This window comes from Molossus molossus, unplaced genomic scaffold (assembly GCF_014108415.1).
Source record: "Molossus molossus isolate mMolMol1 unplaced genomic scaffold, mMolMol1.p scaffold_m16_p_2, whole genome shotgun sequence".
Classification (NCBI taxonomy): Eukaryota; Metazoa; Chordata; class Mammalia; order Chiroptera; family Molossidae; genus Molossus; species Molossus molossus.
Window position 1 is genome coordinate 13,533,993 of NW_023425355.1, and position 1,153,433 is coordinate 14,687,425.

Consider the following 1,153,433-nt stretch of genomic DNA (forward strand, 5'->3'; position numbering starts at 1 on the left):
GTAAGCGCTGAACTGAAAAAATATATTTAAACATTAAAAATTAAACTCTTATTTGATTTTGTCTTCTTTCCTTCTGAGGATTTAAAACTTATCCCACGTACTTTGGAGGAAACAGGAAATAGCTTAATTCAGCTTCGTATTATTGCATTATGGACATTCACGAGTTATATGCTTAATTATATCCAATAGGCATACAAAAAACAAAACAAAACAGGTAGTAAAATTGAAAATAGAATAGATACTCTATGTCTATTTTAAAAAAATGTTTTTTAATCCTCACCTGAGGATATTTTTTTTTAATTGATTTTTAGAGAGAGAAGAAGGGAGAGAGAGAAACATTGACCAGTAGTCTCCCATGCGAGCTCTGATGGTGGATCCAACCTGCAACCTAGGTATGTGTCCTGACTGGGAATCAAACCTAAAACCGTTTGGTGTATGGGACAACATTCCAACCCACTGAGCAAACCAGCCAAGGTACTTTTTTTCTATTTGACACAATCTTGCAACCACAAATTAGATATAGTACTAATTCAGGTCTATGTAATGTAGTGAAAAAAAAAGTTCTTAGTGAGCAATTTCAGTTATGTCTCTTCCCACTTAGTGGGAGAGACTCATTCTTACTGAAAGGTGACAAGATGGAAGAAAACAGACTGACAACAGAATGACTACATCCTAAGAACTTAACTGTCTCAAATCATGTAACAACAATTACAGGAACAAAACATTGTTTCTCAGAGATATTTGGGAAAGTGGCTGATTTCATGGCTAGGGTGGGGTAAACCCAAAATAAACATGGAACATCTTGTTATACCAAAATTATAATAATAATTTTTTTTATTTTATTTTATGATGAGTGTGTCACAAGGATGCTTGAAAATGTTCTCACTGGCCAAATCTAAGACAATATGAGTACCTAAGTAATTAAGTAAAGCATTAATAAAAATAAGAATTCATGAGTTCACATTGCAAATAATAAATATATAAATAAAAATGAGATGAGGACTCTTTCTTAAAGTAGAATGTTTAGGGTTAACTGGTGAATATAGAGGGAGTATTGTAGCTGAAAAAATCTTTTGACAACAATCATAGTAAAGTTTAGATTATGCAAGAATCATCTGGCCAGTGTGGCTCAGTGGATTGAACATCATCCCATGGACCAAGAGGTCCTGGTTCGATTCTGGGTCAGGGCACATACCTGAGTTGTGGGTTCAATCCCCACTAGGGGATATGCAGGAGGCAGACAATCCAATGTTTCTCTCTCACATCGATGTTTATATATATATATATAATCAATAAAATATATATTTAAAAAAAAAGAGTAGGGTATTTGCATGGTCTTAAAGTGACTCCCCACAGACTGCTTAATACTTACAAAGGAGAAAAAGCAGTAATTATACCAGGGAGAAATCAGGCAAACAACACCTTGACTACATAATAAAAAATCACAAAAGGCTGTGTAACTGTTTCAGATCAAAGGAGCATAACAAGATGTAATCATTCCAATGTTATAAAGGACACTTTTGGGTTAATGACAAAATTGGAATTTGAAAGATACATTCGATAAAAGTATAGTTATCATATTTTGATGATGATGATGCATATAACTTACCCTTGAATGGCTCAAAAATTATTAAATTATATGTATATTAATATTTACCTATTGAGAGAGCATGCAAACACAAAACAAAAGGGATAAATTATTAACAATAGATAACTCTGAGAAAAGGGTATCCAGATTTCCTTTGTATTATTTTTACTTTATTTTTTTGCTTATCTTTAAGTATGAATTTATTTCCAAATAGACATTTTACAAAATGGTTCATAATAGGAAAATCCAAATACAATTTTCTCTTCCATTTTGATGGTTGTTTTGACAATAATAAAGTATAAATGGGTAGAGGCCAATCAAGTCTGCAGTGGCTTAGGACTGTGGCCTGAGATTAAATCCAAAATGACTTCACACCCCAAATTGCAAATGCTTGGTAAACCCTAGAAGGCCTTGGAAGGAGACTGAACAAGACTAAAGAATGTTGATGGATTTTATGATACTGTATTGTTGACAACTCAAACCTAATGTCTTAGACATCATTACACTATATGATGTTTTTCATTAAATTACATAAATTGTATATATACATATATACGCATATATATAAATTGTATGTGTGTGTATATATACGTGACTAGAAAATCATAAGTGTGCTTGCAATATCAGGTACATGCATTTGATCATGCCTGGTAGCCTAAAAAAATGAAGCAAAAAAAATGACATTGCTGATCATGTCCCAAGTGAGAAGCAAAACTGAGAGGAAACTGTTGCAATTTCATGTTCAGATTCTGTTATTCTCTTGACAAAAGTCAGCACTGATTTGCACTGTATATTTGTGTAGCATCTATTTCAGTTGCATGTGAAACTCAACATTTCTTCTCCTTTATTTACAGAGGCATCCTCTTGCTGCTACTGTTGCTGGTACTACAATCAGTAGTAATAATAATAATCTAACATTTGATGATTTCAGCCATAAATTTAAGTGTGCAAAAATTTGTTTGATATGACTCATTTTTACGACTCTGTGCTCTTCTTATGCCTACTAGCAAAAAAAAAAAAATTATAATAATAATAATAATAATATCCTGGTCTTTTCCAAGCTCTTTTGATTTGGGATTTAAGCATGATAAGTTAAGTGTTCTGTGCCGTTTCTCCATTTTTCCTTGAAAGATATTATAAGGTTTAGGTGTTGTAGAACTTGCATTATGCTGGGGGAGAGTATCTGCTTATCTGTGGATGTCTGTGCAATGCTGGCTTCCACTGAGAAGTCTGAGGGGCTAGCCCTTTACACACACGCACACACACACCCCTTCTCACTACCATGATCTGGCTGCTGGTGGTGCCATTTTGTCTTGCTGACAGGCCCCATTATGATGCATTATTCTCTTCCCAACAATAAGGCCCCTTCAGGTTCATTGGCTTCCTCTTAGGCCTTAAGTATCCCTTGTGTATATGTGTTGGATGAGTTAGACATATGACCTCTCAGTGCCTTTCTCTTTTCTTCCAGGAGCAAAAAGCTTTGTCTTGATAATGTTAATTTGTATATTGGGACCCACAAGATGGAGGCCTCCCCAGTGGTCTGGACCAAATCACAAATCTAAACCTGAGTTTGCCTGAACTTCTGGGAAACACCTGCATAGGAACTTTAACATACATAAACCACAATCCTCCAACTTGGCCAGTTTACCTTACCCTAGCAAACAGGACCTGCTAGCTTTCCAAGGAAATCCCCAGACTCCTAGCAAATCATGCCCTGTTTTTGTGCTGCCTCTTCAAGTGCTATATAAACTTGTTCCTGCCCCAAATCCTACAAGAAATGTGTTCTGTTGCTTGTAAGGCACTGAATTCCCATAATCTTTAGTTTATTTTTCCTTAAATATAGGACATCAAACTCATTACTACATTGTTTTACTTTTGTCATTTGACAGTCCTTAGGTCAATCTGCTAAGACACTTCACAGTCATGACTGCTCTAATGATCCTGTGTCACACTGCACCTGAGGCCTCTATATAAGAGTTGCAGTCCTGCTGGGCTACGTCTTGGGAAGCAAGACACTGGTCTCCATAATCTCATTCCTCCACTCTCCCAAATGCACTTTTTGTCTGTTTTAGTCCACTACCTCCACCAATACCCCAAGCCAGGTTTTAACACAGAAGGGGGAGAGAAGGCAGACAACATCTTGCCCCCAACCAATGATTAACATGTCAAACTCCTGATATAGACTGAATGTTTGTGTTCCCCCCAAAATTCACGTTGAAGCCCCAACTCTGAATGTGATTTTATTTTATGATAAGGCCTTATGGAGATGATTAAAGGTAAATGAGGTCATAAGGCTGGGGCCCTGACCCAATAGAATTAGTGTCCTTATGCCTTGGCCGGTTTGGCTCAGTGGTTAGAGCGTAGGCCTTTGGTCCAGAGAATTAGTGTCCTTATAAGAAGAGATACCAGAGAGCTCACTTTCTTCCCTACCCTTGCAATTAGAGGCCATGGGAGAACAAAGCAGCTTTCTACAAACCAGTAAGAGACTCCTTATAAGAAATCAAATCCTGTTGGAACTTTGATCATAGACTTTCCAGCCTCTAGAACTGTGAGAAAAATAAATGTCTGTTGTTTAAGCCACACAGTCTGTGGTATTGCATTATGGCAGCCTAGTTCTCTCTTTATTCCTCGCCAATCAGCTTCGGGACATTTGGGGTGGTAAGTCTAGTTCTAATTTTATTATGTAGGCTTCCCAAATCTATAATAATACTCTATGCCAGTATATCTCAAACTTGAGCCTGCATCAGAGTTACTTGGAGGGCTTCTTAAAACACGGTGCTGAGCCACACCCAGAGTTTCTGATTTAGTAGGGCTGGGACAGGGTCCAAAGTTTTGTACTTCTAACAAGCATCCAGGTGATATTGATACTGCTCATCCAGCAGACATGGCTTTATACAAAGTATATTAGTGTATAAATATATATATACTTTAGAATACACTTTTACAGCAGTTCTTTAGGCTGTAACATCCTTAGGCTCTTGATTCAAAATCAAGCTTTTGAGACTAAAACAAGCAAAATAAAATGATTCTTTTTTTTTTCTGAGAAAGCTTAGCTTTTGCCATTCAAAAGTGCCTCAACATTACCATTTCTCCAAGTTTTTGACAACACTTTCTTCTTGACTTTTTGATAATAGCCATTCTGACATGTATGAGGTAATATCACTTTGTGGTTTTGTGTTGCATTTTCATAATGATTAGTGGTGTTGAGCATTTTTTATTTTTTATTAATGTTTAGGGGTTACATTGTTTAATAAAATTATATAGGTTTCAATTGTATAATTCTATAATACATCATCTGCATATTGCATTGTGTGTTCACCACCCAAAGTTGTGTCTCCTCCCATCATCCCCTGTACCCTCTTCTACCTCCCCCATCCTTCTTCCAGTAATCACCATGCTTTTATCTGTCTATGAGTTTTGTTTTTATTTTCTCTCAGTTCCTTCACCTATTTGACCCAGACCTCCAACCTCCCTCCCCTCTGACAGCTGTCAGATTATTCTCTTTATCTATAAATCTGTTTCTATTTTCTTTGTTTGTTTATTTTGTTGATTATATTCCACATGTAAGTGAAATCCTATGGTATCATTTTTTCATGTCTGTTGGACATCTGTCTATCTTTAGAGAAATGTGTATTCAGGTTTTCTGCTCATTTTTAAAACAGATGGCTTCTTTTTATGTTGAGTTGTATGTGTTCTTTATGTATTTCGGATATTAACTCCTTATCAGATATGTCATTTGTAAACAACAATGAGGTATCACCTCACACCTGGCAGAATGGCCACCATCAACAAATCATCAAACAACAAGTGTTGGCGAGGGTGTGGAGAAAAGGGGACTCTAATACACTGCTGGTGGGAATGCAGACTGGTGCAGCCACTATGGAAAACACTATGGTGTTACCTCAAAAAATTAAAAATTGAACTTCCATTTGACCCAGTGATCCCACTTCTAGGAATGTACCCTAAGAATCCTGAAATACCAATCAGAAACAATATATGTACCCCCATGTTCATAGTAGCACTATTTACAACAGCTAAGATCTGGAAACAGCCCGTGTCCATCAGTAGACAAATGGATAAAAAAGGAGTGGTACATATACACAATGGAGTACTAGGCAGCTGTAAGAAAGAAAGATCTCTTATCCTTTGAGATGACATGGAGGGACCTGGAAAGTAGTTTCACCTTAAGTGAAACAAGCCAAGCAGAAAAAGACAAATACCACATGATCACACTTATTTGTGGAATATAATGAACATAACAGTTTGAGGAATAGGGTAGACCCAGAAACATGGAAGTAGGGTACAAACTGACAACCCTAAGAAGAGGGAGTGGTGGGGGAAGGGAAGAGATGAACCACAGAACTTATATGCATAGATGCATAACCAATGGACATGGACAACAAAGCCAGGGATGGGGTGGGGGGGGGTGGGGAGGAGGGTGTCAATGGGGTAAAAAAGGAGAAACATGTGTAACAAAAATAAGTAAATAAATAAATAAAGTCTCCTATTCACTAGATTGTCTTTTTGTTTTGTTGATTGGTGCAGCCATTATTGAAAACAGTATGAAGGTTCTTTAAAAATATTTAAAAAGTAGAATGTCATGCAATCCAGTAATTTCACTTCTAGACTTTATTTTTTAAAAAAGAAAATACTAATTCAAAAAAATATATGCACCCTTATGTTCATTTTAGCATTACTTATAATAGCCAAGATATGAAAGCAACCTAGGAGCCCGGTGATAGATGAGTGGATAAAGAAGATGTGGTATTTATATAAATAAGAATAAATAAGAATGAATCTTCCCACCCCACTCCAGGCCTTCACCACACTATTGTTTGTGTCAATGGGCTATGTATATATGCATATAAGGCCTGGGGTGGGGTGGGAATCTAGTGGAGGCAGACAGTGGGGAAAAAAATGGGGAACATCTGTAATACTCAAAAATAAAGATAAAAAAAAGAATGAAATATTGCCATTGGCAACAACTTAGATGGATCTGGAGGATATTGTGCTAAGTGAAATAAGTCATGCAGAAAAAGACACCATATGAGTTATTTTATGTGTGGAATCTAAGACAAAACAAAACAAATAAATGAACCAAACAAAACAGAATGAGACTCATAGATACAGAGAACAGTAGAGGGAATGATGAAAAAGGTGAAGAGGAATACGAGGTGCAAACTCCAGGTGTAAAATAAATAAATCACAGGGATTTAATGTAAAGCACAGGGAATATAGTCAATAATATTGTAATAACTTTGTGCATTGAGAGATGGTTATTAGACTTAGTGTGGTGATCACATACAGTATGTAAATGTTGAATCACTAGCTTGTACAACTGAAACTAATACAATATTGCATGTCAACCATACTTTAATTTTTAAAAAGTGCCTTAACTTTCAAAGCTATTCTTTCTTCTAAGAGTTTTCAAAAATCTATTTAGAAACTCAAATAACTTTGTTCCCTTGGAGTACCTTTGTGTTCTCATTCCTTTGGGTGAAATATTTCTCCAGATATTCTGAAAACCAACAATTCAGTAGGTGAAAGTTCTCATGGAAGCAGAAAAGTAAAACCTTAACTATCTCAAAATTTGATCCTACCACAAAATTAACTACCATTTCTTTAGTGTTTATGCCAGGCACTCTACTAATAATTCTATTTTCTCATTTAATTCTCACAATAAACCTCTTCAAAACGAGTGACATTTTTGTTATTGTTGTGGTTATTGTCCCTACTTACAGTTGTGCCATGTGAAGCTGAGAAAAGTTAAAAGACTTGCCCAAGCTTTCATAAATGATAAGTGGCACAGCTGAAATTCTAATAGGCCTTCCTGACTACAGCTCTTAACCACTGCTAGACAGCCTTTCTTTCTTTTAAGTCTTCAAAACTTTTTATTAAAATATGTACACTCAGAAACCATAAGTGTGTGGTTCTCTAAATAGTCACCAAATGAACATGGCTTTGTAGCCAGTAGCCAGATTAAGAAATAGAATATTAACAGCACTTGGAAAGTTGCCCTTCGGAAGTAGTTTAAGGTATTTTTAAAGAAAGTTAGATGCAAAGGACTTAGGCAAATGGGCACCTTGCACAAAAAAGAAATATTGGTTAACTGTACTGTAGGCATAGCAGTGCCCACACAGGAGTATGTGGTAGTTTAGGGATAAGACTTGGATTGCAAGGCAGGCTAATTGTGTTGAACTGGATTACTTGGTCACATTTGCATTACAGAATGAGAGGGTGTTGCTGGAAGGACCTGGCTGACAGGGCAATGCCTGAGAAGCCTTCTGAAGTCCTCAGAGGGTGAAAAGCATTAAAAGCAGGTGGCCTTTACCACCTCAGAGCTTAATCCTCCCTTGATCCAAGCCAGGTCACCTGCTGAGAACAAAGTGAGAAGCTACGGGAGTGCTTTCTGGCTTCTGGCACTGTTGTTCCAAAGGACAAACCCTGCCATGGAGCACACCATCAGGAACAGGAGCCTAGATGGAAAGTGTCCAGCATTCTGGCCGCTGCAGGACTCTGATCTGCTTGAAATTCCTTTGTTTGTATGCCTGCCTCTCTAAGAACTATATTCTTGACATTTACCTTACAGGAACTGTAGCTCACTGCATAGATTTCTTTGGTCTTGACTCAAGTAACATCTACTTCCCTGCTCATTTCCCTGCACTAACATAAAACAAAACTCCTAAAACACCTGAACAAGTATCCTCAAAACACACCAGATCCAAAGAAGTTTTGAGATAATAGGAATCAAGGGAGGAAGGGACTGAGCAAGCACAATGCCACTTAGTCTTGATGAGTTTGGCCACTCTTTATTATAACTTTACTTACTCAATGTTGAAAAATGAGTATCAGCTTTTACATCATTGATACTATGACTTCTAGAAATGCATAAATCCATTTTAATAAAATTCTTTACCATAGAATAGTTCAGGTGATAAAACTTGTCATAAAATCATTGTATCTATGCTTCTCTAGATATTTCCTTCCCAAAGAAGCCTTTTATTCTCAGAATTCTGGTTTCTCTACTTATAAAATCAGCTGCTTCCTTCCTTGAGCTGATTCAGGTCTGTTGATTGGCTGTGAAGGCCCTTGTCATTTCTCCCCTGCAGGGTTCAACACTCTCCCTCTGTCTCCTCTCTGTACAGTTTGACCTGTCCTGAAGAGTATCCTTAGATAGGACGGCCTCTTGGGCTTCTACCATGAACTCTCAAGCACTTTACTTGAAGAAGTACCGGACTATTTCTTCTTAGGCGGCTGTGAACTGAGCCAGTTGTTTTATGCATCCGGGAGAACAAAAAATGTAGTAGGAAAATGTGTTCGCTTTGGGTTTGATGGTGTCAGCTTTCCGGTGGTGTGGTTGCTATGAATACCATGCACTCTCCGACCCCTTGTGGGAGGTCCACCTGGCACTGAGGTTTCTGAATGCTGGAAAACACCCTGGCCCTGGCGATTGCAGGCACCATCCTCTGGGTGGCGCTGGCGATTGCTGGTACCTTCCTTTGGGCTTGGTAATTTCCTCAGCAAGGCCTGAAGCAGTACATCCCAAACTTCTTTACTGGAATAACATTTGTTAATTTGTTTTGGCTCCATTTTAGGAATGAGAAAATACAGACATTTCTTTCCCTATGGGAAATCAACAATAAGTGGGGAAATCACCCATAAATCATCATGCAATAAGTTTAAAACCTGATAATAAATATTTACAAAACTAATTTATTTATTTATTTATTTATTTATTTATTTATTTATTTATTTATTTATTTATTTTTATCCTCACCTGAGGACATTTTTCCAGTTTTTGTTCAGGTAGAGTGGGAGGGAGAGAGAGGAACAGAGAGAGAGAGAGAAACATCGATGTGAAAGGAACACATCGAGTGGCTGCCACCCGCACAACCGACCAGGGCCGGGGACAAACTGCAACCGAGGTACATGCCCTTAGCGGGAACCAAACCCGGGTCTCTCAGGACGGCAGGCCGACGCTCTAACCGCTGAACCAAACCGGCCAGGGCAAAACTAATTTATTTTTTAATTACAGTTGACATGTAACATTGTTAGTTTCAGGTGTGCAACCCAGTGATTAGAAATTTATATAACTTAAGAAGTGACACCCTGATAAATCTAGTACCCATCTGACAGCATAGTTACTACAATATTATTGACTATATATTTCTTATGCTGTACTTTACATCCCCATGACTATTCAGTAACTACCGATTTGTACTTCTTAATGCCTTCACCTTTTTCACCCAGTCCCCCAACACCATTTTCCTTTGGCAACCGTCAAAATGTTGTATGTATCTATGAGTCTGCTTTTGTTCTGCTTATTCATTTGTTTTTTAGATTCCACATATAAGTGGTTATCTGGCAATAGACTTTCTCTGTCTGACTTATTTCAATCATCACAATAACTTCTCAGTTCATCCACGTTGTTGCAGGTGATAAGATTTTATTTCATTTTCTTTATTGATTTTTGTTTTTAGAGGGAGAAGAAGGGAGAGGGAGAGAGAGATAGAAACATCAATGAGAGAGAACATCAATTGGCTGTCTCCTGCATGCCCCCATTGGGATTTGACCCACAACCTGAGCATGTGCACTGACCGGGAATTGAACTGGTGAGCTCTTGCTGCGTGGGTCAATGCTCAATCACTGAGCCACACCAACCGGGCCAAGATTCATTATTTTTTATAGCTGAGTCATATTCTGTTGTATATATGCACCACTTTTTCTTTGTCCATCATCTTTTGATTGGCAAATCTTGCTTCCATCTCTTGGCTATTGTAAATAATGCTGCAATGCACATATGGAGTAATGTATTTTTCTGATTTAGTCTTTTGCATTCTTTCAGGTAAATACACAGAAGTGGAATTGCTGGGTCTTTTCTTATATCTTGATATAGCCTTTGTTTTAAGGTCTATTTTTTTCTGGTATAAGTATTGCTTATACCAGCTTTTTTTTTTCTTTGTTTCCATTTTCATGAAAAATCTTTTTCCATCTTCTTACTTTCAATATGTTTGTGCCTTTTGATCTGAAGTGAGTCTCTTGTAGACAGTAGATGTAATGGTCTTGTTTTGTTATCCATTTAGCCACCCCATGTCTTTTGATGGGAGTGTTTAATCAATTTACATATATTATGATACTGGTTTGGTGGTGATGAACTCCTTTAGCTTTTCCTTGTCTGGGAAGCCCTTCACATGTCTTTCAATTCTAAACACTAGTTTTGCTGGGTAGAGTAATCTTGGTTATAAGTCCTTGCTTTTCATCACTTTGAATATTTCTTGCCACCCCTTTCTGGCCCACAAAGTTTCTTTTGAGAAATCAGCTAACAGTCTTATGGGAGCCCCCTTGTAGGTAACTAGCTGCTTTTCTCTTGCTGCTTTTAAGATTCTCTCTTTGTCTTTAACCTTTTGCATTTTTATTATGATGTGTCTTGGTGTGGGCCTCTTTGGGTTCATATTGTTTGGAACTCTCTGCACTTCATGAATTTGTATATCTATTTCCTTCACCAAATTAGGAAATATTTTGCCATTATTTTTTCAAATAGTTTTTTTTTATTCCTTGCTCTCTTCTCTTTCCAGCACTCCTATCATGTTAATATGGGTACACTTGAAGTTGTGCCAGAGGCTCCTTATACTACTTTCTTTCTTTTCTTCCTTTTTCTTTTTGCTGTTCTGATTGGGTGTTTTTTACTTCCTTATCTTCCAAATTGCTGATTTGATCATCTGTTTCATGAACTGTACTGTTGATTCTTTGTAATGTATTCTTCATTTCTAATTGGTTCTTTTTTATGTTTTCTATCTCCATTTTTATGTTTCCTATCTCTTTGTTGAAGTTCTCACTGAGATCGTTACATCCTTATAAGCATTATTTTGAATTCTGCATCTGGTAGATTGCTTGTCTCCTTTTTTTAAATTCTTAATTCAAGGCTTTGCCATGTTCTTTCATTTAGAACATATTTCTTTGTCTACTCATTTTGGCTGCATTCCTATGTTTGTTTACATGTATTAGGTAGAGCTCCTGTATCTTCCAGTCTTGGTAGAGTGGCCTTATATAGTAGGTGTCACAAAGGGCCCACTGGTACAGCCTCTCTGGTGACCTTATTTGGGTACTTCAAATACTCTCCTTGTGTGGGTTGTGTAGACCCTCCTGTTGTAGTTGAGCTTTGATTGCTGTTGGTATGTCAATGGGAGAGATTTATGCCCAGGTCAATTGGCTGTGAGGACTGGCAGAGACCACCATGAAGGAGATGGTGTGTAGAAGCCTACCCCATGGAGCAGGACTCACTTCATCGGGACTCTGGTGCCTTCTGAGTTCACATTTTGAGTGTGTCGCTTGTGGACATGATTCGGTGGTGCTTTGGCATGGTCTTAAGCAGTCCAACAGGAACGCTAGCTCTGGGGCCCCCTGAGAGGTGTAGACAAAGATCAACCAGCACCTGTGCCCTGCCCATTGCCACCCGGCACGAGCTAGAAAGAGATCTTCAGATGGTTGGTTCTTGTGCTAGACTTAGAGGTGCCCAAGAGAAGTCAAGCTGCAAACCAAGGCCTGCTGCCAATAGTGCCAGGCCTAGGGACACTTATCAAGAGATGGGGGGCATGCTGAGGCCAGATGCTGCTTATTCAAGAGATTTTAGGGAAGTCCAAAGCATAAGCCAAAACAGGACATTTGTATGGAGACATACAAATGGAAATGGCTTGAGAAAGTGGGAAAGTTGGGTGGGGCAGGGTCACAGGGAATCACCAGGGTTGGGTGAACAATGTGAGCCAGGTTGATGGAGACTCATATGGCACTTGCTTGCCAGCTCTGTGTGGGGAGGGCTCATCAAAAGAACAATGGCCTGGACCAGCACTTCTCTCTGGGAGAAAGTTGCCCTTTTAGCCCTTGGTAGACAATTCAGTTCTTCCTGTATGTGTCTGGCACCTTACATGCTCCTGTGAGTCTGAATAAGTCTATACACTGGCCCTTTAAGAGGATCATCTGAGACTCCAGCAGCCCTGTCTCACTCAGCCATCATCCCAGCTGGTTTTCACAGCCAGAAATTATGGAGATTTCTCTTCCTGGACTGAAATCTGGGATTGGGGTTTCTGTTGTGGTTCCCTTGTTTCTCAGGTCCACAGCCAAGATATCCATCCCAATTTCTATCTGCCACACCATGGGTGTGGGACCAGCCTGTGCTGAGTCTTCGCTCCTCTTACCAGTCTCGACATGGATTTTTCTTTACATCTATAGTTATACGACTTCCATTCAGTTACATTTCATGTGGTTCTGAATAATGGTTGTTCTGTAGTTCAGTTGTAATTTTGCTGTGGTCATGGGAGGAGGAGAGTATAGCATCTACCTGCACCACCAAACTGACCAAAAGCCAGGCAACCTTTCTAATACAATTCCTTAAAGCTAATTTATTATGACTAAGAAGGAAATAGATACACTTTTGCAAACTTATTATGTTTTTTTTTTTTTTGAAAGACAGATTTAAATTAGATATTAGGAGAAATGCCCCAGTTAAGAGATGTATTAGACTCATGTTTGAAGTAGAAACAAGTCTATGCCCTTGGTCATTTAAAGTGGACTACATAGAGCACTGGACTATGTGTCACTTGCAAACTCCATATGAGTAGAGAATTGAACGAATCAGTTTTTTTTTAAGATTTAAATTTTTAACCATATAGATCAAGAATCTGGTCCTCAATTTTTTAAGTCAAGTTGCTCGCTTTTTGGTCAATGCCCAGTATTTCTTCAAAGGGGAACAAATGTTTGCGTCAGTCTAACCCATTATTCATGGGAGATTTGCACTAGAAAATGTGGTTATCTGAGCCACACCCAAATGCCAATATTATGTAGCTGTGTATCTTTCTCATTCTTCTTGGTAAACACTATGCACAAAACACAGCCATCTGGCAGTGGAGATAGAAACAGTGTAAAACTGAGACATGCCTGTGTAAATAAAATATTGATGAATGAAGCTCTGAGAGCTGAAATGAAAGTGAAGCAGAACAGACAGGTAAATCATTCTGATACTTGTGTTAGTGCTAAAATTATGTCCCTCACTTTCTTTCTTTCTTTTTTCTTCTGCTGACAGCAGTTCAGGTGACAAAAATACTTTCCATTTTGCTACTGACACAGTACTGAAACACAAAAAGCAGTTTCCGTTTTGCTGAAGTGAAAGGGAAGGATACAATGATATTGGCCTATTTATGGTATATAATATGTAGTTTATGCACACATTAGTGTAAGGTGATCAGAAAAAGCTGAATTGAAATACAATTGGTGAAATGTATATAATATGAATTTTATTTCATGTCTTTGTTGAATTTTCTCTCCCTTTAAACTGATTTTGTTCTCTTAGTTTAATGTAAGGATGGGAGAAGAAAATGTTTGAACCTCTGGTTACTAGCCTTCATTAATATACAGTGATACCTCGGTTCTCGAACATAATTCGTTCCAGGAGGACGGTCGAGAACCGAATTGTTCGAGAACCGAAGCAATGAAACCAATAGGAAAGCGTGACTCCACAAAGCGTGACTCTCTCTCTGCACTCACACTGATGACGCGAGCAAGGCGCGCTGGGCCGAATGAACGCCATTCGGTTCAACTCGGCTCATCTCGGAAGTTCGAGTTCCAAATATTTGTTCGGATTCCGAGACAAAAGTTTCTCGAATCTCCTGGTCGAATACCGATTTGGTCGAAAACCGAGGCGTTCGAGAACTGAGGTATCACTGTATATAATAGTTAACAGCTAACATCTATTAAGTTGTTTACCAAATAATCAAAACTGTGCTGTTTCCTATTCACTTTTCATAATCACCCTATGAAATAGATACTATTATTTTTTCGGTATTTTTACATATTAAGACACAGGCTTAGAAAGTTCAGTGACTTGACTAAGGTCACACAGTCAGTGCCTGATGAAACTAAGATTCAAGCCTGCAATCTGATTTTAGGCCTCATGTTTTTTGTTTTTTAGTATCATTTCCCCACCCAGCTCTATTGAGGTATAACTGAAATTTTTAAGTTGGATATATTTAATGTGTACAACATGATGATTTGACATATTTATGCATAACCATCACAATCAAGCTAATTAACACATCCATCACCTCCCATAGCTACCAATTACTATTGTATGTGTGTGATGAGAATACTTGAGATCAAGCCTCTTAGAAAATTTGAAGTACAGAAAATAGCACATCTATTTACAAACATGATTTGAGGAATATTTTAAGCCCACTGCTGAGACCTACTGGTCAGAAAAAAGGATTCCTTTCAAATGGTACAATTCACTGACAATGTACCTGGTCACCAAAGAGCTCTAGCTCTGATGGAGATACACAATGAAATTAATGTTGTTTTCATACTTTTCTTGAGGCTATAGCTTCCATAGTGATGCCTCTGGTGGAGCTGGGCAAAGTAAATTAAAACCTTCTGAATAGAATTCAACATATAGATACCATTAAGAATATTCATGATTCATAGAGTGATGTCAAAATATCAATATTAAGAGAAGTTTAGAAGTTTATTCCAGCCCCCATGGATGACTTAGGGGTTCTAGTCTTTAGTGGAGGAAATAACTGTAGATGAGGTGGAAATAGCAAGGGAACTAGAATTAGAAGTGGGGCCTGAAGATGTGACTGAACTGCTGCGATCTCGAGATAACACTGTAATGGATAAGGAGTTGCTTCTTATGAATAAGCAAAACAGTTTCTTGAGAAAGTTCTTTGAAGAAATAAAAAATATTGATGTACCATTAGCTAGACCAACTAGAAAATAGAGAATACTCAAAGGACTGAAGTCAAGAATGCAAGAGAAGACATCACTACTGACATTACAGAAGTAAAATGGTTTAAAGGGGAATATATAAGCAACAAGAGAAGAATGTGCACGTGTCACTTCGATTGCATATTGTAGTAAAAGGTCTAACCATTGTACAGAAAGTTCTAGGCAATTAGGTAAGAAAAAGTGTATAGACTGAGAAGGAAGAAATGAAATCATCTCTTTTAGCTAATTACATTATCTTGTACACTAATAATCCTAAGGAATTCACTAAAAATCTACAACATACTAATCTTATCATAACCTTAATAAGAACTAATATAACAGAAAGTTGACAGAATACAAGATCAATATTTAAAAATCAATTGTATTTTTTAAAATTAATTAATTTATTTATGTCACAGATATTTCTACTTTCCCCCCTACTGATTCCCATCTACCCCTCCATCGCCGCACTGTCCCCAGTTTTGCTATCCATGACCTTTGTTCATGTATACATGCATATAAGTTCTGTGGTTTATCTCTCCCTCCCACCCCCTCTTCTGGGGATTGCCAGTCTGTACCCCCCTTCCACGTCTCTAGGACTACCCCATTCCTCAGACTGTTATGTTCATTATATTCCACAAATAAGTGAGATCATATGATACTTCTCTTTCTCTGTTTGGCATATTTCACTTAGGAGAATACTTTCCAGGTCCCTTCATGTCGTCTCAAAGGATAAGAGATCTTGCTTTCTTACAGCTGCAGAGTACTCCATTGTGTATTTATGTACCATGGGTTTGTTATCCATTCATCTACTGATAGACATTTGGGCTGTTTCCAGATCTTAGCTATTATAAATAGTGCTAGTACGAACATGGGGGTACATATATTCTTTCTGATTGGTATTTCAGGCTTCTTAGGGTATATTCCTAGAAGTAGGATCACTGGGTCAAATGACAGTTCAATTTTTAATTTTTTGAGGTAACACCATATTGTTTTCCATAGTGGCTGCACCAGTCTGCATTCCCACCAGCAGTGTACTAGAGTCCCCTTTTCTCCACACCCTCGCCAGCACTTGTTGTTTGATGATTTGTTGATGGCGGCCATTCTGACAGGTGTGAGGTGATACCTCATTGTTGTTTTAATTTGCATCTCTCTGATGATTAGTGATGTTGAGAATTTCTTCATATGTCTCTTAGCCATTTGTATGTTCTGTTTGGAGAGGTGTCTATTTAGTTCCTCTGACCATTTTTTAATTGGGTTCTTTCTCTTCATTGTGTTAGGCTGTATGAGCACTCTATATATATTGGAGATTAACCCTTTATTTGATATATCATTGGCAATTATGCTCTCCCATATAGTGGGTTGCCTTTCCATTTTGATGACTGTATCTTTTGCTGTGCAGACGCTTTTGAATTTGATGTAGTCCCATGTGTTCATTTTCTCCTTTGTTTCTGTTGCCTTAGGTGATGTATCCATGAAAATTCTGCTGTGTATGATGTCTGAAATTTTGTTGCCTACATTTTCTAATAGGATTTTTATGGATTCATGAGTCACATTTAAGACTTTTATCCATTTTGAGCTTATTCTTGTGTAGGGTGTAAGTTGATGGTCTAGTTTCATTTTTTTTTTTTTTTTTTTTTTTTTGCATGTAGCTGTCCAATTGTCCCAACACCATTTATTAAAGAGGCTGTCTTGACTCCACTGTATGTTCTTGCCACCTTTGTCAAATATTAATTGAGCATATTGCCTTGGGTCCATTTCTGGGTTCTCTGTTCTGTTCCACTGGTCTATATGTCTATTCTTGTGCCAGTACCAGGCTGTTTTGATTGAAGTGGCTTTGTAGTATAAACTGGTATTGTGATCCCTCCAACTTTGTTCTTCTTTTTCAAGATTGTTGTGGGTATTCGAGGTCTTTTTTGGTTCCATATGAACTTTTGAAGTATTTGTTCTAGTTCTGTGAAGTATGTCGTTGGTATTTTGATGGGTATTGCATTGAATCTATAAATTGTTTTGGGTAGTATGGACAGTTTAATGATGTTAATTCTTCTAATCCATGAACAAGGTATGTGCTTCCACTTTTTTATATCTTTCTCTATTTCTTTTTTCAATGACCTGTAGTTTTCTGTGAATAGGTCCTTTATTTCTTTGGTTAAGTTTATTCCTAGGTATCTTAATTTTTTTGCCGCGATGGTAAATGGGATTGTTTTCTTAGTTTCTCTTTCTGTGAGTTCATCATTGGTGTATAAAAATGCCATTGATTTCCTGACATTAATTTTGTATCCTGCTACTTGGCCAAATTCATTTATTAAGTCTAGTAAATTTTTGATGGAGTCTTTGGTGTTTTTTACGTATAGTATCATGTCATCTGTGAGTAATGAGAATTTCACTTTCTCCTTTCCAATTTGTATTCCTTTTATTTTTTCTTCCTGTCTGATTGCTGTGGCTAAGACTTCCAGTACTATGTTAAATAAGAGTGGCGAAAGTGGGCATCCTTCTCTTGTTCCTGTTCTTAAGGGAAATGCTTTAATTTTTGCCCATTGAGTATGATGTTGGCTGTAGGTCTTTCATATATGGCCTTTATTATGTTGAGATATGATCCGTCTATTCCCAGATTGCTGAGCGTTTTTATCAGAAATGGGTGTTGGATTTTGTTGAATGCTTTTTCGGCATCTATTGATATGATCATATGATTTTTATCGTTCATTTTGTTTATGTGGGGTATCACATTTATTGATTTGCAAATATTGTACCAGCCTTGCATCCCTGGGATGAATCCCACTTGAACATGGTGAATAATTTTTTTGATGTATTGCTGGATTCGATTTGCTATTATTTTGTTCAGGATTTTGGTCTATGTTCATCAGGCATATTGGCCTGTAGTTTTCTTTCTTTGTGGTGTCTTTTTCTGGGTTTGGGATTAGAAATATGGTGGCCTCATAAAACGAGTTTGGAAGTGTTCCTTCTTCTTGAATTTTTTGAAATAGTTTGAGGAGAATAGGTATTAGTTCTTCTTTGAATGTTCGGTAAAAATCCCCCGTGAAGCCATCCAGGCCTGGGCTTTTGTTTGCTGGGAGAGTCTTCATTACATCTTCAATTTCTTTTGTTGTTATTGGTCTGTTCAAGTTTTCTATCTCTTCTGGGTTCAGTTTTGGGAGACTATGTGTTTCTAGAAATTTGTCCATTATCCTTAAATTGTCGAATTTATTGCCGTATAATTGTTCATAATATTTGTTAACAATCCTTTGTGTTTCTGTGTCAGTCATTATTTCTTCTTTCATTTCTGATTTTGGGTTCTCTCTCTTTGTTTTTTGGGGAGTCTAGCTAAGGGTCCAATTGTGTTTATCTTTTCAAAGAAGCAGCTCTTTGTTTCATTGATTCTTTGAATTATTTTTTTGGTCTCCATGTCATTTATTTCTGCTCTGATCTTTACTATTTTCTTCCTTCTACATACTCTGGCGTTTTCATTTTGTTTGCTTTCTAGTTCTTTAAGTTGTGATGTTAGATAGTTTATTAGAAATTTTTTTTAGCTTCTTGAGGTAGTGCTATGAACTTCCCTCTCAGAACTGCTTTTGTTGCATCCCATAGATTTTGTGTTGTTGTGTGTTCATTTTCATTGGTTTCCAGGAAGTTTTTAATTTCTTCCTTGATCTCCATGGTAACCCATTCATTGTTCAATAACATGCTACTTAGCCTCCATGTTTTCAAATGTCTTTGCATGTTCTTGTTGCAATTGCTTTCTAGTTTCATGCCATTGTGATCTGAGAAGATGCTTGAAATGATTTCAATCTTCTTGAACTTGTAGAGACTTAGTTTGTGCCCTAACATGTGGTCTATCTTTGAGAATGTCCCATGTGCACTTGAGAAGAATGTGAATTCTGCAGTTTTGGGGTGTAATTCTCCATGGATATCTATGAAATCCATTTGATCTAGTGCTTCATTTAGAGTCTGTGGTTCCTTGTTAATTTTTTGTTTAGAAGATCTATCCAGTTATGTCAGCAGGGTATTGAAGTCCCCTGGTATGAATGTATTGCTGTTGATTTCTCCTTTGAATTCCTCCAATAGAGTTTTACTATATATTTGTGCTCCTATATTGGGTGCATATATGTTCACCAAGGTTATATCTTCCTGTTGGATAGATCCTTTCAATATTATGTAGTGGCTTTCTTTGTCTCTAGTTGTGGCGTTCATTGTGAAATCTACTTTATCAGATATGAGTATTGCTACCCCAGCTTTTTTTCTATCTTTTTTTTGCTTTTCGTTTGCTTGAAAGATTTTCTCCATCCCTTCACTTTCAACCTATGTGAGACTTTTGTTGTGTGGTGGGTTTCTTGTAAACAAAATATATTTGAGTCATGCTTTCTTATCCAGTCAGCTACTCTATGTCTTTTTATCAGAGTATTCAAACCATTCACATTTAAGGTGATATTTGATATGTACTTATTTATTGCCATTTTTGTTTAGTGTGATTCTATTTTTCTTCCTATTTCTTCTACTAATTACAGCAGTTCTTTGAGCATATTTTCTAGTGCTGGTTTGGTGTTAATATATTCCCTTAGCCTTTTTTTGTGTGTGTGGAAAGCTCTTTATTTGACCTATTTTGAATGACAGCCTTGCTGGGTAGAGTAGTCTTGGATTCAGATCCTTGTTTTTCATGACCTTGATTTCTTCATGCCACTCCTTTTTGGCCTATAATGTTTTAGTTGAGAAGTCAGCTGAGAGCTACATGGGGTTTCCTTTGTAGGTAATCTGTTGCTTATCTCTTGCTGCCTTTAGGATTCTCTCTTTGTCTTTAAATTTTGGCATTTAATTTGTATGTGTTTTGGTGTGGGCCTGTTTGGCTTCTTCTTACTTGGGGCTCTCTGTGCTTCTTGAACTTGAATGCCTTCTTTCTTCACCAAGTTAAAAAAGTTTTCTGTCACTATTTCTTCTTCAAATATATTCTCTAACCCTTGCCCATTTTCTTCTTCGGGGACTCCTATGATGTGAATGTTATTACATTTCCAGTTGTCCCACAATTCTCTTAAGCTGTCTTTCTGTTTTTTAATTGATATTTTTCTTTTGGTTTTCTGATTGGTTGATTTTTACTACCCTGTCTTCTAATTCACTGATCTGGTCCTCAGCTTCCTCTACTCTGCTGATTAGTACTTTCAACGTGTTCTTTATTTCTGCTATGTCATTCTTCATTTCCACTTGGTTGGTTTTCAATATTTCTATACCTTTACTCATGGTGCTGATATCTTTACTCATGCTGTTGAACTTCCTCAAGATCATGGTTCTGAACTCTACCTCTGATAATTCGCTTAGGTGCATTTCATTTATCACATCTTTGATAGAGTTCTCTTGTTCTTTCATTTGGGATTTGTTTCTTTGTTTCACCATTTTGGCTATCTCAGTGGTTTTGAAACCTGCCAAATTTTCCCTGTGGGTGTTGGTGTTCTGCTGTTTGTGGCTCCCTCTACTGGGTTTGGATGAGCCTGGGTGGGCCCACGTTAAACACCACTGTCAAGTCTTACTTTCCTGGGTAGATTTGCAAGCCCAGGAAAGGTTCAGTTATACTCTAGCTTTTTCCTTGTGGGTAGTAGTCTCAGTTACTCAGTGCCTTGGAATGTAGCCCTGGTGTTCTGCATAAGAGGATTTTCAGAGGGTGGGATAGATGCTGGTTGTTAATGAGCCTCAATTTGCATTTCTTTCCCTCACCTGGGAAAGGCTGAATCTCTGAGGAGGGGGTGGCTGCTGCTTTTCCTGAGAGCTCCCGAAAGGAGCACACTGGCCACTGTCCTTTGTGGCCACAACTCAGCAACAGCTCTGAGTGCCCTCCAAACCTCGTGTCCCCACAGAGTTCCAGCCCAGTCTGCCCTCCTTCTGTAGTAGCCCCCTGGTGAGTGGCTGTGGCTATTTTAGAACTCTGTCCAGGCTCTCTGTGTTGTGGAGGGTGCTTGGTCTTTATTCCCCAAGGGCTCTGCTCCCAGCTAAGACTGCTGCTGTCCGTGGGCTCCCAGCCAGCCACTCTCTCACGCCTCTGCAGATCCTACCAGTATTGCTGGTTATATGGTCCTGTCCTGCTGCTTTTCTGTTGCTTTTTTCCAAGAATTTGTTTTTATTTTAGTTGTAATTCCTGTTTGGTCCTGGGAGATCATCTGTGTAGCTTCTATTCACTCCACCTCCATTTTCACATCCTGTATGCCTATCTTGTGTGCAGCTGGGTCACATAGGCCTTTCTGGTGCCCCCGCACCCTGAAGGTCCTACAGGTAACTGGATAACACAGTCCCTGTGGGGACGTGCAGGCCTCTCTGGTGCTTTAGCAACCCACAGGCCCTGTGGGTAACTAGATCGCACAGTCCATGCTGGGTTGCACAGTCCTCTGTGGTGCTTTAGCACCCCACAGGTCCCGTGGTAATTGGATGGCACAGTCCCTGCTGGATCGCAAAGGCCTCTCTGGTGCTTCAGCACCCTGCAGGTTTTGCGGGTAACTAGATCGCACAGTCCCTGCTGGGTCACACAGGCCTCTCTGGTGCCCCTGCACCCTGCAGCTCCCGAGGGCAGGCAGCTGGATTGCACCAGTCTCTCTAGGGCTCCAGCCTCCCACTCCTCTTGTGAGCTACTGAAGTGCACAGACCTCTGTGGAGCCCCAGGTTCTGCCGCTGGCAGCTTGGAAATATTGCTGCCCTGTGGGGCCCAACTCCTGCTCAACTTTTGCTGTAGTTTTTGGGGATGGGTCTCATCTGCTGGTCTGTGCTTTTGTTGCCCGGGGATGGATGTCTGCTCCCCAGCCTCTGTTGCTGGGGGTATATGTGGACTCTGATCGGGCTGCTACTATGGGGGATGATGCTGGGCTCCAGGCTGTCTGCGGCTTCTGCCATCGGTACCTTGGGAACTCCACTACTGTGCACCGGTCTGTGCTGACACAGAATGTCCACTCTTCCGATGGTGCCAGGTGCACTGTTGGGGTCAGGTTTCTGGGCCCTAGCCACTTCCACTGCCTCTTCCCAGGGAAGACCCTGGATCTTCCAAAATGGTGGGACTTCCCCGGGGCTCAGGGAGAAGAGCTCCGAAGGGCCACTTACTGAGGTTGCTGGTTGCTCCTGTCCATAGCACAGAAACTTTCTGCTCCATGGCTCTGCACTGCTCCAAGTCCACTCACACTCTCTCACACACTCACCCTCCCTCCGGTCCTGCCTGCCACCATCTTCCCAATTGTATTTTCATATACTTGCAAAGAACAGTCTGAAAATGAAGTTAAGAAAATTTACAATAGCATCATAAAGAATAAAATACTAGAAATACAATTAATAAAAGAAGTATAAGATTTATTCAATAAAAATAGAAAACATTGTCAAAATAAATTAAGAAAGATGTAAACAAATTTAAGACATCCCATGCTCATGTATAAGTAGACATAATATAGTGTTAAGATGGTCGTAATCTGCAATTGATCTATAGATTCAGTGCAATGCACATCAAAATCCCAGCTAGCTTCCTTGTAGAAATTGACAATATAAAATTTAAATTTAAATGGATACTCAATATGTCAGAATAGGCAAAATGATCTTTTTTAAAAAGAACAAAGTAGAAGAACTCATACTTTCTTATTTCAAACTTACTACAAAGAAACAATAATCAAATAACCATGGTATTAGAATAAATATTTCATTAATTTTTACCTAATGCCCATTTTTCCCCAGGGTCCCATCTTGGATATCACATTACATTGTGTCTCCTTAGACTCATCTTGCCTTTGATCGTTTTTCATTCTTTCTTTGTTTTTGACGACTTTAACAGTTTTAAGGAGTACAGGTCAGTGTTTGTCAGATGCTTTTCTCACGTTTACACTGTGATTATGGATTTGGGAGAAGACTACAGAGATGTCATTTTCATGACATCAGATCAAGAGTACATACAATCATTGTGACTTATCACTCTTGATTTTGCCCTTGATAACCTGGCTGAGATAAAGTTTGTCAGGTTTCTCTACGTAAAGTTACTCTTTTCCCCTCTTTTCCATAAGTACTGCTTGGTAGGAAGTTACCATGTGTAGTCCACATTCAAGGAGTGGAGCATTATGCTCACCCTCTTTGAGAGCAGAGTATCTACATAAATTATTTGAAATCCTTCTGTATAGGTTTTTTTTTTTTTTCTTTCCTCCTCAATTTATGCTGTCATTTATTCATATCAGGATCAACTTGTATTATTTTATACTTTGGGTTATAACCAAACACCATTTCACTTATTTTACTGCTCAAATTGTTTCACCATTGGCTCAATTTTTAACCAATCTATTACTTACTAATTTCTCATAAGAAAAAGGGTGGTAACATTCACACCTTTGTTTCTCAAAATCCTCTATTATTCTTTGTCCTCAAGAAACTTCCTCTTTGTTTTCTTTGAGAATAACACTATAATGAAATCTATTCACTATAACTAAATAAACTAATCAAACAGAAAACACAATTAGTGAAATTTTGCAGTTCATTCCAACTGATATTTTGCGGCTTATTTTAACAGTTCAATATTTTTTGCATAATATTTATGCATCAAACATTTTACAGTTCAATAATTTATGAGTTAATTAAAGCAGACCTTGTCTGAATGCATTGGAGGAAATGTGCACACTGTATAAATATACAGTGTCAGCTTATATAAATGTTAACCACTTTGTGAGAAAGGTAGTCACACATTTCTTGTTAATTTGAGAAATCAAAGTTGGATTTTCTAACAAAGCCAAAACTATAAGGCACAATAAGCTATAAATACATTGGTCATTGCCACTTTTTTCATTAAAAAATGTATCTTTATTGAAACAACCAACCATTTTAAGTAGTAAATATTAAAAACAGATATTTCAGTGCAAGTTTTAAAATATCAACAAAGTCTGTCTTTCATCTTTCATCAATCATAGTTGAATCTAATTATGGTATTATTTATAGTTACTCATCATAATGTTCCTTTATGACTCACACTAATGGTTAGCATGACTTCAAAATTGAAATTAGTCACGGTCACTTTTGATGAAGGTACAGTCAACAGCACAGTCCAATAGAAATGTAATGTTAGTCACATATGTAATTTTAATTTTCCCAGTAACCACATTAAAATCGCTTTTAAAAACTGAGTAAATTATTTTAATAATATATTCTATATAACCCAATATATCCAAAATATTGTCATTTTAACATACAATCATTATAAACAATACTAATGGGATATTTTATTTCTATTTTGCATTAAGTTTTCAAAAATCTGTTATGTATTTAACACTTAGATCATATCTTAATGTAGATTAGATTCATTTCAAAAGCATATTTAGCAAAAATACTGGACTCTGCAGGTATAAAACAGTATGCATATGTCCTTTTCATTTTCTTATTTGATCCTTACAAATTTATTATAGCAGATAAGGCAGATACTATCATTCAATTTTACCAATGATGAAGCTGAGGACTAGAAAGTTTTATTGGTTTTCAAAGTCATATAGTTAGTAAGTGCTAGGTAAAGCTAGGATGTGAAATGAAAATTCATTATTTAAAGCATCTGTCAACTAAGTTTTAATACTAAGTATTATTAAGTGTGGTAGCCATGTAAACATGCCACTTGGGTCTCCTGCAACAAGGAGCATAATTTACTGATGGCTCCATCCGTGACCTGTCTGGGTTCACCACTGCGTTCCCGATGAGGCAAAGCGATGAGGCACAGATCCCTGTCAGCTGCTTTCAGCCAATGACTAAGCATTATGGGCACACAAATGCAAAACGATTCTTGAGTGGGGCAGGACTCCTCCTTTGGAGACTTAGGCTTGAAGACTTCCCACTGGCCTGGCTGAACCATCCTTGGAACTCTGCTACAGTTGAAGACTTTTCATATCCAATCTCCCTTTCTTCCTTCTCTTCTTTCACAAGTGTCAGGCCTGGATTGTGGTTGGAAGTCTCTCATCTTCTCCTTCTCCTGTTCCCAATAAATCTCTTTTACATCCAATCCCATCTTGGTACCAGCTTTTAAGCTTATCTGAATTAACACATGAGTCAAACAATGATACCAGCATACTTGACCTTATCTTGAAGGAACTATCAGGTGAACTGTGTTTTGAAAAGAAGTGACTTTCTAGAAAAAGAATTAATAGAAGGACTAAAAATAAAGGTAAAACCATATAGCCAAATAACCAAACTATAAACACATAAACGAATATACACATTTATGATAACTTACAATTCTAGCTCAGACTTTCTCCTGAACTCCTGATTCAACTGTTTGTTGGACACCTCCAGGTAAATGACCCAGGGTGCCTCATATGCACTCAAAATTGATCTTGTCATTTTCCTCAAAGTTGCTTCTCCTCTATTGCCAGAAATTAGGTGTCACAGATTGGCACTGCCCTCCCTTTTATTCCCTATACCCTATCCATCATACTTTCTAAATGGTTCTTGAAGGCATCTCGCTTCCTCTACCCTCCTCTCACAGTCATAGTTGACAGCATTTCTCATTAGATAGAGTGATCCTCCCCGTACCATTGACAGCATTCTTCTGCTGAATTCTTTTTAGTGTATTTCTAAATTCTGGTAAATAGCCATTTAGATATAGTATAGACTTTATTGAAAAATATTCACTAGCCCAAGACTTAAGGGAAAGGAAGATCTTTTATTTCTTAGAGCTAAGCTTACCTGATTACTAAGGTGAGATACGTGTAGAGGTTAGAGCACAATATTTACAGAAGCAGAATGAGTAGACTCTGCGGTCTCATTTAGTCATTTTCACTTTAATTAACTATCAATACATTGATAATATAGAAATTGATATATTTTAGCTATTGTAAATAGTGCTGCTATGAACATGGGGGTACATATATTCTTTCTGATTGGTGTTTCAGGTTTCTTAGGGTATATTCCTAGAAGTGGGATCACTGGGTCAAATGGAAGTTCAATTTTTAATTTTTTGAGGTAACACCATATTGTTTTCCATAGTGGCTGCACCAGTCTGCATTCCCACCAGCAGTGTACTAGAGTCCCCTTTTCTCCACACCCTCACCAACACTTGATGTTTGATGATTTGTTGATGGCGGCCATTCTGACAGGTGTGAGGTGATAGCTCATTGTTGTTTTAATTTGCATCTCTCTGATGATTACTGATGTGGAGCATTTCTTCATATGTCTCTTGGCCATTTGTATGTCCTGTTTGGAGAGGTGTCTATTCAACTCCTCTGCCCATTTTTTAATTGGGTTCTTTGTCTTCCTTTTGTTGAGTTGTATGAGCACTCTATATATATTGGAAATTAACCCCTTATCTGATACATCATTGGCAATGATGTTCTCCCATACGGTGGGTTGCCTTTCCATTTTGATGATTGTTTCTTTTGCTGTGCATAAGCTTTTCAGTTTGATGTAGTCCCATGAGTTTATTTTTTCCTTTGTTTCTGTTGCCTTAGGTGATGTATTAGTGAAAATTCTGCTCCGTATGATGTCCGAAATTTTGTTGCCTACATTTTCTTCTAGAATTTTTATGGATTCACGGGTCACATTTAAGTCTTTTATCCATTTTGAGTTTATTTTTGTGTATGGTGTAAGTTGATGGTCTAGCTAGGATCTGGAAACAGCCCAAGTATCCATCAGTAGAAGAATGGATAAAAAAGCAGTGGTACATATACACAATGGAGTACTATGCAGCTGTAAGAAAGAAAGATCTCTTATCCTTTGAGACGACATGGAGGGACCTGGAAAGTATTATCCTAAGTGAAATAAGCCAAGCAGAAAAAGACAAATACCACATGATCTCACTTATATACAGAATATAATGAACATAACAGTCTGAGGAATACAGTAGACACAGAAACATGGAAGTAGGGCACAGACTGACATCTGTCAGAAGAGGGGTTGGGGGAGTGGGAAGAGATAAACCACAGAACTTACGTGCATGTATACATAACCAATAGACATGGACAACAAAGCCGGGGATGGGGCGGGGGTGGGGTGGGGAGGGGGGGTGCCAATGGGGTAAAAAAGGAGAAACATCTGTAACAAAAGAATAAATAAAAAAAATTTTAAAAAAAGAAATTGATATATTTTAAAGGTGGTATTATTAAATATAATTTTTAAAATTAAAAATAAAATATTTAAAGGTAGTCATATTGAGTATGTTTGTAAGTCAAACAGCTAGGATTGTGACTGGATTAGTCCTTTATGTTGGAATCTTGTCTAAAATTGTAGTTTTTCTATAAAGGAATTAGAAATAAGAAATAGTTAGAACTGGGTGGTACCTTAGAGAAGGAGGAGAGAAGGGACAAGGAATTGAAAACCTATTTGAAAAAATAATGACAGAAAATTTCCTTTACCTGGTGAAAGAAATAGACATACAAGTCCAGGAAGACCAATAGTGTGGTGAAGGCAGGGGAAGTTGGCAGGAGCAGGGAGGAAGGGGTCAAGGGAATAAAAAGGGTAGACATCTGTAATGCTCTCAACAACAAAGATAATTTAAAATAATAATAATAAAATGAACACACCTAAAAGGATTACAAGAAGATGTAATTACATGTTAGTGTGATTTGGTTAACTAGATTATTTTCCTTCTGGATCATAGCAACTACTATAACAAATCCGAGGAAATAAAAATTTATAGAGCACAATTTTACAGATGCTATGCTGCGAATGGCAATTTTAAAATCAGGAAAGGAGAGATGTTCCCATTGATGATGGGCCAATTTGGGGAAGAAAATACAGAACTTAGAGCATGTAGAGAATGGCAGGATGGCACCAAATACCTTTGTGATCAGGAAGAGGGAGGCAGAAAAAGATCTCAGTGATATAATATGACTGCTTTGAATGAAGCTTAGATACCCATCATCAGAGGAACTGGTTAAATGAATTGTGATATAATATAATAAAGTAGCATCAAAAAACTGAGACAGCTCTCTACTGATATTCAACAATCTCCATGGTAGTGTTAATTACAGAAGCAAGACATTATATCATCTTGCAATTTGTATGAAAAAACTTCAATATGTATAAAACATGTCAGGAAATATTTTCAATAAATTGCTAATAACAGTTACCTCTAAAGAGGCACAGTGGGTATCTGGGTAAAAGGGAGACTTAATTTTTACTGCATACCCATTTGTTTGTCTGTTTTGGATTTCATACCATGTATATGTGTTACTTATTTCAAAAATTAATGGGATTTCGTTTTTAAAAATGCACCCCACTGAATACTACTGTGCTTTCTTTATACCGTAAATTTATTAAGAGAGTATATCTAAAGCATTCTCACTAAAAAAGTAAGTATGTGAGGGGTTGGATGTGTTAATTAACTTCATTGTGGGAATCCTTTCACTATATATATGTACATATGTATGTGTATTTGTATATGTATATGTATATATATCACATTGTATACTTTAAATATATTACAAATTTGTCATTTATACCTCAGTAAAGCTGAAAAAATGTAGCCCTGTCATTTTGAGCAGGAAGAAGATATTATTGACTCTCTGTGAGTGGTCTGTGTCTCAGCTCTTTTTTTTTTTCCATTAGTGAAGTTGTACTTGAATAGAAGGATGAGCTTGTTGTTACATTTGTCATCCCATTGATCAGTAGGATCAATTTAACGAACACATCTCCCTCAGCCCCCTCTGCTTTCCAAGTTGCTTTCAGTCAAAGAGGATAATTTTTGCAGACGATCAAAGGTTTAAAATAGTTGTGTTCCTGTGCTAGAACTTTCAAACAGGTCTACATGGCCCATACGGAGAAGGTGGTATTTATCCATCTTTACCTGAATAGAAAGGCAATTAGAGAATATATAATCAATGATAGGTCAAAATAAAACATAAGGAAGGACAGAAAGTATGGTGCAAGGTGACTGAATTATCAGAATGTCATAGAAAAGTCACCAAAGTCATAATTTACTGTATGAAAAACAGAAATGCTTTCAGTGGTCAGGGAAAATATTGGACTTCAATGGAGAATATTTTCCTCTGTTCCTGGCTGTGCTACACCTAGCTTCTCAGATGTTATGCAATACCATTTTCCAGGATGCAAGTGCCTTTGTTTGGAAAGGCTCTGGAATTATAGGCTTAGTAAGAAAACATTATTACAATAGAGCCAGAGGGGAAGAAAGGCAATCACTGGCTTTTATGTTTTAATATAGACTTTTAATTCTCAGGGCAGATAAAAATAATTTGAAATTAAAAAGTTGCTGGATTTTGGAAGCCTAGAACTCAAGGCATAATAAATTAGACCTATTTTGTCTTATTTTACAGGAATTCAGGAGTCCCATGGCTGGGAGAAGACAAGGTTCAGAGAAGGAAAGACAGGAGTTAGAAACTGGTAGCTTTCTGAGAAGGAGCCCCATGTCCTGAACCCTGGTCCAAGTCGCAAGGAGAAGGGGTAATAAAATGTTCAAATAGGTTTGGTTAATTTAAGCTCTGTGCCAATTTTCCAGGGGAGAATTCTCTCATACTCTGGCATGACACAGGAGGCACAGAGCATAACTGATTATCTAGAACACCTTGGCAGAGATGAGATAATGGATTGGCAGTTATCCTACACCGAGCATTACAGGGGCAATATATTGGAAATGGGTTTTGGGAGAGAGATGCTTGGAGAGAGTCTCACAGCATGGCCTGCACCCTACCATGACACACAAGCAGAAAAAATCTGGCTGCATCCCAGATGACTGAACACCTTGCATGAGTAAAAACCAGACCTAACGGGACATTATTATAAGGAGTAAGGGGAAAAAAAACATATCGTGTCCCGTGAGGATTGACAACCATGGATGAGGGAAAACTATGCATCTCAATGGACAGAGCATAGATAGGTGATAATGACTCAAGCAAATTCCCCCCTATTCTGTGCCTTGGCCTACCAAGATTTTGGAATGGCTTTGGGAGAAGGAGTTGGAAAAGGATGCCTGTATTAATACATAACTTTATGAATTTACTCTGATCCAGAGTCTAGCTTTGCAAGGCCAAAAACTCAGTACTGATACTGCCCCAAAGATAACTACAATCTTGGGGGAAGAGCTCACATTCCTCAAATACACACACACACACACACACACACACACACACACACACACACCTGAGATATAAAATAGAATGCTGATTTACTAATTAATTCTTAAAATATAACTCTATTTCATGTGCTGGAATACTTCAGATTCAGTCAGTGCATTCTTTTCTATATAGAAAAGTTTTCATGGAATAATAATTAGATTATAATCAGAATGTGATTAAATAAGCCTGGGAATAGAACAATTGGTATTCATGGCTAATGTCATCTAGCTGGGTTAGTAATGCACCCACCTTTAGTGGAGGGGTAGAGCTTCTTGAGGAAACATTTATGTCAGTTCACCCCTGGACTGTACCTCTATAATACCATTTCTCAATATTGCTATTTCAAAATTGACCATGCCCCTTCTGTTATCAGAATCTTTAGCTTTGTCAATGCCATTAATTAGGCTGCAGTCTAGTGCTTCCTTCCATCTTTTGACCTGGAAGACGCTCTTTCTTTTATGATATTTGCATATGTCTGAGCTCATCCATTAAATGTTGTCTTTATTAATGTAACTCAAAATTGTGAAGGGGCCTCCCCAATACTTCTAAAATTATTTGCATTGTAGCATACTCTGTGGTTGATATATCAGAATACAAACATATATTTCAACAGGGTCTTGCTATATGCCTGGCACTGTGCTCAGCACTTTATATGTATTTTCTCACACTAACCTATGTGACAACCAGCTCTTTATTTCCTTTATTATGGATGAAGAAATCGAAGAATGACAAATTAAGACACTTCCTCAAGGTCACACAGCTAGTAAATTTAGGTGCTAGAATTCCCACATCTGCCTTTCTGACTCCAAGCACTGCAATGTCAATCCTCTTTTTATTCTTACATATATATATACACACACACACACACACACACACACACACTTAACACACTACATAGTTTATGATTCAGGAGTCTTTCTCTAACAATTTAGCTAAAGGAAATGATATAGGAGAGAAAAATGTACGTAGGAGGATATTCAGCACAGAGTAGTTTTTGACAGTGAAAAATTGGTTTATAGTGTTGTTCAAATTCTCTACTTTCTTATTGATTTTGTTGTTGAATTTCTCGCACTTTTATATTCACATCTTGCATCAAATTTTAGAAGTTTTCAGCTATTATTTCTTCAAGTAATCTCTCTGTCCCTTTCTCTCTTTTCTCCTTCTGGAACTCCTATAATGCCTATGTTTTTCCACTTAGTGGTACCTCATTAGTCCCTTAGGCTCAGTCACGTTTCTTCATTTTTTTCCTTTCTGTTCCTCAGACTTTATTTTTAAATGTCTTATCTTCAAATTCACTGATTCTTTCTTTTGCCTCCTAAGTGTGCTATTGAACCTCTGCAGTAAGTTATTTTTAATTTAGTTATATATTTTTAGTTCCAGAATTTGTTTTTTAAATAATTTTTATCTCTTTGATATTCTCCTTTTGTTTATATATCATTTTCTGATTTCCTTTAGTTGTTTGTCTATATTTAAAACAGTTTTAAAAATGTCTGTCTAATTGTTTCATCAAAGATAGTTTCTGATCATTTATTTTCTTCCATTGAATGGGTTATGTTTTCCTGACTCTTTTGTATGCTAGTATTTTGTTGTTGTTGTTGTTAAATTGGGCTTTTGAAAAAAACAGTCACATCTCTCAGTCTTTTCAAACTGGCTCTGTGCCATAGCCATCCTTCACTAATTAGCCTGGTGTGTTCTAAGCTTTGGATCAGCCTGGGGTTAAAACTTAAGTTATTCTCAGTTCTTTTCTGAGTGTGCATCTTGCCTGGGATTGTGTGTGCCTTTTTCACTTCCCACATACACATGGCTGCTTTTCGGTGTCTTAATTTCTCTAAGAGTCTCACTCCAGCTCCTTCTCAGGGTCTTAGATGTTTTATGTTTCCACCCAAAATCACTTTCCCCCATTGTCTGTGGGTCTATAGTCTCTCTGTATCTATCTCAACAGTGCCTGCTACTTCTCTTGCCTGAGATCAGAGTAAGGTGAAATAGAGATTAACCCTTCATGCAGCCACCAGACTGGTTGAAAGTTTGCATATAAAGTGTGATATTCTCTCTTCCATCAAGGGATGTAACTGGCAACTGCAATGCCTCCTTCTCTAGATCATGGTTGTGCCATGCTGGGGAGGGGGTAGGACAAGACAGTGTAAAATTGCCACAAATTTTCCCACTGTTTTAAGTTTGGATTTTTCTTCATTGGACATTCACTTGGTTGCTATAGTCATTTAACTATTTTATAAGACTCCTGTAAGTATATTTGAGCTAGTTTCTCATTTTAAGTCTCCATGAGAGGAAAGGGCGCTTGAGTTTCCTAGTCTGCCATTTTGCTGATGTTGCTCCTCCCAATGTTTGTAATTTCTTTTTTTAACATTCCCTTTGTTTCTATAACTGAAACCTAAATATCCAATGAAGATACTAATTTCTCTACAGTCTTTTCAAGTGTTGAATAGTTTCATTTTCATATCCCATATAACCTAGAGCCTGAAACTGAAATAGACACCTTTCTTGCTCCATCATGCTACTTCAGAACCTTTCCTCCTTCCTATTCCTTCAAATCCCAAGGTTCTATTGTTTATGCCAACAGCCTTGCTACCTTCTACACTTCCTTGTTATTGTTAACTACTAAAACACTGTTCATGTCTCCTCATTAATTTTAATCTTTAGCACCTAACTCATTGTTTTACCCTAACTCCATTATGAATACCATCAGCATTACTGGTGATTAAAACATTGATTAGATCATCCATACAAAACTTCCATTTTTTTAACTTTTTTAAAACTTTAAAAATGTCTTTTTCCCACTTAATTCATTCATTCTCATGGTTATATTCTACTCATCACCATCATTACATTGCCTCCAAAATCTTGAACTGAAGCATCCCACTCTAACCCACTATTTCTCTCTTTCAATTACTCAACTATCCCCACGTCAGTTCTTTAAATTCATCTGGTCCGACCTCTAGTCTGTGTACCATGTTTTCACTCCCCATCACTGCCCATGTCTATTCATCTTTATTCATGCAGCTTACATTCATTGACATCTTTATAATCTCTCCCTTGCAAATATTCTTAACCCCCATGTAGCACCTGGGTAAAATAAGATCTTATTCAAACCACACATACAGCAATTGCTAAAATTGCTCATGCTGTCAATATCAAAGCAAATCGTTTAATCTGAGACAAACAGCATTGAGCATTTTATTAATTAGGGCTTTTTATGCTTCCTTTTGTTGCCTTGAGGCTTAGTTTATATAGATCACATATAAATTTGTCTAAGATACAGGATAGAAAGAACAAAAAGTAAGGAGAAAGTCTTAAGTTGGCGGGGGAGGGGAGAGGAAAAGAGAGGGGCAGAGATGTCAAGGCAACACAGTAAATGTTTTAGAAGAATTTCTTCCCTAGCAAAAAATACTAGTGTAATGAGAGAGCAGAGGGACTTGATGTTTACCTTGCTCAGTTGTGTCAATGCATTTCCGTAATCTGCAAAAAGTGGGGAAGTTTGGCCTGTTTCCTTTCCCTTGATTCCTTCTGTTATTATTGCCTCATTATACAGTCATTTGTACAATGTTTTGGCAGACATTTACTGTTGCATAAATTAAAGTCATGGAATGTTGTTTTGCCTATAGGTCTTGATGAAAATACCAGTAACATTTTTATTTGAATGTCAAAGTTTGTCAACCATTAAACTGATTGATTTTTCATTATACAACTCAATAGAAGAGGCAATCTTCAATTTGTATGCAACATTACTCTAAGAAAAAGACTCATCTTTGAGAAATCCTTTCTGCTTATACTTAAAAAATGATATTCCTTTCATAAGAGAGCCTCGTGTTTTAAAGCTATTTTTATATGAATTGCTCCATTAATATGCCTTGTACAGGTATAGCATGGTAATTCACCTTACTGTAAAGGAAACGTTCTTTTTTTTTAAATAATAGCAACACTAGCTTTTTAACTTTATTTTATTTTAAACTCTTTCAGAAAGAACCTATTGTTCAAGCAGTGTAGATTGTGATCCTCAAGAAAATGATCAAATTAACTGGTTTGGAAAATGAAGAGCCTTGACACAGGACTAACAGGTCAGAGCAGCTGTATTGTGTTTCCTACACAAGTCCTTTAAAATGGATCATGAACTTCATTTGTAGACACACCTGTTGTGGAAATAGCCTAGGCTAAATTATAGGTTCTTTTACCCTTTGGCTATTCTTCTAAAAATGTCAGCATGCCAACTACTGCTGAAACAGCTGTTGATTAGAAATGAAAAAAAAAACCTTTAGCCCTGGCTGGTTTTGCTCAGTGGTTAGCACGTCGGCCCACAGACCAATGAGTTGCAGGTTCTAATCAGGTCAAGGGCATGAACCTCAGTTGCGGTTCGTCCCGACCCTGGTTGGGGTCATGCGGGAGGCAGCCAGTCAAGGTGTCTCTCTCACATCGATGTTTCTATCTCTCTCTCTTCCGCTCTTTCTCTCCCACTCTAGCTGAACAAAAATAGAAAAGTGTCCTCAAATGAGGATTAAAAAAAGAAGCCTTTATATTGACTTATTTATTTGAAGAAAACAAAGAAAGATGTAAATTTCCAGTCATACTCTTGCTTCATTAAGATAGTTACATATCTGTTGTTTGCATGTCACAGAGTCCCAAACAGTAGTAGGAATGAAAATTGTCCTTTGTTTGAGAACCTCATTGCAAATGTCAAAATGAGAGAATTGTCCAGCAGTAGGAAACTTCATGAAGTGTGGAGGGCGGGGGAGAACAACCTCCTTTTCCTAAATATTCAAGACAAAGAACTGGTTGATGAAGAAAAAAGTATCTGTATTGAAGAAGGAAACCTGAAAGAAAAGTTAGAGTTCAGCTTGTAGAGTCAATATCATAAGACACGAAATCACAAAAGGAAGAAAGTGAGAAATTGATGCTCGTAACTTGCTAGGTTTGCAACTTCAAACATCTAAAAATGGTGGTAAAGAGAGCTGAAAGAAACATTGAATTAGTTGTAGGTCCTGAAAAGTCTATTGAGATAATAGACATGGTGCAACTTTCAGATATTGTGGGTTGAAGTTCAGTGGCAAATTCTAGAGTTAAGATCATGACACATGCACTGAAAGGAACTTTCTGGAATGATCATCATAAAAAGTGAAAATCTAAGCTAAAGACATTCTTGCATACTTTCAAAGAACACTGGGCCTGCTTATAGAGACAACGTTTGAAATATTAAAATGAGATCAAGCCCTGGCCGGTTTGGCACAGCGGTTGGAGCGTCATCCTGCGGTACAGAGAGACCCGGGTTCAGTTCCCACTAAGGGCACGTACCTCGGTTGCAGTTTGTCCCCGGCCCTGGTTGGTCGTGCGGGTGGCAGCCACTCGATGTGTCCCTTCACATCTATGTTTCTCTCTCTCTCTCTTCCTCTCTCTCCCTCCCGCTCTATCTGAACAAAAAATGGAAAAATGTCCTCGGGCGAGGATAAAAAAATAAAAAAATAAAATGAGATCAAGAGTTACATAATTAATAATATGTAAAAAAGGATTGTGATAAAAATTGCTATCATTTCAGTTATCTTTCATGTAGAATAAGCAAAATCACAAAATTCCCAGTGCTACTGATATTGAGTTATGGCCATCTCCTTGCTTCTCCAAGTTTATTCTGTGGCAAGTTGCTCCGAAGATCTATAATTGCATGCTAATAAGCATCAATATCTATAAAAATAAAATTTTAATTTAAAATATATTAAATGTATTTTTATATAACAAAAATGGATCTTTACAATATAGTAATTTTCAACTCAATGGAAAAGCCAAGTAATGCACCTGTGAAGAACAGTGGGACAAACAGGTCTACCCCCATCAGGAAAAATAGTATAAGAGCAACAAAATAAATTTTACAAAAGATAGTATGACATCAGCTAGTGATGTATCAAACATGGACATAAATTGTTAAAAGTGTCGAATGAATTTCTAGTTTCCTTGTTTGGCTAATTTTCAGATTTCTGGCATTCTGAGTCATTACCTACTAAGAAAAGAAGCTTCTATTTTTCAGGAATGCAAATTATTAAATATGTATTCAAAAATATAAAAGGTGTTCAAAGCAATATTACTAAGAATTGCATATAAAATGTATACTATGATAATATTTACATTAGCTGCAAAGCTCAAATTGATTTTAAAAAATCATACAGAAGTAGACACTCAGATTTTTTCATAGAAAAACTGTTTAAGACAAAAATGAAATTCAGTTGTTTCTTCCCCATATCTACCTCCCACCCTTCCACCTTCACCAATAAGCGTCTTGCTACATTGAGCTTTCCATTGAATTTAGAATAAGATATTATTACATTATAAGATCATGACTAAATTTTCAGGAGTACCAACAAGTGTAACATGAAAGTTTCCCTTTAAAATATTTGATAAAATCCATCCAAACTACTTTGAGGGGGGGAAATTACATGCAGAAATGTTGTACTCAGGTAAAAAAGAGGCAGTTTTGACATGAGATGAAAAATAAAATGTATTACATTATAGTTGAAATGGCGTACTGATTTTGATGCCTATTCAAAACTTAATGTTCATGCTTTTATGCATTCTGTAAATTGAAGGTAATTATATTCTAATATATAAGGAGTTACTATATAAATTTGGCAATATGAAAGCCCATAAGCTACCTACAGCCTGTAGATGTATTTTGTTTGGCCCACACAGTGTTTTGTTTTTAAACTAAATTAGTGGCCAAGAGTTAATCAGGAGATTTTATATTGAAATTTGGATGTCTAGCTATTCTTGCAAAGTGAGAAAATCTAGCAACTGTGGGCCTGCATCCTGCATGGGAAAATCCACATTGTCCAAAGTGGCAGTTGTTGAGTATACAATGCTTAGTTTACACAGGGCCTGCACTCTCCAGTTGCCCAGGGTCCACACCAGATCTTCTCCATTCATTCAGATCACCTGAGTGGCCCTTAAAAATTCTGTGACCTTAGTTTAAGAAAACCAGTCCTGGTTTGTTGGGAACTATACTGTACCTCACTGCCGTAAAGATTACAGCTGGTTTTGAGTTAAATACATTTTGATGTGTGCGTAATACTTTTTATTTCCCCAATATAATAAGTTGGAGCATATTATAACTCTATTGGAGTAGCAATGGAAAGCTTGGCATAAATTATATACCTTAACAATTTCTACATGTTATTGTGCACTGATAATAGATAAATTAACTGTTTTTGCATGATATTACAACACTACGAAATAGGCACTGTCATTCCCATTTTTCTAATTGAAGAAATTGAGGCAATAGGTCACTTACATAACTTGCTAATAGGTGGTAGATCTAGGATTCTAAGGCACGTCTAAGTCTGACTCTATGGTCCCCTGTGCTTAATCAATATATACAATAGCCTACTGGGTTGCATGGCATTATATACATAGTAAGGTCAATTTTACTTACATTATGTCTATTCTGTGGCAACATAAGATTCTTAAAATGAGAGGAGACTGCTACTTGGAATAGAATAGAGATGTGAATATCATGTCCTACAAAATTCAAATATGTGGCTAGACTCAAAACTAAAAGGAAGCCGCCAACAAATAAACTTTCCTTGGAAGTGTTCAATGTATATTTTGATCATTGTTTGGCATAATAAAAATATTTCAATTATAATCCCAACATCCCTGAAAGAAATAAATATGTACACTTTTTGTCAAAAGAGAAAAGGATCATTTCCACTGCCCTCTTGTACACATGCAAGACTAAAGACTCGAACTCTTTAAAGTCTTGATTGAAACAAAGGGTCTTAGACTTTTTAATCTCATCTAAATATTACAATATTAATATAACTGTATTGGAAAGTTAGATGGAAATTAGATGTTGGGATAGTATAAGAGAGCACTGTAGCCTCATCTAGAGTAAGAGAAAGTCAACAAACAAAACACAATATGGGGGCATACACGTATAACAGAGATATACAGGTAAATGCTAAAGAAGTAAAAACAAGAATTGTTAAAAGTGTTGGCATCTGGAAAGCAAGAGTATAAGTCGGAAGGGCCCATCTGGAGGCTTTTGATTTCCATTATATCATTTCCTATACTATTTGGTTATTTGGCTGTGTGTTTGTATTACTTAATAAAAATATTAAAATGTTCTAAGAGGCAGAAGTGTAACTGAAACTTCATCTTTAGCTACTTTAAGAAAGATGAATAACCTTCAACAACTGGCATACAAAATTTCAGCTTTGATGTACTATTTACTCGTAATGTTTATCACATGTATTTTAATAATTGTACATATTTCTGATGGACTTTGGGTAGATGTACTAAACAAGGGTGGCTGCCAGCAGACCTGACTTATATTTTGAGCATTCTCAGGGGTGATGAGGAGGGGAGCAGAGCATGCCGTAGAAAAGCAATATTCTATTAAAATAATTCCCCAGGAACTAGTGAGGATAAGCACTTACAGGAAAGTTATAATAGTATTTGATAAGTGCTAAGAAATAGAAAGAGTAGTAATAGAGTCACTTCAAATTATTCATGGAAATGGACAAAATATTACATGAATAAAGAAAATTAGTTGTTGCAGTCTTGATCCCCAGTAGGGGGAGTGCAGGAGGCAGCTGATTGATGTTTCTCCCTCACATTGATGTTTCTATCTCTCCGTTCAAAAAAAAAATCAATTGAAAATAATAAAAATATAATTAATCTAATCCAAAGTAATCCAATCTAATCTAATTTCATCTAATCTAATCTAATGTAATCTTATCTAATCTGATTTAATTTTTTAATTTTAATTTTAGGGACAAAGTTGGGTATCTTTTGTCACTTATCACATGGTCTGTGCTGTCATTTTTCTAATACCTGGTGGAGTCAACTCATTTCACACCTACTTGGCTACCAAAGGATGTACATTTGTGATTCCTATTTTACCTATTAACCAGTTAATCAAATCCTGGCTACTTAGGCTATCCTTAACATTAAAATAAAATAAATTAGACTAGATGAGAATAGATTAAATTAAATTATGAATGAACAGTTTTCCCTCTGCTAGCAAATCAAGTACAGAAGTAAAACATTTCAATAAAATGTCATTTTGTATTACTCTTTAATTACTTCTGTTTTTATTAAACCCCAAACAAAGCAGTGTTTTTGTGGGTTCATGAAAGTGGTTGAAAAAAATAAGGAAAGCTTTAGTAATGGAAGTGGTACTCGTTCTGGGAAACATCTGCTGTTCCATCACATATCATTACAGCTATATTTGATTTTTCCACACAGAAAATTGTTTGCACCTGTCCTCAGCATTTTTTTCCAGCACATATTTACAGCATATCATTAACATTCACTGTTTCCTCTGCTAAACAACACTTCACACTGTTGAATCAGTGCTGCTATTCATGTCAGAAGAAGGTGATTTAGCCATTTATCACTGTTCTGGCAGCATTTAGGTACCTGGATTCAGGTATTCTCTTCAGAAGCCATTAGAATGGATTGTTTGAACTGAATGTTGTCAACCAGGCTGCATCATTATATCAGGCAGAATAAGTAGTTTGAGTTGTATACTGAGGTTATACACCTTCAAGGATACACGGACACCTTCGGTTGCATTCTATTGCCATATTATATCAGGTTAAAGTTTCAAGCCTTTGAAAAATATGATTTTCATACTCTTGTTTTGATATCATCAATTAAGCTGGAGTAGCACCACTTAGCTCAAATTTCATTCTTTTGCTCACTTCCCAGTATCTTTTAATAATTGAACAGGGGATTTCTCTTGCATGAGGTAAAGAAAGATGTGATCTGTCTCTTTTCTGGGTATAATCCAGCCTCCTTAGCAAAGAAACCTGGACCTGATTGATCCAGTTTTCCTGTTAGGGCCCAGTTTTCATGGGTACGATGGCACACTTCAAATGGTACTCATTTAATTTTGTTGAAATATTAGACTAGGCATTTATTTATTTGATGGTATTAGTATACTCTGCACTACTCTGTGCTAGTGAAAACTAATCCTATAAACCTCTTTCTCAGCATCCTACATCATTATACTAGAAGATTCTAGATATTAAATATGTTACTTTCACTTAATAAAGGTCAAATAAGAAAACTCTGCTACAATGAGGTTATCGGTAGCTTATCATTATAATAGTGTCTACTTCACTGATTTGAATTAATATATATGAAGCACCTAAAAAATGCCTGTTATATAATATATGCTAAGTGTTAGCTACTAGGTAATTATCAGTTGTAATAAATCATAAAATTTAATTAATAAAAGTAAAACCTGGCTTTTAGAATTTTTCATTCTAAAAAGATTGCTTTGCTTGTTGTGTTTTTCTTATTGACCTCATTTATTTCATTGTTAGGTATTTACTCTGAGCTCTCCCCTACTCTCTGGTTGAGATCGTCCAGAAATCGAAACTCCCATTTCAGCAGGCACAACATAACTAGCTACTTCTCAGCATGTTCAAATAGAATGAAAGCTGTCTTTGTAATATACTAATGCTCTTCAACTTTACGTCCTGATAAATCCATCATAAATTGAAAATATCTTTAAGTCTAAAATGAATTTAATACATGTAACCTACTTAACATTATAGCTTAGATTAGCCTACCTTAGACATCCTCAGAACACTTAAATTAACTTATAGTTGGGAAATTATCTGGAATTTAATCTCAAGAGTAATTGCCTTCTTTACCTTCTTCTCACCAGAAGCAAAAGACACACATGGGTGGTTTGAAGACATGATGGGATGCAAAAACACAAAGCACAATATCCACAAAATCCTGGCAACACAGTACAGTGTAGAGTACTCATTGGTTACCCTTGTGATCAGGTGACTGACTGAGAGCAGCAGCCCAGCATAATGAGAGAGTATCTACCACTTAGCACTAACCTGGGAAAAGATCAAAATCCAAAACTCAAAACACGGATTCTACTGAATGTGTACCACTTTTACACCATCATAATGTCAAAAAATCATTAACTTGAACGATTGTAAGTTGGGGAACATGGGTACTGCCCTCAGCTCATTGATCCAACTTGACAGGGGTCCATGCTGAAAGCTTCATTTGGAATTAGGAAGTTTTTTTGTTGAGGATCAATTTTAAGAGGCTATCTTCTCCTGCAAGCCTACAAGTCTGTATTACATGGCAGACAAAGAAAGCAGAATAAGTAGACATTTCCTTACTGGCAAAATGAAGAGGAGTTAGAATCCTGTATTTTTACAAATTACAAGTGTACACAGTAATTTTTTTTGACATCATGCCAATACTAAGATGTTTCCTTATTTGAAAAGGGGATCTTTTTAGCTTTAAAATTCTATGATTTTCTAATAAAATATTCTTATGTTAGAGTCAACTCCTGCATAGCATAAACAAACTATTTCTATTCCTATCATTTTAATTTAGAACAATCTTTATGTCATTATAATTACTCACTCAATTTTGAACTGAATTTAGAATGTAAAATTTATTTAAATTACTACTACCAAGTGTGTTTTGTACTTTAGAAAAAAACAATGGAAACATTTGAGCTGCTTTAGGCAAAAAACAAAACAAAACAAAACAAAAAACCCACACAAAACTAGAACCTCTCAAGGCTTTTTTCCAGTAGTAGAGCTTTATTGTTCTTAAAATAGCATCTTTAGTCTGTACTAGGATCATTTATTGAGATACTAATTTGGATTTGTTCTCACAGTTTGAAGGCATTTTCTCTTCCTCATTTCAAGAAAGGAGAAAAAGTTATGGTGGGGGATGAATGATGATGGAAGGAGACTTGACTTGGGGTAGTGAACACACAATACAATATACAGATGATGTGTTATAGATTGTACACCTGAAACCTGCATACTTTTGTTTACCAATGACACCCCAAAAAATTAACTTAAAACAGAACTTATATGCATGTATGCATGAACAGTGGACATGGACAACAATCTGGGGCAGGGGCAGAGAGGGAAGGGGGAGGGGGGAATCAGTGGGGGAAAAAAGGAGAATCATCTGTAAAAAAAAAATTAATCAATAAAAAAATAAATAAATAAATAAATAAAAGGAGACACACTCTGTATTCTGCGTTCTGTGCAACTTGTTTCAGCGGATGGCAATTTTTAAGCGACTTTGTGTTGCCATGGAAGAATTGTAGGATGCAAGATTCAGAGAAAACCTAGAACTGAAGCTTTACTGAGAAGAAAATATATATTGTTTTAAAGCACACACAAAACAGACACTTAACAAAATATAATTCAGAAACTCTGAGATGACTAAGACATAGTCTCTGCTCTCAAAGAGCTCACCAGTCTATTGGAAAGACAGACCTGTAAAAATAGGCCATGACAATGCTGGGCAATGTAATACTGGTATAAAGAATGTACTTTAACATGGCACTTAATCTGGACTGAGTGTGACAAAAAAGGCTTTTGGAAGAGGTGAAGCCTAAGAAGAGTCTTTTTTTTTTTTTTTTTTTTTTTATCCTCACCCGAGGACATTTTTCCATATTTTGTTCAGATCGAGTGGGAGGGAGAGAGAGGAAGAGAGAGAGAAACATCGATGTGAAAGGGATACATCGAGTGGCTGCCACCCACACGACCAACCAGGGCCGGGGAAAAAATGCAACCGAGGTACATGCCCTTAGCGGAAACTGAACCCGGGTCTCTCTGGACCGCAGGTGGACGCTCTAACCGCTGAGCCAAGCTGGCCAGGGCAGAAGAGTCTTAATGTAAGATACATCAAGTCAGAGGAGAGCATTCAAGAAAGTGGGGATAGCATGTGCAAATACACAGGCAAGAGAGAGCCTGGCATCTTCAATAAACTGCAAATAATTCCGAGTGGTTGGAGCATAGATTGCACTGGAGTAGGAGTAGGTGTTATATAGCCATTTAAAGATTTTAAGCAGAGGAATGATGTAATCATTTTGCATTTTATTTTATTTTTTATTTTTTTTATCCTCACCCGAGGACATTTTTCCATTTTTTGTTCAGATAGAGTGGGAGGGAGAGAGAGGAACAGAGAGAGAGAAAGAAACATCGATGTGAAAGGGACACATCGAGTGGCTGCCACCCGCACGACCGACCAGGGCCGGGGACAAACTGCAACCGAGGTACGTGCCCTTAGCGGGAACCGAACCCGGGTCTCTCAGGACTGCAGGCCGACGCTCTAACCGCTGAGCCAAACCGGCCAGGGCTCATTTTGCATTTTAAAAGAGTTGTCCTGGTAGCACTATACTGAAAACATTGCAGGGGACCAAAACTGGAGACCAGTCCACTTGGCAGGTGAATGCAGAGGTCCAGCTGAGAAATGATGATGTTTTGGACAAGAGCAGTGACGATTGGGAAGAAAAGAGGAGATATATTAAAGAGAAATTTTAAAAGTGGAATCAGAGTTTTGAGATTCAAAATGGCAGTAGGTAGGTGCAAGCTACCCTCACCTCCTCCCAAGACCAAACTGGAATTAATTACAGGTAAAATATAGAATAGTCAACCTGAATAACCAACTGAAGACTAGTTGAACAGAAATCTTATAACTAAGGATTTACAGAATAAACCACTTTGAGACTGATAGGACAGGCAAAGATGCAAAAGGGCTGGCCCTGCACCTACTAGTGGTGGCTGAGAATCCACAGGGATATCCCAGCTGCCATGGTTTCCCCTAGAAAGTGTGGGATCTCAAGTCCATGTCAGGATCCCTAGCCCAGGGCACAAGACCCAGGAAGAGGTGTCCATATAACATCTGGATTTGAAAATCAGTGAGGATTCTGCCCGCCAGAGAAATAGCAAACTGCTAGAGACACAGGCACTCTCTTAAAATGCCAATACACAAAATCTTGTTTGCCATCACTTACCTTGGGCTCTGGTGGAGGGAGGTCAGAGAAGACTAGAGTGTATGAGGAGAGACTGGAGTTTGTAGCTCTGGGGAAAGAGTTGAAGGTACAGGCACCAGGATCCCTGTCCCACCCCACAGACACCATCTTTCTTGAGTGGAGTACTCACCTCTTTACAGTCAGCCTAGGGTGATGCAATAGCGTCACCCTGTGGACTCCCTGTTGACCTACCCTGTGGAGCTTGAGCCCAGCTAAGGAGTCAACTGCCTGGGCCGGGGTGCAGAGGTCTGGGCAGACTCAGGGGGTGTCAGTGACTGAGTTGTGTGGCTATGGGGTGGGGGACACTCCTCCTTCCTTCCCCAAGCCTAACTGGCGTTCCCCCTTATGGGAGATACACTAACCCCACCCTCCTGACTCCCCACACTCCTGACCTGGTAAACTCATGCTTTTGGCATAATCTGGAAAAGACTGAGATGTGTGGCTCTAGGACAGGGGTCATTTTTTCCTCACACACCCAACCAGCACACAGACCCCCCCCTTCACATGACCAAATATTGGTCTGTTGGGCCTGGTAAACTCTACTGGCCTCACCCTGATGACTTCTTGAGAACCCACCCCAACATGTAAGGCTCTAAGTATCTGGTGAGTGTCAGCTAGACTTGGTATACCCTGGGACTTCTGCTGAGTGGTCTCAGACCCAGCACTGACACTGAGGTTGAACCTGTTATCAATATGGTGAACACTTGCTCTACCTGGTGACTCACTGAGAACCTTCCTCGTACAACTTGAGTACTGCCAGGGGCTCTTTCAGTGACTGAGCATAACAACAGACAGCCAGCTAGCAGGCAATATCTCAGGGAGTCATCAGGGGGAGGTAGGTGAAGGCAGATCTCAGCGTGCCTTGGGACTTTTTGCTGACTTGCCCTCAGGCTTGGTGCTGGTGGAAACCAGAATTGGTGTACAGCTTGGTCCCTCCCAGGCACATGCAGGCTGAGCAGAGGCCATCACGAACTGTGGATTGTTGTGTAGTTCCAAACAGGTTGCCCAGGATCAGTCACAGGCAGTGTCTGATATTGACTTGCACCCGAGTCCCTTCCAAGATGCTTCAGAACCAATACCCCAATTGTGAGCTTTAGACAACATCAGAGCAGGATCCAATTAGCTCCACAAGCAGCATATCTAAAGGGAGACCTGGGCAGGCACAAGACCCTACTGAGGTGAATTCTACTCTGTATGGTCAGCACCTGCATAGCAGCTCATACACTGTAGTCAGGGTCAATCCTCATAGCCAGCTTGACGGTGAACCCCACATAAGTAGAAGCCAATAGAAAGCAGACTCAACTACAACAGCAGGGATCACACAAACCACACAAAAGGCATCCCTGGAGCACTAAACTTAGGTGATCAAAGAGACTGTAACATTGAGTCCCATAGTAAATCTACTACTTTAGGCCACACTACCAATACTGAGAGACATAGCAGATCTACCTAATACACAGAAACAAGCACAGAGAGGCAGCCAAAATGAAGAGACAAAAAATATATATATATACCCTAAATAAAATAACAGGAGAAATATCCAGGGGGAAAAAAAAAAAAGTAAACGTAATGAAGGCAAGCAATGTACCAGATACAGGGTTCAAAACAATGGTTATAAGGATACACAAAAAACTTAGGGTAAGAAAAGAGGAACTCAGTAAAAATATAACAAAGAGATAGTAAGCATAAAAGAGGACTTAGAGACCATTAGAAAGAACCAGTCAGAAATGAAGAATACATGATCTGAAATGATTAATATATACTGATCATAGGGGTACCCGTAAAAGAACAGAGATTGTAAAAGATTGAGAACCTATTGAAAAAATAATGACTGGTGATAAAAAAAAAAAAAAAAAAGACACATAGGTCAAGGAAGTGTAATGAGTCCCAAACAAATGAACCTAAAGAATCCCACAGCAAGAAACACCATAATTAAAGTGGCAAATGTTAAAGACAAAGAGAAAATCTTAAAGGCACCGAGAGAAAGAATGAGTTACCTACATGTGAGCTCCCATAAGACCGTCAGCTGATTTCTCAACAGAAACATTTCAGGCCAGAAAAGAGTGGAAAGAAATATTCAAAGTGATGAAAAGCAAGGACCAGCCTTAGCAAGGCAGTTCAGTTGGTTAGAGCATTGTCCCAATATGCCAAAGTTGCAAGTTCACTTCCGGTTCAGGGCACATATAAGAAACAATCAGTGAATGCATAAATAAGTGAAACAACAAATCTCTCTCTCCTTCCCTCCTTCCCTTCCACTCTTTGTAAAATCAATCAATAAAATACTTAGAAAGAATGAAAAGCAAGGACATACAACCAAAACTACTTTACCCAGGAAGGCTATCATTTAAACTTGAAGGAAAATAAAGAATTTCCCAGACAAGCAAAAGCTAAAGCAGTTAATTACCGCCAAACCACTATTATAAGAAATGTCAAAGGGTCCTTTTTAAGAAGAAGAAAGAAAAAAAGAAGTCCTGGACAAGATGGCTTCAGGTGAACTTTACCAAACATTCAAAGAACTAACACCTATCCTCAAACTATTCCAAAAATTTAAGAGGAGGGAGGTCTCCCAAACTCATTTTACAAGGCCAGCATTATCCTAATTCAAAACCAGATAAAAACACTACAAAGAAAGAAAAGTATAGGCCAATATCCCTGATGATTATGGATGCTAAAATCCTCAACAAAATATTAGCAAAATGGAACCAGCAATACATTAAAAAGATTATACACCATGATCAAGTGAGATTTTTTATGAGATGCAAGTTTGGTATAACATTCACAAATCAATAAATGTGATACATTACATAAACAAAATGAAAGACAAAAGTCACATGATCATATCAATAGATGCAGAAAGAGCATTTGATGAAATCCAGCACCCATTTATGATAAAAACTCTCAGCAAGGTGGGAATATAGGGATCATACATCAACATAATAAATGCTGTAAGAGACAAACCCACAGACAACATCATACTCAATGGACAAAAACTAAAAGTATTTTCCCTAAGATCAGGAACAAGACAGGGATGTCTGTTTTCACCACTCTTATTCAACATAGTACTGGATGTCCTAGCCATAGCAATCAGATAAGAAGAAGAAATAAAAGGTATCCAAATTGGAAAGCAGGAAGTAAAACTGTCAATTTTTACAGATGACCAGATATTGTACATAAAAACCCTGAAAACTCCATCAAAAAACTGATAGAGATGATTAATGAATTCAGTAAAGTAGCAAGATACAAAACTAATATTCAAAACTCAGTGGCATTTTTATAAACTAATAATAAATATCAGAAAGAGAAATTAAGAAAACAATCTCATTTACTATTGCAGCAAAAAAAAAAAAGGCATATAAAAAATATTTAACCAAGAAGGTAAAAGACCTGTACTCAGAAAATTACAGGATACTGAAGAAAGAAATTGAGGAAGATACAAGTAAGTGGAAACATATACCGTGTTCATGGAAAGGAAGAATTAACATATTTAAAATGTCCATACTACCCAAAGCAATCCATATATTCAATGCAATTTCTATGAAAATACCAATGGCATAATTCATAGATCTTGAGCAAATATTTCAAAAATTTATATGGAACCACAAAAAAACTCAAATAGCCTCAAATCTTGAGAAAGAAGAACAACGTTGGAGGTATCACACTACCAGATATCAAACTATACTACAAGGCCATTGTAATTACAACAGCCTGGTACTGGCACAAGAACAGGCATATAGATCAATGGAACAGAACAGAGAACCCAGAAATCAACTGAAGCCATTACGCTCAATTAATATTTGACAAAGGAGGCAAGAGCATACCATGGAGTAAAGACAGTATCTTCAATAAATGGTATTTGAAAAATTGGACAGGTACACACACAAAAAAATAAAACTAGAACACCAACTTACACCATACAGAAGAATAAATTCAAAATGGATAAAAGACTTAAGTATAAGTCATGAAACCATAACCATCCTAGAAGAAAACATGAGCAGTGAAGTCTCAGACATCTCAAGTAGCAGAATTTTTTCTGATACATCTCCTAGGGCAAGAGAAACAAAGGAAAAAATAAACAAATGGGACTACATGAAACTAAAAAGCTTTTGCACAGCAAAAGAAACTATCCTCAAAATGCAAAAGGAACCCACTGTATGGGAGAACATATTTGCAAATGATACATCTGATAAGGGGTTAATCTCCAAAATATATAAAGAACTCAAACAACTCAACCAAAGGAAGACAAACAACCCAACTGAAAAATGGGCAAAGGACCTTAATAGACATTTCTCCAAAAAGGACATGCAGATGTCCAAGAGACATATGAAAAAATGCTTAGCATCACTAATCATCAGAGAGATGAAAATTAAAATCACAATGAGACATCACCTCAGATCTGCCCAAATGGCTACCATCAACAAATCAACAAACAACAAGTGCTGGTGAGGATGTGGAGAAAAGGGAATCCTGGTACACTGTTGGTGGGAATGTAGACTGGTGCAGTCACTGTGGAAAACAGTATGAAGTTTCCTGAAAAAAATTAAAATTGAACCACCTTTTGACCCAGTGGTCCCACTTCTGGGACTATATCTGAAGAAACCCAAAACATTAATTCAAAACAATACACGAACCCCTCTGTTCATTGTAGCACTATTTACCATAGCCAAGATCTGGAAGCAGCCCAAGTGTCCAACAGTAGATGAGTGGATAAAAATGTTGTGGTACATTTACACAATGGAATACTACACAGCCGTAAAAAAAGAAGAAATCTTACGTTATTAATGGCATGGATGGACATGGGAAATTATTGTGCTGAGAGAAAGAAGCCAGTCAGAGAAAGACAAATACCATAAAATCTAACTAAACTCAATTACAGACTCAGCAGGAGACAGAAAACTGAGAAGAGTAAACATTACACTTAAATTACTTCAATGAATCCTTGCTCTTCACCTTACTCTTCTTCTTCCATTTCTCCTCAACACTCCCTTCTTTAAATTTTATTTTTTGTATAGAGGCCTTGTTTCTAATGCCTTATTCTCATGGAAATAAATACTTGAGAAGGTCAAATTGATTTATTGGAACTTTATCATTCAAAACAAATGTGAGATCATGAAGTTTTTTCACAAAATATGATAATTCTGTTCATTCAAAAATAAACACTATAGGGGAAGAGAGAGAAAGAAAGAGAGGGAAGGAAAAATGCAGGGTAATGTAATTAAACACTGAACAATATTTATTTATAGTTTAGTTATATAAATGTTTGAAGATAGAGCTGAGACACCTGAGATTAACAATAGCTTTCAAAATGAGAAGACATAACTGTATATAACATAAATTTAACCAAGTGCTGCTTTGGGTGACATTAAATTATATTTCTGAATGTGAACAACTTATCATCCACTGATGGCAGTCATCAACAAAGAAACCAAGTTTCTTCGGAGCTGGAATCCCTTCATCCAGACATTTTCTATTTATAGTATTCTCGACATTTTAAATTTTTCTGAGGAAGAAATGCATATTCACTTATTCACATTTGTTTTTTGAACTAACACTTATTTAAGATCTACAAAGTCCAGACATTTATATTAATTACGCTTCGTGACTTAATGTCACACAGCAACATTATGAAGCAAGTATTATTTCTGTTTTATAAGAAAATTGAAAATCAGAAGCATGAATTAGCCCAGTCACACCACCTAAGAGGTCAGTGAGACAGCAGCTTATCCTAATTCTATCTGACTTCAAAGTCTTTACTCTGACCACTGTATATTGCCCACCTTGAGCTTATATTAATGGTATCAAAAATCCCACTTAAAATGATGTAAGGAGGCAAAGAACAACCACATGAGATATTGCTATTATTTTACTAATCAATAATTTCCTTAGCTCTTATGTGGAAAGCTATATGGTTTGGGGTTGGTTATGCATAGGCGCTTAATACATAAACATTGAACTTAATGTGTATTATTTTAATCATTTCTTCCTTATAACCAGGAAAAATCGTGCTCATCACCACTTCTTTTCAGCATTGCATTAAAGGTCTTAGGCAGTGCAGTGAGGCAACAAAAAATAACAGTTAAAAGGATTAAAAGGAAGAAATAAAACTGTCATCAGTCATAGATTATTTAATTATATACCTAGAAAACAAAAATAATTTATGGATACATTATTATTTTATTTATTTATTTTTCTTTATTGATTGTAGAGAGAGAGGAAGGGAGAGGGAGAGAGAGATAGAAACACTGATGAGCGAGGACATTGATTGGCTGCCTCCTGCATGCCCCCCACTGGGGATCGTGCCCACAACCTGGGCATGTGCCCTGACCGGGTAATTGAACCAGTGACCTCTTGGTACATGGGTTGGCACTCAACCACTGAGCCACACTGGCCGGGCTGGATATATTATTGATAAGAGAGTTTAGTAAGGATATCAGATATATGATGAATATATAAAATTAATTTTATCTTATATATTAGCCTTATAAAATAAAAATTAAAAAACACTGTAAGATCCTGGAATAAATTAAAGATTGCCAAGACCTTTGAATTAGTGAGAGTAATGCTAGGATATACCGTGGTGCCACATAATCCCTGAACTCTGCATGTTGTGACACAACACAGAGTTATTTCTTGCTCCAAATACAGTTCATGTGAATCAGGTGGCCCTCTGACACCATTTTCCTTCAATAGATGATGCCAAAGTTTTGGAAGATTCTGAATTGTAGAAATGCCATCTAGAACATGAGGCCTATTCGACATGGAACAGGGAGAAAGGAATGGTGGAGGAAAACTGGCCTTGAACTGTAGAGACGATATAGTTTATTTAGTGATCATTGTCAGGCTCTGCCCCAAAGTGTAAGATTATTGAAAAGCATGTTTAAAGTGTAAATAAATAAAGTGATATATCATGTTTGTGGATGGGAAAGTGGACTAGAATTGGATGCAACTACAATCAGAATCACAACAGATTTATATGTGTGTTTGTATATGGAACTTGAGGAGTTGATTGTAAAATGTATGTTGAAAAGCAAAGGGCCCAGCCCTGGCCGGTTTGGCTCAGCGGTTAGAGCATCGGCCTGCGGTCCGGAGAGACCCGGGTTCAGTTCCCGCTAAGGGCACGTACCTCGGTTGCAGATTGTCCCCGGCCCTGGTTGGTTGTGCAGGTGGCGACCACTCGATGTGTCCCTTTCACGTCGATGTTTCTCTCTCTGTTCCTCTCTCTCCCTCCCACTCTACCTGAACAAAAAATGGAAAAATGTCCTCGGGTGAGGATGATAAAAAAAAAGAAGGAAAGGAAGGAAGGAAGGAAGGAAGGAAGGAAGGAAGGAAGGAAGGAAGGAAGGAAGGAAGGAAGGAAGGAAGGAAGGAAGGAAGGAAGGAAGGAAGGAAGAAAAGCAAAGGGCCCAGAATAACCAAGATAAGTTTGAAGAAGAAAAAAACTGAGGTGATGGGACTGGCTCTAAGAGGTATCAAAATATGTTACATAAGTCATAGTGATTAAAATAATGTGGTGTTATAATAGGAATAAACAACAATATCACTGACACTGAAGAGTCCAGAATAGGAATTTAATATTTCACAATGATACTATTTCAAATTAGTATAAAAGGAATGAATAAATGGTAATTAATAAATGGTATCAGGGCAATCGGGTATTCATATGTAAAAAGTTCGAGTGGGTTTCTGTCTCACATAATCCCCTCAAATAGATTTTAGGTGCATTAAAGAGCTAAAGTTTAAAAATGCTGTAAAGGTATCTAAACAACACATAGGATTTATTTTCATAATATTGAACTGGGGATGACTTTCCTAAACAAAATGCAAAATCCAGAATCCATAAAGGAAAACGCTGAGTGATTTGACAACCTTAAAAGTTAAAATTTGAGGGTAAGAAATCACCCCATAAACAATGTTAAAATCTAGAGTGGGAAAGATACTTATACTATATAACAGAGAATCAATATGCAGAATATAAAAAGAACTCTTACAAATCATAATAGTGACAAAGGCATGGATTGGGAAACCACACAGGAGGTCATTCAAAATCACCAATAACCATATGCTCAGATGCAAAAGTAATCAAGGAAATGCAAAGCATAACAATATACCATTTGGGGGCCTATCATATTGGTAGACAGTAAAAAAAATAATAATAGCCAGTGTTAATGAGAATGCAAATTGATAAAGTCTTAGAAATACCACTTGGCAGTCTGTTAAAATTAAACACATGCATGTTCTTTAACCAGGAATTCAACTTCTAAGAAACCATTCATCAGAAATAGAAATGTGAACAAAGAAATATGTATGAGATGTTCATTGAATCATTGCAATAGCAATGAAACTGAAAACACCTAAATGTTCATTAACAATGATTGGTTAAATGGATTTCATATCACGGAACACTATGCAGTAATTTACAATAGGGAAGCACAATCCTTCCATCCCCAGACACCCTCCTCACCCCAGCTGCCAGCCTGCTCTCTATGAGTCTGTCTCCACTTTGCTTATTAATTTATTTTGTTCATTAGATTCCACATATAAGTGAGATCATGTGATACTTGTCCTTCTCTGACTGGCTTATGTCACTTAGCATAATGCTCTTCAGGTCCATCCATGCTGTTGCAAAGGGTAATATTTTTTTATTTTTTTTTACAGCTGCATAGTATTCCATTGTGTAAATGTACCACAGCTTTTTTATTCAGTCATCTACTCATAGACACTCAGGCTGCTTCCAAATATTGGCTAATATAAATAACACTGCAATGAACAAAGGGGTGCATATACTTAAAACCTGTATAATTTTGTTAACCAGTGTCACCCCAATAAATTCAATAAAAAGGATAAAAAGAGGAAAGCAAATTTTTATGTATTAGTATTTTATGATGTCTAAGATACATTGTTTGTGAGAAAATCCAGTTACAGAACTATGACCCAATTTATGTTTTTAAAAATAAAAAAGCTTCTATACCCCTATACCAAGCATTATCTATCTGTGTGTTTGCAGAGATAAATATCTGCAAGAACACAGCAAATAATAGTTTCACATGCGTAGAAGAGTGATATTAGAAGTGGTGGTGAATGAATATCTCAGAAATGTAGAAAAAAGTTTAAATGTATAAAGGAAAGCAAGGCTATTTGTAAAGACTGTGTGCAATCTTCTAGAGTTTGCACAAACCTACACATATGCACCCAAATGGGATCATGCTATACATGATATGTATGTCAGTTGCTTTGTTTGTTTAACCATATATTTTGGATTTTCCCAGTGACATTGCCTATTTTATTTATTTATGTAACAAACATTTACAGTGCTTTCTACATTCTAGGCACTTTCCCAAATACCTTGCTTATATATACATCTGAATTATTTCAATGTTTTTTCTAAGAAATTATTTTGATTGCTGTAGAAGCCTTATCTTTTGTATATTTAACATCAACATCACTCATTCAGACAGCTATTTTGTTATATTAAGGAGCAGTAGAGAAATGGCCCCCATCACTATGATTAAATTGAGATATTTTTTCAAAGAGTTTTCTATCCAGAGGTCAAGATTTTTATACAAAATATCTGCAAAATGTTCTTTCAGCCTGTACAGCAACATGAATAGAAAAACAAGTCAATGGCTGTTTTTACAAATTGTATTTAAATATATAGCACATTCTTGATACGCATCCAAGAAGACTTTCTTACCACAAATAGAATTGTTAGTATTTATTGTCTGCTCTAATTATGGCACAAGCAGTACTATCTATTCAAGTTCTCTTTGATCAGACCTCCTGTGCAAGAAGTCACTGCATCTGTTTGGATCTTCCTTGTCAAGTCCTAATACCCAATTACCTTAGAGATTTACAGTATTTCCATGAAGTTTCCATTTCAGCTTGCGATGCACCCAGCACTATTAGAATATGGGCCAAAAGCCTGTAAATGATGATAGTGGTGGAATCCATAACAAATGCTTTTTCAACAACAAAAGCTTCCATTTCACATGCCTCCTGAATTTCTTGTGCCTCATGACTAAATTTCACGTATTTAAAAACAGTTTACTTGATAAAGCGTAATTTGAAAAATGTGTTGTTTCTCTTGGGATTTAATCTGAATAGTTTTTTATTAAATTTATTGGGATGACAATGGTTAAAAAGAGAATATAGGTTTCTAGTGTACAATTCTATGTGTATTGCATTGTGTGCCCACCACCCAAAGCCAAATTTCCTTCTGTCACCATATAAATGACCCCCTTTATCCCTTACTAACCCCAAACCTCCTTCCCTCTGGTAACCAACATACTGTTGCCTGTGTCTATGAGTTTCTGTTTGTTTGTTTGGATCTTGAGACTATCATGCTAAGCAAAATGAGCCAGGCAGAAAAAAGTCATGCACCATATGATTTCACCCATATGTGGGATATAAAACTTAAACTGAATCTGCATAGATAGATTTAATTGCCTCTTTTTAATAGAATCACAATTGAATAATTACAATAAAATTACTTTTTAACGTGTAGATTACAATATCTAAAACCACTAACACCTGGAATGACAGAAAGGGACTGTGGTGTGATTCATGGGGTAAAACTAGAAAATACGTGTTCAAGTTGACTAAAGATTCTGAAGCCATCTGCTGTTGCAGTCATGGTGAAGAGAGAGCGGTGACATGGGCAATTAGGAAGCCTGGGTCCTAATCCTGGCTCTTCTTAATTAAGCAATAGTCCTGCGGTAATGCCATCTTTCATGGAACGTCAGGACTTTGTTGAGTGTTTCACATAGATTTTCTCAGTCATTCTTTTTTTAAAAAAATTTATTAATTTATTTTTGTTACAGATGTTTCTTTTTTCCCCATTGACACCCTCCTCCTGATCCCTCCCACCCCGCCCCATCCCTAGCTTTGTTGTCTGTGTTCATTGGTCATGCATACATACATATAAGTTCTGTGGTTTATCCCCCCCTAACCCCTCTTCTAAGGTTTGTCAGTCTGTACCCTACTTGTATATCTCTGGGTCTATTTTGTTCATCAGTTTGTTTTGTTCATTATATTTCACAAAGAAGTGAGATCATGTGATATTTGTCTTTCTCTGTTTGGCTTGTTTCACTTAAGATAATACTCTCCAGGTCCCTCCATGTCATCTCAAAGGATAAGAGATCTTTCTTTCTTACAGCTGCATAGTACTCCATTGTGTATATGTACCACTGCTTTTTTATCCATTCATCTATTGATGGACACTTGGGCTGTTTCCAGATTTTAGTGATTGTAAATTATTCCCTTTTCCATTTCTGAGGTAGGCTGACACAGTCAGTCTTCCCAGGTTCTACTGAAAAAGATCAACATTTGCTTACTTATAAGGTCCCAATCGCATTGTGAATACAATGGTTTTGCAACTTACTCTTAGACATCTAAGTAAAAGGAAGAAAAAAAAAAAAACTAACCATGATATACTCTTTGGACAAGATTGTGGGCAAACTAGACTTTGGGTGATGAGCATACTGCAGTGTATATAGATGTTGAATTATAATGCACACCTGAAAGTTATATAATGTTATAAATCAATGTTATCTCAATTTTAAAAAGTTTTTTTCAAAGGGTTGTGGACATGTAGTTTTAATGAAAAATATGAATCAAGTGTAAAGGGTCATTTTGAACGACAATTTGACATAGACTCATAGGAGGGAAACTGTCCGATAGATGGGTTCCACTCTTAGGAGGCCACCGTCCTTTCCAAATTACCTTCACTTTAAGTGGAACACACTTGAAGCTATAGATGTATTCCTGCAAAGTTGTGCTCAAAAAGGACTTTTTGCAATCTATATCTTCTCCTTTACTTGCACAATCATTTTAGAATTGCTTTATTTTCAATTTTATCTTCATTTGGCTGTGGTTCTTTTGTACTATACCATCTCTCTCTGCCTAGATATTAATACCGTGTGCAGTGATATGTACCACCTAGAGAGTCCTAGAAACTCCTACTTAATAGAAGCCTGAATTGTTTGGTAAAGCAAAAAACCACTCTGTAATGAGCACAGTCACCCTCCAAAATGTGCTTTATAAATCTAGATCTTGTAGAGTGTTCTCTTAAAACAGGATGTGCCTCAATGGATTAGCATCTCAAATATAGCAGTCAAAAATTATTTTCAAAGGATCTGAGAGATAAATGATGTTCAAATTGCAGCTTATCTGTGTCCAAAATTTTCAAGTCCAGATTTAGAAAACAAATGGAACTTCCCGTAGGCAACTTTTTCCAGTCATAATAAAAATTAATAGAGAACAGTTTTAAGTTTTTTAAGTTCTGCACAAATCTTTTTTGTTGCTATTGCGTTAGCTCAACAAAAAAGAAAAAGAAAAAAGAAAATCACTTTCTGGTACATTGCGCATTTTTCACTTCAAAATTCTAAGATTCTTAGGGTATAGAACTTAGGGTATGCCTTAAGCTTTGTACACTTACCTATCAGTAGAACTATTTTAAGTGTGTAAATGGTATGCTAATATTTTCCATACCAAAGGTGGATGTTTACAACACCTTACACAATCTTTGAACTTAGCATTTTAAGAGTCTTGTTCCAGAGCATTATTTTGCAGACACATTTCTAAGACAAATCTAAATAAAAAAGGACAATGTCATATCAGGTGTACCAAAGGCACTGGGTTTAAGTACCCTAACTCTAAGTAACTTCCATTGTAACAACAGTTGCTTTTTACAGCACATTTTTTTGTTACATGAGTACTGCCTTTCCTGTGGTTTTTCTCAGAATATTGACAATGGTAAGTTAGAAATCACTGAAATAATTCTCTGCCAAAGTTTTCCCCCAGTGTGGATAATATTTGTTTCCTGGTTTTCTCTCCCTTCTGTAAGGAGCTTTGGGGCTGAACATTTCATGGCATTTTCTAATCAGTAAAAAGCCAAATCTGCACAATACAGAAATGCACTTATAAACACACACACAAATATACAAAGATAGGGGCAGTTTAGGGGGTTCTATAAGTGAAATTTCCAAAACATGTTTATTGCTTAAAACTTTGTGTTTGCAAGTATCAGAAATCAACACATGGGTCCTGAACCTCAAAGTGAATCTGATTATAAGGATACTACAGGGTTTCAAAGACCCTACAGGCAGGAATAGCACGGCTTCAGGAACGACTGGATCTTGGAATTAGAAAGCTCTCAGAAACCAATTCTAAGTTAACCTAGCAGTTCTGTGTCTCATCACTGCTTCTTTCTTTGCAAACTGACTTCGTACCCCTGGCCACATGATAGAAAATATGGCTGCCCCTAGCTAACGAGAATTTATGGTATGGGTCATCCACTCAGAAACTCAAACTAAACGAACAAACAAAATAGAAACACACTCTTAGACACAAAGATCAATTTGCATTCAATATTATTTTGTATTAGTTTCAGGTGTACAGCATAGTGGTTAGAAAATTATATACAAACTGGTGCCCCCAATATTTCAAGAGCCCACCTGTCAACATACACAGTTATTACAATGTTATTGACTAGATTCCCTATGCTGTACTTTACAACCTGTGACTATTTTGTGATTACCAATTTGTACTTATAAATCCTTTCACTTTTCACCCCTAATCCTCCTCCTATTTTGTTAGTTTACTTTGTTCATTAGATTCTACAAATAAGTGAGATCATATGGCATTTGTCTTTCTCTGATTAGCTTATTTCACTTAGCATAACACTCTCCATGTCCATCCATGCTGTCTCAAAGAGTAAGAGATCCTTCTTTTTTACAGCTGCATAGTATTCCACTGTGTAAATGTACCACATCTTTTTTATCCACTCATCTACTGATGGACACTTGGAGTGTTTTCAGATCTTGACTATTGTAAATAGTGCTGCTATGAACATAGGGGTGCATATATTCTTTCTGGTTGGTGTTTCAAGTTTCTTTGGATATATTTCTAGAAGTGAAATTGCATCATAGGCTTTTCCACTGTTAATTTTTTGAGGAAACTCCATGCTGATTTCCATAGTGGCTACACCAGTCTTCCTTCCCACCAGCAGTGTACAAGGGTTCCTCTTGATTTGTAACAGTGCTCCATTTTTTTCTGTGCCAGTTAATGTTGATAAAATTGAGTCCTTTGTTCTGTAGAATTTTTTAGATTGCATCTCTGTGGTACCATTTAGTATGCTCTTCTATCCCTCTAGTGTCAATAAAGTAGCAATTAGATCTAGAGACTTGAATGTATCCAAGATGACTTTTAAAATGTTTATTTTGGCAATAATTCTTCCTAGTTCCTGGTGCTGTGTACTTTCTTCTATCACAACACATCAGGGGGCTCATAACATCTGATTTTCTATTTGCAGTGATTTTAAGATGGATCAGTAGGTTCAGGTGATGTCTGCATCAAGTTTTCAACTAAAGATTTTAGCAGCCATTGATAATCATTGCCTAGGTCCATTACTATATTGGGCTTACAAAACTGATTTTTCTAAATCTATCACTCCACGTGCATTTTTTGTGATTCTGGTATAAAACCTTTCCTTCAAATTTGGATACCACAAATGACATTTATTACAGGAAAGAGAAGATAACTGCATCTTTCTCTTTACTAGTTTCTAGAATAAAGGGTTGGTGTCACAACAATCTCCATAGTAGGTCAATGACACTTGTTTGCTATTTTGGAGTATCATTATAAACTCTTGACTCTTAAACAGTCTCATATGTGACCAATGGGAGCCCCTTTTGAGTTGGTTATAATGTCCATTTGACTTGACATTAGTAACCTTTGCCAGATTTCCAGCTAAAAAAAATGTACTTTTTAGAATGAAAAAAATGAATCTTGAGTTTATACTGATACATCTAATTAAAATTCAAGATCACAGGGTTTTGACTTATTTTTGCTTTTATCTTTTTCTTAACCTGAATATATTGGCCACTAATCTCATTTTCATAATTATTATCTATTGATACAATATATTACCGTTATCACCAAGCTCACTGAATAAAGTTAAAATTTCTGTGTTGTTTACCACCTTAACCTCTTAGAATGTATACTTTAATACTGTGCTTTAAGGTCACTTAAATAGTTCTTCTGTATACAGTTATACCAGCAACTCAACATATAATTATGTTCAATGGTTTTAGTTTGATTTAATATTTTAGGGATTGCATTTGGTTTCATGTTAAATTCATAAAACAAGGTGTATTCAAACCTGTACCTGTCTAGTATCCACCCCTGTACCCTGCCTCTCCCCTTTTCCAGAACATAACCATATAAATGTGTTTTTGAATACCCCTCCCCTTATGCAAAATGCATTATTATACAAATACTTTTGTGTATAGGACGCTTGGGTTATTTGGAGATCATACTAGAGCAGTATATATTTTCTAAATTCAATTTAACAACTGCATAGTATTCCATTGTAATGAACATATCATAGTTTATCCAACTTGTCACTTATTATCTGTCAAAACCTTGAATTATATTAAGGTAAACCAATGTCTGAAGTCATTATTTTTGGTTGTCCTGCATATCACATAGGAATTTGGTGTTGGATTACTAAACATATTTATTTATTTATTCTTTAAAAATAGGTTTTTATTGATTTTTTTAGAGAGAGAGTGTAAGGGAGAAATAGAAACATCGATGTGAGAGAGAACATTGATTGGCTGCCTCCTGCAACCCGGGCATGTGCCCTGACAGGGAAATCGAACCAGCAACCTCTTGGTGCATGGGTCAACATTCAGTCCACTGAGCCACACTGGCAAGGCTAAACAGATTTTTTATAATACATAAATACTTGCTACTTATGAAATTTGTAAAAATATGTACAATTTGAAATTATACTTTTACTTTCTCCCCTACTAATCTCAATCTCTCTTCCCAACATAACCACTGTTACCAGTTTAGTACATAAACTTCCCAAACTTTTCCTATGATATGTGTGTGTGTGTGTGTGTGTGTGTATATATATATATATATATATATATATATATATATATATACACAATCCAGTTTTGTTCTGATTTTTACATAAGTTAATATACTTACCATTCTGTGACTTGATTTTTAAATGTGTTGGACATATGTACCTCACTCATCATAAAATGCACCTCACTTACTATAAAATGCATGTATTAACAACTTAAGCCAGTCTCCTTTTAATAAACATTTAGGTTGTTTCCAGAATTAAATAAACAATGCTATAGTGAGCAATCATTTCATTTTTGTACATATACAAAACTTTGCATAACCTACATTTTTAGAGGTAGAACTAGTTGATCAAAGGGTATCTGTATTTAACATTTAAATGGGTACTGCCAAATCACCCTTCAAAAAGTCTATAACCAACTTATACTGCATCCGTAATGAGAGTGCTTTTCCTCTAGACCAGTGGTTGTCAACCTTCCTAATGCCGCGACCCTTTAATACAGTTCCTCGTGCTGTATGTGGGCGTATCTGCACATGGGCTGACCCACCTGGAGACAAATAGAGGAGCCGTGTCTCAGTTCCTAAGACCATCGGAAATATGGGTTTTCCGATGGTCTTAGGCAACCCCTGTGAAAGGGTCATTCGACACCCAAAGGGGTCGCGACCCACAGGTTGAGAACCACTGCCCTAGACCCTCACCACTCTGAGTATTAGTGATCCTTTGGAGTCTTCCAACTTGATGAGCAAAAATACGTCTCCTGGTTTGGTCTGAACTTCCTTGCTTGTTAGGAGAGTGGGCATTATTAGTTTTAAAATGTTCGATATTTCCAGAATGTTTAGGGTAGTACTACACATTAAAAGGGGATTTGTATTAAATTCTGAACAAAACTATTTTCTAGTTTTAAAAATAAAAGAAAATGCTACTCTAATAAGCTGAATAGGAGTAATAGTATATAATATAAATTAGAAATGGAAATAGAAAATTAAGAGCAAGTATTTCATCTTTTCAAGCTCCACAAACAAATCCTCTGCTGAATTGGTACAGTCTTCCTTTTTTTTTTTCCACACGTGAAAATTCTGAATAGAACGCTTCACTAATGCCTCTAGATCAGCAAGTGTCTCTCTCTAAAGAATATTTCTTTTAGGGGTCAACTGTCTCATTGATAGGAGGATTTATACATGCAAGTCCTATTAACATTAATATGAGTTACCAGCATAAATCCCTGTGCAGTGATAGGCTAAAAGACCCCACAGTCTACTAGGATTCAGGTTCTAATGATTACCTGTCAAATGGTCCTGAGAGTCATCATCACCAGAAAGAGCAGACTTGGCAACTTGCATGGGAATGGCATCTCCTTGCGGCCCTACAGCTAAACTGTATTAATGGAAAGAGAAGTAGCTGTCAAAATGGGACCTGGGATGCTACGTGTTAAACCACTTTACTGGCCTTTTTTAAAAAAGCCATCACTGCCTTGTTTTTTTTGTGTGTGTGTTTTTTTTTTAAAGTGTGAATACTATATGAGCTCCAAGGTACTTGAAGGATAATACAGCTACTTGTTTGAAAATTCAATTAACCTTATCTTTCTTCAATTTGATTTATTAATAATCTCACAGATAAATTACAAGTTTTGAAAGAGTCGTGTTATCTTTTGAATATGTCCTGTCTGAGAAGCTTCAGAAACTATGTGGAATTGACAGAAGATGTCACTCTGCTTTAATTATTTGATTCAAGAACAAATCAGTTCAGTGACTGATTTCTGCATCAAAAGGAAATCATCAGCCTCTTGTCTGGTGCAAGTAAACTGCTGGGGACTCTCCACAACTGAGAAAAAACATTTCAGATTCTCATTCACCAAGTAAGTATGGAAAACATTTCAGATTCTTATACACCAAGTGAAATGTAAAAACAGTTTGCAGGCAATAAATGTACTGTAAAACCACAGCCCACATCTCATAGCACTGGTTTTAAACAGAATGAGGTCTGGTACTGGCATCTAGGACAGTTCGTTAAATAAACCATACCCATGTATCATTTGAGTACCTTTCACACAAACCTGGCGTAGTTGACAAAGGCCTAAAAACAAACCCAAGTATACAGTTCAACAATTAAGTGTTCAAATAATAAACTGAAAGCAACAAATCATTTCAAAGACAATCTTTAATTTCTTGGCATATATACAAAACTTTCATATTAAAAAATACGATATCACGCCTGAAAGGCATTGAAAACACTTTTCTTTATTTCCTTTGAAAACTTACTGTTACAGTGTGCAAATTATGAATAATCATACATTCATGCTTTTTGATATGCACATAAGACAACTAACCAAGAGTAGAGAGATAAATTATTCAATACCGATAGCAGTAACTTGTTTGTAAGAAAATTATTTAATTCCTGCTTTAAAGGATCAATACTTTTAGCAATCCAATTTTAACAAAATATTTTGAGGTCTTCAGGTCTTTAGACAAAGGGCTGCCTTCTCAGGAACTATAGCTGTGATAGAAGTAATCATTAGCAAGGCCATTATTTTAGACAAAGCGCTGCCGACCTCAGGAACTACCATTCTAGGGTTAATCATTAATGTGGCGATTTTACTACGGGAACCAAATGTCACAGGAGTTGAAACTCAGCTTCCCTATAGAAAAATATATGTATATATATATTTGGTTTTCTGGACAGGCATAGCAACTAGACAAAAATACAGTAGCAACATAAGGTTAGTAATTAGTTTCATATTAATCACTAAACTGAATGGTATTAATCATTTTTGGTTAATGAGAAGCATGCATAACTAAACACTTTAAACACATGAATCAAAATACTTGATAATAGCAATTTAGAAATTTTTACATTAGGTACTGAAATTTCTGCATCATGTACAACCTATTAATTGTATTCATATGACTTCAGGCTTATGGTTTTACAACAAAACTAAAATAAATTTCTTTTTTTTTTTACTTAAAACTATGAACAACTATTTATTTGCAGTCATTACGATAGCTGAAAAGAAAAGTTCTTAAAATCATTTCTATTATATTTTGAGGCAACACGAAATATCTCAAGTTCTCTAACACAAGGTTTTTAATAGTTGTGTAATATATTAATCATCACTAATCATATTCAGGAGCTTTTAAACATTTCAACAGCATTTAATAACCTGGAAGAGAGATTCTGATGCTGGTTAATGGATGAAATCGGGTAAAATATGTGTTTAGCCAGGAAACCACAAACTATCTCCTTCATTGTTCTACACACAGATAGCTGCGGTAAAGCTATCAGAATTTTTCTATTTATTCTTGGCCTATGCTGACTGGTTGTTTACGTAAGTGTGCATGCTGTCTTCAGGAGGCCTCAACTCTACGACTATAACATAGTACAATATCTTAATTAGTGCAACTTACTGCAGTTGTAGTCAGACTCCCTACTCTCATCTAGTGGAACCTTTTATATTGCTGGTATTGAGGAGCAGGGTCAATATCTGGGCCTTATAGGTATGTATTGTGCATTTAGCATATGCTGTAGTTAGGATTTAGGAAACATGATTTGACTTCAGAAAGATCTGAATCCAGATAACAAAGTAGATGATGACGTGGTTAAACTGTCCCTGATCTGTATAGTATCACAAAAAGGGAAGAGAGAGAAAGAAGGAATCACAGAGAGGGGTTAGGAGTGGCCCGAGAGGCTGGAAACGGTTTCCCTTGCATCTGGATTCCCCTCTATCTGCAGGAGGTTGGAAAGGTGAGGCAACAGATACATCCCTTGGTTCCTTCCATTTCCTATGAGTCTGTGACCTGACAGAGCTAACTTCCTTTAAGATCTTTCCTGAAATTACTTGGCTGGTGTGGCTCAGTGGACTGAGTGTCCTCCCATGGACTGAGAGGTCCTGGTTCGATTCCCCGTCAGGGCACATGCCCGAGTTGTAGGCTCCATCCCCAGTATGGGGAGTGTAGGAGGCAGCCTATCCATGTTTCTCTCTCACATTGATGTTTCTAGATCTCCCTTCCTCTCTCTAAAAAAAAATCAATAAGAACATATTTAAAAAGAAAGGATCTTCCCTGGAATCTGGAGAGGTCAGAGATCCTGCAGCTGAAGTGTGGAAGAACTATGTGCTTTCTCCTATAGTCATGGCTCTCTGGTCGGCAGTCCAGGGCAAACTGCACAGCAATAAACATCTCATGTATTTATTTATATATTGAAATAAGTTGTTAAATCCAAACTATTGCTCCAAAAAGTAAACCATCAGAGCCTGGCATTTGGGGGAAAAAAAAATGTTAATAGTCACTGTCCCTGTAACTAGATTTGCTCCCAATGTACAGCCTTAACATTTATGTTCAGTGCATACTAGGGTTTACCAATTGTTGTATTCTATTCAGAGCCCTTGGTGGTGTCAGGTTTACGTACCACGACAGAAATATGAAGAATTTTCCTTGTTAAGTGTTTTCCTTATTAAGATGCAAAACCCAAAATTCCGTATGTTGCTATGTTTACTGGCCTATAAAGCTATAAAATACTAATACAGGAAATGGAGATTTCGTTTTAAAGCTTAATGCAATAAAAACACTGTGATCTATTGTCTTGGGGAAGTGGACAGCAAACATTTATTTGCTGGCAATAACTGTTGGCTGCATGAGATTTTGATAGTCACCTTCAAGTCACTGGGAACATTTTCGAAACGTTTCCTCTAGAAAAAAACATTCTAAAGATGGCACTGCATTGCTCTTCAAAATCATGCCCATAGAATAGGCAGGGTATTGCTATTTCTGCCTTACCTATGGAGACACTGGGGCCCAGAAGTCAAACAGTTTGTCTAACATCATCAGTAGTGTAGCAGGACTGAATTAGGTCTACAGACAATTAGGCTAGTGCTCCAGTTACTTACAGAATTTCCAAAGACCTATCCAGATCTTTCCTTCCACTTGTTCAGTATTGAGCTTTCCTAGTGTATAAATGATTCATGTATAAAAATCACTACTAACATTTAAAAAACACTGAGTAACGGACTCATGATTTCTTTGTTAAAAACATCTACTGCACCGGCTGGGTGGCTCCGGTGGTTAGAGTGTTGTCCTGTACACCAAAAGGGTTGTGGGTTCAATTTCCGGGTCAGGGCACATGTCCGAGTTGCGGGTTTGATCTGGGGCACATACAGGAAGCAACAAATTGATGTTTCCCTGTCTCTCTCTCCTTTCCTCTCTCTGTAAAATCAATAAAAACATATCCCCAGGTGAGGATTAAAAAAAAAATCTCTAAAAAATATCTACTTCAATATTAGCATTTTAATTCTTCTCAAGAAAACAATACAAACTTCTGTTCCAAACATGGGTTCCTGCCAGTTCATGATACTTTCGTTTTTCTCAATCACATTTACATACGCTTTTATTATCTGCATCATGATGCTCAGACCCTTCAAGAAAATATAATTCAAATAATCAAAGGAAATAAGTGAGCTGAGTCTGAAGATGTGGCTTTCAAACAAAGATCCAAAGTGGCAAAGCAAATGCTGTCCCAAAAGCACAGAATTATCGACAATGCCTAGGATCACTTTCATCTCCAAAACTGTCTTCCTGGGAATCAATTCATTTCTAATTTAAGCAGGTGAGTCAATGTGCTTTACAAGTATTTTGTGTTCTTGGAATGTCCTGTTTAAGGAAAATCCCCTTTTGGATTTCTGTGACTTGTTTCTCTCGGTAATTCTGCATGACAACGGACTGCTGCTTTATAAAAGTTTTCAAACAGTTGGTCGATCAAGAAGACAGGCCAGGAGAAATTTCCAAAGTGGGGCATACAATTTGGTGCGTATCTGTTATTCAGAGGGCTCCTCTGGCTTTTCCGGGTTTGCATGTTCCTTGGGAGTCTCTGAACTGGCCTCTGGTATATCACCAGATTCGGAAGCCCCTGGTTGTAAACTGTCTCCATCCAGAATGTCTTCAGGATTTGGAGGGGGTGGACAGAAGTCTTCATTGGGGCAGATTTGCTGGAAGAGGCTCTCAGCCTGGCCAGGGAAGCAAAGACACAATCATTTTTGGACATCAGCTTAAAATGTCTGTGCCTTTCTGGCATCATTTAAAAAAAAAAAAAAAAAGTATTACACTTAATCTTTTTAAGTTATAGACGTTTACCCAGAATACATGACCTTCTAAAATCTGCTTTCAGAATTCCATGACTTTTCTCCCTCTAATTCTATGTATGCTTTCAGGTCCATCCTTCAGGTGTACCGGTACTTGATCAGGTTCTTTATCAAATGTTTGGATAGTTGAGAATTTAAGGACATTCATTCCACATGTCAGTTGAAATATAATCTCTCTTAATATTTTGTATATAATTTCTGAATAGAGCCCATTAGGGATATCCGTATAGTTTAATTTAGCATATAATAACTTTAACAAGTCACTGTTCAAATCAAGAAAATTGTTCATTGTTGGCTCAATTATTTCCTTTTCTGGTATAATTTTCTTCCCTGTGGGCTTTACAGAGGATAGCACAGTGTTTAAGATCATGGATCTAGCTGGGCATGACTACTGATACATGCCTGGGTTGTGGGCTTGATCCCCAGTAGGGGGCGTGCAGGAGGCAGCCTGCGTTTCTATCTCGCCCTTTCCGTTCTCTCTCTCTAAAATTAATAAAAATATATTAAAATAAATAAAATAGCAGAGACTAAGTCTCTTATGTAATAGTTGTTATCATTGTTATTAATAATAATATAGTTTACAATGCTAAGATTTAGGCCAGGTTTAGTCTGGCGGATAGGAGAACAAGAAAGTAAATGTGACCATAATCAATGACAACAACAAATACACACACACAAGGAGGTAAACATGGCAAGTATATTCTTACTTCTATCTAGATGAATACAGCTTATTGTTAGATAAGAGTCCCCGCCAACCTAGGGAACTTGCACTCTCTCCTGTAGGGAAAAGAAAGCCATTCAAGGGTTTTAAGATATATGCTTGTTGTAAAGGCTATAATATCTTTCTGTCCCACCTCATCCCTCCTTCCCAAGGTCCACAGAAGGCCATCCATTAGGCCAGGAGTGGACAAGCATGGCCCCCAGGGCAAATCCAGCCTGCTGCCTGATTTTGCAAATAAAGTTTTATTGGAACACAGCCACTCTCATTCCTTTATCTATTGTCTATGGCTGCTTTCACACTGCATTGGCAGTTTAGCACTTGCAATAGAGACCACCTCAACTGCAAACTATCATCTATTTACCACCCTGCCATGTAGTTAGTAGACTCCTACATCAGGTGATTAAAACTGATATTCTTTGGGAGTGGGTGGAGGGGTAATGATGAGAAGCTTTTGACCTCTGAAGTGGAGTTGAAGGAATAGATAGGGAGAGAAAATAGCTTCTCTCTTTCTTGAGTCGAGTTTAAGGGTATATTTTAGTACATGCCATTTTACTATGGATATTTTTTTTATCTTCAACTGAAGACATTTTTGCATTTATCTTTAGATACAGTGGGAGGGAAAGAGGGAGGAAGAGGAAGAGAAACATTGATGTGAAAGAGACACATCGAGTGGTTGCCTCTCACACAACCCCAATTGGGGCCGGGGATGAACCGCAACTGAGGTATGTGCCCTTAGTGGGAACCGAACCCGGGACTCTCTGGTCCGTGGGCCGATGCTCTAACCGCTGAGCCAAACCGGCCAGGGCTACTATGGATATTTTCAAATGAAATATTCGAGACACCTGCTTTGTTCCCCATCCCTGGAACGCACCATACATCTTTGCAGGAGGACTGGGTCAGACAAGAGCCTCTACCTCACACTTGAGTTCCCCCATTGGCCTTTGTGTCTTCTATCTCTACCTTGTCTGTCTGTAAAAGTTCTCCCTCCCCTCCACCTTCTGTAGGCAATCAGTGCCCAAATGCTGTGGATTTTTTTCTCCTAGTTTTTGACTCCCTCTGTTCCTTTCCTACAGACATAGCCCAGGCATGCACCATCTTACCCCGAGAAAAGATCAACATCTCATAACCTGGCCTCCATGCTGCCTTCAGAGGGGTATATGGAAAATGAAATTCTGTGTATGCCACTTCGGAGCTTAAAACTCTTCAATGGCTCCCCATTTCCAACAGGATAAAAATCCACGATCCCTACCATGGCATACAAAACCCCTTCAGGCCTACGTTCTCTGGTCATATCATCTTCTACTTCAACCCATTTCCACGCTTCAGACTTCTTCACTAACACTTGTTTATCTGTACTTTCCTAAACAGGCCACTCTGTTAGCATCCGGGCTGGGGCAGAGGCTTTAATACTTGAAATGTTTCAATTCTACTGTCTTCCATTTAGATGGGGAATTGCAACTCATCTGTTATGTCCCTCTCTGTAACGTTCTCTAACTGCTAGGTGGATCTCATGGCCCCTTTGGATTACATCTGTACTTTGGATAGTTATCTATTATTGCATACACTGCACTACACTGCCATTTGCTGACATATTTTTCTCCTCTACTAAACAGTGCTTCGTCCAGGGATGAAAAGGAGTGGGTTTCAATCAAGTCTCAATCCTTATGCATGGCATGGAAGATAATCTCAATATATATTTTAATGAATGGAAGACCTTTAAAAACTGTATACTGTACAACTGTTGAATATAAATATAATAACTACTATTACCACTACTTTTACTTTTACTCCGGTTCTTCTGTGTCTCACACCTTGTCTGCATTTCGTCACCTCCCTAGAAGATAGATTTTCCCCTGAACCTTGGTCCTTGTGGCTGGATCCCACTAGATGTTTTCATATACCCCTGTCATAAACAAGATTTCCTGAGACTGCTCTTGCCTGTGATCCACCTGCCTGTGGAACTCCTGCCTTCAGCTCACTTGCCACTGGCCTTCACTGATGCCAATTTTCTACAACCAGACTCGAGCCTTTCCCAAGTGTCTGCTCTTTCTAACTGCTGGAAACTTTTCTGATCAACTACCATGTTCTGGAAAGTCTTTCTAATGTTACTTTATTTGCTGCACTGCATTTGCCAAGTAAGCCCCAGTTGTGAGAGTTATCAGTTCAGAGTACTTAATTGTCAACTTTTAATCATCATGCCCCTTTACAAGCCAGAAGTTACCTTAAAGGGTAAGCGTTTCATGTGGTTAAAAATAAATTTTAAAAAGGGGTAATTGTGATTTGATTTCCTCATATTGCAAAGTACAATGAAGACAAGCTGGGTTATTTAAGATATGCTTATGCTTATTTAGCATACATTTACACCAAACAAAAATATTTTGTCAATCCAGCAGTTTAATGCAGTTAGGATATGTCCACATTAACAAGATAAAGGCAGCATCACACACTAGATGAATGGACAAGCACCAGGGTCCAACAGATCTGAGGTTAAATCTTGGCTCAAAAACTTATCAGCTATGTGACCTTTGCGCAAGTTAGTGACTTACTAATCTATCCATAAAAACAATGTTCTAAATGGTGGTTAGGGTGCCAGCCCAGCCCACATTAGCCAATTTAACTCATTTCATAGCTGAAGTATAATATAAAGAGTTCAGTACTATTTAAATATCCTTGTTCCCATGGTAGTGACAGCTACTAGTGGATGGAGGCTCATGAGGAGGAGTGAACTATCACTGCCTTGGAAGTCTGTTCATCAGTCTGTGTAGGTAAAAGACAACAGCTGTATTATGAAAAGAGAGATCAGCCCTGGCCAGTTTGGCTCAGTAGTTGGTGAGTCAGCCTGCAGACTAAAGAGTCGTGGGTTCGATTCCGGTCAAGGGCAAGTACTGCGGTCGCGGTTCGGTTCCCGGCCCTGGTCAGGGTCGTGCAGGAGGCAACTGATTGCTGTGTCTCTCTCACATCTCTCTCTCTCTCTCTCTCTCTCTCTTTCTCTCTCTCTTTCTCTGTCTCCCCTCTCCTTCCTACTCTACCTGAAAATAAATGGAAAAATATCCTTGGGTGAGAATTTAAAACAAAAACAAAAAAAGAAAAGAGAGATCATGTCAAGTTCAGAAAAAAAACTTCAGTAATATAAACTATATAAACAAGCAAGTCATAGAAAAAATTCACAAGTATCACTTAGGCTAGCATCATTGTGGTGATAACAGAGAATGTCTTGGTGTGCTCATGCACCCGACTTTAATTTGTGAGTATTAATTAGAGATCATTTAATATTTTTGTCTTCAAATCATAAATAGTTCTATATGAACACAAGGAAGGTAGGTCTATGTTTTTCAACATCTATAGGTTTGCAAATAAGAAAACAGAAGCAAACACGCTAACTGATAAAATGAAGCATTTTATTTATAAAAAAGAAATCTGCAGGTGCTTACGTTTTCTACATAGGAAAAGCCTAGGTGATAATCTGAGAGCTTTTATAGACAATTTAGAAAAGAGAAGTCATCAATTAGTAAAAGGAATGAACAGAGTATGATATACTTAAATTAAAACACTGTTTATCTGAAGAAACCGGCTATTTGTAAATATTATCACTGATGCCCTTTAAAGTAGGTGTTACAGTATTTTATCCCCAAACTGATGAGAAGTTGAAAGCTATATAACAAATTTAAGACTACTTATATTTAATAGCATGTAATAATTACTACCCAAACTGGTATTATTACTACTTTCTACTAGGATAATATACTACTGAAAACTATCTTCTTGGGAAGCAAATCACTTTATAATAAAATTATCCTTTAATTATAATCTTCTAGCTTGCAGTTTAGATCACATTAGCACTTGTAAAATAAGCCCTTACTTAAAAAGGCCTTCCATTTTGGTTAAAAAACATTCAAGTTCACTCAGGAATAAAAATGACCTAAGCTACCTGGCTGAAAACTTGTTGGCAATTTCTGCTTGGAAAAAATTGAAACATCAAAGCAAAAATGACTTGGTCATTTTAAGCCATAAATGGAGATCTTGAACTATTTAGGATTCCTATTAAACTAATAGAATGAATGATGGATGAGAGTTGTGACTTCCTGCTTTTGTAATCACTGGCTGAATATGATTATCCAGGATCACCATTAGCCTCTGAAGATGAGAAACAAAGGCTCTGGCAGAAAACTGTAAATGTGTGGGTCATGGCCTTGCCGCTATGAATGAAAATGAAAGATTCAATGAGGCCATTTGCTCCTATAAGATCCTTGTCACTAGTGGGAAAGAAACTTGCTTCTGTGGTCTTAGAACAATGCTAAAGTATCCATTTATTGGTTCAATTGACAGATATGCCAACTATGTCTTTCAAAAGTTTAGACTTGTGCTTTAAAAAATGATATTTTCACCCAGCGGGTGTGGCTCAGTGGTTGAGCATTGACTGATGCACCAAGTCAGGGCACATGCCTAGGTTGTGGGCCAGATCCCCAGTGGGGGGCATGCAGGAGGCGGCTGATCGATGTTCTCTCTCATCAATATTTCTATCTCTCTCTCTCTTTCCCTTCCTTTCTCTCTAAAATTGATAAAGAAAAAAAAAAATAAATAAAAAATAAATAAATAAATGACATTTTCCTCCGCGCAGTGTGGTTCAGTGGTTGAGCATCGACCCATGCACCAAGAGGTTATTGGTTTGATTCCTGGTCAGGGCACAAGCCCAGGTTGTGGGCCAAATCCCGGTGGGGGGGGGGGCATGCAAGAGGTGGTTGATTGATGTTCTCTCTCATTGAGGTTTCTTTCTCTCTCTCCCTCTCCCTTTCTCTCTGTCTATAATCAATAAAGAAAAAAAAATTTTAAATAAAAAAATATTTTCTCCTCTTCACTTTCTGTCAAGTGCAGAGAAGTATAATTGTCGATGCATATGAATCTTCAGCATCATGGAATCAGAGTTTACCTTTGACAGTTAGTGTGAGCCTGCCCTGGACCCCTGCACAGACCCACCCAGGAGTACTGTCCCAAAGTTCCACCTTGATTTAACGTACCACTCAGCAACTAGAATAGCAGCTCTGGGGACACAGGTTTGTGTCAAAACATTAAAGGAATCACCAACTGGGAAAAACTCTAAGTTACATATTCTTTTCCAAGGTAAGAAAATTCCTTAAGACCATTTTAAAATTGAATGTTGTATGCCTTACTAGGTACGCTCCTTTTTAAATGACTCATGTTAACAGAGGAAAAAAAAAACTGTGCATTTCAAAATAATACACTGATAAACCAACAGTTTAAATGAAATAGAATGTTTCTTTCAAATACTGATATTATAAATTCATTTTTCTGGCCCTGGCCAGTATGGCTCAGCGGTTAGAGCGTCGGCCTGCAGTCCAGAGAGACCTGGGTTCGGTTCCCGCTAAGGGCACGTACCTCGGTTGCAGTTTGTTCCCGGTTGGGTTGTGCAGGTGGCAACCACTCGATGTGTCCCTTTCACGTCGATGTTTCTCTTTCTCTCTCTCCCTCCCACTCTATCTGAACAACAACAACAACAAAAATGTCCTCAGGTGAAGATAAAAAAAAAAAAATCATTTTTCTGAATGTGCCTGTAGCATTTTGTATTCTTATTCCCACAGTGGAACTCATAAATGATCTCTTATAGGTCATCATTATATTTAAGAATGTGGAAATAGCTGATATTATATTCAAAATATATTTGAAGTAGCTTAGTTGTTCATAGAAAAAAGTCTAAGGACAAATTGCAGAGATGGTATTAAACAAGATACTTTTCCAGTCTGTTTTCCCACCTCCCTGAGGAAAAAGCATTCACTTTCCCTACCACACCAACTTCTTACCACGAGATGTAAAAATCTCAACAGCCTTACCTGTTTGACGGCATTATCATTTCCTAAACCACAGTCTGGGCCAGAGCAGATGTAAACGTTGGATGGTAAATCATGATAAGAGTTCCTGCTGACGTCTGAAGAATCTCTCATATTGAAGTAAAGAGCCCATAGAAGTCTTGGCTTTTCAACTTCATTTTCTAAATGTAGACATAAATTTTACTTACATCTAAAGCATAATATGCCTGTCAATTACTACAATATGTACTCAATTACTAACAAAGCCATGACTATATATTTTAATAAATCAGGGCTTTGTATGTAAACAATAGTAAATCTGCATCCACATACTCTAATACATGTGCATGATATTTCAAGCAATTGGCTTTTCACCCTAAGACAACTTAGATTTTAAACATTCATTTGATTATTAGTAAGTTACTTAGATTTAACTTCAAACTGCGTTCCTTTGGATTTTTATTATTTCTCCTCATCAGCATCAAAGGGCTTATGATTACATTCATCCTTAGATTATGCCTCTGAAGAAGATAACATAAATTGCTTTTCTTATGTATCGCGTGGACAAATCACCCTGAAAAATTATATAGTAATTCAATAGTATAACAGAATTATGAGATGTCCAGAATAGACAAATCTATAGAGACAGAAAGTAGATTAGTGGTTACCTAGGGCTGTGGGGAATGGGTAAGTGGGGGATGACTGCTAATGGGTATGGGTTTCTTTGTGGGGTGATGGAAACACAGTAAAATCGACTGTGGTGATGTTTGAACAAATTGTGTGAATATGTTAAAATACACTAAATTTTACACTTTAAATGGGTGAATTATATGGTATGTGAATTGTACCTCAATAAAGCTGTCATTAAAAACAGCATATACAGGATTAAAACTTTGATATTCTAACTCACTAACACTTTGTCCTCCTGCATTACAAAATTAGTGGGAACCAACACACAAACAACAGAAATAAGGCTGGAGACTGCAAACTGTTTTAGCACACATTCTCGTTTAACAGCAAGCATCTATATTATGTGTGTTAGAGACTGGGCTAGGAGCTGGGAACACACAGATGAAACAGACTTAGTCCTTAATCTTCTGTTTTATGTTCCCTCATAGAGGGTCTAGCATACAACAGATGCTCAATGAATAATTTCTGAAGTGATTTTAATCCTGTTTTCAGGTACAATCAAAGTATGATGTACTTATTAAAAGGCTCAACCTTTGCCTGTGTAGCTCAGTGGATTGAGTGTCATCCCATGGACTGAGAGGTCGCCGGTTCGGTTCCTTGTCAGGGCACATTCCGGGGATGTGGGCTCGATCCCCAGTAGGGGGTGTGCAGGAGGCAGCCAATAGATGTTCTCTCTCACATCGATGTTTCCATCTCTCTTTCCCTTCCTCTCTAAAAAATCAATAAAAACATATTTTTATTTTTTTAAGATGTCACAGATGTTGATTTAATATTACTTTTACTATGATGAGCTTGATAACACTTATGAATGTTACCTAAATGAACTTAATATTTGGCTTTGAGGTATGCACGAGTCATAGCCGAGCTGAACACTGCTACTGCTTCTGGACTGGATGGTAGACAGCTATCTTTCTTTCTTTTTCTTTATCTTTTTTTTTCACATCTTTATTGTTGGATGTAAAATGTATTACAGATGTTCCACATTTTTCCCCCATTGACCCCCTCCTCCCCACTCCCGCCCCCCTCCCACCTTTTCCCACACTATTGTCTGTGTCCATTGGTTATGCATATAAGTTCTTTGGTTTATTTCTTCCCACCCCCCCAACCCCTTTCCCTTTGAGGTTTGTCAGTCTAGCAATGAATTTGTGCTTCTTAATCCCTTCACCTTTTTCACCCATTCCCCCAACCCCCTTCCCAACTGGCAACCAACAAAATGTTCTCTGTATCTATGAGAATAAAAACATATTTTTAAAAAAAGGCCCAACCTTATTTACCTCAATACCTAACATCTATTCCTTGCTATCTTACTAATTATTTGTCTCTCTTCCTTAGAAATGTTATAATTAAATTTTCCTTCTTTGAGAACAAAAACATTACTGTTAAAACATTTACTGACTACATCATTTTCTTTAGTCTGAATCTGAACAAAAATTCAAATTCTACATAATGATAATAATGAATGTGTATGAAGCTTACCCAAGACTACAAGGCACCTTATGAAACATAAAGGAAATGCTAAAGGTATAATTATCTAGCTGATTAACTCTTGTTGTTAAATTGGCGATCACTATTAAAAAATTCTCAGCTAGTTACAGTATTCAATTAACAAGACTTCCCGATTCTCCAATTCAGAATGAATTGTATTTTATGGTATTTAATTTAAAATATAAAAGAATACCACATATGCTATTTTTCTAGTTCATCCTGAAAATTATTAGTGTGCTAGGATGAAGAAACTCTGAATGGAAAAAGTGATCCCTTAAGACACTCCTTTCTTTTTTTTGAAAATATATTTTTATTGATTTTTTTAAGATAGAGAGAAAGGGAGAGGGGGAGAGATACAGAAACACGGATGAAAGAGAAACATTAACCCCGCAACCCCGGGCATATGCCCTGACCAGGAATTGAACCGGGACCTCTCGGTACATGGGACAATGCTCAATCCACTGAGACACACTGGCCTGGCAATATACCCCTTTCTAATACTAAGATCTATGAGTCTAAGGCATCACTAACTTCAGGTAAGCACACAATAGGTGGCAAAACCTATTTATCAACAAAATAAAGGGACATAAGAAACTCATATTCCACAACGGAAACCATATGGTTCAGTACATTTATTGGTGAGTTTAGTTTCATTAAATCTTACAGGAAGATAATTAAACATACCGCCTAGGAGTTCTACCATCAGACTCCAGGAGCACTGCAGAAAAGTGGGCTAAGGTCTAGAAGTCCTTTAATATTGCCCAGTCTGTTTCTGGGCATACACAAAGAGCTTGTATTTCATGAAAGGTCCAGGTCATAGGAGGGCTTTCACTAAATAAAAGCTGGGGAAAATGAATAATCCAATAAGTTATAGGAAAGAAATTTCATAGAGGTTGAAGCTTTGCAAAGAGACCATGAGGAAGATAGAAAGTTGACACAGGCTGAAGATAAATGCTCCAGATACAAGGGCTTTATCAGGCTTTGACCTTGAAACCCTCAAAGAGACATACAATTGCTTCATCTTTCTTTGAGGTCAGCTGGAAGGCAGCGAGACAGCTGGAAAAATAACACGCAGTGGTGAAGCACACAATTGTCAAAGAAATATATATATATATCCATGTTGTGGAGGTTTGACTAGGAATATATCAATTGGCCAAAAGCAGAATTGGTTATCTGTAACAGCTCATTTTATTCAATTAGATAGTGTGAAGGACTAAACAGTAATAGGTAATTTAGAATAAGCACTTGGGCCAATTAAACTGGGGTAAGTACAAAGTAAGGTAGGCAGATGAAATAACAATGGCACACCAAATAAAAGCATTAAATGGTGTATAGATGCATGCTGTGTTTAGGGAGAGAGTTGCTATTTTAGTAACAAAGCAGAGTAGCATAAGACCAAGAATAGGAGACTGTCACAGCCTCGATCTAGTCTGGACACCACAAATACAAAAAGGAATTAAGATAAGGCATTTGACTTGGCAGCCCAACAATTACTACCACCCTTACCAGCCATCAACTTCAAAATAGCATCCCTTCGATAGAGGATTGGCTAAAGAAGATGGGGTACAAATACACAATGGAATACTACTCAGCCATAAGCAAAGATGAACTAATGCCATTTGCGACAACATGCATGGACCTTGTAAATATCATGCTAAGCGAAACAAGTCACTCAGAAAAAGTTAAGAACCACATGATTTCACTGATATGTGGGATATAAAACTGAAAGCAACAAATGAACAGAGAAGAAAAACACACAAACAAAAACTCATAGACACAGACAACAGTATGGTGGTTACCAGAGGGAAGGGGAGTGGGGGGGTAGTAAAGGGTGAAAGGGGCCTAATATATGGTGACAAAAGGTGATCTAACTTTGGATGGTGGGCACACAATGCAATATGTCAATCATGCATCAAAGAAATATACACTGGAAACCTATATAATCTTACTAACCAATGTCACCCCAATATATTTAATAAAAAATATAACACCTATAAGGGGAATTTCTGTTTTTAGGAAGCGCTGCTTTTTTGAGATAGGAAACGAATGGGATGGAATGAGGTAACTCCGCATGTCATGCACAATGGAAGCAAAAAGAGAAAGATGGTGATGCAGTGATGATACCACATTGTAGACATTTCAAGATACAGAATTAATGAAATTCTTGCGTCAGTTCATATTTTTAAAAAATCTCAGTTTCCCGGGTAAAATAAGAAAACCACTTAGGACGGTTATACTCAGTGTTTTGAAGGAAGAACCAATGCCTATCTGAATCGTGAACAATCACCTACTATTCTCACCTGCAGAATCAGGTTCATTAAGCATAAAACATTTGAAATGTCTTTCGATCAGCAGTGGGGAAGGGTTGAGAGATCTCTGATGTTCTTAAAGAACACTGGGAGGTAGGGCTCCTGGAAGTATTATTGCTTCTTAAGACAGAGCATATATCAAGAGCCCCGGCTGACGCCTCAGATGCAAAAAAGTAAGAGGGAATAGATGGAAAATCTTCACAACCCAGCTGAATTTCTCAGATACAATGGGAAAGAAGTACTGTATTTGAGAAGAGAACATTATTTTTTACAATAAATAAACTTCCTTGTCCAGTGAATAGGCTGACTTTCACAAAGGCTTATGAAGCACAGCACCACACAGAACAGAGAACCCAAAGAAAAGGAAAAAAAGAAACTCAAATAAAGTTATTCCTTTGGCACACATTTTACAACAAAATATGTACAATGCTCTAAAACATAAAGTTTCATGTCATTGTCCAATAATCAAAACATAATAATAAAAGCCATCAATCTATACAAATCAGGGCTTTTGCTACAGAGAGGAACGTGCTTTAATGTATTAAAAGTTCATATTGCTCATAAAGTTCCTTCTTCCTCATTTAGGCAGGAAAATGAATTGAGTTCTCTTCTCCAGGTGACTTTGCCTCTTTGACCTGCCATGGCCCACTGCTCACTTTATCTGGTGATTCATTTTCAATAACTCCAACAGTATTTGTTCTGACATTTTAATTAAAATATGACCACTACCTCATCCTGATGATAAAAAGGCCTATATGTCAGTGAAAACTAGCTTTTCAGTGCCTGGGTGCACCTGAGGACCCCTCTGAGCACATAGTTCTTACTAAAGAATTTCACTCAGGTCCTACACAATACATCATTTCAAAATGGGATCGCTTTCAACATTAAGATTAATGTTTAAAAATCTAAAATGGCTAGAGGATGCTAAGTAATGAACATATAATTTCCCTCACTTGAGTTTTTCAAAAAAGGAAATTAAATGCATTTAAAATCTGAAGAACAATGCTACAAGATTCAAATTTAGTGTATTATGTGAGACTACCACACAATAAAAATAAACAAAAATTATTAAAAATTTCAGAATAAAGAAGGAACTCAGAGCTTTCATAAAGAAAGTAATTAAAACCAAGAATAAAACTATGATTCCAAATTAGGCCCTGGCCAGATTAGGTTTAGGGATATTATCATGCACCAGAACTTTGCAATCAAATGTTTAACAATAACCTAAACATTTATATGAGCCTTTCCAATGAAGAAAATGCAAATATAAACAAATTAAATTCCAAACTAAAGTAATTTTTTAGATTGTAGGATTTTATTTAGGCAGCTCAAAAAGAAGTTAATTTATGTTGTTATTAGCTCCAGAGAACAGAGCAGTTTGCTTTCTTATGTAAATAGAAATGACCATCTACACCAGTGGTTCTCAAGCTGTGGGTCGCGACCCCTTTGAGGGTCGAATGACCCTTTCACAGGGGTCGCCTAAGACATAACAGTAGCAAAATTACACTTATGAAGTAGCAACAAAAATAATTTTATGGTTGGTGGTCACCACAACATGAGGAACTGTATTAAAGGGTTAGGGAGGTTGAGAACCACTATCTCTGCATTAAGAAAACAAATAAGACACACAGGAGAGGAACTAAAAGAAAAGAATATGTAGGAATAAATACTGGTTTTCTGAACAAATGTAACATCCAAAGAAAATGAAGATATATGAATCAATGAGGAAACTGGCCATGATTCAAGTGGACATGCAAATCTTACAATGAAAAGTGCCCTTACTTCATATAAATGAAGATCCACCAGGCTGTTTTTTGATCACTTACACACAAAACACTCTACAATTTGTTCCATTCACAACTATAAGATCTATCCTATGATGTGGGAGATAAGGTTAAAAATCAGTGGTTGAAAAGCATTTTTTCCACCGTGAATAAGTAGCATGGTGCATATCTATTTTGAGAACCAAAACTTATCAGATCACTAACATGCTGTGCATTTATTTATTTATCTATTTTTTTAACCCTCACTCGAGGACATTTTTCTTTGTATTTATCTTCAGATAGAGCGGGAGGGAGAGAGGGAGGGAGAGAGAGAGAGAAACATCGATGTGAGAGAGACACATCGAGTGGTTGCCACCCACAGGACCCCAACTGGGGCCGGGGGCAAATTGCAACCGAGGTACGTGCCCTTAGCAGAAACCGAACTCGGGTCTCTCTGGTCCACAGACCGATGCTCTAACCACGAGCCAAACTGGCCAGGGCCATGCTATGCATTTAAAAGACAATAGTTAGGAAGTATTACTACACTTGTCAATTAATATTTTAATCTTCTCTCAGTTGAGCCAATGTTTTTGTTTTTGTTTTTTTTAGTAAATGATGACAACTTTTTCTGATTAAGGAATATATACTCTTTGTACACCTGTAAAAGAAAAAATTGTCCCTAATCCCACCAAAATTGAGATTTCCTGGCAGTCTTTCCTATGCATGTGAGTTTGTACACATATAAATGTACATTTTTTGCACTTAATCATATATTTTGTGTGTGAAATGTATGTTTCCTTTACCGTTATAGAGTGAATATTTTCCCATTTTTCGGAAAAGAAGGTGCTTGACCATCCTAATAAAACATGTAAGCAGTGTTGCTGAATACTTTACATTTCAGTTCAGATTGCAGAAACCTTTATGAGAAATTTAAGAGGAGTAAAGTGGTTACGTTACCTTTCCATCATGACTACTGCTTGTGATTATTTTTCTTACCTATTTCCATTTCGGTATGTGGAGTAAACAATTTCTCTACAACTGGTTCTAAATCTTCTCTTGCTGTTTTAGAAGACGCACAAGTCAAATGAACCAAATCTGTTGAAAAAAATAATACTATTTTGAATTCCTGCTTATCACGAATTTCACTGGGTACTCATCCTCCAGGCGGTAAGCTGGTTACATGGGAAATAAAGAGCTGAGCAAGCTATGGCCCGACTTCAAGGAGTTTATAATCTTGTGATAGGGGGACATGTAAGAACCACAACAATATGCTGTGTTTGTTAAATAAATAGCTAAAATGTATGTTAACTAATAACTATGACAGAGCATACCAAGGCCTAAGAAGAATCGGAAATTACTGGTTCATTTCGTAAAAGCAACAGAGTAGGAAAGCATTTATTAATAGAAAGAGCTTAAGTTATCTTCATAACAGTCCCAAAGAAGGCTGATAAAGGATTGCTAAGCAAAATAATTGTGTAAAAAAGAAGGAAAGTGCAGTATTTATTTACCTAGAGAACACTTCATATTTGTCAGACAGAGGAACCCATTTATACAAACTTTACTAAGTTAACAACAAATCATCTATTCATTGTAGGGTTCTCTAAGAAACTTTTGGAGGAAACACTGTTGCCTTAGTTTGAATCACCTGTACTTGAGAAGTTCATAAAACAGCACACGTTAAAAGAGTCTACACTATTTTCAAAAATTCCAAGTCACTTCCTTTTGCATTTATAAAATCATGGGGCTTGGACCTCAGAGAATGTTTGGGTTAGAGAATATCATGTACCAAAAATAGCCCTTCACAGAAGTGAAATACTGTAGCCTAATGCATTTAGAATTCCTAAAGGCCTACACACAGTTTTGTAAAAGAAGAATGAAAAGTTCTATGTACTGAAAGAAAGGGCTAGGGGATCCCTACATGGGAGAAATTCTTGTGGTCCTGGAAAGGGCTTGTGAGAGAAAAAATAAGGGCAGAAAGAATATATTAGAGAACAGTATATACTGAGAAACCCCTTCCCCAACACACCAGTAGAAAAATATACCCACTTCTTTTCTAAAAGTTCATTTCAGACTGGTAGACATTTTTCTTTAAACACCAGGAAGACAGTTCAAAGTTTATCATGAGCGCCAACATCAGAATCAGAATCTTGTTGTTAAAATCCATTCCACATTCTACTATCATATATATATATATATATATATATATATATATATATATATATATGTAAGCAAAACTGGGGGACTGTTAAGAACCATGTATGCTAAAATCAAATTTTGTAGTATTGATTTTTCCAGATCCACCAAAGTGAGTGATATTTTAAGAAGGTTCTTATTTTATATAGGACACAATAGAAGATCTACCTTATTTAAGCACTGTTTTTACACAAACTTAACAATGATTCCCCTTGGTTTTCAGATATGGTGATGCATGATACTAATTATTTCAAAAGGTATAATAATCTTCACAACAAAATTATTCCTAATTAACTTAAACTTTTTAAACGTTATATAACTTTGATGGGGGGTTTAAACTCTCCAGATAATTGCTGAATTAAACAGTATAGAACTGCAAAGGCAGAAATACCTGATATAACACACAAGAGAAACTGTCCTGTCTCCTCACTCCCCAGTCTCATAAAAATACCAATGTTCATGTCAAAGTGCTCAATTTTCCAGTTTTTTCCTACTCAATATATGAGTACTAGGGAAAAGGAGATACACATGAATATAAATAAGAAGATATATTTTGAAAAACACTTAATGGTAAACTACTGATTCTGTAAATCAGAATACATTAAAGAAATACACTGGGGCAATTATATCTTTTACGTTTCCTAACAATATAACAGTATTCAGTTCAGAGAGTGGTAGCAGAAATTCCTAGTAGTGAAGTCAGATGACTACCTTGTATTGAATTTTTATAGCAATTCTTAAAAAAAAAAATTCATAACCTCAATTCTAATGTCTATAGCTTGACTTCACCTTTATGCTACATTATTAACTGATCTACAAATTGGAGATAAATGCCTATTATTTCTCCTCCACAGCCCACTTTTCCTGTTGCCTATGTCACTTCCTTGTATAGGTTACTCAGGATTTTCTACTTCTTTTCAAATCAGAAAGATGATTGTTATTTTTTTTTTAATTCAGATTTTCAAAATTGGTTCATTAATCTTCATACCTCTTGTAAGCCTTTGTAAGGGCAAGTTTTAGAGTAGATTTTTCTCTTGTCAGATATAACTGTCACTTACAGTGGTGTTCAATAAGTATTTGAACCTAAATAGAATTTGCTTTCCTGTCGTAGGCAGATATTAAGTATTCGTAGGCTTAAACAGATATACCTATGCCCATAAATATGTTTACGCATATACATGGAGAAATTTTACTACTTTCTTATATGAAATGTAGGAAATTATCTAATCGACCAGGATAGAGGTAAGTAGTAATAGATAATGCTCAAATTATTTAACTCTGCCTGAGAAATGTTCAGACACTTTTAGGATTTACCTATAAAATTCTGAAAATTTAAAAGATTATCTAGAATCGACTGGACAGCTAACCAGCATTTGTCGGACGCTATCCTAAGCATGTTAGAAGTATTATTCATTTCATCCATGCAAAGGCCAACTGTTATCCTCATTTTACGGGAAAGAATATAGAGGAATAGTGGAGTTCAGCAGATTCCCCAAAGTCATGCAATTAGTAAAAAGAAGAGCTGGGACTCAGAGCTGGAATTTCAGCCCACCTGGGCTGCCTCTTGAGTGTCTGCTGTTAGTCACAAAATTGGGTAATTGTAATCATCTCCTGTCCAAGGTGCAGTCTTTCTTTTCTTTTTTTAATCCTCACCTGAGGACATTTTTGCATTTATCTTCAGATAGAGCAGGAGGGAGAGAGGGAGGGAGAGAAAAAAACATCAATATGAGAGACTGGAGTGGCTGCCACCCACACAACCCCAACCAGGGCCGGGAACAAACTGCAACGGAGGTACGTGCCCTTTTCGGGAACTGAACCTGGGCCTCTCTGGTCCACAGGCCGACGCTCTAACTGCTGAGCCAGACTGGTCAGGGCAAGGTGCAGCCTTTCATATAAGGCACCAGTGGTCATCAAATGAGGATGTATACAAAGATACAAGAGGACTTTTCACTAGGTACAACAGCTATAAGGAAGTCAGTGTCCAGCCTCCTTCCACTTTATTAAGCAATGCATTTCAATAAATTTTTGTTTAATAATCCTTTATCAAAATTACAATTTAATCATTATAGTTGGATTATGTTTATACAAAGAATTGTATTGTTGAATCCAGAAGCTTATTGTCCAAGAATATTTTAAAAATAATTCTATATCCATGTATTTTTTTTAGTGGATGGGTCGACGCTCAACCCTGAACCACACCTACTGGGCAATTTCTATGTATTTATTTTAAATGGGTGATAGTGGGTATCAAATACCTCTGGTACTTAATTCAATTGAATACATTTTTTAATGTGATGTTATAATTTTACTGTTATATAGCAATTTTTATAAAGTTAGAAACTACATTCTTGGTCATTATTTGAATATGATGAAAAACTGTATATGTTAACTTCTACATGTTCAAGGGATATATGAGAAAGTCTGAAGGCCTAAGGCATTAAGGTAATCACAAAAACAAATTTATAGAACATCACATTTCTACTAAAGTTTAACTCTGTACAAAAATGCTTCTTTATATCCTGTAACTTTAATTCTTCTCCACAGGATTAACCTGCTCGATAAATGTTAAAAATAGCCACAAGTTAGATGACATGGGGCAAGAGTTTTCCTAGAAGTATTACATTCATTAGTACCAATTAACATCTATCACTAAGATTTTGAAGATGTAATAAAAGTGGAAATGTTAGCTCTTAGCATCATGTGAAACTATAACGGACTCAAAGAAAATATTTTAAACCCCGACTCCACTGTTTATAAACGATGTTCCTTTTAATTCAGTTAGCAACTACTTAAAGGCTCAATGGGCTAAAAGATAACAAACTGTGTTTTTTCTATCACAATTCCTCTGTCGGCAGTATACTTAGGTTAGTGTCGGCATTAAAGAAACCTTGTGTTAAATAAATAAACTTTAATCCAGAAGGGTAGTACTAGAAAAAACTTTGGTGAATGGAGGGCCGGTCACAAACAGCTCCACTGAAACAAAGAGCAGCTGACGTCCAGAAGGCGACGTCCTCATCACCAAGCTTGAAATAAGAACACACTTTCAGTTCGCTAAAACTGGGTTTGGAACACTGACCTGTCATATCATCGGCTACTGCTCTCTTACAAGTTGTATTTTTTTAAACACAAGAGAAGTGGGATTTCTACTTAGATTCTGTACATCAATGAGCACATTCCAAAGTGACAAGTCTAATGTACAGTGGCATGGCAGAGTGATATAGTAGAGGATGGTCATGCAGATCCGGTATGACTTTTGCTCTCTGCATCTACTTGGCCAAGTCAGTTTATGTCTCCGGCCTCAGCATGCTCATGATTAAATGAAAGAGGTGGAAGTAAGTTTGTCTACAAGACCTCTTTCTGGTTCTCAAATTTTATGAATCTAATTCCTTACTCATCAGCCATGCGCCTTTCAATGATGATGGATTTTAAACCAAAAGCCGATGGCATTACAAATGGGAATGTAAACGCGAAGTAAATGCTCGCTGAAAAAGGTAGGAAATCTATTCCTCAAGCTTCTGAGATTATCACACAGAGCAGTCGTTCACACTATACAAGTAAGCATCAATTGTTCCAAACGCATTTCAAGAAACTTTATGTATGGGCTAAGCAGCAAATGAATTTCATCATGCAATCTAAATAGGAATACATAATTTACATATATAGGAATCAATGTGGCTTTTAATTTGTCTTTCATCTAGGCATAAAGGCGAACTGTAACTTATGTAATATAGTCCCTAGAATAGCGGTTCTCAATCTGTGGGTTGCAACTCCTTTGGGGGTCAAACGACCCTTTCACAGGGGTCGCTTAAGACCATCGGAAAACACATATTTCTGATGGCGATTCATAACAGTAGCAAAATTACAGTTATGAAGTAGCAACAAAAATAATTTTATGGTTGGGGGTCACCACAACATGAGGAACTGTATTAAATGGTCAGGGCATTAGGAAGGTTGAGAACCAATGCCCTAGAAGACTATATGACTGTGTCAATAAGATACAAAAGTTCAGAAACATTTTTTTTTATGGTACCAAGTAAGAAACTGAGTTTGATGACCTGTGGGCACACAATTTGATTTTGAATCCACCCATGAAAAATTTCAGAGTAACTCCAGAGTCAGCTTGTACTTTCTCAATAGAATTTAATGAAAAACACCTTTGAATGTCAACTTGAGATCACGAGGAAAAAATGACTTTACTTGTTAAATCAAATCCGTGTGTAGTGATGCTACTAATAAAAATAATTTATACAGTCAGGTTTTCAAAAAAACAAATAAAACAGGCACCAATGATTGTTTCAAATCATTATCTAAACTGATTTTTATGAAAGGCATATAACATTTTCTTTATAGGGTCATAAAACCAGAAAAGATTATATAAACCAATACGTACATAATATTCTTTTTGTTGTTGTTGTTAATCCTCACCCAAGATTATTTTTTCAATGGCTTTTTTATTCAGACAGTGGAAGGGAGGGAGGGAGGAAGGGAAAATGAGAGAGAGAGAAATATTGATGTGAGAGAATCAAACCTGTGACCCTTCAGTGCACAGGCCCATGCTCTAACCACTGAACACACCAGCCAGGGCCATAATCTTCTTGATTATTCATTATTTTATACATATATATATTTACATTATATAATCACAAATATATAATCATATCAGAAACAAATACCATCCTGTAAATTCAAATCCCAGAATAAGACAACTGTTACTAATGAATTATTATTTATTTTTAAATGTTTTAATTCACTTTTTAGAGAGACAGGGATAGGGAGAAATGCTGATGTGAGAGAGAAACATCGATCAGCTGCCTCCTGAACACCCCTACTGGGGATTGAGACCACAATCTGAGTATGTGCCCTGACTGGGAATCGAACCAGGACCTCTCAGTCCATGGGACGATGCTCAATCCACTGAGCCACGCTGGCTGGGCTGGCAGATTATTCTTTACAAAAAAAAAAAGATTTCAAACTGCCTAAAATGTGAATAAGTGTGTGACCCTAAATATGAAACAGAAGGGTTGCAAAGATAATGTTTTGCTAATTAAAAATTATATTAAAAGACTCATTTAGGATATAAGAAAAGATGAGTAGAAAATACAGATGTCAGGTTTGTTCTAAAAGATGACTAGGTATGTGAAAAATATGACTTGTTCAGCTTTGGAAAACACAATAAATAAATTTCAAATATTTAAAAACTTCAGTAAGTTGAGTCACATAAGCTGAGGGGAGGGGAACTTAAATTGATTTACAGATTTCTAAATATATATAACGTTACTATTTTTAAAAAGAAAAATAACTAAGCTAACTTAGGGTTGCTTAGGAAAGCCCTACATCAATTGATAGCAATGATTTGTTATCCGTGTATCAAAATATCAACTTAACCAATACTGACTTTTGTATATATTGCAATTAGAGTAACATCTTACTTATTCAGAGGTCTCCTACCTACAACCAAGAACCAGGAGGTATACCCCTAAACCCCTAAAAAGGGCTTTTCAGCACTTGAGGTAAATGTTATAATGCCCACAGACTAACAACCACAAGCTCAGAACTTTGTTATGTTAGTATTACATGCAATTTCCACAAGTTTGGCTGTCCGGTTTTCTGGCCCTGTGCAGATAATAAACAGCAAACAAGGGGGGAGGGAGTTCAATGGAAAGTGCTGCCAGAAAAAACATCCTGACAGCTGCATAAGAACAGCTGGAGGAAGACATATAAAATGTAGATGCAAGAAATGATAAAAGCATGATCATATAGGGTCATTTAGCATAAGAACAAATAGGCCTCCACACCTCAGTAGGCCTCAAGGGCATCACTGGATTACAATGCTATATAATAAATAATGTTCACAATATACCTAAGTTATAAGAAAAAGGTTAAAATATGTTCCATATAATCAATATAGAATGGCAAGGAAATGTGTGAGACATGCTAGAAAAATACTTATTTTTAAAAAAAAATAAAACTTTCAACCCTAAAAGAATACATTTCAGCTATCTGAAGAATATATTTGGGGAGACTACAGCACACTATAGGGTGCTAAATAGATTATATATCATTGGCAGGTGTTTACATGCAAAGGGGTGTTTCTAACTGGCTCTCAAACCTTTCCTAGTCAACCTAAATTACACTGTAATAAGAACTCATTTAAAAAAAATCACCTAAAATATTTTTATTTTGAACAAATGGCATTTCTGGTTTTTCTTAGAAAGCATTTCTGCTGGGCATTTCTGGTCCATATGCAGATGAGAAGTCTGTTTTTGGAGCAGGAAATTATTCTGAAAAAAATGAGGGATCATCACTGGCTCGGGGCATCTATCCATCCATGTTTTGGACAACACCTCTATGGCTCCTAGAGTTTTCTTCAACTGTGGTGATTATTTTAAAGTGAAAACTAGCCCTGGTCAAAGCAAAGTTGGTTAAATCATAATCCTGATAAGTCAAGGTTGTGGGTTTGATCCTCCGCCAAGGCACATACAAGAATCAACCAATAGCCCTGGCCGGTTTGGCTCAGCGGTTGGAGCGTCTGCCTGCGGTCCGGAGAGACCCGGGTTCGGTTCCCGCTAAGGGCACGTACCTCGGTTGCAGTTTGTCCCCGGCCCTGGTTGGTCGTGCGGGTGGCAGCCACTCGATGTGTCCCTTCACATCGATGTTTCTCTCTCTCTCTCCCTTCCTCTCTCTCCCTCCCACTCTATCTGTACAAAAAATGGGAAAAATGTCCTCGGGTGAGGATAAAAAAAAAAAAAAAAAAAAAAAAAAAAAGAATCAACCAATAAATGGCATAAATAAGTGGAACAACAAATCGATATTTCTCTCTCTTCCCCCAAACCCTTCCTTTCTCTCCCTAAAATCAATAAATAGCTAGGCCGGTGTGGTTCAGTGGTTGAGGGTCAACCTGTGCACCAAAAAGTCAGGTTTGATTCCCAGTCAGGGCACGTGCCTGGGTTGTAGGCTGGATTCCTAGTAGGGGCTGTACAGGAGGCAGCCAGGCAATGTTTCTCTCTCATCGATGTTTCTCTCTCTCTCTCCCTCTTCCTTCCTCTCTCTCTAAAACTCAATTTAAAAGTAAATAAATAAAATCAATAAATAAAAAAATTAAAAATAAGTTTATAAGGTAAAAACTAATATTTATTGAACACTTAAAAATGACATATACTGTTCACATGAATTTGATCCTAATAATAATCCTGAGGTAGGTACTATCATTATTCCTGTTTTTTAGATAGAGAAGGTGAGGCAGAGAGATTAGGAAAAGTGCCTAAAATCAATCAGGTAGTATGTAAACGAGCTGGGATTTGAACCTGGCCTAAGCTCAACTACTACACGACAGTGTGTCTTTATAATGAATCGTTTTAATTCAATGTGCAAGTACCTTTCGTGTATATCATCCCCATGCCACATGAAGGTAAACTTCAGTTATACGCTTATGGACTTACGAATTCTAAATCCAGCCAAATCTAAAGCAATGCCACATCCATGAAAACTCATTAAAGAGACTAAAAAGTGAAAGTGAACTGAAAGATTTTAATATCTTAATGATATTATTGTCCACATACGTAAGACTCCAGTGCAGCATTTGCATAGCATAGGATAAAAAAATAAAAGTCTAAAATGTGCAATTTGTAAAGATAAAAATTTAAATTGTTGAAAAACGGAAAATACTGAATGATACTGGGGTGGGCGAAAGTAGGTTTACAGTTGTGAGTACATGAAATAGTTTATTCTTGTATTATTATTTATTAATTATTGTTTTATTTATTTGCATAAAACTGTAGACCTACTTTCACCCACACCTGTATATTCTATCATATTACACGATGCCTTTTAACAAAGACTACCAAATGAAGTTTATGTATTATACTTCACTGAATGCAACACATTAACTGAATGAAATGTAATATGCAGTATCATTTCTACTCTATTCTCAATGGGAAGAAAGTAAAAGCTCGTGCTAATTCAAGAATGGATGGATTTAGTAGATACTGAACAGCGATAAAGATAAACTGAGTATCAGAATTAGTGAACAAGTAAAGTACTTAGTGTATAACATAGAATCATCATTAGAAAAGAGCAAAATACCTACGAAAATTTAATTCCTCATTTCATATTTAAGTGGTGTGAACTACCTTTGAAATTAGTATCTTTAAAAGAAAAATATTAATATTTACATATAGATTCCTATGGCTTATGAATAATAGACTTTACTAGATTTAGGCATGAACCGAACTCAGTATTTAAAAATAAAGACTTCAATTTTTACTAAGGAATTCCCATCTTTTCCCTAAAAGCCATAATTTTTTAATAAGTATGTCTAACAAGCAACCTAATTTGTTCATGAATAATATATCTTTAAAATGCATTTTGTTGTTAAACAACTGAACTATAAATCACCCAAATTCACATCATTTACTCTCTATAAATTTCATTTTATTACCTGTGAGGAATGGGTACAAGTCACAAAGTCTCATTGGTATATATTTTGATTATGTTTGATTTATTCAGGTATAACTGCATTAGTTACAGTGGTTGCCAACATTTATCTTCAAGTGACTGTTCCAACAGGAAGAACAATGAGTTCATGATTTCATCGTTACAACCTCAATTTTTAGGGTAAGTGAAGGAATGTGCTTCCACTCAGCTGGCAATGCTGATTCTATGCCTGTCATTTATACAATGGAACCCAAGTCTAGATGTATCTGTCTACGTAAGTAATTATTTTAAGGGAAAATAAGTGTCAATAAAAATTACTTAATGATTAAAAAAAGTCAAATTTAAACCATATTAAGAATTTATTTTTCCTGAATACATTTTTACTTTTTCATTTCTACAAAACAATGACCACATGAATGATTATAACAGCTCAACACTGTAACAAGTATAAATACCAGAGAGTAGAAGTATGATAAATCCACAGCACAGCTAACCTAGATATAGAAAACAAGATGATTCAGACAAAATAGTAAAAATCTTCTCTGAATAATCCTAATAGAGACAAATTCTTCTGAAGAATTTTTTTCAAATATGAGTAATGTCAAAATCTATATACTCCTCCCTCAAAAGGTGGGTTCTTACACCAAGAATATTCAGTATTTTCAGTTTCTGGTGCTTGAACTAAGAAATAATGAAATTTTTCTGTGAAGAAATAATTATGGAAATTTTGAAAACCTGTTCTACTGTGTTAAGGATATTCTTTATTCAAAATGTTAAAGAAAAAATTAAAAAAAAACTCAAAGAGATTTAGAAACAAAAGTAGTTAGGGAGAACAATTTTGTAACATTATAAGCTAAGAAATATGCCTATAATCAGGGAATTTCCAAAGAAGAAAATAAATGAGCATAGAACAGGTTTGGGTACATAAAATAAACACATGGCAAATTCTCTTTTTCTTATTTCTGACTTGAAACAGAAAAAAAAAAAAAAAACGAGAACAGGAAGGGTTGTTAAAAGCTTTCTGTGATATTATCAAACTAGTTCTGTTTCAGAAGACAGGCAAGCTAATCACCAAGAGTAGAACAAATATGACTAGTTGTGACATAAATGACTCAATTAGGGCAGCAGCAGGAAAATACACCATTACAGACTTTTAATGTCCAAATTACAAATTACTCCTTAAAGTTCATGAACAGCACAAAGCATAAGAAAAGGGGGAGGGGAAAAAAAGAAGCCAAACTTTGCCCTGGCTGGTGTTTCTCAATGGTTAGAGCACTGGCCCACAGACCAAAGGGTTGTGGGTTCGATCCCCAGTCAAGGGCATATACCTTGGCTGCAGGTTCCATCCCCGGCCCCAGTTGGGGCGTACACAGGAGGCAAACAATCGATGTCTCTGTCTCACATCGATGTCTGTCTCTCTGTCTCTCAGTTTCTCTGTCTCTCTCTCCCCTTCCTCCTCTTCTGCTCTCTCTAAAAAAGTCAATGGAAAAAATATCCTAGGGTGAGTATTAACAACAACAAAAAAGCCAAACTTTAATTAATAAAAGCAAGTGAATGAAAAAATGTCAGTTTCTATCTCAATGTATTTCTAAATCTTGTTATATACTATATCAAGGCTTAGCTGTATTATAACTATTATCTAGGACTTTTTAAATAGTGCATGTTATAGGAAGAAAGCATACAAATTTAAAAATAAACAGAAACTTCTTTGATCTAGAAAAAGGCAAAAATATAAATAGTAAATTCAAACTTGTCTCCTTCAGTCAACATTCTGGGTGTAAGCCATATGATTGAGACTAAAACACCAAAGCTAGTCAATTTGTATATATTGCAGGTTTTATATTTATAAATTGACTAAACTATAGTAAAGATCAGTGACATAATTTTATCATGAAAAAAAGTGAGAAAGCTGGAGCTGGACAGGTCTTTACATTTTACTTTTTTTTTTCTACCCTTACCCGAGGACATTTTTCCATTTTTTTGTTCAGATAGAGTGAGAGGGAGAGAGAGAGAGAAACATCGACGTGAAAGGGATACATCGAGTGGTTGCCACCCACACGACCCAACCAGGGCCGGGGACAAACTGCAACCGAGGTACGTGCCCTTATCGGAAACCGAACCTGGGTCTCTCTGGACCGCAGGCCACCGCTCTAACTGCTGAGCCAAACCAGCCAGGGCTGAAGACGTCTTTAGAAGAAAAATAATCTTAGCCATTTTGCTTAAAATAAGGTCACATACATTATCAAACATGTATACAGGACAGGTGACTTTTTTCCCCACACGCATGCAAAATCAGGACCATTGAGGATTTTCGATTTCCTTTAGACTAACTCCTCAATCTTTAACTGAAATGTAATTGACATACAATATTGTATTGGTTTCCGGTATACAACATCATGATTTGACATCTGTACACACTGTGTAACAATCACAATAAGTCAGTCCAGTTATCCTCTGTCATCAAAGTTATTACAATATTACTGACTATAGTGACCATGCTGTAAGTTATATCCCCATGGCGTATTTATTTTAAAACTGGAAGCTTGTACTTCTTGATACCATTCATCGGTTTCACCCATTCCCCTCTGCCAACCACCAATCTATTCTCAATATCTGTAAGTCCGATTTTGTTTGTTTCCTAGTTTTGTTTTTTAGATTCTACATGTAAGTGAAATCAGATGGTATCATCTTTCTCTGTCTAATTTCACTCAGTATAACACCCTCAGGTCCATCCATGTTGTTGCAAATAATGAAATTTTATTTTTCATGGCTGAGTAATATTCCATTGTATGTATGTACACACATTTTCTTTATTCATTTATTCACCCATTGGTGGACACTTAGTTTGTTGCCATATCTTAGCTATTGAAAATAATGCTGCAATGAACATAAGGGTGCATGTATCTTTTGGAATTGGTGTTTTTGTTTTGTTCAGATAAATATCCAGAAGTGAAATTGCTGGATCATATGGTTGCTCTATTTTTAATTTTCGAGGAACCTCCATACTGTTTTCCGTAGTGGTTGCACCAATCTGCATTTCCACCAAAAGTACACAGGGTTCCCTTTCCTCCATATCCTCACCAAACTTGTTGTTTATTGATTTATTGATGATAGCTATTCTGACAAATGTGAGGTGATATTTCATTAGGTTTTAATTTGCATTTTCCTGATGTTTAATGGTGTTAATCATCTTTTTATGTGCCCATTGGTTATCTGTACCTCTTCTTTAGAGAAATGTCTATTCAGATGTTCTGCCAATTTTTAATCATATTGATTTTTTTTTTTTTTTTTTGCTTTTGAGTTGCATGAGTTCTTTATATATTTTGGCTCTTAACCCCTTATCACGGTGCTATGCTTTGTGCCTGTTCAAAGACTTTCAGGAGTGATTTGTAATTTAGACATTAAAAGTCTTTAATAATGTATTTTCCTTCTACTCCCATTTGATAAATTTCCTTTTCATTTTGATAATGGTTTATTTTACTGTAATTTGATGTAGTCCAATTTGTTTATTTTTGCTTTTGTTGCCCTTGCCTTTGGGGTCATATACCAAAAAAAAGCAAAAAACTGTAGGACCTATCTCAAGGAGCTTACTGCCTATGTTTTCATGTAGCCATTTAATAATTTCAGGTCTTACATTCAAGTCTTTTATCCATTTTCAATTAATTTTTGTGTCTGGTGTAAGATAGGAGTCCAGTTTGCCAACACCATTCATTGAAAACAATGTCCTTTCCCCATTGTGTATTCTTACCTCCTGTCGTAAATTAATTGATCGTATATGCATGAGTGTATTACTTACATCTGAAGTGAATCTCTCATAAGCATCATATAGATGGGTCTTGTTTTTTATTCATTCAACCATTCTATGTCTTTTGATGGGTGAATACAGTCCATTTACATTTAAAGTAATTATTAATAGGTATGCACTTATTGCCATTTTGTTCACTGTTTTCTGGCTGTTTTTGTTCCTTTTTCTCTTACTTTATTTCCTTTTGGTTTAATGACTTTCTATAGCGGTATGCTCAGGTTCCTTTCTCCTTATCTTTCATGTATCTACCATAGGTTTTTGTTTTGTGGTTACCATGAGGCTCACACACACACACACATATATGTATAACAGTCTAGTTTAAATTGATAGCACATTTGATTTTGTTCTACAACTGCATTTTTCCTCCTCCCACAACGTGGTGTTTTTGATGCCACATTTTACATCTTTTTATTTTGTGTATCCCTTAATTAGTTATTGCAGTTATAGTTCTTTTTACTACTTTTGTCATACCTCACAAACAAGAAGGACCCCCCCCCAAAAAAAAAAGAAAAAGAAGCTCCAATGAAATCCTGCTGTCTCTAACCAGAGAACAGAGAAAGGGGTAACCTAACAAGATGAAACACTTAGACAAGAATTGCTCTCTCTACTTTAGTCAAACACCATAGGAAAAATTGAGGTCCCGATCCTTATCAATCATTAAAGGCTGAATGGGGAGTCCAGTTTTGCACAGCAGTTGTGAGTTGTGAACCATCCTAATCCTGTGGTCTGTTCCTATTCTCTGGTCCATCAGACACTTGTGATTTTCCATGGATTAAGATATAAACATAAAGCATTGGACATTTATCCAGTTTATATTAAGATTATCAAGGCATATTAACTCAAAGAAAATTAACAATTAAATCTTATGTGAAATTTATAATTGAAAAAAAGTTAAAAAATCAAGACTTCTTTACAAAATATAGAGATGAAGTTCTTGACCTAAAAAACTGCACTTGAGACTCAAGAACAGAAAATAGAGAAATTACTGATTTTTTTAAAAGTTCCTGCTTCTTCGCTTATGAAATTTAAACTGCTATGATATTTGTCACGCACGCACAAAATGCATATTCCTGGTTAGAATTAACTAACAGTCATGGTGCCACAACTTCCGTGTGCCACAACCTCCCTGGTGGGGTGGTGCCAAAGAAGTCGAGGCCCAGGAATTTCCTCCCCACCAGGAGTATCAGTCCTCATCCTACACAGTGCTAGTGGAGACTATGGAAGGATCCTGGGCTTCTCCCCCTGCCCGGCAGTAATGAGGCACCACTCCTCCGCCCCCAGGTGGCAGTGTCAGAGGAGGCCTACTGGAGAGTCAGGCCTTTTACCGTTGCTTGTGTAATGAGTCCACATTCCTCTCCCATGGCGTCAGTGAAGGCCAGGTGGGGAGCAGTAACAAGCCGGATGGAACCAGTGTAGACTTCACTACAATCACTCAGCAATAATGAGGAAGTTTTCCCACCTCCAGGTGCCAGCAGAGGCTAAGTCCGGGTTCAGCACCTGACAGTAACAAGATGGCACCTCCTTTCCCCACCCGAGCAGTGGCAGAAAAGGCCTGCGAAACAGAGTAGGATCTAAGCACCATTATAAATGAACACAAATGCCTGCGTATCAATCCAAGATTACTCATTATACTAAGAACCAGGAAAACCTCAACTTAAATTAGAAAAGACAATTAAAATATGCCAACATGACACAGCTAATGAAGTTATCTGAAGATTTAAAACAGCCATCATAAAAATGGATCAATGAGCAATTACAAACATGCTGGAAACAGAAAGACAAAGGCTCGGCAATTAAACTGAGGATTTAAAGACGAACCAAATGGAAAGTTTTAAACTGAAAAACACAATGTTAAAAATTTAAAAACTCAATGTGTGGGTTCAACAGCAGAATGGAATAGATGGAGAAAAGAATCAGTAAACTTGAAAGTGGAATCATAGAAATAACACAATATGAACAAAAGAGAGAAAACAGATTATATAAAAATGAACAAAAACATGTTGTTTGTTTTCTTGGTGTTCTTTGTACTATCTTATCATTGTTACCACTCTGGCAAAATTCCTTTGCATAATCCAGTATGACTAGCATGGTAGATTGCTCTTAATAGGTACAAGACATATTTTAAAAAAATTGTTATTGACCTTTTCCAGAGAGAGAGGAAGGGACGAGACAGAGAAACATACACGTGAGAGCAAAACATTAATCAGCTGCCTCCTGCATGTAACCTGACCTGGAACTGAACCGGCAACCCCTCGGTGCACTGGATATCGCCCAACCAATGAAACCACACCAGCCACAGCGATATTTTTCAATAAAAACAATAAACAACCTAAGAGACATGGGGAACTATAGTGAACGATCTAACAGTCATGTCATAGGAGTACCAGGAAAAGAGAAAGAGGGTGAGGCTGAAAAATATTCAAAGAAATAAAGGATAAAAAAATCCCCCAATTTGTCAAAAGACATAAACTTGAAGATTCAAAAATAAATAAATAAATAAATAAATACATGCCAGGACACACCATAATCAAACTTCCAAAAATTAAAGACTAAGAAAAAAATCTTAAAAGCAGCCTGAGAAAGAAAAAAATTACCTAGAGGGGAAAAACAATTCAGATAAGAGGATATTCCTCATTAGAAACCCTGGAGGCCAGAAGAACACCGCTTACCATAGAATACTACGCAGCAATAAACAGGAGCAGACTATAGATACATGTGACAAGTTAGATGAAGTGAAAAAGGTCAATCTTAGAAAATTTAAATTACATACCATATCATTCCTTTTATATGACATTCTCAAAATGACAAAATTATTGAGATAGTAAACATATTAGTGGTTGCCAGGGATTAGGTAGTGGGTGAGGGGAGGGAAGAAGATGGCTGTGGCTATAAAGGGACGACATTAGGGATCCTTGTGGTGATGGTCACAAAAATCTACACATGTGATAAAACTGCAAACACACACTGTACCAATGTCAAATTCCTGGGTTTACTATTTTAATATAACTTGGTAAAATGTAACTATTGGAGGAAACTAGATTAATGGTACATAGCATCTGTCTGTACTATATTTGCCAATTCCTATGAATCTACAATTATTTCAAAATTAAAAACACTACACACTTTGACCCAGTAATTCACTCAAATATTTTTGAAAATAATAATGGATGCTCACAAATATGTACTTATAAGGATGGCTGTTTTACGCAGTACTATTAAGTAAAACTTTTCATAACACCCAACCTCAACAATGCGGGGTTAAATAAAAATGTCATATCCACAATCACTGAAAATAGTATCTTAAGACATGCAAAAAGATTTTTGTTGTATTAACTCTTTTTAAAAAGCAGATTGTAAAACAGTATATAAAATGCATTGCATTTTTATGAAAATATATGTATACACATAAAACACAACAGTAAAGAAAAATACACCAAGTGTTTATCATCTCTAGGGATTATATTAATTTTACCTTTCTTTAGAATATCTTCCAAATTGTCAATAGTGAATACATATTTTTATACTGGGGCTACAAAAATATTTCCCATAGAAAAATAATTTATAAAAATATATTTACAAAAATAATCACAAACATCAAATAAATGTAATTTAGAAAACCAAAGATGAGTGAAGCTTTATTTTGTTTTATAACTAAGACCACTAACACACATAAAAGGACATGAAAAAAACTGGTTAAAGTAATAGGGAAAAATAATGATAACTGTCACAGGAAAGATTTATCTGTAGCACAAATCACTGTAGAAGAAGAAAAACCTTTTCTGAGCTACTTTGCAAGTGGAAATTTAGTATTGCAGCAACATTGGACAAGTTTTCTTTTCTCTCCCTGCTGGCATCAAACTCCCACTTCTGCTTTACCACATTTTTGCATTTTTTAGTAAATAGTAGGTCTACACTTAAAAATATAGTCAAGTTTTCCTTGACTATGCCAAACCAGATGAGTCTTCTGCTTCTCATAATTCCTTCCTGTAGCAGTTTGAGTAAAACTTTATAAGTTTACAGAATTAAAAATAATTCTAGCTAATGCCCTGGCCAGTTTGGCTCAGCGGTTAGAGCGTCAGCCTGCGGTCCACAGAGACCCGGGTTGAGTTCCCGCTAAGGGCATGTACCTTGGCTGCAGTTTGTCCCCAGCCCTGGTTGGGTTGTGTGGGTGGCGGCCACTCGATGTGTCCCTTTCACGTCGATGTTTCTCTCTCTTCCTCTCTCTCCTTCCCGCTCTATCTGAATAAAAAATGGAAAAATGTCCTCGGGTGAGGATAAAAAAAATAAAATAAAATAATTCTAGCTAATATTATGTTTCCCTCCAATGAATCTCCAGAGTCCACTGTTTGTTGGTATCCCTCCTGTGGTACTTTCATATTCTGCCTTTTAGAGCTACGTTCGTGTTTGTCTGATCTGTCCCCCTAGATTGTGAGTCCTCCAAGGTCAGAGCCTAGTCCACATTCATCTTTATCTATCCTGAATTGTACACTGCACTCTGTTAATAATGTCTTGTTCCATTAGATCTGCAATAAGATTATGAACACTTCAAATCAGGCATGTCAACTTCTGTTTCTTCATAATCCCTACAAGTACACAGTTTAGGTCTAGGTACGGTGATGTCTAATGTACACTTGCTGATTTCTACTTACTGAAACATCTTTAAGAACTATGTTGCTGAAGCCATAATATCTGACAATGCTGGAGACAGAAATGTTGATATAGAATAGGTAAAGTAGTCTCTAACTTTAGTCTCGGTAAACAGAAGTAGAGAATTCACACACATGGTAGAAGTTCAATAATGGGATTAAGAATTCGAAGGAAAAGGAAACAAGGAAACTAGCAGAAAGAAAATACATTTTTTAAAAGTATGCTTCCAATAAGCTTAAGAAAAATTACAAAAAAAAAATTGGCAAGTCACAGAAATTCTTTCACTGGAGAACTTAACAATAGTGCCTGTGACTATTTAGCCACAGAAATGTTCAGAAGCAAGGGGAAGGTATGAAATGACTTACTGTATGAACATACACTGTGTGAACAAATACTGTGAATGATATATACATATATATATATAACAAAACTCTATAAACACAACCCTGACAACTGTAATAATAATTGCCCTCTTTACTTCCTAAACAAACATAAAAGACAAATAACTAGACTCTACGATGCTTACATGTGCCTTTCATGCATGTCATTGTTGAAGAACATAACTCAATGACCCGGACAGCAGAAGTTCCTGGTTCCTCTGGGGGCACTGTCAGAATGGAAATCTAAAAAGCAGAAATAAAATATCAGACAGCTGTTAGATCTCATTTTCATTTCTTCTATCATTAGAGTCTAGCTCACATCAAAACTGAGAGTCTTTTTTCAAACACTCACTGATGTTTGAAAACATTTAGCTTGTAAGGATTTTAGAACAAATCTGATATATCACATGATTTCTGCATTATTCATGTATCACATATAGTGCATTCATATAATTAACAGATAATAAATATTTCAAATATCCTTAATATTTATCAAATCCTTCACTTATTTTCAAAGGATACAATTATGACTTACTACTTCTGTTTTATATGCAATTCAGTGTTTGAAATCAGATCATATTAAGTCAATTTTGATTATTCATAATGATTAAAAACAGCAGTTACAGAATACTAAAATATTTTTAAATGTTACAAATTCCAAAGATATTAAAACAAGCAAAGTATATGTCAACATACGCACCAAAGTACAGGCAAACACATACCAAAATGTTTCTAAATGAATGGCTTCAAATTGATTTAAGGAGTCCATTAATAAAACTGAAAAGTCAGAATTAAAAGTGAAATGGAAAATCATTACTAAATATTGTTTACTGATACCCAATATGCTGTCCTGGGCACCACTGATATGCTATATGGCTTTATATTTAAAAGACTTTAAATGACCATCAGGTCACTGTTTCTCTAGAGAACCAAAAGTCTCAATAGTATATCTCAGTCTAATCTTCACTCTAAGGAAACTATATCCTCTCATTTAGGAAATACTTGCCAAGAGGTAAAGCCCAATTTGGACTTTTATCTGTGACTATTATGCTAAGATTTTGACTGGTAATGTCAGGTGATATCCCCCAGAGGAAATTCCTCCAAGTTCTCAAAACAGAAATTAAAAAAAAAAATTTTTTTCTTTATTGATTTTAGAGAAAAAGGAAAGGAGAGGGAGAGAGAGATAGAAACATTGATGAGAGAGAACATCAAGTGGCCGCCCCCTGCATGCCCCCCACTGGGGATCGGGCCCACAACCTGGGCATGTGTCCTGACCAGGAATCGAACTGGTGACCTCTTAGTGCATGGGTTGATGCTCAACCACTGAGCCACACTGGCCGGGCAAAACAGAAATTATTTTGACAATCATGACTATCCTACTATCATATTACTCATATGTGCATTTATGGGCTTATGGTGTCTCAAAAGCTATGTTCTCCACATGCCTATTAATTCCCTTTGCTGCTGCCCATGATACAAAATGTACTTTAGCATTAAAGAGGGAAGAGCCACTAAAATATGTATTTCATGTTGTGTTATAATTATCAAGCAATTAGGACTAAAAACATGACCCTAACTGGAAAGGTCGCTGAGGACTGCAAAAACATTTAAGCACTTCTTTTGTTTCCTACAACTAGCATGTATAATTTTTTTAAATTGAGATATAATCTGTAACCTCATACTACAGCACCTGCCATCTCCTGAACTCTGAGAAGGTAACTGTCTTAAATTTCACACACAGTATAAATGCCATCAAAAGAGAATTTCCTCAAACCTCTAATACCACTTCCATTAAATGTATCTGGACCTATACATATTCTTTCCTTTCTTTAAGTCTCATTTTATTTATGCCTCAAAATTCAAAGAGAGAGAGAGAGAGAGAGAGAGAGAGAGAGAGAGAGAGAGAGAGAGAGAGAGAGAAACATATAGAAAGCAAAGAAAGGCTGCCCAGACGTACATTTTTGACTGATCGCTCTGATGGACGTGTGGAGGATGGATGTGAAGGAGGTGAGAGGCAGGGCAACCCTTTCTTTCTTTCTTTCTTTCTTTAATTTTTTAAATTGAATTTCTTGGGGTGACATTGCTTAATAAAACCACACAGGTTTCAAGCGTACAACTCCACCACACATCATCTGCACAATGCATCGTGTGCCCATCAGCCAAAGTGAAGTCTCTTTCTAGGTCCATTTATCTCCACTTTGCCCATTAACACCTCTCCCATACCCCTTCCCTCTAGGAAACATACTGTTGTCCATATCTGTATTTTTCTTCTTCTTAATCCCTTCACCTTTTTAGCCTCGCAGACCCCAACCCGCTCCCTCTGACAGACGTCAGTCTTTTGTGTATCTATAATTCTGTTCGTATTTTATTTGGTAGTTTATTTTATTACATTCCACATATAAGTGAACTTCAGAAGGCAGAGAGGATGAATTGCGAAACTGGAGCAGTGCAAACGGGGACAGAGAGGAAAAGTAGAAGAGAGCAAGTTTTAGGAAGCACACTGACAGGACACGGAGCTCAGAGACGGAGGAGCTGTTGGAAGGATGTCAGTGCTCCCTGTCGAGGCAGGAACGCCGGATACGCCGGATGAGTAGTTCCGAGAGGGAAGAGTGTGAGTTCAACTCTGTGTATATTCAGTTTGAGGGCCCTTGGGATAGATGTCCAGTAGGAAATTTAGCATGAGGGTCAACACTCCTGGGAGACACAGAAGTGGCTGCCACCAACATTTATGCAGAGTTGAAATCATGAGGGTACGTGGAGTCAAGCAGCAAATACTCAGACCCAGAGATACTGCGGGCTGAAGCGAGAACTCTCAGGAGCCTCGATATTTACACAGAGGACAGAGCCCACAAAAGAAGCAGACAGCACCCGGCCAGTGTGGCTCAGTGGTTGAGCATCAACCCATGCACCAGGAGGTCACCAGTTCGATTCCCGGTCAGGGCACATGCCCAGGTTATGGGCCCGATCCCCAGTGGGGGGCATGCAGGAGGCGGCCAATCCATGTTCTCTCTCATGGATGTTCCTATCTTTCTCTACCTCTCTCTAAAATCAATAAAGAAAAAAATTTAAAAAAAGGAAGACGCAGAGAGGGAGTAGCCAGAGCTATGAGGAGAGACAGGAGAGCGCAGTGTCATAGAAGCCAAAGGAGTATGGCCTTTCAAGAGAAAGGGAACCATCAACCTTTTGTCAAACGTACCAGAAAAGACCTAGTGACAAAAACCAAAAAATGTCCTGTGGCCCTGACTATTATAAAGTAATGAATAAACTTAGCAAGAGAAACTGTGGTAGACATGTGAGGGAAGAAGCCATGCTGGCGTAGAAATGAATGAGAGGTAAGGAGCTGGAGGCAGCAAGTATAGACATTATCTTGAAAATGTCGATAAGAGCAGGGAAGAGATTGGATACTAGCTAGTGATGGGAGCAGAGTCAAGGGAACATTTTTTTGTTTATTTAGGGGACAGAAAATGCTAGTATATGTATATAGGTTGAAGGGAAAATGCCAGTAGTAGGAAGAGGCTGAGGATGCAGGAGAGAAAGCAGGCATGCGGGGCGGGGGGTGGGGTGGGTGAGGGGTGTGTGTGTGTGTGTGTGTGTCAAGGACACGTGTGAAGGGCTTGGCCTTGGACAAGGAGGGGAGCCCTCAATCTCTGTCCTGGTGTATGGAAGTTGGAGTTAGTGGAACAGGATGTCAAGGGCCATTGTGTTCAGAAGGTGGCCTCACTTTTGTCAGTGAAGAGGGGATGGGGTGGTGAGAGATTTAGGGAGAGAAGAGTGGGTAAAACAGTGAAGACCTGAATTAGATCCTGAGGGGAAGGGGACAGGAGCTGTCTCAAGCCAGTGGAAGAGCTAACTGGATGGAGGTAGGTACTCAAGTCCAGCTGAATGAGGCTGTTGCTCCTGACACTGTGGCAGAGCCAGTCGGCCTGGTTGTGTGGTTTTCTCAAGAAGCCCTGAGTGATCCAGATGGAGATTATTGCCTCATCCAAGTGACGGGAGTTTCCTCCTCTGAGGATGCAGTGGAAGAACATGACTACAAGGGAACCGAAGGTGTTGGCAGAAGGGCAGTTGAGATCTACCATAGGATCTAGACCACAGAAAAGGAAGAGGGCAGAAGGGAGCTGGTGATCTGGGAGGAAACAGAAGGGATGAGGAATTGCAGGTCTCTTAACAGGTCATTGACCAGGCAAGGTAGGGGTCAGAGAATGAAAGCTGGAAGGGCAGGAGCAGATTAATGTCACTGTAAATACATGACCTCCAGACTCAACTGGGCCATTAGCACTGTCCAGCCACATGACCATGAAACAGGTCACTCTCCAACTCTCCACGGTGATTATCTGACATCTTTCCCTGAGCTCTGACCCATCCCCACTCTCACATCCCCATTCTCAGGAAACTACCTCACCTTGTAATTTAAAGAGTAAATGGAACCCATCAGATGGGAACTCCCAAACCTACAAAGGATCCTGTATTCATCCTCTTATTTCAAGGTGTCTCACATCCCACCTAACAGCAATGCTTTTACCTGTTCTCTGAACCCCATCCTCCTTGGTCTTAACCTGGACCTTGCTGCATCAATAATACTCCCTTTCTCGTGGTATTTTCAACCTCACTCTCCCCACTGGCTCAGTATCATTAGCTGAACTATACACTAAGCTTTTAAATATAAGAGAAACCCTCTTCACTTCCACATCCCTCTTTTACTTTTGACAGCTTAACTTCTTCAGTATTGTCTGTTTTCTCTTTAAAAAAAAAGTTTTTATTGATTTCAGAGAGGGAGGAAGGGAGAGGGAGAGAGATAGAAACATCAATGAGAGAGAACATCGACTGGCCACCTCCTGCATGCCCCCCACTGGGGATCAGGCCCATAACCTGGGCATGTGCCCTGACTGGGAATTGAACTGGTGACCTCTTGGTGCATGGGTGGACGCTCAACCACTGAGCCACACTGGCCGGGCTGTTCTCTTCACTTTCCTGCCTCACTGTTATTCTTCAGCCCTCTCACAAAGCTCATGGTTCACTGGGAGATACAGATGAGTCACCCGGCAAAGACGGGCCAATGTGATGAGTGCTGCCATAGCTCCTGCAACTCCTTACTCACACTGGTTACACTGAACTAGTTGCTCTTTACTTGTGTGTATCTGTATCCTCCAGACATCCAGCTATGTGGGCAGAGATGCTACTATGGTCAGCACGCTGGCTGGCATGTAAAAAACACCTATTGTTTTATACAATTGAAAGTTTCCAACTTAAGGAATTGTAGGGACCTATTTTTAGTAGTTAACATATAAAATAGGTCTGACAGCCACACTTACTGGGTAAGCTGATTTTATCAGTCGCTATGAAATATGGTCAGAAGGGGAAGGGGGCATAGCTCTGGAATTTAGGTGAACAGATGGAGGGAAAACCTCAGGTAGAGAGACACTCCTAGAGAATTGGAGATGAGGAGGAAGAGGGTATTGACATGAACAACGGCAATAGGGAAATATCAGAAATGAAAACGTGTGTTGAGACTCATTCACGCCAGGCCCGGTGTTGAAGGTTTAGTTACCATAAAGTCTCTTCCTCCAAGATTTTTAAATGTGTTCTCTGGAGATTATCTTCTCATAACTATATATTTTCAGTTTCAAAGAAATAGTTGTTGGAACACTAGGATTTAGTCCAATTTTCCTAGCATAAATCTGTTACATAAAACACAATTATTTGTTCTGTTGGAAGGAAATCTTTAAGAAACCAAGATTATTACATAATCGCCATTGTTATATTTAAAAATGTATTACGGCTTAACACATTTTATTTCACCAATATTAATTTACACACATCACCGTATAGATTAAATGAGTGGCACGTTATTAAGAAGTAGAGGACTAAAATTACCTGCTGATCTGAATCTGCTTGTAGTACAGATCTATCTGTAATCAGGACCGCCCTGGAAATTTGCCTGTAATGCACAAAACAGTTAATCAGTGATTCAGATTGCATGGATAAGTTTCATTTATAGTTATATAACCACCAGAAGGCATGTTTCAAAGATTTAAGTCACGATAAAAGAGTCACCTCCCCAAACCGAGTCAAGTTGTGCTTTAATCTTTTCTTGGCTCATGAAAGGAAGGATATGTGACCTGCAGACAAACCCCAGCTGATGCAAAGGAGTCAAAATTAGGCTAGGTTCCCCAAAACCAGACCCTACGCGAGAACAACGGTAACATCTTCAATACATCTTTTGTCTGGTACATATCTGCATCTTCCTGGGACAACAGTTATATAGAAGTGTCAATGTAATCACACAGCTAAATTTTCCCATATTTCCCCTCCCCTTGGACAGTGGGTGAAGTGGGGCCTTACCTGTATTGCACGTGGGAACATGTGTTCTCAGAAAAGTAACTGTCCTCCACAAGGAAATGCTTAGCGATTATTCTCTGACCAAACTGATCTATGATTGCTTTGCATCTACAAAGAAGACGAGCACAGCAAAAACGTTCTCATTGAGGATTAAATAATTGAGCAGATGAACATAATCAGCTACCAATTTTGAATGTAAAACCAATTTCTTGGAAGACAAGATTTTAAAATCGCCTGCCATTTCACATTTTCGACACAAAACTGACACTAAATGCAGCATATATATATTCATCTTGCTATTTGAAGTCTTTTAAACTGTAAGTGTGAGCGAGAACTTAAATATTTATTTGGAGTGGCATTGTTAAGCAAGAACAAAGTTAGGACAACTACGTAGTATAAGTTTTTCTAATGTTTAGGAACATAGAAGCTTTTTCCTTTGTTTAGAAAACAGGCTCTTTTTTTCCTTAACAGATCTAAGAAAAGGAGAAGGGAAAAGTTGATAAATATCTTGCTATATCATTCACAGCCTATAAAAGCCACTAAAGGCTTTTTATTTTTCTGTTATGTGTTGCTTTCTCTTTTGTTCAAGAATAGCTCTCTGGTCACACGTGTGATAATGTTTTAGACATTAAAAAAAAAAAAGCCTAGAGCTTCTTTTAATATCTGTTTCCACTTTACTTCAAAGGATGATCATAGAAAGATTTCTTTCAAGTGCTGTTTCCAAATAAGGAAAACACTTATGCATGGACATTATCAGGTCTCTGTCATCTGATATGTGTTGGGACAATGAATCACACAGAACCCTTCATTGACCTTCTTTCAATGTGTCTAGATAAAAGGATGAAAATTAGAATCCATCTCCTTGCAGTGCCACAAGTTATAAATGTACTTTATAGGGCTCATTATCCAAACTAATGGACTAAGGGCAACATCCTTGAAATGGACTTACCAGCACTGACAAAGCCAGTATGCAATATTTCAGAAACTATATGCAAATGCCTGCATGTTTGCTGTATCTTTTTATTATGGAAATAGCAGTTTACTTTTGTCACAGCTTCTCCTTTTGGGATCAGAATTTTATTAGAAACACTCTTATATGTATGTCCTGATAAAATGCAAGCAAATTATTTCAAACCTATACCATATTTTAAATATACTGCTATAAATTAAAATATGCCGTATCACTCTAAAATTAAGCCACATCAAGAGATATTTACCAGGCATCAAGGTATTAAAAGTCAAATGACAAACACCCAAGACCAACAATGAGATGAATTTAAGGTGTATTTCCTAAAGGCAAATGGTGATATGCTGGTATTCTTGAATAAATGGTGTCCCACTGTTATCGAGATAGACTGATATGATGTTAAATTTATACGTAATATATATTTTTATCAATTTACTAGATATTAGTATGTGTTGTCACTTTAATATCTGTGATTTCCATATCTCACCTCCACTTCCTTTCTCTTCCCAACTTCTACCTCCTCACATTTCCTTGAGCTAGAGCTCTTGCTTTATAAAATATGTAACTAAATAGATATGAAGTATTTATACCTCAATACTGCATTTTCAAAAATAATTACTTAAACAGTAAAAAGGTAAGTTACTCACTCAGACTCTTGTTTTAAAACATTCATACACAATTTAAAACACAAGGTACTTTAGGCAAAGGGGAAATCTGCTGATCCATCATTCAACATTGTTCCCTATTTGTCCTGGAAGCTCTCACAAGCCTTTGTCTTACCTTTAATTCAGAGACTATATAATATAAAGTCAAGAGGGACTTTATCTTGCCCGGCCAGTGTGGCTCAGTGGATTGAGTGTTGTCCCATGGACTGAGAGGTCCCGGTTTGATTCCCAGTCAGGGCACATGCCCAGGTTGCAGGGTGGATCCCCAGTAGGGGGCGTGCAGGAGGCAGCCGATCAATGTTTCTCTCTCACATCAACGTTTCTCTCTTTCTCTCTCCCTTCCTTTTTCACTTAAAAAAATCAATAAAGACGTAGTTTTTTTAAAAATCCTCTGTATCTTGATAGGTATTTGGGCTATATAGTTATATCATTTGTCAAAAGTCAGCTAATGAACACTGAGATTTTGGCACTGCACTCTATGTACATTTTCCATCAAAAGAAAAAAGTTGTACATAAATATTAAACTCTAGTTAATGATCTGCATGCCAAGGTGTTTAGGGGGAACTGTATTTACATCTGGACTTTACTGGGAAATGCTTAAAAAAGTGAAAAGGAGGATAGAGGGTAGATATATGATTAAGCAAGTACATTGAAATGTTAAGTGTAGAATCTAGGTGATGGATATACAGGTGTTCACCCTGAAATGCTTTCAGCTGCAGCATAGATTTGAAATTCACCCTAAAATATTGGACTAACATTGGCATGGAGTGGTGTCAGCAGAAATCCTGGACTCTAGTCTTAGTCTTTGCAGAAAGCTCCCCTTTATATAAACTGCACAGTTAAGCCTGGCCATAAGCTATGGAGAACTCCTTGCTTTGCAAGAATCCAAACTCTAATAGGGCTGCTTCAATGGTAGCCACATCTTTGGGGACAGGTAGACGTTGTTTTTAGAAGTTATGGTATTAGAAGGAACTAACAGGGACCACTCAGAATGGAAGTATGGGGACATGGGGATTAGGGAGCTCAACAATACAAGGGCAATATACCAACAAATGTGTCTGTTTATGCTGAAACTCCTGAGTGAGACAGTGATTCTCAGAGGAGGAGGAGGAGAAGGAAGCAAATCAGAATCACACCTGGGGGACTTTTTTCAATTACAAGTACCCCTGGAGATTCTGATAAGCTCCCAAATCCCAGTGAAGAAGCACAGTCAAGCCGGCCACTGCTACTATTGTATCTCTGTGCTGTGCTAGGTGGAGAAAAGTCAAGAGCTATTGCTACAGGAAGAAAAAAAAAAAAAAATATATATATATATATATATTGATTTCTGCAGTAATTGAAGTTATGGTCACATATGCTCCGTCAGTCTGGCAGATGATAATAACACAGCCCACCTGATAGTCTCCTTCTGCAGTACTAGGGCTCTAGGCCTGAACAATTCAGAGCAAGACACACATTTAAGTAAGTGATAAGATTTGTTTTCCCCTCAGACACTTGGTTTACTGTCATATATTCGGCCTAATTGGGAGAACAATGAAGAAAGGGATAGTGACTTGGGACCTAGACTTAAGAGTTTGTAGTATAATATTAATATAAAAAATTAGATGACATTCAGGTAATGGAAAACAGCCAAATGAAACAGTGCTGCCAGAGACATTAAAATACCCTCCTGCCACCCCCTTCCATGTGAACCTGAGGAAGCCATTAAAGATTAACAGCATTTTGGATTTAGTTGAGGGCCTTGCTGAGCCTCATAAATAGTAAATTGAGGAGGAACATGACAAAGCTGACCATAAGAATCACTGAAGCCAGACGGAACATTTCTAGAGCTGAGTTTTCTAAATCAACAAATCACAATACTTACTCAGATCTTAGTGCAATGACACGCGGGTATAAATAGCGAAATGACGATAAGGAAGAAAACACTCAACAAGACAAAAACTCTTTATCTGGAATTTGGCCCAGAAGAGAAAAATAACATTAAAACAGGTATCTGATCTCTATGATCTTCAGAATTAATATCCCAACTAATTGGATGGGAAGGAGTGCAGAAATCACAGACGAAATCATTTTTAAAAACACGAATTAAGGAAATGAGAAGATTCCCAAACATTGAAGGAAACAAACTAATTCTCCCTACTCACTATGCCCTTTCATGATTTCTCAAACACATTAGTCCACAAGCTACCCCTCAATGACACCATTCCAAAACACTTATCATTCATTTCTCTTGGGTAAAAATCCCCTCCAATAGCTTCAAATGCCATCAATCTGCTCTGACTAATCCAAAGCTCTGTATCCATATTTTAAATTGTTTATTACCTATTTCTTTCTGGAGAGACTCCAAAAGCTTTTTCAACCTAGCATGCCCCAAACTGAGTTCATCATGGTTCCTCATCTGCTTACCCCCTTGGAATCTTGATCTCAGGTAATGACATGACCAGCACTTAACTGAGTTTCCCTAGCTCAGAATCTCTGTTCCCACACCTAACCCACCACTCGGTTTTCATTCCACCTTATAAAGATTTCCTGAAACTCACCTCTTCTCTCCATCTCCACCGACACTGCCTTAGACTCTTGTTCAGTCTAATAAGACAATGGACTACTAGCAAGTTGGTAGTTGATTTGCTCAAGATAAATGTATGGCATTACAACCATGTGCCAATCACTGTTCTAAGAGGTAAAATAAAAATATCTTGTCCTAAAGGAACTCCCAATATAATAAAGATTCCGGCATGGGCAAGTATAAGACAATGCCCGAGTCCAGTGATAAGAGAACAGAACAGGGCATCCAGGGATTACTGGGGGAGGGGGTAGTAGAGGGGGAGGGTAGCTGCTTTTGAAGTATGAAAACCAGTCAAGCAAGGAAATAAGGAGAACACTGCAGATCGAAAGGCAGCAAGGCAGCATGTGCAGGGGTACAGAGGCAAAAAAGAGAAGTATAGGAAAACAAGCAGTTCACTGTTGATTGACAGTAAAATGGAAGCAGGGGTTGGGGGCAGAAAAGAGATGAGCTTAGAGAGGCGAGCAAAGACAGTTCCCTAAGCTTCACGTGTCACGTAAAATGGTCATAAACTTTATTCTGAAGTGCTATAAAGCCACTGAAACTTTTTACACAGGGAGGGACAGAGCCAGATCTGCATGTTGAACAGATCTTGTTGTGTAATTATCTCCTTAATTTATTTGTTCTTTAATGATCCCTGGTAGACTCTGAAGTCCATGAGAACAAAGACCATGACTGTCTTGCTCTCTGCTGTGTCTCCGGTGCCTGGCACACAGAAAATAACTAACAATTGCTGCACGGATGACTGAATAGGTGGATGGATGATGATGAAAGTATTCTATGCATGTGAACAGTGCAGAGGCAGAAATAAAGATACAGAATCTCGAATTTAGGAGGCAAAGAATCTCTTTCCATCAAGTGTTTCTGCCAAACCACTGCCAGAATTACTAACTTAAAAGTAGCAAATCTAGCCCAGCTGGTGTGGCTCAGTAGTTGAGCGTGGACCCATTATAGGTATCATGAATATTATGAATGCAGGTCAAGAATACATCAAGAGGTCGCTGGTTCGATTCCGGTCGGGGCACATGCCCAAGTTGTGGGCCCGATCCCCAGTGGGGGGCATGCAGGAGGCGGCCAATTGATGTTCTCTCTCATTGATGTTTTTATCTCTCTCCTCTCCCTTCCTCTCTCTCTAAAATCAATAAAGAAATTTTTTTTTAAAAAGTAGCAAATCTAATCTTGTCATTTATCCACTTAAAACTACCATTGATTACAGTCTAAAGTTCTTAGTATAGCACAGAAGGATCTTCAGTATCCAATTACATTAATAATTGCTACTGGCTAATACATAATTGAGTTCTTGCTATGTTTAACAAAGGGTTCTACATGCTTTTCCCATTCATTTCATATTCAAAATAGCTCAACAAAGTGGGTACTGTCACGTCTCACTTTACAGATTAAGAAACTAAAGCACAGAGTGCTTGAACAACTTGCTAAAGTTCACTCAGGCAGTAAGTGGGGAAGCCAGGATACTGATCAAGGTCTATCTGACTTCAGAGCATGCGGCACTCTTTACCCATGTTTCATTCATCTCTTTATCCCCACAGCAACTAGCATAGGGGTTGGTGAAGGCTAAATATTTAGAATATTATCACTATTATTTTCCAAATCAGACATGCTAAAATAAAAAGTTCACCGACTTTCCTACAATGACAAATGGTATTAAGAATCAATCACTTCATTCTTGGTCCAGCATACTATTCACTATGAACGTACATGTATATAGAAAAAGTATAGTTATTCCTGACATCAGAAAAATATATTTATAAGAAATAGTTATACGAGGAAATCTAGTAAGTGAGACAGCTGCAGTACACAAGGAAAACTAGCCGAAGTAATCAGATTCAGGCTATTGATTTCAAACATATCTGGCCTAAGGTTATCCACATCCTATCCTAATATCAAATATTGTATTGCTAAATGGACAAATCTAACTGACAGGAGTTTTACATGGCCAGAGTTTTACATGGTCAGCACAGCTGCAAAGAAAACAAAACTGTTCAACAGGAGTATTCAGTGTTTCCAAAAATAGCACAGAAGAGTTCAATATTCGAATTTATTGAGAGGGTATAGAAAAGAACTACTGATACCTATATCCTCTGAAAATTAAAAAAGCATAGCTAATGGATAATATAGAAAAGAGTGCACAATCAACATAGATACCAGGAAAACTAAATTATACAAAATGACAAATAAGATTTAGCTGAAAATAAGTATTCATTTTGTTACATATTCCATTTTTCTTCTCTCAGAGTTTACTTTGATGTGTAATCACCAAATTAAACTTAACACTATGATCATTTATGCTTCTATCTTCTCTCCTCAATGGAAAGTGAAAGAAAAGCACAAAAAAAGGTATCAGGCTTTACTCTTCATTCATTCAACACATAGTTATTGAGTGTAATAGGCGACAGAAACCTGCCTTTGTTCTGGAGATACAGTTGTGAGATCCTGCCTTTTCTTACCAGAAATTTAAAAACAATCATACAGGGAGACCTGGCTTGGGGGCTGACAGAGGGTTCTGATCTAGTCTGTTGGATCAGGAAATAAACTTAGACCTTAGATAGACCTAAGGCATGAGTAGCTCTTAACTACATCAAAAGGGAGAGATGTGAAATGTTCCACATAGAAAAATAGGGAAAGAAAGATCATCTGAGACCTAAGGAGACAAATTTTTAATCTTTGCAGATTCCTTGACTAATAATCTAATTAGACTTAGAATAAACAATTATTTGAGTCAACCTGATTCCTTAAAAAGAAATATACACTACATTTGCATAAATATGTGTTCAAGGTTTTCCCCCTCAAAAAAGTATCCTTCATTTTATAGTAAGACCTTACAAAATACCTCCTATTACCGGTAGGTCTCTCAAATATTTGACTTGGAACAACAAAGTGGTGTTTGAGAAAGATACATTAGCCCAAGTCAACTTCAATCAATGCTTGCTTTAGATATTTACGAAGATTATTTGACTTGATATAATGGATTTTTTAAAAAGAGGCAAAACATTATTATAAATTTGGTAATTATTAGTGATGGTATGAATTTATAATTTTCAACTATTGGCTGTCTCTCAAATAAAACTTATGAAGGTCACTTAAACAATTCAGTATAGTGAAACTATTATAGGTATTATGAATATTATGAATGCAGGTCAAATTTTAAAACCTGTCCTACTGTTAAGGAAATAAATGTTTTGGCTTGGAATAAATTTTCCAATTAGAAAATCATACCTAGAATCCAAAATGGCTGTATCTTAAACAATCAAGATGAACAAGAAAAATATATCCATTAGAAAACTGGAGTTCTAGTAAAATAATACTATAATAACAGAAGTAGACATTGTGTTATTTCATTTATATTCATAAAAGTAGACATACACAAGTTGTTAATTTTTTGTTGATTTTTTCCAATTTCTCACTGGGACTGGAGGTTATCCAATATGCAAGTAAGGCCTACATTTGGGAGATAAAATATTTTGAGATCATTTATTTCTAAATGTTGAGGAAAAGCTAGGTACTTTCTTGGTACTTTCAGTTAACTCAACGAAAGCATGTCGTATCTGGGAGGAGACCTGGAGATTACTGCAGAGTCCATCTAACTCATCTCACAGATAAAAAACTGGCCCAGGTAACAGTGACTTGCCCACTTTTATTCATGGCAGTCATAAAATTTCAGCTCTTCTCTCATTAAAGGGCTGCCTGACCACACATGCCTTAAGAGCTATTAGACAGTCTGGCTGGTGTGTCTCAGTGGCTGAGCGTCGACCCATGCACTAAGAGGTTGCCAATTTGATTCCCGGTTAGGGCACAGGCCTGGGTTGTGGGCCCGATCTCCAGTTGGGGGGCATGCAGGAGGCGGCCACTCGATGTTCTCTCTCATCGATGTTTCTATCTCTCTCTCCCTCTCCCTTCCCCTCTCTCTAAAATCAATAAAGAAAAAAAATTTAAAAAAGAGCTATTAGACAATTATTACGTTAGAGGACTTTCTGTGAAGATATAAAAGAAATGTTAAATCAGTAGCAGTCTGTCTACTCTTTTAAACTCATGTAATTCCAGCAGATCTGGAAGGTTTATCCTGATGAGGGCTTAGAAGGAGTGAAGAGCCAGAGTCCCCAATCCATCGCGAAAAACAGGACCAGAGGCTCCCTCTCAAACTCTACCTTATAGATCAGTGTTCCTCAGTGTCAGCTAAAGAGCACCTACATTACTTCCACTTGGCCTGTACCTTAAAACTGCAAATTCCCTGGCTGTACACTAAGCACATTATCCTGTTTCATGCCCCGAGGGTAAGGTTCAAAAATTTGCATGTTTTTTTTTTTTACCAGTTTATCTAGTGATCCTTAAGCATATTAAAATTTGAAAAAGACCCAACTTTGGTCCTTAGACCCTTTGCTGTCATCTATCAGTTGCAACTGAAATCTGTAGCAGATCATAAAGAAGAGTCCCAATGTTCACAGTTTGTAAAAACGAAGTCAAATTTAAGGTAAATGTAGCCTTTGTTCAACAAATGCCATTACTGTACTAACATATCCATTTTTTTTTTAGACAAACAAGAGCCATGCAAATTCGTGTCACTAAAAGTAACATGTGGGACTGGAATGGGGCCCAAAAAAGGTACAAGGATCTAAGTAAATAAACACCAAACAAGCAATTCATTATCTGGCTTTCCGTCATGGGAACATGCTCATGCTTCAAAATGAAAACATAAGGAAAAAACTTTAAAAGCGATAAAGACAACTATTCCTTCATGAATCTCCACAGAGCTCTTCGGGAGCCAATATATGAATATTCTGGGCCTTCGGGGACATATTTTTCATGTTCCATTGATGCAGTACCTTTCGGTAAAAGTATTCTAAGTAGTTTAAAAGCCTTTAGACCATGTGTCTATTTTATGTTACACTGGAGAATTATTTTTCTAAAGCAAATTCACTGTATAAATATTACATGTTCTAGAGTTGACTTTTTTCCTCCACTGCATTTTAAAATACTAGTCATTGCACTATAACTAGTCTATATGAAGATAACAAACATTTTATGCCACTTAAACTATAGACTATTATTGTAACATGAAAGAAACAGCTTAAAACTTACATGTTTAAACTTCCAGTTCAAGATATTAAGGTATTTTCTCGCCCTGGCCGGTTTGGCTCAGCGGTTAGAGCATCGGCCTGTGGTCCGGAGAGACCCGGGTTCGGTTCCCGCTAAGGGCACGTGCTTCGGTTGCAGTTTGTCCCCGGCCTTGGTTGGTCGTGCGGGTGGCAGCCACTCGATGTGTCCCTTCATGTCGATGTTTCTCTCTCTCTCTCTCTCTCTCTCCCTCCCGCTCTATCTGAACAAAAAATGGAAAAATGTCCTCGGGTGAGGATTAAAAAAAAAAAAAAAAAGATATTAAGGTATTTTCTCAATGAACAATTCCTATTTTTTCTTCCTTTTCATAAAATGTATTGGGGTGACATTGGTTAATAAGATCATATAAGTTTTAATTGTACATATCTATGATATATGATCTTCATTTTGCATTGTGTGCCCACTACACAAAGTCAAATCATCTTCCCTCACCATATATTTGGCTCCATTTCCCCTTTATTACCTCCCTGACCCCCTTCCCTCTGGTAACCACCACACTGTTGTCTGTCTTGATGAGTTTTCTGTGTGTTGTGGAGATTAAACAAAATGCTACTAAAAAATGACTGGGTCAAAATAGAAATAAAAGGTGAGCTCAAAAGACATACAGAGACCAATGAGAATGACAACATGATGTATCAAAACTTTTGGGATGCAGTAAAAGCAGTAATAAGAGGGAAGTCTATATTATTACAGTCCCATCTCCAGAAAGCAGAGGGTGCCATAGGTAAACCTGGAACTCTTCTCTTCCCACAACCTCATCAAAATCACAACTAACCTACAAAACAACCATCATTCAGAACCACCTGAAATCTGGCTGAATGGAGGTCCTACATCTAGGGAGTTAAGGAAGAAGCCACATCAAGACTGGTAAGAGGGGCAGAGATGGGTAACAGGCTGGTCCCACAACCCATCTGTGGCAGATAAAAATCAGGATAGCTATCTGGGCTGCAGAGGCTCCCCCTGAAGAGGAGGGGTCATAGCCACACACAAGTACCCTCACCCCAGCCCAGGGTTCCAGTACCAGGAAGAGAAGTCCTCATAACTTCTGGCTGCAAAAACCAGCAGAATTAAGGCTGAGTGAGATGGAGGCTTCTATAGTCCCAGGCAGTTTATCTTAAGTGACCTGCACAAACCTTACTCTGGACTCACTCCCTTTGAGTTCCAGTGATAGGACAGCAACTTGAAAGGCACCAGGGACATACAGGGAACAACTGAATTGCCTGGCATCAGGACGGTGCTTGAGGGGGGCGGCTTTCTCCCAAACAGAAGTGCTGGAAGAGGCCACTGTTCCTTTGATGAGCTCTCCCCAACAGAGCCCTCAGATGGGAGCCATATCTAAGAGTCCATCCACCTGACTAACACTGTTTGCCCTGCTCTGGTAATCCCCCGAGGCCCTGCCCCATCCAACTTTCAGGCCCACCTAAGCTGTTTCTGGTGGCTTTTCCATAAGAATGAACTGTCTTGGCTCATGTTTCCGATTATCCTGAAATCTCCCAAACAAGCAGCATCTGGCCTCAGTGATCCCTTTAACTCATAACTCACTAAATGGCCCCGGCCCTGGCAGTAGCAGCAGCCACCCTTGGTTGACAGCTTGGCCTCTCCTGGGTACCTCCAAGCCCAGAACAAGTATCAGCCACCTACAGATCACTTTGTAGCTCATGCTGGGTGGCCCCAGGCAGAACACAGGAAGCAGCTGACCTTGGCCTGCACCTCCTGGGAGGCCCCAGAGCTGGCGCACCCAGTAGACAGCTCTAGACCATGACAAAGCACCACCCAACCACCTCCACAAGTGACACACTGAAGGGGTAGACTCAGCGGGCACCAGAGCCCTGCTAAAGCAAGTCGTGCTCTGTGGGATGGGCCCCTGCACAGCTAATCCTCCACAGTGGCAGGTGGTTGGTGGCTGGTGGTTGCAGCCAGTCCTTGCAGCTGATCAGGTGGGGAGTAAATAAATACCACCTACTGATGTGCCAACAGCAATCAACGTTCAACTATAAGAGGAGAGTGTACACAGCCCACACAGGCAGTGCATATCGAGTGCCCAGCTTGGGTGGTAAGGGAGGCTGTGCCACTGTACCCTACAGAACACCTACTACATTAGACCACTCAATGAAGAGACAAAGAAACCTGTCCCAAATGAAAGAACAGAACTCCAGAAAAAGCACTAAACAAAATGGAGACAAGCAATCTACTAAATACAGAGTTCAAAACACTGGTTATAAGGATTCTCATGGAATTTAGTGAGAACCTCAACGGCATTATAAAAGGACTAGTCAGAAATGAAGAATACACTAACTAAAATGAAGAATAATTTACAGGGAATCAACACTAGAGTAGATAAAGCTGAGAATCAAATCAGTGATTTGAAATATAAGGAAGCAAATAACACCCAATTAGAACAGCAAAAAAGAAAAAAAGAATGAAGATAGTATAAGGAGCCTCTGGGACAACTTCAAGAGTACCAACATTAGAATCATGGTGATGCCAGAGAAGAGAGAAAGCAAGAAATTGAAAACTTATTTGAAAATATGACAGAAAAACTTCTCTAACCTGGTGAAGGAAAAAGACAGAGTGCAGAAAAGTGTAAAGTCCCAAACAAGGTAAACCCAAAGAGGCTCACACAAAGGCACATCATAATTAGAATGCAAAAGGTTAAAGAGAAAGAAAGAATCTTAAAAGCAGAAAGAGAAAAGCAGTCAGTTACCTACAAGGGACTTCCCATAAGACTGTCAGCTGATTTCTCAAAAGAAACTTTGCAGGCCAGAAGGGAGTGGCAAGAAATACTCAAAGTGATGAAAAGCAAATACCTAAAACCAAGATTACTCTGCCTACCAAGGCTATCATTTAGTAAAGGACAGATAAAGAGCTTCCCTGACAAGAAAGATCTAAAGGAGTTTATCACCACCAAACCAATATTATATGAAATATTAAAGGGTCTTCTTTAAGGAAAAAAAAAAAAGATAAAAAGTATAAACAATATAACAGCAATAAATACATATCTATCAACAATTAAATCTAAAAAAAACAAAAACAAAATAAACAAACAAGCAGAAAATAAATAGACTCATAGATACAGAGAACATTTGATGGTTGCCAGACTGGGGTGGGGGGGTGGGGGGAATGAAGGCTGTTACAGAAGAGTCATGGAGATGTAAAGTATAGCATAGGGAATATAGTCGATAATATTCTAATAACTATTATGGCATCAGAGGGTTACTAGATTTATCAGGTTAATCACTTAATAAGTTAGGTAATATTTAATCATTGGGTGTACACCTGAAAATAATAATATAATAATAATGTACGTCAACTGTAATTGAAATATTTTTAAATAATTTGAAAAAAATATATAAAAAATTTGATGATGAAAAAAGACCCGCAAAACTTATTCTCCAAGGCATTTGAGATACTGCTCCCTGGCACACATCCTCAGTTTGGCTCAATTAAACTCTTACAAAAAATTTTAAAATACAAATAAAACAAGTAAAATCTCAAGTAAACAACCTAACTTTACATCTTAGAAAAAGAAGAACAAAAGCAGCTCAAGTTGGTTGACAAACCCCTGTCTATCCTCCTAAGGAAAAATGAGAAGAGACATATATAAACAAAACCAGAAATTAAAGGGGAGAAGTTACTGCAGACACCACAGAAATACAAAGGATCATACGAGAATACTATGAAGGACTATAGGCAGCCAAATCAGTAACCTAGAAGAAATGGGTAAGTTCCTAAAAATACATAACCTTCCTAGGCTGAATCACAAAGAACTTTAAAATCTAAATAGACCGATTAACAGTGAGGAAATTGAAACAATCATCAAAAGCCACCCAACAAGTGAAAGTCCAAGACCAGATGGCTTCACTAGTGAATTCTACCAAACGTTCAAGGAAGATTTGATACCTATCCTTCTCAAACTCTTGCAAAAAAACTGAAGAGGCAATACTTCCTAATACATTTTATGACACCAATATAATCCTGATACTAAAACCTAGATAACACACAAAGAAGAAAACTACAGACCAATATCTCTGATGAATATATATGCAAAAATCCTAAACAAAATACTAGAAAATCAAATCCATTTTCAAATGTATTGAAAACAATACATTTTCAAAAAATAATACAACACAATCAATTGGGGTTCATTCAGGGGCATAAGGGGCACAATTTTGATCCAATTGACCCATTTAAGTTTTAAGGCAAAACATAGAAATAGAAGACTATTTACTGAGTGTAATTCAGATAAGAGCATAACTTAGTAACTAAACATTAAATCCCAGAAAAAATATTATTTAAATATAAAAATGCACAGATACACAGATGATGCTCAGCTTTATAAAAATGCAGGTACAGTCTTATTTTAATCCTAAACCAGCCTGCAGGCCTGATGTGGCTGTAAAAGAATTTATTCTCAGATAACAGGGCAGCACAGTTTATGACAACAATCTACCTAAAAACTCATTCAAGTTTTTTCTCTTGGAGTGACATGCATTATCAGCAGAGATTAATCTGATGAGTCTTTAGGTGAGCTCCATTTTTAAAAATGCAATAACAGAGGGCTTTGTTGTCATCTGATGAAAACCAATTAGAGGAGGTAAGGCCACAAGGAAAACTAAAATCACTCATCACCCGCCCCCGGCAGCTGAAATGATTTGTCTTCCAAGCTTGGATGATCAGGAGCTATAGTCATATTGCAGGGAAATTAATTTAGTTTCTATATTCTGAACTCACTTTCTTGTTCTCGAGGATCTAAACACAAATTACTTTTAATCAAGGTTGATATGTTATTAACACCAAGGAGGATCTTTGAAGAACCATTTTTTTTTAAATCGACTTTAGCATTTTTCACCTGTGTTTGGGTGTAAATATAGGAAGGTAACTTATAGCACCCTTACTTTCCGGATTCTTTGTCCACAACAAGGCACTGGACTGAATGGCGAAGACAATAGATTCCACCAAATACAGCACACATCCTAGGAAGAGAATAGGAAAATGAGAATTAGAATTCTTGAGTTGAAAAATAAGGTCACATTATTTTCTTTTAAATATCTCATATTTAATCATTGATCTTACAGGAAAAATGACTTTGCTCATTTATTATTTTCGCTATCATGGTATTAAGAATATTTTAGAGGTAAGATTAGTAATATGTTGACCCAACCTAAGTCCTATTGCTAATAATACAACGTGGAAGCCTAGATGTGTAACCAAACCAAAAGCATCCCTAAGCAAAGCTCAGCAGAAAGGTACCAAAGAAAGGCAGCAGGAGGCTCAAAGTCAGAGAAGACCTGAAGATGGAAGATTCTAGTGCTACCATTCCTGGAGGCGGGGAACAAGCCAAGGAATGCAGGGAGCCTTTAGAAGCTGGTAAAGCAAGAACCAGATTCTTCCCTAGAGCCTGAAGAAGGAATACAGCCCTGCTAGATTTTAGATTTAGATACAGCCATTTTAGATTTCTGACCTCTAGGACTGGAACAAATTTGTTTTGTTTTAAGGTAACTCTGTGGTAATTTGTTATGGCAGCAATAGCAAACTAATACAAAGACTCATAAGTATCCAGAGACATGATCATGACAGCGGTGGCATTACAGACTTGTGGGGAGAGAATGAACCACTGGAAAAAAATGGTTTTGAGATGATATAGAGAAAATAATTATATGCTTGCTTTACACTGTATTCAGAATCAATTCTAGGCAGATGAAAAGCATAAATATAAAAGGCAAAACTTCCAGATGAAAATATAGGAAGATATATTTGGGGCCTCGAGGGAAAGAAATATTTCTTAAATAAGATGCAAAAGGCAAACTCATTAAAAAAAACTGAGAAAATGGAGTAATTTAAGGTATAAACATCTGGACAACAAAAATGAAAAGCCACAGGCTAGGAAAGATATGTGCAAATCTCTTTAAACTAGTTTAAAAATATCAGTTTGGATAATAATTTGGCAGAATCAAGCAAAGTTGAAGATGTACACATCTACAGTACAGCAACTTTATCAGGGATGAATCTTACAAAACTTATTATACATATATACAAGAAGATGGTATAGAAATATATGTTGCTGCATTGCTTTTAGACAGCATGGCACAGTGGTTTATGTGCAAGATTCTGACTGCCCGGTTCATGTCCGAGCTATTCCGTCTACAGGCTGTGTGACTTTTGACAAGATATTTAACTTCTCTGTAGCCTATTTTCTCATCTGTAAGATGAGAATAACAGCATTTATTTCACAGAGGATTCTTCTGGGGATTAAATGAGTTAATATTTATAAAGAAGCTAAACAGTACTTGGCACACAATAAGAATTACATAAGCGTTTGTTAAATAAAATAGATAGTATTTTACATACATCACATGTGACCCAAATATCCATCAAGAAGAAAAGAGACAAAATAAAATGTGCTATATTTCTGTGTACTAAAGAATTTAACCTGGCCTACAAAGAGGTCTGGCCTTCGTCCTCGGCTTCGGGGAGGTGATCTCTAAGTCCATGAAATGCCAAGCCTGAAATGAAGAGTGCCGTGGGTCACCACCAGACGGTCTAACGAGATAACTACACACCAGATAGTCTTAGGCCAGGGACCGGCCCTGCCAGAAAAACGAACAGTGTGATTTAGGTTGGAGGCCTTGGGTCATGTGGTACCAGTCAACTTCCAGTGAAGCTGGAGACTGAGATCAGCCTCCAATAAACACCCTGAACACTGAAGCTCCGCTGAACCTCCCAGGCTGGCTGTGCTCTGTGCATGCTGTCACACATCAGTGTCGGACGGTAACACTGTCCTGACTCCGTGGGGAGAGAACAACTGAAAGCTGCACTTCCGGAACCCCGTTCTACTCCAGCTAATGCACTTCTTCCCCTGACTGATTTCAGTCAATACCCGATCCCTGTGATAAAGCAATAACTGTTAAGTGTAACAGCTTTTAGTGAGTCCTGGGAGTTCTTCTAATGAACTATCAAACCCGAGAGTGTTTGGGGGAATCCCCCAAACTTGCAGCGGGTGTTAGAATTGTGGGTGGTTTTTTGGTGACTGCACCCCCTAACAGTACAGTTGATTTAATCTCTCACATTGAAAAATGGAAGACTGTAAGCAATTTAAATGAATGAATTACAGTCCCATCTAGCAACATAGATAAATGGCAAAATCAGAAAAATTGAATGCTAATAACAAGTTGGGGGAGGATATGTCCAGAGCAGTGATTTTCGATCTTTTTCATTTCATGGCACACATAAACTAATTACTAAAATTCAGCAGCACACTAAAAAATATATGTTTTGCAAATCTGACCAAAAAAAATCTTATGTTATTTTTATTCATTCACACCAGATGGCTATTGTTGCACTGGCTGTTGTCATTTTTTGATTTGACAATCCAAGGGAAAAGAGGTCAGTACTTCTGACTAAATAGTGAGGTACTGCACATTTTAAAAATTCTTGCCAGCTGAAAATTACTGGTCCGGAGTAATATGATTTATAAAAAGTTTCAAAACTTTATATGCAAAATACTATATATCATTTATGTAAACATATATATGCAGTCAAAGTGCACAAACATCGAGGGAAATTATAAGCACTAAATTCAGGATAGTAGTTATCTCTGGGAAGGGAGAGAGTGAAAGTCACATGGAAGGTTTTAACTGGTGTTTCTTTTAAAAATATATTGAGAGCAAATATGGCAAAACGCTAAGATCTGACAAAACTGTGAATGGCTACATGGTAGTCTTTATGTTACTTTCTGAAACATCCTTAAAATATTGCATAATCAGGCTATAATAAAAATATACATTTATAGTAGCAAAAATGGACATTCTCTAAGTATGGCATAATATACCTACTGTCTTTCTAAATTCAACCATTTTACGGAACATGACTAAGTTAGGATGGATATGATTAGGTAATAATTCCTTCTAGTATAGAACAACAATGACATTAAGGGTTTTTTTCCATTTAGAAATTTATAGTAATGGCACATTAGAGCATGCAAGTAAAATTTCATGTGCATGAAAACTGCAAATTTTACCCTGGACACCAGCTACAAGATAACCTACCTTTCTGCTAATCTTGTTCATTAGTCACATATCAAAATATGGAACAATATGTATTAACTATGCTGGTACACCTGGTATTATCTGAGACACTGCACTCGACAGATTCTAAAGAGAGTTAGAAGAAGTCATCTTTCTGTTGGACTGTTCAGCTACATTGTCCAAGTTGTATTCTGTCTATTAGTGGTAGGGGAATACTGATAATCAGCCCAACCTTCACCATCAATTTCCTGTTGATATTGAAAGAGACAATATGCACTTGAAATATTACTGAACCACTAAAAATAAATAGGCTGAATAAGGTTAAGGCCCCGAAACAGACAAGCAATTTAAAAATGTGTACACAGCCCGGTCATTATGGCTCAGTGGACTGAGCATCATCCCATGCACCAAGAGGGTGCTCGTTTGATTCCTGGTCAGGGCACATGCCTAGGTTGCAGGCTCGATTCCCAGCAGGGGGTGTGCAGGAGGCAGCTGACTGATGTTTCTCTCTGCCCAAAAATCCTAAAAACATATTTTAAAAAACATGTACAAAATAAGCAATTTCACTTGCCTAGGAATATCTTTTCATCATGTGAGTAGCTGCATTAGTGTTTACAACTTCCTCATAAGCAGCTACAGATAAACTGTTACCAACTGACCTGTCCATATTTACACACACACACACACTCACTGGGGAAATAATTTTTAAATATCTTCCCAGATTCCAAGAAAAGCAAGGGAATAAAATTCACAATCAGTTATAAGTTGTATAAGGTTAAAAAAAATCAGAAAAAGCTATGTCACAGACAATTATACGGTATTATCAAAAGCATGAGAAATCCACTTAGCTAAAATTAAATATAATTTTCTACAAAGACATTCTTTCATTAAATATTACTGTTTATAAAACACACTGCTACTTTATCAAGTATCCTTTTGGTTATAATGATTTTTCTATGAAGTGTTTGGGGTAAATAAAACATCTACAAAATACATTTAAATATAAAATGCAATAGAGACATCTATAACTTATTTTAGTAAGCCATCAAAAATTACCTGTTTTTCAACATGTTTTATTCATTTTTTAATGTATTTTTTTGTTTTTGTTTTTGTTTTTTGTTTTTTTTTAGAGAGAGAGAGAGAGGAAGGGAGAGAAAGAAATATTGATGTGAGAGAAAAACATCGATTGGCTGCCTCCTGCACGCCCCCTATTGGGGATTGAGCCTGCAACCTGGGCATGCGCCCTGACCAGGAATCAAACCGGGACCTCTCAGTCCATGGGATGACGCTCAATCCACTGAGCCACACGGCCAGGAAACATGATTAACAGTGGATGTGTACCAAATAGAAGAAACACATGAATGTAAAGAATGCTCAGAAAGGATTGGTGCACATGATGGTGATTATCATACAAGAAGTCCATAAGACACTGTCATGATAATCCAATAAATGTCATCTTTATTTTCAATGAGAACATAGGAAGTATTTTGTGATCTTGGAAAGATGTGTTGCTATCTACTATAAATTTCTGCAACTGCAAAAGCACACAGTTGCAGTGCACATATGTTTTTCATACTGCTTCTCACTGGCTTTTTCCCCATGTCAGTCTTGCCTATTAAGGAAGATGGTGTTCACAATGGTGGCATTTGTTCTCTCTCACCTTTGTATTTTCCTCAAGTACCTTAAGTCCAAGTGTCAAACACCAGTGGTTTGTAAAAAGAGCCAGGCAAAATGATGGAATAAAAACTTTTCTGTGTGCTATTCTTATCAGTCATTGTCAACCAGAGAGCCCTGAGTTCGGTTCCCACTAAGGCCACGTACCTCAGTTACAGTTTGTCCCCGGCACTGGTCGGGGTCATGTGGGTGGCAACCACTTGATCTGTCTCTCTCACATGGATGTTTCTCTCTCTCTCTCTCTTCCTCCCTCTCTCCCTCCTGCTCTATCTGAAGATAAATGCAAAAAAAATATGCCCTCCGGTGAGGATAAAAAAAAAAAACCCTCAAAGAGCAGTCATTTACATGAGAAATGGGGATTTACATAAGAAATGAGGAAATAACTGTTGGCTATGCACTTGGTCTTTGGGGCACACAGCCAATAGTAGCAGTACAAATAATCATCGAGGGAAGCACTGAGTGCTTGCTATATACCAACTACAACTCTAGGAGGCAGTTTTACAGACTTAGAAAATGAGGCCAAGAAAGGTCAAGTGACTTACCCAAGGTCATTTAGTAAGTTGTATTGCTGAATAAAAACTCAGGCAACCTGGTCCCAGTGTCTTCTCTGTTAACCATCATACAAACTGCCTCACTGGCAGTACTGTCCTTTTGAGCATTAAAAGCAACATGGAGCCCAGCCGGTGTGGCTCAGTGGTTGAGCGTCAACCCAGGCACCAAGAGATGACCGGTTCGATTCCCAGTCAGGGCACATGCCCAGGTTGTGGGTCTGATCCCCAGCGGCGGGGGGGGGGGGGGGGGGGGGCATGCAGGAGACAGCCAATCGATGTTCTCTCTCATAGGTATTTCTATCTCTCCCTCACTCTTCCTCTCTCTCTAAAACTCAATTTTAAAAAACCCTTAAAAATAAATACATAAAAGCAATATGGAGTCAGGTGGTCAAAGTTACTCTCAGAATTGATCTCATTCCTGAGACGTTGCAAGTATTATTACAAAGAATAAAATAATTCCTCAATTCTTACCCATTCTTGTCTCCCCCAAAACACGTTTATTCTCTCTCTTAACATGTTGCATGGATTATATATAACTCATTTTATATGGAACATAAACTCATGGTAAAAATAACCATGGAAATACTCATCTTCAGAGTACCTATCAAATTATAAACACTTTGCAGTCCACATTTTAAAAAGTGATTTGCAAAGTATATTGGTAAGCTAGAGATTTTTAAATAGAGAAAGTGTTGTTAGTAGAAAGTAAACAAACTCTTTACCATGAATTTTTGCAGGTAAATAAGGCTCCACAAGACACATGTTTTCTTCCAGTACATTAAATGTCAGCCTAGCAACCCAAAACATGCCTTTAATAATGGGCAACTGAACTACCAAAGACGGTGAATACCGCTGAGATGTCAGTGAGATCCCAGCTTTGGTGTATCTCAAATCAGCCATCCTGGAGCCTAAAATACCTAGCAAAGCGGCTCTGTCCACCTACCTTCTAGACAGTATTAGGGGACCTAGAGGCAAACAAGTATATATTTTATGGGACTTAACTAAAAAAATCTACAAATGCACTAAATATAGTAGGTTGTGCTACCAAAAAAAAAAGTCACTACAAAAACACATTTGAAACACTCTATCAATGCCACTAAAAACAGACCAAAGAACAGAGAGGTGTTACGAGAGAATTCCAAGTGACCACTGCTCATCATCACTTACTGATAAAGCAGACATTCCATTCAACAGTAACTGGGCACATCTAAGTTTCCCAAGAGACAGTAAAGCTGCATGATTACATCTCTCTACACAGAGCTCAACTGTGTTCCTTACTTGTTAACTACATTACGATATATACTTTTTCAGAGCACTGTATTTAGAACAACACATTGGGTTTTCTATTATGTTTACCCAGTGCCAAGTGATCTGAAAAAATGTGTGAGGGGAGGTATGTGTGTTTATTTTTCTAGTACTTAAATAAACATACACTCACGGGGGGAGGGTACCAAAATTCTTACTGCTAGTGATGCACATATACACATATATACACACACACATACCAGTTTTCATATACATTATACAACACATAGCATTTAATGGGTTACATCCTTACACTGTATACATCATGTTTACTGGCTACATACTTATATTGCTTAGTAGTGTTTACTTAGAATAACATCTTTTTTTCCTTTTCTTTGTTAGTATCTGGTATCTTTTTTCTAGCTGGAAGTAGGGAGAACAGGAGTGAATGAATGGTGGGTGTCAGAAGTGAACAGAGCATTGTTGCTGTAGTTGGCCTGTCTCCTGGGAATGCAAAATTGGGAAGTATGTAAGTCACAGCAACATCTCCACTCCCTCTCAAGCCCAGATCCCCTCTATGACTCAAACTACTGTCTTCCAACTCAGTATAGACTTCTTACTGCCCCAAACTAAATGCTTTCTTAAGAGCAAGATCTAACCTGGCCGGTTTGGCTCAGCGGTTAGAGCGTCGGCCTGCGGTCCGGAGAGACCCGGGTTCGGTTCCTGCTAAGGGCGCGTGCCTCGGTTGCAGTTTGTCCCCGGCCCTGGTCGGTCGTGCGGGTGGCAGCCACTCGATGTGTCCCTTTCACATTGATGTTTCTCTCTCTCTCTCTGTTCCTCTCTCTCCCTCCCACTCTACCTGAACAAAAAATGGAAAAATGTCCTTGGGTGAGGATAAAAAAAAAAAAAAAAAAGAGCAAGATCTAAACAATAGGAAATGACACCCACACCCCTAGGACACTGTTATATTCATAAACAATCCTAAGCCAGGACTTGCTATAAATTCTTGGGATTCATTCTTTTCCAAGTTTTAGATTAATCAGCAAGACCACCACCACCACCAAATTCCCTCAAATGAGTGCTCCATTACAGCATGGCATCACTGACTACGATCCAGTAGGGCCAAACTGGAAGCCCTCCCTGATACTGGTCATGGTGATAGAACCCAAGGGAAACTGTATGGCAAGCAGTGATCACTAAAACCGAATGGCCACTAAAAGTCAGATGAATAATGTCAGTCACGAAGTACTGAGTATCACATAGAGATCAGCTCTTGCAGGGGGTCGTGAAAGCCCAGTGGACAGTCTATTTCTAGTTTCAGAGACTGCGCAGGTGCCTGAGTGCCCTACTCCCCATCTATTGACTGTGCTGCTACTGTGAGAATCGACCTCGAGGTGTTCAAGGTCTAGTTTCTTCTAACATAATTGAATCAACTTGGGCACCTGCTCAGTTCAACCACCTTCCCTGAAGGGAACTGTGACAGTTCTATTAGAACTGTTGATAGTAATAAGGATGAGCACTGATGTTGACTTCTTCTTCCCAAATGCTTATGAAACTAGTCCTACTATGCACCAGATGTAGGTCTGAGCACCAGGGACACAGAAGTAAACAATACAAATGGTGTCCTTGCTGACGTGTAACTTGCCTAGTGCATGAGAGAGAAAATAAACAAGAAACAGAATAGTAGATAGTGATATGTGTTCTGAAACAAACAAAAACAAAAAAAAACAAAAAAACAGGTTAATGTGAGGGCGATACCGGGGTCTGTATGTTATACAGGGTAATCAGGGAGAGCCTCTTTGAGGAACTGACATTTGAGCTGAGACCTGAGTAACCAGAAGAAATCAACCATGTGAAGATCTGGAGAAAAAAAATATGATAAGCAGAAGGAAAAGCAAACTGAAAACCTAGATATGCAAACTAGCTCAATGCATTTGAGAAAGAGTGAGATAGCCAGTAGGGCTGGAACACAGTGAAGAGTTAGAAATAGAGTGGGAAATGGGATCACAGTGATAGGTGTCTGATCATGCAGGTCTTTCAAGGCCACACTGAGGACTGTAAATGTTATTCTAAGTACAATGAGAAGCCACCAGAAGGTTTGAAGCAGGACAGTGACATGATCAGATTTGTGTATTTTAAAAGATGACCCTGGCTGCTCTGTGCAGAATTGTCCAGGGGACAAGAATGGAAAAGAGACCTGTCATGTCTGCAGCAGACCAAGTAAGAGACGATGGTCACGTGAAGCAGGGTAGTAGCAATGGAGATGAAGCGGGATGATTGGGGACATATTTGAGACATAAAGCTGACAAGAAATGCTGCTGAACTAGATGTGGCAGGAAGATGTCCTCTTGAAGACAAGTTTAATGTCATTCACATATTCAAGATAGCAGTCTCCCCCTGAAATGCATAACAATCAAATGTTCTGCTAAAAAGCCTGACACAGTCTTCCTGTATGGAGAGCGCCTGGAAGAGATTCTGCAGAAACCTTCTTCCTCCACCTGGGGTGTAATAATTAGAGGCAGCTAACTGTTAACAACCCCAGCAACCACTATCTCCTGGCCATTCATCAAAATTACTACTGAAAACTCTGGGTCCCTAAGCTCTAGATAGAAGGGCATAAGGAACGGATTCATTTCTGTACCTCCAAGGAGTTGCCGCGGACCCAGAAGGACACAGCATTACTGATAATTCAAGAAATTAGATGGTACAAGCACGTGAGTTCAATTGGGCCTTTTGACGCAACGGCTCGCCCTTTAGGCACTGCTGTCACTCTTAGAAGGCATAATCATCACGCTTAACTTAGAAAAAAAGCTGTCAAAAAACAATCCATGGCCTTCAGAAAACTCTAAGAACTGCCTCTAATTTACAGATCTTAGCCATATAACTAGCTTCCTCTGTTCTTTGTGACATTCTGTAGATGATGTATTCATTTTTTTCAGGTTTTCCAGCTGTCCTTTAATTTAACCTTCTATAGGAAAAAAAAATCACAATAAAACTATGTATTGGATGACAGAAATAGATCTGTATTAATAACTGCACTAGGGCCCCCTAGAATAAATTAGCATAAATTACAGAACACAAGCCATCATTCAATCTTTAAAATAAAGCCTTCTAAAAATATTGGAAGCCGCCCAGCCAGTGTGGCTCACTGATTGAGCGTCGACCCATGCACCAAGAGGTTGCCGGTTCAATTCCCGGTCAGGGCACATGCCCAGGTTGTGGGCCTGATCCCCAGTGGGGGGCATGCAGGAGACGGCCAATCGATGTTCTCTCTCATCAATGTTTCTTTCTCCCTCTCCCTTCCTCTCCTTCTAAAATCAATAAAGAAAAAATATTAAAATAATAAAAATATTGGGGGCCAATTTATATGCTTCAGTTGCAACCTAGGTTCCGTGTCTACAGTTTATGTATACAATGGCTCCCTGATTTGTATAAGGGCCAAACCACCAGGCCAGCTCAATGATTCTTATATATAACCTATCAAAACGACATCAATAGAACCTGTTACGGGAAAGATTTGGTGTTTCCTGACTACTCTTTAAATATATTTAAAAAAATTTTCAGTTATAGCTGACATAAATTTCAGGTGCACAACATAGTGATTAGACATTTATTTAACTTATGAAGTGATCACCCGGAGAAGTCTAGTACCCATTTGACACCATAGTTCTTAGAATATTATTGACTATGTGCCCTACACTGTCCTGACTGTTTTCATAACTGACAATTTGTACATTCCTAAGTCCTTCCCTTCTTCACCCATCCCCACCCCTCTCTCATCTGGCAACCATCAAAATGTTCTCTGTATCTACGATAAAAACCGAGCTCTTAATAAAACTGAATTTTTCAGTTTGAACACTCCAGCTGACAGCCTCACGTTTCTTATCTGCCACATTATGTACTTAAGCACATACATTTAAAAACAGGTCTTTCCATTTCAACAGGAAGCCCTTGGTTCAAACTTTTGAGATGTAGCAAACAAGTCAACAGTAAACCAACTTAGGCTCTCCATGAGATTTCTTTTGAACAATCTCCCCCTCAGCTTCTTTCTCTGCTCTGATGTTCTCTACCTGACAGATTCACTTCTTACTTGAATAATCCTTACTGAACTCCTTGATCCATTCTGCTGCCTGGTCTTCAAAACTCAACCCATACCAATAACACAGAAAATAGGCATCAGTTTTGAAACAGGGCAGTAATAATCTCTTTTCCATTTCTAATGCCCTTCGTGACTGCCCAGTATTATGTGGGTCTTTCTGATTGCAGACACAATGCCCAAAGCTACTATCGTCAGAGATTCCCTACATAAAGACTCCTAGATCGCTTTCATGGGTTGAAACATCTGGGCAGAGTCATCATCCTAGATATAGTCACTCACGCCATTTTCCTGCCTTCTCGTGATGCCTTGTGAAACAGTCCTTCAGCTAACGATTTTACTCCCTACAAGATCTCAGTGTCAACCAAAAATTCGGAAGCAGCCGAGAGAGTTACTCTGCTGAATCTCCAATCATTTATAAAAATGTTAAAGAAACAAAAACACCAAACACTGATTCTTGGGAGAGTCTACTGTAAAAATCTCCCATGCAACTAAAGAGTTAATTTAAAACACCAGTTCCATTCCTTCCTTCCTGTGTTTAAACCAGATCTCTGTGCAGAACTAAACATTATCCCCAACCCCGTGGAGAGAGGACGTTTTTTAAAGCAGTCTTTGGTATAAGATCTTATCAAAGGCTTTTTGAAAATCTAAATGTTCACTGGCTCCCCCTTGTTCACACCTGATTTATCCTTCTCAAAGAACCCTGTTAGATGGCTGAGGTATAATTACCTCACAAAAATTATGTTCCTTCCTCCTGTGGATTATATGTTCAATAATTTCACCCTTCAGCTATTTATTACAAAATTGAGTGTCAGGTCAAATAGCCTTATTTTTGAGTGGTTCCTGGACCCCTTTAAACTATGCACCCTCTACACCTTCTCGATACCCCCAAAATCAACTGATTTCCTTTAATTGTTCCTCCCAAAGTACACCCCAACTCAAGATTGATGGTCCCATTTTAAACTGAGATGGTTCTCACACAAAAGTAACCCAGGCTTCTGAGATCCCAGATATTTTCACTTTTATTATTTTTTTTTTACCTTTGTTGGCACATGTCTATTCACATGGTGAAATAAAACAAAGGATAGTCATTTCTGTTAGGCAAATCCTAGCAAAGGGCTAGGAGCCCTCTCAGGTCAAAGGTTAATGGTACTAGCCTGGGACCAAAGTTAGGGGCTGTCAGAGGTGATTCATTTTGGTCTGTGAATAGGACTGAATTTGCCCAAAGCAACCAACTAGCTACTGCACTGCACTAGTTTCACAGTAGATACTAAATATAAGTCACAGAATTAGCCCTCTGTTAGGCACAGGAGAGGAATGACATTACTAAGTGTAACAACTATAGAAAAATTAAACACTGTATTACCTGGCAGAGACTAGAAGTATTATTGCAAGGGAGTTCAAAGAAGAGACAGGTTAACACGTGTTGGAGGAAAAGGAGTTGCAGAATGTCAGAACCGGAGGAAACCTTTAAAACAGCTATACCAGCCCGGTTTGTGTGGCTCAGTGGTTGAGCATCGACCCATGCACCAAGAGGTCGCCGGTTCGATTCCTGGTCAGGGCACATGCCCAGGTTGTAGGCCTGATTCCTGGTGGGGTGCGTGCAGGAGGAGCCAATCGATGTTCTCTCTCATTGATGTTTCTCTCTCTCTCCTTCTCCCTTCCTCTCTCTCTAAAATCAATAAAGAAAATTAAAAAAAAAATAAAAATAAAACAGCTAGATCAATTCCCTGTTACAGAAAATCAGAGGTTAAGCTACTTGACTAAAACCACACAGCTTCTAACAACCAGAAGTAGTGAAAGAAGATCTGATGGCTGGGCCTGAGTCAAACCTTGAAGAGGAACAGTTAGAACATTGGGGATGGAGGCAGATTCTAAAAGGCGGGAAAATGAAAGAAAATGCAGAAAGGTAAAACGTGCACAGCTACCTGAATGGATATTCAAATTGGAGGATAACAGGAAGGTATTGAAGGATGAAATGATTACGGAATCGGGTTAAAAGCACCTGGATCTGATGTGGCAGGCAACAGAACAGCAGTGGAAGCGACATGTCAGTTCAATGAAGAAGGTAGGTACCGGGTGCAGGACAGCTACGGACGGGGCTTACAGCAGGAATCCGGGAAGTGGCGAGTCCTGGACCACGGCAGAGGGGTGGAAACTGAAGAAAGCATAACTCCAACAAACTGAGAACAACACATTAATCAGGACAGAGCCAAAGGTTAATCCCAGAACTTCTAGGCTGTTGACTTGTGAGAAGAAAAATACCACTGGAATGCTTATGGTTTCCTGAAGGGGTGCTCAATGTATTCAATAACTCAAAATCCAATCTAGTCTTCTGAATTTATGCACGGCATAAATTCACCACCTACGACAATTACTAACTGTGAGTGTGATGCAATGAAGGAGCATTATGAAATGACTACAAAGTGTTTTTAAAAATCTCAGTTTGGTGAAAGATATCATCCTCTTAAATGTACAAATAAAAATTATACAAATGGACCTTTACCTATCACGTGGGGTTGCCAACTGGAAGTCCATGGGATAAAGCCACCAGTAGATAAGTTTTGTATGACCTCACAGTTAAGTAAGAAATGAAAGAAATAAAAGAAAAAAGAAAGAGAGAAAGAGGGGGGAGGGAGGGAGGGAGGGAGAGAGAGGGGGAGAGAGAGAGAGAGAGAGAGAGAGAGAGAGAGAGAAGAAAGAAAAGCTACTGTCGCTTTAACAATTTGGATTTCTGGCTTCGTAGAAAAAGAGAAAATCTGGCAACACTGAGCCAGCAAATTGAGACAACGGGTGTACAGCAGCTGCTCCCTTTGGATGCATCCTGTGCTCGCCAGTTCACCACGGTCTCCACCACTCCTGTTCTCTCCTTCCACTCGCTTCTCTTACTTTCTACGACCTCACTGGCCCCTGTAGACACTGGTCATTACAATCTCTACTCTCAATTGGTCACTAAGTTTTCTTTTGATGTTTTTATTTACCTTGTTATGTATGTTCTATGATAAATAACTATTAATCAGGATGTTGTGTGTTTAAATTTAAATATGAATCTTCTAGACGAAAAAGAAATCAGTCAAAGAGAGCAAACTACAAATGTTAATAGAATTGGTAGAATTCTGCATGTGCCCATTCATTTTGTCTGCTATAAAAAATATGGAAAAAGGAAAAAGTATTTGATGCTTTGAGGAGGACATAATTAAGTTTTCTGAAAACAAGTGGGATGCTTCCATTTCAAATGGACTGTAAAAAGTAAGAGTTATCTTGGGAAAGCCTGTGAATTTAGATTGATCTCAACTTCTGTATTATTATTTTTTTCTTTATTGATCTTTAGAGAGAGAGGAAGGGAGAGGGACAGAGATAGAAACATCGATGAGAGAGAAACATTGATCAGCTGCCTCCTGCAAGCCCCCCACTGGGGATCAGGCCCAAAACCCGGGCATGTGCCCATGACCGGGAATCAAACCGGGACCTCTCAGTCAGTCCATGGGACAACGCTCAACCCACTGAGCCACACTGGCCAGGTTCAACTTCTGTCTTTAGATTTTAAAAAAAAATCTATCTATGAGATGAGAGCCAGCCATAAATCAAAGTTTAAATCTTATTTTAAGTTCCTCTTACTAAATGATAACACATTTTATACCTCAGTTACATACCACTTAATACAAAGATATTCTTTATACCTTTCTTACATTTGACAGAACTAAAAAAAATAAAAGTGCAAACTTGAAAAATAAGCAATGATCATGTGAAAATAATACCTGGGTGTACCTAATGACAGAATAAAGACAATTTTCCTCACTTGTGAATATGTCTGTCAAAATTAGAGGAAAAAAGAAAATGTCACTTTCAAAGATACAAAATAAAATCATTATACTACAAATTAATTTAAAAAATGACAACTTGTTTTCTAACTGCAAAAAAGTTCCAGACTTTTTTCAAAAATAAATTCACTATAATTTAATAGGATCTGACAAAGTGTAATGCTGGACTGCACAAAGCTGTGCTTAGAGCTTGTTTTTAAGTATCAGCAACCATCCGATAAGAGTGCTGGAGATCCTGTCCACCAGTGTGGCTCAGTGGTTGAACGTCGACCCATCCACCAAGAGGTCGCCAGTTCAATTCCCGGTCAGGGCACATGCCCAGGTTGTGGGCCTGATCCCCAGTGGGGGGCATGCAGGAGGCGGTCAATCCATGTTCTCTCTCATGGATGTTTCTACCTCTCTCTCCCTCTCACTTCCTCTCTCTCTCAAAAAAATCAATAAAAGGAAAAAAAAAAATTTTTAAATAAAGAGTGGTGGAGATCCACCATTCCCATACATCCAAATATAAAAATCTCAAAGCTCAGCAGCAAGGACTTTCCTATTTGCCTCATTGCAACTAAAGTTAAAAGGAACATGGAAATCCATGTGAACAGTTCCTGAGAAATATAAAGACTGATCTAATGAGATACATTTTTTCTTGAAAGTTTCAAATATGAAACTGCCACTTCAATTACTTATTTATAAAAGCTCAAGTAAAATGCACAAAAGCAACATATTATCCATGTAATATATTATTCAGATAATTGTGTATATCTGGAGTATAACCAGACTCTTTGATGCCACGAATCCCAAACAGCAGACATTTAGACCAACAGAACTCTAATTGAGTATCGCTTCCAACAATGAGTCAGATTTTACTAAGAGGGCATACCAACACTGTACTCGATTTCAACTTTGCCCTGGTGACATCAAATTGTATTACAGATAAATTAACAGTCATGAACATTTTTGGCTAGTACCCCTATCCTATATAGCCTTTTAAAAAGCAATTTCAGTGCCTATCAAGGTAGAAATCAGCAGTTGTAATTTTTTTAATACAGCTGCAAAACAATAGGACCCATTAATAGCTGAACTTTTGACAGCACTATTCATGATGATTTATGAGTTTGTATATAATTTGATTATTCTATTAATTCTGCTGATTACTGCTTCAGCTAATAAACTGAAGGTCACTTCCAAAATAAATCTTCATTACATTTCACAGAAAGTAACTGCCTCCAACTAGCTGTTTTCTTTAATTAAAAACTAATGTAACAAGAAAGAAAATAAACTTTAGGGTTACTGAATCTGTTGTTACAAGAGAAATATACTGTGCGGATGTAATGTTCCCCAGAGAAATCCAACAAAACAGAAGTGTCTCTTCATATTTTCAAAATAAAAGAACTATTTGATACATATTCATTTGTACAGATTTGAAATTATAAGAATACAAATTCGACAGTATTAATGCTTTAGCACTTGAAAACATAAAGCATCTTTGAAAATCTTCCCCAAATCCATAAATGTAAAATGCAAGGCAATGTTTTCATTTCTAACATTATATATGTGGGATTCTGTATATGAAAAATGAACAGCATGTCACTGCCTTAAACCAGAGCTTTTCCTAAAGGTGGCAAGAGACCTTCTCTGCCTCTTAAGAAAAATACTGGGCACAAGGCCCTGACAGCTTTGGAGGGAGATCAGAGGAAAAATGGCAAGGGCTCATATTAATATATTATTCTCATTTAATCTATTTTTACACACAGAACATTCTGTGTCCTGGATTTAATGCTTCGTTTTATTATTTTTTTGAAGTTCTCTAGACCTTCAGCTGAGGTCCTATCATCAAAGCTGTTGAATCATACAACTACATCAAACCAATAAAGCAAATTAAACATGATGTATATTTTCCCACAGAAGTAAAGTAATCCTCAAACAGGAAATCGTATTTCAAAAGCTGGAAAGTTGGAATATAAGAAACAATTGGGGCACAGCAATGCTGCAAAGAAACAGGTAGCAATTATTTGTACGCTTACCAATGGCCTCAATTGTGGTACTTAACAAATCCCACTCCTGAGTAATTTGCTCATTGTGTCTCGGTCATAGTAACCTTTCTATCTCTCAAAAGACCCCACCTTAAACCTCGACACAGTTCTAGCGCTTAGAAAGTTCTTCCCTCAAGTCTCCAAAAGCGCATGCTTTACCATCTCATTTTGGTGCCACTACGCACAAATGCCAGCCTCCTTCCTGAGTGGCCTTCCCTGATCATCAGAGCCTCTGAGGGGGCACCTCCTTATCCATGGCAATAGTCACTTCCTGCCATATCACCCTATCTTTTCCTCATAGGACTTATCACTCTCTGAAATGACTTGTCCACTGTCTCTCTGTCCCACACTCTTCCACATCTCCTCCCAACCAGAGGTTTTCTGTTTTCAAAAATGTATAAGATAGTCTGGCCAGTGTGGCTCAGTGGTTGAGTGTCGACCCATGCACCAAGAGGTCGTCGGTTCGATTCCCGGTCAGGGCACATGCCCAGGTTGTGGGCCCGATCCCCAGTGGGGGGCACACAGGAGGCGGCCAAACGATGTTCTCTTTCACCGATGTTTCTATATCTCTCTCCCTCTCACTTCCTCTTCTCTCAAATCAATAAAAGGAAAAAATAAATAAAAATGTATAAGATACAAAGAAGTTAGTATAAAGCATTCTATATATTATTTGATTAATTCTGATTTTTATTCTCGGTTTACATATGATAAAATAGAAAGACCAAGTTTATAGTCAGTGCTCCCCTAACTTTTCACATAAAAAATATTCATTTTAGGTCTTTAGTAAAAAACTCAGTAACCGTTACCCATCTCTAACATGCCTTAAGTGGGTTAGTGAGTGTGTAGGTGTGTATTCAGATAAAATGCATATGACTAAAAAACTGTAAAAAGGTTGCAAATGTATTGGTGGTAACAAACAGCATGAAGACTCTTACTAGATTCCTCTATCAACACTACATATTTGCAAGACATATTTAAGGGTTTAATCTTCAGCAAGAAAGATATCCTTTTCAAAAGAGGTATATTCACAATGGATAGGAAATGTGAGATCAAAAACACTAAAAGGGGGGACAACATCTGTAATACTCTCAACAATAAAGATTTAAAAAAAACAGTATACATCTCGAAGGTCTCAGAAACTTTCCGTATTTTTATGGGTATATTTTTCAAAACTTCTAATGCAAATATATAATGAGAATAAAAAATGTAAACCACATATGTAAGGGAAGGAGGTCTGTGGGGTCAGTTGGGAATATTGATTCCTATAGTGGTGGGTGGGGTGCATGGAAAGAGAAGAGCAGAACTGCTCTGTTTAAAAAAAATGGTTTTTTTAGAAAGAGATAGAAACATCAATGAGAGAGAACATCAATCAGCCGCCTCCTGCACGCCCCCTACTGGGGATCGAGTCCACAACCTGGGAATCAAACGGGGACCTCTCAGTCATGGGATGACGCTCAACCCACTGGGCCACACCGGCTGGGCAAAACTGCTTTTTTTCATGGTAAAAATATAAAAAGAGCCTGGGAATGCATGGTTACTGTTCTTTGGTTTACTGTCTAAAATCAAATTGGGGGAGTCGAGTTTACTAGGATTAAAATATTTATGGCTGGACAATATAGATCAGTGAAGAAATCTCTAAAACCCAGGAATGCATGTTATGCTTCTACTACCAAACTATGACAGGCAATGCTTTGTTTTAAAAAAATCAATTCCTTCCTCTTAGTGAAACAGAGAGAGAAATAAATGAAATGCTTGGCTACAAGAAAACAAAAACCTATAATGTAGAAAACACTGACTTCAGTAAAACTGCAAGTTTCTTATTTAATAATCATAATAGTGTCCTTTACTCTTGTAAAGAGTAGTGTATACACATATAAACAATGAACTATTTTCTATACTATTCTGACATTCTGGGGGGGGGGGGATGCTTCAACTTTAATGGTTTGATCTCTAAGACAAGCTCTCTTCTTCCCAGTTCTCACTGGGACCTTGTGCTAACACCTTAAAAAGGTGTGTGTGTGTCTGTAATCCTTTCCCATAGATTGATCTCTCTACTATATGGACTCAAGTTTATTATCGCCTTATTTTTATTTGTATTTATTTTTTACTGAATGTATTGGGATGACAGTTCCACTCATGGGAAATTCAAATGTTTTACCAAGTTATCTGTAGGAGGACCTGTTTCGTCCTTTGTCAATAGACGATACAAATAATGAAAAAGGGAAAACATGCTTAGGACACTAGAAGCCATAGTAAGGGGGGGAAAGCTAGCATTTTTAAACTGACACGACAAAAATTTTGTTTACAAAATGATATCATACTGAGCAATATAGAGAAAAGTTTAAATTTTCAAACCTTAAAGTAGTTTTGATACAATGCATAAAATAAGGCTGGGATACTTAGTAAATAATAGGATGGTCAAAGCAAAGATGATGAACCTTATGAAAGCCACATTAAAACCTAACCAAAATGAATCAAAGTGATTCGGATAAAATTTTTACATTCTTCATACCTTTTGTATCATGTAAATTTCTTATCATAGGCATGAATTATTTTGATAAGCAGAAAAAGAAAACAAATATTTCCTTTCAAGAAAAAATAAAGGTCAACTTGTTGCAAGGTATAGCCAGATGTGTAGTGGCAACCCAGGAGAGAAAATAGCAAAAGAGTAAAGAGAATCCTGTGTTTTCTTAATATATGATAGCTGAAAATACAGCTTTTCAATCAACTTTATGAAACTGAAAACCTATAAAAATATAAAACCTAGAAAGCTGTAGTTCATATATCTTACTTATTTTCTTCTGAACAAGACATCCAAAATTACATTTTCCTTAAAACACAAGAAAACACACTTAGTGGATGTTAATAAGTCAACTTTCATTTAACAAAATCGATAAAAGCCATCACTCCTAGGTAAATTCCATCCCTAATATGAATTTCATGCTGAGTTTCCTAACACAGCGGTCCTCTCAGTGTTCTGCTAGACAATGTGCCTTAAATCTGTGGGAGAAAAAATACGGTGGTGGGTGCTGTAGTGGGGGCTATGCAAAACCGACAGCCTCTCTTATCTAGGCCAAGCCTCTATAAACTCGATATGTCCACGGGAATGGGTCAAACATGCAAATGTATCCATCATGTATGTTGACATAAAAAAAGGTTGAGAAGTACTGATTGTGTAAATATTCTATTTTTTTTTTCTTTATAGAGAAAGAAGGGAGAGGGAGAGAGAGAGAGAAACATCAATGAGAGAGAACATTGACCGGCCATCTCCTGCATGCCCCACACTGGGGACCAGGCCCACAATCTGCACATGTACCCTGACTGGGAATCGAACCAGCGACCTCTTGGTTGACGCTAAACCACTGAGCCACACAGGCTGGGCAAATTCCCTCTATTTTTAAATGCCCTTGAAGAATATGGACCTATGCATGTGGGGCCATGATTAAAGACTGCAGAATCGAGAGATTAGTATTTTCAAATTTTTTAAATTTATTTATTTTTGTTACAGATGTTTCTCCTTTTCCCCCCACTGATTCACTCCTCCCCCTCCCTCCCCACCCTGTCCCCACCTTTGTTGTCCATGTCCATTGTTCATGCATACATGCATATAAGTTCTGTGGTTTATCTCCCCCCACCCCCCCTTCAGGGGATTGTCAGTCTGTACCCCACTTCCACATCTCTGGGACTACCCTGTTCCTCAGACTGTTATGTTCATTATATTCCACAAATAAGTGAGATCATATGATATTTGTCTTTCTCTGCTTGGCTTGTTTCGCTTAGGATAATACTTTCCAGGTCCCTCCATGTCATCTCAAAGGATAAGAGATCTTTCTTTCTTACAGCTGCATAATACTCCATTGTGTATATGTACCACTGCTTTTTTATCCATTTGTCTACTGCTGGACATTTGGGCTGTTTCCAGATCTTAGTTATTGTAAATAGTGCTGCTACGAACATCGGGGTACATATATTCTTTCTGATTGATGTTTCAGGCTTCTTAGGGTATATTCCTAGAAGTGGGATCACTGGGTCGAATGGCAGTTCAATTTTTATTTATTTTTTAAAATTTTTATAGAGTCAAAAAAGATTTCCTTAAGAAAAATAGCCACACTGTGAGCTCCATTTCTCTTTTACAAATTCCAGATGGGAAAGCAAAAAATTTGAAAGGTACGGCTGTTTATAAATACATTTGTGTGAAATAATTTAATGTAGGGATATCAGTGTAAGTGTAAATTATCAATTACAGATGTATGACTTTCAAATGTAATGAATTAAATTCCATAATTAAACTCTAAATACTAGATCATATGTGTATAAACCGAATAGTCTCTAATATATAATGTTTCAGTAATTATAAAAACATTCATTCTAAATACCAAGACTGAAGTCATGCAGCTTGTATGGCATAATACTCTTACTTTGGTGCGCTGCACAAGTTTTAATGCACTTTCCCTAATATTATTACCTGAGTCTCATGGTAGCCAAGGTAAGGAGATAAGATTAGACTTAATTACTAGTCACCTTTCACTTTAATACAAGTTATTAAAATTATTTTAAGATCTGGAATAGTATACATATGTAACCTAGGAGAAAATTACTAGGAAACTTTTTGTACCTGCCTGAGTATAATCTAGTATCTGAGTTAGCTAGCACTGAAGGGGGCTATTGCTAAAATAGAAACTCAAATTGCATAATTTGTGTAGCCAACATATACTTCTTAACCTCACACCCAATGCCCAGAATCAATCACCTGGGTTTCAGGAATTTGGGGGTAAATACCCTGAAATTGCATGCCAAATTGTGTTGTGTATGATACGCACAGCTGTACTTTTTTGTTTGTTTGTTTAGTAAGGGGATTCATAGCTGTGTGAAGCAGATTAACCAAAAGCTTATCTCCCAAAAGTTTGAGGACTGTTGTTTGAATAGAATTTTTATAAACTCTAGGATCGTGGAGGGTAAAATATGCACAGCAACATAGCTTCATTTCCTGAATCTTTTGTATATGATTTTACAGATATAGTTGTCCTTCTAGTTAATAGTTGATATTGGTACAGAGATGATACATAAAGTGTAGAGGGTTAAGCATGATGATGTTTGTATGCTCATTTGTTTGTTTTTCCCTTGAGGAGAGTATGTTGCGTGGGATAAACAGCAGGGTGGTGAGATAATTCATCATGTTGAAACCTGTTCTCTGGTGATGGATGGATAGATTGGTAAAGTAACTCAATAATCTCATTTTTTTCCAGGTTATTCACAGATCAGTGAGCATGGTGGTGACTAAAGCAATGGAATGCTTTTGTGTCCTTGCCTGCATCATTCCTCGGGTTTTGACAGGAAAAGACTTTTAATTTGAGACTAATCTCTTATTTAAAATTACATTAATACTTCTGTTCCTGTTTTCCAAATTTTCTGCAAATGAAATTATATTTCTTACATAATAAAGACAATTTTTAAAAATTTATGCATGGTGATACCAACAATCGGAAATGGTTAAATAAATTATGGTACATACATCCATATATCAAAGAACTATTCAGCCACTTAAATTTTTTAAGTATGCACATATGTATACAATTATACAAAAAGGTCTGTATAGGCATAGAAAAGACAGGAAGATATGCAACTAACTTAACAATGGTTAGTTCCAGGGGTGGAATTCGAGGGTGGGGAATAGGGCCTTTATTTCTTTATAAGAGTGAAGATATGTGTTTTCTTCTATCAGTATTTTCATTTTTTTCTAATGACTAAGATAATACATTACCCAAGAATTTTCTTTCTAATAGCTATTTGGCATCTCCATTTCCTATATGTTGGGCAATTTGCTAAATGAACTGCATGAGTTATTCCATTAATTCAAATGCCAAAATAGTTTAAACTGTTCTCCTCCTTAAAGAATTTTTACATAGCTCCAGATTACTGAACCGAAAATTGAGTACTAAGATTGTAAGAAAAGACTGCAAGGACATTTTAGTCTCCCTGCCTCTCCACACTTAGCTAGAGTAGACTACGCCAATTCAATAGATACTGATTTGCACTAAAACAATATTTCTCAAACAGAAATTATTTTGCCCCTAGGGGATATCTGGCAATGTCTGGAGACATTTTTGTCTGTCACAAGTAAATGAATGGGTGAAGGTAGTGGCATCTAGTGGATAGAATCTCGTGATGCTACTAAACATCCTATAATGCTCAGGCTAGCCCTTCCCCCAACACAGCAAAGAATTATCCTGCTGAAAATGTCAACAGTGCTGAGCTTGAGAAATTCTGACCTAAACCAAGAGCTTCTAGAACAACTGTGTATCTCACATAAATGCCCTATGTTTAATGATAGGTGGGGTCAGACCACTAATAGTTTGGCTGAGAGTAAACACAATCATCTTACAGTTTTCAGGATTTGGAGTGGTTAACAGAACAGTCTGAGATTCCTATAACTTCATCAAAGTGTGTTCTGCATGCCTTGATTAATTTCTTTTCATGTCATAGCTGTTTAGGCTCCTTCTGATAATTTTTGAGGACTGATGCCATTCAGACCTACATTGCACATTCTGGAACCCGATGAAATATATTTTCTTATTCTCTAATTGATCCATAAGTGTCCGTTGTTTTCCCCACCTAGAGCAAACACTCTTGACACTGACATCAAAATGTGCTGATGTCATACTGTTTTTCACATACACTCACTACACCTAGGAGAGTACTAGGCAGAGAACAGATGCTTAAAAAAAACAGCTATTGAATTAAAAGGGAAAAATTTTAAAGTAATTTATAACAAATGATATAGATGCTTCTACACAAGTTTTCTGTCATTTTGAGTCTTTTTTTTTTTTTTCTTGTTGATTAGAATTAGGCTGAGAGAGTAATTCCCCTGGCTGCTTCCACTTCAGTAGTATTCCCTAGACAACAGCATCAACAACACCTGGAAACTTACTTATTAGAAATGCAAAATTTCAGGTCCCACCCCAGATCTACAAGTCAGACTCTAGGGATGAGGCCCAGTAACCCATATGTTAAATTCTGACACAGGTGAACGCTTAAGCAACACTGCTCTAACACACAAATTTTGCAGCAATTCATGAATTCTGACTATTCAGAATGACTAATATATACCAGGCATTGCACTGAGGCAATATTTTTTTTTCTTTATTGATTTTAGAGAGCGAGGAAAGGAGAAAGAGATAGAAACATCAATGAAAGAGAACACTAGCCGCCTCCTGCATGCCCCCCACTGGGGATCAGGCCCACAACCAGGGCATGTGTCCTGACCGGGAATCAAACTGGTGACCTCTTGGTGCATGGGTCGAATTATTATTATTATTATTATTATTATTATTGTTATTATTATAAGAACTTACATGCACAACCAATGGGCACAGACTGTGGTGAAGGGGCAAGCAGGAGCAGGAAGGAGGGTGTCAATGGGGGAAAGAGGGAGGGACATCTGTAATACTTTCAACAATAAAGAAAAACAAAAGAATAAAAAACTTAAAATGAAAAACATTATTATTATATTTTGCAGAGAAAAGAGTATTCAACTGATTAAACTGAAGTAGAAAAGCAGCCACCTATTTTTTTTTTAATTAGAAGTTTTGGAAACACAGTCATGTCCATTCTTTTACATATTGCCTACGACTGCAAAGACTTGCAACAGAGACCATATGACTTGCAAAGCCTAAACTATTTACTATCTGGCCCTTTACAGAAAAAGGTTGTGGGCCTCCTGGATTCGAACACTAAATCCTCCTCAGCCCCTGCCTCAGCCTCATACTTGCCCTGGTGGCATTCTACAACCGCAGTGGCAATAATTATAATTATAGTAACCATAATATTAGTAACAGCTAACACACACAGTACTTACTAAAGCAAGCGCTGTTTTAGGCACTTTCCAGATATTAATTCATTTTAATCCTCACAACTTATGAGGTAGACACTATTATTATCCCCATGGAAAATGAAGAAACTAGTGTGCAGAGAGGTTAAATAACTTGTCCAAGGGTACACAGCTAGTAAATGGCAGAGCCAGGATTTTACCCTACTGGTCTGGCTGTAAAATATCCTCTTGCTCACTATTCTATATTTGTGACTTCTCTACTCCACCATACTCTAGATAGCTGCTTGCATTTTTTTTTTTTTTCAGAGAGATGCCTGTAAACTACAGCTCCAACAGCAACATTTTGCAAGTTTTCCCATATCTCCATGGTCTTTAGATCCCAAAAGCACTTTTTACTTTCATTGAAAATTCATAATAATAGTCCTCAATCCCTGTTTTTAGGTCACAGGTGTCTGTGGAAATCTGATGAAATTATGAATATTTTTCATAGACATTCAGCACATTTCACACATAAACTCCAAGGACCTATGGACTTTAGAGAAAGGTGGGAGGGGGCACTTGCAATAATGTCAACATAAAAAAATTTTAATAAAAAAAGAACCTTTGACATATCCCACTGTAGCTCTGCTCAGCTGCAACATTGTCAAACAACAGTATGTAGTGATCGACTATGAAAATATTTCATTACTTACTCATATGATTTATGAACTCAATGTTCAATTAATTTACATGGTTCTTCTGAATTCACCATAGCAATGCTTTAATATTTAATTTCAAATATTTAAAGCTTGATTCAATAATCAAGATTTACACACAGACACCCATTTAGACTGATCAGATCTACCGATTAGACACAGGCCAGTTTCTGCGCCCACATTTAGGCGTATCCTGCAGCTCTACCCATGACACAGTGGGAGGAAACCAATGGGGTTGGGAGCCTAAAACAGAGCAATGCTACCTAATCTCCAAAACATAAAACCTAACTGCCAAAGGGCTCATATTCACATTAGTGTTTATCAAATGCACACATACAGTTATAAGGGTGGAGGGGAGATCGATATGCTTACAGTCTGTTTTGCCTTTACCTTTATCAATTAAGTAAAATGGGGAAAGCTTAAAATTTTTCTTTATTCATCGAAACCAATATTTGCAATTAGACACAGAATCAGAACATGTTTATAGAACACCTAAGAACAGCCTCTATTCTCTCCAGCTTTCATTAGAAAAGTGACTATGTACTGACAGTAGTGAAAAAAAAATCACAGCAAATTACAAGTTCTTTAAAGCTGACAAATACCACAAATACTTAAAAATCCCCAAAAATCAATACTTTTATTAATGATCTCCTTTTAATGTTTACAGAAAACATTGCTTAAAAACTGCATAAGAGATGAGTCATAAAAAATGTCTATCACTAAGTCTGGTTTCTAGCCTCAGCTTCTTTCCTCCTGGTAAAATTACACAACCAGTCAAAACAATAGAAAACACTCTTTCTACTCTAATTTTTTGTTGTTGTTGTTCTACTACTACCAAAAGAGTAGAAATTATTTTTTCAGGAAAAGAGATTAAAGGAGAATGCTATTGAAGGGAAAAAAGACAATGTACTGTCACGGACTCCAGATCCATAATCTAACCGACACTTGTTGGATGGAATGGCAAGAACGTCCGGGGCAGACACTCAAAGCTCTCTCAATTTTTGCTCTGATTTCACATGCAATTGAATATTTAAACAAATAAAATGTTTCTTCTATACAACCTGTGGCCATTTTTTTGTTGTTGTTGTTTAATCCTCACCTGAGGACACTTTTGCATTCTTCTTCAGATAGAGCAAGAGGGTGGAAGAGAGACAAAAACATCAACCTGAGTGAGACATCGAGTGGTTGCCACCCACACGACCCCAACCAGGTCCGGGGACAAACTGCAACTGAAGTACGTGCCCTTAGCAGGAACCGAACCCGGGTCTCTGTGGACTGTGGGCCAACGCTCTAACCGGCCAGGGTTCTGTGGCCAATTTTAATGCTTCTTTTGGTTTTCTAATAGGCTGATCCAGGTTAACAAACGTCTTAGATTTATAAAAATTCTCAGAATTAAAAAAGTTGATAGAGCATAAAATAAAATGGTTACCTTGGTCTGACAGATGTTTGCTACTATGTGTTCTCCAAATGCAATGCTAAAACAGTCAGTAAAGCTTAAGTTTTGATCTTGGACTAAAGAAGGGTTATTTTTTTGTAAAGCAGAGGGGAAAAAAAGTAATATAAAAGATCTTACAATTTATTTTAGAAAACAAATCCATGGTCATGACATAATCACAGTACCATCCACGTGACCTCTTCTGGGAATTATTCTTTCGGCCATTAGTGAATAAGTATATCAAATGGGAGCTTCCCTTTCCTGTCCTTCCATGCTGACCTTATAATCAATCCTGACCAAGTTACTTACAGATTTTGAACTTACGGCGTTCTCTATTTCTCTTTTTAAAAGTTGTAAGTTAGAGATCAATCTGTTTCACAGTTTCCCAAGATAGATCTTGTATCTATTCAATTTTCCACACACTATACTCAGGAAAATGTCTTTTGAGTACGAACATCTGGTAGAAAGTATTTGGTGGTGATTTTGCATACACACACAATTCGTATTACATGTTCAAAGTAAAATATACTCATCCTTTATGTTTTACAATTGTACTACATTAAAGGAAATAAAATCTTGGTCACTGAAGAATGAAAGACTGAATTACTTAGTAAACAACCAGTTCAATATATTTTCTTTACAAAACACAAGTAACAATCTCTGGGCAGTCTAAGTCTACTTATGAAAAATGTCAAGTTTGTTTTCTCCCACTGGTACTGCTCCATTTCACAGGTTATGAAAACACGACACAGTATATGAAACCTACTCTGAATTAGAAAGTAATTCTAAAGGCTACTATGTTACCAACCACACAGATAACATAAATGAATTAGTCAGTTAGGGCTTAAAAAGAACTTCTGTTTGGAAGATATATTATGAGAGTTTAAAAACCTATATACTACATACATATCCTGTCCTGTGTGCCAGAAAAAATATTAACCAACTAACATATAGTAGGGAAAATTCTATGGCTTGCTAGACTAGAAAAATATATAGGTTTCAATGACTTTTTTCCCCCAATATGGTCCAATTTATGTATCATGACATATTAATGGGTAGTAGGTAGTAACAATAAATAAGCATCATTTTCTTCACTTAAAAAAAAAATCTACCTATTTAAATTGTTAAAAAAAAAAAACTCAAGGGGCATTTATTCATGAAAGTTATCTCTAGTTGTTAAAATGTTATACTGTTTATGCAGAATTCATTTAGAATGCAAGGATATGACTTACAAATGTCTTTGAATCCTTCACATAAATATGCATGCACGCCATTTATAACAGTAGCCTTGATGAGAACACACTGTAACTGGCTGTGAGAAATGCTTAAGAGGCTTATATTAAAACAGAATATAGAATGGTGGTTAGAAATCACAGAGCAGGTGACACTTCATTCTGATAACCTGGTGATAAAAAGTGTGGCTGTGATGTATAGATGGTGGGACTGTTACTACTTTAGGACATAAACAGAACAATATTTATATGAAATTATAAAGCAGTATGCAGAGAATCAAATGTCAAATTAAAAGTGAATATGCCTAGGCCAAGTAAATGCATTTTTATTATAATTCACACACTCATATATACAATATGTAGGAAGAACTCAGAGTTACTTTAATGACCAAAGCACCACCCAAAAGTTTAATACACTACTTCAAATGTGAGTGAAAAAGTTTTTGTTGTTTTTAATACCTACCTATTTCTTTATACGTACATTCCATTACAACATTCCTTGAAAGTATCACTTTAAATTGGAAAGGGTGAGGCATAACCTTTATAATAAACATTGAGTCTGAACCACACACAAAATTCTGAGATAAGGTCTTCAGAGGATAAAAGGTATGGAAGACTGGTAAAACCTCAGCCTTAGGAGGTTATGATATTGTTTGGGAGGGGGGAAATGTATTTTTTGTGTAGGATTTAACACATAAGGGTCTCATTCTGAAATTTTATATCAGTACAGGACAAATAAAACTTTGAAATGTCTTTTCACATAAAAACAACAAATAAGCAAACACCAAATACCTATTTCGAAAAATGTGTAAATTAGAAAAGAAAATATAGAAATTTAGTGTGTATGGAAGGCAACCCATCAATGTTTCTTTCTCTCTCCCTTCCACTCTCTCTAAAGTCAATAAAAATAAAAATAAAAATAAAAACATGGAAAAAAGAAATGACGTAAAATATTTCATTTTCATAAAGTGCTGGCAAAGAAGTAAGCCTGGAAACTTCTGTTCATTCCACTGTGATTTTTTCATTCTGTCCCTGTATTCTTTACCCTAAAGTTCTGTAGGAGTGAAGAGCAAGTGCCGACAGAGAAGAACGTGGCTCCTTTTGAATCAGGCGATACCACAAGAAGAAGAAAAGTGTGATTAAGAAAACTGCCCGGCCGGTGTGGCTCAGTGGTTGAGCATCGACCCATGCACTAAGAGGTCACCAATTCGAGTCCCGGTCAGGGCACATGCTCAGGTTGTGGACCTGATCCCCAGTGGGGGGCATGCAGGAGGCAGTCAATGAATGTTCTCTCTCATCAATGTTTCTATCTCTCTCTCCCTCTCCCTTCCTCTCTCTCTCCCTCCCCCTTCCTCTCTCTCTGAAATCAATAAAGAAAATAAAATTTTAAAAAGAAAACTGTAGAACTCCCCTGTCAGTTTCAATTGATACAGAAGAATCTCTGGTCCTGGGACATATGACATCCCCTACTCATCCCTACTTTGGCAACTAATTAGAGGAGAAAGGGCTTGTCTGGAAATATACAGACCTATCATATTCAGAATGAAGTGACTCTCAAATTTATAAAATTCTCACCTCCATTCAGAAAATCACCTAGTTAAGAAATGTAGGTTTGAGCATACCTTCTTCTCGCAGTATATTGGACTGGCAAGTGTGAAGCGACCTCCAATTACAATAAAGAAAACTATTTCATATGTTAAACATAATTATTGTTGCCCTGCTGAGATTATAAGGAAATAAGAGAAATGTCCACAGGAGAGCTCCCAATCCCAAACACACAAGCACACATACATGCATAGTATAAACAAACCCTGAGCTGAATTCAAAGCTTTGAGCATCAAATACTGCAATTTAAAAATCAAGTCTTGTTGCTCATATCAGTGTGGGAGCTGAATTCTGGGCTCCTTCTTTAAGTAAAGATCCCCTGAAGGGAGTGGAAATGATCTACAGAGTTAGTGTATTCTGGCTGAAACAAACACAAATAATCCTTTAAGGAAAGCATCCTTAATTTGGGTTCCCAGATTTTCACAGATTCAAGTCAATAAAATATCAACTCTCAATCAAAGATAAACATGGCACAAGGAAATAAACCATTAACATAAATCAACAGAAACAACACATGGCAGAATGTAAAATATCTGTATATAAAAAAGTAAACAGCAGAAGAGAATATCAAACAATGACATGGAAGATTTGGATGGAGATGAAAGATAAAAACAATGATGTAAAAAAACAAAAGAGTTAAACCACAGATTAGTCACAGGTGAAGAGAATTAATAAACTGGAAAATAGATCTTAATAAAGTACCCACAATGCAGCAACAATGACGAGACAAAATATGAAACAAAGATTAAGAAATATAAGTTTCTTTTTTTCTTTTCTTACAATAAAAAAAAACAAGGAAATAAAAAGAAATATGAAAGAGAGAATGCTAAGTTCTCAAACATATCTGGTTGAAGTTTTAAAAAGAAGAGAAGAGAGACAATGGTGGAAAAACAGTCATTGCAAAAATACTGCCTGATAATTTGCCAAAATTATAAATGACAATTCATAGACAGAGGAAATGCAGTGTAGTTGCTTGAACCATATGGGATTACAGGTCAAATGGTTTAATAGTGTTAATTTCATGCGGATCAAGCAATACAAAGCTAGGTGAATAAATATAAAGGAACCCTAAATTCACTGGAATGGAAATGCAGAATGCCAAAGCCAAACTGTTTTAAAAACAAGCTGAAAGAGAAGATATATCACTTATAAAGAAATAGTAATTAAGCTGACATAAATTTTTTCAACAGGAAAAATGGCACCCAACTATTAGTGGAATACATTTTTAAAGTACTGAGAGAAATTTTTAAAGTGGCGAGCACACAATGCAATATACAGATGATGTAGTATAGAACTTCACACCTGAAATCTATATAATGCTAATGACCAATGTCACTCCAATATATTTAATTTCAAAAAAAGAATTGCCAGCCTAGAAATGTTTACCTAGCAAATCTTCACTCAAAACAAAAAGGCAAAAGTTTCCATATATGCAAAAACTAGAAAGCATTCACTACCAACAGACGTAAAGTAGAGGAACTTTTTAAATTATATACTTCAGAAAAAAAGAACAGATTTCTGTTAATAGGACTTATCCTGCTTGGTAATAAACCAAGACTTCCATATATAGGATTAAAAATATGTAATATGCTATTTAGAGCCCTAAATATAGACTCAGAAAAGTTGAAAAATAAATGGCCGGAGAAAGATATAACAGGCAAATACTAAAAAAATGGAGTAGCTATTCGAATATCAGACAAAGTAGACTTTAAGGAAAAAAATGCATTATTAGGGATGAAGAAAGTCATCAGATGATGTAAAATATTAAATTCATCAGGAAGATTAAACAATTATAAATTTATATGACTTTAATAAATTGCCACAAAATAAATATTAGGTAAAAAACTGATAAAATTGTAGGGATAAACTGACAAATCAAACATTATGATGGGAGATTTCAAAACACATTACTATTGATAGATCAAAGCAAAATAACTTCAATAAAAAAAAAAGTTTGAAAATTACAACTCAAAGCTTGACTTATTAGATTCCAAGACCCTGTACCCAACAACTAGATAAATACATTCCTCTTGAGAACACATGGAAAAATTACAAAATTCAGGACATACCAAGTCATAAAACAAAGTTCAAAGCTTTAGTACCAAAAAAACCCCACAATTTCTAGTCACAGTACAATTAAATTAGATGATAGGAGCAGAAGAATAAAAAAAAAAAATTAGCTCTTTTAAAACACCTCATAACAACTTATGGGTTAATGAAAAAATAATAATGGAAATTAAGATACTTAGAACTGAAAGATAACAAAAATAATACATAATAACTAAGATTCAAAACAGTAGTGAGAACTTTATTATCATAAATGCTTATATTAGAAAAAAAGCGATGACTGTAACTCATTCAGTTTCACAGCCTCAGGACTGACAAGGGCAGGAGATAGGAGGGATGAGCTGAACAAAATCCAAAGAAAGCAAAATAAAGGATATAATAAAGAACAGAAATTAATGAACAAGGATACAAACTGTAATAGAGGAAATAAAAAAACCCAAAAGTTGATTCTCTGAAAACATAACAGCGACTGAAACTGGCCCAAGAGTACATGGCTAATCAATGAAGGAGCCAGGATTTAAATCTAGGCAGTCTAATGCCATAGTCCAGATTCTTAACTACTATGCTCTACTCCAAAATGCTATGCATAAAAGATTGTGATACCGCCCTGGCCGGTTTGGCTCAGCGGTTAGAGCGTCGGCCTGCGGTCCAGAGAGACCCGGGTTCGGTTCCCGCTAGGGGCGCGTACCTCGGTTGCAGTTTGTCCCCGGCCCTGGATGGGTCGTGCGGGGGGCAGCCACTCGATGTGTCCCTTTCATGTCGATGTTTCTCTCTCTCTCTCTCTCCCTCCCACTCTATCTGAACAAAAAATGTCCTTGGGTGAGAATTAAAAAAAAAGATTGTGATACCTAACTACATTAATCTTAATGATATCTATGCATCATAAATACTATAAGGCAAGATATACACAACACGTATAACTGAGAAAAGATTAGTGTTCAGAATGTATTAAAATTTCAACAAATCAATAAGAAAAAGACAATGACCCAATAGGCAAATGAGCAAAAGGCACCAAAAAGCATTTCCCAGAAGAGAAAATAAATAGCCAATGACCATATGAGAAGACACTCATAAGTAATACAGGAAATGCAAAATAAAAATACAATGGGGTAATTACCAACCTGTCACTTTGTAAAGTATATGGTTATCTAGTCACTATGCTGTATACCTGAAACTAATACAAAATGACATTGGATGTAAACTGTAATTGAAAAATAAAATATAAAAACATACACTGTGCCTGGCCAGTGTGGCTCAGTGGATTGAGTGTCGTCCCATGGACTGAGAGGTCCAGGTTCGATTCCTGGTCAGGGCACGTGCCTGGGTTGCAGGCTCGATCCCCAGAAGGGGGCGTGCAGGAGGCAGTCGATGAATGTTTTCCCCTCACATTGATGTTTCTATCTCTCTCTCCCTTCCTCTCTCTCTAAAAAGTCAATAAGAATATATTTAAAAAAAAAAAATACAATGTGCCCTGGCCGGTTTGGCCTCAGCAGTTAGAGCACTGGCCTGCAACCAAAGGGTCACAGGTTGGATTCCCAGTCAAGGGCATATACCTGGGTTGCAGGTTTGATCCTTGGCTCCAGGCAGGGTCATTCAGGAGGCAACCAATCAATGTGTCTTTCTCACATAGATGTTTCTCTCTCTCTCTCTCTCTCCTTCCCTCCCTTCCACGCTATCTAAAAATCAGTGGAAAAATATCCTCAGGTGAGAATTAACAACAACAACAACAAAAAACATACAATGTAATGGTCTTTTATGTGAGGTAGATTAACAAAAACTAGAAGGTCTGGTAATACAAATGTCGGGAAAGATGCTGCAATGTGGGAATTCTGACATACTCTAGTGGAATATAAATTGATACAACTCTCTGGCGAAATAACTCAGCACTATCTTGTATGAATATTCATATACTCCATGACTCAGGAATTCCACTCCTAGATATACATCCTAGAGAAACTCCTGAACATGTATATCCTAAAACACATATAACGATGTTAATAAAAGCAAAACAAAAAAAACAAACAACAACAAAAAAAAAACCTGGAAACATCTGGTGTCCATCAACAGTAAAAAGGAAAAACAATTTGTGGTATATTCACAATATAAAATTCACAATATATAGCAATGGAAATAAATTAATTAGAATTATACACAAGGATGATACTTTGAAAAATATTGAGTGGAAAAAGAAATTTACAGTATGATTCTATTTTTTTGTTTTTTTTATTCCTCACCTGAGGATATTTTTCTACTTATTATCAGATAGAGTGGGAGGGAGAGAGGGGAGAGGGGGAGAGAGAGAGAGAGAGAGAGAGAGAGAGAGAGAGAAGAGAAGAGAAGAGAAGAGAATAATGAATGTGATAGAGCCACATCTACGAGCTGCCTCCTGCACGACCCGACCAGGGCCGGGGATAAACTGCAACCGAGGTACGTGCCCTTAACCGGAATCGAATCCGTGACTCATTGGTCTGCGGGCCGATGTTCTAACTGCTGAGCCAAACCAGCCAGGGCTGATTTTATTTTTAAAGCTCAAAAGCAGGCCAAACTGAATGTATCATCCAGGTAGTAGGTAGAAGGGTACAATAAATGTTTATAAGAAGGTAGGTAGGCAGAATGTTTATAAGAGAGTAGAACAGCCCTGGCCGGTATGGCTTAGCGATACAAGCATTGCCTTGCGGAACAAAGTCCCGGGTTCGATTCTAGCCAAGGGTACGTACCTCGATTGCAGTCCTTCCTTGGCCCTGGTTAGGGTTGTGAGGGTGGCAACCAATTAATGTGTCTCTCTCACATCGATGTTTCTCTCTCTTCCTCCAGCTCTATCTGAAAATTAATGTAAAAATGTCCTCAGGTGAGGATTAAAAAAAGAGAGAGTAGAACAACAAAGTATACGATCGCAAATGCCAAATCTTGAGTAAATCTCATTTTTGTCTAATATTCATCTCTTATTCAAGTATCACCTTAACCAGAAACAAGAGAACCAACGGCAGTCTTACCTGCAGAAACACTGAGGGAGCTCCCCTTGGCCGTATAAAGGAAACAAAAACGGAGTGTTGCCATACCGCCCAAGACAGTGAAGAAAGTTTTTGGTAGCTCTGAGACCATCTAGGGTACTGCTGGCTGTCTCTGATGTCATCGCAATTGAATGCAGAACAAAATGCTGGAGGTTGGGAGTCAATTTTTGAGTTTTTAAATATTCAGAAAACGTCATCTCCTCATAGGCTATGAAAAGAAAGATGAAAATGTATCAGTGAAGATCAGAACCAAATTTCAATTTAAAACCACTACACGAAAATGAGATCAAGTCTGCTTAAAATACTTGGCAAGCCCTGGCCGGTTTGGCTCAGCAGTTAGAGCACTGGCTTACGGACCAGAGAGTCCTGGGTTCAGTTCCCTCTAGGGGCATGTACCTTGGTTTCAGTTTGTCCCCGGCCCTGCTTGGGTTCGTGTGGGTGGCAGCCACTCGATGTGTCCCTTTCACGTCGATGTTGCTCTCTCGCTCTCTCTTCTCTCTCTCCCTCCTGCTCTATCTAAAGATAAATGCAAAAATATCCTCAGGTGAGGATAAAAAAAAAAAAAAAAAAAACACTTGGCAAAGGACATGGTGACAATGATATTACATTTTGGACAGAGACCAGTGATTTGGAGGAAAAACCTATAAATCTTACTATCCTAATTGAATCGATGGTATAATTTTTAAGTTTTATACGATGAACCTTTGTTTAGTATTTCATAGACTTCAAAAGTAAAGTATTAAATAACTCATTTACCATCACAATTGTTTTCTGTGGTTGGCAATAATCTTACTTTATCATTAAAACTCCAGAGAAAAAAATATGTAGCACATAGACACAAACAACAGTGTAATTTTAGCCAGAGAGAAAGCGGGTGGGTAGAGGTGGAGGTGGGCAGAGGGAGGGGGGGAATGAGGAAGGAAAGAGACTTTGCTTGGGGTGACGGGTGCACAATGCGGTGTGTAGATGTTTTCTTGAGTTGTACACTTGAAATCTGTATGGTTTTGTGAACCAATGTCACCCCAATAAACTAAGTTAGAAGATAAAATAAAACTGCAGAATAATGTCAATAATTGCATTTTGAAATATTAAACATGATAAAGGGCAAAGTTTTGATGAAAATAATAATCGAGCAATACTTGGTTTTTTGAAATATATATTTTTATTAAAACTAGGAACAATGAACTGACTAAAAAGTTATGAAACTTAATTTCTTTGTGGCTAGTGGAATCAGTCTTACTGCCTTATGATCATACTACAAAAGATAACAGATCCCTAAAAACGATTTCTTTATACCAAGAACAGGAAAAATGTAATTGGACTGTTAGTGGTAGGAAGTACAATTACATGACAAGAGACAAAAAACTTCATAGACATTATTTCGATGAACAAATAAAAAGTATAAAAATTTACTAAGAGAATATGTTTACATCATTGTGGAGAACAATTTGGCAGTATCTAATGAACTTGAAGCTTTAAGAGTAAAAGCTACACTTTTTTTCATTGAATTTACTGGGGTGCCATTAGTTCAAAAAACCATACAGGTTTCAAGTGTACAGCTCAACAAAACATCCTCTGCACATTTTGTTAAAAAACAAAACAAAACTGCTGTAGTTCTATTGTAACTTTATAAATGAATTGTGAATAGTATGTTCTTATTTTGGATAACTTTTCCACTCCAATGCCCTTAAACTACAAAGCTCTGTTACTATAGTGTTATATTCCATTTTCAATAAGCTGTGAGATGGGTCAAAGACAAGACTAGAAATTATGTCCTGATCCAGCGGATGTCCTAATCCAGTGGTTTCCACTAGGCTTAAAAAAAAAAAAAAAATCAATCAAAATGAATAATTTAATATTCCAAGCAAAGTAATCCTATACAAATGAAAATCTGTAATTTTTTATTACTAATGAAAACAATTAATGGAACAATGCAAAAGAATACAGTAGTCACTCCCTTATCCATGCATCTGTTTTCCGTAGTTTCAGTTACCCATGGTCAACCACAGTCCAAAAATATTAAATGGAAAATTCCAGGAATAAACAACTCAAACATTTTAAATTGCACACAGTTCTGAGTAGCATGATGAAATCTTGTGCTGCGCTGATCCATCCCCCCACCCTCATCCTGCCCTGGAGAGGAATCAGCCAAGCATACTCACACTGCACACGCTGTGAGTTCTTCACTTCTCAGTTATCAGAATGTCTCAGTATCGCAGTACTTGTGTTCAAGTAACCCTTATCATACTTAATAATGGCCCCTAAGTGGGAGAGCAGATATGCTGGCAACTGGTAATGTCAAAGAGAAGCCATAAAGCGTACATATGTTTAGGAAAAAACCTAGTGTATATAGTGTTCAGTACTACCTACAGTTTCAGATATTCACTGGGGGTCTTGAAACATATCCCCTGTGAATAATGAGGGACTACTGTATCATCTATGAAGAACCAATTGACATTGCTCTGGCTGGTTTGGCTCAGCAGTTAGAACATCGGCCCATGGACCTGAGAGGCACAGGTTCGGTTCCCGCTAAGGGCACGTACCTCGATTGCAGTTTGTCCCCGCCCCAGTTGGGGTCGTATGGGTGGCAACCACTCGATGACTCTCTCACTTCAATGTTTTTCTCTCTCTCTCCCTCCCTCTCTCCCTCCCACTCTATCTGAAGATAAATGTAAAAATGTCCTCGGGTGAGAATAAAAAAAAAAAAAAAAGAACCAGTTGACAAAAATATTTAATTAACAAGAATAAAACACACAGAACCAGGTTTCTTCAATGATAAAAATGTTCTATAGCTGCACTGTTACCACAATAGCTACTAGCCAAATGTGGCTACTGAGCCCTTGAAATGTGGCTAGTCTGACAATGGAATTGAATTTAAAATTTTATTTACTTTTAAACAGCTACATGTTGCTAATAGCTAAAATAGTAGGTAATGCACAGAAAGAATGTGTTATAAAAGAGTAGTAGTGGCTCACTACATTAGAACAAGCATATTAAAATAATAACAGGGAACAGACCGACAAACCTCAGAGGGAGGGGAGTATGGGGTAAGGAAGAGATAAACCAAAGAACTGCTATGCACAGCCCTGGCCGGTTTGGCTCAGCGGTTAGAGCGTCCGCCTGCGGTCCGGAGAGGCCTGGGTTCGGTTCCCGCTAAGGGCATGTACCTCGGTTGCAGTTTGTCCCCGGCCCTGGTTGGTCGTGGGGGTGGCAGCCACTCGATGTGTCCCTTTCACATCGATGTTTCCCTCTCTCTCTCTTCCTCTCTCTCCCTCCCACTCTGTCTGTACAAAAAATGGAAAAATGTCCTCGGATGAGGATTAAAAAAAAAAAAAAGAACTGCTATGCACATATGCACAACCAATGGACACAGACAATAGTGTGGTGAAGGGGGGGGTGTCAATGGGAAGAAAAGGAGAGCCATCAATAATACTTAACAATAAAGCCAACTTAAAAAAAAAACAAACAAAAATGAAATAAAATAATAAGAAAGCTCAAATAATTAGAGAATACAATTACATGAGAAATAATACCTTTATATTCATCAGGATGTTCCTCATACTCCATACAAAAAGTAAGAAACTTCATTAGCATTCGCTTTTCTACCATAGTAAGTTGTTTGCTATTAAAGACATCTGCTCTTGAACAAGGAACCTGAAACACATAATTTTAAGTTAAGATTTTATCATTGCTTCCCAGTGATAAACAAGTATTCCAAAATATGTGTTTTTTCCCTTTAAGTATAACAACATTATTTTTTCCATTCTGGTCAGGCTGTATCACATTCCATTCCATCAGTTTTGATGGCATCTCAGTTGACTTCAGAGCTAGTGAACTTGTGAGCTCTCTTACTTAATTTGCCAAGTTGTTCTTTTTGCCATTAAAAGGCCAATGGCATGTCACCCCTAACTGGAAACAAATGACAGCTCAAATCTAGCTGTACTGCCCAAAATTAACACTTTCTCAACACCAACATCAAGCTGCAGAAGAACTCATGAGAAAATTAACACATTTTAATTGAGCAGTCTCTACTTACATTTGCAAAGCATCATTCAGGACTTGGATTTTCTACTTTATTGGAAAATAATTTATTTTGCTTATCCTTTCAAAGCAAACCATAATAACTTAAGCTCGTATCCAGCTACATACTTGATCAGCACAGTACCTGTTCCACTCTTCCTTCCCGAAATGCAAGAATCCTGGTAATATTTTTGAACTCTGCATAGCGACTGACATTAGATTTGATTAGAAGATCAATTAGCAATCCTCGAGAATACAGCAGCTGTACAAAGAAAAAAATTTTAGAGGATGAAATACAAGGTGAAATAGGGGAAAAATTGATTAACACTAAATAAAGGTATATAACTATTATATTTTAAATTATTTGTAAAAGACATTAAACCTGTTAATATTATAACACATAACATTGCAGGCTCACAATTGATTATCTGATATTCAAAATCCAAAAAACTCTGGAATCCAAAGTTTTTTCATAACTGGTTTGGCGACAAAACCTGACTCAATGTCTATAACGTACTTCTGCCTTTGTCCCACTTAATGTGAATATTCATACATCTGACTGCAGAAATAGTGATATGTTTAATTAAAGAGTGCCATCTCAGACCCTGCTAAGAATGTTAACATCATGTATAGCATATCAGCACATGTAGTGTATTACTTTCTAAAATATATATTTTTATTGAATTTATTAGGGTGACATTGGTTAATAAAATTATATAGGTTTCAGGTGTACAATTCTATAATACATCATCTGTATATATTGTGTGTTCACCACCCAGTCAAGTCTCCTTCCACCACCATTTATCCCTCTTTTACCCTCTTCTACCTCCCTCTGGCTCGCTTTCCCTCTGGTAATCACCATATTGCTGTCTGTGTCTATGAGGTTTTGTGGGGGTTTTTTTGCTCAATCTAAAATACATATTTTTATATCTGAATAACAGAACACACCAGGACCCAAAGGTTTTGGATAATGAATTGTAGCCTTATATAAGGCAGGTGGTTATTAAGAAGAAACTAGCTCGCTGGACCTCCTCATCAATGAAAAAGGAAAAAGACTGTTTGTTTATGCATTTCCACCAAAAGGGTCAAATTATAAGGTCCCTCTGTAACCCCAACAGTCTAGATTTATCTGAGCTATGTCTTTCTGAAGAAGTGAGGATGATGGTTATAGCATCCACGTGAGGGATTGATTTCATCTTTAAACATCTCCCCATAAGCAATATCAGAGAGACAAAAACAATTTCAATAGTATTAACCGGCATGTTTTAAATTTAACCATATGGTTAAATGCAACAGATTTAGCTATTGTCTATACTGAGATACCTTTAAGTGACTATAACTCAACGAATGTTAAAAATTTAATTACATCTGTAATAAGAAAGGGACAGAAAATTTTAGAAATCAGCTTTACTTCAAGGAAAAAGGGAATTTCAAAATCAACCTAAACCATTAGTCTAAGTATCCAAGAGGCCAGAAAAGCATTTCCGTTAATCAATTATCAGTTAGGTGAATTTTTATAAACTATTTATCATATTAGCCCAGCATTGTGCAGAACAAACAAAACTGACATTTGTTTTTTTGAAACTAATTCAATTCCACAGACTCAATTATGGCATGTTACTTCATTACTTTCAGCCTAATATACTACACAACTGATATAAGCCCATGTTTTTGAGAATACACTGACAAGTCTTAATTCTATAAATTATAATTATAAAAAAGGTGCTTCAAATGACTCATCTGTCTAAACATACTCGACATTGAATGATCCCTCAGTAGTCATAATAATTTCACAAATATTAATATATCAAACATAAAATGTATGTACACTTAATGAGATCTAGTAAAGCTTAAGATTTAATGCCAGCTTAAAAAATAATGCATTTAAGCCAAACGGTGTGGCTCAGTGGTTGAGCGTTGACCCATGCACCAAGAGGTCACTGGTTTGATTCCCAGTCAGGACACATGCCCAGGGTATGGGCCCAATCCCCAGTGGGCGGCATGCAGGAGGCGGCCAATCGATGTTCTCTCTCATAGATGTTTCTGTCTCTCTCTCCCTCTCCCTTCCTCTCTCTCTCTAAAATCAATAGAGAAAAAATATTAAAAAATAATAATGCATTTAAGATAGCACTGAAGTGTGAAAACACATTTCAATGAAAACTATTCTAAACTTTCGTCTGAAGCTTAGAGATAATGAATGTTACCATATTTAAATGTAAGCCTGTTTGTCACCATTCTAATGATCTACCACAGCACGTTCACAGTGGTGAAAGGCTAAATAATACTTCAAATTTGATTAAAATATGGGAACTAGATTTAATCATTAATAATTTTTGCTTCACATGGCCTGTTGCTTCCATAATTAGTAAGGGTATGGGCATTTTTAGAAATGAGTTTTAATTGTAAGAACTTAATTTGTGTGTCTATTAGTCTAAGCAGTATAACACTATCACGTATTTTATTTAACTAACCTACCGAGCTATAAGATTACTTTTTAATAGGCTGCATACATGGATGTGTTCTGTAAACTGTAAAGCACCACCTGAAATAGAATGTGTATATAAATGTCAAGTAGTTTGAAGATATTAAACGGAACTTTAGGAAAAAGTAGGTCTTGCAGAAGGTATTTGGCTTAGATGTAATATCTGCAATTATCAGAACAGATAAAACTTCCAAGAAGTGAATGATTGCTCCACTACCATGCAATACAATGCTTCCCATATAGTAGGTACTCAATAAATGTTTCCTAAATGACTAACATTGAAAAATGATACTAGCCTGGCCAGTGTGGCTCAGTGTTTGAGTACTGACTTATGCACCAAGAAGTTGCTAGTTTGATTCCTGATCAGGGCACACACCCAGGTTGTGGGCCCAATCCCCAGTAGGGGGCATGCAGGAGGTATTCTCTCTCATCAATGTTTCTATCTCTCTCTCCTCCCTTCCTCTCTCTCTCAAATCAATAAAGAAAAAATTTTAAATGATAATAAGCTTCCTATTGCTATGGTTATATATTCTTTAGCCACTCCTGCTTTTGTAGGATGAATACAGTAAATTATTACTGGTTATTTAAAAGTATGGACCCATGCCCTGGCCAGTTTGGCTCAGCAGTTAGAGCATTGGCCTGCGGACCAAGGAATCCTGGGTTCAATTCCAGCCAAGGGCACATACCCGGGCTTCAGTTTGTCCCCGGCCCCGGCTGGGGTCGTGCAGGTGGCAACCAATCGATGTGTCTCTCTCACATGGATGTTTCTTTCTCTTTCTCTCTCTCTCTCCCTCCCTCCCTTTCTCCTACTCTGTCTAAAGATAAATGTAAAAATATCCTCAGGTGAGGATTAAAAATAAATAAATAAATGAATAGAAGTATGAACCCATGAAAACGATACAGAACAAAGTACGATTGCCTTGATACCTCTCGATATGTTTGTTTTTAATTTACCCTAAGAGAACCACTGTTATGAGTCATTCAAACTCATAAAAATACCCAGAAATCTTCTTCAGAGCCTCCTGAAATGTATCAGCATCTAATCAACTTTCTCTCTGTCCACTATAACTATCCTTCATTTTCTTATACAAGTAAATAATGTCCTACACTAATTCCAAAAATGAAAAAGCAATGTCTTCTACCACTTTCCTTTGCAAGATTTATAATGTATAAAGTTGCCCTAACGGTTATAAAGACTTTTATGAACCAGCCTTGATTCTTAAACATTATTTATTTCATTGTTTATTTAAGTAAGGCATTCTAAATTCCAAGTAACTAATTCAAAATGAAATTTTCAGAACAAACCCTAATTGTTACTTGACATCCAGTTGCTTTTTTTTTTGTTGTTTGTTTGTTTAAAACTACTTCCTGCTCATGAGAACAGGGCTCTATTAGCGAGCTATGGTTAAACTTCCACCCACAAATCAATAGCAAAGGTAACACGGAAAGAATGTGGAGAAGGAGAACAGACAGTGCACAAATATGAAGTAGGAGCAAGACAGTAGCTAAGTCAGACCAGGACAGAATCAGACAGAGAGCTATGTGATAGAAAGAAACAATGCATAGTGAAAAGATACTCGTACTTTCATGCATCGAGTTGAAAAACAGCAGCAATGCAATTAGTCTCCTTACTCTGTAACTTGGAAATTGAAGAGAGCACATTAAATCGAAAAGCCTAGTTTTCTGGGTGGACTGATGTTATTCACTACCCTCTTCCTGCTTCTTTTCAATTTATTACTGTTTGCCCTTAACTTATGGGACTTGATCTCTGTTTCTTTATATCTTCACTGAACCCTATAGCTTAATTCTTTAAGGCCATTATCCTTTAGATTACTGGTTTTCTATTTTTTTGCACTAAATTAAGCTTGCTTTCTATAAATCTAATACAACCCTGTCCACTCCTAAGACTAAGACACTGACCTAACATTAGCGTTAAGGATGAAAACATAACCAAAGACAATAATATTCCTTCCAGCTTCCAGCCCCACTATTAAATTATCCTCCAGAACCCTCACACCTAAACAAATTATTTTTTAAAATGTATTCGTTTTTTCAAAATGTGCATTATCACACAGATGTTAAAACAGCTACTATATACAGGCTGAAAAAGTTCACTTAATAGACTGACTATAAATAACATGAATCTGTAATTAGGATCGTTAGAATTTTTCTTGATAGAATTCAAATCCATTCAGTAGAACAAAATTAGGGTGGACTCTTGTACAAAAGTATCCTTGCAATATAGTACTGAGAATTTATAATGTTTTTAACCTATGTTTAAAGATATTTAACTGAATTAATAACTTTTGGCTATTATAGCTTTATAAAACAAATGTTCTACTCCAGAGAAAAAAATTAAACAAATTATGTTCGTGGGCCAAGATGCTATTTTCAGTCAAGTGAAAATGAGTATTGTTCTAGGACAAGACAGGTAAACTTGGCTCTTACCTTTGATACCAAATCGATATTGAATCTCCTGCCCTCTTTAACAATTTGCGAGTAAGTAATCCTATTGTTCTTTGGCGGTTCTGTGATGTCTTCTGCTACAGGCACATTTTCACTTGTTCCTTCTTCTGAAGTTGACAGCACACAAGTTTTATCATCACAGAGGTTTTCTTTCTCCCCTGACACTTCAGCTTCAGCTCCTTCTGGGGCACTGCCTGGGTCACTGCGTGGAGTTTGTTCTGCGGGCACGTCGCTGCTCGTAGTGCTGGGTGACTCATCCTCTGTAGGCAGGCAGGCAGAGTCTGCAGCTTCTGTGGAGTTCGCAGATGTCGCCGAAGCATGATTTTTCTGCAGTGCACCAGCCTCTTCAACATCTTCTTGCAAATCCTGACTGATGAGAAATTATAAGAATAATCAACACCATGTTTTTGATAATTACACTTGGTCGCATTTTTATATTTTAACTTCTCATGACAATTTTTATGTCTTCACCCTGTTAAATCTTCTCAAGTTCACTGTATGTTTTGCCTTCTGTGACCCGCATATTCAACATTCATCTGCTCAGGTTTCAATACAATATGAATCATTAAGATTTGAAAAATATACAAATATTTCAGGGTTTAGCAGAACATTTTAGCAAACATGCCACATGTACATCTTTGAGAAATTTTTTAACTTTTATTTTGTATCTATTTATTTTCCTTTTTAATGGATTTATTGGGGTAACACTGGTTGACAAAATTACACAGGTTTCAGGTGCACAATTCTATAACACATCACCTGTACACTGTATTGTGTGTTCACTACCCCCAGTCAAGTCTCCTTTCATCATCATTTATCCCCCCATACCCTCCCTCCACCTCCCCTCAGCAATCATCAGAGCATTGTCCGTGTCTATGAGATTTTGTCTCTTTTAAAGTAGATAGAGCCCTGGCCGGTTTGGCTCAGCGGTTAGAGCGTCGGCCTGCGGTCCAGAGAGACCCGGGATCAGTTCCCGCTAAGGGCACGTACTTCGGTTGCAGTTTGTCCCCGGCCCTGGTTGGTCGTGCGGGTGGCAGCCACTCGATGTGTCCCTTTCACGTCGATGTTTCTCTCTCTATCTCTTCCTCTCTCTCCCCCCTCCCACTCTATCTGTACAAAAAATGGAAAAATGTCCTCAGGTGAGGATATAAATAAATAAATAAATAAATAAATAAATAAATAAATAAATAAATAAATAAAGTAGATAGAGGAACTGTATTTTCTAAACAAATCAAAATAGCACCCAAGAACTAACAGCAGCTCACACATGCCAGAATGGCTATTATCAACAGGACAAGTAGTAACAAGCGTTGGAGAGGTTGTGGAGAAAAAAGAACCCTCATTCACTGCTGGTGGGGATGTAAGCCGGTACAGCCAATATGGAAACAGTATGGGGGTTCCTCACAAAACTACAAATAAAGTTACCATATGATGCAGCAATCCCTCTTCTAGGTATCTACCAAAATGAAATTGGAAAACATTTATTTGTAAATATATGCACCTCAATGTTCACAGCAGCATTATTCACAGTGGCCAAGACATGGAGACAACTGAAGTACCCTTCAGTAGATGATAAGCTAAAGAAGGTGTGGTACATAACAGAATGGAATGCTACTCAGCCATAAGAAAAGATGAAATACTACCATTCGCTACAACATGGACAGACTTTGAGAATGTTATGACACGTGAAATAAGTCAGTCAGAAAAAGCTAAGAACCATATGATTTCACTCATGTGGGATTTAAAACTGAAATTCACAGACACCACCAACAGTATGGTGTTTACCAGAGGGAAGGGGGTGAGGGTAGTAAAGGGTAAAGGGAGCCAATTCTATGGTGACCAAGGATGATGTGACTTCGGGTGATGGGCACACAATACAATAAACAGATCACATATCAGAGAAATGTACATTTGAAACCTATATCATCTTATTATCTAATATCACCACAGTAAATTTACTAAGAAATAAAATACTAATGGAAAATTGTTTTAAACATCTAAACCCTACCACATAAAATCTGTTCCTGTCTCTAAACCCTATCACCTTCTTTATCTACTGTCTTCTAGTCTCACCTCTCCTACTTTGCAACATGGTATCTCTAATTCTTAATTTATCAACTCCAATCTCCATATTTTGGTTCATATCATTTCCTCTTTTTTTTCTTTATTGATTTTAGAGAGAGAGGAAGAGAGAAGTATAGAGAGACAGAAACATCAATGAGAGAGAACATCGATTGGCTGCCTCCTGCATGCCCCCCACTGAGGATCAGGCCGACAACCTGGGCATGAGCCCTGACCGGGAATCAAACCAGCAACCTCTTGGTTCATGGGTTGATGCTCAACCACTGAGCCACACCGGCTGGGCCCATATCATTTCTTTATTCTTGGTTATTCTCTGCACTCCCTATAATATCATAGTTTCCCTATTCCCAAATAATGACTTACTTCAAAAATCTATCCACTAAGACAAAGTCTAATTTCACTTTGAAGAAAGCATTCCCCAACCCAACCACACTCTTCATTCTATTACTCTGTGCCCCCATAATACACACATGAAGTTTACCATGCATTTATTTATTAGTTCCTTTTTAAGTCATTTGGTTGTCCAGGACATACTTTTGAATCATCCTTCAATTCTCAAGGGAAGGCCCTAACATCTCTTGATGTGTATTCTTCATACCTCTACTGGACTGCTCTATAACCATAGTATCTGGTAAATACTTGAATAAATGATTTGTACAAGCAAAGGATGTATGGGGGGTGTGTGTGTGTGTGTGTGTGTGTGTGTGTGTGAAAGAGAGAGAGAGAGAGAGAGAGAGAGAGAGAGAGAGAGAGAGAGAGAGAGAGAGAAACATTTATTTGTAGAAAACACAAAAAATTAGGCCAGGAAAAATCAATAAATTGTAAATTCAAAACTCTGAGTGCAATGAAAAAGAGGGCCTTATTAAAATTAACACAATAAATATCACAATAAAAAAAGGTAAGATGAAAGAATAAAATAACTTATTTTAAATGTCAAAAAATAAAACTCCATGGTATTTTTACTGTTATAAGCTAGTAGTTGTAATTAAATATAATGAAAAAAAGGAGTTGACAGTATTCATGTTTCGACAATACTTTTCCGATCTAGGAAAGTGTTATCAGAAAGTTCCAGTCCTAGATGCATTATTTTGCAGACATCAGGCAACTCACAATCTCTCAGAGTCCCCATCTATAAAATGGAGATCATTCCATCTGCCTTACCTTTCATGAGGCTATTATAAGATAAATGAGCTACCATAAATGAAAAGTATTTTATAAACTCTAAAAGGTTATTCAAACATAAGATATTAATCAAGTATAAGATATTGTTAAACTTCCCACAGTTAAAACAGGCAACTCAAAACATGTGCACCTAGGTCTTCTGAGAACATATGTTGAAAGCTCTTTGGCCACATAACCACACAACAGCACCACTGACATTTAGTGACATTCAAAATGAAGGGCAAGCATACGAGATGTGATTTGTATATTTTCTACAAAAGTGTTCACATTCTGTATTCCTCTGTATTCACTTTCATTATTCTGAAAACCAATAAACCAAAGTGTGTTCCATGAAGAATTTAAAGTCACAACTTTCAGCAAAAGTTCCATGCCTAAAGATTAAACTGAGAAATGACAGGATAATTAATTACACTTTATAGATAAGACAGAATATGGCAACTTCTCTTATTACAGACCACGATGATGACACAGTGAAAATTGAGCATAGCAACTGATCTAGTCAACGGCTCTCTGTTGCATTCTGAGAAAGGGGACGTAACAGAGTGAATAAAATGCTCTAACTGATGCTGGGCAATCTGGAATACATACGTGAAAATACTTAAATAAGGGTAAGGAAAGAAATTGTCCTTCGTGAATGTGTTTGACATCCATAAGCTATTATTAAGTTTTACTGGTTTCAACATAATTTGGTGAAATCTCTCGCACTATGTAAAACCGATGCATTAAAAACACAGTAGTGTCCTTACTGTCCATTAACAACCACAGGATTTTTGAAGTTCTGCCAAAACTGAATTTAATACCTAACTAGAAATTATAAAGACACCAGAAAATTCCAAAAACCTCAACTTCACTCCATTCCGAAGTAAGCAAAATTTGGTTAATTTATCTTTCTCAAATATAAAACTTTATATTGTGGTAAAAATTGTTGTTAAAAAAAGATAATTCTACCATTTGAAGCAAACTTTCTTGAATAAAATAGTAACTCAATTTTATTAATTTAAAAATATTTGAAAAGTACAAAAACACATTTGCCAGCTGAAAATGAATGTCACTGAATTATATGCTCTCAAAGGAATCTTTGCATTCTAATGGTACTATAATTTTAACATATAAAGGAAAAAAATCTGCATCATTAGTTCTTATGAAAATTTTCAGGAAAATGGATTTCACAAATGAAATTCAATGTTATTTATATTGCTAATTTGAATTTCAAAGGCCATTTATTCAGTATAACAATATTTTTTACATAATTGTACCTAACTGCAACTGCTGAATAGTGCTTTGTATAATGCAGTTTTTACTAACTGCCAAAAATTATACATAAACCTGAGAATTTGGTGAGCATAAATTCTGATATTATCTAGTATTGCTTATCAATTAATGTTAGTAACAAAAGAACACCTCAAAGTGAATGTGTCTTATTAATGCCTTGGAACAGGCACCCTTTTAGATGAGTCAAATGAAAAACTACCAGCCAGCTGGCTAATTTATTCAGCCCAGGTGTTCACTATTTATTTTTTCAGCCATTTGCACCTTTTCTCCCCAGTGCAGCTTGTTGAAGAAACTGTATTCTTTTACTCTGATGGATGCACTTTGTTGTAAGGCCATTCATTTCTGATTTACACGTTATATGTTATATTGCCACCCAGCTGTTTAATCCTGCAAATAACTGTTTATGGTTACTCATAAGGGTTACAAAAATCACACTATCCAAAAGTTGTTGTTTCAGAACATAGTCATAGAAAAAACAAAACACTGTAATCAATTTTGAATTGCTGCAATAGAATATATTGGTAGATATATTTTGCTATTTATTTCTAACTGAAAACGTGAACATATAATGTACAATAGAGCGGACATATCAACCTCTTGTCACCTTCTCCAAGAACAAAATTTCGTAAGGTGGAGCACAGCAGGTATTGTTAGTTGCCCACTCAGCAACCATTCATTACCCGCTTCCTCTCTGCCACAGAGCTGCAAGTTTCTTCCAGTATCAGGCAGGAGGGGCCCAGAAGTAGGGGCTAGATCATGGCTGATCAAAATCAGTTATGGTAACTTGACTAACCTTTGCTAGGCACTGCTTTTAGAGTGAGCAGGTTATCTAGTTTTAGCCAGAGAGAAAAGGGAGAGTGGGGTGAGGGCTCCTGGTAAAAACTCTCCAGTATAATAATAACGAAGAGAAAAAAAAAAGCACACGTACATTAGGAAAAACTCTCCCACTGCTTTTCATTTTTAGAGATGTTTGTTGTGTGAAAACCTTTTTGGTATCATGGCAACCATACTATAAATCTGGACAGAAAGCTAAGAGAAGTGCAGAGCAGGTAGCCCAGAATTCTGATGTGATAAAGATGCTCAATGAACACAAACTGCAGTGACAGTGACGGAACTACCGACATACTCGTACCTGCTCACGTGCGGCTCTCTTACCTGCCTCTCCATCTATTTGTTATTATTTACTTATTTATTTATTTATTTTAACATTTTTCTTTATTGATTTTAGAGAGAGAAGAAGGGAGAGTGAAAGAGATAGAAACATTGACTAGAGAACACTGACTGCCCACCTCCTTCACGCCCCCTACTGGGGATTGAGCCCACAATCCGGGCATGTGCCCTGATTGGTAATCTAACCGGGACCTCTCAGTCCACGGGATGATGCTCAATCCATTGAGCCATACCAGCCCCAACCAGGCTAATTTATTATTTCTTGATGAAATATCAAGTGCCACATGTGACAATGAAACCATAGACTTTAGCCTAATAAACATCAACTCTGTAAATAAGCTAACTCATCTAGTCTAAAATGGGAAGACAAGTCATATTTCATATCATTATAAAGCTATCTTTACATGATATTTTGGAAATGCATCAAAATATTCTAAATGATTAAAACAATATTTTATATATGTAGTGTACCAAGGATTGAAGTTTGACTTCTATTTGCTTGAAGCAATTAAATTCACTCAACAATTGGCATGAATGACCATTCAAGTTTAGAACTTATAGTAGTTTGCCATTTGGTCAGATTGTGGATTTGATTTGCACATAATGAGAGAGTAGTGTGCAAAAACAAGATAATTAGCAAGCGAGAGACCCTAGCATTAGTGTACAATTATAAAGTCCTCAGGAAGTGATAATAACTCCCTTTATAAAAAAATGCTCATTAAGTGAGCCTAAGGGTAAGTAGAAAACACAATTAACTTCTGGTGTATGGCTATGGAGAGAAACACATGACCCTCAACAGAAAATATTCTAAAAATAAAAAGCCAATGGAAAGAAGACATAAAACAGTTTTTCTTTGCAGAAGACATGACTGTCTACATGAAAATCTCAAGGAACCTACAAAAGAAATCCCAGAAATAATGTCAGTACAGCAAGATTTCAGGATTTAAGATCAATACTTAAAAAGCAATTGTGTTTCTAGGTACCAATTATGAACACGTGAAAACCAAAATAAAAATGGCAATACCCCGTCACAATTGCAATTGCTCCAAATGAAATTAAATACTTAGGTTTACAATTTTTTTCAATGAATAACACATGTACAGGATTGTTATACTAAAAACTATACAATTCTGTACAAAGAATCAAAAATGACTTCCATAAATGAAGAGACATATATTGTTGATGAAACTGAAGAAAATAATAAAAATGTCAATTCTCTCCAAGCTTATCTACAGCTTTAATGCAATTCCTATTAAAATTCCAGCAATATTTTAAAGACAGGCAAGCTGGTTAAAACACTTATATGGAAAGACAAAATTTCTTGAATAGTTAAAACCATTTTGAAAAAGAAGAATAAATTTGGAGGAATCATTCTATCTGACAGTAAGTCCTACTATATAGCTGCAGTAATCAAGACAATGTGGTACTGATGTGGGAAAAGTCATACAGATGATCCTGACTTAAGACAGTTCGACTTTGATTTTTTAACTTTATGAAGATGTGAAAGCAGTATGCATTCAACAGAAACTATATTTTGAATTTTGAATGTTGATCTTTTCCCAGGCTAGCACTATGCAGGACAATACTCTCTCACGATGCGGGGCAGTGGTGTCAAGCCACAGCTCCCAATCAGTCAAGAGATCACAAGGGTAAACAACCAATACTCTACAGTATACTGTGTCGCCAGAAATTTTTGGATATTATGTTCTGAGCATATTTAAGGTAGGCTAGTCTAGGCTATGATGTTCAATAGGAAAGGTGTATTAAATGCATTTTCAACTTACAATATTTCCAACTTACGATGGGTTTATCAGTACATAACTCCATCATAACCTGAGCATCACCTGTACAGATGAACAGAGGAGAATAGAATCCAGAAATAAACCCATCCAGGTACAGCCAGTGATTTTTAACTTTTTTCTTTATTGGTTTTTAGAGAGAGAGGAAAGGAGAGGGAGAGATAGAAACATTGATGAGAAATAACATCAATTGGCCACCTCCTGCATGCCCCGCACTGGGAATCGGGCCCACAACCTGGGCATGTGCCCTGACCAGGAATTGAACCAGCGACCTCTTGGTACATAGGTCGACACTCAACCACTGAGCCACACCGGCTGGGCCAGCCAACTGACTTTTGACAAAGATACAAAAGTAATTCAGTGGAGGAAAAATAGCCTTTTCAATGAGTGGCACTGAAGCAATTGGATGTCCTTAGGATAAAATAATAAACATTTCCTTGGCTGGGTAGCTCAGTTGGTTGGTACATTGTCCCATACACCAAAAGGTTGTGGGTTCAATTCCCAGTCAGGGTGCATACCTAGACTGTAGGTTCGATCCCTCGTCAGCACGGGAATGGGAAGCAACCGACAGATGCTTCTTTGATATCACTGCTTCTCTCTCTCTTTCTCTCTCTGTGTCCCTCCCCCCCTTCCTCTCTCTCTAAAACCAATAAAACTTATCCTTGGATGAGGAGTAAAATAAAGAGCAAACATTAACCTAAACGTCACATCATATACAAAAATTAATTTAAAGTGGAACGTGTACTTAAAATGGAAATATAAAACAATAAAATGATTTTGAAAAAAAATAGGAAAAAATTTTTGTATCTGCAGCTAGGCATAAAGTTCTCAGATTTGATACCAAAAGCATAATCCACAAAAGAAAAGCTGATACACTGAACCACATCAAAATTTTAAATAGTTGCTCTGCAAAATACTATGTTTATAAAAGATCAAAAACAAGCTACAGACTAGGGTAAAATATCTGCAACCAATATCTAACACAGGACACATATTTAGAATACAAAAAGAACTCTCAAAATACCACAGGGAAAGTATCAATCCAATTAAAAAATAAGCAAAAGATATCAACAGGCATTTCACCCATATGGACGGCAAATAAGCACATGAAAAGATGTTCAAAATCAATCGTTAGAAAAATGCAAATTAAAGTACAATGAGATATCACTACACACCTATGAAAATGGCTAAAATAAAAATGTGACAACACCAAGTACTGGTGAAGGTGTGAAGAAACTGAATCACTCATACATTTCTGGTGGAAATGTAAAATGGTATAGAACCTCTGCAAAATAGTTTTGTACTTTATCTTAATACTAAACATGCAATTACCATATGACCCAGCAACAGTACACTTGGACACTGATCCCAGAGAAACAAAAAGTTATATTTCCACACAATCCTGTGAGTAAATGTGCATGGCAGCTTTATTTATAACAGATAAAATTGGAGAGCACCTAGATGTTCTTCAATTGGTAAATGATTAAACAAACTGGTACATCCATACCATGGAATACTACTCAATGATAAAAAGGAACAAATTATTGATGCATTCAACAACATGTATGAATTTCCAGGTAAATATGCTCAGTGAAAAATGCCAATAGCAAAAGATTACTGGATAGTTCCATTTACATTCTCAAAAAGACAAAATTATAAAGCTGGAAAACAGATTAGTGGTTGCCAGGAGTTAAGGATTGGGGAGAGCATAGGATGAGGCATGGCTATAAAATGGCAACAGGAGGTATCTTTGTGGTGATGGAACTGTTCTGTTCTGTAAATTGACTGTGGTGATAGATACATGAAGCAATATATATAATAAAATCATATAGAACCACACACACATACCCTATGTCCACAAAACATAACATAAACATCAATAACACATGTAAAAAACAATTGTATCAACAACAAAAGCCAGGAACCTGTACCATATTTTTCATTATTTTCAAAAGGGGATTCACAAAGATTCTGTGATGCAGTCCACAAGAATGTCAAGGATCTACAACACAATTATAACTTTACTTAGTCAAGGAGAAAATGAGGACATTTTCTAGTAAAGCAAAGATAATCTCTTGAAATGTTAAAAATTGTATTCATTTTTTTTGGTGGCAATATATGTATTTTGAGAATGAACCATATGTACAAATAAGTTCGACTGTTCCAAATTGCCTGCAGAAAATTGGTTTAAAAACCTCCTTAAGTCAGTTGAATAATTAACTTGACTGTCTTTTTACCTATTTGGTATTTTTTCTTTATTTTAATTTTATTAATTATTTTTGTTACAGATGTTTCTCCTTCCCCCTCCCCCTAGACACCCTCCTCCCAATCCACCCCCACCCCCAGGATTGTTGTCTGTGTTCACTGGTTACACATACGTGCATGTAAATTCTTTGGTTTATCTCATCCCTCCCCCCGTCCCTCTCCTCTGAGGTCTGTCAGTCTGAACCATATTCCTTTCTATGTCTCTGGGTCTATGTTGTTTATCAGTTTATTTTGTTCATTATATTCCACAAATAAGAGAGATCATATAGTATTTGTCTTTCTCTGATTGGCTAATTTCGCTTAGCATAATATTCTCCAGGTCCTTCCATGTCGTCTCAATCTTTCAATTCATTTTTAATACTCATCTTTCTAAAATGTATTTAAAATTCCCCTACATTTGCAAGTGAAGGATAGAGAACATAATTTAACTTTTACCTAAAGAAAATGCAATATAATTATCACCATCCTCCTCTGACCTAAATAAAACTCAATATAATTATCACCACCCTTAATTCGCACCTAAAATAGCAGCATGTTAAAGCCTAGTGGGACCTTTGGGATCAACCAGTCCACACCCTTTACGTTCTGCTAATGGTAAAACAGGCCCAGAGAGGAGGCAGCTGTCGCTCAGTATCACAGAGCAAGTTGAATGGTAAAGACAGGACTATAACCTGGGTCTCGGTGTGAGTCTCAGTATGCTTGCCTCTAAGCAGATGTCCCTTTCCTATTTGCTGCTTTCAACTACTACGTTAGGAAAAAAAAAAAGCACACACAGAAAATAAGGTTGTCAGAACTATGTATTAAACAAGGCTTTTGATTTAAATCCATGGGTCCTGGGTAATGACCTCTCATATAAAGTAAATCTCTGTGAGAGCCATTCCGCCCTAGCCCCGTTCACATAATCGGAGAGGTTAAGGATGCCACAGTCTGGCTGGGGCTAAGTGAGGCATTTTTATTCGTGTGTACCCATGTCTGTAGCCCTAGTTATAGACAAGTGGATTCTCTGTACATTCCTCCACTGGATGCTCTCAGGGCTCTTCCTGTTTAGTATGACATTAATAAATAACCAGTTATCCTTCCTAAGTGAATGTAGACACACAGAACATTATCCCAGTTCACCTTTTGCTCCATGCTCTTACGGGCAATGCAAGGCACACAGAGCAGAGTTCTACTTCTCTGATTTAAAACATACCTTCTACCACCAATCTTTCACTTGATCACTTTCAGAAGTTCCAAAAATGAAACTGAACAAATCAGAAATTGACAAGGAGATCATTTCCTCTGCACTCACAATGTGTTCAGTTCAGCCCTGGCCTGTTTTGCTCAGTGGTTAGAGCGTTGGCCTGCGGTTCAGACACCTGGATTCGGTTCCCGCTAAGGGCACGTACCTCGGTTGCAGTTTCTCCCCGGCCCCGGCTGGGGTTGTGTGGGTGGCAGCCAGTCAATGTGTCTCTCTCACATCGATGTTTCTCTCTCTCTCTCTCTCCCTCCCTTTCTCCCTCTCGCTCTATCTGAAGATGAATGCAAAAAACATCCTTGCCCTGGCCAGTTTGGCTCAGCGGTTGGAGCATCGGCCTGCGGACCAGAGAAACCCAGGACACATACCTCGGTTGTGGTTCATTCCTGGCCCCATTTGGGGTCATGCAGGTGGCAACCAGTCGATGTGTCTCTCTCACATCAGTGTTTCTCTCTGTTTCTCTCCCCTCCCCACTGTCTGAAGGTAAATGTAAAAATATCCTCAGGTGAGGATTAAATAAATAAATAAAACATGTCAGTTCAGTCATTAGAAACTATCAACCCTAATTGTCATAAAGAGTAGGGAGAAATCAAAGGCCCTAAAATACCAAAAATACCCTCTCAAAGAGCCACAGTGTGACAGTTACTATATTCTAGACAAGTAGTATTCATGGACACACGAGAAAGCTACCAAATATTTATTCCTGGTTTCACTAAAGCATGTGTCTTTTCAGTTGAGATCACCTTCTGTTATAAATCTGTCCACACTGGCTCTAGACAATGCCAAAGAGGTATACCTTTCCATACAAAATGCCATTTAGCATTACATAAATTATAATCTATATCTGGCATTGGAGCCCTGGCCAGTTTGGCTCAGCGGTTAGAGCGTCGGCCTGCGGTCCGAAGAGACCCGGGTTCGGTTCCCGCTAAGGGCATGTACCTCGGTTGCAGTTTGTCCCCGGCCCTGGTTGGTCGTGCGGGTGGCAGCCACTCGATGTGTCCCTTTCACGTCGATGTTTCTCTCTCTCTCTCCCACTCTATCTGTACAAAAAATGGAAAAATATCCTCGGATGAGGATAAAAAATAAAAATAAAAATATATCTGGCATTGGAAAGGCTGTCTTTTTTTGCAGAAAATCGGAAAAAATTAACTGTGTATTTATGGGAGAAAATGCTAGTTACCTGAAAGATATGAACACAGATGAAGAAATAAACAGCAAGGTCCCAAAGTTTGCAGGATGACCACATATATTCTGAAGAGTCTGCAGTGTCTTGGATTTTAATTTTTAATAACTATTAAAGTATCTGACGGTCTGATATTCTAAACTCAACTCTGTTAACTACTTAAATGAACTACATGATTGCTACTTTTCAGCCTATCAATGCTGTCATTTGAAGACATCAACTTTTTCAAACGTTTAAAACAATGAATTCTCTCAGTCAGATTCACTTAAAATATTCATATTCCCCACTGTCCTCTCCTGATTTACAGTATGTCCCCAAATGTTATGACCACTCAATTTGATTTCTTAAATTCAAAATCAAAATTCCCCATTATGCTATACTAATTACTGTCTACGAAGAGCGGTGTGTAGTTTCCATTTTGCTCCATTGAATATTATCTAAAAAGAAGTAGAAGAACACTGGACTACAATTTAAAACCTGTGGGTTTTAATCTTAGGCTTCACTACTGTCTAACCTGGGTGTGGCCTTGACATTTCCCAAATAATGTGGCATTCAGCAAATTAATCGTTTTTAGTTCTAGTGAGGAGTCTGTAAAAAAAATAGTCACTAATATAATCTGCCTTATCCTAGCACCTAGTTTAAGAATGAAATAAGATAATGAATTTAGAAGAGCTTGGTAAGTTACAGGTCATTAATGTAAGATCTTATCCCAATTATCTAAATAGAGAAAACTGAAAGTTACGTTTTTAAAAAGGCAAACCAGCAGATCTATTAGACGTGTAGCAACCAATGCAACATAAATCCTTCCTGTGGGCTTCTTTGGAAGAAGTGTGAGTAAAAAGTGACCCTTCTTACTTCTTAGTTTATCCTAAATAAATAATTTCCATACCTGGCATAACAAAACACTTCCACATGTTGAATGGTTTTGTCCATCTTGCTAAGAGCGATGGCTTCTTCATCTTCAAGGATCTGTTCTTGCCAGGCTGGGCTTTCATCCACAATGCCACTACTTTCCTAAACAAAGTACAAACGAGAAATTTTAATTAATTGAGAAATCTGAACCTCTACTTTTTGGAGAAAATGTGTACCTTTACAATTTCATGCTTTGCCTTTCATCCCATCAAAACTCCAAGATGAATATCACTTCAGAGTCACTGAAGCGACTCCAGCAGCATAGTGTGCCAACTTCAAAGGAAGGAAAGGAAAACTGTATAAAATCTATCCTATCAGAAGCTAGGTCTGGTTTGCAGATTTCTATCAGGATATTTGATATTTTGATGCAGTCATTTGGGCAGGACTCTCTTACGTTGCTAAAAACTAGGACAACTAATGCTCCATCAGCTGAGAATCAAGCCTATCTGTTCTATTTGTTCTTGTGAATCAAGTTTTTACATTTTGTTGTCAAAACAGCAAGTTCAAAATTACTTCATTCTACTTACTCTTAGATTGCTGAAGGTTGATCACTAGCCATGTCAAATTCTGAATACATGTAAAAGTGTTTTGGAAAAGTCCTCAGCCTAACACAACTAACGACTTTGTAATCAACAATAACAATCAACCCTTGATGTTTTATATTCAGAAGGACAATAAAAATAAGAAAGTATAAAAAAGTATGTAAACTATCAGTAAGGATTAAAAGTTATCCTTTGAATTGTCCAATAATTCCTACTTATATTTTATGGAGAAAAGTGTGATACAGTAATATTTGAAAACAGAGAATTTTTGAAGATGTCAAGATTTTTTTGTTGATCCTCACCTGAGGTTATTTTTTCCACTGATTTTTTTAGAGAGTTGAAGAGGGGGAAAGGGGAGACAGGGGGAGGGAGGGAGAGAGAAAAACAAAAGAGAGAGAAACACTGATGTGAGAGACACATAGATTGGTTGCTTCCTGCACAGGCTGGGGATCGAACCCACAACCCAGGTATGTGCCCTTGACTGGGAATTGAACCTGTGACCCTTCAGTGCATGGGCCAATGCTCTAACCACTGAACAACACCAGTGGGCCAGGGCTCAAGGATAGTTTTAATCTATTCAAATTTTTAATCTATTTGACACCCATCTTTTAGAGAGAAAAGTTTAAAAATATATTATATATACCCAGAGAACCTATAGTGAAATATAACTACAATATCCTGGTTATATGTAAATTCACCTCAGAAAATTTCTAAACTTACAGATTGGATAAAGTAGGACAATAGTTATTTTTTAAAGTTTAATTGTCTTACATTATGTTGGTTACCACAGGGAAGGGGGTGAGGGGTAGCAAAGGGTAAAGGGGGCCAAATATATGGTGATGAAAGATGATTTGACCCTGGGTGGTGGGCACACAATCCAGTCAGTGTACAGATGATGGATCATAGAGATGTACACTTGAAACCTATATGATCTTATTAACCAGTGTCACCCCAATAAATTTAATTTAAAAAGTCTCATTGTCTTGGATTTAATATTCAAACTGAAGAAATGCAGAGGCAGACAGCTCTTCTAATAAAAAGAACTGTAGCCCAGTGACAGACAGAAGGGGTTAAAGGATACAGTGACTGAGTCAAGATGCTAAAGTAAGTGAAGTGTTCAAATAAAATAAATGTCCACAAAAACATTTTTATTTTAATAAATCTAACCCATTACCAAAATTTACTGTGTTTAAATCCCTTCACTCGCTAAAACTTTTTTGTTCAGACAACTGGGGAATTTTGTTGTTGTTCTGAGAATCTAGATTACATTTTCTCATGGAGATACCAAACATGCCTCAGTATCAGGGACCCTCACGTAATACTCCCCAAGGATTAGGTACAAAAGAGGGTTTCTGATACGCATAAATATATGAATATTTAAGGCATATAGATAAAACATTTTAAAGTCTACTTATAACATCGACCTGCTTGATTTATACGCAGTTTGAATCACATGAAATGCTACTTCACAAATATTACTTCTTTCTCCACACTCTCATTTCTATGCAACAATATTATTGGAACTGAGCCTTCACTGCATCTTCAAGATCAATGTCTTTATCATCGCTGGAAGCACTTTTTGAGTCATGTATACCGTAAAATTAATGAGTACAACTAGAATGCTTAGTATAGTAAGTGCTTAATATGTCTTAGCTATAGTATTTTAGCTAACTGAATACAATTTTCTAGAGTATATAGCATTCTCCTTTCTGAACTCCCTAAATTCTTTTGAGATATAGTAGTTCCTGATTCCATCATTACATGATACAATGCTCTCAGTAGGAATTTCATTCCAAGCCACATATATCATTTATCTATATTTAAAAAGTTTTTAAATATACCCATCTCATAGAAATTGGTAAACTCCCTATGTTTATAGCAGCACTATTTACAATAGCTAAGAACTGGAAACAGCCCAAGTGTCCATCAGTAGATGAGTGGATAAAAAAGCTGTGGTACATTTACACAATGGAGTACTATGCAGCTGTAAGAAAGATCTATTATCATTTGAGATGACATGGAGGGACCTGGAGAGTAATATGCTAAGTGAAATAAGCCAGTCAGACAAAGACAAGTATCACATGATCTCGCTTATATGTGGAATCTAATAAACAAAATAAATTGATGAATAAAATAGAACCAGAAACATGGAAGCAGGGAACAGACTGACAAGTCTCAGTGCAAAAGCGGGTAGCGGGGACAGTAAGAGAGTAACCAAAGAACTTATATGCATAAACAATGGACACAGACAATAATACAGTGAAGACCTGGGGTGGGGCAGGAACCAAGTGGAGGTGGGTCAATGGGGGAAAATAAAGTGGAGAGAAAATCTGTAATATTCCCAACAATAAAGATTTTAAAAAACTGGTAAACTCCATAACATAACCAACCCCCACCCCATTTACTATGCTTTAAATAGCTATAAAAATTTTCTTTACAATGATATAGAACAGTCAGAGTAGTGAGACCTTACCCTTGAGGGAAAAATTACTAATTTCTGTTAATTTTTTTTTCCTTGCTTTTTAGTTTTACTGATTTTGTCAGGTGACTTCTATAAGTATGCAAAACCACAGATGACTGAGATCATTCCAAATGAATGTACCTTCCCCATATAGTGCTTGTATTCAAAATATACTAAGTGAAAGAACAACTAGTATAGGTGAGATTTTATAAAAACAGAAATATTTTTTTCTGAAAGACTATTTTGGGGGGAAAATTTGCCTTATATTTGGACATAGAGAATAATTACAAAATGGTATCAAGTTTATATGATTTATTCTTCAGTCAGCATACCTATTTATATTTAAAAAGTGATATCTATAGCTCGGCTAGTGTGACTGACTCAGTGGTTGAGCATCAACCATGCATCAAGAGGTCAGGGCACATGCCCAGGTTGTGGGCCCAATCCCCAGGGGGGGCTTGCAGGAGGTGGCCAATTGATGTTCTCTCTCATCGATGTTTCTATCTTTCCTTCTCCCCTCCTCTCTGTCTAAAATCAAGAAAAAAAAAAAGTTTTTAAATAAGTGATATCTATATTTTGAAGGCATTGTAAAAATATATGCATGTATGCATGAACAGTGGACATGGACAACAATCTGGGGAAGGGGCAGGGAGGGAAGGGGGAGGGGGGAATCAGTGGGGGAAAAAAGGAGAAACATCTGTAACAAAAATTAATCAATAAAAAAAAATATTAGCTGAAATGGTGACTGCACAATTTTTGTTAAATAAATTAAAATGAAGTATTAATCCTATATTACAGATGAAGCCAAGGGTTTTCTTTAATTATGTGACGCATATAAAACTTAGTAGATTAAAAAATTAGATAAGAACTTTACCTGGTATTCCTTTATCCAGGACAACAGTCCTGAAAAGCTGAAACTGGCCCAGTTTCCTCCATAGTAGCTTCTTCTGTAATAATAAAAAATAACAGTAAAGAAAAAAGTATATAAATCTAGTCACCAAGCTTCATCAACAAACCATCCCCATCCCTTCAACTCATTCCATTTTCAATATTGCTACCTCAGAGCCCAAAAGCATGCATAGTTGGGGTGTTGAGATTAGAAGAAATACTAGGTTGAAATAAATAGAAGTGGGCCTCTTGGATCCCAAAGGCAACTTTTCATTGTCTAAAGAGTTAAAAATCTCTTTGGCCTCCTTAGAGATCTCTCCACTGATCATGTGATTAACAGCTTGATATGGGCACTGATATTGACAGGTCCATGTCAATAAACATGAAAAAATCTGATTCCTGGGTTAAAATGTCTGGGAAGGAAATCTGGTAGATCTCCAAGAAAGCCACTGAAAAAACTGATAAGTTTTCCATAACCAGTTCAACATCTACTGCTGCCACCGCTGCCACCACCACCACCACCAAACCCATCTCCCACACACACAAAAAGTGTGTGTATATGTGTGTATCCACACACAAAACACACACAGTCATAAGTAGCTACTGTAAATCTAGTGGTAGGCCCTGTGCTATTCTTAGACTTCAGGACCAAAAATAAAAGTAGATCTCAGGACACAGTTTTTCCACATCAAAATTTGTGGCAAATATAACAATAGTAATATTCACACTTATAACTGATTGAACTATTATTCTTCATTCCACAGTCCTGTGAAGATTACTCTGTTTTAGAGAATCCGGAGGTCTCCTAACTAGGATCAGAACCTTCTAGACACTGAACTTCTGATTAACTTCCTTAACTAGGAGATTTTTGGCAACCAGATGTCTCTAATTCTGCACTACATATTTGGCTTCCCAATCCTTGCAAAATGCTTCATGTTTATTGATTCTTTGTATAATGTTCCCCAAAGTACACTCAATCACAGCCATAACAGGATCCACTCTGGATCTGGGGTGGGTAAGATTCTTGGTTTTGTTTTATTTTGATTTTTGCTTCTCTCTTTCTCTAATAAAATAAAAAATCTATAAAATCTCTTTTAAACATTAAACAAAACTAAAACCTTTAATATGGTATCCAAAATTACTCAACCATAGTGCTACTGAATATCCTCTCAAATTTCAGATACACTTCTCCTCAATCAACTGTTGACATGGACCTGAAGAATCACCGTATGACCCAGCAGCTCCCCTTCTGGGTAGCTACCTGAAAAATTTGAAAACATTTATTTGCAAAGACATATACACCTGTGTTCATTGCAGCATTATTCATGGTGGCCAAGACATGTAAACAACCGATGCGTCCTTCAATAAATGATTGGATAAAGAAAATGTGGCACATATATGCAATGCAATACTACCGCCATTTGCGACCTTGAGACTATCACACTAAGCGAAATAAGTCAGACGGAAAAAGTTAAGAACCATACGATTTCACTCATTTCTGGGATATAAAACTGAAAGGAACAAATGAACAAACAAGAAAAATAAACAAAAACTCATAGATATAAACAACAGTATGGTGATTACCTGAGGGAAGGAGAGTAGGAGGGTAATAAAGGGTAAAGAGAGTTAAATATATAGTGAGGGAAGATTTGACTTTGGGTAGTGGGCAGATCATGTATCCTAGAAATGTACACTTAAAACCTATAACAATCTTTTTAAAATCACTAGAATATTAGACATAAACAAGAAAATAAAATAAAAGCTGACTATTCTTCAGGTCCATGTCAATAAAAGCATGTCCTCGGGTGAGGATTTAAAAAAAAAAAGCTGAAGGAATTTACCACCAGAAGACCTCCACTTCAGGAAATACTCAAAGGGGTTATTCTACCTGAAACAAAGAACAAAAGGTGACCAAACTACAACTGAGATCACCAACAAACTCAGTGTAAATAGGAATAATTTCTGACAACAAAAATATAAAAGGGGAGGGAGTAAAGGTCTGAATTTGCAAAGGAAGATGGAGATCAGATGCATTCAAAAGGAAAATGAGTACTGTTTATCTGAAACTTTTAACTACACGCAAAAAAAAAAAAACAAAAACAAAAACAAAAAAAAACCTCAAATCTGAGACACATTAACTTAAAAAAACTAAACAGCCCTGGCCAGTTTGGCTCAGTGGTAGAGCGTTGGCCCATGGACCAGAGAGTCCCGGGTTCGGTTCCCACTAAGGGCACGTACCTTAGTTACAGTTTGTCCCCAGCCCTGGTTGGGGTTGTGTGGGTGGCAGCTACTCCATGTTTCCCTCTCACATTGATGTTTCTCTCTCTCTCTCTCTTCCCCCCTTCCTCCTGCTCTATCTGAAGATAAATGCAAAAATATCCTCAAGTGAGGATAAAAAAAAAATGAAATAAATAATAATAAAAAAGACTAAACAGAAAAAAGTACGGCATACCACCAAACAAAAAGAACAGGCAAAAGCACAAAGGAAAAGAAACAATGAAGGCACAGAGCTACCAGAGAACAAAAACTAAAATGGCTACAGGAAATCCTCAGACATCGATAATTACCCTAAATGTAAAAGAACTGAACTCACCAATAAAAAGGCACAGAATAGTACACTGGATCAAAAAATAAAACCTTCAGGAGACACATCTAAGCTACATGGACAAATACAGACTCAAAATGAAAGGGTAAAAAATGCTTCTCCTAGCAAATAGAATAGTCAGCTTTTAGGCTCAAGTATGTTACCAACAACCACTGCTTTGCTCTAAATAGTATTAAAGAAATGCTTATATTAAACACCTGTGAAAGTAGGTCTATAAATATAGATCACTACTTTACTTATACTCTGATAGTTCTCTCCGGGATAATGCAAATTCATACACTGTCCAAAATCCCTAGTGGACTTTGAAATTTAGATATAAGCCCTGGCCAGTTTGGCTCAGCGGTTAGAGCGTCGGCCTGCGGTCCGAAGAGACCCGGGTTCGGTTCCCGCTAAGGGCACGTACTTCAGTTGCAGTTTGTCCCCGGCCCTGGTTGGTCGTGCGGGTGGCAGCCACTCGATGTGTCCCTTTCACATCGATGTTTCTCTCTCTCTCTCTCTCTTCCTCTCTCTCCCTCCCACTCTATCTGTACAAAAAATGGAAAAATATCCTCAGGTGAGGATAAAAAAAAAAAAAAGAAATTTAGATATAATGTCAGCGACTCTAACAATTCCAGATGGCCACCCTTTGCCAACACGATGGACTGAGGAAGCCTGGAAGCTGTGATCCTTTCGATCAGAACAGTGGAAGGAGAAGGTGGGCAATAGCCAGTCATATAGAGAAGAGAGGGGAAGAAAAAGAGAGGGATGTTAGAATTACTAGTCTTCCCATGTATACCCTCTTCTCCCGTGCCTGAGAATAATACACTCCTGCCATCATTCCCATCCTCTAAAATAAATGAGACTCAACAAAACTAAAAAATATTATTTGTGTTGGAAAATAAAAAATAAAAAAAAAAACCTGAAACTACTGACTTTATATATTCTGTTGAGATGCTTAGATTTCTGTTAGAGACCATAAGGTCATAAGTAAGAAGCGCTGACATTTGGGTAAAAGCTTAATGATCTAAGTAAAATTTTTTAATGGATACACCAATTGATAAGTAATAAATATACATCCAAAATGTGACACTGAGAGTAGACAAAGGTTTCTCAGGCAGGACACAAAAAGGAATAAAAACTGCTGATAAATGAGAATCAAAATGAAAAACTTCTCCGCAAAAATATATTAAAAAAGGTGAATAGGCTAGGCACAAACTAGGAGAAAATATTCATAAAACACAGGTGACAAAGGACTGGTTTCCAGGATACATAAAAAACTCTTTCAACTTAATAAAAGGACAACTAATAAGATCTTAAAATGGGCAAAAGATTTGAACATGTTTCACAAAGGAAGAGAGATGTGATTAATGAGCACATGAACAGGGGCTCAACATCTTTAGTTATCAGGTAAGTACACATTAAAATAAGCAATAAAAATGAGCACAATGAGATGCTGCTACACATCCAAAAGAACAGTTCCATTTAAAAAGACTGATAATACCAGGTGTTGGTGTGAATGGCCAGAACATTCAAACATTTTGGTGAGAATGTAAAATGATGCACATTGAAAAAATGTCTGGCAGCCCGGCCGGTGTGGCTCAGTGGTTGAGCGACAATCCATGCACCAAGAGGTCGCAGATTCGATTCTCAGTCAGGGCACATGCCCAGGTTGTGGGCCTAGGGGCATGCAGGAGGCGGCCAATCGATGTTCTCTCTTGTTGATATTTCTATCTCTCCCTCTCCTTTCCCCTCTCTCTCTAATATCAATAAAGAAAAAAAAATCTTTTAATGAAAAAATGTGGCAGTTTTTTTACAAAACTAAACATATACCTAACCTGTGGCCCAGTAATTCCATTCCTAAGTATTTACGCACAAGAAAAGCATAGCAGTTTTACTCACTAATCGCTCCAAACTGGCAACAATTCAAGTATTCATCAATAGGAGAAGGGATAAAAAAGCTGTGGTATATCCACAGGATGGACACTATTTACTAATGAAAGGAAATATTACTGATGCATGCAACAACATAGATGGGTCTCAAAAACATTATCCTAAGTGAAAAAATCTTTTACCCAAAGAATACATTCTGCAAGACTCTGTTCAGATAAAGTTCTAGAACAAGTTATATTAATTAATACATGATAAAAATATCCCAAGAGTAGCTGCCTTTGTAGATGGAAAATAAGGGCAGGACTTGACTTTAAAGAGGCATGAGGGAACTTTCAGCAACTGCAGTGTTCTTTCCCTTGATAAAGTTCTTAATTACACAAGTGTATGCATTAGTCAAAACATATTACACAGTACACTTAAGATCTGTACATTTTACTGCATGTAATTTTATTTTGAAAACAGAACCATAAATAAATTCTGACCTCTAGTTAATGATATGTTCCAGACTGAGAGTACTGGATGTGTACAACTTACTTTGAAATGCATAAAACAATGGATGGATAGAAAAAAGAATACATGATAGTTATGTAATAAGGCAAATACCGCAAAATGTTACTGGTAGAATCTAGGTGGTCACAGTACACTTTTTTTTTCCAACTTTTTTGAATGTCTGACAATTATCATAATAAAATGTTAGAAAAACAAAATTAATCTAACGAGTTTTCAAACACTGACCATGATGTACCAATTTCTAAGGTATTTTCTGCTAATATCAAAAGCCTAAGCAACTCTAAGAAGGACCATCTTGCTGTTTCTTTCCATTACTAAATGACCTGAGGTCAGTTCATGGTCAAAATCTACTTTCTCCCCTATACTTGGTCAGATGGTCTTTGACAGAGCTAATTGGTTCTAGTATTTTTCCATGCAGCTCCCATTTTCAACTTTTCCTGTTGATGTGCTCGTAACATCAGCATCTGGTGATCTCATCCAATTATGTACGTAAAAGGTGAAACATGGTTTTCATTACTGTGGTCTTTCTGACAAAAGACGGTAACATAATTATTAATAAACTCACTATAAAACCAACACAGACTTCATTTTGGTATTTATATGGTTCTGAATACATGGCTTATAATATCCCCTAAAGAGAAAGCCAAAGACTTTATGTATCAGAATCAATATGACAAAAAAGAAACCATTATAACATTCTAATATGCTCTCCGTAGCATTATTGCAATATAAATAGTAAAAAAATTAAAGACCGCCAAATATTTCCTTACATTTTTATCTTTAAAGATATAACTCCAGAACGCTGACATTCAAATTCAATTTATAAAATACTATTTCCACTATCTTTAAAACTGCTTCTGTAGGGAGTAACAACGCTAAGTTACTGATTTTGTTTCCAAAATCCCATAGATACAATTTATTTTAAGGATAAAGTGAGAACTTCCTGACAGAAAAAAAAAAAAAAAGGAGAAAAAAAGGGGATGCAACATTTTCTGCCAATTTTGTGTCAAAACTGCCTCGGTACATCAAATAAAGGAAGTAGTAGTTTAGGATGAAGAATGACATTTAACTCTATTGCCAGGAATACTATTTGATATGATGAAAAAAAGTCTTCTGTAAAACTAGAATCTCTTTGTGGAACTAGAAACTGAGTATTCACAGTATTTAAACAGCAAACCATACAAATAGTGTCTAAAGCCCTCTGAGTTTCATGATGGGAAAGTGACCTAAAATTTTCAGCTAAAACAGTAAAAATCAAAGTGGACATTTTTATTTTCCAAGATAGAAAAGCCCAATGAACACTGAGGTGTAACTCCATTGTGTGAAGTATTGTCCTTAAAACTATAGAAAACATGCTTTCAATCTTTCCAAAGTGTCACAAAGCTTACTTGGAGCCCTGGCTGGTGTGGTCCAGTGGTTAGAATGTCAGCCCCTGCACGGAAGGGTCTCAGGTTTGATTCCCGGTCAAGGGCACATACCTGGGTTGCAGGTTTGATCCCCTGTCAGGGTTCCTGTGGGAGACAACTGATCAATGCCTCTCTCTCATCCACATTTCTCTCTCTTTCTCCCTCTCCTTCCCTCCCTCCCTTCCATTCTCTCTCTAAAAATATCAAGTGGGGATCAACAAAATAAATAAATAAAAATGAAACTATTAAAGAAAAAAAAAAGCTTATTCAGAGTACCACCTAAATTTTTCCAGACACAGAAAGGAAGTGAGTTATATAACTGTCTCCATTAATACTAACCAATAAAACAACAGAAAAAAAAAAAAGTATTAAAACAGTAACGAGATTTCTCATCCTTTACATAGTGATTAGTGTTAAAGCAACACCACTTTGCTTAACATCTACTAACAGAAAAGAAATACATTACAGGTGGACACAAAGTTGAACTGTATGAGAAGGCTGAACATTAAACCCGTTAATTAAATCTGTTACTTAAATCCTGACAATCTTCTTTTGCATTGTGCATCTTAATTACAATTCAGTACTTAATATTCAGCAACAGCCATGGCTACATGATGCTAAGCTACATCCTGTACTGGGAAATGGCTTCTGTAAGCACGTACAAGAACACTGACAAAAGGCAGAGCTACTGACATTCAGGCACGTTCATCTGGGAATCATTTTTAATTATTATGAAACCCAGGAGTTGAAAATGTTTTCAAGCAGGTAGCTGATGGGGTCCAAGTGTGCTCAGTGGAAAAGGGAAGAAGCAACAAAGCTCAACCTCCAGAACCCCCCATTCTCTATTCACTGCTCCTACAATTTTCCTAGTGGAGTTGTTATACCACCTTCCACTGACAGCATTTTTCATTTTCAAAACTGTTTGTACTATTTTCACATGGGTTCTTTCACGACAAAGGGAGAATGGCAGAACTGTCATGGAAACTCAGTCCTCTTAAACCTTAATCTTACTGCAACATAAGCAACCCCAAACTTCTAGGCTGGCTAGCATCAGTTAGTCTACATGATACTGTAATGGTAGCTTTGGTTCAATGAGGCCAAACAGATACTGCATAGCACCTGGACCTGATTACCAAACTCATCTTTTTCCCAAAGACATCCCATCAGTAGCATGGACTGTTAATAAGGGTTCCAAGAAAAAAAGAAAGAAAGAAAGAAAAAGTACAATGACAAAACAAATTTTGAAAATGCTAGGTTTAAAAAGTTAAGCCACCATCCAAAAAATGGTTTATAGTAGAGCTTCTCAGCACTCTTAAATATATTAATGTCTGTTCTCTCCAAGAGGGAACAAATTCAGTTGAACAATAAGAATTTTTTTTTAAAAAAGCATTTGGAGGGATTAGACTTCAACAGAATATATTTTGAGAAATGCTGGCTTAATTCATGTTACAAAGAAAAGAGAAAAACAGGATATTATGTACGTTGAGCTTGTCATTTTCCATTCATTATCTCACTTAATCTTCACAAGAATCCTGAGATTGATGCTATAATTATCCTCCTTTTAAAACTAGAAAAACACTAAAACCATCCATGAAGTTGAGTATCATGTTTAACTCACTCAGCTAGGAAATGGCAAAGCCTGGATTTAAACTCAGGGCATATCAGGCCTCAAAAGCCTACGCTCTAACCACTACATAACACTGTCTCCTCCAATCTCGAAGATTAGAATATTTAAACTTATAAACATAAGAATATGATGCAAATCCTGGAATCTGACTTACATGAAAGGCAATGGAATAAAGTTTTAATTTTTGTTTTGCTTCAGCAATTCACCTAGATAATGAAAATGGAATAATAATTTCATGACAACATCTACCCTAATGATAGAGCTGAAGGGACTCATCCCTTCTGGGACCAAAAATACAACTAATTTTCTTGCATATCTCATATTTAATGTGCACAAATATCTGCCTGCATGTGACAGTAGAAAAGTAACAGTGCAGCATGTCTACTAATACTGATTTGCCAGCTACTATTGAGTACGATACAGTATGCATATTAAAAGAGTCGCTATTCTATTTAAATCTGGTTGGAATGCTACAAAGAATCATGACACATCTCTATCATCCAGGTGGACAAATAAAAGAACAGGCTGGGGGATACATTGGACTTACTCTCTCCACAAATTCTCATTTATTGAAAGCTCCACATACCTGACACACAAGAAAGCCCAGCTGCCTCCGCCATCCCCTCATTTAAGAGCAAGAAGGGAGGGCCTCCTTGGTTGACTGTGCAGATGCAAGTCTAAGGTTACAGAGGAAGACCAGGCCCTTACTTGGTTTTAAAAACGTCCCATGTGACTACAGGAAGTTGCTTCGGCAGTCAGATCAGCCTGCCAGAATGAAATACCAGGGTGTGTTCCCAGTTGTTGGGGCTGGAGAAAGACCGTCTTGTTAAGAGTTATTAGTCATTCAACACTAGTCCACGCATTCAAATCCATTTTTAAACAACCCAGCCTGGTAATGTACAAAGGCTGCCCTCAATTCTTGTTTTCCTCTGTGATCTCATTTATTCCTACTAACTCAATTATCACTTCCCCGCTGATGACTCACAAATTGGTTATCTCCAATCTGGGCCTCTCTGGTGAGGTCCTCATAGCTATTTCTGGGCTGAAAATACATATCGTGAGCCAACAACTTATTTGACATATACCTTTAATAAATATCTCACATTAATTTTAATCTCTACATGTCCAAGAGACTAATTTATTACATGAACCTCAGTGCCAACTTGGTTTTCCTCTTGGTTTCCCTATTTCAATAAATACCAACACCATTCTTAAAGATTCCTATGCTAAAATGCTTGAACTCACTCATCATTCCTTCCTCACGTGTCAATTCCAGATAATTTCTTAAATCCATTCTATCTTTGCCATCCCTGCCACTGCTGCCTCTTACCACTTTTATTCATTCGCCTCCTCAAAGATTTCCCTGCCTCTAGTCCCTTCCCTTTCCGACCTAACCTTCACATTACTGCCTCTGTGATCAGGTCCTGGCAGATGACATTGTACCACCCTCTGACTTAAAGATGTTTAATGGTTCACTAATGCCTCTAGAGTAGAGTCCAAAATCCTTAGCATCACAAGACCCTCCAAAACTCAGTTCCAACTCCACTCTCCAGCCTTATCTCTGGACATCACCCTTTTCTGCAATGCAGCAGCCAGAACCACACACTCAATATTGCCTCAGTGAGCCCAATGCCTGCACTTCTCTCTGCTTTCATTCATGTTACTCCCCTATGCCCAAAATGCTATTCCACCATAAAACTAATGATGGAACCCATCAAACCAGTCAGAACTATTCAAATCCAACATCCTCGTCACCGTGAGGCCTTCAGCTCTCCAATATATAATCAGAACTGATTTCTGCTTCCACAGCTCTACAGATACTTCTGTAAGAGCTCTGTCATGCTGCCTTGTAAGCGCACTGCAGGAATGTTTCCTCTGACTTAAGGGCAAGGACAGTAGTTGGGTCATTTCGGAACGCTTAATGCATGGTAATAATTAGTAACTAAGATAATTAATGCATTGCTCTTCATCAAGGCTTTGAGATTAAATGGACCTGGGTGCAAATCCCCCAGCTGTGCCTCTTACTAGTTGCATGATCTCAGCCAATAACCTTACGGAGGTTACTCTTTAAAGCTTCAGTAACTTTATCTGTGAAATAAGAATCAAAGCACTCACCCTGGCCGGTCTGGCTCAGCAGTTAGAGCTTCGGCCAGCGGACCAGAGAGTCCCAGGTTCGGTTCCCGCTAGGGGCATGTACCTTGGTTGCAGTTTGTTCCCAGCCCCGGTTGGGGTTGTGTGGGTGGCAGCCACTCGATGTGTCTCTCTCACATCGATGTTTCTCACTGTCTCTTCACCCCTCTCTCCCTCCTGTTCTATCTGAAGACAAATGCAAAAAAAAATGTCCTTGGGTGAGGATTTAAAACAACAACAACAAAAAAGTTCAGTTACTTTATCTGTGAAATAAGAATTGAAGCACTCAAAGCAGTGCCCAGCACATTTCAAGTTCTCCTTCTCCTCCTCTTAGCAAAGTATGGACACAGAAGAACATGCCCAAGGTGTCTCCAGTTCTTTCACTGGCAAGTACCAAAGTCCAGGGCGAGCCAGGCACAGCTAGGTTCACTGACACCCCTTCTCCCCTATCCTCTACTTCAGAGTAGTGACAGGTCCTAAAATTTAACCCTTCCCTTGTCATGGAAAGGCAAACCAAACTCCATTTTCACTAACAGAAAGAAAAAAAAGAAAAAGAAAATGTGAGTCACAGGGAAAAGCTTTAATGCAGTAGATCACTCTGCTTCCAGCTGCACAGCTGAGTGATATTCTTCAAACCCCCAAGGAGCTGGTAGGGACCGTTGCCAGTTCAAAGTAAAAACAAAAAAGACAAACAAAACAAGGGGTAAGAAAAATTTTAAAAAATCCAAGAGAAAAAAGATTTCTCTTCATTTCCTTTTCAAAAGAGAATGAATGATAAAGAAATTGCTCCAGGGGAGGAGGGTAGAGCAAGAGAGAGGTGGTGGAAAAAACGCATCCGTACATTCAATTATCTTTGCATGTAGTTCTCTATGTTGTGGGGAAGCTATTCTAATTCAAACACACTGAATAAAACAAGTCAAAATTGGTAATATCTAGAGAAAAGCTGATGTATCACGATTTCTGCAAAGAGCTGTCTCAATCAATCTGGCCTCAGCTCTATGGGAAAAAAAAAACCTCCTTATGCAAGAATTGTCATTTGTAAATGAAGCTCCTGTCATCCGGATTGCAGTGACCTAAAGATAAAATGACATTTCTGTTTCAAAACCATAAAAATGTGCAAATCGCTTCCAAGGATTTTTCCCACACTGTGCTCCAAAATAAAGGCTAAGCATACTCCAGATAATTTCAAAGTAAAAGCCTTTTAGTGAAGCTGTGACATTTTGTCAGGGTTGCTCACAGCACTTCAACTTTTTACACATGTTCCACTGGGCCAGCACAGTGATGCTTCAAGGGAGGTTGTACACTAGACCCACTTGACAGTTAAAGAAAACAATGTAAGTCACATGACTAATCAGTGACAGAGTAACAACTAGAAGCAGGTTTCTGACCACCAAGCCCAGTATCTGTGTGTTTGTTTTCTAATCTCTTATCGAAAGAGCACAGGCTTTGCAGTCCGATGGACCTGAGTTTAAAATCCTGACTCTGCCCCTTAACAGACATGTGACATTGGGCAAGTTAGTTCCATTCTCTGAGTTTGTTTCCTTACTTGCAAAAGGAGGGGAATTATCTTTTAGATAACTAATAAGAAGTAAATAACTTAACACAGTCAAACCTCGGTTCCTGAACGTCTCCCATCTCCAACAATTCGGTTCTGGACCAGATTGTTCTCGGAAAAGATGTCCATGTCCTTGAACAAGCTTCTGTTTTTGACCTGACAACCCTTTCTTGCTGCTACATCAGCATGACAAAAAGCGTGTCTCACGCCACAAACAAAGGAGAGAGCGTGCCAGTATGAGGCAGGTTACAGCTAAAATCTCAGGAAATTGTGCTGTGAGTATTTTCGTGTGTTTTTTTGCTTTTGTTGCTGGCAAAATGGACAATTAGCACAATTTTAAAACAGAAAGAGGCCATCAAGAGTGCTAATGTTCCAATAATAAAAAAAAACATTAAAAAAAAAAAAAAGAGTGCTAATGTTGCTAAGGGTATGAAAGAGACAATGATCACAGGCAATTAAAGAGGTAGAAAAACTGTTGTTGATTTGGAAAAGCGGTTAGCTGTGACAGCAAGTGAGGATGCCCCATACTGACCCCCTGAAAGACATCCCTGGAACAGTGCTGAAAGTGATTCCTTTAAGGACAGTAGGGGGTGGGTCGATAAATTTAAGAAAAGAAGTGTTTGTTAATTGATTAAGCAGTACATGAGTCATGTACTGGATATAAACAAAGGTTAAAACAGGAATCACTGGGGGTCTGAAACGAATTAATTCAATTTACATGATTTCTAATGGGAAAAAGTAGTTCGGTTTTTGAACAAATCGCTTCTCAAACAGCCTTCCAGAATGAATTAAGTTCAAAAACCCAGGTTCCACAGTATTTGTAAAGTACCTAATAGAGTACTGAGCAAATACTCAGTAAACAGTAGCTATTATTAATATATCACGTAGTATTTAATAGCATAGAACGTCTTGAATACTAGAATAGGTTAAACAAATAAAAATTACTTTCACTCATAAATTAGTGCCACAGACATCATGAAATCTGTCTTTAACATGGGGAATACAGAAAGGAGAAAATGAGGAAACACTTGATTCTTTGATACTTCATATATATTTTTCTCACCCTTATCTAAATAATAGAAGATAAAAAATTTAAAAAATTATTCTAAGTGAGGTTATACTTTATTTCGCTATCCCTTTATGATAGTTTAAATCTAAAACTTTTCAAACACATCTTTGAGCTACCTTAGTTGCGTATATGCTAGTCTTCTGGAATAAGAGAAAGAGCCATGTTATTTTATTTTCGCCTTAAAGAAAACATAAACAGACCGCAATTTCCACAAGCTAAAAGCTACTAAAAATAACTTCACAGTAGTAGTAGCTGTTGAATCAATACTCCTTTCTTTTTTCAGAAGCCAATAATCAAAGAACATCTACACAGAACGTTTTTGTCCTTTCATTAGAGAAACAAGGCATCCGACCTAAATTTTTCACTCAACTCTATATATGTAGAGTTAATTTCCAGGGCAGAAAAATATCATAAAATTGATTTGACAGACTACTATAGCTGCAATTACTGAGACGACTCAATGATAGAGCTTTATTAAACCACAACATGTTTGAGTGTAGTAAGAAATCAAGTAACCTTTTCTATGAAAGAAAAATGATGCTAGTTCTTAAAGATCTTCATAGCTTCACATCCATGTTATTGCTACCATTCCCATTCATGCTACCCTCCTGCCCCCAAATCTAAATTCTGCTCCCCCTCACCCTCTTGTAGCACTATTCTTTTTTTCTTGCACAAGCACAACTGATCATATAAAATGTAAGTATGTTTAATGCCTACAATCCCGTAGTAGGGTCCAAGGTCGTTATAAGGGCAAGAGTCATGGTGTTTTGTTGTTCACCTCTTGATACTCAGGGACTAGCAAAGCCCATAATCTCATCTGGGTTTTTACAAGTGGTTTCTAATGATAATGCAAGTATTTCTTGTGATATGACAATAATTCTTGACAAATTTTAGTGTCTCCCACCTCAGAGCCAAAACATAATGATGAATAACAAAGAGAAAAAGGGGAATATCAAAATAATGTCAAGTCAGTGGTGGAGAAACAGTGAGCCCAGAAACCACCCTTTGAAAATGATGGTCAGTCACAGCTCCAAAACTCTTAAGGAATCTAATCAGATAAAATTTCCTAGTACAATCCTATGATCGAATTTTGTTTTGATCAACTGTTTATTTGTTAAAAAAACAAAAAAATAGGTTTTTAATTGAATTTATTGGGGTGGCACGGGTTAATAAAATTATACAGGTTACAAGTGTACAATTCTATAAAACATCATCTGCATAATGCATTGTGTGCACACCACCCAAAGTCAAATCTCCTGCCAATGTTTGTTGACCATTAGTAGCACAACATAATAATATTCTTAAATGTCAAAAGGGCCCACTGGTATGTCTCAGTGGATTAAGTGTCATCCCATGGACTGAGAAGTCCTGGTTTGATTCCTCAGGGCACATGCCCAGGTTGTGGGCTCGATCCCCAGTAGGAGGCGAGCCGGAAGCAGCTGATGTTTCTCACTCACATCAATGTTTCTCTCTCTCTCTCTCTCTAAAAATTTAATAAATACATATTTAAATGTGAAAAGGGTGAGCAAGCACATAGAGGTGATGAGGAGACAGTATAATGGCATAGTTTCATCACATCAATTCATTTTATCCTTTCACTCATGCATTCATTCTTCTCTCTCATGAAACTAGTCTTAAGTTCTCCAGATAGAATATACCAAACTAATAGTGGTCTTTTGGGAGTGGTATGTAGGAGGAATAATATGTATATTTTTCATGTATATATGTCTATGTACTACATGTACTACATGTACATTGCCTGAGCTCTTATTACAAGCATATGTATGTTGATAGATAGATAGATAGATAGATAGATAGATAGATAGATAGATAGATGATAGATAGATAGATCAGATAATGGGGGAAAATATTTTTACAACCAAACAAAAAAAGAGAGAGACAAAGTAATTGTTTACTTCTCTTTATCATAATTCCTAAACAATTCCTAGACACAATTTCTAACTAGAAAAAAAATTTCATTTATCAGACCAAAAAGAAATCTAGCCCAGAAACTGACATGAAATAGTGACATCAGTTCATAACCCCACAAGATAATACTATTTATTCTTTGGTCAAGTTATTAAAGTATAGCAATGGTTTCAACTTTAGAAATAATGATATGATTATTGTACAAGATTAAAACATCTATAGCTATTTTTAGTCATATCATTTGTGCCCATATCAAAAATCCACTAAATACGTATTAGACTTAAAGACCCCAAACATTGAGTAGTCTTTTTTTTTTTTTTTTTTTTTTAAAAGAGACTCTAGCCCTGGCCGGTTTGGCTCAACGGTTAGAGCGTCGGCCTGCGGTCCTGAGAGACCCGGGTTCGGTTCCCGCTAAGGGCGCGTACCTCGGTTGCAGTTTGTCCCCGGCCCTGGTCGGTTGTGCGGGTGGCAGCCCCTCGATGTGTTCCTTTCTCATCGATGTTTCTCTCTCTCTCTCTGTTCCTCTCTCTCCCTCCCACTCTACCTGAACAAAATAAAACGGAAAAATGTCCTCAGGTGAGGATAAAAAAAAAAAAGAGAGAGACTCTAAAAAATAAATGTAAATGAATTCAGTGAGGTAACAGCATTGTTTCCAATTTATTTAGTTTATTTTCTTTCTGTGTGTGAAGCATTTATAGTAGAAAGTGAAGATTAATGGGAAAAACAAGAAAACCAATCATTTATATGATTAGGAGAAAAGATTGACTGAGGCTGTGTAGACAAACAATTATTGGTTGAAAGAGATTCTGTTCAACTATAAACTTTCAGTCATGTGCTTGTCCCTTTAGCAACTCAAGTTTAAAGCAAATGCCAATCTCTACATTTTGAATTGCAAATTGCTTTTTTAAATCACATCTATGCTTGAAATTTCACATGTCAACAGCTCATTAATATCTACAGTAAATGTAGTTCTCTGAAAAGAACCGCAGATTTTACATTTATAGAGACAGAATGCTGGCACACAAAAATATAGTTCCTTCAATTACAATTTGGCAGAAGTGAACTTTAGTTTAAAATCTGTCTACAGAAATCTATGACAACACAGCAATGAAGTGACTATTTTGAATAAGATTAGCTGCTGTTGATAGTGATGACACTTAGACAGTGTTTATAAATCAACAGAAATTGTACTTAGTATTTTATAATGGGCCACACTTCAGAACCCTTTACCATCAACACTTCTGTGGTATATAAATGTAAACAGTGGCAGAAGATTAAAGTGCTAAGTTATCTTCACAAAGTCATGAATGTAATACATACACATAAAAAACTTAAAGTGCATGTTTGCCCGCTGTTAGTCTTATAGTTTTTGTCTCATTTAATATTTAATGTTTTAATGTAAGAAATACTTGAATCAAAGTAAGAAAAATAACACTACTCAAAAGTTTGTAAGGATGACATTTTAAGTTCAGGTCACTATTCTACTAGGTAACTACATAAATTATCCTGCAAAAAAGTGAATTTTACCTAATTCCTTACCATTACATTTAGTTTTATTGAGGCACAAAAGTTATACAAGCTCAAGTCCAGTGGACTTTGTGACAATTTAAATTAGAGAAAAGAAAAGATCTTAAGACCATTTAACAAATATAAAAACATGTTAAAAATTGAGGACAGTACCTTTTTTTTTACCAAAATATTAGACATTTATAAACAAAATCCATATACTTATGGGTGTCCACATTTTGTTTATAACAGAAAATGGGAAACATTTTTAAATACAGCAGTAGATAACCAGGTAAATAAACTGTAGTGCATTTATTTGATAAATACAGCCAATTATAATTAAAAATCATATTTTTGACATGTTAAAATGTTAAGTTAAAAAAAAAAAGATCTTCTGTAAGAAAAGTTGTGTGCCTACAGCAGAAACTATTACCTGTCCACCAAAATCTGCCCTTCTTCTCTACTGATCATCCATGTAGGAAGTGGGTGTTATGTCTCCACACAACTATATAACTAGTAGTGGATATATAACTAAGCTTTTGTCCAGGGAATATGAGCAGAAGTGATATATGCCTTTCCAGGCCCAGGCCTTAAAAGGACAAAGGTCAATCCACACTGAATTTGTGCAAATTTGTGACCCAGTTTAGACCATGCAAACAACACATACCCAACAGAATAGTAAGGAAATGAGAGGGAAGGAGCCTAAGTCCCCATGGGGCAGAGCTGCCTCCCTATTAGCAGTGGACTCTTCATATTTGTTTTAATCACAAATTATTTTTAGCAACTGTTCTTCAAGCCACTGTATTTTAGGTCCCTTTAATACAAGCCCCTTATTCTTCACCTGAACTCACGTAGCATGGCATAGAAAAATGTCATAATTAATGTTCATAGCATATATAAATAGTAACAAGTAACAGCAGTATGCTTTCTTATTTTTCTCTTCATAACATAGTGTAGATCTATTACTGTTACAATAAAAAAAACTTAAGCAGGATTTTAACAAATTTTAAAATTTAAATCATTATTTCGTCTCTGATCCTATCTTTGCCATCCATTATACCTTAATAAATGCAGAAGACAGCGATTGTACAGAATAGTTAAAGAAGTATATTATTTATATGGGCTAAAAGTATACTCTAGAGCAGGGGTCAGCAAACCTTTTCTGTAAAGGGACTACTGAAAAATATTTTAGGTCTTGCAGGCCACATGGTCTCTGTCATAACTACTCAACTCTGCCACTATATAAGAAAAGCAGACAATACATACATGAATGGGCATGGCTGTGTTCCAATACTTTATTCACAAAAACAGGCACCTGGCCTGTGGGCCAGTTTGCCAATCCCTTGTCTAGAGTATCATCCTCACTGTACCATATTACATAATGTAGATTGTTTTAAAACATTAAAGAAAATAGTGAGCAGCTTCCATTCTCCATGACTGGAAACATCTTTTTAAAAATGGAAAATCTGAAAACTGAGAAACCAACCAAATACGTTCCATGGCAACTTTCTTATCCTATTCCTTTAAGAAATGAAAAGTAAGCTCTCCTGAACCCTACACTATCACCAAGTGGCATTCATGAAGTGTCTACCTACTGATGGTGCCTTGCTAGGTGACGAAGATAAAGCTCTTCATGTGTCAAGATGATGCTAGGAGATGTGCTGTCATTGTTCCGCTGTGGTAAATCGCAAGGGTTAATTTCCTTTATTTCCAGTCTGGCTAGTTACAGATTCTGACCATAATCATCAAACAACGTAAGTTTCTGGTCCCTTCACAGTCATAGATTCTCACATAAAGGGATTTATCCAAAAAGTATTTACTAAGCACGTAGGTACCAAGCATCTCAAAACAGATAAAGTGTATTACTAACGTGAGACTTCTCAGTATTTCCTTCAAAGCAGTTTTTATGGCTTAAGAGAAAGCTTATGCTGGGGGTTAGCTTACAGTAGTCTTACATAAGCACAATAGGTTGTTGAAATTTCATGTATCATCTTTTAAAAATGTGGTACATTTTGCATTTTATTCCATTATATATCCCTTTTTAAATAGGATTTTAATAGTTATCAATTTAATTGGAGGTATTATAAATATATTAACTTATCAATTTAATTGGAGGTATCATAAATATATTAACTAGTCCTGTGCACTGAGAGGGACTCGAAGCAGTAACATTCCAGTAGGATTGAGCACACATAGTATTGTGACCTTGGTTTCTAAATACCATTCTCAAATACATGGACAGAGGGCTCCAGGATAAGTGGTTGATTCTAGAGTTAGAGCAGAGAAAATATAACATGAGCCTGGAACATCTTATAGTGTCCTAAAGTAAGAAAGTGCTCAAACAAGGATAGGACATTTTACAAGGATATAGGAACATAATGGAAAAGCACTCACAATCACCAAAGTTGGAACAATTTAAATTAAAAAAATAAACAATGGTAGTATTAGATTACTACTCAGAGAATAAAATAAATATCCAAGAACCCATACTGATACACATAATTGTACAAATAAATGAGTAGGAGAGAAAAAAACAGTTCTTCTTTACAAAAAAAAAAAAAAATGCAATAAATAAGTAAAAATGGAAAGAAGATAATTTTTCTTAAAATCACCATTAGGCAAACATCAGTTAACCTTGTGGGAGATAATTTGAGACTATTAAGGACTAAATGCCATGTGGGATCCTATACTAGATCGTAGAACAAATAAAGAACATTACTGCCCGGCCAAAGTGGCTCATTCAGTTGAGCATAATCCTGTGCACCAAAAGGTTGCTGGTTTAATTCCCACTCAGGACACGTACCTGAGTTGTAGGTTCTAGTCCTGTATGTGCCTGGAACAGGCACATACAGAAAGCAACCAACCAATTGATGTTTTTGTCTCACATCAATGTTTCTCTTTCTCTTCCTCTCTCTCTTTCTCTCTCTCTCCCTCCCTCCCTCTCTCCCCCTCTTTCTAAGAATGTCTTCAAGTGAGGATTAAAAAGAAGAAGAACATTTAGTGAAATTCAAATTAGGCCTGTAGTTGAGTGGTCATTATTCCACCAATATTAATTTCTGAGTTTTGATAACTGTACTATAGCTCCAGAAGAGAAATAAGAACGAGAATCGTTTCAAGCCAAAGAAAGTAGAAGAAAGGAAGTAGTAACCAATCTCTAGCAAGAATGAGATCAAGGAAAAAAGAAATAGAAAAAAAAGGGCAAAAATAATATTCAGAATTAAATTTGTTTTTCTTTATTGATTTTTAGAGAGAAAGGGAGAGATAGAAACATTGATGAGAGAGAACATCAACTAGCCGCCTCCTGCATGCCCCCACTGGGGATTGGGCCCACAACCTGGGCACGTGCCCTGACCAAGAATCGAACCGTGCATGGGTCAATGCTCAACCACTGAGCCACACCAGCTGGACTATTCAGAATTTTTTTAAAGTGCATAATTCCAACACTAACAGAGCACGGGAACAAGGGAGGGAGGTACAGCGGATGCAGTTAGAAAGGAGGCAGAGTTCAAATGCTGGGTGAAGTAGTGAAAACAGACCAATTAGGAGGTATCTGGAGAAGTTCAAGAGTAAGTAACAGTGGAATGAACTGGAAAGAAGAGTAGAGACAGAAAACTCCTTAGATGTGGGTTATATTTTAGAAGTAGAGCTGACAGTATATGCTGAAGGACTGAATATGGGTTTGAGGGAAAAACATGAAGGTAGTAAAGATAATTATTAAGGATAAAACCACTAAATAAAATCCCTACCTCAGCATACAGACCTAAACAACATTCTACCTCCAGCTTCAGCTCTTATTAATCCGACTCACTTAGCTAACCTTTCAGTTATACTCAAGTTCTCACCCTTCACCTAGCATGTCATGCCCTTTCAATCTGTTGCCTCTTTCTGGAATGCTCTAATTCTTCATTAAAGTCTTACTCATCTTTCAAGACTCAGCTCAAATGTCATCTCTATGACACTTTTCACTAATCTTCCAGGCATGATTAGTCACTCCTTTCTCTGGCTTCACTGTTTATATCTAGCAGCAACAATACTGTTAGAGTAACAGATGTTAACATTTACTGAGGGTTTATTATGTTTCAGGCACTGTTATAAAACTATTACATGGATTATTTTATTTCATCCTATAAAGAATCTTATAAAGTACTATTATTATGCCCTTTATATCAAGAAACGGAGGTATAAAAAGATTAAATCAGTTGTCAAAGTTTACACACCTAGTAAGTGCCGAAACAAAGACCTGAACTGAGGCATTATGGCTCTAAAATCCATATGCAACCTCCCAAGGAGCCAAAGGATGGGAAGTTAGTGGGAATGTAAACGGGTACAGTTGCCGCATGGAAAATAGTATGACAGTTCTTCACAAAGGCTAAAAACAGAATTACCACCTCATCTAGCAATCCCAATTCTAGGTACATATCCCAAAGAACTGAAAGCAGGACCTCCAAGATGTATTTTGCACATCCAGGTTCATAGCAGCATTATTCCCTCTAGTCAAGAGTTGGAAGTAACCCACATTTTATGAATGGGTATGGTGTACACATACAATGTAATATTATTCAGTCTTAAAGTGGAAGATTCTGACACGTGATAAAAAAATGGATGAACCTTGAGGACATGAGTGAAACAAGGCAGTCACAAAAAGAAAAATACTGTACTGTTCCAATTATAACAGGTATCTAAAGTAGTCAAATTGATGGAGACAGAAAATAGAATGGTGGTCGCCAGGGGTTAAGGGGGGAAGGAATGGGCGGTTATTGTTTAATGGGTATAGATTCAGTTTGGCAAGATCAAAAGGGTTCTGGAGATTTGCTGCACAACAATGTGAATAGACTTAACACTACTGACCTGTACACTTAAAAATGGTTAAGATGGCAAATTTTACATTATGTTTCTTACTACAATTTAATTATTATTTAAAAAATAAAAATAAAAATGTGGGAAGAGCTCTGGCTGGTTTGGCTTAGCAGTTAGAGCACTGGCCCATGAACTGGAGGGTTGCAGGTTCGATTCCCCATCCTGATCAGGGTCAAGACAGAGGCAACCAATCAACGTGTCTCTCTCACATCGGTGTTTCTCTCCCCAACCACCTCCTTTTCACTCTATCTAAAAATCAATGGAAAAATATCCTTCCGTGAGGATTAACGAAAAATAAAAATAAAATAAATAAATATAAATTAAAAAACATGGGCCCTGGCCGGTTTGGCTCAGCGGTTAGAGCGTCGGCCTGCGGTCCGGAGAGACCCGGGTTCGGTTCCCGCTAAGGGCATGTACTTCGGTTGCAGTTTGTCCCCGGCCCTGGTTGGTCGTGCGGGTGGCAGCCACTCGATGTGTCCCTTTCACGTCGATGTTTCTCTCTCTCTCTCTCCCTCCTGCTCTATCTGAACAAAGAATGAAAAAGTGTCCTCGGGTGAGGATAAAAAAAAAACATGGGAAGCTATGTCTATGGAACAGAGATATATGGTACTATTATATATGTAAATCAGAAATTAAAGATGTTTGGGGAAGATTGAATCTGACTATGAAGAACCTTAAATGCTAAAATGAATAAAAATGAGAAAGTATTTAAACCTGGCTCACAGCAGAAAAGCATCCTATAAATCAATACCTAGATGTATCTACACTCTCAAAAGCAACCAAGCCTGGGGATCTAAAACAGAAGAAAAGTTTGCTCATTTTGAAATATTGTTTTTATTAAGCTATACATTCTTAAGGCAACCATATTATAAAGCCTTTCTAACTGATTCACTGTTTAACAAAATAAGGTTTAGCTTCTTATGTTCCTAATCAAAATTTGATTTTGGAGTATCAGTAAACCCTATGTGATTTCTAAAATACTCTTCATTCTGGGAAGCCCTCAGGTTTTGAGATTAAAAAACAACACAGAATAAATTTCAGGTTAAAGACAGACAAGAACTAGCTGGATAGAGTTAGAAAAATTACTTAATCTCTCCATGCTTCACATTCCCCATTTGTTAAATTGGGATAATGCTACCTACCTCACTTGGCTGTCATGGGAATTAAATGATATAATATGTGTAAAGAATCTGATATGGTGAGTAGTGTCGAGTACAGGTACAATAAATAACAATTTAGGGAAATTTAAGATTTTTATTTTCAATTTTAGGTTAATTAACATTAACAAGAAAAAAAACTGAATTTAGATTTTTATTAAGCCTTGTGACGCACACTGGCTCAGTACCTGGGCGTTAAAGGTGGCAGATTTTTTTGGCATGTGAATCCATGACATGTCAAAAAAGACTAAATGGAGACATTAACGCATGCAGTTACACATACAATAGTGAAGGGGAATTCCAAGGGCGGGACTTGTCTGCAAATTGAACGTAATTTAATTTAGAAATTTTGAGATTTAATAGGCTTTCAAAATAAATTTAGAAAGAGTTAAATGTAAATGAACTAATACCCCTTTTGTAATTCCTACACATTTACAGTGGGGTAATATATGAGAAAGCACTAGAAACTATAACAAATCTAGTTATTCTTTGTAATCTGGCATTATAAAAAAACATTGTAGTTATATGTAACAGAAAATATAAAGTATTTTTCTTCTTGATTCTTTTTTATTCCTATTTAATGAACAATTCAAATGTCGAGATACAATGTTCAAAAGCTCTAAATAGGTAGGTGGAAAGTTAGTGATTTGTTTCAGGAGGAAGCAGGAATGAAGGAGAGGTTTAAACTATGCTCTATTTTAAATTTGAATTTTTCATTAACTTCCTTTTTATAATCACATTTAAGGCAAAAGGGAAAAAAAACTCGAGATAGTTCTCATAGTGAAGATTTTCTAATAGTCTCAATTTTTACTAAAACCACATTCTAAATCTATTAGCTGCACTTTTCAACAATCAAATACAAAGCCTAAAATACAACTGCATGTACAGGTTGTATATGCTCACACACATGTATAAGAAAAAGGGCAGGTATGAGGTTTCCAAGCCTCTTGGAGAATTAGTTATCATTTAAAAAAACAAAATCACTCATGTGAAAAATAAAATCATGGTACATTTGATTTATTTTTAAAGGAACCATCATATTTTACAGAGTATATTAGTAAAACATGTTCATTATATAGTTTACATATTTTGTGTGAAAATTAATTGTAATCATTTTTCTATCTTAAAAAGTCTATATATTACATATATGCATATATGTACACACATGTGCATATTTATTTTTTCACTTTGTATAGAGATATTTAGGAAGCATTAAATACTATCATTGATAAACTTACGAATCAACATGCAGAACCTTCTGGCCACTTCTTGAACATGCAGCCGCAATGATGGATTCAGGCAAACCTATAAAAACACATACCTATATCATTTAGAATGTAGAATATATATAAAAATATATAAAATGCAAAATGTTCGATTCATGTCATAGCTGTATAGAAGAGTTTAACAAAGTAAGTTTATCTTTGTATTCTAAACCATGATGTGCATATTATTTATACCATTGGATGTTTCTTTTTTTTTTTATCCTCACCTGAGAACATTTTTCCATTTTTTATTCAGATAGAGCAGGAGGGAGAGAGAGAGAGAGAAACATCGACGTGCAAGGGACACATCAAGTGGCTGCCACCCGCACGACCCAGCCAGGGCTGGGGACAAACTGCAGCCGAGGTACATGCCCTTAGTGGGAACCGAACCCGGGTCTCTGTGGACTGCAGGCCAACGCTCTAACCACTGAGCCAAACCGGCCAGGGTGGATGTTTCTTAAACAGACTACTAATGCTGAAATTTTTATTATGTGGAAGAGATATTTTTTAAAAACAACTACCTAAATTATTTTTATCAGCAAAGGATCAGAAATGAGCAACTGTCAAAAACTGTTGATATAGCATTTCGTTATTTAGGAACTATGTTCACACACTAGATCATTTGACAATCTCAATTTCACTGAGAGAGAAGCATCTGCATACTGGGGTGCAAACGTGTTAACTTGTTGCCCAATGCTCCAAGAAAACAAAACAAGATCTCGAGCTGCCCAGCTGGTGTGGCTCAGTGGATTGAGCGTCATTCCATGGACTGGGAGGTCCTGGTTCCATTACCGGTCAGGGCACATGCCCAGGTTTCGGGTTCAGCGTGCAGGGGGCATGCAGGAGGCAGCTGATCGATGTTTCTCTCTTGCATCAGTGTTTGTCTCTCTCTCTCTTCCTCTCTAAAAAAATCAATGAAAACATACCAAGGAGAAAAAAAAAATAGTTGTAGAATTGAAATCTGAACCAAAATCTAACTCCAAAGCCACAGTGCCTGTGACGGGGAATGGCATTCATTCACTTAAGCAATGGGTTAGCCAGTTTAAAAGAGGCCATTTACAAGATCTAGTATTTTACTTTCTGGTTAACAGAATAGTTTGAAAAGAACATTACTGTTTTGGAATCAAATTAAGCCACACCATAAAATTGGTTATCATAAAAGGAAATACATATTACTATTCTCCATATCAACAAAAACAATAAAAAGTACCAAAGATAATGATTTTATAATTGAAACAATCAGGTATTCAGCTATATCTGCAAGTTAATACCCTATGTTGAAGTTCAAGACTCTCCCACAACTTTTTATTTTAAAGAGAGAGAGAAAAACATCAACGTGAGAGAGACACATCAACTGGTTGCCTGCAGGACCCCAACCGGACCCAGGGACTGAACCGCAACCGAGGTACATGTCCTGGGCCAGAATCGAACCTGTGACTCTTTGGTCTGTGGGCCGACACCCTACTGCTGAGCCAAACCGGCCAGGGCATCCCACAACTTTTCATATACTAAGATCTACCATTTCAAGAGAGGATATTAACTATTTTCTGTCCATCAGACAAACAAAGCATGTTTTGAAAGTTTAGTGCAATTCTATTGTGCTACTCTACTGACTTTTTCACTGCAATGAAAACACCTTGATCTTCACCCTTCTTTTGGCAAGCATTTAAACTACACACTATGCATCAAGGATTTCAAGAAAATGGAACAGTTATCTTCTTTACGTAAAAAGCAATAGGCATATGGAAGCAATTGACATCGTGGATCTCTACTTAAAAACCACATTAAAGACAAGCTCCAGCTGTATTCACCAAAGAACTAGAGTTTTCCAGTGGTGAACACTTTGTGGGTATATATGGCTTGGTTCAAAAAGAAGTTCTGACCAAAAGTGCTGTATACTGCCATTAAACATCGATTATTAGAAATAAGTCATCATGAATTTTCAACTTCGGATATAATTCAAAGAGAAAACAGAGTGAGAATTTGTGTTGTACAAGGAAATGGGAGACAGGAGAGTTTTAAATAGTTAAGCGGACGTCTTCAAACAGTTAAAATTGTATTGTTCCACTGTCTTTTATCTTGACTATTTCAACTTTTTACACCTAAAGAAATAACTTTTCTTATTAATGAAATGCAGTCACTATGGTACTTCAAAAGCTGCTATACAGCTTAGTTAAAAAGGATAGCAGCAAAGACATATTCAAGAGGCAGAATTAGTATGTTAAAGTAACAATGACAGCATTAATAATGCATTACCAAACATTAATTAACAGGGCTTCTACGGTTCACAATATATTTTCACATACATTGTCTCATTTATTCCTCATTAAAATCCTGGGAGGCAGGCAGTATAACCCATGTGAGAAATGGGATGAGAAAGGTTAAATAACTTGCCAAAGGTCAAGTAATTCAGTAATTCGGTATCTCGAACTCAAATTACCAGGGTAAATTCACTCTGTCCAACTTGGATAGGAGTCTAAGGATCAGGATGTAAGTGCAAAACAGCAATCCAATGAAAGGAGAATGGTCTCAGTCAGACAGACCTAGACTTGAATCTTAGTTTTGCTGCTTAACTAGCTGTGCGACCTCAGACAAGTCACTTGACTTCTCTGAGACTTTGTTTCTTCATCAACGGGAAATACAACCATTTATCTCACAGAATTATTCAGCTGTTAGCAGAGGGAACTTGCTCAATGAACATACCTACTTTTATTATTCTTTATACAGATAGTTTAAAAATACTATATTGTTGTCTAAAGACTACTGCAAACATACACCTATTTTTATCAGATGCCCACTCCAATGGTAAACAATAATAAAATTACTCTCCTCTATTTGGCCCAAATTAGCTGTTACTTTGTATAGACAAATACACATGTGGTTAGCATATGGTTACTTCCACGGCTGTGATCAACACTGTCAGAAGTCATGTCTCTGCTGACAAAGCAAAGCCAAGAATGGATTTCAACACTGAACATGATTTGAGTCCAAATTATATAAAACCAAAATGACTATCATTTGTGTTTTCCCTTAGTACTTCCATCCAGGCATCTCCACAAGTTTGTGAAATTGATAGGCTGTTCCTATGTTAAATGGGCCTATTAACTTCATGGTTAGAATGAATAAAATAGTCTAATAATACAGTTAGTAATATCTTCCTGGCCAGAATTTCATATTTCTTCCCACCTATTTAATAAACCCTGACTTCTTGAACAGAGGAGGCACATGGTGGTTTCTCTGTAAATATTTTTTAAGGAAAGGGGGAAAGGGAAAATGAGGAAAGGGAAGAGGGATGGGGCAGACTGTGATAGGTAGTGAGGAAAAATGAGCGAAGCTTAAGGCAATTCCTAGCCTAAATGAGCTCAGAGTGTAAAAAATGTTAATTTAAGTAGATTACAATAATAAATGTGTAGTTAAAAGTGTTATAGGAACACAATGGAAACAAGCATTCCTTCTGTAGAGGGGAGTCATGGAAAGCTCCTAAGAGCAAGGGACACTAGGTTGGTGTTTCGGGATCTGCAACAACCCAACTAAAGAACACAGAAGAAGGAAAATGTGGACGGAAAAAGGAAGGTAGAAGGGGGTATTCCTGGTAAATGATGAAGGAAGAGAGAACCAAAAGGTGATGCTCAAAAGGGTGGCTGGAGCCTAACTGTGGAGTCTGACTTGGACCTTGTAAGCAACAGGGAATCTTGAAAGCATTTTAGCCAGAACAGCATGGTCAAATCGGTGTTGCAGGAAAACAATTCTATTCACAGAATGAAGGATGAACTTACATTAAATCTGAACTTTAAGTGGCATGATTTTTTTGTAATTCTTGTTTAGGAATAAAGTTAACATAAACTTTGCAGTGTTATCGATAATTTAGGAAAATTAGTAAAATAATTGTTTTGTCTAAATTGGTATTTATAAGTGAACTTAATAGCATTTAAACTGATTTCAAATTAGTTTTAAATAATTTAATAGCATTTGACTGATTTCAATAAAATCATTTTTTAACACTTGGCACCATAAAAAGTGAACTATTTCCAAATCATTTCTCAAATTCACATACCATTCCTATGAGGGCATTTGTATTAAATATATATAGGCTTGCAATGAATTATACAATCTCTCCCACTAGGAAAAGCCATACATGAGTTAGAAGCAGATAACCCAGATCAGGGTCAGATCACACAGTATTACACTGGAAACACACTGTAAAATATGTGAGTAAAGATATACAAGTACAATGTGTTTCAGCTGAAATATAGGGCTAATAATACATCTCATAGGGGTGTAGGCAGGAATAGGTACAAAATGATATAAACACCTTACACAGTGCCTCCTAGCATGTCACTGACAATAAATACTGGTTTTCTTTCTACTCCAACAGATTAGTTATTTCAAGGGAAAAAAAAAAACTATAACTTGTTTACTATTTACTTAAGTTATCTTCAAAGATCTAAAAACTGAATCGTTTTTTTAAAGTCCAATAACCTTTTTATATGTATACTATAGGCCTTCTCTATATGTACACAATAGAAGTTCATCAAACAATATCATTTACACATTTCACATTATGAAATATGATTATTAAATTCATTAGTGAAGGTGTATCAAGTAAGCCTGCCAAAGGATTATAGGAAAAATGTAGAATTCTGATGCAAGACCAGCAACTTTTATAGGCAAGTCATTTTCATCAAACACAGGTAAACAGTAAGTATTAAATTAACATTTCATAACAATCCGTACTGGGGGAAATTGAGGTCTTACATGTCTTACATCCTGCCCTTCTCAGATGAGGTTCTGTTATAAACTTGGCAGCTAGAAAAATATATTAGAAGCTTACAGAATGTTACATGTTCATCTAACAAACAAAAATGCATAGTCCCAACTTTCTGCAATTTTCCAAACCTGTCTAAATAAAAGAGATGTAAAATCAAGAACAAGCAGGAATGAAATTAATATTTTCAAGAATGTTATCTAAAACATTTTATAAGAATGAAAATTGGTTCATTTTTCAAAAATCCCCTTTTAATCCAATTTCTTAATGTTAAACCTCAACACTTACAGATATAACATTTAGGTCAGTTCTCTATGATCTATTCTTAAAACTGTATCAGTATCTGGAATTGATTTTTCCTAACACTATACTTACATAAGATAAACATAAAATAAACTACTTACACCACTCCCAGCGTATCGAACAATAAATAATAGATTCCCCTGACAGGACTTTGATGACCTGGCAAAGCCCGAGTGCTTTCAGCCAAAATCATATGAAACCATAAATCACTCTTTATTTTATAGAACATTTCAAAATGGATTCCTGCTTTCTACCTTGAAAGTCATTTCATGTGTTATTTATAACTAGTGAAGACCAGAATGGAAAGAAAATTACAGAGAACTAGAAAATTTACTGTGACTTTTTTTTTATAAAGAATAACTTCTTTCTTTAGGAAAGAAATAGAATTACTGGCAAGGAAAAACTTGTGAGTACAACAAGCTCTTAGAGAACCACACCCTCTACTACTTAAACAACCCTATGTACAGACCTTCGGCACTACCCTAAACAAACTATAAACAATACTAGGTACAGAAACTGACTACAATGATCAATGCAAAGGTAAACTGCGTCACAGCCACTGGAAAAAAAAAATAACATCAGAAAATTAGGCAGAAATTGAATTTCAACTCAGAATAAAGTAGTTTTGTTTATTCCTATTAAACTCTAAATTAAAAGTTTAGATCTTATATTTACTTTTTATTGATTACCTTAAAAAAAAAAAAAAAAGACTACCAGTGGAGCAGCCTAGGGGACTACCAAGATGTACACATAAAAATCTTGTTTTTAAATTGACAATTAGTTTAATTCACTTGGACCAACAAACATACCAAACGTATTAGTAAATGTAGTAACTTAATATCTATCGGTTTCTTCCTCATAAAAATATTATTAATATCTATGTAATTTTTAGAACTCTGGAAAAATATACTGCCATTAAAATATTTACTTTGCAAAATGTATGTTAATTTTTAAAATGTATATAGTGTGAGCTTTTAGGAGTGTCTAATAACGAGAACACTTTCATTATTCAGGGTACTGAACTAAGTGTCAGGAAAACTGGATTCTTGTTTTCAGGTTTACACTAAATAGCTGGACAGTCTCTTAAACTCTCTGAAATTCAGCTTCCTTATAGATATCCTTACAGATAAAATGAAGGGCTTGAAATTAGTGACGCATAAGGTGTGTCACAAGTTCTCAAAGGTGAAAGTTAATGTCAGATAAAAAACTTGGCCTCTGTTCATGGACAAATAAGTTGAGCTTAAAATCAAAAACAGGGGGAGGGGTCCAAGGTGACTGTGTAGGAAGAGCCTGAACTGAACTCCTCCCCACAGACACACCAAATATACACCTACATGTAGAGCAATTCCCCCTAAAGAAAAATGGAGGGCTGATTAAACAGTGTCTGCACAATGATACAGAGACCACATAGATAAGGATAGGAAAAATGGAGACATGTGTAATGAAAGGAACCCATCCGAGGCTGTGATCTGCAAGAGATAGCCCTGTGGAGTCCATGTACAAACTCCCCCACTCTGGGACACAGCAATACAACAACAAACCAGCAATATAAAGGGCACCTAGACTATACATGCAAGAAATCCATTTACTGCCCTGGCTGGTTTGGCTCAGCGGTTAGAGCGTTGGCCTGTGGACCAGAGAGACCCGGGTTCAGTTCCCACAAAGGGCGCGTACCTCGGTTGCAGTTTGTCCCCGGCCCCCTGGTTGGGGTTGTGTGGGTGGCAACCACTCGCTGTGTCTCTCTCACATCAATGTTTCTTTCTCTCTCTCTTCCTCCGTCTCTCTCTCCCACTCTATCTGAAGATAAATGCAAAAATGTCCTCAGATGAGGATAAAAAAGAAAAATCCATTTACTAACCCTACCGAGTCTGCAAGATGGCAGGGGACTACTGGATTTTGCTCAGAATCAGAGGTACCTGCAAGTGCCCCTTTTTACATTCTCCTTCCACCTTAGGAGTGCATGTGGGAGCAGGGTCCAGGCACTTAAGCAGCTCGGTCCCAGGGCCCCTGGCCCACATCAACTCCAGCCATCACCCAAAAGTAGCTCCAAAGAGGCCTCTCCCCTACTACCCCTGCCAGCTGCAGTCATACTATCAAGCCAAATTCGGTACAGAGTGCTCTGGGAAACCTGCAGCATGAGCCCAATCCAGCCATCCCAATACTTTATCTCTGGCGCAACACACCCCAATACCTCCCTGGCTAACGCCACCTCCAACTCCAGCTATCCCGACAAAGACCCCTGACCCTCTCCCACTCCAGTTCCAGCCATACTGCCAGAAAGGCCCCAGAGCGACATACACCAGGATCTCTTCGGCTTTTGCCTAATCCAGCCATCCCACCAAAGCGGCCCAGGAGCAGCATGGCCCAGAACCACCACAGCTCCAGGAGCCCCAGCAGCCCTGACACCACGTGCTCCAGACCCCAGTCTGCACCAGATTCAGCCCTTGCACAAAGGCAGCCTGGTTCAGCATGCCCTAGAACACCCTGGCCCACGCCTGCTGCAGGTCCAGCCTCTGGCCAAGGCAACAAAAGCAAAATTAAACAAATTCAACTACATCAAACTGGAAAAACTTTTGCATAGTGAAGGAAACCATCAACAAAATGAAAAGACAACCTACTGAATGGGAAAAGGTATTTGCAAATCATACATCCAATAAGAGGTTAATATCCAAAATATATAAAGAACTTATACAACTTAATATAAAAAAAAAAAAACAATTAAAAAATAGGCAAAGGACTTGAGTAGATATTTTTTTCCCAAAGAAGACATACAGATGATGACAAGCACATGAAAAATGCTCAGTATCAGTAATCATCAGGGAAGTGCACACCAACATCACAATGAGATATCACCTCACATGTCAGAATGGCTATTCTCAAAGACAAAAAATAACAAGTGTTGGCAAAGATGGAGAAAAGGGAACCCTCATGTGTTGTTGGTGGGAATGTAAACTAGCGCAGCAACTATGAAAAACAGTATGGAGGTTCCTCGAAAAATTAAAATATAACTACCATATGATACATCCGTTCCATTTTGGAGTATTTATATGAAGAAAAGAAAAACATTAATTTGAAGAGATATATGCACCCCTATGTATACTGCATCATTATTTACAATAGCCAAGCTATGGAAGCAACCTGTCTACTGACAGATGAATGAATAATGAAGATGTGACATATATGTGCAATGGAAAATTAGCCATAAAAAAAAGAAGTCTTGCCATTTTCGACAACATGGATGGACCTACAGGGTATTATGCTAAGTGAAATAAGTCAGACAGAGAAATAGAAATACCATATGATTTCACTTACATGTGGAGTCTAAAATACAAAACAAACAAACTGAAAAACTGCCTCGTAAATCCAGGAAACAAATTGGTGGTTACCAGACAGGGGAGTGGTTGGGAGGCTTGTGAAATAACAGAAGGGAATTAACAAGTACAATCTCCCAGTATAAAAGATATAAGTCATGGGGATGTAATGTACAGCATAGGGAATATATTGTAAGAACCTTGTATGGTAACTAGACTTATCTTGGGGATCATTTCTTAATGTATATAAATGTTGAATCACTATGATATACAGCTGAAATACGCAGGATACTGTATGTCGATTATAGTTCAATAAGAATAAATTAAACTAGCACAGAAATGTGAAAAAAAATTAAAAGAGGATTCTGGGAAGATGGCATTAGAAGCAATGTTACTGAATCTCCCCTACAATCTCCATGAAAACAGTACAACCAGGAATACCCAAACACCAAATACCCAGAGACAACATCTACAACACAGCTAGGTGACAAAATATAATGACGAACTCCAAAACACATGCAGGTCATTTCAAGCCACCAAAATCCACATGGTATCAGAAAGTGTGCAAGAGGAAATCAAAGGAAGACAAAAAAATTTGTGAGAGCCAGAGACCCACAAAATCGCTATTAGGCCTTCACTATGAGATTCTCATGCAATTCTGAGAACAATAGAGAAACTGGGAGGGAACTTATAAGGCTCCAATCCTTGGATGAGGGCAAAATAATCCTTGGGAGTGCTAGAGTGGACGCCAAGTAAAGGGTGGAGGTGGGCCCTATGAATTTAAGAAACAGACAAACCAACCCTTTTAGATAAATCCCCACACTAAGGAGTAACTACTGGGAATCTAATCCAAATTCAGCATGAGGAAAATAGAGGCAAAGGACAGAGAAGGTCCATCCAAAACTAGGGGAGGGTTAATACAGCCAACAGATCTCAGATCTCAGGCTATATTTCGTATTACTTTGTGAAAACACAGAAGAGGAAGAGCAGTGGAGTTAAGAAAGCTATCCTGATCCATGTTCCCTATTAAAAACATATGGAAAACATGCTTCACTCAAAAATGAGCAACACAAAAGGAACTTCAGAATCCCATTCATTGTACAGTTTAAAAAAAAACAAAAAACAAACAAAAAACAAAACAGAATAAGGAGTGACCTAACATCCCAACAATGAAATCATACCAAGAAGACATGCTCACAAATCAGATGAAAACTACAATCTAACTATGGTAATTGAAGCTAAAAGAAATTAAGAAAATGTTAGAAGCTTTGAAAGAGCAACATACGCTCTGGCCAGTTTGGTTCAGCGGTTAGAGCGTCGGCCTGCGGTCCTGAGAGACCCGGGTTCGGTTCCCGCTAAGGGCGCGTACCTCGGTTGCAGTTTGTCCCCGGCCCTGGTCGGTCGTGCGGGTGGCAGCCACTCGATGTGTCCCTTTTACGTCGATGTTTCTCTCTCTCTCTCTTCCTCTCTATCCGTCCCACTCTATCTGAACAAAAAATGGAAAAATGTCCTTGGGTGAGGATAAAAAAACAAAAAAGAAAAGAAAGAGCAACATACATCAGAATTAGAAAAAGTCAAAAGTGTGATCAGATAATAGGAACATTTGAAAGAAGGTGAAATGACTCAAGAAGAAATTAATGAAAACATACCATTTCAGAAAGGTAAACGAAACTAGAAGGAACACTAGAGCAAAGAAACACAATGGGTAAATGCCTCGTGAAGAAATGAAGATCCAAACAAGGGCATGAAGGTAATGTAGTTATGCTTGGAAAAGAGAGTCCTTTTCTTTCAGATATGTATTCAAGTATTTACAGGAAGAATGATATGATATCTGGGATTTGCTTAAAAATAATCCAGGGTTGGAGATGGTGAAACGAGGAGAAAGCAGAAAGTACAAAGAAAACATGATAGGCCATAAATTGGTAACTGGAAGATGGGTACATGGGGTAGGGTATTATTAGTCTCTCTACTTTGAAATGTTTGAAATTTCCTATAACAAAAAGGTTAAAAAATAAAATTCCAAATTTTAGAGAGCTAATGAAAGATTGGGCCTACCAAACAAATAATCCCCTGGAAAGCAGAGATGTATTATTCTGATTTTTACCTAGATCAAGAAAACTGTATCAACTCAAATTGTCTTAATGAAAGTTTTATTAAGTAAATATTTGGCAAAGGCCTATCCCATGTTAGGAAATAAAATAAGCAGATTTCACCACAGTTAATTTTTACTTAATTTTCTTAACACTAACATTTCTGCTGTATCAATATAAGTGACCAAAATGAGCTTTTCACAGCAAAGGCTATCTGAGCTCAGCTTTCTCCAAACTTAATAACAATATTTAATTTGTGATGAGGACAATAAAATTTCTTTGTTCTGAATATATTTTACTCATGTGCCACAGAAGAAAAATAACCTTTACTGCATTCCTTACAAAGCTAAGAGACTAAAATATGCCCTGGCCGGTTTGGCTCAGCGGTTAGAGCGCCCGCCTGCGGTCCGGAGAGACCCGGGTTCGGTTCCCGCTAAGGGCATGTACCTTGGTTGCAGTTTGTCCCCGGCCCTGGTTGGTCATGCGGGTGGCAGCCACTCGATGTGTCCCTTTCACATCGATGTTTCTCTCTCTCTCTCTTCCTCTCTCTCCCTCCCACTCTGTCTGTACAAAAAATGGAAAAATGTCCTCGGGTGAGGATAAAAAAAAAAAAATTAAAAAAAAAAAAAAAAAAAAAAAAGCTAAGAGACTAAAATAGATGAGACTGTGCTCATTCCAAGAACGTTATAGTCACACAACAAATAACCTTCCACCCTTATATGAAATACTGTCATAAAATCCATTTTTTAAAAAGTAAAGAAATAAATTATGGAACTTATAAACTAAATTTGAAAGGACCAATGAATTTGTTCTTTTTAATTACACAATAAGCCTTAAGGTAAAAACACTTCAAATTAAGTTTTATAAAGTAGTTTCATTATGTATTTAAGAGACTCAGCTATATATCATTGAGAAAACAATGAGGATAATAAGTTTATCCTGTGCATTAAAAAGCTGAAGAGTGATTACATCGAGTTTATCAAAACACAACAGTTGAAGTATAAATTTTTATCTAATAAAATTACACTACTATTGCATTAAGAATTTCATAAACAAAACAATCCAATTAAAAATCAGCAAAGGACCTGAATAGACACTTATCCAAACAGGACATACAGATGGCCAATAGACATTTGAAAAGATGCTCAACATCACTAATCATCAGATTCAAATTAAAACCACAAAGAGATATTACCTCACACCTGTCAGAATGGTTATCATCAATAAATCCACAAACAAGTGCTGGAGAGGATGTGGAGAAAAGGGAACCTATATGCACTGCTGATGGGAATGCAGACTGGAATAGCCAGTGGAAAGTAGTATGGAGTTTCCTTAAAAAAATTAAAAATGGAGCCCTGCCAGTGTGGCTCAGTGTATTGAACGTCGTCCCACAGACTGAGAGGCCCCGGTTCGATTCCTGGTCAGGGCACATGCCCGGGTTGTGGACTCAATCCCCAGTAGGGGGCATGCAGGAGGCAGCTGATGGATGTTTCTCTCTCATTGATGTTTCTCTGTGTCCCTTCCTCTCTCTCTAAAAAATCAATAAAAACATATTTAACAAATCAAAACAGATAAAATTAATATATTTTGTATAGATACATACACATGTGTTAAAAAAAAATACTTTTTAAAAATAAGGGAACAGTTAATACAATTTACCATAATGGTTACATCTGTGGAAAAAGGGGAAGTAGTTGACAGCCATCACGTGAGGAGTTCCTAAGGTGTTGGTTGGTAACGTTCTTTTTCTTTAGCTGGATCATACTTACAGGCCATTCACTTTATTATTGTTCCCTGAACTAAATAAAAGCACATATATACACACACACAGTTCATTTGTACAATATTTTATAATAAAAAAAAATCTGTGGAGCAGATCATGGACCACATTGTAAGACTGCTGACTCCACCGGTCATCCAGCCTCTTTTGAGATGTTGGGGCTCTTTAATACACAACATTTATATTATTTTCAAGTTTTACTATGGCAAGCAGCTTTAAAATAGATGTTGTCACCCTTGTAGCTTTTTACCCATGTTAAATGATTTTCTTGGAATAAATTTTCAGATCTGTAGTGTGAGGGAATGAACAGATCTTCAATTCTTAGTACAAAGTGTCATATTACTGCTAAAGTGCTGTCCATACATATGGACTGAACACAACTTCATCGCCAATTAGCTATTGCTCTTTTAATTTAATGGTTTTTTTTATTATTAGGTTATTTTGCATTTGATTCTTAGTAAGAAAAATATTTCCAAGTTTGTTGACTATTTGTATCACCACTTCCCTGTTGACATTCTCTGCCCATTTATCTATAGAGATACTGAGATTTTTCATGTAAAATTTAATGGTTCTCTTTTTACATTAGTCCTTTGCTATGAGTTACAAATACTCCCATTCTATTTTCCTTTTACTTTTAGTTTGCTATTTTTCACAGTAGGTACTATAACATTTTTATATTTTACTTTTTTTTTCTTTATTGATTTTAGACAGAGAGAAAGGGAGAGGGAGAGGGAGATAGAAACATCGATGAAAGAGAACATCGATTGGCCGCCTCCTGCATGCCCCCCACTGGGGATCGGGCCCACAACCTGGGCATGTGCCCTGACCAGGAATCCAACTGGTGACCTCTTGGTGCATGAGTCGATGCTCAACCACTGAGCCACACTAGCCAGACTTACCTTTGTTTTTTGAGATTTCAACAGGGAAAGTTATCTAGTCAATCTCACTTATAATCTGAAAATGCAACTTCCAACAAGGAAATATTTTTTGGCTATCAAGTTAACAGTACTTAAGAATAAGGCATTCATAGCCAATGCTGAAGGAATATGGGGAGATAAGCATTCTCATACTCCGATGGTATAAGAATGGCGAACTTTGATTGGCAAACTTTCCTTAAGGCAACTCATCAGTACAAATGAGAAGCGTCACTGAACCACCCTCTAAAAATTCAGGGTCACACCCGGAAGGTGTGGCTCAGTAGTTGAGCATCAACCCATGCACCAAAGGCTGCCGGTTCAATTCCCAGTCAGGGCACATGCCCAGTTTGTGGGCCAGATCCCCAGTGAGGGGTGTGCAGGAGGCAGCCAATCGATGTTCTCTCTCATTGATGAGTCTATCTCTCTCTCCCTCTCCCTTCTTTTCCCTCTAAAAATCAAAAAAGAAAAAAAAAATTTTTTTCAGTCTGGCCAGTGTGGCTCAGTAGTTGAGCATCGACCCATGCACCAGGAGGTTGCTGGTTCGATTCCCAATCAGCACACATGCCCAGGTTGTGGGCCTAATCACCAGTGGGGAGCATGCAGGAGGCGGCCAGTTGATGTCCTCTCTCATCAATGTTTCTATCTCTCTCTCCCTCTCACTTCCTCTCTCTCTAAAATTAATAAAAGAAAAAAAATTTTAGCCCTGGCCGGTTTGGCTCAGCGGTTAGAGCATCCACCTGCGGTCCGGAGAGACCCGGGTTCGGTTCCCGCTAAGAGCGCGTACCTCGGTTGCAGTTTGTCCCCGGCCCTGGTTGGTCGTGCGGGTGGCAACCACTCGATGTGTCCCTTTCACATCGATGTTACCCTCTCTCTCTCTCTCTTCCTCTCTCTCCCTCCCACTCTATCTGTGCAAAAAATGGAAAATGTTCTCGGGTGAGGATTAAAAAAAAAAATTTTTTTTAAAAAGAAAAATTTCTTTTAATTCACAGTCACAATTACAATTCTAGATATTTAACCTAAGGAAATAATTAAATATGTACAAAAGATTTAGGTACAACCTGTTCATCAAAGCATTAGCTTATAAAAGTGAAAAACTAAAAACCTTAAATGGGGAAAAAAAGTTGTTTGTGTAAATAAATGACAGGGCATCTGTAGAAAATATTTTCTAAGTATCTATTTAAAAGGGCATTTAATATTTTTAAATGACATAATCATAGAAACGGAGAACAGATTAGAGGTTGCTGGACTTGGAGATGGGGGAAGGAAGAAGGTGTCTGTGACTATAAAAAGGTACCATGAGAGATTCTTATTATGAAACTTTTCTGTATCTAAATGTGGTGGTGTTCACACCAATCTACACACGTGATAAAGCTGCACAGAACTAAACACTGACACAGACACAAGTACATGTAAAACTGAAATATGAATAAGGTCATCGGGTAAGGTCAATTCCCTAGTTATGCTATAGCTGTGCAAGATGTTACTTAATATTGGGGAAAACTGGGTGGAACAGATACAAGATCTTTCTATATTATTTCTTACAACTGAATGTGAGTCTACAGTTATCTCCAAATAGAAAAGTTTTTTTTAAAAAGGACACCAAGGAAGAACATTTGGTTGACTTGGAATAATGTTTGTGACATAGTATGAAGTGAAAAATATCAGGTTTCAAAACACCATCTACAATAACCTACACTTTTATAAATATAGAAAAGTATGCATACATCTATACGCATGAAGTGAGAAAAGGTTTGGAGTATATACATAAAAGTGTTGTTATTTGTTAATGACAGGGCCCTTTAAGGAAAAAGATATTACCATGTCCACTCTGTCAGTTAAGATGTATCCACTGTAAGTGCTGACAATTGTTGAAAACTACAGGAACCAAAAAAACAGTAAACAAAGAAAAATAAATAAATAAAGAAAAGCTTCATAAACAGGACAAGTCCCATATTTGATCTTGAAAATTTAATGTGCAAGTGAAGAAAACTAAAGAAAAAAATATTTTATATATATGTACATACACACACACACGTGTGTGTGTGTGTGTGTATAATGGCAAACCCCAGCATGAACAAACAGCCTATAGGTCATTTTCAGCAATGACTTTATTTCAGTGGAAAATTATGTATCTTGGAATCAATTAATAATTCCTAGGGAAATAAATTATCACTTGAAATATGACTGTATTCTCTGATCCAATTTCTTGCCATTACTTTAGTGACTGTAGTTTTTTGTTTGTTTGTTTGTTTTTTGCCTAGTTTTAAAGGATACACAAAAAGGTCATTCTGTTCACCTTCATCAAAAGGCTTCTAAGATGACTCAGATGTCATGATGCTATCAATAAGGAGTTTAACACCTCAAGACATTGTTGACATCAGGTTTTGATGTCAACAGTGGTAACACCAAATGAAGCAACTGCTAACTGCTAAGCTAGAGCACACTAATCTAATCTTGATAGTATATGGTATTTTTTCACTTGGAAGAAACCAACAAGCTCAATCTAATACCTCAGCTTTAACCAAAGGAACTCCAGCCTTAACAGTCTGACCTAGGTCAAACTTAACTAAGCTTTAGGTTGCACATTTGTAAAATGGAGAAAGCGTTTATCTACCACAGACAGAGTTATCATGACAATCAGATGAGATAATACATTTAAAGAGCTTAGCACTGTATTTGGCATATAATAAATGCTAGAAAATATTTTTCATATATTTAACAGTGAACTACAGGTACTGAAATTAATAATTGTCATTTGGCTTAGACAGCTCATGCCAAAGTAACATAATTCCTAGGAAAATGAGAATTAGAACTCACAACTCAACATCTTCCTGATATGCCTGATACCTGTATGTAAAAAACCCTTTTCCTCTATGCTTTAGCTTGTGTCACCTTTTCCATAATTATTTTAATCCTGTATAGAAAAGTAGTTTAACAAATGTGCAAATTTCAAACAGATATATGATCAAAAAAAAAAAAGACTAAAAATGCTAATAACTAAGCCCATTGTAACTCAACCTGAACTCTGGGCTAGACAGATAAAGATATGTAAGAACACTACTCAGAAAAAAAAAAAAAAAGTAGATGTTGGCACTTTTTTAAATGTGATATAAACCAAATCAGTCAGAGTATGACATCACCCACTTAAGCTCTTGGTCAAACCCAGTATAAGATGAAAGATTTATCCTAAGCACCACTGGCCAAGTTGCCCCCAGTCCCTTCTAGTCCCTTCTGTCTATTTGCAAACTGTTTTTTAAATAGTCTCAATATGAAAACATGAGAGCTCTCATAGCCATGGATGCTTTGAGAAATCAATATCTGTGATAAATTATCATCTCTCACCTTTCACACTGCCATTTAATAAGATTATTAGAAAAAGACAATAAATGAATCTTTCGAAGTATCTATACGTTCTTGGCCACAATAAAATATCAAATATATATATATTTGTATATATATATGTGTGTATATATATGTGTGTGTGTATATATATATATATATATACACACACACACACACACACACATACACATAAACCAAATCAGTCAAAGAGTATGACATCACCCACTTAAGCTCTTGGTCAAACCCATTTATATATATATATATAGACATATATATATAGATATATATATATATCTATATATATATAGTTTTGTAATATATCTAAATATAAAGTGGGAACTGACGGTGATTTTTAGTCTACTGTACTTCTAAAACCATTTACATACAAAGCAAGCACAGCCTAACTTTTCAGTTAAAAGACTGCACTGAAACTGAATAGCAGATAATTTAGCGTGAGCAACAGGTCAATTACATGAAATTGTAATTGTTTCTGTGCATTGGGATTTTATGTTAAACATGAGAATGTGATGGTGAGCAGCCATGTTTGATTTTAATTGCGATAGCCCGAGTTATCCAAAACATCGTGAGAACACCGGAGAAAATGAGGAAATGACATGAGGCTTGGGAAATGAAAGTGATGCTTCAGAGGGAACTCTGGTAACAGATGCAGCTCCCATTGAGGAATTGGCTCAAACTTATGATTTACAGGGAAGGGTAAGCCTCTCCCAGAGAGTCTTGTCCAGAGGCAGAGAACTCCCTTTAATTTTGTAGGTATTTGAGCAGAAAAAAAAAAAAAAAAAAAAAACATACTCTTCCATCAATAAATACCTGAGAACTGCTAAGCATTTTTCATAACAGCAAAGTCAGGAGGCTTTCTTTAGCTCCTTCAGCATTCTAACAAGGAAGAATTTCATGCTATGCCCCAAATGAGATAAATTTGTTCAAAATCTTTAGGCAAAACAAATGACAAATAATGCAAGCTGGGGAACAAAACAGAATAAGAGAAAATATAGAAAACCTACAAACCACCAAACAAAAAATCTGATAGAAATAGTAGTAATAGACACACATACAGATGTTTCCCACCAAGAGGCCAAAGGGCTCTCCATGGAAAACATGAACTCTTCCTGGGAAGTACTCCTCTATGGTTTTATGGGCCATGAAAATCAACTACAATTTCTGAGCATCCACTAAGCATTTTACAGAAATTTATTCATTGAATCATTATTTAGAGATGTAAACACTGAAACCTGAACATTAAAGAACACCAGAGATATTGCTGATTCAATCCCAGGCTGTCTGATTTCCAAGCTACAGTTTCAATCACTATATTATGCTGCTGAAATGAGATACATACATGTCAAAATAAATAAAGTGTATGGATGGTACTACATTTGTAAAACTAAAGGACTTTTGAAATACCATTTTCATTGTTACACTTTAAAACATTCTGCCCCTAGCAACCCCCGGAAAATGTATACATAGATATGCATACATTATAGGAAAAGGAAAATTCCAGAGATTTCCTGTCCTATGATCTGCATGCAAATCCCAACCCTGCCTGTGTGATCTGGGGCAAGTGGCTTTCAACTTCTCTGGCCACAGATACTATCTCATTAAATCTTAAGCACAGCCATGTGACTCATCTGATTTCTTTTCGCTCTTCTTATCTCTGTTTTATATGTGAGGAAACTTGGTAAGGTGAAATAAGGTGCCCAAGGTTACAGAACAGTAAGTGGCAAAGTTAGAGCTCAAGTCTGTGTCTAGAACCCGGTTTGGTGTTCTAGCCACCATTTCTCACCGCCAAGCTCCTGAGACCTGGTGCATCACTCAGGCAAACTCACAGTTTTCAGGATGCTAGTTGAAAGCCTACAGGAGGCTTAGGCAGTGTGGCTCAGTAGACTGAGCATCATTCCATGAACTGAGAGGTCCCAGTTCCATTCCCCGTCAGGGCACATGCCCAGGTTGTGGGCTCAATCCCCAGGATGGGGCACGCAGGAGGCAGCCGATCTATGTTTCGGTCTCACATGGATGTTTCTCTCTCTCCATTCCTGTCTCAAAAAAAAAAAAAAAAAAGAATAAAAACATATATTTTTTTAAAAAAACAAAGCCTAGCCCTGGCCAGTTTGGCTCAGTGGTTGGAGCGTTGGGTTCAGTTCCCGCTAAGGGCACGTACCAAAAAAACAAAGCCTATAGGACCTGAAGCCTAGCTCTCTTCTGCTGTTTCTTTCTCTTCCCATACTCTCTCCTTCCTCTTAGAAACCTTACTAAGGCAATGTAAACATTTGCAATTCAAGGGGAAGTTTATGCAAAGCTTGAAAACTGCCCAGAGCACCCCACAAAGACCTGGGAATCTGCCTCCCACTCTTTGTATGAGATTGTGCTGCTACTCTGGCAGCATGATGTAGTGCAGTGGGTAGTTTTGAGAAAGTTCTTTCTGAACTTTTTTCTTTATCAGTATAATCTTGTAAGGTTGTTGGGAAGGATAGAAGTGATAAATATTCAAGGGCAGAAGGTAGAACCTTATTAATTGATGGCAGTTATTTACCCTGGCAGCAGGGTCTAATAGAAAACATACTGGGAGTCAGGAGTCCTAAATCTATTACTCTCTCATTCTGTGACCTTGGGCATGTGAGGCACTGTCTCTAGATAGACTGGGTGATCTCTACGGACTCCTTTCATTTTTAATATCTGCTTTTAAAAATGAAAGTAGCCCGGCTGGTGTGGCTCAGTGGTTGAGCGTCAACCCACACACACCAAGAGGTCGCCAGTTCAATTCCTGGTCAGGGCACATGCCCATGTTGTGAGTCCGATCCCCAGTAGGGGCATGCAGGAGGCAGCCAATTGATGTTCTCTCTCATGGATGTTTCTAAGTCTTTCTCCCTCTCCCTTCCTCTCTCTAAAATCAATAAAGAAAAAAAAATTAAATGAAAGTAATAAATGCTGTTTTAAAAACAAACTGGACAGAATTAAATGACGTAAAAAGTGAAAGACCCCTATCTTTCCCTAGTTAATACATTCCAGAGGTAACACTTGTTACCATTTTGTGTCTTTTCATTGTTTCCGTGTATTTTAAATATCTATAGGTATATGTAAATATATGTATATACAGGGTGGGGCAAATTAGGTCTACATTTGTTCCTATGAAAAATAATACAATAATTAATAAATAATACAAAAATGAACTGTTTCACGTACTGACAACTGTAAACCTACTTTTGCTCCACCCGTATATATAGATATGTGTACTTCACACAATCTATTACACACATATGAACTGTTTCATAAAACTATACTCATCCTTACTACATGGAACACATTCTGAGATAGTCTATTCTACATTTTTTTGTAATGCTGGAATTGATTGCATGACCCAAAAATAGGTGGCATCTTGCAATAAAGAAAAAAACTCTGCTCTAGACCATGGATCCATGGATGTTTGGAAATACAATTAGAGAAACTACATATAGGCTTCCTGTAAGAGGATTAAATGAGATACACATAAGGGAAATCACTTGGCAAGAGTCTGGCACAAATAGGTATTTGGTAAATATCAGTTCCTCTGACACCTCCTGCAATATTCCTATCCCCCAATGTTTAAAGACATGTAGCTACTCCAACCAACATAAGCATTATAGTCAATGGGTTGCCAGCCAAAGGCTAATTCTTTTAACATTTTTGATTCTCGACCAACATCAAGAAATGAAGCTGTGCTCCCTACATGATAAAAGCATCTTATCATTTTCCCAAATATGTTTTCTTATGAGCCATTTTGACAATTTTGTAAAGGATATTAAACTCTGACTTGACTTCTTATAAGGACGGTAGGGAATCTAGCCTTTACTCAAGGATCCAGAGTCATGACTACGCTCACACGCAGTGGTAAATTTTAGAGCTGGTAGATGCTTACCTTAGAGGTCACCTAATCAAATCTCTCACTTTGCAGATGAATAAAATGATATCCCAAGAGATTATGCAATTTGCCCAAAGTCACTCAGTAGGAAGGTCAGGTGATTCCCATTAAGCCACATCACCACCATCTACTAACGCACTATGCTGAGCCTATCTAGCAAGGTAGGGTTTAGGAACAATACCCCTTGTAATTTCCATGTGTGTTATTTTGATTCTCTTCTTTCTTTCCCCATAATCTTTAGCAATAAGACTCTTAAAAAGGATTTATGTGTTTATCCTCCACAAAATAATTTTAAGCTAGTCTATTCCACAACCCATCTTAGGGGAAGGAGTCCAAAATATTATGTGTGTGGTGTACTTTAGAAAAGAAAGGGATGCAGATTGAGGCTCTCTGTGGCCTCCAGAAAGCAAGAAGTATGCAATAAAAGGCCCACATTGGCTTATGAATAGCTCTGAGAATGTAACTGTAAGGCACCATAAGCAGTTCCTTAAAATAGGCTATACAGTAAATTGCACAAGGTCAGGGACTAGGTTTTCAGTAAAGGGGGGTGAAAACACTGACAAATGAATGTTTGTCACTACACTAAACAGTCCCAGGCCATCATACTGTTTGATGTAGGTGTGCATTTTAGATGTTAGACTCTTCCCTTTATCATAAAAATACTTATTTCTACTAACAACCCCCCCAAACACAATTTTTGCAAAAGCTGATAACATTCCCTATATCTTCTAATAGGATGCTTCTAATATACTGAGAATACTAGAATAATTTCTAAAGTAAGAATTAAAATGCCCTAAGTGAGCCCTGGCTGGTTTGGCTCAGTGGTTGGAGAATTGGCCCACGGACCAAAGAGTCATGGGTTCAGTTCTGGTCAGGAACATGTACCTTGGTTGCAGTTCGATTCCTGGCCCTGGCGGAGGTCATGCAGGAGGCAGCCAGTCGATGTGTCTCTCTCACATCTCTTTCTCTCTTTCTTTTTCTCTCTCTCTCACTCTATCTGAAGATAAATGGAAAAATATCCTCAGGTGAGGATTTTAAAATAATAATAAGCCCTGGCCGGTTGCTCAGTGGTTAGAGCATCAGCCTGTGGCCCAAGGGGTCGCAGGTTTGATTCCGGTCAAGGGCACGTACCTCAGTTGTGCTTCAATCCCCGGCTCTGGCTGGGGTCATGCAGGAGGCAACCGATTGGTATGTCTCTCTCACATATATGTTTCTCTCTCTCCCCTCCCGCCAACTCTATCTGAAAATCAGTGGGAAAGTGTCCTCAGCTGAGGATAAATAAATAAACAAATAAAATAATAATAATAATCATAAAATGCCCTAAGTGAGAGCCTAAGGGACTGCCCTATATAAGAAGCATGTCGATGTTATCACATTCTTGTAACTTCCACCTTGCCTGCCCTCCTGTTGAGTTGTTGGCTCTGCTGCACACTGGAGATTACACAGGTTGCCAGATAAGTCACCTCCAGTGAGGTGTTATGTTACTGGGACTATTTTTAACATGAAACCAATGATACTGCTCTACAATCCACAAAATTATCATTCAAATGTCCTTTTAAATTGCAAACTGTCATGAAAATGACAACTGTGTACCCAAACTTAAAGGCCACTTTCTATTTTTGTCCTCTCCCTTGAGACTCTAGTTGGTTCTCCTTCCTTATTCCATTTCCATCTATATTTTCCATGGTTTAAGCACTTTATCTTAATCTTCCGCCTTTAGGTATTCCAGAGATATTTCCTGTATTTTGTAACCAGAAGGAAATGGGTTTAACTAAGAAAATACATACATAACTTTATTTTCCCATAATCTCTCTAAAATGTGATCATAAGGAAAACCTTGTATTATGAAAAATGGGGCAAAAAAAACACAAATTAATCAAGGTCAGAGGGATTTAAAATATTTTCCACAGATGATTTTACTTGATGAGTCCATTGTCTGTTAATGACTTTTTAACTAGAACTAAATCTGCTAAAAGAAAAATTACTTCTCATAGCCTATTCATGTTTTTGATACATGCATGATCAAGTCTGCTTTTGTCAGTAAAACTGAAGCTATGAAACTGCTTTTGCTATGATTTACTCAAGCCAGTACATTTAGTAAAACAAACAAAGCTTAAAGGCTACTTTCAGCATACTATTTCGGAAATGAAATATTCCAAACACATTAAAAATAATTCCAATTAACTAATGATTGGAATTATTGGAACCATTTATTGAGGAAATAACTTTTATCCAATTTTTCCACTTTAACATATCTAAAAACAAAGCTTCATAACATAAATTCAAGCAATGTGCTTGATAAATTCAGAATATGGTCACAATTAAGTGATAATGAAAAACTTAATTTTTTAAGGTTAACTTCAAATAACTTCTTCCCATACTTTTAGTAACATTTACTCTCACTAAATAAGTCTAAAATGAATCTTTTTCCAGATACCAGATGCCTTCTGATACACTTTTATGGATCCTTCACAGCACCTCTCTCATGACATACTCCAGCATGACAGATATAGTCCATATTACAAACTTATTCATAAGGCAGAATATTTATTATAAGAATTAACAGCATTTAATAATAAGATTTAGCAGTCCGATCAATTAATTTTAAATCCAAATAAAAAAAATCACTTAACGATTCATAAAAAATTTTTAAACCCCTCAAGTTCCTAGGTAACAAAAAGAAAAGCAATAATATAGAACCCAAGTATGGTATAACTACTGTAAAGTGGATGTTGTTCTGAGTTTTAGGATAAACTGGAGAGAATAAATGAATCGTCTATTGGCTTCTTCCAATACCTGTTCATAGCAATTACAGACAAGTTATCTGCAGCCATACAGTTTTCAGGATGGGAATCAACACGCCCTTACTATGCTGAGAACAATTACCCAGGTCCACCTAGAATCAGAGAATTTTTGGTTAGGTATCACCTGAAAGACTAATTTATCCTCCCTGTATTCAAAAACAAGGAAACTGAGGCTCAGATAAATTCAGCGCCTAGCCCTAGCAAGTCACACAGCTAGTTAGTTAATAGCCAAGCAAGGTCTAGAATCAAGTTTCCCCAATTATTTCTACTAATATGAGTTAACTAGGAGGGTCAGAACCACTGATTTTCCTTCTGGGATGGGATGGGCCTTTGGAAATCTACCAGCTGTGTGATCTTGAGCAAACTGCAACCTTTCCAAAGCCCCTTTCCTCTTCTGTAAAGTGTAGAGAATACCTACTCTAACAAGGTTGTTTTGAGGATTTCATTCGGCAATTGGCAAATAACAAGCATTCGAAAACTGGTAACTATTTTTTGACTCCTGCCCTGGAAACATGGCTGCTCCTACTGTTTGAGAAGACAAGAAACTGAATTCAATAGCACAATGGACAAGATGTCATCCACCAGAGCTTCTCCGGCCTACCACATTCTGCAGACAGTAGGAAACCCCACCCAACAATCTATTTCACCCCATCTAAAACCCATTCTTTACATTGTTAAGAAAAACAAAATGCCAACTGCTGCCAAATGACTTCTGCCATGTGTTGTATGTTGAATTTGTCAACTAGAAATTGCAGAGGGGTTTCTGGCTCCACCCAAAACATGGAAAATAAACGGTGGGACAAGGGAAGATAAGATCACACACCTGCACTGGAACTCACTGAAGCTTGTTCTCAGCTCCTTTAGTTGTGAGTAGGTAGGTGTGTGGTAGGAAAGAAAAGCTTTTCCTTCTGCACCATAAAGCAGGAATAATGGCTCCCTCAAAAAATACAATTGCCTAGACTTCTCCACACAATAGAAAAGAATCTGTTTCCTCGCCCTAGTAAATTAAAACACACACGGGTAACAACTGAGCATCTTTTTCAAAAAACTGAGGATTCCGCTGTACTGCACCATATGACTATATAAATATATGAAAATTTCCTATGAAATGGCGAGACAAAATGATGGGAAATATCACCTTGAAATCAACAAGGAATCATGTCATGCCCAAGACGTCTCCATTGATAAATTCCCAACCCTCCATTCTCATGACACTGCAAACCCACCTCCCTCTAAGGAAATTACAGGAATCACCCGCAGTAACCAACCTCAGCATTCGGCATCGACCAGATCGACCCCTACTCAAATGGCGCTAAGCACCGCGGGTCCCAAGCCCCTCCCTGGAGCTGCTAAGTCCCGCGCTGTATCCAGACTACCTCACTTCCTTCCAGTCCTCCCTCCCACGCTCAACCCCTGACATTTGTCGCCAACCCTTGCCCCTGACAGAGAAGGTAGGAACAGACAGACTTCCTATACTTTGTCAGGCAAGGACCAGAGCCACACATACCCGTCCCTATTACGATCACATCAAACTCCGAAGGGAGATTATCCGCCATCTTGACAGGAAACGTGTCATGTGACTAGTGCTTGTGAAAATGAGATCAAGTTAGGCATTGCCCTTTGAGAAACCGGAAAGGGAAGCGGTGCATTCTGGGTATTGTAGTCATTGGGCGGCGGATCCAAGTAGGCGGTTACGACAGAATATTTGAAATGTTTGCGCGAATGTTAAAAGCTGAATTCATTTTCCCGTCTGAGTGCAGTAGCGCGTTTAGCCTGGAGGTTTGGGATAGAAAAGAGATGTTGATTTTACTACGATGGGTAGGATGAATGTGGGGAGACGTGTGTACCCCTTGACGATGATCAAGCAAGAATGGTTAGGAGACAAAGACGACGGAGAGAAATTGAAAAGGGATTGCTCATTGAACAAAGGAAATTTTCATCCTAGCCTGCAAACCGTTTCCGCAGTGTGTCTGTACTTTTGATTTGGCCCCCGAAGCGTAATTTTTCACACCAATACTTTCAAACTATATGCTGCATCTTTTTTCGTCTCTATGTCTCCCCCAGGAAAGCCCAGGAGAACCCTCTCGCTCTGGTTTCGCCAGAATGAAACCCTCGTCGCGTCTGTATTTCTTCTAGTCAGTCCAAACAACCATCCTGGCAATATAGATTTGAAAAATTAGCCTTGTTTGACAGAAGTAAAAAAATAAAATAAAAAAATAAAAAAAGATATGAAAGCATAGTAGTTGCATGATAAGGGTGTATTGATTCAGAATCTGATTCTATACATACAGAGTCCATACAAGGTTCTTCCGATAAGTTACTGCACAAATGATCGAGGTAAAATGGCCTTTATATTACAGTGATTAAAGTAATTGTATTTGTCTACTAGATAGTCTACTCCAAGCAGCCAATATAGCTCTCTTAAGTATTTTGAAGGTCAACCTCCGCCCACTGCGGACACCCACCCCGTTTTATACAATGCTTTGGTGTCTGACAATACCAAAGCAAAAAAGAGTGCAGAGAGTGAGAAAAGGTATTTTTTGATCCCAGAAATTCATTGTGTAGTTATTTTACAAGAGTTTCAAAATAATTCAGAGACAGAGTGCAGTAGGGACTTTCCCTTACACCATCTGTCCTCTGAGCTGTTTGTGATTCCCTAGTCACTCTGTTGTTCCTTCAGTGTGGAATGAACTTCCCATTCTCTATTAGCATTGATCCCCGAGATTCAGCTTGGCTTTCACCATCTCCTCCTTTCATCTTCTCCCTATATTGATTAAAATTCCCTCCATAGTGTTACCACTCTCTCATAACCTCCCCTATTGCACTGAAAGTATTTGCACTTATACTGGTTCCTATACAGTACACATATCCCCACACATACTCACAAAAATATACACCCACATATACAACACCCAAAATTATAAGCCCCGCATGACAAGGACTGTGCCTTATTTATCTTGTTACTTCCTATATCTAACATAAGCCTAGGGCATAATAATAATTTAATAAATGTTTGCTGGAAACAGGGACTGAGTCTTCACCTTTATAATCTGCTGACCACTGTGATGTGTCATATTTTAAAGGCACTCAATATATTTGTTACTTTACTAAAGTTCCATGAAAAGTCTTTAAATTTGTATTTTACTATTTTTGCTTCATTTGGTTTAATCACTAGCAACATTGTACATGAGTATTATCAGAACTGAAGCAAGTCTTATCTGTGTGATCTGTGAAACTCTTAATACCACCAGTGGAAATGAAAATTAATAGTTTTCCCAGTAAACACAAGAAACTTTCCAAAATCTCTTCTAACAGTGAGACGCCATAGATGGGTGGTTAAAAACATGATAAATAAAAGTATTCTATTTCACTTTGGATATGTATGTGTATGTGCACACACGTGTGTGTGTGTTCTAATTTTCAGTTTTCTTTAAATATTCACTGAGTACCTATTATGTGCAAGGCACTAATTTAGATACTGTGATTACAGCAATGAATGCAATGACAGAGACAAAAATAATCAAAACTTTGTCATCATAAAGTTTACATCCGGTAGGATAAAACAAAATAAACAAATATTCAGTAGTGCTAATTTTCCAATCTTTTGCCCAAAATTTCTAAACCCTTTTTTACTGAGGCACGAGCCTCAGAAATAAAAAATTGCCAGCATATATTTTTCTGTTCTTTCACTGAAGTTATCACATCCTCTCTAGGCATGGAAAATTTTTGTAAAAATTAAAGCCTCTGCATGGTATTGTCAAAATACCTCTTTTTTCAAACGTATTTCTGTAAAATTTTTTTGCAAAGTAAAGATAAATATAAGAGTTGATAATTTCAGTAAAATAGCTTAAAGTAAAGCCATTTAATTGTCCCGCATTTACTATTATAGGAAACTATACTATTATTCTAAGGATATCTATTTTTGAGAACTGAAATATTCTAGTTGGCTAAGTCACAATAAAATGAGATGATGGATATCTACAAATTGACTACCCTACTAAATAACTGTGACACTAATTTTGTACTTAGTGATTTCCTGAGTTGAAAAAACAAACAAACATAATTACCTGAATATTTACCTTTTTTCAGAAGTTTCTTCAACTATGGGATGTGATGGATCATCTTTTTACAAACCAGTAACTTAATGGTCTTTATTTTTGGTCTTTCCTTTGACTTCCAGATCCATATATCCAACCCCTTACTAAATATCTCTTCTGAGCATATTCAATACTGAACTCCTAAACATTTCAACCTAACTCCCAGACCTATTTTCCCAGTGTTCCTTACCTTAGAAATGGAACTACCTTCTAATCAGTTACTCAAGTCAAAAACTTAAGAATCATCCTTGATATAACATTCATTTTCACCCTTACACCAATTCATCAGCAACTCTTGGCAGGTTTATCTCAAAGATATATTATAAGTATATCCACCTCTCATTCTGGACTGCCCCCATAATCTCTTACCTAGACAATTACTATAGGTCCCAGGTGGACTCCTTATTTATGCTTGCTTCTCTCCAGTCCACTCTCCACACTGAAAGTAAACTTTTAAAAGTTCACATCTGATCATGTCTTCCTCTACCTAAATCCTTCATGATTTCCCATCGTTCTGAAAATACACTCACAAAGTTTAATCATTGTCTAAAAGGCCAAGCTGAATTCTCCATTCTCATCTTGTATCATTCACCCGTTTCTCTCTAAGTTCCAGCTATCTTGCCTCTTCTTCATTTCCTCTAATAGTCCATGCTCCTTCCTGCCTCAGGGCCTTCACACGTGTTGTTCATGTGCCTGAGGTGCATTTTTAACCTTTTTTCCCCTTTCTCCTAGCTCAATCCTACTCATTTTGCAGTTCATTAAAAACATCAAGTACTCTGGCAAGTCTTCACTGAGTCCACAGTTTAGCTTAGGTCTCTTATCACCCTATCCCGCTCCTTTTCATGATTAGAAATATCAAATACTTATTTCATACCTGCCATTTTCTAGAAGATAAGTTCCACAAATGCAAGGACTGTGCCTATATTATTCATCATTTTATTCCCAGTATATAATTTAGTGCCTGCCTGGCACATAATAGATACTCAAAAATATCTGCTCAAAGCCCATGTCTGGGTACATAGCCTAAGCGATAAAATCCCTATCTTGAAGATATAGCTGCACTCCCATGTTTATTGCAGGCTTATTCAGAGTTGCCACGATGTGGAAACAACTTAAGTGTTCATTGACAGATGAATTAATAAAGAAAATGTGGTGTATACATATAATGGAATATTATTCAGCCTTAAGAGGGAAACCCTGCCATTTGCAACAACATGGATGAATCTGGAGAACATTATGCTAAGTGAAATAAAACAGACACAGAAATATAAATATCACATGATCTAACTTACATGTGGAATATTTTTGAAAAATTAAGTTGAATTCAGATTATTGAATGGTGGTTACTAGAGGCTGGGGGGTAGGGAAAAGGGGAAATGTTGATCAAAGTGGACAAGATTAAATTATAAGATGAATAAGTTCTGAAGACTTAATATATGGCATGGTGACTAATAATGTATATACTTGAAATTTACTAAGATTGTAGATCTCAAATGTTCTACACACACACACAGTCACACATACACATAATGGTAACTATGGGAGGTGGTGAATATATTAATTAGATTGTGGTAATCATTTTACACTGTATAAATATATCAAAACGTTGTGCTGTACACATTAAATGTATAAAATTTTTATTTGTCAAAAATAAATAAAATTTCAAATCTACTGAGTTAATGGATGAATAAGAAAGTATAGGACATCTTTAAGAAACAACATAAGTACTGTTTTAAATGGGAATAAAATTTGTTGATTACCCAGTAAACTTCTTTCTTCAGCTGGTGTTGTGTTTATAATTGAACAAGTAATGCACATGTGGTTAATTTAAAAATCCAATCAGCACAAAAGGTCATACAAAGACATTAAGTCTAATAAGTCTCTATGTTCTCCCTGCCCCCCAAGTTGTCTTCCCCAGAGATAAGCACTGTAATCCATTTCTTGTGAATCCTGGTAGTGTGTGTGTGTGTGTGTGTGTGTGTGTGTGTGTGTGTAGCAGTAATCCCTTTCTTTTTAGACACAAAAGGTAGCATGCTATAAAACATTATTCTTCACTTTACACCTTTATTTTTCATTTAATATATTTGGGAGATCCTGTGTTCTCAGTATATATAAGGAAGGATGCCTCATTTTTAATGGTTTCCTATAATTCCTTTATATGGATATGCCATGATTCATTTAATTTTCCTCTATTGATGGATATTTGTTTGTGTGTTTTTTTTCCCCTAGTGTTTTGCTACTACAAATGATGCTGCAATCAACACTCTTTTCTTAGAGAGACAAGATAAGATAATGGTTATGAGTTCGAACTGTTGTCCAGACTTCCTAGGTTTGAGTCCCAGTTCCATTATTTGGTTTCATGGTTTCAGATAAGTGACTTAACCTCTCAGAACCTCAGTTTCCTCATCTGTAAAATGGCAACAATGATGTTACTTACTTTCCAAGATGGTTATGAAGGAAAAATAAAGTATTTAGAACTATATTTGACTGGTAGTAAGCAGTCAGTATATTCTGTTGTTAGTAGTAGTAGTGACAGTAGTAGTCATTGTGAGCATGTGGAAGACACCTACTTTCACGTATCAGACTGACAAAAATAAAAATATTTGTTGACCACAGTATTAGTAAAGGAGTGGGGAGCAGGCATACTCGTACACTGCTAATGGAAGTGGAAATTGATACAATTCCTTTGGAAGGTGATTTGGCAATATCTGTCAACGGTCTAAAGGCATATACTTGGTGATTTAGCATTTTCTATTTGGAATTTATCCTAAAAACTGGTGAACATTTAATTTTTTTTTTCTTTTTTTGGTATATGCCCCTAGCAGGAACCGAACCTGGGACTCTCTGGTCCGCAGGCCGACGCTCCAACCGCTGAGCCAAACCGGCCAGGGCAACATTTAAGTTCTTATTTGCAATGATATAACACCATATTGATAATTTTAATATTTTTCTGACCTTTGGGTTTAATTATTTTAATATTGATTGATTGATTGATTGATTGATTGATTGATTTTGAGAAAGAGAGAGAGAGAAAGATCAATTTGTTGTTCTACTTATTTACTAATTAATCGTTTGCTTCCCATATGTGCCCTGACCAGGGACTGAACCCACTATCTTGGTGTTTCAAGACGATGCTCTAACCAACAGAACTACCCGGCCAGGGCCTGACCTTTGGAGTTTAAATCCATGTGACCAAAAAGTAACTCTTTGTACTAAAATTATTTTGACTGTATGGTACTGCTATGCAGTAACATAGCATAGATAATCTGTTCTTAAATAAAATATAAATTATTTCCCTCCAGAATGGCTTGAGAATTGAACATATAAACATATTTAGGAAAAGCTTATATAAATACAAAGATCAAACAAGTTAATAGTAGGAGGATAGAAATCTTTGTTCACAAAAGTATCCCAAACATCTAGAGAAATACCTATAATTGAATAGGAACCCAATAAAATATGTCTTGAATGCTGAAAGACTAGTGATGTGTAATATTCACCTGGAAAATCCCTTTCAATGCCATGTTCAACCTTTTCCAGAGTGTGTTCTGGGGAAATATAATTCTGCAGAATATTAATAGGAGTTTCATGATAAAATATATTTAGAGGTCAATTAGTTAAATGGTTTCTTTACTGAAGGACTCTTCAAGTCTTTTATAATAAATATACATGTGAGCTATGAGAATTTCAGAATAACTTTTTAAACCACTGAATACTCTTTGGGAAATACTAGCCTGGATTACTGGTCTGACACAGAATGATATTTCTTATGTTTTCATAGGTGATATTACCTTATCATCAGTAGAACACAGCAAAAAATTTTCTAGGAGTGGTAATGGGCCATATGGATCAGAATTATTATACATTCTTCCCAGATGTCAGTGTTATTAGTATTGTTTATGATCCAGTAGTCACATAATTTTACACATGCACACACACTCACACACACACACACACACACATCACAAATTGAATTCACTACCATGAAATGTCATTTTTACCATATTGTAAACAATCAAACTCACCAGCACTGGTTTTCTAGTATAAACTAAAGTAAGAGTGGTGTGAGATAAACCATGGATACTCTGAGTTCTTTCAGGTTAAGGGAGTATCTTAGAAAATAGTTATGTTTGTATGAATGTATATCTTTTAACACCATAAAAAACAAGCAATAACAGTTCAGGAAGTAGATTAGCAACACCTTATGACAAGTTCCGGATTACAGAGGAAATTTTTTAAATGTAGAACTAGTGTTAGAGCTTGTTTTGCATTAAAAACATTTTTGTCTCTAAGCCTGTGGTCATAGTGGTAATAAAAATTTACAAGCACAAGTACTCTGGACAATAAATCATAGCTAAAAATGGAGAAAGTCCAGTCTGCTGAAGAATAACCTATAATTACATGAAATAGTACTTTTATGAACATACACATGCTTTGAGGAGTTTTACAGTATACCCAGATAAAGTCAATTTAGACGTTTTCATTTCAAATATGTACAAATATTCCATCATACCATTTTCTAGTGTATAAAATTCAAGTTCTTTGAATTCATGTTCATTACCATGTCTAAAAGATAATCAGTGTCATGACAGCAATAATTTCCACTACATCAGAAATAGGTTTTAGCCCTGGCCGGTTTGGCTCAGCGGTTAGAGCGTCGGCCTGCGGTCCGGAGAGACCCGGGTTCGGTTCCCGCTAAGGGCACGTACTTCGGTTGCAGTTTGTCCCCGGCCCTGGTTGGTCGTGCGGGTGGCAGCCACTCGATGTGTCCCTTCACATCGATGTTTCTGTCTCTCTCTCCCTTCCTCTCTCTCCCTCCTACTCTATCTGAACAAAAAATGGAAAAATATCCTCGAGTGAGGAGAAAAAAAAAAAAAAAAAAGAAATAGGTTTTAAGTGCTAGTTTTAGAAACAAAATGATTATTTGTGCTAGCTATTGTGTTTGCCAGTTTCTTCAATACAGAAATATTTAGAACACACCTGCATTTTTCATAGTCTTTGCAAAACAAAATAAAACAATACATGGTGAATAATTTTGTGGGAATTTTATGAACCTTTACAGAAAGTCTTGCTGTTCTTGTTTCAGCTGTTTAATTGTAATGTCATAGTAACAGAAAGCAGCATACCCAATTCTGCATGGATGAATAAGCACATTGAATAAGGAAGATTTAACAAAGTAAATCAAACACTGGATTAAACATTTTCTGCATAACAGACCACAAAATAAGCATTCATTTCACCAATGGATCCTTGGCATTAGAAGCAAATAGAAGTGCATACCAACATAATTAAACTGAATATTCAGTGGCCTGATTGCAAAACTTCCCTATATTTTATCAAACTAACATCTAGTTAATTAGACTTGTCTAAATATATTCAAACACACACATTGAAAAGATTAAGTGTAAACACTATTCATTTGCATTTCATCATTCAATAAATTAGTTTTCTTCTGTTTTATTATTCCCAAAGTTTGAATATAGTAAATTTTTTGTATGGTTGCACAAAATAAAAAGCTCACAAACACACGGAAATCTGCAGTATGGGATGGTTTCACATTTAATGGTATCTGATTTTTAATTTTTGATAAGAAAAAAATGTTAAAGAGATGTTTATGCTAAGTGAAATAAATCAGACAGAGAAAGACAAATACCATATGATTTTACTCATATGTGGAATCTAAAAAACAGAATAAACAAACAAACAAAACAGAGCCAAACTTATAGACACAGAGTACATTTTGATGGTTGCTGGATGGGAGGAGGACTTGGGGGAATGGGTGAAAAGGAGGAAGGGATTAAGAGGTGCAGACTGGAAGTTGCAGAGTAGTCATAGGGACGTAAAGTACAGCATAGGAAATATGGTCAATAATATTGTAATAACTATGTATGCTGCCAGCTCGTTACTAGATTTATTGAGGTTATCAATTTGTAAGTTATATAAATGTGTTGTACACTTGAAACTAATAGCATATTGCATGTTGACTATAATTTAAAATTATTTTAAAATGAAATAGATATTTAATTTGCTGACAAAACTTCACATCAGAATCTGTAACAGGGCTATTCTTGGTTTAAATTGTAAACGTTCTATAGTTTGTACTAGTAGTAGTCTCTCCTTTGATTTGTGTTTGATTTGTACAGTTTGATTTTACTATAGTACATTCATGTTTTACTTCAATACAAAGGCATATTTAATTAGTCTTTATCAGGAAATGATGGAATAACCTGAGATTCAGAGCTTTTTTTATCATCTCTAATCCTCAAACCTTAATAAACCTTAATAATGGTTTATTAAGACTTTATATGACTCACATCATTAAGAATAGAAACAATCATTTTATGTTTGGACTAACTTTGTGACAAGTTTGAATATAAGGACATCATTTGAACTATATTTCATTTTAGATATACGTATGCAATAAGCTTTTGGAATTAAATATATGAAATGCCTACTAAAAAGCAGGAATTGTCTCTGTATTTATGTAGTACCAATGTCACCATTGGTACTATATCTTCTTGTGGAAGCTAGATCTCCTACACCACTACCAAAAGGCAGTAGTCATGTTTTAAATGCCAGTTACTTCAAGTCTCTAACCACAGTTGATTGGAGGACAAAGGGAAAAGCTGACCCAAAACAATCCTGGCTACACACCTAAAACTAATATCATAACGTATGTCAACTACAATGAAAAATAAGCTTTTTAAAAACGAGCAATCACCCTGGTCGGTTTGTGCGTCAGCCTGTAGTCCAGAGAGATCCAGGTTCGGTTCCCGCTAAGGGCGCGTACCCCGGTTGCAGTTTGTCCCCAGCTCTGGATGCGTCGTGTGGGTGGCAACCACTCAATGTGTCCCTTTTATGTTGATGTTTCTCTCTCTCTCTCTCTCCCTCCTACTCTATCTGAACAAAAAATGGAAAGATGTCCTCTCATGAGGACAAAAAAATAAAAATGAGCAATCATGGCTTGCAAAGATTTATGCCTAGACTTGAGCCGTTTTTGTTTTTTTTTAAATGATTTTTTTTTTTTTTTAGAGCGAGGAAGGTAGAGACAGGTAGAAACATCAATGTGAGAGAGAAACATTGATCGTCTGCCTCCTACCGGGGATCGGGCCCTCAACTCAGGCATATGCCCTGACTGGGAATTGAACTGGGACCTCTCGGTCCATGGGACAACACTCAATCCACTGAGCCACACAAGCCTAAGAGCCCTGTTTTAAAAAGATAACGTGGGCCAATCAGATTTTGTTTTCAGGAAATTCTTTAAAAATGACATACATAGAAGATGCAATATAACAGAAGATGAAAGAAAGTATTGAAAATTGTCTTGATGTAAAGTGGACTGGAGCAGACATTATGTGAAGCATTCATCTTGTTTACGATCATGATCAAATACCTGAAGAAGTCAACTGGTAGGGAGAAAGGAGAGTAAATGAGATCATTGGAGAGAACAGAAGTCATGAGAGCAAAAGCAAGTTCCTGCTTTGTGAGAGAAGAAGTGGATTCTATCCCATGAAGATTGGCTGTATTTTGTTTTTATTCTCAATTCCTGCAACCTCTTATATCCTTACAATAATATCTCCTTTTCTTCAGGCAACCTCGGGTGAAATTGACATACAAGTTTAAGAAGCACAGAGTCTCAAACAAGATGAACCCAAAGAGGCCCACACCAAGATACATAATTAAAATGACAAAAGTTAAAGATACAAAGAAAGACAGTTGGTTATCAACAAGGGAGCTCCCATGAGGCTATCAGTTGATTTCTCAACAGAAATACTTCAGGCCAGAAGGGACTGGCATAAAATATTCAAAATTATGAAATGCAAGGACCTACAACCAAGACTCCTCTACCCAGCAAGACTCTCATTTAAAATTGAAAAAAAAAAAAAAACCAAAAACAAAAGGGGTTCATTACCACCAACCCATATTACAAGAAATGTTAAAGGGCCTTCTTTAAGAAGAAGAAAAATAAAACCAGAGAGAGGACCATAGGTATAAAGAATAAAATGGGCCCTAGCTTGTTTGGCTCAGTGGTTAGAGCTTCGGCCTGCAGACCAATGAGTCACAGGTTCAATTGCAGTCAAGGGCAAATACCTCGGTTGTGGTTCATCCCCAGTTCTGGTTGGGATCATGTGATGGGGCAACCAGTCTATGTGTCTCTCTCACATTGATGTCTCTATCTCTCTCTGTCTCACTCTCTCTCTCCCTGTCTCCCTCTCTCCCACTCTCCCACTCTATCTAAAGATAAATAGAAAAATATTATTAAGTGAGGATTAAATTTTTTTAAAGAATAAAATGGCAATAAATAAGTCACTATCAATAATTATTTTCAATCTAAATGAATGAAGTGCTTCAATCAAAAGACAAGGTAGCTGAATTGATAAGAAAACAAGACCCATATAAATACTGTCTACAAGATATCCACATCAGAAAAAAAAGATACATGCAGATTGAAAGTAAAGGGATAGAAAAAGATGTGCCATGCAAATGGAAACAAAAAATAAATAAATAAATAACTGGGGTAGCAATAGTTATACAGACACAATACACTTCAAAGCAAATGCCATAATAAGAGACAAAGGACATTATATGATGTTAAAGAGATCAATCCAACAAGAGGACATAAGCCTTGCAAACATATATGTATCCAATATAGGAGTACCTAAATATATTTTTTAAATCTTGATAAACACAAAGAGATTGACAATAGTGCAGTCATAGTAGGGGATTTTAACACACTATTGACATAAATATACAGACCTCCTAGACAGAAAATCAACAAGGAAACAACAATCTTAAATGACACACCAGCTCATTAAATCCATTAAATAAATGGATTTAATTGTTATCTTAAGAGTATTTCACCCCAAAGCAGCAGAAAATACATTCTCTAGGATAGACAATATGTTAGGACACAAAACAAGTCTTAATAAATTCAATAAGTTGGAAATTATATCAAGCACTTCCTCTGACCACAATGGTTTGACACTAGAAATCAATTACAAAAAAGAACTGAAAAACACACAAACACATGGTGGCTAAGTTACATGTTAGTAAACAATAAATAGGTCAACAAGAGATCAAGGAAGAAATCAAAAGTTAACTTGAGACAAATGAAAATGAACACACAACCCAAAATATATGGGACACAGCAAAAGACGTCCTAAGAGAGAAATGCATAGCAATATAGGCCTACCTCAAGAGGCAAGAATAATCTCAAATAAACAATTTAACCTTACACCTAAAAGAACTAGAAAACAAACAAAACTCATAGTAAGTAGAATGAGATAAATAACAAAGATTAGAGTGGAAACAAATGATAGCGAGACTAAAAGAACAATACCAAAGATCAATGAAACCAAGAGCTAGTCCTTTAAAAAGATAAACAAGATTGACAAGCCTTTTACCAGGCTCATTAATAAAAGGGGGGGGGGGAGAGGACCCAAATAAATAAAATCAGAAATAAAATATGAGAAATAACGACTGACACCACAGAAATACAAATGATTGTAATAAAATATTTTGAACAACTATATGCCAGAAAACTAGACGACCTAGGCAGAATGGATAAATTCCTAGTCATACAAACTCCCAAAAGTGAATCAGGAAGAATCAGAAAATTTGAATAGATCATTTACAACTAATGAAATTAAAAAACCCCGGAAAACAAAAGTCCTGGACAGGATGGCTTCACAAGTGAATTTTACAAAACATTCAAAGAAGAACTAATACCTTTCCTTCTCAAACTATTACAAACAATTCAAAAGAAAGTAAGACTTACAAGCTCTTTTTATGAGGCCAGTATTATCCTAATTCCAAAACCAGGTGAAGACACTACAAAGAAAGAAAATTATAGACCAATATCCCTGATGAACATACATGTTAAAATCCTCAACAAAATATTAGCAAAGCAAGTCCAGCAATACATTAAAAAGGTCATTCACCCTGACCAAGTGGGATTTATTCTGAGTATGCAAGGTTGGTACAATATTCACAAATCAATAAATGTGATACATCACATTAACAAAATTAGAAATAAAAATCACATGATCATATGATGCAGAAAAAGCATTCAGTAAAGTCCAGGACCCACTTATGATAAAAACTATCAGCAAAGTGGGAATAAAGAAAACATACCACAATATACTAAAGGTCATGTATGACAAGCCCATAAGCTACATCATACTCAGTGCCCAAAAACTAAAAGTGTTTTACTTAAGAGTAGGAACAAGACAGGAATATCTGCCTTCACACTCTTATTCAATATAGTACTGGAAATTCTAGCCACAACAATCAGACAAGAAGAAAAAATAAAAGTCATCCAAATTGAAAGGAATAAGTAAAACTGTCATATGCAGATGACATGATACCGTATATAGTAAACCCTAAAGACTTCACCAACAAAAACTACTAGAAATGATCAATGAATTCAGTAAAGTAGCAGGATACAAAATTAATATTAAAAAATCAGTAGCATATTTATACACTAATAATAAACTATCAGAAAGAGAAACCCAGAAAACAAGCCCATTTACAATTGTAACACAAAATAAGGTACCTGGAATAAATTTAATCAAGGACATAAAAGATCTGTACTCAGAAAATTATAAGATACTGAAGAAAGAATAAGTGGAAGCATATGCTATGTTCATAGATAGGAAGAATAAACACCATTAAAATGTCCATACTCCCCAAAGCAATCTATAGATTCAGCACAATTGCAATCAAAATACCAATGGCATATTTCACAGAACAAGAACAAATATTCAAAAATATATATGGAACCACAAAATTTCTAGAATAGCATCAGCAATCTTGAGAAAGAAGAACAAAGTTGGAGGTATCATGCTACCTGATATCAAACTGTACTATAGGTCATAGTAATCAAAACACTATAGTACTGGCATAAAAACAGATCAACAAAATGAAATAACCCGCTGACTGGGAGAACATATTTGTCAATGATATATCTGATAAGTGGTTAATATCCAAAATTTATAAAGAACTTACATAACTCAACAAGAAAATAACAAACAATCCAATTAAAACATAGGCAAAAAACCTGAATAGACACCTCTCCAAAGAGGACAGACATACAGATGGCCAACAGACATGTGAAAAGATGCTCAACATCACTAATTATCAGAGAGATTCGAATTAAAACCACAATGAGATATCACTGCACACCTATCTGAGTGTCTATCATTAATAAATCAACAAACAACAAGTGTTGGTGAGGATGTGGAATAAAGGGAACCCTCATGTACTAATGGTGGGAATGTGGACTGGTACAGCCACTGTGGAAAACAGTATGGAATTTCCTTAAAAAATTAAAAATGAAGCTGCTTCATAACCCAGCAATTCCACTTCTAGGAATTTATCTGAAGAAATCTGAAACATAAATCAGGAAGAATATATGCAATCCTATGTTCATAGCAGCATTACTTACAACAGCCCAAGTTCCCAACAGTAGATGAGTGGATAGAAAAGCTGTGGTGGACCTGGCCAGGTGGCTCAGTTGTTTGGAGCATCCTTCCATCCACCAGAAGTTTGCAGGTTTGATTCCTGGTCAGGGCACATACCTAGGTTGCCAATCTGCTTCCCAGTCATGGTGTGTACAGGAGGCAACTGATCAATGTTTCTCTCTCACATAGATGTTTCACTATCTCTCTCACTCCCCTCCTCTCTCTCTAAAAATTAATGAAAACATATCCTCGGGTGAGGATTTAAAAAAAAGCTGTGATACATTTAGATAATGGAATACTACTCAGCTATCAAAAGAAGGAAATCTTACTTTTTGCAACAGCATGGATGGACCTAGAGAGTATTATGCTAAACGAAATAAGTCTGTCAGAGAAAGATAAACACCATATGATTTCACTTATATGTGGAATCTAATGAACAAAATAAATAAACAAAATAGAAACAGACTCACAGATACAGAGAAACACTGATGAGAGTCTGCGTTGAGGGGCTGGGTGAAATAGGTGAAGGGATTAAGTTTAAAAACAACAACTCATGGATATAGACATCATCATTATGGTGATTACCAGAGGGAAAGGAGTGTGGAAGCAGGTAAAAGAGGGTAAAGGGGGGATAAATGGTAAGGAGACTAGACTTTGAATGGTGAACACACAATACAATATATAGATCATGTATTATAGAATTGTACACCTGAAACCTATATAGTTTTATTAACCAATGTAACTCCAATAAATGTAATAAAATATTTTTAAAAAGAAATGTGCCATGTGTTATTTTTACTAATAGAACTCTGAAATGTTTAAATTACATATGTTTATGTGCAAAAAAAATATTTGCTAGTCAACTAGAATAATAATTTTCTTAATTATCCCGGAGACACACACTTATTTTAAGAAAATAGTGATCTGTACAAATTTCATAGAAGTTTCATGGTTTGACTTTCCAAAATGTAACATGGACAGAATTTTTCATATAACCTAATCAATATTAGTTTAAGATCACCAAAAGAGGACCTCAATCTTTGCAACTAAAATTATGTTTGTCTTTGCTTTTCTTTTGTAAATTGTGTGGCTTCATTACACCCATTCTTAGTAAAAGAAATAGTGTCATGGAAGTTGAGATATGGATAATGTGGGAAATGTTTGTGAGCACAATCACATAAATTACAATTGTGATAAGATGTGCCAACACAGACATAACATGATCCTAACTTTGGATTTGCTATCCTTAAAAGAAAAAAGAAAAAAAAAAAAGAGAGAAATAACTGAGTTTAGAAATACTATCAAAGTTATTTTTTCTTATTTGTCCTCAATTTCAGATATTCATTTACTCCTCTATTGTATTTTGTGATGTAAGCTTTTTTATTTTAAGAAACCATCAAGTAGCATCTATAAAAATATTTTAATATGAATCATTAGTCGTCAATAGTATAGTATATTTCTTATGATACAAATTCATAGATTTTTTGAGTTCTTGTTTAAAGGTTCTAACCTATACTAGGCCTTTAGCTTCTTCCATATGTTTTTATTTTATAGTGTTTCTTTTCAATCCTCACGTGATGATATTTTTCCATTGATTCTTATTTTAGATACAGTGGAAGGGAGGGAGGGGGAGAGAGAGAGAGAAAAACCGATGTGAGAGAGACTAGACTTTGAGTGTTGAACACACAATACAATATATAGATAATGGATTATAGAATTGTACACCTGAAACCTATATAATTTTATTAACCAATGTATGTCCCACATGACCCTGAACAGGGCCAAAGATTGAACCCGCAGCCGAGGTACGTGCCCTTCACCAAGAATCAAACCCGCAACCTTTCCATTTGTGGGCTGACACTCTAACCACTGAGCAAAATTGGTCAGGGCTATTTTTAGTGTTTTCATACAGTTCTTTCTTTGCATCTGCATCTCTGTCTGTCCTAAATCTTATATGGAAAATTTCTTTTTCCTTCCATTTGCTGAAGATTTTTAAATAATTTTTAGAGAAAGAGGAAGGAAAAGAGGAGAGAAAGAAGCATTGATTAGTGTCTCCTATATATCCCCCACTGGGGATGGAGCCCAAGACCTGGGCATGTGCCCTGAGGAGGAATCGAACCAGCAACCTCTCGGTGCATGGGACTATGCCCAACCAACTGAGCCACACCAACCTCAGCCTAAAGGTCTTTAAAGTACCTATCATATTCAAAGATGAATAAGAGGGTCCTGGCTGGGTGGCTTGGTTGAAGTGTTGTCCCATACAAAACGTTGTGCGTTTGAATCCCAGTCAGGGCACATACCTAGGTTGTGAGTTTGAGCCCCGGTTGGGGCATGTACGGGGGGGGCAACTGATCACTATTTCTCTCACATTGATGTTTCTTCTCTCTCTCTCTCTCTCTCTCTCTCTCTCTAAAAATTAATAAACGTATCCTCAGGTGAGGATTAAAAAAAGATAAATAAGAGAGATGAGAGGTCACAATGGAAAGGATGGAGATACATATGAATGTTTTGTAATACTAGCCATAAGATGGGTATAATAAGCAGAGTATAAATAAAATAGTATGAACCTTAATAATAAAGATCGATTCATTCTGATAAAAAGAATGGGAGAAGGCAAGCAAAAGATGGTAGCACTTTGTTTTGCTTTTGTTTTTTATCCTCACCCGAGGACATTTTTCCATTTTTATTCAGATAGAGTGGGAGGGAGGGAGGGAGGGAGAGAGAGAGCGAGAAACATCAATGTGAAAGGGACACATCGACTGGTGCCTCCTGCAGGACCCCAACTGGGGCTGGGGACAAACTGCAACCGAGGTATGTGCCCTTGGCCAGAACAGAACCCACCAGTCATTGGTCTGCGGACCGACACTGTAACCACTGAGCCAAACCAGCCAGGGCAAAAGATAGTAGCACTTTGGAAAGGCCCTAAAGAATGAGTAGAATTTAAGCAGCTAGAAATGAATAAAAAGTGCATTATAAATAAGAGAGACAACATGATCTGAAGTCTGGAGGCAGCAAAGGGCATTATGGGTTTGAGGAATAGAGAATAGACCTAAGTGGTTATAGTGTAGAACACTGGTTAAAAATGAGATTTGTACAGTAGGTTACAGTGAGATTGTGAAGAACTCTGAATGGCATGCTAAGAATTATGGATATTATAGGAAACTAGAAGCACTGAGAGCTTTTTGAACAGGGAATGGTATAATTATATCTTTAGAAAATTCTGCTTGTGGTATGAAGGATGTAGTAGAAAGAAATCAGAAGGTAGAAAGATCTGCTAGGAGGCTATTACAGTATTTAGGAAAGGAAAAATGAGAGGTGAAGCTAGGGCAGGGGCAGCAAGAATGGAAAGAGAATGTATTTGGGAACTTATAAGTACAAATGATAGATCAGTCAACACATTGTGGAATGGGTATGAGAAGTGAGAACTCATACTTGACCCTAGGTAATTAGGGAACGGCAATGAAACCAAAGAAGACTTTATCAAGGCTGCACATTGTCCTGTTCTAGGAGGCACTATTCACATTGTGATCTATGTACATGGCATCCTCTGGAGGGGTGTGGCACACAGCCTGGACAACCTGCACAGCTATAATAGGGCTCCTGGCTTGTTTTCTTTATGTGCTAAGAAAGTGCCATTTCCTATTATTGACCAATAGAAACTTTAATGACACTGATTTCTGAAATGACAAGTAACACATATAGTAGAGAATAAAAAGTAAGAGCATGAAATTTAGGGACATCAAGGAAACAAAGTTGAATACTAAATCCTGCAAAGTGTCTTAGGGCTGTGTGTTTAAATGTTATTTATGTATTATTACTATGCTGTTTTATTTGCCTTGTTACAAGAGGCAGTTGTTTGGGACTAATAACAGGCTTTCAAACTAATGTTCTCAGGATTTGTTTTAACAGCTTTATTGAGAAATAGTTCTTATACCATAGACTTCAACCATTTTTTAAAGTATACAATTCAATGGGTTTTTAGTTTATTCACAGAGCTGTGCAAAAATCAACAAAGTCAATTCTAGAGCATTTTCATCCCCCCAAAAGAAACCCCGTATCCTTTAGCTATCATTCCCTTTCTCCTTTTGGTTTCAAACTCCCGCCCCCTCCTCCCCAGCCTCTGGCACCCACTAATCTACTTTTTGTCTCTGTAGATATCCCTGTTCTGGACAATTCATATGAACTGAATCATACAATATGTGCTCTTTTATGACTGGTTTCTTTCACTTAGTAATATGTTTTTGAGGTTCATCCATGTCATAGCATGCATAAGTACTTCATGTCTTTTTATGTCTGAATAATATTTCATTGTGTGTATATACCACAGTTTATCCATACATCAGCTGATGGACATTGGGTTGTTTCTACCTTTAGATATTATGAATAATGCTGCCATAAATATTCATGTACAAGTTTAAATAGACATATGTATTTTTTTTCTCTTGGGTATATACCTATAAATGGAATTGATGGGTCATGTAATAACTCTATGTTTAACAGCTTGAGTAACTGCCAGAATGTTTTCCACAGTGACCACATCATTCTATATTCCCACCAGCATTGTATCAGGGTTCTGATTTCTTCACATCTTCACCAACACTTATTTTCTGATTTTTATGCTAACTATCCTAGTAGATGTGAAATAGCATCTCATTACAGGTTTTATTGGCATTTTCCTAATTGTTCAGGGCTAATAGCAAGCCTTCAAACTAATATTCTCCCATTTAGGATAAAGCAGAGGTTATTTTAAAATCTTGAGATCAATTTATTTAACATATATTTATACAATTTATTTGAGTATGTAAAAAGAAATGAATTAAATTATTAAACTTAAAAAATATACTAAGTAGACCTACTAAGACACTAGCAGAGTGCATAAACATGAATGAGGAGTAGACATTTTCTTCTTCGGAAGAAGAGACAAAAATGGCTTATAAAACTAGGCATTAGATGGTAAATACCATTATAAAGGAATGAATAAAATGTCACCAATATGCCAAGTAAAGAGGTCTTCTTTCTGCTCAAAGGGTTGGTAGAAGTCTTCAGTGAGATTAAAGCATAAAAGTCAAGATATGTTTATAGATCAGAGAACAGGCCTATGCGGCTGTAGCTAATTAAACCTGTCTAAACTTATTTCTTTGGATAAAGGTGTTTTAAATAATAATAATAAAAAAATATCCTGTATATCTTCATAATTGTTAGGTGATAAAGCCATATTCCCCCTGATGTAGTTAGTATAGGAATTCTTACATGGTTCACTAAAATGTTATGCCGATTAAGATATTGACAAAGATAGACTGAAATAAGCTCCTTTATAACATATGGGCTAAAAGCAGAGTTCTTAAATGGCAGCATAATGTCTAATTTTGAACAATATATATATATTGATTTTAAAAACTAAATACAGTGAGGTGTATTAATAATGAAAATAATAATACAATTGCTATCAGTTCTTATGGAATTGCTGTGCCAGACACTATGCTAGGTATTTTGAGTACATTATCTGAAATTCTTTGAGAAATTTGACAAAGTAGCTATCTTCATCTTCATTTCATGGATTACATAGCTGAGGTTGACAGAGGTACAAAAATATATGAGACATAATTCCTATATTGAACTCTCTCAGACATAACTAACTTTTTAAAGTTCACTTATTTACTATACATCTCATTTTCATAGTGTGAATGTAATTTGACCTTCTACAAAACTTGACTCCTTCACTGGCTTTCATAAGAATTTCAATCATATTGAACATATCATTGTTATTTTGTTTTGTTTGCTTTTCTGTTTTGAGTTTTACTAAACATTTGTGGAAACACAGGAAGTACATTGCATGTTGCATAACATTTAATGACAAAAATCATAGTAGACATATGTCTCTTAAATTTCCCACATTGCACCATCAATGTGTGTGTGTGTGTGTGTGTGTGTGTGTGTGTGTGTGTGTGTTGGGCAGGGGGCAGTGATACTTTCATCCTATCCTTCCTTTTCACTTTCAGTCTTCCTCCTTACTGTCTTGGTCTTGCTGACTTGTATCTTCTTTGATCCAAGATCTTTCCCCCTGGACCTTTAAATCTTGCTCCTTTCTTAAGCAGCACTGTTGAAATCTGCCTCAGCTCTTCCAAATCATGCAGGATATATAAATTGCACTGTAAAAAAAAAAGTCAGATATGAAGCTTCAGACATTTTACTTTACTATAATTCAAATTAGCTCATGAGTCCCATTTTCACATCTAGCAGAAAACCTAAACCTGCCAAATCAATGTAACTCAGTCACCTTAAGTTTTAAATGTGGTCAGTACAGGGTTTGAATTTATTACTTCCTCCTTCTTTTATCTTCAAAACTGATTCCATCACCACTGTCTTTTTTAAAAAAAATTATGGTTAGAAGTATTAAAGATATCTCCCGTTTCCCCCCATTGACCCCTTTCTCCCTTCTTCCACCCCACCCCTGCCTTCCCCACACTGTTGTCAGTGTCCATTGGCTATGCATAAAAGTTCTTTGGTTTATCTCTTTTCACCTCTCCATCCCCCTTCCCTCTGAGGTTTGTCAGTCTGTTCCCTACTTCCATGTCTCTGGATCTATTTTGATCAACAGCATATTTTGTTTATTATATTCCATAAATCAGTGGTGCTTGCCTTTCTCTGACTGGCTTATTTCTATTAGCATAATGCTCTCTAGGTTCTTCCATTGTGTCTCAAAGGGTAAGAGATCTCTCCGTCTCATAGCTGCATAGTATTCCATTTGTAAATATACTACAGCTTCTTTATTCATTCATCTACTGATGGGAACTTGAACTGTTTCCAGATTTTAGTTATTGTAAATAGTGCTGCTATGAACATATATTCTTTCTGCTGGTGTTTCAGGCTTCTTAGGATATTTTCTGAGAAGTGGGATCAGTAGATCAGAGGGCAGTTTCATTTTTAATTTTTTGAGGAAACACCATATTGTTTTCCAGCACTGTCTTTTTAAATTTAAATTTTAGTTTGTTGAGGATTCCAAAATGGTGGCAGAATGAATGGAAGCAACACAGACCATCTCCCAGGACCAAACTGGAATTACAACTAAAACACAGACAAATCGATGGGAAAAAGCAACAGAAAAGCAGCATGCGAGGGTCATATAACCAGGAACACTGACTCGATCCTGGTAGGATTGTGTAGGCGCAAGAGGGGAGGCTAGGAGCCCACAGGCAGCAGCAGCCTTAGCTGTGAGCAGCGACCTCAGGTTAAACTCCCGAGAGGCTTTACAGTGCAGAGCCGGAACAGATGCTAAAATAGCCAGAGACACTCACCTTGGGCTCAGGCAGAGGGAGGGCGGTATGGACTGGAACTGTGTGAGAACACTTGGGATTTGGAAGGCTCTCAGAGCTTTTGCTGAGTTCCAGTCATGCAGGGCAGTGGCCATCTTGCTCCTTCCCAGGGCTCTGGGGAGAGATGGCACCTCCCTTGGATATTCAACCTCACCCTATGGGCCATTGAAATGCTAATTGAAGCTCATTAACAACCAGCATCTGCCCCACCCTTGGGAAATCCCCCTACACCAAGCAAATGAGGGAGTTTTACATTCAACTGAGAAGCCAAGGTTCTTCATGTAACAACTACTGATAGCCTCCAGGCAAAAAGCTAGAGGATAACTTTACCATTCCTGGACTAGTACCTCTAACCAGAAAAGTAAGACTTGACAGTGGTGTTTAACGTGGGTCCTCCCTCACTCATCAAACCCAGAAGAGGGAGCCACAAACAGCAGAACACCAACACCCACAGGGAAAACTTGGCAGGCTCCAAAGCCCACTGTGATAGCCAAAATGGTGAAGAACAGAAACAAAAGCCAAATGAAAGAACAAGAGACCTCTACCAAAGATCAGGTAAATATGGTGGAGTTAAGCAAGTAAACAAAGCTAGAATTCAGAGCCATAATCTTGAGGAAGCACAACAGCATGAGTAAGGACATAGAGATGCTGAAAACAACCAACTGGAAATTAAAAACCACCAAGAAGAAATTAAGAATGACATATCAGAAATAAAGAACACATTGGAAGGTCTAAACAGCACAGTAGAGGAAGCAGAGGACCGGATCAGTGAATTAGAAGATAGGATAGAAAATATCAACCAATCAGAAAACCAAAACGAAAAAAACAATTAAAAAACAGGAAGACAGCTTAAGAGAACTGTGGGACAACAGGAAATGTAATAAAATTCACATCATAGGAGTCCCCGAAGAAGAAGAAAATGAGCAACAGTTAGAGAATATATTTGAAGAAATAGTGACAGAAAACTTCTCTAATTTGGTGAAAGAAGAAGGCATTCAAGATCAAGAAGCACAGAGAGCCCCAAGTAAGAAGAACCCAAACAGGCACACACCAAGACACATAGTAATCAAAATGCCAAAAATTAAAGACAAAGATGGAATCCTAAAAGCAGCAAGAGATAAGCAACAGGTTACCTACAAAGGAAACCCAATAAGGCTCTCAGCTGACTTCTCACAAGAAACACTACAGGACAGAAGGGAATGGCATGAAGTAATCAAGGTCATGAAAACAAGGATCTGAATCAAAGAGTACTCTACCAAGCAAGGCTGTCATTCAAAATAGGTCAAATAAAGAGCTTCCCAGCAAAAAAAAAAAAAAAAAAAAAGGCTAAGGGAATACATTAGTACCAAACCAGCACTGCAAGAAATGTTAAAAGGACTGTTGTAATTAGTAGAAGAGATAGGAAGAAAAATATAACCACATTAAACAAAAATAAATAAGTACATATCAATAATCACCTTAAATGTAAATGGACTGAATGCTCTGATAAAAAGACACAGAGTAGCTGATTGGATAAGAAAGCACGACTATATGTTGTTTACAAGAGACCCACCTCACAACAAAAGACTCACATAACTTGAAAGTGAAGGGATAGAAAAAAGTCTTCCAAGCAAATGAAAAGCAAAAAAAAAAAAAAAAAAGCTGGGGTAGCAATACTCATATCTGATAAAATAGATTTCAAAATGAAGGCCATAACTAGAGACAAAGAAGGCCACTACATAATATTGAAAGAAACTATCAACAGGAAGATATAACCTTGATAAACATATATGCACCCAATATAGGAGCACCAAGATATATTAAAAATCTTCTGGAAGACTTCAAAGGAGAAATTGATGGCAATACAATCATAGCAGGGGACTTCAACACCCCATTGACACCACTGGATATATCTTCTAGACAAAAAATTAGCAAGGAAACAGAGACTCTAAATGAAGCACTAGACCAAATGGATTTAATGGATATCTACAGAGAATTACACCCAAAAACTACAGAATTCGCATTTTTCTCAAGTGCACATGGGACATTCTCAAAGATAGACCACATGATAGGACACAATTAAATCCCTACAAGTTCAAGAAGATTGAAATCATATCAAGCATCTTCTCAGATCACAATGGTATGAAACTAGAAATCAATTGCAAGAAAAACATGCAAAGACATTTGAACACATGGAAGCTAAATAGCATGTTATTAAACAATGAATGGGTTATCACGGAGATCAAGGAAGAAATTTAAAAATTCCTGGAAACCAATGAAAATGAACACAAACAACACAAAATTTATGGGATGCAGCAAAAGCAGTTCTGAGAGGGAAGTTCATAGCACTAAAGGACTACCTTAAGAAACAAGAAAAATTTCTAATTGACTGTCTAACCTCACAACTTAAAGAATTAGAACGCAAACAAAAAGAAAACCCCAGAGCAAGTAGAAGGAAGGAAATAGTAAAGATCAGAGTAGAAATAAATGACATAGAGACCATAAAAACAATTCAAAGGATCAATGAAACAAAGAGCTGGTTTTTAAAAAGATAAAAAGATTGATGGACCCTTAACTAGACTCACCAAGAAACAAAGAGAGAGAACCCAAATACACAAAATCAGAAATGAAAGAGGAGAAGTAACAACTGATACCAGAGAAATACAAAAGATCATTAACAGCTACTATGAACAATTATATGGCAACAAATTCGACCATCTAAGTAAAATGGACAAATTTCTAGAAACTCACAGTCTCCCAAAACTGGATCAAGAAGAGAGAGAAAACTTGAACAGACCAATAACAACTAAGGCAATTGAAGAGGTAATCAAGACTTTCTCTGCAAACAAAAGCACAGGCCCGGATGGCTTCACAGGGGAGTTTTATCGAACATTCAAAAAAGAATTAACACCCATTCTCCTCAAATTATTTAAAAAAACTCAAGAAGAAGGAACACTTCCAAAGTCGTTTTATGGGGCCAATATAATTCTAATTCCAAAACCAGAAAAAGACACTACAAAGAAAGAAAACTACAGGCCAATATCCCTGATGAACATAGATGCCAAATCCTGAATGAAATACTAGCAATTCGGATCCAACAATACATCAAAAAAATTATTCACCATGACCAAGTGGGATACTTCCCAGGGATGCAAGGCTGGTACAATATTCACAAATTAATAAATGTGATACCCCACATAAACAAAATGAAGAATGAAAACCATATGATCATATTGATAGATGCTGAAAAAGCATTCCACAAATACAGCATCCATTTCTGATAAAAACACTCAGCAATGTGGGAATAGAGGGATCATATCTCAACATAATAAAGGCCATATATGAAAGACCTACACCCAACATCATGCTCAATGGGCAGAAACTGAAAACATTTTCCTTAAGAACAGGAACAAGACAGAGATGCCCACTTTCACCACTCTCATTTAACATAGTACTGGAAGTCTTAGCTACAGCAATCAGACATGAGGACAAAATAAAAGGGATCCAAATTGGAAAGGAGGAAGTGAAACTGTCATTATTTGCAGATCACATGATATTATACATAGAAAACCCTGAGTACTCCATCAAAAATCTACTAGACTTAATTAATGAATTTGGCAAAGTAGCAGGATACACAATTAACATCAAGAAATCAACGGCATTCTTATATGCCAATGATGAACTCACAGAAATAGAAACTGAAAAAACAATCCCATTTACCATCGTGGCAAAAAAATTAAGATACCTAGGAATAAACTTAACCGAAGAAAACTATTCGCAGAAAACTACAGGACATTGAAAAAAAAAAATAGAGGAAAATATAAAAAAGTGGAAGCACATACCTTGTTCATGGATTGGAAGAATTAATATCATTAAAATGTCTATATTAGCCAAAGCAATATATAAATTCAATGCAATCCCCATCAAAATACCAACGACATATTTCACAGAACTAGAACAAATACTTCAAAAATTCATATGGAACCAAAAAAGACCCTGAATAGCAACAGCCATCTTGAAAAAGAAGGACAAAGCAGGTGGGATCACAATACCAGATATCAGGTTATACTACAAAGTGACTGTAACCAAAACAGCCTGGTACTGGCACAAGAACAGGCATATAGACCAGTGGAACAGAATAGAGAACCCAGAAATGGACCCAAGGCAATATGCTCAATTAATATTTGACAAAGGTGGCAAGAGCATACAGTGGAGTAAAGACAGCCTCTATAGTAAATGGTGTTGAGAAAATTGGACAGCAACATGCAAAAAAAAAAAAAAAAATGAAACTAGACCATCAACTTACACCATAGACAAAAATAAACTCAAAATAAATAAAAGACTTAAATGCAACCCATGAATCCATAAAAACTCTAGAAGAAAATGTAGGCAACAAAATTTTGAACATCATATGCATCAGAATTTTCACGGATACATCACCTAAGGCAACAGAAACAAAGGAAAAAATGAACACATGGGACTACATCACACTAAAAAGCTTCTGCACATCAAAAGAAAAAAAAACATCAAAATGGAAAGGCAACCCACTGTATGGGAAAACATCATTGCCAATGATACATCAGATAAGGGGTTAATTTCCAAAATATATGGAGTACTCATACAACTCAACAAAAGGAATACAAAGATCCCAATTAAAAAATGGGCAGAGGAACTGAATAGACACCTCTCCAAACAGGACATACAAATGGCCAAGAGACATATGAAGAAATGCTCACTATCACTAATCATCAGAGAGATTCAAATTAAAACAACAATGAGGTATCACCTCACACCTGTCAGAATGGCCGCCATCAACAAATCATCAAACAACAAGTGTTGGCGAGGGTGTGGAGAAAAGGGGAGTCTAGTACACTGCTGGTGGGAATGCAGACTGGTGCAGCCACTATGGAAAACAACATGGTGTTACCTCAAAAAATTAAAAATTGAACTTCCATTTGACCCAGTGATCCCACTTCTAGGAATATACCCTAAGAAGCCTGAAACACCAATCAGGAAGAATATATATACCCCCATGTTCATAGCTACACTATTTACAATAGCTAAGATCTGGAAACAAACAGTCCAAGTGTCCATCAGTAAGACAAATGGATAACAAAGTGGTGGTACATATACACAATGGAGTACTATGCAGCTGTAAGAAAGAAAGATCTCTTATCCTTTGAGACGACATGGAGGGACCTGGAAAGTATTATCCTAAGTGATACAAGCTAAGCAGAAAAAGACAAATACCACATGATCTCACTTATTTATGGAATGTCATAAACATAACAGTCTGAAGAATAGCGTAGACCCAGAAAAATGGAAGTAGGGTACATACTGACAATCCCCAGAAGAGGTGGTGGTGGGGGGAGGGAAGAGATAAACCACAGAACTTATATGCATGTATGCATAACCAGTGGACATGGACAACAAAGCTGGGGATGGGGAGGGGGGGTGGGGAGAAGGTAGTCAATGGGTAAAAGAGGAGAAACATCTGTAACAAAAATAAAAATAAATAAATAAATAATAAATTTAAATTTTTTTCAATTACACTTGCCATTCAATATTATATTAGTTTCAGGTGTGCAACATGGTGGTTAGACATTTATATACTAGAGAATGATCCTCTACTAAATCAAGTACCAACTGACACTATACATTGTTATCAAAACATTATTGACCTATATTCCCTATGATATACTTTACCTATTTTAAAGTGAAATAAGTCAGACAGAGAAATATCATATGAATTAACATATAGGTGGAATCTGAAAAAAACACACAAATAAATGAATAAACAAAACAGAAACAAGCTCAGTGAAACAAAGAACAGACTGATGGTTGTCAGGTGGGAGGCGGGCTGGGGGACTAGGTGAAAAAGGTGAGGGGATTGAGAAGTACAAATTGGCAGTTACAGAATAGTTATGGTGTCAGCTCTGTCTTGATCTTTTCTTGGGGGCTCTGAGGTACACAGTTGTTTTCTATGCATCATGTTGAAGTGTGCATGATTATGCAGGTTGCCCTGAGTTCTACCTTCAGAACAATTCCCACCACCACTGCTAGTCTACTGCAAGGTACATCCCTACGAGACTTTTAGATTTTAGAACACTACACCTCAGGACCCTAGACAATAATCTCAGGTTATCTGGGTTCCACACTCCAAAAAAACAAATAGAAAATAAGACCTTACTTCATGTCTGATAATATATACTCCTGATTCTTAGATTTGTCTTCATATATACATTTTAGAATTCCAGGAATATTTTTATAGACCTTACTTGGCTCTTTTAAATCAAATGTTCTGGCTTTTAAGTCACCATGTCTGCTATAAATTTCGAAATCCAATCAGCAACTCAACTGAGATTTTTGTTCTAAGACAGGTCCATCCTGTAAACTGATAAGTGAAAAAGGACAATGGATACAAGGAATAGAGGCAGTGGAGATGAAACATCTCAGAATATTAGCTCACGATATTTCATATACATACACGCAGGAGCTCAATCAATAAAGGTCCTTAAATTTACCAGTAACCACACTCCCTAGAAAGCAGTGGAAAATTAAAAACAATAATAATTATTCCTTTTACACAATAATATAACAATAAGATTGAGACATACTTGAGTCAATATTCATTGACTGGAGAAGAGGAAGAAAAAATTGCACACGTGGAACCACATGTACACTTCTATCTGTGTCCCAATGTTTTCATCAACTTTTATAAACAGGAACATGAGAAGCATTACCATAAATTTTGTTGCCTACTCTGTGCTCCTAGGACAGTAAGCTCCATGAGGGCAGATGTGTTGTGTGTTTTGTTCACCATTTTTATCCTTGGTGATTAGAATAAGGTCTAGAATATAATAGTAGTAACTCAATAAATATTTCTTGCAGGAATGAATTCTGGAATTTAAATTGATAGCTAATAACTTGAATTTTATTTTCTTTGGCATTCACAGTGTTGACAACAACAACAATAACAACAGAATAGTTGTTGATATCTAAGAATTGGAGTATTTCACGTAAAAAATATAGATTTTGAGGCTTTCTTGACAACTCAGGGTATACGATGATACTGGATTCATATTCCCACAGAGCAACGGAATTAAGTAACATATTTGCTTTTCAGTTCACCATAGGCCCACCAATCCTTTGTTTCAAATAACTCACTTCCTTCATTTATTTTATCTGCCTGATCTCTGTAGCTATTTGAGTGTGTGATCCTTTCTTAAAGTTATAAATTCATTTTTCACACACTCACACTAAAAAACTTCATGTTGAGATAGTTAGTATTTGACAAAATGAAACAAATGACCCATCAAGAAATGTGCATTTTATCCATTGTCTGATTTATTTTTAAAAATTTGAGGTATAAAAGTTATTCCAAAAAAGTAAAAATAAGCTTCCTATGTAAGGTTTTAAAAATTCACAAAATTATTCTTCATTATTTGCCAGTAGGACTTTTTAAGCATTTGATTCCTTTCCAAATTCCTTAGCTTTCTGAAGTCTTCAAGAAAGAGAACAGAATGTGCACTCATCTCCCTGCAATTTTCCTCTGAAGAGTTGTTTTTCACCTGCCCCCATTTTCTTCTAGCTCCTAAATCTGTCAGCTTATTTGTTCATCTTGTTCTGAGGAGGCATCTTACTTTGTTCTACATATTTTATTGAGTGCCCTTGAAGTTTTCTGGACTCTTCCTTCAGAACATTATGTGCGTGGGGTAGAGGTAAGCTCACATCTTACTACTCCTCACTGACTTCATGATGATATACTTTTATCAGATAGAGAATCAAATTCAAACTGCCTGAAATTTAGAGAATTTACTGACTCATGTAACTGAATATCAAGGAGTATAGCCCAAACAATGTCACTAAAACTTTACTCCATTTTTCAGCTCTACCTCCTGCTGTGTGTCACTTCTTTTTCAGACTGTGGTGGCCTCCCAGTAACTCTAGATTCACCCCTTCTAGTGGCGAGACGGCTACAATAACTGGATCCGTTTGGTCCTCTTAGGAAAACGTATCCAATAGGGAAGATCATTTGCTTTTTGTTCAGTCAACCCAGTGAAATTCTCACTAGCTCCAGCTAGGCCATGTGCCCATCTCTGAACCAATCATTGTGGAAATGGGAAGTTCTCAATGGCAAGGATTAAGTGACATAGGTGGCTTCCCCTAGAGCTTGGGATGGACTCAGGTCCAGCCTAAGCATATATACAAAGTAGAGGGGGGATGGCTCCTCCAAGGAAAATTATGGTCCATTTTGTCACAAACTGAGTACGTATGAATGATTTCTCTAAAGCAAAAGTAATAGATGTCCACTACAGCATCTTAATAGTGGGGAAATGTATTTGGTTACATTTTCTATGCATTTTTACTGACATTTTAAATATTTTTAGTATATTGTTTAGAGAAAGAAGAAGGGAGCAAGAGATAGAAACATTGATGTGAGGGAGAAATATCAATCAGCTGCCTCCTACATGCCCCCTACTGGGAATCAGGCCTGCAACCCCGGGCATGTGTCCTGACCGGGAATCGAACCTGGACCTCTCAGTCTATGGGATGATGCTCAATTCACTGAGCCACACTGGCCAGGCTTTATCGACATTTTAAACTTACATACAATTCAATTTCTTTTAAAACCCAATCATTTCTCTTACATCTCAAAATTCAACGCTTTTACTAATTTATGTTATTTTTTTGTAGTTTCTGGTGATTTAAAATATAACATTTATTTTCTTTGTTTCTTGGTGCTTTATATTCATACATCCTGTTAGCATATAGCATATATTTTTGTGATAGACATAGACAAAGGAAGAAGCCCCTGGGAAGTGCCTTTCCTAGGAAGAAGTCCCAGGATTTAGTGCTTAAATTATATGACAATTTAGAAAATCGTCATTGGAGGTAAGGCTTCATTATCTTTTAAACTTTCTACAGCTGCCTTGGGACATACTTTTTAAGACTATATTTTGTTTTAGAGACTCTCAAAACTAAATTTCTACTTCAATCACCTTTTTTAGAGAGTTTGTGAGAAAAGTTGGACAACAACAACAAAAAATACTATCATATTTGTCACGTAAATCTTCTAGATATTTGAGGCAAGAGCCAAAATCTGTGGAGTCTTGGATGAAAACTTACTCAAAGGCAACTGAAGAAAGTTTCAACTGGGCTAGGAAGACTCACATTGTTTTCTTGTGCATGGGTAACTGGTTCCATCTCTGCTCGAATCTGTATCCAGTTTTTAAGGGTTCTATCTGTGGTTTAGGCCAAGACGCTACTCCCTTCAGAAACATACTAAGATTCATTAAAGGGGCAGATAGTAAGCCACACTGATGGAACTTTCATGTGGAAATTACAAAAGGAAAGATTGCAACTGGATGAAAATGCAGGTGCCTATGCATTTTGCCTTGGGCCTACTGATATTGGATTAGGGCAGTGGTTCTCAAACTTGATTGTCAGAATCACCTGGAAGCCTTAAAACACAGATTCCTCCACTCATTCCCAGAGTTCCTGATGGAATAGGTAAATCTAGAGTAGGGACCAAGAATTTGCATAGGAATTTTATAGATAGTTTCCATTTAATACTGATGCTGCTGGCCTTGGGCCTATGTTTTGAGAACTACTGGATTATGGCAACAAGAGTAACTACAGATTATCATCCTCTGATGGAAGTAGAGCTCCTGGTAAAATGCCAGACATGGTGAGGATAGTTTTAGGAGAGGATGACATTAAATCTACACTTTGAAGATCTCAATATCTAAAGCTTGACAGGACAGAGTAAGCTGGGACTGACATCTCCTGGGCAGTGGTACGCTACTTCCAGCTCATACTGGCTCCTGAGAGCCATGGTCCATATTTCTTCCCAGCTCTAAGTTGGAGGATGTCAGGTTGGTAACCTGAAATCAGTCTTGATGGGAGATTTATACCACATGTATTTCAAAGCATACCACTGCCTACAAATGATATTGAGTAATGATATGTGCATAATGTAAATCTATGGACCTTAAAACCCACACACCCCACTTTTAAGAACTTATCTTTCAAATAAAATAAATTACAGTTGTCCTATTAAAATTGTGTAATATTATTCATTGAACAAGAACTTATTGAATGCTTATCATGTATAAAGAGCTGTGACAGGTGCTAGGAATACAGCAATAAACCAGAAAACACAGTTTACAGTCCTGGAGCTTACACAATTTTAAATCATTTTTTATTTTATAGTTACAGTTGACAGACAATATTATATTAGTTACAGGTGTACACCCCAGTGATTAGACATTATAAAACTTAAGTGATCATCCTGAAAAATCTCATACCCATCTGACACTATCCATAGTTATTAGAATATCACTGACTATATTCCCTATGCTTACTTTACACCTCCATGACTACACTATAGCTAATAATTTGTATATCTAAATCCCTTCACTTTTTTAATCCATCCCCCTAACACCCCTGCCATCTGGCTATAATCAAAATGTTCTCTATATCTATGAGTCTGTTTTTGTTCTGCTTGTTTATTTCAATTTTTAGATTCAATTATTAATATATATGTATTTATTACTTTCTTCTTCTTCTTCTTCTTCTTCTTCTTCTTCTTCTTCTTCTTCTTCTTCTTCTTCTTCTTCTTCAAGAAGGTCCTTTAACATTTCATGTAATACTGGTTTGGTGGTGATGAACTCTTTTAGCTTTTTCTTGTCTTGGAAACTCTTCATCTGACCTTCAATTCTAAATGATAGCTTTGCTGGGTACAGTAATCTTGATTGCAGGTCTTTGTTTTTCATTACTTTGAATATTTCTTGCCTCTCCCTTCTGGCCTGGAAAGTTTCCTTTGAGAAATCAGCTAACAGTCTTCTGGGAGCTCCCTTGTAGGTAACTAACTACTTTTCTCTTTTTGCTTTTAAGATTCTTTCTTTGTGTTTAACTTTTTGCATTTTAATTATGATGTGTCTTGGTGTGGGCCTCTTTGGATTAATCTTGCTTGGAACTCTCTGGGCTTTCTGGACTTGTATGTCTATTTCTTTCACCAGGTAAGGGAAGTTTTCTATAATTATTTTTTTCAAATAGGTTTTCAATTTCTTGCTCCCTCTCTTCTCCTTCCGGCACCCCCATGATGTGAATGTTGGTACATCTGAAGTTGTCCCAGAATCTTCTTACACTATCTTCATATTTTTGGATTCTTTTTTCTTTTTGCTGTTCTGATTGGGTATGTTTTGTTTCCTCATATTCCAAGATTTTGCTTTGGTTCTTGGTGCCCTCTACTCTACTGTTGATTTCCTGTGAATTATTCTTCATTTCAGTTAGTGTATCCTTTATTTTTGACTGGTTCTTTTTTATGCTGCTGATGTTCTTACTAAGTTCCTTGAAGTTCTCATTAAGTTTCTTGAGCATCCTTATAACCATTATTTGAACTCTATATCTGATAGTTTGCTTGCTTCCTTTTCATTTAGTTCTTTTTCTGGAGATTTCTCCTATTCTTTCATGTGCAACATGTTTCATTGTGTCTGCATTTTGGCTGCTTCACTGTGTTTGTTTCTATGTATTACATAGAGCTGCTATGTCTCCTAGACTTGGTAGAGTGGCATTGTATAGTAGGTGTCCTGTAGGGCTCAGTGGCTCAGCCTCCCCAGTCACCTGAGCTGGGCACTTTAAGTATACCCCTGTGTGGACTCTGTGCATTTTCCTGTTGTGATTGAGCCTTGATTGCTATGGGCATCATTGGGAGGGATTGACCTCCAGGCCAATCGGCTATGAGGACCAGCTGTGACTACAGCCAAAGAGCTGCTGTGTAGGAGCCAACCCTGTGGAGCAGGACTTGATTCAGTGGGGCTTTGGAGCTCACCAAGTCTTCCCCTTGAGTGTGTCGATTGTGGAGGTAGTAGGGTTATAATCTGGTATGGTCTGAAGCTGACCACTGGGTGCACTGGTGCTGGGTCTCCTGAAAGATGCAAAGTCAGCCACTGCTTGTGCCCTGCCTGGGGACACCTGGCATGAGCTATGGAGCAATCTGCAGATGGCTGTTACTTGTGTTGGGCTTGGAGGTGCCCAGGAGAGACCAAGCTGTGAACCAAGACAGGCAGCTGCTAGTGACAGGCCTAGTGATGCTTATTGAGAGGTATGGGGCATGTTGATGCCAGCTGCTGCTTGTTTGAGAGATTTTAGGAATGTCTGAATAATGAGCCAAGACAGGCCATTCATATGGAAAATCCTCTGGAAACAGCTTTCATGAGTTTATAGACTGAATGGGGTGAGGTCTCAGGGAATCACCAGGGCAGGGTGAAGAGTGTGAGCCAAGTTGATGGAGGCTCAGATGTGGTGCCTGCCTGCTGGCTCTGTGGTGGGGAGGCTCAGCAAAGGAACAATGGCCTCTGCCAGCACTATTTTCTGGGAGAAATCTTCCCCACCCTAACTCTTGCCCTGATGCCAGAGAAGTTAGTTCCTCCCCATATGTCCCTGGTTCCTTTCAAGCTGCTCTCCCAACTCTGGAACTCAGAGGGAGTGAGTCCAAGTAAACCCATGCACCGGTGCTTTAAGAGGAACTGCCTGGAACTCCAGAAGCCTCCCTGTCACTCAGCCACAATACACATTGGTTTTTACAGTCCAAAGTTACAGGGACTTCTCTTCCTGGCACCAGAACCATGGGCTGAAGGGTCTGGTATGGGGCTGGGACTCCTCACTCCTCAGGGGGGACCTTCACAGCCAAGATATCCCTTCCAATTAAAAACTGCCACATGTGGGAGTGAGACTAGGCTTTCCGCGTCTCCACTCCTCCTACCAGTCTCCATGTGGCTTCTTTAATTCCCCAGATTTCAGGCAGTTCTAAATGACTGCTGTTCTATAGTTTAGTTGTAATTTTGATGTGGTTTGGGGAGGAGGAGAGTACCACATTTACTTACAGCACCATCTTGACCCCCATCCACAATTTTAAAGAAAATGTATCATTGTAATGTGAGTGATTTAACTTAATTCTTTTTTCAATAACTGCTGATAGTACATTAGCAGGAAAGGGCATAAACTGTTGGTAAAACTCTAAATAATGAAAAAAATTCTTTACAAGACCTAGAGCATGGTGGAATATTGTAATTATGAAATTATTTATACCTGTTGACAGTCACTACATATTTAAAATGTTTACTGAAAGTATTTAGTTTAGATACAATAATTGTCAACTTGGCTCTCTCTAATACCAAATGTGTTCAAAATTAGAAACTGTGTGGGTACTTGCTGCTTCTTAGGTAAATGCTCTCTCATTTCTAGACAGAGTTCATTGGCTTCACTCTCTATGAATCATTTTTAAAAAGAAAAAAACTTGTTCCATCTGGGAGAAAAGAGAGTTGAAGAAAAAAGGTTTAAAGGTGCCTAAAATTTAATTATGTATATCGAATATAATAAAAAAGCCAGGGTTTGCATTTTATATCTTTTTCCTTTTCATTTATTCTAGTAATTATTATTATTGCATTTTACAAGTTATCAGTCTGCAATTAATTACAATTTTTTTTTTAAAGTTACTCCACAACAGTTGGTTTGAGAAGCATTGGTCTAAGCAATTTTAGGTCAATGTGCAGTTATTACATTTAAAGGTGCTGATAAGATGCTACTTTGGGAGACAGATGTCAATTATGGGCAACCACTTGCTGTGCTCCTTCTCCAGATATTTCTCCTTTGGGCCAATAGTAGGATGGTAAGAATACAGAAAAGATGAGGATGGTGATCATTACCAATACTTGTCTTTCTTATGCCATGATTCCCACCGTCTACTGACTGATGCTCATGGCAGACTGGATGCTCACAGCTAGAATGCTCTGGGATACCCACATACCTCTGCTCTACCTGTATACTTAGCAAGAGTCAAGCTCCAGACTAATGGTATCTGGTCAAGCTTGGGTGAAGGTTCATACTGGAATTGTAGACAATTAGATTAGCTAGCTAGGATAAAGTCTATGACCTTAAAACAGCCATTCTGGGTGAGTGCGCTCAGCTGTTCTTTGGGCTCAGTTGCTTTCAAACATTCCTTAGGCAGCAATACACAATAAGTTCCTATTGAAACTATATACAAGAATTAAGGAGCGTTATCAGGAAGAGAAGAGCCCAGTAGGAGAGGAGCAAGAATAGCATAATGACAAGAGCCTGGAAAAATTCTTTAATTCTGATATCATGAGAGAAAACCAGTCACAGTCAATCTGGGTTTTGATGCCTTATCTAATGTCTAAGAGTTTTTACAATCCTTCAGAGATTTTAAACGAAACATACTACATTTTTCTGAGTAGTCAAAAGAAACAACTCATGCACATTGTATTACTTAAGTATATAAGCATATTTGTATTTTTGTAGAAAGAGATTAAGGATGAGAAAAAGAAATAGATTTTACATAGCAACACAGTACATACATGATGTGATATGTGTACTATGATCTAAGCGCTCTAATATTTTCTATTCAACTTGATTTCATGAAAACATGCTGGTTGGTACCCACAAAATTGATTTCAATACCCAGTAAAGGATATACCTCTCAGTTTGGAAAGGACTCTTTAGGGAAGTGGTTCTCAAAGGCAGGTGATTTTGTGCCCCTCTCAGGGGACATTTGACAATGTCTTGAAACACTTGGTTCTCACAATTGGGGGACTGGTAGCTACAGGCATCTAGTAGATAGAGTCCACAGATGTTGTTAAACCTCCTATAGTGCACAGGGCCCTCTCTGCCCTTCCTCCCCCCCCCCAAATTATCTGTCCCTCATTGTTAATAGTTACAGGTTGAGAAACTCTGTTACAGAGAACCCATTCATGTATGTGAGTGTTTGCTCCAGAGATGGTATTTTCATTTTCCCTGAGCAATTGAGACTCTGGTGGTTCTTGTATTGCCATCCAGTACCTTCCAGTTCGTAGATCTGTATGAAAATTCATCACCTCTTTCGTTGCTAGGTGCCCTTCGCTCCCATTCATAGCACAATTATACAGCAACAAGAATCCAAACTACCTGGAGCAAGGACTCCAAGAACCACTCCTTTTGTTATACTTAGAAATGTATCCTAGGGCAGTTAAGCTGTCACCATCCAAATTCTAACTTCATGAATTGGCTATAGAATGGGTAATTAGGACAGGTTAAAGTTGTTGTTGTTTTTTTTTTCCACTTTGGTGTTCTATTTAGATGCCCTTGCAGATGCCTGTGTGCCATTCCTGAGGCCATGAGTAAAATGAATAGATTGCCTCTGCTATAAATTTGTTTGACACTATAGAAACATTAACACTGGAGGGTAGAACAGGGAATGGGTGTCATAAAGAAAAGGCATGGTTTCTTCTATTGAGGAATTTACAATATGGCACGACAGAGATTTGGAAAGTCAAAATACAGTCAAATGGAAGAATTTATTCACAGTACAGCATATGGAGAAGTGCTCAATGCCCCCTCCTCAACCCCCCTCTCTGCCTTTGCTCTTGAGGAAGCAAGCTAACATGTGAGTAGCCCACGGAAGGGCTCATGTGTCAAGGAACCAATGTCTCTGACCTACAGCCAGTGAGGACCAAACACCTGCCAACAGCCATACGAGGGAACTTTGAAATAGATCTTCTGAGGCCTGTTAGCAGTCATGAGAGTGAGCTTAGAGTGCATCCACCCCCCAGTGAAGCTTTGAGATACCTACAGCCTCAACCAACACCTTGAGTGCAGCCTTATGAGAGTCCCACAGAAGGTATTCTTTGTTGTTGTTGTTGTTAATCCTCACCCAAGAATATTTTTCCCATTGATTTTTTTAAAAAAGTGAAAGGGAGGGAGGGAGGAGGAGAAAGAAAGAGAAAAACATCAGTGTGAAAGACACACATTGATTGGTTGCCTGCCACACGGCCCGACCAGGGCCTGTGAATGAACCTGCACCCCAGGTATGCCCTTGACCAGGAAATTGACCCTTGGTGCATGAGCTGACACTCTAGCCACTTAGCCACACTGGCCAGGGCCCACAGAAACTGTGAAATAGATATTTGTTGCTTAAGCCAATAGGTTTCAAGGTCATTTGTTATGTAGCAACAGATAAACAATAGATAAGAATACTCAATTCTCCAACTAGCGTCATGGAATGATCTATTGTGCCATTTACTTTTGTCACTTATTGCTTCAAATATTTTGAAGCTCTCTTATGGAACACATGCATTTATAATTGTTACATCTTCCTGATGAACTGAACTTTTATCACTATGAAATGTCCTTCTTTTTCTCTCATAATATATTTCATCCTGAAATCTATTTCATGTAATCAATATGGCCATTCTGGTCTTCTGATGCTTACTATTTGTAAAATATATCTTTTTACATCTATTTGCTTTCAAGCTATGTCCATTTATTGAAAGTATATCTATTTTAGACAGTACATAGTTGAATGTTATCTTTTTTTGTCCATTTGGACAATTTCCACCTTTTACTTAGAGTATTTAGTTAATTAATTTTAATGTAATTATTCACATGTGTTTGATTCTACTGTTTTTTTTTTGTTTTCAACTTTTGTCTTTTATTTTTTATTTCTCCTTCCCTCTTTCCTAGCCTTTAATTGAATTATTTAAATTTTTAAAATTACATTATCATTTCCTGATAAATGTTTCACTATGATTCTTTGCATTTTATTTCTTCATGATTTCCTTAGGGTTTACATTATTAATCCTTACATTCTGAAGTCTATTTATAGTTAATAATGTCCTTTCTGCTGTAGTTGGTATATGTGTTATATTTATATACATTCAGATGCCCATGAGACAATGATACCATTTTTGCATTAAACAGTTACATGGTTTATAAAGCAACTGAGAAGAAAAAGGCCCAAAAAAGTAGAACTTCGCTTACCCAGATACTTGCCATTTCTGGTGCTCTTTATTCTTCTCTTATGGTCTGAATTTCTATTTGGTATTATTTCCCTTCAACCTGAAGATCTTACTTTTTTTTTTTTTTTAAACCTGAAAATGTCTTTATTTCTCCTTCATTTTAGCTGGATATAAAGTAAGGGGTTAACTTTTTTATTTTTAATTACAGCATTAAAATTATTTTCTCCACTGATTTCTTGCCTCCTTCCTTTATAATGAAGTCAGGTGTTAACTGAGCCATTATCTACTTCCCCCATATTGTCTTACTCTTGCTGCACTCAAGATGAGCTCTTTAGCCCTGCCGGTGTGGCTAAGTGGATTGAGCATTGTCCCATGGACTGAGAGGTCCTGGTTCGATTCTCAGTCAGGGCACATGCCCAGGTTGCAGGCTTGATTCCCAATAGGGGGTGTGCAGGAGGCAGCCTATTGATGTGTCTCTCTCACATTAGTGTTTCTATCTCTCTCTCCCTTCCTCTCTCTAAAAAAATCAATAAAAACATTAAAAAAAGATTGGCTCTTTATCTTTGGCTTTCAATAGTTTCACTGTGGTGTTCCTTGGCATGAGCTTCTTCTTTTTTATTCTGTGTGGTATTAATTGTGTAACTTGGATATTTAAATTTCTGCTTTTATTCTATTTGGGAAATGCTGAGCCATTGTTTCTTTAAATATTTTTTTCTGCCCCATTCTGTCTCTCCTCATCTTCTGGTATTGTATTTACACACATATCAAAACACTTGATATCATCTAAGGGTTCTCTGAGACTCAGTTAATTATTTTTCAAATTCTTTGCTCTCTCTACTTCACACTATGTCATTTTAATCAGTCTGTCTCCAAGTTCACTTACTCATTCTTCTATCATTTCAATTTGGTGATTAACTCTATTCTGAACTTTTTTTTTTTATAATCTTCACCCAAGGACTTTTTTTTTTTTTTGCATTTATCTTCAGTTAAAGCAGGAGAGAGAGAGGGAGAAAGAGAAAGAGAGAGACATCAATGTGAGAGAGACACATCGACTGGTTGCCACCCACATGACCCCAACCGGGGCCAGGGACAAACTGCAACTGAGGTATGTGCCCTTAGTGGGAACCAAAGGAGTCTCTGGTCCGCGGGCCAATGCTCTAACTGCTGAGCCAAACCAGCCAGGGCTATTCTGAACTTTTAATTTTAGAAAGTATATATTTTTAATTCTAAGATTTCCATTTGATTGTGTTTTATTGTTTCTCTGCTAAAATGCTTATTCGTTGAAACCACATTGTATTTACTACATTGAGATGGTTATTAAAACCACTTTGAAATTGGTGTATACTAATTCTAACAATTAATTGTTCTTAGGGTCAGACCCAATTTTTAAAAGCTTTTCTCATTTGGATGTGTTTCATTTTTCTTGATTCTTTATATGCCTCATAATTTTCTACTGTGTCCTGGATATTTTGAATGTTAAATTGTGGAGATTTTGGATTCTGTCTGTTATGTTTGTTTTTTCATTTGCTTTTAAAATTTTTCTTAAGTGCATAAGACAAATCCCAGACACTACATCATTTCACCTCTACATATTTCTGTATGCACCACTAAGAAGCAGGGATACTCTCTTAAATAACCACAATGCCATTATCATGCCTAAAATTTTAACTATATTTTTATCTAATATCAATGCATAAGCAAAGCAAATCTTCCTGATTGTTTAAAAATGTGTGTTTGAACACAATTGCATTTGATTGATGCATCTGTTTGGTCTCTTTGAATCTAGAGCAGTATCTTCTACCTTCATTTTCCCTGCCATTGACTTGTTGGCGAAATGACATCAGGTGTTTGTATGTAATATGCCCATTCTACATTTGTCTGTCTCCTTCCTTGGGGTGTTATTTAACTTTTTCCTCTATTCTTTATATTTCTGTAAATGAAAGTTAACTTTAAAAGTACAATTAAGTTCAGGGTCAACTTCTTGGCAAGAGTACTTCACAGAGGTTGCTGTGTGTCTGGTATCACAGTTTTGGGATAGCTTAATTTTTTTTATATTTCACTCTAAACTAGAAGGCACAAATAGACAACACATTGCCAAAGCTTGCATATTGACACACTTGAATCCAATTATTAGTTGTTATTTCTTGTTTTGCTTGCATTGTTGTTTTACCTAAAATAACTCAAAGGAAAATGAACAAAAAAGCTGTAGCTATATCTCAATCTATTCTTTTTAAAAAATTTTTTTTTTCTTTACTGATTTTATGAAAGAGGGTCAGGGAGAGAGATAGAAACATCGATGAGAGAGAACATCGATTGGCCACCTCCTGCATGCCCCTTACTGGGGATTGGGCCCACAACTTGGGCATGTGCTCTGACCAGGAATTGAACCGGCAACCTCCTGGTGCATGGGTTGATACTCAACCACTGAACCACCGTGGCTGAGCTATATCTCAATCTAAAGTAGGAAATTGGAAAACCAGGATTGCCTCCAGTTACAAGATAAAGATGCTCTTCAATTTATGATAGGGTTACATCCAAATAAACCCATCATATTGAAAATATCATAAGTTGAAAATGCATTTAATATACTTAACCTACCAAACATCATAGCTTAGCCTAGCCTACCTTAAATGTGCTCATAACACTTACATTAGGCAATTAACTTGAGTTTCATCTTAAGAATAATGGCCTTCCTCTTCACTCCCCCAAAACAGGAGACACAGATGGGCATTTTGTAGACATGATTGGATGCGAAAATACAAAACACAGTATCCACAATCTGCTGACAGCACAGTACACAGAGTATTGGTTGTTTATCCTGATCGAGTAGGGCTGACTAGGAGCTGTGGCTGGCTGCCACAGCCCAGCATCATGAGAGAGTATTGTACCACATGTCGCTAGCCCAGGAAAAGATCAAAATTCAAGGTTTAAACTACAGTGTCTACTGAATCTGTATAACTTTCATACTATTGTCAAATCAAAAAATTGGAAGTTGAACCACTGTAAGTCAGGATGCAATGGTATTTATTCTAACACCAGAGAGCTTCACTCATTTTTATTACCTGCCAGGCCCCTGTAAACATATGAGTTTGTAACAATTGCTGTGTATGTTCTCTAGCCCATCATAGCAGGACAGCAAAACTCTGATCACGTGTGTTGCACTCACATTCAGTAGTCAACTCATGTGGACCAAAACCACATACATTTCGTATACTGACAGCTCCATGTCACTGCGTAGCTGTGCCCCAATTTGAAGCTTATATTGTATGTGCTTTTTCAAAATCTTTATTGTTGAGAGTATTACAGATGTCCCTCCTTTTTTCCCCCATTGCCCCCTTCCACCCTACCTTAGTACACTGCTGCTGGGAATGCAAACTGGCGCAGACACTATGGAAAACAGTGTGGCGTTTTCTCAACAAATTAAATATTGAACTGCCATTTGACCCAGTGATTCCACTTCTAGAATATATCCTAAGAAGCCTGAAACAACAATCAGAAAAAATATATGCACCCCTTTGTTCATAGCAGCACTATTTATAATAGCTAAAATCTAGAAATATCCCAAGTGTCCATCAGTAGATGAGTGGATAAAAAAGATGTGGTACATTTAAACAATGGAATACTATGCAACTGTAAAAAAGAAGGATCTCTTACCCTTTGAGATGACATGGAGGGACCTAGAGATTATTATGCTAAGTAAAATAAGCCAGTAAAAGACAAGTACCATATGATCTCACTTATATGTGGAATCTAATGAACAAAAATAAACTGATGAATAAAATAGAACCAAAGGCTTTATATGTGCTTTTTAAGAAATGAGAAAATTGGGGTAATATTAAAACATATATAACTTTCCTACGACCCTGGAAAATATAATTTATATGACCCCCACTTTTTTTTTATAATCCTCAACATTTTGAAACTGGTTAAACTCTTTTAGAAATTTTATTATACATTTCATCACAAAATTAAAAGAGTTTAAGGTGATTCATAAAGCTAAAACATTGATGTCTCCCATGTGCAATATCTTATCTTGGACTTTTTAAAGAGAGACCATAAACCAAAAGTCATAAAGATGTCATCTAAAATGAATTACCAAAAACTCAGATTTGTTGAAGAAGATACTTATTTTAAACTCACAAGGCTAGAAACAAATATGAAACTTCAATACCTGGAACATGTAAACCATAATGTTGAGAAACGTAAGTTACAGGTTAAACATCATATTTCCAGTTCTTTGAAGTACAATATATTTATCTAATGTCTAAATTGTGACAAAGGAAGTCAGAAAGAGAGGGGAATTACCAAAAGAGTTTGTTATAAGTGTTCTCTTTGAGATTGTTTTTGAAAGCCTTTAAAAACTGGGTGTGTAAGTTAGTGCTGCTTTTAGCACTTCCTCGACAGCTCATCTTAGATTTTGCTAAACTTGGCAGTGTTATAGGGGTCATATTTTCACACGGATGCACTCTTCCTGAACAGAATGTGTTTGACAGAAACAAGTTTTTCTTTTATGCCAGGCATTTGTGTGTCTGCTTTCCATAACAAACAGCAAGACAAAGCTCACCATTCTGGACTCTCTCCCGATATTTCCAACTTAGCTATGAAAACAAGATTTTTACTTCATGGTTTGGAGGAATGCCCTTTCAAAGTTAACCCTTTAAGAGAACACCACAGTTTCCCTCAATAATCATTTTATGATTTGGAATTTGTTTGCATTTCTTTTGGATATCCTCATATCATCTAAGTTGGTAAGGAGACATTTTCATAAGTTGTACTCCCCCCTCACATAGTTTACCTTTTTTTTTTTTTTTACCATTTTATTATAGTTCTTATTTGCATTGTTTGCTGTTTCAGATACTAAGTTTAGTCTCCAAAATCAGATTGGGAATAACACTTGTTTTCTTTCTAGGTTTTGACATAATCTAGAAGAGTCTCAAGCTGTCAGAGTTTTGTCTGAAATAGACTGTTTTTCAAAGTTCAGCTATTTTCATACTCTATTCTTTAATAATGAATAGTGTCTGTCAAAAAAAAAAGGACAAATTAGCCCAGCCAGTGTGGCTCAGTGGTTGAGCATCAACCCATGCACCAAGAGGTCGCCAGTTCAATTCCCGGTCAGAGCACATGCCCAGGTTGTGGGCCTGATCCACAGTGGGGGGCATGCAGGAGGCAGCCAATAGATGTTCTCTCTCATCAATGTTTCTATCTCTCTCTTCCTCTCCCTTTACCTCTTTCTAAAATCAATAACAAAAAAAATTTTTAAAGACAAATTATTATGTTAGGTTAGGAACTTAGTAGAGTAAGGGGAAAATAATCTTGCCAGGCAATATCTAAAATATATATTCAAATACACCATAAGCTGAACTCCACTGGTTCCAAGAACAGCATGCCATGCAAGCAGTATTCTCAGTATTCCATAGAAGTCAAAGCATCCAGTGTAACAGTTGACAGTAGAAGAATAACTATTCTGTTCTTTATTCTGAAGCAGGTTATTAGAAAAGCTATCAAGAAGACCTATTTTTAAATAATCACATTTCTTTTAGGGAAAAAAATATGACTTTTGTATGTAAAAGAAAATGGATGAATTAAAATGAATATTTTAGATGAGTAGAATTATATCATCATAATCATCATCATTATCTTTGTGTGCCTAAATGACTGATTTGGAAGAGAATGTTAGTATATTTCACATATCATCTTAATTCTTTACTGTCACATTTTCCTTTTTAAAATTTCCTTTCTTTAACCCCTGAACTATTCAAATATGCTATTATTATCATTTTCAGTTCACAGGACTACATTATTCACTGTTTAAAAAAAACAAAACTGGAACAGTTATTTTGTGGTGAAATATATTTTGCCATTTTTGCTGGGAGAAAAAGTATCAACCTTTTTATAGACAGCGAACAGATATACAGAGGTATTAGTTTATTCCATAGTACATAGGAATGCTATTTGTACACGAGATGAAATGTTAGAAAATGTTAATGAATGTATTGTTCTCTGTGACCAGATCTCATCACTAAACTTGTGAAGGACTATTTTGAATAATGGCCAAATTTGATACAAATCAGATGCTGAAATCAAGAGAAGGATAAATGATTTTCTTCATCAGCACCATGAAAAACAATTTTATATCATTGAAATATGAGTTGAAATGTACTTTTAGTCTCTTTCTCAGGGTTAAAATAGTCACTATAAAGCAAGGTTTATACTTCATGAACTGGGCCTGTTTAGCATTCACAATTGTGTGTGTATCTCAGTGTGTAGCTTTCAATTTTTAGTTTGAATACTAAACTGAACTTTGCTGCTTGAATTTTGAACTTGAATTTTCTAGACCTTTTCAGCCTAAGGGGAAAAGGTCCTACCATTAGAAGGGCAACAAAACTATTTCTTTCTCACTTTCTCTATAACTCTTGCAGGGCATTCCCTTTTAATTCAAGAAGTTCAGGAAGAAGGGGAAGGGTGATATATCTTAAATGGGAATGCCCTTCCTCTCTATTTTTGTTTAGCTAACTCCTATTCACACATCAATGCCTAGCTCAAGAGACACGTCCTTTGGAAAGCTTTTCTTGACTCTCATTTTGACTTAGATGGCCCTCCTCTATATATCCATAAAACCGTATGAGTTTTGTTGTCTTGCTTTTCACATCATTGATTATGATACTGTCACCATCAATTAGTTATTTATGCCCTATGCTCTTTCTATCATCTTGTTCTTTTCCTTCCTCCTCTCCTCTTTTCCCACTCCCTAACGACAATACAGAGATACAAGACTGTGAGTTCCTCACCTGTAGGAAATATGCTTCGTTGGGCTTTGAATTTCTAGCACTTAGAATAACACCTGGCACAGAGTAATGACCAATACTTATTGAATGAATGCATATGAATGAATGAGTGCTTAGGAATTAGTCATATCAGCTATCACCACTTTGTTTTTTTCCTCCAGCTTGTTAGCGTGATGTATCCTGTTGCTGCTAATGCCCACTGGATTAGTAATGCCCATTACAAAACATCACAGATTGGGTGTCTTAAACAGCAAAAATCTATTTTCTTATAGTTCTACAGGCTAGAAGCTAGGGATTGAGGTGTCAGCAGGGTGGGCTCCTTCTGAGGACCCTAAAGGAAGACTAGCTCCAGTCTTCTCGCCTTGACCTGTAGATGGCCATTTTCTCCCTGTCTCTTTACATGTCTACCCTTTGTATATGTTTCTGTCCAACTTTCCTCTTCTTATAAAGATACCAGTAATAGTGGGTTAAGGCCCACCCTAATGGCTTCATTTAACTTAATTACTTCTTTAAAGACACTATCTCCAAATACACTCACATTCTGGGGTGAATTTGGGGAGCACACATTGCAACCTATAACACTCACCAATGGTGCTACTATGTAGTAATAACCATGCCTATTAAGCAACTACTGTCTGAGTATACATTTTGTGTCAGAGATAGTGGTAAGTGCTTTATATGAGTATCTGTGACATAGAAGATGACCCCAATCCCTATTCACACCCACTGAATCCCACTAAAATCACCAATATTTTGTCCATCCCCTGGTTTAGTAGTTAACCCCACTGGAGAAAGAAATATCTACTTCCACTGGTGTGGGATCCTACTGAGTAGGGTATAAAGAAGTGCTGCTTAGCATTTTTAAGGATTTACAGGAGCAACTCTTTTCCTCTTTATTCTTTTATTGTACTCTCCATATATGAAACCTCAGCCATAGGTCCACAGGATCCATGCTGAAGACAACCTCATGGCTACACTCAAAATTGTGTCTCCCCCATCCATTGCATTGTACTGTCTTTGTGTGCTTTAATCCCCCCCTTTTTTTGGTTTGAGTTCTGCCCCAAGACTAACATGTAATAGTTCCATGGCGAAACCACTTTCATCATACCTGCAGACATGCCTAATTTCTGCAAAACACATAGCCTAAGTCAATGGAAATCCCAGCTACATATAGCGGCAAACTGACTCTTCAATATGGTTTTATAAGAAATTTTACTTAGGCAATTGTTTTTCCATTTTAAACATATTGTGAGATGTAGTGAATGGAGTACCTTTCTTAAATTTGAAGGCATTCATTTTTGTTTGTATGTTATGAATGAGGATTGCAAGTTTGGACAGAGCTGGAAATTAAGAAGAAACTTGGGTTTTGGGGGAAAACAGAGTATAGTGTAAAGAGAACAATGAGTTCATGTAGTCCATCTTTTTTGAGCTAGCTTATGTAAATATATTATAGGCATTTAACAGCGTAATTAACTATTTTTTCTCTTTCTCATAGGAAAAGGGAGTTTATTCAGAGGTAGTGGAGAAAGAAAGGAGTTGATGCATCTGTCTTTTAGATGTGTTGAAAATAGCTACAACTGTAACTGCTCCAAGGCTAAGCAAGGCTGGTAAGGAAAACATTCTACCTCAGCCTACCCATGGAATGATGACAGCATCCTGTGTTCAGGGTCATGGAAAGGTTGACATAATCCTTCACCACATGAGTAGAGACAGAATTGCCCAGAGATTTTATTCATCTAGCTAAATCAATTTCTGTAAAGATGATTTTTGGAAATCCAATTACTCTATATTTTAAAAAAATCAGTTCCGAATATACTCTGCAGACTTTATTTTAAAAACTTGTAATCAATAGTGAAAAAAGGCATTCAAAGTTGTTTGCCATTCGATGAGTGCTCCTCCACCTAATTCAATTAGCACCTTTGTATTTATCACAGTTTTAATTGTGACAACGTTTCATTGTTGTTTAGTATTGGGATTACATTACAGTACATTAATAGTACCAAAGCTTTGCAAGCCAGGTTACCAAAATCCTGGTACCTTTTATTGCCAGGATTTGAGAGAGAGATTGTTTTCTCCAATCCTCAATATTTTCACCCTCTATTTTGTTTACCGAAGCCTCTAATAATTACTGTTCTTGTAGTGTCAGGAAGAATTTCATATCTCTTTGCAGAGTTAAACTTATTGAGTTGGTGTTTCATATGCCAGACCTATAAATTTTTTTTCATCCTTGAGGATTGCTCATTCACATTAGTGGGAGCTGAGTAAACATATCAAGCAAAGAAGAGCCCTCCTTTCACTCGAGAACCAGGTAACAAGGGTACAGTTAGCAGTGCTGGTAATATTACATCTCTAGTAGAACTTAAAGGATCACTTTTAATTACAGGTGGAGAACCAACCCTGATAGCTGAACTACTTATAAAATTACAAATCCCTTTACAAACATTTTCAAAAACTGATATGTTAACATTATCATAAAAATGTATTCTTAAAATATATGCAATTAAAATTTTTGCCAACGATGTTAAAAACTAGAAATAACTCAACTGTACTTTATATTTAAAAAAAACAACAACAACTTGAAATCACTGTGCAAAGCAAAAAGACCCTTAGTATGTATTCCTTAGGAGAAGGCAACACAGCACTTTTTCACCTGAAATTTTAATTTGCAGATTCAATAACTCTCTCCAAACAAATGCAATTCAGTATAACTTGCACCAGTTTGTAACGTGACAGCCACAAATAAAGTTGGGTCATCCTAGTGTGTCATAAATAAGGCTTAAGGAATGACAAGATTTCTTTACAGTTTTAGACTTAACACTTCTTACAGATTGAAAATGTTCTATTAGATCTTAGAATTCCCTAGCAATGTTATATGATATTTATAGGCAAATCTTCATGTTTCTCAAGCAACGAACAAAAAAGGGGGGCATTGTTAAAGATAAAATATTATTAAAATTTCTGTTTTGGATTGATTCCTTTTTTATGTTGAATATCTACTTCATAGTCTTAATTTTTCCCCTGAACAATAAGCCAAACCAAATATAAGGCAAGTATAGAGCATAATTTGGACAATTAACTGGTCAGGACTTTTCCACATCATTTTTGGGAGCATGCTGCTACTGGTTATAAAATAAATGGCTAAATCTCAAAAAGGGTTACATTATAAAAGTATACTTGCAAACTCTGATGGGAGGAAAATGAACTGTAAATAAAACAATACTATAATATTCTATGTAGGTTTCCTTTGAAACAAATAATCTATGTTTTAAAGCTTTGTGACCGGATCTTGTTTTCCAAGTGTTTTCTGCTTGCATGGCTTTCAGTGCTCCTACAGGGAAACAAGAGATGACCCTTTCTCATACAATTGCTTCTGCTGTACTGAGAGCCTGCATGGAGGAACAGTTATGACTGATAAGAGTTCAATCTAAAAAGGGCTGCCAACTAGTGAAGCTTTACTTTGACCATGTGATGAGTACATATGAAGCAATTCAAAGAGCCATCGGTCTTAAAATAAGGATGCTGTGCCTATTTTTCACCCCGATCTGATTTTTCTTAGATTTAAAACAGAGGCATAGTTGAATATTTGTATAATTGTTTTAATATACCAAGCAATAGAGATCCTTGTTTCTGTGGTGAACTGAATCTCTTTACATCATTGTCCTTGAGATACTTATTTTTAATATTTCATATATTATCTAATAAGGTATAATAGATTCATTAAGTAATCCTAAAACATGTTTTCATTTATAGCTTTTAATAACAAAAATAACTAAAAATTTAAAAATCCTCAGGTGCTTACAGGCAGATAGAAAAAGTAATCATTTAATATGCTTTCCTAATAAGTTTTAAAGAAAATTAACAATCTACATTAGACTTGGAATTCAAAAAATTCACTCTTCTTAGCAAGTATAGAGAAAATAGTAATGCTCAAATTTCTATTTTGAAATATGAAATTATAGCAATTCCTCTTACCTGCTCTGTTTCTACCCAAATACCTATTCAAGGAATGTAGCTAACTTTGACCAGAGCAAAGAACACTTACCAACAATCCAATGTATTTGTAATTATTATTTTTTTTATCTTCACCCGAAGACATTTTTCCATTTTTTGTACAGATAGAGTTGGAGGGAGAGAGAGGAAGAGAGAGAGAGAGAGAAACATCGACGTGAAAGGGACACATTGAGTGGCTGCCACCTGCACGACCAACCAGGGCTGGGGGCAAACTGCAACCGAGGTACATGCCCTTAGCAGGAACCGAACCTGGGTCTCTCTAGACCGCAGGCCGACGCTCTAAATGCTGAGCCAAACCGGCCAGGGCTGTATTTGTTATTTTTATGAGTTTCCTGATATAATGGAAATTGATGAGTTTGTAATCGATGTTCTCATCCAAGCCATTCTTATCCATGCTGAACAGAATAGAGTTCAAGGCTCTATAGCGAAATGAAAAAAATGGGAGATCCAAAATGGCGGCAGAGTAAACAGAAGCTACACAGACCATCTCCCAGAACCAAACTTGAATTACAACTATAACACAGAAAAAAAAAAAAAAATCATCAAAATGGAAAGACAACTCACTGTATGGGAGAACATCATTGCCAATGATATATCAGATAAGGGGTTAATTTCCAATATATATAGAGTGCTCATACAACTCAACAAAAGGAAGACAAAAAACCCAATTAAAAAATGGGCAGAGGAGCTGAATAGACACCTCTCCAAACAGGACATACAAATGGCTAAGAGACATATGAAGAAATGTTCAACATCACTAATCATCAGAGAGATGTAAATTAAAACAACAATGAGGTATCACCTCACACCTGTCAGAATGGTTGCCATCAACAAATCATGAAACAACAAGTGTTGGCGAGGGTGTGGAGAAAAGGGGACTCTAGTGCACTGCTGGTGGAAATGCAGACTGGTCCAGCCACTATGGAAAACAATATGGTGCTACCTCAAAAAATTAAAAATTGAACTTCCATTTGACCCAGTCATCCCACTTCTAGGAATATACCCTAAGAATCCTGAAATACCAATCAGAAAGAATATATGTATCCCTATGTTCATAGCAGCACTATTTATAATAGCTAAGATCTGGAAACAGTCCAAGTGTCCATCAGTAGACGAATGGATAAAAAAGCTGTGGTACATATACACAATGGAGTACTATGCAGTGGTAAGAAAGAAAGATCTCTTACCCTTTGAGATGACATGGAGGGACCTGGAAAGTATTATCCTAAGTGAAATAAGCCAAGCAGAGAAGGACAAATACCACATGATCTCACTTATATACGGAATATAATGAACATAACAGTCTGAGGAATAGGGTAGACCCAGAGACATGGAAGTAGGATACAGACTGACATCCCTCAGAAGAGGGGGTGGGGGGTGGGAAGACATAAACCACAGAACTTATATGCATGTATGCATAACCAATGGATATGGACAACAAAGCTGGGGGGGGGGGGATGGGGAGGAAGGTGCCAATGGAGTAAAAAAGGAGAAACATCTGTAACAAAAAAATAAAAAAAAATTACTTGTGGTTGACAGCGCTCTACTAATTAGTATTCACCCAATTATTTAGCTAATATTTCTTTATTTTATCTATAAAATGTAACTAGAAATGTGAACATTTTCTAATTAATTTGGCTACAAAAATCCAGATAATCTAGGCCTTCAGGATTTCTTTTTCACCTCTTGGTAGTTTCCTGTGTATCCATCCAGAGCTTTACTGTGCATATAAAGCATATGTATGAATTTGTATTCCTTTTCTTTACATAAATAATAACATACTATGTAAATGGTAGCATACTATAAAACTATTTTGCATGTTGCTTTTTCGCATAATATGTGTTGGTCATTTTCTCCTGCAAATCTAGATCTGCTACAATTTTAAATAGCTACACTGTTGTGGAATTGTGTGTAGGTACCATAATTTATTTAGTACCCACTGATGGATATTTATGTTGTTTCTAATCTTTTGCTATTGCAAGAATGTTCAGTATCTACACGTGTGCATATTTCTTGGTGCACATTTACAGTAAAACCTATAGACAAAAACTGGACACTAAAATTGGTGAGCGTAAGAGTATTTTAAATTCTAATAAATGTTATCAAAATCCTTTTCAATGAAAAATGTGTGAACATGCCTGATTCCCTACTTCAGCACCCCTGTTTTTATGTGGCTCTACTTGTTTTTTTTATTTTTTATTTATTTTCTTATTTTTTTATCCTCACCAGAGGACATTTTTCCATTTTTTGTTCAGGTAGAGTGGGAGGGAGAGAGAGGAACAGAGAGAGAGAGAGAAACATCGATGTGAAAGGAACACATTGAGTGGCTGCCACTCGCACAACCGACCAGGGCCGGGGACAAACTGCAACCGAGGTACATGCCCTTAGCGGGAACCGAACCCGGGTCTCTCAGGACCGCAGGCAGACGCTCTAACCGCTGAGCCAAACTGGCCAGGGCTGGCTCTACTTGTTAAAAGATTTTTTTTTCTTATATTGAGCTGTAATCTACTTTTCTATAATTTCTCCCTTTGGTTCTAGTACTGACCTCTTCATACATAACCTATTCAACTCCTTCCCATGTAACAACCCTTTAAAAAGTTAAAGTGTGTAATTATGTCTCGCAAAAAACTTTTTTCTCCATATTTCACTGTCTGGAGACAGTGGGCTGTCAAGTCCATGCCTTCCCTTTCTTATGTTCTACCCTATATCACAAGGGGGCTACATTGTGAGGTTCCCCCTTCCCCCCAGACTTATATGTTGTCTGACTTCTGACTGTTCACCAATGTAAATCAATGACAAAAGTTTGGAAGGGGGAAGGATCTAGTAATCTATGTATCCATCTCAAGAAATTAGGCAAAGAAAAGCAAATTAAAATCAATGAAAGTAGATGGAAAATAATAAAGACAAAAGCAAATTTTAATTAAATAGAAAGAACATAATATAATAGAATAAATCCAATAGGTCAAAGTTACTTCTTTGCAAAGACTAATAAAATTGAAAAACTCCTTGCAAAACTACTCAAGCCAAAAAATAATAATAAAAAGATGGCACAAATAACCAATATCAGGGAGAAAAGAGGAATAGGATCCTGCAGATATATATATTTTTTAATACGAGGCTTTTTAACCTTATAATAATAAAAGTCAATTTTACATAAAATAGAAAACTTCCTTGAAAAACACAACTTAGCAACTGACACAAGAAATAGGACATTTGAATAGTACTTTATTCTATAAAGAAATTAAATTTGGGGGGATAGAAAAATGGCACTGGAGTGAATGGAAGCTACACAGACCATCTCCCAGGACCAAACTGGAATTACAACGAAAATAAAGACAAATCGTCAGGAAGGGGCAACCGAAAGGCAGCTTGGAGGACCACATAACCAGGGACACTGATTCAATCCTGGTAGGCTTGTTAGGACGCAAAAGGGGCCAGGAGCCCAAGGTCCACAGTAGCCTGGGCTGGGACCAGCTGTGGCCTCGGCTGGAAGCTGCGCCCTGGGCTGGGTCTTGTGGCCTCGGCTGGGACCTGCGGCCGCCTCAGCTGGGTGTTACACCCTCGGCTGGGTCCTGCGACCTCGGCTGAGTGCTACAACCTCGGCTGGTGCCCCAGGCTCGGCCACCCTTAGCTGGGAGCAGCGCCCTCGGGTTAAAATCCCAGGCGGCTCCAAGGCACAGAGCCCAGACAGAGGCTAAATTGGCAGCAGCCACCCACCTTGGGCTCTGGCAGAGGGAAGGCATACTGCATTAGAACTGTGTGGGGACACTCAGGATTTGGAGGGTGCTCAGAGCTCTTGCTGAGTGTGGTCATTGCAGGACTGTGGTCATTTTACTCCATCCCAGGGCCCTGGAGAGAGTCAGCGGCCCCTCCCTCAGAGATTCAACCCCACCTGGTGGCCATTGAAATGCTAATTGAGGCCCATTAACAACCAGCAGCTGCCCCACCCTCAGGAAGTCTTCCTACACTGAGCACCTGAGGGAGTTTTTCAGTCAACTCAGAAACCAAGGTTCTTCAGGTGACTTCTACTAAGAGGCTCCAGAAAAAAAGCTAGAGGATAACTACCATTCCCTGGGTAGCAACTCTAACCAGGAAAGTTAAGACTTTACAGTGGTGTTTAAAGCGGGTCCTCCCTGCCTCATCCAAACCCAGGAGAGGGAGCCACAAACAGCAGAACACCAACACACACAGGGAAAATTTGGCAGACTCCAAAGCCCACTGTGATAGCCAAAATGGTAAAGAACAGAAACAAAAGCCAAATGAAAGAACAAGAGACCTCTACCGAAGATGAGATAAATGAGGTGCAATTAAGCAAGTTAACAGAACTAGAATTCATAGCCATGATCTTGAGGAAGCTCAACAGCATGTTTATTTATTTATTTTTATTTTTTTTATCCTCACCCGAGGACATTTTTCCATTTTTTGTTCAGGTAGAGTGAGAGGGAGAGAGAGGAATAGAGAGAGAGAGAGAGAGAAACATCCACATGAAGGGACACATCGAGTGGCTGCCACCCGCACAACCGACCAGGGCTGGGGACAAACTGCAACCGAGGTACATGCCCTTAGCGGGAACCGAACCCGTGTCTCTCAGGACCGCAGGCTGACGCTCTAACCGCTGAGCCAAACCGGCCAGGGCTCAACAGCATGTTTAAGGACATAAGCACCATGAGTAAAGACATAGAAATGTTGAAAATCAACCAGTTGGAAATTAAAAACTAACAAGAAGAAATGAAGAATGACATATCAGAAATGAAAAACACATTGGAAGGTCTAAAAAGCAGAGTAGAGGAAGCTGAGGACCAGATCAGTGAATTAGAAGACAGGATAGAAAAAATCAACCAATCAGAAAGCCAAAATGAAAAAAAAACGATTAAAAAACAGGAAGACAGCTTAAGAGAACTGTGGGACAACTGGAAACATAATAATATTCACATCATAGGAATCCCTGAAGAAGAAGAAAATGAGAAAGTGTTAGAGAACATATTCAAAGAAATAGTGACAGAAAACTTCCCTAATTTGGTGAAGGAAGAAGACATTCAAGTACAAGAAGCACAGAGAGCGCCAAGTAAGAAGAACCCAAACAGGCACACACCAAGACACATAGTAATCAAAATGCCAAAAATTAAAGACAAAGATAGAATCCTAAAAGCAGCAAGAGATAAGCAACAAGTTACCTACAAAGGAAACCCCATAAGGCTCTCAGCTGACTTCTCACAAGAAACACTACAGGACAGAAGGGAATGGCATGAAGTAATCAAGGTCATGAAAAACAAGGATCTGAATCCAAGACTACTCTACCCAGCAAAGCTATCATTCAAAATGGAAGGTCAAATAAAAAGCTTCCCAGCAAAAAAAAAAAAAAAAAAAAAAACAAAAACAGGCTAAAGGAATACATTAGCACAAAACCAGCACTGCAAGAAATGTTAAAAGGACTGCTGTAATTAGCAGTAGAAATGGGAAGAAAAATAGAACCACACTAAACAAAAATGGCAATAAATAAGTACATATCAATAATCACTTTAAATGTAAAGAGATTGAATACTCCCATAAAAAGACACAGAGTAGCTGATTGGATAAGAAAGCATGATTCATATATGTTGTTTACAAGAGACCACCTCACAACAAAAGATGCACATAGATAGAAAGTGAAGGGATCAAAAAAATCTTCCAAGCAAATGGAAAGGAAAAAAAAAAGCTGGGGTAGCAATACTCATATCTGATAAAATAGATTTCAAAATGAAGGCCATAACTAGAGACAAAGAAGGCCACTACATAATATTGAAAGGATCTATCCAACAGGAATATATAACCTTGATAAACATATATGCACCCAATATAGGAGCACCAAAATATATCAAAAATCTTCTGGAGGAATTCAAAGGAGAAATCGACAGCAATACAATCATAGCAGGGGACTTCAGCACCCCGCTGACATCACTGGATAGATCCTCTAGACAAAAAATTAGCAAGGAAACAGAGACTCTAAATGAAGCACTAGACCAAAGGGATTTAATATATATCTACAGAGAATTATACCCCAAAACTACAGAATTCACATTCTTCTCGAGTGCACATGGGACATGGTCAAAGATAGACCACATGTTAGGGCACAAACTAAGTCTCTATAAGTTGAAGAAGACTGAAATTATATCAAGCATCTTCTCAGATCACAATGGCATGAAACTAGAAATCAATTGCACGAAGAACATAAAAAGTCATTTGAACACATGGAACCTAAATAGCATGTTATTAAACAATGAATGGGTCACCGAGGAGATCAAGGACGAAATCAAAAACTTCCTGGAAACCAATAAAAATGAAGTCACAACAACACAAAATCTGTGGGATGCAGCAAAAGCAGTTCTGAGAGGGAAGTTCATAGCACTACAGGCCTTCCTCAAAAAACAAGAAAAATCTCTAATAGATTATCTAACCTCACAACTTAAAGAACTAGAAAGCAAACAAAAAGAAAACCCCAGAGCAAGTAGAAGGAAGGAAATAGTAAAGATCAGAGTAGAAATAAACAACATAGAGACCAAAAAAACAATTCAAAGGATCAATGAAACAAAGAACTGGTTTTTCGAAAAGGTAAACAAGATTGATGGACCCTTAGCTAGACTCACCAGGAAACAAAGAGAGAGAACCCAAATACACAAAATCAGAAATGAAAGAGGAGAAGTAACAACTGACACCACAGAAATACAAAAGATCGTTAACAATTGCTATGAACAATTATATGACAACAAATTCGACAATCTAAGCAAAATGGACAAATTTCTAGAAACACATAGTCTCCCAAAACTCAAATGAGAAGAGAGAGAAAACTTGAACAGACCAATAACAACAAAAGAAATTGAAGATATAATCAAGAATCTCCCAGCAAACTAAAGCCCAGGCCCGTATGGCTTCACCGGGGAGTTTTACCGAACATTCAAAGAACAACTAACACCCATTCTCCTCAAACTATTTCAAAAAATTCAAGAAGAAGGAAGACTTCCAAATTCGTTTCATGAAGCCAGCATAATTCTAATTCCAAAACCAGAAAAAGACACTACAAAGAAAGAAAACTAAAGGCCAATATCCCTGATGAACATAGACGCCAAAATCCTGTACAAAATACTAGCAAATCGTATCCAGCAATACACCAAAAAAATCATCCAACATGACCAAGTGGGATTCATGCCAGGGATGCAAGATTGGTATAATATTCGCAAATCAATAAACGTGATAAACCACCTAAATATAATGAAGAATAAAAACCACATGATCATATCAATAGATGTTGAAAAAGCATTCGACAAAATCCAGCATCCATTTCTGATAAAAATGCTCAGCAATGTGGGAATAGAGGTATCATATCTCGACATAATAAAGGCCATATATGAAAGACCTACAGCCAACATCATACTCAATGGGCAAAAAACTAAAAGCATTTTCCTTAAGAACAGGAACAAGGCAAGGATGCCCACTTTTGCCACTCTCATTTAACATAGTACTGGAAGTCTTAGCCACAGCAATCAGACAGGAAGAAAAAATAAAAGGGATTCAAATTGGAAAGAAGGAAGTGAAACTGTCATTATTTGCAGATGACCTGATACTATACGTAGAAAACCCCAAAGACTCCATCAAAAATCTACTAGACTTAATAAATGAATTTGGCAAAGTAGCAGGATACAAAATTAACGTCAAGAAATCGACGGCATTCGTAAACACCAATGATGAATTCACAGAAAGAGAAACTAAGAAAACAATTCCATTTTCCATTGCGGCAAAAAATTAAGATACCTAGGAATAAACTTAACCAAAGAAATAAAGGACCTATTCGCAGAAAACTACAGGTCATTGAAAAAAGAAATAGAGAAAAATATAAAAAAGTGGAAGCACATATCCTGTTCAGGGATTGGAAGAATTAACATCATTAAAATGTCCATATTACCCAAAGCAATCTATAGATTCAATGCAATCCCCATCAAAATACCAATGTTATACTTCACAGAAGAATAACAAATACTTCAAAAGTTCATATGGAACCAAAAAAGACCTCGAATAGCCACAGCAATCTTGAAAAAGAAGAACAAAGTTGGAGGGATCACATTACCAGATTTCAGGTTATACTACAAAGCCACTGTAATCAAAACAGCCTGGTACTGGCACAAGAACAGGCATATAGACCAGTGGAACAGAACAGAGAACCCAGAAATGGACCCAAGGCATTATACTCAATTAATAGTTGACAAAGGTGGCAAAAGCATACAGTGGAGTAAGGACAGCCTCTTTAATAAATGGTGCTGGGAAAATTGGACAGCTACATGCAGAAAAATGAAACTAGACCATCAACTTACACCGTACACAAGAATAAACTCAAAATGGATAAAAGACTTAAATGTGACTCATGAATCCATAAAAATCCTAGAAGAAACTGTAGGCAACAAAATTTCAGACATGATATGCAGCAGAATTTTCACTGATACATAACCTAAGGCAATAGAAACCAAGGAGAAAATGAACACATGGGACTACATCAAACTCAAAAGCTTCTGCACAGCGAAAGATACAATCATCAAAACGGAAAGGCTACCCACTGTATGGGAGAACATCATTGCCAATGATATATCAGAAAAGGGGTTAATTTCCAATGTATATAGAGTGCTCATACAACTCAACAAAAGGAAGACAAAGAACCCAATTAAAAAACGGGCAGAGGAACTAAATAGACACCTCTCCAAACAGGACATACAAATGGCTAAGAGACATCTGAAGAAATGCTCAACATCACTCATCATCATAGAGATGCAAATTAAAACAGCAATGAGGTATCACCTAACACCTGTCAGAATGGCTGCCATCAACAAATCATCAAACAACAAGTGTTGACGAGGGTGTGGAGAAAAGGGGAGTCTAGTACAGAGCTGGTGGGAATGCAGACTGGTGCAGCCACTATGGAAAACAATATGGTGTTACCTCAAAAAATTAAAAATTGAACTTGCATTGGACCCAGTGATCCCACTTCTAGGAATATACCCTAGGAAGCCTGAAACACCAATCAGAAAGAATATATGTATCTCCATGTTTGTAGCAGCACTATTTACAATAGCTAAGATCTGGAAACAGCCCAAGTGTCCATCAGTAGACGAATGGATAAAAAAGCAGTGGTACATATACACAATCGAGTACTACGCAGCTGTAAGAAAGAAAGATCTCTTATCCTTTGGGACTACATGGAGGGGCCTCGAAAGTATCATCCTAAGTGAAACAAGCCAAACAGAGAAAGACAAGTATCATATGATCTCACTTATTTGTGGAATATAATAAACATAACAGTCTGAATAATGGGGTAGTCCCAGAGACATGGAAGTGGGGTACAGACTGACAATCCCCAGAAGAGGAGGTGGTGGGGGGGAGATAAACCACAGAACTCATATGCATGTATGCATGAATAATGTACATGGACAACAAAGCTGGGGACAGGGCATGGGGGGAGGGGGAGGGGCGAATGGGGGGGGGAAGTAGAAACATCTGTAACAAATATTAATTAATAAAAAATAAATAAATAAAAAGAAATTAAATTTGCAATTAAACACTTTCCCTCAGAGAAAACTCCAGCCACAGATGACAGTAAACATTTTAAAACATTTAAGGAAGAAATAGCACTAGCCCAGCCAGTGTGGCTCAGTAAATTGAGCATCACTCCATGGACTGAGAGGTCCAGGTTTGATTCCCGGACAGGGCACATGCCCGAATTGCGGCCTGGATTGTCAGTAGGGGGCGTGTAGGAGGCAGCCAATTGATGTTTCTCACTCACATCAATGTTTCTATCTCTGGTCCCCTTCTTCTTGATCTAAAAATTAAATAAAAACATATTTAAAAAAAAAAGTAGCACCAATGTCACATGAGCTCTTCCAGAGAATAGAACATGAGGATATGTTTCCCAATCCACTCTATGTGATCAGATTAACACTTAATAACACTTATAATGAAATCTGACAGGAATACTCTAAAAAAGAGTGAAAGAGTATCTTAAATTCTACAGACCAATTTCTCATGCACATACATGAAAAAAATTCTTAAATTATTATAAAATTGAATCCAGTGATATGTAAAATGTATATTCATCATGGCCAAGTATCAGTCATGCCCAAGAATTCGAAGGTTAAATGATATTAAAAATGTTTTAAGTGATATTAAAAGTGTTTTCATTAATATATCAAAATTTTGATAGCTCTTATTTTAAGAGTACTATCTATTCCTATGGTGTAGTTAACAGCTTTCAAAATACTTTATTCTGAGCTTATTGACTATTGAATCCATGCTAATAATGAAAATTAAACTTTTTATATGCATGTATGCATGACCAATGGACATGGACAACTAAGCCGGGGATGGGGCGGGGGTGGGGTGGGGAGGGGGGTGCCAATGGGGTAAAAAAGGTAAAATATCTGTAACCAAAAATAAATTTAAAAATTTTAAAAAAAAGGATATGAAGGAAACTATGTGGTTTCTAACATGTTCATTGGTTTCTTTAAGAAAAATTAAGCTTTTGTAAAGAAAAATCATTCAGTTTATTATTAATTAAATAAATAAATAAATAAGAAAAGGAAGAGAAATTAGAAAAAGCCTATGATTATCTCAATAGATGGGTTAGAGTTAAAATTCTACACCTATTTATGATTTTAAAGACTCACAAACTTTTAGCATGTATAAAATATAATAGCATATAAAATAAGATAGTATATAAAATAGTATATAGAATAAAACCTTACAGCAAAGATCATGTTTAATGGTAAAATATTGAAAGCTTTTGTTCTGAGAGGGTCAATAAGGCAAGAATACCTGCTATTATCACTTACATTTAACATTGTACTGGAGGTCCTTACCAGTGCAATAAAGCACCCACACCCACCCACACACACACACACACACACACAAAGGTAAAATAATTGGAAATAAAAAAATAAGGGCATTATTATTTCTACATAACACTTATTTAATAAGAAAATGCATCCATATACATATGTTAGAAATAATAAGTACATTTAATAAGTGCTCTGGAATCAAGATCAATATACAAAAATCACTGAATGTTAGTATTAGAGAAAATTATATCTTTTATAATGGCATCATATACCTAAGAACAAGTCTCATAAAAGATGTGCATAAACACTACACAGAAATCTATAAGACATTTTGAGAAATACTAAGGAAATCCAAAATTAATGGAGGGATATGCCATGTTCATGAATGGAAAGACTCAAAATTGTAATGATGCCAATTCATTGCAAATTGATATATTTTGACCCCCCATGAAAATCTCAGCATATTTTATGTGGAAGTTGATTCTCAAAATTATATTCGAAATGCAAAAGCCAGAGACTAGTGAAGAAAAGCAACCTTAAAGAGGATTGTCAAAAATAATAAATGGAACCACTTTAAAATGGAGACAAAGCTGCCATCTCAGAGTAACTGCCTTGCATGTCTTATGCCTCAAACCTTTGGAATGTTAAAACAAGGCTAAATAACCTTTGGACTGGGCCTAAAGCAACACTGTGTTCCAAAGAACTGTTTGCAAAAGTAACAAGAAAGCAAATATTATGACTACTGGATTGATGACTACTGAACTGAAAATTGAAACCATTGTTTAGAATTAGAATCACTCTGTTATGTTATCTGCACCAGTAGAAATACCTTTCTTCTATTGATGTAATTGTTCCCCTTCCCATTCTCATAAATACCCCTTGCTTTTGTCTCCTAGTCAGAACACTATTTGGGCTTCTGCCTGAATCAGTGATTCCCAAATAGCTTTTTCTTTTAAAATCCCAAATAAACACTTATTGCCTCTCACTTTTAAAAGCCTTTTTTTTTAGGTTAACAAAATTCATAAAATGAAACTGCCATATATCAAGACCTATGATTAATATATATTGACTAGGATAGTATGGTATGGGTGCATTTATAGACAATTAGAATAATGGAATTCAGAAATAGGGAATTCAGAAACAGACTTACATGTATATGGTCACAGGATTTATGACAGTGTTGAAGTATAACAGGGAAATAATACTTTATTAAATTAATGGGTCCTTTTGATATCCATATGAAAAAAGACTCATTTCATAAAAAGAAATAAATTCTCAGAGGATTGAAAATGTAACTATGTGCCAAAGTTAAAACAATACAACTTGTAGAACATAACATGGGAAATATCTTCATGACCTCTTGAAGTAGGCAAAACTTTCTTTAGCAGAACACAAGAGCACTAATTATAAAGAAAAAGAGCAATAAATTACACTTTATTAAAATTAAGATGTCTGTTCTTCAAGATTTCTAAATAGTGACATTTGAGGATCTGCTTACCTTATTGCTCAATCAACCAACGAAGACTTGAGTATATAAGTTCTACCCAGCGACACAAATAACTGAGAAGAGATGTGAACCAGCTTTGGAAAGAAGCTGAGATGGCCTTGCAGTGATATACTGGTGGGAAATAAACCTGTATACACCATTCTCTGCCATAGGCTAAGTCAGTTACCCCACCTCTATCCACTTTCCATCTTCCCTTATCTCTCTGAAGATAATAATTATCATTTTTTGTAAAGTTTTCTTTAATCCTAGCCTTGTCTTTATTTTCTATTATTTTCTCTTTCTTCGTTTTGGTCTCTGTCACAATTAAGACTTTAAACTTTCACCTTAGTATTATTTTAATTGGATTTTTGGAAGGGAAGAGTGGATAAATGTCTTTGTATATCGCACCACATTCAACCTACAGTCTCCAGGTGATTTTCAGGTACATGAAACCTTGAGAATACTAGGCTATATCCAATAATGTAATATTAATCAACCAGAAAAAAAAATGGGACTGATTCTCTTTTTATGCCATGTTTTAAATTTTTAGGATATAAGTCTTAGGCACTGGTTACTTTTATAGTATCTTGCTTTTTTTCCCACCTAGCTCTGCAACATCTTCTCTCACATGTTCGAGCATATTATTTATTATTTATTTATTTTAAAGTTTTCTTCTGGTCTCAGTTCTGTCTCATTCTCTGTTTCTCTCTCTCCAAATTTTCTTTGTTTATTTTTGCCTCTTTTTTTTTTTTTTAATAATCAAGAGCCTTCCTTAAATATCTGGTGATATTTGACTTCCCATTCATGTTAAAAGAAGCAATGCAAAGCTGATTAGTAGTTATAAAGATGTTTTCAGACATGCCAGAACTCAAAAAGTAACTTCTATGCAGCACTCAGAAATGATTGGAGGATATGGTCTACCAAAAAAAAAAAAAAAAGAGCATATGAGGAACAAGCAAGACTAAAGGAACAGGAGATCCAACACAGGATGATGACAAATGGAATTCATAGAACAGCAGGCATGCAACTGACTTGGAGAGAAGCTACCCCAAAGCAGAGCAGAAAATGTAAAAGGCACCAGGAGGAAAGATTTCTGAGGAAATAGGAATTGAGGAATTATCTAACTTGTTCGCTTATGTAGAAAACAGTATTGAGACAATAATGGAGTGTGTGGATTGAAAGAGCAATAAGTACATAAAATCTAAGCATATGTGAGGCATATATCATTAAAATCTAGGAAAACAAGAAATTATTAGAGAAGGGAAGTGTAATCACAGTATACTAATTGGCTCAATTATGAATAACATGTACATGGCTATTCTGATGTAAACACTAAATACAGGTTTTCCCCAAATTGTGACATAACTATACTGAGTTTGGGGGAGGGGAAAGGATAAGGGTGGAAGGGTAAGGGACCTAAATTCTTATATCTACTATGAGAGAAAGTTAATATTTAAAAGTGATTAATCAAGAATACCAATATTAGCATATATTTAGAAATGTGGATCTAGGCTTTCAGTCAAAATAGGAGAGTAGGTAAACACTGTACTTGCCACCTCCCACAGCCACTTCAAAATTACAACTAAACTACACAAGAGCCATCATTAATAACCACCTGAAGTCCAACTGAACAAAAGTCCTACAACTAAGAATATACAGAAGAAGCCACATCAAGATTGGTAGGAGGGGAAGAATAACAGAATGGACAGGTCCCACAACCACATGTGGCAGATAAAAATCAGAAGGGATATCTCAGTTGTGGAGGTCCCCCTCCCCGGAGGAGTGAGGAGTTCCAGCCTCTTCCCTCCCCTCCCCTCAGTGTTCCAGTGCCAGGAAAAGAAGTCCTCATAACTTCTGGCTGTTAACCCAGTTGAGATTGCCACTGAGTGAGATGGAGGGTGCTGGCTTCAGGATGAGTGCTGGAAGGGCAGCTTTTACTCAGGTAGAAGTGCTGGCAGAAGACACTATTCCTTTGCTGAGTTCTCCCCACAAAGAGCCAGCAGGTAGGTACCATGTCTGAGTCTCCATCAACCTATCTAACACTGTTCCTCCCACTCTGATGATTCCTTGAGATACTGCCCCATTGAACTTGTGGGCCCAGTGGCTTTTTCATACAAACAGCCTATCTTGGATCATGCTGTGGAGTTTCCTAAAAATCACAAACCCCAAACAAGCAGCATCTGGCCTCAGGGTGCCACCTACCTCTTGCTAAGAAGCTCCAATTACAGCATTAGTAGCAGCCAGCCTCAGTTTGCACCTTAGCCACTCCCGAGCACCTCCAAGCTCAGCACAAGAGGCAGCCATCTGCAGATCACATTCCAGGTGCACTGGGCAGAGCACAGGCAACAGCAGGTTTTTGCCTGCAACTAGCAAAAGCACCCAGAACCAGCATACCTAGAGACCAGCTTCAAATAACACCAGATCACCACCCAACCACCTCTATAAAAAACACACTCAAAGGGAAGACTCAACAGGCACTAGAGCCCCATTAAAACAACTCTTGCTCCATGGAATCATCCCTGGACAACAGTTCCTCCACTGTGGCTATGGCCAGACTTTACAAGCAATCAACTTGAGGATCAATTCTTCCAAACAGCAATCAAGGCTCAACTACAACAAGAGGGCACACACAACCTACACAAGGGACACACCTGGAGCACCCCACTGAGGTGACCAGGAAAAATGCACAACTGTGCCACACAGGACACCTACTACATAAGGCCACTATACCAAGACCGGGAGATGTAGCAGCTCTATCTAATACATAGAAACAAACACATGGAGGCTGTCAAAATGAGGAGACAAAGAAACATGTCCCAAATGAAAGAACAGAAGAAATCTCCAGAAAAACAACTAAGTGAAATGGAGGCAAACAATCTACCCAATACAGAGACCAAAACAACGGTTATAAAGATGTTTGAGGAACTTAGGGAGAACTTCCACAGCATAAAAGACAACATAGAAACCATAAAAAGAACCAGTTAGAAAGGAAGAATATAACAACTAAAATGAAGAATATATTAGAAGGAATCAACATCAGATTAAATGAAGCAGAGAATTCAATCAACTATTTGGAAGATAAGGTAGCAGAAAACACATAATCAGTACCTCAAAAAGAAAAAGACAATAAAATACAAAATGAAAGTAGGGCACAGACTGACATCTGTAAGAAGAGGGGGTGGAGGGGTGGGAAGGGATAAACCACAGAACTTATATGTATATATACATAACCAATAGACATGGACAACAAAGCCGGGGATGAGCGGGGGTGGGGTGGGGAGGGGGGTGCCAATGGGGTAAAAAAGGAGAAACATCTGTAACAAATATAAATAAATTAATTAAAAAAAAAAATAGAAAAACAAAAAGAACAAATGAGGCCCAGCTGGTGTGGCTCACTGGTTGAGCATCGACCCATGCACCAAGAGGTCACCAGTTTGATTCCCAGTCAGGGCACATGTCCAGGTGGTGGGCCTGATCCCCAGTGGAGGGCATGCAAAAGGCAGCAATCGATGATCTCTCTCAATGATGTTTCTGTCTCTCCCTCTCCTTTTCTCTCTCTCTAAAAATCAATAAAGAAAAAAATACATAAAAAAAAATTAGGATAGTTTAGAGGGCCTCTGGAACATCATCAAGTGTGCCTACATTTATTTTGCAGGGTTAACAAACAGAAAGAGAAGAGAGAGAGCAAAGAATAGAAAACCTATTGCAGTACTAATGACAGAAAACTTCCCTAACCTAATGAAGGAAATAGACTTACAAGTCCAGGAAGCACAGAGAGCCTCAAACAAGATAAACCTAAAAAGGCCCACACCAAGACACATTATAATTAAAATGCCAAAGATTATAGACAAAGAGACAATCTTAAGAGCAACAACAGAAAAGCAGTTAGTTACCTACAAGTTTGCTCCCATAAGCCTGTCAGCTGATTTCTCAACAGAAACTTTGGAGGCCAGAAGGATTAGCACAAAATATTTCAGGTGATAAAAAGCAAGGAACAACAACCAAAATTACTCTCCCCAGCTAAGCTATCATTTAGAATCAAAGGTCAGATAAAGAACTTCCCAGGAAATAAAAAAAAAAACTTAATGAGTTAATCACCAACAAACCAGTATTACAAGAAATGTTAGGTCAAAGATCGAGTCAGGGCACATACCCAAGTTTTGGGTTCAGTCTCCAGTCAGTCAGGGTGAATTTGGAAGGCAACCAATCGATGATTCTCTCACATCAATGTTTCTCTCTCTCTCCCTCTTATTCTCTCTCTAAAAATCAGTAGAACGTAGCCTTGGGTGAGGATTAAAAAGAAAAAAAAATGTTAAAGGGACTTCTTTAAGAAGAAGAAAAAAAAAGATTAAAAATGTGAATAATAAAATGGCAATAAATACATATCTATCAACAATTAATTTATTTTTTGCTTCTTTCATTATATTTTTTTATTTATTGGGGTGACACTGGTTAACAAAATTACACAGATTTAGCCCTGGCCGGTTTGGCTCAGCGGTTGGAGCGTCGGCCTGTGGTACAGAGAGACCCGGGTTCGGTTCCCGCTAAGGGCACATACCTCGGTTGCAGTTTGTCCCCGGCCCTGGTTGGTCGTGCGGGTGGCAGCCACTCGATGTGTCCCTTCACATCGATGTTTCTCTCTCTCTCTCTTCCTCTCTCTCCCTCCCGCTCTACCTGAACAAAAAAATGGAAAAATGTCCTCGGGTGAGGATAAAACAAAAACAAAAACAAAAACAAAATTACACAGATTTTAGGTACACAGTTCCACAACACATCATCTGTTTATTGTATTCCGTGTTCACCACCCCAAGTTAAATCTCCATTTATCACCATTTATTTCCCTTAGATCCTCCTCCACCTCTCCCACCCCCCACAATGACCACACTGTTGTCCAAGTCCATGAGTTCTGTCTCTTTTGTTTTTTCTCTTTTCAATTCTTCCATTCCACCCAGCCCATCCTTTGACAGCTGTAAATGTGTTAAATAACCCAATCAAAAGACCAACAGTGGCTGAATGAATTTTTTAAAAAGACCCTTATATATGCTATCTACAAGAGACTCACTTCAGATCAAAGACACACAGACTGAATGTAAAGAGATGGAAACATATATTTCATTAAAATGCAATTTTTAAAATGATGGGGTAGCAATAATTATACCACACAAAATAGAATTTAAAACAATGGCCAATGCCAAAGACAAAGACGGATCCAGCAATTCCAATTCTGTGTATTTAGTTGAAGAAACCCAAAACACTAATTCAAAAAGACATATGTATCCATATATTCACTGCAGCATGTTTTTACAATAGCCACAATATGGGAGCATCCTAAATGGTCAACAATAAATTCCAAAACCAGATAAAGACACTACAAGAAAGAAAGAAAGAAAGAAAGAAAGAAAGAAAGAAAGAAAGAAAGAAAGAAAGAAAGAAAGAAAGAAAGAGAAAGAAATCTATAGGCCAATATGCCTGATGAACATAAATGCTAAAATCCTCAACAAAATTTAAGCAAACCAAATCCAGCAGTACATTAAAAAGGTCATATGCCATAATCCTCTGTGATTTATTCCTGAGATGCAAGATTGGTACAATATCCACAAATCAATAAATGTAATATACCACATAAACAACATGAAGGATAAAAATGATATGATTATATTTATAGATGCAGAAAAAGTCTATAATAAATCCCAGTACCCATTTATGATAAAGACTCTCAGCAAAGTGGGAAGAGAATGAACATACCTTAACATAGTACAGGCCATATATGACAAAACCACAATCAACATCATACTTAACAAGGAAAAACTAAAAGCATATCCCTTAAGATCAACAGCAAGACAGGGATGTCTGTTTTCACCACTCTTATTCAACATGGTCTTAGCCACAGCAATTGGACAAAAAGAAGAAATAAAAGGCATCCGAATTGGAAAAGGAAGATGTAAAACTGTCATTATTTGCAAATGACATGATAAAGAACCCTAAAGATTTCACCAAAAGACTACTAGAACTGATAAATGAATTCAGTAAAGTAGCAGGATACAAAATTAATGTTCACAAATCAGTTCCATTTTTAAAACTATATCCTTTCAAACTTTTTGAAATTTATTTTTTCAAGTACAGTTTACATTTAATATTATTTTGTGTTAGTTTCAGGTGTGCAGCTTAGTGGTTAGAGAATCATATGCTTTGAAAAATGTTCCCTCAGATGTTTTCAGTACCCACCTGGCACCATACATAGTTATTAAAATATTATTGTCTATATTTTCTATGCTGTACTTTATATCCCTGTGTTTATTTTGTAACTATTTTATACACCAATAATGAACAATTAGAAAGGGAAACTAAAAAAACTATCTCAGTTACAATTGCATCAAGTAAAATACCAAGGAGTAAATTTAATCAAAAAGGTAAAAGACCTGTAATCAGAAAATTATAATATATTGTGCTCATAGATAGAATCAACATCATTAAAATGTCCATACTACCAGAAGCAATCTATATATTCAATGCAATTCCTATCAAAATAACAATGGTGTATTTCACAGAACTAGAACAAATAATCCAAAAATTAGTATGAAACTACAAATAACCCTGAATAGTGAGAGAAATCTTGAAAAAGAAAAACAAAGTGGGAGGTATCACCCTACCTGATATCAAACTATACTGCAAGGTCATAGTAATCAAAACAAGTTGGTAATGGCACAAAAACTGAAACATAGATTAATGGAACAGAATAGAGAACCTAGAAATAAACCCATCCTTATATGGTCAATTGACATTTGATGAAGGAAGCAAGAACATACAATGGGGTAAAGACAGTTTATTCAATAAATGGTGTTGGGAATATTGGGCAGATATATATAAAAAAATAAAAATAAAAAAAGGAAACTAGACCACTTTCTTACACCATATACAAGAATAAACTCAAAATGGATTAATACTTAAATGTAAGATGAGAAGCCATAAAACTCCTAGAAGAAATCTAAGCAGTAAAATCTTGGACATTTCTCTTAGCCATATTTTTTCTGACTTATCTTTTCAGGGAAGGGAAACCAAAGGAAAAAAATAAAAAAAACAAATGGGACTGCATTGAACTAAAAAGTTTTTCAACAAGGGAAAATATCAATAAGACAAAAAGACAACCTACTGAATGGGAGAAGATATTCACCAGTGATACATCCAATAAGGGGATAATATCCGAAATGTATAAAGAACTCAGACAACTCAACACCAGAAAAACACACAACCCCATTAAAAGGTGGACAAAGAACCTGAATAGAAAATTCTCAAAAGAAGACATACAGATGTGCAATAGACATATGAAGAGTTACTCAACATCATTAACCATTGAGGTATGCAAATTAAAACCACAATGAGATACTACCTCACACCTGTCAGATGACTATTATCAATAGATCAATAAAAAACAAGTGTTAACAAAGTTGTGGAGAAAATGGATCCTTAATACACTGTTGTTGAGAATACAAACTGGTACAATCACTATGGAAAACAGTATGGAGATTCTTTAAAAAATTAAAAATGGAATTGCCTTATGATCCAGTGATTCCACTTCTGAGAATATGTCCAAATAAACTCAAAGCACTAATTCGAAAGAATATATTCACCCTCATGTTTATTGCAGCATTATTTACAAAGCCAAGATGTAAAAGCAACCTGAATGTCCATCAATAGATGAATGGATAAAAAAGCTGTGGTATGTATGTACAATGAAATACTACTTGACCATAAAACAGAATAAAATCTTATGTTTTGTGACACCATGGATGGACCTAGAGGGCATTATGCTAAGTAAAATAAATCAGACAAGAAAGACAAATACCATATGATTTCACTTATATGTGGAATCTAAAGAACAAAATAAACAAACAAACAAATTAGAAACAGACTCATAGACATACAGAACAGACTGATGGTTGAAAGAGGGGAGGGAGGTTGGGGGACTGGGTGAACATTTTAAGAAAATAAGACATACAAATTGGTAATTACAGAACAGTTACAGAGATGTAAATTACAGCATAGGGAATATAGTCATTAATATAGTAAAAAGTATGTATGGGGCCAGGTGGGTACTTGAAATGTCAATGGGACTACTTTGTAAAGTACAGTGATACCTCGGTTCTCGAACATAATTCGTTCCAGAAGGATGGTCGAGAACCGAATTGTTCGAGAACCGAAGCAATGAAACCAATAGGAAAGGGTGACTCCACAAAGCGTGACTCTCTCTCTGCACTCACACTGATGACGCAAGCAAGGCGCGCTGGGCCGAATGAACGCCATTCGGCTCAACTCGGCTCATCTCGGAAGTTCGAGTTCCAAATATTTGTTCGGATTCCGAGACAAAAGTTTCTCGAATCTCCTGGTCGAATACCGATTTGGTCGAAAACCGAGGCGTTCGAGAACTGAGGTATCACTGTATATGATTGTCTAACCAGTAAGCTATATATCTGACACCAATACAGAATAATATTGAATGTAAACTGTAATTGAAAAAAGAAAGTTTAAAAAAATCTTCACCAATATACAAATGAATAAAAAAGGGCTGCACAGAAGTCTAAGATGGGGACAGATTAGACAGAAGCTACACTCACCTCCTCCCAGGACCAAACTGGAAATACAACCAAAATATAGAGAATTCAAACTGAATAACCAAGTGAACTCTACATGAAGTCTTATAACCAAAGATTTATAGAAGAAGCCACATTGAGACTGGTAGAAAGTGCTGAGATGTGAATAAATCTTACATCTCAGCACTTCCCGAGGGCTGGCCCTGCTCCCAGAGAGGCAACTGAGATTTCAGAGGGATATGTCAGCTGTGGGGGGTTCTGCTGAGAAGCATGGAGTCTCAACCCCAAGTCAGGCTCCTCAGCTCAGCACACCAGAGCTGGGAAGAGGCACCCACATAATACCTGCCTGTGAAAATCAGCAGGGATTCTGTCTGCCAGGAAGAGACGGCTGTCTGCTAGAGACACAGGACACCTTTTAAGGGCCAATGCACAAAATTTCATTCACAGCTACTTACCTTGGGCTCTGGCGGAAGGAGGGTGGACCAGACAAGAGTTGTGTGAGGAGAGTCTGGGATTTATGGCTCTGCGAAGAGAATTGAGAAGAAAATTGCCAGGACGCCCTGCGCTGAATCATTCTACTTCACTGCAGATGGCATCTTTCTGGGGTGGAGCCCAAAGCTCCATAGGGCATCAGCCTAGGGGAAAGCAGTCCCACCCTCTGGTCTCCCTGTTGACACATCCTACAGAGCTTTCCCTGCTAAGGTTTCAGCTGCCTGGGTTGGGGTGTAGAGGTCTAAACAGTTCAGGGGTGTCAGTGACTGAGTTGTGAGGCTTAGGCATGGGAGACATAACCCCACTTTCTCATGAATGTGACTGGTGCATCCCCCTCAAGGGAGATCCTCTAGCTCCGCTCTCCTGGCTCCTGACAACCCTGCCTTCTCAACTCTTGGTGGCTGAGCCCTGCCAAAATCTGGGTACAATCTGGGACAGACTGAATTGTGTGCCTATGAATAGGGGTCCAAACTCTTAAACCCCTCAAACTTATCTGGCCCCTTCATCTGTCTTGACTCCCAGTGGCTCCACCCTCCCGAGAAAGGACTCCTGGCAGAATCTGGGACAGTCTAAGTGCTGTGGCTCTAGGACAGAGGAAATTTTTTCCTCCCCCTCCTGACCAGTACAGAGCCTTCCCTTCACACAGCCAGATCTCGGTCTGTGTGGTCAGCACCTGCACAGCAGCTCATGCACTGTGGTTGGGGCCAATCCTCACAGTCAGCCAGAATGAGGTTTGAACCCACACATGAAGGGGCCAATAGCAATCAAGACTCCATTCCAACCGGAGGGTCCATAAACCTACACAAGGGACATTCCCAGATCACCCAGCCCAGCTGATTGAGAAAACTATGCCACAGGGTCCCAGAAACCCAAAACACCAATCAGATAGAATATATGCACCCCCATGTTTATAGAAGCACTATTTACAATAGCTAAGATCTGGAAACAGCCCAAGTGCCCATCAGCAGGTGAGTGGATAAACAAGTTGTGGTACATATACACAATGGAGTACTACGCAGCTGTAAGAAAGAAAGATCTCTTACCCTTTGAGATGACATGGAGAAACCTGGAGGGTATTATGCTGAGTGAAATAAGCCAGTCAGAGAAAGACAAATACCACATGATCTCACTGATTTATGGAATATAGTGAATAAAATAAACTGATGATCAAAATAGATCCAGAGACGTGGAAGTAGGTAACAGACTGACAAACTTCAGAGGGAAGGGGGTGGGAGGGAGTGGGAAGAGATAAATCAAAGAACTTATATGCATAACCAATTGATATAGACAATAGTGTGGGGAAGGCTGGAGGGGGGTGGGAGCAGGGAGGAGGAGGTCAGTGGGGGGAAAAGGGAGAACATCTGTAATACTTCAAAAAATAAAGATAAAAAGTAATAACATTAAAAAAAACATAATGAGATATCATCTCACACCTGTCAGAATGGCTATCATCAATAAATCAACAAAGAACAAGTGTTGGTGAGGATGTAGAGAAAAGGGAAACTTCATGCACTGTTGGTGGGAATGCAGACTGGTGCAGCTGCTATGGAAAGCTGTATGGAATGTCCTCAAAAAATCAAAAGTGGAACTGCCTTATGACCCAGCAATTCCTCTTCTGGGAATATATCCTAAGTATCCAAAAACATTCATTTGTAAGAATGTATGCACCCCTATATACATTTTAGTGTTACTTACAATTGACAAGATCTGGAAGCAGCCCAAGTGCCCATTAGTAGATGAGTGGATAAAAAAGCTGTGGTACATTTACACAATGGAACACTACTCAGCCATAAAAAAGGAAGGAATCTTACCTTTTGTGACAGCATGGAGATCATTATGCTAAGTGAAATAAGCCAACTAGAGAAAGACAAACACCACATGATTTCACTGATATGTGGAGTCTAATGAACAACATAAACTAACAAAATAGAAACAAATTTTAGATACAGAGAACAGACTGACAGCTGTCTGACAGCGTCAGAGGGGAGGAGGTATGGGGTCTGGGTGAAAAACGTGAAAGGATTAGCAAAAAAAATAAATAAAAACAGAAAGAACCATCATAGACAGACAATAGTATGGTGATTACCAGAGGCAAAGGAGGGTGAGAGGTGGTAGGAAAGGTTAAAGTGAATATAAATGGTGATGGAAGGAGAATTGACTTTGCATGGTGAATATACAACATACAGATGATGTATTATAGAATTTTACTCCTGAAACCTATACAATTTCATTAACCAATGTCACCCCAATAAATTTATTAAAATAGATGTGGTGCACATATATATTGAAATGTGACACAGGCAAAAAAAAAAAAAAAAAAATGAATGGCTTCTTGCCATCTGCAGCAACATGGATGGACCTAGAAGGTACTGTGCTGAGTGAAATAAGCCAGACAGAAAGACAAATGCCACATGATTTCATTTATACGTGGAAAAAAAAAAAAAAAAAAAACATAATAAGCAAACAAACAAAACAGAAAAAAATCATAGATGTAGAGAACTTTTTGATGATTTCCAGATGGGAGGGGGATTTGCATGAATGGGTGAAACAGGAATGGATTAAGAAGTACAGATGGGTAGTTACAAAATAGTACCAAGCATGTGACATATAGCACAGGGAATGTAGTCAATAATATTTTAATAACTATGTATGATGTCAGATGGGTACTAGGTTTATAGGGTGATAAGTTAGTAAGTTATATAAATGTTTAATCACTATGTTTTATACATGAAACTAATATAATATTGTATGCCAACTACAATGGAATGTTAAAAATTATTTTAAAAGAAAAAAGATGTAGGGTCTATTCCTCTTCCCGTCTAACCTGGACAGGCCTTGTGACTAGCTTTGACTGTGTAATATAGCAGATATGACATTGTAGGACTTCTAAGCCAGGCCTGTTTCATCTCTCTCAGAAGCCAGCTAGCTGCCTTTTAAATCTAACTACTTTGAAACTAGCATGCTGGGAGGAAGCAAAAGCTTGTCCCAAGCAAAAGGAGAGATCACAAGGACCTCCAAGGCCTCGAATCTTCCATCTGATGAACAAAGCCTTTTGGATCCTTCTGGTCCAGCTCAGATGCAGGCTGATGCAGGGAGTAGCTACTAGATGATGCCATGTGAAGCAGAACTGCCTAGTCAAGGCCTGACTAAATGCTTGACCCCTAGAATCATAAGAAATAATAAAACATTGTTGTTTTCAGCCACTAAAAAAGACAGGAAGGAAGGAAGGAAGGAAAGAAGGAAGGAAGGAAGGAAGGAAGGAAGGAAGGAAGGAAGGAAGGAAGGAAGGAAGGAAGGGAAAGAAAAAGAGAGGGGTGGGGGGAGAGAGAGAAAGAGAGAGAGAGAGAAAGAAAAGAAAAGAAAAAAAATAGATGCCAGTACAAATTACCAAAATATTTGAAAAATATTCCTTTAAGGAGGATTTTTGAAGGTTTCGAAATGGACTGGTCAAAGGAACTATTTATTACTTATTGCATGTATTTTAGCATCATTTGACTTTTTTCCGTTATATTAACTTTCCACTCTAAAAAATTATAAAAAGAATTCACCTGGGGATTTAATTAAAGTGCATATTCCTAGGCCCATTCCTGGATATTTGGATTCATTTTGTAGCAGGGGAAGAATCAGCATTTTTTTTTGTTTTTTGGTACGTGCCCCTAGCAGGAATCGAACCCAGGACGATGCTCCAACTGTCCAGGGCAGAATATGCATTTTAAATAAACATTCCAACTCTGAGAAACATATCATTGTATCCCCTTTTTGTTCTTACTCCAAATATATCTTTTTAAAAGAGTATTTTTTTTTTTTTGGTGGTTTTAAAATTTTCTTCTAAGTTTACAGTTCTCATCCCTTCCTTGGCTTCACCCTTCCTGATAGTGTATAAATAGGCATATATGTGCCATTTAAAAATATTTGTTCTTTGCTTATTTTTCTATCTTTTGTGTGCCTCCTTTTATAATCTAAGCTTATCTGAAAGTTCCCTATTAGGTCACTTCATCTTTAGATTCACTCCCCCTTTTTTTCTTTTTTCTTTTACTTGAGATTATTTTTTGATTTTTGAATTATAATTGGCATACTTGTATTAGCTTCAGGTGCACAACATCCTTTTTATAATTATTATTAATATATTTTTGTTACAGATGTTTCTCCTTTTTTCCATGAAGACACCCTCCTCCCTATTTCATCCCCCATCAACATTCTTAGAGATTATTTTTAGTTGTACAGTAAGATTATTTTATTTTTGAGAGCTTCCCACTCTCTCTTCTTAAAAAAATTTTTTCTTTATTCATTTTAGAGAGAGAGGAAGGGAGAGTGGGAGAGAGATAGCAACATCAGTGAGAGAGAACATCAATTGGCTGCCTCCTTCATGCCCCCCAGTGGGGATTTAGCACACAACCTGGGCATGTGCCCTGACCGAGAATTGAACCAACAACCTCTTGGTGCAGGGGTCCACACTCAACCACTGAGCCACACCATTCTCACTCTTTTAATACAGTGTCTCTACCATCATCTCAGTCAGTGGGTTCAGACCATTGTCTCTGAACTTAATTGCCTCAGGCTACTTAGACAATCAGAGTTGCCTGATTTAAAACTTTTTGTCTTTGTCTTAAAGTTAAGAATTACCTTTTAGTCTAATTCTTGCCTTATGGTGCCACAGGATACAATAATATACGGTCTCACTGCTCTTCCAGAATGCTACCACAAAATTTCCCACTCCAGAGTTTACAAATGGGAAGTTTCCCTCTGATGAATTACTGTAGCCTAACCCCTAACCTACACACTGATTTTAAATAAGAAATGCTGAATGAATTCAAGACGTGCATTTTAAAGTGGAAGCAAAATAGCTCAGAATTGAAAAAAAAAAACTAACATGCATATTTGGATAAATAAATCTTTTATTTAAAGAACGTCCTTTAAATTTCTACTATAATATCCTCACTGATGGTTCCTGGACAACCTGAAAAAAGTGTTTTGTGTCTGTCTAACTAAAGCAAAATGCTGCTGCTAGTTATTCTTCTTGCTGTATTAAAATCTTAGGAAATGTTATTCTTTAAAATGTAAGATTCCCATAATGCAGATGAAGCAGTAGTCACTGCAGAAATCAAGCTGAGAAAATACAGTTCTGATATTTGAGGTATTTGTGCTTATTCTATTTAATTGTTTTAATGCCCCATTAATTTTCACATTAAATATATAAGAATTTGGATTTTCCTACTGCTAATATATTACTTAGTTTCTATCACATTCTTTATTTGCACACATTAAAGCAGTATTATATAATATCCAGGATATACCAAGGGTACTCATTAACTATTTTTCAACTTAGATGCCACTTCTGGGGTAAAATCATAAATATGAGAACAAAGAAAGGTGACTAAGAACAAAGACTAAATCACCTTTTAAATAAGAAATATGAATTTTTTATAATTCTCCAAAAACAACATATGAATCAACATTATATGCATTTATTTTAAAATCATTTAAAGCAAACTTTAATCAAATATTCTGATCAATTAATATATGTCTGTTTCTAAGGCACCAGCTGATTTTAGTCATTACATTCCTAGTATTATGACTCAGTAATACCACCATGACACTCCTCGAATTCAATTCTGATATTGAATTATGGAAGAACCAAGCCTCAGAAATCTACTGTTATTTTTGTTTTCTAGCGTAGATGGAGAAACCGTTATATCACACACATTTTAATGTGACATTTATAACTTTTTATAAGACATAGATTAATGAGATTTACTTTCAGTGACTCTGGGAAATGAAAAGTGGTTGCTAACTTAGAGAGCCAGAATCTCCCCATTCATATTTAAGGATTTTCCTTACTGGTAGAGACAATAGAACTGATCTAAGCACCTTAGCAGTTCTTCCACTGAATACAGTGATTAAATCGCCCATTGGAGTAGTCACTAACCCTAGTAGATATTTTTATTCTTTTCCTTAGGAAAAAGTGAATTAACTAAAAATATAATGTGTAACTCTTGTATTTTTAAAAGTCAAGACAGATTTTTAAAAAAATAAGCACTATTTGACACTAATTACTAGTTCTTCATAAAGTGTGGCTATTTGCATGGAAGTTATCATTTGTAGTCAAGTATCTCTGGGTTTTCTGGTTTAAACAAGAGGTCACTTTCCACCTCAAAGCTGCTATATGTGTGAACCCAAAAGATGATAGAAGGGCACTGTTTAATAAATAAATTTTCAAAAGCTTTCTAATTCCTACACAGCTAGATTTTTATAAATATATTTAGCATAAGTTATTTAATGCCCTATTTCTGAAATAATCCTAAAATATTTTGACCAAATGTTAACACTTTTTTCCTTTGAGGCAATATTTATGTAGTCATGAATACAAGGAAATCATTTGTGACAACATCTCAGGAACCTGAGCACACAGAAACTTCTCAAGATAAGAGCTAGAGATGTAAGCACATTCTATAAAAATAGCAAATTATTATTAAAAACAATTGGCAAGCCAATTAAAACCTATTTTTCACCATAAAATTTTAATACATTTCAGATGCAAAGGAATACATAATTGTCTAGTTCACATTTTTATCACATAAGTAAAACGTTAACATGCTAAAATCCTGGAAGAAGTTCACTTGATTTGAAAACAAAAATAATTACCTTTATTTACAATCCAACAATGCTGTGGAAGATATATTGTATACTCAAAGTTCGATTAGAGTCTTTATTTTCTTGTTTATTTCCACTTTATTTTACTTTTTAAATTTTCACAATTTAGTTTTGAAAAGTAAAAAGATTAAATACTCCTACTTGTCACTAGATGGCAGTAACTCCTGGACGGGTCTCTAGCAGTAGAGCAGTAAAATGGAAATTTTTGTTTGCTTGCACCAAACATAAAGATAGTAGTACCCCATGATTGAGATTTTAGTGGTAGTGGTAGAATGATTGTGTGCTTGTGGGGGAAGGGAGCATGGAGGTGTGTATGTATGAGTGAATGTTTTTATTTGTGTTGAAGACATTGTTCATGCCTTACAAGAGAACTGAAACTGTTCCAGATCCCTTTTTTCGCATATGTATGAAATTAAAACCAAAGAAGGAATTAGAAAAAGATCAAAATGTCATATGATGAAACACAGAACATTTTCATTTTCATTTTCATACATTGCCCTTATACTGAGGCTTGGTATTTGTATTCCAAACAGATTGATTTACAAGGAATTGTTAATGAAAATAGTAGCACTAATTTTTATATAAGAGCTTCTCTCATCTTCTACTAGCCCTTTTCCTTCTTTTTGGGCAAACTGGGTTCAAAATGCACCCATTTGGCTCTATGATTTAAGCAGAGACTTTAGAGAAATTATTTTACAACACATGGCATCTTCATTTTGAAATGAATTTTTGAGACTCCCCGTGATGAGTGATATCAATAGGAATTTATACTTTGTATGAAGAGCCCTTCAAAGGAACAAGTATGATTTGCCACAGTAAAGGCCTCATATTGAGAGACTCCAGTGAGTAACATGATAAATAACAGTTTATGCTTGGAAAAAAAGTTTTCAGAAATCAATATCCAAACAGCACGTAAACATCCGATTACATTAAAGGGCATTTGATTCTATCATCAACCATCAGTTATTGGTGGAAACTTTCCTTTTGGAGCACTCAAATTTCCTACTCCAGCCCGAAAATTACATTGAGACCTGACATCCAGACAGGTGGAAACAGTTGCATAGAATGTGGAATGTGACATTTTCAAAGAGAAGTGATCGGATTTCTTACTGGAGAAAATCAAAGGCTGATTACCTCTGAAAGAGCAAGGTGAAACCCGTTGAAGTTTTTGAAAGAAGACAAAGAATTTTGGACAGAGCAGAGCTTTGTTTTCTTTTAAGCAACTGTTTTTGCACAACTGCTGCTGTGTTTACACCTGTCAGACTTCACTGTGAACTTGGAGGAAAGGGTTGAAGATTCGAGTAAAAAATAATGTTCCTTTTATCTGTTAACAGTGTGAATTAGAAGTTAATTTTCTAGATAAACTGAAGAGCTCACTCTTATTTTTCATCACACACTCTCTCTCCTATCCTCCAGCCATATTTATCCTCCCACTATTTTCTTCCTGTCTCTGCCTCAAATGCCTTGCTCGATGCTTCTACACACTGTTACCTAGCTAACTTCAAGTGATCCTTCACCATCGTTCAAGGGCCACCTCATCCAAGAAGCCTTCTCTGATTCTCCCTATGTAAGAGTTGCCAGATTTAGCAAATAAAGATACAGGAAAGAGTTAAATTTTAATTTCAGATCAGTGGTGAACATTTTTTTTTTAATTTAAGTATGTCCCAAATATTGCATACCATATTTTTACTAACTAAATCTGGCAACCCTACCTTAGTTAAAAGCTTTCTAGTCACTTCCAAATGGCAATGTTTCATTGACCTTATTAAATAATTCCCAATGAGAATTTCTTCATCATTGTTTGCTTTATATACTAACAGAATGAATGAGTATGGCTTCTGTGAAATGTTACAAATTGGCCTTCAACACAACATTTTTTCATTGCCCATTTTTGGGCTTACACTATGTTTATCCTCACCCGAGGACATTTTTTTTTTTTCTATTTTTTACTCAGATAGAGCGGGAAGGAGAGAGAGGAAGAGAGAGAAACATCGATGTGAAAGGGACACATCGAGTGGCCGCCACCCAAACGACCCAACCAGGGCCGGGGACAAACTGCAGCCAAGGTACATGCCCTTAGTGGGAACCGAACCCAGGTCTCTGTGGACCGCAGGCTGATGCTCTAACCGCTGAGCCAAACCGGCCAGGGCGGGCTTACACTATGTTTATATTTCTACTGTAACTCCTAAGTGTGGCAGAGGAACAGACTACCATTGCTAATTGATAATCTTCCAATGAGATAGAACAAAAGGAGAGTTCTTCCATGTATTTCTACACAAAGAAAGGGATTATGCCTGAGAATTGTTATTCAACAGATAGTAGACTAAAATATAGTTATCATAAGAAGTATAAATGCCTTTTTTAGATCTCCTTGAAGATACTACCATAAATACCCATCACTGAGAACATCTCTAGTAACTCCTTCTTTTACTTCATAAGGGATAGCCCATCTTTAAAACATTAAAAACAGATGTCACTGCATTACTTCACTGCTGATGTATGTAGTAGAAATGACACACTAATTAATTTAATGCAGTATAAATGTACTATGTATCATGGCTGACAATAAAATTATGAAAACATTCAATTACAATCAGTGGTAATTCATTATTTATTGATTTTACATTATGCACACATTAATACAATGCACTTAATTACACAGAAGAGGGGATCGTTTTTCTGTTGATATGCAGACATTTGAATTCATTAGTTTTATTTTCAAAACCAAAAAAATTAAGTTTGAGTAATAGGAGTTGATCCAAACTGCAATAAGAATGCACTTGGGATTTTAATAGCAAACTGATTTTAAGTCTCCTTTAAAAGAATGCCTAAGAAATATGAGCTTTTGAGCAAGATTGAATTAATTTTAATATGCTGCTCAATTATATCTTGGAGGTGGCCAATGATTCTTCACTTCCTAGACCTGCACAGCTTTCAGCACTGAAATACATACTCTGCACATTGCCTACTAGAATGTCTTGTGCATAGTAGGAATGCAACAAATACTTGCTGTCCAAATGCTGATCATGAAGAAAATATAAAACAATTTAATGATGGAAATGTGTTCTATAGGTTTCTGGAGAAGGTCGTGTCGTTTTCACCTGAGGCAATAAAGGGAAACTTTAAGACCAACTAAATATTTGGAAAAGAGATTTTCATAAACTGAGATATAATATTTGAAGCAGAGGAACGGCGTACAAAATGGCTTGGAGGCAAAGAAGAGAAATGCAGCTTTAGAGGATATTGACTGTATCAGCTTGAGTTGTAGGAGAGTAGTAAGAACAAAATACAATGATTCACAGGGGCCAGGCTGGGAAGTAAGCTGGGTGTCTAGAAGATAGGAGTTCGGTGCAGAAACACGTCCATTACTTAGCATCACTACCCTAGAAAACTGTTTTTGCATTCTCATAGGCTCCAAAGCACTCCCTTGGCTTGCTATCTAGCTCAACCGAGTATTTTACATATAAATAAATATTTTTGGAGTAAATCATTCTATTTGGTTTAGGTCATTGCAAATGGCAAGAGCCTTATTTTTTTTCTTACAAAGTAAGACCATTTCTCCTACTTTTAAGGTTGCCATTAAACTGAGTTTGATTTCAATACTATTAGCAAAGTCAAAACCATAGTAACACTGCTCCCATTACCTGAATTCCACACCATGAGCCATACTTTTCTCCTTAGTTCTGAGAGGAAATTATTTTCATAATCATTTTTAGGAAAAAAAAAAAATGGATGGCTCTGAATGTAAGCAAAGAAGAAATCAGCATTCTAGTTGACAAAAAGGGGGAGGAAAAGTATAGTCTCTTTCCTATATATATTTTTTCCACTTGCTTTTGGGGGTATAACTCACTTAATTGTAAAAATGTATTGTTCAGGTTTTCATTATTTGAACAATCTTTCTGGAGGCTTATTTCCTGTTAGTTTCCCCATGTCTCTTATAATCTATACAAATTATTGTCCACAGAAATGTAGAAAATGTATGAATCTATCAAAAATTCGAATGGATAATGTAATGTTTATACCTTAGGCTCTCCTTGGCTTTCCAATCCACTGTTAATATGATCAGTTCTACTTCAGAGCCAGGGCAAGTTAAGATGTTTAAAAATGTCCCATGTGCTACATTTAAATTGAGTTCTTTTATGGTCTGGGCAAATGTGTGGCTTGTTTGTTTCTACAAATAGATTTCTACACTCAATGAAGATGACCGCAATATTAGCACTGGGCTGAGGAGAAGCAGGATTATAGGTTAACGCTCTCTCTCTGACAAATATGTCTCCCATTTCCTTCGCCAGCATCCTGGGAGTCGAGAGGTTGAGTTAAGTGTGTCTGCGGGAAGAAATGGTGGAAATCGGAACTAGTGAAAACTATTGTGTGAGTGGAACTTCAGAGACAAAACTGATTACTCTATTCTTTTTATGAAATCAGCACAATTTTGGTATCCAGACACTGGAAGAATACAGCACCAGCTAAGGTTGCCTGTTTATTTTCATGCATAGGGCCCATTAAAACTAAGTAGTTGAAGAATAAACAGACAAGATGAAGCCCAGTCAATAACCAGATATATTCTAGATATATATCTTTTTTTGACATAATTTATTCCTGGAGAATATGTTATTTAATTCTTTACCATAAATTAAAATCAAGCAACTTTGTAGTTTACCCTGAATCCATATGTAGTACTACTACTGTCTGTTCTGACATCAATGGAAATCACTGATAATCAGTTAAAGTAGGCAAGAAATATAACCGTTGGGTTCTTCTCCAATCATAAGGGCTATGTTCCTCAAAATTTCTTAAATAAGAGAAGTCGTATTTGAACAACTTGTGATTTTAGGCATCCAGATTTAGAAAGAATGAACCCCTATGAGTGCAACTAAAAGCCCTTATAAACAGATTTTAAATGAACTAAACTAAGATGATGACCTGGCACATTAAGAGACAGAGTTACAAGGGCTTTTTGACATTGTAAATGACCAACATTGAAGGCTGGAAAATTCGTGTTCATTTATCATACTTTGCTCATTAGAAACTGCTCAGGATTTCCTTCTTTCCCCTGTTCCCTCTTGCAGATTCAAGGAGAGACTTATCAACTTGTCTCGTGTTAATGCTGGTTGTGTGCACATTAGTAGATGGTAACAGTGTTCCTCTGTTGTCCAGTCCACCATCCAAATGTTCAAGGCCTTTCAGGCTGTGATGACTCAGGATTGTTTTCTCAAGCTGCAGATCCCAGAGAAGCACAGAATGTTGGAAGTTTGAGATGGAAAAAAAAATCTGTATGGGAATTTTTTAAATGACCCCATTTAGCTGAGTTAGTATGTTTCAATTGTTCTTCCCACAAAACATGCTGTCAGATACTCTTGTCTATATCTCCATTCCGTCCTTCGTTAGATAGCTGAGTACAATTCTAAGTCTTGGGTTACTTTCCCTCTACTTCTTGTATCTTCTCTAGCTTGCACTTCAGAAATGTATGCAGTTGTCTCTGTCCCTCGGTAACTACAGGGGATTAGTTCCAGAAGTCCCTGCGGGTACTAAAATCCTTGGATGCCCTTAGATAAAATAGTATAATATAACTTTATATAATTTGGATATAACCTACATACATCCTCCCATATAATTTAAATCATCTCTAGTTACTTATAATACAATGCAAATGTTATGTAAATAGTTGTTTTACTGTATTGTTCAGGGAAAAATGGGAAGAAAAAAAAGTCTGTACCTGTTCAGTACAGACACAACCATTGTAGGCCTAACTACATGGTACACATCAGCAACAATGTAACTTTTTTTTCTGAATACGTTTGCTCCACAGTTGCTTTAATCTGTGGATGTAGAATCCATGGATGCAGAACCCATGGATACAGAAGGCTTACTGTACTTTGATTTTGTCTCCTATGCTCTTTCTATTGCTTCCTACTTTCCCTTTTTTTTTTTTTTTTTTTTTTTTTTTATCCTCACCCGAGGACATTTTTCCAACTTTTGTACAGATAGAGTGGGAGGGAGAGAGAGGGAAAGAGAGAGAGAGAGAGAAACATCGACGTGAAAGGGACACATCGAGTGGCTGCCACCCGCACGACCAACAAGGGCCGGGGACAAACTGCAACCGAAGTATGTGCCCTTAGCGGGAACCGAACCCGGGTCTCTCCGGACCGCAGGCCAACGCTCTAACCGCTGAGCCAAACCGGCCAGGGCCTACTTTCCCTTTTCTATTACCACTAGTTAGCATCCTCTTTTCCCCACCTTTCCTAATTATTCACAGCTAGAAGAGTCAAATTTGTGTATATTGAAAGTGAAATTTTTTAAAAAAATGTTAAAAGATAAATGACCAAAGTTAACAGGAATAGCACTTACTCTGTGACAGATGCTATTCTAAGTACTTTACGTATGTTGTATATATTAACTCTTGCAATCTCACAAAATCTTATGAGGAAGAATGATTATGATTATGATTATGAATTTACAGATCAGGAAACTGAGGCATGGTGAGGTTATATAATTTGCCCAACATCACCCAGCTTACTAAATTGTGGGGCCAGAATTTGGAACCAGGCATTCTGGCTGCAGACTCCACTCCCTTAACCACTCTGCTAAACTGCTTTCTCAGAGAGTAATAACTGAGATCTGGCTTGAATGGACCTTATGGTTGCAGAGCAATTACTGTACTGTTGAGTTCTAATTAGGCAGCGATCAATGAATCAAGTGGTGAACTGTAAAGTAACAAGCACCAGCACTCTTCCTGTGGCAACGGGATGTCTTGGGTTTATGTTCAACTTCATAACGTATTCCTCTTCATTGGTTGAATGTAAGGCAAGAATTGGAAATGTCAAATGTTTCTCAATAGTTTGGAATATGAAGATATATTTTTATGCCGTTTTCTCTAACCTCAGAACTCAGGGATTTCAAGTGTAAATTAAAAAAAAATATTAACATTTCAAAGAAACTTAAAACTGCTATTTTATTTATGTCGGAATGGAGAATGCCTTAAAATTTGAGATTAAAGCCTTATCTAAGATACAGTTGGGATATTTTTCTAATACTACAACCCCCCCCCCTACTTCTCAAAATACTTCCTTGTCTTGTTTATTAAAGATTCAACTTATATTTAAAATATCTGAACTTTTTCCCAGCCAGTATGGCTCAGTGATTGAGCATCAGCCCATGCACCAAGAGGTCATGGGTTAGATTCCCAGTAAAGGCACATGCCCAGGTTGTGGGCCGGATCCCCAGTGGGGGGCATGCAGGAGGTCGTTAACTGATGTTCTCTCTTAGCAATGTTTCTATCTTTCTCTCCGTCTCCCTTTGTCTCTCTCTAAAATCAATAAAGGAAAAACAATAAAATAAAAATAAAACATCTGAACTTTACATTACTTTTTAAATTTAGTGTAGAGCAATATTTTAAAAGAAAAAGTCTAGTCCCAGAGACATGGAAGTGGGGTACAGACTGACAATCCCCAGAAGAGGGGGTGGTAGGGGAGAGATAAACCACAGAACTTATATGCATATATGCATGAACAATGGACATGGACAACAAAGCTGGGGACAGGGCAGGGAGGGGGGGAGGGGGAATCAGTGGGGGAAAATGGAGAAACATCTGTAACAAAAATAAATAAATTAAAAAAAGAAAAAATAAAGAAAAAGTCTAAGAATAGTGCAATGGTTAAGATTTGGGTTTCTGGAATCATATCTGAATTTTATTTTCAACTCAGCCACTTCACGTTAGTGTGACCTTAGACAATTTAATGATTGCAAGCCTTGGTTTCCTCATCTGAGAAATGGGCATAATAATAAAAGACTCGCCCTGGCCAGTTTGGCTCAGCGGTTAGAGCGTAGGCCCATGAATCAATGAGTTGCACTACGATTCTGGCCAAGGGAACATACCTCGGTTGCAGTTGGTCCCCCGCCCTGGACAGGTCGTGCGGGAGGCAACCAGTCGATGTGGTTCTATCACATTGATGTTTCTCTCTCTCCCTCCCACTGTATCTGATGATAAATAGAAAAATATCCTCAGGTGAGGAATAAATAAATAAATAAATAAATAAACAAATAAATAATAGAAAAATAATAAGAGACTCTACTTCAAAGAGCTGTCACAAAGATTAAATAAGATAATGCACAAACATTTTTTAGAATAGTGTTTTCACAAAGTAAGCATTCAATAAATGTTAATAACTGTATTATGAATATTTTATTTTACAAAACTCATCCAACCCTTGGATGGCATATATATATATATATGTGTATATATATATATATATATATATATATATATATACACATGTATACAATCTTCCCTTGCCACTTCGCATTTCAACTTTCGTGGCTTCACTCTATCATGGTTTTTTCAAATGTATTTATTAAAAAGTTGATTGAGACAGTGAAAATGATAGAGTGCGTGCTTGGTTGTGTGAGTCAATTATACACCCCTGTATTACAATTAAAATTAAAATTACTGTACGTATGGACTGTAGGCCTATGTATTTGAGCACCCCAGGAATCCTTCAGTGCCAGGTGCAACCGCTAGAGTCTGGAACAGATTAACCGCAATAAACGAGGGATGACTCTGTGTGTGTGTGTGTGTGTGTGTGTGTGTGTGTGTGTGTGTGTGTATTACTGGGAGTTAATGTCAACTTGTAGATTGGCTTGGTGACAAAGTGCCTAGAGCTGCTTATCTATATGGATGCAGCCAAACATGGTTCAGTCATTATTGTCTGGGTTGTTCCAGCAAAACCCAGGCAAGGTCTTAACTAGTTTTTCAGAAACACAGCACTTAGAGTTCTTACTTTCTTTACTTATCTTTTACAGAAGAAAAATAACAATGACCAAAGGCAGTAATTGCCTAGTGTTCTGATACTGCTGGAAGTATAAACACTCTCATATTCAGTCATTAATGTCTGGGTTGTTCCAGCAAAACCCAGGCAAGGTCTCATGTTTATATTTTCCCCACATCAGAGAAAGGTTACCTATTTCTTTCCTATTCAAGGTGAAGAGGGGTACATTCTCTCTTTTCTATCAAGTCATCATTGGTTATTTTGCGTATTTTGTAAATTTACTCATTAGCTCTGTATAGTTTTAATATCTCTCAGCAATTATTTGAAATAGTTATTGCAATGACATGCTTACTCAGTTAAGGTACCCTTACATAAAACAAAACATGTAGAATAAAAATATTTAATAAGATTGCAAACAGATTTAAATTTTATTACAATTTTGTAATATATTCAAAAGTATAACCAATAAATTCCTTAGTGTTCATAGACTCAAACATACAATATAAATTTATGACACTTATAAAAAGCTTTGGGGATAAAATTAATGCTTAGATAAATAAAAATTGAAATAATTCTTAAGTAATCAGAGAAGCCAGCCATCACTAATAAGATCCAAAAACTGATAATAAGCAAAATCATCATTCTTTTTTTTTTTTAAATCCTCAACTAAGGACATGCTCATTTGTTTCAGAGAGAGGAAGAGAGAGAGAGAGAGGGAGAGAGAGAGAGAGAGAGAGAGAGAGAGAGAGAGAAGCATCAATTGATTGCTTCTCCTACATGCTCCAATCGGGGATCAATCCCACAACCTAGGTATATGCCCTGACCGGAATCAAATCCACAACCTTTTGGTGCACGGGACCACAACATTTTGGTGCAATTGAGCTACACTGGCCACAGAAAAATCATCATTCTTTTAACAAAAAAAATTCAATGCATATTAATCCCTTAGGCTCTGCTTCAGATTTGGTAATAGTGAACATTTATATATCTTAATAGCTTATAGATGACTATCACATATCCATTCATTAAATAAACATGTGTGTGCATCTATGACAAGCCAGGCACCGTGGCTGGCACTTGAAATAGCATATTGAATAAGATCCAGGTGATCTCTAACCTCACCGAATTTATTCTAGGAGAGGACCCAAGACTGTAAGATACCTAAGACTATAACACAAGGCAATATATTTCAACTGAAGGGGGGTTGGGAGTGGGTAGTGATAAACTGAAGAACTTATATGCATATATGCATAATCAATAGACACAGATAACAGTGCAGGGAAGGCAAGAATGGGGGCGAGTGGGGAGGAGGTGGTCAATGGGGGGGAGGAGAAACATTTGTAATACTTTCAACAATAAAGATAAATTGAAAAAGAGAAGCACAGAGTGCTAAGAGTTCACAAAAGAAAGGACCTGTTCCTGGATGGGAAAATGAGAATGAGGGAGATCTTTGTGGAAGTAAATTGTAGTATAGTCTTAGGATGGTTAGGATTTGGATGAGTGGAGATGACTAAATGTGCAGTGACATATTCTGTGGGGAAAGAATGACAGAAGCATCAGCACCAGGGTGGGAAGATATAAGAGGTTTGAGAGCAGTGGAAAGTAATACTCATTTGCTAGCACACAGACAACATGTCAGACTATTGCAGGGAAGGATAATGGGTAAGTCAAAGAAGAGGTAAAATGTTACTTGAAAGAGTTTGGAATTTATCTCCTAGCCAGAGGAGTACTAATATACAGGTTTTTAAATAGTAGAGTGAAACTTTAGAAAAAATAAACTGATATACTAGCAAGATTGGAGAAGGCAGTACCTTAAAATAGATTAAGAGGTAATTGTTGTAATAGCACAAACAGTGAATAGGGACAAAACTAAGGTGGCGACATTGATAATGGAAAAGAATGAAAGGGAGAGATATTGCTGAGAGTTCACAAAATTTACTAATTGAGTGGGAGTATAATGGATACAGAGAAATCAAAGGTGTCGCCCCAGTTTCTATTTTAGGTGACCAGCTGCATGAAGAAAGAATGATCACATATCAGAAATGAAGTAACGGAGAACAGATCTGAAGGAAGTAAGATGATCGGTTCTGGGCATGCTGAGTTTGAGGTGACCACCGGACATGCACGTGGAAAGGCTTCATTCCCTAGGATAGTTTTAAGAAAGTTAGAAATAAGCTTTGGGGTAATCTGTAAAGTGGTGGTTGTTGAAGCTGTAGAAAGTTGGTGACATTGCCACAAGTAAGAGTATAGACATTAGGAATTTTAACATTTCAGATTCAAGAGTAAAGTAAAAGGCTTTGGATTTTGGCATTTAGGAGATCAATGACTACCTCTGTGAAAGTAGTTTCAGCCAAGTGCTCAGCTTAGAAACCCATTTGCAAAAGGTTAAGGCACCAAAGTTTGGTAAGGACAAAAGAAACAATTGTAGATTTTCAGAGTGTGTGAAAGGTTGATGACGGGGTCTGAAAATGTCAACCACATTAGAATCACCAGGGCTTGTTTAAATGGAGATTGCTTGGCCTGGCTCCTAGAATTTTCATTTCAGTAGGTCTTAGGGTAAGGCCACACAATTTGTATTTCTATCAAGCACTCAGGTAATAGTGATATTGGTGGTCCACTCTCTGATTGCCACTGGTTAGGGCTGAGGAAAGATTTTGTTTTTCTTAAGGATTCCTAGCCTTGAACATTTTCAATAATAAAAGGGGAAAGAGCAAGTAGAGATAGAATGGAAATGCCAAAGGGAGTGGTAGGAGTAAAACTGTTGGATTATGGCCTTGGAGGAGGTGAGAGGGGTCAAGAGCATCAATGAGGGGAAATAGAAGATGGGAGAGAATAAGGAAAACACTTTTTAGGAGGAGAGAAGGGAGGTTGCGGGAGCTTCTGCTGAATAACTTTGTGGTAAAATCAGAGAAGTGAGAGGCAGTAGCTGATGAGAGTGAGGGGCAGGGTGACTTGCAAAGAGTAGAAAAGGGTTAGAGTAGCTGCTGCAGGGAATTCAATGGTGAGTGAATGAAATGAATGAAAGGATACTAAGTAGCAGTGGGAGTCCAGCTGAAGTTAGAATGGCTTGAATTTGAACAGTTAAAAGCCTAAGATTTAAAAGAGAACAATACATTGAAAGACATAGATGTCATTTAAAGTTCGCTCATCCTCTTTTCCTTTAGAACAGTACAGATTGGGGTATGATATGTTAAGAGTTGGCACGTGCTTAACGAAGTGTTTTGAAAGTTGCATTTTTATATTTCACTTAGTAAAAGTTCATTGTTCATTTTCACTATTACTAATGTTTTTGACAGTTTTCTTCTGGTTCCAGTGGTCCCCCTTAACACCGAATTGAATGCAAGAGATAGTTTATGTTGTAGAAGGTCATTGTATAGCCACTTTCCTATAAACAAACAAACAAACAAACAAAATATATTCCATTGAGTGAGGTATACCTATAGGCTTTAGCAAGTTGAATTCTTGTTTATATGAATGCTTTCATTTCACATTTATTGCCTTGCCCAATCAATGTCCTTTTATTGTTCACCAGAAATGAATCTAAGAGGGCTCCTGAGAGGTACTGATTAGAGGCCATATTACAGGTTGCAACCTCAGTTGGCCGCCAGCTTCAAATACTTCCATTAATTACCTTGGGTTTTGCCTGAATGCCCATTCTGAAAACCAGTTCCTTCAAATGGTCCTGGATATTTTGTAATCCCACATAAGATTGCCAATGTATTTATTTATTTTTAATTAGAAGAATCTCTGCATTTAACTGACAATTCAAAGAGTGGACTATTTTCCCCGAAGTCACAAATGAGCATTGTGACTTCCACATTGTGTATGAATTAGGAGAAAATGTCAATTGCTAATTAAATCCCAGAAGACTGCAGTATTTCAGTGTATGAGAAGCTACACTTTAGGCCCCAAATTATTCTGCTGGAATAGTCACATCAGAACTTCTTGTTTTGATGAGATATGATATCTACTTGTACTACTTTTGTTCTTATTTGCTGGGGTGCTTTGCTCTTGTCTGAAAACAATTCACAAACCTTGAGTATCTTCTAAGTTTTAATGCAGTGCCCCTATCCATGAAGAGTCATCTCCCTGGGGTCCTCTATTTATTGCAGCCTTTATTTTTTTTTTTACATTACTTCATGAAATTCCAACTTACAGGGTGTTGATACACAAGGCTTCCTCTGGCCTTGTAGAAACCCAACCTTATTTAGAAATATGTTTGGTTTATGGAAGACATTAAAGTTATAAGGGATATAAATAAATTCTCCATGTATAATCTGATTATCTCAGTCGCAAAGCATAGATAATAATAAGAGTAGACGTAGCAGTAATAGAAATAGCATAATTAAAATATCAATAAAATCCAAGGAGACAACACCTGGCCTCTTAGATCTAAATGACTACATCTTTAAATTACAAATATACCTTAAGACAATCACCAAGTTTATTTTCTAGAGGATTGCAAATGGGAGGGAATTCAAATAATGAAACCAAGGGTCTTTTGTGTGTTGAATGCTTGGGCTTTAACTCTTCCATGACTAATGGCTAATTTTAGTCTCTGGTATTTCCACTAGAATTTGAACTTTAACCTCTGGTAATAATTAAAACATTACTACATATCTGATAGATCATATTAAAAATATAAGACATCTAGTCTGAGCTTTTTCTAAAGTCCTCAAAGTACATTTTTTAGTAGTACAAATTATGATTGAAGCTAGAAATATTTTACCTTTCCTTTTTATATTTCAGAATTTCTTAAATTTGAAGCATCAAAACATCTGTCTAATGTCCTATTGCTGAAAACTCCAAATCACTCTGCAAATAAAAAAAGATTTGATAATGTGAGCACAGCAAATATATTGTTTGTAATGCAATTAGAGTAAGTTCAAGAAAACAACAACCCTTTCCTTTAAAATCAAACTTATTTACCTGGAAATTACAATCATAATAATTGATCACAGTTAGGTTACTTCAACACACAGAACACCTGTTGAACACAACGTGGGATTTATCTTTTAAAAAACTGGAAAATACAATCATTTCTGTCAGAACTTTTCTATTCTCTTTTGAAAACCTTTACTTTTTGTTGAAGCTTTTCCTGTCTCTGCTATCTCTTCTCAATTCTCCGTTTTTCTTCTTCTTGTTATTATCTTTCCCAAATAGTAGTAACTAGCAAAAGATGATTTAATGCCTTTCAAAACTTTTTTTTTTTTGTAGCTGACTGTATGCATTGCAGTCTATTATGTTAGAGTCACTTACTATTCAATTCCAAAAGCAACTATCGTTACAACTTCTCAGCATTTGACTCCACACAACTAAAAAATGAAAAACTGTGAAGGGACTCAAAGGGTCGTTCTTACTATTTGGTTAATAAAATGACAAAAGGAGAAAATATGTTGAAGAGAGAGGCAGGAAAAACCAATTTACAACATGTATATCTTATCAAGAAAGAAAAAAGCCCACCCACTCCTCCTCTCTGATACTAAGTACAAGAAGAGCTGAATAAAATTCAGTAATTTTTCTAAAATTATTTACATTCTGGAAAGATATTGGAGAAATTGCTTTAGTTATATCACTGGTAACGTTTTGTAAGGAAATGAAGCATGGATTTCCCTTTCTGAATAACAGCCCCTAGAGGAGAGAAGCCTCTAGAGGAAAGGAAATACCTTGATTTCAGAGAATCAAAAGTTCGGCAAGGAGTCTTAGAACAACTTGGCTGCAGTGATCTAACCACCGCGTGCCATGTGCAAAAGACCGTGCCTTTTCCCTGGAATGTACCTTATCTATACATTTCGCTTATTATCATCTCTTGTAGGGCGTTTAGGCACTTGACAAGTGAGAGGAATCTTGAGCTCAGGACGCCTATCTCTCATCACGGTCAAAGGCCATAGACTAGGGAAGAAAATGAAATATTAAAGAGCGCAAAGTCTCCCCCTTTTCTCATATTGTGTAATGACTGCCTTGCGTCATAAAGGAACTTTTCCTATCAATATTAGCCATGGCAGAGCAATACTGAAATTAAGGGACGGTGACACAGAAAGCCAAGTCTGTTGCAGGACAGTGGCAGAAGTGCTGTGCGATTAGTTGCCTGTCACCCACAAACCAAGTCGGCCTGCTTTCTGGTGTGTTCACAGGCTCACTGCGTGGACTGAATGTCAGTCCCTAGGAGCGAGTTAGCCACCTGCAACCCTGATTTTCGTGCGATCACGCGCGCGGATTCCTCTGTGCGCTGGGCATGGGAGAACTCAACACCAAGCGCACGAGCTGGGCTAACGAAGGGCTGAACTGCTTACTTCTGAAGTCACTGGAGTGTTTCTCCTGGAAGCTGGGCGAAACCATCTCTTAACTCCTGCGTTTTGGAATGAAGTGTAAATGGAATTGGAGTTTCCCTTTCCTCGATTGAACCCGAGTGCAGGGTGGCGCGGGGTTGTGGGGAGGCACGCTCTAAAGTGCCGCTTTGTGTTCCCACATCGAGACACGAGTGGGGCGCGGAGGGGAGGCCTTCGTCGCCTAGGCCACTTGGAGAGTTCTACGTGAAAACTGCATTCTCAGGCCAGACTGCTAGGCGATAAGCGGAGGCACCACACTGCCCCCTTCTAAGGCTCCATCCCCATTCACCCGCCAACCCTCAAGGGCCTCAGGTAGCTAGAAGGCCGGCCAGGGAGTCTCCACCTCCTCACGGGCGGCAGCCATTCGGCGCGCTCGGAAGCCGAGGGGCTGAAGCACATTGGCTGGAGGACGCTGCCAGTCTTGGGAGGGGGTGTGGCGGGGGTGGGGTCTCGGGCCGCCGCGGGTAGGGGCTGCTCACTGCTTGCTGGGTGGTGGGTGAGTTTGAGCGTGAGCGTGAGCCCAGCTACTGTGGACTTGCGAACAGTTCTGAGCAGGCGATAGTGCGCCTGAGAGAACGAGAGGGAAGGGGCGAGTGCGAGGGGACCTAGAGGAGACAGGGCGAGAAAGCGAGGGCCCGAGGACCTACGATTTGAGACTGAATGACCATGGCTGTCTCCGCACCTCCGGTGATCTCTGCAACTTCCAGTGGCGCTGGCGTCCCGGGGGGCCTATTTCGGGCCGAATCCATGTATTCGACTCCCGGAGAGCCTCCTCGTCTCACCCCCAATATGATCAACAGTTTCATGGCCAGTAACCACAGCGGCAGTGCCGGGGGTGGCGGGGTCGGTGGTGGCAGCGGAGGCAGCGGCAACACCAACACCAACGAGTGCAGGATGGTCGACATGCACGGGGTGAAGGTGGCTTCGTTTCTGATGGACGGCCAGGAACTAATTTGCCTGCCGCAAGTCTTTGATCTCTTCCTCAAGCACCTGGTGGGCGGGCTGCACACAGTGTACACCAAGCTGAAGAGACTGGACATATCCCCCGTGGTGTGTACTGTCGAGCAGGTCCGGATCCTCCGCGGGCTGGGGGCCATCCAGCCCGGGGTGAACCGCTGTAAACTCATCACCAGGAAAGACTTCGAAACTTTGTTCACCGATTGCACCAATGCCAGGTGAGATACTCGTTTCTCGGCTAGCTCTTCCCCTGTTGCCTTTTTTGCATGTCTTATCACCCTCATCCAACTTTGTCTGTAGAGAATGAGTCTTAACTAGCTTGCCTCTACCCTTCATGCTGTAAGTCTTTAGGAAGAGAGGACTAGAAGGGCTCATTAATTAATTGCCCGTCCCTTCTAGTCTGTGCTCAGTGGCAGGGCTTGGGTCTAAGAAAGTCCCGCACAAACTTTAGTTAGCTAGCTGTCCTCTACTGAAACTTTCCAGCCTTTCGCCCATATCTTGCATGGCTTTTTGGCTGCTTGTGGTTATTTGTTAATTTCTCTATTTGGTTTTCTTTCCTGCTCTTTTGTGGCCATACGGGTCGGAGAGGTTTTATCCTGAACAGGAGCACCACCAAGGGCTTTCTGGGGTAGAGGGCTGGCTGAGCTGTACACTGGGCTTCTAAGCTGGCAATCCAGAACACAGTATTTGGGGGATGGAGAGGGTCGGAAGTCAAGAATCCATCCCAGAGGGTGATTAGTTTCCCATCCTGTGTGTTTGTTGTGAGAGTGCTGGGGGTGTGTAGTGGTGGTGATGGTGTGTGTGTGAGATGAGAGAAGAGAGAGAGAGAGAGAGAGCGAGAGAGAGAGAGAGAGAGAGAGAGAGAGAGAGAGAACGTGTGCTCATGCCAGCTACGCAAAGCTCCCCATACACGATACAGGAAAGTAGATGGATCCTATTTAAAACAAAACAAAACAAAACAAACAAACAAAAGACGTGTCACTTTCCTGGGATCGTCCCTTTTGAGTCATTTGTAAAGGGCAATGTGGGGCATGAAACGCTGGGGCTAGGACCGGGTTGTGGGGTTGGGTAGAAGTTGGTAGGTTTTCTAGAGAGGATGCTTTCAGCTCTTCCCCCAGGCAAATAGTTGGGAGGATCGCATTCCCCCAAAGAGAGGATTCCTTAAATGATGATGGCAGATTTTCTGGTTGTAAGTGTACCTCCTTCATACCACAGCTTTAGAAGTACATTGTAGAACAAATGTTTATTTGCGTATGTGCAGAATAAGCAAACTGTATTCAATGTTTGAGTTACAAAAAAGAAAGGAAAGTAAACTATATTCAAGATTATTTGACTTTTTTAAAGACCCATGATTCAGTCACTTTAGTGTTTATTCCATCTCCAGTCAGCTAATATTTGTTGGGAAAGCACATATTTGGCAGGTGTGATTAACATACAAACCAAGAAATCATCATCACCAGGTAAAGGGAGCAATGGGTTTTGTTGTAAAACAGCACCACTGTTGATCATTTTGCAGAAAACTTCTGCAGAGGTAGACTTTCTCACAACGCAACTTTAAATAATAAGATCTCTGGGTTTATGAACTAAAACTAGTTCAATTGTCACATCTGTTGTAAAATCCAGATCGCTCTGTATAATTGAAGCATACTGACACCTTGCAGACAAACTGTTGCTGACTTCTCCAGTAAGACAATGCTGCGGAACTTACAAGGGAACCTTTTGTTTTTCCTTTTCTTTTCCTTTGAGCAGTGAGTGTTCTCCTGTCTAGCAAATAAATGGAAACCTGTTCATATGAGAACTTCCTGATTCATATCTGGGGCTTCCAAACCTGGTTTATGAGATCGGATTTTCTTAAGGAAGATAGGAGTCCTTAAAACACAAAGGATAACTGCTCCCTCAATAAAATAAGTAATTACAGGTTGTAAGAGTGGAGAGGAAATTTTATTTTGACCACAAAGCATTTTACTAATACACAAATTCAGAGGGTTATGAGGAACTTCATACAAGGGCCTTATAATTCATTTTTTGCCCTTCAAAGAGACTAGCATTTAAACAATTGCAGATACGAAAACCCATCTTCTTGTCTCTCTCTCCCTATCTCTCTTTACCCCTCCCCCACTCTCCTCTCTCCTTTCCCTCTTCTCTCTCTCACAAACACCCATATCTAAAGTGGAACAATCATTACAGATAGAAAATTCTTCTTTTCTTAATAATTAATTTTCACATCCTTGAGCAAAATCTACACTTTTCATTTAAAAAAAAAGACAGATTAGTATTTCAATGTGACTTTGACGCTTTCTTCTGTAAATAGAAACTTTTCTTTAATTAATTTTTATTAAAGCTACTTACTGAAGGGAAAGGTGATAAATTACTCTGTATCCAGTGGCAGGTGTTCTTATACTATTTGGGGGCCTTGTGTTTTAAGGTTATTATTTTAATTCAGTTAAGTTTTAGTTACTCCTTACAATTCTAACTTTTTTGGCTTAAATTCCTTTTGTGTATATGCATAAAGGTGATAGAGAAATATTAAAAATGTAAGAAGAAATATATCTGAGGTATGATGCATGTGCCTCATTGCATTTTTTCTTTATTTATTACATGAATTTTATATAATTGTTATGTGTTGTAATGTGTAGTTGTAAAAATTTATGAAATATATTCTAAAAATATAATCATGAATGAAGATGAGGAACACTAGAAATGCAGCCGTATTGCAGTTTCTAGATAGTTATATAAAAACACAAATTCTTGAAAAATCTAATTAATGGTAAAGTAGCATTACCAAATTTTATTGATGCAAAAGTCTCTCATAATCATGTTGTTAAAAACTGCAAAATATGATAATGCTTATATTGGGTGCTTTATGACTTTAGTTAACATTATTTACAGAAATGCGCACCTTAAATCATTCCCAACATCTGAGTGAGTGAATGAAATTGTGAAATTAATATTTACATCAACATTATTTCTAAGACTTTCCTATTCAACGAAAAGAAAAGAAAGGTGAGGGATGTAAACAAATATGGCCCAAGAAAAACAAAATAAAGTAGATGAGACATGAAGCCAGTGAAGAGAGATGTAGCATATGAGCAGAATGATGCCAAGAGAGTGAGTGAAAGATGGATCAGAAAAGCTTAGAGAGATGCCCAAAGAAGATGAGCAATGTGATGTACTAATGGAGACTTGGCTAAAGAGGATTGCCATTCAGAGCTCATGACTTCTTAGCACTTCTAGGTAAAAGGTGGGGGAAAGTACAAGGAAAAAGTATAGGTCCAGTGAGTGGAAACTCTTCCATACTATTCTTATTTGAAAAAAGAAATTCATCTTCATCTCCTGATAGATGCATTTCCATGATGTATTTGAAAGCCTATTTGTAATGGTGTCATTTGAAGTTTGTTTTTTATACATAATAAACATTTCTTTCCTTTCTGTCAGATAACCGGGGAAGAGTACAAATCCTGACTTTTAGGATATTTTAATACAAAATACTTCCTACATTATTTCAAAACACTCAACAATGGACAACTTTCAATTTGGTAATTTTCAAGGACTTGAACTTATTGGCATTAAGTGACATTTTGATTTGGCTCAGGGCACATTTTATTACTGTCCACCGAAGAAAAATGAATGAGTGAAATACATACATGATTGTTTCTTTGGCAGTACTAAAAGTCACAAGAATTCTATCAGTGCCTTATAGTAACTATTTTGCTATTAGATAATTATCAACATATTCAAAGTTGTCCACCCGGAAAGAAGTTGGAAAATAATACCTGCCTCAGGCACTTGAAAATAATAAGACTAAAACTCTTGACTATTCATTGTTCTATTAAATAAGACAAGTTTTACATCATTACAATTCTAAAGGGCTATACAATGTTTTTCTTTGAAGCTCTTTAATTTTAGAAACTAATTGCACAGAGATTATTTTCAGGATTATTAGGAAAATGATGATGAAGAGACCCCAAACAAATGGGAAAAGGTGTTGTCTTGTCTTAGATCTTTGTTTTCCCAGATCAAGCATTGTGATTGTTTTTCATTGTGATTGTATAAGAGACCTTGGTGTTTTTAATATGAGAGAGAGAGCAGGCAGATTCAGAAAGCAAATGTCTAAAAATCTAACTCTTGTGCAATGGATTTTCCTTACCAAATTCTTCAAAGTTTACTGTAGTAGTAAAATATTAAATTAAACATTGATATTCAGTGAACAATCAGCCTACACATTTCAGTGTCATCTCTTTTTTATTATTTTATCTCCTTTTATAAAAGTACCATTGTCAGATTCCATGATCGGCATTTAATTTCATTTGAAGAACTGATTAAATGTTACTTGGTCATTTACATATAGTTAAATGGATGCTTAAAGTGACAAGAATGTTAGACTAAGAAAACATTTTAACTCATTTGGAGACGCGATTCAACTTATATTCAAATTAATAAAATTCAGTTATTTAAATTAAAGTTTTAACTGGTCTAATTGTGGTTTATTGTTATTTCGATTGTGTGAATGGAACATAAATGGGCTTCCATGGCAGAAAACTTTATGTGAATTATAAAGACTTTTACAACAATTTAAACTCCTTTCAAATACTAGAAATATGATTGTTGTAAGCACTTGATGACTTTGGTTTTGCACTTACTTGATAAATATAGTTCATAATCCACAAAGAATAACACCATTTACTTTGAAAAATTGTTGTTTTCATTCATAGTCAAGTTAAGCAAAATAAAAATTTAAAGAACTTATATTACTTACCTGGCCTAATATTTTGTATGACTTATAATTTCAGAAATAATAGAAAGGTTTTAGAAATTAATCTGAGCAATAAATACAGACATTTTATTTCATAGGGTAATGAGGGGAGGTCATATTGTCTACTAAAAAGCAGTCACATAGTCAACAATGCTGTGTTTTTTATTAGAAGTGATGTCAAGCTTATAATTAAAGCAATCTAGTCATGTGCCAGTGCACAGAACATCCACATGTACATCTATTTTAAATGTACACTTCTGAATAACCAACAATTTTTGTATTTATCTAAATACTTTAGCTGGATTTTATATTTGTCCCAAACACTCATTTATTAGGTAATGGATATTACATTAAAGAAATGATGCATGATATGATGGAGAATATCTTTGGATATTTATGTATGGTATTACACTCCATGTATAGTACATGAATGCCAATAAATAATTAGGAAGTGATAGTCTTCAGACATTAATGTTTTATAGGGTTTCACACAGAAAATTCCTGATACCTGTACATAAACATCAAGTCTGAATTATTTGATGCTTTCTTAAGTAACCTTTTTTGTCTTAATGAAATCCCTAGATGTTTTCAAAGTGCTTCTAGCAGGCAAATATAATTGTGAGAAACCCTAATCGTAATATATTATATTTCAGTTGGCAATCTAGATCTCCAGAGGCACTTTATCTGGTGCATTTAAAGATACAAATGATTTAGGTTTATCCACTCTATATATTTCAAATATGTATTAAAACTACCCTAATTGACCAAAACTGTAAAGACTCTGTTTTTGAAGAAAGGACATCCAACCTTTCCCCAAAAGAAAAACAATTCGGTATTAATGATATTCTTGTTGCATATTCAAAAGGTCTTTGGTAGCATTTTTTTCCCTTCCTTTTCTTCCCTTTCACCATCTCAACCTGCAAAACTCTTCACTGTCACTTCAGATCACACAATTCTAAAAAGATAAAACAACATTTAAACACATTTGCTTTGGAAGGGAAATTGAGCATTTGCACCCAATAAGCCTGATTGTGGAACTGCATGCAAATTGTGTTTTGATTTATCTCTTTTACACTTTTTTTCCATTTGAATTGATCTTGCATTAATTTCACCAAGCGGCTCTGTGAGGCTGCAGATGTTGCCCTGTGTTTAATAAATCAATGAGACAGATCTGAATGAATCACTTCAGATGGATTCTCTGCTCGGTTTGATGTCTAGATGTTATTCTTAGCTTGTTATCATGACAGATGCATTAATGTTCCCATACACTGCCAGCAATGTCAAAGAGATTGAAGCTTTTAAAGTGGCGGCATCCCTTTTTCCATTTTCTGCTAAAACAACTAAATTAATTTTTTTTATTTAGAAATCAGAGAAAAATATCAAACCCATTATAAGTTTATTCATGGGAAAGATTCTGAATTTTCATGCTATATTAACTATTCCAAAATGGTGGAAATCAATATAGTAAAACCTAAATATAGTGTAGTTGCTTCATAGTGCCTACACATTAATATTTAATCATAGTAAGAAAAACGAGAATAAGTAATATATGATTGGGACACATTGAAACTGTCATATAAATAGAATAATGCTGTATCCAAATTGATTACAGAAGGGTGTTAGTTTTTAAATCCTTACTAATAAGCTTCTTGTTGGCTTTAATGCAGCTGCAATATACTCTTACTAAGGGATTTAGAACTCCTTTAGGATTTAGTATTTCTTTTAAGTAAGAAAGGGACAACCTGTCCATTGTGTATTCATCATTTTCTCACTTCGTAATGCTGAAAATCTTGGAAAAGTTTATTTCACTTTAGTATATTTCAGTTATATATATTCTGGGTAATTCTTTGTAAATCATAAATAATTTAGTAACGATGAATGCTACTTTTACAATTTAATTTCTTAGACTATAGAAAAACATATACATCCCAAGTGGAACTTTGTGATAACTCTAGTGAAATGTATTGCCTGCATTAAATATCATACTTTATTACATTTCACTCAGGGTTTCAGTACCTTGGTTTTAGAACCGAAACAATTCTGTCAGTTGTTGTGAAATATTTTGAATGTAATGTTGTAGGTATTATAACTTTTTAGTTAAACTCTCATATTTGAAATCACAAATTTTAAAAAGGAGATTCAATTTTTATCTTGTTAAACTTTCTAAGGGATATATATATATTTATACCAGCTTTTAGAAGTTGTTCCTTTTTGCAGGCCTTTACAGTATTCTTTCATCATAATTTTATTGTTACCTTTATTAGAATAGGAAAACAGGAAACACTGTTAATGGATACTGTTGAGGTCTCAAATTCTTCAGGACTTTTTTTTTTATATCTAGTGTTAAACTAATCTGGGAAGCTTAGGGTACATGCCATGATCTACAGTATAGTTTAAAGGGAAGTTTATAATGAAGTTCAATCAAGTTATGAAAGAGTTAATTTTTTTTGCCACATTTTGTTTAACACATGGGATATTTTGCCACGACCGTCTTTACAGCTAAATTTATATATTAGAATTGGTGAAATTTATATTAAGAATGTGAATGTAAGATGTAATACACATTGTTTTATGCAAAATTGAATTTTACATAGCTAAAGAGCAAATCAATATATTTATCGCTACCTATAATGGTATCCTTAAAAGAAAACTGCATTTGTTATATAAATCAAAACATCAGATTTGTAATAATAATTTTTAAGGGGAAATTTTTAACTTCCAATGTTCTAATATTATGAATAAGCAAGGATGAATAAATAAAACAAGTCTACTACTATAAAACAATACTCAGTTATTTAGATTTATACTACTAGATATCAGCACTAACCTTGGTAACAGTTGACTTTTGATCATCTTTCAAACAGTAAATGCATGTTTATCCAAAATGAGTTGGTAAGAAAGAGGTTTTCCTCCCTCTATCTGTAGCCTGTGAACAGAAACACAAATACTTAAGTTTAATGATTAACTATTTTCCTGGATAATATCAAGACCCATCCAATTGCAATATGAATTTGAATGAATTATTCTCCCCACCCATTTAAAGGAATAACTTAGTTTTTCAAGTGTAATTAATTTTGAAAAGTAAAATTAACTTTCATCTAGGAATCGTGATGTTGAAACTACTCATATGTTTGTACTATTTTGACCCAAACAATTAGTTTACTAGAGCAAATTGTGGTGAAAACTTTGTAATTACACTACTGGAAACATATATAGTACAGGAAAAATTTTTTGAAAATGAACTATGATATTTTTTATTGCTATATAACCTTTTCATTTTTAAACAAGTTGACTCTTTAATAGTGTGTAATGTAATATGTATATTAAGGTATAAAACATTCAATTGCAGTTGTGTCCAATGATCATGTCAGGTTGCTGGCAACTGCTAGCTGGTAACAGCATTTAGGCTACATTTAGTCTATTTTCTATTTATGTGATGGGTTAAAAAGAAAAAAGTAATATTGATCTGTCTCCGGATTAAAGGTTGAAATGGGCAACAGCCTGAACACAAAAGGCTTTTTTTATGATTTCTCAGCTTGCCATTGATCTCCTAGTTTTATTGCATTCATTATTTATTAAAAGAATTTGCAAGCTAAACATAACGTTAAGCTAGTTTGCACACAGGGACCGCACTTAGGAAATTGAATGGAAATTGCATTAGAGATGAACATCTGTGCTATTTTTCCACTCATGTGTTTATGGGTTTGTATAAAAGGTGTATTGGATTAACAGTTATAACCATTATAGCTTACAGCAATATGCTAGATTCTGAGCTTTCAGTTATTTGGAAGAAGTCTGTCTTTCACTTGTTTGTCTACAAAGTATTATAATATCATTAAAAGAAATATTTATATAAAATTATTTTGACTATTATAGTTGTTAATTCATTATATACATTATGTGTTGATTTTGGGATACCCTGCTGAATTGAAGTAAAAAAAAAGTAAAAAAAAAAAACTATACTTAGTTATCATAGAAGATTATACGGTCTCCTAATGGCTTTGTTACCGGGGTACATAGGTGCAATTTACACAGTATCTATTTTAAGAATGTTGAATTTAATGCCATATTAAGGTATACCAAATCCACAGAAATGATATAAGAATTTTAATGTGACCATTCATAAAATGTTATTAGATATGTATGTTAGGCCTTGATCCTTCTGAAAGGCAAATGCACATACAGACACCGAAGACCTGCTCTGTATAATACTGTGGGCAGTAGGGTGGGATATTTTATGATATGGTTCCACTCTTGAATTCAATCCAAAAAGGTTTAATTACAAAAACTCAAAAGGACCTCACCTAAACAGTTCTCCAAAGGACATAAGTTAGACCCCAATGAGGGCCTTTTTTGCAGTATTGTCTTTAATCTGTAGACATTTGGAACACTCATTATATCCACTTAACTATTAAAATTTAAATAAAATAAAAAAATCTCTTTACAATCATTTTGATCTCTCATAAGTAGATTTATCAATTTGTGTGTGTGTGTGTGTGTGTGTGTGTTTGTAGAGTGCGAATAATGTGACACCAGGCAATGTTCTAGGTGCTATGAATAGAGTGAACAAAACAGTCTCTTCTCCCATGCAAATTACATTCTAGAACCATTGTCTTTACCTTATTGTATATAATCCATATCTTTCCTATAATATTTGTTAAATTGTGAAATCTTTGAGATGACAACTTTTGGTATATTTATTGTTGAATAATACTTAAATTTCCTTTCTCATATCTGCTTCATGTGTTATATCAGTAAACACTGGATTATTTTTGTCTTTAGAATTATACCAGCAAGGTTCAAATAAAAATAGTCAGTTATTTCCCTGGCTGGTGTGGCTCAGTTGGTTGGGCATCATCCCATGCACTGAAAGGTTGCCTGTTCAATTCCAAGTCAGGGCACATGCCCAGGTTGTGGGCTCCGTTCCTGGTAGGGAATGTGCAAGAGGCAAGGGATCAGTGTTTCTAAGTTTTTCTCTCACATCAATGTTTCTCTCTTTCTCTCCCTCTCCTTTCCTCTCTCTCTCAAAATCAATTATAAATCCTCTAAAATGAAAGTTATTGAGCTATAAAAGAAAATATTTCAGTTTTACAAATGTAGAGAATTACTCATGTTATAAATAAAATGCACATCGAGAGAATATTGAAATGAGACAGGTATTTCCACTTAAGAATAGCTGTAGTTAATTGATTTCAGTGTCTTTTCTGTGACATATTTGTGGCAAGGGATATGAGTCCTTAAAATTGGTAAAATTAGTCATTCTATGATACACAGTAAAGTGTGCAACTCTGGATTAAAAAAAAAACATGTTTTTTTTTGTTTCATAAAAAATTTGCTTTCATTTGTGTTAGAGTTTTTTTTAATTTATTAATTTATTTTTGTTACAGATGTTTCTCCTTTTTCCCCCATTGACACCTGTGTTAGAGTTTTAAATAGATCCTCAAGCTTAGAGTTTGATTTGCTTTGCATGTAGTCCTGTACAGTATTATATGGCAAAAATGAAAACAGAGATGAGAGCCATTTGTTTTTATTTGTTCAGAATACATTGACCCTTACATGTATTATATTTAAACATAAATGACTTTGGAAAACAAAATTATTTACAGACATGCATAATTAAACATTTAATGTTAATGTTAAGCTTGCTGCTTTGAAAATAGCCTGTGATCTGTTAAGCTTCTAAATTTATTTTCTAAAAAAGATTTATGAGTACCCTCTAGGTTTTTATTTGAGGAAGACAAAAGGGGAGTTCATTCAGAGAAAAAAATTTACTGCATAGTACATTGCATACATAGTACACAAGTTTCAAATCTCATTTTATAATCTAATTAGAATGATCAGTTTGAAATATATATATTTATGGACACACATGCATTTGTCACTTCATTTCAACAAATATTTAATAAGTACCTGTTATAAGCCTGTGCAAAGCTACTTATCAAGAGGAAAGTATTGATCTTAATAACTATCCAAATTCTTATTTTCTCATCTACAGATTAACTACGTATTTGTTAACATGATTAACTCTCAGCTAACCTACATTAATGCAAGAAACAGCAAGTGATGGATACAATTCAAAATCGTGGAAAATTAAAATACCATTAATTAGGCTTTGCAGTGCATTATAAAATGTTTATGGCATACTTACCTGTCTAAATATATTTTGCTTATTCTAGTATGAAATTGTGTTTGCATTTTATGACTATTCACTGGTGGGAAAGAGAGATAGCCCAGAAATATGCTAAGGTTCAATTAAGTCTGAAATTCTATGCTTCATATTGAAAATATTTGAAGTGAACATAGCATAAGCAGGCATAAAGCTTATACAACATAGCTAATAGCAGTGTACTGGATGATGTTAGTGATTGACCAAACTGGGATTTTGCTTGAATTTATTTTTATGTTGCCTATGGAAAGATTTATGTACTTAATGGATATAGTACTTATTACGGCTGTTAGAGAATCAAAACCTGGCAAATTGCATGAGGCCGGTTGTTGACTTCATCACACTTGCCTGTGCTTAGGACTCCTAAATAACCATCTTCCATAAATTAAACATTTGTTGATACCAGAGGAATTGTGGCTTTTGGGTTAAAACACATTAATGAGTATAGCACTAAATCAGATTTTTGTGATTTCTACTCTATAATGGTAATAATTCATGGATTTTCAACTTGCAATTTGAAAAATGCAATATAATATTCTTGATGCTGATCATGTCCTGAAAGAGTTGTCATTTTGATGATGGAAACATTGTAACCTCTGAAATGGGTAGTAACTGCTCCAGAGTTTAATTGATTCAAGTACATTTGGTATAGCCACTTTCTTATATTTGCATTTGTCTTGGATTGGTCCTTGTCATACCAGAAGACTGATAGGTTTTTGCTATTTTAAGGGCATGTTCTTTTGCATGTGGTTGTATGATGTTTACACAATCTCCATTCTGCCAGAGTCTAAAGCTTTTCTTATTCTTTGCAGTTTAATCTCATTGAATTGAATTCTGTTTTTCTGTGTATTGTTTCTTTTTCCAAAAGTATTCTCAGTTTCTAAATGTAAATAAAATGCAAGAAATACCCCTTTTAAGATCTTTTTCTGTATTAGTGGGGAAAATGTAAAAGTCTTTTTTCCAATACAGATTCATGTTCCATCAAAGAGAGGGCAGTGGAGTTCAATAATTTACTTTCCTGTCCAATTAGAAGGCTCTTTTTAAAAAAATTATTTTTTTAATTGTTGACAGTATTTGGATTTTAAAGACAAGAGGACTATGATTTGGGTCACATTAGCATTGATGTAATTCCAGTTGGTCGTGGATAAAAGACTAAAGCTAAATAAGGGTGGAGAAAACTTGAGATAATATTTCTTGTGGAAATATTGAATGACCAGAAACTAGCTGATAGGTGAGAGGTAGGCAGTATCCTGGGCGCTAATGAAGGGCTTTCCACCGAACTCCTAAATGAATTATTCTTTTAATTGCATTCATTTTATTTTAGTGGTTAGTTTAAGCAGATTCATTAACAGGATCAGAAAGCATAAAAATATTAGCTGTAAACAAAAATAAAAACACTAAAGGCAAAAGGTGTAAATGTTATTTCATTTGAGATGGGCTGGTAGCACTTGAAACCATAACAGCACATTTGAATATGTGTTGTCAGTAAAAGAAATTCCTTTATTACAGCAGTAAATGTTAACTTTAAATTTTAAAAATATTTTATATGGTGTCCATTTACATTTCTTCCGTAAGTTTCCTTACCATTACTGGTCTGTTAGTCTGGTTCTAGCACATTTTTGAAACACATGTTGAGTATGAATTTTTTTTTTAAATGGTTACATTTTGCCTTTGGGTATGTGTGTGAAGTTTTTATTGTATTCAGTAGTAACTAAGTTTGCATTTTATGGAGTAATTTGAACCACTGCCTTCCAGATTATTTAACGAACATTAAAATTGGAATTAAAGAACATCAAAGTGGCATTTTTGTCATTTTTGTATTTAATAAGTACAATAAAGTTTAAATGTTTCCTTCATGCCTTCTACCTGAAAATATATCTGGAAGTTTAAAATTACTACCTAGGTTTAATAGTAAAAATTTTACATGTATGTACTGGTTTATATTTATATAGTGCTTCCACATGTATCAGCTGGTTTAATCTGATATTTAGCATGTTTTTATTTTTAAAAATAGTATGTTTAGATTATGTTGTAAAATTTCTAAATTTTTATAAACAGATGGCTGATCACTTTACAACATGATTCTTCTGGGGATCACTTAATCTCATTTAGATTTTTTTTCACTCAGTGCTAAAGGAGTACCATCCATAATTATAATGAAACTTACAATGCTTCTAGAGAATAATAGTACCTTATGTTCATGCAGAAGTTCACAGGCTGCAAAGCTTGTTCATACACTATCTCATAGCAACCCTAGGAGGCAAGTCATGTGATCAGGAATTTTAAGTGAGAGAATTGAAAGGTAGGCAAGTAAAATGAATTACACCAGGCCATGCAATCTAAGCTTGAATCTAAGCCTTCTGTTGTACCTTCTTGGATACACTATGCTCTCTATACTGTCTCTGAAGTAGTCTTGATAGCCAGATGAGCAAACAAATTTAGTTAGGTGGTGGATTGTTCCAGGTATTCAGGAAAGTATTGAAAACCCAGTGGTGGGAAATCGAGATAAACAAACTAGTAGGAGAGATTAGTGCTACACAGCTTCCCTAGAATGTCTTCAGGGTACATGTCTGGATAGGAAGTATTGTTTTTTAATGATGAAGTTTTCAGAAATATACTAACTAAATTCCCCTGGTAGAGACTCAGTTCCATAATGCATGTACAGAAAGGTTTGAGGAACCAACAAAAACTGAGCATTTTGAATGAAAAAGTGAAATAAATAATAACTCAAGAAAGTATGTAGAGATGGCAGTAGTTCATCAAAGGATAATATTGAAAGAATTTATAAAACTGGGACCTAGTTATTAAAAACTATGAATTGTCTCATGTCCAAAATACTATGCTAGGAACTTTAGCACCTTCAGAGAGCTTTAGATCTAATTACCAGTCATTCATTTATTCATCAAATAGTTATTAGATGTCTACTCTGTGTCAGGCACTCTTCTAGATGCTTGGGACACATCTGTGAAAAATAAACAAAAATACCTGCTCTTGAAAGGGGGGTTATATTCTAGAGTATGGTAGTATGGATGGAAGAAGACAATACACAATATATATATAATAAAGATATCAATTATATTGTACGTTAGACGGTGGTAAGTGCTATGGGGAAAAAATTGAGTAAGTAGCTCAAGGTAAAAATAATGGGGAACTGGCGTCGGTTGCCACTTTAGCTAGAACTGGTATTACAGACCTTATTGGGGATGTGAGCTTTGTTCACAGATTTGAAAGGGAGGAGAGTTAGCCAGGCCAGATCTGGGGAAAGTGTCTCAGGCAGAGGAAATAATTTGACTGAAATCCCCAAAGCAGGAACATGCCTGGTAGGTTTGTGCAACAGTAAGAAAGTTAGTGTGCCTGGGATGGAGTGAGTGAGGGGAAGAGTGATAGTAATGAGATCATAATGTTAATATTGGGGGGGTTATAAAGGGTCATTCTGAGGATTTTGATTTTTACTCTGAATGAAATGGGAAGTCACTGCAGAGTTTTTAACAAAGCTGTAACAGGATTTCACTTAGGGGTTTCTTAAATTGATTTTAAAGAGAGAAGAATGGGGAGAGAGAGAGAGAGATTGGCTGTTCCTGTATGTGTCCTGACTAGGGAGCGAACCCAAGACCTTCCAGTGCAGGAGATGACACTCCAATCAACTGAGCCACACAGGCCAGGGCTTGACTTAGGTTTTTTTTTTTTTTTTTTTATCCTCACCTGAGGACATTTTTTGTTTTTTGTTCAGATAGAGTTGGAGGGAGAGAGAGAGAGAGACATCGACGTGAAAGGGACACATTGAGTAGCTGCCACCCACATGACCCAACCAGGGCCGGGGACAAACTGCAACCGAGGTGCATGCCCTTAGCGGGAACCAAACCCAGGTCTCTCTGGACCGCAGGCCAATGCTCTAACCGCTGAGCAAAACTGGCTAGGGCTTGACTTAGGTTTTTAAAGGATCACTCTGGCTGCTAGGATTAGGATAGCCTTCAAGTGGGGCAAGGATAGAAGCAGTTAGGATGCTATTTCAGTAAACTGGGAGAGAGATGGTAGTAGCTTAGACCACAGTGGAAGAGTAGAGGTGGTAAGAACTGGTCAGATTCTGGATAGGTTTTGAAGATAAAACCAATGAACTTCCTGGTGGATTAGACACTGAGTGTGAGAGAAGGAAAAGAGTAAGGGACAACGCCAAGATTTTTGTATGAGTAACTACAAGGAGGAATTTTCCATTATTTGAGAAGGGGAAGGATGTATGTGGAACAGGTTTGGGGAGAAAGTTTAGGAGTTCTGTTTTATATGTTTTAGTTTTTAGGTATCTTTTAGTCTTGTTAGCAGAAATGTAGAGGAGTCATTGGATATACAAGTCAGGTGTTCGAGAGGGACATCTGGAAACGAGATAGAAATTTAGGACAGGCATGATTGCCAATATTCAAAAAGGAGAGCTTTAAGGACTGAATCATTGTTCACACCAACATGAAGGGAATAAGGAGAAAAGGAGAAATTGGCAAAATCTTCAGAAGGAGTGTCCAATGATATAGGAGGAAAACCAAGAGAGAATGGTGTCCTGAAAGCTAAGCAAAGTATATGTATCAAAAAGGAGGGAGTGATCAATCATATCAAATATTGCTAGTAAGCCCAAGAAACATGACGAGTGAGAATTAGCCATTGGATGTGGCGATTGAAGTCACTGGTGACCTTGATGAGAGTAGTTTTGGTGGAAGAGTAGGAATGAAAATTTGAGTGGCCTGTGTTTAAGAAAGGAAAGTAAGTGGAGACAGTATATAGACAACACTTTCCAGGGACTTCTGCAAAGATAGCAAGTGACAAGGAGGGAGGGAGTCATTTGCGAGAAGGTGGAGATGGATTATGAGGTTATTATACTTTACTGAGATGAAAGAGATAACAGCATGTGCTGTTAGAAATAATCCAGTAAGCCCTGGCCGGTTTGGCTCAGCGGTTAGAGCATTGGCCTGCAGTCTGGAGAGATCTGGGCTCGGTTCCCGCTAAGGCCATGCACCTTGGTTGCAGTTTGTCCCCGGCCCTGGTTGGTCATGTGGGTGGCAGCCACTTGATGTGTCCCTTTCACATCAATGTTTCTCTCTCTCTCTCTCTCTCCCTCCCACTCTATCTGAACAAAAAATGGAAAAATGTCCTCAGGTGAGGATAAGAAAAAAAGAAATAATCCAGTAAATTTTCTTTTCAAAATTGATGTTGTAGGAAAGAGAGAGAAATGTTGCTGATGAGATGTTCTTGAATAGGAGAGCATGGATAGGATCCAGTGCAACAAGTAGAGGCATCAGGTAGGAGTGATGTTAATAGATGGGAAGCCTGAGTATGAGGGTGAAGATTCTGGTTGATCTGGTATCAGGACTCCATGGAAGTCCTCTTCAACTGTCAATTTTTCAGCAAAGTGGGAAACAAGTCACTAGATGGGAGTGAGGATTAGAAAAGAGGTGTTGGAGGTTTGAGGAGAAATAGAAAGTGTAAAATTACCACCTACATGAGTAGAAGAGTAAACTATTTTTAAAAGTATACTATGATTTCCAGATAATGTTAAATTCCCATTGAGGTTTATGATCATAAATTCAAAATGATCAGTGTGGTTGTGTATTTCAATTTCACCATATAGAACTGCATAGGTACTGGTGCAAAGTAGTCAATTAATTGGATTTCATGAGAATTGTGGTTTGGCTAAGTGATAGGAATATAACAAGGACATAGAAGCAAGAGAGTTGAGGGTTTATGCAAAAAGTGATTACAATGAATGACAATGTATTGTAAACTGGGAATGAAAATAAAGAAGATATCAAGGAAGTGAGAGACAGTGAAAAGATGATAATATCAATGACTTGAAGGTTCCAAGAAGGGGTCAAAGGATTGTTGGAGTTGGAGTACTAGAAAGAATGAACCAGAAGTAGCAGTGGTTAGAAGATGCACAAAATTAAGAGCATGGAAGAGTTGCAGTTATTGGTAATTACAAGGTAAGCCTAAAGGGTATGACCATGGGCATGAGTGGCTGAAGTCAAGAGGACAAGATCTTTGGAGGAGAGTAAATCAAGAAGCTAAAGACCAGGGTGTTGGTTATATTATCTACATGTACATTGTTTGTTGAAATTTCTAAGAATTAAGAGAGGAGTCTTAATGCATCGTATTTCAAATTTTATAGTACATATTGTGGTGTTGTCACAGTTTCCTTCTTTAAAAACTGTTTTTAACTTAATTTCTAGAAGTTTTAAATTAAACTTATTGGAATTAAGAACTCAGGGAACTCAACTTGACTAAAGGTATTGTTTAAAAAGTAATCCAGCCCTGGCCTGTTTGGTTCAGTGGTTAGAGAGTCGGGCTTGTGGACCAGAGAGACCCAGACTCAGTTCCTGCTAAGGTCACGTACTCTCAAAAAAAATAAATAAATAAATAAATAAACATATCCTTCAACTGAGTATTAAAAAACAAAACAAAAACTATTCAGAATAAACTTTAAAAAATCACAACCCCCCAAAACAAACAAACAAAAGTAATCCAGGGACTGCCCCTCTAGTTGCAAGATGGGATGCTGCCCAAATCATGACTTGCTTAATGAAGCCAATTAAATATTCAAATTTAAAAACAATTTATTATATTATGAAGGTTTGACTATTTACTATAACAATCCCTGTTTGGTCATGGGCATGCTGTGCTTCAATTAAGCTGTCTTGAAATATAAGGTGAAAAATAACATTTTCTAAATAACTGAAATAATGTTTGGTTTATTTACTCTATTATTAACATTATTTTATAATAGATGATGTACTTCAATTTATTATGAACTGATCTTATACCACGAACTTTATCAGTCTCAGGATGTGTATTTGTTGATCTTATTAGTACGTCATCTATCCATGAAGAATAAATTAAATTCCTATTTTTCTTTCAGCATATTGGTATTTTGAAGACAGAGTACTGCAAATGTGCTAGGTACAGGGCAAAACTAAGAACTAGTCTTGGTTTTTACCTGTAGATGGTTCATAATACATTCAAAGTGAGAGGAACCCAATCAATACATATTTTTAACACCTGCTTTACTGATTCTTATATTATTAACCTCACATGGCAGTTACTTAAAGCACTCCCGCTGTAGTCATCACTTCTAGCTACTCTTTGACAACTCTTGGGATTTCTGTGACCTTGGAGGTTTGGTGATGAAGAGATAGTTAAAGCTTTAGAGGTTCTCATGTAAAATCGTTGCAGAGCAAAGCTGAGAAGTTGGTGGCCTCAATCTCAAGTCCTTGCTGATTACCTAGGAAATGAAGGTGCCATCCTAGTAGAATAGTTGGGAAGAAGGATTTGGTCAGCATTTGCAAACTCCTGTTGTATTCAGTCACTTATTCTGACTGAGTTTTAATTTCTACAGCCGGAGAATAGTAAAGGAAGCCAGGTGTAGTAACATCTACTATTAAGACTGTTGTATAGCAGGGGAAGAAGTGAAGAAAGTTCCATTGTTAAAATTTGATGTTTGCTCCATTGGGTTGGTTTAAAAAATGTTGTTTTTCTTCTTTATATAGCACTGAAAAGAGATATGTGCATACACTAGACACTGGGTTATCTCAATCAGGTTAGGCTGTTCACTGTCCAAAGTGTTGTAGAAGGACTATTTTAGGCACTATGTCACCCTAGTATCTATTACACAGAAGCAAAATAAAGGAACAAGTGTTCATTCATCTTGCCTGATATTTCAAATTTGATGAGATTAGAACTTCAAGTGAAGTTTTTATTCAAGCATGAATCATTGGCAGGTTTGTTAAAACTGAATGAAAGTGCACTGATGTAATGTAAACTGCTAGGGAAACTGATATTAGAAAATGTTATAGTTAAGAATCCTTCCCAGGAAGAATTTACTCTACTCAAGGTCTTGTTGAAAATAGCCTTTTTTTTTTTTCTCAATATCTAGCTGAATAAAGTCTTACATCCACAATAAGGACTTCCCTCATCACTTGCAGTGATCCTTGATTCTTTGAACATTTATCTGCAGATAACTTTTCTTCTTCTTCTTCTCCTTCTTTTCCTTCTTCTCCTCCTCCTTCTTCTCTCTCCTCCTCCTTCTCCTCTTCCTCCTCTCCTTCTTCTTCCTCTCTTCCCTCTTCCTCTCCCATTTCCCTCCTCCACTTCCTCCATCTCCTTTTGCTCCTTTTCCCCTTCTTCTCCCTCCCCTCCTCCTCCTCGTCTCTTCCATTTTATTTTTCATAAAATGTTAAGTTTTAAACTGTATATGTTTTATCACACCCCAAACTTGCTTCTGAATTAATCAACTTCAGAAACAGTCTGATGTGTTATCACCAAAAGTGCTTAATATAGTATATGGATGTAAGTACTCAAAATGTTTTCAGTTTGTTGGTTTGACAGTATAACTATGATTTATTATAATTCAATGTATTTACTTTGGGACATGTTCATATTTTAAGGAAATGTAGTCCTATATGTAAGGGGTGTATTGTTCTGTTTTGATGGACAGCTCTTCTTGAACAACAGAAGCCTAGGGAATTACTATTCTGTTTCAGCTAGCCACATTTGCCCTGATTCCAAAACTATCTATATGTATGATCATCCAAGCCTCAGGTTTTTTCATCTAAAAATGGGACTAATATTAGTTACACAACTCATGGGATTATTAAAGAAGATTGAGATCATGTATATAATGCACTTAACATATAATAGGAGCTCAGTATGATTGCTCCTATCACTCCTGAAAGTGGTATCACACTAATATGTGTGAACATACATGTATGCATACATTCAAAACACCAGAGAACACATCTCAGAATAAAATGAGGCAGTTTTCAGAATTTTTTTATAACCAGTACTAAATTAACTAGTTGACTATGAGTGACACTGTATGCACCTCATTTTCTAGGAAATTCTTGTATGTTGATTTTCTAGGCTGATATGGCAGCTGGTAGGCCATTTATTACTAGTTCTATTTTGGTAGAAAATTCAGCCTTGTGTGTCATTTAGAGTTTGTGACACATGTGCCCTCCCAAGGCTTAATGAGTTGTCTGCAGATGGGCTGTTATTTATTACAGTCATGTAGAATAAAATTGATTGTCTTCTAAAATTAATTTTTCATTTGCCTCCAGCCTTGCTTTAATAGAGGACACACAGTTGCCTGTTTGCAGAAATACTGTTTAATCACATTAATATCTCAGCCCCCCAGGCTGAAGAAGATAATTGTACAAACGAACAGAAAAATCTGTATCTTTAACTTCTTTTTATGATTAAATTATGCAAATGACTTATCTCTTGCCCTTCCAAGCACTAATCATCTAATTAGGAATGATGTGTTAAAGGGATGGTTTTGCATCAGGAGAGAGACAAATGCAGGAAGCAGAAAATGGGAGCTGACAATGAAACCACTGAAGGTACAGTAATGTTTACAAGATGCATCTATGTATTTGCTGCAAAAAAAGATGGGGTGACTCATATAAACTATTCATAGACCTGACATGTGTCATGTTTTGGCAGGAAATATAATACCTTATCTCTGAGGATATATTCTTTATTTTCTTTATTTTGAGTTACATTAAAAATTTTTTTATTGAATTTATTGTGGTGACATTGGTTCACAAAAACCAAGCAGGTTTCAATTGTATAACTCAACAAAACATCATCTGCACACTGCATCCTGTGCCCATCACCCAAAGCAGTCTTTTTTTCTATCCCTAACCCCTCCCCCTCTTGGCCCACTTCCACCTCCTCCCACCCTCCTCTCCCTCTGGTTATCACCACACTGTTGTCTGTATCTATGTGTTATTTATATGTTTTTTGCATAATCCCTTCACCTTCTTTCATCCAGTCCCCCAGCCCCCTCCCCTCTGACAGCTGTCAGTCTGTTCCATGTATCCATGCCTCTGTTTCTATTTTTTCTTTAGTTATTTCATTCATTAGATTCCACGTATAAGTGAGATCATATGGTATTTGTCTTTCTCCGACTGACTTATTTCATTTCACATAATAATCTCCAGGTCCATCCATGCTGTTGCAAAAGGTAAGATTTTCTTTTTTTATGACTGTGTAGTATTCCATTATGTAAATGCACCACAGCTTTTTTATCTACTCATCCACTGAGGTACACTTGGGCTGTTTCCAGATCTTGGCTATTGTAAATAATGCTTCAATGAACAGAGAGGTGCGTATGTTCTTTCAAATTTGTGTTTCAGATTTCTTTGGATATATTCCCAGAAGTGAGATCACTGGGTCATAAGGCAGTTCCATTTTAAATGTTTTGAGCTCCATACAGCTTTCCACAGTAGCTGCACCAGTCTGCATTCCCACCAACAGTGGATGAGGGTCTCCTTTTCTCCACATCCTCGCCAGGACTTGTTTGTTGATTTATTAATGATGACCATTCTGACAGGAGTGAGGTGATAGCTAATTTTGGTTTTAATTTACATTTCTCTGATGATTAGTGATGTTGAACATTTTTTCATGTCTCTTAGCCATCTTTATGTCCTCTTTGAAGAAGTGTCTATTCAGGTCTTTGCCCCTTTTTTTATTTGGGTTGTTTGTATTATTGATGTTAAGTAGTATAAGTTCTTTATATATTTTGAAAATTAACTATTTATCAGATGTGTCATTGACAAATATGTTCTCCCATTCAGTGGGTTATCTTGTCATTTTGTTGATGGTTTCTTTTGCTGTGCAGAAGGTTTTCAGTTTGGTGTAGTCCCATTTATTTATTTTTTCCTTTGTTTCCCTTGCCTGAAGAGATATATTAGCAAAAATATTTATACAAGAAATGTCTAAAATTTTACTGCCAATGTTTCCTTCTAGGATTTTTATGGTTTCATGACTTACATTTAAATCTTTAATCCGCCCTGGCCGGTTTTGCTCAGTGGTTAGAACATTGGCCTGTGGTCCAGAGAGACCCAGGTTTGGTTCCTGCTAAGGGCATATACCTTGGTTGCAGTTTGTCCCTGGCCCTGGTTGGGTCATGCGAGTGGCATCCACTTGATGTGTCCCTTTCACGTCAATGTTTCTCTCTCTCTCTCCTCCTCTGTCCCCCTCCCGCTCTATCTGAAAAATGAAAAAATGTCCTCGGGTAAGGATAAAATATATATATATATATATATAAAAAATCAATTTTGAGTTTATTCTTTTGTATGGTGTAAGCTAGTGATCTAGTTTTATTTTTATTTTTTTGCATGTATCTGTCCAATTTTCCCAACACCATTTATTGAAGAGACTGTCTTCACTCCATTGTATGGTCTTGCCTCCTTCGTCAAATATTAATTGACCATAAAGTCATGGGTTTATTTCTGTGCTCTCTATTCTATTCCATTGATAGATATGCCTGTTGTTGTGCCAATAGCATACTGTTTTGATTACTATGGCCTTGGTAGTATAGGCCATACTAATCATAGCAGCGTGATACCTCCAACTTTGTTTTTCTTTCCCAAGATTGCTGAGGCTATTTGGGGTCCTCTGGTTTTATATAAATTTTGAGAATATGTGTTCTAGGTCTGTGAGGTGTGCCACTGGTATTTTAATAGAAATTACATTGAATCTGTAGATTGCTTTGGGTGGTATGGACATTTTAATGATGTTAATTTTTCCTATCCATGAACACGATATATGCTTCCACTCTTTTGTATCTTTCTCTCTCTCTTTCTCTCTCTTTCTTTCTTTCTTTCTTTCTTTCTTTCTTTCTTTCTTTCTTTCTTTCTTTCTTTCTTTCTTTCTTTCATCCTCACCTGAGGAAATTTTTTGTATTTATCTTCAGATAGAGTGGGAGGGAGAGAGGAAGGAAGAGAGAGAGAGAGAAACATCGATGTGAGAGAGACACATTGAGTGGCTGCCACCCACACAACCCCAACCCCAAGGACAAACTGCAACTGAGGTGCATGCCCCTAGCGGGAACCCAGGATGCTCTAACTGCTGAGCCAAACCAGTCAGGGCACTTTCTTTCTTCAGTATCTTATACTTTTATGAGCACAGGTTTTACCTTTTTGTTTAAATTTATTTCTAGGTACCTTATGTTTTTTGATTAACTTCAAATTCTTAGTAAGGCAAATGTTAAATTTCCTGTATTATTATTTTTTTCAACAACAGTGATTACATATTTATATACCTCATGAAGTGATCACCCCAATGAGGCTAATAAACATCTGACATCATACATACTTATTACTATATTATTGACTATATTACCTATGCTGTACTTTACATCCCTGTGACTATTTTCATAATTGAAAATTTGTACTTCTTTTTTATTGAATTTATTGAGGTTCCATTGGTTAATAAAATTATACAGGTTTCAGGTGTACAATTCTATAATACATCATCTGTATATGTTATCGTGTGTTTACCACCCAAAGTTAAGTCTCCTTCCATCACCATTTATTTCCCCCGACCTTCTTCTACTTCCCCCACCTCTCTGGCAATCATTCTTGAACACTAAGGGGATCTAGGGTTTTTATTATCTCATCCAATGAGGGAATTGGCTTACTCTTAATCCATGGAGGATAATCCACAGCAAAGGAGTAGGTCTGTACCTTAACTATAAACATACACTAGGCTTTTCAGACTACCCTTTTAACAAAAGCAGTTCCCCCTTGTCTAAAAAATTAAAGTCAGGACATACAAACCCAGAAAAAATGTAGTCCTCCTACTGAGGAATCAGGTTTAAATTTTAAGTGGCATTCCAGATATGCATATGCTAGACCTTTCCTTGGTTTCATATTTCTCTTTCCAGACGTTGATTGTGAAGAGTTTCTAGCATGATACTCCTACTTAGTTATCATCATAATTATTCTATACAATATAGATGTACAGTGTGGCCCCCCAAAATGTATACACACTTTGAGTAATTGTAAATTCCAATGGGTTAAATCTGAAAACAAAGAAACATCAATTGAGCTATCAACTGTTAAGTGTATATACATTTTTTTAGGACAGCCTATAGTTTCTTTATCAATAATACTTATTATGTTAACAATTAATAACTATAATAATAAGCTTTATTCATACTCCATAGCAATCATATCAAACTTTATATATTGATATAGTTGTTATAATAATTTAAAACAAAAATGTAATAAACCAGGCCATAGAAATAAAATAAAATAAAATAAGTTTTCTGTGGATATTTTAGAGTCTCCTAAAATTCTTTCTTATAGGTGTATTTGTGGGAGTCAGAAATCATAATGTTTATGCTCTTTGTTTTTTATTGATTTGAATTCTGTGCTTTAACTGGTTATTACAGTGATATTTTATTTATATAGTATAAACCACTTCCTAATGTACTTGAGAACAAAATCTTAAGAAATGTATCCTCAATAGAACATAAACAAAAATTTTTGGATTATACCAGATCAAGTTTCTTAGGTTCTTGGGACTAGTGTTTTCATTCTGGTACTATTTCTCATTGAGTTTATTCTTTGGCATGTGCTGGTTCAGTTCATTGAGAAGACTCACTGATCACCAGCAGCTGCTGTTTATTGGAGTGTGTTGGGTCCTTACTGTACTGATGCCAGGTGGATATAGGCATTTATTTAACATCTTTGCCTGTTAAAAGTAGGCACCAAACTACAGTTTATCTGTTTTTATTGGGAAAATGTTTAAGCTATTTAGTTGGACAATTGAAGCCAATGAGTCTAACTTACTAGACTTTCCAAGGTTAACTTTTTAAAATTTTGTTCTGGAGATTGGACATGCATTCTTGTGGAGGACAGCCATTTATAGATTTTTTTTTTACAGCAAAGAGATTACTGCCTCCAGGATTGCACCAAATTCTGAAGGGCCAAGTTAGCCTGTGGAAATGAAGGATGAATATTTATTTATTTATTTATTTATTTATTTATTTATTTATTTATTTATTTATTTATTTATTTTCTTTATTGATTTTAGAGAGAGAGAAAGGGAGAGGGAGAGAGAGATAGAAACATCGATGAGAGAGAATATCCATGGGCCGCCTCCTGCATGCCCCCTACTGGGGATTGGGCCCACAACCTGGGCATGTGCCCTGAGTGGGAATTGAACTGGCGACCTCTTGGTGCATGGATCGACACTCAATCACTGAGCCACACTGGTTGGGCGAAGGATGAATTCTTTAGAACTTATTCCATTGTCATACTGTGAAGCTTTATCTCTACTTTCCCTTTAGAAACCAACAGAATTAGTACATTCTCCCCACAAAATCCCATATCATATAACCAAAAAAAAAAATAAAAATAAAACCCAAAAAACAATAAACTGTATATGTCCCTGTTAATACATTCTTTTTTTGAGATTGGGTCAATCCTCAAAGTCATTACTGTCGTTTTCCAATAAGTCTAAGTTGAATGGACATTCCTTTGGTTTTAAGGGAGCTAAAGAAGAATGGTTTGAATATTTGGGAACAGTAGTAATGAGTTTTATAATCCTTAGATTCTAGTAAGTTTTTCACAACATTTCCTTTGTACATGACAATAGAACTGTCATTTTTAAACTAAATTGTATTATTTTGTTTCAATAAAATACATAGTTTATAATTAATCATTTTATTATTTACATAAATTAGGAAGAGATATGCTATAGTTGATTGAGAGAATTCCCACATTTCCACATACTCAGTTACAACATCAAGTGGTACCCACACCTCCTGGGCTTTTAAAGCACCTCTACAGAATTGTAGGATTATTAGAAACATTTATAAACATAGTATGGAGCAGTTAAGTGCTTTTAAAGTATTATCGAGAAAGTTGGAAAATAATTTGATTTATAACTCCACTATTTTTCTTCATTTAAGGGCTAGAATAGGGATACATAAAGCAAGCTGGTTATCACCAAATGGGAAATTAGGTACCCTTTACACAGGCAGCTTATCTTCTCTGAGAATTGAAAAAAAACCTCAGAGCCCTGGCCAGTTTGGTTCAGCGGTTAGAGCGTCGGCCTGCGGTCCGGAGAGACCCCCGGTTCGGTTCCCGCTAAGGGCACGTACTTCGGTTGCAGTTTGTCCCCGGCCCTGGTTGGTCGTGCGGGTGGCAGCCACTCGATGTGTCCCTTCACGTCGATGTTTCTCGCTCTCTCTTCCTTCCTCTCTCTCCCTCCCACTCTATCTGTACAAAAAATGGAAAAATGTCCTCGGTTGAGGATTAAAAATAAAAAATAAAAAAAAAGAAAAAGAAAAAAAACCTCAGAGAAGTTAATTATGTGCTGTTGCATTATAGCCAGAATTATGGCAACACATTCTTAAAATTCCAAACTACGCAGCTGGGCTTATAATATGCCTCAGAAGGACTCAGAAGCATAGGAAGTAGAGAAGGTTAATCTGCTGTTTTACTTTTTCCTCCTGTTCAGTAATTGGGAATGGTGAATGATCTTTTGAAAAACACAATTGCCATACATGTATGGCAACTTGTTATATGTAAAATATTAGTAAATGATCTGGTGGGAAAAAAATATATGATTCCATTGAACCCTACCTATATGAGGCAACCTTCTCAGCTTCTTAAGAATATAGGGAAGTACTGTATAATGAACAAAATAAACTAAAGAAAAATATAAACAGAAGCATAGATACATTGAACAGACTGACAGCTATCAGAGGGGACGGGTTGAGGGCCTGGATAAAAAAAGGTGAAGGCATTAAGCAAAAAACCCCAGATAGATAGATAGATAGATAGATAGATAGATAGATAGATAGATAGATAGATAGATAGACAGACCACAGACAACAGCATAGTGATAGCCAGAGGAAAAGGAGGTGGGGGAGGGAGGTGGAGGTGGGCAAAGTGTGGATAAATGAGGATGGAAAGAGACTTTACTTTGGGTGATGAGTGCACGATGCAATGTACAGATGATATTTTATTGAGTTGTGCTCTTGAAACCTAGATGGTTTTGTTAACCAATGTCAGCCCAATAAATTTAATAAAAATAGTTTTTCTCAGTGCTCCTTTCATTAATGTGACTTTTTTTCCCTCTAATCCTTTACTCTGTGTAATGGTAGGTCATCTTAATGAGACAGGACAGGGCCTAACCCCAAGCTGTAATTTCTAGGTAATTAGTTTAAGAGTGCGAGACAGAGGAAGAATATGTCTTTTGGTTTGCTAAGAGACCTGATTCCTTCCCCAATGCATGCTTAACCTTCTGGCATTCTCAGTTCTCTTGAATCTTGTCCTTAGTTGATACCAGTTTGGCAACAGTGATTAATTTATGTCTTTTTTTTATAGGGGTTTTGAAGTTTGCTTATTTTTGTAGTTCTAATAAACTATCCAGAGATACATTTATTAAATATATAGTATTATATAGCCTACTTTCCTACATATTATCTATATAATAGTTACTAAATACATTTTGAATAACTTCCTAACTTCTCATGACAATATGTAATCAAAGAGCCTGATTTATTAAATGGCATCCAATACCATATATCTATACATAAACATAGACATAGCTGTTATACTATAATTAAATGAATATTTGTAGATTAACATTTCTAGTAAAAAAAACAAAAACCTGTTATCTTGTAGAGAGTTTGAAGTTATAATAATATGTAATTATTGAGCATATCTATGAGCTAGACACTGTGCTTAGAATTTTCCATTCATTAACCAGCTTAATCTTCACAATCACCTTATGCGTTTGGTATTGCTAGTCTCTTTTTACAGTTGAGAAAAGTGAACCTAAGGGAAATTGGATAAAAGAGCTAGTTAATGCACATCCAGGAATTCTCTGACACCAAGCCTATGCTCTTTTGACTGTACAATACTGTACTAACTAAAGTAATACATTAATTAAATGTTTATAAATTAAAGCACCAACTGGATCAAGCTTAAGGGAAGGCCATTTGAGATAAAAACACAAAATTGAAATGATCTCTTTTTAGTTGCTTAGAATAAAGAACACATCTTGATCATTGGTATACAGTAGTGCATTTTAGAGGGCTGCTATTATTGGAAAATGCTAGTTTCCTTCACATATACTTCCATCAAGCTCTGATTATAAATGGATTAGAGATTGTCACATGTACAATGAATATATATTTATTTTGATAATTCACTTATTCATTGAACTTAGTAAACATTAATGAAGAATATATTTCAGGAGAGAATAGAATCATTGAACTATTTCTCTTGTCTACTACCTTTAAACGATAAAATGGTGTTTTGAAGACAGGTAGTAACAATCCTCTAAAAATAATTCAGGCTGTTGAATATTAAGTAGGATGTTTATAGGGAGCTATAAACTGGAAAAGTCTTACATCTCTACTGCACAGGATTTAATTATGCAATTTACTGTGACTTCAAGGACAATGAGAGACCACATTTCATACAATAAGGCAAAGGAAGCATATTGGTGAAAGGAGTAATGAGAATCCATAGACATAGAGGTCCAGATGCCAGGCAGGGGTATAGAATATGTAAGTTATTTAACATTTTCCTACTAATGGTGATGATATAAATTGTGGGGCATATATGGACTTTCTTTTTCATACATATATTTTTATGACACCTTTGTCAAGTTACTACTACCTCATTTTGCGAATGGAAGAAACAAGTCTTAGAAGTATTAGGTGTCTTATCAAAGCCATTCTGACAGTGATGGAAAAGAAATGGCAATATACATACTTTGAATCCTCTGGCCACTGGAAAATATTTCCTATATCATTTTCATTGCCATATAACTCAATTTACTTAGGGATCTTGGAATAGCTTGTTAAGAGTAGTTAATGAAGTATTATGGTTATATAGGGTGACAGTAAAATTTAATGAGAGGCATTCAAGAAATCAAGAGAAGGCTGAGATTCAGAAGGTCAGCAGTGGAGAATTAGGAAAGATACCCAGAGCAAAGATGTGTCACTAGAGACCAAAGCTAAAATAATCTACACCCGCCTGGCTGGTGTGGCTCAGTGGTCAAGTGTCGACCCGTGCACCAAGATGTCACTGGTTCAATTCCCAGTCAGTGCACATACCCAGGCTGTGGGCCTGATCCCCAGTGGGAGGCATGCAGGAGGCGGCCAATTGATGTTCTCTCTCATCGAAGTTTCTATCTCTCTCTCCCTCTCCCTTCCTCTCTTTCTAAAAATCAATAAAGGAAAAAAAAAATTGAAAAAAAAAAAAGATCCATACCCTTGTATTCCCAATTATTATGTATGGATATGAAAGTTGGACAGTAAAGAAGGCTGACAGGAAAACAATGATTTGTTTGAAATATGGTGTTGAAGGAGAGCTCTATGAATACCATAGACCACCAGAAAGACAATCAAGTGGATCCTCAAGCAAATTAAGCCTGAAATATCACTGGAGGCAAAATGAGTAAACTGAAGCTGTCCTACATCAGGCCCATCATGAGAAGACAGAGTTCCTTGGAAAAGACAATAATGCTGGAAAAAAACAAAAGGCAACAGGAAAAGAGGAGGACCAAATATGAGATGGATTGACCCCATAAAGGAAGCCATAGACCTGACCTGGTGGCTCTTTGGACTGGAGTGTCCTCCCATGCACCAGTAGGTTCCCGGTTCAATCAGTGCACATACCTAGGGTGCGATTCAGTCCCTGGTCAGGGTATGAACAGGAGACAACCAATGGATGTTTCTCTCTCACATTGATGTTTCCCTCCCTCTCCCCCTTCCTCTCACTCTAAAATCAATAAAAACATATCTTTAGGTGAGAATTAATAAAAGAAAGGAAAAAGCCATAGACATGAGTCTATAAGAGCTGAGAAGGACTGTTGAAGACAGGACACTGTGGACATCACTCATTCACAGGGTCACCAGAAATTGGAGCTAACTCAATGGCATATACACACATTTCATGAACAGAGAGAAGTTTGGATATTGTGAAAATATGGTCAGAGGTGTCAACTACCTGGAAATTATAATTGATGCCATCAGAGGAAAATTTCTCCTCAATTTTTGGCATGACATAAACAACTATAAGAGTGTTTATAAAAAGGTTAATTATGATCCCAACCGTCAAATCTTACCATATGAAGGAGAAACTGCAAGATATTTTAGTTGGCATGTAATTCTTATTCAATAGTAACTAATAAGGTAACATGCTATCTGACAGATGGTTTTTATGGAAAAAAAAAAAAAAAAAACTTTGACAAAACTCTTATTATTTGAGACTAGGAAGGTCCCAGAATGCATCCAAGTCTGAGATTACACTATGAGAAAGAAGGAAACTCTAGGATATAGAATGTCAAAAGAATGGTAGTAGGGTTAGAGGAAAGATATCAAGGAGATAGGATAAACTGAATAATAATGGGCTCCTAGGTTTGATTTATTGTCATACACTTGTACTATGGTTTACAGACAACTACTAACCTATCTTCCAGTGACTGCTAATAAGGAAATGCTGTGCCAGTAGTGAAAAAGGTTACTTTACTGGTTAGATAGCCCATTTAACCCAAGAGAAAGGGAGCTTATAAAATTTTATGTGGCCTGGTACATATTAGGTATTTTATCTGTAAAACTGAAAAAATAAAAGTTACCTTCAATAATAACTTCAGACCAGGCAAGTTTTGCTCAGAGTATAACTGGCAAGAGTTGCTAAGTCCATTGTCTTGTCTCTGGTCCACTGTATAATTGCTATAAGTCAGCAACTAAGGGAAGATAGTGATTGAAACTCAGGGTGAATAGTAGTTGGGAAGAGTTGTGTTGCCCTCTACTCCCAGCTTTTGGGTTTGTTACAGGTAAGGAGGTATTTTTTTATAGTGTTTATGATAGACTATGTGTGGCTGCATCTCTGGTCTTACAGATGAAGCATTTAACATCATTTTCTCTTTTTGATATGTGTGCCCTGTGGTAGATTGAATAATGACTACCCCAAAATGTCCACATTTAATCCCTAGAAGCTGTGAATGTTACTTTACATGGTAAAGGGATTTTGCTGATATGATTAAGGTTAAGAACCTTAAAATGATATTATCCTGAATTATCTGAGTGGACTTGATGTAATCATAAGGGGCCTTATAAAACCAAATTAAAAGGGTCAGAGCCAGTAGTAGGAGATGCAACTTCCACTCTAGTGAAAACAAGAGGTTGGAGTGATGTGAGGAAGGAGCCATGAGCCAAGGAATGCAGGTAGCCTCTAGAAACTGAAAAAAGACAAGGAAATGGATTCTTCCCTGAAGGAACCAGACTTGCTGATACTTTGAATTTAGACTTCTTCCCTGCAGAACCATCAGAGAATGTTTGTGCTGCTTTAAACCACTAAGTTTGTGGTAATTTACTATAGCAGCAATAGGAAACTAATGCATGCCTTAAGCTCTGTTTTCTCTCCCATAGTATTTATCACATAACAGAGTACATGGTAGACAGTGAACATGTTTTACTTGGCTATCCTACCAGAAAAGCTAGAAAAAGATGATCTAGAAGTGACTCTGAGAATCTATATAAGACCAGTGGACAGTTGTTGAGAGGGATTTGGAAAATCTTCACCATTTCTGTAAAATGTGGGAATTGGTCCTGAGAAGATTAAAAATTAATGTAGCTAAATTCTGTGTAAAATACTGTAGGTCTCCATAGTCATATACAGATATTTAGAAAATAGAAGTCATTTGAAATTCTGCCTTTATCATTTAGCTCTAGCAGAAATGTCTGAATGCAATAGACCCTTCACATTGCTGTTTTTATCATTGGAACTAAAATCTAATTATATTAAGTGGGAAGAGATAATTTGGGGTCCTTGGGGGGGGGGGGCTTTGGTTGTATTCACCTTCATAAACCATGACAACAACCAAATATAATTTATTTAATTGCTTGTTAAGACTCTATCATATTAATAGGTTCAAATAATGGACAGGAGCACCTCACAAACATGTTTAAAATAACAATATCCTGTATGGCTCTATAACAGTTTCAGAATGAGTTATATAAAGTACTATTTCTTAGTTCATTCTGAAGGCCCTTGAGTAGGGTATGTTACTCGTTAAGCAACTAAACCAAAATAATATAGATAAGACTTTCCTTTGACTGTGGTACCAAAATTCTTAGTAAAAATGTTATCTAGGTTATAGCTGGATAAAACATATACAAAATATTAAAATGAAAATATTTATTTTATATCCATATTTAAATGCCCTTATAGCATTGAAACATAATAAAATGTAATTTATCATTTTCTCATTACCAGATAATCACTCTTTCTAATTTTTTCATCTTGTTAATAGTGTCACCTAATCCTTTATACTGTCAATTTTATAATAACTTTTTTAAAAGACTTCACTTTCTTTGTCTTTCACGTTCAAAGTACCAGCTGCTCCTGATTCATTCTTCTCAATATCACTGAGACCATCTTCTCTCTGGACTCTTATGCAGATCTCTCATTTAATTCTTTTCATAATGTTATCAGTAGAAGTGGGGTTCTCCCAGTACCACTGAAATAAAAATTTCCAGAGGCCCTCATGAGAGGATGAAATATTGTAGAATACTCTATTTCTGTGGAATCAAACCCCTGAGTTTCCAAGTTCCCATTTCATTTTGTCCACGCAAGGAAATAGTGCAGCTGAAGCTTCAGCAGAGCTAGAATCAGAGCCAGTGTCCACAGTTTCCATTCCATGTTGGGACACAGTCTAACCTATCACCAAGCTAGCTTAGTTTGTGTTCCCAGGGGCAATTCATTAGTCCATTGTGTGTGGGATCTGCATGGCCATATGGCCATGGGGGGGAACATGCACAAATGTAAGGAAGCAGGAACAAGAGACCCCCATGAGCCAAGAGCCAAGAAAAATAACTCCTTTAGGGGATTATGTATTCCCAAATTTTTATGGGCTTGCAATGGCCCTGCCTACTCTAGCCAATCTACAGTTCCCCATGTTTGACTGACAGGCACTTTCCCTGTGTCAACCTGACTCATTGTGTATGTACCCATCTTCCCCCTTGTTGGACCCCTTTCTCCTGTGATCTGCAGGGAATGGACCAGTGGTTCCCTGAGGAGTGTGAAATTGCAGCTTCCTGGTGAAGCTGCCCTGATGACATGCCTATAATGTCTGGCCTCCCTTTTGCTCCTTTCCTATTATTAATAACTAACTAATTGCAATGGCATCAATAATACCATAAAAACCTATATTAACTTCTCTTTTTTCATCCTCTGCATATTTGTTTGATCAATTTCATTACTCATTATTCTCTGTGATGGAGATTCTTCTACAGACATTTTAATCTTCTTCAATATTTCTCACTCAAGAAACACTTATTTCTGGAAAGCCCTTTCAGTTCTTTTCCATTAATACATGTCTCTTCTCCTTTCAAAATTACTTAAAAACATGTTTTAAAACAATCTCTCTTAATTATTCTTACTCAATTTTGTTTTCATTTTATTTTTACTGTGGTTTCCAACACTTACTGATTTCCTGACCTGTGCTTTGTAGGTGAGGCAATGTCCCAGATGTGTGTAGTATCTGTTCAGTGTACTTCAATGCAGTTTCAGATTTACACATAAGCACATTTTCATAGAACAATGGTCAAAAAGGTTATTTCATATTCCCAATATTATGAATAGTGTTGAAATGAACAATTCATTTGGGGGATAAAAAACCCAACCATAGCTAAAGAAAAGAGCACTTTGTGCATTTGATTGCTGCTTTCTAGGTTATCTCCTTGAAATCAGTGACAAGACTTGTGTGCTTTAATTTTTCCACAAAAAAGTGCCTTACAAATAGTAAGTGCTCAATAATAATGAGTTTAATTGAAACATTATAACGAATATTTTATTAAAGTTTAAATGATCCAAATAGATAATTATGATTTTTACTATTCAATATGTTTGCAACCAGCTTGACTTTAACAGTGAGAAATGTCCAAATCATGTGATATAGTGAAAAATTAAGTAGTTTTTATAAAGTGTGTGTGTGTTGTGTGTTATATAGCTTAGCACAGGGCCTGTCACAGGGCCTGTGAATGCTCAGTTTATGCTAACTGATAAGACTAATATTTGAAAAAGATCCAGTCTTCCATTATGGGATATGAAATAAAGATGTGATGGATTGTTGTTCTAAGTTATTGTCTTGGTTAACTCCATGTAGTGTTCTAAAATAAATTTAAGTAGTGTTCATTAATATTTTCAGCACTAGGACAGAGGTAGTGTATTCCATGAAGTAAATGATCTATCTATCCCTGTTTCCTAACTTCAAGGAATCCTATTGGATAAACAATATGTGTAAACATGAAATAACAAAATAATATAATTTATTTGCAATACATGTAATATAGACTCTATAGTTTTTGTAGGAGTTTAGAAAAGGAAGGGGTCTCAATGTTTTTAGTACTTTAAAAATTTTTCTTTTTCATTTATTTTGGGATGGTATGGAGAATCATAGCCTCCTTACCTTTACACATTTAAACTATATACTATACAGAATTTGACTTATCTGTTTTTATGCAGTATAGTGCCCTCTGGTGAACGCTCACTCTAGCATAAGCATTCTATTCCACTGAGTTTGTTGTAAAATCATTTATTCTATGAAACATTACTGAAAGATAAATTCTATTTGCTTATTAGTTTCTAAAAAAATAATGATGTGTTGAATAAGAGAAAGACAATAGTCTTATTTATGATTAAAAATGTTAAATGATTGTAATTTAAGCCAATGTAGATTTCTTTTACTCAATACAACAAAAATTTCCCTGCCTTTAGTCTCCATTACCCTCCTATGTGAGAACTAGATTAAACTTCCTGCATTTATTAAGTATTGCCAGTTGCTATTTTTGCATTTCTTTTTCTTTTAATTTTTTATTTATTGATTTTAGAAGGGTTGAGGAGGGGAGAGAGAGAGAAACACTGATTTGTTGTTTCACTTATTTATGCATTCATTGGTTGATGCTTGTATTTGTCCTGACTGGGGATGAAACCTGCAACCTTGGTGTATCTGGATGACATTCTAACCAACTGAGCTACCCAGCCAGGTCCTGCTTTTGCATTTCTCAAAGATAAAGAGGTTGAACTAATACTGATACTTTCATAAAATAAAACAAGTCAAGGATGGTATTATTCTACACGGTAAAGTATTTGATCCAACAACTCAAATATCATGGGTCATAACTGAGTTTCATTAATATTTTTCCGTATTTAAACTATGCATTTTCTTAACCTTTTAAAAAACACGTTTGCTTAAGGAGATAGAATCTATTGTTTCTGGACATAGCTGGAAGCTTTCTTGTTTTTAATGTAGTTTGTAATAATATAGCAAATCAGGGCAAATAGCTATTTTAGACAGATGTATTTTAAGAATTTTCAGTATAGATTGTTTATGACCTCAGCCCAATTCTTGACTTTTCTCAAATAGTAAACTAAACTTCACCCCCTCCCCAATAAAACAAACACACACAAAAAAAGTGAATATCTTCAAAGAACAGTAATTGTCATGACCAATTATTTTTTCTAGGTAATAAGGACTCCCTTAGACAGTTTATATACTAAGAGGTAGGTGCTGTTAGTCACAAGACAACTAACTGCAGATTCCAGCGACCATTTGTGAATGACTGTTGTTTTTTAGAGACCTGTGTAGGACATTTGTATTATGAAGATATTCATATATTTTTGTATTTTTAAAAAATATTTTTCTTTATTGATTTTAGAGAGAGGGGAAGGGAGAGGGATAGAGAAACATCAATAAGAGAGAACATCGATTGGCCACCTCCTGCATGCCTCCCAGTGGGGATCAGGCCCATACCCCCGGGCATGTGCCCCAACCGGGAATTGAACTGGCAAGCTCTTGGTGCATGGGTTGATGTTCAACCACGGAGCCACACCAGCCGGACTTTTAATTTTTTTTTTTTTTACAGAGAGAAGAAGGGAGAGGGAGAGAGATAGAAACATCAATGAGAGAGAACATCAATTGGCTGCCTCCTGCATGCCCCCACTGGGAATCAAGCCCACAACCTGGGCATGTGCCCTGACCTCTTGGTACATGGATTGACGCTCAACTACTTAGCCAAACCAGCTGGGCTATTTTTGTATTTTTAAGTGTCCATAGGTCAAAGAGAATATACTGTGAATTCTGCTAATTATTCATAAGTCATCTTGGCTATTTATGTCATTTTGTGATGTGATCTTCCTGCCCCTACAGTAACCTCTATGTATATCACGTGAAACTGACAGATTGATGGACTTGTTTAAAATTCTTTCTGACATAGAAAGAGACCAGACTGCCTAATTCAGCTTATTTGACTGAGGTGGACTAATTCGCATTGAGTTCTTTTTTTTTTTTTTTTGTAGTTGTAAAAATAGCAAAGGTGTGGAGGAGTTGGTTAAAGTGAATACCCACCCATCTTATGTTGGGGAATTTAGTGCATCTTGGGAAAAACCCTGAATATTCTTCATGAAGAAACTTAGAAACTCACTAAAATGTTGTCTCCTTTCAAGATATAATAAAGTAGAAAAATTTGACAAATAACCATTTTATGCACTTAAAGTTATTTATTTCAGTTGGTTGCTCATCCTAAAATACCCTGTTATTGTGGTTTATTAAACTACTCTTCAATGGAGCAGCTATTAAATATTTAACATGAAATATTTTATAAAATTAAAATGACTGACTTATAAATAAAATATGTAGCTTATTCAGTAGTATTTATTTTTACTAGATTAAGGTATACTATATTTGGGCAGGCAGAGGAAGTAATTCTACCATGATACCTATTAAATTCAGTCTACATTCATACAATTTGGGCAAGTGATTGCTATGATTTTAAATTCTTCAGACTAGAATTTTTTTTTTTACTGTGAGTCAACTGACTGAGATTCTATTTTATTTTATTCCCAATCTATCACTTTTTTGGTTTTATTGAGGAATAATTGACAAATAAAATTGAAAACCTTTAAAGTGTAAAATGTGATGATTTGACATGTGTTTTCATTGTGAAATGATTGCCACCATCAAGTTAATTAGCATCCATCACCTCACAAAGTTAACTTATTTATCTATCTATCTATTTGTTTATTTATTTTTCCTTTTTATTGAATTTATTGTGGTGACTGGTTAACAGTGGATGAGTCGATAGAAACACTTGTTTATACAATAGAATACTACTTGCTTGTTAAAAAGAAGGAAATCTTACCCTTTGCAACAGTATGGATGGACCTAGAGAGCATCATGCTAAGTGAAATAAGCCAGTGAGAGAAAAACAAGTACTATATGACTTAACTTTTTTATTTATTTTACATATAAGTGATGACTTAAAACACTCGTCTTTCTCTGGTTTATTTCACTTACTGTAATGTCTTCCAGGCTTATCCCCATTTTGTTATAAATGGCAGGGTTTCTTTCTTTCTTAAGGCTGAATAATATTTCAGTGTGTGTGTGTGTGTGTGTGTGTGTGTGTGTAAAATCACCTTTTTTTTTTTAATCTATTCATCTGTCAGTAAACACTAAGGTTGATTCCATATCTTGGCAATTGTGAATAATGCTGCAATGAAAATGGGAGTGCAGGTATCTCTGAGGGATACTGATTTCATTTCCTTCAGATTCATATTGCGAACTGGGATTGCTGGATAGTACGCTAGTTCTATTTTTAGTTTTTTAAGGAACCTCTCTACTCTTTTCCAATTTACATTCTTTCCAACAGTGTACAAGGACTTGAATATACATTTTCCAAAGAGGACATACGGATGGCCAATAAACATATGAAAAGATGCTCAATGTCACTAATCATGAGAGAGATACAAATTAAAACCACAATGAGATATCACCTCACACCTGCCAGAATGGCTGTCATCAATAAACCAGTGATCAACAAGTATTGGTGAGGATGTGGAGAAAAGGGGATCCTTGTGCACTGTTGGTGGGAATGCAGACTGGTGCAGCCACTGGAATGGCTGTCATCAATAAACCAGTGATCAACAAGTATTGGTGAGGATGTGGAGAAAAGGGGATCCTTGTGCACTGTTGGTGGGAATGCAGACTGGTGCAGCCACTGTGGAAAGCAGTATGCTTTCCTCAAAAATTTAGAAATGGAACTGCCTTTTGACCTAGCAATGTCGCTTCTGGGAATGTACCCAAAGAAACCTGAAACACTAATTCGAAAAAATATATGCACCCCTGGGTTCTTTGCAGCATTATTTACAGTAGCCAAGATTTGGAAGCAGCTCAAGTGTCCATCAATATACAAGTGGACAGAAAAGTTATGGTACATATATACAATGGAATATTACTTGTCCATGAAAAGAATGAACGTATACCATTTGTGACAACATGGATAGACCTAGAGGGTATTTATGCTCAGCAAACTAAGTCAGCAGAGAAAGTCAAATACCATATGATTTCACTTATATGTGGAATCTAAAGAAAAAATTAAATAAGCAAACAAAATTGAAATAGACTAATAGACACAGAAAATGAATTGGTGGTTGCCAGAGGGGAAGAGGTTTGGAGGACTGAGTGAATGAGGTGAAGGGATTAAGAAGTGCATATTGGCAGCTACAAAATAGTCACAGAGATGTAAAGTACAGCATAGGAAATGCAGTTGATAATATCGCAATAATTATGTATGGTGCCAGGTGGGTACTGAAAATATCGAGAGGACACCATGTGAAGTATATAATTGTCTAACCACTAAGTTGTACATCTGAAACCAATGCAAAATAAAATTGAAAGAAAAATAAATAGACTTCCGGTCAAGATGGCGGGTAGGTAAACACGGTATTGCGTCTTCCCACAACCACATCAAAGTTACAAGTAAACTACAGAACAACCATCATTCAAAACTGCCTGAAATCAAGCTGGATGGAAGTCCTACAACTACAGAATTAAAGAAGCAGCCACATCAAGACTGGCAGGAAGGGTGAAGGTGGACAGGCTGGTCCCACACCCACGTGTGGTGGATAAAAATCAGGAGGACACCTCGGCTGGGAAGGTCCTCCCTGAGGTCTGAGGGGTCCCTGTCCCACACCAGGTGCCCTGCTTAGGGTTCCAGTGCCAGGAAGAGAAGTCCCCATAACTTCTGGCTGGAATGACCAGCGGGAACTGAGGCTCAGGGAGGCTGACGTGGCTGGAGCCCCAGGTAGCTCCTCTTAAAGGGCCCGCGCACAAGCTTATCGGACTCTCTCCCTCTAAGCTTGGAGGGGAGGCAGCTTGAGGGGCGCCAGAGACATACAGGGAAGAACTGAGCTGTTTGGCACTGGAGCGAGGACTGGAGAGGGGGCTTTCTCCGGGACAAACGTGCTGTCAGAGGCCTTTGTTCCTTTGGTGAGCCCTTTCCTGGGGCGGCAGACAGCCGCCATATCTGGGATTCCAGCAACCTGGCTCACACTGGTAGCCCCGCCCTGGTGATTCCCTGAGGCCCCGCCCCACACAACTTTCAGGCCCACCCAAGCTGTTGCCACTTGCTTAACCATAGGATTGGCCTGTTTTGGATCCTGCTTCAGGTTTTCCTAAATTCTTTCAAACAAGCAGCATCTGGTCTCAGCTAGCCCCATACCTCTCGTTAAGTAATACATGAAAATAAACAGAGGGAGGCAGCCAAAATGAAAAGACAAAGAAACAGGTCCCAAATGAAAGAACAGAACAAAACCCCAGGAAAAGAACTAAGCGAAATGGAGATAAGCAACCTAACAGATGCTGAGTTCAAAATACTGCTTATAAGGATGCTCAATGAACTTAGTGAGAACTTCAGCAAACTTAGTGAGGGCCTCAAGAGCATAAAAAAGGACCTGTCAGAAATGAAGAATGCACAGTCAGAAATGAAGGAGACACTAACTGAAATAAAGAATAATTTACACAGATTCAATAGTAGAGTAGGTAAAGCCAAGAAGCAAACCATCGATTTGGAATATAAGGAAGCAAAGAACACCCAATCAGAATAGCAAAAAGAAAAAAGAATAAAAAAAAATAAATGAGGATAGTGTAAGGAGCCTCTGGGACAACTTCAAGCATGCCAACATTCGCAACTTGGGGGTGTCAGAAGGAGAAGAGTGAGAACAAGAAATCGAAAACCTATTTGAAGCAAAAATGGCAGAAAACTTCCCTAACTTGGTGAAGGAAACAAGCATACAAGTCCAGGAAGCACAGAGAGTCCCAAACAAGATGAACCCCAAGAGGCCCACACCAAGACACATCATCATCAAAATGCAAAAGGTTCAAGACAGAGAATCTTAAAAGCAGCAAGAGAAAAGCAGTTAGTTACCTACAAGGGAGTTCCCATAAGACTTGGCAGTTCATATCTCAAAAGCAACTTTGCAGGCCAGAAGGGAGTGGCAAGAAATATTCACAGTGATGAAAAGCAAGAACCTACAACCAAGGTTACTCTATCCTGCAAAGCTGTCATTTAGAATCCATGGCCATATAAAGAGTTTCCCAGACAAGAAAAAGTTAAAGGAGTTCATCACCACCAAACCATTATTATATGAAATGATGAAGGGTCTTTGTGAAGAAAAAGATAAAATATATGAACAAACAAAATGGCAATGAATACATATATATCGACAATGGAATCTACAAACAAAATGAACAGGCACAACAGAAACATTCTCATAGATACTGAGAACATTTTGTTTGTTGCCAGATGGGAGGGAGGTTGGGGGAATGGGTGAAAAAGGTGAAGGGATTAAGAAGTACAAATTGGTTGCTAGACTGACAAACCTCAAAGGGAGGGGGTTGGGGGTGGAAAAAAATGGACCAAAGAACTTATATGCATAACCAATGAACATAGACAACAGTGTGGGAAAAGGCAGGAGGGGGGCGGGAGTAGGGTGGAGGGGGTCAATGGGGAAAAAATGAGGAACATCTTTAATATATTCAACAATAAAGATAAAAAAATAAGTCAATCTTGCAAAAAATAAATAAATAAAAGGCGGACAATAACCACCTTACCTCTTTGAGTAATTGGAAAAATGGAATAAAAATGAGATGTAAGTTTGCAAAAAGCATCACTACATATTTCTGTATTTGTTTTATTCCCTCTTTTCACTAAATTATAATCTACATGAAGACAGAAACTGCATCTTATTATCTTAATTTTCATTTACTAGATACTGACAACATGCTAGGCTCTGTTCTTGGTACTTGGAACAAAAAGATGAATAAAATATAGTCTCTATGCTGTAGGAGCATATACTTTATTTCATGGAGGGAGAGAGGAGGGGATAATATAGGGACGGTAGACAAGTAGTCAACCAAATATGATGCTGTACAGCAATATGACAGAGACATATGCAAAATAGCAAAAGAGCCATGGCAACAGACATGGGCAAGTTATTGATCCTGATTTGGGAGATTTAGATAGTTTCCCAAAGATGGATTCTGAACTGGTTCCTTAAGCATGAGTAGAATTTTTTTCAGGCAGAATTGGAAAGAGGGCCTTCTGAGGAGAAAGAGGCTGGAGGAAGTACAGATGTGTGGAAGCACTTTGTATGTTCTAGAAAGACTGGGAATTTGGTGTCGAGGTGTAGTGTAGATACATGGGGAACTGGCTAGAGATCCTGGACAAGTTGCCTAGAATTAACTTTTTAAAACCTTAAAAAATATTCTAAGAAGAAACAAGACTAGAGGCCAGAAAATTATCTGCGAGACTGCTGCAGTGCTCTAAGAAAGAGAGTTTGGCTCTGGTCGGGGAGCTCAGCTGGTTAGAGCATCGTCCCCATATGCCAAGGTTGTGGTTCTACCTCTAGTCAGTGGTTACAAAAAGTAACCAATGGATGCATAAATAAGTAGAACAACAAACTGATGTCTCTCTCTCTAAAACAAATTTTTCTTAAAAAAAAAAAAAAAGAGATTTTGAGGACTTGACAGAGGTAATGGGAACAGAGAAGGGCTTTGTTTGAGAGCCATCCCAGAAGTAACATGGACAGGGTTTGGTGACTGAATGGAAAACTAAAGAGAGCCTTTTTAGGTAAAGAAAATTAACCTTGTCTTGTGACTCAACACCCTGTACAGTGCCTTGTACATAGTCGTGGGTCATTAAATTTTGCCTAATGGTATTGCTTAAAAGTCTTCACTAGAAGATATTAATATTGTTTTCAGAAAGATAAGGCTTTACTTTCTTGTTTCCACAGTTGCCATTCCAAAAACTTTCAAGAATATTAGACTTGCTATTAAATGATTTTTAAAGTTTCCAAGTGGAAGAAAACAATTTTGTTTTTCAAATCAAAGCATAAAGATTGGCTTCCTTGTCATTGAGGACAGGGAAGAATAGGTAGAGATATTCAGAAAGTTGCTATTTTTTGTGAACAAAACTGGGTTGATGTTTATCTTTTCAATATACCCGATAAAAGGGTTTGCTAGACAGATTTATAGTATTCTTTTTTTTTTTTTTTTTAATCCTCACCCAAGGACATTTTGCATTTATCTTCAGATAGAGCCAGAGGGAGAGAGGGAGGAAGAGAGAGAGAAACATCGATGTGAGAGACACATCAAGTGGTTGCCACCCACAAAACCCCAACTGGGGCTGGGGATGAGCCATAACCGAGGTACGTGCCCTTAGTGGGAACCGAACCCAGGCCTCTTTGGTCCGCGGGCCGATGTTCTAACCGCTGAGCCAAACCGGCCAGGGCAATTTACAGTATTCTTAATTAAAATGTTACATCTGCAAAAGATTTAATTCATCTAGGTAATTCTCAAAAAAACCCTCTGAGGTTGATAAAATATGTTATGACCCTCACATTGTAGCTGAGGATACTGCTACTTGGAAAAATAAAGTAGCTTGTCTAACGATGACAGTAAATCCTAGTGTCAGGAATTACTTCCATTTCTGATTTTAATTTCTTAGTGAGACCCAGGAATATGCATTTTTATCAAACTCCTCAGGTTGTTTCTTCAGCAGAAAGCAGTTGAAAATTATACATTTGTAAACCAGAATGGAGCTGGGAAAGGACAATGGACTGGGAGATAGGGTTATCTAAAAGGGAAGGAGGTGTCTAAAGGGTTATAATTCGATTATGGAGGAAGGTGGGAAAGAGTCCAGAAAAGGGAGGGAAACTAACATTTCTACGCCCTTAACCCCATTCCTGGGTTAAGAAACAAGGAGCAGTGGTTCTTGTGGTGATGATTGTTGTTGCTGCTGTCGTTTGTATTATTATTAGATACTATTATTAGCTTATTGAAGCAGATATGGAGCAAATTCAAGTTACTGCTTGGAAGTATATGTCTTGCCGTGTCAGGACCTACCAGTGAAGATATGTTCACAGTTTCCCTGGTTGAAAGTCAGTAACATACAAACTCCAAGAAAGTAGGCCCTTTGTTCATTGTTCTGTTCTCCAGAATTTAGAACTGTTTCTGCCACAAACTATATACTCCAAAAATCTTTTTGTTAATCCTTACCCGAGGACATCTTTGTATTTATCTTCAGATAGAGCGGGAGGGAGAGAGGGAGGAAGAGAGAGAGAAATATCGATATGAGAGAGACACATCCAGTGGTTGCGACCCACACGACCCCAACTGGGGCCGGGGACAAACTGCAACCGAGGTACGTGCCCTTAGCGTGAACCGACCCTGGAACTCTCCGGTCCACAGGCCGACACTTTTACCGCTGAGCCAAACTGGCCAGGGCTATACTCCAAAACTCTTTGTTGAATCAATTTTTTTTTTTTTTTTTGTGGAAAAGCATATTCTAAATTTAAACCTTCTCTGTGCTGTTGAGCAATGAGACTCTTTCTGTAATTTACATCTCAGGAGGTTAAGACATGTAGCATACATGTAATAGTTGTTTGGTTGCATTGCCTTTTGTAGGACTGGGCTGAGCAGTGTCTAAAGGCCTGATCTCAGTAATAGATAGTTGTGTCCCTTGGAAATAGAACTGTTACTTCAGGTATATTATGCAATTAAATAAGCCTTAGTGGGCTGGCCTAAGGATATATTTTGAATGAGTTGTTTCCATTGATTTACAATTTTGGAAAGTGGTAAACTGAAGTCCAGGATATTGTTATGATATTATCTGAAAAAAAAAGTTTGTACCTTGGCAATGCTTAATTTATCCTGAAATGTCAAAGCTACAAAATAAATGAATAAATACTTTTCAGATTAAAGCAATGCATGATAAGAGTGCAGTTAAAGGGAATACCTTACTGCCTATCAGAAGTCCAACAATATCATGAAAGTTAATAAGAAATAAAGTGACTAGAAATGAAGAGTAATTTATAATTCCCAAAACACCTTCCTATGCCTTATTTCACTGGATTCTTGAAATAACACTTATTTTATAGGTAAGGAAACTGAGGCTCACAGGAAATAAGTGACTTATTCAGGATTCAGGGATACATAGTGGTATGACTTGTATTCCATTTCTGTAACGTATATTTCTCTTAGTGTGTCCTGCAGAAAACTAGTTTTGCGAGTTTTCAAGAACTCTGCCAATCCCCCCAAATAAGAGGAAATTCCATATTTCAAAAAGAGTTAAATAGGTTTCTTAATGGGAGCACTTATATTCTTTAGCCTGTAAAGTGCTAATATGGATCATGTTCCTACATATCTAAGTGAGAAATACAATAGTCAGAGTTTTCTGAATTTTTCTGATTATAGAACCTTGTCTTTTCACTGAACCTGTCCTGATATTGGTGTTTCTCAGAACTTACTTTGAGAAATGCTGTTTCATGGCCTTGCTCTCAGAGAGCTGACAAAGTCAGAAAGCACTGTCATGGTATTTCAAGGTGTACTTTCTCCTAGGGTTATTTGACTTGTATTTTTACAGGAATCTTGAAGATTAAAGTCTTCAGGGTCAAAAAGGGGAAAAAAATCCTTCATGCAAGAGTTTTTAAAAACAAAACCAAGAAGCTGGGTGAAGCATCTGGGGGCAAGAGGTACATCTGAAATATCCCTGAAACTGTATACATAAACAACTGCCTATTTCGTATACAGTACTTGAAAGGAAGCCCTGTACAGATGACCTTGATAAAGAAACAAGGCTTTTGCATAAGGATATGACACATCTCATAGCGTCATTTTTCTTTTCCACATTAATAAAGAAGACAATCCATAAATGATTTATGCTTTTATTTATGAAAGCAGAACTGTCATTTCTAGCCCTTGGATACTTTAAAAATCATTTGGAAATCATTTGAAAAGTACTAGAATGTTAACCATGAGGAACAGAGAATAAGTTTCCTTTTTGTATTTTATTTCATTCAATTTAACAACTCTATTCAATAAATAGGTTAGTTGAGTGAATGAAAAAAATTCATGAATGAGTAAATGCCAGCTGTGTATAATGTTCCCTCTGAATAAGACATTATGGAAATGTTAAAGATAACAATGATGTGGCTGTTTATCTTCAAAAGTTTGTAATGGAGTTATAAGCTCTTACCTACTGCTAACTCCAAATCAATAGCTTTCATGCTTTACAAAGTGCTTTTACATTTATTCTCTCACTGCATCTTCATAAAACTCTGTGAGTTAGGTAGAACACACTCTTCCGCCACTTTATGGGCAGAAAAAATGACTTGCCTGGGGTTCTACTGCTAATAAGTGATAAAAGAACTATTGCACTCTGGAAAGCCCTTGTTTGGAAGCTGTCCCTGATGAACCACACCCACTTTCCCATTCTGTTCAGTCAACATTATATATGAATTTGCACTCATTGGTATATGCATTCAACTTGTTCATAAGTTATTTTTACTAGGGTAGATTCCACGAGGAAAAAATGAACCTAGGCCTCATTGTTTTTCAAATCCTCTCCTACTTAGTGTTGTATTGGCACATGCTGAAGAACACACTTCACTGAGAAACTTTGGCACCAGACGATAGTTTGTCTGAGTCTCTTTATTTGTTAAAATGTGTTTTTATTGATTTTAGAGAGGGAGGAAGGGAGAGGGAGAGAGAGATAGAAGCTCACAACCCAGGCATGTGCCCTGACCAGGAACTGAACCAGTGTCCTCTTGGTGAATGGGACGATGCTCAACCACTGAGACACACCAACCGGACCTGCGTCTCTCTAGTATGTTCTCTCCTTGCTTTGCCTGCCTAAGTGAACGATGTTGGTAAAGTACATACTGGATTTGTAAAATGTAAAATAATTTGCACACTGGTGTTTTGAAACATTAAAATATAAATATATGCATTGTACTTACCAGGAAGGTGTCATACATAATATAATGGAAAGACATCAGAAACTAGATAAGAGTCAAAAGACCCAAGTTCAAGTCATGATTCCAGAACTTACAAACATGGAGCCATGGCAGAGTCATTTAGCCTTGCTGAATTTCTTTCCTAATTTGTAAAATGGAGATGATAATAACCATCTTGTTTGTCTCATTTGATGTAAACTGTCCTGTTTCCCTCACAGTTTACTCTCAGAGAGTCCATCCTTGGACCCACCTAAGTATGTTTTCTAACCTAGAGCACTGCCCTCGCACTGAACGGACTTCAGTAGCCTGAAAGGTTAATGATCTTTCACAACATGGGATGTTTGTTCCTATACTTTTGGAGAGAAAACTAGGTACAATATTGAGTAAAACCCTTTTACCTTTATCATAACAAACACTTACACTGATAATGTGACTCAATAACACTATAAACCAGTGACTCTCATACTTTGGAGAGCATCATAGCTTGCAGGGGAGCGTGTTAAACGTGCACTTTCAGGCCTCACCCAAAGAGTCAGTGGTTTGAGATGGGAGAATCACTGTTACAAACTCTGAATTAATGATTGACTAGAACCTGAAATTAGTTAGTCACAAATACATGGTCCCAGTTCTGGGTGTGCCAAGAAGGAGAGCGGTAGATTGGACGGCATTCTCATATGTCCTAGAACACAGATCCGTTGTATTCTGGTTCCACACACTGTACAATCCCATCAGTTTTTGTGTAATTCTGTACATCATATTGCTTTGCAACTAAGTTCCAGGACCATTTTAGTGAATGCATTTCATGCACAAGTTGTCAATGTTATTATTAATAAATCTGATGTAGCTACAGATTTGACAAGGTATAAGCTAAAATGTTACCATTAAGAAGAATATTTTTAGGATTATTTTTACCCTTTATGATTCTAGTAGAAGACGAAGACAGTAATGAATCTGGAAACCTTAGGCCAACAGCAAACTTCTGCTGTTTAAAATAAAACTATATTTTTATGGATCTCTAAAAAGATTGAGAAAGAATATGACTTGGTTTTTCTCAGTAAAGAGGCAAGTAATGCTTATTGGGGCTGAAACTTGACTTAAAATATTTGTAATGAATTGTGCTTATATAATATACTTATACAACCTAAAAAGAAAGAAAATTACCTATTCATATTATAAGTAGCTCTGAGGTACATATTTGGACCTAACCATTTCCTATACTATAATACTTTAGTATTATTTTATTTTTAATAATTTTCATTTTATTTACATGTTAGAAGCCCTGTAACTTGGTATATTTGATTTGAGTTAATAAAAAAACACAAACAGCTCTGGCCAGTTTGGCTCAGTGGTTTGTGTGTTGGCCCTCGGACCAGAGAGTCCCGGGTTCAGTTTCTGCTAAGAGCATGTACCTCGGTTGCAGTTTGTCCCTGGCCCCGGTTGGGGTCGTATGGGTGGCAACCACTTGATGTGTCTCTCTCACTTTGATGTTTCTCTCTCTCTCTCTCTCTTCCTCCCACTCTGTCTGAAGATAAATGCAAAGATGTCCTTGGGTGAGGATAAAAACACACAAAAAAACCACACAAACAGAAAAATAAAACATTCTAACAGGTTAAGCATTTCAGCTTGCCCACCACAGTACTTTTCAAGTATGGTAGTGACATTTTGTTATTCAAAATTAATGTAATTTTTAATTAGAAAAGACTACAGTTCCTAATACATGGTCCAAAAATATCACCCAAGTTTCCTGATCATGAATAATACTTTTTAAAAATTAGAACCCTTCAATGGGGTTTTAGGACTAGGGTTACTTTTCTTTGTCCATCTGCAGATTGTTATTTACAAAACTACTGGGCAGACAGTGTATTTGTGGAGGACTTTGAACTCCTACCAGGAAAAGCATTATAAAAATATAGGCTTTATTATTGTCAAACAGGCATTATAACTGGTACAATTGGTTATATTAAGCATTGAAGATCAGGGTTCACAGATTACATTGTCAGTTTTGTCATAAACTTCCTATTTGACTGTGAATATCCAACTTCACACATTTTGTTCCTGAATTTACCTTCTGGAAAATGTGGATAATAATATTTAACTACATCATACAGGGTGTTATGAAGCTTAACTTTCCTTTTTGTGATTGTCAAATATAAAGGACCATAACAATTATTAGCACTACTTCGTTCTGACTGGCATCTTTGTGGACAGTCTCAGTATAACATGTATAAATAAATTGGAGAGGTTAAATACCCTTCTCACTAGTACGCAGTTAAAGAATTTTGATGTATCTTTCTCCTGTATTCCTTCTTCCCATTCATGGACTTGAAGGAGGGATCTTGAATGCTTCTGACTTCAGAACTCTCACTGTGTGTTAGGAATTGGGCTTTGTGCTGAGAATTCAAAAATGGTACGTCCCTGCCCCTGCTTTTGGAAGGCTTAGAAGTACAGATGGCAGGTTTCTTCAGCTGAGACCTGCTGTTACTTCAGGTACAGCACAAAAAAGCAAGATACTAACTAATGGGGCTCAACAAAGCGTGCTAGTTGAAGCTATTAATGATCACGTCTACTATGTAACAGGAGTGAAGCTTGAGGTCTGGGCTCTTATATTCCACCATTTATCCATGATCTAACTGGGCACTTGGCTCAGCTCATTTTCATCTCAGTTTTCTCATCTGTAATCTCTAAGACCTCATTTAGTTCTGAGTTTCTATGGCTTCTGTCTTTCAGCCATAGGTAAGGTAGCAATTTATAAAGACAATTGAAGTTCGTTTCTTTTGCTTAGCCTCCGTAGCCAATCAAGACGGGAAAACAATGCCTGAGATGAAAGGTCCCCTATCCACCCTTGAATAAATAAGACCTTTCATGGTATGCTTAAAGGGAAATGACGAGCTTGTTGATCCTATTCTAGCCCATCCTAAACACAAACTCTCAAGCCAAGATTCTTGTCTTCTCTGATTACATTTCCTCATTAGAAGATCAACCAAAATTGGACTTTACTTTGAGGTTAATGCCATGTGCAATGTTAACTGAAGGCAGAAATGAAATATTTTATTTTTTAGATAGAGAGCTTTATGTGAGTTACTCTATCTTTATAATAGGCAGATTTATCTTGCTCAGAATATCCTTATTGTTTGTACTCCTTAGAGTCCTAAGAAAACACATGCATAATTTACATTTCAGTGGAGATTATACAGGCTTCATAAAAGTTTCAATGTAGAATCTGTTTTTTCTCCTGCTTGACCTGAGTTGCATTAGGCTTGTGGGGGGGGGGGGGCGCGGTATGTGGAACTTTTTAGGTGGTTATTTCAAAATCCAGTATATTCAAACTTTGGCCTCCTCGAGCAGTAGAATCAGAACACAAGAGTGATAAATATAGACTTTTGATATAGGAAAAGGGCATATCCTGCCGTTTTGAATCAAAGTTTCAGAGGGTAATTTCAGCATTCACAGCCTACTATGTACTTTGGTTTTGTGCTCGTCCAGAAAAGAAAGGAACAGACAAGAAGTTGACAGTGCTCCTTTCAAATATTACTGTGGTATAAAGAAATGTTTAATGCATGCCAAGAGTGAGCTTCACTAACACTGTGACGCTAATTTAATGTGAGTCTCTTTGAGCCCTGTATGATTGCTGCCCCAGAAGGTAGTGTAGCTTGGTGAAAATGGTTTGTGCTGAGCCACCCAAAATTTGTCCAGCTAGAATAACACAACTGTTACAATTTCTAGTTTTATTTTTCTTCACAGTATTGGTTCATTTGTGAAGATAAAATAAAAGTGCTCTTTCCAAATGCCCATTTTGTCCAAAAGCACGATTGCTATCTATCTTCTCCTTGAATTGCTTATTATATCATGTTCGCAAAAGCTTCTTTTTTTATTAAAATGCATGAACTTTTGCATTTAGGATGTATATTATTTTTCTCAGTGTGATTATATCCTTTTGCGAATAATAATTTAAAATCCTTCTTCTTTTAACCTTGTAATGGTTTCATTTTTTAAAAATCTAAAAAAATAAAAAATAAAAAAAGCCAAGGAGTGAATTAGTAGTAGTTTTAGTGTTGATAGTCTATGGATTTTGGATCTGCAGATGTCTATTCAAGATGACTTTGAGAGAGAATTAAATTCAAAGAAAAGGAAAGAAAGACAAGAAACACTGACATCAGCTCAGAAGTTTTTTTTTGCTGACTTTTAGTTAACAAAGCTCTAAATGGCTACTAGTCTTCCACCTGCAATCAAGTGTGATAAACCTTCACAGCAGAAGTCAAATCTAGAGGAGAAAAAGTTGGAAGCTCACACTTACACCATAAAACCTTGTTTATTGCAGCCATCAGTCTTTTAAGATATGCCCCACAATGGGATTTGGTAAAGCCATTACAAGGTGCCTATGAGTTCCATTTGCCTACAGTAAATAGAATGTCAGAAGTGTCAGGGGGAAATAAATATCGGGCTGGTTAAAAGGGAGCAGAGATGGCTCAAAGCATCATTGAGAGGATTGATTTATCTGGCGAGCTGTAATGACTGCAGATGTGAATCTGTTATTCTAGATGAGCAATGAATTTGATGAGCTGATAACACAGGGCCAGAGAGGCCTGGTTTTAATTACTGATGAGGAATTTATTTGTGAAGCACGGTGATTTACTGAGGGTTTGTTCCGTTATTGACAGGTGACCTTGGGGCTTTTCTCTTCTGATGAATCTTAAAAAAGGAGCTTTTGAAAGAAATAATCAAACAAAAAGTATTTTATCTGTACTTAGAACACAATGAAGTCATTTGAGATAGTTTGGGTGGAAGCTACATTCTTATTACGCATAAAAAGTTTGCTGTTCAGTTATTTGCTGCTTATAAATGACTGTTGATTTTTACTTAAGTATATCTTTATGTTTTCCTTTTAAGTAAGCCTTAATTTTGTAACTAGAAGTTGGCATTTATTAGTGTGCTTATGTCATTAGTATATACTATTGAGGCAGATTTGGATGGAATCCTGGGATGCCTAGATATGGCTTCATTAAATGATAGCTAATTTATGTAATATGGACTGGGAGTTGGAGGGACATTTATGGTTCTGACATAGTTCTGACGGTGATCTGCAATTTTTTGTTTTTATGCATGTTATAGAATATTAAAGTTAAAGGAAGGAAGATCAAAAGAACAATGGTCATTTTTATTCATTGTATCAACCTCTCTCCTTAAAGTTAAATAATTTGCCTCAAGGTTATTAAATGCCAAACTTTGAATATTTGTAGTGTGATTTGTATGGCTTTTATCTTGGAAAAGCAGGGATGACTATGTCAATTCTATGTATTTCTTAAAATTAAAATATAGAACTTTTAGACTTTCATTACATATTTAAAACTACAAGCTGCAAAGCATCACTTACCTATTTTATTTATTTCAACTGGCAGTTTAAGAAAGTGATTCTGTAGTGATTGTGTGGCAAACAGTAATTTCTGTTGTTAGAATTCTTTGCCAACCAACACTGACACTGTCCATTTTATAGATATAGTTCATTGTGTACAGGCTATTTGAAAGGTCACTAAAGCAGGAAAACAGCTGGACCTCAAAATTTCCTAGAGGAGACCTGACTTGCATTGAATGGTGCTTATGTTTATAAACCTGTTACTGGTTTGAGAGAAAGTCAAGAGTCAACTAATTTTCTTTTACAAACTTTATATCTTATTGTATTTCTTTATTATTTTGTTCTTATTTTTGAAGAGTTAACGGGTATTGCAATATTTGTGAGGATTGTAATGTTTTGTGCAAAAAATATACAACCCAGAGTGTTGAAAATCTCTGTATATATAAATAGGCTGTGGTTTATATGTCTTCATTTGTATACATTTATAGAGCAACAATCAATTAAACTATTTTATTTATAGTGGATTTTATGAACTAATCTGAATATGTGAGATAGGTACATTTATGGTTAAAGACAAATGTGACTATTTTGGAATGCATTTATGATTTAAATAATACCCCACATTTTGTTGTTTATAATACATACCTAATGTATGAATTTTGAAACTGATATTTTTTATTTATTCATCAAACCTGGTTGATTTGATTTTTTTCAAATTGGAAGTTAGTAGAGATCAAATAATAATTAAAGCAGGACTTACCTGGGTTTTTGCTTGTTTTGTACTTTGCTATTTATGGGCGGGGGGGAATCATTGTTTTTCCTTCTTGTGTTTCTCTGTTGTGAATTTACAATTATAACGTATATATAGATTTCTATATTTTCCCATTGACTAAAAGATTAACTTGTCATCTTGTTAATTTTAGGTAGGTTGAGTTCCACTAAATAAATGTCAAGTGTATATTTTCAGACAATGGATAAATGCTCTCGTGGTAGTAAAATCTGTATATTGGGAAGCTCAAGTACATCAGTTAAAGGGTCAAATGTTTAAAATTACAATTCTCTTACCACGAACTTCTACCCAGGAAGCACAAGAGTCAGTACCTACTTCAAAGAATGTGACATACTTCCGTAACTCGTTTACAAATATGCCTTTATACATGCTCTTTAAACCCTTCTGTGCAGTCTCCTGACAGCATTCTATTAGTCTCCATGGCCCATCTCCAAAGAAAATAGAAGTAAATGGCATAAACTCCATTTAGTATGGTGAGACTGAGGAACCAAAATCAAATACTTTTAGAAAGTTGGCCCAGTTATGAAATGAGCATAATTAGAGGCTGCTGTTAGCAAAGGAAAAAAAGTGGAGTAGGCACTTGCCTGTGAATTGCATCCACAATATGATAGTTCATAAACATCTGAATTTATGTACCCAAACTAGTTATTTAGATATAAATGTTTCCCAATAATACTGCTTTAGCTCATAACAGTTTTGAATCACCCATTTTGGAATTATATTCTGATTGTACGTATTAGTGAAAAACTGGAAAACTCAAGTAATCTTTTTCTAAGTCTCATTTGTCTTGACCTTTCTGCAGCCTTCAAAAAAACTGAAATTCTTCCTTCCTTGCCTTCTGTGACAACATAATTTTCTGTCCCCCCCCCACCCCTTTTGGTCGCTCTTCACTACCTGCTGATCCCAATGTACTCCCATACCTAATGAATAACAAAATTCTGTCTTCGCCTCTCTGTTCTACCTTTATATTCACTGCTTTGAAGAGTTCATGACTTAAACGAAGAGGTTACTTTTCAAACATGATTCTCAAACTCCAGAAACAGTAGCTTCTCTTCTTTTCTGTCTTAAAATTCTAGCAGCCATCAGTGATGTCCAACTAAATATATCCTAAACTGAACTTAGAATTTATATCTCTAAATCAGCTTTCATAATTGTCTATATTAATATTAATTATATATACTATTCATAATTGTGTATGGCATCTCTATAATTCTATTTAACAAGCTTATGAGTTTCATTCACACTTTCCTGACCTTGACCTTTCTTCTTCCCTGATTTCCATTTCCAACCAACCCCAACACACAATAACTATAATGTTGAAATATCCTCCTGGCTTTTTCAGCCCTTTCTGGTTTGTTTTTCATATTACTTTTAGGATAATCATTTCAAAATTGTGTGGCACGTTATTATTTTCCTTAAGAATCTAGGGAATCTCTTAGTGGCTTTTTAATTGCCTTCAGAATTAAATTTGAACTCCTGAGTTGAGCATTCAGTCTTTTCCATTAATTGATTACCTATAAAACCCTATCTAGCTTTCAGAGTTTTCACTGTGACAGCTTCAATGATCACTCATGGGCATGTGGCTCACAAATTAATATCTTCAGTTTGATGCTGGAGAAGATGGAACTTGTGAGTCATGTCACTTGGCTTACTGCTAGCCAAGTAAGTTTGGGTAAGTCAAATATCTCCACAGTACATGGGAAAGACCCTTAACTGTTGATATAATTAAAATACTGTCTTAAAGTGTTTTCTCTATATATGACCGACTAAGAGTAGTTATCTTTATTTCCATGGATGAACATCTGTATCACAAATGCAATGAAATCTAGAGAGTTTTCTATATTAACTTTAGGCTCCTTTTGTTTATTATAAAATTCTCTTCTTTATGTAAGCGGCATACACTGTACTACTTTTTTCATCCTTATACACAAAAATCTTTTTTAAAAAATCAAATAGGAAACAGTAAACTCTCAAAATACTCCTTATTTCCTCCTAGCAGAATTAGGCATTTGATGACTTCTGAGAATTCTCATTTTCTACCTTCTTTCTCTGTTTTTAGAGACCCTTTTAAAAAACTTGATGTGTAGCCCCGGCCAGTTTGGCTCAGCGGTTAGAGCATCACCCTGTGATCCAGAGAGACCTGGGTTAGGTTCCCGCTAAAGGCACATACCTGGTTGCAGTTTGTCCCTGGCCCTGGTTGGTCACGCGGGTGGCAACCACTCAATGTGTCCCTCTCATGTCGATGTTTCTCTCTCTCTCTTCCCCTCTCTCCCTCCCACTCTATCTGAACAAAAAATGGAAAAAAATGTCCTCGGGTGAGGATAAAAAAAAAAAAAAAAACTTGATGTGTACATGGCTTATATTTGAAAGCACATCTGTATTTATTCTTATCTTATTTCAGAGGTACCATTCCTCTTCCAGTGTCATAGTAAGATTTATTGAATTCAGAAATATATATATGAGATTTTATTACTTGCTTATGCAAGATTCACAATAACAAAAAATAGCAGCTTTCGTAGTTTCCATAGAATCATTTGGGTTCACAGTTAAGGACTTGGTGGTTGAACTGAATGTTCTTGCATCTGTTTAGCTGTTTAGAGTAGAAAGAAATGCATAGTCATTTAGCACTTCTATTATGTAACAGATAAAGGGCGAGAAACCTAAACCTATTGTGTTGAATGCAAAATTGTGTTTTAAGTTATTAACATTCTAAGAAACATAGCTGACTTTAAATTATGGGTAAAGCATTTGTGATATCAGGATATGGTACAAAGTTTAGAGGGTGAGATCGTTTTCTTTCTCTTTCCCCTCTCTATGTCTTATTCTTGGTTATATTCCTTCCCAGTGTGCCCATAATTCCATGAACTATTTTCTTCTTATTGGAGATATTTCTTTTCATGCCTTTTTTTCTCTCTATGCTGTTTTGAAAATAAGTTACTCTGAAAGACACAGTTCTCAAAATAGATGCACATTTCTAGAATACTTGGATCTAAGAAAAAAGTAGTTAAATCTCAAGAATTTTACCATTTAAAAATTCTTGATACTTTATTACCCAGAATGAACTGAAGTTACTTTGGTATCCTCTTTAGGAAGAGTTTACTAAGCAAAACAAAAATAATAAGATTGAATATATATTATTTTTAAAACTATGCAAGGCAATTTTCTTTTAAAAAAATTTTAATTGATTTTAGAGAGAGAGAGAGTAACATTACTATTTTTGTCCACTTATCTATGCATTCACTGTATGTGCCCTGACTGGGGATAGAACTCTCAACCTTGGCATATCAGAATGATGATCTAATCAAACCAGTCCAGGGCTGCAAGGCAATTTTCAAGGGTTCTTGTCATCTAGTCATATACTAGCAATGGATGTACTGACCTGGGCCCTGAGGCTAAGGCGACTAGATTCCATTCTTATGTAGGCCTCTTGGCTAAGGTGACTAAATAACTCCATTTTTATCATCAATGGATCTTCTTCGATATTTTTCCAAGAATAGGTTAATTACCCCTAGAAGATTATAGTTGCCCCACGTGTTGGGAGGCATTTGCAGTTTCTGAGTATCGGCAATTGCAGGCATTTTCAGGTATTCATGAGCCCGGTGAATAATGCTAATTTTGACTTCTGTAATCACTGTCACATCCACTATTGTACTGGTCCTCTGAGGGGGGAGGCAAAAGGAGGAGGAGGTTTCTGTCTTTAAAATCAGATGAGCAATAAGAATTGGGGCTGCTGATCTGAGGGGAGACTATGCCCCCCACAGCCCGCCCATGAGAATAAAACGCTCCTTTATAATTTGGCTGTGCGTCTCTGGTTATCTCGCTGACACATTATAACAGTACTACCTTATGTTGCAGAATATACATAGATCTTATGAAATTGAGGTTCTTTTTAAATAGATGATGGTGTATGCATTTAAAAAAATGTCAAAAGGGCATGGCATCAAAAGAGTCTTTCTTCCATCGAGCCATGTCTGCCAATCACCCAGTACCCACTGATTAGGTTTACATTTGTATGAGGTTGTGCCACTTCAGTTCTGAGTACCTACCACTTGCTACTTAACTGAGTAGCCTGAGAAGAGGTGGTGAGGATCCAGGCACACATGCTGGGCTCTTGTGTTCTTGATAAGACAAGAGTAAGGTTAGATCATGGCCCAAATTTCTCCAAAAACAAAGTCAGGTTGACATATGTGAGATAGACTCAAAATGTTTCATTATGATAATTGTAAGTCAGCTTCATTTGAGTATTAAATCAGTACTCTTGGCAATTTTGTTAGCAGATCTCAGATATGACCATATAGGTCTGCATTCTATAAATTTAAAAAGTTACTATATCCAATGAGTATTTCCTCCATTTTTCAATGAACAAATCTGTATATGCTTATCAAACTCGAGATTAAATATATTAAGTAGCCCAGCAATACAATGATTTTGTATGCATTATAACAACCGCCTTCAAATATAACATTGATTTCTAATTTTATGCAATATTTGATTGGGCATATATGAACAGATTATGACCAACAATATGTGTTGGAGATATCATTGCTTTAGGAAATATAAATGTAAACAAAAGATTTATACTTCTGGAGATAAATGTTTTTTTGGATACCTGTTGGGTAGTTTTTTATTTGTGATAAGGAAGATTGGATTGAATGCTAAATTCAACAAATACTGCTCCAGGGACTTTTGTAGAGGGATTTAGAAATATTAATGTAGTTGAAAAGAGAGGGAGATAGCACAAGTGAGCAGCAAAAGTTATAAATATTGAAAAGTAACAGGATTGTAATAACTATATAAGGACTTTTTATTCAGTATGACATTGAAATACAATATTTTACCTATGAGTAATGCAATAATAAATGAAATGTAAAAGAAATAAAAGGAATGGGGAAGGTAAGAATGAAATAAACTGGTAACATAGTAACTAAAATGCCACACTGTCTATCATATACACCCTATTTGAAAAAAAAAAAAAGATTGATTTGCAAACTACTTTGCTCCGTTCTGTTCTTCTTAACCTAATAACAAAACAATTATGCATTGAAACTTGTATTTGTGAAATTAAAAAATTCCCTTATAGGAAACTAATGTATACGCTTTAAATTCAGTACTGATGATAAAATTACAGAAAATGTCACTTATTACATAAATATTTACAATCATAATGACACTGTGATAAGTATTTAGAGAATGAAATATCAGTTTATTTGTATAGCATACTAGTATTTCAGTGAACATATCAACACATGTAAAATGCATAAAATATTAGTTAAGTCAATAATCAAATCTGAGAATGAAACATTGGACTGGATTTGAGAATGGTAGATAATATGAAAACTACAGAAATAGAAATATTGAGATTATTAGTACATATAAAACTGATAAAAATAGAAATACTAATGTTTAGAAAAAGAAACAAAGACTTTAATATTAATAACATAGATGAAATCCAGTAGATAAAGAAGGAAAGATCATAAAGAAAACAAAAGTAACAAAATGGTTAGAAATTTTAAACAGAGTGAAAACAGGTAACAAATATGTTATGAAAATTTTTAGGTTACATATCCATAGGTGGACATATCCAATGGTTCTTGGAATTCCAAGATCATGTAGAGTTGCCTCGGGGCTATTAAGCAGGGTAGGGATCTGATGGTTATAACGGAGTGTCTATTAGAGCAGTTGTATTACATGTTGTTCTTCCAGGTAGATGGTTTATATAAAGGGTATAGTGGTATATCTCCTCCAACTCTCTCTGCCTGCCTCTGTCTCCCACTCTGAGTGATCTGAGTGATTGCACAATATTTCACAGTTAGTATGAGAAGCCATGAACATCATGCTGTATATTACAGGTAGAATAGCGTGCATATCAAAAACTCAAGAAGAACATATAATTTATTGCACCTCAAAAACATTTAAATCTTAAAAGTTACTTGATTTTAATTGTTGCTAACTTTATAGAAAAAGGACTTATTAATAAATATTTATCTCATTATATTGCTTTGTATTACCTTTAGTAATTATTATGCAAATAGTTTCCTGAAAATAACTGTTAAATTACCTATTAATTTCCCCTCGACTGTTGAAAATATTTATCCATTTATTGATTTCTTGTCATTCATGAACATTAGTGAAATTCTGCTGTACTGGTTAACTTTTAAGTAAAGCTTATTAGCACTATCACATTTATTGCATGGTTAATACTTTCTGATTATTCTTTGTATTAAAGTTTGATGGTTGATGGCAAAACTGGAGTTAATTACGTGAATTCTAAAGAAGAATAAAACACAATTCTGTGGCTTATAAGCTATATTTTTGAAACTTTAAAGTTTGTAAAGGCCTCCATCATTTCTCCCCTTTAATTCCTTTTGGGATTTCCAGTTGAGATCTGTACATTATATAAATTCTGATATTTGAATAAGGATACTTATTTTTATATTATTTGTAGTCCATAAAATATAGTTTAAAATTCCATTTTATAGAAAAATGTCCTTGAAGGGAAACACTTCCCCAGTTCCACAACGCCTGAATCCTTATCCCTGGATTATAATTACTAAAAATATGATAGCATATTTAAAGAAATACATAGGTAGTTGATCTGCTCTCATTTCTTCTTTGATATTCTGACAGAACTGGGAAATAATTTGAATGTCAAATACATATAAGAAGAAATAAAAGAGCTGATCCATTTTTATATTTTCTCCCTTAGTATGTGATTTTAGTAATAACTGGCACTATAATGAACTACTTAATATCAATCTTCTAATAATATATCTGTATAAGCTTAGAATGTAAGATGATGCATTTAAAAATGTATGCTCTGGGTTTATGCATTATTTTTTAGGGAGGACACATCATATGAAATAAATTCCCCTGGTAAAAATTGCCAAGAAGAGAGTTTATGATCCCTAGGGAACTTTCTATGGCATTATTTTTATATTATGTTGTTTAGTGAAAGAAGATGATAACCAAACTACTTTTAAATAAAAATATTTGTGAAGTTGAAACATGAATAGTGGAAATGACTATTTTAACACAACATTAAGTCTTATATAATGGAATTTGTGGACCAAGTTAAGTTATAGAATATCATTACATTAAAATAACAAGTTAAATGACAGTATAACACTGTAGTGAGTTCTAGTTATTGTTTCACGAGGAAACTAAATTTATGATCACTGCCATCCAATAGTTTGTGTATTTATATCCACATTTTAACATAAATATTTATTAACATAAATAGAAAACTGGAGCAATACTTAGATGCATAAAGTCATGTGCATTTTTCTACCCAGGCTGCCATAACAAAGTACCACAGACTGGTTAACATCTGTAGAAATTACTTTTCTCACAATTCTGGAAGCTGGACATCCAAGATCAAGGTGCTGGGAAGTTTGTTTTTTTTCTTGAGGCCTTACTCCTTGGCTTGCAGATGTCCACTTTCTCTGATGGCCTTTTTTCTCTGTATGTTTACTGCTAAAGAGTGAGATCTCTGGTATCTCTTCCTTTTTTTATATTTACACAAGTCATATTGAATTAGAATCTCTCCTTTATGATCTCATTTAACCTCAGTTACCTTTTTAAAGGTTCAGTCTGCAAATACAGTCACATTGGAGGTCAGAGTTTCAACATATGAATTTTAGGGGGCACAATTTAGTTCATAACATCAGGTAAAACTTTTCTTCCTATACACGTTAGAATTTGTTGTATATGAAAAATGTGCATTAAATTGGATTAAAATGTGAGAGTAATCTCTAGAAATTATTGCTTCAGATCATAACATGCTGAAGCAATGGGACTGTTCTTTGTGTTATAAAGCATAAAAGTAAGGATCTGCACTTATATCGAGAATATCATGCTAGAAGTACAGGATGGGCAAGACCTAGCTTACCAACAGCAGGTTAATAAATGACCTAAGAGCCAATGGTCAAGGTAGATACCAGTTAGGGATGAGTAGATTCCTTTGGAAATTGGTTTCCAAACAACCATATTGGGACTTGATGTTGAGGACAGTTTTGTGGCATGGGATCTGTTATTGAGTGGGAGGTTTTGGGATGCCCGAGATAACAGAAACACACTGGAACTGGTACTGGGAGGGAGATGCTGACAGTGAACTGGCAGTTGAATAGTCCCTAGAGGCTGACTTAATTCCACGAGTTTACCCAAGGGTGCTGAAAGAAGTCTAAAGAAGAGAATGCAACATTATGAATGGGACACAAAGCAAGCTACTTAACCAAGAGAGCTGAATCAAGGAATATGCCACCAACCAGGAGAGCAGTGGAAGGGAGAGAAAAGTCTGAGAACGTGACATGAGACAGAAGGGAAATCACATCAGCCCTGGATGAAGGTAGTCCAATTTATAAGGGCCAAAATTATAAATGACAAACAGGCAAAGAAAATGCATCAAAATGCACACTCGAAATGTGATATGAGTGGGAACAGGGAGAAATGTCTAGGAAAAGGGATACACACTTTGTGTTATGATGCAATGTGAACTTGCAACAAAAACCACACCAACAAAATACATACAGATCCTGCTTATAAATTAGGGGTCATTCCTAAAGGAAGCATGCTATTAAATGGTCAGAGTGTAACTCTTGGATGAAATAGTAATTCATTGCTTTGTAAACATTAAGAACTCAATAATACGTAACTGACATTCATAGACCTTTGTACTGTAGACGTTTATTCTGTCCATAGCAAGAATCTGAACTATAATCACTTCATTGAACTTCATATTTTTCATATACAATGCAATGTCCTTATTAGAAATCTTTACTTCCCTTTACATCAAACCTCAAAGATAAGTTTTCTTTTTCACCTCTAAATTTTGGTTTCTTTTGGTGCCTTTTAAAATTTTAGCCTGATACCCTTTTTGTTAAACCTCCCACATTAGCATAATGTTCCAGCAATGAAGACTTCTCCCCCCTGAGCTCAGCTATACTCTGAATTTTGATGCCTATAATGAACCTTACATGATTATGGATATTATGTAAGTAAATGTATATAATTTTTATATGTACGGACAGTAAAGAACATCTTTTTTTCCCTCTTTCCATCATTTGTTTAGTGCCACATAAAACAAAAAATTTTTTCTTATACCAGAAAAGAGAATTGTGAGATGTCTTTATAATGACGACCTTACTATCAGCTCATGGATCATCCTGACAATTTCTGTTTCCCCGAGAAGGTCCAAGCAGAAAGGGACATCACAGTTTGTCTCCCCGCCAAAGGGAAAGATAGACCTGAGCTTTAAGGAGAAATAGCCTTTTGATTGTTAGGGTCATAGTTATTTATCTTCCACTCTGCACACATTGTAAAGCACTGAATGCTGGACTAATGTTCCCATTTCCAGATGTTAACTATCTCTAGAGAAGTAGGGCCTTGGTGTATCCTTGTGTGGCTTGTATGTGTTAATGAGATGGAATGGTGTTTCTTCATCAATCAAAGAGAGTTCTTTTTGGAATTCTAGTTTCATAGCTTTCTCTATCAGTCTCGTTTCCATGTTTGGAATGTTGTGTCTGTTTTGTCATGGGATCTGGTCCTTGCCTTTTCCTGGAGGAAGGAAAGCTGTCATTTAGAAATAATGTAAGTTTACTGTGGGTTTATTTTTCCACTTGGAAACTGAAAATGGGAAAGGTGTATACATTTATCTAGAGATGAGTGCACCTTTAAGACGTTATTTAAGAACATGTACATTTTTGTCATCTGCTTTATTTTTATTTATTTATTTTTTGTTAATCCTCACCCAAAGATATTTTTTCCATTGATTTTTTTTCAGAGAGAGAGAGAGAGAGAGAGAGACAGACATTGATGTGAGAGAAATACCTGTAACCCAGGTATGTGCCCTTGACTGCGACTCAAACCCACTACACTCTGGTGTGTGGGCTGACACTCTAACTACTGAGCACAACAGGCTGGGCTGTCATCTGTTTTTAAAAAAATCTTGAGAAGTATCATTAAATTTATTTGATTCTTGTGCCTGTATTTGCTAATGTGCTTACTATCTCTCATCTGAGAAACATACTCCGCACATATCTGGTGGTTAACACTGAAGCATGAATATTCTGTAACTCATTTAATCACAAACCAGCACCTTTCATGCTGAATTGTACAAAAACCTACAGATGACCCCAAGTGACCCAGAAATTTCAGAATAAGGCTCATCATCATACTTATTTTTCTATTTGAAATGGTTGTTAATAACTTAAAAGTGAGGTGGCATGAAACAAGTATTTTCTAAATTAGAGTTTTTCTCCCCATGTTAAGTAATAAACCATTTATAAGAGGAAATAATTTTCTCAAATGGGAAACAACTGGATTTCAACTAGTTCTGCATCCTGTTAATCATACCCCTGAAATGATGACTGAATATGCAACTATTGTTTACACTTTAAAAATAGAGAAATGCAGCCCTGGCCAGTTTGGCTCAGCGGTTAGAGCGTTGGCCTGCGGTCCGGAGAGACCCGGGTTCGGTTCCTGCTAAGGGCACGTACTTCGGTTGCAGCTTGTCCCCGGCCCTGGTTGGTCGTGTGGGTGGCAGCCACTCGATGTGTCCCTTCACGTCTCTCTCCCTTCCTCTCTCTTCCTCCCACTCTATCTGTACAAAAAAAAATGGAAAAATATCCTCAGGTGAGGATAAAAAAAAGAAAAATAGAGAAATGCAGTCTTCAATAAAACCTAAAGAGTTCCCTCCCTGGCCAGTTTGGCTCAGCAGTTATAGTGTCGGCCCGCGGACCAGAGAGACCGGGGTTCAGTTCCCCCTAAGGGCACATACCTCAGTTGCAGTTTGTCCCCGGCCCTGGTTGGGGTTGTGTCTCTCTCACATGGATTTTTTTTCTCTCTCTCTCTTTTCCACTCTATCTGAAGATAAATGCAAAAAAAAAAAAAGTCCTAGGGTGAGGATAGTAAAACAACAACAACAACAACAACAAAACCTAAAGAGTTCCCTTGTTGGCATCACAAATAATGTGCTTTACTCAGCAAAGCTGCTTTGTTGTTTCTTATGCAACCCCCAGCTCTGCCTCCTGCTGCACCTTATACTTGGAGACTCAGTTCCTGCATGTGGCAGTAGCCTGCAGTGAGATTCTAAGTGATGGGTTAGAGCTAACAGTACTGACAGGCAATGGAGATGCTCTTTGTTAAAAAAGTCAGAGATAACTTGCTCTTCATTTCATAGGGAGCTCCAGCCTTAATATTTCTCTAATAAAACTATGAATTTTGCATGCAGTCTAAAAACATCCATGGACACTTGAAAATGAAAGCTAATTTGTATTTCCAAATATGCTGATCGCCTACATTGAGAAGTGTAGTATATTTTGATATATCATTCTGGATTTAAGTGCCAATAAACAATTTTATTGTGATTTTTTTCATTCTGCCCTATTATTATATTAGGAGACTAGTGTTTAAAAATTCTTTTGAACTAGCTTATTTTCATGAACCTGGTAATTAGTGACCAGATGATTTTATTTCAGATCCAGACTGGGAGTTACCTACTTTTAGAATTTACTGAAGATGTTTTCCCTCTGTTATTTCTTTTTTTGCACAAAGGGGGTCTTAATTTACAAAATGTGACACAAAATTCTTCTCAATGGATATTATTTTGAAGTTTTGAATCTGTACTTGGTCTACCCTTTGCCTCACAAGGTTTATCCTTTGAAAAACCAAGTTTGGAGCTATAAAGTAGCTTATTTTTTTTTTCCCCAAAACTTATGAAAAGGAAGGAGAAGGGAGTGTTGGACCATCTTGATAACTACAATCAGCCTTTGTGAGGTTTCATTCCAGGCTAATGGCTGGTGAAATTGTTCTGGGTAGTTAAAATGAAATGAAATGAATTAAAGAACATGAAGGAGAGCAAGCAGAATGGTTTATTGCTTTTCTTTGAAGGCACAATAGCTATGCTCAGTCTCTTTTTGTTACTCATATCTATGTGGCGGATATTTAAAGCCAGGGTTTTGAATACCATGATGGCTAAATGAGAGCTATAAATCTAGAACCATGGCACAAAATTCTATGACTAGCAGGTACTAAAACAGGATGCCAAAGACTCCAGACCTCAAATTGTTTTAACTGATGAATATTCATAGTTGAAGAAAGGAGCAAGCATAATTCTTCCCCATCTCTGAGAAACATCATACTAGAAGTGAAAGAACTAATGCCTGGTTTTAAAAGTGCATGCATTGAATATGGACACAAGAAGGCCAAGCCCTGGCAAAGTCAGAACTGGGATTTCTTTCAGAACTGTTCAAAAATTTTCCTGAGAACTCTATATAGATGAAGGCAGTTTTGAATGTATGAAACAGTTAAGTGACATGTTATTTGTAGTTCAAAGAAGAATTAATCAGCTAGGTGACTTGGATCTTGCAATGAACAAAAATTAGGCTTTTAAATGTCTGGAAGTGCCCTGGCCGGTTTGGCTCAGCGGTTAGAGCGTCGGCCTGCGGTCCTGAGAGACCCGGGTTCGGTTCCCGCTAAGGGCACGTACCTCAGTTGCGGTTTGTCCTCGGCCCTGCTTGGGTTGTGCGGGTGGCAACTACTTGATGTGTCCCTTTCACATCAATGTTTCCCTCTCTCTCTCTCTCTCTCTCTCTCTCCTTCCCACTCTATCTGAACAAAATATCCAAAAATGTCCTCGGATGAGGATAAAAAAAAATAAAAAAATAAAAAAAAATAAATGTCTGGAAGCTTGCAGCTATCAATACAAAAGTTTCATGAATTGGTATAATGCAGCTTAAAAAGCACTTGGTTTTATGCTGTTGTTACACAGCTGAAAAAATAAAGTGTCATATCAGGTTAGGGTCATATTTGTCTAAGAAAAACTAACAGGAGGATTTCTTTTGTCAACACAGGAGATGAGCTGTATGATAAGGGAAAATTATACTCTCTAATCTACCCGTCTCTTAGGGAAGTGACTAGAGATTAAAGTCTCAGTCTGGGGTTGCATTACTTTTATACAACTTTCATGTAAGGCATTTTTTGCAAGAGAAAATGCTGGTAAAAAAGTCCAAATTTATTTACAATATCAAGCCCATTTGGGGTTCTCATTTTTCTTTCTTTCTTTGGTGTTATGACAAATGGACTTAGAAGAAAAGAAAATCCAAGTATTCCAAGTCAAGAAGTGGTTTATATGCATACCCTGTGCCTCTGTCTGTGTTCATCATAAGTTCTGTGTGAAAAATAACTTACTTTCACTTAAAATAATGGAACATATGCTCTAATGTCAATATAATTTGTCATTGGCAAATTATACTAGTTTTCATTAAAATGCAGTTTTTAAAATTGTATTGAATTTATTGGGGTAACATCGGTTGTTACAATTAAATAGGTTTCAGGTGTACAGTTCTATAATACATCACTTGTATATTGTATTGTGTGTTCACCATTCAAATTCAAGTCTCCTTCCATCACCATTTATTCCCCCCTTTACCCTCTTCTACCTGCCCTCACCCCGCTTTCCCTCTGGTAAGCATCATACGATTTTTTGTGTCTATGAGGGTTTTTTAATTTTTTTGTGTGTGTGCTAATTCCTTCATCATTTTCACTCAGCCCCACAATGCCTCTCCCCTCTGACAGCTACCAGTTGGTTCTCGGTATCTATCAGTCTGTTTCTATATTGTTTGTTTATTTTGCTCATTATATTCTATATATAAGTGAAATCAAATGTTGTTTGTCTTTCTCTGACTGGCTTATTTCACTTAGCATAATAATCTTCAGGTCCATCCATGCTTTCACAAAAGGTAAGAGTTCGCTCTTTTTTGCAGACAAGTAGTATTCCACTGCGTAAATGTACCACAACATTTTTATCCACTCACCAACTGATCAGCACTTGGGCTGATTCCAGATCTTAGCTATTATAAATAACACTGCAATGAACATAGGGGTACATATATTCTTTAGTATTTGTGTTTTGGATTTCTTCTAGTCCCAGAAGTGGAATCACTGGGTCATAGGCAGTTCCATTTTTAATTTTCTTGTGGAAACTTCATACTGTTTTCCACAGGGGCTGTACCAGTCTGCATTCCCACCAGTAGTGCCTGAGGGTTCCCTTTTTTTCACCTCTTCACCAACACTTGTTTGTTGATTTATTGGTGATAGCCATTCTGACAGGTATGAGGTAATATCTCCTTTTGGTTTTAATTTGCATTTCTCTGATGATTAGTGACATCAAGCATGTTGTTATATAAGAAACCACTGATTGGGAGCACATATCCACCTGTGATACATGTGATAAGGGGATAATATACAAAATTTATAAAGAACTTATACAACTCAATGCCAAAAAACAAAACAAAACAAAACAAAAAAAACCCACACCAAACAATCCAATTGAAAAATGGTCAAAGGAGGAGGTGTCAATAGGGGGGAAAAAAAGGGAGATATCTGTAATACTTTGAATGATAAAGATAATTTTTTAAAAAATGGTCAAAGGACCTAAATAGACACTTCTTCAAAGAGGACATACAGATGGCCAAAATATACTTTTAATGTTAACTAGATACAGATCTTGTTATAAAATGTAAAACAATCTTATTTTTTGAGCATTTTGGCCCTTGTCTTTTGGCTATAGAGATAATATTATTCATTTAGTTTTGGGAAAACTCTTCTACCCACTTTTCAAATGTGGAGATCAGTATTATTTCAAATATATGTTCCTATTAAAATAATTTAATACATAGAATTATTTGACATTTAAAACAAGTTTTCATTTATTGTGCATATACTATGTGCCCAATATAACAATATTGTAAGTACAGGCTCAATAATGTGAAATGGATTTCATGATGAATTAAGTGGGATTATCTTCAATATGTTTTTGACATTATGATAATTGTATTGGCCATTTTTTTATACGACATATTGGTTGGGTACATGAAACATACCATGTTGGTTTACAAGGACTTAGCTTCCTACTTCTGTCATGAGAGTTTTTTCTCTATAGCCTTTAGTGTGTTTACTCAACTATTTTACTTGGTTTTCTTTATCTCATTAGTTATTATATAGAATACAATTTTTATTATCTTTGTTTGAATTAAGAATTCTTTCAGCCCTCCCCTCTGTGGTAGGCTTCAAAGAACACCAAAAGGTCCTCATTCAGTAAAAAATATTCCCCCCCCCTATGATCTACTTTGGTTCCCAAAACTCTCAATATTACCCCCCTCCCCAAGATCTAAGCATTAATGCCTTTGTTAAAATGCTGATAGATTCTTCGGGGTAGGCCTGGATGTGGTATGCAACCTTGAGCATATTGACCATGGATGACCAGTACAGGGCAGACTGATTAAGAAAATCAAGTAGATAATCTTGAAAGATGCTAAAGACAAATCTGCCTCAATTCATTTGCTTACTCATTACTACCAGCCAGTTGGTGTAATGAGTTGGAATTTTGAACACTTTTTAATATTACCCAAATGCAACTTCTTTGAACCATCCAGTTAGACCAGTTTCAGACTTGAAAGCCAAGGTCCTGGCAAGAGTAAATTTCATCTGCTCTAGGGTGAGGGATAGTAGTGAGGATAGACCTTGGGACATAAAGGATGGAGAGTTGTGTCTCTGGGAAAACTTTTAAGGTCGGGTAAAGCAGGACTTTGTAAAGGAAATGCTTTATAGGAAAATGATAGTGATCAGTTCTTTAGTTCTTCAGTGCAGATGTTTGTGATTCAGGATACTAGATTAGCATCTCTCTGCATTTGACTCACTTAGACATGTATTTTTCAGGGAGGTGAACTTAGGGGACATAAACTTTGAGGAAAATTTTAAAAGATGGTAGAAATTGTGTCATTTGAAACCTTTGGACAGTGATATGTGCATATAAAATAAGTAGTGTGATCTGGTCAGAAAGACAGTGTAATTTAAGGTGTTTTGAGAAACTGCAAGTTGGTCCAACACAGTTGGTATTTCTTCTATATTTACACCTACCGTTATGTCACAACATTAATTCTGCCTACAGATTAATCTGAAATATTCAACATGTTCTGGATACATACAACCTTCTACCAAAATTTTACCTTGGTCACCTCTACCCTTTGTTTAAACTTTTCTATTTTAAAAAATGTATTTCTATTGTTGAAAGTATTACAGATGCCCCTCCTTTTCCCTCCACTGACACCCTCCTCCCTGATCCTGTCCCCCTACTTCAACGCACTGTTGTCTTAGTCCATTGGTTGTGCATATATGAATAACAGTTCTTTAGTTTATCCCCCCCTTTCATCTGAGGTTTGTCCATCTGTTTCCTACTTCCATGTCTTTTAAAAACAGTTTTATATTTACAGAAAAATTAAGAAGATAGTACAGAGAGTTCTCATATACACTATATATTGTTAACCTATTATACTAGTACGGTACATTTGATATAATTAATGAATCAATATGTATACATGATTTTTAACTGAAGCCCCATACTTTATTCAGAACCCCTTAGTTTTTAACCAAATGTCATTTTTTTGTTCTTTGATCCCATCCAGGATGCCACTTTACAGTTAGTTGTCATGTCTTTTTAAACTCCTCATGTTTGTGATAGTTTCTCAGACTTGCCTTGTTTTTAATGACCTTGATAACTTTGAGGAATATTGGCCATGTATTTAGTAGAATGTCCTTAGTGAGATTTGCCTGATATTTTTCTCATGATAAGCCTGGGTTATGAGTTTATGGGAAGAATATCACAGAGGCCAAGTGCCATTTCCATCACATTGTATCAAGGATATATACTATCAACATGATTTATAACTGTTAACATTGACCTTTTAGGGATAGTTTTAACTCGTTGGTTTAACTTCATGTCTTGTTTTGTTTTCCACTGTTTTCTGTCACCAACCATCACTGAGGCCATATTGAACTACATGTACTTCATGCTGTTTCACCTTCTCAGACAGCCTATTCACTATGTGTACTTTCCCACCTTCACCTAGGTCATGCATTCACATTTTTTTCAGAAATACCACCTTCCCTGGAATGTCTCTGCTCAGTCAGATTTAGATGAGCCTCTTCTCTGCTAATAATATAACACTGTCCATGTTCCTATATAGCACTCATTAAGTGGTTTAATAACTTTTTACTTGTTTGACTTTCCTACTGAATGTAAGCCCAGGAAAAGAAACATCTCTCATTTAAGTTTGTATTCTCAAGTAGCAAACAGTGTCTCATAATTTGTGGACACATATTAAATGAATAAATAATTGCAGGAGTGAGTGAAAGAACTCTGAAGTTGAAAACACAGTTGTAATGTAAGTCCATATATTATATGTGTCATATAATTATTTTCTCATATAACTCATGATTAAAAGGAAGACTACTTAAAAGAGGAAAAAGTATATATCAGATATTTAATGCAAAGCTAGAACAAATAACTTTGATATAGTATCTTTGGCAGTACATATGTTATTCTCCCCTTTTTCTACATTTGATGTAACTATTGATGTACAGAATTATGATATTGTTGTCTTGTGAGATCTTTAATCATTTTGGATTAATTTTGTTTAAGTTTTGAAACAAAAGCAATTTTTACCTTAATCCCAAGGTACTCAGATTTTCCTAAATCAAAATAATCCATTTTCTAATCATTTTGGTTAATTGAGTTTTTATTATATTTTTACTTGACATATTTAAGCAGGGTCATATTCACAATAATAAATATTTCTTAATTCCAATGATTTGTCCTCAATCACTCTTTTTACCTCATTAGCCTCAATTTTGTGAGAGTATCTTTAGATGCTATTTGGCAGGTTTTCCTTCCTAAATGTGACCAAGTTTTTCCTAATGATATGGAAAGTATTTATAGTATGTTTCTGGAAATCCAGATTGGGTAATAAATAAATAAATAAATAAAAATAATAACAAATAAAAATAAATAAATAAAACTGGGTGGGGGGGAGACATTAGACTTGATTCAATATTTTGCTCTGCTGCCCAACATCAAATATAGCTTTTTTTTCCCCTTCCTTAAAAGATTTTAAATATTTTCATGGCTACCTGGTAGCATTAGACACGTGATACATTCATGCAAGGAAGTAATCAAGTCCTTCATAGTGAAGAAGTGAATGCCAAACTAGCAGCTTTTCATGGTTATGAAACCTATTCTTAAACTTTGAAAATGATGTGTGTGTTGATAAATATATAATGCTCCAGCAAAAGCCATTGCCCATTTATTAAACTCTATAACAGTACTGTATTTACATAATGAAAACTCAACATTTGGATAGTGTTTACTTTAATAAAATTGCTCACTGCCTCTCTCTGATTATATCTGTACTTGGATAAAAGAGCAATTCACTTATAATAATAGTTTGCATGGAATATTGAATATGTGTCCCTTCCAGTACATAATGCAAGAACATGAAATTAATAAAAACATAAGGATTTTTAAAAGTTTCCAATATTGGGTGTTTGTTTTTGTCATGAGTTTAGTTTATTAGTGGGATAACTGAATTTTATATTACAACTCAATAAAGAGGGTTTTCATTCAAACGTATTAACATTGTTCTTTAAACAAAACAAGCAGGAGACAAAGAAACAGGTCCCAAATGAAAGAACAGAACAAAACCCCAAGAAAAGAACTAAGCGAAAAGGAGATAAGCAACCTAACAGATGCTGAGTTCAAAATACTGCTTATAAGGATGCTCAGTGAACTTAGTGAGGGCTTCAAGAGCATAAAAAAGGACCAGTCAGAAATGATGGATGCACAGTCAGAAATGAAGGAGGCATTAACTGAAATAAAGAATAATTTACACAGATTCAATAGTAGAGTACGTAAATCCAAGAAGCAAACCATTTATTTGGAATATAAGGAAGCAAAAAACACCCAATTAGAACAGCAAAAAGAAAAAAGAATCCAAAACAATGAGGATAGTGTAAGGAACCTCTGGGACAACTTCAAGTGTGCCAACATTCGCATCTTGGGAGTGCCAGAAGGAGAAGAAGGAGAACAAGAAATTGAAAACCTGTTTGAAACAATAATGGCAGAAAACTTTCCTAACTTGGTGAAGGAAACAGACATACTAGTTCAGGAAGCTCAGAGAGTACCAAACAAGATGAACCCCAAGAGGCCCACACCAAGACACATCATCATCAAAATGCAAAAGGTTCAAGACAAAGAGAGAATCTTAAAAGCAGCAAGAGAAAAGCAGTTAGTTACCTACCTACAAGGGAGTCTCCATAAGGCTGTCAGCTGATTTCTCAAAAGAAACTTTTCAGGCCAGAAGGGAGTGGCAAGAAATATTCAGTGATGAAAAGCAAGAACCTACAACCAAGATTACTCTATCCTGCAAAGCTGTCATTTAGAATTGATGGCCGTATAAAGAGTTTCCCAGACAAGAAAAAGTTAAAGGAGTTCATCACCACCAAACCGTTATTATATGAAATGATGAAGGGTCTTTTTGAAGAAAAAGATAAAATATATGAGCAAACAAACAAAAAATAAATAAACAAAACAAGCAAATGTAAATCATGATAAGGTCATTCAGCTATGACATGATGGCTTTAGTGTGTATGTGTATATATATATATATATATATATATATATATATATATATATATATATATGGATTAATGGAATGATCGCTAGAAAGTGAGAAGTATAGCCCTGGCCAGTTTGGCTCAGCGGTTAGAGCGTCAGCCTGCGGTCCGGAGAGACCCGGGTTCGGTTCCCGCTAAGGGCACGTACTTCGGTTGCAGTTTGTCCCCGGCCCTGGTTGGTCGTGCGGGTGGCAGCCACTCGATGTGTCCCTTCACGTCGATGTTTCTCTCTCTCTCCCTTCCTCTCTCTCCCTCCCCCTCTATCTGTACAAAAAAGAAAAAATATCCTCGGGTGAGGATAAAAAAAAAAAAAAAAAAAAGAAAGTGAGAAGTATAAAAACCAAAGGCAAGCAAAGAGGAACCTTTAGGATTTGTATTTTTGTTGCCAATGAGCCACTTCTCTGCTGATGGAGACAACAATAAGGTCACCAATTCTTATCCATCATAGTTTGTATCATAATTAATGCAATATTATTTTACATGAGAGTGGTGAGATGAAACAGTCATGTTTACTGGTGTGAAAATATAAAACTTGATTGATTTTCATAAGGGAAGCACACCTGTCCTTGCAAAGCTAGCACCCAGATCAAGAAGTAGAACATCAGCTCTGGCCTGGGTGGCTCAGTTGGTTGGAGCATCATCCAGTACACAAAAAGGTTGCAGGCTCCATCCATGTTTGGGGTACATACTGGAGGCAACACATCAAAGGTTTTCACTCCCTCCCTTTCTCTCTCTCTCTCTCTCTCTAAAACCAATAAAAACATATCCTTGGGTGAGGATAAAAAAAAAGGTAGAACATTATCTGCACCCCAGAAGTCCCTTTTTACCCCATTTTAGATACTGCGTAACCCTGCTAAGAGGTAAGCTGTATTCTGATATTTATCATCATATTTTTGTGTGTCTATTATTGAGTTTCATCTGAATAGAATCACGTTTTATTTAGTCTTTTGTATTTGGTTCCTCTTATACACTATTATGTCTGTGAGTTTCATCCATGTTTTTATGTGTAGTAGTACTTTATTACTGTATAACAATCTGTATTGTATGACTATATAAAAAACATTCATTCTACTGTTAATGGATTTTGGATTGTTCACATTTTGAGGCTACTATGAATAGTGATTCCTCAACCATTCATGTCTCTCTCTCTCTCTCTCTCGTATGTGTGTGTGTGTCTTTTGGACATATTCACTCATTCCTGATTTATCATTGTTGTTTCATGGGATACTCTTACTTTAAGCTTTATTGATGCTTCCAAATAGCTTTATACAACCACCAGCAGAGTATGAGAGTTCCAGTTTCTCCACTTTATTATTAACACTCCATATTATCGATCTTTTTTCATTTTAGACATTTTGAATGTGTAAGGAAGTCTTTTAAAAGTATTAGAAGGGAAAAACGTGTCTGCAAAGGGGGTTTTGAGTATAGAAAGTTTATTTAGTGAACGACTGTAGGTGATAGCCTGATATCAACTGTAGAGTTCCCTGGCTGGGAAAACCAGTGTCATCATTTCTCTATGGAGTAGCTCAATGTCATGCACTTCATTTCAATCTTTTCATCCCACTAAATACAACCAAATCAAGCAAGCTTTAAAACTGATTCTATTTAAACTGTTATTTCAAACCTGAGTCCTGGAAATGAAATTTTTAATAGTCCTGAGAAAAATTAACCTGACTAAACAAAATTCTGAATTTTAAATATACACTCAGTATACCAGAGAGTTTTGTTTCTTGATAATCAACAAGCAGGCTATGAATTTTGGATGTCTATGAAACTTTTAAGAAACAGTAAAGTTGGATTCTCAAACTTAAGTTCTTTGGGCTATAGGTATTCACGATTGAATATAATGAGGGAACACATTCATCATTATGGTTGCTGTATCAGAATATTATTATTTTATTTTTTGTTCTTTTTCCTTTCCCAGGTGGTTTTTAAATCTTTGACAGTGAAAAGATAGTTCCTCTGTCAACCATTTTCTGATCATTACCTCTTTCTCTGTACCGCAGGCCGACGCTCCAACTGCTGAGCCAAACCGGCCAGGGCTGATCATTACCTCTTTAAGAGAGATTATTTTGATCTGCTTTAAAAAGATTGTCTCCATGTGATAGGTTGCCTACTACTCAAAGAAAGTGGATTTCTACAGAGACAGAGAATCTTTACTTTGGTGTTGTCACCATTCAGGGTTCCACCCCAGAAAGGCGTGGTCTCCACAGTCTCTGGTTATCTTTTTCAGTTCATCAAAATAAATCTGTAATTATAACACAGAAAGAGGAGATGTTTGAAAGATGCCTGATCATTGTTTCTGAAGGCTAGTTTATAGTAGAATATGCATTCAGGTCATAAATTAACTCTGATGTGACATTATTTTCAGAGTCCTGGAATTCTTTTTTATTTACTTATTTATTTTTAACAATTTTTATTAATTGATTTTATTTATTTATTTTTAGTCTAGAGAGATACCTTTATTTTATTTTTTTAATTAATTAATTTGTTTTTGTTACAGATGTTTAGAGTCCTGGAAGTCATTTAGTTTTTCATGTTTGAAAGCACCAGATTATTTACATTTCTACCCTATCACCCTAACATCAAGCAATTGGCAGTATTATTGTAGCATTATATTTAATATTTTAATATTTATTAAAATTGTTGCATTGACACTTTAGAATAATTCATTTTTTATTTTACCATTTGCCAATATCTGACTAAGAATTTCAATGAGTGTTCTATATTCACAGAACGATATTTGTAGGTCAGGCCTACACTTTAATAAATTTTAAGAATTGATTATTTTGTATTATGAGGTAGGGGTTGCTCTTAAAAGGGTTTAACCTGTTATTAGGTCCTAAGTGAGGCCACATTGCAAAGCCAGTCAAAAGCATTGGTTAAATCAATCTGGGTTTATTGCATGTCCACAATAAATTTAAAAGAGGATAGAAGCCTTTCTCTTATATAATCAACCTCTGAGGTAATTGATTATGCTAATACTACTAATACAACTTTTCCCACACTCTCTCGTAAACAATTGATATTTATTTTCTTACTAGAGTAGTATAAGTCTGTTTCATAATCTATTTTTTAAAGTTATCAATAATGCTTGAATGACTTTCCAAGACATTAAATACTCTTACAGCACAAATTATATTTGTGTTATAGTTTCATAACAGTCCACCGTACACATTCACTTGATTTATTTAACTAAACTTTTCACATTTAAATTTTTAGCTTGACTTTAATATTTTACTGCACTAAAAATTCTATCATAAAATCTGTTTAGTCTAATAATTTTGCACATTGTCATTGTTTACTTTTTCAAATTTTTTTAAAAAAAATTATTTTTCAATTACAGTTGATACACAGTATTATATTACTTTCAGGTATACAGCATAGTGATTTGTTGTTCATATACCTTATGAAGTGATCACCCTGATAAGCTACTACAACTTCTAATACTGAATAAATATATTGGAAAAATACAGTTATAGCTAATTTGTGGATGGATCAAGAAAAGTTATTTAATTAAATTGAGGTTGAGACAGTGTGTTGTACAGAATAAAGAATGGAACAGGTGACAGAAAATTTCTAGTATTTAGTAGGTGAGGCCACTTACTGTCTGTGTAATATTATAGAAGCCACTTCTGTGTATCTCAGCTTCTTCATCTGTAAAATAAAAACTATTTTATATATTTATCATAAGCATTGAAATGACTTGCAAATTTAAAGCACTCTGTAAGCATAGTACATATTAGTAGGATTTTATAAATCTACCATAGATGGCCACTAAAATTTATTACAGGAAGAGAAGAAAACTTGCTTTCTGTTGAATATACATTATATATACTAACTGGTGAAGTCATTGAACATAAAACAGAAAAATACATTAACACATTATGTTATGCATATTACACAATCTTAATTATTTAATATGGTTTTGCACTATCAGTAAGATATAGTCTGATAAAGCATTTAAGTCAGGGCTATAAGAACAAAATTAATATTATTATAGAAAATAGTATAGATATAATGTAATAAAACCAATAAAGCAAAGATATTGGTATAACTGTTTTACTTTGAGGAAACACTAATAAACTAACTGTGAATTCTTTACCACATATTTTTCCCATCCATACCAAAAAAATTAAAGTAAATGTGAAAATTCAAGATTATCAAAGAAAAGCTAATTAAAATGTCATCAGTGGGATCATGTATATGTATGGGCTGAGTTTACTCGAAAACGGAGAGTCTTATTTTGGTACTAGTTTAAGAAGACTATCAAATACTTGCCTATCCCTTGGATATTTCTAGCTCAATCATAGTATTGGTTTTTTCTTGGGCAATAGGTCCATATTGTTTTCTGGATGTAAATAATGTTAAGAATTACAGAAAAAGTATTAATAATACTACATATGTAATGACAATTCATACTATTTTAAAGTACTTTTTATCTCTTTCCTCATTTTTCATTTTTTCATGTTGCCTTTATAAATTCTGAAAATATTATCTAATTCTATACATTCTTATTATACACTGCCTTTGTAGGTAACTACAAAATTCCAAGAGTAGGGAAATTAGGACATACCATTTTGAATTAGATTTACTTGGTTTTTAAGTTAATGTCACTGAAAAACCTCTGCAATATAATAATTCAATGAATCCACAGTAATTTAACACTAAATAAAGAGCTTATAATATTGATCTTTCTGGGTTATTACATTTGCTTTTAAAGGTAAATGAAGCATTAACAACTGTGACTACAGCATTGATCATAGTGTCGTTGTAAAAGCCTCACTGATGTTGGTTTACTTCTAAGATAAAATAAAGGGCAGCCTACCTTTAAATCAGGAGATTAATTTACTGAAGCTGCACTTGGAGGTTTCCAGTCAGTTTCCCAAAAAAGCATGTATCCCTGTAGAGGTTCTGACTTCTAACTTTTTTTTCTTTTTTGCTGAGAAGTCATATGATAATCTAATGGACTTTCCTTTATAGATTATTCTCTCCTTTTACCTACTTCTAACTTTTATAGATGCTCTGGGCATCAGATGCTTGCTTTCCTTGTCTTTCCAATAATACAATGTGTCCACATCTGCTCTGAGTGTTGAAGAATATGTTATTAGAATTTATGTAAAGCAAAGTTGTCTATTAGAAATAGACAGATAGTCTGGCCAGGGCGGCTCAGTGGTTGAGCATTGACCCATGCATCAAGAGGTCGCCCATTCTATTCCTGGTCAGGACACAGGCCCAAGTTGTGGGCCAAATCCCCAGTGGGGGGCATGCAGGAGGCAGCCAATCAATGTTCTCTCTCATTGATGTTTCTCTCTCTCTCTCTCCCTCTCCCTTCCTCTCTCTAAAATCAATAAAGAAAAACAAAAACAAAAAATAAAAGAGACTCAGTTAAAAAAATTAAATAAAAATGAAAATAAACATATACATCAAATGAGTCTTGGAGATGATCTGTCTTTACAGTCTCATGGAAATATCAAAATGTAAAAACAACAGATTTCATATAAGTTTCATTAAATGAAGACATACTTTAGCATATTGGAAATTTCTCAGTTCTTCATGACAATCTTATTTCCTCTTAAATGGCTATTTTCTAAATTCCCTTCTATTATTTGTTGCCAAAATGATGAACATACATTGCTTTTTCACATGCTGATGTGCAAATTCAAGAATTTCTAAAAAAAATACAAAAAAACCCTTCAAACAAGACCAGTGATGTTCACATTTAATATCTAAATACATCTAGAAAAGAGAGTTCTATAAAATATTTAACACACAAAATAAATAATAGACTTTTATGCCTTGAGTTTTAAGAATTCTACCTATGACTCTCCTAGGAAAGTGGTACTTCTCTACAATTTTTTTTTTTTTTTTTTTTGCTCTACACTCTACTTGCATTTGTCTTTAGTTAAAGAACCATGTAGGTTTTGAGAAACAGGAAGCTCTGAGATAGACAGAAAGAGGAAGAAAGACCAAATGTATAAATGCCATATAAGCCATCCAGACATCTGGTTAGACTCTTCGTGTTTACTGTATTAAGGAGATGATAGCCCAAAGGAGGCAATTCATATATTTGCTGATTATCTTATCTGTACTTTTGACACTCTAGTGAATATGCTTTTCATATTTATAGAGAAATCTATTGAATCCTAGTAAATATTTTATATGATTTATTAGATTTTAAAATGCACTCCACAAATACTATAAATTAGGGAATATCAAATTAAAAAAATTAACTGCAAGAACAACTGGGTATGGGGGACCTCAAATTATTAGGTGAAAATTGGCTAACATGTTTAAATGAATTTGAGCATGTACTATAAATGATCATCATATACACTTTAATATGCTTCCATCTACTTCAGAGTAAGGCAAATATAACCTTCAGAATTGTTGCTGGCTATCTAAACACAGAATACTATTTATTAATCTTCTGTTTCTCTTATTTGTTACCTTTCTGGAAACTTGAAAGTCTCATATGATGTTTTCTTCCTCTCTTTTGTGTTTGCACTAATTTTTTGTGAAGTAACAAAAACACTTATTTCAGTAACAAATTTATATCGTACTCCAAATTAAAAAGTGGCCCTGGCCGAGTGGCTCGTTGTTTGGAGTATCATCCCATACACCAAAAGACTATGGATTTGATCTCCAGTCAGGGTGCATACGGGAGGTAATTGATTATTGTTTTTCTCTCGCATCAATGTTTTTCTCTCTCTCAAAATCAATAAAACATATCCTCAAGTGAGAATTTTAAAAAATGCCCAGCCGGTGTGGCTCAGTGGTTAAACATTGTTCCATGCACAGAGAGGTCGCTGGTTTGATTCCCAGTCAGGGCACATGCCTGGGTTGTGGGCTTGATCTCCAGTAGGGGGCCTGCAGGAGGCAGCCCAACATGTTTCTCATTGATGTTTCTATCTCTCTCCCCTTTTCCCTTCCTCTCTATATAAAAAAATAAATAAAAATGTATTTAAAAAAGACAGCTAAGAATAAAATTCAGCCCCTGTAAGGAGGCTTTTAACAAAGGATTCATGCATCTATTCCAGCAAATTCCCAACAGTAATTAAATAATTTCTTTATTCACAATGTCTGCAATAGTCTGAAAACAAATCTTCCCTACCTACTTTTTGTTGTATTTCACTAGAACATGCATAAAAAAGGGAAGGAAGGAAAACAAGTACAACTTAAGATATACTGCCAAGTATGTGGTTTGTCATTCAAATATATATGCGAGGAAGGAGGTTTGTAAAACAAAAATTGTGGAAAGAATATTTTCACAGTTTATTTAAAGAACCCACAAAAGAAGCTTTTCAGAGATAAAAATGAAAAATGCACACAGGGGCAGGTGGTGCCATTAGCCCAGCTGTTAGTACTGACAGATCAGGACTGAGGTGGTATCAGGGCAGGGAGGCATCAGCTTCAGTAATGGAGAGATGTCTGGGGAAAAGATTGCTCTATCACAGTGATGAGTTCCTAGCATGTTATAAATCGAAGATTGTTCTTTCCTGCCACTGAGATGAGCAGCTCTTTCTCCTTTCCAGAATGAAATGTCTGACAGAGACAAGGAAGAGATGAAAACAAAAAAGTAGAAAGTTTTATCTCTTTAACATAAATCTCCAGGAGGGACAGAAAGACAGTGTGGTGCCAATCTCCAGCTTAAACATGAGGTGAAGAAAATGCCCCCTTTTAGCAATTTCTTCTCAACCTAGCGTGCATCACAGGTAGATTATGATAACAGAACGTTTAAAATGGATTCATGCTTTTGCTTTAGCCTGAAAACAAACATGTTGAACTGGGATGATATTCAATTAGAAGGTACAGTATGCAGTAAAATATGTAGACCCCAGGTCTCGATTCTGAACAACTACAATTCTTGGTGAGATTTTAAGCAAGATACTTACCCTCTTTGAGTATAGGTCTCCTCATCAGTAAATTGGCAATACTAATATTGATCTTATAAGTTACTGGGAAAATATATGGGATGCCATGTGAAAAGAAGTTAGCACAGTGCCTTGTGCATAGTAAATAATTGAGAAATGTTAGTCTCTTTTCTTTCCCATCAGTCTATTAACTTACGTAGCTAAAATGTGCCTTTTCTTAGAAATGATTAAATGGAAACAAAAACATTTTTCTTGATTATTTATAAATATTACTGTCATTAAGATGATAATATCAATGAGGATATATATATATATCACCTGAGTTATCAAAACTGATTACATTTTAATAAACAAAATGAAAATAAACACACCTAATTTACAGAGGAAAAATTTCCAACAAAGTATTTAGGATAAATTCTTAATAGGGGAAGTGTGACAATTTTATCACCATTATTATATCCACAGGACGGTTCAGTGATCTGCCTAAAACCCCACACATGATTATTAGCAGAGATAGAAATGAATATCACTTTCTTTTCTTTCTTTCTTTCTTTCTTTCTTTCTTTCTTTCTTTCTTTCTTTCTTTCTTTCTTTCTTTCTTTCTTTCTTTCTTTCTTTCCTTCTTTCCTACACTATAGCTTTTGGTTCATATAATTTATCATGAGTAAGCTAGATTCACATAGGGATTTTAAAAAAAAAAAAAACTAAGAGAAAACAAGACTAGGGGTAAAAAAGCATGTCATGCAGACTCAGATACCTCTTTTAGGGAAAAAGGCAGAGCATCAGTGAGGGCACTAATTGATCTACATAGTAAGTAATTAGTCAACTTGTCAGCAGTAAAATGCCAAATTCTAACTCTTTGAAAAGCAGCATGTTCTGTGACCTTCTCTATTTTGACCAAAATAATAGATTGCAACTTCTTCCTGATACCACTTCCAGATACCACTGATATCCAAGATGAGAATTAAAATAAAAGTATCAAAAAATTCTCACAAAATAGGACATTGAATCAAAGTAAGCAGTTCTTAAAGTATGGTCTAAGGGATTGCTGGGGTCCCCTAAGATGCTCCCAAAATGTCCACAAGATCTCCTCCTATTCCAATTCCACATGTGTGTAAGGCTGAATTTTCTCCCTGTACTTCAACCAAAACAACATAGTGCATTAGATTAACTGCAGAAGAGGATAAGAGAATCCAGCTCTTTCAGATTTATAGAAACATGAAATAATGCCAGTCTTCTCACTAAATGCTTTTTTTGGTTTTGATTTTGGAAATTAGTGATTTTTTTGTTTAATACAATGGCTTTATTACTATTTTAATGAATTAAATAAGTTGGAATAGGACCTTGAGACCAAAACCTTTGAAAACTACTGAATTAGGATATAGGGATTTTTATTTGTGTTTAAAGATTAGGTGTTCAACATATATATCTATAACTATATCTATATCAACCACTGAACCACAGCGGCCAGGCCGTAATTCCGTATATTTAATCTTTATATATTCTATTAAAGGGAATATAGATTATATTATTTTTTTAGTTATGTAAGTTATTTACATCTTTATCATTATCATCACTCATCATTATATCTAACATTTATTGGGTTCTAGTTATGTTCTAGGCACAGTACATGACTTAACACATTTAACCCACTTTTGGGGTGTCTAGCTATTTACTCTAAGACATAGTCTTTTTCTTTAGTTTCTTTAATTCTTTCTATCATGGGATCTAGTTAACTGATCATAACCTTAAACCAATGAGATATATTGGATCATCTCCTGCATTTAATATATAAGAACCAAAGGAACAAAGGAAAACAATGCCTAATTATTACAATCTAATTTCTTCTACTGAGCACTAGGTTTATAAAAATATTGTGATTGTGTTTTTTTTCTGCTTCTGTTTGATGTTATTAGCTAAGATCTCTCTCTTTTCTTGTGTGTTCAGGATTCTTGGGATGGGAATATTTGCTCTACTTAGCTTGGTTAGAATTGCCACAGTTGCACGTCCCTATCTGATATGGACCAGGTAGCTTTAAACTCAGAGAACTTACACCTCACAGATATGCAATGTACTCTAATTCCAGTCTACTATGTTAACAGTGCTTGCTACTGGTTATGAGGACATCAGGCAGGAGAACATGGATAGGTATCGACCAGGATGGTGGAGTATTAATGACATTTATTACATTTTAAACAAAAAAATATATATTTTCCAAGACTAAGTGCCAATATAAGAATTATGAGTATTGACTGCTTGATTTTTGTACAGTTCCACTTAAATTATTTTATCATAAAGTTGTTAATATTGTTTTAAGCTTGGTTTTGCATTTGTTTTCAGGCACATTCTAAATGGCTTGGATGTGAGGTAAATGAAAACATGTGTATATTGAAATGTAAAACTATGGGAAACAGTTATCTTTAGCAGAATTTAAAATTTGTTCTATTCTGTCCTTTGTAAATGAAACCAGTGGGTCTGATTTAATTAGATAAGAACATCAGAGGTTAAATCAGATTTTGCCTCTCATCTGTATGTGCAATAACAATTGAAATAAGTGATTATTTTTAATTACAATCAACATTATCTATGCCAGGCTAGAGTGACACATTTGGTTGAGCCTCATCCTGTGCACTGAAAGGTTGCCGGTTCAATTCTTGGTCAGGGCACATAGCTGGGTTTAGGGTTCAATCCCCAGTTGGGGAACATAACAAAGTCAACCAATCAATGTTTTTCTTTCACCCCAATGTTTCTCTCTCTCTTGTTCTCTTTTTCTCTCTTTCTCCTTTCCTTTCTCTAAGCTTATCCTTGGGTGAGGATTAAAAAAATGATTATCTATTATAAATACTTTACATACCATATCTTAAAGTTTATACATGTATGATTTTAAAATATAGCATATTAATAGAAACTAAGGTTAGAAGTATAGCAGCTAGCAGTGAGAATGTGTTCTTAAAATTCATGATAAAAAAACATGATGAGACAAGAATTCTTAGTCTAATGCATTTTCCTTTGTACATATTTATGTGCCATATTTTATTTCAAAGTTTTATTCTTTGAATACTTATTATTTTTAGAACAAAAAATTTTTCAGAAAGTACCCATGTTGATTGTGACAAGACCCACTAAATATTTAAATAGTGTTATTCAGTACATCATTAAAATACATGTAGAAATTGTTTATTTTAGGTTGTTCCTCTGTATATCAAATATAAAATGTTATTAATGTGCTGAGTTGAGATTGTTGCTAATCTTTGTATGGGTTTATTGTCATATAATCTTTAGAGAACCTTTCCTGTCTTTTTTTAAAAAGGAACTTTTATTTCTATGGATGATCGTGACATGCACATTTAAAAATGAAATGTTTAATGGAATCATGAATAAATGGAAACAGATTCGTCTGTCAAAAATTAAATAGCAGTGTTCTTTGACAAATATCAAAATTTAATCTAAAATAGGTTAGCCATTTCATACAGGTGACATCTGTGCTTAAATATAATTTTCTCTCCCTGTTCTGGCATGACTGTTAATTACTTACTCAGTGTAGTTCAACATTTAGTTAATAAATATGTCAAGCTTTTACCATGGTGTTCTTTTTGCAGAGTTGTGAATTTGCAATTAGTTTTAGATTTACAACATGGTGACAGACAGTGCTGTATAAATAGAGGTTAAACACACAATTTACATATTAATTTCATGATTCATTTATTCAATGATTTATGTGGATATAGATTGTACTTAATCTCTGTGCTGTAGTTGTTTCAGGCATGACGAATAGAATCACTGTTCTAGCAGAGAAATAATGTTGTCTGCATTGAACTCTACAGGAAGTTGAGAGGAAAATAAGAAACGTTTGGAAACAATGATTCATTATCTTTAATACTCTCTCAGAGGCAAACGCAGAGCAATAATGGATTTTTAAAAGGACCTCATCTGACAATACAAAGAGTGGGGGATGAGAGAATTTAACCAGCTAGAACAGCACCTTGCACATAGTAAGAACTGTAAGATTTGTTAAATTGAAATCACTTCAAGTTGAACATCGTAATATATTTTTTTAGTCTGGATAAATCTTAAGTTTAACTTTGGAAAGTTTAAGCAATTCCTTTTCATTGATTTCTATTAATTAAACTTGTTTCCTCATAAAAAGTGATACCATATTTTTAAAAATATTTTAATTTATTTATCATTATTTATTTTCAATTATAATTGACCTACATTATATTAGTTGCAGGTGCATACCCTAGTGATTAGACATTACATAACTTACTAAGTGACCACCCCGATAAATCTTGTATCCATCTGAAACCATACAGAGTTATCAGAATATTACTGACTATATTCCTTATGCTATACTTTACATCCTCATGACTATTTTATTACTACCAATTTGTACTTCTTAATCCCTTCATCTTTTTCACCCAACTCTCCAACACCTCGCCCATCTGGAAAACATCAAAACATTCTCTGTATCCATGAGTCTGTTTTTGTTCTGCTTGTTCATTTATTTTGTTTTTTAGATTCAATTTTTGATAGATATGTATTTATTTCCATTTTATTGTTCATATATGTATTTATTTTTCTTCTTCTTAAAAAAGACCCTTTAACAGTTCATATAATACTGGTTTGGTGGTGATGAACTCCTTTAGCTTTTTCTTGTCGGGGAAGCTCTTTATATGTCCTTCCATTCTAAATGACAGTGTCGCAGGATAGAGTAATCTTGGATGTAGGTCCTTGCTTTTCATCACTTTGAATATTTCTTGCCACTCCCTTCCGGTCTGCAAAGTTTCTGTTGAGAAACCAGCTGACATTCTTATGGGAGCTTCCTTGTAGGTAAATAACTGCTCTCCTCTTGCTGCTTTGAAGATTCTCTCTTTGTCTTTAAACTTTTGCATTTTAATTATGATGTGTCTTGGTGTGAGCCTCTTTGGATTCATCTTGCTTGGGACTCTCTGGGCTTCCTGGACTTGTATGTCTATTTTGTTCATCATATTAGGGAAGTTCTCTGTCATTATTCTTTAAAATAAGTTTTCAATTTTTCACTCTCTCTTCTTTCAGAACACCCATGATGTGATTGTTTGTATGCTTGAAGTTATCCCAGAGGCTCTTTTAGATTCTTTTTGCTGTTCTGATTGGGTGTTTTTTGCTTCCTTATATTCCAAATTACTGATTTGAATTTTGGCTTCATCTACTCTACTGTTGGTTCCCTGTAAATTATTCTTAATTTCTGTTAGTGTATCCTTCATTTCTAACTGGGTCTTTTTTGTTTTTGTTTTTATCCTCACCCGAGGACTTTTTTTCATTTTTTGTTCAGATAGAGTGGGAGGGAGAGAGAGAAACATTGGTGTGAAAGGGACACATCGAGTGGTTCCTACCTGCACAACCCAACCGGAGCCAGGGACAAACTGCAACCGAGGTACGTGCCCTTAGCGGGAACCAAACACAGGTCTCTCTGAACCGCAGACCGATGCTCTAAATGCAGAGCCAAACCAGCCAGGGCTCTAACTGGGCCTTTTATATATTGCTGAGGTTCTCAGTAAGTTCCTTGAGCATCTTTATAACCAGTGTTTTGAACTCTGCATCTGTTACATTGCTTATCTCCGTTTTGTTTAGTTCTTTTTCTAGAGTTTTGTTCTATTCTTTCATTTGGGACATGTTTCTCTGTCTCTTCATTTTGGCTGCCTCCCTGTGTTTGTTTCTATGTATCAGGTAGAGTTGCTATGTCTCCTAGGCTTGTTAGGGTGGGGTACTGTAGTAGGTGTCCTGTAGGGTCCAGTGGCACAACTTCCTTGATCACCCAAGCTGGGCACAGAAGGTGCACTCCCATTTGGGCTGTGTACATCCTCCTATTATAGTTGAGCCTCTATTGCTGTTGGCACAACAATTTATGCCCAGGCTAATCAGCTGAAAGGACTGGCTGCAACAACTGACCACTGACGTCTAATCACTGTGGAGGATCAGCTGTGCATGGGCCCACCTTACAGACCAACTTACTTCAGCAGGGCTCTGGTGCCTGCTGAGTCTGAACCTTGAGTGTGTAACTTGTGGAGGTGACTGGGTGGTGCTTCAATGTCTGAAGCTGTCCACTGGGTGCACTGGCTCTGGGCCTTTCTGGGAGGTGTAGCCCAAGGTCAGCCATCACCTATGTTCTGCCTGGAGCTAGCGGGCATGACTTGCACATGACTGTTACTTGGGCTGCGCTTGGAGGCACTGAGATGAGGCCAAGCTGTGAACTAAGGCCAGCTGCTGCTAATGCTGGGCTTGGGGCCACCTAACGAGAGGTGCAGAGCTCACTGAGGCCAGATCCTCCTTGTTTGAGAGATTTTAGGAAAATTTGAAGCATGAGCCAAGACAGATAATTCTATGGAAAAGCTACTGGTAATAGTTTGGGTAGGCCTGAAAGTGGGGTGAGACAGCGCCTCAGGGATATCTCCAGGGTGGGGCAAATTGTGTGAGCCAGGTCGATGGCTCACACCTGCCAGCTCTGTGGGGGAGGGCTCAGCAAAGGAACTACAGCCTCTGCCGGCCCTTCTGCCTGGGAGAAAACTTTCCCCCAGCTCTCGCCCTGATGCCAGACAATTCAGTTACCCCTCATATGTCTCTGGTGCCTTTCAAGCTGCTGCCCCTGCACTGGAATTCAGAGGTTATGAATCTGAGTAAGTGTGTGCATGGGCCCTTTAAAGGGGAACTGCCTGGGACTCTTCATCCCCGTCCATGTATTTGATATTCTTGGCCATATTGATGCAATATTAAATACAGATTACAGTAAACAAGATATATATTTTTTTTGCTTATTTTTATGTCAAATATCTGAAGGGTTGAAATAGATTATGTCACATGATGAAAAAGACCCTTAATTTTGTAGTGGACATAGGTCAGCTTTAAATTGATCTACTTAAATTTTGGAAAATATCTCAAAATAGATCTATTTAAGATAGATACATTCTATACATATCACTTTTTTCAATACTATCCTTTATGCATAAGCAGTTTAAACCAGACAGAACTTAATAGTTATGGCAATATCCCTGGAGTAACTTGTGGTCTTCAAACTGATCTTATTTTGCTCCTTTTAAATGAGAACCATATTTTTGTGGAGAATTCTTCACTTAGTGCTGTAAGATTGACCTTGTTGGGCTCTTGAAAAGGAGATCATGCTCTACAAACCTAATGCTCTCAAGACTGTCTCCAGTGTGAAGTTACAGATGTAAAGCCCATTATTGCTCAGCGAGGACAGTGGAATGCTTTAACAGGTTACTGAGCTATTCTCCCAATAAGTAAACTTCTTTGGACATCTTAGCATTAAGCATGTACTTTTTCAATCTACTAGGGTTAACATTTAGTGCAAGAATTGGAATTTTTAAAATGAAATTCTAGTAGCTTGAAAAAATAACAAAACCAGGCAACAATTAATAAAATAAATCTATTCAATATGAATTTATTAAATCTCTTTTATGCCAGGTCCTTTTGCATACTCTAAATATCTCATTTAATCTTTATATATATCTCAATAAGGTATTGTTAATTCAGATTGCAGATTTAAAAGCTGAGCCTCTGAGAGACTAAGTGGCTTGCCCCATGGCCATTTACGAGGATTCAAATCCAAATGTGAACTCCAAAGACTTACTTTTTATTTTCACAGCATGGTGTTTCCTGATAAGGGAAGGAGGTAATGTGCTTGAAAGGTACCACAAATATTCCAAGAAGTAAAAATGGAGGAGCTAACTCAGGGTGTTCAAGCTTTACTTATGGTGACATTGGTTCTACCCTTACTTAATGTTGCCCAGTCTAAAATGTCTAGGATGATTCCAACCATTTTAGCTGGTTTACTTAGTAGACAAAATTGGATACTTCTGTTGTCTTCATTGCCCTTTGTTGGTTCGATTCCAGCTATTCCTCTTGTTTGGACTTCCCATATACTTCAGGAAAGCTCCACGCGCCAAAGAGTTAAATGTCACTTTTTCACTCAGTAGTGTCTCAATGTTTTTCCTTTTTTCTTTTCTTTGTTAATCTGCACCCAAGGATATTTTTCCTTTGATTTTTTTTAGATAGAGTGGAAGGGAGGGAGGGCGAGAGAGAGAGAGAGGGAGAGATGGATTTAGTTGCCTGCTGCACAACACCAACCTGGGCTGGAGATGGAACCTGCAAAAGAGGTATGTGCCCTTTACCAAGAGTTGAATCCAAGACCCTTTGGTCTGCAGGCCAACGCTCTAACTGCTGAGCAAAACTGGTGAGGGCTCAGTGTTTTCCTTGATTGCAGAAATCTCTTGTGATTTCACTCAAAATATGAAAACTATGTCCTGGCCGTTTTGGCTCAGCAGTTGGTGTTGGCCTACAAAACAAAGGGTCATGGGTTCAATTCCTTGTCAAGGGCACATAACTTGGTTGCAGGTTCCATCACAACCCAGGTTGAGGTTGTGCTGGAGGGAACCAATCAATGTGTCTCTCTCACATCAATGTTTTTTTTTTTCTCTGTCTCTCTCTCTCTGACTCTCCCTTTTTTCTTTCCATTCTATCTAAAAAATCAATTGAAAAATATACTCCGGTGACGATTAACAAAAAAAAAAAAAAAAAAAAAAAAAAAAAGAAAAGAAAGAAATGAAAACCTGTTTTCAGTAGAGAGGTAATATACAAATTCATGGCATGTGTTCAGCCTCTAGGGTAATGTAATACAGGGGGATTTGGTGGAAAATAAGATTTAATACAGGGGGATTTGGTGGAAAACAAAGTCATAGCATCAAACAATTGGTGGTAAAGGAAACGGAAAATTTCACAAAACAATTCTTTGGTTCCTTTTCTGCAATGTTTCTTTTTTTTTTAAATTTATTTTTCATGTACAGTTTGTATTCAATATTATTTTGTATTAGTTTCAGGTGTGCAGCATAGTGGTTAGACAATCATATCCTTTACAAAGTGTTTCCCCCAACATTTTCAGTACCCACCTGGCACCATGCATAGTTATTGCAATATGATTGATGGTATTTATGCAGTACGTCACATCCTTGTGAGTATTGTCAACTACCAATCTGTACATCTCAAGCCCTTCACCTTTTTCACCCAGTCCCTCAACTCCCCTCCCCTCCCCTCTGGCAACCATTACTCTGTTTCAATTTTGTTTGTTCATTTTGTACATTAGATTTCACATATAAGTGAAATCATATAGTATTTCTCTTTCTCTGACTGACTTATTTCATTTAGTATAAGATCCTCTAGGTCCATCCATGCTGTCACAAAGGGTAAGATTTCTTTCTTTTTTAAAGTTCAAGTACATGTATACAATGGAATACTATTATTCCCCTGATGGTTCTTATCTCCTTTCTTCTTCACTCTATTTCCTACAGTCATGATGCTTTGCAAAGAATGAGGCAGGGACTAAAATTTTATTTTATCTGAAGATATCTTCTGAATACTTAAAATTCACAGCCAATATTGCTGGATTTAAAATTATCAAAAGTGATTGATAGGAAGGAATGGAGGATGGAGAGGAATTCCTGGAAGGAAAATACTTAATGGAATATATTGCATTCTGGGACCCACACTTGAAATGATAACTATTCCGATTTGCTGAGCACCTAAAAGGAGCTTCTCAACTTGAGCAAATGAAAATGAATAAAATAATCCCCTTCTCATTAAGATAAGTTTATTTATTATAGCCTCTGTACTATGAGTTTTCTTCTTAGCCAATGAGCAATGCTACCTAGAACATGCATATGGAGGAAAATGTAAGAATCAGAGTGAATGAAGTGGTCATTTTCAACAGTAGAATACCTAGGAAAAGGCAATTTAATGAATGAACATGCAGATATTCTTGACAAGATTTCAAATATGATCTCAAAAATGAACAGTTGAAAGCTAAGGGCAGGAAAGGGTGCTGAGGGTCAAATATTCTTCCATATGAACCAACAAAACTGAACTCATTGCATTTACATTTATTTAAATAATTTGCATACTCAGCAGTATACTCCCCTCTTGGTTTATAGATAAATTTCTTTTTCTTACTGGACATAGAGTTAAATATCACTTTTAAATCCCTTAAAATTGTAATGTGATGAGTAGCTGACTATAGGGTGCAAATGCCAAACTATATTTAAATGATATTCTCAACAAAATAAATATTGAACCACCCTGTCACTTTGGTGAGGGAATAATCTGCTCAAAAAATTTCATTCATTGTATACCGACTCTGGCATTTGTTCTCCAGGAATTATTTGTAGTTTATCTTCTGAGCTGGAGCCTTTTATCAGTACAGCAGTTGAACTGCAGTGTAAAAAAAATGGTAATTGAGTATTTTATCAAATGCTTCTAACAAAACGGACTTTGCAAGTCATAAATGAAGATTAAAACCATTGCTTGCAGGGATGAACAAATTGGAATGATTTATTATCTGAAACATCAATATGTCATTGTTCAGAAATGAAATCAAAAGAAACAAATAACCCCAGTTTCCCTCCACATTAACACTGCCCCTCACTCCCTCCCAGAGATATACATGCAAAGCATCCTTAGTTGCCACCAAGGCAGTGAAAGGTAAGTACATTTTAATTATTTGTGCTAGAGAGACCACTATAGAAAAACACAGGAGAAAAAGCATCATAATAATAGGCCAGCTGCGGTGGGACATTATGTAAAAAAGGGGACAGTAATAAAAGAACCATATCAAAGAAAAGCAACTACGAATGTGTACTTCACTGCTCCTGATTATAGAAGGAGGATTAAATATAACAAATGGGCCAATTTAGAAAAGTGAATTTACCACTTAGGTTTAACACCTAAGTAGCCAATCCTTTTAAAATGGGCTTTATCTCACTTATCTAAAATAGCTTTAAAGGATGAAGTTAAAAGAATGTGCATTGCTGAAGCATTCTGTCTTAATTATTTTAATCTTGGGGTAACTTGGATTCAATGCAGCATGCCTGTGTATTCAGATAGCAGCCAGCAAGTAGATTAACAACAGGAAAATCATTTATAGGAACTTGATATGTTTTACTCACATTTTATTAAGTTAAATATCAAGGTTTTTCTTTTTTCAAAAAAAAAAAAATCAGAATTAAGCCGAGTAAAAGAAAAATGCCCCCTTATTTTTGTGGTTGTTCAAGCTACTAAAAATGATGTCTGACTTTGGGGATGTCATTGAATAAGAATGTTTAACTTGAAACACCAATTGGAAAGAATATATGTACCCCCATGTTCATTGCAGCACCATTTACAATCGCTAAGATCTGGAAACAGCCCAAATGTTCATCAGTAGACGAATGAATAAAAAAGCTGTGGTACATACACACAATGGAGTACTATGCAGCTGTAAGAAAGAAATATCTTATCCTTTGAGACTACATGGAGGGACCTGGAAAGTATTATCCTAAGCGAAGCAAGCCAAGCAGAGAGAGACAAGTATCATATGATCTCACTAATTTGTGGAATATAATGAACATAACAGTCTGAGGAATGGGGTAGTCCCAGAGACGGGGAAGTAGGGTACAGACTAACAATTCCCAGAAGAAGGGGTGGGGGGAGAGATAAACCACCGAATTTATATGTATGTATGCATGAACAATGGACATGGACAACAAAGGTGGGGACAGGGCAGGGATGGAGGGGGAGGAGGGTGTCAATGGGGGAAAAAGAAGAAACATCTGTAACAAAAATAAAAAATAAATAAATAAATAAATAAATAAATAAATAAATAAATAAATAAAAGAATGTTTAGCTTCTTTCCAGGCTGCCCTCAGGATATCATTGTGTTTGCTGTTCATTCTCTGTGTGAATCTCAGAGCTTACTATGTGTGGCTACTCCCTAAGTACAAATCAAGTGTACCTCAGGTAGAAACCCGAACTAGGACCCTTTTAGGCTTGTGTAAAAGAATTAAGTACAGCTCTTTTGGTTTGCATAACAGAAGCTTTACTCTCTTCCCTCATTGCCTCAAAACTTCCATCTCTTTTACATCTTTTGGATATAAAATTTAGGAGGCAATTGCTTGTTACATCCAAGACACAGAATAATTTGATAAGTCCTCAATGGCTGCATATTTTAAAAAGCTAAAGAATTTTCTTCTTTCTTGCATTTTAGTCACATGGAAACAAAACTATTTTTTGAATATAATTTACATATGATATGTTTAAAATATTTCTCTGATTTAGGAGTTGCAAGCAACTTGAAAAACTGGGTTCATGAGAGATGTACGCACATTTGAGTAAAACTAGCAAGTTGGGAAGCCCTGGGTTCGATTTCCAGTCAGGGCACATACCTAGGTTGTGGGTTCTGTGCCTGATTGGGGAGTGTAGGGAAGCATCTGATTGATGTTTCTCTTTCACATCAATGTCTCTCTCTCTCTTTCAAATAAATAAAAGCAACTACAGCAACAAAAAACCATACCCTCGAGGGAGAGAAAAAAATGATGAGTTTGTAGAAAAAACAAGAGATAAAATCAGGTGTACTGATTTGCATCTGGGAGAGGACATTCTAAATTAATGAAATGTTTGATTCACAGGATATTTCTAAAAATTATGATTATTAAAAAACAACAACAACAAAAGGATACAAGGAAACTTTTGAAGGTGATGGATAGATGTGTTTATTCCCTTGATTGTAGTCATAGGAACACAAGTTTATACATATGTCCAAACTTATCACATTGTATATATTAATTATGTGCAGTTTTTTTGTATAGAAATTATACTTCAGTAAAGCTGGAAGAAAAAAAGAAATAATGTCCTTCAAATGGAGACAAGCATTTATATGTAAATCTATTGCAACCTGAGACTATAGCTATAAATAATACTACTCCATTCACCATACTCATTTGTGATGATAAAAATTTTGATCTTTTCAAAAAAATTTTTAATTTCCATAACCAAAGACAAAGGTCAAAATTATAAAAAATATATTTTTATATTTTATAACAAGATCTATATCTAGTTAACATTAAAAGTATATTTTGACTATCTGTATGTCCTTGTGGAGAAGTGTCTATTTAAGTCCTTTGACCATTTTTTAATCGTGGGTTTTTTTTTGGTGTTTAGTTGCAAAAGTTCTTTATAAATTGGGAATATTACCCCTCATCAGATGTATCATGGACGAATATGTTCTCCCATTCAGTGAGTTGTCTAATATGACAAGATGTTTGATGTCACTGGTCATCAGAGAAATACAAATTAAAATCATAATGATATTACCTCACACCTGTCAGAATGGTTACCATCAATAAATCAACAACTAAAAAAGAGGAACTCTTATTGAAAAAAGCCCTCTGGGCTATATGTTACCACCTCATCATTCCAACAGCTAAGTTAGGCACAAGAAAGGGCATTCTAGTGCATCAGAAACAGCTAAATTGTAATTATATCTTTATTTTGCAAAAGTCCTAAATAAAATACTAGCAAAAAATAATAAATAAATGAACAAAAAAGTGTTGGCAAGGATGTGGAGAAAAAGTAACCCTAGTACACTGCTTGTGGGAATGCAGATTGGTACAGCCACTGTGGAAAGCAGTATGGAGTTTCCTAAAAAAAATAAAACTGTCTTATGAAAAACTGAAAAAAATTGAACTGTCTTATAACTCAGCGATTCCACTTCTAGGAATTTATCCGAAGTCACCTGAAACACTAATTTGAAATAATATGTTCACCCCTATGTCCATTGCAGCATTATTCACAATAGACAAGATGTGGAAACAGCCCAGTGTCCCCCAAAAAGCCTTGGAACATTTACACAATGAAGTACTAGTCGACCATAGAAAGGAAGGAAATCAAAGAAATTTTGGACATGGTTTGCCTTACAGGCACAATAAGAAAAATTTACTAATTTTTCTGTTGAGGAAAAAAATAGCTATAATTTGAAAATTTTAATTCTAGTTGCTCAAAATTAGTAAGTCTGACTAAAAACTATACTCCAAAAATATCGGTAATAATGTCAGATGTGTTTTTAAAAGTTACATCTGAAGTGACAATAGTTTGCATGGTCACCCATTATAAGTTCATTTTATTGCTAATTTGCCAAAAATAAAACCCAAAGAATAGTGAAACACAAGAAGCAATTATTCCTGCACAGTGAGCAACTTGAATTTCTCATTTCTGGCAGTTATCACAAACTATTCTAATGAATAAGATATGTATATACAATTATTGTGGGAATGTTCTGAAGTATCTTGTTTTCCCAGGTGGGTTAAATAAGCTCATTTTCTACTTTATTTGCACCTTTAATGAGTTTGTAAGCCCCATTTTTTGTTTGATAGTACGAAGGTATTCAGCATTTTATCTGTGAAACTGCCAAATTAAATCCCCTACAGTTCAAACTCATGAACTTTTAAACACCCTAAATGTTACAGCTGAACCAATGACTTACTATGTGTGTCCCTGTGTGTAACAATGCAAAGTCTTTCCCAAGATTTCTATTTTTATAATAACTGGGAACATTTTAAGGATTATTACTGAGAGAAAGGCATTATGGTGTTCTAAAAGGGTTGGTGGGCTGGGCATCAGTAGATGTGAGTCCTGCTGCTAATTGGTCATGTGACTGGAATAGACTAACCTCTCTAGGCCTCACTTGTCTTCTTTGTAATGTGAAAGATCCTTGATAGATTATTTTCTTTAACTCTGATTGATCTATGACTTGCCCAAAACTGGTACTACATGTAACCTTGGCATCCTGTTTTACAGTTCATGGCATTGTAGTATAATAGACTTGTTCCTCATTGTGAAGGCCAGTTAACTGGTTTCTTTTGGACTGGAGAAAAAGAATTCTCAAATTCTTAGCTCTCTGTGGAAAATATCCTATACAGTATTGTCATTTTTGCTAAAGTACAAGCCTGGGGATAGGATAATGAGAGGGCTGTAACTAACATTTCTAGTCATACAAGTTCATGGGGAGTTATGAAGGGATGGGTAATCTCCAGGGTCATTAGGTTCAAAGCCAGCTCAAAAGTTTTAACTGATGAGGTCGGCATTGAAATGTACAGAAAATCAGTGCATATTGTGGAGAGTGCTGTAGCAAGTCGTTCCTAGTATTTCCATGTTTCAGCTGAAGCAATTCTTTTTATAAATGAATGCACATAGGCAACACTACTATTGGATGGATGAGTAGTGAAACAGATTCTCCCAGCCTTCCTGGGGTGTAGGGATGTCTGGCCTTGATGTTTACCCCCAATAGTGCATATTGTATTAACTTGCTAAAAGGCTAGTGTCATTTGCATTTTAAAAGACTCATTACCAATTTCCCCCCTTTTCCTTTGCTGACCAGTTTTTACAGAGCAGAGGAAGGAAGCGAAGATTATCAAAAGCAGAGAATATTATGTATTCAATTTCTGATTTGATAATTAAAGTTTTTAAAAAATTCACCCTTGAAACATAATTCAAGTAACATTACTATTTTATATTGTTAAGAAGTACTATCTGAATAAAGGCAATCTCATGGGCATGCCCTTTCTTTGAATCAACATATTGAATGTTGAGCCTGTACATTTGTACATGCTATCAAATTAGGGAATGAATAATTAAGCATTAATTATGTGTCTCTATTTCTTTAGTAAATTTCTTAGAGTCGCCGGTATTGCATGTTATAAAGGAAGTGGTGTGTGTTACAGAGTAGTCCTTAGATGTTGACCAGAGAGAAAGAGGAGGCATTTCATTATCGTAATGAGGAACTTTGGTAGAGGGGAGATTTTCTTTTTAAAAATAGGCAAGCGTGGAGATTGGAATGCAAACTTGTCTGGGGTATGACAGAACGATCTACATAATACATGTAAATAACATGATCATACCTATTTGTGTGTATTATGTAGATAGCATAAATTAATTATTATTATAATTATATTTATAAGTACCATGTTATCTATGCGTATAATGTAAATGGTAATGTGCATATGTATATAGATAAAAATAAAATTTGTGTTTGTAGGAGTAGCTGTGAAGGATACTTTCTCAACTGTGTACAACTGAAGGGATTTGAACTAACAAAATAAAGGTGTCCAAAGATATAACTTGAGTTTAGAGACAAAGCAAGTCCTAGACCAGTGGTTTTCATGCTTTATCTTGCATCAGACACCCATGGAGGTCCTATTAAAACACAGATTGCTGGGTGCCACTCCCTAAACTTCTGATTTGGTGGGTGTCTCTATGGGACGAGAATTGGCATTTTGACAGGGTCCCAGGTGGTGCTGATGCCCCTGGTCCGGACACCAACGGAGAAGTAATGCTTTAGAATTAACCTACTAGGTTTTACTTTCATATTAAGTCTGCATGTTTAACGGTGTAGGGAAAAAGGGTCTATGCTATGATTAGCTCAGCAGTAGTTGATGGAATGTTTTGATTATCAATAATTAAGTTACAAAACCTCACTGAACCTTGGTTTCCTTATCCATAGCATGAAGAAATTAGACTTGGATAAGTTTGAAGGCCACTACAATACTGAAAGTCTTAAAAAAAGATAATGATAATTGATGATATTAACGTATATAATTTTACTCAATTACATGGCTGCATGTGACGTTTCATGCAATGTATTACATACAAATTTGTACCATGACTTGGATGCAGCATAGCTTTGTAGTTAATAGTATGGATTTGAGTGCTGACTCTGCTGCTAACGTGGGATGTGAGCTTGGGCATGTTACTTATTTTCTCTGCTTCAGTCTTCTTAAGACATTATATGGCTCCTATGTCATGGGATTATGAAGAATAAATTACTTTATCCATTAAAAGTGTATAAAACATGTTCCTGACCCACAATAAATGCCATATAACTATCAGTTTCTAATATTATTTTCCAATTATATAAATGTATCTTTATAAAATGTTTTATAGAATAATGAACTGACTTTTGCTTTTGTTTTTTAATTTTTTTATTGATTTTTTAGAGAGAGAGGAGGGGAGAGAGAGAGAGAGGGAGAGATAGAAACATCAATGAGAGAGAACATTGATAGGCCACCTCCTGCATGCTCCCCACTGGGGATTGGGCCCACAACCAGGGCATGTGCCCTGACTGGGAATCGAACCAGTGACCTCTTGGTGCACGGGTTGATGCTCAACCACTGAGCCACAGCAGCCAGGCCTAACTTTTGTCTTTAATATTCAATATTTTTCTGGATGAAAGAATAATTTAGATGATAGTCTGAAATAATCATAATGATGCATCTCAGACTACTTTCTAAATTATACTTTCTAAATATTTGAAGCCAAATTTAAATTAATTCCATTTATTGATTTATTTTTATATTGATAAATTACCACGAGCTTATACTAATGTTTAGCCTCATTGTTGATTTTTAATTTTTGAAGAGAATATATCACTCATTATTCTGGATGCAACCTTTATACATATATTGACTATTCAATATCTAAATATTAGAGAAGATTTCACTAAGTGCTAGAAAATGGACTGAGATAAGTGAGCATAACCTTATTTATTAGACCTTTCTATACAGTTGAGATGTGTGTCTATATAAAGGTTTGTGAATATAGCAATCTATTTATTTAAATATTAATACACATTTGAAAACTGTCTTTGACTATTTGCCATCTGAAAATTTGAAATCTGAAAATTTCAAAAGCTGTTGTATTGTTTATTATTTTCTTGAAAAGTAGTACCTGAAATAGAGACTAATGATTTAATGCCTTCTGAAAGACAATTTTTTTTTTTTTCATGTCTCTACTACTGCGTGTGTTATTGGTCTCCTTATTTAACCATTTTAGGCCTGAGTTATCTCATTTGTAAAATGTGGTCAGAATCAATGGTTTTAAAATCCCTTTCAGACATAATGTTTGACAAATCTTATACTATTAGGCCCTGGCGGGTTTGGCTCAGTGGTTAGAGTGTCGGCGTGTGGTCCAGAGAGACCTGGGTTTGGTTCCCACTAAGGGCACGTACCTCGGTTGCAGTTTGTCCCCGGCCCTGATTGGGTCGTGCAGGTGGCAGCCATTCGGTGTGTCCCTTTTACGTTGATGTTTCTCTCTCTCTCTCTTCCTCCCACTCTTTCTGAACAAAAAAATGAAAAAATGCCCTCAGGTGAGGATAAAAAAAAAATCTTATACTATTAGTACAGTAAGAAAGTCATCACAATAATGTGCCAAATAGATGTTATTTATATTCATGTCTGAATGTTTTAAAACCATTTCTGGTTTAGTATGTTAAGCACCTCCCCGCATTTTCTAACACTGAATGTTGTAGTTCAATTCATTATAGACTTAAATTTCACCATACATTTGCTTCATGGTTAATACAGGTAAAACAAATGCTCATTACATAAATGTCATAGACCAGACAGAATCTGCCGGGTTAATTTCTGACACCCAAAAAATTTGAGGTCAGTCACTATGTGCTAATTTTTCATGTCTCTGTGTTTATATTTGGGGTAATAGTGGTGAATAAGAACAATTGACAGGGGAAAAAAAGATCAGTAGAAAACATATTTTTTCTTCCAAGGAAAGTAATGATTACAGCTCTGTGGATAAAAAGAGCTGGGTTAAGTTCATTTTGTCTTGTGCCAAAGGACCATAGTGTAATAGACTTTCTTTATTGTTTTCTTTATGCAATAGAAATATAATAATCTCAAAATTCTTAGGTTTCCTGAGAAAAGCTAGTGTGCAAATTAAAAGTAATCATAGTACCTGTCTGGTGTGGGTCAATAAGGTGAGCAGCGACCCATGCACCAAGAAGTCGCAGGTTCGATTCCCAGTCAGGGCACATGCCTAGGTTGTGGCTCAAATCCCCAGTGTGGGGCATGCAGGAGGTGGCCAATCAATGTTCTCTCTCATTGATGTTTTTGTCTCTCTCTCTCCTTTTCCCTTCCTTTCTCTATAAAATCAATAAAGGAAAAGTATTAAAAAATTAATCACAAAATAGCTAACATTTAGTGAATGCTTAGTTTGTGCCAGAAATTCTTCTAAATGCGTTTTATGTATTAACTCATTTAATCCACACAACAAGCTAGGTACTGTCGTTATCCCTATTTTTTAGCTGAGGCACAAATAAATTAAACAACTTGACCAATATCACATGTCAAGTAAAAGATAAAGATTAATTGAAGACCTAATACTATATTAGTGGTAAGAAATATTCCTAAGTAAGTGTGAAGTTACCTTGTTGCCATGTGAGCCAAATACAGAGTAATAGTAGTGACCCCACTTCTAGGAATATACCCTAAGAATCCTGAAACACCAATCAGAAAGAATATATGTACCCCTACATTCATAGCAGCACTATTTACAATTGCTAAAATCTGGAAACAGCCCAAGTGTCCATCAGTAGATGAGTGTATAAAAAGCTGTGGTACATTTACACAATGGAGTACTATGCAGCTCTAAGAAAGAAAGATCTTTTATCCTTTAAGATGACATCGAGGGACCTAGAGAGTATTATGCTAAGTGAAATAAGCTAGTCAGAGAAAGACAAGTACCACATGATCTTACTTATTTGTGGAATATAATGAACAAAATAAGGTGATTATCAAAATAGACCCAGAAACATAGAAGTAGGGTTCAGACTGACAAACTTAAGGGGTGGGGGAGGGAAGAAATAAACCAAAGAATTTATGCATATAAGCATAACCAATGGACATAGATAATGCAGTGGGAGGGAGGACAGGAGGAGGGTGTCAATGGGGGAAAATGAGAAAGGAGAAACATCTTTAACAAAAATAAATAAATTAAATAATAAAATTGTTTTAATTTTAAAAAGGAGAAAAATAAGTTACAGAATAAAACAGAACAGTGCTGATTTCTCAAAATTGCTACCTAAGTTTCACATAGGATACAAGTTGAGTGCAGTTAGACTGCCATATAGCTCTACCGCGGCTGTCTGTTTGGAGAAGTGTGTTGCTGAAAGCTCTTTGGCTTATCACCATATTTAGCTTGAACCTTCAGCAGCTAAAGTCTATATACTACATACATGGACATTCCACTGCCACATATTTTAGTGACTCAGACAGTAGCCTGCCAATTTAAAAAAGTGCAAGCTCTGATAATACAGATAATCTAGTTTCACAATTCAGAATATACTGGTCTGCAAGAGCTGGGAGAAATTCTTCTGCCCCATATAAAGAACTCAACAGTTGAATGGATGCATCATTTTATTTTAATTCCCATCCATAAAACCTAAAATATTCTTTTACCAACAGCTGAACTAAAACATAGAAGTATATTACAATGGGACAACATTTTTGTAGGAATGACATGGTAGGCTTGAACCTGCTTATCTGTATAGTAGAATGGGCTGAAACTACAGAACTCACTGTCACTCTCTAATGGGGTTCTGTAAGATTTGTAATTTTGTGTTTAAAATTACTCTGAGACTTTTAGGCTTTTGCTATTCAGTTTTACATAGTCACTATTATTGTCTATTAAGTTTAAATTTTAAGCTAATGGGCTGACTGGTTCTAAAGGTAAAGCTTTCAGGAAAGTAAATCGGAATTGATTCTCCACGCACTCCTCAAAGTGGGAAACAAACTATAATGAAATTAATCTTTTAATTACATTTCCTCCCATCTTTCTTCTTACTTATATTCAGAATATTCTTCAATTGGGGTAAAGTTGGGTTGGGGTTGGGGATACATGCAGATCATAGAAATCCATGCTTCTAAATGGGTATATTTTGTGCAGAACAAAGTGGAGTGATTTATTGAGCTTTAGAGGCTGATATTAGAACCTAATTCTCCTGATTCCTAATAAGATTTTGTTTTTTGACTTTGATACAAAAATGTCTTTGAATAGTAAAGTCCTTCTCTTGACTTTGATACTGCATATAAAAAAAACAACAACAATAACACAGATTTCTTTTTGATACTATAGCAGGGATCTCTGAGAATGAAGCAAGTTGGAAGTGAAAATGAGACAATGATCATCAAGTAATTTCTCAAATACAAATTAGTGAATAGTTCACTCTATATAAAAAAGTTACAAGTCAAATGCAATTTGCCAGCACCTCCAGAAGTCACTGAAAAAACATAGTTAGTTGGGGGTGGGATTAGCTTCTTGTCAGATTTTTCTATAAATTTATAAATGTTAATTCTTCAGTAGGCATTAATTTTGATGCTTCAAAATCATAAGCATGTAATCAAATCTTTTCACTCTTTACACTTGCACATATTTTAGCAGTTTGTCTTCTAACTCATTAATTGTCTCTCCTGCCAAATCTATTATTATATTTGGATAATAGGAAGACAAGGTGTATATTGAACAAGATTTAAAATCCAGTTTTCCATTTGATTTGCTAGTGTGCAGACTGGATCTGTGTTTTATTTTAACATGTAAATGATACAGATATCCTTTTTGGTTGCATGTAGGTCCCCCAAAGAGGGAGATAAGTCCTATTTTTTTAAAGCATCAAAATAAATTAAATTAATATGTAGACAAATGTCTATAAAATGATTGAATCAATCAATCAATGAACTATTTCTTGGTTGTGTATTATGTGTCCACACTATAGTAAATATTGTAAGGGAAATTTATAATAAATATACAATATTTTGGCCCTCATATAGCTTATATTCTCCTATTGGAGTCAAGACATACAAAAGAGTACATGAAAGCTATACAAGTATGTGCAAAACTATGTACTGTGAAGAACGAGCATTATAGGAGGTCAGGCAGAGACTGGCATAAAATAGTTCTATCAAGACCCTTAAAAAATTAGCTTGTGTAACTCTCTGGGCTAATGCTGTTCTTTCAGCTTTGTAATTCAGATTCACAATGTTCTCTTGCCCCATCACTTGCTCAAATGTTTACTTGTAATATTCCTACTTGTAAATTTTATCATGCTCTTGTTAAAATACTTTAATTTTTTTTTACATTTTTAAATTTTTTTAAAATTTAAATCTTTATTGTTGGATGTAAAATGTATTACAGATGTTCCACATTTTTCCCCCATTGACCCCCTCCTTCCCACTGCCGCCCCCCTCCCATCTTTTCCCACACTATTGTCTGCAACCATTGGTTATGCATATAAGTTCTTTGGTTTATTTCTTCCCACCCCCCCCAACCCCTTTCCCTTTGAGGTTGTCAGTCTAGCAATGAATTTATACTTCTTAATCTCTTCACCTTTTTCACCCATTCCCCCAACCCCCTCCCAACTGGCAACCAACAAAATATTCTCTGTATCTATGATAATGTTTCTGTTCTACCTGTTCATTTTGTTTGTAGATTCCATTGTCGATATATATGTATTCATTGCCATTTTGTTTCTTCATATATTTTATCTTTTTCTTCAAAAAGACCCTTCATCATTTCATATAATAACGGTTTGGTGGTGATGAACTCCTTTAACTTTTTCTTGTCTGGGAAAGTTTTTATATGTCCATCGATTCTAAATGACAGCTTTGCAGGATAGAGTAATCTTGGTTGTAGGTTCTTGCTTTTCATCACTCTGAATATTTTTTGCCACTCCCTTCTGGCCTGCAAAGTTTCTTTTGAGAAATCAGCTGACAGCCTTATGGGAACTCCCTTGTAGGTAACTAGCTGCCTTTCTCTCGCTGCTTTTAAGATTCTCTCTTTGTCTTGAATCTTTTGCATTTTGATGATGATGTGTCTTGGTGTGGGCCTCTTGGGGTTCATCTTGTTTGGGACTCTCTGTACTGCCTGGACTTGTATGTCTGTTTCCTTCACCAAGTTAGGAATGTTTTCTGCCATTATTGTTTCAAACAGGTTTTCGATTTCTTGTTCTCACTCTTCTCCTTCTGGCAACCCCAAGATGCGAATGTTGGCACGCTTGAAGTTGTCCCAGAGGCTCCTTACACTATCCTCATTTTGTTGGATTCTTTTTTCTTTTTGCTGTTCTGATTGGGGATTTTTTGCTTCCTTATATTCCAAATCGATGGTTTGCTCCTTGGATTTACGTACTCTATTATTGAAGCTGTGTAAATTATTCTTTATTTCAATTAATGCCTCCTTCAATTCTAACTGTGCATCGATGATTTCTGACTGGTCCTTTTTTTATGCTCTTGAGGCCCTCCCTAAGTTCACTGAGGTTCTCACTAAGTTCTTTGAGCATCCTTATAAGCAGTATTTTGAACTCAGTATCTGTTAGGTTGCTTATCTCCATTTCACTTGGTTCTTTTCCTGGAGTTTTGTTCTGTTCTCTCATTTGGGACCTATTTCTTTGTCTCCTCATTTTGGCTGCCTCCCTGTGTTTGTTTCAGTGTATTACTTAATCAGAGGTATGGGGCTCGCTGAGACCAGATGCTGCTTCTTTGAAAGAATTTAGAAAAAACCTGAAGCAGGATCCAAGACAGTCCAATCCTATGGTTAAGCAAGTGGCAACAGCTTGGGTGGGCTTGAAAGTTGGGTGGGGCGGGGCGGGGCCTCAGGGAGTCACGGGGCGGGGCTACCAGTGTGAGCCAGGTTGCTGGAGTCCCAGATTTGATGACTGTCTGCCACCCCAGGGAAGGGCTCACCAAAGGAACAAAGGCCTCTGACAGCACGTTTGTCCCGGAGAAAGCCCCCTCTCCAGTCCTCGCTCCAGTGCCAAACAGCTCAGTTCTTCCCTGTATGTCTCTGGCGCCCCTCGAGCTGCCTCCCTTCCAAGCTTAGAGGGAGTGAGTCTGACAAGTCCGTGCGCGGGCCCTTTAGGGAGCTGCCTGGGGCTCCAGATGCTTCAGCCTCCCTGAGCCTCAGTTCCTGCTGTTTTTCCAGCCAGAAGTTATGGGGACTTCTCTTCCTGGCACTGGAACCCTGAGTGGGGCACCTGGTGTGGGACGGGGACCCCCTCAGTCCTCAGGAAGGACCTTCCCATCCGAGATATCCTCCTGATTTTTATCCGCCACACGTGGGTGTGAGACCAGCCCCTCACACCTCCACCCCTGGCGCCTCCACCCCTTGCGCCTCCGCCCCTCCTACCAGTCTGGATGTGGCTGCTGCTTTAATTCCGTAGCTGTAGGACTTCCATTCAGCTTGATTTCAGGTGGTTTTGAATGATGGTTGTTCTGTAGTTTAGTTGTAACTTTGATGTGGTTGTGGGAAGACGTAATACCGTGTTTACCTACCCGCCTTCTTGACCAGAAGTCTTCTAAAATACTTTTATAAAAAGGCTTGATGTGTTTCCAATTTTCCTTCTTAAAATAACACCTACTATGTTAAATATCTTGGTTTAACAAAAGAGGGAAGTTTAAGGAAAAAGTACGCAATGACAACCTTTAACTCAGACTTGGAGAGAACAGAAGTGTAAATGATAAGGTTATGAAGTTTATTGTTAAGGTCACTCTCTGAAAGTAGCTAGAGTTTAGAGATAAAACAACAACAAAAAATGAGAAGAAAAGTTTTGTGTGGACATTACTAAGACCATTTGAATTGTGACATATTGGACAGAATTAAAAGGTTGGAGAGATCTTTAAGTATTTCTGATGCAGTGTGAAATGGCATAAACCAGCACCATTGAAGAGCAACTACGTTTAGTTTATTGTTGAGTTGAATTGTATGTATAGATTCATTCTGAAGTCAACTTTAGTGAGGTGGTATACATCAGATAAAAGTCCCTGTAAAGATTTACTTAATGATTCCCTATCATAAGATTAGTTAAAATCCTTTTATGAATAAATAGAATATTTCCCTAACATTGTAAACACTGATAGACTGTTACTGGATAATGTAGTTTTTATCAGTATACATCAATATATCAGCAATGTGGCTCTCTTGATTTCATGTACTTGTTGATTGTATTGCAGTCATTTTTTGGGGGGAGAGGACTAAATATTATTAGTGCTGACAAGACCACAAAAGCGCTCCCCCCTAAGTGGTTGTCTCCCTCTGTAACAAAGATGATATCCAAATGGGGCACATGCCGATGACCCCATGCCACTCAACAGACAAATCAATTATTTGATAATAGGTCTATTTTTTTTAAATGATGCATTCATGTCTCTGTTACCATTCATATACCTTTTCATAGTGCTCCAGTTATCTCTATGAATATTCCAGGAAAGGAAAATTGTAGAAGTAAAAGTCATGTATTGTTTTTACCAATAATATATAGATATGTCAGTCTTTTAGAAGATCTTTACTTTACTTTGACTTTCAGTTAGTCCTATACATTAATTTCCTAGTTGTTTATAAAAGAATGAGAAAAATGTTTTTTTGAAATATCCTACTTCATTTGAATAGAATGCCCAGGCAATAGTCCTAGGATTTCCATGATTTATTGGTTGTTAGTTACATTTGATTTACTTTTATCGACCTCTTCTTATTACACTTAAATTGTTATATATTAAGTGATGCCTTAGTCAGTGTTCTGAAAGAATACACATATTCTTATTAGTCCCCAATGAGAATGCAAACTATGACTAATATGAGGGGGGTCTCCTTCAAAACAAATATTTCATCAGATAAAATGGAGAATTACTAAAAAAAAATTTCAGCGTATCACTATTTGAGGTTTCTCCAGATTAAAAACAAAAACAGAATTTTATATAAATGTAATCAGTAAAGAATATGATGATTTTTAAAAGATCTATAGTATTATGGTACTCTGGGAAATAAAATAAGATTAGTTTACCTGAAAACAAGCCAGGTTCTTGATATCAGTAACCTTTGGGAAAATCAGAAATACTTAGCATTTCCAAATTATATGATTCAGGTCTAGTGGGATTATATCCAGATTCATATTTAAGAGAAACACAGTGGGTCATCGAAATAATGTTTATTGCTTTCAGAATTGATTTTAATGTTCAGAGTACTTTCTTTTGCTCTTGACAGAATGTGCATTTTAAATCTGGGTATCCTCTTTCAGTATTTTTCTATTTTTCCTTTAGGGAACATTATTTGTGTGCATCCTGAGCTAGAAGTTTCAAGGTCAGCATTACTTCCACAGTTGTAATAGTCCCAACAGAAAGATAAATATATATTGACTGAGGCTGGAGTTCCAGTTCTTTCAGTTGCTGAAGGTCAATGGCCCCTTAGAGGTACTCTACAACCTCCAAATGTCTATAGGTTAAATTACTGATGAATCACTGCACTTTTCTAAATGGAAGAAACCTATATTGTACAAAGAAGCAGCCCGAAGTATTGTGTCTTTTAACTGATGTAATTTTGAACAGGATGGGAAGCAATTTCAATCCAGGCCCAGTTCCAGAACTTTATGGAAATGATTGTAAAATTGACCACTCAGGCTGAAGGTACTGGCCAAAAAAAGATTTAGGGGCACCGTTTTTTGTTTTTTGTTTTTCCTAACTTTACTTATAACATTGTCTTAGTATTAATTAAGAATGAGCTGACATATTAAATGCTCAATCATGTTAACAGTTTAAACTATGGAGGTCCTGAAGACATATAGTATTGAAAAGGCTGGGGATTTTTTTTGGGGGGGGATTAATTAAAAAACAATAAAGGGCATCTCAAAAGAAGATAAATATAAAAATCATCTTCAGTGACTACAAAATGATTTGAGGTTTGAGGTAATCATGTAGCACAGAGTATTAAAAGCATCACAGCAGGATATTGTACAACCAATGAGTTGACTTTGCACATTTCTACTGAAATATTTTAGAGAATATAATCCCTGCAGTTCAGGGTTGAAAGAACTAAACGGACAGAATAAAGATGAATGCATGGTAGCTGCTAAATTTTTTTCTCCTGGTTTACATATAATGAAGTAATATACCACAAACTTTATTGTGTAACTTAAAACCTCTTTGTAGTTCAGTAAACTTTCATTACAGAAAATTAATATCATAACGATGTTTTGATATTGTCCTTACAGAAATGATTTTATGTTTAATGACTTAAATTTTAATTATAGTTTGATACTAATTTAGAATCTTTAAAAGTTTGTATGAAATAATAATTTAAGATAAAATTTTAAAACAAAATTAGTTGTAATGTTATATGTGAAAAGTCCTAATATATGATGAATTTGATATCATTTGTGACAAATATATCACCTCAATTATATGTCAATTTAAATATTTTTTTCTTTATTGGTTTTTTAGAAAGAGAGGAAGGGAGAGGGAGAGAGAGATATAAACATCCATGAGAGAGAACATTGATTGGTTGCCTCCTACATGCCCTCCACTGGGGAGTTGTCCCACAACCTAGGCATGTACCCTGACCGGGAATCGAATGAATGACCCCTTGGTGCGATGCTCAACCACTGAGTCACCCTAACTGGGCTGCATGTCTATTTTAATGTTTACTATTAGTACATCATATATATTCAAATTCACCTATGAAAAGGAAGAATTAATGGCAGTCTTCTATATATTCATATCAGAAGAGAAGAATAATCTCACTCTTTTATTATTATACTTTTTATTGTTAAACCCTCTTTGTTATTACACTTTCTTTTGGTTTATCAAGAGGCTGAATAGTAATGGAATCCTTTTGATTTCATATGGAAATTTTGAGATTTACAAATAACTCTCACATTTAAAAATAGTTCATAAAGGGATCTGGTGAAATTGATTACATATATACTGGAGTTATTACAACATCTTACTGAGTTTAGTAAATTTATACTGGATTATTCTTGAGAATTTAAGTTATGGGCGATCTGCAGAGGGTGCACACAAAAGATAAAGTAGTAGCTGTTACTGCCCGTATCTTGTTGGGAGATAATGAACCAGGAAACAGGGATATAATACATACATGCACACAACCCATTTACAAACATACTTTCTCTGGCTTCAGAGTTACATACCGAAACATAATCTGAGTTGTTAAGGCAATGAAAACCCTACAGTTCTACTCACTCAAGGTTTCAATCTGATAACTTGATAATAGGGTGATAGGTAGCTCAATTTTCAGAACATTGTAGGGTTAAGAAAAGAAGAGCTTCAACCAAGGGACAGAGAAGACCAAGTTAACAGTCCATGAGTCACATCTGGCTCCCAATATGATTTGTAGTTTTAATTTTTCTTTTTTTTCTTTTTTCTCTGTACCGCAGGCTGACGCTCTAACCGCTGAGCCAAACCGGCCAGGGCTCTTTTTTTTTTTTTAATCTTCACCGAGGATATTTTTCCATTAATCTTCTGATAGAGTGGGAGGAACAGAGAGAGAGAGAGAGAGAGAGAGAGAGAAACATTGATGTGAGAGACACATAGAGTGGTTGCCTCCTGCACAACCCTGACCAGGGCCAGGGACTGAACCACAACCGAGTTACATGCCCTTGACTGGAAATGAACCCATGACCCTTTGGTCTGTGGGCCGACGCTCCAACCACTGAGCAAAACCGGCCCGGGCTCCCAATATAATTTGATACAACCTATATAATTGCCCAGTGATAGCAAATGCTTTTCTACTTTATGGTGTAAAATATTAATTTGTCAGTTGTATTGGTCTTTGAGCAGCTGCCTGAATACTGACACATATAGCGACTCTATCATAGGAGGCTAGTTGTACTAGGAGTGGGCGGTCCTGTGATTGCATGCTTTCATTTTATGTAGAACATTTCAGAAGCCTCCCAAATGAAATCTCTTTCTGACAAGAGTCATGAAAAAAGGAGAATTTATTAGAAGTCAGTCAGATTGAAAGAGGCTGTTTAATTATTCCACTGCAAGTGAATCAGGGGCTAGTGTGGAAAATTGGTGGTAGCTGAATTGTGAGTACTAATACTCAGTGGTAACACCATATTTTGTTGGCTTGGAAAATGTTTCATGCTCTGCTCATACTGCAGTCAGAGATCAATCTCTGGTAAAAGGGAGAGTGAAGATATTTCCTCTAGTAGGAAATTCTAGGTATTTATACAGATCAATGGTATATTAATAGGAAGGCTATATAATTATCTTCCAAATTAGAACACTTTTGAGGGTGGAAAGGGGCACTATTAAAAAATAGTTACATTGGACTGAAGGGCATAAACCAGAAATGACTATGGGATGTACAGTTACACTGAGAATGAGATAAAAAACTGTACAAGATAGTTTCACAGGTGACCCAGCATTGACTGATAATGAAACTCATTGTTGTCTGCCTGGCACTGAACTGATATTTGTATCAATGAATTGATTTTCATATAATAGCTATTCATTTTATAACATGAGAATAAAATGTGGTTCATGAACATATTGTGTGTGTGCATTTTACTTCTGAGCTCTAAAAAAGTTTGTATATATAGGGTGTTGCAGCATCCTTAAATGGGAATGCCTGATACAATGACTTTCTAAAAAACTATAATTTCATAATTTCCACTAGTATTTTGACTTTTTGACCTACTTCCAGTTTATGTCTCCTTCAGAGAGTTTTGTTTGAGGCTCATTTACAATCTAACAAAAAAAGGCATAATTTATTTGTTTCCATTTTGAAGCCTTTTTTTTTTTCAGACCTGACATACACATATTGTAGCTAAAAGAAGGCTTGAGATCTTGATTATCTTGTTTGCTTATATGAATGACCAAGTGACTTTGTGGATGTTTTTATGAAGTTTTATAAAGAGATCGTTTCCTGCAGCTCACTTAGGTTTTTAGTTAAAAGACACTATAGCTACGTGGACTAGTATTATCTAAATAGAAAAACAAACTAAGTCCTTTGCAAGTGATACATTCACCCACAAGTCCTTAAACCCTGTTCAAAATGCTATTGTAAAGAACATTTTTCAATTTTGAAAAGGTCTTCTTTGATCAATTGCTCCAGTGTCTCTGGATTATTGTCATAGAAAAAGGTTTCAAATTTCAGGTGCAGCTTGTAAAATGATGGAAAAGTTATTTTACCCGTGAGCTGCTTGGTTAATGCATATTTGTTTCTGTCTTTCTGCACCTTTGACATATAACTAGATTTACTTAATTTTCATAATATTTGGAGGAAAAACACAGTTCAGTTTAAAATGGCTTTGTGACTGTGCAACTGCTGTTGAAAGATAAGTACACTCCACCCTCTTGATTTGGTAAGAGGAAATGCAATCAATGTATTCTCTTAGTTTAGTCCATTGTCAAGTTGCATTATTTTTTCATTTGTAACTTTAGATCTTAGATATGTTGAGTTTAGAAAGTTCCTCTTTACTCTGTCAACATTTTTCTTTCTTTCAAAATAATTTTCTACTTTTTAGCCACATATTTTAGTAGCCTCAAGCTTTACTTTCTGTAAGCTACACAATTGTTTTTTTGTGACTATTTAATATCTAATTTTTTAAAAGAGAATAGGTCATACTGTTTGCATTTTATAATTAAGTTGCTCAGGATCAACCTTTCCGAAATAAACAAGAAACAGTTTTATTATGATTCTTATGTTACATAGCAGTGGAGTTCACCTCATTCTACCTCATCCCACCATACAACATGGGGGTTTTTGTTCTATTTCTGCTTAAAAAAAATATCCAGTGACATATGCATATAATGATTATGTTCAGCTAGACAGTGACTTGTGAAAGTGCTCAGCACAAAGTAGATGCTTAGTGCTTCTTTGTTGAATATATTTGGGCATAAAACTTATTTTTGTAACTCACAAAGATTTCTGTTGAGATATGATTACCTAAGGAATATTTAGGTTGCTTTAGGCTAGGTTTTACCTATAGTGGGAGAAAAGGGTGAACACCTCTCAAAAATTTGTTTCACATTCTGAGAAATCAGATTGTTCCATACCTTGAAAAAATGTGATTCCTTGTTCAAATAAAGGAAATTTCCCCCAAATAATGTGCTTCCATCTGGAGCTCAACTTAAAACTAGGGCCATTTGCAGCATCTCTCCCCATTTGGCAACCTCCATCTGTCAGCATTTTGAGAAGAGGTGTGTTTGCACTCAAGCAGCCTTTCTGTACAATTAGCAGTTTTCTGACAGTAACAGCATAAAACCTATTTTCGAGCTTCTCATTCTACATATTTTAGTATGCACTCATCCCAGACAAAACACTTAATCAAGAAACTTAAAGGAACTAAATTTTACTTCTTAAAAAAACAAATTTTTCTTTGTAAAAAAATTGCATCATGGTGATTGAGAAAAGGGTATCTCTAAATTCTGTACTGACAATGTTGGGTTTTAATGGAATTTCACTTTACTGGTAGAATTTCTCATGTTACTTTCATTTTAATCATGAAAGTTCCATATTTTTAAAAAGGCTTTCCTTTATGAATGCAGTTTTTTTTTAATTAAAAATTTTATAGCCCAGCCGATGTGGCTCAGTGGTTGAGGATGGACCCTTGCACCAAGAGGTTACTGGTTTGATTCCCGGTCAGGGCACATGTCCAGGTTGTGGGCCCGATCCCCAGTGGGGGGCATGCAGGAGGCAGCCAATCAATGTTCTCTCTCATTGATGTTTCTGTCTCTCTCTCCCTCTTCCTTCCTTTCTCTCCAAAATTCAATAAAGAAAAAAAAACTTTAAACAATTTTTACTTATATAATAAAAGTACCCAAAATAAAATCCAAGTGGCTCATCTTAATTTAACTTCTCAGTGACCTTATACTTGAATATTTGACTATGCAATTTATAGTAATCTTAGTGTGTAGTACATGAAAATTCTTCTTTGCTAACTTTTCTGCTTATTTACGTCTTATGATTTAAAAGTTATTAAAATGAACAAATATTTAGCCTCATCCAAGGAAAGTCTTCTTTCAATCTGAAACAATGCACATGGTAATGTCAATATTGTGAGCAATGTAATATGAAACGGATTCTTTAGTGATCCATATATTAAGAAAGGTAACAGGAGAAAGGAAAAAGAACACAATGTATGTATCTGATATATCCTGTTCTTAAAATATTGATTTAACATTAGACATTAGACTCAAGAATGGCAAGAAGAATCATGATCGTAAAGCATATGCAAGCATTCATTACTGGTGGCTTTAAATGAATTCAATCATGGCAAATGAGGACATGGGATAGAAGAGCACTGAAATTATTCTATATGTCCCATAATGTTAGCAAAAAACATAGAAATTTCTTAAAGTTTGTACTGCAACATAATGGATTTGGCAACAGATAAACATGAAAGCATACTTTTCTCTGTTTTTACTAGTGCCATATATAGATTAATATATTATTGAAGGCATTTTAATTTTTAAAACCTTGTTTCTTGCTTCTGTGCCAAAAAATATTCTTGAAATAAAAAGATATTATTCTTGAAATATAAAGAAACTGCCCTGTGGTCAATGATAGTCTTAACTACCTGTCAATCAAAAGCAGAAGTTTGTTGGGACATTTAATTACAAGATAATGTAGTCATCAAAATGTCGTTGTGATAACTGACAGCTCATTTTGGACTGAAAGCTTGCAACTACCTCCCTTGAGGTCAGAGATGTTTGGAGGTTAACTTAGTAATGACAAGTCCTTTATTATCACATTATGACATTGAAAAAAATTGCAATTATCCTAATAAATTAATAACAGTAATAAAATGACAGTCATAATTGCATAATATACAAGTTGTCAACTTCATTTTTGTTACATGGTTGGAATTTTATTTTATCAGTATATCTGCGCTATGTTAATTGTTCCCAATATAAACAAAGAAGGATTTCTGAAATTTTTAAAAAGCCATTTCTATACTTATGAGAGGCCAGTGTTAGGATAAGTGGTCCCACTTATTCTTCTTCCCTCCTCTTTACAAAGTCTTAAAATAAATAAAGAGGATTAGTTATTACCATCTGACTAAGTGTTCTTATGTAGTTAACATCCTTATTACTTCACCAAGTGTTGTTGTTTGTTTTTTTACTTTAATGTCTTCTACTTAATTCATTCAGATAAACACAGGGAAAAGGACCTGGTTTTACTTTTTTCTCTTTTACTCTATAACCCTCCTCACATTCTGAGAGAACACATTATGTTTAGCCAAACTCTTGGCACAATTTTTTTTTTAAAGAATACACCCACTTTTTATATTAAAGTGAATTATAATGTCAGTAATTACTTCTAAATAGCCAAAGATGCAATTTTAGTATTTAGAATGAAGAACTGTAGACACAACATTTGATCTCCTAAGTTTGCATAAATCTAGAAAATAAATCTCTTTAGTATCTGACTTATTTCTGCTCTGAAATCTAGCTAATCTAAGGTAATGAAAGATAGACTTCTCCACGAGTAGATTAGTAATGGTTTTATGTGTGGAATGATCTGGCCATGAGTTTCCACTTGGTGGTTGACATTTATTTATATAAAAAGTTTGTGACAAAATGTTTAGATGACTACTGTTTCCATTTACCTGAATTACAGAGAATTAATAGTATGCCTTGAGAAACTTTCTCTTGGGATTGGAAAGGGCCTTTTGTAATGGTGATTTGGTCTTTCTTTTTAGACTTTCTTAGAACTCTTTATATCTTCTCTTGGGTGTGATGAAAAAGTCCTGGCTATGCTAGGGAGAAAAGATTTTCTCTTTGGTACCCAAAGTCAGAAAGTTTACCCAAGTCACTGACTAAGCCATAAGATGAATAAATTGTTAAAGATCTGATTTCCGAAGAGAAGTTTGAAAGTAGTACACAATAGCTATTAAACAGGAAGCTTATATATATATATATATATTTTTTTTTTTTTTCCTCATTGGAAAAAAGGAATGAACTAGAGCCAAATATGTTTTAGGGTAGACTGGAATGTTGTAGAAGCTCATTGGTAGTTTGGTTGTGCGCTGACAGTGTTTTACAAGTTTTAAAAGGGTACTCATGATAATAATAACCACCAATATTTACTGAGTAAAGTTTACTATGTTCCTGGCACTGATTTAAACATATCACATAATAAAACACATCTAGTATACCCAAAATCATATGAGGGAAGTACTATAATTATCTCCATTTTGCAGATGAAGAAACTGAGGAGCAGAGAGGGTAAGTAGCTTGCCTCATGTTACACAATTAGTATGTTGTAAAGGAATTTAAACTCAGTCTGCCCAGCCAGTGTGGCTCAGTGGTTGAGTGTGGACCCATGCACCAAGAGGTCACTGGTGCAATGCCTGGCCAGAGTATATGCCCAGGTTGTGGGCCCAATCCCCAGTGGGGGGCATGCAGGTGGCAGCCAATTGATGTTCTCTCATCAATGTTTCTATCTCTCTCCCCCCCTTCCTCTCTCTCTAAAATCAATAAAGAAAAAAAAAAACAACTCAGTCTGACTCCAGAGTCTATGTTCTTAAACCATTAAGGATATCATAGGACAATATACTGTGAAGAGCACTGGAATGGGAATCAGGAGACCTGGACTCTAGTCTTATCGTATTGCTACTGATAAGTCCTTTAATCTTGCACAAGGTTATTCACTGGTCCCAAGTTTCCTCATCTGCAAATTGGACAAGTTCAGGGTTCTCTCATCTGGGTTGTGAGAGCCTCAAAAGGAGTCTACTTCCTTTGGTATTCACTCCTTGCTCACCCACCTTTCTGTTTCAATGGGTAACATTGGTTAGGTTGGCTATAGAGGATGAACTTAGAGGAAAAGAGATTTTGATTCAACTGTGAAATGGGATTTGACAGTCCAAAGGTGGACTAGGCTGACTGAAGCTTATAGTGCAAGTAGTACCAGAGGAGATGTTCAAGCAGATGTTGAATGACCACTTGATAGGGTGCTTAGGAGCAGAATAAGATCAATTGTGCAGTAGGATAGACTAGATGACTTACTTCCTCAGCTTTTCTGAGGTATGACTGACAAATAAAAATTATATATATTTAGGTTGCACAACGTGATATTTTTTAAGGTGTATAAAATGATTTAATATATGTATATACTAACATTTTTATTTCTTTATTAAATGTATTGGGGTGACATTAGTTGATAACATTAAATAGGTTTCAAGTGTACATTTCTATGATACATGATCTGTATATTGCATTGTGTGCCCACCACCCAAAGTCAGATCTTCTTTCCTCATTATATATTTGGCCCCTTTAACCCTTTACTACCCCTCCAGCCCCATTGCCTCTGGTAACCACCATAATGTTGTCTGTGTCTATGAGTTTTTGTTTGTTTGCTTTTCTTGTTTGTTCATTTGTTGTTTTCAACCTTTAATGCTCCCCTTTACCCTGAAATTTTGTGATTCTAAAAATTCCATCAACATCTCATTCATTCATTTAACAAAAGCAACCCATCTACAAATATATTTAAGTGCATATATATATATGATTATGTTAATGTACTGTATATCTTTTTCTTTAAGAATCTGGCTTATACTATTAATCTTGCATATATTTCATCTATTTAAAATGTGTGTAGATGTTTTGGCTCTAAATAAGATAATATGTAAGAAGCAATTTTGCTTATTTTAAAAAGAGACATGTTACATGATTAAAAAATTCATTTTTAGCTTAACATGGCATCACACAGGAGACTTCAGATATCTACTAAGCAGATATTTTAGAATGGAGCATATTCTAAGTAGGTAAAACTGTGTAAAGAATGGTGCTGGGGTGCCCGGCTGGTGTGGCTCAGTGGTTGAACAACGACCCATGCACCAAGAGGTCGCCGGTTTGATTCCCGGCCAGGACACATGCCCAGCTTTTGGGCCTGATCCCCAGTGGGGGGCATGCAGGATGCGGCCAATCAATGTTCTCTCTCATCAATGTTTCTATTTCTCTCCCTCTCCCATCCTCTTTCTCTCTAATATCAATAAAGAAAAAAAAATTAAAGAAAGAATGGTGCTGAAGTTGTACTCCCCTGAAACTTAGTTTCTCATGCCTCAGCTATAAACAACTGAGTGGCTGTAAGTACTTCATGGCTGCCCTTGGACCAAGGGCCAGGGCTCAGCCCCTGAATTTGGCCCTGGGTGTTGGATTGTCCAGAGAGATGGCTCTGGAGAAAACATTGTCAACATTTGAATAAAGACTCTACCATTACTACTCATGATATTTAGGAGGTAATTTAACCTTTTCAAATCTGTTACCTTATTATAAATGGGGTAATAATAAGAGACCTCCCCCTAAGGTTATTGTTAGAATTAAATTATTTTATATGTGGGTATTTTAGCTGTTATTTTATATCTATGTTCTTTGTGATTTATGTTTAAGCTTTATTGAGGTATAATTGGAAAATAAGAATTGCATACATTTAAGGTATACAACTTGATGTCTTGTGTTTTATTTTTTTAAACCTATTTCAATGTTGATCTAAAAAATGTGGTGGGAGGTTGTTGGTGTATTTAAGGCTCTTATAATGTCAATATTACTACATGAATATCTGGTATCTAAATCAAACGGATTTCTTGTCAATATCCACTAGCTATCTGCACTCCAGGCACGTGCCAGGGAGCTCATGCTTAATTGAGCACTCCACAGCTTCTACCAACATTTCTTTAAAAAAAAAAATATTTTTCTTTATTGGTTTTAGAGACAGAGGAAGGGAGAGAGAGATAGAAATATCCCTGTGAGAGAGAAACATAGATTGGCTGCCTCCTGCATGCCCCCTACTGGAGATCAGCTTGCAACCTGGGCATGTGCCCTGACCAGGAATCAAACTGGGGATGTCTTGGTGCATGGGTTGAAGCTCAAGCACTGAGTCACACTGGCTGGTCCTTCCACCAAAATTTCAAGAGAATTGAGTGAAATGAAGAGAGAGAGAGAGAGAGAGAGAGAGAGAGAGAGAGAGAGGAGAGAGAGAGAGAGAGAGAGAAAGGAGAGAGAGAAAGAGGGAGAGAAAAAGGAGGATGTATTAACTAGATTTATTTCATTGCCATTTTAATATCAAGTTGGATGGCTCAAAAGAGTATCTGTAAAGTATTGTCCGATTATTCTTGAAAATACGCCTACTGAATTGTGATTTAATATTGGGGCTTAGCTTTTATTGAGGATTGGATTAAGTTTTAGTTACATAGACAACAATTTTGAATCTATTTTTAATGAAGTTGTCTTTTTATAACTGTTGATTTTAAAATTATTTTAACTTAATCTTCATTGTTGCCATTTGATACTATAAGGTTGTTATGCAATGAACTTGGTGCTATTATTATTTTGAACTGATTGGGTGAAATCCTGGGTTTCAAGAAATAAAATGTTGTTGTGTTTAGGTAAATTCTTAAATTAAAACAGGTGACCAGATTTTTTGCCTTACAGAGAGACAATTATAGGATAGTGGGAAAACGGAAGCTTTGGAGGAGATAGACTTAGATCTAATCCTTGCTTATACACTCACTCACTGTGATTTTGGATAAATTAATTTTACTGAGCCTCAGTTTTTCATCTTTAATTTGTGTTAAGAATAACTGCCTTACAGGGTGGGAGAACTTCACTAAATAATACATGTAAAACATATATCGAGTGTTTGCGTGCAAATGGCTATTTTTTAAGAATTTGAATTCCCCACCTTGTCAAGCTGCTCTCTTGAACTTCTCCAGGGGTCACTGTTTACCCAAAATGCAATGTGAAAGGCACTCCCTGGAATTGTGTGCTTTTTGGCATTAGTTTAGATTTTTAAATTTTATTCCTTAAAGAACTTTTACTTTCTAGATCATAAAGAGGTAAATTTCAGGTTGGGTGTGTTCAGAACAATTCCAATAGCACTACATTTGGGAGTCGTGAAGAAGCCAAGTGAAGGAAATAATGGTCCATCCATCCATCCATCCATCCATCCATCTATCCATCCATCCATCCATTCATTTAACAGATATTTGTCAAGAGTTGGCTATGTGCCAGGCACCATGATAACTGCTCAAATTGGTGTAAATGGATGAAAATAAAATATGTATTTGAACTTAAGTAAATACTCTGAGGGATAAAATTACATAATTGCCCTTGGAAAATTAGGGCTCTCTATTAGTTACAAATTAGGTAAGAGACCTAGAAATCTTCTTCATTCCTTCTCTTCACTCAGTACATCTGTCCAATATTTCCTTAGTTGTCACTAAGAAATATTGAGAATTTTAAAAATGGATGGTGAAACTTAAAAGGAAAGGAAATGTTAAATATAAATACCCTCTTTCTAATCACTTGCAGATTCTTGTGATTTCCCCATCTCTGGCTTTCCTTTTCACCAAAACACATATATCATTTCAACCAGTCTTTCGCCCTATGCTTACAGAGAAAAAGAAATGTTAAATTGAGATTCCTATTTAATTTTCAACTGATTCGTAATTCCCAGTGAACCAATGTTATTTACTAAATGGCAGTATCAAGTAGTAAAGTTTTCAATAATGGATTAATTTTTCCTCTGCTCCTGTTACAGTATAAAATTATTGTGAGTGTGAGAGACAAGATGGGAACAAATCAGTAATGCAAACATTAAAGCTTTTCAGTGGTTTAGATTATCTCAGAATTTTCGCCGTTTAAGAGACAGAAGGGACATCATAGATCATTTAGCTTGACCTTTAATTTTACCAATGAGAAAACAAATCTAGAAAAACAAAATGACTTGCCTTTGGTAGCTCAGATATTTAGTAGCAGAACCTAGTTTTTTGAAACTTAGCTCAGTATTCTTTCTGATGCATCAAGTTAATTCTCCTGTTTTCCTTTATTACTCATTTATCTTCATGGCTAAAAGGAATAACTGGAACAGGTATTTCTTTTTAAATCACATCAAATTATCATTTCAGTATTTTTTACTTTCCTTTCTGCATTTGTATATTCCCAATCTTCCTTATAATGTACTGCCTTTGCCCATTCTTACAATATTTTTTTCTTTCCTTCCTCTTTCATGACATTATTTCTCAGTTGGTTGTCTTCTTTTTTCCCTTCCTCACTAGAAATATTTACAATAATTACATATTAAAACAAAAATAATTTCATTCACACCCAGCTATATTAACTTTGTGGTTTTAATCTGTCTCTGCATCAAGTAATCTTTTCCTCTTGATACTGTATGTTTTACAAGGACTGAAGGTAGAAATCCTGGCCCTGTTATACATTGTTTATTGACCTTCTTGGGAGAGAAGCATATATTGTACTTATGGGATTATAATTAATAATCTAATATAATATTATGAACATCTCATTGGGAATCATTCACTTAATGAATTTCACTTTCATTTGTGACCATTAATCAGAAAGTGAAAATTGGAGGTAAACTAAGGAAAAGTGCTCATTAAAATAAAATTTTCAAGTAATTCTAAGAAATCTATTAAAGTGATTCACATGTAGCTTTGTTTTTTAAATGAGAAAAATCTTTGACCTTTTTTCTCTTTATCTCCCAAGATGAACAAAATTGTGTGGATGCATTTTCTTCAACTGAAGTTGGGAATAAAAAAGAAATTCAGGAAGAAAAATGGCCTTTGATTTTGAGGCCCAAGACTCTTGCTGTCCAGCTTTCTCTTCAGTCTCTAAACATAGAGTGTTTTGTAGTCTGTTTCCATTTGGTTTGGGGAGGAGTCTGCTTATACTTTGCTTTCAAGTCATTTGCCTTTAATTCTTAAACTGCAATTAGATATGAACTTTTCTCCCTTGTCCCTACTTCCTTTTTTGCTTTTTAGAACAGCAATTAGGAAGGGTTGGGTGAATAGGTTACCATTTTCTCCGTCTCTATTACTCTGACTGATAGAGCTATTAAATAAAGGCAAACTGTAATTCCTTATTATCTGCTTGCCTCATTTCTGCTCTTTGCCCAGGAGAATAGCTACATTAAAAAACAGAGTGTTATTGAAAACTCCTGAAAAATAATCACTTGTTTGGCCACTCAAACAATGACACAATTCCTTGGAAAAACAGGTCTATTATGTATGTATGAAGGGGAGGGGTATTCATTTTGAAGAATTGAAGTGGTGTGATGGGGGTGGAGAAATTATACAGAAATTATTGCTCTAACATAGTTGAGAAACAGTGGTATTCATAAAGAAACACCGAGAACATCTATATGATAAATACACTTATAATTAGTGAGATCATTAGCATGGACAAGGTATACTTTAATATCCACAAAGAAGTCTTTAAGCTAAGCAGTTAACTTCACTATGAGGGGGGGGGGGGCGCAAAATGAGCTATATACAGCTGAATAGGCTTTTCAGAGTCTCCAAGGAGGTGACTTGTCTGTTGATGGCCAGTGGGGGTGGACGAGTGAAATAATTACTTAACAGCGTGTAAACAATGTGAGATGTGAAGTATGCGCCCCCCCTTCTCCTCTGCCCCCTTTTTCATTGAGAGAGTTTCTTGTTGTGATGGCTCCACTGGGATAGGCAGCAGAGAAATTTGATTAAATGGATGCCTGGGGTCATGACCCTGCCTAAACATGGTGCAGCTCTCAGCATTAATCAAAGAAATTTTTTTCTTAGTTAAAAAAATTCTGACCTTGCTGTATGAGTATAAGTGAGCTTTGGACTAGGTTGTGGTTGAGTAGGGAGGGGGTTGTGTTAAGTCTGTGTGAATATTGTGTATAGAAAAACAATCGAAAAAGGGGCTGTCTTCAAGGAGAATAGGGAACTATAACGTTATCTTAGATCATGCTAAGGAACTTTCATTTGATGATAACCTATCAATAGCCAATGGGATGTAGAGCTCCATTAGAATTCACTAGGACTCATTTATTGCAAATCACTGCTGACATTGATCTGAGCGTTTAGAAGATATTTATAGCACTGTAGTTGACGTGGGATTCCTGTGTTCCGGAGCACTCTTGGGATGGTTTTATTTGGGGCTAGTGTTTGAAAGCTGATTGAAAGTGATTTTCTTGGAAAATAGAGAAAAGTACATGTTTGGTGAGATAACAACTAGAATAGTGGTCACTGGTGACTCAGATAAGAGCAAGAAAAATGAACTTTCATAAGCAGGCAGGTGCCTTTGTATTAAGGAGAACATTTGCTTCAATATTCTTGTTATTAATCTTTGTTTTAAGAAAGGGAACACACTGAATACAATTAGATAGCTATTTCCCTCATAGGAATTGACCTAGCAGAGTATACAACTGATTTGAGGTCACCAATATCTTATTTGTTCCAAATAAGATTTCTTTTATGAAATGTGGATTGCTTAAATGAAAAGCCTTTATTAGCTAGAAAGATCAGGTAAGGAGTTTCCAGTTAACTGAGTTATTCAAATATTTGTGTTTTCAGTCCGTATTGAATATGTTGATGATCATATTGGCCCATTTTATTGCCTGCCTTAGCCAACATGATACAGCGAACATAAATACAACTTTATTTGGGCGATTGAACTCTTAGGGCCTCAGAATTATTCTACTCATCAATTTTGATTATACAGCAATATGGATCAAGCTATAGAGTCGCTATCCACGTAGAAGCTTCATCTTACTGCATTTTGGAATATGCTTGGAAATTAGTGATGCTTTATAAAGCAATAATAATTTTACAATAACACTTCTTAATAATTTAAAATATTTTTCTCTCAATGTTAAGATATAACTAAATAAATGGTGTTAATTATTCTAGCTGATTGAATTTTAGATAATCAAGGTATTTAATATGGGTTTTTTTCTGAATGGCAGTTGAAGGATATGTTTATGTGTTTTTTGGGAAGTAAGCTAACTTGTTGCAATATTTTTAGACAATAAACATATGGGACCGTAAGAAATGTCCAGGTGGAAAGCACCCCTCCCTTGAGGTGAAAGTGTTCATTTAGTGACCAGAGGCGAATTATTTAAATTGGTTAAACCATGACCAGGTGAATTTAATTTCTAGTTGGTGATCAGAACATCTATGGAGAACATGATTTCAAATGTACAGAGATCATTCGAACTTAGTATACTATTTACACATGTTTTTTCACTTATAAAATCATTTCATCGTTACTCTCAGAATGGGAAAGGGAGAGTGTATTTTTCACTCTAGAATTATGATTCCAAGTGGTCTTACTGTGAAAAATAAAACACCAGGATTGTGTTTGAACTTGTAAAGCTACTTTTAAAGCCTGTCGTCCATTCACCATGGAGTTTGCACATATCAATGCAAATAGTTTCTGCTGTCATACATCATCAGATGAAAGGTTTAGCAAGTTACTACTGTGGGGACAGTTACAAGAGGCGAGGTTGTTGCTATTGGTAAATGTAGGGTTCATCAACAAACACTAACCAAATGCAGTCAATTATACTGCTTGACGACAGCTGGACTTTAAAATAACAGCAAGGTCACTTGCATAATATTGTAAACAAGAACCCTTTTGTAGAACCTTGATATTATCTCTAGCATGGAAATATTATAAACTTTAAATTACAGTGTAAATCCCTGAAGGAGAAAACAGAAGCCAAGTAAGTCTGCAGTCTAATTGTCACTGACTGTTGCCTGTCCTCCAGGTTGACGTTGCTATCACATAGGGGATTTTATCAGCATTGTACTTCTACGTAAGGGGTAAATGGCAGGAATATGTAAAATTAGGGAATTATTATGGAGTCTATCAACACTTCTATTGATTGTACATAATTTTTTACTATCAAATGACTACTTCCCCTCACAGTTAAAAAATCATAGATTAATATTCAAAACTTACTGTTATAGGTGTCAATTTTTCTCAAATTGCCATGTGGGTGATGGGTGTGATTTGGAGAAGGAGGAGTAGAGAGATGCAATTCCAGGATGTAACTCTGTCATTCACACAGGTGCTTATATTCATCATGATACATGTACAGAGTGAGTTCTCCAAAGCACTGGGAGGTCCTGAGCCATCAGGAAATAAAAAAAGAGTTTTGAAGCACGTTCCCATTTTGAGTTTATAAGACTCTGTTTGAAAAGATGTGTTAATTGATTTATTCAGGCAATATTGGTTCTAAAAACCATAGAGGTTTCAAGTGTACAACTCAATGAAACATCATCTGCAAACTGTATTGTGCACCCATCCCCCCCAAGCAAAGTCTCTTTCCTTCCTCATTCTCCGTCTGCCTTTGCCCATCTCCACCTCTACCCAAGCTGCTTTCTCTCTGGCTAAAATCACACTGTTGTCTGTGTCTGTGTGTTCTGTATTTATGTTTTCTGTTTAACACTTATTTAACCTGAAAATTAAGCTTAAGTGAAAGCTCACATTTGCCTGAAAAATAAGGTAACTAAGATTTCAATGTAAAATGTTAATAGTGTTTTAAATGTATGCCTGTATAGTTATGGGGTTTGATGCCTAGAAAAACATGTAAGCAGTAGGTAAAATATTTATGATTTATTGGTATATACACCTTAGTGTTCTGATCTGTTTATTTCTCACCATTGTTTTTGTACAAATAAAGTGATTTTATTTTGAAAATGCTTTGATTCTTCGAGATCAGTGGTGTCCAGTTAATAAATACTGCTTTCCAGGATATAAATTGTTATCTAAGGATAGAATTGTTGGTATGGCCTCAGACTACCAGCTATTCTATTTTTGTATGATTAGATCTAGTACTTAGCAGTGCATTTCAGTACTTTAATCCCTAAAAAGTAAAATGAAGCACATTTTTATTGCAATTCCACCTTTAACACTGAACTCAATTTCTTTATGAGAGTTAGTCAATCTGAAAATGATTATTGTATCTTGCATATGTGTATAAAGGTAGATTAAGATCAGTTTAAGTTCTTTAAGGAAATGTTAATATAGACACATAACTAACATCTCTAAATACAGGGACCTAAGGAAACTGTTATCATCAGAGATTTAGCTATGGTAGTAATAATTATACTGAACTGAATGATTTTTAAAAATATATAGATTTGAATTCTGAATAGTTCTTTGTATTTTGTGTTTGGTTTAGGAATAGAAGACTAAAATTCCATAGTGGCAGTTTAGAGAATACTATCAATGCAATATACTGTACATAACCTATTTGTTTTATCCCGTCAATTTTATAAGCTTATGCTACAGGAAAAAATATATTGAGAATAAGAAAAAAAAGCGTGTGTATGTTTCTGCATGTGTTATATCTTGCTTAATGCTGTCATTTTAAACAAGCTTAAAGTAATTTATACTTATTAGTTTTTCATTGATGTATTGTTATGACTAGTACCTAATAAATTAACATTATATTAAATTTTGCAACCAAAAGAAAACATTATACAGAAATTAACATGATTTAGAATAGTCAAAATCCAGAGATAAACTTCTCTATGATTTAATAACTCCAGTTGTAGACTTCTAATATTTTTAATTTTTATTCTTTTATTTTGTTGATCTCCAATGTTTGGAATATTTATATTTAGCCATGATCATTTACTCCCATTTCCTGAATCTTCAAATTAAATAAAACTTAAAAGATAAAGTAACTACATATTTTCAAATCATATACACCCAAGAAAATGATGAGCTTGCTGGATAATTTCAAAAGGCTGTGTCATTGAAAGACTGCATTTTATTGAAGACAAAATGCAATGGAGGCTTACTGCCCATCATTGTATGAATTCCCCAGTGAGTCTATGGGAAGGAATGACCTTCCTGACCTTCTCACACTCTTAACAGTAGCAAGTGTGGTCATTTAGTCCAAACTGGAAGCAGAGTGGTAGTGAAGAGAGCCTGACAGCTAACAATGAGAATTAGTAACTAGTCGACAGGTTTAAACATAGACAAAAAATGCCTTTTATGACTTAAATCAAAGAAGCTTGGCATTCCTTCATGTACCACTCTTTTCTTGTTACTCATCAAAGAGCAATAGGTATTTGGGGGGAAATTATGAGATATACAGTTCTGTAAGGTTAATATTGATCAAAATGTTTGCCATTTGATAATTTGTGAAATTAAAGTGAAACGAATACAAATAAAAATTTCCTTAACTGGCACAACAAACAGCAGATATCTAAGTTTGGTACTAAATCTCAAAGAACAATGACAATACCTTGTAGAACAAGAACTTATTCCTTATAACATTGTTTCCCAAGAAATCAGAGAAAGGGAAATCACTGGCCCAGATATTTAAACTTTGAAGTTTCATTTACTAAGTAAAGTAGATTTTATGGACTTTCTATTTCCATATAGCAAATGAAATATATTCCCTTTCATCTTATTGCAATAACATTTGGTTTATCAGAATAATAGTTATAGCAGACACTTATATCCCTTACTATTTGCCAGGCATTAACATGCACATATTCATTTATTTTGAACTCATTGAATGAAGTCAACATACTTATGAAATAAATGCTATCATTATTACTATTTTTACAGATGAGGAAACTGAGGTACACATTCATGGATATCAAGTAGTGGGATTTTCTGAATGAAGTTTCCAGTTCTGGCTTCAAATTCTGTGCTCTTTATTACTGCCTCTTAGGTTTGGGGCAAGTTTGCCAGGAAATCAGAAAAAGGAAAGGAAATAGTCTGAATATCTGCAATAGTTAAAAAAAATTCTTTCTGAGAGATTCTATAAAAATGCTAATGTGATGCAGATCCACTATGTGTACCTGCTTTTCTTTCCTTCATGAGGCTCAATGAAACTCTAGAAAATAGGAAATGAAATACCCTGATACTGCACCACTACAACTTTTTCCACAGGGATTTCTGCATGTTATAGCGAGAACTTGTTGGCTATGTAAAGCACTTTAATAAATTTTGTTTCTTTTCTTTATGTAATTGCCCACCTTTAAAAATTATTTTAAAAAGGATTTGATATGTTTTCATCACCTTATCACCTGCACAGTTTATAGAAATCGGTAAAAACACTTGTTGTATTTTTTGTTTTGTTTTGTTTACCGTTAACCTAGGAAACATTTTCTGCTGGGGTGATGATCCTACATGCCTTAGACTACTATTGGTTGGTTACTGGCTTATTCTTTATCCATGACGGTAAATACCAGTCTAGTATCCAATATTGAACAGAAAATAAGTCTGCTTCTGTTGGAAAGGCTATTTAATTTATAAGTAACTGAAAGTCATTATGGAGGAGTTGTTTGACATCTTTTCTTGTATCTCAGATGGTAAGTTTCTAACAAGAGTTGTTGACCAGGAAATTGGAGACTATCAGCTGCTGGTGTATGTTTATAGCCTCAATTCCAATTTGTATCATCTGTGGCCAGAACTGCAGGGTGACTTAGAGCCTAGTAAATTCCAACCATAGAGGCTTCTAATCATATCTAATGGCAGAAGTATCCATTTTTTAAAAGACAGTATTTTGCTGCACTCACCTATCACCTACAGGAAAAGAGAGAACGTAGTCCAAGTAAAGGTCAAGAAAAACAACTAAAGTGACAGTAATACCCTTGGTATTTTAGGCGTTTTAGTTTGGAGTTAAACACTTTAAGAATAAGGGTAACAAAAATAAATAGATAAAATTTGCAAAGAAAAAAGAATAAGGGTATGGTCTTTAAGGATTTAGCTGTAACTTGAGAGTACATCACAAGGATTAACAAGTGAAATTCTTTGTGCAATGTACTGATGTCCTAGAAAGATAAAATTTAAAAAAAAATCTGTAATCTCTTATGTAGAGGATAGGTAGTAGAAACTCAGATCACTATTATTTAAAATTCCAGAATTGGCTCGGCCAGTGTGGTTCAGTGGTTGAGTCTTGACCCATGCATCAAGGGGTCAACCGTTGGATTCCCAGTCAGGGCACACGCGCAGGTTGTGGGCCAAATTCCCACTGGAGGGCATGAAGGAGGCAGCCAGTTGTTCTCTCTCATAGATGTTTTTATCTCTCTCTCTCCCCGTCCCTTCCTCTCTCTCTAAAATAAATAAAGAAAAAAAATTAAATTCCAGAATTGGTAGAACACATTAAGAAGAAACAACAAAGAGCAAGGTCGTAATCAAAAGGTAATTGGAAATGTATATGTATATTGAAAGCTACATCACATTGAAAACTAAGATCATTAGTCCCCTTGCCTATTTCCCCTACATTATTAATTTTCTAATTTTCTAGACTTGAAATTGTATCTTTACTTTCTTGTCTTACTCTCAGCCAGTATATATCAATAAGATCTGCCACTTCATTTCTGCAATGTGTCTTAGAGAAATTTTTTAAATTTAATTTTTATTTAAATATAGTTAGTATACAATATTATATTGGTTGAATTAGTTTCAGGTGTATAATACAGTAATTACACATTTCCATACCTTATAATGTGATCATCCTACTAATTCTAGTAATCATCAGTCACCATGAAAACTTATCACAATATTATTGACTGTATTCTCCTTTACCTTTTCACTCAACCCCCACCCCTCCCTTCTGGTAACCATCTTTTTGATCTGAGTCTGATTTGTTTTGTTTTATTTTAGATTTCACATGTAAGTGAAATCATATGGTATTTTCCTTCTCTGTCTCACTTATTTCACTTAGCAAAAGGCTCTGTAGATCCATCTATGGGGTTGTAAATGGCAAAATGTTGATCTTTTATATTGCTGCATAATATTCTATTATGTGTGTATGTATGTATGTGTATGTGTGTATAGCACATCTTTATTTATTTATTTATTTATTTTATTTATTCTTGTTACAGATGTTTCCCCCCACCCACTGATTCTCCCCTACGCCACCCTCCCCGCCCTGTCCCCAGCTTTGTTGTCCATTGTTCATGCATACATGCATTTAAGTTCTATGGTTTGTCTCTCCCCCACCACCCCCTCTTCTGGGGATTGTCAGGCTGTACCCCACTTCCACATCTCTGGGACTACCCCATTCCTCAGACTGTTTTGTTCATTATATTCCACAAAAAAAGTGAGATCATATGATACTTGTATTTCTCTGTTTGGCTTGTTTCACTTAGGATGATACTTTCCAGGTCCCTCCATGTTGTCTCAAAGGATTAGAGGTCTTTCTTTCTTAAAGCTGCATAATATCCCATTGTGTGTATCTACAACAGCTTTTTTATCCATTCGTCTACTGATGAACATTTGGGCTGTTTCCAGATCTTAGCTATTGTAAATAGTGCTGCTACAAACATGAGGGTACATATATTCTTTCTGATTGGTGTTTCAGGCTTCTTAGGATGTACTCCTAAAAGTGGGATCACTGGGTCAAGTGGCAGTTCAATTTTTAATTTTTTTGAGGTAACACCATATTGTTTTCCATAGTGGCTGCACCAGTCTGCATTCCCACCAGCAGTGTACCAGAGTCCCCTTTTCTCCACACCCTTACCAACACTTGTTTGATGATTTGTTGATGGCAGCCATTCTAACAGGGGTGAGGTGGTAACTCATTGTTGTTTTAATTTGCATCTCTCTGATGATTAGTGATGTTGAGCATTTCTTCATATGTCTCTTAGCCATTTGCATGTCCTGTTTAGAGAGGTGTCTATTTCGTTCCTCTGTCCATTTTTTGATTGGGTTTTTGTCTTCCTTTTGTTGAGTTGTATGAGCACTCTATATATATTGGAAATTAACCCCTTATCTGATATGTCATTGGCAATTATGCTCTCCTATACAGTGGGTTGCCTTTCCGTTTTGATGATTGTATCTTTCGCTGTGCAGAAGCTTTTGAGTTTGATGTAGTCCCATGTGTTCATTTTCTCCTTTATTTCTGTTGCCTTAGGTGATGTGTCAGTAAAAATTCTGCTGCATATGATGTCTGAAATTTTGTTGTCTATATTTTCTTCTAGGATTTTTATGGATTCATGAGTCAGATTTAAGTCTTTTATACATTTTGAGTTTATTCTTGTATATGGTGTAACTTGATGGTCTAGTTTCATTTTCTTGCATGTAGCTGTCCAATTTTCCCAGCACCATTTATTAAAGAGGCTGTCCTTACTCCACTGTATGCTCTTTCCACCTTTGTCAAATATCAATTGAGCATATTGCCTTGAGTCCATTTCTGGGTTCTCTGTTCTGTTCCACTGGTCTATATGCCTGTTCTTGTGCCAGTACCAGGCTGTTTTGATTACCATGGTTTTGTAGTATAACCTGAAATCTGGTAATGTGATCCCTCCAACTTTGTTCTTTTTCAAGATTGCTGTGGCTATTCAAGGACTTTTTTGGTTCCATATAAACTTTTGAAGTATTTGTTCTAGTTCTGTGAAGTATGCCATTGGTATATTGATGGGGATTGCATTGAATCTATAGATTGCTTTGTGTAATATGGACATTTTAATGATGTTAATTCTCCCAATCCATGAACAGGGTATGTGCTTCCACTTTTTTATATCTTCTTCTATTTCTTTTTTCAATGTCCTATAGTTTTCTGTGAATAGGTCCTTTATTTCTTTGCTTAAGTTTATTCCTAGGTATCTTAATTTTTTTTTTTGCCATGATGGTAAATGGGATTTTATTTTTTAGTTTCTCTTTCTTTGAGTTCATCATTGGTGTATAAAAATGGCATCGATTTCTTGACATTAATTTATTATTATTATTTTTTTATTTTTTATTTATTTTTTATTAATTAATTTTTGTTACAGATGTTTCTCCTGTTTCCCCCACTGATTCCCCCCTCCCCCTCCCTTCCTGCCCCGTCCCCAGTTTGTTGTCCATGTCCACTGTTCATGCATACATGCATATAACTTCTGTGGTTTATCTCTCCCCCACCACCCCCTCTTCTGGGGATTGTCAGTCTGTACCCCACTTCCATGTCTCTGGGACTACCCCATTCCCCAGACTGTTATGTTCATCACATTCCACAAATAAGTGAGATCATATGATACTTGTCTTTCTCTGTTTGGCTTGTTTCACTTAGGGTGATACTTTCCAGGTTTCTCCATGTTGTCTCAAAGGATAAGAGATCTTTCTTTGTTACAGCTGCGTAGTACTCCATTGTGTATATGTACCATAGCTTTTTATCCATTCGTCTCCTGCTACTTGGCCAAATTCATGTATTAAGTCTAGCAAATTTTTGATGTGGTCTTTAGGGTTTTCTACATACAGTATTATGTCATCTGCGAATAATGACAGTTTCACTTCCTCCTTTCCCATTTGGATCCCTTTTATTTTTTCTTCCTGTCTGAATGCTGTGGTTAAGACTTTCAGTACTATGTTAAATTAGAGTGGCGAAAGTGGGCATCCTTGTCTTGTTCCTTTTCTTAAGGGAAATGTTTAATTTTTTTGCATTGAGTATGATATTAGCTCTGGGTCTTTCATATATGGCTATTATTATGTCGAGATATGATCCCTCTATTCCCAGATTACTGAGCATTTTTATCAGAAATGTGTGCTGGATTTTGTCGAATGCTTTTTCAGCATCTATTGATATAATCATATGATTTTTATCTTTCATTTTGTTTATATGGTGTATCACATTTATTGATTTGCCAATATTGTACCAGCCTGGCATCCCTGGGATGAATACCACTTGGTCATGGTGAATAATTTTTTTGATGTATTGCTGGATTCGATTTGCTAGTATTTTGTTCAGGATTTTGGCATCTATGTACATCAGGGATATTGGTCTGTAGTTTTCTTTCTTTGTGGTGTCTTTTTCTGGTTTTGGAATTAGAATGACGCTGATCTCATAAAATGAGTTTGGAAATGTTCCTTCTTCTTGAATTTTTTGAAATAGTTTGAGGATAATGAGTATTAGTTGTTCTTTGAATGTTCAGTAAAATTTCCCAGTGAAGGTTTCCGGGCCTGGGCTTTTGTTTGCTGGGAGAGTCTTGATTACATCTTCAATTTCTTTTGTTGTTATTGGTATGCTCAAGTTTTCTATCTCTTCCTGGTTCAGTTTTGGGAAATGGTGGGTTTTTAGAAATTTGTCCATTTCACTTAGATTGTGGAATTTGTTGCCACTTAATTGTTTATATTATCTATTAACAATTCTTTCAATTTCCGTAGTGTCCGTTATTATTTCTCCTCTTTCATTTCTGATGTTGTGAATTTGGGTTCTCTTTCTTTATTTCTTGGTAAGTCTTGCTAAGTGTCCATCCATCTTGTTTATCTTTTCAGAGAACCAGCTCTTTGTTTCATTGATCCTTTGAATTGTTTTTTTTTGGTCTCCATGTCATTTATTTCTGCTCTGATCTTTACTATGTCCTTTCTTCTACTAGCTCTGGTGTTTTCTTTTTGTTTGCTTTCTAGTCCTTTAAGTTGTGAGGTTAGATAGTCTATTAGAATTTTTTTTGCTTCTTGAGGTAGGTCTGTAATGCTATGAACTTCCCTCTCAGAACTGCTTTCACTGCATCCCATAGATTTTGTGTTGTTGTGTGTTCATTTTCCTTGGTTTCCAGGAAGTTTTTAATTTCTTCCTTGATCTCCATGCTAACCCATTCATTGTTCAATAACATGCTATTTAGCCTCCATGTTTTCATATGTCCTTGCATGTTTTTGTTGCAGTTGATTTCTAGTTTCATGCCATTGTGATATGAGAAGTGTTTGATATGATTTCAAGCTTCTTGAATTTGTAGAGACGTAGTATGTGCCCTAACATGTGGTCTATCTTTGAAAATGTCCCATGTGCACTTGAAAAGAATGTGAATTCTGAAGTTTTGGGGTGTAATTCTCTGTAGATATCTATGAAATACATTTGATCTAGTGCTTCATTTAGCGTCTTTGTTTCCTTGTAAATTTTTTGTCTAGAAGATCTATCCAGTGCTGTGAGTGGGATATTGAATTCCCCTGCTGATTGTATTGCTGTTGATTTCTGCTTTGAAGTCCTCCAAAAGATTTTTATACATGTTGGTGCTCCTATATTGGTGCATATATGATTACCAAGGTTATATCTTCCTGTTGGAGACATCCTTTCAATATTATGTAGTGTCCTTCTTTGTTTCTCGTTATGGTCTTCACTTTGAAATCTACTTTATCACATATGAGTATTACTACCCCAGGTTTTTTTTTATTTTATTTATTTATTTTATTTTTTTATTTTTTTTTTTTTGCTTTCCGTTTGCTTGAAATATTTTTTTCCATCCCTTCACTTTCAACCTATGTGAGTCTTTTGTTGTGAGGTTGGTCTCTTGTAAACAACATATATGTGAGTCATGCTTTCTTATCCAGTCTGCTACTCTGTGTCTTTTTATCAGAGCATTCAAACCATTCACATTTATGGTGATTATTGATATGTACTTATTTATTGCCATTTTTGTTTAGTGTGATTCTGTTTTTCTTTCTATTTCTTCTACTAATTAGAGCATTCCTTTTAGCATATCTTGCAGTGCTCATTTGTTGTTAATATATTCCCTTAGCCTTTTTTTGTCTGGGAATCTCTTTATTTGACCTTCTATTTTGAATGATAGCCTTGCTGGATTGAGTAGTCTTGGATTCAGATCCTTGTTTTTCATGCCACTCCCTCTGGCCTGTAGCGTTTCTGTTGAGATGTCAGCTGAGCCCTGGCTGGTTTGGCCCAGTGGTAGAGCGTTGGACTGCAGTCTGGAGAAGTTAGCTGAGAGTCTTATGGGGTTTCCTTTGTAGGTCACCTGTTGCTTATCTCTTGCTGCCTTTAGGATTCTCTCTTTGTCTTTAATTGTTTGCATTTTAATTACTGTGTGACTTGGCGTGGGCCTGTTTGGGTTCTTCTTACTTGGGGCTTTGTGTGCTTCTTGAACTTGAATGCCTTCTTCCTTTACCAAGTTTGGAATGTTTTCTGTCACTATTTCTTCAAATATATTCTCTAACCCTTGCCCATTTTCTTCCTCTTCGGGGACTCCTATGATGCAAATATTATTACCTTCCAGTTGTCTCACAGTTCTCTTAAGCTGTCTTCCTGTTTTTTAAGTGTTTTTTTTTTTTTTTTCCTTTTGGTTTTCTGATTGGTTGATTTTTTTCTACCCTGTCTTCTAATTCACTTATCCGGTTCTCAGCTTCCTCTATGCTCTGCTTGTTAGTCCTTCCAATGTGTTCTTAATTTCTGCTATGTCATTCTTCATTTCCACTTGGTTGGTTTTCAATGTTTCTTTATCTTTACTCATGGTGCTGATGTCCTTACTCCTGCTGTTGATCTTCCTCAAGATCATGGCTCTGAACTCTACCTCTGATAATTTGTTAAGTGGAATTTCATCGATCTCATCTTCGATAGAGTTCTGTTGTTCTTTCATTTGGGATTTGTTTCTTTGTTTCACCATTGTGGCTATCTCAGTGGGTTTTGGAGCCTGCCAAATTTTCCCTGTTGGTGTTGGTGTTGGTGTTCTGCTGTTTGTGCTCCTCCTACTGGGTTTGGATGGGCCTGAGTGGGCCCACGTTAAACACCACTGTCAAGTCTTACTTTCCTGGGTAGATTTGCATACCCAGGAAAGGTTCAGTTATCCTCTAGCTTTTTCCTGGTGGCTGTTACTCTCAGTTACTCAGTGTCTTGGAATATAGCCCTGGTGTTCTGCATAAGCGGATTTCCAGAGGGTGCGATAGATGCTGGTTGTTAATGAGCCTCAATTTGCATTTCTTTGCCTCACCTGGGAACGGCTGAATTTTCGAAGTGGGGGGGGCTGCTGCTTTCACCCACAGCTCTGGGAAGGAGCACCCTGGCCACCATAGTTTGTGGCCGCAACTTAGCAAAAATTCTGAGTGCCCTCCAAATCCTTGGTGTCTCCACAGAGTTCCAACCCAATCTGCCCTCCCTCTGCTGTAGCCCCCAGGTGAGTAGCTGAGGCTAGTTTAGAGCTCTGTCCAGGCTCTCTGCGCTGTGGAGGGGGCTTGGTCTTTATTCCCCAAGGGCACTGCTCACAGCTAAGTCTACTGCTGCCCCTGGGCTCCCAGCCTGCCACCCTCTCATACCTCCGTGGATCCTACCAATGTCTCTGGTTATATGGTCCTGTCCTGATGCTTTTCTGTTGCTTTTTTCTGAAGATTTGTCTTTATTTTAGTTGTAGTTTCCGGTTGGTCCTAGGAGATTGTCTGTGTAGCTTCTATTCACTCCGCCTTCATTTTCACATCCTCTAAGCCTATCTTGTGCACACCTGGTTTACACAGGCCTATCTGATGCCCCCACATCTTGCAGGTCCTCTGCGTAACTGTATTGCATGGTCCCTTTGGGGACCCGGCTCTATGCCTATATTATGTCCTGCTGGGTTGCACAGGCCTCTCTGGTGCTTCAGCATCCCTCACGTCCCGTGGGTAACTAGATGGTACAGTCCCTGCTGGGTCGCACTGGCCTCTCTGGTGCTTTAGCACCTCTCTGGCCCCATGGGTAACTGGATCGTACAGTCCCCTCTGGGTGGCACAGGCCTCTCTGGTGCTCCTGCACCCTGCAGGTCCAGTGTGCAGCTGGATTGCTGCACCAGTCTCTCGGGTTAGGGATTCCCACTGCTCTTGTGGGCTATTGGACTGCACAGGCCTCTGTGGAGCACCAGGTCCAGCTGCTGGAGGCTGGGGAGTGCTGCTGCCCATGGGGCTCAACTCCTGCTCAGCTTTTGCTGTAGATTTTTGGGGTGGGTCTGAGCTGCTGGTCTGTGCTTCTGTTGCCTAAGGATGGATATCTGCTCCCCAGCCTCTGTTGCTGGTGGTATATCTAGATTCTGATCAGGCTGCTACTATGGGGAATGGTGCTGGGCTCTGGGCTGTCTGAGGCTTCTATGATCAGCACCTTGGGAGCGCCACTCCTGTGCTCTGGTCTGTGTTTACAAAGAATGTCCACTGTTCCAATGGTGCCACGTGTGCTGGTGGGCTCAGGTTGCTGGGCCTTAGTAGCTCCCACTGTCTCCTCCCAGGGAAGACCCTGGATCTTCCAAAATGGTGGGACCTCCCCATGGCGCAGGGAGAAGTGACCTGAAGAGCCGCTTACTGTGGTTGCCAGCTGTTTCTGTCCACAGCACAGGAACCTTCTGCTCCACGGCTCTGCATTGCTCGGGTTTGGTTGTCCACCTTCAGGTCCACTCACACTCTCTCACACACTCGCTCACTCTCTCACACACACCCTCCCTCTGGTCCTGCCCATTGCCATCTTCTCTCTCCTGTATCACATCTTCTTTATCCATTCATATATTGATGAACACCTAGAGAAATCTTATCTTTTAGTTTTATTTTCTTTCTTTTCATACTGACCTTGCCTCTTTTCCCTTAATAGCTAGAACTTCTTTTACCAATTTCTAGTCATAATTGTTTCTGTCCAGTCATGTTTCCTTTCTAATTCTGTTGAAAGATATGTTTACGTGAACACCATTTTCACAATATTGTTTCTATGTTCAAGTTCTTGTGGTGACAAGTCCAAAGGCTCCTGCCTGACCTTCAGAGATTTTTGACAGCTGTCTTTCCACTTCATATCTCGTTGTTTCAAGGGAGTTCATGCAGACACATTCACTAACTTCCTCTCTGTTTAGCTCTCTTTTATAGGCTTTCATTTTGGGGTCCATAAATCCTAATTAAACTCAACCATCTTCAATGAATATTTCATTTTAAATACTTGTGTTTTCTTGTGTTCTGGATTTTATGTTTGTCCTTTGGAGACTCTAGAGTAATTATGATCAGAAATTCCAGAGACTTATATGACTGAGCAGTATTACATTACTTTTTCTTTCATCTTAAATCATTAAGCCTTTCAAGCTATTTCCTAGTTTCCTATAAAGTTTCTCTCCCTTCTCTTTGAAAACAAGTATTCTGGTATAACACCTTTTTTTCCCCATAGCCAACAAACCATATTTTACTAGCCCCGTGAGTTTATTATGTCCTACACAAAATCATGAAGGTAACAATGCACGCTTTTTCCATTTATAGATTGATTACCTGACAAGGATTAGATTGTGTTTTTTAACTCACTGCAGAAGAAAAAAAAATACAACGGAAGAAAGAATGGAAAGAAAAGATAGAGGAAGGGAAGGAAAAAGAAATAAAGGAAAGAAGGAGGGAAAAGAGAAAAACTATCATTTAAGTAACAGAAAGAAATAATAAAATTATTTTGATTCAAAGTGGTGACTTTCTACAGGTAAAAGCAATTCTTTATTATTATTCAAATTGTATTCAGTATTATTTAATAAATTAATCAAGTTTCTTAGAAAATGTAATGAACCATGTAGACTCAAGTTACACTGACTGCCTGACAAGGCAAAGTGGGATTTACACCAGTTTCCTGTTTACTCAGAAATGCACACATTTCTTTTATGAAATGAGACAGCCTTATCTTTATTAATTTAGTGTACTTTAGTTTATAGTTTTGCTGTAAACAGTGTTTTGGAAGCTTATTTCAAGAGTCCCATATAAATAAACAGGAAAAAATAAGGCTCAGTGCTGACAATCTACCTCTCATATATTGCATGATTTAAAGAAAATATTGCTGATAACAGAAAAATAATTTTTAAATGACATTTCTGTTTTGTTATGTAGAAGCTATGTGAATAACAGAAGATAAATTGGACTGCTGAAATAATTTATACATACATATATATATATATATATAATTCAGAGAGTGCATGTATGTAATGAGTACTTTTTATTTTTATTTATTGTTGACATTGTTGACACTATTACAGATGTCTCCATTCGCCCCCCTCCTTTGCCCACCTTCACCCAGTCCCTGCCCCCCTCCCTCTGGCCATCACCACACTATTATCCCTGTCTATGGACTATGTGTATATGTTGTTTAGCTAATCTCTTCACATTTTTTCATCCAGTCCAACAACACACCTCGCCTCTGACAGCTGTCAGTGTTTTCCATGTATCCATGCCTCTGCTTCTATTTGTTCATCAGTTTATTTTGTTCATTAAATTCCACATATTAGTGAGATCATATGGTACCTGTCTTTCTCTGACTGGCTTATTTCACTTAGCATAATAATCTCCAGGTCCATCCTTGCTGTTGCAAAAGGTAAGATTTCCTTCTTTTTTATAGCCAAGTAGTATTCCATTGTTAAATGTACCACAACTTTTTGTTCCACTCATCTATTGATGGCACTTGGACTGTTTCCAGATCTTGGGTATTGTAAATAGTGTTGGGATGAACATAGGGGTGCATCTATTCTTTGGGATTGGTGTTTCGGAAAAGCTTCTGCACAGCAAAGGAAACCATCAACAAAATGAAAAGACACCCCACTGAATGGGAGAACATATTTGCCAATGATACATCTGATAAGGGGTTAGTTTCCCAACTATATAAAAAACTCATACAGTTCAACAAAGGAAGACAAACAATCCAATTAAACAATGGGCACAGGACCTGAATAGATACTTCTCCAAAGAGGACATACAGATGACCAATAGACATATGAAAAAAATTGTTTGTATTTTTAAAAAGTGCAAACCAGAATGTGATGAGTTTGAAACTCAAATACCATAACATCAAAGAAGACATTCCTCTTTCTTTTAATCTAATATATATCAAAATTGCTGTAATAGTAAAACATATTTATTTGAGTATTAGTGTGCAATGCACAATAATCTGCCCAACCTCTAGTCGGGGCACACATTTATCCTCTTCCCATCTCTTTCTTTCTGCAGGCTGAAGGCCAGAGTTTTATTTATTATGGTAAATGTTCCTTGCTCAAAAACAGATAATCTAATTTTAATTGCATTGTCCTACCCCTGACACAGGAAGTGTCACTTGCATATCTGAAGACAAATTCAGAGTCCCTTTGTTCCTAGGAAACTATCCATTACATGCTATCTAAAAAAAATGATGTAAGTTACAGCTGAGAGTATTATTGATTTCTGAAAATAAAATCCTATAAAATAAAACAGTCAACAAGGGTTGGAGCGGTATGCACTTTTTTCTCCTAAGATAAAACCCAATAGCCTGGCTGGTGTGGCTCAGTGGATTGAGCATTGTCCCATGGACTAAGAGTTTCGGGATCGATTCCCTGTCAGGGCACATGCCCGGGTTGTGGGCTCTATCCCTAGTATGGGGCGTGCAGGAGGCAGCTGATTGATGTATCTCTCTCACACCGATGTTTTTATCTCTCCTTCTCTCTAAAATATCAATAAAAACATTTAAAAAAGACAAAACCCAATAAAATAAAATAGCTGACTTGAGCTGAAACAGGGAGTGCTATCTCTATACTGCAAATCTGTTTCTTATTTTTTTCTATATCTGAAACCTCAGTTTGTAAAGTTTTTACAGTATTTCTCTCTTTCTTCCATTCAATTAACATATTTCCTTGGTAAAAGTGAGTTAAAATTTAGAGTCCCTATTGATTATTTTCTGTGCTGGATTTAGCTCTGAAAAATTATGGGAGAAATTTGACTATACACAATCACTGGGGACATAGACTATTTCCTTTTAGAATTCGGGATTCTCTCTGTGCCTTTACAAATAATCATTAGAGTAGTTTTTCAGTATAATATAGGATTATATAAATGAATATACTTTTATTTTAATTCATATTTTTATGTCATGTCCTAAACACTTAGGGCTCTTCAGACATAATGTTTTCAGGGAGAACGTGTTCATAATTTCAAACCCATAGCTCTATTTGCAATGTCCTTTAAATAAAAAAGAATTATCATTGTGAAAATAATAGAAAATTTTGTATAGTGATTCTTCTGATAGAAATAGTTACTAGTCAGGCTCAGAAGGCTTCTATGATGCTTAATTTAAGAAAGTCTAACTATTGAAATTGCTTAAAAGAATAACAAGTGAGGGAAAACTATCAACATTCAAATAATCATTGTTCCATTTAGTATTGCTTAGTGTGTCTCTTGAAGTATACTCTAATTAAGTGCAGTTTGGATTTTCTGAGGCCATAAAATAAGCAATGAATCACCCACAGAAGTGTAGCTGAAGTAGTCAGAAAGGACAATTTCATCTCTGTATTCTTCTCCACTCAGCAGGTAGGTGCATTTGCACACATACACAAGCACACACATACACTATTTCTTTAGTTTTACAGGCTCATTGATTCCAGGAGGGTTGTCTCTTTCTAATTAGATACACAGAATCCATTCAGCCCATTTGTGAAGTTCACAAGTTGATTCCCTCTCTCTTTCTCTTGTCTTTGCTGTCTTCAACTAGACAATGAAAACAAAGATACAGTAGAATTCATTTTCTCATTATTGATTTCATGCACCAGCTGCCAGCTGTTTTAGCTTGTTCGTTTCTATAACCCTCTGGGCAACTTTTTAGAAGTACTTTTCTTTGACCATCTGCTAAATACGATTGGCTTAATAATTAAAGACTCACCATCATCTTTTAAAGAAACATAAATGTTGCTCTTGCAGCTGAGATGTCAACATTCTGATTCAAATACACAGCCAATTTTCATTCCATGCACCAGTATTAAACACTTTGAGAGATGAGCTCTGCATGCTTCTCCCCAACCCTTTGCACCCACCCCTCCACCACTTAGTTTATAATAAGTGGAAAAGCTCCTTAGTGCTTACAACTTAAGCTTTCTGTTTATGGTGACCTCATCACCCCCCCCCCCGCCCCGTCATCTTTCGATTCCAAGTATTAGGGATTGATACATAAGCCTGTTCAAATCTCATTTTTATGAATACACAGATAGTTTTTTTAAACATATATTTAGGAAGGCACTCCAGGCAGATGCATATATAAGACCACCTATTCTAACGAGTGCAAATGTATTTCCAGAGAGAATCAAGCTTGTGGCATCTATGTGGAAGCACTGTTTACAGGTCAGCATCCCAAGAGCTGTCTTTTTCTTAGTTGAAGACTATCTCATGCACAGGCAGAATCTGAGAACAAACCTACTTAGACCCTTATCATTTTGAAATGTTGTTAAAATTGACATGCTTTGCTAATGAGTGGTGTTATTTCTTATTTTTCTTTACTTAGTGTGGTAGATCTACACTTTGTGATACTCACTTAAGATGGGAAGGTTTTAAATCTTGAGTATTAGAAGTGCATTTATTGGGTGATAATAAAAAAAAATCAAACCATTATTTTGAATGGCATCACTAGAGTTTAATTCAGATGTGAAGGTGTATGCATCCTCAGTTTGAATTTTTCTTTAAGATTCAACATCACAAGATTTTTGCATTGCTTAAAATGTTCTTCTGAGACCTTTTGTTTATAAAACCATTTACCCTTTGTTTCCAATTTATATTAGAACTGCCTGTAAAACTAGAGCCTAAGAGGTGAAAAAGGGTAATTTATTTTTATGCCACTTCAGTACTATTATCAGTGCAGGTAATGTTCTAATTAGAATCATTTGTTCAGCCTTATACAATGTTGCTGCAAAATTCATGTTTGTCAAATATTCACATTTGTTAAATTTTTTACAGGGAAAATTGTAGTCCATTTTAGTATGGGGGGTGTTAACATTGTCGTTTTATAAAATCAAATAAAACCATTTTCTTCAAAATGGAATAAAATAAATGTTTCCTTAATATGATGAGCATAAGAAATATTAGTTTCTGTGAACCTGAGAATTTGGACTTTGTTTAAAAAAGCAATCCCATCTTTAATACTTTTGTCATTATAAATATAGCTCTGTTCTAGTTAGCTTTGAACTCTGGTCCCTGTTAATTCTTAAAATGGAAAAGAGCCAGTTGACTTTGCCAAGACTTCTAGTTAAATATTCTTACACATCAGATTGATTGTATTCAGATTAAGGTGTTAAGTTTGAATGGGATGCATTTTTACAGTAATCATTTTCAGAAACATAACCAAGATATAATGAGCTATGGAAGGGAAGCTGAACAGTGGTACTCTGAGTTAATTTCATCTGTGTCTTTTCTTAGTTATCTTAATGTGCTTTTTGTGTGTGTTTAATAAATAAATCTGTATTTATTAGACCCCCAAATTTATTATTTTATTGTGTACAAACAGGATTACAAATTGTTTGGCTCTTGGTGCTTTGTTTTACTTTTAGGGAATAGGCCAAAAAAATGCTCCCTGCCCTCTAGAGCTTTAAACTGGAAAAGAAAATGTTTTAAACGTGAAATAATCTGTGTTTCCTATAAGGGAACATATAGGTAAGTGTTCTCCATTATAGAAGCCAGTATAACTTATAATCAGGTTAAAAAGTAAGGCTCTTATCCTTTGAGTGAAATTGTATTATGTGACAGTCTTCATATATTTAAATAAATTAGAACAGATTAATACCATTATAATTAAGTTTTTTCATGGCTTTCCCAAACACACAGCCTTAATAAGGTAATGCTTTAGTATTGCATCCACGTTTTTTAACTCATTCTTGCTTTCGCCTGCAAACCAGAGGATGAAATTGAATTGCTACACATATGTATGCTTGATTGAACAAGTGAACTGATGAAAGGATAACAATGGAGATCCTGTGTATGTATTACCATATTTTTTTTCTGCATACCCTTCAGGCAAAAGCATTGATAGCAATCATCTTTTTCTCAGTCTAAAACAAAGGGCTTAGGTCAGTCCTATAGGGACAGAGGAGATGAGATAAGCTTTTAAGGATGATTAGGAGTTTGCTGGTCAGACGTGTGTGTGTGTGTGTGTGTGTGTTGGGGGGACTTACAGGCAGTGAGGACACTTGGCTTATGGATTAATTTTCTTCTCTTTACATACCATTTATTATATTTCCTTATCTTTCCTATCAACTTCCGTCCCACTCCAACCCCGTTTTTCCCCTAATGGTTTTTGTTATATTATAATTTGAGTAAACTCAAGTGTATCATTTGCTTAACACCAATATTTCTATGTATAAAACACATCACTGGAAATACTTCTATCTTTCAGACAAGTTGTAAGAGATATAATGGTGTCCAATGTGTTATACATCTATGTGCCTTCTGTTGCTTTAAGAGCAATAAGCATTTGTAGGATAATAATGTAGAATCAAGTATTTTAATATCATGATCACTGCAACCCTACAGAATGATCACTTTCCCAAGGATGTTCCTCCTCTGCTACACACTTCCATTCTGTTGGCATCTTTCTATAAAACACCGGAGGGTAAAAGATGGAGCATAAGGGTGAACTACACACACACACCCAAGCACATGGATTAAAATGAACATTTCTTACTAACACCTTTTTCTTCTGTTGTTGTTTTTCTTTTCCCCCAAAATATAAGATAAACAGATTTTCAGTGTTTTTGGAACCTATAAAGTTTTAAGGAAAAAGCACACCTTTACATTTTCTAGTATAAACAAAGTGAATACTTTCAGCTTATCAGTACTCTTGCTGATGTGATTGCATGCCATTCTTCCAAAGACCTGCAGTTAACCAATGGATATTTTTTTTTAGCAGCATCACTTGGGCTTTACATTTATTTATTTATTTTTAATGAAGTATAGTCGATGTTATAGTCTTACATTATTTCCAAATGAAAAAACATAGTGATTTGACATTTTATATACCTTGCAAAATGGTCTCCATGATAAGTGTACTAAATATCACCATAAAAAGTTATTCCAGTATTATTGACTATATTCCCTATGCTGTACCTTACACCCCTGTGACTTATTTTTATTTATTTATTTATTTATTTATTTATTTATTTATTTATTTATTTATTTTTATTGATTAATTTTTGTTACAAATGATTCTCCTTTTTTCCCCCACTGATTCCCCCCTTCCCCTTCCCTCCCTGCCCCTTCCCCAGATTGTTGTCCATGTCCACTGTTCATGCATACATGCATATAAGTTCTGTGGTTCATCCGTCTCCCACCTCCCCACTCCTTAGGGGATTGTCCTCAAACTGTTATGTTCATTATATTCCACAAATCAGTGAGATCATATGAAATTTGTCTTTCTCTGTTTGGCTTGTTTCACTTAGGATGATACTTTCCAGGTCCCTCCATGTAGTCTCAAAGGATAAGAGATCTTTCTTTCTTACCGCTGCGTAGTACTCCATTGTGTATATGTACCACAGCTTTTTGATCCATTCGTCTACTGATGGGCACTTGGGCTGTTTCCAGATCTTAGCGATTGTAAATAGTGCTGCTACAAAGATGGGGGTACATATATTCTTTCTGATTGGTGTTTTATGCTTCGTAGGGTATATTCCTAGAAGTGGGATCACTGGGTCAAATGGGAGATCAATTTTTAATTTTTTGAGGTGACACCATATTGTTTTCCATAGTGGCTGCACCAGTCTGCATTCCCACCAACAGTGTACTAGACTCCCCTTTTCTCCACACCCTCGCCAACACTTGTTTGAAGATTTGTTGATGGCGGCCATTCTGACAGGTGTGAGGTGATACCTCATTATTATTTTGATTTGCATCTCTCTGATGATTAGTGATGATGAACATTTCTTCATATGTCTCTTAGCCATTTATATGTCCTGTTTGGAGAGGTGTCTATTTAGTTCCTCTGCCCATTTTTTAATTGGATTCTTTGTCTTCCTTTTGTGGAGTTGTATGAGCACTCTATATGTATTGGAAATTAACCCCTTATCTGATATATCATTGGCAATTATGCTCTCCCATACAGTGGGTAGCCTTTCCGTTTTGATGATTGTATCTTTCGCTGTGCAGAAGCTTTTGAGTTTGATGTAGTCCCATGTGTTCATTTTCTCCTTTGTTTCTATTGCCTTAGGTGATGTGTCAGTAAAATTTCTGCTGCGTATGATGTCTGAGATTTTGTTGCCCACAGTCTCCTCTAGGATTTTTATGGATTCATGAGTTACATTTAAGTCTTTTATCTATTTTGAGTTTATTTTGGTGTAGGGTATAAGTTGATATTTCTTTATTTTAAATTCTCACCCAAGGGTATTTTTTCATTGATTTTCAGGTAGAGTGAGAGGAAGGGAGGGAGGGAGGGAGAGAGAGAGAGAGAGAGAGAGAGAGAGAGAGAGAGAGAGAGAGAGAGAGAAGAGGAACATTAATGTGAGAGAAACACACTGATTGGTTGCCTCCCGCCCAACCCCAACCAGAGCCGGGGATCAAACCACAACTGAGGCACATGCCCTTGACCAGAATCAATCCTGTGACTCTTTGGTCCATGGGCTGACACTCTAACCACTGAGTCAAACCAGCCAGGGCATCGTTTATTTTATAACTGGAGTTTGTATCCCTTAATCCACTTGTACTTTGCCCATTTCCCCTTCATTTTGTTCTCTGTATCTATGAGCCTGTTTGTTTTGTTTTTTAGATTTTACATATAAGTGAATTCATATGGTACTTGCCTTTCTCCGTCTGACTTATTTCACTTAGTATAATTCTCTTCTGGTCCATCCATGTTGTTGCAAATGGAAAAAATTTGCTTTTATGGCGGAGTAATATTCCATTGTATATGTATACCACAACTTCATTATCCACTCATCTATCAATGGACACTTAGATTGCTTTCACATCTTGACTATTCTAAATAATGCTGCAGTGAACATAGGGATTCATATATCTTTTCGAATTATTGTTTTTGTTTTCTCTGGATATCTTCCCAGAAGGGAAATGCATGGATCATATGGTAGTTCTTCTCAAAATTTTTCTGGAACCTTCTAGATTGTTTTCCACTGTGGCTATTGTCAATTTACATGCCTACCAACGGTGCATGAGGGTCCTTGTTTCTCCACATCCTCGCCAGTGCTTGTTACTTCTTCTTTTTTTTTTTTTTTTTTTGATTCAGGCATGTGTGAGGTGATGTCTCATTGTGTCTTTTTTATTTTTATTTTTTATTGAATATTGGGGTGAGACTGATTAGCAAAATTATACAGGTTTCAGGTATACAATTCTACATCCCACCATCTGTACACTATACTGTGTGTTCCAACCTAAGTCAAGTTTCCCTCCATCACCATTTATCCATTTATCCCCCCTATATACTCTATTACCTCCCCTCAACCCCACTCCCCTTGGCAATAATCACTACACTGTTGTCTGTGTCTATGAGTTTTATCTGTTTTTTTTTTTTTTCCTTTTGTGCTCAACCTCTCCTGCACCCCACAACAAGAGTCTCTCTATTTTGCTTGGTAGTTCATTTTCTTCATTATATTCCACATATGAGTGGAATCATATGATATTTGTCTTTCTCTAACTGGTTTATTTCATTTAGCTCTCCAGGTTCCATCCATACTGTTGCAAAGGGTAAGATTTCCTTCTTTTTAATGGCCAAGTAGTATTCCATTGTGTAAATGTACCTTTTATCCACTCATCTGCTGATGGACCCTTGGGCTGCTTTCAAATCTTGGCTATTGTAAAGAACAGTGCAATGAACATAAGGGTGCATATATTCTTTCAAATTAGTGTTTCGGGTTTCTTCAGATAAATTCCCAGAAGTGAAATCACTGGGTCAAAAGGCAGTTCCATTTTTACTTTTTTCAGGTAATGCTATACTGTTTTCCATAGTGGCTGCACCAGTCTGCATTCCCACCAGCAGTGTACTAGAGTCCCCTTTTCTTCACATCCTTGCCAGCACTTGTTTGTTTATTTGTTGATGCTAGCCATTCTGACAGGTGTGAGGTGATATTTCACTGTACTTTTGATAGGCATTTACCTGATGATTAGTGATGCTGAGCATCTTTCCATGTGTCTGTTGTCCACCTGTATGTCCTCTTTTGGAAAATGTCTATTCAGGTCCTCTACCCATTTTAAAGTCATATTTTTATATTTGAATAATTTATTTATGTATATTAGATAATAACTCATTATATATATTTTGCAAATATCTGTTTTTATTTTTTGTTTTTTGTTTGTTTGTTTTTTTTTTTTTGGTACATGCCCCTAGCGGGAACTGAACCCAGGACTCCCTGGTTCACAGGCCAACGTTTCAAAAGCTGAGCCAAATCGGCCAGGGTGCGAATATCTGTTTTAATTCAGGTGCTTTTTTGTTTTCTTCATGGTTTTCTTTGCTGTGCCAAAGCTTTTTATTTTGATGTAGTCCCATTTATTTGTTTATTTTGTTGTTGCCCTTTCCTTAGGAGACAGACCTAAAAAATATTGCCAAGATGAATGTCAAAGAGTTTATTGCCTAGGTTTTCTTCTAGAAGTTTTATGGTTTCAGGTCTTACATTTAAGTCTTTAATCCATTTTGAGTTAGTTTTTATATATGGTGTAAAGAAAGTGGTCCAGTTTCATTCTTTTGCATTTATCTGTCCAGCTTGCCCAACACCATTGATTGAAGAGGCACTCTTTTCTCTACTCTGTATTCTTGCTTCCTTTGTCATAGACTATACGACCATATAAGTGTGGGTTTATTTCTGGGCTATGTATTTTGTTTCATTCAACTATGTGTCTCATTTTTTGCCTGCATCATACTGTTTTGATTACTATATCTTTGCAGCGTGCTTAGAAATCAGAAAGTATGATACCTCTAGCTTTTATTTTTTACAGGTAAAGAAAGATGGAGAGAAAGTGATAGAGAGAGAAACATCCATGTGAGAGGGACAGATCAACTGGTTGCCTCCTGCATGGTCCCAAGCAGGTCCGGGGACGAACTGCAACCTAGGTACGTGCCCCTGGCTAGAATCGAACCTGGGACTCATTGGTCTGTGGGCTGACACTCTACCATTGAGCCATACTGGCCAGGGCTTTTTTTTTTCTTAATAATGTTTTAGCTATTCAGGGTCTTTTGTGATTCCATACAAAGTTTAGATTTATTCTTTTTTTTTTTTTTAATTTACTTTTTCTTTATTGATGTTAGAGAGGAAGGGAGAGGGAGAGAGATAGAAACACCAATGAGAGAGAACATTGATTGGCTGCCTCCTGTGTACCCCCCACTGGGAATCGGGTCCACAACCTGGGTGTGTGCCCTGACTGGGAATCGAACTGGTGACCTCTTGGTGCATGGGTTGATGCTCAACACTGAGCCACACTGGCTGGGCAAAATTTTGGAATTCTTTATTCCAGTTCTGTGGAAAATGCTGTTGGTATTTTGTTACAGATTGCATTTAATCTATAAATTGCTTTAGGTAGTAGGGATTTTTTTAACCAATATTCATTCTTTAAATCCATTTATTTGTGTCATCTTAAGTTTAATTTATGAATGTCTCATAGTTTTCAAAGGACAGGTATTTCAGCTCCTTGGTTAAATTTATTCCTAGGCATTTTAATCATTTTGATGCAATTTTAAATGAGATTGCTTTCTTAATTTCATTGTGTTACTTCATTATTAGTGTATGGCTATGCAACAGATATGTGTGTGTTAATTTTATGTCCTGCAACTTCACTGACTTCATTTATTCTAATAGTTTTTGGTTGGGTCTTTAGTGTTTTCTATATAAAGTGTCATGTCATCTTCAAACAGTGACAGTTTTATTTCTTTTCCAATTTGGGTGGCTTTTAATTTTTCTTTCCTGGTTGCTGTGGCTAGGATTTCAAACACTATTTTGAATAAAAGTGAAGAGAGTGAGCATTCTTGTTTTTGTTCCTGGTCTTGGAGGAAAGGCTTTCTTTTCTTTTCTTTTCTTTTCTTTTCTTTTCTTTTCTTTTCTTTTCTTTTCTTTCTTTCTCTCTCTCTCTCTCTCTCTCTCTTTCTTTCTTTCTTTCTTTCTTTCTTTCTTTCTTTCTTTCTTTCTTTCTTTCTTTCTTTCTTTCTTTCATGTGTTTATTGATTTTCTTTTAGAGAGAGAGAGGTAGGGAGAGATAGAAACATAGATGTGAGAGAGACACATCAATCGACTGCCTCCTGCATACTTCCTACTGGGGGTTGAGCAGCAACCCTGGCATGTGCCCTAACTGGGAATTGAACTGGAACCTCTCAGTCCATGGGACAATGCTCAATACACTGAGCCACACCAGCTGGCCTTTCTCACATTTCTTTATGTCTTTGTTGAAGTTCTCAGTGTACATCCATTCTTCTCCTTAGTTCCGTGGGCATCCTTATGACCAATGAACCCTTCATTGATTAGCTCTTATGAACTATTGATTAGTTCTTTTTCTTAGGTTTGGTACTGTTCTTTCATTTTTAATATATTTCTCTCTGTCTTTTCTTCTACTTCTCTGTTGTTGTTGTTTTTTTCCTGTATGAAGTAGATCAGCTATGTCTCCTTGAACTTATGTATGCTATGTCCTGTGGGGCCCAGAAGTACAATCACCTTAGGCCACAAGAGCCAGGCACTTTAGGAGTGTTCCCTGTTTGGGCTGCACGTGCCCTTCTGTTGTGGTGGAGTTGTAAATGGTGCAAATGTTTCTGTGGGTGGGGCTGGTCCCCACATATGCTGGCTCTGAGGCCTAACCGTGACTACTATAGGTATGCTGGTAGACATGTCTGGCCTCTGGCCCAGGTGGTCATGAGGCCCAGGTACCACACCTGTGGGCACACTGGTAGGCATGGTTATTGTCCATCTGGCTGCAAGGTTTGTCCTAGACATAGAGGTAGGTAGAACTCTCAACAGGGTGTGCTTACTGATGCTAGGAGGCAATAAGAAAGATTCCAAAAAGTGCCCACCAGTGCCAGCATCAGCTCTACAGAACAAAATCATAAAAATGGCTGTGGCAGTGTCTCAGTCCCCAGGGAGTGCCAGCTGCCCCCTTCCTCTCAAGCAGGCACTTCAAGTTAGTAAGTGGGTTTCTTTCACGTATGGTCCATGTGCTTTTCTCTCTGGTGTTTTTGAACTGGTTCCTAGGTTGAGTAAATTTGTGCATGTGTCCTTTAAGATAGGATTTTCTTTTCCCTGAATTTCTATCATTTTCCTGGATATGTTCCCCTTTGGTTTCCAGAGCCAGCTGTTTTGCGGGACTCTTCTTTCCTGTGCAGGTTTCTAAGGGTCAGAGTCCCTGATGTGGAGCTTAAAATTCTCTCCTTGGGCGGGGGTGTGGGGGGAGTTTTGTACCTTTGAGTGTACTAAGGGTAGATACCCTCTTTACCATGAAATACTGTGACTGGAGTGTGGTGTTTTTCCTTAACGGGATTTTATCTCTGTCTCTCCTACCCTGGTTGGTGTTGTTTCTTGCTGTGGAGGCTCTGTTCGTTCAGTTTCCAGGTCCTCTCCAGAAGGAATTATTCCAGATGTAGTTGTATCCATGGGAGGGAGGTGAGCTCAAGGTCTTCTTATCCCATAGCCACCATCCTGAGTTCCAAAGCTACTACTTGTCTAAACATTGCTTTTTTATTCAAACGTATCTCCCAACCTTTCCTGATAAGAGATTGAACCTCTTTATCTTTTTGGTAATGAAAGTTTTTCACAAACCAATTATAAATTAATTCCTAAACAAAATAATTGAACTCAGATATATGACCAATATATAACTTAGTCAAAAAAGACTTTTATCCCAGTAGCATGAGAAGAAACATAACTTACAAGTTAATATTTTAGTAGTATTTTAATACGTTTTTTTTGAATGCTGATCCTGAATGTGCATTTTTTGTTAATGAGCATAATTTGAATTATGCTATACACTTTTTTACTCTGAGGGACCCTTGAAAACCCCATCATTAACGTTGATGTTATAAAGTTGAAATGCATATAAAATCCGAAGTAATATTTCAGAAATGAAAGAATAGTTTGTCTTTTTTTTCTGCCCCATCTGGCAATTTGCTAAAAATTTTAAAATGATTCATAGTGTGCCTGCATTTTAGGCATTTTCAGCAAAAATATAAAATTTGTAAAATTATACATAGTTTTATTACTTTGTGTGTTTGTATGTTTGTTGTTGTTTTAATTGGAGTTTTTAGATTACTAGAGGCAAATTGTGAACTTTACTTAGCCTTGTAATTTTTAAAAATGTGATTGACATCTAAGGATAGTGGTTATGAAAATAATATATTTTTCAGTTTAGATATGATTTTTTTTGTGTTGGATAATTATTATTTTATTATTCAGTTCCAATGCTTCAAAAAGAGAACTGCAATGGTTTTCTTGATAATTTTGACAGGATCTCACCTTCAAGAGATTTAAAGATGTTTGAGTGTGTGTAATCATAGCAGGATTATTATTTATTTTGTTAACAATTCCCTTCTATGTAAAATAAGATAGTTTTTTTTTAAAATTAAGTACAGTATTTTAGGCTTTTATTTGTAAAGTAGTGAGCTTAATTTGTGTACTAAGAATTTATAATTTTATTTATAAGATACAACTATACTTGCACTATTTCAAAATATATAAGCTTAGTAAACTCCTTTTTAGTAAAATATTTGAAACACAGTATTGAAGTTATATCTTTTCATAGAAAAAATAAATATTTTGAAGTGAAAATTAATTAGAACAGAAAAATACAGAATAAATTATATCCATTTTTCTCCTTTAGGTATTGAGTTAAATATGACAGATTCAAAAAGATTTATTTTGCCCTGGCCGGTTTGGCTCAGCGGTTAGAGCGTCGGCCTGTGGTCTGGAGAGACCCGGGTTCGGTTCCCGCTAAGGGCACGTACCTCGGTTGCAGTTTGTCCCCGGCCCTGGTTGGGTCGTGTGGGTGGCAGCCACTCGATGTGTCCCTTTCACGTCGATGTTTCTCTCTGTCTCTTCCTCTCTTACTCTCCCACTCTATCTGAACAAAAAAAAAAAGAAAAAAAAAAAAAAAACAAAAAGATTTATTTTGCAGCATTGAAAAATGATAGAGAACCCTCCTTATTTTAAATTCAGAAATAAGAAAATTAATTTACCAGATGTTATCTTGATGGTTACAACTATAATAATTATGGAAGAATAAATATTTGATCCATATACACAAATCCTTTTAATACCTACAAATGATTATACCTGTAGAAATATTTTGAGATTATATCAGAAAAAGCCTTAGATAACTATTGATTTTTATTCCAAAAATATTTGTCTATTTAACAAGTGCTAGTCTTTATAACAATGCTAGAACAGTGTCTAAACTTAAATGCTCATATAGGCTCTTTTGACGAAGTCTTAATGGACCAAAGCAAAGACAAATGTAGAATTTTGAGTCCAGGATTTCAGTTATACTGTGAGGTATACAATCAGAGAGAGAAAATGAATATCTTTGTGGCATTAATTTTAATAATGGAAATTGTTAAATTATATAAATGTGTGTATATATACTGACACATATATATATATATATATATACACACACACATATATGTATGTATATATATATATTTTTTTTTTTTTTTGACAGGAAAATGCAGATAGCCCATCCCCCCAAAAAATACACTTAAAAACTGGTCAAATTATAAAATGTAAAGGTGATAAATTTAAACCAAAACCTTTAAAATTATTTAAAATAAATTTAAGATGATATACTAAATAAGAATTTTAAAAAGTAAAATTGTTTTGAAAAAATATTCATAAAAGATGCACAATTAAAACAGATGGGTAACTCAGGGGAATTTACTAGCAAAAGACAGAAAAATCCCCGATTCCTTGATATTCCCATTATGCTAATGACTGTCTTAAGTGAAAGGAAAACACACTTACATGTTTTCTAAGACACTTAATCTTTTCCTTTTCTAGAACTAATGCAACCAGAACTTCGTATCAACCCAACAGATCACCAAGTTACTGAACTCTGAAAAAAGTTACCCTAAAATATTGAAGATTTGCCAGTTGCTACATAAAATATTTTCAATACTATATTCTAGTTTTAACAGTTGGGCTTACTTTTAGTTGTGATAATAATTGTATCCCAGAAACCATAATAAGAGCTTAAGAGCAGTCCATCAGTGTTTAGCAAGAATCTTTTGTTGAGGTGGCATAGGCTGCCTACTGGCAGCTTCAAGTCTATGTTTTCTGGCAACTTGGCTACTTCAAATAGAGGAAAATAAAACCAGAATCTAGTATATAACATTGATCAATGTTCAAACCCAAAGAAATCTGGTTCTAGAGAAAAATTGTCAAGAAATTCAGATTTTTTTTTAGACTGTATTCCTATAAAATTATTTCCTTAATTAAAATTTTACATTTAGACATATATGTTTATGTTAGATTTTATGTATGGTAAGTACCACTTAACATTAATGATAGGTTCTGTGACTTGACACAAAAAGGCTTATAATGAAATCAATTTTACCATAGGCTAATTGATAAAAATTTCTAAGGCATCTCAACATTATAACAAAATGAAAAAGCAGTGTTATTCGAGGACTTGCTGTATATGAAAAAATCTAGGGTTTCAAGGTTGAATTTAGGTGATTTATTCAGAATTAGATTTTCTTAAGGTTTTGTTTTAATTTTTATTTATTTATTTTAATATTTTTTTCTTTATTGATTTTAGAGAGAAAAGGGAGAGGGAAAGAAATAGAAACACTGATGAGAGAGAACATCGATTAATCGCCTCCTGCATGCCCCCAATTGGGGATCGGGCCCACAACCTGGGCATGTGCCCTGACCCTATGGGCCAATGCTCAACCACTGAACCACACCAGCCAGACTTAAGGTTTTGTTTTTTTTTTTTTTTTTTTAAAGGTACTAGTTAGTAAAGGATTCTCCTTTTTAATGGTGTTTTTGATGTTTCACATAGATTCCAAAAATATTTTCTTTCATAATGATCATCCTTCTTACAACTCCATATCCTTTAACACATTTTATTAAAATATAATATGGTTAGCATTAAAATGTTTTGATCATGTAAAGATCCTGTTGATATTGTCATGTTACGAGGTGGTGAGGTAAATTTCTACATGCTGTGACAATGTGCCTTTCCTGACCACAGCTTAATTGTCACATTTAAGCAGTTGTCAAAAGGATATTATAACTGATTTTTTAAAGTTTTCTATAAAGACAGTTTGCTTCTATTTAATTGTAAATATACATTGTTGCTTTCACTAGTCTATTTTTCCTTTAGCCAGAGACCAGAATTGAAATTTTAACAATGATAAGTAATTATAAAATTATCTTTTTCCCTGAAAAATAGTTCAGAAAAAGTATGTGATCTGGCATTTAATTTTCTGTTTATCTGGATGGCACACATATACATTTATATGTATGTTTGCATTCTACACACATATACATTTATATGTATGTTTGTATTCTACACACATATTATGTTCATCAGATGAAACGTTTGAACTACAGTAGTATTTGAAGGATTTAAAGAAGCTCATTGATTAGCAGGCTTTTGAAATTCACAAGTAAATTTTATACAATTAAAAAATTATCTTTTTGTTACAAATGCTTTTATAATTTTATTTTAGCACTCAAAGATTGTTGAAATAGGGCACTAGTTTCTTTCCTATTAAAGTCATTTAAAGAAAATGGTGCTTTTAAAATAAAGTCAAGGCTTTGAACACCTTTGAGCTACCCTCCATGACTAAAATGCTCTAAAATTTAAGACCTGTCTGCCTATTTTATATTACATTGCTATTGATGTTTTTCAGTTTTGTTTTCTGAAGAGTGTAATAGGTAAATGGTTAGTGAGAGGTAGTAAGAACATAGTATTTGTGAGCATGGCAAAAATGTATTGTTTCCTAATATGAATGCACCTGCAGAAATATCTGGGTGGTCTTTCATTGCCACTTGATGTGATTTTTTTAAGGGGAAGCATTCACAGATACAAAGACATTCTTCAAGATGTGATTACTATAAGACCAAGAGCTTTACAAGTAAGCAGAGTAAGTCTAAAGATCTCATATAGGAGGAACGCTACAATGGAATGAAGGGGAAAAAAGGAAGCCTAGTTGCCTTGGAGAAATGAAGAGGCAGTCTGAAATCTCTTAATTTTGAGTGTGAAGATAGTAACATTTTCTACAGTTTGGAAGAGAAAGAATGTAATGATAAGGAGTCCTAAACCAGGACTGACTATAGAGACAATGGGAGAGGCACGATGTGATTGGTAGCAAGGATCTACACATGCTGGGGAGTACTGAATCCTTTCCACTAGCGATGATTCATATTCACATAAGAGGAGAGTGGAGTTCTTTTCTTTCTTTAATTTGTCATCTCTTTCAAATTTTGTTTTACTTAAGAGACAAAGTGATAGGAATAGTTTTATCCAAATCCCTGTGGCAGGATTGCTGAAGAGCCTCTAGAAAAAAAAAAAAAATGCATGCCTGGTAAAGTTTTAGGCTTACAGGGGCATCTTTTCTAATAAATGGATAGTGCATATATCTATGTTTGAATAACGAAAATGCTTATGCATCATTTGAGAAGACAGTATGGGAGTAACCTTTAGTAATTGATAAAGTGAGAAGGGTAAATATACAAAAGGAATAATACAGACAGATTCTGAAAAGAAGAAAAAAATCACTGCTCACTTAAAGAAACAGAATGGCCAAAAAATAAAAAATATTAGGTCATGAAATAGCTAACTGCCTTCATAGACACTCATTTAGTGCTAATCATAACCCTTGATGTGAACTTAACTAGGAGATTTATATTTGAATAAGCCACCTGGATACCCATATATTGTTAATTTTATTTAAAGACTTGTTGGTGGGCCTGTTTGATTTTGCTAAAATATTAAAATTCACACCTAAAATGGAAGACAGTGTCAATATGTTGATTTTTACCAAGGGAAAATTATTCTTTCATTTGATTGAGATCAAGAGACAAAGGCAAAAACTTGAAGGAAAGAAACCAGGTGAGATGATATTGAACACTTTTAGGAAACAGAAAACTAACTACAGAAAATATGGAAGAAATACCACAATAGTCCATAGGGTCATTTGGAAGAAATGTTCTGAATTCAAAATGTATGGTATTGCAATAAGATAACAAGCATTAAAATTAGAGAATGTCAAAAACTCAAACTCTGTACATAAAGATTTTGATAGTATTTGTCAAAATCTGGAGAATAATAAATATAACAATGAAATACAAATTAATTTTAAACTTCTGTTAAAAAGCAGTATTTCATTGCATCAAAGATTTGATATAAATCCTAGAATAAGTTAGGTATATCTTGATATTTGCACTTGAAATTGATACCATCGACTCAAATACTTTATAACAAGCATGTGTCTTCTCAGGCCTTTAATGATGCTTTGTCATGTTAGAGCTGATTTTGTTATCAAGGGGGTATATAGAAATTAGATTTTGTTGCTTTCAAAGACCTATATGCTTAGTGAGGAACCAAGTGTTGTGTGAGCAAAGAGGAAGGAGTCATAATTAAGTTTACGTATTTAAAAACCACAATGAAGCCTGGCTGGTGTGGCTCAGTGGTTGAGTGTCAACCCATGTACCAAGAGGTCACCGATTTGGTTCCTGGTCTGGGAACATGCCCAGGTAGTGGGCCCAATCCTGAGCGGGGGGCGTGCAGGAGGCGGCCAATCGATGTTTCTATCTCTCTCTACCTCTCCCTTCCTCTCTCTCTCAAATTAATAAAGAAAAAAAAATTAATACAAAGAAAATAAGGCAACCAGGGTTAATGTGAAGATTAGCATATTATTCGAACTGATTTTACTATTAGAAAGGAATACAGTAACTCTCACAGTAGAGGTAAGGACCATAAATTTTCACAGCCCCTTTAAGTGCTCATTATAGCCACTTTGTAATTAGGTGCTTTTGTGTACCTGGTCTTTTGCTAGACACTACAAATAGATACCCATGAGTTATGGTTCTTACTTTTCATTAATTCCTGGAAACATACCATCTTCCAAGACTGAATCATGACAAAATAGAAACTAAGAATAGACTGATTACTAGTAAGGAGATTGAATCAGTAATAACACACACACACACACACACACACACACACACACACACACACACACACCTCCCAACAAGTAAAAGTTCAGGACCAAATGGCTTCACTGGTGAATTTTAATACCAATCCTTCTCAAATTCTTACAAGAAAATCGAAGAGGAAGAAACAGTTCTAAACACATTTTATGAGGACAGCATTCCCATGTTTGCATTTTATTTTATTTTTTTAAAATATGTTTTTATTGATTTTTAGAGAGAGGAAGAGGGAGAGAGTTAGAAACATAGATGAGAGAGGATATCGATCTGATCGGCTGCCTCCTGCACATCCCCTACTGGGGATCGAGCCCACAACCCGGGCATGTGCCCTGACCTGGAACCAAACCAGGACCTCTCAGTCCATGGGCCAGAACTCAATCCACTGAGCTACACCGGCTGGCCACCATGTTTGCATTTTAAATGATAAAATCTATGCACACATGTGTCCTTTCAATGGAAGATGAAGTGGAATGTTACACAGCGGTCAGTAGGCATGGCATGTTTTTCTCTGTGCAACTGTTAGGCAAACTGTGTAATTCATTTTCTCTGTTTATAGGAATTTTCCAATCAGCAAGTCCAAAATAAAACTATCTGCATGGAGAAAAAATGAAAATAACAATGGCTTTCTTGATGAATGACAGCTTATTTTTACCTGCATACATGTTTTTAAGAAAGATCTAAAAAGCTACAGGATGTATGATGAGATTCCAACATTCCTATAACCCTCCCTTAGAATATTATGTTTAGTTCCAGTTACCATATTTTTAAAAAAAAGATGTAGCATTTGAAAAGGGGAATTAGATTGACCTTAGGAGTATAAGGTATGAGCTGTGAAGACAGGATAGAATCCTGAATTTCTGTAACCTTTAAAGAGAAAGGTTGAAGAAGATTTAATTGAAAATAAACTCACTTTGATATACATATAGATAGAGAATGTCAACTTTGTTTTTATTACAATACCGATTATTGTATGAGAGTCGCATAAATTTCAATGGGAATGAAACTTGCTGAAACATTTGCACTCCTGAGCTTCCCAAGTCCGTGTTTCTGTAGCAAACAGAGTAATGCCCTACTCTTTTCTCTGTGAAATAAAATGTCTGAAGAATTCTCATTAGTTCTTTTCTGAAACATAAGAAGGATATGCCCCTTAGCTGAATGCCACTGATAGACATCGCAATAACTATTTGTAAACCAACAGAAAAAGAGTATGCCTCAGGAGTGGTGACTAAGCTGCAATAACCACTATTTTCTCAAAGGAATTTCAATTTAATCTACTTGTATTTTTTTTTTGGCAGGTAGTTGGCAATTTAGGAACCAGAGAACCATGGGATATTTAGTTATGATGGGTTTGAGAGGTCAGTTTATCCAATCCTGGTTTTACAAATGAGTATACTGGGACCTAGAGACGGGAAGTCATTTGCTCCTGGTCACACAGTTAGTTGTGTAGTTTGGGACTGATATCCAAGTCCCCTTATGCCTTGTTTAGGTTTGTTTGTTTGTTTGTTTTTTCTCTGACTAGGTTATTGTTTAAATTCATTTATAGCTTGGTTTCATGGACCTTGGAAAATAATTTTTCATAGACAAAGTCGTAAGTTGAGTTCTCCTTTGCTTCATTCTATACTTTGTTTCCATATTAATTTAGGCTTTAATTTATATTAATGCTGGCTATATACTTTCTGTTTTACATGTTTCTTCCTTTTGATTGTCATCTCTATCAACCTGATCATGTCATGCTGAGGATATTGCATTAATTTTCTACCTGGCCTCACCTGCAAACTGTCTTGGAGCAATTCATCCTGCCCATCCTTTGAGTTTCTGCTTCCTCAATTATTGTCCTTTCCTGTGTTTGTTCTTCAAAACATATCTGTCCTTCAAGACTCAAAACAAATTTCATCTTTTTCATAATGACTTCACCAAGTAAAAGTGATGCTTTCATCTAAATTGTTATAGCAGTTAGTTTATATCACCCATGCATTCAACATTCATCTATCAGATATTTTTGAGTGCTGACTCTATGCCAGGAAATCATGTGGAGTTTATCACTCATGGCCTTTCAATGTAACAATGTGTGACCATAATTTATTTCTCTTTTTAGATTGTAATATTCTGTTATCAGGGGCCATGCTTGAAGATCACTGTATTCTCCATAGCTCATAGCAAAGAGCCTTTTGTACATAGTTGAAGATCAGTAAGTATTTGTAGAATAAATATTGAATTAATAAGCTGTTATGATAGAGTGAGGAGAAAAATATGGCCTCTACGGGATCAGTATAAAAACTGTTAAATATCAATTATAACATGTTTGAAGAGCTTCCTTTAAGTCTTAAAGAAGTTGGTTTTTTTACATGTCATAAAAGTGACAAAATGATCAAGAAAAAAAGATATTTCAGTCATATTTAGAAAGATAAATATTGTGAAGAACAAGAAGCAGAAGAACCCTGAAGCAGATTAAAAATCATTTCATCTCAGTTTCTACATATATAAACCCACTTTGTTGCACAAATTGTTGTACATTAGTTAACAAAAGAAAAAAAATTCTCTGGTTACTGTAAAACCAACAGTATGGGGTTATTTAACATTAAATTTTGGACATGTAAATGAACTATATGTAGTGTTTCCAAAGGTAATCATTTGTAATTTTAAGTATCTTCCTCTGGTATCTTAATTGGTGAAGAACATGCTTTTTTATTTTATTTTATTTTAAGATAATAGAGTGGTACTTGTCTGGAATTAAGTCAAGGGATAAACATAGGGATTTAACAGACTTTCAAATAAATAATCCCCTTCATTCCCACTCCTGCCCCTTAGTAATACATTGAGAGTGTGTCCAGCCCAGGATTCCTTTGCTCTGACCCTGCTTAATTGTCTTCATCTGCAGCTGGACTAAACCAGATAGGATTACCACAACGATCAATTGGCAAATGAACTCATTTTCTTACAAACAGCTTAGCTGAGCTCTGCTTACAGATCTGTCTGTTACTCATCCAATTTAAGCTTCACTTAAACAAATAAGCCAACTGTTAGAAAAAGTTAAGGTATAATTAAAATAAATTTCAGAATATTCTTTTTCTCTGTGAATAACTTAATAATGAATTTCCATTATTTTATCCATCAGAAAAATCAGTATATTTAATGCCATCAACTAAGTGTGCGTTTTTGATGTTTCTAATCAACTTTAGCTGCTCAGTGAAAGTTGACTCAGATTCTAAAACACCATGGCTGTCCTTATAGAAATTAAGCACCATCATCAGTGATGCAAATTAGTGCTGCAAAGCAGAAACAGCTTCTTAAAATATGTTATATGAAAATGAACTTGAAGACTCTATAGTGCTGAATATGAACGAGCTAAGCGTACCTTCACACAGCCAATGTTCAATTCATTTGACAAATACTCACTGAACACCTACTGTGTGCCACCTCTGTTAGGTTTTGGAGTGAAACAGTGAACAAGAAACCTCAACCTATTCTTTCATGGAGATTGCAATTTTGGAGGGGAGATAGATCTAAAACAAGTAAATAGATAAATATTCACATATCGATATAAATGTTATGAAGGAAATGCAGTTTTACTCAGTCGTTCAGAATTGGAGGCTGCCATTAAGTTCTCTACATAGGCAGCATACTGTTTAGGAAGTAGGCCAATTTACAGTCGTTTGAGTGTGATATCAAACCATCAAACCCAAAGATAACTAAAAGCTGATAAAGCAGTGATTGTGCCCATTGTCTCAAGGGCTTTAATGTATGTCTACCATAAATGTTTCATTTGATCTGGTGCATTTTCTGAGTGGTATCTGTGAGTCATTCTGAACATATATCAGCGAGACATCATCATCAATGGAAGATTTGAAATATAACAAGTGCGATAAGTGTTTTAAAAAAAATCCCTTTAAAAAGGCTAGCTAGACCCCGCCCCCACATCCCATACAGATCAAAGAATAAGATTCCAAGGATAACTCAGGGTGTCTTTGGCGAAACCTAAAAACATGGATAGAAAGACTGTTCAGGAGAAACATTCCCAACAGAAGCATTGTGGCCAAAGATACCCATGGCATTAAGTGATTTAAATTTTATGAAGGTTTTATGATATTTTAATACTTAAGCTTTAAAGAATATAAATGATTTCAGGTAGGTTATCTAATGATCATAGTTTATGTATGTGTCTGATATTTACTGAGTTTGAATATGTGGAAGAATATTATTGAAAAAAAATGCTTGAGATACAGTGATTGTATGACTAAAGGTATTTAATTGACCTCATCCTTGATAAGACCTATATTCATATTGGACATACTGAAAAAAAAAACTATTGTATTGTGATAAGAACAAGTTATTTTAATTTTGTATGATCATTTCCTTGAAAAATGCATTTGATGCTGTGAACTATACTCCTATCTCTGAGATTCTTTGTTATTGGAGGACATATGAGAAATAGCATTGAACCCACTGAGTCTCCTCAGACTGGACTGACAAAATACTGTTTGTATAAAGGATCATCTGTCAGAGATAATTGGTATAGTCTTGCATTCTTTAAGTTTATATTGGCAACCTCTGTTAAATATATATGTATAAACTTAAACCCCTCTTTTACAAACAAGTTTAAAAATTGCCATAGCCTCATTTATCTCTTCAATCACCCCATGCCATATTTAATTTTCATTTTCGTTTTTCTCTGGACTCTGACTTTAAATCTCCCTGACTTTTAAAAGAATCAAGCTTATGCACCCAAGTCTTTCAGATGAAGCAGATATTTAATATAAGCAAAGTTTTTGTATCCCCCCCCCCAAAAAAAATGCATTTCCAAAAGGAAGAAAATGATAGTTTGAATTGTTTGGGCCTTGAATTAGAAGATCAGGCTTTTGAAGACTTAAGTGATCAATAGTTTGTTTGGATTCCTCTGAAAACTTAAATAGACCTAAAGTATCCTGGCCTTTGTTTTTATGGTTTTGTAATGAAAGATATTTTCAGTTCCTTTTTACATACAGGGCTTGTCAAAGAACTTGCAGGATTCCTAACAGCTGCTTTTGAGCAAAAGTTGACATATTAAATGAATTAAGTTATTAGCTAAGAGTAGGAAAAGCTCCCGAAAAGCTCCAACAATGCAAATGCAACAGTTAGCATGATTTAATACAGCCTCTAAAAAGAACCTAAAACAGTTTTACTAACACCTGTTTACTGGTAAAGTTGGAGGAGGACAGGACATTGTTTGACTTATGTCTTATATATTTATTAAATGTGTTCCCAAATCAACTCTTTGTTTATTGTATTGGAGCAGAGAAACAAATTTCATGATTAATAGATCTTGTCTGTATAGGGAACAACTAAAGTCTAGTTTAGTAGTCCCTGAAATATGACAGTATATGCCAGGTTAACAGTTTACTCTAATTTCAAAGCATAAGAAACAGTATTGAAGTACAATAGAAAAATGAAAATTGTATATGTTTAAGGTGTACAATCATTTCACAATTTTTACATATCTCAAGGCATAGGAAACATTTTATTGACCTTTTGGTGTCTTAAATTCATTGCTCTATGTGGATTGAATGACAATGTTTCTCTGAGTATAACCAGAGTTTATTTTTTATTAAATCTATTTTCATCTAACACAATATGCTTTATATGCTTTTCTGTAGGTGAAAAAAATAGTAACATGGCATCTACCACAAGGGTCAAAGGCTTGTCTTTCCTCATTAAAGAAAGTGCATGTGACTTTTCAGGTAGATAAACAATCTAGCACTTTTAGACTTTGTTTGGGGTACATTGACTAATGTTTGAGTAAATTATAGCCACCAATTTAAAATAATGGCCATGAAACTCAAATTTCTACTGGATCCAAGGAGATAACATAAATTCATTTACAGGGTCATGTGTAAGATCATAGTAAATTATGGGACCTGTAGGAAACTGAAGAGTACATCCCTTGTCTATGGGTAGAAGACGTGCTTCTCTGCTTCAAGTTGTGCTGAGTCAGTAAATATGTGGGACCAGAGTTTTCAGATATTCCTTTTTTTAGAGAATCTACTAGAAATCTTGATTTTATGTAAAATATCCAGATTTTCAAAGTTTTGGGCAGACTAAACTATATTTGGTAGGCCTAATTTGCGAGTTGTAGCCTCTGCTTTAAGAGATCACGACGCAAGGCATTTAAATGTTGAATCACTATGTTGCACACCTGAAACTAATATACTATTTTATGCTGACTATATTTTAATAATTTTTTAAAAAAATCAAGCAGTGTTATGTACACAGAGCACTGGCCTAGAGATCAAGGGAGCCATGGATCTTGCCTTGTGTGTTCCACTTTCTAAATGTGTAGCATGTCTATTGACATTATTGTGTTTCCATGAGGATAAAACAAATATGACATTCTTTGGGGGATGGTTCTAACAGTGGTCCCTAATATGCAGTAGAGAAAGCATGGTGACAAATTCAGGGGCAATGGTATGAATTAGGAGTCAGGAGACTTCTGAACACTAACCTTGGCCAAAAAATTGAACATCTCAGGGGCTACTTTTCTCATTTGATAAATGGTGGTGGTGGTTGCTTGTAAACTAGAACAGTCTCAACACTCAATACATCACATGGGAAAAAGAACAGCTTCACTGATTAAAGGGATGAAAAAGAATGGCTCCCTCCTGTCTTTTCTTTTACCACCTACCAGCCCTTTACTAAAGTTCTTTAGAGTCAGTTTGAAATCCACTGGAATAGGTCATCTCAAAGGTGGACTGTATCTTTAAAACGCTCTGTTTTAAATAATTTCTCCTGCATGAAGAATTAATGAAAGTAGCACTCTATTTAGTTACCTTCAGATCAGAGGCAGGACTTACTACATGATATTTGATACTGAGTTTTTTATTGTTTAAAGTATTACAGATGTCCCCTCCTTTTCCCCCACTGACCCCCTCCTTCCTTCTCCCACCCCCCTCCTGCTTTCCCCACCTAATGTCTGTGTCCATTGGTTGTGCCTATATGCATATGAGTTCTTTGGTTTATCTTTTCCCACTCTCCCACCCCCTTCCATCTAAGGTTTGCCAGTCTGTTCCCTACTTCCATGACTCTGGATCTGTTTTGATTGACAGCTTATGTTGTTCATTAGATTCCATAAATAAGTGAGATCATAAATAAGTGACATTGAATTTTTTATTTACCTTCAAAGGGATTAAAATACTTAAACCCAATGAATCTGTGACTTAACTGGACTCCTTAGTCTGATATTTTGTTTTTTCTTGTCATGTGGTCTGAATGCTGTTTTTCTATTGTTAAATGTGATTTTATGGACTCAATTGAGGTTTCAAATATAAAAATCCCATATATCTCTGATTCTTCCACTAAACTTACTTCATTCAGAGAAGGGCATGCTGGGTAGCAACCATGGCCATTAACGTCGTGGCCTTGCATTTACACACTACAAGTTAAAAGAATCTAAGTATGAAAATTTATTATCAGTGTGGTACAGGGTAAAAATGATCTTGATTAATTCAAAATATAGCCTGCTCTGGCTAAGTTCTTGGGTCTCAGCCAGAGCAGAATCACCTTCCAGGCATATCTTGTATGTTGGCGGAGCGTATCCCTACAGTAAGGATAACTAGCGTCCTAATACAGTATAGCAATGATGATTATTGAAGTTGGTGAGCTGAGTAGAGACCCTGACTACTTACCACCATTTCTTGTAGGACCTCTGTTGGTGATTGGTCTATTGGTTGTCATGGTATTTTGTGTATAGTATCTAACCGACTATTCTTGAATATGTGTAGCCCCTTTTTGTCACTGGTTTTGTAAGAATGTCTTGTCAAATGGTTATATGTTTATTTCAGCCACAAAAATAATTTTTAGTAAATTTTGGGTCCTTTGTTCATCACTTTAATTTTATATCTAGACTTAAAATTGGGGAGAGGCATCAAAATGTAATTTCAGGAGACAAAGTGGAATTAGAGGGGATATGAAACATTTTAGGCCAACTCCAGGAAACTTGTAGCATCTGCTTGTTCAATAAAATTTTCCAAAGTGTTGATTATTTGGCAAAGTGTAAGGAAATCTAAAATAAATTAGTTGATATCACAAAAGGAACAAATTCAGAAGAGTAGAAATCACATTTTATTTTGAATGTCAAAATAAAGTATGTGGACTTAAGGTGTAGTCCCCAAAGCCCGAGAGTTGTAAACAGTATTACAAACTACATTCTTACATTTGACAAGACAAATGAAAGTTTTCAAAGTCAAGGCAAACTCCTAAGAAAGTTTTAAATCCTTAATAAAAGAACAGTTAACTCATGGACACATATATGTATTGGATAATACTAGGAAGAACGTTTCAGTACTTGGTAATTTTGAAGTCCTAAACTTAAATAATCTCTGAAGTTTAGACAATAGAAGACTTAAATGGTTTTTTTTTTTTTTTTGAACTTAGTATAATTATATACATATGGGGACAGCCAAAATAGTTCTCTTGAGTTTCGAAAGTTTTATAGGTAAAAAAAAAAGAGGGGGATCTTTGGTAAAAAGGGAAAAAAAAGTCTGGTGATATTGCCCATTGCATAACAAAGTATGGACAAACGTTGACTTGGTATGTATGAGTATATTCTTTAAGAAAGTGTCATTTCAAACCAGGTTGGGTGAGTGAACTATAAAGGAAAACCAAAGAGTTCTGTCAGTCAAGTGACAGAATGCAAAAGGAGGTGAAATAAAAACTCATCTGCTTTCCCCGGCAGCCCTAAATATATGTTTGCATTTGCAGTTTAGTTAGAAATCTTTCTACAGACCTTTAAGCATGAACAAACAACAACAAAAACCTGAAAGGAGACTTTTAACAAAATGGCTATTAAAAGAAATGATTATAAAGTTTTAAAGGGGTGATGAACCACCCACCTATATTTGTACTGGGCATTATAGTGAGGTTTCTGTTTCTGTACTAATAAGTACACTAAGGCTCAAAAAAGCCAAGTTACAGTCCTCAGAATTTTTTTTAGCATGGCATTTGACATTTCACTGTTCTTCATTAAAGGGCTTGGGAATGCTGGGAAACATTCTACTGGAAAGAATGGCTGTTTTGTTAACTAAGCTAATTATATGAGGTTTTTACCGATTTCTTTTGTATGTGCTTAACTTATTTTGTATGGATGTGTGTATGACCGTATGCTTGTGCGTGTGTGTGTGCACATGTGTGCATGTGTAACCCTTTGGGGAAAGATGTAAGATAGTTCAGTATTTCTACAGAAATAAGTATAGAGTCAGCTGAGTGGTTAATGGCTCCATGTTTAGGAAATTAAGGCATAGCTTACTCTCATCATCCTGTTGGCCAAATAAAACATTTTAAAAAATAACTGGAAGGGGACTTTTCCCTAAAAAGTATTGGAATACCCAATGGGATGGGAAGAAGGCTCTTGAGATAAAGGGAAAAGACGATATTGCTGAATCTCTTTTGGAATTGTTACGACCCGAGGCCATTTTCTTCAACAGAAATCTATAACTTTATTTCCTTGCCTTCATATATAGAAAAGCCCTAAACCACCTCCCATTTCACATTATTCTTTATTCAATGGGGATTAGACCAGAAATGTAATAACATTATCCATATATTTAAAATACTGTCTAATAGCGGTCCAGGCTTTCCTGCCTTCTTTGTGCTCTTCCCCGCTGCTGTTCCATTGTGTGTCACCAATCTAAAACCTCTGCAGAATTTCAGAAGATTTTTTTTTGTGAAATATAATAAAGCCTTGATTAATTGGAAGCTAACTAACCAGAATTCTCAATTAACCAGTTTTATTTATTTATTTTTTGCTATACTCTCCTTTTAGAAGGAAGAGGCAAATGACAAGAAAACAAGCTGTTAACAGGTATTTATGTATTTATTTTTTAAAAATCCACTTCCTGGGAATGTCCTGGAGCCTGTACAGAATAAGCCCAACTTCAATAATTTTGTTACCTGTACTATACTAAGGTAGGAAAGTAGAGCCATTTAAAAATTTCAGCAGCAAATGTTGACTTTTACTTAATTGTTTGTTAATAATAAAATGAGAAATCCAAATAGCTAATTAGATCCTGTCTACCCATTTGAGGGTTCTAGTTAATTGGGGTCCTGGTGATTTCAGTATTGGCAGTTAGTGACCATTTGTGTCTATTAACTGGGCGTAGGTCCCAGAACCATGCAGTGGGGAAGTGATTTCCAGCCGCAAGGAGCAACTCCTTCCCTGGGAATTAAAGCAGAAGTCAGAGAAAGGCTGCAGATTTGATGGGGGGGGGGGTGAGTGAGAGTCACTGACATAAAAATATGGACACTTGTGTAAAATAATGGGAAGTAATTCACCTGCCCCTTCCCATGGCTCTGAAATGCTTAGGAAGGTACATTCACTTTTGCAGGGCAGCACAGGCTATTAAGTGTGCTACAGCAATAATTTGGGGAAGAAAAAAACACAGTTCTTCTCATCTTTTGGACTTGTCCTAAGCATTAGGCATAGATCTATTTTGGAGGCATGCTCATAGTTCTAAAGTATTTGAAATTATTATTCTTGGGGAAATACATTCTTTAAATATTTGGAAATCTAAGAAGATGTACGCTTGAAACTTCCTAAAATATCTATGATAATTTCAGTTAAATTGCAATCAGAGATACCCTATTGCTTCAGGCCTTATACCTTTTAGGTTGTAATGGGGAAAAACTGGGCAGTTGCTCAGAGAGGCAAAGGAGAAGGAAAGCAATCCATGATACCAAAGTAGGTTTGGATATTGATAGTGCTGCCTCTTCTCTTCCACACACCCTTCTCAGGTTAAATCACCATTTGTTGACTTTTCCCCTTCATTCTGGGCTCTGGGGGAGATTGGGACCATTCTATATGATTTATCCTGGGTGTTCAACATAGAAAATGAAAATCACTATGGCGGTGTTTCTAATATCTGTGATATATTCTATATTAAATATTCCTCTTAAATATCATGCACACTGAATAATACCCAAGTGACCTGAAGCAGTGGATGTGCCTCCTTAAGTGCCATACTTTTCTGTTAGACTGTGACTTCAATGCTGAGGAGACCGAAACCCACTAGATTTCATTCATGAAGGATTTTTAACTGAGAAACTTTAAATGGATTGAGTTTTGAGTTTTAGATTTGGGATATAAAAAGTAATTGTTGTTTTTTTGTTTTGTTTTGTTTTGTTTTTCCTTTCTATGAATGAAATTGAATTCAGGCATTGAAATTGACTTTCATTTTATTTTTATTTACTGAGTGAAATGTCTCACCGATTAATGTTAACCTTCACTTTAATTAAGCAGAACAATAGTTTATAAATGTATCTATTTATTTATGGATTAATCGTAACACATTCCATTTGTACATGTATATGTAATGAGCTTTTACATTTACTGTAACCTCAGGAAAAGCACGAAATGTTTTTGAAAGTATATGTACCTATTCATTCCCAGGAAGCACAGAGAAACAGGAGTGTCACAAACTCGAATGCCCACTGAGGCCAGGCTCATAAGGTAAAAGAAAGAGCATAAGCGTGAGAGAGGCGGGGACTCTGCTAATTTGACAGCATCCATTCTTTCCAAAGGTGGCACCTATTATTCAGCTTCGCTGATTGCTACCATGTGGGAATGCAGGCCCAGTGTTAAGATCTGACTTTAAGAGAAGCCAGGAAAACAGATTTTTATGTGAAATTCACCTAATTCTTAACTGTTGGTAACTAACTCAATAAAAAGCAAAATAAATAAATAAAATAGAAGCAACATTATACAGGCAAAACACAACCCATCTGTGGTCTGGATCTAGCCCATGGGCTGTCAGTTTGCTAATTCGGCTTTAAATTGTAAATCCTCTAGATACTGTAATGGAAAAAAAAAAATCCCAGTATGTTATAAATGCACCTGAAGACCTTGATGATGGAAAATTCATATAAAGTAAATAAACTATGAATGGGGTGCTTGTAAATAATTGTCCTGGTACTCAAAATAGTGATTATGCAGTGTGTGATTTTTTTTTTTTTATTACTACATGGAAATAGCGAAGTTTTCCCTTAATGTGGTTTGAAAAGTAACTTTCATAGTCATCAACAGAGCATAGTATGAAAAATCATTACTGCCATGTCCAAAAGAATATTTAAGTGGAGGTTCTGTGGCATAGCATAAATAAGGCTTCTATTTTTTTTTTTTTTTATCCTCACCCAAGGACATTTTTTCCATTTTTTGTTCAGATAGAGTGGGAGGGAGAGAGGAAGAGAGAGAAAGAGAGAAACATCCACGTGAAAGGGACACATCGAGTGGTTGCCACCCACACGACCAACCAGGGCCAGGACAAACTGCAACCGAGGTACGAGGTACGTGCCCTTAGCGGGAACCAAACCCGGGTCTCTCTGGACCGCTGAGCAAAACTGCCAGGGCAGGCTTCTATTTAAAGCCCAATTAATGGTGATCTACTAGGAAGAAAGCCATGCATATAGCATGGATTGTTTTATTTTAAGTTGGCTTGCCTTTAAACACATTTCCAGTTTTATCTAGTGAAATTCCTTTATTTTTACAAATGGTTAAGATGAGAAATACGAGAAATGTAAGAAGTTAACACAACAAAAGTTCATTTGAACTTTTGATGGGCATTGGCAAAGATAAAACAAAATTTGGTCATCTGAGAGTTTATTAAGAGGTAACTGACTGATCTGAGACTGCTTGTTTGTCTGTCCTGCCCTGGACCTTAGCACATAATCCCACTGTGGGACAATGCTTTTGACATATGTATGCTCCTTTCATCACTGGCAATCCAAAAGCATATTTGTCTAGAAAGGAAACAATTAAATTCCAATCTCTCTAGGAAAAAAGAAAAAAGAAAAGAAAAACACCCCACTGCTAAATGTGCTTTAATGACCTGTATGATCTGCACCATAAATCCTTAGTCAGAATGGTAAGTTAACATTGTCATTTCTGATGAGAAACTTATCAAAGACTAAAAAAAAAGAGAGAGAAAGAGAAAGGAAAAAATGCACAATCTCAGATCTCAAATTAACAAAAAAAAATGCCCACCCACATTTGTTGACACATTATTCTACGTCTAGATTGAACAGAAACACATATGAAAGATGGCAAATTGTCAGACAACTGGTCAACACATATGACAATGTGAAAAACAGCTGGTATTTACTTGAATAAAATTGGAGTAGACAGTGTTTCCCTTTCTAGTTTATCAGATAGTTCTGACCACAAGTAATCTGTTGTGTAACATGGGTAAACTGTATTTAAATATGCTAATAAATTAAACTATTCCCTGAAAATTCTAATAACTGGAGGTTCTTAGTTAATCAGTTAATCCTCCGAGGAGAGAATTTTAAAAATGAGTGATTATTTGATGCATTTGACCAGTATAGACATATAAATAACACAATTCAGGATACATTTTGATGAACAGCTAGTACTATTTTTGTCAGAACATTATAATTGCTAACATTTTTCAAATATGATATTCCACGTGATTTTTCATGTATTAGTTCATCTAATCATCATAACAGCTCTACAATGTAGGTATTGTTATTGTGATCCTTGTTTTACAGATGATGATACTGAGACACAGAGAACGTTAAGTGACTTATCTAAGGCCATGCAGCCTACAGATACCAGAGCCAGCATTTGAATCAAGGCAGTCTGATTTCAAAGCTCATATACTTTGGACCAATATATTTTTATAACCTGACAACTGGAATCATACTTATTACCTAAACATCCTATTAAAAATACATAGATAATATATATAAATATATATGTGTAATATATATGAATATATATGAAAAAAAATATATATATAAATTTTGACTTTTTGAAAAATGGAATTTCTATTTTAAAATCAATTTGGTAACATTATTTCTATTGTGTAATAAATTAGCAAGATTAATTTTAATGTAGTTCAAGTAGAAAAAGCTGAAAATAATGAGAGACAGCTGTGGACCTATAACCAGGTCTACATTTTGCTACATTTGTTCCATGGCACAAACACAAAAGATGTATCTGTAAAGCATTAATGATATGACTAACAATAATTTCCTTTCTACTCACCCTCCACTAGAGGTAACTACTATCGGAAAATTGGTGTGTATCATTGCTGTGTTTATTATTATATGTATAAATATGCAGTATTAATTTTTATGTTTGTAAAAGTGTACCTAAATGTTTGAAGCTCTATTATCTTTTAAAATTTATTTTCACATTACATTTTGGAGGTTTATCTAGGTTGATACATGTATATCTAGTTCATTTATTTGAAAAATAATTTTTTATTGATTTTAGAGAGAGAGGAAAGGAGAGGGAGAGAGAGATAGAAACATTGATGAGAGAGAACATTGATTGGCCGCCTCCTGCATGCCCCCCACTGGGGATTGGAACCACAACCTGGGCATATGCCCTAACCGGGAATCAAACCGGTGACCTCTTAGTGTATGGGTCGACACTCAACCACTGAGCCACATCGGCTGGGCTATTTTTTAATTGTCCACTCTATTATTTCAGTGTATGAATACACAGTTTGATAATTCTTTATTATATTGATAGACATTTAGGTTGTTTTCATTTTTGTTGTTGTTACAAACAGTGCTGTAATAGACATCATGTTTTCTTCTACCCATGTGAGAGAGTTTTTCTGGAGTATAAACCTAGAAGTGAAATTGTCAAGTTGTGGGCTACGCACATCTTCAACTTTAATGGTTATTCCAAATTGCTCGCTAGAGCTCTTCTGATTTACACTCCCACTAGCATTATACAAGTGCTCCAGTTTTCCCACATTCTTGCCAGTGTACAAGTTATTTTTAACAAATAATTTATTTGAATAAAAATATTAGTATTTTTATTGATGCTCTTTCATGATTATACATAGAATTGAAAGATTGGTTCTCATCACTTAGCACACATAACAATGTTTACTGGTACTATGGATGTCATTGTTGTTCATTTTGAAATATATGTAGTTTAGATAATCATAAGGATACTATTTAAAATTAGTATTTTCTAGGTTATAAGGCACTTTCCCATAAAGCCTCATTGGAAATGAAATAGTAGTGCAGGAAGAGCTCTGGAAAAATTTCAGAAGCCCATGAACTTAAACAACACTGAAAATAACTCTGTGGGTTGGGACCTCAGTTGCTGCAACTGTAAAATTAGGATTTTGGACTAAGCCACCTCTCAGAACATACTATAACCTTTGATCTATGGCACATATCTTCCCCTTTCCATGAATCTATAATTTACTTATTGTGTACAAAATGGAGACAAAATTGAGTTTTTTCTCAACTTGTGAAAACTGTTGCAACACCTTCTGGCTTAGTTAAGATCATACAATTTCCTATTTATCTTTGTGTTTCCCATACTTCAAGGACAATTAGTGGTGGGAAGTGGAATATAAGATGGGAGCAGGATCTCAGTATTAGAAACACTAGACAGTGGCAACACACCATCTTGAATTCATCTTCAATGTTCCCCACTCCGAAGCCTCACATTACAAAATGTTGAAATGTTGAAATGCTATGAAAACCCAACCACTGTTATGGATTTGTGTTTCTTTTCAAGATCTTTTTTATGCACATTTCAGATTCAGAGAAGAGAATATTGAGCATTTTCAGCTCACTTAAGATTTGATTACAGCATTATGTTTATGGTACTACTTTAAAAATAGGGAGGATTCATCTTGACTATTCTGTATATTCTGTATTTCTTTTTGAATGATAAGAGTAATTGGATATTGTATTTGCAGAGACTTTTGATTAGAAAAATCAGGATCTTTACCCTGAGCTTTAACACAGAGCTTACAGGTTTTCTTAGCTTCAATGTGCACTAGAAAGAACATTCAGTTAGAAACTTATCTAATATTGTAAGAGATTAGAGTATAATAGGAAGTCAGTTGAAAATTATTTTATTTAAACTCCCATAATTATAATATATCGCACAAATACACTCAAATACATTCATACATTCACACACACACAAGTATATCCTATCTCTTGTACAGAATACCTATTACTTTTAATGACTTTGAAAGAAAACTATTTATCCATGAAGACATTGAACACTGTTATGTTTTCAATGAAGCTTCTTCTATGGAAGGTGGAAATTCTAACAAATGAAATAGAAATCAGTTAATCTCTTGTGATGAAGACATTTTTAGGGGCTTCTCTTTCTATGAGTAGCCCTGGGAAAACTTTTTGACTATAGCATTTCTGGAAAGTGAATTGACCTCCTACAGAGTTTCAACATCAGAAAATGCAAGAAAATTGTGGTTCACACACTTTGTTCAGATGATCTCCAGATTAATACAGTTCACATATGTATACTTCATTGTTCAATTGTGACAATAGGCCTAGAGAATTCCACATAAGTTGCTTTTGACGGTTTTACCCACTTTGATATACTTGTGAACTGACAGCGAGGCACACACATATTTAAGAATTTCCATGGCTCTTTTTGCTAATTGGCACTCTGTTTTAAAAATCACTATTTTGCTTATTGTATCACTTCACTACTTCAGTGAAGAGAAACTTGTGCCAAGTGAATCTAGATTTTTTTTTTTTTTTTACCAGATCCTACTTATGTGGAGATTTAATCAGGCATTCTAACATTTTAAATAAGCACTAAATAAATCATTTAAAATATAAGATATCCCAAAGCCTTTAAGGTAGTTTCTATAGGTTAGAACATTTTCAAGACAGCACTTCTTGGACATAATGTACTAAGTGGCTAAGAAATGACTGAGAAATGACTACTGTACATTTAAAAAAATGTGGTTGCTGGGTATTTATAAAAAAAAAAAGAAAACAGAAAAGAAGGAGATGTAAGCATTGTTGTATTGCTTTTATCATCTATGTTTCTAAAAATCACCATTTGTATCTAAGATGTTAATGGATCTTAATTTACAAAACCATTTACAGTTGTTTTATATAGTACTCCTTATTTTGAGTACCTACACTTTTGTTAGCCTGAACGAAGCTTTAGCAAACAACATTTATCCTTCATCTAAAACCATCAAAATCATGGACATTTTTGCTGTTTTCACTGTCTCCAAGAAGACCCAGGTACTTTGCCACAGATGGCATCTAGATAATACTATAATATGAGTATAGAAAGTATTCCTTTTTGCTGATTGAGAATCCAATTTGAACCTTGAGCAAGTTATTTACATGATGTTTCCTAGGGATTACTTAGATTTTGTCCACTTTGACCTAGTAATTTTGCTCACAGTTGGAAATGTAATGCAGAGTGACTAAGATAATGTTGTTTACACAGACTTTAAGTGGAGTGACATTATAGTCAAGCAAGTGTCACATCACCCAAAGTGAAGGAAGACTTAATTACCATAATCCCGTGAATACTAAAATTTCTTGGCCATGTGCAGCATAATAATATAATGTTCTGCATGTTACATTTAATAATGTGAAGGTGCAATACTTTAGGTCTCAGGCTGTGTATTTCTTTAGTATAAATGAATGGAAGCTGGAATAATAGAAGGAAAACTGACTTTTGTAGTAGGATACTTGTCTGAATGTTCGGGTGAAATTTGTCCTTTCTTTTAAACTTATAAGAGTTGCTTAGTGATGTGAAAATTAAGGGACTGCTAAAATATCCATGCATCTTGATACTAGTGAGTAGGGTGACAGGCCATGAATTTCTCTGGAGAACTCAGGGTAGATTTAGCTAAATGACTGAGACAGGATGAAGAGGAAAGGCTGATAACCACCTATTATTGTGCAATGGGGAACATATCATTAATTTACAAAGAGAGTGGTGACATTTTCTAAAATTGTATAGCCCTATTCTTAAAAGTTTGTCAGTGTAACTAATTAGTTGCAAAAATGGAGTTGATTCTAAGATCCAGTATGAATGCATTTGAAAAGGCAGTGCATTGTCCCCAAATTGGTAGGGTTTGTAATACATCTTGATGAATACAACAAAATAATCTTAAGAAATAGGACTATTATGCCAAAATGGCCGTTCTTTGGTTTGTAGTCCTTAAAGGAATTATGTTCCATGGCAACGTGCTCTAAAGACCTGTCCTGCTTCTGTTTTTGATAACACTGAGTTTTCAATTCAAAGAATACACTTGCTCAAAGGTTCTCCTCCTCCCAGCATATTAGGACTCCAAAGATCTGCTTACTTTAGATTGTCATTTGGAATTTTTATTTTCTAAGTAATTCTAATGCTCAAAAGGGAGCAAGTATAAAAATGGTTTAGCTATAAAACTTAAAAATTGTTTTAAAATAAATCCATTAGAAAACTGGGATATAAAAGGTATGTAGCTGAATCAATAGATTCATGTAATATATTATTCATAATTTATTATACAAAGTACCAGATCATCTGATATATACAGTGTTCCAGATGTTTTAAAATGTGTAGTGAAAAGCTGTTAAGACTTATAAAATATTGAAGCTTGGTCATAACAGCAGCCATGCTTTGATTTGTTGCAATAAGGAGAGTTTAAAGCATTTTGAACTGATTTATTATTACAGAATACTCTTTTTGATAGACGATATTCCTATTTAAATATATAAACAAAATTATTCTTTGATTTTTAATTGATAAAATAAAATGATTTGGACTTTTTTTTAAAATGGTTAGTTCTAGCCAAACAGTGTATAACTGTAATACAGTTGGCCAACAGATCTGTATGGTTATGCTGCATTAAATAAAATTATAGTGATTGCATATTCTTTGTGCTGCAAGAGTTTTACAAATACCCATTAAATCACAAATTGATATATCTAAAATATTAAATATAAGAAAGAGAGTAACTTTATATTTATTTTTTTCACTTAGTATAATGACCTCCAGATTCATCCATGTGGTCACAAATGGCAGGATTTTCTTCTTTTTATTGTTTTTTATTTTTAAATAATTATTTTTATTTTTTAATTACAGTGTACGTACATTATATAAGGTTCAGGTGTACGACCCAGTTTTCAGACATTATATAACTTACTAAGTGATCACCTGATAAATCTAGTACCCTTCTGACACCATATATAGTTATTACGATATTATTGACTATATTCCCTAGCTGTATTTTATATCCCCCTGGCTATTCCATAACTTCAATCTGTACTTCTCAATTGCTTCACCTTTTTCACCCAGTTTTACAACTCCCCTCCCATCTGGTAACCATCAGTCTATTCTCTGTATCAATGAGTCTGTTTCTATTTTGTTTGTTCATTTATATTGTTCTTTAAGTTCCACATGTAAGTGAAATCATACAGCATTTGTCTTCCATTGTGTCACTTATTTCACTCAGCATAATACCCTCTAGGTCTATCCATTATGTTGCAGATGGCAGGATTTCCTTCTTTTTATGGCTGAGTCATATTCCATTGTCTATATGCACCACTTGTTCTTTATCCATTCATCTATTGATAGACACTTAGGTTGCTTCCATATCTTGGCTGTAAATAATGCTGCAGTGAACATATGGATGCATATGTCTTTTTTATTTAGTGGGTTGCTTTGGATAAATACCCAGAAGTATAATTTTTAGGTCCTTCTTTGTCTCATTATGTAGCCTTTGTTTTAAATTTTATTTTATTTCATCTACTATAAGTATTGGAACCCTAGCTTTTTGTTTCAATTTTCATGAAATATCTTTTTCTGTCCCTTTACTTTCAGTCTCTGTGTCTTTCAATCTGAAGTGCTTCTCTTGTAGACAGTATATGATATATGTGTCCTGTTTTGTTTTCCATTCAGCCTCAGTATGTCTTTTGATTAGAGCATTTAATTCATTTGGGTTTTTTTGTTAATCCTCACTTAAAGATATTTTTCCATTGATTTTTAGATAGAGTGGAAGGGAGGGACAGAGGGAAAGAGAGAGAAAGAGAGAGAAACATCAATGTGAACAAGAGACACACATCAGTCGGTTGTTTCATTCATGATCCCGATGTGGGCTGGGGATCAAACCTGCAACCCAGGTATGTGTCCTTGCCCAGGAATCAAACCCACAACCCTTTGGTCCATGGGCTGACATTCTAACTTCTGAGTCAAACTATCCAGGGCCATTTAATCCATTTGCTTTTGAAGTAATTGTTGAAAATATGTAGTTATTGCCATTTTATTATTCTTATTTTCATTTCTTCTTCTTCTTCTTCTTCTTCTTCTTCTTCTTCTTCTTCTTCTTCTTCTTCTTCTTCTTCTTCCTCTTCCTCTTCCTCTTCCTCTTCCTCTTCCTCTTCCTCTTCCTCTTCCTCTTCCTCTTCCTCTTCCTCTTCTTCTTCTTCTTCTTCTTCCTCTTCCTCTTCCTCCTCCTCCTCCTCCTCCTCCTCCGCCTCCTCCTCCTCCTTTAAAAAGAAGAATCTTTAATATTTCTCTTTCCACCCCCCCTGCTTCCCTTCCCTTTAAGGTTTGTCAGTCTAACAACCAATTTGTACTTCTTAATCGCTTCAGCTTTTTCACCCATTCCCCCTAACTCCTCCCATCTGGCAACCAATAAAATGATCTCTGTATCTAAGAGTCTGTTTCTGTTCTGCTTGTTCATTTTGTTTGTAGATTCATATGTTGACAGATATGTATTTATTGCCATGTTATTGTTTATATTTTTTATCTTCTTTTTCTTCAAGAAGACCCTTCAACATTTCAAATAATACTGGTTTGGTGGTGATGAACTCCTTTATCTTTTTCTTGTCTGGGAAACTCTTTATATGTCCATCAATTCTAAATGACAGCTTTGCAGGATAGAGTAGTCTTGGTTGTAGGTCACTGTTTTAAGATTTTTGAGGAAAGTTTAAACTGTTTTTCATAGTGAATGCACCAGTTTGCAATCCCACCAATAGTGCTTCCTGGACTTCTATGTCTGTTTCCTTCACCGAGTTAGGGAAGTTCTCTGTCATTCTTTTTTCAAGTAAGTTGTTAATTTCATGCTCTCTCTTTTCTCCTTCTGGCACCCCCATGATATGAATGTTGGTATGCTTGAAGTTATCCCAGAGGCCCCTTACACTATCCTCATTTTTTGGATTCTTTTTTTTTTCTTTTTGCTGCTCTGATTGGGTGTTTTTTGCTTCCTTATATTCCAAATTAATGGTTTGCTTCTTGGCTTTACCTACTCTACTATTGATTCTCTATAAATTATTCCTCATTTCAGTTAGTGCCTCCTTCATTTCTGACTGGTCCTTTTTTTATGCTCGAGGCCCTCACTAAGTTCCTTGAGCATTCTTATAAGCAGTGTTTTGAACTCTGCATCTGTTAGATTGCTTATCTCCATTTCATTTAGTTATTTTCCTGGAGTTTTGTTCAATTTGGGACATGTTTCTTTATTTCCTCATTTTGTCTGCCTCCCTGTTTGTTTCTATATATTAAGTAGAGTTGCTGTGTCTTCTAGGCTTCCTAGGGTGGCCTGTTGTAGTAGGTGTCCTGTAGGGGCCAGTGATCACATCCCTGATCACCCCAGCTGTGCCCTCGAGGTGCACCTCTTGTGTGGACTGTACACCATTCTGTTGCAATTAAGTCTTGATTGCTGTTGGCACCTCAATGAAAGGGATTTACTCAGGCTGATCAGCTTCAAAGACTGACTGTGCCTACTGACCACTGACCTCTAACTACCTTGGAGGATCAGCCGTGTAGGGCCCACCAAATAGAGCAAGACTTATTTCAGTAGGGCTCTGGTACCCATTAAGTCCACTCCTTGAGTGTGTGATTTGTGGAGGTGGTTGGGTGGCGGTGCTTCACTGTGTTCTGAAGCTGTCTACTGGGTGGGCTGGCTCTGGTGCAAGGTCAGCCACTGCCTCTGTTCTACCCGGGGCCACCAGGCATAAGCTACAAAGTGATCTGCTGATGGGTAATTCTTTTGCTGGGCTTGGAGGTGCCCAGGCAAAGCCAAGTTGTGAACCAAGGCTAGCTGCTCATAGTGCTTGGCATAGGGTCACTTAATGAGAGGTATGGGGCTCTCTGAGGCCAGAGGCTGCTTTTTTGAGATATTTTAGGGAAATCTGAAACAGGAGCCAAGATAAGCCGATTCTATAGTAAAGTCACTGGAAACAGCTTGGGTGAGCCTGAAAGTTGGGTGGAGCAGGGCCTCAGGAAATCATAGGGTGGGAAAACAGTGTGAGCCAGGTTGCTGGAGTCCCAGATATGGTGCCCATCTGCCTGCCCCATGGAGAAGGGCTCACCAAAAGAACAATGGCCTCCACCAGCATGTCTGTGTGTCTTGGAAAAAGCTGCCCCTCCAGCTCTCGCCCCAGTGCCAAACAACTTAGTTCTTCACTCTATGTCTCTGGTGCCTTTCAAGCTGCCTCCCCAGTGCTGGAGTCTGGAGGGAGCGGGTCCAAGGAAGTCATGCACGGGCCCTTTAAGAGGAACTGCCTGGGGCTCCAGAAGCCTCAGCCTCCCTCAGCCTCAGTTCTCACTGGTTTTACAGCCAGAAGTGATGGGGATTCTCTTCCTGGCACTGGAACCCTGAGCTGGGCGCCTGGTGTGGGATGGGGACCCCTCACTCCTCAGGGAGGGCCTTCCCAGCTGAGGTGACCCTCCTGATTTTTATCTGTCACAGGTGGGTGTGGGACCAGCCTGTCTGCGCATCCACCCCTCCTACCAGTCTCCATGTGGCTGCTTCTTTAATTCCGTAGTCGTAGGACTTCCATTCAGCTGGATTTCAGGTGGTTCTGAATGATGGTTGCTCTGTAGTTTAGTTGTCATTTTGATGTGGTTGTGGGAGGAGGCGATACCACGTTTACCACCCGCCATCTTGACTGGAAGTCTCTCAGACTTTTTTGATTAAAGAAACCTTTTTGTTCAGACAACTAGTAGTCCATGCAACGCACTTTTGGAAATGCTACTCTGATGGTAAGAGTCCTGAATCTGAAGTCAGAAATCTTGCGTTTAATCCCTCAGCGTAGCAACAACTAGCTCTAGGACCACAAGCAAATCATTTCACATCTATAAGTCTGTTTTTCATCCATAAAATGCCATTATGAATGTCTCTCACATGCTGTTGTGAAGAACAAAAATGAGCAAAAGATGTTTTGGAAATGCTAAAGTGCTGTGGTAATTTAATAAGCATCACATGGGAGGGGCATTATGCCTTTATTTTGCTGACCATGTTGTCCCTAGTACCTAGCATATGTTCCTGACATTTAGTCCTCAATATTCAATAAATATTTATTGAGCAATTGAATTATATTACTACTACTTACATTATTTTCTACTTGTTTCCAAGTGCTGTGTAGGAGTTTATGACATTTTAGAAATTGTTTTTGAAATTAGGAGCATGTGCTTCCAGCCAATGACTGGCTGCATTCAGATTAGTTTTTATTGCTTCAAGCTGACCAGATTTCCTTTTGAAATAAGGGCACTGGAGCTTTCACCCCGACACTGTGGTGATGTAAAGTTCCTGCTGCAGAGTCACTGAGCTGGTGCTTGAAGAAGAGGAACACCTGTGAACACAGGCTGTCAGAAGGCCCTCAGAGCCTTTACAGTGTTAAAGCTACAGCTGCTGGATTGAGAAGCAGTTGGAAGTGCTTTGTTATTCCTTCTTGTGCAAGCACTGGAGACCAACTAAAGGATTTTTACTTTCTTTGGATTTGTAGTTTGTGTTGATGAACTGGAGTTATGGGGTGGACCTGTGATGAGGGTAGTAGGGCAGGCCCTGTTAAGCAATTTATTTTGGTGGGAATAGTAGTGTCCAGATAGTAACAGGAGCAGGGACCTCACATCATACATTTTGCTTAATCCCTACAAAACAATGCGTTCTGTAGGCATTCCCAGAGGTAAACTTTTCTAGGTTCCAGCTTCTCTCTTTATAGAATCATGTGGAGCATGTTTGTTACATTTGATTTTGAGAAATGGTCAGCCTCCCTACAAATGCTAAGTGATTATTTGAAGTCTTGGAAAAACCCATTCAGCTTTGGAAATTGTAAAAATATTTAAGTCAAATTCTAGGCTTGTGGGTAAGTTGGTGGGAAAATAGGCAAGATTAGTTTAGGAGTCTTTTATTTCTTAATATTTAAATCATAATGATACATACTAGTAAAGTTTTTTTTTTCCATCATGTAATTCATATAAAAGACTTTAGTTTAAAACACACTCTGCATGTGATAATGGTAGCCTAACATTTTCACAGGTGTTGGTCAGATCTACAGATTCTTCAAAGATAGTTGAACAATTTGTACCTCCTGCTCACACTCTGGGATAGTTAGAAATTCTCCCCCATCCTATGTTCTCTTTCCCCCTCAAAAGATGAAGTATAGGCTTTAAGACTTGCATAAAATGTTTGTGTGGGTGGAGAAGGGAGAGCTTAATGTTAGATTATACAATAGTACTCTGACTGTATTTCCTGATGAATTGATTCTTTTTTCCCCCTGAATCTTCTACTTTCTTTCAAAAGCTATATTCCCCATTCAGAGAATCAACTGGTACCTTCATTAAATAATTTATGTCTTTATTTAATTGAAATGAATAGACTGTAGGACAAGACATTCCACATGTGTTCTTGAAAATTTTGCAACTTTCCTAGGTAACTTATAATCATCTTTAAAATAAGCATTTATAGGGAAAAAGTTTAAGCAAACATTTAAAACTTAATCCAGAAATTACATTTAGGAATCTTTCCTTGCAATTTGCACATCCACTGAGTTTACTGAACTTGTAGCATTGCAGCTAAATTCCAGCAACTGTAAAATAATTAGTGAAATTAAGTTGGAAAATTTTGTAAACAAGTAAAGTTATTATTCATTCTGTGCCACACTACAAATGTGGGAGGACATGTTAAATGATAAATTAGGCATGAACTGCTTTAATCTGTAAACTGAACATGTTAGCAAACGGCTTGCGTTTGTAATTAGTATTTACGGCCACAGGAGAGTGCCTCTTTTAAAACAGTGACAGGAAATTGATCAGTTTAGGTTGTCATAGCAACCAAAAGAGTTCCATTGCTTCTGTTGGGTTTAGCCTATTATGCTATATACTCATGTTTAGAAATATGTTTATGAACTATAAAGACAAAACTATTCAAAGGAGGTTGGGATGCCGAAATGCCAAAGTGACAAAGTCCGAATGAATGCTTGAACACTCCATAACAAGCTTAAAATGTTCCACGGTTGTCATGACATTTCTTTTACAAAGCAAATGATGTCTGGAAAAAAAATCTTAAAACTAGAAGAAAATGCAAATCCCTTTATGACAGTATGTGGCTGTCACATTCATAATAACAGACAATAATTGATGATTTATGAGATGACACCATGGCAACAAAGTCTTTCATCATTGGCATCCCTTGGTTACTTTTATATCACGGGCTCGCCAGTGCTTGTGAAAAGTTCCCAACACGACATACAAGAAAGATTACTTGTATCTTAATCCATTAGATCTCATTTAACACAGGTTGGAAGTGTAGAGATTTTCAAATAATCTGACAAAGTGGAAGCTGGCAGTCTTTGGTAAAAAAAAAAAAAAAAAAAAGAATCTGTTAAAGTAGTAAGCACATTCAGCAGCTGAAAATGGACAGATTTCTTTCTGTCACTTAACCTTTCAAAGAAAACCCATAATGCCTCTCTCAAGTTTGAGTGCAAGCTGTTAGGTTGTTTAAAGTTATGCTGTCTGATAATATTCTTACATGTGAAGGTGGGACAAGAAGAAAGGAAGTACAGTGTGCAGTGACTTGCTTTGAATTTGAACTCAGAAGAAAGATGATTTATTCCATTTGATTTTAACGTTGAGGTCTTTATAAAAGTGGAATAAATGTGTAATTGGATATTCTAGAATGACTTTTATGTGTTTAGTAGGCTGCAGAGTAATGTTACTATTACCTTAGAGGGGGCCATCAATCAATTTTTTTAATCATAAATGATTTAAAATATTGGAAATATAAACCTCCTGCCTTAGTTTTATTGTCAATTTCTCAAAAAATAAAATTCGTCGGTATTTGGACCTCTAAAAAGTTTCTTGAAATATTCAGCCACTTATTTGATTAAAACAAAGCTAGATCAGATGATCATTTTGAGTTTTTTTTTTCCCCCAGTGAAATTAGTCTATGATTTATAAGGAGTTGTAGAAACATTATCAATTGGAATTTTGAATGTAAAATACTGAACCTATCTAACTTAAATGAAATGAATATAATATATGAACACATATCAAATTTAACCTAGCTTTTTATACATGAGATTTTAAATAATGTAGATGTAATGAATTTTCCTAATACTTATTTTTTTTAATCTAATTTAAGCCTTTGTAAGGATAAAAATTCATAGTACTCATTTTCTTCAGGGTGTTGGTTAAGTCAGTTATATAAAGTACTACACTGGTATTTATTCATTAATAATTTTTACATTTTCTACAAGACCATGGAAGGGATATAAAATTCTTAATTAAATGACTGTTCAGAGTTAGTAATTTTGGTCCCAATCAATAGTTAAGAAAATGGAATTTACCATTCAATGTCTTTATGATTTACCTCAGTTAATATAAGAAAATATGTTAACTTTGTGAATATTTTTTATTATATCTTATATGTATATATATATATAATTTCATAGTTGAGATTATATAGTACATATGACTATTATCTTTTTTCTTTTTCAGTTACAGTTGACATACCATGTTATATTATTTTCAGGTGTACACCCCAGTGATTAGACATTATATAACTTACTAAGTGATCATACTGATAAATCTCGTACCCATCTGACACCATACACAGTTATTAGAATATAATTGACTATGTTCACTATGCTGTATTTAACATCCCCATGACTATTTTGTAACTACCAATTTGTACTTCTTAATCCCTTCTCCTTTTTCACCCATTCCCCCAACCCCCCTCCCATCTGGCAACCATCAAAATGTTCTCTGTGAGTCTGTTTCTGTTCTGTTTCTTTTGGTTTTTTAGATTCAAATGTTGATAGATATGGATTTATTGCTATTTTATTGTTCATATTTTTTTAAATCTTTTTTCTTCTTCTTCTTAAAGAAGACCCTTTAACATTTCATATAATAATGTTTTGGTGGTGATGAATTCCTTTATCTTTTTCTTATCTTTCATAAAGCTCTTCATCTGTCCTTCCATTAGAGAAATCTTGGTTGTAGGTCCTTGGTTTTTATTACTTTGATTATTTTTTGCCACTCCCTTTTTTCTGGCCTGCAAAGTTTCTGTTGAGAAATCAGTTGACAGTCTTATAGGAGCTCTATTGTAGGTAACTAACTGCTTTTAAAAAAATTATTGTTGACAGTATTACAGATGTCCTTCACCCCTCACCCCCCTCCATTTCTCTCCTCCTCCAAGCCTCTGCCCCACCCCAGGCCTTCACCACACTATTGTCTGTGTCCATTGGTTATACATATATGTATATAAATTCATTGGTTAATCTCTTCCTGTAATCACCACCCCCAACCCCAACCCCTCTGAGATCTGTCAGTCTGTTCCATATCTCCATACCTCTGGACTCATTTTATTCGTCAGTTTATTATGTTCATTAGATTCCACTTGTAAGTGAGAGCATGTGGTATTTTTCTTTCTCTGACTGGCTAATTTCACTCAGCATAATACTCTCCAGGTCCATCCATGCTGTATCATAGGGTAAAACATCTTTCTTTCTTATAGCTGCATAGTATTCCATTGTGTAAATGTACCACAGCTTTTTTATCCACTCATCTACTGATGGGCACTTGGGCTGTTTCCAGATCTTAGCTGTTATAAATAACACTGCTATGGACATAGGGGTGCATATATTCTTTCTGATTGGTGTTTCAGGATTCTTATGATATATTCCTAGAAGTGGGATCACTGGGTGAGATGGCAGTTCCATTTTTAATTTTTTGAGGAAACTCCATATTGTTTTCCATAGTGGCTGCACCAGTCTGCCTTCCCACCAGCAGTGTACTAGAGTCCCCTTTTCTCCACACCCTCACTAACACTTGTTTGTTAATTTTTTGATGATGGCCATTCTGACAGGTGTGAGGTGATACCTGATTGTTGTTTTAATTTGCATCTCTCTAACGAATAGTGACATTGAGCATTTTTTTCATGTGTCTATTGGCCATTTGTATGTCCTCTTTGGAGAAGTGCCTATTCAGGTCCTGTGCCCATTTTTTAATTGGATTGTCTTCCTTTCGTTGAGCTGTATGAGTTCTTTATGTATTTTGGAAATTAACCCTTTATCAGATGTGTCATTGACAAATATGTTCTCCTGTAGAGTGGGTTCCCTTTTCATTTTGCTGATGGTTTCTTTTGCTGTGCAGAAGTTTTTTAGTTTGATGTAGTCCTATTTGTTTATTTTTCCCTTTGTTTGTCTTGCCCTAGGAGATATATCAGTGAATATTCTGCTACGTGAGATGTCTGAGATTATGCTACTATGCATGCTACCTACATTTTCTTCTAGGATTTTATGGTTTTGCAACTTACATTTAAGTTTTTATCCATTTCTATTTATTCTTCTGTATGGTGTAAGTTGGTGATCTAGTTTCTTTTTTTTTTTTTTGGCATCTATCTGTTCCATTTTCTCAACACTGTTCATTGAATAGGCTGTCTTTACTCCATTTGATGCTTTTTCCTCCTTTGTCAAATAGCAATTGACCATGATGTTGTGAGTCGATTTCTTGGGTTTCTATTCTGTACCATTGATCTATATTGTTCCAGCACCAGGTTGTTTTGATTGCAGTGGTTTTGTATTATAGTTTGATATCCAGTATTGTGATCCCTCCAACTTTGTTCTTCTTTCTCAAGATTGCTGTGGCTATTCAGGGTCTTTATTGGTTCCATATAAATTTTTGGAACATTTGTTCTAGATCTGTGAAGTATGCTGCTAGTATTTTAATAAGAATTGTGTTGAATCTATGGATTTCTTTGGGTAGTAAGGACATTTTAAAGATATTAATTCTTCCAGTCCGTGAACACAGTATATGCTTCACTTATTTTTTTTCAATCTCCTGTAGTTTTCCAAGTATAGGTCTTTTACCTGCTTGGTTAAGTTTATTCCAAGTTATCTTATATTTTTTGTTGCAATGGTAAATGGATGGTTTTTTAAGTTTTTCTTTCTGAGGGATCATTATTGGTGTATAAAAACGCCATCTATTTTTAGATGTTGATTTTGTTTCCTACTGCTTTTTCAAATTCATTTATTAAATCTAGTAGTTTTTTGATGGCGTCTTTAGATTTTTCTATGTGCAGTATTATGTCATCTGCGAATAATGACGATTTTACTTCCTCCTTTTCAATTTGGATGTCTTTTGCTTTATCTTCTTGTCTGATCTTTGTGGCCAGGACTTCCAGTACTATGTTGAATAAGAGTGGTGAAAGCAGACATTCCTTTCTTGTTCTTAAGGGAAACACTTTCAGTTTTTTCTTATTGAGTACAATATTGGCTGTGGGCTTGTCATATATGGCCTTTATTATGTTGAGTTATTATCTCTGTATTCCCACTTTTCTGAGCCTTTTTATAAAAACTGTGTGCTGGATTTTGTCAAATGCTTTTCTGCATCTATTAATATGATCATGTGATTTTATCCTTCATTTTGTTTAAGTGATGTATCACATTTATTGATTAGTGATTATCATACCAGCCTTTCATCCCTAGGATAAACCCCACTTGGTCATGGTGTATGATTTTGTAATATATTCCTGTATCCAACTTGGCAATATTTTATTGAGGATTTTAGCATCTATGTTCATCAGGAAAATTGGCCTGTAATTTTCTTTATTTTTAGTGTGTATATTTGGTTTTGGAAATTAGGATAAAGTGTTCCTTCCTCTTGAATTTTTTGGAATAGATTGAGGAGGATAATTGTTAGTTCTTTGAATGTTCAGTAAAACTCACCTGTGAAGCCATCTGGTCCAGGACTTTTGTTTCCTGGGTGTTTTTTTTTTTTTTTTGTTACTGCTTCAATTTCATCAGTTGTTATGGGCATATTCAGGTTTTCTGATTCTTCCTGGTTAAGTTTTGGAAAATTGTAATTTTTTAAGAATTTGTCCATTTCATCCAGGTTGCTCAATTTGTTGGCATATAGTTGTTCATAGAATTTTCTTACAATCCTTTGAATTTTTATGGTGTCTGTTGTTACTCCACTTCTTTCATTTTTTATTTTATTTATTTGGGTCCTCTCCCTTTGTTTTCTGATGAGTCTGGCTAAAGATTTGTCAATCTCATTTACCTTTACAAAGAACCAGCTCTTGGTTGCACAGATCTTTTATATTGATTTTTTAGACTCTATGTCATTTATTTCTGCTCTAATCTTTATTATTTCCTTCCTTCTACTTATTCTGGGCTTTTCTTTTTCTTTTTTAAATTCTTTTCTCTCAGGACTACTTTTACTGTGTCCCATAGATTTAGGGGTTGTTGTGTGTTCATTTTCATTTGTTTCCAGGAAGCTTTTTTATTTCTTACTTGATCTCATTGGGAATCCATTCATTGTTTAATAATATGCCATGCAGTCTCCATGTGTGTGAATATTTTTGAGGTTTTTTTAAATTGTAGTTGATTTCTAATTTAATGCCATTGTGATCTGAGAAGATGCTTGATATGATTTCAATCTTCTTGAACTTGTTTCTTTATTAATAAAATATCTTTATTTATCTTTGGATAGAGTAGGAGGGAGAGAGAGAAACATCAATGTGAGAGGAACACATTGCCTGGTTGCCTCCCACAAAACCCCAACCAGGACCAGGGTCAAACCGCACTGAAGTATGTGCCCTTGACCAGAATCAAACCTGTGACTCATTTTTCCACAGGCCAACCCTCTAACCACTGAGCCAAACCGGCCAGGGCCAATCTTCTTGAATTTGTTAAGGCTTATTTTGTGTCCTAACATATGGTCTATCTTGGAGAATGATCCCTGTGCACTTGAAGGAATGTATATTCTGCCTCTTTTGGATAAAATGTTCTGTAAATATTAGTTAGATCCAACTATATAGTGTATCATTTAAGGGCACTGTTTCCTTGTTGATTTTTTTGTCTGGAAAATCTATCCAGTGATGTTAATATTCCCTACTATGAATGAATTGCTGTCTATTTCTCCCTTAAAGTCAATCAAGATTTTAAAAAATATATTTAGGTATTCCTGTATTGGGTACATATATGTTAACAAGGGTTATAGTTTTTTGGGGGGATTGATCCTTTTAGTATTATGTAGTGATCTTCTTTGTATCTTGTTATGGCATTTGTTTTCAAGTCTATTTTGTCAGATATGAGTATTGCTACCCAAGCTTTTTTCTTTATTTCCATTTGCATGGAATACTTTTCTCCATCCCTTCAGTTACAGTCTCTGTGAATCTTTTGTTCTAATGTGGGCCTCTTGCAGACAGCATATGTATGAATCAGGTTTTCTTATCCATTCAGTTACCCTGTGTCTTTTGATTAGAGCATTTAGTCCATTTACATTTAAGTTTATTATTGATACGTACTTATTTGTTGACATTTTTGTCTTTATACTTTTGATCCTCTCTCATTTTCTTATTCTTAAAGCACTCCCTTTAGTATTTTTTGCAATACTGGTTTGGTAGTAATGTACTCCTTTAGCCATTTTTTTTTTGTCTGGGAAGCTCTTTATTTCTCCTTCAATTTTAAATGATAGCCTTGCTATATAGAATAGTCTTGGATTCTGTACCTTATTATTATTATTTTTTCTATTACTTTGTATAGTTCATGCTATTCACTTCTGGCCTGAATCAGCTCACAGTCTAATGGGATCTCCCTTGTAGGTAACTTTCTGTCTCTCTCTTGCTGCCTTTTAGATTATTATTTTTTTGTCTTTAATATTTGTCATTTTAATTATGATGTGTCTAGGTGAGGGTCTTTTGGGGTTTATCTTGATGGAGAATTTGTGTTTCCTGAACTTGTGTGACTTTTTCCTTCACCAGGCTAGGAAATTCTCTGTCATTATTTCTTTAGACTGGTTCTCTATTCCTTCCTCAGAGTCTTCTCATTCTGGTACCTCTATGATGTGGATTTTGTTACATTTCATGTGGTCCCAATGCTCCCTTAAACTATTCTCCTGCTTTAAAAAAAATTCTTTATTGATTTTTAGAGAGAGAGGAAGGGAGAGGGAGAGAGATAGAAACATCGATGAGAGAGAACATCAATTGGCTGCCTCCTGCATGCCCCCACTAGGGATTTGGCTCACAACATGGGCATGTGCCCTGACTGGGAATTAAACCACTGACCTCTCAGTACATGAGTCCATGCTCAACCACTGAGCCACACCAGCTGGGCTATCCTAATGCTTTTTAATTCTTTTTCTAATTGCTTCTCTGAGTGGGTGTTTTTTACTACCTTGTCTTCTAATTCACTAATTTCACTGATTCAGTCTTCAGCTTCTTTTAATCTACTGTTGATTTCTTCCAGGGTATTCTTTATTTCAGCTATGTCAGGCTTCATTTCTGATAGGTTTTTCTTCATGGTTTCTATATCGTTTTTCATGCTGATGTAGTTCCTACTAAGTTTCCTGTAGTTCACATTAAGTTGCTTGTAGTTCTCACTGAATTGTTTGAACATCCTTATAACCATTACTTTGAACCCTCTCTCTTATAGATTGCTTGCCTCCATTTCATTTAGATTATTTTCTAGTGATTCCTCCTATTCTTTCACTTGGAAGTTATTTCTTTGTCTCTCCATTTTAGCTGTTTCTTTCTGTTTGATTCTATGTATTAGATAGACCTTCTATGCCTCCCAGTTTTTGTGGGGTAACCTTATGTAGAAACTGTCTTGTGGGACCTAGTGGTAAAGCCTCTTTGATCTCCTGAGCTGGATGCTCTAGTGAGTGTCCCTTGTGTGGGTTATTTGGACTCTTCCATTATACTTGGGTCTTGATTGCTGGTGCCCTATTTGAGGGTGTCCATTCAGGCTTGCTGATTGTAAGCCTCAACCACAACCACATGTGACAGCTGTTATACAGGTGCCTGACTTCTGGCAGTGGGACCAAAAAGCCTGTCCCAGCACAGAGATTGATGTCAGCATTGGGCAGTGGTGGCGGAGCAGGTTGTCTGGGTCACACAACCAAGCCAGGAGCACTGAGTTGTGTTGGCGTGTGCTGGGCTCACTGGATTGTGGTGGTGGCTGTGGCAGGGTTGGTCAGCCAGGGGTGCTGGGTCACAGCAGTGGGTCTAGTTGGCTGGGAACCCTGGCAGGGCTGGGTGCACTGAGTCACAGAAGCAGGTCCAAGCTTCTAGGGATGCTAGGTGGTCTCTAACCTGTGGCATTTTTATTATGAGATGTCTTGGTGTGGGCCTCTTTGAGTTCATCTTGTTTGGGACTCTCTGTGCTTCCTGGACTTGTATGTGTGTTTCCTTCACCAAGTTAGGGAAGTTTTTGTCATTATTTTTTCAAATAAGTTTTCAATGTCTTGCTCTTTCTCTTCTTCCAGAACCCCCATCATGTGAATGTTAGTGCACTTGAAGTTGTCCCAGAGAGTCCTTAAACTGTCCTCATTTTTTTTGTATACGCCCCTAGTGGGAACCAAACCCAGAACTCTGGTCCACAGACTGACACTCCAACCACTGAGCAAAACTGTCCTCATTTTTTAAATTCATTTTTCTTTTTACTCTTCTAATAGGGTGTTTTTTTTGCTTCCTTATATTCCAAGTTACTATTTTGATTCTTGGCTTCATCTATTCAATTGTTGATTCCCTATAAATTATTCTTCATTTCAGTTAGTGTATCCTTCATGTCTGACTTATTCTTTTTTATGGTTTCTATGTCCCTTTTTATGGTAATGAAGTTCTCTTTAAGTTTATCTACTCTACCCCTAAGTTCATTGAACACTTTATAACCAGTGTTTTGAACTCTGCATCTAGTAGATTGCCTGTATCCATTTTGTTTAGTTCTTTTTTTGGAGTTTTGTTCTGTTCTTTCATTTGGGACAAGTTTCTTTGTTTCCTTATTTTGGCGGCATCTTTGTGTTTGTTTCTATGCATTAGGTTGAAATGCTACATGTCCCTATCTTTGTAGAGTTGCCTAATGTAATATGTACAGTAGAATCCAGTGGCACAGCTTCCCCGTTTACCTGAACTGGGCACTCCACATGCACCCCTTGTGTGGGCTGTGTATACCCTCCAGTTTTTGTTAACCCTTGATTGCTGTTGGCATGTCAATGGGAGGGATTTACCCCCAGGTTGATTAGCTTCAAGAATTTGCTTCAACCACTGTGGAGTATCAACTATGCAGGGTTCCACCCTATAGAGTTGGACTTACTTCAGCAGGGCTCTGGTGTCCTCTGCATCCACCCCTTGAGTGTGTCATTTGTGGAAGTGGTTGGGTGATGCTTTGATGTGATCTGAAGCTGTCCACTGGGTGTGCTGGTTCTGGGGCCACCTGGCATGAGCTACAGAGTGATCTGCAGATAGCTGCTATGTGTTCTGGACTTGGATGTGCCCAAGAGGGGCCAAGCTGTGAACCAAGTTTGGCTGCCACTAGTGCTGGGACTGGGGCTACTTAGTGAGTGGTGTAGGGCATGCCAAGGTCAGATGCAGCTTCTTTGAGAGACTTTAGGGAAGTCTGAAGCATGAGCCAAGACAGGCTATTCCTATGGTAAAGCCACTGGAAATGGCCTGGTTGAGCCTGCAAGTTGGCTGGGGCAGGTCTGAGGGAATCACATGGGTAGGTCAAACAGTGATAGCCAGGTTGTTGGAGACTCAGATATGAGGCCTGCCTGCTGGCTCTGTGGGGAAGGGCTCAGAAAAGGAACAATTGTCTCTGCCAGCTCTTCTGTCTGGCAGAAAGCTGACAATGCAGCTCTCTCCCTGTTGCCAGTCAATCTGTTTCCTCTCCATATGTCCTTAGTTCCTTTCAAGCTGCTGCCCTAGTGCTAGGACTCAGAGGGAGTGAGTCTGAGTAAGTCTGTGCATAAGCCCTTTAAGAGGAAATTCCTGGGACTCGAGAAGCCCTCCATCCCACTCAGCCACAATCTCCACTGGTTTTTACAGCCAGAAATTATGGGGACTTATCTCCTGACACTGGAACCCTGGGCTGGGAGGCCTAATGGGGGGCTGTGACCTCTCGATCCTCAGGGGGACCTCTGCATACAAGATGTCTTTCCTGATTTTTAACCATCAGACATGGGTGTGGGATCAGCCTGTTCTGCTTCTCCACCAGTCTCAATGTGGCTTCTTCTTTATATTAGTTGTAGGGCTTCCACTCAGTTAGATTTCAGGCAGTTCTGAATGATGGTTGTTCTGTAGTTTAGTTGTAAATTTTACATGGTCGTGGGAGGAAGCGAGTACATTTATCTACTCTGCCATCTTGACCTGTGTATTAAATTCTGAATCTTCTTCTAGATGGTGGTCATATCACACAAGAGAGCATGTTTCTTAATTTAATGAAAATGGCACCCGCTCTTGTGTCAAGATTTTACTCTGTGATCTCAAATATAAATATATATTTAAAATGTAGAACATACTTTCTCTGTTTTCTAGGCATTCATGATTTAGTCGACTAAGATACTAATTATAAGCATGAATCAACCAAAAATAAACCCAAAGTACTAAATTAAGAAAGTCTAGACCACAGGCATAAGAAGTAAAGCTCTTTATAAGGGAAAATGTCTGAAATGATTTCATAGAGGATAATCAGTCAGGAGATAAGAATATGCCAGCCCTGGCTGGTTTGGCTTGGTGGTTAGAGTGTTGGCCCACGGACCAAAGAGTCATGGGTTTGATTCCGGTCAAGGGCATGTACCTCGCTTGCAGTTCGGTCCCAGGCCCTGGTCAGGTCATGCGGGAGGCAAACAGTCTATGTGTCTCTCACATCAATGTTTCTTTCTCTCTCTTTGTCTCTCCCACTCTATCTGAAAATAAATGGAAAAATATCCTCGGGTGAGGATTTTTTTGAAAAAGAGAATATTCCAACTCAGATCTTAAAAGAATTTGGAATATTTGAATTGTCAGAAAAGTGTTACTCTAAGTTTTGATAGCCAACATGAACAAAGGTACAGAGCTATAAATAATTATGGCAAATTATGGAAACATTGCAGAACTCTGTCTCACTTACACTGAAGCAATAGCATTGGGGATATGTAAGAAGAACACTTGGATATTGAATAGTCACCTCGTTTGCTTCTTTACCTCCATTTTTTACTGCTCTTGAGAATTAGTTCCTCCTCTACACTGTTGCACACCATTATGCCCTTTGATCTTAGAGTAAAATTCAAATATCTAGTTTGACTTTCCAGGCCTTATGTCAATGGTTTCTAACCGAAGATAATTTTGTTCCCCCAGGACATTTTGCAGTATTTGAAAACATTTTCAGTTGTCACACTAAGTGGTGCTGGAACTGCTGGCATCTAGTGGGTAGAAGCCAGGAATGCTACTACAATGCTATAATGTACAGGGAAGCTCCTCAAATACAGAAGATTATCCAGACTGGGATATCAATAGTGCTGAGATAGAGAAATGAGAAATGCTACCTTATATGATCTAACCCTGGCCACCTTTTTAATCTCATTTCAAGCTACTTTAACCCTTACTATCAGTTCAATGTTTTTGGTTTCTGTGAATATTCCATTTTCTCTCTCATTTTCATAAATGCTGTTTTCTATACCTGGACCACACTTCTGTTTCCATTCTCCCCATACTTTGACTCTTAATCCTGCTAAACCTACTTAGTCTTCTATATACAGGGATGGACAAAAGTATGTTAAATTAGCAGCCATTATTACCTAAAAGATAATTTATAAGTAAGAATGTGAAATAATAATAGTAATAATAAGACAAAAATACAAATAAATAATATAATAAAAAATAAATAATAATATGACAATAAACTCTGTGTTTTCTGTACTCACAAGTATAAACCCACTTTTGCCCACCCTGTATGCTGATCAACATGACTCTTTGAGTGCAGGAAGCATGTTTAATTCATCTTGTATCTCCAATTGCTCAGCATGTTTTCGGAGACACAATAAATGCCTGTTAAAGAAATACATAGCCCAGCCAGTGTGGCTCAGTGGTTGAGCATTGACTCATACACCAAGAGGTCACTGGTTTGATTCCCAGTCAGGACACATACCCAGGTTGTGGGACCGATTCCCAGTGAGGGGCATGCAGGAGGTGGCCAATGGATGTTCTCTCTCATTGATGTTTCTCTCTCTCTCTCCCGCTCCCTTCCTCTCTGTCTAAAACCAATAAGGAAAAAAAATTTTAAGAAAAAAAAATACATAGATGGTGGAAGGTTTTCAGACTAAGTGAGAAAATAAATAAGATGGTAAGTATTTGGGTTATTATCTATAATGGTTATGGGAATGAAGAGGAAGAAGTAAATTTAAGAAAGACTGAAAAAGGAAAATTCCCACTGATTGGTAAATGATTTGATGTGGATTGTGACAGAAGAGTCAAAGATGACTTCTGCAAATCAGGTAGACTGGAGGAATGGGGACAGGAATGGGGGAGTTAGGAAGGAAACTTACTCTTGAGGAGTCAAATAATGAGACTCTGATTTTATTGACTTAGTGATGCCTATAAGCAGCTGGAATAGACTTCAGTCTGGGTGAACTGTCTAGCTCTATGATCATTTAACCTCAGTTTCTTTATCTGTAAAATGGGAAAAATATTCTATCTACCTGGTAAGGGGTTGTAAGGATTAAATGAGTTAATACATGTGAAGCACTTATCCCAGTGTTAGACATATAATTAACACTTAATAAATATGAACTATTATTATTATTATTTCCATTGATATATGTGTCCTTTCCTTTTATTGTTGTTGTTGTTGTTTTTGTTAAATTAAGCCTCCAGTAGGTACATCTACTAACTTTTCCATGAAGCCTTTCATGATGACTCAAAGGAAAGGTGATCATTTTCCTTTTGTAAACTCTTTTAGCATCATTTTTTTTTCTTTTTTGATTTTAAAGAGAGGAAAGGAGAGAGAGAGAGAGACACATCGAGGAGAGAGAGAACATTGATTGGCCGCCTCCTGCATGCCCCCCACTGGGGATTTTGCCCACAACCTGGGCATGTACCCTGACTGGGAATTGAACCGGTGACCTCTTTTTTTTTTTTTTTTTTTTTTTTTTTTTTTATCCTCACCCTAGGATATTTTTTCTTTTTTTGTACAGATAGAGTGGGAGGGAGAGAGAGGAAGGGAGAGAGAGAGAAACATCGACGTGAAGGGACACATCGAGTGGCTGCCACCCGCACGACCAACCAGGGCCGGGGACAAACTGCAACCGAAGTACGTGCCCTTAGCGGGAACCGAACCCGGGTCTCTCCGGACCGCAGGCCGACGCTCTAACCGCTGAGCCAAACTGGCCAGGGCTGAACCGGTGACCTCTTGATGCATGGGTTAATGCTCAACCACTGAGCCACACAGGCTGGTCATCTTTTAGCTTTTTAGTTTAGCCACTTTTTTATGCACTTCTAACATACTGCCCACTCCTTCAATTGCATATTTATTTACACTATAAGTTTCTTGAGGGTAGGATTGCGACTTGCTCATATTTTCTTGAATAATATAAATTACTAAATAAATATTAGTTTCTGATCATTAGGTATTATTATTTAATATTATTTTGCAATTGTTTACAAAGTTGTGATAGTTGACTCTTAAAATTAATGTGTTCTCCCATTTATATTGAGTGTTAATGTTGCTAATATTTTTAAAGAGCATCAATTATGTTTTTTTTTTAAATGGAATATTTAAAATTGAATAATTGTTAATTTAAGTACTTAAAATGTATTTAATTGGTGCTAGTCAAGTTTTATTACAGGAAATAATACTTCATTAAGGAGTAATTTTGAAAAGTTAGATATTTTCAATTAAGTAATTGTGAAAAGTCTTTAGTTTATAAATTATGAAATAATATTTTTGCTTTCAACACCAAACTGTTGAAGAAATAAATGTACTATAAGATCTCATAAAAGATGATAGCATTGTTAAACACTGAAATAACCAACATCTATCATTTTCCAAACATGCACATTCTTGTGACTTCCCTTCATATGTAAGATATAAAATATCATATAAGTAAGTGTTCAGAACTTAGTTCAGAAAATACAGTTCTGAGATGTCTGGAAAGTTTTGTAGTTACAGTATGTAACTTAAGAACGTCAGTATGTGATGTTCTTTCATCTTTTCTTGCAAAGAGTTTACTTTGGTTCAGTGATTCAATAAACTGCTCCATGCTTAGGGAAGTGTTTAATCTTTATAATTTATTTATTATACATGGGCATGGTCCCTACTTGGGCCAGCCTTTTTTTAACAGTAGATGTGAATGAAACAGCCAATTAATTCAGCTGGGACTTCAAGTGCACATCTTAAGGACACCTTTGGTCTACATGTGTAATAAATGAATCTATACTGAAAGTTAACTTGAGCATACTGTCTGATATATAATGACCAGCTCTAACATATAGCATCAGAGGAGTAGGTGAAACCCCATTTGGAAGACATAATTTTTAATATATTACAGTATTTCCTTCTAAGCAATTTCACTCTAATCTTATAAAAGAAGAACCTTTCCAGGTAAGAAAAAAGGGCTAAAAATTGATGTGATTTTATAAATACATAAAAATGTTACAGACTGACAAACATCCTACTATTGAACATTTTATTTAAACAACTTGAGTGCTATTTAAACATAGGGAAATTCAACTTCTTGAATTATAAAGGGAAAGTGTCTTTTATCGTATTATCTTTTATCCTGCCTCCCCCATCTTTTAAGGCCTAGATTATAAGTCACTTCCTCCATGTATCCTTCCCTGAAGGGAAGAGAATACCAGAAAATATTTCCTCTTTTCTGGACTCTTCTTATACTGCTTGTTGTGCAGCCTTTATATTTATTCTTTCTTTCATTAAAAAAATATTTATTGAATACCTACCGGTGCCATGTACTGTTCTAGGTCCTCAACATATTATTATGACCAAAACAGACAGGAAAAACAAAACAAAACAAAACAAAACAACCCTTCTCACAGGGAACTTATGTTCTAGTGGGTGGAGATGGACAACAGATAAGATAAACTGGTAAAATACATAGTCTATTAAGTAAGTCCTAAAGAGAAAAGCACATGTGGAAGGTGGGTTTGAAATTTGACAAAGGAGATGAATTTTAATTTTGGATAGGTGACCAGGGAAGCTTTTACTGAGGTGATTTTTAAGGAAAGACCTGAAGCATATTAGGAATCAGCCAGATGGACATCCAGGGGAAGAATCCCCCAGGTACAGGGAACAGTAAGCAAGAAGGTATTTAGGTAAGAGCTTTGTCTATCTTCAAAGACCAGCAAGAAGGCAAGTGTGGAGCAGAGTAAATGAAGAAGATAACAAGGGGGCAGAACATGTGGAGTCTTGTTTTTACTTTTAAGGAAATGAGAAGCCATCGGAGGGTTTTGAGCCATGAATTATATTTAAAGCTCAAATTGTAACAGAATTAGGTGTAGAGTTGGAGAATAGTCTAAGTGGCTAAACTTTTAAAAGAGTTGGGAAAAAAAATGACTTGTAAATCAGTGCATAACTTTTAAAAGGAGGACCATCTAATGATATATTTTGGTAACATGGTATCCAATGCTGAGTGTTTTATGGAGAGGGTAAAAAATGATCTGGAAGCAATAATGAGGAGCATGGAAGACGCCTGCTTCAATTCTAGCCCAGTAGTATGATGGGTATGGGAGAGTAAAGAGCCAATACTTGGGTGGACTTACATATTTTAACCAAGTAATAATGCCTTCAGCTGTGGTCTATGTAGGTATTTTTCACTCAACTGCAAGACCTGTAAATAAGACTTAATGAGAGTGTGGGAATACAGAGCTCTCCAGCTTATGTATGTATTTGCCTTGCTGTATTTGTAAAACCATCTTTCATTTTTATTTTTTTCAATTACAGTTTATATTCAATATTATTTTTGTATTAGTTTCAGGTATATAGCACAGGGTTTAGACAACCATATATACTCTACAAAGTATTCCCCTTGATATCTCCTGAACTCAAATGGCACTATACATAGTTATTATAATATCTTTCTAGGATACTCCAGGGCAATAATTTTTGAGGAAAATGAAGGGAAAGAAATATTTGGCTAATTATTTATCTCTTCCTTGCTGATGATTTATCAAGTAACCCATACAAAGCCAAATAACTTTAGTTATTTTTATAGACCATTGCATATCCTATTATCCTTCTCAGGTAACATAATGTGTCTCAGTTGGTTGGAGCATTGTCCCCAGCACAGAAGGATTGCGTGTGATTCCCGGTCAGGGCATATACCCAGGTTTCAGGTTTGATTCTAGGTTGATTCCCCAGTCAGGGTGCATACTGGAGGCAACTGATCAATTTCTGTCTCTCACATCGATGTTCCTCTCTCATTCTTCCTTCTTCTCTCTCTAAAAAATCTATAAAAACTTATGCTCACATGACGATTTAAAAACAAAAAATAAAAAAATAAATTTAAAAATTAAAACACTATTCATAATAAAGCAAGCAATGATGGCTGAAGCACTTGGAGTAGTAACTGGGCAGAGGTATTGATACACAAAGAGCAATATTAGCAAATATGATAAAGGGAGTAAAACTGATCTTTTTTCATATAATTGACCTAATGCTTGTTTCAAATAGATAAATGTCATTCATCTAAGCAAAAGACTAAACCAAAACTTGCTCTGAAGTAAGCAGGTAAACAGTATGTAAGACAAAGCAGTTCCCCAAAGGCATTCTTAGTACACAACCATTATTTAAACCCTGACTGGAAAAAAACAATGCTGACAGAGTGTGTTGGGGAGGTATGATATATGAATAGTGTCAATGCTGTAGGCTGATAACCTATAGCTCGACATCCTTATCTATAAACTTTGACAGATACATCACTTTGTTATTGTCACTTTATTAACTTGCTTCTTTGATAGCAAAAGATAATCTTTCCACTGTCTAAAAGAGCAGTACTTTACTAAGTGAAATATTTGGAAAACTGTCAGTGAAATTCGGCTTTTACTAAGGAGCAATCCTTTACACTTAGATTCATATTAAGTAGCTATTTCTCAATGTGGGATAAAGTTGTTTGCATATCAATAGCAGGCAATGAACTGTTTTGTCACATTAAATTATTTATACCAAATAATCGTGACAACTTCCTTATAAAAATAATGCTTTGCTAGAAAATGTTGCTCTGGTTGCTTAAATTAAACATTGTTGCCTAATAAATTAATATTTTGGTCTTGTGAATTTTAATTAGAAAATAACAGCTGTTCCTACTTGGAACTGAGTACTTGCTTTTTTAATAGTCTGGTACTCTGTGGATACAAAGGCCTCCACAAAAACACAGGAAACTAAATCAGTTTCATCGTATTGTGTCCAAGATTAGAATAATAGTCTTCTAGTGATACTTTTACAGCAGTTTGTGTTTTTTGCTTGATGGGTTTCCTACCATTGACCTGATATCAGTCACCTGAAACTAGATTAATTCCTGATGTTGATTTGAAATCAGTTGCCTCATATCCCAAACCGAATATGCTTGATGCAGCTCCTGATTATCCTTTTTTCTCACCTTTTCCATTTCCAAGAATGTTATTTACCCTATTTTCCCTGAAGAACATGTTCACCAACATCCACAGTTTCCTTGTTGTGTTCCATTTCTGAGAATCTTTAATTGATGGTCCAGCCTGTCTTTCTGCCACACTTGCTGGGTCTGTCCATCCACATTAACCATGTAATGTATTGTCAAAGTTGTGCTTAGGAAATGAGAATGGTTTCATGAGCTACAAGGCTTTGGCAAGTATATCAAGAGGCAGTCTAGCCGGGCCGATGTGGCTCAGTGGATGGAGCATCATCCCCTGGACTGAGAGGTCCCAGTTTGATTCCCCATCAGGACACATGCCTGGGTTTCAAGCTTAGTTCCAAGTACGGGGCATGCAGGAGGCAGTCGATGGATGCTTCTCTCTCACATCAATGTTTTTATCTCTCTCCCCCTAAAAAATCAATAAAAACATATTTTTAAAAAAGAGTCAGTCTACAGGAAGATGATGTTCTCCTTGTTCAGATTTATTTCTAATATGTCTTGTGCCTGTGTCTTGTTAAATAGAATGGCATTGAGCCCGGCTGGTGTGGCTCAGTGATTGAGTGTCTACTCATGCACCAAGAGATTGCTGGTTTGATTCCAAGTCAGGGCACATGCCCAGGTTGTTGGCCTAATCCCCAGTGGGGGGCATGCAGGAGGTGGCCAATCGATGTTCTCTCTCGTCAATGTTTCTATCTTTCTCTCCAACTTCCTTCCTCTCTCTCTCAAATCAATAAAGAAGAAAAAAAGAATAGCACTGAAAGAAAAAGTGAGACTTAAAGCAGATTGAGGTTATTACAGCTGGGATCTTTTTTTTCAATTTAGGCTCTATTTATGGAGAAAATGGTTAAAAGCACCTAGTCAAGGGCATATAGTTTCCTCATTTCACTCTGTTCTGTGCATCGGGCCCTATAGGAAACCAACCAATCGCATTTGTTTTCATTTTGCTTAATTCTAAATTTTTCCTTTCATTTTCCCCATAATAAGAAAAAGGGAATGATTATTACCCTGAATATTTTTATTCCATTTCTATAACATTAATGGTAGACCATAGGCCATCATGAATTTTTTAAATTGTAGTTTAGGAGATCATTTTGCTTTTGAGTTTGGCTCGGTACAGCTTTTCTTAAAGCTCTTCTTTTTTTGCTCTTTCATTTGTTGCCTCCCCTCTCCTCCATTCTTGGTATGATCATTCAATTTTCTACAGCATATAAAAAACATTTTAGAAGATTTCCCTCAGATTTATAAAATAAATAAATAAAATGTCACCAGAGTGATTTGTATTCATCACAAAACTTCATCTAGAGAAAATGAGTGGCTTCCACTGTACATTGGCTCTAGTTCAGAATTTCCAGGGAGAGGGAAATTACGATATTTTCTCTAACCAGGAGAAAATTGTTAGAGGATGTCTGGGAGAGTTATCCACCTGATGCACTGAGAAACTCTACTAAAATATTTTGTATATATAGGAAGATTCCACCAGGTTTCTTGAGGGAAGAAAGAAAATGGGCTCATTAGTTTTACTCCAGTTTTAGAGTAAAGATTATCAATTCCTTTCTGCTTATATTTCTGGTTTGCAGTCAAACAAGTTTGCTGGACCTTACTGGGAAGTAGGTGGACCAAAATGAGGGTCATAACTGGGAAGTAGAGAAAAAGCAACAAAATGTGGGAGATTGCAAGACATAGGTTTTGGGATTTAACAAGACTACATATACAGAAAACTCCCTTTTAAGACCTGAAATGAAATTCCACAGAGGGATGAAAATAAATGTGACTTTGTATGTATTTGAAGAAATGAATGGTCAGTTTAAGTTCGGACGAGATTGACTAGTAGGGTGAGGAGTTCAGATAATTGAATTTAATAGTGAATGGATTCCAGTCACTTACTTCTGGTTATAGTAACTTCAATGCCTTAATCAGATATAATATATATATTTCTATGTGTTTCTTATATATGATATTTTAAAAAATAAAATACTGTCCACGGGATGTACATGTATGTATGCATTTACTATAAATGAGTTTTCTGTTACTTAACAGAGTCTTGAGTCTCTTCAACTTGCAAATTGCATTTCTACTTATAGTAGCAAAAAGATACAGAAATATCACTTCATAAGGAATGTTGGAATGAAGATCTCTAGATTCACTTAATTATTTAAGACAACTTTCTCATGTTTCGCTTATGCAATGTGGAATTTCATGAAAGTGTAGCTGTTGGGAGTCTTAGAAAATTATGTGGAATGCTAACATCACTAAGTAATTGCTTTTGTAGGTGATCTGATTCTTGGATTGAGACAAAGCAGCCATAAGATCATACAGGTGATACCCAGTTTCAGGAGGTTGCATGGTGTGGTGGGATGTGCATAGGGCTTTGGCATCAGAGAAATCTTGGTTCACATCCATGCATTTCTTCTACCTATTGTGTCCTGGGGCAAGTTTCTCAAACTTGAGTTCAGTGTCCTCAGCTGCAGAAAATGATGTCTATTTTTCCTGGCCAGTGTGGCTCATGGATTGAGCATTGTCCCACGGACTAAGAGGTCCCAGTTCCATTCCTGTCAGGGCACATGCCCAGGTTGCGGGCTTGATCCCCAGTAGGGGGTGTGCAGGAGGCAGCTGATCGATGTTTCTCTCTCATATTTATGTTTCTCTCTCTCTCTCTCTAAAAACATCAATAAAATATATTAAAAAAGAAAATAATATGTGTCTTGAAGAGTTGTAGAAATTAAGTGTGCCCTAATACATATCAGTGGCAGTCTCACCTGCAATGAGCATTCCTAGTCATTCAGTTTTCCTATTAGCTTCCGTTCCTAATAGAGAACAAACACAGTTAATGAATAAAGCAAAGCAGCTAGTCAGTCATATTTACCTCAATGATAAGAAGGTGTGGCAGTAAATGCACGGTGCTGGTGCCATATGCCAGTTAAATACGCAACTGCACTTTCTATGTGTCTATATTTTATTATGATCTAGGTCTCTGAGTAAAATATTTTTCTTTTGACCAGAAATAAATATCACTGATGACTTTATTGTCTTGTGATGCATAAATGAGGAGGCAGACTGTTAATAAATTTTTGTGACAGACGCAGACATGCACACTTTCTTTTCTTTATAGAATTATAAATTAGCATCTTTAGAGAGGGCTTCCTTAAAATATTCCATGGAGTTTATGCCTTGTCTAATAAAATCACAAGTACTGTACATGAATTTGTGCCCAAGCATTTTTCTTTTTGTAATAGAACACATTTACATGAACAAAAAACAGAACCTGTCACATTTCCCAGCAGCTTATTTTTTATGCTATAATTGCATCACAGAAAATTTACCCTCTGTCTAATCCTTAATCATATTCACATGCAACTAAAGTGTATTGCTAATGTCAGAAGTTAATAATAAGATTACTCATTTACATTTATGTAAATTTGGAAGAATATAAGAAATTGTAAACATTTACGTTTATTTGCTTCATTAGACATAAATTAATAAAGGATTTGGATCTATGAATTCTGTCTCTTAGAATTCAATAATTTTTATCATATTTTTATTTTTCAACCAAGAATGTTTTGAACAGCTTTAATGAAGTTTAGTATGTTATCTGTTGCCCTTAAAAATGTGTAATGAGCCCTGGCCGGTTTGGCTCAGCGGTTAGAGCATCGGCCTGCGGTCTGGAGAGACCCGGGTTTGGTTCCCGCTAAGGGCATTTACCTCGGTTGCAGTTTGTCCCCGGCCCTGGTTGGTCGTGCGGGTGGCAGCCACTCGATGTGTCCCTTCACGTCGATGTTTCTCTCTCTCTCTTCCTCTCTCTCCCTCCCACTCTATCTGTACAAAAAATGGAAAAATATCCTCGGGTGAGGATTAAAAAAAAAAAATGTGTAATGACTTTTTAGGTAATCAAACCCAAATAAATGTGTAAATAATTAGGTATGTAAGAATTTTTAGAAAATGATAGTATAAACTAATTTTATCCACTTATACAAGCATGAAATGTGTGTCTCTCTCCTAAACATTTCCTTCATTCATCATGCACCAAAGCACGGAATACTTCATAATATAGCCTTGCACACAGAATTTTAGTATAAGTAAATTATGAATGTAAACTTTATGGCACCTCCTTATAGAGTTTGAGGATTAAAGAAATATTTCATAGTTATGAGCAGATGTTTTTTTTTTTTTTTTTTTTTTTTTATCCTCATCCGAGGACATTTTTCCATTTTTTTACTCAGATAGAGTGGGAGGAAGAGAGAGAGAGAGAGAAACATCGATGTGAAAGGGACACATCGAGTGGCCGCCACCCACACGACCCAACCAGGGCCGGGGAGAAACTGCAGCCAAGGTACGTGCCCTTAGCGGGAACCGAACCCGGGTCTCTGTGGACCGCAGGCTGACGATGAGCAGATGTTTTTATTCATTTATCCAGCCAGTATATTTAGGGTGCTTAGAACAATAGTTCACAATTATCTAGTGCTTCGTAATTTAGTAAGTGGTTTGACACATGTTATCTCATAGATCCTTAGAGAGGCTCTATGAGATAGGTGGTGTTAAACAGAGTTAATTTTTTATTTAAAAATAATGTTTTTTCTCCTGAGTGACTTTTTAAAATAAATAAATTTATGGGGTGACATTGGTTAATAAGATTATATAGGTCATAAGTGTACATTTCTCTATGATATATGATCTGTATATTGCATTGTGTGCTCACCACCCAAAGGCAAATCATCTTCTGTTGCCATATGATTGGCCCCCTTTATCCTTTCCTACCTTCCCCATCCCCTTCCCTCTAGTAGCCACCATACTGTTGTCTATGTCTATGAGTTTCAATTTCTCAAGGTCATCCATGTTGCCACAAATGGCAGTATTTCATCTTTACTTATGGCTTAGTAGTATACCAGTGTATACATATATGTGCCACAACTTCTTTATCCAATAATCTATCGAAGGATACTTTGGTTGTTTCAACATCTTGGCCACCATGAATAATGCTGCAATGAACAGAGAGGGGTATATATCTTCGGAAATAAATGTTTTCAAAAATTTCAGGTAGATACCCAGAAGAAGGGTTGCTAGGTCATATGGTAACTCCATTTCCTTAGAGTAATAGATCAAGGATGCCAGGATTATTAATCGCTGAAAGAAGATTTAAACTGTGGTGTTTGAGCAGTACCTTGAAGAGCGATTGATTTAAATGGGTATAGATTAGGATTAAGGGTATTCCAAGTGAAGAGTTGCATGAGTGAAGAGATGAAAAAGCATAGGTTGTGTGTGAGAAATACAGAACAATTCTATTTGGCTAGAAAGAGAAATAGTTTAAAGACTCTTTTTTTGAGTGAAGGTCTGCTAAAAGAATTTTCTTTGCCTTGCTAAACTCTTTAAAAATGAATCCAGATTCCTATCACAGAAATTTACTCTTTTGAAATGACACCTAGCTAGTGGCAATTTTTCATTGAGTATTGATTAATACAACTAATTTCTGAATGAATGCATAAAACCTTCTTTCATATAAATGTATTAGTATCACCTTCCTTTGTCAAATCAACATCTATTATTAAAAAACCTATTTTTGGAATGCTACTTAGATTTTAGTTGCAAAGGGAAACATTCTTAAACATATGGAATAGTTACTTATACTTTGTTTATTGTTAGTATTAAAGAGTATGGCAGCCTTACAATTAAGAGACTTTTTCTTAGCTTAGTGCAGAACAGAAAGGAACTAACACATATAAAATGTGCGCTGAAATGAGTCAAGCAAATATTCTATGAGGGGCACGGGTGGAGGAAGTTACAGATCTCTGTTTCCATTTGATCTTTTTCTTTGTCTTTTCCCTGTATCAACTGACAGGATGGTTTTAAAAGACTATTTTGTCCTTGGTTTGTTTTATATTCTGATTCCATTATTTACCTTCTTTGGCTATAGTTTTCCTTCCTTTTCTAGAGGAAGTTGACAGTGAGAATAGTATTGCTGTATTTAGAAACTTTAATGATATTTATGGAGAAAGGCCACCCTGTAATTGATTGTCCTGCATACATGAAAATCACCCTTTTGACTTATGCTTTTGATGTTTTTTTGAACTTATTATTTTGTCTTGTTGTAGCTCAGTTTATGTTCTCATCTATGCTTCCACTTTTTTCAGCAGTGTGCCTTTGCAGGAAGCTGTCTAATATTAGGAGACAGTCTATGATTGTTGGCCCACACAGGGATCAAAACCTCTGCTTTGGCTTAGCTCCATGTTCTAACTAACTGGTCTGCATTCATGATGACTCAAATGATAAATTGCGAATAACATTTTTAAATTGTCAGCCAACCATTATTATTCTTGAGCAGTTACTTCTTATACTGCCCTACCAGCCTCGGAGAGTTTATACAAACTTCAGAAATAATTTCATACTCTAAGAATAGCATGTAATAGGAAACAATGATAACAATCAGGTTCGTCATCTTTATCATATCAAATACCATCCAATAAAGCACGTATTTGCCATCATTCTATGCTAAGTAGGAGTTGTGCAAATAATGTGAATATAATGATGTCTTTCTGCAGGATTTTAAAATTGAAGATAAGTCTGATGTATAGCAACACCTAAAAGATATATGGCAGGATGGAAACGTTGAAGAAGTATGCAAATAGGCCAAATATATTTACATGTGGTTGGCAGGAGGGTTAAATGTATCTTAGGTGTGAGGACAGCAGATAAATTAGTTTGGGGAATTGAAAGAGGTACAGTTGTCCTCTCTCACATGTAGGGAATATGTTTCAAGACCCCCCAGTAGATGCCTAAAAGCACAGATAGTACCAAACTTTCACCTTTTCACTTAAAGGAAGGAGTACAGGGCTTCTCTTTGGCATATCCAAATTACTAGCATCACTACTCTTGCACTTTGGGAACATATTAAGTAAAATAAAGGTAACTTGAACACAATCACTGTGACATTGCAACAGCGTATCTAATAACCAAGACAGCTACTAAAGGACAAGCAGGTAAGGTAGCATATACATCATGGGTACCCTGGACAAAAGGATGACTCACAACCTGGATGGGACTGAGCAGGGAAAGCAGGAGATTTTATCATGCTACTCAGAATGACTTGAAATTTAAAACTTAGGAATTATTTAGTTCTCGAATGTTCTATGTAATAATTTCAGGTCATGGTTGACCATAGGTAACTGAAACCATGGAAAGAGAAATTGCAAATGAGGGGGGGCTACTGTACAATTTGTTTAGACAGTTGCATATGTTGATTGCATCTGGATACAAGAAAGTGATCTCTCCTTCTTTGATCTTTCTAGAAAGTTTCAAGAAAGAAAAAAAATATTTGAGTTATTAGTAAGAATCACAATGAAATGGTTTGACAATCTTTAGAATTCTAGGAGGAGTTTTTTCTTCTGCAGTTTGGGTGAAGCCCTTGAAAGAGAGGCAATAAATTTGCTCTCCTCCACCCCATTCCCTCTGGTAGCCACCATACTGTTAGCAGCAAGTGACTATGCTTAGTGGTGTGAAAGGTGTAAGAGCAAGGTGGAAATTATAAGAGCTGGGATCAGCAGTTGGTGGACTGGTTTAAGATCAAAGAGTAAATTGATATAATGAAATGCTTGTAAAACTTAAACTGCATGCTTATCAGACTGATATATTGGAACAATTATGTAATAATACTGTGCTGTTAAAATAGCAAATATTTCTGTCATAGAACTGAATGATGAATATGGAGCTATTCTTTCCTCATCCCTGTATAGACATGGTTTGTGCATAAAATTAACTAAGCAAAAGCATATAGTGCTGCAGTTTCCATCTGTTGATAAGGATGCCATTATTTAAGTGTGTGTATGGGAGGTGTGTGTACATTTGTTTGTGTGTTTGTCTGTGTGTGCATATAACATGCACCTAGCAGTTTTCCCCCTACTCATGTATGTCCTATTTCTCCTTTGTTTGTTAGCTAGTTATTTCCTTGAACTCTGACTTACTTTCTCTTTCCACGTAAGTACAAATTACACCAGAAAAGAGGTGAAGGGGAATAAGAAGTAAAAACTTCAAGTTATAAAATAAATAAGCCACAGGGATATTGTTTATAGCACAGTGAATGTAGCCAATAGTATTGTAATAACTTTGAATGGTGACAGAGGGTTACTAGACTTATTACAGTGATCACATAGGAAGGTATATAAATGTGAATCACTATGTTGTACACCTGAAACCCATATAATATTGTATGCAAACCATACGTTAATAAAAAAAAGAACAAGTTATACCAGTTCTGAGGATTGATTTGGTTATGTCATCTAGGGGTTTCTCCACAAACTATTTTTGTTAATCATCAGAAGGAATTTATTTAAAATATTTTTTTCTTTATTGATTTTAGAGAGAGAGAGAGAGAGGATTGTTGAGGAGAGAGAACATCTATTGGCCGCCTCCTGCATGCCCCCCACTGGGGATTTGTCCCACAACCTGAGCATGTGCCCTGACTGGGAATTGAACTTGCAACCTCTTGATGCATGAGTTGATGCTCTACCACTGAGCCACACTGCCCAGGCAGAAGGAATATTTTTAAAGCTATAATTGCTAAAGGATAACTTTTTGTAGAAGATTCATGAGACAACTTTGAAATGTATTCGTAACCTTGAACAACTTTAAATTTATACGTTATATACCCTTTCATTTCTAGATGTTTATTTGCAGAATTAAATTGTGCCTTTACTTCTCTGTCTGCCTCCAGCTTTTTCTTTTAAACAGCAAGAGGATCATTTCTTGTCATCATTGGTTAAAACATTTCAATTCTCTGTGCTTGCTGGCTTATAGAACTAACATTATCAGTTTAGCCCTCATTCCTCAATCTAACCTGAAAGAGACAAGCTACAACATCTTCTCAAGGTATTTATGTACTTTAGATATTTTCCTTTGCCTTTATTTTATTAATTTTTTTATTGATTTTAGAGAGAGAGGAAAGGAGAAAAAGAGAGATAGAAACATCAATGTGAGAGAGATACATCGATCCCACTGGGGATCAGGCCCACAACCTGGGCACGTGCCCTGACTGGGAATCGAACCAGTGACCTCTTGGGTCGACACTCAACCAGTGAGCCACACTGGCCTTTACTTTAAAAATAGGATATAAACAAATGAAAAATAAGCAGAAATATGCAAATAACAAACTAGAAAAACGTTTAACATAGATAAATGAAATCCAATTTTGACTCTCTAGAAAAGCTGATGTATTTGCTTTTTTTTTTTTTTTTTTCATAGATTTCATTTAGAGAAGACCCATCAACCAAACTGCAGAAGCAACATTAAAATATTTAGAATTCATTCCTTTTGGTCAGTTTTTTTTTTTTGTTATTTCTTTTTCCTCACGATTCTACCTAAGTTATTCAAAAGAATTCAATCCAGATGTCAGGAGCTTTTTGTTACATTTAATAACTTACAAGAACAGTTTGCTCTTACCTCAATGAGTCTGCCATTTATCTTTAAAGACAGACTGTACTGCCAATTGAAATCTATAGTTGATTATATACAGGACATGGACTATACCTTTTAATTTGTTCTCAAAGCATTGTCTTTTTTGTTTGTTTGTTTTTTGTTTTTTATCCTCACCCGAGGACATTTTTCCATTTTTTGTTCAGGTTGAGTGGGAGGGAGAGAGAGGAACAGAAAGAGAGAGAGAAACATTCGACGTGAAAGGAACACATCGAGTGGCTGCCACCCACATGACCGACCAGGGCCAGGGACAAACTGCAACCAAGGTACGCGCCCTCAGCGGAACTGAACCCGGGTCCCTCAGGACTGCAGGCCGACGCTCTAACCGCTAAGCCAAACCGGCCAGGGCTCAAAGCATTGTCTTATGTTTGAGGGCAAGATGTAGGTTTTAGATTTTTTTCTAGAAAAAATACTGAAATTGGACAAATTTTTTTTGTAAATTTAGGACTTGAGGTTTCAATCAACAGAAAAATTGTTGAGGATTAGTTTTCCCACTCTAGGGAAAAATTTTTGCTGCTTTTTCTTAACAGTGATTTATTTCTGTGAAATGCATTTGGTTTCTATACATGATGGACTGGGGAAAACAGAAGCCCATTCTGAGACTGGAAATGTTAGGACCAGCAGTTATTCTACAGTCTTTTGGAAGTTACTTTTACAGGTTCAGAGACTGGCAAGCTTGTAACTTGGAAATGCTCTCAACTATAGGGTTTTCTTTGCAGAAACTAAAGCTGATTCTAAATGCCTAAGAACAATGTGTTTATAAAAAAAAAGTGTTCTTCTAACCATGGTAGTCATGAAATAATGGTAAATCTTTCAAACCAATGAAAAGTCTTAGATATATAATCTGTAAGAAGTAAGTACCACTGAATATTTAATAACTTGGTTCAGGAAATGAAAATAAAAACATTCAAGCCTGTAGAAATCTGAATCAAGTGACCTAGTTGACAGTATAAAGTAAAGTTTTATATATGTGTTTGCACTTAAGTTTTCTTGTACCACTGCTAGAAGATAATGGTTGGAGGTTTATTTTAGAAAGCAGAAGTTTGAAGTGATATAAGCATATCTTTAATTTCAGAAACTGACCTTGAAAGCTTTGTAGATTGATTGATGAAAGATCTGAAAGGTTCTTCAGTCCCAAGTCACCTAAATAGAAGTTTGTACATTATATAAAAGTTGGAAGATGACTTGTTTATTTTAAAACTGTGATGAAATTTATACCTATTTCAGTGAGAGGTTTTTTAGTTCAGAAGATGCAAAAGATTTATCAAGAGAAATAAAATAGAACTGTTAGATCCTATATTACACAATTTACAAATTAATACGACAGTTGCTTAAATATAATGTAGACATGCTGTATAAAATCCTAAATAAATGTGTAGAAAATTTAACATTAAGTCGTTGCCACTGAAGTTGGTATCATGCGTATTCTCTTCAAGAAATGTTAGTACAAAATTTGAATACAAGAATAAACTTAAATATATATTATTAAATTTATGATAACTTATAGTTGCATATTTTCGTAATGTTACCAAATTCAGGTGTTTTGATTGGTTATTTTTTACAAAGCCACCACTGCTACTGCCTGTTCAATAGTTGGCCTGCTAGAGATGAATGACTGATTATTATTGACAATGTTATGACTTTGTGAGTTATTCTAATATTGCAAATATAATTCCTGTAGCCACATGAAAATATCTATTATTAGATTGGAAACAGTCAAATGTGAGGCGTATAGTGAAAGGCTATCTTAGCATTGTTCTCTTTAGTTGTTTAAAAATCTTTTTTAAAAAGTTTTTTCTTCTTTATTGATTTTAGAGAGAGAGGAAGGGAAAGGGAGAGAGACAGAAACGTTGATGAGAGAGAACATTGATTGGCCGCCTCCTGCATACTCCCCATTGGGGATTGGGGATCGAACTGGCGACCTCTTGGTACATGGGTCGATGCTCAACCACTAAGCCACACTGGTCGGACTTTGAAAAGCTTTTTAAAAACATCTGACTTGGTTAATTGTCATATCAGACAAAAATATACAGCATATTCTTTGAATTTCTATCTTTAACTTCCCCATTTACTTTTTTTTTTTTGATAAAATATATCAAAATCTTTAATCACCTGAGATAGTCATGTTATCAATATTATGGGAGCTGGTCCCTAAACATGTTATTTTATTGATGTATTTTATAATTTTAAGATAATATTGAGTGTTAATTCTCCCCTTTTATAAAAATGAAGGCTTGGTTGGAAACTTAAAAGTCAAGTTTGTAGCTACAGCTCCATTAATTCAAAAGCAGACTTATCTTACTTTTTATATCCTTAGCACCTGGCAATAGGACATTATGCATACCAGTTGTTGGCTATATAAATAAAGGTCAGCTTAGATAGTCTCTAAATTTGTTCACTATAAAATTGTAGCTTTTGTGGACATGGAAAATGCAGAGAAGAGACATTTCCACTTTTTTCTGATGAACACAAAAATTGGGGTATTAACAGAGCTATATAAATAGAGTGAAGAATCCTTCTCTGTATTTACTTTCACTTGCTTCCCTGATTCTTTTCATGTAACTCTTGCATTCTCCCCATCCTTTCTATAAATTATGTCCACTGAGATTCAAGTAAGCATAATCTTATTTTGATTTGGGAAAAGAAAAACACTTGGGATACTGTAATAACAACTGATTTCAAATGTAATCTACAGTTGTATTGGAGGACCGATGTTCTCTTTTAAATACTATAATTAAAAGAAAAAAGACATGGCTCCTAAGGGCCTTCACACTGTTGTAAATAACGTGAACGTTGTGAACTAGATTTTTTAACTGATACTGTTTCCTCTCTGCATAGATATTTAGAGTGTTATACAAATAAATCAGACAAAAAACAATCTTTTGATATTAAAATGAGGATTTTCATTGTGTCAGTGCTGCAACAGAATTCAGAGCATCTTCAAGCAGACTTCTATGGAATCCACCTCATTTCAATACATTCTAGCGACAGAGTTTCTTCCATTTATGCATTATTGTGGCAAGGTTCGAGTAAGTGTAGGTTAACTTATTTGGTGTTCCTAAACTGTTTTTAAAAATATGCTTTTATTGATTTTTAGAGAGAGGAAGGGAGAGAGAGAAACATCAATGAGAGAGAAACATCCATCGGCTGTCTCCTGCACAACCACTACTGGGGATCAAACCCGCAACTTGAGCATATTCCCTGAGCAGGAATTGAACCGGGACCTCTCAGTCCATGGGACTATGCCCAGTCCATTGAGCCACACTGGCTGGACTCCTAAACTTCTTTTTATAATTTCTGTTATATTTTTGGGAGTTCTAATACATTTTATACTTTTTATGATAGTTTTGTATTGTGAGGCTCTAAACCTGCCCTGTCACATATGGTATGTAGGAACTAGCCCCATGTGACTCCTGAGCACTTGAAGTGGCAAATTGAGATGTACTGTGTGAAGTACACACTGGGTTTGGAAGACTTAATAAGAAACAAGAATGCAAAATATCTCATCAATATTTTTAATATTAATTCTATGTTAAAATCAAAGTATTTTTGATATTCTGGGTTAATTAAATATTACTAAAATTAATTTTGCTGATTTTCTTGTTCTCTTTAAAATGTGGCTACTAGAAAATTTAAGATTACATATGTAATTCATATAGTATTTCCTTTTATTTGCCAGTGCATTTATAAACTCTTAATTCAATTATATCTAAATATGGCAATTACCCCGTGTGTGGTAGTTAGGGACTGGCTTTGTAGAAGACAACTGAGCATGAAAGTTCCATTTCCTAGAGGCAACTGAAAATGCCTATTATCGTACTGGTAATATTTGCTTGAGAGGTGGTTAACTTTTCCTGATTCATCTTTCCTAACAATGAAGTATGGAAAGCCAAGTACCAAAAAAAGAAAAGCATTCTTTTCTTAGTGCTGCTGATTTTTCAGCCCCTATCTCACACAAAACATACAACATAAACATGTACTAAAAATCTATCTTTTTCGCCCTGGCCGGTTTGGCTCAGCGGTTAGAGCGTCGGCCTGCGGTCCGGAGAGACCAGGGTTCAGTTCCCGCTAAGAGCACGTACCTGGGCTGCAGTTTGTCCCCAGCCCTGGTCGGTCGTGCAGGTGGCAGCCACTCGATGTGTTCCTTTCGCGTTGATGTTTCTCTCTCTCTCTCTGTTCCTCTCTCTCCCTCCCACTCTACCTGAACAAAAATTGGAAAAATGTCCTCAGGTGAGGATTAAAAAAAAAAAAAATCTATCTGTTTCAAGGAATACAGTGGTAATAGACATACTAAGAATCACTTTATGTGATTCTGAAATCACATAAAATTGGTGCAAATGTGCAGTGCTTTCTGTTACCTAGAAGCCTTAGCTGTGCTCCTTCTTAAAACACCAGCCAGTGTGCCTGTCCCATTATGTGTATTAACTCTGTTGTAAGTGACTAAACTCCACTGTTTTTTGTCTTGAATTTGTTTAAATTTTATCTATTGATTTTGTTGAGAAAATTTCCTCTGCTCTTTAGGCTTGAGAGTGAATAATCTAAGCATAGGAATCATATGGACAGTGATTTTTATGTGTTCATAGTTTCTCCAAAGAAAGACCAGAAGCTGCAGAAAGCAAAATTACCTTCCTTTCATGATGGTTTTTATGAGTTAAAAGTATTTGCCAGCCTTACATAAATTTCGTTTGCCTGGGAAAATTAGGGTCATTATTATTTAGCCAAATTGGTTTTATTGAATTATTTAAGGATGAAGTAATGGGTTATGTAATGCTCAGAATAATTTTTAAAGAAAAATTGAAGAAAAAGAAAAATGAAACAAATGGTACCTCATTTATAAGATTGTATTCAAATTGATTTAATTACCACAAATTTTTTTATAATACATAGTTAGCAATTTTGTGGAAGAATAATGTGAGCTTTTAAAAACTTGAATCTAATAGAGAACTTGTAAGATCAGACATTGAATGTGAAAGTGATTACTAGCATAAATAGTATAGTGATAGAAATGATAAAATTATTTAAATGCATAAGTCTGAATGCCATACACAGTGACTCAGTTCCTCTGTTAAAATACAATTACATCACTATAGATTCATAACAATAATAACAAAATCAACATAATTATAGTGTAATGAGAATGACACCAGTGGTCATTTGTACAGTCTCTTAACATTTAAGATTCTGGATGATTATATTATTTGCTCAAGACTACTTATATAATTAGTACCACCAGGAAACAATGGCTGTTTTGAATTTTGCATTAGTGCATTTAACTTCACACTCTGGTTTAAACAATTAATAAAGTTGAACTTATAAAGGTACCATGAATTATTCTACTTGTGATAAATCTTCTAAAATCATATTGGGACTTGGAAAATTATAGGATACTAAAGAAAGATATTGAGAAAGATACAAAAAAGTGGAAACATATACCGTGTTCATGGATAAGAAGATTTAACATCATTAAAATGTCCATGCTGCACAAAGCAATCTGCTGAGTCAATGCAATTCCTTTTAAAACACCAATAGCATATTTCACAGATCTAGAACAAATATTCCAAAAATTTATATGGAACCACAAAAGACCCCAAATAGCCACAGCAATCTTGAGAAAGGAAAACAAAGTTGGCGGTATCACACTACCTGGTATCAAACATTACTGCAAGGCCATTATAATTAAAACAGCCTGGTACTGGGATAACAACAGACATGTAGATCAATGGAACAGAATAGAGAGACCAAAAATAAACCCATGCCATTATAGTCTATTAATAGTTGAAAAAGGAAGCAAGAACAATGGAGGAAAGGCAATCTTCCCAATAAATGGTGTTGGGAAACTTGGACAGGTACATGCAAAAAAATGAAACTAGACCACCAACTTACACCATACACAAGAATAAACTCAAAGTGGATAAAATACTTAACTGTAAATCACAAAACCATAAAAATCCTAGAAGAAAACATAGCAGTAAAATCTCACACGTCTCTCTTGCAGCAATATTTTTGCTGATATATCTCCTCAGGCAAGGGAAAGGAAAAAGTAAACAAATGGTACTACATCAAACTTAAAAGCTTTGGCACAGCAAAACACAAACAAACAAACAAAAAAACCATCAACAAAATGAAAAGGCAATGCACTGAATGGAAGAACATACTTGCCAATGATGCATCTGATAAGGGGTAAATATTCAGAATCTATAAAGAACTTATAAAATTCAATACCAAAAAAAACACAATCCAATTAAAATATGGGCAGAGGACCCGAATTGACACTTCTCCACAGAGGACATACAGATGGCCAATAGACATATGAAAAGATGCTCATCAGGGAAATGCAAATTAAAACCACAATGAGATATCACTTCACACCTGTCAAAATGGCTATCATTAATAAATCAACAAACAAATGCTGGCGAGGATGTGGAGAAAAGGGAACCCTTGTGCACTGTTGGTGGGAATGCTGACTGGGGCAGTCACTGTGGAAAGCAATATGGAGTTACCTCAAAAAATTAAAAATGGAACTGCCTTATGACCCAGTGATTCCACTCCTGGGAATATATCCTAAGAAACCAGAAACACTAATTCAAAAAACCATATGTACCCCTATTTTTATTGCAACGTTATTTACAAAAGCCAAGATCTGAAAACAGCACAAGTTCCCATCAGATGAGTGTATAATAAAGCTGTGGTACATTTACACAATGGAATACTACTCAGCCTTAAAGAAAACAAACACCACCACCACCACCACCACCACCACCACCACCACCACCACCACCACCAACAACAACAACAACAAACACAAAGAAATCTTACATTTTGTAATAGCATGGATGGACCTGGAGAACACTATACTAAGTGAAATAAGCCAGTCAGAGAAAGCCAAGTACCATATGATTTCACTTATATGTGGAATCTAATAACAAACAAAGTATAAACAGACTCATAGATACTGAGAATAGACTGACAGCTATCAGAGGGGAGGAGGGATAAGGAGCTGGGTGGAAAAGGTGAAGGAATGAATTAAGCAACAACAACAATAACAACAAAAAGACACAGCAGTATGATGATTGCTAGATTTTAAGGTGTAAGGGGAGGTGGGTGTGGAAAAGGGCAAAGCAGGAATAAATGGAGGCCAAAAGAGACTTGACTTAGGATGGTGAGTGCACAATGCAGTATGCAGATGATGTGTGATAGAGTTGTACACTTGAAACCTGTATGGTTTTATTAATCAATGTCACCCCAATAAATTCAATAAAAAATAGAAAAAGAAAGAACAAGGAATGAAGAAAAATTATCAGGGGTTTAATGTATTTACAAAGATAGTCTGAGCAATGGAAAAAATGTCACATATATTTTTGGGTCAGATCTTTGTGACAATAGGTGTGTGAAGTGTAGTGTTCATGGAAGGTAATCTGCATCATCAAACATTTATTATTGTCACTGTGCTATGCAGAGCATAATTCTCTATTGCATTTAGTGTTGTAGTCAATATATTAGCTGTGTCAGAGGGAAAGATTCTATCTTTTAACTTGCAGAATTTGAGTCATTAACTTTTATTGCTTTCATGTACATGGAAGCTACTTTATAACTTTTTTGCTTTTTTATGTACATCTATACAATGTAATGTCTACTTTCAAAACTGTGCCTTTCAGAATTTAACCTAATTTTTTCACTATGATACCCTGATTAGTTACTGTATAATATTTTCTCAATTTCTCCCCCTAAATATTTTATTTATCTTGATGGTTTATTTATCCATTGTTGTATGCTTATTTAACTGTCATTTAAGTAAAAATAAACATATTTTGTTAATGTCAACTCTTTTTGCAATCTGACAAGATTGAAGTACAGTTGCACACATTCCTAAATTATCTATGTTATGTATTACCAAGTTTCATTTTGTCATTGTCATTTGTCATGTGTATTCATAGAATTCCCTTTCTTTTTCCACTATTTTTCATTTTCTTGAATTCTCTTTAAATGGTATTTGGTGAAAAAAAAATCAGTTGTTATTGAGGGCTAAATTAAAGGAGCGCTATGTAAGTAACAGAGTTGTGATTCATAATCTGATGAATGGTTTACGTCTCTGAAAAACATCCAATTTCTTGATTCTAGCCTGTGTTTTGGCAATTACTTCCTATGTCTGTCGAGGGCTTTCAGTGCAAAGGTTTTCAAATTTTGATCAAATTTAAGGTTCTTTCAGAAATGGTCTGCAGCTTATAATGAAAACCCGAATATTTTCAAGATCATATTAATTTGAAAATTTTACTTCTGTTTGTGCATCAGAAGAAATTTTGATAATAAATTATTAAAACTTCAATTTTTTTTTTAAATCAGAGCAAATGCGACAAACAAATATTATGATTCATTCAATAATAAGTTCTCAAAAACACATGAAATGTGACTTAAAAAAAAATGCCTAATGGTTTGTTTTTGTTTTGGCATCCCCAAATAGGGATTATTTTGGATTACTTCTAAAAATAAATTTGTATTCTTTCTAAAGACCTAGGCTCTCCTAGCAGTGTACTTAAATGAGTTTGCATTTAGTAGAAGGTTACTTTGCATACTCTACTTTCAAAAAACTGATTAGAAAAGGTAGGACAGAATTGTACATTTATTCTTTTTAAAATATGTTTTTATTGATTTTAGAGAGCGAGAAGGGGAGAGAAGGAGAGAGAGAGAGAGACAGAAAGAGAGAGAGAAACATCCATGTAAGAGAGAAACATTGACTGGCTGCCTCCTTCACACTCCCTACTGGGGATTGAGCTGCAACCTGGGCATGTGCCCAGATGGGGAATTGAACCAGTGACCTCTTGGTGCATGGGATGATGCTCAGCCACTGAGCCACAACAGGTAGCACTGTGCATTTATTCTTAAAGCAGTTCAGCTTCCCTTTAACAAATTAATGATGCTCTGAATGTACAAAATAACATTAAAGGGGTTATACCTGTGTTTTAATAAGAGATAGTGATCTGAAGAAGTGAAATCTGTGTTTCCAATGAAGTTGTGGCATTTTGCATTTATGAAAATCTTTGTTCCATAATAATTCATAAGAGAATGATGATTTAACTGAATTTTATATAATAGTACATACATTTCAGAATAGCTTTTTTTTTAAAAAAAGTTTTTATTGATTTCTTTTTTTTTTGAGAGAGAGAGAGAGAGAGAGAGAGAGAGAGAGAGAGAGAGACATCGATGTGAGACAGAAACATCCATTGGTTGGCTCCTGCATGCCCCCTACTAGGGATCGAGCCCGATACCCTGGGCATGTGCCCTGGACCCCTCAGTCCATGGGATGATGCTCCATCCACTGAGCCACACCGGAGGGGCCAGAATATCTTAGTATGTATATATCATTTATAATTGGTCTGAGGGAGATCTATAGTTAATTACTCAATACTTTATTAGTTTACATTGCATTATGAAATACTGGTTGTCCTTTGAAATATAGCCATTCCACTGGGTTATACCCTAACCTTGAAATCTCTGTTGATGTACCAGTAAATATTTAGAAGTTATACTCAGGAAATCTTATGTCAACTAGTGTTTTAATTCATGGACATAACTGGAACCTTTCAGTCGTGTTGTACATTTTGCCAAATCCAGCATACTCTTTTCTTTTTGTTTTGTTCAAAACTAAATCCCTGTGGCAAAGTTGAACTGAGACCAGGTGCATTTTCCCCAGGTGCCTGGGTGGATTTTTAAATAGAGAAAATATATGTATGAATAGAACACACATAGTTTTCTTTTTCTTTCTTCTTCTTCTTCTTCTTTTTTTTTTTTTTTCACTGTGTTATTTGGGACATAGGTATTTGTAGCCATTCTATCTTCCTTGTAAATTCTGGCTTCTAGCATTACAAAATATTTTTATTTACTTTAAGTATTATTTTTTTACCCAAATTCTACTTTTTATTAAGATTACAAACCCTGGTTCTTTGTTGTTTCCATTTGTTTTGTGCATATATGCCCATATCTTAATGTTTAGCCTTTTGCTATCATTGCTTTAGATGTATCTCTTCTATACATCATGGCTAGGTTTTGTTTTATGTACCAATTTGAAAATATTTTTCTTTTTATAGGCAAGTAAGCAAATTCACATTTATTAATATGACATAAGTTTGGTGCTCTGTGTCATATTATTTTATATTGCAATGACATAATTGTGTGTATTATATTTACTACATTTCTTTCTCTAACTTGTATGTATGTTTGCTACTTTTTATTATTATTATTAATTTATTTATTTTTGTTATAGATGGTTCTCCTTTTTCCCCCACTGACACCCTCCTCCTGATCCCTCCCCGCCTCATGTTCGCTACTTTTTAAGAAGTTTCTTTTGGTATTTAAGAAAATTTGTATTTTAAAAATGTATTACTTTTATGTTTGTACTTTTTTTATCTTTATTGTTGAGAATATTACAGAAGTCCCTCCTTTTATCCCCCCATTGCCCTCCTCTACCTGATTCCCACCCCCCCTCTCAGACCTTTACTACCCTATTGTCTGTGTCCATGGGCCATGCATATATACATATAAATTCTTTGGTTAATCTCTTCCCACCCTACCCCCACCCTCCTTCCCTCTGAAATTCCTCAGTCTGTTCCTGTTTCCATGCCTCTGGTTCTATTTTATTCATGAGTTTATTTTGTTTATTAGATTCCACATATAAGGGAGGTCATGTGATATTGTCTTTCTCTGACGGTGTTTGTACTTTTTATAGTTCATTTAATTCCCTTCTTTCTTAATAATTTACAATCTCGTTTGCCAATTTGAAATGGTACCCTTTCACTCCCACTTAATGCCTGTATAGTGACTTTATTTAATCTTTATTTTTTATTCTTTGTCCTCCCATTATTTAATTGCATTCATTTTACTTTGTTAGAATAACAATGTTCACAAGTTTTTGTTTTTTTTTTCAACCTATGTCCCTACTCTTTGTTTTAGTTTTAGTTCCACAATTAAGTATAGTAAATGTTTACCACAGTGCTTTTGCTAAAGTTTCTCTAATTCCCTATTGGTTGAATAAAGAGCATTCTCTCATTGTATTCCTTAAGAAGGGCACATGTGTACAAATATTATCTGAGTTTCTTAGTTTTCTTCTTTAGCCTGTTGATGTGATGTATTACATTAACTGCTTTTTGAAAGCTGAAACACCCTTGCATACCTGGAATAAATCTCACTTGCTCTTGGTGTAAAATTCTTTGTATACATTGTTGAGTTTAATATGCTAATATTCTGTTGAGGATATTTACATCTGTGATTATGAGAGATTTAGTCTGTAGTATATGTTTTGTCTGGTTGTAATGTTAGGGTAATGTTGGCCTCTTAGAATGAGTTAGATAGCGTTTCCTCTGTTTCTATCCTCTGAAAGAGCTATTAGAGAACTGGTGTAATTTCTTCCTTCAGTGTTTGTTAGAATTCACCAGTGAGCCCATCTAGGCCTAGTGATTTCTGTTTTAAAAGTTTATTAATTATTTATAATTTTAAAAAGATTAATTCAAATTATCTTTTTTTGTAAGGGTTTTGGAACATTATGTATTTTAAGTAATTGGTCCATTTCATACAAAATATCAAATTTGTGGGCATAGAGTTGTTCATAATATGCTTTATTATCATTTTAATGTCCTTGAGATCTGTAGTGATATCTCTCCCCTCTAACATTTGCAATATTAGTGATTTATATCTTCTCTCTTTTTTCTTCATTTGCCTAGTTAGACGTTCATCAATTCTATTGAACTTTCCAAAGAACCAACTTTTGGATTTTGTTGATTTTTTTCTATTGATTTCCTGTTTTCAATCTACTTCCCTTATTATTATGTCTTTTGTTCTGCTTATTTTGAATTTAAGTTGCTCACTTTGTCTAGTTTAAAAAAAATGGCACTTTAGATCATTGATTTTTAGATCTTTACTTTTTAAAATATATGCATTCTATGTTCTAAATTTTCTTTTGAACACTGAATTCAGTATTTAACATTTTGGTAAGGTTTTTTTTGTTTATTAATCCTCACCCGAGGATATTTTTCCATTGATCTTTGGATAGAGTGGAAGGAAGAGAGTGGGGGAGAGAGAGAGGAACATTGATGTGAGAGAAACAGACCAATTGGTTGCCTCCCACAGGACCCTGACCAGTGCCGGGGATCAAACCTGCAACCCAGGTATGTGCCCTTGACAGGGAATCAAACCAGTGACGCTTCTGTCCATGGGTCAGCACTCCAAACACTGAGACAAATTGACCAGGGCATTTTGTTAAGTTTTATTTTCATTTTCATTTGTTTAAAAACATATGTAATTTCTCTGAAGAGTTCTTCTTTAACACACGTGTCATTTGGTAGTATGCTGTTTATCACCAAGTATTTTGGAATTTTCCAGCTATCTTTCTCTTATTGATTTTTACTTAAATTTATTATGGCCTGACAGATGACATTGGGTGATTTTTCTTCTTTTAAATTTGTTAAGGTGTATTTTATGGCTCTGAATGTGATCTATTTTGGTGAACGTTCCATATAAGCTTGAGAAGAATGTGTGTTCTACTGTTGTTAGATGAAATAGTCTATATATGTCAATTACACTCAGTTGATTGAAGGTGTTATTGAGTTCAGCTACGTCCATACTGATTTTCTGCCCATTGGAGCTGTCCATTTCTCATAGAGGGATGATTTGTCCATGACTATAATAGTGGATTTATGTATTTCCCAATGCAGGTCTATCAGTTTTTGCCTCAGATATTTCTGATGCTCTGTTGTTACGTGCATGTACCTTAAGGGTTGTTATGCCTTCTTGGATAATTTACTCTTTTATCATTATGTGATAGCCCTCTTTTACCTAATCATTTTTATTGTTCTCATATCTGTTCTTTCTGAAATAAATGTAGATACTGCAGATTTCTTTTGATTAGTGTTAGCAGGATATATTGTCTCTGTTCATTTACTTTTAATCTACATGTGGCTTTATATTTAAAATGTATTTCTTGCCCTGGCTGGTTTGGCTCAGCAGTTAGAGCGTCGACCTGTGGTCCTGAGAGACCCGGGTTCAGTTCCCGCTAAGGGCACTTACCTCGGTTGCAGTTTGTCCCCGGCCTTGGTCAGTCGTGCGGGTGGCAGACACTCGATGTGTTCCTTTCACATCGATGTTTCTCTCTCTCTCTCTGTTCCTCTCTCTCCCTCCCACTCTACCTGAACAAAAAAATGGGAAAATGTCCTCGGGTGAGGATAAAAAAAAAAATAATGTATTTCTTATAGACAATATATAGTTGGGTCTTGTTATTTGATCCACTCTGACAATTTCTGTTTTTTAAATGGTATATTTTAGACCATTAACATTTAAAGTGATTATTGATATAGTTCCATATATATCTATAATATTTATTACTGTTTTCTGTATATAGTTCTTATTGTTTGCTTCTGTTTTGTTTTCTACCCTCCCGTCTTCTCTGGTTTTAATTGAATATTTTATATCATTCAATTTTCTCTTTATTTACATATCAATTATGCTTTTTAAAACTTTTTTTAGTGCTTACCCTAGTGTATGCTGTATACATTTAAAACTAGCCCAAGTCTACTTTCAAATAATATTCTACTACTTCTCAAGTAGGACAACTACCTTATAATAAGCAAAGTATTTCTAAAATTTTCCTCCTCTCCCTTGTATCATTGCTGCCATTCATTCCATTTATATATGAGGTATAGTCATGAATGCATTATTATTTTGAAAATACTAGTATCTGTTGGATAAATTAAGAATAAGAAATATTAAGGTTTTTATTTACCTCCACTTATTCCTTCTTTAATGCTCATCTTTCTTTATGTAGATTGAGTTTCTGACTTATATAATTTTCCTTCTTTCTAAATAACATATTAACTTTTTTGCAAGGCAGGTCTACTGGCAACAAATTTCTTCAATATATATATATATATATATATTTTGTTTGAGAAAGTCTATTTCTCTTCCACTTCGGAGGATAATTTCACAGAATACAGAATTCTAGGATGGTGTGGGTTTTTTCTCACAACACTTCAAATATTTCATGCAACTCTCTTTTTGCTTACATAGTTTCTGATTAAAAGTTAGATATAACTCATCTTTGTTCCTCTATAAGTTGTTTTTTTATTAAATTTATTGGGGTGACATTGGTTAATAAAATCATAAAGGTTTCAAGTGTAGATTTCCATGGTACTCTATCTGTATATTTGCACAGTGTGCCCACCACCCAAAGTCAAATTTTCTTCTGTCACCATATATTAAGCTATGTTTTTAAAATCTGACTTCTATCAAGATATTAAAAAAAATTTTTTTCTGCAGTTTGAATATGATTTGCCTAAGTGTAGTCAAATGTAATTATAATACATACCACTGTCTTTTGCTTCCCAAAACTTACAGAATAGAAGATGAGGGTAAGGGCTTAAGAGTTGTTTCAATAATTTGGTCCAAATACAGCCTTTATGGCAGATGAGGAGGGAATAGGATGAGTGGGTTATCTCAGCAGCCTGTGGTACTCAGGGAATTCTGAATCAGGAGGACACATCCCAGTTATGTGAGTAACAACAATGTCAGGGACCAGAGTACTACATGGCCAGCCTGGGAGAAAGGATCATGAGGCAAAGCTTTTGACAATACTAAGTGTGCTTAGTTACAACTGATTGATAGCAGCTAGGCATTCAGGGGCAAGGTCACCCACATGCAAGAATCCTACCAATCAATTTAACTACTATTGTCATGTAAATTTAAATGCAGTGGATACCTAAATACAACCTACTAAATTCAAGTTTAGTTATTAGTTAAAATATTAATTGATCACACGTGAATAATACAAATCACAAACGAACAAAACAAAATAACAATTACATTAGAGTGGAGGGAGATAGATGATAATCAAATAAACAAATTGTAATTTATATAAGATTGGGAAAAATAAGGCAGAGAAAACAAATGAAAATGAGTTTGGGATGTTCTTTCAGTTATAGTGTGGTCAGGGAAGTCTTTTTTGGTAAAGCGGCATTGGAACCTATATAACATGATAGGCATATGACTTAAATATTGGTAGGAATGTTTGGTGCAAAGATCCTGAAGCTAATACTTTAAGGACTAGTCTGGAGAGAGAAGGGTGAAAGTTTTGTGCCCATTGTTATTTGTTTGGGGGTTTGTAGATCCCCAAATTGGATTGCCTCTGGTGATACAAACCAAAATGTCTATGAAATATTTAATAAACGCATTGGTCAAATTTAAATAAAACACTTCTCTTGATGTAGTAACTATTTTAGTCAAGTCTAGATTGTTCTTGGAAATTTGATTGGCAAATTGCGTGAAAGACAAAGTTTGCTTTTGAAACTCTTTCTTCATCATTGCTTTTAAAATATTTATTTTATTTTTCTTTATTGATTTTGGAGAGACAGCAAAGGAGAGGGAGAGAGAGATAGAAACATCAATGGCAGAGAACATCAATTGGCCGCCTCCTGCATGTCCCCCACTGGGGGTTGGGCCCACAACCTGGGCATGTGCCCTGACCAGGAATCAAACCAGTGACCTCTTGGTGCATGGGTCAATGCTCACCCGCTGAGCCACACCAGCCTGGGGCCATCACTGCTTTTTTCATATCTATGTGTCTAAACTTATAATTCAACCATCCGATCTTTTCCTACTTTTAGGCATATTTTACATAATAAAGTTTTCATTAAAAAGCTACTTATTGCCTGGCTGGTGTGGCTCAGTGGTTGAGCACCAACCCATGCACCAAAAGGTTGCCGGTTCGGTTCCCAGTCAGGGCACATGCCCAGGTTCTGCGCCCAATCCCTAGTGGGGGGCATGCAGGAGGTGGCCATCGATGTTCTCTCTCATTGATGTTTCTATCTCTCTCTCCCTCTCCCTTCCTCTCTCTAAAATCAATAAAGAAAAAAAAGCTACTTATTGGACAAAGTTCCAAGTCAAAAAAGATTTTTCAATTTGACATTCATGATAGGAAATTTAGGTCTTTCAATAAGACTAGATTAAGACCCTGTTAGTAATGTGAAAAGGTAACACACAATCTGGAAATAAAGCTGCTCGCCCAGTGTCAGAGCCTAATAGAATGTGATTAATGAAGGAGATAATGGACTGGAGAAATGTGGCAACAGAGGACGCTTGTCTTGCTTGTGGCTTTTTTTTTTTTTTTTTAATGCAAACAAAATAATACAGTTTTATTCCTAAGAGGGCTTCTGACAGTGAAAATTGTGGTCATGAAATAATACAACGTTTTTCTATTCAATGAATATTCATTTTGTGTAAATAGGAGCTATTTATAATTAGTTTGGTGTTCAAGTGTGTACCAAAGAATTTATAACAGAAAGAAGCAGATATAGTATAATTGGAAAAAAATATACAGATTTTTTTTTTTTAATAAAAAGGTTAAGCATGTGAGGGAAAATTTGCTGTTTAGAAGCATTACTTACAGTGTAAGGACTTAGTCTCTTTTAAAATAGAAGAAACAGGAGGGATGTTTTAAATCATAAACAATTGGTTTCAAATCATGTGAATATTCCAAAGCAAAACATTTTCATCTTAAACATGAAAATACCATGCTATTTTATTTTTCAGTTGTTTTCTAACACATGTTTTACACATGTAAAACTGGTTTCTATATGAAGGTAGACTGGTAGATTGGAAGAGGTATTTATAGAAGCTGTACAAACTTTTAAACACCATTAGAATACATTTGGATGGTTTTTAATACAATTTAGAAAAGAGTTCATTATACTTTTGCAAGAATCTTAATTGTTCCTTTAAAATACTTTCTGAGAGAATCCTTTCAGTTATTTAAAGACAACCATTACATATAATAACTAGCCAGGTACATGTACCTGGCACCATGCTGTAGGTTTTATATGTTTGCTCACTCAGATTTATGAGGCTTCCAACATATTTTATTAACCTCTAAGTTTGTGTGACAAACTAGTAGAGTATGCAAATATATTTTACTGACCTTTAACTTAGCAAACTTGTAAATATTAAAGAGAATTAAAATGCCCTGGTTCATTCTTTGTTGTCTCTGTTTTCTTAGCTAATGTTTAGTTTTACTTAAGGAATGTAGTTTAGTTTTACTTAGGGAATTCAGTTTATGGAATCGAATGATTAGAATGACAATAGTTTTGTAATGAAAACAGTTTTAGCATGATAGTAAGTGTGTGAACCTGATGCTATTAAGTAGAGTACTTGGTGTTTCTAGTCCCAAACTGAAGTTCCTTTACTCAAGTGTATGATAGAACACAAATGTCATTAGCAGAATCTTGGTTTTCCTTTTATAAGACTGTAGTAAGAAACTGTCATCATATTATATTATTAAATTCTTCGTTATTTATTGTTTAACTCCTATGAGGTTGTCCAGTCATTTTCCAAGTGTGATTTTACAACCGAATTGCTAGTCAAGCCTTAACCTGAAAGTCAGGTTTGCTCTCATTTCAACCTTAACAACTCAGAAACTTGTCTATTGATTTCATAAGAAATGAAGAGTATTACTTAAAAATAAAAGACTCAAAGGTTTAAAATCTCAGCTTGCAATCACTTGAAAAAAATGTGATAGGGTTCACTGTGGTTTCTTAAAGAAAGAAACTTAAGAAAAATATTTTTTGTTATTAAAAGGTGTAAGAATAATTTAATATATATTATCAAAGGAGAAATATGGCTTTTGAAATGGAAAAAATATTTCCACAAGTTATTTCTATATAGAATACTATTTTATCACTATAAGACTACTAAATTTCAAACTGCTACATGTAAATGAATTATGAATGCTAGGTTTTATATGTAAGTTTTCTATGGGCTCTTTCTTACAAAGAATGCTTTGTGTACTCTATCCATTTGTAGAATTAAATTCTGTTATAGTACAGCTCATTTGTAAAACATGTATTTGATTACACTACAGGTCAAATCTCATCTTTAGAAACATATAACCAATGGTTTCCTTTATAGTGAATAAGCAGTATGCATTTAACTTATGCCAGATACTGCACTAAGCACTTACATTCTTAGGTTCTAGCATATAGAGTTTGCTCTTTTTTCCACTTTTTTATTAAGATAGAGTGGGAGGGAGAAAGAAGAAGAGAAAGAGAGAGAGAAACATCGACGTGAAAGGGACACATCGAGTGGCTGCCACCCGCACGACCAGCCAGGGCCAGGGACAAACCCCAACTGAGGTACGTGCCCCCAGCGGGAACAGAACCCGGGTCTCTCTGGACCGCAGGCCAATGCTCTAACCGCTGAGCCAAATCGGCCAGGGCTAGAGTTTGCTCTTTTAAATATAAGGGTCTCAAATTTTTAGAAAATCAACTGTTAACTACCAGAATGTATCCTGGTTTTACAGGCAACAAAACTCAGTGATCTGAAAGATATTAAAATTTTCTTGCAAACTGATAGCAAGAGAAATAGCCTAGATCTATCAGAATATAGAGCACAAAGTAAGGAAATGTTACAAGGAGGACTAGAACGGTGCCACAATTTGGAAAATTATATTCCAATTTAGAACTTTTCAACAAAGGCACATGTAAAATGAAAAAAAAAATGACATCCATGATATTATCAACATCCTTACTGCCTACTCTGCCACAACGAGATATATAATTGTGAACATGATTATAATATGACCTTGTTATTTCTCGCCTTGCACAAATTGCTAGAGACTGAGTAATTCTTTACAGATCTAGTTCAAAGTAACACTTATTTTTAATTCCATGGAAAAAAAAAACAAACAACAAAAATAACTAGCCAGGTGCCTATGGCAGCTGCTGGCTTAAAATGGAATTAAATGGCCTCATATTGTAATTGCTCATGTTTAAAAAAAATCTATGAATCCCACTGGAGCCTTTTCGTAGCCTTCTTCCACTTGAATGCCTCAACAATGTGTGAGGAATAATTGTGTCATCTTTGTCATCATATACTACCCTATTCATAATACAAAGACTCAAGTGTTTGTGGGAAGCACTTGTTTGCATGAATGGATTAAGGACTCATTTATTTAATTATTCTTTAGTGAATAAACTCTGTATGCTGTCAACTTACATGTAATGATTCTTAAAATGGGATCAATGCACAACCATTAAATCCAAGTAGCATTGAATAGGTGGTGTTTGTGTGTGTGGGGGTCTCTTTCCCTCTCTTCCCTCCAATATTTGCAGGAAGAAGGATGTTATGCAAATACAATTGTGAAAGAAAGGGATTTTTTTTCTCCTTTACTTATTACTGGTAAAGCTTAATGGTGTTTTAGAAGTGATATTACACCTCAGAAAAGGGGTAATGCATCTTTAAAAGCTAAACTACATCTTCTTTACTTTTATCAAATTCTCTATAAATCTTTCATGACAGTTTATTTAACAAAGTGTCATTGAAACTGTATAGATGATTGATGTGACCCATGTAAGATCAACATGAAATGTTTGTAAATGTCAGCAAAATGTGACCATCTGAAAGTATATAAGGATGGAGTTTCTATGAAAGTGAAAAACAAACAGAAAAATGTTTATCTTATTCTTTGCTTTCTGGTATGCAATTATGAATTCATAGAAGAAGTATTGTATTTGATTTTCCTTGGAGTTCATGTCATCTGAGGTCTAATATGCTTTTGACACCCCTTTCAAAGATTTGGTCTCTTATTTATTGGATACATTTTTCTTTCACCTATGGATAAATAATATAGACTCAGATCTTCTTAGAAAAAAAGATAATTGTTTTGGAAAGTATTAGCCGAACCTTGAACACAGCATTGTGTACAAATTATAGGAATCAGTCAACAAAGAAATGTCATTTAAGAGTTCACATCTATGCATATACACAAAAAACATTGTTGATTTTGTATTTAATTGCAAACTTTAATCATATAAAAACCAATGTAATAAGATATAGAATAAAGAGAAGGAAAAATATCAGATTAAACTATAAACATACAAGAAGAATACTTCAGTAACTCACTGTTACTTGAATAGTTTCTTCATATTTCTCCTCAATGTATTCATGTATAAAACAAATATTATCCTTATAATAGAGTAATCCCTTCCTTGGGAGTGATGTTTTGGTTGGTATATTTTTGTATTACATTGACACAAAAGCAGAATGAATAGAGTGAAATCAGTGCACATGATGGCTGGGAAATAAAGAGTAGAGAATACAAAGCTGAAATTTGAAATTCAATTGCAATTGTGAGATTTCCCAATGAAATAAGAGCATTTTTGCAGGAAAAAAGAATTACACATGTATCATTCACATAATTAATACATTCTTTACTCCCTTTAGCAAATAAATGTTCAAGTCCACAATGACCATGAATTGCATAGCGCCTATTCATCATTATAATGTATAAATGTATATTTTTGCATATTATATATGATGAAATGGTATTTGTATGCCTTGCTCATTCTGTGGAGTTGGTAGGAAATGCTTGGTTATGGTATAGCAAAACCAAGATTAACTGAAAAGAACTACTTCATTTATTTATTTTTTTAATTTTTAAAATAATTTCTTTTTAGAGAGAGAGAAAGGGAAAGGGAGAGAGAGAGAGAGAGAAAAAAAAAATAACAATGATGTGAGAGTGAAACATTGATTGGCTGCCTCCTGCATGCCCCCTACTGGGGATGTGCCCTGACTGGGAATAGAACCTGCAACCTTTTGGTTATTGGGCTAATGCTCAACCAACTGAGCCACACTGACCAGGGTACAACTACTTTAAATCCTCAAGTAAGCTATTTTCTCTGGGGAAATATACTTAGCTTTGAGGAATATATGGCAAAATAAGACAATTCAAGCAGTATCTTGAGATTTCTAAACTTTTCATTTTAAACTTATTTGCTCTCTGTGTCCCTAGGATAGTGCAATGGTTAGCTGTGTTCACAGTGATGATCCTTAGCTATATACAAATTGAAATATCATGTTGCTTTAAATTCAGAGAGAGAGAGAGAGAGAGAGAGAGAGACATAGCAAAATATTTGATAATGTTATAGTATTCTACAAAATCAGAATTCACAAATGGGGATTTTGGGGTATACTTGGAACTATTCTATCCTTTCAAGAAAAGAAGTAGGGACAGAGATTTGCATGGATGCTCATGTCCAAAAAAAATGAAATGCATTTGCTGACTATGCAAACCGTCTGTCTTGATATACTTGCATGTTCCCAGATGCTCAGTTTTGAAAGGAGCCTGAGGTGTCCATCAGGTCATATGGAGATGCTTAGAGCAATCAGATTATAGTTTGACCTTGTGACATTCCTAAATATCGAAGTTCACATTCAGATATCATAGTTTATGACAGATATCTATAGGCTCTTTGAAGTAAGGGGCACTTGTTCCAATGAAATTGACCATAATTTTGGCAACATGGAAGAGATGTGTACACAATATTGTGGGATGTCAAGTTGATGCCTTCAGCTTTTCATGCCCTTAGTTGATTCCTACTAGCTTTGAAAAGATAGTTTGTGTATTAATTATCTCAAAAAGAGTTTCCTATTTTTAATCTCAGTAGAAGATATGAGTTTTAAAATATATTTTTTATTTAAGTATACAGTACTTGGCATATAATTTTATGTTGGTTATATTAGTTTTAGGTGCACAATACAGTGTTTCAAATTTTTCATTCCTTACAATGTGATCACTCTGCTAATTGTAGAATTATAAGTGGAAGGTGTGCTTTAAGATATCCTATTTCAATGCTTTCTCACAGTGGATGACCTGAAGAGCTTTGTAGTTGGGACTCTCTGTATATTAGAATACAAATATGGAATAATGTATATGTCTTGCCTATCTATCTTTGATTTCCTATACTATGACCCTTGAAGATAACCACAAAAACCCGAGAGACATATTTCATTTTGCCAGTTTGGGGCAAGAAGTTTAGAGGAGTGCAGTACTATGCTCTGTGGTTCCCCAAAGCTGCACAAACTAAATGCAAATCTAACACTGCAGATGAAAAAAATAGACTACATGGATGAATTGTTGAATTGTAGAATATGGTTGGTGAGCCTTCTTCAAGCTCATGGAGCTGCTATTTTAGCTTACTTTTTGCATGCTGGGGGAACTATCTTCAAATACTTAATTTGTAATTTATAAAATGTTCTAAGGCCAAAATCTTGTTCTAACGGTAAAGACAAAAAATGATGCATTATCATCTTTTATTTTTTCCAAGTGTCTTACTGTTTTCTGTTATCAGCAATCAGAAATGATTAGAAAATTCCAATTCTGCTTAAGAGTGAAAAAATGTGAAAGAATTACCAGAGCAACTCTTGGTTACTGCATTCATATTTGAACAGTATCTTCAATCTAGAAATGCATAGTAACTGACAAATGGTTGTAGGTCAAGTTCATTAGTGCTTGGAAAATGAAATAGAAGAAAGTATAAGCAAAATACCATGAAATATATAAAGACACTGATGTAAATTTTGGTCTTAGACTGTTGCTGACTACAGTAATGTTCTAAATATGTGGATATCATTTAGAGAGCTCTCTACTTTATTTGGCTGTATTTGTGACTTTGCAAGCTGTTATTTAAATCACTTTATTCTGTTCTTGTTATTGTTTCTTGGTGTGCCATCTACCATTTGTCCTTATTACATTTTTAACTGAATGTGTCTCCACTTATTTAAATTCAACTCCTTTTTTTAAAAAAAAATCCTCACCAGAGAATATGTGTCATTGATTTGAGAGAGAGAGAGGAGAGAGAGAGAGAGAGAGAGAGAGAGAGAGAGAGAGAAATACAACTGGGGGGGTCAAAGGAACCTGAAACCCAGGTATGTGCCCTGCCCGGGAATCGAACCCATGACTCTTCAGTGTACAGGATGATGCTCCAACCAACTGAGCCACACCAGCCAAGGCTAACTTCAACTTCTTTTAAGGTGCTAGATACTCTGTTCATTATTATGTCAGTTAAAACTAGTGGACATGGTCTCAATTCTGTTTTGGGATTTTTGCTAAAGATAAAAATTTCTATCATTTCCAGTGAAGACATCTGTGGAATACCATGTATATACCAGTCCCAAGCTTGTTACTTTCAGAAAGTCAATGCACCCACCAAACAAGGTCAGGGAGTGTATCTTCTCAGCATGTGAAAAACTTATACTCCAAATCTACCAAAACCCCAAATGCAGTTATAATTTGATGTTGTCTAATATGTTAGAAATTAAAGATGACTATTTAGAATATGTGATTTAGGAGGAGAAGGGTGGGGAGAAAGTGATAAGGACCAGCAGTTGGAAGAAGACATATTTTAGTGTACTCTATTTTAACCCCCAGACCCTGAGAAGCCTCAGAAAGATAACATTATTGGTAGAGGAGATGTGACAATACATTTTAGAGCACTACCTCTGGAAAATTAAAATGGAAGAAATCACTAAGTCATTCAATATACATTTATTAAGAGTTTACCATGTGGCATGCATTCTTACTAGGTTCTGCTGATATGTAGATGTGTGTATATACATATTATTTGCATGTATGAGTATGTGTGTGAAGTTTCCAAATTTCCTAGATCTATAATGAATACTAATCAACAGCAAATATGAATAATTCAATAAATATTTGGCATATCAAACTGAATGAATTAAGATTGTTATTGCCTTAACATCCAATATTGAGAATGAGAACTTAATATCTGTTTCCGTCCTAAACTCTGTCTCTTTCTTTCCTGACAGACACTCTCAGTAAGTTAGAGATTTCATTGATATTCTGCTGTGGCACTGTTAATCTTATTTTGATTGAAACAGGGTTCTGGACAGAAAAATTGATGTGTGTTTGTGGTGAGACTGTTGCAAAAAAAAGTGGTAAAAAGACTTTATACTTGGTGTGCCTGGGGCAAGAATTATGACCTTCCTTAAAGTTATAATTTAGAAAATACTCTGCTTACTGTGCTACTTTTAGAGCACTATGGATTAATCTATGTACTTAAGCACATTTAATATCTATATTTTGATTGACATTCCTGTTGTCATTTTCAATGATTTTCTTGCCTAAACAGCACATAATAGAATTTCACAATGGACAGGGCATTTATCTTTCTTGTTAGGTGTTGCCAGTTTTATTCAATTTACCAGGGTGATATTGGTTAATAAAATTATGTAGGTATCAGGTATACAATTCTATTATGCATCATCTGTATATTGCATGGTGTGCTCACCACCCCAAGTCAAGTCTCCTTCTGTCACCATTTATCCCCCCTTTACCCTCTTCTAACTTTCTCTACCCCCCTTAGCCTCTGGTAATCACCATACTGTTTTCTGTGTCTATGAGTTTTCTTTTCTTTTACAACACAGAAGTTGTACAGCCAGTTGTATGTCATATGATAATGTCATCAGATTCTCAAAGACAAACATTATGTAGCATAATTATCACATATGTTTATTTTAGGGCAGTTTTGTTAGATATAAAATATAAAGAGGAAATAAAATGAAAATTAATACAGTGCGGAAGGATGTTATGTTTAACTTAGAATACACATTGTATGTCAAAAGATATTTGTGCACAGTGCTATGATTTAGTCACTCTAACCCTTTGTATTATCTAAAATGAGGATTTGAACTAAACCAAATTATTTTCTTTTTTATTGAATTGATTTGGGTTACATTGGTCAATAAAATTATATAGGCTCCAGGTGTATAATATATCATCTGCACATTGCATTGTGCTCTCCCCAACCAAAGTCAAGTCTGCTTCCATCACCATTTATCCTGTTTGCCCTCTTCCACCTGCCCCCGCCCACCCTCCCCTCTGGTAATCACTGTACACTTGTCTGTGTCTGTGACAGTTATTTTTTTTTTCTTAATCCCTTCCAAAAACTCAGTAAATCTAATTGTAAGATCCAACCCGCAAAATTACTATCATTATTATTTTTACTAAACCACAACCTTAAGTTTAAAGATTTTCAACCCAATGATGCAGTTAGAAATGGAATTGAAGTTATAGATTTTCCATAACTATTGAACTAGAACAAAGTAGATGAAAGTATTCTCTAAACTGAGAAGATATCTTATTCCAGTCACACATTTCTAGCAGAAAATATTTTTACACTATATCTTTCCTTAAGATATGTTTAGAAATAAACTTAGAACACAAACAATGTGCTAAATTTTATCACCTTAATACAGGGGTGGGCAAAAGTAGATTTACAGTTGTTCATATGGAAAATAATTAATAAATCATAATACAAGAGTGAACTCTGTTTCACCCACTCACCACTGTGGACCTACTTTAGCCTACTCTGCATTTTATTTATAGTGAATGTTTAAGATACTTTTTTTTCCCTTTTCACGTCTGGCTTACAGTAGCTTTTAATTCACTAGTTAATTTTAATTAAAGTTTAGGACAGTGAGTTACTTAGAATAAATTTATCTATATCTGGTAAAATGTCAGTCTTGCTGTTTGTATTTACAGTGGTCTTATTTATTAAAACTTGAATTACTTTTGGTTTGAATTCTACTATGCTTTTTCACCTAGGAAGCATTTTCCTGCCATTATGAAATTAGGAATTTACCACAATAAGCACAGGAAATGAACTGTCTTCTAATCGTTCATTGTTCAATATTAAGGCTGTGTGCCTCTGGGGGAAAAAGTCATGGGAGGGGTATAGTGTTTAACTTTTTTTTTTTTTCCTGAAAGAGAGGGAAATATGTCTTTCTTGAAGAAAGACAGTTGGCAGGTATGATAAGTTACTCTTCATTTAGGGACAGATATTTTAATAAGACAATGTTTAGTTATAAATAGCAATTATGATTTAAGTAAAGACCTGTTTCCTGTAAGACAAAAACATTGTAGTGATAAATGATCACCAACTGTTGAGATGTAGGAACCTTACATTGTACATATTCCCAGCATACTATATTATTGGAAATTAGCTACTTCAGACATTATTTGATTACTTGAATTTTTACAATGAATAATTATTCTTAAAAAATCTGTTCATATAGATATTTTTCTTACTGTAATACAACTACAGTTAGCTTCTTGATTGTAATTAAAACCCATGTTAGTTAAGCAGGCTTTAGAGGGGGAGGATTTGAAAGAAGCTTCAAAAACTAAAACTGAATGTTTTATTAACTCTGTTAACTGAACCTGATGTCCAGAGAGAGATTCTTTTGTTCAGAACCAAACTCAAACATTTTTTCTCAGGGTTAAATTATAGCCATGGGGAATCATAATACACACATGCACTTATATTTTGTTCTATTGTTTACCCCAAATACATATAATAAAAATACTACTTCTTATAAGAACATTCTACATTACATTCACATGACAAAAGTAATTCATGTGTATAACTATTGTATTTTGGGAAGAAATCTGAATTTTGGAAAATCGAAGAGCATGGTAGAAATAAAAGCAGATCCTATTTTTTGATAGAATAAATCTACTATTACTGCTATTTTGCATTCCAGCTAATGTTCAGAAACAAGCTATGACCCAATGGCAATAGACTTTAAGATCAGCTAATGGTCAATAGTTGATATATATCAAAGCACAGTTTACAGTGGGGGAGGGGAACCTCAATGACACACAAAAACTCTGAAAAGCATTTCAATGAGCTCAAAAATAAAATCAACTGGCAAAAAGAGTACTTTATATATATATATAAAAAAAACCAAAACAACAAAACAACATTTTATACTAAACCATATGCATTTACCGTGGAAAGCAGTAGGTATCTAGAAAATATAATGTTTATCTCTCATATTCTTATAGGTTGGTTTCTGCTTTGAACATTATTCTGCTTTGAACAGGTTCTCAAGTGGTTTTTATGTGTTTTTTTTTTTATAGCAACACATGTACTAAAATTGGAATGATACCGAGAAGGATTGGCATGGCCCCTCTCAAGTCGAGTGCATTTGTGAAACAGTTTTTATATTTATCCTACTCATCTTTAAAGACTAGATCAAATGCCACCTCCTTGCATCTCCTCAGGCTGAACATTTCTCTCTTTTGTGCACCACATGCAGTTTATGTCAGTATTTCAGTCATTAGTGTACATTTACATCTTTCTCATTAGAATGTGAGCTCTGGCCATGTATAATGCATTTTTCTATTCCCCAAAACACCGAACACAGTATCTTGTACATAGTGGGTACTGAAAACGTCCATATGGAGTTGAATTTCTATGAGTCATTGCTGAATATTAGCTGCAGTATACACACAAAAACACACAGGCTTATTTATAACTTATACAAAACAAATGAGAGGGGTTCATTGAAAATTTCCAGTTGTTCTAAGTTTTTGGAGTTTTCTAGATGCCCAATGATAATTGGTGACAAATTTTAAAAAGATAGGGGAAGGGATTGTGTATGAAAGAAGAAATGTTTCCGCTTCAAGCATCACTTTTTATAGCCAGTGATTGTTTTCCATTCTAAGACAAATATATTGAACATTAAGATAGAGACTCATGAAAAAGATTGTGGTAGTTGTTGATCCCTATTGGAAATAGCTTACCCCATTACATCATGTGGATTGCTTCTTTCTTTTTGTTATGTGTAGTGCCTTATAAGCATACCATTTTCCCTTTGGGGTGACTGCAGTGACCTCTTATTTCAGTATGCATAAAAGGTTAAAGGTATCTTGTAGGAGCTTATCGTTCATGGGGAAAATGTGTCTTTGCATCTATTTCCTTTAGACATGCTGCTATTAAAAACTCACCTCTTGCCCCGACTGGTTTGCTGAGTGGTTAGAGCATCAGGTGTGGACCAAAGGGTCTCAGATTTGATTCCAAGTCAGGGCACATGCCTGGTTTGCAAGTTCAATCACCAGCCCCAGTAGGGATCATGCAGGAGGCAACCAATTGATGTGTCTCTCTCACATCAATGTTTCTCTCTGTGTCTTCCTCCCTCCCTCCCTCCCTCCCTCCCTCACTTCCATTCTATCTAAAAGTCAATCAATGAAAAAATATCTTCCAGTGAGGATTAACAAAAAACAAACTAACAAACCAAAAAGTTGTATCTTTTCCCAAAAAATAGTCTTTAGAAAATTCATGATCATCTTGTTTTGCCACATCTGAAGCTTTCCAAGAGTTCTACCTGAGTCGCTGAACACTTTGATATATTTGCCTTTTTCTCCTTATCTCTGTATGTATTTATTATGTATATATATGTATATGTATGTATGTGCACTATGTATGTATACGTACAGTTTTTTTTTCCTTTTTTTAAACCTTACTAAAATATTCCGAAGTAAAGAAATAATTGGCTTCTATCAACTGGAAGAGAATATTTTTGCCTAACTGCTTTATCTGGATATGCTGAAGCTCAACAAGGTTTCTATATTTTTACAGTAATTTCAAAACTTGCTGTGAGTGGAAGAAGGGCTGTTGCATGGCCACTACTATATAGTTGCATCAAGAAAAAGTAAAATGCCCAGTGGTGTGGTTCACTGGTTGAGCATTGACTCATGCACCAAGAGGTCGCCGGTTCGATTCCCAGTCGGGGCACATGCCCAGGTTGTGGGCCCGTTCCCCAGTGAGGGCATGCAGGAGGTGGCCAATCGATGTTCTCTCTCATCAATGTTTCTATTTCTTTCTCCCTCTCCCTTCCTCTCTCTCTAAAAATCAATAAAGAAAAAAAAAAGAAAAAGTAAAATATTCATCTCTGTCAAACTAATTTATTTGAGTACAATCCACCAAACTATTGTCATAGTTTTCTAAGCATGCTTAGCACTCACTCTGTGGTAGTGCAAACGAAGGACCATATGGAAGTGGCTCTCTCCCAGGTACCAGTGGGTATGGTTTTGTGGGTTGCATGTGCCTGTTGGCACTGCCAGCAGCTCAGCACCCTGGGAAAGGCATTGCTTTCAAACATGAGTAATTGATGAATTGTATGTAATATGCAAATGTGAATGCATAAATCTCCTGAATGACAGCTTAATTTATGTGAGCTTTTAAGAATGTGCGATTAGATTTTAATTAAACATCTTCAAAGGCACCCTGACTTATACAGTGTTTTTGGCTGCTATCTTGACATAGAAGTGGGGGAAGGATTAAATCATAATTTTACACATATTATCTACATTTTTCTACTAAGTGGTCATTATTTCATTTAAAAAATCAAGGTTTTTAAAGAAGAAATACATTTATCTTTAATTATAAAAACACTGTCATATTACAAAGGTTGCAGTTTGTCATGTATAACAGATATAAGAAAATATATCTGGTTTGAAAATTAATGTCTTAAATTTCAGACATAATTTTGAAACATGTTTCAGATTCTACCATACGTTTTGGTATGCCAAACTGTACAATGGTAAATGTGGATGACATTTCTTGGTACAGATTGCTGGACTAGTAGTACTACATATGACTTTCTCCATATTATTACCTTAAAATTGCTCTTAAATATATTGTGTACATATTTATGTATGTATATTTTTTTAAAATTAAATTTACTGGGGTGACATTGGTTGATAAAATTTTATAGGTTCCAGGTATATAATTCTATAATACATCATCTGTATATTGTGTTGTGTGTTAACCACCCAAAATCAAATCTCTTTCCATCACCATATATTTGACCCCCTTTACCCTTTGCTGTACACCCCTTTCCCTCTGTATAGTTACCGATATACAGTTACCACTATTATCAAACCTCTGTTTGATAATATATTTTGAACCTCATGTAAAGTGCAGATTAGGATTAAAAAGCGGCTAATTAAAATCTTTGAAATTCATGAGCACTTTTCCCATTTATCTATCTATGGAATTTCATTAGAAATTAAAAGGATATAAATGTAATAGATCCACTTAAAGTGTGCTGTAAATGTTGTTAATTATTTTAAAATATATTCAATTTATTTATAGTTTATAGTAAATCACATTGCCCATAAATTATAAATATTTTTAAAGTCTTGACCAGTTATGGCTTATTCTTCGTTTTTATCTGTTTTTCCTACATATTTTCTTTCTCTTAATTTTCATTAAAAGGCTTAAATTTTGATTAATGAAAAATGGCTACCTATACCTCTTCATTTGAATCTATGTTTCCTCTAGTGTACCATTGTAGTGGGTAATTGCACAAAGTCTGGAATGGGTACTTCATAGGTTCTAAACCCCAGCTCTGCTCCTACTTATTGTATAACCTTGAACAGATCACTTAACTATGCCTAAGTTTCAGAATTTTTGCCAGAATGAGGTGACTTAATATAAAAACACTTAGAGGTGTTCCTAGAACGTGAGAAGCCCTATGCAATATATTGTTCTTTATTTCCACTGTTGCCATCATACCCTCTGGATCTACTGGCTGGCCTAGAGCAAGTTAACCCCTCTGAGCTTCAGTTTCTCATTTTTAAATAGGGAAAATAGTATCCATCTCATAAAGTTATTTAGAGAATTTGTCCTAGCCAGTTTGGCTCAGCGGTTAGAGCATTGGCCTGTGGACCAAAGAGTCATGGGTTCGATTCAGCCTAAGGGCATGTACCTTGGTTGCAGTTTGCCCCTGGCCCTGGTCAGGGTCATGTGGGAGGCAACCAGTCCATGTGTCTCTCTCCTATTGATGTTTTTCTCTCTCTCCCTCACTTTCTCCCTCACTTTCTCCCTCCCTCTCACTCTATCTGAAGATAAATGAAAAACTATCCTCAGGTGAGGATTGAAAAAAAAGTATTTAGAGAATTATATGAAGCTGATGTGAACCTTAGTGTAATACTCAACATAGAGTAGGTATTAATATGTCAATACTTTTTCTTGCTTTTAACCATCCAAGAACAGTAACAAACACATATTAATGGATTATGTACAATGGAATCAAAGCCCTTCCTTAACTGAGCTCTGAAACGGAAGAGTTTGTCCAGGAGCAAGCAGCATGGGATTACATTTTCTAATTTCTTCTCTGCAGGGCTCAGAATGTATAGATACCTAATTTTAACATACTATTATTTTTTAAAGGAAATGAAAAGGACCGAGATCAGGATGCATCTGTTTTGGGCTCTTTCAATCAGAACATGGAAAGTAGCTAAACTTTAACACTTAAGGTTTTGGCCATCTTTCACAGAAGACAAACTCTATTCCACTGTGGGCTCATTGGAATTTGACTCACATTAAATGTAATTTTTCTGGCTATAGCCATTTCAAATCTAGCAATAGCATATTATATACACTTCCCCATTTGATTTGGTAAACTGGGTATACATTTTCTACAATCTAATTCAACCTTCATTTGTGATGAAGTGCTAACTCAGGAATTGGAGTGGACCCAACGATGAAGAGTGCGAGAGAGAGAGAAACATCGATGAGAGAGAACATCGACTGGCCACCTCCTGCATGCCCCCCATTGGGGATTGGGTCCACAATCCAGGCATGTGCCCTGATCAGGATTCAAACCAGTGACCTCTTGGTGCATGTGTAGATGCTCAACCACTGAGCCACACCAGCCGGGCTAAGAATAGAGCTCTTTTCATAGAGCATACATGTAACACTGTTTGTTTGCATTCATTTTTCAAGCTAACCTTTTTATAAATTAGCAGACCTATATTGTAAAACACTCAAAGAGAGTTTAGGTTTAACAACTTCTCTCCTGCATCATAACTACATTTGAGTGAAAAATACTTTAGAAAAATAAAAAATGTTAAATAATAAATTAATTCTTAATTATAATAATTCTTACCAACCACACAAAATTTTAAAAATAAATTATTATCTTTGTTAATTAAAAAAGCACAAAAATCTTTCTCCTTAGGGTAATAGTGGTAAAATATTCTCAAATTGTAACCTCTGCTTAGGTAGTACAAATAACATAGGAGTTTGGATACAAGCAGACATGATTTTGAATTTTGTTACCAGCTGTGTGACTTTAGGCTAGTTATCTAATCTCCATGAACCTCAGATTACTATTTGTATATTGAGAATAATAAAATTATTTGCAGTGTTTTGACAGGTATTATATATGTTATATATACATATAGCTTATCTCTATCCATCTCTTTGTTATCTATCACATTTTATATATCACTATCTATACCTTGGTGTTTTCATTTACTTTTGTTTGTATACAATCAAATTCAACTCAGATAATTATAAACATGCATCATTTTCAATAGTGCAGATTGGAAAAATGAAGCAGAGAAGAAATGTTTCAAAGGATCATGACTGTTATGGAAAGATCTATGGCTCAAAATCAGTAAACATGGGTTGCAATCATGGTTTCTCTTCCACTAGCTATGTGATCACGAATAGGCAAGCCATTTCACCTCTTTGGGCTTTGGTTTCCCTCTTTGTACAGTGACACTAACTATAATCTAAGGTTCTTTACAACACTAACTTCCTAGGATTCTTGAGGTTCTTTGACTCTGAAAATAGCCTAGCATAGTGATTCAGTGTATTGGATCTAGATTTGCATTGCCTGGGCTCTAATCTCAGTTCTCCAACATAATAGTTATATGACTTTGGAAAGTAATTTATGTCTCTTGAGCTACAGTTTTATGCTCTTTAAAATAAGCATGCAATTAATAGTACATCATAATGTTGTTAAAACTATTAAATAAGTAAACATATATAAAGAATATACTAGAATTCCTTACATATTATCATTACCCAGAGCTGCAGAGGACAAAATTCATGTTTTATACTTTCTATTGTCCCTCATTCAGATCACCTGACATTGGACTTTACCTCTGGTAGATGCTCATGAATAGTTGATTGATGATACAGATTTTAATTCTTCCCAGAGTAGCTGCATTTAAAAAAAAAAACCTCCAAAGTTCTCATTTTTAAGTTTAATAAGAGTCTAGATACATATTTATGGAAGAATGCAGCCTGAATCATGATGAGCAAATAACGATATTGGACAATATGGATGATAAAGATTATAGATGACCTCACTTTAGAAGTTGCATTTTAGGCTAACCTGCTTTCACTGTCATGTTTTTGACTGATTTCCCCCCAAAGTAATGAATCCTTGTATATTATCTTCCTAGATGTCAGATGCTCATTGTTGCACAATAAAGCTGGGAAAATATTTTCTTGTAAGAAAAAGAAAATTCTTCTGTCGATGGAACTTGAAAATCTTTTAAAATATATTCTTTAGAATTATTTAGAATGTTTACTTAGTATGGTTTGCATAAGGCCTTAAAACAAGTAAATTAGAAAATAATCTCCTTGGACAAGAAGGATATTTATGCTGTAATTAATGTTTATTTAAGAGAAACCTATGTACTCAAACCCAGAAAGTCACAGTATACTTTAGAAGGGATCTGACACTCTTTTTACCTGCCACCAGGACCTCTCAGTCCATGGGGCAATGCTCAGTCCATTGAGCCACACCAGCCAGGCTCTTTCATTCATTTTGAAGTTTATTTTCCCTTCATTTATTTTGATTTCACAACACCCATAATATGTACATTGTAAAATGGAGACAAGTAGTTTTGTATCCTTTTTTCCTAAATTGAAAAAAATAACAAGTACAGACATCTTCTTTCTGTCTTGTTGGGTCAACATCCAATTAATTGTAAGCTAAATATTGTACAGGGTGGGGCAAAAGTAGGTTTACAGTTGTGAGTACACAGAACACAGAATTTATTCTTGTATTATTAGTTATTAATTATTGTATTATTTTCTATACGAACAACTGTAAACTTAATTTTACCCCACCCTGTATGTCTCATTCTAAAAAGAAACTAAACTCAGGATAATTTTGCCAAATGTCATAAAGAAGGAAAAATGGTAAATTTTCATTACTGATCCCTGTGCTGGGGGCAGTTATGGATTTTAGTGCTATGTGCAATCACTGGTATTGTGATCTTGAAGCAATACAGGAGATGGCTCTCAGAAATAAAAATATTCCAGCCTGGCTGGTGTGGCTCAGTGGACTGAATATCGTCCATCCCACAGACTGAGAGGTCCGGGTTTGATTCCCTGTCAGGGCACATGCCTGGATTATAGGCTTGATCCCCAGAAGGGGGCGTGCAGGAGGCAGTGGATGTATGTTTCTCACAGCGATGTTTCTGTCTCTCTCTTACTCTCTCTTTAAAAAATCAACAAAAACATATTTAAAAAAGAAATAGAAATACTCTGATAGTCTGACTATATCTGAGTAATAATGCTGAGAAATGTGATGTTGATAACTAGAAATTGACTTTGGTCAAGTTTGCTAATTTTTAGTAGAATCTGACCAAACCCAGAGACTTTAGTTCCTTTGAGTTGTCTGTGTCTGAGGTGGCTAAGTGCTAGTTAGATCCCACAATAATTTTCTGTGGAATAAAACTCACTTTCCTTTATTTAGGAGGTCTGGAGTAAGGCTTGGCAATTATAATCATGAAAGCTTCACAGGTAATTCTGATGTGTTCCTGGGATTGAGAATCACCAGGTTACTCTCATCTATGATAAATTCTGTCTCCCTTTTCTATTTTCTTCAGGATGAACTGTGTTTCCAGTGAGACTATAAATTTAGTGAGCAATGGTATGCTGTAAACATTAAAGTCTTAACATTGGAGGACTTTTATAGATAGAGAGTTGTGGTCCATCTCTTGTAGACATAAGAAGGTCTTTTCAATCAATGCATGTGTGGATTCATGAGTATAATTATATGTGACTGGATTTGGATGATTGGAGTTGAGGACCATTAACCAAGATAGCAACATAAAATATATTTAAACCAGCCTAGATATTAGAAATAAACTCTAAGTAGAAGCAAATTGAGTTTCTTAGTATGTATAATGCACCCAGTAGATAGAACTCATTAGAATAATTCCACAAGAAAATAAAACTACAGCCTAAAATGTGAAACGTTCAGTCTGCCAATCTGTCTTCTGGTCTTTCGGTATACACAATGCCTTTTAATCTAGGTGATTCAATTGCATGGGTATACTATTGTATAGGACAACCTTCTCTTAACAGGATGATGGAATTTCTAATTACCCATTTAGTTAATTTGTTGAAATACAGTTGCCACCTCAGAAGATAAAATAGGATGGAGAGTTTTGAAATACAAGGATCCTTAATTTTCTCTTTAAACAAAACAATATGTATGTACAGTGCCGTCACTAAAAGTGACTGTAATCAATATTCAAATAATAATTCATACAAAAATATGAAGTAATTTGTCCAACACAATGTTTGCTTCTCTACAGAAAAAGAAACAAACCTTTATTTTGGCAGCAAACATTTCCAAAGGAAACAAATGTTTTAGTCACTGTGGCCAAAATAAATGTTTTCTTTCAGGCTGTTAAGGCAGCCAAATGTTTTCATACCATTTTCAAAATGTTTCCATCCTTTATTTTCACACAGTCTCTCTCCTTCCCACCCATCATCCTATGGAAATATTTTGAAAATGTATTTTGACCATGAAAACAGTGAAAACATTTGGAAAATGTTGTCTTTATAAATGTTAAAAGGATGCTTTCAAAGTTTAAGAAAGATTAAGCAAAAATAACTGTGAGCGTAGTACAGTTGAAAGACACTAGAAGCGCTAGAGCAAGGTTCTAGCTTTGACTCTGTAGCGTACTTGTTGGGTGACCTTTAACTGATCACCTCATTTCTCTTGCTTTTCAGTTTATTGTTCATCGAGATGAGGGAGTTTTGCTAAATGCCATATGATCTACATTTTGCATTTCAATAAAATATATTGACTACATGTGCCTTTAAACATCAAAGTATCCTATATATTTTTGAATAAAAATGACCCATACAATATTTTTCTTTTTCTAAAGGCAAATTATCTTACCCTTGTGTTTTATTTGAAGAAATAAAAACAAAGACACAAATAAAACAAACACAGTATGCTAAACCTCAATTAATTATCACCAGTTATGTGTACTGTATTGCTAGCAGCTATGATAAATTCACATTTTTTTCTGCTGCAACACAATTGTCTCTAAAAACAGTTTCAATGATTTCCCTCTTTGCCTTAGTTTCTCAGACTGGACAGGTAAAAATACCTGTATTTTTCTTGAGTTAAGTTTGATAAAGAAGAAAAAATGTAACGTAAGCACTAAGTGAACCAAGAATCATATTTGTGGATTAAAACTTAAGCTGCTTATACAGTTTTAAGGAGTTTTACTCAAGCAATACAGAGAAGAAGGTTAAGAAAAGCAAAGTATGATATTCATTATACACTATACTAAAGAGCAAGCAAAATGTTAGACCGATTAAATAAACTATATCAACTTAACAGTTCTAAGTCTTAATTACATCAGTACTAGCCATAATAGCTGTCAAGTTATTAAGCACTATTATTTTTTAATATGTTTTTATTGATTTTTTTTAGAGACAGAGGAAGGGAGAGAGAGAGAGAAACATCCATGTGAGAAACATTGATCAGCTGCCTCCAGCACGCCCCCTAGTGGAGATCAAGCCCACAACCCAGGCATGTGCCCTGACCAGGAATCAAACCCTCTCAGTCCATGGGACCGTGCTCAGTCCACTGAGCCACACTAGCCGGGCTTAAGCACTATTATTAAAAACTATGTATCAGGCACCATTCTGCAGGCATATTTTGTCTCTCTCATGTGTGTGCATGTGTGTAGTTGTGCATGTGTGCATATCTTTACTGCAACTCTGAGAAGTAGGTGCTAATACTTCCAATTTGCAGATTCAAATTCTAAGATGTATAGAAGTTAGATGACTTGCCTAATATCAAATGCCTGGTCTAGGTATAGGCTCAAAATGGTCTATCTGATAGTGAAATAATTTAAAATTTCCATGTTTCTGTGTCACACAACTGCAGCAAGTAACAGCCTTTGTAAGAGTAATGTAATAGATGGGTGAAAGGTATGAGCTGGACAGTTTCATCAGTTCCTAGAGAACTTTTCACTTGGATTTTAGAATGAGACTAAGATAGAAGCAATCTTGATTCTCCTGACAAATGATCTGTCCAAAGCAAGGCCCCAAAGTCAAACTCTGGTCATAATTCTTGGAAGTCTATTTCATGCCTTTTGACTTAGAAGGCCACAAGGTGCTTTCAGCCCATTAGTATGGCCTAAATGGAGAGAGTGCTGGCCCTGCTCTAGCTTGACCATGGCTGTTGATCTCTGCCTAGTTCTGAATGGCAGAGAAACCCATATGGCTGAATGGGAGAAAATCGTATAACAAAGCTACAGGAGGACAGAGCTGTGACATTTTGCAAACATAGAACAAGGCTTTAGCAAATGAAGAAAGGCATCAGGGAGTGAAAATGTTTATTTATTGGTTTTTATGGACTGCTCTTGATTTGTAATTGCTTCTACATTAGAAGTTTTTCTTTCAGTGTTAACTTTGAAAACTCATCAATAGTTAATGAGTGCCTACCATAAACTCAACACTTATTTATTTTTAGTATCAATGATGTATGTAAGTAAATATAAAGATACAAATATCCCCAAGGAACTGGGAATCCAGTTAAGAATATAAAACATTCATTACATTTTAAATCAGAGATTTACTGAGAATATCAGGCTACCATATAAGAAATGGCACATTTGGATGAATAGATAAACTTGTATTTCAGTTATAACTATTATTATAATAAAAGTAAAGTTTGAATGAAAGAAGTGGGATTCTTATCAAAGATAGAACTATAATAAACTGTTTCATTAATACTTAAATGTATTCTTATGAAACAGAAAAATAAAAGTGAGTAGTGATAGTATTAGCACATGGCTGAACAATGACATTGCAAACATGTTTACATCACAGGTAAATGATTTACCATATCAGTAGCTAAGTTCTTGGCAGAGGCATGGTATTAGCATGTTCATGCTTTGGAAATGCTTTATATTTTTGCACATCAGAAATAGTACATTGTCACCCTGGCCGGTTTGGCTGAGCAGTTAGAGCATCAGCCCATGGACCAGAGTCTTGGGTTCGATTCCAGTCAAGGGTACCTCAGTTGCAGTTCAATCCCTGGCTCTGGTTGGGGCCGTGCCAGAGGCAAGCAATCGATGTGTTTCTCTCACATAAATGTTTCTCTCTCTGTCTCCCTCCCACTCTATCTGAAAATCAATGGAAAAATATCCTCAGGTGAGGATTTAAAAAAAAGGAAATAGTACATTATCTGTATTTTCCAAAGTGGAAATATGTATATTATGATTCATTCCTCAGAATGGTCCTTGCTTAGGAAACCGGCATACTTAGCAGTCATCCTTGACTTCATGTTTTACTTTAGATTTTTAATTTGTGTTTTAAGTTATGAATTACCATAAATTTTAATTAATTATAACACATCATAGAGATGGCCTAAACAATTTTATTCACATGCCAGTATTTCCTCTTTAACACTTAATGTTTAAATTTTGCATGCCTGTTGAACAGCATTTCTCTTAGAAGTATATGATCTCAGATTCCGAAATGTTTAAATCAATTAATTCTTGTTTTTGTCACTCCCGGTCTAGTCAGTTTGAATATATATATTACTTATAAATATTTGTTTCTGGATATAGAGGCTGGGCTGATAACTTAGTTGCTTTATATTTCTTAGAGAGATTTTAAAAATCAGCATTTTATTTATTTTTTTCTTTGTTGATTTTAGAGAGACAGGAAGGGAGAGAGAGAGTGAGAAACATTCATGTGAGATAGAAACATTGAACAGCTGCCTCCTGCACAACCCCTACTTGGGATCGAGCCCACAATCCAGGCATGTGCCCTGACCAGGAATCAAACCGTGACCTCTCAGTCCATAGGATGATGCTCAATCCACCGAGCTACACCGGCTGGGCAAGAAAAGGAGAATTCTTAATAATGTAGTAAGATGGAATAAGAAAACTGAGACTTCAAAGAGGTGGAAGTTGCAATTGAATTCTCCATAAGCATCCTGACTGCTATTTACTCCCATACAAAGGAAAAATTAGCCCGGCCAGTGTGGCTCAGTGGTTGAACATTGACCCATGCACCCAGAGGTTGCTGGTTTGATTCCCAGTCAGGGCACATGCCCAGGTTGTGGGCCAAATCCCCAGTGGGGGCATGCAGGAGGTGGCCAATTGATGTTCTCTCTCATCAATGTTTCTCTCTCTCTGTCCTTTCCTCTCTCTCTGAAATCAATAAAGAAAAAATATTTTAAAAGGAAAAATTGAAGGTGCCATTCTATTATCACAAAGATCCTATAAAATTAAATATAAGGAACAGAAGAAGTCATTTAAGCTAACATCTTCAGTTTACAAATACAGAGGAATGGAGTCCCAGGGATTTAGGTGACTCGCCCAAGACCCTAGAGATAACAGTGGCAGTACCAAATCTGCTGCAATGCTTTCATGCCTCTAACTATGCTCTTTTGCATGACTACTAAATGTCTAGGAAAGCAGCTTGCCATATGTTTTGGAACAAAGAGATGTTTCCCATACTTAAGTTTTGCTAATATCAGAGACTTTACTATGTCTTTCTTCATAATTTAAAAAAAAAAAAAAAAAAAAACATTATTGATTGATTTGAGAGAGAGAGAGAGAGAGAGATCAATTTGTTGTTGCACTTTTTTTATGCATCATTGGTTGACTCTTATATGTGCCCTGACCAGGGATCAAACCCAGGACCTTGGTATATTGGGACGACGCTCTAACCAGCTGAGCTACCTAGCCAGGGCCTTCATGATTTTTCATTGCAGATATAATGGTTTTATCTTAAGCTATGTAGCAAATAAAAATGGCAAGGTCAAATGAAGAATTATTTGCTTTAGAAATTGTGTCCACAGTGCTTTCCTTTCAGACAGTTGTGTGCTGGTAAATGTTTAACTGGCTGGGGCTGAGGGTGGGAGTGCAGCCCTGATCGGTAGTACTTACTGGTTTTCATGGTGCAAACGCTCCCACCATGGCTGACTTCAAGCCACCAAGTTGAGAGCCTCAGTGTGAAGTTAGGACTTTGACACACACAGTTGGTGTTTGTAAGTTGGTACAAGTTGCTTCAAGCGCATCAATGCTTTCAGAGCCCAAAGAAAGACTGAGGGTCCAATTCAGGTTCTTTTGATGTTACTTGGGTCCTGCTTTTCAATTTAGGTACATATACACACATTCATACATACATTTGACTCCTGAATTTTATGCTTTTATTCTGTATTCTCTTTAAACCCGTTGTGCATTGGTTTGGTAACAGATTACTATTTGTCCATCTATTAAAAGTATTACTTTGAATGATAGATGTTGCTCATAGGAGGAGGTAAAAACTTAACATTAGTGCATTTCAAGAGAAAAAGAAAAGGGATTTTCTGACAACACTTGTAAGATTTGGGTAAAATCCCCTGCCTTTGACTTTGACTTGAGATCCTAAATAATATGACATACTTCCTTTAGGAACATCCTTTATCTATATCCTACACTCCTACTCACTCCTTCAAGGAATGAAATTGTAGCAAAACAATGCCGTTTAAAGTAGAAATCTTGAAAAATAAACTATAAACTTCCTGGGTACCGTTTCAGAGGACGGAAACATCTTGTATTTATTGAAATTTATCTGGAACACAACTTAGAACTTTCTGCAGTACTCTTAGTCAGAGGTGATTAACAACCAAGTTTAGAGCAGCAACAATTGCACAGCATTACTGTTTAATTAGCAAAAGGGAAGCACCTGTAGTGTGGAGGAAGAGTCGCCAAGATTAGACTGTACACATTCAGGTTGTAACAAAAGACAAATTAAATGAGCATACCATTTATCTTCAGGGAAAATATATAGTTGCTAGGTTGTTAGATAGCCCCAACTCATGGGAAATACAAGCAGTAAGTAACCTTTTGCATGTATATTTCATTGCTGGCTTTTAACCAATTAATTCCACTGAGCAATGTTTGTGGGTTTTCCTGTCCTTTCAGCACAAAGACTGGCTGGTGGTGCTTGTGACGATCAGACAAATCTAGCACATCTTCAGTTTCATATGTCATGCCTTGCACTTGCCACGTTAGCTCTCACCCACAAATTGATTTGCACCCCCTCCCCACCTAATTCCTTCATCAGCCTTCCTGCATTCAAATGAAGGAGATTTTTCTAAATTCTTTCTTAACACCTTTTCTTTGCTGCTGCTTACACATTTATAATTATCCCTTTACTAAAGGATAAAAAGACTTAAAATGATTATTCTTGGCAAGAGGCCTAAGGTGAAACCCTGTTGTATTTAATGTGTAAATTATAATGTGTGCAGTTGTGAAGACAGGTTTGTGAAATGCTCATGTAACCACAAAAATTTAAAGGAAACTGTCAGAGAGTTTGCACTCTTTGGAGGCTAAAATTCATTGAAAAGCATCTCATAATATGTCGCAACTGAAGGATAAATGAATAGTGTAAGTTAAACCAACCACTAACTTTCTGGAAGACAGGAAGATAAAGGATACAATAGCCTCTCAGCAAGGGTTTAGGAAAATGCAAAAGCCCTTCCTTCCTTAGTTACTTTGAAGCTTATTTGGAATGATTAATTTTCCTGTGGCTTAATGTAAATTGAGAATTAAATAGAAACTGTGTTACCTTGTTGACCTCGCTTCCCCAGGTTTCAAGCTAAACTTGTGGATGGCTTTTCTAACCAAATGCATTTCAAGCAGAATCGATCCTTTCATTTAAGCAGGAAACTGAAGAAAAACATTTTTCAGTTTTTCTATCTTGCTAATTTTCAAAAAAGTTTTATTTCTAAATTTGGATTGCAAAAATATTTGGTGTGCTTCCCTCCTGTTGCACTAATTGGTAACCCTGCCACCTGTTAGTTTTGTTATTTTAAACCAGTTCTGTGAGAGTCAGGAGAAAATCAATATATTTGGCTCTTATTTCTACTCCAAAGCTCTAAGGAATCTCACAAAAGTGCTTACATAGCACCTTATGAAGTATCCTGGCAAAAGCTTCAAAATAATTATCTTAACCATCCCTCCCTATTTCTCTCCTCTCCTCTCCTCTCCTCTCCTTCCTTCCCTCCCTCCCTCCCTCCCTCCCTCCCTCCCTTCCTTCCTTCCTTCCTTCCTTCCTTCCTTCCTTCCTTCCTTCCTTCCTTCCTTCCTTCCTTCTTGGTTGATGTTTACTTTGTAGCAAGAACTATCTTAGGCATCATCAAGAAGATACAGCCCTGTCAACAAGAAATTGAGTCTAGACACGTAGCTATATTCTATTTATGTTTAATTTTTGCAATAGGCAGAGTGGGAAAAACTGCTTGCTTTACCATGGTGCTGAGATGAATTTAATTTACATTTCTACACTGCCTAAAAAGATGAAAGTGCTCTGCACATGCAGAAATGCCTGAAACCGGAAGGAGGGTTAGAGTAGGGTCATCCCCAGCTCTGTCAGGAGGTGGGTGTTTCATTGCTCTCAGTACACTCCATTGATGCAGTTAAACTGCCAGAAGTATTTAAGAACTTTCAATCCTCTGGCATTTTGACATTGATAAATATTATTTTGTCTCAGAATGGAGAAATGATCCACAGGTTTTTACTACTTAGAGCAGGCTTCCAATTGTATTTAGCAATTGTGAAATAAGAACATGTTAGGTGAATTTATGTTAGAACAAATGATCAGTGATGAAACACTTTTGATTTGGGGATATAAAGGTTTAGTTCTGTCTCTAGGCTCCTTATTATTTAACAGCGTATTTGATATTGTCCGGCTTGCTGTCCCAGAAAAGAGTATTCTCTCAAAGCTGAAAATAAATACCTCCAGAAAGACAAAGTCCAAAGACAATGGACATATACATCATGAGATTCTGTCACAGAAAGTATATTTAGTACCATAATTACAATACTATTAATATAAGACTAATGGGCTTTCTAAAGGCATGAAACAAACAAACAAACAAAAACACACACACACACACAGAATAAAGACGTATTCTCATTTTCAATTCCAAATGCAATTCCCTTATGTAAATTTTTTAAAAAGTTTTTAATGTTTTTTACTCCTTCTCTCTCCCTATATTTAGGGATATATTTTGTGTTTTGAGGTATTAAACAGTGAACATAAGAGTGTGCACATATTCATTTTCTCACAGTAAAACTATGGTTTTCCATGTTGAGCTGTGTCTGGGGGTTTTTCTAACCTTGAATTGCACCATGGGTTTAGCCATCAAGAGTGTGCCCACATCAGCATACCCTATTCTGATAGGCCTGTGCAGGATTTGAGTCTAAAGCTTATTTATGGATAAACTAGTGGAGTTTGGGTTCAACTGTATCTTGAGTTAGAAGTCAGTTTTAAGCACTTGGATCATATTTCCCGGTTGGCAAACTTACTGCTCTTAGGAACTATAGGATCAGATTTTCATCACCAGCATCAAAGAGATTCTCACCTGGAATGGAGGCCCACATTAGCCATGGGTGCTACTAATTTCACTTCAGACAGCGGTTAACACATGCTAGTGAAAGTCAAATGTACTTATGAGAGAAAGTTAAAAAGCAGATTTTTAAATATGCAAATTATATCCATTTTCTTTTCTTTTGGCCATTAAAGAAAAGACCCTCCTTGTAGGTATGGGGGATCGTACCATTATTTTCAGAAAAGGTTCCTTTTTATAGGGAGAGTTTATTCACATTGGCTGAGGGGAAGCCAGAAGGAAATAGAAAAATAATCTTTGCCAGATGTTGGATTTGTTAAGTTTGTTTACTTAAAGACAGTAAAGTAAAAATATATTTTTGAAGAATTGAATGCTGAAAGTGATAGTGCTTTTGACTTAGAACAGCTAAAAATAAGGAAATAAAAGAGCTTCAGGGACACCCCTGTAAAAAAACATTATCAAAGAAATTGTATGGTGCAACACACCATTACTGTATAAAGTGAAAATCTATTTAAATTGGAAAATTCTGCTCAAAGATTCTCACACATTGGTTGTTTCTTTTCCTTTCTTGCACATTATTTTATTATGGAGGATTTTAGAGGAGTTTGCAATTCTTCATAATTCCTTGAATCAAATCAGTTTGGTACCCACTGAGCAGATGATGAAACTGAAGCACAGAGAGGTTGTTTCATGTCACAAACTGAATCAATGACACAGATAAATTCAGAATTTCTGAGTTCACAGTCCCTGGCTGGCCTTTTGAATTGTGTTGCCTTGTGGAAACCATAATTTAGGAAGAAAAACAACTTTTTGAATAAGCGTGTTAATCTGTATCTAGGCTGCAACGTCTCAAGTTTTACTTGTGATATTTGAACCTACCCAAATGTACCTGACATCAACGTGCAAGTGAGGGAAGCCATGGAACCATGTGAAACATGTCTACAGTCATGGCAATCTTAAAGAGCTTCATGCGCATTTACTGAAGCCTAGCAATTTATTCATGGTTATGCCACAATCAGTGACAAGAAACTTTAGAATTTCGTTCTCTATTTCCTAGTCAACTGCTACGATCTATTCTGACTGATGCAAATTGCCTTTATTATTTCAAAGCAGGAAGGAGATATGGGGCAAAGTTTTATTGGGGGAAGGGGGTCATGCCTAAAAACTGTAAGGAATGGGTAAGGGAAAATGAAAAAGAATTCTGTGTGTAAACATGTGTTACTTGTATTACAGTTACCTTAATAAAAATGAGAAATTTAAAACTAAAATGTAAACTTTTACCTCTTAAATTGTGCCTTAGAAATAAGGACTTCTCAGAATGTAAATTAATTGTAGTAGGATGTTTGGGATAGTTAGTAATTCTTTTTTTTTTTTTTACATTTTTTATTAATTTATTTTTGTTACAGATGTTTCTCCTTTTTTACCCCATTGACACCCTCCTCCCCATCCCCCCCACCCTGTCACCGGCTTTGTTGTCCGTTTCCATCAGTTATGCGTACATGCATATAAATTCTGTGGTTTATCTCTTACCTCCCCCCACCACCCCCTTTTCGGAGGGTTGTCAGGCTGTACCCTACTTCCACATCTCTGGGTCTACACAATTCCTCAGACTGTTATGTTCATTATATTCGACAAAAAAGTGAGATCATGTGATATTTGTCTTTCTCTACTTGGCTTGTTTCGCTTAGGCATTCAGAGTAGAAAATCACTTTTCTAATATGTAAGTTACAGGATATTTTTTTTCATGCTATATTTTTGTGCCATTCAAAATGATTTTAAACAAAAAAGAAACAGACTCAGAGATACAGAGAAGAGACTGAGAGCTATCAGAGGGTTGGGAGTTGCAGGACTGAGTAAAAAAGGTGAAGGTAGCCTGGCCGGTGTGGCTCAGTGGACTGAGTGTCGTTCCATGGACTGAGAGGTCCTGGTTCGATTCCTGGTCAGGGCACATGCCTGGGTTGTGCGCTCGATCCCCCATAGGGGGCACGCAGGAGGCAGCTGATCATTGTTTTTCTCTCATCGATCTTTCTATCTCTCTCTCCCTTCCTCTCTCTCTCTCTAAAAAAAAAAAAAAATCAATAAAAACATACTTAAAAAAAGGTGAAGGGATTAAGCAAAAAAAAACAAAAAAAACCCAGCAACTCATAAACACAGACAACAGTATTGTGATTACCAGAGAGAAAGGGGCGTGGGAATAAGTAGAAAAGAGTAAAGGGGAGATGAATGGTAATGAAAGGAGACTTGACCTTGACTTTGGGTAGTGAATACAATACAATATACAAAGATGTATTGTAGAATTATACACTTGAAACCTATACAAGTTTATTAACCAATGTCACTCCAATAAATTCAATAAAAATTTTAAAAATTATTTCAGTGGAAATGGTTATTCTATTAATAACTGCAACCGTTGTAGCAATACTCTCTTATATTTTTGCATCACTTTTATAAAATTGTAGTAAAATACATATAACATAAAATATACCATCTTAACCATTTTAGTAATTTATTTTTTTTTAATTGTGGTAAAATACATGTAACATAAAATTTAATTTATACCACTTGAAACCTATATAATTTTATTCATCAATAGCACCCCAATAAGTTTAATTTAAAAAATTAACAACTACACCATTTTAGGTGTACAGTTTATGAGTGTTAACTGAATTCAAATTGTGGTGTAACAGATTTCTAGACCTTTATTATCTTGCAAAACTGAAAGTATACTCACTGAACAACTCCCCATTTCTCCTCCTCCCAGCCCCTGGCAAACACATTTCTACTTTCTATGAGTTTCTATGAGTTTAACTGCTCTAAATACCTCATATAAGTGGCAGCATATAGTATTTCTCTTTCTGCCACTGCCTTATGTCACTTGGCACAATGTCTTCAAGGTTAATCCATGTTGTAGCAGGTGTCAGAATTTCCTGCCTTTTAAATTGTATAGCACTTTTAACTTTTCAAACCAGTGTTCATATATATCGACAAATAATCTATACACAACTACAGGCTAGAATAATGCTATGATATTATGCACACATTTTGCCTTTTGGGGTGATTTTTCCATAGAACCAATCCAGCAATTTAAAAGTTAAGCTAAAATACACAGATGAGAAAGTGGAAAATTATGTCTACGTTGAAATTAACGAATGATCTACATTTGTCCACAAATATAACTTAATTCTAATGATCAGATTTATATATTATTTTGTTTACATCTAATATTAAAGAAAACACATCTAGAATAGTGATATTATTTGCCTGAGGTCACCCAGCTCAACAATGGCAAAGGTACTATACGAATTTTCTGTTTTTGTGTAACCAATTGCCTCCAATTTAGCAACTGAAAACAATACCATTTATTATCTCGCAGTTCTATATGTGTGAAGTCTGGAGGAGCTTGACTGGGTTCTCAAAGTCTTACAAGGCTGATGTCAAGGTGTAAGTCAGGCTGGGCTTCTATCTAGAAGGTCTGGGGAAGAATGATCATAAGCTCATTGAAGGTGTTGGCAGAATGTGGTTTATTTCAGTTGGAGCTCTTGCATCAGCCCAGGGTTGCTCTTGGCTTCTAGAAGCTGCCTGCATCCTTGACACATGATCTCTTCCATCTTTCAACTAGCAATGACACACCACTGCACCACGCTGAATATCTAATGTTGCATAAAGCGGTTTTATTTTACTATGAGTTGTTAATATTTATCCATGTACAGCAATTTTTTTTTTTTTGTAAATAGCATCATGTCACACTCCTGCTTAAAACACTCCAATCACTGCCCATTGGCCTTAGAAAAAAAGGTCAAAATTTGAAATGATTTTTTGGACCCTCTGCAACCTGGTCCCTGCTCATCTTTCCTAGCCTGATCCATGATCACTCTCCTCAGTGCCCTCATTCCTCCTTGCACCCTGTCATGTCTAGACTTCTTTGTGTTTGAGGGTCTTCCCACATGCTCTTCCTTCTGCCTGTTGCCATTTAACCCCATCTCCAGCCCTTTCACTTGACTAACTCTTACTCATCTTTCAATGTCAACTCATGCATCACTTCCTTGTAGAGCAAATTTTTACAAAAAGATTTTAAGCCAGCATGGCAACTGACTTCTGTATTTATTTATTTTTTAGCCATGGCTGGTTTGGTTCAATGGTTAGAGCATGGGCCCACAGACCAATGAGTCATGGGTTCAATTCTGGTCAAGGGCACGAATCTCGGTTGCGGTTTGCCCCTGGCCCTTGTTGGGGTTGTGTGGGAGGCAGCCAGTCGATGTGTTTCTCTCATGTTGATGTTTCTCTCTCTCTCTCCCTCCCTCCCTCCCATTCTATCTGAAGAAAAATGGAAAAATATCCTTGAGTGAGGATTAAAAAAATAAATAATTAAGTAAGTAAATAAATAAATTCAAATTTATTTTTTTATTGTTGGCACTATTACAGATGTCCCCCATTTTTCCCTCCTTTGCCCCCCTCCACCCAGCCCCTGCCCCACCCCAGGCCTTTCCCACACTAATTGAATTTATGCTCTCAGGCTGTATTCCTAAACATAGAGGTTAATAGTGATCGACTTCCTAAAGGTCTTGCTTAACTTCCTAAGCTCTCCTGAGTTGTGATATTAACACCATGCTCCTGTATTTTCTGATTGACATTCAAATTGGAAATGTTAACTATTGAGATCATCATGGGACTATATAGCAAAACTGACAATGACCAATACGACTTCATTTGCCAGACACAAAAAACAATATTTTGGCTAGTTGTAACAGGCTTGCTAATGCTGGTACTAAAATGCCCTGTGTGCTGAAGAAAGCCTGTGTGACGGTACCAAGCAAAAGGCAGTGGCCTTACAGAAAAACCGCGGCAGTTCCCACAGGTTATACTGAAGCCTTCCCAAGGCAGTGAGCTTAGCAAAACATGGCCCCAGGAACCCTAAAACCTTAAAGATGTTTCAAAGTGAAGATGGTCTAAGGCAGCGGTTCTCAACCTGTGAGTTGTGACCCCCTTGGGGGTCAAACCACCCTTTCACAGGGGTCGCCTAAGACCATCGGAAAACACATATTTCCGATGGTCTTAGGAACCGAGACACCGCTCCTCTATCCCTCTCCAGGTGGGTCAGCTCACATGCAGATAGGCTCACATACAGCATGAGGAACTGTACTAAAGGGTCACGGCATTAGGAAGGTTGAGAACCACTGGTCTAAGGTCAAATATGCATGGCAGATAGTGAATCAACTTGTCTAGCTGGAGTACAAGACTTATTTAAGAAGTAAATGGAGAAAATGGAAGAAAGATGTATTAAGGCAGATCACTAGATTAAGGCATTTAGACTTTATTTTGTATGCAGTGAGGAAATATTGATGGTTCTAGAGCAAAAGATGATATAATGAAAGAGGTACTTCTCCAAAATTTAAAGCACAGTTTATGTAGAATGGATTGGAACAATGAAGCCACCTGTTTAAAGTAACCTGGGCATGAACTGGTATGGCTCAGTGGACTGAGCATTATCCCATGGACTGAGAGGTCCTGGTTCAATTCCCCGTCAGGGCCCATGCCCGGGTTGTGGGTTTAAACCCCGGGGGGTGGTTTGCAGGAGGCAGCCGATGGATATTTTTTTCTCACATCATTGTTTCCATCTCTCTCTCCCTTTCTCTCTCTCTAAAAAATCAATGAAAACATATTTAAAAAAAAAAAAAAAAAAAAAACAAGCTCAGCCCATGTGGCTCAGTGGATTGAGCATTGTCCCATGGACTGAGAAGTCCCAGTTCGATTCCTAGTCAGGCCACATGCCCAGGTTTGGTGTTTGATCCCCAGTAGGGGGTGTGCAAGAGGCAGCCAATTGATGTTTCTCTCTTACATCCATGTTTCTACCTCTCCCTTCCCCTCTCTGTAAAAAATCAATGAAAACATAATAAAAATAATAATAAAATAAAATAACCTTGGTGTGATGTGATGAGGGCCTGAATTAAGGTGTTAGAAATAGGAATGGATAAAGATAGAAATTTACAATATATGACCATGGAACACAAACATTAAAGATTGGAAATTAAAGGAGAGGATAAGGAAGAATCAAAATGATCTCAAGTTTACAGTTTTTGTAGCTGAAAGCATGCCTGTACTGCTAGAAAGACAAGAGAAGGGAGGTATGGAGAGAGGGATTTGGGTAGGCCCCTGTTGAATTTGACATATCAGTAGAATGTTTCCAAAGGTGAATGTTAACTTCTTATCATTCCCTTAATATCAGAAGTTTTACACAGTGATATACCATTTGAATTCAAGAATGCCTTTATTTTAGAACATCTGTCTGACAGTGATATGATACACCTTGGAAGGGCAAATGTTTATTTAATTTGATTCACTCTAAGATTTACTAAGGTGCATTAATTCCACTGATGCCGATAAGAATTACACAAGCGGAAGAAAAAGAGGCTGCTAAGAATTCCAGTCATATGTCAGCATTTCTGTTATACAACCTTTGTTAATTATACTAAGGACTATATTAGAATTCAATTTATGACAAAAAGGAACTTGTTTAAAGGTGCTAACACTAGCCTAGAGCACATTTAATTTAAATAGGGAGCAGAGTCAAGTAAATGAAGTATAAAATAGCTTCACAGTTATACTTTCCATCAAGTGAGTAGTCAACCCTTAAATTGTTTATTACATCAGATTTCTTTTTTATTGAAGGAAAAACAGAAATTCAGTGTTAGCAAGGAAATTAAACATGACAATTTTAAATAATAGCTCTACAATTTTAATATGTGATAAAATACACATTAAGAAAATATTTCAGTTGTCAGTGAAAATGTTGCCAAAAGATGTAACTCTGTTAAATATGTCTGTACTCGATGAAAATAAATAAAATAACTATAAATAATTTAATGTACTGCAATTATAATATTAATGCACAAACCGGAATTGTTCTACATGATCCTTGGCATTGGAATGCATGACCTATTAACAAATAGAGGTTTTCCTTCATCCTCTGAACACCCTATGTTAAATATAATTTCCTTAACTTCCCTAGCTCAAAGGGAATGCTGGAATGCTGGTGTTGATGCTTTCAATAATCCAAATTTAAGTTTTGGGTGTGCATATAAGGACTGAAGTAGGAAGTAAATAGTAATGGAAGATAAATGACCTTGCCTCTGATGCGCGTTTTGTTCCTTGTATTGATAGCTCCTAGAGACATGATGAACCACATTTTAAGTTCCCATGAACCAAGGGCTGATTGACGCCCAGTTTAACATAAGCACCATTTTATGAGAGTTACCATAGTGACCAGGTTCCAGTTATCAGCTTGAACAATTTCATATATGATTAATGTTAATTGCTCATTTTGCATGGATGACTTTTTCCGGGTTGCTGCTGCCTTTGATCTGGTTGGGAATACAATCCAGTGCAATAGTTAGAAAAGTGATCAGTTTGCCAACACTGAGAGAAGATGGATTCAGGTTGCTGTGAGGTCAGAGTTTGTTTCTCTTCATAAACACTAAAAGGTCAAGTAGAGTTTAACTACCATTGGCATCCTTGAAATGTTGTAATAAATGTCAGACCTAAGAGATTATTATTAATCCATGATGCAATTAAAAGACTTACCATTCTCTCAAAAAGATTCTTATTTAATTTAACAAGAAATTTAACAGCACATTTAAAGAGTAGCACTTTCATAGTCAGTTAAACAATACCTTCAAAGCGAATGTCATTTGTTGTTTTCATGGCTTCTAATGTAATAGAAAAAAAATGACACATTCGGGGACTATCCCAAGGGATTTTAAATATCAGTGATAGCTCTGAAAAGTAAACCCCAGGTCATTGTTAACAGCCCATTTTAGGAATCCAACTGCAGTGGTCTTTACAAGTTGCTGCTAATGCCCACCTTAAGTGCCACTGTATCTTCAGCAATTTGTTCAGTTTGTCCCTGAATGTTACAAGTGTTTCTTTAAAGAATGTGGAGCCAAGCTTTCATTGAAGAGGATGACATGACTTGTGATTGCTCACTGAATCATGTGTGACCGTATGATTTATATTAAATATCTTGGAGGCTTATGACATCACTAATGAATTTACTAACAAGACATTTTTTTTTCTTTGAAACAACAAAATCACTCACTAAGTTACTTACTCCTTGATTCATATACAAATGACTGATGACATGAAATAAAAATAATTCCAACCATGAAATTGCATAATCTTAATGAGCAAAATATCAGCTAGTACAACTTTAAATAAATATATCATGGAATGTGTCATATCCTGTTGACAATAGAAGACCTACTGAATTTCCCTCTTAGGGAACTGCCAACTTTACAAATTGTGTAAATGGCAAGGTAACACTCTGATGCAATTCACTTCAACTGCGGGAATATGAAATGCTGTGGATATATTATATCTCAAGTCAGGTTTTCTTTAATCTCAGGAAGCCAAATTATTATTTAATTTCTTCTAAATAGCTTTGCAGAAAGAAGGGTAAAATACATATCAAGATAAATTATGTTAGGAGATAACCTGGACCTAGAGAAAAATCATGATTCTCTGGAATAATATTCCCCCAAACTACCTATCAATGTTACACCCAATGTTGATTCTATAAAGCTGAATCTCTCAAAGATTTAGCTGAATTATTTAACAAAAATTTGCCATTTTATGAGGTTGTTTTTATTGTACTTTAACAACTTTCATTTGTGGTATTCATGGGTGATATTTTCACAGAGCCATATGGGTGGGAACTTAAAAAAAAAAAGGACTGTTTTCTTTTACAAAGTACAAATAACCTTGTAATTAAACTAAAAACAAATAATTGCCAACAAGCAATTACCATTTAATTAAAGAGTAATTACATGGTTATTTGTACTCTATAAAATAAAGCATTACTGAAATCAGTAATGCAATCAATATTTTAGCAGAAACAGGATGCTGCAATGATGGAGGTTTAAACCTATGCTGATTAAATTGTCATCCAAAAAAACAGTTTCCTGGTTAAATCACCACATGTTTATCTGTCTTGATTAATATGTAAATATCTGCATGATGTTAATAGAGCTCTTGAAGATAAGAAGTATGGCAGGATCATCTATCAAGAATGATCTTTACCAACTTTCTATGGAGTTCTTTATAGTCTTTCATCATGTTGTCAGACTTGTGTTCTTTGAAAGGAAATGCAGGAACTTTAGTGCTGGGAATATCTTACTGCAGAGGATCATTAGGTCTAAAAGTAAAAATAAAGCTTTCCTACATTAGTGTGGTGCTCTACTGATTATAAAGCACTTTCACAAACTTGATTCTAATTAATTTGTTCTAGGGGCCCAAGTCTTCTTCCCCAAAGTAAAAATGAAATCATATGAATGTGAATTTTACCCACTGATAAATTTATACAACTTGGAAGTATATATCACACAATCATACTCACTAAAGAATTAATCATAAATTGTAAATAACAGGTCAAACACATGTTACTAGCACTAGGCCATAAGCTCCTCAAAGGCAGAAGTTGTTCTACATTCTTACAGTAAATCCAACAACAAAAAAGACCAAAGCCCCTGACCTTATCAAGTCTACATTTAAACATTTGTGACCTCCATACCTAGTTCGAACATCAGACACATACTGAATGAGTATCTAGTGCATCTTTGTTTACTGGGTGATTGAATAAATGATATTGTCACTGTACATGTATAACCCCAGGGACTTTTAGTCCTTGAGCAGATGTTGAATCTTGTGGGACCTCTCAGACATAAGACAGAGGCATCTACCCTTCTTTTTTTTATTAATTAATTTTTGTTACAGATGTTTCTCCTTCCCCCCCCCACTGATTCCCCCCTCCTCCTCCCCCCCTGCACTGTCCTCAGCTTTGTTGTCCATGTCCATTGTTCATGCATACATGCATATAAGTTCTGTGGTTTATCTCTCCCCCACCACCCCCTCATCTGGGGATTGTCAGTCTGTACCCCACTTCCACGTCTCTGGGACTACCCCATTCCTCAGACTGTTATGTTCATTATATTCCACAAATAAGTGAGATCATATGATACTTGTCTTTCTCTTTTTGGCTTGTTTCACTTAGAATGATACTTTCCAGGTCCATCCATGTAGTCTCAAAAGATGAGAGATCTTTCTCTCTTACAGCTGCGTAGTACTCCATTGTGTATATGTACCACCACTTTTTTATCCATTCATCTACTGATAGACACTTGGGCTGTTTCCAGATCTTAGCTATTGTAAATAGTGCTGCTACAAACATGGGGGTACATATATTCTTTCTGATAGGTGTTTCAGGCTTCTTAGAGTATATTCCTAGAAGTGGGATCACTGGGTCAAGTGGAAGTTCAATTTTTAATTTTTTGAGGTAACACCATATTGTTTTCCATAGTGGCTGCACCAGTCTGCATTCCCACCAGCAGTGCACTAGAGTCCCCTTTTCTCCACACACTCGCCAACATTTGTTTGATGATTTGTTGATGGCGGCCATTCTGACAGGTGTGAGGTGATAACTCATTGTTGTTTAAAATTGCATCTCTCTGATGATTAGTGATGATGAGCATTTCTTCATATATCTCTTAGCCATTTGTATGTCCGGTTTGGAGAGGTGTCTATTTAGTTCCTCTGCCCATTTTTAAATTGGGTTCTTTGTCTTCCTTTTGTGGAGTTGTATGAGCACTCGATATATATTGGAAATTAACCCCTTATCTGATATATCATTGGTAATTATGCTCTCCCATGCAGTGGGTAGCCTTTTTGTTTTGAGGATTGTATCTTTCACTGTGCAGAAGTTTTTGAGTTTGATGTAGTCCCATGTGTTCATTTTCTCCTTTGTTTCTATTGCCTTAGGTGATGTATCAGTGAAAATTCTGCTGCATATGATGTCTGAAATGTTGTTGCTTACAGTTTCTTCTAGGACTTTTATGGATTCATGAGTCACATTTAAGTCTTTTATCCATTTTGAGTTTATTCTTGTGTAGGGTGTAAGTTGATGGTCTAGTTTGATTTTTCTGCATGTAGCTATCCAATTTTCCCAGTACCATTATTAAAGAGGCTGTCCTTACTCCACTGTATGCTCTTGACACCTTTGTAAAATATTAATTGAAAATATTGCCTTGGGTCCATTTCTGGGTTCTCTGTTCTGTTCCACTGGTCTATATGCCTGTTCTTGTGCCAGTACCAGGCTGTTTTGATTACAATCGCTTTGTAGTATAATCTGAAATCTGGTAATGTGATCCCTCCAACTTTGTTCTTCCTTTTCAAGATTGCTGTGGCTATTCGAGGTCTTTTTTGGTTACATATGAACTTTTGAAGTACTTGTTCTAATTCTGTGAAGTATGCCGTTGGTATTTTGATGGGGATTGCATTGAATCTATAGATTGCTTTGGGTAATATGGACATTTTAAAGATGTTAATTTTTCCAATTCATGAACAGGGTATGTGCTTCCACTTTTTTATGTCTTCCTCTATTTCTTTTTTCAATGTCCTGTAGTTTTCTGCAAATAGGTACTTTATTTCTACGGTTAAGTTTATTCCTAGGTATCATAATTTTTTTGCCGTGATGGTAAATGGGATAGTTTTCTTAGTTTCTCTTTCTGTGAGTTCATCATTGGTGTATAAGAATGCCATCGATTTCTTGACATTAATTTTGTATCCTGCTACTTTGCCAAATTCATTTATTAAGTTTAGTAAATTTTTGATGGAGTCTTTGGGGTTTTCTATGTATAGTATCATGTCATCTGCAAATAATGACAGTTTCACTTCCTCCTTTCCAATTTGGATCCCTTTTATTTTTTCTTCCTGTCTGATTGCTTTGGCTAAGACTTCAAGTACTATGTTAAATAAGAGTGGCGAAAGTGGGCATCCTTGCCTTGTTCTGTTCTTCAGGGAAATGCATTTAGTTTTTGCCTATTGAGTATGATGTTGGCTGTAGGTCTTTCATATATGGCCTTTATTATGTTGAGATATGATCCCTCTATTCCCACATTGCTGAGCATTTTTATCAGAAATGGATGCTGGATTTTGTTGAAGGCTTTTTCGGCATCTATTGATATGATCATGTGGTTTTTATTCTTCATTTTATTTATGTGGTGTATCACGTTTATTGATTTGCGAATATTGTACCAGCCTTGCATCACTGGGATGAATCCCACTTGGTCATGGTGGATAATTTTTTTGGTGTATTGCTGGATCCGATTTGCTAGTATTTTGTTCAGGATTTTGGCATCTATGTTCATCAGGGATATTGGCCTGTAGTTTTCTTTCTTTGTTGTGTCTTTTTCTGGTTTTGCAATTAGAATTATGCTGGCTTCATAAAACGAGTTTGGAAGTCTTCCTTCTTCTTGAATTTTTTGAAATACTTTGAGGAGAATGGGTGTTAGTTCTATTTTAAATGTTTGGTAAAACTCCCCTGTGAAGCCATCTGGGCCTGTGCTTTGGTTGCTGGGAGAGTCTTGATTACATCTTCAATTTCTTCTATTGTTATTGGTCTATTCAAGTTTTCTATCTCTTCCTGGTCCAGTTTTTGGAGACTATGTGTTTCTAGAAATTTGTCCATTTTGCTTAGATTGTCGAATTTGTTGCCATATAATTGTTCATAGTAGTTGTAAACTATCTTTTGTATTTCTGTGGTGTCAGTTGTTACTTCTCCTCTTTCATTTCTGATATTGTATATTTGGGTTTTGTCTCTTTGTTTCTTGGTGAGTCTAGCTAAGGTTCTTAGCTTTATCTCTTTGAAAAACCAGCTCTTTGTTTCGTTGATCCTTTGAATTTTTTTTTTTTTTTTTGGTCTCTATGTCATTTATTTCTGCTCTGATCTTTACTATTTCCTTCCTTCTACTTGCTCTGGGGTTTTCTTTTTGTTTGCTCTCTAGTTTTTTAAGTTGTGAGGTTAGATAATCTATTAGAGATTTTTCTCGTTTTTTGAGGTAGGCCTGTAGTGCTGTGAACTTCCCTCTCAGAACTGCTTTCGTTGCGTCCTATAGATTTTTTGTTGTTGTGTCTTCATTTTCATTGGTTTCCATGAAGTTTTTGATTTCTTCCTTGATTTCCTTGATAACCCATTCATTGTTTAATAACATGCTATTTAGCTTCCATGTGCTCAAATGACTTTGTATGTTCTTCATGCAATTGATTTGTAGTTTCATGCCATTGTGATCTGAGAAGATGCTTGATATGATTTCAGTCTTCTTGAACTTGTAGGGACTTAGTTTGTGCCCTAACATGTGGTCTATCTTTGAGAATGTCCCATGTGCACTTGAGAAGAATGTGAATTCTGTAGTTTTGGTGTCTATTTCTCTGTAGATATCTATTAAATCCCTTTGGTCTAGTGCTTCATTTAGAGTCTCTGTTTCCTTGCTAATTTTTTGTCTAGAGGATCTATCCAGTGGTGTCAATGGGGTGTTGAAATCCCCTACTATGATTGTATTGCTGTCGATTTCTCCTTTGAAGTCCTCCAGAAGATTTTTAATATATTTTGGTGCTCCTATATTGGGTGCATATATGTTTACCAAGGTTATATCTTCCTGTTGGATAGATCCTTTCAATATTATGTATTGGCCTTCTTTGTCTCTAGTTATGGCCTTCATTTTGAAATCTATTTTATCAGATATGAATATTGCTACTCCAGCTTTTTTTTCCTTTCTGTTTGCTTGGAAGATTTTTTTTTCCATCCCTTCACTTTCAATCTATGTGAGTCTTTTGTTGTCGTCTACCCTTCTTTAACATTGTATGTACAATGTTTGAATGGATCATAATTTGGAGGTTGTATAATGGCCATAGAGTCCAAGACTTAAAAGTGATTATTTAATGACTAAGTTACGCAAATAGCTTGAGATCCATGTGGTCAATGACAGTAGAGCAGTCTAAGGACTATTTGGAAAGTATTGCAACAGTGAAATAATATTTCCTGTCATAATCAATGAACTGATTTAATTAACCATTTACTGAACCCTACTGTGTACTAGACACTATGAGAATTGCTCAGGATACAGTGACAAATAAAATCAGAACTATGTGTTGCATCCATGAAACTTATATTCTAGTTGGGAAGGCTCCCAATCATACCAACATCTAAAAATTATACACTGAGAAGAATGTTAGGATGGAGAATATAGACCTTCGTTTTATGGCTTGTGTAGTAAATACTACGATGCCCTTGTGACCTAAGCCATGAATTTTCTAATATAGATCTGATTGGTCAAATAAAATTTGACCTATTTTTTTCAAATCTTGATATTTAAAATAGAACCACCAGACTAAGAGGTATCTAATGTCTCCCAAGCGAGTAAGCTTATTGAAAAAGAGCTATTTCAAATAGTGAGATGGACCACGAAATTTGGAACTGAACTAGTTAAACCATGTAACTTCAAAGTATACTGTCAATGGCTGGCTCATTATATGGAAGTAGACGGGCACCAACCAGACTGTTACTTCTGGAGACAGCCTTTCTGCAAGTGATCACAAGCATGAAGACAGCACTCAAATATTCACACTGGAAAAGTACAGACTGATCTGGTGGATTTGAATAAAGTTGGTAGGATTGAGTTCTGACAAATAGAAAGACACAAAGAAGCACTTATAAAGTACAGATTTGATGAAGGTTATTTATTTATTTATTTATTTATTTATTTATTTATTTATTTATTTTAATCTTCACCCGAGGATATTTTTCCATTGATTTTTAGATAGAGTGGGAGGGAGGGGGGGAGAGAGAGAGAGAGAAAGAGAACCATCAATGTGACAAAGACACATCAATTGCTTGTCTCCTGAAGGACTCTGACCCCTAACCGGGGCTGGGGATTGAACCAACAGGCCAGGTACATGCCCTTGAGTGGGAATTGATCCTGAGATCCTTCATTCCATGGGCTGACACTCTAACCATTCAGCAAACTAGCCAGGGGTTGGTGAAGATTATTCAACAAGCTAACATGCCTTCTTCTAATGACTGGATATACCCTGATGTATATTGTTCAGTGATCTTGGGATCTTTTAGGGCATTTGAAGTAAATAGCCTGTTTCTTTTATCACTAGTCCTTAAAAGGGTTAGAGAGCCATAAAACAGGACAAGGGCTCCTGGCCGGTGTGGCTCAGTGGTTGAGCATCGACCCATGCACCAAGAGGTCACTGGTTCGATTCCCAGTCAGGGCACATGCCTAGGTTGTGGGCCAAATCCCCAGTCGGGGGCATGTAGGAGGCGGCCAATCTGTGTTCTCTCTCATTGATGGTTCTATTCCTCCCTCTCCCTCCCATCCTCTCTCTCAAAAGTCAATAAAGAAAAAGATTTTTGAAAAAAAAAAAAAAAAAAACAATGGCAAGGGCAAACAAGGTAACAACACTGAATTAAATACAATAGATTATGGCCCAGAATCAAGTAGAAAGAGGGAGCGGAGAGTCAGTTTATAAAATTGAAACATTAAATAAGAAAAACAGACTCTTTTGTGCTAGATTGATATACTATATTGATGTACAATGAAAGAAAATAACACCAGCAGTATATGAAAAATGAACTGGGTAATGGTACCTCTGTGTAAGGTTGCTAGAAGTTGTCTTCATTTAAAAGCAGAGTTGGGCTTACATTGATGGAGCACTGTGCCTACTGCAAAGTAGATGGAGTGAGGTTCAACTTAAATTTCTTTGTGAACCAAAAGTCATTTTGGAAATGTTCTCTATCTGAACCTCATACATTTTTGTGGCTTGAGTTATTTAATATAGTATTTTGCAGTATTTTTCAAAAGCCCTATTATTCAGCGTTATGAACTGCATTTCTACTAAAAAGCAACAGCAGTATCTTCGGCAACATTAGAAAGTAATATTTGAAATCTACTGGGTGACTTGAGAGTGACTTGATCCTAATGTTCGATGACTTATGTGTCTCTCTATTGTAGGGACAGCTTCCAAATGATGTAGTCAGTACATTGACTATATTAGGGTACAAAATGAAAGCCAAATAATGACTTTCTATTTCATTATTTTATGGATTAATATTTGCAACTGCCATTCCTGAACTGTTCACACTAGGGTGAAGAATGTGCAGATGGAATAGGTTAGGTTAATGCTATAAGTTTAGCCTCAACTCATCAGTAAAAAACACCAATCAGTCAGTGAAAAAAGACAGCATAGATTGCAAAGGTGGTCATTTTTGTTAGTACAGCCATTCCAAGAGAGTGCTCTGCCAGTCATACAGCCTTGTTTTAAAAAGTGGGAAAAAGTCACCTGGCTGGTGTGGCTCAGTGGTTGAACATCGACCCATGCACCAAGAGGTCACCGGTCAGGGCACATGCCCAGGTTGTAGGCCCAACACCCAGTGGGGGGCAGCCAATGATGTTCTCTGTCATCAATGTTTCTATCTCTCCATCTCCCTTCCTTTCTCTCTCTAAAATCAGTAAAAAAAAAAAAAAAAAAAAAAGTTTTTTAAGTAGTAAAAAACTACTAAGGATGGGGGTCCTTTGTTCCTTGTGAGCCCTGGCAGCTGTGGAAATACTAATAAACACCAGGTCTTACTCTACATCTCTCAGCTCTTTACCCCTCACCTCTGGCATGCCGGCCAGAGACTTAATCACTTCACATTCTGTGCAATTTTAATCCTGTGAGCCACTATCTCAGATCTCAGTACCAGGTATTAATACCAGGGATCAAGTGTAGCTTTAACAGCAGGGGATGACTGGGTTTCTCACAACAGGTAAACTGTAATACAAAGTGCTAGCTTGTAAATTGAATCTAAAGTAGAAATAGACCTTTTATGGTTTTAATGTTTGCCATATGTTGGGAAGTTTAGTGAGAAGGAAAATATTGGTCTTTTCATAGTCAATGAACATAGTCTTTAATATAAAATTCTATCAGTCTAGGTAATTAAACAAGATTTAGGAGGCAAATGTAGCCAGTGATTGTATTTCCAAAAAGTGTACATTTTTAACCTAATCTTTTTTTGTCTGTTTTTCCACAGTTCAAGGCCTGGCAGGCCTCCTAAACGTTCTTTGGGAGTGTTGCAGGACAATGCTCGCCTTCTGCCACATTCAGTACCCGGCCTCTTATCACCAGGACTTATCACTCCCACAGGTAATAAAATCCATCCCATGATCAGTCTTGTCTCTTTGTCCTGCTCAGCATTTGAAATAAACTAATATTGATCTAACTGCCATGTCCTTCAGGGCTTTGGAAGCTCTACTAGAGGTTATGTTATTGAATTTTTTTTAGCATTCCTGTAAACAGTTGTGTTACGCTAGTGATTCAAATAGGTAGGACTTTAAAAAAAAAAAAACTGTCACTTTTCTCGCAGAAAATCCCTTTCAAAGCTTTATTTTTTGTATGCATGTATGTTTTTATGTGTTGGGGGAAGGGAGTGGGGAGGTATTCTGGCCAACCTAGCATTGTCTCAAATCCTCCTAGGGTTGATACAGCACACCTGCTCACATACATGTCTCAGTAATATTTTGTTTGTTTTCAAAGGTTCTGGGCATCTGTATAACTTGTACAAGTTATTACTCTAGGTTAAAAAGTAGAAAGAAGATGCTTCTCTGGTATAGAGAAACCTATGATTAGAAAAGAAGAAAGTACAAGTTGTCACTGTCTTAAATAATAATCCAGCGTTTTCCATTGACGACTGCAATAAAGTATTCCTTTAAAAATATCAATCTCATAAATTAGCATTGAACTTTTTGGATTTTCTAAGCAATAATCTAAAAGTGTACAAAACACTGAAGCTTAACATTCCTCTAATTGAAACTTTAAAAATCATTAAAGCTCTTATGTGGTAGAAAGTAAATTTAATGACAAGGAGAGATTTATAAATTCAATGATACAAACATTTATAAAGCACTTACCCTATTTGGGGTATTAGTCCTAGAACATGCAAAATTATGAGTAGCAATCCTGGTCACAATAGAAGGACATGTAAACTAATAATTGCTTTAAAGTGTGGTAGGGACTATAATACAAGGTACTATAAGATCACAGAGATAGGAGCAACTAAATGAATTTGGTAAATTGGTTAATACTCAGAGGGATGGGAACTTTGGAGCTATGATGAGTGTGGACAAATCAAGGGGAAAACATTCCAGGCAGAGAGAGGAATATAAACAGATATAAACTTATGAGAAATAGCTTGGTGTGCTAGGGGAAAATGGCAGTTAAGTTGAAGATACTGGAGCAGAGATTTGATGTCAGAGACTCATGGGTGATAGAATAGAAAAGGTGGAAAAAGACAGCTTATGAAGCTAGCTGTTTATTTATTGTATTTAATAGTTTAAGCATTTTCCTACAGACTGCTGGTTTAATAATTAGCAATAATCACACTTGATAATTGATCAAAATATAGGATGAGAGGATGAAGTCTAGGATGATTCATGTCTAGTCTGGTTGACAAGCTGGATGATGGTGTCATTAGCTAAGATAGAGAATTTAGGAAGAGACAGGCTTTGGGGGTTAGATGGTGATTTTTGTGTATTTTAAATACGTATAAATGAATTCTAATACAAGAATAAAATAGCCCTGTGCATATAAATTAATATAGAGGGGATAACAGCACCAGGAATATATCTTGGTGTTCAATAAATGATCATCTATTTCTTGACTTCTAAAATGCATTAACGGAGCCTAGAAATAGTACCCTGTGTCCAGATTCTGAGGGAGTATATACATGAAAGAAAAAAGGATTTAAAAACCACCTTGAAAATAATGTGTTGTTGAGTAAATGTTAGTACCTTGTCTATTGAGGAAACTCTATTAAGGTATATTGAGTTCCTATGATGTACCAGGCATGGGTGCTAAGTATTTTGTGTATATTTCATTTCATCTCATAGTAGCCTTATGAATATTGTCTTTATTTTTCAAGTAAAAATATATGGCTCAGTGAGTTTAATTGCTGTGGTCACAAATCAATTGAGGGGCAGAAGTGGGTTTCAAACCCAGGTCTTCTAACTCCAGAGACAATGCTCTTTCCTCCTCATCATATCTTGTAGCGCGTGCGAACACCCACTATGAGGCTTTCCTCACCTCTTACTTCACTTGGCTTATGTGCTTAGCCCCTAGCAGATAGTGGAGCCTCCTTCCTTGGATTACAGCCTTGGCTTTCCCTCCTGCCATTGGATTTACCACAATACGAGCCATGGAAACAAAACTCTTCAATATTTAACACTTTGCATGTGCCTAGAACAAAATGATAACCATAGACATAAGATTGAGTGGTTGAAATGCATGGGCACTTCTGTTTAAATGGCAGACAGTGGAAAATACATTAGTCAGGGATAAGAGGAGGAGTCTGCCCAGCTCTACAGTCATTCCTCTCTTTAGTTTACATGAATTTATTTTATGTGCCAAAGCATATTCTACTCAAATGTAGCAAGAAAAATGCTCTGTGTTAAGCCAAGAAGAAATAATTCTGGGATTACACATTATTTTGGATTAGACACACCACTTAACTCTTCCATTAGCAACGATAGAGATCAAATGAATTCTCAGTTTAGCTATCAGCAAGTTTCATATTTGACATCAGGTTTACTATGCATTACAAACTTAAATTGCTTTAATTTTATTTTTAAATATTTTTGAAGAATTCAGTTGATACTTTTAATATGGTTTGTTACAGGTTGGGAATATTCCTTTTCCTTCCTAATGATTATTTACATGTTTTACATTGATTTCGGATTTTAGGTCCTTATGTTCCAAAATATTTAAAAAAATAAAAGAGGTAATGTTATACAGCTCTGTATAATTTTACATAAAACTGGCAAATCATTTATCAAAAAGGGTCTACTCTCCTCTGTTTCAATATTGTATGTGTGGAGAAGCCCCTTTGAATCCTGCTAAGATTACCTAAGTAATGGAACTTGTCCTGCATATGTGTATAGTATTTCTTTCCATTTATAACTTGAAAATGGGGTCTAAAAGTAACAAAATAACATGGTCATGATGTCTTTTTTTTTTAATTAATTAATTTATTTTTGTTACAGATGTTCTCCTTTTTCCCCCACTGATTCCCCCCTCCCCCTCCCTCCCCGCCCTGTCCCCAGCTTTGTTGTCCATGTCCACTGTTCATGCACACATGCATATAAGTTCTGTGGTTTATCTCTCCCCCACCACCCCCTCTTCTTGGGATTGTCAGTCTGTACCCCACTTTTGTGGTGTCTTTTTTCAAATATTGTGATGTTTTTGTATATTACTTTTGCCTTTACATTATTTTCTCCCCAGCAATTGCAAAAAAAATGCAAATGAAGAGATTTAGATATTGTTACACTATCATTCTTATATTTATTTAAGAAGAGTTATGTATTTATTCATATAGCTGACCTGTAAATCTTTTAAATTCAGAATATTTTAAGATATGCTATATTGTTTTATCTGCTTAGCATGAAGGTAATTTCTTTACATTTCTATTTCATATGATTTTTTATTTCTATTTTTATTTTAAAGATGTTAATTTTCTTCTTGGTTATATTTACCCTATATAATGAAACCTAATTCATTCAAAATTCACTTATTCATAATTTAAGATGATTCAGGCAATGGCTATGCTAAGACTTCTAATATTAATAAAAAATATTTTTAGCAAATGACAAACAAGAAATGCCTCTGTGTGTGTGTGTGTGTGTGTGTGTGTGTGTGCGCGCGCACGTGCATGGGTGTAGAATCATTAAAATACTTTGGAGGTTTAAATGTACTTAGGTGTCTAAAATTTACTTTAGCAAGATCTATTTCTATATAACTAATCAGCATACTGATTACTGATGATATGTCTTTAGTCACTAAGATAGGACTCATAGGACCTATTCTTGACAATATTGTTTGATACTCATTTAGATATTTTATCTATGCAACTATATCTATCATCTATATCTACAGATAAAGATACATATGTATTCACTCTTTTTATTTAACATACATTTATTGAACATTCATTCTGCACTCAAACAACATGAGAAAGAATTGCAACAAATTAAAATAAAATTTATTTTGTGAGTCAGAGTTTTCCCAAATTCTATTCAGCCTTTTCCCTAGTTATTATAAAATGATGAAGTTGGACTGTTTTGCCTTCATATACTGAACTACTGATTTTTTCATCTCATGTTTGTGTCTCTTTTCCTGTTGTATAATTTATATCTTATAATTTATATACTAATGTACTATCAGGGATAATAATCCCATTATATAGTGGTTTCTGTAAGAATCTTTTGGGCTATAGAGGAAGAAAGACAAGGGAATATCCTCCCCATCTTTCTCTGCAGCTCCACAGAAGTGCTAATATTCCTGGATCACACAGAAAGGATGTATGTGCCTTTGAATTTCCCGAAAAATGACTTCTCCCCTTTTCTCACCTTAAAAAGCATTTCAAATAGACAGATGTGCAATTTGGCTTGAGATAGATTTAAACTGACAGTTTACAAGGAAGTAATAAAGTGCTTCAGATGAAATTCCTGTACTGTTCATTCCTTAAAAGGTTGCAGATTTTTCAGCTGTTTTTCCTTTGAGCTCTATTGTGGAAAAATATTTTTAGGAATTTCAGCTGCTATACAAGTCCCTGGGTAACTGAACTCATGAAGATCCAATCCAGCAATGGTAGCTACAGTACTCAACTCAGGATTGGCAGAGCCATAAATACAATCCTGCCAAGCCTTGGCAGTGTGATGCTAACTTCGTGATATGATATAATGCCAGTTAGCCCGATCACATCATTGGAATCAGTGTCCCTTTCTTTTCACGATGCATTTCCTTTTCTCAGTTAGTTTGGATGCTAAGAAGTGGTCAGATGGGGGAAAGAGAGGTCACAGGCCATTCTTTTGCAATTGTAAAAAAGGAGATATCAATCTAGAAAAAGAAAACCAAACCTTTTGGATGGTTGACTTAAAACATTCCATGTCTATAACTATCTTTGGGTTTTTCAATGAGCAATATTGTAAAACATGCTTCAGGTCACACAAATGGTAAATGTTTTTATGTCATTACATTTTCTTTAATTTATTTCTTGTGTGGTCAAGAAAAACCATTGGCCTAATAGGACGCAGAAGATGAATTACTAATATTTTCTAACATAGAGTGGAGTTTAGACTAACATGTGGTTACAGTTTGTCTGATAAATAAAAAGCTTAACTATATCAGTTTATTAACAAGAACTCCATTCATTATAGTCATTGAATCTGGGTTTCACAAACGCCAATTTCTATGTTAATGTTTGTCAGTGCTTTTTAAATATGTATTATAATTATTTCAACCTAAAAATATCTCTACCCTATTTTTTTAGACTCCCATCAGTCATTTTTGTCTTACATGTGTGGCTCTTAGAGCAGAAACCATTGCTTATTTCCAATGTAGGTGGAGGAGAAAGCTTGGAATTTAAGCAAACATCACAGGATGATGGTGATGATGGTAATTTCTATAATTTTTTAAAATTTTTATTTATTTTATATAGAGAGAGATAGAAACATTGATGAGAGAGAACATCGATTGGCTGCCTCCTGCATGTCCCCCACTGGGGACTGAGCCCACAACCTGGGCATGTGCCCTGACCGGGAATCAAATCAGCGACCTCTTGGTGTATGGGTTGACGCTCAACAACTGAGCCACACCAGCCGGGCTCTATAATATTTTTTGAAGCATTTCCACATATATAATGTGTGTCTAATGATATACATTAGCTTTTTTAAAAAGAATGATTTTCAAATGTTTTGTCACTTGATGTTCTCAGTAATACTGTCAATTTAGCATTAATATTTTTGATTAACAGATGAAAAAACGAGTTTTCAAGAAGTTCAATAAGTTGTGCAAAATTTCAGAGGTAGTAAGAGGTGTAGCCAGAATTTCAAAACCCAGGGCTCTTTATCATTAATACCATATTTTCACAAACACCCTGAACTACATCTTTCATGAAAATACTTAGCATTGAAAATTTGGGCTATACATCTTCAGGATCATATAAGAACTGTTTAAGGTAAGTATGAGAGATAAATGTCTGGTGTTTCAGAAATAGGAAATTGTTGAAATAATCCATGTAAGAAGTAGGGAACAGACTGACAAACCTCAAAGGGATGGGAGATGGGGGGTGGGAAGAGATAATCCAAAGAACTTATATGCATATGTGCACAATCAGTGGACACAGACGTTAGTTTGGGGAAAGCAGGAGGGAGCAGGGAGGAAGGGGTTCAAAGGGAGAAAAAGGGGGGATATCTGTAGTACTTTCAACAATAAAAATATATAAAGATAAAAGATTTTTAAAAAAGAAAGAATCAATGTAGTTGACTGTTAGTAATTAAATAACTTCAAAAAATAAAACTTTGAACTTTTTCTTTTCTTTTTTGATCATTCTTGTAGATTTTTATAGTGTGGGGCAGCTAGCATAATTAGATGCGGCTATTTTTTTCCTAAGAAGGTTAAAAATAATCTTCTGAATGATTGCATGCTACTTTTCCTGTAGAGAAAGGTAACAGTTATAAATTGTTCCTTGTGACAAGTCTTGAGTGAATTGTTTTGATATATGTGACTAATGAATTAATATGATTAAGTTAATGAGAAATAGAAATGTTGCCAAACTGCACTAGTCCGGCTGTAATGCTGCTCCACATTTACAGTTCTAGCTTCCTCCTGTGTTGAGAGGATCACTGATGACTACACACTGTCATTGTGATAAATGATGTATCCCACAGTGCCCTGCTTTCCATCTGGTCAATCCTCAAACCGTCCCCAAATGAGAGATCTCATAAAAATCACATACTCACAAGCCAAGTCTAGTGGATTATAGAAAGACACATTTGCATCTCCAGGGCCCATCCCCCAACCCGGTTTTCCCCATCATACACAACTTACATGCTATGAAATACACAACCCTTCACCATTACATGTGTCACTCATTCAGTGTCTGCTCTTTATACTGGCTTGCTTTTTCCCAGGGGAGAAAGAGTATATTTAAAGAGCACAATAAAGCATTCCATTGTACAGTATGTCAGAGAGATGATAAGCTGCCTAGTCACTATTTTTTTTTTTTTTTTTTTGGAGGCAGTGGATGGCTTTATTGAAATAATCCATTATACTAAAGCATATAGTTAGGTTAATCGAAACATATTCTGTATAGTTATTTAAAAATACACTGACTGTCAATCATTCAAGAAACCTCACACAGCAAAATAAGTTTCCTATCATTTTCTAACAAAAAGTTAAAAGGTAAGAAGATTTAACATCTATAGGTATTACCTTCATGTTACAACCAGAAGTGAGTAACAAAAAGTAGCCTTAATACATAGTTCTCACCTTCTAAAAATTCTGTAGACCATAAAATATTCTATCTTTTTAATCAACAAAAGTTAGGGGTGAGGATTGGTTACTGTATTATTGGTGGTGGTGAAAATGTATCGAGTGATGTCTTTGCTTCGTTTTTTGCAGTGTATAAATTCTGGATCATGTTTTGAACTCATTTTGTTTATATTTAATGTAGAAAAAATCCTGAGAGTGCTCAAAATGGCACTCAGAATTTTTATTGTACATTTATACACATGCCTGAGTCAATATAGATAGTGCCCAAATATAGAGCTTAAAAATGTTATTAATATATGCTTTTCCTCTCTGAGTGCTGTCATTTAATCTTTTTAATGTACACCTGACAGTGGCAGGTGAGAGTTTTTTTTTTTGTTTTTTTTTTTTATCCTCACCCGAGGACATTTTTCCATTTTTTGTTCAGATAGAGTGGGAGGAAGAGAGAGAGAGAGAAACGTCGATGTGAAAGGGACACATGGAGTGGCTGCCACCCACACGACCCAACCAGGGCTGGGGACAAACCGCAACTGAGGTACGCGCCCTTAGTGGGAACTAAACCCGGGTCTCTCTGGACCACAGGCCAATGCTCTAACCACTGAGCCAAACCGGCCAGGGCAAGTTTTTTTTTTTTCTTTAAATATTTCTAAAAAATAAATTTGGGGCCCTGGCTAGTGTGGCTCAGTTAGTTGATCATCATCTGGTGCACAAAAAGGTTGCCAGTTCTATTCCTGGTCAGGGCACATGTCTGGGATTGCAGTTTCAATCCCTAGTAGAGGGTGTGTAGGACATAGTCAATTGATGTTTCGCTCTCACATTGTTCTCTCTCTCCCTCTAGAAATCAATACAAATATTTTAAAAAATAAATACATCTAGATTAGTAAATCATGATATACTTCTTGTGTGATCATTAGAAATAAAAATTAGAATTCTGACTTTAAATAACAACATATAACTAGCCAGTTAAACTTTCACTCAATTTTATTTTCTGTGAATGCTCAAAAGTACAGTGATACCTCGGTTCTCGAACATAATTCGTTCCAGGAGGACGGTCGAGAACCGAATTGTTCGAGAACCGAAGCAATGAAACCCAATAGGAAAGCGTGACTCCACAAAGCGTGACTCTCTCTCTGCACTCACACTGATGGCGCAAGCAAGGCGCGCTGGGCCGAATGAACACCATTCGGCTCAACTCGGCTCATCTCGGAAGTTCGAGTTCCAAATATTTGTTCAGATTCCGAGACAAAAGTTTCTCGAATCTCCTGGTCGAATACCGATTTGGTCGAAAACCGAGGCGTTCGAGAACCGAGGTATCACTGTAATGTTTTTTTTTTCAGTAGTGTTACTTGTATAACCCAGAGATCAAAAGATAAGAACTCTCTTTTTAATCATGTAAATGGACTTTTCCCCCTTGCATTCTAGTGAAGGTACATGAAGTCACTTAAATCATAGTAATAAAAATAAATAAAATGGGTCATACATCAGAAAATTTCAAACATTTCTCTTAGCAAAAATTTTGTTGGTATATCTTCTTGGACAAGGGAAACAAAGGAAAAAATAAACAGATGGGACTACACCAAACTAAAAAGCTTCTGTACAGCAAAGGAAACCATCAACAAAATGAAAAAGGAACCCATTGAATGGGAGAACATATTTGTCAATGACACATCTGATAAGGGGTTAATTTCCAAAATATACAAAGAACTTGTATAACTCAATACCAAGAAGACAAAAATCCAATTAAGAAATGGGCAGCCCTGGCCAGTGTGGCTTAGTTGGTTGGGCATCATCCTGTGCACGGAAAGGTTGCCAGTTGAATACCCAGTCATGGCACATACACGGGATATAGTCTCCATCCCCAGTAGGGAGTGTGTAGAAGGCACTGAAAGGTGTTTTGCTCTCACATCAATGTTTCTCTCTCTCTCTCTCTCTCTCTCTCTCTCTCTCTCTCTCTCTCTCTTCCTTTCCCTTCCTCTCTGTCTAAAAATCAATTAAAAAAGAAAAAAAGAAGAAGAAGAAATGAGCAAAGGACCTGAATAGACAGACCTGAATAGACATTTCTCCAAAGAGGACATACAAATGGCCAATAGACATATGACAAAATCCTCAGTGTCACTAATCATCAGAGAGATGCAAATTAAAACCACAATGAGATATCATGTCTTGCCTGACAGACTGGTTATCATTAATATATTACAAGGAACAAGTGCTGGTAAGGATATGGAGAAAAGGGAACATTCGTGCACTGTTGATGGGAATGTAGACTGGTGCAGCCACTATGGAAAACAGTGTGGAGTTTCCTCAAAAAATTAAAAACGAAACTACCTTTTTTGTCCCAGTGATTTCACTTCTGGGAATATATCTGAAGAAACCCAAAACACCTATCAGAAAGAATGTTGCACCCCTATGTTCATTGCAACATTATTTACAATAGCCAAGATCTAAAAACAGCCCAAGTGTCCATCAGTAGATGAGTAGATAAAAAAACTGTGTCACATTTACACAAGGGAATACTATGCAGCCATACAAAGCAAAGGAATTTTACCTTTTGGTACAGCATTGATGGACCTGTAAAATATTATGTGAAGTAAAATTAGCCAGTCAGAAAAAGACAAATACCATATGATCTCACTTATATGTGGAATTTAACCAAATAAACTGATGAACATAACAGAAACAGAGGCATGGATACATGGAACAGATTAGGGGGCTGGATGAAAGAAGGTGAAGGGATTAAACAAAACACATAGATCTATATCTGTATCTATCTCTATATCTATATATCACATAGACCCAGACAACTGTGGTGATAGCCAGAGGGAGAGGGGTGTGGGGGTAGGTGGAGGTGGGCAGAGTGGGGATAAATAGAGACAGAAAGAGACTTTGCTTTCTCTTTGGGTGTTGGGTGCAGATAATGTTTTGTTGAATTTTACAACTGAAACCTGTGTGGTTTTATGAACTAATGTCACCCAAAAAAAACTCAATAAAATAAAATGGACCAAATAAAATGTTGAATCAAAGCCAGGGTAAGAAATGAGGGGGAGTTTTGACCAGTAATTAACAATCCCTTAATAACTTACATTATTCACATTTGTTTTGTATTTAATTTTATATTAGTAATTTGCAACAGATATTAACTGAAAACTTCAGATAACTTCTGATATTTTGTATTTTTCCAAAAATTAAACAAATATTAACTGGAAATAAAACACATACTTCCATAATTGTATCCTGGTTAAAATCCAAATGGAATATCACTTTAACATTAGTACTACACGTAGTCAATAGATCAGCCCTTCTCTAACACTTTGATCTTTCAAAACTACAGATCTCCTGTTATTCTTTGCTTGAAATTCTTCCATGCCTTTTCATTGACAAAATAAAGTTCAAATTTTTTAACATGGAGAAAGAATCTGATCCTGCCTTAGCATAATTTTCAATTATCAACTCTGACAACTCCTTCCTCAAATGCCATGTACTATATAACCTTATTAAACTTCTCTCTGTTCTTCAGATACCCCATCCTCTTTTATATATTCATAACTTTGTATACACTCTTCCCTCTGATTTGCTCTATTTATGAAGGTGAGCAAAAGCTTATTATCAATACAGAATCTCTTGACATGAGAACTTCTGAATTAATATAACAAATTGGTTATATACAATTATTGTATTCTCTTTAAAATGAAAATAAAATACTCGAAAGAGTAACCATTTCTGTCGGTTTATGATTAGTATCAACTACTTTTGACAAAATTATGTAATGAGGTGGAAGTATTAAATTCACCCATGTAATATCTTGCTCAGTCAATTCATTCATTTAGCATTTTCTCAGTGCTTGTTATGTACTTAGAAATGAAGATTCAAAGTTTAATATGACATAAACCCTGCCTTTAAAGAACTCACTCTCCAGGTTGGGAGAGTGTCCCAATATTTAAGTTGTTATGAGATAATTTCATATGAGTGTCTTTGTAGATGAAATAAAGGACCCCATGAAAGAGAGACTGAGAATGTTTCAGATGATAAACTTAATTATGTGGTAGAAATCTTTGAATGTGTAGGGAGATAAAGGAGTTTGCCAAAGCAATAAAGGTGGGATATATTTCTGAGTATGACTATAATGTCCACAAAATGGAGAGAGTGATGACATATTTGCCAAAACAAAGATTTCAGATTTCATCATAGGTGTGGGGCCTTCTGCGGATAGCCATAGAAAGAACATCTTGGGGGCATCACCTTCTCACTTGTATTTTATAATAACTTCAAACTGTTCTCTTTTAAAACATATTTTATTGATTTTTAGAGAGAGAGGAAGAGGGAGAGGGGGGCAAGAGAGAGAGAGAGAGAGAGAAAGAGAGAGAGAGAGACATCGATGTGAGAGTGAAACATTGATCAGCTGCCTCCCACCCTGACCAGGAACCAAACTGGCAAGCCTTTGTGCATGAGATGACACCCAACCAACTGAACCACACCAGCCAGGATGAAATTGTTTGTTTTCTTGATGATTACTCTCTTAACTGTGCATAGTACTTGACAGATTTTAAAGAACTTTGTTTACTATTGCCAAACTACATCCTTTAAGGTAGACAAAGTGGAGTGTTGACCTTAACATTTTTGCTGATAAAGAAACTAAGGATGGGAGGAGGGTGTCTAGGGGGTAAAAAGGAGAAACATCTGTAACAAAAATAAATTAATAAAAATTGAAAAAAAGAAACTAAGGCCTAGAGAAGTTAAATGATTTGTGCAAGAATAGAAAGTTAATAGCAGTCAAATCAAAATAGAAGTGTAACTTTTCTGACTCCATGTTTAGAAGTCTTAAAATAGCAAAAAGATGAAAACTGCTATATTGAGAACTGAGTAAATGCTTTTATATGGGAAGCACACAAGAGTGTTATATAACTAGCTGTATGACTCTGAGCACATTACTCTTTCTTTTCTGTGTGTGATTTTTTTTTTTTTTTTTTGAATACGGGTTTTAATCAGTTCGCCCTTTTGAATCCCCTCTAAAATGTTCCCATCTTAATTCTTATTTTCTTACAAAAGACACTGTATTTTAAAATTATCCTTAATATACTGCCAAACATGCCTATTCATGTAAACATTTTTTAATTTTATTTTTTTAATTACAGTGGTAGTCAATATTTTTTCCATTATCATTTTTTATTTTTCAAAATTTTTAGGTTGAAATTTTTTTCTGTGATCAGTTCTTATCTTTTAATTAAAAATCTTGTAATACTTACAACAATAAATATAAATTTGTTTTAAAAATCATTTTTTATTTATTTCTATTTTTATTACTATTACTTTATTGTTAATCCTCACCCAAGAATATTTTTTCTATTGCATTTTAGATAGAGTGGAAGGAAGGGAGGGAGAAAGAGAAAGAGAAAGATCAATGTGAGAGAGACACATCGATTGGTTGCCTCCTGCACAACCTTAACCGGGGTCAGGGATGGAACCTGAAACCCAGGTATGTGCCCTTGACTGGGAATTGAATTCACAACCCTTCGGTCTGCCAGGAGACTCTCTAACCACTGAGCAAAACTGGCCAGCATTCATTTTTTATTTTCAAGTACAGTTGACATACAATATTAGACATTATAAAACTTATTAAATGATCATCCTGAAAAAAATCTCATACCCATCTGAATCCATACCCAGTTATTAAAATATTATTGACTATATCTCTATGCCGTACTTTACATCCCCATGACTGCACTATAACTGCTAATTTGACTTCTTTTTTTTTTGTTTTTAACCTCACTCGAGGACATTTTTCCTTTTTTTGTTCAGATAGAGTGGGAGGGAAAGGAGAAGAAGAGAGAGAGAAACATTGACGTGAAAGGGACACATCAAGTGGCTGCCAACCGCACGACCAACCAGGGCCGGGAACAAACTGCAACCGAGGTACGCGCCCTTAGCGGGAACCAAATCCAGGTCTCTCTGTACCGCAGCCTGATGCTTAACCTCTGAGCCAAACGAGCCAGGGCTAATTTGTACTTCTTAATCCCTTCACCTTTTTTTTTCTACTAATCCCTCATCCCCCTACCATTTGACAACCATAAAAATGTTCTCTGTATCTATGAGTCTGTTTCTATTTTGCTTGTTGATTTATTTTGTTCCTTAGATTCCACATATAAGTGACATCATATCATACATATTTGTCTTTGACTGCCTTATTTCATATAGCATAATACCATCTAGCTCTATCCATGCTGTAGCAAATGATAAGATTTTATTTTTTTTTTGTGGCCAAGTAATATTCCCTTGCATACATGTACCACATTTTTTTGTGTGTGTGTATGTGTGTGATGACATTCAGTTTTACTCTGTCGTTTTGTAAATGGTCAGGTGACTTATTTTTTTCTCTTTTATTAATTAATTTTTGTTACAGATGTTTCTCCTTTTTCCCCCACTAATTCCCCTCTTCCCCGCCCTCCCCACCCTGTCCTTAGTTTGAAGTCCATGTCCACTGTTCATGCATACATGCAATATAAGTTCTGTGGTTTATCTCTCCCCCACAATCCCCTCTTTTGGGGATTGTCAGTCTGTACCCCAACTCCATGTCTCTGGGACTACCCCCATTCCTCAGACTGTTGTGCTCATGATATTCCACAAATAAGTGAGATCATATGATACTTGTCCTTCTCTGTTTGGCTTCCCTCACTCAGGATGATACTCTCCAGTTCCCTCCATGTAGTCTCAAAGGACAAGAGATCTTTCTTTCTTACAGCTGTGTAGTACTCCATTGTGTATATGTATCACAGCTTTTTGATCCATTCGTCTACTGGTGGACACTTGGGCTGCTTCCAGATCTTAGCTATTGTAAATAGTGCTGCTATGAACATGCGGGTACATATATTCTTCCTGATTGGTGTTTCAGGCTTCTTAGGGTATATTCCTATAACTGGGATCATTGGGTCAAATGGAAGTTCAATTTTTAATTTTTTGAAGTAACACCATATTGTTTTCCATAGTGGCTGCACCAGACTGCATTCCCACCAGCAGTGTACTAGAGTCCCCTTTTCTCCACACCCTGGCCAACACTTGTTGTTTGATGATTTGTTGATGGTGGCCATTCTGACAGGTGTGAGGTGATTCCTCCTTGTTGTTTTAATTTGCATCTCTCTGATGATTAGTGATGATGAGCATTTCTTCATATGTCTCTTAGCCATTTGTATGTACTGTTTGGAGAGGTGTCTATTTAGTTCCTCTGCCCATTTTTTAATTGGGTTCTCTGTCTTCCTTTTGTGGACTTGTATGAACACTCTATATATATATATTGGAAATTAACCCCTTATCTGATATATCATTGGCAATTATGGTCTCCCATACAGTGGGTAGCCTTTCCATTTTGATGATTGTATCTTTTGCTGTGCAGAAGCTTTTGAGTTTGATGTAGTCCCATGTGTTCATTTTCTCCTTTGTTTCTATTGCCTTAGGTGATGTATCAGTGAAAATTCTGCTGCGTATGATGTCTGAAATGTTGTTGCCTACAGTTTCTTCTAGGACTTTTATGGATTCATGAGTCACATTTAAGTCTTTTATCCATTTTGAGTTTATTCTTGTGTAGGGTGTAAGTTGATGGTCTAGTTTGATTTTTCTGCATGTAGCTGTCCAATTTTCCCAGCACCATTATTAAAGAGGCTGTCTTTACTCCACTGTAAGCTCTTGCCACCTTTGTCAAATATTAATTGAGCATATTGCCTTGGGTCCATTTCTGAGTTCTCTGTTCTGTTCCACTGGTCTATATGTCTGTTCTTGTGCCAGTACCAAGCTGTTTTGATTACAGTGGCTTTGTAGTATAACCTGAAATCTGGTATTGTGATCCCTCCAACTTTGTTCTTCCTTTGCAAGATTGCTGTGGCTATTCGAGGTCTTTTTTGGTTCCATATGAACTTTTGAAGTATTTGTTTTAGTTCTGTGAAGTATGTTGTTGGTATTTTGATGGGGATTGCATTGAATCTATAGATTGCTTTGGGTAATATGAACATTTTAATGATGTTAATTTTCCCAATCCATGAACAGGGTATGTGCTTCCATTTTTTTTATATCTTCCTCTGTTTCTTTTTTCAATGTTGTGTAGTTTTCTGCGAATAGGTCCTTTATTTCTTTGGTTAAGTTTATTCCAAGGTATCTTAATTCTTTTGCCGCAATGGTAAATGGGATTGTTTTCTTAGTTTCTCTTTCTGTGAGTTCATCCTTGGTGTATAAGAATGCCATCGATTTCTTGACATTAATTTTGTATCCTTCTACTTTGCCAAATTCATTTATTAAGTCTAGTAAATTTTTGATGGAGTCTTTGGGGTTTTCTACGTATAGTGTCATGTCATCTGCAAATAATGACAGTTTCACTTCCTTCTTTCCAATTTGGATCCCTTTTAATTTTTTTCTTCCTGTTTGATTGCTTTGGCTAAGACTTCCAGTACTATGTTAAATAAGAGTGGTGAAAGTCGGCATCCTTGCCTTGTTCCTGTTCTTAGGGGAAATGCTTTTAGTTTTTTCCCATTGAGTATGATGTTGGCTGTAGGTCTTTCATATATGGCCTTTATTATGTCGAGATATGACCCCTCTATTCCCACATTGCTGAGCGTTTTTATCAGAAATGGATGCTGGATTTTGTCGAAGGCTTTTTCGCCATCTATTGATATGATCATGTGGTTTTAATTCTTCATTTTATTTATGTGGTGTATCACGTTTATTGATTGCGAATATTGTACCAGCCCTGCATCCCTGGAATTAATCCCACTTGGTCATGGTGGATAATTTTTTTGGTGTATTGCTGAAGCCGATTTGCTAGTATTTTGGTCAGGATTTTGGCGTCTATGTTTATCAGGGATATTGGCCTATAGTTTTCTTTCTTTGTAGTGTCTTTTTCTGGTTTTGGAATTAGAATTATGCTGGTGTCATAAAATGAGTTTGGAAGTCTTCCTTCTTCTTGAATTTTTTGAAATAGTTTGAGGAGAATGGGTGTTAGTTCTTTGAATGTTCGGTAAAACTCCCCTGTGAAGCCATCTGGGCCTGGTCTTTTGTTGGCTGGGAGAGTCTTGATTACGTCTTCAATTTCTTCTGTTGATATCGGTCTTTTCAAGTTTTCTATCTCTTCCTGGTCCAGTTTTGGGAGACGATGTGTTTCTAGAAATTTGTCCATTTCACTTAGATTGTTGAATTTGTTGTCATATGATTGTGCATAGTACTTGTTAACGATCTTTTGTATTTCTGTGGTGTCAGTTGTTACTTCTCCTCTTTCATTTCTGATTTTGTGTATTTGGGTTCTCTCTCTTTGTTTCTTGGTGAGTCTAGCTAAGGTTCCATCAATCTTGTTTATCTTTTTGAAAAACCAGCTCTTTGTTTCATTGATTCTTTGAATTGTTTTTTTTTTGGTCTCTATGTCATTTATTTCTGCTCTGATCTTTACTACTTCCTTCCTTCTACATGCTCTGGGGTTTTCTTTTTGTTTGCTCTCTAGTTCTTTAAGTTGTGAGGTTAGATAATCTATTAGAGATTTTTCTTTTTTCTTGAGGTAGGCCTGTAGTGCTATGAACTTCCCTCTCAGAACTGCTTTCGCTGCATCTCATAGATTTTGTGTTGTTGTGTCTTCATTTTCCTTAGTTTCCAAGAAGTTTTTAATTTCTTCCTTGATATCCTTGATAACCCATTCATTGTTTATTAACATGCTATTTAGCTTCCATGTGCTCAAATGACTTTGTATGTTCTTCTTGCAATTGATTTGTAGTTTCATGCCATTGTGAACTGAGAAGATGCTTGATAGGATTTCAGTCTTCTTGAACTTGCAGAGACTTAGTGTGTGCCCTAACATGTGGTCTCTCTTTGAGAATGTCCCATGTGCACTTGAGAAGAATGTGAATTCTGTAGTTTTGGTGTCTATTTCTCTGTAGATATCTATTAAATCCATTTGGTCTAGTGCTTAATTTAGAGTCTCTGTTTCCTTGCTAATTTTTTGGCTTGAGGATCCATCCAGTGATGTCAGCGGGCTGTTGAAGTCCCCTGCTATGATTCTATTGTTATCAATTTCTCCTTTGAAGTCCTCCAAAAGATTTTTAATATATTTTGGTGCTCCTATATTGGGTGCATATATGTCTACCAAGGTTATATCTTCCTGTTGGATAGATGCTTTCAATATTATGTATTGGCCTTCTTTGTCTCTAGTTATGGCCTTCATTTTGAATTCTATTTTATCAGATATGAGTATTGCTACCCCACCTTTTTTTTTTTTTTTTTTTTTACGTTTGCTTGGAAGATTTTTTTCCATCCTTTCACTTTCAATCTATGTGAGTCTTTTGTTGTGGGGTTGTTCTCTTGTAAACAACATATATGTGAGTTATTCTTTCTTATCTAATTAGCTACTCTGTGTCTTTTTATGGGAGCATTCAATCCATTTACATTTAAGGTGATTATTGATATGTACTTATTTATTGCCATTTTTGTTTAGTGTGGTTCTATTTTTCTTCCCATTTCTCCTGCTAATTACAGCAGTCCTTTTAACATTTCTTGCAGTGCTGGTTTGGTGCTCATGTATTCCCTTAGACTTTTTTTTGTCTGAGAATGTCTTTATTTGACCTTCCATTATGAATGATAGCCTTGCTGCGTAGAGTAGTCTTGGATTCAGATCCTTGTTTTTCCTGACCTTGATTACTTCATGCCATTCCCTTCTGGCCTGTAGTGTTTCTTGTGAGAAGTCAGCTGAGAGCCTTATGGGGTTTCCTTTGTAGGTAAGCTGTTGCTTATCTCTTGCTGCTTTTAGGATTCTCTCTTTGTCTTTATTTTTGGCAGTTTGATTCCTATGTGTCTTGGTGTGGGCCTGTTTGGGTTCTTCTTACTTGGGGCTCTTTGTGCTTCTTGAACTTGAATGCCTTCTTCCCTCACCAAATTAGGAAAGTTTTCTGTCACTATTTCTTTGAATATATTCTCTAACCCTTGCTCATTTTCTTCTTCTTCGGGGACTCCTATAATGTGAATATTTTTCCGTTTCCAGTTGTCCCACAGTTCTCTTAAGCTGTCTTCCTGTTTTTTAATCATTTTTTCCTTTTGATTTTCTCATTGGTTGATTTTTTTCTTGCCTATCTTCTAATTCACTGATCCGGTCCTCAGCTTCCTCTACTCAGCTTTTTAGTCCTTCCAATGTTTTTCATTTCTGATATGTCGTTTTTAATTTCCAACTGGTTGATGTTCAACATTTCTATGTCTTTACTCATGGTGCTCATGTCATTACACATGCTGTTGAGGTTCCTCAAGATCATGGCTCTAAATTCTAGTTCTGTTAACTTGCTTAACTGCACCTCATTTATCTCATCTTCTGTAGAGGTCTCTTGTTCTTTCATTTGGCTTTTGTTTCTGTGTTTCACCATTTTGGCTATCACAGTGGGCTTTGGAGTCTGCCAAATTTTCCTTGTGGGTGTTGGTGTTCTGCTGTTTGTGGTTCCCTCTCCTGGGTTTGGATGAGGCAGGGAGGACCCACTTTAAACACCACTCTCAAGTCTTAACTTTCCTGGTTAGAGTTGCTAGCCCAGGTAATGGTAATTATCCTCTAGCTTTTTTGCCTGGAGGCTATAATTAGGGGTCACCTAAAGAACCTTCTTTTCTGAGTTGACTGAAAAACTCCCTCAGGTGCTCAGTGTAAGAGGATTCCCCGAGGGTGGGGCAGTTTCTTGTTGTTAATGGCCTAAATTAGCATTTCAATGGCCACCAGGTGGGGTTGAATCTCTGAGGGAGGTTTCGCCACCTCTCCCCAGGGTCCTGAGGAGGAGTAAAATGATCACAGTCCTGGGTGGCTGCACTCAGCAAAAGCTCTGAGCACCCTCCAAATCCAGAGTGTCCCCACACAGTTCCAGTCCAGTCTGCCCTCCCTCTGCCGGAGACCAAGGTGAGTGGCTGCTGCCAATTTAGCCTCTGTCCAGACTCTGCGTTGTGGAGCCGCCTGGGACTTTTAACCCGAGGGCGCTGCTCCCAGCTAATTGCGGCCAAGTCTGCGGCACCAGCTGAGGGCATAACCCTTGGCTGAGTTCGCAGGACTTAGCCGCGGTCGCAGCTGAGGGGGCAGCAGCTTCCCGCCAAGTCCCCTGGTCCCAGCCGAGGAGTTCGCAGGTCCCAGCCCAGGCCGCTGCGGACCGTGGGCTCCCGGCCCCCTCTCGCGTCCTCGCAAGCCTACCAGGATTGAGTCGGTGTCCCTGGTTATGTGGTCCTCCAGGCTGCCTTTCAGTTGCTCCTTCCTGACGATTTGTGTTTATTTTCATTGTAAATCCAATTTGGTCCTGGGAGGTGGTCTGTGTAGCTCCATTTACTCCACCGCCATTTTTTTCCCTCCACATCTTCTTTATCTAGCTTTCTACTGGAGAGCAATTAGATTGCTTCCAGATCTGGGCTATTGTAAATAACCCTTCTATGAATAAATGGGTGCAGGTATTCTTTCTGATTGGTGTTTCATGATTCTTAGGATATATTCCCAGAAGTTGGATCACTGGGTCAAAAGACAGTTCTATTTTTAATATTTTGGGGAAACTGAATACTATTCTCCAGAGTGGCTGCAGCAGTCTGCATTCCCACCAGCAGTGTACTAGAGTCCCCTTTTCTCCACACCCTCACCAACACTGGTTGGTTGTTGATTTATTGATAGTAGCCATTCTGGCAGGTGTGAGGTGATAGCTCATTGTGGGTTTGTGTGTGTGTGTGAAGAAGGAAACTTTATTCAGTGCAAAACAGCTCAATTGTGATGCATCACAGCTGTGGCACAACTAGATATTATTATGCTCAATTATTAAGCAGCACAATTCTAAAAGATCACAGCTGTAAAGAGGCCCTGGAACAAGGAAGCCCCAGAGGTAGAAGGCCATCAGGGCTCCTTTTCAGCTAGGCAGCTATGGACTGCCCCATCTGCTCCACTTCTCCTCACTTGGCTCCTTTGCTCCCAGAAGAGGTCTTTGGTGTTTTATCTCCAGCTGGGAAAATGCAGTCTTCAGTCTTGGGTAGAAAGAAAAAGTATGTGAGGTGAACATGATAACCACTACACTGTGGAAATGGAAACAAAAGGGAAAGTGTGATCCAGGGAGCTGGCTCATATAGATAGGAGTCCCACCTCTGGTCCCTAATTGGTCAATGTTGTTTTAATTTGAATTTCTCTAATGCTTAGTGACGTTGAGCATCTTTTCCTATGTCTCTTGGTCATCTGTATGTCCTTTTTGGAGAAGTGTTTATTCAGGTCCTTTGCTGAATTTTTAATTGGATTGTTGTTTTTTGTTTTTTGGTGTTGAATTGTATGAGTTCTTTAAAAATTTGGATATTAACTCCTTATTGGATGTATGGCAAATATCTTCTTCTATTTAGTAGGTTATATTTTTTATGGTTTCCTTTGTTGTGCAAAAACCTTTTAATTTGATGTAGTTTCATTTGTTTATTTTTTATTTTGCTTTCCTTGTCTGAGGAGACATGTTTTAAAACATATTGCTAAGTGTAATGTCAGAGAGTTTACTGCCTCTGTTTTCTTCTTGAAGTTTTGCAGTTTCAAGTCTTATATTTTAGTCTGTAAACCATTTTGGATTTACTCTTGTATATGGTCTAGTTTCATTTTTTGCATATATCTGTCCAATTTTCCCAACACTATTGAATGGGCTATCTTTACCTCATTGTATTTTTTTTTTTGTTTTGCTTCCTTTGTCATATATTACTTAACTATATAAGCATGAGTTTATTTCTGAGCTCTGTATTCTGTTCCATTGATCTATGTGTCTGTTTTTATGCCAGTATCACACTGTTTTGATTACTGTAGCCTAGTAGTATAGTTTAATAGCAGATCCCATGACACCTCCAACTTTGTTCTTCTGTCTCAAAAATGCTGTGGCTATTCGAGGTCCTTTGTGGTTCCATACAAATTTTGGAATTATTTGTTTTAGTTCTGTGAAATATGCCTTTGGAATTTTGATAGGGATTGCAATGAATCTATAGATTGCTTTGGGTAGTATGGACATTTCAATGATGTTAATGATTCCTATCCACTAACAGGGTATATGCTTTCACTTATTTGTATCTTCTTCAGTTTATTTCTTCATTGTCTTACAAATTTTAGAGTACAGTTGTTTTACATCCTTGGTTAAATTTATTACAATATTTTATTTTTGTTATGATATTGTAAATGAAATTGTTTTCTTAGTTTCCCTTTCTGAGTTTTAATTATTGATGTATAAAAATGCAACCAATTTTTGAATATTTTGTATTCTGCTACTTTCCTGAATTCATTTATTAGTTCTAGTAGTTTTTAGATGGAATCTTTAGGGTTCTCTCTATGTAATATATATCATCTACAAATAATGACAGTTTTACTTCTTCCTTTCCAATTTGGATGTGTGTGTGTGTGTGTGTGTGTGTGTGTGTGTGTGTGTGTATAAATTGGTCTGACTGCTCTGGATGAATAAAAGTGGTAAAAGTGGATATTTTGTCTTGATCCTTGATCTTAAGGAAAACATTTTTAGGTTTTCTTCATTCAGTACGATGTTAGCTGTGGGTTTGTTATATATGTGTACCCGACTTTCTTCTGAAAAATAAAGATAATAATATTGTTGGCCTTCTAAGTATGTTATAAGAGTTAAATGACTTTATGCATGTAAATAACTTAGCATGGTGTCTGGCATAATAAGCATTCAATAACGGTCCACTATTACTATCTAATCTAATATATAAGATAAATTATTATTATTTGGGGGGAGATCTGACTTAAAATCTTGTAACCATAACATTAAGATACTAGATTACATTTGACCCATCTGAAAGGGGCTTTTTTCATCTACCATTTGATTTAGGAGGTTTAAAAATCACTGAAATAATTTATTTTAAAAAGTGTTCAATTGTACCCAGTTAGTGTGGCTCAGTGGTTGAGCATGGACCCATGCACCAAGAGGTCGCCGGTTCGATTCCTGGTCAGGACACATGCCCAGGTTGTGGGCCCAATCCCCAGTGGGGGGCATGCAGGAGGCGGCCAATCGATGTTCTCTCTCATCGATGTTTCTATCTCTCTCTGCCTCCCCTTTTCCTCTCTCTAAAATCAATACAGAATTTTTTTTTTAGAAAATCTATGTTTGAATATAACAATGCGTTTTTTTTTTGTTTTTTGTTTTTTTTTAATTTGGATGTTTTAGAAAAAGTTTGCTTCATAATTTTTCTGCTACTGGGTAGTTGCTGCCTGCCAATTTTCAAGCAATCCTAAATTCTTCTCAATTGTGTCTTTCTGCATTTGTCAAAAATAAAGAGCAGGAAACACATGTCAATATTCAGCAGTCTGCACAGGGCATATTATCTGAAATAAAATGCCAGAAAGAACACAGACTGAGACACTGGATGTTCAATATGAAAGACCCTAAGGATCAAGGCTATAGCCATGATGCAATGAAAATATGCATCACCTAACACCTCTGAGATACATTACTAGCTTCAAATGCACTTTTGTAACTACATTTGTACGCATAAGAAGTAGCCTAATCAGCAGAGTCATTGTCAGAAATGAAGAATGATAGCATGTGAACAAAGAGTGACAACATGTGTCATGATCTCTTCTGTTGGTACATTCAGTAGTGTCACATCTTTAGGCGAATATCCAAATTGTGGCTGCTGACCTGCAAATTAAGTAAATTAAATTGCTGGACTGATAGTTCTTCTTCAGTTGAAGCATAAGAAGATTTATTAATTTGTTTGTTTATTTAGCATAGAACTGATTTACTCAGTCTCAAAATTACAAACTTAAAATTAGATAAATATTTGCTTTGTGTTGTAATTTTTAGTGTTAAGATTGCTGTATTTTTTTTTCTTTTTGCTATTCTGACAGGCTGTGAAAAAGATGTGTGTCTTCACTACATAAAAATACAATAAATTAATGGAAACTACTGTGCTAGAGAAGTAATAGTCCATATGTTTATGAATGCTGATGGGATGCCTGCTTGGCATCCAGGAATGTTAGGACTAAACAAAGTTTCTATTCAATATAATGAATCATCTCTCACTCTTTAGTCCTTATGAGCCAAGAGACTGAAATATTCATGACCAAGTGCTTACCTGTGAAAAAGCTGTGCATTGCAAGAATGTGGGTGCTAATATAATGATAACAGTGTTGGTTGAACCTATAAATCAGAAACACTTTGGTGTGCAAAACAGATCTCCTTTCTTGCTTTAAAATTAACTTTTAACTGAAGACATATCAGGTTCTTATTTATATTGAATTGAATTTACAAAATCCAAGAGCTCCATACCACAAAGTTGTGTTCTCGGTGAGAGTGCTTTAAAAAAAAAAATGTATGCTGAATAATGTTTGCTTTTCTCTTATAGGCTCATTGTACTAATAGTCTGTTTTATTTCCTCCCAATACCCTATTCCCTCCAGTGTCTAGCACTTTATATTACCTTTATTAGGTTCTGAATATATGTTTGTTAAATTGAAATATGCACATAAAGATATGTTATTCAATAGGCTAGATTTAAAAAAAAATAAAAAGAGGCCCGGCTGGTGTGCCTCAGTGGTTGAGCATTGACCCATGCACCAAGGGGTTAACGGTTCGATTCCTAGTCAGGGCACCTGCCCAGGTTGTGGGCCAAAAACCCAGTCCAGGGGCATACAGGAGGTGGCCAATCAATGTTCTCTCTCATCAATGAGTACATCTCTCTGTTTCTCCCTTCCTCTCTCTCTCTAAAATCAATGAAGAAAATATAAAAAATAAAAAGAAGCAAAACTTTGTTAGTCTCTGTCCTTGATAGAAAGAGAACCTAGCCCTTTTTGGTTGATATTTGTACACCTTAGTTTGAAAAAATGGAAAAAAAAAAGAAATGTCTGATTTTAATTTGAGTTATTAAAAAAGTAGGACTAAGAGATCAATAATACTAAATTTATTTCATTATATTTAAGAGAAAGAAGTAATAGATAATATTTATTGAATACTATGTATGTTCAGAACTGTGCTACACACACATTGTCTCATTTAATCTTAACAACAACTATATGTGATAGGAACCCTTATTAGTCTGATGTTATAAAGAAATTGTGCCATGGGACTGGGAGAAGGGCAATGTGACTTTTCCAAAAATCAACCTGCCATAAATGTTGACCACAGGATTTTGGCCCAAGAGTCCTGAGCTTGTATTTCTTAACCCCTGAATGGTTAAAAACAAAAGAAGTTGTTTTTTTTTGTTTTTTTAAACAACAAAAAAAAAATAAAGGGGGGAGGTATTAGGTAATCATTAATATCTGAAATTTTTGAAAATATTTACAATGTAGAATAAGATCCCCATTTCCAGCTGATACTTGACCCATTATTTCACTTTGAGCAATGTGTTTATTTGTTTGCAGAGATAGTGATGTAAAAATGAAGAATATTCTGTACCAGTGACTTCCCTCTTATTTATCTGTCCTTTGTCTATTTCTCTGCTTTGGTTATCCACCAGACAGCTAAGGATAGTAAAAATAACTAAGTACCCTGGAGCACAAATAAGGTATCAGATTTATCTTGGGGTTTCAATCACCCTTCCTCTCAATAGCACAGATAATCTAGAATTTAATATAATCCCTCCAGTCTTTAAAAAAAAAACCCACATAATTAAGAGCAAAGATTTTAAAGTGATCTAGAGCCCATGGTTGTTTTGTAAACATCAAAATTTTCTTCCAAATGTTAGTCTATTCTGGAAGATAGGTACACAATATTACTATTATTTGAATACCTATAATTTAAATTAGAAATGAGACATTTATTTGGAAAAACAAACTTTATAAGAGCTGAGCACATTATATTTTTTGGAACTGAGAAATACGCTCAGATTTAAAAGTGAACTTTAAAGAAAAAACCTCAAAAAATTAAAGATAACATCTTTTATAAGTCTTAGCATATTGAAAGAATATTTCTACACTTTCTTATTAAATTATGCAATGTCACCTTTTATTTTACCAATATAGATAGTTTGTAAGGTGTGTACTTTATTCCTATGAATAAAGTGGATAAATCATATCACAGAATATGAAATAAAACTTGGCTAAAATAGTAGTGATTTAGATGGAATTTAATAACATTAATTATTTTTCAATTATTTTTTGTAGCAGGATGTTTCCTTGAATGGCTTAGTTAATGAGGGAATAATGTGTGTTTAGATTGATTGGCTATGCCTTTTTAAAATGTATTGAATTTATGGGGGTGACATTGTTTCATAAAATTATATAAGTTTCAGGTGTACAGGGATTAAGGAAAAGACAAACAAACAAACAAACAAAAAAACCCAAACTGATAGACATAGACAATAGTATGGCTATTGCTTTCAAATGTGCTATTTCCAAAATTCCACCGACAGATTCAAACTAAGACGTCAAAGTTCAGTGTTTGATTTGGTCAGTTTATCCTCTTGCATCTGAGACCTCCCTAACACCTCCTTTTCAAACTGTGGATTGTGGAATATGATGCTTTGCGTTATTTATTGTTTACCAACACCTACTTAGCTACTTGTTCTGCAGGTTATGAACCAGTTGAACTATGTTTACTTTTGCTTTCGTTAAGCTTAGCATTGTGGGAGTTGATCCTGTCCTCCCTTGCCCAGGTTGTGTCAAGCTCTCTCGAAACCCCTTTACTTGGGCATTGACTTATGAAATATAGAAAAATTTGGACTACATACCTGTGGATTAAATGCATCTGTTTTATTGAAGGATGTGAAAGAAATGTAAAATTCTCCAATACCTCCATTTAGTTGCTTTGCCTGATGCCCCACTGGTCCACCAGAGAGAATCTCCTTTATGTAAAAGATAGATGTTAAATTATGGAAGCATATGTGTATGTGCTCAATAAAACTTTACTGGACATCTAGTAAGTGCATGCAATTAAAATAAACTATGGGAATCCTTAGATGCCATTTATAATTTCATTGGTCAGTAGGATTGTCTATTATCCATAGGTAATAAATGGAAATAAATTTTGCAAAGGTTACCAGATATGAGTCAAAGTTTGTATTTATAAGTAATTGTTATTGTCATAGTTATTTCTAAGATAATTTCAACCCTCTCATTTGGTGGATTATCTTGCTCTGTGTTGGGATGATGCTGCCTCAGTCACCTTTTAGAAGAAGTGAAATCAAAAGTGCTGCACACCACACACACACACAGACACATGCACACGCACACACACCCACATCACAGCTGCCTATAGTAAAACACATTATTTACATGATTTAATTTCAAGGAGTAGATGGTGTCACTTACCATGTTTTCCTTCATACCTTTTCTTTCTGATTGATTTTATTTTATTTTTTTTTATTTTTGTAAAACATTCTTTTATTAAAAGAACAAGTGCTGTTTACGCACTGCCCTTCGTACAAATAACATCCGTTATACAAAGATACAGGATCCGGGTTATGCACAATTCCAGGCTTGGAGGTGGCAAAGGGGGCATTGCCTTTTGGGCTGAGGATATAAAGGTTTTTAGAAAGAATGAAAAAGGAGCCCTGGGTTTGCAAACCATGGCTTCCCCTCCTTGCTCCCCTAGGAAGGGTCTGCTACATTGAGACAGGCAGGGATAAATATGTATTTTAAAATCTATCAGTAACGGAAGTGAACATACCATTAGCACTGATTAGAATGGGTTGTTACTTGAGGAAGTAAGGTCGCTAACTCCTTTTCACATTACATGTTCCATGGAAAGGAAAGCATAGTAATGCATTAGGAAGAGTTAATTCCTACTATCAAGGAGGCTCAGTAGTTTTGACATATATGCAGAAAGCTGTGCAATTGACCTGGCCCCAGCAATCACTGAGCAGGTGACTTGATTACACTGAAATCAGGCAGAAAATGTCCTCTTCTGGCCACTCAAGTGAATCAGTCAAATTATTATGTGCCAAAACTAATTCTATGCCTTGGGCCATCAGAGCTGCCACTTTCTATAAGCCAAGCCTTCATTTAGTGTGAAATTGTTTTTTATTTTATTCTCTTTCATTTATTATGCTTATTTCAGCTAACTCATTTAGTGAATATGAATCAGCCAGTGTGCTTGGATGGGTTGAGATATGCAGCCTCCTGATCTAGTGGTGCTGAAATACTCGAGGGTTGTAAAACATTTAGGAAACATTCAAAATTTATTGTGATCCATATAGTTAGGAGGTACAAAGTAATGCTTATGATTTAAAAATGAGACACGATGGGGAAGAAAAGATTAAATAAAATGAGCTTTAGTGAAACTTGACTCCTACTAAAATTGTTTAATACAAGTACAAGTAAGCTTTAGAAAAGGGCACATACTTTTATTTAAATGCAGATTCTTTTTTTTTTTTTAATCCTCACCCGAGGACATTTTTCCATTTTTTGTACAGATAGAGTGGGAGGGAGAGAGAGGAAGGGAGAGAGAGAGAGAAACATCGACTTGAAGAGACACATGGAGTAGCTGCCACCCGCACGACCAACCAGGGCCGGGGACAAACTGCAACCGAAGTATGTGCCCTCAGCGGGAACTGAACCCGGGTCTCTCCGGACCGCAGGCCAACGCTCTAACCGCTGAGCCAAACTGGCCAGGGCTAAATGCAGATTCTTAAGTGAGAGAGATAATTTACTCTTGGTTAAACAAATAGTCCTTTCTTTCCATCTCTGAAGCAAACCTTCATGTGGTTGCTTACATACTTTTGAATTTCTGGATCAGATTTAACTATATTTAACACAATCACTTATCATTGTGCATATGTGTGGAAAATTAATGTGCAGGATAGAATCTTTATATGCACACCGCCTTCTTCAATTTGTCATTAGAACAGGACAAAGTACTTGTACCATCTTAAAATATTTAGCAAAGAATTTGTGTAACATGCAGTTTTCTGTCCATTATTGCTTATTCCTTAACATAATAGGAAAATGCACTATTTTTTTTTCTAGCAATCAAAAACCTGAACTTCAGACCAACGTTTTAAAGAATAGACATAATATATTTACATATATTTCTGTGATTTGGAGTATATTTTTAGTGACTTGGTAAATTCTGAAGATATATTCTCCTACTACAAAATGTCACTTATAAGTTTGTTGTCAAATGGCAGTTGAGCTGTTGAGAATTTTCTGCCTACACGTATTCATCTGATGAGATTAGATTGTATTTGCAGAAGTGAATGAGCTATAGTTTAGAATATTAGATGTCACATGTCAGATGTCACAGAGCTGGATTTCTTTAGGTTGACAGCTGGGAACCCAAATTCCATGTTCTACATGTTGACATCTCAAGAGGCATTTATATATTTTGGGATATATAGGTATGAGTCTTTTCTCTGGGAGCAATGTATCCAAATTATACATGATATTTTGTAATAATAATGATGCCAATTTCCCCTTGATGTCTGCATTGTTCCTGGTAATTTATTTATTTATTTTTTAAATTTCTGTAACACTGTTATGAAGACATAGTATTTGGCATGTTTAATAGTGTTTTCTACAATTTAGAAGTATAGTTTTACGGAATTCTAGTAACACATAAGAGGAATATATGAAATGTCATTTAAAATATATGAATACTGCTTACATTATATCCTGATGTAATAATCACTTAAAGTTTTCATTGACTTCTTTTAAATATACAGTGAATGAATTAAACATTTATTTACATGTAAAAAGATCAGAAGTCAAGATAGAGATTTTTCTGTGCTGGATATTCTTTCAATATTAAGTTGAAAAGACTATTTTTCTTCATAACAATTTTAGTATTATAAAGGCTTTTAAAACTTAGAAAATCTTAAAAGTATATTCAAAACTACCATTTATATTTTATTAAATTTAAATCTGACATTACTTGTATATTCTTAGAACAGTTAATTGGAGTAAAATAGATTTTATATTCCAGTTGACCGTTGAACAATACAGGTTTGAGCTTTGTGGGTCCATTTATATGGGGATGTTTTTCAATTAATACTGTAAATGCATTTTTTTCTTTATTATGATTTTCTTAACATTATAAGAATGCAGTAAGTAATACAAATAACATGCAAAATATGTTTAAGTCAATTGTTAATATTTTCAGTAAGGCTTATGGTTAACAGTAGGTTATTAGAAGTTAAGTTTTGGTGGTTAAGTTTAAGTTATTCTGCATAGAAGTTTTGACTGCAAGGTGGATTAGTGCCCCTGTTCTCTGTGTTATCCAAGCTTCAACTGTAATATGTTTAATTTAAATTTTCATTTTTCAACTAAATTTCCATGAATAATTTTTTGAGTTAAGGAATACATTAATTAATCAATCAACACTTGTGTTTAGTAAGTGACTAAATTTATACTGACAATTATAAATAGTCCTGAGTCATCAGTTTCTTTAAAAATTGTAACTTATCAATAAAAGATAAGATAGATTTTTTTTGGTTCATAAATGTGTGTATCTACAAAAAATTACAATAACCATTGTATTGAAAATTGAAGTCCTTGGAGTCAAATGGAGGTCACCTTTGAATGCAAAATTGTATACCCTAGTGAGACTGGAACTTGAGTGTTACAGATTTCTAAATGATACTGCGAAAATCATATTGAAATAATTTATTTGTATCTTTTTAAACTTAAATGAACCATATGAAGACTACTGAAAATAATTCAAAGCAGTATAGAAAAGATAATCTTAAATTTTTGATGTGTGTGTGAGTGTGTGTGTGTGTGTGTGTCTGGAAAGGAGAGGGGGCTAAGAAGGATTATTTATTTATTTATTTATTTTTACTTTTAAAATTATAGTTGACATAAAACTTTATATTAGTTTCAGGTGTACAACATAATTACTAGACATTTATATATCTTATGAAGTGATCACCATGATAAGTCTAGAACCCATCTGCCACTGTACTTATTATATTGACTATAATCTCTATACTGTATATTACATCCCTGTGACCAATTTTACAGCTGGCAGTTTGTACTTCTTAATCCCCTTTACCTTTTCACCCATCTCCTATCCCCCTCCTTCTGGCAACCACCAGTCTGTTCCCTGAATCAGTGAATTTTATTTTATTTTGTTCATTTTTTATCATTATCATTTTAAATTATACATATTAGTGAAATTATATGATATTGGTCTTATTCTGTCTGACTTATTTTACTTAGCATAATATCCTCCAGGTCCATACATGTTGTTGCAAATGGCAATATTTCCTTCTCTTTTATGACTTAGTAGTATTCCATTGTACACATAAACCATATTTTCTTTATCCATTCCTTTATCAATGAACATTTAGATTGTTTCTATATTTTAACTATTGTAAATAATACTGCAATGAACATATGGGTACACACATCTTTTTGAATTAGTGTTTTCATTTTCTTTGGATAAATATCCAGAAGTGGAATTGCTGGATCATTTAATAGTACTATTTTTAATATTTTGAGGAACCTCCAATAACTGTTTTCCATAGTGGCGGCACCAATTTACATTCTCACCAAAAGTGCCCAAGGGTTCCTTTATTACCACAACCTTGCCAACTCTATTCTTTGTTTTCTTTTTGATAATAACCATTTTGACAGATCATAGTTGGAGGTATCAAGTTCCCTGCTTTAAAACTATACAACAAGGCTATGGTAATCAAAACAGTGTGGTACTGGCACCCCCCACACACAGACACACACATATATTAGAAACAAACAAACAAACAAAAAAACAGCCCTGGCCAGTTTGGCTCAGCAGTTAGAATGTCAGCCTGCGGTCCAGAGAGACCCGTGTTCAGTTCCCGCTAAGGGCACGTATCTCGGTTGCAGTTTGTCCCTGGCCCTGGTTGGTTGTGCGGGTAGCAACCACTCGATGTGTACTTTTCACGTCGATGTTTCTCTCTCTCTCTCTCTCTCTCCCTCCCACTCTAGCTGAACAAAAAATGAAAAAAATGTCCTCGGGTGACGATTAAGAAAAAAAAAAAGAATAGAGAGCCCAGAAATAAACCATGTTCATATGGTCAATTAAACTATGACAAAAGGATCAAAATATACAATGGGGTAAATACATTCTCTGCAAAAATTGGTGTTTGGAAAACTGGACAGGTACATGCAAAAAATAATGAAACCACCACTTTTTTACACCATATACAAAAATAAACTCAAAATATATTAAAGACTCAGTTAGCCTGAAAGAATAAAACTGCTAGAAGAAAATGTAGGCAATAAGTGCTTTGACATTGGTCTGAGCAGTATTGTTTTGGATATGCCTTTTAGGGCAAAAAAATAAATAAAAAATAAAAGCAGAAACAAACAAATGGGACTACATCAAACTAAAAAGTTTTGGCACTTGGAAGAAAACCATCAACAAAATGAAAAGGCAAGCTACTGAATGGTAAAAGAGATTCACAAATAATATATCTGATAAGGGCTTAATACCCAAAATATATAAAAACTCACACAACTCAACATCAAATAAAACAAACAATCTGATTAAAAAATAGGCACAGGACATGAACAGACTTTTTTTTCAAAGAAGACATACAGATGGCTAACAGACACATTAAAAGATGCTCAAAATCACCAATCATCAGAGAAATGCAAATGAGAACCACAATGAGATGTTACCTTACACCTGTTTGAATGATTTGATATTAAATTTTTCTAATTTTGTATAATTTTATCAAAGGAAATTGAATTTAACCTGTGGAATAGTTTTATTTCAAATAAGTCTGTTTAATTTTTATTCTCCTTGACAAGGTGGGGAAAATATTTGTGTAACCTAAATGTAGAATAAAAACTTCTAATAGTAACCTATTAGATAGATAAATGAAATTATTCTGTAGCACATTGGTAATTATTTCACAGTGTAACTTATCAATGGAAACCTTGATTGAGTACAAAGGAAAATAATTAAAAGTCCATCATTCTTCTTCTTCAAACTGGAGTCATATTGTGATGTCCTTGTACCATTCTCAGGTTCCAATAGCCTGATGATGTTGGCCTTTCAGGAGGAAAAAGAAATCCTGTATGCAGAGATTTTTATGGGCAAAAAGCAGGCTGTGGGTAATGCTGTTTGCTTTCACTTTATCAAAATTACAAGAAGAAAATACACCATGAGGAGGTCAGTGGTGAATGCACTCATCGAGTGTTTGGGTTTTACCACTCAAAGGTGGATCTAAATTTAGACCACTTTGTGAGAAATGTTGAGTAGAGTTGGAAAAAAAATGGTGCATTTATTGTGTATCTGCTAAAATTAAATCCTGGAGGTTTGTTTTGAATGGAAAATAGGATTGTTGCAACAAGCTTTCAAAAAGTGGAGGGGTAAATTGGGAAGTGGAAGTATAGTTTCAACATCCTCTTCGTGGCAACAAATGAAAGATGTGTCCCTCATTAAACCATTTCTTGATGTTTCCCAATAGATTTTGAACTGAACACTTGTTAATCCCAAAGCTTTGACAAGCGAGGCCTGCAGAATTAGGCCAACCACTGCTACAAATAGCCAGTGTACATGAAACGGTAATCATTGCTTTCCAGTCTATTATTAGATTAACTTCATAGGGATTGCTTTTTTCTCCTGTGAGTTGATGCATAAATGACATGCTTTACCCTCCAATAAATCTAATAGCTGAGTGGCTATGACATGATGTTCATAGCCCTTGGTCCCATGACAGATTATTTTTGATTGCTACAGGAGTTTGGAGCAGCTTGAAACCATTAGAATTTAAAGGCATCATTGAAATGTTACAGCATACCTGACTCACCCAGAATATTGCTGATTCAGAGTTATACTCACAGCTTTTTGTACACTGATCTCAAATACCCCTCTCTATCTTAGGAAGCTGATTAGAAATCAACTGAGTTGATCAACAACTTTAAGACCAGGTATAAAAGGGATCATTCTGTCCCTTGAGGATTTCTAGCATTACTAAATGTCGCCAGGGAGAGTTTATCAATAATTTTTATCTAACTACCTTAAAATTTCCTTTCCCTCTTATGAGCTACATTGGAAAGACATGATATTAGATGACACGCCTCCTTACAGGCAATTCTAAACACATTTGTTTTTTCCTGTAGCAGAACAATTTTATTATTTCAGCAAATCAGTAACTTGTGCTTTGTGTTGGTATTTCCTCCACACCTCAATATAAAAGTTGTATGTTTTTTCCTGATGACTCAAATTCAATCTGTTTATTATTACTATGTTTTGATAAGCGCTTAGTAGAAAAGGTGATCTGTGTATACTTTTCCCAGGTTTCAGAACCTTGAGCTTTCAACTACTGCAGGCCTGGTTTCAGGTACTTCCTGATTCCCTTTCAATTTAATTTTCAGAGGACATCCATGGGTGAAAACTAAGTCATTTTCCTGGGGTATTCTTGGTCCATGCCTATTCTGATGCCCTGCCCAGGCTAGCATTTTATCCTTCTCAAAAGTGTCCTTGTTTGAAAGATTATACAGTTATCTTAGTTATTATTCTATCTATTCTTGATGTCAATAAGTTTATCTTGATGTTTTGTTGGAGCTTAACATATATAGAAATGAATTCTAACATTCTTTATGGTCCCTTTCCCTTCTATAGCCCAAATCTCTCAATTAACACTCTTCTGACTGGAAGAAAATAAAGAGGCATATCATGCATAGCAGGCCATCTCATTTCAGATACTCTTATATGGAGATACTTGGAATGCTAAATTGGGTTTACAAAGTTTAAAATTTTTGTACCCACCATTGATCTTCACCCCAATTTTTCTCTGTATCATCATAACGTGAAGCACTAAGACGTATTTAATGATATGTTTCTATTCACTGTATTAGGTACTGGTGTTATTGCAAAACACCCCAGGCAGCGCAGCTAATGAGGGAGCTAAGGATGGGTCTCTTCTCAGGAAAGATTAAAATGCAAAGCAACTTTGAATTGCTTTAATCAGAAATTTTGAACATTTTAATAATTACAAGTAACAATGTAATTCATGCTATGAAAATGCATGGTATGCTTGACTATAGCTACATATGAAGTAAAATGTACCATAATTTTATTGCGCAATGCCTTCATTACATTTATAGCACGATTTGTTACACAGAATCTAAAGCTAATGTGAATCTAATCTAATCCAATGGTTGTTAATTCTTTTCATACATAATAGACTTTCTTGGCTTCTATAATCAGTATATAGTAGCAGTTTTACAGCATTGAAAGTCTGGTAGAAAAACATGTTCTTAACATAATAATGTATATTGTGATTTATATAGCACATTTTAATAACTAAATATACATCAAACGATACACTGTATAGTATATAACCAGGGACCAAGCAACAGACACATTTAACGAAAAGAGTTTATTTCAAGAGAGAAAAAAATAGTACATAGTAATCATAAATAAGTGTGTGAATATAGAGATTTAGTAGATAGATAGGAAACTATAATAGGTAGGTAGGTAAGTTTTAAAGTCAAATGAATATGAGCTGATTTCTTTCACACAGTCAATTGTAAAGGCCAAACACGATGAACCACTGACTCCTATTTTCAAGTTGCTTAAATCACGCTGGTGACAAATATCCTTTTACGACCATCAGATAAAAAACAGTTTTTAACCATATTTACCAAATATAAATGATTCATGGATAACAATAGACGAAAAAACAACACATGCCTAAGTAATGAGACTAGAGTACTTCATTCAGTGATAACTCAGGAGTTGTTTTTGTTTGTCTGCCAAGGTGCGTTGAAACAGGTTTTGTGTGTTTGTGTGTGTGTGTTGGGGGGGGGGGTATAATATTTGATTTCTCTAATACAATGAATTTAGAAACATTTGATGATTGATATATTTTGTGTTATGTAAAGTTTTTATAAGAAGTTTCAATTAGAAGTCAATGCATTTTTTGATTATTTAGTTAGGTTTCTTATTGTTTAAATAAGTATCAAGTGGAATGGTGTAACAGTATCATGCAGAGGTACTCTGTGTGTAATAGTGATAATAATAATAAGTGTAATAATAATATACAAAGTGTAGCCACTTTATTTTATTTTATTTTATTTTATTTTTCTTTATTGATTTTAGAAAGAGATGGAGAGGGGGAGAGAGAGAGAGAGAGAGAGAGAGAGAGAGAGAGAGAGAGAGAGAGAGACATCGATGAGACAGAACATCAATTGGCTGCCTCTTGCGTGTCCCCCACTGGAGATTGGGCCCACAACCTGGGCATGTGTCCTGACTAGGAATTGAACTGATGACCTCTTGGTGCATGGGTCGATACTCAACCACTAAGCTACACCGGCCGGGCACCACTTTATTTTTTATTTATTGTTTTGAGAGAGAGAAGCATCGGTTTGTTGTTCCAGTTATTTACATATTCATTGCTTGATTCTTGTATTTGCCCTGACAGGGGATCGAACCCACAACTTTGGTGTATTGGGATGACACTCTAACCAACTGAGCTACCTGGTCAGGGCCTGTAGCCACTTTCTTATTGGAAATATAATTTCTGCTTTACTCTCTGGATTTTATATTGTCAATTTATTTTATTATAAAAATTTTGCCATGTATATACTCAAGACAGTAATACTGTATCACATACACAGATCTACTTTGGAACACAATTCTTAGTGGGGTATTAGCCTACAGTAATATTAACTTATACAAATATGCTTTTTATGGTTGAAATGATGGCATATATTATTTTATTTATAAATATAGATTGTGATGGAGCTGAATAAGGGGAAGTAGTTATGGTAGCTTCTATTATAACTTAGAGAGTCTCATATTTGTTTTCTTCTGAATCTGTTATGGCAGTCTGATGTTTTAGAATGAGACTTAATTGGGACCTAGCCAATGACCAATTAAGTAACATTTTCATAAGTCATATTTATTTTCTACAAGAAATCGTTTTCTCATCTGTAAGATGTAGATGGTTATGCTTGCCCTGTTCATTTCTTAGGTTATTATGAGGTACAAATGAATGTATGAATGGTATGTAAAACTACTTTGAATGATGCAAAATACTGCATTTGGGACTCTTCTTGTATTACTTTCTTTTTCACTTTTTGTCAATGTTTTAATACTAATGTATACTATATAATGGAATTAGGATATAGAATTCTTGTAACCTTAAGGAAAATAGTTTGATTTTGTAGATATTATAGACTAACTCATGAGCTGAATGATTTTCACCTGATCTATGAAAAATATTTCATTACTACCAAAAAAAAAAAACGTATTATTCAATTACTGTTTATAGCCCAGATGGCTAATAACATATGGAATAAATCTTCTACACACCTGCCGTGTAACAGGTCCCTCATGCGATAGCATAATACCTTAAGTAATACCAAAGCATACTTCTAATGACTTCAAAGCCATCCAAAATCACGTTCATGTTGAAAACATTTTGTTATTTGTAATTTTTGGGTTTGACTTTATTAAATGTAAAAGAAATGAGTTTTGTACAAAGATATGCATTTCCATATGTGAGAAATATATTTTGAAGTTCACATATGCTCTCAGGAGTTAATGTTTTTAATATTTACAAGAGAAAGTAATTTCTGGAAACCATAAGTGGTATGTATGCTATCAGTTGGGCAGTCAGTCACCATTTGGAAAAAGTCTTCTTATTTCTATCATCCTATAATTTTACTCCAATAAAAATTAGGGTACAAATTGTGTCTTTGAGAGGAAAAAATGCTAATTGAAACCATTCCATAAAAGTATAATTTAATAAAACTATTAGTTTTTTTTTCTTTTTTACTATTTTAAGCCTCTTATTATCACTATTATTTTGTTGATTCAGGATTCTTTATTTAAAATTTATATTTATTGTTGAAAGTAGTACAGATGTCCCTCCTTTTTTCCTCCATCAACTCCCTCCTTCCCAGTCCTGCCCCCTGCCTTCACCACAGTATTTTCTGGATTCTTTGGTTATGCATATATGCATTTAATTTTTTGGATTATCTCTTCCCGTTTCATCTTCTCTCCTTTCCTCTGAAGTTAGCCTGTTCCTTTCATCCATGTCTCTGGACCTAGGAATGCAGTCTGGTGAAGCCACTATGGAAAATAGTATGGTGTTTCCTCAAAATTAAAAATGGAACTGCCATTTGACCCAGTGATCCCACTTCTAGGAATATATTTTAAGAATTCCAAAACCCCAACAAGAAAGAATTCATAGCAGCGCTACTTATAGTAGCTAAGGTCTGGAAACATCCCAAGTGCCCATCAGTAGATGAGTGGATAAAAAAGATGTGGTACAGCCCTGGCCAGTTTGGCTCAGCGGTTGGAGCGTCGGCCTGCGGTCCGGAGAGACCCGGGTTCGGTTCCCGCTAAGGGCATGTACTTCGGTTGCAGTTTGTCCCTGGTCCTGGTTGGTCGTGTGGGTGGCAGCCACTCGATGTGTCCCTTCACGTCGATGTTTCTCTCTCTCTCTCCCTTCCTCTCTCTCCCTCCCATTCTATCTGTAAAAAATAAAAATAAAAAAAAAATAAAAGATGTGGTACATTTACACAATGGAATACTATGCAGCTGTAAGAAAGATCTCTTATCCTTTGAGACAATGTGGAGGGACCTGGAGAGTATTATGCAGAGCAAAATATGCCAGTCAGAGAAAGACAAGTACCACATGATCTCATTTATATGTGGAATCTAATTAACAAAATAATCCTATTATTTTAAAGTTACTTCAGTATTAAAAAGACTGTAAAACTGCTGGGTGTCAGCATATCATGTCCTCAAACACATTTTAATTCCCATTTTTCTTTGCTTAAATAGTAAAAACTTCATAAATTGGAAACTATAATTAATTGAATTAATTCCAATTAAATGTTTTTATATTTTTATATAAATTTTAAAAAGTACATTGCAAACTTTTCAGAGCTGATGATAGTGGCTAACGTGTCCATCCATCGCAAATTTAGCACAATTCAAACGGAAATAATGGTGATGACATGTGAAGCACCATTTGTTTATTTTTTATTTTTTTATTGATTTTAGAGAGAGAAGAAGGGAGAGGGAGAGAGAGATAAAAAACATCAATGAGAGAGAGAAGCATCAACATTAATTGGCTGCCCCTTTCATGCCCCCCAGTTGGGATTTGGCCCACACCCCAGGCATGTGCCCTGACTGGGAATTGAACCAGCGACCTCTTGGTGCACAGGTCGACACTCAACCACTAAGCCACACCAGCTGGCCCATTTATTTTGTTTTCAAAACCAACATGTTTACTAAATTAACATACATTTTAACTCCAGCAACTACGACATCTAAATTAGATTTGACTAGCATGATTTCCCAACCAACACAGAAACTACGATTTGTGCAGTAGCTATTTCATCCCACAGACTCCTCAAATAATTTAAGTAAAAATGAGGCACTTACCAATTTAAGGCATCATTTCTATATGCTAAGAATTCCTCTATTCATTTAGATAATAGAACTCTTACAGAATCCTCAAAGTCAAGAGTTTACAATCATTTGTGTGGTACATGATGTCAAAATCCAGCTTTGGAGGATTGGGAAGCCCACAATAAGGGAAGTACTCCTGTTTCTCACACAACTAAGCCATTCCATAGGGGCAGGTAAGGGTAGGGAAAAAGCACACATTAATGCCCTAAAAGAAAATGTTTGCCTGCTCAGTAGTGGGAATAGGCAATTCTTTTTCATTAAAGATATATTGACATATAGTAATTATTAATGGGATATATTAAAAATATAAGCCTATTCAGAATATCTATTTCTCCTTTTGTGAGTTTTTTTTTTTTATCCTTACTCGAATACATATTTATGTTTTTTGTTCAGATAGAGTAGGAGGGAGAGAGAGGAAGAAAGAGAAAGAGAAACATCAACGTGAAAGGGACACATTGAGTGGTAGCCACCTGCACAACCCAACCAGGGCCAGGGACAAACTGCAACCAAGGTTCGTGCCCTTAGTGGAAACTGAACCCGGGTTTCTCTGGACCGCAGGCAGACGCTCTAATCGCTGAGCCAAACCAGCCAGGGCTCCTTTTGTGAGTTTTAATAGTTTATGTCTTGCAAGGAATTGATCTACTTCATATAAGATTCCAAATTTGTAAGCAGAGTTGTTCATGGTATTCTTCTATTATCTTTTTAATGTCAGTGAGATAAGTAGTGATGACCTTTATTTTCTTTCTGATATTATTGCTTAGGTTTTGTTTGTTAATCTGTATTATGAGTTGAATTGTACCCCCCACACATGCTAATTTATATGTTGAAGTTCTAACCACTGATGATACCTAGTACCTACCTAGAAAAGTGACCTTATATGGAAATACAGTCATTGTAGATATATTTGGTTGAGATAAGGTCATACCAGAGCAGGGTGAGCCTCTAATCCAATATGACTGCTGTCCTTTATAAAAGAACACCATGTGAAAAGACAGAGAGACACACAAGGAAGACCCTATGCCCTGAAGAAAATGGCAACAATGAATCCCCTTTTTCCCACAGATCATGATTTGGGATAATGCAAGGAATAAAAATACAACAGATAAAATGTGTGTGTGTGTGTGTGTGTGTATGTATATATATATACATATATATATATATATATATATATATATATATATATATAATATATATATATATATTAACATAGTCATTGTCTTATTTTTTGTCATAGTAGTCCAAACTATCATAGACTGGGTGGCTTAAACAATAACATCTATTATTTGTTGTTCTAGAGGCTAGAAGTCCAAGATCAGAGTTTCAGCAGCAGATCCAGTCTTTGGTGAGGGTTCTTCATGCCTTTCAGAAAGTTGCCTTCTCCTTGTATTCTTGAAAGGCTACGGGAGATGGAGAGATGGAGATGGAGAGAGTAAGAATAAGAAAGAAAGAGATGGATCTTTTTCTCTTCTTATATTCTTATAATTGCATTAATCCCATCATGAGACCCCTTCCTAATGATCTAATTAACTCCCAAAGTCCCCATCTTCAAATACCATCACATTAGGGCTTCAGCACATAAGATTTGGAAGGTGGGCACAAATACTCAGTCCATAGCAGTCATCCAGCAATAATAGAAACAGCTTCACAAATGTTCAGTATATGTCAGGAATTGTGCTGTGTACTTTATATCAATTATCTTATTTAACCTGCACAAGAACTTTATGAGGTGGGCACTTCTTTGTTTTATAGACGAGGAAACAGAGATTCAGAGAAGTTGACTTACTAGTGAATCAATGCAAAGTATTTGGCTTTTCCAAGACCATGGGTTGGGTTACCTTTCTCAAGTTCTAATTTGTAAGTGTGGTCTCTGCTAGTCAGTGTGGAATATTGAAATAGCAGAAAAAGCATGGACTGTCTCTAGTCCATGCTGTAACTACAGCCAGATTTTGAATTGGGATAAAATTGCTTAATTTAACTGTGCCTCATTTTTTCATCTATCACATAGGGATGATAGTCTCTTTCTATAGGTCATTGGGTAAATAAAATTAGGTAAGAGATTTGAGTAGGCTCTGAAAAACAAATATTTTGAAGACACTGCTCAGTAATGGAATAGGCAAGTCATTTAAATAAACAAATTTATATTCAGAAGGCAAATCTTCCCAATAGTACGTACTTCCCTTATTTTTCTCATTTTTTAATGCTTAAAAGTGAGGTAGCATTTTATTATTTTTCTGTTGCTGGGGAGGGCCAGATGGTTATAATAACTATTATATTGCTTGCTCTCTTGAAGTTTAAGTTTTCAAGACAAAGACACATTTCTTTGACTGTGAGATTTCTTTTGGTTATTTCCTTTTTTTCTCTTAATTTATTGATGACAATGAGATTGTCTGTTTCAATTTGTTTGCAACAGTTTACGGTGCTTTTCTCAGTTATTTGCTTCTTATGAATGGTTATTGGCTTTAAAGAAGGGTTAGGAAGATTGGAGCAGTGGAGTGCTTTACCTTTTCTCATTATAACCAGTGTATCTAATCATATCAATGTTTCTGAAACCTCTTAATATAAATGGCTTCCATTTTATAGTTGATTAGTCAAAATTATAAGTACATATAATAATATACATCTACACCAAATTTTGTATACACACACACACACATACATACATACACACACAGAAACTTATTGTATTGATTTGGTGATATATATAATCTATCTTTTTTTTTTCTGATTTTTAATCCATAAGTCTGAGTTTGAATGGTAACTTAAGAGGCTTTTCTTTGATCAAAGGTCATTAATATGCAGTTAAAAAAAGGTCACATGGGCCCAGCCAGTGTAGCTTGGTGGTTGAGCATCAATACATTCACCAAGAGGTCACTGGTTCAATTCCGGGTCAGGGCACATGCCCAAGTTGGGGGCCAGATCCCCAGAAGGCGGCCAATCGGTGTTCTCTCTCATCAATGTTTCTATCTCTCCCTCTCTCTTCTTCTTTCTAAAAACCAATAAAAAAAAATAATTTTTTTAAAAGGTCATATTGTTTTCCAGAACATTTATTTTATAAATTGTTATTTCTAATTACTACAGGATTTTTTGTGATATCATAACTGTATTGATCATTAATGAATTTTTTTCTGCTCCTATAGTGATTATTGATAGGTATATATTTAACAAAAAGGAAATATAATATACAATAATAAATTAAAATTTAGTAATAATAAGTGAAAAAAGCAAAATAAGATTTCACAGCACAATTTCCTGAGGTGTTAACAGCGGTAAACTGACTCATATTTATGCATTCTCTCCTTTGTTTGTTGTCCAAGAGATGCATGACTGATTATGCAGGTATCAACATGAAAGCATTGTCAGGTTGAGAAGCAAATTGTTCAAAATGGGAGATGTTTGAAAACTAAGGTTTGACTGTACAACTAAGTTTTAGAACAATCATCCTGAATAACGAACTGAAGACTAGCTTAACAGAAATTTTATAACCAAGGAATTACAGAAGAATCCACATCATTACTGGTAGGAAGGGACAAGACTTGAAAAGGACTGACCTCACTCTCATAGGCAGTGACTGAGATATCTGGAGGGATATCTCAGCTGTGTGTGGAGGACAGGTTTTCCACTGAGAAGGGTGGAGTCTCAACCCCATGCTAGGCTCCCCAGCCCCAGAGCACCAGAGCTGGGAAGAGGCATAAATATAACACCTGACTATGAAAATCAGCAGGGATTCTGTCAGTTAGAGACAGGAGTCTACTAGAGACACATGTGCCCTCTTAGAGGGCCAATGCACAAAATTTTGGTTGCAGTTACTCTCCTTGGGCTCCAGAGGTGGGATGACGAAACAGACTAGAGTCGCATGAGGAGAGACTGGGGTTTGTTGCTCTGGGAGAGAACTGAAGGGACAGCCACCAGTATCCTTGTGCTGAGTCATTCCACTTACCAGAGATGCCATCTTTTTTCAGTGGAGCACTCCTCTTCATAAGGCATCAACCTGGGGGAAAGCAATAGCCCCACCTTCTAGATTCTCTCTTGCCCCACTCTTGCACAGCTTTTATCCTCCAGAGGAGTCAGCTGTCTTGGCTGAAGTGTAGAGGTCAAGGCAGAAACAAGGGGTGTCAGTGTCTGAGTTGTGTGGCTTTGGGGTGAAGGCCAGTCCCCACAATTCCTTGTGAACCTGATTGGTGCTTCCCCCTAACATGAAACCACTAGCCCTACCTTCTAGGCTCCCATTGGACCCACCCTTTAGAATCCTGCTGGCTCTACATTGCTGAGGGCTGGGAAAAATCCAGTTCTGTGGCACTGGGGTGGGGGCCACATGCCCCCACTTACCTGAAAGCCTGACTGGCATTTCCCTATCACAGGGGATTCACTAGACCCATCCTCCCAACTACCAGAGGCCCCAACATGCTGAGCTCAGATTCCTCCCAGTGAAATCTGGGACAGACAGAGTTGTGTGGCTCTAGGACAGGGTCCATTTTCCCCTTTCATGCCCTCCCTTCACATGGCCAAATCTTGGTCTCTTTTGGCCTGATAACTCTGCTTGTCTCACCCTGCTGACTCCCTGAGACCCTGCCCCATTGCAAAGGTATGTGAGCCCCCAGCACATGGCAGCTAATCTTGGTATACATGGGGACTTTTGATGAGTGTCCTCAGACCCAGCACTGGTACCAAGTTTGGACCTGTATTCAACCTGGTGAATACCATTGGCTGCTAGTTGATGACTCACTGAGAGCCTACTTTATGCAACTCGAGTACAACCAGAGGCTCTTTCAGTGACTGAGGCTAACAGGAAGCCAGCAGGCAGAGAGAGGCAAAGGTGAAACTAGGGGTGCTTTGGGACTTTTGCTGACCTGCCCCTGGCCCCAGTGCTGGAAATATCCAGCCATGGTATGAAGCTTGGTATCTCTTGTACACACCCAGGCCGAGCAGAGGCAGTCACATACTGCAGATTGCTTTGTAGCTCCAAACAGTTTTCCCATGCTCAGTCACAGGCAGCATCTGACATTGGCCTGTACCACAGTATCTCCCAAAGGGACTAACACACCCAGTGGCTAGCTTCAGACAACATCAGAGCAGGATCCAATTAGCTCCACAAACATCATATCCAAAGAGAGATCTTGGCAGGAGTCAGACCCTGCTGAGGCAAATTCTACATTAGGTAGTCAGCACCTACACAGGAACTTGCACACCATGGTTGGGATTGCACCTCACAGTCAGCTAGCTTGAGTGATGACCCCACATGTGATCAGGCCAATAGCAAGCAAGAATCAATTACAACAGGAGGACTCACATGAACCACACAAGGGACATTCCTAGAGTACCCAGTTTAAGTGATGAGGAGATGGAACCACTGGAACCCATGGGACATCTACTACATGAAGCCATCCCACAAAGACTGGAAGTCATTGCAGATATATCTCATACACAGAAACAAACACAAAGAGGCACTCGAAATGGGGAGAAAAAGAAATATGTCCCAAATTAAAGAAGAGGAGAAATCTTCAGAAAAAGCTAAATGAAATGGAGGCAAGCAATTTTAAAAATACAGAGTTTAAAGTAATGGTTATAAGGATGCTAAGCAGCGTGAGAAACTACATAGAAAGCATAACAGAGGACCAATCAGAAATGAAGAATACAATATCTATAATGAGGAATACACAGTAGGAAGGATGAAACAGAGGATCAAATGAGCTATTTGTAAGACAAAGTAGAAAAAAAACACACACCTAATCAGAGCAGCAAAAAGAAAAAAAAAAGAATTAAAAAGAATGAAGATACTTTAGGGGACCCTTTAGAATAGCATGAAGGAGGGAAACAACATCTACATCATAGGGATACCAGAAGAGGAAGAGAGAGCAAGGGATCGAGAACTTATTTGAAGACATAATGACCAAAATATTTCCTAACCTGGTGAAGGAAAAAGACACAAATCCAGGATGTGCAGAGAGTCCCAAATAAAATGAATCCAAAGAGGCCTGATAAACTCTGCTGGCCTCATCTTGTCATAATTAAAATGACAAAGGTTAAAGACAAAGAAATAATCTTAAAACCTGCAAGAGAGAGACAGTTAATTACCTACAAGTGAGCTCCCATAAGATTTTTGGCTGATTTCTCAACAGAAACATTTCAAACCAGAAGGGTTTGGCATGAAACTTTCAAAGTGACAAAAGGCAAGGACCTACAAATGAGACTATATTACCCAGCAAGGATATTATTTAAAATTGAAGGAGAAATAAAAAGCTTTCCAGACAAGACTAAGCTAATGGAGTTTGTTATCACCAAACCAGTATTACAAGAAATATTAAAGGGCCTGCTTTAAGAAGAAAAGAAAAATAAAAAAATAAAAACCTAGAACATAGTTAAAAGAATAAAATGGCAGTAAATATATACCTATCAATAATCACTATAGGAGCAGACACCCATCCTCAGGCAACAGAAGCACAGACCAGCAGCTGAGACCCATCCCCAAAAACTATAGCAAAAGCTGAGCAGGAGTTGAGCCCCACTGGGCAGCAGCACTCCCCAGCCACTAGCAGCGGGACTTGGGGCTACACACAGGCCTGTGCAGTCCAGCACTTCACAAGAGCAGTGGGAAACCAGAGCCACAGAGACAGGTGTGATTCAGCTGCCCACCCTCGGGAACTGCAGTGTGCAGGGGCATCAGAGAGGCAGGTGCGACCCAGTAGGGATTGTGTGATCCAGTTACCCTCGGGACCTACAGGGTGCTGAAGCACCAGAGTGTCCTATGTCGCCCAGCAGACATTGTGCGATCTAGTAACACGTGGGACCTGCGGGGTGCTGAAGCACCAGAGAGGCCTGTGTGACCCAGCAGGGACTGTGCCATCCAGTTACCTGTGGGACCTACAGGGTGCTGAAGCACCAGAGAGGCCTGTGTGACCCAGCAGCCCATAACATAGACATAGAGCCGGGTCCCCAAAGGGACTGTGTGATCCAGTTACCCGTGGGACTTGTAGGGTGCAGGGGCACCAGAAAGGCCTGTGTGACCCAGCTGTGCACAAGATAGACATAGAAGATGTGAAAATGGAGGTGGAGTGAATAGAAGCTACACAAATGATCCCCTAGGACCAAATGGGAATTACAATTAAAATAAATACAAATCCTCAGAAAAAAGCAACAGAAAAGCAGCAGGACAGGACCATATAACCAAGGACACTGGTAGGATCTGCGGAGGTGCGAGAGGGTGGTGGGCTACGAGCCCACAGACAGCAGCAGTCTTACCTGTGAGCAGTGCCCTTGGGGAATAAAGACCAAGGCCGCTCCACAGCCCAGAGAGGCAGGACAGAGCGCTAAAATAGCCACAGCCACTCACCTGGAGGCTACTGGAGAGGGAGGGCAGACTGGGCTGAAATTCTGTGGGGACACCCGAGATTGGAGGGCACTCAGAGTTTTGGCTGAGTTGCGCCCACAAAGGACGGTGGCCAGTGTGCTCCTCCCCGGAGCTGTGGGGAAAAGCAGCAGCCCACCCCCCTCAGAGATTCACCCTTTCCCAGGTGAGGCAAAGAAATGCAAATTAAGACTCATTAACAACCAGCTTCTATCCCACCCTCTGGAAATCCTCTTTTTTTTTAATTCTCCACCAAGGACATTTTTTTTCCATTTTTTGTTCAGATAGAGTGGGAGGGAGAGAGAGGAAGAAAGCGAAAGAGAGAAACATCGACATGAAAGGGACTTATCAAGTGCCTGCCACCCACATAAGGAACCAGGGCCAGGGACAAACTGCAACCGAGGTACGCGCCCTTAGCGGGAACCAAACCCAGGTCTCTCTGAACCACAGGCCAACACTCGAACCAATGTGTCAAACTGGCTAGGGCTGGAAATCCTCTTATGCAGAACAACAGGGCTACAATCCAAGGCACTGAGTAACTGAGACTACTAGCCAACAGGAAAAAGATAGAGGATAACTGAACCTTTCCTGGGCTTGTAAATTTACCCAAGAAAGTAAGACTTGACAGTGGTGTTTAACATGGGCCCAGTCAGGCTCATCCAAACCCAGTAGAGGGAGCCACAAACAGAACACCAACACTCACAGGGAAAATTTGGCACGCTCCAAAACCAACAAAGATAGCCAAAATGGTGAAACAAAGAAACAAATCCCAAATGAAAGAACAACAAAACTCTATCGAAGATGAGATCAATTAAATACAGCTGAACAAATTATCAGAGGTAGAGTTCAGAGTCATGATCTTGAGGAAGCTCAACAGCATGAGTAAGGACATCAGCACCATGAGTAAAGATATACAAACATTGAAAACCAACCAGTGGAAATGAAGAATAACATAGCAGAAATTAAGAACACATTGGAAGGACTAACCAGCAGAGTAGAGGAAGCTAAGGACCGGATCAGTGAATTAAAAGACAGGGTAGAAAAAAATCAACCAATCAGAAAACCAAAAGGAAAAAAAACAAATAAAAAACAGGAAGATAGCTGTAGAGAACTGTGGGACAACTGGAAATGTAATAACATTCGCAACATAGAAGTCCCTGAAGAGAAAAATAATGAGCAAGGGTTAGAGAATATATTCAAAGAAATAGTGACAGAAAAATTTCCTAAGTTGGTAAAGGAAGAAGACATTCAAGGTCAAGAAGCACAGAGAGCCCTAAGTGAGAAGAACCCAAACAGGCCCACGCAAAGACACATAGTAATTAAATGCCAAAAATTAAAGACACAGAATCCTAAAGGCAGCAAGAGATAAGCAACAGGTTAACTACAAAGGAAACCCCATAAGGCTCTCAGCTGACTTCTCAACAAAAACACTACAGGCCAGAAGGGAGTGGCATAAAGTAATCAAGGTCATGAAAAACAAGGATCTGAATTCAATACTACTCTATCCAACAAGCCTATCATTTAAACTAGAAGGTCAAATAAAGAGCTTGCAAGACAAAAACAAAAAAAAAAGTTTAAGGGATTATATTAACACCAAACTGGCACGGCAAGATATGCTAAAAGGACTGTTATAATTACTAGAAGAAATAGGAAGAAAAATATAACCACACTAAACCAAAATGGCAATAAATAAGTACATACCAATTATCACCTTAAATGTGAATCGTTTGAATGCTCCGATAAAAAGACACAGAGTAGCTGACTGGATAAGAAAGCATAACTCACATATATGTTGTGTACAAGAGACCAACCTCAAAACAAAAAACTTACATAGGTTGAAACTGACGGGATGGAAAAAAATCTTTCAAGCACATGGAAAAAAAAAAAAAAGGCTGGGGTAGCAATACTCATATTTGATAAAGTAGATTTCAAAATGAAGGCCAAAACTACAGACAAAGAAGGCCACTACATAATAATGAAAGGATCTCTCTAACAGGAAGATATAACCTTGGTAAACATATATGCACCCAATAGTGGAGCACCAACATATATTAAAAAATCATTTGGAGGACTTTAAAGGAGAAATCAACAGCAATGCAATCATAGCAGGGGATTTCAATACCCCGATGACATCACTGGATAGATCTTCTAGACAAAAAATTAACAAGGAAACACAGACTCTAAATGAAGCGCTAGATCAAATGGATTTCATAGATATCTACAGAGAATTACACCCCAAAACTGCAGGATTCACATTCTTTTAAAGTGCACATGGGACATTATCAAAGATAGACCACATGTTAGGGCACAAATTAACTCTCTACAATTCAAGAAGATTGAAATAATATCAAGCATCTTCTCAGATCACAATGGCATAAACTAGAAATCAATTGCAACAAGATCATGCAAAGACATTAGAAAACATGGGTGCTAAATATCATGTTATTGAAGAATAAATGGGTTACTGAGGAGATCAAGGAAGAAATCAAAAACTTCCTGGAAACCAATGAAAATGAAGACACAACAACACAAAATCTATGGGATGCAGTGAAAGCAGTTCTGAGAGAAAAGTTTATAGTACTACAGGCTTTATTCAAGAAGCAAGAAAAATCTCTAATAGACTACCTAACCTCACAACTTAAAGAACTAGAGAGCCAACAAAAAGAAAACCCCAGAGCAAGTAGAAGGAAGGAAATAGTAAAGATCAGAGCAGAAATAAATGACATGGACACCAAAAAAGGAATTCAAAGGATAAATGAAATGAAGAGCTGGTTCTTTGAAAAGATAAACAAGATTGATGGACACTTAGCTAGACTCACCAAGAAACAGAAAGAACCCAATTACACAAAATTAGAAATGAAAGAAGAGAAATAATAACTGACACCACCGAAATACAAAGGATTGTAAACAAATATTATGAACAATTACATGGCAACAAATTCGACAATCTAAGCAAAATGGACAAATTTCTAGAAACACACAGTCTCCCAAAACTGAACTGGGAAGAGATAGAAAACTTGAACAGACCAATAACAACAAAAGAAATTGAAGATGTAATCAAGACTCTCCCAAAAAACAAAAGCCCAGGCCCAGGCTGCTTCACAGGAGAATTTTACCGAACGTTCAAAGAAGAACTAATATCCATTCTCCTCAAACTATTTCAAAAAATTCAAGAAGAAGTATGACTTCCATAGTTGTTTTATGAGGCCAGCATAATTCTAATTCCAAAACCAGAAAAAGACACTACAAAGAAAGAAACTACCGGCCAGTATCCCTGATGAACATAGATGTCAAAATCCTGAACAAAACACGAGCAAATCAAATCCAGCAATACATGAAAAAAATTATTCACCATGACCAAGTGGGATTCATCCCAGTGGTGCAAGTCTGATACAATATTCGCAAATCAATAAATGTGATACACCACATAAACAACATGAAAATAAAAATCATATGATCATATCAATAGATGCTAATAAAGCATTTGACAAAATTCAGCACCCATTTCTGATAAAAAACACTCAGCAATCTGGGAATAGATGCATCGTATCTCGACATAATAAAGGCCGTATATGAAAGACCTACAGCCAACATCATACTCAATGGGAAAAAAATTAAAACCATTTCCCTTAATAATAAGAACAAGACAAGGATGCTCACTTTTGCCATTCTTATTTAACATAGTACTGGAAGTCTTAGCCACAGCAATCAGACAGGAAGAAAAAATGTAAGGGATCCAAATGATAAAGAAGGAAGTGAACTGTCATTATTCGCAGGTGACATGATACTATACGTAGAAAACCCCCAAGACTCCATGAAAATTTTACTAGACTTAATAAATGAATTTGGACAAGTAGCAAGATACAAAATTAGCATCAAGAAATGGACGGCATTCTTATACACCAATGATGAACTCACAGAAAGAGAAACTTAAAAAACAATCGCATTATTCATCATGGCAAAAAAATTAAGATACCTAGAAATAAACTTAACCAACGAAATAAAGGACCTATTCACAGAAAACTACAGGTCATTGAAAAAAGAAATAGAGGAAGATATAAAAAATTGGAAGCACATCCCTTGTTCATGGATTGGAAGAATCAACATCATTAAAATGTCCATACTACCCAAAGCAATCTATAGATTCAATTCAATCCCCATCAAAATACCAATGACATACTTCACAGAACTAGAACAAATACTTCAAAAGTTCATATGGAACCAAACAAGACCTCGAATAGCCACAGCAATCTTGAAAAAGAAGAACAAAGTTGGAGGGATCACATTACCATATATCAGGCTATACTACAAAGCCACTGTAATCAAACGGCCTGGTACTGGCACAAGAACAGGTAGATAGACCAGTGGAACAGAACAGAGAGCCCAGAAATGGACCTAAGGCAATATGCTCAATTAATATTTGACAAAGGTGGCAAGAACACACAGTGGAGTAAAGACAGCCTCTTTAATAAATGGTGTTGGGAAAATTGGACAGCTACATGCAAAAAAATGAAACTAGACCATCAACTTACATCATACTCAAGAATAAACTCAAAATGGATGAAAGACTGAAATATGACTCATGAATCCATAAAAATCCTAGAAGAAAATGTAGGCAACAAAATTTCAGACATCATATGCAGCAAAATTTTCACTGATACATCACCTAAGGCAACAGAAACAAAGAAGAAAATGAACACATGGGACTACATCAAATTAAAAAGCTTCTGAACAGCCCTGTCTGGTTTGGCTCAGCAGTTGGAGCCTCGGTCTGCAGTCCGGAGAGACCCGGGTTTGGTTCCCGCTAAGGGCATGTACCTAGGTTGCAGTTTTTCCCCAGCCCTTGTTGGGTCGTGTGGGTGGCAGCCACTCGATGTGTCCCTTTCACGTCGATGTTTCTCTTTTCCTCTCTCTCCCTCCCACTCTATCTGAACAAAAAATGGAAAAAAAAAAAGTCCTCAGGTGAGGATAAAAAAAAAAAAAGCTTCTGAACAGCAAAAGATACAATCATTAAAATGGAAAGGCAACACACTGTATGGGAAAGCATAATTGCCAATGATATATCAGATAAGGCGTTAATTTCCAATATATATATAGAGTGCTCATACAACTAAACAAAAGAAAGTCAAAGAACCCAATTAAAAAATGGGCAGAGGAACTAAATAGACACCTCCCCAAACAGGACATACAAATGGCTAAGAAACATGAAGAAATGCTCAACATCACTAATCATCAGGGAGATGCAAATGCAAACAACAATGAGGTATCACCTCACACCTGTCAGAATGGCCGCCATCAACAAATCATCAAACAACAAGTGTTGGCGAGGGTGTGGAGAAAAGGGGACTCTAGTGCACTGCTGGTGGAAATGCAGACTGGGGCATTCACTATGGAAAACAATATGGTGTTACCTCAAAAAATTATAAATTGAACTGCCATTTGACGCAGTGATCCCACTTCTAGGAATATACCCTAAGAAGCCTGAAACACAAATCCGAAAGAATATATGTACCCCTATGTTCATAGCAGCACTATTTACAATAGCTAAGATCTGGAAACAGCTCAAGTGTCCATCAGTAGATGAATGGATAAAAAAGCCATGGTACATATACACAATGGAGTGCTATGCAGCTATAAGAAAGAAAGATCTCTTATCCTTTGAGAGGACATGGAGGACCTGGAAAGTATTATCCTGAATGAAACAAGCTAAACAGAGAAAGACAAGTATCATATTATCTCACTTACTTGTGGAATATAATAATCATAACAGTGTGAGGAATAGGGTAGTCCCAGAGATGTGGAAGTGGGTTACAGAGTGACAATCCCCAAAAGAGGGGTGCTGGGGGAGAGATAAACCACAGAACTTATATGCATGTGTGCATGAACAATGAACATGGACAACAAAGTTGGGTACAAGGCGGGGATAGATGGGGGGAAGAACTGGGGGGGATAAAGGAGAAACATCTGTAACATAAATAAATAAATAAATAAATAAATTTAAATAAATAATAATAATCACTATAATGTAAATGGCTTAAATACTCTAATCCAAAACTATAGGGTAGCTAAATGGGTAAGAAAACAAGACCCACATATATGCCATCTACAAGAGACCCACCTCAGAATGAAAGGTACACGCAGACTAAAATTAAGGGAATGAAAATGATGTTTTACTAAAATGAAAAGGGAAAAATAAAAGGCTGGGGTACAAAACAAGTCTCAATACATTTAAGAAGATTGAATTTATATCAAGCATTTTCTCTGACCATAATGGTATAAAATTAGAAATCAATTATAAGAAAAAAATGAAAAACACAAAGACAAGGAGGCTAAATAACACGTTACTAAACAATGAATGAGTCAACAATGAGATCAAGGAAGAAATCAAAAGATACCTTGAAACAAATGAAAGTGAGAAACAACCACCCAAAATCTATGGGACACAGTGAAAGGAGTCCTACCACAAGGAGCTTGCAAAAGAACAACAAACAAAGTCCAAATTGGGTATATGAAAGGAAATAAAATAAAATCAGAACTGAAATAAACACAATAGAGTCTAAAAATACAATACAAAATATCAATGAAACCAAGACCTGATTCTTTGGAAAGATAAACAAAATTTACAATCCTTATCCAGACTCATCAAAAAAAAAAAAAAAAAATAGACAAGACCCAATGAAATAAAATCAGAAATAAAAAAGGAGAAGTAATAACTGATGTCAAAGAAATACAATGAATTGTAAGAAAATATCATGAACAACTATATGCCAACAAATTGAACAATCTGAGAGAAATGGATAAATTCCTATAAACATATAATCTTCTAAAACTGAATCAGGAAGAATCAGAAAATCTAAATAAACAGTTTATAACTAGTGAATTTGAAGCAGTAATAAAACCAAACAAACAAAAACTCCCAACAGGCAAACGCATGGACCAGAAGGCTGTTCAGGTAAATTTTACCAAACATTCAAATATGAATTAACATATCTCTTTCTCAAGCAATGTCAAATATACAGGAGGAGGGAAGACTCCCAAGTTTTTTATGAAGGCTCGTATTATCCTAATTCCAAAACCAGATAAATACTCTGAAGAAAAAGAAAATTATAGGTCCAAATCCCTGATAAACATAAATGGTAAAATCCTCAGCAAAATATTAGTAAACTGGATCCAACCATACATTAAAAACATCATACACCAATAAACAAGTGGGATTTATTCCAGAGATGCAATGTTTGTACAATAACCCCTAATCAATAAACATGATATACCACATAATCAAAATGAAGGATAAAAACCACATGATCCTATAAAAAAGATGCAGAAAAAGCATTTGATAAAACCCAGCAACCATTTATGTTAAAAACTTTCAGCAAAGTAGGAAAAGAGGGTAAAATACTTCAACATAATAAAGGCCATATAAGAGAAACCCACAACTAATATCATACTCAATGGGCAAAAACTACAAGTACTTCCCTTATGATCTGGCACAAGACAGGAATATCTACTGTCACCACATTTATTTAGCGTAGTACTGGAAGTACTAGCCACAGAAAACAGACAACAAGAAGAAGTAAAAGGCATCCAAATTGAAAAGGAGCAAATAAAACTGTCATTATTTGCAGATAACATGATGCTATACAAAGAGAAATCTAAAGACTCCACCAAAAAACCACTAGCACTGATTAATGAATTCAGTTAAGTAGCAGCATACAAAATAAATATCCATAAATCAGTTGACTTTTTATACATCAATAACAAACTATCAGAAAGGGAAACTAAGAAAACGATCCCATGCACAAGTGCTTCAAAAATAATAAAATACCTAGGAATAAATTTAACCAAGGACATGAGAGACCTTTACTCCGAAAAGTGTGAGTCACTGAAGAAAGTAACTGAAGATACAAATACAGTAATTGGAAGCATATACCGTGTTCATGGATAGAAAGAATTAACATCATTGAAAAGTCCATACTACCAAAAGCTATGTATAGATTTAAGACAATTCCTATCAAAATACCAATGGCATATTTCACAGAATTAGAAAAAAACATTCCAAAAATTTAATTGGAATCACAAAAGACCCTGAATATTTACAGCAATCTTGAGAAGGAGGAACAAAGTTGGAGCAATCATGCTACCTGATCAAGCTATATCATGAGTCTATAGTAAACACAATAGCATGATACTGGTATAAAAACAGATACATAGCCCTGGCCAGTTTGGCTCAGCAGTTAGAGCATTGGCCCATGGACCAGAAAGACCTGGGTTTAGTTCCTGCTAGGGGCAGGTGCCTCGGTTGCAGTTTGTCCCTGGCCCCAACCACTTGATGGGTGGCAACCACTTGATGTGTCTCTCTCACGTCCATGTTTCTCTCTCTCTTTTCCTCCCTCTCTCCCTCCCGTTCTATCTGAAGATAAATGCAAAAATGTCCTTGGGTGAGGATGGAAAGCAAACAAACAAACAAAACGGATACATAGATCAATTGAAAAGAACAGAGAGCCTAGAAAAAAAACACTCCTATATGGTCAATTAATAGATAATAGAGAATGCAAGAATATAGAATGGAGTAAAAATAGTGTCTTCAATAAATGGTGTTGGGAAAGTGGGACAGAAATGTGTAAAAAAATAAAACTAGACCAACTTCTTACACCATGCACAAGAATATACTTAAAATGGATTAAATAATTAAAGGTTAGACTCCAACCTATAAAAATGGTAGAAGAAAACATAGGCAATAAAGTATCGAACACTTCTCCTAGCGATATTTTTTTTCAGGTGTATCTCTTCAGGCAAGGGAAACAAAGGGAAAAAAATTAAAAATGGGTCTATATTAAACTGAAAAGATTTTGCACAGCAAAAGAAACCATCAACAAAATGAAAAGGGAACTCACTGAATGGGAGAACATATTTGCCAATACATCTCATAAGGGGTTAATATCCAAAATTTAAAAAGAACTTATAAATCTCAACACCAAAAACAAACAAACAATCCAATTAAAAATTGGGCAAAGTACCCGAATAGACATTTTTCCAAAAAGGACATATAGATGGCCAATAGACATATGCAAAGATGCTTAATGTCACTAATTAGCAGAGAGATGCAAATTAAACCCACAATTCAATATCACCTCACACCTGCCAAAAGTCTATTGTGAATAAATCAACAAACAACAAGTGCTGGTAAGGATGTGGAGAAAAGGGAACCCTCATGCACTGTTGGTGAGAATGCAGACTGGTGCAGCCACTGTGGAAAGCAATATGGAGTTTCCTCAGAAAATTCAAAATGGAACTGCTTTATCACCCAGCAACTTGATTTCTGGGAATTTTTCCAAAGAAACCCAAAACACTAATTTGAACAATTATATGTACCTCTATGTTCAGTGCCATGTTATTTACAATAGCCAAGATTTGGAAGTAGCCCAAGTTCCCATCAGTAGGTGAGTGTATAAAAAGCTGTGGTTCATTTACACAATGGAATAGTACTTGGCCATAAAGTAATAAGGAAGTCTTACCCTTTGAAACAGTATGGATGGACCTAAAGAGTGTTAAGCTAAGTGAAATAAACCAGTCAGAGAAAGACAAGTACTATGTGATTTCATTCATATGAGGAATCTCATGAACAAAATGAACTAACAAGCAAAATAGAGACACACTCATTGATAGAGAGAAGGCTGACAGCTGTGGGTGGGGGAGTTTGGGAGCTGGGTGGGAGAGGGTGGAGGGATTCAGCAAAAATGAGAAAAAAGAGAAAAAAACTTGGACACTGATAACAGTGTGGTGTTTGTAGGGGGTTGGGGGTGTGGGGAGTCTGAGGCTGGTATAGGGAGGATAAATGGTGATGAATGGAGATTTGACTTGGGGTGGTGAACACACAATACAGTGTACAGATAATGTGTTGTAGGATTGTGCACATAAAACCTGTAAATTTTGTTAACCAGTGTCACCCCAATAAATTCAATAAAAAGGAAAGAAAATAATTCAATAACAAAATTATGATTGTATTCTCATTTGTAAATATTCAAAGATAGAAAATATGAATGGCCAAATGATAATTTGAAAGGCATATGCAAACTTTGGACTTTAAGACTATATTTTGTTGTACAAGGTCTTAGGTTGATCTGGGTATTGTAAAGGAAGTAGTAAGAAAAGTCCAGAATGGTTCCGTGTTGGCCTTATTTAGGAGAGACTAACTGCACATTAGATTCCTGCAAAATACTAGGTGGTTATTATGGAGTCAAAGTCAGTGGCCTAATTTTAGGGAAATTTCATTTGTTCATGTAGGCTTACTAACCAATTTAGAAATATCATCACAATTATTTCTGGATTAAAAATAAATTTAGAGCCCCGGCTGCTTTAGCTTAGCGGTTAGAGCATCGGCCCACAGACCAAAGAGTTGAAGGTTCGATTCCGGTCAAGGGCACGTACCTTGGTTGCATTTCATCCCTGGCCCTTGCCTGGGTCGTGCAGGAGGCAGTCAGTCAGTGTGTCTCTCTCACATCGATTTTTCTCTCTCTCCCTTTCTCTCCCTCCCTCCCACTCTATCTAATGAATGATAGAAAAATATCATCAGGTGAGGATTTAAAAAATACAATTTAGAAAAATACTATATTAATTTTACAATCTTGACCATTTCAGTATATATCATCATCTTGAACATTCTACTAATTATAATAAAGTGGCTACAAAATAAAACAGTTGCGTATGACTCAGGAAATTGTATTATTGAAATCAGGTGTAATATTAATTTGAAAGTACAATATTAAAAGTATCACAGTGAAATATTTCACACTTCTTTGGGGTATAAAATTCCACATATGATAACATGTTATTTACAAAGAGAGCCAACACTAATTTGGAAAGAAGTGAAATATAAGTGTTGGACCAAGAGATGATATGTGGTCATGTAAACAGACCCATGTTTTGTATTATTTTACTCACTAGCTCTGTGTCCTTAGGCAAGTCTTTTATTCTCTTTAAAACTCAGTTTGCAGTATGCACTATGTCTCAAGTCTCTCCTAGGTTTATTTTTCATTGGTCCACTTCTGTAAAACACCATGTAAACAAATTGCTTGATTATTGTTGGTGTTATAAGACAAATGGTATTACCTGCATTAGAACCAATAGCAAATCATGAAAACTATATTGATTATCTAAATACATTTATTTGTTCCCACATGTTTGTTTTACCTTAAAGGAATCTGGACCTCTTAGTTTTAAATTTTTCTCAGTTAGCCCTTCACATGTATTGCATTATATATACCGGTTACAATGGACAGTGATATTCAGGAACAGTCAATAAACCTTAAGATAACTGAAGGAAGAACACAAATCATTTTCCATTTTTCTTCCTGAACTGTGGTACAAAATCCAAGTCAATGCCATATTGACATAGCTTTTCTATTTGCCATCAGTTATAAATGCTGGGATTACCTGAGTGATTATTTTCTCAGAAAGCCGTAATGTAATCTCAAACCTAATACTCCAACAACCCTGCACTAATTAAAACTGCAATTATATTTTTGCTCAAACAAAACGACTTAATAAACATTATCACAAACTGTTTACCCTTCCCCTAAACAATTTATGCTCACTAATACAATTTCCCATTAAAACTGCTGCCAGGTAAATTAAAAACTCTTGAAATAGTAAGTAAGTGGGAAATTAATTCAACAGTTTAATCTAGACCTAATAACAGTTGCAAGCTCAGAAAAAGATTGCTACAGCGGGGAGTTAATTAACAACTTATTCCCCATTTGATAAAAGTAATCCACTCTAATTCCAGTGTAATTTACCTCAATGTAATATAAAACCACAAGCTGCTTCTGGTGCTGGTAATTATTAGCTTTGTCCTGTGGCCACATTGACAATAAAAGTCAGCAGTATCTTAATAATAAGAGGCTGTCTGCTAAATGCCCACAATTAAAGATGTAATATGAAATCTTACAGCAGGAGCAACCATGTATATTGCCACACAAGCAGGGGCTGCAGTTTAGGTTTAAACTGCATTTAATTGCTCCACCTAGTTCTAGAAAACAGGTGTGCTGTGTAAAAAGCAAGTATTTTATTGGCATCATATAGGGAAGCATAGGGAAGATAAGTGATGAATCCATCCTATTCTTTCCATCCCTACTACCACTGACTTACTACAACTATCTCACTTTTAACTTGAACTATTGTGTAAATTGACGTAGTTTCTCTACTCTCCCCCACTCTAACCCATCCTCTGTGTGGCCACCTGCACAAATCTCATCTTGTAATTTCCTTGGATAGAAACCTTCCTTTACTACCTATTGTCCACAGGATGAGGTTGAAACTCCCTAGCATGATGTAAAACTCCTTCACATTTTGGCCCTAATCTGCTGTTCAAACTTTATTTATCAAAGTGGAATATAAATGAAGAAGACAAATTCTGCAGCCTGTAGTACACTTTCCCGATCTATCAACCCTTTCCTTACTTATCTACGACCATCTCTATGCAGTTTTCTCTTCTTTTCCTATTCTACTACTACAACATTTTAGATTCCTCAATCATTCCACTTATTGTGATGCCTTTTATTTTTGTTAACGTGTTTGTCTCTATTTACTAGACTAGTAGTTTTCAAAGTGTGGGCCAGCAGTATCAGCATCAATTGGGGACTTGTTAGAAATGAAAATTCTCAAGCTTCTCACTATATCAACTGAATCAGAAAGTCCAGGGGTGAGGCCCAGAAATGTGTATTTTAACAAGCCCTGTTACTATTCAGATGGACAGTAAACTTTGAGAACCATTCAGATAGTGAGCATCTTGGAGGCATAGGCAAAAGCTTATTGATTTAAAAAAAAATGTTCACATGGCATTATAGCACATAATACTAAAATGTATTTATGAATGAATGAGTTATAGAAAAATTAAATTAATATTATGCAAAAATGGCAAATCTTACAAAAGGTATAAAAATGCATGTAACTTTCAAGTTGTCCTTTATCCAACTAAAATGCAAAATGTGTTTACCTAAGTGAGTAGTTTCTTTATTGTAAATAGTGCAACAAAGATCATAAATTATTAATATGTCAGTTCCTTCTGTGCAACAAGTTAAATCCCACAGAAGTATACTTGTATGATTATTGTTATTCTCTAAAGGTTAAAATAGTTTATTTTCTCTTTGAAGGTAGTGTTATGGATTAAAAAAAAACCCTTTGACTATCTTATTCAATCAAGATAGTCTAATTTTTTTAAATATTAAACTTAACATCATTTTAACTCATAACTTTCACTTGACACCTGGGCATTACATGCAATCACATGTATGTTCATTGTATTTTGGCTGTGTGTACTAAGGGTTTATAAAATTGATAAGTTATTGTTAATACATTAACATAGATAAGTAATGTATAGATAAATAGGACCAGGAAAAATAATAGACTTTATCAAACTACAATGAAGTTATTGAAAAGTACATTTTTCTCTTATAGTACATGAATCTCCACTATAGAAATAAGTAATATATGTTATTATCCCACTACATTAGATATCAAAAAAGTTTTTATTTATTCCCCACTATTTTCTATAACATTTATTTATAACATGAATCAACCTGAATAGGATCTTTCTGGACTTTGAACACATATCTTAGAAATGTCATGTATTTGGGGAGTAGCTTTATCAGATAGAAAGGGCAAACACAAATGATATTACAATGCAAACTTTTATTTATTTCATCCAGAGAATGTACAGATGTGGGAAAAAGTAGGTTTATAGTTATTCATATGGAGAAACACATGCACATTATAATTTTTACAGCAGCTTTATTATTATTAAATAATAATACAAGAATAAACTCTTGTGTTTCACATACTCACAACTGTAAACCTACTTTTGCCCACCCCTATATGTGCTTTTCAGGAGCATCAAACAAGCCTTGGGAGATTAAAAAGTGTTAGCAATTCTATAGATGCATCATACATCATATTAATCATGTAGATGTATGTGAAAACAAATATTTTTGGGATATGAATTTATGTGTATGCCCATATCATATGGTTACATTTACTGTGACTTTTAATGGGGGATATTTTTAAAATATGTTTTCATTAATTTTTTTTAGGGAAAGAGCAAGGGAGAGAGAGATAGAAACATCGATGTGAGAGAGAAACATCGATTGGCTGACTCCTGCACGCCCCCTACTGGGGATCAAGCCTGCAACCTGGGCATGTGCCCTACCAGGAATCAAACTGGGACCTCTCAGTCCCTGGAATGAGCTCAATCAATCCAATGAGCCACACCAGCCAGGCAGTGTGATGATATTTAATTGGTGAGGCCTACCCTGGCCAGTTTGGCTCAGCGGTTAGAGCATCAGCCCGTGGAATGGAGAGTCCCGGGTTTGGTTCCCGGAACAGCATGTACCTCGGTTGCAGTTTGTCCCCGGCCCTGGTTGGGATTGTGTGGGTGGCAACCAGTCGATGTGTCTCTCCCACATCGATGTTCCTCTCTCTCTCTTCCCTCCCTCTCCCTCCCGCTCTATCTGAAGATAAATGCAAAAATGTCCTCAGGTGAGGATTAAAAAAATAATAATAATTTGTGAGGCCTGCCTTAGCCACTACCATTATTACCATCCCACTGATCTTTATATTTACACATTGAAATATAAACCTACAAAATTCCTCATATTAATAAAAGCATACAGATACACATATTGTTATTTTAAGATTTTTCAGAATGTGCCTTCTGTTTTTTTCCACGCCAATCTATATATGCATGAGCAGGCATTAAAAGATATACATAGATATACTTCACATTTTAAGCTAGAAATAGGAATTTTAAATATTAAAATAAGAAAACATAGTGTTACATATGAAGGTTATGCATTATTTATTAAATATTTATATTTCATCAAGTTGGGACATCTATTTTAGTATGCACTTATGCCATAGCAATGTTTCAAAACAAAAAGATGTTAGATCTAATCCCCCCAAACCTAAAGTCTTTCTTATCAGGGATGTATTATGTGTTTATGAGAAGATGTGTACATTGAAGCTCACAGGACAGAGAACATAATAAAATCCATGGTTGCATATTTTAGTGCAAACTGTTGCTCATCTGCAAAAGTGGGGGGAAAGCATAGCTTAATTTCCTGTGCAATAATTACTTTATGAAAGTAAACGAGAGCTTCTGGTCAAGACGGTGGCATGGGTAAATGTACTCACCTCCTCCCACAACTACATCAAAATTACAACTCAACTACATAAGAAAGAACCACCTGAAATCAAACTGAATACAAGTCCTACAAATAGGAAATAAAAGAAGAAGCCAAACCGGGACTGGTGGGAGGGGGTAGGAGACATGGAATAGGCTGGCCCATACCCACATGAGGAGAATATAAATTGGGAGGGATATCTTGGCTCTGAAGGTCCCACCTAAGGAGTGAGGGGTCCAAGCCACAAACCTGGCCCCCAACCCAGGGTTTCAGTGCCACGAAGATAAGTCCCTATAACTTCTGGCTGTAAAAACCAGCAGTGTTTGTGGCTAAGGGAGACAGAGGGTTTCTGGAGTCCCAGTATTCCACCTAAAGGGCCTGCACATGGACTTAAACTCACTTGCTCTGATCTCCAGTGCTGGGGAAATAGCTCAAAAGGCACCAGGGACATAGCGAGAGGAACTTAAGAGTCTTGTATCAGGACGAGAACTAAAGGGGTAGCTTTCTGCCAGACAGAAGTGCTAGAAGAGACCATTGTTTCTTTGCTGAGCACTACCTCTACAGAACTGGCAGGTGGGTGCCATATGTGGGTCGCCAGGAACCTGGCTAACACTGTTCACTCCACCCTGATGATTCCCTGAGACCCCATCCCACCCAAATTTGAGGCCCATCTAAGCTGTTTTCAGTGGCTTTTCCATAGGAATGAACTATCATGGGTAATGTTTCACACTTTCCCAACATCTCTCAAACAAACAGCATCTCAGCTCAGCATGGCCCATACTTCTCATTAAGTGACCCCAGGTCCAGCACTAGAGGAAGCTGGGCTTGTTTGGCAACTTGGCCTCCCCTGGGCACCTCCAAGCTCAGCAAAATTAGCATCCATCTGCAGATAGTTTTGCAGTTTGTGGCAGGTGGCCCTGGGTAGAAAACAAATGGTGACTGACCTTGACCAGCACCACTGGGGAGGCCCCAGAGCCCGTGCACCCAGCGGACAGCTTCATACTATGTGGAAGCACCACCCAATTGCCTTCCTCAAGTGACATACTCAAGGGGCAGATCTGGCAGACTCAGCAGAGCCCTCCTGAAATAAGTCCTCTGTGGGATGAGCCCCTGTGCAGCTGGTCCTCCACAATGGTTGTAGCCAGTCATTGCAGCTGATTGACCTTGGAATAAATCCCTTCCATTAATGTGCCAAGAGTAATCAAGACTCAACTACAACAGGTTGGTGTCCATAACCCACACAGGGGATGCACTTGGAGTGCCAGCTTTGGTGATAACAGAGGCTATGCCACCAGACCCTACATAACACCTATTACATAAGGCCACTCTACCATCCCAGGAGGCATAGTGGCTCTACCTAATACCTAGAAACAAACTCAGGGAGCTGCCAAGATGCGCAGACAAAGAAACATGTCCCAAATGAAAGAACAGAACAAAACTCCAGAAAAAGAACTAAGCAAAATGGAGACAAGCAATCTACCAGATGCAGAGTTCAAAACACTGATTATAAGGATGCTCAATGAAATTAGAAGAAAAGAAGATGAACTTAATGAGAACTTCAACAAAGAGGTAGGAAACATAAAAAAATAGAACTAGGCAACATAAAAAGAACCAATCAGAAATGAAGAATACATTACAAGGAATCAATAGTGGAGTAGATGAAGTAGAGCATCAAATCAGAAATTTGGAAGATAAGGGAGCAGAAGACACCTGATCAGAATATCAAAAAAGAATAATAAAAGATAAATAAAGTGAGGATAGTATAAGGAGTCTCAGGGACAATTTCAAGCATACCAACATTTGCATCATGTGGGTGCTGGAAGGGAAGGAACGGGAACAAGAAATTGAAAACCTATTTGAAAATATAATGACAGAAAACTTCACTAACCTGGTGACAGAAATAAACATACAAGTCTAGGAAGCATAGAGAGACCCAAATAAGATGAACCCAAAGAGGCCCACACCAAGATGTATCATAATTTAAATGCCAAAGGTTAGAGACACAGAGAGAATGTTAGAAATGGCAAGAGAAAAGCAGTAAGTTACTTATAAAGGAGCTTCCATAAGATTTTCAGCTGATTTCTCAACAGAAACTTTGCAGAAGAGAAGGGATTGGCAAGAAATATTCAAAGGGATGAAAAGCAAGTTCCTACAGCCAAGATTACTCTACCCCACAAAACTACCATTTAGCATCGATGGACATATAAAGTTTCCCAGACAAGAAAAGCTAAAGGTGTTCAACACCACCAAACCAGTATTACATAAAACTCTAAAGTCTTTAAGAAGTAGAAGAAAAAAATATTAAAAATATGATTAATAAAATGGCAATAAATACATGTCTATTAAAATTGAATCAAAGAAACAAAATAAACAAATAAGCAGAACAGAAACAGACTCATAGATACAGAGAACAGTTGACGGTTGCCAGATAGAAGGGGGATTGGAGGGATGGGTGAAAAAGGTAAAGGGATTAAGAAGTACAAATTGGTACTTAGAGAATAGTCATGAAAATGTGAAATACAGCATAGGGAATATAGTCATTAATATTGTAATAAATATATATAGTGTCAAAGGGTACAAGATTTATCGGGATGATCACTGAGTAAGCTATATAATATCTAATCACTGGCTATACACCTGAAACTAATATAATATTGAATGTCAACTGTAATTGAAAAATTTTTTAAATTATGAAAAAGAAACAAAGGAGAAAATGAATACATGGGACTACATCAAACTCAAAAGCTTCTGCACAGCAAAAGAAACAACCAAAAAAAAAATGGAAAGGCAACCCACTCTATGGGAGAGCATAATTGCCAATGGTATATCAGATAAGGGGTTAATTTCCAAAATATATAGAGTGCTCATACAGCTCAACAAAAGGAAGACAAAGAACCCAATTAAAAAATGGGCAGAGGAACAAAATAGACACCTCTCTAAGCAGGGCATACAAATGGCCAAGAGACATATGAAGAAATGCTCAACATCACTAATCATCAGAGATGCAAATTAAAACAACAATGAGGTATCACCTCACACCTGTCAGAATGGCCGCCATCAACAAATCATCAAATAACAAGTGTTGGAGAGGGTGTGGAGAAAAGGGGACTCTAGTACACTGCTGGTGGGAATGCAAACTGGTGCAGCCACTATGGAAAACACTATGGTGTTACCTCAAAAAATTAAAAATTGAACTTCCATTTGACCCAGTGATCCCACTTGTAGGAATATACCCAAAGAAGCCTGAAACACCAATCAGAAAGAACATATGTACCCCCATGTTCATAGCAGCACAATTTACAATAGCTAAGATCTGAAAACAGCCCAAATGTCCTTCAGTAGACGAATAGATAAAAAAGCAGTGGTACATATACACAATGGAGTACTATGCAGCTGTAAGAAAGAGAGATCTCTTATCCTTTGAGACAACATAGAGGGACCTGGAGAGCATTATCCTAAGCGAAACAAGCCAAACAGAGAAAGACAAGTATCATATGATCTCACTTATTTGTGGAATATAATGAACATAACAGTCTGAGGAACGGGGTAGTCCCAGATATGTGGAAGTGGGGTACAGACTGACAATCCCTAGAAGAGGTGGTGGGGGAAGAGATAAACGACAGAACTTATATGCATGTATGCATGAACAATGGACAGGGCAGCAAAGCTGGGGACAAGGCGGGGAAGATGGGGGAGGGGGGAGTCAGTGGGGGAAAAAGGAGAAATGTGTAACAAAAATAAATTAATTAAATAAAATATAAATAAATAAATAAATTATGAAAAAGAAAGTAAAACAATTTTTGGAGGATACAGGCAGGTAAAATGTTCTTTAATTTTTTTTAATTGCACATTTTATGATGTAAGGCCCTGAAGGCATAAAAGTTTGAAGGGTAAGATTGTGATAAGATATTTACACACACTGCTTTTCCCTGCCACTTTACTTACTCTCCTTCTGGACCTGATAAGTATTTCATCTTTTCTTAATGAAACTATCAAACATAAATTTTGACATGTTTCATTTCTAAATTCAATGTCACCATTGCCAAAGATGTCCTGTACTTTCAAATATCAAAGAATGAAAGGTGCTGATAAAGACTGATAACCAAGGAGGCAGGAAAGGCTGAGCAGAAAGAAGCCTTCTTATGAACTTAGTTAATTACTTTTTCTTTATTTAAAATATCTTTCTTAGTAGAACAATCAATCTTAAGTTAAAAGAAAACTCTCATGGTAAAACGCATTAACATGTAATACCGAATAATTGTTCTGATTAAAATTTAATAGTTATACTTGGGTCAATATGAGAAATAGATGAGAAATATATCTCTTTAATGGAGGGAAGGAATTTTTTTATCTGAATGGGGATCATTGGTTTATTGATGTGCCATGTTTGGCGCATGCTGGTAAGGAACTGTGTTTCCATTATAAACATTACTTTAGTGAGCTTTAAAAATAATCTATGAAGACTGATGCCAATTTGAAGCTCTTTCTGTAATAGATTTGGCACTTGAGAGTAATTTTTTCTTTACAGATTTTTAATGACCAAAAAATTGATCTGGCTTGCTTTAGAGTTACAGCAAATTAGAACAAATTGTTAATTATGTTCAGCTGCATTTTGGGGTGGGGGGTGCTTAAAAACCACAAACAATGACTATGATTCCAATAAAAGTTGGCAAGTGATTTATCCAGAGTTTTAGTTAGATTGTATGTGCCATTTAGCAGAGTCGCCTAAGAAGGAGATTTAATCTTGGGGAGGATTCTACCTAATTTGCAAATGAATTTTATGGGATGCTCTTCGTCTTTTCTTAAACTCCACTATAACATAATGTTCATCAGAACAGAATTGACTAAATCCTGAATCTTTCTTACGCCTAGAAGGGGGTGGGTAATTACTGAAGTCATAAAATAAACCACATTAGAACACATTAGAAATACAAGGCCACTCACATAAGCAATGCACCATAAGTAATTGTTGATTGCATTGCAATATTAAAGAGCCACTCCAGTGTACTTTGACATTAGGGTGTGGCTATTCGGTTCAGCTAGGTTTCACTCCAGACAAATATGGCCTAGGTTGTAAGACTTTTTTGTAAGACTTTTAGGGCAGTTAGTTACATGCTCATAGATGTAACCACCTTCAACTAGTTATTTTGCAAATGTGTGCTAATGGTCACAGAAAAATGGGTTGTATAAAGTATAAATGGAACATTTAATATCTCTCTCCATTACCATGGAAAACCACATACTAGTTGCGCATATGTGCAGTGAACCTGTACAGTGTTACTTTTTGAAGTCTAATGATCAAAAGGAACATGATACTATTAATTTATAATTATTCGTTCATTTATTCATCCACTCATTTATTTATTCAACAAATATTTCACACCTTTATGGACCAAGTACTGTGTTAAACATGTATCACTAATACATAAATAACATAGTGTTTGTCCTTAAAGAGGTTAAAATTTTTAGGGGTCTAAGGACATTCACAATTAGTTAATATTGAATATCAATACTATAAGAGAGAGGCAAAGGAAAAAAGATATCATATTTTTGTGAGGGGAACAAGACATGAATTATAAAGGATATTTAATAAAGTTAAATGTAAGAAAATGGTTTCTGATTTTGCCTAATATGAATTAGCATATTTTACCCTAACTTACAATGGGATCCTTTTTTAAAACATACATAATTATTGGTATTTGTTAAAATAAATGGTTTTCCTAAATTTGTGCACAATATAGAATGTAAGATGCTTCCATGTCTTGACTATTGTAAATAATGCTGCAGTGAACAGAGGGGTACATATATTTTTTTTGAATTAGTGTTTTTGTTTTCTTCAAATAAATTCCCATAAGCAAATTAGCTGGATCATTTGGTCGTTCTAATTTTAAAGTTTTGAGGAACCTCCATAGTATTTTCTACAGTGGTTGCACCAATTTACATTCCTACCAACTGTGCAATATAGTTCCCTTTTTTCCACATTCTCCCCAACACCTATTATTTCTTGTCCTTTTGATAGTAGCTGCTTTAACAGGTGTGAGGTGATATCCCATTGTGGTTTTGATTGTCATTTCCCTGATAATTATTTCTGTTGAACATCTTTTTATGTACATGTATGTCTTTTAAAAAAAGTCTATTTAGAGCCTCTGCCCATTTTTAATTGCATATTTTTTACTATGGAGTTGTTTAAATTTTTAAATATATTTTGGGTATTAACCCCTTATAGATATATGATTTGCAAATATTTCCTCCCATTCAATTAGTTGACTTATTTTGTTGATGACTTCCTTTGCTGTGCAGAATTTTTTAGGTTGATGTAGTCCCAGTTAAAAAAAAAAATTTTTTTTTCTTTTGCAGTCAGATCCAGATATTCATTGCCAAGACTGAGGTCAAGGAACTTACTGTTTGTGTTTTATTCTAGGAGTTTTATGATGTCAAGTCTTACATCCATTTTGAGTTAATTTTTGTATATGGTATAAGATAGTGGTCAAGTTTCATTTTTGCATGTGGCTGTCCAGTTTTCCCAGCACCATTTATTGAAGAGGCTGTCCTTTTTCTATTGTATATTCTTGGCTCCTTTGTTGTAAATTAATTGACCATGTATGTATGGGTTTATTTCTGGATTCTCTATTCTGTTCCATTGATCTATGTGTCTATTTTTTATATCAATACCATACTGTTTTGACTACTATAACTTCATCATATAGTTTGAGATGCAGGAGCATGGTATGTCCAGCTTTGTTCTTTTTCTCAAGATTGTTTAGGCTATTTATGGTGTTTTAGGATTATGTAAACATTTTAGAATTACTTGTTTTAGTGTTGTAAAAAAGGCCATTGGAATTTTGATAAGGATTGCATTTAAGCTGTAGATTGTTTTGGGTAGCATGGACAATTTTAAAATGTTGATTTTTCCAATTCGTAAGCACAACTATCTTTCCATTTATTTGTGTTTTCTTCCATTTCTTTCATCTGAGTGTTACAGTTTTCAGTGTGTAGGTCTTTCACCTCCTTGGTTAAATTCATTCCTAAGTATTTTTTGATGCAGTTGTGAATGAGATTGTTTTCTTAATTTCTCTTTCTGATAGTTTGTTATTAGTATGTATAAACACAACAGGTTTTTGTTTATTGATTTTGTAAACTGCAACTTCACTGAATTCATTTAGTAGTTATAACAGTTTTTTTTTTGGTGGAGTCCTTATGGTTTTCTATATATAGTATCAAGTCATCTGTAAATAGTGACAGTTTTACTTCTTCCTTTCCAATTTGGATGCCTTTTATTCCTTTTTTTCTTGCCTAAATACTATGGCTCGTATTTCCAGTACTATATTGAATAAAAGTGACAAGGGTAGGCATTCTTGTCTTGTTTCGATCTAAGAGGAAGAGTTTTCAGCTTTTCATCATTGAGTGTGGTGTGTGCTATGAGTTTGTCATATGTAGCCCTTATTATATTGAGGTGCATTTCCTTTATAAACAATTTTTTGGTGTTTTTTTTTTTTTAATCATAAACAGTTATTGAATTTTGTCAAATGCTTTTTCTAAATCTACTGAGAGGAGCATATGATTTTTATTCTGCATTTTTTAATGTGGTATATCACACTGATTGATTTTCAGATGTAAAACCATTGTTGCATCCCTGGAATAAATTCCACTTGATCACAGTGTATACTTTTTATAATGTACTGGTGAATTTGTGGTGCCCTTTTGTGGTCTTTATCTTTTTTACTTGTGTAAATGACTAAAATCTTCAGTACTGTGTTAAACAGGAGTGGGGATATTCTGTAACTTTGCTTTGTTCCTTATTAGGGGATAGTGTCCATTCTTTCATTGTCAGATGTGATATTAACAGTAGAATTTTTGTACTGACCTTATCAGAGAGAGGAAGTTACTTTATATTCCTATTTTTCTGAGACTTTTACATTTTTTACCACGTTTAAATATTAGTTTTGACAATTTTTTTTTGTTGCATCAATCAATAATATCATGTGGTTTTATTCTTTAGAATGTTGATGTGATGGAGTACATTGATCCATTTGGAAATATTGAACCTGCCTTATGTCCCTAAAATAAACTCTACTTGGACATTTTTATTATATTATTAAGTGTGTATTATTTTTATATAGTTGAATCCTATTTGTCAATATTTTGTTAAGGATTTATGTGTCTACATTGATGGATATTTATCTGAAGTGGTTTTATTTTTCTTTTTGTATAATCTTTTCTGGTTTTGATATCAGGGTCATGTTTGCTTTAAAAAATGAAATAGGAAGTGTTTCCTTCTTTTCTAGAAGCACTGTGTAGAATTGGTACTATTTCTTCTTTGAATGTTTGATCAAATTACCTGTAAATCCATATGGGCTAAAAAATATGTTTTTAGAAAATTTCAACTATGAATTTAATTGATTTCATTTTTAGAGGAATATAGTGTCTAGAATTAACTTATATCAGTTTGGGTGAATTTTGGTGGTTTGTGGTTTTCAGAATATTGGTCAATTTCTTATGAATTGTTGAATTAATGAGCATAGTTGTTTTACATTTTTCCATTAATATTTTGAGGTCTTCAAAATATTGTATAAGACATTCTCCTTTTTATTCCTAATATGTGTGTTTTCTTTCACTCTTTATTTCTACTTCACGTTTTTCCCTTTAATTCATCCTTTAAAATAAAACAGCTTTCACAGATTTTCTCTATTTTTTTCATTTTTGTGTTTCTACTCTTATTTTATAGATCTCTTTTTAAATAAATTTACATTTTTGTTGAAAGTATTATAGATACCCCCTATTTCCCCCCCATTAACCCCCTCCTCCCCACTCCTGCCCTCCACTGCACCTTCAATGCACTATTGCCTGTGTCCATTGGTTATGCATATATGCATATACATTCTTTGGTTTATCCCTTCCCCCCATCCTCATTCCCTCTGAGGTCCGTCAGTCTGTTCCCTCCTTGCATGTCTCTGGATCAATTTTGTTCATCAGTTTATTTTATTCATTAGATTCCATGTATAAGTGAGATCATGTGATACTTGTCTTTCTCTGACTGACTTATTTCTTTTAGCATAATACTCTCCAGGTCCCCCATGTTGTCTCAAAGGGTAAGTGATCCTTTTTTTACAACTGCATAGTATTCCATTGTGTAAATGTATCACAACTTTTTTATCCACTCATCTACTGATGGGTACTTGGGCTGTTTCCAGATCTTAGCTATTGTAAATAGCACTGCTATGAACATAAAGGTGCATATATTCCTTCTGATTGATATTTCAAGATTCTTATTTTGCCTTCAGTGAAGGATATTTTCAGTGGATATATAACGATGTGTTGAGAAATTATTTTTTTTCAGTGCTTATAAATATTGTACCTCTTCATTATACTCTCCACAATTTCTGATAAGAAATACTTGGTCATTCACATTGTTGTTCTCATGTAGGTAAAGCATAGTTTTTGTTTAGCTGTTTGTAAGACTTTTTTAATGGTCTTTCTTTCCTTTAAAATAGTTTGATTTTAATATGTCACATATATTTTTGGGATAATCCTGTTTGAGGTCCAGTAAGATTTTTTAATCAGTAGTTTTGTGTATTTTGACAAAACTTGGAAGCATTCACTCATTTTTTCACATACTTTTCAGCACTGCTCACATTTTCTTCTCTGGGACTAAGATGACATAATACCTTTTGTTATTATTCCACAGTTTTCTTGGGTTCTGTTCAATTTTTTCAACTTCCTTCTCAGTTATTCAGCTTGGATCATTTCTATTGATAGAGCTTAAAATTCACTGACTTTTTCCTTTGTAATCTCCATTCTTCTACTGAGGCTATCCAGTACGTTTAAAATTTTGGTTATTATATTTTTAAGTTCCAAAATTTCCATTTGTTTTTTCTTTATATCTTTTTTCCCCATATACAGGGGTTGGCAAAGGTAGGTTTATAGTTGTTCACAGGGAAAAAGACATGCAGCTTATGAGTATTATTATAATAGCTTTATTAAATCAATAATTTTTCACAAACTGTAAACCTAATTTGCCAACCCCCTTTATATTATATATATTTAATTTATATATTATTTTTGCATTTATTTCAAGACTATTTATGATAATTTTGTTGGAATGTTTGTGTGATCTCGACATTGGCATTTGATTATTGTATTTTTAAGAGCATTATTGAGATATTACAGTTTAGCCTTTCAAGACTTATTCTTGTTATAGCACATATAACTATATTATTTTATTGCTAAATAATATTCCATTTTAATGGATAAACCAAATTTTGTTTACCCATTCATTAGTTGATAGACATTAGAGTATTTTCTCACTTTTTGGCCATTATGAAAGAATAAGGATGCTATGAACATTCATGTACAAATTAATTAACTGTTGCTTTGATTATATCCATCGTAATGGTATTGTCTCACTGTTTTTTTTTAAATCTGTAAACTATTTTTAGGCCAGTTTTAGGTTTATAGAGAAATTGAATGAAAATTATAGAGAGCTCTCAAATTTCACTCTTCCCTTATGTACAATTCCCCTATTATTATCATTTTTCATTAGTGTAGTACACTTGTTATAATTGATTAGCCAGATTCAATAATCACACATTATTAAGTGAAATCCATAGTTTACATTCAGGTTCACTCTTTATGTATTATAGTTCTATGATTTTTCACAAGTGTATATTATCATGTATACATTATCATAGTATCACACAGAATTCCTTTGCTGACCTAAAATTCTTCTGTGTTCCACCTAGTCATCCCTTTACTTCCTCCAAACCTCTGGCAACCACTGATCTTTGTCCCGTCTCTATAGTTTTTTTCCTTTTTCAGTGTTATATAGCTGGAATCATATAGCATGCAGTGTTTTAAGGCTGGATTTTTAAAAATCTAACAATGTGCATTTAAGATGTCTTTATGTATTTTCATAGCTTGATAGTTCATTTATTTTTATTGAATAACATTTCATTGTATGGCTGTACCAGAGTTTGTTTATCCATAATTATCAAAGGACATCCTGGTAGCCTCCAAGTTTTAGCAATTAGAAATGAAACTGCTATAAATATTCCTATGCAAGGAGAAAAATTATTGGATCATATAGTAAAAGTATGTTTAGTTTTGTAAGAATACCAATCTGTCTTCCAAAGTGGCTGTGCCATTTTGAATTCCCACCAGCAGTGAATATGAATTCCTGTTTCTTCACATCCTTGCCAATGTGTGGTGTTCTGTTTTGGATGTTGGCCATTCAACCAGATATTGAGGGTATATCATTTTTGTTTTGATTTGCAGTTCCTTAATAATATATGATGTTGAACATGTTTTCATATGCATATTTGCCATCTGTACACCTTCGGTTAGTTGTCTGCTCAGGTCTTTTGATAAATTTTTAATTGGTTTGTTTGTTTTCTTATTGTTGAATTTTAGGAATACTTTGTGTATTTTGGAACAAATCCTTTGCAAGATTTTCTCCCCAAATCTGGAAGAAATCCCAAAATTTGCCTTTTTGTTCTCTTAGCAGCCTTTAGTCATAAAGTAAGTTTTTAATTTGAAGTATAAATTATCATGTTTTTCTTTTATAGATTGTGCTTTAATATTGTGTCTAAAATGTCATCACCAAACCCAAGGTAATCTAGATTTTCTCCCATATTACCTTCCAGGAATTTTATGTTTTACACTTCAATGTATTATCCATTTCTAGTGAAATTTTTGTGAGTAGTGTAAGGTCTGTGCCTAGAGTAATTTATTTTGCATGTGGATATCCAATTATTCCAGTACTACTTGTTGAAAACACTACAATTTTTTCATTTAATCACCTTTGTTCCTTCATCAAAGATTAGTTAACTTTATATGTGTAAGTATATTTGTGGGCTCTCTACACTATTCCATTGATCTGTTTATCTAATCTTTCACCAATACCATACTCTCCTGATTACTGTAGCTTTATAGTAAGTCCTTAAGTATTGTCAGCCCTTTGATTTTGTTCGACCTTTTTAGTATCATGTTGTCTATTCTGGGGTTTTTGCATTTTCATATAATTTTTAGAATGAGTTTGTCAATTCCTGAGTATTTGATGGAGTTGTGTTGATTGCATAGATAAAGTTGGGAGAACTACCATTTTAATATTATTGATTTCTATCTTCAAAGTTTTGTAGTTTTCTATTATATTTTTTATACATACTTTGTTAGATTTATACTAAGTATTTCATTTTTTGGTGCTAATGTAAATGACATTGTTTCTTAAATTTCACATTGCAACTATTCATTGCTGGTCTATAGGGAAGCAATTTACTTTTGAATATTAACTTTGTGTTCTGCAACCTTGCTATCATCACTTATAGTACAAGGAGTTATTTTATTGATAATTTGGCTTTTTCACAGAGTTATGTTATATAAACAAAAACAATTTTATTTCTTCCTTCCAAATCTGTATACTTTGCATCTCCTTTCCTTGCCTTCTTGCATTAGCTAGGACTTCCAGTACGATGTTGACCAGGAGTGGTAATAAGAAACATCATTGCCCTGGCCGGTTTGGCTCAGCGGTTAGAGCGTCGGCCTGCGGTCCTGAGAGTCCCGGGTTTGGTTCCCGCTAAGGGCACGTACCTCGGTTGCGGTTTGTCCCCGGCCCTGGTTGGTCGTGCGGGTGGCAGCCACTCGATGTGTCCCTTTCACATCGATGTTTCTCTCTCTCTCTCTTCCTCTCTCTCCCTCCCACTCTGTCTGTAGAAAGGATGGAAAAATGTCCTCGGATGAGGATTAAAAAAAAAGAAACATCATTATCTCATTCTTGATTTCAGCAGAGAAACATTGACTTTGTCACCATTAAGTATAATGTTAATGGTAGGATTTTTATGGATGTTCTTTATCAAGTTGAAGTTTCTATCTCAAGTCATTTAGTACTTCTATCATGAATATGATTTGGATTTTGTCACTTTTTTATTTCTTTTAATGTTTAGTCTGGTTTTAATATTAATGTAATTCTGGTTTCATAGAATGATTCAGAAAGTATTCCCTCTGCCTCTATTTTCTTTAAGAAATTATAGAAAATGTTTGGTATTATTTACCAGTGGACCCATCTGGGTCTGGAGTTTTAGTAGATATGGGCCTATTGAGATTATTTATTTCTTCTGCATGGGTTTTAGTAATTTGTTTCTTTTTAGGAATTGTTCCATTTCACCCATCAGATTTGTGAGCATAGTTATTTCTAATATTCTTTTATCAATTTTTAATGTTTGTAGAATCTGTGGTGATGACTTATGTTTCATTTCTAATATTACTAATTTATATCTTCTCTCTTTTTTCTTATTTAGTCTGGTTTGAAGTTTATACACTTTATTGATCTTTTCAAATACTCAGGCTTTGTTTTCTTTGATTTTCTGTTTTTAATTTATTGATTTCTGCTCTAATATTATACATTTTCTTCTGCTTTCTTTGCTTTAATTTGATTTTTTTTCTGTTCTAAGTTGGAAGCTTTGATATGTCATTTGATATATTTCTTCTTTTTAATATATCTATGAAACTCAATAGATTTTCCTCTAAGCCCTTCATTAATCACTTTCCACCAATTTTGATAAATGTTATATTCATTTTCATATAGTTAAAATATTTTAAATTTCACTAGAACTTCTTTTTGACCTATGTGTTCTGTAGAAGTATGCTATTTAATCTCTATGTATTATGGATTTTCAGGTATCTTTCTGTTATTGATTTCTAGTTTAGTTTCATTTGGATCTGAGAGTATACTTTGTATGATTTCTATTCTTTTAAATTTGTAAAGCCATGTTTTATTACCCAGAATGTTTTTAGTCTTGGAGAACGTTTACAGTACTTTGAGAAGAATGTGTATTCTGCTGTTGTTGGATAAAGAATTTATAAATGTCAATTAGATCCAGTTGATTGATGGTGCTATTCATTTTAACTCTGTACTTACTCATTTTCTGCTTGCTGGATCTGTCAATTACTGATAGATGGGTGTTGAAGTCTCCAACTACTAAAGTGAATTAGTTTTTTTCTGCCTACAGTTCTATCAGTTTTTGCCTCTCTTATGTTGATGCTTTGTTGTTAAGCACATTCACCTTAGGGAATGTTATGTCTTTTTGGAGAATTGACCCCTTTATCATTACGTAATGACCTTCTTTATCCCTGACCATTTTTATTGCTCTGAAGTTTGGTTTGTTTCAAATCAATACAACTCCAACTTTCCTTTGGCTGTGTTAGCATAGTATGTCTTTTTCAGTCTCTTTACTTTTAATCCATTTCACTTTATATATAAAGTTGTTTTTTTATAAATTAGATACAAATGAGTATTTTTTATCCATTCTAGTAGTTCTTGTCTTTTAATTGGTGAATTTAGACCATTGGCATTTAAAGTGATTATTGAAATAGTTGGATTCATATCTATCATATTTGTAACAGTTTCTATTCATTGCCCTGTACTTGGTATGTGCTTTCAATTCCCTGTCTATTCCTACCTCTCTGGGTTTAACTGAGCATTGTATATAATTATATTTTATCTTATTTTTTAGCATTACAATTACACTTGTTTTGCTGTTTTTGTGGCTGACCTAGAGTTTGCAATATACATTTATGACTAATCCAATTCTGTTTTCAAATAATACTATTTCCAATACCTTATGTTTAGTGTAGTTACCTTGAAACAAAGTGTTACTAATTCCTCTCTCCTGGCCCTTATAATATTGCTGTCATTTATTTTGCTTATCTTTATGTTAAAAATTGCCAAATGTATTATTGCTATTACTATTCTCTATATACTGTTAACTGTTAAATCAGTTAAGAATAAGGAAAATAAAATATTTCATTTTACCTTCATTTATTCCTTGTCTAATCCTTTTTTCTTTATACAAATCCAAATTTCAGACCTATATAATTTTCCTTTCTGAAGAATTCCTTCTAACATTCTTTTGCTTGGCTAGTCTGCTGGTAAACATTTTTTCTCAGTTTTTGTTTATATGACAAAATCTTTTTTGACATATGACATAAATAATTTCTTTTTTACCTTGAATAAAAGTGTCACTGAGTAAAGAATTGTGGATTGGTGTTTATTTTTTCTTTCATCACTTTAAATATTGCACTCCACTCTTCTCACTTTCATGGTGTTTTTAGAGAAGACTTGTAAATCTTGTCCTTGATTCTCTATAGGTATGGTTTTCTCTCTGCTTGCTTCTTTCATAATTTTCTCTTTGTTTTTGATTTTCTGCAGTTTGAATATATTGTGCCAAGCTGTGGTAGAAAAAGGGAAAAATATGAATATATTCTCCTTGCTTACTTGTTTTATGAGTTCCTGGGTCTGTAGTTTGGTATCTGCAATACCATTTCACTATTCAAATATATTTTTTCTTTCTGTCTTTCTTTTTTCTTTTGATATTCCCATTATACATATGCTGTACCTTTTGTAATTTCCCCACAGTGCTTGGATATTCTGTTGCATTTTTTTTCATTATTTTTTTATCTTTGAGGTTAAGAATGCAAAGTTCATATTGTCCTCTCTTCATGCTCACTGATTTTTAGATCATGTCTATTAACAGATGATCATATCAAAAGCATTCATCATTTTTGTTATAGTTTTTAATTAGTTTCTAGCATTTCATTTTGTATATTTCTTAGAGCTACCATCTTTCTGCATATATTAGTCACCTTTTCTTTTATGTTTTCTACTTTTGCTGTTACTTTCCTTAGCATATTATTTAGTTATTTTTCATTCTCAGTTTGATAATTCCAAATTCTGTTCTATATCTGAATCTGGTTCTGATGGTTGCTGTCTTTTTAAACTGTGAGGTTTTTTTGTTGTTGTTGTTCTTTTTTGTCTTTTTCTATGCCTTGCAACTTTTTGTTTGAATCTGGACTAGATGTACTGAATAAAAAAAACTTAGGTAAATAGATCTTTTAGTGTGAAGTTTTATATTTATTTGACTAGATGTTAGATTGTGTTTAATGTTTATGATTGCTATAGGTGTCAGAAGCTAAAATTGTCTCTATTTTCTTTGTCTCCCCTGTGGGCCTTGGATTTCCCTAGAGACTACTTCTTAAATGTTTTCTAGACATGGAACTTTTTATGGGTGACTAGAGTTTAATATAGTTAGTTTCTGGTAAAATCAGTTAGGCTCTGGTAATATTTTTTCCCTGAGTACATTTCTAGAAAAACAGAATGCTCTGGGCATATTTCAAAATGGCTACTTTTCCCCTTCCCCTGCCAAAACACTAAGAAAATTTTCTCTGACCTTCACTATGAAAACCTGGTAGGTCTCTTGGAGGTAAAACTCCTGAGTGAATGGCCCTCACTAGAGTTTTTAACTCTCAAGCTTGTCTACACTGCCCCTTTGACAATTTGTCATTTACAGTTTAAGATTTGTATTTTAGTATTGGCTCCAATAGTAAACTTCTTTTCTTAGACCTCTGTTCTCATAAGTTGTGATTCTATATATTCAACTGTCTTTACAATTTTGAGGTTAAAGTTTCACCCTGTGGCATCAATACTATGATGGATCCAAAAGGAAATCTTGATTTTCAGTTTCAGTTGTGATCTTGTCTTTCACTTTGATAATTTAGGAACATGTTTTTTGTTTCCTCATATTTCTAAATCACCCAAATTTCTTCATTTTATTAATTTAGAATTTATATGGTGGTCAGAGAATATACTTTGTATATTTTCAATTATTTTAAATTTGTTGATGTTTGTTTTATTGCCAAGTAGATGACCTGTCTTGGAGAATGTTACGTGTAATTGCAAAGAATGTTTTCTGCTAACTTTGGGTATTGTATTCAATAGCTGTCTCTTAGGTCTTCCTGCTTTATAGCGCTGTTCAAATCTTATATTTCCTTGTTAACTTTCTGCCCAGTTGTTTTGTCATTGGAAGTGGACTATTAAATATGATTACAGATGACCTTTGAACAACATGTGTTTGAACTGTATGGGTCTATTTATACATGGATTGTTTATAATAAATATTCAGTTGGTTCTCTGTATACCTGGGGTTCACATCCATGGATTCAACAAACTGTAAATCTAAATTTCCGATCCATGGTTGGAAATCCATGGATTCAGAAGGCTGACAGTATGTGTTTTCTGCCATTATATGTGAGACTTGAGCATCTGTGGATTTTGGTATCTGCAGAGGACCTAAAACCAATTCTCCCCGTGAAAACTAAGGAACAAGTGTGGTTAAGTTTTTGAAGAATCCAAAGTTATGCAAGGATTTTTTGACTGTGTAGGGATTAGTGCCCCAACTCCCATTGTTTAAAGGTCAACTGTATTCAAATATCATTTGAGTTGCCTATTTTTTTTTTTTTTTTTGTCATTACTTAAGGCTTTGAATCATGCATTTTAGGGCTCTATTTGTAAGTGTATATATATTTGTAGTCATATCTTCCTCCTATATTCACCATTATTATTTAAAAATGTCATTCACTATTGCCAGTAACATTTTTTGTTGTTACTCCTTATGCAAGGATATTAATTTTTTTTTTAATTAATAAATTTATTTTTGTTTCAGATGTTTCTCCTTTTCACCCCACTGATTCCCCCCTCCCTCTCCCTCCCCGCTGTGTCTCCAGCTTTGTTGTCCATGTCCATTGTTCATGCATACCTGCATATAAGTTCTGTGGTTTATCTCTTCCCCACAACCCCCTCTTCTGGGGATTGTCAGTCTGTACCCCACATCTACATCTCTGGGACTACCCCGTTCCTCAGACTGTTATGTTCATTACATTCCAAAAATAAGTGAGATCATATGATACTTGTCTTTCTCTGTTTGGCTTGTTTTGTTTAGGATAATACATTCCAGGTCCCTCCATGTCGTCTCAAAGGATAAGAGATCTCTCTTTCTTACAGCTGCATAGTACTCCATTGTGTATAGGTACCACTGCTTTTTTATCCATTTGTCTACTGAAGGACATTTGGGCTGTTTTCAGATCTTAGCTATTGTAAATAGTGCTGCAACAAACATGGGGGTACATATATTCTTTCTGATTGGTCTTTCAGGCTTCTTAGGGTATATTCCTAGAAGTGAAATCACTGGGTCAAATAGAAGTTCAATTTTTAATTTTTTGAGGTAACACCATATTGTTTTCCATAGTGGTTGCACCAGTCTGCATTCCCACCAGCAGTGTAGTAGAGTCTGTTTTCTCCACACCCTCACCAACACTTGTTGTTTGATGATTCATTGATGGCGGCCATTCTGACAGGTGTGAGGTGATACCTCATTGTTTTAATTTGCATCTCTGATGATTAGTGATGTTGAGCATTTCTTCATATGTCTCTTAGCCATTTGTATGTCCTGCTTAGAGAGGTGTCTATTTAGTCCCTCTGGCCATTTTTAATTGGGTTCTTTGTCTTTCTTTTGTTGAGTCATATGAGCACTTTGTATATATTGGAAATTAACCCCTCATCTGAAATATCATTGGCAATTATGCTCTCCCATACAGTGCGTTACCTTTCCAATTTGATGATTGTATCTTTTGCTGTGCAGAAGGTTTTTAATTTGATGTAGTCCCATGTGTTTATTTTCTCCTTTGTTTCTATTGCTTTAGTTGATGTATCAGTGAAAATTCTGCTGTGTATGATGTCTGAAATTTTGTTGCCTACATTTTCTTCTAGGATTTTTATGGATTCATGAGTCACATTTAAGTCATTTACCCATTTTGAGTTTATTCATGTGTATGGTGTAAGTTGATGGTCTAGCTTCATTTTTTGGCATGTAGCTGTCTAATTTTCCCAACACCATTAATTAAGGAGGCTGTCTTTACTCCTCTGTGTGCTCTTGCCCCTTTGTCAAATATTAATTGTGCATATTGTCTTGGGTCCATTTCTGGGTTCTCTATTCTGTTCCACTGGTCTATCTGCCTGTTCTTGTGCCAGTACCAAGCTTTTTTGATTACAGTGGCTTTGTAGTATAACCTGAAATCTGATAATGTGATCCTTCCAAATTTGTTCTTCTTTTTCAAGATTGCTGTGGCTATTCGAGGTCTTTTTTGGTTCCATATGAAGTTTTGAAGTATTTGTTCTAGTTCTGTGAAATATGTCGTTGGTATTTTGATGAGGATTCCATTGAATCTATAGATTGCTTTGGGTCATAAGGACATTTTAATGATGCTAATTCTTTCAATCCATGAACAAGGTATGTGCTTCCACATTTTTATATCTTCCTCCATTTCTTTTTTCAATGTCTTGTAGTTTTCTGAAATAGGTCCTTTATTTCTTTGGTTAAATTTATTCCTAGGTATCTTAATTTTTTTTTTTTTTTTTTTTTTTTTTTTTGCCACAATGGCAAATGGGATTGTTTTTTTAGTTTCTTTTTCTATGACTTCATCATTGGTGCATAAGAATGCCGTCAATTTCTTGACATTAATTTTGTATCATGCTACTTGGCCAAATTCATTCAAGTCTAGTAGATTTTTGATTGTTTGGGGTTTTCTACGTATAGCATCATTTCATCTGTGAATAATGACAGTTTCACTTCCTCCTTTCCAATTTGGATCCCTTTTATTTTTTCTTCCTGTCTGATTGCTGTGGCTAAGACTTCCAGTACTATGTTAAATAAGAGTGGTGAAAGTGGGTATCCTTGTCTTGTTCCTGTTCTTAAGGGAAAAGCTTCTACTTTTTGCCCATTTAGTATGATGTTGGCTGTAGGTCTTTCATATATGGCCATTATTGTGTCCAGTTATGATCCCTCTATTCCCAGATTGCTGAGCATTTTTATCATAAATGGGTGCTGGATTTCGTCGAAGGCTTTTTCAGCATCTATTGATACGATCATATGAAAAAATATGGAATGCTTCACGAACTTGCGTGTCATCCTTGTGCAGGGGCCATGCTAATCTTCCCTGTATCATTCCAATTTTAGTATATGTGCTGCCGAAGTAAGCACAAGGATATTTTTTTTCATTGATTTTTAGATAGAGTAGAAAGGAGAGAGGGAAAGAGAGAGAGAAAGGGAGAAACATCGATGTAAAAGAGACACATCAATTGGTTATCTCCTGCAGGGCCCCGACCGGCGCCAGTAATCAAACCTACAACCCAGGTACATGCTCTTAGACTGGGGATCAAACCTGTGACCCTTTGGTCTGGGAGTCAATACTCTAACCACTGAGCATAAACAGCCATGAACCTAGTAGCATTTTTAAAATGTCTCTTTTGTCCCTCATCAGAGGACATACACTTAAGCATAAATTTAATCACCATGGGATGACAAAGTTTTAGCATAATTCTCTTTGACTGTCACTTTCTGTGATATCTTTGTCAAACTGCTTGCTTCTGGATATCACATACTTCCCTTAGCCCCGGAGTCACATTCACCTGATAGTTTTCTTATTTTTTATAATACATTGGGTCATAAATGCTATGTTGTCTGATTCAATTATAGTCTGGCCTCTTTGTAGGGGTTGTTTTTATTGGCTAGTCTTTGAGATTTGTTCTGACCCCAGGAGGGATCTTCTTAATTGTCTTTTTTTCATTATTTTCCTTGGTTAATTTGTTGGCCTGTGGTTTAGTTGGTTGCTGTCATGGAATTACTAACCTTCTGATTATTGCCTACATCTAAAATGTCCATTATATTCAACAGCACCCTTAAATTTAAACTTTTCAAAACTCTTCCAAATAAAGTCAATTCCCTTGGGGAGCATTTCTTAGTTTTCTGTTATTATGAACAAACTTTCTCTCTTAGAAAAACAAACAAACGGACAAAAATAACTCTACACCATAGCACTAGAGTTAAGAGCAGGGAAGTGGCTCACTTCTCTCAGAACGACATCCCAGGTTCACAGGGCAGTAGCTTCTGCCCTTGTTGGCCCTTCCCAGGATGGAACTTCTATCTTTTGAATGAGCTTGGATCACAGTGATTTGGGCCCCACTATTCTTACGTCATTGTATCTATGTTAAAACTTCTGCCTTATGAGTTAAGGCTAGGTAGAAGAAAAGAGCCCCAGAACACTGTATCACTCTTGCCTAGAATAGAGCTTTTGCGACATGAAACTGGGTTGGATGAGAACTGTCTTATCTCTCCTCGGAGATATTGTAGCTCTAAATTGAGATCTGCAGGATGAGAGAACACTGTGTTTTTGGTCACATCTGCTCACAATGGAGCTTGCCTCTTAATAAATTGAAGTAGGAAAGAGGGAGATAGTGTTTCCTGGCTCAATTTTCACAGATTCTTACTATTATTATTGGGGTTTAGCATATTTTTTTGTTATTTTTTTTATTGTTGTTTGCTGTATTTCATTGACTAGTTCTAGAGACTTTAAATTTTTAATTTTAAATGATTCTCATCAATTACATTTGCCCCCTCCAGGGACTAGTGCTGCAGAGCTCCTAATGTCACCATGTGGTAGTCACCTCTCTTGTTGATTTTTCCCCCCTGAGAGTTCAGTCAGTCTTTGCTGGTTCTTTGTGTATCTAATAATTTTTTATTGTATTCTGTATATTTCAAATATTATGTTAGGAGACTACAGGTCTTCTTTGAAGGCTATGAAGAATGTTACTTGTTTAGAACATTGATGTTTTTGCTTCTTCAAGGAATGAGTCTATTTATGTTCTGACCATAATTTCTTATCCACATTTTACATGTTGTGCTTTGAATGTAATCACGATTATCAAAGACTTTGCAGTGATTTTTAGACCAATCCTTTCAGTGCACTACCTAGGACATTCTGGTGCTTGGTAGTGGTTTAGTGTAGTTTAATTTAGTTCTCAAAATCTTTAGTATGCAGATTGCGATCATAACCATGTGTGCACCATTTAGGATTGGTACCAGGATTGCATAAACAACTTTATAAGGTCACTGTCTCAAGTGCTTCTGTCTTTCTGAGCCCTCCTATGATTTCTAATTCTCTGGGCCTCTTCTTTTCAGACCTTTGGATAGGTACGTGGGGCTTACTTATCCCAGTATATTGTGCTCTCCCAGTCCTTTGCCTGTGTTGAGTTTAAGTGGTGGAAAGTCAGAGAGAAAAAAAATAGCTTTTGGGTGGCATGATCTGCTTGGTTTCAGACCTCCTCTGATCAGAAGGGTAAATTCCTATTCTCTTGATTGTACACTACAAATTTTTAGAGAGCTAGAGCATGAGGGATCAGAGAAAGGAAAAAAAAGAAAAACAAAAAATGATTTTTTTTTTTTTGAGGATTTTCACAATTGGAATGATAGGTGTTCCCTTTCCTGCTCCTTGAGCCAGAACTTGAGGACTTCTCCTCTTTCCCTCTGTGTCTGTACCAGAGCCCATTTCTATGTTTCAGACTATAGTGACTTTAAGCTAGGACATGCTAGAGGGAACATTTTTCAAACTCTCTTCCTGGGTCAGTGGTACTTTGAATTCTAATGTTCTTCTTCTATAGCCCTATTGTGTACATTTTAGAATTCTCAAATGGCTACATCATGCATTCTGTCCAGATGTCATTTTTGTTTGTTTGTTTGAAAGAGAAAGGGTGGTATGTGTTTACCTCATTTTACCTGGAACCACTATGAGTTTGGTTACAGCAAATATTTGACCTTTCCCTGTATACCGAGGTACGTGATTCCTATACTACTGATCACACAAGTAGATCAGGACATAGGATTTCACTAGTCCTTGCTGTAGTTGTAACAAGGCCTCTGAGTTTTTGATGAACTTTGTTTAGGGTTATCCATTAATTACTAATTTCTACTAGTAGTCCTAAGGAGAGACCAAAGGTATACATCTATGAAGTCCAATTAAACTCACAGCCTTATGCTTTACAATATAAGCTCTCTTGAAATTTATTTCATTTGCTTCTAATAATATTTGAAACTCTTAAAAGTTTATAGCTAAAATGTTTATTTTAATGCATATTTTATTTAACTAGACACCATTATTACTATATTAAAGTAAAGAATGCATTACTACTACATTATTTTCATTGCAGGTTTTTACTACATGGAGCACCTATAATATGACTTTAATATTATTATTAGATTTTAATATCATAGACTACTACCCTGAAGATGATATTGTTATTTATTTACTTTTCAATTTAATAAATAGTAGTATGTCAAAAGATAACAAGCATCTTTCTCTTCTCTTCAAATTAACCAAATAGAAAATACAGGAATGGAAGTCAATAGGCAATCATCTATGAATGAATTAAACTGGAAGTTATGATTGAGGCCAGTTGAAACTGAGACATACAGAAATTGCTTCTCAATTATAAAAATCCCGAGTAAATAAAATAAGAGCAGCCGGTAAATTGTATACTTTCTATTATGTCTGGTTAGAGAGCTTGATAATATATTTATGTTTAGTTCAATATACAATGCAGTTTTCTTTCATTATTGAGGATCATTATATTGAGATCTTTCGAATGGGAAAGATAACTTATTTCCTTGAGAGAATGTGATGTTGTTTTTCAATATCAAGGACAGAATTCAGAATTCTCTCTCTCTCTCTCTCTCTCTTTTTTTTTTTGTCTTTTGAACAAAGCATTTATATAAAGAACAACTTTAAACAAGGGAAATATTAATCTAGAGATCCAGTGCTTATCTCAAAATGAATGGGTAGAATAAAATGTACTTTGGTTCTTTTGTGTTTATAGAATTATAGAACTCTATTGTTGTGAACATCTCTGGTCCACATTTGTTTGCTTTAATGTTTTTCCATCCTCTTCCTCCTCTTCATTTGTTCAATAGCCACCTATTGCATGTAAGTACTTAAAATATATATAGAAATTGTAATGGAAAAATTTTAAATATTATTTTTTGCAGTCCTAAGGTTGTCATTGTCCTGGTTTGGAATTGTAGCTCTATGCATCTGGAAGAACATAAATGGAATTTTCTGCCTTAAATTACATTTGTAGAGAGAATTACAGAGAGATAAAAATGTACACTTTAATGAGAAAATGCAAAGATGGTATTCACATATAGTTTTTAAACTACATTGAGATATAAACAAACCTTTTATTCCTGAGATTTGAGGAAATTATTAAATATTACAGAAATGTTTCCTTGTTTTCTATTGAGAAAAATACTGGTTTAAGAAATATAATCAATAATATTGTAATAACTATGTATGGTGCCAAATGGGTACTGGAAATACCAGGAAAAAAACTTCATAAATTATATGATTGTCTAACGACTGTGTTGTACACTTGAGATGAATACAAAATAATAGTGAATGTAAACTGTAATTTAAAAAAATAACATGCCCAGCTGGTGTGGCTAAGTGGATTGAGCATCATCCCATGGAGTGAGAGGTCCCTATTGGATTCCTGGTCAGGCCACATGCCCGGGTAGTGGGCTCGATCCCCAGTGGGGGGCGTGCAGGAGGCAGCCGATCAATGTTTCTCTCTCACATAGATGTTTCTCTCTCTCTCTCTCTCCCTTCCTCTTTCTCTCTAAAAAAAAAAAAAAAAAAATCAATAAAATATATTAAAAAAACAAAACAAAAAAAATTAATTAAAAAAAATAAATTTGAGAAAACCTAATAAAATATAAACTAAAACTAATTCAGAATTCTGGAGCAGGATTTTTAAAAAGTATCACTGGTTACAAGAAAGAAAATTATTGTGCTGATTTTAACTTTAATTTTGTTCAGAAAGCATACCTAGTACTGTAAAAATATTCTTCTAGTTCAATATTGTACACTGGTATTTTTTTATTGATGATGGACATGTCTTATTTATGTGCAGGCCAATACAATAGGCAATAGTCACATGTGGCTATTGAGTGAAAGGTGAAAGTTGGTGGTTCGAGGTGCCAGGCATGCTAAATAGCAACCTCAAACAGTGGATAAAGAAAAAATTGGTTTTATTTAAAGAAAAGAGGGTGGCGGATGGGGATATCCAAAGGGAAGGACTACACATCACAGAGTCATGGGCTATTGGGTCTATGATGGCAGCCCCTGGGAGCATTCTTATATGCATCAACTGGCAAGAAGCTTGTCAGTCGGTGAGTTTTGGGGTCTTGGTTGGTGGGTTTGGGCAGGGGGTTGGGTCTACAGGAATGCGGATGTGTGATCAGGTGCTTCTTTGTTTCCTGTTGTCCTGCAGCATTTCTTGTCTGGCCAGTTACCCTGTGGCAGGAAGTTTGTTGTTTGTTCTCTTAAGGTGGGGAGGCTTGTAAAATGGCCATTAGGAAGTTATATTGCCCAGGTAAGTCCTAACATTGAGCACTTGCAATGTGGCATGTGTGACTGAGGAACTAGCTAGAGATTATAATATGATACAGTACAGTTCTGGGCATTGTTGCAAATACAAATATCATTACTAATAAGTTAGTATTTATTGTATTAACATTTCACATTTATTTATCTAGTTATTTATATTCATTACAACTTCATTCTTATTACACTGTTTACAGTGAAAGATGAGAAAGATTGCAGAGTAAAATAATTTGCAAAGACATAGTTAGTGAAAAACAAAATTTGGCTTCATACCCAGGTATTGGCAATTCTGAATATCTTTTCTCTCAGTATCTGTGTATAGGTTTTTTTTGTGTGTGTGTATATGTGAATACCTTTGTATGTTTTAGATAAATACCCATCAGTAGAATTCTGGGTTATATGGTAAATGCATGTTTCATTTTATTAGACAATGTCAAACTGTTTTCCTGAGTAGCTGTATAATTTCACATTTCCACTGGCAATGAGTGGCAGTTCACTTGATTTACATCCTTGTCAGAAATCAGTGTTGTCAGTTTTGGGGATTTTTTTCTAATGGGTATATTCTGCTACCTAATTGTAGTAGTAATTTGCATTTACTGAATGACTGAGGATGCTGAGCATTTTTTTTTTTTTTATCCTCAACTGAGGACTTTTTTTCCATTTTTGTTCAGATAGAGTGGGATGGAGAGAGAGGATGAAAGAGAGAAGAAGAGAAACATCGACGTGAAAGGGACATATCAAGTGGCTGCCTCCCACATGACCCTAACCAGGGCTGGGGATGAATCGCAACCCAGATACGTGCCCTTGTCTGGAATCGAACCCGCAACTCATTGGTCCTTAGGACGACGCTCTAACTGCTGAGCCAAACCAGCCAGGGCCTGAGCATCTTTTTATGTGTTTGCCATCCTTATATATTTCATAAACTATCCAGATCCTTAGTACTATTATATTGTGTATTTTTTTTCTTGTTGTTAAGTTTATATATTCTTAATCCAATTCTTTTATCAAATATGTCTCTTTTTAATATTTTCTCTTATGTGTTGAGTTGTCTTTTCATTTTAAAACAGTGTCTTTCTAAGAACCCAAGTTTTTAATTTTGATGAAACCCAGTTTATAAATTTTTTAAGGATTATGGTTTTTCATTTTATCTAAAAAATCTTTGCCTAATCCAGGGTCACTAGATTTTCCATGTGTTGTTCTAAACTATTTTATAATGATGGGTTTTACAATAAGTCTATTATATTAGTTTGCTATCCTTATCATAGCAAAGTACCACAAACGGGCTGTTTTAAACTCAGAAATGAATGTTTTGACAGTTCTGGAGGTTGGAAGTATAAAGTCCAGGTGTGGGCACAATTTGCTCCATTTGAAGGCTGTGAGGGAAGGATCTATACCATGCCTGTCTTCTTGTCATGGAGATGCCCCTCTCTGTCTCTGTACATTGTCTTACCTCTGTACATGTCTCCGAGTCCACATTTTCCCTTTTTATAGGATATGAGTCATATTGAATTAGAGCCCACCCAAATTAACTTCTTTCAACTACATTACTTCTATAAAGACCCCTCAAAACAAAATCATTATTTTAAGGTACTGTAGTTTTGAACTGCAATGCATGAATTGGTGAGACACAATTAAACACATAACACTCTGCCTTCTCTTCTCCCTAAATTTATGCCCTTCTCACATGGAAGGTGCATTCACCTCCAACCAGCATCCCATACTCTAACTCCAATATCTCTTCTAAATCACATAGAAATTGGCTATGGGTAAGATTCTGGGAATGATTCATCCTTTGCGGCACAATTCTTCTCCAGCCGTGACCCTATGAAACCAGACAATTTATCTGCTTCCAAATACAGTGGTGAGACAGGCATAAACTAGACATTCTTCCCATTCCAAAAGGGAGAAATCAAAAGGAAGAATGGGATCAGTGCCTCCTAAACAAGTCAGAAACCTCACAGGGGCAACTGGATTCGATTATAAGGTTTGAGATTAATCCTTTCAGGCTGTATGCTCTGTCCTCTGGTACCAGAGAGTGGCGACCCCACCCCTTGTTCCTAGATAATGTTCCCATCCCCTCAACCTGCACCCTTTTCGTATGAGGTGGCAGTGTTTGAATTTATATTCTAATTTTTAAATTGTTGCATCTAAAGATTTCCCCCCAAGATTCTTGTCTGTTAGTTATTCAAATACAAGTTTAAATTCTGCCTTGAAGGGATTTGAGGATGCAATTAAGGTTACTAATCAGCTGAGTTTAAAATAGGAAGATTATCCTGGATTATCTTGGTGAGCTTAATGCAATCACATTAGCCCTTAAAAGCATATTAGGAAAGCAGAACTGTCCATCAGAAAAATTTAGAGAGCTAGAGGAAGACAAAAGAGATGAGCAGAAGGGGAAGCCAGAGATATCCCAAGCATGAGAAGTATCTGAAGCACTGTTACTGATTTTGAGATATAGGGAGCCATGTGTGAGGACTCAAGAGAAACCTTTGCTAGCCAAGGGTCACCACTGGCTGACATCAAGGCAAAAAAGTGGGGAACTCTGTCCTATCACTGCAAAAACTTAAATAATAACCTAAATGATCTTAGAAGTTAATCCTTCCTCAGAGCCTTAAGAAAGGAATGTAACCCTTCTGACCCATCTTTATTTTAGCCCAGTAGGTCTTGGATCAGACTTCTGACCTACAGAAACTGTGAGGTGATACATTTGTGTCATTTTAAAATGCTAAAGCTGCTCCAGTTGTTATAGCAGCAAAATAAAATTAATGCATTTATGTTTTCATCGCTTCCATTTTCTTAAATTAGTTATTGTGAATTTAATGGTATGTTGAAGGTCATAAAATAATTAGAAGAGTATTGTTACATTTTTAGAATAGGTTATGAGCAAATTGAAACAATGTTGTACTTTGTTTAGTGAAATCAAATTTATATATGGTTAAACATGAGAACTGGTCTAAACCCCTCTTCTGACAGATGAATTAACTGAGGCATAAAAAGTTCAGACTCATTGAGAGACAAATAACCAGATAGTGGAAAAGCAAACTTTATAATGCAAGGTCTTTCTCCTTGCATCTTAGTTAAGAACCAAAAAATAGTGCTATTTGGGGCAAAATGTCTTTTAGATGTTCCTAAAAGAATGTAGGATGGAGTTGTTAGGAATAACTTCATGAACAAAACTGAAGCAGTTTCTAAATGATGAGTAAGATTTATGTAGTCCGACATAAAATGTAAAAGTTTAGATCTAAGAATGAGCCTGGAACATTAGAAGTATAAGAACCAGATTTGGACAGTGGTTTAAGAATTGTAGAGGTAAGACATGGAGATGTAATAAATAGCGTTGAAATCCAGAGAGGTTTCTAGTTTATACTGAAAGCTATGAGTATCTGACAATAAATCATTTCTGATAATAAATTCATTGGTTATAAGTATTTTATTACCTTTATGATTAGGTAGTAATATGAGAAGTGAAAAAATAACATTTATGGATTCATTATTTTTTGCAAATTGTGCTTAAAATTGATTTAAATATAAACCCTTTAAAGAGCATATTCATGGACACCTGAATTACAATGTGTATTACTCATGGTCTCAATGATTCTATTGGAAAGATTCCAAGTTGAGAGAATTTGCTTGTCAGCTCTTTGTGATAACAGAGCTTAGTTTCCATGATAAAAGTAAAATGTTATTACCTGCAACGTCTTGGAGCTGGAAGGCCAATTTGGAAACCATTTAATTCAACCCTTTCATATATCTGATCAGGCCACCAAGGCACACATGTGGAATTGTGACTTGCCTAAGTTCACACAGAGAATCAGTGCAAAGCCAGGACTTGTATTCATGCATTCTGACTGGCAAGCAAATGTATGTTCTTTTTTAAAATATGTTTTTATTGATTTGTTAGAGAGGAAGGGGGAGAGAGAGAGAAACATTGATATGAGAGAGAAACATTGATCAGCTGCCTCATGCACACCCTGTACTGGGGATCGGACCCACAACCTGGGCATGTGCCCTGACCAGGAATCGAACTGGTGACCTCTTGATGCATGGGACGACGCTCAACCACTGAGCCACACCGTCCAGGCAAGCTCTTTAATTAATACAGACATTGCTTCATTTATCAGCTAAATTACAAGCTTTGTCTTTTAGTAGTTTTCTATTTCAAGTAATTTATACTTTATTTGTGATTTAAAAACAAAATTCTGTCTCTTAGATGGAAAGCCTCAGGAAGGTCTTTTCTACTTTTCACCCTTTGTCCGGGCTGGTGTTCCTCTTACTCTCAGCTTTCTCTTTTCTCTCCAACTGGGCGTCTCTTATGTCTATTCTGTGCCGATTACTGTTTCTGCCACCTTTGTATTTCAATGCTTATATATGCATAAATACCCTCACCTTTATACTATTGCTCTTTAGATCATCACCCTATTGCTATCTGCTATAAAACCTATTATTAATATTTTCATGTAAGAATAAAATGGCATCTTATTTGGTAAACTCTTTAGGCAATGACTTCCCAGGTGGGTATGAAAATCACTCAGTGGGTAACTTCTTAGATTTGGGAAGATGATATAAATTAGTTCAGTTTTTAGTTTTATCTGCCTTGGCAGAACCTCATAATTTTAAAAATGGTTACTTATGGTGTTATCTAGATTCTAGTGTTTACTGAGAATAAGATATTATCACTGATGCCTTTTTGCCAGATGGTGTGGTCTCTTGATACCTCTTATAAAATATAATATATAAGCATATGTATCAATAATTCAGGAGCCATTGCATACATGTGTCACATGGTCTGTTCCAGCAGATGGGGCAGGCCCTTCTATTTTCATACTTAAAACCTAATTCATAAAACTTTATTTAGCTCATTTCTCCATAATTCTTATATAATTCATAGAGGAAAGTTTCAGAGTATACTTTTTTGGTATAAATTAATGTTATCTTCTGACAAACATATTCCTGTGCACATGTACATTAAAAATATTAAAAATGAGCTAACTGTATTACACAGTTCAACATTATACTCAAAGACAAACTACAGTATAGTAATACAATTTTCTTAAAGAAACCTGTTTACTTTTTCAAGTGAGAAACTAATCTGTTGAAGGAAAAAATCAATTATTGTTCTTTTTTAGAATCCATAACCAAATAACTATAGGGTTTGGATGAGTAGGTGAATATTTATCATTATTATACAATTATTCTGTTAAGGTTTATTAACTGGAACTCTGTAGTGTTGGTGGAGTCTTGAACTGTATCTCTAACAAGCAAGTTTTTCAGGGTTGACTGGAGCTCTAGTCTTTTTTTTTTTTTCTTTATTGATTTTAGAGAGAGGAAGAAAAAAGGAGAGAAAGATAGAAACATCTATGAAAGAGAACATCGATTGGCCGCTTCCTGCATGCCCCACACTGGGGATCGGGCCCACAACCTGGGCATGTGCCCTGACCGGGAATTAAACTGGCGACCTCTTAGGACATGGGTTGATACTCAACCACTGAGCCTCACTGGCCAGGTTGGCTCTCTATTCTGATGCTTTGGCCTATCTGCAGTATCATAGCAGGGCTTTCACAGCTACAATGTCTGCAGCCTTTTTCCTCCCAACACGGGAGCAAACAGGAGCAACAAGAAGGTACCACACCAGCCTAGCATACCTACCAAGAATTGCTCAGGGCTGATGCAGGCTAGAGCCTCAGGCACCATAAGCACCTGCTATGCTCCAAGTGGCATTCCAACACAACCTGGCAGTAAAGGCTACACAGAGGTGCATTCTACACAGGATACTTTTGGTACAACAAACAAGAGAGGGACTGTATAGAGGAAACTGGAGAGCCACAGGCTCTCTTCAGGGACTTCTGGGATTCTTTCGGGTCTGGGGGGCTGGCGATTGCCCTAGGATGGGCAGGGGCTCTATCAAGGCGCTCTGGCCTGCCAGCAAGGTTATTGCAGTGTGTTCCCAGACACATCTCTTGAATCTATTTCAGCCTAAAAAGAGGAAACGAGCGGGATAAACAGGACATTACTATATGCACCTGACCTCCCCATTCAGTGCCCCAAACACCTCAAGCTCCTGCATAGATCCAACCAGCTGCCAAAATGATGCTGTACCTGGTCTAGAGAGCCTGTTTCTACATAAGGCCACTTTTCCAAGAAGGGAAGAAACAACTATTTTGTCTAATTTATAGAAACATATAAATAAACATATTTTTTAAAAAAAGAATAGACAGAATGATATCTTTCAAATAAAGGAACAAGTAAAATACCAAGAAAATGAAACTAAGGAAACAGAAATAAGTAATGCTTACCATAAGGATGCTCATCAAACTTGAGAATAGGATAGAGGTACTTAAGGAAAACTTCAACAAAGAGCTAGAAAGTATGAGAAAGATTCAAACACACCAGATTATAATAACTGAAATGAAAACCACATTACAAAGAGTCAACAGCAGATTATCTAAATCAGAAGAATGGATCAGAGACATGGAACACAGACTAGTAGACATCAACCAGTCAGAACAGCAAGAAGAAAAAATAATTTTAAAAATTAGGGTAATTAAAGGACCTCTAGGATAACATCAAGCGCTCAAATATTTGTACTATGGATCCCAGAAGGAGAAGAAGACAGAAAGGAACTGAAACACTATTTAAAGAAGTAATGGCTGAAAACTTACGTAACCTAGGAAAGGAAACAGACGTCCAGATTCAGGAAGCACAGGGTTTGCAATGAAGAAGAACCCAAAGAGAACCAAACCAAGACATATTGTTGTTAAAATGGCAAAAGTTAAAGATAAAGAGAGAATCCTGAAGGAAACAAGAGACAAAGAAGTTACATACCAATAAGGCTACTATCTTATTTCTTATGAGCAACGATACAGACAAGAAGGAAGTGGCAGGACATCTCTATAGTGATGAAATACAGCAACCTATAGTCTAATTTTCCTAGCAAAGTTACTATTCAGAAATGAAAGATAGTTTTCTGAACAAGCAAACTCTACAGAACTTCATCACCATTAAATACCTTTACAATACATGTTAAAGGGACTTCTTGAATTAGAAAAGGAAGTGCCATAATCAGAAATAATGAGATATGAAAATTAATAAGGAAATAATGGCCTTCAATGTGACATTAGATGGCATTGACTTAATAGATATTGATAGAACATTTCATCCAAAATTTGCAGAATATATATTTTCTCTTTCTTTTTTTAAATTTTTTTATTAATTAATTTTTGTTACAGATGTTTTTTTTTCCTTTTTCCCCCACTGATTCCCCCCTTCTTCTCCCTCCCTGCCCCTTCCCCAGTCTGTTGTCCATGTCCACTGTTCATGCACATATGCATACAAGTTCTGTGGTTTATCTCTCCCCAATCACCCCCCTCTTTAGGGGATTGTCAGTCTGTATGCCACTTCTGCGTCTCTGGGACTACCCCATTCCTCAGACTGTTATGTTCATTATATTCCACAAATAAGTGAGATCATATGAAACTTGTCCTTCTCTGCTTGGCTTGTTTCACTCAGGATGATACTTTCCAGGTCCCTCCATGTAGTCTCAAAGGATAAGAGATCTTTCTTTCTTACAGTTGCATAGTACTCCATTGTGTATAAGTACCACAGCTTTTTTATCCATTCGTCTACTGATGGACACTTGGGCTGTTTCCAGATCTTAGTGATTGTAAATAGTGCTGCTATGAACATGGGGGTACATATATTCTTTCTGATTGGTGTTTTAGGCTTCTTAGGGTATATTCCTAGAAGTGGCATCACTGGGTCAAATGGAAGTTCAATTTTTGATTTTTTTAGGTAACACCATATTGTTTTCCATAGAGGCTGCACCAGTCTGCATTCCCACCAGCAGTGTGCTAGAGTCCCCTTTTCTCCACACCCTTGCCAACACTTGTTGTTTGATGATTTATTGATGGTGGCCATTCTGACAGGTGTTAGGTTATACCTCATTGTTGTTTTAATTTGCATCTCTCTGATGATTAGTGATGATGAGCATTTCTTCATACGTTTCTTAGCCATTTGTATGTCCTGTTTGGAGAGGTATCTATTTAGTTCCTCTGCCCATTTTTTAATTGGATTCTTTGTCTTCCTTTTGTTGAGTTGTATGAGCACTCTATATGTATTGGAAATTAACCCCTTATCTGATATATCATTGGCAGTTATGCTCTCCCATGCAGTGGGTAGCCTTTCCTTTTTGATGATTGTATCTTTCGCTGTGCAGAAGCTTTTGAGTTTGATGTAGTCCCATATCTTCATTTTCTCCTTTGTTTCTATTGCCTTAGGTGATGTGTCAGTAAAAATTCTGCTGCGTATGATGTCTGAAATTTTGTTGCCTACAGTCTCTTCTAGGATTTTTATGAATTCATGAGTCACATTTAAGTCTTTTATCCATTTTGAGTTTATTCTCGTGTAGGGTGTAAATTGATGGTCTAGTTTCATTTTTCTGCAAGTAGCTGTTCCATTTTCCCAGCACCATTTATTAAAGAGGCTTTCTTTACTCCACTGTATGCTCTTGCCACCTTTGTCAAATATTAATTGAGCATATTTCCTTGGGTCAATTTCTGGGTTCTCTGTTCTGTTCCACTGGTCCATATGCCTGTTCTTGTGCCAGTACCAGGCTGTTTTGATTACAGTGGCTTTGTAGTATAACCTGAAATCTGGTATTGTGATCCCTCCAACTTTGTTCTTCCTTTTCAAGATTGCTGTGGCTATTCAAGGCCTTTTTTGGTTCCATATGAACTTTTGAAGTACTTGTTCAAATTCTGTGAAGTATGCCGTTGGTATTTTGATGGGGATTGCACTGAATCTATAGATTGCTTTGGGTAATATGGACATTTTAATGATGTTCAGAATATATATTTTTTCAAGTGCACATGGAATATTCTCCATAATCGATCACATCTTAAGCCACAAAACATGACTCAATAAATTCAGAAAGATTGAAATCATATCAAGCATCTTTTCCAATTTCAGTGGCATAAAACTAGAAATCTACCACAGGAACAAAACTGGGAAAAATACAAATATGTGGAGACTAAACTGTATGCTACTAAATAATCAATGGATCAAAGAAGAAATCAAACAAGGATTCAAAACAGTCATGAAACAAATGAAAAGGAAATATAGCAAAGAATTTCTAAGAGGGAAGGTTATATCTATGCAAATCTACCTCAAGTAACAAGAAAAATTTCCAATAAAGAATCTAACTAAACTACTAAAAACACTAGAAAAAAAAACACAAAAAACTCAATCCAAAGTAAAGTGAAAAAAGGAAATATTTAAGATGAGAACAGAAATAAATAAAATACAAATTAAAAAATAGTAAAAATCAACAAAACTAAGTGCTAGTTCTTTGAAAAGATTAATAAAATAGAGAAACCGTTAGCCAAATTCATCAAAACAGAAAGACAAGCCAGATAAAATTATAAATGAAAGACATCTCAATTGACAACAGAGAAATAAAAGAATAATTCAATAGTACTATGAAAAATTATGTACCAACAAATTCAACAATCTAAATGAAATGGATAAATATCTAGAACAATATAACCTTTCCAAGGATGAATCAGGAAAAATTACAAAATCCAATCAGATCATTTACTAGCAAAAAAAGTTGAAGAAGTAATTTAAAAATCCCAACAAATAGCCTTCTCTGATGTGGCTCATTTAGTTAAAGCATAGTCCCATGCACGGGAAGGTCATGGGTTCGATTCATAGTTAGGGCACACACCTAGGTTTTGGGTTTGATCCCCAGTTAAGGCATATATGGGGGCAATTGATTGATGTATCTTTCTCACATACTGTTTCTCTCTGTCTCTGTCTCTGTCTGTCTCTCTTCCTCCCTCTGTAAAATCATTTAAAAAAACAAAAACAAAAACAAAACAAAAAACTCCTAACAAATAAAAGACCAGAACCAGATGGCTTTATGGGTGAATTCTACCAAACATTCAAAGAAGAAGTAATACTTATTCTTCTATTTCCAAAATGGAGGAGGTAGGAATGCTTCCAAACTCACTTTATGAAGCCGACATTACCCAGACACCAAAACCAAATAAAAGACATCACAAATAAAGACAATTACTGGCCAATATCTTTGAAGAACATAGATGCAAAAACTCTCAAGAAAATATTAGCAAACCCAATTCAACAATACATTAAAAGGATTATACAACATGAGCAAGTGGGATTCATCTCAGGGGTGCAAGGATAGTTCAACATCTGTAAATCAATGTGATGCAACACGTTAATGAAGAAGCATAAAAACCACATGATCATCTCAATAAATGCAGAAACAGCATTTGACAAGATTCAACATCATTTTATGATAAAAACTCTCAACAATGTGGGTATAGAAGGGACATATCTCAACATAATAAAGGCAATATTTTATAAGCCTATAGCCAAGATTATACTCAGTAGTGAAAAGAAGAAAGCCTTTCATCTAAGATCAGGAACAAGACAAGGATCCCCATAATCATTACTTCTATTCAACTTAGTGGTGGAAGTCCCAGCCACAGACAAGATAAAGGAATAAAAGACATACAAATTAGAGAGGAAAAAATAAAACTATTATTATTTGCAAACAATATGATACAATATATAGAAAACACTAAAGATTCCACCAAAAAACTATTAGAACTAATAATAAATGATTTCAGTAAAGTCGCAGAATACAGAATCAATATACAGAAATCTGTTGTGTTTCTATGGACCAAAAACAAATGATCAGAAGAAATTAAGAAAACAATCCCATTTACAATTGCATCAAAATATAAAATATCTAGGAATAAATGTAAACAAAGAGGAGAAAGACCTGTACTCAGAAAACTAGAAGATAATGAAGAAAGAAATTGAACAAGATACAAATAAATGCAAGGATATACCTTGCTCATGGATTGGAAAGATTAATATTGTTAAAATGTGCTTACTAACTAAAATAATATACAGATTCAATGCAATCCCTATTAAAATACCAATGGCATTCTTCTCAGAATTAGTAAAACTAATCCAAAAATATGTATGAAAACACAGAAGACCCTGAAATCTTCAGAAAGAAGAAAGTTCTAGTTATCATGTGTCCTATTATCAAACTATACTACAAAGCTATATTAATTAAAACAATATGGTCCTCCCACAAAAACCCATATAAGATCAAAAGAGAAGAATAGAGAGTCCAGAAATAAATCCTTGCTTATATGGTCAATTAATCAATGACAAAAGAGACATGGATATGCAATGGGGTAAAAAGAGTCTTATTGAAATAGTGTTGACAATATTGAACAGATATATGCCAGAAGTAAAATTGGATCACTTTTTTATGCCTTATTTAAAAATGAACTCAAAATGGATTAAAGACTTAAATGTTAGATCTGAAACCATAAAACTTCTAGAAGAAAACATAGGCAGTAAATTCATTGACATTGTTCTTAGCAATAACTAATTGAAAATATATTGCTTAAGTAAGGGATTTGAAAGGGAAAAAAATAAGTAAAAGGGACTACATCAAACTAAAACTTTTTTATACAGCAAAGAAAACCATCATTAAACTTAAAAGACAAGCCACTGAATGGATAAGCTATTAACCAATGATATATCTGATAAAGGGTTAGTATCCAAAATATATAAAGAACTCATACAACTTAACACCACCATCCACAAATTCAATTAAAAATGGGCAAAGCATATGAATAGACATTTCTCCCATGAGGACATACAGATGCCAAGATATATATAGAAAGATAATCAATATCACTAATAACCAAGGACTAGCAAATTAAATCCACAATGATATATATCACCTCACCTCACACCTGTCAGAATGGCTATCATCAATTCATCAACAAATAACCAATGCTGGCAAGGATGTAGAGAAAAGGGAACCCTTGTACACTGTTGATGGGACTGTAAATTAGTATAGCCACTATGGAAAACATTATGGAGATCCCTGAAAAAATTAAAAACAGCACTGCCATATGATCCAGCACTTCTGCTTCTGGGTATTTGAAGAAAAAAAAACAAAACATGAATTGAAAAGATATATGCACCCCTATATTTATTACATCATTACTAATAATTGCCAAGATATGGAAAGCAACCTAAGGGCCCATTCATAGACAAATAGATAAAGAACACACACACACATCTATATCTATATCTATATCTAATCTATATATCTATATCTATATCTATATCTATATCTATCTATCTATCATCTATCTATCTGAATATCATGCAGCAATAAAAAGGAGTAAAATCTTGCCATTTGTGACAACATGGATGGATCTTGAGAGTATTATGCTAAGTGAAATAAGTCAGACAGAGAAAGACAAATACCATCTCACTTATATGTGAGTGTATATTGTTGCCCCTATTTACATTGTTTCCATTTGAGGAAACTAGAGTTCTGATAGGTGAAGTGCCTTGGCCAAGGTAAAGTGTTAGAGCTGAAATTTGAAATCAGGTTTATGTTTCCAGCTCACTATAGTGTTGTGATAGAAATTGGACTTCATATTTTATAGACTAATAATTATTATACTTCGTTATATTTATTGAGTTCCTAGTATATGTTTTATTTTCATAGTCCATCTTAATCCTCACAGAAAATTCACAAATTGTAAAGAAAGTATTATTTTCTTTATCTTATAAGTGAGAATACTTAGAATTTCTAAAAGGTCATATATCCATGCAGGCACTAAAGCAGCTTGAATGCAAATCTTTCTTCGATCAGAGCCTATAATTTTTCCTCTATAGCACATTGACTTTATAGGACAGCCACCGTTTAACTGTCTAAAGTTTTACCATAAGTTTGTTTTCTACAAACATTGTTAATAGTTTATTTTCTGCAAATATTAATAAGCATTTGTATAAAACCTCATATGGTACATGTTAAGCTCACATAAAATGTTCAGATATGATTAGAAGTTTTTTTCTATCAAAAATATCTCAAATAAAAGCATCATAAAAATCATAATTTCTCAACAGGATAAAAACATTTTAGATTGAAAAATCCATTTGTAAACAATGCCTGCTGTATTAAAACCTTAGCTTATAATGAAAACCTTATATTGAATTCAGATTCCACAATCATTTAGCTATGTAAATGGGCCGAGATGTTAACTTCCTTTGGTTTCACTTTCCTTATCTGCAAAATGGGATAACTATTTTCATTTCTTTTTTTTTTTTTTATCCTCACCCGAGGATATTTTTCCATTTTTTGTACAGATAGAGTGGGAGGGAGAGAGAGGAAGGGAGAGAGAGAGAGAAACATCGACATGAAGGGACACTTCGAGTGGCTGCCACCCGCATGACCAACCAGGGCCGGGGACAAACTGCAACTGAAGTACATGCCCCTAGCGGGAACCGAACCCGGGTCTCTCCGGACCGCAGGCCGACGCTCTAACCGCTGAGCCAAACCGGCCAGGGCATTTCTTTTTTAAATAAAAAAATGAGTTACAGTTGACATTCAATATTATATCAGTTCTGATGTATAACATATTGGTTAGACATTTATGCAACTTATGATGTGATCTCCCAATAAGTCTAGTAACCACCTGGCACCATACATAGTTATTACAATATTATTAACTATATTCCCTATGCTATACTTTGCATCACTATGACTATTTTGTAACTGCACACTTGTACTTCATAATCCCTATTCCTTTTTCACCCATCCCCTACCCTCTCCCATCTGGCAACCATCAGTTTGCTCTTTGTATCTATGAGTTTGTTTCTGTTTGGTTTGTTTGTTTATTTTGTTTTTAGATTCCACATATAAATGAAACCATGTGGTTTTTGTCCTTCTCTGTCTGACTTACTGCACTTAGCTTAATACCCTCTAGATCCATCTATGTTGTTGCAAATGGTAAGATTTTTATTCTTTTTTATGGCTAATATCTCAGTGTATATATATACCAATTCTTCTTTATCCATTCATCTTTTGAATGGAGCTTTTAATCCATTTACATTTAGAGTGGTTATTGATAGGTATGTAGATACTGCCATTTTGTTCATTTTTTTCTCATTACCTTTATAGTTTTTCTCTGTTCCTTTCTTATTCTTTTGCTTTCTCCTCTTATATATTGGTGAGTTTCTGTAGTGTTGTGTTTGGATTTCTTTTTCTTTATTTCCTGTACATCTTTTATAGATTTTTGGTTTTTGGGAACCAGGTGCTTCATATATATTCAGCTATGTTTACAGCAGGCTATTTAAGTTGATGGTCGCTTTAGTTTGAACATATTCTAAAATCACTACTACATTTATTCACCCCCTCCACGTGTATGATTATGTCATTTTTTTTTCTTTTTTTTTTTTGTGTGTGTGTTTGTGTATCTCTCAATTTACTGTCATAATTACACATGGTTTCCCTTTTTTTGCATTTTAACCTTTGTACTAGCTTTAGTCTTGGTAGATCTACTGCTTTTATTATGTGTTTGGCTTTGTCAGTGAGAATTTTTTTTCTCTATGATATTTTCTTGTTCTTATTTTTGATTTTTTGTTCTTTTTCTTAAAGAAGTCCCTTATAAATTTCTTATAATACTGGTTTGGTGGTAATGAACTCCTTCAGCTTTTTCTTCTCTGGGAAACTATCTGACCTTTAATTCTAAATTATAGCTTTGCTGGTAGAGTAGTCTTAGTTGTAGGTCCTTGCTTTTATCACTTTGAATATTTTCATGCCAATCCCTTCTGGCCTGAAAAGTTTCTGTTGACAGTCTTATCAAAGCTCCCTTGTAGGTAACTAACTGGTTTTAGCTTGTTACATTGAAGATTCTCTCTTTGTCTGTAACCTTTGGCATTTTAATTATGATGTGTCTTGGTGTGAGCCTCTGAGTTCATCTTGTTTGGGGCTCTCTGTTCTTCCTGGATTTGCATGTCTATTTCCCTCACCAGATTAGGGAACATTTCACTCATTATTTCTTCAAATGGGGTTTCAATCCCTTGCACTCTCTCTTCTCCTTCTGGTACCCTTATCATGTGAATGTTGTTATGCTTGATGTTGCACCAGAGGTCCCTTAAACTATACTCATTTAATTTTTTTTTTTTTTTTTTTTGCTTTTTGCTGTTCCGTTGTGTGTTTTCCACTGCCTTTTCTTAGAAATTGCTGATTTGATCCTCTGCTTCAGCTAATCTGCTCTTGTTTCCATCTGTGTTTGTTTACTGCAGATCTTCTATGTCTCAAAATCTTGGCAAAGTGGTCTTATGTAGTAAATGTCTAATGGCACAGTCTCCCTGTTCACCTGAGCTTTGTGCTTTATGTGTGTCTCTCTTTTTTTTATCCTCACCCGAGGACATTTTTGCATTTATTTTCAGATAGAGTGGGATGGAGAGAGGGAGGGGGAGGAGAGAGAAACAAGAAACATCCATGTGAGAGAGTTGCCATCTGCACGACCCCAACTGGGGCAGAGACAAACTGCAACTGAGGTACATGCCCTCTGGTTGTACCAGGGACTCTCTGGTCCACCAACCAATGCTCCAACTAACTGCTGAGCCTAAACGGCTGGGGCTTTATGTGTGTCTCTTATGTGAGTTCTGTGTGCTCCCCTGTTACAGTTGAACCTTAATTGCTGTTGACCATGTCAGTGGGTGGGACTGAACCACAGGCTGATGGCTATGAGGACTGGCTGTGACTACAGTGAAGAAACAGTTATGAAGGGGCTGATCCCATGGAGCTGATTCATTTTAATGGAGTTGTGGTGCTTACTGTGCCCACTCTTTGTGTGTGGCAGTAAGTGGGTGGTGCTCTGGTTTCTGAAGCAGGCCTGGGTATGGTTATATTGTGAACCTAGGCTGGGTGTCATTATTTCCGAGCTTTGGGTCACTTAGGACTCACTGACACAAGGCAGTGTTTGTTTGTGTTTTGTAGACTTGAGATATTTTAGCAAAGTGTGCAGTGCAGGCCCAGACCAGCAGCTTGTGTGGATTGACCTCTAAAAGAAGTTCAGGCTGGGTGTGAACTGGGTAGACCTGGAATTTGGAGAATCACCAGGGTGGGGTAAGAGAGGAGTTAGCCAGATTAATAGAGACATACATTTGGGGCCCACCTGTGCCTGCAGGCTTGGTGTGGAGAAGGCTCAACAAAGGAACAATAGTGCCTGCCAAAGTTTTAGTTAGGGAGAGAGCTACCCCTCCAGCCTTAGATCTGAAGCCAGACAATTCAATCACTCCTGGTACAACCCTGGTGCTTTTCAAACTGCTTTCCTTTCCCTGAAGTTTAGAACAAATGTTTGTGAGTGAGTGATTCTGTGCTTGGGCTCTTTAAGAAGATGCCTAGGTCTAAATTTGGTCTCCATCTCATTGGATCAACCTTGCTGATATTCACAGCCAGATGTTATGTGAATCCTTCTTCCCAGCACTGGTACTCCAGGCTGGGGAGCCCTGTGTGGGGCTGGTACCCCTCACTCCTCAAGGAGGACCTCCACAGCCAAGATATCCCTCCCAATTATTAACCAACACATGTGAGTATGGGATCAACCCATTCATATCTCCTCTTGGCCTACCAGTCTCAATGAGGCTTTTTTTTTTTTTTTTATATCCTCAGTCAAAGGAGTTCTGTACAGCTAGACTTTAGGTAGTTCTCTAGGGTGATTGTTCTATAATTTAGTTGTAATTTTTATGGGATTGTGGGAGGAGGCAAGCACAACTTTTACCTACTCTGCCATCCTGACCTATAGTCCACAACCTTAAATACTTTTAGGATTATTGGGAGAATGAATTGAGGTAATGTGTATTAAAGAAATTATCATGCCTGGCTGGTGTGGCTCAGTGGTTGAGCATTGACCCATGCACCAAGAGGTTGCCAGTTCGATTCCCTGTCAGGGCACATGCCCAGGTTGTGGGCCCAATCCCCAGTGGGGGCATGCAGGAGGCGGCCAATCAATGTTCTCTCTCTTTGATCTTACCATCTCTCTCTCCCTCTCCCTTCCTCTGTCTCTAAAATCAATAAAGAAAGAAAATTTTTTTTAAACTATCATATTGTCAGACACAGTTTGTGAGCTTAATGAATATTATTTTTGTAATTTATTGCAAAATATTCTATTATAATTTGTTAATCATAGATAAAATAAAAATGCAAGAAAGTCACATTTTATAAAATTCTTCTGTTTTTTAAATTGTTTTCTCTATAGAGATATAAAATGGAAAAATGTGTCTTATACATAGTACAATAAATTTTATTGAAAATATCTAAGCCTAGATCAGACTATTTTGTAGAACATTGCTGATGATAGAATGATACAGTATGTGTGAATATGTTTAATGGAAACTGTGAGTCTATATCTAGATGTAAGGTATTATTAATATTGACCTCTTTAAAAATTTTTAATTGCTTTTTTTTTTAGACAGAGGAAGGGAAAGAAAGAGAGAAACATTGATTTGTTGTTCCATTTATTTATGCATTTATTGGCTGATTTTTGTATGTGCCCTGACCCAGAATCAAACCCACAGCTTTGGAGTGTGGAGATGAAGTTCTAACCAACTGAGCTACCTGGCCAGGACCAATATTGACCTTTTATGTAGGCAAATATATATGTAGATAATAGTATGCAAAATTTAAAAGCAATATTTTGAGTTTCAGATTTTATGTAAGTAGTTTTATCTTTTTTTTACTTTACATGAGATTTCTTATAATTAACTATCTTATGTTTCATCTAAATCTCAATTATATTTTAGTTGTTTGGAAATATATGTATTTTAAAATTCAAAGTTTTGGCTATTTGGAAATGAAGAAGAATTTATACTTGCTCATTTATATAAACTACATGCAATCTCAGTATAGATTTGGCTTACCTGCCATGTTATTCAGTTTACCTACAACATGTATTTGCTCATTTTTTAATGTATACAGAATTATCTCTCATGATGACTTAAGTTCAATCTAGCTTTTAAAATCTCATCCTTTGTCATGTATTTTCTCCCATAAAGGCCACATATTCATATCATTTCAATTGTTTTATGAAAATATACTTGATAGTCATAAGTTAATTTCTTTCAACTGGAAATGTTTTCGTCAATACTGGGAAAAAAACTTGATAATCAGATATAACTTGGATCTTAAATTTTTTTGAAAGAAGAGAAGATGAAATATTAAAATACCTCTCTGAATAGGTCTTTTACGAGTCCTACCACATAAAGATATAAAATAATTCTATGTGGAAATTTTCTTTAAATAGTCCATGTCCTTTGTAATTCAGTACCTATGGTTTAGACTTGAGTAACTGACCTATGTAATATTTTGTCTTCTCTACATTTAACCAAGAGATTTTAAAGAGATTAACCAAGTATTCCTGAAAAACAGAAAAGCATCCCCAGGCAAATATTATTCTATGTAGGTTTTTTTTTAAAAAACAAAAATCAGTAAGAATAATGGAAGATATGGGGAGAAATGCTTTTAACATAGTGTGCTAAATACCTGTAACACATCAACCTATTTAGCTCAAGATTATCTGTCTATAAGGAAGAAACTGTTTTGAAAATCATCTCATGCTCTCTATGATGTTAACCATAAACTCTTGAGATTTATTCAAGCCATAGTTCCTGGCTGATATTGCTATTAAGTAAACCATGGTCCTTAGGATTTGAGATGCTACATAATACTCACCTATCATTTTTTTTCTCCATAGTAGCTGTGCAAGTCAACTGTTGAGTGAACAGGAAGATACAGTATCAGTTGTCCTTGGGCTGATTATGCAATATTTTGACTTAGTTATTCTACCATGAATTGTTGCATTACAATCATTCTGACAGCTTAATAATATTTAAACATAAAAATGCTTAGAGTCTGTTAATGTAGGCATGCATTAAATACTTACAATACCAATTCATTATAAACAAAGAAATTACAATGCAGTTGGAAGGTAGATGTGAGGAGAAATCGTGTTGTATTTGTAAAGGCTCTAGCAGCTGAAGTATAAAATATTCCAATTAAATATTGTTCAAAAAGATTTAAAAATGCGTTTATTAGTCACATTTTCATTGTAATTTTAATATTAAGAAATATTTAAACTAAAATGTACTTATTTCAATCTTTGATATATGTAGCTACTGAGCTTTCTAATGACTAGATTTTACTGCAAAAATTGCCTCAAAACTAAAATGTGTTTCTTTTTATTCACTGACTACATTACATAAGTTGTGAATTTTAAATCAACTCTGATTAATAGGGGAAACATAGCCACACTTGTTTGAAGGATGATTTTTCTAACGTATTCTTTTGCAAGCATCCATAGAATTAAAGTGGTTGAATTCTATTTAGGCTTTCAGTGATTGAAATGTACCATTTTCCTTCCTCCACGTCCACCCTTTGGCAATGAAAGTAAAATGATTTCAATCAACTGTTAACTAGTCCTTTATGGTCAGAAGTTTTTTTTTTTTTGTTTGTTTTTTGTTTTTAATCCTCATCTGAGGACATTTTTCCATTTTTTTGTACAGACAGAGTGGGAGGGAGAGAGAGGAAGAGAGAGAGAGGGAAACATCGAAGTGAAAGGGACACATCGAGTGGTTGCCACCCGCACGACCAACCAGGGCCGGGGACAAACTGCAACCGAGGTACGTACCCTTAGCGGGAACCGAACCCGGGCCTCTCCGGACCGCAGGCGGACGCTCTAACCGCTGAGCCAAACCGGCCAGGGCATATGGTCAGAAGTTTTAAAATGGAAAATGTAGTTTCCTTTAAGATTATACATAGACAAAGACCATGAAGCAGGAGGACATTTCTTTAAGCAGGTAACTGCTAAGGTTGTCAGTTGCGCTGAGTTCCCTGTCCCTTTCAGGAATGGAGTTGGCTAATGGTTTTGAAACATGTTTATGTACAACATAAACAGCAGCCTCCTCTAGCTTCTCCTCCAACATTGTCATGAAAAAGACATCAGAGAGGGTAACCACTAAACATTAATTGCATGTTTTCTGTATTTTACGTGCTTCTGCTAACTAGACCTTTTTACCTTGAAAGATGGGGGGAAATCCTCAATGTTCCCTAACATATTAGTCTGTTTTCCCTTTGAGACTGGAATGCCAGACATATTGTAAATCCTGAGTCTCAAATGTATTTTAATCTGAGCCTTCTCTCCTCAGACGTTTACATTGTGATTTCTTCCAGAGAACAGTTACAAAGTTCTTTTACTATTTTGTCCCCTGTGCCTTCTGTTTGTGATTTAGATGAACTGTGAAAGAGCTAGAGTGGAGGACAGAGAAGTAGGAGCAAGTAGGAGTAAGAGGGGAAGAAATAGCACTAAACAATATTTTAACAAGCAATAAATAAATAACTAAATACATACACATATACATGCATACATAACATAACATAACATAACATAACATAACATAACATAGCATAACACTAATAAAAGAAAGGAGAGAAAGAGGACATCCTAATCTACCCTATGCTTTTCAAAGACAAGTAGATTTGAGGGAGATCTCCAATTCTGGGTAATTGTCAGTTTTCAGTACAGAGAGCTCTTAGTCTTTTTGATTGACATCCACCTTTTTAGAGGTGAGTGTGACATAAGAACAATGGGTCTGTCTTTTAATAAAATTGAAATGTCTAAGACCTGTTAAGAAGAGGCTGTTGCATATGATGTTTTATTGACCGTTTTCCCCCAAAATACTTCTAATCTATCAATTTGGAAACTCAAGCTTCTCTTTAAAATCACTGATCTTTGTAGTGATCCTTTTCTTTAAAAAAATCTACAGGGTAAAGTCTTTTGATAGAGATGAGAAGCTGTCACTTAGAAAGCTCTTGTTCTATTTTTTTTTTTCAAAACATTTCAAGATGTACATACTTATAGAGAGCTAACTCCTACTAAAAGAAATGGCATGTTGACACAATTATTAGAATAATTCAAGAAATAAAAATATAATACCTTAAACTTTCACTGTGATAATCTGTAAGTGTCTGACAAAAGTTAATTTGAGGGAGGACATACATTATCTAGACAAGTGCTTAAGAAATTTAGTAGTACAACTTATCCCCCCACATCTCGAACAATGACCCGTATCGTATGTATACGCCTATCTAAATTTTCGATGTTGTTTTGAGAATAACTTAATTAATGGAACTTAAAATAAAGGAACTTTTTTGTGCTAGCATTTTAATAATTTAAAAGCAGCATGGAAAGAATAGAACTTTGAAGTTAGATAAAGCTTGGTTCAAAGCTCTGTCTTATTATTTATTCACTCTGTGATCTTGCCTGGGCTAATCAATCTTTTCCACTCTCACTTTCCTCATCTGTATAATTGGCATAATAGTCCTTGCATTTTCATAGAGTGATTTTGATGATTAAATGAGATCGTATATATAACATTATCTTAACCTAATGATGCTTGAAATATGCTGGTAGGTATTCAAAAGTAGTTTTGTTTACTCTTACATTGGCTCTGTCCAATGCTGAGCTACATAGTAAACAGTTCTAGTTCATGGGAAATGTACATTCATAACTAATGCAGCTTCAAATTAAGAAGGCATTTTGCAGTTTACAAATTTGTAGTGACTTTAATGATGATTTTCTTTCAAGAGCATGTTATAGGAAAATTTTGGTTTTGGGGACTCCTTTTCACATTTTTGGGGGGGGGGAAATATATCATGGACATTATATGATAATGATACTTGTAGATGAAGAAAAACTGTTTACAACAACTATTGCTATTCCAGGTAACAAAGTAAGAATATGTTTCACTAAACTTTGTTAAATGCCCAAGTAATACACAGCTATTAAAGCCTCAAGAAGAAAGCCGATTCATTTCAAGTCATGATATCACCTAAAACTAAAGTATTATATATAAAAGCTAAACAATGCCAAATGGGTTTGGCTGAGATCAAAAGCCAAACCTATTTCTTTTCTTTCATCTTCAGTGTTCCATTTCCTAGGAGTATGACCTTAGTCAAACATCTATTAAAGTTAGCTTTTGATCTCAACCCCCTTTTGGGGTAAAAAAAAAAAGTCAATCTTTAAATTTTTCTTCTAGAGACAATCACTCTATTGTGTTTTAATGTTCCAGTAGTGTGTGAGTAAATAGGATTCTCTGATATATGTGATAGAAGACTGGTTAAATGGGACAATCATTTTTGTGTCAGAGACAAGAATCAAAAGGAAGCATTCTTCAGAAGCTATTAACTAGAAAAAAATCCCCCCAGGTCAGTGGAAACATGTTAACTGGTCAGTCTGCTGCCTTTTAGGTCCTTTGATGAAAATGCCTTGTAATTTCATAACAGGTAGCTACTCATTTGTAATGTAATTTTCTCCTCACCAGTCATAACTTCCATGATTACTTGGGGCAAACCTGTTTCTCACCATTGATATCTTTTAAAAATTACAATTTTGTTTTAAAAATATCTCAAAACCAGTAGGAAGGATTATACATTTTCATTCTTCCTTTATATAGTAAATAAATTATAGGGAAATTTTCATGACATATTAAACACACAAGAGACATAACAAAACATGATTATTAGTGAAATTAAAAAGAAAATGGTATTTGATATGAGTATATGTATGTGTATTGTTTACCCTTATGTATGTATTTTAAGGATTGAGAATCTTTATATCACATTTTGTAAATCTCTATTCTATAAAATGGTCAGTTCATTAGACACATTTGCCAAGTACTGCCTACCTCCCCATCCCCCTAACCCCATCCCCAGCTTTGTTGTCTGTGTCCATCAGTTATGCGTACATGATATAAGAAATACAAAGACAATATTCTAGATCCTGCTATGAGAACAAAACTGAATAAGACACATGCTCCATAGAAACCTTGATAGCCTTTATTTTAGGTGGGAAAGCAAGGCCCTCTTATAATCACTGAAAAATGCAGAAAGTCTTAAATATCTTCATAGAAATATATCTGTGTAATGAACTATGAAAAATTTTAAAGATGAGAATTATTCCCAGTTGTGGGAATTAAAGAAGGCTTTTTGGAGTTGATAGCATTTAAACTGTGCTTTAAAGATTGGTTAGGATGCAGTTGGCAAGACATAGATGAAAGCATTCCAGGTCAAAGGGACAGTCTACAAGGTGTGAAGATGCTCTGGTATTGAGTGCATGTCTAATACATGTTCAGTCTGGTTAGAGTCCTGAGTCTTTGATGGAAAAGAGTAAGAGCTCCGCCTGTAAAGATGAGTGAGTTTAGATCGTGGCAGTGAAACCATGTAGTGGGGATGGGGTCCAGAAATCAAAGAACGAGTTCAGGGAACAAGAGTAAGCAGTAGGACAATTTATTTGAAGGATAAACAGAGTCCCCGCAGGGGGAGGGGATCCAAGTGGGTGGCCCATGTAGCTCTGTGGTCTAGGGGTAGATATATACTTAGCTGACCTCTGATTGGTCCTTTCAAGGATTCTGCCTTAGCAACATCCATACATTTTAAAGCTTGTGTTTCCTGCCTGACTGGATTTGACCCTAGGTCGTCATCTACAGGGTCTTAGTGGCTTCCCTTTATTGATAATTTCATCTTCTCTTATTAGTGAGGAGGAGGGGAATAGCTCTTGGAGTAACCCTATGCTGGCTTTTGGTTTCTCCCCCAAATCCAATTCATTCAGCAATCCTATTGCCTTGTTCCCAACAGAACCGCCAGCACTGTGTTCTTTAAAAATAAAATTTGTTGGAATTATACAATCAATCCAGTCGCTGTCCACCCCCAGTTTGTCTGAAACTGGCCTTTCTGTTGTTTTGTTATGTAATTGACCTGTGCTCCTTCTGGAAGCTTCTAATTTGCATTTCTATAAATGGGGACTGGGAGTTTCTGGCCTTGAAGGCAAAAATTTGCCAATTTGATTTTAGTTTTTATTTTGAGATCTGTAGAGTTTAAATAAACCTCCAGATATGCTGGGAACTGCCTGCCTGTGTGCTGAACTTTAAGTCATCTCGAATTTCCCTGTGTCTCAGCCTTCCCTTCCCAGTGTCCCATCCCTCACTGCCTAACCTGCCTCTGTCCCCTCAGAAGGTTGTGAATATCAGATTAAGAGTTCTGGAATTTATTGTCCTTCACGTGTGGCTCAGTGGATTGAGCAGCATCCCAAGGACTGAGAGGCCCTGGTTCAATTTGCCTATTGGAGGAACATGCCTAAGTTGCAGGCTTGATCCCAAGTATTGGGCATACAGAAGGCAACCAATGGATGTTTCTATCTCTCTCTCTTTTCCTCTCTCTCTAAAAATTCAATAAAGACATCTTTTTTAAAAGAAGAGTTCTGGGCTTTATTCTAAAGACAGTGGTGAACCACTAAACATTTTGCTGTGGGTGAGGAATGTGAAAATACTGCTTTTTCCAAAATATCCATGATAAAGACAGAATGGATAGACTGGAGAGGGACAGAATTGGGGGCAGGAAGATTACTTAGGAAGTTCTTCAAGTAGTCTAGCTGAAAAGGAATGAAGACCTCTTAAAAATTGATTGTGAAATTCTTAGTTCATTTTACAGAGTCAAAATATCCCTTTTAGATTCCTAATGTATGAGTTTGAAGTAATACTATTTAAAATCTGCCTTGGAAAATTACTACTGTATTTGAAATTACTGGTAATAGGAATTCAAACTAAAAAATAAAATGCACTTTATCTATATATAATCTTATTATTTCATATGGAATTTTCTAAAGTTTCTATGCTCCCAATTAAATTGCCAGCAGCTAGAGCAAACATTTGTTTTAAAATGCATCAATCTTGTCTGGCTGGTGTGGCTTAGTGGTTGAGCGTCGACCCATGCACCAAGAGGTTGCTGGTTTGATTCCAGGTCAGGGGACATGCCCAGGTTGTGGGTCTGATCCCCAGTAGGGAGCATGCAGGCGGCGGCCAATCAATGTTCTCTCTCATTGATGTTTCTCTCTTCTTTCCCCCTCAATTCCTCTCTCTCTAAAATCAATAAAGGAAAAAAATATTTTAAAAAAATGCACCAATCTTACCTGAGATACATGGCAATTGTTAAAAAAATAACAGCTATAACTAAACTGATATACTATGTTCTTTTCTTAAAAAAAAAAAAAAAAATAGAGTAATAACAGGTTAAGAGGAAGTTGAATTTGACAGAGTTGAGGAGGTCTTATTACCAGGATCACCGACTTGAGGAATGGTGGTATGTATCACCTTGAAATCATACCTTTGAATTGGAAAAGCCTATGATTTATGCCAATCTGTTTGTACAAATCACTACAGTTTTTACGGAAACACAGCCTTCCAACAATATCAAAGACCTAGGAGAATATCAAAGGGAAAGGCACAAAACAATGGAAATGGAAAGGAATAACCATAACATAGTTTGGTGAACTAGAATCTAAGAACTGTTTCTGTTCTCATTGTACTGGTTCTGTACATACTATCTTATTCACAGAAACAATAGCCATGGAAATTCACAAAGCCACAAAAGATGGATTTCCTTGTGTCATCATTAAAATGGTGTCGTGTTCCTAGCATTGTGCTGGGCCATTCCATCCTCATCTATCTCCCAGATGTTTATGTTTCTTTATCTCTAGCTATAGACAGCTTGAGGTCACGCATATTATGACCGAAATGTTTGGAATTCTCATTGAAAAAAAGGTTAGGAAAGAGATAATTTTCTTTGTGGCTTCTGTTTCATTTGATCCATTTGAGTTAGTGTGCCCCTTCAGCAACCTTAAGCTACCGGTTGCAAGTAGAAAGAAACTGTATCTCTTTCTGAATTTATTGTTAATAAGACTGTGACAGAATTCAGGAAGCCAGAAAGGATGTGCCATTTTATAATCATCCGGTAGCCCCCAGTTCCATGCAGAACACTTTTTTTTTTATCCTCACCTGAGGACATTTTTCCTTTTTTTTTTTTTTTTGTACAGATAGAGTGGGGGAGAGAGAGAGGAAAAGAGAGAGAGAAAGAGAAACATCGACGTGAAAGGGACACATCAAGTGGCTGCCACTTGCACACACAACCAGGTCTGGGGCAAACTGCAACCGTGCAGAACACTTTTTATTGTGTGTGCATATTTGTGTCTGTGTGCGCATTTGTGTGTATCTCCTCTATTAATCTGCCCTAATTACTTAATTAAGAATTATTTTTATGTTACTCAAGCACTAACTCGTGTCTATCAGATAATGACATGCACAGGATGGATAAGAGTCAGAATTCTCCTTTGCACCTATCTATTCTACTGGGCCACAATAAAATATTTGATGTCTGTAATTTAAACATATCATCTTAGTGTCTTAATAGAGGATAGATTTTTTTTGCAGAATTTTTAGGAGAAAAGCATGCCCATTAGATTGTTTTTAGAGTTGAGTGGCAATACCTCATGATTTCCTAAACCCTGCCCATCCTGGGAGTGATACTTCTCTCAGAAGAAAGACTATTTAACTAAAATTGCATATGATGTAGAATAATTCTTGGCCATGCCTCTCTGGCAGCAAGTTTTTTCTGGTCCTAGAAATTTAGTGTAGTTTTTTGTTTGTTTGTTTGTTTGTTTTTTATCCTCACCCGAGGATATTTTTCCATTTTTTGTACAGATAGAATGGGAGGGAGAGAGAGGAAGGGAGAGAGAGTGAGAAACATCGACGTGAAGGGACACATCGAGTGGCTGCCACCCACATGACCAACCAGGGCCGGGGACAAACTGCAACCGAAGTACGTGCCCTTAGCGGGAACCGAACCCGGGTCTCTCCGGACCGCAGGCCAACGCTCTAACCGCTGAGCCAAACTGGCCAGGGCAGTGTAGTTTTAATATGGAAATAATACCCACATTTTATTATATTTGATTATTCAAAATGCAATAGACTGGTGAGTTACAAAAGTGATGAGAGTGTTGAATTATCACACTGTATTTTATGAAGCAAAGTAATGTAAGCTTTGGAAAATCATCTTGCCAGACACCTTGTGTCCATTGAAGATTCAAGAATAAGAGCCATGTTCTCATAGTATCTATTTCCTCTCCCTGTAATTCATATAGCAAATGTTCATGTTGCTGGTTGTTTCAGGTAGCTTTAAGTAATAATACATTCTGATAGCTAATAGAGACATAATTATCAATATTTATACCTCAAAGCATATAGCAACATCTACATATAAATTTAATATTATTAGTATACTGGGCATGATTAAGACTTCCTACTTAATCTCTTGTTTTCCAAAGGTTTAGACTTAATCTCTTAAAAGTTTTAGATTTAAAAGAGCGAGCATTCTTATTTCTTTAAATAACATACAAAGGAAAGCCTCTGAGATGTGACCGTAGGTTTATTCATACATTTATATCAATACACGTACTGTTAAGTTCATGCGCTTCTTAAATTGAAAGGACAAGTTCTGTTGCAAAATTTTTCACATAATTATGTCCAATGTAACATATTGGTTTGCTTTCTAAAACAGATGCTTGATGTATACTGTAAGCATAAACTGATGATAAAGAATGGCACCATCAGACAGCAAGAGAGCATAACAAAGACAGAACTATTGGTTCTGTCTTTGAGTGTTTGAGTGAACCATCTCTGGTTTTGCCCAATTCTCACATTTGTTGTCATATATTGGCAGGAAGTTGAGGCAGAATGTGATTGTGAAGAGAATGCATAATGGACCCACTGCTAGAGTTATGAACAATTACCAGCATTGGGGAGGTAGCCCTTTTTCTTCCCCCTGGTGGCATCCCTTCAAAGCATCCATTTGGTTATTCTACCGTCATTCACTAGGCACCACCATGTTCCTTCTACGAGGTAGGCACCAAGGAATGCAAAACTGAAGAGTAAATACATAATCTAGGTAAAGGAGACATGATTAACATATAAAATTAAATGACAAGTTAATAAGTGGTTATCTTGAAAGCAATGTATTCTATGTAGACTCATGGAAAGTTAACATTGGGTTGAATCTCATTTTTTTTTAAAGACAATATTTCTAGAGGATGTTAGGTTCACAATAAAATGAAGATGACGTCACATAAACTTCCAATATACCCCCTACCTCCACACATGTGCAGCCTCCTACATTATCAATATCACTCAGCAGAATGGTAAATTTGTCACCAAGAGTGGACCAACATTGACACATCATTATCATTCAAAGTCCACTTGGTGTTGTACATTCTATAGGTTTCTGCAAATGTATAATGGCATAGATAGATATAGATATATAGCTACAGATATGATATCACATGGTGTTTTCACTGCCATAAAAATTCGGTGCTCTTCCTATTTGTCTCCCAGCCAACCCATCCCTGGCAACCACTGATGTTTTTATAGTTGTCACAGTTTTGCTTTTTTCAGAATGTCATAGTAGGAATCACAGTATGTAGCTTTTTTTTTTTTTATTCTCACCCGAGGGTCCATTTTTTGTTCAGATAGAGTGGGATGGAGGGAGAGGGAGAGGGAGAGGGAGAGGGAGAGGGAGAGGGGAGAGAGAGAGAGAGAGAGAGAGAGAGAGAGAGAGAGAGAGAGAGAGAGAGAGAGATGTGAAAGGGACACATCAAGTGGTTGCCACATGCACGACCCAACCGGCACCGGGGACAAACTGCAACCGAGGTACGAACCCGGGAGCCAAACCCGGGTCTCTCTGGACCACAGGTTGACGCTCTAACTGCTGAGCCAAACCAGACAGGGCCAGTATGTAGCATTTTTAATGCTTGGCATGTTTAACTTAGTAATCTGCATTCAGGGTTCCTCTACATCATTTCCTTTTAGTGCTGAATAATATTCCATTGTCTGGATGTACCACAGTTTATTTGTTTATTTACCTACTAAAGGATACTTTGATTGCTTCCTTGAACTTCATTTCAAAGAAAAGAAAATTGATTCTGAGAGGTGATAAAGTGACTCAGATACATACATGAGTAGCTATAAATAAAATCAGTTTTAATATCTAGCCCTTCTGACACCTCATACAGTATTTTTACATTATAATTTTGGCCAGACAAGTTCTATCCTTGCAATTTTCTCAGGTTCCTTCCTGATATTATATATTGCATCCTTTATTATCTTCAATATGCAGATTATCTTAAAATGCAAAATGTTGACCAATGAACATTTCTAGATGTTTTGTTGGATTATTATTATTATTATTATTATTATTATTATTTTGCTTTTAAGTAGCATATAAATATTTAGAATGCAAAATGTCATGATGTTGAATGAAAATAACAAAGAATCATAGGAGCTCTCTGGGGACAACAAAACATGGCAGTATTTGAGAGCTACTATCCAGAAGAGTGAAGAATTGATTGTACAGTTGAATTTCTGGCACTTATATGGCATATCCAAGGGAAGACTGGCTACTTAAAATCTATGAATATGCCCTGCCCAGTTTGCCTCAGCAGTTGGAGCATCGGCCTGCGGACCAGAGAGTCCCAGGTTCGGTTCCTGCTAGGGGCACGCCCCCCCCCCCCCAAAAAAAAATCTATGAATGACAGCCCGGCTGGTGTGACTCAGTGGTTGAGCATCAGCCCATGTACCAAGAGGTTGCTAGTTCAATTTCTGGTCAGGGTACATGACCAGGTTGTTGGCCAAACCCCTAGTGAGGGGCATGCAGGAGATAGCCAATTAATGTTCTCTCTCATTGATGTTGCTTTCTCTCTCTCCCCCTCCCTTCCTCTCTCTCTAAAGTCAATAGAGAAATTTTTTTTTTTTTTTTTAAATCTATGAGTGGCAGTGACCTTCAGGAAGCCGATTACATTTCTGGAAGGTGGTTCATTATTGATGTTTAATGTTTCCTTAGGGGCAGTTTGATACCTTTGAACAAACACAAAATTCATTTAAATTTTCATTAAGTGCTACACAGAAGTTAACACTGTAGTTAAATTTTAGATCAAAATTGATTTTTAATTTGAGACTGATTTTCCATTTCCAACAGAAAATGGATAGGAAGTTTTCTTCCTTAAATTTGCCCTCTAAATAAAATTTATTTTATTTTATTTTATTTCAAGTTGTATTGCTAGTTTTTTACAAAGGCAGAACCAGCATTCCAAAACACAGAAGGAATACAAGTCTTATAGCTATAGTGAGCAGAAGAAACAGTAGAGACAATGAAATTCCATGGAAATCATCGATCACTTTTTTATATTAACATCCTCAGCGAGAGTCTTAAAGTATTTCTTCCTAAACATTTGATTTTATAAAAGGCATATATAAAAAATGCATTTAGTAAATTCAATTTCCTTTCAAATCTGGAGCCTATCTGATGGTAAACTTGATTTTTTCTTATGTATGTGAACTTGGCTAAGTTTTTCTGCCTTTATCTCTCATTCTCATTTATTGGTTATACCTGCTGCAGAGCAACACCAGAAATACCAAGTCATCCAATGTAGGCTTAAGTTTGATCAATTACTCTTATTATTAATTTGAAAATCAAAAGTGAATTCAGGAGACAAAAAAAAAAAATGGTGCAGCAGTGAATGGAGCTACACAGACCATCTCCCAGGACCAAACTGGATTCACAACAAAAATAAAGACAAATCATCAGGAAGGAGCAACTGAAAGGCAGCCTGGAGGACCACATAACCAGGGTCACCGACTCAATCCTGGTAGGCTTGCGAGGACACAAGAGGGGGCCGGGAGCCCACGGTCCGCAGTGGCCTGGGCGGGGACCAGGGGACTCGGCTGGAAGTTGCTGCTGCTGCCTCGGCTACGACCCCGCCTGAGTCCTGCGAACTCTGCTGCCTGCTAAGCCCTCGGCTGGTGCCACACGGACTGGCATGGACTGGCTGCGACCAGGGGACTCGGCGGGTCGCTGCTACAGAGGCTGAGTCCAGTGAACTCCGCGTGCTAAGTCCTCGGCTGGTGCTGCACAGACTCGTGGGAACCAAGGGACTCTGCTGGAAGTTGCTGCCACCTCGGCAGTGTCCCACTACCTCGGCTTAGCCCTGGGGCTTCTGCTGAGTGCAATGCCCTCCGCTGGTGGCACAGCCTCGGCCGCCCTTGGCTGGAAGCAGCGCCCTCGGGTTAAAAGTCCCAGGCGGCTCCACGACGCAGAGTCCAGACAGAGGACAAATTGGCAGCAGCCACTCAACTTGGGCTCCGGCAGAGGGAAGGCAGACTGGACTGGAACTGTGTGGGAACACTCGGGTTTTGGAGGGTGCTAAGAGCTTTTGCTGAGTGCAGCCACTCAGGACTGTGATAATTTTACTTCTTCCCAGGGCCCTGGGGAGAGGCAGAGGCCCCTCCCTCAGAGATTCAACCCCTGGTGGCCATTGAAATGCTAATTGAGGATCATTATCAACCAGCAGCGGCCCCACCCTCGGGAAATCCTCTTATACTGAGAACCTGAGGGAGTTTTTCAGGCAACTCAGAAACCAAGGGTTTTCAGGTGACCTCCACTAATAGCCTCCAGGCAAAAAATGCTAGAGGATAACTACCATTCCCTGGGCTAGCAACACTAAACAGAAAAGCTAAGACTTGACTGTGGTGGTTAAAGTGGGTCCTCCCTGGCTCATCCAAACCCAGGAGCTGGAGCCACAAACAGCAGAACACCAACACCCACAGGGAAAATTTGGCAGACTCCAAAGCCCACTGTGATAGCCAAAATGGTGAAAAACAGAAACAAAAGCCAAATGAAAGAACAAGAAACCTCTACGGAAGATGAGATAAATGAGGTGCAGTAAAGCAAGTTAACAGAACTAGAATTTAGAGCCATGATGTTGAGGAATCTCAACAGCATGTGTAAGGATATGAGCACCATGAGTAAAGACATCGAAATGTTGGAAATCAACCAGTTGGAAATTAAAAAACAATAGGAAGAAATGAAGAATGACATATCAGAAATAAAAAACACATTGGAAGGTCTAAAAAGCAGAGTAGAGGAAGCTGAGGACCAGATCAGTGAATTAGAAGACAGGCTAGAAAAAAATCAACCAATCAGAAAACAAAAAGGAAAAAAAAGATTAAAAAACAGGAAGACAGCTTAAGAGAACTGTGGGACAACTGGAAACAGAATAATATTCGCATCATATGAGTCCCTGAAGAAGAAGAAAATAAGCAAGGGTTAGAGAATATATTCAAAGAAATAGTGACAGAAAACTTCCCTAATTTGGTGAAGGAAGACGGCATTCAAGTTCAAGAAGCACAAAGAGCCCCAAGTAAGAAGAACCCAAACAGGCCCACACCAAGACACATAGGAATCAAACTGCCAAAAATAAAGACAAAGAGAGAATCCTAAAAGCAGCAAGAGATAAGCAACAGCTTACCTACAAAGGAAACCCCATAAGGCTCTCAGCTGACTTCTCACAAGAAACACTACAGGCCAGAAAGGAATGGCATGAAGTAATCAAGGTCAGGAAAAACAAGGATCTTAATCCAAGACAAGAATAAACTCAAAATGGATAAAAGACTTTAACTCATGAATCTATAAAAATTCTAGAAGTGACTGTAGTCAACTACATTTCAGACATCACACACAGCAGATTTTTTACTGACACATCACCTAAGGCAATAGAAACAGAGGAGAAAATGAACACATGGGACTACATCAAACTCAAAAGCTTCTGCACAGCGAAAGATACAATCATCAAAACGGAAAGGCTACCCACTGTATGGGAGAGCATAATTGCCAATGTTATATCAGATAAGGGGTTAATTTCCAATACATATAGAGTGCTCACACAACTCAACAAAAGGAAGACATAGAATCCAATTAAAAAATGGGCAGAGGAACTAAATAGACACCTCTCCAAACAGGACATACAAATGGCTAAGAAATGTATAAAGAAATGCTCATCATCACTAATCATCAGAGAGATGCAAATTAAAACAACAATGAGGTATAACCTCACACCTGTCAGAATGGCCGCCATCAATAAATCATCAAACAACAAGTGTTGGCGAGGGTGTGGAGAAAAGGGGACTTTAGTGCACTGGTGGTAGGAATGCAGACTGGTGCAGCCACCATGGAAAAGAATATGGTGTTACCTCAAAAAATTCAAAATTGAACTTCCATTTGACCCAGTGATCCCACTTCTAGGAATATACCCTAAGAAGCCTAAAACACCAATCAGAAAGAATATATGTGTCCCCATGTTTGTAGCAGCACTATTTACAATCGCTAAGATCTGGAAACAGCCCAAGTGTCCATCAGTAGACGAATGGATAAAAAACCTGTGGTACATATACACAAGGGAGTAGTACGCAGGTGTAAGAAAGAAAGATCTCTTTTCCTTTGAGACAACATGGAGGGACCTGGAAAGTGTCATCCTAAGTGAAACAAGCCAAACAGAGAAAGACAAGTTTCATATGATCTCGCTTATTTGTGGAATATAATGAACATAACAGTCTGAGGAATGGGGTAATCCCAGAGACGCAGAAGTAGGGTACAGACTGACAATCCCCTAAAGAGGGTGGTGTTGGCGGAGAGATAAACCACAGAACTTATATGCATGTATGCATGAACAGTGGACGTGGACAACAAACTGGGGAAAGGGCAGGGAGGGAGAGGGAGGGGGACAATCGGGGTAAAAGGAGAAACATCTGTAACAAAAATTAATTAATAAAAAATAAATAAAAATAAAATAAAATAAAATTTAAAAAAGTGAATTCATTTAATGGATTAGTATTTTTTCAGCTTCTAAGAATGTGACTCTTGTCTGTTTCTATATAGTTCAGATCCTATATATGTTATTGTACATATTTTTGTTGGCACTATTGTTTCAATCAAGTACATCTAAAAATATCAATATAGAACTTTTTAATTTATATAAATTCTGGTTAACATTTTTTAAATTAAATATATTAGGGTGACATTCTTTAATAAGACCATATAGGTTTCAAGTGTCCATTTCTATTACACATGATCTGTATATTGCGTTGTGTGCCCACCACTCAAAGTCACGTCTCCTTCCAACACTATATACTTGACCCCCTTTATCCTTTATGACCCCACCACCGTTCCCTCCGGTAACAACCAGTCTGAGAGAAAATATTAAGAAATAGATGAATTTACTCATATTTGAGATATAAAACTGAAAGCAACAAGTGAACAAACAAGAACAACAAACAAAAACTCATAGATATAGACAAAACTTTAGTTATCATGTTGGAACTGAAACAAATACTTTCTTTGAGCAACTGTGGAAGAAAAGTCACTAATTTGGCAGTATAACAGAAGCTAATCCTCTTTCCCTCTTTTGTATACTTGTTATCCGTTTTTTATTATATGAGATTATTGACTTGACAGAATTTGTTTTCTTTTGTTGTGATAAAATAAGCATAACATAAAATTTACCATTGTAACCATTTTTAGTATGCAGTTCAGTGGTACTAAGTACATTCCCATTGTTGTATGACCATCATCAATGGTATGGAATGCTTCAAAAATTTGCATTTTATTCTTACATGGGGACGTTCTAATTTTAGCATATGCATTACCGAAGCGAACGTCTGAATATGTTTCTTAAAGTGTTCAGAATCTCACTCTGGCTGGTGTGGTCAGTTGCCTGAGTATCATCCTGAGCACCAAAAGGTCACTGGTTTGTCTCCTAGTCAGGGCTTATTGTGGGTTCAGTCCCCAGTCTGGAGGCAACTGATCGATGTTTCTCTCTCACATCACTTTTTCTTTTTCTCTCATCCTCTCCTTTCCCCTCTCTCTAAAACTCAATGAAAACATAAAGAAATAAGTAAATAAAGTATTCAGAAGCTCTTTGCAAATAAGAATAGAAAAATAGAAAAGTTTTCAAACTCATTTTGGTAGGTGAACTGTAGCTCTTAAATTTTTCTCTGGCTTATTGAATTTCATATGTGTCTACAAGGCCACATTTTATAGACTGCCAGGTAGGTATCTTATCTGGTGGGCTGATTTCTTTGAAGTGATCCTGCACTTGAAGATGGAAGGGCTATGGAAAGAGACTGTTATTCCAGTTCTCACATTTCTATGTTATTGTGCTAACTGAGCAATGGAGCAGTTACCCTGCCCTAATGTCAGAAAGTTGAAGTGTTTTGTCACCCACAATCTATATCTAATGTGGACTCTGTCCTAGACTTACAATGCTATTTGCTGGACACGCCGCTTCTGGTTTAAAACTCATATACCAACAGCAGGCAGGGCTGCAAGGCCTTAGAAAGGAACTTGACACATGTAGTAACCCTCTATAAAAAATGCTCCAAATGGAACCTAGTGATGTGTATAAATTATTAGAAGGTTTATATACTATTAGAATAATTCGTATAGCTCAAATTTTCATAAATAAAAAATGGTTTATTGAGAGGTACCAGCAAGACAAATAGTGCTTTTGTCAGTGACTATGTTTTAAAAGTTGGGACATTTTTTTGCCTGGATGGTGTGGCTCAGTGGATTGAGCACTGTCCCATGGACTGAGAGGTCTTGGTTTGATTCCTGGTCAGGGCACATGCCTGGGTTTTGGGCTCAATCCCCAGCAGAGGGCACGTAGGAGGCAGCTGATTGGTGTTTCCCTCTCACATCGATGTTTCTCTCTCTCTCCCTTCCTCTCTCTCTAAAAAATCAATAAAAATATACTTTTTTAAAAAAAGTTGGGACATTTCAATTTTAAAAGATATCAATAAAGACAAGTATAAGTGATGATTACTCAATGAGAGAATAGGTAAATAGATGTTAACGGCGAGATTTCCTGATATCTATCTACCTATTTATCTATAGCTTAAATTCTAAAAAAAAATAATCTCCAAGTAGTTGAAATTAAGCTTTCATTCAAGTTAAAAAAATATTTCTCAAAATGTGTTCCATGGAGTATTAGTGTCTTTAGAGCCATTAATAAATCGTTCATGACAACAGTTCCATTGTCCAATAAGTTTAGAAAATGTAGTGTAGTCTATGCCTCTTTTAAAATATCATAATAATTGTTAGTATATTATACGTTTTGAAAAAGTATGCAGTGCTGAGACCTGGAGCCAAAGTACCCGGGTTTAAACCTCAACTTCAAAGTTTATTAACTATGTGCATTAGATACTTTAATCAGTTTCTGTGACTCAGTTTCCTTACCTAATAAATGGAAGTAATAATGGTCCTTCCCTCTTAAGGTTTTTGTGAATACTAAATAAGTAAATATGCCCAGCCAGTGTAGCTCAGTGGTTGAGCCTTGATCCATGCACCAAGAGGTCACCATTCGATTCCCAGTCAGGGCACATGCCCAGGTTGTGGCCAAATCCCTAGTAGGGGGCATGCAGGAGGAGGCCAATCAATGTTCTCTCTCATCGATGTTTCTCTCTCTAAAATCAATAAAGAAAAATATTTTAAAAAAAATAAGTAAATATATAAAGAACTCACTACTGTGTGTGAAATACGATAAGTGCTATCATCTCAGGTGTGTTATTTACAACCCAGTGTTGCCTAAATTGGTCATAGAACTCCCTTCCACTCCTCCCCCACTTTTTCCAACCAAACTCTCTTGCAACATTTTGTTGAACAAGTAGGCAAATGTAACATAATTTGAAAAATGTTAATATAAGGCAAGTTCAACATGGAGCGTCTCTCTTTGTTTTAATCTTTCAACATTGGTGAAATAGGGACATTGGGAAAGATTGTTATAGACTTTAAAGTTTAAAAATATTTTTTTTCTTTATTGATTTTAGAAAGAAGAAGGAAGAGGGAGAGAGATTAAAAACATTGATGAGAGAGAACATGGATTAGCCACCTCCTGCATGCCCCCCACTGGGGATTTGGCCTACAACCTGGGCATGTGCCCTGACCGGGAATCGTACCGGTGACCTCTTGGTGTATGGGTTGACGGTCAACCACGGAGCCACACACCAGCTGGGCTAGACTTTAAAACTTTTAAATGCCTATTATGCATTTTCAAAGAGTCTATAGGAAAACAAATGGTTGCTGGGCAGCCTTGTACTTTGTTAGGTGGTTCAGGCTATAGGACAGCAGTTTGCTCAAAGCAGCATCCAGCCTTTCTCTTAGGTTACTAGTTTGGTTGTGCTCTCTTCTGTGTTGTGCTTTTTGGCCTGTCAACCCTTACTAATTATCATTTTTCCTGTCTCTGGCTCCAAATTCACCCACTTACTGAACATCCTCCAATCTGTTGTTTTTGTAGGACAAATTGAACTTTATAGCAAAGATCGAGTGTATCCTCTCTTCATGTTTAGCTGTAATTCAACAAAGCATGCAAAATATATCTGCCAATACAGATTTCTAATGCCTATACCTTTTAGTGGCTTTGCTGATGTCTGGCCAAAGGCAGCAGCCATCTATTGTTTTGAGAACTTCCCATAGCTGCGTTTTGTCAACCTTTACCTCTCAGCCATTGAGCTGAGCTGAGTAATTTGAAATGTATTTATGCCTGAATGGTGATTCCTTAGAATCACTATAATATTTGCTCTTCATGTGGGTGGTCTGTAACTACTACTAGCATGTGGCTTGTCTGTTCTTTCATACTTGGTTCTTTTATCCTTATGACTTTCCCCTTAGTAGCATTCTGAATCTTTTTGTGTCTGAAGGTTTTTTTTTCTAAACAATAGAATTTAGAGCATAAACATCTCCGAAAAATGAACTTAATAACAACCTCTCTTTGGATTTACATCTTCCCAGTTGATTTATAGGGAATTTCAAAATTGTTTCCACTAAATTCAATGTGGTATATTGCATTAACATTGCATACTACCAGATGTTTCATTATGTGTCTTTTAGTGTATCATACTTGACCCAAAGTAGCTTTGAATGCAAATAACAAACAAGCCAACACACAGTACTTGACTGGCAGAGTGAAAAAATATGGCAGATCTGAACTGCTTTTCATGTTTTGGAGGGATATTATTAATGTGATACTTTGTAAATTGAATTAAAGATTATTTTTATTTATTTATTTTTTCAAATCTTTATTGTTGGATGTAAAATGTATTACAGATGTTCCACATTTTTCCCCCATTGACCCCCTCCTCTCCACTCCCGCCCCCCTCCCACCTTTTCCCACACTATTGTCTGTGACCATTGGTTATGCATATAAGTTCTTTGGTTTATTTCTTCCCACCCCCCAACCCCTTTCCCTTTGAGGTTGTCAGTCTAGCAATGAATTTGTGCTTCTTAATCCCTTCACCTTTTTCACCCATTCCCCCAACCCCCTCCCAACTGGCAACCAACAAAATGTTCTCTGTATCTATGAGAATGTTTCTGTTCTACCTGTTCATTTTGTTTGTAGATTCCATTGTTGATAGATATGTATTCATTGCCATTTTGTTTGTTCATACATTTTATCTTTTTCTTCAAAAAGACCCTTCATCATTTCATATAATAACCGTTTGGTAGTGATGAACTCCTTTAACTTTTTCTTGTCTGGGAAAGTTTTTATATGTCCATCGATTCTAAATGACAGCTTTGCAGGGTAGAGTAATCTTGATTGTAGGTTCTTGATTTTCATCACTCTGAATATTTCTTGCCATTCCCTTCTGGCCTGCAAAGTTTCTTTTGAGAAATCAGCTGACAGCCTAATGGGAACTCCCTTGTAGGTAACTAGCTGCCTTTCTCTTGCTGCTTTTAAGATTCTCTCTTTGTCTTGAACCTTTTGCATTTTGATGATGATGTGTCTTGGTGTGGGCCTCTTGGGGTTCATCTTATTTGGGACTCTCTGTGCTTCCTGGACTTGTATGTCTGTTTCCTTCACCAAGTTAGGAAAGTTTTCTGCCATTATTGTTTCAAACAGGTTTTCGATTTCTTGTTCTCTCTCTTCTCCTTCGGGCACCCCCAAGATGCGAATGTTGGCACACTTGAAGTTGTCCCAGAGGCTCCTTACACTATCCTCATTTTGTTGGATTCTTTTTTCTTTTTGCTGTTCTGATTGGGGATTTTTTGCTTCCTTATATTCCAAATCGATGGTTTGCTCCTTGGATTTACATACTCTATTATTGAAGCTGTGTAAATTATTCTTTATTTCAGTTAATGCTTCCTTCAATTATAACTGTGTATCCATGATTTCTAACTGGTCCTTTTTTATGCTCTTGAGGCCCTCCCTAAGTTCACTGAGGTTCTCACTAAGTTCATTGAGCATCCTTATAAGCAGTATTTTGAACTCAGAATCTGTTAGGTTGCTTATCTCCCTTTCGCTTAGTTCTTTTATTGGGGTTTTGTTCTGTTCTTTCATTTGGGACCTATTTCTTTGTCTCCTCATTTTGGCTGTCTTCCTGTGTTTGTTTCAGTGTATTACTTAATGAGAGGTATGGGGCTCGCTGAGACCAGATGCTGCTCGTTTGAAAGAATTTAGGAAAAACCTGAAGCAGGTTCCAAGACTGGCCAATCCTATGGTTAAGCAAGTGGCAACAGCTTGGGTGGGCTTGAAAGTTGTGTGGGGCGCGGTGGGGCCTCAGGGAGTCAGCAGGGTGGGGCTACCAGTGTCAGCCAGGTTGCTGGAGTCCCAGATATGGTGACTGTCTGCCACCCCCGGGAAGGGCTCACCAAAGGAATAAAGGCCTCTTACAGCACGTTTGTCCCCGAGAAAGCCCCCTCTCCAGCCCTCGCTCCAGTGCCAAACAGCTTAGTTCTTCCCTGTATGTCTCTGGTGCCCCTCGAGCTGCCTCCCCTCCAAGCTTAGAGGGAGAGAGTCCGATAAGTCCGTGCGCGGGCCCTTTAAGGAGCTGCCTGGGGTTCCAGCCGCTTCAACCTCCCTGAGCCTCAGTTCCCGCTGGTTTTTCCAGCCAGAAGTTCTGGGGATTCTCTTCCTGGCACTGGAACCCTGAGCGGGGCACCTGGTGTGGGACGGGGACCCCTCAGTCCTCAGGAAGGACTTTCCCAGCCGTGGGAGCCTCCTGATTTTTATCCGCCACACGTGGGTGTGGGTCCAGCCCGTCGCCTCAGCCACCGTGGCCCCTCCTACCAGTCTGGATGTGGCTGGTGCTTTAATCCTGTAGTTGTAGGACTGCCATTCAGCTTGATTTTAGGCGGTTTTGAATGATGGTTGTTCTGTAGTTTAGTTGTAACTTTGATGTGGTTGTGGGAGGACGCGATACCGTGTTTACCTACCCGCCGTCTTGACCGGAAGTCTAAAAATTATTTTTAAAAGTACGGACCTGACCGGTTTGGCTCCTCAATTAGAGAGTTGGCCTGTGGTCCGGAGAGACCAGGTTCAGTTCCCGCTAATCGCGCGTACCTCGGTTGCAGTCTGTCCCCGGCCCTGGTTGGGTTGTGTTGGTGGCAGCCACTCAGTGTGTCCCTTTCACATCGATGTCTCTCTCTCTTTCTGTCTCTCTCTCTCTCTCTCTCTCTCTCTTCCTCTCTCTCCCTCCCATTCTATCTGAACAAAAAATGGAAAAATGTCCTCAGGTGAGGATAAAAATAAATAAATAAAAGTACAAAGTCATATTGTAGTGAACTGAATTATCATTTAATTTAATTAATTGTAACCCTCAAGATTTGATTACTTATAGGTCCCCTTTAGTTAAGTTACTTGTTCACAGTTTTGCCAGAAAAACGTGCAACCTAATACAAAGGGATGGACACAGTTTAAACAATTAAGAGACTATAAAATTGTCTTAGTCTTTGCTCAGATAACTGTTGTGAATCCAAATTCATTTATTTGTTTTCTTTTATTCCTGTAAACTTTACAACAAACCTTGGACTTTCGCCCTGTACTTCGAATTTAAAGACTATAGATCATATAAAGTTTGTAAGTCTGCGACTTGTTTACTAGTGAGAAAAGGCATCAAGAAAAATGTTGCTTTTGTGCATGCATGGATAATGCAAAACCATAGTGGTTTCAGAAAACCATACAGTACAAAGTAAATCTAGTGAAAAGTATTGCTTCATAAAGACTGTAAAGATCATTTAGTCCAACACCTTCATTTTACATATGAATAAACTGAAGACCAGGGAATTGATTTGACACAATTTCTTCCTTGTTCTGATCAGTGACCTATAAATGCATCTCTGCAGACCCAGATTAAAATCAAGAAGGTAGGAATTAGTGGGCAGAGTACTCAGGGTAAGTCGGGAGACAAGAGTTTTTATCCTAACCCTACCATTCTTTGGCTGTGTTATAGTAAAGCTTGCACCTCTTCTCTGAGACTCACTTTTTCATTTATAAAATGGAGGGGGATGGTTATCTATTCATTACATTTCTTGTACCTCTGAAGAACTTTTCTCACCACTCCAAGTCTGAAGTTGAAGCTTGTATACTTAACAATAATAATAGTAAATCACATACACATACATGTGCACATGCACACATATCAAATTATGATATGTTGGGCATTTCCATATCGTTATGTTGAATTTTAAGTTAGGAAGTGAGTTTAGATTACATTAGGCGTGTACATTTGGACTTGCTCATGCATTGAGCTAATCATGAAGTTAGATGATAGCATTGGAAGGTGCTGGGGTTACAGAAGTAAGTGCTCAAATAACAACAGAAAATACAAAAAGTGAATACTTTCCCAGTAACACGAAGCTTCTACTTTTCCAAATTGATTTCAATCAGTCAAATATCTATAATTTGAACATCATGTAAAAGTTACCATTTTCAGATTCAGTGACTGAAAATGACAACTTTTATGTTTGCAGGTGTTTATGTAGATATTTACCTATAATTATAACACTCACTTTTGAAGGCATCTTTTCTTTCTCATTAAACTTACCATTTTCTACTTGTCCGATGCAAGCTGAAATTCTCATTTCCAAGTAAAAATTAACTCCGGAGTTTCTAAATCAGTATGCTCTTTTCGTGTGCTCTCCTGGGGCATTTTGAGAATGCGGTGCTAGGAAATGATTTGCTCTTTTAAATCCATCATTGTTACACTGAGCAACATCATGACATTAAGAGTTTAACTGGCCCATCGGTGTGACTCAGTGGATTGAGCAACATCCCATAGACTGAGAGATCCTGGTTCAATACCAGTCAGGGCACATGACCAGGTTGTAGGCTCCATTCCTGATAGAGGGTGTGCAGGAGGCAGCCAATCAGTGGTTCTCTTTCACACCAATGTTTCTCTCTCTCTCTCTCAAACATGCCTAATTAAGTGTTGTAGGCTGGACTCACTTCCCCTTACACTGTTAATAAGGATTCAACGTACCTCTTAACATCAAATTCTTCTAATAGCAGTTACGCTTTCTTTTTGCAACAACCTTTTTGCAATGTGCACCTTCTAAAATACTATTTTAAATCTGCCAGATTTTATTTTATTTTTTTGCTCACTAGACTTTTGGAGAGCAATGCTGAAATATGTATTCTATTTTTAGAACCTGTTGCCTTAGATTTTTTTTTTTTTGTGGTCATGCCTGATACAAACTTCCTAAGAGAGAGGATTTCAAACTTAAGTACTCACATTTTCTTTTTGGGTTTTTGATTCCTACCTCTTTATACCATTTTATAGAGTTAAAATAATTGACTTATATTAATAATGTAATTACTTTGTACTACAGGGGCTGGCAAACTTTCAGAGGTGGTATTCTATGTCTTCATTTATTTGATCCCTCAATATATAAGAATGAGGATGGTAAATGGGGAGAAAGACTACTTGAAGTATTATTTTTCCACCCTTCTCCCCCTTCATTCACGAGCACCAACAAGTATATTCATTACAAAGTGGTTCCTTCTAACATTTCAGAGTGCTTCTTCTGACAATATTATTTCAGTTGGGATTTAATGTAAGGTGATTTCTGTCTAAAACAATTTCCAAAGCTCTTAACAGACACCAGAACACATTAGCAAGAAGTTTGGAAATTCTCAAACTATTTTCATATTACTCTTTGTTTTCTTTGTGTTTTGAACTGGGGATCCAATGCATTTTCAGATTTTCAAATAGTCCATAGTAAAATGAAATAATTTACAGGAGTTGGAAATTACTTTGATAAAGAATACTATTTAGCCCTGGCTGATGTGGCTCAGTGGTTGAGCATTGTCCATATACCAAGCGGTTGCCAGCTCGATTCCTGGTCAGGGCGCATGCCCGAGTTGTGGGCTCGATCCCCAGTGGGGGATGTGCAGGAAGCAGCTGATCAATGTTTCTCTCTCACATTGATGTTTCTCTCTATTTCTCCCTCTCCCTTTCCCTCTCTTTAAAAATCAACAAAAAATTTTTAAAAGAAGAATATTATTTATAAACTACAATTGGGCTTACTTTTGGCTTGTGCTGTGTAGTATAGGCCTGGTAAAGAAACGTATCCAGCTTTCAATTACATTAAATTGTCCACGTTTTAAAAGGGATAATTCTGGTTTTAGGTATAACAGCTGCAGCGATGGCTGAGGCAATGAAGCTACAGAAGATGAAGCTTATGGCTATGAACACTCTTCAGGGAAATGGAAGCCAAAATGGGACAGAATCAGAGCCTGATGATCTTAATTGTAATACAGGTGGGTGTCTTCAGAAATCCAAGGCAGGTAATTCATTTATTGATTCTGCAATGGGACAGAAGAATAATATGTGTACTTTGATTATAAGTGGTTACTGAGGAAGTGTAATTAACCCTACTTCTAACTTGTACATTGAAACTAGAAGACCATTACAAATCAGAATTCCATTTGAGGAAACATTGAATTATCTCCATTGGTTTCTTGTAGAGGAATTAAATACTCATTTTTATAATGCTAGCTGTTTTATCTTTTACCTGCTAAATGTTGCCCTCTTAATTTCACACCAGTCTTCTTTAAATTTCTCTAAATAATTGACCACTGAATGGCAGTTGTGAGAATCCACCTTGGCTGGGCTGCAGTCTCTTTAGCTGGAGTACCACCTCCTTAGCTAAGTGAAGGTGCTGCCAGACTGTTGCTATTGTAGGAAGGGGCTAAAGAAAAGAGATAGAACAAAGAAAGGGAGATAAGAGAAAGATGCTTATGGATCGGAATGTCCCCTTCCATCTTACTACTTGTTCATCTTTATACTCTGATAATTATTTTTTGTCTTTGATCATAAGACAATCCTGCACATCTCTTTTGGAATTAGGTGGGATTATAACTTTCAACATGTATGAATGTCTAAATAAGTAAATACGTATGGTTTCATTTTAGTGGGGAACCATAGGTTTTCAATCTAACACTTCAGGTAAATTCAATATAATATGCTAAGCATCTTGGTAGCAGATACATCTCTCTTCTTTTAGGCTCCTGGAAGTTCAAGCATTGTGGGGCCTTGTTTTGGAGGGAAAAACAAAGGGGAATTAATAGTATGGTAAACTACTCTAAATTTAATATAGTGTAGCTCTCTTCATCTTCTTCATCTAAAATTGAAAAGTTCATGGTGAATTATAATGAGAATTAGTCTTCGACCATTGATCACAGTGGGGAATAATGGAAAGTGCATACTTTTCTGGATTCAACCTCTTAGTGCAGAAATAAATCAAATGGAGTTAAAAAATAATAAAATAATTTTTATGGCTAAGTAATATTCCATTGCATATATGTGCCACAACATTTTTATTCAGTAATCTAATCGGCCAAGGAGAGGGGGTTGGGGGGGCTGAATGAAAAAGGTGAAGGGACGAAGAACCACAAATGGGTAGTTAAAAATTAGTCATGAGGATATAAAGTTCAGCATAGGAAATTATACTGAAATAATGATGTATGGTGCCAGGCGGGTACTTGAAATAGTACTAGGGGGAACACTTTGCAAAGTATATGATTGTCTAATCACTATGCTATACACCTGAAACTATTACAAAATAATATAGATCATAAATTGTAATTGAAACATAAAATTTAAAAAAAATCAATGCCCATTTATAATTAAGTCTCTGAACAAAACAGGTAGAGAAGAAACAACTCACAACATAAAGACCGTATATGAAAAGCCCAAAGCCAATGTCATAATTCATAGAGGAAAAACAAAGCTTTCCTTCTACATTCTGGTACAAGGCAAGGTTGCCCACTCTGAATGCATCTGTTCAATGTAATACTGAAGGTGCTAGCCAGAGCAATTATGTAAGAGAAAGAAATAAAAGGTATCCAAGTCAGAAAGGAAGAAGTAAGATCATTTCTGTTTGTAGATGACATTCTCATATATGTAGAAAACTCTAAGTACAAAAATTGTTAGTATTAACAAATAAATTCAGGAAAGCTGCAGTGTACAAAATCAATATACAAAATCAGTGGTGTTTCTATATATACACAATGAACTTACCAAAAAAGTCATTAAAGATACAATTGTATTTACAACAGCAAATAATAATGAAACACTTGGGCATAAACTTAAAGAGGAGAAAGAATTATATACTGAAAATTATAAAATATTAGTGAGTGAAACTAAAGAGGTTACAGATAACTAAAAACATATAGCATGTTTATGGATTGAAAGAATTAATATTTTTAAAATGTCCATACTACCCAATGTGATCTACATATGCAATTGCAATTTCTATAAAATTTTCTATAGCCTTTTTTATGGAAATAGAACAAACACTCCAAAAATTGTTATGGAATCACAAAATGTCTTGAATAGCCAAAAATATTATCATAAGAGAAGAAAGCTGGAGGCTCCAAACTGCCTGATTTCAAAATATACTGCAGAGATACAATAATCAAAACAGCATTGTATTGGCATAAAAACAGACACATAGATCAATAGAATAGAATTGAGAGCTCAGAAATAAATCTATTAATTTACACTCAAAGCATGAAATTGTATCCTTTTCTCATACTGTATACAAAAATCAACTCAAAATGGATAAAGACTTAAATATAAGATGTGGAAAAGTAAAACTACTAAAAGAAAATAAAGGAAAAAAAGCTTCTTGACAATGATCTGGGCAATGCTTTTTTGGGGGTATCAAACCAAAAGCACAGGCAACAAAAGCAAAATTAAGTGTAAAAGCTTCTTCACACAAAGGAAATAATTAACAGAGGGGAAACACAACCTATGGAGTGGAAAAAAAAATTGCCAACCATATATCTGATGAGGGCTTAAAATCCAAAATATATAACAGTTGAACTTAAGTAATTCAAGGACCAATGCCCCCCCACCCCAATAATCCAGTTTAAAACAGGCAATAGACCTGAATAGCCACTTTTCAAATTAAGACATACAAATGACCAACAGTTATTTGAAATGGTGCTCTGCTACACTAATTATTATGGAAATGTAAATTAAAACTCTGAGTTACCACCTGAAACTTGTTAAAATTGTTGTTGTAAGCAGGATAAAAAGATAAGTATTGGCATGAATGTGGAAAGGAGGGAACCCTTGTACACTGTTGGCAGTAATGGAAGTTGGTCAAACATTATAGAAAACAGTATCGAGGTTCTTCCAAATATTAAAAATAAAACCACCTTATGATCTAGCAATCCCTCTTTTGGGTAAATAGTCAAAGGAAATGAAGTCAGGATCTCAAAATGATATCTGCACTCCTGTGTATATTACAGAATTATTCACAACAGCTAAGATATAGCAATAACTTAAATGTCTTTCCAGAGATGGATAGATAAAGAAAATGTGTATACATATGTACAATGGAATATTTTTCAGCCTAAAAAATGCAAATCCTTCTATTTGCTATAACATGGATGAACCTGAATCACATTATGCTATATAGAAAGACAAATACTACATGATCCCACACTTATATGGAATCTAACTCATAAAAGCAGAGAGTAGAATGGTACTTACCAGGGGTTGGAGGGTAGGGGGAATGGAGATATATTTGTGAAGGTGTACAAAGTTTCAATTATGCAAGATGAATAAGTTTGGATCTAATGTGCAAGAATGTGACTACAGTTAAAAATACTTTATTGTATGTTTAAAACTTGTGTTCTTGCCACACACAAAAAGAAAAAAAACAAAATGCTAACTATGTGAGATGATGAATATGTTAATTCGCTTGATTATTGAGATTATACCACAATATATACTTATATCAAATCATCAAATTTATGCCTTTAATATATACAATTTTTATTTGTCAGTTATACTTCAATAAATGTGGGGAAAGTCTGGATAAGTGAAATATCTGCTTACTGGAAAATAAATCACAGTTTCACAAATAATCACTTGCAAATAGAGATTCATATCAATAATTTTAGATCTGAATTTTTATCTTATAATCCAGGGACTAGTATGCCTTAGATTCTCTTTGAGTATCCTACTTCAGGATTTGAATTGTTTATGATCTTTAATTTGTTTGAAATCAAAGACTAGGATTGAATTCTTTTTTTTTTTATTTCCATGGTTATAACAATGTTTGATTTACTTTAGTGCCTTCCAAGAAGAGAAAAGGCATGTGGATATTGACAAGGGAGATGTCAGTTAACAGCGTTTATGGCCTGATTACTGTTTATGGGCATGGTCTTCCTGAATGTTTGTGGTTCAAGTAGAAATGGTAACTCAGACATTCAACCACAGGAAAGCTATGTATCGGAGAATCACTAAGGTTCTATTTACTAGATACATGTTACATGCAATCAGGCAAAGGAAAATCAGTCCATGCAGTAATAATATTCTATCAAGTGGGTTGCGAGGTATCATGAGGAAAACACTGAATGTTTTATATAATTTGTGTGGTGACCTAGAGACTGAGCATTAGATTATGATCTAATGTGGTTATTTTCAGCTTTGGTTACAAAGAATTCCAATGCTATAGTTGAAGTAATTAGGATATATAATAGAGATTCCATAAACTTCCAGTATGTGAATGAAATAAGCAGTGTGGCTAGTGACTATTAATAAGCCACTTCATAAAGGATTAGAGTAATTCTTCAATATGATTCTTAACTAAATTAACTTTTCATCCACAATGCGCAATATCCCAACAATAAAAAAGACAATATGTTGACACTATTGGGAGAAAAGACAAAAATGACTGGCTTTCAAATGCTTATGATCTAAGAGAAGAAATTTAAAAAATCAATCAATATATAAATTAACATATTCTGAGATAGAATGTGATAAAAGCAATGAGAGGACAAAAGTACTGCGAGAATATAGAGAAAGAGGGTATTTCTTCTGAATGAGGAAATCAGAAAGAAATTTCAAGTGTAGAATGTGACATTGGAGCTGGGTTTTAAAGAATGGGAAAGTGAAAATGAGAAAATGGATGGACGGTCTTGACTGATATGTTAAGGAGACTGTGCAATTGATTTTTCAGGGCAGTTGTTTTAAAATAGTGGTTCTCAGAGCCCTCAACCTGTCTCTCAGAAGTAGGTAAGAGTTGAGAATTTAGCTTGAAGAAATATTGTTTGATAACTAGAAAGGCTTGATTAATTGCATTTTTTAGTTAACTAACTATAAAGCTTCTGTTATTTACAATCTTATTGACAAGTATCTCTAAAATTAAAAATTTAAAAATCGAAGTGACTTGAAATAATGAAGTATAGCCCCTCATACTACAACCCCAAGCATACTGACCCTGGAAGGATGAGAAAATTTCTTATTTGTGGTCACACAACTAGATGACAAAGGAGCTGGCACTGATCTTTCTGCTATAACATTATGCCTCTGATGTTTGCATTGATTTTCCAGTATAGTCTAAGGTACATAATGACATTTCTTTTCTTGATATTGAGTCTCAATCAATAAGCCTAGAGATGAAGATGCAGCTGATAGGTGAGACTGTCCATAGTTTGGCTTGCTAAAGTTTCTGTTTACAAGGTAGCTATCAGACGTCATGTTAGACCTGACCTTAGAAACTATTGTGGGCATTACGATTTTGACTAATACCTCTGATAGGTTTTCTTTCTTGATATTCTTTTCTTTCTCCTAAATTAAGTGTGGTGTGGAAAATAAATGCTTGGAGTTCTGAATCTGGATCCAATTAATCAAGCCTTAAAAATATGCAGGGCCACCCTTGGCTCAGTGGTTGGAGCGTTGGATCACAGACCAAAGAGTCGCAGGTTTGACTGTGGTCAAGGGCACATGCCTCGGTTGTGGTCGGGTCCCGGCTCTGGTCGGGGTTGTACAGGAAGCAACCAGTCAATGTGTATCTCTCACATTGATGTTTTTCTTTTTTCTCTCTCTCTCTCCCTCCTTCCCACTCTAGCTGAAAAAAAAAATATATGCAGGACCCACAAATATTCCAAATGATGAAAAAGGATTAAGGTCTCATAATCTTTAAGTATAAACTCAATGACTTTGATCCCAGTCCCAAAATTAATCTGAGTGAATGTGTCTTATTTTTCCCCCAAGGGCAACATTTGTTTCTATAAGGAAAATTGTAAATAGAAATATATAATCTCTCTTTATCCCATTTACCCATGGCCATGTGAACATTTTATCTTAGAGAATGTTTTTTGGCTGTTTGAAGCCATATTCACAATGATCTATGTAACCAGAAAACAAAAAAGAAGTTTTTTTTTGTTTGTTTGTTTTTTAATTCTAGAAGAATAATGCTCTATTTTAAATGTCATATTGTGGCAGAGTTGCCATTCAATTTCATCACTGTTATTAGTTGCTAAATCCTGAGAAATCAAAGTATGGAAGCTTAAAAAATATATCAAATGTTGAATTAAAAATATGTGTGGGCCTTAATATATTTCTCTAGCTTGTCATTTTTAAAAGAATCATATTTTATTTTCTCTGAACATTTCTAATAACTTCTTATTCCAAACCCCATTACAGTCTTGACTCTCTTCATTTAATTGTGGAAGTCATGGCTTTTGTTTATGATAGGTTTTATCCATATATGGAGTGAAACATCATCTTGTCCATACTTAAACTCAACAGGAAAATGTGCAGAAATGTAACATTTTCCTAGAGGGTATGAGATCAGCAATTGCATGTCTGGTCTTTAAAAAACCAAGTAGGGTAGTCACAGAGTATATATTCTATGACTCAAGATAATTTCTAAATCTACTGACATATCCTGGAATAAGCAAGGCAGGAAACTTGTATTTAGTTGAGATGTCTGAATGCCCATAAATAGGAATTTTTCTTCTACAAATTCTTATATATCCTCCTGTTCAGATAAAACTGGTATTTTTGGATGACTCTGTAAGACTAGAGTCAGGAAAGAATGAAAAGAGAATTAATAACATTAGACTTAGAAAGAAACGCAAACATAGGGGTTAGAAGATTCTTAGGCAAGAACAGCATTTTCTCTTTTGAAGACAGACCTACAGTTTCTTTGATTTGAGGTTTTGTTTAATAGCTTCTATAATAGCTGCACCATGACTCTGCATCAAGATTTCAGCATGAATAACAACCTGTTCATGTTTCATTTAGCTCCAAATGAGAAATTCTGTCTTTTATTGTTTTAGGAAATTAGTCTGTGTACTATTGCTCCTGGAGCTTTATAATTAATCACTAAAGGTTATAGCTGTGGAGAGTTTGTGGGAAATAGATGCCTGAACAATTATAATTGTAGCTGTCAAATCAGAAATATAGTTATACAGCAGCAGGTCCTTTTATTTTGATTTTTTTACTATAACAAAGACTTTGAGGGTAGTCTATTGTAGAAATAAATTTAGTATTTTTGAAAACTGCATTTCTGTGCATAGTGACTTCCTCTGGAGAATCCAGGATGATAACCATGTAAATCTTTATCCTCAGAGTCCTTACTTTTCTGACTTTAGTGTTGGTATAGCTTCTGAGCAGATGTTGAGTGTTTTACCTTTTAGAAAATGTAGTTCATAGTGAAAAAAAAATCAAAGTATACATAGTTGATTACCTTGCAAAGTTGAATTAGAAAATCCAATGTTACCTTCTTTCTTTATGCTATTCAAATACCTTATTAGATATGGCGCAAGATGTTTCTAGAAAATCAAATGAAGCATGCTTGTTTTTATTAGAATTTGATACTAAGAACTATTTTTAAATGGCTCTTCTCATGGAATTATAAACATTTTAGCACTCCTTTTATCTTTCTTCTGTGACTAGGGACCCTTAAAAAGGAATGTGAGTCAGGAGAACCCATTGTTTTTTTTAAAGATCCTTCAAAAAACTTATACAGGAATAAGCAAATCTCACTAATGCGGAATTATATGTTAGGTGTACTCTTAATAACTCATGTAGCGGATTAAGAACTTCTTGTTCTCTTAGTGTTGTTAAGGCACTTTGTATAAAATACCTCCAAATGAATACTAAGCAGTATCTCTTCTTTCTCTTCTTCACAATAAATACTTTGAAATGATGTGATAGTCCCTTATAGATCTTATTGCCAACATATAATAATTCTGTGTCCTTTTTCTTAATCCTTCACCTTCTTCCTGCCTCCAACCTGACTATCATGAGGTCAAAGGACAGAACTCCATTTCTGAGGAAGTATCTAACTAGTACTGGATGTATGGTCTTGGTCCCTACATTTTATACTCCATTAGCATTTCTGTGTTTTTGTATATTAATGCTAAACAGCTAGCTCTGCTGAAGTTTTGTTCTCTGATTTTGAATAAGTCCCCTCCTCTCTTTGTGCCTTAGTTACAATGAAGGAGTTTGTGATAATCAGTATTGCCTTTGAATTCTTATCTTCATTCTATGATTCTTGAACATAGACATTGATCCATGGGTGACCACTCTTTGAGTGCTCTTTTCCGGCCTCTTGGGAACTCTCTCTGGAGACCTGCCTGGATTTTCACAGTTTATTGATGAGCCATTGTTTAGACTGGTCTCAAAAACCTTGATAAAGTCAAAATAAATTACATCTATTGCTTCCCTTCTATCTCTCAGGCTGTCATTCTGTCACAGAAGGAGATTAGATTGGTCCGACAAGACTTGATCTTTAGGAAGCCATGCTGAGTGTTACCAAGCACACAGTTCTCTTCAAGGTATTTGCAAATTGATTTGCAGTATCTTCTAGGAAACACATGTTTTCCTTAGAGATTAACTGCAAACAGGTGAAAAATAATAGAAAAGGAAAATGTGACCAATGGTTCTTAAACTGGACCTAGGAAAATAGAATTTTAATTTATTTTTTCTAAAACGGTGGGAGAAATTATTGTAAATGAGTTGTCATATATATGTTACTTGGGAGATTGTATTCATAAATAGAGTTTATAATAGCTGACTATTGGTATATTTTATCATTTTAGAAAAGGTCATTTGTGAATTAATTGGAACATGACAAAAAATTCAATAGTAATTTAAGCAAATTACAGTACCAGATTCCATAAGTTGATTTACATCATATATCTGCCTCTTAAGGGTATTTGTATATCTGAAAAATTTAAAAGAATATTCATTATACACTGTCATGATTGATCCTATTGCCTTTATAAAGGGCAGTGTAATATTCATAAAGTTCTATATAGAGTTGGGCACATTAAATATTGTCCCACATTTAATGAATATTTTCACATGTAGTGAACATATTAGTGTAAGAGAATCAGATTGGAAATAAACACTATTTTTTTCTAAATCTAATTTGCTATTCATCTATGACACTTAGATATTAGCATTAGTGCAATATTAATGTGATCAGTGCATACAGTGAACCTATTTCATGTGTTGAACCAAAATTCAATAAATATTTTTGTCTTTATTAGAAAATTTTAAAGTTTCTGGCATCCAAAATGATTTTTTTTTAGTGTTTCAAGACCAGTTTTTAGTATACAAACACAATTTTGAAAGCATTTGTTTAGAAGGTGTCTATCATTTTGTGGCTCATTTTAGTGTTAGTCTGTCACCTACAAATACTCTTTTGTGCACTTTGGAGCTAGAAAACAAAATAATGAACCTTTTTAATTAAGGTATAATTGACATGTAGCATCATATTAAGTGCACAACATAATAATTCAAGATTTGTGTGTATTGCAGAATGATCACCACAATAAATCTAGTTCATATTCTCACCATACATATTTACAGCTTTGTTTTCTTCTGATGAGAACTTTTAAGATTTATTCTCTTAGCAACTTTCAATTATGAAATACAGTATTATTAACTATAATCACCATGGCATCTTCATGACTGATTTATTATATAAGGGATGTTTGTACCTTTTGACTCCTTTCACTCATTTTGCTGCTCTCCCCTGCCTCTGCCAACCACCAGTCTGTTCTCTGTATTTATGAGCTTAGGTTTTTGTTTTCTGTTTTTAGAGCCCAGATAAAGTGAGATTATATTGTATTTGCCTTATCTATGTCTTATTTCACTTAGCATAATGCCATCGAGTTTCATCCATGTTGGCACAAAGTGAATTTCTTTTCTTTTTTTTTATCCTCACCCGAGGACATTCTTCCATTTTTTGTTCAGGTAGGGGGGGGGGGAGAGGAACAGAGAGAGAGAAACATCGATGTGAAAGGGACACATCGAGTGGTTGCCACCCGCACAACCAACCAGGGCCGGGGACAAACTGCAACCGAGGTACGTGCCCTTAGCGGAAACCGAACCCGGGTCTCTCCGGACCACAGGCCGTCTCTCTAACCGCTGAGCCAAACCGGCCAGGGCAAAAGTGAATTTCTTATGAGTTTCACTAAAGTGTAATTCACATATAAAATTTACTCTTTTAAAGTGTACACTTCAGTGATTTTAGTATATTGACAGATTTGTGCAACTATCACCATTATCTAATTCCATAAATTTTTCATTACACCTAAAAGAAACTCTGTATTCATTAGAAGTCACTCCCCATCTCTCCCCAGCTCCCCAGCCCCTGGCAACCACTAATCTGCTAATGCTTTATGTTATCTCTATGGATGTCTTATTTTACAGGTTTCATATAAATGGAATTATACAGTATGTGATCCCTTATGTCTGGCTTCTGTAATTTGACATAATGCTTTCAAGGTTCATTCGTATAGCAGCATTCATCAGTATTTCATTCATTTTAATGCCTGAATAATGTTCTACCATATGAATATACTACATGAACACACTACATTTTGTTTCCCCATTCATCTATTGATGATCATTTGGGTTGTTGACACTTTTTGCCTGTTATAAATAATGCTGCTATCAGTGTTCATGTGCAAGTTATTAGGTGGACGTATGTTTTTGTTTCTCTTGGGTATATACCTGGAAGTAGAATTTTGTGTTCTCCAAAAGTAGCTACAACATTTTATATTCCCAATATAAACTGTGAGAATTCCATGGCCACAAATTGAATTCAAAATTATATTTTAATTTGTCATGCATTTCCTGGATACTCTGCACTCTATTGTTTTGGTATACATATTTCATGACATTCCAATATTATAATTCCCCTTTTCAGGGGCAAGTTGATCCTGCTTAGTAACAGAAACTCCAGTGCCTCAAGAATGTGAAGAGCAAAGGTTATGCCTTTAAAGAAATTTAAGAAGTGAAATATGATAACTTGGTTGATGTAGCTAGAGAGGAATTGACCTGTGACTGCTCTAAAGTTTATAGTATAGCAATATACAACAGGAAAATAAGTCATACCACAAAGGGCTCATCATAGAAGTATTGTCATCAAAACTGATGCTTTTGTAGATGCAAGCTTTCTAAAGTTAGCCTGGCATTTTAAACCTTGGCTACTGGTCACAGATGGAGGCAAGATTGTTCAGAGGTAACAAGGTTAGTTAAAGAAGGCTGTTACTGGCAGGGATATAGCCTGGCTATTTAACTCCAGGGTTGGGGGAAGACAGTGAAAGAACTTCCTACTGCAATAACATGAACATGAGCACAAGGTGAAAAGAAATCATATATTGGAAGGTTTATCACTGACTGAGGTATCTTAATATTCATTGTTCATGTATTTGGGTATGTTCTCAAGACAGCTATTATATCCTCTTAGCACTTTTCCCTACTGGAATACCATGGAGAGGTAAGCTTGAATATTAAAACATAAAACAGTTAAATAAGATCTCTGTCAAGGGAATTATCACACCAAAAATTAAACATACCTATTTATATTCATATGTCACACACATATAGTCTTTATCTGTATATAATCATATGTATCATGCTAATGATAAATGGATAATGCTTACATATAAGACAAGTAATTATCTAAATATTTGTAATATATTTCTACTTAACTGTTATTATTAAATAAGCAGTAAAATATAGAGCAAGGAACAAACAAACAAAACCCGAGTACACACAGTGAAAATCAGTAGCTCTCTAGGAATAAAAGAAGAATATATTTGGAGAAACTTTCTAGAAATCTCAATTAAGGCTACTGGCTCGCAGGATAGAAACTCTATATAGAAACTTAGTGTAGACATCACTATGTAGGAGATATTTATTTCACTTGGTGCTAATGAGAGGAGGGTGTTCTCTGCACAAAGTTTAGTGAATCAAGATTGTGTACAACCAAGAGAAAAGAGAATTGAAGATTAGGGACCCAAACATTTACTCTGCCCATTTCACATTTTACCTTATTTTTTTTTCTGAATGCACAACATTTCACAAGGAAAGGTTATTTGTAAATTTTATTGAAGACACCTAACTTCTCTTGTCAAAAAAAAAAAAAAAAAGTCACTTCACAAGGATTATACTCTACAAGCAAATTGAGTTTATGTGTACTTTACCTAATGCATTACTAGACCAGGTTTCTTTTTCTATATGAATCTAATTGTCATACCTCTCTAGCTGGGTCATGAATGGCTACAAGTGCCTCCTCCAGGTGATCATTACAAGATCCTAATATTTCTTTTAAATAGCTTGAAGAAATTGGCAATGAAACCTCCAGTACTTATTTGCATCTAAATCATTTTTAACCGGGAAGCAAAAGTCCTTTTCTCCAGATGCTCAACTTTTGCATTTTATAGAGCAACAGCTTCTATGAAAAATATATACCTTATTATAAACATAGAGCACAAATGTTCTTTTCTTCAGACTTCCTGGCTTTTAGCCAGCTTTGTCCTGCTGGGACATAATCAATAGAACATCAATGCATTGTGCTGGAGACTGTACCAGCTCCCATAAAGGAACAAAGCATTGGTTTTCCTTGTGTATGGTCTGAAGTTAACATGCATGATTTCATAAATGTATTTTTGCTTTCCCAAGACAGATATCAAGCAGTACTAAATATTTCAGTGATATTTCCTTAGGAAGTTCAAATGTTTTGTATGGAGACTTTTTTTTCTGGGGGAGGAGAGGATAGAGGGTGATGTTTGAGGAATCGAGGGAATGGGGAAAAGTGTCCTGTTGTTGTTGTACCTTTCTTTTCTGACTGTACCTGCCATGGAGTTTTCTCATAAATGCAAACATCCTTCGCAGTCTGTTAAAAAAAACCACAAATACATCACTCAGAGGAATATTTAAAGAACCATCAGGAGGGGAAAAACTCATTGGTTTAATGGAATGCTGTCAAGTCAAATCAGCATCATGAACAACACTGGCTGAATTGATACTTTTGCACTGACATGTTAAAAGAAAAGCCCATGCATTATTTAGAAAACCCAGAAATCTGTCAGCTGTATGATTGCCGAGTTAGCAGAAGCAGGAGGATGCTTCTCAAGTTGAAAAGAAACGCATAGGCACAGATCCATATTGTAACCTTTCATGTTCTTCACCCACCATGAATAGTCAGCTATTACGCGGTCAGCATTTTTGAGTTTTTCTCCTTTAAATTTCCAAGTGCTTCAAAAGGCAAACGAGATAGGTCTTTCATTCTAAAACAACAACAACAACAACAAAACAAGAACAAAAACAAGTAACAACAACAACAAAAATGTTTGGGCTGTTATTTTAGTGTTAGAGTAAAAATGACAAACCCTAAGAAAGTCTTTTTCATCTCTATGAGTGCTGGACAGGTTTTCCAGGAGTGTTTTGAAATTCTTAAGGTAGGTATTATTTTTTACACATTTATCCCATGACCAAACTATTTCTGAACCATTTTCTTTTCAACAAACAGGAGGAAACACTTTGTTTTAGTGCTTTGTCCACGCTTTATATCAACATGAAAAGTTTTATTTTTATTTTTTAAAGATGAGTATACAGAAATTATACATATCAACATTTAAAGTAATTCTAGTAAATACATAATGGTGTCATCTCTCTGGTGTCATAGTGCCAAAATATTGTACTTGACCTCCTCATGCCCTTGCATTACTCCTGTGAGACAAGTAAGAAGCCGATCCTGTTATCATAGAAGAGAAAAGAAAACTACAAGCATATCCAGTGCCTTCCTTAAAATCCCCCAATTTTGCAATGGGAGAAAGTTAATGGTAATAGAGACTGGACCTTACGTTTACAATCTGGTGTTCCTAATGTGCTTTCTTTGCTATTGTTACACACTGACTTTTCTATGTAAGTCACTGTGCATTCCTAAGTGTTTAATGTCTCAAGGACAGAAACCAATAAATAATCTTCTATTCCATATTAGCTGCTAATCATTTACAGTTCATGAAAGAAAAGTCTCATAACTAGTTAACCAGGAATAATGGCCTACAATGGGAAATTATAATTTTTGGTGTCGTCTCTCTTTTGGAAAAGTGTCCAGATAGTTTGTAGAAGTTGAATTGCTAATGAAGTGGTCCAACTTAAAGTTGCACATGCCTTTGATAGAAAATTTGAAACCTCTGATATTAGAAACCTTCGGGCAATAATGAATAGGAGTAATGTATAGAACATATGTTATTTACTATTTTCTGGGTCCCTAACCTTTCTCTGGAGAGAGATGTGCTGAGTTTGGCAATGGATGGTTAAAAGATCTTTTAAGCCAGTCAGAGAAAGACAAATATCACATTATCTCACTTATTTGTGAAATATTAATGAAAAAAAAAAAAAAAGCTGATGAACAAAATAGACCCAGAGACATGGAAGTAGCAATTAGACTGATGAACCTCAGAGGGAAGGGAAGGGAGGGGAAAATGAGATAAACCAATGATCTTACATGCATATATGCACAACCAATGGACACAGACAACAGTGCGTTGAAGTGAGGGACAGGGGTGGGGAGGAGGGTGTCAATGGGGAAAAAAAGGAGGGGCATCTGTAACAAAAATAAATAAATTAATTTTAAAAAAGCTCTTTTTGTAAATTCTTGTAGGTTTTGCATAACAGTACAGGATATCCTTTGGAAGAACATCAGTTTATACTTTTATACTTTCAGAAAAAGCATCATTATCACCATTATCTCCAATTTCTACTAACAAAATCACAATAAGTGAAACACTTAGGAAACTAAAGTAATATTTTCAGTTTACTTATGGAATGGTCAGTCTAAGGTCTAAATTACCACTTTTTAACTAACTCTTTTTCTCTTTTATTATTATTTTTTAAACTTTCTTTTTATTGTTGACATTATGACAGATGTCCCCATGTTCCTCCCTTTTGCCCAACTCCCTTTCTGTCTCTCTCTCTCTTTTTTTATCCTCACTCGAGGATATTTTTTTCCATTGATTTTTAGAGTGGAAGGGAAGGAGGGAGAGAGAGAGAGAAACATCGATGTGAGAGAAACATATTGATCGGCTATCTCCCGCACGGCCCCAACTGGGGCCGGGGATCGAACCTGCAACCCACGTACAAGCCCTTGACCAGAATTGAACCTGTAACCCTTCGTTCTGCATGCAGGCCAACACTCTTAATTGTTGAGCCAAACCGGCCAGAACTCCATTTCTCTCTTGATGATGTTTCCCAATTCTATCCCTTCTTTTTCCTCTTCAATAACCTTTTCTCATTCCCCTTCTGAGTTGTGTCTACCTTTGGAATTAACAGCGGACGTATTAACAAGGTCATTTCACACACTGTAGTGATGCTTCTGAAGGTCTGTGTGAGAGAGCAAAAGAGAGAAAAAAGAGAAGAAGGTGAGGAAGATATCCCTCCTACACAGTCTTCCTGATTATTTTTCCACTTTGGATTCGATCACTGTCTATCCTAATTCTTTATGAAAATACATTCGGTACCTGCAGCACTTTATGAAGTAGTTGTGTTGATTGCAGATAACTGGATACATCTCATCAGGGTGAAACCCTGCCCTCAAGCAAGAAACAAGAAGTGCCAGCATTGTTTGGGAATGAAGTAAAATAAGAAGGTGCATTTGAGATTAAATTGGAAAGTTGCACAGAAAGGTAGCCGATTATGTGATGTTAGCAGTTCCAGTTTTCAGAACCACCTCTGCTGAGAATTATCTGTCAGACCTTAAGCAGTTATCTTCCCACACCTCTCATTTTTGATGTATAATAATAAGAAGTGGAATTAGATGACATTTAAGGACATTCCCAGCTGTAGTAATTCAACCTTTGCTCATAGGGTAAGTGGTTAGTGCTGTAACTTCAGATGGGGGCTAGATAAGTGTTCTATACATAAGTAAGAGTGGCCATTTAGTTCAGAGACTGCCTGCAAGTGAATTTTATGAAACTAATAATCCAGATATGGTTTTATTGCCAACACCTCCCCCCCCCAGAATTGTAGTGTAACTAGAATACATCTTCTTTATACATATTACATAACACTGAATTGCTATGTAATGCATCTCAACAGTACACAATGAAAGTGGCCCTGGTCCAAACCCCCCTCTGACCACAATTAAAGGGGAAAAGCATTAATACAACATATGCTGGAAGAAGAATTAAGCTCATCATTGTTCTTAAAAGAGCTAAAATCCAAATGAGAAGCCTTCTCTCTACTTTGTCTGCAGGACCAGATCAATTATATTTATCTACCTTCAATTTAGAATAGCTCCGATTTCCATTAGTTATATGACATAATATACTATGAACAAAAACACTTTAAAGCTCTTTTCAGACTACCTGAACAGACTTTCCATAAAAAAGTTGTAACTAAATAAAGCGCAATATATTGTATACCTCACTCATTCAGCAGTGCTTCAGGGTATAGTCTTCCCTGGATGCATTAACATTAATGGGAAATGTAGGCACTCATTGAAGGAAAACATACACCTCACAGTTTGTATTTCAGCCATTTAGGCATATTACATGATCTACTTTACTTGATTTATCTAGTCTGTAACCTTCCTTGCATTCTAAGAGCTAGCACTGTGTTTTCATAACAGAAAAAAATAATTTTGTCTCATTGAATCAGAATTGCCTACTTGCAAGCAATCTATTTTCATATATAAGCTTTTGTTTTGGACCAAGTTTACTTTGAAGTATAAGGAACTTGTCTTCGTAGAGCACAAGGAAATACCTCCAGGCATCTGCCAAGTAATAAGGAAGGAAGCTTTCAGTTTCTTGCTATATTTACTACAAGAACGAAATGTAATGCGACAAAACTAATAACAAAACCAAGTGGCGCAGAGAAACTGTTTTGAATGAGGCATTTTCACATGTCTATCACCTTGCTGATCTTTCACAAATTTATAGTCTCTAAGTACAGAGGTCTAAATCTTCAAAGCTTGAAAAAGAGAGGTGCAACATGAACTAATCTTCATTTTCCCCCTATCTTCTTACAGCAGCACTAATGGAAATGTATTTTGTTTAATGACTCTGAAATCCTGTTTGTAATTAGATGTGGGAATTGGTCTTACTTTGTAACAGATGATACTGGAATAATAATATGAGAGATGCTACACTGAGACCACTATCCTTCTAAATCTATATCATTTTTCATTTTATTGACAGAAGATGTGTACAAGGAACAAAGAAATTGATTTTAAAAAGAAGAAAAATAATACCTAATAAAAACTTTCAATCCAAATATTTTAGTGTTACTTTTAATATATTGCAATGGGGGAAAGAAAGGGCATGCACTGTGGTTTTAATTTTAGGAAACAAGGGTTTTAGATTTGTTGGTTTGTTCTTGATAATGATTTTTTAATGTTATTGCAAAGACTAGGTAAAGAAGTTTAATTAAGTGACAGAGATCATATCACTGAAGCCTGTGTTATATGTTAGTTTGATTATACGAAATAATTAATATCATGTTTAAAGAACAATTTTATATTTACACAAATAATTTAAAGAGTGAATAGACCGAATGCAAGAGGTGTTCTATACATCATGTTCTCCATTGTTATTTAATGCTAATGTCACAAATAATTTTGGTCAGTAAAGTTTAGTAATGTTTACAGGTATTAGTTGTTTTTAAATTTAATGCTGATGGATTCCAGTAGCCACACAGTGACTTGCAAAGATACTAATTGTATTAGGGTGAGGTTTTATATTTCCTTCAAAACACATGTGTTATTACCATTTATGATGGTAAGCATGCTTGGATACTTCCTTGGAGATTTTGATTAGTATATACTTAATAGTACATGAAGATCAGTTTAGGTATTATTACATTTCTTGGCTTTTTCATTTATGTATTGCACTCTTTTTAGTAGATCCAAGACTTGACAAAAGAGAAAAAATAATTGTGAGTCATTTCCTAGTAAGCTCCAATTTGTTTAGCAATTTAGTTTGCAAAGTAGTTTCACATCTATTTATTTCCTTTGATTATCACAAAAGTCCTGTAAAATAAGTAGCACAGGTATTTTCATGATCCCTTTTTAGTAGTTGAAGATACCAAAGCCCGAGCAGGCTCAGAGATTTGGTCAAGTTCAAACAGATAGTGTATGGTCAAAGATATTACTTTTAACTCTAAAGTCAACATTCTTCCATGGCAAAATAGTTCATTTTGAAAGAAAAACTAAATAGAGAACGCATATGGTTCATTCAATATACAGGTTAATAGATTTTGGTGACTTCATAATGGGTAAGAACACAATGTAATTAGAATGGAGATTTCCCCAAACCCTGGGTTCATGACTTTGCTCACATTGCAAAGCAATGGAATAGATTTCAATTCAGAGATGGTGAACACAATCATTTATTTACTACTATGCTTACTAATATTTTTTTTTCATGAAACATAAGACTGTCACTCGATTTCTTGCAAAAGAAATCAAAGATCATATCAGTGACAAAGCAACAATTATAAAATCCTGTTTCTTAAGATTAAAAACAAGGCATGTGCACTTTACCTTCCCTGTCGCAATATATTGCAAACACCAACATATTTGTATTGCAGGTTTTCATTAGATTTTCTTTTCCTACTTTTAAAAATCAATTTCTTTGTTATTTGTACACATAATCTGTTAGCTACACAGGTGAATAAAATGACTTGCATAAGTTCTAGTGTACCAGTTAACTGTAGAGATTCTAGCTGCTTCATTATGAAATACTAGAAAGTTCCTTATACTTATGCAACAATATGATGATTGTCTCATTTCCTTGTTTATGTTCATTAGCCTAGAATACTGTCTTGCATGAAGCTGGCATGACAAATATATAAAAGACAGATCAATTGTATAAACTTCAATTGGTGTTCCTGGCACATTGTAGCTTCTCAGTATTTACTAAATGCTGTTTATATGCAGTGCCATTTTATTCTATACTTTATACTGAGAGTCCTATGGATTATTCTACTGTAGGACACACTGTAATTCTAATTCTGTCTTCATTATTTTTTAGAAATTGAAATATTTACTTTAGGGATTAAAGTATTTTTTATTTACCCATGTGTTGGGAGATGTGAGAAGTACAAAATGTCCTGAACAAAGAGAATTCACAGAGTAGTTGGAAAATTTAGCTATCTCTTAACATGACACATGTAATAATTGCCAGAAATAAAGATAATATGCCTAAGATATTCACTAGTAACCTATTAACATTGGTAATATGATTTAGTTATTTAAAATTTTTCACAGTATAATGGAAAATTGTTATTCATTTTTATATGCGTGATCAGTCCATTGCCAATTTTTTCCTAATTATTTAACTAAACATATAACATATTAATTTATTTATCTTAATTATAGTTGACATATAATAGTATATTAGTTTTAGGTGTACAACACAGTGATTCAACATTTATATACTTTTCGAAGTGATTACCACAGTATCTGCAATAAGATATTGAGCATTTTTTTATATGCCTGTTGGCTATCTATATGTTCTGTTTGGAGAAATATCTCTTCAGGGCCTCTGCCCATTTTTTAACTGTATCATTGGTTTCTTGATGTTCAGTTGTATAAACTTTTTATATTTTTCTAATATTAACCCTTACTGAATGTACCACTAGAAGGTATTTTCTCCTATTGAGTAGGTTGCTTTTTCATTTTTAAATTAAATTTATTGGGATAACATTGGTTAATAAGATTATGTAGGTTTGAAGTGTACAGTTCTACAATATATCATCTATATATTGCATTCTGTGACCACCAACTGAAGTCAAATATTCTTCCGTCACCATATATTTGACCCCCCTTTACCCTTTCCTATCCTCCTACCCCTTCCCTTTGGTAAACCACCATACGTTACCTATAACAATGAGTGTTGTTTGTTTATTTTTCTTGTTTGTTTATTTGGCGCATTCAGTTTTATATCCCACATATAAATGAAATCATATGGTTCTTGACTTTCTCTCTGACTTATTTCACTTAGGGTGACATTTTCAAGATTGACCCATGTTGTCGCAAATGGCAGTATTTTGTCTTTTCTTTTCTTTTTCATTGATTTTTAGAGAGGAAAGTAGAGGGAGAAAGAAATAGAAACATTGATGAGAGATAACATCGATTGGCCACCTCCTGCATGCCCCCCACTGGAGATTGGGCCTACAACCTGGGCATGTGTCCTGACCAGGAATTAAACTTGCGACCTCTTGGTGCATGGGTCAACGCTCAACAACTAGGCCACACCAGCCAGGCTTGTATGTCATCTTTTCTTATGGCTGAGTAGTATTCCACTGTATATGTACCACATCTTTTTTTATTCAATCTTCTGTCAAAGAACATTTTGGTTGGTTCCATGTTATGGATTTCATGAATAATGCTGCTATGAAATAGGAGGTTCATCTATCTTTGTGAATAAATGTGTTCTAAATTTTCAGATAGATACACAAAAAAGGAATAGCTGGGTCATATGGTAACTCTGTTCTTAATTTTTTGAGGAGCCTCCATACTGTCTATTTGTTTGTTTATTTATTTTAATTTATTGAGAAGACATTGGTTAATAACACCATACAGATTTCAAATGTATAACTTTGTAACACACTATCTGCACACTGCATCATGCACTCACCAACCAAAGTCAAGTCTCATTCTACTACCATTTATCCTTCCTTTGCCCTTTTTCACCTCCCTCATCACCTTTCCATCTGGTTATCACCATACTGTTGTCTGTATCTTTTTTTTTGTTCTTAATAACTTCAACTTTTTCACCCAGCCCTCCTAACCTCCCTCCACTCTGACATCTGTCAGTCTATTCTATGTATCTATGAATCTGTTTCTATTTGGCTTATTATGTTATTTTGTTCATTGGATTCCACATGTAAGTGAGATCATAGGTACTTGTCTTTCTCTAACTGGCTTATTTCACATAGCATAATACTCTCAAGGTCTCTCCATGCTGTTGCAAGGACAAAATTTCCTTCTTTTTATGACCTAGTAGTATTCCATTGTGTAAATGTACCACAACTTTTTTATTCACTCATCTACTGATGGAAACTTTAACTGCTTGCAAATTTTGTCTGTCTGATTGTTTGTTTGTTTATTTATTTATTTATGTTACTGATGTTTCTCCTTTTTCCCCCATTGACACCCTCCTCCCCCTCCCTCCCTGCCCTGTCCCCAGCTTTGCTGTCCATGTCCATTGTTCATGCATACATGCATATAAGTTCTGTGGTTTATCTCTCCCCCACCACCCCCTCTTCTGGGGATTGTAAGTCTGTATCCTACTTCCACATGTCTGGGACTACACTGTTCTTCAGACTGTTATGTTCATTAAATTCCACAAATAAGTGAGATCATCTGATACTTGTCTTTTTCTGTTTGGCTTGTTTGCTTATGTACCCCCATGTTCATAGCAGCACTACTTACAATAGCTAAGATCTGGAAACTATCCAAGTGTCCATCAGTAGACGAATGGATAAAAAAGCGGTGGTACATATACACAATGGAGTACTATGCAGCTGAAAGAAAAAAAGATCTCTTATCCTTTGAGACAACATGGAGGGACCTGGAGAGTATTATCCTAAGCGAAATAAGCCAAGCAGAGAAAGACAAATATCACATGATCTCACTTATTTCTGGAATATAATGCACTAAATAAACTGATGAACAAAATAGACCCAGAGACATAGAAATATAGAAGTAGGGTACACACTGAGATTCCTCAGAAGGGGAGGTGGAGGGAAGGGATAAACCACAGAACTTATATGCATGTATAAGTTTGGTAATATTGCTATTGGATATAATTTACACCATTAAAAATTCATAAGGAATAGCTCTTAAAAGTTCTCTAACAACTATGATCACCTCACACCTGTCAGAATGGCCACCATCAACAACTCATCAAACAATGAGTGCTGGCGAGGGTGTGGAGAAAAGGGGACTCTAGTACACTGCTGGTGGGAATGCAGACTGGTGCAGCCACTATGGAAAACAATATGATGTTACCTCAAAAAATTAAAAATTGAACTGCCATTTGATCCAGTGATCCCACTTTTAGGAATATACCCTAAGAAACCTGAAACACCAACCAGACAGAATATATGTACCCCCATGTTCATAGCAGAACTATTTACAATTGCTAAGATCTGGAAACAGCCCAAGTGTCCATCAGTAGATGAATGGATAAAAAAGCTGTGGTACCTATACACAATGGAGTATTATGCAGCTGAAAGAAAGAAAGAGCTCTTATGCTTTGAGGCGACATGGAGGAACCTGGAAAATTTTGTCTATTTTAAGTAACACTGCAGTGAACATAGGGGTGCATATATTCTTTTGAATTAATGTTTTGGGTGTCTTCAGATATATTCCTAGAAGTGAATTGGTGGCAGTTCCATTTTTAAATTTTTGAGAAAACTCCAAATTGTTTTCCACAATGACTGGACTGGTCTACATTCCCACCAATGGTACACGAGGGTTTCCTTTTCTCCTCATCCTCGCAAACACTTGATATTTGTACAGAACTAGCTGCTTTTCTCATCATGCTTTTATGATTCTTTATCTTTAACTTTTAAATTTTTAATTATGTTGTATCTTGTTGTAAACTTCTTTGGTTTCATCTTCTTTGGGATTCTGTGTGCTTCCTAGATTGGGATGCATATTTCTTTCAAAGATTAGGGAAGTTTTCAGCCATTATTTATTTCTCTCTCTCTCCTTCTGGGAGCTGTATGATGCAAATACATGTATGCTTGATGTTGTCCCTGACATCTCTTAAACTATCCTCATTTCAAAAATTTTTTTCTTTTGTTTATTTATTTGCTATTCCAATTGATTGATATCCACTACCTTGTCCTCCAGGCCATTGATTCACTCTTCTGTATCATTTCATCTTCTGTTGATTCCTTCTAGTTGAATTTTTTTTAGTTACTATATTCTTAATTTTGATTTGTTCTTTTCTATATTTTCTGTCCCTTTGTTGAAGTTTTCACTGAGTTCTTCTACTTTTCTCCCAAGTACACTGGGCATCTTTATAACCATTATTTTGAGTTCTTTATCTTGATTGCTTGTCTGTTTCATTCAGCTCTTTTTCTGAAGTTTTGTCCTGTTGTTTTGTTAAGAACATATTCATTTCTCTCCTTGTTTTTGTTGTCTTTCTGTGTTTGTTTATATGAATTAGGCAAAAAACCTAAACAATCTCTCCTGGTCTTGAAGAAATGACCCTGTGTAGGATACTTCTTTTTGTCCACTGCATGTGCCAGGTGTCTTTGTCAGGCCGGCTGGAGCTGGAACTGGAGCAGGAATAGGCTGCGAGGAGTCCCATGGGCAAGTCATACTCGGTCAACCTTGGTGTACCAGCTAGAACTAGAGCTGGTGTGGGCACAGGTTGTGTGGAGTCCCAGGACTCAACCACATTGGGGCCACCTTGGCAGGCTGGCTGGGACTGTGGTTGGGGCCAGTTTAGGCCATGAGTGAGTGTTAGGTGTAGACTTTGCTGGGGCAGAACTTGGCAGGCCATTTGAAGCTGTAACTGTAGTAGTCACAGGCCATGGGAATTACAAGGGAGCAAGCTGCGCAGAAGCCTGAAGCTGTAGCTGCATGCGGTCATGGAGGCAATCAATGTTGGGGCTGGGAGTTTTGGCTGGAGCAGGTGTGAGTCACCAGGAGTCTTAGGAGTAAGTTGCTGAACTGGTGTAGGCCTGGAGCCCAGGATGGCCTGAACTGGCAGCTAGAGCACCTTGATCAAGCTCCTGCCAGTGTATGCAAATGGAGGGGTAACCCAACAAATAGCACCCTCCTATGCTGGTGTCCCCAGAGAGTATTCAAAGATTCCCTCCTATTTGGTAGATACCCTAGGGTTAGTAAATAGATTTCCTTTCCGGATAGTCTAGGTGGCCTTTTTAAGCCACTGTTTTTTGTTTTGTTTTGTTTGCCTGTGCCCCAGGGCAGGTGGGTCTGCACAAGGCCCTTCAATGTTTCCCTACCTCCTGCAGGTCACTGTATTGTTGGTGAGGTTCCTGAAATCTCATGTCCCCATATCGCCTACCTGTTTCTGTGTGGTCTCTCTCTTGTTTGTTGTGCAAGGACTGATTAGTCAACCCTCAATTCTTCTTCAGGTATAATTGCTCTGTCTATAAGTATAGATTCAATGTGTTCATGGGAAGATGTGAATTGATGTTCTTCCTATGCCGACATCTTGGAGTCTTCTCAATGTGTTCATGGGAAGATGTGAATTGATGTTCTTCCTATGCCAACATCTTGGAGTCTTCATGCTCTGTCCTCATAAAGATTCTTCTGTCCATAAAAACAAATAAGTGTGTTTTGTGCAATGTCCAAAATAAATACATAAATTAAAATTTTATAACTAGTGTTGTTTTTTCTTCTAAACTTGCTATAGGAAAGTATACTTAAAGGTAAAGTAATTATAACGAAAAATTTGTTAACAAGTTTCAACTTAGACACTTTAAAGGAAAGTATTAAGTTTTTGCTGTAATTTACTACTGGAAACAAAGTTAGAGCAATTCTTATCAATGGATTATTTTGGGTCACTTCCAGATAAACTTTTTCTAAGCAGATGGTAGCATTATTACAAGAAAATTTAGGTTTTAGGCATGGCAGACAATATAAAGATATCATAAAGATTCTGGAAAAAACTCAAATAAGTGAGAGTGTTGCCAATTGAAATGGGGTTCTTCCACGGAGTCACAAGGATTTTGGGGACTCACATATGGTAGGATGAGATTTAGTGGTAAGATTTATTGGAATAAAAATGAAAGACTGTCATCAGGTTTCTGATGTATCATCTCCATTGATCTCACTGTGGAAGAAGTCCAGCTTTGTCTTCATCAAACCCAGAAGAAGTTCAGGGTCCAGAAATTCTGTGCCATTGATTCAGTCCATGCCAAAGCTCAGCCCAGTTCTCTGTTTCTGAATGCACTGTGGTAGGCATTTCATTGCCAAACCCAGTACCCAAGCTTGCTCTTGGAGCCACACTTGGAGCACCCATGGCTGCTAGGCCCATATGGCTGCTATGGAGAGAGAATTCACAAATGAATAGGTGAATGAATTCATGTTACTGAGAGAGAGAGAGAGAGAGAGAGAGAGAGAGAGAGAGAGAGAGAGAACGAACTTCGTTAAGCTTTGATTCTATTACCTTGAGCTTGGGAAGGACCAGGTGCTCTTTCAAACCAATCAATTTCACAATTCTTAGTGAGCTTGTGCTGGGCTCTCACCCTAACCAGTACATTTCCTGGACCTACCAGGGCTCTGTGTCCCTTATCAGACCTGATCCGTTCCCCAGGCTAGACACTTCCCCCTTAGGGTAGCCATCTTGGCTTCTATTGCAAATGCCTCATTGTAGAAGGACATTCCCCTGCACCATCTTGGCTTCTACAGGGAAAACCTAGCAGATGAATTTCTCTTGCTGGTTTTCTTTCTCCCTTAGTAATCCTGGATAATGAATGGTAAAGATCCCTCCTGCCTGATTCTGGATTAGGTCCAGAGGGTGGAGGATACAGTGGTCCACTGGAGAGTCTATGAATGCTGCACAGTCCTAGTGAAGCAGATTTATTACCTGAACCTGCTTCCTAGTTTATTTTGTTTGATGTCTGATTTTCTTTGCTCACTTCTTTTATTAATACTAACTGGCTACCTACACTAACAGGGACACTAGTGTATAAGATATTTTGATGTGCTCCTGATAGTTTTGATAGTATGTGTCAGAGTAAACTGAAGAGGATGTTGGTGGGTATGGGTCAGTAGATATAAAATTAGAAGGAATTTAAATGACATAAACCAAACCGAGGGAGCCTAGATATCTCAAATGCAAAAGTCAGTGGTTGAAATTGAGTCATTGAAATCTGTAAAAAGTCATCATATTCAGTATAAAAGAGGCTCAAATAAAATAAATTACAGGAATGCTAGATTAGAAAGGTAAGTAAAATAGACAAAGAAAAAGATATATAAGAATAAGTATAAGCATATTTACATTTTTCACCTATTTGTGAAAGTACTCAGAGAATCTCATCATGTCTAAGTTGAATTCTGCTATACAATAAGAATATTCCTAAAGATAGGAATGCAATTTAAGTCAGAAAAGAAACAGCCCTAAAACTACCATGCTATAGAAAAAAATAAGGGCCAGGGGAAGGGGGTTGGGGGAGATAGAGGAGGGTAAAGGGGGAATAAATGGTCATGAACAGACACTTGACTTGGGGTGATAAACACAATACAGTGTAGAAATGATGTATTATATAGTATTGTACCCCTGAAACCTATATAATTTTGTTAACCAGTGTCATCTCGATAATTTAATAAAAAGAAAGAAATAAAGGCAAGATTACACACTTAGCCATCTAAAATATCATTACAAATACAAAGTTGAAGAGATAGATTATAGATATATTGCCAAAAAATACCCTACAATAAAATAACAGACTACTTGTTTTTTCATTCATTTGTATATCTACCCAATCAATCTATTCATTTTTTTTCTTAATTCATGTTTTCATTCAATAAACATGTATTGATTGCCAATACTATGGCATTGATGTTAAGGACAATAAGACATAGTCCTTTCCCCGGAGACACCCATAGAACTGTTGTAAAGATAAAATTAAATAATTGATTTGAAAATGCTCTCAAGAGCAAAAATACTTTACAAATATCAATGATTTTTATAGCAAACTGCCAGTGTGTGTGATATGTTTTTGTTGATTTCTAGAGAGAGAGAAACATTGATGTGGGAAACATTGATTGGTTGCGTCACTTATGCACCATGATCAAGGATCATACCCCCAACCTAGATATATGCCCTTACTGAGAACTGAATTTGCAACTTTTTTGGTGTATGAGACGATGCTTCTACCAACTGAGGTATCTAGCTGGGGACACAATAATATATTATGCTTATATAAGTTATATAGAATTTTTTGTTCCAAAGCAGTTTTATATCTATTATGTCATGGTTTTAAGTTGTAAAAATCCAATGAGATTATGGATGTGAAATATACTTTGTAAATTCTAGTGGTCAGACATATGTGAGAGGTAGGATTATTTATTTATTCTAAGAATGGGGGATTTTTTCCTCCCAGATTATAGGGGCCTTTTTCATACCCCCTATGAAATCTACCCCAGTTCCAAACCTAAGTTTGATCCCTATCCTAGCCCTACATCTTAGTGCTGACACACTACTGTACCTATCTTTTTGACTGATGAAGACTAAAAAGTTTTAGTAATAAATTAATGGTTCAATTATTAAGTGATAGTGTGATCTTAACCTTCATCTCAGTTCCCCCATCTGAAAAAAAAAGAGATCATTTTAAAAGTTTTTTTCCAGGTGAAATATATTGTTACTCTAAGTACAAATAAGATTTTTGTTGATTCTCTTCTTATCTGTAACATGAACGAATAGGGTATTGACAATGTAATAGTGACCAAACTACCCAACATAATTTAACTTACCCCTTATAGTGGCTTGTTTTTATGTTGTTGTTTTTTGGGTTTTTTTTTTTTTTTTTTTTTGGAGCAGATAGAATTGCTGGTGACAGAAATAAATGGGAATAGGGTGTTTTCGAAAAGATATATTATAGATGTCAATAGGAATGTCCTCATAGTCCAAATTCTTAATATATATTCACTTGCATTGAGTTGTTTCCTTGGTTTTAGTGACATAACAATTGAATTTCATTTGATAAAGTGACAAAAACTCTGTATATAACATATACTCTATCAGAATAAAACAGACTGGATGAAGCTAGAAATAAATATAATAATTTTTTAGCACTAAAGTTCTCAGTGATCCTGATCATATATATATATGGATGATAAGATCAGCTATATTCCACATTAACTTGTCTATTAAAATTCATGCATTGTACTATCAAAGAGCATTTTTTATTAATATCAGTTTAACTAGTTTTAGCTCATTGACTTTGACACCAAAAATATTATAGAGGAAGAATATTTGGATAATCTTGTTCCCTATATCATTCCCTTGAACTCTAAAGACTTATTGAAACCTTTTGCTCTTATCTTTGTTCTGTCATCCAGAGCCAAAGTCATCATTGTTTCATTTTTACATGTGGAATTAGAGGGCATTGTTTATTACTCTTGTTTAGAAATCACCTTTCCAAACTCTCAAAAGACAAACCATTTTCTCTTACCTGGTTTAAATCTCTCATTTGACAACTTTGGAAGTCAAAATTCATTGTACTTTCCCAGCCACTGTGCTTGGGAAATATGTGGTGATTGAAAATTTAGAAACTGTAAATGTCCAAGGGTTGTTCCAGAAAACAAGGCTGTAAAAGCTCCACTGTTGAACTTTTTCTATCCTGAAATGATTTTTATTGGTGTATACTTACAGTTGGTTTTGAACTTTTGCAGCCGAATGGTCAAAAGAGCAGATTAGACTCATGTTCAATATAAATCAAGCCCTGCTCATTAAGATGTTGAACTTAAAAGGATAAGTAACATTATTGTGAATAGAAATTTTGGGGGTACTCAGTATTTATTGATTCTGGCTTAGGAATGACTTGTTTCACAAATTACAAATCAGTTATTCCTCTGTATTTTTGTTTGTCTTATTTGAAAACTGATGAAAATACAAGATTTCTACTTCATAAGGAAATGACAGGTATTCCAAGCTAGTTTTGTTTACTTTGGGCAATCTGGACACATCATCTACTATTTTCCCATTGGTATTTTCTTAAAAGAAGTCTTGCCCTACATGTTTATGTAGCACATTCCTAATATTAAATAATTTGATTCTTAGAACCAAGGCTTTTGTGGGTATCTTTCCCTTTATTAACTTTTAACAAATATTTGAAATATAAAAAACCCACATGTAACATATATGTAAAAATTCAAGTATAATAACAGAAATGTCATTGAACCCACCATGCAACTCAAGAACTTAAACATTATAAAAAATTTGCATTCATTTTCCAGTTGTTGTACCTCTCCATAAAAACACAGTGTTTGTGTTTTGCTTCTGATTGCTTTTTTGCACTACTTATTTTAGGGAAAGTATTTGTTTAAAGAAACAACTAACAGAAGCATCGAATGCCAGAGCTGTAATGCACCTTTGAGATCATCCAGCTCAAATCAATCATTTACACAAGGGAAACTGAAACTAGTCAAAGATAGAATGAGGATGTCTAGTCTTTTAGTACAAATGTAACTGTTATTTGGAAGATTGGAAAAATGCTAATATTTTATGAGTTTACTATTCATTTAGGGATAACGGCAATCATAATAATTGGTATTAAAATACTTAACAATAAAACTCAGAGCTATATTTCAAATTAGGGGTCTTTGTAACTTAAAAGTATAAAAATTATATAAGAACATATTTGCAGAAAAATTGCTTATAGATAAAAATTGTACGCATTGTATATTAATCTCTGAATTATATTATAAACCCAGAGAATCAGCCACATTGAAAAGTAGCAGACTTTAAAATTTGGAATAAATTCTTTTAAAAGAAACAACTCAATGAAAAAAATTTCTGATGAAAGTATTAATCTTCTGTGATTTTTAATAATTATATTTTTTCACACATTGAACTAGTATGTAGAACTGTTACAGGAGAAATGAGTGGGCCAAATTTTTCCATTACTAGTGGGAGTGGGGCTCTTATAATATCTTCAGAAAAATAATTTTCTAAGATTGTCATGAAAGATTGAATTATTTTTATTTTTGTGAAATTATATTCCTTGGATTGCAAAGTACCATGTCCCTTAATCCAGACCTGGAAAAGGCACAGCTGTGGGTTCAGCAAAGCTAGAAGTAGGGTCAGTGTCTAGAGCTTTGATTCCATGGTAGAGCATCAGGCTAGACTCAGTCCATCAATGCATTATGTGAAATCCACATGGCCATGGACAACGTGGGTGAATGCAGAGCATGAGAGCCCCGCAAGCCAAGAGTCAGATGCAAGCAGCCAGAGAACTAACCAAGAGGTAATAGAACTCTCTTTGTTTCAGGAGAATATGTATCTCAAATTTCACGCCCTTGTATTGGCCACACCTATTCTGGCCAAGGACTTATTCCCAGTTGCGACTGATACATAGGCACCTTCCATATCACCCAGGCTTTATTGGGCATTGTGTCCAAACTGCCTTTGTCCAGTCCCTTCCCCAATGATCAGTGGGGAACAGACATGGAGAGTGTTAACTGCAGCTTCCTGGCAAAGCTGTATAAATGGCATGCCTATGTTATCTAGTCTCCCCTTTATTCCTTTCCTGTTAAAAAATAACCGGGTTATTATAACAGTATCAGAACTAGAGCACTAATGTGATAATTTCAAGTCTCTGTTTTTATTTTCAGATCAGCTAAGCACAGTATTAGTTTCCAAAACAGTCCCTAGAAATTGTACCACATCAGTGCTTTGCTATCATAGTCATATCCTTATATAATTAATAACCTAAGACTTTTTTTTTCTGATAGCTTCTCATTATTACACTCCATATTTTGACTACTGAATTTGTTTTAGAGGAAATGTGGGTAAAATGGTACTAATTTACTCAATGAATAACCTTTGCTAAAGTTTTTCAAACTCTTAAAAAGACACTGGTGCTTTGTAAACACATCATAATATGTTTCTAATTTTTTATCATCTAAGGCTATTGAAACTGGAGCAACTTGCCCTCCTACTGAGGAAATTAAAGGAATTCAGAATCAACCCTTCTGCAAATTGAAGACTCAGTATTTGATTTATTTGTTCTTAAATTCATAGTTTTCCCCACAGTTCAATCTTACTAATTTGTATGAATGGGGAGGTAGTAAGTCTGAAATATAGACTGGCAATGACTGATAGAACTTTCTATGATGATGGAAATATTTTCCCATGCTGTCCAATATGATAGTCTCTAGCCACATGTGACTATATATCACTTGACACTATAGTATGCTTGAGGAATTTAATTTTTAATTTTATTTGTTGAAATAATTTACATAGCAACATGTTTCAAGTGGCTACCGTATTGTAATACTGTTACAATAATCTGGTTATTATTTAACATGAAAGGAGTAAAGGGGAGACTAGATAATATAGGCATGCCATTTATACAGCCTTGCCACAAAGCTGCAAGTTAACATACTCTAGTCTACTTCCTGCAAATTGATGGGGGAAGGGAGTGGACAAAGGAAGTTGAGATGCATGCCCGGTAAGGTCTGAGAGAAGTGGGAAAGTGTTTACCTGTCAGTCACACCTGGGAACAAATCAGTGGCCAGAAAGGTATGGTCACTGCAAGCTGCGAAATCTTAGATACATACTCCCCTAGACAAAGGGAGTTCTCTTTCTTGGCACTGGGCCCTCCTGCCCTCTTGGGTCTCCTGTTGCAGGGTGAGCATTCCCCTGCATTTGCCATGTGGCCTACAGCCATGTGGATTCATACAATGTACTAATGAACTGATACTGAACTGGACCCAGCTGCACCATGGAACAGAAGCTCTGGACATTGGCCATACTTCTAACTCTGCAGAATCCACAGCTGCTCTTTTTCTAGGACTGGGTTAAGGGACATTGGACTTTACTACCCAAGTAATATAAGTCCATGCCAATAAAAATCATTCATTTTCCCATGCAAGTCTTAGAAAATTCCTTTTCTGAAGATATCACAAGAGCCACCCCACTCCCACGAGTGTCAGGGAATTCTGGGCTACTGATTTCTCTAGTAACAGTTGGACAGCTTACATAAAAAATTAGCAAAAGTTTATTTTGGTGATTTTCAAGAAATAAGGATGCAACCATAAAGAGCCATCCTACTGGACATGTTTGCCTGAGTTGATAAGCATTTGTAATTAGTATGGTTTTGGTTTTGAAATAAGTAATTTTAGACTAGTTTCTTTTGTGAGTGAAAAAAAAAACAAAAAAAAACTGGAAGTGTATATCTTCTTGATACATCTCTAAAGAATGGGGTAAGACATTTATCATTCCACACTTTATTAGTACAGTTATATATACCAAATTTATTAGTGTAGATTTACTATTTTCTAATAAGGAGTAACAACAGAGAGACACACAATAATATGATTTTCATTAAGCACAAGATATAATAATAGTAATTTTAATGACAAATAGAGGAAAAGTTACCAATAGAAATACTGGACCTCAAAATATTCATTTTCTATGATAGAATCCTTAACTAACCACCCTGCCTAACCAGTTCTGTGGTAGGAAGGGGATCTGAGAATTAAGTTAATCAGTGCATAAACATTTTAGTGGTTTTACCGAGTTGCCATTTTCATTTAAAAAGCATAACAATAATGACAATAAGGACCTTCTATAAATATGTAAATTGTATCCTTGAAAAATACTGGTTTTGCCAATCTCTAAAGATTCCTTACAGCTTGCTTTTAAAGCCAGCCCTGGCTTTTTATGGAAAATTATCAGAAAGATGCTGTTTACAGACTGTTTTCCTAAAATTAAAAGAGAAGCTTCTTTTCATTGACTCTGAAGAGTTCTCTTGGCTTCTAATCATGTAAAAATGAAAGCATTGCCAAAGTGTCCTAAACACTGGGCCATAATTAAGGTAAAATAGTCTTTGGATCCTCAGTGTACTCAGGTTGTAAATAGTAGCCTGATATCAACTGAGAATGTAGAAATGGTGTGTATGTGTGTGTGTGTGTGGGGGGGGGGGAGTTATGTCCTATGTGATAAGGACATTAGGAGACCATGCTAAAACAACTTCACCAAACAACTAACTCACTTACCAGGAGAAAAAGTGCATTCTCAAGTTTTGCAAAGTACAAGAGCTCTGGGAAGTGTGTGTTTGTCATTATGGTTAATTTGCACATACCTCACTGAAGAAAAGGCCAGGGGAACTAGGCCGAGAACACAGCTGTACAGGCGGCTCAACTAATTGCCTCTCCATCCTCAACCTCATTTATCTTCATTTCTTCCCAATTATACCAAATTATCAATAGTCTCTGTTGCATCAGAGTCTTAATCCCCTTTATTCAGGCAGCATTAGATAGTGGCAGATGAATTCTTGGAGGGAGTCAGGGTAAACAGCCGTGAAATGCCACCTCTGGCAGATGGCGTTGCTCACAAGAAATGTGACAAAACATTTGGAATTTGTAACTGGGCATTGATATGAGGATGCAAGCTGTTAATATTTTTTTTAAAGATAATCAAGGTGGTACATGGTAAAAATGAAACCCATATTTTAAAGAAAAAATACAAAGGTGCAGGTGTTCACATATCAAAAGATTAATACATTTTTAGATGATATATTCCCACTGAGCACTGTAGCTATGAAATCATTTTAGGCCATGATATTTTATGATAATAAATGGCCTATTTTCATTTGAAGCAAGGTACACACATTGTGTATTCAAAAACAAAATATCATTTATTTTTCTTTTCAATCAAATAACAGACTGTGCAATATTTATTGGGTTTGCCGCCAAATTGAGAATATGCTTCAAAACTGGAAAACAAACTGAACATCAAAAAGAACACACATTAGTGAGAAAGCAATATTTGGAAATATTTTAATTTTTACTTGGCCCAAGAAGGAATAAGAATTTTTGTATTATTTACAAACTATCAGTAATAGAAATCTAATTTAATTTTCATTTGATTAACAAACTTGTGATTTTCAGAAATAATTACGCGACAAGTGGGTTTTCATGAATTTCACTTTCAGAAGCATAAGATCTATAGGCGTTATTATATAGATGTAACAGGTGAAATAAATAAGAGTGGCCTTTGAAATAAAATGGAAAATAAGAAAATAGGCTATCTTAGTGTGTTTTATTATCAGGTTAAAGATATTTTTACAAGAGTTAGTGCATTTATCGTTGACCTTTTTTCTAATAGAACCCTGCTCAAGGAGTGGGTGTCTCTTTCATCATTGTTATCTACATACTAAATGTTGAATTCAATTGAATGACTGCAAATTGGATACCTTTGATCAGTGACAGAGAAGCCGAAAAGTGCTAGCTAAGATATGTCACAGACATGTTCCTTCTTACCTCAGTTTCTACAATCATTTAAATGTTTGATACTTAGAAAATATGTCTGAACTATCTAGCCTGCACGAAATAAACATATATGAATTGAGTTGTTGACTGAACATGGAAAATAATCTCTGGTCTCCTTTCCAAACTTGCTCTTGAGGGTCCTTAACTTGAAACCCAACTTCCAAGGCCACTTTGTATTGTACAGAGCTAGGTTGGAAGAGTTCAGGAAATTTGTGGATATGCATAAGGATGAGTTATTCCCCATACAGATCACCATACTTTTTATTTAGCACTCTGATCTCTGCTGTTTTCTGTTCTACAACATGGAAAAAACATATATTGCTTCTGTTGACAACTTAATGCCAAAGGAATTGCTTAAAACTTCTATAGTTTTATAATATCAATAGTTTTAAAGCAAACATTATTTTATAAAACTTCAAAAGAACATTTTAACATTTGAAAGACCTAGTCTGCTTTTAGTGCCAGGCATAGGTGATGTCGTGTGTGTGTGTGTGTGTGTGTGTGTGTGTGTGTTTCTCCCAAATGTATTCGTCACGCCAGATTTTCAGCCTTGGAAATGAAAGTCTGTAAATTGGCCAAAAGCACCAGACATTCTTTGGCTATAAGTCCACTACCTTTGCTACTCTGCCAGCGCTAATAAGCTGAGCCTGTGTGGTTTGCTGGTGCATACTTAACTTTTCATCCTTATGTGAATGAGTCTGAGCTTAATGGTGGTTTATATATTGGAATTTAGTAGACTTTAGACAATAAATAGAGAGTCTAATGCAAATTATATTGTAAAACTGAATCAGGGCTTCTGTATCAAGGAATATCTAGTCTATTAGTGAGTTATAACACTAATTAAAAAATACATATTTAGGCAAAATAGACTCATTGGTCTAAATTTGACTCCCTCTTTTTGAACACACCATAGAGACTATAAAGAGTCAACTCAAAGAATGTAATTATGGTAAATATTTAACTTTTAAGTTTAAAAATCCCAAACATAATAAATTATATTATTTTCATTTGAAGGTCAATTTTGCTCCTCCAAATCTTGCTGAACTTTGAAAATGAATATTGAACCATAAGTCAAAAATTCTAAAACTTTTCTAACTATTGCACTGCTTCTGAGAAACTAAAACTTGTTAAAGATAACTAAGGATTATTTAGTGATTAGTGCAGAATATATAATCATATTTTTGAAACATCTGCCTGTTACATATGCAATGTGTGTTTATTTAAAATTGCAGCTAAACTATCAATGTATTCAGTAATTTTTTAGAAGTATATGTTTTTTAAATGTTTTTTATTGATTTTTTTAGAGAAAGAGGAAGGGAGAGAGAGAGAGAAACATCAATGCGAGAGGGAACCATTGATCCCTGCCTACTGCATACCCCCTACTGGGGTTCAAGCCCACAACCCAGGCATGTGCCCTGACCTGGAATCAAACCTAGACCTCTTAGCCCGTGGGATGATGCTCAATCCACGGAGCCACACCAGCTGGGCTATATTCAGTATTTTTATGCAATATTTTATTTCCCTCTTTGAAAAATGTACTCAAAGGAATGATCTGGAATTAGAAAAAACTAGCTGATATGTATTTTTTGTTACTATCTTTCCATGGTGCATTAAATGACCATGTGGAAAGCAAATTAATACTGCTTCTCCTTGATCACTTAAAAAATTAATGTATATCTTAACTAAACTTCATATTTTGTTTAAAAATTATAGGCATTTTCAGCTAGTAAATTTATTTTAATTATTGATCTGTAATGACTTTTTTCCCTTGGTTTTAAAAAGGGACATTTCTTTATCTAGGATTCAGTTATAGAGTTGAGACCATGTGTTTTGCACTCAGAAATTTCTATGTATGTCTGACTGCATTCTGTCATACCTGATACTTTTCTTGAAATTTTTTATGGTATGATAAACATATACTATCAAAAAATGCAGCTACTGAAAGGATGTCTTATTGCTAATGTCTGTCTAAGGCACTACTTGAAAAAATATTTCAGGTGGTTATATAGAGGTTAGAAATTGAAGTGTTAAAAAAAACAATCTAGGATGTTCTCTTTATTTATGGCATTTTTCTTGTATTTTGAAATAGGTATATTTTTATTACCATAAACCCATCGCTTTTAGCATCTTTTTTTCTGAAGATTAAACAAGTGTCTATAATCATATTGGATGCAGTAATTCTGCCTTTTCTGCTTGAATTATTATTTTTATTTTCAGCATTATATCAAAACAAAGGCAATAACAAAAGACAGTCGAACCCCAAAATTCCACTTCTGGGTATTTATCCAAAGAAATCCAAAACACCAATTCAAAAAGACTTATGCACCTCTGTGTTTAATGCAGCATTAGTTATAATAGTAAAGACATGGAAACAACCCCAGTGTCCATTGTGAATGAATAAAAAGATGAGATATTACAATGGAATATTACCCATCCATAAAAAGAATGAAATCTTGCAATTGTGACAACATGGATGGACCTAGAGGGTATTATGTTAAGGGATACAAGTCAGATGGGGAAAGACAAATACTATATGATTTCACTTATATGTAGAATCTAAGAAAACCAAATAAATGAAGAAACCAAAGAAAAACAAACTTATAGATACAAAGAACATTTCGATGCTTGCCATATGGGAAGGGTTTGGGAGAATGAATGAAAAGGGGGAAGGGATTCAGCTGTGCAAATTGCTAGTTGTAAAAGTAGTCATGGGATACAAAGTACCGCCTATGGAATTTAGTCATTAATGTAATAACTATGTATAGTGTCAGATGGGTACTAGTTTTGTTGAAGTGAGTACTTTCTAAGTTATATAATTATCTAAACATTGGAGTACCTCAAAAAAATTAAACATGGAACTGCCTTGCCTGGCTAGTGTGGCTCAGTGGACAGAGACAGAGCACTGGCCCTCACACCGAAGGATCGCAAGTTTGATTTCCTGTCAAAGATGGTTACAGGTTCGATCTCAGCCCTGGTCGGGGCTCGTGAAGGAGATAACCAATCAATGTTTCTCTCTCACATCAATGTCTCTCTCTCTCTCTTTTTCTCCCCCCTTCCCTTCTACTCTCTCTAAAAATATCAATGGAAAAATATTCTTGGGTAAGAATATTTTTGGGTAAGAAAAAAAAAAAAAGAAAAGAAAAGAAGGAACAGCCTTATGACCCAGTAATTCCATTTCTGGGGATTTATCTGAAGAAACGTAAAACACTAATTTGAAAGAATAGATGAACTCCTATGTTCACTGTAGCATTATTTGCAATAGCCAAGATCTGGAAGCAGCCCAAGTGTCCCTCAGTAGATGAGTAGATAAAAAAGCTGTGGTACATATACACAGTGAAATACTACTTGGCCATAAAAAAGAAGAAAAGTTTACCCTTTGCAACAGCATGGATGGGTCTGGAGAACTAGAGAAAGACAAGTACCACATGATTACACTCATATGTGGAACCAAATAAACAAACTGAACTAACAAGCAAACCAGAGACAGACCCATAGACAGAGAGCAGGTTGACAGCTCTGTGGAGGAGGGGGGAGGGGAAGGGAGGGGTTGTGGAGGGATTGAGCAAAAAGGAAAAAAAGATAGAGAACTCATGGACATGGACAACAGTGTGGTGATGATGGGAGAGGGTGGTGGGTGGAGGGTGGAATGTAGCAATGAAAAACATTAAGTAAAATAATTTTTAAAAATAATTCATAAAAAATAAAATAAAATAAATGTCTAATCACTATTTTGTATATCCAAAACTAATATAATTTTGCACATAAACTTTCATTAAAAAACAAAAAATATTTTTAAAGTATTTATATCAAATGCATTGTGTAAGGTAGAGTTGATGATAGTGGTTTAGCGTGTGAATTCTGGAGCCTATTTTGGTTTCATTCTTTACTAGCTGTGTGAACTTGGGTAAATCACTTGATCATTTTGAGCCCATGTTTTCTCTATGAAATATGACTTACTATAATACTTACCATAGAGGGTTGTTGGGAGGACTAGATAAATAGTTTCTGGAACATATCAAGTGTTCAATGTGATCTGAACATTTTTTCTGGTACATAGTAAGTGTTCAATAAATGTGATTCCCATGGATATTAAACTTGTGTATTGTATTTTTTCTAAGTAATGGCCTATAACTGCCAATTGTAGTTTTAATTACTCAACATAGTGATAAAATCAATTTATGAACCTCTTTGATACTATAAATAGTAACTCACAAGTCTTCTCATAATAGAAGTGAAAGAGGAATTCCATTCATCCATAGGTACTAAGAATCCAGACCTACTAAATATTTCTTATTAAATTTATAATTGTTATGCATTGCTATTGTTCATTTGATTTAATAATTATTCATTTCCCTTCTCCTAGTTCATTTCCTTCTTTCTATTCCATTCCGTTTCATTTTGTTTGTTTGTTTGTTTGTTTTTTGGTACGTGCCCCTAGCGGGAACCGAACCAGGAACTCTCTGGTCCGCAGGCCGACGCTCTGAGCCAGGCCAGAGCTATTCCGTTTCATTTTTAAAAGCTGTGTTCCTCTGCTCTTTTTTTTCCATCTAAAATAGATTTCAGTGTATTCACTCCAATGTCTCAACTTAACAAAATATATTTTTATCCTGGGCTCTGTCTTGTATTTCAATTTATTATACTTTGCGCAATTTTATAGTTTTTTTTTTGTGAATTTTGATCTTTAGCTAGAAGCCTTAAAAATATAATCTTGTGTAAAATATCTGTAACAAAAAAATAAATAAAAATTCATAATAATAAAAAAAATAAAAAATAAATAAAAATAAAAAAAAAATTACAGTTAAAAAAAATATATATATATATAATCTTGTTTCTCTTGGGTAGATTTTGTCTTGTTTCTTTCCTGCTGAAATTCTTCTTTTCTCTGTATCTTCCACGTTCACTTTGCCTCTGCATCTTTCCTCTCCTATCTTGTATTATATTTTGCATTTATTTTAGAGTGACATGAACACTTTTGAAAAAATTTACAATCCATTCTTTCTACCACTCTTCTTTTTAATGTTAGTACTTATTTCATGTTTTAAAATATGTTACTCTTATGGTTCCTCTTTCAAGAAATCCCGGAGTTATTACTCACTGCCTGCCAGACAAACTCTATCTCCTCTGTATAGAGAAAGAGAATAAAAGTAACACCTGCCTCTGCTTTCCCAAGAGGAGACCAGACTATGCATAGTTTTTTGTATCTCACTCACCCTCCTGAGTACACTCACTTGTTTTGTGACTAATAGATATAGATGATAGATATAGATATATAGATATAAAGTAAAATTTGTGAAGTGCCCAATATTTTCAGTATCTTCTTGTTTCTGATTCTGAGGCAAAGTTTATTTAGCTAATATGTTTTTAGAGAAAAAAGTTTGAAGTATACATTTAGATATTCAAAGCGATAAAAGGATTTTATTATGTAATTATCAATAGATTTCTTCATCTATATGGTGACAGGCATATTTTTTAAGTATGACTGACTGATGGACAGATTGGGAATTGCTGAATTAATGGTCACATTTCAAATTCTTGGCAAGGCTTGACAGTAATTACATCTGCTGAACCACTTGATATGTTGTTGGAAGTAGCCCAGTAAAGTCACATTTGGTGTTCTTGCCTTTCAGTACATACCTGACTGTCCATGTTAATGATACTACATTAAAATGTATATAGCCATGCAAATAAATGTACTACCTGCAAAATAATGGATTTCTACCTTTGTGGGTTATTTATTTAATTATTGCAGTCACTGGTGGTAGTAATATTTTAAAAAAGGTATTCTATAGACAAGTTAATGATGTTAATAGCTAAAACACTAACTTTGTCATTTATATTCCAAAATAACTAAAATGATATTTAGTGCTTAATATAGCCAGATAGTGTGCTAAGTGTTTTACATTCTTTCTCATTTAATCCTTATAGCAACCACAAAGTCAGTAGATATTATTATATTCATATTAAATATCAAGAAACATAGACTCAAAGAGCTTTAATGTCCTTTTCAAAACCTAGGTCTATTCATTGGAGGAGCCAAGATTCAACCCCAGGCCTCTCTGATGCTATTTCTACTATGCTGTTCTAATATTGAGAGGATACATTCTTTCCTTCTCTGTTTTGCATCTGTCTCTATCTGTCTCTATTTTTTATAGACCTTTGCCACTTGACAACTGCCAGTCAAGTAAGATCACTCTAACCTCACCACTCCATGGAGTACAAATAGACAGCTGAAATTCCAACAAGAAAAGTTGTTGTCTGAGTAATAATTAACTCTCCTCATTTGCTATAAAAGATCATAATTGTTTCTATTTAATTTTCTGGGAAAATAAATTCTATTGTCTAGAGACCACTTTATGGTTCCCCCAGTGGTTTTTGATATTTGTAAAGACTACTGTGAAAGGTAATATTAATACTTATAGGGACTATATTAATATATGTGTATTATACATATTAACCATTTATATACATATAATAATGTATCTCACCATTGTGCAGGACTCAAAAACAAGATAAATTATTCTCTCCATTTCATGTAGTCAGTCTTGTCTTTTACTTTTATGTCTAACTCATTAGCTTCAAAAGTATGGCTATATTGGTTAAATTAACAGTATAATAGAAGCAATACTTAAATTATATAAATGGTAGGTTTGGGCCTGGCCAGTTTGCCTCAGCAGTTAGAGCGTCGGCCTGTGGACCAGAGAGGCCCAGGTTCGGTTCCCACTAAGGACACATACCTCTGTTACAGTTTGTCCCTGGCCCCTGTTGGGGTACTGTGGGTGGCAACCAGTCAATGTATCTCTCCCATATCAATGTATCTCTCTCATATCAAGGTATCTCTGTTTCTTCCACCCTCTCTTCCTCCTGCTCTATCTGAAGATAAATGCAAAAATGTCCTCGGGTGAGGAAATAAATAAATAAATAAATAAATAAATAAATAAATAAATAAATGGCAGGTTTGTAGACCCCAGAGCTAGTATATAAGAAATGAAGAAGGAAAAATGAGGATTGTAAAAATTTAACATTATAAATGCATATTTTGAGAAGATTTCTGATTGATTGTCAAAAGAAAGTTAAGTTTGTGCTCCCTTAAAAAAATTTTTTTAATCTAAGGCAGCTGTCTAAAATAATTTATTTATGCACTCCATCAGGTAAATAATGAGCATGCTCTTAGTATGTATAAGTTGAGTCATGAGCTATATACATGTACTAAAGTATGTACACAAAATAGAAATTGAATAGTGAGACTAAAATGAAAAAAAAAAACCCACATACAAAAGCTTTTAGAAGTATATTATTAATGTCAATGAGAGCCATATGATTACTTTGTCCAATATGATAACCTTCACAATATTTTTACCTCTTAATGAAGGTGACAAAGAGTTCCTGTTGCTCTGCTGTGAAATCCCACTTTTCCTTTGAGATACATCTAATGTTTAACTGGTGAAGGCATCACTGATGATCCATATCTTACATATTAATCAAGCATAATGTTGTACTCACTTTTTAATTAAAATAAAAATCGGAACTTTAATGTCTTGCTCTACATTCATAGATCATCTTTTGTATTTCCAGGGGTATGCATACTTTACTTTAGAGACCTCCGATTTAAGGTATATTTCACAAGAACACATGTCACAGCTTATGAATTATAGGATCCATCTCTTTAAAATAAATCCTTAGCATTTATTCTCAGCAGTTGATGTTCAATATTTCAGAGATATGACAGAAAAAGGGAAAAGATAGATGTTGGTATTATGTGATTATTTATTGCAAAGAGACCTGATAATATGGTTGTCATTTAGACAGACCGCATGCTATTCAGGGTGACAGAAGGAACTCGTATTCAGATAAGAAAGGACCGTGAATGACTTGAACTTGTACTAGTTTGGCAGGGTAAGGGGGGAACTTTTCAACTGGTACAACGTACACCAGCAAGAAATGAATCCAAACTTCAAAAAACATCTTGTCACACAAACTTTTACATTAGCCACAGTACACAGGTTATATTAAACTAAAGGATTTTTTTTTTTTAATTTGGCTCCAAGAAACACAGAATTATACCAGGGTAAATACAAGGACGATTAAAAAGTATGTGGGTTTTATAAGACAGTGATTAATATAAGTTTATCCTTTTTAATTGTAAAATAATAGCAGGGAAAATCTCACTGTCTTCCAGTGTCTACAGCAAGATTCCCTTTAATCAGAATCTTTTTCAAGTTATGCAAAGTGAACAGTTTGTAAGCATTTCCTCAACCCTGTCATCACACTCAGCAGGTCATATAGGGGAGCCATGTGCCTTCATTACATGTGATTTCATTCCCTGTAGAGCTGAACTGATCTTTGAATCTCAATAATGCAACGTTCACGTTTTATCCACTGTACTTTCAAGTGTCACACAGGGAATATGTACATCTTGTAGCAGTTTAATCTAGAACCAAATCTGGTTCTCTGGGACTTTATCTGGGTTTTACATTTTCTTAGTGAAACATGTCAGCCTAATTCTTAGAACGATATATAAGGTAGATGTAATTTATTTGAGTAAGCCTGTGATGAATACTTAATTTTTCATTATTAAGTATACTATTAAGCAATAGTTTCCCATTAAATCCAGTTATATACTTTTACAGTGACTATTAATTTTTAAGACTTTTGGACTTGACTCCATATCCTTGAGGGTGATGATGATGATGATGATGATGATAATGATGATGGTAATAATAAAAGTGTAGAGCTGGTTATTTTCTCCTGATTAGAATGATGTTGATACATTAATAAAACAGTGGTAGATCATGCTGGTCTGTATTCAGTCTCCACTACTAGTGTTTATTGTATGTAAACTTTATGATTATGGAAACAAGGTATTCCTGTTTTCTGGATATTGCCCTGCTCAGCTTCCCCCCCGCCTACTTTTCCAATTTACTGGTTTAATTATGACATTTTTTTTACTACAAAAAGCTACATGCTATTTAGATTCATCAAACAATGTGCATTTAGCTAGGACTTTTGCTAAACAAAATCTATGAATGAGAAAACAAGCTTGAGTTAGGCCATATGTTACATAGCTGTTGACTGCTTCCCATTTGGCTGCTTGCTCTGTACTTTATGTATATAAGATTACTGAAAATATGATTCATTTAGGTCCATATTTTCAAATAATCTGAGTAATGTGTTTTGTTGCAGCTACAAAAGGCTGAAAGTAAGGACAGCATGTCATAAACATTTACATTTTCCACATTCAAGCCCATAGTGTTGTATTTAATAATTAACTTATATTTTCCCATAATAGATAACTTTTACATTTGTGCTTTTCAATTTATAATAGCAACTCCTACTATATTGTTCCTCTTAAACTTCAAAAGACATACCAAACTCGAGTCAGAAGACAGAGATCTAAATACAGAATGCTTTCTATGGGCAGGTTTGTGAAAATATAAAACCCTTTTATATGACTCATTTAAACTCAGTATTCTTAGAAACTCAAACCTACAGAACAAGTAGTTCATGCATTTTATAGAGGATTACTAACCCTAAAGAAGGGTGATGATCCTGATACCCTTCACTGTGATACCAATGTTTTATCAGCTCCCTTTACTCATTCTTTGTTTAATTTCTTTTATTTTGATGTATTTTTTGCTGCCCCTGTTCCACTTACTCCTGGATGCTTTCTTTTTTTTTAAAAATTAATTAATTTATTTATTTTTGTTACAGATGTTACTCATTTTTCCCCCTTTGACACCCTCCTCCCTGCTCCCCTCTTCACTTCATTGCTGTCTGTGTCAATTGGTTGTGCATATATGCATACATGTTCTTTGATTTATCTCTTCCATCATACCCCTCCCTCTTCCTCTGAGGATTGTCCATCTGATCCCTACTTCCATGTCTCTGGGTCTATCTTTTTTTTTTTATCCTCACCCGAGGACATTTTTGCATTTATCTTCAGATAGAGCAGGAGGAAGAGAGGGAGGAAGAGAGGGAGGAAGAGAGAGAGAAACATCGATGTGAGAGAGACACATTGACTGGCTGCCATCCACATGACCCCAACTGGGGCCGGGGACAAACTGCAACCGAGGTACGTGCCCTTATTGGGAACCGAACCCAGGACTCTCTGGTCCATGGGCTGACACTCCTATTACTGAGCCAAACTGGCCAGGCTCTGGGTCTATCTTAACAGCAAAGCACATTAAGAAAGTGAGGACATGATAACATGAAAATATTAAGATTAAGAATGTGTTGGCTGTTTGTAGTTAGAGTATTACTGCTGCATATATTTTATATCCATTTGAAATACTTTGAGGTTTTGGCCTGTTAGGCATCTGATCATTTTTAAAAACACATAATGTTCTCCATATTTTTCACAAACGTGACCCTAGTAAGCATTCTGTCACTAGAATGGGGATTAGAAGAGTACTAGTAAAGCAGCATTTTGGTGAATTAAAATACTGCCTTGGATCGTACTCATCTTAAGCTCCTGCTCCTTTTAAAAAATATTATTTTAAGTAAATGGAAATAAAGGACCTTTCCATCTCTGAAATTCTATGCATCTATTGTAAAGACCCCATGATTTCGAGGTCTCTGCATTCTGGCCACTTCTCCCACAAAGAAAAAGCAGCAAACATAAACAATTCTCTGAGAATACTAATGTTTTACAGTGAGTTTTAAAGAAAAAAATATTAAAATTGCAAAGTTGAGAGTTTTTAATTAAGACAATGGACATTTATCAAATGCATTGTCAAATAAGATTTCCCAATAGTTCATCACTTCATTATTCTCACACTGATTCTAATTAGGAATATAGATTTCTACTAGATGGGGGTTTATAAAAATGTAGTACTCTCTAGTTTTCTTATTGGAAGTTGAGATTGAAGTAATTATCTATTATATTAACGTAGTAACAGTTTCTATACTGTTTATTTCATAGCTTTAGTTTTGCTAAACATTGAATTAAAATAGTGATAAATAGTTGATATAAAAAAGCTGAAATCATTCAATTCTTTTTTTTTAAATCTTTACCCAAGGATATGTTTTTATTGATTTTAGAGAGAGGAAGGGAGAGAGAGAGAGAGAGAGAGAGAGAGAGAGAGAGAGAGAGAGATTGATGTGAGAGAGAAGCATCAATAGGTTGCCTCCTGTATGTGCCCCAACCAAGGATCAAACCCACAACCTAAGTATGTGTCTTAACCCAGAATCAAACCCACAAACAGGACGACATTCCAAGCAGCTGAGCCACCCAGCCTGAGCAAATGAAATCATTCAATTATTTAGAATTTGCTGCACTTTTTACATTCTCTCTCTCTCTACTTAGAACTATATTGGGTTAGGTTTATACCTAATACAAAGTTTCTTGAAATAAAGATAAAGACTTTGATGTGTCCTCTCTATTTTCCCTAACCCACTGTTACTTGGTTTCCTAGATAAGCCTTGTTGAAATGCTATACGTTTTGTCCCCTCTTTATTAGAGGGATTCCCTTACAAAGCTAGTATGATCTGGTTCGGTAAACAATGCATACTCTATAGTGTTGGCTAAATTGTTTCCTCCGAAATTTCATATGTTGAAGCTCTAACTCTTAGTACCTCAGAATGTGATATTTGAATATACTATCTTTACAGAGTTGTTTAAGTTAAAATGAGGCCATAATAGTGAGCCCTAATAGTCTGACTGGTATCCTTATAAGAAGTCAAAATTTGGGCCTGCAAATGGACACCATGCATACATGGATGAAATAGTATGTAAGGACACAGGGAGAAGGTGGCTATCTGCAAGTCAAGAAGAATGGCCTCAGGAAAACCAAACCTGTTGCCACCTTGATCTTGGACTTCTAATCTCCAGAAATGTAGGAAAATAAAGTTTTGTCATTGAAGCTACCCACTCTGTGGTTTCCTGATTCATTTGGGCTGCTATACCAAACATACCATAGACTAGGTGGCTTATAAAAAACATATATTTATTTCTTACAATTCTGGAAGCTAGAAACCCAAGATCAAGGTGCTGGCATATTTAGTGTCCAGTGTGGGCCCCGTTCCTTGTTCATAGACAGTCATATTTTTCCTGTGACCTCATATGACAGAAGAGGCTCAAGAGGTGGTTGTGTGTCTTTTATAAAGACACTTATCCTATTCATAACCTACTCAACTCTCAAAAGCCTCACCTCCAAATACTATCACATCAAGAATGAAGATGTTCCATATGAATTTTGAGGGACAACATTTTGTCCATAGTATATGGTATTTTTTATGGCAGTCTTAGCAAACTAATACACCTAGAGATAGATACATAGATGATAGATAGATACATACATAGATGCCTATCTAGGAAAAGGACAGTGGATACCCAAGCCCTTTACACAGTGGTAAATAAAAAGGTTTGACACATGATTGGTAAAATATTTTAAAATATTTTGTTAGCTTTAAGAGCAGGGGATGTTATTACAAATTGGCAAAGGAGCATAGGGTAATGAAAAATTTGGGGCTACAGAAACTTCCAAACTAAGTTGTTAAGTCGGTTTGCATAAATTTAAAACTGGTAACAATTTTAGGTCAAAAGACAAAGATTTGCCCTGGCTAGATTGGCTCTGTGTTTGAGCATTGGCCTGTTGACCAGAGAGTCCTGGGTTTGGTTCCCGCTACGGGCACGTACTACAAAACAAAACAAAACAAAAACAAAAACAAAAACAAAAACAAAAAAAAACAAAGATGTGTCCAGAAATATAATGCTATTGGAATCCAAATATCAAGAATGTCCCACATTCTCCAGTCATTCACGTCATATGCAGTTGCCTTCAGAGTGCAGGATGATTTCTTATATACATACTCTGTGGAAATGAGAACAACCAGTAAATATTTCCCCCTCTAGCATTTATTATTATTATTTTTATTATTTACTATTGAAAGTATTACAGATGTCTCCTCCTGTATCCCCAATTGACCACCTTCTTCTCACCCCCAACCCCCTCCTGTTTTCCCTAGACTGTCTGTGTCCATTGGTTGTGCATATATGCATATAAGTTCTTTGGTTTATCTCTTTCCACCCACCCCCTCCCCATTCCTCTTAGGTTTGTCCTTGTATCATATTAAAAAAGATATTTTCTTTATTGATTTTCTTTCTTCATTAAAAAAATTTTAGAAAGAGAGGAAGGGAGAAGGAGAGAGAGATAGAAACATCGGTGCGAAGGAACATTGATGGGCCACCTCCTGCATGCCCCCCCACTGAGGATTTGCCCACAACCTGGGCATGTGCCCTGACTGGGAATCAAAAAGGTGACCTCTTGGTGCATGGGTTGACATTCAGTCACTGAGCCACATCAGCTGGGCTGTCCTATCATTTTTAACATGGTAGTTAAAGAGATGAGAGTTGTTCAGAAAAGTTCATCTAAAGCTCTCATTGAAGCACACACAAATATACCTTGGAATCATGTAATGCTTAAAAAAATTTTTTCTATTCCAGTTTATTTGGAATATATTATTATAAAACATTAGACTTATACATAAACTGCCATTCAAGATTGAATGTGGACTAAAAGATTCTCAATTTATGAAATAAATATTGACATAGTCTCAGCCCTGGTATTGCTGTAGGCTGTTGCGGCTGTGATGGTGCAATGCCATTTTAATATCTGTGGTATAATTTAGTATCTTTTAAGTGTATCTTTGTTCATGTTTTACTTATAATTTTACAAATTACAGTTCTGTAGTGGTGAAGTGATTCATATCTTAGACATAGTGCTGAAATGATGGAGTGGTTACATTCTGTTCAAATATTGCTCTTTTAAATTTTAGCATTTTCTGATAATAATCGTGTTTATTGGCCCAATATTACTATAAAGAATTCTCAGTGTTGCAATGTAGTTACTTTCATCATTTATTAAAATATTCCCCTTCCCCCACCCTGTTCATTAAAGCATAACAATGTCTTATTGATTTTAATTGGAATTTCAAATTTGTGAATGCTAATTGATTTCAATGCACCAACCATAAATTACCTCCCTGCACTTAGGCAATGAATATACAACAGCAAACATCTGAATAAAAAGAGAGAACAATTGGTGTAATCATAGGGTGTTGCATGTTTTCAATGAACACACCAAACCTCAGCATGACTAAGGTAAAGATTTCTGATCCATTAAAGCCAATATATCAAATTCAACTAAATTTCCTACCTTCTAGCTTCCATGCATGGAAAATGAATGGCTTAGCATGAACTGAGCAGTTTCATACTTATTTCTTCCCTATTTGATCAGAAATCTTTGTCTCCATAGGCAGGGCAGGTACCCCTCAGGCTTTACATATGCTGCTGGAGGACTGGTCTTTCCTTCTCTGGAACTCCTCTAAGTTGGAGACCGTCCAAGACTCTCATTCTTTGGTTTAAATATTGACTTTGATCCAAGGAGGTTTGAAAGAGTCCTGTAGATTCCCAGATCTGAGGTAGGAGTAGATGAATGGGTAGAAAGGTTAAAAAATGCCTGGTAGAGATTCTAGCAGGCAGTTTTGCTAAAGTAAATTTTAAATCTTCAGGAAGAATAACAATTGGCCCTGAAACGATTTCCTTAAAAAGCCTTCAACTCTGAAAACTGTTTGTGTAAATGTGGTTCTTGAAAGCAAAAGTATAAAGATGTTCAACCTTTTTGATTCAGAAATCCTACTTGGGGGAATTAATTGATTGTAAGGAAATAATTCAAATGAATGTTCTTATGGCCAGTGAAAAATTTGAAACAAACTCAAAGTCTGATGTTAAATAAATTTTAGTGCATTAAACTTAATAGACTACTATGTAGCCATTACACTTTGTAAATATGATACCTGAAACAACATGGCAGTGTGTTTACAATGTAAAAATGAGTATCCCCACAAACAAAGTCTGGGAGGGAACTCAAAGAAGAGAAAATAATTACAATGTTAAGTGCTAGAAATATTAGCAATTGATTAATTTTTACCTATTTTTTTTCAGTAAATGTACATATTTTTAAATTATGTTTTTATTGATTTTTTAGAGAGAGAGGAAAGGAGAGAGAGATAGAAATATTGATGTGAAAGAGAAACATCAGTCTGGTGCTTCCTGCATGCCCTCTACTGGGGATCAAGCTTGCAACCCAGGCATGTGCCCTGACAAGGAATTCAACCGGGACCTCTCAGCCCATGGATGATACTCAATCCACTAAGCCACACCGGCTGGGTTAAATGCACATATTTTACAGAGTGCCCACGGTTTCTAGGCTTAAACCCTTCCATAAAACAGGGTCAATGCTTTAGGCAGCATATGGGATAGACTCAACCAGGTGGAAATGTTAATGTCACAGTACCAGCATGGAAATGAGAGCTGAACCACCTACCCTTGGATGGATGAGCCAGATCAAGCATAGAGATGGAGCTGTCCACACAACCATTTTGTTTTGTGAAGTCAGACTGTCTACAACTGAAGTGACTAGAATTCAACCTTGTACCTCTCTGTTTAAAGTATTTTCCTTAAAAGTATGTGAGGGAAAATAATTCTGTGGTTGTTTCCTATATTGTTTTAAGCAATGGTCCTGTTCCCACAGTATGCTAAGTGCCAGATGAAATAGCTATAACATTGTAGATCATTGTGATAATATAACATTCTGCATTGATGCACATGTTACTTCATTCTCTAGCATTGATGAGAAAAGTTAAGTCCAATTTCAAATTGGAGGCTATGGTTTTATATCTTATCCAGTACATTCTGTACAAAAATCTGATGTTTTAGACTGGATCTGAGAACAAAATAAGTGATTTTTGTGTCTTAACACATATTTGTGCATGTTATCATGCTCTTATAAATGAGTGTGTTCTTTTTGAGTGAACAGCAACTGCTCTTCATTAAGATAGAGCACATGAATTTCAGAGAGTTGAAAGCAGTAGTGTTCAGTGAATGGCTTTCAACAGATAAGTATTTTCAAAAGCTATCATGATTCCAGTTTTGTTTAGACTACCTTTAAGGCAAGTGGGCCTATATTATTAGTGAGAGTTGTTTACTCTTTTCAGAAGCAGCTTAAATCCAAGACTATTGAAAGTTTTAAAACCATCATAAAATATTTAATAATAAATGTTTAATAAATATTTAATAATATGCCTAAGAAGTAATAGTGATAATTATAACCCTAAAAAGAAATTTTTAACAAGACTTCCCATGGAATATTTTCAAATTGCAATCTGTTCATATGGATGTTTTCAGGTGGAAGTGAATCCTCATGGGATAAGGATAAGATGCAGTCTCCTCTTCCTGCTCCTGGACCCCAACATGGAATTACTCATGCAGCTCTGGCTGGCCAGCCAGGCCTTGGGGGTGCTCCTACCCTCAATCCACTGCAGCAGAACCACCTGCTGACCAACAGTATGTATATTGCACTCCTCAAACTTGGTGTGTTGAGAAAATATCCTATAAGAACCAATGGAAACCTTGGGTCAGCAGGGCTAGTCTATTTCTTTTCAATAGGGTTGTTAAATTTTAAGTCAGAAGGGCAAATAAAGAGAGATTTATTTGAAAGAATAGGGTTTAGCAGTGATTTTGTGGTATCATGTTGAACACTTTGTATTCTGAACCCAGTGAAAGTGTAGGGTTTATAGAGTTGAGATAGATTGAAGGGTCATGAAGTAGAGTAAAGGTACATGGGAGATCATGTAGCAGAGCAGTTAAGAATGTTGGCTGTAGTCATGTAAACGTGGGTTTAAATTCTACAATTTTTGAATTTCGTATCACTTTTTGACTTTGGGGAAGTCACTTAAGTTTTCCAAGCCTCATTATCCACAACTACAAAGTAGGAATAAAACCATACCCACTCATTAAGGTTATTGTGAGGGCTAACAATAATAAAGAGAGTGCTGTTAACAGTGACTTGCATATAGTAATGTACTGCATAATAATAACTTATTATTACCCAGTAATCAAACTACTGCTTATGCATACAAATTCTGGTATAGATCATGTTTTTAGGAACTTCAAAGACAGAATTATTTCTGTAGAAAAGCAGGTCTTATTTACATTGCTTGACTAAAATCCTATTTTCTTAGGAACAGGAAATCTGAGAGAAGAGGTCCATTATTTAATTCCCTAAGACTTTTGTTCTCTCACTAAACCCTAGGATTAAGACAACAAAGGAATTATGAGATATTTTAATATGATTTCCCAAACCTTAATGGAATTAATCAGTTATTAAGTATATAAAATAAGTTATGATGTCTTACTATAAAGGGGTTATAATCTCAAGAGTGAAATCTCCCATGAAAATGGAATGTTAGGTAAGCAAAGGCAAGCAACATTAATGCCAAGAAAGTTATAAATATTATGTTATTAGAAGTCAAAAAAGGACTGACTAAGGTAGGCATGTCATAAAGGAGGAAAACTTAGAGGGATTCTGGTTTCTGGTTTGACATGTAGAGCTTAGAAATTGTCACTCCCATTATCATAACAAGAAAAAAAGGGGGGGGTCAACAACTCTTTTAAATATATCTCAAATTAAGATCATAGGGCATAGCTACACCCAAAACCAGAGAGATAGGCAGATACAGAGAATCACAGCATATAGGGAGCAAGAACCACAGCTGAGAATGGTAGAAGCATTGAAAGGGTAGTTGAATAATTGCTGAGACTCAGTATGGAACTAGCTAGAGGGGATACTTAGAGCATCCCTACACTTTCATGAGTCTTACTTCCAAAAGCCCCATCTAGTTTTCAGAGTGAAGACCTGAGAAAATTTCCCTTATATTTCTGGCAGGGGGGAAAGGGAAAGTAACCAGATCAAAATATGTCCAATGTGTTATCTTCTTCTTAATAAAGGCCTGCCTTCAAAGGAAACTATTTTATCAGAACTTAAGCTACTTGGTTTTTTACCAGAGCCTAGCTGACTTGGGGGAAGGGATATACTAAACTCCAGAATCCTATAGCAATTTCTGTGAGCAAAAGGGAGATCCACAGCTCTAAGCCCTTTAACCTTTCGCATGTGAAAAGGGAATTACTCAACTCTAGCCTCCTCTAGCCTTCCTGTCTCACTAACAGGGAAAAACAGTTGTATAGAGCTTGTGAAATGTACAGCCCAAGGACACAGGCTTTCTAAGAGACTAACATTAATCATAAAATTACTGAATGCCTATCTCCCTACACATTTTACCACCACAGTAGGACTCTGTATAATAACAGAGAATTAAAAGTGAAAGCCTCAGGCTCTATTTAATATGGATTCTCTATGGAAAATGAAAGACAACAATGGTGGAGGGAGGACATTACAGCTGCTAATACAACAGCTACAGCAAACAGGAAACACAGCCTAACTCTCAACCAGATAAACATAAAACCTCACACTAAAGACCTGTATACCTCAGTTACCTTTCCTCACTACATTATTACTTGATTTAACCCCCCCAAAATTAAAAGTTATGAAAAAGGCAAAAAATCACACAGTTTGAACAGATAAAGCAAGCATCAGAACCAAAATTAGAGCAGATATTTTAGAATTATCAGATCTAGAATTTAACATAAATATAATTAATATACTGATAGAATGAAAAAAGTAGAAAATATATGAGAACAGATCGGGAATTTAAGCAGAAGGTAGAAATTCCATGAATCAAGAGAAAATTTTAGACATCAGATTTGTCCAACAAAATGAAGAATGCTTTTGATGCTCTCATCAGTACACTGGACATGCTTGAGAAAATAATTAGTAAAATAAAGATGTCCCAAATTGAAAAATAAAGCAAAAACATATTAATGGAAATGAAAAACAGGACAGAATATCCAGGAACTATGTAGCAATATACCAAAAACGGTATCGCGTACTACATGTAATGGGGATACCAGAAGAGAAAGAATGAGGGAATGTAACAGAAAATTATTTAAAGTTATAATGACTCAAAATTTTTTCAAAATTAATGAGAGATACCAAACCACAGATCAGGGAATCTCAGAGAACACACACACACACACACACACACACACACACACACACATTTCCACTCCTATGCAGATTGTAGTCAAACTGGAAAACCAAAAACAAGGAGAATATCTTGAAAGAAGACACAGAGGGGGTAAAAAGCCCTTCTTACCCATAGAGGAACAAATATAAAAATTACATTGTACTTATCTTCAGAAACCAGGTAAGCAAGAATGGCATGAAATGAAATATTTAGTGTTGAAAGAAAAAAGTACCCACCTACCTACATTTCTGTATTCAGTGAAATTTATTTTTAAAAGTGAAGAAGAAATAAAGATATTTTCAGTCAAACAAAAGTCAAGGGAATTTGTAACTGTACCAGCTGATCTATCCTGTAAGAAATGTTAAAAAAAAAGGGGGGGGGGCTCAGAAAATTATATAGGTCAGAAACTTGGATCTACATAGAGGAAGAGTATTAAAGAAGGGATAAATTAAAGTAAATCTGAATCAGAAAGAAATAGAAAATCTGACTAGACTAACTACTGGTAAGGACATTTAATCAGTAATCAAAAATCTCCCAATTAAGAAAAGCCAAGGAAAAGATGACTTCACTGATGAATATATTTAAAAAAGAATGAACACAAATCATTTTCAAACTCTTCCAGAAATTGAAAGGAAAGAACATTCCCAAACTAATTTTATGAGGTAAAAATTATACTGATATCATTATCAGAAAAGGACATTACTAGGAGAAAAATAAACCATTATCCCTGATAAATATAGATATAAAATACCAGCAAACTGAATTCAGCTTTATACAAGGGATGCAAGGATGGTTCAACATATGTAAATCAGTAGACATAACAATCATTCAACACTGTTCAACATTTATTCATGATTATAACTCTTTACAAACTAGGCAAAGAAGAAACAAATTTCAACATAATGAAGGCCATATGTGACAAGTCCACATATATTCAACAATGAATAGTTGAAAGATTTTACTCGAAGATTATAAACAAGACACGGGTGTCCACTCTCACCAATCCTATTCAGTATAGTACTAAAAGTCCTAGCTAGAGCAATTAGACAAGAAAAAGAAAATAGTATAAGAATTGAAAAAGTAGAAGTAATTTTTTTTTTCCTATTTGCCGATGACATGACTTTCTATATAGAAAAATCCTAAATACTGAACCAAAAAACTGTTAGAAATTATTAATGAATTCTGCAAAGTTGTAGGACACAAAATTAACATGCAATAATCTGCAGTTTCTATATACTAAAATCAAATTTTCTGAAAATGTATTATATAAATAGAACCCATTTACAATAGCATTAAAAACAATAAAATACTTAGGATAAATTTAACTGAAGAGGTGAAATATCTCTATTCTGAAAAATATAAATTATTGATAAAAGAAAATGAAAAAGTCAAATAAATGGAGGTATCTCATATTCATTGATTGAAAAAATTAGTATGATAAAAATGTCAATACTACCTGAAACCATCTATAGATTCAATGAACTCCCTATCAAGATTTTAATGGCATTTATTACAGAATTAGAAAAAAGAAATACCCCTGAAATGTAGATGAAACCACAAAGACTTTGAAGAGTCAAATACATTCTGAAAAAGAAGAACAAAGAAGGAGGCATCACACTTCCAGATTTCAAGATATATTATAAAGCTATAGTAATCAAATAGTATGGTACTAGCATATAAACAGACAAATAGACAAATGGAACAAAATTGAAAGCCCAGAAATAAATTTAAGCAAACATGATCAAATAATATTTGACAAAGGAGCTGATAATACTTACTGGAGAAAAAAGTCTCTTTAATAAATAGTGTTAGAAAAATTAGATATTCACATATGAAAGAATAAAAATTGATCCCAATCTCACACCACTTATATAAATGATCTCAAAATGTATTAAAATTTTAAATATAGGAATACCTAAGCCTGGCCAGTGTGGCTCAGTGGTTGAGCATCGACCCATGCACCAAGAGGTTGCTGGTTCAATTCCCAGGCAGGCCACATGCCCAGGTTGTGGGCCCGATCCCCAGTGGGGGGCATGCAGGAGGCAGCATATCGATGTTCTCTCTTATCGATATTTCCATCTCTCTCTCTCCCTTCCTCTCTCTCTAACATCAATAAAGAAAAAAAATTAAAAGAAAGAATACCTAAAATCATGAAACACCTAAAAAAAAAAAGCATAGGAAAAAAAATATCCTTGACATGGATCTTGGCAATAATATTTTGTAAATCACACCTAAAACAAAAGTAACAACATAAACAAGTGGAGCTACATTAAATGAAAAATCTCCCACACAGCAAAATAAACCATCAACAAAATGAAAAGACAATCTATGGAATGTGAAAAAAAAAATTTACAAGCCATATCTGTGATAAGGGCTTAATATCCAGAATTCATACAACTCTCTCTCTCTCTCTCCTCTCTCTCTCTCTCTCTCTCTCTCTCTCTCTCTCTCTATATATATATATATATATATATATATATATATATATATATATATATAAATCAGCAAAGGACCTCAATAGACATTTCTCCCTAAAGGTATATGCAAGTACAAGTACATGAAAAGATACTTATTAAGAAGATGCAAATGAAAACCACAATGAGATATCACCTTAATTTGTTAGAATGGCCATCATCAGAAATACAACAGATAACAAATGTCAGCATGGATGTGGAGAAAGGAACCCTTGTGCACTGTTGGTGGGACTGGAAATTGGTACAGCCACTATAAAAAATAAGGTGGAGGATCCTTAAAAATTTAAAATATAACAAACATATTATCCAGCAATTCTACTTCTGGAACTATATCCAAAAAAACCAAAAACACTAACTTGAAAATCTGTCTGCACCTTTATGTTTATATCAGTATCATTTACAATAGCCCAGACATGGAATCAATGGATGAATGAATAAAGATATAGTGGCGCGCGCGCGCACACACACACACAGAGGAATATTATTCAACATAAAAAATGAGGAAATTCAATCATTTGTAATACCATGAGTAGACCTTGACGGCATTATGCTAAGTGAAATAAGTCAGACAAAGACAAATACTGTTTGATCTGTATGCTGTCATTTATTTGTGGAATCTGAAAAAAGTCTTATGTAAAAAGACATCAGAATTGTGGTTACTAGAGGTGGAGGTGGAGGAATTTGAGGAAGGTGGTCAAATGGTACAAACTTCCAGTTGTAAGACGAGTAATTAGGGATGTAATGTACAACATGATGGCTATAGTTTACAGCGCTATATGATACATGGGAAAGTTTTTAAGAGAGTAAATCCTAAGAGTTCTCACCAAAGGGAAAAAGACTTTTTCTTTCCTCTTTCTTTTCTTTTTATTGTATTTATATGACTAGGTGGATGTTAGCTGAACCTATTGTGATAATCATTTCACAATATATAAATCAAACCATCATATTGTATGCTTTAAACTTAAAGATTAATGTGTGTCAATTATTTCTCAATAAAATGGAGGAAAGTTTGAAAAATTAAAAATAATTAAGGTAAAGACTATATTTTTATTATTAAGAAATCTAACAAATAAAATTCTGTTCAAAATAATAATAAAAAGATTGTTTTGGGGGATTACATGTTATTGATGAGTGATGCAAATGACAGCAATGTTATAAGGAGCAGGAGGGAGGAATTGGAAATACACTGCTATGAGTCACTTGCACTACACATGAAGGGTAATAGTGTTATTTGAAAGTGGGCTTAGATAAGTTTGAAATGGTGGTGGTGGTGGTGGGATGCAAAGGCCAGGGCTTAATTTTAAAAAATGTAATTAAATAATGAGTATAATAAATATGATGAAAGAAGAGGATAAAAAATCATAAAGTGCTCACTTACAAGAGAAAGTAACAAAAGTGTAGAAAACAAGATTTAAAAAAAGAAAGAGAATGAATAGAAAACACTAACAAATATGATAGCTTCTTATCCACTTATTGGTAACCATTTTAAATATGATTGACCTAAATACACCAATTAAAGACATAAACTATCCCATGTGCTCAAGTGACCTGGGACTTTTTTTTTAAATTAATTTTTGTTACAGATGTTTCTCCTTTTTCCCGCACTGATTCCCCCCTCCCTCTCCCTCCCTGCCCTTTCCCCAGTTTGTTGTCCATGTCCATTGTTCATGCACACATGCATATAAGTTCTGTGGTTTATCTCTTTCCCACCACCCCCCTATTTAGGGGACTGTCAGTCTGGATCCCACTTCCGCGTCTCTGGGACTACCCCCTTCCTCATACTGTTATGTTCATTATATTCCACAAATAAGTGAGATCATATGAAACTTGTCCTTCTCTGTTTGGCTTGTTTCACTCAGGATGATACTTTCCAGGTCCCTCCATGTAGTCTCAAAGGATAAGAGGTCTTTCTTACAGCTGCGTAGTACTCCATTGTGTATATGTACCACTGCTTTTTTAGCCATTCGTCTACTGATGGACACTTGGGCTGTTTCCAGATCTTAGCTATTGTAAATAGTGCTGCTACAAACATGGGGGTACATATATTCTTTGTGATTGGTGTTTTAGGCTTCTTAGGGTATATTCCTAGAAGTGGCATCACTGGGTCAAATGGAAGTTCAATTTTTGATTTTTTGAGGAAACACCATATTGTTTTCCATAGTGGCTGCACCAGTCTGCATTCCCACCAGCAGTGTACTAGAGTTTCCTTTTCTCCACACCCTCGCCAACACTTGTTTGATGATTTGTTGATGGCGGCCATTCTGACAGGTGTGAGGTGATACCTCATTGTTGTTTTAATTTGCATCTCTCTGATGATTAGTGATGATGAGCATTTCTTCATATGTTTCTTAGCCATTTGTATGTCCTGTTTGGAGAGGTGTCTATTTAGTTCCTCTGCCCATTTTTTAATTGGATTCTTTGTCTTCCTTTTGTGGAGTTGTATGAGCACTCTATATGTACTGGAAATTAACCCCTTATCTGATACATCATTGGCAATTATGCTCTCCCATATAGTGGGTAGCCTTTCCATTTTGATGATTGTATCTTTCGCTGTGCAGAAGCATTTGAGTTTGATGTAGTCCCATGTGTTCATTTTCTCCTTTGTTTCTATTGCCTTAGGTGATGTGTCAGTAAAAATTCTGCTGCGTATGATGTCTGACATTTTGTTGCCTACAGTCTCTTCTAGGATTTTTATGGATTCATTAGTTACATTTAAGTCTTTTATCCATTTTGAGTTTATTCTCATGTAGGGTGTAAGTTGATGGTCTAGGTTCATTTTTCTCCAAGTAGCTGTCCAATTTTCCCAGCACCATTTATTAAAGAGGCTGTGCTTACTCCACTGTATGCTCTTGCCACCTTTGTCAAATATTACTTGAGCATATTGCCTTGGGTTCATTTCTGGGTTCTCTGTTCTGTTCCACTGGTCTGTATGCCTGTTCTTGTGCCAGTACCAGGCTGTTTTGATTACAGTGGCTTTGTAGTATAACCTGAAATCTGGTATTGTGATCCGTCCAACTTTGTTCTTCCTTTTCAAGATTGCCGTGGGTATTCGAGGCCTTTTTTGGTTCCATATGAACTTTTGAAATAATTGTTCTAATTCTGTGAAGTATGCCATTGGTATTTTGATGGGGATTGCGTTGAATCTATAGATTGCTTTGGGTAATATGGACATTTTAGTGATGTTAATTCTCCCAATCCATGAACAGGGTATGTGCTTCCACTTTTCTATATCTTCCTCTATTTCTTTTTTTCAATGACCTGTAGTTTTCTGCGAATAGGTCCTTTATTTCTTTGGTTAAGTTTATTCCTAGGTATCTTAATTTTTTTGCCGCAATGGTAAAAGGGATTTTTTGCTTAGTTTCTCTTTCTGTGAGTTCATCATTGGTGTATAAGAATGCCATCGATTTCTTGACATTAATTTTGTATCCTGCTACTTTGCCAAATTCATTTATTAAGTCTAGTAAACTTTTGATGGAGTCTTTGGGGTTTTCTATGTATAGTGTCATGTCATCTGCAAATAATGACAATTTCACTTTCTCCTTTCCAATTTGGATCCCTTTTATTTTTTCTTCCTGTCTGATTGCTGTGGCTAAGACTTCCAGTACTAAGTTAAATAGGAGTGGCGAAAGTGGGCATCCTTGCCTTGTTCCTGTTCTTAAGGGAAATGCTTTTATTTTTTGCCCATTGAGGATGATGTTGTCTGTAGGTCTTTATTATGTCTAGATATGATTCCTCTATTCCCATACTGCTGAGCGTTTTTATCAGAAATGGATGCTGGATTTTGTCGGAGGCTTTTTCAGCATCTATTAACATTATCATGTGGTTTTTATTCTTCATTTTATTTATGTGGTGTATCACGTTTATTGATGTGCGAATATTGTACCAGCCTTACATCCCTGGGATGAATCCCACTTGGTCATGGTGGATAAATTTTTTTTGGTGTATTACCGGATCCGATTTGCTAGTATTTTTTTCAGGATTTTGGCATCTATGTTCATCAGGGATATTGGCTTGTAGTTTTCTTTCTTTGTTGTGTCTTTTTCTGGTTTTGGAATTAGAATTATGCTGTCTTCATAAAACGAGTTTGGAAGTCTTCCTTCTTGAATTTTTTGAAATAGTTTGTGGAGAATGGGTATTAGTTCTTCTTTGAATGTTCGGTAAAACTCCCCCGTGAAGCCATCCGGGCCTGGGCTTTTGTTTGCTGGGAGAGTCTTGAATACATCTTCAATTTCTTCTGTTGTTATTGGTCTGTTCAAGTTTTCTATCTCTTCCAGATCTAGTTTTGGGAGACTATGTGTTTCTAGAAATTTGTCCATTTTCTTAGATTGTCGAATGTGTTGCCATATAATTGTTCATAGTAGTTGTTAACGATCTTTTGTATTCTGTTGTGTCAGTTGTTATCTCTCCTCTTTCATTTCTGATTCTGTGTATTTGGGTTCTCTCTCTTTGCTTCTTGTTGAGTCTAGCTAAGGTGACCTGGGATCTTGATGCCTTTGCCATTACTTAAGTGCAACATATGTCTTATATAATCATGTATCAAGCAAGAAAGAAAACAATACAAACCAAGTATAATCATGTCAACTGTCAGAGTAGTTAGCAAAATAAGACTGAACTCCATGTTATCTATATGTAACTCACTTTATTTTATTTTATTTCATATTTTTCATCACCATTTATCCCCTCTATGGCCTCTTCCACCTCCACAAACACCCTCCCCTGACACAATCTCCACACTGTTGTCCATGTCCATGCGTCCTCTCTCTTTTTCTTTTTTTCTTTTTTGCTCAATCCCTCTACCTTCTCAACACCCTTACCCTCCCTCACCCCATAACCACCACCAGAGCCGTCTGCCTGCTTTCTATGTATGGGTCACTTTATTTTCTTAAAAAAATTTTTCTTTATTGATTTTAGAGAGAGAGAGAGTTAAACATCAATGAGAAAGAACATCGATTGGCCACCTCCTGCATGCCCTTCACTGGAGATTGGGCCCACAACCTAGGCATGTGTCCTGACCAGGAATCAAACCAGCAACCTATTTGTGCACGGTTTGACGCTCAACCACTGAGACACACAGGCTGGGCATGTATGGGTCACTTTGAATATAAAAGCACATATTGATTAAAAGTAAAGAATTAGATAAATATATGCTGTCCTAATACTAATCAAAAAAAGCAAGATTAGCTATAGTAATTTCAGACAAAAATGAGTTTCAAAGCAAGGAAGATTCTTAGCTTAATAGGGGCATTACATAATGATAAAGAGTTCAGTTCTTCAAGAAGACTATAACAAGCCTTAATGTGGTTGCTCCTGTTAACAGAGTGTCAAACTATATAAGGCAAAAACTGATAGAACTTTCAGGAAAAGTGGATGAATCCACAGTTCATTTTGGAGATTTCAATACTCATCTATTGGTAATGGACATATCCAGTAAGCAAAAAGTCAGGAAGGGTGTAATTGGACTAATTAGCACATCAACAGAAAAATGTGCATTCTTCTTAAATTCATGTGGATATTTCACCAAGATAGACCGTATTCTGGGCCATAAAATATACCTTAACAAATTTAAAAAATTAAAATTATACAAAGTATGGTCTCAGCCACAATGGAATAAAACTAAAAAGTAATAACAGAAAGAGAGCTGGAATATCCAAAAATACTTGGGGATTAAACAGCATATGTCTAAGTAAAATGTGTCACAGAAGAAATCTTAAGACTATCTCTAAGTAAATAAAAATAAAAATGTCTTATCAAAATTTGTGGGATGCAGGAAAAACAGCACTTAGAAATTTATAGCATTGGATGAATATGTTAAAAACAAAAAGAGATAAAATCAACAATCTAAGCTTCTATTTTAGGAAACTAAAGAAGAAAACAAGGAAATTAAATCCAAAGCAGAAGAAAATAATAAAAATTAGTGTAGAGATCAATGAAGTTGAAAATAGGAAATCAGTAGAGAAAATCAATGAAAGCAAAAGCTGGTTCTTTGAAATGATTAATAAGGTTGATAAAGCTCTATCCTGGCTAACTAAGAAAAAGAGAAAATATAATTACAAATACCAGAAATGAAATAGGGGCCATCACTGCTGATGCCATGGGCATTAAAAGGATAATAAAGGATAATCAAGTCTGTGCCCACAAATTTGATAACCTGATGAAATGGACCACTTTCTTGAAAGATATAATCTATACATATTCATACAATAAGAATTTGATAGTCTGCACAGGCCTATGCCTATTTAAAAAATCAAATCAATAAAATAGGAAGCACCAGATCCAGATGGCTTCATTGGTAAACTCTACCAAACATTTAAGGAAGAAATATACCAATTTTTTATATTCTTTTCCAGAAAATAGAAGCAGGGGAAATACTTTCTGTATCATTCTATAATGCCAGCATTACCCATTTACCAAAACCAAACAAAGACATTACAAGTAAAAGAAATTATAGTCCAATATTTTTTATGAGCATACCTGCAAAAATCCTCAACAAAATATTAAGTCAAATCCAGCATTGTAGAAAAAGAATTATATACCATAAAGAAGTGGGATTTATTCTAGGTGTACAAGGCTGGCTCAACATTTGGAAATTATTTAATGTAATGTGTCACATCAGCAGGCTAAAGAAGAAAAATATGCCTCTAACCATAGATGCAGAAAAAAAGATGTTTCAAATAAAATTACCTCTTACTAAAAACTCTCACAAAAATAAAAATGAAGGGGAACTTCCTCAACTTGATAAAGGACATCAAACAAAAAAATTCTATTGCTAACATCACACTTAATTGTGAAAAACTGCGTTTTTCCTCTAAGATCAGGAACATCAAGGATGCCTCCTCTCATCACATGTATCATCATTGTACTGGAAATCCTAGCTAATACAATATGACAAGCAAAGGACATAGAAGGTATATATACAAACACAGAAAGAATTGTCTTTATTCAAAGATGACATGATTGTGTAAAAATATCCAAAAGATTTGACAAAAATTTCCTGGAACTAAAAACCATATGGCATGGTTGTTAATAAATATATATTGCTTTCCTACATACCAGAAATGAAAAAGTGTTATTTGTGATTAAAAATGCACACCCATTGAAAATTAGCAACAAAAAATGAAATGCTTAGGTATAAACATGACAAAATACTATTTATAAGATCTTTAGAAAAAAATACTACAAACTCTGATAAATCAAATAGTATTTACGTAAATGGAGAAATAGTCTATATTTATGTATATGAAAATACAATATCACTAAGAAGTTAGTTCTTTTTTTTTTTTTTTTTTTTTTTAGTTCTTCCTAGTTTGATCTATGCATTTGATGCGATCATAATCAAAATCCAGGTAGGTTGTTTTGTACATATCAACAAACTGATTCTAAAGTTTATATGGAAAACAAAAAACTCACAATAACCAACACAACAAAGTTGGTCAATTGGTCCTACCCTACTTCAAGATTTACTATAAACTGCAGTAGTCAAGATAATAGGTTAGTGTGGTATTGGAGAAAGTAGACAAATAGATCATTATAACAGAATGGCAAGCCCAGAAATAAATCCATACAAATGTAGTAAACTAATATTTAATTAAGGAACAGAGGCAATTAAATGGAAAATTATCATCTTTTCAATAACTCACATGAGATCATCTACTTACCTGCATTGCATGCAAAAAATAAAATGAATCTAGACACAGGCCTTACCCTCTTAACTCAATTTGTATCATGAACCTCAATGTAAATTTGAAAATTCTAGAACTATTAGAAGATAACATCAGAGAAAATCTAAGTGATCTTGGGTTTCGTAATGAGTTTTTAGATACAACCCCAAATGTGTGATCCTTAAAAAGTGATAAATAGGACTTACACATTCAAAATTTAAAAATTTAAACTCTTCTGGGGAATATGTTGTTAAGAAAATTAAAAACACCAGTGACAGTGTGGGCAAAAATCTTTGTGAAACATAGACTTGATAAAGGACTGATAGAAAATTTACAAAAAACTCTTAAAAATTACCACTAACAAAGTTTATTTAAACCCAATTAAAGATTAACCAAAGACCTGAACAGACAGACACCTCAGCAAATAAGACATTCAGATGGAAAATAAGCATATGAAAACATGTTCAACATCATATGTTGTTAGTTCATTTCAGATTAAAATAATTTACCTCTACACACCTTTTGGAATGGCTAAAATTCAAAACTCCTTCAACACCAATTGCTCATAAAGATATGGAGCTACAAGAATTCTCATTTATTGCTGATGGGAATGCAAAATGGTATAGCCACATTGTAAAACGTGTTGGCCATTTCCCACAAAGCAAAATATAGTCTCCCTGAATTATCCAAATGAATTGAAAACTTATGTCTACACAAAAATTTATGACCAGATTTTATAGCAACTTTATTCATAATTGCTAAAAGTTAGAAACAATGATATTTTTCAATAGGTGAATGAGTTAACAAATGGTGGTACATCCATTCCTTGGAACAGTAGCTTAAAAAAAAATCAAATAAGCTATGAAGACTTGAAAAGACTTGGATTAATCTTAAGGGCATTTTGTTAAGTGAAACAAAGCTAGGCTGAAAAGACTAGTGTATGACTCTACCTATAGCATTCAGGAGAAGGCAAATGCCCAGGGACAGTAAAAGCCAAGGGTAAGAGAGGAGGGATTAATAGGTGGAGCACATAGAATTTTAAAGCATTGAAATTATTTCTATGTGATATGGTAATGGTACATACATGATATTATGCATTTGTGAAGAGCTGTAGCATGTGCGACACAATGAACCATAATGCAAACTATAAACTGTATTTAGTAATACTGTATCAACACTGACTCACCAACAGTAGCAAAAGTACCCCACTATTACAGACATTAATAACAGGGGAAACTGCTGATGGAGAGGAAGTATACAGAAAGCCTGTAATTTCTGCTCATTTTTTTGTAAATCTAAAACTTCTTTAAAAATAAACCCTACTGATTTTTTTAAATGGTGGTGAACATTTACCATATCCCCCAAAACAGGGTTATAGAAGTAGATTCCAGAGAGAGACGTGGACAGACAAGAATGAACATTGAGGTGAATTAAAACTGTAGAGAGCTGCAAATAGCCCAGCAGGACCAGAGTACAGCATACATAGAGGAATAAATTGAGAGATCCAAGCTAGAAAAGTAATCTCATATGAAACCAAAGACCTTATATATTTTATTCTGGAGTCAGGAAATAGCCACGAAAGATCTTAAAATTGACTTGGAAAGGCCAATGAAACAGCATAGGAACACCAACCCAGCACAATGGAATTGGCATCTGACATTCGGAATGGCAAGATATTACAGAGGTCAATATGACTTGGAAATTGAATGAATATGTTATTTTAGAGGGAGGATTAAAGCATTACTGAAGTTTTTAGCCTTTATGGCTAGGAGGAAGTGGTGTGATGAACTTACATAAAAGTTATAGGACTCGTTGACAGGAAAGAGATGACCCATTTTAGTTATTTTAAAAAGAATTTGTTTTCATTACCATACATAAAAAGTCTCTGTACATTTCTGGCATTTGACTAAATGAGCCAAATTGCTGGCGTGTTGTGTACTATTGATGACCCTCAATTTAATGTTTTCATCTTTGGGAAAAGGTTGACTTATATAATTCAATATTTGCATATACTTTGCATGTGTAACTCAAGTGGTCACTGTTAAAGTGTCCTGTAATGTAAATATTAGCTTGAGTATAGGATATTATAGTCAAATGACGGTTAGTGATTGCAAGTCATGATCTGAGAGTGTGACTTTTAAGTCCTTCATGGTCATTTGAAATGTTTGATGAATTCGATTTTAAAACTGTCAATGAGCTGTTAAATTCTGTTTGTAGTTTGCATTTAGTTTGCATGCCAATTGAACTTTAAGTAGGCATATGCCTTGATACAGCCAGATGGTGTCTGGATGTTGCTGAAAATCTTTGGAGAATAAGGAAAAATTATTACACTGTTAAGGAAAGTGTAAATTGAACAAAGGCTTATTTAAGTATTTGAGCAGTAAAGGGATGCACTGATGGCTACTTTTCATCTACAATTTGATCAATTTGCTACTAAAACATTGAGTACACCAAGAATTGAAGTCTATAAATACCTTAGGTTTGTGGTGATTGAGAGCCTTAGATAGAACCGTGAATAGGTCATTGATGTTTGCTAGTGTTGAGCATGAAGTGAAGGTTTTAGGGGAAAGATAAACAGTAATTGATTTAATGTATGTAATGGGATACGCCATCATTATACTAAAGCTGTATGATGAGAAAAGTATAAAATGCATATGCATCTAAGTAATTTTAGAAGGCTAACTGAAAATAAACTTCTAGTTTAATAGGTGCAGAAGGACTTTTCAAATTCATTGTTTGCACAGTGTTGAGGCTTCTCTGACAAATTAATAATCACAGGCGAAATGATTTGTAATTGAAAAATTTGCTTTGGTAGATTGCGCCTAAAAATGATTTATAGATAGTTTTGTAGATGGAGCCATAAGTGAAGTGATAGGGGGGAAGTTTAAAATACTTTATTAATACTTTCTTGGAATTTGGACCCATAGGGAGTACAGAGTATGCCCCACTTTTGGATTCCGCACAGAATTTAAGTTTCTAGCTATTATTTTAATCTTTGTGTAATTCTGATAGCAGTGCATTTTGTGACTGTCTCTATCAGAAATATTGCTGATTGTATTTATTTAGGAGTTCTTTAATTGGGATGCTCACTTTAGTGTTGTATGATGCCTGTCATATCTGAAAGTGTCTTTTTTTTTTTACACATTGTGTTTCCCTTGAATTTTATTTTTGTTAATGGCTTTAATTCAGCCATCATTGTTGAACCCAGGAGATGTAATTCAAATCAGTTAACATTATTTTTCCCTTCTATCCTCCTTTTGGTCCCAAATATATGAGTTTTGAGTCTTTGTCTATATTACTGTTATGTTGATTAAGGAATGAGGTTTAGTGGGGCTCTGAATATGCTTCCTATAGATTCATTGTTGTTCACTTGCTGTTGTAATATGGGAAGCAAAAAAAAAATTAGGGGATAGCAAAGAGGAAAAGGGGATATTATTAATAGTTGATAATTATGTGTAGAACCAACATAAACATGGCCCATTGTAGAATCTATGTAATCTGTAATAATTTAGGAAAATTAAAGGCAAGGATGTTTTAGAACATCTGTTAAAGATTACCAGCTTCTGGGCTTCTGTCCAAAAGAATGCAAGTTGAAGTAATAGTTTAAAATACATTGTAAAGTCCTGTGGTTGACTTACTATAGCCATGTTAACATCCATGGTGTTAAGCTAACTTTTCCTAGCCTCTGGTCAAAGCTGTTTCCTCACAAATCCCAAACAGCACAAGTTGTAACTAGGCAACTCTTTTAATTTGTTACATTTTTCATTATGACATATCTGTGGCTACCACAAGTGTAAATGTGGATAATTCTTGAGAGATATTCTTTAAGACATTTAAAATGTGTGAAAATTATTTCATCTTGCATAAGAAAGGAAACAGAATTCTAGACCCTACTCAAAAATATTTGAAATTGGTGTTAAACTAGAAAACAGGTTGATATTTGAGAGGGGAGTTATTCCTTATTGACAAAGGCTTCAAATTGGAGCTATAAGCATTCATTTTAAATATATATTACTACAGGGTGGGACATAGTCCAAGTCTTAATTTCTTCAATAATTTGGAGTCTAGAGAATCTACATCCTGTCTTACTAGCACCACTATTATGTCTCTTAAAGAAACTGTTAGGCTAGAAATGATAAACACACCAACATATTATAATGATGTTTGGTTTAAAGATTTTTGTTTGTTTTTATGGATAAAAAGATTGCATCTTGCCCTGGCCATTGTGGCTCAGTTGGTTGGGCATTGTCCTGTGCACCGAGGGGTTGCTGGTTCGATTCCCGGTTGGGGCACATTCCCAGGTTGTGGGCTCAATCCCGAGTGGAGGGGTGTGTAGGAGGCAGGTAATTGATGTTTCTTTCTCTCTCTCATCCCTGCTCCCTTCCTCTCTCTCTAAAAATTAATAAAAATATTTAAAAAAATGATTGCACCTATACTTTGAGAGTGAGAGCAAGAAAAAGGAATATTGATAAATAATAGTATGTGGAATAGATAATTTTAAAAATTATAAACAATATTAAATTCCATAGGTAATATTAATTGCCCAAAGAGATATTATAATATAATAAAAGTTGATTTTTTTAGAAATCCAAGAAGATAAATTTACTTTTTTATTTGCATCAATTTTTCATGTGATTTCCCCTTGTCAAAATAATTTTACAAATGTAATAATTTAACATGCACTGTCTCTTTTAGGACTGGATCTGCCATTTATGATGATGCCTCATCCTCTACTTCCAGTCAGCTTACCTCCTGCATCAGTTGCCATGGCAATGAATCAGATGAACCATCTAAATACTATTGCCAACATGGCTGCTGCAGCCCAGATTCACAGCCCACTCTCTAGAGCTGGGGCCTCTGTTATAAAGGTAAGAATCATAATTTAGAAGAAGACAGAGGTGTTAATTACATATACATTTTGATAAAGTATTAGCAATACTACTGAGTCTTCAGTAAAAACAAAAACTCATTGGCTCAGTTATTTAGCATACAGTATTGATGAGTTTGATTTATGATTAGGCTTGCTGAGGTGTTTTTTGTTTGTTGCTTTATTGTTGCTCTTTGTTTTCATTCCATGATCACAGAGCTCACTTTTAATTCTAGCTTCCTGTCTTTCAATGAGAACAGTGTTTGGGAGGCGTGGCCAGACTAATGACAGAGAAATGTATGCAAAAACCATTCACATTGCTGGAGTGAAACAAAGTACACACTGTATATCTTGTTGGTGTTTGAAAGGCAGTTGTGGGGTACATACCATACAGGCCTTGTAATCAGAAAGACCTGAGTTTCAATTCTGATTCTGCCACTTAAGAACTGAATGACCTTAGATATGATATTTAACCTGCCTGAACTTATTTCCTCAACTGCAAAATAAAGGTCATAGAAATAATCTATCCTTCTTATGTAATTGGCTATCTGAAGATAATATGAGTAAAATAGAGTTTAAAAACTGTGAAACATTAAGCAAATATTTATGATAATTTAGAGCATTATCATTATCACGATGAAGATACTATTTTTCAAAATTTTATGACCACTGGGTAATAAAACAAATAATATTTTATAATCCCTCCTGTTCCCTATTAGTTTGGCACATGGCCTCTCTGCCATCTTACCAAGTACACATAAACTAACCCTTTAAATATATTTTTTCTTCTGGTGAGGAGATAATGTAAGGACATATAAGAGCAAAAGTTATAGTTAAACACAGCAACCCATTTATTTGATTCTTTATTACTTTATTTATTCAACATATACTTTATCCTTAATATGTGCATGTAATATTGGGCAACATAGGAAATATATAAATAAGACATAGTCCTGGACTTCTGGGAATCACAAACTAAATGTGAGACAAAGAACAAATACCCATGTAAGTTGCACTACTAAGACATACTGTGATGAATAGAATAGAGAATCACCAAGTAGATAGGAATTTAGAGGAGGGAGACAGCATACCTAGCTTGGAGAAGAGAAAGGGCAGAAGACCACAAAAGGCATTACAGTTGATGGATTTGAGATGGGCCTTGCATTATTGATATCATTGTAATAGATGCACATGGAAGTGAGAGACGGTAAGGCACAAGAAATTTGAGATTCTGGATATTTTGCTTCAATTTTAAATGAGCTTCCAGTGCTGGGGACTTCTAAAACAATGAAGCAATTGTATAACAACTTTGCAGGAAAGGAAAATAAAAATTTATAAATTTATGTTAAACTCTATTCCTATAGCTAAGTAGTAGTAGGATTCCAACCCTCAGTCTATCCTAGCTAATTGGAGCTTTGTTGTTTGAATATTTGATCAGAGTATAAACCAAGAATCAGAATTGTCCGTGAGGAAAAAAACAAAACAAAACATCCACAAACATTATTTAAAAGATGGAATAAGTTTCCAGTGATTTTCAAACTCGCTGGCTACTGAGTATGTGACCCCACACAAAACTGGGAAACTCTATTCAAAATCAAAGTGTGGTTTAATGGAATTGCTATACCTGCTTGGAAATGATGACAAAACACTCTCAATAGAGGCATGTTTATGGCTCTTCAAAAGTACATTCATTTAGTTTTCTTAATGAATATTGACTCAGACTGAATCAGCTACATTTTGGTTGAATATTTGGGACTTTTGATTGCTTTGAGAAGAATTTACAGCAAAGAGGCCTTGGGATTGCGGCTCATGACTAGGATAACCATTGCTGCTGATGATGGAAAGGGAAAAGATCATTCTCTTCTCCTTAAATAATCCAAATATTTTCAGTATATTAAAACAATATAACTATATTTTTTGTTTATTATTGATTAGTCTATTTTACATGCAAGCTTTTATTTATTTTTCTTTTTTTAAATTTTTTAATTTAATTTATTTTTTTCTTTTCTTATTTTTTTTAATTAATCCATTTATTTATTTTTGTTACAGACATTTCTCCTTTTCCCCCCACTGACTACCCCCTCCCCCTCATTCCCCGCTTTGTCCCCAGCTTTGTTGTCCATGTCCACTGTTCATGCATACATACATATAAGTTCTGTGGTTTATCTCTCCCCCCCAACCCCGTCTTCTGGGGAATGTCAGTCTGTACCCCACTTTCACGTCTCTGGGACTACCCCAATTCCTTAGACTGTTATATTCATTATATTCCACAAATAAGTGAGATCGTGTGGTATTTCCCTTTTTCTGCTTGGCTTGTTTCACTTAGGATAATACTTTCCAGGTATAAGAGATGTTTTTTTCTTACAGCTGCATAGTACTCCATTGTGTATATGCACCACAGATTTTAATCCATTCATCTACTGATGGACACTTGGGCTGTTTCCAGATCTTAGCTATGGTAAATAGTGCTGCTATGAACATGGGGGTACATATATTCTTTCTGATTGGTGTTTCAGGTTTCTTAGGGTATATTCCTAGAAGTGGGGCCCCCATCAACAAATCATCAAACAACAAGTGTTGGCAAGGGTGTGGAGAAAAGGGGACTCTAGTACTCTTCTGGAGGGAATGCAGACTGGTGCAGCTACTATGGAAAACAATATGGTGTTACCTCAAAAAATTAAAAATTGAACTACATGCAAGCTTTTAAAAGGAAAGACAGAACCTTCATGAACATAAAATTGGATGCTGTTTTTTAAAGTTGGCATTTGATCACTTGTTAAGTCCTTCCAATTACACATATATGCTGAAGAAAATGGAATCTTCTTTCATTTGTTTTTTAAAATTTATTTTTATTGTTAAAAGGATTGTAGATGTTCCTTCTATGTTCCCCCATTGACACCCTCCTCTCCACTCCCCCCACATCTTCCCCTCATTATTGTCTGTGTTCATTGGTTATGCATATATGTATATAAGTTCTTTGGTTTATCTCTTCCCTCGAGGTTTGTCAGTCTGCTCCCTACTGCCATGTCTCTGGATCTATTTTGTTCATCAGTTTATTTTGTTCATGAGATTCCACATATAAGTGAGATCATGTCATACTTGTCTTTGACTGGCTTACTTCACTTAGCATAATACTTTCCAGGTCCCTCCATGCTGTCTCAAAGGGTCAGAAACCCTTCTTTCTTATAGCCGCATAGTATTCATTGTGTATATGTACCGCCATTTTTTTATCCATTCATCTACTGATGGACACTTGGGCTGTTTCCAGATCTTAGCTATTGTAAATAGTGCTGCTATGAACATAGGGGCACATCTATTCTTTCTGATTGGTGTTTCAGGCTTCTTAGGTTGTATTCCTGGAAGTGGGATCACTGGCTCAAATGGCAGTTCCATTTCTAATTTTCTGAGGAAACCCCATACCACTTTCCATAGTGGCTGCACGAGTCTGCATTCCCACCAGCAGTGTACTAGAGTCCCCTTTTCACCACACCCTCATCAACACTTGTTGTTTGATGATTCGTTGATGGCGGCCATTCTGGCAGGTGTGAGGTGATACCTCACAGTTGTTTTAATTTGCATCTCTCTGATGATTAGTAATGTTGAACATTTTTTCATATGTCTCTTTACCATTTGTATGTCCTCTTTGGAGAAGTGTCTATTCAGGCACTCTTCCCATTTTTTAATTGGATTGTTTATCTTCCTGGTGTTGAGTTGTAAGAGTACTTTATGTATTTTGGAAATTAATCCCTTATCCCATGTATCATTGTCAAATATGTTCTCCCATACAGTGGGTTCCCTTTTAATTTTGATGCTGGTTTCTTTTGCTGTGCAGATGCTTTTTAGAAACGTTTAATTTTGATGTAGTCCCATTTGTTTATTTTTTCCTTCGTTTATCTTGCCCTAAACGATGTACCAGTGAAAATTCTGCTCCCTGAGATGTCTGAGATTTTGCAGCCTACAGTTTCCTCTAAGATTTTTGTGGTTTCATGACTTACATTTAAGTCTTTCATCAATTTTGAGTTTATTCTTGTGTATGGTGCAAATTGGTGGTTTAGCTTCATGTGTTTGCACATGCCTATCCAATTATTCCAATACCCCTTATTAAAGACAATGTCTTTACTCCATTGTATACTCTTGCTCTTAAATCACCTTTCTCAAATATTAATTGAATGCGATGGCTTGGGTAGATTTCTAGGTTCTCAGTTCTATTTAATTGATCAATATGTTTGTTCCTGTGCCAGTACCAGGCTGTTTTGATCACAGTGGTTTTGTAGTATAATTTGATATCTGATATTGTGATTTCTCCTACTTTGTTCTTCTTTCTCAAGATGCTGTGGCTATTTGGAGTGCTTTTTTTGTTTGTTTTTTGTTTTGTTTTTTTTGGTTCTATATAAACTTTTGAAGTATTAGCTCTAGATCTGTAAAATAAGTCCATGCTATTTTACTAGGGATTGTATTGAATCTATAGATTGCTTTGGGGAGTACGGACATTTTAATGATGTTGATTCTTCCAATCCATGAACAAACATGGTATATGCTTCCACTTTTTTTTTTTTATAACTTTCTCTATTTCTTTTTCTAATGTCGTGTAGTTTTTTGAGAATGAATCTTTTACCTCTTTGGTTCATATTTTTCACAAGTATCTTATTTTTTGTTGTTGCAATGGAAAATAGTATATATATATATTTTTTTAGTTTCTTTTTCTGGGAATTCATTGTTGGTGTATAAAAATGCCATCGATTTCTGGATATTAATACTTACCCTGCTGTTTTGCCAAATTAATTTATTAAATCTAGTAGATTTTTAATGGAGTCTTTAGGGTTTTCTCTATACAGTATCATGTCATTTGTGAATAATGACAGTTTCACTTCCTCCTTTCCAATTTGGATGGCTTTTATTTTTTCTTCCTGTCTGATCACTGTGGCTAAGACTTCCAGTACTATGTTGAATAACAGTGGTGAAAGCAGACATCCCTGTCTTGTTCCTGTTTTTACAGAAAACACTTTTAGTTTTGGCCCATTGAGTATCATGTTGTCTGTAGTTCTGTCACATGTGGCCTTTATATGATAAATAGAGGATATCAAATTAATGAATGACTGGCTATATAAGCCATAATTAATTTTCAGCAGTTAGCATTTCTGATCAAAGGGACTGGGAACAACTATTTTAATGTTTCTCTGCTTAAATTTTTCTTTCTGCAAAACAGATATCACTTTCTTTATACATTGTCTCTATGTTTGCATTTCTTTCTATTGAGTGTACATTAGAAAACTGGTTAGGTTAATCTATAAACCATGCTAACTCTTCATTTTAATTCAGGTAAGCCGATTTTACATTTGATAACAAGCAATTTCAAACAAATTTTTATTTTTTTTATTTTTTATTTTTTAGAGAGAGAGAGAGAGAGAGAGGATGGGAGATAGAAACATTGATGTGAGAGAGAAACATTGATTAGTTGCTTCCTGCACACTCCCTATTGGGGATCGAGCCTGCAACCTGGACATGTGCCCTGACTGGGAGTTGAACGGGGTCCTCTCAGTTCATGGGACGATGCTCAATCCACTGAGCCGCACTGGCCAGGCAACAAGAAAAATTTTTTAACAACTAATTGAAGCCACCTATATCTGGCTAAAGATGTATGTGTCCATCTGTATTTTCTATTTTTTCATCCATTGAGTTCCTATATTAGTGAGATATTTTTAAAAGAAATAATATATCTGCTTATTCTTGAATAAATTTCTCCACCTCCATGGATGTAAATAATTAATAGTGAATCTTAGGTACATAAAACATACCTACTACAACAACATTGTTCAATATGGTCACCACTAACCACATGTGGCTATTTCAATTTAAATTGATTAAATAAAATAAACACTTCATTTCCTCAGTTGCAACTAACCACATTTCTTTTGTTTTTTTTACTTTATTTTTATTGTTGACACTATTAGAGATGTACCCACCCCACCCCTCCTTTGGCCACCTCCACCCAGCCCCTTCCCCCCTTCCATCTGGCCATTCCCTCTGTTGTCTGTGTCTATGGATTGTGCTTATATGTTCTTTGGGTAATCCCTTTACCTATTTCATCCACATTTCAAGTGCTCAATAGCCACATGTTTCTGATGACTACTGTACAGCACAGTATAGAACATTTGCATTATTGCAGAAAATATTATTGGGCAGACATATTCTAGAGCATTAATTAGGGTGGGTGAAAAGTCCAGAAACACTAGTAATCTTTGGGGGAAAATGATAATACAGATTTAAAAATCAGAAAGTGTATTACAATTGGTCTTGCAGTTGGCCAGAAAGGATAGTTATTGCTGAATATTGTCTGACTTTATCATTATTACCATAATTTTCTGTTAGAGAACAATGAGCAAGAACATGGAATCCACAGATTCAGCAAAGGCTTAATATGAGGAAAGGACTGCGTTCCATTACTTTATCAGAAACATAAAAATTAAACAGATACCATTCCAACCTCACCCCCACACCCCAATAGAATTTATAGAATTGTGTACTGTTTCTGGCTAGAACCATCATTGTTTGTTAGCTAAGTAAGGTACATTAAGAAGCAGATTTCATTAGAGGCAATTTGGTATATGGGTAATAACAAGGGCTCTGAAGTCAGGGTGTCTGCCTGTATTTGAATCCTGGTTTCACCCTGCTTTTTTTATGTGACTTTAAACAAGTTAATTAACCTACCTATATCTCAATTTGCCTCATTTCCCAATTAAATGGGAATAATAACTGTACTTTCATTATAGTGTTCATGTGAGACTAAATGAGAACACTGTTCATTATCTAGTAAATACTCAGTGCATATTAACTAATATTATATTATGTTTTATACTCAAGAATCCATAAAGAAATAATAATAAGTAGAATCCAATACCATAGTTAAGAGTTATCCTGAGAAAGAAATAACTTCCCCTACATACATTCCTCTGTGTAACTTCTTAGTACCAGGACCAAGAGTTCCCCCACTAGGTGCATATTCAGGTAATGGGCCCATCTTTTAGAGAGTGTTCATTTACCTATAATGAATGTGTTGATCTCATTGCCCCTAAAGAAGGGTTAGAGATCTGCTGAGGAATGAAAATGGGTGTCCATTGTATAATCAAAATTGATCTGACTTGAATTTTATTTTAAATTATCATTGAATATTTACATATCAATTATTTTGTCTTCAGTTTGAACTATGAGGATCTATATGCCCTATGAAAACAACCATAGGTGCCCTGGCCAGTTTGGCTCAGCGGTTAGAGCGTCGACCTGCGGTCCTGAGAGACCCGGGTTCGGTTCCCGCTAAGGGTGCGTACCTCGGTTGCAGTTCGTCCCCGGCCCTGGTCGGTCGTGCGGGTGGCAGCCACTCGATGTGTTCCTTTCACATCGATGTTTCTCTCTCTCTCTCTGTTCTTCTCTCTCCCTCCCACTCTACCTGAACAAAAAAATGAGAAAATGTCCTCGGGTGAGGATAAAAAATAAAAAAATAAAAAAAAAAAAGAAAATAACCATAGGCATTTCTTCCGTCTCCAATAGGAACATTAAGCATTCGATAAGTGTTTGTTGCATAAATGAATGAAAACTAATGATTCATTGGATATTAAACTTTGGGGAGTATTTCCAACATAAATGATCATTAGTAATGCAGACTTTAATTATAAAACTTGAAAAGACATTGCAAGTTGCAAACAAATATTTTTGTTTTGTTTTTTTCTTGTTTGTGTTCTTTTTTTTTTCTTTTTGCCAGAAGCTAGTTTGGGAATATTGATACGCGAGGCACATCGTCTTTAGTTCTGGCTCAGATCCCTTTACTGTTGGCTAAGCTATTAGCATTTGTAGCTAATAACTAATATAGCTAAAATATGAATTAGAAATTGCATTATGATCATTAGGTTGGCAAGGCTATACATCCTTCAGTTATACCACTGAATGTGTCACAATACTGAGAGCACAATATTAACACACATGACAGGTATGAAAACCTATTTCCAATTTGACATTTCGGTATCTTATAATACATTTTTTTCTATATTTGTAGAAACTTTGTAATATCATTGTGCCATAGTTTTCTCCGGTAACAAATTTAAGAAATTTAAGTAGAAAGCATGTGGCTGTTTCCCAATACCATCTGATTAGCTGTGTTTTTTGTTTGCCCGAGCAGCTGGCAATTAATGAATTGATAGGAAATGGTCACAAGGCAGTGGCATTAGCATGTGAACATCTGGTATTAAAATTAGTCAATGCAGAGACTTTTTCTGTGATAATTCAAATTCACTGAAAAATTACTAGTTGAGTCTTATTATAAATGCTCTGTGGAAAGACTACACTATTATCTTTCAGAACATGAGGTGAAGATTCATTGAATGAGAACCTAGGGCCGTGTGTGTGTGTGTGTGTGTGTGTGTGTGTGTGTGTTTGGGTGGGTGGCAGAGGTCCAAGTCCACAACATAATTTGGTAGTCATGCATTTTCCCAGCGAACTATTCATTCTTCCACTTGAGGGTATTTACATGCTATGAGCAGATACTATGCCTCATTCCCTTAACTCTCTTCCAGAACAAGTCTATGACATTGAAAGGGTGAGAGTGTCCTTTCTCCAAATGTCCATAGGTCACAGATAGGGTGTGCCTATGATTTTGGACTGTTTCATGGTTACATGTTCCAGCCCCATCCCCAATGTGTCTATTTCTTCTAAATTCATGAAAACATTGCCATATCCATCTATGTTAACTTAAATACGATTGTAAATTGGTGATTGTGGAACACACACTAATTCTTAAACTGATTCATAAAGATCTATAATGTGTCATGCTTACCATAATATTCAGAGATACTGAACTTGGACATCAAATTCTTCCTCAAATTTAGTAGTAAACCAAGTTATCAAGAACAATTAATAAACGTTTTGTTTTCCTGTCCCTGATTTTATTATTAAAGTCTGTCAAGTTCCAATGTGTTGTGTTTCTGCAGAACTCTGGTGACAGTACAGAAGGAACACATCAATTAAATATGAAATATCAAGACAAATGCATGAATAAAATATCTAGCATTCAGATAAACTTCCAAAAGCCACTCCTCAGCACCGAAATGCCATTAAATCCTTTAGGACCTCATTAATAGATTAACATTTGGAAGAGTAATTACAGTGAGAGTTGAATCCCAATTAAATAAAAATAAGAAGACAAATTATGTAATACATAATTTGTCTTCTTATTTTTATTTAATTCCTACTGAATGCTTAAAAAATCAATATAATAAAATATCAGAGGCAACAATTTATTATTGAGATGGTAGCTAGTAAGACAACTACACATGTATATATACATATAAACACATTTAATATGCATAAATTAGTACTTCATAAGTTCTGTGTTTACTGCCATAGTTCCAAGGATTTAAGGAATGCACTGAGTTGAAATGAAGTATCTCCATGAGTTGATACTTTAGTGCCAGTAAACAAAGTCTTAAATGAAATGGACTCTGTTAAACCTTGTATAAAACTGAATTTTCTAAGTACTTACCTTACTCTTTACTAAGATTCAAATGTACTTTCAAATTATTTGAACCTCTCCTTGGACCATTTGTGATATCCCCCAAAAAGGAAATAGTATGACAGAAGAAGGGATATCATGTAGTAATTAATAATAATTTCTATAAGATCTTTCTCTTTAGGCATGAACCTTGAGCTATGTAAGTATATGCTAGAATCTGATATTTCATTGAGTAAGTACGTATCAATTTTGGAAATCTTCCTCCTCCACTACTTGGAATCTGGAGAAGACATCTGCTATGTTTCAGATGAATGACAGCTGTTTTCAATGGGGTGTGGATAAAATACATGAAGAGTAACAGGATTGTAAAAGTCATAAATGCCAAATAAAATGAAGTCATCAATGAGTAAAAATGATTGGGGTTTTATACACGGGCAGGCAAAAGTAAGGTTACAGTAATGAGTACGCAAAATGCAGAGTTTGTTCTTGTATTAGTATCTATTATCTACTGCATTGTTTTCCATATATACAGCTGTAAACCTGCTTTTACCCATCCCTGTATTTGCAATTTTCCTTTTTAAATGCTCTTATTGATTTGTTGCAGATACTGTTAACTCTGTATTTGGCAAATGGTGAGGACATTATCACTTGTGTTCTCATTTGTAATAAAACAGATTAACTTGCTGTGAAATTTTAACTAGGCTGAGACACAACAGTAGCCACCTAATGAACCGAAACACATTGCAGTTAAGTGGCTAAATAGATGCATACTGATTACAGGGCTGAAAAATGGATCTGTTTACTTGCAAAGAAGAAAATGTTCATAGAACTATTCATTATTTTCGGAGAAATTACACATTACCAGTTCCACATAGAATTTAAAAACCCACCTGATTCTTAATCAGTATAAGGCACTCTATCTAATGTGGTGAAAAAAAGCCTCACCTTTGCAATGCGTTAGGAAAACAATAACAATGAACTGAATGTTGATTGAAATTGGAAAAACGCAGACTACAAAATCTTAAAGCAGAAATATTACTTCATAGAAAACGTTATGACCACTCTAAATCATGTTTTCAAAGTTAGTTTATTGTTTCACCTAATATGCTGTTCAAAATGTCAGAGAAGGAGTTTATTTGCATTGACATTATTTTAGCATATGATAATTTTAAATATTTTTGGATCCCTCTTTATAGCATTGATTTTTTTCATTATTCATAGAATTTTTCTTTTCATGTAGATGTTCTTCCAATTTTTTAAACATTCAAGATGAGCTTTCACATAGTGTAATAAAAAAGAGGACATATCACTGTCAGCTGGGTTCTCTTGCTTTTCCAAACCATCAACTTTATGAATCACTCAAAATGTTTCCATTTTTATTATGCCAGTGTATACTGTGGTGTGTGTGATTCCTGTTTGCCACTACACATTGATTTTGTTTGTTCAGTTCTATTTTTGCTCAGTGACTGCTGTACTCTGTCCCTATCCATCCATTCAAAGGTCCATTAGAGATCAATGTAGTTCACTCAATTACTTATTTTTCCAGCAAATTTCCAATGTTATAATTCAAAGACAAATACTGAATGTGCTACACTGTATGCACATATTTTGGCATAGGATAATTGAAACTATACAACAGTGAAGGGCAAAAAATTAATTTTGATTTCATATGTAAAATTACTTGCATTGGTGTGTGTGTGTGTGTACATGTGTGTACCCATACTATTTAGAGAATATATTTTTAATCATGTCAATTGAGGCTGAAATTCATAACTGACAAACTAGTCTTTTCAAAAAGTAAATGATGCTATATAATGGCTGTCTATATCTTGCTATTCACACCCATACCATTCCTCCAAAATACACATTTGTTTTTAAAAAGAACTTGATTCTTTTCTTCTTTAAAGTATAACATATATTTACAATTACAGTAGCTTCCCCTTACCCATGGGGCTTCTGTTCCAAGACCCTCAATAGATGCCTGAAATTGCAGATAGTACTAGACTCTACCTGTACCATAGTTTTTCCTATAAGTATATATGATGCAGTTTAATTTCTAAATTAGGTACTGTGAGAGATTAATAACAATAACTAATGGTAATATAGATCAATTGTATAATAATATAGATCAATTGTAACAATATACTATAATGAAAGTTATGGGAATATGGCCATATTAAGTAAAAGAAGAGTTTCTTGAACACGAGCACTGCGATGCCATGACAGTGGATGTGACAACTGAGATGGCTGCTGAGTGACTAACAGGCGAGTTGCTAATGGGATGGATACCCTGGACAAAGGCATGAGTCAAGTCCTGGGCACAAAAGAGTGGGACAGGGAGATGTCATCATGCTACTCAGAATGGCACACAATGGAAAACTTATGAATCATTTATTTCTGGGATGTTCCATCTAATATTTTTGGACTGTGGTTTCCTGTGGGTAACTGAAACCTCAGAGAGTGAAAGTGAGAAAAAATGATGAACTAGTGTATCAGTATTTAATTAGTATATAATACTGCAGCTAATATACTCAAAGTCTACTACTCATTTCATCAAAAGTAGCAACTGTTACCTGCTAAACAATAATATTTGAAAAAATTTAAAAATGAACATACTACATTGACGACCGTTTTAGTTTTTTATTGCTGCTGTAAAACTTATGACAAATTTAGTGGCTTAAAACAATACACATTTATTATCTTACAGTTCTGTAGGTAAGATGTCTGACACTGGTATCACTGAACTAAAATCAAGGTGCTGGAAGATCTACATTTCTTTCTGTAGCTTCTGGGGAACAATCTGTTTCCTTGCCTTTTCCACCTTCTAGAAACCACCCACATTTCTGGGCTCATGGTTCCCTTCCTCCATCTTCAAAGCCAGCAAGGTTGCATCTCTCTGATCATTTTTCTATAATCATATTACCTTCTGACCTCCCCTTTCTGCCTCCAAGATAACACAGGGTAACTTCTCTATCTCAAAGTTCTAAATTACATCTGAAAAGTTCATTTTGCCATGTAAGTTATAGGGTTAGGGTTAGTGTTGTTAATATATTCACAGGTTTCAGCTATTAGCATGTAGACTAGACATTTGGGGGTCCCTATTCCGCCTGCTACAATGACAGACATTGCAAAATATTAACTTCTACTAATGAAATAACCTTGAACTCTCATGCTATTCCTTTTGCATCAAAATTTTTAATTTATGTTTTTTACTAAATTTGTTGGGGTGGCATTGGTTAATAGAATCATATAGGCTTCTAGTGTACATTTCTATGATATAAGATCTGTATATTGCACTGTGTGCTCACCACCCAAAGTCAAATCATCATCCATCACCATATATTAGGCCCCCTCCATCCCCCATCACCCCTCTCACACCCTCCCCTCTGATAACCACCACACTGTTTTGTGTCCATCATTTTGTTTCATATCCCAGAAATGAGTGAAATCATATAGTTCTTAGCTTTTTCTGACTGACTTATTTCACTTAGCACAATATTCTCAAGATCCATCCATGTTGTCATAAATGGAAGTATTTTGTCTTTTCTTAATGCTGAGTAGTAATCCATTGTATATATGTACCACATCTTTATTCAGTCCTCTTTAAAAAACACTTTGGTTGTCTCCATGTCTTGGTCACCAGGAATGATGCTATAATAAACATAGGGGTTCATATATCTTTGTGAATGCATGTTTTCAAAAATTTTGGGAGTATACTCAGGAGAGGGATATCTGAGTCATATGGTAATTCCATTCTTAATTTTTTGAAGAACCACCAGACTGTTTTCCGTAGCGGTTGTACCAGTCTACATTCCCGCCAGCAGTGAATGAGGGTTCTTTTTTCTCCACAGCCTCTCCAACACTTGTTATTACTTGTCTTGTAGATAATAGCCATTCTAACAAATGTGAAGTAGTATCTCATTGTAGTTTTAACTTGCATTTCCCTAATAGTTAGTGAATTTGAACATCTTTTCATATATCTGTAGGTCATGTGTATGTCTTGGAACAGGTGTCTGTTCAGGTCTTCTGCCTATTTTAATTGAATTATTTATTTGTTTGCTGTTGAATTGTATGCATTTTTATATTTTTTGGTTATTAACCCCTAGTCAGAGCTGTTGTTAGCAAATATCATGTCCCATTCAGGCTACCTTTTTGTTTTGTTGGCAGTTTCTTTTGCTGTGCAGAAGCTTTTTAGTTCGATATATTCCTATTCATTTATTTTTGCCTTTGCTTCCCTTCCCTTTGGGGTCAAATTTATAAAATATTCTCTACAACCAAGCACCGTAAGTTTAGTACCTATGTTTTCTTCTATGTAATTTATTGTTTCAGGTGTTATATTTAGGACTTTGAATCATTTTGAATTAATTTTTTTTACATGGCAACATATTGTAATCTATTTTTATTCTTTTGCATGTGGTTATCCAATTTTCCCAGCACCATTTATTGAAGAGGCTTTCTTTTATCCATTGTGTGTTTCTGGCTCCTTTGCTGAAAATTATCTGCCCATATACATGTGATTTTATAGCTGGGCTATCAATTCTGTTCCATTTATTTGTGTGTCTGTTTTTCTGTCAACACCATGTTTTTTTGATCATTGTAGCTTTGTGGTATATGTTTTGTTGATTTTAGAGAGGGATGAAGGGAGACAGAGAAAAGCATTGATGTGAGAGAGATACATCAGTCAGTTGCCCCTCATATGCTCCCCACCTGGGGATCAAACCTGCAAGCAACCTAGGTATGTGCCCTGACCGGGATTCGAATCATATAGGCTTCTAGTGTACATTTCTATGATATAAGATCTGTATATTGCACTGTGTGCTCACCACCCAAAGTCAAATCATCATCCATCACCATATATTAGGCCCCCTTTATCCCCCATCACCCCTCCCACTCCAGTGCACGGAATAATGCTCCAACCAACTGAACCACCCTGGACAAGGCTACATAGTATAATTTGAACTCAGGTAGTGTGATACCTCTGACTTAATTATTTTTTCTCAGGATTGCTTTGCCTATTTGGGGTCTTTTGTGGTTTCATACAAATCTGATTTTTGTGTTCTATATCTTTTAAAAAATTACATTGGGATTTTGATGGGGATTGCATTAAAGCTCTATATTGCTATGGGTAATATGGCCATTTTAACCATGCTGATTGTTCCAATCCATGAACTTGGAATATCTTTCCATTTTGTTGTGTCTTTTTCCATCTTTTAAAATAATGCTTTGTAGTTTTTTGTGTATAGCTCTTCCACATCCTTTGTTAAGTTTATTTCTTTATATTTTATTCTTTGAGTTATAATTCCAAAAGAACTTCTTTTAAAATTTATTTTTCTGGAGTTTTGTTGTTAGTATATAGGAAAGCAGTGGATTTTTTTAACATTGATTTTGTTTCCTGCAATGTTACTGTATTCTTTATTGTTTCTAGTAGTTTTTGATGGAGTCTTTAGGGTTTTCTATATACAAAATCAAGTCATCTGCAAAAAGTTTCACTTTTATTTCTTCTTTTCTGATTTGGATGCCTTTTATTTCTTTCTCTTCCCTGATTGCTCTGGCTAGGACTTCCAGAAGTATGTTGAATAAGAGTGGGAAGAGTGGGCATCCTTGTCTTATTCCTGATTTCAGAGGAAAAGCTTTCAATTTTTCACCATTGAGTAGGATATTGGCTGAGGGTTTATGTTGAGGTACTTTCCTTCTATCCCAATTTTATAGAGTGTTTTAATCCTAAATGGATGTTGTATTTTATTAAATGTTTTTACTGCATCTATTGATAAGATCATGTGACATTTATCCTTTCTTTTGTTAATGTGGTATATTATACTAATTGATTTGCATACATTGAACTATCCTTGTACCTCTGAAATGAAACCCATTTGGTCATGGTTTATTAATTTTTCAGTATATTATTTTATTACATGTGTTAGTATTTTGTTTAGCAGTTTTTTGCATCCATGTTCATCAGAGATAATGGTCTGTAGTTTCCTTTTTTTGTATTATTCTTGATAGGTTTTGGTATCAAGGTTATGTTGACCTCATAAAATGTGTTAGAAAGTATTGCCTCTTCTTTAATTTTTTGGAAGAGCTTAAGAAGTGTAGATTTCAAATCTTTGAATGTTTGGTAGGATTCATTAGTGAACTTATCTTGTCCTGGACTTTTAGTTTTTGGGAGTTTTTTTTGTTTTTTTATGAATTTTTATTTATTTTTTTGTTACAGATATTTTACCTTTTTACCCCATTGGCACCCCCCACCCCACCCCCCCTCCACCCTGTCCCCGGCTTAGTTGTCCATGTCCATTGGTCATGCATACATGCATATGAGTTCTGTGGTTTATCTCTTCCCACCCCCCCACCCCCCATCCCCTCTTCTGAGGGATGTCAGTCTGTGACCTACTTCCATGTGTCTGGGTCTACTGTATTCCTCAGACTGTTATGTTCATTATATTCCGTATATAAGTGAGATCATGTGGTATTTGTCTTTTTCTGCTTGGCTTCTTTCACTTAGGATAATACTTTCCAGGTCCCTCCATATCGTCTCAAAGGATAAGAGATCTTTCTTTCTTACCGCTGCATAGTACTCCATTGTGTATATGTACCACAGCTTTTTTATCCATTCGTCTACTGATGGACACTTGGGCTGTTTCCAGATCTTAGCTATGGTAAATAGTGCTGCTATGAACATGGGGGAGGTTTTTGATGATTGTTTCAATTTCCTCACTGCTGATTGTTCTAAATAGACTTTCCAGTTCTTCATAATTCAATCTAGGAAGGTTATACATTTCTAGTAACTTATCCATTTCTTGTAGATTATTGAATTTGGTGACATATACTCTTTCATACTATTCTAGTATGATCTTTTATATATCTGTGATGTCTGTTGTAACTTCCCTTTCATTTCTGATTTTGTTTATACGAGTCTTTTCTATTTTTTCCTTAGTGAGTCTAGCCAGGGGTTTGTCAATTTTATTATTTTTTTTCAAAAAATCATTTATTTTTATAGTCTTTTTGTTTCCATTTTATTCAATTCTACTCCAATTTTTATTCTTTCATTTCTTCTGCTGCCTTTGGGTTGCTTTTGTTCTTTAAGATGTAATGTTAGGTTGTTTACTTGGGATTTCTCTTGTTTCTTGAGATAGGCCTATAATGATAGAAATGTCCCTCTTATTACTGGCTTTTGCTGCATCCCAGAAGTTTTGATATGATGTATTGTTCTTCTCATTTGTCTCTATAGATCTTTTGATTTCACCTTTTATTTCTTCTTTGACACAGTCATTTAAAAACTTATTTTTCATTGATTTTTTTAGAGAGAGAAGAAGGGAGAGGAAGAGAGAGGAAGGGGAAGGGAGAGAGATAGAAATATCGATGAAAGAGAACATTGGTTGGCCACCTCCTGCATGCCCCCCTACCCTGAGGATTTGGCCCACAACCTAGGCATGTGCCCTGACCGGGACTCAAACAGGTGACCTCTTGGTGCATGGTCAATGCTCAACCACTGAGCCATACTGGCCTGGTGACCCAGTCATTTTTAGTACTATATTTTTAATCTCTACATATTTGTGGGTTTATTTACTTCCTTTTTGCAATTGATTACTAAATCCAAGGCATTGTGGTCAGAGAATATGCTTGCTATAATTTCAATCTTCTTCAATTTGTTGAGGCTACTTTTGTGACAATATGTGGTCTATCCTTAAGAATGTTTCATGTGTACTGGAGAAGAATGTACAATCAAATATTCTGGGATAAAAGGCTCTGTAAATGTCAATTATGTTCATTTGGTCTAGTGTGCCATTTAAGGCTGATATTTCTTTTTTCTTTTTTTTTTTTTATCCTCACCTGAGGACACTTTTTCATTCTTTGTTCAGATAGAGCAGGAGGGAGAGAGAGAGAGAAACATCGATGTGAAAGGGACACATCGAGTGGCTGCCACCCGCACGACCAACCAGGGTCGGGGACAAACTGCAACCGAGGTACATGCCCTTAGCGGGAACCGAACCCGGGTCTCTCCAGACCGCAGGCCGACACTCTAACCGCTGAGCCACACCGGCCAGGGCAAGGCTGATATTTCTTTATAGATTTTCTGTTTGGATGATCTGTCTAGAGCTGTCAATGAAGTATTAAGGTCCCCAACTATGATTGTGTTTTGGTCTGTTTCTCCCTTTAGCTCTATGAGCAATTGCTTTATATATTTCAGTGCCCAATGATAGGGTGCATATATATTAAGTAGCATTATATCTTCTTGATGTAGTGTTGTTTTTATCATTATGAAATGTTCATCTTTGACTCTCGTTATCTTTGTTATATTGAAATTTATTTTGTCAGTTATAAGTATGGTTATGCCTGCTTTTTTTTTTTTTTTGTGGATGTTACTTCCTTGGAGAATCATTTTCCACCCTTTCACTTTGAAGCTAACCTTGTCTTTGCAGCTTAGATGTGTCTCCTGAATACAGCATATGGCTGGGTTTTGTTTTCTGGTCCAATCTGCTACTCTATGCTTTTCTATTGGTGAATTCAGTCCATTTACATTTAGGATAACTATTGATGTATGAGGATTTCCTATAGCCATTTTATCTTTTCTGATAGCTCTGTGCCTCCATTAGTTCTTTTCCTTTGTGTTTTTGTCTATTATATTTTATTGGTGGCATTCCATACTTCTTTCCCGTTTCCTCTTTTTATCAGGCTATGTGTCCTAGTTTGTGTGTGTGCGTGTGTGTGTGTGTGTGTGTGTGTGTATGGTTACCTCAGAAAATTTCATATGTATAGTAGTTATTATTTTTCCTTTTGAGTGCATCTGATCTTCATGTTCCTTTGCAAGTTCAGACCTAACTCTCTGCCCTTTTATGTTTTCATTGTCACAAATTATCCTTTATTTTGCTGTAAGTTTGTTGGTGATCTTACTCGTAGTGCTGTGACATTTTGTTCTTTATTTCATGTAGAATAACCTCTTGAGTATTTCCTGCAATGGAGGTCTTCTGGTGATTCGTTCCCTCAGCTTTTGTATGTCTGAAAAAGTTGTTATTTCTCCTTCATATTTAAAGGATAACCTTGCAAGATATATTATTCTTGGCTGGTGATTTCTCTCTTTCAGTTTGAATATTTGGTTTCACTCTCTTCTGGCTTATAGAGTTTCTGCTGAGAAGTCCAATGATAACTTGATGGACTTTCCTTTATAGGTCGCTTCCTTCTTTTCCCTAGATGCCTTGAGATTCATTTCTTTGTTATTAATTTTTCACAGTTTTAACACAGTGTGCCTTATAGAAGGCCTCTTTGGATTGGGGTAACTAGGTCTTCTGTTTGCTTCTTTGATTCGAGGATCTAGCTCTTTCCATATGTTTGGGAAATTCTCATCAACTATTTGTTTGAATAGGCTCTCCGTTCTTTTCTCCCTCTCTTCTTCTTCTGGTGTGCCTATTTTTCTTATATTGCTCTTTCTGATGGAGTTAGATCATTCTCATGGAGTTCTTTCTTTTTTTTATTTTGTACTCACCTCTCTCTTCTTCCCACGGCATCATTTCTAGACTTCTATCTTCAATAGCACTAATTCTTTCCTGCATTCGGTCAGCTCTATTTCCTATGCTTGCTAGTTCATTCCTGGTATCTTTTACTGATTTCTTCATATCCAGGGTTTCTATTAGGTTCTTTTTTTCCCCATCTTTGTACTTGTTTTGTTCATTAATTTGTTTTCTGAGTGCATTAAATTGCCTATCTGTGTTTTCTCACATCTAATTGAATATTTTCAGAACTGCAATCTTGAATTCTCTGTCATTTACACCACATATTTCCGTGTGTTCAATTTTGCTTTCTGGAGATTTTTAACTTTTCTAAGCTTCCTCACTACCTTGGTTATTCATGGTATTTGATGGATTCATTCTCTGTCTAGGTGTGTATATACGAGTGATATTTAGATTGCTACAGAGAGGTCTTTCAATTATTTTTTGGTAGGTGGTGCTGAATCACAAACTTTTTAGCTCTGTGAAATCTCACAGTTGATGCTTACGGCTGCCTTCAATGTAGCTGTGATGCTTGGGGTGGGATTGTCTCGGGTAGTTTGGCCACCTTCTTTGTTTTGCCCTCTTGGTAATGGCAACCTCAGACCTCCACTGGGTATTCCCCCGCGTGTGCCCCAACCAGGGATCAGTCACAGAGTGCACCTTTTTTTCAGGGAAATTAGTGAGTCTATAGAAACAATCCTTGGGTTTGCAAATAAGGTGCTCTGCAACCCAATACCAACAGCAGTGGGAGGTGAGTTTTGGGAGTCTATCAGGTGGCAGAGCTCAGTGGCTTTCTTTCTTTGTCTGGACTGCCAACTGCCTGACAGCCACAGCAGAACCCCTGTGCTGTGTCTTTGCCCAGGTTTCTCGGCTAAGTTTCAGTTTGTACTGCTCACTCCTACAGGAGTGCCCACTGAGTCTCTCTGCTCCTGCCTGCTGAAGGAAATGCCAAGCACAACTGGCTTCCTCCCCTTTCCAGGCTGAGTTCCACAGTGAGCTCCAGGCTTCAGAGCTGCATCCTTGGCTAGTCTAAGCCCTCCTCCCTTCTCACCTCCCCTGTTTGTCCCACTTGCCCACATTTATATGCTTCAATGCACAGGTTTCTCATGCATTCCTGTGTGTTGAGCAGGGAATAATTTGTTGAGTTACAGCTGTTCAAATTATTGAAATTTCAGGGGGAGATACAAGGGGGATCTCCCATGCTGCCATTGCAATGACGTCAATCAACAAACAGGTTTTCTTCATGGGATTTATAAATTTTGTGCCACTTATGCAAAACAATGTGAAAATATACAAGCATATATTTGACAAACTAGTTCTTAATATTGTGATGATTAGAATACTGATGTTGTAATTATACATAACTATTAAGAACATTTAATTTAAGAAATTTATTATGGATTAATTAAATATTTTATAGAAAAAACATTCTCTGTCCCGGCATATCTATCTCCCAGTCACGTTTATTGCATATATGCATAATCACTGCAATTTCGTTCATTTATTGATCAAATTAACTGAATGGTTGTTAGATTTATCCATCAATTTGTGGTGCATAAACATAGTGAACAACTTCAGAGTTTTATAGCAATGTTCATAATTACAAAAGTTTTGAAAGCCATAACAGTTACTGTATATGTATGCAAAATAAATATTTTATATTTATATAAATTCATTATTTCAAACTAAAAAATATAAACAATAGTAAGAAATTGATATTTGATAGGTCTTAGTGGTAATTTGGAAAACTCATTATTTTGCCCTGTGACTACCAAACCTTTTTGTTGGCAGAATTTAACATAAATTCTTAAGGTCTGATAGATTGTAGGTATAGTAAATCCATATCATTTGTCTGTACGGAAAGACTAAACATGTACCAGTTGTCACTATTTGTGAGTTCCTTTCCAGAGTTCTCAAGTGTTTACTTTTGGGAGAACTTCTTATTTAAAGAGTAGTATCACCCTCTAGGTTTTGGCATGAACTTTATATCAATCTAAATGCTTACAATAGGAATAAACTCCACCACCCACCTGTGTTTATAATCCTTTATGAACTTTCTAGGAAAGGAAATGGAAACTAATTTTTCTTGAGCCTCTGCCATGTATCTGACGTGGTGCTGAGCCCTTTTGCTTTCTTTTTAATTCTCATGATATTCCACTAATTTCACAAGAACAAAAATATGCTTTTGTCTAAAGTTATGTGTTGAGATCAGGTATTGTGGGTGTGTGTACTTTCAGGATAAGCGAGAGATAAACATTTCAAATGTTATGGATTCAACCAATATGAAAATCTTGGTGCACAGATGGCATTTCCTTTTGTGTTTTCTTTTGTGTCAGGAACGCATCCCAGAGAGTCCTTCTCCTGCTCCCTCTCTGGAAGAGAGTCATCGCCCTGGGAGCCAGACCTCCTCCCACCCCAGCAGCAGTGTATCCAGTTCTCCTTCTCAGATGGATCACCATTCAGACAGAATGGGTGAGTATCTCACCTGAAGCATGGAATTTAACGATACTCTTTCAGGAAAATCCTTCATTAGGTAATGGAGAAGGGAGGAAAAAAAAATGGAGGAGATGATGCTTCCATAGTATAAAAGGTTTTTGAAGTGGTCTTTTATTTTTATTGCTGAAGCAATATGAGTGACATACTGAAACTTAAAATGTTAGAAGTTTGTTCTCTCAAAGGTCTTTCATTTATTGTATCACTGGATCTCATGGGAATAATATGATGGGGTTTTTGTAGAGTATGTTAATTCAATATGTTGGTATTTAACAGTTAGTGTGATACAATGCACTTTTTACATTCACAGCATTCTTAAAAAATGGAAGATAAAATGTCCTTTAAGCAGTTGACCATTTGAGTGATTAGTGAGTCAGTGTAAGATTTTGTACAATCTCATAATTTGGATCACAAATATTTGATATACTTTCCCCTACATTTATTGTTTTATTGTCTCAGAAGTCTTACATCATTGACACAATTTCAGAAATACAATGTTATTGTTAGTGATATGGCATTTTGAGGACTTGTATCTAGCTATACTGCTGGCACTAACTGGTTAGGAAACCTCAGGTATGTCACTTAACCACCATCAGTGTCTTTACCTAATATGAAAATAATGCCCTGCCTAATACACTGGATTTTTGTGAGGTCAAATAAAATAATATGTGGAAAAACACTTCAGAACTTTAAAGTGCTAAGGAAATGTGAGGGATTAACACCATTTTTCTCTGTGTGGCATTGCCTTGATTGCTTATCATCTCCTGCCGTCTGCTCTCACTCAGGTATACAGACATTACTAAGTGCACTCATTCAGTTGTAACAACGTCCCATTTGGTACATAATTATGAACCACATGAGCTAAGTAAAATCTTTGTTAATCTTCTGTACTTACACAATCCAATTTCCTAAGTTTCTATTTCCTTTAGGGAAAATAAAATCTGCTCTTCTTTTAGTCGTACTATAGGGAGTTCCATTATTTGAACTCTAAGTTTTTATACTTAACAGTAATGATCGCTTCAATCCTCTCCAAAATAATATTTTGGGGGGTTGGGGAGGGGAGGAACTGAGGGATTAGGGAAGGAGTTCGGTTCTGAATTTGTGCTGGAGAAGAATGAAAATCATTTCTGTCTTGTAGAAATTCACCCAAGTCTCAGCCTTCAACATGACATTTTGTTTATGATTTTTTAGCTTCATAGTGAGCTCAGTGGATCTCAAATCTGGCTCCCCATTCTAATCACCTGTGGAGCATTTACGACTCTGAATGTCCAGGCCACATGCTAAGAGTTTGATTCACCTGGTTTGTTATAGAGCCTGGCAGCAGTGCTTTGTTTTGCTTTTCAGTATCACCTTAGATTTTATTTTATTTTTTAAATTGTTTTTATTAATTTGTTTTTGTTACAGATGTTTCTCCTTTTTCCCCCACTGACACCCTCCTCCCCATTCCCCCGCCCCATCCCCAGCTTTGTTGTCCATGTCCATTGGTTGTGCATACATGCATGTAAATTCTGTGGTTTATTTCCCCCCCCAACAACCCCTCTTCTGAGGTCTGTCAGTCTGTACTCCACCTCTATGTCTCTGGGTCAATTTTGTTCATCAGTTTGTGTTCTCACCTCAGATTTTAATGTGCAGCTGAAGTTAAGAACCACTAAACTAGAACTTGAGGCTAACGGCCTTAAGGGAGTAAATTTAATTCCTGGAAGAGTTGACAGTGGTCTTCTAACTTTACTGTTGTGTGGACACAGACTACCTGTTTGTTACAACATTGTGGGCAACTGATAGGAGGGAGTCTGAGCAAGACAAGTGGATACAGCTGGATAACCACTGATGAATCAAGTAACCGAAACACCCATTCTTCTGTGGGGTTGCTCTCTGTTTTGATGAGGAACTGAGAAGAGAGGAAGGGGAGAGGATTATCTATTGAGTTCTGGCTAAAAGCAGAATACAAAGGAAAATGTACTTTGTGATAGATATATTATGAAATAATTGTACCTTACACTTAGAAGTAAAATCAAATCTTTCCAAAGGAATGTAATATGCTAAATAAATCTTGAAAACATAATACACTTCTAATTCCCCTGGCAGTAATTAGGCTCTCAATCACATTCGATTGTCCAAGCAGATAGTGAGATTGTCTATAAATGAGTAAAAACGTTTGATGATTTTTATTTTAAAGTGACCATATTTTATTCATAGAGCTATATAATGTTTTAATAAAATATAACTAAAGAAAATTAAGTGCTAAACTATAAAAATGTGCATGATTTCCCTCTTTCAATATAAAATTTTTTATGCAGATATACTTATAATAATTACCAGAAAGTTATATTTTATCTATTAATTTTACTGTATATATGTACTAAAACTATAAAGTGACATATGCATAATTATTTTAAAATTATGAACTTAAGTGGTAAATTATTTTCAGAAGCATTTTGGCGAATATATGATTAATTACAGCAGTAAATGGCTAATTTGCATATAAATTTTAAAAATAAATATTTAAAATGATTTAAAGGAATTATATTGGCAATTATATATATTATATATTTATTTTATTTTATTTATTTACTTTTTGTACGTGCCCCTTGTGGGAACCGAACCTGGGACTCTCTGGTCTGCAGGCCGACGCTCCAACCGCTGAGCCAAACTGGCCGGGGCTTAATTTTATTTATATAAATCACATAATTAAACTGCTAATTGATTTTTACATTATATGATTATCAGACCAACAACATTTTTGAACTGTTTCAGAAGTGTATAAAATTCATGTTAGTTGTTATTGAAATAAAAGAACTATTTATATAATGCTTTTTGCCTTTCTTTTGAGTGACTTGCAAGAAAATCACTCAGTTATATCTGTTATTTACAGTTATGATGTCCAACAATAGAGAGGAACTTATTGTTGATCAGGATAATGGACCAACCATCAAAAAATTCCAAAGGGATAATAAAGGTAAAATGATTTTTGCTTATTTAATGCACATATATAGATCAGATACTAACTCAATGAACATCCCAGTGCTGTATATCGCATCGACATTTCCCTAAGTCAGGATCGATCCATACTGGCTTTAGATAAATTATTTTTGTAGTAAAAAATAGTGTTTACCTGAAGCTTGTTTATTTGATGTTGTAAATCACATAATCAGCCTGAAGTTTGTCTGTGCATGTGGTTGGAAATGTAACCCTAAATCCCTTTTATTATGCCTGATTAGAGATATCTGACTAATTTTTTAAAAATTTTACATGCGCTCTGTTAACTATTTTTAAATGACTCACCATTTTATGGTTATATTTGAGAAACTGATTTGCTCTCATGAGGTAGTCCCCTCAACCCTCAAAAGTGATTTTTAAAAAGTATGCTAATTTGGACATTTCAAATGAAAGCTTAGCAAGGTACCCAGTCAAGTATTTCCCTAGAATGTTGGTAGATATGACAGTTTATCACCTCTAAACAATACCTAGTTTTTTCTTAGGATATCTATTTAAAGAAGGTAGAGAGAGTAAGAATTTCACAGTCATGCCATCTTGGTATCAAAGCTGAATACAACTTTGCTTGAAAGGCTGAAAGGTAAGAAAACGGGAAACTATATCAGCATATTTCAAAATATTTTTGAAAATATATCAAACGGCCATCAAATGGTTGTAAGCACATGTCATAAGTTATGAATTATGACTGTCAACATGAGATAAGCAGTAACTCTAAGCTGAAGAATGTAAACTAACATGTAATATCCGATCATCAGATGGTCTGCTTGTACTTCACTATAGGGTGCATTTTTTTCTATCTCTACTAAAGATGCTCATAATATAGAGAAAAAAACAAAACACCTTCATGAACGAAAGAGTTAATGATACATATTTCTTTCTTCTCTAGACTGAAATTCCTAATAACCTGGATGAGAATTTTAGTTAGAATTTGGAATAATGTATGATTTTAATTTCATTGATCCATGGTTGGTTTCCTTGCCACATGTTTAGTATTTTCTCATCCAAGCACTGAAAGGCTCTGAGATGTAGATGATTGATTTCAGAATAGTCCGAATGGAAGAAATCAAGTTCACTATATTAGACTACCCAAATTCTTACACAGGTAATGAAATTCTAGCTAAAGATGAGACTTCATTTCTAATGCAATAACAGTTTGTTCCTGAGACCTTTCCCACCAAGTCATGACTATTTAAAGAACAGCTTGGTAGTAAAGCAGCTTTTCTAGGAAAAATATCAAGCTGTACCTGATACATATGATTTCACTGGAACTGCAGACCCTGTAAGTCAAAATGGCATTTAGGACTGGCCTGGGTGCCTCAGTGTTCAAGCACATACTGCTGTGTCTTATTAGAAATCAGTTGGAGGGCTTGTACTGATATACAGTAACTGATTTTCATAAAATACACAGTGGTATCTACTGGCTCTCCTGAATCTCTTGCTGTGGAATGGCACATTTTTACTCACTTCAAAGAGGTTGGTCACACATCCTGATGAAGACAATAGACAGGAGTGGTATATTAAACTGCATCCCAGTTATAACGGGAAGTTGTTCTGTTTTTCAAAAAACGAGGTGGTCTATGTCAAGTTCTACCAGTTAGATTTGTGATATTAAGACAAAATATATTTTCCTCAAAGAAATTTTTGTTATTAAGTGGGAATGCAGTTAAAGTAGACGTCTCAACATTTATTAAGTATGACAAGTAAGCAGTTTATACAACTGTGGCAAACATATGTTTTCACATCTGTTTTGAGTAATATCATCATGATTTTAAAAATGATTTATAGCTCTGGAAATCATAAAATGCCAGCTTTGCTGTTATGTGGACATTTTTAGAAAATGAAGAAATATCATTAGAGTATGCTTCATGTAGCCTGTCCCATACTGTGTGTGCCTTGTAAGACTGGGTGACTGCGATACATGTCTCAAATGATAATTTGCATTTTGCCTTACATTTTTATATGCAGGCTACTCAATTCTTTATTATCTGGGCCTTCCTGGCAGTAATGTCCATCTGTACTATGTCCAAAATAAGTTACCAAAATGGCTATTTTAGTTTTGACTCAAAAAGTCGAGTTTGAATCAAGTACTATATTTTGACTACACAGTCAAGTGAAGCCTTTGATTTTGCTTTCCACAGACTTTGTCAAACAAATTGACCATGTTATGACATCGTATTACATGGTTTTTAACAACTCTGGTATTCTTTAGAGTTAGAGCAGTTTACTGTGTGAAAGCAAAGATACAAAACAAGACCCTTTCCCCTTGACAACCTCTGGTCTCTCAAACCACTAGCAAAAATGGGGGCTTTTGGTATTTTACATTTTGTATTGAATGTATTTATTGAAAACTTTATATGTACTAGAAGCACTGATGATCAAATCTTAAATGCTATAGAAACAGTGGAACAATAAATTTATCAGCTTGTCCAAAACCTGAGTCCTCTGATCCACAGGTTACAGATGAAAAGCTTAATAGTTTTAATGTCTTTTGATCATAAGAATCTAAAGTATATCTCATCTTGAATAAAAGTATTGTCATATTTATTTATATGCAGATAGGCTGATTTTAGTTTACAGGAGGGTTTGGACCACATATTGGTACTATAATAGTGTAAATATTCTGTATTTTATAAGATGCCTCTCTGTATCTATTCCTGAGAAAACTTAGATGCTACACTAGATCCTGAAGACCTAGTGACACTATTCAAGTGCTTGGAAATAATTATTGACCCTGGTTAAAATGAGAAGTATATCTTTTGAATCTTATTTTTTTAAATAACAGAGACTGATGTTTTGGGCCAACTAAAATACGTACATCATTGCAAATGTCCTTTATGATGAAGTTAAAATACATAATGGTGATTTCACTTGTGTGTGGAATCAAAAGAACAAAATAAACAAACAACGAAATAGAAACAGACTCATAAATACAGAGAACAGATTGACAGTGTCAGAGGGGAGGAGCGTTGGGGGACTGGGTAAAAAAGATGAAGGGATTAAACAGTAGAATTTGGTAATTACAGAATAGTTGCAGAGATATAAATTACAGCATAGGGGATATAATCAATAGTATTGTGATAACTATGTATAGGACCAGGTGGGTACTTGAAGTATTGGGGGAACCACTCTGTAAAGTACATGATTTTCTAATTACTTTGCTGTGCATCTGAAACTAGTACCAAAAATATTGAATGTAAACTGTACTTGATACATAAAAAATACATAATGAAAAGTAAAATACACTTTTTTTTTTTTTTTTGCATTGTGTGCCATTCAGTGATTCTAAATGGAAATGAGATAAAGGAATATCTTACTGGGAATTTTCTTTAAATTACCTTCATTTTTAAAACTTTCTATTTATAACAAAATATAGATTCACAATATGTTGCAAAATGAATATGGAGAGATCTCATGTACTGTTCAACCAGTGTCTCCCAAAGGCAATATCTTACATAATTATATAATAACAAATTAAGAAAATTTACATTGGTATATCTACAGACTTTATTCAAATTTCACCAGTTTTACACACATTCATTGGTATGTATGTCTGTGTATGTATCCCTTTAATGGAATTTGATCACACATGTAGATATGTGTAACCACCACCACAATGAAGATCTAGGACTGTGATAAGGGGTTAATATACAAAATATATACTGAAGTCATATATCTCAAAGCAAAAAATAATTTGATGAAAAAATGGGCGGAAGATCTATAAAGACATTTTTCAAAGAAGAAATATAGATGGGCAACAGGCATATTAAAAGATGCTCAGCATCATTAATCATCAGAGAAATGCAAATAAAAACCACAATGAGATATCACCGCACACCTGTCAGAATAGCTATTATCCAAAGGACAAGAAATAAGAAGTGTTGGTGAGGATGTGGAGAAAAAGAAACCCTTGTACATTTTTCGTGGGAACATAAATTGGTGCAGCCACTGTAGAAAATAGTATGAAGATTTCTGCTAGAGGGGGGTTGGGGACTGGGTAAAAATGGTGAAGGGAATGAGAAGTACAGATTGGTAGTTACAAAATAGCCATGGGGATGTAAATTACAGCATAGGAAATATAGTCAATATTATTGGAATAACTGTGCATGGTGCCAGGTGGGTGCTGCAAATATAAGAGGAACAATTTGCAAAGTATATGGTAGTCTAACCACTATACTATACACCTGAACCAAATGCAAACTCATATTGAATGAAACTTTAATTGAAAAATTAAAAATAAAACTTCATATGATCCAGAAATTCCACTTCTGAGTATTTACCCAAAGAGAAACGAAAACACTAATTTGAAAAGATATATAAACCCCTATGTTCATTGCAGCATTATTTGCAATAGCCAAGATATGGAAGCAACCTAGGCGTTAATTGTAGATGAGTATATAAAGAAGATGTAATATATATAAATATTAGTTTTTTCTTTGCATTTCTTGTCCTAGGTGATGTATCAGAGAAAATTCTGCTATGTAAAATGTCTGAGATTTTGTTGCCTACATTTTCTTCTAGGATTTTTATGGTTTCACTATTTATACTTAAGTCTTTTATCCATTTTGAGTTTATTCTTATGTATGGTGTAAGTCGGTGGTCTAGTTTCATTTTTGTGCATGTAGCTGTCCAATTTTCCCAGCACCATTTATTAAAGAGACTCTCTTTACTCCCTTGTGTGCTCTTGCTTCCTTTGTCAAATATTAATTGAACATAATGGCTTGGGTCAATGTCTGGAGCCTCTGTTCTGTTCCATTGATCTACATGCCTGTTCTTGTGCCAGTACCAGGGGGTTTTGATTACAGTGGACTTGTAGTATAGTTTGATATTTGGTATTGTGATCCCTCAATCTTTGTTATTCTTTCTCAAGATTGCTGCAGCTATTGGGGGGAGTTTTTAAATTTTTAAGTTCTTATTTCATGGTCCCACTGAACTTTGTTGCTCTCTTTCTATTTTGTTAACTGTGTTATCTTCCTCTTGTTCAAATTAGGTAACTTTTATTTTTCTATCTTTAAATTCACTGGTTCTTTTATCTACCCTCTCTACTCTCTCCATTGAGTGTATTTATTGACTTTAAAAATGTTGGTTATTGTAGTTTTTAGTTCTAAAATGTCCATTTGCTTCTTGAACTTTTTATTCTCAATTTTCTTTTGCTATAAGTTTCCATTTCTTTGCTATTATTTTCTATTCTTTCATTTGTTTTGCATATCTTTGTAATTGTTCATTGAAACACTTTTATAATGAACACTTTAAAATCCTTTTCAGATAATTATAATAGCTATGAAATCTTGGTGTTGGTGACTCTTCACTTTCTTTTATGATTCAAGTCTGATATTCCAGGTTCTTGATTTAACAAGTGATTTTTTTTTTAATTGAAACCTGGATATTTCGGGAATTATGAGACTCTGGATCATTTTTTTTTTAAACTTGCTTTTCTCGGTCCTGTACTGACACAGCTCTGGTGGGTTAAGGGAAGCAGCACTACCTCATTTCTACCAAGTGTGGATGGGTATCTAGATTCTTAACTCTTCTTCCATTAATATCCTGGGTGCTACATTACTGCTGGGTGGGGATAAGAGTTAAGATTACCGTTTCTGTTAATAATACTCAGTCTGGAATGATTTTCTGTTCTCCCATGTGTCCTTCCCTTACATTGCAGGGGTGTGTTGTCTCATTCCCACTGATCAGTGGTGGAAGTCGACTCTCCAGTACCTCTTCTGTAATGTGACCTCAGGTATAAGTGTGAAGGGTCCTGGACAGAAGGTGGTAATCCAGGCTTTCCAGGTAGTCTATGCTGACACTGTGTGTGATGGGGTTGACCTCATTGCTGCTAAACACTGATTAAAGTCTTGAATCTCCAATAAGCCTTCATCTTTGACACCACCCCCCAGGGGAGGGGGCGAGTTGTAGGGCATGGAACACCTTGTTATAGCCTGGCAAGAATGAAGGTTTAATTTCCCAGTTAATTTTTGCTGGTGAAGCTACAGATTTTTCTGGATATGTGATTGAAGTAGAGCATTCATTGTCTAAAAGTTTTCAGTATTGTTAAGTTTCACATTCCTGGTCCTTTAGAGAGACTACATTTTTCTGGGGGATGTTTTGTCTGGGTCCATTGGTTTGTCTCGATTGCTGCTTTTTGTGTATTCATTCAATTTTACATAATACAAAAATAAATCCCAGGGAATTCACTGCCGTGTTATTCCTCAGTTCCCATTGCCCCTAACTGGTTTGTCTTTCTACACTTTCAAAGTTTCATTATCTTTGTTTTATATAGATTGTCCAGGATTTAGCTGTACTTAGAGGTAGGGATGTGGGAAATCATATGTACTCCACCGTTTGGAGATAGAGAAGTCTCCCCACCTCTACTTTTCTTTTGTTTCTAATTGAGATGTACCACATATATAATAAAACTTGCCCAAAGTGTACAGTTCGGTGTTTTTTTATTATATTCTCAAGGTTGTACACACATCACTACTATATACTTTCATAACATTTTCATAAATCAAAAAGAAAACATGTACTTATCTCCCAGTCAGTGAAAACCACTAATCTGACTTCTATCTATGGATTTGACTAGTTTGAATGTTTTCTATGAATGGAATCATACAATATGTGGCCTTTGTGTTTGGCCTTTTTCACTTAGTATAATGATTTCAAGGTTCATCCATGATATAGAACAAATTGACACTTCATTTCCTTTTTATGTCTGTCAACTGATGGTCATTGGCACCAATTCAGCACCAACAGGACTCCCCAAAGTGGGAGTCTTATGAATAAGGAGACCCTATTCAGTGCAAAACAGCTCAGTGGTGATATAGCCAGGCCCTTCTCTGGCTGCACAGCTCTGATCTGCGCTGACCTGCCTTGTGCTGTGCTGGTCTGCTCCGCTGTGCTTTGGTCTGCTCCATTCTGTGCCAGTCTGCTCTGCCTGCGCTGGACTACTTTGTTCTACTCACGTGAGACATCTTTGGTGTTTCAGGTCAGACAGGAAAATACAGTCTTCAGTGTAAAGGGAAAGTACCCTCTCAGAACCAAAGAGGAGCTGACTTATATGGAAAGAAGTCTCCGCTCCTGATCCCTGATTGGTCTGTCCTCATGCAAATGAAGACTCTAACTACTTGCCATTTAATTGGTCCAAAAGGCTCTGTCCTTATTGGTCAGAATAGAGACACTCTGGTTGGTCAGAGCTACCTAGCTCTGATTGGATGGGGAAGTCACCAGTTCTATTGGTTGAAATAGGATTCCAGGCACTCATTTATAAGGGCCGGCTCACATGGCAGAAACACTTTGCAGGCAGGCTTCTCTACAAAGTGAAGTTTACATGGAGGCCCCTGTATAGGCTCTTAGGCTCTTTTTCTTAAAAAAAAAAAATTATTTTATTGATTTTTAGAGAGAGAGGGAAGGAGAAGGAAAGACAGATAGAAACATCAATGAGAGAGAACATTGATTGGCCGCCTCCTGCATGACCCCACTGGGGATCGGGCCCACAACCTGGGCATGTGTCCTGACCGGGAATCAAACCAGCGACATCTTGGTGCATGGGTCAATGCTCGGCTACTGAGCCAAACCAGTTGGGCTTTTTTATTTATATTTATATTTATATTTTAGCCCAGTTAGCTACCAGGAGCCTTTTCTTAGTAGATGTCTTCTTTCTAAGGGTTCACACTTCCAAATATTATTCTATTGTATGGGGTATATGACATTTTGTTTATTCATTCATCAGTCAATGGACATTTGGGATGTTTCCACCTTTTGGATATTATATATAATGCTGCTATGAACTTTTATGCACAGTTTTTGTGTTCACTTATGTTTTCATTTCTCCTGTTTGTATACCTTGGATGGGTTTTATGGTAACTCTACATTTAACTTCTTGAAGAACTCTCACCCTGTTTCCGAAGTGGTTACAGAATTTTACATTCTCACCAGCAATGAGGCTCACAATTTCTCCCCATCCTTTTCAATGCATTATTATCTGCCTTTTAAAATTTTTTTTATCCTCACCTGAGGATATTTTTGCATTTATCTTCAGATAAAGCAGGAAGGGGTGGAGGGAGAGAGAGAAAAACACCAATGTGAGAGAGACACATTGAGTGGCTGCCACCCACACGACCCCAACGGGGCCCAGGGACAAACTGCAACCGAGGTATGTACCCTTAGCAGGAACCAAACCCAGGACTCTCTGGTCCATGGGTCGACACTCTAACCACTGAGCCAAACCGGCCAAGGCTATTATCTACCTTTTTTATTATAGCCATTTTGCTGTGTATGAAGTGTAATCTAGTGGTTTTATTTGCATTCCCTGATGAGTAACGATGTTAGGCATCCTTTCATGTGCTTAGTGTCCATTTGCTTATCTTCTTTGGACAGATACCTATTTAAGTCCTTGGTCTAATTCTTAATTGGAATGTTTGTCTTTTTGTTTTCAAGTTTTAAGAGCTTATTATATATTCTGGATATAACACCTTATCAGATATATGATTTGCAAATATTTTATCTCATTCTGTGAATTTTATTTTTACTTTCTTCACAGTATTCACTGATGAACAAATGTTTTTAATTTTGGTAAAGTTCAATTTATCTGTTTATTACTTTTGCCACATATACATTTGTTGTCATACCTAAGTCATTTGTCAAAACCTGAGGATGCTCCTTGATGCTAGAGTCCCTTTTTTTGATCTAAGAGTGTTATAAGTTTAACTCTTATACTTAAATCTATGATTATTTTTGAGTAAACATTTGTGTTTGGTGTTAGGTAGGGAAAACATTTCATTGTTTTGCATGTGGGTATCCAATTTTCCTAGCACTGTTATTAAAAACACTATTATTTACCCATTGAATTGAGTCAGCACTCTTGTCAAAATTCACCTGAGCATACAAGTAAGGGTTTATTTCTGGATTCTCAATTATATTACATGATGTATGTCTATATTTATGCTAGTATCAAATGTTCTCATTACTGTAAACTTGCAGTGAGTTTTTTTTTTAATTGGGAAATGAATTTGGGAGTGCAGATATCTCTGCACATACTTGGTTTCAGTTATTTGTATATGAACCCAGAAGTGGAATTGATAGATTATGTAATAGTTAGATTTTGATTTTTTAAGGAATCCCCATTTGGTATTTTATAGTGGCTATACCAGTTTACACTCCCACCAACAGTGTACAAGGATTTCAGTTGTTTCATATCCTCATAAACTTGTTATCTTTTTTTAAATAACTCTCCTAACAGGTATAAGGTTATATCTCATTGTGGTTTTGATTTGAATTTTCCTGATATTAGTGATGTTGACCATAATTTTATAAACCTATTGGCCATTTGTGTGTCTTCTTTGAAGATCTGTCTATTTAAGTATCTTTGTACTTTAAAAATCAGGTTATTTTTTTGCTTTGTTTTTTTCCTATTGAGTTGTAGAAATTCCTTATATACTTAGGATATTAACTCTTTATCAGATTTATAGTTTGCAAAATCTTTCTCTAATTTCATAGGTTGCCTTTTCACTATATTGACTTTTATCATTCACTGGATGAGTCCCACATGTCTTTTATGTTTTTGTTACTTGTGTTTTGGGGGGGCATATCTAAGAAATCATTGCCTAGACCAATGTCATGAAGGATTTCTTCTATGATTACATCTTGGAGTTTTACAATCTCAGATCTTATGTTTAAGTCTTTAATCCTTTTTCTTAAATTGATTTTTTTGTGTATTGTGCAAGTTAGAGTCTAATTTCATTACTCCTCATATGCATACCTAGTTTTCCCAACACCATTTATTGAATAGATTATCTTTTGCCCACTGTGTATTTTTGGTAGCTTTGTCAAAGATTGGATGACTCTACATGCATGGCTTTATTTCTGGGCTCTCTATTGTGTTCCATTCATCTACATGTCTGTTTTTATGCCAGTACCATGCTGTTTTGATTACTGTAGCTTTGTGATATAATTTTGAATTTGTGGTCTTTTTTCCATTCCCTATGAATTTTAGAATTATTTTTTCTAGCTCTGTAAAAAATTGCATTGGGATTTTGATAAGAATTGCATTGAATTTGTAGATTGCTTTGGAAAGTATAGATAGTTTGACTAGGTCACGTCTTCCACTTTGTGAACATGAGCTTCCTTTCCATTTATTTCTGTCTTTTAAATTTAGTTTCATCCATACTTTGTAGTTTTAGTACACAAGTCTTTCTCTTCCTTGGTTAAATTTATTCCTAGATATTTCATTCTTTTTAATTCTATTATAATTGGTATTGTTTTCTTAATTTTTCTCTATGATAATTATTTATTAGTGTATAGAAACACCACTTATTTTTGTACACTAATTTTGTAACCTACAACTTTAGTGAACTTGTTTCTTAGTTCTAATAGGATTTATGTGGAGGTTTGAGGATTTCTTACATATTAGATTATGTCATATGAAAAAAGAAAATTTTATTTTGTTTTTTTTTTGTATGTTGAATTAATCATTTGTTTTGTTTTTGATAAAACCCTCTGGGTCATGTGTATAATCATTTTTATGTGTTGCTGAATTTTGATTGCTTATATTTTATGAAACTTTTTTGCATATATATTCATAATTAATACTGTTCCATAGTTTTTTCTTTTCTTTTCTTTTATGTCTTTGTCTGGTTTTGGCAGCAGGGAATTATAGCCTCGTAGGATGAATTGAAAAGCTGGCCTTACAGAATTATTTGGGAAATGTTCTCTACCTTCATTTTAAGCTAACAGATTTCATTAGTGGTAAAGTGTATTGTACAATTTCAGGTATTCCTTTGACAAAAGAGAATGAATTTTTTATAGTGATGAAAGAAGGATAGATGAAACAGGTGCACAGCACCTGAAACAGCAATAGACAAATGTGTTATGGGGATTAATTCTCCAGAAGTTTTCTACCAATTAAACTGAAAGCATCCAGATGGGGTGAACAAGCCACAAGCAATGAGCTAAGAAACCAAGATACACATTAAACTAAAAGATTTTAAAACTCAATGATATTTTACAACACCTGCAAATGTTTGGCCTGTTATTTATTTTGGATGATTCTGAGCTGTGAGCTAGATTTTTTTTTTTCATGCCAGCTTTCAGATATCCAGTTCAAGTCATGCTTTTATATTGTCCTCAATGATGTTTTTGGCTGGTAAATATATATAAAGATATATATTTATATTATATTATATTTATATTTATTTAAATATATAAATTTATATATTTTTTAAACCTATTTATATTATATCTCCAGATTAAAGCTTCCTTTCCCCATTTTGTAAGATCATGACAAAATAAAGCCTTTAATATAAATAGTTTAACATTGCAAATTAAAATAACAAGGAGTTTTGAAATAACTTTAACTTCATCTCAATTTCTATTACTATACCTGAAATTCATGCTAGAACATAGTATGACATGGTTTATAAAATATGATTATCATGAAGACCACTTCTGGGAATAATTTTACAATCTCACATGAGACAGATCAAGCAAATAGTTAATAACTTTTAGAAACCCCTTTATGGGTCTTTTTTCCTTTTGTATCAAAATCTATCAGGATCATCTGCAATACTTTTAACACTATCTGACCTGTTTTGATCAATATGACAGGGTCTCGCTTTTTAAAAAGGATTTATACCTAATGTAGAGATTTGTTATAATTTCAATCATCTGTATTTAGACCAACAGTTAAAAACCAGTAACAACACATAAAACAAATTGAACATAACCAGAGTATATTTCTGTTCATTTTACCAAGAGCCTTTGTTAAATAATGAATGAACTGTGCATGTGTGTGTCAGCTCGCCTTTTGAAGGGAATTAAATTCTAAAAGCAACATTTGAGATTGTACTGAATTAAAATGTGACAACTCAAATAAGATAAACTTACTTGTCATTACTAATTCTACATTAATGTTCTCATAGCCATATTCATAAATCTCCGGTCTAATAAATTTTCTATGATATTTTGAGAGTAGTATTTTTAGATTACGTAAGCTATATTCAGGCTTAAGCTAATTACAGCCATGTGTATGCAAATGTAAAAAAAATAAACTCGTTTACTTGATTATTCTTGATTATAAAACATAGCACTTTAAATATAGAGTTTACCCCATTTTTCTTTTTCCAAGACTTCCATAGTTACCCATAGATCTAAAAATATTTGTTATGCAAAGATAAAATCTACAGTTAGTGTTCAGAAAACTGCCATATTCTGATCCAAAACAATTTACTTATAAGTGCAGTGACAAATCAAATAGTCAACTGATATATTTCTAATATTTTATTTTAGATTTCCTGTTCACTTAAAATTTCTTTGTTGAGATAAAAACATCACAAATTAGTTACCATAAACATAGAATTATTATATTTTTAAAAACTCAAACCTTCAATTTGTAGGTTTAATTCTCTAATAATAAATATGTTCAAGGTTTGTACTTACTTATTCTGGGTGTATTTGTTTGGATAATTGTATTAACCAAGACCCCAGCTAAAATTAAAAAAAAAAATTAATCCTCACCTGAGAATATGTTTCCATTGATTCCCCAGTCAGGACACATGCCCAGGTTGTGGGCCCAATCCCCAGTGGGGGATATGCAGGATGTGGTTAATTGGTGTTCTTTCTGATTGATGTTTCTATCTCTCTCTCTCCCTTCCTCTCTCTTTAAAATCAATAAAGAAAAAAAAATTTTCCTTCTTTTTTATGGCTGAGTAGTGTTCCACTGTGTAAATATACCATGGCTTTTTTTATCCACTCATCCTTTGGGCACTTGGGCTGCTTCCAAATCGTGGCTCTTGTAAATAACACTGCAGGGAACATAAGGGTGCATATATTCTTTTGAATTAGTGTTTCAGCTTTTTTTGAATATATTCTGAGCCTTGGAATCACTGGGTCATAAGGCAGTTCCATTTTTAATTTTTTGAGGTGACTCCATACTGTTTTCCACAATGGCTGCACCAGTCTACATTCCCACCAACAGTGCACCAGGGGTCCCTTTTCTCCACATCCTTGCCAACACTTGTTATTTGTTGATTTATTGATGATAGCCATTTTGAGAGGCATGAGGTGATATGTCACTGTGGTTTTAATTTGCATTTTTCTGATGACTAGTGATGTTGGACATCTTTTATTTTTATTTTATATTAAATTTCTTGGGGTGACCTTGTTAGTAAGATTACATAGATTTCAAGTGTATATTTCTATGATACATCATCTATATATTGCATTGTATGCCCACCACCCAAAGTCAAATCATCTTCCATCACCGAATGTTTGACCCCCTTTACCCTGCCTCCTTCTCAAAGACTGCTATGGTGGATTAAGACCTTACTATGTTGCATTTCTCTGCCACACTCTTCTGTCTTCCTATTTAATGACTTGTGATTACACTGGGCCTATCCGATAATCCAGAATACAGTAGTCTCCTGATCTCATATTTTTAAACTTAATTGCATTTATAATGTCTCATTTGCCACATAAGGTAACATATTCACAGGTTTTAAGAATCTGGTCATTTTTAGAGTAAGGTCATTAATTCTGCCTGTCACAGAGAGAAAGATTTTAAGTTCCAAAAATATGGTGAACATGAACAACGACTTTTTGACATTAGTTTGGACATCTTATAAACAAATAATACCACAATGTGAGGGTAACTGCAAGATAAGAGAATAGAAAATGAAAGAAAAAAAAAACAAAAAAAACAAAGAAGTGGCTATGTGTTTTTTCCCTAGTCTCTTGAGTCCATTTTTATGTTATATGCACAGGTAAGAAGTAACAGCATCTGGTAGCAATTAATGTTTTATTTTCTCTTATAAAATCAGCTCTAGGGAAAATTTTATAAATAGTGTATAATTATTTCTGAAAAAAATATGATTAATACTGCTTGGGAATTGAGATAAGAACTTGACAAATTTGTAAAATTGATGCAAAACTGTTTTTGAAAGTGGGAGAGATGAACATTCTCTATATCATGTACAAGATTTGTGCATTTCTACTCTTAGCCATTGGTCTGTATTCAAAAATGATAAATATTAAATATTAATGTTTGCTATGAAAACATTTTGCCAAAAATTTTAAGAGACTCTTTTTTGTTTCATATAATATATTTTAAATATATTAAATGCATATAAAAACAGGTCGCCTTCTATCTCTTAAACAGATTTTAAATCATTCTAAAGTATTGATGTCCGCAAAAATCTCCTAATTTTATTTGAAATTCTATTCCTTGTTTTTGTAGTTTCAAATTGTAATTTTGACTATCATGACATCTGTTATAGCTGTTTCATAAACTTGTGAACACTACTTTTTAAATTATAGACTTTTACAAAGATGAGCTATTTACATTTAGCTAAATGCAAAACATGATATGATGGGCACAGATCATTGATTTATCCATGAAACTTACCATTACACCTTACATGAATCAGTTTTAGTAAATTCTAGCATTATCTATCAGAGAGCCATCAATCCAGAAAGAACTAAGCCCTACACTGCAAACATTCTTAATAGCTGTTAGCAAGTGGCCTTTGCTTTCAACAACGCAGTTATCAAAGTAAATAGAATTAATTAAGAACTTACTATGGGCCATGCATTGTTCTAAGTACTTTGCACGGACTATCTCATTAAATCCTCACATTACATTTCTCATTTATATATGAGAAAACTGAGGCCCAGAGAGGTAGACTTTATTTATTTTTTTCCTTTAGATTCAGAGAGGTAAAATGTCTAACCCAAAGTCACACACAAGAAGAGTTATGTTTCATTGCAGCATTACTCTCAGTAGCCAAGACATGGAAACAACTGATGTCCCTTGATGGGTGACTGGATAAAGAAGATGTGGTCCATATGTACAATGGAATACTACTCAGCCATAAGAAAAGATGAAATATTACCATTTGTGATAACACAGATGGATCTTAAGAATATCATGTTAAGTGAAATAAGTCAGAAAAATTCAAGAACCATATGTGGGATATAAAACTGAAGGTAACCACTTAAAAAAAAAAAGACAAACCAACCAACGAAGAAGCATAGAGACAGACAACAGTATGGTGGTTTTGAGAGGGAAAAGTGGGTGGGAGGTAGTAAAGGGTAAAGAAAATCAAGTATATGGTGATGGAAAGAGATTTGACTTTAGGTGGTAAACACACAATGCAGTTTACAAATGATGTATCAGAATTGTATACTTGAAAACATGTAATTTTATTAACCAATGTCATCCCAATACATTTAATAAAAAAAGAAGTAGGTTTTATATGCAAGTCATTGGACACATTCTTATCTACTATGAATCAATCACTCCTAATATATCACAAAACTGTACCAAAGCATTAAGTTTAGGTGTTAGATTAAGGAGCATGGACCATCAGTTTAATAAGTACTATGACAAGGGGAAGATGTGAAACAGCATCTTGTAGGAAAAAGAATTCTGGACTTGGAATCAGAAGGCTTGGGTTCAAGTCCTACACTCTACTTGTCAGATAATGAAGTTGAATAAATCACTTAATATTTCTCAGCTTTGATTACCTCATTGGTAAAATGGGAGTAATACTTCATTGTATTACTTTTTAGGAAGTTTAAATGAAATGATGTATATGAAAGTGCTTTTCATTGTACACATGTTAAATATAAATTATAAGAGGGCTCATTCTCAGTAGCATAGCATGTTATAGTAAGAATTATTACAAGATAAAACCACAGCCACACCATAATTAATGCATGGTATTTCATATGATGGTACTGAATTGTTACGTTTTTACTCTCTTCTTCACTTTTCCTTTCTTTTACATGTGAATTATTATTTAAAATGAGATTATTCTAGACCTTAATCACAGTCTAGGAAAACGCATTCTAAACTTGATCCATAGTGATCTTTGTTTCTCAATATGTTGCCCAGCTGGTGTGGCTCAGTGATTGAGAATTGACCCATGCACCAAGAGGTTGCTGGTTCGATTCTTATCAGGGCACAGGCCCAGGTTGGGGGCTCAATCCCCAGTAGGGAGAGTGCAAGAGGCAACTGATCGATGTTTCCCTCTCACATCAATGTTTCTATCACTCTAAAAATCATATAAAGCCCTGGCCAGTTTGGCTCAGCAGTTGCAGCATTGGCTTGCAGACCAGAGAGTCCTGAGTTCGGTTCCTGCTAGGGGCATGTACCAAAATAAATAAATAAATAAATACATAAATACATAAATACATAAATAAATAAATAAATAAATAAATAAATAAATAAATAAACAAACAAACAAACAAAAATCATATAAAAACATTTTAAAAAATATGTAAAGTACTTACAGAATGTAAAATACTTATGTAGTAAATATACAGAAACCTAATAGTCTTAGGATCCCTAGCATGTTACTTTGCTTATTATTTTTTCCCCAAGGCCTTTTCTAAACTAAATCTTGATGCTCGAAAGCTAATGTCTTTCACAGCTAGCAGTTCATTCTTGAATCATTTCTTTCTCCTATGACTTGGTTCAATTCTGTTCTTCCTCTCTTCTTTCTGGCTACCCTTTTTCAGTATTTCACTAGTAAGCTTCTTTTCCTCCTCCAAGTCTAGATTTTCCCAAACATTCTTTCCTCAGAACTTTCTTTCTCTAAACACTTTTTCTCTTGAAAATCCTATCCATATATGTCGCTTTAACTTCCAGTTCTAGGGAAATGAATCCTAAATCCTATCATTTCTCTGCTGAAATCTTCAATGCCTCAAATTGTGCCCAAAGATAAATTATTTACCTGACCCTGGCATTCAAATTCTTAATCACAGAAGTATCATGAAAAGTGTTCATCAACTGGCTCCCAATAAAACTAATGAAGGAATAACCCTGATTTATTGCATTTGCCAAATTCTGTGGTAGAAATTCTCCTACTGCGACCAGCTTCAAGCTAACAACATGAATGCAGACAGGAGAAGAGATGTTAATAGCCATCTCTGTTATATTGGTGTAGGCTGGTTCCAATACATCTCTGCCTTTGCCACGTCTTCAAATTTTATCTCCAGTCTTATCTTCTCTTTCTGAACCACATTAGACTAAAAATTGTTTGCTGAATATGCACCACACATTTCTACCTATTTGCTTTGTACATTGCTATTTTGTTTATGCTAGTAACTACATTTAGAAAAGCCTCACACTTCACATTTTCCTACTGAAATTCGAATCAGCTTTTCAAGACCCAATTCCTTGAAGATTTTCCTGGTATCCACCCTAACTTACTCCATGTTATATTGTTCTATGAGTTGATTTTACTAATTCCAAACCTCCCTATCTTCTTCTAGCATAAAGATTCTAAATATCATGAGTACAGGGATTTGTTGTTCTTGCTTGCAGTACTCAGCCCAGAATCATATAGCCTTAATGTCTGCACTTGAAACAAACTAGTAGCTGATGGGCAGCCCAATCTCTCACTTGCAGCTGGTCAATATGGTTTGATGTGTTTTAGTGGTGCATTTAAATTTTCTTGCTCCCTATTTTTTTTTTAATATGTTGTTATTGATTTTATAGAGGGAGAGAGGAATAGAAACATCAATGTGAGAGATAAACATTGATTGGCCGCTTCCTGCATGCCCCCTACTGGGGATCAAGCCTGCAACCTGGGCATGTGCCCTGACCAGGAACTGAACCGATACCTCTCAGTCCATGGGATGATGCTCCATCCACTGAGCCTTACTGGCCAGGCTTACTCCCCATTTTTTAAAGTAACAGAAATAAGTTTTCCTCAAACAGATCACCCATACCCTCCAAAAAAAAAAAAAAAAGAAAGAAAAACACATTTGTTTAATCTTGTGTAGACTTGAACTATATTCAATGAATTTTTGCAGTGACCAATTGTCTTTAGTAATTAATTTAACATTATGGATTTAATTGACCATAGAATTGTGCTCTTTTGGGAAAATCCATACCACCAAACCCTTGTTCTTTATCTACTTTTTGCCCGAATAAGATATGAATGGACATTAATCCATTGGCTACAACCTCTGAAGCAAAATGTATTCCCTATAATGCTGCTAATTTGTATTTTACTTGTGGTATTGTTAAAATATATCTGTCTCTTTCATTTCCTAGATTAAGGAAATATCTTAAAGAAAGAAATGTCCCTTAAGTATTCAAATGATATTTGCATTTTCCCTAGAAAGCATCAAGGAAGGAGGGCACGTGCCAAAAATGTGGGTGAATGGGTACTCTGATAATCTATCTGTGTATATAATTAGACTGCAGACTTTGAGAGATTTCTCCTCCAGATACTATTAACTGAATTACAGAGTAAAATGCACTAGTGCCAGCTCTTAATTTGACCTTTTCTGTTATTTGCCACTCTGAGAATTTTCTTTGGCAAATTTAAATCATATGCTAACTCAGGTGGTCTAGGCTATATTTATCTGCAATGAATAAATTAAGCAATCAACAAATACAAAACACAGTACATGTGTTCTGTCCAAAAAACTGGGTAAAAAAAATTTTGAAACAGAAAGATTAGTCAATTTGGCCACTTCGATGCAGCTATTAAGTGTTATACCAGAATTTGAACCCAGGGGTGCAATGTTCTTTGCCCAATAACACATTGCCTGACCATCTTCATAAAATCTGTTCTGGACAGTCAGCTTGCTATTTTTTTTCTATAGAAAAAAAAAAGGGTTCATCTATTAGAGACTTGTAGATGAAATGGCAGAAAAAGTCAGTAGGATCCAGCTGTAGAATGTCAGGATTTTCAGGATAAGGTGTTAATATTCTATTTCACAGGTCTTCGAGTGTGATCAAAACACTCTTTTTGAAAGGTAAATCTGTTGGTCATTTGAAAGATAGATTAGAAGAGAGGGAAAAAAAAAAAAAGCTAGGACTGAATTTTCTCAGAAAATTGAGGTTTGGGAGCATTCTGTAGTTTAAGCAAGGAAATTTGGAAAATTCTCTAAAAATCATAAATTTCACAGTCAGAATGCACTGCTTTGGATTATTCCCTGTATTATATTTTCCTTTCTTTGGCATCATTTAATGGATAATTAAATATTGGATCTGTTATTGCTATCATGTATCATAATCAATATTTTCCCTATAAGGTAGTATATGAAATAGTATTTCTACAGATCATTCACTGCTTCAAGCCAAACATAAACATAAATTCCCTAATCACATTTGCTATTTCTAAAGTAATTACTGGATTTTTTTGTAAGACCAATAACTTACCAATATAAGCAGCAAAGAAAAATATTGTATGTTTGGCAGAATTTCATGATTAGCAATGTCAGTTTTCAAAAGTAATTATATCAATATTTTCTATTTAAGGCTGCAAGTTTTCAAAATTATTCTAGATAAAACTCTGAAAACTATCATTTGTGTTTAAATTATAATCCATGTTTTTCTAATTGGCTCTTCCACTGTGGGAAAACAACTTCAGCAGAAGCTAGGAAGAGTTTGTTTGCATTTATTTGAAAATAATTGATCTCACAGAGGATTTAGTAGTCTTATGATTAAATGCACTTAGATGATAAATCTATATAGCATATAATAAAGTTATTTTTAAATTAATTTTTAGAAAAATGCCAGAATATATACCCACATTTTGCCAATTTTATAGGTAGGTAGGTAGGTAGATAGATAGATAGATAGATAGATAGATAGATAGATAGATAGAAAGAAAGAATTGGAGACAAAGTAAATTGTTATAATACTATTTTTTAATTTATTTTAAAACATTGTAGAAGCATACATTTATTATCAGATAGGCATATAATCATATAGGAGTCAAAGACATAGACGTTCCCATTCTTGGCAAAATTCAATCTCTTAATTCTAAATTCAGAGTCAGTTGGGGTAAAGTCATTTCACCTTAAGGATCACATTTATTATTTTAATGACAAGATGCTGTTATTGATTTTGACACCCAAAATGATACCAGAAGCTCTGTGAGATTCTTCTGGTATTTCTGTAGTAGAACACAGTAATTACAATGACCCTTTAGTGTGCCCTCATTTTATGTGGGGAATGCTCAGTGAAGTCACCCGAAATTTTGAAGCACACATACACACACCAACCAACACACAGTCATCAGTGACTGTATATGAATGACTACTTATTTTTTCTTTGAATATTTTTTTCTTTATTGATTTTAGAGAGAGAGGAAGGGAGAAGGAGAGAGAGATAGAAACATAGATGAGAGAGAACATCGATTGGCTGCTGCCTCCTGCATGCCCCCCACTGAGCCCAGAACCTGGGCATGTGCCCTGAACAGGAACTGGCAACCTCTTGGTGCATGGGTTGATGCTCAACCACTGAGCCACACTGGCTAGGCAGTACTACTTATTTTTTTTTATTCAAGCACTAATATACTCGTATATTCATGTGAATGGCTACATTTTCACACTGAAATTTTTATGATGAATCATCCTTCGTTCTAAGAAAACCATGGAGCCCAAAGAAAAATCCTAAGTTGAAGGCATCAAAGAATTCTCAATTACTGTGCCTCCTTAGCTTCAGAACATCTGTTGAAGAACCGTGAAGAACACTTAGCTGCTTTTGACTTGAGATAGTTGTAAGAAATTCACTTCAGTTACCTCTGGTTTCCTCACATGAGATTAGCTGATTTCACCTAGTCAATTCAAACATAAAGTAAAGTTCTGCCTTGTTCCTTGCTCAACTCTTACCCGTAAATTGTACATAAAGATAAAATATATATTTGCCTGGCTGGTGTGGCTCACTGGATTGAGCGCTGACCCATGCACCAAGAGGTCGCTGGTTCGATTCCTGGTCAGGGCACATGCCCAGGTTGTGGGCCTGATCCCCAGTGGGGGGCATGCAGGAGACAGCCAATCGATGTTCTATTTTATCAACATTTCTATCTCTCTCTCTCCCTCTCCCTTCCTCTCTCAAATCAATAACGGAAAAAAAAGTTTTAAAGATAAATGATACATTTATAAATCCATCAATGCTCTTACTCAGAGGCGGCCAGATTGTATCTTACCTGATAATTTCTATCACCTGTTGGTCAGGTAACAGGGTCAAACTCTCAAATGTGGCCAAGTGCCATATTTTTCAGATGAAAATAACACATTTTGCAGCATAATTTAACTATAACTAAAGAATAAATTCAAAATTGTTTTAGTTCTGGAATGGTCTAGGGTCCTAATTATAAGAATAACTAAAATGCAAAGCATTCATTGAGGGTCATGTCCTCATGTTCAGTTGATGTGTTAATACCCAATACAGCATCACATATCCCCATATCCTTGATGGTACCTATCAAATGCTCATTAAGTATAGAAAAATAGTAAAGTGCTCAGGGCATAATTCCCTGGAAAAGGCAAATATCCTCAAGCACTGATCTCTTAATATATAGCATCAGTTCATGCTTACATTCCATATATTAGTTATTTTATTGTTGGAGTATATTTTTGGGTTTATGGCCACATTTACCAGGTAACACTTTTGAGAAATGGAGCAAAAGTAGCCTCGGTCTCTTTGTATGAGCCTCATAGAAACGGTACATGGCCAGCTTCAAACTGAGGCTTATAGTTCCATAGAATCCAGGCTCAGCTTCGCTTACAAGTCAACTTGATGATGAAGCTGCCAATACTGTAGGTCTACTGCTTTTGTTTGCTAAATTTATTTGCTTATTCAATTGTTTTTTGATGCCTTTCATATGTGATTGATCTCAAGTGGAAATAGAAATAATGATATTCCATGTTTAACTATATTATCTGTTATTGCCAAACATAATATACAAAACATTTCAAGATAAACACTTAAAAAGGTTTTCTGCATCACAATTCATTAAATGTATAAATTCATGCCACTGTTTCACAAATATCATAAGTAGGCCTAGAAATTATGGTTTCTTTGGGCAAGAGAGATACTAAAATTTGCACTATTTTGTTTGCTTTGAAAGAATAGTTTGAAGTTAATATTGATGCTAAAGTATAAAATTGTTTAAGTGGGAAGATAATGTTAACTCAGCACTATCATTGCTTTGATCTTTGTTTAAAGTCTCCCAAAGCTAGATTGCTATTTGATTGACAACCTTGTCAAAGAGTGAATGAAAACGAACACTGTGATATTGAAAATGCAGCATTTACAAAACTTGAAATCCAAGTTTTCTCATGACACTGCTTCTTTTGTGGAAAACTGCATTTTACATTGTTTTAAATACATTTGTACACTGCTAGATACAGCAGTGTATCTTGGTGCATGGGTCGATGCTCATCCACTGAGCCACACTGGCCGGGTCCTTATTCACCTGATATTATCTTGGCTTTCTGAATTTCATTCACCTATTTTCTGGGCACAGAAAATAGACAGGTGAAGCAGCCCTGGGCAGGGATGAGAGATGAGTGGAGAGGAGATAATTAGGAAAAAAGGTGGACATCTATAATACTCTCAATAAAATAAATTTTAAAAAAGAAATAACAACTCTGACGATTTCTTTTTCCTGCATGTCTTTCACCCTTTCCATATACGGTTGACCCTAGAACAACACAAATGACCCCCATGAGCAGTCAAAAATCCTCGTACACCTTTTTAAAAAATATATATATATATATATCTTTATATATATATAAATATATATATAATATATATATATTATTGATTTTAGAAAGAGAGGAAGGGAGAGGGAGAGAGAGATAGAAACATCGATGAGAGAGAATATCAATGGGCTGCCTCCTGCATGCCCCCCACTGCGGATCAGGCCCGCAACCTGGGCATGTGCCCTGACCAGGAATGGAACTGGCGACCTCTTGGTGCATGGGTCGATGCTCAACCACTGAGCCACACTGGCCGGGTCCTTATTCACCTTTTTTAATCCTGAAAAACTTAACTATGAATACTCTACTGTTAACTGGAAGCCTTACTGATAACATAATCAGTCAGTTAACACACATTTTATGCCATATGTATGTTATTTTTTTAAAATATCTTTTTATTAATTTCTTAGAATGGAAGGGGGAGAGAGATAGAAACATCGATGTGAGAGACATCAATAAGCTGCCTTCTGCATGCCCTCTACTGAGGATCGAGCCTGCAACCTGGGCATGTGTCCTGACCAGAAATCAAACCAGGACCTCTCAGTCCATGGGACAATACTCAGTCCACTGAACCACACCAGTCCGCCTCATTAGACTTTTATATGTTACTGTCAGCACCTTTACCTTCATACCATGGCCACATATCAGAGTGTTTTAGCATAAGCTTTTGTAATTTTTTTCCCTTTCTGATCCTGCCCATTTATCTCTTTGTGATTTATTTCTATTTCTCATCACTGTGGAAAGTATCTAAATTAGGTATTTAAAATCTAATTAAGTTCTACTTTGAAACAAATATTCCTATGGTGTTTCACTTAATAACTCAAGTTTAGAGAAGCTGTTAATTTTTCCCCCTGGTGAATTGTATTTGCAAATGAAAATTATTCCTATATAAATAAGAGCTTAAATATCACTATGGTGCTTTGAGTTGAGGACAGTTCTTTAAAAAGAGATAAGTTACTGCCACCCTTTTTAAAACATGAGCCTTCATTTACTGTTTCCTTTCATGTGTTGAAATAATTACTTTTCTTTTCTGCCTTCAATAGTTTGTTCTGGTCATTAACATTTCTGTAAAATTAAGTTTGAAAGGTGCTTTTAATGTTCAGATAGACTGCAGTGCACATTTGGCTGTTAAAGCCAACCTACTTAAGGCTGAACTAATGTTTAACACTCACAGCTATTTGAAGTAGTTCACTACCCAGTTTAATGGTGCTGCCAAGGGCAATGATCATATTACTTGGTAATATATTTTGGGGGGTTTGTTATTCTAGTAATAAAGACAATCAGTGGCATTTCTGAACACAGTGGCTCAAATCCTTTACATAGTGCTTCCACACTAACAAGCTGAAAACTATAATTTCAGTGGAAATGGTAAGTGGGAAGCATTAGCTGAGTTCTATTTCATGGAAGTTCAATGAGAAAAGAAGTATACTCATGAAACTATTATTTATAAGTGTGTGTCTGTATGTGCATACATATATGCATATATGATGATGCATTTTTGTGTATGTGATGAGTATAAGCTCATGAGGCAGGGATGTTTTGTATATGAAATTTAGAGAAATCATTCTTATTGTGTTATTACCTTGTACAAAATAGAATGAAGTAAAACACAGTAAAAAAAATAATCATTGTGAATCTGCGATGTCTGCAAAGCAGTATTCTAGGTGTTATAAGAATGTAAAGCGGTTTAATACAGAGCTCTTTTTTTAGAGACCTTATAGTCTATTTTAAAACAAGAAGGACATCAAAAAGTGGAATTCAGAAGTCAGAGAAGGATTACTTTGCAAGTGACCAATGCAGGCAATTGATGCTGCGCATGCAGATGGGGTGGATAATGTAGTCACAAAGGCTATATGGAGGAGGTGGGACTTGATTTAACTATGGAATGAAGAGTATGTTTTGATTAATTAGAGTGGAGATATAAAGTTTTCCAGGTGACATGAATATATTTATAGATAATAATAATGTGCTCAGCCCATATTAAGCCGAGCAAGTGGCAGTAGAAAACTTCCAAAGGACAGTGTTGCTTGCTAAATGCTGAATACACATTTAGACTTTGTTCTTCTTGCATAGTTTCTCACTGCAAATATTTTAAAATAATATTAATAACAATCAAAATATAATAAGGTCTTTCCTCAGGCCAGACATGCTCTAAGGAATTTAGAATATTTGCTAACTCATCTAAACTTAAAAAAAAAATCTTACAAGGTAGGTACTTACAGTCGAGTCTTGAAAAACATGGGAGCCCAGCTGGTGTGGCTCAGTGGCTGAGCATCGACTCATGCACCAAGAGGTCGCCAGTTCAATTCTTAGTCATGGCACATGCCCAGGTTGTGGGCCAAATCCCCAGTGGGGGGCATGTAAGAGGCAGCCAATCCATGTTCTCGCTCATCAATGTTTCTATCACTCTCTCCCTCTCTCTTCCTCTCTCACTAAAATCAATAAAGAAAAAAATTTTAAAAAAAGAAAAACATTGGGGTTTGGGGCACTGATCCCCAATGTACAGTTGAAAATCTGCCAGTAACTTCTGAGTCCCCAAACCCTTAAATCCTAATAGCCTACTGTTGACTGAAAACCTTATCAATAACATAAAAAGCCCTGGCCAGTTTGTCTCAGTGGTTAAGGTGTTGGCCCTCGGACCAAAGAGTCTTGGGTTCAATTACAGTCAAGGGCACGTACCTTGGTTCGGTCCCTGGCCCTGGTTGGGGTCATGTGGGAGGCAACCAATGTTGCTCTCACATTGATGTTTTTCTCACTCTCCCTCCCACTCTATCTGAACATAAATGAAAAAATATCCTCAGGTAAGGATTAAAAAAATAAATAAATAAATAAATAAAATATCATAATCAGTCAATGAACACATTTTGTATACCATATGTATTATATACTGTATTCTTACAATGAAGAAAGCTATACAACATAAAATGTTACTTAAAAAAAATCATAAGAAAGAAAAAATACATTTACACTAGTTATTGAAAATTATCTGCATATCAGTGGACCTGCACAGTTCAAACCTGTGTTGTTAAAAGATCAACTGTATTTTCATCCCCTTTCTGCAGATGATAAAACTGAGGCTTAAAGGGAAGAAACTTTTTTTCAGGTTACTCAGTATGTAGAAATTTAATTTGAATTAGACTCTTATACAGAGCCTACATGGTCAGTGGATAAAACATGCATCATTTCAGACTGTATGGTTCAGGCATGAAACAGGAGGGTACAGCAGTTCACATATCATTTTTGAAAAACAACAAACAAGAAAGACATGCTTAAGACAACTGAGGATGCTAGATAAAAGGGATAGCTCTGGTTTACCTTGAAAAAGTATATTTCCTTATACTTTACCCTTTAGTGAAAGAGACTACCTACACATACCTGTGCATACCTACACACCTGTCTCTGCACATTAAAATATGAAGAGAATATTCCCATTGGTGCCAAGATATAGCATTACTGAATTTTGAAAATTTATTGAAAGACAATTTTTGTGACTTTAAGGTATTCTCTCGTTTCTCTTTTCTATTTCACATTATGTCTTATTTCCTTAAATATTAATGTCTTGATGAAAATACAAGAAAATATGTTATATATATAAATATGTATATATATATGCAAACATTCATAATATTTATATTTTCAATAGTTGAAATAAATCCCCAGTGAGTTTTTTATCTGTTTCTCTTTAAATTAAAAAATAATATACTGAAAGGGGTTACTTACAGAAAACTCAATTTTAATTCCTGAAATACATAGCTTGTCAAATCCACTTTTCTGCTGTCAGCCTTGCCCATTCCTTTGAATTGCCAAACTCTGTTCTGCAGACCTAATGACAATAATGCCTATTTTTGTGTGAACATAAATAGACAATATCTGTAAGAATGCCTCCAATAACATACAGGAATTTCATTTAAAATTAACCATTTTAAAAGAAAAGTAAAAATCAGACAAACATGTCAGTTTGAGTCACCTTTAAGTTATATGCATTATCAAATAGTCACACCAAAGTTTTATGCTGAATAGTGAAAGCAAAAACATTTGCCTCCAAGAAGTTTATAGCTTAGTTAAGAAGCAAGTCAAATGTTGCCAATGTTCTATAATAATGACAGAACCAACTACTGGTTTAGGACTATACAAAAGAAAAATCACAATCTAACATATGAAGTATTAAATGAATAATAGTCTGTGTACATGCTACATTATGCCCAGATTGACTAGAGCCATAATAATGTCTTCATTTTTCTTTTATTATTTAACAGACATTTATTGAATTCTTACTATGTTCCAAGCAGTGTTCTAGGTGCTAGATATCCAACAGTAAATAAAGAGGCAGAAATATCTGTTCCTAAGGAGGAGGATATATTTAGTCGAAGGAGTAAGATATTAAAGTAAATTATATATGTGTACATATTTCTCTATCATCTATCTGTTGAATGTTACATGGTAGTAAGTACTATGGAAAAAACGAACTAGAGAAGAGGGATGGGCCGTGTTGGCAGAGTTGAAAGGCATTTCATTTTAAATAAGGTGGCCATCAAAAGCCTCATAAAGCCTGGCCATGTATTTCAGTGGATTGGGCATTGACCCATGGACTGAGAGGCCCTGATTCCAATCCTGGTCAGGGCACATGCCCGAAATGTGGATTTGATCTCCAATAGGGGAAGTGCAGGAGGCAGCTGATCAGTGTTTCTCTCTCACATTGATGTTTCTTTTTTCTTTTTACTCTTTTACTTTTTTAATGTTTGTTACAGATGTTTCTCTTTTCCCCCCCATTGACACCCTCCTCCGATCCAACCTGCCCCCCCAGCATTGTTGTCTATGTCCCTGGTTATGCATACATGCATATAAGTTCTGTGGTTTATCTCTTCCCTCCCCCCACCCCACTCTTCTGAGGCTTCTCAGTTTGTACCTACTTCTATGTCTCTGGGTCTATTTTGTTCATCAGCTTGTTTTGTTCATTATATTTAACCAATAAGTGAGATCATGTGGTACTTGTCTTTCTCTGACTGGCTTATTTCGCTTAGCGTAATGCTTTCTACGTCCCTCCATGTAGTCTTAAAGGATAAGAGATCTCTCTTTCCAGCTGCATAGTATTCCATTGTGTATATGTACCACCGCTTTTTTTTTTTTTTTTATATACTTACCAGAGGACATTTTTCCATTTTTTTGTTCAGATAGAGTGGGAGGGGGAGAGAGAGAGAGAGACAGAGAGAGAGAGAAACATCGATGTGAAAGGGACACATCGAGTGGTTGCCACCTGCACAACTGACCAGGGCCAGGGACAAACTGCAACCGAGGTACGTGCCCTTAGCAGGAACCGAACCCGGATCTCTCTGGACCACAGGCAGATGCTCTAACCACTGAGCCAAACCGGCCAAGGCTGTACCACAACTTTTTTATCCACTCATCTACTGATGGACACTTGGGCTGTTTCTATCTCTTCCTTCCTCTCTCTCTAAAAACATCAATACTTTTTTTTTTAAAGCCTAACAGAACATAGTAACACTGGAATAAAGAGCTGAAGTGGTGAGGGAGCTAGCCATAATGATACCTGAGGGAAGATCATTACAATCAGAGAGAATTAGAAATGTCAGGGTCCTGATGATGGAGCGTGGCTGAAGCAGAGTGAAGTGGGAGGAGAGGAGATATAGCAGAGAAACATAGAAGATTGTATAGGCTTTTAAAGGATTTTGTCCTTTCCTCTGAATTGGCAAGCCATTGCAGTGTTCTGAGCAGAGTAGAGATATAGTTTATGTTTTCAAGGATCAATTGGATACTGGTTAAGAAGAGAAACAGGGGTTGGAGCATAAAGAGTATTTAGAATGGAACGGATATGATGAGAGACTATAGTGGCTTGGCAGGGTGGTAGCAATAGAGGTGGTGAGAAGGGGTCTGATTCTGAATATAGTTTTGAATTTAGAGACCAAAGAGTTTGCTGATAGATTTGTTATATGGTGTGCGAGAAAGACAAGAGTCAAGGTTGACTCAAAAGTTTTTTTTTTTTTTTTTCAATTACGGTTGACTCCAAAGATTTTTATTCTGAGCATTTGAAAGGATGGTATCGCTTGCTGCCAGAGAAATACTAGTAGCAAGAAATATCAATAGAAGGAACATTTAAGTGGAAGTGAAGAGGAGCTTGGTTTTGGTCATGTAAATTTTGAGTTACTTATTAGACACCCAGTGAAAATGTGGAGCAAGCATTGGGATATACAGTCTAGAATTTAGGGAAAAATACTGGTTGGACATATATATTTGGGAATAATCAGCTTATAGATGGTGTTTAAAGCTCATGACATGCCCTGTCCAGTTTGGCTTAGTGGTTAGAGCATCAGCCCTCAGACCAAAGAGTCGCGAGTTCGATTCCAGTCAAGGGCACGTACCTCGTTTGCAGTTCTGTCCCCGGCTCTGCTTGGGGTCGTTCTGCAAGCAACCAATTGGTGTGTCTCTCTCACATCAATGTTTCTCTCTCTTTCTTTCTCACTCTGTCTGAATATGAATGTAAAAATATACTTGGGTGAGGATTTAAAAAATAAACAAATAAAGCGCATGACTTTGGATGAGATCAATACACAAAGCTATTAAAGACAAGAGGTCCAAGGGCTGAGCCCTCAAACATCCAAAATACATCTTGGAGATGAAGAGTAGCTTGTGAAGGAAATTCAGAAGGAACAATAAATGAAGTAGGAAGAAAACTTACAGAAGGTGTTCCAGAATTCAAAAGAAGGACTTGCTTCATGACAGGTGGCATGATCAACTATGTCAAAAGCTGCTGATAAGTAAGAATAGAGCTGATAATTAAACTTTTGATGTAGCAATGTAAACAATTAGCCACCTTAATAAGCACAGTGTAGGTGGACAGGTGGGAGCAAAAGTTTAATTGAAGTATGTTCACCAAAGAATCAGAGACAGCAAACATTAACAACTCTTCCCATGATTTTTGCTACAAAAGTTAAGAAGAAAGGTAATGTGGTAGTTGGAGGATATGGTTTAAGGAAAGATCCTTTGAAGAAGAGAAAACTTGAGAAGCACACTTCATAATTTAAAGACAAGGAGAAAAGAGTTGAAATTGTGGAGAGTGAGAGGTTGAAGAGTTGAGAATCCCAAGGGCATTTCTTTATATATGCCACATACACACCATGTATGCTTCATGTATGTTTCTCCAAATTACAAATCAGAGAATCATCTTCTCGTAATTTTCAAGAAAAAGACAAACTAAGATAACTAAGCCTCAAAGATGGCTATGCACAAGATTAATCTATTTATAACTCAGAATTTAAGAGGTACATCATAAGAAATCTTTATAGGCATATATAGGGTACTTTATACTCATGTACAGGAAGAAACCATGAAGAGAAGAAATTGGAACTCTTCTCTTTCCTTCTATAATCTAAAATACAGACCATTAACTACTCCCTAACACTACACCACCATACAAACCTTGGTCATGGGCTTTGGGGAAGGGTAGGAGAGAAGAAGACAGAAGGGAAGAGGGGCAGATAAATAACCACTTGTAAGTGAGATTACAGAATTGAAATAAACAAAATATGTATCTTGTCCCTCCTCTCCCTTGAAACTGAAGCACAGAGAGCAATACCAGGAGTTCCTTGAATAATAAGTAGGAGTGTGTAGATGCACATGCACGAATAGACTTAAAGAGCAAGCTGCTGCCCATTAGGCTGTGAGTGCTCGGTAATGATTATATCACAGCTGATACATCTGCAACCTGCGGAGAGCAAGCCACGAGCAGTCAGTGCTGGTGTCATGGTTATCATCATGATAAGAAGGCAGCCAAACTAATTACTCTAAGTGATGGATGAGGATGTGGATGGAAACAGCATGTCCAAATTAGTCTGATGAAAATTCTTACTGATTTTATGATAAAAGCAAAAGCAAAAGCATCTCAATTGTTCACAGTGGTCTTGGTTAAGTGTTTACAAACCACTTATAAATACTCGTAGGTAACATTTTTCTGTAAGTATTTCATGTGCAAATTGTGACATTACACTGTGGCTATTGGGTTGGGAAAACTTTTTTTATTTAGTGAACAGGAGCTGAACACAAATTTAAGGCTAATGCAGTAAATATTTTCCTCCAGAAATAATGTTCCTTCATCATCTTTGCCTTTAATGAGGGGTTGAAAATAAATCTTCAGACAATGGCACCAAAATCTAGTGCCAAAATAGAAACATTTCTCTAGAGGTGTAAATGAAAAAAAAAAAAAATGCTGTGCTTTGACACTTTTGAATTAAAATTAAAAGATTCAAATAAACTAACAAAATAGAGACAGACTCATGGATATAAAAAACAGATGTCAGAGGTTTGGGAGCTGGGTGAGAAAAGTGAAAGGATTAAGCAAAGAAAAAAAGACTCATGGACACAGACAACAGTATGATGACTGCCAGAGGGAAAGGGGGTGGGGGAAGTAGAGGAGGGTAGATGGGGGATAAATGGTGATGGAAGGAGACTTGACTTGGGGTGGTGAACACACCATACAATATACAGATGATGTGTTATAGATTGTATACCTGAAACCTGTATAATTTTATTAACCAATGCCTCCCCAATAAATTTAATTTAAAAAATTGAAAGATTCATTTTGTTCTGCTGGGTCTAGAAGAGATGTTAGATTTTATTTTACTAAGAAAAATACATAGAGATATACTGGCTAGAATTTGACACATAACTAATAGTATATTTTGCTCCTAAGCATAGAGCTCTCATGGAACATATTACTTGAGAACACCCTCACTGGAGTTGAATTTGCTTTTACATGCCTTGTCACAATTGTTGAACTACAATGATTTGCAAATTTGTAATTATATCACTATTTTATTTTCATAGTCTCCGTGTTGAGTTCTCTGTTTCTAATTTTTTTTTTCTTTATTGATTTGAGAAAGAAAGGAAGGGAGAGATAGAAACATCAATGAGAGAGATCATTGATTGGCTGCCTCCTGCATGCCCCCCACTGGGGATTTGGCCCACAACCTGGGCATATGCCCTGCCCGGGAATCGAACTGGCAACCTCTTGGTGCATGGTTGATGCTCAACCAATGAGCCACACTGGCCAGGCTCCATGTTGATTTTTTTATTTTAGTTGATAATGCCCACACTTCCATCTAATGAGAATTTTCCTTTTCCCTTACTTTTACTTAAGATTTTCTTCTTACCAGTGCCTGAATTACAAAGGTGAGGTGATATGATAGCTCAGAAATAAGCACAGTAAAAGAAAAATTATTCATTATTTATATTTATATTATAGAGAAGGCACCTTTAAGTCACTGAAGACTCTAAATTTCTCTTTCTAATTCTCTTGATAAAACATCTGCTTAATTATAGTTGAATGGGGTTCTAACGATATGTAGGAGTTACTCACTTTTTATTGAATTTATTGGGATGACATTGGTTAACAAAACCATGTAGGTTTCAAGTGTACAACTCAACAAAACCTCATCTGCACACTGCATCATGTGCCCATTGCCCCAAGCAAAGTCTCTTTCCGTCAGCATTTAACCCCCCTTTTCCCACCTCCACCACCCCCAACCCCTTTCCCTCTGGCCATCATCACACTGCTGTCTGTGTCTATGTGTTCATTTTTTAACACAGCGTGGATCTGCTCCTAAGGTATGTCTAATTAAACTTTCACCTTCCTGAGTTGTGCTCATGTGTGGGGCTGGCTTTCCCACTTGTTGGGATGTCAAGATGTCTTTTTGAAAAATAATTTCATATATCCACATTTGAGGATTTATATTTAAAATTTTAAAGCCAAATCTTTATTCTCAATTTCTATAACTCTGTATCATTTTTACTGTGCAAATAAAAATATGTGTAACCGTGATTAATAATTCATGAAACAAGTTGTTATTGTTATTGCAAATGGTTAAATTTTAGAGGCGTCTCTGTGGTTTTAGCAGTGAAAAAGGACAGTAGCTCCCATGAGGTGATTTTATCTTCCCTGTGATAGGGAGAGAGAATCAGTCTTGTCTTTGATGGATATTTCTTCATGGCTTTTCAGCTTCGGGTATTTAATTCTAGGTTAGGTCTTAAAGGAGTGATTGACTATTTGAATTGTGCTTCGCTTGCATAGCTAACACAGGGACGTTTCCCTTAACTTTGAGGTTGTAACAAACTCTTGAAAACCGTTGAAGCCCAAACAGTTACATCTGGTATCAATAATGCTTTTCATTACAAAAATAATAGATTGAGCCAATTTCAAATGCTATGTACAATTTGGAAAACATACCCCTGCCTTTTAATTATCTTCAACTACAATGTTAAAAATATTGTGTTCATTCAAAAGGTATAAAAAACAACCTGATAACAATTCAACCCTAAATAATAGCATACAACTCTATCTATCTTGGTTCTTCTAAATGAATTTGAACAAGCTTTAATATATTGCTACATGCAGAGCACTGAAGATAGATGAAAGACAAAAGGCAGTTACATACATTTGTGTGTAAATGTCTTGTTTGTATACAGAGACACTGATGCATAGAATTAACATTTTCTCTGCATATAAAATACAAAAGTGTCTACCCCCCCCCTCTGGCCAGTTTGTCTCAGCAGTTAGAGCGTAGGCCTGTGGACCAAAGAGTTGTGGGTTTGATTCCAGTCAAGGGCATGTACCTCAGTTGTGATTTGATCCCTGGCCCTCGTTAGGTCATTTGGGAGGCAGCCAGGCGATGTGTCCCTCTCATATCAATGTTTCTCTCTCTTTCTCTCCCTCTCCCTCCCTCCCTCCTTCCCTCCCTCCCTCCCTCTCTCCCATTCTATCTTAAAATCAATAGAGAAATGTCCTCCAGTGAGGATTTTAAAAAAAAAATGTCTAAAGGATTCATAAAGCTACCCTTTTCTTAGGATAACAGGAATATATGTCACCTGTTTTCCAAATGATGTACAATTTGACAAAGGTGGAAGAGTGAAATCAACAAAAGGAGAACGATAACTGAATCTCCCAGTTGTAATTCAACTGAGAATAATACTTTAGAGCTGCAAAATTATTTCATCTTGCGTAGGAAAAATACAGCACATTTGTACTATACTTCTTGGTAGAAATAATGATGATGGCTTCAGGTTTTATATGCACTTGGCTCTCTCACACATGCACACACACAGAGTTTGGTTATTAAAATTGAATTGGACAATCAATTTAATCTGAAAATATGTCAGCTCTGTGACATAACTGATTCGGTTTCTTTTTCTCTGAAATTACTAAATGTTTTATACTAAATTGGTTCAGCAAAAAGACTCAAAACAGTTTTATGTATAGACACAGTTCAAGTTGTATACAACTATGGTTATACTCTTTTGAGGGTGTGGTATTGAAGATTAAATTATACTTAGTTGCGTATAATAAAGAACGAGTACATCAGAGCAGAAATTCCACAAATCTAAAATTCACTTTTTCAACATGTTAAAAGTGGAGTTGAAGAATAACTCCAGCTGAAATTGTCAATAGTATGTTGCTGTAAAGGATGAAAAGCACTTATAGAATCAACTGCCAGAGAACAAGAACCTAGATGCCACCAAGCAGAGAATACTGCGTTAAAGACATGTTCTTAAGTAATACCAGGAAAATCATATGTTTTCTTTTTCATCTATAAAAATCTGTTTGTTTTGGATTTAGAAAATTAGGATTTGTTCCAGGATGAATCAATACCTCCAAATTCCATTCCCATTAATGATTTTCTAACCACTAGACATGTCCACAATTTTTAACAATCCCACTCCAACCACAAAATAGATGTCATCCTATTGAGTGCACTTTCTTTAAATTGGGGATCTTGGAGGAGTTTCCAAGGATTCAGAGTCTATGGTTCTATTTATCTTTATGCAAAGTCTTGTGCTCTTTGGATAGTCCTAACCTCTCTAAATATTCTTATTGTTTCTCATCCTATACAACCTAGAACTCAAACTACAAAGAGGTATTGAACGTAAACAGTATATATAGTAAAATGGTAGCAGAGAGAAGAAAGAACAATAAGTAAGCAATAGTGCCCCCTTAAATAATTTAATGTTTAATTAGGGATCTAAGACATCAACATATGAATATTTAATTACTGATAAAGTATTTAGTAAATAACATTATGAGAGACATATTTTAGTACATGGTACAAGTTTCTGTATGTGTGGTTCAGAAAATTATGTAAGAATTCAGAGTAGAATGTTATTATGGGCTGAGATAGTCAGGAAAAGCTTTCATGGAGAACATTAATTGAAGATCATAAAGGACCAATAAAATTCAGAAATGTGTAGGGATGGGAAAATATTCTAGACATGTGTGTTGAAGAAAATTATAAAAATGAGAAAGATTTCTGAGTAATATGTAACAGGCAGTTAAACAGGTTGATTACAGCTGAGTTTCTGTAGGAGAGTACTTGTGAATGAAGCATAAAAGGTGGGATAGAACTATAGAGTTCCTTGAGGGCCTATTGGTGTGTTCACATAGAATGAAATTGATTTGGGCAATTTAATTTTTTTTTTCATTTTATTGATGTTAGAGAGAGAGGAAGGGAGAGAGAGAGAGAGAGACAGAAACATCAATGAGAGAGAACATCGATTGGCCGCCTCCTGCATGCCCCCACTGGGGATTGGGCCCACAACCTGGGCATGTGCCCTGCCTGGGAATCCAACTGGTGACCTCTTGGTGCATGGGTCGATGATCAACCACTGAGCCACATCAGCCATGATTTGGTGCAATTTAATACAGTGTTATTGTCCAAAATGAAATAGAGTAGGGAAACACCAAACTTATGGACTCCAGCTAAGGTAGCTACTTTGACTATCCAAGGGTAAGGGGGATGTAACAGGATATATATTAAAGGTAGTATTAAGAGGACCTGTTTACAGATTAGATATGAGGGAGGAAAAAGGGAGAGAAAAGTCAAAGAGATGAGGAGGATTCAAGCCTTGGTAAGTGATGGTGAAAAAAAAAAATCACAATATGAAGCCATATTTCGTTGAGGCCCATGGTTGGATTATAAGTGACCTTAATAAAATTACAAGCTTGCTTAATGGTTTCATGTCATGATAGAATATCCCAGTAAAAGTATCCAGTAGGATGTGCAAAGTGCAAGACTGGAGTTAAGAGTAAAAGTAATTGCTAAAATCACAGATTAAAGTAGATTCTTCTTATTTTTTCTCTTTCAAAGAAAACCAATATGGTTCTCTAATTTTTTTTTCTTCAATATTGTGTACAATAGTCAATGAGGAATGATTAATGTTTATGAGATATTTAAGAGCTTCCAATATTCTGGCAGACATTTAACACAATTAAAAAAATAAGGGCGACTGGATAAGAAGTAGTTATTAGTGGTTTTACATTTCTTGATCATACACATATCACTTAAAAAATAACAATTGTAAATCACCAGTAAATTTTAAGGAAATGTGCCAGTTAATCAAATTGATTATTGAATTGCATATAAGAGAATAAACTCTTTGGATGGGGAAGGCGCCCTTTAACTTTATCTTGAATGGTAAGAGACAATACACACGCATGCACACACATAATATTCTTCCTGTAGACAAACATGGAAATAAAATATATCAGGACTGAGTAGAAAGCAACATATAACAGTGAGGAATTTAATTTGTATTTATTCTTAAGGTTTTCAAAAAATTGAAGAAGCATAAAAACAAAAACATGTATTCCCAAATTTTAACTCCCCCAATCCTGAATTTAGGATTCCACAGTCTTTGCTTCTAATTTAAACTCTATTTTACTCTACCATGAGGAATGCATAGGGCATTTTCCCCTACTCTGGCTCATTAGAACCTTGCAAAATCATATACAGCACACTGAGTTTGTAAAATATAATTTTTCTTTCCTAAGTTATTGTCATCAAACAATACCCTGTACAGAAAGAGTAAAACTTAATGTTGAAGGGAAAATACATTTTCTGGCTTCATTCTGGTGAACATTATAATATTGCCAATTGGCAGCCAGATTATTCATGATCACACTAGCATGCAGATTAAATTGCACTTAAAATATTTTTATTTCTTAAATAAATGAAATGACTTTATTTTATTATTATTATTTTATCCTCACCTGAGGACATTTTTACATTTATCTTCAGATACAGCGGGAGGGAGAGAGGTTGGAAGAGAGAGAAAACCATCAATGTGAGAGAGACACATCGACTGGCTGCCACCCACATGCCCCCAACCAGGGCCAGGGCCAACCTGCAACCAAGGTACGTGCCCTTAGCAAGGACCGAACCCAGGACTCTCTGGTCCGTGGGCCAATACTCTAACTGCTGAGCCAAACTGGCCAGGGCTTTTTTTTTTTTTTTAATTTTTTTGTTTATTGACCCTAAAGAGAGAGAAAGGGAGAGGGAGAGAGAGAGAGAAACATCGATGAGAGAGAACATCGATTGGCCACCTGCTGCATGCCCCCCACTGGGAATTTGGTCCACAACTTGGGCATGTGCCCTGACCAGGAATCAAACCAGCAGTCTCCTCGTGCATGGGTTGGCGCTCAACCACTGAGCCACACCAGCCAGGCTAAAATGACTTTATTTTTATTTTTTAATATTTTTATTGAATTTATTGAGGTGGCATTGGTTAATAAAGTTATATATTTAGATTTCAAAAACAATTCATGTGGCCCTGGCCAGTTTGGCTCAGCAGTTAGAGCGTTGGCCTGCGGTCCGGAGAGACCCGGGTTCGGTTCCCGCTAAGGGCATGTACCTCAGTTGCAGTTTGTCCCCGGCCCTGGTTGGTCGTGCGGGTGGCAGCCACTCGATGTGTCCCTTTCACGTCGATGTTTCTCTCTCTCTCTCTTCCTCTCTTTCCCTCCTACTCTATCTGTACAAAAAATAGAAAAATGTCCTCGGGTGAGGATAAAAAAAAAAAAAACAACAACAAAAACAATTCATGTGAAAAACCAAGGACATTTTAAAAAACTGAGCTTTGACATATAACAACTATTCTATTCTAGCTCTTAAAATTACTTAAATAAGGGGTGTGGAAAGCCATTGCCTTTATAAAGCTTTTAAGGTATTTACAGAAAAACATTTTTCCTTGTGATTTAATTTTTTAATGTACTAAAGTATCATGGAGAAATATGTTTTTCAGCAGTTTTATGGCTCCCTAGATGTATTCTCTGCAAACTTTGTATCTGCTTGTGCACAGACAGTATTGCAAAAAGTCACCATGCCATTTGAACAGCATATACAGATTTGAAAGGGTATTCAGAATATGCCAGTGAAAATGTCATTATCATAACTGTAATAGTTTCAAGGTCACTGTTTTGTTAAAGTAGACTTCAGTAATTTGTTCTTGATTTATATTTATATTAAGGGCATTTTACATCTATGGAAAAAGTACCTCTGTTGTATCTATACTTTTTGGCTTCCATGGGTGACATTGGGACATAATATTTATGAAGTCTAAGCAGGAAAAGACGTAGTAGCAGAAATGTCCTTTAGAACATGCTTTATTCCATTGAAAAGTAAATAAGAAATAATTATCTGGACCTGGAAATACAACCTCTATTTACGTTAGATTTTGGAGTGTCATCAATTACACTTTGCTAAGCATAGAGTCCATATTTAGGTAAATGGGAGAAGACATAGCACATATTGTACATATACAGGTAAGAAAATTTCTTCTGGGAAGTTTTAGTTGAGGCAATAAAACAATATACATCAGTGTTCACTATCTTTTAACTGAAGCTAAGATAGAATCCATTGTGAGTAACCAGGAACAGGAGGTAATTTTATGTTGTTTAAAAAAAAAATTAGGGTACTATCACGTGACAACTGAATGATGGCTGGGAGGTGACAATGGACACAGAGGCAGTGAGCAAAGTGATTTTCTTTAATGATCAAGGGATGGAAGTATTTTAATTCAAGTCATCTAAAGGAAACATGAGCCCAGCCAGTGTGGCTCAGTGGATTGAGCATCAGTCTCATGGACTGAGAGGTCCTGGTTTGGTTCCTGGACATGCCCAGGTTTTGGACTTGATCCCCAGTAGGGGGCATGCAGGAGGCAGCCATCTATGTTTCTCTCTCACATCAATGTTTCTATCTTTCTCTCCCTTCCTCTCTCTCTAAAAAAGATCAATAAAAACATATTAAAATAAATAAAATGTGAAGGACACATGAAGCATGCAAAAATGGCTAACATATGCTACTAAACGGAATATAACTTCATTGAAATCCAGTGTTATAATGTTGATTCTTAAAGCACTTTATCCAAATAAATGAACAATTTTATTGAATTGGAATCTAGTACAGCAAGTTTGGGTGATTTGGTGAAGTCCAATTACAAGATTTTAGTATTGCGAGATATGAGATAATAGTTGTTAATTTCCTCATTATTTCTGTTGTTCACATTGTAATGTTTCTCTGGCTTGGCACATAGTATTTAAACATTCATAGAAATAGACAGTATTTGACAACTGCATTTCATATTAGTTGTCGATTTTTGTTGGCCTTTGTGCAAAGTAAATCTTAAAAACAGTTTTTGCCGTAAAAAAATATCATTGACTATGAGTATGTATAAAGATAGGATCACATAGGGAAAGAAAAGAGGAGAGAATCAGGAATACCTAAAAACTGCCCCTGGAAATTGAGAGCTAAGAAATTACCTGTGTAGTTCTGATTGGTTTGGGCAGTTAGAGTAATTTAGATCACCTGAACAAGTCTTTTCTTTCATGTTTCAAGCTTTGAAATTTTATATAAATAGATAGATTGCTATATAGATGATATAGATATAGATATATATATAGATATAGATAGATAGATAGGGATAATTATACATATATAATTTCACTATAAATATATATATATATATATTTATCTTCCAGCTGATAAAAACATCAAACTCTGTTTTGTCTTTTGTCTGCATAGACCCAGCCAGAGCACAGAGACATAATCTTATAATAATTCTAAATTTTATGTTCAGTGAACATATTAGATTCTTTATTCAAACTAAAGCTCTTGCGATAGAAGATGAAGAAAAATCCTCAAGTACTAGGGTTATTAGTGAAAGTGAAAAATGCCTGCAGAGCCTTTGCTTCCACATCTGCCGTTCCATATGGATCCATAAATATTTGTAACAAATAGTAGGTGAAGGGATTTCAATATTAAGGAAATAAAGCTGAATTTGCCAATAAATTTAAGATAGACTTTTCCTATGTTTTTTTTTTTTTCCCAGTAGAAAGCACACTTATCTTAAATGTGCACTTCTCAACAGGAATAAAAATGATGCCTAAATTAAATTTAAGGGGAAAAATGTGATTGAAATAACTACCTTGAAACTAATCTGAGAGATTTCAGTTACAAAATTGTAGGGCGTTTTGTTTTTTGTTTTTTTTTGTCTGAATATCAAGAAAGCAAAATACAATACTATAAAAGCCTAATTAATGTTTGCTGCATTAACAAAATTTTTTCATCAATTTATCATAATATATATATTTTTAATATGTCTTGGGAAAATCTTGGAATCAGATTACATTCAATGCAATCTTTTCTCTGAAACATTGTATTCCTAGAAGGCCAGCGGAGCTTCAGATTCAGCCAGTTTTTACTGAGGGTCTACTAAGGACAGTGATATGTGCTTCAACTTGATTTTTCTCATTTCAACTTCCCACAAACACTCTGAGGTAGTTTTTCCTATTGTACAAATAGGGACATTGCAGTATGAAGAAGTAACATCCCAAGACATGGGGAGATTCAGTCCTGTTCAGACTCATCCATTTTAGGCAGAATATAATTAAAATAAGAAAGTGGGTATATCTGGTGATTAACTCTTGAGTAAATATTGAAGTTAAACTGAATGATACATTTGTGAAAACTTTATAATTGACTGAGACTTTTTGAAATTAGTTCTCTTTGTCATATAGACAAACTATATTTGTCTAATCTAATTATTTAGAGGAAATCACTGCTATATTCTGCAACGTACAAGTCTGTGAACTCATTTTAATTTGTACCACAATACCATGAACGACTGAGTACTCAGTGTTTCTGATAAATACCATTAAGCTAGATGTGGATATCAAAATAGAGGAGAGTAAAATTGAAACAAGCCCTGCTCACGAACTAGAAATGAAGATGAGGAAAACACACACAAAAAATGACACATTAATGTATTCTAGAGATGATGTTTACCCCTCCCTGCTTCCTTGGCTATATCTAATGTATTATTTTATTATTGTTAATATTTTACCAAAAAAGAGCTTGTTCATCAGATGGGATAAGCTTTGTAGCAAAAGACACTGTTTAAATACAACATTGTGCAATTGTAAGGTTCTTGACGTTTACTGTCAGATTTATTCGCTTAGCTTGATATTCTCAAGATCCATCTATATTGGCAGTATTTCTTCTTTTCTTATGGCTGAGTAGTATTCCATTGTGTATGTGGACCACATCTTCTTTATCCAGTCCTCTATCAAAGGGCAATTTGGTTGCTTCCATGTCTTGGCCACTATGAATAATGCTGCAATGAACATAGGATACATATGCCATTGCTAATAAGTGTTTTAAATTTTTTGGGTAGATACCCAGAAGAAGGATTGCTGGGTCATACTAACTCTACTCTTAATTTTTTGAGGAACCTCCATATTGTTTTCTGTAGTACCTGTACCAGTTTACATATGATTTCACTCGTATGTGAGATATAAAACTGAAAGCAACAGGTAAACAAACAAGCAAAAACTTATGGACACAGACAACTGTATGGTGCTTACCAGAGGGCAGGGGGTAGGGGGTAATAAAGGGTAAAGGGGTTCAAATGTATGGTGAAGGAAGTTGATTTCACTGTGGGTGCTGGGCAAACAATGCAATATACGGATGATGTATCACAGAATTGTACACTTGAAACCTGTATAATTTTATTAACCGATGTCACCTCAATAAGTTTAACAAAAATAAATAAATAATATTGTGCATTTGGCGAATGTTGTTGAATTCAGCATTAATAATAGATGCCTGTTTCTTTGCTATAACTTAGAGATTTTCAGATGAAAAGCAATAGCTCCTGTGATGTTAATTCTAATTTATATAGGAAAGGAAAATTGCAGTGCTGGTCCAGCCCGGGTGGTTCAGTGGAATGAGCATTGTCCCATCCACCAAGAGGTCACCAGTTCAATTCCCGGAGGCAGCTGAGGCAGCTGATCTCTCAATGTTTTTCTTCCTTGCTCCCTTTCCCTTCCCCTCTCTCTAAAGAATCAATCAAAAAAACTTATTTACAAAAAAATTGCAGTGCTTTGCCCTAATACTTGAAATTTATGTTAAAGAAAATTCAGCTTAGTAAAATAATTAAATGAAATGATTAGCATCATTTTGAACTGGCTAGGTTTACAGTAGTGTTTTTATTAAAATTCATCTTTATTATTGAAAGTATTACAGATGTCCTTCCTTTCCCCCCCATTAATCCCCTCCTCCTCCATGCTCCCACCCACACCCCCACATTCACCACACTATTGTCTGTGTCCATTGTTTATTATTTCAACACTCTTCTATTAGGAAACCCCGCAAATGTTTTCTGTCATAACAATATGGTGCCTCAGTACCTCAATTTCTAATTTATTTGCTAAAACAGAAAAAAATCAGTATATCTTCTCGCCAATGTGTGTGTGTGTTTGTGTGTATGGGAGAGAAAGAGCATGAGAAAGAACATTGGTACAGTGGTAACATGAAAGTATGAATATGGGCAGGTTAGAAATAGGTATAATTGCACAGTTATTAATGAGCATATCAATATAAATGCCCAACATGTATAATTATCTACACGTTCCTTGTTAAAGAGTATATAGGGGTGACAAACAATCAAACTATTGGTTATATAGACCAATTTTGCAACATTATCCGTGACAGCATCATTCTGATTTTGAATTATCTTTAATTTTTAATCTTTTTAAAAAATATGTTTTTATTGATTTTTTTTAGAGAGGAAGGGAGAGAGAGACAGAAACATCCATGAGAGAGAGAAACAAGGGAGAGAGAGACAGAAACATCCATGAGAGAGAGAAACAAGGGAGAGAGAGACAGAAACATCCATGAGAGAGAGAAACATCCATCAGCTGCCTCCTGCACAGCCCCTACTGGGGATCAAGCTCACAACCTGGAAATGTGCCCTGACCGGGAATCGAACCGGGACCTCTCAGTTCTTGAGCCACACCGGCTGGGCTAGTTTTTAATTTTATTCCTGCCAAAATACTCACTCTCCACCTTTCATGGATATAAGGAAATGTTACCTAAGGACCAATCCATGGAACTGCTCTTTCTCTTATTAAATAATTACATATGTTACATTCATTCTTGAAAAAGCATTGTGCTTTTACCTGTATAAACTCATGTTTTTTAATATTTTGTTTTCTGATTCTGTAACAAATAGTTTCCATTACACCTATTCTTTTTCTGATGCAATGTAAATTGATTTTCAGAATCTCTAGTTATATAAAATAGGCTAGTTGATGTGTCTAATTTTATGCAATTTGTTGAAGTGGTAAAAATACACAAAATTTTATATAATTTTGAATTTGTTTTGAATTTGCAAAGACAACTAGCTAAAACTATTGTTAGCAATGAATATTAATCATCTTTAAATGGAGTAAAATTGGACTTTTATAAAATAGCTTAGTGGTTTCTGAAACAGTGGTCCTCATACCAGCAACATCAACCATCAGTTGGGCACTTAGAAATACCAGTTGCCAAGCTCCTCCATAGTCCTACTGAATCACACAGGAAATTCTGATTTGTGATACAATTAAGAAACATTGCTGTTAAGATGCTGGATTAATACCTTGCTCCTTTGTACCTTTCACTGGTCCCCTCTATTAAGATATGTTAACTAAGACAAAGAAAGGAAAGGAAGGGAAGGGAAGGGAAGGGAAGGGAAGGGAAGGGAAGGGAAGGGAAGGGAAGGGAAGGGAAGGGAAGGGAAGGGAAGGGAAGGGAAGGGAAGGGAAGGGAAGGGAAGGGAAGGGAAGGGAAGGGAAGGGAAGGGAAGGGAAGGGAAGGGAAGGGAAGGGAAGGGAAGGGAAGGGAAGGGAAGGGAAGAGGGACGGAGGGAGGGAGGGAGGAAGGAAGGAAGGAAGGAAGGAAGGAAGGAAGGAAGGAAGAAAGAAAGAAAGAAAGAAAGAAAGAAAGAAAGAAAGAAAGAAAGAAAGAAAGAAAGAAAGAAAGAAAGAAAAGAGAAAGCGGTTATTTTAAAGTTAGCACCTGAATTGCCAGGTCAGAGCAATAAATTTTTCTTCCTGATTTGAGCCAGATTAAGAACAGAGGTTTCTTCCCTGGTTGATGGAACAGATTGCACAGTTCTTGGCAGACAAGCAAAATGAAAAATCTGCTTTACAGCCTCTGCAGTCAACCAGATGACTAAACCCCTAAGAAGTTTACAAACTGGGTTCTATTGGCACCCTGAGGCCGTGTTATGGATAAATCAGGGAAACAAAACATTATCACCTGGAATGGTCAGGTAATTGATGGAAATCTGTGCCATCCCCTCCCATCTTTCCTAAACACATCTCTTTAATGATCACCTGCTTTCCCACTTTTATCTCTGGGCCCCTTGTTTGCCAAGTTATGATGAAGACAGTTATATGATTATTCTTCACTAATTTCATGTTCTCCTTTTCACTACCTTTTTCAGAGGTAGCCAGGCTGGCTTTCTTTCTGGTGAAGAGCCTTGTATATGCCTCTGGTATTATTTAGTTATTTGTATTTGAAATTCTTGTCTGTCTTGCAGTTTTTAGATCAAATTCTGCCATCTGTATGAAACATTTCTATTCTGAATCCTCAGCCTTTGTCTATTTTAATTCTCTGGAAAATAGAGATATTTAAAAAAATCAGTCAAGTTTGCTTTATCTTTGATACACACAATCTCAAAGATGATGGGAAAGTATGTGTGGAGGCCAGAAAGATGTATAATTTACTAATTCTTTTGCTCAAAGTACTATGAGATGTAGACAAGTTCAATAAATATACAATAGGCATGCTATGTCAACTATATCAACTATTTTTCAAATTTTAAAATTTCAGTTTGTCACAATAGCTGTAAACTATTGTAATCACTGATTTTATTGAAAAGGCTAAAATTAATCAGAACTCTTTACCTCCATTTCCTCTTTCTTCCTTCATCCCACCACATACTTGTAAAAACTTTGAAAATTATATATTCATGTACAATCTTTTCCTTTTTTAAAAAAAATATTTTTTATTGATTTTTAGAGAGAGAGGGAAGGAGAAAGGGATGGAAACATTGATGAGAGAGAATGTCTATTGGCCACCTCCTGCATGCCCCCCACTGGGGATCGAGCCCACAACCTGGGCATGTGCCTTGATCAGGAATTGAACCCGCAACCTCTTGGTCCATGGGTCAATGCTCAACCACTGAGCCACACCAGCCAGGCCATTCTTTTCCTTTTTAATACAAAGAAATAATGGAATCAGTCTGATGATCAAAAATCTTATCTGGAGCCTTAAGATGAACAATCTATGTACTTAAAGTAATTATTAAGTGTTATGGTCCCAGGATAGTGAGTATTCTCATGTAGAGAGATGAAATATGTAATAAATAGTAAATAAGTAAATTATGTTGCACATTAAAGGGTGATACATTTGATAGGAAAAATAATGTTATAGTGTTGGGGGAGGTGGGAATAGCACCAGGTGTTAGACTGGTGGGGTCAGACTGGACCTGGGTTCAGTGACTTCTGTACTTGAGTTCTGGATAGAAGAGAATTCAGAGCCAAGACTCCAACTATAATACAACATATATGTAGAAAATCACAGAGGTAGAAGAAATAATTCTTAAAAGAAATAGGCTGAGGAAACAAGCTATAGAGGCAAACAAAGGGTCCTTGGAGCTTAGAAGTAAAGAAGGTAAAGTTGCCCAGCCTGGGGGAAAGGAGGGTTGTGCTGTGTCCTTCTCCTAAGGGTGGCGATTTTAGGGAGGATTTCAATAGAATACTCATCAGCTTTCCAGGTGTGCCTTTCAGAGTCATGGGGCCATAGTCAATGAAGCTGGTCCTGAGGTCAGCCATGAAGTCTTTACTTATCTGGTTTTGCTGTTTTTCTGGATCTGGATCTGAAATATACCTGAGACCTAGGTGTTATCTCTAGGGAGGAAAGGTCAGGGGGTCCAAACTGCATGGCCATTGATATGCTAGGGGCAGAAAGGTCACCCTGGGGGCTAAGTCCCACCATACAATTGTCCTTTGCTAGGCACCCTGGGCTTTCTGCCCTGGTGACCTTCTGTACCTGGCCCATCTTCCTTGCTCTGCCTATGTCTGCCTAACTGCCCACCACAATAGGTGAAGGGGTGGGAATAGAGATGCAGGTTGAAATATTAAATAGGAGGTTCAGTATAAATTTCACTAGTAAGGTTGACATTTCAGCAAAAAACTGAAATCGGAAACCTGGAATTAAATACATCAGAACTCTAAAACATACCTTGCCAAGTACCATGTTACATTTAAATGATTGATTTGACATTATTATCTAATTAAGTTAAGCATATTAGTCTGGACTAGAAGTTCAATGGAGAAAGGGAGAGCCAGTTGACTGTCCATTTGTTGAGATTCTCCTATGTCATTCTGGAACAGTGGTTCTCAACCAGTATTGACAATTGGGTTAGATAATTCTTTGTTGGGGATGGAAGAGGTGGGGGTGGGGGAAATCTCTGTCCTCTACTACTAGATGCCAGTGGCACACACTCTCACCTCTTAATTTTAACAGTGTTACCAGACACTGTCAAATTGAAACCGGACAACAAATGGGTCCGTGCCACCTGTCAGTACTTGAACCAATGAAGCAGAGACAAGGTTGAATCTTATATGAACGTTTATTCCAATATTGCCAGCAGTATGGGGAGCAATGAGTCATCCCATAAAATCCGCTCTGCCCCCTCACTTGCCAGCTGCTTTTAAAGGGAAGAGAAACAATGACTATGTAAGGAAGGGCAGTTGGGCAAAAGGAAAAGAAAAATGGTTAAATTGGTTACAGGCAAGGAGGGAGGGATGTGGGCCAGGGACTGCAGGGGCTGGTCACCAGTGAGTCACTGTCATGGGTCCAGTGTTCAGCGTTCTGATAGACAATCAGGTTGTTAGTCTTTCCACAGGTCAGGTAGTCCTCCTTGTCCTCAGATTAGGAGGATGGACAGCATTCCCAAGGTAAGTTCCCGAGGTGCATACCTCTCAGCCAGGTCAGAGCAGGCTTTTCTTTAATCAGAACAAAACAACCACGATTAACATTGCAAAGGATGATTAATATTTCTAATAACTATGGCTAGTATGCCACTATGAGTAGTTCTCTATTCTATTATTCTCTCCTGCTCCGTTCAAAATGCCCTCTAGGCTGTAAAATGACCCCCAGCTGAGAATCACTGACATTGACTTAAGGTGTCTCAGACCTTGGATAACTGAGAAAGCCCACTTTAGGGTGAAGCCAGGCTCATCCAGTTATCAACTAGAAAAGGATCTTTCCAAACACGTGGTTTCAGGAGGTGTTAGTGGATACTTAGGTGGTCAAATATATTCTCCTCTCCCACTCCTGGGAGTTTTCAATTACCATTTCATTTATTTAGCAAACACTTAAATTGCATGGTCTTTGGGTTAAGCATTTTTCTATGAAATTTGCAAATAGTAGTTCATTAATCTTTATAACAACCCAATAAGATTAGGCATTCTTATTATTATGATCCTTGTTTTACAGGTGCGGAAATCCAGGCACAGAAAGGTTACGCAGTTTACCTAGGGGCTTGCAAATCATAGAGCAGGATTTCAAATTAACATGGAGCATATGTAAATATTTAACATTTGCATTTTAAAGGCTCTGATATGTTCTGCTTGAATAAATTTGGCAAATTAAAAAAGTATAATTTTATTTTCAGATAAACAGAGAATCAATTTTTAGTATAACAATGTCCCATGAAATGTTTTGGACATACTTATGTTAAAAATCATTTGCTTTTTATCTGAAATTCCAACTTCACTATAATTTAGCCACCAGCCTTTGCTTTAAGGAAAACTATTTAATGCTGTTTAACCCAGTTTTTTAATCACTAATTGGAACAAGGAACATTTTCTTCTTGGCAAACCTAATATCCTTGGGAAGTTTCATGGGACTGTATTCTAAGGTCAGTGGGGATACTTTTCACCACAGTGATCTCTCTTTCTAACTCTTAGAGGCACTTACAATGTGTGCCACGTGATTTTACACTGAATTTTCCACTTCTGGAACTTGTTGTTGACTTTTTCAAAATAATGTACCATGTCCTTAATGACAGGGACTGGGTAGCATGCGTCTTCCAAACTCTCATGGATGTAATATGTTATCAGCATGATATTTTATCTGAAAGATTGATTTCTAATTCATAATTTATAAAGGAGCTTGTTGTGCCAAATTGCTGATATAAGGATCCTGAGAAAAACAGGGCCATAATTGGTTTTTGAAGTATTCTATCTCACATTCTCAGGCTGGTGACCCTTCATTCCTTTGCTATTAGCTTTCCATTTTCATTTATCAGCATCATTTATTATTTCGTATTCCTAAAGATATATGAGGATTTTTTAATCAAGTTTTTCTTTTCCACATTTGATGATGACAACATGCAAGTCATTATTCCACTCAGACCATGAACACTTCCTTATATTCATGCAGGTCAGATCATTACACAACATTTGCTTATTTTTTTTAAATTAATTTATTTTTGTTACTGATGTTTCTCCCATCCCCCATTCACAGCATTGTTGTCTGTGTCCGTTGATTATACATATATGCATATAAGTTCTTTGGTTTATTTTTTGCTGTCCTCATTGTTCTGTAGTTTGGAACAGAGAAGTAGGTAGGTGTCCTGCTTGTGCTGAAGATAATCCTAATGCCACCAACAAAGGAGAGTCCCTTGGGCCAGCTGTGTTTAGGAGAAAACTCTCAAATCAAATAATAAAATATAATTTATTTGTTAAGTAATGACCAAGTAGGTGGCTGCATTTTTCCACTGCTGAGTCACTCATCTGGGTTCAGTTTCTATTTCTATATCATAATCCTCAAAGAGGAAAGAGGAAAAACTTAACTCCAGAAAAGGGGGAAAAATAAGCACTGGAGTCTTATAGAAAGTCTCTAGCAACCTTGACTTTAATTTTTAGGGAGACTTTTCCATTCGGATCATTTACTATTGTTTATCTAATTTTTTTTTTACAAATAAAGTTCTTGTCAGCTTTTGTATGTAGTCATCTGGGGTCTGAGCAAGATGTTAAAACTAAGAGCTTGTTTTCTAAATAGATTCCCAAGGGTCATTGCAAAGTATTGCAGGTCTAATAAGTTCAATAAAAGCACTTTCTTGCCTGGCTGGTGTGGCTCAGTGGTTGAGTGTCCACCCATGCACCAAGAGGTCATCAGTTTGATTCCCAGTCAGGACACATGCCCAGGCTGTGGGCCCGATCCCCAGTGGGGGGCATGCAGGAGGCGGCCAATCGATGTTCTCTCTTTGGTATCTCTCTCTCTCTCCCTCTCCCTTCCTCTCTCTCTAAAATCAATAAAGAAAAAAATTATTAAAAAATAAAACCACTCTCCACTTTGTTTCAATAAATTAAGATGTTGTTCATGTCCTCAGCTAGATGGCAGTTACCCTATCTTTATCATTTAGTTTATATCACTGCATCATATGTGTTGCTAAAAGTTTTAATATGTGTATTTTGAAGGCCAGCCTTTTAAATCAAAAAGCTCAATCAAAACCCTGTCTTCATGGATTACAAATTTAACTGACAAACTGTGTTTCTAGTACTTGCCCGTCTTCAATTCCATTGCCAATTAAAATTTCTCAAGCCTACCTAATAAATTCCCACATAAAAGTGCTTCTATTCAAATTCCAGGCAAATGTGGATGTCATTCAGATGTGAAGACCTATTACAAGACTGAATCCAGATTTTTAATTCATTTATCATTCACTTTGCAGCATGTGATTTAAATCCAAAAAAAAAAGACAAATGGTTTGACAGTTCCCACTCACATACACCAACACATAATACACTTGTACTAGTTTTGGGCTATTATGGACCTTAACATGCAATGTGACCTTGGTCTGAAAAAACATGTTTGCTTAACACAGAAACTTAATCATAAGAAGTCGTTAGTAGAATCCTTCTTCTTTACTGCCCTTTTCTAGGACTAGGAAATTTATTGCTTGGGACAGATAGGATATGAACAATGGGCCAAATAGAGTCCAGGGTTATCTCATCTGTGTGAAAACTGCTGCTGAAAATCGATGTGACCTCTGCTACACTGTCATCCCAATTCCCACCCTCTGTGTCCTATTTGTCTTTTGGTAGAAGCTTAGATCTGTGTGCTGTCTCTATGTGTCTCTCTTGGGCCAGATTATCAAAATGAATCATTGCCTGCATACCTCTTATATTTCTATTTATTTTCCTGGTGTTGACTAGGTCTGATGAAATATGATTCTTTTTGCATTTGATCCTCACTGCAGCAAGCAGCACCTAATTCAGCTGTGTCTATCTCTTTAAAGAAGAGTAATACTATTTTGAAACTTCAATCTACTGTACAGCAACACAAACCATAGACCATGCAACCTGTCTTCATAGACAATAGTTGTTTTCCTTTTGGCGAATTTAATGGCATTTCTTTCATCTCCAAATAGACTTCTGGTCATTTTTATGCAGTTATAATTTTGTTTTATGCATACTGAATGTATTGTGTTCTTTTTCAGGTATCTTGTTTGTAGAATACTCAGACTGTTACCACTACGTTAAATGTGTGTAACAAGGAATCCATTAATTTTAAGAAATCTGCCACTGATACAATATTTATTCAAGGGAAATATTATATTATCTCTAAATCAGCAGGAAGTCAATGTTCTAATTTTGTAACAGTTCATTTTTAAAAAATAGATCTTCTAGTCTATAAAACATTTTACTTGAAGATTTATAAACATCAATAAATGGTATAGAACCCCTTCAGTTATTATTCATATTGGTAGAGCATTATGAAGTCATTCTATCTATTCAACACACTCATGTGCAAATGACAAACTACTAGATAAATACAGACTTCAAACAATACTAGTAAAGTACAATATTACTTGGTTAGTTGTTGAGAAATGCACTTTAGAAACATTAGAGCTGTTGGCTAAGACATATTTTAAAATTTAGTTTTTTATGAGATATTTCAAATGTTCAAATCTTGTACTTGAAATAGATCACAGAATTTGTGATAATGCACTCATTTCCTCTGGATTTCTTCACCTTTTCCCAAACTGCCATGGACAGAAAGGACAGAAGGAGGAAGGAAGGGAGGGAAAAAGGGAGAAAAGAAGGAAAGGAAGAAGGAAGGAAAGAAGAGAGGAAGAAAGGGAGGCAGGAAGGGAGGCAGGAAGGAAGGAAGGAAGGAAGGAAGGAAGGAAGGAAGGAAGGAAGGGAGGGAGGGAGGGAGGGAGGGAGGGAGGGAGGGAGGGAGGGAGGGAGGGAAAAAAGAAAGAAAGAAGGGAATGGAGGGAGAAATATTCTATAAAATATTAGGGTTGTCCTGGTGGGTTTGGCTCAGCGGTTAGAGTGTTGGCCAGGGGAGCAAAGAGTAGCGGGTTCAAGTCCTCTCAAGGGCACGTACCTCGGTTTTGGTTCAGTCTCCAGCTCTGTTCAGGGTTGTGCAAGAGGCAACCAATCCATGTGTTTCTGTCTCTTTCTCTCTCCTCTCCTCCCACTCTATCTGAAGATAAATGGAATAATATCCTCGGGTGAGGATTCAAAGAAAAAAAGTTAGGGTTAATTTTACAACAATAGAGTTGTAAAAAATATGCAGCATACATTTGTGAACAAAATATTATTATTATATTTAAAAATCAGCTTTTTAAAAATAGAATTCATTGGGGTGACATTGGTTAATAAAATTACATAGGTTTCAGGTATACAATTCTATAATACATCAAATATTATTTTTAATATTTACTAGAAAAACATTTCTGAGACTCTGTTCACTATAGCTCCCCATGTTAAAAGAAAATTAACAGGCTAATTTATGCAATTTTATTGAATTCTTTAAGACAGATAAATAATCTTTATTATATTTTGGATTTAAATAATGTGAAGCTTTAATGAATATAATTTTGATCCTCTAAAAATAGTTCCTTAGCATTTTTATCCCTATAGGTTTTGGAAAATCGAAAGTCATATAGGTGATCTGTATTAAGAGCATTTTATTCAGAGATAATAATATTCCATCTCACAGAAGATTCCCCAATTCTATGCCACAGCTTCCCACACAAGAATTCCCACAACAAACCATGTTGACTGTGAACTCAGTGGGGTTCAAGACTCTGCACACTACTTATATAGAAAATTGCTTAGGTCCAGATGCAAGTCCGTGTTTTTTTTTCTTATAGTTTCCTAACTTATGGAGTCACTGAGCATTTTTCTGACCAGAAACAAGCATATTTTTCAAACTTTGCTTATGCTCGTTTACTGAAATAAAGAGACAGTGGTGAGCAGAGTAATTTTGTTTGAGCTGCTATGATTCACCCCATTGTGCAGTGTTGTTGAAGCTATTTAAAAGTACCAGGGTTGGTTTGGTCACATGACAAGAGTACCCCTGTATCATTTTTTTTTTTTTTTTTTACATATGGCATAAAAAGCCCAATTCCTAATTGCAGAGGAAACTGCCATCTGGTTCACGCATCTCATATAAAATATTTTCAAGCAGAATTCAAGTAGATAGCCAAGTAGTTGGCTTCTCAAAGTAAGAGGAGGTTCCTTTCATAATTAGATATATAGCCAAAACCAATTTGAAACATCTTATTATACAAAAATTCTTTTTGTGTCTCTTTATCTGAGGCTAAGAGAAAATTGCATTAAAATAAAGAGAATGTGGGAGAAGATAAAAAAAAATAAAAGGGGGAAAATGATACAACGTGATTTTACAAAACAGGTGATATTTTCATAAGGAATATTATTGAAAATAAAAGGTAGCACTAGAATTAAGCCTAGCGCCAATCAACTAGTGAATGATTAAACAAGAAGCAATATATCTATGCACTGGAATACTTTTTAGCAATAAAGACGAAACCAAATGATTCATGCCAGAACTTGGATGAACTTCAAAACATTATGCTAGAATTTACATCCCTTTGTCTATAGTTTTTAAGTTTGTATTGATTTTTTCAGAGAGAGAGGAAGGGAAAGAAAGGTGGAAACATCAATCAGCTGCCTCCCACATGCCCCATACTGGGGATCAAGCCCACAACCTGGGCATGTGCCCTGACCTAGAATTGAACCGGGACCTCTCAGTCCATGAGATGATGCTCAATCCACTGAGCCACACCAGTCAGGCCATTTGTCTATTTTGTAACTACCAATCTGTACTTCCCAATCCCCTCACCTTTTCCACCCAATTAAAAAACAAAAAACAAAAAACAAAACAAACAAATGCGCTAAGTGTAAGACGCCATTCACAAAAGACCACCTATTGTAGATTGCATTTACGTAAAATATCCAGATAAGGCAATCCCATAGAAACAGAAAGTAGATGAATGGTTGCTAGAGGCCAGGAGTGGGGAAAAAAAATTAACTGTAAATGAGCATGAGGTGTATTTGGGGGGTGATTGAGATCTTTTAAAATAGATTTATAGTGATGGTTGCACAACTCTGTACATTTCCTAAAAGTCATTGAAGCATACATTTAAAATGGGTGAATTTTATTGCAGGTCAATTATCCCTCAATAAAGTTGCTAAAATAAATATAGATAGACAGATGAAAGATAGATAAATTTGAAGAGAAAAAAATGAAACAGTAATTTATAGTCTATCAGGAATTTTTCTGAGTATTTCATTTGTAGGTATTCATAAACATATCTTAAATTTGTTTCTCCAAGTTTCATAACCCTTCAACAGTGAACATTATTTTATTTTCAATGATTCTTTTCTGAAATATTTGTTTTGAGAAGTTGGAGCTGGGGAATATATGACTTCTAATTAGAAGGTATTATTATTTAATTTTAGAAACAAAATCTTTATAGATGCCATTGGGGCGAGTGAAATATAGTGCAGATTTTGAGCTGTTAATTTGTAAATCTGATGTCAATTTTGTTTTTTGCAGAAGAGATACCAGTTCAAATCCCAATGATGAAGTCACCATTGGACAAGATCCAACTGACTCCTGGGCAGGCATTGCCTCCTGGATTCCCTGGACCATTCATTTTTGCTGATAGTCTGTCCTCTGTGGAAACTCTGTTGACCAACATTCAGGTCAACAATATTTCTATAAACAAAATAAATGTAATACAAGACATTAGCACCTACATAAATTATGTCATATTTGAGAACTAAAACAGATGAGATGAACCGCATGCCATTTGCTGTACTTTGACAGGGGTTACTGAAAGTGGCTTTGGATAATGCTCGCATCCAGGAGAAGCAGATTCAACAAGAAAAAAAGGAACTGCGAATGGAGCTCTATAGAGAAAGAGAAATTAGAGAAAACCTTGAAAGACAACTCACAGTTGAGCTTCAAAGCAGAAGTAAGTATCTTTTACCAAGATTTCTATTTTGTTATTACCTTAGACCTGTGAATTTTTGTCTCAAGTGAACATAAATTTACCTGGGTTACTGCCTCTTCAAGTCAGTTATATGAAAAGACAATGAGATGTGACATGAATGCAATTGCAATCCAAAATATCATCATATTCAGTTCAATCATAACATGTTAATTTTATGTGAATACTTTAACATTTAAAATGTCATAGGATTGCCTGATCGGTGTGGCTCAGTGGTTGGGCGTCTACCCATGGCCGAGAGTTCTCTGGTTCAATTCCCAGTCAGGGCACATGCCCAAGTTGTGGACCAAATCCCCAGCAGGGGGCATACAGGAGGCGGCCAATTGTGTTCTCTCTCATCAATGTTTCTATCTCCCTCTTCCTTCCACTCTCTTTAAAATCAATAAAGAAAAAAATGTAAAATGTCATAGAACTTATAATTTTGCTTAATGTTCCCTCAATGTTTTTCTCTTGCCATCATGTCTATATCTTAATTTTTCAAAGCTGATTTATGAAGAAATTGAGGGTCAGTCTGTTTAGAACCTTGCTATGAAACAATATATTGCTGGAACCCAATAATTCTATTTGAGAAATGATTAGATTTCAAAGTTTCAGAGTTTAGAAACAGCCATATGGTAGGGCAGTTGAAGATGTTAAATGAACATATTGTAAACCAATACTAATGAAGAATGTAAAAATAATATAATTGAGAAAAGGAGCTTCAGTCCAGGAGACACAGATTCAAGCAGCAAGTTAAGTTTTGTTCCACTGTGACAAAGGGGGGATTGCTGAAATGTATAGTGAAAGTTCCTGCCCAGGTTCTCAATGAGGTCCATTTTCTGTAAATTTAGGTATCTAAATTGTGCAGTTCTCATCTAAGGTGGCAGGTTTCTGTCTGTTAGTAGAAAGACTAAACCAGGATTTTCCTGAAGTGGTTGACTCTGAGGGTATGAACAACCCAGCACAGTGAGGGAAGCCAAGAGTCCATTCAGTCTGAGGTTCTTCCTGGTATCGCGTATGTGAGGAGCCCTGTCAGCAAATGACTGCTAGGATCTTGTTATCCATAAAATTTGGGTCATTGGTTGATCACGTGTAGTGCATCTCAGCACATTAATTGCGTCCTGGGATTCACATCAAATGATTCTTTCTTCTTGAGGTCCACAATGTATGTAAAGGCTTTAGAGTTAAGATGTTCTTTAGCTCTTCATTACCTTTTCTGCTTACTAAACGATGCTGTTGTGCTTTAACAGGTTGCCAAAAGTTATTGTCTTTAAAATGGAAGGAAGGAAGGAAGGAAGGAAGGAAGGAAGGAAGGAAGGAAGGAAGGAAGGAAGGAAGGAAGGAAGGAAGGAAGGAAGGAAGGAAGGGAGAAAGAATGGAAGGAAGGAAGGGAGGGAGGTAGGGAGGGAGGAAGGGAGGGAGGAAGGATAGACAGATAGATGCCTTTATAATTGGTAACATCTCAGAGAAATACACTGGGAACTGTAACTTTTAAAAGACACACCAGCCCTGGCTGGTTTGGCTCAGCGGTTAGAGCGTCAGACCGCAGACCAAAGAGTTGCGGGTTCGATTCCAGTAAAGGGCACGTATCTCAGTTGCAGTTTGTCCCCAGCCCTGGTCTGGTCAGGGTCATGCAAGAGGCAGACAAATGATATGTCTCTCTCACATCGATGTTTCTCTCTCTCTCTCTTTCCCCCTCCCACTCTATCTGAAGACATTTGAAAAAATGTCCTCATGTGAGGATTAAAAAAAAAGACATACCATGTTTTGCAATTCAGTAGGTATTTTTTAATCTTTTTTTACATTTTAAAATAGAATAACAATATCATGATGAATAAGAATATCTCTTAAGAGGTTTATAAAATATTTAATGCTATCATTAAATGCATGCTGTTAGTCAAAATAGAAAACAGTTTTTTTCCACCGCTACTGCCACCACCACTCAACTGTGTGTGTATTCAAGAGCATACACACTGGAAAGACAAAAGCAAAAAGAAGTCAGTTTTATAATCGAACACTGTTTGCTTGAGCTAATGAGAATTAGAATCAGAAGAAGCTAATCATATTTTGACTGATGCATTGATATCTCTCTGTATTGATAGCTATAGTTTATAATCCATCAAAACTGGCAACTGTCTTTCATTGACCAAGCTTTTGTAAACTATTTGCCGGTTCGCATTTTAGCTACCATGCAAAAGCGCCTGAAGAAAGAGAAAAAAGCCAAGAGAAAACTCCAGGAAGCTTTGGAATTTGAATCAAAGCGTCGGGAGCAAGTGGAACAAGCTCTTAAGCAAGCCACTACTAGCGACAGTGGCCTGAGGATGTTGAAAGGTAATGTCTGATTTGGACTTACTCAAGGTACACAAAACAAAACCCCATCTAAAATACAGGGAAGGAAAGATGAAAGGAAGAAAGGAAGGAGGAAGGAAGAGGGAGGGAGGAAGGAAGAAGGAAAAGGCTTTGTTCAGAAATTATTAAAAATCAATTTCAGGCTAAGAGATTTAGGTCATTAATTAAATCTGTCAAAGTAATCTCTATTCTGGGAGATAAATAGTTGATGAATAACAAGAAATCCTGCTGGTGTTTACAGTAGGAATAAAAAATAAAATAAAAAATAAAAAAATAAAAAAGGAGTACTAATAATCTCCCCGTACCTAAAATGTGATGTTATAGGTCCATGCATGTTAAAATATGCTGATGTCTGGTGTACTCTATTTCATTGAGCTAAACATCGCTGGTATCTTTAAAGCAGATTGCACCGGGGTTGTACATAAACACCTGGTTGAAAAATAATGTTCTAAGTAAATCCCAGGAGAGCCTTTGAGAAGAGGTGCTTTTGTCATGAAATCTCTTAATTCCAAATGTTTGCGTTTCCATTTTAAATTATGAAACTTTGCAATGTTGTTTTATTTCAGAATATTCAGGTTATTCTCTCATAGCCCATTGACAGCGCATATATTTAACTGATATGTGTGTATACCAAGGATGAGCCGAAGGATTTTATACACACGTACACATACCCCATACACACATATTACACATACGTGAACTAAAAGGGGGGCTTCAGAGTCCTATACTAAGAATGAATACAGGATTTTTTTTTACAACCTTTCAGTCATATTCTTTCTGTTCCAAAAATTCAATGTCCCCTCCTTTTTTTTTTTTTTTTTTTTTACTGTGACTATTTTGGATCACTTGGCTCACAATCCATAGATCTGCGGTGCTAGATTATTAGCTCGTGACAACCATGCCTCATTGAGACAAAGAAAAGAGAAAGGAAATAATACTACATTAATATTTCACACAATGGGACATCTTAGACAGTGGGAACCAGCATCCTTGCTTATTCATGGTTTTAAAAATAACATTTCTGACCAGCAACAAAAAAATGTTCTATGTAGTCTTATTATTTAAGGCCCTAAATTTGTAATTCTGAGGCAGTTTGACTTTTCTTTTTACATATTAAAATCCACACATAAATGAGCTCCCCTCTCCAGTGTTCTGTACTATAAAGGAGAAGCAGCTGTTCTACAGAATGAGAATGATGGGTACCTTGTATTTAGATAGTCTCCCTCTCACGTTCTTCCTTAATGGCATTGGGTGATACACTGGCATCTCTTATCACTTTACCCAAGGGTATCTGAGAAAACTTGTATATACAGACAGAAATGCCCACATTAAGCTATTTCATGTATGTGTATAATTTTAGATAATCACGTTTCATTTTTAAAATTGAAAATAAAAACTTAACTCCTTGTTTCTTTTTCTCAAGTTTTGTTTTTTGAAGCAATGCATGTATCCCTTTGCCCTTAGAACTTATACTACAAGACCACAGGGTGTAACCTGTGTTGTGGTGTTCAAAGTGCTTACCATAGAGATAATCTCCTCATTTATCACATTTTACAAAAGAAAAATGTACCATGAGGATGAAGCAATTCACTTATGCAATTGTATCTATCTTTTTTCTTATTCCATAGTCAAGGCATATTACCTGATAGTCTGGGGAGGATTTTTATTGACAGATTATTTTATTGGAATTTATCTCTAGAGAATGAAATGAATAAAGAAGTATTTACTCTAGACCTGAAAAATCTATGCCCAATTATAGAATCCAGCTACAGTTTATAACCCTCCTTCCTGGCATAAAAAATAAATAGACGTACAAAATACAGAAACAATAATGCCACCCAAGATTTTGTGTTATGTGTAGGACCAAAGTACTGGCTTACTGATAATTTTCACTTTAAATGGGATCAGAAGGCCCAGCCAGTGTGGCTCAGAGATTGAGAGTCATCCCATGGACTGAGAGGTCCCTGTTTGATTCCCCATCAGGGCACATGCCAGGGTTGTGGGCTCAATCCCCAGTAGGGGGCGTGCAGGAGGCAGCTGATCGATGTATCTATCTCACATTGAGGTTTCTATCTCTCTTTCCCTTCCTCTCTCTCTAAAAAAATCAATGAAAACATACCAAAAAAATGGAATTGGAACAAAATAGAATTGTACCTTAATCTTGAATGTCACTTTTTTTTGCAGATACTGGGATTCCAGATATTGAAATAGAAAACAATGGGACTCCTCATGATAGTACCGCTATGCAAGGTACAGTGAATGGCATATTACTCTCTACACCTGTTCAATATGTGACCCCTAGGGCTGGGGCAGAGATGAGCTCCTATGTTCACACTCTTCACATAACTAAAATAAATAAGCTTAACTCTTCTTAGTTTATGACAGAGGAAGAAGTCAGCACTGTTTTTTAAAGATTTTTTACATATATACATACGTGTGTGTAAACTCATACTTTCACATATATAATGTGATCAAATTTATTGTATGTTTAGCTGCTGAAAGAATGTCCATGTATGTTAGACACATTCTAAAATTGCATAAATGTGAATATAATTTACCTTTTAGTAGTGTACAATAATATGCTTTTAAAAATCTCACTAACATTTGTTAAAGCCACAGCTACAATAATCATAACCTATTGATATTTTAAAAGTGTTCTAGACAACATTTTTATCAACCTTTAGATGTCATTGCTAAATTTAGATAATTTTGGAAACCGCCTAAATATGGAAAAAGTAACACAACTTGTTATTTATGATCTGCAGGATTCCCGTAAAAGCTTAGATCCTTTAAATAAAAATATTTAGTAGTAAGAAAATACATGAAACAAATCAATGTAGGATCTCACTGGAGTGTAAAAGCACCTAAAATATTTTGGCCACTGGAGTTTTTCCATTGTGATTCTAATGCAGTTTTCTAGGCCTTTGTATGCTGATTATATTTATTTTCACATTTATTGTGGAAAAAAAAATGTCTCGTGCTAGTAAAAAAGGCTTCTCCATGAGAAAATGACTTCCTAACTTTCAAAAAGGAAGATGGCCATAGATACGTTGCTTGCTGGAGGTTTAGGTAATCCGTGTCTTTCCACTGTCTGATGAAGGCAGCAGACCTGGATGTGACCAAAAGATCTGTTTGAGACAATCTGAGATTCACCATTTTATGTGGCAGCTTCCCAAAATTTAGAAACTCTTATCCACATAGTTTTTTGTGTCATCTGTACAAAACCAGGATGGTCAGAGTTCATGGATCTTCTGATCATGTCTGATTCTGCTGTAGCCGGCTGGACATCACTAATGCATTAAGTAGATGCATTGCTAGGGGTGGAAGCGTGCAGTTTTAGTTTATTCAATAAAGCCTTTGCTGTCTCTTTTCCCACTTTGGCTTGCCTGCTTTCTTCCCTCAACTTAAAAACTGTGTCTGTGAGCAAAGCCACTTTGGATGGGATTCCGTGTTTGTCCAATCAATTCACCACAGAATACTTTATGAAGAAAACCCCACTATCTGTGGGTTACCATTCATTGACATTACCACCACATATAGGGACCAAGGTGGGACTGAATAAACCTGAATCATTTTAATCCCTTCTGAATCTGTGACACACAATGTAGACCCGGTCCTTAAGGAGCACTGAGCTTGATTGTGCCGGTCCTTTGAGCGGAATGTATGGTCAGCTTTGGAACTGGAGGGGTAAACCAAACGTATCAATGGGTTGTATCTTTAATATGTTTTATTCTGTATTCCCCATTTATCACTGTGTTTAATTTATATGATGTCTTTAGCCAACAGTAGTAACATCTTTCCCCACTCTGAGATAAATACAAGCTTTTGAACTGTGCTAAAGATTCTTCATTTCCATGCACCAAACACCAGATATCTCATTCATGGGAATTCAATTAGGTGATATAAGCAAAAGATACATTCCCTATTCATTTGGCACAATTTCATTTTATTTTAGTGAAGCCTGCAAAAAAAAAGTTTTTGCATGTTAACTTGTGATTAAGGGAGGACACATTTAATAATTGTTTTCACTAAGCATAATTTGAATACATTCTACTAGTTTTTGCTGGTTAAGCATAAGAGAATTAGATACCTTTAAACGACTTGAGTTGAACTTATTTTAAATCTAATGAATAAACTTTTATTATTGTTATTTCAAATTACTAATGAAATTGTCAACTATTTATGCTTAATATTGTAAATATATGATAGGTTAAAATTTCCATCCTGAACATTCATCTTTTATGTTATATTACATAATATTCTTGATAAACGTGACAAAATGGGAAAAGCACACATTCTCACCTTTGTTAGGATGAAATTTAAGCAGCATAAATAATAAAGTTTCTATCATCAATTTATGGAATGAATGCCATGTGTCAATATGACAATAGAATAACAACTTAATATATAAAATAATTGTTTAACCAAAAATGATTTATTCTATAAGCTAGGGATATTGGTTACTGAAATAGTATTAGAACTCATCATAAATATTAATCCACCAAATCAATCAATTAAAAAATTACCTGAAAAATTCCAATAATATCACTTATTATTTAAGATGCTCAGAATTTAAAGACTACATTTATTTGTATCTATGAACTTCAGAAAATGTATAATGCTTGGGAAACATAAAATGCAAAGTTAACCATTATTTTTCCATTCTTCCTAATATTTTTGCTCTTTTGTGTTATAGTTCTCTCCTTTTGTGACTTATTTAAACACTGTTTTCATCTTTTTTCACTTACCCATTTTTAAAATAGGAAGATTATTTCCTAGTATTGTTTATGAGGGTCACTTTATATCTGCCAATCCGATGCTGTTTCCAAAATGCATCTCCATCCCAGCAAACAATTCCAGCATCAATGTAGTCTTTTCCTATTGTCAATAGCTCTGCTGGATAAAAAGCTGTCATTTACCTAGTGCTTTCCCCTTGAAATTCAATTAGTTTCACTGTGACATCTCCTTAAGAGAGTTTAAAGAGGACTTGGGAGAATGTTGCTTGGCCATCCTGAAAAGAAATAAAGTTATATACAGTTTTCTGATCATTTCCACTTGGAGTTCAGTACAGGGGAACTGCCCATGTACTAGGATTCTTACATGTATTTGGAACCTAATTAGCTTAGTTACCTCGTGTCTTTCATGCTTTGGGTGTTGTTTGACAGACAAGATATCATACATAGACCGTCTGATAAAAGGAATTCTGAATCTTTTGTATTTTAGCAGTCTATGATAGCAGCTCTTCCTGAGTATTTTAAGGTTGACCGAACAATGAATATGTATTCTGAGGGCTGTGTCCACTATTACTGGAGGTGAAGGATTTGGTGGGACGTATACACTAATATCCTCCCATCTAGATTCCCATAACTCAGCTGGGGGCCTGCGAGACAGCACATCAACCATCTTATCAACCAACCCCCATTTCACATAAAATAAACATACCCGTGTCATTAAGAGCACCTTCAGATCAATGATTTTTGCAAATGACATTCAAGTACCATTTGCGTAGTGCATTTTTGCTGATAAAAGCAAATTAAATTAGCACAACTACAAATGCGCTGATAAAAACTCAAACCGAACAGCAGTACCATTAGCTAACAAAGTAATATTTTCTCTTTACTGTGTTCTGCCATTTAGTTATTATCCTATTGGAAATCTAATTATAATCCTTTTACTCCCTAGTCAAACTTCACAGTTTTTGCAAGCTTAGCACTGACAAGTGATTTCATTACATGTGATTGCCCGTGCCCAGATTGACTTAACTTCACTTGGAGACCTAAAAGCCCTCTCAGTTTCTCAGATTCCCTGTTTGCACATTACAGCAACAGCTCCTTTAATTAATTAGCATGAACAGCAGTAACATGAACTGCTGAACAGAAAATAACATCATTTTATGATCGCAGGGAGACTTCCCTTTTGCATGTTTATACCTTAGTTAACTTTTGTATGACTATATTTCATTATTAGGGGCTACTGTTACAGTTGACAGTACATGTTTCTTACATTTTTGAAAATTGACATCGTGTTAATAATAATAGATAAAACAAACCCAGTATATGATGCTTGTGAATTTTAGAAAACAGACAACAGCCTTCATGAACTTTGTAGTAATAAAATAAAATAAAATAAAATAAAAGTTCAGGGAAGACAACATCATAAAGCACAAGGACACAGTGATACATTGCTCTTGTTCCTGCTACTGCATTTGTTTGGGAAAAACAAAACAAAAAGCTAGGAACTGCTTTTTCAAGAGTAATGTCAAACTCTACAATTAATTTTTACATTTGCTTTTTGTGCCTACACATTTGACTATGACACAAAATGATTTAACACAGGAATATTACATTTCCTCTGACTTTTTCCCATAAATATGGTGAAATCTTAAGTATGTTTTCTTTTCTTTTTTTTTTTTTTTGCCACTAACACACTGAAGTAGATATGAAATCCAATCTGTATGTCAAAAGTAAAGCAAAATGTGATGTAAAAGATAAACGTACTTAACTTTTTTTTCCCTCTGAACCATTTTTGTTTAAAAAATGTGGGAACTTATTTAGCAATTATAGACTGAGCATTCTAAATGCGTAATCTTATCTATGCCAAACTTGGTTAAGATGTCACTGAAGATTCAAAACTAAGTGACTAAAGTATCATTTGACCTTAAAAGCAGCAGACAGTTTTTTAAAATATATTTTTATTTTGTTGTTGTTGTTGTTTTTTAGGAAGGGAGAGAGAAAGAGAGATAGAAACATGGATAAATGCATTAGCTGCCTCTTGCGTGCCCCCTAGTGGGGGATTGAGCCCACAACTTGGGCATGTGTCCTGGCCAGGAATCAAACTGGTGACCTCTTGGTACATGGGATAATGCTCTAGCCACTGAGCCACACTGGCCAGGCAGCAGACACAATTTTGACATCAGTATGTTAAACATATTATATTTTACAGTGTAATTTAATATACATATATTTATAATATATAACTTTATATATATATTTATACTATCAAAGATATATAAATATATATATTCTTAACCATGATCTCAAAATCATTCTAATAGCATATAGTCTTCTTTGATCTGCAACATCTTTTTTATCTTCTCTCATTACTGCTTGCTTGGAAACCTAGAACAACACTCCTCTGAAAAAACTTAAGATGACATGCCAAATTTATTGCAAACTATTACTGTTGGGCTAACAATGTCATTGCAGAATTTGATAGAATAACAGTGAAGTTGATGGCAGGAGCAAGTAGGGGGACTGGAAATTATAAATCACATGATTTCTTGCCATGTATGTAATATGACAAGAAAAACTAAAAAGAGAGCAGATAGAATTTCTCTATAGGAATTTCTACTAACTCCCAAAGACTACTTCCTGCCCTACCCTCATTAATCATTAATTTTCCTCCCTTTTGGTATTTCATACAGTGTTGGAAGATATGCATAGGCACTCTAATATTTAATTTTAAAGTGGAAATGTTCTCTTGTAAACTACATAGTAGGTCAGAGATTAGAGAAATTGTGAGAAGGGGTCCCCTTTTCTTCTAAAATGCTTCTTTTAAGAGTAGGAACCTTTTACTACCCAGAAAAACTTTTACTGCAACCACCATCATAGAGTGGGAAAGCTTCTAATATTTCCCCTACACAGAAGACCTTTCTCTAAAGCTGCAGCATTTTTCCCCTTGTAAGTTCATTAGATGGCCTCTTTTTACTTTCTTCCCCACAGTCTCTCGTTATCTTCATCCTCCACAGTTATGTGTATGCTTTTTTAAAAATCTTGATTGATGGTATCTCCTCCATCATACCTTTTGCTGTGAAATAGCTGTCAGATTATAGCACACAATATTCTTATAGTTCTTTCTTAGAAGAATGTGAAAAGCTTACTTGATCATTTAGGGCCTGCTTGTCATGGTGTTGCTTGCAGCACTTATCACTGCATTTTTAACAGAATATTTGCAATGACTGAAAGTCTGTCACGCTAATTGTAATGATAGCATACAATCTCATCTACAGATCTAAGACTTACTATTCTACTTATATTTCACATAATAGATAAAATTGTAGTTGTAGTGATAGCAAGATAGGAAGATTTGCAAGCCAAAATAGGTTGTTCTGCTACTCAGCATTTTGGAGTCTACAGGATTAATTTATTAATTAAAAGGTATTTCTGACTGTAACACAGAAAGGGTTGTTTAACTGAGCTCTGCTAACTGCTTAACCAGTTACTTTATGCCTCATCCTCTGTACATATGCAATACAATTTTTTTAAGTATAGGATTCACCCTATTCCAGATACATCCCAGGAACATGGAAAAGGAAAGGCAGGTTTTCTCTGATTAAAAGTTTAAATCTTATTCACTTTCACATTTGTGTTTTAATTAACAAAACAGCATTTTCACAGAAGGCTGTAATTAAATGCCATTGTTGTCATGCCACTTAAAACAATAGAATTATTATGTTGCTCACTGTACTTGGAATGAGGACTAGATAGCCTAAAATTGAAATAGTAGGGGGGGGGGGATACCTAGTATTTGGATAACCTGGTGAAATTTGTGCCTTTCTTTTCTTTTTTGGGGGGGTGGTGGTGGAATGTAGTTAATTTAAAAAGCTAACTTTTGGGGGGACTTAACTGAAGCTTTCATAGATAGATTCAAAAATGACTGAATATAAGACTTAAATAATAAATCCATTCAAGATGTCTCCCTTTCCAATTTCCTCCAGTCTCCCTTCCTTTTGCACAATTTGATTTTTTTTTTTTTTTTTTAGATTTGGCTAAGTTTTCCTGTTCCACTACACAAAACATGACAAGTACAGGCTTATTGTTAGCTCTCTCGCTGGTAACAAATCCATCAGAAAGAGGAGCTTGTCTTGGTGCCATTCCTAACATGCACATCCTCTAGCAGGATTATCTCTATGTGACAGTTAAGAAAGATATCATAATCCCCATTTTGTAAGTAGGGAAATAACCTAAGAGAAGTTCATTGGCTTGCTATCGACAGTGGGTTCTAAAACACAAGAATCTTAATTCCCTCTCTCATTGTTCTGTCATTCCATATTGACAGTATAACTAACAATCCATATGTGTAAAAATCTCTCACAGTGAGTTAGCTAGCAGGATATATTTAACTGGACTATAATAGTATCCCATGCAAAACAACATATAAGGGCTGGGGTAGGGGAAGACTTATCCAGTTTGTGATTAATTAACCAAAATAGTCTAAAACCAAGTATAATTTAATAACCACTACTGCCTTAAAACTTTGCAGAGTTTGAGGTTATACTTAGAAAAATGACAAAAATACCATACATCTTTCTTGTCTATTTCAAACTACATAAAGAAGCTTAAATAGTAGTAGAAAGATTTCTGTTTGTGCATAAACTTATATCACCCTGTCAGAACTAGACCGCGATAGAGCCTCAGTTATACAATTTTAGGTCAGGATTCCGTACGGTAAGTCATTAACATAACATTTTATTTGTTTGTTCTAGGAACTTCTTTTTCATTTATAATGGCTATATAATATTCAGTTTTCAAATTTAAAGTGAATTTAAAGAAAAACATTTTTAAGCCCTGGCCGGTTTGGCTCAGCGATTAGAGCGTCAGCCTGCGGTCCAGAGAGACCCGGGTTCGGTTCGTGCTAAGGGCACGTACGTCGGTTGCAGTTTGTCCCCGACCCTGGTTGGTCGTGGAGGTGGCAGCCACTCGATGTGTCCCTTTCATGTCGATGTTTCTCTCTCTCTCTCTCTCTCTCTCTCTCTCTCTCTCTCTCTCTCTCTCTCTCCTTCTCTCTCTTCCCCTCTCTCTCTCCCACTCTATCTGAACAAAAAAATAGAAAAATGTCCTCGGGTGAAGATAAAAAAAATTTTTTTAAAGAAAAACATTCTTTAGAATATTATACAAACCTTGAGGTACCTTAATCTGTTGACCTTCAGAGTTTATAATTCACTTGTTTAATGTTTGAACATGAACATTGGTAATAACCACATACTTTAGATGGCATCAACTCTACTTTAATAATGTAAAGGGTTATTTGGACAACATTTTTACCAAATCATCTATTAGCTTTCATGATAGCATCATATTTTATGTTTTTTTTTTCTATTTCCATATTTTTCCATAAATGTTCAAGTGCTCTTATTTTCTTGAAAACAATGCAAAAGAATGTCATGTTGATCTCAGCATTGGTGAGTAACCATTTAAGATGAATGAGGTCAAATCTACACCTCAAAGCTTACAGTATCCTGCTGACTGCATTTCAAACTTCATTGACCATGTTGGATATGGTCATTTTTAACGTTGTTTAAGTAAACATGTAGTATTTTCCATTACTTCCATTTTTATCTTTCTCTATATTTTGATTCTTTGAAATGAGGATTTTTAGTGTTTTTCTATCAGTTTAGCATTCAAAAGGAGGAAAAAGTTACAAAAAGAATTGAATCATGCTTTTATGTTTTATTTATTTGTTTTTATTTATAAGTTACCTTTTTTTAAAAGGCTATATTTTATTTACAAACCTTTCTTTTACATATTACTAGCAGGATGGTACAGCATTTCTTTTTTTATTAATTAATTTATTTTTGTTACAGATGATTCTCCTTTTTCTCCCACTGATTCCCCCCTCTCCCTCCCCCCCACCCGTCCCCAGCTTTGTTGTCCATGTCCATTGTTCATGCATGCATGCATATAAGTTCTGTGGTTTTTCTCTCCCCCACCACACCCTCTTCTGGGGATTGTCAGTCGGTACCCCACTTCCACGTCTCTGGGACTACCCTGTTTCTCAGACTGTTATATTCATTATATTCCACAAATAAGTGAGATCATATGGTACTGGTCTTTCTTGTTTGGCTTGTTTCACTTAGGATAATACTTTCCAAGTCCCTCCATGTCATCTCAAAGGATAAGAGCTCTTTCTTTCTTACAGCTGCATAGTACTCCATTGTGTATATGTACCACAGCTTTTTTTGTACCCCAATGTTCATAGCAGCACTATTTACAATAGCTAAAATCTGAATTGTGCTTTTAAATCTTACATAAAAATATTTTCAGTATACATCCTATACAAAATCCAAACAAATTTGACCTTTATAAAACATTTGTTACCTACTTATGGACAGTGGACAATATGGTCTTAGATTTTTTTAGAGGATATTAGAAATATAAGTAGCTTTCTACTTTTCACCATGGAATTATCTTCAAGAAGCAGTAAAATAATTTATTTCGCATGTGACACACATGCTTAGAATGGCTTTAGTACAACTCCTAACATAGTCAGTGTTCCATAAATATTTGTTTTTACTTCTTCTCCTTTCATACCTTTCTCTTCCCTGCTAGAAAGTACAATTCAAGTACTTCTAGGCTCAAAAGTTACTAAACTTAAGAAGTCATTCAACCTCTCTGTGACTTAATTTTAGTAAAATAGTGATAATATTTGCGTAAGCTTCCTCATCAATAAGTTAGATTGATACTCTGATAAGTATGACAGATAAAAGATATTATTATTACCATGCCCTATAAAATATTTATGAAGTTAGCATTTGTATTTTTGTATGTAGATTTTAGTAGGGGTGATATATTTGGCATATGATTGATGTATAAAAATTCTCTAAAACATATTTTCTATAGTATATACTTATGGTAAATATATATTTATATTTTATCCCCATATGAGAATAGAAGGGTACCAATGCTCCATTTTTGGGTTGGGTCTTACAAGAACTAGAGATTAAATAATGAGGAAGTGTATATTAAAGAATTAATTCACAAAAACAAAGTGAGTCAAAGAGAGGTTAGTAGTTCATTATGATAGCATTTACAAAGAACAGACAACCTGTACTTGTCTTTGTTTTGATTAAAATATAAATGAGGATTTTTTTTTTTTTTTTTTTTTTTTTTGCCGCCGGTGTGGCTCAGTGGATTGAGCTTCATCCCATGGACTGAGAGGTCCCAGTTCAATTCCCAGTCAGGGCAAATGCCCAGGTTGTGGGCTCGATCCCCAGTAGGGGGCGTGCAGCAGGCAGCTGATGGATGTATCTCTCTAGCATCAAAGTTTCTATCTCTCTCTCCCTTCCTCTCTCTCTAAAAAAATCAATAAAAACATATTATAAAAAAAAATCAGAAAAATTTTAAAGCTAATATGGCCAAGTGGTTATTATTTTCAAGAAATCTCCATTTTTCAAAAAGTACTACATTATAAAAAGAAGCACTAGATCGACCCTTCTGAAAAATGATTTTAAATCCATACTGTACTCTAGACAATGAGAAATAAAATGCTATACTATTTGATTATCTGCCTCTATCTTGCAATGGTCTACTTTTCCTACTCTCAAATTAGTAGCTTCATATTTATACTACCCCAAACTAATTTTACTACTGATGCTCACTTGTTCTGAGACTATCACATTCTAAAATGTTCCCACAATGGAAGTAGAGTTCACACAATTAATTGCATATTTAATTTGGATTGAATTGAAGATTGAAGTGGAGCATGAACCAGCACATTGTTTTCTCTCTCTTTTATTCAGGTTGGGAAAACATTACTTTTCTAGTGTGCTCTTGTTTAGTGCCAAATAATATAGTACCCATTTGCAAGTTAAAAGCACACCACTAATTAAGCAACTTAAAGAAAACATGAAACACAATACTTAGCTGTGTTTGAGGGAAGATGGGTGAAAAAAGCGAATGCATCTGCCAAAGGTACACATTTTACAACTGTTAAGTAATTTAAATCCTGGGAGAATCTGATTTGTATTTCTCACAGTTTCCTGCACTGGCATTACACCTGATAGAGAAACCATATTATTTAAATTTTTATAGGGACAACACTGACTTCTGTTCACTCATATGTTGAATCTAATGAACCAAATAAACAAACAAAATAGAAGCAAAGGCAAAAATTCAAAAGAGAGGTTGGGGAACTGGGTGAAAAAGGTGAAGAGATTAAGCAAAAAATAAATAAAACTCTCATAGCCCGGCCATTGTGGCTCAGTGTTTGAGCATCGACCCATGCACCAAGAGGTCGCTGGTTCGATTCCCAGTCAGAGCACATGCCCAGGTTGTGGGCCCGATCCCAAGTGGGGGGCATGCAGGAGGCAGCCAGTCGATGTTCTCTCTCATCGATGTTTCTATCTCTCTCCCTCTCCCTTTCTCTCTCTCTTTCTAAAATCAATAAAGGAAAAAAATAAAATAAATAAACAAATAAATAAATAAATAAAATCCTCATAGACACAAAAGTTTGTTAATTACCAGAGGGAAAGGGGGGGGGGAGGGAGACGGAGAAGAGAGTAAAGGAGGAATAATTGGTGATGAAAGGAGATTTGATTTGGGGTGGTGAACACACAATAGAATATACAGATGATATATTATAGATCGTATGCCAGACACCTGTGTAATTTTATTAACAAATGTCACCTCAATAACTTCAATTAAAAATAAATAAATAAATAGACTTCTCTGTAATACAGATAATATTTGGTCTCCACTGGCCTTATTCCTTTGTGTTATTCTAAATTGATTCAGGATTCAGGTAGACAAGAATGGTATTTTAAAAAATGGTGAAGATGCTTGAACTGAGCCAGGTCAATAGGATTCTCTTTCCTGGGATTTTGAGTCTTTACACCCAGAGGGACCAAATTGGATGGAGCAGGGTTTCTTCAGACTGTGCCCTAGAGAGAAAGATGCAGAAATTACCAGGGGAAAAAAAGATAAATCATTTATTAAATATTGCCATTAGTTCACAAATGAGTTAGCTACCTCAAAAGAAAGGTTTGAGAGCCCAAAGTATGCTTTTGATGAGAAGGCTATTAGTTCTAAGAAACTCCCATTGTTTATAAAAGTGAATAAGAGGTGAGACATACTTGGGGGGTGGGGAACACTCAAAAAACAAATGAAAAATGTCCTAGATAGGAAAAATAATTTTTTTCTAAATATAAATTTAAACCTTCATCAAACATTATAGACACATGTCTTGGTAGTTGAAAAAAAAAAAAATAGTGAGAAGTTCCTTTTAAATAACCATGCTGTCAGGGAAGGAAATCACATCCTGAGGGGAAATTGCAATCATTAACAAAGATTTCGACTCAGAGAAAAAACGGTGTGGATCTTAACTTGTGTTTTAGTCTGTGAAGGGGAAAAAAACCTTTCTAAATGCCTTGCTTATTAAGCTAGTCATGTGTTTCCCTGCAGGTTGTAAAGCAGCAGAACATGCCCAAGGGGCTCATAAGCATATTTTAGAGTTAGGGAATATCATTCACACCGTTTTTATCTTGTCAATATCACCTCCAGAGATTAAGGTTAAGCTTTAAACTACTGTAAATCTCCAGTTTTGCTCACCTTTGTATAATCACATTTTTAAGAGAATGAGACTCACATCCGTGAGTATATGCTTAAGGAATAAGCCTAATACAATCACACTTTTATTGCACGCATATTTATTAAAATCTTGGACATATGGAGCACTGCAACATACTATAAAGCCAGTCTGTGGTTTTCAGTGAAGTTCATTGAGTAGATTTTGGATTTGTTTTTTGTTGGAATAAAATTTTGATCCAGTCTTGTTTATTTTTTTCTTTGCAGCCTGAACACTGAAGCCAGAACTCCTACTGATCATAGGCACGAATAGGGTGCTGTAGCAGTTACCTGCTTATCTAGTGTTGTAATTCTTGAGAACTCATACTCAAATACTAAAATATGGAACCTCCAATTACTGTTTATTCATTACCAATAAATAGAACCTTGCACGTACAGGAAAAATGTACTAGAGAATGGGCTTTACACATTTTTTAGGGGATAATCATAATGATGATTGATTACGATCCGTTCCACTTCTATAACCCCTTTCTTCTACAGAGTTCATAGTGCTTCATAAACATTATCATGTTAATCCACATAGCACCTTAGTGGGTAAGTAGGTGGAAGAATTTCCAAGACAGAGAAAATGCTATTTCTAAATGGTGTGATAGAAATTAAAATGCAGACATACCCACTTCAAGCCATGATTACTATAAAATAGCTTTATATTTGGCTGACCTGGGATTTAACAGAAATTATGTGAGGAGGTCATTCATTTGTGCAAATGATCAATATATGTTAGGACTGCTTTAGCGCTCACCTTTCTAAAAGATACATGTTGCTTGTAGCGCTCTCTAAGGAACTGTAGAGAGCTCTAGTTTGTAGATATCACCATGCCTACTTCTTTGATCTATTGATGGTGGAGCAACTACTTTAATCCCTTTCTACTAGCACATTCTTAATCTGTAAAGAGGGCAATGATATAAACACATATCCAAGCTACTAAAAAAAAAACAAAAAAAACAAAAAAAAAACCTTTAATTCTTTTCTGCTCTCCTCCCATCTTGAATCCTGCTTCCTCTTTATTCAGCTGTCATCAAGCAAACAACTAAAACATTTGTAGGCATAAGAGAGGAGAAAGGCAGATATGATGAGTCAGTCACATCACAGATTTTCCATTGCTCACTGTCTGCTCTACACATGGTAAGATGCCTAAAATGTCCCAGTGATTAGAACCAACTGGGTCTTTTGACTTGAATCGTCCAGAAAGTGGACTCACACATTTTTAACTGTTTATTTCATGGAGACTTGGCCAATGACTAGTGGCAAATACCTGTCATCATTATTTTCACGCTTCCTAAGACTCTAACAGAGCAGTATTGCAATATGTTCAGTGGTACTCCAGTGATCAAAAATATTGAATACCCCTCCTAAAATGACCTCCTTCCACAAGCAAAATCCATTTGTGTTATTTATCTGCCTGAGAATGAACTTGTAACAGAGGCACCACTCATCTTATGTAAAAGGCCAACTGAGTTTTTATCAGTCCCCTGTGGAACCACATGCCGTTTCTCCTGGAATGGCCACCTACCCTACACACTTCTAAATATGATATTCATTCATATCAATGGGACATTCCAGTCATCCCATGCTCTGAAGGAATTTCTTCTATGGCACAGGCACTTGGCTTCTGGTGCTTTCTACAGACTGTAGAAGTTCTACTTGTGGACGCTAGGTGTGCTGCTTTAACCAAAGTCAATGTAATAGTGCAAATTAGAAATAAGCCACGGAAAACTGAGGAAATAACATTTCAAAAAATGTCATTGACACCAAGTATCTGAACTGGATAACGCAGATGCATGACGAAAAATATAACACCCAGAAATGTCTCATTGTTGGATAATCAAGCAGCATAGTGTGAACTATAGGGAAAATTGAACAACATTTTTGAATGAACTAAGTCATTTACAAACAAATTAGTGTCTTTTTACAAAGAGATGAGTTTCATTGACTTTGGTTAAACTGTAACAATTCTTCATGTGTTTTCTTCTGGCCTTTTCTCGCATATCTGCCTTTATTATGACACCCGATTTTAGCTTTTTCCTTTTCATCAGCTTCAGATATATAGCAGAGTCTCACACTTATTTCCATTTGGAACAGTCAGGTGTGGCCCTTTAGAGATAACTCAACTGATCAGCAGAAGCTCATCTCTTGTAGAAAGAGGGTAGAGAGAGGGCTCCTGTGTCCTGGGGTTTGCCCATGACAGGCAGTGCTGTTCTAAGGAAGGACTATAGAGGCTTTCATTTTGATTTTTACAATGGTCACATTTATGTGTACCAAATCTCCCCTTTTCCTTATTTAATAAATTTTAAAGCAATAAACTCTGTCAGTTCTCCCCAAATGTCAGTGTGTGTCACCTCTTGTAAGTTGCCAAGCTCCCTAACGTTCCTCCGGAGAGCTTTTGTTCCTTGCTTTTCCTGATCTTTAATCTTGTTTACAACCAAAATGCATATTAGATGATCTCTGTTTCCAGCTCAAGTACAAACCCTCTTAAAAACATGAAACATTCAACTACTAATTAGCTGTTTTCTATTCCTAATGAAGTGAGCATGCCGGGTTTGGATTAAAATTCAGCTACTGCTCTCCTCTGTTTATGGTTCCAGATGTTTTTGTTTTATCTAGGAGTTTACTTTGACAGCTACTACTAAATGATAAATCACTCATATTATAGCTGAAATGCATTTTGAAATTGAAATGTGGCAAACTTTGAGATTGCTCCAAGGATCAGCGTCAGTTAGCAGGTCAATATTGGCTGCTTCCTTATGATCACTCAGTACTGGTACATGTAAAACAGTAACAGAATCTGTGTTATACAGCATGCTACACAAAAGTCTATTTTGCTACTATACAATAAGTTAGGAGAAAAAGTTTTGCTACTATGAAATCTCATTTTAACTGTATTCTGGGTAGAAAAATTCATTCATATTAATACCGTCTTCTTTTTGCTGGCCTAGTTTTTCTTTGGATTTTTAAGCTGCTGTGGAAAGAGTTCCTGATAGGCCTTATAAACGGGCTCATTAAAAGAAGGATGTGGGCAGAAATGTTTGCCTTTTTTTAAGAAATATAATTAAACATAATAAAGGAGGGAGGTTTTCAGAAATTTCATTTTTTCTAAGGGACAAATGATGATTGCTTTTTGACATTTGTTACTATGTTTATGTACATTTTTACAGGATATTATTTTGTTTTGTCATTGCTTTCAAGTTTGTAATGTTCACAATTTGTATTGCATGATTCAAGCTTTAGCTATATTGTATAAAGTTCAATCCTGGTCAAATGACTGTTTGCCATTTGATGTTGAAGAACTTTCCTTTGACCTGTAGGCTTTGTATACCGAGGATGAGGTAGACTGGAAAACTGAGCAACTACCTGGTGAATTTTATCAGAATAAATATTCTCAGACGTCACAAAAAAGTCTGAACCATTCTCTGGGGGTGGCAAATGACTAGCCAGTTTCCAAAAAGTCAAGCTTTGTTTTCTTCTGGTCGCTGGAAATGTTCAGGTAAATTCCGTGGGCTCCTTGTCTGGTTGCCCTTTAATGAAGTGTGACCCTCCAGGCCATCTGACTAACATAAACACAAATTCTTTTAGTCTTCTATTCCTTTCCATGTCTTTATTTTTGATTCAGAGGTAGTATCCAGAAAATTTCCCTGACACCCCACAGTACCTTCTATACAAAAAGAATAACTGTTTTAAAGATATCATACACAAGGCTTAAAAAAGGATATATTTTCCTCTTGACAATGCTAAGCTTTGACGAGACTGAATGAACATTTTAGACTGGACATATCAGTCGAACTATGATAATGCAAGTCTCCTTTATATGTGAAGATGATTCATTTGACTCACATAGACTTTTAGTATTTCTTAAGCATGGGTGATGGATTTGTTCTGATCATCCACATTTTCTTTTCTGGTCCTTCTTTTGTGACCAATTTTTATGAGTTGATTGGCTAAACACTCGGGCCATAACCCATTGCTATGGAAGAGAGCAAAGCTAGACAAAAAGAGGTAGAATCATTTTTGGAAAATTGTTCCCAATTATAGTTTTTACCCATAAAATCGAACATTTTCCTACTCGAGAATGGTATGGATTCTTTTGATTACCAATGTTTAAATAGATACTGGTTTGACCAAACATTGGTTAAAATCATAATCAGAACTACTCTCCCTTCATGCAGTATACACAGTCTCAGGGTTAACCTGCGGAGAGGAAATTCTAAATGTACAAAGCTGTCATTACCTTACATCATGAATGGCTACTCTTTTCTCTCTGTTTTGGTAAAGCATAGGGATCTCAAATATACCATTATATACAAGAGCAAAGGTAATGTAGATGACTATAAACATCATAGTTTATGAAAAGAAGACATCAGTCTTCTGGGGAAGGAACAGAAGCTGTAGCATGAAACCGGAGGGATCTTTGAAAACTGACACGTTAACATATAGAATCGTTAAGGAATTGAACATTTTACCAATATTACATCGGATCATTTAGGTTCCTAAAGATGGAAACTTGGTATTTTTAAGCACGTATCGGAATCATTCCTCAGAAAAAACTAACCTGTTTTCTTTTTTTTTTTTTAAGGAGGTAACTATTACTGTTTAGCAATGGCATAACAGTTTCATTTAGACTGAAAAGTCCTCACTGGCTTTACATAAATGAAGATGCTTGTGATTCCAGTTTATCTCTGAAACTCTTCAACATGGAGTCATTTCAGTTGTGTTTATCAGCAAAACTTTGTTTACTGAAGCAGCTATTCAGTCTATAGTGAGTTATAAAAAAGGAATGTGTGTACATTTGAAAAGCAATGATGTGAACTTCGTCCTCGCATTAGATTGACCAGTTTAAGAATATGAACTAAATCCTCATGGCTTAAGTAACCTGACCATATTTGATGCTTTTCTATGCTCACTTCAGCTTGGCTTTTTGTCTTTTAAGGAAAAAAAATGTGGTAGTGTGTTAGAGACTAGAAATTTATATGTATGGTTTCTCTGTTCTACCATATATTAAGTTAAAGTACACCTTCTTTGTTAAAAATGTACTTGCTAAACTTCAGTATAAATAAAAGCATTTTGACTTTGTCAGTTGTCATTGAGTTTTTATTTTCAAGTTGCTATCTACAATCATTGAAGGAGAGTCATAGAGGAAATAAAAATATAGGAACTAAGACAGCACTTGGAAAGCTTCCTCTGGTCTGCTTATTTTCGAACAAATATAAAAGTATATCTTATTTTCAATTCACCTGTTTAAATAGGCCAATAGTATTGTCCTTACTTGTTCTATTGAATCACATCAGATTTCCTCTCTCTGGCTTTGTGTGCTTAGTGAAACTGCCTCCAGGAGGAAGGGTTGTACTGGGAAGCAGGACAAATGAAGTGAATCAAGAATGAAAAATCTTTTCTGAATATCTATTTTTTTCTAAAAGGTTTCTTCTCAAGCCACCTTCAGTGGAGAACAAAAGAAAATAAAAGGAAGGATTATAGATCTACTCTGACACAAAGAAATTCCAGGTCTCCCTGTTCATATAAGTATCCATTATACCTAATGAAAAATCAAGGATAGATATATATTTTTTAAAGCCTAATGCCATAGCCCTGTCCTGCAATTTATCTAATCTGTCTTCACCTTCTCTTTGTTTGATTTCCATTGAAATTCTGAAGTCCTCCCAAATTCTGGTTCACCAATGAACCTCTCAGTGTTTCCTATACAGTGCCATTTCCACTCCTCACCTTATGTTGTAAAAGATATGTTTTATGCCACAGTGCTTCTAGCTAATCAGGCAAAAACTGTGTCTTCTAGTTTAAAACCACGTTGCTTAATTCCACAAATGTTTCCCCTCACCATCACCTCTTTATCCACCATACTCATTAATGGAAGTTTTAAGAGTCCTAAGAAGACTACAAGCTCTTGTTGTTGGTTAAGCAAGCCTACTCTAGCAGTATGCCCTCCCCAACCATAGCAAAACAAGAAAGGTATCAAATAGTGAATCATATGATATGCAAGATTACTTTATTTAATGCTTAATGTAACGACCAGAGGAAGCTTCTGTCATTCACAGTCCAATTCTCAGAGGTTCAGGTGCCCAATACTGTCTGTGGTTTAGCCTCATCTGGTATCTGGTATCCACATTATATTAAAATAGATGGGGTGATTCGATTTTGGGTTGAGTGATGGCTGGGACTTCTTGGGAAGGGGAAGCAACTATAAGAATCTCCTAGTTACTTGGAGTCCACATCATTGGCCTGTCTAGAGAAACAGCAAGGAAAATATGGCACCTCCATGTTTCCTGGGATAAAATTGCCTACCATTTCAATGCAAACCCTTGACCACATGTCTACATCCTCCTCCTCACCACTACCTCCCTGTTCCGATTTAGAAGTCTTAGCCTTAAAAAACGGGTCTGGATATAGGATAAGAGTTTACCCATCACAGGGCAGTGGTTTCACTGTATATCAATTCTTTCTCAGGTAAAAACCATCTTATAGGGTTGGGAGAACCAGTGTTACACCATTTCCCTTGCACTGTCTTTGGAGAACATAGTTTATATTGATCTCGAGACTGTAGCTAAAGGAGCTGGATCAGCCTCATACATACTTCAGGGAATCTGATCTCAAGTTCATTGCTTATGGAGTAGTAGTGGAGGAACACAGTTGCTCCACCTTCAGACATACTCATTTACCTTCCTCTGTAATTACAACTGTAGTGTAAGAGAGTCTTCCCATATCAATAAGACACCTAGCCATTTTGGGGATTCAATTGTCATTCTTTTCGACTAACTGATACATGTATAAATGAGCCCCAAGGCATTTGGCAATCAAGTCCCAACCAACTCCAATATTCTGCCTTCTTACTTGGGGAAAAGTGTCTCTATGGATGATGTTTCAAAAATAACTTGTAATGGAATTTCAGATTAGGGAGAGAGGGGGAGGATCTGCAAAGAACATCAGTAGTCAGATATCTCAAAGGTAGGCACGTAATTGCTATTTGAACAAGTATAATGCCAAGGAGCTACTTCTTTGGTTAGCTCTCAATATTATAAAGGTCAAAACCGATATTGAACGAAAATTTTACCACTTCAACTTAAACTTGATGGAGGAAAATGACCCCAAATCACACACACAGCTAAGAGACTTCTTATTTAAAATGATAGAAGTCCTTCAGATGTCACAGGTAATGTAAAATGAATCACCATAGTTTCATCCCTGTTTGCACATCTAATACATACACACAAAACACATATGCTTTTATTTGTCGGTGAATTGCTGAAATCAAATATGGATAATTAAAAAAAATTTCACTTGATTCAATTCTCTCTTGAAATATATGAACAGCTAAATTATGAAATCTAAAAAGAAAGTCAGGTATGGAGGTAGCTGGCTATCATTGGGAAGGGTGGTAGTCACTTAAAATATAAATGCCTAGGTGGTGATATTTCTGAAGGTCAGTTCTTTAAAGGTTTAAACAATAAAGTCCCTTTTATCAACCTCATCCAGGCCATATTAAGAGTTTGCCTTTTTTTTTTGCCCTGGCCGGTTTGGCTCAGCTGTTAGAGCATCGGCCTGCGGTCCGGAGAGACCCGGGTTCGGTTCCCGCTAAGGGCACGTACCTCGGTTGCAGTTTGTCCCCGGCCCTGGTCGGTCGTGCGGGTGGCAGCCACTCGATGTGTCCCTTCACGTCGATGTTTCTCTCTCTCTCTCCCTCCCACTCTATCTGTACAAAAAATGGAAAAATACCCTCGGGTGAGGATAAAAAACAAAAACAAAAACAAAACAAACAAACAAAAAAAAGAGTTTGCCTTTTTTTTTATCTTATCTCAATTATATTGCAATCCTTCTCTAAAGTTTCTAGTTTTAAATTAACTGATAGCAGAACTGAGAACACAGAACTGAGACCCTGTTTTAAGTCCTGATACATTAGAAATATGGGAGGCAGGAATTCCAGTAGGGCAAATATACTGACTTAGCAAATGGTAAGGCTGCCTAAGATATCAAGCATATTCATTAAAACATTTGTAACTTCTCTGTATTCAATCAACAACTTCCCTCACTTATTTAAATGAGAGAACTGTGGTGACCATTACACACTACAACAGGCACAAATGCAGTTTAAATCAACTAATAAACTTTTCAGGCCATCTCATGATATTTCATTATGTTATGATTCAGGGAACATTTTTCACCTTTGGATGACTTTTTTTTTTTTTTTATCCTCACCCGAGGACACTTTTCCATTTTTTGTTTAGATAGAGTGGGAGGGAGAGAGAGAAAAAAACATCAACGTGAAAGGGACACATCGAGTGGCTGCCGCCCACATGACCCAACCAGGGCCGGGGACAAACTGCAACCGAGGTACGTGCGCCCTTAGCGGGAACTGAACCCGGGTCTCCGTGGACCGCAGACCGACATTCTAACTGCTGAGCCAAACCGGCCAGGGCTGGATGACTTTAAAAAAAAAACAAGTTAAACCCATAATACCTTGGGTAAAATTTATTCTAAAAAAATATGGTAGATCTTGGTTCTTGGATTGTCATACCATTTGAAGTTAGCAGGTGTGAATATTCTTTAAATTCTAGAGCAAAAAGAACACACCAAAAAAAAAAAAAAAAACTATCTTAATTAGTCAAAGGGGATAATAAAAATGAAAAGCAAGTATTCAGGTACAATTCAGTGTCTAACATTGAAAATAATTCTTCGTGTAACAAGAAAGTTCCAATACAGTTGAAGCAACAGAGTTTAAAATATAAACAATTAGATATCACTATAAATGCTAAATAATTAAATCACAATATGTTTGGTGCAAAGGGTAAAGGATAAAGAACATGTTCTATGTATGAATAGTGGTTCAGCATTATTCAACTTGACCAGAGCTCTAGAGAACAAGTAGGACTGAGGGGTGAAGGGTGAAGATAAGAGATCGGCACCAGCTAACCCACTAAGAGTAAGAAATTGGACTGGTATGTACTGTCCTTGGAGTAGTAAGGAACACACCATAAGAAAGAACAAATTCTTGTCCAACTTTGTGGGAGATAAGATTTTATAACTTAAGATGAGAATCGAAAGCGATGAGAGAATAACAGGAACCCATCATCCAAGAAATTAATCTGAGAGCAGTGTGGGATGGATTGAGTGGAAGATAGTATAGGAAGAGACAGTTACATGTCATAAAGTAACACTTTCTTATTTTGTCGTATATATTTTGAATTTAAAAGCAGTATTTTTTGTAATTAAGGAAACATAATTGCTATCAATTTCCACAGATGTTTAAAATGCTAGTTAACTATGAAAATGAGAGTTGTCTGTAGGTCAGTAAAAATGAAGAACATGTTCTTAGCAAAGTTAAATATTTGGATTTAAGCTTCAAGAAACATCAACACAATCATAAACCATAAACTGAGTTTTTTTGTTTGTTTTTTTATCCTCACCTGAGGACATTTTTCCATTTTTTGTTCAGGTAGAGTGGGAGGGAGAGAGAGGAACAGAGAGAGAGAGAGAAACATCAATGTGAAAGGAACACATCGAGTGGCTGCCACCCGCACGACCGACCAGGGCTGGGGACAAACTGCAACCGAGGTACATGCCCTTAGCGGGAACCGAACCCGGGTCTCTCAGGACCACAGGCCGATGCTCTAACCGCTGAGCCAAACCGGCCAGGGCCATAAACTGAGTTTTATTTGAAACAAAATATTTTGACTGATGACTCAGTTCACCCAATCCTTTCACATTTACACATCAAGGCAACGTTTGAGTTCTCAATAGCATGACGAAGGAAGATCTTGTATGCGTGAATCATGGTTCCATATTTGTTTCACCTCTCTTCCTAACAAAAAGTTTCACTCCTTTTGCTACTTTTATTTTATGTTTATATTTATTCTATTCTTTTCAAATCATAATTTATTTTTAATGAATTTATTGGGGTGACATTGGTTAATAAAACCATTCAGGTTTCAAGTGTACAACTACATAAAATATCATCTGCACACTTTGTCGTGCACCTATTGCCCAAAAGCAAAGTCTCTTTTCATCCCAATTTCTCTCCCCTTTGCCCATCTCCATCTACCCCCAACCTCTTTCCTGCTGTCTATCACCACACATATGTATCTATGAATCTATTTCTATTTTATTTGTTAATTTACTTTATTACTATCTCTTCATTTAAGTTCTCACTGAAATCATCCATTCTTCCCCTAAAATCTTTGAGCATCCTATAACCATTGTTTGAAACTGCATCTGGTATCTTGGTTGCTTCTGTTTCATTTAATTTTCTTTCTGGGAATTACTGTTTGCTTGTTTGTTTGTTTTTTGTTTTTTTTTTTTTTTCATTTGGGACATATTTCTTTGTCTTTAATTTTGTCTGCCTTCTTGTTTGTCTTTATGTAGTAGGTAGATTTGCTATGACTCCCAAGCTTGTCATGAGTGCTTTCTGATGTAGGTACATTGTAGGTCTCTTTGGCACAATCTTCTAGATCACCTGAGCTAGGTGCTCCAGAAATGTTCCTTGTGTGGATTATGTCCCCTCCTGTTGAAGCTGAGCCTTGAATGCTATCAGCCCATTCATGGGCAGAGTTAATCCTCAGGCTTGCTGACTATAAGTATAGACTTCATTCTGTGTGTATGAGTCACTGTTCAGTGCCTGCCCCATGAGGCAGAGATGTTCCCAGAAGGTTCGGGTGCCTGCCTTTGTCCCCTTTGTCTGAATGGCTAGTTGGGTCATGTTCTGGTGTGGTTTGAATTCCTGCACTGGTTGTGTTGGTTCTGGGCCCAACTGGCCAGGGTTCTGCTTCAGGTAAATGCCAGATGTATGTAATCAGCCTTGGTCTACTTGTCTGGGGCTACCACACAATTTACTGGTTGGGGCTCTGTCTTCTGGGCCTGGGTGTGTAGAGAACAGGCCATGCCGTGTACAAGGATCAGTTTCCTACAGTTCTGAGCTGGGGGTCAGATCAATGAAAGGTCCAAGGCTCCCTGAGGTCAGAGTCCACCTTTCAGCTACTCCACCACCCCCTGAGGTTGTCTGGATTTTCTCCAGAGTCTTAGGGGGGAAAAAAGACTGTAGAGTGGGTCTCAGCTGCCCATTTCCCACTGACCCTTCCTCTTGGCTCAAGCTCAGTAATGCGGGGCAACCATGTCAGGAGGATGAGTCTGGTGGGTCCTCTACTTGGAAGCAGCATGGTCATGCACTCAATGGGGAGAATGTGGCCCCTACTCTAGAGCCACACAACCCAGTCTTTACTAGAGCCTTCAAATTTACCTCCCCAAGGAGGAGTGCACCACAGGATCAGGTTGGGTACAGCCAGCTGTCACCACTGTAAGAAAAAGCTCAGCAGGATGGGGTCACCATGATTTGGGAAAACAGATCAAGAAGGCCTTCTGTTATGGGTGATGTTAGGTTCATGCCTCTCCCCAGCTCTGTAGTTATTCCTGCTTGGGCCCCAGACCAGAGTCTCTGAGGGAGCTGTGCTCTGAAGGTCCCAGCTCTGAGTGGTGTTCCCTTTCCCTCACAGAAATGAGCATAGCAGGATGGGGCCAGCTGGACTTGGGAAAACAGATCAAGGCAATCTTCCACTGGGCGTGGCACTGGTTCACAGGAGGGGAGTGAGCTGCACACTTTCCCTTAGCTATGCAGCCATGTCATTGAGACCCTGACAGAAGACTCTGAGCAAGATGTTCTCTGAAGGTCCCAGTCCTAAGCAGCATTCTCTTACCCTTGTGGAACTGAGCTCAGCAGGATGGGGCCAGTGGGACTTGGAAAAACAGACCAAGGGAGTCTTTTGTTAGGGTTGGTACCTGCTGAACTGGCATGAGGGGGAAATATTGGCCCCTGTTCCAAAGCCACACAGTTCAGTGACTATCTGAGTGTCCGCTTATCACAGGTCTCTGTTGGGTATATCTGAGAGTCCTTTGTGCCAAACTGAAGCTTGGCAGAGTGGTGTTATTAGTATTTGGAGGGCTGGGATGGACTTTTGCAACCGAAAAATTTTTCTGGCTTATAAGCTGCCACTCTTGGGTACAGGGGCCCACCCTCTCTGCATCTCTGCCATTCTTACTAGTCTCTATGTAGCTTCTTCTATAAATCCTTGGATATAATCCTCCTGTTGAACTGACCTTTCAGGTTGAGTGCTCCATAATTTACCTATAAATCTGATTTGACTCTGGGAATATGTGTGCATAGCTTCAACCTACTCTGTAGCCATCTTGGAGATCCCCTTTTGCTATTTTTAGATGTAGGCTGTTCTGCCATTTGAGAGGATAAGCTCCCAGTGAAGCCTCTCCCACCCCCTGCCACCTGTGTTTTCCTGTTCAAGCCAACCCCAAAGTCAGTGCCTCTATGACTTTTACAAGCTCATGTAATTTTCTGCGCCATCACTCAGTAGGCTGAAATAGGGGAGAAAGAATTTAATATCTTGCTAATAAGAATACACTGGTTGCTATATTTTTGAGTCTAATATGGAAATCATAATAACGTCAATTTTTTTTTCCATAAGCAAGATTGTTAGATAGGTAGCTGAAGGTTTTTAAATGCTGATGGTTATATCTATAGATTAGCTATCCTATTAGTTTAATTGTGTTTTTGTAGGTTTATCTTAAACCATTACAAATGACAAGATAGATAAGAAAAAATGTATTTTTTATTTCTAATAATCAAATTACTAATGAAACTCTTGAACATATTACAGTTGGAAATCAGGGGTTGCCTATCAGTAATACCACAGAATTAGACTTTGACAAGGAACAAGATGGAGTACACAAATAATGTTTTCCAACAACTAAAATTATTTGTTTTATAGTCACCATGCTGTAAACTATATCCCTACAAATTATTTATCTGATAACTAGAAGTTTTTACCTTTAGACCACCTTTACCCATTTTTTCCACCCTCAACCTCCTGCCTCTGATAACCAAAAATCTGATGTCTGTATGTACCATATTTTTTTTTCATATTTTATATCTAAGTGAGACCATATAGTACAGTGATACCTCGGTTCTCGAACGCCTTGACTTTCGACCAAATCGGTATTTGACCAGGAGATTCGAGAAACTTTTGTCTTGGAATCCGAACAAATATTTGGAACTCGAACCTCCGAGATGAGCCGAGTTGAGCCGAATGGCGTTCATTCGGCCCAGCGCGCCTTGCTTGCGCCATCAGTGTGAGTGCAGAGAGAGAGTCACGCTTTGTGGAGAGAGTCACGCTTTGTGGAGAGAGTCACGCTTTACACTGAATTTAACCCTTAGACATACTGTACACTTTTATTTCTTGTTGAGACTTATGTTTTTCTACATATTATATACAAATTAGGCCAGTAAATAGGCATTTTCTGGGGCTTGGAACGAATTAATCCAGTTTCCATTATTTCCTATTGGGTTTCATTGCTTCGGTTCTCGAACAATTTGGTTCTCGACCGTCCTCCTGGAACGAATTATGTTCGAGAACCAAAGTATCACTGTATTTGTCTTTCTCTGTCTGTCTTATATCATTTAACACAATGTCCATCTAAATGGCAAGATTTCCTTTTTATGGAAAAATTATATATATACCTATATATAGATATATCTATAGATCTATATATATTCACGTTTTCTTCTTTTGTTCATCTGTTGATGGACACGTAAATTGTTTCCCTGTCTTAGCTATTGTAAATAATGGTGCAATGAACATGGAGATGCAGATATCTTCCAAGATAGTTTTTTTGTTTTGTTTTGTTTTGTTTTCTTTGGATAAATACCCAAATGTAGAATTGCTGGATGATATGATAATTCTATTTTAAATATTATGAAGAACCTCTATAATGGCTACACCAATTTATATTCCCACCAACAGTGCACAAGGGTTTCCTTTTCTTTTTCTTATTCTTTTCTGTTTTTTGTTTGTTTGTTTGTTTTTTATCTTTCAACAAACATTTGTTGAGCAGCCACATCTGCCAGGTCCTAGGATCGACACAGTCCCTGTCCTCGTGAGCTTAGATCCTGGCAGAAGCCCAGTGGGAAGGCATAAGGTAGGGGGATGGGGTAGTGGGATGTACAAAAATCAAGAAGCTTCCTTTTCTTGAGCAGAGGCCCAGGCATGTGAGGAGTGGTGGCCTAAGTCTGTCATTCCCTCTCAGCTAAAGAGGACTAGAGTCTCCCTGCCTAGAGTTCATGCAGACATTCCTTTCTTGGTTCACTCCTTGACAAAGATGTATGAATGCCTACCGTGTGTAGGGAGTTTAGGTGTGTGAGCTAGGCTGGCCAGCAGGATGGAGAAGGAAGCAGAAGTAGAGCGTGGATGTTGGCCACAAGGTTACAAGAGGATGGTGACCTGCGGCTGTCCTAACAGGTATGAAGTAACATCTCATTGTGGTTTTAATTGCATTTTCTTGGTTAGTAATATTAAGCACCTTTACATGTACCTACTACCTATTAGATATCTTTTTGGAAAAATGTCTATTCACTTCCTCTGCCCATTTTTTAATCAGATTTTGTTGTTGTTGTTGTTGTTGTTGTTACTGAGACATATAAGTTCCTTTTATATTTTGGATATTAATCTCTTATTGGATATATAATTTGAAAATATTTTCTTCTATTCCATACGTTGCCCTTTCATTTTTTTTTTTTTTCATTTTGATGATGGCTTCATTTGCTGTACAGAAGCTTTTTACCTTGATGCATTCCCACTTATTTTTGCTTGTTTATTTGTTTTGTTTTGCTTCTGGTATCAAATCCAAATTAATCATCGTCAAGAACATTGTCAAAGAGTTTACCCCCTATGTTTTCTTCGAGTAATCATATGGTATCAGGTCTTGTGTTCAAATCTTTAATCCATTTGAGTTGATTTTTGTGAATAGTGAAATATATTGTTTCAGTTTCTTTCTTTTTTTTCTTTTGCATGTGACTATCCAGTTTCCCTGACACCACTTATTAAAGAAATTATTCTTTTTGCATTGTGTATTATTGTCCTTTATTGTAAATTAATTGACCATATATATGTGGCTTTATTTCTGTGATCTCTATTCTGTTTTATTGATCCATGTGTCTGTTTTGATTCCACTACCAAACAATTTTGATTATGAAATTATTGTTTTAAACACTAAAATATTAGGGGGCAGACTGTTTAAGGTAAAAATCAATCACATATTTATCATATATGTTTTACTTCCCCAACTTCTAAAGCCTAATTTATACTTTCTTTATAATTTAAGATCATAATTATGGATTTTTTTCTTATGTGCTACCATGCTAGGAGATCTGCTAGTCAGCCTATCTCCTCTTTGTATATCCAGCAGACAATGGTAACTTTTGCTCTCTCTGTGACTGCTTCTAATAATGTCCATTGTTTTCCACTTACTTGCTTCCTATTTGCAATCTCCTATTTATCCAGAATATCCTGATGAGGCTCCATAACCCTCTAACATGTCCATTCAGGCAAAGACTCAGATTCATCCCAAATAGACCATTTATTAACTCATTTCTTCCACTCATCTATATTTTTCATACAATGGATATGTATTTATAACTATGCAGCATGTTGGGATGTAGTAACAGATAACACAGAAATGGATCCCGTCTTCAGGGGCCTCACAGGCCTTACAGATAACTACATTATTTTGTGTAATATCACGGGGGAAATAAAGCTTTCTGTGTGAGCACAGAGGGGAAACACTTAACTAAGACCTGTGGATCAGGAACCACTTTCTGAAGAAAATGGCATAGCTTAAGGATGCACATAGATAGCTAAGAGAACATCGCTTAGGCAATCTTCAAACAAAGAGACAATTTATTTCCAGAAATAAACACTTCTATTACCAAAAAGCCTTCCTTCTTTAGTATTTTAGTACTCCAGGAAGAAATAAAACTCAGTTTTGTTTGATCTCCTCTGTGATCCACTGATTTTCAAAAATTAGAGGTGGCCCTCAAAGACAAGGCACTCACTCCATGATCTATAGAGCTTGAGGGTTCTGAAGCTGCTGAAGGCCTCAAAAGCTCAAACAGCTTTCCCTGGTGAAGCCACTCATAGTTCATATGATATCTGCAACTATGAAAAGGGAAAAAATGCTTTTAGTACTCTTGGTCATTGATGATGAACACTCTTATCTCGAGTGACTAAAACCATAGCCAATATTTGTGTAGACATTTGACAAATTGTCCTCATACGAATCATTTCAGTTCATTGTAATTATTCAAAATGTTTCTAAGGCAATATATATTCCTTTATTCTTATACATTCCTTCCATGTACCTTTTTAATGCTTTTCAGAACTCTTCTCTAAGAAGTGTGCCAAGTGACACGGATCTCAAGCTGGTTAAATGTTAGAGTAATGCTTTAGTCATAACCTGAAAAAATACATTATATGATTTTAGTCCAGGGACATGTGAACAGTCTTTTAGGTTTTCAGGCTGATTTACTTATTTCTGGAGTTAGAAGTTATTTCTGAGCAATATTAATAGCCAGAAATCAAAAAGTCATATAATTCAAAATTGTTGACAAAGTAACCAAATATTGTCTTACTGGAATACAGACATTTCTAAACTTATATTTTCAAGGGTCTACTAGACATATTCATTTAGAAATAATATTTACAGGGCAGAAAATATATTCAAAACAAAATTTTGACATTTTCTTTTAAACATGCTACTTTTGGTATAATCCTTTTCTTAGTTAAGGCATAACCATCACTGGGTCTCGCAAACAGAAACCTTAGAGACATCCACAATCTTTCCTTTTCTTTATTACCAATATTGACTCAGCCATCAAATCCAGTTAGTTCTATCTCAGAAGTATCTTTCAGAATCATTTTCCTTCTAAATTGCCACAATATTAGTTTAAAACCTTATTGTCTCCTATCTAGAGAATTTCAAAGCCGAACTGGTCTTTCTCACTCTATTCCATCATAAACTCAGCTACTAGAGAGGTCTTTCCAGGGTTTTATTTCGGTCATGTTGTTATTAGTCTTAATCTTTCAATGACTCCTCCCTAATTGGGGATGGCATACAAGGCAGTTTTATATCTTCCATCCCAACCCTTATTACATTCCCTCACATACCAAACATGCACCCACAACCTAAGCAACACATAATATTTAATGCCTCCATTTCCGTATACCTTGTGCTCTTGCTGGCTAAAATGATCAGCTCCAAGTGCCAGCTACATCATTCGTGGGACCCAGTGAAAAATAAAAATATGTGACTTCTTGTTCAAAAAGCAAGCAAGAAGTGCCATTAAAGGTACATATAAACATTTTTTGCTTCTTCCATGGTCTCTCTTATCCTCTCATGGTATTTTGAACTTTCTATGTAATATCATTGTATGAAAAATTCACATTATTTGTCTGAATTTTAACATTCAATTTTTTAATGTGTGTTACCAGTTTCAAATGCAAAGTCCAGTAACGCTGACACCTCTTTCCCCATCTGGCTAACTCCTACCTCATGCTTTGAAACTCAGCACAATTATTATCCTCTCTGTGAATTCTTCTCAAAGACTGTTTTCCTATGCTTCATAACCCTTTGCACTTTTTCCTAAGAGGATACCCAGGCTTTGGAACCAGACAAATAGGTTTGAATCCAAACTATCTCTGTGACATCAGACACAATATTTAATTATGCTGAGCCTTAATTTCCTTACTTGAAATGTAGATAATAGTATCCATTTCAAATGATTGGTATGAAGCTTAAAATCATTGAAATATTTTGAACAATGCCCATCACATAGAAAGCACCCAATAAATGACAGCTTTTATTGTCATTATCAGCAGGTGTCAGTATGTTAGTATTATTATTATTATTTTTAATCCTCACCAGAGGATATGTTTTTTCATTGATTCTAGAGAGAGAGAGAAAGGGAGAGGAAGAAAGAAGGAAAGAGAGAAACATCAATGTGAGAGAGAAACATTAATCGATTGCCTCCTGTATACGTCCTGACCAGGGATCAAATCTGCAATCTAGGTATGTGCCCTTACAGGGAAACTAACCCATGTCCCTTCAGTGCATACGATGACACTCTAATCACTGCGCAACACTGGCCAGGGCTAGAATTATTTTCCTGTTGTATTCATCTCCCCACTAGACTAGAGATCAGTTATACACTGTAGCTCACCCAATATCTAACATAGCTCTTAGAAAACTCAGTAAAATTATGCTGAATGAATGAACTGATGCTTTTATTGAGTGCTTAGCACAGCACCTGACACACAGCATTCTTTTATTGTTTGTTGTATTTTGTGTGAAAGAATGTTTGAATGTTTTAACCACCTTGACATGCAGTCCAGCTGAATCTGATATTGACTACTGCAAATATACAGTAAATAATTGTCTCCTGCTAAAAACAAATATTTTTTCTAGAACTCATACAAATATTTATTCATGTACTTCCGAGATTCAGTTAAAATCAGAGTTCTTAGTTGTAACCAAAATCAGGAAGCAAGGGATTTAAGTGAAGGTATTGAGAGAAAGGAATTTCCCAATTTCTTTCTTTTTTTTTTTTTTTGGTTAATCGTCACCCGAGAATATTTTTTTCATTGATTTTTAGACAGAGTGGGAGGGAGGGAGGGAGGGAGAGAGAGAGAGAGAGAGAGAGAGAGAGAGAGAGAGAGAGAGAAACATCAGTGTGAGAGAGACACATTGACTGGTTGCCTCCCACATGACCCCAACTGGGGCTGGGGATCGAACCTGCAACCCAGGTATGTGTCCAGGAATTGAACCTGCAACCCCTCAGTCCACAGGCCGATACTCCAACTGCTGAGTCAAACCAGCCATGGCACACTCGAATTTTTAAAAGAAAAATAATGGAGAGAGAAGACACTTAAATATTTTAGTCATTCCTGGTTTAGACCTTGAGAATGCTGGAGTTTGTAAAGGATTCCTGAGTTAGGCCAAGATGGGTTTTTGTTTTAAATATCCAATGATAAAATGGAAGGCTTTATTTTTGCTTTTCTTGTTGAAGCTAGCTCTTAGAGTCCCACAGTAAAATAAACAGAGAGTACAAACCATCCATCTGAATTTCAAGTTGTCAGTGTTCTTGTTATGCTCAAGTAGCAATTGAAAATGTTGATGGATCCCTGGCCGGTTTGGCTCAGCAGTTAGAACGTAGGGCTGCAGACCAGAGAGACCCAGGTTTGATTCCCGCTAAGGGCATGTACCGCGGTTGCAGTTTGTCCCTGGCCCCGGTTGGAGTCATGCGGGTGGCAACAAATTGATGTGTCTCTCTCGCATCGATGTTTCTCTTTCTGTCTCTTCCTCCCTCTCTCTCTCCCGCTTTTGGGTGAGGATAAAAAAAATGTCCTTGGGTAAGGATTTAAAAAAAAGAAAATGTTGATGGAATGACACCTGAGGTACTGTCACAGTGCAGCCAACTTTTCAACACACCTAGAATGTCATTCCAGGCCCATCTGTGTCACTAATCTGTGACCTATCAGCATGAAGCCTCTGGGCGTAAGTCTAGCAATTCTCAGTGCTGATTGTGAGAAAGGACAATACTATTTCCTCCTATGATTAAACTTGCAGTTATTTTACACTGGAATAATCTAAGAAGTAAAAGTAAAATTTAATGGTAGGCATTTCATGGAGAATTTGGAGAGAGTCAACCGCCTGCATTTTCATTAACATTCTACAACTATAATCTTTCCCTCAAAACCTGACTAATACTAGCTTGGTGAGTATGTCATTGATTTCTAATTTACTCTTCCAAGAAGAATTGTAAAGGTCAAACTACTGACAAATGACACGGAGGGAATTAATACACTTTACAGAAAAAAATCTGTTGTTAATTTCTTATTAGCTTGCTACTGATAAATATTGACAGGCCAGGATATGAAACACAAATATCTCATCCTTACCTAATCAAATCACTTATAGCTAATACTTTTTTTTGCTGAGTTTTTTAAATACTTTTAGTATGAGCAAATTAGGATCATCAGTGAGCAATCACTGGTTCTTAAATATAAAGTTCAAATTAGTTAATTAATAAGAACACCAACATTGTCTTTGTGTAACTCCCATGTGAATCAGGCTCTCAGAAAACATAATGAACAATGTTTCTCGCTAGGCCGGTGTGGCTCAGTGGTTGAGCATGGACCCATGCACCAAGAGGTCATTGGTTCAATTCCCAGTCAGGGCACATGCCCAGGTTGAGGGCTCAATCCCCAGTAGAGGGCATGCAGGGGGCAGCCAATCGATTTCCTCTCTGTCATCAATGTTTCTCTCTCTCCTTCCCCTTACTCTAAAATCAATAAAGAAAAATATTTTTTAAAAAGTTATGTTTCTCAGTGGTACTTCTTTCTGGGTGAATATTTCCCTATATGCGATAAAGCCTCCATTAATGGATATATAGAAAAGTAAAGTGAATATCTGTTACTGCAGTCCAGAAAGATCATTTGCAGAGACTCTAAGGCACGATAGCAACTTTCATGTCATAAAAGCATAACTTCATAAGGGCCTTCAGCACAGACTCACGTATTCTGCAATTTAATTTTTACAACATTCCTGTGTAACATGGTCTGTCTCACGATGCCTAATGACAAATTGCAGCTCTGAATCGCTACTGAGTGCATTTAGATGTATTTTTCTATAAAGAAGTAATTTCTTCACAAGACAACAATATTCAGTGAAAAACAGGACAAAGCACATTGCTTTTATCCAGTGCTCAATGATTCTAAATTGGAAATTAAAATGGCTCCAGTTGTGTACCAATTAAAAACCATTGTATTACCCTGGCTGGTTTGGCTCAGCGGTTAGAGCGTCGGCCTGCGGTCCAGAGAGACCCGGGTTCGGTTCCCGCTGAGGGCGCGTACCTTGGTTGCAGTTTGTCCCCGGCCCTGGTCGGCTGTGCGGGTGGCAGCCACTCGATGTGTCCCTTTCACGTCGATGTTTCTCTCTCTCTCTCTGTTCCTCTCTCTCCCTCCCACTCTACCTGAACAAAAAATGGAAAAATGTCCTTGGGTGAGGATGAAAAAAAAAAAAGAAGAAATGGGAATAAAATAAAATATTAAAAAAAAACCCATTGTATTTAGTTAATACTAGTTTTCTCTAACTAAAAGGTTAAAAGTTACCATTATTATCATCATCAGGACAGACTTATTGGAACTACATGTTATCTAATGTAGTTACTAAAACAAACTTTGGTTGGTAATTGGTGTAGAAGATGTATGGAAGCTCACATGATTAGACTCTCCAAATACATGCTCTATTTTGACTGTGTGGAGTAGAACAACGTATATATGATTTTACATCAACAGCTCTCAAATGTATGTAAGTGGATTAATGCCATACGTATTGTGTGAATCCAGCAATGTTTTGAAAAACAGTCACTGTAACACATTTTAGAATGTAGCCATAACAACCTAATGAAAAATTATGGCTAAATACCAATTATATCCTTATACAGAAAATACAGATGTTTCTAAAACAGAAAGAAATAACAGATTTGCTTAAATATGTACAAATGTACATGAATACCTGTATATATGCAGAATATTGTGCTTGTAGTTATACTGCATATAAGTGAGTGTTACTCTATTCCATGCATTCAAAATAGAACATGTATTTGGAGGGTATACTCAAGTGAGCTTTCATACATCTTCTACACCAATTACCAATCAAAATTTCCTTTAGTAACTATTTTATTTTTAATTTTTTTTCTTTATTGATTTCAGAGAGAGAGGAAGGGAGAGAGAGATAGAAACATCGATGAGAGAGAACATCGATTGGCCGCCTCCTGCATGCCCCCCACTGGGGATCAGGCCCACAACCTGGGCATGTGCCCTGACTAGGAATCAATCTGGTGACCTCTTTGTGCATAGTTCGACGTTCAACCACTGAGTCACACCAGCTGGGCTAGAGATGCCTTTTTAAAAAGTGTCTGGCCCTGACCGGTTTGGCTCAGCGGTAAGAGTGTCGGCCTGTGGTCCCGAGAGACCCGGGTTCGGTTCCCGCTAAGGGCACGTACCTCAGTTGCAGTTTGTCCCCGGCCCTGGTTGGGTTGTGCGGGTGGCAACTACTCGATGTGTCCCTTTCACATCGATGTTTCTACCTCTCTCTCTCTCTCTCCCTCCCACTCTATCTGAACAAAATATCAAAAAAATGTCCTTGGGTGAGGATAAAAAAAAAAAATAAATAAATAAATAAATAAATAAATAAATAAATAAATAAATAAATAGTATCTGAACATTTTAATGCTTTAAGTTGTTAACCACTATTATATACAGAGCCAGATTTATTCTATACACTTTTGACTAGCTCTCAGTCATTTAGGAACATGTGTCCCTGTGATGTAACTTTCACAAGTGACTCTTAGATTTTTTTCCCCTTAGGTGAGCAAGGACAACTCCAAGGGACTGAAGTTGGGTATTTCCCTTCTCTCAGGTCAGTTAAACTCTGGCAAAAATAAGTGGGCTAATCAATAGTGAGTAGTTTCTTTTAAAGATGTGTCATGATTAAGGAAAACAGAATGCTGTGAATGTTTTTCAAAATTGTTATTTTTCCCCTCTCTGTGCCAGAAACATGAGATGATTTTTCTCCAAATTTTGCCCTGAGGACTTTGCAGATCTCTTGGAGATCAAACATAAAACACTTTGGGAGCCTCACTAAGACTGGCCACATTAAGATTTTAATTCACAAGCTAGTGTACGCTGAGCCTCAAGTAATTCATCAAGTGTTTCAACCTGTACTGGCTCCTGTGGTTGAGTTCTGCTACTGGTAAGTTGTGATTTTCAGGATCCATCTCTCCAATTTTCCTGGCAGTTGTTTGCTTTCTGACCTCAGTTTTGTGATGGATATAAGAAAAGTGAATAATTTTAAGGTCACTTCTTTTCTTGTTGTAAGGACAACCATAATAACATGGAAACTCTTTACATGTCAGAACAGAAACCAGAAGGTTCCTTATATGTACTGTTTTGGAACCTTCTTCATTCACACAATAATACATATCATCATTTTTTTTTACAATACAATATGTTTTTAATGAGTACATTGCATTCCACTGTTCAGACATAATAATTCAACTAAGGACATATTGTTAGACATTTAGCTTTAATAAAATAATATTGTTTTGAGCAAGATGGCAGAATAAGAAGTCCACTCCTCATATTCCCTCACAGCAACAATAATTTAGCAGCCATCCAAAGACAAAAGTGCTTTTGTGGAAGAGTCTGAATCCACATATGTAGTTGTGAAACACTGATTCAACCCACCACCAAGAAGGAAAATTTTAGAAGGCAGACCATGCCAAGGTGGCAGGCTGTCTGAATGGTCCTGGCTAAAGAACCAGAAACTCTGTGAACTTAGCTACAGCCCCTTTTTGCTGTGGCCCTGCCACCAGCAAATTTTGCCAAGAAGCCAGGGAGAAGCCACACCCACCCATGCCTTGGTTAACAGGCCAGTTGAATTCAAGCCTGGCCCCTGGAGACTGCAGTGGCTTGTGACTTGGCTCCAGCCCATTCAGCATTGTCCACAGTATTCTTGCCCACCTAGGGACCCAGAAGAAGACATGACCATCCATGCCTCCGGTGGCAGGTCTGGAAATCTTTTTCAGACTGGGTACACTGATATGGCCCTGTGACTTGGCTCTAGCCCCACTAAGCTGTGGTCTTGGAGCAGTCTTGCTCACTAAGGACTCAGCAGGATATATACTCATTCATTTCCCAGGAGGCAATCATACTGACCTTGGTCTGCTTACAGATCTTAAAGCATACATGTGACCTGGCTCCATGCCCTCTTAGTCATATAATACAGGGAGAGTCTTACCTGCCCCAGGACCTGACAGAAGACATGTCTGTCTGTAACCCTGGAGAAAAGACTGAAAACCTCAGTTCTGATTGTTGTCCCTGAAGTAGCATGGTGACTTGGTTCCAGTCCTTCTTAGCTGTCATCTGTGTATAGTCCTTCTCACTCAGAGATCTGCTCAGTGACCCAGTAGGAGTGCTCCCACATATTCTATGGTAGACACACCTATCTAAACACTTGGTAATAAGTCTGCCATCTGTGGATACAACTGTGACCCTGAAGTAAATTTTGATTAGCACCAGCCCTACTGACCAAAGTCCCAGAGGTATTTTTGTTCACCCTGGGACCAGACAGGATCCAAGAGCTCCTGATACTCAGGAAACAGCCCAAACAATCACAGACCTATTATAGATGTAGGGAGACCCATGAGAACCAACTGAAACCTTGTTCTACTATGATACTGCAGGCAATCCTGTCAGTTCAGGAGGTCTTTACCCGCTGAAACTAGTCTGTAAATATGGGAAAGTATGTTTTATCCTTCAAATGCACACACCAACACAAGACTGCTTGGATAAAAAGGATAAGGCAAACATAATACCACCAAAAAACATTAATAAATTCTCAGTAACAAACTCTAAAAAATGGTGATCTACAAATTGCTTAACAAGGAATTCAAAATAATCATCTTAAAAGATCTCAATGAAATGTAAGACAACTTCAATAGACAACCAAATGAAATCTGGAAACCAATGCATGAACAAAATGAGAAGTTAAATAATGAAATGAAAATCATAAAAACAAACAAACAGAAATTCTAAAATTGAAGGATATAATGACTGAAATTTAAGAAAAATTTTAATACAAAGTTTCAAAACCAGACGCTACCATGCAGATAAAATAAGCGGTGAACTCTAAAACATTATTTGAAATTAGCCAGTTAGAGGAACAAAAACAACAAAAAATTTAAAAAGTGTGAAGAAAGCATACAGGACTTAAGGGACATCACCAAATGAATGAATGTATGCCACATGGGAGTCCCAGAAGTAGAATTTGTAAAGTGACAGAAAACTTATTTAAAGAAATAATGACTAAATATTTTCCAAAGCAGCAAGAGAAAGATAGTTACCTACAATGGAGCTTCCATTAGAATGTCAACTGATTTCTCAAAAGAAACATTTTAAGCAAGAAGGGATTATCATAAAATATTCAAAGTGATGAAATGCAAGGACCTACAACCAAGAATAATTTATCTAACAAGGCTATCATTTAAAATTGGAGGAGAAATAAAGAGCTTCCCAGACAATAAAAAGCTAAAGGAGTTTGTTACCACCAAACCAGTATTGCAAAAAATGTCAAAGGACCTGCTTGAAGGAGGAGGAGGAGTAGGAGGAGGAGGAGGAGGAGGAGGAGGAGGAGGAGAGGGAGAAAACAGAATAATGTAGTTAAAAGAACAAAATGACAATAAATACACACCTATCAAAAATTACTTTAAAAGTAAGTGGCTTAAATATTCCAATTAAAAGACATAAGGTAGTTGAATGTATAAGGAAAAAAAGAACCATATATATGCTGTCTACAAGAGACCCATCTCAGAACAAAAGATGCACACAGACTCAAAGTAAAGGGATGAAAAAAAAAATCATGTAAATTAAAAATAAATTGGGGTAGCAGTACTTATGTCTGACAAAATAGACTTGCAATCAAAGGCTATAGTAAGAGACAAAGAAGGATAATTATAAAGGGAGCAATACAAAAGGATATAACCCTTATAAAGATATACACTCAACATAGAATCACCTAAATATGTAAAGCAAATATTGATGAACATAAAGGGAGAGATTGACAGAAATACAGTCATATTAAGAGGTTTTAACTACCCATTGACATCAATGGATAGCACTTCAAGACATAAAATCAACAAGAAAACAGCAGTCTTAAATGGCACACTAGATCAAATGGATTTAATTAAAATCTTCAGAACATTTCACCCCAAAGCAGTAGACTATACATTCTTTACAAATGGGCATGCAACATTTTCTAGCTTAGACTATATGTTAGTACACAAAACAACTCTCCATAAATTTAAGAAGATTGTAATTGTATCAAGCATCTTCTCTGAACATAATAGTATAAAAAATGGAAATAAGTCACAAGAAAAAAACTGAAAAACAAAGACATGGAGGCTCAAAAACATGTTGCTGAACAATGACTGGGTTAACAATGGGTGCAAGGAGGAAATGAGAATGTACCTTGAAACAAATAAAAATGAGAGCACAACCCAAAATTCATAGCATTTCATGCCTATCTCAAGAAAGAAAGAAAAAAACCTCAAATAAACAATTTAACTTTATACTTAAAGGAAGTTGATAAAGAACAACAAACAAAGTGCAAAGTGAGTAGAAAGAAGGAAATAATAAAGATCAGAGTAGAAATAAACAAAATAGACTCTTAAAAAATACAATAAAAAAGATCAATGAAACCAAGAGCTGGTTTTTGGAAAAGATAAATAAGATTGATTAATCTTTAACTAGACTCATCAAGAAAAAAATGAGGAACCAAATAAATAAAATCAGAAATTAAAGAGAAGTAATAACTGACACACACAAAAATACAAAGGATTGTAAGAAAATACTATGAACAATTATATGCCAACAAGTTTGACAACTTGGGTGAGATAGATGGAAACATATAGTCTTCCAAAACTTAATCAGAAAGAATCAGAGAATCTGAGTAGACCAATTACAATGAATGAAACTGAAGCAGTAATCAAAAACAAAGCTCCCAGCAAACAGAAGTCCTAGACTAATTGGCTTCACAGGTGAATTTTACCAAACATTCAAAGAAGAGCTAACACCTGTTCTTCTCAAACAAGTCCAAAAAATCTAAGAGGAGAGAAAACTCCCAAGCTCATTATATGAGGTCAGCACTGTCCTAATTTCAAACCTAGATGAAGACACTACAAAGAAAGAAAAGTATAGGCTAATAATCTTGATTAACGTAGATGCTAAAATTATCAACAGAATCTTAGCAAAGCAGATCCAGCGATACATTGAAAAAATCATACAACACGATCAAGTAAAATTTACTCTGGGATGCAAATTTGGTACAATATCCACAATTTAGTAAATGTGATACACCACATAAACAAAACAAAGAATAAAAACTACATGATCATAACAATATATACAGAAAAAGTATTTGATAAAATCCAGCATCCCATGATAAACACTCTCAACAAAGTGGGAATAGAGGGAACATATCTCAACATAATAAAGGCCAACCCGGCCTGGTGTGGTTCAGTGGTTGATCATCAACCTATGCACCAAGAGGTCACTGGTTTGATTCCTGGTGAGGGCACATGCCCAAGTTGTGGGCCAAATCCCCAGTGGGGGGCATGCAGGAGGCAGCCAATTGATGTTCTCCTTCATCAATGTTTTTATCTCTTTTCCTCTCCCTTCCACTCTCTCTAAAATTCAATAAAGAAATAAAAATAATAGTCACATGTGATGAACCCAGAACCAACATCATACACAATGTGCAAAAACTAAGAGTTTCCTTTAAGATTAGAAACAAGACAGGGATGTCTACTTTCACCACTCTTATTCAATACAATACTGGAAGTACAGAGCAATCAGACAAGAAATAGTAATAAAAGGCATCCAAATTGGAAAAGAAGAAGTGAAACTGTCATTATTTGTAAATGACATGATACTGCATATATAGAACTCTAAAGATTCCACAAAAAAACAAAACTATTAAAATTGATAAATGAATTCAATAAAGTAACAGGAACAAAATAAGTATTCAGAAATCAGCTGCGCTTTTATATACCAATAATGAACTATCAGAAAAGGAAACTAAGAAAACAAACCCATTCACAAATGCTACAAAAATAACATAGTACCTAAAAATAAAATTAACTAAGAATGTAAAATACCTATAATCATAAAATTATAAGACACTGAAGAAAGAATTTGAAGAAGATAAAAATAAATGGAAGCATATATTGTGTTCATGGATAGGAAGAATTAACACCATTAATATATCCATACTATCCCAAGCAATCTATAGATCCAACGTAATTTCTATTAAGATACCAATGGCATACTTCAGAGTACTAGAACAAATATTCCAAAAATTTATATGGAACCACAAAAGACCCTGAATATCAACTGTGATTTTGAGAAAGAAGAACAAAGTTAGTGGAATCATGCCACATGATATAAAACTATACTACAAGGACATAGTAATCAAAACAGCATGGTACTGGCATAAAAAGAGACATACAGATCAATGAAACAGAATAGAGAGCCTAACAATAAACCCACATTTTTATAGTCAATTCATATCTGATAAATGATTCAAAAACATACAATGAGGTAAGATAGTCTATTCCAAAATAGTGTTTGGAATATTGAACAGATATATGCAAAATAATGAAACTAGACCACATCCTTACATCACAAACAAGAATAAATTCAAATGCCCTGGCCAGTTTGGCTCAGCAGTTAGAGTCAGCCCTTGGACCAAGGGGTCACAGGTTTGATTTCCAGCTCTGGTCAGGGTCATGTGGGAAGCAACCAATCAATGTGTTTCTCTCACATCAATGTTTTTTTCTCTCTCTCTTCCCCACCTTCCCTCCCTTCCACTCTATCTAAAAATAAATGGAAAAATATCCTAGGGTGAGGATAAACAACAACAAAAGAATAAACTCAAATGGATTAAATATTTAATGCTAGACTTGAAACCATGAAAATCCTAGTAAAAACATAGGCAATCATATAATGGACATTTCATGTAGCAATAATTTTTTTCTGATATATCTCTTCAGGCAAGGGAGGCAAAAGAGTAAATAAACAAATAGGACTGCATTGAACTAAAATATTTCTGCACAGCAAAGGAAACAATCAACAAAATGAAAAGACAACTCACTGAATGGGAGAACATATTCATCAATAATACATCTGATAAGGAGTCAATATCCAAAATTTATAACAAACTTATAAAATCAACACTAAAAATACATACAATCTTATTTAAAAATGGGCAAAGGAGTCAATGTGACTCTCTCTCTCTCCCTCCCTCCCTCCCTCCCTCCCTCCCACTCTATCTGAAGATACATAGAAAAAATATCCTCAGGTGAGGATTAAAAAAAATGGGCAAAGGACCAAAACAGACACTTCTTCAAAGAGGACATACAGATGGCCAATAGACATGAAAAATGCTCAATGTCACTAAACATCAGAGAGATGCAAATTAAAACCACCATGAGATATCACCTCACACTTATCAGAATGGATACCATCAACTAATCAACAAACAACAAGTGCTAACTAGGATGTGGAGAAAAGGAAACCCTTTTGCACTGTTGGTGAAAATGCAGACTAGTGCAGTCACTATGGAAAGCAGTATGGAGTTACCTCAAAAAATTGAAGATGGAACTGCCTTTTGACCCAGCAGTTTCACTTCTGCAAATACATCTGAAGAAACCTGAAACACTAATCTGGAAAAATATATGCACCCTTATGTTTATTGAAGTGTTATTTACAATAGCCAAGATTTGGAAGCATCAGTAGGTGAGTGGATATAAAACAGTGGTACATCTACACAATGGAATACTACTTGGATGCAAGAGAATGGATGGACCTGGAGAGCCTTATGCTAAGTGATATAAATAAGCCAGTCTGTGAAAGATGAATAACACATGATTTCACATATAAGTGAAATCTAATTAACAAAATAAACTAATAAGCAAAATAGAAACAGACTCATAGCTAGAGAGCAGGCTGACATCTCTTGGGGAGTGGGGATGGGTGGGATGTGGGGGCAACGAGCAAAAAGGAAAACAAAAGAGAAAAACTCATGGACATGAACAACAGTGTGGTAATTGCCTGGGGAAGGTGAGATGGGGAGGAGAAAGAGGGTACGGGGGGATAAATGGTGATGGAAGGAGACCTGACTTGGGGTGGTGAACACACAACACACTGTACAGATGACATGTTGTGGAATTGTGCACCTGAAAACTGTATAATTTTATTAACCAGTGTCACCCCAATAAATTCAGTTTTAAAAAGTTGATGAATACTCAAAAACAGTGACATTCTGATAAAAGTTAGAGCACAGTCTAAAAACATTGGAAGAGATATGAACCAGACGCAAGAGTACAAATACTGTATGAGTCTACTCAAACACAATATCTAAAGCAGGTAAATTCATAATGAAAGATTAGATGTTAATAATCACCAAGGGAAGGGAGAAATGGAGAGCTTACGCTTAATAGAGAATTTCCGTTTGGGGTCATAAAATGTTTTTCCAGTAGTGGTAATGGTTGCACAACGTATTGAATGTAATTAATAACACCTAAAATGGTAAGTGGTAAATTTTATGTATATTTTACCTCAAAAAGTTAATTAATAAAATAAAATATTTTTTAATCTTCATTTTTCAATTACAGTTTATATTCAATATTTTCAGATGTACAACCTAGTGGTTAGACAATCAAGTACTTTACAGAGTGGTTCTACTGATATTTCAAATGTCCCCATACATAGTTAATATGATATTATTGACTATATTCCCTATGCTGTAATTTACATCTCTGTGACTATTTTGTAACTACCAATTTGTACTTCTTAATCATTTCACTTTTTTCACCCAGTCGCACAATCTCCTCTCCTTTGTCAACACCCAGTCTGTTCTCTGTATCTCTGAGTCTGTTTCTATTTTGTTTATTTCCTTCTTTAGATTCCACATATAAATGAAATCAGATGGTGTTTGTCTTTCTCTGCCTGACTTATTTCACTTAGCATAATATCCTCTGTGTACATTTAGGCTGTTGTAAAAGGTATAATTCAATAATTTTTATATGGCTGAATAGTATCCCATTGTGTATATGTACTACAGCTTTTTTTCCACTGGTCTATTGTTAGGCACTTGGGTTGCTTCTATATGTTGGAAATAATGCTGCAATGTACATGGAGATGCATATATTCTTTCAAATTAGTGTTTTGGATTTTTTTGGATATATTTTTAGAAGTTGACTCACTGGATCATAAATAAAGTAGATTAAAATAGATTATTCTTAGGACTGCTTATAGTTTTGTTGGTTCTCAGATCTGTATGCTTGGGTTACCAATCATAAAGGTGGCTTTTATTTTTAAGACAGAGTATTAACTGGTAAAATATTTTTTTATATTTGTGTCTTGTAGAATTGATTTTCCCATTTCATATTTCTTATCCCTCACAGCATATCTACTGATATTGTACAGGACATCCTGCTGCTGATGGTTTGGCCATACCTACTTATAATCTGGAGTTTGTAAGGATTTCCTGTCAACTTTTTTTTTGAAGATGTGATCCCTTTATTTCCCTTATCCTGTTGTTTTTTTTTTTAGGAAGGTTGCTATGGAGATAAAAATATTGCATAACTGCCTCAATGACAACACCGGTGGTTTTTCTCCTATTACGTTTTTATTATTCTATAATTGCTTATTTTTTAATTTTTATTTTTAATTGTGGTAAGAACACTTAATATGAGATATACCCACTTACAATTTTTTAACTTTATTATTGACACTCCTACAGATATCCCCATTTCCCCCCTTTGCCCACCTCCACCCAGCCCCCTACCCCTTCTCTCTGGCCATCCCCACACTGTTGTCTGCTTCCCTGGGCTAGGCATGTATGTTCTTAGGCTAATCCCTTCACCTTCTTTCATCCAGTCCCCTCTATCCCCTCCCTTCTGACATGTGTCAGTCTGTTCCACGTATTTATGACTGTTTCTATTCTGTTTATCAGTTTCTTTTGTTCATTATATTCCACATATAATTGAGATCATATGGCATTTGTCTTTCTACCATAAATAAATCAACAAACAATAACTGCTGACGAGGATGTGGAGGAAAGGGAAACTTAGTGCATTGTTGGTGGGAATGTAGCCACTGTGGAAATCAGTATGGACTTTCCTCAAAATAAAAATGAAACTGCCTTTCAACCAAGAGATCTCACTTCTGGGAATATATCTTAAGAATCCCAAAACACCTATCAGAAAGAATATATGAATATATGCACCCCTGTATTCATAGTAGCATTATTTACATTTCTCCCACCTCCTGCCCCTAGTGACCACTATTCTATTTTCTGCTTCTATGAACTTGATGTTTTGAGTTCCCTCATAAAGTGAAATCATTTGATATTGTTCTTCTGTGACTGCCTTATCTCACTTAGGAAAATGTCACCCATGCTCATCCTTCTTGTATATGGCTGAATTCCCTTTATTTTAATGGCTGAATAATATTCTGCTGTGTATAAATACACCACATTTTCTAAATACATTAATCTGTTGATGGACAATTAGGTTGTTTTCATATGCTGCCTCTTTTGAATAATGCTGCAATGAACAAGGGAGTCCAGATATTTTTTTTGTTTTTGAGATCCCAATTTTAACTCCTTTAGATACATACCCAGAAATAAGATTGCTGTATCATACAGTAGTTCTATTTTTAATTTTTGATGAACTTCTGTAGTGTTTTCCATAATAGCTGTACCATTTTACATTCTTACTAACAGCGTGCAAGGGTTCCAATAGTGTGCAAGGGTTCCAATTTTGCACATTCTTACCACTTGCCTCTTTTTTTTTTTTTGATTGTTGTTATCTTAACAGTTGTGAGGTGATATTTTACTGTGGTTTTGATTTGCATTTCCCAGGTGTAAGTAATGTTGAGTATCTTTCATACAACTGTTAGCCATTTCTATATCTTTTTCAGAGAAATTTAAATTCAATTATTTTGCTAATTTGTTAATCAAATTATATTTGATTTTTTGCTGTTGAGTTGTAGGAATTCCTTATTATTTGGAACATTAACCTTTTTTTAATTAATTAATATTTTTTTATTACAGATATCCCTCCTTTTTTCCCCCATCGACACCCTCCTCCCTGCTCCTGCACCCCACCCCACCCACCTTCATCACCACACTATTGTCTGTATCTATTGATTATGGACATGTGCATATAAGTTCCTTAGTTTATCTCTTTCCCACGCCCACCCCCTTCCAGGAGGTTTTTTGTTTGCTTGTTTTTTATAGATTTTCTACATAGATGATCATATATCTGCAAACAAAGACAGCTTTTCTTCTTTCCCAATTGGTATATGTTTATTTCTTTTTCTTACTTTACTGTGTTTACTAGGACTTCCAGAACAATGTTGAAAAGCAGTTGTGTGAAGCAACATCCTTGCCTTGTTCCTGATCTTAGGAAAATTTGGTGTTTCTCATCATTAAGTATGATGTTAGCTGTAGTTTTTTTTTTCCCTTTGGTTCTTTTTTTTTTTTGTAGATGTCTTTATCAAATTGATGAAGTTTTTCTATTCCTAAAATGCTGAGAGTTTTTTGTTGTTTTTCATCATGGAATGGTGTTGAATTTTTTCACATACTTTTTCTGCACCTACTGACATGATCATGTAATTTTCTTCTTTAGCCTGTTGATATGTAGGATCACATTAATTAATTTTTGAATGTTGTATTTATTTTGCTTGTTAGTTCATTTTGTTAATTATATTCTACATATGAGTGAAAGCGGGAGGCTGATGGAGGGGTGGAGGGATTGAGCAGAAAAGAAAAAAAAGAGAATACAGCTTATGGTTATGGACAACAGTGTGTGATGACTGCAGGGGGAGGGGAGATGGGGGAAGTGGAGGAGGGTATAGGGGAGAAAAATGGTGATGGACAGAGACTTAACTTGGGATGGTTTACACACAATACAATGTACAGATGATGTGTTGTCGAATTGTGCACCTGAAACCTACATAATTTTGTTAACCAGTATCACCAAATAAATTCAATAAAAAGGAAAAGAGTTTTTGAATGTTGAACCATTCTTTAATACCTGTGGTAAATCCCACTTAATAGTAGTGTATAATATTTTGTATACATTGTTGGATTTGATATGCTAATATTTAGTTGAAGATTATTTACATCTATGTTCCTGAGAGATAGTTGTCTATAGTTTACATTTCCCATAATATCTTTGTCCAATTTTGGTGTGGGTGGAGGTGGAAAAGGGCCTAGAGGGGATAAATGGTGATGAAAAAATAGAATAAAATGAAATAAAATAACATTTAAAAAAGATGTTTTACCTCTTCTTTCATTTTCCAAAAAAGTTTGTAGAGAATTGGTATACTTTCTTCTTTAATTGTTTTGTTTAATTCATCAATGAATCAACTTGGCCTGTTTATTTATGTTTTAGGAAGTTATTGATAATTAATTGTGCCTTTAATAGATATGGACCTATTCCGATTTTCTCCTTAATCCTATGTATGTTTTGGCAGATTGTTTCTTTCAAAAAAGCTTTATCTGTGATATCAAATTTGTGTTCATAGACTTGTTCATAATATTCTTTTATTCTCTTTTTAATGTTCTTTGGCTCTTCAGTGATTTCCTTTGTTTTAATTCTAATATTAGTAAATTGCATATTGTCTTCATAGCTAGGCTTTGCTAGAGGCTTTTCAATTTTATTGACCTTTTTAAAGCAGCACATTTTGGTTTTGTTGATTTTTTTTCACATATTTCTTGTTTTAAATTTTACTGATTTCTAATTTTTATTATTTCTTTCCTTCTTATTACTTTGGATTTAATTTGCTTTTTAAAATTTTTTTAAGATAAAACCTTAAATAATTGATTTTATTTCTTTCTATCCTAACATATGCATTTATTTCTACAATCAATCTTTGTCTTAATATTTAAAGTGTGTTTCTAGTAGACAATATAGTTTTTTTATTCACTCTAATCTTTAGTCCATTGCCATTTAAACTCATCGTTCATATAGTTGAATTAATATCTATCATATTTGTCACTGTTTTCTATTTGTTGACACTGTACTTTGTTCCTATTTAGCCATCCACATTTTCTGCATTTTGCCGCTCTAATTTAGTATTTTATTCATTTCAGTTTTTATTTTTAGCATATCAGTTATACTTCTTTTAAATTGTCTTAAATATTGTTCTTCTTTAATGTCCTTTGATGGAAGAATATATAAAAATATGGTGCACACTCACACACACACATACACTGAGGATTACATTCAGCCTATGAAAAGAAGAAATACTACCATTTGCAACAACATAGATAAACCTTGAAGGCATTACGTTAAGTGAAATAAGTCAGACAGAGAGACAAATACCATATGCATATAATCTCACTTACATGTGAAATCTGGCAAAAAAAAAAAAAAAAAAAAAGGATCTCATAGATACAGAGAAGAAATTGATGGTTGCAGAGGTGCAAGATGGGTAAAGTAATTCGTGAAGATGGTGAAAGTAAATTTCCAGTTCTTTTTATTTCATATATAATTTATATCATGAGGTACCTATCTTTCTCTGTTTGATTTATCTCAGCATAATGCCTTAAGACCCATCCACACGGTTGCAAATGTCAGAATATCCTTCTTTCTCATGACTAAAAGATCTGTGCAATGTAAACTATAAGACATTGGTAAAGCCCTGGCCTGTTTGGCTCAATGGTTAGAGTGTCGGCCTGTGGTTCAGAGAAAGACTGGTAAAAAAAAAAATGGAAGGAGTTACATGCAAATGGAAAGATAGCCAAAGTTCACGAATCAGAAAATTAATTTTGTTAAAATCTCCATCATATCCTAAGCCATCTATAGATTCAATGCAATTCCTTTAAAAATTCCAAAGGGTTTTTGCACATGAATAGAACAATTAATGTTTGTATAACACCACAAAAAACCCTGAAAAGTCAAAACAATTCTGAGAAATAAGAATAAAGCTGAAGACATCACAGTTTCTGATTTCAAACTATGCTACAAAACGGTAGTAATCAAAACAGTATGGTACTGGCATTAAAATGGACACATAGACCAGTGGGACATTATAGAAAGCCCAGAAATAAACTTCTGCATCTAAAGTCAATTAATATTTGTCAAGGAAGTGAAGAATAATCAATGGGGTAAAAAAGGAGAAACATCTGTAACAAAAAATGAAATTAAAAATAAAAATAAATAAACTGCTTCCATGTGGAAAATGGAAAAAAAAAATGCAAGCGCAAGAAACAAATTTTTTTAAAAAATCATTAAGTGGACCACATCAAGGTAAAAACTTCTGCACAGCAAAAGAAACAGTCAACAAAATAAAAAGGCAACCTATGAATTGGGAGATGATATATTAGTCTCTTTATCACCCACAGAACTGAACTGAATATCCTCTCAGGGAAACACCACCTGTTGTGATTTTTTTCCTGCTTCCTGCTCTGATTTGCATTCAGTATGGCAGAGAAGAGATATTCTGAAAATTCTAGAAAAACATTAGATATTATTTCATTCAATATTTAGTTGCTTTGCAGTGTTGGGACCATTAAAATGATCTGTTCATCCATATTTCCAGAAACATAATTTTTCTTGATTCAGTGTTTGTTATGTTTTTTTTAGAAATATTTTTCATTATTTTTAACTTATTAGTTATTAAAAATGTTCATTGCAGTTTCTTCTTTTAATACTCTCACCTATATCTGTTTCTTTTGCATTCTTAGTATTGCTTGTGTCCTTTCCCTTTTTGTCTTCACAATTCTTGACATAGGTGTCTATTTTAGAATTCATCAGAAGAACCATCTTTTAGTGTTTGATTACTTCCATTGTTTCTTGGTTTTCTAATTTATTAAATTCTACTCTTATTTATTTCCTCCTATTTTATTTGTATTCTACCATTCTTTCACTTCAATATTCTTGTGATGTTTCTTATTGTCACATATGTGTCACACGTAATGCATAGGTCTTACTGAGAAGGCAAGCCAGGTCCAGACAACCTCTTAGGCAGTGCAGAGACCCCGACCCTGGGTTTTGTAATTCCCTTACATCAGTCAACTGCCTAAACTATAGCAGAACTAGAAAGCCCCCAAATACCTAGAGGCTTATCATGTATAAAAGGTGGCTGCAACTCGGGCTCGGGGCTCAGCCTTTGGAGGTGACTCCCCTGGGCCAGCACTGGTACACATTAAACAGACCTTTTCTAATCCTCCAAGTTTGTGTAATCTGTCTCTTCCCAAGGACCAAATTTCTGCCACAACATTACATTGCCTGTATCTTATAATCATAGAGAAGCCCACTTTCTATATTTGTTCTAGAAAATGCTGTACCTGTTATTTTCACAATATGTTAAGTGAAAAACATATTTCAATAATTTTTAACATTTTTCTATTATATATGTGCACTTAAAACTAAATTTTCTCTTGAGATCCACCTTAGCTGTATCCAATATTTTTTACACAGTAATTTTATTATACTTCAGTTGAAGTAATCAATAAAATTGTCTATTGAGATTTCTTGGTCAGCCAAGAATTATTTAGCAGTCTTTTTTTAAATTTATAAATGTATGTATTTTATTTTTGGTTATATGTTCTAAGAATTTTTTTCTATAAAAATACCTTTCAATACAAATTCCAAATGTTTAAAATAAATAAATAAATGAATAAATACATACATAAATAAAATGTCCAATGCAAGTTTTAACTTTAAAAATATTTTCTTATTATGTTTATTTTATTGGATTGCAAATTATTAATAAAACCATACAGGTTGCAAGTGTAGAACTCAATAAAACATCATCTACATACTGCATCCTGTGCTCGCAGTCAAATCTTTCCATCTTCATTTAACCCCCCCTTTGCTCATTACACCTCCCATCACCACCTTTTGCCTCTGGCTTTAAATTAAAAATTTTAGAATATATAAACATTTTTGTTGCCTAGCATATGGTCAATTTTTCAAATATTATATGTTAAAGAAAATTTACTATTTAATTGTTGTTATCAGGGGTTAATAATTGCCCATTAGATCAAATTTCTAAATTGTGTTGTTCAAATATTTGTGCCCTCAACAATATTTTATTGACTTTTAATTGCAAATAAATTTCCATTTAATGTTTCCAACTTTATTTGTGGAGTTTTATACAGTAGGTAATTTTGTCTAAGTTTTCTGGATATATTTTGAGGTAATTTTGTGATTGATTTATATTTCTCTTAAATGGATTACTTTATCATTAATTAATAATCTTTTTTCATTTATTATGTTTTATTTTCTTTAATTTCTTTTTTTTTTTTTCTTTTTGTTATTTGGTTTTCCTAGAACTGGAGCCTGAGGTGGAGATTCATGTGCAAGTGATTTTTTTAAAAAATTTTTATCATTATTATTATTTTAAATTTATCTTTATTGTTGAATGTATTACAGATATCCCCTCCTTTCTTCCCCTTGACCCCCTCCTCCCTACTCCTGCCCCACTACTGTCTTCCCCACACAATTGTCTGCATCCACTGGTTATGCATATATGCATATAAGTTCTTGGTTTATCTCTTCCTGCCCCCCTCACCCCCTTCCTTTTGAGGTTCATCAGTCTAACAACCAATTTGTACTTCTTAATCCCTTCACCTTTTCACCCATTCCCCCAATCCCCCTCCCATCTGGCAACCATCAAAAAGTTCTCTATGAGTCTGTTTCTGTTCTGCTTGCTCATTTTGTTTCTAGATTCAATTGTTGATTGATATGTACTTATTGACATTTTATTGTTCATATTTTTGTTCATCTTCAAGAAGACCCATCAACATTTCATATAATACTGGTTTGGTGGTGATGAACTTTAGCTTTTACTTGTCTGGGAAACTCTATATGGTTATCAATTCTAAATGACAGCTTTGCAGGTTACACTAATCTTGGTTGTAGGTCCTTGCTTTTCATCACTTTAAATATTTCTTGCCACTCCCTTCTGGCCTGCAAAGTTTACTTTGAGAAATCGGTTGACAGTCTTATGGGAGCTCCCTTGTAGGTAACTAACTGCTTTTCTCTTTCTGTTTTTAAGATATTCTTTTTGTCTTTAACCTTTGGCATTTTGATGATTATGTGTCTTGGTTTGGGTCTCTTTGGGTTCATCTTGTTTGGGACTCTGTGCTTCCTAGCCTTGTGTATCTGTTTCCTTCCCCAAGTTAGGGAAGTTTTTTGTCATTATTTTTTTAAATAGGTTTTCAAATTTTGCTCTCTCTCTTCTCCTTCTGTCACCCCCATGATGCAAATGTTGGTACCCTTGAAGTTGTCCCACGGGCTCCTTACACTATCCTTATTTTATTTTTTTATTCTTTTTTATTTGTCCTGTTCTGATTGGGTGTGTTTTCCTTCCTTATATTCCAAATTGATGGTTTGCTTCTTGGCTTCACCAACTCTACTATTGATTCCCTGTAATTATTTTTTATTTCAGCTAGTGCATCCTTAATTTATGACTGATCTTTTTTTATGTTCTTGAGGTGCTCACTAAGCTCCTTGATGTTTTCATGAAGTTCCTTGAAATTCTCACTAAGTTCATTGAGCATCCTTATAAGCAGTATTTTGAACTCTGCATCTGTTAGATTGCTTATCTCCATTTTGTTTAGTTCTTTTCCTGGAGTTTTGATCTACTCTTTCATTTGGGACATGTTTCTTTGTCTCCTCATTTTGGCTGCCTCCCTGTGTTTGTTTCTTTGTATTAGGTAGAGTTGCTATGCCTCCTAGGCTTCTTAGGGTGGCCAATTGTAGTAGGTATTCTGTAGGGTCCAGTGGCACAGCCTCCCTGGTCACCCAGCTGGGCCCTCGAGGTACACCCCTCATGTGGACTGTTCACTCTTCTGTTGTAATTGAGCCTTGATTGCTATTGGCACTTCAATCAGAGTGATTCAATCAGGCTGATCAGTGACTAGCTGTGCCCACCTCTGACTACCTTGGAGGATCAGCTCTGCAGGGGCCACCACACAGAGCAGACTTACTTCAGCAGGTCTCTGGTCCCCACTGAGTCCACTCCTTGAGTGTGTCGCTTGTGGAGGTGGTTGGGTGGTGGTGTTTGGATGTGGTCTAAAGCTGGCCACTGGGTGTGCTGGCTCTAGGGCAAGGTCAGCCTCTGCCTGTGTTCTACCCAGGGCCACCAGGCATATGCTACAAAGCGATATGTAGATGGCTGGTTCTCTGCTGGGCTTGAAGGTGCCCAGGCAAAGCCAAGCTGTACACCAAGGCTGGCTGCTTTTAGTGTCAAGCCTGGGACCACTTAGAGAGAGCTATGGGGCTCGCTGAGGCCAGATGCTACTTGTTTGAGAAAATTTAGGAAAATCTGAAGCAGGAGCCAAAACAGGCCAGTCCTATGGTAAAACCTCTGGAAATAGCTTGGGTGGGCCCAGATGTTGGATGGGGCAGGGCCTCAGGGAATCACAAGGGCTGGGAAAACAGTGTGAGCCAGGTTTCTGGAGTCCAAGATATGGCACCCACCTGCTGGCTTTGTTGGGGAAGGTCTCACCAAAGGAACAACGGCCTCCATCTGCACATCTGTCTGGGAGAAAGCTGCCTATTCAGCTCTTGCCCTGATGCCAATCAACTCAGTTCTTCCCAGTATGTCTCTGATGCCTTTCAAGCTGCCTCCCCCATGCTGGAGCCTGGAGGGAGCAAATCTGAGTAAATCCATGAGCGGGCCCTTTAAGAGGAGCTGCCTGGGGCTCAAGAAGCCTCAGCTTCCCTCAGTCTCAGTTCCTGCTGGTTTTACAGCCAGAAGTGATGGGGACTTCTTTTCCTGTCACTGGAACCCTGAGCTGGGTGCCTGGTGTGGGATGGGGAACCCTCACTCCTCAGGGAGGACCTTCCCAGCGGAGGTAACCCTCCTTATTTTTATCACCACACGTGGGTGTGGGACCAGCCTGTCAGCCTCCGCCCTTCCTACCAGTCTCTATGTGGCTGCTTCTTTAATTTTGTAGTTGTAGGACTTCCATTCAGCTCGAGTTCAGGCAGTTCTTAAGGATGGTTGCTCTGTAGTTTAGTTGTCATTTTGATGTGGTTGTAGGAGGAGGTGAGTACCATGTTTACCTACACCGCCATCTTTGCAAGTGATTTATTGAAGGAATTCTTTTACATGGAATCTGAAAGTGAGTAATGGAAACAAGATTGGAACGTGGAAGAAGTAAGACAACTACAATTTCAGATGTATAGATTCAGTATATTCCCATGAGGATTTCTGAAGTGTGAATTGCACTACTGAGTTTGTATTTTCTTGAGGCAAGGGGTCTGGGCTTTTATAGTACAAATTAATCAGTCATTGTCCAGGGATCATCCATGAGGCCTGCATAATCTCCCATAAGGTAAGGGCAACCCTTGGAAAACAGTGCGGATAAGGGAAATTAGCAGTCAACACTATAACAACTGGAATGCTCCAACTTGGTAAAGTGGATCAGGCAAGTAGACTAACAACTTTTGATGTGGTTTGAAAACCATGTTGCCATACCAGAGGTCTTCTAGTGAGTGATTGTCTTCTTGGTACGTTTTCTCTTACCTATATAATTCACACTTCCTTTGCCATTTTATTATGGGTATATCTCTCGTTTACAGTTATAATTAAATTTTTGTTATTTACCAAGTTAAGAATTTCTGTCTTTAATTGATGAGCTGAATCTTATCAGATTTACTGTGATTAGTTATATATTTTGACTAATTTCTACACATTTACCTTTCCTTGACTTAAAAGTACAGCATTGTGAAAAGCACTATGAAATAGTGACTAAGAACATAATTTCTGAAGTCAGGCTACCTGTTTGATTACAGTTAGACTACTTAGACAAAGAATCAATATTTGTTAGACAAAGGATTCATCTCTTAATCTCAATATCCTTCCTATAAAATGTGAATGATAGAAGTACCTACTTTGTAGGGTTGTTTGGGAATGAAATGACTAAGTGTGAAGCATTTAGGAAACTAAGGTTCACTATGTGATAGCTATTATTTCTATCCTTCCAGTTTTAAAACTTAAAATTTGGCATACTAGACTTAACAAAGTGCATAAAGTCAGTAAACATCTCACAATCCATAAACCTTTCTAACTCTGATCATCCTTTATCAATTTCCATGTTTTTACTGTATAGGATTTAGTTTCATCATGTATTTTCATTCCTAATATTATTCTTTATCATATTGAATTATTTTTATAGTCAATGTTTGTGTGAATTATTTTCATTTGTACAACTTTTTCTTACCCTACCACTGTTTCATGCATCCTAACATATCCTCTAGGCACAATTTCTACCTTACTGATGTGTATCTTTTTATTTTCTTACTCTCATGAGCCTCTCTCTTTCACTCACATACACATATATACATATGTGTGTGTGTGCGTGTGTGCATGTATATGAAAAGAAATTATACATATATGTGTATATGTATATATGAAATATATACATACAGGTCTTTTATCACTTCGGTTAAATTTATTCCAAGGTACCTAATTTGTTATTCTTGCAATAGTAAAGGGGATTGATTTCTTAATTTCTCTCTCTTTCATTATTATATTAGTGTATAAAAATGTCACGAATTTCTGTTACTTTGCTGAAGTCATTTATTAGATCTAGGAGTTTATTGTTGAATCCTTTAAGGTTTTCTCTGTACAATAGCATGTCATCAGCAAATAATGAGATGAGTGGAAACATATACTGCAGATTGGAAGAATTAACATCATTAAAATATCCATACTAGGATGTGAAAATGGAGGCAGAGTAAATGGAAGCTACACAGACGATCTCCAAGGACCAAATGGGAATTACAACTAAAATAAATACAAATCCTCAAAAAAAAGCAACAGAAAAGCAGGAGGACAGGACCATATAACCAAGGACAATGGTAAAATCTGCAGATGCGTGAGAGGGTGGTGGGCTGGGAGCCCACGGACAGCAGCAGTCTTAGCTGTAAACAGCGCCCTTGGGGAATAATGACCAGGTCCGCTCCACAGCTCAGAGAAAATGGACAGAGTGCTAAAATAGCCACAGCCACTCACCTGGGGGCCACGGCAGAGGGAGGGCAGACTGGGTTGGAACACTGTGGGGACACCCAGCATTTGGAGGGCACTCAGAATTTTTGCAGAATTGTGGCCAAAAAGAACAGTGGCCAGTGTGCTACTTCCCAGAGGTGTAGGGAAAAGCAGCAGTCCTCTTCTCAGAGATTCAGCCTTTCCCAGGTCAGGCAAAGAAATGCAAATAGAACTCCGTAACAACCAGCATCTATCCCTCCCTCTAAAAATACTCTTATGCAGAACACCAGGGATACATTCCAAGGCACTGAGTAACTGAGCATACTAGCCACCAGAAAAAGCTAGAAGATAACGGAACACTTCCTGGGCTTGCAAATCTACCCAGGAAAGAAAGACTTGACATTGGTGTTTAATGTGGGCCCACCCAGGCTTATCCAAACCCAGTAGAGGGAGCCAAAAACAGCACCCACAGGAAAAATTTGGCAGGCTCCAAAATCCACTGAGATAGCCAAAATGGTGAAACAAAGAAACAAATCCCAAATGAAAGAACAAGAGAATAATTTATCTATCGAAGATGAGATAAATTAAATGCAGTTAAGCAAATTATCAGAGGTAGAGATCAGAGCCATGATCTTGAGGAAGCTCAACAGCATGAGTAAGGACATCAGCATCATGAATAAAGATATAGAAACCTTGAAAACCAACTAAGTGAAAATGAAGAATGACATAGTAGAAATAAAGAACATAATGGAAGGACTAAGCAACAGAGTAGAGGAAGCTGAGTACCGGACCAGTGAATTAGAAGACAGGGTAGAAAAAATTAACCAATCAGAAAACCAAAAGGAAAAAATATATATATTAAAAAACAGGAAGATAGCTGAAGAGAACTGTGGGACAACTGAAAATGTAATAACATTCGTATCATAGGAGTACTCGAAGAAGAAGAAAATAAGCAAGGGTTAGAGAATATGTTTGAAGAAATAGTGACAGAAAACTTCCCTAATTTGGTGAAGGAAGAAGGCATTCAAGTTCAAGAAACAAAGAGAGCCCCAAGTAAGAAGAACACAAACAGGCCCACACCAATACACATAGTAATCAAAATGCCAAAAATTAAAGACAAAGAGAGAATCCAAAAGCAGAAACAGATAAGGAACAGGTTACCTACAAAGGAAACCCCATAAGGCTCTCAGCTGACTTCTCACAAGAAACACTACAGGCAAGAAGAGAATGGCATGAAGTAATCAAGGTCATGAAAAACAAGGATCTGAATCCAAGACTACTGTACCCAGCAAGGCTATCATTCAAAATAGAAGGTCAAATAAAGAACTTCCCAGACAAAAAAAGGCTAAGGGAATACACCAGCACCAAACCAGCACTGCAAGAAATGTTAAAAGGACTGCTGTAATTATCAGGAGAAATAGGAAGAAAAATAGAACCACACTAAAAAAAATGGCAATAAATAAGTACATATCAATAATCACCTTAAATGTAAATGGACTGAATGCTCCCATAAAAAGACACAAAGTAGCTGATTGGATAAGAAAGCATGACTCATTTATATGTTGTTTCCAAGAGACCCACCTCACAACAAAAGACTCACATAGATTGAAAGTGAAGGGATGGAAAAAAATCTTCCAAGCAAACGGAAAAGAAAAAAAAAGCTAGGGTAGCAATACTCATACTGATAAAATAGATTTCAGAATGATGGCCATTATTAGAGACAAAGAAGGCCACTATATAATATTGAAAGGCTCTATCTAACAGTAAGATACAACCTTGATTAACATATATGCACCCAATATAGTAGCACCAAAATATATTAAAAAACTTCTGGAGGACTTCAAAGGAGAAATCGATAGCAATACAATCATACCAAGGGACTTCAACACCCCGCTGACATCGCAGGATAGATCCTCTAGAAAAAAATTAGCAAGGAAACAAAGACTCTAAATGAAGCACTAGACCAAATGGATTTAATAGATATCTACAGAGAACTACACCCAAAAACTACAGAATTCACATTCTTCTCAAGTGCTCATGGGACATTCTCAAAGACAGACCACATGTTAGGGCACAAACTAAGTCTCTACCAGTTCAAGAAGATTGAAATCATATTAAGCATCTTCTCAGATCACAATGGCATGAAACTAGAAATCAATTGCAAGAAGAACATACAAAGACATTTGAACACATGGAAGCTAAATAGCATGTTATTAAACAATGAATGGGTCACTGAAGAGATCAAGGAAGAAATCAAAAACTTCCTGGAAACCAATGAAAATGAAGACACAACAACACAAAATCTATGGGATGCAGCGAAAGCAGTTCTGAGAGGGAAGTTCATAGCACTACAGGCCTCAAAAAAGAAGAAAAATCTCTTATAGACTATCTACCTTCACAACTTAAAGAACTAGAGAGCAAACAAAAAGAAAACCCCAGAGCAAGTAGAAGGAAGGAAATAGTAAAGATCAGAGCAGAAATAAATGACATAGAGACGAAAAAAACAATTCAAAGAATCAATAAAACAAGGAGCTGGTTTTTCGAAAAGATAAACAAGATTGATGGACCCTTAGCTAGACTCACCAAGAAACAAAGAGAGAGAACCAAAATACACAGAATCAGAAATGAAAGAGGAGAGATAACAACTGACACCACAGAAATACAAAAGATCATTAACAACTACTATGAACAATTATATGGCAACAAATTCGACAATCTAAACGAAATGGACAAATTTCTAGAAACACATAGTCTACTAAAACTGGATCAGGAAGAGATAGAAAACTTAAACAGACCAATAACAACAGAAGAAATTGAAGATGTAATCAAGACTCTCCCAGCAAACAAAAGCCCAGGCCCGGATGGCTTCACGGTGTTTTACCGAACATTCAAAGAAGAACTAATACCCATTCTCCTCAAACTATTTCAAAAAATTCAAGAAGAAGGAAGACTTCCAAACTCGTTTTATGAAGCCAGCATAATTCTAATTCCAAAACCAGAAAAAGACACAACAAAGAAAGAAAACTACAGGCCAATATCCCTGATGAACATAGATGCCAAAATCCTAAACAAAATACTAGCAAATCGGATCCAGCAATACACCAAAAAAATTATCCACCATGACCAAGTGGGATTCATCCCAGGGATGCAAGGCTGGTACAATATTTGCAAATCCATAAACATGATACACCACATAAATAAAATGAAGAATAAAAACCACATGATAATATCAATAGATGCTGAAAAAGCCTTCGACAAACTCCAGCGTCCATTTCTGATAAAAACGCTCAGCAGTGTGGGAATAGAAGGATCATATCTAGACATAATAAAGGCCATATATGAAAGACCTACAGCCAACATCATACTCAATGGGCAAAAAATAAAAGCATTTCCCTTAAGAACAGGAACAAGACAGGGATGTCCACTTTCGCCACTCCTATTTAACATAGTACTGGAAGTCTTAGCCACAGGAATCAGACAGGAAGAAAAAATAAAAAGGATCCAAATTGGAAAGGAGGAAGTGAAATTGTCATTATTTGCAGATGACATGATACTATACATAGAAAACCCCAAAGACTCCATCAAAAGTTTACTAGACTTAATACATGAATTTGGCCAAGTAGCAGGATACAAAATTAATGTCAAGAAATCGATGGCATTCTTATACACCAATGATGAACTCACAGAAAGAGAAACTAAGCAAAAAATCCCTTTTACCATTGTGGCAAAAAAATTAAGATACCTAGGAATAAACTTAACCAAAGAAATAAAGGACCTATTCGCAGAAAACTACAGGTCATTGAAAAAAGAAATAGAGGAAGATATAAAAAAGTGGAAGCACATACCCTGTTCATGGGTTGGGAGAATTAACATCATTAAAATGTCCATATTACCCAAAGCAATCTATAGATTCAACGTAATCCCCATCAAAATATCAATGGCATACTTCACAGAATTAGAACAATTATTTCAAAAGTTCATATGGAACCAAAAAAGGCCTCGAATAGCCACAGCAATCTTGAAAAGGAAGAACAAAGTTGGAGGGATCACAATACCAGATTTCAGGTTATACTACAAAGCCACTTTAATCAAAACAGCCTGGTACTGGCACAAGAACAGGCACATAGACCAGTGGAACAGAACAGAGAATCCAGAAATGGACCCAAGGCAATATGCTCAATTAATATTTGACAAAGGTGGCAAGAGCATACAGTGGAGTAAGGACAGCCTCTTTAATAAATGGTGCTGGGAAAATTGGACAGCTACTTGGAGAAAAATGAAACTGGACCATCAACTTACACCGTACACAAGAATAAATTCAAAATGGATGGAAGACTTTAATGTAACTAATGAATGCATAAAAATCTTAGAAGAGCCTGTAGGCAACAAAATTTCAGACATCATACGCATGTAGAATTTTCACTGATACATCACCTAAGGCAACAGAAACAAAGGAGAATATGAACACATGGGACTACATCTAACTCAAAAGCTTCTGCACAGCAAAAGAAATAGCCACCAAAATGGAAAGCAACGCACTCTATTGGAGAACATAATTGCCAACAATACATCAGATAAGGGGTTAATTTCCAAAATATATAGAGTGCTCATACAATTCAACAAAAGGAAGACATAGAACCCAATTAAAAATTGGGCATAGGAACTAAGCAGACATCTCTCCAAACAGGACATACAAATGGCTAAGAGACATATGAAGAAATGCACAACATCACCAATCATCAGAGAGATTCAAATTAAAACAACAATGAGGTATCAACTCACACCTGTCAGAATGGCTGCCATCAACAAATCATCAAACAATAAGAGTTGGCGAAGGTGTGGAGAAAAGTGGACTCTAGTACACTGCTGGTGGGAATGCAGACCAGTGCAGCCACTATGGAAAACAACATTGGTGTTACCTCAAAAAATTAAAAAATTAGCTTCCATTTGATCTATTTATCCCACTTCTAGGAATATACCCTAAGAAGCATGAAACACCAATCAGAAAGAATATATGTACCCCCATGTTCGTAGCAGCACTATTTACAATAGCTAAGATCTGGAAACAACCCACATTTTCATCAGTAGATGGATGGATAAAAAAGTGGTGGTACATATACACAATGGAGTACTATACAGCTGTAAGGAAGAAAGATCTCTTATCCTTTGAGACGACATGGAGAGACCTGGAAAGTATTATCCTAAGTTAAACAAGCCAAACAGAGAAAGAGAAGTATCATATGATCTCACTCATGTGTGGAATATAATGAACATAACAGTCTGAGGAATGGGGTAGTCCCAGTGATGTGGAAGTGGGGTACAGACGGACAATCCCCAGAAGAGGCAGTGGTGGGGGGAGATAAACCACAGAACTTATATGCATGTATGCATGAACAATAGACATGGAAAACAAAGCTGGGGACAGGGCAGGGAGGGATGGGAAGGGATGAATCAGTGGAGGAAAAAGGAGAAACATCTGTAACAAAAATAAATAAATAAATTTTAAAAAATATCAATACTATCCAAAGCAATCTATAAATTCAAGTCAATTCTTTTTCAAATATAAATGGAATATTTCATGGATCTAAAACAAATATTCCAAAAATTTATATGGAATTGAAAAAGATACCAAATAACCACAGCTATCTTGAATAAAAAGAGTAAAGTTGGAGGTATCACACTTGATATCAAACTATTCTATGAAGACATTGTAATCAGAATAGCCAGGTACCGGCATAATAACAGGCACATAGATGATTAGAACAAAACAGAGAGCCCAGATATCAACCCATAATTTTATGTTCAACTAATAGTTGACAAAATAGGCAAGAACATACAGTGGAATAAAGACAGTCTTTTTAATATAAGGAATTGGGAAATGGAGCAGGTACATGCAAAAAAAAAAAAAAAGAAACTAGACCACGAACTTACAGCATACCCAAGAATAAACTAAAAAAATTGGTAAAAGACTCAAATGCAAGTGATAAAACTATAAAAATCTTAGAAGAAAACATAGGCAGTAAAATTTCAGACATCTCCTATAGCAATATTTTTGCCAATATATCTCTTTGAGCAAGGGAAACAAAGGGGAAAAGAAAGAACAAATTGGACCCCATCAAACTAAAACACTTTTGTATAGCAAAAGAAACTATCAACAAAATGATAAGGGTGCCCATTGTATGGGTGAACATGTTCACTAATGGCGCATCTAATACGGGATTATTTTCCAAAATATATAGAGAACTTACTCAACTCAACACCAGGAAGACAAACAACCCAATTTACAAATGGGCAAAGAGCCTAAATAGACACTTCTCCAAATAGGACATACAGATTGTCGACAGACATATGAAAAAATGCTCAATGTTACTAATTATCAAAGAAATGCAAATAAAAGCCACAATGAGATATCACCTCACACTTGTCAGAATGGCTAGCATCAACAAATCAACAAACAATGAGTGCTGGTGAGGATGTAGAGAAAAGGGAACACTAGTACTCTGTTGATGGGCATGCAGACTGGTGTAGCCACTATGGAAAACTGTATGGAGTTTGCCCATAAATTTACAAATGAAACTGCATTTTGACTCAGTGATCTCACTTCTGTAAATATATCCAACAAAACCTGAAACACTAATTCAAAAGAATATATGCACTACTATGTTAATTTAAGCTTTATTCACAATAGCCAAGATCTGGAAACAGCCCAAGTACCCATCAGTAAATGAGTGGATAAAAAGCTATGGTACATTTACATAATGTAATACTATGCAGCTATAAAAATAAAAGAAATCTTACCATTTGCAACAGCATGGATGGACCTAGAGAGCATTATGATAAGTGAAATAAGCCAGTCAGAGAAAGACAAGTACCATATGATCTCACTTATATGAGGAATTTAATGAAGAAAGTAAACTGATGAACAAAATAGAAACAGAGGTATTGATACCTTGAATAGACTGACAGCTCTCAGTTGCAAATAGGTTAGGAGACTGGATGAAAGAAGGTGAAGGTATTAACGAAGAAACATATCTATATAACATGTAGACACAGACAACAGTGTGGTGACAGCTAGAAGGAAGAGGGGGTGGTTTGGCAGAGGTGGGCAAAAGAGGCGAAAATAGCAATGGAAAGAGACTTTGCTTGGGGTGATGAGGGCAGGATTTGGTATACAGATGATGTTTTATTGAGGTGTACACTTGAAACCTCTATGGTTTTTCAAAAGAATATCACCTTAATAAATTCAGTACAAAAGGATACACGCACGCACACACACACACACATAATTTCAATGTTCGTAATTCTCTTTCTTGACATAATTATAAGTACATGTCAGGCATTGGTGGGAGAACCACACTTTTAGTCTCTTTTCCCTGAGGGTTATTTCTCCAACTGAAATGATTCACTCAGGACAACCATAATCCCTTCAGAGGATTTTTAACAATGTGAGTGAATGTCATGCATTTGATTATTTTAATTAGGTTAGAAACTCTTAGTTTTTACCCTTTGTGTCTCAGAAGTAGTTGTCTCTTCCAGTCTTATATCTACTTTGGGTATTTCTTTCTGAGCTTTTTCATTTCAGTATTTATTTATTTAAAATACTTTTTTTTAATATATTTTAGAGAGAAAGAGGAAGGGAGAGATAGAAACATCCATGTGAGATAGAAATATTGATCAGCTGCCTCCTGCACACCCCTTACTGGGGATCAAGCCTGCAACCCAGGCATGTGTCCGACCAGGAATCAAACTGGACCTCTCAGTCCATGGGACAATGCTCAATCCACTGTGCCACACCAGCTGGACTCATTTCAGTTTTTAATTGGACCACTTCTTTTCTCAGCATATCTCTTTCTTGTAACACCCTTTCAAATACCACCAACAAGCAACACATACACCTAACATTCAATTTTCCAACCTCTTTTTCTAGAATCATAATCTGACAAGGTCCATGATTCATCTTTCATGCATACTTGTTTTTCGGTATAAAAGGTCGAAGAGCTATTCACCTTTTTTGCCTCTGACAGTAACTTATTTGTTGCCCACTGACCAACCACTAAGCCAAGGGCACATATTTGGGGCTTTTCTTAAGAAGCTTCCCATAATTTCTATTTTAGTTTATTATGTTCTAGTAATGAACACCACTACTGCCTCACTGGGTTAAACCAGCAAAGGTTGGTTTCTTGTTACGTATCCATTGTGATTGAAGAGGGTCTCTTCTCTGGCTCCCCAAGGAAACAGAGCATCATTTACCTGGGGATTTAGGCATAACCATAAAAGCAGAAAGAAAGACAAAGCATGGCAAGTTGAACCCCAGTTTTTAAGTCTTCCACCTAAATGTAGTACTTTTGATAACATTTAGTTGGTTAAATCAACTTATATGAGTACACTTCAATCCAAAGGGACAAGGAACCATAGGGGCAAGGAATCATAACCCTGACATTACCAGGAATAAGAAACAAAAATATATTTTGAGTAGATGTAATGATGGCCACAGTAATATTTTATTCTAAGTTCTTCTGAAGTAGAGATTCCCCTCAACATGGGCAATCTTCCATGCTCAGCTGTAGAAGTATCTCTATAATGGGGCTCCCCATTTGCCTTTGCCAAGGTTTCTACAGGTGCTTGTCCTCTGGGACCAGATGTTATAAAAATGTATGCCTTAAGATGCCCAAATTATATAGTAATTTAATGTCTAACCCTATAGCTGTATGTAGAACAGGTATGGATTTTCACATTTTATAAGCTATTATGTTTCTCTGTTTAGACTCAGGGAAGACAATTTCTTGCTGCTTCCTACATGTGGGTAGAGTTCTTCTAATCCCCCACCCTTTTCTTTGCACCAAATGTCCAGAACTTCTAGATTCCAATATTTAGAGAAAGTGCTCAGTTTCAACTCTTCCTTTTGTGACCAAAGCCATGTGTCCTGATCCCTGATGGGTGTTAAAACACACTCTTTCTGTCATTATTGCTTTTGCTTCTGTTGCTAGTTTTTGAGCAGCTATAACATCTGTTTCTGTACTTAATTTCTTGGCTTTGAAACTCCTCTTTGTTTTCAACCACTGAGGATTTCCCTTTCTTTTTTCCAAACTCAGCTCTGTATTAAAATTTTGTGTTTGCTGTTTTGTATCATCTATTGTTTCTATGGATTTTGAATATAGAGATGCCTGTGTCAGAGCAGTTCACTATGTTATAAATGTTCACTTATATTACATTTTTTTATCCTTTTTGTTGTTGTTGTTGTTGTTCAGATAGACCGAGAGGAAGAGAGAGGAAGAGAGAGAGAGAAACATCAACGCAAAAGGGACACATCAAGTGGCTGCCACCTATGCGACCCAACCAGGGACAGGGACAAACTGCAACCGAGGTACATGCACTTAGTGGGAACCTAACCTGGGTCTTTCTGGACCACAGGCCGACACTCTAACCGCTGAGCCAAACCGGCTAGGGCTTATATTACATTTTTAATAAGCATATTTCTACTTAAAACTGAACTAAACAGATATATTGTAATGCAAAGCCTCCAGTGTAATTTATGCTATATCAAATGCTGTCTTCATAATATTTTATGTAGTAATATTTATCTCAGATACAAAATTTCCTCAAAACTAGGGTGAGCCATTGATTCTTCTTTAAAAACAAATGGACATTTTTTCTTGTGAATCATATCATACTGGCAACTAGTTCTAAATCGATTCCCGTTTGGCATATTTATAAGCAATGCACTTTTCAAATACACAGGGCTTTGTCTTGAGATTTTTGTGTCATGACTATTTGCCACTCATTTATATCTTTAATGTATGCATAATTAAATCACATCATGTTCTACTGTCAAGACATGAAGTTTAGGTCACTTGAAAAGTCTCATTGGAATTACAGACACTATACATTTTATGGATTAATTCATTTGGCACTATGAGAACTAGGAGGTTCTAAGCAAACTGGTACTTTGGGGCCATATTAGGTGGATAGAGTAAATTCTTCTATGCTGAAGGAGCTTAAGATTAAAAGTTACATTGAAAGATATTGGAAGTGAACACACTAGAATGAAAAAGGTGTTGTCAAAATATATTTGTCTGCAAAATATTCAAATAATTGAAAACAGATATTCCGGGTTACACATGTGTTAGAAAAAAATAACAGAAACCAAATTATCTACTTTTAAAGCTTCAACTGATATTTCCAATTCACATGGTTTGCCCAACTCCCTCACACATAAAAAGGGGTTTAAGAACATTTTTATTAATTTGAATTCTGTGATTCTGCATTTTCCTTTGTAACCCTTGATTTGAAACAACAAATTATATCTTTATCTCTAGATAATATACTTCTTGATATCCTTATATACTTCTGTGTTCTTTATTTATCTTTCTTTCTCCCTATATTTTCTCACTTCTCTTCCAATACTCCCACATACAGCAGCAGTGTGAATTCTATCAGCAGAGCTCATTGTTGTCAACTTTGCTGTTAGGTGAGAGAAAGACCTACTTGAGGTGAGAAAATACCTGCTCAACCATCTAATATGGTTCCAGAGCACTAAAATAATAAGACAAAACCAAGGAAGTAGGATTTTGCAATAGGAACATTTTATGTTTGCTTAATATCTTAGTTTTCTTATGCCCACTAAATAAGACTTGTTTAAAGAAAAGAAAAAAAATGATCTCCAGAAAAGTAAAGGTCAAACAATTGTATAGTCTTTTTGGAAGAGAGGTCCTTAAAAATTCTATCGCATCTGCTTTTATCAAATAGTTTAACTAGGTCTTGTTCACTAGTTAATTCTTATGTCATTATCAAGATAAAAATTTCTTGAGAGAGCAAGTTACTTACCTCCTTTATGTACTTCACAGTATATGTCATAATCACAGTATATGTCATAATCACAGTAAGTTCACAAAATATAGTGTGGATTAATTTACCACCTTGTATGAAGTAGACACTCAATAGCTTTTTCTCAATGACCAAATTTTTACCTATTAGATAATGTCACTTCTAATTATATTATTTCTAAATTGCTAGTTATATCTAAATTTTTTATTAAAGTTATAACTTCACTTTTGTATGCCACTATTATTACACCATAAAGCTTCTAAGTTAAGCCACTTTACTCTATGGATGATTCATTTGTGATGAAAAGACGGGTACTCTTGTTCACTTGTGAGTAAAAATATCAGCAATTCAAATTAAGTGATCTTCAATTTGATGTTGTGTTGCGTTATAATGGACTTGAAGTTTGTATATTTTCATTTTAGCAATTTCATTTATTTATTTATTTATTTAATCCTCACCTGAGGACTTTTTTTTTTCATTTTTTGTTCAGGTAGAGTGGGAGGGATGGAGGGAGAGAGAAACATCGACGTGAAGGGATACATCGAGTGACTGCCACCCGCACGACCAACCAGGGCCGGGGACAAACTGCAACCGAGGTACCTGCCCTTAGCGGGAACCGAACCTGGGTCTCTCGGGACCGCAGGCCGATGCTCTAACTGCTGAGCCAAACCGGCCAGGGCTTAGCACATTTTATTTTAATATGAAGTTCCATCATTTTTTCTTTCACTATTGTAACCAACTATATTACATGTGTGTTTTCTAAAATTGAGATATAATTGACATATTTACATATTGTGATGATCACCTCCATAGTGTTGCCTAATGCCTCTGTCATGTTATATAGTTATCATTTGTTTTTTTGTAATAAGAACATTTAAGACCTAGTTTCTTTTCAACGTTGAACTATATCATACATTATTATTGACTATAATCACCATGCTGTGCATTAGATCTCCAGAACTTAATCATTTTCTAGTTGCAAGTTTATACTCTTTGAATATCATCTCTCCAATTTTCCCACCCCCACAGCCCCTGGTAATTACGATTCTACTCTCTGTTTCTATGAGTTTCCCTTTTGAGATTCCTCATGTGAGTAATATTATACTGTATTTGTATTTCACTCTCTTAGACAGCTCTATCATTGACTTTGGTTTTCTCCAAGGGTCACAGGTATGATGAAGCAGGATTTTGTATGTCTGAAAAGTTGCTTTTATTCTTTAAAAATATATTTTTAAATCCTCACCTGAGGATATGTTTTTTATTGATTTTTAGAGAGAAAGAGATAGAGAAACATCAATGTGACAGATAAACGTCCATTGATTGTCCCCTGTACATGCCCTGACTAGGGAGCGAACCTGCAACCTAGGTATATGCATTGACTGAAAATTGAACCTGCAACTTGTTTGGTGTAGGGGGTAATGCTCCAACCGAGCCACCCACCCAGGGCACTTTCATTCTTTTTAAAATTGTTATTTACTACTTGGGGTCTGAGGTGTCTTTCAGTACAGAACCCTCTCTGTGTTCCAGTTTAATCTCTTAAGAAAAATCACCTCATACTTGTTTAGTGGATCTGGAATTTTTCCCTGCAAGCACTTGATTAAGAAGAATAAAACTAAAGCCCAAATTATGTGGCCTGATGTGATGATATGCTTTTCATATATAATTTTCATGATTTACACTCATGATTTTTATACTCTTTGATCATCACATTTCCAATTTCCCAAATGAAAGAATAGGAGAAATGCCCTGAAAAAGAACTAAATGAAATGGAGGGTAGGAAGCTACAAAATACAGAGGCCAGAACAATGGTTACAAAGATGCTCAAGGAACTTAGTGAGATCTTCAATAGCATGACACAATACATAGACACCACAAAAAGTACTGTTCATAAATGAAAAATATAATATCAGAAATAAAAATACACTAGGAAGAATCAACAACAAGCTAGATAAGGCAGAGGATTGAATCATCAATGTGGAAGACAAAGTAGAGAAAACACCCAATCAAAGCAGCAAAAAAAAATAAAAAATAAAAATAAAAATAAAAATAAATGAGTACAGTCTAAGGGACATCTGCAATAATATGAAGTGTAACAACATTTGCATCATAGGGGTACCAGAAGGAGAAGCGTGAGAGCAAAGATTTCAAAACCTATTTCAAGAAATGGCTGACAAGTTCCAAAACCTGATGAAACAAACAAAAATCTCTACACAAGTCAAGGAAGCAGAGAGGGCCAAACAAGATGTACCAAAAGAGACCCACACTAGACACAACACAATTAAAATGGCAAAGGTTAAAGACAAAAAGAATCTTAAAAGCAGAAAGAAAAAGACTGTTATATACAAGGGAGCTCCCATAGACTGTCATATTATTTCTTAACAAAACATTTCATCGGAGTGATGAAAAACAAGAGATTACAACAAGACTAATCTACACTGCAATTTTATTAATCAAAATTGAAGGTGAAACTAGACCTTCCCAGAAAAGAAGAAGCTAAAGAAGTTCATTACTACCAAACCAATATTACCAGAAATTGTAAGGGTCTTCTTTATGATGAGAGAGAGAAAAAAAAGAGGAACATAGTTATAAAGTCTAAAATGGCAATAAATGCATACTTATCAAAAATCACCTTAAATGTAAATGTATTAAATGCTCCAATCAAAAGATGAAGGATAGCTGAATGGATAAGAAAACAAGACCCATATATGTGCTGTGTACAAGAGACCCAACTCAAAACAAAAGATACACACAGACCAAAAGTAAAAGGATAGAAAAAGATATATTATGCAAATGGAAACAACAACAACAACAAAAAGCTGGGGTAACGGTACTTATACCAGAGAAAACTGACGTTAAAACAAAGACTATAATAAGAGATTAAGAAGAACATCACATAATGATAAAGAGATCAATCCAACAAGAAGATATAACCCTTATAATCATTTATGCACCCAACATAGGAACACCTAAATATATAAAGCAAATCTTGATGGACATAAAGAAAGAGATTGACAGTAATGCAGTTATAGTAGGAGATTTTAACATCCCATTAATGTCAATGGATAGATCTTCTCAACAAAAAATCAATAAGGAAACAGTGATCTTAAATGACACACTGTACTGCATGGACTTATTTGATAGTTACAGAACATTTTATACCAAAGCAGCAGAATATACATTTCTTTTCTTTTTTTTACTAAAATTTTTAAATGTTGACACTATTGTAAATGTCCCCCATCTCCCCCCCCCACCTTTGCCCACCTCCACACATGCCCCCTCCACCCTTTCTTGGTTATTCATTAGCATGTTTTTTAGTCTTCACATATGTGTTTTTTTCCTGTTTTCTTTCTGTAGTTGATTTCTAGTTTCATAATATTGTGTTTGGTAATGCTGCTTGATATGATTTCAATCTTCTTGAATTTATTGAAGCTTATTTTGTGACTTTATATGTGATCTTTCCTGGAGTATGTATTCTTTGGGTTTTGGATGACATTTTCTATAAATGTGTATTAAGTTGAACTTGTGTAATGGGACCTTTAAGGCCATTATTTCAATATTGATGTTCTGCTTGGATTATCTGTCTATTGATGTTAATTGTGTATCAAAGTCCCCTAATATTATTATATTATTATGGATTTCTCCTTTTTTTTCCCATTAATAATTGCTTTGTATGTTTATGTCCTCCTGTATTGGTGCATAGATATTTACAATTGTTATATCCTCTTTTTGAATTGGCTCTTTTATAATTATGTATTACCTTTGTTTGTCTTTTTTTTTTTTTTACACTTTTATGTCTTTTTGTCTGATATAAATATTGCTATTACAGCTTCCTCTTCATTTCAATTTTCATGGAATATCTTTTTCTATCCCTACACTTTCAGGTTTTTTTTATCTTTTTCAATTTGAAGTGAGTTTCTTATAGGTAGCATATAGATGGGTCATGTTTTTGAATCCATTTAGTCACCCTATATCTTTTTATTAGAGCATTTGATGCATTTATATTTAAAGCACTTATTGATAAGCATGTACTTATTGCATTGTTGATAATTGTTTTTAGGCTGTTTATAATTGTCTGCTGTTCATTTGTTCTTCACCTGATCTCTTCTCTTGTGGTTTGCTGTTTATGTTCAATATTTTGTGTAGTTTCCTTTATCTTTGTTCTTTATATATCCATTTCAGGGTTTTGGTTTGTGGTTACCATATGTTTTTTGTTTATCATGCCTTATGTATTGCTGTCTGTTTTAAGCTGATAGGCATTAAGTTTGAATATATTCTATACGGCCTACATTTGTACTTTCCCCTCTATGTCATATTTTAGATATTTTTGTTTTATATATTCCTTAACTAGTTATTGTGCTTTTAGTTGAGTTGATCTTTCTTTTTTCTTTTACACTTTGTAGAAGCTTTTTAAGTGTCTCATTTACTGTAATTATTAAATACTTGTCTTATCTGTGAGTATTTTCCCTTTCTCACATTTTGTTATTTCTGATTATGGCTTTTCCTTTTCTACTTAAAGAAGACACTTTATCATTTCTTGTAAAGCTGGTTTAATGGTGATAAAGTCCTTTATTTTATTTTTTTCTTGTCTGGGATACTCTCTTTCAATTCTGAATTATAACCATGCTTAGTTAATTATCCTAAATTATATGTTCCTTTCTTTCAGTACTTTAAAAATGTCCTACCACTCCCTTCTGGCTTATAAAGATTCTGATGAGAAATCTGCTGATAGACTCATAGAGTTTTCTTTGTATGCAACTCATTTTAATCTTGCTTCCTTCAATATTTTATCTTTAACTTTTGCCATTTTAACTACAATATGTTTTGGTGTGGGTCTCTTTGGGTTTACCTGGTTTGGAACTCTCTGTATTTCCTGGACCTGGATGTCTGTTTCCTTTCCCAGGTTAAGATAGTTTTCAGTCATATTACTTTGTTTTTTAAAACTTTTTTTATTATTAAATATATTGGGGGTGACATTGGTTAATAAGATTATATAAGTTTTAAGTGCATAAATCTATGATATCTCTTTGGTTCTTTAAATAAAGTTTCTGTTCCTTTCTCTCTTTCTTCTCTTACTTGGATCTCTATAATGTGAATGTTCAAGAGCTTGAGGTTGTCCTAAATGTCCCTTAAACTATCCTTATATACATGTTTTTTCCCTTTCTGCTGTTCTGATTTGTTGATTTTCATTAGTCTGCATTACAGGTCACTGATCTGTTCTTCTCTGTTAGCTCATAAATTCTTGATTCCTTCAAATGTGTGTGTATATATATATATATATATATATAATCAATTATTGTATTCATCAGGTCTACTTGTTACTTTCTTATACTTTCTAACTCTTTGTTGAAGTTGTCCCTAAGTCTTCTATTCCACTTTTAAGTTTGGTGAGCATCTTTATGACTCTTTCTTTGAATTCTCTATCAGACAGATTACTTATTTCTATCTCCTTCATGTGTTATTTGTCTGAGGATTTTTCTTTTTTCTTATTTTGAGAAATATTTTTCTATCTTTTTATTTTCTCTGACTTTCTAGGTTTATTCGTATGAATTTGACAGCAAAACTATCTCTTCCAGGCTTGGAAAAGCGGCCTTAGGTAGAGTTTAGCTCTGTGTCTACTGTGTGTACAGGGTAGTTTTGGCAGGCTGGTAGGAGTAGAGAAGGTGCTCAAGATATCTGGGGTAGTGGCCTACTCCATTTGAGCAGCTCTGCACGCGAGGGCAGATGCCTGTAGTAATGCCTTATCCTTTTTGTTCCCTTTATTTGGGCTGAAATGGGTTATAGTGATGAAATGGCTTTCTGAACCCAGGGAATTCTCACAGTCCCTGGAGAACTCCCATGATTCTTCAGTCTTCTCTATGTAGTTTCTCTTCTGTTGGTTGTATTGAAAGTAAAACCATGTAGAAGAGACTTCTGTATAGGCTCTATGTGCCAGGGAGTTTTGAGAAGCTGCTTGGAACCTAGCAGGAACTTAGGGCACCCTGGTCAATTGTCTGCCAACAGAAAGAGCTCTATGCTTGGAGGTCACATGGGTGTGGTGATGTCCTGTTGTTCCTGCTTGCTACCTTTGTTAAAAGTCAAAAGGCTTCATGCAATGCCCTGTGAATACCATATGGTGATCTTGCAGGTAGAGCAAAAGCACCAGAATAGAGCTTCAGCCCCACCCTATTGAGGTTGAGAGGAGCTTAAACAATGGTGCTCACCTGCTCATCTGGCCCCAGAGAGTTGTTCCCACAACTCGTGGAGGGCTCCCTTGGCTTCCCAGCCTTCTCTGTTTAGACTGACTCTCTCTCTCTCTGTCTCTCTCTCCCCCTATTTTTGTTGTTTTTGTCAGGAGCCGTTCATTCAATTCTCAGTTGCTTAGGAGTAATCACTACCTATATACATGTATATTTTATTTTCATCATCGATGAAGGTGATTTCAGTGTTAGCCTATGCCACCACCATTTTGAATTTTGTATTTTAAATAAAGCTTATATTGTTAGAATTGTTTTTAGCTTATGTCCTCTATTAAGTAAGTACAAGGCTAAAACATATGTGATTCTACTTTATTAAGGAATATAGACTCATGGAACAGGAATGAGTTAAGGATGAATAAGGAAGGAAGGAAGGCTTAGTACATCAGTCTCTGTTAAACTAAAATCACCATGAAAAAGCGTAATAATTTAAGCTGCTATTTTTAGTAAAAGTAAAAATTATGGGAGACAATGTACAGTGAAGCAAGCATGCAGATCATGAGAGTGGGGGTCACTACTGAGTCCAACTGAAAATTATGGAATGAAAAAATTGCGTGAAATAATGACAAAGATAATTTATTTCACTTTTTTTTTTCTAAAGCTACCCTGTTTAAAGTGATGTTCTTATATTTTTTCTAGTCAAGAATAAATGAATACTATTATTTCAAATGTTCACTCTTCTGTTAACTGAATTTCAGATTATACCAAGAAAAAAAAAATAAACTCATTTTCTGAATATTCAAGAGAATTGTTGAATACTGACATTTATAAAGAAAAGCAGTTTCCCACTTCACTCCCTTCATCTTAAGAAATCCCTTGCATTTATCATGGCCTCCAGTAACCTGTAAGGGTTTGGATGTTTCACTTGAATTTCCTGGATGGGGTGTTAATGACCACTACTATTATATTGGAAGCAATCCAATTCATCTTTTGATTCATTAACATAATTCTCTGACCTGTTGGGGGGGGGGCACCAAAGTGGGAATCACTATATCATTAGCCCAGTGACAAGCTAATTTACTTTTTTAAAAAATTTATCTTCACTGTTGAAAATATTACAAATGTCCCTTTTTTTTCTCCCATTGATCCCCTCCTCCCTGCCTAGTTAATAGAAATTTGGGAACCAGTTCATTCACAGTGATAGTCATTAAAAACAAACTTTAAAAGAAAATCCATTTTAAATTAGATTAAAATCAAAATTAGTTTTTATTATTTGAATAGCTTCCTTAATTATTTATAGTGATAATTAAGTCTCTCTCTGTCTCTCTTTCTCTCTGTTGGTCTCTCTGCCTATCTTGTTTTCCATGATGTTTCTATCATTGCTGAGTTTAAAACAAGGGAAGAACAATCCTTTTGGCATCAACAGACTATTTATTGCTTATCAGTGATTTGGGGGATGATGATTTGAAGATAAATAACATAAATGTGTGACATCAATAATTCCATTACAATAAGACAAGTAAAGCAATATAAAATGAGTTGAGAAATGTAAAAAAATGTCTTACTATATTTGAACTGTAATTTTTATAGACATCCCTCATTATCACATAATATGATTCATTTATACTTATATCAGATACATTCAAAAACTTTTATTTGGTTTTCACTGTTAACATTCTTTTCATGAATTAAGAAACTATAAAAAAAAAGTCCTTAAAGACATAAAGAATCAATAAACATACCCCCCAAAACATGTTTTACTAGGATCATTTTACTTATTTCATATTTTTGGGTAAATGTATTTTCTTTTCAGGTCTAGACTCCCCCAATTGTCCATGTCCTTTTAAGTGAGAGAGACCCAAAGAGGGAAGGTAAAAATGAAGTATAGGATAGGGTTTAATCTAGTAAAAAGATTACCTCAGACCTTATTTTGGTCACTGACGATTCTCTCTTACATAGAAAAAAAAAAAAAAGCTTTGATAAATAGACAAGATCTAATTTCTGTGCGAATAAAAGAATTGTAGATAACTTGCAATCATTATTCCAAAAAAATTAATTGTAAATAACTAGAAGTCAATTAAAGCAGGGTTCTGCTGGGTAATGCAAATCTTTTATAGTTTTGTTTCAGTTAACTGCCTCATTAATGATTTATAGATGTGTATACAGCTGTGGGAACCATAGTATTATCTAATGCACTCAGAATAATTACATATGAAAAGAACTATGTAGCTCAAGGGAAAATTTCTGAAATTACTGCCTTAACTTCAACCATATTAAAATGCAAAGCATTTAGAAATAGGTTGTGATGGCTTTTTACATTTTTTTTTTCTTAATATTTTAGCAAGAGAGGAAGGGAAAGGGAGAGAGAAATAGAAACATCAATGAGAGAGAAACATCAATTGGCTGCCTCCTGCAGGCCTCCCTACCAGGGATCAAGCCTGCAACCCAGGCATGTGCCCTGACTAGGAATCAAACCAAACCGGTGCCCTCTTGGTCCTCTTGGTCCATGGGTTGATGCTCAATCCACTGAGCCACACCCACATCAGCTGGGCACTGTTGCCAACTTTTAAAAGAAAGATTTTTATTTTTCATCATATTAAAATGTTTGCATACTTCTTTAGTGCACAGCACACAGAGACTTCAAGGCTTAGGAGACAACTTCATAAAACATTTTTGTCTTTTTGCATCTATTATGTATGAAGAAGGAAGATTTACATAGTAAAACAATTTATAAGCCAAAAGCATAATATTTGTTGTTATTATTATTATTATTATTATTATTATAGGACACAGGCAATTTTAAGATAAAAGTCATAGAAAACCAGTTTCCTATCATAGTATGTCTTGTTATTACATCCACTGTTTCATTAACTCCAGATTTTCCCAGATCTACCTTAATGTCATTTGTTCCAATCCCTAATGAAGATGAGACTCTCTTATATTTAAACTAAAACCCCCTCCTCCCTTCTACCACCCAACTCAGTTAGATGAAAACTCCACTTTACACTGCCAGAGTCAAGAACACAAAACTCCCTCTCCTCCAGCTTCTAGACATAGGGTTTTCCTCTTGTAAGGAGCAGGATTTTAGCATTTCTTACCCTACTTCCAGCTACCTATTGCTGAGACTAAATTCTGGTAGAGGGTTGTTTCTTACACCAGTTTTCACTTATGGAATAGTGACTCTACCTTGGATGTGGCATACTAAAATGACTAGGACCTTGATTTCCCTTATCCTGTCACTTGAAGCACCAACAGTGGCAAGCCAAGAGGACCTCTGGCTGCATCTCTCTCCATTAAGTACTCTGTTCCTAGACTGAGGATATCACTTATCACTCTGGATTGTTTGCCATTGTCCTGCCCCCAGCTCTAGTGGTCTGGTTCAAGGATCTTGCCTGGAGGGAAAAGCAGGCCATAAAACAGATAGCTTCTTATCTCTTCCAGAAGAATGGACTTCATTTTCAACAGAGGGTAAATTTCAAATCTAAAGGAGCTCTCAACAACAGTGGAGGTTCCTGTGAAAGGTAGTTGGGAGGAAAAGCATGGATTTAATAAAGGCCACCTCATTTGTAAGAGAATTGGGGAATAAACCAGCTGGAAATATCCCTGTTGTGGTCAAAATATGAAATTCAGGCCTCAGAAGGTATTCCTTCAAAAGAAGCACAATGTGATTGGGCTACCTTGTTGAGGAATTTTTGTCCCAAGGCATTGTTTAAAACAATAGAGCATTTAGCTCTCAATTAATGAAATTTAACATCTGGGAAATGTTAATCAGGGAAAGAAAGAAAGATAATTCTACCCATACCAATAACATTGTAGAGTGACTGTAAGCATATCAGTAGCTGAGCCTCACTGAGAAGCAACATTAGACTCTTAACACTATAGTATAGATTATGGACAGAATTCACTACAATTATCCAGCAAATCATTAAAAGCTAAAGCAAGTGAAAACAACAAGTCCCAGAGGGAGTGAACCAGTACTGAGTATTACTACAATATTATTATTATTATTGTTATTATTATTATTTTAATCCTCACCTGAAGATATTTTTACATTTCTTTTCAGACAGAATGGGAGGGAGAGAGAGAGAAACATTGATGTGAGATAGACACATCGATTGATTGCCACCTGCGCGACCCCAACCCGAGCTGGGGAAGAACCACAACCAAGGTACATGTATGCCCTTGGCCAGAATCAAACCCGGGACTCCCTTGTCCACAGGTCGATGCTCTAACCACTGAACAAAACTGGCCAGAGCTACAATATATTATTTAAAACATCTTATTTCCAAAAAAATATTGAGTCATGCAAAGGAACCAGAAAAAGTATAAATAATACACTAGAAAATTCAGGCAACATAAACTGCCTGTGAGAGGGAGCAGATATCAAATTTAACATAAAAGACTGCAAAATAGCTATTGCAATATATTTACAGAACTAAAGAAAATAATGATTATAGAAATATAGGAAGGTATGATAATCATGTTGCATCAAATCATTAAAGAACACAATTTTTAGAAATTCAGTTGGAAATTCTGGAATTTAAAAGTACAATAACTGAAATGTAAAAATCACTAGTGGAGTGCAACAGTAGTTTTAAACTGGCAAAAGAAAGAATTGATGTGCCAGAGAAAATAACAGGTGAGATTTTAAAAGCTGAAGAATAGGGTAAAAAGAATGAAGAAAAATGAACAGAGCCTCAGAGAATGTGGAGCACTATCAAGTGCACTAATCTATGTGTAATGAAATTATCAGAGGAGAGTAGAGAAAGAAAAATGAGCAGAAAAAATATTCAAAGAAATAATGGCAGAAAACTATCCAAATTTTTTAAACAAAAGTAATCTATACATACAGGAAGGACATAATCCCAGTTGGATAAATGCAGAGATATACAAAAAGACACACCACAGAAAATATGCTGAAACTCAAAGATAAGGAGAACATTGTGAAAGCAGCAAGAGAAAAAAAAAAAAACCTGATAAAATTAACAACTGAGTTTTCATCATACACAATGGAGTCCAGAAAGCAAAAGGATAGCATACTCAAAGTTCTCAAAGAAAAATTGTCACCCAAGAATCATATATACAGAAAAGGTATAATTAAAAAATAAAGGTGAACCCAGCTGGTGTGGCTCAGCAGATTGAGCATTGTCCCAAGGACTGAGAGGTCCCTGTTTGATTCTCTGTCAGGGCACATGCCTAGGTTGCAGGCTCAATCCCCAGTAGGGGGCGTGCAGGAGGCAGCTGATATACGTTTCTCTCTCACATCAATGTTTCTATCTCTCTCTCCATTTCTCTCTCTAAAAAATAAAGTAAAGACTCTCACATTAAAAAAAATATAAAACTGAATTGTTTGCTGTATTACCCACCTTACAAAAAATACTAAAGCAAGTTCTTTACAGTGAAAACAAGTGGCTACCAATTGCTATTTGAATCAACATAAAAAATAAAGAGTGACAGATAAATTAACTACATAATTAAAAAAAAAACAGTATTAATGTATATCTTCTCCTTTCTCCTCAGAATTTACTTTAAAAACAATTGGATAAAATAATATATAGGTAATGTAATGATGAGTAAATAACAAACACACCGATTCAGGAACAATCCATGGACAAAAATCCCCATAAGCCGGAAATCCAGAAACAAATCGAAAAGCTCCTGCACCCCAGGTGAATACAAATCAGACTCATTGCAGCCAGCAGCATGATTTAGGGTTCCTGTTGTTGGAGTCCCTGATCCCCATCCAGCACATGTTATGATCAGGAAGAGAACTGGCTCCCAGCTTCTCCCTGGGGAAGGAAGTGGTTGGTTTGTGCGTCCAGATCACAATCCTTCAGAGGGGGGCTTCCCAGAGGACTGGCTTCTGTCTAGTTCGTGCATGGAGGGGGAAGAATGGGCAGAGAGTCAGGGACACCGTACATGTAACTGAAAGAATGACAGGCTGTGTGGGTGTGAGCAAAAAAGGGACGATCAGATTATTTCTCAAAAGAAGATCCTGTCACTGCTAAAGTTTACATACTATAAGCATGTAAAATTAAATAAAAAGTGGACATTAAATTTGGATGATATCTACATGGAAGGAAAGGATGCATAGGGCAGTAAAGGCTTCCTAAGAGTTTTTTGGGGTTTTTTTTTGGTATGGTTTGGGAGAGGAGAAATTTCAACTGAAAAATAATATATATTTTTCGAAGGTAAATATTTTGGAAAATATTAAAGATAATCATTCAAATAAGATAAAAAGTATTTATCATTTTAATTCAGTAAGGAAACAACAACAACAAAATATTTACACCAACGTAAGTCAATAAAATGGAAAATGAAACAAGAAAAAAACAGTAGCTAGCCTGTCTGGAAGTATTCAAATATATTATAAACATAACAAGAGCAAATCAATAAAATTTAGCTGTTATAGACAGAGACTCTCAGATTGGTTTTTAATTATTTTACTTCCTTTTTATTGAGATACAGCTGACATATAGCATTGAATTAGTTTTAGGTGTAAAACATAATCATTTGATTATATGTATATATTGTAAAATGATTGCATGATAAGTTTAATTAATATCCATCACCCCACATAGTTACAATTTTTTTATTGTGGTGAATATTTTTAAGATCTACTCTCTTAGCAACTTTCAATTACACAACTCGTTGTTAACCACAGTCACCATGTTGCACCTTACATCTCTACGAATTATTTCTCTCATAACTAGAAGTTTTTACACTTTGGACACCTTTACTCATTTTCCCCACTCCTCACCCCCTGTAACTGGCAAACACCAATCTGTTCTCTGTTTTTGTGAATTCTGCTTTTTTGTTAGATTCCACATATGTGTGATACATGGTATTTGTTTTTCTGTTTTTCTCTGACTAATTTACCTTAGCTTAATGCTCTCAGATAGATCCACATTGTCACAAATAGAAGATTTCCTTATTTTTTCATGGCTGACTAATATTCCACTATATATATATATATATATATATATATATATATATATATATATATATATAATTCTTTATCTATTCATTTGTCAGTGTTTCAATATCTTGGCTATTAAAAATAATGATGCAATAACATGGAGATGAAGATATCTCTTGGAGATAGTGATTTAATTTCAGATAAATACTCAGAAGTGGAATTGCTGGATAATATGTTAGTTCTGTATTTAATTTTATGAGAAACGTATATACTATTTTTCACAGCGGCTGCACTAATTTACTTTCCCACCAATGCACAAGATTGCACTTTTTTTCACATCCTTGTCAACCTTGTTATTTCTTATCTTTTTAAATTAATTTTTTCCCTTTATTGATTTGAGAGAGAGAGGACCCCTCAAAGCACAGGCACCACTCTGCAGAGACCACAAATCCTCTTATTGTTATTGAGTTAATTACTTTACACTCAGTCCTAGAGATTCCCCCTCTCCTTTGCTTTCTCCCACCTCCGTAATAGATTTCATGTAGCCCACTTGCATCTCCTCTTTTGATTGCAATGTGTACAATAAGGTGCAAAACTGCCATTCTCAGAGCATTATCTCAATCTGTTCAACAATGGTCGACAATTTTGGCTCAATTAAACACAAACATTCTTCACTGGTTTGAATGTTTCTTACATATATATATGGAGAGTAACCCCTTACCAGACATATAAATTTAAAATATTTTTTCCCAAAACAAGCCAAGCAGAGAAAGACAAATATCACATGATCTCACTTATTTGTAGAATATAATGAACTAAACAAACTGATGAACAAAATTGACCCAGAGACATAGAGGTGGGATACAGACTGACAAATTTCAGAGGAGGGGGAGAGGAGGGAGGGAGATAAACCACAGAACTTACATGCATGTGTGCATGACCAATGGACATAGACAACAAAGCTGGGGATGGGGCGGGGGTGATGGAGAGGAGGGTGTCAATGGGGGAAAAAAAGGAGAAATATCTGTAACAAAAACAAATTAATAAAAATAAAATAAATTAATTAAATTTTTTTTCTCTCATTCCATAGGCTATCTTTTCATTTTGTCAATGTTGTTTCCCCTGCTTTACAAAAGCTTGTTAGTTTGTGGTAGTACCCCTTGTTTATTTTTGCTTTTGATGCCTTTGCTTTTGGAGTCAAATCTAAAAATCATTGCCAACAACAATGTTTAGGAGTTTACCCTTTATGTTTTCTCCTACAATTTTTGTTGGTTTCTATTCCTACAGTCTAGATTTTAATCTATTTTGAATTAATTTTTGTGTATGGTTTAAGACAGTCATCCATTTTTATTCTTTTGCAAGTGGACATCCAGTTCTCCTAACACTATTTATGAAAGAGACTATGTTTTCCCCATTGTATACTCTTAAATCTTTTGTCATAAATCAATTGACCATATGCGGATGGGTTTATGTTTGGGTTGTCTATTTAGATTGGGTTTTTAACAATGAAGTTCCATGCTATGTATAACAGACACACCTGAAACAAAATAGCATCAAGGAATTATAGTTTCCTGGCTAAATCATGGCCACAATCTTTTTTTTTCTTTTCTTATCTCACTCGAGGACAATTTGCATTCATTTTCAGATTGAGGGGGAAGGAGAAAGAGACAGAGAGAAACATCAAGGTGAGAGAGACAAATCGACTGGTTGCCACCCACACATCCCCAGGGACAAACTGCACTGAGGTACATGCCCTTAGCAGGAACCCAGGCCTCTTGGGTCCGCGGGCTGATGCTCTAACTGCTGAGCCAAACCAGCCAGGGCTATGGCCATAATCTTTATCAACACCTTGTTTCTAAATGGTGATGCAGTGATGGTATGCAAGTTTGCATTCTGCTTCCAACCTTAAGAATGCTTTTGCTTCTCTCTCAGTGTACAAGGCATGTAGTTGGCTTTGTGTATTTCTCAAACCTCGATTGCTCAAAACAACAGAAGTTAATAAAATAAAAGGAAATCAATCAAGTATACATATGCATGTATATTAGTATGTATGTAAAATAGTGTTTAATTTATAAGCTGAGAACAAAATTATGACAATAGCTGTCTTTGCTTTGTATAATAATATCACTAACATTAATCAAATATGTAATATATGCAATTAATTGTTCTAAGTTCTTTAGATTTGTTATTTAATCCTCACGCCAAGAAAATGCTGAGAGATAGTTACTAACTGTCATCCTCTGCTTATAGAAAAGGGAAATGAACTGGAGTGGTGAAGAAACTTGCCCAAGGCTAACACACAAACAAGATTTTACCCGGGCTGTGAGACTCTAAAGCTTGCAATCTATTTTTTTTTTCACTATATTTCCTCTCAGAGTACTTTATAGTTTTTGAATAACAAAACAAGAAAAATTTTGACTTTTTTTTTCTTCCTCACCCAAGGACATTTTTGCATTTTTATTTTCAGATAGAGTGGGAGGGAGAGAGGGAGGAAGAGAGAGAGAGAATGACTGGTTGCCACCCACATGACCCCACAACTGAGGTACGTGCCCTTGGCAGGAACTGAACTCGGGACTCTTTGGTCTGCGGGCCCACGCTCTACCTGCTGAGCCAAATCAGCCAGGGCTAATTTTGACTTTTTGTGGGAAGCCTGAGGTTAAGGATTGAAAAGGCTCAGGAGTTAGCACAGGAAGATAAGGTTAAACATGAAGAAAAGCTCTGGAAGCTCAAATCTGTGAAACAGATGTATCTAGTAAAAAGTTTCAGTTTCTGAGTATAGCTAAGTGACTTTAAAAACTGGTTCCTGCCAGGCTGGTGTGGCTCAGTGGATTGAGTGTCATTCCATGGACTGAAAGGTTCAATTCCGTCAGGGCACATGCCCGGGTTGCGGGCTCGCTCCCCAGTAGGGGGCATGCAGGAGGCAGCCGATTTATGTATGTCTCTCACATCATTGTTTCTATCTCTCTCTCCCTTCCTCTCTCTCTAAAAAAATCAATAAAAATATACAGTTTTTAAATATCAATAAAAACCTAAAAAAAAAAAAAAAGAAAGAATACACCCCTGGAGAAGTCCTGGAGCAAGCCCAGGTGAAGTACACAATTGTTTTAAATTCCACACAATCCCCAGCTTATTTCTTTCACTTGTTTACTGTAATATCTGGCATGTTTTTATTGATTTAATTTTGTATTCAGTTATAACCATGGCAGGGGTAGCAGAGCTAGGTGTAGACAGGTGTAGTTCCTGGTGCTGCAGTGGTCATTACTTCTTCTTTTTTTTTTTTATCCTCACCTGAGGACATTTTTCTATTTTTTGTTCAGATAGAGTGGGAGGGAGAGAGAGGAAGAGAGAGAGAGAGAAACATCGACGTGAAGGGAACACATCGAGTGGCTGCCACCCACACGACCAACCAGGGCCGGGGACAAACTGCAACCGAGGTACATGTCCTTAGCGGGAACCGAACCCAGGTCTCTCTGGACCACAGGCCGACGCTCTAACCGCTGAGCCAAACCGGCCAGGGCGGTCATTACTTCTTTTCTTTTGGACCAGATAACACTGTGAGCCTCCCTCTTTCCTTCCTTCCCTCCAGTCTGTCTTCTCCTTTTCTCCCAGCCTCTTGTAGCCCTTTCCTTCTACCTCTCCTAGTGTGTGTCTGTTACAAAATTTCACTTTTTCAAAATGGAAGTCAGGTGTATGCTCAAAGGAGGGGGAGTTTTTTTTTTGTTTTTTTTTTTATGCTGAGACCTCAGCAGAATACTTTTCTTTTTATTGTTTCCCCCACAAACCCATCGGTCTGGGAGAGATTTGGCAGTGGAAATCATATTGCCTGGGATGCTGGGTTCTTTGTATATTCTATGAAACGTATGTCAATGTCTCTTCATCTAGGCTGGAATTTACATTCTCCCCTTCCTTGGCTGTTAATGAAGGAGAGGGGCCAGCAGGCAAGTGGCTTTCACCCTGCCTGACATGTGCAGTGACCTCAGCCTCTCTGTGTGGCCAGGTGGTAGGATGGGTGGGGGGAGCCTTCGGAAGCAAAGAAGTATCACTTCTTTCTCAAGTGGAGTGTTTACACCTTGATTTAACATTTGAACTTTCACAAGAGAGGTAATCATTTTGATAATAAAATTTTTAACCACAATAGTCGTAAAAAAATGAATCGTTTGATATTAGATTTAAACTTTTGCCATGTTACCCTACAATGCAATCTTTCAGCTATTATCCTCTCAGTCATCAATAAAATTCTGCTGCAAACATAGAAATTAAAGGTAAAATAACAATATATCAGGCATATCATTATAAAGTAAAAACTTATAAAATATTAATATCAGACAAGAATAATATCAAGATTAAAAAATAAAGGTACATCATATTGATAAATAAACCATGATATACATATTTAAAGAAGATCACATGCCAATCCATCAATATATACAACATAGTTTTGAAATGTATGAAAAAAAATTAATAAAGTTATTAGTCCTCTTAGTATGTCAGTTTTAACATTTCCTTTTTAAAATAATAACAAGATATCAGGTAGTGCAACACGTATTAATCTATTTTGCTTTACAAAATGTTTGTAAATGGTAATAACAAGAGCGTGTATACTGTATTTTTTTAATTCAAGAAATAAAATAAGGTTTTTAAATGAATTAACGAATTATATGAGAACTCACATTAGGAGACAATGTTATTAAATAGTTGTTAAGACTTGCACATATTGGCCCTGGCCAGTTTGGCTCAGCGGTTAGAGCAACAGCCCACGGACCGGAGAGTCCCAGGTTCAGTTCCCACTAAGGGCACGTACCTTGGTTGCAGTTTGTCTCTGGCCCTGGTTGGGGTCGTGTGGGTGGCAACCAGTAGATGTGTCTCTCTAATGTCGATGTTTCTCTTTCTTTCTTCCTCCCTCTCTCCCTCTCACTATATCTGAAGATAAATGCAAAAAAAAAAAAAAATTTCCTTGGGTAAGGATAAAAAAAAAAAAAAAAAAAAGACTTGCACATATTGGATTCTGGGTCTTTCCCAGTTCAAGGTGCTTATAAGTTTTTCAAGTAGCTGTTTCATTTGCCAGAAGGAGAAAAAGGCCTCATGTTTTCAGTGACCTATATACAGATCAGTGTTTAGATTCTTTAGTAAGACTTCATAATGGCCCCATCAACAAATCATCAAACAACAAGTGTTGGCGAGGGTGTGGAGAAAAGGGGACTCTAGTGCACTGCTGGTGGGAATGCAGACTGGTGCAGCCACTATGGAAAACAATATGGTGTTATCTCAAAAAATTAAAAATTGAACTGCCATTTGACCCAGTGATTCCACTTCTAGGAATATACCCTAAGAAGCCTGAAACACCAATCAGAAAGAATATATGTACCCCCATGTTTATAGCAGCACTATTTACAATAGCTAAGATCTGGAAACTGGAAACAGCCCAAGTGTCCATCAGTAGACGCATGGATAAAAAAGTGGTGGTACATATACACAATGGAGTACTACGCAGCTGTAAGAAAGAAAGATCTCTTATCCTTTGAGACGACATGGAGGGACCTTGAAAGTATCATCCTAAGTGAAACAAGCCAAACAGAGAAAGACAAGTTTCATATAATCTCACTTATTTGTGGAATATAATGAACATAACAGTCTGAGGAATGGGGTAGTTCCAGAGACGTGGAAGTGGGGTACAGACTGACAATCCCCAGAAGAGGGGGTGGTGGGGGAGAGATAAATCACAGAACTTATATGCATGTATGCATGAACAGTGGACATGGACAACAAACTGGGGAAAGGGCAGGGGGGGAGGGGGGAATCAGTGGGGGGGAAAAGGAGAAACATCTGTAACAAAAATTAATTAATAAAAAAAAATAACTGAAACCAAAATGGGCTATGGGGAAAAAAAAATTGTTTGCCTTTCATTCCAGTGTTACTGGTTGATGCTAAACAATATGACATGGACCTATTCTATTTCTTAAAGCAATATCAGAAATATAATATGTGAGAGAGATTATTTGTTCCTAAATCAAGAATAAACAATTTTTCCAAAGTTCTTTTTCTCAGAGTTATCTGAGGAAAAAAATCACGCACTTTCTACAATAGCTACTTACGCATACCTATATATAGTAAAGAAGAATCGTTATGTTCAAATTCAGGAGCCAATTAAGAAAAAGATTCTCATTCAAAATCCATCTTCATTTTCCCCCATTTATTATGTCTCCATGGTTGCTATCCTGAATCAGTTTCTACACAATTTTTCATTACTAGTGGTGTGGTCAACCATGTGATTCTCCTTGTGTTAGTGGTCTCTAGACCATTTGTGTTTTTCTTTTAACTTTATTTTATTTTATATTTTTTTTCATCATTTATCCCCTCTATGCTTTCTTCCACTTTCACCTATCCCCTCACTCCCACAATCATCACACTATTGTCCATGTCCATGAGTTCTCTCTTTTTTTGTCTTTTTTGCTGAATCGCTCCATCCCACTCCCAACTCAAGCTGTCTACCTGCTGTCTATCTATGAGTCTGTCTCCATTATGCTTGGTAGTTCAGTTTGTTCATTGAATTCCACATATGAGTGAAATAATATGATACATTTTTTTTCTCTGACTGGCTTATTTCACTTAGAGTAATGTTTCTCAGGTCCATCCATGCTGTCACAAAGGGTAACATTTTCTTCTTTTTATGGCAGAATAGTATTCCATTGTGTAAATGTACCACAGCTTTTTTATCCACTCATCTACTGGTGGACACTTGGGCTGCTTTCAAATCTTGGCTATTGTAAATAACGCTGCAATGAACATTGGGGTACATATATTCTTTCAAATTGGTGTTTTGAGTTTCTTTACACAAAAGACCCTGAATAGCAATAGTGATTATGAGAAAGAAGAACAAAGTTGAAGGAATCATGCAACCTGACATCAAACTACACTAATAGTAATCAAAACAGCATGGTACGGGCATAAAAACAGACATATAGATCAATGAAACAGAATAGAGAGCCCAGAAATAAATTCATGCTTTCATAGTCAATTAATATTTGACAAAGGAGGCAAAAACATACAATGGACTAAAGATAGTCTATTCAATAAATGGTGTTGGTAAAATTGGACAGATACATGTAAAAAATAGAACTATACCACCTTCTTACACCACACGCAAGAATAAACTCAAAGTGGATTAAATACTTAAATGTTAGACTCGAAACCATAAAAATGCTAGAAAAAAAATATAGGCAGTAAAATCTCAGACATTTCTCATAGCAATATTTTCTCTGATATATGTCCTTTGGCAGGGGAAACAAAAGAAAAAATAAACAAATAGGACTACACCAAACTAAAGGATTTTTTCACAGGAAATGAAATCATCAACAAAGTGAAAAGATAGCCCACTGAATGGGAGAACATATTCACCATGATACATCTGATAAGGGGTTAATATCCAAAATTCATAAAGAACTTGTAAAAACCCACACCAAACAAACAAACAATCAAATTTAAAAGTGGGCAAAGTATCTGAATAAACACTTCTCCAAAAAGAACATACAGATGGCCAATAGACATATGAAGAGATTCTCAAAATCACTAATCATCAGAGAGATGCAAATTAAAACTACAATGAGATATCACCTCACACCTATCAGAACAGCTATTATCAATAAATCAACAAACAAGCATTGGTGAGGATATGGAGAAAAGGGAATCGTAGTGCACTTGATGGGAATGCATATTGGTGCAGCCAATGTGGAAAGCAGTATGGAGTTACCTCAAAAAATTAAAAATGGAAGTGCCTGATGACCCAGGGATTCCACTTCTAGAGGACCATTTGAATCAAAGAACAGCTTCCTTCACTTCAACGAAAGAAAGTCAACATCCTAATAAATTGTGATTGTGAGTTTTAACTAACAACTATTCTAGCTAAAAACTCATGCACAGTGTATAATTTTACATGTCATCAGAATTCAATAGACCTTCAAGAACTAACACCAGACTCTCTAAAGGTATCATCCATGTTGTTTCTGTATTTTTTTTTCTTTATTGATCTTAGAGAGAGAGGAAGGGAGAGGAGAGGTAGATAGAAACATTGATGAGAGAGAACATCAATTGGCCGCCTCCTGCATGACCCCCACTGGGGATCAGGTCCACAACCTGGGCATGTACCCTGACCAGGAATCAAACCTGTGACCTCCTGGTGCATGGGTTGACGCTTAACCAGTGAGCCACACCGGCTGGGCGTTTCTGTATTTTTCTAAACATTTTAAAATAAATTATGTGTGTATGTTTTAATATTTCGGCAAAACTTGAGCAGTTAGTAAGTCTGAAAATTGATTTATTAATCACTCAAGAACCTTTTAGAAATGTAGAACTAAAAATAAAAACAACTGTGTGAGTTGCCTATTCAAGCAGCAATATCTGTGAGACAGATAGAATTTCTAGGAATTTTTAGGGTTCTCATACTGTGGCTTAGAGCTGCAAGTATGTAGTGTTGTTTTTCACAAGATGGTTATGTCTGTAGAATATTATTTGTCCATGGGAAAAGAAATTTAGAAAGCTTATATATTTGTATCTAATGAGGAAGAAAATTCCAGTAACATTTTATTTTTTTATATTATTAATTAAAATTCTTTACCATCATTTACTTAGATGGTTCTCTGTGGTCACTACCTTCTTCAGCAACAGTTTTAAACTTGTGTGTAGAGATGTTACTCTACATTTCTTCCTTGAAATCTTCAACTGGCATACTCCTCATCATTCTTCAAAATAATTTCGTCATCAAAAATTTTCCCCCTCTGGAATACTGAACTTCACCTGTAACATGTTTTCATAACACCATGTGTTGTTTACTCATAACATGTATCAGAATAGTAATAAATTGTTCTTTTGCTATAAGAAAGGAACAGTTTCTCTATGTAAATTGTAAGCTCAAGGAGAGCAGGAATTACATATATTCTTTACTGGGGTATTGATATAATCTACCACAGCACTGAGAACAGAGTGGTGTTCCATAAGTCTGTTCTGTGAGTTCATAAAAACATGCATAAATGAAAGAATGAAATTGCTGAAAGCTAATAAATAGGATACTCATCATAGAAGCCAACCATATCATTCATATACTTAAGTAGTGATAATTCTCTCATTTTATTTCCTTCACACATGAACGTTCAGGTCCTGCTTTAAGGTAATCCATAAAAGAATGCACTGTACCTTGAATGAGTTTAAAATTAAAACAAAAAATATATTTTTATTTGACTAAATATCTCTGAATGGGCTAATGTTGTCAGGTTAAAATAACATTCTGTAAGTTACAATAGATTTTCCATTTGGATGAAGTCTGTTTCTATTGATACACTTATTAAAACATTTGTTTAAGTTTACAGATTCAAGTACATTTGGTATGTGTTTTCTATAAAGCGTACTATCGCTTTGTTAACACAAACACAAATACAAATGCACACTCATACATGCAAAGATCCAGAGTACTAACTCTAAATCCCATCACTGCTTATTGAAGATGAGACTAAAAACATTGCCCAGCTGGTGTGGCTCAGTGGTTGAGCATCAACCCATGCACCAAGAGGTCACCAGTTTGATTCCCAGTCAGGACACATGCCCAGGTTTTGGGCCAAATCCTCAGTGTGGGGCATGTAGGAGGCGGCCAATTGATGTTTCTCTCTCATCAATGTTTCTCTCTCTCTCTCCCTCTCCCTTCCTCTCTCTTTAAAATCAATAAAGAAAAAATAAATAAATAACTAAAAATGTTTTGTTATTGTTAACACATAATTTAAATTATATTGAGAAACATATTAAATTAACGTTATATACATAGCAGGCACTTAAGAAATGCAATTTTAAGAAGTTTAATTTTAGACTATCAGGGGTAAGCTTTGCCTGAACTGTTCTCCTCACTTTCAACTGCATTGGCAGAGTGTTAGGCAGCCTTATATGTTGTTGAAAGTAATGAAAGACATATCAGTGTGATTAAATAGCTTTGGGTAACTTGCTTTCAGCAAAACGTTGAAGTTGTGATGCAGTGGTCAGTGATTGTGTGAATAATAGCAGCATTAAACCAAAGGGAAACAGAAAATAAAATTGTTAATTTCATATATTCCAAAATCATGATATTAATACTTTTAAGTAGAAAAAAAATCTAGGCAAATTATATCTTTATTAGAAATAAATGAAAGAAAACATTTAAATATAACTTGATAGGGTAAGAAAGGTGAAGGGATTCAGAAGCACAAATTGGTAGTTACAGAATAGTCATGGGATATAAATTGCAGCATGGTGAATATAGTCAATAGTGTTGTAATAACTATGCATGGGGCCAGGTGAGTGCTGGACTTATTGGGAGCATCACTTGGTAGCTTATCTGATGTTCACTCACTAGGTTGTAGTTGTACACTTGAAATTAATATAATATTGTATGTTAACTGTAATTGAAAAATAAAAATGTATTAATAAAAAAGTAAATGTAATGAAAAAGTAATTGTTATTATATAAGCTCAGGCCCAATTATGGGCATTTTTTATTTTAAATTATCCATTTATTTTTACATTTTGAATTTTATAAGCATAGATGAGCATAGCCCATCGATAGGTTGATTACATTAATTTTTCATTGATCCAAATAATTTTTAGGTTATTGTGTTTTGACTGACTAATACTGCATATATTAACACAATTATTTTTTCACTAAAGGAACAAAATATTCATTGGCGCTTGCTTTTATTATACTTTTGGCAAATGTTAAGGAATGCTTACTCTTTTTTTCCCAGTCTTCTAGGACCTATGTGCTCGGCAGGAATAAAATTATCATGAAGATATTTTAAAAGGTTTGAATCCCCTGGAGTTACCCCCTCCCTTCAGTATTTAATAAGGAAAATCACCTTCTGTGAATTCAATAAAAGTTAAGGCCTCATGAAGATTTATACCATATTAAACACTGAGATCTAGTGTACAATGGCTCCCATGTGTACTCAGTTATCAGAATAATATTCTTTGACTGTCTGATCAGCTTGCATTTTATGCCAACAACAGAAAATTTAATATTACATGGTGCTGAGACAAGACAAATATCTATTTATGTTTCCACTTGCACAATGCCTTAAATAGGGGAAGTAGAAAAATAATTTTGGATGTTTATATTTATTTCTAGTGCACAATGCACATTTTTAACCCAGTGAAAAGACTTTATCATCTGTCCAATTTTAATGTAGATTTTCAAGTGAAACAGTCTCTGTTTTGTTACAAACATATATTTGAGCCAAATAATTGTTGTTAGCTAAGACCGTCAACTTATTTTAATATAAACAGCCTTCATTAAGACATTGCTCTCTGTTATCTATAAAAATAAACTTGCTCTCATGGACACTTTCATACATATTCTTAAACACTCTCTTTACTTAAGTTAGGAAAACACACCTAAATAATGTGAAGAAATGGAATTTGCTTGCAAGGAAAAACATGTCATTTAATTGCATGAATAAATAAGTCTTACATGCATGCACAAAGTGCTTGATCTGAGATACTATAATGCCGACATCTGTAGAATTTTGCTTGCACAACACATATTTGTGGTTTATTAGCCAACCTGCTCTCTGTTTACAGTAGCTGCATTTGTTGCATAAGCAGCTTTAAATTATGCTATGGAACAACTGTGCTCTAATGGATTCCAGAGATCATTCTCTGACAGTGTGTGTGCATGTGCGTGTGTATGCACATGCGCATGTGTGCACACACACATGTACATGCAGGAGCAAAACTTGTAGCTACATGAGTTTAGAGAATTTAATTCTGGTGAGTTAAGTGATTCTGTAATATTAAAATGGTTTTCTGCAATAACACATTAGGTATGATCCAGAGAAAAATAAATGAAAATAAACCATATTAATATTAGTGTTAGTATAGTTTTGGCATGGTTCAAATGCAAATTTTAAGCATCATTGGAGTGATATTTTTAGTTACTTTGCATTGCGAATGTTGACAATTTGGGAGGAATAACATAACAATCCCAAAATCATAAGCAGAAGTTTCAGAAAGGACATGCACATTTGCTATCACAAAATGATTTTCTCTTCTTTAATGACATGTTATGAGTTCAATTAATACATTTATTTAATAAAATATAATAAATTTTCATGTTAATATCATTAATTGATTTAAGAAACCCAAATAACAGGCCAATATAATAGAAATCAATCCAATTAAAGGTTTTTTTTTGATATGCCAGAGGAGCAAATTCAAGTTCATGCTTCCAGAGCAGCACTCCCAATATTGTAAGAGGAAATGCAGAGAAGGACAAAATCATTTTTAACTCAAAATGAAATGAGAAATTTCATATACTCAGCGTGAGCCCCATTGGGGATTTAAATTGCTAATGCATATTTGAAAGCTTTTCAATAAACTGGTGACCATTTTCATCCATTAGACCATTAAGCAACCAGCATAGTTGAAAACACTTTTACAGGAGAATCACATTTTAAAAGTCAACATTATAACATCTTGTTTTTTTTTTTATAATGAGGCTATTTCCATGTTGTAGCATGTGGGCCATAATCATAGCGCTTTGTTAATTTGTGATAGTGACATCTATTAAACCTCAAATCCTGTATAATAAATGGTTTTATCCAAACATTGCTATTTTTGCATTTATCTTTTATGTTAAAATCATGTTTCCCAGAACTGTGAAGTATTTCTAAGTTTTATAGAATTTGTAAAAAAATGTGCTGGTAATTGAGACCTGAAACACAAGAGGTACTAGCCGGATAGAACCAAGAGGCCAGAAGGAGAGGAGGTGTGATAAAGCATTATGTATTGGACAATGGTTTCATTAACCTTTACATGTTTTTTTTTCAAAATTATAAACAGTATTTCCCTCTGAATACTAATGATAGTTCACCATCTAAAAAAAAAATTCTAATATAACAATAATTTTGATCACCTATTGAGTTTGTTTAAATGGAATTCTTCTAATTTAATTACTAAGCTGTCAATATTGCTTCTGTATCTATGTATGTAACTGTATTGCATCTAAAAAGAAAGACAGTTAAATGTTAGATCTCATTATTCGACATGATCAGATAATGGTTAAGAGAACAGGTATAACTATTTTTTTTATTTTATTATTAAGTGATTCCCCAGAACTCTCCAATATTCAATGAGTACTGTTTAATAGTAAAAAACTAAACTAAATTTCAATTTTGCTTCAATTATTGGGACATTAATGGATAAAATATGGGGATTTTGTAAAAGTTAATCAGGCAAGTACATCAGAGCTCTTCTTTGTCACCAGTGTGTGGAAGTCAACACATTACAGAGAACTGGTAAAAAGAGTCTTTAAATTAGCCAACAGGCAAGTGGTATATTTTATATCTATGGTTTTTGTCTTCTAGTACCACCAATCTTTCTATCTAGAACTTGAGTTCTATAAGGATAGGGCTTCTTGTTGTTGTCGTTTGTTTGTTTTATACACACACACACGTTTTATTGATTTTTTAGGAGAGAGATAGAAATATCAATAAGAGAGAAACGTGAATCTGCCGCCTCCCCCATGTCCCCTACTGGGGATCAAGCCTGCAACCCGGGCATGTGCCATGACCAGGAATTGAGCTGGCCACCTCTTGGTACATGGGTCAACACTCAACTATTGAGCCATACTGGCCAGTCACATTGTTGCAAATTTAAGCACTTTAGGCATCACTGTGAGCCTTCCAGTCAGCCTTCTTAAGGTCCTCCTAATTCCCAGTGATGGGACTCAAACAAATCCAGGGGCTTTTCTCAATTCTGTTTCTTTCCTGGCTTGGATACATTTTTCTTGAAATTGGAAACAAATCTGTCTCTGTTCTTCTTGACACTAGAGCTATAATCTCAGCACTCAAACCCAGGGCTATAAAGCAGCCTCTGCCTTGAAGTAATAAAATGGTTCAAAGACTGGAAATTTCAAATAAACCTCAACAGGTTTCTGTCTCTGAGCCTAGCCCTTCCAGCTTACTTAGGCCCTTTAAAAAATTCACACCATTTTCTCCTTAGTGTTTCCACCTCTATTCATTTATTAGGCTGAGACGTCCTTGAGAAATATCTTGCCGCATTTCTTTCTCCCAAAAGGGGGAAATAATCCTAGCATTTGACAATAACTGTATAAATAAACCATCAGGTACACTAAGTGATCCTTCAGCATATTTTATCTGTTTCATTTCTGATGGTATTATAGCTGAATCTGGGAGCATAATTAATTGTCCCTATTAGATCAATTGTCATCCTTTTTATGGGCAAAATCTTCACTTGATATTGGCAGAATCCAGAGTGCATCTCTTAAGGTTGCGATACGTCCATCAAAACCCCTTCCCAGAAGTAATCAATAACATCCCATATGTAAAGAGGCCCTTTAAGGTATAAAGCCCATAATAGAAGATTAAGTAACTCAAAGTTTTATTCCTTACACTAGTCAATGTAACACTAGCATTTTACCTGTGACAAAACCAAAGGACTAGATTGGAGGTTTTTTCCAGGACCTCTGAGCAATGAACAAATATTGTTATCCCTTGACGACTTGTTGTTTATAACCCTCATATGTTACTAACATTTATTTCAACAGGAACTAAATTCTTTATATAATTGACTTATGCAGTGTACTTTTTAAAGTTATTTTTTATTGAATTTATTGGGTGACATGGGTTAATAAAATTATATAGGTTACAGGTGTACAATTCTACAATACATATCTGTATATTGTATTGTATGTGCACCACCCCAAGTCAAGTCTTTTTCTGTCACCATTTGTATTTTTTAACATTTGAGTTGGTGAAGCTAGCCAATACCTATTTTGCCCTCATTTGGGTGGAAAACAATTAGCCTGGACAGTAATACTTTAGGTTTTACTGAAAGCTCTTATTTCTCCCAAATCTAAAAGGCTGATTTGGATGATATTACTTTCTTTAAAGTTTGTTGAAATACGTGCAGGGGTTTGTTGACATACATGGATGATTTACTTCTTTGCTCTTCTTCTCGGGTCTTTTCACAGGAAGAAAACATCCACCTGTTAGAACTTTTGGCCTTAAAGAGACATAGAATCTCCTGTCAATTGTAATTGAAATCTATCTATCTATCTATCTATCTATCTATCTATCTATCTATCTATCTATCTATCATCTATCTATCTATCTATCTATCTATCTATCTATCTATCTATCAATCATCTATCTATCTATCTATCTATCATCTATCTATCTATCATTTTAAAAAGAGAGACACATAAAGTCTCTAAAGAAAAATTTCTATTTGTCCAAACTCAGGTTTGATATTTGGGGAAGTTGATACGGGAATAAGGACTACATTTGTACCCAGATAAGCTTCATGGTGTCTTAAGTTTTCGAAGGCTCAGAACTAAGCATCAACTTAGAGTCTCTCTTGGGCTAGCTGATATTGCAAAAATTGAATCCCAAATCTCTCTTTTATGGCAAAACCTATTTGTGTTTAGTAAAGAATTACAGTCCTGACCATCTTTACTAGGAAGAATGGAACAATATGGCCTTTAAAGCCTTAAAGGAGAGTTTACTATAACCACCTGTTTTGTGCATCTATGAGTCTATTTCTATTTTGTTTGTTAATTTTGTTCAATAGATTCCACATATAAGTGAAATCATATAGTACTCAATCTTCACTGACTGACTTATTTGTCAGAGGAGAGGAGTTTGGGGGCTGGGTGAAAAAAATGGAGGGATTAAGCAAAAACAAAAACAAAAATCCCAAAACCTCATAGACACAGACAACAGTATGGTGTTTACCAGAGGGAAGGTGGGGTGGGGAGAGGTAGAAGAGGTAAATGGGGGATAATTATTAATGGAAGGAAACTTGACTTGGAGTGGTGAACACACAGTACAATATACAGATGATGCATTGTAGAATTGCACACCTGAAACCTATACGATTTTATTCACTAATGCCACCCCAATACATTCAATATTTTTAAAAAGTGAAAAGAAAAAACACTTATTCTTGGACATCCCAATTTTTAGATTTCCACTTCCTTTTCATATACAAAAGGAAAGAAAAAGCCCTTGGGGTATTCACCCCAAAACATGGGGGACAACCTTAGGACCCTAGGGTATTATACTAAGCAACTGGACCCTGTGCTTTAGATCCATTACAATTACTCCACTTCTGGTAAAGGCTACAGAGGAATGTATTGTGGGATCCCCTTTAACAATCTTCTACCTCTTGCAACAGAAGTGCTTCTGAATTTTCATCGCACCCAGAATCTTTCAGTTAGTTGCCTTACTTTTTCTGAAATCCTTTTGTTGACAGATTATCACATAACACTTGCACATTGTGATAATCTTGATTCAGCTGCTCTTCTTCCCTGTGATACTGACAAAGCACCTCATGACTGTTCAACAATAATAGATCACTTAACCCCTCAAGATGGTTTGCAGGAGACTTCCCTGGTAATGCTGATTTCTCGTGGTTTACAGATGGTTCATTTTTAAAGAACGAAAATGCTAAGTACTGCATTGGATATGCCATTGTAACATCTTTTGAAGTCATTGGGGCAATATTTTTACCTTGGCCTTTTTCAGCACAACCGGCGAAAATATGCTTTCACTTGGATTTGTATCTTATCTAAGGGAAAAACTAGCAACATTTACACAGACAGTAGGTATGCCTTCTAAGTAGCTCATAATTTTGGAATGTTATGAAAGCAATTCTGCTTTTTTACTTCCAGTGGAAATAAAATTAAAAATAACCTGCATGCTCAGACATTATTGGATTCTTTTCTTTTCCCTGCTGCTTTTGCTATTATTAAGGTTCCAGAACATTCTAAACTTGAATTTCTGAAAGCTAAAAGAAATTACCTTGCTTTTTTATCCACTCGTCTACTGGTGGAGACTTGGATTATTAATACTATGCAACTGTAAGAAAGAAAGAGCTCTTACCCTTTGAGACAGCATGGAAAGACCTGAACAGTATTATGCTGAGCAAATAAGCCAGTCAGAGAAAGACAAGTACTACATGCTCTTGCTTATTTATGGAATATCATGAACAAAAAAATAAGCAGATGATAAAAATAGATCCAGAGATACAGAAGTAGCGAACAGACTGACAAACCTCAAAGGGAAGGGGGATGGAGGAGTGGGAAGAGATAAACCAAAGAACTTATATGCATATATGCATAGCCAATGGACACAGACAACAGTTTGGAGAAAGTAGGAGGTGGGTAGGAGCAAGGGGGAGAGGGGTCAATGAGGAAAAAAGGTGGGACATTTGTAATACTTTCAACAATAAAGATAAAAAGGAATTACCTTGCTGACATTTCTGCAAAGAATGCTACCCTTAAAGAAACCAGCAACAGCTAAACCTCTGTCATGGTCCAAAGTGATATTTCCCAACTGATAACTTAGATAAACTGGCCAGAGAAGCCAACAACTGGCTTAGAAAAGAAAAAAATAAGATGGGAAATCTAACAATTGTTGGTTTCTTTTTTATTTTTAAACTTATCTTTATTGTTGAATGTATTACAGATGCCCCCCCTTTTTTCCCATTGACCCCCGTCCTCCCTACTCCCACCCCCCTACTGCCTTCCCCACATTGTTGTCTGCATCCACTGGTTATGCATATATGTATATAAAGTCTTGGTTTATCTCTTCCTGCCCCCCTCACCTCTCCCTTTTGAGGTTCCTCTGTCTAACAACTAATTTGTACTTTTTAATCCCTTCACCTTTTTCATCCATCCCCCAACCCTCCTCCCATCTGGCAACCAACAAAAAGTTCTCTGTATCTATGAGTATGTTTCTGTTCTGCTTGCTCATTTTGTTTGTAAATTCAATTGTTGATAGATATGCATTTATTGCTATTTTATTGTTCATAGTTTTGTTCTTCTTCTTCAAGAAGACCCTTCAACATTTCATATAATACTGGTTTGGTGGTGATGAACTCCTTTAGCTTTTTCTTGTCTGGGAAACTCTTTATATGGTCATTGATTCTAAATGATAGCTTTGCAGGTTAGACTAATCTTGGTTGTAGATCCTTGCTTTTCATCATTTTGAATATTTCTTGCCATTCCTTTATGGCCTGCAAAGTTTCTTTTGAGAAATCAGCTGACAGTCTTAAGGGAGCTCCCTTTTTGGTAACTAACAGCTTTTCTCTTGCTGTTTTTAAGATACTCTCTTTGTCTTGAACCTTTTGCATTTTGATGATGATGTGTCTTGGTGTGGGCCTCCTGGGGTTCACTTTGTTTGGGACTCTCTGTGCTTCCTGGACTTGTATGTCCGTTTCCTTCACTGAGTTAGGAAAGTTTTCTGTCATTATTTTTTCAAATAGGTTTTCAATGTCTTGTTTTCTCTCTTCTCCTTCTGGTACCCCATGATGATAATATTGGTACCCTTGAAGTTGTCCCAGAGGCTCCTTACACTGTCCCCATTTTTTGGGATTCTTTTTCTTTTTGCTGTTCCGATTGGGTATGTTTTGCTTCCTTATATTCCAAATCGATGATTTGCTTCTGGGCTTCACCTACTCCACTATTGATTCCCTGTAAATTATTTTTTTATTTCAGTTAATGCATCCTTCATTTCTGACCAGTCCTTTTTTATGCTCTTGTAGTCCCCACTAAATTCCTTGAAATTCTCACTAAGTTCCTTGAGTATCTTTTTAAGCAGTGTTTTGAACTCTACATCTGTTAGATTGCTAATCTCCATTTTGTTTAGTTCTTTTCTAGGAGTTTTGTTCTTTTCTTTCATTTGGGACATGTTTCTTTGTTTCTTCATTTTGGCTGCGTCCCTCTATTTGTTGCTATGTATTATAGAGTTGCTATGTCTCCTGGGCTTCCTAGGGTGGCCTGTTGTAGTAGGTGTTCTGTAGGGTCCAGTGGCGCAGCCTCTCTGGTCACCCCAGCTGCACCCATGAGGTGCACCCCTAGTGAGCACTGTACACCCTTTTGTTGTAATGGAGTCTTCATTGCTGTTGGCACATCAGTGGGAGGGATTTACTCAGGCTGATCAGCTGCAAGGACTGGCTGTGACCACTGACCTCTGACCACCTTGGAGGATAAGCAGTGTAGGGGCCCACCACACAGAGCAAGACTTACTTCAGCAGGGCTCTGGTACCCACTGAATCCACCCCTTGAGTGTGTCGCTTGTGAAGGAGTTTGGGTAGTGGTGTTTTGACGTGGTCTGAAGCTGTCCACTGGGTGTGCTGTCTCTGAGGCAAGGTCAGCCACTGCCTGTGTTCTACCTGGGGCCACCAGGCATAAGGTACAAAGTGATCTACAGATGGCTGCTTTTGTGCTGGGCTTGAAGGTGTCCAGGTAAAGCCAAGCTATAAACCAAGGCTGACTGCTTCTAGTGCCAGGCCTGGGGCCACTTAGCAAGAGGTATGGGGCTCGCTGAGGCCAGATGCTCCTTGTTTGAGAGAATTTAGGAAAACCTGAAGCAGGAACCAAGACAGGCCAATCCTATTGTAAAGCCACTGGTGGGCCTGAAAGTTGGGTGGGGCAGAGCCTCAGGGAATTACCAGGACAGGGCAAACAGTGTGAGCCAGGTTGCTGGAGTCCCAGATATGGCGGCCCTCTGCCAAGCCCTTGAAGGAAGGGCTCACCAAAAGAGTAACGGCCTCTGCCAGCACATCTGTCCAGGAAAAAGCCACCTCTTTAGCTCTCGCCCTCATGCCAAACAACTCAGTTCTTTCCAGTATGTCTCTGGTGCTTTTCAAGCTGTCTTCCCCACACTGGCGCCTAAAGGAAGCAAGTCTGAGTAAGTCCATGCGTGAGCCCTTTAAGAGGAGCTGCCTGGGGCTCCAGGTGCCTCAGCCTCCCTCAGCCTAAGTTCCCGCTGGTTTTACAGCCAGAAGTTATGGGGAGTTCTCTTTCTGGCACTGGAACCCTGACCTGGGTGCTTAGTGTGGGACGGGGATCCCTCACTCCTCAGTGAGGACCTTTCCAGCCAAAGTGTGCTCCTGATTTTTATCTGACACACATGGGTGTGGAACCAGCCGGTCAGCCCCCGCCCCTCCTACCAGTCTCCTTGTGGCTGTTTCTTTAATTCCGTAGTTGTAGGGCTTCCATTCAGCTCGATTTCAGGCGGTTCTGAAGGATGGTTGTTCTGTGGTTTAATTGTAATTTTGATGTCCAATTGTTGGTTTAATAAAAAAATAAAAAATAAAGCTCAATCCAAGTAACAACACTGTGTTACATGACATTCTAAAGTTTCAATTTCTAACTATTGTACATGAATTAAAACATTGGTCCACTGACAAAACAATAGCATTTATGAATGAATTTGGTGGAGAAATATTAATACGTTTTGAACAAGTACCTACTGTACTTGTCTTGTGCAAAGTATAGCCCAGGGAAGCCTGTTTGCATTGCCCTTTGACATTTAAATGGCCAGGTGGACAACTTGATTGACAAATTGATTTTTTTTATTGTTGAAAATATTACAGATGTCCCCCATTGACTCCCTCCTCCCTGTTCCCACCCCCCTCCTGCTTTCACCACACTATTGTCTGTGTCCATTGGTTATGCTTATATGCATAGAAGTTCTTTGGTTTATCTCTTCCCAACCCCCTGCCCCCCATTCCTCTGAAGTTTGTCAGTCTGTTACCTACTTCCATATCTCTGGATGTATTTTGATCGACAGCTTATTTTAGATTTTATACAGCTCTCCCTATCTCATAGATGTAAATATATTTTCGTTATAATGTCTATGTTTTCTCATTTGACTGAACTTTTATAAACAACTACTGATTCTTCAGTGGCTATTATCCTGTTATAAACATTAAACCTTCCTGGGGAACTCCTTTTGAACTCCATACAGATTGAGGAACCCATTTTACTGGTTAGATCTTTCAACAGGTTGTTCTATTTGGCCAGGTTTACAACATTTTTGCTGTGCTTCTCACTCTCAATCCTCAAGTTTAGTCAGACATACAAACAGCATGATTAAGATTCAATTGGCAAAACTGGTAGAGACTCTCCAAATACCTTGACCAAAGCATTGCATTTGGTACTTTTAAATCTCAGATCCACCCCCTTAAAAAGCAATCAAGTGTGGGTGCTGGATTTCAAGCCAAAGCCTGTCTATCTCCAGTTTATGGGGTCCTATGTTATAAATTATAATGTCCTGAGCAAATTCAAATGGTGATATTGATTATTATTGTCAAAGTCTAGCAAAATAAAAATTCAAGCAACTCTTTGTTATTTTCACTAGTCAAAGACAATGATCTTCTGGGTTTGTAGTTTTGAAAGACATGATTGAAAAATGTAAATCATATTCCTTCCATTGACCATGACTATCTAACTCCAGAAATAAATTAGATTTAAAAATAGTTATGGTTTCTATGATTAAAAAATTACTACATCTTACATGTACAACTTGATTTTAAACTGGAATCAAGTAGGTAACCACCTAGGATCAACTAAAATGATTGATTTTAGTCAATACTATGCTGAGCCTTGAAGTCTGTCAGGTTGAAAGTGGATAATACATAATTTGGTCCCCAGAGAGAACAAATTAATGTTTCTTTTCAGGATTGTTTTGATTTGTCAAGTTGATCTAAAATAATTACACTTTCCAAAACTCTCCAGCTTGTTTGAAGGAAGGTGTTTTGTACTGTGCCTTGGATTTTCCTTGGGTGTGGTGGTTTAAATGATAAACATGTGTGGATGCACTTATATTTGTTTATTGTTTATCTTCTCCCATTGAACATGAGAAGGGATTTTTGGGTCTGATTTATTCATTCTGTATAACAATATTATTCAGCCACGAGACAGAAGGAAATCTTGTTTTTTGTTACAGCATGGATGGACCTTGAAGGAATTAATGCTAAGTAAAATGAGTCAGGCAGAGAAAGACAAATACTGTGTAATATCATTATGTGTGCAATTTATTAAAAAGACAAACAAATCCTAAAAGGTAAACTCATAGAAAGAGAGTTGGTGGTTGCTAGGAGCTGACTGGTAGGGAAAATAAGGAGAAGTTAGTCATAGAATACAAACTTTCCACTACAAAATTAGAATCGTTCTGCGGATCTAATGTATAGCATGATGACTATAGTGACTAATACTAAGTTATGTACTTAAAAATTAATTACTAAGCGTATAGGTATTAAATGGTCTCACAATAACAACCAAAACCAGTAATTATGTGAGGTGATGGGTATGTTAACTCACTTTACTTTGGTAATTATTTCACAACATATACATGTTTCAATTATCCTATTGTACACCCAAAGAGAAAGTTAAAAGACTCCCAGTACCCACTTGATACCACAAATATTTCAAATTCAGTATCTACTAGTTTTTTTTCCTATACATACATATCTATTTTCCATGTAGATATGGCTTTATCTGGAAAAATCAGAAAAACAGATCTTTGCCTGCTGTTCTATATTATCATGTAGGACCATAGAACCATTGATTAAATTGTATTCTGCTTTATAAATTTGTTTCAATGATATTGGAAAGGCAAGGTTGATTAGCAACTATGTAACAGAAAAAATGTTCAAGTGTTTCTCTTTAGCTAGTCTGTATACTCTTAATAGACAGAAAAATCCAAAATACTTTTATATGTTCCAAAGTTTGATATTTATTAATATATCATTCATTCACGCATTCATTCAACATATTTGCTTTAGCACTAAATACTAGGTATTGGAAGTTTTTAACAAATGGGAGTAGAAGGGGAAGGAAATTAACTGTACCATATATGCATTCTTATTTGCCCACATATCATCTGTATATCATATTACGGGTTTTATATGATTATACCATTTATAAATTATTTAGAACTCTATGGATCAATATAAATATAGTCCAGTTAAAGTTTGTAAAATATACAAAATCTGAATCTAAAATCATTTAGCATTTAGGGATAAGGGCATAATGAATATCTGAAATACAAGTCTAAGGCACCCACTAAGCCTACCATAACCAAAGCCAGTTTTGAATAAAATCTCCTCCCTCAAGCATGCAATGCACTCAGAAAGGCTACATCAGTCATATTCTGTGTTCCTTTATTCCAAAATTCTTTGAGGGTAACTTCAACCTCTCCAATGATTTGACAAATCAGAGATTCAAATAAATGGAAAATCCAATGATCAACTTTTCATTGTAACAGATTTTTTAAATGAATTACTTCTAATGTTATTTCTGAACTTCACACACAGTTACAGCCAAGTAGATTTCTGAGGATTAATCTCTAACATTTGACAAAAGCAAACTGTTTTAATCACTTTATATCATAAAATAATGCTGATGCACCTACCAAAATATTTGGTAATGATAATATATTATGTTTAACTAAAAAATTAATCAACTAAAAACAAAACCCCAAATTAATCCTCATTGATTGTATTTTGGTATAAATAAAAATACAAGGTTAAAAGAAAAAGATAGGAAGAAATGAAAGAACACAAGTAGGAAGGAAGGAAAGAAGGGAGGAAGGAAGGAAGGAAGGAAGGAAGGAAGGAAGGAAGGAAGGAAGGAAGGAAAGAAAGAAGGAAGGAAGGAAGGAAGGAAGGAAGGAAGGAAGGAAGGAAGGAAGGAAGGAAGGAAGGAAATTCCATTTAGAAATGGTATGACGGATGTTTCAGTAAAAATATTATAATGTGACATTTGATGTCCTACTGGGATTTTAACAAGTTTTGCATGGTCAAATTCCATTAATAAGCTGGCCTTTTTCCAAAGATGTGTGCCTCTCTCATCTGCCACGGTGTTCTCACTGTAAGAAAACTTCACCTCAGCTGCTCAATCATAGCACAACATTTCTAATTGCTTTCCTTTTGCTCATTAGCAAGAAAATGGTTTAGATAAAATCAGAACTTTAAATACGGTGTTACCAATCAGGAATAGAAAGAAGTTAAAGGAGAAAAGGCATAGCTCTACCTTCTTTCAAAAACATAATGAATTAATGTTTAAAGTTGGTAATATTTGTCACTTTGTTCCCTAGAATGTGAATTCTAAATAAAGGATTTGTGTATTCTATTGATTTGTATAATCCACTGAAACCTTATCCAAATTAGTATTTGTGATTTAAATAAATGAATTTTAATAATGCTGTAAATTCTAAACTCATTTTGAACTAGTTACAGGCTATTGGCCAATGGTTCTCAAACTATTTTTGTTCCTATGTAATCAAGGTATAAAATGTACTACCATAAATAACAGCTGTTCACTAGGCAACCATTTGCATGCATAAAGGGTGAAGATGGAAGGCAGGGTAGCACAAGGTGTGTGCTTAAGAATATGAGGAAATAGGAATTATGTAGTCAAAAAAATATTACTTCCAAATGCTTCATCATATTTCATCTCTTTGTACCAATTTTGGAATCATCCCTATGCCCATTTATTCATTTTACTGAAGGTTGAACTAAAGTAATGTTGGCTGGCAGCTAATACATACAATTCTTAATCTGGTATATGAAATATAGCTTAAATGTATCATTTATTGCACATGAACATGCATGATATTTGAAAGTTAGATTGATGGAGGTTGAAGTATGTTTATAAAAAAAATATAAAATACGTTTAGTATGTGCTTAGACCAACATTTTCAAAATGGTATTCCTCAGAACACTAGTATTTTGTTTTATTTTGTACTGTTTAGTTCTTAATTGTTAATAAAATATTAATATTAGGTGCAAGAGAAAATATATTTTCATAGTTAAGTGAGTTTGTCCTGTTACACAGGGTACCTCTGTCTTGGAGAGTCATGATACATATTACCAAAATAAGAATTTTAGAAATATTGCAGTAAAGAAATGTGTTTACCTTTGAACCTTTACTTTCACAAATCCATTGATTGTAGAATACTTTATTTTTTATCCTGACCCAAGGACATTTTTGCATTCATCTTCAAATAGAGTGAGAGGGAGAGAATGAGGAAGAGGAAAAGAGAAACATTGATGTGAGAGAGACACATCAACTGGCTGCCACCCACACAACCCCAGCTGGGGCCAGAGACAAACTTCAACTGAGGTACGTGCCCTTAGTGGGAACCAAACCCGGATCTCTCTGGACCACGGGCCAATGCTCTAACTGCTGAGCCAAACTGGCCAGGGCCATAGAATACGTTTTAAACCAAAACCATTTGTGACTGATATTGATGGAGACCTACACAATAATTATACTCCCATATCCTTTCTTCTATGCTAATAGAAGCTACTTTTATTAGCAAGATAGAAAATACCAATTACTACTTTTTCCAGGTTTCCTTCCAACTAAGGCATGAGCCCATGGGTGTGGCCTATTTTGTCTGATGGAATTTGAAGAGAAATATACTTGTGGCTTCAGGGAAATATTTTTATCTTGAACAAATACAGACACATAATAGAAAATCTATCTCCTCTCTCTCTCTCTTTCTCTCATTGGTCATGTTTTTGTCTGTACGTCTGTATGTGACATCTGAATTTTTTACAGTCATTTTGTAAGTATGAAAAAAAATATAATTAATGTGTGGAAGATGGCAAAACAGAGTTGGAAAGAATTTGGGTGCTTCATGTCATTGAGCTCCTTAATTCAATATTTCAGGAATTGCTGGCCTCAGGAATTCATGTTATATGTGATGTAATTTTTTTAAGTCAGTCATTTGAGTTAAATAATACTTAGAACCTAAAGAACTCTAATCTATATACACCTATTAGAGTCTTGAGGGACACTCATGTTTCCAAAACAAACCTTGGGATACTTTAAGGCAGCCATGACCCTCCTTCTTATATTCCTTTTGATTATCCATTATCTACTAGGGGAAATTTTATTGAAAAAATTTAGTATTTTATTAAAAACAAAACAGCAAAAAATGACTCATCATTAAAATAGCTTTAGAAAAATGTCTTGAAGGCATATAAAACTTATCTCTGTAGGTAAGATGAAGAAAATGAAGTGAATAGAATAGATTTGCTTTTTTAAAATTTCCATGGGAGAATGTTAGTATAAATCTATTTATTTTAAGAATATGGTTAGATATGAAGGATGAAGGATCATATGAAGCACTCAGGATCAAAGAATATCTAATTTATTGAATAAAAATAATAAATAAATGGATTCATATTCCAGAAATTATATAAAGATGTATCGAGATATATACATTTTGCCCTGGCTGGTTTGGCTCAGTGGTTGGAGCATCAGCCTGCGGTCCAGAGAGACCTGGGTTTGGTTCCCACTAAGGGCACGTACCTCGGTTGCAGTTTGTCCCTGGCCCTGGTTGGGTCGTGTGGGTGGCAACCACTCAATGTGTCCCTTTCATGTCGATGCTTCCCTCTCTTTTTCTCTTTCCCACTCTATCTGAACAAAAAAATGGAAAAATGTCCTTGGGTGAGGTTAAAAAATAGAAAAAAGATATATACATTTTATTTTTTACACCAGACATAAAAAAAAAAAAAAAATCTCTAATTGTATCAGAAATACAAAAGTAAAAGTGTAAACACAAATATGTACTAGAAAAAAATGGGTGAATTATTTTTAAAATTGGGTATAGGCAAATGATTTCTATTTCTATGACTGAAAATAGATTATTTGTGAGAGGAGGTCAAAAAATTAGGAGTGATTTATAGAAAACTATTATGCTATGGTGCTATAGATGTTATATTTGCTGGTGAAAATGGTGTTATAGGAAAATTGTTTTTAAGTCCTATATTGTTGGACATAGAAAGCAAAAAAAAAATGGAAAATATGATAGGAAAAATAAAAAATAATAATAGAACAAAAGAGGAAGATGAAGAAGGAGAGATAAAAAATTAAATCTGTTGTATGAGCATATACTCTTTTCAAAACCCTGTGTTAGGTGTACAGATAATTAACAAATGCAATAGTCACAGATCCCACATTCCACTGGCATTCATTCTACTGGAGGTAACCAAAACAACATATTTTTAAAGACAAATTTGATAAGTATTATGATTCAGGTGCAAATAATTTAATGAGAATAGGGAGGAAAGAGTTTAGGCTATGAGAGAATTCTTAGAAGGTTTGGGGTTTTGATCAAATGTAAGGGTCTCACATACAGTTATGGATTCAGAGAGAAAGATATGTTTCTTTCCATTTCATTTTTCAGTTACAGTTTATATTCAAATGATTGTCTTAGGCAAAAATAAAGAAACAGGAATGTAGAGAACATTTTTGGAAAATGGCAAGATGATAAATATGGCAGAAAAACTGTTTGCTAAAAGGAGAAGCAGGGTTGGGTTTTGGGAAAATATAAATCTGGAAATGCACATGGCCTATATATGGACACACGAATAGCATTAGAATAAATGAAAGAACTTCATTAAAATCTTGGAGTGGAGAAAATACTTCAAATTATCACTCAAAATTTATGAACCACAAAAGGAAAGATAGTTATATTGAAATTATATTTTAAAAAGATGTAGTCGTGGCTGAAAACACCATATCAAAATTCAAATACAGGGGCCCAGTTGGAAAAAAAAATTTGCAACTCATAGAATAAAAAATAAGTTTCTTTAATACATAAATAGTCCAGAAATAAAAGTGAAAAATAACAATCCCTTAATAGGAAAAAGGCAAAGAACATGAGCAAAGTGTTCTGAGAAGGAAAATACAAATAATTTTACAACTTAAACATAGTTGTTCAAGTGACATCAACAAGATGGCAGGACAGGAGGTTCCACCTTTCATCCCTCCATAAAAAACTGATTTTATCAATCATTCATGAACAAATAATAGCTTTGTAGGAGTTCTGGTGTCTAGATGAGGTTCTAACACTCTAGTTGAGCAAAAATTATAAAGTGACACTATGAAGAACTTATGAAGAGTAGTTTCACTTTAGTTTTCTCACCCATCCCAAAATGCAGTGATTTTTCCCACAGGACAAAGTGAGACCATAGTGAGTACCCAGTTTCCCCAGTCTTTGGGATACTGCCCAGGAGCTCACTTCTGTTTCTCCTCACCCAGCTCACTAAGAAGATCAGCATGACTGAAACATCTGGAGGGAGCTAGAAGCAGGGAGGTGGTACAGGGGTTCACAACAACTAGAGCACAGTTGTCAACAGGTAGTTGAGAAGAACATGCTGACTCACTTGTGGGACTCCATCAAGAGGGCCACCATGAACCCTCCAGGATGACTTGTTTGAGGCCTCCTACAATCTGCTGATGTATTCCTCCAGCACTTCACATGCCCCCTTACCAAATAGCTGGTGTCCCCACACATATTAGTGCATGGTCTGCATGAGTTCCCACAGACAGCGCATGGATATCAACAGTTGTGTATCTTAGCAGCCAACTTGACTCTGTTGGTTTGGTAGAAGGCACACAATGCTGAAAACTTCAAAAAACTTCCCTAGGGAAAATAATCAGAAGGCTCTCAACACCATGCCTGGCTTTGTTGGATTGAGAGAAGGCACACAATTCTAAGACCTTGTTGTCTGTGAGGGAACAAAATATGTGGATCAGATAAATACAGAGAAAACAGCAGAAGGAACCAGAAAATCTCTTGCTGGACTCATTGGTGAAGAAAGGACTTTCTCTTCCAAAATCAGGCAGTGAAAACTGAAGAAAGGAACTGCTTCCTAAATCACATAGAAAGCAATACAAGTCTTCAAGAAACATGAAAAAGTCAAATGAAAAAAAGATACCATCAAAGGAATAAAATAAATTTTAGTGGCCGATCTCAAAGAAATTAAGATTTACATAAAAAAACAAACAAACAAACAAACAAACAAAAACCACCAATTTGGATTCTAAGATGGCTGCAGAGTAAGTGGAAGCTACACACATATACTCCGATTACCAAACTGAATTTACAGCTAAATTATAGAGCAATCAACCTGAATAATCAACTGAAGGCTTTCTAAACTGAAATATTGTAACCAAGGATTTACAGAAGAAGTCTCATATAAAATGGTAAGAAGGGCAGAGACATGGAAAGTGCTGGCCCTGCAGCCACTTGCAGTGGCTGAGAAGCCAGAGGAATATCTCGGCTGCAAAACTTCCTCCCCATCACCAGGAGCATGTGGGCTCAACCCCATGTAGGGATTCCCCAATCCAGAGTAACAGAGACGGGAAGAGGAGCATAGCATCTGGTGGTGAAAATTAGTGGAGATTTAGTTCGCCTATGAGAGAAGGGAGTCTGCTAGAAACTCAGATGCCACCTTCACAGAGTTGAGCTCTCCCATTGTTACAGCACCAATTGAACTTATCAGCTAATCAAATTTTTCAAAGCAATAAAACTTCTCTATAAAATTATGACAATTAAATTTTAAACTTGTATAATTAGAGAGATGATAATGCTGTTGACCAAGAGATATAATAAAATTGGACAGCAAACATTGGCATATTTTCACAAAAGCAAGCTGACTTCTAATTGGAATATGCTGATTCCAGCAGCCTAGGTTTATATGTGCATGGAGATACACGACAGTTAGAAATAGGTATATTGGGAGATTTTTTCTAAGGGTAAGGACTATGAGTATAAAAGCAGAAAGAACATAATAACTTGTGCTAGTCTCTGTCAGTATTGTCTGAGAAAGTCGCTGATGAATTCATTTGAAAATAAGTTATTTTAATAAAGCCTTTTCAGAAGCATTAATAGGTGAATCTCATGAGACTTTACTATAATGTCAAGGGTTATCTCAGGGTCAATTCTATAGTTTATCACATTTGAGATTGACAAGATAGTCTGAATGAGAATTCCAGGTCAAATTTAAAATAGTGTTTTGGAAAAAAAAAAAAAAAAGCAATAGGGTATATTAGTGATTTCTTTGAATGGTATCCTCTCACAGAAACAAACAGAAGAAAACAAACAAACAAAAAAATGATAGCTTATTGGTCCTGCCTTTCTTAGATTCAAAGTCAATTACATTGATCAGGAGATGCATTCTAGAGATATATAAGAATAAGCAACATTTACAATGTACCAATTCCCTTCATGGGTATTTAATGAAAAAGACACCCATCAAACACAGATACCCAGTAGTATATTGGGTATTAAGCATGTAAACCTCATCATAAAAGTGTATATGTGTGTGTATTAGTTTTTTATTGCTGAATAATAAATAATCACAGTCTTAGCTGTCTACTAGTAATACAATTAACATTAATTAATTCTTATTAATATATTAATGGAACAAATTTATTATTTTCTGTGGGTAGATTGAATGAGAAATGGTTATCTGGGCCCTTTGTCAGGATGTCATTAGGCCTCATTCACCATGTTGGCTGAGGCTGTGAAATAATCTGAGGTTTGGAGTCATCTTCCAAGTTCACTGGTTGTGGAGAGGATCCTCTTGGTGGTTGTAGGACTGAGGCCATTAGCTCCTGGAGGCTGAATGTTTCTTCTTGCTAGATGGCCCTCTCAACAAGTGGTGGGCTTCTGCAACACCAATTGGAGTGCATCTTCTGGTTCTTCTTTCTTTTTTGAGTTCACCTGATTAGGTCAAATTCACCCTGGGTGATTTTTCTTTTGATTAATTCCAAGTCAACTGATTAGAATCATTAATTGCATGTTCAAAATCTCTTTTCAATGCAACATAACACAATGAATACAATGATACCCCATCACATTCAGCTCCCACCCACACTCAAAGAGAGAGGATTGTGTAGGACAGGAGAACAGGAATCTTAGGGGTCATCTTAAAATTCTGACTACCACAGTGTGTGTGTGTGTGTGTGTGTGTGTGTAAGCATAAACAAAATAGATCATTTGGGATTTGGCAATGGTCAAATTATGCAGTATATTTTCATTACTTTTGCTGGTGTTACAAGTTTTTGTCTGACATTCTGAACATTTTGAAGACCAATGTATTTCTTACTCCACTTGAAATTTTTCCTCATAGAACACCTTTAAATCAGTGCACATACAACTAAATGTATCATATAGCAAAACTGCTATAGCATGACTAGTATTACTCTAGTGGCCAGAAAGCATTAATAAATAGGGTCTAAATTATACTTAGAATATTATTTATGTAAGTCTTTATACTTACACTTCTCACCTCTGGACATCGTTGATAACAACAGCAATAAAAAGGAGGAAGAACATTCAATTAATCCTGGCCGCAGTCTGGTTTAATAGGGCATTGAGGGCGTAAGAGGAAATGAAGAGAGTTGTGAGGAAGCTGTGTAGCAGTTATTAAATCACTGAGTAGTCCAGCCGGCATGGCTCAGTGGATTGAGTGTCGTCCCATGGACTGAGAGGTCCCAGTTTGATTCCCGGTCAGGGCACATGCCAAGGTTCCGAGTTTGATCCCCAGAAGGGGGCATGCAGAAGGTAGCTGGTCAATGTTTCTCTCTCACATAGATGTTTCCATCTCTCTCTCTCTCTTCCTCTTTCTCTAAAAAAATCAAGAAAAACATATTTAAAAACAAAAAAAGAAGTCACTAACTATATGTCATAGAGACAATGTCTGTGGAACATCAATGGAAGAATCAGATACCTGTCCTAATTCCTGGTGGCCCCGATTAGCCAGGATGATTAACAATGAATTGAAAATTTCTCTTCTCATGGTTTGAATTTGGACTGCAGTCTATAGATTGTAGAATTTTATATGAATTACATGCTAAGTATCACTTGTCAATATATAAATATGTTATTATAACTTTAGTTTTGGTACACTTAAATTTGGTTTCCATTTTCTGAATTTATAAATGTGTTGTATTTGAGATACATGCAAAACTAAATTCAAAACGAAAATATTGAAATTTTATTTGCTATGCTGTATGTATAATTTAATGTGATGTTGTGCTTTATTAAAACATATATATTGCCTTTTGATTTTTATATGGATTATAAGAGTCATATTTCTGGGCCATGACAAAATAACAGAAGGTTGAAAGGCTAGAATATTCTCATATTATTCATTATGCAGAGAGAGAAAACTGGTTAGAACATATTCTAATCAATTCTTGTGCAACATTTTACAACAGCTGACCTTTAATTAGTGTGAAAATATTCTATCCATATTATATTTGTTCATTTGTCTTACTGGGCAGTAGATGTTTGCTGTGAAGCATAAAGTTGTTTTTTTTTCCCTAATCCCTGTGATATGACATGATTAATGAGATAAAATTCCCATTTGGAGTTTCTTACCAATCAATAACCAGATGGGCAATAGTAGATGTTGAACAACAAGACAGCAGGAGATACTTAAACTCTTGCTACTTTCATACAGGAAAAAAAAAAATTAGAGAAATCTATTTAAAGCTACAGTCAACATTTTCTATACCTTCCTTTTACATCAGATGTCTTTCCTCTTGTTGAGTGTTGTGCACCTTAAACATAAATATCTTTGTTCCAAGTGAAGATTACCGTACATATGTACTCACAGTTGCTAAAACAAATAAGAGGGCAGACAAGTGAATTTCTAGTGCTTCACTCTTTCACTAAAGATCACATAGATGTTAATGTGTAGGTGAACAGCATAATATGCACAATTCTTTACTAGATTCTTACATATTGAAATGAATACTTGTAGACAATAGCAGTTGATATTTCACCTACAATATACTTGTATATTAGGTAAATGAGCTGATATATAGACTGTAAAATGTAGGAACATGTGAGATTTTAATATTTTTCATACTTTTATCAAAGCACAAAAATAAATCCAAAATTTTTTCAGCTTCTTCAGTATTAAATTATTGCATATTGTGCACATCTTGCAGAATGTAGACTTATTTGCAAAGCTCTTTATCACTTTTTATTTTACCCCCGAGGCCATGTACCACACAATCTTTTTTCTCCTCGACATTATTTAATAAGTGAGACATAAAAAGAAAGAAAGAACTATTCTCTGAATTCTGTCAGTAAAGATCACCTGTAGTAAAAGCATAAAATATGATCTTAGGGCTTGGACAAATCATAGGTAATTTCAAAATATCTTTTTAATAGCTCTAGAGAGAGTAGCAAATTTTATTACATTCCTTTATTTTAAATAATTATCCATGTACATTGTGAACTCTTCCAAAAGTTTAAATTTAAAAAAAAATTAGTGTTCCATAGATAAGAAATAAAGGAGTCAAAGAAATTAAAGTCACTAAAATTTTCTAGCAATGATTATAATTTACATATAGTTTCTGCTTAGCACTATAGATAGCATGGTAATTGCTCTAAAAGCAGACTGACAGGTGGAGGAAGCCACAGAGTTCATTTGGCAAAAAGCTTTGAAGTTCAATGTGTCATCCTGGATCCTCTCTGTCATTAGTATTTCCCATGTGCCTACAAGAGGACCATTCTAGTTCTTTCAGTATAAAGACACCCAAGAAATACTGGTTTTCATGTCACACAGAGACTGCTATTGGTCTTATTATATATATAATCTCTGGTGAGGAATGATAAAATTATGTTTTTTATCTTTATACATTTGTCCCCATGTCTGCTTTTATAATAAAAGAGAAATGAGTTGGCTCTATAGCATCTATAATTTTTTTAAAATACAGAGATGATAATACATTACAGAAGGAAAAGATCTATTAGCTTATCTGTTCCTGCTTTTGCATTATTTTTTAAAATGTTTTTTATTGATTTTTTTTTTTTTTAGAGAGATAGGAAGAGAGAGGGGGAGAGAAACATTGATGTGAGAGAGAAACTTCCATTGGCTGCCTCCTGTACGCCCCCTACTGGGGATTGAGCCCACAACCTGGGCATGTGCCCTGACTGGGAATTGAACTGGGACCTCTCAGTCTATGGGATGATGCTCAATCTACTGAGTCACACCAACTGGGCAAGCTTTGGCATTATTGATCACTGCCATGTTTTTCCTGGCTCCTTTCTAGGTTTCTCTGCAACATCTCACAGAGAATGTACTTTTAGAATAGTGCTCTTCAGCTGTTGGTCCTTCTGTACTACAATAGAAATCTTTGTACAACAAAGTTGTCAGTCCTGAGAGTTACCTTCCACCTTTTCCACATGACCACTCCACACACCTATAAACAGTGTTCTTCACAAATCCTTAACAATAAAAAGGAACACAAGTTTTATTTTGTCTTCTTTGCTCTCAGAATTTTCACCTCTTGTGGAATTAGAAAGAAGAGACAAGCAACTATCATACAATTTTTAATCTTTATTATCTAAGATATTTTTTAAAAGGATATATTTGTATTTTTGCTTGATAATTTATCTTCAGGTAAGACATCAAATAGATAAATCAGACTTTTAATTTACCATCAAGGTTTATAGAGTAGAATCTACTTATTTGGACTGAATTGATAAAACCTACTTGAATTTTAATACACATACTTATAGTTTTCTTCTGTAAAATTAAGCCATATATTATTTTACACACATGATTTGTTTTAGTCAACACTGAAAATATATGTAACACTTATAAAAGTAATGGTATATCTATTATAAAATTTCTTACAATAACATTTCAAAGAGACAGTGCTAGAAACTAACACTGCATTTGTAACCAACAGTACATTTGTTTTACTCAGAATCAAACTAGAGCAGTATCTTTCCAAGTTAGAATTATACTTACATGCTATTAATCCATCCATTTTTGGCTTATTTATTTATTTATTTATTTATTTTTCTGTTGCATAGAATAATCATGGGTTAGTTTATTTCTTTTTGTTCATTGAATTTGTTGGGGTGACATTAGTTAATCATTGTTCCACAAACTAACACCTGTGGGTCAAATCCATCCTGTTACCTGTGCTATAAAGTTTTATTGAAACAAAACCACATGTTTTGATGCTTTTGCAAAAGCCTATGATGCTTTTGCAGAGTTGTGTTGTTGTGACAGAGACTTCATGGCTCACAAAGGCAAAAATATTTATTATCTAGCTAATTACATCAAATGTTTGCTGACCTTTGTCCTAACACTTCTGCTTTAAAGAGAAAATTAATAAATAATGTGTTATAATGAAACAACTTACCAAAACAACTCATTTAAAAATAAACTTCATTAAAAATATGGACTTTTCCAATCCTGTTTTGTTACTCTCATTTACAGTTGGTGTAAAATTTAGTTCATCATGTTTCACTTGATAAGAAAATATACATACTAATGCTTACATTACTTGCATTTGACAGATGGTTAATGTGTTCTCCAAAAAAATATATCAACTCATTTTTTCTTCGTAATAAGTACCCTTTTAGTTGCTATGTACAAGATATTTTTTTGTTTCAATCTTTGTCCAAAAAATCGTTTTGTTTGAATGAAGGGAGGGGAAATGGTTGTTAAAAGGTTTGTTCCTTGGCCACTCTTTGGATACAAAACCATTTGGTAATTTTTTCAAATAGGGTGCTGAGTATTGTGTGGTCTTTGCAGATAAATATATGTGCATGTACACAAGCAATTCACATGCACACTTACTTGAACAGTAGGGCGTTTCACAGCAGAATAATTATAGTAGTTTCTGAGGCATAACCAACTTTATGCATCCATATCAAGCAGAGGTTTTCTAGGACTCCTGGGGCTCCCCGTACCTTCCCAGATACTTGCCTGAAATGGAGTTGTCTCCTAGATCAACCTGAGCAAAAGAAAGACATCAATAGTATGCAGCCACTCCAAGATTGTCAGAGGCAGTGCATCAGATTCAGAGAGGTTTCTCTTATATTAAAAAAGAAAAGGATAAAAATAAAAGAGAAAAAAAAACAAAACCAGAAATACACATTCAGCAGAAATACTTTCGAAACCATACAGTTAACAGAGGGAAATAAAAAGTGTATGCATGATGCAGACATCTACACCGTTGTGCCCTTATGCAAATGGAATCAGTATTTTTTCTAACAACTATGACCTAGTTAGAGTAATATATAAGAGCACATGCTTAAGCAACCTGAAAAAATATGCTTAGGCATTCCATAAAAGAGAAGATCTTATTTTAAAAAAATAAAGGTTAAGTAGCAGTTAAAATAAAGATATTCTTGATTAGTACATAATTCATTTAAAATATTTTATGCCTGAGGTGTGATAGCAATGCACAATAATCATCTCAAAGTGAGTCGTATTACTAGAATAACATTAAAAATTCAAAGTCCCTACTTAAATAAACTTGCACTTGAAACTAATACAAAATAATATTGACTGTAAACTGTAATTGAATAAAAGAAAAAAATGTAAACAAAAGTAAATAACCTTGCTTAAATCTTTAACAGATTTATTAGAAGTTCATACTGATGTATGCCTGGACTAATATTTGTATTTTTGTGCTGGGCTTTAAATTAGTGGAAGTCATAAAATAAACAAAATATGCAAGCAACAAATATGTATATATAAATATTTAGGTGTACTAAAGCAGATATTAACATTTTATAAGAATTTGCTTTATGTCTCAAACCCAATTAAAAAATGAGCAGAGGGCCCTGGCCAGTTTGGCTCAGTGGTTGAGCATCAGCCTGCGGACCAGAGAGTCCCGGATTCGGTTCCTGCTAGGGGCATGTACCACAAAAAAAAAAAAAAAAAAATGGGCAGAGGAACTAAATAGACACCTCTCCAAACAGGACATACAAATGGCTAAGAGACATATGAAGAAATGCTCAACATCACTAATCATCAGAGAGATGCAAATTAAAACAACAATGAGGTATCACCTCACACCTGTCAGAATGGCCGCCATCAACAAATCATCCAACAACAAGTGTTGGTGAGGGTTAGGAGAGAAGGGGATTCTAGTACACTGCTAGTGGGAATGCAGACTGGTGCAGCCACTATGGAAAACAACTTTGGTGTTACCTCAAAAAATTAAAAATTGAACTTCCATTTGACTCAGTGATCCCACTTCTAGGAATATACCCTAAGAAGCCTGAAGCACCAATCAGAAAGAATATATGTACCCCCATGGTTTGTAGCAGCACTATTTATAATAGCTAAGATCTGGAAATAGCCCAAGTGTCCATCAGTAGACACATGGATAAAAAAGCAGTGGTACATATACACAATGGAGTACTATTCAGCTGTAAGAAAGATCTCTTATCCTTTGAGACGACATGGAGAGACCTGGAGAGTATTATCCTAAGCGATCCAAGCCAAACAGAGAAAGACAAGTATCAAATGATCTCACTTATTTGTGGAATATAATGAACATAACAGTCTGAGAAATGGGGTAGTCCCAGAGACGTGGAAGTGGGGTACAGACAATCCCCAGAAGAGGGGGTGGTGGGGGAGAGATAAACCACAGAACTTATATGCATATATGCATGAACAATGGACATGGACAACAAAGCTGGAGACAGGGCGGGGAGGGAGGAGGAGGGGGACTCAGTGGGGGAAAAAGAAGAAACATTTGTAACAAAAATAAATTAATTAATTAATAAAAAAAGAATTTGCTTTATGTCTCAAAAAAACCTTTTTGATTAACGCAAGAATATGAGGCAGTTCAATTCATGAAAGGACAATGTAATATTCTTACCTATGTTAAATTCAAAATTGTAATTTTATGCAGAAGTAACAAGAACAACTTAAAATAAGTTACTTGTTCCATGAGAATTTTATTGTGAAAGTCCACATGAATTATATTTGACACAAAGTAATGAGAAAATAGAAAATAAAATAATTTAATATCTAATCAAAGGATAAACATGTTGATTGGCTACCTATTTTTTAAAAATTACAACAACTTGAGTCTGAACTCTCATAGTGGTCTAACTGGACAGGTAAGAACAGTTCTAGACATAAACCTGATTAAATTATTAAATATGATTAAGCACATGTTAGAATTGTTAGGAGTTGGACATATACCCAGATTGTTCATGAAGAGAGCATTATCTTAGTACCTGGGATGTAATTAAGGGGGAAAAAAAGAGAAAACTATTGAGAATCTCCAAAACATAACTGTTCCTAATGGTTCTTGGAGATTTACTTTTGATCTATATTTTTTGGCAACTCTCACAGTGGAAAAACACAAAATTATTCAGTGCATTAGACTTTCAGTGATGAAATAGATATTTCTAGTTTTTAATAATGATGATATGGATAAATTAATTATCTTCCTGTTCACTGAACTCATCATGATAATTCTTCATTTTAATTGAGTAAATAATCATGATAATGCTTAATGCAATATTATACAGACACTGGGTGCTTAAACAATTGTCTTATGACTTGTCTATGTTATGAAAAAGATAGCTAATTCAAACTAAATTAAAACTTTTAATTAAAAACAATTGAAAAATTATTTTTTAGAGGACATAAATTAATTTTAAAACTCAGGATAATCTATTTATTGAATAACAAATAAAATGCTATGTCAATTTAAAATTGTTTAAAATGATAGTAATGAAGGCAGTTTCATCTTCTGCAAAATAGCTCATGCCTCTGTGTTTAGAAAACATAGAGTTAAATTGAGTATTTTGATTGTTCTAAAGAGTAATCAATAGTTCTGCATAAGCAATATTATTAATTTTGAAAAACTCATTAATAGTACAAGAAAATTTATTAATTTGTGTTAATATTGGTTCTGTCCTATAGACAGGACCTTAATGTAGTCTTGCATACACAAAGGGTTAGTGTATGGGAGCACATTAAATGGTGCCTACCAAGGAAAATTAGTCAATCTGTAGATGCTGTTTATGAACAAGGTGGATGTGAATATTCAATTAGAGAATTATTTATTTATGGAAAAGCACAAAATTTATAACCTAAGCCCCACAAATTTCTTAAGTATATTTAATTCTCAGTGAAGTAATTTTGTGATTAATCAGCATATACATAGCACTTGAGTTCAAAGATTGTACAGAAAGAAAGAGTTTAAACTAAGAAGAGAAAAGGGGCCTAGTATCAGATTTAAAGAATTTTAAACTTAATGAAAATATGAGAGATGGGACAAGATAAAGTGTTGTTATGGAAACCAAAGGAAAATAATTTATCTGTTTTGTTTTCTGCTAAATGCCTAATACCTAGAATGGTTGCTGATCCAGAATATGGTGCTCAAAATTTTGTTGAATGAGTGAATGATTATTTGACTGATGAGGATGATTATCCAAGATGGTAGATAATAGTGACCATGAAAGAGAGGAGGTTGTCTGACAAAATGCCTAGGGTCTTGACCAAAGTTTGTTTTAATAAGATGGGGAAAGAACTTTAATGAGAATGAAGGAGGAGAAAAAATAAACACTCATCACTTAAGTGTGGAAAGCAATAATTTTTGAGAAAAATCGAGACTGAAAGGTGGAGCAAAGATTTTTTGAAGCTCTGTAAATGAGGGCTAGAGGAAGCATAGTAACAGAGCTACAAAAGTACATGTAGGGATTAGAGATGGCCATAGGGTGGGGAATAGAAGATATGTGTAGTCACTGATAAAAATAAAAATGAGACACATGGTGGATTTAGTTTCAAAATGTTCTTTGCACTAGGGAGGGTCTTGACCTTTGACCCTAATGCCCAGAAGATTTTTAGAGAAAGGAAAGGAGAGAGAGAGAGATAGAAACATCTATGTGAGAGAGAAACATCGATTGCCTGCGTCCTGCATGCCCCCTACTGGGGATCAAACCCACAACCCAGCCATGTGCCCTGACTAGGAATCAAACCTGGACCTCTCAGTCCATGGGACAACACTCAATCCACTGAGCCACACTGGCCAGGCATGACTTTGAATATTTAGGATGTCAGTACTTTCTGGCCTAAAATGTTGCTGTTGAGAAATAAGCTAATAATCTTATGGGAGCTTTCTTATAGGTAACTGTCTTTCTCTTGTTGTTTTTAAGGTTCTCCCTTTGTCTTTACTCTTCACCAATATAATTATGATGTGTCTTAGCAAGCACCTCTTTGGGTTCATCTTCTTTGGGACTCTTTGTGCTTCCTTGAGATATGTGACTTTTTGCTTCACTGGGTTAGGGAAGTTTTCAGTCATCATTTCTTCAAATAGGTTCTCAATCCCTTGTTTTCTCTCTTCTCCTTATGGTACCCCATATGAGGCAGATGTTATTACACTTCATATTGTTCCATATTTTATTTAAACTATTTTCATTCAAAAAATTATGCTGCTCTGATACTGCGTTTTCTGCTATTTTCTTTTCCAAACAACTGATTTATTTGATCCTTTGCTTCATCTAACCTACTGTTTATTTCTTCTAGTGTACACTGCTCTGTGTGCCCACCACCCAAAATCAAATCACCTTTTGTCACCATGTGTTTGGCCCCCTTTACCTTTCACTACCCCTCAAACCCTTCCCTCTTGTAACCACCATACAGTTGTCTGTGTCTATGAGTTTCAGTTTTATATTCTACATTTGAGTGAAATCATATGGTTCTTAGCTTTTTCTTCCTGATTTATTTCACTTAGTGTAATATTCTCCAGGTCCATGCATGTTGTCTCAAATGGCAGTCCTTCATCATTTCTTATGGCTGAGTAGTACTACATAGTGTATTTGTACCACATCTTCTTTATCCAGTCGTCTATCAAAGGACACCTTGGTTGTCTCCATGTCTTGACTACCATGAATAATGCTGAAATGAACATAAGGGTGCATATATCTTTGTAAATAAACATTTTCCAGTATTTCAGCTAGATACCCTAAAGAGAGTTAACTTGGTCATATGGTAACTCTATCCTGAATTTTTAAAGAAACTGCTAGATTGTTTTCCATAGTGGCTGTACTAGTTTACATTTCTACCAGAAGTGAATGAGGGTTGTGTTTTTTTTCTCCACAACCTCTCCAACACTCATTATTACCTGTCTTGTTGATAATAGCCTTTCTAACAGGTGTGAGGTGGTATCTCATTGTAGTTTTGATTTGCATTTTCCTAATAGCTCGTGAAGTTGAACATATTTTCATATGTCTCTTGGCTGTTTGTATCTCTTCTTGGGAGAGGTGAGGTGTTTGTCAAGTCCTTTTCTCATTTTTTAATTGAAATGTTTGTTTGTTTGGTGTTGAGTTGTATGAATTCCTTATATATTTTCTATATTAATCCCTTGTCATAGCTGTTGTTTGCAATATCATCTCTCATTTGGTTGCTGCCTTTTTGTTTGGTTGTTGCTTTCTTTTGTTGTGCAGAAGTTTTTTGTTTTTTTTTTTTAATTTTATATAATACCATCTAATTATTTTTGCCTTCTTTCTCTTGCCTTTGGGGTCAAATTTCTAAAATCTTTCATAAGTTTAGTACCTATATTTTCTTCTATGTAATTTACTGTTTCAGAACTCCCTGTGGTCTAGTTGTTAGGATTTTGTGCTTTCACTCCAATAAATTTAATCTAAGAAAAACTATGAGAATAATGAAGAGGCAGTGATTCATTATAACCCAAGAAATGTAGAGAAAGTAATTGATGGATTGAAAGAACAAGCATATTAGTGCTGTATTGCTCTACTTGTTTGCACAAATATTATTATTATGAATGCTTGAAAATATGCATAAACTGTAGGGTGCATATTTCTATTCGGGAGATAAACAATGTATTGGTTCTTTTGTTGGAATTTCTCTAGGTTTCTTTTTTTCCATCTCTGTCTAGCATTTGCTCAAGAATACTTGGCTTTTCTTGAGATATGGTGTGGTCCCTTGGCATTTCTGCTGGGCCATCACAGCTTCAATTTATGTCTGTAATTTGAACCTTTTGAAAGCTTTTAGAGCGCCCAGATTTTAAAATAAGATGATGAGACAGATACAAGTAAACTGAATTCTCCACTGCCTACATTTCCTTCATATTAGTTTTAAATGGGGTAATGGTGTTTAGAAGAGAGGAGCCACCCAACAAGAAACACAAGGTAATTCTTTTTTAAAAGCTGTGGGAAATAATGGGTTTGTGTCAAATGCTGTGTTATCGTCATGGAATTAAACCACTTTCTAATATATTTTTTTTTTCTTTTGCCCAGGGTTTAAGAAATCACTTTCTCTAATGTAAGTCAGTGACTGCTTAGAAACAAGAAGATTGCACTTTAAAAGCTATAGAAGCCAGTCTTATTTTTGGCATTAGAAGATTCTGCTCTGCAATTACAAGCCAGGGAGTCCTGAACCACAAAATTTCATACAGAGAAGATGGAAAACATTTTAGGGCAAACCATGCATATTCATCAAGTAAAACTATTCTGTCTTGTGCCATTTGGAACAAGAGGGACTGTTGGCTTCTGACCTTTGGAACTTCTTTTTTTTTTTTCAAATCCTCACCTGATAAGATTTTACTTATTTATTTATTTATTTTTATTTTTTTTTGAGAGAGAGAGAGAGACAGACAGACAGACAGACAGGCATTAATGTGAAAGATAAACATCCGTTGGTTGCCTCCCGTATGCACTCCGACTGGGAATTGACCCTGCAACCTAGGAATGTACCCTGTCCCGGAATTAAACCTGCGACGTTTTGGTGTACGGATAATGCTCCAGCTAACTCAGCCACCCAGCCAGGTCAGAAACTTCTCTTATTATATTCCACTTATTTTATAATTAATGTGTTGGTTATATCATTAAGCATTTATAAATTAGTATGTGCTGGTTACTATGTATAAAGCTTTGCAAACAATGTACTGAGGATAAAGATCCAGGAAAACAAATATGCTTTTGATTTTAAGGCATATCAGGCAGACTAAGGGATGACATATATTTCAGTAAATTTTTCCACTAAGGGCTAGATAGAAAATATTTTAGGCTGTGTAGGCCATGCAGTCTCTGTCATTACCACTCAACTGTGCTCTTATCATGTGAAATCAGCCACAGACAACACATAAGTAATGACCATGACTGTTTTCTAAGAAAAGATTAGTTTATTAATAGACTTCAACATTTAAATGTCATGTGATTTTCACATGTCAAACAATATTTTTCTTTTGATATTTTCAACTATTAACAAATATAAAACACACTCTTAGTTCATAGGGCTTAACAGAAACAAGCAATGGAACATATTTGGCCCATGGTCTGTAGTTTGCTCCCCCCTGACGTGGACCCTCTTGCGACTGTTTGGGAAGTCCCTGACAGAATGGAGGAGAATGCATTCCTTTGTCTCTGGGTTGACCATATATAGTACTCTTACAGAGCTGATAGCATTGGTATAATGTCAAAAATATTTATATATTTAGAGTGGGACAAACTCTACCCTCCACTCCTCATTATAGTAAAAGTTTCAATGTGTAAAATTCATAACATTAGGAAATTCTTCCCAATATGTAAACTCAATCCGTGTTAGAGATGAGACTTTATCACCAAAATGAGATCAAATTCTAAACACTAATGCATCTGATTTTTTTTTATCCATAGAATGCTATGGCATAGGAAGATGTTAGTTGTAGACATGAACCATAAATAGAAGGACAGATTTTATAGTGTGAGTTTAGATGAGTGAAATCCACCTAAATGGACGTCAACATATTATACTTATTGTTACTTATGCTAAAGGCTGATGATGGAATAAACTACTTCCAGAGACAATGAGTTCTTCACACTGGAAACATAGTATGCGTATTGAGAACTAATTAGTTGATTTGAGATCATATACCTTAAAACGACTTACGTGTCATGGTAAAAATAAATGTCTTTGGTCTGGAGTAAAAGCTCATTTAAAATATTTATTCTTATGGAGATTAAGCTAAGTTTTTCCTGTAAATACCTTTAGTATAAATTCCAAGAGTGGCTGGAGAAACTAAGTGTAAATGTTTTCTTCATAGAACTTATCTATTAAAAATTTGTTAACAATAATAAACAGGTGAAATCTAGTAACTGATTCTGAATTTTATTTATTTATTTATTTATTTATTATTTTTTTTAATCCTCATCCGAGGACATTTTTCCATTTTTTGTACAGACAGAGTGGGAGGGAGAGAGAGGAAGAGAGAGAGAGGGAAACATCGATGTGAAAGGGACACATCGAGTGGCTGCCACCCGCACGACCAACCAGGGCCGGGGACAAACTGCAACTGAGGTACATGCCCTTAGCGGGAACCGAACCCGGGTCTCTCCGGACCACAGGCGGACGCTCTAACCGCTGAGCCAAACCGGCCAGGGCTGATTCTGAATTTTAAAATAGCTTGAGAAAATATGTAAATACTAGGCTTTCGTTTAAGGAGATAATGTCATCAATGTAATTTTATCTATATTCCTACTAGTTAGCTATTATAAAAAGTAAATGTTTAAGAATTGTTTATTTTTTAACTGATCATTCATCTACAATGTAGCCAAAAATTTTGCCACCACTCAGCATAGATTATAAAAGAAGAAGGGCATTCTTTTTATGGAATTTAAGGTAAATGTTCTAAATTGTCTTAGATGGATAGTTCCAAGGTTACATATAAGTTCAAACCCTAATAGACTTATCTCCTAATGGTATGCCTTAAGGTTAACAAGAAATTGTTATAGCTGCATAAGTAATATTGGACATAACATATCTAAGCTGCCTGCTGAATATTAACTGCATAATTAATACTATGTTGTCACTAGTAATAGCAATATCTAGTAAGCATTTATCATATATATGAATGCTGGAAATAATAATGTTAAATGATCCTTGAAATCTTGGAATAAAATTCACTTTGTAATATTTTATTATTTTAAAATACAGTGTGATTAGGTTTCCTAAATGTTGTCAAGAAATTTCACATAAATGTTTTATGAGGAATATTATAGTTTTCTCTTCATATACTGTAGTTTTTATACTTGTAATATGTTTGTCTAGTTTTAGTATAACTGGCCTCTAAGAATGCTTGCCTGTTAGAGTGAATTAGAATATATTTCCTCTTTAATGATACACAAGAGTTTGAGTATACATTTACAATATATTTTTCTTAAATGTTTGGTGGATTTATAAGTGAAGCTCTCTGTATCTGAGATTTTCTTTGGAGAAGGTTTGTAAGTGAAAGTTCCATTTTAATAGAAATAAATTTATTCAGTTAATTTATTTCTTCTTGAGACACCTTTTATTTTGTGTCTTTAAAGGAATTTTTCTTTTTATTGATATTGTTGAATTAATTGGCATAAAATTATTTATATTATTTTCTTATTATCCTTAAATATATTTACTACATATAGAATATGTAATAATTTTATCTTTCTCCTTAGTATGGGAATATACATTTTATCTCTTTACTGTGATAAGTTTGGATAGACATTTATGTCAAATAACCAGATTTTTATATCATTGATTTTGTTATTGATATTTTTGCTATTTTATTTTTCCTGCTCTCATATTTTTTTGTTCATTTTTCAATCTAGCTTTAGTTCATATTAATTGTTTAGTTCAGTGGAGGCTGAGATAATCGATTTAAGCCATTTTTTTCTTTTCTAACATAAGAATCCAGCACTATTTTACTATAAATACCCTTTTAGCAGCATCCCATAAGTTTTAATGGGCTGTGTTATCAGTTTAATTCAGTTACACTATCTTTAATTTTCTGTCTGATATCTTTGTTGTCCTTTGAGATTTTAAAGGAGTGTTATTTAGTTTATAAATATTTGAAGATATTCCATGTTTTCTCCTTTTGTTGATTTCTAATTTGATTCCATAATGGTTGGAAAATATTTTTTGAATTGTTTAAAACTTAATGAGAGAGTTTCATGAGCCATAATGTGATTGATCTTAGTAAATATTTCTTGTGCAATTGAAGAGAAAGTGTATATTGCTGTTGTTGGGCATAATATTCTATAAACTATCAATTAGGACAAGTTATTTAATACCAGTGTTTGAGTGGTCTATATCTTTGCTGATCTTCTATGTACTTGTTTTATCCATTATGGAGAGAGGGAGAATAATAAATCTGACTATATTTGTGCACTTGTCTATATCTGCTTGTTCCATGTCCTTTAAAGTCTTGATATTATATGTATAAATATTTACATTTGGTTTATCATCCAGTTGAATTGACTATTATATCATTATTAAATGACTTTTTTATGTGCAGTAGTATTTTCTATGAACTCTATTTTATTTAATTTTAATATAGATATTTCTGTCTTCATTTCAATAGTGTTAATATGGTATATATATTTCTATCCTTTAACCTAATTTTGCTTATATTTGAAGAGCATTTCTTGTAGGCAGTATTCAGTTATTTTTAAAAATCTAATCTCGCCCTGGCCTGTTTGGCTTAGAAGTTGGAGCGTAGGCCAGAGAGTCCCGGGTTTGAGTCCCACTAAGGGCACAAACCTCCATTGCAATTTGTCCCCGGCCCCAGTTGGGGTCATGTGGGTGGCAACCACTTGATGTGTCTCTCTCACATCGATGTTTTTCACTCTCTCTCTCTTCCTCCCTCTTTCCTTCCCACTCTATCTGAAGATAACTGCAAAGAATGTCCTCGGGTGAGGATAAAATAAATAAATAAATAAAAGTCTAATCTCATTTTGCAATCCTATCTGACAATCATTGTATTTTAATTTGGGTGCTTAGAACATTTACATTTAATGTAAATATTATCATTGCTTTTAAATCTATCATCTTGTTAGTTGTCTTCTATTTTTTTCTGTTTGCTTTTCAATTGACTAATTTTATACTTTTATCTCCCCTGTAGGGTTATTAAAAAATATTATTTATTCTGTCCTTTTAGTGTTTGCCTTAGTGTTAATAGTACATATCTTAAACTCATCACAATTTACTTTGAAATCCTTTCATACTACTTCATGTATAGTAAAACAACTTTACAAAAGTGGATTACCACTTCCCAGATTTTTGTCTATTTTAATTATACATGCAATAAATCCAAGGACACTTCTTTTTTTATAGCTGTATAGTATTCCACTGTGTAAATGTACCACAGCTTTTTTATTCACTCATCTACTGATGGACACTTGGGTATTTTCACCAATACATCACCTAGGGGAAGAGAAACAAAGAAAAAAAATTAATAAATTGGACTACATCAAACTAAAATGCTTTTGCACAGCAGAAGAAACCAGCATCAAAATCAAAAGGGAACCCACTGTATGAGAGAGCATATTTGCCAATGATACATTAGATAAGAGGTTTATTTCCAAAATATATAGAGTACTCATACAACTCAACAAAAGGAAGACAAACAATCCAATTAAAAATGGGCAGAACACCTGAATAGACACTTCTCCAAACAGGGTATACAAATGACCAAGAGACATACAAAAAAATATTCAATATCACTAATCATCAGAAAGATACAAATTAAAACAGCTATGAGGTATCACTTCACACCTGCCAGAATGGCTGCCATCAACAAATCATCAAACAACAAGTGTTGGCGAGGGTGTGGAGAAAAGGGGACTCTAGTACACTGTTGGTGGGAATGCAGACAGGTGCAGCCACTATGGAAAACTATATGGTATTTCCTCAAAAAATTAAAAATGGAACTGCCATTTGACCCAGTGATCCCACTTCTAGGAATATATCCTAAGAAGCCTGAAACACCAATCAGAAAGAATATATGCACCCCTATGTTATTTACAAATGCTGAGATCTGGAAACAGCCCAAGTGAGCTATATTTTCTCACTTTTTTGTAGGCCTGACATTTTTTTATTCAATGTCAGAAATTTTAAATTTTACCTTGTTGTGTGCTACATATATTTATATAAATATATACATATATACGTATATATGTATATATTTGAGCCTTTTTTGTGAGAGATTGTTAAATAATCTGAAAACAGTTTTATTCTTTCAGGTCTTGCTTTGTCAAGAAGGATCAGAATTGCATTTAATTTAGAGTTGATTTTCTCCTTAACTGTTAAAAAACCCTTCTTAGCATTTCACCTGGTGTTCCCTGAAATATGAGTATTTCCACTTTGACTATTGGGAACAGGCACTATCTTAAGACCTGTGTGATATGGTTTCATTGATTTGAGAGAGATAGAGATAGAGAGAGAGAGAGAGACAGACAGACAGACAGACATCGGTTGCCTCTCGAATTTACCCTCACCAGGGATGAGCCCATAACTTAGGTACATACCATGACCAGCAATTGAACCCACAACCTTTTTGGTGTACAGGGCAATGCTCCAACCAACTGAGCTACCTGGCTGGGACTCAAGTGGTTCTTTCTTTGGGCTTGGATGGTTTTCTCACACACATACACTGGTCAGTATTCAACAGAATACTTAACGGGGAACCTCGGCAGATCTTTAGATTTCTCTCTCTGTGCATGTCTCTCCTTTTAATACTCTATTCTGGAAACTCTAGCTACTTGGATTACACAGACTCCCAGTTCCTTACCCTCATCTCAGGGAGACTGTAAGTCTTGGTCTGGATTTTCCTCCCTGTTTAGTGCACAGGAAAACTTCTCCTGACAGTAGTCGGGTGCATACTCTCAGGTTTTGTAGTGCTTACAGATAGAAGATTTACTCTGCGACTCCATCTTTGCAGGAAGCAAAAATCCTATGCACTTAAATAAATTGTCTTCTGTTTTCTTAGGATAATGAATAACTAAAATAAGAATTGGTACCCATGCCCTGGATGGTTTGGCTCAGCGGTTGGAGCATTGGCCTGCGGACCAGAGAGTCCTGGGTTTGGTTCCCGCTAGGGGCATGTACCAAAAAAAAAAAAAAGAAAAGAAAAAGAAAAGAAAAGAAAGAAAAAAAGAATTGGTACCCAAAATAAGGAGCATGGGAACTTGAAATATTCCACATGAAGATGGTAAAACATTGAGAGAAGTAAAGATCTAGATTATTGAAGCAAAATTGATTAAAACTTGAAAGAATATATGCACCCCTATATTCATTGCAGTGTTATTTATAATAACCAAGATTTGGAAGCAGCCCAAGTGTCCATTAGTAGATAAGTGGCTAAAAAAGCTGTGCTACATTTACACAATGGAATATTATTCAGCCATAAAAAAGAAGGAATGCTTACCTTTTGTGACAACATGGATGGATCTGAAGTGTATTATGCTATGAGAAGTAAGCCAGTCAGAGAAAGACAAGTACCATATGATTTCACTTACATGCAGAAAGTAATGAACAAAATAGAAACAGACTCGTGGATACAGAAAACAGACTGACAGCTGTTTGAGGGAGAGTGGATGTGAGGCTGGGTGAAAAAGGTAAAGGGATTAAGCAAAATAATTTTTTCATAGACACAGCAACAGTATGGTGATATCAAGAGGTAAAAAGAGTGGGGAGAGGTAGAAGAGGATAAAGGGGGATAAATGGTGATAAAAAGAGACTCGACTTATTATGGTGAACACACAATTTAATACACAGATGATGTATCATAGAATTGTACACTTGAAACCTATATAATTTTATTAATCTCACCCCAATAAATTCCATTATAAAAAAAAACTAGTTTTAAACTTGCCAAAACTTCCACTATATTTTATTGATGTGAAATATCTCACTGAGTTAATACTATCTCACTTGTCAAGCACTAACCATTATCAAAAATTAATAGGAAAAGAGAGCTTTTCAAAGGTTGATGTTACTCATCACAATGTTGATGACCTGAGCATATGGGTTGTAGAATGGCCTCAGTCAATATTCTCAAGTAGTTACTGCTGGGCAAGTATTAAAGACAGTTTGCTCACCATTTCTTTATTTAGGTGAGGTTTAGATCATTTTGTTTAGCACTCTGAAAATAATTCCATTATATAGCAGGCTGCTATAGTCAAGGGTCAATCACATAAAATTATGTTTAAAAGCTGCTAAAATCAATGATCATTTCTGAGGCACCCTGTGCTATTCACGTAGGTCTTCTTGAATAGAGAACAAATACAGGCTCCTTTTAACCAGAAATGATATTCCAATCTTCTCTTATTTAGACACAAAGATAATATGGAAGAACTGCCTTCTTTATAACTATTTTTTGGTCAGACTAAATTAGAAACTTATCCCAACAAATCTGACATTTAATACTGCTGTGAAAAAATAATGTAAAATGCCACCATGTTTTAAAACATCAGGGTAGCTTCCAGTGCAACAATTAGCTGATAACATATGCCACAGCTGCCAAGAGGATTTTTCAATCCCTTAAACATTAATGTAACATTTCTGCTTCTGTCACAATAAGGCAGACATCTGTGTTTGAACCTGCTGGGAAAGCGTGGATATGTTTATAGAGGAGAAGAGGAAAAGAAAGGCAAATAGGCAGGAAATTCAGGTTTATAGAGGTGGCATCTAAAGTCAATCTTTCATTAATTAATTAATTGCATTTATTAGGGTGACATTAGTTAATAAAATTATACAGATTTCAGGTATACAACTCTACAATACATCATCTGTATATTGTATTGTGTGTTCACCATTACCATATGATCTTACTTACATGTGGAATCTAGTGAACAAAATAAACTAACAAACAAAATAGAAACAGACTCATAGAGACAGAGAACAGACTGACAGCTGTTAGGAGGATGGGGACTGGGTATAAAAGGTGAAGGGGTCAAGCAAAGAGAAAAAGAACCTCAGGGACACAAACAACAGTATAGCGATTACCAGAGGGAAAGGGCAGAGGTAGAAGAGGGTAAAGGGGGATACATGGTGATGGAAGGAGCCTTGACTTGAACACACACTACAGTTAAAATATTTTAAAAACATGATTTAAGGAGTTTGATGGGTACATGAACAGTTTTGACCTGCAACTGCTCAACTGCAGCAACCACTTTTTAATTTTTACATAAATGAGTACTCTGCACTAAAGAGCTCTTCTTCATCCATCTACTTCTAAAGAGTAAGAAGAAAGTGATTGAGTCTGGAAACATTTGTAAATATTTTCTAAAACAAGGTTTGGAATGTTTGATTACCACTGCCTTTTACATATTCTGAAGGAGATATCAGGGGTGCTTCAAAAACTGCTAAACTTCAAAGACAATTTAACCCCATTTTAGAGACTTCTTAGAAAAACCAATGATCCAAAATACAGATAGAGTCTGGCTGGTGTGGCTCAGTGGTTGAGTGTCAACCCATGCACCAAGAAGCCGCTGGTTCAATTCCGGGTCAGGACACATGCCCAGGTTGTGGGCCCGATCCCCAGTGGGGGACATGCAGGAGGTAGTCAATCGATGTTCTCTCTCATCAATGTTTCTATCTTTCTCTCCCTCTCCCTTTTTCTCTCTCTAAAATCAATAAAGGGAAACAAAATTTTAAAATACAGAAAGGAGTGGTAAATCACCCTTAACAATGTGTTCTAGTTACAAATGGTTACTTGAGCCCTAGGATGCTGAAATAGTCATTTTTGGATTATTAGGGCCATGTACACTATGTAGGGAGGAGCAACCATAGGTTATAGTTGCTAGTGTGGAATATAATAAATAACTGATAAATAGTAAAATAAGAATAAACTATGTTTTGGGTACTCACAGCTATAAACCTACATTTTCCCCTGCCCTGTATAATTTATTAAGAAGCTCCCCCTATTTCACCTGAATTTATTTTACTTCAATGACCTTTCATGTGCTGTATGGAAAGAAATTTGATATGAGTTAGAAAATCACAGGACCTAAGTTCTAGGCCTCAGTTTCTCTACCCTATGAAAATATAAACTAATTTAATTACCTTGAGTGTGTTTCTGCATTTCAAAAGGAAGTTAATAGAGCAAATTGTTTGGTGCAAATTACTTTTTTTTTTTTTTTTTTTAACATTTGTAGCCAAAGTTAGTTAATACTCAGATTTTGGCTAATTACTTTTTGTAAAGTTCATAAATCATATGTATATCCTAAGTTTTTTAGGACTGCACCATATACTTTCATAGCTTCTGTAGTTACACAGCTGAATATTTTCTTAGACACGTGGTGAAAATTCAGGATAAGGGAAGAAGAGAAACCATAGTAATAAGAACTTTTTCAGTTCTAAGAGATTGACCACGTTCTGGCTTATTTGTTCAAGCATTGGCAAAGTCCAGGAATATCTCACTTTAAGAAATGTTTGATCCAGGTTGTCAAACAACATCATGTGAATGCATCTTTCTATTTTGAGGCTGCTCTGTATTTTGTTTTTAATTTTTTTTTCTTTATTGATTTTAGAGAGAGAAGAAGGGAGAGGGAGAGAGATACAAACATCCATGAGAGAGAACATTGATTGGCCTCCTCCTGCATTCCCCCCCACTGGGGATTGGGGCCATAATCTAGGCATGTGCCGGACTGGGAATAGAACCGGTGACCTCTTAGTGCATGGGTCGACACACAACCACTGAGCCACACTGGCTGGGCAGCTGCTCTGTATTTTGTGCTAGCTTAACTCTCAGGTTGATTCTTTCCACATAATGACAACATGGCTCCCAGTATCTCTAGACTAATTTTGTACTAACTTAGGAGATGCACTGGAAAGAGAACTTTCTGTTTCTATTAATGTCTGATACATTAGAGAATTAGTTCTGATGAGATCAACTTGAATCATGTGCTCATCCCTGGGCCAACTATTGTGACAAAATGATAGAATATGGATATTGACTGAGCCTGGTTCATGTGTTACACTTGCATCTAGAGAGGTAAAATTAGACTCGCAAAATCACAAGGACTGATATCAATGATAATAGCCAAAACTGCATTGGCACTACCCATGTGCTAAGCATTGTTTTATGATCTTTATAAATATTACCTAATTTGATCACTATAGCAACCCTGTCATTTTAATTTGCATCTCCCTGATGATTAGTGACACTGAGCATGTTTTCGTATGTCTCTTGGCCATTTGTATGTCCTCTTTGGAGAGATGTCTATTCAGGTCCTTTGACCATTTTTTAATTGAATTGTTTGTCTTCCTTTTGTTGAGTTGTATGAGTACTTTATATATTTTGGAAATTAACCCCTTATCAGATGTATCATTTGAAATATATTCTTTCATATAGTGTGTTCCCTTTTCATTTTGTTGATGGTTTATTTTTGCTATGCAGAAGCTTTTTAATTTGATATAGTCCCATTTATTAATGTTTTTCTTTGTTTTTCTTGCCCTAGGCGATGTATTGGTGAAAATTCTGCTATGTGAGATGTTTGAGATTTTCTGCCTACATTTTCTTCTAGGAATTTTATGGTCTTATGACTTATATTTAAGTCTTTTATCCATTTTGAGTTTATTCTTGTGTATGGTATAAGTTTTTGACCTGAACCACCTCTTCTCCTTGCCATTAACCTAGTATTTACTTCTTATTTTTCTGTTCTTCTATTTTTCCTGAATTTTTTCTCACTGTTTTAGTTTGTTTAATGATGATTTTCTTTTATTTTCTTAATTTGATTTCCTCTTGACACTCAATACTTGGAGTAAAATAGTACTGCTATTTCCTAAAGATTGCCTCTTTCAGTAAAATAAATCTTTTATAAATAATTCACTTTGCAAATTACTGATAGATCTCAAATTCTAGTACTGTACAGTAATAAATTACAACATGGCTAAATAAAAATCTTACAGCAGGGTTGTAGGCACTACACAGAGGTGCAGTAAATGACATAATGTTGACCTTTGGATGTTAAACTAATTCACTCAACTTACAATGGGAACCAAAGGAACAGCTGATTCTGAAGGACCTAATCAGTGATATTAACACATTTACAAAGAATAGGAAGCATAGGAAATATGTGGTTCAGAGAAGTCCTATTTAGATAATGTGATATATAGATATTAATATACATCAGATACATTTTATCCAGAGTCTTGTATGATTTAGTAATCCATTTTGATTATTCATAATAATCTGCTCATGTGCCATGGCTTTTCACCCATAGTGTAAAGAAATGTAATGAATGAACCATTGTTCTCCTCTCATTATATCTCAGATAACATATTGCTACAGTAGTAAACGAATAAAATCAATATTTTATGCTTCTGGGTATTAAAATTGGCTTTTACTTCAATAAATTTTCTAATTTTAGTTTTTTTTTATCACTTTAATATTTAGAAATGGGTAGATCATGAGTACTTTAAGGCCATATTGTATTATAGACGTGTACACCTGAAACATATATAATTTTATTAACCAATGTCACCCCAATAAATTTAATAAAAATTAAAACAAGGCCATATCAACTCCAACTCAATATATGTCTCACAACTTTGTAAAAAAATGAAGATACAATTCTTCCTAATGTAAAAAATACTTCTAAAAAATAATAGTCCATTCTAGGGCTTTACTCATTGTTGATAAACTAATAATAAAGAAGAAATATGCAGATGTGATTTTGCAAAATTTTTGGTCAGATTTTATATATTTCATTGACATGACATTGCCATTTGTAAATAAATTAACAGACATGTATTAAATATTTTCTTTGTGCTTGCTAGTGTATTAGGCTAAGGAGGTAGAAATACAACAATTACCTCCATATACCTCTACCAATATATTTTTTTAGCTAACTCTAATCTGGATCACTTTTGTGTTTTTCTTTAATATATTAGAGAAAAGGGTCCACTTTTTATTTTATATTAATTATAAATAGAAGTAAGTTTAACTACCTGTTTCATTAAGCAATTTTGCCATTAAATGACCAATAATCAAGTAACTTGCTAGCATTCAGGTATACTTTTCTTATCACTCAGTTCATGCAATAGAATTTAGCCATTACATCCTTAGCACAGTCCCATGTCAGTAAAATATTAGTAAGTACATTCTTCAGTAAAGACTCTAACTTTCTGAAACAATGAATTTTTATTGTTTTTTATTTTTATTTTTTCTGGGCTTATATGTCTCTATATATAACATTATTTTGGGTGTATCTTTAAACACAAATTAATTGAATTTTTAGATCTGATAGTTAATTCAGGAACTATTTGTGATATGCAAAAATGTATTCATAGAAAGCAGTTTTCTTTTGTTAAAACATTGTTAACATTTCCTCTCATGGGGGACATTAAATAATTTTGTGCACAACTACTCAAAATATTTTTAAACTTCTGCAAACATAAGATTGCCAAAATCTAACATATGTTATGTGGTATCTAATCCTCCAGAGGAAGTAAAGAAACAAAACATGTCTGCTAAAGTAATTAATATGCTGCAATAGAGACAACTTGAACCTTTTCTTATCAGGATGAGTCATATCCCTCTGCAGGTCACGCCCAACATATATCATTTAGAATTTTTTAGTACACATGAATTATAACTAAACTAGACTTTTCTAGTTAATTGCACCCTTTTTGAAGTTGTACATATTTTGGAATCCATTACAAGTGAAATTTATGAACTATTTCATTGCATTAATTTTTTTATATATAAATTTGCAGTTGCAGCCAAATAATAATATATATTTTAATCCTTTTCCAAAAAAAGGAATTTGTGTTGAATATGTGAAATAGGCCACATTTGCTATGCATTGAATAAAAATAACTTGATGGTAAAAAATACAAAAATATAAGTATATTTTTACAGATTAGTAAAAAAGAGGCAAACAAGTTCATGAAAAGGCCCTGTGGCAGAACCTGGTATGGCATTACAGTAACAACTAAGGCCAGTGTTGCTGATTAAAGTAAGAAAGATGACTTGTAGTGACAGAAAAAACTAGGGAAAGCATCTGTAAGTCACTGTAAGACTGGTTTTTATTCTGCATAGGATGGGAAGATAGAGAATCTTCAGCAGAGAATTGACATGACATGACTTGCCTTTTGTACTTTGAAAGATCACATTGCTTATCCTGCAGAGTGTCAACAGCAGGGAGCAAGGGTGGAAGCAGGTAGACTATTTCAGATAGTAGTAGTTTGGCCCATGGAAATAGTAGAGGAAAGGGGGAAAAGTAAGTGAATATCTTTTGAAAGTATAGCCAGCATTTGCTAATGGAGTACAGTATGTGAGAGAAAACAAAGATGATTGCAGAATTTTTGGCCTAAGCATCTACTGGGGGTGGGGGTGGGGGGTGGAAACTACAAGTGTATCAGTTTAAGGAGAAAATAAGAAATTGGGTTTAGTTAAAATATTTTAAAGATATTTATTAGATACTCAAATAAAGGCATTGAGTAGGCAGTTGAATAGTTGAGGTCAGGGCTAGGCATATACATTTGAGATTTATAAGTATGTAATTAAATGATCAAGCCATGATACTAAATAAATTCTCAAGGAAGTGAATATAAAGAAAGGAAGGAGTCCAAAGACCAAGCATTAAGGACCCTGATAATTAGAGTTTGGAAAGATGAGTAGGAATCATGTTTATTTAGATTCACTTTTCTTATGACATACCATAATTAATAAAAGATATTCCTGAGGGTATCAGGAAAGGAGCTCTTTTATATACTGTTAGTAAAAATGTATACATTAGTCATTTATTGCTGTGAAAAAAAAATGTCCTCAAAATTTAGCAGATTAAAACAACACACGTTTTATTATCTCAGTTTCTCTGGGTCAGGAATTCAAGAATGGCTTAGATGGGTGGTTCTAACTGGAGGTTTCTCATGATGTTGCAGTGAAGACATTGCCTAGGGCTTCTGATAGATCCACTTCCAAGATGGGTCACTCACATGGCTGTTTAGCAGAAGGTCTCAGTTCCTTGTTGGATATTGGCAGGAGACCTCATTGTCTCACAACACGGAACCGTCCATAGATTTTCTTAAACATTCTCATAACATGGCAGCTGACTTCCTCCAGAAGTTGGGATATGAGAGGAGGAGAAAACCCCAATGCCTTTTATTGTATGGTCTCAGAATTCAAATATCATCATTTTGCCACATTCTATTTATTTGAATGAGCTACTCAATACAACCCACACTAAAAATACCAAAGTAGGCTTTTTACTGTTGAAGAGAAGATTAGCAAATAATTTTAGGTGTATTTTAAAATCTTGACAAGGTAGATTTGTAAAATACTTTTCACAAAAGAATAGAGCAATATCTGTAAAAATATTAAAATATGCATAGCTCTTTATCTAATTGCACTTCTAGAAATTTATCCTACTGCACAGATGCATAAAAACATTCATAAACTTTTGTATATGTGTGTATAGATATGTAGAAACACACACACTTGTACTGATGTGTGTGTGTGAGAGAGAGAGAAAGAATCTATGTTTATGGCAGCATTTGTACTTGTAAAGAATCAGCTACAACTTTAATGTCCACCATTAAATGAGCAGTGAAATTAATTACAGTGCAGCTACACAATGGGGTAATAGCAGCTACAAGAATGAGGTCGAGTTGTATGTACTGAGAAGAGAAATGAGATGTTCATTATCGATTTTTAAGATCAATAAAGCAAGTTGCGAAACATTTTCTATAGTACAACTTTTTGGTCAAAATAAACAACAGTATACATAAATATAAGAGATATATTGAACAAACATGACGGATGGAATATAATCATAAAGTAATTTTATTTTTATAACCCTTGTCCTTTTGTATTTTATTCAGTTGGTCAGAAAACTCAAACCAACAACATGACATTTTTTTTTTTATCATTCTTCAGTTATAGAAGAGCTTTTAGCCAGTAATTAAAATATCCAATTCTATGTATTAGTAAAACAGAGGGCCTGCTGACAGCATAACCCTTGCAATGGGGCTGAGGATGTGCAAGACTCTTCTTCTACTCTGTCTAGTAGTCATACTCCTCACATGGTGGCCATTCTTGTTTTCTTACCCCTCCCATTGAGGAGACAGAGGCAGGTTAGGCAGTGAGAGATGGGACCATGGGAAGGGAAGGCTGAGACACAGGGGAAGTTTGAGATGACGTGGAGCTCAGCACACAGGCAGAACCCAGTACACAGCATATCTGGAGGTTCTTTGGGACTCTGTATCTCAAAAATAAAACTAAAATCAACCTGGCAAATTGTGCCTTCAAGGCCAGAAACTCCCAGCCCCCATTTGTAGAAATGCAAATTAGAAGCTCCTGGAAGGAGCACAGGTCAATTACATAACAAAAACCCTGATAGGCTGGTTGCAGGCAAGAGAGGAATAGCTATCATGTCCATTCCTTTCGCTGGGACCCTGATGGGTTTGCAAAATAATTTTATTTACTATTAAAGAATATAGTGCCGGTGATTCTGACCTATTCAATTAATATACCTACTGGTTTCTGGTAACAAGGCAACAGGATTGCTGAATGAGTTTCACTGGGAAATTGTAGAGGCCTGTGTGCCTATTGCAGAAAGCCAGGTCACCTTAGAAAGGATTATAGGAAACCAAGGTTGGATTTGGGGGAGAAACCAAAAGCAAGCATAGGGTTGCTCCAAGGGTATTTCCCCTCCTCCTTACTAAGACTCTGGGAGAAGTTGAAATTATCAATAAAGGAAAGACACTAAGACCCTATAGATGACCTAAGACTGAACCCAGTCAGGTGGAAACACAAGCTTTAAAATGTATGGATGTTGCTAAGGCAGAATTCCTTGAAAGGACCAATCAGAGGCCAGCAAAGCATATATCTACCCCTAGACCACAGAGCCCCATGGGCCACCCACTTGGGTCCCCTCCCCGCTGTTTATTTATTAAAAAATAAACTTTTATTTCATTTACCCTCGGTAGCTGAATTCATTCTTTGATTTTGGGAGACAACAAACCCAAACACAACTGCTTGGTTTCACCACCCCCCCCCCCAAGTTGGAGCATGATAAAATCAAAGAAGTAACATGAACAGCAAAGTTCTTACCTGACTATGTTATAATCTGTTTTCATGTGTATTCTGTGCCTGTCAGACAGTTAATGCATACTGACTTTCTGCTGACTTTCCTGTGGACTTTTAGGAGTTCTTCAGAACAATGCAGTCCACCTTCATTTCTGGGGATGTCTTATGTGCTATTCCTTTGACATGAGTAAATGTCATCCTATTCTGATTAGTTGCTTATAACTCCTTCCAGAAGCATCTGGCTGTGCAATTCCCAGTATCCTTCATGAGGATCCCCTTGCCCTTGTCGTTATTCTCTTGGAAATTATATCTAAATCACTCTTGTGTCAAATCTTCATGCTTCACCCACATGCAATTATGGGAAACACTCATGTATATTTTCCCTGAGAGATCCTGGCAGTGTGGTTGTTTTTCAGTTACCCTTGTTAGTGTCCATCCTCCAGCACTTCCAAGCTTAAGAGTAGACTGAGCATTAAAGATCATTGAAAAGTTAGTAAGCAAACTAGGAGGTGGACTAAGGGAACAGAGGACAGAAAATCAATAGGCTCTTCCATATGTCCCAAACAGAACTCATTATCTTTCCCCAAAACCTATCTTGTTCTTCTTTCTGCCCACTCTAATGAATGGAAAGGGAACCAATGTCCATGGGTTTAAGTCTCAAATCTGAGAGTCATACATGATTTCTCCTTTACCCTATAAACCTATAAACCCATATGTGAACAATAATCAAATACTACTAGTTATACTCTAAAAATATGCTGAATCCAGTAATGTCTTTCCAACTACACTAGAGTACCCTAGTCTAGGCCATCATATTTCACTGAGATTATTGCGATGAAATGAAGTACATATCTCTCATTTTGCCCCCTTATGCTTTGTGCTCCACGTCAGAGTTTAAGTCATCTTCCTGAAATGTCAATTTGATTATATAAGTCCTCTGCTGAAAACCTTTCTCTGATTTTCATTACCTGAGCACATATGATTTGACCTGTATTTCTTTCCTCAGCTTCATGGTTAAAAGTGTGGACTCACCTGAATACATAGAAGCAGAGAGTAGAACAGTGGATGCCAGGGGCAGGGGTCTGGGGAGGATGGGGGGATGTGGGGGAAATGGGGCGATGTGGGTCAGAGTATAAAGGTGCAGTTATATGGGATAAGTCTAAAGATCTAATGTACACCATGATGACTACAGTTAATGATACTGTGTTGAACACTGGAAATTTGTTAAGAGAGTGTATTTCAGGTGCTCTCATCTCTCTCTCTCTCTCTCACACACAAAAAAAGAAAGAAACTTTTGAGAGTATGTGTTAATTAATTTCACTAATAATAATTTCACCATGTATATGTATATCAAATTAGCATACCATACATCTTAATTATATGTAATTTTTATTTAAAAAGTGTGGACCTGACATTGTTTTCCAGTAGAAGTGAGAAAAAAAGAGTACACATTTTGCAATTTTATTTACATGAGCCTGAAGAACAGGTAAAGGCATTTGGTACATGACTATCAGTGGTCAGTGCAGTGGTTATCTCTGAAGGAAATATTGTGTGTGAAGGAGCACAGGGAAAGCTATTGAAGTTCTGGAAATATTCTGTATCTTGACCTGTGTTGTGGTTTCATAGCTCTATGAATTTTTAAAATTTAATTATGCTATTCACTTAAGATTACAATATTTTGCTCTGTGTAAATTATATCTCAAAAAAGTAAAACACAATTACTTACATTCATATATACAAATAGATAATGTGTGACTATTTGCTTTAGAATCAGGTATCTTCTATTTACTAGTGTAAATGTGTGATACTGGACAAGTTACTTAACATCACTGAGCCTCAGTTTCATAATAATATCTATCTCATATGTTTATTTAGGATAATAATCAATGTATCATATAAAGCACTTATAATACTGTCTGATCCTAGGGATCAAGATGTTCACAGAGCTGCTTACCTTCTAAAGGTATAGGAAAGAATCCCTTCCCTTGTTTTTTCCATCTTCTAGAGGTCATGTGCATTCCTTGGCTCATGCATGGCCCCCTTTCTCCTTCAAAGCCATCAGTGTTAAGTACTGGATCTTCAAATCTCTCTCTTTCTCTCTCTCTCTCTCTCTCTCTCTCTCTCTCTCTTTCTCTCTCTCTCCTCTTCAGCTTTCATGACCAAGTCACTTTATCTCCCTCCACTTCCATCATCACATCTCTTTCTCTGACTGTGATTCCTCTGCCTTCCTTTGAGGAGAACTGCTGGACCAAATTATATAATCCAATGTTTTGTCCCCTTTAATTTTAAATCTTTGATTTCATCACAAATGCAAAGTCCCATTATCCATGTAAGGTAAGATTTTCATTCATTCTTTTTTTAATTGATTTGAGAGAGAGAGAGAGAGAATCAATGAGAAAGAACATCGACTGCCCGCCTCCTGCATGCCCCACACTGAGGATCGGACCCACATGTGCCCTGGGCATGTGCCCTGACCGGGAATTGAACCAGCGACCTCTTGGTGCATGAGCCAATGCTCAACCACTGAGCCATACCAGCCAGGTGCATGTAAGGTAAGATTTTCACAGGTTTCAAGGATTAGGATGTGGACCAATTTTGAGTGGTAGAATTCAGTCCACCACACACACCAAGCTGTAGCCAGTGAATGTCTTGCTATAACCTGAAGCTGTAGTCCCAGACATTAAACAGTGACAAGAAGTATCGCATCCACATTTTGAATTTACAAAGAAGAATTATTTTTCAGAAGAGTCAGAGAGAGAATAAAAAGTGTCAAATTGAAATGTTCTTTGATGTCTTCTTATAAACTTGGAAGCCTCCAGCTGCAAAGTTAGGATTATGCTAGAGTGTGGTGTGTGTTCATAGTAGGTCTGTACCCAAGTTGTTTTTTTCAAGCTGTGTGTCAAAATAATTTGGTTCAGTATTAAGACTTTTTTTTTTACTGTGTTGTGACATTCTGCTATCATAATCAGAGATACTGTCTACCTGATATAAAGATGCCCTTTATTCTGTCATTACTAAAATGTGTACCCTAACCCAGCCGCTGTGGCTCAGTGGTTGAGCATTGACCCATACACCAAGAGGTCGCCGGTTCAATTTCCGGTCAGGACACAGGCCCAGGTTGTGGGCCCAATCCTCAGGGGATGGCATGCAGAAGGCAGCCAATCAATGTTCTCTCTCATCGATGTTTCTATCTTTCTCTCCCTCTTCTTTCCTCTCTCTCTAAAAAATCAATCAAGAAAAATAAAATAAAATAAAATGTATACCCTAATTTTAAGGGCTAATAAAAAAAAAACAACTTTGAAGTTCTAACATACATTAGTGCCTGTAACTGAAATTGCTCTCAAATACAAAAAAAAAAAAAAAAAAAACCATAGAAAATGAAGTTTTGGAAACAAACCTATTTGCTATTTATAGCAAAGGTACCCATTTACAGAAGACAAAGTGACTTTTTTTTCGACTTCCAGAGAGGCCCATAAAATTGTAGCAGGGCTGTGATTACCTATTTACAAGATTAGCTTAAAGTTCCAGGACAAAAATAATCTTACCAGAAATTGTGTAAGAAGAATCAATGTTGTATAGTGGAAAAAAGCACAGCATGAAATGCAGAAAGCTGATTTTTTGTTGTTGTTGTTTTTATCTCCATTGTGACCTTAGTTATTTGACTATGGGAAAATGACTTAATTTCTGTGACCTCAGTTTCTATACAATAAGGGAACTGTACTAGTTATGTGTCTCAAATGTTCCTATCATAGTACATAGAAGAGTTAACACTGGCCCTGCTGGTATGACTCAGTAGTTGAGTATCGACCCATGCACCAAGAGGGTTCAATTTCTGGTCAGGACACATGCCCAGGTTGTGAGCCTGATCCCCAGTGGGGGGCATGCAGGAGGCGGCTAATTGATGTTCTCTCTCATTGATGTTTCTCCCTCTCCCTTCCTCTCTCTCTAAAATCAATAAAGAAACAAAAATTAGAAGAGTAACACTGGAGTGTGATTTGAAATAAATTTAAGCCTAATTAATCTGTCCCTCTGTGTTTGCAGTGCATCTTACACTGTTTTTGCATTTAAGAATGACACTCAACTATCTGGTCTTCTAATAGTTGTGTAAGGCAGTCCCTTCATACTTCTATACTGCAATCCACTGATCTGCTGAGCACCACAGCATCAGCTTCATTCCCAACCCCTGTTATTCCATAAATATTCAGAAAGCTTAGAAAATTACTTAAATTTACCAACAAGAATGTCTATTGCCGTCTCTCAGCCTGCTGGGATCGGTGCAATGCAATGAACCTACAACCACACGCTGGTTGGAGTGAGAGGGAGATTTGCAAGAGAGCAAATGCTCCAGTTCTCTGGATGCAATCCCATTTATTTGCAGATTGGTACCCCAAGGTTACAAGTGGATTTAAGTAAATTATTTCTTTGAGATTGCATTACTGCATACACCCTAGCTTTAGTCTCTTGCTTTTTATAGGAAGAGACCTTGAATCCAAAAGATAACAAACCCTTATTCACATGCAAATGAAGTACCCAGTACACCTAGGTGGGCCAGGTTTCCCTCCAGAGCTAGGATTCTGAGAATGCATTAACACAAGGTTGAGAGTGCTTAACACAAAGTCAAAAAACGTCCATCTTCCAACCCCCCAACCCCACAGTCTTTAAAGCTGGAATGCCTGCATTTTATGCACAAAACACAGCATAAGGGTATAAATATCCAACACAGATATAAACATAAAGTTTTAAGTTATTAAACATCTCTTGACATTTACAACAAATACTGTTTACAATACTTATCACTTTACACATCCGTCAGCTTTACTTGATTAATCCCATCATAGACACAATGAACCTCATTTTAAAAAGCACTGGGTTAAGGTAATTTTTAAATGTTTTTAATTCCAAAACTTTGTGAGTCTATGAATTCCATAAATATTAAATAATGGTAATGCCACAGTTGTTAAAGTGCAAAGTATTATTATTATAATAATTGAATGCTCTATGGATTCACTATTTAAAATCTACTATCTCATGTTATATCCATAGATAATCACAGATTGATACATAGCTCAAGATCCAAGGTCTCTTGAAACTAGACTGAATTTAAATTACATCAGTTATATAAGGAGTCAAGGATCCTTGGTAGGCAGAGCTTGTGATTATTAAAATTGACAGAATTCCAGAGTTCTGCCAGATTTTTCCTATTGCATATAAACTTATTTTACATTAACCCAAACATGTAAAAATAAAGAGGAAAGCATGAAGAGTAAAAATAAATAAATGGAAATATGATATGAATTTAGTAAAAGTGTTGTTTCTACCACACACTCTACAAGTTTGAATATCATCAAATAACAATTTAAAGTCCCCCTATGTCAAAGGGCTGAGAGAAAATAAAGGTAGATGCTAAGGGAAGTTCCAGAATGAGGAAAATAATCAATAAACTCTCCTGACTTTTTCCCTTTGTCTGTGCTGATATTATGGAAGTGTTCTCAAAAATATATAGGAGGAAGTCTATAAATACATTATCCTTAACTAACAGTATAACACAAATTCCAACGTAACCAAGAAAAGAAGCATAAAATTTTGAGAGAAAAAAAATAATAGACATAATTTTTCTGCTCTTTATAATAAAAAGTCAAATGCCTAGTACTTGAATCCAGACCATTTCTCCGAATTATTGGCTTTAGAAATCAATATAGCTAAATGGAAAGAAGTGCCCAGAATATTTGTCCTGAAATTTAATATAATTTAGAGAATGTGATCTTTATTTTACTCCACTTATTTACTCTTCAGTGAATCACAAAAGGAATTTAACTAACAAATGATCTTTGTGGAATAAACATAAAAAACAGCCTGTGTATTTAAGATTTTGAAAACTTTTTGCAACAGCATGGATGAACCTGGAGAGTATTACGCTGAGTGAAATGAGCCAGTCACAGAAAGACTAATACCACATGATCTCACTTATACGTGGAATCTACTGAACAAAATAAACTTACAAACGAAATACAAACAGACTCATAGATACAGAGAACAGACTGATAGCTGCCAGAAGGAGGGATGCAGGGCTGGGTGAAAAAGGTGAAGGGATTAAGCAAAAAAAAAAAAACAAATGCAAAAATCCCTCCAGACACTGGCAACAGTATGGTGATTACAAGAGGGAAAAAAAGGGGAGGGGTAGGAAGAGGTTGAAGAGGGTAAAGGGGGGATAAATGGTGATGGAAGGAGACTTGACTTGGGGTAGTGAACATACAATACAATAGACAATTTAATGATTATTAAAATTGACAGATTTCCAGAGTTCCGCCAGATTTTTCCTATTGCACATAAAATGTGTTATAGAATTGTACAGCTGAAACCTAAATAATTTTATTAAATAATGTCACCCCAATAAATTCAATAAAATAAAATAAGACTTCTGAAAACCCAAAATATAGTAAGACTGCTTTGAGATTGTCATCAACAGTGAGTCTTCTATATTATTCTTATGCACAAGAGACACATTACTATGTCTGAATGTCTAGAGTTTATAATTGGCAGTATAATATTAATATTTTGTGAAAGTCCTTTTACTTCATGTTTATTTGACCTATCTGTAAATTACATTAAAATGGTTTACTGAGGTATGATTGGCATGCCAAAAGCTGTATATATTTAATGCATACAACTTGATGAGTTTGAAAATAAATATACATCAATGTAACCATCACTATGATCAATGCCACAGAAATATCCATCCCTCCCAAAGTTTCCTCTTGCTCTTTTTTTGTGTATATGTGTGCTAAGAACACAACATAAGATTTACTAAGATACCCTCTTAGTAAATGTGTAAATATATACTACACATTGTTAACCAAAGGCACAATGCTATACAGTAGGTCTCTAGCACCTACTCATGTTGCATAACAACATGCTTTGAGCAACACCACCTGGTGTTTCTCTCCTCCCAGTCCTTGGTAACCACCATTCTACTTTCTACCTCTATGAGTTTCACAATTTAGATTCCTCATATAAGTGAGATCATGTACTATGTTTTTTTTCCTGTGTTGGGATTATTTTACATAACATGGTGTCCTTTACGTTCATTCATGTGGTCACAAATGGCCAGACTTCCTTCTTTTTCTAAGGCTGAATAACATTCCAGTGTATGTAAATCTCACTTTTTTATTTATTTCTTTATTTTTATTTAAAAAAAAATATATATATATTTTAAATATTTTAAATTAGAATTTATATGCATGTATATGGACAACAAAGCTGGGGACAGGGCAGGGAGGTAGGGGGAGTGGGGAATCAGTGGGGGAAAAAGGAGAAACATCTGTAACAAAAATAAATTAGTTAAATAAAAAAAAAAAAAGAAATATTCTGAGAAGGTCATTGAAATTCTATTTCATTTCAAAGCCAATGCCTTATTTCAGTATATATCTGTTTACAACATAAATAAGTTATATTACTTGATTCTTTATGTATTTTTTATTCTTTGCATGGAATGCAGATAGGTATTTGCAAATAAAATAAAAATGATTGCTAAAGAGCAAAATAAATAAATAAATAAAATATTTTTAATTTACTTTTATTTATTTATTATTTATTTTATATATTTATTTATTTTTGTAACAGCTGTTCTCCTTTTTCCCCCATTAACACCCTCCTTCCACATCCTCCTTGCCCTGTCCCCAGCTTTGTTGTCCATGTCCATTGGTTATGTGCACATGCATATAAGTTCTGTGGTTTATCTCTCCCCCCAACCCACCCCCTCTTATGGAGATTTTCAGTCTGTACCTTACTTCCACGTCTTTGGGACTACCCTGTTCTTCAGACTGTTATGTTCACTACATTCCACAGATAAATGAGGTCATATGATACTTGTCTTTCTCTGCTTGGCTTGTTTTGCTTAGGATAATACTTTCCAGGTCCCTCCATGTTGTCTCAAAGGATAAGAGCTCTTCCTTTCTTACAGCTGCATAGTACTCCATTGTGTATATGCACCACAGCTCTTTTATCCATTCATCTCTTGATGGACATTTGGGCTGTTTCCAGATCTTAGCTATTGTAAATAGTGCTGCTATGAACATGGGGGTACATCTATGCTTTCTGATTGGTGTTTCAAGCTTCTTAGGACTGGGATCACTGAGGCAAATGTCAATTTGATTTTTAATTTTTTGAGGTAACACCATAGTGTTTTACATAGTGGCTGCACCAGTCTGCATTCCCCTGAGCAGTGTACTAGAGTCCCCTTTTCTCTACACCCTCTCCAACACTTGTTGTTTGATGATTTGTTGATGGTGGCCATTCTGACAGGTGTGAGGTGATACCTCATTGTTGTTTTAGTTTGCATCTCTCTGATGATTAGTGATGTTGAGCATTTCTTAATATGTCTCTTACCCATTTGTATGAGCTGTTTGGAAAGCTATCTGCTTAGTTCCTCTGCCCATGTATTACTTGGGTTCTTTGTCTTCCTTTCGTTGAGCTCTATGAGCACTCTATATATTTGGAAAATTAACCCCTTATTTGATGTATCATGGGCAATTATGGTCTCCCATAGAGTGGGTTGCCTTTCCATTTTGATGGTTGTTTCTTTTGCTGTGCAGAAGCTTTTGAAAACATGTAATACCATGTTTTCATTTTCTCCTTTGTTTCTGTTGCCTTAGGTGATGTATCAGTGAAAATCCTGCTGCGTATTATGTCTGATATTTTGTTGCCTACATATTATTCCAGGATTTTATTAGATTCACGAATCATATTTACGTCTTTTATCCATTTTGAGTTTATTCTTGTGTATGATGTAAGTTGATGGTCTAGTTTCAGTTTTATACATGTAGCTGTACAATTTTCCCAACACCATTTATTAAAGAGGCTGTCTTTACTCCATTGTATGTTCTTGCCACCTTTGTCAAATATTAACTGAGCATAATGTTTTGGGTCCATTTCTGGGTTCTCTGATCTATTCCATTGATCTATGTGCCTGTTCTTGTGCCAGTACCAGGCTGTTTTGATTATAGTAGCTTTGTAGTATAACCTGATATCCAGTATTGTGTTCCTGCCTACTTTATTCCTCTTTTTCAAGATTACTGTGGCTATTCGGGGTCTTTTTTGGTTCCATATGAACTTTTGAAGTATTTGCTCTACTTCTGTGAAGTATGTCATTGGTATTTGAATGGGGATTGCATTGAATCTATAGATTGCTTTGGGTAGTATGGACATTTTAATGTTGTTAAATCTTCCAATCCATGAACAGGGTATGTGCTTCCACTTTTCTACATCTTCCTCTATTTCTTTTTCCAATGTCCTGTAGTTTTCTGCGAATAGGTCCTTTATTTCTTTGGTTAAGTCTGTTCCTAGGTATCTTAATTTCTTTTATCGCGATGGTAAATGGGATTGTTTCTTTTGTTTCTCTTTCTGTGAGTTCATCATTGGTGTATAAGAATGCCGTTGATTTTTTGGCATTAATTTTGTATCCTGCTACTTTGCCAAATTCATTTATTAAGTCTAGGAGATTTTTGATGGAGTCTTTGGGGTTTTCTATGTATAATATGTCATCTGCAAATGACAGTTTCACTTCCTCCTTTCCAATTTGGATCTCTTTTATTTTTTCTTCATGTCTGATTGCTGTGGCTAGGACTTCCAGTACTATGTTAAATACCATTGGCAAAAGTGGGCATCTTTGTCTTGTTCCTGTTCTTAAGGAAAATGCTTTTAGATTTTGTCCATTGAGTATGATGTTGGTTGTAGATCTTTTATATATGGCCTTTATTATGTCGGGATATGATTCCTCTATTCCAAAATTGCTGACTGTTTTTATCAGAAATGGGTGCAGGATTTTGTTTAATGCTTTTTCAGTGTGTATTGATATGATCATATAATTTTTATCTTTGATTTTGTTTATGTGGTGTATCACATTTATTGATTTGTGAATATTGTACCAGCCTTGAATCCCTGGGATGTATCCCACTTGGGCATGGTAAATAATTTTTTTAATGTATTGCTTGATTCGATTTGCTAGTATTTTGTTCAGAATTTTGGCATCTATGTTCATGAGGGATATTGGCCTGTAGTTTCCTTTCTTTGTAGTGACTTTTTCTGGTTTTGGAATTAGAATTATGCTGGCCTCATAAAACAAGTTTGGAAGTCGTACTTCTTGAATTTTTTGGAATAGTTTGAGGAGAATGGGTATTAGTTTTTCTTTGAATGCTCAGTAAAACTTCCCACTGAATCCATCCAGGCTTGGGCTATTGTTTGCTGGGAGTTTCTTAATTACATCTTCAATTTCCTTTGTTGTTATTAGTCTGTTTAAGCGTTCTATCTCTTCCCAATTCAGTTTTGGGAGACTATGTGTTTCTAGAAATGTGTCCATTTTACTTAGATTGTCAAATTTGTTGCCATATAATTGTTCATAATATTTGTTAACAATCCTCTGTATGTCTGTGGTGTCAGTTATTATTTATCCTCTTTTATTTCTGATTTTGTGTATTTGAGTTCTCTCTCTTTGTTTCTTGGTGAGTCTAGCTAAGTGTCCATCAATCTTGTTTATCTTTTCAAAAAAACAGCTCATTGTTTCATTGATCCATTGAATTATTATTTTGGTCTCCATGTAATTTGTTTCATCTCTCATGTTTACTATTTCCTTTCTTCTACTTAATCTGGGGTTTTATTTTTGTTTGCTTTTTATTTCTTTAAGTTGTGAGGTTAGGTGGTCAATTGTAATTTTTTGTTTGTTTGTTTCTTAAGGTGGACCTGTAGTGCTATGAACTTCCTTCTCAGAACTGTTTTCACTGCATCCCATAGATTTTGTGTTGTTGTGTGTTCATTTTCACTGGTTTCCAGGAAGTTTTAATTTTTTCCTTCTCCATGGTAACCCATTCATTGTTCAATAACATGCTATTTAGCCTGTATGTTTTCAAATGTCTTTGCATGTCCTTGTTGTAATCGATTTCTAGTTTCAGGCCATTGTGATCTGAGAAGATGCTTGATATAATTTCAATCTATTTGAACTTGTAGAGACTTAGTTTGTGCCGTAACATGTGGACTATCTTTGAGAATGTCCCATGTGCACTTGAGGAAAATGTGAATTCTTCAGTTTGGGGTGTAATTCTCTGTAGATATCTATCAAATCCATTTGATCTAGCACTTCATTTAAGGCTTCTATTTCCTCATTAATTTTTTTGTCTAGATGATCTATCCAGTGATGTCTGTGGGGTGGTGAAGTCCCCTGCTATGATTGAATTGCTATTGATTTTTCCTTTGAAATCCTCCAGAAGAATTTTAATATATTCTGGTGCTCCTCTATTGGGTTCATATATGTTTACCAAGGTTATTTATTCCTGTTGGATAGATCCTTTCAATATTATGTAGTGGCCTTCTTTGTCTCTAGTTATGGCCTTCATTTTAAAATCTGCTTTATCAGATATGAGTATTCCTACCCCAGCTTTTTTTTCCTTACTGTTTGCTTGGAAGATTTTTTTCCATCCTTTCACTTTCAACCTATATGAGTTTTTTGTCGTGAGGTGGGTCTCCTGTAAACAACATATATGTGAGTCATGCTTTCTTATCCAATCAGCTACTTTGTGTCTTTTTATTGGAGCATTCAAACCATTTACATTTAAGGTGATTATTGATATGTACTTTTTTAGTGCCATTTTTGTTTAGTATGGTTATACTTTTATTCCTATTTTTCCTAATTATAGCAGTCCATTTAACATTTCTTGCAGTGCTGGCTGGTTTGGTGCTAATGTATCCCCTTAGCCTTTTTTTTTTTTGTCTGGGAAGCTCTTTATTTGACCTTCTATTTTGAATGATAGCCTTGCTGGATAGAGTAGTCTTGTATTCATAGCCTTGTTTTTCATAACCTTGTTTTTCATAACCTTGATTACTTCATGCCATTCCCTTCTGGCCTGTAGTGTTTCGGTTGAGAAGTCCGATGATAGGCTTTTGGGGTTTCATTTGTAGGTAACCTGTTGCTTTCTCTTGCTGCCTTTAGTATACTCTCTTTGTCTTTAATTGTTGGCATTTTCTTTATTATATGTCATGGTGTGGGTCTGTTTGGGTTCTTCTTATTGGGGCTCTCTATGCTTCTTGAGGTTGAATGTCTTCCTTCACCAAGTTAGGAATGTTTTCTGTCACTATTTTTTCACATATATTCTCTAACTCTTGCTCATTTTCTTTTTCTTCGGGGTTTCGAGTATTATTACGTTTCCAGTTGTCTCACAGTTCTCTTAAGATGTCTTTCTGTTTTTTAATTGTTTTGTCCTTTTGTTTTTTTCTGATTGGTTGATTTTTTTCTACCCTGTCCTCTAATTCACTGTTTCGGTCTTTAGCTTCTTCTACTTTGCTGGTTAGTGCTTCTAATGTGTTCTTTATTTCTGCTGTGTTATTCTTCATTTCCACTTGGTTAGTTTTCAGTGTTTCTATATCTTTACCCATGGTGTTGATGGGATTTGTTTGTTTGTTTCACCATTTTAGCTATCTTAGTGGGTTTTGTTTCTTTCTTTATTTTTTAAATATTTAATTTTTTTTCTTTATTGATTTTAGAGAGAGAGAAAAGGAGAAAGATAAAGAAACACTGATGAAAGAAAACACTGATTGGCACCTCCTGCATGACCCCACTAAAGATTATGCCCATAACCTGGGCACGTGCCCTGATCAGAATCAAACTGGTAACCTCTTAATGCATGGGTTGATGCTTAACAACTGTACCACACCAGCCAGACATCCCTTTACCTTTTTTGCCTAGTCTCCTAATACCCCTCATCCAACCTGGAAACCATCAATTTGTTCTCTGTTACAGTAATCTGTTTCTGTAAAATGCTTTAAATGTAGTGTTCCATTTAATATTCTTAGCACACTACAAGTAGAATAACATTATTACCATGGAAAGATTAACTGATTTGTTCAAGTTTACTGAGTAAATAAATCATAAATCCAGTCTTCAAACCAAGACAACCTGATTCCAAAGCCTATGTAAATCACCTACTAACTAAAAAAGACCTTTGACTTTAAAAAACATTAAGCATGTAGTAGGTATGTTACTGAATGAATATATACAATTACAATATAAATTTAGGCTTATTTACACAAGAAATCTGATTTAAGTATCTTCTATATACCTAACACCATATTTGTCATTACAGATGGGAAAATAACAAATAAGGAAGTCCTGCTCTCAAGAACCTTACACTATAGTGGAGAGACAGAAAACATATAATAAATAAGTTGTTTGAACATAGTAAGCACTATGAACAATATAATATGACAAGGGAAGTGTGAACTGCCATGATGAGAGTGGAAAATATAACTTTAAATTGGATGGTCATAGTTGCCCTCACTGAAAAGTTGACATTTGAGTAAACACTTAAGGAGGTGAAGAAGTTCATCTCTAAAAAGCAGCAAATTCTTTATTCCTGTTTAAGACCACAAATATCAAAATCAATTATTAAGTTCTGCCCAATTGCTCTTTCATGCAAAGTTGACAGTAAGATGTAACATTCAATTTTGTGCAAACTGGGAGGGTTCCCTTTTCCCACTGTCATCCAGAGTAGGCAAGTAATAGCATAGCAATGCACCCTCCACCATTTGAAATCTGTTGTTCATTGTCATTTATGAACCAGGCTTGAATGGTTGCCTCCGCATTCAATTAGTCATTGGGATGCATTTATGAGGCTGCTGAAGTGGGTGGGAGGTATGGTTGCAATATGGTACAATTAAACACATTGGGAAATTCCTTATATACTGGTATTTTCAGAAGCAACTTGAGTTTAATCAGAGATATACTGCTCCCATTTGGAGTTCATCATAGTCATTAGATGTTCTATGTCTTGGCATTCAGTTCTATTAGGGCTTTGTAGCAAGAAAAACCTGATTCTCAAAAAAATTAAAATAAAAAGTAACATGCTACAGAGTATATATTTTTTCCCTAAAAGTCCCGGTACTTGAGCTATGATTTTTATTGGGGCATGCTGCATGCTTTATATAGGGTTCTGATTTGACACAGACTCCTTATTTCCATTGCATCAACTGAACCATAAGACTGGGTGTAGAATGCGGCCAGTGTGGCTCAGTGGTTGAGTGTCAACCCATTCACCAAGAGGTCACTGGTTCGACTTCTGGTCAGGGCACAGGCCCAGGTTGTGGGCCTGATCCCCAGTGGGGGGTGTTCAGGAGGTGGGCAATCGATTTTCTCTCTCATCAATGTTTCTCTCTCTCTCCCTCTTTTTGCTCTCTCTCTAAACTCAATAAAGAACACATTAACACAGGAGATTCCGAAATGGTGGCAGAGTGAATGGAAGCTACACAGACCGTCGCCCAGGACAAAACTGGAATTACAACTAAAACACAGACAAATCGATGGGGAAAAAAAAACAAAACAGAAAAGCAGCTTGCGAGGACCGGATAACCAGCAGCGCCCTCAGGTTAAAATCCCAAGCGGCTCCACTGCACAGAGCTGGGACAGAGGCTAAAATAGCCACAGCCACTCCCCTTGGGCTCCGGCAGAGGGAGGGCAGACTGCATAGGAAATGTGTGGGGACACTCAGGATTTGGAGGGCACTCAGAGTTTTTTGCTGAGTTGCAGCCACGCAGGACGGTGGCCATCTTGCTCCTTCCTAGGGTTCTGGGGAGAGGCAGCAGCCCCTCCCTCAGAGGTTCAACCCAACTAAGTGGCCATTGGAATGCAAACTGAGGCTCATTAACAACCAGCATCTGCCACACCCTTGGGAAATCCCCTTACCCTCAGCACCTGAGGGAGTTTTTCAATCAATTGACAACCAAAAACTCTTCAAGTAACCATGACTGCTAGCCTCTAGGCAAAAAAATAAATAAATAAATAAAGCTAGAGGATAACAGTACCATTCCTGGGCTAGCAACTCTAACCTGGAAAGTAACACTTGACAGTGGTGTTTAACGTGGGTCCTCCCTTGCTCATCTAGACCCAGGAGAGGGAGCCACAAACAGCAGAACACCAATACCCACAGGGAAAACATGGCAGTCTCCAAAGCCCAGTGTGATAGCCAAAATGGTGAAACACAGAAAAAAAAAAGCCAAATGAGAGAACAAGAGACCTCCAATGAAGATGAGATCAATGTGGAACAATTAGGCAAGTTAACAGAGCTAGAATTCAGAGCCATGATCTTGAGGAAGCTCAACAGCATGAGTAAGAACATAGAGATGCTGAAAATCAACCACCTGAAAATTAAAACCACCAAGAAGAGATCAAGAATGATATATCAGAAATAAAGAACACATTGGAAGGTCTAAACAGCAGAGTAGAGGAAGCTAAGGACTGAATCAGTGAATTATGAGACAGGGTAGAAAAAATCAACCAATTAGAAAACCAAAAGGAAAAAAAATGATTAAAAAACAGTAAGACAGCTTAAGAGAACTGTGGGAGAACTGGAAATGTAATAATATTTGCATCATAGGAATCCCAGCAGATGAAGAAAATGAGCAAGAGTTAGAGAATATATTAAAAGAAATAGTGACATAAAACTTCCCTAAATTAGTGAAGGAAGAAGGCATTCAAGTTCAAGAAGCACAGAGAGCCCCAAGTGAGAAGAACCCAAACAGGCACACACCGAGACACATAGTGATTAAAATGCCAGAAATTAAAGACAAACAGAGAATCCTAAAAGCAGCAAGAGATAAGCAACAGGTTACCTACAAAGGAACCCCCATAAGGCTCTCAGCTGACTTTTCAACAGAACCACTACAGGCCAGAAGGGAATGGCATGAGGTAATCAAGGTCATAAAAAACAAGGATCTGAGTCCAAGACTACTCTACCCAGCAAGGCTGTCATTCAAAATAGAAGGTCAAATAAAGATCTTCCCAGACAAAAAACGGCTAATGGAATATATTAGCACCAAACCAGCACTGCAAGAAATGATAAAAAGGACTGCTGTAATTAGTCCTTTAGGAAGAATATATAACCAAAGAAATAGGAAGAAATAGGAAGAATATATAACCAAACTAAACAAAAATAGCAATAAATAAGTATATATCAATAATGACCTTAAATTTAAATGGATTGAATGCTCAGATAAAAAGACACATAGTAGCTGATTGGATAAGAAAGCATGACTCATCTATACGTTGTTTACAAGAAACCTACTTCACAACAAAGGACTCACATAGATTCAAAGTGAAGGGATGGAAATAAATTTTCCAAGGAAACGGAAAGCAAAAAAGAAGCCAGGGTACCAATACTCATATCTGACCAAATAGATTTCAAAATGAAGACCATAACTAGAGAAAAAGAAGGCCACTACATAATATTGAAAGGATCTATGCAAGAGGAAGATTTAACCTTGATAAACATATATGCACCCAATATAGGAGCACCAAAATATATTAAAAATCTTCTGGAGGACTTCAAAGAAAAAATCAACAGCAATAAGTTCATAGCATGAGACTTCAACACCCTGTTGACACCACTGGATAGATCCTCTAGACAAAAAATTAGCAAGGAAACAGAGACTCTAAATGAAGAACTAGACCAAATGGATTTAATAGATATCTACAGAGAATTACACCCCAAAACTACATAATTCACATTGTTCTCAAGTGCAAATGGGACATTCTCAAAGATAGACCACATGATAGGACACAAACTAAATCTCTACAAGTTCAAGAAGACTGAAATTATATCAAGCATCTTTTCAGCTCACATTAGCATGAAACAAGAAATCAATTGCAACAAAAACATGCAAAAACATTTGAATACATGGAAGCTAAACAGCATGTTATTAAACAACGAATGGGTTACCGAGGAGATCAAGGAAGAAATTAAAAACTTCCTGGAAACCAATGAAAATGAAGACACAAGAACAGAAAATCTATGGGATGCAGCAAAAGCAGTTCAGAGAGGGAAGTTCATAGCACTACAGGCCTACCTCAAGAAACAAGAAAAATCTCTAATATACTATATAACCTCACAACTTAAAGAATTAGAAAGCAAGCAAAAAGAAAACCCCAGAGCAAGTAGAAGAAAGGAACTAGTAAAGATCAGAGCAGAAATAAATGACATAGAGACAAAAAAAACAATTCAAAGGATCAATGAAACAAAGAGCTGGTTTTTTCAAAAAGATAAACAAGATTGATGGACCCTTAGATAGACTCACCAAGAAACAAAGAGAGAGAACCCAAAATACAAAATCAGAAATGAAAGAGGATAAGTAAAAACTGACACCACAGAAATACAAGAGATTGTTAACAGCTACTATGAACAATTATATGGCAACAAATTTGAAAATCTACGCAAAATGGACAAATTTCTAGGAACACACAGTCTCCCAAAACTGGACCAGGAAGAGATAGAAAACTTGAACAGACCAACAACAACAGAAGAAATTGAAGATATAATCAAGATTCTCCCAGGAAACAAAAGCCCAGGCCCAGATGGCATCACGGGGGAGTTTTACCAAACATTCAAAAAAGTAGTAACACCCATTCTTCTCAAACTATTTCAAAAAATTCAAGAAGAAGTACGGCTTCCAAACTCCTTTTATGAGGCCAGCATAATTCTAATTCCAAAACCAGAAAAAGACAGTACAAATAAAGAAAACTACAGGCCAATATCCGAGATGAACTTAGATGCCAAAATCCTGAACAAAATACTAGCAAATCAGATCCATCAATATATCAAAAAAATTATTCACCATGATCAAGTGGGATCGATCCCAGGGATGCAAGGCTCGTACAATATTCACAAATCAATAAATGTGATACACCACTTAAATGAAATGAAGAATAAAAGCCACATGATCATATCAATAGATGCTGAAAATACATTCCACAAAATCCAGCATCCATTTCTGATAAAAACGCTCAGCTATGTTGGAATAGAGGGATCATATCTTGACATAATAATGGCCATGTATGAAAGACCTACAGCCAACATCATACTCAATGGGCAAAAACTAAAAATATTTCCCTTACGAACCGGAACAAGACAGGGATGTCCACTTTCACCACTCTTATTTAACATAGTCCTGGAAGTCTTAGCCACAGCAATCAAACAGGAAGAAAAAATAAAAGGTATCCGAATTGGAAATGAGGAAATGTAACTGTCATTATTTGCAGATGACATGATATTATACATAGAAAACTCTAAAGATTCCATCAAAAATTTACTAGACTTAATAAATGAATTTGGAAAAGTAGCCGGATACAAAATTAACATCAAGAAATCGACAGCATTCTTGTACACCAATGACGAACTCACAGAAAGAGAAACTAACAAAACAATCCCATTTACCATTGCGACAAAAAAAATGAAGATACCTAGGAATAAACTTAACCAAAGAAATAAAGGACCTAATTGCAGAAAACTACAGGTCATTGAAAAAAAAAATAGAGGGAGATATCAAAAAGTGAAAGCACATACCTTGTTCATGGTCTGGAAGAATTAACATCATTAAAATGTCTATATTACCCAAAGCAATCTATAGATTCAATGCAATCCCCATCAAAATACCAACGACATATGTCAAAAAACTAGAACAAATACTTCAAAAGTTTATATGGTACCAAAAAAGACCCTGAATAGCCACAGCAATTTTGAAAAAGAAGGACAAAATAGATGGGATAATAATACCAGATATCAGGTTATACTACAAAGCCACTGTAATCAAAACAGCCTGGTACTGGCACAAGAACAGGCATATAGACCAGTGGAACAGAACAGAGAACCCAGAAATGAACTCAAGGCAATATGCTCAATTAATATTTGACAAAGCTGGCAAGAGCATACATTGGAATAAAGACAGCCTCTTTAATAAATGGTGTTGGGAAAACTGGACAGCTATATGCAAAAAAAAAAAAAAAAATGAAACTAGACCATCAACTTACACCGTACACAAGAATAAACTCAAAATGGATACAAGACTTAATATTGACCCATGAATCCATAAGAATTCTAGAAGAAAATGTAGGCAATAAAATTTCAGAAATCATATGCAGCAGAATTTTCACTAATACATCACCTAAGAGAACAGAAACAATGGAAAAAATGAACACATGGGACTACATCAAACTAAAAAGTTTCTGCACAGCAAAAGAAACAACCATCAAAGTGGAAAGGCTACTCACTGTATGGGAGTACATCATTGCCAATGATATATCAGACAAGATTTTAATTTCCAAAATATATAGAGTATGCATAGAACTGAACAAAAGACAAAGAACCCAATTAAAAAATGGGCAGAGGAGCTGAACAGACACCTCTCCAAACAGGACATAGAAATGGCCAAGAGACATATGAAGAAATGCTCAACATTACTAATCATCAGACAGATGCAAATTAAAACAACAATAAGGTATCACCTCACACCTGTCAGAATGGCCGCCATCAACAAATCATCAAACAAGTGTTGGCGAGATTGTGGAGAAAAGGGGACTCTAATACACTGCTGGTGGGAATGCAGACTGGTGCAGCCACTATGGAAAACACTATGGTGTTATCTCAAAAAATTAAAAATTGAACTTCCATTTGACCCAGTGATCCTGCTTCTAGGAATATACCCTAAGAAGCCTGAAATACCAATCAGAAAGAATATATGTAGCCCCATGTTCATAGCAGCACTATTTTCAATAGCTAAGATCTGGGAACAGCCCAAATGTCAATTAGTAGATGAATGGATAAAAAAGCAGTGGTACATATACACAATGGAGTACTATTCAGCTGTAAGAAAGAAAGATCTCTTATTCTTTGAGACGACATAGAGGGACCTGGAAAGTATTATCCTAAGTGAAACAAGCCAAGCAGAAAAAGACAAATACCATATGATCTCACTTATATATGAAATATAATGAACACAACAGTCTGAGGAATAGGGTAGACCCAGACACATGGAAGTAGAGTACAGACTGACAACCCTCGGAAGAGGGTGTGGTGGGGGGTGGGAAGAGATAAACCACAGAACTTATATACATGTATGCATGACCAATGGACATGGACAACTAAGCCGGGGATGGGGCGGGGGGGGGGGGATGGGGAGGAGGTTTTCAATGGGGTAAAAAAGGAGAAACATCTGTAACAAAAATAAAATTAAAAAATATATAAAAATAAAATAAAACTTTAACTTTAGCTGAAAAAAAAACGTATTAAAACAAAAAAGACTATATGCTGAGCTAGCCCTCCACAGAAACTGGCTACTTCAGGGTGGTATAGCACAATGGTTCAGGGTTCAGTAACAGACTTCTGAATTTGAATCTTAAATCTGTCACTTTCTAGATGTGTTAATTTGTACCATTTTCTTTCTCTCTCTATATTTCAATTCCTTTGACATTTATGTAACATAATCATGTCAAATGCATTTTCTCCTAAATAAACCCTATAGAGATCTGAGGAAATTACCATGGGATCATTTTGAGGTTACGTTAGGCATAATGTGAGTCTGATTCAGACCAGAACACTATATATCATGTGACACCCTTTGTAGAGTTTTGTATCCCAAAGAATTTAAAATTTTTTTTTATAAAGGATAGTTGGCATATAATATTATATTAGTTTCACGGCTGCAAGCGTAGTGATTCAACATTTATATACCTTATGATGTGATCACAATAAATCCAATAAGCATCTGTCAGCATGTGGAGTTATTATAATATTATTGACTATATTTCATGTGTCGCTGTGCACATTCCTGTGGCTTATTTATTTTATAACTGGAAGTTTGTACCTTTTGTTCCCCTCAGTTTTCATCTTTCTCCCAGTTCCACCCCTTTGGCAATGATCAGTTTGTTCTTTGTACCTATGAGTCTTTTTTGGTTTTATTTTTTTAGATTCCACTTATAAATAAAATCATGGTATTTGACTTTCTCTGATTTATTTCACTTACATAATACATGCTAGGTCCATCTATGTTGTTGCAAATGTGGCAAAATTCAATTCTTTTATATCACTGAGTAATGTCTTCTTTTGATCCAGTCTTAATTTCTTCCACATGTATCTCTCCAGCTTTCCTAACATCAGTTATTTAAGAGACTGTCATTTCCACATTGTATTTTCTTGCCTCCTTAGTTGTAGATTAATTGATCATATAAGTGAGAACTTATTTCTGGACTCTATTCTGTTCCATTTATCTATGTGTCTATTTTTATGCTAGTGCCAACTGTTTTACTATACCTTTTTAAAAATATGTTTTTATTGATTTTTTTTTTATATAGAGAGGAAGGGAATGAGAGATAGAAACATGGATGTGAGAGAGATATATCCATTGGCTGCCTCCTGCATGCCCCAACTGGGGTTGGAGCCCACAACCCAGGCATGTGCCCTGACTGGGAATACAACTGGGACCTCTCAGTCCATGGGACAAAGCTGAATCCACTGAGCAACACTGGTTGGGCTACTATATCTTTACAGTATTGGTGAAAATCAGAGAGTGTGATACCTCCAAACATTGCTTTTTTTCGAGATTGCTTATGCTATTCAGGATCTTTTGTAATTCCATGTGAATTTTAGAATTATTTGTTCTAGTTCTGAGGAAAATACCATTGCTATTTTGAGAGGGATTGTATTGAATCTGTAGATTTCTTTGTGTAGTATAGATATTTTAAGAGTATTAAACTTTCCAATCTATGAGCATCATACATCTTTCCACCTTTGTCATCTTTTATTACTTTCTTCAATGTCATAGTTTTCTGAGTATAAGTCCTTTACCTCCTTGGTTAAATTTATTCCTAAGTTTACTTTTTGATGCACTTGTAAGTGGTGATTTTTTCTTAATTTCTCCTCTGTTCATTCTTTATTAGTGTATACTAATAAAACAGATTTTTGTGTATTCATTTTGTATTCTGCAATTTTACTGAATTCATTTATTACTTCTAATGGCATTTTGATGTAGTATTCAGGGTTTTCTGTGTGTAGTATCACATCATAAGCAAATAGTGATGGTTTTATTCTTCTTTTGCAATTTTAATGTGTTTTATTTCTTTCTCTTGTATAATTTCTGTGGATAGGACTTCCAATACTGTGTGGAATAACACTGGTGAGAGTGGGCGCCCTTGTCTTGTTCCAGATCTCAGGAAAAGCTTTCATTTTTTCACGATTGAGTATTGTTAGCTCTGTGTTTGTAATATACAGCTTTATTATGTTGAGGTATATTTTCTCTAGCCACTTTCTTGCTAGTTTTTAACACAAATGGATGCTGATTTTTTTCAAATGCTTTCCTCATTTATTGAGATAAATATATATATTTTATCCTTGATTTTATTGAAGTGATATATCATGATTACTGATTTGAGGATACTGAACCATCCTTGTATCTCTAGAATGAAACTCACTTGATTATAGTATAAAATCCATTAGCAATAATGTTGAATTCTGTTTGGTAATATTTTGTTGAGAATTTTTGCATCTCTATTTATCAGGAAGATTAGCCTTTTATTTTCTTTTTTGTAATAACTTTGGTTTCAGTATTGGCATATTGCTGACCTCATTAAATAAGTTTGGAATTTTTAAAATAGTTTAAGAAGGATAAATATTAATTATTTCTTTAATGTTTCATAGAATTCCCCAATGAAGCAATCTGATTCTTGACTTTTGTTTCTTGGGAGTTATTTGATTACTACTTCAGTTTGGTTGCTAGTAGTTGGTATGTTCAGATTTTATGTTTCATTCTGCTTAAGTCTTTAAAAGTTTTCTTTCTAAAAAAATATCCATTTTTTTCTAGATTATCCAATTTTTGTCATATAATTTTTCAAGGAACCAGCACTTAGTTTCATTGAACTTTTCTATTTTTGTATATATTTTGTTTATTTCTATTCAAATCTTTATTATTTCATTTCTTCTACTTCCTTTAGGTTTTATTGGTTCTTCTTTTTCTAGTTTCTTTAGTTTTAAAATTAGATTATTCATTTAAGATTCTTTTTCTTGAGTTAGGCCTACATAGCTACAGATTTTCTTTTCGGTACTACTTTTACTGGATCCTATAAATATTGTAAAGTTGTGTTTCCATTTTCATCTGTCTCAAGATAGTTTTTGATTTTCTATTTGATTTTCTCCTTGATCCATTGGTTGTTTATTTTTTTAATTTGTATTAATTTTTTTTCTTTATTGATTTTAGAAAGAGAATAAGGGAGAGGGAGAGAGAGAGAGAGAAACATCAATGAGAAAAAAAACATCAATTGGCCACCTCCTCCATGCCCCCCACTGGGTATTTGGCCCACAACCTGGGCATGTGCCCTGACCGGGAATCGAACTGGTGACCTCTTGGTGAATGGGTCGATGCTCAACCACTGAGCAACACTATCTGAGCCCATTGGTTGTTTAGAATCATGACTCCACATGTTAGTGTGTTTTTTTTCCCCCAGTTTCCTTCTTGTGGTTGGTTTCTAGTGTCATATCTTTGTGGTTGGAAAAGATACTTGACGTGATTTTAATCTTCTTGAGTTTACTGAGACTTTTTTGTTGGTCTAATATGTGATCTATCCTGGAGATGGTTACATCTGCACTTGACAAAAAGGTGTATTATTCATATCTATTAAGTGAATTTGATCTCATGTGATGTTTAAGACCATTGTTTACTTACTGACTATATTGTCTGGATGGTCTATCCACTGAAGTGAGTGGTGTATTAAAGTGTCCTACTATGATTATAATATTGTTAGTATCTACCTTTATGTCTAATTGCTTTATATATTTAGATACTTCTGTATTGGGTGTGTAGATATTCTGATTATTTCATTCTCTTTTTGGATTAACCCTTTATCATTATGTAATGCCTTAGTTGTTCTATTGATGCAGTCTTTGATTTAAAGTCTACTTTCTCTGATATAAGTTTTTCAATTCCTGCTTTTTTGTTTATATTTGCAAGAAATCTCTTTTTCTATCCCTTGAATATTAGTCAGGTGGGTATCCTTTAATCTCAAGTGAGTTTTTTGCAGGCAGCATATCTATGGGTCTTGTTTTCTTATCCACTCAGTCATCTATTCCCCAACCCCCATTGGAGACTTTAGTCCATTTATATTTAAAGTAACTTTTGATAGATAATGTACTTATTGCTTAGTTTGTTAATTTTTGGTTGTTTTGTAATTCTCTGTTCCTTTCTTCTTCTCTTAATATTTTCTCTTCTGTTTTGCTGGTTTTCCTTAGTCTTTTGTTTGGGATTTTGCTTTTAATTTTTTGTGCATCTTTTGTAGGTTTTGTGGTTTATGGTTACTATGAGATTCATTGCATATCAATCTATATCTACAGCAGTATATTCTAAGCAGAAAAGTGTTTAAGTTTGAGTGCATTCTAAAAACACTATAAATGTACACCCCTCCTCCACAGTTTATATTTTGATATCCTAGTTTAGAAATTTTTGTTTTCTGAAACCCATAACTACTTGTTGTAGATATAGTTTATTTTGTCCCTTCTGCATTTTGACTTTGTTACTAGCTTTTTTCATTAAAATTTTTTGGGTGACATTGGTTAACATAATTATATAGGTTTCAAGTGTACAATTTTATGATACATCATCTGCATATTGTATTATATGTCCACCACCCAAAGTCAAAATCTTCTGTCACCATATATTTGATTTCATTTATTCTTTACTATCCCCTAATCCCTTTTCCCTCTGGTAAACCCCATAGTGTTAGTTCAGGTGGGCAATATCATTAAATTACTCACTTAAAAAATGGACTTAATTATAATATTTAATGAAGTAAATTCATGTACATAAATTAATTGTATATCATTTAACTTTCACTGAATTTTGCATAGTATCTGGAAACTGGAGGCAGGGAGGAATAACAGATATATCTCATGGTGACTATGACTAACAGTTAAACATCCTTTGTTTATTTCCAGAAATATTACAGAAAGTTGGGGCAGGAGATTTACCCAGGGTCATAAATGTAATACGGAGGACAGATAGAGACACTAATACAACATTAATGGTTTTGCAGTTAATATGATTTGCACTTTATGTGATAGTGTATCAATGTGTGTGTGTGTGTGTGTGTGTGTGTGTGTGTGTGTGTGTTCATGAGCACACGCATGTAGCATGGGTAGCAGGGAAAATATATTGAGGTGTAAAGAAGCATACAAGTGTAAGAATGACAATTATTATAAATCTCAATAGATTTTATTGAAGTTTTGCATTTTTTGGAGAAAAACGTATTTTTCAAGGTTTTGTGTTTTTTTTTGCTAAGTTTATCTTTGAAACAGATAAACTAAGGCCAATGGCCAATAGATCAAGTTCTCTTATTTCAAAGCAAAAATAATATTATGGTATTTACCTGCAGAAATGGGAAACAAGGATGTTAATATGAATAATTTAAGCTAATGATATTCTTTGAGATCCTGAATAGTTTTTAGATTATGTGTATACAGTCCCACCCAATTCACAAGATTCATAGGACCTTCCTCTTATTTTTCTGCTGTACAGCCATGGCTAATTGGCTTATATTAGTTTTAAAAAAAACAGTATAAAATATTTCTGAAAAGATTAAAGCAAGAAAAATAGTCCATAGTTATATAGCAACACAATAGATTATGATGCAAAGGCATTAAATGTATAGAAGGAAAATATTAACACATCACAAAGAGTTTAAATTAAAATACAGGTGAAACAGCTTCTTGATAGGAAATAGCTGTCCTGGTCATAAAAATGGCTCATTTCTTTGGTGTAAATTTTTCAAATGACAGTTGTACTTAAGTAAATGGATTATTTCTAGGAATAAAGTGTATACAGTATAGAAAATAACATCAATTATTTAAAATACAAACATGTTTACTCATAGTTTTATATACTTTTATTTCTTTTAGTTTTTGAACTCATGTACACTATGTCATTTCTAAAATAGAAATATTCAAATTTTACTCTAATTGTGGTTAAATTTCAACTATCAGAAGTAATATCTCCTACAATGATAGAACATGGGCTCTCTCAACGTATGCATATGTATTACATTGATTTTTTAAAATATTAATTAATCTCTATTATAATAATGCCATTTATTGTTTTCTTTATTGCCACCAATGAAATGATGCGGTATACATTCTTTTTGTTTAGTTTTCTTTTTTAAATCTTTATTGTTGAAAGTATTGCGGATGTCCCTCCTTTTTTCAACATTGACATTCTCCCTGCTCCTATCCCCCTCCTTCTTGGTATTGTTGTCTACGTCTATTGGTTATGCATATATGCATAAAAGTTCTTTGGTTTATCTCTTCCCATCCCTCATCCCCTTTCCCTCTGAGGTTTGTCAGTCTGTTCCCTACTTCCATGTCTCTAGATCTATTTTATCTGACAGCTTATTTTGTTCATTATATTATACAAATAAGTGAGATCATATGATATTTGTCTTTCTCTGTTTGGCTTGTTTCACTTAGGATAATACTCTCCAGGTCTCTCCGTGTCATCTCAAAGGATAAGAGATCTTTCTTTCTTACAGCTGCCTAGTACTCCATTGTGTATATGTACCACTGCTTTTTTATCCACTCATCTACCGATGGACGCTTGGTTTGTTTCCAGATCTCAGCTATTATAAATAGTGCTGCTATAAACATAGGGATATATATATACTCTTTCTGATTGGTGTTTCAGGCTTCCTAGATATATTCCTAGGAGTGGGATCACTGGGTCAAATGGCAGTTCCATTTTAAATTTTTTGAAGAAACATCATGCTATTTTCTATAGCAGCTGCACCAGTCTGCATTCCCACCAGCATTGTACTAGGGTTCCCTTATCGCCACTTCCTCACCAGCACTTGTTTGATGATTTGTTGATGGCTGCCATTATGACAGGTGTGAGGTGATACCGCATAGTAGTTTTAATTTGCATCTCTCTGATGATTAGTGATGTTGAGCATTTTTTCATATGTCTCTTGGCCATTTGTATGTCCTCTTTGGAAAACTGTCTATTCTGGTCTTTTGCCCATTTTTAAAATTGGATTATTTGTCTTCTTTGTTGAGTTCTATGAGAATTTTATATATTTTAGATATTAACCCCTTATCTGATATAGCTTTGGCAAATATGTTATCCCATACTGTGTGTTCTTTTTACTTTTTCATCAGATAAAAGTATTGCTTTTCTAAAATTTATATTTGCATGGAAAATATTTTTCCAACCCTTAACTTTCATCCTGTGTGGGTCTCCTGTAGACAGCATATGTATGGGTGATGTTTTCTTATCCAATCACCTACCCTGTGTCTTTTGATTGGAGCATTTAATACATTTATTTTTGAGGTTATTATTGATCACTACTTATTAATTGTCATTTTTATTAATTATGCCCATGTTTTGCTATATTTCTTCTTCTTATTATTACAACAGTCTCTTGAACATTTTTTGCAATATTGGTTTGTTGGTCACAAATTCCTTTTGCATTATTTTGTCTGGGAAGCTCTTTATTTCCCCTTCTATGATAGCTTTGCTGAATAGAGTAGTCTTGGTTTCAGATCCTTGTTTTTCATTACCTTGAATACTTCATGCCATTCCCTTATGGCCTGTAGTGTTTCTGTTGAGAAATCAGCTGACAGCGTAATGAGAGTTCCTTTGTAGGTAACCTGTTGATTTTCTCTTGCTGCCTTTTAGATTCTCTCTTTGTCTTTAATTTTTTTTTTTTTTTTATCCTCACCCGAGGACATTTTTCCATTTTTTTTTTTACAGATAGAGTGGGAGGGAGAGAGAGGAAGAGAGAGAGAGGGAAACATCGATGTGGAAGGGACACATCGAGTGGCTGCCACCCGCACGACCAACCAGGGCCGGGGACAAACTGCAACCAAGGTATATGCCCTTAGCGGGAACCGAACCCGGGTCTCTCCGGACCTCAGGCAGACGCTCTAACCGCTGAGCCAAACCGGCCAGGGCTCTTTGTCTTTAATTTTTGACATTTTAATTATGGTGTGTCTTGGCATGAGCCTCTTTGGGTTCTTCTTGCTTGCGACTCTCTGTGCTTCCTGAACTTGTGTGCCTTTTTCCTTCACCAAGTTAGGGAAGTTTTCTGCTACTATTTCTTCATCAAACAGGTTCTCTATCCCTTGCTCATTTTCTTCTTCTTCTGGTATTCCTATGATGCAGATGTCTGCTTCTCTTGGTGATAATAGTCCTCTCCAGTTGATCTTCAGTTAGTTATTCCAACTAATTTTTCTATATTTTAGATGCAATTCCAGTTTGGTCCTTGGAGAAGGTCAGTGTAGCTTCCATTCATTCCGCTACCATTTTTTCTCCCCCAAATGCTGCATATTAAAGTATGGATTAATGATACTTTATTATACCAAAAAATATATAGTTTTAGAGTTATGTGTTTCAGTATATAATGCAAGATTAGTTTTAGACTATGTTTAAATTAAGGAGAGTTTTCATGCCCTTTTTTCTTCCACCAAGACCACAGAGAGTGTGCAGCTACTTATATGCATGGGGTAGTAACTTGACCTCTGAAACTTATTCTGCTTAAAATTTTGAGGTAAGATTTTTATAATTGATAAAAATAAAATTAGACTATAGAAATGATGTTTATGAATTCCAATTTATTGTCTGATATTTACAAATAGTTATTATTCAGTCTCTCATTAAACATCTTCATTGACAAAAGCTAGTCATCCATTTGTTTTTGAGAGGTAGATTTTATGTCAAAGTGAGAAAAGACCTGCCTTCTTATAAACTATTGTCCTAGTTTTACTTCTAGAAAAAATACATCATCAAAAATACATAACCATATAATTGAAGAAAGTTTTATGTCTCCCCTGAGAAAATTATCACAGTTTCTTTCATTGTTCCTATATAGTATGATTTCCAGACCCCTTGGCATTCTAATTATTCTTCTCTGGATCATCTCTAAAATAGCAATGTCTACATTAAAATGTTGACTGTATAACAATGCAATTCTATAGATATCCTTTTGATGGAAAAACAAATTTCAACCTACATTCCTCAAAGGTGTTTTCTGGAATTAGTCTGAAACAGAAATTATGATTTTAGTGAATATATGTTACTGTTGGAGCTAGCATATTTCACTAATCTGGCACCACATATTATTGAAGAAGCAAGGATGCACAGAAGGTGTACTTCATTTAACACTACTAAATAATAATAGCAACAGTAATAATAAAAATAATAAAAGACAGATACTTATTGATCCTCATATGCTAACACCTCTGGGGGCTTTTTTATAGGGATACATTAGTTCCCCAAAAACACATAAGTATGTTATTACTGTCACTTTTTCACATGAGAAATTAACATTCAGAAGGTTAAATAATTTGCTAAGGTTATGGATTTAAATTGAAATATCACTCTAGAGTCTATGCTTTTTTTACTACTTCACATTATTATTTGGTGAGAAAATGAAATATATAATAACATATAATTAATTTTAGTTTTGGGTATAATCTAAAAGTGCTGTAGAAGGGTAAAATGAAAGAGAACATGTGAGGTCTGGTAGGATATGTAGAAGTGGCAAAACTTGAGCAGGATTTTGAAGAATAAATAGAATGGGAACATGGAAAAAAGCATTTCATAAAATGAGAATCAATACTTTCATAGTGCTAGGCGTAATTATTCTGGTATTTATTTCCTTTGTTTGACTACATGATTTAGCTTTCTTCCCCATTAGTTTCTCTAGCCAGACAAGTTCACACTTGGTGCTGAAGTTGATCCTTAACCTTCTCAAATGGATACACAACACATAGTTTTAAATAGTCCTTAGAGAGAGAAAAAATGGCGGCGGAGTGAATGGAAGCTAAAAAGACCATCTCCCAGGACCAAACTGGAATTACAACAAAGGTAGGGACAAGTCGTCAGGAAGGGGCAACTGAAAGGCAGCTTGGAGGACCACATAACCAGGGACACTGACTCAATCCTGGTAGGCTTGCGAGGACGAGAGAGGGCTCCCACGGTCCCAAGCGGCCTAGGCTAGGACCTGCTTTGGTCTCGGCTGGGACCAGCAGACTCTACTGGAAGCTGCGCCCTCGGCTGGGTCCTGTGGCCTCAGCTGGGACCAGCGGCTGCTTCAGCTGGGTCCTGTGACCTCGGCTGGGTGCTATGCCCTCAGCTGGGACCAGCGGCATCGGCTGGAAGCTGTGCGCTCGGCTGGGTCTGTGCCCTCGGCTGGGACCAGCAGCTGCCTCGGCTGGGACCTGAAGCCACATTGGCAGGGTCCTGTGACCTCAGCTGGGTGCTATGCCCTCGGCTAAGAGCTGCTGCAGCTTCGGCCACCCTTAGCTGGGAGCAGCGCCCTCGGGTTAAAGTCCCAGGCGGCTCCACGGTGAAAAGCCAGTACAGAGACTAGATTGATAGCAGCCACTCACCTTGGGCACTGGCAAAAGGAGGGCAGACTGGACTGGAACTGTGTGGGGACACTCGGGATTTGGAGGGTGCTCAGAGCTTTTGCTGAGTACAGCCATGCAGGACTGTGGTCATCTTACTCCTACCCAGGGCAGCCCCTCCCTCGGAGATTCAACCCCACCCAGTGGCCATTGAAATGCTAATTGAGGCCCATAAACAACCAGCATCTGCTGCACCCTCAGGAAATCCTTTTACATTGAGCACCTGAGAGAGTTTTTCAGTCAAATCAGAAACCAAGGTTCTTCAGGTGACATATAATAGCCTCCAGGCAAAAAAGATAGAGGATAAATACCATTACCTGGGCTCACAACTCTAACCAGGAAAGTTTGGACTTGACAGTGGTTTTTAAAGTGGGTCCACCCTGCCTCATCGAAACCCAGGAGAGGGAGCCACAAAAAGCAGAACACCAACACCCACAAGGAAAAATTTGGCAGACTCCAAGGCCCACTGTGATAGCCAAAATGGTGAAAAACAAAAACAAAAGCCAAATAAAAGAACAAGAGACCTCTACTGAAGATGAGATAAATGAGGTGCAGTTAAGCAAGTTAACAGAACTAGAATTCAGAGCCATGATCTTGAGGAAGCTCAACAGCATGTGTAAGGACATGAGCACGATGAGTAAAGACATAGAAATGTTGAAAATCAACCAGTTGGAAATTAAAAACCACCAATAAGAACAGAAGAATGACATATCAGAAATAAAAAAACACATTGGAAAGTCTAAATAGCAGAGTAGAGGAAGCTGAGGACTGGATCAGTGAATTAGAAGATAGGTAGAGAAAATCAACCAGTCAGAAAACCAAAAGGAAAAAATAATTAAAAAACAGGAAAACAGCTTAAGAGAACTGAGGAACAACTGGAAACGTAATAACATTCACATCATAGGAGTCCCCAAAGAGGAAGAAAATGAGCAAGGGTTAGAGAATATATTTGAAGAAATAGTGACAGAAAACTTCCCTCATTTGGTGAAGGAAGAAGGTATTCAAGTTCAAGAAGCACAGAGAGCGCAAAGTAACAAGAACCCAAACAAACCCACACCAAGACACAGAGTAATCAGTGCCAAAAATTAAAGACAAAGAGAGAATACTAAAAGCAGCAAGAGAGAAGCAACAGGTTACCAACAAAGGAAACCCCATAAAGCTATCATCTCAGTTCTCAACAGAAACACTACAGGCCAGAAGGGAATGTCATGAAGTAATCAAGGTTATTAAAAACAAGGCTCTGAATCCAAGACTACTGTATCCAACAAGGCTCTCATCCAAAATAGAAGGTCAAATAAAGAGCTTCCCAGACGAAAAAAAAAAAAAAAAAGGTTAAGGGAATACATTAGCACCAAACCAGCACTGCAAGAAATGTTAAAAGGATTGCTGTAATTAGCAGGAGAAATAAGAAGAAAAATAAAACCACTCTAAACAAAAATGGCAATAAATAAGTACATATCAATAATTACCTTAAATTTAAATGCATTGAATGCTCCCATAAAAAGACAAATAGTAGCTGATTGGATAAGAAAGCATGACTCATCTATATGTTGTTTACAAGAGACCTACTTCACAACAAAAGACTCTCAAAGGTTGAAAGTGAAAGGATGGAAAAAATCTTCCAAGCAAATGGAAAGAAAAAAAAAGCTGGGGTAACAATACTCATATCTGATAAAATAGATTTCAAAATAAAGGCCATAACTAGACACAAAGAAGGCCACTACCTAATATTGAAAGGATCTATCCAACAGGAAGATATAACCTTGATAAACATATATGCACCCAATATAGGAGCATCAAAATATATCAAAAATCTTCTGGAGGACTTCAAAGATGAAATCAATAGCAATACAATCATAGGAAGGGACTTCAACACCTTGTTGACATCGCTGGATAGATCCTCTATACAAAAAATTAGCAAGGAAACAGAGACTCTAAATGAAGCACTAGACCAAATGGATTAAATAGATATCTGCAGAGAATTACACCCCAAAACTACATAATTCATATTGTTCTCAAGTGCAAATGGGACATTCTCAAAGATAGACCACATGTTAGGGCACAAACTAGGTCTCTACAAGTTCAAGAAGACTGAAATCATATCAAGCATCTTCTCAGATCACAATGGCATGAAACTAGAAATCAATTGCAACAAGAACATACAAATATAGTTGAACACATGACAGCTAAATAGCATGATATTAAACAATGAATGAGTTACTGAGATCAAGAAAGAAATTAAAAACTTCCTGGAAACCAATGAAATTGAAGACACAACAACAGAAAATCTATGGGATGCAGTGAAAGCAGTTCGGAGAGGGAAGTTCATAGCAGTATAGGCCTACCTCAAGAAACAAGAAAAATCTCTAATAGACTATCTAACCTCACAACATAAAGAACTAGAGAGCAAATAAAAAGAAAACCCCAGAGCAAGTAGAAGGAAGGAAATAGTAAAGATCAGAGCAGAAATAAACGACATAGAGTCCAAAAAAACAATTCAAAGGATCAATGAAACAAAGAGCTGGTTTTTCAAAAACATAAACAAGATTGATGGACCCTTAGCTAGACTAACCAAGAAACAAAGAGAGAGAACCAAAATACACAAAATCCGAAATGAAAGAGGATATGTAACAGCTGAAACCACAGAAATACAAAAGATCATTAACAACTACTATGAACAATTATATGGCAACAAATTCGAAAATCTAAGCGAAATGGACAAATTTCTAGAAACACATAGTCTCCCAAAACTGGACCAGGAAGAGATAGAAAACTTGAACAGACCAATAACAACTAAGGAAATTGAAGATGTAATCAAGACTCTCCCAGCAAACAAAAGCTCAGGCCCGGATGGCTTCATGGGGGAGTTTTACCAAACATTCAAAGAAGAACTAACACCCATTCTCCTCAAACTATTTAAAAATTCAAGACGAAGGAAGACTTCCAAACTCACTTTATGAGGCCAGAATAATTCTAATTCCAAAACCAGAAAATGACACTACAAAGGAAGGAAACTACACACCAATATCCCTGATGAACAGAGACGCCAAAATCCTGAACAAAATACTAGCAAATCAGATCAAGCAATACACCAAAAAAATTATCCACCATGACCAATTGTGATTCATCCCAGGGATGCAAGGCTGGTACAATATTCGCAAATCAATAAACGTCATACACCACATAAATAAAATGAAGAATAAAAACCACATGATCATATCAATAGATGCCAAAATAGCCTTCTACATAATCCAGCATCCATTTCTGATAAAAACCCTCAGCAATCTGGGAATAGAGGGAGCATATCTCGACATAATAAAGGCCATATATGAAAGACCCACAGCCAATATCATACTCAATGGGCAAAAACTAAAAGCATTTTCCTTAACAACAGGAACAAGGCATGGATGCCCAGTTTCACCACTCTTATTTAACATAGTACTCAGAAGTCTTAGCCACAGCAATCAGACAGGAAGAAAAAATAAAAGGGGTCCAAATTGGAAAGGAGGAAGTGAAACTGTCATTATTCGCAGATGACATGATACTATACGTAGAAAATCCCAAAAACTCCATCAAAAATTTACTAGACTTAATAAATGAATTTTGAAAAGTAGCAGGATACAAAATTAATGTCAAGAGTTCGATGGTATTCTTATACACCATTGGTGAACTCACAGAAAGAGAAACTAAGAAAACAATCCCATTTACCATTGAGGCAAAAAAAAAAAAAAAAAAATTAAGATACCTAGGAATAAATTTAACCAAAGAAATAATGTACCTATTTGCAGAAAACTACAGTTCATTGAAAAAAGAAATAAAGGAAGATATAAAAGTGGAAGCACATACCCTGTTCATGGATTGGAAGAATTAACATCATTAAAATTTCCATACTACCCAAAGCAATCTATAGATTCAATGCCATCCCCATCAAAATACCAATGTCATACTTCACAAAATTAGAACAAGTACTTCAAAAGTTCATATGGAACCAAAAAAAGACCTCGAATAGCCACAGCAGTCTTGAAAATCAAGAACAAAGTTGGAGGGATCACATTACCTGATTTCAGGTTATACTACAAAGCCACTGTAACCAAAACAGCCTGGTACTGGCACAAGAACAGGCATATAGACCAGTGGAACAGAACAGAAAACCCAGAAATGGACCCAAGGCAATATGCTCAATTAATAGTTGACAAAGGTGGCAAGAACATACAGTGGAGTAAGTACAGCCTCTTTAATAAATGACATTGGGCAAATTGGACAGCTACATGCAGAAAAATGAAACTAGACCATCACCTTACACCCTGCACAAGAATAAGCTCAAAATGGATAAAGACTTAAATGTGACTCCTGAATCCATAAAATTCCTAGAAGAAACTGTAGACAACAAAATTTCAGACATCATACACAGCAGAATTTTCACTGATACATCACCTAAGGCAATAGAAACAAAGGAGAAAATGAACACACGGAACACTACCTCAAACTCAAAAGCTTCTGCACAGTGAAAGATACACTCATCAAAATGGAAACACTACCCACTATATAGGAGAGCATAATTGCCAATGATATATCAGATAAGGGGTTAATTTCCAATATATATAGATTGCTCATACAACTCAACAAAAGGAAGACAAAGAACCCAATTAAAAATGTGCACAGGGACTAAATAGACAACTTTCTAACCATGACATACAAATGGCTAAGAGACATATGAAGAAATGCTCAACATCACTAATCATCAGAGAGATGCACATTAAAACAACAGTGAGGTATCACCTCACACCTGTCAGAATGGCCGCCATCAACAGATCATCAAACAAGTGTTGGCAAGGGTGTGGAGAAAATGGGACTCTAGTACACTGCTGGTGGGAATGCAGACTGGTGCAGCCACTATGGAAAACAATATGGAGTTTCCTCAAAAAATTAAAAATTGAACTTCCATTTGACCCAGTGATCCCACTTCTAGGAATATACCCTAAGAAGCCTGAAACACCAATCAGAAAGAATATATGTACCCTCATGTTTGTAGCAGCATTATTTACAATAGCTAAGATCTGGAAACAGCTCAAGTGTCCATCAGTAGACGAATGGATAAAAAAGCAGTGGTACATATACACAATGGAGTATTATGCAGCTGTAAGAAACAAAGATCTCTTATCCTTTGAGACTACATGGAGGGACCTGGAAAGTATCATTATAAGTGAAACAAGCCAAACAGAGAAAGACAAGTATCATATGATCTCACTTATTTGTGGAATATAATGAACATACCAGTCTGAGGAATGGGGTAGTCCCAGAGACATGGAAGTGGGGTACAGACTGTCAATCTCCAGAAGAGGGGGTGGTGACGGGAGATAAACCACAGAACTTATATGCATGTGTGCATGGACAATGGACATGGACAACAAAGCTGGGGACAGGGCAGGGAGGGAGTGGGAGGGGGGAATCAGTGGGGGAAAAAGGAGAAACATCTGTTACAAAATTAATTAATGAATAATAAATAAATAGTTCTTAGATTTCACAGTAACAAAAATGTAATAATCTATCATCTCTGAAGGAATGGTTGCTTTGTAACTAATAAAAGGCAAAGTAGTGGTCATCTCTAGTAGTGGAATTTTATCTAAGAAGGAGAACTCGAATTTTAAGAACTTTGATGGGGATAAAATATTATTATTAACTTCATAATGAAGGCTCTAATCTAAAAATGAAGTTTTGATGGTAGAAAAAGTTCATTCTTATTAAATAAATGTATATACTCTCTACATCTGATCTTAACCATAATGAATCTCAGGGGTATTATCTAAATTAAATTTTCAGATTGGTTAGTTCTGATAGTTTAAAACTAAAAAATTTTAAGTAACTTTTCTTTGTATCTTGAACATAATATTGGTAATAAATGTTGCTTTGATGATAATTGTCCTCATTTTTCTACTTTCATCTTGTGGAAGAATCCTTAATAAGCTAACTCAAGGTTACTAGGTAGAACTGGCTACTAATTCTGAAATGATTATAAATTATCCAAATCTGAGATAAGACACTCCTGAATATGAACAACTCAGTTCTGTTTTTATTCACACAAATGAGTTATTTTATACTCATAACTTTTAAAAGTGGAGAAACACACCTCAAAATTACTTAAAATATTGATCTCCTTTAAATTTTAGCACATATTCAGATATTGTTTTTAAATTGTCAATGCATTAAAATTTTAATAACATGTTCTACAAAATTCTGTTTATATTCTTTAGTTTCTGAATGGACCACAAATTAAAAGAAAAAGGAGAGAGAGAGAAATGTTTTCCCTTTTGACAAGGGAGACACTTGTCAGGTTTCCAATTCTCAAGTTGACTTTGGTGATAACAAATCTGTTGGTAATGAAACTTTGAAGATAATTCAGTGCAGAAAACGTGATTTATGGTCTTTTAATATGATGCCAAATTTATTCTTTTTGTTGCTGTTCCATAAAAACCTGATTCCTTTTGAAAAATTCCCACAGGCAATAGTTATGGAGGTCTGTATTTTTTAAAATAGGAAAATAAAAAGCAAAATAAACCAAGAAAAAGCTTCACTAAGTAGTTGAGTAAGACAATTCCCCTGACAATTTGTAGATACCCAAAACATATAGAACTTAAACATAAATTTCTAATGAAAGGTTATAATGTCCCTCATCCCAAAAGCACTCAGCTAGAATTCTTATGAGGAAATTCTTTCATTTCTAATTCCCATCCTCAGTAATAATAACAATGCTGAGCTTGTAGTTTGAACTCTGTATTTACTTTACATTATAACAGAAAGTCAAATGAGGCATGTAGATATATAAATATAATAAAATAAATATATATAATATCAAATTTAAGTTTAAAAATAATCACTATAGTCATTGATAAATTGAACAATGTTCTTTTGACAAATTATAACTAATTTCTTTCTTTCATAGCTAAACATTTTTTAAAATGGAAATCTCTTTTATTCTTTGTTTAATTATATCTTATTCATTCTTCAAGTCTCAGTTGAAATGTGATTTCTTCTGATATAACTTCCATGGCAATAAATCTAAATTGGGTGCCACCAAATATTCTCTAATACTGATACCATTGTAATGAACTAGTTATGAATAACAGGAAAGGAGCAAAAGGAAGGCCAAATTTTATAGGCATGTCACCTGTGCAACTTTGCCAGAAAGCTGCAATCAAACTCTCCCTAGGGTACCACCTTCCCATTTCCTACAGGTCAGTGGGGGAAGGGTCTGGATAGGGGAGAAAGAGAATAAATACATTCCTATGGAATAATGAAGGTACTTGCATCTCAGTCACACCTGGGAACAGGTCATTGGCCAGGGTAAGCATGGCCACTGCAAGGGTATGAAATTTGAGATTCTTAAACTCCAAAATAAATTATTTTACCCTCTTGCTCTTGGGATTTTTGTTGCAGGGGGCACACTCTCCTGTCTTTCCTGCATTTGCCCACATGGCTCACAGTCATGTGGACTACCCACAAAATGGACTGATGGACTATAACTAGCCTAATGCTATACCAGACCCAACTCTACCATGGAACAGAAACTTTGGGCTCTGACTCTGCTTCTAGCTCTGCTGAATCCCAGGCTGCCTCTAGCTCTGCTAAATCCCCATCTAGTCTCTTCCAGGACTAGATGAAGGGAAATGGGACTTTAGAAACTGAGGAATGTAATTTCACGCAAATATAAATCACTCTTCTTCCAGTATGAGTCTCAGAAAATTCTTCTTCTCAAGATATTGTAAGGACCCGACCCTGAGCACCCAGTGGCGAAGGGGATACCCCACTTTCATGGGTGAACACCCCACTTCCAGTGACAACAATGCCACCTATGCTTTACCTTTGTGGAACTTATATAACTTTGTAATTATAAATCTATTTGTGTTACTGCTTTTTTAATGTTGTCACATTGGAATTATCAGCCTTGTTTTGTTCACCCCTTTATACTAGTGCTTAGTACAGTGATTGTCTCATAGTTGTTGTTTAATAAGTATTTGCTGAATAAATGGTTGATGAAGACACTACATTTTACTATTGTCCTTTCACCAACCGATCATCTGAATTCCATCTTAGCTTTGAAAATGGTTGCTTTCTTTTAAATATAGTCTCTTCTCCAGATGGGAGAGCATTGGGGGGGATGGGTGAAAAGGGTGAAGGAATTAAGAAGTACAAATTGGTTGTTAGACTGACAGAACTCAAAGGAAAGGAGGAAGAGAGATAAACTAAAAAACTTGTATGCATATATGCATAAACAAAGGACACTGACAATAGTGTGAGGAAGGCAGGAGTAGGGCAGGAGTGGGGAGGAGAGGGGTCAATGGGGGAAGAAAGGGGGAACATCTGCAATACATTCAACAATAAAGATAAATTTAAAAAGAAAAATAAATAAATATAGTCGTTTCTCCGCTTCATGGCACAATTAGAAGCAGGATAGTCCAGTCCTTGCCTAGGTAACAAGCTACATGATCTTTTAACTTTGACTTTGGTACTCAAATCTATAAAATACTATAATTCATATGTCAATTGTGATCTCCTTTGAGATCCAAGTAAGAAAGCCTCAAACCTCTAATCTGTAAACTGAAGAAGTCCAAAATCCTCCCCAAGATTGCTGCAAATTCTTGATAGATTTAATTGCCCAGGATGGTCTCCAACTCAGAACTCATTTGTATTTTATGAGACTTTCTAGGAATGTGGAAAGAGATGAGACAAAGAGATTTACATTACAGAGATACAAAACATTCCCTACTTTTTCTCAATCTCAATAACAGGAACTTCTTACTAGTCCATTTAAATTCTCAAAAGTCTAACTTCTAAATTATTAGGCCGCTTTACCTACTCCTTTTTGTCTATCCCCCAACCAATTCCGATTTATTTTATATATACAGCCATTGTATTATATTTATAGCTTTGGCTTCTGCTCATCTATGACTTCAAAGTTTCACTATCCTTAAAGCAACATATGAAGATATTTATGAAACAAAAGTAATTCCTTTCCTAGGTAGAATTTTGATGCTGATTGTCAAAAATAGTAGAATTTCACCTTGCAATATTGTAAATTCTTATTCTCAGCCTTAGTCATAACACCAAATATCTAACCTATTTTACCTATTTACGTATCCAAAGAGCACTTGTTAGAATTTCAAGTCTTCTTTCACCTTAAAGAAAAGATTTTATTTTATTGGTCTTTGGATTCAAAGGGTCAAAATTATTCTGAATATAGATAATATGTATTCCTCAAATTTCCTCAAATAGAGACTGGTTTCCCTCTGCTCTCTCCTCCAACTATATTTAGGAAGCTTTTAAAAATACATTTATAGGTTCAAATATTGACAGTATTGAAGCAATATCAATTTTATACTGATGACTCAGATATATAGAAAATTATTTTTTTAGATGGTAGTTATTCTTTTTGTGAGTAACTCACTTGTGACATTTGGACTTTTCTCTTGTGTCAATAGGAAATAAAACTCATCTAACTGTGTATTGTCTTAGTAATTTTTAAGAGTACAACATTTTGACTTAGAAATTTCTGTAAAATTTTGTTCTTTCATTACTATGGTAAGTTAAATCCATCATTTTTATGAATTTAATAATGATTTCCTTCATGTTTGAAATAATATAAAATCAAGAAAATATAATTAGCATGTTAATCTTATTGGTTGAGAATCTTTTAACAAGCTATGACAAATAGATGTTGTGATTATGTGCTTACAGCAGAAAGAAAATAATGAGTTCATATAAATAATCTATACAAATATATCAAAACTTAGGCATGGTACAAATACATTTCAATACTGATCTTTAAAACCACTCACTAAAACTCCTTTGGACCAGTCCCATTGTAATAACATTTTATTTTCAAAGATTAAATTTAAAAAGTAGAATGATTGTCTGTACTCTCTGGTATACAGCAATCATTCTTCGGTACACAACAATCATAACACAGTAAAGATTGTATCAGTGTACTGGAGGGGAAAACTTATGCTCATTAGAATTTTCTCTGGCATACTAAATGGTATGGGCTTGTATTAAGAAATCCTTAGTATGTTCTCTAAAATATTTTTTGTTAAAATGTAATCTCATTGTTTTGGGTGACAAGTATGAGGCATTTTGTCCTATGATATTATGTAAACCTATTCTAAACTATGTAGAGAGTAGGAAAATATAATCACTCTCAGGTCAAAACTTTCCCAGTTTGTCAGTACCTATGTCTCCTGAATTGCTTAATTTCATTTCTTATTGGTATCAAATATACATATACATTGATATTTCAGTGAAATTTGTTATAAAATACAACGACCCCTTCTCCCCTTTATTCCATTTCTTTCTTAAAAGTTGCTGCTTTTAACTATTTTAGTGAATTTTTTTAATCTCCATATATCTAGATAACATACATTTATCGCTAAATCTTAGTTTTCTAGTTTTAAGCATTATCTGATTTGGCTTCACCCTACTATGGAAGATGTGGATTTAGATTTCTTTCTTGCTCCTGCCCTCAATGCCTATACCACATTTCTTGCATGTCCATCTTCCCAATATACTTTATCTAAATTTTTGTAATATTAACATTCAATGTTTATATTATTATTACTGTTGTTGTTGTTGTTATAAAGAGCTTCATATAGAATGGACATGTAGTAAGCTAAAATCTGCATAGTTTTCATTTTCCACAGAGTTTATAAATGTTTTGAGATTATTTTGTAATTTAGTGTATTTGTATATATATATTTAATTTACCACAAACTTGCATTCAATTTTCTAAAAAATGTTTTAAGATATTCAGACACTCTGGTGTTTTCTCTGTTTTTTTTTTTTTGAGGATAAATTTCTCCCAGTCTTCTGATGTGGTCCTATTTGGTTTGGTTGCAATGTCCTACTGGTATCTTTTTTAATCATCATTATGGCAACTTGCTCTGAATTTATCCTGTGGTATATCTCCTATTTACAAGATTCTTTATCTTTCAAATGTCTTTCTTCTTCCTTAGAAAGAAATACATTGGAGGTGATCACTTGAAGATTTTGCTTGTCTGAAAATATCTTTATTTGACACTTACCCTTACTTGATAGTTTAACTGTGAATAGCAATTTTGATGGGGAATAATATTCCTTTAGAAGAGGGAAAGCAGCAAAATTTCAGACATCTCATGTAGCAGAATTTTCACTGGTACTTTGCCTAGGGAAAGAGAAACAAAGAAAACATTAATAAATTGGACTACATTAAACTAAAATTCTTCTGTTCAGCAAAACAAAACAAAACCAGAATCAAAATGAAAAGGGAACCCACTGTATGGGAGAACATATTTGCCAATGATACATCAGATAAAGAGTTAATTTCCAAAATGTGTAAAGTATATATACAATTCAACAAAAGGAAGACAAAAATCCAATTAAAAGATGGGCAGAGGACTTGAAGGGAACACTTCTCCAAAGAGGATATACAAATGACCAAGAGACGTATGAAAAAATGCTCAGTGTAACTAATCATCAGAGAGATACAAATTAAAATGGCTATGAGGTATCACCTCACACCTGTCAGAATGGCCGCCATCAACAAATCATCAAACAATAAGTGCTGGCAAGGGTATGGAGAAAAGGGGACTCTAGTACACTGCTGGTGGGAATGCAGACTGGTGCAGCCACTATGGAAAACAATATGGAGTTTCCTCAAAAAATTAAAAATGGAACTGCCATCTCACCCAGTGATCCCACTTCTAGGAATATATCCTAAGAAGCCTGAAACACCAATCAGAAAGAATATATGTACCCCTATGTTCATAGCAGCACTATTTACAATAGCTAAGATCTGGAAACAGCCCAAGTGTCCATCAGTAGATGAGTGGATAAAAAAGCAGTGGTACATATACACAATGGAGTACTATGCAGCTGTAAGAGAGAGATCTCTTATCCTTTGAGATGACATGGAGAGACCTGGAGAGTATTATGCTAAGCGAAATAAGCCAGTCGGAGAAAGACAAGTATCACATGATCTCACTTATTTATGGGATATCATGAGCAAAATAAGCTGATGATAAAAATAAATCCAGAGACATGGAAGTAGAGAACAGACTGACAAACCTCAGAGGGAAGGAAGGTGGGAGAGTGAGAATAAATAAACTGAAGAACTGATATGCATATATGCACAACCAATGGACACAGACAATAGTGCTATGAAGGAGGGGTGGGTGGCAGAAGTGGGAGGAGGGTGTCAATGGGGGGAAAAGGAGGGACATCGGTAATACTTTCAGCAATGAAGACACATTTTTTAAAAAAGGAGAGTGAAAGCATTCTTCCATTGTCTTCTGGAATTCCATTGTTGTTTTTGAGAAGTTTGAAAATTCCTGATCCCTGATCCTTTATATGTGAGCTATGAACTATTTTTTTTTTTTTTAAGCAATCTAGAGGTTTGGGGGATATTATTTGTCTGAAATGGCATATCTTAGTTCTTGGACAACGTTCACGCATTTGCTGTACTTTTCCATTTGAAGACCTAAGACTTTCAGTTCTGGAAATTTTCTTCGTTATTTCCTCCTTTATATTTAGTCTGTTATCTCTTTCCAGAGTCACAACATTCAGGTATTTAACCTCCTGGATGTGTTTCTAATAGTTTTTTTTTTTTTTTTAAAAACCATTACTCTTATATTTTATACCTATTTAGCTTTGCTAAATATTTGCACATTTTATTTTTCTATTAAATTATAATTGGCATACAATATTATATTAGTTTCAAGTGTACAACATAGTTTCTTTGACATTTATATTCCTTATGATGTGTTTTTGCATGTTTTCTTATTCCCTCATCTTCCTTTTTGAACACTTCTATCGAGTTTTATGTTTTTAGTATCACAATTTTAAATTCCAAGAGCTATTTTATTCTCTCTCTGTTTTTAATCCTGATATGATTTTAGGTTTATAATCTTCTTTCTTATTAACCTACAGATACAGTGATACCTCGGTTCTCGAATGCCTCGGATTTCGACCAAATCGGTATTCGACCAGGAGATTCGAGAAACTTTTGTCTTGGAATCCGAACAAATATTTGGAACTCGAACTTCCGAGATGAGCCGAGTTGAGCCGAATGGCGTTCATTCAGCCCAGCGCGCCTTGCTTGCGGCATCAGTGTGAGTGCAGAGAGAGAGTCACGCTTTGTGGAGAGAGTCACGCTTTACACTGAATTTAACCCTTAGACATACTGTACACTTTTATTTCTTGTTGAGACTTATGTTTTTCTACATATTATATACAAATTAGGCCAGTAAATAGGCATTTTCTGGGGCTTGGAACGAATTAATCCAGTTTCCATTATTTCCTATTGGGTTTCATTGCTTCGGTTCTCGAACAATTTGGTTCTCGACCGTCCTCCTGGAACGAATTATGTTCGAGAACCGAGGTATCACTGTATTAAGAATATTTTAGTATGTATAGTTTTCTTCTCTATTATATACTCTTTTTCCTGTAAGTTGTTTATTCCTTTTCTCCAATTATTTATTTTGGTTTCTTTTATGTTAGAAGTTATCTTTCTATATCTAGAAATTCTTGATTACTGTCATATATAAATAGGACAATAAAAAGCTAATTGGAATTTCTGAGCACATGAATATGTTTTGTTTTGTTTTAATCCTCACCCAAGGACATTTTTCCATTAACTTTCAGATAAAGTGGGAGGAAGAGAGAGAGAGGGGGAGAGAGAGAGAGAGAAACATTGATGTGCAAGAGATACACTGATTGGTTGCCTTCCACATGACTCCAACCAGGGCCTGGATCAAACCACAACCAAGCTATGTGCCCTTGACCCGAATTGAACCCGAGACTCTTCGGTCTGCAGGAGGATGCTCTAACCACTAAGCAAAACCAGCCAGGGCTGAACATGATTTTTTTGTTGTTGTTTTTTTGTGGTACGTGCCCCTAGCGGAAACCGAACTCAGGACTCTCTGGTCCGCAGGCCGACGCTCAACCGCTGAGCCAAACTGGCCAGGGTTGAACATGGTTTTTTTAAGAGTGAACTTCACTGTAAGGTGATCTTGCTGCCATGTTTTGCTGGGGGACTGATTCTGATTTCAGTATCTGTTACTTTTATTTTCTTGGAATGACCAAAAGACTCATTTAATATACTGCTTGGAAGATAAAGCCATAGTTTCCTGTGTTTGGTTAGAAGATGGTTGGAAATTCAGTGTCCAGGATGTACATGTTACTTATTACTCTTTTTTTTATTATTATTATTCCTCACCTGAGAATATTTTTCTACTTATTATCAGATAGAGTGGGAAGGAGGGAGAGAAACAGGGAGAAACATGATGTGAGAGTGACACATCGACTGGCTGCCTTTCGCACGACCCAACCAGAGCCGGGAACGAACTACAACCAAGGTATGTGCCTTGACCACCAGAGTCAAACCTGTGACTCATTGATCCATGGGCCGATGCTCTAACCACTGAGCAAACCAGCCAGAGCTATGACCCTTTTTAATATGAGAGTACTTTGCAGAGAATCAATCCTCAGTCTTTGTCAGGAATATGAAAAAGTCTTCAAACTGCTTAGATTGGAAAAGGAAATCTGGGAATCAAAATGTTTTAAAATTTTAATATGCATGGCATTTTATTTTGATTTGGAGGGACAATTTATGAGCAGGATGAAAATGGGTATTGGAGGAAGGATGTTGAGTGATAAACAGGACTAGTATTCTATAAGTGCAGGTGCTATTGGTATACAGACTAAAAAAATTAATAAGACGTTTTCAGAATAACTTTTTTATTTGTAGCTCAATGCATTTTAACTTCATGCAATTCTGTCCCAACACTGGTTTTCTCAAATATCATCTTTTTTTCCTATCAGGAGTCTCCTTCTTTTTTGTTAATCCTCACCCAATGATATTTTTCCATTGATTTTCTTAGAGAGTTTGGAGGGGGCGGAGGGAGAAAGAAAGAGAGAAACATCAATATAAAAAACACACATCAATGGGTTGCCTCCCACATGATCTCAACCAGGGCCTCGGATCAAACCTGCAACCCAGGTACATGCCCTTGACTGGGAATCGAACCCACAAGCCTTCAGTCTGTGGGCTGAAGCTCTAACTGCTTGAGCCAAACTGGCCAGGGCTGAATTTCATTTTTTAAATATGATGTAACAATAGGAAATAAACTGTTTAATGGTTGTTATTATGGCAACTGATGGTTTTTCTATTGAGCAAAAGAATGCATGATTAGGAGTTATTTAACAGTGCTATTTTGAAAGAGAAAGTAAAATCTTAAAAGATGCCTGTGTAATTTAAAAATCTGAATGTTAAAGATGACTCAAACCTTCCTTCATTTCTTGGTTTGTTAATTTTATGATCATTACATTTTAATAAATATTCCAGATGTTAATTTGAATATATTACTTTTCTATTATATTTGGATTATTAATGTGTTAGAAACCCTTCAATTTTGATACCATCATTACCCAGAGGATTCGAATGGACATTTTCTCTTGCAGTTTAAATTTTACTAGAATTTGAAATAACAAGAGAATTTTTCTAACCAGACCCTACCAACCTAGAGCTTCAATATACCCAGATATTTTGGGAATCTTAGAAAATGTTTAAAATATGGGGCAATATCAGTGATGAGATTGTGATAAGTGAAATTTGAGAAATTTTATGATAAATTATTGCAGAATTAGATGCAGAACAGTGGAGAACACAGAGGAGAGACTTAAAATCTTTGCCTTTCTCGCTCACAAAGTATCCAGTTTATTTTTATTGGCTCTACTTTCCCAAGCTCTGGGAATACTATGGTTGACCATATGACATGGATAATGTGACCTTGATTTCCACTGAGGTACATATTATCTTTTTCCTAAGCCTGGCCAGTGTGGCTCAGTGGTTTAGCATCGACCCATGTACCAAGAGGTCACCAGTTCGACTCCTGGTCAGGGCACGTGCCCAGGTTGTGAGCCAAATCCCCAGTGGGGGGCATGCAGGAGGTGGCCAATCGATGTTCTCTCTCATCGATGTTTCTATCTCTCTTTCTCTCTCCCTCTCCCTTCTCTCTTTAAAAATCAATAAAAAAAATGTTTTAAATAAAATAAAACTCACCACCACCACCAGATTCTAGTTGTAGTGCCTGGTTAATACTTTACTCCCATTATTAACCCTTGATCTTCATTTTCTGACAAATACATCTTCTAAATACTGAAAAAATACCAATACTGAACTGTAATATTTCCTCATTCCATACTGTCCTTGCTGTGATTGGAATCCTATCCCCAAAATTCATTTCTACAAGATGGATACTTACTACTTGATATTAGGCTTCCTTGACATTAACATGTCAATTTCACCAAATGTGATTTACAACCAGATTTATTTGATGTTACTTCAGGTTTCTGAAATGTCTGCCTGGAGTTAGCCAGTGATCTTTTCTGAGAGCCACAAGACCTGAAACTTCAACTAGAAGTAGAAAACTGAAAATCATCCTGGTTTTATAACACAGAAACATAAAAGAGCATCAGTTAGCTCTGAAAGTAAGGCTGAAGGAAAACATAACTTAATATAAGGCTAGTAAAGAAGCAGTTTGATTCCCAGATTTCCTTTTCCAATCTAAGCAGTTTGAAGACTTTTTCATATTCCTGACAAAGACTGAGGATTGATTCTCTGCAAAGTACTCTCATATTAAAAAGGGTCATAGCTCTGGCTGGTTTGCTCAGTGGTTAGAGCATCGGCCCATGGATCAATGAGTCACAGGTTTGACTCTGGTGGTCAAGGCACATACCTTGGTTGTAGTTCGTTCCCGGCTCTGGTTGGGTCGTGCGAAAGGCAGCCAGTCGATGTGTCACTCTCACATCATGTTTCTCCCTGTTTCTCTCCCTCCTTCCCACTCTATCTGATAATAAGTAGAAAAATATTCTCAGGTGAGGAATAATAATAATAAAAAAAAGAGTAATAAGTAACATGTACATCCTGGACACTGAATTTCCAACCATCTTCTAACCAAACACAGGAAACTATGGCTTTATCTTCCAAGCAGTATATTAAATGAGTCTTTTGGTCATTCCAAGAAAATAAAAGTAACAGATACTGAAATCAGAATCAGTCCCCCAGCAAAACATGGCAGCAAGATCACCTTACAGTGAAGTTCACTCTTAAAAAAACCATGTTCAACCCTGGCCAGTTTGGCTCAGCGGTTGAGCGTCGGCCTGCGGACCAGAGAGTCCTGAGTTCGGTTTCCGCTAGGGGCACGTACCACAAAAAAACAACAACAAAAAAATCATGTTCAGCCCTGGCTGGTTTTGCTTAGTGGTTAGAGCATCCTCCTGCAGACCGAAGAGTCTCGGGTTCAATTCGGGTCAAGGGCACATAGCTTGGTTGTGGTTTGATCCAGGCCCTGATTGGAGTCATGTGGAAGGCAACCAATCAGTGTATCTCTTGCACATCAATGTTTCTCTCTCTCTCTCCCCCTCTCTCTCTCTTCCTCCCACTTTATCTGAAAGTTAATGGAAAAATGTCCTTGGGTGAGGATTAAAACAAAACAAAACATATTCATGTGCTCAGAAATTCCAATTAGCTTTTTATTGTCCTATTTATATATGACAGTAATCAAGAATTTCTAGATATAGAAAGATAACTTCTAACATAAAAGAAACCAAAATAAATAATTGGAGAAAAGGAATAAACAACTTACAGGAAAAAGAGTATATAATAGAGAAGAAAACTATACATACTAAAAATATTCTTAATACAGTGATACCTCGGTTCTCGAACATAATTCGTTCCAGGAGGACGGTCGAGAACCAAATTGTGAGGTCTGTCAATCTGAACCCTACTTCTATGTCTCTGGGTCTATTTTGTTCATCAGCTTGTTTTGTTCATTATATTCTACAAATAAGTGAGATCATGTAAAAAGCATCTTTTAAATAAAAATGTTTTATCATAATTTCATAATTAAAGTGATTTTAATATAACAACATCTAACATTCCTTTAGTATTTGCTATGTGCCTGATATTTTAATAAATAAAATATAAGCATTGTGTTATTCATTTCTCATAATCACCATATAAGGAAACTTACTTTATTATGTAGATAGGGGGACAGTGTCTTAGATAAATTAAGTTACCCAAAGTTACTCATTTAGTAAATAGCAGAAATGGAATCCCAATATAATGCTTATACATACTATATAACACTAACTTCTTAAATTCTACATATGTTTTTAAAATATCCTTGGAAAAATACTTGAAATTTATATAAATGTTCATCTATATGAGTGATGGGACAATGACTGATTTTTCTCTTCTTTATAATATTTTATATATTTTCTACAATGTGTATACATTGCTTTTATAACTAAAAACAATACACTTGCCTTTTTTTGTAGTAGTGGAGTTGCTGAAGAAAGTTATAGCACCTGGCGGGTGTGGTTCAGTGGTTGAGCATAGACCCATGCACCAAGAGGTCACTGGTTCAATTCCCAGTCAGAGCACATGCCCAGGTTGCAGGCCCGATCCCCAGTGGGGAGCATGCAGGAGGCAGTCAATCGATGTTCTCTCTCATCGATGTTTCTATCTCTCTCTCCCTCTCCCTTCCTCTCTCTCTAAAATCAATAAAAGAAAAAAATTTTAAAAAGAAAGTCATAGCTATTTTAGATTTTACATTAGCCCTAAATTGAGATGTCAATTCAAGGTTACATAAAATGTTGTTTTATATATTTTAATAGATTTAAGGAATATTAGATAAAGAATAGTTTTTAGTTTAAAACTTGAGACTAACAATTTGGGGTAGATTGCTTAAATTACAGGACAAGTTCTCTGAAAAGAGAATAATTCCATAGGAAGCTCATTCCTCAATAAACTGCAATAGAGTAGAAGCTCTGTCACAACTTTGCTTCTCTTGGAGCTGTGTCTTAAAATTCTAGATTCCTTGACTTTTTAATCCTATATGTAAGTCCACCCAATCTTAAGAAGGTTGTACTAGCTGTGGACAGGGAAGGCTGTGATGCTACCAATGTACCTATCTATTGCATTCTTTAAAATATACTATTTTGTTAATAGTAATATCTGTGTTATAAATTCATGTTACGTTCTTTGGATTGTCTACAATTTTTCATAAATATGCTCTTTTGTCATTCTGACACTGGATTTATTAAAACTAAATCTTAACTCATTTCAGCATATAATCAAATTCAATATTGAAATGTACTTCCCAATAGCTATCCTAATTACTTTACTATATTTATGGACTTGCTTCACTTGTGTATTTGTAGTTATTTAGGATTTTGCCCTCAAGTGTTTTGTTTATTGTAGGGATCACAGTTGGAACTCTCTTGTTTGTTTCTGGGATTTAAAAATTAGTGGCTATTTACTGGAGAGCACAGCAAATATCAGTATCCCTTTTGTTCATATCCAGAACACCAGGAAACACAATTATATACATACACACATGCACACAGATGCACACATATGTGTGGGACCTTTATCTTACCCTCTAGTCTATAGACACTCTTCTGTGTATGTATGTCTCTCTACTGTGTGTATGTATGTATGTGTACATAGGATAGTGGCAGAAAAATAATGCATTCTGTGAAGCTAACCATTACCTGTAAAATTGTACAGGTTCATTTAGTTTTGTCACTCTCATATTTTGAAATGGGAGTGGGAGAAGGTATACGATGAACACAGAGAATACAGAGGATTTATAATGGACTACGTATTTATAGTGGAATCCCCAAAGGACAGCAGAAAACAATCTATCCAAATATTTGGTCCCAGCTATTTACATACAATAGAAATACCAAGGCCAATCTTTAGTTTCAGTATATACTTGGACCCCAGTTTTCTTGAGACTCAATAAACAGCCAATTGTATTATTTGTGTTCTGTACATGCAGACTACTCTCAAACCAGCCAGTTGTCTCATGAAAGTATGCATACTAGTCACAAGGGCTTCAGAGAGGATAGTTGATAGTCTAGTTGAAATGATCTTGAATAGTGGAGAAAACAACAACTAATGCTGAATAAATTGCTTCATCTTGTTAATGAAACATTATGTAAAAATGATTGGTTGCTAGAAAATATGGCCTAGAGTTCCTTAGAAACATTTTTTTTTTTTTTTTACTTTCCATGGAAAGTTTGTCAATTTGCAATACAACATTGAAAATACCGCTTTACAATAAAAAAGAAAAATAATTGCTAAAATTCTAGTAATGTTAATAATGAGAAAAAGATCATTAACTGGAGCATTTTTATTTGTAAAGGTTCAGCATAATAGAAAAGGTTTTCATTTCCATAGATACATGCCAAATAAGCGTTTCTTATACAACCACTGTTCAGAGTTTTAAAAAATATTTTAAAAATATTCTACAGTGCAATTAAGTAACTTTATTTAATATATGACTTCTGATAACATGGTAACATACACTTACTTATTTTCTCTCTTTTAGTTGGTACCTTGCTTTCACTCAGCGCCTATTTTCTTGCTTTAAATTGTGCTGATTTGATCCTTTAGCCCAGCTGCAGAAATCCAGGTTCTCAACACAGTCAGATATTCTCATCGACTTAACTAATTGACAGTGGCTTAATAAATTCCTTAATCACAGCAGCACACGTATTGTTACAGGAAACAAACCAAGTAGAGTAGCTTTTAAACAAATTCTCATGTTTGTAAAATGCCTTGAAGAGTAGAAAATCTGGTCATTTTGATACTATAGTATCAAACTGTTAAAATGACATTTGGAAAAGCTATATTAGAAATGTGAAAAAATAATAAAAATGAGCAATGAGTAAAATAACATTTCCTTTAAAAACTACATTGTTTTGAATTTTCCCTTCAATGACTTTGTTGTTCACTGAAACACTGAAAATTAACGTATAATCTATATCTGTGTCATGGCTAAGTAATAACTATAAAACTTTACAGAAAATATACTTATTTGTTTATACAGCTATTAAGAAGATATTTTTAAGTTTATCTCAAGTGAAATTTACCTTAAATCTTTTTAAAAGTGCTTCCAGGTCTTTTTATTGAAAATATTCATTGATAATTCAGTTAGAAAGAACACCTTTTATAGATGCATCATATCAAATCTATACTTAATTTCTTGGCATTAACTATTCTTTATCTCCCCCATTTAGTGAGAAAGGTGGAAAGTAAATAGAATTTTTCTTGAAATTAATAGTTTACTCTATGAATGTGAAAACATACTATATTACGCTCATTGCTTTTATATGGCTCATCTTAAATAATGTTATTTGTAACTATAATTCTGCAATAAATGAAAACAGTATTGATGGTGAAAGGAAATGAACTTTCAGAACTTGCCATAAAATTAATCTAATATTTTGCCATAAAAAGCATTAAAAATGTAATTTCTCAGTTACAGGTAGAAAAATAAAAATGTTGATTAAATTCATAAAAATAAAAATAAGAATAAAAGTTTTATTGCTATGAGGTGAACTAATGAATATTAAGTTAATATTCCAAATCCTTTTCAAAAGCTATTTTTTAATTCTTTGTCAAATTTCATTTTGTTATCCAAAATACTGAGGGTAGCATAAATTCTGGGATGGCTTAAAGACATTTATAATCCTTAATAGTAATATATTAAATGTATCTTTGTATGCTATTGTTCATTGTTCTTATACTATATTTTAATAATATATCTATTTTCCATCCCCAAAATAATGAATTAGATATTGTTACTGTGTTGGAGAAAAAAATTCCTTTCATGAAACTCCTGTTTCTGAAAGTATAAAATTATATATATATATATACACACATACATATGAAATATAAATTATATATATATATAATTAAACCAAAGCACAATAAATTTTCTGAAATACCTGATCTCTATTGCTATTACTTGATTGATTATGGAATAAATAAAATAATATATTATTATAACATTAAATGTCTGCTTTATTATTATTCATGAGAAATTAAATATCAGTCTCAAATACTAATCAATGAACAAAGAGAACCAACCCACACTTTGTTAAACCCTAATATATCTTTCTATGGCTCAAGGGTTTAATGACATTTTTCTAAAAATATTAAAGACATTTATTTTTATTAATAAGAATAAATAATTATTTTATAAGTAATTTCTACAAGAAGACAGTTTATTAAAACATTATACAAAGAAGAAATGAGAGACCAAGACCTGAACACTGCCAATGAGTCTCAAGTGAGCGAGGGAGTGTATCCTCTCCTGATGCGACGTCAGTAATCTAGGGGATTCCAAAATGGTGGCAGAGTGAATGGAAGCTACACAAACTATCTCCCAGGACCAAACTGGAATTACAATGAAAATAAAGACAAATCTTCAGGAAAAAGAAACAGAAAAGCAGCTTGGAGGACCACATAACCAGGGACAATGACTCAATCCTGGTAGGTTTGTGGAGACGTGAGGGGCAGGCTGGGAGCCCAAGGTCAGCTTCAGCCTCAGCTGTGAGCAGCGGCCTTAGCTGTGAGCTGCAGCCTTGGCTGGGAGCAGCATCCTCAGGTTAAACTCCCAAACGGTTCCACAGCCCAGAGCCCGGACAGAGGCTAAAATAGCCACAGCCACTTACCTTGGGCTACGGCAGAGATAAGGCAGACTGGACTGGAACTGTTGGGGATACTCGGGATTTGGAGGGCACTCAGAGCTTTTCCTGACTTGTGGCCATGCAGGACTGTGGTCATCTTACTCCGTCCCAGGGCAATGGGGAGAGGCAGCGGCACCTCCCTCAAAGATTCAAACCCACCCGGTGGCCATTGAAATGCAAATTGAGGCCCATTAACAACCAGCATCTGCCCCACCCTTGGGAAATCCCCTTACCCTGAGTGCCTGAGGGAGATTTTCATTTAACTGAAAAGCCAAGGCTCTTCAGGTAACCATTGCTAATAGCCTCAAAGCAAAAATCTAGAGGATAACCATACCATCCCAGGGCTAGCAACTCTAACTAGCAAAGTAAGAGTTGACAGTGGTGTTTAATGTGGGTCATCCCTGCCTCATCCAAACCCAGGAGAGGGAGCCACAAAAAGCAGAACACCAACACCCACAAGGAAAATTGGACAGGCTCCAAAGCCCACTGTGATAGCCAAAATGGTGAAACACAGAAACAAAAGCCAAATGAAAGAACAAGAGACCTCTACTGAAGATGAGATAAATGAGGTGAAGTTAAGCAAGTTAACAGAACTAGAATTCAGAGCCATGATCTTGAGGAAGGTCAACATCATGTCTAAGGACATGACCACCATGAGTAAAGACATAGAAATGTTCAAAATCAAACAGTTGGAAAATAAAAACCACAAAGAAGACGTGAAGAATGACATATCAGAAATAAAAAACACATTGGAAAGTCTAAATAGCAGAGTAGAGGAAGCTGAGGACCGGATCAGTGAATTAGAAGACAGGGTAGAAAAAATCAACCAATCAGAAAACCAAAAGGAAAAAAACAATTAAAAAATGGGAAGACAGCTTAAGAGAACTGTGGGACAACTGGAAACGTAATAACATTTGTACCATAGGAGTCCCCAAAGAAGAAGAAAATGAGCAAGGGTTAGAGAATATATTTGAAGAAATAGTGACAGAAACCTCCCTAATTTGGTGAAGGAGGAAGACATTCAAGTTCAACATGCACAGAGAGCCCCAAGTAAGAAGAACCCAAATGGACCCACACCAAGACACATAGTAATCAAAATGCCAAAAATTAAAGACAAAGAGAGAATCCTAAAAGCAGCAAGAGAGAAGCAACAGGTAACCTACAAAGGAAACCCCATAAGGCTCTCAGCTGACTTCTCAACAGAAACACTCCAGGCCAGAAGGGAATGGCATGAGGTAAACAAGGTTATGAAAAACAAGGATCTGAATCCAAGACTACTCTACCCAACAAGGCTATCATTCAAAATAGAAGGTCAAATAAAGAGCTTCCCAGACGAAAAAAAAAAAAAAAAAAAAAAAAGGCTAAGGGAATACATTAGCACCAAACCAGCAGTGCAAGAAATGTTAAAAGGACTGCTGTAAACAGCAGGAATAATAGGAAGAAAATATAACCACACTAAACAAAAATGGCAATAAGTAAGTACATATCAATAATCACCTTAAATTTAAATGGGATGAATGCTCCAATAAAAGACACAGAGTAGCTGATTAGATAAGAAAGCATGACTCATCTATATGTTGTTTGCAAGAGACCCACCTCACAACAAAAGACTCACATAGATTGAAAGTGAAGGGATGGAAAAAAATCTTCCAAGCAAACAGAAAGGAAAAAAAAAAAAAAAGCTGGGGTAGCAATACTCATACCTGATAAAATTAGATTTCCAAATGAAGGCCATAACTAGAAACAAAGAAGGCCACTACATAATATTGAAAAGATTTATCCAACAGGAAAATATAACCATGATAAACATATATGCACCCAATATAGGAGCACCAACATATATTAAAAATCTTCTGGAAGAATTCAAAGGAGAAATTGATAGCAATACAATCATAACAGGGCACTTCAAACCCCACTGACATCACTGGATAGATCCTCTAGACAAAAAATTAGCAAGGAAATAGAGACTCTAAATGAAGCACTAGACCAAATGAATTTAATAGATATCTACAGAGAATTACACCCCAAAACTACAGAATTCACATTCTCAAGTGCACATGGGACATTCTCAAAGATAGACCACATGTTAAGGTACAACCTAAGTCTCTACAAGTTCAAGAAGACTGAAATCATATCAAGCATCTTCTCAGATCACAATGGCATAAAACTAGAAATCAAATGCAACAAAAACATGAAAAGACATTTGAACACATGGAAGGTAAATAGCATGTTATTAAACAACCGTTGTGTTACCGAAAAAATCAAGGAAGAAATTAAAAACTTCCTGGAAACCAATGAAAATGAACACACAACAACACAAAATCTATGGGATGCAGCGAAAGCAGTTTGGAGAGGGAAGTTCATAGCACTATAGGACTACCTCAAGAAACAAGAAAAATCTCTAATAGACTATCTAACACCACAACTTAAAAAACTGGAGAGCAAACAAAAAGAAAACCCCAGAGCAAGTAGAAGGAAGGAAATAGTAAAGATCAGAGCAGAAATAAATGATATAGAGTTGAAAAAAAAAACAATTCAAATGATCAATGGAACAAAGAGCTGGTTTTTAGAAAAGATAAACAAGGTTGATGGACCCTTAGCTGGACACACCAAGAAACAAAGAAAGAGAACCCAAATAAACAAAATCAGAAATGAAAGAGGAGAAGTAACAACTGACACCACATTAATACAAAAGATTGTTAACAACTACTATGAACAATTATATTGCAACAAATACGACAATCTGAGTGAAATGATCAAATTTCTAAAAACACATAGACTCTCAAAACTGGACCAGGAAGAGATAGAAAACTTGAACAGACCAATAACAACAGAAGAAATTGAAGATGTAATAAAGACTCTCGCAACAAACAAAAGCCCAGGCTTGGATGGCTTCACGGGGGAGTTTTAGAGAACATTCAAAGAAGAACTAACACCCATTCTCCTCAAACTATTTCAAAAAATTGAAGAAGAAGAAAGACTTCCAAACTCGTTTTATGAGGCCAGCATAATTCTAAATCAAAACCAGAAAAAGACATTACAAATAAAGAAAACCACAGGCCAATATTCCTGATGAACATAGATGCCAAAAACATGAAGAAAATAATAGCAAATCAGATCCAGCAACACATCAAAAAAATTATCCACCATGACCAAGTGGCGTAGTGGGATTCATCCCATGGATGCAAGGCTGGTACAATATTTGCAAATCAATAAATGTGATACACCACATAAATGAAATGAAGAATAAAAACCACATGAACATATCAGTAGATGCTGAAAAAGCCTTCGACAAAATCCAGCATCCATTTCTGATAAAAATACTCAACAATGTGGGAATAGAGAGAGCATATCTCAACATAAAAGAGGCAGTTTATGAACAACCTACAGCCAACATCATACTCAATGGGCAAAAACTAAAAGCATTTCCCTTAAGAACAGGTACAAGACAAGGATGCCCACTTTCACCACTCTTATTTAACATAGTACTGGAAGTCTTAGCCACAGCAATCAGACAGAAAGAAAAAAATAAAAGGGATCCAAATTGGAAAGGAGGAAGGGAAACTGTCATTATTCACAGATGACATGATACGGTACATAGAAAATCCCAAAGACTCCATCAAAATTTTACTAGACTTAATAAATAAATATGGAAAAGTAGCAGGATACAAATTTAACGTCAAGAACTCAATGGCATTCTTATACACCAATGATGAACTCACAGAAAGAGAACTAAGAAAACAATCCCATTTACCATTGCAGCAAAAAAACTTAAGATACCTAGGAATAAACTTAACCAAAGAAATAAGGGACCTATTTGCGGAAAACTATAGATCATTGAAAAAAGAAATAGAGAAAGATATAAAAAAAGTGGAAGCACATACCCTGTTCATGGATTGGAAGAATTAACATCATTAAAATGTCCATATTACACAAAACAATCTATAGATTCAATGTAATCCCCATCATAATACCAATGACATACTTCACAGAACTAGAACAAGGACTTCAAAAGTTTATATGGAACCAAAAATGACCCCGAATAGCCACAGAAATCTTGAAAAAGAAGAACAAAGTAGAAGGGATCACATTACCAGATTTCAGGTTATACTACAAAGTCATTGTAATCAAAACAGCCTGGTACTAGCACAAGAACAGACATATAGACCAGTGGAACAGAACAGAGAACCCAGAAATGGACCCAAGGCAATTTGCTCAATTAATATTTGACAAAGGTGGCAAGAGTATACAGTGGAGTAAAGACAGCATCTTTAATAAATGGTGTTGGGCAAATTGGACAGCTACATGCAGAAAAATGAAACTAGACCATCAACTTACACCATACACAAGAATAAACTCAAAATGGATAAAAGACTTAAATGTGACTCATGAATCCATAAAAAACTTAGAAGAAACTGTAGGCAACAAAATTTCAGACATCATACGCAGCAGAATTTTCAGATACATCACCTAAGGCAACAGAAACAAAGTCAGAAATGAACACATGGCACTACATCAAACTGAAAAACTTCTGCCCAGCAAAAATACAATCATCACAATGGAAAGGCAACCCAGTGTATGGGGATCATAATTGTCAATGATATATCATATAAGGGGTTAATTTCCAATATATAGAGAGTGTTCATACAACTCGACAAAAGGAAGACAAAAAACCCAATTGAATAATGGTCAGAGGAACTAAAAAGACACCTCTCCAAACAGGACATACAAATGGCTAAGAGACATATGAAGAAATGCTCAACATCACTAATCATCAGAGAGATACAAATTAAAACAACAATGAGGTATCACTTCACACCTGTCAGAATGGCCGCCATCAACAAATCATCAAGCAACAAGTGTTGGCGAGGGTGTGGAGAAACGGGGACTCTAGTACACTGCTGGTGGGAATGCAGACGGGTATAGCCACTATGGAAAACAATATGGTGTTATCTCAAAAAATTAAAAATTGAACTTCCATTTGACCCAGTGATCCCACTTCTAGGAATATACTCTAAGAAGTCTGAAACAACATTCAGAAAGAATATATGTACCCCCATGTTGTAGCAGCACTATTTACAATAGCTAAGATCTGGAAACAGCCCAAATATCCATCAGTAGACACATGGATAAAAAAGCAGTGGTACATATACACAATGGAGTACTATTCAGCTGTAAGAAAGATCTCTTATCCTTTGAGACGACATGGAGAGACCTGGAGAGTATTATCCTAAGCGATCCAAGCCAAACAGAGAAAGACAAGTATCATATGATCTCACTTATTAGTGGAATATAATGAACATAACAGTCTGAGGAATGGGGTAGTCCCAGAGATGTGGAAGTTGTGTACAGACTGACAATCCCCAGATGTGGGGGTGGTTGGGGAGAGATACACCACAGAACTTATATGCATGTATACATGAACAATGGACATGGACAATAATGCTGGGTACAGGGCAGGGCGGAGGGTGGGAATCAGTGGGGGGAAAAGGAGAAACATCTGTAACAAAAATAAATAAATTAATTAAATAAAAAAACAAAGTAGAAATGAGTGAAATTAATAAAAAGAGAAATCATTTCAAATATATATTATTTTAATTACTTTCTCTATATCACTAATAAATGCAATGCATGACTCAAAGTAGGAGGAAAATTAAATTTTGTGCTTGAGTTACCAGAACTTTTATGAGAATGAGATATTATTTTTGTCTTAAGTATGTTTTCATTTGGCTTCTTTTACTGCATACCATACTCTCGAGCTTTTTCTTCAGAGCTTTATGGAAACGTACTTATAGAGCTTATCCAGCTCAGTGGATTTTAAAATTCACTAAAATTTGATAGAAATATTCTTAGAGCTATAGACTATGCTAGCAGTTTATCTTCTATTTGCACTCAGATCTCTCAGAACATTGTACATAATAACAATTTGTTATTCACTGTAGTCACCAACACCATAATTTAGTGTACTCTTTTTAAGCTTGGTAGAGTAACATCTTCTTCTGATTCACATGGGAATATTTAAAACTTAAATCCCTGGGCACTGTCATTACCTGTTGAATGAAAATCTCTGGATGGTTCTTCTCAGTGATGTAAAATTTTAACAAGCTTCTTTGCTAAGTATAACATATCATAAAAATGAAGAACCAATGGAGCAGTGTAGAGACAGAGACCAGAGTTCTATATTTACTATGTGTGAAATGCTTATGTTATGCTCATAGCTTCTAATGGTTTGCTAAAAGGGAACACACTCATATCCAATGTTTTTCAAAGAGTGCTCCATTGACTCCGTGAATATTATAATGTTCCAACCTTTGCTAGGTTGGAATCTCTTTCCCCAAAGAGCTTAAAATTTAGTAGAAAAGGTAAGGCTAACATAAATTAACATGTATATCATAACAGAGGGTGGTATGAAAATGTCACATATATGATATAAAACACAATATTGTCAACATTTCAGAGAAAGTAAATTAACAGATGTGAGAGAACATGGGTATTATTTGCATAGGGAGAAATGAAGGTATTTTTGTCAAAGGAAAACAACAAACTAAGAGATGATCTTAAACAATGATTTAAAAAAAACATCTTTGGCCCTGGCCGGTTTGGCTCAGCGGTTAGAGTGTCAGCCCATGGACCAGAGAGACATGGGTTCGGTTCCTGTTAAGGACACGCTCAGTTGCAGTTTGTCCCAGGCCCCAGTTGGAGTCGTGTGGGTGGCAACCACTTGATGTGTCTCTCTCACGTCGATGTTTCTCTCTCTCTTCCTCCCTCTCTCTCTCCTGCTCTATCTAAAGATAAATGCAAAAATGTCCTCTGGTGGGCATAAAACAAACAAACAAAAACACCAACAACAACATCTTTCTAGGACATTAATATCAGCTAACTTGAAGGAAGGTAAGCATACAGAAAAATAATGAGAAATTTGATGGGTAGGTGGGAAGGGGTCAGATAACAGTTCCACAAAATATAAGAAGCCCTGGCCACTTTGGCTCAGTGGTTGGAACATCGGCCTGTGGTCCAGAGAGACCCGGGTTCAGTTCCCGCTAAGGGCTCGTACCTCGGTTGCAGTTTGTCCCCGGCCCTGGTTGGGTTGTGTGGGTGGCAACCACTCGATGTGTCCCTTTCACATCGATGTTTCTCTCTCTCTCTCTGTTCCTCTCTCTCCCTCCCACCCTATCTAAACAAAAAACGGAAAAAAAATGTCCTCAGGTGAGGATAAAATTTATATATATATTATCTATCTATCTATCTATCTATCTATCTATCTATCTATCTATCTATCTAGATTCAGACTTGATGTTGTAAGCAAATATGTATTTTATAAAAATATGTGAAAGCAAATATTATATTTTTAAATATCTGCTTGCAATTTCAATATTAATTGGATAGGATCAATTTGGGTCATATACCATAGAAAAGGCAGTATCATGACTTGGAGTTTAAAAATAATAGATTCTAAAATACTTTCATTTTTAGTCATGTCAGAGTAGCTGATACCAGACTTGCCATTCATTAAAATAACCATAAATCTGGGCAACAATTATGAGGCACCAAACCACAGCATACACAGAACTACAATCCTTTATAGAAAGATAATTAATTATGTGAGGCTCATTTTGGCAACAGTCATCTGACTGGAAATGATTTCAGACTGCAGTATATAAAATTAAGTCCCAGGAGGAACTTAATGGTTCTGATGAGCTCAGAAGGCAGACATCAGAGATCTTGCATCACAAGTGGTAGGATTGCAAAGTCAATTGGAGGTTCCAAGCTAGTCTCTGGTGAAGGAGTGAGTTATGAATATTTAGGGTGATACTCTGTGAAGATGACAAGAGAGGAGGGGCTACGCAGCTGAGACTTAAGGAGATATCAAGCAGTATAGAAAGGCATTGGTGTTCTAGCCCAGCCACAGTAAAGACATGTTCTTAATACCCAAGTTACCCATCTGAGATAACACAAGGACATTGTGTAAGGAGTAACGATGTTGCCTTGCAGGGGGCGGGGGCACCCAGCCCACCGCTGTTTGCCATTTAAAAAGCCTGCAAAATCAATACCAACTGTCCGGCTGGTGTGGTTCAGTGGTTGAGCATCAACCCACGCACCAGGAGGTCGCCATTTCACTCCCAGTCAGGGCACATGGCCAGGTTGTGGGCATGTAGAAGGTGGCCAATCAATGTTCTCTCTCATCAGTGTTTCTCTCTCTCTCCCTTCCTCTCTAAATCAATAATGAAAAAATAATCAATACCAGCTAACATCACATACCACACCAAATTACCCTGACAAAATATAGCAGGCTAATTTTAAAGTTGATAAATTTGTATGGCCCACAAATGATGTTTTAAATATCCAAATGGTCCTTGGCAGAAAAAGAGTTCCCCACCACTGCTACAGTAAGGCTTATTTTGGTCTTGCCTTATGAAAGCATAAAATCAAGCTATGCCAAGATCACTGGGGGGAAAATTTCTTCTTAATATTTTTTTTTCTTTATTGATTTTAGAGAGAGAGGGAGGGAGAGGGAGAGATAGAAACATCAATGAGAGAGAACATTGATTGGCCGCCTCCTGCATGCCCCACACTGGGGATCAGGCCAACAACCTGGGCATGTGCCCTAACTGGACATTGAACCTGTGACCTCTTGGTGCATGGGTTGATGCTCAACCACTGAGCTACAACAGCTGGCTGGGGGAAACAAATTTTTGAGATTGCATCTTGTCAAATTAGAAGGACATTGGAAGCATCTTGATATTCTGAAAGGTGCAATAAAAATGTAATATAAAGCCTCCACAAATTCAAGTAGAAAACCATTAATAGAACTGACTGCTAAAACAAAAATCAATATTAAACATAATTCCATATTCATGACCAGGAAGACCCATTACAGTTAAGATGTAATTTTTTTCCCCAACTTGATCTATATCGTTGACACATTTGAATCAAAATCTTAGTAGGTTACTTTGGGAATATTGACAAACTGATTCTAATTTTATATGTGAAGGCAAAAGATGCAGTATAGCCAGCACAGTTAAATGAAAACAAATTTGGAATACTTACACTACTCAGCTTTGAGGCTTATTATAAAGCTACAGAAATCAAGACACTGTGACATTGACAAAAACACAGACAAATAGATCAATAGAATAGAATAAACAACCCATAAATAGACCGACATGAATATAGTCAACTTAATTTGTCAAAGGAGCAAAACCAATACAATGGAGTAAAGATAGTCTTTCATCAACCGTAGCTAAAACATCCACATGCAAAAACAAAACAAAACTATGTAGACATAGACCTTCCATCTTCCCCCAGATTAATTAATAATAGATCCTTCACCTAAAGGTTAAATGCAAAACTACTAAAAGATAATATTGAAAAATGTGGGTGATCTAGTTTGCTGACACCTTTATAAATATAATATCAAAAGCACAATCCATGAAAGGAAACACTTAGAAATTAGGCTTCATTAAAACAAAAAACTTCTCTGTAAAAGACACTGTCATAGGAATAAAAAAAAAAGAAGTCAAAGACCAGGAGAACATCTTTGCAAAATATATATCTGATAAAAGACTACTCTTCCAAATATACAAAGAATTGTTAAAACTCAACAATGATAAAATTAATAATCAACATTTTTAAAACTGAGAATAAGGGGAGCGATGCCATCAGGATGACAGAATAAGAGGCTGTTTGGATCAGCTGTTAGAGTGTCAGCCCGCGGTCCAGAGAGTCCTGGGTTCAGTTCTGGCTTAGGGCACGCACTTTGGTTGCAGTTTGTCCCCGGCCCTGGTTGGGGTTGTGTGGGTGGCAACCACTCGATGTGTCCCTTTTACGTAGATGTTTCTCTTTCTCTCTCCCTCCCTCTCTTCCTCTTGCTCTATCTGAAGATGAATGCAAAAATGTCCTCGGGTGATGATAAAAAAAGAGAATAAAGAACACAAGGGCTATTCACAAAAACCTAAAAAACTACCCTTATTAAAAAAAAAAAAAAAAAAAGAGGCTCTAGGCAATTCTTCTTCCCATGGATACGATGACTCTACAAAATAAGAACATTTTCCTTTGTAAGAAATCCAGATACTAATCCAAAGTTTTCCACATTCTGTCGTTTGAAAGAAGCCACATTGAAGCTGGTGGGAGAGATGGGGATGCTCTCTCCTAAGGCCCTGTCCCTGGTGGAACACCACATGATTGGGAAGAAACCCCCAGCTTTCAGCTTTCTCTAGTGGGAAAAGGGAAGGTAAAACCATACATCTGACTACTCTGATTTTTCTGGGGGCCTCCTGAAACAGTGGCTTTTTTTTTTTTTTTTTTTTTTTTATCCTCACCTGAGGATATTTTTCCATTTTTTGTACAGATAGAGGGGGAGGGAGAGAGAGAGAGAGAGAGAGAGAGAGAGAGAGAGAGAGAGAGAGAGAGAGAGAAACATCGACGTGAAGGGACACATCGAGTGGCTGCCACCCGCACGACCAACCAGGGCCGGGGACAAACTGCAACCGAAGTACGTGCCCTTAGCGGGAACCGAACCGGGTCTCTCCGGACCGCAGGCCGACGCTCTAACCGCTGAGCCAAACTGGCCAGGGCTGAAGCACTGGCTTTTGTCTTACCTGCTGTGAAAGGCTGACAGGACATGCATGATATACCTGCACAAGTCTACTTAGAAAAAAAAATGCTGCAATTAAAAAAGCAAACTAATACAAATACAAACCACAACCTCAGTCTCTGTCTCAGCGCAAAATGAGTGAGTGGAATAAACCCAAGCTCCCAGCTCAACCCCAAGGCAGAAAGGAAAGGATCAGACATGAGGTCTAATGCTCTGATTTTGTGAGTAGGCTGACCTAGACCCGGGCTAGTCTCTGCTTCCCTGGATTTCTGACAAGGCTCAATGTACCACGGCTACCAGGAATGTGGTTTGAGATGGCAAGCTATACACACCATAGCCTCACCCCACAGGTCCAGTGCAAAATGGGTGGAGAGGTCCCAGTTGTACATGTCTCAGGGTCCTGACAGGACCTAGAATACTCTAGTAGCCTAGGGGATGCCGACAGCAAAGTTGGCAGTCTGATCTAAAACAAAGTTGGAAGGGCCACTAGATTCTCTGGCCAGGCTTATTGGTCAGGATACTAAGGGGAGAAATAGCAAAACTATAATAGTAAAATACTTCAATATTCCACTTTAAATAATTGATAAATTATCTGGAAAGAAAATCAATACAGAATAAGTGCAACTGGACAAGAGTATAGACACAACAGATATGATAAACCTACCTGTAAGGAACATTACACACAACACAACACAATATAGATCTCTCTCAAATATGCATGAAATACTGTCTAGGATAGATTACATGTTAAGTCATAAAACAAGTGTCAACAAATTTAAGTAATTAAAATCATAATAAGTATCTTTTCCAGCCACAATCGTATGAAACAAGAAATTAATAAAAAGAATAAAATTGAAAAATTCACAAATATGTGGAATTTAAACAATACACTCCTAAACAACCAATGGGTCAGAAAACAATTAAAAGGTAAATCAGAAAAAATAATATCATAAGAAGAATGAAAATAAAAACACAACATACCAAGACTTATGGATGCAGCAAAGTAGAACTACAAGTGATGTTTGTACCAATAAATGCCCAAATTAAAAAGAAGAAAGATCTCAAATAAACAACCTCACTTTCCACCTTAAGGAACTCAATAAAGAAGAAAACACTAAGTGCAAATTTAGAAGAAATAAAATAGTCAAGATTACAATAGAAGCATAAAAATAGAGAGTAAGAAAATAGAAAAAATAAAACCAAAACAATTTTTCTGAAGAGGTCAACAGTTAACTAGCTTGAAAAAAGAGAGAAGCCTCCTTGTCTCTGGATCTATTTTGTTCTTCAGTTTATTTTGTTCATTAGATTTCACATATAAGTGAGACCATGTGATACTTGTCTTTCTCTGACTGGCTTGTTTTGTTTAGCATAATACTCTCCAGGTCCCTCCATGTCGTCTCAAAGGGTAAGAGATCTTTCTTTTTGATAACTGCATAGTATGCCATCGTGTAAATGTACCACAGCTTTTTTATGCACTCATCTACTGATGGACACTTGAACTGTTTCCTGATTTTACTTTCACCAATAAAGATAAATGTTTTAATACAGAGAGAGAAGCTTCAAATTGATAAAATTATAAATAAAAGAGGAGACATTACAATTGATGACTGAAATAATAAAGGGCCATAAACAACAACTATGGAGTGCACAAATACATACCAATTAATTGGATAACCTAAAAGAAATGGGTAACTTCCTATAATAAGAGTCCCTACTAAGTAATAAAAAATATGAACAAACATATAACCAGGGAGATGACTGAATCAGTGATCAAAAACCTCCAAAAAACAAAAGAAAACAAAACAAACTCACAAGAAAAGTTCAAGACCAGACAGCTTCAATAGTGAATTCTACCAAGCATTTAAAAAATTATCTATCCTTCTTAAATTCTTCCAAAAAATTAAAGAGGATGCTACACTTCTAAATGCAGGTTATGAAGCCATAATTACACGGATAGCAAAGCTAGACAAAGACACTCCAAGAAAAAACAATTATAGGCCAATATTCCTGGTAAACAAGATACAAAAATCCTCACAAAATACTAGAAAATGAATTAATCAGAATAATAATAGATCATACACCATGAACACATGGACTGCATCCCTGGGGGGCAAAATGTTTCAAAAAAACACAAAGCAATAAATGTGATATACCACATTAGTAAAATGAAGACTGAAAATCATATGATAATCTCCATTGGTGTAGAAAAGCAGTTGACAAATTTCAGAATTCTTTCATGATAAAAACAAAAACAAAAACAAAAAAAAAAAAAAAAAAAAAACAAAAAACTTCTCAGCAAAAAGGTAAAGTGAAATGGACCTCAACATAATAAAAGTTATATATGTCAAACCAAGAGCTAAATAAACATTTAAAGGAGAAAACAATAAAACCCTTTTCTCTAAGATCACGAACAAAAAAATAAATAGATATACATATTTAATATCCACTACATTTTTTCTTTGATGTGATTTTCCAGAATTTGATTTTTGGAGACAAATATAAAGTAATTATTCCTTCAGAAGAAATAACATTTTTAATTTTAACAAAATGTTCCTTCAAAATTGGGTTGAAAAAATAGATACGATCCTTTGTTTTGTGCAGCATTATTTACAGTAGCCAAGGTATGGAAGCAACCCAAGTGTCCATCAATAGATGAGTGGACACAAGAAGCTGTGATACATATACACAATTAAATATTACTCAGCCATAAAAAAGAAATAAACTCTTATCATTTGTGATAGCATGAATGGACTAGAGGGTATTATGATTGGTGTAATTATAATAATACTTATTATACTTATTATAATAAGTCAGTCGGAGAAAGATAAATATCATGTGATTTCACTAATATGTGGAATCTAAAGAACAGAATAAACAAACAAATGAAATTGATACAGACTTACAGACACAGAGAGGGGACTGTTGGTTGCCAGAGAGGAGGTGTTTGGGGGATTGGGTGAAAGACCTGAAGGGTTAAGAAGTATAAATTGTTGCCCAGCCAGTGTGGCTCAGTAGATTGAGCATCCTCCCATGGACTCAGAGGTCCCGATTTAATTCCCAGTCAGGGCACATGCCTGGGTTGAGGGCTCAATCACCAGTAGGGGGCGTGCAGGAGGCAACTGATGTTTCTATCTCTTTCTCTCCCTTTCTCTCTCTAAAAAAATCAATTAATTTTTTTTTTAAATAAAGAAGTACAAATTGTTAAAAAGGAATGAAATTCTGATATATACTACAACATGAAAGAACCTTGAAGATATTATGCTAAGTGACATTAACCAGACACAAAAGGAAAAATATTTTGTAATTCCAGTTAAAGTACATAGAAGAGTCCTATTTAGCCAGAGGGATTAGATGTTTAGATGGGGCTGGGTGAAGTAGCAAAGTGGGAGTTATTGTTAATGGTTACAGAATTTTAGTGTAAGGTGATGAATAATTTCTGGATGCACATAGTGGTGAAGGTTGCACACTGATCTGCACCCTTTAAAATGGTTAAAATTTAAATTTTATTTTATGTATATTTTATTACAATAAAAATATATATGCCACACAAAAATAAAAATAAGGAGAATCATTGCTGAATTTTTATGTGAGAACCACATATATATTTCTTTAATTGTAAACAAAAAACAAATTATTTCTCTGAAAAATAGGGTCTACATATGAGAGTTTTCAGGAAAGCTGATAAATTAATCTGTTTGGAGTTTTCATCAGTAAAAAAAGAATTAAATTTCTATTCATGAGTTACTTTGATGCTTATACCATCTTTCTAACACCCAGCTCATTCAGTTGAGTGAGTAATAAATGATAGGCCTTTGATACATAACTTTATAGGCAAGCAAAGCCTCAAACAAATTAAATGCAACAGAATCAAATTCATAGCTATAGGACCAGGAAATGACATATCTGAACACTGCATCTAAGAATAGTACATACAAGTCCTATTAAATTGGTTTGATTCCATGAAAAGTGGAGCTTACTCTGTGAATCAAATATTATCTAATTCTGTGTAACTGAAGTGCAATAAACAAAATAAACAAAAAGCTACTACTTGGGGAAATTAATTACTTCTGTAGGATTAATGACCAGGCCAAATTAACAAAAACTATAAAAAAATACCAGAGAAGAAAAAACATTCTGAGATATTATGGTTTTAAGAGCTTAGGTTTTGCAGTCACCTACAGAGGTATCAACTTTGACTCCACATCTCATTAACTGCTTAACCTTAGGCAAGTCCCTTAACTGCATTTTTCCTCATTTAAAATGAAGATAATAGCTTACCTCATAGGGTTGTAATGATTAAATCATTCAATTAATGTAAATCACTTGGAATAATGCCTGGTACATAGTAAGCACTAAAAAAAATCTTGGTTTTTAAATTTTTTTTGCAGTGATTTAAAACTTTTTACTAGTCTATAACATATATACAAGAAACTACACAAGTCATAAGTGAATATATATGCCACAAGCTCAAAGGATTTTTACAAAGTGAACACAGGTAGGAAATCAGAACTCTATTCCATAGATAAAACATTATGGCACCCAAATATTCCCTTCTTATTTTCAAAAGCAACCACTAGCTTGACTCTTACATATTTGATTATTTTTCTGTATTTGGAAATCTGTGAAGAAATAGTACAGCTCTGGCTGGTGTGGCTCAGTTGGTTGAGCATCATCCCATGCACCAATAGGTCACCAGTTGGATTTCCAGTCAGGGCACATGCCCAAGCTACAGGTTCAGTCCCCAGTGGGGGTGCATATAGGACACAACCCATCAATGTTTCTCTTGCATTGATGTTTCTCACACTCTCTCTCCCTCTCCCTTCTTTTCTCTCTAAAATCAATAAAAAATTTTTTTTAAAAAAATACAATTTGCTTCATCTACTCAAAATGGTATTTTTTTTCTATTTTTTCATGTTATGCCTGGACTGATGCTCATTCATTTTTACTGTTGGATAGTATTATAGTATGTGACTATACTACTCTTTCTGTGTCTATTCTAATGTGGGTATAAATTTGGTTTGATGTTAGTTTTTTTTTTTTAATTTTGATTAAAGTTGCTATGCACATACTTGCATGCATCTTTTATAGAAAATATACACATTTTTGCTTGAATTTATAATTTTTATTTTATTATTTTATCGTTGACACTATTACAGATGTCCTCCATTTCCCCCACTTTGCACCCTTTAACCCAATCCCTGACCTCCTCCTCCCCACCCCCGACCTTCACCACATCATTGTCTGTCAGACAGGGAGGACCTCTGGGCCTTGGGATAGGCAGGATTGCACAAAGCAGTTACTAGAAGATGGAGACCTTTATCTATTTACCCTTTGTAATATTACAAAGAAGCTCATATTCTCAAAGGGGGAATGTTACCATTGTAATTAGCCAGATATGAATAATAGGAAAAGAGAAAAAGAGAGGCCAGACATTATAAGCATAGCCATCTGGGCAGCATCACCAGGAAGCTGCAACTTTGCATTCTTCAGGGAACCAAGAGTCCATTCCCTGCAGATCACTGGGGGAAGGGACCAGACAGAGGGGAGGATGGACACACGTGCAGTAAAATCGTGGTGACATAGGAAAAGTGCCTGTCAGTCTAACCTGGAAAAGAGAGCAGTGGCCAGTGGGCATGGGGCCACTGAAAACATGCAAAATATTAGAAGGTTGAAATCCCCAGACAAAGGATTTATTGCTTACTTGTTCCTCTGTTTTGCTCCTGCTTTCTTGCATTTGCCCATGTTTCCAGAAGCTGCATGGCCCATGGCCACGTGGACCTTCCACACAATGGACTGATGAATAGCGGCTGGAAGCACAAACTAAGCTAGCCTGGTGCTGGATTGGACTGTGCAGATAAGGAGTGGGAACTCTGGGCAATAATTTTAATCCTAACTCTGCTAAGGATGCAGCTGCACTTCTTCCATGGTGGAGCAGAGGTAGAGGGGGCCTTGAAAATTCAGGGATTTAATTCCACACAGATAAATGCTATTCATTCTCCCATGTGAGTTTCAGAAAATTCCTTTTCTTATGACATCACAAGAAGCCCACTTCTACTGGCAACTGGTGGGGACCGATAACAAAATTATTTCTAATAAAAGCTAATAGTAGTATCATAGTACCCAATACATCCTTTGGTGCCCTGTCTCAGCCATTACTACAAATAATAATATTTAGAAATGTTTGTTTTCTATATCTCTTTTAAAATTATATGATATTTATCTTTTATTCCCATAAAGTGTGAATTACATTGATTCATTTTTTAATATTAAAACACATTTGCTAAATAGTTTTCTGACTTGCTAAATAGTTTTTTGTTTGTTTGTATTTTTTAGCTTTTACATCACAGTTAGTGAGAGATACTGGCCTCTAATTTTTCTTTCTTATATGGTTCTAATTAGGTTTTGCTTTCAGAGATGTAGGTTAGAAAGGATATTTGACCCAATTATCTACAAGAGATGTAATTTTCATGTTATTTCCTTCTTCAATGCTTGAAAGAATTCAACACAAAAACCTATTGATCCTGGAGTGTTTGTTTTCCTTTCCCTGAGAAATTTTATGATTACAGATTAATGTATGTGTTTTAAATAAGAGTATTCATATTTTTCTTTCTTGAATCATTTTTCATAATTGGTGTTTTCAAGCAATTTGTGAATTTTATTTAAATTTTGAAAAATTTTTGGCATAAAGTTGTGTATTACATCTCTTATCTCCTTTAATGTCTATAGCACCATAGTAATGATATCCTGATTCTTATTTATCTAATCAGTAATTTGCATCTTCTCCCTCTCTATTTGCCCTGATCAGTCATGTTTTTTGTTTTTCAATTTTTAAATTTTTTTAACAAATCAAATTTGTCTTTGTTGATTTAATTTATAGTACATTTGTTTCTTATTTCTTTCTTCCTTTTTAGATTATTATAATTTTATTTTTTTATCTAGTACTTTAATATTTTTTTGCTTTATTACTATAATTTTATTACATGTCTCCTTGACTGATTGTAGTCTAATATGTTTTACTATTTTTACAACTTCGTAATTAAATACCTTGCAGAAGTGTAATTCTATTTATACTCTTCATACTTTTATATTTTTGTCTTCAGATATTTTAATTATATATATATGTATATATATATATATATACATATATATATAATTTTGGGGGTGGGATGTGCCCCTAGTGGGAATCGAACCTGAGACTCTGGTCTGCAGGCCGATGCTCCAACGTTGAGCCAAACCAGCCAGGGCAATTCTACATATATTTTAACCCCACAGGACATTATCATTATTGTTTTACAGTTAATATTCATTGGATTACCACGTATTGACCCCTTTTCTTTCTCTTCAGTCATTCCTGAATCATTATGTTTCTAGGATCATTTTTCTTTTACCTGAAGAAATCTTGTTAATATTTTCTTTCTGTGTGAGTTTACATGTGATACATGCTTTTCAGTGTATTTGTTTAAAAACATCTTTATTTTACCTTCAGTTTGAGGGATAATTTCACTGTGTATAGAACTGGAGGTTAGCAGTTATTTTTCTCTGACTTCAAATATGTCATTCTATTATCTTTTGTTTTACATTCTTATTGAAAAATCAGCTGTCATTGTTATGTTACATATTAGATGGTTTATCTCTTCCAATGTGTCATTTAAGGCCTTTGTTTCTTATTGATTTTCTGTCTTGATGATCTATCCATTGATGTAAGTGGGACGTTAAATTCCCCATACTATTATTGTATTTTTGTCAACTTTTCCCTTTAGTTCTGTTAACATTTGCTTTATATTTTGATGTTCCAATTTTAGGTGCATATACATTTGCAAATGTTATATCTTCTTGCTGGATTGATTCATTTATCATTGTATAATGTCATAATGTCTTTGTCTTTTATTACAGTCTTTGTTTTAAAATCTATCTTGTCTGATAGAAGTATAGCTACGCCAGTTTACTTTTCATTTCCATTTGCGTGGAATATCATATTTCATCCCTTTACTCTTTGTGTGTGTCTTTACTTCTGAAGTGAGTCTCTTGTAGGCAGCATATAGATGAGTCTTCTGTTTATTCATTCAGCCACACTAGGTCTTTTGATTAGAGAACTTAGTTCATTTACAAAAATTTAGTATACTTTTTATAGATTATAGTAAAGCATTTGACTGCATGGATCACCAAAAGCTATGGGTTACTCCAAAAGTAATGGGTGTGCCTTAGAACTTGATTGTCCTTATGTGTAACGTATGTGAACAAAAAGCATGGCAGTACAAAAAATGGAGACAATTATTTTCTGTAGTCAAAGGTGTCAGAAAAAGGTGTATTTTATCTTCCTACTTGTTTAATCTCTATGCAGAACATATATGAACGAACAAAACAAAAAAACCTGGGCTACACTCAGAGGAAAAAAGAAGTGAAATTTGGTGGAAGAAATATCAATAACTTAAGACATGCAAATGACACTATCTTTCTAGCAGAAAGTTGCAAGATTTGAAATGATTTCTGATGAAAGCGAAAGAAAATAATGCCAAGGCAGGATTCTATTTGAAAATTAAGAATACAAAAATGATGACTCGAGAAGAAATACACAATTTTAACATAGACAATAAAGAGATCAAAATTGTTAAATATTTGTATTACCTTGGTTTAGTCATCAATTCAAATGAAGACTGTAACCAAGAAATCAAAAGAAGGATGAGACTCAGAGGACAGCAATGGAAGAATTAGGAAAAATTGTCAAGAGCAAAGATCTGTCATTAGAGACCAAGGCTAAAATCATCTATACTGTCATATCCCCAGTTACTATGTACAGATGTAAAAGTTGAACAGTGAAAAAGTCTGATAAAGAAAATTGATTCATTTGAAATGTGGTGTTGGAGGATAACTCTTCAGATGCCGTGGACCACTGTACAGAAGAGCAAGTGAGTTCTGGAGACAATTAAGCCTAAAACATCACTGGAGGCAAAAACAATAAAACTGAAGCTGTCCTAATTTGGGCCGATCATGAAAAAGGAAGTCTCTTTGGAAAAGATAATAATGCTGGGATACATAGAAGGCAGCAAGAAAAAACAAGAACCAAATATGAGATGGATTGACTCCATGGAAGAAGCCATAGTCATGAGTCTACAGGAGTTGAGCCGGGCTTTTGAGGACAGGACACTGTGGATGTCACTCATTCACTAGGTTGCCAGAAGTCAGTGACAATTCAATGGTTTGTAACAAACACACATGTACTTAGTGTCATTTTGTTTATTGCCTGTTTTGTAGTTTCTTTCTGTTCTTTTTTCTATTCTTTCTCTCTTCTTTCTTTCAAGTCTTAATGCTACATTTAGATTTTTTCTCATTTTCTTTGGGTATCAACTATACCTTTTGCTTTGTGTTTTTGTGAGGTTCACATATAACATCCTACATATATAAGAATTTAAAATGAAAGCAACTTAAATTTTAACACATTCCAAAGCTCTGCAATTTAACTGTCCTCTCATGTAGTATGTTTTGGTTGTCACAATTTACACCTTTTTTATTTTATGTAACTCTTAACTGATTATTACAGTTTTAGTTAATTTTACTATTATTGTCTTTTAACCTTCATACTAACTTTACAAGGGACTAATCCACTACTTGAAATATATATTTACCTTTATAAGTGAGATTTTTACTTTTGTATGCTTTCTTGTTATTAGTGTCATTTTCCCCAGCTTAAAAAAGTCTCTTTAACATTTCTTGCAAAGCAGGTTTAGTGCTGATAAAGTCATTTAGCTTTTGCTTGTTTGGCAAATGCTTTATCTCTCCTTCACTTTTGAATCATAACTTTACTGGGTAGAATAGTCAACGTTTTTCAGTTCATTGATCCATTATTCTGCTTCATTCACTCTGCTGTTGAGACCCCATAGTGTATTTTTCAGTTCAATTATTGTATTCTTCAGCTTTGTAGTTTCTGTGTGGTACTTTATTATATTTTTTTATGTTTTGTTGAAGTTCTAACTGTTCTCATTCATTCTTCTCAAGTTCAGTGAGCATCTTTATTACCATTGCTTCTAATTCTTTATCAGTATATTACTTATCTCTATAACATTAAGGTGTTTTTTCTGAAGCTTTTTTGGTCTTTTGTTTGGAACTTTTTGTTCCATATTTTTTATTCTGTTTTTGTTGCTGTGTATTAGGTGAAACAGATACCTCTTGCCTTCTTGAAAAGTGGCCTTGTGTAAGTGATGGACCTTATTATTCAAACATGCCTTAGCTCTTGGTCGTCTCTTAAACCTTTATGATTCTCTAAACAGCCTGATTTATTCTTAATTTCTCCCCATTTTTGAGGCTGTGCCAAGAGCTAGGGGAGAAATCTCACTTACCACCTTGTTTCAAGTGAATTAAAAACCAGATCTCCTATGTCCTCTGATCCTTCCCTGGCTTGATGCTAGATGTACAATGTCTATCTTAAGGTGAACTTCATTGAGGTCTATCAACTTTCAGACTTGTTGAGTCCCACAGAACAGAACTCATGATGGGAAGTCTAAAAACATGATCAATTGATGCTCCATGATCAAAGATTCTCTATATTAGGGCTTAGTATCATGCCAATAGCTGTCTTTTAAAAGAAATACAATTGTTTGTTGTTGTTGGCATAGCCTGGTTCCAAAATCTCAGGGGTCTGTGTTGTGATTATCACAGTGGAGCTTGCAAAAAAAAAAAAAAATCAAAGCATCTCACTAACATTGTAGTGTCTAATATTTTATATCTCCTAAGTGTCAAAGTTCCTTGAACTACAGCCTAGATCTGCTTCAGAGACCATTCCTACTATGGGCTCTACTCATAGAGGGCAGCCTTTAGTATCACCTAGTTAATGTGCTGCAGTACTTCTAGGTAAAAAGTATAGCTTTAAAAACCCAAAGAGACCTAGTAGGTGCTGTGCTTCCATTCTTGTAGTGGGAGATGCTTACAGTAGATGCTGACCTAAGCCCCAAGGCTAAGGCGGCTAGATTCCATAATTATGTAGGCCTCTTGGCTAAGGTTACTAAATAACTCCATTTTTTATCATCAATGGAACTTCCTTGATATTTTTCCAAGAATAGGTTAATTACCCCTAGCAGTAAAGAAATTTTGCCTAAGATTATAGTTGCCCCACGTGTTGCGAGACATTTGCAGTTAGGGTACTGGTAACTGCAGGCATTTGCAGGTACTCCTGAGCCTGGTGAACAATGCTCATTTTGACTTCTGTAATTGCTGTCACATCCACTATTGTACTGGTCTTCTGGGAGGGTGGGGCAAAAGAAGGATGGGGCTTCTGTCTTTAAAATCAGATGAGAAAGAAGAATCCTGGCTGCTGATATGAGGGGAGACTATGCCCCTCACAGCCTGCTGGTGAGAATAAAGTGCTCCTTTACAATTTGGCTGTACATCTCTGGTTATCTCGCTGACACATTATAACAATGCAAGATGCAGCTATTTGTATTTTAATTTGAAGGAGATATCCATGTTCCTGAGGATTAGACTCCTAAAAATTTCAATAAGGTTGCAAGTTCCTGAACCTACATAGATTTAAATTTTCACCCTCTAAAGCACATGTATTTTACAAAGGCTTCTAGTGAATTTGCCATTTCTTGCCCATCATGATAAAGTGGCATAATGCCATTAGTGTAACTTGTCAGTATAATGATTTGTGGGATGTCTCTGGGTGTTCCCAATATATTTGAGTGTATTGTGACAGAAAATGGGAGACTTAACATAGTCCAGAGGCAGATCTGTAAATAAATATTTTTGTACATCTATTCAAATGCAACCTATTTCTGTTTATTATTTCTGATTGTGATAGAAAATAATGGATTTACCATATCACTGGCTGCATACCATATACCTTAGCACTTACTAATCTTTTGTAGCAATGATACTGTGTTCAGCATAGCAGCTGCAATTGTGAATACTTTTTTGGTTAAGCTTGTAGTAATCTTCATTCATTCTCTAGGAGCTACACACTTATGCAGGGACCCAACTGGCAACTTAAATGGGTATATGATGGGGACCAACACCTTTGCATGCCTTTAGATTGTTTTAAAGGTGGTAAAACACGCATGTCATAAAATTTATCATTTTATCCAATTTAAATGTAGCATTTAGTGGCTGTAAATATGGTCAAATTGTTGTTAAACAATGACCACTATCTATCTCCAGAACTTTTTCATCATCTTAAACTAAAATTCTCTAAAAAAAAGAACTTCCTATTACTTCCTCCTTTCAGCCCCTGATAACCTTCACTCAAGTTTTTGTTTCTATTAATTTGTCAATTTTAGGTGCATGACATAAATGGATTCATAAACAATGTGTACTTTGTGTCTGGTTTATTTCACTTACTATAATCAATTTCTTAGTCATACGGATGCCCCTCTCAGAGACACATTCCTAACAGCCTTCTCAGCTGCTGTGTCACATGGGCATTCTATGGAAGATAATCCTCTTTTGAGTCTTCTGATCTTGCATTATATATCCATTCCAATATGCCTATTTCCATCAGCATATTTATTTTTCTTTTGTTGTTTGTTACAGCAGATTGGGCATTTCTATATTACTCAGGTTTTACTGTTGTTTCCTGCAGGCCTCTAAGAATCACCTAAGCTGAGTATTTGCTTTACCATTTAGGGTCTTTTCCAAGATGTGAACTGATGTATTGTAAAGAAATGTCTTCCATTGAGTAAATTCTCACTATCTTTAGTTTTAAATTCAAGCACCCTCAATTAATCACCTTCAAATGTTAATTTCAGTGGTACTCCCTTTGTTCTTGCTGATAATATGCTAGTGCTTAAAGCTTCAACAGTGTAGAACTTTTTTCCTCCCCTATCAAGACCAACATGTCCCCACTTGTTTTATTTTGGTATGTAATACTAATTATCAGCTCATTAGCCAACAGAGGAAGTGGGACAGTTCTTTTTATTTTTGTTTTGTTAATCCTCACCCTACAATATTTTTTCCATTGATTTTTTTTAGAGAGAGTGGAGGGAGGGAGGGAGGGAGGGAGGGAGGGAGGGAGGGAGGGAAGGGGAGAGAAAGAGAGATATCTATGTGAGAGAGACACATTGATCCATTGCCCCCTGCACAGACCTCAACTTGGGTCAGGGATCAAACCTGCAACCAAGGTACGTGCCCTTGACCAGGAATTGAACCATTGACCCTTTAGTGCATGGGTCAGTGTTCTAACCACTAAACTGCACTACTCAGGGCAGGAAGTGAGGCAGTTCTTGGTGGCGGGCACTCCTTACCTTGCAAGATTTGGACCTCTGAAGAGTGTTCCAGCATGGAGAAGTATAAATTGTTACTATGGAATACTGTGCCACATCTACAAACTGTAATGTTTCAGGGGGTTCTGTCAAAGTCATCTTGTAGCCCCCATTCTGTTTCAGAGTCCCATATTTTCCCCAAAAAGAGCATACTATAGGATACAAGCTTTAGTTGGCTAAGCTTTCATGGTTCTGGAACTCTGTACTTCTATTAGATCATTATTTGGTGACTTGACTGTATCTGCCCTTTCACTGTAGGTGATAAAAGCCTTTCTGTAAACTACCAAAAATGCCCTCTGGATCTCTCACACTTAGTATTTAACTTTGTGTTAGTAGCTGTCAGTTTCTCATTATTCATCCGAAGAGCATCTGTACAGCTAAGCAATAGTCAGTAAGCTCTTCTGTTTTGGTATAAATTGTTTTCATCATATTTTAAATACCTTAGTCATAATATACAACCATTCTTCTTCACTAGTGTGCTTTCCAAGGACATTTCCTATAATATATTTAGCATTTGTAACACCATCATAGTGATATATATTTTCTAAAATGGTTCCCCTGTGATCTCCTCTTCCTGGTATTTATGCCCTTGTGAAATCTACTCCCCTTGAGTAACTTGCTTCTAACCAATGGAATGCACAAGGTATTACAGCCTTGCTGGCACTGGAACTGAGCTTTCATAAGGCCATTCCCCTGTTCTATAAAACCAGCTGTTTCAGGATGAAGGAGGATATGTAAGATAGTGAATTTCATTATCATAGGCCCATTGCTATGTTTCATCTGCCATGAAGTGAGTTTCTTGATAAAAAGGAATGCTGTGTGGAATGCCATTCTGTAAGTCCACAAATGGTTGTTTTGGCAGACAGATTGCATTCAGGGAAATCAAATCCATGTCCAGGGAGTCTATTCCATAAGAACTAAATTCTGAACCTCTATGATGAAACCAGTCTAATGCAATCAACCTGTCACTAGGTAGCTGACTGATCACCATAAGGAATGATGCCGTATTGGGGTTCAGTGTTGGTTTCTGCTGTTCGCAGATCAGACACTCAACAAAAGCCACAGAAATGTCAGCCTGGGTGAGTAAGAAACAATGTTACTAGACCTAAACATAACCTCCATATTTGCCATTATGGCCACTTTGTTCATGAGCCTCCTGGGTAATACAATGTGGGGCAGACAAGAGAGGCTGACTAATATCCAGAATGGGTTATCCTGTCTACTTGATTAAAACATCTGTAGATGTTACTCTTTGCTGAGCATTCATATGAGACTCAAATATTTTCACACTTTTTATCCCTTTAGAAAGATCTATCCACATATCTCATGCACAGAACTCATTGTCATCTATTTCCCATCATGTTTCTTCCAAGTCTCTGATCATTCTATCAAACTATTGACCACAGCCCACAAATCAATATATACTCATGTGTCTCATTATTTCTTCTCCTTCCAAGCAAATTAAGCAATGAGGTGCAGAGTACATTGCCACTGGGAGGATTTTACTTCATGCAGTCCCTCAGGGATGTCCCAGATAAGAGCTATCCACTTTGGGGTGGTGCCTGCATATCAGACATATCCATCTATAATCCAGGCCTGAGTTTTCTCTTCCTTAGTAAGATGATTGTACGGAACTCTTTAGGAGGCCCCAAGTTTAGGCTGGGAGTAAGAAGATTATGTCTTATGTACAGGGGCCATGGACATGTGGACCCCTTCATCCTATAACTTACCTTTGCCCGTAAGCCTGATCAAGCCCAATCTTATATATCCCATTTCTAATTGTTGATGGAATGCTACTGTGCATGGCCAACTTAATTGCTTGTTGGGTCAGAAAACACAAAATTTATGATAGTTAGATCGAGTCACTTGGTAACTTGGTTTTTCACAGTTAAGTATTAAGTTCCTACAGAGGCCCAATACCAAGCCAAGAGCTCTTTCTAAAAGGACAGTAGTTATTAGAAGTGGATGGCAGGGTTTTCTTCCAAAATCCCAATGATCTGTGCTGTGATTCACTCATAGGGGCCTCCCAAAGGTTCCAAACAGAATCCCTGTCTACCTCTGGCACTAAGCACCATTCAATTTTCTAAATCATATGCCCAAGTGCTAGAGCAGCTTTTAAGTAGCTTGGACCCTTTGCAGCACCTTATCCTGCTCTTCAGCTCCCTCAAAATTAACACATTTTTTTGTTGTTATCATTGTTGTTTACTTGGTAAGGGGGACATAGTACTAAAGGAAAATAAGGAATGCATTGCTTCCAAGATACAAAGAGTCCTTTTTAGCACTCTACATCTCCCTTGTTTGTAGCAGAAAACAGACAAACCAACTTAACTGTTACCTTAGAAGCAATAGCTGAACATATTCCTTGCCACCGGAACCTTAGAGAGTTCACTGAAGTAAAAAGCCCTTCAAGTTTTGTTGAATTTATTTTTTACCCTCTGACACAAACATGTCTTACCAATACATCTAGATTAGTTGCCATTTCTTGTTCACTAGGCCCAGTAATCATAATGTCATTAATGTAATGGATGACTGTGATGCCTTGTGGAAGGGAAAGGCAATTAAGGTCCTTGTTAACAAAATTATGACACATAGCTTAAGAGTTGATATACTCCTCAGAAAGGACAGTAAATGTGTACTGCTGAATGCACTGCTGAATGTAGCAGCTAAAGCAAACTACTTCTGGTTTCAGATCCACAATAGCATACCAGGAACAAATATATGTATTAATTTGCTGAAGCAACTTAACAACATCTGAAACAGCATCTGTGATAGGAGTCACCACCTGCTTACATTTTTGATAATCCACTGTCATTTTCCAAGATCCATTTTTGATTTCTGCACAAGCCAAATAAGCAAATTGAATGGGCTTGTGGTGGGAATTATCACCTTCCTTCTTTCGAGTTCTTGGTGCTGGCAGTAATCTCCACTGTCCTCCCTGAAATGCAACACTGCTTTGGGTTTATTATTTTCCTATGTAGACGTAGTTATACTGTATTTCACTTGGCCTTTTCCACCATTATAGCCCTAACTTTATAGGTCAGAAAACAAATGTGGGGATTCTGTCAGTGCTGTGTGTGCTTCCTCCAATTATGTAATCTGGAACTGGGGAAATAAGCATAGGATGGTTTTAGGAAACCACTGAACCTACTGGGAGATGGACTTGAAATAAATCACCATTGATCACCTAAAATCCATAAGTCCCTACTCTGACTGGTAGACCACGGTAATGTTTTGGGTCTCCTGGAATTGCTGTTGGTTCAGAGTCAGTGTCCAGTAATCCGTGACAAGTCTATTTATTTACTTTTTGCAGTGCACTGTTGCCCTAGTAAAAATCCATTGATCTCTTCTGGAAGACGTAGATAAATATTAACACTACAGTTGTTTGGCTGTGTAGTGAGATATTTCCCAGGGAGACCCAGACTCCCATTCAAGAGGTTCTGCATCTGAAACTGTAAGCTGACTAATGTCTGAGGCTGTGATGCTCCATTTTTTATGATTCAAGTTACACTTCTGTTCACTTGACCTAGAACCCTTCTAGGCACATGAATCAATTAATAATTTAACAGAAAGCCAATCTATTTAACTTTTGAAAACACTGTGATCAACTAGCCAACACCATAGGTGACTTGAGTCAGACAATTCTGATCGCTGCTCTGTGTTTGCTGTTCATTACAGCGACCAAATCCATCTTGTTGTTGGCAATTAAATGCCAGAACTTGGTCCCTGCCCCTTCATGATTCAATTAAGCTAATGACATTTAAGTATCTCAATTCAGTAGCAACATTATCCGCTGTAATTTGTGATGTACAGAAAAAAGCAACCACAGAACTCTTCATGGATGTGGGAACCCCTATCACAAATTCATTTCTCACCATTGTGGTACAAGATATATCATCTTGACTCTTCCAGATTGAGTGAGCAGGTCTTTAATAATATATCCACTCTAACAATTGCCCTAAGCTTTTGGATGCCTTTCTTTACAGTATACCAAGGCAATTCTGGCATTTCAACCTCCTTTACTGTGGCCACCTTTTGGTCCATGTTTCTTTCAACTAACCAAACAGAATATTTTCTAACACCATGAACTAAAACATTATTTTCAGAATCTCTGCATCCATGAGCAGCATGGCCTCTGAATAAATGTGATGATAGATTTCAGAGTGAAGCAGCTTTGCTCCCTGAAAGAAATCTGAGTGATGCATTTTCTTGGTTTCTTCACTACCGTATTAAAATATGTTTATTTTTTATTGATTTTTTTTAGAGAGAGAAGAAGGGAGAGGGAGAGAGAGAGAGAAACATTGATGTGTGAGAGAGAGACATCAATCGGTTACCTCCTGTATGCACCCTCACTGGGGATCAAACCCGCAATCTAGGCTTGTGCCCTGACCTGAAAGCAAATTAGTGACCTTTCTGTGCATGGGAGGATGCTCAACCAACTGAGCCACACCAGCCAGGGCCTCATTAGTTTTTTTTTTTTTTGTTTTTTTTTTTTTGTGGTACGTGCCCCTAGTGGGAACCGAACCCAGGACTCTCTGGTCTGCAGGCCGATGCTCAACCACTGAGCCAAACTGGCCAGGGCGCCTCATTAGCTTTTTAAAAAATGAATTTGAAAATCTATGTTGATACTCATTCATTTAATTATTATTTATGTATTGAGCATATATTCATCATTAGCATTGCCAAATGAAACAAAAAAAATAAAACAATACATGAGATATAGTCTCCATATTCAGAAAACTTAAAGTTTACCAAGGTGTTAATAAAAGTAAACAGGTGCTTACAATAGAGTATTTGAACAAAGTTAAGAAATGTAAAAGCAAACTTACATGAATCATAGTCTTAACCAATAGTCAAACTCTTCTAACAATGCAAACATATACAGGCCAACAACTTGGATAGAAAAAGTATTCATTCACAAAGAAGCCAGCAGCTATGAGATGCAGTCACCCCCAAATGTCTCCCTCTCCATCATTAAAAACCATTTTGATTTCAATAACAAACTAATTTTAAACAATTCATGTAGAAATACTGTAATCAATGAAAGCCATTTTGGTGTTGAAACATTTTTATTTTATACACTAATTACACAGCTTGTGCTACTCCCTATTATCTAGCAAGTGGTGCTCCATAAACCGATAAATTACCAGTTTATTTGCAATAAGCAATTCAGGCAGACCTGGTTTATCTTGCTAAAACATTTTATAGAGACCCCTCAGTATCTTTCTGATAATAAATATCACTAGCATCTTAACAGGGAGGTCTAATGGAGATCATTCATTCCCCAGCTTTCCCTAGGGTCTCAGATTAAAAAAAAATTAAAAAAAATCGAATACAGGACTATTATTAACCCTGTTCTTCCCACAATATAAGATTTAAGTAGAACAAAATAAAGATCATCTGACAATGCCAAGTATTAGTGATGACACAGAACAAAAAAAAAAATAGTATAAATGCTGTTATGACTATGAACTTCTGAACTTTGGGAGGAAACTTGGCAATGTTTAGTAAATTAAAATTTGCACATACTTTCTAATCTAGCAGTTTCTTTTCCAGGTGACTTCCCGAGAAAAAATTTTTCACACATATAAACAGTGAGAAACACACAAAAATATTTATTTCAGCACTCATTTGTAGTAATGAGCAATTACAAATAATTCCAATGTTCATTAACAAGAAAATAGTTACATGAATTTTGGTGTAGTCATATGGTTGAGTATTATAAAGCAGATAAAGTGAGTATATAAAATTTAAATGGATTAACCTGGATAATTTTAGGGGACACATTGAGAAAAAAATACAAGTTGCAGAGTAATATACACTATAATACCGTTTATAGAAAAACGTGTGGATATATTCATTTGCAGTAAAACTATAAAAACTTGGATACGAAGGGTACAAACAAGCTCCATTACAGGGTGAAGAAAACAAAAGAGGAATGGAACTAGAGAGGAGTTTTCACCTGTATTTATTTGTGACATATTTTGAAACTAAAAAAATAAACCAAGTTATTTTCACACAAGAAATTTGTTAAGAGATTTTCAGTTTTAATCTCTGGAAGTACAAAATCTTCCAGAAGTTGAGAAACCTAGTCAAAATCACAGAGTATGCCTGGCCAGTGTGGCTCAGTGGTTGAGCATCCACCCCTGCACCAAGAGGTCGCTAGTCTCATTCCCAGTCAGGGCACATGCCCAGGTTGTGGACCCTAACCCCAGTGGGGGGCATGCAGGAGGCGGCCAATCCATGTTCTCTTTCTTTGATATGTCACTCTCTCTCTCTCCCTCTCCCTTCCTTGCTCTTTAAAACCAATAAAGAAAAAAAATTTTTTTTTTTAAATCACAGAGTTAACTAGTAACAGTCTTCTGTCCTTCTGTCCTAGGTTTCTTCATTTTTTTTTTTTTTACTTTATTTTTTCTTCTTCTCAGACATTAAATCTCACCAATTCTCACATTGCACTGTAAACACTTGAAATAGGTATGGCCAAATACTGATTAATCAATAAGCAGTTTTTTAAAAAAATAGTATTACAAACATTTTGATCTAAGTAAACCAGGTGCTACAGCTTAAATTAAAACTATCATCACTTTAAGACCTATTTATTGGTAAGAACAAGAACTTGCCTCCCTGACCATATAAGAAAGCATGGTTGCCCTGGCCGGTTTGGCTCAGCGGTTAGAGCGTCAGCCTGCAGTCCAGAGAGACCCGGGTTCGGTTCCCACTAGGGGCACGTGCCTTGGTTGCAGTTTGTCCCCAGCCCTGGTTGGGTGGTGTGGGTGGCGACCACTCGATGTGTCCCTTTCACGTCGATGTTTCTCTCTCTCTCTCTCCCTCTCACTCTATCTAAACAAAATATCGAAGGGTGTCCTCGGGTGAGGATAAAAACAAAAACAAAAACAAAAACAAACAAAAAAAGAAAGCATGGTTATAAGATAGAGAAGTTTTACTCAAACACCGGCTGACAGGTAAACAATGAATAGTATAGTAATTAAGCTTGCTTTTAAGAATGCTGAAATAATGTATTAATATAGTATAATTAGTTTGTAGTTAATTCTCCTTAACTGAGCTAATGTTACTTTGAGTCATTTAGTTCTTTTTGAGGTTTTAATTTCATGAGACTACAAGCAAAATTTTAGTCTGTGAAAATGTTTCACGAATAAGTGTGAACATTATTAATCTAATCATAAATTGGTCTACAGTGCTGGATGTTATTTACTATTTAGAAGTTCACCTTTTATTTAAATGGATCACATAAAGAATGGTAGGCCCATGTATTTGAATAGATTATTTAAATACTAACACAAAACAAACCCCCTAAACTTGAAATTGGTATTTTAAAAACACTGGGCAAGATTCAGTTTTAAATAGCTCATTATTTTTCTTTTCTTTTCTTTTTTTTAAGAGTTGAAAGTACTGGGTTTATTTTATTTTATTTTATTTTATTTTTATGGGAGCATTCAATCCATTTACATTTAAGGTGATTATTGATATGTACTTATTTATTGCCATTTTTGTTTAGTGTGGTTCTATTTTTCTTCCCACTTCTACTGCTAATTACAGGAGTCCTTTTAACATTTCTTGCAGTGCTGGTTTGGTGCTAATGTATTCCCTTAGCCTTTTTTTGTCTGGGAAGCTCTTTTTTTTTTTTTTTTTTTTTTTTGTTATTTGACCTTCTATTTTGAATGATAGCCTTGCTGGGTAGAGTAGTCTTGGATTCAGATTCCTGTTTTTCATGACTTTGATTACTTCATGACATTCCCTTCTGGCCTGTAGTGTTTCTTGTGAGAAGTCAACTGAGAGCCTTATGGGTTCCCTTTGTAGGTAACCTGTTGCTTATTTCTTGCTGCTTTTAGGATTCTCTCTTTGTCTTAAATTTTTGGCATTTTGATTACTATGTGTCTTGGTGTGGGCTTGTTTGGGTTCTTCTTACTTGGGACTCTCTGTGCTTCTTGAACTTGAATGCCTTCTTCCTTCACCAAATTAGGGAAGTTTTCTGTCACTATTTTTTTGAATATATTCTCTATTCCTTGCTCATTTTCTTCTTCTTCGGGGACTCCCATGATGCGAATCTTATTACGTTTCCAGTTGTCCCACAGTTCTCTTAAGCTGTCTTCCTGTTTTTTAATAGTTTTTTCCTTTTGTTTTTCTGATTGGTTGATTTTTTCTACCCTGTCTTCTAATTCACTGATCCGGTCCTCAGCTTCCTCTACTCTGCTTTTTAAACCTTTCAATGTGTTTTTCATTTCTGATATATCATTTTTTATCTCTTCTTGATGGTTTTTAATTTCCAGTTGGCTTATTTTCAGTGTCTCTATGTCCTTACTCATGCTGTTCAGCTTCCTCAAGATCATGGCTCTGAATTCTAGCTCTGTTAACATGCCTAATTGCTCCACATTGATCTCATCTTCAGTGGAGGTCTCTTGCTATTTCATTTGGCTTCTGTTTCTGTGTTTCACCATTTTGGCTATCGCAGTGGGCTTTGGAGCCTGTCATGTTTTCCCTGTGGGTGTTGGTGTCCTGCTGTCTGTGGTTCCCTCTCCTGTGTTTAGATGAGTGAGGGAGGACCCGCGTTGAACACCACTGTCAGGTCTTACTTTCCTGGTTAAAGTTGCCAGCCCAGGAAACGTACTGTTATCCTCTAGCTTTTTGCCTGGAAGCTAGCAGTCTAGGTTAATTGATGAGTTTTGGGTTGTCAGTTGATTGAAAAACTCCCTCTGGTGCTCAGCCAAGGGGCTTTCACGAGGGTGGGGCAGATGCTGGTCCTTAGTGAGCCTCAATTAACACTTCAATGGCCCACAGGGTGGGGTTGGATCTCCGAGGGAGGGGCTGCTGCCTCTCCCCAGAGCCCTGGGAAGGAGCAATGTGGCCACTGTCCTGCGTGGCAGCAACTCAGCAAACGCTCTGAGTACCCTCCAAACCCCGAGTGTCCCGACACAGCTCCAGTCCAGTCTGCCCTCCCTCCGCTGGAGCCCAAGGTGAGTGGCTGTGGCTGTTTCAGCCTCTGTCCCGGCTGCGCTGTGGGGCCGCCTGGGAGTGTGACCCGAGGGCGCCGCTTATAGCTAAGGCCGCTGCCGAGCTGCCGACCATGGGCTCCCAGCCCCGTCTCGCGCCTTCACAAGCCTCCCGGGATGGAGTCAGTGTCCCTCGCTGTATGGTCCTCCAAGCTGCTTTTCTGTTGCTTTTTCCCGTCAATTTGTCTGTGTTATAGTTGTAATTCCAGTTTGGTTCTGGGAGACGGTCTGTGTAGCTCCGTTCACTCCGCCGCCATTTTTCGATCCTCCTATTTTATTTTTTTATTAAAATTGATTGGGGTGACATTGGTTAATGGGATCATATAGGTTTCAAATGTGGGTTTCTATGTTACAAGATCTGTATATTGCACTCTGTGCCCAAGACCCAAAGTCAAGTCTTCTGTCACCATGCATTAGGCCTCCTTCACCCTCAACTCCCCACCCACTTCCCTCTAGCAACCATGACACAGATATTTGTGTTTATGAGTTTAAGTTTTATATCCCACATATGAGTGAAATCATGTGGTTCTTAACTTTTTCTGATTGACTTATTTCCCTTAACATAATATTTTCTTTTTTTTTTTTTTTTTATCCTCACCCGAGGATATTTTTCCATTTTTTTGTACAGATAGAGTGGGAGGGAGAGAGAGGAAGGGAGAGAGAGAGAGAAACATCGACGTGAAGGGACACATCGAGTGGCTGCCACCCGCACGGCCAACCAGGGCCGGGGACAAACTGCAACCGGAGTACGTGCCCTTAGCGGGAACCGAACCCGGGTCTCTCCGGACCGCAGGCCGACGCTCTAACCGCTAAGCCAAACTGGCCAGGGCTTAACATAATATTTTCAAAGTCCATCCATGTTTTCGCAAATGGCAGTATTTCATCTTTTCTTATGGCTGAGTAGTATTCCACTCTGTACATGTACCACATCTTCTTTAGCCAATCCTCTATCACAGAACACTGGTTTTCTCCATGTCCTGGCCACTGTGAATAATGCTGCAATGAACATAATGGTGCACATATATTTGAGAATAAGTTTTTGAGTTTTTCACATAGATACCCAGGAGAGGGATTGCTGGGTGATATGGTAGCTCTATTCTTAATTTTTTGAGGAATTGCAAGACTGTTTTCCATGGGGGCTGTACTAGTCTACATTCCCACCAGCAGTGAATGAGGGTTCCCTCTTCTCCACAACCTCTCCAACACTTGTTATTACTTGTCTTGTTGATAATAGCCATTCTAACAGATGTGAGGGGTATCTCATTATAGTTTTGCATTTTCCTAATTGCTAGTGAGGTGGAACATCTTTTCCTATATCTGTTGACTATTTGTATGTCTTCTTGGGAGAAGTGTTTGTTCAGGTCTTCTGCCCATTTTTTTTTTTTTTATTGTGTTGTTTGTTTGGTGTTGAGTTTTATGAGTACTTTATATATTTTGGATATTACACCTTTGTCAGAGCTATTGTTTGCAAATATCTACCATTTGGTCGGCTGTCTTTTTGTTTTGTTGTTGGTTTCTTTTGCTGTGCAGAATCTTTTTTGTTTTATATAGTCCCATTCTTTGATTTTTGCCTTTACTTCCCCTGTCTTTGGACTCAAGTTCATAAAATGTTCTCTATGACCAAGTTCCATAAGTTTAGTATGTACGTTTTCTTCTATGAAATTTGTTTTTTCAGAACTTATATTTAGGTCTTTGATCCATTTTGAATTAATTTTTGTATATAGGGACAAACTATAATCTAGTTTTATTCTTTTGCATGTGGCTTTCCAATTTTCACAGCACCATTTATTGAAGGGACTTTCTTTACTCCATTGTGTGTTTATGGTTTCATTGTCAAAAAGTATCTGCCCATATACACATGGGTTTATATCTGGGCTCTCATTCTGTTCTACTGATCTTTGTGCCTGTTTTTCTGCCAGTACTATGCTGTTTTTAATATTGTAGCTATGTAGTATAATTTGAAGTCAGGTAGTGTGATACTTCTGACTTCCTTTTTTTTTTTTTTTTCTCAGACTGACTTCAGCTCTTCAGGGTCTTTTGTGGTTCCATACAAATCTGATAATTTTTTGTTCTGTTTCCTTAGAAAATGACATTGGGATTTTAATGGGGATTGCATTAAATCTGTATGTTGCTTTGGACAATACGACCATTTTAACTATGTTGATTCTTCCAATACATGAATATGGAATATTTTTTTTTTCATTTTGTGTTTCTTCCTCTAGTTCTGTGCTTACATTGGTTCTTTTCCTTTGTGTTTCTGACTGTTGTTTTTGTTTGTTGGCACCCCATACATCTTTCCTCTGTTTTAAAGCTATGCATCCTAATTGTAGGGTTTTTGTGTGTGGTTGCCATTAGGTTTATAAAAAAATAAATATATATAGTAGGTTTATTTTTCTTTTGAGTGCATCTGATCTCCATCCTCCTTTGCCAGTTCAGACTTTTACTCCCTCCCCTTTTCTGTTTTTGTTGTCACAAATTATCCCTGTTTATGCTCTAAGTTTTTGGTGATCTTACTCCTAATGTTGTGACTTTATTGTTTCAAGTAGAATAACTCCCTTCAGTATTTCTTGCAATGGAGGCTTTCTGGTGATAAATTCCCTCAGCTTCTGTATGTCTGGGAAAGATTTTATTTTTCCTTCATATTTGAAGAATAACTTTGCTGGATATATTATTCTTGACTCATAATTTATCTCTTTCAGTCATTTGAATATTTAGTTCCACTCTCTTCTGGCTTGTAGAGTTTCTGCTGAGAAGTCTGATGATAATCTGATGGGTTTCCTTTGTAGCTCACTTCCTTATTTTTGCTGGCTGCTTTGAGAATTTTTTCTTTGTCATTAATTTTTGACAGTTTTAATACAATATGCCTTGGGGAAGGCCTCTTCAGATTGAGGTAATAGGTGTTCTGTTTGCTCTTTGGATTCGAGGATCTAGTTCTTTTCATAGGTTAAGGAAGTTCTCATCCACTGTTTGAACAGGATCTCCATTCCATTTTTCCTCTATTTTTCTTATATTGTTATTTTCTAATGGAGTCAGATAGTTCTCATAGAGCTCTTTCATTTTTTTGTTTTTGTTTTGTTTTTATGCTCAGGTCTCTCTTCTTTCCTCTTTGTCATTTCTAGATTTCTGTCTTTGATATCACTAATTCTTCTATCTGGTCAGCTCTGTTTCCTATGCTCAATAGTTCATTCCTAATCGCCTTAATTTCATGCTTCATTTCCAGGATATATGCTTGGTTCTTTTTTTTTTTTTTTTTAATCCTCACCCGAGGACATTTTTCCATTCTTTGTTCAGATAGAGTGGGAGGGAGAGAGAGAGAGAGAGAGAAACATCGATGTGAAGGGACACATCGAGTGGCTGCCACCCACACGACCAACCAGGGCCGGGGACAAACTGCAACCGAGGTACATGCCCTTAGCGGGAACCGAACCCGGGTCTCTCTGTACTGCAGGCCGACGCTCCAACCGCTGAGCCAAACCGACCAGGGCATGCTTGGTTCTTTTTCAAAATTTCAATCTCTCTAGTAAGGTACTAATTTTATTTATTAATTTGTTTTCTGGGTGCATGAAATTGTCTGTCTATATGTTCTCACATCTTCTTGAGTATTTTTGGAACTACAGTCTTGAATTCTCTGTCATTTATATCACCTATTTCCATGTGTTTCAGTTTGCTTTCTGGGATTTTTTAATTTTTCTTCTGAGCTGCCTGGCTACCTTGGTCATTCATGGTATTTGCTGGTCTCCTCTGTTGAGGCATCTATGCATTGGCCCTTCTCTAGCAGCGTTCTCTAAAGAGGTCTTTCTACTATTTTCCAGTAGGTGGCGCTGAAACTCAAGATTTTTATCTCTGAGAACTCCCTTAGTGGACCTCCATGGCTGCTATCAGACAGTATGGCTGCACTGCTTGAAGCTTTGGAGTGGGATTTGTTTTGCCGTTACCATGATGGTGACCCCAGACATCCATGGTGTCTTCCCATGTGCCCCAACTGGAAATCAGTAACAAAGGAAAACAATGATTTTGCTGCAATACCTTTTGATTTACAGATAACGTGCTCCTCGACCCAACACCAAGGACAATGGAAGGTAAGTTTTGGAAGTCCAAGTGGTGGCAGGGACCTGTGGTTCCCTTTCTTTGTCTACAACCCTGGCCACCTGATGGTGGACAGCCCCTGTGCTGTGTCCTTGCCCCAGTCTCTCAGCTACCTCAGCCACAGTTCATGCTGCAAGCCCTGGTGGAGTGCCCACTGAGACTCTGTTCCTCCTGCCATAAGAAGTGTCTGCTACCACCACCTTCCTCCCCTTTCTGGCCCTGGCTGCAGGACTGCATCCTCCCTTCTCTCCTCCCTGTTTTTTCACACTTGCCCACCTTTTAGATGCTTCATTGTACAATTCTATCTGGTGTGCCTCTATATTGAGCAGGGAGTTGAGTTGTAGTTGATCAACTTGTTAAAATTTTAGGGGGAGAGGCCAAGGGCTCTCTCATGCTGCTATTCCTCTGACATCAAAAGTCACTGATTATTTTTCTTTTCAAAGTATTTTTTATATAGCCATTGCTTAATGGGGAAATATTTGCTGGGATATACACATTTCTTACAAGCCATTTTATCATGAAATCTTAGTAATATTTTATTTTATTGTAAAAGATACTTTTAAAAAAAATCCTCACCCAAGAACATGTTTCTATGTATCTTCAGATAGAGTGGGAGAGAGAGAGAGAGAAAAAAAAAAAAGAGGGAGAGAGGGGGAGAAACATCAATATGAGAGGGACACATTGACTGGTTGCCTTCTGCAAAACCCCAACCAGGGCTGGGGTTGAACCACAGCTGAGGTACGTGCCCTTGACTGGAATCAAGCCCGTGACTCTTTGGTCCACGGGCTGATGCTCTAACCACTGAACAAAACCAGCATGGTTATAAAGGATACTTTAAAAATAAGTCCTCATGATTGGATCTTCAAGGAGTATTTGTTAATATTTTGAATATGTTATATGTAGAGCACACATAAGATCCAGAATTCTGGCTGTCTGAGAGAGTATTCACTGTTGTGGATGAAAGTAGTGTACATGATAAAGCATACTGTGAATTAGAAAAGAAGAGGCGCAAGCAAATTTTCTTTTCCTCTTTTTTTTTTTTTTTTTTTTTTTTAATTTTCATGAACATGAAACAAGCCTGTGAAACTGAAGAGTAAAATACATTGTGAGCCAGATTTCCAAGATTCCTTTTTGTCATAGTATTGCTTTATTCTTGTCAGAAAATCCTTCCTTGTCAAAAATGTACCATGAAGAATCAAAGGAAACACCATCTGCTAGGTTATTATCTCAAATTGAGAGTCAGAATCACTATGAGGTCTTCAAGATAAACACAGTAGTAACCAGCAAAAAATCTCCAAAGAGGAGATGTTATGTACTAAATTGTGTTTTTCCTAAAATTAATATGTTGAAGTGCCAACCCCCAATGTGACAGATTTTGGTACTGAGAAGTAAGTGCTATTCTAACAAATACCTAAAAATATGGACATGTCTTTGGAACTAGGTATTGGGTAGAAGCTAAGAGTTTTGAGATGCATATTGGAAAAATCCAAAAAACTTAAAGACTGTTGTTAGGAATAGTTCTAAGTATTTTCGCCATATGCTTCTTTGCCATAAACATTTTTGCCTCAAGCATTTTTTCTGCTAACATTTTTGTCACTTAACTAACTGGCTGTTAGGCAATTTTGACATAAAAGATGGATTCAAATATAAAAAAGGTAGCTTTAACTATGGAATAATTATTAATAATTTAGCTAATTTATATACATAGTTTGTTCTCCAATGATGTCTTTACCAAATTTACCATTTTCTTGAATAACTAATTGGTTCTAAGGCAATTTTGCCACAAAAGATAAAATGACAGTTTGTTTGACAGTTTGTTTTCAAATATAAAAGAGGTGGCTTTGATTATTGATTTTCTAACTAATGTAGGCATTACAACTTGTTCTCTAATGTTGTTCTCTAATAAATTTTCCAAAATTATCATGCAATATTACAAATTGGACAGAAAAAAAGAATCAGGATTCTGCCACTGTTACTGAACTCAAGAGGTTCACCTCTTGGGGTGTTCTATCCAAGAATGAGATGTGGTTGTCAGGTAGTTTTATTTACTTGCAACTCTGTCTCCCCAAAGGGAGGCTTAGCCATTGCTTATATACACTGTTTGGTTAATTACATGTTGATTTCTTCTTTGCAGATGGATAAACTTATCTGGTTGGGTTCCGGTCAAGCTCATCTAGGTACATCTATGTCTGCAAACTACTGTGCTATGTTTTAACCCATCTCCCATTTAGAATACTGCCAGCATTCTTTTACTTTTACTTAAACTTGCTCTTAGAGGCTGGAGCAAATCTGACTGGTTTTCAACGTGAAAATAAACCATAAACGCTGTACTTAGAGTTATTTCTAAACAGAACTTGTCCCTAATCCTAATGTAACAGAAATGTATATCATGTTCAGTATTTAATAATTTTTGGGTGTGTGGTAAATTTCAAAGAACAGAACAACACATAACATTCCTCACAATAATATTGCATTTCTTTTCAGATGTTCTCTCCATTCTTATTGTTGTGTGAGCAGCAAACTGCAGTGACCAGTTGGCTTCTGTTTCCCTGACATTGGTGGCATGCTCTTGGGGAAATATCTCCAGACAGGCAAAAAGTTGTGACATCATCAGAGAGGTTGCTGCCCTGTCTTGTGATGCTTTTTCAGCATTCTTTCAATCAATGTCAGTCTGAGGTTGACATGGCTGATAGTGTGCTCAGGATTGTTCTTGAACAGGATGAAGGATTTCAACACTGTGATGTTCAGGGTGTGGTGAAAGAATTTCTTATACCAAACCTTGTGCCTTTTGTGCTTAGTTGGATAGGAAGTGAACATCTGATCAGTATTTTTTTTTTTTTACTTCATCTTGTATGGCAAAATTACCTCATGGCAAATTAGTTATGTGGCAAAAATGTTTATGATGAAAGTGTTTGTAACAAAGATGTTTATCCCAAAGAGGCGTATGGGAAAATACCAGACACAGAAATATGATGTCAAAGATGATTCTGGAGAGTTCTCAAAACAAAATGAAAAACAGATTATTGCAAACAGAAAAAAGAAAGGTACTCTGTTATAAAGTGGCAAAGAACTTGGTTGAACTGTTTTCCAGTGTTTTATAGAAGGTGAAACTCAAAATTGATGATCTTAGATATTTATCTGAGGAAATGTCTAAGCAAAATGTTGAAGATGTGGCCTGTTTTTTTGCTTACTGATTATAATAAAATGTGAGAGGGGTAGATAAATGGAAGTAATTCTTAAGTTAAAACAAACCAGAACTTAAAGATTTGGAAAATTCTCCACATATCCATATTATAAAAAATAAAAGACTATGTTTTCAAGAGAACAATAAGATGGTGGTTGAAAAATAATAGGGATTGTGGTGTTACTCATGGATTCACTCAACCATCTCAGAAGAAGGCATAAATAGAGATGGGGTCAAACCTACAAAGACACTGTCACTTCAACTAAAGGGGATATACTAAAAATATTATATTTCAGATTATCATATGTAATTGGAATAAAATTAAAGAAGGTTGTCAGACTTTCGGAATTTTAGAGGACGAGACAGAGAGCTGTATGACTGAAACATGTTATTCTTCAAGGAAAGGAAAGAATGACTGTAGGTGGTTCAGAGAGCTGTAGGCTGCAGCTACCACCACAAATCCAGAGGGTCAGGCTGATTTTTCAGTTTCAAAGACCAAGACTGTTTTCACAGTTTCAGTAGGCCTGGCTGCCACTCACAGCATCATGGTCATGACCACTGCTCAAGGTCACGGGTGGCTTAAGTTTTGGCACTACCAAACAGGGCTGAGGGGTCAGGACAACTGCCAAAGCCTGTGAAGAACACACTATCACCTCAGTGGACCTTGAGGGCAGGAATTGAGAAGAAGAAAATTATTCTCAAGTCTTAAGACTTATTAGAATTTGCTTTGCTAGGTTTGGGACTTGCTTGGTACCTATCATCCCTTTCTTCTTCTTCTTCTTCTTCTTCTTCTTCTTCTTCTTCTTCTTCTTCTTCTTCTTCTCCTTCTCCTTCTCCTTCTCCTTCTCCTCCTTCTCCTCCTTCTCCTCCTTCTCCTCCTTCTCCTCCTTCTCCTCCTTCTCCTCCTTCTCCTCCTTCTTCTCCTTCTTCTTCTTCTTCTTCTTCTTCTTCTTCTTCTTCTTCTTCTTCTTCTTCTTCTTCTTCTTCTTCTTCTTCTTTTCAGATAGAGTGGGAGGGAGAGAGAGGAAGAGAGAGAGAAACATCGACGTGAAAGGGACACATTGAGTGGTTGCCACCCACATGACCCAACCAGGGTCTGGGACAAACTGCAACCGAGGTACATGCCCTTAGTGGGAACTGAACCCGGGTCTCTCGGGACCACAGGCCGATGCTCCAACCACTGAGCCAAACCGGCCAGGGCCCCTTTCTTCTTTTTGATTTCTCCTTTTGGAATGAGAAAGTCTATTTTATGCCTGTGTTGCCATTGTATTTTGGAAACAGAAAATTTGTCTGGGTTCACATTTTTCCAGAGGAATAGTGCCTCAGGCTTTATCATACCTGTAGTTTCACCTATACTTGATTTAGATGGCATTTAGATAACTTTAGAGTTGATGATGGAATGGGTTAAGACTTTTGAGGCTATTTGAATGAGATGAGTTTTCGTTTGTTTGTTTATTTGTTTTTCATGCAAAAGGAACCTGAATTTGGAGGCAGGGGAAAATAAGGCAGAACATTATGGACTACATTGAACCACCCCCCAATTCATAAGTTGCAGAAGCGCCCAGTGTGACTGCATTTGGAGATATGACCTTTAAGAAGATAATAGAGTTAAACCCTGGCCAATTTGGCTTAGTGATTAGAGCGTCAGACCATGGATCAGAAAGACCTGGGTTCGGTTCCCACTAAGGGCATGTACTTTGGTTGCAGTTTGTCCCTGGCCCAGTTGGGGTCGTATGGGTGGCAACCACTCAATATGTCTCTCTCATGTCGGTGTTTCTCTCTCTCTTCCTCCCTCTCTCCCTCCCACAATACAAAAATGTCCTCAAGTGAGGATAAAAAAAAAAAAAAAAAAAGATAATAAGGTTAAATGAAATCATAGGGTAGGACTTAGGTTTGGTGTCCTTCAAAGAAGAACAGACATCAAGAATGTGTCTGCACTGAGAGGTCATGTATGAACACAACAAGAAAGCAACCCTCTTCAAGCCAAGGAAAAGAGGCCTCAGTAGAAACCAAATCTGCCAACATCTTGATCTTGGAGTTTCAGCCTCTAAAACGGTTAGAAAATATATTTATATTGTTGAATTCACAGTCTGTGATATCTTGTTATGGCAGCCCTAGCAGACTAATACTGGAGAAAAATCTCTCATATGTAATTAGGGAGCATGATCCATCTACTTTCCCTTCTACATTCTCTTGCCAGGGTTCACTTTAGGGGTTTTACTTTTAATTTAAAAAATGCATATATTTACAAATAGGTAACAGCCTGAGTAATCATGAAAATAGTTTAATAACATTTATTTAACATACTATATTTTCCAAATATTGAATCAGTATTATATCTCTTGTATAAAAATATTATATTTGAGATTCTGAGAAAATTTACTAATGTGGTAGACTTCAAGAAGTTATAAATAACCTTTAAGAAGTTATAAAGAATGATGGTAATTTTTTTCAATAATAGCAACAAGATAGAACTTGAACATGGTTTGAAAATAAATCGTGGAAAGTGTGGTCTATAAGTACTTCAATGCTTAGATTATTTAAAATCAGCATTTATTAGAGAATAACAAGTAATGTCACATTGATTTATATTTTGTAGGGTAGGATAAAGAGAAAGATGAAAAGAAAGTTAGAATATACATATCATTCCAGAAAATTAGCAGAAAATAGATTGGTTTATAGTTCAGTGGTCTCTTAAAGGGATTATATGCACTCCAGGGAGTTTTTAAGATAATTAATTGAGGTAAGAAAATCATTCTTTGCCCAGCCAGTGTGGCTCAGTCTTTGAGCATCAACCCATGTACTGAGAGGTCGCTGCTTCAATTCCCGGTCAGGGCACATGCTCAGGTTGTGGGCCAAATCTCAGTGGGGGGCATGCAGGAGGTGGCCAATTGATGTTTTCTCTCATCAATGTTTCTATCTTTCTCCCTCTCCCTTCCTCTTTCTAAAATCAATAAACAAAAAAAAATTTTTAAGAAGAAAATCATTCTTTTAATTATTTAAAAATTTCATCCTTTTGTAATTTCAGTTTTTTGCATGTGTTTTGTAATATATACATTCTTTCAATAATATACATGTATGATTAGAATTCACAAAAAAGAATTGGAGTTATGTGCTTGGGTTTTAAGTTTTCTTATAAGTTCTGCAAGCAGACATTTTAAATATCATGATCTAGATAACTAAATTTGTCAGAAAAAAAAAAGCCTAAATTATATCGATTAATAGTTTAAAGAGTGAAGGGATATTTCTGGTTTTAGTCTGGAGAGCTCTGTGTTAAATTTGCTCAGTTAAATATTGTATCAATGATGTAGTTAAGGATATTTATATGTAAATGACGCTGAAATGAGAGCAATATCTAATATGCTGATTACCTCCATCCTGATCCAAAATAATATCAACATTTTGAAACCTTGTGTTTAATGTAATAAGCTAAATATCAGGATAAGTATGAAGATTTTCTTTTATTAAAAGCTAAAAACAGTAGTAACAACTAAAACTCGCATATGCAAGTACAGGATACTTTTTAATGCAGAAGAAATTTTGTGGCTAATGAAGACTAAATTGAAAAGGAGTTTTTGATCAACTTTTGATTTTCAAAATAGCCTCTTGAATTCATTGCAGAGCAATAAGAAGTAAAAACCAAAGGCGTTGATTTGAAGTAACTGGACTATTTATGAAGGGATAAATTTTGTAAAAAAAATTGCCTAATTTCTGAGGTAGCACACCATCAAATTTATACATTAAAAGATGTGTTGACTTAATAGTTTAATATTGGATATCTAGATTTCAAGTATTGGTGGATTATCCAGATTTAATAAGTAATTTGAAATAAATCTGAAGTGCAAAACTTGTCATGGTCAACCTAAGTGAATTTTAAATTTATGGAAATAAATAAGTTCTGGGAAAACATGTAGAAAACATGTAGAAAACATGTAGATTGAGAGAAAACAAAAAAAAAAAGGATCAAGGGCAGAATCCTAATGACTACCAATATTTAAATAATGCAATGAACTTAAAAAAAATAAAACTCTATAAATAGTCAGAGAGAACCTACCAGAGATATAGTAGGATAACTGGAAAAACAATTATGCTCTCAGACAACATAGGTCTTTAAGAAAAACAATCTTCCAAAACTGAATCAGAAAGAGTCAGAAAACCTGAATAGACCAGTTAAAATTAATTAAATTGAAGCAGTAGTTAAAAAACAAACAAACAAAAAACCCCAGCAACAAAAGTCCTAGACCAAATGGCTTCACAAGTTAATTTTACCAAAATTCAAAATTCAAGAGGAAAGAAGACTTTCGAGGACTTCTTTAAAAATCCTCACCCTCAGGTATATTTTTATTTATTTTAGAGAGAGAGAAAGGAGGGGAGGAGAGAGATTGATGTGAAAGAGAAACATCAATCGGTTGCCTCCCATATGTGCCCTGACAGGGATAGAATACACAACCTCTGTATGTGCTTTGACTGAGAATCAAACCCACAACTACTTTGGTGTACACTCCAAAGAATTGAGCCACCTGGCCAGTTCCCAAGCACTTTTTATGAGACCAGCATTATCCTAATTCCCAAACCAGATAAAGATACTACAAAGAAAGAAAATTATAGGCCAATATCCCTGATTAACACAGATGCTAAAATCTTCAACAAAATATTAACAAACTGGATCCAGCAATATATTAATAGATCATTCAAAATGATCAAGTGGGATTTATTCTGGGGATCTAAGGTTGGTACAATATTCCCAAATCAATAAACATGATATATCACATAAATAAAATTCAGGATAAAAATTATATATTCCTATCAATACATGCACAAAAAACATTTGATAAAATCCAGAACTCATTTGTGATAAAAACAAAACAAAACAAAACAAAACACCTCTCAGCAAAATGGGAATAGAGGGAATATACCTCAACATAATAAAGGCTACATATGACAGACCTACAGCCAACATCATACTCAATGGGCAAAAACTAAAAGCATTTCCCTTAAGAACAGGAAGAAGACAGAGATGTCCACTTTCACCACTCTTATTGAACATAGTACTGGATGTTCTAGCCACAGAAATCAGACAAGAAGAAGAAATAAAAGGCACCCAAATTGTAAAAAAAAGGAAGTAAAATTGTCATTATTTGAAAATAACGTGATAATGTATATAGAAAACCTTAAAGACTCCACTGAAAAATTACTAGAACTGCTAAATGAATTTGGCAAAGTAGCAAGATACAAAATTAATATTCAAGAATCAGTGACATTTTTATATACCAATAAGGAGCTATCAGAAAGAGAAATTAAGTAAACAGTCCATTTACTCTTGCAACAACAAAATGTAAGGTACCAAGGAACACATTTATTCAAATAGTAAAAGACTTGTACACAAAAAATTATAGAACATTCAAGAAAGAATTTGAGGAAAATAAAACAAATGGAAGCCTATACCATGTTCATGAACTGGAATAATTAACATCATTAAGGTGTCCATACAACCCAAAGAAATCTATAGCTTGCTAATATAATTCTTATTAAAACACCAATGGCATATCTCACAGAATTAGAAAAAAAATTAAAAATTTATATGGAATAAAACAGTACCTTGAATAGATTCAGCAATCTTATGAAAGAAGAACAAAGTTGGAGGTATCAAACTATTACTACAAAGTCATTATAATCAAAACAGCCTGCTACTGATAGAACAGGCCTATAGATCAATGGAACAGAACAGAGAACCAAGAAATTGATCCAAGACAATATGCTCAATTAATATTTGACAAAGGAGGCAAGAACATACAATGGAGTAAAGGCAGTCTCTTCAGTAACCAGTGTTGGGAAAATTGGACAGGTACATGCAAAAAATGAAACTAGACCATCAACTTACACCATACAGAAGAATAAACTCAAAATGAACAAAAGGCTTAAATGTAAGTTGCAAAACCATAAACATCCTAGAAGAAACATAGGCAGCAAAATCTCAGACCTCTCGTAGCATTATTTTTGCCTATATGCCTCCTATAATAAAAGAAACAAAGGAAAAACTGAACAATTAGGATTACATCAAACTAAAAAGCTTTTGTAAAGAAAAAGAAACATCAAGAATATGAAAAGGGAACCCACTTACTGGGAGAACATATTTGCCCATAGTACATCTGATAAGGGGTTAATTTTCAAAATATATAAATAACTTATACTGAACACCAGGAAGAAAATCAATCCAATTAAAATCCGACAAAAAGCCCTGGATGGTTTGGTTCAGTGGTTAGAGCATTGGCCTGTGGACCAAAAGGTTGCAGGTTTTATCCCTAGCCCTGGTCATGGTCATGCGGGAGGGCAACCAATCAATGTGTCTCTCTCCCATCTCTCTCTCTCTCTCTCTCTCTCTCTCCCCCCCTCCCTCCCTTTCATTCTATCTAATAGTCAATGGAAAAATGTCCGTGGGTGAGGATTAAAAAAATAAAACAATAAATAAAAATTGAATAAAGAACCTGAATTGATACTTCTCCAAAGAGGACAATCACGTGGCCAAAGAACATGGAAAAAAAAAATGCTCATCACTAGTCATCAGAAAGATGCAAATTGAAACTAATATGAGATATTACCTCACATCTGCAAGAATGGCCGCCATCAATAAATCAACCAACAGCAAGTGCTGGCAAGGGAGGGTGGAAGAAAGGGAACCCTCGTACACTGCTGGTGGGAATGCAGACTGGTGCAGCCACTGTGGAAAACAATATGGTGTTTCCTCAAAAAATTAAAGATGGAACTTCTTTTTGACCCTGCAATCCCACTTCTGGAAACATATCCTAAGAATCCCAAAGCACCAATCACAAAGAATATGTGCACCCCTATGTTCATAGCATTGTCATTTACAATAGCTAAGATCTGGAAACAACCCAAGTGTCTATCAGTAGATGAGTGGATAAAATGCTTTGGTACAGTTACACAATGGAATACTACGTGCACGTAAAAAAAGAAGGACTCTTACTTTTTGTGACATAATGGATGCGCATGGAGATTTTTATATTAAGTGAAATAAGCCAATCGAATAAAGCAAATCCCATATGATCTCACTTATATGTGGAATCTAATAAGCAAAATAAACTGATGAACAAAATAAAACCTGAGACATGGATACATGGATAAGACTGAGAGATGTCAGAAGAGAGGAAGGTGAGAGGGACTAATAAATAAAAGAGGGTGAAATGATTAACCAAAGAACATATATGGCCTTCTACAGTGTGGTAAAAGCCAAGGGAAGAGGTGGCAGACACTTTGTGGAGGTGAGCAAAGACGGGGGAAAATGGGGACATCTGTAATAGTGTCAACAACAATAATAATAATACTAATAAAAGCATGTTTAATAAAGATATCTTCTCGAAAGAAATTGTGGTTAATTGAAAAACACTCTATTAATCGTTAGCCATAAGTTTTTCATAGTTTTCTTTCCCCCTCATTATTAAAACAATATTTATTTAATAGAAAATTATCAAAATGAAAAAATTTCAAAATACCTATAAATTTACATATACAGAGATGACCACTTTTAACAATTTGTTATGTATAAATCCAAAATGTTTCTTTTGCATGCAGTGTTTTATAAAATACAATTATACATGCCATATACACTGTTTCACAAGACTCGTATTCTAAAGCTTAATTTTTTATAGTATATGTTAATCCTATATATAACAAAATTCTTTATTTAAATGTTTTTTCTAAATGTAGTGTTGTGCCATTCACTGATCATGAAATCTATTTAGTATGTTGAAACCAGTATTATACAAGGTGGAGCAAAAGTAGTCTTAGAATTCTTATTGAAAATAATACACTTATTAATAAATGATAATACAAAATTAACTCTGTTTCACATACACACCACTGTAAACCTAGTTTCCCCCCACCTTTTAGTAAGTGAAATGAAATAAAATGAAGAGAAGTGAAAACATCAGTAGAAAAGGTTGCTTTGGTTTTATTTTTATGTGTATGTGTACACATTGTTTCTCAATGTAAAATGTATTTCTTACTGTGTACAAGTCACAATCAAAGAATGTGATGGCTACCTGAGATACATTACACAGTCTCTGGTGTGCACTTGATAACTCCATAAATGTCTTTTTCTTGAATACAATAAATTATTAAATTCACAATCTTTCGTTTAAAAGATAAAAGTTATACCCAGAAATGTAAGATAGTGTGTCTGTTTACACAGCTGGGTACTGAGGGTTCCAGCAGTACAATGCGCTTTACCTCTTTCCTAGTCAAGTGCTCTTTTAGTTGTGGCACATTGTTTTTCTTCTAAGGTTGTGTATGATATAGATCAGTCACATGTCTGCCTCAATATAATGTAAAAGTTGGGAGGTTTGGTAATAATATCTCAAAATATCTGTGAATTTTGGATATGTAATTTTGTCACAATGAAATGTGACTTGAACAGTGAATTATAATATTGGATAAATGGAAGCATTAGCCACTCCAATAAAACTTCAGTGTAAATGTTATAGGTTTAGAGTTTATATGTTGTAGATGAAAACTAAGAACATAGAGACAGTTTTAATTTTTTATGCTGTTAACTTTTCATCTGCTGTCCTATTAATTATATCCTGAACTGTTTGCTTAGAGTAATTGTGTTTGAATACGTGCAACAAAGGGTTGAAAAGAATTGTACACTTGAAACTTGCATGGCTTTGCAAACCAATGTCACCCTAATAAATTAAAATTTTTTACAAAAGAAAAGTTCTGTTTAAAAAATGCTTTAAAAGAGTTATTACTGAGTACAGGGCAACTGGCCAAATAATTTTATAATGGGCATTATGCTCTAGCAATTCTAATATTAAAAATATCTCTTGAGTTACAACAGCACATCAAAAAGTGACATTATTGTGGGCTTTCTACTGTAAGAACTGAGACTGTGTTTTATTTCCATTAGATAAGAAAAAAAAGTTCTGTGGTATATTGATTTTCCCCTCAAAGCAAGCTTCAGACAAATATTCAACATCACACTGGGTTCCTCACTAAATCAATTATGTTGTGTACAGCCTCTTCTATTAGTTTATTCTCATACTGTGGATTAAAAAAATGTTTATTATCACAAAGACTGAATTTTAGATATACTTAAAAAATTACTTAGTAAGTTATACAGTTATATGAAGATCCAAAATGAAAATAAATCATTGGCTAGAATCATTTGTCTCAACTCTGAAATCAATTGTCTTTTTTTTCTAAACGTGTTCAAGTTCTCCCATCTTTCACTCATATATCTGCTTTTCAGAACCATCAGCAGCAGAGGTGGATATGGTTGGGTTTTATTTCATTTATAAAATAGCTACTGGATTTTGTTAAGATCCATTATGTTCATTCGAGTACAAAACATTTTGCTAAAGTACAGCTTTTCAATAGAGCTTTCTAATACTTGAAATACCACTATGTTTGTTTTTCTTAAGCCTGGACACTAGAAGCTGGTGCCTCTTCAGTTTAATAGCCTCACTGTTGTTCTGCAGCTTTTCCTCCTCCTTACTTTATACCTAATGGGATACATCTGTTGGTGGACAGATTGCACAAAATGAACATAAGGCACAGTTTTCTAAGGTCAGCTAAATTGCCCCACTTGGTCCATTCTGATTTTACAGATGAATACTCCTCAATTTTTGCCCATGATAAACATGTAAGACTTTTCTTTTTTGCATTAAAAGACCCTATTTTGTAAGTGAAGATGAAGCTTAAATCTAATGCCTTATGCTCCTGAATTAAATATTTACCTAAATCTTCAATTAAAAAATCTGGGTCTTGCTTCACAGACTGACATTCATTTCTTAACTAATTCTTTTATGGTAAATATTTAATTTGCCTGATTTGAAAAAGTTTGAATGTGTCCCATTAAAATAATTTCAATTAAGAATTTAACCAAGAAAATTAATTGAGAAATTACTGAATACCAAGCATTGAACAAGAAAAATTATTTTTAAAAATTTATCTTTATTCTTGAAAGTATTATAGATGTCTTCCCTTCTTTCCCCCATTGACCTCCTCCATCCCGCTCCCCCCCCACACCTGGCCTTCACTGTACTGTTATCTGTGTCCATGGGTTATACATATATGCATATAAGTTCTTTGGTTAATCTCTTCTCACCTCTCCTTCCCTCTGAGATCTGTCAGTCTGTTCCCTACTTTCAGGTCTCTGGATCCATTTTGTTCGTCAGTTTATTTATTTTTTATTAGATTCCACATATAAGTGAGATCATGTGGTACTTGTCTTTCTCTGATTGGCTTATTTCACTTAGCGTAATACTTTCCAGGTCCCTCCATGTTGTCTCAAAGGGTAAGAGATCCTTCTTTTTTACAGCTGCATAGTATTCCATTGTGTAAATGTACCACAGCTTTTTTATCCACTCACCTACTTATGGACACTGGGTTGTTTCCAGATCTTAGCTATTGTAAATAGCACTGCTATGAACACAGGGGTGCATATATTCTTTCTGATTAGTGTTTCAGGAGTCTTAGAATATGTTCCTAGAAGTGGAATCACTGGATCAAATGGCAGTTCCATTTTTAACATTTTAAGTAAACTCCATACTGTTTTCCATAGTGGTTGCACCAGTCTGCATTCCCACCAGCAGTATACTAGGGTTCCCTTTTCTCCACTTCCTCACCAACACTTTGTTGTTTGTTGATTTATTGATGGTAACCATTCTGGCAGGTGTGAGGTGATAGCTCATTGTTGTTTTAATTCGCATCTCTCTGATGATTAGAGATGTTGAGAATTTTTTCATATGTCTCTTGGCCATTTGTAGTTCCTGTTTAAAGAAGTGTCTATTCAGGTCCTTTGTCCATTTTTTTAATTGGATTGTTTGTTTTCCTTTTGTTAAGTTGTATGAGTTCTTTATATATTTTGGAAATTAACACCTTATCAGATGTATAATTGCAAATATATTCTCTCATACAGTGGGATGCCTTTTCATTTTGTTGATGGTTTCTTTTGTTGTGCAGAAGTCTCTTATTTTGATGTAGTTCAATTTGTTTATTTTTTCCTTTGTTTCTTTTGCCCTGGGCAATATGATGGTGGAAATTCTGCTATGTGTGATGTCTAAGCTTGATGCCTATGCTTTCTTCTAGGATTTGTATGGTTTTATGATTTACATTTTAGTTGTTTATCCATTTTGAGTTTATTCTTGTGTATGGTGTAAGTTGGTAACCTAGTTTCATTTTTTGCATGTACCTGTCCAATTTTTCCAACACTATTTATTGAAGAGACTGTCTTTACTGTATCTACTGTCTTGCCTCCTTTGTCAAATATTAATTAAGCATAATGTCTTGGGTCGATTTCTGGGTTTTCTGTTATGTTGGAAGTTGGTTATAACCCTGACTCATGTTGAGAAGGAAGCTGCCATTCGGTCAAAATCCTCAGTTAACCGAAGAAGACTTAGAACAGTGGTAACCAGGGGCTGGAGGATAAGGAAATTGGAAGATATTGGTCAAAGGTACAAACTTTTGGTATAAGATAAATATATTCTGGAAGTCCAATGAACAGCATGGTCACTATAGTTAATAATGATGTATTGTATAACTGAAATTTGCTAGGAGAATAGATCCAAGTGTTCTTACCACAAAAGAATAATTTTGTGAGGTGATGAATATGTTAAATTAGATTGATTGTGGTAATTCCTTTCAAAATGCATTCATATATCAAAACATCATGTTGTACACTTCAACTATATACAAGTTGCTTGTGTCAATTTGACCTTAATAAATCTGGGGAAGAAAAACTTTAGGAGGAGCAGTTCCTTGATAATCATGAATTTCAAGAGTCCCAGATTGGTTGCTGCCTATTGCAGTACAGAAGTAACACCTTAATGTGGTTAAAATAGTCATTAAAAGAACCATAGATTTTATAAATCTGAGCAAGACATAACAGAGACTGCAGCAATTATAGTTTGAGGACACTGGCATGTTTTAGAATTTTGAAAAATTCTAAACATTGTTTCACAGTAAGCAAACAAATAATTATTTTTTATTCACCATAATTGGCTTTTGATATAATAGCATGTAACTTTGGGTTCCAAGCAAATATATAAGATGCATTATTTCTGAAAAAAAATTTTTAAGAATTTGTATTATTTTAATTGAGAGTAAAAGCTACTCTATGTATATAGTTTTTAAAGAAATAAAGCATACATGTTCTTCATGTATTGCAGGCAGTATTGATTTAGAGAAGTCTCAGTTTAATAGTAAAATAGTGATGAAGATGAGTTGATTAAAGTAGTATTTTTTCTAGTGAAATCACAACAAACTAAATTAGGTGAAATAAATAAAATACTTTAAATGGCTTTGGAATTAATAACCTTCATTAAGATAAAAGAACAGATAGTTGTTCACAAATAGATTTCCATGGTTACTTAACAATAAAGCAAATGTTTTCTAATGATCTGAAAATTTTCCATACCATCTTGATGTAATTAGAGACCCATTTAATCTAATAAGCATTATGATTAAATCATTTACTTACAGATCAAAGAAGATTATAATTATGTAAACAAGTTACTCAGAAACATAAAATGTTCCATTAAGCTTCATAGTTCATACATGCAATACTCACGAATTTAGATTTTTTTCCTTTTTTAAAATTAATTCTTACCATTTAAACATTTTTTTTCTGCATTCACTGATTAAGGAGAAAATATTTAAAGCTATAAAAGTAACAGGCATGATAAAGTTTTATTGCTGTTTTCTTTTCCTTTTCTTATTATTTAGGGCTCCAAATGCCTTGTCACCAGATGTTCATTATGTGTACAAATCACAGAGATCAGTCACAGCAGGATCCTACGAGAATGTTGCATGTCATTGATGTCCCTTAATGAAAGCAGAGAAAAACCCTGCTTCTAGGACCATTCAATAATGTCTTTTTAAAACAGGCACCATATTTTTCACCGATGGAGTAGGACACAGATAAGCAAGGGGACGTGCATTGGATGATCCATGTAGTAAAAGATTACAGTTGGAGATATCAGGATGGTTTCATGTTTGGCTTAATGTACATACAGATGTTTACATAGAGAAATATTTATAAATGTGTATATACACAGGTTATATGGCCCTGTTTCATCATGTGAGTGGGCATGGAAGCAATAATATCCAAATAGCAATGAGCACAGTTAAAGATGATTCTAGAAAATATCTGATGAGTTATCCTCAAAACTGTCGTGATTATAAAAAATAAGGGAAGTCTGAGGGATTGTTAAAATCAAGGGAAGAGTCTGAGAAAACATCACTCATAAATGTATCATGGTATCTTAGAACAGAAAAAAGACTAGCAAAGAAAACTGAGAATATATGAATAATGTATGTGCTTTACTTAATTAAAATTTATCAATTAATTGTTATAGATATACAATACCAATGAAACATGCTGAAATAGTGAAAACTATTGTGGTATATGGGGACAACCTTTGCAATAATTCTGTAAATCTATAATTTTTATTTAAAAGGTTAACATTTCAATAAACTTCAAGGAAATAACATGAAAACTACATCATGATGAAGATTCTACACAATCAAAGAGAAAGATGTTCTTTTCAAATACTATTTAGATCACAATGGTACATTAAAGGTACGCAAGAAGAGCTCCACATTAAAAATATCACCTATGATTTAAACGCCTCCCTCACATTTATAACAAGCTTATTCTCCTTTTATTCTAGCACCTTTCTGCATAACACAAAATTTTCAAAGCAATCTCACAAAAGTATTGCAAATAACTCAGTGGGAAACTTTAAAAATTAATACTTTACACCTCTCCAACAGAACAAGTTCAGAGCAAAACCAATAAAGAAGAGTAATTTGATAAATTGTACTAAATGTCTGACTTACACTTCTTTATAACAGAATTGTGCCCCCCCCCAAAAAAAAATTATCAAGAATAATGCAAGTTTTCTGATACACAAGGATTTTGGAAAACCACAAAAGCAGTTCTAAGAAACTTAACTGAGTTAAGAATGTTAAATCTCAATAAATCCTTTTGAAGTCAAATAGCAAGTAATAGATGTAACACAAGTTTCCAATTTTTTTTAAAGAAATGGTTTCCATATTTTACTAAGTTGAAGAACAGTAATAAGAATGTTTCTGAAGGAAATCCAAGCAGCTAAAATATATAGGAAATTAAGATAATTTTTAAGTGACATTTTTTTTTCCAACAGAAAATTGTGAAACTGAAACTTTCATAAGATTTCTAAGCCATTCAACTATGTGTCCAACAAGCTTTACTCTTTAGGAAGATGAAAGATAATAACTATGACTTCCCAGCCAATAGTCATGGATTCATAGTCATCAAGAAATACAGCATTACAATTCCATGACAAATACACCTTTGTCTAGTTTCCTTTAAAAGTCACTCATAGACTGAAATAGAAGGTTGAGACAACAACTTTTCAAAAAAGATAAAATTGAGGAGACATATAGTCACTAAAGTTTGGACTAAGTACTCAGTAATCAGTGGGTAAATTGTCTTATAATCCTTTGTAATTGTACGGTGTCCGTTGTTACTTCTCTTTCACTTCTGATTTTATTTTTTTTGGGTCTTCTCTGTTTCTTGATGAGAATGGTTAAAGTTTTGTTAATTTTGTTTATATTTTCAAATATAAAAAAAATTATTGGTGAGTTAAGTTTTGTCATTATATTTTCTTCATTTCATTGATCTTGTGTATTTTTTTAGACTTAGCTGACAGTCTCATGGGACACCCCCTTGTAAGTAATTAACTGCTTTATTCTTGCTCATTTTAAGATTCCCTCTTTGTCTGGAAGGATTTAGGTGAGAAAAAAATCTGTTCCTATATCTGTGATTTAAAGTATTTGATTTGCGTACTCATCAGACATTTACAAAGGTAAATTTGCATGTTCATTTATATGTAACTCAATGATTTAGACCAATGACTCCCAAATGTTCTCTTCCTGGTGGGAAAATTAAGTGTAATATCAGCTAATGACTTCACAGAGCCACAATTAGTTACAGGATTCAAGTCTATTAACTGCTAGAACATCTCTTGTTAATTAATTCAGAATTTTTCTGAATAGAAGGTGGCTGCTAGTTTCTCTTCCCCAGCCTACATGGATTCTTCAGTCTACATAGTGGGATTAACTAAACTAAAAATGGCCATATTTTTGCAAATGGCAGTATTTAATCTTTTCTTATGGCAGAGAGAAAAAGTTAAGAACCATATGATTTCACTCACATATGGGATATAAAACTGAAAGCAAAAAATAAACAAACAAGAAAAACAAACAAACAAAAAATCATGGACACAGACAACAGTATGGTGTCTAGTTGAGGGAAGGAGGCAGAGAGTAGTAAAGAGAAAAAGAGATCAAATATATGGTGACAAAAGAAAATTTGACTTTGAGTGGTAGACACACAATACAATATAGAAATCATGTATCATAAAAAATAGGCACATGAAACCATATGTAATCTTATATAATGCTTATATAATCTTATACACCTTCTATAACCTTATTAACTAATGTCACCCAAAAATTTTTAATAAAAAAACAACCATGGTGCTACCAAGTCTCCTTTATTCCACAGAATGAGAAAGAAGGAGCAGAAGACACACTTATGGAAACAATCTAATAAGAAATTTCAGCCCTGGCCAGTTTGGCTCAGCAGTTAGAGCGTCGGCCTGCGGTCTGGAGAGACCCGGGTTCGGTTCCCGCTAAGGGCGCGTACTTTGGTTGCAAGTTTGTCCCCGGCCCTGGTTGGTCGTGCGGGTGGCAGCCACTCGATGTGTCTCTTCACGTCGATGTTTCTCTCTCTTTCTCCCTTTCTCTCTCTCCCTCCCACTCTATCTGTACAAAAAATGGAAAAATATCCTCGGTTGAGGATAAAAAAAAAAAAAAAAAGAAATTTCACATGATGCCTGGCCAGTGTGGCTCAATGTACTGAGCTTTGTCCCATGGACTGAGAGGCCCTGGTTCGATTCCCAGTCAGCATAAGTGCCCAGGTTGCGGACTCAATCCCCAGAAAGAGGTGTGCAGGAGGCAGCTGATGGATGTTTCTCTCTCACAACAATTTCTCTTTTTCCCTTCCTCTCTCTCTAAAAGTATCAATAAAAACATAAAAAAATTCCACATGAAATATACACACATGCATATATATGTAGTGGCAATGTACTCTCACATTTTCCTTTACCAATGAAAACATTTATTTGATTGGTTATCATATTGAAATTACTGATCTTGAAATCGTATGATGCCACTGAAAAGGGAGTGCTCTACCCAAGAAAAATGGCAACTGTGGTATCAAAAAATTATTCAGGGATTCCGGCTGCTGTCTCCCCAGACCCCTCCCCAAAGACTTAAACCCCATACTCTCAGGCAACTCTAGTCTGCACTGCCCTCCTTCCCCCAAATCCCAGGGTGAGTGTAAAAAATTTTTGTGTGTTGGCCCTTTAAGAGTGTGTATGTGTGTTCACCAGGTTCTGTCTCTCCTTGGTGGACAGAAACCCCACAGAGACAACCACAAGGAAACCCTTTGGTGGACAGCCATATATTATGTGGGTGCCTCTTCCTGGCTCTGGTGCTCTGGGGGGTATGCAGCTGAGATATCCCTGAGGAACCTCAGTTGCTACACATGGAGGACAGCCCAGCCCGGCCAGCCCTTGTTGCACCCCTGCCCTTCCTTCCAGTCTCAGTGTGGCTTCTGTCAATCCTCTTCAACTAGTCTTTAGATGCTTATTAGGGTGATTTTACTTTAATTTAGTTGTATTTCCAGTTTGGCTCTGGGAATAGCTAAGTGTAAGATCCACCTACTCTGCCATCATGGTGAAAGTGCTGTTCAGACATAATTTTCATCTAGTTGATAAAAACTTCATTAATTATTATGGCAACTTTAATTGGGGACCACACTCTAAGAATAACATACACATTTCTACATTCAATGAGTTTTTTATTGAGTTTATTGGGGTGACATTTGTTCCCAAACAATATAGTTTCAAGTGTTAGAATATCTCTGACAATAACTTTTGGCTTTTACATCCATGGTCATTAGTCATGAAAGTTTTCCTTATAAGACTTTAGATTAAAAAGTGAAACAAAAATCTCATAAAATTTTAGCTGATAGATTTTTGCGGGGAACAGATATTCAAGGTAACACAAAGATTGCAAAATGTGCACCCTGCTCCCCTGTGTGAAAAATACAATGGAAATGGTCAAGAACAGTTTTAATGTTTCACCTGAGATTAGGATATTACTTTCTTTTTAAGCAGAAAGTAGTTTCTAAAGCCAAAATACATTTTATAATTTAAAACAAAAGTACGTCATATTTTATAATCTGCATTTTAAGAGTAGTTTTGTCTTTATTCATTTGGGTTTTAATTTGATTGACATATTGTTTTGCTTTTTATTTCTGAAATGAGTTATCTAAGAACATATAAACTATATTTAATTTCCAGCTATTCTTACTATTTTTATGTGTCTTTTTTAAGCCAAGCATACATTATATTTTCTGTAATTCTATTGGGATTCAACACATAATTTAAGTAGTGTCCTGTTGAACTAGACCAAGTGTGCATGTGTGTGCATGTATGTGCGTGTGTGTTGTCGGTAGTATCTTTGAGTAGAAACAAATGTACTTGCCATTTCCTCCACTAATAATACAGGAACATAAGCATTAAAAATAAAAAATAAGGCACACCCATAATCACTCAGAGAAATCACTCAGAGAAAATCCATCAAGGAACCTGAATACAAGGACTCTTTGAATTAGGATTTTGAAAAAGAAACGAGCCATGTTGACTCCCATCAAGATAATCAAATAGAAGAATCTAGAAGACAGTTGTAACTTATTTGTGGAAGAGTTCACACAGTAAGAGACAGCGGAGGTGCAGACAGAGGCAACTTGTGCCACAGGAGAACTGCAGGCAGGAAAAATCGAACTAAGTTTTAGTCTAAGGTTCATTTTCTAACACATTATTTGATCAAATATGTTTCAGAAATTCTGCTCTAGGTAATGGGGATAAGTGGTTGGCATGGAAATACTGACATTTTTCTTGAGGCATCCAGATAAGCCTAGCATGCTTAAATCCAGGAAACACTATATCCTCAAACTGGCAACTTAACCATCTGAGCATTGTTTAATAACTTTCCTGTCTTAATATACCTATCAAATTAAGGACCAGCCCCGGGAAATTACTGATGTTTTCATTGTAATATTATTCCTACAACTGTGAAACAATTTGTGCACAGAATTGAGTTATTCTAATTTGGATAAAAGTTCCATTTTATTAAGTCACAGAAATAGCAAAGGATAAAGTTAGATATCTCATAGGAGACAGAACTGGATGACCTCCTAGTTTGCTTTCAAGTCTATAATTTTATCAACAGTATACACAAAGACTTACCTTTGTTAGTTAATCATATTGATTCCAATAAAACACACTGAATATATTAAATTAAGAGCCACTGAACCTTGTTTCCAATTTTTCAAAATATATTTCATTTTAAAATTAAATGTGATTGTTTTACATAGAAATAACTTGCATTACAAATCATGTGGGATTAAAGCATTGAAGATATAATTACTTCATTCATTATTATGACTAATTTAGAGAGCTTTTATTTCTATTCTGTCCCCCACCTTTTCTGAGTTCTGTTAATTGAATCAAGGAGTGTAATCTAATTTTGTAACAATTTATTGATTTGGCATGTAACTTTTCCTTTTCAAGATTTTTTAATTGTTTATCTATTTTTGATATATCAACAGCATTATTTATACTTAATTTATATGATTCATTTATTTTATATTCATCAATCTTCTTTTTATAATACTTTTTCTTCACTGATTTATTAAGATTTAATCAGTTTCTCATTCATTTGGAATACCTCTTTAAGTAATTTATGCCTCATTGAATAAATTATGCCTCATTCCTCTGTTCTTTGATAGATTCACCATGTGTAATTTTACACCAAGAAAAAAATATCTACAGAGTATATATGTTTAAGCTGTCATGAGAAATGTGTCCAATTGTACAACAGGTCATCTGGGTGATATTATCACAAAATCTTCGCCCATCTGAGAATGGCCTTCTGTTTGTTTTTACACATGAAATGGTTTTGTTGTTGCTGTTGCAGAGAATCATGAAACTATCTGGCTTTGGTTCATTTGTAGGTAAACTATTAATTTTCTTTACTGCCTCTATGTTTGTAAAATTTTTAAATTCTCATTTTACATTAAATTTTACAGGAATATGACTACTGGTTGGATTTCTTTTATTAATTTTCCTTCCAAACTGGAATTAATTCCCTTTTTTAAATATTTCAATGAACATTTTTACTTTCAGATGGCTCTAGAAGAAATCTGGGAAACCATGTAAAATACAAGTGAGTTCTAGGAGAATGAGCAGACTTTGCTCAGAATGTTTGATAAATCTTTCTGTGATTAGCAAGTATAGTAATTTTATGTCTGCAGGTGATATATACTTCATGTACCATATGATACGTAAACCATACCCAATTTGGGGGCAAAGAAAGCTCAGGGGATGTGGTAAATTTTTTTATTTTAAATTGAATATGGTGATCTATCATTAAGGAAAAAGCTGGTTTGATGTTTTGAATCTGCTTCAAAATGTACTAGAACTAAACAATTGAATCAAAATAACTGCATGAAAATGTCATACCTTCTTTCTTATTAGTATATTGTCATGGAAACCTCAAAATAAAAATTCTCAAAAAATTATTTGATATTGAGACAGCCATTCAGAATCCTAGTACATAAATCAACCCAACTGTTTCCTTTTTCAGATTATATTTAAAATAATTATTCCCTGTATACATTTTTTTAAATCTCATTTTATTAAAAATACCTAGAATTTTCTAATTTGAGAGAATTAAACACAACATATAGTCCCAATGAAATACAGATTTTTAAATTATACTCAACAGCTTCCATAAGACTAATATTAATATTCAACTGAAAATATTCAGATACCGGTTTATTACAATATACAGCAAAAGATAACTAAAAGTATTAGTGGCAGCTATAGTAAGAGAAAAAAAGCCAAAATGAAAGAGTCCACTGCACAAGTAGCTCACTATTAACCTGCAATTAAAATTATGAAGGCTGATATGAAGTTATAAGTGTGTTTATATAAAATATAAGTACCTTTCATCAACCTATGTGTACTGAGATCCATAACATACTCATGAGTATGCAGCTGTATTTTCAAATTTAAGAGATGCTGGTAATAGGGGTGTTAGTCAATTTAACTTCACCTATAGTTAATTATTTTGTTTTACTTATTTGTCACAGGAAAGCAACGCACAGAACCAAATAATCTGAACTTGTTATATGAAGGGTGCAGGTTAATATTCAACTGATTGTTTAAAGAGAGCCACAAAAGACTCATTTCTAAGCATAAATCGTGTTTCCTATGGACATTAAGCAGACAAAGAAATCAAATACTTGCAGGGAAACCACCAGTACTACCTTTCCTCATCCATCTCATTTTGATTAAGACAGAATTGAGGCCCCCTTTTTATTTTTCATTTATTTTCGGTGTTCAGAGCAAAATAAAATTCCCCTGCAATGTAGTTGGCTTTACTTCTACTTATTTAATGTGATTAAATTTGCACTGGTTTTACCTGCATTTCTTTATTAACATTGTGTTTTCTTAAAAAAATTTTTGTGTCACTGGAATATTTTGTTTTACTTTTTAAAAATTTTTGAATTAATACAAATCCACAAGAAGTTGCAAACATCTTAGAAAATCCCTATGTACCTTTTACCTAGTTTCCCCAGTGGGTGCATCTTTCATAATTATATTACAGTATAAAAACCAGGAGGGGGAGATAGGTATAAAATATATGTTCAGTTTTATGTCAGTTTATCATTTGTAGATTTATGTAACTACCACAGCGATCAAGAAACAACTTTCCATCGCCACAAAGACATCTGTCATGCTATTTTTTCTTATTATACCCACTTTCTTCCCCCTACCCCCAAACCCTTACAACCCTTCAATCTGTTCACCAACTCTATAGTGATGCCATTTCAAAAATGCTATATACATAAGATTATATACAAGGTGACCTTTTGATATTGGCTTACTTTGTGGTGATCTATTCTTGAATTCTGTATTCAGTTTCATTGATCTGTATGTTTATCTTTTAACTAATACCATACATTTTTTATTACTTCACCTCTATAACAGGTGTTAAAATGCATTAGAGTGATTACTCCTACTTTTTTCTTTTCCATTTGTTTTAAAGATAAGCATTTAAATTTTATTCTGGGTACATAACAACCTAAAATATATTTGAATCTTTGTTGGTGAAGTAGAGATTTGTTTTTTAAATTTAAGTATAGCCCTGGCTGGTTTGGCTCAGTGGTTAGAGTGTCGGCCTGCGGACCAGAGAGACCCTGGTTTGGTTCCTGCCAAGAGCATGTACCTCGTTTGCAGTTTGTCCCTGGGCCCCAGTTGGAGTCGTGTGGGTAGCAACCAGTTGATGTGTCTTTCTCACATTGATGTTTCTCTCTCTCTTCCTCCCTCTCTCCCTCCCGCTCTATCTGAGATAAATGCAAAAATGTCCTCGGGTGAGGATAAAATAAATAAATAAATAAAATAAAATAAATAAATTTAAGTAGAGGTGGTATACAATATTATATTAGTTTCAGGTGTATGATATGGTGACTCAACATTTATATACTTACAATACCATCCCCTCACTAAGGCTAGAATTTATCTGTCACTGGGCAAACTTATCACAATCTTATTCCCCTTCACCATTTTCACTCATCTCTCCAACCCCTACCCTCAGGCAACCATCATTTCGATCTTTCTCTGAATCCACTTTTGTTTTATTTTGTTGTTTCTTTTTTTTAATTTGTTTGTTTTATATTCCACATGTAAGTGAAACCAAATGGTTATTTCTCTTTCTCTTTCTCTTTCTGACTTACTTCACTTAGCATAATATCCTCTAGGTCCATCCATGTTATGACCGAGCAATCTCACTTGTGGATATTTATCAAAAGAAATTGAAAACCCCAATTTGAAATGATGTATGTACCCTTATGTTCATTGCAGCATTATTCGCAATAGCCAGTTTATTCTTCTAATTTGAAAATATTTTAGATGTTCTAACTTTGTTACTTTTCCAGATACATTTTAGAATAATTATGTTTACAAAAATCTTGCTTAGGTTTTCATACTAATTGCACCAAACCTACTTGTAAATTGGGAGTAATTAACATCTTTAGTATGCTGAGTACTTGAATCCATGAACACAGCAGCTCTCTCCATTTCGAGATAATTTTTAATTTATTCTCAGTTTTAAAAGAACTATTCTCCTTTATTTAGTCTTGTTACATTTCTCCATTTTCTCCCTTTTTGATTTACTGAATACCTGAATAGAAAAAAATATAGTTCTTTAATCGCTTTTTCATAAGAACAAACAATACTTTGTTTACAAAATAGAAAAATAAGGCTCTATACATACATGGAACAAATAGCTAACTACTTGGAAAAAAAAGTTCTTGAGTTTTCAAATAAGTAGCTTGAGTAACAGATAGCCAAAATTAATCTAGGAAAATGATATCATTAGCCTACAATGTAGCCCTGACACTTCATCATCATCCAAGAAATATAGACTACATAATCTGAAGGGACCAGAGAGATCTGTTACAGAAGCTCACAAATGCTAGTTCCATGATCTGAGAAGTTCTCAGATTCATTTTTAATGTGATTTTTAATTTTACTTGTGGTAAACTATATAAAACATAATACTTATAATTTCAACCATTTAAAATGTAAAATTTGGTGGCATTAAATAACTTTCTAATATTGTCCAACCATCACCACAATTGATACCAAAACATTTTTTATCATTCTTTTTTTATTAAAAAGTTTTAATTTGACACTATTGCAGATGTCCCCCATTCCCCACCCCACCCCCCTTTGCCCACCCTTACCCACCTCCAGACACCCCTTGGTCTTAGCTACACTATTGTCTGTGTCCATCGGGTATGCATACATATGTTCTTTAGCTAATCCCTTCACCTTCTTTATCCAGTCACCTGCATCCCCCACCCCATTGGCATTCAAATAAAAAATAAAAATTATGAGGTTTCTGTGTAAGTTTGATTTAAAAGAAAATCACATTGATTTTTTGAACAATTAACTGATTTTTTTCTTCAGAAAGAACATGTCAGTGGCTATAATGCTTTATATGTCACATTCTTTAAACCATACTATTTCTCTGCTCAAAAGCTTAGTGAGATGTTAACAAATGACACAATATACTATTATTCTTATTCCATTAATGTGGTATATGTATTTTAACATTAAAAACATTTGAGAGGGTAGAGATGGAAGAGGGTATGGGGGAATAAATGGTGATGGAAAAATAAATAAATAAAATTAATTAATTATTTATGAAACAACATTCCATGATTAAATTAGAAAATATATACTAAAAAAATCAAAAGCATGTCAGCAACGAATGTAAAAGCAACAACAAAATCAATGGGAAAACATTCTTGTGTAATTGGGAGATCACAATAACTCAAATTCTAAAGTATTTTCTATACCAAACACACACACGTGCTCGTGCGTGTGCGCACACACAAATTTGCAGAATTTGTGAATACTTTGAAATAATCTTAGTATTATGTAGGTTTGGGTATTTTGCAATATTTTCAGTACACATTAACAGGTCAGGCAGCATTGAACAGGTAACAGAAAGTAGAATAAGAATTTTTGCTTTATTTTAAGCCCCAAAAGGTTATTTTTGTCCAGTGGAAATGCTGAAATAAAACCATGTACTTTTTTTCTTATCACTAAGTACAAAAACTTATTGATGTCAATGAGCAACAGTCTCTCAACAAGACTCTGGAAGTAGATCACAGATGGACTCAAGCTGTGTAGCATTTAGGAAAGAAGCTTCCAAGAAGTAACAAACTAAATAGGAGGTCACTAGTTCAAGAGTTTGTTTACATCAAAAATTGAAATATTTGTTTAATTCATACCTTGAATAAATGCTTGCTCATTTCAATATGCTTTATGGGATGTAAATCCTGTCCAAGTATTTGGGGGTACATGTTAGGAGAGACACGGTGTGAAATAAAGCACCTTCAGAACTTGTCATAGTCATATGATATTTTCCAGAATTATTGATTATTTTATAGAACTTGTTGCCCATCTGGGATCTCCAAGTATCATTTTTTGTTTATTATCAGATAAGAAGATCTAACAACTTTAACCTAAGATATATAAACTATGCATGTAGAACATGTCTTTTGAAAGTAATAAAGTGTTTACATTTCTGTACAGTTGCCTTTTCTAGATTATTTTAGCTGATATTATAATAAGTCATGAAACATTTGGTAACAGCAAAATTGCACAGTATTCTTGATAAAGTTCCTGAGAACAAAGATTACAGGTTGTCCCTCTTATCCAAAGGTGCATTTGGTACTATGCAGAAGACCAGTAAAAAAAAACTCGGCTGGATATGTTGTCAAATAGCTTGGATTTTGGAAACATCCAGATGATGGATCTTTTTCTTTTCATTTTTCATCAGTTTGTTTGAACTCAATCTTCATTTCCTTACTAACATACATTTTGTTAAATTCCTTGTTTTTGTGTAAAAGAACCATTTATCTTGTCTCTCCTTTTCATCATAAAAGCCTTAAAGAATAAATAATTATGTTGAAAACATATCACTAGCATCACCAGAGCACAAAGCAGCACACTGAAACCAGAATGAATTTCTTTTACATCATAATCTCATTAAGATGTATGAAATCCCAATTAAACTACATTTAAGCTTTATGCTGAAGACTCCTCACAGGATCTTCAATTTTGCTTAGGCCAATACTCAGATCAAAGTCCAGTCTGCCTGAGAAGAAAGTCCAGTATATTTGTCTTCATCTGTAACCAGTGTAGATGGTTGAGCCACAGTCATAAAAATGAACTCGTTTGTTTAATTTAGTTGTGACCCTTTTTTAAAACCCCATTTTTAGTTCTTAGCACTATACAGGTTAATTACTGATTTCCAAAGTAAGTCCAAGTAGTCTCAGGAGACTTGTTAGGATAATTGTTATATACTAAGACCAAATTCTTGCACTGTTCCAGTGATGAATACGAAAGCTGGTTTTCTGTCAACACTGACTGACACACAGTGCAGCAGTTTCTCAGTCCTGCCTCTGCATGTGTACTGTGAAATATGGGCAAGGACAGTGAGAAGGAAAGTCCAGGCCTGAAGATGATTGCTAAATAATGCACATAAGTAGAGCAAGACAGCTCATTCAAAGGGTGGTAATGCTTAAATGAGACAATATTGACTTTTATTATGCAAATTAACTTCAAACTGCACAATTTTTTTTGTCCCTTTAAGCATCCCTACTAAATAAGCACTCCTTGAAAGTGACCAATAAAAATGCTGACACATCTCATTATGGGGCATTACTATTGTTTGAATATCATCCATCACATCACATTACTTTGATGTAACACAGCATTTTGATGCAGTTTGATGTGACAAGTCACTGAACAATGTCATCTGAAAAAATTCTGAGTTTAAGCTCTTTTTCTTAGACCTAATTTTGCATAATACAATCCAAAAACGTTAACAACATTGTTTTAAAATAAATTTATTTAGTTCTCATTTATTGGAGCATTTAAAATGGCAGGGCAAATGTTCCATGAATCAGAATGGGTGGCTGCCATGCACATGGATGTATTGCTATACCAATAGATTACAGGTACAATATTTTACAGCTGCTTTATCTCTATTCAAAATATTCAAAGTTTCCTGGGTCAACTGCTTCTTATTTATTCAAATTTATATTGACTAGCTTCAGAAAGCAAATCTGACAAAATGATTAATTAGACTTTATAGCTCATTGGCAGGCTGTAGTTTAATAGAATTAGCAGAGCTCAAGTTCATCTTTAAATACCATTATGGTCTTCATATTAAAAATGTCAAATTATATTTTTCAGTTGTTACAAAATCCAAGATGACTTATTCTCAACTTACAGCAATGACAAGGAAAAACTCAACAGGACACCTTATTTAATACACAATTTCTACAGCAATAAGAATATTTTCAGAAAATGTATTGAGTGCACCAAGAAATATAGATTTGCATTTTAAATTTTAAATGCTTATGAATACTCTATGATAGTACAAAAAATTATCTATACAATATATTTATCTCCACCAAATTGGAAAAATTGCAATGTAATGGTTCAATGTTTAAAATTACATGTCTGACCTTGCTTTTTGTCCTAGCTTTGTCTTGAAAAGAACTTGTATGTAAAGCAATATTTTTTATATTATATTATTTTTATTATATTATATTATATTCATAACAGCATCTGAGTTAATTTTAGTTACAAATTCCTATCAAAAAAACAAGTTTAAACACATAATAAAGTGATTCCATGTAACAGAGTAACAATATTGATTTTATGTATAATAGATATATAAAATTAAACATATCAAAACTGAACTCTTAATCTTTTTTTTCAACCTCATAATTTACTTCTTCTACACCCTTCCACATCTTATTTTATGATGACTCTATTTTACCCATTGCTCAGGTCAAGTACTTTTGAGTTGTCTTTGACTCTGTTTTCTTTCACATTCATATACACAACAATAGAAAATCTCATTCACAACATACTCAAAATATTTTTTGAATCAAACCATTTTTTACCACCTCCACTTTTTTACCCTGGTCTAAATCACCATTACCTTATACCTGAATACCTGCGATAGCCTTCTAGTTTATTTTCCTGCTTCTACCCATATTCTCATATAATGTACATCACACAACAGAGTGATCCTGTTAATAAGTTAGATCATGACATTTCTCTGCTCAAAACCCATTTTACTTAGAGGAACATTTTAAGTCCTTGCAATGGCTCACAATGTCCATGATCGCCTCATTCTCACTCATCCCTTTCCTATTTGACCTCATATATTATTTTCCTTCTCACTCTGTTTTAGCCACACTACTCAATAGCCCAATCACGCACTCACCTTAAGACATTTATGCGAGCTTTTCGCTTTGCCTGAAATACTCTTTCCCTAGGTATTTGCTTGGTAACAACCCACATCATTTCTTATTTTATTGTTTAACATTTGTTTCCCCTTCTAAAATATAAGATCTATGACGGTAAGAATCATTGCCTGTATTAGTCACTGATGCATATCCAACACCAAGAATAGTGACTGTACTCTATAAAGATTTGCTGAGTTGAAAGTACGTGGGTATAAAACAAGTTAGTAAGCTCAAATAAAGATGTGTCATAGGACAAATTCTTGTAACAAATTAAACCCACTAGACTCTGAGTGGTCTAGTTTCAAACTCCTTTGTCTCTTGGTACTCCCTAGATTTGAAGGTTATAGACATCGTCTTAACACTATACTTGAGAACTGCTGGCCTTCTATTCAAATCTCATATTCAGGAACCAGTATCTGCCTTCTTATTCCTAGTTGCCAAACAGTCTTGAAAGGATTTTCCAAAGAACTGTAGGGAGCCTATTAGTTCAAACACCCAAAGACCACAATTGAAAACTGGTAAAATAGTTACTCGGATGCCCTAATTCACACTCTAAACCTTCCTTACTGCCTTGGCTGGTGTGGTTCAGTTGGTTAGGCACCATCTGGTGCACCAAAAGGTTGCAGGTTCCATTCCCAGTCAGGGCACATGCCCAAGTCTCAAGCTTGACCCCCAGTATGGGGTATATTAGAGGCAGCTAATCGATGTTTCACTTTCATATGTGTTTTGCTCTCTCTCCCTCTCCCTTTCTCTTTCTCTAAAAACCAATAAAACACCTTTAAAAAAAATCATAATAAACTTTCCTCACTAGCTGGTCATCCCCACTGATACACAGCCATATTCAGACCCAGCCTCACATAAGCAAACATATAAGATATGGATTCTGATATATATCTTTGTCCTGAAATGGGAGATTATCACTCTCTTTCAGTCCCTTTATCCCTGAAAAGGACATAATTAAGTAAGTGGGGTTTTTGTTCATTCGTTTGTTTGTTTTGGTGAGAAGTATCATGCAATTCAAGGCAATCTTCCAGAGTTGTAATTTGAAGTTTGAAATCAAGTCATCAAGTTCATTTGCTGTAAACAAGCCTCCTTTTTAACATCTTATTTGTCTTTGTTCCTCTTGAGGGCAAAGTGCCTATTTTGTACACCAACCTTTCAAAACTCCCACAAGGGAGGTGCATTTCAAGGTATAATAACTAAGAAATCATGCAAAATATTAAAACTTAGGTGCTCCACTTTGGTATTTAGACTTCCCTCTTAGAACTCAAACTATACTATAAAATAAATTATTCTGACGGAAGTGACCTTTTGCGCAATTTTCCAACTTGCCTTTTTATGTGCCCTTTTATTATCTTCCAGTTTCCAAAATAAATATTAGCTGTGAAATGTAAATGATCTCTTTCTAATTAATATATGTATATCCGCATTACCCTTTCCTAATTTTCAGCAATAAAATCTATAGTCTTGTTGCAATTACTAATCCCAATAAATTGCATTTTACTTGACTTTGTCATGTGGGCAGGTAGAAAGATGACAGAAAGTAGCGCAACAGAACAGCTCCTATGTGGAAGACATATTTAATCATTTGTGCTTTGGAGAACAGGATGCCAGGGAAACCACAGGGAATAATGGGGCTCCAAAACACACTTTTGCATGCCTGTCTTCATTGTGGAAAAATCCCATGAGGTATCTTCCTCTTTTGATCTCTTTTGGGTAAATAATTTGAATTGAGAATGTTATACTGAATCTATAAATTTATGCTTCCAACAGAGCCACACATGTTGCTATTATTTATGGGTAGATCAGAGTAACCTTTCCCATACCATTTTCACTGGGACAGGGATATGTGGTCAGCTCAAAACCCATGAGGTAGAAGCCCCATTTTATGATATATTCAAGTCAGGTAATGGGTCTGGTAATCCAGAAAGTTACTAAAAGCAAAGAATCTCTGGAAATAGATAATATAATCCTTATACTTTGTTGCTTTATTTGATAAAATGCCTAAGATCAATTCACTCACCAGTCTGATACACAGAAGACAGTTTTTGAACGTCAGCTCATAGAAAAAACGTTTGCATATACTACAACCATAACCCTTTATTCCACAATTTTCAATTTCTTCAAAGCAAAAAGAGAAGTTAAAGGACACTTCCAAGTCACTCTGATTACAAAATGCTTTTAGAATGTGGCAGATTTACATTTTTTTCTCTTTATTGTTTTACAACTTTAAATGACACATATTTATTGAATATTTCCAAAGCTTTTACATCAGTTTTTATAAAAATAAAGTATTCCTTTTCATGCTCATGTTATCATTTTGCATAAAAGGCAAATATGTTATTACAATAAGAAGTACAATTGCTATAACAAGGTTTGAGAAAAGACGGAATAGATTCTTGTTAAGCATATAACTCATTCAATGGAAAAGTAAATGAATAAGCATACTATACACAGTAGTGTATTTGCTGCACAAGTCAGTGTGCAGTAATTATTACTAGATGTTACACAGGGAAAAGAACGTGGTATTACATACCATCAGTTAGTTAAGTAGATGCAGGTAAATGTACGAAATGCATATATTGCCATATGTCCACCATCGAGACGAGAGGTAGATTTAACACTTTATTGTTTTTAATTTGGCTTTTTAAAAATTACCAGATAAACAAAACAATACAAGGATGCATAAATTTACAGGCAAATGTCCACCCACTCACTGACTATTCTTTTGAGTTTAATAACTCAGTATACATCATTCTATGTGTTTATACTTAGTCATACAAACATATATGCACTTATATAATATTTTAATAGTACTGAAATAAAATCCATCTCATGAACCATAGTACTCTGGAATCTTTTAAACTTTACTTATCATTCTTAAATCTTCAGGAGTGTAGATGAACTAGGAACAGGAACAATTTTTAAAATTTTCATAAACATCCCTTATATAATTTCCTTCAAGAGATGGTTGTAGTATTAAAATCAACAGGACCAGAAGTGCTGAATCTAGATCATGTAATAAGAGAATAAGTACAATTTATTGAGCTCTGACTAAGTGGCATAATCTGTGCTAAATAATTTATGTAAATTATTATTTAATTATGAAAAACAACCTTGTGAAGAAGGAATTATTATCCCCTTTACAAATGAGAAGATTTTAGTGAAAAGAAGATAAATAATTTGACCAAGCTAACACATCTACTGAATATCAGAGTCATGGCTGTAACCCAGAGAGAAATGTCTGACCACAGAGCCAAAATAATTAAAAGCTATTTCTCAATAATTTCTTGTCTAATGGCATCAGTGATACAATTTATATTTCTTGCTTATGTTTCTTAATTTGACAGAACTTTTCAGAAAAGTGTCTTGATTATATAAAACCTAAACCAAAATTTGTTTTAATGAATTTAAAAAGAAAAAAAGAAATCTCAAGGTTTAATGAAGGCTGTGATTGAAATCAAGAACATTTGATATCATAAAAAATAAGATGCAAAAAAAATGGCTTTCTTCCATGAGGATAGTTAGTTGTGACTAAAAGTTACTATAAGTCATATATGGCTATTATCAAATGACATGTACCATGAAACCATATAAAATTAGAATTATAACTATCAATACTTTTAGAAGTGATACATCTCAAAATATATTATCCAAAAGAAGTTTATCATTTCATTTGTTTAGGACAGTATATATATATATATATATATATATATATATATATATATATATATAATTTACATCTAAGTAGGTAGTCTAAGGTGGAGAAGATTAATCTGCACTGGATTATTAAACCATCTCTAATGTGAGGCCTGGCTTTATGGGCCCAAGCCATGTGAATACTTTTGATAAATCTTTGAATCATGTTCAATTTGTCCCAGATCAAGTACTTGGCCCTTACAGTATAAGAACAGAATCATTTTCTTTGTTTATTTTGAAATTAGGTGACATGTTACCTATCTTCTGCCTTTCAATTTGTAATAGAAAAAAAATGAGATTGCTGTTGTTCTTTCAGAAAGCCTCTCAAAAAATTATATGCAGAAAAACTGGGACTTTTCTTTAAATCTTAGCAAGTACACATATTATTAAAGAAAAAATTGACACTAAAATTTTCTTACATTACTGCATCTGTATCTCAATAATATGCCAACACTTTAGTTAAAAACTTATATTTCAATCAGAAATGCTACATAAGTTATCATGCATGTTATTAAATTAATTTCCCTCTGTTTTTCTAAAGTTATGTGAAATGCACCTAAACAACTGCCATTTTGAATTGTGAGAACATTATTTTAATGGTTACCTAAGAGACAAGTCTAAAAAAAGGTAATACAAAGAGAGGAAATTTATACCTCTAGCTAAAAGCAACAGCTTGGGTTACTCTAGGAATCACAAGTTGCAAATGCAAATGACTATACGTCAGACTGGGAAAAAAATGAGTGAAGAGTCTGTAAGATTTGAAATGCTCTAGGGAGCTGTGTGCTCGTAGGGGTCCTGGAGATCATGGGCCTTTTCTAAAGGGGACCCAGGTTTCTCACCTCCACCTTATTTTTGACATAAAGGAATGTAGACAGAATTGCCTACCTTTCCAACTTTTATTATCACAAGAAACCTAAAATCTAGATTTGTATGTGAAATTTCCTGACATTTCAATACTGGTCACAAATACAATTTATAAAACAAACAAACAAACAAAAAACCAGGGTGGGCTTAAAAGAAATATAACCATGTGATCGATTTGTACCATTAACCACAATTTACTGACTTCTGGATTAGAACTATGACATTCATGACTTCTCAATGAAATAAAGCAATGTATCCTTTTTCATGCCTCTTAGAGTATGCTTAAACAGCTACCGCTCACACAGAGATACACATACAGAGGTACAGAGAGCACTCTGTTCTAGTAATTATGAATCACCTACCCAAAATCCATAAGCTACCTTTTTCCTGTCCTGTACAAGACAATGTGGCTAGGTAGCCTCATTAACTCTGATGTCAAACCCTGAAGCCCATTCCCTCACATTTGGGAAACAAGAAGGCAATTTGATGATTTATGCAGCATCCTTTGTACAGAGTCTGTCTCACTGTAGTTTTTCTATAAACATTAGTTTGATTTCCATTCAACGTGGTGTTGAAGAGCATTACCACACTCTCTATACACAATAAAGCCCATGTTGATTTACTTCTTCACCTAATTAATAATACTTTTTCCATTAAGATCATGACATAATCAATGATTAAAATACATACTATCAAGTTTCTAGATTTGGAATGTTTGTACAGTTATTCTTATGACTTTGGCAAAGTAAGATAAATATAAATTTGCCGAGTACTTTCTCCTGTCCTAGCTCTTTTAATATTTAGTCCCAGGTATCTATAGGAGTCCAAGGAAAAAGAACAAAGTGGAAGGATAAAGGGTCATTGCTCCTAATATTGTCCTCTGATCTGCCATATCACAGAAAGTGAAAAAGATAAGAGTGTAAAAGCTTTGGTATCATTATCTAATAAAAAAAAAAAATTGGTCCAATAGTTAGGAGATCCAATTTGTAGTTAAACTAAGTGTTCTTAAATCACTTGACTTTTATTTGATGTTCGGTTTCCTCATATGTCAAAACTGTGGGTTGGGGTGCAGAAACAAACCTTGCCTTATCTGTGTCATGGAAGTGTTGAGAGTTTAAAAAAAGTAGTTTAACAAAGAATATACCCCTTCAGCCCAGCTGGTGTGGGGACACCCATGAACCAAGAGGTCACCAGTTCGATTCCTGGTCAGGGCACATGCCCAGGTTGTGGGCCCAATCCCCAGTGGGGAGCATGCAGGAGGTGGTCAATCAATGTTCTCTCAACGATGTTTCTATCTCTCTCTTCCTCTCACTTTCTCTCTCTCCAAAAAAATAAAATAAAATAAATTTAAAAAAATAATATACCCCTTCAGAAGTCAGATATGTAATAAAGCAAAAGCAAGGAGGATTATCATTACCTTTGGAGTGTTTATCCCTTCCAAAGCCTTACCTAGCTGTCTGTTGGAATAGTGTTATAGGCACATGTATATGCCTCTTGCTTTTTCAATAAAAACATGTGGTATGCTCAATGAAAGCAATCTTTTTGTTGGGTACAGTTGTCTAACATATGGATTTAAACCAGGTGTGATTTATTCCCCTCTGCTGACCCGGGGGACTTTTGGGAATTATCCAGAGACAGTTTGGTTGTCACAACTGGGTTGGGATGTGCTACTGACATATCATGGATAGAGGCCAAGGATGCTGCTAAACATTATACAATGAGCAGGACAGTTCTTTACAACACAAACTTATGTGATTGAAAGGGCCAAGGGTAACAAACTCGGGTCTCAACTCTGAAAGAAGCACAGTTTTATTTCTAGTCCCTGTGAGTCAATCCCTCTTCAGACATTTTCCATTCTAAACTTCATATATATATCAATTTAAGCATTGCAAACCATCCACTTATTATCTTAAGAGAAAATCACCTAAACATTTAAAGCCTACCACCTTGAGAAGTAACTTTGCTTCTTTTTTGAAATTTTGGACAGTGTTTGATACCGTTGATGAAATCTACATTCATTTATTCACTTATGTATATATTCACTAAGTCACCAAAAATTAATTGGACACTGTGTATAGTTCTTTTCCTATTGGTAAAAGTCATAAATATTAGTCAAACACATGCCTTTGTTTTCTAGTTAATTACATTTTAAGGATTATACAAGCAGATACATGGGATAAATCCTGCCCACAGACATTATTTATTTGTCTAGCACAGCATTTTGCTCATTTTACTTCAAAAATAATTTTTAGGCAGGTACTTGTATTTTCTATTTTGGCCATAGTAGCCACTTACATTACCTGGATGTTCTTGAAGATTTTTGAGTTTGAGATTCCAGGGTTTTAAATCAAGTTGAAGAAACAAGGAGGATATACAAAATGTGAAGAAAAATAAATAAAGAAGAAAATATATAAATTACCAATTTCTATGCCTCAGTTTTTTTTTTTTATCTGTATAATGTTGCTATTGGGTTAGATGATCCTTAAGCCTAATATTTTATAATATTATAATAATGCCAGTAATATTTGCTTTAGGTGGAAAATCATTATGGCTCCAAGTGTTCAGAGATTTAAAGGAAGAGTCATGACTTGAACTTAACCTTGAAGGATGGTAGGATTTAGAAATGAAAATGTTGAGGGAAGAGGTAAAAGGACATTTTGGAGGAATAATATGAGCAAAGAAAGCTGTACAAGGAATACTTAAGTGATAGATACTACACTAATGTACTTCTCTCAGATGTTTTTTACAGCAAGTTAAGAAGTTATCGGACCCTACAGGTAGGAAAGTCTTGAATCTAAGTAGTATTTCTCCCATGTTAATGTAGAATCCTTATAGGTTTCCACAAAGGGAATTGGTATAATGCTTAATAGGACAGAGATTCTTACCTATCTTATTCCCTGTTATATCCTCAACAGGTATAAACGTATCAAACATGTAATAGACTCCTCATATATATTTGTTAAATAAGTAATGGAAGCAGTTGTTATGCAACATTGGCCAAAATGAAGGGACAGAAGGAAATCAAGACCAATTGAAAGGTTATTTCAACCTCCAGATAAAAGGTGTTGGTCTCATTGACTTTGAGTGGAAAGATTGAAAGTACTGTCTTGATATGAATTATTTATTTGAGAAACCAAGACTTGATGGCTTTTGCGAATTAAAAAAAAAAATATTCTAAAGAGTGATGTCAGAAGAATAGTGGCATGAGAGATCCCCTTGGTCTCTCCCCTTGAAGCTTTAACAATTTGAACAGCTATAATTCAACAAAGGATTCCCTGCTCAATGCACAAACACATCTGAGAAATCCACATATGGAAATATCTAAGGTGGGCAAGTGGGAGCAAACCGAGGAGGTGGGAAGGGAGAAGAGCTGAGATGGGCCACAGGTGCAGCCTTACAGCTCAGTGCTCACTGCCTGGAGCACACTGTGGGGCTCAGAGAAGGGAAGAATCAGGTTGCCTCTGGCACTCACTTTAGCCAGGAGGAGCAAAAAGATTCAAAAAGCATTCCTGCCCTGGCCGGTTTGGCTCAGCGGTTAGAGCGTCGGGCCTGCGGTCCCGAGAGACCCGGGTTCGGTTCCCGCTAAGGGCATGTACCTCGGTTGCAGTTTGTCCCCGGCTCTGGTCAGTCGTGCGGGTGGCAGCCACTCGATGTGTCCCTTCACGTCGATGTTTCTCTCTCTCTCTCTGTTCCTCTCTCCCCCTCCTACTCTACCTGAACAAAAAATGGAAAAATGTCCTCGGGTGAGGATAAAAAACAAACAAACAAAAAACAAAAAGCATTCCTGCAGGAGTGGGCAGTAGGAGTAGTGGCTGAGGAGTGGTGACCTGGGCAGAGACTAGGCACAGAGGTACTGCCATTATTGTCTGGCAATCAGTATTCCAGGTAGTGGAACAGATCCACAGAGCCTGGCTGCCTTTCTTCATCTTCCCAGAGCTCCTGGCAGGACCCAGAGAAGCTGTAGCAGTGAGTGTCGGGTTGCAGAGCACATTATCTGTAAACCTGAGAAGCAGTACTACAGAAACACTTTTTCCATGAGTAACAGGTGCACTCCAGGGTCAGGTGCAGATTCAGAGCAGAGACCTCAGAGGTCTTCCAATCTACATTACTGAGAGAGCAAAGCAACAAAGAAAGAAGCCAAATTCCGCCATCCAGCTCCAACCCCACACATCATAGCTGCACTGCCAGCAGTATCTGGCTACAGGGAAAAACACTGAGATTTCACAGATTTGGAACCCCACTGCCCACTACATTTCCCCACAAGTTTTGTCCCCTGAGATTGAGGTGACCAGAACACAGAGAAGATACTCACCTTCCCAGGGAACACAGGTTACTTTCCACCACCTTGCAGAGATCAGAGCAAGAGAGCTAAAAACCTTGTGATTCAGCACCACTTTCTGGAAACTTATAAAAGGATTTCTCATCCATCTACTAGAGAAATGCCCCTCATATGTAGATAGCTGGACAGAGAAGGAATCCATCAAATACCATGAATAAAAAAGGTAATGAGGCAGTTCAGAAGAAAATAAAATATCTCCAGAAAATAAACTTAAGGACATGAAAATATGTGATTTGAATGACCAAATATTCAAGATTGCAGTTCTGAAAAAACTCTATGAGATGCAAGAAAACTCAAACAGGCAGTTTAATGAACTCAGAAACAAAATCAACAAACAAAATGAGTACTTTACCAAAGAGATTAACACTTTAAAAAAGAACCAAATAGAAATTCTGGAGATGAAAATCTCAAAAAAAAAGATCATGAATTAACTAGAGATTATAAGAAATAGAACTGACTAGATGGAGGAAAGATTTAGTGATAACAAAGCTAGAAATCTAGAAATGATGCAGAGGGTGGAAGAGAGAGACATGAGCACAAAAAATTAAATAACTCTACAAGAACTATCTGAAAAAGCGATTTAAGAATAATATACATACCAGAAGAAGAAAAGAGGGAGAAAGGAACGGAGAACCTATTTAAACAAATAGCTGATGAGAATGTCCCAAACCTATGGAAAGAGCTAGATTCTCAAATCAAAGAACCAAGAGAGCACCTAATTGCCTCAATCCAAAAAAGGTCTTCTCCAAGACACATTGTATTAAAACTTTCAAAAATCAATGGCAAAGAATAATTCTCATGGCAGCTAAGGAAAAGAAGAAGGTAACCTAAAAAGGAAATCCTATTCAATTATCATCAGACTTTTCAACAAAATCTTTACATACTAGAAGAGAGTTCAACCAAATATTCAAACTACTGATGAGAAATTACCAGCCAAGAATAATATATCCAGCAAAATTATACTTTATATATGAAGGAGAAATAAATATGTTTCAGACACACAGAAGCTAAGAAATTCATCACCAGAAGATCTATCTCCATTGCAGGAGATACTCAAGGGCTTTATTCTATCTGAAACAAAGAACAAAAGAACACAAAACTCAGTAAGATCACCAAGGAACTCACAGCATGAACAGTGATCATTTGTGAAAACAAATACATAAAAGGGGAGGAAGTAAAGGTCTGAATTTGAAAAGTAGAATTGAGATAAGATGCATTCAAAGCAACTACTGTGCATATGAAATCGTCTTTTTCACAAAACTAATGGTAACTACACACAAAAACCCAAAATTGTTGCCAGGCCAGTATGGCTCAGTGGTTGAGTGTCAACCCATGCACCAAGAGGTCACTGGTTCGATTCCCAGTCAGGGCACATGCCCAGGTTGTGGACCTAATCCCCAGTGGAGGGCATGTAGGAGGCGGCCAATCGATGTTCTCTCTCATCAATGTTTCTCTCTCTCTCTCACTTTCAGTTTCTCTCTCTCTTTAAAATCAATGAAGGAAAACAAATTAAAATAATAAAAATAAAAATAGAATCTACCTTATAGCATTCCTATGAGATGAAACACACTCATACACAAAAAAAGCTTAGAGCAGAATCTGGCAGAAAGAAAATAGTTGATAATTGTTAGCTGCTATCATCATTGACAAAAGTTGCAGCAAACTTGTTCATCTTACCTCCAGCTATGCAGAAATTTCTACCAAACCAAACATCAGAGAGAGCAAGGTGGAGGGAGAAATGCAATCATAACAAATCATAATAATCATTCAATGTCAGGAATACTTAGGGATAATACACACTTTTCTTGTTAAAGATCTCTCATTACTAGTACTTAGAGAAGACATGGGCCAAATTGTTTTTTTCCTATTATCATTACTTAAATTAAAAACAACCATCACCGGGCAACCAAAAGGAAAGATCTTTATTTGTTAGCCAGTTTCATTGATTAATGTGTGTCAGTATATAGTTTCTTCCCCCAAAATCCTAAAAACAATCCAAGAGAGCTTGAGGAAGTGCAAAGTGGAAATCTATTGCCTGAACTGATTGCAAAGCATTTATCTTTTAGCATACCTCATTTTTGTATAGGGGATATAGAATGCATTGGCAGCACCCAGACTAATAACTAGAACTATTCTGATGGTCTTAAACCAACCAACCTAGACCTTGCTAAAAACTGTCTCACTATTTTTGGTCAAATTTCTAAATATTATTCAGTCCTTTTTGCTGAGCTCTTGGTTGAAATAAACAATTAATTCTGTATAGTTACTTGATCATTCACATGGATTCTTTTCATCTGACCTTAATCACATTTCTCTTTTCTAGGACTTACTTCTGAGTTTCATGTATGCTATATCTAGCCTGCCTTTATTCATAAAATACTAATTTCTTCCTTTGTGGTTCTCCAGTTTTTAACCTCTACCAAAGTAACAATATTCCTTAAAAACCAGACCAGTAATCAATTAATGGGTCCCAGGTATAGGGTATACAACAGAATTTTTTTTTCCAATTTTTATTATTCAAACCAGAAAATCTTGGAGCACATTTGGAGAATATTCCTCATCCTCACTGTGGAAGCTGCTCCCAGCCTTTTCAGCTTCAGTTCAACAGCCAGCTAGTCATCAGGCCCTGTGCTGTGGATTTTAGGGATACAGAACAAATAAGACTTTATAACTTAAGCTTTTGTCTCTGCAGATTATCCCAAGTTTCCTAGGGCTGTTATTCTAACTAAGATGCTAGATTATCATATAAAGAATTTAGGATGGATAGATATTCACAGTTGTTTCTATGTAAGTAGCTCTATATTCAAGCAGGAATGGAGAAAAACTATTTATGACAAGGATTGGAGGCTGAGCTGAAATCTACAGGATCTTCAAAGTCAGGCACTACTGGGAAGAAGTGAGGGGCTATCCACTACATAGCCTTGCCCATACTAGGATGTCCCTACAAGGTGTGGGGAAGGTGAGAACTTGTCTTGTGCTACTAGAGAAGCAGCTTCAGGAAGACTTATGCTGCAAAATAGAGCAAGAAGTGAGATGCAGCGTGGTGTCCTATACTGGGACGTATTATACTAGTTTCCTTCTTAAGTACTTTTTTTTTTAATTGAATGTATAGGGCTGACATTGGTTCACAAAACCATACAGGTTTCAAGGGTACAAATCAACAACACAGCCTGGCCAGTGTGGTTCAGTGGATTGAGCATCATCCTATGGACTGAGAGGTCCCAGTTCAATTCCAGGTCAGGGCACATGCCCGGGTTGCAGGCTCAATCCCCAGTATGGGGAGTGCAGAAGGCAGCTCATTAGTGTTTCTCTCTCACATCAATGTTTCTATCTCTCCATTCCTCTCTCTCTAAAAAATAAATAAAAACATTTTTTAAAATTTCTTTTTAAAAAAAATTATAATTCTAAAACCAAACCTTAAAGAGCACTTGAAAGTCACCATAGTGCCTGAGCATACACAATCCCTGAGCATTCTGGGAGTGGCAGTGGAAGCTATTGGCCACAGTGCAAACTCTTCGTTGGGGTCAGAGACATTACTGGGGGCAAACCATGGCAGTTGCCATTGGGAATATTGAAATAGACAATTTGATATACTTCTTATTGAGGGTAAAACTAGGTCGTATTGAAGGTTCAGTAATAAAAATTGTCCAGGACCTTAAAAAATCCAGCAGGGAGAATTTGGAAATAAGGAATATGTACTGTAAAATGATGCACATTTTTTATAATCTTCTTGTCTAGACTTAGTGTGAAAAGGTAAACTTATTTTAGTGCAATATCTAATTTAGCTAGTTTATTCAACAGTGGAACATATTTGTCAAGGTACAATGTGTTGTGTATTTTATTATTTTTGTTGGTTTTGAGAGGCTAAATTTGGATCTTTCACAAAATAATTTTATGAATATTTGAATAGACCAACAAGTGTTTTTTTCTCCTTGAGTTTATGTTTTGTATTTATAGACAGTAAAAAAAAACTTTAATAGCCTACTTAATGTTGTTGCCTCATTTACAAAATACATTTATTGATGGAAATAAAGGCTTTCTGAAAACAGCATAAGGTTTCTCTGATTTTTTGTTTATTCATTTGTTTTTTAATCAAAATATTTCTATGTCATAGCCTTTCAAATATTATAGAGAGGAAAACTAATTTTTAAATATAGAATTAATTTTTTTACAAACTATAGGGAATAATTTGGCATATTAACTAGCTATAGAATGCGTAACTGGAATTTAAGAGGGAATTTTTAAGGTCTATCACAAATTTGAAAATATGTAATTTATTAAATGGATATAACAAATTGATAGCATCAGGTGAATATTGTACTGCCATTATCTTATCAAATTATTTAAAATAGGAATTCATGCTAAATGTGCTTAAGTGAATCATTATATTTATATAAGCATAACTTTCAGATAGAAAACCATATAAAACATCTAGAGCTGAATTTAAAGCAGGCTCCAATGGAAAGGCAAAGAGCTCAAAATTGTTTCAGCCAAGTTCCAATTATTTTTACATACATCATCATATTTTTAGTATTACATATTTAGTATTGTAAGTTTCAGAAAATGAGAAAGCCATCTCTGCATTTTCTATTTTTTTGTACAGAGGATCATCTCCTGATTTAGATTCGTATCAACTGATAGCCTTAACTTCATTGCTATGTAAGATGATGGAAGGAATAATTTATTACATTCTGTCATTCTTTCTAGAGAAGAATAATCTTCTTCCTCAGTATTATACTGGCTTTCGGGCAAATCAGTCAACCATAGATCATGTCATAAGACTGTCTTCTGATGTTAATAAAGCATTCTGTATTAAGGAGTTTTTATGTTTTGTATTTATAGACAGTAAAAAAAAAACTTTAATAGCCTACTTAAAAAGAACTATAATGCTTGTTACATCTAATAATATTATAGTTTAAAATTCTTAGTTGTATGGTTTTCTTTCTAAAGAATGAATATTTGAATAGACCAACAAGTGTTTTTTTCTCCTTGATTTAAAAAAAAAATTCCTAAGAAAATTTATATTTATGAAATATGGAGACAACATTGTTATGCTGTATTTTGGACATTTCTTATAGATAATATAGTATCTTTATTTATATATATTTTTCTGGAATATGCTCATACAATACTGGTATTAATTTTAAGAGAAAATGGAATATGTACAATAATAAATAATTTCATTTTAGTACTTGTGACATTAAAACAATTTCTCTTATAATTTTACATGTGATGATATTACAATGTAAAAATTTTTGAGGAGAAAAAAATGATGACATTCATTTCGGTAATAATACCAAACTTTATACCAGTAGAGACACTTTTCTGGTTAGCTATTCTGTAAAGTGAGTAATTTAAACTATCTATGGATACTTTTAGGCCAACTATAATTCATTACATCCTTATAACCACCAATAAGGAAAGAATGACATTTACTTCATAATTGAAATATTTAGGAGTATGACTGAATAATGACTACTCTTAGAGTCATTATATTCAGTTTGGTATTTGAACAAGTCATGTCTTAAGTTCATAGAAATAGAAGCATCGAGAATCTTTTATGCAATAGATAAGAAATTCTCTTTTCTATTGTATGGAACTCTGGTAGTAATTATTCAATTCTATGTGTCAAACACTTAATTCTGTGCTGGAATTAGTTTGATATACTTAATGCTATTCAATGTTAAGTTATTTTGCTAGTTCAAAAGTAAAAGATGAACTGATAGGATCCTTGCTTTAAAAAAAAAGAGTGAAAGGAGCTATATTTGTAAAATGTTACTTTATGAAAATAGAAGACCTAAACAAAATCTCTAAGAATATACAGGCACACTATTTTTAACAATCATATTCATACATGACATACAATATTGAGATTTAAACTTTTTGTTTGTTTGTTTTTACTGATATCTGCGGCTACACTACTAAGGTCAGATGGAAAAACTGAAAATTATCTGACTATATCTCACAAAAATTTAAATTATCAGTAAGAGAAACGTACCTAATAATAACCCAAATATTTTTTAAACTCACCTACTTTATAAGCTTCAGCCAATATGGCTAATTTGATGCACTGTTTAGTACTGCTGAATTTATTGCTTGTTCTATCGTGTGTTGTTTATTTATATACAGTTAACCAGGTTATTTTTCATTTTAGCTTATTTCTCTCATTGAATACCACAAACAGCATTGTTGTCCTCGGAGAGTCATCCAACAGGAGTTGGGTTTTTAAAAAGTCAGTTAGGTTGTTAGATTACTTATCAGGATATACTGGTGAGTTATTTCATGTCCTTATGGGACTGAATTGGATTGCTAAAGTACAACCTTTACAATCTATCACTTTTTCAGGTCTTTTAAGTGCCATTGATATCATCCTGGAAATTTCAATCACCACAGTGAGGATTGGCTTGGGGAATTATTGATGTCTATAATATGGTAATATGTCAAGGCAACAATGTCATTTTTGTGTGGTTCCCAGTTTGTGTAGGTATTAAAAGAAATGAAATGGGAGATAAAGCAGTCAAAAAGGCTTTGTAAAATCATTCAGGAGTATCAAATATTTAATGATTTTTAAGGGAATATAATTTATTACAAAACAAGAGACAGAGCCAAAAAAATATAACTAAGTAATGAGAGTTAAACAGGTTTAAATAAATAGAAAATATTACAAACTTATTATATTTGTCAGACATGTTTCTTAAAATATCAAGAAATATTATTTTGTGAGGATCCAAATATTCTAAGTATCATCAACATTTTGTTCAGTGGGTTGCCTTATAGTAACATATTTTTTTTCTAATTGAAACAGTATAGACTTGTGATTAGATAGCATATTATTTTTTTCCAAAAGTTGAACATGTAATTATGAGCTCATACCAACATTTAATAGAATAAATAGCAGTCATAAACAACAGATGGATTATAAATATAATTAATAAATGGCATTATTTTGAAATAGCTCCTAGAATAGTATTGACTTAGAAATGCTAATTATTTGAACAACATACAGCTACACATACACAGTCACAATTAAAATATAGCTCTTTGGTTTCCCAGAAATCCTAAAATTACTGGGATGCAGTAAATTGCTCTTTCGAAGAATGATTTGGTTATTTTTAAAATCATGTAATTTAGTATGTTCTAAGTAAAACAAACAGTTTTGTTCCAACTGGCTGTTCTCACACTGTGTGTTTGTGTGTGTGTGTGTGTGTGTGTGTGTGTAGATTCTTAGTCATTTACTACACATATGTGTAAGTTTCCATAATAAATTACATCATATCATCATATAGTTATAAGGCTAATAACCTTGCCCTTAACCTGGTTCTCTCTTGAGGAGGTCAGTAAGATTGTTGGCATCACCCATCAAATATTCCCCACTCCACACTCCAAAGTAAGGTTTGCCTAGGAAACAAAATAACGAAGCAAATCAGTATATGATTCACTGGCTGGAAGAAAGGCAGAGAAGCAAAAACAGGATAAACCACTGACATAAATGTTTTCTTAGCAGTCTGATTTTAAAAGATTTATTGGGTAGAACTAGTCACAAACAATTGTGTAAACATCACAAAAATCAGTGATAACTTATCTATCTGCATATAACCTAAGGCAGGTTTACCTTTTATAAATTGCAACCTGCAGCAAGCCCCTTTTTCAGCTTTACACCTGTTTTCAATTCCCTAAACCAGCCTGGCCAGTGTGGCTCACTGGATTGAGTGTCATCCCATGGACTGAGAGGTCCTGGTTCAATTCCAGTCAGGGCACATGCCCAGGGTGTGGGCTCGATCCCCAGTAGGGGGCGTGCAGGAGTCAGCCGATGGACTTGTCTCATATTGATGTTTCTCTCTCTTTCTCTCTGCCTCTCTCTATTTAAAATCAATAAAACCATATTTATAAAATAAAATTTCCCAAACTAATCTTTCCTCAAAATTCCTCTATTTATTATCAGCAACAAAGCCTGAACTTCCACCTTTACTCGGAATTGACTACTGCTGCAGCTGGTGCTACTACTGCTTTTACACTTTCCCTCTGCTTCCTCTACTCTCCATCCTCATCTCTGTACTTGTCTATCAATCTGTCATACCAGGATCTGTGATTATACTCCACTGAAATTCTTTGCAGTGTCTTCTTGGCACTTAATAGCTAAAACCATAGAAAATACTAACCAGTATTAACAGCATTTATCACAGGTCAAGAAGTGTTCAAATGTGATCATATATACTATTATGACCCCCATTGGGTAGTTGAAGAAGTTGAAGGTCACGGGCGTTAATTAACTTTCTGATTCATAAGTGGAATCAAATTGGCAGCTCAGTAAGCTTAACAAATGCAATCACCTCTACACTGTCTTTTGAGAAGTACCCGCATTCCTTTCTTAATAGGAATTAAGAGTAGACTACTGGGTCTCAGAGTGAGAGGAAGGAGGAATATAGGGTTTCCATCTGATGGGAAAGGTATGAATGCAGCAACAAAGCTGTTATCTCCAGCTGATCTGGTATTCCTAACTCCCAACCTGTTGAGTGCAATATTATAAATGAATAAACACATTCCTAACTTATCAGTTTTACTAGATTTCAGTATTTTTCAGTGAAGTATTTTTTTTCACTGACACCTTTTTTTTTTTTATAAATTCTGACTTTCAGATGCCCCCCCAACACACACACACACACACACACACACACACACACACACACACACTTTCCATGGGTTTTCTCATAAGAAAGCACCTAGGCAAATGGTGGCAAGTTTTGCTTACATGACTTCATGGTAATGGAGTTGAGTATGTGAGCAGGGATTCTTCATTCCTTATAAAGTCTTAGCTCTTAAACAGCTGATTTGGCACAATCCCTGGGTCTTTTGCCTGGGCCCACTCCCATCCCTGGTATAGGCATCTTCATCTCGACACAGGAGTCTGCTCGTTGCTCTACAATGCTTGCCACACATCTGGGTAACTCACCGAAGATGGGGAACCTCTGTGTGCCCTGTGAAGTCTTTGCTGAATCAGAAGCACCGTCTCAGGTATATTTCTTTATCCTTGCCACAGCTGTGTTATCACCACTGCCAACACCCAACACCCACCCGCAATATCATTGGTCTCTTCAGATTTCCAAATAGAGCATGAGTCAGAATCCATCCCTACTAGGGCCTGGAAAAGAATGGATCTTAGGTGTCAAAACTCTGACTATATCCACATCCCTACAGTTCTTTGTGCAAGAGATTGCTTCATTTTTATTTTACTGTCAGACTACCCCCTCAATCATGTACTTCTCTTTTAAGAGGTAACTTTTATGTTGCATATTTTCCTGGAACAAAATGTAAATTTTCTGCAGTGAGAGAAAACAATTGATGATGAATTTAAAAAAAATATTTTATGTGATTATTCTAAATACTTAACTACATCACCTTTTTTTGATTTGTCAGTTATCATAAGAAAGCTGTCAGTATTATTAAAAACTTGCATGGTTTTTAATGACTGTGAGGTATTCACTTACTTGCTTTAACTCTAGTTCAGTAAAACTATTCTCTTAACATTATTATTTAAATGTTCAAATATCACTTTTCCTTATAAATAACATGGTAGTCAAATTTTATTTTTCTGTAAAGGCATTTTTTTCTGTAGTTAAGGTTATTTCCATAGGATATATTTCCAAGAGTGTAATCAATGGATCAAGAAATATAAATATTCTTTTCAAAACCTTATTCTTAAAAGTGTGTATTCATCAAAACTAAAAAAATACAGAAAAACACAAATAAATTAATAAAAATCAACCATTATCAATCTTGTTTGTATTTTTTTTGTAATTTGTAACTTTCTATTTTCAAAGGTAATTTACATATATTATCAGAATAATACATATTTTATTATCTTGAATCACTTGCCATCTACCATTAACATATTTGGGTAGGACACTACCAGTTTTTCCACCCTCCACATACATACACACTTACACACAGAAGGAAAAATTAAGATTCTTGATCAATGAAAAGGTAAAAAGAAGAAAAAAAAAGATTCTTGATAAATTAATTTTGAAGATCCCACTGACTTTTATTTGCTGAGTACCCTTTCTCACACACTATCGCTGTCCTTGGGTTTTCCCATTTAATAAACATTCAACTGATCAATTAAAAAAATAATAATAAAATGGCCTTAAATTGTTTATTAAAAGCAGTTATTTGCTTACTAGTGAGGTTAAACTATTTATTTAGGTGTTGTTTTATATTTATTTATTTAATTTTAAAATTAAATATATTGGGTGTGACATTGGTTAATAAAATTATATAGGGTTCAAGTGTACAATTCTATGCTACATGATCTGTATGTTGCACTGTGTGCCCACCACCCAAAGTCAAATCTTCCCTCATCATATATTTAATGCTCTTTACCCTTTATTTGCTCTCCTCTCCATCTCTCCTACCAGTAACCACCATATTTTTGTCTGTGTCTGTGTGTCTGTGAGTTCTTGTATGTTTGTCTTGTTTGTGCATTTGTTGCTTTCATTTTTATATCCCACATATGAGTGAAATCATATGGTTCTTGAGTTTTTTCCATCTGACATATTTCATTTAGCATGATGTTCTTGAGCTCTATCCATGTTGTCACAAATAGCAATATTTCATCTTTTCTTATGGCTGAGTACTTTTCCATTGTATATATGAACCACATATTATTTTTAAGATATTTTTTTATCCTCACCCGAGGACATTTCTTCCATTTTTTGTTCAGATAGAGTGGGAGGGAGAGAGAGGAAGAGAGAGAGACAGAGTGAGAGAGAGAGAGAGAGAGAAAGAGAGAGAGAAACATCCATGAAAGGGACACATGGAGTGGCTGCCACCCACACGACCCAACCAGGGCCGGGGACAAACGGACAAACTGCAACCAAGGTATGTGCCCTTAGCAGGAACCGAAGCTGGGGTGCTCTGGACCGCAGGCCGACGCTCTAACCACTGAGCAAAAACGGCTAGGGCTTTAATATGTTTTTATTGAGTTTTTAGAGAGTGAGAGATAGAAACATTGAAGTGAAAGAGAAACATTGATCGGCTGCCTCCTGCATTCCCCCCACTGGGGATCGAGCCTGCAACCCGGGCATGTGCCCTGACAGGGAATCGAACCAGCACCTCTCAGTCCATGTGACAATGCCCAATCCACTGAGCCATACCAACTGGGTGAGAGGCTTGTTTTATCAATGAATAAAACAAGCTAACATTTGAAAAGTTAAGTGGCCTTACTACAGTTGGAGCTCCAGCCACTGTTGGATAGCAAAAGAAAAAAAGGGTTAATTGCATTTGTTAAGAAAGAACTGAATCATCTCAGTCTTGATCCAAGTGATTTAATTATATGCCACTGCATCCTACACCAAGAAGGTCTCTGTGCACAGCCCTTGGGCTCAACAATGTGCAACAGTAGTATGCATAGCTTTTGTCAAAGTAGAGGATTTAATGGCTGCCAGTTTAAGGAGTTACTGAATGATTTTGACTCTGAGCACGGTGATCTTGTTTATCACTGTGAAGTGCGGTGGCTGAGGTCTCAGGAACATGCTCATGAGGTTTTACCAACTACGGGAGGAAGTCAAGCAGTTCATGGAGATGAAGAGAAAACCTGTCAGGGAACTCAGTGATAGCAAGTGGCTGTGTGATTCAGTGCTCATGGTGGACATTACCAAGTCCCTCTCAGAGCTGAACATCAAACTGCAGGGCCCCAACCAGCTTCTCAGCTCCCTGCTTTCAAATGTGAAATCATCTGAAGCTAAATTAAGGCTGTGGAAAGTGTAACTCAAGAGGAATAACACCGTGCATTTCCCCACTCTGGAAGGACAAAAGTTTTCTAAGACATTTGAATACGCTGGAGAATGTGTGAAACTAACTGAGGCATTTAATGAAAGATTCAAGGATGTGAAAAGTAAACATATGGAATTGAACATCTTTGCTACACCGTTCAATGTGGAACCAGCTGATGAACCTGATAACCTACAACAGGAAATCATTCAGCTGCAAAGTGATGCTGAGCTGAAAGCTAGTTACAACCACCTCACACTGCTTGAGTCCTATGAATGTTACATAAACAAGGATGAATTTCCGGCTTTGAGGAAACACGCATTGAAATGTGCATCTGTGTTTGGAACAAATTACTGCTGCATGCAGTTCTCTCCAACGCTTACTATCGCAAAGAGTTGACTGCGCTCCAGACAGACTGACACAAACCTGGTAAAGCAGTTGCCAGTAGCAATATCATCAACACCAGCTCCCATCACATGCCTCCCCAAAGAGAAGCAGTTTCAACCATCACATTAGGAGTGAGTTCATTAAATGTTTGGCCAAATATAGCAGGCTAATTTTCAAGTCAATAAATTCGTATGGCCCTCAAATGATGTTATAAATATCCAAATCGTCTTTGGCAGAAAAAAGGTCCCCACCCCTGATCTATGCACATACATATATGCCTGTTTCAACTTTTAATACACTTTCCCATGAACATTCACCATCATCTTTAAATTTTGATTCATTCATTTGGAAAATATTAACTAGCATTTATTATATGCCAGGTTCTGTGCTAGCTATTCAAGAATTCAACAAAAACGTGAACAAAGTAAATTAAATAAAATTTCTGTACTATATTTTAGTAAAAAAGTCAAATAAATAATGAGGTAATTGCAATTTAGTATATATTTTTAAAAATATTATTTTATTCTGTGTCTGCCATAGTATTCCATCCTATAAATAAACCTTACTTTTTTAAATCAGGGCTTTATATGGATATTTATGATTCTTAATGTATGTGTAAAATAGCCTTGTAGAAAGTCTGAATATATTAATAATTATATAAATAGTGTTTAAAATAACATGGCAAGCCCTGGCCAGTTTGGCTCAGCCATCACAGCGTCGGCCCATGGACCGAAGGGTCATGGGTTCAATTCTGGTCAAAGTCATGTACCTCGGCTGTGGTTCAGTCCCTGGCCTTGGTCGGGGTTGTGCTGCAGGCAGCCAATCAATGTGTCCTTCTTATGTCGATGTTTCTCTCTCTCTCCCTCTCTCTCTCCCCTCCCTTCCTCCCAGTGTATCTAAACATAAACGGAAAAATATCCTCGGGTGAGGATTATAAATAAATAAATAAAATAACATGGCACAATTGGCCATTACAGTATACTTTTTTAAAAATCCCAATAATTTGGTGGAAATTTCATTTCATCCATACTTTAATTGTCATTGTTTACAATTGATATTAAACAGTGTTTCACATGCCTATGGCCACTTGCTTTTTCTCTGCGATACTACCTTTTATATCTTTTGCTTAGTTTTCTTTTAGAATGTTTCTCTCTTCCACATTATCCTGTTGGAACACTCTATATTAATTCCATTTTTTCTTTATTGATTTTAGAGAGAGGAAAGGAAAGGGAAAGAGAGATAGAAACATCAATGAGAGAGAACATTGATTGGCTGCCTCCTGCATGCCCCCCACTGAGGATCGGGCCCACAACCTGGGCATGTGTCCTGACCGGAATCAAACTGGCGACCTCTTGGTACATGGGTTGATGCTCAACCACAGCCATACCAGCTGGGCTATCAATTGTATTGAATTCTTTTCTTTCCTCAATATATGTTGTATTTTTCATTTGTTATTATTTCTCTTTTGATTTTGTTCATGAGCTGTGTGTTTTTATTAACATTCAGTGTTTTTAAATGTTTATGAAATAATGTCAATAAATCTCTTATTGCTTCTGTCTTTTGTGCTTAGACAAAGCCTTTCAAACACCCAGATCATATGTGTTTAGCTATATTTTCTTCCAAAACATTTATTCTCTTAGATTTAAGGAAGTATTAAATGAGATAATATGTGTAAAGTGCTTTAAGTTAAGCAATATTTACAAACTGTTAAAATCAGGGCTTACTATAGAATGAATAATCAGTCATGGCTGGCAATCACTGTACTTGTCAGTTTATATAACATACCATTCAGTTTCATTTTTAATAATTTTAAAGCACATTTGAAGAAATGATATGCTATTTTTTCTTTATTGTTCTTTCTCAAAAATTTTTTGGCTATTTTGCGCAATTATTCTTTCTGATGAATTTTAAATGTGATCATTTTTTTAAAGAATAGTGCCATTATAATGTTCATTGGAGCTGAATAAAATTTGGTATTTCTTTTGCCTCCTTTTATTTTTCAAGTATTAAATGTATTTCACCAAATCTTAATTGTTTCTTCACAGAAGGTCTGTACATTTCATTCCACAGTTATGTCACAGTGCTGTGTTTTCTAATTGAATTTCTTTGTGGGAGCTTATATTTTAATGATATTTTCTACTTTACTATTATACCCAGGCCTGAGGAATCAAATCCTGGCTCTGCCACTTTCTAGCTATGTAACCTTGAACAAATTACTCAATCTTCCTATGCTTTTGTTTTCTCACATGTTAAACAGCAGGTATATCAAGATCTATCCCATAGTACTCTTATGAGAATTATTATGTAAATTTCTTCAAATTATTGTATTTATTTTTCAGTTGATTCTCTTAAAGTTTCTCTATAGTTGTCAAATTGTCTGTCACACAATTGTTCCTCTAGTGTCACGGTTGTACATCCTATTATTTCTTTTACATGTTTTGTGAAAATGCTAGAATTTCAAAAATGTTTTAAGTAATAATAGAAATGGTATCTATCCACATCTTATTTTTTCCTTTAATAGGAGCACACTGAATTGTGATCATGGCTATTTGAGACAGATGTAATTTATCATATAAAAGTATATTTTTATTCCTATTTAACTATGAGTTTTGCCAGAAATTGTTAGTTTATTTTCTTAAATAATATTCCAATATTTAAAGAAAAATTGTGTGTGTTATCTCATTTGATCTATCAAGGAAAGTACCATAATAATAAATTTCCTAATTTGGAGCCAACCTCACCTTTATGGGACAAATTATACTTGATTATGTAGCATGGGTCTTTAAATATACTCATGAATTTCATTACTTAACATTTAATGTTATTGTATCTACCTCCATAAATCACTTCGGTTTTTAGATTTCATCATTGAGCTTTTCTGTCAAATTTTGTTCTCAAGGTAGTTATATTTGCTTCATAAAATCAAATGGGAATTTTCCACCTTTAGCTTAAGGAAGGAATTAAATGACATGTAAATCATGTGTCCCTTCTGTTTTTGAGGGATCTTACTTTATAAGTCATGAGAACCTGGTACATTTTTGAGAAGCATTTTTGATGTTTTCACCATTTCTTCTGTTGTTACTTCTCATTTTAAGGCAATTTAATAACAAAATTTCTTATAAAATCTACATACTAAAAAATGTAACATTTATTAAGCTAGATTTATTTCTAGAACTTTTTATGTTTTTAAATATTTTTTTTCTTTATTGATTTTAGAGAGAGAGAAAGGGAGAGAGATAGAAACATCAATGAGAGAGAACATCAATTGGCTGCCTCCTGCATGCCCCCAACTGGGGATTTGGCCCACAACCTGGGCATGTGCCCTGACCGAACCGGTGACATCTTAATATGTGGGTTGATGTTCAACCAGTGAGCCACACCAGCTGGGCATTCCTAAAACTTTTTAAATTTCCCTCTATATCTATGGTTATAGTCTCTCTCCCATTCCTAATACTGCAGTTCATGCACCTTAATAGAAGGTGAATTCTTAGACCACATTGTAGTCTTGGTGGAAGGTTGGGATTTAGATGGTCAGCTTAAAATTCAGTGAACATATTAAGAATGAAGGTAGCAGAGTCTACTTGCAATATATTACTCTCTCCCCCTCCACATCAACACATGCACACAGTCACAATTTCCTCAGTCTCTATTTAAATATCTGTGAGCTTGCAGAAAGAAACATAGCTAGGAATTAGAGTTTTGCCTTTTCCCCGGGATCTTGTGGGACATCCCAGCTGGAAAGAGGCGTGACAGGAAAGTAAAAGACATGCTTGATTTTTCAGTTTTCCCTTCTGTCCTCTTTACATTGAGTTGCTTTCTAAAAGAATTCCCCTTGCTAGCTAGATGTTTTCATAAAGAAGAGTGTGGCTAAAAGGTCATATTTCTTTCTTATTTTGTGCTTTCACTCTAAAAATCCTTTACTCTTTATGTTCATTTATATAATCAATATAAATATAATTCTACATGTCACCAATCTTGTGAATGAAACCAAAAGAATCGAAATTTGAAATATTTGCCATCTTTGTCCTAAATTTTCCCAATGCCCAAAGATTTCATTGTGATATTTCAACTTTACACTGATGTAATACTATTGTATTTCCAGTAGATATACTAATTTTCCTTGGTGTTTGATCCCTGCTACCAATTACTGACATTACCTTCTTTCAAAAAAAATAGATAATGTGAAAACCAAGGCTGAATGATAGCTCTTACAATGAGCATTTCTAATACTTTCATAATATGAAACATATAGATATCACAAAATAGTGTAAAAAAACTAAGATATTTAATAAAAAAATGAAAATGTTTGATTACATTAATTTTCTCCAATGTTTTATTATATTAATCTGTTGATAAATGAAACATTTTGCTGAGAGCATTTCATAACAGTATCAATTTTAGAAATTATTTTCTAATCTAAGAAAATGTTTTAGCACACTCTAGTGGCATACTTTGTAATTTAACAAAATAAAATAAAGTCCTAGTGCTCATAAAAAATTAGACTAATAGGTTTTGCACATAAGTAGTATATCTTATAGTAATAATATAGATGTATTCTCCTATAAATGAAGAATCATTACAAGTATTTGTATTTTATAATTTGGTGTTATTTTCTGTTAATTTCTGTGAGGTTTATCTAGTATTTAATAATCCACTAAAGGATTGTGTGTGTGTGTGTGTGTGTGTGTGTGTGTATGTTTTATTTAAAAATATATCTTTACTTGAACTATTTGTTTTTATATAGCTGATGTGGAAGTCACCAGCAAATTCTAACATTTGTGACATTGGTGGAATTTTTAATAGTTGTTATCCGTTCCCCTCAGGTCAGAAGTAATTACATTGCAGTTTAACTATACATGTTTCTGGAGTTAGCCAAATTGTGAGGTTAAAGGTGCATTCCTCCAGAGAACCTAGTTCACCTATGGCTTTTGACCCCAACTCCAAGCACTTAGAGTCTAGTTACAAAGTTACAAGGCATTCTGGGCCAGTGTGGCTCAGTGGTTGAACATTGAACCATGTACCAGGAGGTCGATGGTTTGATTCCTGGTCAGGGCACATGCCCAGTGGGGGGCGTGCAGGAGGCGACCAATCAATGTTCTCTCTCATTGATGTTTCTATCTCTCTCTCCTTCTTCTCTTCCTCTTTAACATTAATAAAGGAAAAAAAGTTTTTTAAGCAAAGTTACAAGGCAGAATCCACATAAAACCAACTTCACTCTGACACTAACTACAAGTTTGGAAGTTTCCACAAACCACCGTCAGGTTGATAATTCTTTAGAAAGACTCACAAAGCTCACTGCAACCTACTCTGGTTTACTAAAATAAATTAGGTTTCAATATATGAATTTTGAGGAGGCACAAACATTCAGTCTATAGTACTCTCCTGTCATGAATACGTGATAATGTACTGAGAGTATTGACAACCTGGGGTATTTACTTGAACTTTGGTGCCCAGAGTTTTCAGTGGGACTTCAGTAAATAGTAATAATTAATTAATTGATTGTTCATGTGCTTGAAATTAGTTTTCAGCCTCCATACTCTCTGAAGTTCTGGTTTCTATCTCCTGGTACAAGGTGTCTACTAAGAGTCATCTCATTAGTATAAACTATTAGGTGTGGTCCTCAGGGCCAACAATAAATAACACACTTTCCTGTCTTTAGACTATTCCCAGAACTTTGAGACTACCCCATAGAAGCTGAGGATAAAGGTCAGAACTCTTCTGTGCAAATCAAACAAGAAGTAATAGAGTAAAAAAGGACCAAAAGAAAGGACTATTTGCTACCTCTATAGCAGAAGATTTCAAGAACGACTTTAGTCCCTTACATTTTCCAACTGTCATGCCAATTTTAGAAAAAAAAAAATATGACTAAAATAGATCCACACTAGTATAGTTTTCCTGTTGATTACAGCCGTATAGACTGAGTCGCCTTTAATGACAATTTATATTTCTTTCTAGACTTCTTCAATTTACAGGTAAGGAAATGCTACCTGTAGTCATGCAAACATATGACCCTCCCTCTCTACCAGGCCTTCCCCTTTCTGCAGGAATTCTGGATTTTGACAAAACTGGATTCAAGTGCTGCCATTGTCACTTACTCTATGCGGCCTTCAACAGATTAAGCAACCTCCCTGAGGATTCATTTCTTTTTCTCTGCAAAACAGAAATAATAAGAGGAAACTCAAATTGTTGTACTGATAATTTAAAAAGGTTATATATGGTAAATATTTAAACAGTTTCAGTGTCTTATGATTACCTGCACAAAGGTTGGATGAACACTGCCAGTTAATAAGTCAGATATTTAGACACATCACACACCTTGAGAATTTGTAAAAAAAAAAAAAAAAATTAATTTTTTCTTTATTGATTTTAGAGAGAGAGAGTAAGGTAGAGGGAGAGAGAGACAGAAACATCAATGAGAGAAAATATCAATTGGCCACTTCCTGCATGCCCCCTCATTGGGAATTGGGCCCACAACCTGGGCATGTGCCCTGACTGGGAATCAAACCGGTGACCTCTTGGTACATGGATAGACACTGAATCACTGAGCCACACTGGCCAGGTAGAAAATGTATTATTCACACAGGAACTTCTGCTCAGACCATGGCAGGTACAGTCTGGTCAGGAATGGCAAGAGCATTTAGAGAGTTGATTTGGCTTTTGTAATGGCTACAGAATGAGTCCGAAGAAAGGGTCCCACTGGCAAGCTAAGACTGTGAAATTCAAATTGCCACAGGAGCCAATATATCAAGAGACATGCAGGTTTTCTGACCTATTGCACCAGATATGAGGCGATTGGGAAAGGGAGGTGTGAAGCCTAAATGGTTTCCACAGTCAAATATCAAACATGGAGTCAAACTCTTCATGACCATCAGGATAGCAGATGCTCAATAAATATTAGCACTGTTATTCTCATCATTCATATCTTCATTTTCCTAATGACTGTTCTGGGTACTAGAAATATCAGGGGGAACACTTTGTAAAGTGCATGATTGTCTAACTACTATGCTGTACACCTGAAACGCATACAAAATAATATTAAATGGAAACTGTAATTGAAAAACACAATAAAACAACAAGAAAAAAAGAATTATTAGAGGAAAAATATCTGAACAAGATGAGATCCTTACTCCTTAATACAGAATGCAAGGCCCTTTATGACCTTTATCTTATGTATCTTTTCATCTTGTTAATGTGGGAATGTCCAAACCTGTAGGGAATTTTTATAAAAATGTATTTGAGCCAAACAGAGGATATACCTGAAAGCAAGATCTCAAAAGACCAAGATAAATATTTAGAGAATAACAGTTTGTAGGGTTTTTTGTTTTGTTTTGTTTGTTGTTGTTGTTATTGTTGTTGTTTTTGGTGCATTTGAGGTTAAGGAGGGAACATAAGGAAGAGTTTGAAGGTGAGAAGAAGCAATGTGAGGATGAATTACAAAATAGTTAAGATCATGTATTCTCTTGGGGGTTTTAAAGAATGGTCATGTATTAGAAAGAGGGGTCAAAAAGGGAGCATTTTAAAGTTGTGTTAACCTAGATGCACAGAAACAATGGACAAGACTTCCTTAAGGCAAAGATAAACCTTACAATAAAGAAATTGTATGCCTGGAGTGTGACAACTCACTATGATCTGCCCAGTTAGGAATTTATGATCAGATCACCCTGTGAGGTTACTTTCTATAGATCCAAAGGGAGTAGATTAAAATCATCACTTATTTAGAATGTGAATTCCATTGTTGCAATATACAGATGATGTATCATAAAATTGCATACTTGAAACCTATATAAATTTATTAACCAATGTCACCCCAATACATTTAATAAAATGCATTAGATTTTGCATGTGCACATACTCAAATTTCACATTGAATTCTCTTTTACCCAGTGACTGATACAGACATTTTGTTCATTATAATATAGGCTGTGTAATAAGGTCAAGAATTCACTCACACTGCATACATATGTGCAGAGACAATGTAGTTTATTCACAAGCCCTATGCTTTTGGGCAGAAGAAAGCACCTAGATTTAACAATGAATAATATTTTTATTTCACCTGTTAAATGATCTCCTTTTTATTCAGTCTATTCAATATTCAAATTCTTATCAGGACTTGCACAAATGTCCACATTTTAAAAAAAATATATGATTTTATTGATTTTAGAGAGAGGAAAGGAGAAGGAGAGAGAGAGAGAGAGACATTGATTGGCTACCTGCTGCATGCCCTCTACTGGGGATCCAGCCTGCAGCCTGGGCATGTGCCCTGACCAGGAATTGAGCCAGTGACCTCTCTGTCCTTGGGATGACATTCAACCAACTGAGCCACACCAGCCAGGACAACACATTTTTAATAATTTTTCCTCATTTCTCCTTTTCTGTGGTATGAGTAGGAGATTATGTCTTTATGGCCCTTGAGTGAAAGAATCCTTATAACTTAACAAAGTCAGGAGATTGTCTACATGATGATTGCTCCCTTTACTTGCATTCATGTGTAAAGTTTGTGATCTCATCTATTAGTCTGGTCATGGCCCACTGATGACTTTTCAAAATGTATCTTTATTGTTGGAAAGTATTACACATGCCCCGCCCCTCACCTTTTCCCCCATTGATATTGATGATTTCTTACCACAACTTGACTCTCTATTATATTGGAAACTCTTTTGTGTCTCGGACACATCCTTTGCTAGACTTAGATATCTACCCCAAATTCCTACTTTGTGATGACTTTACCCTTCTTCATAATCATCCCCATGGCATACCTTCTGGTTTCCTAGTAATGTGTTACATTCATCCCTCTCAGAAGTCATGTTCGAATTCTTTGTCTCTGTCCACTCCACTAGAAACTAAACTCTTGCAGCTGTCAGTATAAGTAATGATTTAGTTCAGGGAACCAGAAACCACTATAGGTATTTCAAGCAAAAGAGAATCTATCACGGGGAATTTTGTGCTCATAAAATTGTTGGAAGGATGAGAGAAACAAATATCAGGAGACTGTCATAGACTTAGGTTTTGCCACCT

At 35.9% G+C, this 1,153,433-nt stretch overlaps 2 protein-coding genes and 2 non-coding genes across 12 annotated transcripts; 2 read left to right on the plus strand and 2 right to left on the minus strand.

Moving 5' to 3' along the window:
- Positions 1-61,348: 61,348 nt before the first annotated feature.
- CHM (CHM Rab escort protein) lies at positions 61,349-227,660 on the minus strand. 8 transcript variants are annotated; one of them, XR_004960572.1, is made up of 16 exons: positions 227,591-227,660; positions 202,832-202,898; positions 179,360-179,432; positions 175,460-175,584; positions 162,363-162,750; positions 157,578-157,694; positions 156,946-157,066; positions 153,395-153,620; positions 119,000-119,077; positions 104,783-104,887; positions 104,315-104,378; positions 98,587-98,683; positions 79,979-80,077; positions 72,760-72,917; positions 65,371-66,057; positions 61,360-61,439 (listed from the first exon to the last, which is right to left on the minus strand). XR_004960572.1 is itself a non-coding variant. In XM_036270813.1 (16 exons), exons 1-15 carry the CDS (start codon positions 227,637-227,639, stop codon positions 65,869-65,871), a joined length of 1,956 nt encoding a protein of 651 aa, XP_036126706.1. In that variant the 5' UTR covers positions 227,640-227,655; the 3' UTR covers positions 61,421-61,439; positions 65,852-65,868. The 8 variants fall into 8 exon arrangements, 7 of the variants coding, with proteins under 7 accessions (XP_036126708.1, XP_036126706.1, XP_036126705.1 ...); XM_036270813.1 differs by having other exon boundaries at positions 61,421-61,439; positions 65,852-66,057; positions 227,591-227,655; XM_036270816.1 differs by lacking the exon at positions 61,360-61,439 and adding an exon at positions 66,900-66,969 and having other exon boundaries at positions 65,271-65,469; positions 227,591-227,654.
- Positions 227,661-320,190: 92,530 nt separating this feature from the next.
- DACH2 (dachshund family transcription factor 2) lies at positions 320,191-883,859 on the plus strand. 2 transcript variants are annotated; one of them, XM_036271613.1, is made up of 12 exons: positions 320,191-320,865; positions 586,594-586,706; positions 715,797-715,928; positions 765,897-766,055; positions 783,462-783,634; positions 804,951-805,086; positions 861,648-861,796; positions 861,921-862,068; positions 864,268-864,414; positions 866,617-866,682; positions 879,000-879,046; positions 883,363-883,859. In XM_036271613.1, exons 1-11 carry the CDS (start codon positions 320,351-320,353, stop codon positions 879,002-879,004), a joined length of 1,743 nt encoding a protein of 580 aa, XP_036127506.1. In that variant the 5' UTR covers positions 320,191-320,350; the 3' UTR covers positions 879,005-879,046; positions 883,363-883,859. The 2 variants fall into 2 exon arrangements, with proteins under 2 accessions (XP_036127506.1, XP_036127505.1); XM_036271612.1 differs by lacking the exon at positions 883,363-883,859 and adding an exon at positions 484,554-484,592 and having other exon boundaries at positions 879,000-879,391.
- LOC118636803 lies at positions 553,339-553,446 on the plus strand. The gene has a single exon (XR_004960781.1). It is a non-coding gene; the product is annotated as a U6 spliceosomal RNA (small nuclear RNA).
- Positions 667,435-667,541, minus strand: LOC118636708. The gene has a single exon (XR_004960696.1). It is a non-coding gene; the product is annotated as a U6 spliceosomal RNA (small nuclear RNA).
- Positions 883,860-1,153,433: the final 269,574 nt, after the last annotated feature.

Bases quoted from the DNA above. Each gene is read 5' to 3' on its own strand.
- CHM (XM_036270813.1), bottom strand. From the start codon at position 227,639: ATGGCGGATAATCTCCCTTCGGAGTTTGATGTGATCGTAATAGGGACG. The intron at 162,751-175,459 runs GTATGGAAATTA...ATTTCTCATCAG, and splicing joins GAAGTGTTTTGTTATGCCAG to TCAGGATTTGCAAGAAGATG. The intron at 104,888-118,999 runs GTAAGGGTGCTA...TCTTCTTTGTAG, and splicing joins GTGGACAAAGAATCCGGAAA to ATGCAAAGCAATCATAGATC.
- DACH2 (XM_036271612.1), top strand. From the start codon at position 320,351: ATGACCATGGCTGTCTCCGCACCTCCGGTGATCTCTGCAACTTCCAGT. The intron at 715,929-765,896 runs GTGGGTGTCTTC...GGATGTTTTCAG, and splicing joins TGATCTTAATTGTAATACAG to GTGGAAGTGAATCCTCATGG. The intron at 805,087-861,647 runs GTGAGTATCTCA...TGTTTTTTGCAG, and splicing joins TCACCATTCAGACAGAATGG to AAGAGATACCAGTTCAAATC.